Source organism: Somniosus microcephalus, chromosome 15 (genome assembly GCF_052327205.1).
Source record: "Somniosus microcephalus isolate GS21.2 chromosome 15, FLI_Smic_1.0, whole genome shotgun sequence".
Classification (NCBI taxonomy): domain Eukaryota; kingdom Metazoa; phylum Chordata; class Chondrichthyes; order Squaliformes; family Somniosidae; genus Somniosus; species Somniosus microcephalus.
This window is the reverse complement of record NC_141001.1, coordinates 120,341,747-121,158,246: the sequence shown is the minus strand read 5'-3', so window position 1 is coordinate 121,158,246 and position 816,500 is coordinate 120,341,747. Positions and strand designations below refer to the sequence as shown.

Sequence of the window (816,500 nt, the reverse complement as noted above, 5' to 3'; positions counted from 1 at the left end):
AAACTAACTCAAAAATACTGCATAGAATGAAGTGATTAAATACAGACTAGAGAGAGAGTGCTAGTTCCCTACAGCATGCACTGAATTAGGGTCTGTAGTTAATGGAACATGGTACACTTCCGTTCAAAATTACTCATTTCCATTGGGGAAGCCATCGATTGTACCTCAAATTAGATGTATTTGAAAAAGATACTGGGACTTATCATGACACCTTTTTTGTGTGTTTTGTAGACAAGAAAATTCAAAGCATTCATTAATTAATGCTGAATTTTACCACATGCAACGTGCAAAATCCTGTTGAAAACGTGTAAAGAAAGAAAGACTTGCATTTCTATAGCACCCTGCATGACCTCGGGACGTCTCAAAGCGCTTTACAGCCAGTGAAGTACTTTGAAGTGGAGTCACTGTTGCATTGTAGGAAATGTGGCAGCCAATTTGCGCACAGCAAGCTCCCATAAACAGCAATGTAATAATGACCAGATAATCTGTTTTAATGTTGCTCGAGGGATTAATATGGCCAGGACTCTAGGGAGACCTCCCCTGCTCCTCTCTTTGAAATAGTGGCATGGGATCTTTTACGCCCACCTTAGAGGGCAGACGGTTTAACATCTCATCTGAAAGACGATACCTCTGACATTGCGGCGTGCCCTCAGTACTGCCCCTCCGACAATGCAGTGCTCCCTCAGTACTGCCCCTCCGAAAGAGCAGCGCTCCCTCAGTACTGCCCCTCCGACAATGCAGTGCTCCCTCAGAACTGACCCTCCGACAGAGCAGCGCTCCCTCAGTACTGCCCCTCCGACAGTGCAGCGCTCCCTCAGTACTGCCCCTCCGACAGTGCAGCGTTCCCTCAGTACTGCCCCTCCGACAGTGCAGCGCTCCCTCAGTACTGCCCCTCCGACAGTGCAGCGCTCCCTCAGTACTGCCCCTCCGACAGTGCCGCGCTCCCTCAGTACTGCCCCTCCGACAGTGCCGCGCTCCCTCAGTACTGCCCCTCCGACAGTGCCGCGCTCCCTCAGTACTGCCCCTCCGACAGTGCCGCGCTCCCTCAGTACTGCCCCTCCGACAGTGCCGCGCTCCCTCAGTACTGCCCCTCCGACAGTGCCGCGCTCCCTCAGTACTGCCCCTCCGACAGTGCCGCGCTCCCTCAGTACTGCCCCTCCGACAGTGCCGCGCTCCCTCAGTACTGCCCCTCCGACAGTGCCGCGCTCCTCAGTACTGCCCCTCCGACAGTGCCGCGCTCCCTCAGTACTGCCCCTCCGACAGTGCCGCGCTCCCTCAGTACTGCCCCTCCGACAGTGCCGCGCTCCCTCAGTACTGCCCCTCCGACAGTGCCGCGCTCCCTCAGTACTGCCCCTCCGACAGTGCCGCGCTCCCTCAGTACTGCCCCTCCGACAGTGCCGCGCTCCCTCAGTACTGCCCCTCCGACAGTGCCGCGCTCCCTCAGTACTGCCCCTCCGACAGTGCCGCGCTCCCTCAGTACTGCCCCTCCGACAGTGCCGCGCTCCCTCAGTACTGCCCCTCCGACAGTGCCGCGCTCCCTCAGTACTGCCCCTCCGACAGTGCCGCGCTCCCTCAGTACTGCCCCTCCGACAGTGCCGCGCTCCCTCAGCACTGCCCCTCCGACAGTGCCGCGCTCCCTCAGTACTGCCCCTCCGACAGTGCCGCGCTCCCTCAGCACTGCCCCTCCGACAGTGCCGCGCTCCCTCAGCACTGCCCCTCCGACAGTGCCGCGCTCCCTCAGCACTGCCCCTCCGACAGTGCCGCGCTCCCTCAGCACTGCCCCTCCGACAGTGCCGCGCTCCCTCAGCACTGCCCCTCCGACAGTGCCGCGCTCCCTCAGCACTGCCCCTCCGACAGTGCCGCGCTCCCTCAGCACTGCCCCTCCGACAGTGCCGCGCTCCCTCAGCACTGCCCCTCCGACAGTGCCGCGCTCCCTCAGCACTGCCCCTCCGACAGTGCCGCGCTCCCTCAGCACTGCCCCTCCGACAGTGCCGCGCTCCCTCAGCACTGACCCTCCGACAGTGCCGCGCTCCCTCAGCACTGACCCTCCGACAGTGCCGCGCTCCCTCAGCACTGCCCCTCCGACAGTGCCGCGCTCCCTCAGCACTGCCCCTCCGACAGTGCCGCGCTCCCTCAGCACTGCCCCTCCGACAGTGCGGCGCTCCCTCAGCACTGACCCTCCGACAGTGCGGCGCTCCCCCAGTACTTCCCCTCCGACAGTGCCGCGCTCCCTCAGTACTGCACTGAGTTTGTTAGCCTAGATTTATGTCATCAGGTGTCTGGAGTGGGACTTGAACCCATGATCTTCTGACTCGGAGGTGAGGATGCGACACCCTGAGACATGGCTGACGCCTGCATCTAAAGCACGTGGAACCTGATGAGAGTTTTGAAAAGAAAGCAGTGTAACTTTAAGAGTTTTGCAATCATTTGTGTTGCAGTGGTACAGCTTTGCGATTTATTTTTAGTGAGACTACAGAACAATGATTTAAATCCACGCTAACCTGAGTTTGACTGTGTTCTAGATATTTGTGGAAAGCTCAGACACCCTGGATAACCAGGCGGCTTTCACAGAGTCGCAGTTGTGGCATCTACTAGACCAGCATGCCAATACCATTCGGCTGTACGTTTCATTGCCAGAACAATCGCCAGGGTCTCGAGGACTAAGGTGTCTCCACCAAAAAGCCGCAGGGGATGCAGGCAGCCAAGAAGACAGCTACGAGTGCGCGAAAGAGTCCTCGGCCCACAGGAAACCCGTGGAAGCCATTTTGGAGGAGAGCACGGAGAAACTGAAGAACCTGTCACTGCTGCAGCAGCAGTCGTCCTGCACTCCAGGAGGAAATGGCGACAGTCTCAAAAGCGCAGAAGGCAGTGACTTTGAAACCATCGAGTCGCCGTCACAAGAGGCAGACTTGTCGGTCTCCGTGGACAACAGGGAACTGGAAAACCGGATTCCCTCCTCGGATCCCGAGACCCCACTCCAGTCGGAGGAGCGGTCGGACTCCGACGTGAACAACGACAGGAGCACCAGCTCTGTGGACAGCGACATCCTCAGCTCCAGCCACAGCAGCGACACTCTGTGCAATGCTGACACGGCCCCCATCCCCCTGGCCAACGGGCTGGACTCTCACAGCATCACTTACAGCCGCCGCTCAAAGGCAAACGAGGGCAAGAAGGAAACGTGGGACACTGCGGAGGAGGACTCTGGGACAGACAGCGAATACGATGAGAACGGGAAGAGCAGAGGGTTGGCGCGGTACATGTACTTCAAAGCAGAGCAGTGCGCGTCGGAGGATGGATCAGGTGATGGGCTGAAAAGTATGTTGCGTTTTGTGAGAGGCGCATATTAAAGGAACTGTATTTCATAGAATCATAGAAGTTTACGGCACAGAAGGAGGCCATTCGGCCCATCGTGTCTGTGCCAGTTGAAAAAGACCCATCCAGCCTAATCGCACTTTCCAGCTCTTGGTCCGTAGCCCTGTAGGTTACAGCACTTCAAGTGCATATCCAAGTACTTATTACAGGAAACTTTCTGGTATCCGGCACCGACGGGACTGAGCTGTTGCCGTCCCATCAAAACTGCCGGACAAACCAGCGCTAATGCTAAACATACGGAAGCTTTTGAGCTCCGTATCTGGCAACAAACCCTGTTGCTCAACAGCTTCTAAACAGTCGGCCGTAGCTTGCAAGCGTCTCTGTGGCTAAGCAACAGCTTTAGCTAGACCTTGCAGAGCCTGACTAGTGAAAAAAAAGCGACGAAAAGAAAAAAAACTTACCGAACCGACTCCTGAATTTTGCCGGTGGCTCGAGCATTCCGGACAGTTAACCTCTGGATAAACCAAAGTTTCCTGTAAGTGTGGTGAGGGTTTCTGCCTCTCCCACCCTTTCAGGCAGTGAGTTCCAGACCCCCACCACCCTCTGGGTGAACAAAGTTCTCCTCAACTCCCCTCTAATCCTTCTACCAATTACTTTAAATCTTTGCCCCCTGGTTATTGACCTCTCAGCCAAGGGAAATAGGTCCTTCCTATCCACTCTATCTAGGCCCCTCATAATTTTATACACCTCAATTAAATCTCTCCTCTGTTCCAAAGAAAACAACCCCAGCCTATCCAATCTTTCCTCATAGCTAAAATTCTCCAGTCCTGGCAACATCCTCATAAATCTCCTCTGCACCCTCTCTAGTGCAATCACATCCTTCCTGTAATGTGACCAGAACTGCAGGCAGTATTCTCGCTGCGGCCTAACTAGTGTTTTATACAGTTCAGGCATAACTTTCCTGAGATTATGCTTGAACTGTATAAATTTCTTGTTTGTTGCTGGTAGAATTGCTAACCGTGTGCTTTCAGTCACCACCAACCTGCTAAACCATACGTAATTTAATTTCAAAATGGAGCGAAAGTACTCTTACCCAGGTAGACCCTGAGCTAACGTGGGCACCGTGCTGCTTGCCCGTTCCGACAGCTGCATCCCGTGTAGTTTTACACAGTATTTACAACACAGAATCAGGCCATTCGGCCCAACTGGTCCGTGCCGGTGTTTATACTCCACCCCTCTTCTTCATCTCACCCTATCAGCATATCCTCGATTCCTTTCTCCCTCATGTGTTTATCTAACTCCCCTTAAATGCATCTATACTATTCGCCTCAACCACTCCCTGTGGTAGCGAGTTCCACATTCTCACCACTCTCTGGGTACTCTCTAGAATTCCCGTTTGGATTTATTAGTGACTATCTTATATTGATGGCCCCTAGTTCTGGTCTTCCCCCACAAGTGGAAACATCTTCTCTACATCTACCCTATCGAACCCCTTCATAATCTTAAAGACCTCGATCAGGTCACCCCTTCCGTCTTCTCTTTTCTACAGAAAGAGCCCCAGTCTGTTCAGTCTTTCCTGATCGTTATAACCTCTCAGTTCTGGTATCATTCTAGTAAATCTTTTTTGCACCTTCTCCAGTGCCTCGATATCCTTTTTATAATACGGAGACCAGAACTGTGCATGCTCCATGTGTGGTCTAACCAAGGTTCGATACACGTTTAACATCACTTCTCTGCTTTTCAATTCTATCCCTCTAGAAATGAACCCAGTGCTTGGTTTTTTAAATGGCCTTATTAACCTGCGTCGCTACTTTTAGTGATCTGTGTATCTATACCCCCAGATCCCTCTGCTCCTCCACCCCATTTAGACACTTATTTCCCAAGAAGTATGTGGCCTCCTTACTCTTCCCACCAAAATATACCACCTCACTTTTATCTATATTGAAGTTAATTTGCCAGTTACGCGCCCATTGTGCAAGTTTATTCTAAATGTTGTCTGACTCAGTTTCTCAGTGGCCGATTCCAACCCCTGGTGGACCAAGTTGGACAAGGGACTTACTTTTCAAAATCATTTCAAATTAAGTTTGACTTTATTTGAAAGCTGTGCTCAGCAAGGCGTGATGATACTTTAAATGTTCCCTAAAAAGTATTATAGTTCCTTTTAATTTTTTATTAAAAATATATTCTGCTCACTTTAAAAAAAAAAAAAAAGTTTAATTTACATTTCTTCCTCAGATATAACATAATTCCCAGCCGAGCAAACTATGCCGTTGGTGCTGAATGATTGGTGCATGCACGAGTGGCCGAGTGTGTATCTCCTTTGAATTTGTGGCCTGTACTGGGCACAATGGGACGGCTGCGATCAGTAACTCGGGAGGGTGCAGTCACAAGCACAGATGCACGTCCCGCTGCTCCTCTGCCTCCCCCGCACTGCTGATTCTACTCCGGTTTTACCCATTAAACTGCCGTTACTTCGTTTCTTTTCTTCCACGGCGATGCAGCAAGCACCTAGCCCTTGGGAGTAGAGCTGTAATCCAAGTGCGCCGGCCTCCAGAGGCAGGGAAGACTGCTGCCCAAGGTGGGGTTTGTTCCCTGCCTCTGAGAATGAAGCACTTGCTGTCGAGCACTACACTCTGCGGCCAGGGTTGCATTTACAGCCTTTGAGCTACTGCTCGTGTGCAAATCCTGTTGGAGCAGATTTCTAAATTGACCACACCATTTGATCGGGTGAATAGAAACATAGAAAAATAGGAGCAGGAGTAGGCCATTCAGTATGACCATGGCTGATCCTCTATCTCAATACCATATTCCTGCTCTCGCCCCATACCCCTTGATGCCTGTTGGGAGCATCAGAAGCCAGAGTATAGAAATCATGCATCAATTGAGTGGCCATGATTGAAGCTGCCTTAGAGATCACATTCTGTTCAGAATGATCACGATTTCTCAAAGGTACAGAACACTCTAAACCTATCCACCAAATTAATGGCAGTTGTCGCAAGTAGCCAGCAATATAAATCTCTCATTTGCTAAACCGCAGTAAATGTGCCCTATCTTTCTGATGGTGCCCACGACTTCCTGGGACAATTCCCGGAATAGCTGGTGGACTGTAGGACATCATCCGCCTCCTTACCAGTGCGATCTAAAGGAGCCAGTGCCCTTTTACATTCTTCAGTCAAGGCCCAGCGCAGACAAGGAAATTACAAACCCTGTGAAGCCTAAGGTTCTGTTTTCTCACCTATCTGTTAATATCGCCGTCCGGCATGCCCATCGCAGCCAAGATGTTAAAAAGAATTGAAGAGGAAAAAAAAAATAAAGCTGGTCATTTTCTGCTGGTGGCGAGGAGTTGAAGAATCACGGAATCGTAGAAATTTACGGCACAGAATGAGGCCATTCGGCCTATCGTGCCTGTGCCAGCCATAAAAGAGCTCTCCAGCCTAATCCCACTTCCCAGTCCTTGGTCCGTAGCCCGGTAGGTCACGGCACTTCAAGTGCACATCCAAGTACTTAAAAGCTGCTGCCAGTCTAGAGAGAAAATTCTCCCAACAGAAAATACCCTTGAATTAACCTCAAATCTGCCTGTTGACAACAGTTAGACCCTGTGGGCAGGGTCTTAACGAGACAGGGCAGATTACACATCGTGGCAACAGATTAATACATGTTGATTAGACAATATTGCGCTCCTGCCCTCTCAACTTATGAGTAATTCCATATGAATTGTGCTAGTTTATAGTAAAATACCAGAATTACTGAATAATAGGACATTTGGATAAGCATAATTTAATCGGACAGAGTCAGCGTGGTTTTATGAAGGGGAAGTCATGTTTGACAAATTTGCTCGAATTCTTTGAGGATGTAACAAACAGGGTGGATAAAGGGGAACCAGTGGATGTGGTGTATTTGGACTTCCAAAAGGCATTTGACAAGGTGCCACACAAGATTACTGCACAAGATAAAAAATCACCGGGATTGGGGGTAATTTACTGGCATGGGTGGAAGATTGGCTATCTAACAGAAAACAGAGAGTTGGGATAAATGGTTCATTCTCGGGTTGGCAATCAGTAACTAGTGGTGTTCCGCAGGGGTCAGTGCTGGGACCCCAACTCTTTACAATCTATATTAACGATTTGGAGGAGGGGACCAAGTGCAACATATCCAAGTTTGCTGACGATACAAAGATGGGAGGGAAAGCAGTGAGTGAGGAGGACATAAAAAAAACCTGCAAAAGGACATAGACAAGGCTAAGTGAGTGGCAGAAATTTGGCAGATGGAATATAATGTTGGAAAGTGTGAGGTTATGCACTTTGGCAGAAAAAATCAAAGAGCAAGTTATTATTGAAATGGAGAGAAACTGCAAAGTGCTACAGTACAAAGGGATCTGGGGGTCCTGGTGCATGAAACACAGAAGGTTAGTGTGCCGGTACAACAGGTGATCAGGAAGGCCAATGGAATCTTGGCTTTTATTGCAAGGGGGATGGAGTATAAAAGCAGGGAAGTCTTGCTTCAGTTATACAGGGTACTGGTGAGGCCACACCTGGAATATTGCGTACAGTTTTGGTTTCCATATTTAAGAAAAGATATACTTGCTCTCGAGGCAGTTCAGAGAACGTTCACTCAGTTGATTCCGGAGATGAGGGGGTTGACTTATGAGGAAAGGTTGAGTAGGTTGGGACTCTACTCATTGGAATTCAGAAGAATGAGAGGCGATCTTATCGAAACATATAAGATTGTGAGGGGGCTTGATCGGGTGGATGCGGTGAGGATGTTTCCACTGATGGGTGAGACTAGAACTAGGGGGCATAATCTTAGAATAAGGGGCTGCCCTTTCAAAACTGAGATGAGGAGAAACTTCTTCACTCAGAGGGTAGTAAATCTATGGAATTTGCTACCTCAGAGCTGTGGAAGCTGCAACATTAAATAAATTTAAAACTGAGATAGACAGCTTCCTAGCTGATGAGGGAATTAGGGGTTACGGGGCGAGGGCAGGGAAGTGGGCGTGAGTCTAGATTCGGATCAGCCATGATCCTATTGAATGGCGGAGCAGGCCCGAGGGGCCGTGTGGCGGAGCAGGCCCGAGGGGCCGTGTGGCGGAGCAGGCCCGAGGGGCCGTGTGGCGGAGCAGGCCCGAGGGGCCGTGTGGCCTACTTCTTATGTTCTTATAATTGGACTAAGGAATGATGCCGTCACTTTGTTTCAGCATCGCAGTATAACTCTGCTACTTAAATAGCTCACACAATAGCAAAATACTGCGGATGCTGGAAATCTGAAATAACAGAAAATGCTGGGAACCCTCAGCAGGTCAGGCAGCATCTGTAGAGAGAGAAACAGAGTTAACGTTTCACGTCTGTGACCCTTCGTCAGAACTGGAAAAAGTTAGAGATGTACCAGGTTTTAAGCAGGTGCGGGGGAGGGGAGGAAAGAACGAAAGGGACGGTCTGTGATAGGGTGGAAGGCAGGACTGGTTAAATCTGTACCTGCTTAAAACCTGGTACATCTCTAACCTTTTCCAGTTCTGATGAAGGGTCCCAGACCTGAAACGTTAACTCTGTTTCTCTCTCCACGGATGCTGTCTGGCCTGCTGAGTGTTCCCAGCATGTTCTGTTAGTTAAATAGCTCTCCTGTTTAAAAGGTTGAATCCTAGTAATTTTTCCAAAGTTAATCTGCTGCCCCAGTAAACACATGATCACTACTTTTCCACCACGTAACAGCAGCAATTTGCACTCGTACAACACACGCGTAATGTGGCTGATGGTGAGCAGAGTTTTGAAGTTGGGGAGTGATGGCGCAGGGTAAAGTTTGGGTAGAGTGCCCGGGGCAAGACGGCTAAAAGGCTTTGCCGCAGGGGTGGGGGGGGGAGGATGGGCAAACAGCAGACTGGAGTTGTAGGAATGTCGGATTCAAGCGGGGACAGGGAGCTGGGGGTGATTGCAGAGACAGAGTGGGCAAGGCCATGGAGGGGGCTTTGATATCAGTGCGCTGGGGGGGCGGGGGGGGTAGAGGGTGCAGAAGATGCAGGTGATGGGCGAGTGGGACTCTGTACAGGCAGGCAGCAGAGTTATGGGTGAAAACAGACAACGCTGGAAAACGCTCAGCCGGTCAGGCAGCATCTTGTGGAGAGAGAAACCATGTGTAACGTTTCAGGGCGATGGCCTTTGAGGGCTGGGCGAGTTGGAGGTGGAACTCCGGCAGCTTCAAAGCTGTGCTTGCTCCGTAAATCCATGAACATTTAATATGGATGTGACTTAAAATAATTATAGCTGTGTAAAACAATCTGTGTGGTCCACAGAAATATATGCCACACGGGGCAACTCCAACTCCACTTTAAATTTGATGTAGTGGTTAGACAGCTTTAAGGCAGTTAAGGTAGTTTGAGATTAAAATACCAAAGTACAGTATTTTGTATATTGTTACGAGGATGTTGCCAGGACAGAACAATTTTAGCTATGCGGGAAGATTAGATCAGCTGGGATTGTTTTCTTTGGTGCAGCGGAGGCTGAGGGGAGACTTGATTGAGTTGTATAAAATTGAGGGGCCTAGATAGAGTGGACAGGAAGGACCTATTTCCCCTAGCAGAAGGGTCAATGACCAGGGGGCACACATTTAAAGTAATTGGTAGAAGGATTAGAGGGGAGTTGAGCAAAACTTTCTTCACCCAGAGGATGGTGGGGGTCTGGAACTCTGCCTGAAAGGGTGGGAGAGGCAGAAACCCTCATTGCATTGAAAAAGAACTTGGATATGCACTTGAAGTGCCGTAACCTACAGGGCTACGGACCAAGAGCAGGAAAGTGGGATTAGGCTGGAGAGCTCTTTCGGCCGGCACAGGCACGATGGGCCCAATGGCCTCCTTCTGTGCTGTAAATTTCTATGATTCTATACAGTACACCATAAGAAATAACGTTAACTCTGTTTCTCTCTCCATGGATGCTGCCTGGCCTGCTGAATATTTCCAGCATTTTCTGTTATTATAAGAAATAAGCTATCCATTTATAGTAAAAATTCAGTTGAATAATTCCATAAAGAACAATATCAAAGTATAATCGCTTCCTAAAACCCATTTCAGGTTCACTAACTAGTATTCAGTTTGTGCTGGCCTACACAGATTTTAATTCTAAACTATTAAGAATCGAGCTTTCAAAGTGATTTCATCCATCCATCCCTCCCACCGTCTGCAGTAGTTTTTTTTCTGTCACACTGCCTTTTAAGCTAAGCAACTATACTTAGTAATTCTCCAGTTTTAAAATCCATCCTGCTTGTGGGCCTCTTATATTTTCAATCTATAGTCCTATTGGCCATGCCTTCAGCTGCCTGGGTCCTAAGCTCTGGAATTCCCTCCCTAAACCTCTCCACCTCTCTCTCCTCCTTTAAGACGCTCCTTAAAACCGACCTCTTTGACCAAGCTTTTGGTCACCTGTCCTAATATCTCCTTGGGTGACTCTGTGTCAAATTCTGTTTGATAAACGCTGCCGTGAAGCGCCTTGTGGGACGTTTTACTGCGTTAAAGGTGCTATATAAAAGCAAGTTGTTGTAGTAAACACCGTATTTCCATTGTATGTCCAACTTATAAATTTCATCTTAAATCCGACACGTTTATACATCAATACGTTTATGATGATTGATGTGCCGTCAGACTGATGGACGTTTGTCAGGAAGCACAAGATTAAATTGTTGGTTGATGAATTAAATCAGTGATGGAACAATTACATATTCAGATATTGGTTAGTGACTCTGTTACTTCCACACAATGTAAGCACTGACCTATCTGTGTTAATGGCCCAGAAATTCAGGTCGGAGGCTTTCCACGGGTGCAAGCCCCCGACCTGCACTTACCTAGCGCGCCGGCCGTTGAGCTGTGGGCCCGCGTGGGATTCCGATCCTGGGCCTGCTCCAACTGCCGGCGCGCAGTGCTTGCGTATCCCAGGGGCGCAGTTAGTTTGATGCATCCCCTGGGATCACGTGGGCCATGGAGAGCCAATCGGAGCAAGGAATGCTTCATTCATAAGTTTGACAGGAAGAGCTGTCAAACCTATAAATACTATAAGCCCCAAAACATCACTGAAACTTCAAATACATTTTTTTTTATCACATTTTTAAAATAACTATAAATTACATGAAATAATTATTTTAAACAATAATTTAAATTTTTGAAAAAATTAATTACATTTTCTAACGGGGCTAAAAATAAACTTACCTTTCTTTAATGTATTTAAAAATGTTTTAATTTTAATTAATTCACCACTTACCTTGTTAAAAGCAGGCCTTGCGCCTGCTTTTTAAAAGTGTAACTGCTGGAGACTTACCCGCCCGGAGAACCCTTAAAAAAAAAAAAAAAACGTAAGTTCGATGCGCACGCGCTGCCTCTCCTGCGCACGCGTTCCACCTGTCAACCCCTTCTTTCAGGGGAACGGAAGTGCCAGTTTCCCGCGCATGCACGAAGCCGGCACTTTCATTGGGCCTACGCGTGAGTACGCCATGCGTCCTCACCCGTGGGGACCTGAATTTCTGGGCCAATACAGATATAACAAAGACGGTACATCTAGCCCACATTTCCCAATATTGCTGCTCGATGGTGCTGAAAATTTCTGTCACAAAATGACGAAGCAGAGGCAAGTAATTTGGATTGTGCAAACTCCCAGCAATTGGGGAAAAAAAACACCTCAATCAAATAAGGAGGCAGAATATCTGCAATCCCTGGCCTGATCTGACCAGCCACACTTTGCAAAAGAAAAGAAGCCTTGATTCTAACTAACATCCTGACTAGCAATTAATATCTGACCCCCCCCCCCCTCGCTGTATTTACTCAACAGTGGTTAGATGTTGTGGCTTTTAGGGCCATTGCTTCACCTTAGCAACAGAATAATACATTGTGCATTACATGATACGAGATTTCTGCCCTTATGAAACGGTGCATCTGTCTTAGCCACGAGGAAGAACTGCGAGTTTACCTAATAAGGACTGTACCGCTGCAGACAAGCAATTCTGTATGAGGACAACCGAAAAATATTTAAGAATCCTGAGTTTTTGTTTTCGAGCCCTGATCACTGAGCTCTTATGTAAACCTATATTTAATCCTGCAAAATAAAAATAAGTGGTAAATGCTGTCCAATGAGTTCAAAGATAGGACAGGAAACTCTCGAGGGAACAATGCGATAGAATTAAAAGACTGTGTATTTCCTGAAAGTTTTGTACATTCACAGAGAATCATGGAATGATACAGTACAGGAGGCCATTTGGCCCACCGTGCCGGTGCCGGCTCTTTGAAAGAGCTCTCCAATTAGTCCCACTCCCCCCTGCTCTTTCCCCACAGCCCTGCAAATTTTTCCCCTTCAAGTATTTATCCAATTCACTTTTGAAAGTTACTATTGAATCTGCTTCCTCCGCCCTTTCAGGCAGCGCGTTCCAGATCATCATAACTCGCTGCGAAAAAAATGGTTTCCTCGTGTCGCCTCTGGTTCTTTTGCCAATCACCTTAAATCTGTCTCTTCTGGTTATCGACCCTTTTGCCCACCCCTATGCTGTTTCCATTGAATTGGAAGGGTGGGATGTTTGGAGTTGGAGATATCTGGTCCAGTGGCTGGACAGTGTTTTAGACTTGTGATGATTTTCTAAAAAAGGCAGCAATAAGTTCAGTAACCGATTGTAGAAAATAATTTGTGGGTGTTTTTCTGGATAATAGGGTCTTTAGTTAATAACTGTCAACACTACATAATAGAGCGATAGAGACAGGATTATCCAGCAGCTAACCGAACATCCAATTACTCCTAAAATGTTTCAATAACACCGTTAAAGAAAAGTAATGAAAGCTTCTTTTCATCTCCTACACGAGTGCCAGATTTTAATTACATCTAGAGTTTATTACACCATAACAGCCTTGGAATTTGATGATGTTACTGGAGCAACCTAGATCTTTTAATACTTTTAAAATCCCAACAAAATCAGGTGAATGCATTGTCTTCCCCTAAGTGCACCTTATAAATACAAAGGAGTGATATGAGGGACTTTGTAAAGATGACGAGGAAAAGGATTTGCAACTCAGATCTTTCGGAACTAGAAAACAGTCCCATTTATACTTATGGAATCCTAAGAGTAAAAGAGCAAGTCCATTGTTAACCAGGACTAACTTGGAATCAGCCCTGTCTGATGTGCACCCACACAAGACAGTTTACCAAAACTAAGGGCCACAAATATAAGATAGTCACTAATAAATCCAATGGGGAATTCAGGAGAAACGTCTTTACCCAGAGAGTGGTGAGAATGTGGAACTCGCTACCACAGGGAGTGGTTGAGGCGAATAGAATAGATGCATTTAAGGGGAAGCTAGATAAACACATGAGGGAGAAAGGAATAGAAGGATATGGTGATAGAGGGAATTTTAAAAAACTTGCATTTATATAGCGCCATTCATGACCTCGGCGTCCCAAAGTGCTTCACAGCCAATGAAGTACTTATTGAAGTGTAGTCACTGTTGTAATGTAGTAAACGTGGCAGCCAATTTGCGCACAGCAAGATCCCGCAAACAGCAATGTGATAATGACCAGATAACCTGTTTTTTAGTGATGTTGATTGAGGGATAAATATTGGCCCCAGGACACTGCGGATAATTCCCCTGCTCCTCTTCGAAATAGTGCCGTGGGATTTTTACGTCCACCTGAGAGGACAGACGGGGCCTCGGTTTGACATCTCATCTGAACGACGGCACCTCCGACAGTGCAGCGCTCCCTCAGTACTGCACTGGGAGTGTCAGCCTTGATTTTGTGCTCAAGTCTCTGGAGTGGGACTTGAACCCACGAACTTCTGACTCTGAGGCGAGGGTGCTGCCCACTGAGCCACAGCTGAGTTGATGAAGTAAGGGTGAGGAGGAGGCTCATGTGGAGCATAAACACCGGCTGGGCCGAGTGGCCAGTTTCTGTGCTGTAAATACTACGTCATTCTATATGTACCTGTGTTTCCTTCCCTTTACTGCTGCTGTTTGCAATAAAAGTCTATAAATTCCAGTGATCCAATATGTGTTTCTTGTCCTTGCCAGTAACGCCCACGTCCCATTATTGAATGAAAGAAAGGAATTTAGTTTTAATGTAGCAAATAGAATATGTCTTGAAATCATAGAATCATGGAAATTTACAGCACAGAAGGAGGCCATTCGACCCATCGTGTCCGTGCCGGCCGACAAAGAGCTCTCCAGCCTAATCCCACTTTCCAGCTCTTGGTCCGTAGCCCTGTAGGTTACGGCACTTCAAGTGAATATCCAAGTACTTTTTAAATGTGATGAGGGTTTCTGCCTCTCCCACCCTTTCAGGCAGTGAGTTCCAGACCCCGCAACCACACTCTGGGTGAAAAAAGTTCTCCTCGACTTCCCTTTAATCCTTCTACCAATTACTTTAAATCTCTGTCCCCTGGTTATTGGCCTCTCTGCTAAGGGAAATCGGTCCTTCCTATCCACTCTATCTAAGCCCCTCATAATTTTATACAGTCTTGGTCTTCCATTCTTTCCGTTCTGTGGCTGACTACATAGCTAAATGACATTTTTCAATGCTTTGTTGAATGTTGGCAGTATATAATGCTGGTGATGTTTAGCTGTATGTTAGAAATAATGACCATGTTCATATTTAATGCACTTCAATGAAATGTGAATATTTTAAAAAGTGATGGGTTAAAACTCTCGAGTTTAAAAATTCCAATGTCTCACTGTCCCGTACGCTCGAATTAAATGGAATAAATTCTTGAGAAAAACTGGCCTTGTTGCATCTGGCAGATTTTCAGAACGACTATTGTCTACATCAGTGAGGTATTTTTTTAAGCTCATTTTGCAACCATTACGCCGCAGGGCGTTGTAAACGAGCCACTCAGGAGTGTGCGAGAGGCGCTTTGGTGGACTTGCTTTGCTTCACTCTTGAGCCACTTTCTTAGCATGTTAGTACCGCCAGTCTGGCACACAACTACCTCACAGCTAGCGGCAACACCAGGGGTAAAAGCACTAATGCTGCCGGTTGCAGGAAACCCGTGCATTTTGTATTAGGGCAATTTAAATGCAGCCTCCTAATAAACCAGCTGAGACCAGGAAACCAGTTATAGTGCAGAAAGTCAGTGCACTAATGGCCCAGATATTGCTGCCAAAACCACACCAAGTTTAATGGCGCTCGCCGTTATTAATCTGTCAATCGTCCGGCAACTTGTGGCGAGGAAGAGACACCCGTGAGTTGCGAGTCGCCACAAGTTGCTGGGCGATTTGTTCCACTCCGTGTTAGCCTTGCGGAAACGGCAGCGAGCCCTCAACTACCCTGTGAGTTTCATGAAGTTGCTGCATTTGCGCATTAATTATCCATTAAATGCGCCACAGAAAGTTAGTGCTGGTACTTAACAGCGTAAGTACTTTTTTAATGAGATTGATGTTCCTGCAATGCCACTCAACCTCTCCGGCCCAGAAAGTGAACAGTTGAAACTGTGGAGTCTCATTCCTGCAGCTAGTAAATTGTTCTTAGATTTTTTTTTAATGTAATTTTTTTCTTTTCCTTTTGTCTTTTTTATTCTCTCTCTCAATCCAATCTTTCTTTCTCTCTGTCTCTTTCTGTACCTGACTTGACTCTAATTCACCTTATTTCCTTCTCCGTCATTCCTCCTGATTCTTCCTCGATCCTTAAATCTCATTGGTTAAGGAGATAGACTGTTGATCCCGTTGTTCAGAGGCCCCACATTCCCCGTTGCCCTCGCCACGGCGTTATCGGCAAGTTACCGGGCGAAACATGTTTGAGCTGAAGGGCGAGGGAAACGGTCTAACTAACTGATCACGCTGTCAGAGGCCCCGCTCCAGCAAGAGCTGGGCCAATGTGTTTTTGTTATACTGGGTTTCCCCAGTCATTGCCGTTGCAAATCTGGCAATTTACTTCAGTGTTGCTGCTGACTGCACTGGGACCGAGTGTTGGGGACCAGCTACAGGAGCAGGGTTAATAGTGTCTTCATGATAGAGGACCCCTGTCGCAGTGCAGCAACTTAGTGTAGCAAATTGCTGTGTCGCTGCGATTCTGACTATTCGTAGCTAACACTTGTAATGCCTACTTAACCTTGTACTGTCATCCAATTCCTCTAATTCTGGCCTCTTGAGCATCCCTGATTTTAATCGCTCCACCATTGGCGGCCGTGCCTTCAGCTACCTGGGCCCTGAGCTCTGGAATTCCCTCCCTAAACCTCTCCGCCTCTCTCCTCCTTTTAAGACGCTCATTAAAACCGACCTCTTTGACCAATCCTTTGGCCAACTGTCCTAATATCTGCTTATGTGGCTCGGTGCCAAATTTTGTTTGATAATCGCTCCAGTGAAGCACCGTGGGACGTTTTACTATGTTAAAGGCGCCATATAAATACAAGTTGTTGTAAATGAATGTGAACGGTTTGAACAAATAAGTTGAAATTGCGTTCGTACACTGTGGTGTCAGGTCTTTATACTAATTTCATTCTTGCAGGTTTGTTGGTGTTTGTTGACAAGCGAATCACGCTGGCTGCCTTCAAGCAGCAGTTAGAGCCATATATTGGAGTTTCATCGTCCCAGTTTAAGGTCTTCCGGGTCTATGCTAACAACCAGGAGTTTGAGAGCGTTCGATTAAACGAGACTCTTTCATCATTCTCCGATGACAACAAGGTGAGGAATGCATGTTAACCATTAAATCTGTTCAGTTAAAGTGCGGTGGCTTGGGTCATTACACGTTCACTGTTTTACAGCTACTGAATTAAATAACCTTAAAGGAGTGCTGCAAGGCTCTAAATGACTTTATCCTCAAGTATTGCATAAATCACTTTTATACTTTAAATAAAAATTATTTAGAAATAAAAGCAAAATTCTGTGGATGCTGGAAATCTGAAATAAAAACAGAAAATGCTGGCAACGTTCAGCAGGGCAGGCAGCGTCTGTGGAGAGAGAAACAGAGTTAACGTTTCCGGTCGGTCGATGACTTTGTCAGGTTTTAGAAGTTTTGTTTAGGGGGTAGGGAAAGTTTAAACTCTCTGAAGGCGAAGCTACAGATCAGAGATGAGATCAGAGCCAATATCTTGCTTTTAGGGAGGACGGGCTCTGATCAGCCACAGGTTCCCAGCATCACCTGCTCCTGGTCCACGGGCGAGGGGGTTGTTGGGAGACAGAGTGCTGCTGCTCTGTGTTTCAGCTGCCACTCTGGGGAAATGGTACAATGGGGAGTGTCTGCGTGGGGAGGAGCAAGGTTCCAAAGTAAGGGTTTTAAATGCAGGTTCCTCCTCTTAATAGTTATTTTATAAATACTCGAGGATAATTGTAGGTGGAGCACTACATTATTTTGTCTAACGTTTGAACATAACTTAACATAAGAAATAGGAGCAGGATTCGGCCCCTCAAGCCTGCTCCGCCATTCAGTAAGATCATGGCTGATCTTCGACCTCAACTGCACTTTCCCGCACACTCTCCATATTCCTTGATTCCCTTAGTATCCAAAAATCTATCGATCTCAGCCTTGAATATACTCATTGACTGAGCATTCACAGCCCTCTGAGTGAAGAAATTCCTCCTCATCTCAGTCCTAAATGGCCGACCCCTTATCCTGAGACTGTGACCCCTGGTTCTAGACTCTCCAGCCAGGGGAAACAGCCTCTCGGCATCTACCCTGTCAAGCCCCTTCAAGAATTTTATATGTTTCAATGAGATCACCTCTTCTGAATTCTAGGGAAAATATTGTAAACAAATTAGTTGACATTTTCTGTGTGACATTCAGTTCAAATCCACCAGTGCTGCTTGTTTTATGTTTAGGCTTTTAATCCAATGATGTACTGTAGGTTAGTATCAAAGTCCTGTTTACAAACTTAATATGGGAACTAGGTACAGACAGGAGTGGGTCATTCAACTCCTCTAACCTGCTCCGCCATTCATTTAGATCACGGCTGCTCAGCACCTCGACTCCATTTACCCGCTTTGGGCACTACAGTGACCAGTGTTTCTAGAAGCAGTAAATAGTGTTCTCAAACTTCTCCCCTCTGTTCCCTGCACACTAAGTCCCCGATCTCAGTCTGTTCTTTGCGGGGAGGTGCCAACAGAGGCCTAAGAGTAAGTTGCCAGCTTGCCCGCTGACCTGGAGACAGTGTGCGGGATGGGGAAAACCATCAGAAAGGGAGAGAAAATTTAAATACTGCCAAGGACAGTTTTGCCTTTGGGGGGAAAAGAAATGTTGTGTGGGTTGCTGTTTAGTTCACTTTGTTACTCCGATATGCAGCACTCGTCATAAAACCAAGAACGCAGAGATTGGTTGTAAGGTAAGTAAGTTCATGCAGTGCATGACCTTATTTCTGCTGCCATCTGTTGCTCCATTTTTTTAAACTGCTAAAGATTTGATACTAAAACTGGGTAATATCGACTTTTTTATATGAAACTAGCTGGGGAGCCCGGCGTTGCCGGGGGCTGTTTTGGGGCAGGCGGTTTAAATCGAGTGCCAGGCTTTGGGGCCCTGTCTGTGTCCCTTTGTGAATCTGGTGCTGGGCAACATTTTAAATCGAGTGGCAGGCTTTAGGGCCCTGTGTGTGTCCCTGTCTGTCTACCTTTTAAAAGGTTGAAAAGTGAAAGTACTTATAAAACGTTTTTGGTAAATCTTGTTATTTTTAAAAGAGATACTAACTTGGAAAGTCGTTTTAGCTGGAAGCTGAAGTGATTTGAGCTGCAAGCTGAACAGAGCTGGTAGTCAAACAATGGCTGGCAGCTCCCCGAGATGAAAACGAATAGTCCCGCCCACACACACACCGATTGGCCAACCATCAGGGGACCGTACTGTAGGATTGGTCAATCGTGACGAAACAGGATTGGTGGAACCTTGATGTCAGTCAATCAATGCTAGCAGATAATGAGTTTAATTTTGAAGGTTTTTTGCATAAGGCGCGAATAATTTTCGTCCGACCGAAAAGTAAATACGCTTAAAACCGTCTCTGAAGCGTAAGCTTTCTTTGGAGGTAACGCGAGCGTAGGTACGCCCTGTAACTTTCGAGCGCATAGCCCGACAGATGCACAGGAAATGACAGATAGACAGAATGACAGACAGATCGACCGATTTATATATATATAGATAGATTACATCACTTATTAATACCCCGTTGTTTCTGCAAGATAACAATAATCATTAACGGAAAGCGGTCACTTTATATCGCAGGCATGGTGCTGGTATCGGAAGAGTGTGCACTGCTTGGTTTTGCCATTTGCAGAATCTGGCTGAGATCGCCTTTTATGTTGGATTATATACTCAGACTGAGAAAAGGCCATGTGGCCCGTTAGCGCTTCCTTCACTTCTTACTGGCCCCATCTCCATATCCACAGCCTTCTCAAAATACCCACCCCCCCCAATCCCGAAAGGCTTAAAGGTCAGGGACCTGTAGTCAATTCAGGAAACCCCTCTCAAAGTTTCCTTTGACCCCTCAAAGACAATCGGGGAAGTCCAGGAGGCCCCAACCTGCCGATGATTCCCAAAATCCTATCTTTCCTTCTGTCATGATTTCATAGTTTTCCAAAAGAGCAGCAAACCCCTTGAAGGAGTTGGGTCTCCACTCCCGCCTCCGGACCACTGTTCCACAGGTCAGGCACCCTCTGAGGAAAAACACAATCTGCACCCATCCAGCCTCACTCAACAGCAACTTGCATTTATACAGCGCCTTTAACGTAGTGACACGTCCCAGGGCGCTTCACAGGCGCGATTATCAAACAGAATTTGACACCGAGCCACATAAGGAGATATTAGGACAGGTGGCCAAAAGCTTGGTTAAAGAGGTAGGTTTTAAGGAGCGTCTTAAAGAAGGAGAGAGGCGGAGAGGTATAGGGAGGGAATTCCACAGCTTGGGGCCCAGGCGGCTGAAGCCACGGCCGCCAATGGTGGAGCGATGGAAATCGAGGATGCGCAAGGGGCCAGAATTGGATGAGCGCAGAGATCTCGGAGGGTTATAGAGCTGGAGGAGGTTAGAGAGATAGGGAGGGGCGAGGCCCTGAAGGGTTTTGAACACCAAGGAAGAGAATTTTAGAATCGAGGTGTTGCTGAACCGGGAGCCAATGTAGATCAGTGAGCCCAGGGAGGTGATGGCGAGTGAGACTTGGTGCGAGTTAGAATACGGGCAGCAGAGTTTTCAACTTAAACAGAAGAGTTATCTGTCCCGCCCCGCCCCTTGGCATTTTGCAATGGAATGATTATTGGGACCAAAGTATGGATTAAGTCACTGGGATGGCGATTTTCTACCTTCCAGAGGGTGTGACGAGGGAATATCCTGGGTACGTTTCTGAAGTGACAGTTCTCCATGTGCTTATGCACGTACACGTACTGTGTGAAGTTACATCCGTTCCGTTCCGCACTGAGGGCAAGAGAAGCGAGGCCCATCCTCGCTTGTTCCACTTCTTATGGGCAGCCAGATACACGAACATTAGCGGCATAATAATTATTGTTTAAAGAGCTAAAATTATATATATATATAGTTAGACTTCAGCTAGAGTACTGCGTGCAGTTCTGGTCACCGCATTACAGGAAAGATGTGATTGCACTAGAGAGGGTACAGAGGAGATTTACAAGGATGTTGCCGGGAGTAGAGAATCTTAGCTATGAGGAAAGACTGGATAGGCTGGGTCTGTTTTCCTTGGAACAGAGGAGGCTGAGGGGAGACCTTATTGAGGTGTATAAAATTATGAGGGGCATAGATAAAGTGGATAGAAAGGACCTATTTCCCTTAGCAGAGGGGTCAAAAACCAGGGGGCACAGATTTAAAGTAATTGGTGGAAGGTTTAGAGGGGATTTGAGGGGAAATGTCTTCACCCAGAGGGTGGTGGGGTCTGGAACTCACTGCCTGAAAGGGTGGTAGAGGCAGGAACCCTAACCACATTAAAAAAAAGTACTTGGATGTGCACTTGGGATGCTCTAACCTGCAGGGCTACGGACCAAGAGCTGGGAAGTGGGATTAGGCTGGATAGCTTTGTTGGCCGGCATGGACATGATGGGCTGAAACGGCCTCCTTCCATGCTGTAACTTTCTGTGATTCTATGAATCAAGTTGAAATTAATGAAATCTTTAAAAATAAATCTATAGATAACTGTTCGACTTGGAAGAGCTCTACGGAAAGGGGAATATCGTGTTAAAGTGTACCAACTGCTGGTGAATGATCCAGAGGTAAGACTGGTTACTTCTACTCTACGACGGTGAGTGAATGTGATTAAGCTTGCATTTGGTCTCAAACCTGTGAAAGCACTGGGAGTGTCGGCCTTCGGTTTTGTGCTCAAGTCTCTGGCGTGAAGCCACGACGTTCTGTCTCGGAGGAGGGAGTGCTGCCCACTGAGCCACGGCCGACACCTTAATTCAATTAAATTTAGGTGGTAATTTTCTGTCTTTCAAAAAAAGCTTCTTTTAAAACATTGCAGTAGATTTAGAAACATAGAAGATAGGAGCAGGAGTAGGCCATTCGGCCCCTCGAGCTTGCTCCGCCATTCAATGAGATCATGGCTGATCATCCAAATTCAGTACCCTGTCCCTGCCTTCTCCCCATACCCCTTGATCCCTTTAGCCTTAAGAAATATATCCAACTCCTTCTTGAATATATTTAATGAATTGGCCTCCACTGCCTTCTGTGGTAGAGAATTCCACAGGTTCACCACTCTCTGGGTGAAGAAATTCCTCCTCATCTCTGTCCTAAATGGCTTACCCCTTATCCTTAGACTGTGACCCCTGGTTCTGGACTCCCCTGCCATTGGGAACATCCTTCCTGCATCTAGTCTGTCCAGTCCTGTTAGAATTTTATAAGTTTCAATGAGATCCCCTCTCATTCTTCTAAACTCCAGTGAGTATAAGCCCAATCGACCCAATCTCTCCTCATACGTCATTCCTGCCATCTCGGGTATCAGCCTGGTGAATCTTCGCTGCACTCCCTCCATGGCAAGAACATTCTTCCTCAGATAAGGCGACCAAAACTGCACACAATACTCAAGATGTGGCCTCACCAAGGCCCTGTACAACTGCAGCAAGACATCCTTGTTCCTGTACTCAAACCCTCTCGCTACGAAGGCCAACATACCATTTGCCGCCTTAACCGCCTGCTGCACCTGCATGCTTACCTTCAGCGACTGGTGCACAAGGATACCCAGGTCCCGTTGCACTTCCCCTTCTCCCAATCTATTGCCATTCAGATGATAATCTACCTTCCTGTTTTTGATGCCAAAGTGGATAACCTCGCATTTATCCACGTTATATTGCATCTGCCATGCTTCTGCCCAATCACCCAACCTGTCCAAATCATACTGGAGTTTCTCAGCATCCTCCTCACAGCACACACGCCCACCCAGCTTTGTGTCGTCTGCAAACTTGGAGATATTACATCTAGTTCCCTCGTCTAGATCATTAATATATATATTGTGAATAGCTGGGGTCCAAGGACCGATCCCTGCGGTACCCCACTAGTCACTGCCTGCCACTCGGAAAAAGACCCGTTTATTCCAACTCTTTGCTTTCTGTCTGCCAACCAGTTCTCTATCCAAGTCAATACCTTGCCCCCAATCCCATGTGCCTTAACTTTACACGCTAATCTCTTATGCGGGACCTTATCGAAAGCCTTTTGAAAGTCCAAATACACCACATCCACTGGTTCTCCCTTATCTATTTTACCAGTTACATCCTCAAAAAATTCCAGTAGATTAGTCAAGCACGATTTACCTTTTGTAAATCCATGTTGACTTTGTCCGAACCTGTCACTGTTTTCCGAGTGCTCTGCTATTACATCTTTTATAATGGACTCTAGCATTTTCCCCACTACCGATGTCAGGCTTACCGATCTATAATTCCCCGTTTTCTCTCTACCACCTTTTTTGAATAGTGGGGTAACATTAGCTACCCTTCAATCCATGGGTACTGTTCCAGATTCTATTGAATGTTGGAAGATGACCAGCAATGCATCTACTATTTCTAGGGCCACTTCCTTAAGTACCCTAGGATGTAGATTATCAGGCCCTGGGGATTTATCGGCCTTCAATCCCGTCAATTTCCCTAACACCATTTCCCTACAAATACTGATTTCATTCAGTTCCTCCCTTTCATCAGACCCTAATTTAATTATCTCTAATCTGCCATGTAAAGTTGAATGTTAGAAAAGATAAGGATATGTGATTTCTGTGTTGTCATGGTATTTTTGGCTGTACTTTGGTCTTACAAGCACCTCATAAACCATGTCTTAAAATGTTCTGAACTGCAGTGAAATTTAATCTGCGTCTCGCAAGTTTGCGAATGCAAGCTCAACTGGTTCATTTTAAAATTCCCAGTGGGGTAATAAAAATGAAAAATTAAGCTGAAGTAAATCTCTGAGTAAATACATAAAGCACTTCCCTCGGAAGTAGTGGAGTTTTTCACAATTTTCTTTCCTCATTGCTGTTGTGGAGCCACACTTCGCCCTGTAAAATAACATTCCAGTGTTGCTGATTACTTGAGTACTGCAAAATACTGCATGCAATGGTTCATAACACAAATCGCAGCTGCCAAGCAACGCAGTGTCCTGCGAGCTTCACCTGTGTCCGCCGGCAGCGGCAAAAGTTGTTATCTTGACAGTTGGATCAAAAGCAGAAGATGTGCGGGAGTACCGAGGAGGCAAATCGCGCGTCCCCCTCTCCAGTAACGTTTCCCTTTGATTCACCGGGCATCGTCTATTTGCAGCATGGAAGTGCAACCTGTTGTAACAAGCGGATTGCGAGGGGGGGGGCAAGGCAGCCTAGTTAATGGGTTTGGTACTGGGCAAGCAAGGGGCGAGTTCAGATCCCACCAGTAAATCTGGTAATTTGTGGACTGGCACCTGCAGAATGATCATGAAAAGCCGCTGGATTGTTGTTTAAAAAGAAAAACACCAACTGGTTCGCTCGTGTCTGCTTGTAAAGGACAATGTTACCTATAATTGCCTCCTGTTCCACACAGTGGTTGACTCTTAATGCCTCTGGGCAAAGTGAGATGTGGGCGTCACTGGCAATGCCAGGTTTTATTGCCCATCCCTAATTGCTCTCGAGAAATTGGTGGTGAGCCGCCTCCTTGAACCGCTGCAGTCCATGCTTATTGTCTTTCCAAGCAGTTTGATACAACTGAGTATCTTGCTAGGCCATTTCAGAGGGCAGTTAAGAGTCACCCACCTTGCTGTTAATCTGGAGTCACATATAGGCCAGACCAGACCAGGTAAGGACGGCAGATTTCCTTCCCTAAAGGACATTAATAAACCAGATGAGTTTTACGACAATCCGGTAGTTTCATGGTCACCGTTACTGAGACTAGCTTTCTATTCCAGGTATAATTAATTAACTGAATTTAAATTCCCCAGCTGCGGTGGTGGGATTTGAACTCACGTCTCTGGATCATTAGACTAAGCCTCTGGATTACCAGCCCAGTGACAATACCACTATGCTACCGTACCCAAAACACTGTCGCCCAAATCCCACAAACAAATATATTTCAAAGGTCTGACTTCTCTGTTGCGTCAGGGCAGTTTTGCGTGTACCCGGCGGCCTAGTAAATATCTCGTGATAACTGAAGAATTTAGTCTGGAGAAACCTGGGCAGCTGAATATTTTTTTTTAGCCTTTAATGAAATTCCAACCCGGAATAGTATTTGCATAAAAGGTTGTTGTGCGTGTACTGTACGTGTGCTCTTGTATTGCAGCCCTGTAAGTTTCTGCTCGATGCTGTGTTTGCTAAAGGCATGACCGTGCGCCAATCAAAGGAGGAACTCCTGCCGCAGCTGAGAGAGCAATGTGGGCTAGATCTCGGCATCGACAGGTAGGAATTGGGATTAGCCTACGCTGCAATCATGTAAAGGAGCCGGGTGCCTATCGGGACTTGCTTCCAGAGTAGCTAACGCCCTGCCACAGGAGGTCACAGCATGGACGAGGCCATTCGGTCCACCTGGTCTTTTCCAGCAGATTGTAATTCTCCTGGTAATCTGCCAGATTTACATCTAGATCCTTAACTGTCTGAACTTTACAAGAAAATGAGCTCTGCTACTACACCAGCAAGGCTACAATTTCCAATTTGGTCTGGCAAAAACGAGAAATGTGCACAAATAACATGTAATTTCTTCTGTCGTTCCTGGGTGAGAATATAGAGGATAAGCAGGACTGGCTGGATTTAGAATGCTTTCGTAATATTTTTAAACCTTTTTTAATAATGAGTAAACGATCTGGAAGAGAAATTAAGTAGCATTAGGATATAATTGAGCTGGATTTTAAGATGTATCTAAGACTGGGAGTGTAATAAAGCAATGGCATACAGTTCTGATCCTCCACTTCACTGAGTACATAATGATAGCCGCAGTATTGTGGAGAAACCCAAGTTTGATTCAACGTTGAGATAAAACTTGAGGGTTTTACATGCAGTCCTGCCTCAACCTCGCTTACCGCCACTAAATCTCGTATCACAGTCTCTGTCTAACACCTACTAGATGGGAGCAAATGATTCATTCTTCGTTATAATGCCCCTGCCGACGCCAGTCAGTGCTACATTCACCGATCTGCAAAACTCTGTCTTTACTTCTTTCTTTCCCCTTTCCCTTTTCAGGCTGCACTTTTTGTTGAGGTTGGTGTGCAGCTCTGGTTCGCGTTTGGTAAAGACAGAGCAGAGGAACGGTCTCGTTACATCAAAAACTTCGCCCCACCTGCCCCTAACCTCCCCTTCATCCTCTGTCAATCTCTCTTGTGTTTAGCTGCTTTGTATCTTTTGTATTTGACACCATCCAGGACAAAGCAGCCCACTTGATTGGCACCCCATCCACCACCTTAAACATCCACTCCCTCCACCACCGGCGCACCGTGGCTGCAGTGTGTACCATCCACAAGATGCACTGCAGCAACTCGCCAAGGCTTCTTCGACAGCACCTCCCAAACCCGCGACCTCTTCCACCTAGAAGGACAAGGGCAGCAGGCGCGTGGGAACACCACCGCCTCCAAGTCGCACACCATCCTGACTTGGAAATTTATCAGCCATTCCTTTATCGTCACTGGGTCAAAATCCTGGAACTCCCTCCCTAACAGCACTGCAGGAGCACCCTCACCACACGGACTGCAGCGGTTCAAGAAGGTGGCGGCTCACCACCATCTTCTCGAGGGCAACTAGGGATGGGCAATAAATGCTGGCCTTGTCAGCGACGCCCACATCCCATAAATGAATAATAAAGAAAGAAATCTGTACCAGTCTGGAAACCAGGCGGTTGAAGAGCACCATCTTTGCTCACGAGCTACAGCCTCCCAATTCTGTGACCGCAGATTTTGTAAAAGCCAGGCTTTCCATTCTCAGCAGCATGTTCAAGAACCTCTGCCATTGTGATGTATTTTTCCCCTTTGCCCCACTCCATTCTGAAGGAAAATGGTCAGTTTCTGGAATTTCTTTCCCCTTCACATGTTTCACAAGATGCCTACTGTGAACGCAGGAATCGCCGAGCACTGGACGGGAGGCAGGTTTCAGTCCCACAGTTAGTCACTCCTGTTGGCCGAGCTAGAAGGTGCTTCTCGCAGAAGGCAGACCCTGTGTTTGGGAAAGGGAGAATCCCCATCGTCTGTGACCTGGACTTGCCAACCAGAAATTGCATGTGCATTTCTATAGCGCCTTCCACGACCTCAGGATGTCCCAAAACGCTTTACAGCCGACGCAGTACTTTTAAATTGTAGTCACTGTTGTAATGAAGGGAAAGGCGACAGCCAGCTCCCACAAACAGCAATGTGATAATCAGCAGATCGTCTGTTTTTTGGTGATGATGGTTGAGGGATAAATAATTGACCCAGGACACCGGGGGGAACTCCCCTGCTTTTCTTCGAAATAGTGCCGTGGGATCTTTTACATTCAACTGACAGGGGAGACGGGGCCTCGGTTTGCTGAAAGACAGTGCCTCTGACAGTGTCGCACTCCCTCAGTACTGCACCGGAAGGGTCAGCCTGGATTGCGAGCTTAAGTCCCTGGAGTGGGACTTGAACCCGCGACCTGCTGATTCAGAGGCGAGAGTGCTGCCCACTGAGCCACGGCTGACACAGTTACAAAGATTATCGCAGTTTGCGGTAATATGAATGAATTATATGACAACAAAGTGGTTCTGTTTATTTTCTTAAAAGGATCATATGCCACTAAATTAATAATGACTTTAGTGCAGGAATCATTTGATTGAATAGAGAGCACTGAGCTGATGAAACCACAGCACTTTTTAATTAGTCCGATCATTTTTCTGGCTGCCTTTCCATTGCTGCACTATTGATACATTAATGCAATGCATCTTCTCGAGGAAAGCAGGCTTGCAATGGCTGATGATCTCTCTCATGTTTGACAGGTTTCGACTGAGGAAGAAAACCTGGAAAAACCCTGGAACAATCTTTCTGGATTATCACATCTACGAGGAAGACATCAACATCTCCAGTAACTGGGAGGTTTTCCTTGAGGCACTTAGTGGTAATATTTCTCAATCCACAACAACTCGTATTTATACAGCACCTTTAACGTAGTGAAACATCCCGAGGTGTTTCACGGGAGCGATTATCAAACAAAATTTGACACCGCCGCATGAGATATTAGGACAGGTGACCAAAAGCTTGGTCAAAGAGGCAGGTTTTAAGGAGCGTCTTAAAGGAGGAGCGAGGCGGAGAGGTTTAGGAAGGGAATTCCAGAGCTTAGGGCCCTAGGCAGCTGAAGGCACGGCCGACGATGGTAAAGTGATAAAAATTGGGGGATGCGGAAGAGGCCAGAATTGGAGGAGCGCAGAGATCTTGGAGGGTTATAGGCAGTATCCCCTGTAAGGTTCACAGCCACGCACTGCTCCAGGGAACCCGCACAGCCGGGATGCCGGCATTTCAATGTAAAAACCACGCATGCACGGTATTTTGAATGGTCCGTGCAGCCCCTTAAAGGGCCACGCAGGGCCAAAAAAAATTACATGGAACATAGGCTGTAGGGTTAGAGAGAGAGGGAGGGGGGGAGCGAGGCCACGGAGTGATTTGACAAGGATGAGAATTTTAAAATCAAGGGGTGCAGGGACCGGGAGCCAATGTAGGTCAGCGAGCATAGGGGGTGATGGGTGAACGGGACTTGGTGCGAGTTAGGACACGGGCAGCCGAGTTTTGGACGAGTCACGTTTACAGAGGGTGCAAAATGGGAGGCCGGCCAGGAGAGCGTTGGGATAGTCGAGTCTAGGTATAACAGAGGCATAGATGAGGGTTTCGGCCACCGATCGGATCAGCTGAGGCAGGGGCGGAGACAGGCCATGTTATGGAGGTGGAAGTAGGTGGTTCTGGTGATGGAGAGGTTATGGAGTCGGAAGCTCAGCTCAGGTCAGGGTCGGATAGGACGCTGAAATTGCGAACAGTCTGCTTCAGCCTCAAGCCATTGGCCAGAGAGTGGGATAGAATCGGTGGCTCGGAAACCGAGCTTGTGGCGGGGACCGAAGACACCGGCTTCGGTCTTCCCAATATTTAATGGTTTCCGAAAATAATTTGAAATGGTGGTGGGACGTGGGAACAGGCTTGAGTGGTGGGATGACGGCTCAACTTTTCCACCCCCACCCCTCTCAATTCCCCACGTCAGCCCTGTGGTGTAGGAAAGTGGTGCATTGAACCCAGGCATCTTCCTGCATTTTGCAGCACACTACCGAGAGCAGCATTGCCACCAGTTTGAAGCCAGGTGACTGACCCAACCCTCTAATGCAGGTGGTACATGGCATGGGGGTGGGGGGGGGGGGCGCGGAGAGGGGGTTAGAGGGTAACACAAATCTGTTTCTTTATTTTTAAAAATTGAGTTGAAAAGGCTTGCATTTATACAGCGCCTTTCACGACCACCGGACGTCCCAAAGCGCTTTACAGCCAATGAAATAGTTTTTGAAATGTCGTCACTGTTGTAAGCTCCCACAAACAGCAGTGTGAAAATGACCAGATAATCTGTTTTAGTGATGTTGATTGAGGGATAACTCCCCTGCTCCTCTTCGAAATAGTGCCGTGGGATCTCTTACATCCACCTGAGAGGACAGACAGGGGCCTCGGTTTAACGACCCATCCGAAAGACAGCACCTCTGACAGTGCAGCACTCCCTCAGCACTGCACTGGAGTGTCAGCCTAGATTTTTGTGCTCAAGCCTTCTAACTCGGAAGCGAGGCTGCTACCAAGTGAGCCATGGCTGACACTCTGAATAATTGTGAATTGGTCACTTAGTGTCGTTTAGTGGGAAGATGCAAGCTTGCTTCCTCCATTCCCTTTCCAGGTCAATGGGAGATTGGCAAAAGGCAAGCTCAGGACTGAGGCCAGGAAGCGCTTCACACAAAGACTGATTAATACCTGGAATGGTCTTTGGGTAGCATACAGAAGGCAACAACTAGGGTCATTCAAGAATGCTGTGCCGAATGGCCGCCTCCTGTGCTGTGTCATTCTATGATTCTAAGCTGCTGCATGTAGTGATTGGTGGATTGAGAGTTTCCAATGGAAGAATGAAGTAGATGGGCTGAATGACTTCTGATCTGTCCTTTGTGGTTCTGATCAGCTCTTAATGTGAGCTGCAGCGAGCAGGAAGGCATTAACCAGAGACACTGGTGTCACTCTGCAGGGAAGCAGGAGCAACAACTTGCTGTGATATGGGACCTTTTTAATACAGAAAGGAAAAGTGCCAAGGTGCTTCACCGAGGATCAAGGGAAAAGTGAACACCGAGCCTAAGAAGGAGATGTTAGGGCAGGTGACGGAGGTGGGCTTCAAGGAGTGTCTTAAAGGAGGAGCGAGAGAGGTGGAAAGATTTAAGGTGGGCATTCCAGAGCATCGGGCCTTGACCGCTGAAGGCACAGCCGCCAATGGTATAACGAGAGTGGGGGTGGATGCACAAGAGGCCAGAGGCAGAGAATTGGACAGTTGGGGAGGAGGGTGGTGTAGGGCTGGAGGAGGTTACTGGGATGGGGAGTAGCGAAGCTGTGATGGGATTTAAACACGAGAATAAGAATTTTAAACTTCAGGCGTTGGGGGAACAGGAGTCGCTGTGGTTCAGCACGGACAAGGGCGTTGTGTGAATGGGACTTGGTGCTGGTTAGGATACTTTGGGGAGTAATTCTGTGGGCCAGTGCCTCCATTTATTTGTAACTACCTGTAGAATTATGTTCTTCTTTAATAGCCCTTCAATTTTTTGTGCGCTTAGCATCATGTCCGGATTTGAATGACCCGTTTAGTATTTAATGCCATGCCGATGTTTGCGCCGACATTGAGAATATTGCTTACTTTACTCGATTTTTGACATGATGCTAAAATGTCAGTGCAGCCTTCAGGTGAGGAAGTGATGACGGCATCTGGTGCGGTCCGATTTAACCATTTTTAAAACTCATCCTCGGGATGTGGGCGTCACTGGCAAGGCCGGCTTTTATTGCCTAGCCCTAATTGCCCCTTGAGAAGGTGTTGGTGAGCCGACTTCTTGAACCGCAGCAGTCCGTGTGGTGAAGGTGCTCCCATAGTGCTGGTAGGGAGGGAGCTCAAGCCAGGGTGATGTGTGACAATGTTCACAGCCACTGCACCAGCTAACACCTCATTATTTGAGTGAGCGAGCCTGTCCTATCAGGGGAAAAAAAAGGAGTGAATACTGTTAAGAAATGTAAAAATTAGTCAATAAAGATGCATATGGGGGCGAGAAACCAAAACTATAATAACAAGCACAGCGGTAAAATAGAAATCAATATACTAAAATTGCAATATTAAGTTTTGTATTAATTCTCGCGATGTGGGCGTTGCTGGCAAGGCTGGCATTTATTGCCCATCCCCTAGTTGCCCCTTGAGAAGGTGGTGGTGAGCCATCATCTTGAACAGTAGAGGGCAGTTAAAAGTCAACTACGTTGCTGTGGGTCTGGAGTCACATATCGGCCAGACCGGGTAAGGGCGGTAGATTTCCTTCCCTAAAGGACAGTGGTGAGCCCGATGGGTTTTACAACAATCCAGGAGTTTCATGGTCTAGCTTTTTATTCCAGATTGATTTATTTAATTAACTGAATTCAAATTCCACAGCTGCCAGGGGGAGGATTTGAACTCGTGTCTGGATCATTAGTCCAGGCTTCTGGATTGCTAGTCCAGTAATATAACCACTACGCTACCGTACCCGTGGTGGCGGCCTTCTTGAACCGCTGCAGTGCTTGTACTGATGGTGCTCCCACAGTGCTGTTAGGTTGTGAATTCCACGGTTTTGACCCAGTACCGATGAAGGAACGGTGCTGTACGAGCCAGTCAAGCTGCGTGACTTAGGGGAAACTTGGAGGTGCCGGTTGTTCCCCCATTATCTTGCTGCTCTTGTCCTTCACGGTAGCGGAGTTTTGTCGGGCTGGGAGGTGCCGTCTGAGTAAGCTTGGGGAGTAGCTGCAGTGCTGACGGTAGAACATACTGCAGCCACAATGCACCGGTGGTAAGGGTGCGGTGGATAGCGAGGCCAGTTGCAGGCGAGTGTTGTACCACTTAAATAATGTGCAGAGCTAATGAGATGTTTTAAAAGAGCAGTAACCAAGCCCGTTTTCCAGTTTTTCTGACGTTCTTTTGGTCTTTCAGAGCCCGAGAAGATGAAGTCCCTGTCACAGTTGGCAGTGCTGACTAGACAGTGGAGGCCATCCCAGGTGAAACTGGAGACCTTCCAAGAAGTCGTCCTGGAGAGCAGCAGTGTCGAGGAGCTGAAAGAGAAGGTCGGTCACTTCAAGCAACGATCCTCATTTTTTAAAAATCCATCATAATGTTTTAATATACTGAAATATTTTCCGACTGCAGAACTCCTGTGATAGTGGGCTGAATCTTACTGGAAAATATAACGGTGCGTTAATGACGCATGCCTTTATTAATGTGTAAATCATCCAGCGAGTTCAGGGAATGAAGAGATTCGCCGGGAGTTGTGAATTGCCAGGAGTTGTGAATCTCCGGAACTTGCTGGCCGATTTACGCCACTCCGCTGTTTGCTTCACACAAACAGAATCGCGCCCTCAGCTTCCCCGTTATAAGAACTTGCTGGATTTGCACACTAATTGCCCATTAAACTCGCCGCAGAAAGTTGGGGTTGGAACTTAACGGTGTAAGTACCCTTTTAAAGATGCGATAATTGTTAATGAGATGCCAATCAATCTGGCCCAGAAAGGGAACAATTTAAATTGTTCAATCTCATTCCTACAAGTAGTAAATTGTTGTTGGGGATTTTTTTTTTTTAAGTCAATTTTAAAATTTTTACATTTTTTTTCTTTTCCTTTGTCTTTCTTAATCCAATCTTTCTTTCCCTCTTTAATTTTCATTCTGTACCTGATTTGACTCCAATTCACCAGATTTCCTTCTCCGTCATTCCTCTGTTTCTTTCTCACTCCTTCAATCTTCTTGGTTGAGGAGATAGACTGTTGGTCCCAGCATTCACTGAGGTCCCAGATACCCCGTTGCCCTCGCCGCACCGTTATCAGCTCGCACTCCCGCCGAGTTATGACACATTACGTATCGTTTCATTCCTGCATTGGACAAATTGGAAAATGAATTATGCTGGGCCTTTAAGGAAAGTAATCGTGCCGATTGTTGTTGAAGGTTAGAAATTGTGGTATAGCTGTCCGAGCTTCATATTGGAGCAGATAATTATTTATTTGTAAAGCTGGGGGGTGGGGGAGGAAATCTGCACACTCGACAGCAGGTTGCATTTATACAGCGCCTTTTAACATCGGGGAAAAGTCCCAGAGTGCTCGGCAGATATTTTCACCGCTTTCATACGTGAAGCCAAAGTGCATTTAATCTCCACGTTTCTCTTGCGTTTTAGTTCAAGATGTTTTTCATAGGTGACGAGCAACGACCCCACTGAGCTGCGCGGCTGCACAGCGGTCTGGAGGCCCAGCGGAGGCTGCTCACCGACCTTTATACGGGAGAAACCGCGCAAGCGTGAATATTTGAATGGGCTGCACAGCCACTTAAAGGAACCGCGCACCCAAAAAAAATAAGCGGGAACATCAGTGATGAGATGAGACCACATATCCGCAGCATAACAAAGACCGCCTATTTCCACCTCCGTAACATCGCCCGTCTCCACCCTTGCCTCAGCTCATCCGCTGCTGAAACCCTCATCCATTCCTTTGATACCTCCAGACTTGACTATTCCAACGCACTCCTGGCTGGCCTCCCACATTCTACCCTACGTAAACTTGAGGTCATCCAAAACTCGGCTACCCGTTCGCCCAGCACCCTTGTGCTCGCTGACCTCCCGGTTAAGCAGCGCCTCGATTTAAAAATTCTCATCCTTATTTTCAAATCCCTCCATGGCCTCACCCCTCCCTATCTCTGTAATCTCCTTCAGCCCCACAACCCCCCGAGATCTCTGCGCTCTAATTCTGCCCTCTTGAGCATCCCTGATTATAATCGCTCAACCATTGGTGGCCGTGCCTTCTGTTGCCTAGGCCCTAAGCTCTGCCATTCCCTGCCTAAACCTCTCCGCCTCGCTACCTCTCTTTCCTCCTTTAAGACGCTCCTTAAAACCTATCTCTTTGACCAAGCTTTGGTCACCTGCCCTAATTTCTCATGTGGCTCGGTGTCAAATTTTTTCTTTTAATACTCCTGTGCAGCGCCTTGGGACATTTTACTACGTTAAAGGCACTGTATAAATACTTCTTGTTCTTGAAATTACAGAGACCCTATTGGGTCTCTATTGAGAATGGATGTGGTCGGAGGACAGGAGAGTAGCCAATCTAATATTCATTTTTAAAAAGGTAGACCAAGAGAATTCGGGTAATTTATGGCCAATTAGTTTAACATCTGTAGTAGAAACAATTTTAGACTCTAATTCACAATGAATTTACCATGTGTCTAGATAAAGGGAAAAGAGTTAGAAGAAGCCAGCATGGATTTCAAAAGGGACAATCGTGTTTGATAAATCTCGTAGAATTCTTTGAGGAGGTAAAAGACGTGGTAGATGGGGGGAAATGCAGTGGATGTAGTGTACATGGACTTTAGGAAAGCCTTCTGAAGATTGAGGGGTGTCGTATTAGGGGTGGATAACAAACTGGATTAAAAATTGGTTAGAAGAAAGAGTTAAGGGCAGTTTTTCCAGAGGGGTGGATAGTGGTGTCACAGGGTTCAGTTCTGGGCCAGTTCTGTTCACTGTTTATCATTGATTGGGATCTAGGTTTAGACAGAGGGGTGTCGAAATTTGCAGATGGCACCAAAATAGGAGGTACCGTTGATTAGAAAACCAAATGAAACATTGGTAGAGGTTCACAGGACAGTAAAGGCAGTATCTTCACACCATTCTCCAAGGGGAGAGTGTGAAGATACAGAAACCACAACTTTTGTAATTCAAGAAAAATACCTAGCTCTCAAAAGGGATGTGATGAACATTTGAAAAATAAAAATTTTAAATGGGATGAGGGCAGGGGAATGGGCCTAAGTGGTTGCGCTTCAGAGGTCTGGTTTAGGTGCTGATTGGTTGACCTCCTGTGCTGTGAAACTCCGAGATTCTGGATAGCTGCATGAACCCAAGGGCTGTCAATTGTGGCCACTCCTGCTCCAAACTAATCCGCATACAGATTGTATAAACCCAAATTATTAAAAGGGAAAAACAGTCTGTACTTTACCATTTTTATTGGCTGGAGGCAAGCAAAATGTACTATTTTTTTAAGTGATTATTTTAGTGTTTCAGATTGTATCTGCTGCCTTGGTTACCTCTAGACTTGACTATTCCAACGCACTCCTGGCTGGAATCCAAGGGTGTACCCTACGTAAACTTGAGGCCATCCAAAACTCGGCTGCCCGTGTCCTAACTCGCACCAAGTCCCATTCACCCATCACCCCTGTGCTCACTGCCCTACATTGGCTCCCGGTTAAGCAATGCCTCGATTTCAAAATTCTCATCCTTGTCTTCAAATCCCTCCCTTCCTATTCACAATTCACCCTTCCCTAACTCTGGAACCTCCTACAACCCTCCGAGATACCTGCGCTCCTCCAATTCTGGCCTCTTGAGCATCGCTGATTATAATCGCTCAACCTTTGGCGGCCGTGTCTTCAGCTGCCTGGGCCCTAAGCTCTGGAATTCCCTCCCTAAAGCCCTCCGCCCCTCTCTCTCCTTTAAGACTCTCCTTAAAATCTACCTCTTTGGCCAAGCTTTTGGTCATCTGCCCTAATTTCTCTGTATGTGGCTCGGTGTCAAATTTTGTTTTATAATACTCCTGTGAAGCATCTTTGGACGTTTTACTACGTTAAAGGTGCTATATAAATTTGTTGTTGTTGTTTAACATCTATTCCTTTTCAAATTCTGACAACACCCGGTGCAAGTACAGGAAACTCTCGATTTACCGGCACCTAAATAACCGGAAATCTCCGTTAACCGGCAAAATTCAGGAGTAGGTTCATACTTCATATTACTTGCCTTCCTCCATCTGTTGCTGTGCAAGGGTGTGGCTGCAGCTGTTGCTAAGCTACAGAGACGCTTGTAACTTGTGGCCATTGTTCTGAATCTGTTGCTAAGCAACAGGGTTTGTTGCTTTATACGGAGCTCTCAGCTCTCGTATCTTTTACTATAGCGCTCGGTGATCCGGAATTTTTGATGAACCGGCACCACGTCGGTCCCGTCGGTGCCAGATTAAAAAAAAGTTTCCTGTAGTTCAGCATTTAAATCGGATCCCCGATGGGAGAAGGTAATCACAGTGCGAATTGAGCGAGCTGTTTGTAGGATGAAACTTGTGCAGTAATGGTGCAGGTGCTGAAGCTCTGCACGTGAAGCGCCCTGCTGTGTTTTGGTTGATGATTTTTGTGTGTTTTTTGTTTCTCACAGTTACATGCAATAAGTGAAATTCCCGTTGAAAACATAGAATTTGCTAAGGTGAGTAGTTTTTAAAAAGAACGGCTCAAAGTAACCATTGGAATTTCCTGGTGTTCCATTCACTGTAGATTACAGTGTCCCCTTTTACATTACTTAGAATATACAGCACAGAAACAGGCCATTCGGCCCAACTGGTCCCTGCTGGTGTTTATGCTCCACACAAGCCTCCTTTTTATTTATTCATTCACAGGTTGTAGGCATCGTTGGCAAGGCCAGCATTTATTCCCCAACCCTAATTGCCCTCGAGAAGGTGGTGGTGAGCCACTGCCTTGAACACAACTGAGTGACTCGCTGGGCCATTTCAGAGGGCAGTTAAGAGTCAACCCCATTGCTGTGGGTCTGGAGTCACCTATAGGCCCAGACCGGGTAAGGATGGCAGATTTCCTTCCCTGAAGGACATCCGTGAACCAGATGGGTTTCGTGGTCACCATTACTGATGCTAGTTTTTTATTCCAGATTTATCTAATTGAATTTAAATTTCACAGCTGCTGTGGTAGGATTTGAACTCGTGTCTCTGGATTATTAGTCCAGTAACAGAACCACTATGCTACCGTACAGTACTTCATCCAACTTCATCTCCCCCTATCAGCATAGTGATGCATCATTGCATTGATTTCTAGTCTTTAGGGTTTTTTCGGTCTGCGCGGAGGTGCTCTCTGAATTGCTACTTTCAGCGTAAAAAGTGGACTCGAGTTATTAGTAAATACCTGCCACCCCACTCTATTTACCCCCCCACCCCCCTTGAGCCTTCAGCCTCAACAACCACAAAAAGGCAGTGTTGTGAATCAGGCCGGTCTGATTAAAAGGCGTCTGTTGGTATAAGGGAGCGTGAGCAAGCATCACCGATAATCCATTCATGCCTCGTGTTGTGCAGGGCAGGGGAACGTTTCCATGCGACATTTCCGTGCTGGAAATTCACCAGGATTTGGACTGGAATCCCAAAGTCTCAACTCTGAATGTCTGGCCGCTTTACATCTGCGATGATGGAGCAGTCATCTTTTACAGGTAAATGGATTCACTTAAACTCAGCAACACGGCACGGCCGTCTCATTTCATCAAGTCTGATACTGTTGCCACCCATCTGTTGCAATGCACCTTATCCGGATGATTGGAGTGTGTTGGGGATCTGGGCAGAAGTTCGCTGCTGGATGTTGCAGTTGCCCCCATCAGGTTCTGAGTCGACTGCTTGCACTGATACCAGATTAAAAGTTTTGTATGTCTGGGTTGAGTTATGTAGAAATAAATTACTGTTAATTCTTCGATGCGCTGCTTTAACACAGCTTCTTTATTGGGGTGTGTACAGAGGGATCTGGGGGTTCTTGTACATGAAACACAAAAAGTTAGCATGCAGGTACAGCAAGTAATTAGGAAGGCAAATGGAATGTTGGCCTTTATTGCAAGGGGATGGAGTATAAAAGTAGGGAAGTCCTGCTACAACTATACAGGGCGTTGGTGAGACCACACCTGGAGTACCGCATACAGTTTTGGTCTCCTTATTTAAGGAAGGAGATACAGGAAACTTTGTGCTATCCGGCACCGATGGGACCGAGCTGTTGCCATCCCATCAAAACTGCCGGACAAACCAGCGCTAATGTTAAAACATACGGAAGCTTTTGAGCTCCGTATCTAGCAACAAACCCTGTTGCTTAGCAGCTTCTAAACAGTCGGCCGTAGCTTGCAAGCATCTCTGTAGCTAAGCAACAGCTTTAGCTAGACCTTGCAGAGCCTGACTGGTGGGAAAAAAAAGCAACGAAAAGAAAAAAACTTACTGAACCGACTCCTGAAATTTGCCGGTGGCTCGAGTATTCCGGACAGTTAACCTCTGGATAAACCAAAGTTTCCTGTACTTGCATTGGAGGCAGTTCAAAGAAGGTTCACTAGGTTAATTCCGGAGATGAAGGGGTTGTCTTATGAAGTAAGATTGAGCAGGTTGGGCCTATACTCATTGGAGTTTAGAAGAATGAGAGGTGATCTTATTGAAACATATAAGATCCTGAGGAAGCTCGACAGGGTAGATGCAGAGAGGATGTTTCCCGTCGTGGGGGAATCTAGAACTAGGGGGCATAGTTTCAGAATAAGGGGGCACCCATTTAAAATGGAAATGAGGAGGAATTTCTTCTGAGGGTCGTGAATCTGTGATACTCTCTTCCCCAGAGAGCTGTGGAGGCTGGGTCGTTGAATATATTTAAGGTGGAGATAGACAGATTTTTGAACGATAAGGGAGTCGAGGGTTATGGGGAGCGGGCACGAAAGTGGAGCTGAGGCCAAGATCAGATCAGCCATGATCTTATTGAATGGTGGAGCAGGCTCGAGGGGCCAAATGGCCTACTCTTGTTCCTAGTTCTTATGTGTGTAAGATCATTATGGGACCTTATCATCGCGTGTTCCCTTAGTCAGAATAAATGAACATAACACAAGAAATAGGAGCAGCAGTAGACCATCAGGCCCCTCGATCCTGCTCCGCCGTTCAATAAGACCATGGCTGATCTTCGACCTCTTTCAGATGAGACGTTAAACCGAGGCCCCGCCTGCTCTCTCAGGTGGATGTAAAAGATCCCACAGCACTATTCCAAAGAGGAGCAGGGGAGTTCTCCCCGGTGTCCTGGGCCAATATTTATCCCTCAATCGACGTTAAAACAGATGATCTGGTCATTATCACATTGTTGTTTGTGGGAGCTTGCTGTGCGCAAATTGGCTGCTGCGTTTTATAATTACAACAGTGACCACACTTCAAAAAGTACTTCATTGGCTGTGAAGCGCTTTGGGATGTCCGGTGGTCGTGAAAGGCGCTGTAGAAATACAAGTCCTTCTTTCAACTCCACTTTCCTGCCTGATACCCATATCCCTTGATTCCTTCACTGCCCAAAAATCTAACGATCTGAGCCTTGAATATACTCCGCGACCAAGCATCCACAGTCCTTTGGGGTAAAGAATTCCAAGATTCACAACCCTCTGAATGAAGAATTTTCTCCTCATCTCGGTCCCAAATCTGAGGCTGTGACCCCCCTCCAGTGCTAGACTCTCCAGCCAGGGGAAGCCCTGAGGTTCACCGTTCTAATTTAAAATGCATTCCCGACGGCCTTTTAATTTTTTTTCTCTGCGCTCCTCCCCCGCAGGGACAAGACTGAGGCCCAGATGGAGATGACCGAGGAGCAGCGCAATGGACTGCTGAAGAAAGAAAGCAGCCGGCTGCAACGATCAGGCCACCGCGTGAACTACTCTCCTCGCAAAGAGAAAGCACTGAAGATCTATTTGGACGGCGGCCCCGGCAAAGACTCCAGCCAGGACTGAGCCCCGGCCCGGCCCAGTCCGGTCCGGTCCAGCTCGGCTCGTCCCTGGAAATGAAACCAGATTCACCACTGCTGTGTAGAAACTCCTGTGGCCGTCCCATTCGTCATTAGGTGTACCTAATGACACCAGCACTGATTGGCTTATTGCCCACCAATCGGAAGCCCAGTGCCCAGTGGGGGTCACTGTCTGACTTTGAATCATGTTGTGCACTATAGTCTATTGTACTGTAAAGTTTAAAGGGATGTGCAAAAAAAAATGGGGTTAAAAGATTGAAGATAATGCGGACTCTGCACATACTCGCTGGAAAAGCTAGCCCCTCCCCCCGCCCGCCCCCAAAGGGATTTTGAAGCTGAATAAAAGCCGTGCACAGTCCTAAGAATTTGTCATTTATTTTATTCATATATAAGTGCACATACCTCATTGATGAATTTTTAAAAAGGCGTACTATATATGGGATAGGGAGGGGAGGTATTGATTGTTAATTAATGGGAATGGCGTGCCATCAGAATTGCAGAAAAAGACACGTTCCTTGGTTATAAATCGAATGAATGAATGTTCCCAGCAACTTTTACTTGGCCTGAAATTCTACGCGTGTGGTTTTTAAGTCTGCGCCCACTCATTCTGTCAGAGGCATAGTAACTGTAACTGATTTATTTTTGTCTCCCAGGTCATGGATTTTGAGGATCCAGCCCTCGTATCATTCAGCGAATGTACAGGCATCGATATAAGCTGCAGCTTGGCATAGGTTACCGGGTCAGGATGGAGACGTTGTATACTGTTTGCCTTGGGCATAGGCATGTGCAAGGCGTGCGCGCATGCACGCACACATGCCACGTACGCACACATGCACACCACGCGTGCCACACATTCTCTCGCACACACACCACACATTCTCTCACACACACCAAACGCAGCATGCACACACATGGTACAGTGTTAGAGGGCTGCTTAAACCGTTGCATTTTTAGGTGTTTTGTTTCTTGTCTGTTCAGTTGATTTGGGCATCAATCATTTTTATGCCTTTTAAGAATTTTGGTCTTTACGAACCTTAAAGGCGTCTTGGTTCTAATTATGTATATTGTACTTTTGTGACCCTGTATCAGAAGGTTTGATCGCTTTGTGAATCTTGTTCCATGAAGCACAATGATTTTAATTTCCTGCTGTATTTAATTCACTTGACATAATAGGTAGATCATCCTCTTGAGCGTGAATTTTTTTTTTTTTTTTTCCAACCAATTCAAAGAAAAAATAAATTAAAAGGAAGCAGTTGGAACGATGAGCTTGTTTGATGGCTAGATTCACTTCACACACTTATCCGAAGAGCGTTAGGAAGTGGAAACTCCCCTTGGCTGCACAAACTCCATCGCCGTTTTCCTCCCGAGAATTTTCCAGGGGCTCTCTGAATTTTTAATGACACGGATCATCAAAAATCTTTTTTTTTTGGTGAAAGTTTTTTTCATGCCCAATGCTGTTCACAAATGAGTAACATGCCAATAAAACATTTATTCATTCTATTTTGATTCTGAAGTTTACATTTTATGGCGGCAGATTCAAGCTGCCTTTTCCTAGGAGATCTCTGCGCTCCTCCAATTCCGGCCTCTTGCGCATCCCCGATTTGAATCGCTCCACCATTGGCAGCCGTGCCTTCAGCTGCCTGGGCCCTGAACTACGGAACTCGCTCCCTAAACCTCTCCGCCTTTCTCATTTAAGATGCCCCATAAAACCTACCTCTTTGACGAAGCTTTTGGTCACCTGCCCTAATATCGTGAGCCGGTGTCGGATTCTGTTTGATAATCGCTCCTGTGAAGCGCCTTGGGACGTTTTACTACGTTAAAGGCGCTGTATAAATACAAGTTGTTGTTGTTGAGGTAGTTACGGATTGTTGCCAGTATTTGGCTGTTGTGAAAAGCCACAACAGTCTGTTTAATTGATCCTATATATTTATAAATATTGTTCTAAAATCTCCACAGAAAATATAACTGCAGCCCCAAGCATCTACTCTACTTTCACCTTTCACCCCACCAGCCTCCACATTCAACGGATCATTCTCCGCCACCTCCAGCGTGATCCCACCACCAAACGCATCTTCCCCTCACCTCCCCTTTCAGCATTCCGTAGGGACCCCTCCCTCCGCGACACCCTAGTCCACTGCTCTAGCACCCCTTCGCCCGGCACCTTCCCGTGCAAGCGCAGGAGATGCAACACATGCCCTTCTACCTCCCCCCTTCCCACTGTCCAGGGCCCCAAACACCCCTTCCAGGTGAAACAGCGATTTACTTGTACTACTTGCAATTCGCTGCTCACGATGTGGTCTCCTCTACATTGGGGAGACCAAACGCAGATTGGGTGACCGCTTTGCGGAACACCTCCGTTTAGTCCGTAAGGGGGACCCCGAGCTTCTGGCCACCTGTCACTTTAATTCTCCGCTCCATTCCCACTCGGACCTCACCGTACTCGGGCTCTTGCATTGTTCCACGGAAGCTCAGCGTAAGCTCGAGGAACAGCACCTCCTCTTTCGATTAGGCACTTTACAGCCTTCTGGACTCAACACAGAGTTCAACAATTTCAGATCATAACCTCAGCCTATCATGTCCTAACCCTATCATATATATATTTTTTATCCACACTTTTTTTGTTTGGCCTTTTTTTCTTCCCTCCCACACGGCAGCTGTCTTTCATTCTGCCAGCGCAATTCACACTTCATCTCGAGCCATCCTTTGTTTCTTAACCTGTCCCATTACCATCTCCTCTCGCCTTGAATATCCCTTAATGTGTCTCAATGTCTCTTTACCTCTCCTGCCTTCCATCCTATCACTGACCTTCCCTTTTCTTTCATCCCCTCCCCCATTTCCCAGCCCCTTCACTTGCTTAAAAATCTGTTCCATTTCCTGCTTTTTTCCAGTTCTGACGAAAGGTCATCGACCTGAAGCGTTAACTCTGTTTCTCTCTTCAGATGCTGCCTGACCTGCTGAGTATCTCCAGCATTTTCTGTTTTTATCTACTCTAGTTATTGTAAATAGGCCAATTAGATAAGGAAAAATTGATGCATTTAAATCACCTTTTATAAATCATTGGTTTGGCCTCAGCTTTACTTTAGGAAGGATGTGAAGGCCTTGGACAGGGTGCAGAGGAGATTTACTAGAATGGTACCAGGGAGGAGGAACTTCAGTTGTCTGGAGAAGCTGGGGTTGTTCTCCTTAGAGCAGAGAAGGTCAAGGGGACATTTAATAGAGGCATTCAAAATTATGAGGGGTTTTGATACACCTCTTGAGTATTGTGTGCAGTTTTGGTCGCCTTATCTGAGGGAAGGATATTCTTGCCATGGAAGGAGTTCAGCGAAGATTCACCAGACTGATACCTGGGATGGCAGGAATAACGTATGAGGAGAGATTGGGACGATTAGGCTTGTATTCGCTGGAGTTTAGAAGAATGAGAGGGGATCTCATTGAAACTTATAAAATTCTGGCAGGACTGGACAGACTAGATGCAGGGAGGATGTTCCCGATGGCGGGGGAGTCCAGAACCAGGGGTCACAGTCTAAGAATAAGGGGTAAGCCATTTAGGACAGAAATGAGGAGGAATTTCTTCACCCAGAGAGTGGTGAACCTGTGGAATTCTCTACCACAGAAGGAGTTGGATATATTTCTTACGGCTAAAGGGATCAAGGGATATGGGGAGAAGGCAGGGACAGGGTACTGAACTTGGATGATCAGCTATGATCGCATTGAATGGCGGAGCAGGCTCGACTGGCCTACTCCTATCTTCTGATAGAAGCTGTTTCCAGTGGCTGCTGGGTCGGTAACCAAAGGGCACAGATTGAAGAGAACTGCCAAAAATTCCAGGGGGGAGGTGAGATTTTTTACGCAACGAGTTGTGATCGGGAATGCGCTGCCTGAAAGGGCGGTGGAAGCAGATTCAATAATAACTTTCAAACGGGAATTGGTAAATATTTGAAAGGAAAAAATTTGCAGGGCTGTGGGGAAAGAGCAGGGGGGAGTGGGAATAATTCGAGAGCTCTTTCAAAGAGCCGGCACAGGCACGATGGGCCAAATGGCCTCCTCCTGCGCTGCATGATTCTGATTCCAGTACCATACTTTTCAACGTTTAGATTCCCAAAGCAAGAGAGAGGTTTGTTTTCAACCAAAATGGGCCGGGTACCAAGAGACGGCGTTACTGGGAGGTGGGACGGCAGTGTGTGAGGTTGATAGGCCTGATGGGCTTTACTTGCCCTTTTTGTACATCTGTGGGTGCAGACTGGAGGTTGTCTCTGGGCCCTGTCTGGTGTGTGGCTCAGAGTTCACCCAGTCAGTAGCTGAGCCCAGGGACAATCCCCATCGGAGAACTCATCTCTTCCCCTTTCTGTTCCTTACTATGATCCGTGCACCAATCAGAAAACACACAGTTAGATTTCCTTCCACGTTTATTTCCAGCTGTTAAACTTCTCATTTAAATCATTGAAACAACATGACTCTTAAAACGTATGAAAAATGACGGACAGGAAAAGACTCTGCTCCACACAACTGCGATGCCTTGTCCATCGCAATACATCGACTCCCCGTCCGACCCAAGACCACGTGATCTCCTGGGAGGGGCGAAAAAACAGTCTCGAAAACCCAGGCCAGTTTGGAAAGAAAATCTGGAAAATTTCTCTCCGACCCCCCTTCGGTGATGGAAACTAGTCCAGCCGATGACTCTGGCTCTGATAAGTCTGCGCATTACAAAGCGACTGCTTTTCCACCTCTACTCTGCAGACTGCATCTGAACTCGGAGCCTGGCCTCCAACATTCTCCAGTCCAGCTCTGTACCAGCAGACACTCCCCGAACATTCGGCAATGACTTGGAAACCGGTCGGCAGGTTATCCTGAGTTCTCACGTCTGTGACGTTTCACCTTGAACAAAAACTCTCAACATTTTCTAAAGTGCCAACTGTAACATCCTTTACTTCACGGGGAGCTGATGCCGTTCAGACCATGCCAGGCTCAGTGGGTTGGAATTCAGTGACTGAGCCAGCAGTGATTGGATGAAACATTAGATCCTAAACATGGACAGGCCGAATGGGGGGGGGGAATGTGGACCTAATTATCGGGATGCATCGGCACAATTTGCCTGGGGAAAATCTCTTACGGCTTGACATTTTTTAGATGTCCTAACTTTGGCGGCCACGCCCACATGGTTTCCCCGTGCACTGTTAATTTTTCTCACACCCCAGAACTCAGTTTGTTGACACCCAAAGACAACCCAGAACGAGGAAAAGAAACATACCAAACACTCCCCACAAAACCCAAGAGACAACCAGCTGGGTGGAAAATACCACATCACAAAGAATGGAGAGGAGCTTACAAGGGAGCTGATCTTCATTCGGCCATTCTGAACACACTGCTGGCGACTAATCAAGTAGTGCTGAGGACGAGGAGGGCGGAGGTGCCTGAATGGGAATGGAGGCTTAAATGACCAGGACAGACATGATAAAGTGAGCATTACCCATGAGTGCCACACTGCTGGTATACCCTAATCTGACGGGCGTTCCATCGCAACTGCCAAGCCATCAATCAGAAGCTGGCAGGATCCAGGCCCTGCCGGTTCAGCTTACTGTTTGGTGCCCGTGAATAACACTTTGATCAATTTGCCCTGGGAGTCGGAGAGTCTGTTCCCTTGCAAGGTCCGCCCTTCTCACCCTCAGTACCAGTTGGACAGTGTCCAGCAGTGTGTGGAGGATGTCAGAATGAAGCATAAAGATGCCCTAAAAAAAAAGTAGGTTCATCTTTACTCTTCAAATGACTTGGCGTTCGCCCGTGGGCTCTGAAGTCAGACTGGCAATATTCAACACCAGGGTGTCTGAGAAGCACGGTTTGTGAGGGTTAACCAGAACCACCACCTGCTGCAATTTCCTGGAGCATCCTGGAGATCAGGCAACCCTGAGCAACAGAATCCAGAAACAAAAGCACGAAAGACTGTCGGGCCTCTGCTCTGACTGCCTGAGGTCCTCCAGCAGATTGGTGATTGTCCAGTGATGCGAGCAAGTCGATCGACCTGGTAACCCCCCCAAGTCCTGAAGATGTTCTGGACTACCTCAGTGTGGATCATCCACTAGTTAGGGTGGACTACAGAGCAGCTGAGTGTGCCGACTGTTGTGTTCTCCCTGGGCCAAATGTGGCACCAAGAGTGTCGCCCCGTCGTTCAAGCACCAATGGGAAGCAACGCATCATCTTGACAGAGGGACCCAGGAGGGAGAGTTTGTAGACATACTGGACTACCGTCATATTGTCTGTCTGGAGACACACTGACTTACCCTGCACCGAGTCTGAAAGTGGATAACGTCCTATTATACCGATAGCAAAATACTGCAGATGTTGGAAATCCGAAGAAGGGTCAAACCCGAAACGTCAACTCAAATTTCTCTCCACGGATGTTGCCTGACTTGCTGAGTTTTTCCAGCATTTTCTGTTGTTATGTCCTATTATACCGTTCACACCCCGAGCCTGTTGAATTGCCAAGTGAACTCACTGGCCTAGAAGCCCATTCATCCTGAATGTAGCCTCACACCCATATGACGAAGCATTAGCTGGAGAGCCTGATGTCTGTAGCACCAACCCCGGGAGAAGACTGTGCTCCCAGGACCACCAGCTCTAGTTCAGATGCTGTGACAAAGGAGACCAGTGGAAACATTACTGGCGGAGTGATAGTCATCCAGAAGGCTCAACTGGAGAAAATATCCCCCAACAGTTGAGCCTTCTGGATGACAATCACTCGCTCTCAGTGTGGATGGTAGAAGACCATGATGTCACCTGCCAGTATGCCCACAAGTAGACGGTTCCTCTGATGGTCAAACTAAACCACGTTGTGAGAAACATGGAGGCACAAGCTGCTAATGTAGAGGATACTCACTACTTCTGGTCTCCTGGACCCAAGCATCCAGAGTTATCCACTTCCACATGGAAGTACTGGAAATGGCCCACCCACCCAGCTCAGTGGTGGGCTATCAAGGAATGATCACTGCTTGGGGAGGTGGAGCTGGACAAGGTCTCGAAGGTTACTTGTTGCGAGCTCCCTGCATTCCAGGTCCTAATCTGGAATCACGGGCTGTCATGGTACAAAGGACATTGTGTTCCAGATAAAGCCTTGAAAGGGTTGTTGTCTCTGAAGGGGTCTGTAGATGGGGTGGGCTAAGCTACCAAGTGAGTCACCCAGGAATGCCTGAAGATTCTGCTGGAGATGCTTGTAGTTCTGCAGCAGCTCCGCCACTTGCTCACCAAAGAAGCCCTCAGCACCAAAGGGCATCTGCAGTTCCTGAAGAAACCCCAATTTGCGTGGAAAAGCTAAGTGGCGATGCAGGATCCACTGGGCAACAGACCCTGCTCCTACATTGAGGGCACCCACACAGCCTGCAGCTGCAGTAGATGCTCTCTGAAGGTGGTCCTCACTCTCTGGCAGGGATTGCTCCCTCTACTCACCTGCATGGCATTAGCCTGCTGGTAAGTAAAGCCGGCCCCAGTGGATTTGGTGGCGGGGAATTCGGGATACGTGCCAAACCCTGCAGGAAGGTCCGCCAGACCCACATGTCCCACCATGTGGATTCTGGTGGGTGGAACAGGACTAGTTTCCTGGGCGGTTCCCTTCTCATGCTTTCACCACTGAAGTTCGCCAGCTGTCCCAGCGACCTGCAAGTTGTGAAGCAGGCTGGTGGAGGCACTGTGGACATTGTCTACCTTGACCAAAACCGGAGGGTGCTGATCAATTCGCCCAAACTGCCCTGGACACTGGTAGGACCAATCCAGCAACGGTCAATACTTGAGGCCTTTGCCAGACCCCAAGTAAAGACTCAACCCCTCTCCAAGTGAAGGGACTTCTGGAACCCACAGTTTCAGACTCGAGTTCACCCTGGTGTTGAATACATGAAAAAGCCTCAACCACTGGAGGTTGTGGTCAGACTCAGGCTCCCAACTTGGCTTCCAAAGGCGGGAGGCCTCCGGGAAGGTTCCTCGGGCAGAACCGACAGTGAAGGTTGATATGGAGACCCTGAGATCAGGGATGAGGGTGGGTATATTAGCTACGAGCTCATGAATACAAGGGTTGATCGAGTTAAACCCTCGAGACATGAGCCCCTGCCACTCGGGGGAGGTGGCACTAAGGTACACGTGCCCTCCCTGGGAGTGAGAGCCCTTGGAACCCGGATGGCCCTCAGGTGTTGTAGGGAGCGGCTGAAGATGGGTCCACAGTGGTGGGGAGCGAGACACAGATCTATCAAAAGTGACCGGAGACCTGCGACTGCCCTCACCAAAGTGGAAATCACCCGCAGCATAGGTGACCCTGAGCGGGGTCGAGTCCTCAGAGGGTGGTGCCCCTAAATGAGCTGGCGCCAACTGGAGACCAATGACCTGGGGCTGCGTTGGTGTCACCAGAGGGGACGGATGCCTTTGGTGATGGACACACCAACAGTAGCTGGCAGTGCTTGGGGGGACCAGCCTGATTCTGCCACCAGTCGGCACGGACTCCTCAGAGCCAGCTGGTGCCAGAAGAGGACTCTTCTTTATCCCGGGAGGCCTCGGTACAAATTGGTGCCGGGGCTTCACCCAATGGTGTGGACTGGGATGGCAGGGACTGGTTGGCGAGTGGCCTTAACCAGCCCGTCCCACTCTACATCGAGGCAACAACCGGAGTGTGTGTCCCCCCCCCCCCCCCGGAGACTTTCCTGTTCAGGCGGACCCCCAGCCGACATCGGTCGGAGATGACTGCACGGACTGGGCCCTATCCAGTGCCAGCGCAATTAACCCCGAGCAGTGCCGAACTGAGCCTGGAGTTGGAGCAGAGTTGGTGCTTGATGCCGATGCGGGGACCTGAGGGCTGGACGTGAAGATCCAGCCCGGGGGAGGTGGGAGGAGTGGAGTGGCGGGGGGCGGAATTTTATGATTAACAATATAAATAGATGTCAGAATAAGTCAAGGCGGAGTTTGTAGGGAAAGAAAAGCAGCAGATGGGAGAGAGTGGGTTTAGCACCGTCTCCAGTCATTGGCTGCGTGTTTAGGTGGGTCTGCGGGCTGTTGGCTATTGGCCGTCAATCAGAAATCAAATGAAAAGATGTGGAGTTGGCACTGAGAAATGGATGGGACTCAGAGGGATGGCGAGAGGAGAATTTCAGTGTCACTGCTCCCTGCGATGTGGCATCTCTACTGGCATTGATTTGATTTCAGTCAGGTTCTGCTCCCACTGGTGTGAGATCCACTTGTTCTTTGTGATTCAGTTACTCACAGCTTTAGTCTGTGGGGAGTTTGATCAAACTCGCCCATTTCCTCTCGCTCATCCTGACACCAACCGTGTACCTGGGGCAGAAGAAGAAATGACACAAAAATCAATGGATTGCAACAAGGACAATGACAGGCATTGTGTAGCTCCCCTCATAGAGTGAACCCTTTAACAATGGGGAGAGGAGGACACTGAGTGAAGACTGGAATGAAATACAATAGTTTCTGTCTCTCAAATATTGCCTACAGCTCAAAAGAATTAGAGCAATTGTAATTGGTTTTCCAATGAGGAAAATTAATTTTGAGTTTTGTAGCTGATGAACATCACTGAGGCTGCCCTACCGAGAATCATAGGGCACAGAAAGAGACGATTCGGCCTATCGTGTCTGTGCCGACTCTTTGAAAGTACTATCCAATTCGCCCCACTCTCTCGTTCTTTCCCAAAAGCCCTGCAAATTTCTCCTTTACAAGTCTTTATCCAATTCCTTATGAGATTGAACAGCTGGGTCAGCGTCGAGCTGTGTGGGCAGGTACCAAGCTCGGTCAATGCAGCTCCGGTGGCATTACTGCCCAGGAGGAACATCCAAGCCCTAAGTGTCCACTTGTGGGCCCCAGTAAATATCAGTAACCGCACTCCAGGCTTCGGCCTACCTGTGGGTAAAGTCGCAGGAGATCTGGTAGTGACAACAAGTGAAGCTCTCGACCCTGCTGTGCCCAGAAACTTAACTGGATCAGCCACATAAATACTGTGGCTACAAGAGCAGGTCAGAGGCTGGGTATTCTGTGGCGAGTGTCTCACCTCCTGACTCCGCGAAGCCTTTCCACCATCCACAAGGCACAACTCAGGAGTGTGATGGAATACTCTCCACTGGCCTGGATGAGTGCAACTCCAACAACACTCAAGAAACTCAACACCTTCCAGGACAAAGCAGCCCGCTTGACTGGCACCCCATCCACCACCTTAAACATTCACTCCCTCCACCACCGGCGCACCGTGGCTGCAGTGTGTACCATCTACAAGATGCACTGCAGCAACTCGCCAAGGCTTCTTCGGCAGCACCTCCCAAACCTACGACCTCTACCGCCTAGAAGGACAAGGGCAGCAGGCGCATGGGAACACCACCACCTCCAAGTTCCCCTCCTAAGTTACACGCCATTCTGACTTGGAAATATAGCGCCATTCCTTTGTCACTGGGTCAAAACCCTGGAACTCCCTCCCTAACAGCACTGTGGGAGTACCTTCACCACACGGACTGCAGCGGTTCAAGAAGGCAGCTCACCACCTCCTTCTCGAGGGCAATTAGAGATGGGCAATAAATATCAGCTTTGTCAGCGACGCCCACATCCCAGGAACGAATACATTTTTCTAAACAAACCTACAGCAACAACCTTCCGAGTGTCAGATGGTTCACGATATTTCCATTCTGCACCACCTTCACAAAGCAAAGTTGTTCAGATCTTCCAGCCGACCACATTCACTCCTAGACAGATCAGCCAGTTAGTCACAGTCAGTGCAGCTCCCTTTCCTCCACTTAAACTGATTGTGCCACCTCCTGCCTCAAATTAACCCAGTTTACAAACCTGTTGTGATGTCTGGTCTCATTGTGATGGGTCGTGTGAGGGTCAGACTTGCCCTGTGATGTCACGGTTTTACCTGTCCAGTTAAAGGGGCTTCAGCTTGAAATCATGTTTGGCAAAAACCCACGGGCTTTATTTAAGCTACAATGACTTGATGCGCGAGAATGCAATAACTGGTTTCCATGTGGTTACAACCCTGAGAACAGGGTGCGCGGGCGATGGGCAGTGATGGCATTGTTTGCCTTCTATCAATGATGTTAAGTAGTTGTAAACATTTTCAGCAACAGGAGGAGGCCATTCAGCCCCTCGAGCCTGTTCCACCATTTAATTAGATCATGGCTGATCTGTATCTTAGCTCCATCTCCCCGCCTTGGTTCCGTAACCCTCAATACCCTTACTCAACAAAAATATATCAAGCTCAATTTTGAAATTTTCAATTGGCCCCCAGCCTCAACAGCTTTTTGGGGGAGAGAGTTCCAGATTTCCACCACCCTTTGTGTGAAGAAGTGCTTCCTGACATCACCCCTGAACGGCCTGGCTCTAATTTTAAGGTTCTGCCCCCTTGTTCTGGACTCCCCCCCCCACCGGAGGAAATAGTTTCTCTCTACCGACCCGATCAACTCCTTTAATCATCTTAAACACCTCGATCAGATCACCCCTTAATCTTCTAAACTCGAGGGAATACAAGCCCAGTCTGTGCAACCTGTCCTCGTAATTTAACCCTTTTAGCCCCGGTATCATTCTGGTGAATCTGCGCTGCTCCCTCTCCGAGGCCAGTGTATCCTTCCTGAGGTGCGGGGCCCAGAACTGAACCCAGTCACTCCCGATGGGGTCTGACCAGAGCTTTGTATCACAGTATCATAACTTCCACCCATTTATATTCCAACCTCCTTGAGATGAAGGCTCACATTCCATGAGCCTATTAAATTCGTTTTTCTATCTGTTCACTGCTTTTTAATGATTTCTTTACAGGAGCCTCTAAATCTCACTGCTCCTCCACAGTTCCTAGCTTGTCACCATTTAGAAAATACTCTGATTTATTTCCAAAGTGAATGGCCTCACACGTACAATCATAAAAGCATAGAGTCATACAGCACAGGAGGCGGCCATTCGGCCCATCGTGCCTGTGCCAGCTCTTTGAAAGAGCTCTCCAATTATTCCCACACCCCCTGCTCGTTCCCCACAGTCCAGTGAATTTCTCCTTTTCAAGTATTTATCCAATTCCCTTTTGTAAGTTATTGAATCTGCTTCCACCGCCCTTTCAGGCAGCGCATTCCAGATCACAACTCGCGGAGTAATTTTTTTCCCCTCATATTGCTTCTAGTTCTTTTTGCCAATTACTTTAAATCTGCGTCCTCTGATTACCGACCCTCCTGCCAGTGGAAACAATTTCTTCATATTTACTGTATCAAAACCCTTCATGATTTTGAACACCTCTCTCAGAGCTCCTCTCAATCATTCTACGCTAAGGAGAACAACCCCAGTTTCTCCAGTCTATCCACATAAGTGAAGTCCCTCATCCCTGGAATCATTCTCCTAAATCTTTTCTGCACCCTCTCTAAGGCCTTCACATCCTTCCTAAAGTGCGGTGTCCAGAATTGGACACAATACTCCAGTTGAGGCCGAACCAGTGTTTTATAAAGGGTTAGCATAACTTCCTTGCTTTTATACTCTATGCCTCTATTAATAAAGCCAAGGATCCCGTAACTTTTTTTTAACCGCTTTCTCAACCTGTCCTGCCACCTTCAACAATTTGTGCACATACACCCCCAGGTCTCTCTGTTCCTGCACCCCCTTTAAAATTGCACCCTTCAGTTTATATTGCCTCCTCGTTCTTCCTACCAAAATGTATCACTTCACACTTTTCTGTGTTAACTTTCCTCTGCCATGTGTCTACCCATTTCACCAGTCTGTCTATGTCCTCCTGAAGTTTGTTACTATCCTCCTCACTGTTTACTACATTTCCGAGTTTCATATCATCTGCAGACTGTGAAATGATGCCCTGTATACCCAAGTCCAGGTCAATAATATATATCAAAAAGAGCAGTGGTCCTAATAGCAACCCCTGGGGAACACCAGTGTGTAGAATCATAGAATGGTTACAGCACAGAAGGAGGCCATTCAGCCCATCGAGCACGTGCTGGCTCTCTGCAAGAGCACTTCAGCCAGTCCCACTCCCCCACCCTTTCCCCGTAGCCCTGCAAAATTTTTCCCTTCAGGTACTTATCCAATTCCCTTTTGAAAGCCACGATTGAATCTGCCTCCACCACCCTCAGGCAGTGCATTCCAGATCCTAACCACTCGCTGCGTAAAAAAGTTTTTCCTCATGTCGCCTTTGGTTCTTTTGCCAATCACCTTAAATCTGTGTCCTCTGGTTCTCGACCCTTCCGCCAATGGGAACAGTTTCTCTCTATCTACTCGGTCCAGACCCCTCATGATTTTGAACACCTCTATCAAATCTCCTCTCAACCGTCTCTGCTCTAAGGAGAACAACCCCAGCTTCTCCAGTCTATCAACATAACTGAAGTCCCTCATCCCTGGAATCATTCTCGTAAATCTTTTCTGCACCCTCTCTAAGGCCTTCACATCCTTCCTAAAGTGCGGTGCCCAGAATTGGACACAATACTCCAGTTGTGGCAGAATCAGTGTTTTATAAAGATTCACCATAATTTCCTTGCTTTTGTACTCTATACCTCTATTTATGAAGCCCAGGATCCCGTATGCTTTTTTAACCGCTTTCTCAACCTGCCCTGCCACCTTCAACGATTTGTGCACATATACCCCCAGGTCTCTCTGTTCATGCACCCTCTTTAGGATTGTACCTTTAGTTTATATTGTCTCTCCTTGTTCTTCCTACCAAAGTGTATCACTTCGCACTTTTCTGCGTTAAATTTCATCTGCCACGTGTCCGCCTATTTCACCAGCCTGTCTATGTCCTCTTGAAGTCTATCACTATCCTCCTCACTGTTCACTATACTTCCAAGTTTTGTGTCATCTGCACATTTTGAAACTGTGCCCTGTACACCCACGCCCAAGTCATTAATATATATCAAGAAAAGCAGTGGTCCTAGTACCGACCCCTGGGGAACACCACTGTATACCTTCCTCCAGTCTGATAAACAACCGTTCACCACTACTCTCTGTTTCCTGTCACTCAGCCAATTTCGTATCCATGCTGCCACTGTCCCTTTCATTCCACGGGCTTCAACTTTGCTGGCAAGCCTATTATGTGGCACTTTATCAAACGCCTTTTGGAAGTCCATGTACACCACGTCAACCACATTACCCTCATCAACCCTCTCTGTTACCTCATCAGAAACCTCGATCAAATCCGTGCTGGCTTTCCTTAATTAATCCACACTTGTCCGAGTGACCATTAATTTTGTCCCAGGTTATCGTTTCTAAAAGCTTCCCCACTACCGAGGTTAAACTGACAGGCCTGTAGTTGCTGGGTTTATCCTCACACCCTTTTTTGAACAAGGGTGTAACATTTGCAATTCTCCAGTCTCTGGCACCATCCCCGTATCTAAAGAGGATTGCAAGATTATGGCCTTTCTAGTACCTCTATTTATTAATTTTTATCCCATCCAGTATCTCCACTACTTTCTCTTTTACTATGACTTTGGCAGCATCTTCTTCCTTGGTGAAGACAGATGCAAAGTACACATTTAGTACCTCAGCCATACCCTCTGCCTCCATGCGTAGGTCTCCTTTTTGGTCCCTAATCAGCCCCACCACTCCTCTTACTACCCGTTTACTATTTATATGCCTATAGAAGACTTTTGAATTCCCTTTTATGTTGGCTGCCAATCTATTCTTATACTCTCTCTTTGCCCCTCTTATTTTCTTTTCCACTTCCCCTCCGAACTTTCTATATTCAGCCTGATTCTCACTTGTATTCTTAACCTGACGTCTGTCATATGCCCCCTTTTTCTGCTTCATCTTGCTCTTTATCTCTTTCATTATCCAGGGAGCTCTGACTTTAGTTGCTCTACCTTTCCCCCTCGTGGGAATGTACATCGACTGTACCCCAACCATCTCCTCTTTAAAGGCAGCCCATTGTTCGATTAGAAACAGAAAAATAGGAGCAGGAGCCGGCCATTCGGCCCTTCCAGCCTGCTCCACCATTCAATATGATCATGACTGACCCTCTATCTCAATACCATATTCCCACTCTCTCCCCATACCCCTTGATGCCTTTTGTGTCTAGAAATCTATCTATCTCCTTCTTAAATATATTCAGTGACTTGGCCTCCACAGCCTTCTGTGGTAGAGAATTCCACAGGTTCACCAGCCTCTGAGTGAAGGAATTTCTCCTCATCTCAGTTTTACCTGCCAATCTTTGATTCCAATTTCCCCGGGCCAGATCCGTTCTCAACCCACTGAAATTGGCCTTCCTCCAATTAAGTATTTTTACTCTAGATTGCTCCCTGTCCTTTTCCATAGCTAATCTAAACCTTATGATACTATGATCACTGTTCCCTAAATGTTCCTCTACTGACACTTGCTCCACTTGACCCACCTCATTCCCCAGAACCAGATCCAGCAATGCCTCCTTCCTCATTGGGTTGGAAATGTACCGATCAAGAAAGTTCTCCTGAACACACTTCAGAAATTCTTCCCCCTCTCGGCCCTTTACACTATTACTATCCCAGTCTATATTAGGATAATTGAAGTCCCCCATTAGCACTACTCTATAGTTCTTGCACCTCTCTGTAATTTCCCTGCAAATGTGCTCCTCTATATCCTTCCCACTAGTTGGTGGCCTATAGAATACACCTAGTAGTGTAATGGCACCTCTATTATTTCTTAACTCTAACCAGATAGATTCTGTCCTTGACCCCTGTGGGACATCCGAAGAGGGGGCATGAAAAAACACTGGCAGGCAAAATAAAGGAAAATCCCAAGGTGTTTTATAAGTATATTAAGGGCAAGAGGATAACCAGGGAAAGAGTAGAGCCCATTAGGGACCAAAGTGGCAATCTGTGTGTAGAGCCGGAAGATGTAGGTGAGGTTTTAAATGAATATTTTGCATCTGTGTTCACTATGGAGAAGGACAATGTAGGCATATAAATCAGGCAGGGGGATTGTGATATACTTGAAAAAATTAGTATTGAGGGAGGAAGGAGTTACTAGCGGTTTTAGCGGGCTTAAAAGTGGATAAATCCCCAGGCCCAGACGAGATGTATCCCAGGCTGCTGTGTGAGGCAAGGGAGGAGATTGCAGGGGCTCTGACACAAATTTTCAGAACCTCTCTGGCCACAGAGGAGGTGCCAGAGGACTGGAGGACAGCTAACAGTACCATTATTCAAGAAGGGTAGTAGGGATAAACCAGGGAATTACAGGCCAGTGAGCCTAACATCAGTGGTAGGGAAATTATTGGAAAAAATTCTGGAGGGACAGAATTAGTCTCCACTTGGAGAAGCAAGGATTAATCAAGGATAGTCAGCATGGCTTTGTCAGGGGGAGATCATGTCTAACCAATTTGATTGAATTTTTCGAGGGGGTGACTAGGTGTGTGGATGAGGGTAGTGCAGTTGATGTAGTCTACATGGACTTCAGTAAGGCTTTTGACAAAGTCCCACATGGGAGACTGGTCAAGAAGGCAAGAGCCCATGGGATCCAGGGCAATTTGGCACAGTGGATCCAAAATTGGCTTAGTGGCAGGAGGCATAGGGTGATGGTCGAAGGTTGTTTTTGTGACTGGAAGCCTGTGTCCAGTGGTGTACCGCAGGGATCGGTGCTGGGTCCTTTGCTGTTTGTAGTGTACATTAATGATTTAGATTTGAATGTAGGAGGTATGATCAGTAAGTTCGCAGATGACATGAAAATTGGTGGAGTGGTAAATAGCGAGGAGGGAAGCCTCAGGCTACAGGATGATATAGACGGGTTGGTCAGATGGGCAGAACAGTGGCAAATGGAATTTAACCCTGAAAAGTGTGAGGTGATGCATTTTGGGAGGACTAACAAGGCAAGGGAATACACAATGAATGGTAGGACCCCAGGAAGGACAGAGGATCAGAAGGACCTTGGTGTGCATGTACATAGATCCCTGAAGGCAGCAGGACAGGTAGATAAGGTGGTTAAAAAGGCATATGGGATACTTGCCTTCATTAGCCGAGGGTTATAATATAAGAGCGGGGAGGTTATGATGGAGCTGTACAAAACACTAGTTAGGCCACAGCTGGAATAGTGTGTGCAGTTCTGGTCGCCACACTATAGGAAGGATGTGATTGCATTGGAGAGGGTGCAGAGGAGATTCACCAGGATGTTACCTGGGCTGGAGCGCTTCAGCTATGAAGAGAGACTGGACAGGCTGGGGTTGTTTTCCTTAGAGCAGAGAAGACTGAGGGGGGACCTGATTGAGGTGTACAAAATTATGAGGTGCATAGATAGGGTAGATAGAAAGGAACTTTTCCCCTTAGTAGAGGGGTCAATAACCAGGGGGCATAGTTTCAAGGTAAGGGGCAGGAGGTTTAGAGGGGATTTGAGGAAAAACTTTTTCACCCAGAGGGTGGTATTGTGGGAGACTACAGTCTCCCGCGTAAAGAAATAGGCAACACAGCGAGCTACAAGAAATAGGTCTTTACTCCAACTCTCAATACAGTACTGAATTCGTAAAGCCCGCGAGCCTGTGATGACTCACGGATTGGTCACCTGCTGGAACCTGATTGGTTTTCCTTCTCTCAGCAGCAGGCAAGTCTGAACATGCCTTATTCCTCTCAGCTTGCAACTGTCTTGCGGGGGGAGGGGAATACAGCAGTTAAAAGGGGATTATACAGGTTTATCTACATACACACAGTGTTTCCCCAATGTGGCAACACGGCCCCCCCAGAATCCTCGTTAACTGTAAAAGTCAGTCTCTGCGGAGGTTTGACCAAACGGCCGTAGCGGCTGTAGTAGCCATCTGGCGTGTGAGGAGGGCTGTCTGGGAGGTCGGCCGGTTGGTTCGTCGGCTGGTCTGGCGGCTGGTCTGCCGGTGGGCTGGCTGGACGGGCTGCCGGCGAAGGTGGGGCGGCGGCCGGGAAGTAAGGTTCTGGCGTGTCTTGGTCCTCTTGTGGGGCCGCCGCCAACACGGGAGGTCTGCCCCGACGTGGGGGAAGAGCCGGACGAAACGGGAAGCTGAGGTCCAGGTGCGCCGGTTTGAGGCAGTCTACTGAAATAAGGTCCGGCTTCCCGCCGACGTCGATAAGAAAAGCTTTGTCCCCCGTCTCCAATACTGAGAAGGGGCCAGTGTATGGTGCCTGCAGCGGGCCTCTGTGCGCGTCCCGGCGCACGAAGACGAACTCCGCATGTCGTAAGTCCCGAGGCACGTAGGACGGCTGCGGGCCGTGTTGCGAAGTGGGCACTGGACGGAATTGCTGGGCCGCGTCCTGGTGCAGGGAAAGCTGTCTGGCGGCCGACCACGGCTCCGTTGTCAGGGGGAGGAAGTCGCCTGGTACTCTGAGCGGTTGGCCGTAGACCATCTCGGCCGCAGAGGCGCGGAGGTCCTCTTTGGGCGCGGTGCGCAATCCCAGGAGGACCCAGGGTAGTTTGTCGATCCAGCTGGTGTCGGCCAGGCTGGCGCGGAGGGAGGCTTTCAAGGAACGATGAAAGTGCTCGCAGAGCCCGTTGGCCTGCGGGTGGTAGGCTGTTGTCCTGTGCAACTTGGTGCCGAGGCCGGCGGTGATGGCATTCCACAAGTGGGAGGTGAACTGGGGGCCTCTGTCCGAGGATATGTCGGTCGGCACGCCGAACCGGGCCACCCATGTCGAGACGAATGCTCGCGCGACGTCGGTCGTGGTGGTGGTGGTGGAGGCGAGGGGAACCGCCTCGGGCCATCTGGTGGTGCAGTCGACGATCGTGAGCAGGTGTGTGAAACCGTGCGACGGCGGCAAGGGGCCTACCAGATCGACGTGGACGTGGTCGAAACGCCTCTCGGGCACTGGGAAACACTCCAATGGCGCCTTAGCGCGCTGACACGCCACGCATGTGTTGGTCCAGTGTCTCACATCCTTGTGGAGTCCAGGCCAGACGAACTTGGCGGACATGAGTTTCTGAGACGCACGCATCCCTGGATGTGAGAGGCCGTGGATAATGTCGAAAACTCGCTTGCGCCAGGCGGATGGGACGACCGGCCTAGGCAAGGGGACTGAGACGTCGCACAGGAGGGTTGTGCCGGCTGCGTGGAAGTGGATGTCGGCCAGAGTGAGGCTGGTGGTTGACGTCCTGAGGGCCTGGATCTCTGCGTCGGCGGCCTGGTCTCTCGCCATGCTGGTGTAGTCGACGCCCAGGTGCACTGCGTGGAGCGAGGGTCTTGAGGGGCAGTCGGCCACCAAATTGTCCTTGCCGGCGACGTGGCGGATGTCCGTGGTGAACTCCGAGATGAAGTTGAGTTGGCGCTGTTGGCGCGCGGACCAGGGTTCGGTTACTTTGGCCATGGCGAAAGTGAGCGGCTTGTGGTCCACGAATGCGGTGAATGGCCGGCCTTCCAGGAGGAAACGGAAGTGCCGGATTGCCAGGAACAGGGCCAGGAGCTCTCTGTCGAACGTGCTGTAGGCCTGCTCGTTCTTGCGCAGCTGTTGGCTGAAAAATGCCAGTGGCTGCCACGCGCCTTCGACCCACTGTTGCTGGACAGCGCCGACGGCGTAATCCGAGGCGTCTGTGGTGAGGGCGGTCTTGGCGCCCGGGATGGGGTGGGCCAGTAGTGTGGCATTGGCCAAGGCACTTTTGGTCTGGTGGAAAGCTGTCGCCATCTCGCTGGACCAGGTGAGTTGCTCTTTGCCCGTTTTGCCCCTGGTGCTTCGTAGAGGGGGCGCATGAGTGAGGCGGCCTTGGGCACGAAACGGTGATAGAAATTGACCATCCCCAAAAATTCCTGCAGCGCCTTGACCGAGGTGGGCTGGGGAAAATCCGCCACCGCCTGCACCTTGGAAGGTAGGGGAATGGCTCCCCTTGGCGATATTCTGTGGCCGAGAAAGTCAATTTGGGCTGCTCCGAACTGGCATTTGGCCGGGTTGACGATTAGCCCGTGTTGGCTGAGGCGCTGGAAAAGAGAGCGCAAATGCACGATGTGCTCGGCCTTGCTGGTGCTGGCCACGAGGATATCGTCCAGATAGATGAACAGGAAGCTCAGGTCCCGTAGGACGGAATCCATGAGCCGTTGGAAGGCCTGTGCGGCGTTCTTGAGCCCGAACGGCATGCGCAGGAACTCGAACAGTCCGAAGGGGGTGATGACCGCCGTCTTCTGGACGTCTGCGTGGTGGACGGGGACCTGATGGTAGCCGTGAATCAGGTCGACCTTGGAAAAGACGGACTTTCCTGCTAGGTGTGCCGAGAAGTCTTAGATGTGCGGAATGGGGTATCTATCGGGCGTGGTGGCGTCGTTGAGCCGTCTGTAGTCGCCGCAGGGGCGCCAGCCACCGCCCGGCTTGGGCACAATGTGGAGGGGGGACGACCAGGGGCTGTTCGAGCAGCGGATGATGCCCAGTTTCTCCATCGTGGCGAATTCTTCCTTGGCCACCGCCATCTTGGCTGGGTCCAGGCGTCTGGCTCGGGCGAACACTGGTGGTCCCATAGTGGCGATGTGGTGCTCGACACCATGCTTGGCTGCCGCGGCTGAGAAGGTCGGTTGTGTGAGCCTCGGGAAATCTGCGAGTAGGCGGGCGTAGTCGTCATCCGCCAGGGCAGAGCAGGACCCGACGGGGGCCGGGCTGTTGCTCTGCTGGCAGGCCAGTGAAGCGAAAGTTGCTGCGTCGATCAGGCGCCTGTCGCGGACGTCGACCAGGAGTCTGTGGGCGCAAAGAAAATCGGCGCCCAGCAAGGGATGTGCCACCGAGGCCGTCACAAAATCCCACGTAAATCGCTGGCCGTTGAAACGAACCTCGGCCCGTCGCTTTCCAAAAGTAGCGATGGCTGCGCCATTTGCCACCACGAAGGGTGGGCCGCTGCAGCCTGCCTGGATGTCGAGCTGGGAGGCAGGAATTATGCTGCATTGGGCTCCGGTGTCGCAAAGGAATCTGCGCCCTGAAAGGGAGTCGGTTATGTACAGCAGTTTACCTGCGGTGCCGATGGCCATCGTGGCAGCGGGGGTGCGGTTGAGCGGGCCTAGACGGCGGCGCGGGGCTGGCGGTTGGGCCGGGTGGCCATCTTGGTTTGATCGAAAGAGCAGGGCGCTCTGCAGCGTTGGGCCTTGTGGCCGAAACGCGCGTGGTAGTAGCATAGTTCTGCAGCCTGGCGTGGCGGTGCGCGCTCGGTGGTGTCGGGGAGCCTCGCGGCTGCACAGCCGAGTTGGGCGACGGTGAAGACTTTGTCCGCGGCGGCTGCCAGTTGTACGCAGTCCGTGATCGGGGACCCCGCAAGGGCAGTCTGTACCTGCTGAGGAAAAGGGCCCGAAACAAGAAGCACTGCGGTTCAGAGCCCAGGAGCGCAAGCATCCGGCTCATCAACTGGGTCGGGGTAGAGTCGCCGAGGCCTGGTAGTGAAAGAAGCCTACGGGCCCTCTCCTCCCCGGACAGGCCGTAAGCCTGCAGCAAGCGGCCCTTAATGGTTGAGTACTTGCCGGTCTGTGGTGGGTTCCCCAGCAGGTCGAGAACTTCGGCGGCGGTGGAGCTTGCTAGTGCTGAGACTACGTGGAGGTACCTTTCTTCATCGTCTTGAACCCTGCGAAGGGTGAATTGGGCCTCTGTGTGCGCGAACCAAGCTGGTGCTTGGTGTTCCCAGAAGGTGGGGAGCTTCAAGGACGTGGCGCCGGCCGACATCGGGCTGCTGCTGGTTGCCGTCGGGTCGTTGCTGGCCTCTGTAGGGCTACGTGAGTCGGGGGCTTCGGCCGCCGACATTCGGGGTCACCAATGTGGGAGACTACAGTCTCCCGCGTAAAGAAATAGGCAACACAGCGAGCTACAAGAAATAGGTCTTTACTCCAACTCTCACAATACAGTACTGAATTCGTAAAGCCCGCGAGCCTGTGATGACTCACGGATTGGTCACCTGCTGGAACCTGATTGGTTTTCCTTCTCTTAGCAGCAGGCAAGTCTGAACATGCCTTATTCCTCTCAGCTTGCATCTGTCTTGCGGGGGGAGGGGAATACAGCAGTTAAAAGGGGATTATACAGGTTTATCTACATACACACAGTGTTTCCCCAATGTGGCAACGCCACAGTATGAATCTGGAACTCACTGCCTGAAAGGGTGGTAGAGGCAGGAAACCCTCACAACATTCAAGAAGCATTTAGATGACACTTGAAAGGCCATAGCATACAAGGCTACGGACCAAGTGCAGGAAAATGGGATTAGAATAGACAGGGCTTGATGGCCGGCGCGGACACGATGGGCTGAAGGGCCTCTTTCTGTGCTGTATAACTCTGACTCTATCCTTTCTCTCCAGCACTAACATTCTCCTAAACTAATACTGCCACCCCACCTCCTTGCTTTCCTTCCCTGTTTTTCCTGAACACCTTAAATCCAGGAATATTTAAAACCCAATCCTGCCCTTTTTACAAAGATAGGTAGCAAGTTGTGAGGAGGACACAAAGAGCTCGATTTTCTCAATGGGGAGCCTTTGGAGGCGGGACTCCCACTTTTTGGGTTGTAGTCCCGCCTCCATCGACCTGTGGCCAACCCATGCTATTTTCCCTTGATTGACCTTGTTAAGCCCGCCCAGCAGGCCAATTAAGGGACACCTGGTTACTGGTGAAGTCAGCGATTGACATTTCATCTGTCAAGAGCTTTTGACAGATGAAAAATCAGCGTTTGACAGCTCTGTGAAGCTGTCAAACACTGACAATCTGTCTTCTAACTTGAGTCCTTCTACTCAGACTCAGTTAGAGATCTCTCCAGACCAGAAAGCAGAGGCTGCAGCTTTTGACAGTTCAGCGGCCATTCTGCTTTCTGTGCCAGTGAGCTGAGGGACTCCCGAGAACTGAAGGAAGGAAGCCTGCAGGAGAAAGTAAAGGCAAGTAAAACTTTTAAAACACTTTACACTTACCTCACACACTTACCTCTGCACACATGCACCCATCACTCACCTGCACAATGGACATCTCGACCCCTCCAACCCCTGCAGACCGACGGTCCGCCTCGCTAACTTGGCGTGGTTCGGAGCCGTCGGACAGCCCACACTTCAGGGCTAAAAATAGGGATTAGGCAAAAAAACTGCCTGTTAACTACCTGTTAACAGGCAGTTAATTGGCACTAATCCCCTTCCCGCCTCGGGGAGGCGGCTCCCAGCACAGGTCGAGTACTCGCCTCCTGGGACATTGGCACGGAGACAGGATGGGTTCCTGCCCCCCGATTCTGCAATTTTCCCACCACTCCCGCCTCCTCGGGGCTTGGAAAATCAAGCCCATAGAGTCTGCAGAGGGATATCGATAGGTTAAGTGAGGAGGCAAAAATTTGGCAGATGGAGTATAATGTGGGAAAATGTGAGGTTATCCTCTTTGGAAGGAAGAATAAAAAAGCAAATTATTATTTAAATGGAGTGAGACGACAGAATGCTGAGGTACAGAGGGATCTGGGGGTCCTCGTACATGAAACACAAAAAGTTAGCATGTAGGTACAGCAAGTAATTAGGAAGGCAAATGGAGTGTTGGCCTTTATCGCAAGGGGATGGAGTATAAAAGTAGGGAAGTCCTGTTACAACTGTACAGGGTATTGGTGAGACCACACCTGGAGTACTGCGTACAGTTTTGGTCTCCTTATTTAAGGAAGGATATACTTGCATTGGAGGCAGTTCAGAGACAATTCACTAGGTTGATTCCTGAGATGAAGGGGTTGACGTATGAAGAAAGGTTGAGCAGGTTGGGCCTATACTCATTGGAGTTTAGAAGAATGAGACATATAAGATTCTGAGGGGGATTGACAGGGTAGATGCTGAGAGGATGTTTCCCCTAGTGGGGGAATCTAGAACGAGGGGGCATAATTTCAGAATAAGGGGTCGCCCATTTAAGACGGAGATGAGGAGGAATTTCTTCTCTCTGAGGGTGGTGAATCTTTGGAATTCTCTACCCCGGAGAGCTGTGGAGGCGGAGTCATTGAATATATTCAAGGCGGAGAGTGACAGACATTTGAACTACAGGGGAGTCAAGGGTATGGGGAGAGAGCGGGAAAGTGGTGTTGAGGACAAGATTTGATCAGCCATGATCTTATTGAATGGCAGAGCAGGCTCGAGGGGCCAAATGGCCGACTTCTGCTCCTATTTCTTATGTTCTTTTTTGAGCCAGGTCTCAGTTATTGCCACGACATCATATTCCCATGTGGCTATCTGCGCCTGCAACTCACCAACCTTATTTACCACGCTTCTTGTGTTTACACACATGCCCTGTAAACCTGTCTTAGACCTTCTTGTATTCTCGCTTAGTCTGACCCCACCTAAGACCACACTATTTCTTACTCTAGTGCTATCTGTCTCTCTCAATCCTCTGTGCACCTTGTTTCTCCTTTCTATTGCTACATCCTGGTGCCTATCCCCCCGCCAAATTAGTTTAAACCCTCCCCAAAAGCACTAGCAAATCCCCCCACCAAGACATTGTGAGGTGCAACCTGTCCGGCCTGTACAGGTCCCACCTCCCCCAGAACCGGTTCCCAGGAATCCGAAGCCCTCCCTCCTGCACCATCTTTCCAGCCACGCATTCATCTGTTCTATCCTCCTATTTAGTGCTCACTGACCTACATTGGCTCCTACACTGGCTCCCGGTTAAGCAACGCCTCAATTTCAAAATTCTCATCCTTGTTTTCAAATCCCTCCATGGCCTCATCCCTCCTTATCTCTGTAATCTCCTTCAGCCCCACAATCCCCCCCGAGATCTCTGCACTCCTCTAATTCTGCCCCCTTGAGGATCCCTGATTCTAATCGCTCAACCATTGGTGGCCGTGCCTTCAGTTGCCTGGGCCCTAAGCTCTGGAATTCCCTCCCTAAACCTCTCCGCCTCGCTACCTCTCTCTCCTCCTTTACGACGCTCCTTAAAACCTACCTCTTTGACCAAGCTTTTGGTCAGCTGCCCTAATTTATCCTTATGTGGCTCGGTGTCAGATTTTTTTGTCTTAAAATACTCCTGTGCAGCGCCTTGGGTTGTTTTAAGAACATAAGAAATAAGAGCAGGAGTCAGCCATTCGGCCCCTCGAGCCTGCTCCGCCATTCAATAAGATCATGGCTGATCATCGACCTCAACTCCACTTTCCTGCCTGATCGCCATATCACTTGATTCCCCTAGAGTCCAAAAATCTATCGATCTCAGTTTGAATATATTCAAAGACTCAGCGTGCACAGCCCTCTGGGACAGAGAATTCCAAAGATTCACAACCCTCTGAGTGAAGAAATTCCTCATCTCGGTCTTAAATGGCTGACCCCTTATCCTGAGACTATGCCCCCTAGTTCTAGACACTCCAGCCAGGGGAAAACCTCAGCATCTACCCTGTCAATCCCCTTCAGAATCTTGTATGTTTCAATGAGATCACCTCTCATTCTTCTAAACTCCAGAGAGTATCGGCCCATTCTACACAATCTCTCCTCATAGGACAACCCTCTCATCCCAGGAATCAATCCAGTGAACCTTCGTTGCACCGCCTCCAAGGCAAGTATATCCTTCCTTAGATAAGGAGACCAGAACTGTGCCCAGTACTCCAGGTGTGGTCTCACCAAGGCCCTGTACAATTGGAGCAAGACTTCCTTACTCTTATACTCCAACCCCCTTGTAATAAAGGCCAACATGGCATTTGCCTTCCTTATTGCTTGCTGTACCTGCATGTTAACTCTGTGTTTCTTGCACAAGGACACCCAAATCTCTCTCAACACCAACATTTAATATTTTCTCACCATTTAAAAAATATTCTGTTTTTCTATTCTTCCTACCAAAGTGAATAACCTCACATTTCCCTACATTATACTCCATCTGCCACTTCACTGCCCACTCACTTCACCTGTCTATATCCCTTTGCAGGCTCTTTGTGTTCTCCTCACAGCTTACTGTCCTACCTAGCTTTGTATCATCAGCAAACTTGGATACATTGCACTCGGTCCTTTCATCCAGGTCATTAATATAGATTGTAAATAACTGAGGCCCCAACACTGATCCTTGTGGCACCCCATTAGTTACAGCCTGCCAACCTGAAAAAGATCCGTTTATCCCTACTCTCTGTTTTCTGTCCGTTAACCAATCCTCTATCCATGCTACTATATTACCCCCAACCCCATGAGCCCTAATCTTGTGTAATAACCTTTTATGTGGCACCTTATCGAATGCCTTTTGGAAATCCAAATATACTACATCCACTGGTTCCCCTTTATCTACCCTGCTAGTTACATCCTCAAAAAACTCTAATAAATTTGTCAAACACGATTTCCCTTTCATAAAATCATGTTGACTCTGCCGAAGCATGTTATGATTTTCTAAGTGACTTGATACCACTTCCTTAACAATGGATTCCAGCAGTTTCCCTATTTTTTCTCCCACTCCTTTCATCTCTGAACTGCCTCCAATGCAAGTACAGAAAACTGTGTGTTATCCGGAGGCTAAGTGTCTGGCAAGCTCGAGCCACCGGCAAAAATCAGGAGCCGTTTTGTTAGGTTTTTTTTCTTCTCGTGGCTTTTTTTTTCCAACAGTCAGGCTCTGGAAAGTCTCTCTGAAGCTGTTGCTAAGCTTCCAAGGTATGGGCCGACTGTTTAGAAGCTGTTGCTAAGCAACAGTGTTTGTTGTCAGATACGGAGATAAAAAGCTCCGTATGCTTCAACATTAACGCTGGTGTGTCCGGCAGTTTTGAGGGAACAGCAACAGCTCGGTCCCGTCGGTGCCGGATAGCACAAAGTTTCCTGTATATCCTTCCTTAAATAAGGAGACCAGAGCTGTCTGCAGTACTCAAGGTGTGGTCTCACCAATACCTTGTACAGTTGTAGCAGGACTTTCCTGCTTTTATACTCCAACCCCCTTGAAATAAAGGCCAACATTCCATTTGCCTTTTTGATTACTTGCTGTACCTGCATGCTAACTTTTTGTGTTTCATGCACAAGGACCCCCAGGTCCCTCTGAACTGTAGCATTTTGTAATCTCTCCATTTAAATAATAATTTGCTTTTTTATTTTTCCTGCCAAAGTGTATAACCTCGCACTTTCCCACATTATACTCCATCTGCCAAATGTTTGCCCACTCACTTAGCCTGTCTATACCCCTTTGCAGGTTCTTTGAGTCCTCTGCACAACTTGCTTTCCCACCCACCATTGTATCAACCGCAAATTTGGCTACATTACACTCGGTCCCTTCATCCAAGTCATTAATGTAGATTGTAAATAGTTGGGGCCCCAGCACCAATCCCTGTGGCACCCCACTAGTTACCATTTGCCAACCGGAAAATGACCCATTTATCCCAACTTTCTGTTAGTTAGCCAATTCTCTATCCATGCTAATATATTACCCCCAACTCCGTGAGCTTTTATCTTATGCAGTAACCTTTTATGTGGCACCTTATTGAATGCCTTCCGGAAATCCAAATACACCACATCCACTGGCTCACCCTTATCCACCCTGCTCGTTACATCCTCAAAGAACTCCAGCAAGTTTGTTAAACATGATTTCCCTTTCCTAAAACCATGCTGACTCTGTTTGACTGCAGTATGTTTTCTAAATGCCCTGCTACTGCTTCCTTAATGAAGGACTCCAGCATTTTCCCAACGATAGATGTTAGGCTAACTGGTCTATAGTTTCCTGCTTTCTGTCTCCCTCCTTTCTTAAATAGGGGTTACATTAGCAGTTTTCCAATCCGCTGGGACCTCTCCAGAGTCCAGGGAATTTTGGTATATTGCAACCAATGCATCCACTATCTCTGCAGCCACTTCTTTTAAGACCTTGGGATGCAGGCCATCTGGTCCAGGGGACTTGTCGTCTTTTAGTCCCATTATTTTACCGAGTACTATTTCCTTAGTGATAGTGATTGTCTTTAGTTCCTCACTCCCTGTGGCCCCTTGATTATCCATTATTGGGATGTTGTTAGTGTCTTCTACAGTGAAGACTGATGCAAAATATTTGTTCAGAGTCTCTGCCATTTCCCCGTTCCCCATTATTAATTCCCCAGTCTCATCCTCTAAGGGACCAATGTTTACTTTAGCTACTCTCTTCCTTTTTATCTACCTGTAGAAACTCTTACTATCTGTTTTAATGTTTCTTGCCAGCTTACTCTCATAATTCCCATTAGTTTCTCTAGTACTTTTTCTCTACTTATATTAATTACATTAAGTTCCTCACCCTCATTAGACCCTTGGTTCCTCACCATTTTTGGTGTGCTTTTTGTGTCTTCTACTGTGAAGACAGATACAAAATATTTGCTTAACGTTTCTGCCATTTCCTTATTCTCCATAATAATTTCTCCTGTCTCAGCCTCTAAGGGACCAACGTTTACTTTTGCTGCTCTTTTCATTTTTACATACTTGTAGAAACTCTTAAAATCTGCTTTTATATTTCTTGCTAGTTTTCTCTCATTCTATTTTTTCCCTTTTTATCAATTTTTTGGTCAACCTTTGCTGGTTTCTGAAACTTTCCAATCCTCCGATTATTCTTTGCAACATTATAAGCTTCTTCTTTCAATCTAATGCTATCCTTAACTTCTTTAGTTAGCCACGGTTGGATCACTTTTCCCGTGGAGTTTTTGTTTCTCAATGGAATGTATTTTTGTTGAGAATTATGAAATATTTCTTTAAATGCTAGCCACTGCTTATCTACTGCCATGCCTTTTAATCTATTTTTCCAATCTACCTTAGCTAGCTCGACCCTCATACCTATGTAATTGGCTTTATTTAAGTTTAAGACGCTAGTTTCGGACTTAGGCAAGTCACTCTCAAAATTAATGTAAAATTCTATCATATTATGATCACTCTGCCCCAGAGGATTGCTAATTAATCCTATCTCTTACACAATACAAGATCTAAAATAGCCTGATCCCTGGTTGGTTCCATGACATATTGTTCTAGGAAACTGTCCCGAATGCATTCCATGAACTCTTCCTCCAGACTACCTTTGCCAATTTGATTTGTCCAGTCTATATGAAGATTAAAGTCCCCCAAGATTATTGCATTACCTTTGTTGCAAGCTCCTACTATTTCTTGATGAATATTCTGTCTAACGGTATAGCTACTGTTAAGGGGCCTATATTTCACTCCTACCAGTGTTTTCTGCCCCTTGTTATTCCTTATCTCCACCCATACTGATTCTACTTCCTGATCTTCCGAGCCGAGATCCTTTCTCGCTACTGTCCTTATGTCATCCTTTATCAGGGCTACCCCCCCTCCTTTTCCATTCTGCCTGTCTTTTCAAAATGTCAAGCACCCTGGAAGATTTAGTTCCCAACCTTGGCCACCTTGCAACCATGTCTCTGTCATGGCTATTAGATCAAACCCATTTATTTCTATTTGTGCCACTAGTTCATCTATCTTGTCATGAATGCTTTGTGCATTCAGATAAAGAGCGTTTAATTTAAATGTTTTACCATTATTCCCTGCTTTGACCTTATTCTCTGCTGCACTGCTACCATTAAACTCTCTGTCCCTTCCTGTCACACTCTGCTTATTTTTACCCAAATCACTATACTGCTCTATTGCCTTGACCTTTCTCCTTAGATTTCTAAATTTCCCCTCACCTGACCGCTCCCTCCCTTTTTTTTAAAGTTTAAAGCCCTATCTACAGCCCTAGTTATTCGAGTCGCCAGGACGCTGGTCCCAGCCCAGTTTAAGTGGAGCCCATCTCGACGGAACAGTTCTCTCTTTCCCCAGTACTGGTGTCAGTGCCCAATGAACTGAAACCCCTTCTTCCCAAACCACTCTTTGAGCCACGCATTTAACTTTCTGATCTGCTTGACTCTATGCCAATTTGCACGTGGCTCAGGTAGTAATCTAGGTAACTCTGTTTCTCTCCACGGATGCTGCCTGGCCTGCTGAGTATTTCCAGCATTTTCTGTTGTTATTTCAGATTTCCAGCATCCGCAGTATTGTGGTTGACACGGCCCTTGACCGTGTCCGTTCTATTTCCCGCACTTCTGCTCTCACCCCTGCCCCTCCCTCCCAGAACCATGATAGGGTTCCCCTTGTCCTCACCTTTCACCCCACCAGCCTCCACATTCAACGGATCATCCTCCACCATTTCCGCCACCTCCAACGTGATCCCACCACCAAACACATCTTCCCCTCACCTCCCCTTTCAGCATTCCGAAGGGACCGCTCCCTCCGCGACACCCTGGTCCACTCCTCAATCACCCCCAACAGCCCTGCTCCTTCACCTGGCACCTTCCCGTGCAAACGCAGGAGATGCAACACCTGCCCTTTTACCTCCTCCCTTCCCACTGTCCAGGACCCCAAACACCCCTTCCAGGTGAAACAGCGATTTACTTGTACTTCTTGCAATTTAATATACTGTATTCGCTGCTCACGATGTGGTCTCCTCTACATTGGGGAGACCAAACACAGATTGGGCGACCGCTTTGCGGAACACCTCCGTTCAGTCCGTAAGGGTGACCCCGAGCTTCCGGTCGCCTGTCACTTTAATTCACCGCTCCATTCCCACTCTGATCTCTCTGTCCTCGGGCTATTGCATTGTTCCAATGAAGCTCAACGTAAGCTCGAGGAACAGCACCTCATCTTTCGATTGGGCACTTTACAGCCTGCCGGACTCAACATTGAGTTCAACAATTTCAGATAATTATCCCTGCCCCCATTTTTCATGCAGTATGATTTTTGCCGTTCCCATTTGCAACATTTTATCTTTCCTGCCTCTTACAAAAGTACAGGATGTTCTTTCTATTCCTTCCTCCCCTCCTAACCCACCCACCACCACCCCCCCCGTCTCTGCAACTGCTTAATATCTGTTACATCTCCAGCTTTTTCCAGTTCTGATGAAGGGTCCCAGACCTGAAACGTTAACTCTGTTTCTCTCTCCACAGACGCTGCCTGGCCTGCTGAGTATTTCCAGCATTTTCTGTTGTTATTTCAGATTTCCAGTATCCGCAGTATTGTGCAATTTTATTACCCTTGTGGTTCTGCTTATTAATTTAGACCCTAGTTCCTCAAACTCCCTCAGCAGAACCTCATTTTTAGTTCCTACATGGACCACGACAACTGGATCCTCCCCTTCCCACTCCAAGTTCTTCTCCAGCTGCGAGGAGATATCCTTAACCCTGGCACCGGGCAGGCAACACAGCCTTCGGGACTCTCTTTCACGGCTGCAGAGAACAGTATCTATCCCCCTGGCTATACTCTCCCCTACCACTACCACATTCCTTCCTTTTCCCCCACTTGGATGGCCCCCTGTACACACAGTGCCGTGGTCAGTTTGCCCATCCTCCCTGCAGTCCTTTTCCTCATCCATACAGGTAGAAAGTACCTCGTACCTGTTGGACAAGGTCCAGGACTGAAGCTCCTCCATCACTACATCCTGGGTCCCCATACCTGCCTGACTTGCAGTCACACCCTCCTGTCCCTGACCATTGACTAACTCTAAAGTACTACTTAACCTAAAGGGTGTGACTGCCTCCTGGAACCAAGTGTCCAGGTAACGCTCCCCGTCCCTGATGCATCGCAATGTCTGCAGCTCGTACTCCAGCTCAACAACTCTGAGCTGAAGTTCCTCGAGTTGCAGACACTTACTGCAGCTGTGGTTGCTCGGGATTGCGATGCTCTCTACAAATTCCCACATGCCGCAGTTACCACACACCACCTGCCCTGCCATTTCTAACCTTGTTTTATTAAAGATTTTTTTCAATCGATATTTTAGGTTTATTTTTTGATTACTTTATTTAGTTTGTTATTAATTTAATAAGTACTAGTAAGTTAGTTTCTCAGCTCTTAATTTAATCCCCTTCCTTTACTTAGAGAGCAAAAAAAAGCTGTAATACTCACCAACCAATCACCTACCTGCTCTCCTGTGACGTCACTCTTTGACGCTGGTTTTGAATCGGAGCCTCGCCGCTGCCGCTGCTTTAATTCAGGTCCGCTCTCTACGTTAAAGGCGCTATATAAATACAAGTTGTTGTTGTTATTTCTGTACTCACTAGCACGTGGCACCGGGAGTAATCTGGAGATTACTACCTTTGAGGTCCTGCTTTTTAATCTCTTTCCTAGCTCCCTAAAATCTGCCTGCAGGACCTCATCCCTTTTTCTACCTATGTCGTTGGTACCGACATGGACCATGACCTCTGGCTGTTCTGCAGCCGCTCGGTGACATCCTCGACCCTGGCACCAGGGAGGCAACATGCCATCCTGGAGTCACATCTGCGGCCGCAGAAATGCCCGTCAGCTCCCCTAACTATCAAATCCCCTACCATTATTGCTTTCCCGATCTTCCTCCTCCTCCTGTACAGCTGAGCCACCTGTGGTGCCGTGGACTTGGCTCTGGCTGCACTCCCTTGAGGAACCATTGCCCGCACCAGTACTGGTTGGCTGCAGCACGTCGGCCGGCAGCTCCATTTCGGGTAACTCGCAGTCCAGCTGGGAGGAGGGGAGCCGGGCATGGTGGCCAGAGCGGGAGAAGCAGGCCACCACACGTGGAGCCGGCAACAGTGAGGAGGCCGCGGTGAAGAGGAGGACGGAACGGCTGAGGGACATCGTGCTCCCACTGCCACGGGAAGCCATTGTATTGACTCTGAACGCAGCGCTGTATGTATAGCTGACGCGTCCCGACGGGGAACAAGCATTCCATTGTACTTGTTACATATGGCAAATAAATCTGATCTGAATCTGATCTGAGTGAGATGCGCTCTGGGGACTCCTGCACTACCTGGCTGGTCCTCCTTGTCTGTCTGACGGACACCCATTCCCTCTCTGCCTGCACACTCTTAAGCTGCAGGGTGACCACCTCCTGAACCGTGCTATCCACGAAGCTCTCAGCCTCGCAGATGCACCTCAGTGACGCCAGCTCCTGCTCAAGCTCAGAGACCAGGAGGTGGTGGTGTTCCCATGCGGTGGATGTTGCGGGATTGGGAGGTGATGTTGAAGAAGCCTTGGCGAGTTGCAGCAGTGCATCCTGTAGTAACTCACTGTGATTAATCTGTATAAATGATGGTTAGAAGACTTCAAACTTTACTTTCATAACATCAATAAGGTAAAGAGGGCGATGGCGTATTCCTCGGCTCCAACTAGAACGCTGATTCCCTTGTTTTAATCCCCCTAACCACGCCCGATTCATTAAGACCGAGTAAAGATATTCACTGCCTACGGGACTAAAGAGAGAATTTACAACCTCTCTTTAACCTTCTCGACACGAAGAACGTTCTGCGAGCAGCGCTGCATCATTTCAATGAACGGCCGAGTGGACAGTTTCTCGAGCCATTCTCTCGGCCTCTTTGCTCATCAACGAGCTGGTGGTGAATCGACGAGGCGCTGGGGAGAGCTGGTTCCCGTTTTGGCAATTTCTTTCCCCCTGCCATTATAGAAAGATATGGGACCAATGGAAAAAGTGCAATGTGGATTCACTGAAAGAATAAACTTGCCTTTCACCACCTCAGGACGTTCCAAAGCGCTTTACAGATAATGAAGTGCTTTTGAAGTGTAGTCACTGTTATAATGTGGGAAACGCAGCAGACAATTTGCGCACAGCAAGCTCCCATAAACAGCAATATGATAATGACCAGATCATGTTTTTTAGTGATGCTGGTTGAGGGATAAATATTGGCCCAGGACACCGGGGAGAACTCCCCCTGCTCCTCTTCAAAATAGTACCAGGGGATCTTTCACATTCACCCGAGACCAGACGGGCCCTCAGTTTAACGTCTGATCCGAAAGACGGCACCTCCGACACTGCAGCGCTCCCACTGGAAGTGTCAGCCTGAATTTTGTGCTCAAGTCTCTGGAGTGGGACTGAGGGAGCGCTGCACTGTCGGAGGGGCAGTACTGAGGGAGCGCCGCACCGTCGGAGGGGCAGTACTGAGGGAGCGCCGCACCGTCGGAGGGGCAGTACTGAGGGAGCGCCGCACCGTCGGAGGGGCAGTACTGAGGGAGCGCCGCACCGTCGGAGGGGCAGTACTGAGGGAGCGCCGCACCGTCGGAGGGGCAGTACTGAGGGAGCGCCGCACCGTCGGAGGGGCAGTACTGAGGGAGCGCCGCACCGTCGGAGGGGCAGTACTGAGGGAGCGCCGCACCGTCGGAGGGGCAGTACTGAGGGAGCGCCGCACCGTCGGAGGGGCAGTACTGAGGGAGCGCCGCACCGTCGGAGGGGCAGTACTGAGGGAGCGCTGCACTGTCGGAGGGGCAGTACTGAGGGAGTGCCGCACTGTCGGAGGGGCAGTACTGAGGGAGCGCTGCACCGTCGGAGGGGCAGTACTGAGGGAGCGCTGCACTGTCGAGGGGCAGTACTGAGGGAGTGCCGCACCGTCGGAGGGGCAGTACTGAGGGAGTGCCGCACTGTCGGAGGGGCAGTACTGAGGGAGCGCTGCACTGTCGGAGGTGGTCTTTCGGATTAGATTAAACCCAGGCCCCGTCTGCTCTCCCAGATGGGCGTAAAAAGATCGCATGGCATGATTCCTGCACTCAAGTCTCTGGAGTGGGACCTGAACCCACGACCGTCAGACTGAGGCAAATTCTACCCACTTGAGCCACAGCTGACGCCAGTTCCAGACTTCCACACTTGCTGTTAGTTGAGTGCACACATCGACTCCTCCCAATCGCCCAGAGTGTCCCAGTGACTCAGGAATTAGGGAGTAAATTCCAAGCTCAGAGAGACAGACAGACGAAGAAGAAAACCAACAAGGCAGCAAAGTAGTCTCTGCGATTCTCTCCAGTTTGTGGTTTCTGACTGTCAGCTTGGCTCGGCCGGTGGCCTCTGGGAGTTGCAGGATGGAGCTCCGTTCTCGGATCGGAGCACAGCCGCACTCTGGCTCCTGTCCTGGCGAGCACTGGTGGAGGGGCCGATGCAGAGGGGGAGACATTAACCCAGAGACCACGCGTCTGTTGCAGTGCTCAAAGCCTTATTAACCAACCTTTTTATCAGGGCTGTCGCTCAATGCTTGTGTGCGAATAATGATCCAATCAGATTCACTAATTACAAAGTAGCGACGCAGGTTAATCAGGCCATTAAAACAAGAAAACCAAGCACCGGGTTCATTTCCAGAGGGATAGAATTGAAAAAACAGAGAAGTTATTCTAAACCTGTATAGAACCTTGGTTAGACCACACTTGGAGCACTGTGCACAGTTCTAGTCTCCATATTATAAAAAGGATATAGAGGCACTGGAGAAGGTGCAAACAAGATTTACAAGAATGATACCAGAACTAACTATCAGGAATGACTGAACAGGCTGGGGCTTTTTTCTCCAGAAAAGATACCTAGCACAAAGGAAGATGGTTGTGGTGGTTGAAGGTCAATCATCACAGCCCCAGGACATCACTGCAGGAGTTCCTCAGGGCAGTGTCCTAGGCCCAACCATCTTCAGCTACTTCATCAGTGACCTTCCCTCCATCATGTCAGAAATGGGGATGTTCGCTGATGACTGCACAGTGTTCAGTGCCATTCGCAACTCCCCAGATAATGAAGCAGTCCATGCCCCCATGCAACAAGACCTGGACGACTTTCAGGCTTGGGCTAAGTGGCAGGTAACATTCGCACCACAGAAGTGCCAGGCAATGACTATCTCCAACCAGCGAGAGTCTAACCACCACCCCTTGACATTCAACAGCATTACCATCACTGAATACCACCACTATCAACATCCTGGGGATCATCATTAACCAGAAACTTAACTGGACCAGCCACATAAATACCGTGGCAGCAAGAGCCGGTCAGAGGCTGGGTATTCTGCGGCGAGTGACTCACCTCCTGACTCCCCAAAGCCTTTCCACCATCTACAAGGCACAAGTCAGGAGTGTGATGGAATACTCTCCACTTGCCTGGGTGAGTGCAGCTCGAACAACACTCAGGAAGCTCAACACCATCCAGGACAAAGCAGCCCGCTTGATTGGCACTCCATCCACCACCTTAAACATTCACTCCCTCCACCACCGGCGCACCGTGGCTGCAGTGTGTACCATCTACTAGATGCACTGCAGCAACTGGCCAAGGCTTCTTCGGCAGCACCTCCCAAACCCGCGACCTCTACCACCTAGAAGGACAAGGGCAGACCACCACCTCCAAATTCCCCTCCAAGTCACACACCATCCTGACTTGGAAATATATCGCCATTCCTTCATCGTCGCTGGGTCAAAATCCTGGAACTCCCTCCCTAACAGCACTGTGGGAGCACCTTCACCACATGGACTGCAGCGGTTCAAGAAGGAGGCTCACCACCACCTTCTCAAGGGCAACTAGGGATGGGCAATAAATGCCTGCCTTGAGCGATGCCCACATCCCATGAAGGAATTTTTTTAAAAGATTGAGGGGTGACCTGATCGAGGTCTTTATGAAGGGTTTGATAGGGTAGACGTAGAGATGTTTCCACTTGTGGGGGAGACCAGAACTAGGGGCCATCAATATAAGAGAGTCACTAATAAATCCAATAGGGAATTCAGGAAAAACTTCTTTACCCAGAGAGTGGTGAGAATGTGGAACTCGCTACCACAGGGAGTGGTTGAGGCGAATAGCACAGATACATTTAAGGGGAAGCTGGATAAACACGTGAGGGAGAAAGGAACAGAAGGATATGTTGATAGGGTGAGATGAAGAGGGGTGGGAGGAGGCTCGTGTGGAGCAGAAACACCGGCACGGACCAGTGGGGCCGAATGGCCTGTTTCTGGGCTGTAAATTCTGTGTAAAACTATGAATAAAACACCAGGGTATCATCCAAAGTCACAACTGAGATGTTCCTTTTATTGATTAATGCAACTGTTACACACAAAAAAATAACATTTTCATCAGGAAAAGCAGTGATTTGTTGGCAGCTTGACGCTGTTGTCAGAAACACATCCTGCACTTGGAGACATGGAGATGACGGGATGATTTCTGCGCTCGATACATGTCAGAGTTAGATTGAACCCTTTGATTAGCGGTAAAATCTTGCTAAGTTACAGCAAAGGAAAGCTGCTGATATTCTGCGACGCTCCAAATATGACAAACCCTCCACTAGCCGTGTCCCAGTGGGAACTCCATCCGATTCATCAACACCGACCGGGCGAAGATACTCATCGTCCGCATGACTAGAGAGAGAGAAGCTACAAACAGTGAAGTGCGGACAGATTGCCAAATAGAACTACACATCATTTTCCAATCGGTTGTAAAAATAAACCAACGTATTAAGCTTCTAACTACTTCTTGCTTTTCCTATTGCACAGAAAGGCCGAGTACAGAGAGGTCACTGTGACCGAGGGCTTTTCAAAGACCTGGTTAGGACTGAAGGGGAACGCTGACTGCGTCAATCAGGCCCTGTCCCTTTCACCGGCCTCGCCTTCCTGCAGGATCTTCCACACATCGTCGTATTGTTCTGGATTCTCCTGGTTATAGAGGCCTCTCACCGAATCCATCGCTGCTCTCTCTGCAGCCCGCACCTCTTCCATATCTGGCGTCGCGTAGTCGTAACTCTCCCCGTCCCCGGGGTCCTCCCGGACTACGAGACTAAGGAACGGCAGGTCCTCAATGTCCACGTACTCAGGGGGGTCTGCAATGACCGCACCCTGATTTAGGTTGGAGTCTTTACACACGGACACCATGCCGTTACTGAGGGGGTGGGGGGAGTGAAAGAAAAAAGATTTCAACAGTTTCTCTGCGTAATATGTACAAACGTAATGGGGGAGAATTTGGCCTGGTTTGCGCCTCCTGTTAGTGCCTCTGGGGGGCGCTAAGGGGCCACCGACACCCATGAACTTCCCTGGCGGATTTGCGCCAAGACTTATCGCCTCGCACTCTTGCGCCCTGAAGATCGTTACAGCATCCGGTACGCAGCGCCCCGTTAGTGATATCGCTCCGGGACCCCGCAGCCTCGCCGGGCGTCAACAACGGCAGCTGCAGGAGGCGCTGTCACCTTGGCCAGTCGCTTGGGGAGCGCTAGTTAAAGGCAGTGGAGGTCAGGTGGGGCAAAATGTATTTATATCCCCATTCTGGTGTTTGATTTTTTTTGTAGCCCACGATTGCTCAGCCCTCCTCAGTGCGCTTGGGGCAGTGATGTGCCTATCGCAGGAGCCGTCGCCCAACAGACACGACCTGAGGATTCCTTCAACGCACCATCGACCCTTCCCTTTAAGGGAGGGAGGGAGCCTGTAAAACCGGCAGCACTGCCCCGAACATTGCCCAGTGTTCCACCGCTAATGAAAGAAATACTCGCATTTCTCCAGCGCCTTTCATGACCACCGGACGTCTCAAAGCACTTTACAGTCAATGAAGTACTTAGAGTGTAGTCGCTGTTGTAATGTGGGAAACGCGGCACCCAATTTGCGCTCCCTCAGTACTGCCCATCCGGCAGTGCAGCGCTCCCTCAGTACTACCCATCCGGCAGTGTGGCGCTCCCTCAGTACTGCCCCTCCGGCAGTGCAGCGCTCCCTCAGTACTGCCCCTCCGACAGTGCGGCGCTCCCTCAGTACTACCCATCCGGCAGTGCAGCGCTCCCTCAGTACTGCCCCTCCAACAGTGCAGCGCTCCCTCAGTACTGCCCCCGACAGTGCAGCGCTCCCTCAGTACTGCCCCTCCGACAGTGCAGCACTCCCTCAGTACTGCCCCTCCGACAGTGCAGCGCTCCCTCAGTACTGCCCATCCGGCAGTGTAGCGCTCTCTCAGTACTGCCCCTCCGACAGTGCAGCGCTCCCTTAGTACTGCCCCTCCGACAGTGCAGCGCTCCCTCAAGTACTGCACTGGGAGTGTCAGCCTAAGTTTTGTGCTCAAGTCTCCGGAGTTCGACTTCAACCCACGACCTTCTGGTTCAGAGGTGAGAGTGCGACCCACTGAGCCACAGCTGACATATTCTCTCTGTACAAAGTCTGAACCAATCCTGGTGCCGAACCACCTACCCTTCAGGTTGACACGTCAGCCCCTTGGAGCACGGACAACGGTCTAAAGCTCCTTCTGGCGCCATCTCCCAAGTGATGAGGTCCAACAGACGGTGCGCGGGATCGTGGCAAGGTTGGCCCTTGTTGGGCAATGGGTTGCACACAGGATACAAGAGATCTGAGCAAAAGCAAAGAAGACTTTGTGACAGTGAACAGAAAGTCAGTGATGATTTCAGGCAGCAGCTTATTTAACAAATAGTCAAACCTCTCAACACAACCACTAAATGGGCAAAATGTCACTTTTCACAATTTATTGGTAAAAGAAAATACATATTTACGAGATCTCCCATTTGTTGCTCACGCCAGTCGGATGGTGAGCTGTTTTGTGAGGGCAAAAGCATGATACCATACAACATACAATGTTTTATTTGGGGTTAGCCTGCCCCTTTAATGCCACCAAGTTTAACTGCTGCAAGTTAACAAAGCCTGAGGCCAATCAGAGTTTAATTGCTGCAAGTTAACACAGCCTGAGGCCAATCAGAGTTTAATTGCTGCAAGTTAACACAGCCTGAGGCCAATCAGAGTTTAATTGCTGCAAGTTAACACAGCCTGAGGCCAATCAGAGTTTAATTGCTGCAAGTTAACACAGCCTGAGGCCAATCAGAGTTTAATTGCCATTTGGAGTGGGAACTTTGCAGGTTGCTGGGAGCTTGTAAATTTCCATCTCCAGGTCCAGAAAACAAACAGCTTTAAATGGCTTTATTTCTCATCATTTTGAGAGGGACCGACCCATTAGAGAGTCTCACACCTGGTAACCAAAGACCTATTAATAATCAGAGCTGATAACTACAGACCAATCAATTGTCACAGCTGGAAACCACAGGGCCATTATCTGAGCTAAGCCTAGTTGGATATTTGCAGTTTCTGAAACTGACACTTGCTGCACCAGGCGATGATGCTCCCAGTGCCTTCACAGTGAGCGAGTCAGGCAGCAGGAGTCTGTGCGCGGGAGGGTTTAACAGAATCATCTGGTTTTGGTGTGACTCACGGGCGTGGAAGGCACAGCACAGGTCCGCGCCGCAGTCCTGCTGCTGCTCACAGACGGAGCCGGCGTCTCCTTTCTCGGCGTTCGCTTGGCATTGTCCCCAGACACACAACTGATCCGAGTAACATTCTCCATCGCGAGTGCAGTTCTAAGGAAATTCAGAACAAATTGACGGCCAACACACAATTAGGAAGCTTCTCGAACAAAGGAACCATTATCAATATTCATGACAAATCAGTAACGAGGATTCAAACTTTTCGTTGTCGGGATGTGGGTGACACTGGCAAGGCCGCATTTATTTCAAAAGGAAACTAGACGAGTACATGAGGGGAAAGGGGATAGAAAGACATGCTGAAAGACTGAGATGAGGCGGAGGGAACGGGAGGAGACTCGTGGGGAGCATAAAGACCAGCACAGACTGGTTGGACCCAATGGCCTGTGTCTGTGCTGGATATTCTGTGTAATATTGCCCCTCCCTGGTTGATCCAATGGCATTAATGAGTCAACCACGTGGTGTGGGACTGGAGTCACGTGTAGGCCGGACCTGACCGGGGTGGGAAGTTCCTCTCTGACGGACATTAGTGAACCAGTTGGGGTTACTCTGGTGCCAGCTCACCATTGGTTGAACTCGCTTTCACAACCCACACCCTCGGATCGCACGGCCAGTCCCAGAACCACAAGTGTCCCCGTCTCAGATACACCTTTCAGGTTTCTGCTCTCTCTTACACCCTGAAGAAATTCAGGCTCATTTATTCCAGTCAGTTCTGGATTTTCATTTATTGCGCACCTTACTTGGGCTGCTTACAGTATCCGTTAACACTCATCACATCAAAATTAACAAGTCCAGGATAAACAGGCTGTGTTCAGAATTGATACTTCAAAGCAGAAGTGATGGACTCTGCAACAGCTCTGGTGTCACCTACAACATGTGGATACCCTGATTTAGAGATGTAGGCAGGGGCTCCCTCCTCTAGAAAAGAGATGGGTGAGGGGTGACCTGATAGAGGTCTTTAAAATGATGAAAGGGGTTGGAGGGGGTAGACGTAGAGAAGATGTTTTCACTTGTGGGGGAATCCAAAACTAGGGGCCATAAATATAAGAGAGTCACGAATAAATCCAATAGAGAATTCAGGAGAAACTTCTTTACCCAGAGAGTGGTGAGAATGTGGAACTCGCTACCACAGGGAGCGGTTGAGGCGATTAGTATCGATACATCTAAGAGGAAGCTGGATAAACACATGAGGGAGAAAGGAATAGAAGGATATGTTGATGGGGTGAGCTGAAGAGGGGTGGGAGGAGGCTCGTGTGGAGCAGAAACACCGGCACGGACCAGTGGGGCCGAATGGCCTGTTTCTGGGCTGTACATTCGATGGAATTCATTAGTAGCAGTTCGGAGAGATGGAATTTAATAAGTTTCACGGACACACTGAAGCAATGTACTTGCGATCGAAACAAAAAAAAAGCAAAGAAAACTGGAAATCAGAAATAAAAACTATAGAGAAGTCCGGAAGCTCTCGGAAGTTCAGTCGGTATCTGAGCTGTGAACAGACGAATTCTCCAAAAATGTCAAGTCCTCTTCCCCCTCCGCAGAATCTGACCGAACAGCTCAGCGTCTTCCTGCATTTTCTGTACTTGTGATCGAAGGCGAGAGAATTTGATAAAAGAACAGACTTACTAGAGGTAAACGAAAACAAAATATTGCTGCCGTTCACTCACGTGGGATACGATGCGGTGCTCATGTTACTGGGCCAGTAATCAGGGCAACACCAGTCGAGGACAGTTCGAGAATTTGATTCCAATTTTAAAAAACCCTGGAGGTAAAAGTGACCATGAAGCTGTCGGATTGTCGTAAAAACCCAACGTGTTCACTGATGTCCTTCAGGGAAGGAAACCTGCCGTCCTTACCCGGTCTGGGCCTATAGGTGACTCCAGTCCCACACCAACATGGTTGACTTTTAACTGCCCTTCTGAAGCGGCTGAGCGAGACACTCAGTTTGTATCAAACCCACTACCAGCGGTTCAAGAGGCGGCCCACCTCGCGGGGCAACTAGGGATGGGCAATAAATTCTGGCCTTTCCAGCGACGCCCACACCCCAAGAATGAATAAAAAAGAACCATGATGATGGACAGTACTTGCCTCTTCCTGTGCTCTCCGTAGAAGACACTTGGATTCCAACATGTCTACCTGGCAGAAATGGTCCGTGCTGCAATCCTCATCAACAATACATTCCTGCAGGAACACAATTCCATTAATTGTGACATTAATTAACTGCAGCCACAGAGACACAACCTTCCTACTGTTTATAGATTAGGAATCACTGGTAATAGCAGAGCACACAGTGTTGGTAGGACAACAACAACTTGCATTTATATAGTGCCTTTAACGTAGTAAAACTTCACAGGGAGCGATTATCAAACAAAATTTGACACCGAGCCACATAAGGAGATATCAGGACAAGTGACTAAAAGATTGGTCATGAGATGTAGGTTTTATGGAGGAGGAGAGGCGCGGAGAGGTTTAGGGAGGGAATTCCAGAGCTCGGCCCAGGCAGCTGAAGGCACGGCCGCCAATGGTTGAGCGATTATAATCAGGGATGCTCAAGAGGGCAGAATTAGAGGAGCGCGGAGATCTCGGGGGGGTTGTGGGGCTGGAGGAGGTTACAGAGATAGGGAGGGGTGAGGCCGTGGAGGGATTTGAAAACAAGGATGAGAATTTTAAAATCGAGGCGTTGCTTAACCAGGAGCCAATGTAGGTCAGCGAGCACAGGGGGTGATGGGTGATCGGGACTGGGTGTGAGTTAGGACACGGGCAGCCGAGTCTTGGAAGAGCTGAAATTTATGAAGGGTGGGAGATGGGAGGTCGGCCAGGAGTGCGTTGGAATATTAAGTATACAGAGGACTCGGTTACAGTTTTAAATTAAACATTTGTGCGTATATAGATATCTATTACAGGCTTTATAGGGTGTGCACACAGAACCAGTGAAATAATTAGACCACAATCAGAGGGATGATGAATTTGCAAGATTCACAGAGAGTTTAGAGGACAGCAGTAAATGAAACTTGGTGAAATGTATGCGAGTCAGCACTCCGTCAGAACAAGGCTTTCATAGACGGAGGCAAAACATTATCCCGGAGGTCACAACATTGGCTTAAGATACAGTTTGGTCATTCAGCTTATTAACTAGGTTACTGACAAGATCTCGCCTACAAATGGAAACTGCTCCACATTAACAAATAAGCTGGTGTTTGGTACGGAACTGATCCCTCCATCGCTTCAATCTCAGGATCACATTTGGCTCGGCCTTGACCACTCTTAGAATGAACTTGCATTTCTTAAACCACCTTTCACGTCATCAACACTCCCTCCTTTTCACAGCCAATGGATTGACTTTGAAGTCACTGTGCCTCAGTAGGCAAACACAACAACCAATTTGCACACAGCAAGCTCCCACAAACAGCAATGTGATAATGACCAGATAATCTGTTTTTGTGATGTTGATTGAGTGATAACTATTGGCCCCAGGACACCGGGGAGAGCTCCCCCCTGCTCTTCTTTGAAATAGTGGCCGTGGGATTTTTACGTCCACCTGAGAGCGCCACCACTGGCGGGAGTGGGTAATTACTGTGTGACAAGTTTACAGGCAGTTTCCAATATATTAAGTACATAAGAAACAGGAGGAGTGGGCCATTCGGCCCCTCGAGCCTGCTCCGCCATTCAATAAGACCCTGCTTGCTGTGCGCCACCCAGGAGAACAATCACAAATTAAAACAAAGTGTTATTTTTATTTTTATTGAACCCTTCTGTTCATTAATTATAAAAATATTGGCGATGGGGGGGGGGGGGGGGGGGGGAAGCTGAGCATCAGGAATCATCCAATTGGATAGAGGACGAAGAGTCTGTTTGCTTTCTGATTGGCTGAGGGAAGGCGGGGCTCGAGTATGGCCTTGTCGGGCGTCCAATGGCGGAAGTGTGGGGGCGGGGCAACTGGAAAAGACAGACTTGCATTTCTATAGCGCCTTTCACGACCACTAGACGTCCCAAAGCGCTTTACAGCCAATGAAGTACTTTTTTGAAGTGTAGTCACTGTTGTAATGTGGGAAACGCGGCAGTCAATTTGCGCACAGCAAGCTCCCACAAACAGCAATGTGATGATGACCAGATCATCTGTTTTATTGATGTTGATCGAGGGATAAATATTGGCCCCAGGACACCGGGGAGAACTCCCCTGCTCTTCTTTGAACTAGTGGCCATGGAATCTTTTACATCCACCCAAGAGGGCAGACGGGGCCTCGGTTTAACGTCTCATCTGAAAGACGGCACCTCCGACAGTGCAGCACTCCCTCAGCACTGCACTGGGAGCGTCAGCCTGGATTTTTGTGCTCAAGTCTCGGGAGTGGGACTTGAACCCACATCCTTCTGACTCAGAGGAGAGAGAGAGAGAGAGAGAGAGAGAGAGAGAGAGAGAGAGAGGGAGAGAGAGGGTGACCGTACAGCAGGCCCCACCGAGACTCGGCCTCAGTCTCATAGCCTTTCTCTGCACCACTTGTAGTGCTTGGCTGCTTCCCTTACGCCTCAGTAAGCAGACTGAAGGCAGTATTCAAGGCAAGTCGCCGAGCAGACCACCATCTCGCCCCATCGCGGCAGCCTCAGACTGACGGCCCACTCGACGCATTCTTGTGGTAAAGAAAAGCACCACACATTTGGCAGCATTGCATGAAAGTCTAATCTTACATTTAAAAAAAAATTCAAACCACAAAAAAGCTGGCATTTCCCCAGCGCACAAAAATCCTGAATGTTCCACCCTCCCGTCAAACATCTGCTTAGAGACCAAAATCCTGCTGCTGTTAAATTGTTCACTAGGACAAGGAGGATGTAACTGTTTACTTATTCAAGAGTGAAGCCACATTTGATACAATTGCCGTGGAACTTGTTCTCTCCAAGTAAAGGCTGCGCTCTGTGTGTGTGTGCGTCCCGTCTGTCTCGATTCTGACACTAAGCTGCAATTAATGCAACAGTGGAACTCGCTTAAGGCATATTCTAGATCTGAACCGTACGTTTTTCATCAGATCAGAGTCTAGGAAACTCTCACACACATCACCGCCTCATTACAGGACCAGTTCTCCCCGCCCGAGATTACAGGACCAGTTCTCCCCGCCCGAGATTACAGGACCAGTTCTCCCCGCCCGAGATTACAGGACCAGTTCTCCCCGCCCGAGATTACAGGACCAGTTCTCCCCGCCCGAGATTACAGGACCAGTTCTCCCCGCCCGAGATTACAGGACCAGTTCTCCCCGCTCGAGATTACAGGACCAGTTCTCCCCGCCCGAGATTACAGGACCAGTTCTCCCCGCTCGAGATTACAGGACCAGTTCTCCCCGCCCGAGATTACAGGACCAGTTCTCCCCGCCCGAGATTACAGGACCAGTTCTCCCCGCCCGAGATTACAGGACCAGTTCTCCCCGCCCGAGATTACAGGACCAGTTCTCCCCGCCCGAGATTACAGGACCAGTTCTCCCCTCCCGAGATTACAGGACCAGTTCTCCCCTCCCGAGATTACAGGACCAGTTCTCACCGCCCGAGATTACAAGACCAGTTGTCACCGCCCGAGATTACAGGACCAGTTGTCACCGCCCGAGATTACAGGACCAGTTCTCACCGCCCGAGATTACAGGACCAGTTCTCCCCGCCTCATTACAGGACCAGTTCTCCCCGCCTCATTACAGGACCAGTTCTCCCCACCTCATTACAGGGCCAGTTCTCCCCGCCTCATTACAGGGCCAGTTCTCCCCGCCTCATTACAGGACCAGTTCTCCCCACCTCATTACAGGGCCAGTTCTCCCCGCCTCATTACAGGACCAGTTCTCCCCGCCCGAGATTACAGGACCAGTTCTCACCGCCTCATTACAGGACCAGTTCTCCCCGCCTCATTACAGGACCAGTTCTCCCCGCCCGAGATTACAGGACCAGTTCTCACCGCCCGAGATTACAGGACCAGTTCTCCCCGCCTCATTACAGGACCAATTCTCCCCGCCCGAGATTACAGGACCAGTTCTCACTGCCCGAGATTTTGGACTTTAGGTTTCTTTTTCTGTACGCTGATTTCAATATTGCGTCATCTTGCCAAGAGTCCAATCATGGCTCAACAATATTCATCGCATTAGAAACCAGTTTAGCTCCTTTGGAAATACTCACAGCAAGTCATGTGATACATTAGGCTATGTAATGCACAGTGTATTATTCTGCAGCATACCCCGAGCTGTGCCCCTTTAAAGCTACAGGTTTAATTGTTGTTAGGCACATCCTGAAGTAGAGGCTAAAAAATGTTTAGTGCATCCCAAGGTCATTTAGAGGCCTGAATTCCCCATGGGATCATCACCGGTCACTTCCTGCCAATTGCCACTCTTTGTCTCCTACCTCCTAACCAACTTACACCCAAAGTCTAAAGGCTACCTCCAAATTCCACGCACTTCCCATAGTGACTTGCTGCGCTCTCATTTTTCCCAATTATTCTTTGTGTGGAAGCTTCTGGAAGTCCATATAGACAACAAAGCCCTGGTTAGACCACACCTGGAGCACTGGGAGCAGTTCTGGGCACCACACCTTAGGAAGGATATATTGGTCTTGGAGGGAGTGCAGCGCAGGTTTACCAGAATCATACCCGGACTTCAAGGGGTTAAATTACGAGGAGAGATTACACAAACTAGGGTTTATTCCCTAGAATTTAGACGGTTAAGGGGTGATTTGATCAAAGTTTTCAGGATATTAAGGAGAACTGATAAGGTAGAGAGAAACTATTTCCGCTGGTTGGGGAGTCTAGGACTAGGGGGCAGAGTCTAAAAATTAGAGCCAGACCTTTCAGGAGTGAAATTAGGAAACACTTCGACACACAAAGGGTGATAGAACTTTGGAACTCTCTTCCGCAAACAGAACAATTGATCGAGCATCAATTGCTATTTAAAATTGAGATTGATAGCTAGGCGCATGGGAACTCCACCACCTCCAAGTTCCCCTCCAAGTCACACACCATCCTGACTTGGAAATATATCGCCGACCCTTCATCGTCACTTGGTCAAAATCCTGGAACTCCCTCCCTAACAGCACTGTGGGAGCACCTTTACCACACGGAGTGCAGCAGTTCAAGGCGGCGGCTCACCACCACCTTCTCAAGGGCAACTAGGGATGGGCAATAAATGCTGGGCTTGGCAGCGACGCCCACATCCCATGAACGAATATTAAAATTTTTTTTTTGTTAATCATAGGTATTAAGGGTTATGGGACAAAGGCGGGTAGATGGAGTTAGATCGCAGATCAGCCATGATCTCATTGAATGGCAGAACAGGCTCGAGGGGCTGAAAGGCCGCCTCCTGTTCCTATAACATCATGGACACTCCTTTGTCTGCCTTACTAGTGACGTCCACATAAAATGTAACTAGCTTAGTCAGACATAAGAACATAAGAAATAGGAGTCGTCGGCCATTCGGCCCCTCGAGCCTGCTCTGCCACTCAATGAGATCATGGCTGATCTTCTGCCTCAACTCCATTCACCGGCCCTATAGCCATATCCCTTGATGCCCTTACTAGTCAGAAATCTATCGACTTCTATTTTGAATATACCCAATGACTGAGCCTCCACTGCCCTCTGGGGTAGAGAATTCTAAAGATTCAACACCCTCTTTGTGAAGACATTTCTTCTCATCTCAGTCTTGAATGGCCTACCCTTTATCCTGAGGCTGTGGCCCCTGGTTCTAGACTCCCCAGCTGAGGGAAACATTCTCCCAGCATCCATCCTATCAAGCCCTGTAATAATTATGTATTCTTCAATGAGATTCCCTCTCATTCTTCTGAATTCAGGTCTAGTTTACTCAATCTCTTCGCATACGACAGTCCCGCCATCCCAGGAATCAATCTCGTGAACCTTCATTGCACTCCCTCTATGGCAAGTATATCCTTCCTTAGGTAAGGAGACCAAAATTGTACACAGTACTCTAGGTGTGGTCTCACCAAGACCCTATATAATTGGAGTAAGACTTCTTTACTCCTGTACTCAAATCCTCTTGCAATGAAGGCCAGCACAACATTTGCCTTCCTAATGGCTTGCTGCACCTGCACATTCACTTTCAGTGACTCATGTACAAGGACACCCAGGTCCCTTTGAGCATCTGCATTCCCCAATCTTTCACCATTTAGGAAATACTCTGCCTTTCTATTTTTTCTACAAAGTGGATAACTTCACATTTATCCACATTATATTCCATCTGCCATGTTCTCGCCCACTCACTGAGCCTGTCGAGATCCCCTTGAAGCCTCTTCACAACTGACACTGCCACCTAGCTTTGTGTCATCAGCAAATTTGGAAATGTTACATTTAGTCCCCTCATCCAAATCATTGATATAGATTGTGAATAGCTGGGGCCCAAACACCGATCCTTGCGGTACCCCACTAGTCACAGCCTGCCATCCTGAAAAAGACCCGTTTATCCCTACTCTTTGTTTTCTGTCTGTTAACCAATTCTCAATCCATGCTAGTATATTACCCCCAATTCCATGTGCCCTAATTTTATTCACCAACCTCTTGTGTGGGACCTTATCGAAGGCCTTCTGAAAATCCAAATACACCACATCTACTGGTTCCCCTTTGTCTACTCCACTAGTTACATCCTCAAAGAACTCCAATAGGTTTGTCAAACAGGATTTCCCTTTCATAAATCCATGTTGACTCTGCCCAATCTTACTATTAGTTTCTAAGTGCCCAGTTATTGCATCCTTTATAATAGATTCCAGCATTTTCCCAACCACTGATGTGAGGCTAACAGGTCTGTAGTTCCCCGTTTTCTCTTTCCCTCCTTTTTTAAATAGCAGGGTTACATTTGCTATCCTCCAATCTGCAGGAACCGTTCCAGAATCTATAGAATTTTGGAAGATGACAACCAATGCATCCACTATCCCAATGGCCACCTCTTTCAAAACCTTAGGATGTAGGTCATCCGCTCCTTGGGATTTATCGACTTTTAGTCCCATTAATTTTGCTAGTACTGTTTTTTTACTAATAAATTCTTTAAGTTCCTCATTCTCGCCACACTCTTGGTTTTCTCGTATTTCTGGGAGGTTTTTTGTGTCTTCCTCCGTGAAGACAGAAACAGATTCTCCCGTCTCTGTCTGTAAAGGACCTACATTTACGTTTGCCAGGCTTTTCCTTTTCACATACCTATAGAAGCTTTTACAATCCGTTTTTATATTTTTCGCTAGTTTGTGCTCATATTCCATTTTCCCTTTCTTTATCAATTTCTTGGTCCCCCTTTGCTGATTTCTAAAAAGATCCCAATCCTCAGGCTGACCGTTTTTTCTGGCAACTTTATAAGCTTCCTCCTTTGACTTTATACCAGCTTTAATTTATTTTGTTAGCCATGGTTGGATCACTTTTCCTTTTGGGTTTTTATGCCCTAGAGGAATATATGTTTGTTGCAAATTATGCATCATTTCCTTGAATGTTAGCCATTGTATGTCCACCTTCATACCTTTTAGTGTAGTCTCCCAATCTACCATGGCCAACTTGTCCCTCATACCCTTGTAGTTTCCTCTGTTTAGATTGAAGACCTTAGTTTTAGATTGGACTACATCACTCTCAAACTTAATGTAAAATTCAATCATATTATGGTCACTTGTCCCTAAAGGCCCCATTACAAGATTATTGATTAGCCCTTTCTCATTACAGTACCAGATCCAGAATAGCCTGTTCCCTGGTTGGTTCCTCCACATACTGATCCAGGAAACCATCTTGCATGCATTCCAGAATTCATCCTCCACACCATTAGTGGTAATTTGATTTGCCCAGTCACTATGTAGATTAAAGTCCCCCATGATTACCGTATTACCCTTGTTACATGCACTTCTAATCTCTTGATTGATACTGTGCCCTACATTACCACTACTGTTTGTTGGCCTATACACAACTCCCACCAATGTTTTCCGCCCTTTGCTGTTTCTTGGCTCCACCCAAACTGATTCCAGTTCTACATCACGATCTGCCGAGCCAAGATCTTTTATCTCTACCGTACCGCACATGACCTACCTTTAACAAATCCATGCTGGCTCTCTCTGATCAGCTCATATTTTCTCACGTGCTCAGTCACTCTGCCCTTAATGACAAATTCTAACAACCTCCCCGCAACTGGCGTTATTTTAAGACTTGCATTTCTATAGCACCTTTCACGACCACCGGACGTCCCAAAGCCATTCACAGTACTTTTTGAAGTGTAGTCACTGTTGTAATGTAGGAAATGTGGCAGACAATTTGCTCACAACAAGCTCCCACAAACAGCAATGTGATAATGACCGGATCATCTGTTTTAGTGATGTTGGTTGAGGGATAAATATTGGCCCCAGGACACCGGGAAGAACTCCCCTGCTCTTCTTCGAAATAGTGGCCGTGGGATCTTTTACATCCACCTGAGAGCGCAGACGGGGCCTCGGTTTAATGTCTCATCCGAAAGACGGCACCTCCGACAGTGCAGCGCTCCCTCAGTACTGCCCCTCCGACAGTGCAGCACTCCCTCAGTACTGCCCCTCCGACAGTGCAGCACTCCCTCAGTACTGCCCCTCCGACAGTGCAGCACTCCCTCAGTACTGCCCCTCCGACAGTGCAGCACTCCCTCAGCACTGCACTGGAGTATCAGCCTAGGTTTATGTGTTCAAGTCTCTGGAGTGGGACTTGAACCTACAACCTTCTGACTCAGAGGCGAGCGTGCTGCCCACTGAGCCACGAGCTGATAATTTATGCAGCTTAGTTTTGAAATGAGCTCCCTTCATGAGCAGGATGTTTCCCCTGGTTCTACTGTTTGACATGGTGAAACAGTCCCGTTAGAATCCTAAAAACAGGAAGTATTATCTCCGCAGATCCAGAGGGACCTGCTGGAAATGTACATCCAGCGTTTTCTGTTTTTATTCCAACCGCATCAAACAATGGGTTGACACAGTGTGCGGCGCTCGGAAGTGTTTGTTGAGGAGCGTTTGTGCAGAATTCTCCGGGAGCTGACTTTCAATTCCAGTCTAGACCGACAGGATAGGAGTCTCAATCATCTGGCTGCTGCGGTGTGGGCCCCACATCAAACATGGAATCTCAGCCTACAGGCAATGAATCACAAAACTATAAAGTAGAACAAGATGCGGACTAAAGACATGCACGGTGACAGACCACACACTGTTCCGAGAACTAGAGGGGGAACATCGGCTGAAATGTAAAAGTATTGTGATCACCACAAAATAGTCCTAAAAATTTACTCAGGTGAAAGGCACTGGAGAAACGAGAGTCCTTCTTTTTCCAAACATTATCAGTGGGCGAGTGTCCAGGCTATTGGTCTTTGTCGATTGTACGGTGTCTCCATGCAGCCAGGCATAAAGTTTAAACAGAGAGTCATCTCGCCGAGGTTGCAGATGACGGTAAGTTCGGAGGCTCAGGGAGTTGTGTAGACAAACCATTTTTGGCAGTTGGCAAAACATGCAAGTTCCAAAAGACGTTCAGTGCTCGGAAGGGTTAATCTGCGCCATTTCATTTTAGTGGCAAAACCCTTGCTTTGGTTGTTTTTTTTATTGCCGTTCGCTGCTGTTGCGACGAGTTTACTTGAACATTCTCCCGCTTTGTGACTCTGATTGTATGTCAGCAAATCAAGGAGTCGGACTTGGCCCACCATCCCCCCTTTGGTGGGAAAAACAGGAAGGCAGATTATTATCTGAATGGCAATAGATTGGGAGAAGGGGAAGTGCAAAGAGACCTGGGTGTTCTTGTGCACCAGTCGCTGAAGGTAAGCATGCAGGTGCAGCAGGCGGTTAAGAAGGCAAATGGTATGTTGGCCTTCGTAGCGAGAGGGTTCGAGTACAGGAACAAGGATGTCTTGCTGCAGTTGTACAGGGCCTTGGTGAGACCACACCTTGAGTATTGTGTGCAGTTTTGGTCGCCTTACCTGAGGAAGGACGTTCTTGCCATGGAGGGAGTGCAGCGAAGATTCACCAGGCTGATACCTGGGATGGCAGGAATGACATATGAGGAGAGATTGGGTCGATTGGGCTTTTACTCACTGGAGTTTAGAAGATTGGGATGGGATCTCATCGAAACTTATAAAATTCTGTCAGGTCTGGACAGACTAGATGCAGGAAGGATGTTTATGATGGCGGGGGAGTCCAAAACCAGGGGTCATAGTCTAAAGATAAGGGGTAAGCCATTTAGGACTGAAATGAGGAGGAATTTCTTCACCCAGAGAGTGGTGAACCTGTGGAATTCTCTGCCACAGAGGGCGGTGGAGGCCAATTCATTAAATATATTCAAGAAAGAGTTGGGTATATTTCTTAAGGCTAAAGGGATCAAGGGATATGGGGAGAAGGCAGGGACAGGGTACTGAATTTGGATGATCAGCCATGATCGCATTGAATGGCGGAGCAGGCTCGAAGGGCCGAATGGCCTACTCCTGCTCCTATCTTCTATGTTTCTCTCACAGACTCTGGATTCCAATCAAAGGGCTGGAGGACCACGAGATACGAAACAACATGTTCAAGGCGGCCATTTCCGATCTGCAGGGAACAATTTAAATGTAGTTTGGCCAAACGTAGACGGGAGCAGGAAGTTACAAAGAGATGTAGACAGACTAAGTGAGCAGGCAAAAACTACGGCAGATGGAGTTCGATGTGGAGAAGTCCCAGGCCATCCACTCTGGATCAGAGTACTGGGTTTAGTTTGATTGCGTGCTGGGTTTGAAAAAGAAAGTCTTGCATTTCTCCAGCGTCTTTCACGACCCCAGGATGTCCCAAAGCGCTTTACAGCCAATGAACTACTTTCTGAAGTGTAGGAAACACGACAATTAGCGCACAGCAAGCTCCCACAAACAGTGATGAGATAATGAGCACATAATCTGTTTTAGTGATGTTGGTTGAGGGATAAGTATTAGCCCCAGGACACCGGGGAGAACTCCCCTGCTCGTCCTCTAATAGTGGCCAAAGTTGCACCTTACTGGCCTGTCTGTGGGTTGCGTGTCTCGGGGAGGTGACGTAAATCCCTTCAGGATCCTCGGTGACTCAAACAGTTTATCTGTTTTTCCCCTTCTTGTCGTCACCAGTGCAGCCTTTTGATGTGCGCAACATTTGCTATGTTTCCACTCTGAGTCAGAAAGTCGTGGGTTCAAATTCCACTCCAAAGACTCGAGCACAAAATCAAGGTTGACACTCCCAGTGCAGTGCTGAGGGAGCGCTGCACTGTCGGAGGGGCGGTCCTGAGGGAGCGCTGCACTGTCGGAGGGGCGGTCCTGAGGGAGCGCTGCACTGTCGGAGGGGCGGTCCTGAGGGAGCGCTGCACTGTCGGAGGGGCGGTCCTGAGGGAGCGCTGCACTGTCGGAGGGGCGGTCCTGAGGGAGCGCTGCACTGTCGGAGGGGCGGTCCTGAGGGAGCGCTGCACTGTCGGAGGGGCGGTCCTGAGGGAGCGCTGCACTGTCGGAGGGGCGGTCCTGAGGGAGCGCTGCACTGTCGGAGGGGCGGTCCTGAGGGAGCGCTGCACTGTCGGAGGGGCGGTCCTGAGGGAGCGCTGCACTGTCGGAGGGGCGGTCCTGAGGGAGCGCTGCACTGTCGGAGGGGCGGTCCTGAGGGAGCGCTGCACTGTCGGAGGGGCGGTCCTGAGGGAGCGCTGCACTGTCGGAGGGGCGGTCCTGAGGGAGCGCTGCACTGTCGGAGGGGCGGTCCTGAGGGAGCGCTGCACTGTCGGAGGGGCGGTCCTGAGGGAGCGCTGCACTGTCGGAGGGGCGGTCCTGAGGGAGCGCTGCACTGTCGGAGGGGCGGTCCTGAGGGAGCGCTGCACTGTCGGAGGGGCGGTCCTGAGGGAGCGCTGCACTGTCGGAGGGGCGGTCCTGAGGGAGCGCTGCACTGTCGGAGGGGCGGTCCTGAGGGAGCGCTGCACTGTCGGAGGGGCGGTCCTGAGGGAGCGCTGCACTGTCGGAGGGGCGGTCCTGAGGGAGCGCTGCACTGTCGGAGGGGCGGTCCTGAGGGAGCGCTGCACTGTCGGAGGGGCGGTCCTGAGGGAGCGCTGCACTGTCGGAGGGGCGGTCCTGAGGGAGCGCTGCACTGTCGGAGGGGCGGTCCTGAGGGAGCGCTGCACTGTCGGAGGGGCGGTCCTGAGGGAGCGCTGCACTGTCGGAGGGGCGGTCCTGAGGGAGCGCTGCACTGTCGGAGTGGCGGTCCTGAGGGAGCGCTGCACTGTCGGAGGGGCGGTCCTGAGGGAGCGCTGCACTGTCGGAGGGGCGGTCCTGAGGGAGCGCTGCACTGTCGGAGGGGCGGTCCTGAGGGAGCGCTGCACTGTCGGAGGGGCGGTCCTGAGGGAGCGCTGCACTGTCGGAGGGGCCGTCTTTCGGATGAGACGTTAAACCGAGGCCCCGTCTGCTCTCTCAGGTGGACATAAAAGATCCCATTTCACTATTTTGAAGAAGTGCAGGAGAGTTCTCGCCAGTGTCCTGGGGCCAATATTTATCCCTCAACCAACATCACTAAAACAAATGATCTGGTCATTATCACATTGCTGTTTGTGGGAGCTTGCTGTGCGCAAATTGGCTGCCGCATTTCCTACATTACAACAGTGACTCCACTTCAAAAAGTACTTCATTGGCTGTAAAGCGCTTTGGGACGTCCTGAGGTTACGAAAGGCGCTACAGAAATGCAAGTTCTCTCTTCTCATCATAGTCGAGTGAATTTTAACAATTTCCCAAACAGACGTCAAACTGTGCGCTCCGAAGATTAACTTTGGTCCGTGCCCTCACACTGCACGTGATCCATCCTCTCACAGTGGAAACGTTCAGGAGCAGGGGAGCTTCCAGAGCTTCATTCCTCAACCAGAACATTTTCTGCCCAGCTGCGCACGGAGCTTTCCAACCTCCCCCTTGTGCTGCCCGAGTCTGGAAAATGTGATTCAGGTCACCGTGGTTTCGTTCCAAAAATAAAGCAAAAACCCAGCAGCAGCCAACTGGCGAAAGCACGTCAGTGACCACGGAATTCATCAAACCGCATCTGCATTCTTGGCTTTAGCTCGAGACCCTACGGTGTCGGAGAGTATCCACCCGCATCATAAACCTCAAAGCGTTTTGATTTAGCTTTAAAGACTTGCATTTCTCCAGCGCCTTTCAGCGACTCAGGACGTCCCAAAGCGCTTTACAGCCACTGAGGAACTTTTCGAAGTGTAGTCGCTGTTGTAATGTAGGAAACACGGCAGCCAAATTACACACAGCAAGATCCCACAAAAAGCAAGTTGATAAAAGACCAGATAATCTGTTTTAGTGATGTTGGTTGAGGGATAAATATTGGCCCCAGGACACTGGGAATAACTCCCCTGCTCTTCTTCGAAATAGTGGCCCTGGGATCTTTTACGTCCACTTGAGAGAGCAGACAGGGCCTGGGTTTAACGTCTCATCTGAAAGACGGCACTTCTGACAGTGCAGCGCTCCCTCAGTACTGCCCCTCCGCCAGTGCGGCGCTCCCTCAGTACTGCCCCTCCGCCAGTGCAGCGCTCCCTCAGTACTGCCCCTCCACCAGTGCAGCACTCCCTCAGTAGTGACCCTCCGCCAGTGCAGCACTCCCTCAGTAGTGACCCTCCGACAGTGCAGCACTCCCTCAGTACTGCCCCTCCGACAGTGCAGCACTCCCTCAGTACTGCCTCTCTGACAGTGCAGCACTCCCTCAGTACTGCACTGGGAGTGTCAGCCTAGATTTATGTGCTCAAGTCTCTGGAGTAGGACTATGAACACACGACCTTCTGACTCAGCGTGCTAACAGCTGGAAACACAGTGAATGTAAATAATGGGCTGCGCGCATCAAAAGGCTGCACTGGTGATGACAAGAGGGGAAAAAAGAGAATCTGTTTCCGAGTCATTGAGGATCGTGAAGGGATCCCTCATCTCCCACAGACAGGCCAGCCCAGCCCAGTAAGGTGCAACCTTGGCTAGGCTGTCCAGTTAGTACATGCCGAGAGGACGAAGAGGTAAATGAAATCTATTAGGGCCATCAAGCATCCATCGGCAGGGGAAAGAAAAATATTTTGAACATTTTGCAGTCAGCTGTAGAATTTATCGAAAGCCTCACCAACCACGGGGTCGGTATTAGGACTACTGCTCTGTTTTTATATATATCTAAATGACCTGGACTTGGGTATAATTTACAAGTTTGCAGATGACACGAAACTCAAACGTCGTTAAACAGTGAGGAGGACAGAGGCAGACTGGAGAAATGGGCTGACACATAGCAGATGAAAATTAACAACAACTTGTATTGTTATAGCACCTTTAACATAGTAAAACGTCCCAAGGGGCTTCACAGGAGTGTAGCGTAGTGGTAATGTCACTGGGCTATTAATCCAGAGGCTTGGACTAATGATCCGGAGGCCCAAGTTCAAATCCCACCACGGCAGCTGGGGAATTTAAATTCAGTTAATGAAATAAATCTGGAATAAAAAGCTAGTGTCAGTAATGGTGACCATGAAACTATCGGATTGTTGTAAAAACCCATCTGGTTCACTAATGTCCTTTAGGGAAGGAAATCTGCCGTCCTTACCCGGTCTGGCCTGTATGTGGCTCCAGACCCACAGCAATGTGGTTGACTCGTAACTGCCCTCGGAAATGACCCAGCAAGTCACTCAGTTGTAACAAGCTGCTACAAAACAAAATAATAGGAATAAAACCGGACGGATCACCCGGCATCGACCTCGGCACCGGCTACGGACACGGCAACGGCACACCCAGCCCAGTCAACCCTGCAAAGTTCTCCTCACCAACATCTGGGGACTTGTGCCAAAATTGGGAGAGCTGTCCCACAGACTAGTCAAGCAACAGCCCGACATCGTCATACTCACAGAATCATACCTTTCAGCCAATGTCCCAGACTCCTCCATCACCATCTCTGGGTATGTCCTGTCCCACCGGCAGGACAGACCCACCAGGGGTGGTGGCACAGTGGTATACAGTCGGGAGAGGGAGTCCTCAACATTGACTCCGGACCCCATGAAGTCTCATGGCTTCAGGTCAAGCATGGGCAAGGAAACCTCCTGCTGATTACCACCTACCGCTCTCCCTCAGCTGATGAATCAGTACTCCTCCATGTTGAACACCACTTGGAAGAAGCACTGAGAGTAGCAAGGACACAGAATGTACTCTGGGTGGGGGACTTCAATGTCCATCACCAAGAGTGGCTCGGTAGCACCACTACTGACCGAGCTGGCCGAGTCCTGAAGGACATAACTGCCAGTCTGGGCCTGCGACAGGTGGTGAGAGAACAAACCTACCTGACCTCGTCCTCACCAATCTACCTGTCGTAGATGCATCTGTCCATGACAGCATTGGCAGCAGTGACCACCGCACAGTCATTGTGGAGGCAAAGACCCATCTTCACACTGAGGACACCCTCCATCGTGCTAAATGGGATAGATTCAGAACAGATCTAGCAGTTCAAAACTGAGCATCCATGAGGCGCTGTGGGCCATCAGCAGCAGCATAATTGTATTCCAGCACAATCTGTGACCTCATGGCCTGGCATATCCCTCACTCTACCATTACCATCAAGCCAGGGGACCAACCCTGGTTCAATGAGGAGTGTAGAAGAGCATGTCAGGAGCAGCACCAGGCGTACCTAACAATGAGGTGCCAACCTGGGGAAGCTGCAACACAGGACTACATGCATGCTAAAAAGTGGAAGCAGCATGCTATAGACAGGGCTAAGCGACCCCACAATCAACGGATCAGATCAAAGCTCTGCAGTCCTGCCACATCCAGTCGTGAATGGTGGTGGACCATTAAACAACTAACGGGAAGAGGAGGCTCCATGAATATCCCCATCCTCAATGACGGTGGAGCCCAGCACATGAGTGCAAAAGACAAGGTTTGCAACCATCCTCAGCCAGAAGTGCCGAATGGATGATCCATATCGGCCTACTCCCGAGGTCCCCACCATCACAGAAGCCAGTCTTCAGACAATTCGATTCACTCCACGTGATATCACGAAACGGCTGAGTGCACTAGATACAGCAAAGGCTGTAGACCCTGACAACATCCCGGCTATCGTGCTGAAGACTTGTGCTCCAGAACTAGCCGCGCCTCTAACTAAGCTGTTCCAGTACAGCTACAACACTGGCATCTATCCGACAATGTGGAAAACTGCCCAGGTATGTCCTGTCCACAAAAAGCAGGACAAATCCAATCTGGCCAATTATCGCCCCATCGGTCTACTCTCAATCATCAGCAAAGTGATGGAATGTGTCATCGACAGTGCTATCAAGCGGCACTTACTCACCAATAACCTGCTCACTGATGCCCAGTTTGGGTTCCGCCAAGACCACTCTGCTCCTGACCTCTCCTCCTGGCCTTGGTCCAAACATGGACAAAGGAGCTGAATTCTAGAGGTGGGAATGACTGCCCTTGACATCAAGGCAGCATTTGACCGAGTGTGACATCAAGGAGCCCTAGTAAAACTGAAGTCAATGGGAATCAGGGGGAAAACTCTCCACTGGCTGGAGTCACACCTAGCACAAAGAAAGATGGTTGTGGTGGTTGAAGGTCAATCATCACAGCCCCAGGACATCGCTGCAGGAGTTCCTCAGGGCAGTGTCCTAGGCCCAACCATCTTCAGCTGCTTCATCAATGACCTTCCCTCCAACATAAGGTCAGAAATGGGGATATTCGCTAATGACTGCACAGTGTTCAGCGCCATTCACAACTCCTCAGATAATGAAGCAGTCTATGCCCGCATGCAACAAGACCTGGACGATGTTCAGGCTTGGGCTGATAAGTGGCAGGTAACATTCGTACCACACAAGTGTCAGGCAATGACTATCTCCAACAAGCGAGAGTCTAACCACCTCCCCTTGACATTCAACGGCATTACCATCGCCAAATCCCCCACCATCAACATCCTGGGGGGTCACCATTGACCAGAAACTTAACTGGTCCAGCCACATAAATATTGTGGCAACAAGAGCAGGTCAGAGGCTGGGTATTCTGCGAGTGTCTCACCTCCTGACCTACCAAAGCCTTTCCACCATCTACAAGGCACAAGTAAGGAGTGTGATGGAATACTCTCCACTTGCCTGGATGAGTGCAGCTCCAACAACACTCAAGAAGCTCGACACCATCCAGGACAAAGCAGCCCGCTTAATTGGCACCCCATCCACCACCGGCATACCGTGGCTGCAGTGTGTACCATCTACAAGATGCAATGCAGCAACTCGCCAAGGCTTCTTTGGCAGCACCTCCCAAACCCACGACCTCTTCCACCTAGAAGGACAAGGGCAGCAGGCTCATGGGAACACCACCACCTCCAAGTTTCCCTCCAAGTCACTCACCATCCTGACTTAGAACCATATTGCCGATCCTTCATCGTCGCTGGGTCAAAATCCTGGAACTCCCTCCCTAACAGCACTTTGGGAGCACCTTCACCACATGGACTGCAGCGGTTCAAGAAGGCGGCTCACCACCACCTTCTCGAGGGCAACTAGGGATGGGCAATAAATGCTGGCCTTGCCAGCGACACCCACACCCCGAAAATTAATTTTTTTAAAAATTCACGGGAGTATAAGACGACAAAAATTTGACACCGAGCCACATAAGGAGATATTAGGGCAGGTGACCAAAAGCTTGGTCAAAGAGGTAGGTTTTAAGGAGCGTCTTAAAGGAGGAAAGAGAGGCGGAAAGAGACCTGAAGACACGGCCACCAAAGGTTGAGCGATTATAATCAGGGATGCTCAAGAAGGCAGAATTAGAGGAGCGTAGATATCTCGGGGGGTTGTAGGGCTGGAGGAGATTACAGAGATAGGGAGGGGCGAGGCCACAGAGAGGTTTGAAAACAAGGATGAGAATTTTAAAATCGAGGCATTATTTAACCAGAAGCCAATGTAGGTCAGCGAGCACAGGGGTGATGGGCGAACGGGACTTGGTGCGAGTTAGGACACGGGCAGCCAAGTTTTGGATGACCTCAAGTTTTACGTAGGGTGGAATGTGGGAGGCCGGCCAGGAATGCGTTGGAATAGTCAAGTCTAGAGGTAACAAAGGCATGGATGAGGGTTTCAGCAGCGGATGAGCTGAGGCAGGGGCGGAGACGGGCGATGTTACGGAGGTGGAAGTAGGCGGTCTTTGTTATGCTGCGGATATGTGGTCGGAAGCTCATTTCAGGGTCAAATATGACACCAAGGTTGTGAACAGTGTGGTTCAGCCTCAGACAGATGTTAGGGAGAGGGATGGAGTCAGTGGCTGGGGAACGGAGTTTGTGACGGGGACCGAAAACAATGGCTTCGGTCTTCACAATATTTAATTGGAGAAAATTTCTGCTCATCCAGAACTGGATGTCGGACAAGCAGTCTGACAATTTAGAGACCGTGGAGGGGAAAAATAGCACCGGTGATGGGTAACTTCAGTTTTAGTGCCCCAAGAGGGAGGTGGAGCACTCATTAAAGGGGCAGGCCCAAGCCCACGACTCTGCGGGGCCCTACCTGAACCACCGGGGAGCGGGGAGCCGTGCCAGCAGCCCAGCACGCAAGAGGAGCACCGGGCTGCCAGATTGCCTCTTGGCACTAACGGGGCCCCACGTTCAAAGAGGCAACGGGCCGCAACAATTAAGTCGGACGATTTTTTTTCCCAGGCCCGCCACCTCCCCTTTAGTTAGCGCCCCGCGAGCCTCCTGCCGCTCTGTTCCCACCCCTGAATCGGTCGCTGTCATCGCCCAGCACTGATTCAGGGGGCGTGGGACAATTTCGCAGGCGGGGCGAAAACGGGGTGCTGCGCACGGCATCACCTCCTGCGCAGTGGAGCGGGGCACTACCGGTTACCACCACCGCTGCTAAACTCCCGCCGAATTTAGCAGGAGTCGTTAGCGGCGCCGCACCCGGGCGAAAACCCGTTTGCGCCAACGTTAGTGCCAACGAGAGGCGCAAATGCACCAAATTTCCAGCGCAGAGTACAAAAGCAAGGAAGTTCTGCTAAACCTTTATAAATTACTGGTGAGGCCCCAGCTGGAGTATTGTGTCCAATTCTGGGCACCGCACTTTGGGAAGGATGTCAAGGCCTTGGAGAGGGTGCAGAGGAGATTTATTGGAATGGTACCAGGGAGGAGGGACTTCAGTTATGTGGAGAGACTGGAGAAGCTGGGATTGTTCCCCTTAGAGCAGGTTAAGAAGAAATTTAATAGAGGCGTTCAAAATTTTGAGTGGTATTGATAGAGTAAATAAGGAGAATCTGTTTCCAGTCGCAGGAGGGTCGGTAACCAGAGGACACAGATTGAAGATAGTCGGCAAAAGAACCAGAGGGGAGAGGAGATGAAACGTTTTTACGCAGCGAGTTGTTGTGATCTGGAACACGCTGCCTGAAAGGGCGGTGGAAGCAGATTCAATAGTAACTTTCAAAAGGGAATTGGATAAATACTGGAAGGGGAAAAATTTGCAGGGCTGTGGGGAAAGAGCCGGGGGGAGTGGGACTAATTGGAGAGCTCTTTCAAAGAGCCAGCACAGGCACGATGGGCCGAATGACCTCCTCTTGTGCGGTAAGATTCTGTGCTGATGATGCTGTGCCTCAAATCACCATACCTCGTGCAAAAGGAGATTCTTCTGCGGAAGGGAAATTAGCCCTCAACAAAAAGGGTTTTACTGCCAAATCCAGCAACTTGAAACCAAGACTGTCCCGAGAGCGCTGTCCCTTCAAGTGGGCTGAAATTTGCAGCGGTCAGATTACCTTCTCGATTTCCTGCCCAGGTCGGACGGGGGGGTTTCCTGCCCTGAACTGCGCGTCGGTTGCGTTGCGGTAGTTGTCGGACAGTCTCTCCAGATCGCGCGAAGTCCTCCCTTGCTTCAACGTCATCTGCAGTCACATTTAGAAAACAATCATTTCTTTTGGTCGATCAAAGTTCAAAGGCCACATTAGAGAATGAGGTCGGGTAGCAGACTTGGCTCGTATTCCCTTCAGTTTAGAATGTGGACGGATCTTGTTGCTCCTCCGCTCTGGAGCTCTGTTCCCATGTTGAAAGGCGCTATGTAAATACCAGTTATTTTCAACAATTTGCATTTATATAGCGCCTTTAATGTCGTAAAACATCACAAGGTGCTTCACAGGGAGCGATTATCAAACAAAATTTGACACCGAGCCACACAGAGCGCTATTAGGACAGGGGGAAAAAGGCTTTTAAGGAGCGTCTTAAAGGAGGAGAGGCGGAGGGGTTTAGGGAGGGAATTCCAGAGCTCAGGGCCCAGGCAGCTGAAGGCACAGCCACCAATGGTGGAGCGATTAAAATCAGGGATACTCAAGAGGCCGGAATTAGAGGAGCATGGAGATCTTGGAGGGTTTTGGGCATAACCTGTATGAGAGTCGAAAGAGAAAATCCTCAAGAACGCCCATGCCAAATTAAAAAACAGCTCAGTTACATCTTGTACTCCCTCGAGTTTAGAAGATTGAGGGTGATCGGATCATGGTTTTAAAAATGATAAAGGGATTCGATCGGGTAGAGAGAGAAACTCTTTCCTCTGGTGGGGGGGGGAGTCCAGAACAAGGGGGGCATGACCTTAAAATTAGAGCCAGGCCGTTCAGGGGTGATGTCAGGAAGCACTTCTTCACACAAAGGGTGGTGGAAATCTGGAACTCTTCCCCCCCCCCCCCCCCACCAAAAAGCTGTTGAGGCTGGGGGGTCAATTGGAAATGTCAAGACCGAGATCGATAAGAGTTTTGTTGGGTCAGGGTATCGAGGATACGGAGCAAAGGCGGGTCGATGGAGTCGAGGTACAGATCAGCCACAATCTAATGGAATGGCGGTGCAGGCTCGAGGGGCTGAATGGCCTCCTCCTGGTCCTATGAATGGCTGGTTTTCAGTAAATCAGTGAGCAACAGTTGCACCACAAGCAGCTGTGCAGTTAACTAATATTAATGTGTGCAAAAGTCTCCCAGAGTCATAAGTCTGAAGAGCACGGATTCTTTAACTGTGGGTACTCACGGTGACCACCCACTGTATCAACTCCACCGAGTTTCCAGTCGCACAAATAAACTTATTCAAAGCAGCAACCTCGATATAGCCAAAGGGGGAAAAAAAAGGTTTTGATTTTTAAACCTAAAATTGATGAGTGGATCTCTTGCAATGCTGCTCGTGAGTAGTCTAGGATCTGGAGTACGGTCGTGGCGTTCAGCTACTAACCTGCCTCTCCCTTTCAAGGCTGTAATTCAAGCGGATTACAACAACATCCTGCCTTTCTATTGCTCTTGTGTGCAGAGTCTCCGAATGCAGCGGACAAAAGCAGTCACTGAGCAGTTGGGGGGGGGGGGGGGGGGGGGGGGGAAGGGAAAATAGGAGACGGGGACAAAGAGAAGGGCGGGCAGTGAGTGAGGGGTCATCAGTCATCCCATCATTCCCAATCCCCAAGAACCTTTCCATCTATGCTCTCACAAATCCCCAAAAGCGATCCCATGGCACTATTTCGAAGACGAGCAGGGGAGTTATCCTCGGTGTCCTGGGGCCAACATTTACCCCTCAACCAACGTCACTAGAACGGATTATCTGCTCATTATCACATTGCTGTTTGTGGGAGCTTGCTGTGCGCAAATTGGCTGCCACATTTCAACAGTGACTACACTTCAAAAGTACTTCAGTGGCTGTGAAGCGCTTTGTGGATGTCCCGAGATGGTGAAAGGCGATTGCAGAAATGCAAGTTCTTTGTTTCTTTCATTACGTGCGTCATCCGTACGTGGAATGGCTTGACTAACTGTGCATGGTGAATCGAGTTTACGCTTCACTCCGGTCCCCTGTGGTGTGAAATTTCTTCCAGGATATTTTGGCTTGCTGCCTGGAGTTTCAGGAAGTGCTCTGTTGAAAAGATGTCTCTTTGTACACATTAGCATTCCTGACTGACGTGAACTGCATTAACCTTTTTTCCACCTCCAGTTTGATTATACATTTTGCAGATTACATTTGATAAGAGTCCGCCCAGTTTTAAAACCGATGCTTGAAAATGACTATTTGTTACATAGAATGTACAGCACAGAAACAGGCCATTCGGCCCCACTGGTCCGTGCCGGTGTTTCTGCTCCACACGAGCCTCCTCTCACCCCTCTTCATCTCACCCTATCAACATATCCTTCTATTCCTTTCTCCCTCATGTGTTTATCCACTTCCCCTTAAATGCATCTATGCTAATCGCCTCAACCACTCCCTGTGGGAGCGAGTTCCACATTCTCGCCACTCTCTGGGTGAAGAAGTTTCTCCTGAATTCCCTATTGGATTTATCAGTGACGATCTTATATTGATGGCCTCTAGTTCTGGTCTCCCCCACAAGTGGAAACCTCTTCTCTACCTCTACCCTATCAAACACTTTCATAATCTTTATGACCTCTATCAGGTCACCTTTCAGTCTTCTCTTTTGTAGAGAAAAGAGCCCCAGCCTGTTCAGTCTTTCCTGATATTTATAACCTCTCAGTTCTGGTATCACAGAATCACAGAAACCCCACAGTGCAGATAGAGGCCATTTCGGCCCATCGAGCCTGCACCGACACATATTCCACCCGATCCCCGTAACCCCACGTATTTAATCCCCCTAACACTAAGGGTCAATTTATCATAGCCAATCAACCTAACCCGCACATCTTTGGACTGTGGGAGGAAACCGGAGCACCCGGAGAAAACCCACGCAAACACGGGGAGAATGTGCAAACTCCACACAGACAGTCGCCCGAGGCCGGATTCGAACCCGGGTCCCTGGCGCTGTGAGGCAACAGTGCTAACCACTATGCCACCGTGCTGCCCTTATCATTCTTGTAAATCTTTTTTGCACCTTCTCCAGTGCCTCGATATCCTTTTTATAATATGGAGACCAGAACTGTGCCCAGTGCTCCAAGTGTGGTCTAACCAAGGTTCGATACAAGTTTATCATTTCTCTGTTTTTCAATTCTATCCCTCTAGAAATGAACCCAGTGCTTTGTTTGCTTTTTTATGGCCTTATTAACCAGTGTCGATACTTTTAGTGATCTGTGTATCTGTACCCCCAGATCCCTCTGCTCCTCGACCCCATTTAGACACTTATTTCCCAAGGAGTTCATGACCTCCTTATTCTTCCCACCAAACTGCACCACCTCACACTTAATCCATATTGAAATTAATTTGCATTATAGAAAGGATCAGCCCTGTGATACGGTGAAATGAATCACCTCTGCAGGAGTCACGATAGAAACCAACCCTGATTCAAGCCTCTGTTAAAATGCTGGTCAGGACTGACAGCTAATGCTCACTGCAGACAGGGTCCAATGAAGATTGCACCATTAGTTATAATGACAACCTTCGTACCTGCCCTTTGTAAACACAGCAACTAATCCAACTTCAAATGCAGCCAGAATGTTATCACTGGATTCAGCGCCAAGTAATCACAAGCTGCATCAAAACAGAAGTGTTTAAATAAAACATTCATGCATCGTTTGATTAACTTGAATCATCTCTGCTCAATGCGAAGCCCATAAATTCAATCTAGAATTCTAGTCTTGCCTTCTGTAAATAAATGCAATTCTCAACTGAGACACTGGATATAGGAGGACTGGTACTATACACGTGAAGCTTCCTTTATTGGCCATTTCTAATGCCCAATTCATCAATATCTATAATTACTTGAGATTATGATTACCGAGATTCTCATCTTTGTACAGGAAACTTTCGATTTACCGGCACCTAAATAACCGGAAATCTCTGTTAACCGGCAAAATTCAGGAGTAAGTTCAGGTAAGTTTTACTTCATATTCTACTTGCCTTCCTATCTGTTGCTGTGCAAGGGTGTGGCTGCAGCTGTTGCTAAACTACAGAGACGCTTGGAACTTGTGGCCATTGTTCTGAACCTGTTGCTAAGCAACAGGGTTTGTTGCTTTATACGGAGCTCTCAGCTCTCCGTATCTTTTACTGTAGCTTTCGGTTATCCGAAATTTTTGATGAAGCGGCACCACGTCGGTCCCGGATAAAAAAAAGTTTCCTGTAACCTTCCTCCAGCCCCACAACCGCCCACCCAGAGATCTCTACGCTCCTCCAATTCTGGCCTCTTGAGCATCCCTGATTATAATCGCTCCACCATTGGTGGCCGTGCCTTCAGCTGCCTGGGCCCTAAGCTCTGGAATTCCCTCCCTAAACCTCTCCGCCTCTCTACCTCTCTCTCCTCCTTTAAGACGCTCCTTAAAACCTACTTCTTTGACCAAGCCTGCCCTAATATCTCCTTCAGAGGCTCAATGTCAATTCTTGTTTGATAATCACTTCTGTGAAGCGCCTGGGGATGTGAAAGGCCCTATATAAATGCAAGTTGTTGTTATCTAGTTCAGTCCTGCCCTCTTTATCTCAAACCCGTTCATGTCAGAACCCTGCTTATTTTGACAAAAGCTAGCGTAGTCCCTTCTTTGCACATTAATGATGTTTGTCAATGGCTTGCTTAATTCGACCTATCTTTTAAGTCCCTCACCAGATTAAAGTCCTTCTTTCGACAGGCCCTCATCTTAAAAGGAGGCGGAGAGGTAGAGAGAGGCGGAGAGGTTTAGGGAGGGAATTCCAGAGTTTAGGGCCCAGGCAGCTGAAGGCACGGCCGCCAATGGTGGAGCGATGGAAATCGGGGGATGCTCAAGAGGCCAGAATTGGAAGCATGCAGACATCTCGGAGGGTGGTAGGGCTGGAGGAGGTCACAGAGATAGGGAGGGGCGAGGCCATGGAGGGATTTGAACAGGAGGATGAGAAATTTAAATCCGAGGACCAGGAGCATTGAAGGGTTGGTCATCAATCGTAACAAAAGAAAACAGGCTTTTGTCCATTTTTTGACGGACAGCTGGCTGCCGCTCAAGGTAGGTTTAAAAAAAACAAATGACTGTGGCTCATCTGATCTCATCCATCCAGAATCCCAACCCTACAACTCCTTTCAGTACACCATCTACTGGTTTCTTAAGCCAGTCTATTGGACCCCATCAATAATCATGCTTGTCTAAAAGAAAAAAAACTTGGGAGGATTTAAGATAACAAAAAATACCAAAATCAGCAACACCAAAAAGACTCACTATCTAGAGTTAAGCCAGCTGGCTAAAACCTTGCACCAACTCCCCTACAATCCATACGCACAATAAGTAGACTTGTTTAGGAGAAAGGCAAAATATCAAATGCTATTGAGCAGAAAGCACACAGCAAGCACTAACATTGATTTCAACTCCTTTCTTGCAGTGTATGTTTTAACTGATCCTGTCAGTCCTGCATCAACGATTCCTAACTGCCAGAGGAATGAATTTAACAATTAAAACTTGGGGCACAACTACAGATTTATTAAATAGAGAAGATTGCATTTTTTGGGGTTCTTTATATAAAATGCACCTGCAGATTGCACGTTGCAATTTAATTCAGTTGCAATATGCATCTCAGTACTCGCAGGGCTAGTTTATTCATGTGACGGGTTGTAACGCACTGCAATTCAGAAATTGCAAAAATGGATACATAAATTCTGCAGCAACAACAACAAAAAAGTAACAATTTCATTGGTAAACGGTGCATTTCGTGCAGTTGCATCTACACGAGCCGACAGCCGCCTGAATTAAAGGAGCAAAAGGAGGTTACCTCTCGAGCAGCCCCTTGCAGCTTCTGCTGCGTGTCCTCCATCAGCTCCTCCACCTCCTGGAACATCTCCCTGAGACTCGCTTTGCCCAAGTTTGCAGCCACATCATCATCAGCATCTCTCCGGGGTCGGTCCCTGTTGAAAGCCGGGGTGCAGCGGGCAGAGCCTGCAAGGAGGAGGAGGATAATGATGCAGCTTTGCATCCATGAGCTGAGCATTGTGCCTGTCCCCTCCCCGGTGAGCTAGGCTGGGATGTGGTGCAGGGACGCGATGCGATGCTCCGACCCTCCTCCGGCTGCAGCCTCTGCACCGCCCGGGCGGCTCCAGCCCGGATCCCCGGGACTGCCGCTGCTTCCGGGTTCGGCCCCGCCCCCCCACACCCGGCTCCGCCAATCAGCGGCTACGCGCCGCGTGCCTCGCCGGCCCAGGAGGTGCGAGGAGGTAAAATGTCGCCGAAAGCAGAAATTTGCAGCCAAATTGCTGGCGGATTGCAGCAAAAGTGCAGGAAGAAACCTGCAAAAAGTCTGCTGGAAAAATGCAAATAATTCGCCAAAAAAAAAACGTGGAGAGAGTTTGTAGAAACTTGGAGGGAACATAAGGACATAAGCAATAGGAGCAGGAGTCAGCCATTCGGCCCTTCGAGCCTGCGCCTCCATTCCATGAGATTGTGGCTGATCTTCTGCCTCATCTCCATTCACCGGCCCTATCGCCATATCCTTTGATGCCCTTACTAGTCAGAAATCTATCGACTTCTATCTTGAATATACCCAATGACTGAGACTCCACAGCCCTCTGGGGTAGAGAATTTCAAAGATTCACCAGCCTCTGTGTAAAGAAATTTCTTCTCATCTCCAGTCCTGAATGGCCGACACTTTATCCTGAGGCTGTGGCCCCTGGTTCTAGACTCCCCAGCCAAGGGAAACAGTCACCCAGCATCCACCCTATCAAGCCCTGTAAGAATTTTGTATGCTTCAATGGGAGTTTGTAGAAACGGGGAGAGAGTTTGTAGAAACATTCAGCCGGTGCATTATATATCGCCAGTGTTCAAAATTCTCCTCAAATCCCTCATCTTTGAAAATTGCCTTTGGTTCCCCATCCAACATTATGAATTGGGGTCTACCACAGAAACCTTTGGGAGTTGAGTGACACCAGTTGCTCCTGTAAGTGATCTGAGCATCTTAACATTGATGGGAGTTGATCCACACTGCCCTTGTTTGACAACATAGCTCAGGGAAATAATAAAAACATCCCCTTTTTATCTGAATCGGATATCCATGTCATTCGCACCTGAGTTTCCTCAACCTCTCCAGAGTCAGACCGAGGGAACACTGGACCAGGCGAAGTTTGGTTCGAAGTGTTAGCTGCTTTATTCCACAGTACGGTGAAACGTCCGGATCAATAAGTACGAACAGGCTCCCTGAGTTCAAACACTTAATTTGACCACGCAATGCAACAAGAATGCAGAGCAAACACTGCTACCCCTACTTCAATGGATCTACTCTCCACCCGGTCCAACAGTCAACAACAACAACCTGCACTTATATAGCGCCTCATTCAAAACGTCACAAGGCGTTTCACAGGAGCAATTATGAAACAAAATTTGACAGCGAGCCACATGAGGAGATACTAGGTGACAGGTGACCAAAAGCTTGGTCGAAGAGGTCGGTTTTAAGGAGCGCCTTAGAAACAAAAGAACATAGAAGATAGGAGCAGGAGTAGGCCATTCGGCCCCTCGAGCCTGCTCCGCCATTCAATGAGATCATGGCTGATCATCCAAATTCAGGTGGTAGAGAGAAAATGGGGAATTATAGACCGGTAAGCCTGATATCAGTAGTGGGGAAAATGCTAGAGCCCATTATAAAAGATGTAATAGCTGAGCACTTGGAAAACAGTGACAGGATCGGACAAAGTCAACATGGATTTACAAAAGGTAAATCGTGCTTGACTAATCTACTGGAACTTTTTTGAGGACGTAACTGGTAAAATAGATAAGGGAGAACCAGTGGATGTGGTGTATTTGGACTTTCAGAAGGCTTTCAATAAGGTCCCACATAAGAGATTAGCGTGTAAAGTTAAGGCACATGGGATTGGGGGCAAGGTACTTGATGCGCTATCAATTCTAATAAAAGGCTGAGCAGAGTTCAGAACGACAGGCTTTTATTAACTACTGAATTGCACTTCAAACAGATCAGGACTATGCCTCTAGTGGACGACCGAATGCCAGAGAGCTGCCATGCGGCCGTCCTTATACCAGGTAGCCAAGGGCGGAGTCAGCTGAGGCATAGTCAGGCATAACAGTGAAACAAGAGTGAACGACAACAACAACAACAACAACAATAGTGAACACAGTGAACGACAGTGGTTTACCACAGTACTGACTTGGATAGAGAACTGGTTGGCAGATAGAAAGCAAAGAGTTGGAATAAACGGGTCTTTTTCCGAGTGGCAGGCAGTGACTAGTGGGGGTACCGCAGGGATCGGTCCTTGGACCCCAGTTATTCACAATATATATTAATGATCTAGACAAGGGAACTAGTGTAAGAAATAGCTGTTCGATTCAAAGATGGGTTTTAATCCTTAGAACAGAGACTGACAGCATGCAGCCGGGAACAGAGAGCAGAAATGCCAGCAAGGTCGAATATCAAGCATCAAAAGACAAATAGAAGTGATAAGGGAATCGTAAAATGCAAGGAAACAGGGAGGATAGCACCTGCTAGATAACAAGGAGCCACAAAGCCATAAAATGCCCTTGAAGAAACTTGACAAAACATTCCTCGGAAAGATAAGAGGGAGGCCTGGTCAGTCATGCAGAAAGGGACGGCGAGGGTTGCCTTCCCGCTTCACAATTGGACAATAGGATGGGGATCAAATGATTGACACCGGGTGATTACCAGCCCACCGAAATAACTATAAATATAGACGACCGAGAGAGGGAATCAGGCAGTCAGGGGCGAAGGCTTCCCCGAGGTGGCTACGGCCTAACACCTTGGTCAAGTTTAGCTTCTGAGGTGGCTGATGGCCAAACACCACCAGCAGCTTGAGAGATGACCCAACGGAAGTGACCACTGCAGCAGACTGCAGGAATCCACCCAATCCGAGACCACCCTACTGCCTCCCCGTCCGTCCGGTCGTGTCATTCCGCTTCGGGGAGTCGTAGATCGCTTTCTACTGTCACGAGTTGTATGTCTATTATACTCAGCTTAAACCATATGTAATGTCTGATTGTGCTTTAAAACTGTAGCTCTTTAATAAAAGCCTTGCAACTTCTAAAACCCTGTTGGGTAATCTGTGTGAGCCTGTAATCCTAATCTTACACTAGATGTAATATCTCCAAATTTGCAGACGACACAAAGTTGGGTGGGCATGTGTGCTGTGAGGAGGATGCCGAAAAACTACAGGATGATTTGGACAGGTTGGGTTATTGGGCAGAAGCATGGCAGATGCAATATAACGTGGGTAAATGTGAGGTTATCCACTTTGGTGTCAAAAACAGGAAGGCAGATTATTATCTGAATGGCAATAGATTGGGAGAAGGGGAAGTGCAACGAGACCTGGGTGTCCTTGTGCACCAGGTGCTGAAGGTAAGCATGCAGGTGCAGCAGGCGGTTAAGAAGGCAAATGGTATGTTGGCCTTCATAGCGAGAGGGTTTGAGTACAGGAACAAGGATGTCTTGCTGCAGTTGTACAGGGCCTTGGTGAGACCACATCTTGAGTATTGTGTGCAGTTTTGGTTGCCTTATCTGAGGAAGGATATTCTTGCCATGGAAGGAGTTCAGCGAAGATTCACCAGGCTGATACCTGGGATGGCAGGAATGACGTATGAGGAGAGATTGGGTCGATTGGGCTTGTACTCACTGGAGTTTAGATGAATGAGAGGGGATCACATTGAAACTTATAAAATTCTAACAGGACTGGACAGACTAGATGCAGGGAGGATGTTCCCGATGGTCAGGGAATCCAGAACCAGGGGTCACAGTCTAAGGATAAGGGATAGGCATTTTAGGACAGAAATGAGGAGGAATTTCTTCACCCAGAGAGTGGTGAACCTGTGGAATTCTTTACCACAGAAGGCAGTAGAGACCAATTCATTAAATATATTCAAGAAGCAGTTGGATATATTTCTTAAGGCTAAAGGGATCAAGGGGTATGGGGAGCAAGCAGGGACCGGGTACTGAACTTGGATGATCAGCCATGATCGCATTGAATGGCGGAGCAGGCTCGAGGGGCCGAATGGCCTACTCCTGCTCCAATCTTCTATGTTTCTATGTAACATTGTTGGGTTATTCCTTTCCTTTAGGGAGAGATAGCCTGGACCTTTAGACCCAGTTAAGCATCTTTAGGATTCAGCTACCTCAAACTTTAGTTGAAAGTGAACATCTGAGAAATACGCCTGATCCGGGATAGGACTAGTAAATATCCTTTCATCCCCTCTCAACTTATTGTATTTGGAACAGCACCTCATCTTTCGATTAGGCACTTTACAGCCTTCTGGACTCAATATCGAGTTCAACAATTTCAGATCATAACCTGGCCCCTATCATTTATATATTTTTTATCCACACTTATTGTTTGTGCCTTCTGCCCTTCTCTCTCACATGGCAGCTGTCTTTCATTCTACCAGCGCAATTTACACTTCACCTAGAGCCATCCTTTGTTTCTTAACCTGTCCCATCACCATCTCCTCTCGCCTTGAATATCTCTCAAAGTCTCTTAACCTCTGACGTAGGAAAACTCACTAAGCACTTGGTTGAGTATAAAACAAGGCTTCAATCAACTGTTTCACAACCATGAGATTCTAGTTACATCACTAGTTCCTGGTTACAGAAACATCCTGAGCAAGCTGGGCCCACGCCCGAGTATTTATACTCCTTGGACGGCGCCACCAGCTGGCCGCCCAGTGTTATTTCATGAGTCATTTCTTCATGAATGATAAGATTCACGACAACCTCTCCTGCCTTCTATCCTATCACAGACCTTCCCTTTTGTTCTTTCATCCCCTCCCCCATTTCCCAGCCCCTAAACTTGCTTAAAAATCTGTTCCGTTTCCTGCTTTTTTCCAGTTCTGACGAAAGGTCATCGACCTGAAACGTTAGCTCGGTTTCTCTCTTCACAGATGCTGCCTGACCCGCTGAGTATCTCCAGCATTTTCTGTTTTTATTTCAGGTTTCCAGCCTCTGCAGTATTTTCTTTTTGTATTGTTGTATTTGGTCTGGTTCTCCTTTGAAGAATTCACCTGACATGCATCATACACTCTCTTTATTTTGTTTCATCATCTTTTCTATCTTGTTTAGTTTCTGGGCGAAGCGGCTCCCAATTAGTATGGTGACCGCCTTTCATCCTCCTATAAGCAGGAGAATACTCTTTGCATTTAAAAACATATTAAAACTCCATCTTTTTTCAACTTTCTGTGGAAAAATGTTCAAAACACGCAGAAACACGACACTACATTCCATTCCCCTTTCCCCAATGCTTGATTTTAAAATTCTCATTCTTGTTTTCAAATCCTGCCATGGCCCTCGCACCACCCCCCGCCCCCGCCTCCTTATCTACGTAATCTTCTCCAGCCCCACAACCCTCCCAGATCTCAGCCCTCCCGCAATTCTGGCATCTTGCACATCCCCTGATTTCCTTCGCTCCACCATTGGCGGCCGTGCCTTCAGCCGCCTGGGCCCCGAGCTCTGGAATTTCCTCCCTAAACCTCTCCGTCTTTCTCTCCTCCTTTAAGACGCTCCTTAAAACCGACCTCTTTGACCAAGCCTTTGGTCACCTGTCCTAATATCTCCTCATGTGGCTCAGTGTCGAATTTTGTCTGATTTAGGCTCCTGTGAAACGCCTTGGGACGTTTTACTGCGTTAAAGGCGCTATAGAAATACAAGTTGTTGTTGTTGTTCTTCTTCTTGGTGTCCACCATGTCCCATCCTTCCTTAGTGCAAAATATCTGAGATGTCTTCCTTCACAAGAGAGCTGTACAAATGCAAGTTGTTGCTACTGTCTATCTCTCTTCCTGCTTGTAGAATTACTGTGCACCATTCCTCGCTGTTACCAGGCAACTCCTGCTGCAGACCTAACCTACATAGGGAGAACGAGCGGTAAGTTGTGTAACTCATGTAACCATAGGTTAGATTGAAAGAAAGAACACACATTTCTACAGCACCTTTCATGACCTCAGGATGACCTAAAGCTCTTCACAACTAATGAACTATTTTTAATAAAGTGGAGTCACTGTTGTAATGTAGGAAACGCGGCAGCCATATGTGCACAGCAAGCTCCCACAAACAGCAAAGTGATAATGACCAGATAATACGTTTCAGATGTTGATTCAGGGATAAATGTTGGCCCAGGACGAACTCCCCTGCTCATCTTCGAAATAGTGCCATGGGATCTTTTACGTCCATCTGAGAGAGCAGATGGGGACTCAGCTAATGTCTTATCTGAAAGACACACTTCCGACAGTGCAGCACTCCCTCAGTGCTGCCCCTCCGAAAGTGCGGTGCTCCCTCAGTATTGCCCCTCCGGCAGTGCAGCGCTCCCTCAGTACTGCCCCTCCGACAGTGCAGCGTTCCCTCAGTACTGCCCCTCCGGCAGTGCAGCGCTCCCTCAGTACTGCCCCTCCGACAGTGCAGTGCTCCCTCAGTACTGTCCATCTGACAGGGCGGCGCTCCCTCAGTACTGCACCTCCAACAGTGCAGCATTCCCTCAGTACTGCCCCTCCGACAGTACAGTGCTCCCTCAAAACTGCCCCTCCGACAGTGCAGCAGTCCCTCAGTACTGCTCCTCAGACAGTGCAGCGCTCCCTCAGTACTGCCCCTCCAACAGTGCAGCACTCCCACAGTACTGCCCCTCTGACAGTGTGGCACACCCTCAGTACTGCCCCTCCGACAGTGTGGCACTCCCTCAATACTGCCCCTCTGACAGTGTGGCACTCCCTCAGTACTGCCCCTCCGACAGTGTGGCATTCCCTCAGTACAGCCCCTCCGACAGTGCAGCGCTCCCTCAGTACTGCCCCTCTGACAGTGCAGCGCTCCCTCAGTACTGCCCCTCTGACAGTGCGGCGCTCCCTCAGTACTGCCCCTCCGACAGTGCAGCGCTGCCTCAGTACTGCCCCTCCGACAGTGTGGCACTCCCTCAGTACTGCCCCTCCGACAGTGTGGCATTCCATCAGTACTGCCCCTCCGACAGTGCAGCGCTCACTCAGTACTGCCCCTCCAACAGTGCAGCGGTCCCTCGGTAGTGCCCCTCCGACAGTGCAGTGCTCCCTCAGTACTGCCCCTCCGACAATGTGGCACTCCCTCAGTACTGCCCTTCTGACCGTACAGTACTGCCCCTCCGACAGTGCAGTGCTCCCTCAGTACTGCCCCTCCGACAATGTGGCACTCCCTCAGTACTGCCCTTCTGACCGTACAGTACTGCCCCTCCAACAGTGCAGCACTCCCTCAGTATGGCCCCTCCAACAGTGCAGCGCTCCCTCAGTACTGCCCCTCTGACAGTGCGGCGCTCCCTCAGTACTGCCACTCTGACAGTGCAGTGCTGCCTCAGTACTGCCCCTCCGACAGTGCAGTGCTCCCTCAGTACTGCCCCTCCAACAGTGCAGCACTCCCTCAGTACTGCCCCTCTGACAGTGTGGCACCCCCTCAGTACTGCCCCTCCGACAGTGTGGCATTCCCTCAGTACAGCCCCTCCGACAGTGCAGCGCTCCCTCAGTACTGCCCCTCTGACAGTGCAGCGCTCCCTCAGTACTGCCCCTCTGACAGTGCGGCGCTCCCTCAGTACTGCCCCTCTGACAGTGCGGCGCTCCCTCAGTACTGCCACTCCGACAGTGTGGCATTCCCTAAATACTGCCCCTCCGACAGTGCGGCGCTCCCTCAGTACTGCCCCTCCGACAGTGCAGCGCTCCCTCAGTACTGCAGCTCCGACAGTGCAGCTCAGTACTGCCCCTCCGACAGTGCAGCACTCCCTCAGTACGGCCCCTCCAACAGTGCAGCGCTCCTTCAGTACTGCCCCTTCGACTGTGCAGCACTCCCTCAGTACTGCCCCTCTGACAGTGCACCGCTCCCTCAGTACTGCCCCTCCGACAGTACAGTGCTCCCTCAGTACTGCCCCTCCGACAGTGTGGCACTCCCTCAGTACTGCCCCTCTGACAGTACAGCGCTCCCTCAGTGCTGCCCCTCTGACAGTGCAGCACTCCCTCAGTACTGCCCCTCCAACAGTGCGGCGCTCCCTCAGTACTGCCCCTCCGACAGTGTGGCACTTCCTCAGTACAGCCCCTCCGACAGTGTGGCACTCACTCAGTATGGCCCCTCCGACAGTGCAGCGCTCCCTCAGTACTGCCCCTCCGAAAGTGCGGCACTCCCTCAGTACGGACCCTCCAACAGTGCAGCGCTCCCTCAGTGCAGCCACTCCGACAGTGCAGCACTCCCTCATTACTGCCCCTCCGACAGTGCAGCGCTCCCTCAGTACTGCACCGCTGACAGTGCGGCGCTCCCTCAGTACTGCCTTTCCGACAGTGCAGTGCTGCCTCAGTACTGCCCCTCCGACAGTGCAGCGCTCCCTCAGTACTGCCCCTCTGACAGTGCGGCGCTCCCTCAGTGCTGCCTCTCCGACAATGCAGAGCTGCCTCAGTACTGCCCCTCCGACAGTGCAGTGCTCCCTCAGTACTGCCCCTCTGACAGTGCAGCGCTCCCTCAGTACTGCCCCTCCAACAGTGCAGCGGTCCCTCAGTACTGCCCCTCCGACAGTGTGGTACTCCCTCAGTACTGCCCCTCCGACAGTACAGCGCTCCCTCAGTACTGCCCCGCCGACGGTGCGGTGCTCCCTCATTACTGCCCCTCCAACAGTGCAGCACACCCTCAGTACTGCCCCTCAGACAGTGCGGCGCTCCCTCAGTACGGCCCCTCCAACAGTGCAGCGCTCCCTCAGTACTGCCCCTCCGACAGTGTGGCGCTCCCTCAGTACGGCCCCTCCAACAGTGCAGCACTCCCTCAGTACCGCCCCTCCGACAGTGCAGCGCTCCCTCAGTACCGCCCCTCCGACAGTGCGGCGCTCCCTCAGTACTGCCCCTCTGACAGTGCAGCGCTCACTCAGTACTGCCCCTCCAACAGTGCAGCGGTCCCTCAGTACGGCCCCTCCAAACAGTGCAGCGCTCCCTCAGTACTGCCCCTCTGACAGTGCGGCGCTCCCTCAGTACTGCCCCTGCAACAGTGCAGCGGTCCCTCAGTACTGCCCCTCCAACAATGCAGCACTCCCTCAGTACTGCCCCTCAGACAGCGTGGCACTCCCTCAGTATGGCCCCTCCAACAGTGCAGCGCTCCCTCAGTACTGCCCCTCCGACAGTGCGGCGCTCCCTCAGTACTGCCCCTCTGACAGTGCAGCGCTCACTCAGTACTGCCCCTCCAACAGTGCAGCGTTCCCTCAGTAGTGCCCCTCCGATAGTGCAGTGCTCCCTCAGTACTGCCCCTCCGACAATGTGGCACTCCCTCACTACTGCCCTTCTGACCGTACAGTACTGCCCCTCTGACAGTGCAGCACTCCCTCAGTATTGCCCCTCCGACAGTGCAGCGCTCCGTCAGTACTGCCCCTCCAACAGTGCAGCACTCCCTCAGTATGGCCCCTCCAACAGTGCAGCGCTCCCTCAGTACTGCCCCTCTGACAGTGCGGCGCTCCCTCAGTACTGCCTCTCCGACGGTGCAGTGCTGCCTCAGTACTGCCCCTCCGACAGTGCAGTGCTCCCTCAGTACTGCCCCTCCGACAGTGCAGCGCTCCCTTAGTACTGCCCCTCCAACAGTGCAGCACTCCCTCAGTACTGCCCCTCTGACAATGCGGCGCTCCCCCATTACTGCCCCTCCGACAGTGCAGCGCTCCCTCAGTACTGCCCCTCCGACAGTGCAACGCTCCCTCAGTATTGCCCCTCCGACAGTGCAACGCTCCCTCAGTATTGCTCCTCCGACAGGGCAGCACTCTCTCAGTACTGACCCTCTGACAGTGCAGCGCTCCCTCAGTACTGCCCCTCCAACTGTGCGGCGCTCCCTCAGTACTGCCCCTCCGACAGTGCAGCACTCACTCAGTACTGCCCCTCTGAGAGTGCAGCGCGCTTTCAGTACTGCCCCTCCAACAGTGCAGCGCTCCCTCAGTACTGCCCCTCCGACAGTGCAGCACTCCCTCAGTACTGCCACTCCAACAGTGCATCGCTCCCTCAGTACTGCCTGTCCGACAGTGCAGCGCTCCCTTGGTACTACCCCTCCGACAGTGCAGCGCACCCTCAGTACTGCCCATCCGACAGTGCAGCGATCCCTCAGTACTGCCCCTCCAACAGTGCAGCTCTCCCTCAGTACTGCCCCTCCGACAGTGCAGCGTTCCCTCAGTACTGCCCCTCCGACAGTGCAGCGCTCCCTCAGTACTGCCCCTCCGACAGTACAGCGCTCCTTCAGTACTGCCCCTCCGACAGTGCAGCGCTCCCTCAGTACTGCCCCTCCGACAGTGTGGCACTTGCTCAGTACGGCCCCTCTGACAGTGCAGCGCTCCCTCTGTACTGTCCCTCCGACAGTGCAGCACTCCCTCAGTACAGCCCCTCCGACACTGCAGCACTCCCTCAGTACTGCCCCTCCGACAGTGCAGCGCTCCCTCAGTATTGCAGCTCCGACAGTGCAGCTCAGTACTGCCCCTCCGACAGTGCAGCACTCCCTCAGTACGGCCCCTCCAACAGTGCAGCGCTCCTTCAGTACTGCCCCTTCGACTGTGCGGCACTCCCTCAGTACTGCCCCTCTGACAGAGCACCGCTCCCTCAGTACTGCCCCTCCAACAATGCAGTGGTTCCTTAGTACTGCCCCTCCGACAGTACAGTGCTCTCTCAGTACTGCCCCTCCGACAGTGTGGCACTCCCTCAGTACTGCCCCTCTGACAGTACAGCGCTCCCTCAGTGCTGCCCCTCCGACAGTGCAGCACTCCCTCAGTACTGCCCCTCCAACAGTGCGGCACTCCCTCAGTACTGCCCCTCCGACAGTGTGGCACTTCCTCAGTACAGCCCCTCCGACAGTGTGGCACTCCCTCAGTATGGCCCCTCCGACAGTGCAGCGCTCCCTCAGTACTGCCCCTCCGAAAGTGCGGCACTCCCTCGGTACGGCCCCTCCAACAGTGCAGCGCTCCCTCAGTGCAGCCACTCCGACAGTGCAGCACTCCCTCAGTACTGCCCCTCCGACAGTGCAGCGCTCCCTCAGTACTGCACCGCTGACAGTGCGGCGCTCCCTCAGTACTGCCTTTCCGACAGTGCAGTGCTGCCTCAGTACTGCCCCTCCGACAGTGCAGCGCTCCCTCAGTACTGCCCCTCTGACAGTGCGGCGCTCCCTCAGTGCTGCCTCTCCGACAGTGCAGAGCTGCCTCAGTACTGCCCCTCCAACAGTGCAGTGCTCCCTCAGTACTGCCCCTCTGACAGTGCAGCGCTCCCTCAGTACTGCCCCTCCAACAGTGCAGCGGTCCCTCAGTACTGCCCCTCCGACAGTGTGGTACTCCCTCAGTACTGCCCCTCCGACAGTACAGCGCTCCCTCAGTACTGCCCCTCTGACAGTGCAGCACTCCCTCAGTACTGCCCCGCCGACAGTGCGGTGCTCCCTCATTACTGCCCCTCCAACAGTGCAGCACACCCTCAGTACTGCCCCTCAGACAGTGTGGCACTCCCTCAGTATGGCCCCTCCAACAGTGCAGCGCTCCCTCAGTACTGCCCCTACGACAGTGTGGCGCTCCCTCAGTACGGCCCCTCCAACAGTGCAGCGCTCCCTCAGTACCGCCCCTCCGACAGTGCGGCGCTCCCTCAGTACCGCCCCTCCGACAGTGCGGCGCTCCCTCAGTACTGCCCCTCTGACAGTGCAGCGCTCACTCAGTACTGCCCCTCCAACAGTGCAGCGTTCCCTCAGTACTGCCCCTCCAACAATGCAGCACTCCCTCAGTACTACCCCTCAGACAGCGTGGCACTCCCTCAGTATGGCCCCTCCAACAGTGCAGCGCTCCCTCAGTACTGCCCCTCCGACAGTGCGGCGCTCCCTCAGTACTGCCCCTCTGACAGTGCAGCGCTCACTCAGTACTGCCCCTCCAACAGTGCAGCGTTCCCTCAGTAGTGCCCCTCCGATAGTGCAGTGCTCCCTCAGTACTGCCCCTCCGACAATGTGGCACTCCCTCACTACTGCCCTTCTGACCGTACAGTACTGCCCCTCTGACAGTGCAGCACTCCCTCAGTACTGCCCCTCCAACAGTGCAGCACTCCCTCACTACTGCCCCTCCGACAGTGCAGCACTCCCTCAGAACTGCCCCTCCTGTAATGATACCAGCAAATAGTGATGGTATTTGCCTGTTTGATTATGATGCCTTACCAGCAAGTTTGCATGTATTGATTGCTTGTGCCTGACCAGCAGAGGGCATGTGACCGAGACAAGCAAGGCAGTTCAGTTTAGTTTCAGTTTCGTTCTAGATGGATCACTAGCATCGTGTCTCCTGAAAAGCTGTATAAAGAGTTGAACAGACTTTAGATTAAAAGACATTCTCTTTCATAAATGTCTCGTCATTGAACCCACAAAGAAATCAATACACCTCCGACAGTGCGGCACTCCCTCAGTACTGCCTCTCCGACAGTGCGGCGCTCCCTCAGTACTGCCCCTCCGACAGTGCGGCGCTCCCTCAATACTGCCCCTCCGACAGTGCGGCGTTCCCTCAGTACTGCCCCTCCGACAGTGCGGCGCTCCCTCAGTACTGCCCCTCCGACAGTGCGGCGCTCCCTTAGTACTGCCCCTCCGACAGTGCGGCGCTCCCTCAGTACTGCCCCTCCGACAGTGAAGCACTCCCTCAGTACTGCCCCTCCGACAGTGCGGCGCTCCCTCAGTACTGCCCCTCCGACAGTGCAGCGCTCCCTCAGTACTGCCCCTCCGACAGTGCGGCGCTCCCTCAGTACTGCCCCTCCGACAGTGCGGCGCTCCCTCAGTACTGCCCCTCCGACAGTGCGGCGCTCCCTCAGTACTGCCCCTCCGACAGTGCGGCGCTCCCTCAGTACTGCCCCTCCGACAGTGCGGCGCTCCCTCAGTACTGCCCCTCCGACAGTGCGGCGCTCCCTCAGCACTGCCCCTCCGACAGTGCAGCACTCCCTCAGCACTGCATGGAGTGTCGGCCTAGATTATGAGCCGAAGTCTCTGGAGTGGGACTCGATTCCACAACCTTCTGACTCAGAGTGAGAGAGTGCCACCCACTGAGCCAAAGGTAGGAAAAAGAGGAAAGAAAAGAAGAAACAGTCAAACAGAGGGAAATTCTCTCACATTATTACATAGATACATAGAAGATAGGAGCAGGAGTAGGCCATTCGGCCCTTCGTGCCTGCTCCGCCATTCGATGAGATCATGGCTGATCCTTTAATTCAGTATCCCGTCCCCGCCTTCTCTCCGTAACCCTTAACCCCTTTTGCCCGTAGAAATATATCTAATTCCCTCTTAAATATATTTAATGAGCTGGCGTACACTGCCCTCTGTGGCAATGAGTTCCACAGGTTCACCACTCTCTGAGTGAAGAAATTCCCCCTCATCTCTGTCCTAAATGGTTTAGCCCTTATCCTTAAATTATGTCCTCTAGTTCTGTTCTCACCCGCCAAGGGAAACATTCCTTCTGCATCCAGTCTGTCTAGACCTGTCAGAATTTTATACACTTCTATGAGGTCCCCTCTCAATCTTCTAAACTCCAGTGTGTACATCCCTAAACTACATAGTCTCTCCTCATAGGTCATTCCCGCCATTCCTGGTATCAGCCTGGTGAATCGCCGCTGCACCCCCTCCATGGCAAGAACATCCTTCCTCAGATGAGGCGACCAAAACTGTACACAGTACTCGAGGTGTGGTCTCACCAGTGCCCTGTACAGCTGCAGCAAGGTATCCCTGTTCCTGTATTCTAACCCTTTTGCTATGAAGGCCAGCATACCGTTTGCCTTCTTGACCGCCTGTTGCACCTGCATGCTCGCCTTCAGTGACTGGTGTACAAGAACACCCAGGTCTCTCTGTACTTCCCCCTCTCCCAATCTATTGCCATTTAAATAATAATTTGCCCTCCCGTTCCTGCACCCAAGGTGGATAACTTCGCACTTGTCCACATTATAGTGCATCTGCCATTTATCCGCCCAATCGCCCAGTCTGTCCAAATCGCTCTGGAGCTTCCTGGTCTCTTCCTCTGAGCCCACCCCCCCTCCTAGTTTAGTGTCGTCTGCAAATTTGGAAATGCTGCATCCGACTCCCTGATCCAGGTCATTAATGTAAATTGTGAACAGCTGGGGGCCCAACATTCGAGCCATAATCATTGAGTTTGTTTCAGAATGAAGGACTGTGAAAAGAAAAATGCTCATTGTAAATTATTCCTTCAAAAGATGCTACCATCTTGTGGGTATTTTCATGTACTGCATACCTTTAATCTATTTTTTGTTCGTGGTGTAATCTGGAACATTCTGTCGGAAGTTGTAGTGACGTTGAAAGCTCTTCAATACCAGTTATCTAAACACAACAGTCTGTAACTATTTCTAGTGTAAACCCTGTGCTTAGTCAGAAGGTTGTGGGTTCGAGTCCCACTCCAGAGACTAAAGCACAAAATCCAGGCTGAGGGAGCGTCGCACTGTCGGAGGGGCAGTACTGAGGGAGTGCTGCACTGTCGGAGGGGCAGTACTGAGGGAGTGCTGCACTGTTGGAGGGGCAGTACTGAGGGAGCGCTGCACTGTCGGCGGGGCAGTACTGAGGGAGTGCTGCACTGTTGGAGGGGCAGTACTGAGGGAGCGCCGCACTGTCAGAGGGGCAGTACTGAGGGAGTGCTGCACTGTCGGAGGGACAGTACTGAGGAAGCGCTGCACTGTCGGAGGGGCAGTACTGAGGGAGTGCTGCACTGTCGGAGGGGCAGTACTGAGGGAGTGCTGCACTGTCGGAGGGGCAGTACTGAGGGAGCGCCGCACTGTCGGAGGGGCAGTACTGAGGGAGTGCTGCACTGTCGGAGGGGCAGTACTGAGGGAGCGCCGCACTCTTGGAGGGGCAGTACTGAGGGAGTGCTGCACTGTTGGAGGGGCAGTACTGAGGGAATGCCGCACTGTTGGAGGGGCAGTACTGAGGGAGCTCTGCACTGTCGGCGGGGCAGTACTGAGGGAGTGCTGCACTGTCAGAGGGGCAGTACTGAGGGAGCACCGCACTGTTGGAGGGGCAGTACTGAGGGAGCGCCGCACTGTCTGAGGGGCATTACTGAGGGAGCGCTGCACTGTCAGAGGGGCCGTCTTTCGGATGAGACGTTAAACCGAGGCCCCGTCTGCTCTGTCGGGTGGATGTAAAAGATCCCCATGGCACTATTTTGAAGAAGAGCAGGGGAGTTCTCCCCGGTGTCCTGGGGCCAATATTTATCCCTCAACCAATATCACTAAAAACAGATTATCTGGTCATTATCACATTGCTGTTTGTGGGAGCTTGCTGTGCGCAAATTGGCTGGTCTGTTTCCTACATTACAACAGCGACTACACTTCAAAAATACTTCATTGGTTGTAAAGCGCTTTGGGACATCCTGAGGTCATGAAAGAGGCTATAGAAATGCAACATAGAAACATAGAAACATAGAAGATAGGAGCAGGAGTAGGCCATTCGGCCCCTCGAGCCTGCTCCGCCATTCAATGCGATCATGGCTGATCATCCAAATTCAGTACCCTGTTCCTGCCTTCTCCCCATACCCCTTGATCCCTTTAGCCTTCAGAAATATATCTAACTCTTTCTTGAATATTTAATGAATTGACCTCCACTGCCTTCTGTGGTAGAGAATTCCACAGGTTCACCACTCTCTGGGTGAAGAAATTCCTCCTCATCTCAGTCCTAAATGGCTTACCCCTTATCCTTAGACTGTGACCCCTGGTTCTGGACTCCCCCGCCATCGGGAACATCCTTCCTGCATCTAGTCTGTCTAGTCCTGTTAGAATTTTATAAGTTTCAATGAGATCCCCTCTCATTCTTCTAAACTCCAGCGAGTACAAGCCCAATCGACCCAATCTCTCATACGTCATTCCTGCCATCCCAGGTATCAGTCTTTCTTTCTTTCGTTGAATTTTTAAGGAAGTTCTTAATGAAATTTTTATTTAATTTCTTTTTGGGATGTGGGTGACATTGATAAGTGAGTATTTAAGCCTAGTTGCCCTGAATTGATTGAATCAACTACAAAGGGCAGCACTGGAGTCACATAAGAGCCCCGACCGGGTCAGGATGGCAGGTTTCCTTCCCTAAGGACATCGGTGAACCCGTTGGGTTTTTACGCCAATCCAACAGCTTCACAGTCACTTTTACTGAGTCCAGCTTTTTATAACTTGTAATGTATACAACATTGAAGGGACTGCTTTGTTTTGCAGATGTACATCCTTAGTTGCGAGCGTATATAACAGACGCGTATCGATTTGTACAGTCAGTGCCAAAGTTCCAGTTACCCAGTAAAGATCACTTGAAGTTACTCTCAGTCTCTGCTGCTTTATTATTTTATGTAGTTGTGTATAGCGGTACAAACACAACAAATTGGCGACGAGAATTATGAACCTACGTCTTCCTATTCTGGCATCGCATCCAGAGGACACCGAAACTTGGAAGAAAGGAGCGAGAAGGTAGAGAAAATGGAGCACGCTTGCTAAGCTAGGCAGGGGATACGTAAGTCAAGTGAAAAGTGCACAGGACTTGCATGACGCTAGCTAACTAGTAAAGAAAGAAAAATGGGTTTGGAAAAAAAAATGGCGATGATTGGCACGATTGCAGCATTTGATAGCAGCATTGAAGACTGGGCAACTTACATTGAAAGAGTGGAGTTGTGCTGTGAGGCTAACGGAGTGGAGGTAGAAAAGAAAGCCACTGTTTTGCTGAGTGTTATGGGCGCAAAGACATACGGGCTGCTACGTAGTTTATTAACCCCTGAAAAGCCAGCAAACAAAACATTCAAACAAATAGTGGACACACTCCAAGACCATTTAAGCCCCAAACCACTGCTCATAGCCGAAAGATTTAAATTCCATAAACGGAACCAGAGCAAAAATGAAAGCATTTCTGAATATTTGGCAAAGTTGCGCAAATGATCAGAACATTGCCAATTTGGAGTGGGCTTATCAGACACATTGAGGGACAGATTTGTGTGTGGCATGCAAAGTGAAAGCACACAAAAGAAGCTCCTGTCTGAAAAAGAGAAGGCTCTGAGTATCGCAATATCAATGGAAGCAGCAGCACATGGCGCTTTAGAAATTCAACAAAAATCCCTGGAATATTCAACTAATAAAATGTCACTGAAACAAGAAAAGAAGTGCTATCGCTGTGGCAAAATGTCACATGACCACAATGACTGTTGGTTTAAAGACAAAGACTGCAGACAATGTGGCAGACGAGGGCACATTGAAAGAGTCTGCAAAGCAAAATAGAAGCCGAAAACTGATACAATACAGAGTAACAAAAAGGTACATCAAGTGACTGAAAACAAGAAACCTTTCAAAGATAGATACAAGAAGGTACACCACGTGACTGAAGACAGTTCAGATAAAGAAAAAAGTGACACAGACTCAGAGGAAGAGGATCTGGCTTGTCTAAAACTACACAGTGTGAAAGAGACAGGGGATCACAGAATAATATGGGTTACTCCAGAAGTGGCAGGAGTTAGGCTGAAAATGGAGTTGGACACAGGCTCAGCTTTAACAGTGATCTCTGTACATGATTACAAATGACTGTTTTCACACATACCGCTAAGGCCAACTAAAGTACTGTTAAAGATATACACAGGACAAAGAGTGTGCCCCAAAGGTAAAATAAAAGTGACAGTGACATACAAAGAAAAAAAAAACGCAATTGAACCTCTATGTAGTGGAAAATGGAGGACCACCATTACTGGGACGCGAATGGCTCAGGAAAATACAGTTGGATTGGCACACCATCCAAGCACTGTTTGTGTCAGCAAAGGAGGACAGCAACGCCACTCCTGAGAGACTGTCACAAATACTCTCTGACTCTCAGGAAGTGTTCAAGAAGGGAATAGGAACACTTAAGGGCATGAAAGCAAAAATTAAGATTGAGGAGAACGCAAATCCAAAGTTCCACAAGGCCAGACCAGTACCTTATGCAATTCGCCCTTCAGTAGAAGCAGAGCTGGAGAACTTGGAGCAGTTAGGGGTCCTGTCCAAGGTGGATTGGAGTGAATGGGCCACACCTATAGTTCCAGTGATGAAGAAAACCTCCAGCACAAAACCAGGAAAGCCAAGAAAAGTGCGCATCTGCGGAGACTTTAAAGTGACTGTTAACCCATTCCTCCACACAGTACAGTACCCATTGCCTCGCATTGAGGACATCTTTGCTTCCCTGTCAAGAGGGGAATGCTTCACAAAGATTGACTTGGCCCAGGCCTATCTCCAAATGGAAATTGATGATGCATCAAAGAAGTACCTGACAATAAATACGCACAAAGGCCTTTACCAGTACAATCGGCTGGTATTCAGAATAGCATCAGCTCCTGCAATCTGGCAAAGGGCAATGGACCAAGTCCTGCAGGGGATCCCAGGTACTCAGTGACATCATCATTACTGACAAGAATGACAACGACCACTTTGCCAACCTTGAACAGGTACTCATCGGGTTATGGGAGTATGGGCTCCGAGCGAACCGAGACAAGTGTGAGTTTTTCAAAAAGGAAATCTCATACTGTGGACATGTGATTGACAAGGACGGTTTACACAAGTCTCCAGACAAGATTGAAGCTGTGATTAATGCACCAACACCTGAAAATGTGTCTCAGTTGAGATCATATCTTGGACTGGTGAACTACTATCACAAGTTCTTGCCCAACCTATCCACAGTGTTACATCCACTAAATGCACTGCTACAGATAGGGTCACAATGGAAGTGGAGTGACAGCTGTGAACAAGCTTTTCAAGAGAGTAAAAGACTCATTACTTCAGAAGAGGTGCTAGCTCACTTTGACCCATCCTTACCTATTCGACTGGCATGTGATGCTTCACCCCATGGCATTGGTGCCGTGTTGTCACATAAGTTCCCAGATGGCTCAGAAAGACCAATAGTCTTTGCCTCAAGATCATTGACTACAGCTGAACGCAATTATGCACAGATTGACCGAGAGGCCCTCAGCCTTGTGTGGGGAGTCAAGAAATTCAACCACTACTTGTATGGTCAACAGTTTACACTGTTAACTGACCACCAGCCTCTCATTTCAATCTTCAACCCAAGGAAGGGCGTTCCAGTGATGACAGCACAACGGCTGCAGCGATGGTCACTCTTCCTAGGGGCTCACCTGTATGACATTGAATACAAGGGGACCAAGCAACATGGTAACGCCGATGGTTTGTCACGTTTACCACTGCCAACTTCAGAGAGAACTACAACAGTTGACTCAGCAGAGGTATTTCACACAACAATAGTTGAGCAGCTACCAGTGACAAACTCCCTCATTGAAAGAGAAACACGCAATGACCCTACACTGTAAAAAGTTTATGACATCACTGTGAAGGGATGGCCAGCGCATGGTGACTCATTGTTTCCAGCATTCTCAGCTAGGAGGGAGCAGTTATCAGTGTTTTGGGGAACACTGATGTGCGGCTCATGAGTTGTGATTCCTCCCAAGCTTCGTAACCGAGTGCTAGATGAACTGCATGAAGGCCACTTAGGTACGGTAAAGATGAAAAGCCTTGCCCATGGTTACGTGTGGTGGCCGGGAATTGACAAACAGATCGAGGACCTGACAAAGAGCTGCTCAGGATGTCAAAAGGTCCAGAACGCACCACCACAAGCCCCTCTCCATCCATGGGAATGGCCCTCATCACCATGGCAACGTGTGCACATCGACTTTGCTGGACCGTTCATGGACTCCATGTTCTTGATTGCAGTCGATGCACATTCCAAATGGCCCGAGGTCATTAAAATGAAATTAACCACATCTGAAAAGACCATTTCAGTTCTGAGGACCATGTTCGCTAGAAATGGCCTACCAGAACAAATCTGCACAGCCAATGGACGACAATTTGTCTCTGACGAATTCCAAGGTTTCATGAGGAAAAATGGAATCAAGCACTACACATCTGCCCCGTACCATCCAGCTACAAATGGCTTGGCAGAAAGATTCGTACAGACTTTCAAGAAGGCCATCAAAGCAATGTACAGCGAGAATCTACCACTGCAACACAAGATAGACAATTTCCTCTTTGCTTATCGGAACGCAGTACACGCAGCCTCTAATCCGACTCCAGCGATGATGTTTCTGAACAGGAACCTGAGATCTCACATGGACCTTCTTAAGCCGAATGTACGTCGTGGTGTAGAGAACAAACAGTTCAAACATTTGAATGCTAAGCCAACAAGAAGCTTCGGCGAGGGACAGTCAGTTCTTGCTCGTGATTTCCGGACGGAAAAGTGGCAACCAGGTACAATATCCATAAGAGAGGGACCACTGATGTATACTGTGGATGTGGGAGAGAACGTTTTGAGACATCATGTGGACCAAATTCTAGATGTTCAGGTGGAAAACACCCCTATACCTCGCCCAGACTCACCTGACATGGAAATAGACATCAGCATCAGCACCAGCCTCATCCACAGCTGAGAGCTCTACCTGTGCTGATAGCTCACCTGATGCACCTGTACCTGTACAGTCTCATTCCCCAAAGCAAAAGAGTCTGGAGAGACGTTACCCAGAGAGGCAGAGGAGGCCTCCCCAGAGACTTGACTTGTAAAAGGGCTGTTGACAAAATAAAATGTTATGTTGGAATTTGAATTTTTGTCACTTTTAAGAAAACAAAAAAAGGTTACTGTAAAGACAGGCTCTGTATGTTAATTATAGAAATTTTGCGTTAATATACTATTAAACTAAAGGGGGAGGAAGTGTAATGTATACAACATTGAAGGGACTACTTTGTTTTACTTAGTTGCGAGCGTATATAACAGACGCGTATCGATTTGTACAGTCAGTGCCGAAGTTCCAGTTAACCAGTAAAGATCACTTGAAGTTACTCTCAGTCTCTGCTGCTTTATTATTTTATGTAGTTGTGTATAGCGGTACAAACACAACATAACTGAATTCAGATTTTTAAACAACAACTTGTATTTATACAGCGCCTTTATCGTAATAATAAAACATTCCAAGGTGCTTCACGGAAGCGATTATCAAACAGAATTTGACACCGAGCCACATAAGGAGATATTAGGACAGGTGACCAAAAGCTTGGTCAAAGAGATAGGTTTTAAGGAGTGTCTTAATGGAGGAAAGAGAGGTGGAGAGGTTTAGGGAGGGAATTCCGGAGCTTAGGGCCTTGGCAGCTGAAGGCACGGCCGCCAATGGCGGAGCGATTTATAATCAGGGATTACACAGGATTACATCGGATATACGGCACAGAAACAGGCCATTTATGCTCCACTCGAGCCTCCTCCCGTCTCTCTTCATCTAAATCTATCAGCATAACCCTCTATTCCTTTCTCCCTCATATGCTTGTCTAGCCTCCCCTTAAATGCATCTATAATATTCGCCTCAACCACTCCCTGTGGTAGCGAGTTCCACATTCTCACCACTCTTTGGGTAAAGAAGTTTCTTTTGAATTCCCTATTGGATTTCTTGGTGACTATCTTAGATTGATGGCCTCTAGTTATGCTTTTCCCCACAAGTCATAGAGTCAGAGTCATAACGGCACAGAAGGAGGCCATTCGGCCCATCGAGTCCGTGCCGGCTCTCTGTAGAACAATCCAGTCAGTCCCATTCCCCCGCTCTATCCCCGTAGCCCTGCAAGTTTATTTCCCTCAAGTGCCTATCCAGTCTCCCCTGGAAAACATTGAGTGTCTCCGCTTCCACCACTTCTGTCGGCAGCTCCAGTTCCAGGTCCTCACCACTCGCTGCGTAAAAAAGTTTTTCCTCACATCCCCCCCGTAACTCTTGCCCAAAACCTAAATCTGTGTCCCCTAGTCCTTGTCCCATCAACTAGTGGGAACAGCCTTTCCCCGTCTAGCCTATCCAAACCCGTCATAATCTTGTACACCTCGATCAAATCACCCCTCAACCTCCTTTGCTCTAGTGAAAACAAATCCAGCTTCTCCAACCTGTCCTTGTAGCTAAGATCCCCCCATCCCTGGAACCATTCTGGTAAATCTCCTCTGCGCCCTCTCAAGGGCCTTCACATCCTTCCTAAAGTGTGGTGACCAGAACTGGACGCAATACTCCAGTTGTGGGCTAACCAGCGCTTTATAAAGGTTCAGCATAACTTCTCTACTTTTGTACTCAATGGCCCAGTAATTCGGGTCCCAACGTGTGAGTACGGACGGGGTACTCACGCGTGGGCCCGATGGAAGTGGCAGTTTTCAGGATGCACAGCGCATGCGCTGAAAACCGGCATTTCCTGTCCTCTGAACCAAGGGGTTAAGAGGCGGAACGCGTGCGACGTTTTAGGCAGCGCGTGCGCGCTGAAATTCCTTTTTTTGTAAAGAGTTGCCCGTGCGTAAAGGCCTCCGGTTTTTACGCTTGAAAAAACCAGACGTAAGTACTTAGTTTTACAGGTAAGTGGTCTATTAATACAATTTAGAATTTTTTTTCCACAGGTTTATTATTTTTAAAGAATTTACAGTAAGGTAAGTGTATTTTTAGACCCGATTTGTTAAAAAAAAAAAAAAAAATTTTTAATTTGATTAATTGTTTAAAATAGTTTTTTTTACAGTTATTCATAGTTCATTTATTTAGTGGGATTTTTTAAAAACTTTTATTTGTAGTTTAAGTGCTGTTTTGGGCGCCCTGAGTTTTCATGAGTTTGACAGTTCTTACTATCAAACTCATGAATGAACTTTTGCAACCTCCCATTGGTTGCCCAGTGCCCACGTGATCCCAGCCGGCTTATCAAAATAACTACGCTTTAATTCTGTTTAAAACTACTTTACATTCTTCAAAATAATGTAAAAGTATTTAAAACTTTATAAAAGTTACCTAAAGATTAATAAAAATGCAAAAAAAATATTTAAAATGCTGCTCTGTATGTAAAATTGCTTTGCAGCTTGTGTTAAAAATTGGGGGCGTGGCCTTTGTTAAGGAGACCTCAAGGGGCGTGTCTAACTTAGACTCCGCGCTCGAGGCTTCGCACTGGCTGCACTCCTGGGCGGCGTGACGTCAGACGCTGCCCGGGAGTAATCAACTGAAAACAGGAATTGCAAGCGTCCTGGGAGCAGAACGGCAGGTGCGCCGGGTAAGTGCACATCGGGGGCTTGCACGCGCGGCAAGCCCCCGAACCTAATTTCTGGGCCAATACCTCTCCCAAGATCCCATATGCTTTGCTAACCACTCTCTGAATATGTCCCACCACCTTCAGGGACCTATGCACATTAACTCTCAGGTCCCTCTGTCCCTGCACACTCTTTAAAACTGTGCCATTAAGTGTATATTGCCTCTCCCTGTTCCTTCTGTCAAAATGCAGCACCTCACACTTCTCTGTATTAAATTCCATCTGCCACTTGTCTGCCCATTCTGCTAGTCTTTCTATGTCCTGTTGCAGTTGATTGGTATCATCCTCACTGTTTGCCACACCCCCAAGTTTGGTGTCATTGGCAAATTTAGAAATTCTACTTAGTAGAAACATTGGCCTAGAAATTGAGTGGGGTTAGCGCCCAATTAGAGGCGCTAGAGGGCCTTGCGCCGGAATTATAGCCGCTTCGGAAATTGATTTGGGCCCTACCATCGGCGTTAGCCGGTAGCGCTGCGCCGGCACCGATGACGTCATCGGTGTGCGCAACGTCCCGGTTGCCGTGGTAACGCGGCCGGACGCCGAAATTCAGTTGCGGCTGCCTCGCCCGTGGCAGCCGCAACCAACGATTTTTCAAAAGTTTCTTGCTGGACTTAGCGCCGGCGCATTAAGGTGGCGCGGCGGCCGGCCGCTTTCCCGGCGGCCGCCTGCCCGCACCTCCCTCCCCGGACTCCTCCACCACCCCCCCGCGGCACAGATGTGTGTGGGCCTCGAGCCCGGCACTTCTCCGAGGTGCCGGGCTCATTTTTCGTGCGATTCCACCGGCCAGCGGTCGGCTGCAGGCAGCTCCTCCTTAACAGAAGGAGGAGGCCTGCAGTACCCCAGCCTGCCGCACCGCATCGGGTGCCGCAGCGGGGGATTAGCGCCGCAATCCTGCATTCAGCGCCCATTGCGAGGCGCTGACACCCTCCATTAGCGCCCGCAGCCGTCTGGGCGCGGCGCAGCTGAATTTTTGGCGGGCGCAGCGGCAATTAACGCTGGCGCTAAATTTCGGGCGCTACAGCCCTGGCGGAGGCAAACTCAATTTCTAGGCCATTCTCTCTGTATCCACTCAATCAAAATTTTTCATAATTTTAAAGACCTCTATTAGGTCACCCATCAGCCTTCTTTTTTCAAGAGAAAAGAGATCCAGCCTGTTTACACTTTCCTGATATGTATAAGCTCACATTTCTGGTATCATCCTTGTAAATCTTCTCTGCACCCTCTCCAGTGCCTCTGTATCCTTCTTATAATATGGCGACCAGAACTGTACGCAGTACTCCAAGTGTGGTCTAACCAAGGTTCGATACAGGTTTAGCATAACTTCCCTACTTTTCAATTCTATCCCTCTAGAAATAAACCCTAGTGTTTGGTTATGGCCTTGCTAACCTGTGTCTCAACTTTTAGTGATTTGTGTATTTGTACTCCGAGATCCCTTTGTTCCTCTACCCCACCTAGACTCGCACCCTCCAAGTAATAAGTGACGTCCCTATTCTTCCTACCAAAATGTAATACCTCACATTTATCTGTGTTGAACTTCATTTGCCAATTATATGCCCATTCTGCAAGTTTATTAATGTCCTCCTGTAACTTGTTGCAGTCCTCCTCAGTATTGACTATCCCCCCCCAATTTGATGTCATCTGCAAATTTAGAAATTGTGTTTTTGATTCCAAGGTGTAAATCATTAATATAAATTGTGAACAACAGTGGTCCCAGCAGTGATCCTTGTGGAACACCACTACTCACCTTCTGCCACTGTGAATAGCTACCCTTTACTCCCACTCTCTGCTTTCTGTCTTGAAGCCAGCCAGCAATCCATTCTGCTACTTGTTCCCTGTCTCCACATTCACTGACCTTGTTCATCAGTCTATTATGGGGTACCTTATCAAAGGCCTTTTGAAAATCTAGATAAATTACATCTACTACATTACCCTTGTCTACTCTCTCTGTTACCTCTTCAAAAAATTCAATGAGGTTGGCCAAGCAAGACTTTCCCTTTTGAAATCCATTCTAACTATTCATTACTATGTTTTTGGTTTCTAGATGTTCTTCCATTTCCTCCTTTAGTAGGGATTACATTATTTTTCCTACCATTGATGTTAAGCTGACTATAATTCCCTGGACATGTTCTATCTCCCTTCTTAAATATAGGTATTACGTTAGCTGTCCACCAGTCCTCTGGCACTGCACCTTTTTCTAACGAATTATTAAATATGTGTAGTAATGCCTCTGCTATCTCTTCCCGAGATTCTTTTAAAATGCTTGGAATGTAATCCATCCGGACCAGGGATTTTATCCACTTTGAGTTTGATTAGTTTATTTAATATATCCCCTCTTTTTATTTTAAATGCACTTATCTCGTTACTAATCTCATCATCCAATGTCACGTCCACCTGTTCTATCTCCCTGGTAAATACTGAAGCAAAATAATTATTTAATATCTCTGCCGTCTCTCTATCATTACCTGTGCTATTATCCTGTCCATCCTATAATGGCCCTATTCCCATCCCAACCTTCCGCTTTTTATTGATGTGCCTGTAAAATATTTTACTATTTTGTTTTATGTTCCTTAATAGTTTAAATTCATAGTTCCTCTTTGTCTTCATAATTGTTTATTTGACTTCTCTCCTGATCTTTTCATATTCTCCCTTATCATGCACGCCCCTACTGTCCAGGTACTTAATGTATGCCTCTTTCCTTACCCTCAGTTGTTCCCTTATGGCTTTATTCATCCACGGTGTCTCATTAGTGTTCAGTTTGTTCTTTCCTTTTAGCGGTAAATATTTTTCCTGCACTCTGTTGAACACCATTTTAAATGTTTCCCACTGCTGTTCTCCATCATTGTTTGCCAATACTGTTGCCCATAAATGCTGGCCGAGCCAGCGATGCCCAGATCCGGTGAATGAATAAAATAAACATAATTTAAGCGGAGAGAGAGCGACATTGTCAGAGCGGGTACGGGCAGTGCCGTGGTTATGTTACTGGACTAGTGTTTGAGAGGAATTTGGAGCGCCGGGCTGCCCGATCGCAGCCGGTACCCCGCTGCAAGAGGCCAGAGGGGGCAGGTGCTGGCAGGCGGCCCAAAAAATAAATGGCCGCCCGGGACCTGCTCTTTAATTTGCGCCGCCCCGGCCGCAGAAACGGCATCCTGACCCTGTCGGACACAGCGTCCGGCGGTAGGTCAGAGGGCGCGAGCCAGGTTTGTGGCCGGGGCGCGAGCGGGGCGCTGCGCACGGCAATGACGTCATCGCTGGAGGCGCAGCACTGCGGGGCACTACCGGCTACCGCTGCTGCTAGCCTCCCGCTGAATTTCACGGGAGGCGTCAGCAGTGCCGCGCCCAGGCGCTAGGGGATTTGCGCCCCGTCAACGCCCCCTCGAGAGGCGCAAAACAACCGAATTTTCCCCCAAGGTGTTGTATAAATGCAAGTTGTTGTTGCTGCCTCTCTGGTTCAGCCACTTTATCACCATCCCATAGAGCTTGTCTCAGCCGTAGTCCTGCATCAGATCATCTCTCGAACCAAAGGCTGTTAAAGTTAATGAGGGTTCTTTACAGCTTTTTGATTGCCATGGGGAGGTGAGAATGGTGACACGCACTGTAAACTCTTTAAAAACAAACACAGAAGCTGAAAAGCGAAGTGCTCCAGAATGAATTCCTCATGTACAGAGAGACATGTCAGAGTGCCTTACAGGATAGAAAGGGAGGAGGTGGAGGGAGAAGGGGAATATTTGATTCCTGCGACTGTCCTATGAGGAGAGATTGAGTAGACTAGGTGTTGCGTTTGCAAGGATAACTCAATGACAGCATGTAGAAATCAACTCGTGTCGTTTTAATGCCCGATCCCACTAACCCCTACAGGCCAAGGCAATCGAGTACCTATCACCAATGTCAGACATAATACAGTATAACGATAACAGCACTATCAAACTTCGTGTGCTAGAGTAACTCTAACACAGCACTGTAACCCAGTGTGCAGACATAACATTTCCTCCCCCCTCACAGAATTTCAAACATGAAATGTAGTGACAAAGTCCTGCAGGTGGCCAGGGCGAGAACGTGTATGAACAGGCCGAGGTGGGGATTGGTGAGGAGCAAGCCGAGGTGGGGACTGGTGAGGAGCAAGCCAAGGTGGGGACTGGTGAGGAGCAAGCCGAGGTGGGGACTGGTGAGGAGCAAGCCGAGGTGGGGACTGGTGAGGAGCAAGCCGAGGTGGGGACTGGTGAGGAGCAAGCCGAGGTGGGGACTGGTGAGGAGCAAGCCGAGGTGGGGACTGGTGAGGAGCAAGCCAAGGTGGGGACTGGTGAGCAGCAAGCCGAGGTGGGGACTGGTGAGGTTGTGGCTGAGGCACAATATCTGCTTGAGGGTTGGCTGACTGAGCCACATGTGCATCCCGCCACTCTGGGGGTAAGGCTTGGGGGTTAGATCCGTATAATCCCGCATCAGGGGGTGCTGGCACCTTCCGAAGGCGGCTGGCATGCCACCGAGAGCCGTTAGTGAGGCAGAAAGTGGCTGGTCCAAGTTGGCGGCTGATTTGGAGAGGGGAGGACCAGAATGAGGCCATCTTATTGTTGCGGTGAGGCCTGCGGACTCTGACCCAATCGGAGACTGAGATGTTGGGCGCCTTGGCCCTCTTCGACTGGTCGAAGCAGAGTTTCATCTTCTCCTGCTGTCTGGCGACTGTGGCTTGAGCCCGTGGAGCAGGGCTCTGAGCTAGCGAGGGGCGGAACCTGCCAAGGGGCAGCATGAGCTCACGGCCTAGCATGAGGGATGCGGGTGAGACCCCTGTAGTGGAATGCTGGGAGGCTCTGTAGTGCAGCAGTGTGTGGAGGAGGGCCTTGTCAAACGCACACCCCTGGGATAGGTGTGCTCTGAGGCCATTTTTCAGTGTCTGGTTAAAATGCTCCACCCCCGCATTTGACTCGGGGTGGTAGTACGCTGTGCGTATGTGACGGATGCCCTTGCTCTCAAGGTAGGAGGAGAGTTCCAAAGAGATCATTTGGGGGCCATTGTCTGTGGTGATGGCCTTTGGATGCCCCCAGCGGGAGAAGAGGGACTCAAGGATATCGATGATGACCCGAGAGGTGACGGAGCCCACGGCAGTGACCTCTGGCCATTTTGAGTGCAGGTCATAGGTCACCACTAGGAACCGTTGATGGTGGGGGACACCATGGATCTCACCGCAGACGTCCAGCTGCAGGTGCTCCCAGGGCTGAGAGGGCCAGGCAAGGGGTTGCAGGGGTAGAGGAGCTTGGTGGCCAGTCTTGCCACTTACAAGGCAGGCTGCACAGTCCTTGACCAGGGCCTCGATTTCCCTGTCGATACCCGGCCACCACACTAGGTCTCGGCATCGTTGTTTGAGCTTCACTATGCCCAAGTGGCCCTCGTGCGCCATGGATAAAACACGCGCACGAAGGGCAATTGGGACCACAGTGCAGAGCCCACGTGCAACACAGGAGTCATTCCAGCAGGAGAGCTCCTCTTTAACTCTGGAGTAGGCAGACAGTTCCTCAGGCACCTTGCGAGGCCAGCCATCTCTGATGAAGGTGCACAGCTGGGAGAGGGCCGGATCCTGTTCAGAGGCCTCTTTGAGCTCCTGGAGAGAGACTGTGGTTTGGAGAGGTGTGTGCAGCATCTGTATGATATCCTGTTCCACATGTTCAAAACCGACGAGTAGGGCTGGGGCAGAGACAGTGCGGGAGAGCAGGTCTGCAACAACATTGTCACGTCCTGGCGTGAACTGGAGACTGAAATTGTATTGGCGGAGGCGATCAGACCAGCGGTGTAGACACAGTGGTCTGTGGCCCGTGCCAGATGTCGACAGCAGGGCAGTGAGAGCCTGATGATCAGTTTGCAGGGTGAAGGCACAGCCATACGTGTACAGGTGCCACCGCTCACATGCCCAGATGCACGCTAGTGCCTCACACTCGCCTACTGAGTACTTCTGTTCAGTGGGGCTAAGGGCTCGGGAGGCAAAGGCGATTGGTTTCTCCACTCCATTCTGTATCTGCGATAACACCACCCCCACAGCTGCAGTGGACGCGTCGCAGGTGACGAGGGTGGGGCTGGCGACGTCAAAGTGAGCCAAAACTGGAGGCGACGTGAGCTGCGATTTGAGGAGACGTACAGCTTCTGTACAGGCTTGTGACCACACCCAGGGCTCATCCTTTCGCAGGAGCTGGCGCAGTGGAGCTGTGGTGGCTGAGTACTGGGGCAAAAACTTTAGGTAGTACCCAGTCATGCCAAGGAAGGAGGCAACCTGTGCTGCAGAGCTGGGTTCTGGGATGCTGTGAATGGCATCCACGTTTGACTGGAGTGGGGATATACCATCAGCCGACAACCGAAACCCCACAAACTCGATCTCTGAAACAGCAAAGACACACTTTTCGCCATTCAGTGTGAGCTTGTGTTTTGCTAGAGCCGTGAAAACTCTGTGAAGGCGTTCGTCGTGAGTGGAGGTCGAGGGCCCATGCACGACGATGTCATCCAGGTAGATGGTCACCCCAGGAATGCCCGCGAGCACAGAGGACATCACCTTTTGGAAGCAGCTGGGTGCAGAGCTAAGTCCAAATGGCATCCTGGTGTACTGAAAGACGCCAGCATGTGTCACAAAAGCAGTGAGGTCCCTGCTGCTGGGGTGGAGGGGAACCTGTAGATAGCCCTGTCGAAGGTCCAGTTTCGAGAACAGGATGGAGCCATAGAACTGCACTGTGAGTTCCTCTGACGTGGGCAGTGGATATTTGTCAGGGATTACGGCCTTATTCACTGCTCAAAGATCGACACAGACGCGTAGACCACCTGACTTTTTCTTTGCGACCACCAGGTGGTACCTATCACCGATGTCAGACATAATATAACGATAACAGCACTATCAAACTTCATGTGCTAGAGTAACTCTAATGCAGCACTGTAACCCAGTGTGCAGACATAACATTTCCTCCCTCCTCACAGAATTTCAAACATGAAATGTAGTGACAAAGTCCTGTAGGTGGCCAGGGCGAGAACGTGTACGAACAGGCCGAGGTGTGGACTGGTGAGGAGCAGGCCGAGGTGGGGACTGGTGAGGTTGTGGCTGAGGCACAATATCTGCTTGAGGGTTGGCTGGCTGAGCCACATGTGCATCCCGCCACTCTGGGGGTAAGGCTTGGGGGTTAGATCCGTGTAATCCTGCATCATGGGGTGCTGGCACCTTCTGAAGGCGGCTGGCATGCCACCGAGAGCCGTTAGTGAGGCAGAAAGTGGCTGGTCCAAGTTGGCGGCTGATTTGGAGAGGGGAGGACCAGAATGAGGCCATCTTATTGTTGCGGTGAGGCCTGCGGACTCTGACCCAATCGAAGACTGAGATGTTGGGCGCCTTGGCCCTCTTCGACTGGTCGAAGCAGAGTTTCATCTTCTCCTGCTGTCTGGCGACTGTGGCTTGAGCCCGTGGAGCAGGGCTCTGAGCTAGCGAGGGGCGGAACCTGCCAAGGGGCAGCATGAGCTCACGGCCTAGCATGAGAGATGCGGGTGAGACCCCTGTAGTGGAATGCTGGGAGGCTCTGTAGTGCAGCAGTGTGTGGAGGAGGGCCTTGTCAAACGCACACCCCTGGGATAGGTGTGCTCTGAGGCCATTTTTCAGTGTCTGGTTAAAATGCTCCACCCCCGCATTTGACTCGGGGTGGTAGTACGCTGTGCGTATGTGACGGATGCCCTTGCTCTCAAGGTAGGAGGAGAGTTCCAAAGAGATCATTTGGGGGCCATTGTCTGTGGTGATGGCCTTTGGGTGCCCCCAGCGGGAGAAGAGGGACTCAAGGATATCGATGATGACCCGAGAGGTGACGGAGCCCACGGCAGTGACCTCTGGCCATTTTGAGTGCAGGTCATAGGTCACCACTAGGAACTGTTGATGGTGGGGGACACCATGGGTCTCACCGCAGACGTCCAGCTGCAGGCGCTCCCAGGGCTGAGAGGGCCAGGCAAGGGGTTGCAGGGGTAGAGGAGCTTGGTGGCCAGCCTTGCCACTTACAAGGCAGGCTGCACAGTCCTTGACCAGGGCCTCGATTTCCCTGTCGATACCCGGCCACCACACTAGGTCTCGGCATCATTGTTTGAGCTTTACTATGCCCAAGTGGCCCTCGTGCGCCATGGACAAAACACGCGCACGAAGGGCAATTCGGACCACAGTGCAGAGCCCACGTGCAACACAGGAGTCATTCCAGCAGGAGAGCTCCTCTTTAACTCTGGAGTAGGCAGACAGTTCCTCAGGCACCTTGCGAGGCCAGCCATCTCTGATGAAGGTGCACAGCTGGGAGAGGGCTGGATCCTATTCAGAGGCCTCTTTGAGCTCCTGGAGAGAGACTGTGGTTTGGAGAGGCGTGTGCAGCATCTGTATGATATCCTGTTCCACATGTTCAAAACCGACGAGTGGGGCTGGGGCAGAGACAGTGCGGGAGAGCAGGTCTGCAACAACATTGTCACGTCCTGGCGTGAACTGGAGACTGAAATTGTATTGGCGGAGGCGATCAGACCAGCGGTGTAGACACAGTGGTCTGTGGCCCGTGCCAGATGTCGACAGCAGGGCAGTGAGAGCCTGATGATCAGTTCGCAGGGTGAAGGCATGGCCATACGTGTACAGGTGCCACCGCTCACATGCCCAGATGCACGCCAGTGCCTCACGCTCGCCTACTGAGTACTTCTGTTCAGTGGGGCTAAGGGCTCGGGAGGCAAAGGCGATTGGTTTCTCCACTCCATTCTGTATCTGCGATAACACCGCCTCCACAGCTGCAGTGGACGCGTCGCAGGTGACGAGGGTGGGGCTGGCGACGTCAAAGTGAGCCAAAACTGGAGGCGACGTGAGCTGCGATTTGAGGAGACGTACAGCTTCTGTACAGGCTTGTGACCACACCCAGGGCTCATCCTTTCGCAGGAGCTGGCGCAGTGGAGCTGTGGTGGCTGAGTACTGGGGCAAAAACTTTAGGTAGTACCCAGTCATGCCAAGGAAGGAGGCAACCTGTGCTGCAGAGCTGGGTTCTGGGATGCTGTGAATGGCATCCACGTTTGACTGGAGTGGGGATATACCATCAGCCGACAACCGAAACCCCACAAACTCGATCTCTGAAACAGCAAAGACACACTTTTCGCCATTCAGTGTGAGCTTGTGTTTTGCTAGAGCCGTGAAAACTCTGTGAAGGCGTTCGTCGTGAGTGGAGGTCGAGGGCCCATGCACGACGATGTCATCCAGGTAGATGGTCACCCCAGGAATGCCCGCGAGCACAGAGGACATCACCTTTTGGAAGCAGCTGGGTGCAGAGCTAAGTCCAAATGGCATCCTGGTGTACTGAAAGACGCCAGCATGTGTCACAAAAGCAGTGAGGTCCCTGCTGCTGGGGTGGAGGGGAACCTGTAGATAGCCCTGTCGAAGGTCCAGTTTCGAGAACCAGATGGAGCCATAGAACTGCACTGTGAGTTCCTCTGACGTGGGCAGTGGATATTTGTCAGGGATTACGGCCTTATTCACTGCTCAAAGATCGACACAGACGCGTAGACCACCTGACTTTTTCTTTGCGACCACCAGGTGGTACCTATCACCGATGTCAGACATAATATAACGATAACAGCACTATCAAACTTCATGTGCTAGAGTAACTCTAACACAGCACTGTAACCCAGTGTGCAGACATAACATTTCCTCCCCCCTCACAGAATTTCAAACATGAAATGTAGTGACAAAGTCCTGTAGGTGGCCAGGGCGAGAACGTGTACGAACAGGCCGAGGTGTGGACTGGTGAGGAGCAGGCCGAGGTGGGGACTGGTGAGGTTGTGGCTGAGGCACAATATCTGCTTGAGGGTTGGCTGGCTGAGCCACATGTGCATCCCGCCACTCTGGGGGTAAGGCTTGGGGGTTAGATCCGTGTAATCCTGCATCAGGGGGTGCTGGCACCTTCTGAAGGCGGCTGGCATGCCACCGAGAGCCGTTAGTGAGGCAGAAAGTGGCTGGTCCAAGTTGGCGGCTGATTTGGAGAGGGGAGGACCAGAATGAGGCCATCTTATTGTTGCGGTGAGGCCTGCGGACTCTGACCCAATCGAAGACTGAGATGTTGGGCGCCTTGGCCCTCTTCGACTGGTCGAAGCAGAGTTTCATCTTCTCCTGCTGTCTGGCGACTGTGGCTTGAGCCCGTGGAGCAGGGCTCTGAGCTAGCGAGGGGCGGAGCCTGCCAAGGGGCAGCATGAGCTCACGGCCTAGCATGAGGGATGCGGGTGAGACCCCTGTAGTGGAATGCTGGGAGGCTCTGTAGTGCAGCAGTGTGTGGAGGAGGGCCTTGTCAAACGCACACCCCTGGGATAGGTGTGCTCTGAGGCCATTTTTCAGTGTCTGGTTAAAATGCTCCACCCCCGCATTTGACTCGGGGTGGTAGTACGCTGTGCGTATGTGACGGATGCCCTTGCTCTCAAGGTAGGAGGAGAGTTCCAAAGAGATCATTTGGGGGCCATTGTCTGTGGTGATGGCCTTTGGATGCCCCCATCGGGAGAAGAGGGACTCAAGGATATCGATGATGACCCGAGAGGTGACGGAGCCCACGGCAGTGACCTCTGGCCATTTTGAGTGCAGGTCATAGGTCACCACTAGGAACTGTTGATGGTGGGGGACACCATGGATCTCACCGCAGACGTCCAGCTGCAGGTGCTCCCAGGGCTGAGAGGGCCAGGCAAGGGGTTGCAGGGGTAGAGGAGCTTGGTGGCCAGTCTTGCCACTTACAAGGCAGGCTGCACAGTCCTTGACCAGGGCCTCGATTTCCCTGTCGATACCCGGCCACCACACTAGGTCTCGGCATCGTTGTTTGAGCTTCACTATGCCCAAGTGGCCCTCGTGCACCATGGATAAAACACGTGCACGAAGGGCAATTGGGACCACAGTGCAGAGCCCACGTGCAACACAGGAGTCATTCCAGCAGGAGAGCTCCTCTTTAACTCTGGAGTAGGCAGACAGTTCCTCAGGCACCTTGCGAGGCCAGCCATCTCTGATGAAGGTGCACAGCTGGGAGAGGGCCGGATCCTGTTCAGAGGCCTCTTTGAGCTCCTGGAGAGAGACTGTGGTTTGGAGAGACGTGTGCAGCATCTGTATGATATCCTGTTCCACATGTTCAAAACCGACGAGTAGGGCTGGGGCAGAGACAGTGCGGGAGAGCAGGTCTGCAACAACATTGTCACGTCCTGGCGTGAACTGGAGACTGAAATTGTATTGGCGGAGGCGATCAGACCAGCGGTGTAGACACAGTGGTCTGTGGCCCGTGCCAGATGTCGACAGCAGGGCAGTGAGAGCCTGATGATCAGTTTGCAGGGTGAAGGCACAGCCATACGTGTACAGGTGCCACCGCTCACATGCCCAGATGCACGCTAGTGCCTCACACTCGCCTACTGAGTACTTCTGTTCAGTGGGGCTAAGGGCTCGGGAGGCAAAGGCGATTGGTTTCTCCACTCCATTCTGTATCTGCGATAACACCGCCCCCACAGCTGCAGCGGACGCGTCGCAGGTGACGAGGGTGGGGCTGGCAACGTCAAAGTGAGCCAACACTGGAGGCGACGTGAGCTGCGATTTGAGGAGACGTACAGCTTCTGTACAGGCTTGTGACCACACCCAGGGCTCATCCTTTCGCAGGAGCTGGCGCAGTGGAGCTGTGGTGGCTGAGTACTGGGGCAAAAACTTTAGGTAGTACCCAGTCATGCCAAGGAAGGAGGCAACTTCTGCTGCAGAGCTGGGTTCTAGGATGCTGTGAATGGCATCCACGTTTGACTGGAGTGGGGATATACCATCAGCCGACAACCGAAACCCCACAAACTCGATCTCTGAAACAGCAAAGACACACTTTTCGCCATTCAGTGTGAGCTTGTGTTTTGCTAGAGCCGTGAAAACTCTGTGAAGGCGTTCGTCGTGAGTGGAGGTCGAGGGCCCATGCGCGACGATGTCATCCAGGTAGATGGTCACCCCAGGAATGCCCGCGAGCACAGAGGACATCACCTTTTGGAAGCAGCTGGGTGCAGAGCTAAGTCCAAATGGCATCCTGGTGTACTGAAAGACGCCAGCATGTGTCACAAAAGCAGTGAGGTCCCTGCTGCTGGGGTGGAGGGGAACCTGTAGATAGCCCTGTTGAAGGTCCAGTTTCGAGAACCAGATGGAGCCATAGAACTGCACTGTGAGTTCCTCTGACGTGGGCAGTGGATATTTGTCAGGGATTACGGCCTTATTCACTGCTCAAAGATCGACACAGACGCGTAGACCACCTGACTTTTTCTTTGCGACCACCAGGTGGTACCTATCACCGATGTCAGACATAATATAACGATAACAGCACTATCAAACTTCATGTGCTAGAGTAACTCTAATGCAGCACTGTAACCCAGTGTGCAGACATAACATTTCCTCCCTCCTCACAGAATTTCAAACATGAAATGTAGTGACAAAGTCCTGTAGGTGGCCAGGGCGAGAACGTGTACGAACAGGCCGAGGTGTGGACTGGTGAGGAGCAGGCCGAGGTGGGGACTGGTGAGGTTGTGGCTGAGGCACAATGTCTGCTTGAGGGTTGGCTGGCTGAGCCACATGTGCATCCCGCCACTCTGGGGGTAAGGCTTGGGGGTTAGATCCATGTAATCCTGCATCAGGGGGTGCTGGCACCTTCTGAAGGCGGCTGGCATGCCACCGAGAGCCGTTAGTGAGGCAGAAAGTGGCTGGTCCAAGTTGGCGGCTGATTTGGAGAGGGGAGGACCAGAATGAGGCCATCTTATTGTTGCGGTGAGGCCTGCGGACTCTGACCCAATCGGAGACTGAGATGTTGGGCGCCTTGGCCCTCTTCGACTGGTCGAAGCAGAGTTTCATCTTCTCCTGCTGTCTGGCGACTGTGGCTTGAGCCCGTGGAGCAGGGCTCTGAGCTAGCGAGGGGCGGAGCCTGCCAAGGGGCAGCATGAGCTCACGGCCTAGCATGAGGGATGCGGGTGAGACCCCTGTAGTGGAATGCTGGGAGGCTCTGTAGTGCAGCAGTGTGTGGAGGAGGGCCTTGTCAAACGCACACCCCTGGGATAGGTGTGCTCTGAGGCCATTTTTCAGTGTCTGGTTAAAACGCTCCACCCCCCCATTTGACTCGGGGTGGTAGTACGCTGTGCGTATGTGACGGATGCCCTTGCTCTCAAGGTAGGAGGAGAGTTCCAAAGAGATCATTTGGGGGCCATTGTCTGTGGTGATGGCCTTTGGATGCCCCCAGCGGGAGAAGAGGGACTCAAGGATATCGATGATGACCCGAGAGGTGACGGAGCCCACGGCAGTGACCTCTGGCCATTTTGAGTGCAGGTCATAGGTCACCACTAGGAACTGTTGATGGTGGGGGACACCATGGATCTCACCGCAGACGTCCAGCTGCAGGTGCTCCCAGGGCTGAGAGGGCCAGGCAAGGGGTTGCAGGGGTAGAGGAGCTTGGTGGCCAGCCTTGCCACTTACAAGGCAGGCTGCACAGTCCTTGACCAGGGCCTCGATTTCCCTGTCGATACCCGGCCACCACACTAGGTCTCGGCATCGTTGTTTGAGCTTCACTATGCCCAAGTGGCCCTCGTGCACCATGGATAAAACACGCGCACGAAGGGCAATTGGGACCACAGTGCAGAGCCCACGTGCAACACAGGAGTCATTCCAGCAGGAGAGCTCCTCTTTAACTCTGGAGTAGGCAGACAGTTCCTCAGGCACCTTGCGAGGCCAGCCATCTCTGATGAAGGTGCACAGCTGGGAGAGGGCCGGATCCTGTTCAGAGGCCTCTTTGAGCTCCTGGAGAGAGACTGTGGTTTGGAGAGGCGTGTGCAGCATCTGTATGATATCCTGTTCCACATGTTCAAAACCGACGAGTGGGGCTGGGGCAGAGACAGTGCGGGAGAGCAGGTCTGCAACAACATTGTCACGTCCTGGCGTGAACTGGAGACTGAAATTGTATTGGCGGAGGCGATCAGACCAGCGGTGTAGACACAGTGGTCTGTGGCCCGTGCCAGATGTCGACAGCAGGGCAGTGAGAGCCTGATGATCAGTTCGCAGGGTGAAGGCATGGCCATACGTGTACAGGTGCCACCGCTCACATGCCCAGACGCACGCCAGTGCCTCACGCTCGCCTACTGAGTACTTCTGTTCAGTGGGGCTAAGGGCTCGGGAGGCAAAGGCGATTGGTTTCTCCACTCCATTCTGTATCTGCGATAACACCACCCCCACATCTGCAGCGGACGCGTCGCAGGTGACGAGGGTGGGGCTGGCGACGTCAAAGTGAGCCAACACTGGAGGCGACGTGAGCTGCGATTTGAGGAGACGTACAGCTTCTGTACAGGCTTGTGACCACACCCAGGGCTCATCCTTTCGCAGGAGCTGGCGCAGTGGAGCTGTGGTGGCTGAGTACTGGGGCAAAAACTTCAGGTAGTACCCAGTCATGCCAAGGAAGGAGGCAACCTGTGCTGCAGAGCTGGGTTCTGGGATGCTGTGAATGGCATCCACGTTTGACTGGAGTGGGGATATACCATCAGCTGACAACCGAAACCCCACAAACTCGATCTCTGAAACAGCAAAGACACACTTTTTGCCATTCAGTGTGAGCTTGTGTTTTGCTTGAGCCGTGAAAACTCTGTGAAGGTGTTCGTCGTGAGTGGAGGTCGAGGGCCCATGCACGACGATGTCATCCAGGTAGATGGTCACCCCAGGAATGCCCGCGAGCACAGAGGACATCACCTTTTGGAAGCAGCTGGGTGCAGAGCTAAGTCCAAATGGCATCCTGGTGTACTGAAAGACGCCAGCATGTGTCACAAAAGCAGTGAGGTCCCTGCTGCTGGGGTGGAGGGGAACCTGTAGATAGCCCTGTCGAAGGTCCAGTTTCGAGAACAGGATGGAGCCATAGAACTGCACTGTGAGTTCCCCTGACGTGGGCAGTGGATATTTGTCAGGGATTACGGCCTTATTCACTGCTCAAAGATCGACACAGACGCGTAGACCACCTGACTTTTTCTTTGCGACCACCAGGTTGGAGACCCATGGGGAGGCATCAACTGGTTCGATGATGCCAGCTTCCAGTAGCTGCTTTAGTTCAGCTGTGACCCCGTCACGGAGAGCAAGCGGGATGCGGCGCAGTGGCTGAATGACAGGGGTAACGGTGGAGTCAACCATGGGCTGGTGGGTGAAGGCAGTCAGGCAGCCCAGACCCTCGAAGAGTGCTGGCCATGTTTGGCACCACGGTGAGGCGACGTGCAGAATTGCAGACCCACCGGTGTCCAAGAGAGAAAAACCCAGGTCAGTGAAAAGATCCAGTCCCATCAGGTTAGTTCCTTGGCGTGCCACATGAAAACAAAAATCTGGCAAAACTTTTGTTCCATAGCGTACAGTGAGGTTGACTGAGCCCACTAGTTCAATTTTCGAATTACCATACCCGCAGAGGGCAGTGGAGGGCGCAGGGAGTGGCAGGGAGCTGAAAAAATGTTTGAATGTGTCCACGTTCAGCAGTGAGACACTGGCACCGGTATCCAACAACAGAGGAATGCACACATCATTCAGGTTAATTGTGCATGACTTGAAAGCCACTACTGGCCCAGAGCTCACGTTGTGAATTATAGTGCTTGAGGACTGAGAGTGTTCATTTGTAGCAACAGGGGCAGAGCGGCAGACATTTGCAAAGTGATTTTGTTTTCCATAATTGCGACAGGCTTGGCCGCGCGCGGGGCAATTCTGCGCTCTGGTAGCATGTGAACGAGATCCACAGTTTTCACACTGTTGCCGCGATAGCGCGCGTTGCTGCAGTCGCGCGAGCATCAGTGTCAAAGCTGTCGGGGTCGAGGGCGCTGTCACTGGGTGTGTGTGGCTGAGCCATGTGTGAGAGTTCAGAGTGGAAGGGGACTCTGGAGAAGCCGCTCACTGGATGTCTTGCTCGCTTTGCTGCACATTCAGCTGCAGACTCCACTCGAAAGGCAATGTTGACTGCCTGTGACAACAACAGATTGTCGGATTCGAGTAACAGTCTTTCACACACTCTCATGTTGTTGGTGTGCTCTATTAGTTGATCACGCACCATCTCGTCTTGTAGTGCACCGAACTTGCACGAGCTAGCTAACCCCCTCAAATTAGCCACGTACTGATGCACAGACTCGCCGGGGAGTTGGTGACGCTATCTAAAAATGAATCACCGGAGGAGGGCACTTTGTGGGGCAAAGAAGTGTGTGCTTAACAGAGCCACAGCCACATCATATGTTTGTATTGAGTCTGCTGTCCATAATGTCCCAAGAACACGCTGGCCCTCCGCTCCCAAGCAATGGGATAACAGTGTCTTTTTCCGTGCTGCACTCACTAGTCCGAGAGCGATGAGGTAGGTTTCAAAGGACTGTAACCAGCGAACCCATGGGATCGGGGGCTCACTGGGTAGTGCAAGGAAGGGAGGAGGTGGTGGAAGAGATATTTCAGCCATCCTCGTCGCCAAATGTTGCGTTTGCAAGGATAACTCAATGACAGCATGTAGAAATCAACTCGTGTCGTTTTAATGCCCGATCCAGGCCTATATTCTCTAGAGTTTAGAAGAATGAGAGGTGATCTCATTGAAACATATAAAATTCTTAAGGGGATTGACAGGGTAGATGCTGTAGAGGGTAGAGGATGTTCCCCCTGGTTGGAGAGTCTAGAACCGGGGTCACAGTCTCAGGATAAGGGGTTGGCCATTTAGGACTGAAATGAGAAGCAATTTCTTCGCTCAGAGAGTTGTGAATCTTTGGATTTCTCTACCCGAGAGGGCTGTGGATGCTGAGTCGTTGAGTATATTCAAGGCTGAGATCGATAGATTTTTGGACTCTAGGGGAATCGAGGGATATGGAGATCGGGGGGGGAAAGTGGAGTTGAGGTCGAAGATCAGCCATGATATTATTGAATGGCGGAGCAGGCTCGAGGGGCCGCAGGGCCGACTCCTGCTCGTAATTCTTATGTTTTTATACTTGGGGGAGAAAAGCACAAAGTGGAAGGAACTGGGGAGGGAGTTTCAGAGGGCAGGAGTGCAGAAAGAAAGAAGAAAGAAAGAAAGACTCGTATTTCTATGGCGCCTTTCACGACCACCGAACATCTCAAGGCGCTTTACAGCCAATGAAGTACTTTTTGAAGTGTAGTCACTGTTGTAATGTGGGAAAAGCAGCAGCCAATTTGCGCACAGCAAGCTCCCACAAACAGCAATGTGATAATGACCAGATAATCTGTTTTAGTGATGTTGATTAAGGGATAAATATTGGCCCCAGGACACCGGGGAGAACTCCCCTGCTCTTCTTCAAAATAGTGCCATGGGATCTTTAACATCCACCTGAGAGAGCAGACGGGGCCTCGGTTTTGTTGTGTATGTACCTTTAAGGGAATAACTGGTCTCAGACTGCAGTACCGGCAGTGACCACCCCTGTATAAAAGGCCCTAGCAGGCTTCTGTAGTTTCAGTTTCCAGGTTGTCTCCATTCAGTAAAGACTTGTTATAATCAACTCCTGCAGTCCGTGTCTCAATTATACACGGACATAATACTGGCGACGAGTAAGAAACTAACTTACCTGCAACTCGGCAGCACCTCAGACGACGTTATTGAAGGTCGAAGCCAGAAGAAAGAAAAAAAAAAATCCAAAGAAACTCGAGAAACGGGCGTCAATCGTGGGCAACCGCCCTCCAAATCATCGAATTGAAAAGTGCAGGAGAGACTGTTGAGAGCCAGGCTTGGTTCTCCAGTCTGTGGTTTCCCAGCTAATCGGGCTGGTGGCAGGTAGTGCACTGATCCTTCCTGTGCTGCAGCGGGCTAGAGCTCGATCGGGTGGCTCTGCAACGGGGCCGGGCAGCGAGTCGGGAAGCAGAAGCAAAGAGAGTCAGAGGGTGGAGCACTCAGGGGGCGGCCGGTGCTGCAATGCAGGTCGGCGTTCGGACTGAGCAGAGGGAGGGGAAAGTCCCAGAGGGTCCGCTCCATGACGGGAACGGTTCTCCAAGTAACGGAGAAACTATTTAAGAGATATATAAAAAAAAATAGAAATACCGCGAAAAGCTGCAGGTCGCAACGGGAACCGCGGAGAACAGCGTTGGCAGCAGCGGCAGCGGCGGGAAAGCGCGGGAGGCGCCATCTTAACTCGGCGGGGAAGAAAGAAAAGCACGGGAGGCACCATTTTGCTCCATCAGGGACGGAGGAAAAGCGCGGGAAGCGCCATTTTAGATTTTCAAGATGCCGAAGACTGCCAATATTACTGCTTTCGATAGTGATATAGAAGATTGGACCACATATGTGGAAAGAGTGGAGGTATATTGCAAGGCGAATGAAGTAGCGGATGATAAAAAGGCATCGGTACTTCTAAATCTGACGGGCGCAAGGACATACGGGCTGTTACGAAACTTGATCACTCCAGCCAAACCGATGGACAAGAATTTTAAGGAGATTGTTGATACCTTACAGGAGCACTTAAACCCAACACCGCTGCTGATAGCGGAACGATTCAAATTCTTCAGGAGGAATCAGCACAAGAATGAAAGTAACGCTGATTACCTCACTGAATTACGAAAGCTGTCAAAGCACTGCCAATTCGGGGCAGGACTGGCAGATTCTCTACGAGACAAATTCATCTGCGGTCTCCTAAGCGAAGGAACACAGAAAAGACTACTTTCTGAGAAAGATTTGACACTGGACAAGGCTTTCAGTGTGGCTGTATCATACGAAGCAGCAGCAAGAGGAGCTGCAGAGATACAGCAAAAGCCACAGGACTTCGGCACCCATGAAATGACACGGGGTTTCGAGAGATGTTATCGCTGCGGCAGATCCACCCATGACCAGAAGGACTGCTGGTTCAAGGACAAAGCATGCAGGCAATGCGGAAAGATGGGACACATTGCACGTGTATGCAGATCTGGAAAAAAATCCGCTGACAGTAAAAAGGTCAATAAGGAAAAGTACAGAAAGGTACAAATGATGACGGACAGTAGTTCCGAAGACCAGAAGAGCGATAGCGACTCCGGAAACAAGAGACTAAGCTGTCTCAAATGACATAATGGGCCAGAAATTCCAGGCCAGAAGCGTGAGTACGGTCGGCTTACTCACGCTTCTGGCCGTTGGAAATGCCGGCGTTCAGCATGAACAGCGCATGCGGGGAACACCGGCATTTCCAGACCTCGAGCGCGTGCGACTGCACAGGCAGCGCTTGCGCAGTGAACTTCGTGGATTTCATTCATGAAATCCGTGAGGTTAAGTCCTTAGAAGTTACACTTGGAAAAAAGCAAGTGTAAAGTTGTTCATTGGCTGCGGAGGAAGATATATTTTATTGTGGAGCGTTTGAAATGCAATATTTTTGTTTGGGAAAGGGAGGGAAGTTATTTTAAGAAATTTTAAGTAAGTTTAAAAGTTTAAATTTTTTTTTTAAAAGGGTTTTCAGAACGATAGGTAGAAGGAGCAATTGTGGCTGTGTGAATGGAATGTGAGAATGAGTTATGTATGTATGTCCACATATATTCCTTTACGTATATGTACGTATGTTTTATATTCCTTTACTAATGTGTATGAATGTATGTTTTTAATTATGATTTTCCAATAAGTTACTTTCTCTGAAAGTCATAATTAAATAATACATTCATACACATAAGTAAAGGAATATATACATAACACGCAAAGGAATATATACAGACATACATACTTTCAGAAGCTCCACGATAAGAAATATCTTCCTCCGCAGCCTCTGTAGCAACTGTACCCATGCTTTTTTCATGTGTAAGTTGTAATGACTGGACCTCACTGAAAGCATTAATGAAAGCGGCGAATTATACTGCGCACGCGCTGCCTGTGCAGTCGCACGTGTTCTGCCTCTGAACCCCTTCGTTCAGAGGACAGGAAATGCCGGTTTTCCCCACATGCACTGTGCATGCTGAAAACCGGCATTTCATCCGGCCAGATGCGTAAGTACCCCGACCGTACTAGTGCACTTGGAAGGGAATTATTGGGCCAACATTTTACATGTCAATAAAATAAAAAATTTAACAATTGCACGACTTGCCCCCTCGCATCTGCGACTGAGGGTCCAAGGAGGTGCATTGCACAAGAGGTCATCATCGGACGTATCCTCACACTGTTCCCTTTGGGGAACTGTATGAAGTGGTGGAAGGATTTATGGCCGTGATTAACGCTCATTCCGTGACCGTAACCATCTTTGAACCAGCCATTAGGGTGGTTAGTCCTATGGCGGGAGGGTTTTACGGGCTCCCACAACCCATCTGAGGGGGGGGGGCCACCAACACCCACGGACGCAAGTATCCCGCTGGATGTCCACCCAGAATTTAAAGTTGGAGCTCCGACTCCACTTGCCGGGACTGTCTGGAGTGGGGTTCAAAACCCTACTCCTTCTGGCCCAGTGGCGGGGATGCTTACTGCTACGCAAAAGGCCCACTCCGCACAAAAGGTGACACCCATACGTTTCCTGCACCTTTTCCCTCCCCGTGACTGGAGCCCTATGCTGCCATTTCACGTTGCTAATCGGATTGGGCCTTTGTCATAGCGGTAGGATCCCCGCCGCTGGGCCAGATCAGGGTAGGGTTTCGAACCCCGCTCCAGACAGTCCCGGCAAGTGGAGTCGGAGCTCCGGCTCTAAATTCTGGGTTGACATCCAGTGGGATATTTGCGTCCGTGGGTGTGGGTGGCCCCCCCTCCTTGTATAGCTTGTGGGAGCCCGTAAAACCCTCCCGCCATAGGACTAACCGCCCTAATGGCTGGTTCAAAGATGGTTACGGTCACGGAATGAGCGTTAATCACGGCCATAAATCCTTCCACCACTTCATACAGTTCCCCAAAGGGAACAGTGTGAAGACACGTATGACGACGACATTGCTAAATAAATAAATGGAATTAAAAAAATTCTTTTAGGGCTTTTAAAAGTCTTTAAATTGCTTTAATTCTCTTTAAAACTACTTCAGATTACTCAAAATAATGTAAACATTTAAAAAAGTTTATAAAAGTTACCAAAATCTTCAAAAAACTTCCAAAAACCTATTTAAACTGCTGCTTTGCATGTAAAAAAGCAAAGCAGCTTGACAGAAACATTGGGGGCGTGTCCAGTGAAACTGAGACCTCAAGGGGCGTGTCTCACTTACACTGCACGCTCCTGGCTTCGCGCTGGCTGCACTCCTGGGCGGCGTGACGTCATACGCTGCCCGGGATTCTTCTTTCAGTTTCTGCAAGTGCAGGCGTCCCTGGAGCTGATCGGCAGGAGCGCGGGGTAAGTGCAAATACGGGGCTTGCACGCGCTGCAAGCCCCGTTCTGGAATTTCTGGCCCAATGTAATTGTCAAAGAAGATTACCAGACCATTTAGGTTACCCTCACGATAGCGGGGTCCCCAGTCAAAATGGAGCTCGATACAGGATCAGCTCTGACCGTCATGAGTCGATGGGATTACGAGCGGCTATTTCCGCATATACCTTTGAAAGACACATCCATTATCTTGAAGACATATACGGGGCAGAAAGTATACCCCAGACGGAAAATAAGGGTGCCTGTTGTATACAACGGCAAGGAAATACCGAAGTGGTATTTATACGTTCTGCAAGATGGTGGTCCACCATTGTTGGGACGTGAATGGATCAGAAAGATACGTTTAGACTGGCACTCCATTCAGGCACTGACGGTGACCAGTAAGAAAAAAAATGATGATGATGTCATACCTGGACGATTAAAAGAAATCTTGGCTAACGCCAAAGAAGTGTTTCAACAGGAACTAGGAACCCTGAAAGGCGCCACCGCCTCAATAAAAGTGGAAGATGCGGCAATTCCCAAGTTTTTTAAGGCAAGGCCGGTGCCATACACAATTCGTCCAGCCGTCGAGGCAGAGCTGGAGAATTTGGAAAAAGCAGGCATGTTATCCAAGGTAGATTGGAGCGAGTGGGCAACACCCATTGTCCCGGTCATGAAGGAAACGTTGAATAATGATAAATCTGAAGAACAGAGAAAAATTCGCATCTGTGGGGACTTCAAGGTGACTGTAAACCCGGTTCTTCACACGGTACAGTATCCTCTTCCGAGGATAGAAGATATTTTCGCCTCACTATCCGGAGGGAAACGTTTCACCAAAATTGACTTAGCACAGGCATATCTACAGATGGAGGTTGAGGAGGCCTCTAAAAAGTATCTCACGATAAACACACACAAAGGCCTGTACCAGTACAATCGACTGGTTTTCGGAGTGGCATCAGCTCCGGCTATCTGGCAAAGAGCTATGGAGCAAGTCCTGCAAGGGATTCCGGGGACTCAATGCTACCTAGACGACATCCTTGTAACAGGAGAAAATGACAACGAGCACCTTGCCAACTTGGAGCAGGTGCTCACGAGGCTGAGAGAACGGGGCCTACGAGCAAATCACCCCAAGTGTGAATTTTTCCAGAAACAAATATCATATTGTGGACATGTCATTAACGAAGAAGGGTTGCATAAGTCACCTGAAAAAATTGAAGCGGTGGTAAAAGCCCCAGCGCCTGAAAATGTCTCACAATTAAGGTCGTTCCTGGGATTAATAAATTACTATCATAAATTTTTACCGAACTTGTCAACGGTTCTGCACCCTCTTAACGCACTGCTACAAACGGGAGTAGTTTGGAAATGGAGCGAAGACTGTAAACGTGCCTTCCATAAATGCAAAGGCTTGATCACGTCCAGGGAAGTTTTGGCTCATTACAACCCATCACTGCCAATCAGACTGGCGTGCGATGCATCCCCTTACGGCGTGGGAGCGGTATTATCACATAGATTCCCTGATGGCTCGGAGCAGCCGATAGCTTTTGCGTCACGCTCATTGAACTCAGATGAGCGTAACTATGCCCAGATCGACAGGGAGGCACTCAGCCTGGTGTGGGGGGTGAAGAAATTCAACCATTACCTACACGGACAAAAATTTACCTTGTTGACTGACCATCAACCCCTCGTCTCCATATTCAAGCCTAAAAAGGGCGTTCCCATTATGACAGCGCAAAGGCTACAGAGGTGGTCCCTTTTCCTAGGGGCACACCAATATGACATAGAATACAAAGGAACAAAACAGCATGGGAATGCTGACGGGTTATCGCGCCTACCGTTGCCAACGGTAGAAGAGGCGCCTACAGTGGACCCAGTGGAGATGTTCCACTCAACCATAGTGGAATGTCTACCGGTGACAAATTCTACCATTGAAAAGGAAACGAGAAATGACCCGACTCTCTCACGCGTCTACGATTTAACGGTGAAGGGATGGCCAGCACATGGCGAACCACTGTTGCCAGCATTCTCGCAAAGAAGAGAACAGCTGTCAGTGTGCCGAGGAACCTTGATGTGTGGATCCAGAGTGGTGATTCCACCCAGACTCAAGGATAAAGTGCTAAAGGAGCTTCACGAGGGGCATCTGGGTGGAGTGAAAATGAAGAACTTAGCCAGAGCGTTTGTGTGGTGGCCAGGTATCGATGGAGACATCGAAGAAATGACCAAGAGCTGTCTAGGATGCCAGAAGGTCCAAAACGCCCCACCACAAGCCCCTCTACATCCATGGGAGTGGCCCTCATCTCCATGGCAAAGGGTACATATCGACTTTGCTGGTCCATATGGACTCAATGTTCTTAATCGCGGTGGATGCACACTCCAAGTGGCCGGAGGTAATAAAGATGTCCTCCACCACCACGGAAAAAACCATCACAGTATTAAGAACCATATTCGCCAGGAATGGGCTGCCTGAACAGATCTGTTCTGATAATGGACCGCAATTTGTATCCGAAGAATTCAGGAAGTTCTTAAAAAACAATGGGGTTAAGCACTACACGTCCGCCCCATACCATCCCGCCACCAATGGATTAGCTGAAAGGTTTGTCCAGACCTTTAAGAAGGCCTTAAAGGCCATGGGTAATGAAGACATAAATTTGCAACATAAGGTAGATAACTTCTTGTTTGCGTACAGGAATGCAACACATGTGGTTACAAACCAAACCCCCGCCATGATGTTTTTCAATAGAAGACTAAGATGCCGGCTGGATTTGGTCAAGCCAAACGTCAGAAGGGACGTAGAGAACCGGCAATTTCAAAGCATGAATGAAAGGCCAACTAGAACCTTCCAGATAGGTCAACCAGTTTTGGCCCGGGACTACCGTACCGAGAAATGGCAGCCTGGAACTATTTGCACACGACTAGGACCGCTGATGTATACCGTGGACATTGGAGAAAGCATAATAAGGCGCCATGCATTCCAGATCATAGAGTCATCCGAAAAAGGACAACCTACACCACAATTCTATACGCCTAGTGATGAAGCAGAGATACCCATAGTATCTACCTCCGATCCGGTGATACTGGAACCAGATGAACCCGACACTGGCATTGAAGCCGAATCGACCTTGCCAAAAGAACCTACTGCACCACCGAAACCTATTACACCACCGAGGCGTTATCCGGACCGAGTCAGGAAGCCTCCAGAGAGACTGAATTTGTAATTGATTAACTTCAGCAAATGTGTAGATTATTGTTCTGGTAAAAATGTTATTTAATGATTACTTAAAATGTTATGTACTATTTATCTAAAAGGGGAGGAATTGTACCTTTAAGAGGAACTATGTTTTTGAAGCCCCTGTATACTGTAGTACCAGTAGTGACCACTCGGGTATATAAGCCTGTGTAGCGTCTTGTGTAGTTTAGTTTCACCTCCAGACTTTGTTCAGTAAACACTTGTTAAATCAACTCCTGCATTCCGTGTCTCCATTAAACACACGGATCTAACAGGGTGTACATTGATTTTGCTGGTCCCTTTATGGACTCGATGTTTTTAATTGCGGTGGATGCACATTCAAAGTGGCCAGCGGTAATAAAAATGTCCTCAACCACCACAGAAAAAACTATCACAGTCTTACGAATCATATTCGCCAGGAATGGGCTGCCTGAACAGATTTGCTCTGACAATGGACCACAGTTTGTGTCTGAAGAGTTCTGGAGGTTCTTAAAGAACAATGGTGTTAAGCATTACACATCCGCCCCATATCATCCAGCCACTAATGGATTGGCCGAGAGGTTTGTTCAAACATTCAAGAAGGCCATCAAGGCAATGTGTAATGAAGATATACCCCTACAACACAAGGTGGATAACTTCTTGTTTGCCTACCGGAATGCGACACATGCGGTTACCAACCAAACTCCAGCCATGGTGTTCTTCAATCGAAGACTACGATGCCGCTTGGATTTGGTTAAGCCAAACATCAGAAGAAATGTGGAGAACAGGCAGTTTCAGAATATGAATGAAAGGCCGACCAGGAGTTTTAAGATAGGCCAACCAGTTTTGGCCCGGGACTACCGCACAGAGAAATGGCGGCCAGGAACGATCTGTCCACGGCAAGGACCTCTAATGTATACCGTGGACGTTGGAGAGAGCATTGTAAGACGCCATGCTGACCAGATTCTAGAGTCACTGGAAAACGGCAACTCCACACCACGATCTGATACACCTGGCGATGAAGCCGAAGTACCAATTGCATCTACCGCAGAATCGGTGATATTGGAAGCAGACGAACCAAACAACGACATTGATCCCGACTCAACCTTGCCAGAAGAACCTGATATCCCAAAGAGGCGTTATCCAGACAGAATCAGGAAGCCTCCTCAAAGACTGAACTTATAATTGCTTAACTTCAACCAATGTATCTAGCAACCGTAATTGTAATTGTAATTGTAATTAGTTATTATTTAGTTGTTAAATGAATGTTATGTACTGTTTATCTAAAAGGGGAGGAATTGTTGTGTATGTACCTTTAAGGGAATAACTGGTCTCAGACTGCAGTACTGGCAGTGACCACCCCTGTATAAAAGGCCCTAGCAGGCTTCTGTAGTTTCAGTTTCCAGGTTGTCTCCATTCAGTTAAGACTTGTTATAATCAACTCCTGCAGTCCGTGTCTCAATTATACACGGACATAATAGGTTTAACGTCTCATCCGAAAGACTCTGCAAGTAGAAACCGAAAGGGTGAGCACTGACGGTGGAGTGGAGGCAGCGAGGTTAAGAACTAACGCAGTATCATAGGAACAGGAGGAGCCCATTCAGCCCCTCGAGCCTGTTCCGCCATGCAATGAGATCATGGCTGATCTGTACCTTAACTCCATCTACCTGCCTTGGTTCTGTAATCCTTAATACCCTTACCCAACAAACATCTCTCAATCTCAGTTTTGAAAGCTCCAATTGACCCCCCCAGCCTCAACAGCTTTTTGGGGGAGAGAGTTCCAGATTTCCACCACCCTTTGTGTGAAGAAGTGCTTCCTGACATCACCCCTGAACGGCCTGGCTCTAATTTTAAGGTTATGCCCCCTTGTTCTGGACTCCCCCTCCCCCACCAGAGGAAATAGTTTCTCTCTCTATACCCTATCGAATCCTTTAATCATCTCAAACACCGCAATTAGATCACCCCTTAATCTTATAAACTCAAGGGCATACAGGCCCAGTCTGTGCAACCTGTCCTTGTAATTTAACCCTATTGTTCCCGGTTTCATTGTGAAATGTCAGAGGAGTGGAAGGGAGTGTGGGGATGTTTGGGCAGAGGATATCGGTGAGGAAGGATAATATGAGGTCATGGAGTGATTTGAAAGGGAGGATGAAGAGCTGACGGTCGCTGGAGCACGGGTTGGAAGCAGGTGCAGTTTGGTGAGGATGGGGGAGCGGTTGAACAACCTATAATTTTTCAAAGCCAATTAGGAGACTTAAAAGAAATCAAGCTTCGAGATAATAAAAGCCGTTCACAACCTCAGGAGTTCCCAAGTCACTTTACAGCCAATGAAGTGTAGTCACTGTTGTAATGTAGGAAATGCAGCAGCAATTTTGCGCACAGCAAGCTCCCACAAACAGCAATGTGATAATGGCCATATAACCTGTTTTTTAGTGATGTTGGTTAAAGGATACATATTGGCCAGCACACCGAGGATAACTCTCCTGCTCTTCTTTGAATAATGGCCATGGGCTCTTTTACACTCACCTGAAAGAGCCTCGGTTTAACGTCTCATTCAAAAGACGACACCTCTGACAGTGCAGTACTGTCTCTCCGACAGTGCAGCGCTCCCTCAGTACTGCCCCTCCGACAGTGCAGCGCTCCCTCAGTACTGCCCCTCCGACAGTGCGGCGCTCCCTCAGTACTGCCCCTCCGACAGTGCCGCGCTCCCTCAGTACTGCCCCTCCGACAGTGCAGCACTCCCTCAGTACCTTCCCTCCGACAGTGCAGCACTCCCTCAGTACTGCCCCTCCGACAGTGCAGCGCTCCCTCAGTACTGCCCCTCCAACAGTGCAGTGCTCCCTCAGTGCTGCCCCTCCGACAGTGCAGCATTCCCTCAGTACTGCCCCTCTGACAGTGCAGCGCTCCCCCAGTACTGCACTAGAGTGTCAGCCTAGATTTTTGTGCTCAAGTCCCTGGAGTGGAACTCTGAACCCACAACCTTCTGACTCAGAGGCGAGAGTGCTGCCCACTGAGCCACGGCTGACATGGTTTGTGTCTTTTATCCATGGGGGTGAAAGTTTGTAGCTGTCTGTAATCTTGCCGACTATGAATTGTGCCAATGTTCCTGAGTTAACGAGGTGTTGTGAATACATAGACTGTGTGGATATTTCTTGCAGCGAGGTGTAAAACTATTGACGTCACCAAGGGCTTGTTGCACAGCTGAAGGGGTTAGGTTGTGTTGAACACCTGGTTACACCTCCCACCTGTGGAACTGATGATCCCGCCTCCTTTCAACAGGCCGAGCCCAGGCGGAATACAACAGTGCACCTGGGGGAGGGGAGGGTGCTCTTCACTACTCAATTGTCTTCAAAATGACAGCCCAATCTTAACAAAGGCACAATAATCACAGCTTGGGAAATACGATTGAGGTGTATAAAAATATGAGGGGCCTGGATAGAGCGGATAGGAAGGACCTATTTCCCTTAGCAGAAGGGTCAATAACCAGGGGGGCACAGATTTAAAGTAATCGGTAGAAGGATTAGAGGGGATTTGAGGAGAACTTTTTCACCCAGAGGGTAGTGGGGGTCTGGAACTCACTGCCTGAAAGGGTGGTCGAGGCAGAAACCCTCATCACATTTAAAAAGTACTTGGATATGCACTTGAAGTGCCGTAACCTACAGGGCTACGGACCAAGAGCTGGACAGTGGGATTAGGCTGGAGAGCTCTTTGCCGGCCGGCACAGATACGATGGGCCGAATGGCCTCCTTCTGTGCTGTAAATTTCTACGATTCTATGATCTCCATCACATGAGGTCAATCAATTATATCCTCAGTGAAGACAGATTCCTTAAACCAACCAGCAACTCTTAAAGGGGAAGAACGGTGTTCGGTGTAAAAGGAGGAATACAGGAAACTCTTTGGTATCCGGCACCGACGGGACCGGGATGTTGCCGGTTGATTAAAAATTCCGGATGACGGAGAGGGTTATCTACCGAGACTATTTTTAACAAACAAAAATTAAAAAATCAAGACATGTGCAGTATACAGTAATTGGGTACTCACCTACACCGCGGGAGAGTCAGACTCCCGTTATTGAGGTGTTCGGACTTCCGACAGCGCCAAGAAGCCGAGTAGTGGCAGTTTGGAGAACTACCCCCACGGACTAACTCGGCCACCGCGGGAGACTCGGACTCGGACTCGGCAACATTGCCGGTTATTGAGGTGTTGTTTTCGGAGTGTGAATTTTGCCGGTTAATAGAGAATTCCGGATATTTAGGTGCCGTTTAAACGAGAGTTTCCTGTACTTGCAGCTCTCTCCTTCCCCTTTACGAATGTTGACGTTCCCTTGTTACTTCCTTTGACAGTCTTTAGGCTCCGTCACAAATCCCGTTCAGTGAGCGTTAGACGCAGAATCACAGGCACTTTATCGATGCTGTTTATCGCTCAATCAGAGAGGTTTGATGATTTAAGGGGATGCGGGTGATGATGGCGAGAGGTAAAGATTCACAAGGATGGAACCAGAACGGAGAGATTACAGCTGCTGGGAAAGACTGAACAGGTTGGGGCCTTTTTTCCTTTAGAAAAGAGAAGACTTGGAGGTGATCCGATGGAGGTCTTTAAAATGATGAATGGGTTGGACCGGGCAGGTGTGGAGAGAATGGGGGTGAAATTCGGCATGTTAGCATCTCCTGTGAGCACCTGGGGGGAGGGGCGCTAACAGATCACTAATCACTGAGGACTACCTCAGCTATTCACAATCTATATTAATGACCTAGATGAAGGGACCGAGTGTAATGTATCCATGTTTGCTGATGATATAAAGTTAGGTGGGACAGTAAGCAGTGAGGTGAACACAAAGGGCTGGGTTTTGCCATTGGTGACGAGTTGGGGGGGTCAGGTGGTCGGCGGGTCCCGCCCCCGCCTCTGCTGTCAGGCGGGATAATTTAGCTATTTTGCCCGAATTGGGCAATTACAAAGAAACATAGAAACATAGAAGATAAGAGCAGGAGTCGGCCATTCGGCCCCTCGAGCCTGCTCCACCATTCAATGAGATCATGGCTGATCATCCAAATTCAGTACCCTGTCCCTGCCTTCTCCCCATACCCCTTGATCCCTTTAGCCTTAAGAAATATATCCAACTCCTTCTTGAATATATTTAATGAATTGGCCTCAACTGCCTTCTGTGGTAGAGAGTTCCACAGGTTCACCACTCTCTGGGTGAAGAAATTCCTCCTCATTTCTGTCCTAAATGGCCTACCTTTATCTTTAGACTGTGTCCCCTGGTTCTGGACTCCCCGACCACTGGCAATATCCTTCCTGCATCTAGTCTGTCCAGTCCTGTCAGAATTTTATAAGTTTCAATGAGATCACAGCTCATTCTTCTAAACTCCAGCGAGTACAAGCCCAATCGACCCAATCTCTCCTCATACGTCATTCCTGCCATCCCAGGTATCAGCCTGGTGAATCTTCGCTGAACTCCTTCCATGGCAAGAACATCCTTCCTCAGATAAGGCGACCAAAACTGCACACAATACTCGAGATGTGGTCTCACCAAGGCCCTGTACAACTGCAGCAAGACATCCTTGTTCCTGTACTCAAACCCTCTCGCTACGAAGGCCAACATACCATTTGCCTTCTTAACCGCCTGCTGCACCTGCATGCTTACCTTCAGCGATGGTGCACAAGGACACCCAGGTCTCGTTGCACTTCCCCTTCTCCCAATCTATTGCCATTTAGATAATAATCTGCCTTCCTGTTTTTGCCGCCAAAGTGGACAACCTCACATTTATCCATGTTATATTGCACCTGCCATGTTTCTGCCCAATCACCCAACATGTCCAAATCATCCTGTAGTTTCTCGACATCCTCCTCACAGCACACACGCCCTCCTAGCTTTGTGTCATCTGCAAATTTGGAGATATTACATCTAGTTCCCTTGTCTAGATCATTAATATATATTGTGAATAGCTGGGGTCCTAGGACCGATCCTTGCGGTACCCCAACTAGTCACTGCCTGCCACTCGGAAAATGACCCGTTTATTCCAACTCTTTGCTTTCTGTCCACCAACCAGTTCTCTATCCAAGTCAATACCATGCCCCCAATCCCATGTGCCTTAATTTTGCACGCTAATCTCTTATGCGGGACCTTATCGAAAGCCTTTTGAAAGTCCAAATACACCACATCCACTGGTTCTCCCTTATCTATTTTACCAGTTACATCCTCAAAAAATTCCAGTAGATTAGTCAAGCACGATTTACCTTTTGTGAATCCATGTTGACTTTGTCCAATCCTGTCACTGTTTTCCAAGTGCTCTGCTATTACATCTTTTATAATGGACTCTAGCATTTTCCCCGCTATCGATGTCAGGCTTACCGGTCTATAATTCCCCGCTTTTTCTCTACCACCTTTTTTGAATAGTGGGGTAACATTAGCTACCCTCCAATCCATGGGTACTGTTCCAGATTCAATCGAATGTTGGAAGATGATCAGCAATGCATCTACTATTTCTAGGGCCACTTCTTTAAGTACCCTAGGATGTAGATTATCAGGCCCTGGGGATTTATCGGCCTTCAATCCCATCAATTTCCCTAACACCATTTCCCTACAAATACTGATTTCTTTCAGTTCCACCCTTTCATCAGACCCTATGTTCCCCGGCATCTCTGGGAGGTTATTTGTGTCCTCCTTTGTGAAGACAGAACCAAAATATGTATTTAGTTTGTCTGCCATTTCTTTGTTCCCCATTATAAATTCCCCTGATTCTGAATGCAAGGGACCTACGCTTGACTTCACCAATCTTTTTCTCTTCACATATCTATAAAAGCTTTTACAGTCAGTTTTTATGATCCCTGCAAGCTTACTCACATATTCTATTTTCCCCTTCGTAATTAATCCCTTTGTCCTCCATTGTTGAATCCTAAATTGCTCCCAATCCTCAGGATTATTGCTTTTTCTGGCCAATTTATATGTCCTCTCCTTGGATCTTATGCTATCCCTAATTTCCCTTGTTAGCCACGGTTGAGTCACCTTTTTTGTTTTATTTTTGTGCCAAACTGGGATGAACAAATTCTGTAGTTCATCCATGCGGTCTTTGAATGTTTGCCATTGCCTATCCACCGTCAACCCTTTGAGTGACATTCCCCAATCAATCCTACCCAACTCGCGCCTCAGACGATCGTAGTTTCCTTTTTTTAAATTCAGGACCCTAGTCTCTGAGTCAACTACTTCAGTCTCCGTCTTAATGAAGAATTCGATCATATTATGATCGTTCTGACCCAAGGGGCCTCATACAACAAGATTGCTAATTAATCCTTTCTTGTTACATAATACCCAGTCTAAGATGGCCTGATCTCTGGTTGGTTCCTCGACATATTGGTCCAGGAAACCATCCCTTAAACACTCCAGGAATTCCTCCTCCACAGTATTGTTACTAATTTGGTTAGCCCAATCTATATGTAGATTAAAGTCACCCATGATGACTGCTGTGCCCTTATTGCACGCTTCTTTAATTTCCTTTTTAATGCCGTCCCCAACCTCCACCTTACTGTTTGGAGGTCTATATACCACTCCCACTAACATTTTCTTCCCCTTGGTATTTCTCAATTCTACCCATACAGATTCCTTACAATTGTGTTAATCCCTTCTTTAACCAGTAATGCTACCCCACCTCCCTTTCCTTTTTGCCTATCTTTCCTGAATATCGAATACCCCTGGATGTTGAGTTTCCAGCCTTGGCCATCCTTGAGCCATGTTTCCGTAATCCCAACCAAGTCATATTCGTTTACCTCTATTTGCGCAGCCAATTCATCCACCTTATTACGAATGCTCCTCGCATTAAGACTCAAAGCTTTCCGGCTTATTTTTTTAACACTCTTAGACCTATTAGAATTATTATTTACTGTGGCCATGTTTGATTTAAACCGTTGATTTCTCTGACTGCCACTTTTGTTTTTCTCCTTCCTTTCTTTTGCTTTTATCCTTGTTTCCCTTTCCTCTGTCCCCCTGCTCAGGTTCCCAACCCCCTGCCATCTTAGTTTAAATCCTCCCCCAGAGCACTAGCAAACACTCCCCCAGGACATCAGTTCCAGCCCTGCCCAGGTGCAAACCGTCCGGTTTGAACTGGTCCCACCTCCCCCAGAACCGGTTCCAATGTCCCAGGAACTTGAATCCCTCCCCCTGGCACCATTCCTCTAGCCACGTATTCATCTGAAATATTCTTCTATTTCTACTCTGACTAACACATGGCACTGGTAGCAATCCTGAGATGACTACCTTTGAGGTCCTATTTTTTAATTTACCTCCTAGCTCCCTATATTCAGCTTTTAGGACCTCATCCCGGTTTTTACCTATATCGTTGGTACCTATATGCACCACGACAACTGGCTGTTCACCCTCCCCTTCCAAAATGTTCTGCAGCCGCTCTGAGACATCCTTGACCCTTGCACCAGGGAGGCAACACACCATCCTGGAGTCTCGTTTGCGGCCGCAGAAATGCCTATCTATTCCCCTTACAATAGAATCCCCTATTGCTATAGCTCTACCCTTCTTTTTCCTCCCGTCCTGTGCAGCAGAGCCACCCCTGGTGCCAGGAAGTTGGCTGCTGCTGCCTTCCTCTGATAAGCCATCCCCCCCAACAGTACTCAAAGTGGTGTATCTATTTGAGAGGGGGATGTCCACAAGGGACCCCTGCACTACCTGCCTGTGCCTAGTACTCTGCCTGTTGGTCACCCATTCCCTTTCTGCCTGTCCAACCTCTACCTGCGGTGTGTCCAACTCGCTAAACGTGCTATTCACGACGTCCTCAGCATCGTGAACGCTCCAGTATGCATCCAATCGCAGCTCCAGCACCACAATGCAGTCTGTCAGTAGCTGCAGCTGGATACACTTCCTGCACACGTAGTTGTCAGGGATACAGGAAGTGTCCCTGAGTTCCCACATAGCGCAGGAGGAGCATACCACGTGGCCGGACTGTCCTGCCATGGCTTACCCTTTAATTAATTGATTCTCAGCATGTGTGCTCCCCTGGCCCAAGGAGTCTTTTGGGCCTGAAACTCGCCTCTGATGACGTCATTTCTCCAGCTGCATTTAAGAGCTCCGAGCAGCCTTGGTTCATTTTCAGCCTCTACACTTGTCCTGGCTTCGCTTCAAAGTGTTTGGAACTCATGGGATGTCTACTTCAAGGCCCAAGGCCTCACCCCGGTTTGATGAGGACTCCCTCCATGCTCTGGTGGAGGGAGCCAGAGCTCAGAAGGAGGTGCTGTTTCCTTCCTCTGGGAGGAAAAAACCTCCCCAGCAGACCAAAGCTGTGTGGCTGCAACTTGCTCAGGAGGTCAGCTCAAGATCAATGTGCAGCATAACCTGGCTGCAGTGCCGAAAGAGGTTCAATGACCTTGTCCGCACAGGAAAAGTCAGTATAGCATCGCGTTTACCCTCATTCTGCTCCCCATCTCCTCTCAGCACCAGCACTCTGCATTGCCAACCTACTCCTACACATCCCACTTTACCCTTACATCCCTTGCACCCTTAACCATTCCCTCTCTCTCTATATACACAATCACTTAACTATTCGACTGTGCTGCCCTCACACTCCCTATCACTGTTATGCTATGACAACAACAACACACAGGGAGGGCCTTTGGTATTGGGACCTCACTCCATCTTTGTGTCCTTCTAAGCATCTATGCTATGGATTATCTACACTCACTCCTTCATTCTCACTTGTGTCCCTCATTGCAGGAAAAGATAGCCCACAATAAGAGGGAAAGGGTGAAGACAGGAGGAGGGCCAGCCTCAATAGCCCATCTCACCAGCGTTGAGGAGGCGGCCCTGGAGATCGTTGGCACCGAGGAGGGTGTGGAAGTGGGGGACGGACAGGCACATCAGAGCAAGCTGGTGACAGAATAGTTTTGCATCTCTCTCATTTAGATTGCATGAGTGACTGATATGTCTTCTGATGCTCATACAGATTGACATATGATTATCTGCACAATTCTATATACATGCAACGTTTATATCACATGTCTAACTCATGCCTTTACTCCCCCACAGGACCATCAAGAGCCCCCCTCCCCACTGTCCAGGCGGAAAGGCCTGAGTCGGAAGACACCTCAGAGGAACCTGCAACCTCTGAGGGCGCAGCGTCAGCAGAATTCAGCGTACCCAGCACCAGCGCAGACACTCACACCTCGGTGGGACCTTCGGGAGATAGAGTAGTGTTGTCACCTGGTGTATCACAGCTCACAAGTGAGCATCAGCAGATGGTGGAGACAGGGACAGCAGTGGAGAGTCCTCGTCGGAGGGCGCAGGGTGCTCCCAGCTCGGCTCAGCTGCATGTGGACCCTGTGCTTCCGGGTCCATCCAGAAGGAGAGCGGTGCTGGAACTCCAGGAACAGGTGCAGGAGTCTCTGGCAGGTTTTGTCTCCAGGGTCACTGCGAGTGTGGAGAGGATGGAGGAGTCCATCGCTAACATGAGCAGAGCCTTTGTGGAGGCTGACGTAAGAAAACTCACTAAGCACTTGGTTTGAGTGTAAAGCAAGGCTTTAATCAACTGTTTCACAACCATGAGATTCTAGTTACATCACTAGTTCCTGGTTACAAAAACGTCCGGGGCAAGCTGGGCCCACGCCCGAGTATTTATACTCCTTGGACGGCGCCACCAGCTGGCCGCCCAGTGTTATTTCAGGAGTCATTTCTTCATGAATGATAAGATTCATGACATTCTTCCCGCCTGAAAGATTTGGAAGTCCGACGACTTCCTTCTAGTGGATTAGATGGACCACGAATAGCCGCAGTCTTTTAGATCTTCGCTTGTGGCTGGAAGGCACGTCTCCTCGGACCGTGTCTTGGTCCATGGGTCGCTTGGTCCGTACTGTAAGATTCGCAATTTTCAGCAAAAATCACGCAAGAAAACTGGATAAAATAAGATTGTTTATTGACCAAAGTAAGCTTGCACAGAAAAACCTTTGATGAAAGGGCATACAAAATGGCCGCCAGGCCCCGTGATCAGTTTCTGAACCATTTTATTTCTGTTACTGCAAGCCAGACAGGCTTGTGGATTGAAGACAGTAAACCCGCGAAAGCCAGTATCTGGGAACTGAAACTCAGAGAAACAGCATACATATTCAATGGATTCTAAGTACAGGATGGGGCCCATCAAGATATGGGCGGACAATGCAAAAACACTTATACCCATTTATTGTACAAAGGAAAAACCGCTTAGCAGCCATCAAGGAAAATCTCCGGACCGATCAATATGCGAACCGAGCCACGGTGACAATGCAAAAGACATTGAAAGACATTATCGGCCAGGAAGGCCAGTTTAAGTTATCACCGGCTCCGTTACAAGACAAAGCGCCCCTGCAGAGATTTCTGCCCGCCAAAATTAATACAAAGACAGGACTATGATTTGGCGGGAGATAAGACTGTCCCAAAAGAGTATAACTATGGATTGAAAGTCCATCTAAGTTACTTCGGACTTCGGGTTACTTGAGCAACTTCGCTTGACTGAACGACGGCTGCTTCTTCTTCTTGGACGACTTCAGATTTTCTCTTCAGGGACTTCTCCCATAAGGAACGAACGAAGGACGGACGGTGCCAGGATCGGCGCCTCTTCCACTTCGGCAGATGCGGCATCGATGAAAATGTTTTCGTCTTTTTAAAGACGGACGGTTTCGGTAAAAGGACACCGTGGTCGGTGTTCAGCCAAACAAGGCTCGGCCACGACGAGAAGACGACGAGGGTGACCCGGGTACTGAGGTCGGGAGATCATCGACGACCCAGGCCGACGGAGAAGAAACCCTCTGGAAAACCGACGATCCAGGCCAGAGAGAGGACATTCCGGGCCTGACACTTCCGTGTCTCAACATCCCATTGGGTTGTTGTTCTACTCCATGAACAAAAATCCACGACAGACTTAGTGGATCTCAACCTTGACGAGCGCTCATCGAGGCTGTGTCTACCCCACCGCCTCGAGGGAGAGAAAACATCAACTGCGCCAGAAGCTTCCAAATCCACGTGACGACGGAAAGCGGTGCCAAAAGGCTGCGAACCCCCTTCTTCGCGATTTCGAGAGTGGTGAGCATGATCCCAGGTTCCCCAGGTCAAAACTTAGTTTAGGTATAGGGGAGGGAGTTAAGGGTAATTCGTAATGTGTTTCCCCTTTTACGATGTGCCGTGTGTTCCCCATTTCCATAGAGTCAAGTTCATAAATTTGTGCATGATTGTAGTTACTTTAATCTGTGCCTATGACATGTATTTTGTAATGCTTCAAACTGTTTAAAAATAAAAGCATCCATTTCGTGCTATTCAACCTGGTCTATTGAGTTCTTTCTCTGCACTACTGTTCTCTGCATCTAAGTCCAAGGTCTAGAACCGTAGGGGGAGTGGGTCGAACCACTCAAGGGTAATTATTGCACGAAACCTGGCAGGAGACCAGAACGAGCAAGAGAAACCCCCTACAGTACTGGTAGATCAACAAGGCCCATGTCGCCTTGATCGACCTGAGGGAGACTGGGGAGATCATGACTCCGGATGCGGGTCCCCACAGGCGCAGAGCTGGCTTCATCTTGTTTGGTAGCCGGGGATTGACCGGTGTCCTGGCTTCGGGTGGCCATCCCGTGGGGAGCGCTCGGCTCCCTGAGTTGATCCGGTGGGGTAGCCGGCAGATCCCTTGATGTCCCAGGTAGGGCGTCATCCTCAAAGGAGCGCAGAGTGTCGGCATCATTACTATGGATCCCTCTATCAGTTGGGTCCGTAGGACCGGTTGGACAGGGAGCCAGATCTCAGAGTGAAACGGTGGACTCCCGGCCATCAGGGTACCGCACGTGCGCGTATGTGGGATTAACGTCTGTTAGTTCCACCTCATTGACGAGGGGATCGTTTTTGGAAGATCGGATGAATCTTCGGAGCAGCACGGTGCCGGGAGCTGCCAACCATGACGGTAGGGACATCCCATGTGTGGAGCGACGCTGGAACCTGAAGAATCGCTCATGAGGAGTAACATTGGTGGACGTAGAAAGAATAGACCTGATGGAATGCAACACGTCAGGGAGCATAGTTTCCCACTGGTAGGTTGTGTGGCCTAAGTGCAAGACGAACAGCGTTCCAAATGATAGCGTTGTATCTCTCAACCTGTCCATTACCGATGGGATGGTACGGTGTCGTTTTACTTGTGGCGATTCCCCGTTGGGAGAGATAACTTTTGAGTTCGCTTGACATGAAGGAGGGACCACGATCAGAGTGGATGAAATTGGCCGTACCGCAAAGGGAAAAGACTTGATCGAGGTATTTGATCACTGTGGAAGTAAGCATATTGGGACAGGGGAAAGCAAAGGGAAAGTGTGAATATTCATCCACCATAGTCAGTAAGTAGGTGTTTCGCGTTGCGGAAGGCAATGGCCCTTTAAAGTCAATGCTGAGTCCCTGCATAGGCTGTATAGCGTGTATGAGCGAGCCATCCGATGGATGGAAGAATTGCGGTTTTAATTCCGCACAAATTCTACAGGAGGAGCACGTTCTTTTCACATCTTCCGTAGAAAATGGGAGATTTTTAGATTGCACAAAGTGCAACATACGGGTAACGCCAGGATGGCATAAGTCAGTATGAAGATCCGCAAGAGTCGAAGTTGACATAGAAGAGCAGAATGCCCGCGTGAGGGTATCTGGGGCCACATTCTCTTTGCCAGGTCGATAATGTATGGTCCAGAGTTGTATTTTGTTATTCTTGATCTTAGTGCGTTTCCGGTTATCCAGCATAAAGGCCACGGAGCGCTGATCGGTTATAAGTGTGAAATGGCGACGAGCAAGAAAATGACTCCATTTACGTACCGCTTCAATGGTAGCTGTAGCCTCCTTCTCGACAGGAGGATAATGGAGCTCGCTACCCTGCAAAGTTCTGGACAGAAATGCAACGGGTCGACCACCTTGATTCAAGGTAGCCGAGATCGCCACCTCCGATGCATCGCACTCGACCACGAAAGGAAGATTTTCATCGATGGAACGAAGCATGGCTTTTTCCAGTTGTCGCTTGAGGAGGTTGAAAGCTGAAATAGCCATTGCCCCTAATGGAAATGACTTTGCGTGAAGCAGGGGCTGGATCTTGTCGGAGAAGTGGGGTATCCACTTCGCATAATAGGCGAACATGCCGAGTGCCCGATGAAGAGAGCCGAGATTCGTAGGGGGAGGGAGCTCCTGAAGCGGACAAAGTCGCTCCGGATCCGGTTTGATGATACCATTGCCCACCCAGTAGCCAAGGATGTTGACTGATGGTACTGATTTCACAGATTTGGACTCATTTAAGGTTAAGTTGCGACGATGGAGAACATCAAAAAATTTCTGGAGGTTGGCATCGTGCTCCTTCTGGTCATGACCAGCAATGGTGATATTATCTAGATATGGAAAAGTGTCCGTTAAGTTCTCCTGTTTGACTAGGCTATCCATTGCCCGTTGAAATACGGCCACCCCATTGCTGACCCCAAATGGAAGGCGACAAAACTGGTAAAGCAGACCATTGGCCTCAAAGGCCATATACTTCTCATCAGAGTCCTTTAACGGTACTTGATGATATGCGCTCTTTAAATCAAAAGTTGAAAATACCTTGTAGTTGGCATGTCATCGACGCGTAGTAGTGGGTAGGCATCCAGGTCGGTATACTGGTTAATAGTTTGCGAGTAATCGATGCAAAGACGTTTCTTGTGTTGCTTCAGAGGATTTTTAACAATGACGACTTGAGCCCACCAGGGAGATGAACATGGCTGAATGATACCATCAGCTAGAAGGCGAGAGATTTCTGTCTCGATAAAGGATCGATCATCTTGGCTGAAACATCGTGATTTAGTGACTATGGGCTTACATCGGGGGGAAAGATTGGCAAACAAGGAGGGCTCGTCGAGCGAAGCCGCTGAAAGCGCACAAAACGGTACTTTGGAAATAGTAAGCTCCGGTTTTGACCCTCCAAACTCAAAAGTGAGTCTTTTGTGTTGTTTCTGGAAATCCTGCCCCAGGAGCACATCACTGCATAGGTTTTTGAGCACCCCGAGCCGGGTGGAGAAATAAGTGCAGCCATTGAGAATAAGGTCGACAAGACAAAAGCCGGAAGAATTGGTGGTCAGTGTCATCAGAGCCATTGCAATTTCCCTGTCCGAGGGGTAAATACGCAGTTTTAACTTACTGACAGCCCGCTCACTAATGAAGCTGTCAGAGCTGCATGAGTCGATTAGTGCACTCAAAATGTGTCCATTTACCGAAACCTTCATGGCTGCATGGGACAGACTTTGGGGAAAAACAGCTGTGATGGGAGGAGGAGCAGTTTTACCCTTGACAGCTGTAACCTTAGTGGTGGTTCTTGGGGGAGGAGCAGTTTTATAGATAGCAGCTGTAACCTTAGTAGTGGCTCTTGGGGGAGGAGCAGTTTTATAGATAGTAGCTGCAAAACTAACAGGGGCTCTCGACCGGTATAACTTAGAAAAGTGGCCTTTCTTACTAACAGAGGCTCTTGACTGGCATACCTTAGAAAAATGACCTTTCTTACTGCAATGATTGCAGGTTGCGTTATGAGCAGGGCAACATTTCCTATAGTGGAATGCACCTCCACAGAAGAAACACTTCCTTCCAGATTGCCAAGATGCCACTAGGGCAGGGTCGTCATCAGTGAAGGCTTCTAGGGTAGGGTTGTCATCGGCTAGGTTAGAGTCATCATCAGTGAGGGCTTCCGCCCAAGACCTATCGAAGGAGTCATTAAAAGTGATAGCAGCAGCCCGTGCACGTGGTAAAAGATAGGTATCTGCATTCCTCTTTGCTAAGTCCAGAGAACATGCCTGGTCATAGGCAGCCTGAGGGTTATATTCTCCAACAGACGCTGGCATATGAAGGGAGACGCAATCCCATTAATAAAGGAATCACGAATTAACTCCTCCTGGTACTGCTCAGCGGTGACAGCTTTAAGATTACAATCCTTGCTGAGCCTGTGAAGCTTTTGAAGGAATTCATCAAGTGATTCCCCGGTTTGTTGTCGAGTTGTGGCCAGTAGATGCCGAGCAAAAATTTTGTTTGGGGCCTTAACATATAGCCGCTGTAATATTAGGATAGTGGAGTCATAGTCTGCACAGCCTTCGATATAGTCAAACACATGAGGAGATACATAATTGGCAAGTATCTCTAATTTATCAGGAACATTCTCACCACACACCCTGAGGAAGTTGCTGAAGGTACGATACCAGTGTTTCCATACTTTAGCAGTTGTAGGTGAATTTGGGTCCAGGTCAAGACGGGCGAGTCTGAGTAGTTTGTCCATGATGGATTGATTACTATGCCGGAGTTCCCTTCTGCAGTTGAAGTCGTAGCTGGCTGTACCCGAAATCACTCAGAGTGTGGAGTCGATATCAAGTTGATTAAATTGACGTAATAAGACTCACTACGCACTTGGTTCGAGTATAAAGCAAGGCTTTAATCAACTGTTTCACAACCATGAGATTCTAGTTACATAGCTAGTTCCTGGTTACAAAAATGTCCCTGAACAAGCTGGGCCCACGCCCGAGTATTTATACTCCTTGGATGGCGCCACCAGCTGTTATTTCATGAGTCATTTCTTCATGAATGATAAGATTCATGACAGAGGCATTGGCGCATGAACGCATCACCGCGGAAAGGATGGCAACCTCCGTGGAAAGGTTGGCTCCGGTAGAGGAGAGGCTGGCTATGGCCATGGATGAGCTAAGTCACCAGAGTGTTGAATACATGGTGAGTGTTCAGAATAGACTGACATCTCTGGAGGAGTGATGGGCACCTATTGATCAGAGAAACCAGAGCTTCATGGAAGTCCTCTGGAGTAGGACTGTCAGTGCAGATATGGGTCCTCATGGCCCCCCTGATGTGCAGCAAGGTGCTGTCAATCAACTTTTTAGCTCAGAAGTGGGGCTGACCCATGAGAGGGATGTTGGTGGCAGACAACAAGGAAGTGGGGGCTCCTCTCCAAGCGCTCACACTCCCATGCCACTGCGGAGCCCTCGGTCAGAGACCCACCAGAGTCCTCATCCAACTGAGATGGGCGTGTCAGCCCCTGCACAGCTGTAGGAGGAGCAGACTGTTGGTGAACCTTCGCAGGCTCACAACCCCAGAGGACGCCCACCAAAGGTGTCAAGGCAGGAGCAGCATGAAAGTGAGCAAGGTGCCTCAACATCTGCTGAAGCCACAGGGGAAGCACCACGTAGGAGCACGCGTAAGAGGAAGATAAAGCACAAGTAGTCACAAGGGTAGTCACTTGGGTGTTCTGTTGTGTTTAATTGTTAAATGCCATCCTTTAGTCAGTGTATTAAAATGAAGTGATGGCAAACTGTTGAAGATCTGGCCTCTGTCATTTCGGAAATGGAAGTTCCGCATTGAGGGCTCAGGGCGAATTGTATTTGTCATGATGGTGGTCAGAGTGATAGGAAGCCACAGGTTCTTGTCCATTGTTTATGGTGTGGTAAGAAGGTGCCAGGCACATGTGTTTGATTGGGCAACCTAAGCAAATCTGGCCAAGATGAGTGCATCCCTTGCATCCCGGGCAGCTATGTGCTCGCGTGCTGCTGCAGCTGGTTGATGCACATCCGCAAGGTCTTCATTCGCATTCTCCTCCTCTTCCTCCTCCTCATCTGAGGAGACTATGCGCTGAGCCACTTGTTCCTCAGGCACTGCAAGCCACGATGATGTGCGATGTTGCGCAGTGCACAGCAGACCACAACGATTCTGGAGACCCTGGCTGCTGAGTACTGCAGGGCTCCACTTGAATCGTCAAGGCATCTGAATCACATCTTCAGCAAGCTGATGGTTTGCGCAATGATGGATCTGGTCGAAATGTGGCTGGAGTTGTAGCGCTCATCAGCTTCGTTCGATGGCCTCCTGAACGGTGTCACTAGCCACGTCTTCAGGGGATAGCCCTTGTCTCCAAGTAGCCATCCCGAAAGTTGGTTTGGTGGATTGAAGAGCGGAGGCATACCAGACTGCCGCAGGATGAACAAGTTATGGCAACTGCCAGGGCACTTGACGCAAACTTGCAAAATGTCCTTCTTGTGGTTACACACCAGCTGCACGTTGAGGAAGTGGAAGCCCTTGCAGTTGACTAAAAGAGCTGGGTTGTGATGGGGTGCCTTAAGGGCCACATGTGTGCAGTCTACGATGCCCTGCACCTTTGGCAAGCCTGCCATATTAGCAAAGCCAACCACACACATGGTTATACTTGCTTGATCCATGGAGAAGTGGATGTAATTGTGCACCTTTGCAAAGAGGGCATCGGCAACCTGCGTGATGCAAGTGTGTGCGGCCGACTGGGAGATGCCACTGATGTCTGCTGATGATCCCCGGAAGGAGCCTGAAGCAAAAATGTTGAGTGCAGTGGTGACTTTGACAGTCACTGGTAAGGGGTGTCCACCCGCTCCTCGGGGTTCCAGGTCTTGCTGAAGCATTGTGCAGATGTCACCCACTACCTCTCGTGAAAGTCTCAGCTTCCTTTGGCACTGCTGTTCACTCATGTTGAGGAAGCTCATCCTCATCCTGTAAACCCTGTTTTGGGGGTATCTCCTACAAACATAGAAACATAGAAGATAGGAGCAGGAGTAGGTCATTCGGCCCTTCGAGCCTGCTCCGCCATTCAATGAGATCATGGCTGATCATCCAAATTCAGTACCCTGTCCATGCCTTCTCTCCATATCCCTTGATCCCTTTAGCCTTAAGAAATATACCCAACTCCTTCTTGAATATATTTAATGACCTGGCCTCCACCGCCCTCTGTGGCAGAGAATTCCACAGGTTCACCACTCTCTGGGTGAAGAAATTCCTCCTCATTTCTGTCCTAAATGGCTTACCCCTTATCCTTAGACTATGACCCCTGGTTCTGGACTCCCCGGCCATCAGAAACACCCTTCCTGCATCTAGTCTGTCCAAGCCTGACAGAATTTTATAGGTTTTGATGAGATCCCCTCTCAATCTTCTAAACTCCAGTGAGTATAAGCCCAATCGACACAATCTCTCCTCATATGTCATTCCTGCCATCCCAGGTATCAGCCTGGTGAATCTTCGCTGCACGCCTTCCATGGCAAGCACATCCTTCCTCAGATAAGGCGACCAAAACTGCACACAATACTCAAGGTGCGGTCTCACCAAGGCCCTGTACAACTGTAGCAAGACATCCTTGTTCCTGTACCCAAACCCTCTTGCTACGAAAGCCAACATACCATTTGCCTTCTTAACCACCTGCTGCACCTGCATGCTTACCTTCAGCGACTGGTGCACAAGAACACCCAGGTCTCTTTGCACTTCCCCTTCTCCCAATCTATTGCCATTCAAATAATAATCTGCCTTCCTGTTTTTGCCACCAAAGTGGATAACCTCACATTTATCCACATTATAGTGCATTTGCCATGTTTCTGCCCAATCACCGAACCTGTCCAAATCGTACTGGAGTTTCACGACATCCTCCTCATAGCATACCCTCCCACCCAGCTTTGTGTCGTCTGCAAATTTGGAGATATTACATATTTTGTTGAATCCTAAACTGCTCCCAATCCTCAGGATTATTGCTTTTTCTGGCCAATTTATATGTCCTCTCCTTGGATCTTATGCTATCCCTAATTTCCCTTGTTAGCCATGGTTGAGTCACCTTTTTTGTTTTATTTTTATGCCGAACCGGGATGAACAAATTCTGTAGTTCATCCATTCGGTCTTTGGCGACGTGCTTCCCTGCGCTGGCGCCTTCTGCCCTGTGCAGCTTCAGGTGGGTGAGCAGCAGGTTGGCGCTCCTGTTGTTGTTGCTTGCAGTCAGAATCAGGGGAATTTATAATGGGGAACAAAGAAATGGCAGACCAATTAAATACATACTTTGGTTCTGTCTTCACAAAGGAGGACACAAATAACCTCCCAGAGATGTCAGGGAACATAGGGTCTAATGAAAGGGAGGAACTGATAGAAATCAGTATTTGTAGGGAAATGGTGTTAGAGAAATTGACGAGATTGAAGGCCGATAAATCCCCGTGGCCTGATAATCTACATCCTAGGGTACTTAAGGAAGTGGCCCTAGAAATAGTAGATGCATTGCTGGTCATCTTCCAAAATTCTATGGACTCTGGAACAGTACCCATGGATTGGCGGGTAGCTAATGTTACCCCACTGTTCAAAAAAGGTGGTAGAGAGAAAACGGGGAATTATAGACCGGTAAGCCTGACATCGGTAGTGGGGAAAATGCTAGAGTCCATTATAAAAGATGTAATAGCAGAGCACTTGGAAAACAGTGACCGGATCGGACAAAGTCAACATGGATTCACAAAAGGTAAATCGTGCTTGACTAATCTACTGGAATTTTTTGAGGATGTAACTGGTAAAATAGGCAAGGGAGAACCAGTGGATGTGGTGTATTTGGACTTTCAAAAGGCTTTCGATAAGGTCCCGCATAAGAGATTAGCGTGTAAAGTTAAGGCACATGGGATTGGGGGCAAGGTATTGACTTGGATAGAGAACTGGTTGGCAGACCGAAAGCAAAGAGTTGGAATAAACGGCTCTTTTTCCGAGTGGCAGGCAGTGACTAGTGGGGTACCGCAGGGATCAGTCCTTGGACCCCAGCTATTCACAATATATATTAATGATCTGAACGAGGGAACTAGATGTAATATCTCCAAGCTTGCAGACGACACAAAGTTGCGTGGGCGTGTGTGCTGTGAGGAGGATGCTGAGAAACTCCAGTATGATTTGGACAGGTTGGGTGATTGGGCAGAAGCATGGCAGATGCAATATAACGTGGATAAATGCGAGGTTATCCACTTTCTTGTCAAAAACAAGAAGGCAGATTATTATCTGAATGGCAATAGATTGGGAGAAGGGGAAGTGCAACGAGACCTGGGCGTCCTTGTGCACCAGTCGCTAAAGGTAAGCATGCAGGTGCAGCAGGTGGTTAAGAAGGCAAATGATATGTTGGCCTTTGTAGCGAGAGGGTTTGAGTACAGGAACAAGGATGTCTTGCTGCAGTTGTACAGGGCCTTGGTGAGGCCACATCTTGAGTAGTGTGTCCAGTTTTGGTCACCTTAACTGAGGAAGGATGTTCTTGCCATGGAAGGAGTGCAGCGAAGATTCACCAGGCTGATACCTGAGATGGCAGGAATGACATATGAGGAGAGATTGGGTCGATTGGGCTTGTACTCGCTGGAGTTTAGAAGAATGAGAGGGGATCTCATTGAAACTTATAAAATTCTAACAGGACTAGACAGACTAGATGCAGGAAGGATGTTCCCGATGGTCGGGGAGTCCAGAACCAGGGGTCACAGTCTAAGGATAAGGGGTAAGCCATTTAGGACAGAGATGAGGAGGAATTTCTTCACCCAGGGAGTGGTGAACCTGTGGAATTCTCTACCACAGAATGCGGTAGAGGCCAATTCATTAAATATATTCAAGAAGGAGTTGGGTATATTTCTTAAGGCTAACGGGATCAAGGGGTATGGGGAGAAAGCAGGGACAGGGTACTGAATTTGGATGATCAGCCATGATCGCATTGAATGGCGGAGCAGGCTCGAGGGGCCGAATGGCCTACTCCTGCTCCTATCTTCTATGTTTTTGTTTCTATTGCTGCTGTTGTTCCGGGTTCTGCTGCTGCCGCGGCTGGTCTTTGTCCGAATCTGACGTCCAGGATGAAAGGAAATAAATGGTTCCCGTGCTTCTGGTAGATACCTCAGTTGAGGAAGCGCTCAGTCAATGTGGGGAGAGGGTTTTCCCAGGAGGGCACAGTGGAGATGGATCTCAGCTTCACCACTTCCAAGATCAGTGGACCTGCAAAATGTTCTCCAAGGCCTGAAAAAACCAAGTTCTGCCATCTGCAACTGACCCTTGTTGAGAGCTCCGTTTTTATGGTGGAGCTGCAGCTGTTAGGAAGCCAGCCACTTGTGAACCTGACAGGATTAGCTGGCGTGTTTCAGGGGAGACGTGCAGCACGCTGAAAATCTGGCAAACTTTGAAAGGCCTTTCAAAATGGGATTATAGAGGTCCTTAAGTGGTTGTTAACTGCCTTAAGAGTCTATCCCACCGCTTGGAGGCGAGACGGAAACGGAGTCTGCAAGCCCGCCTCTGGCAAAGTTGCGTGGAGGCGGGTTGGCGGCGGGATCGGAACCTGCCGCCATTTTTTCACAGTTTCCCACCTGACCTGCCTTCAAACCCGCTTCCTCAGGGCGGGTAAAATCCAGCCCCAGAATCTGCAAAGGGATAAAGATAGTGTAGGAGTCTACGCACTCCTAGCAAAAAATACTGAACTCGGAGAGGTTCAACAGAAAAGGTTTAATTGTTGAGGCTGCATGCTGAACACAAAATGGAGTCAGAGACTACACAAAGTACGACTGCCTTTCATCAGTGCACAGCTTCGACTGCTCCTCCCCCGCTCTGGGCTTAACTATGTTGCAGATCGAGTTTCTTAAAGGTATCATCCTTCTTAAAGGCATGACGCCTGATTTATAGTCTACGGACCGGAAAGCGGATTGTGTCCTTTCTGTGATCGGTACGCCACACAGCTCCCCCCAGAATCCGCTAGTAGGGAGTGTACGAACTGGCGTGGCGGCTTGATGGCATGGCCGGAACGGCTCTTGGCGGTTGGTGTTGGGAGCGGGGCGGTCGGACGCGTCGGGCTCTTAGGCGGTCTGCCCCGTGGTGGGGGTTGGCCCACTTGAATGGGTTCATCGGGCTCTAGGTGCGCCAGCTTGAGCCGGTTGACCGACACTTTGTCAGTTCTGCCGCCCACTTCGAGGAGGAAGAACTTGTTCCCCGTCTGGAGTACCTTGTAGGGTCCGTCATATGGGGGCTGTAGAGGTCCTCGGTGGGCGTCATGGCGCACGAAAACAAATTTGGCCATGTGCAGGCTAGGTGGTACGCGGGTTGCTGGTTCGCCGTGCCGGCCGATGGGTACTGGAGCGAACTGTTGTGCTCGGTTGGCGAAAGTGCGGCGTTGCTGGTCAGCCGACCAGGGGGTCGTGGCGGTGGGCAGGAACTCTCCGGGTACGCGCAGCGGCTGGCCGTACACGAGTTCCGCCGCCGAGGCTTGCAGGTCTTCCTTGACCGCGGAGCGTAAGCCGAGTAGCACCCACGGGAGGCGGTCGATCCAAGCCTCGTCCTCGAGGCTGGCGCAGAGGGACGCCTTCATGGACCTGTGGAATCGCTCGCACAGTCCGTTGGCTTGGGGGTGGTAAGCCGTGGTGCGGTGAACGGCCACCCCGAGGTTTCGGGCGATGGCGGCCCACAGATCAGAGGTGAACTGCGGGCCTCTGTCCGACATCATTTCGGAGGGGACGCCGAACCGAGCGACCCAGGTACCGATGAATGCCCTCGCGATGTCGGCGGTGGTGGTGGACGTCAGTGGAATGGCCTCGGGCCAGCAGGTGGTACGGTCCACGATTGTCAGCAGGTGCGTGTGACCTTGTGATGGCGGCAGGGGGCCGACGAGGTCGATGTGGACGTGGTCAAACCTTCTTTCTGACGCGGTGAACTCCTTGAGTGGGGCTTTGATGTGCTGGTGGATTTTGGCATGCTGGCAAGCTATGCAGGATCTGGACCAGACGCGCACATCTTTGCGCAGGCCGTGCCAGACAAATCGGTTGGCCACCAGTCTAATGGACGCGCGGGTGCCGGGGTGTGAGAGGCCGTGGACGATGTCGAACACCCGTTTTTGCCAGGACGCCGGGACTACGGGGCGGGGTTGCGCCAAGGAGGTGTCGCATTTGACTGTGACGGCGGACGGGCCGCAGGCAACGTCGGTCAGTCGCAGCCCTGGGAGGGTTGTGGGCGCGGAGAGCAGATCGGGGTCGGTGCGTTGCTCCGCTGCCAGTTGAGCATAGTCCACTGCCAGGTGGGCGCCGTGGACGGCGGGGCGGGATAGGCAGTCGGCCACTATGTTGTCTCAACCGGAGACGTGCCAGATGTCCGTGGTGAATTCGGACACAGCGGCCAGCTGGCATTGTTGCCTGGCTGACCACGGGTCCGCAGATTTCGCCATCGCGAATGTCAGGGGTTTGTGGTCGCCAAACGCGGTGAAGGGGCGGCCCTCCAGAAGAAATCTAAAATGGCGGACTGCCAGGTACAGTGCGAGGAGCTCGCGGTCAAAGGCGCTGTACTTGGCCTCCGGGGGGCGCAGTTGGTGGCTGAAAAAGCCCAGCGGTTGCCAGGCCCCGTCGACCCACTGTTCGTACTTGGCGCTGACCGCGTGGTCGGAGGCGTCCGTGGTGAGGGCCACCCTGGCATTGGGCTGTGGGTGAGCGAGCATGGTGGCGTCGGCGAGCGCCTTTTTGGTCGAGTCGAAAGCGGTCAACATGTCCGCCAACCACTCGATCGCCATTCTGTCTTTCTTACCCCGGAGGGCTTCGTATAGGGGCCGCATGAGGGAGGCCGCTCCGGGAATGAAGCAGTTGTAAAAGTTGATCATCCCCAAGAACTCCTGGAGGCCTTTGATGGTGGTAGGCCGGGGGAACTGCTGGACGGCTTGCACCTTGGCGGGCAGGGGAATGGCTCCGTCCTGCGTGATGTGGTGGCCGAGGAATTCGATCCTGCTGAGGCCGAATTGGCACTTGGCTGGGTTGATGATGAGCCCGTGCTCACTGAGCCGCTGGAACAGGGTGCGGAGGTGCTCGATGTGTTCCTGCTTGGAGGAACTAGCTACCAGGATGTCATCCAGGTAGACAAAGAGGAACTTCAGGTCCCGGAGGACCGAGTCCATGAGCCGCTGGAAGGCCTGGGCCGCGTTTTTGAGGCCGAAGGGCATTCGGAGGAACTCGAATAGCCCAAAAGGGGTGATTATGGCCGTCTTGGGAACGTCCGTGGGGTGGACTGGCACCTGATGGTAACCGCGCACCAGGTCGACTTTGGAGAAGACTGAGCGGCCGGCCAGTCTAGCCGAGAAGTCTTGAATGTGCGGTATGGGGTACCGATCCGGCATGGTGGCGTCGTTTAGGCACCGGTAGTCCCCGCAGGGGCACCATCCCCCGTCGGGTTTGGTGACAATGTGGAGTGGGGAGGCCCAGGGGCTGTTGGAGCGGCGGATGATGCCAAGCTGTTCCATTGTGGCGAACTCGGCCCGCGCGATCTGCAGCTTGGCCGGGTCCAGCCTGCGGGCGTGGGCATACACCGGTGGGCCTGTGGTGGGGATGAAGTGTTCTACCCCATGCTTAGCAACCTCCGCGGACAAGGTCGGGTTGGTGAGGGCTGGGAACTCAGCCATGAGTGCTGAGTAGTCGTCCATTGAGCGGACGCGGCACTGCCACGCCATTTCGGCGGGTTGGGGGGGGCCATGGCGCCCGGGATAGGTGACATGGTGTTCATGTCCACGAGGTGGCACCGAGGCATGTCGACCAACAGGCCGTGGGCGCACAGGAATTCCGCACCGAGGAGCGGGGAAAGCACCTTGGCGGTGATAAACTCCCAGTGGTAGCGGCAGCCTGCGAGGTCGATGGTGACGGTGCGGGTGCCGTACGTCCGGATGTCGGTGCCGTTGGCGGCAGCCAGCGCAGGGCCGCGGCCGCCTCGCTGGATCTCGAGGGCGGACGCGGGGATGATGCTGCGCTGCGCGCCCGTGTCGCATAGGAAACGGCGTCCAGAGGCGCTGTCTGTAACGTACAGCAGCGCGCCTGCTTGCCCCATGGCCATCGTGTAGGCCGGTGTGGGGGCGGTTGGAAACGTGCAGGGATGGCTGCAGCGGCGTGCCCGTGCGCTGAACCGGGTATGGAAATAGCAGTAGCCCTGGGTCGGAGGGCTTGGGGGACGTGGGGGCCTGGGGGGCCTCGTGGCCGAGCTGTGTGGCCGCGCGATAGAGGGTGGAGCGCGCGCCGACGCTGCGGAGGCCAGGTCGGGGGTGACGGCGTGGTTGGAGCTGGCGGACAGGAGCTTATCGGCTTCGTCGGCCAGGGCCTCGAGGTCCGTGAGGCTGGACACCATGATCGCCGGGCGGATGCTGGGAGGTAGTTGGTGGATAAAGAGCGTGCGGAAGAGGGAGCCGGGCGGTTTCTCATCGGTCAGAGCAAGCATGTGTGAGAGCAAGTCTGACGGCGTGGAGTCACCGAGGCCCGGGAGGTCGAGGAGGTGGCAGTTGCGCAAGAATTGGGAGGCTGCGAATTTTTTAATGAGCGCGGCCTTGAGATGTGCGTACTTGCCTTCCTCCGGACGGTTTTGTAGTGTTGTCCAGACTTTCGTGATTGTGGAGCTGCCCAGGGAGGCAAGGAGGTAGTCGTACATCGTTGCGTCGGCGGTGATGCCGCGGAGTCGGAATTGCGATTCGGCTTGAAGGAACCAGGCGGTGGCTAGGTTCCCCCAGAACTCCGGCAGCTTCACAGAAACTGCGTTTGTGTCAGCCATGGTTATGCTTCGGAGTCGTCCTGAGCATCGGGGTCACCAATGTAGGAGTCTACGTACGCCTAGCAAAAAATACTGAACTCGGAGAGGTTCAACAGAAAAGGTTTAATTGTTGAGGCTGCATGCTGAAAACAAAATGGAGTCAGAGACTACACAAAGTACGACTGCCTTTCATCAGTGCACAGCTTCGACTGCTCCTCCCCCGCTCTGGGCTTAACTATGTTGCAGATCGAGTTTCTTAAAGGTGTCATCCTTCTTAAAGGCATGACGCCTGATTTATCGTCTACGGACCGGAAAGCGGATTGTGCCCTTTCTGTGATCGGTACGCCACAATAGACTAATAGACTAAGTGAGTGGGCAGTAGGGTGGCAGATGGAGTATAATGTAGGGAAATGTGAGGTTATTCACTTTGGTAGGAAGAATAGAAAAACAGAATATTTTTTAAATGGTGAGAAACTTTCAAATGTTGGTGTTCAGAGAGATTTGGTTGTCCTCGTGCAAGAAATGCAGAAAGCTAGCATTCAGGTACAGCAATCATTAAGGAAGGCAAATGGCATGTTGGCCTTTATTGCAAGGGGGTTGGAGTACAGGTCCTTGGTGAGACCACACCTGTAGTACTGGGCACAGTTTTGGTCTCCTTATCTAAGGAAGGATAAACTTACCTTGGAGGCGGTGCGACGAAGGTTCACTAGATTGATTCCTGGGATGCGAGATTGTGTAGAATGGGCCTATACTCTCTGGAGTTTAGAAACATAGAAACATAGAAGATAGGAGCAGGAGTAGGCTATTCGGCCCCTCGAGCCTGCTCTGCCATTCAATGCGATCATGGCTGATCATCTAAATTCAGTACCCAGTCCCTGCTTTCTCCCCATACCCCTTGATCCCTTTAGCCTTGAGAAATATATCCAACTCCTTCTTGAATATATTTAATGAATTGGCCTCTACTGCCTTCTGTGGTAGAGAATTCCACAGGTTCACCACTCTCTGGGTGAAGAAATTCCTCCTCATTTCTGTCCTAAATGGCCTACCCCTTATCCTTAGACTGTGACCCCTGGTTCTGGACTCCCTGACCATCGGGAACATTCTTCCAGCATCTAGTTTGTCTAGTCCTGTTAGAATTTTATAAGTTTCGATGAGATCCCCTCTCAATCTTCTAAACTCCAGCGAGTACAAGCCAAATCGATCCAATCTCTCATCATACGTCATTCCTGCCATCCCAGGTATCAGCCTGGTGAATTTTCGCTGAACTCCTTCCATGGCAAGAGCATCCTTCCTCAGATAAGGCGACCAAAACTGCACACAATACTCAAGATGTGGTCTCACCAAGGCCTGTACAACTGCAGCAAGACATCCTTGTTCCTGTGCTCAAACCCTCTCGCTACGAAGGCCAACATACCATTTGCCTTCTTAACCGCCTGCTGCACCTGCATGCTTACCTTCAGCGACTGGTGCACAAGGACACCCAGGTCTCGTTGCATTTCCCTTCTCCCAATCTATTGCCATTCAGATAATAATCTGCCTTCCTGTTTTTGCTACCAAAGTGGATAACCTCACATTTATCAACCTTATATTGCATCTGCCATGCTTCTGCCCAATCACCCAACCTGTCCAAATCATCCTGGAGTTTCTCTGCATCCTCCTCACAGCACACACGCCCACCCAGCTTTGTGTCATCTGCAAATTTGGAGATATTACATCTAGTTCCCTTGTCTAGATCATTAATATATATTGTGAATAGCTGGGGTCCAAGGACCGATCCCTGCGGTACCCCACTAGTCACTGCCTGCCACTCGGAAAAAGACCCGTTTATTCCAACTCTTTGCTTTCTGTCTGCCAACCAGTTCTCTATCCAAGTCAGCACCTTGCCCCCAATCCCATGTGCCTTAACTTTACACGCTAATCTCTTATGCGGGACCTTATTGAAAGCCTTCTGAAAGTCCAAATACACCACATCCACTGGTTCTCCCTTATCTATTCTACCAGTTACAGCCTCAAAAAATTCCAGTAGATTAGTCAAGCACGATTTACCTTTTGTAAATCCATGTTGACTTTGTCCGATCCTGTCACTGTTTTCCAAGTGCTCTGCTATTACATCTTTTATAATGGACTCTAGCATTTTCCCCATTACCGATGTCAGGCTTACCGGTCTGTAATTCCCTGTTTTCTCTCTACCACCTTTTTTGAATAGTGGGGTAACACTAGAAGAATGAGAGGTGATTTCATTGAAACATACAAGATTCTGAAGGGGATTAACAGGGTAGATGCTGAGAGGTTGTTTCCCCCTGGCTGAAGAGCCGAGAATTAGGGGTCACAGGATGAGAGGCAGTGGGATTAGTTTGGGATTGATACAGGGCAATGGGGAGAGAGCTGGGCAGTGGGATTAGTTTGGGATTGATACAGGGCTATGGGAAGAGAGTGAGGCAGTGGGATTAGGTTGGGATTGATACAGGGCTATGGGGAGCGAATGGGGCAGTGGGATTAGGTTGGGATTGATACAGGGCTATGGGGAGAGAGCGGGGCAGTGGGATTCGTTTTAGATTGGTACAGGGCTATGGGGAGAGAGTGGGGCAGTGGGATTAGTTTGGGATTGATACAGTGCTATGGGGAGAGAGCGGGGCAGTGGGATTAGTTTTAGATTGATACAGGGCTATGGGGAGAGAGTGGGGCAGTGGGATTAGTTTGGGATTGATAGAGTCATAGTCATAGAGTCATAGAATTATACAGCACAGAAAGAGGCCCTTCGGCCCATCGTGTCCGCGCCGGCCATCAAGCCCCGTCTATTCTAATCCCATTTTCCAGCATTCGGTCCATAGCCTTGTATGGTATGGTGTTTCAAGTGCTCATCTAAATGTTTCTTGAATGTTGTGAGGGTTCCTGCCTCTACCACCCTTTCAGGCAGTGAGTTCCAGATTCCAACCACCCTGTGGGTGAAAAAGTTTTTCCTCAAATCCCCTCTAAACCTCCTGCCCCTTACCTTGAAACTATGCCCCCTGGTTATTGACCCCTCTACTAAGGGGAAAAGTTCCTTTCTATCTACCCTATCTATGCCCCTCATAATTTTGTACACCTCAATCAGGTCCCCCCTCAGCCTTCTCTGCTCTAAGGGAAACAACCCCAGCCTGTCCAGTCTCTCTTCATAGCTGAAGCGCTCCAGCCCAGGTAACATCCTGGTGAATCTCCTCTGCACCCTCTCCAATGCAATCACATCCTTCCTATAGTGTGGCGACCAGAACTGCACACACTATTCCAGCTGTGGCCTAACTAGCGTTTTGTACAGCTCCATCATAACCTCCCTGCTCTTATATTCTATGCCTCGGCTAATGAAGGCAAGTATCCCATGTGCCTTTTTAACCACCTTATCTACCTGTCCTGCTGCCTTCAGGGATCTATGTACATGCACACCAAAGTCCCTCTGATCCTCTGTCCTTCCTAGGGTCTGACCATTCATTGTGTATTCCCTTGTCTTGTTAGTCCTCCCAAAATGCATCACCTCACACTTTTCAGGGTTAAATTCCATTTGCCACTGTTCTGCCCATCTGACCAACCCATCTATATCGTCCTGTAGCCTGAGGCTTCCCTCCTCGCTATTTACCACTCCACCAATTTTTGTGTCATCTGCGAACTTACTGATCATACCTCCTACATTCATATCTAATTCATTAATGTAAACTACAAACAGCAAAGGACCCAGGGCTATGGGGAGAGAGTGGGGCAGTGGGATTAGTTTGGGATTGATACAAGGCTATGGGGAGAGAGCGGGGCAGTGAGATTCGTTTGGGATTGATACAAGGCTATGGGGAGAGAGCAGGGCAGTGGGATTAGTTTTGGATTGATACAGGCCTATGGGGAGAGAGCGGGGCAGTGGGATTAGTTTGGGATTGATACAGGCATATCGGGAGAGACTGGGGCAGTGGGATTAGTTTGGGATTGATACAGGGCTATGGGGAGAGAGCAGGGCAGTGAGATTAGTTTGGGATTGATACAAGGCTATGGGGAGAGAGTGGGGCAGTGAGATTAGTTTGGGATTGATACAGGGCAATGGGGAGCGAGCGGGGCAGTGGGATTAGTTTGGGATTGATACAGGGTTATGGGGAGAGAGCGGGGCAGTGGGATTCGTTTGGGATTGATACAGGGCTATGGGGAGAGAGTGGGGCAGTGGGATTAGTTTGTGATTGATACAGGGCTATGGGGCGAGAGCGGGGCAGTGGGATTAGTTTGTGATTAATACAGAGCTATGGGGAGAGTGCCGGCAGTGGATTAGTTTGGGATTAATACAGAGCTATGGGGAGAGAGCGGGGCAGTGGGATTAGAACTTCCTTTCCTTCCAATAAAGCACTTCATGTTTGAATCTCTGAGTTCTGAGTCCTAAATTGTGTCTAGGTAGAAAGGTACCGACACAACAAGTGGCAACGAGGAGCGGATGAATCTGCGTACGTTACGGGTGCAGTGAGTAAACAGAAAATTTAATTTGAAACGTGAGATGGCTACTATATTAGGAAACATCGGTGATTTTGATGAAAATGTGGAGCAATGGAGCGCATATACGGAACGTTTTGACTATTTTGTATTGGCGAATGCGGTGGCAAATGAAAAGGTCGTGCCTACCTTTTTGAGTGTAATCGGGCCGAAGACTTTCAATTTACTTCGCAGCCTCGTGCAGCCAGATAAGCCAGGAACTAAAACATATAAGCAACTAGTGGAAATTCTTGGAGCACATTTTTCACCAAAACCTCTGGTTATTGCTGAGAGATTTAGATTTCACAAACGGAATCAAGAGGAGGGGGAATCAGTGACGATGTTTATTGCTGCTTTAAAAAGGTTGTCGGAACACTGCCAGTTCAAGGAGGTGCTGAATGACACCATTAGAGACAGACTTGTGTGTGGTCTGCAAAATGCAGCCACACTGAAGCGCCTTCTTACTGAGGACAACCTTACTCTTGAAAAGGCCATTGAAGTTAGTGTCTCCATCGAGATGGCGGAAAAGGAGGCTCACCAGTTGAGTTCAACAGGGAGAGTTCACAAGGTGTCGTCTGAGCCTAAAGGTGCGCGGAACGGCACATGTTACCGTTGTGGGAAAACGGGCATCACGCTAATGACTGCTGGTGTACGGAGCTGGAATGCCGAAATTGTGACAAAAAGGGTCACATTGAACGTGCCTGTAGAGGTAAAAAAAGAACAGACAGAGCTGGGAAGCATGGAAGCAAAATGTCTGTATTTGGACAAGAGAGGAAAAAGAGTGTTCATTCAGTGCAGTATGATGGAACAAGCAAAACAGAGGGGAGCGACACCTCTGAGGAGGAAGAGGTGCATATACTGACGGTTGCAGGTGGTTCAAATGGCTACTGGGTGTCACCACTGGTGGAGGGACAATCAGTGCGGATGGAGGTGGACACAGGCGCGGCTGTGTCCCTTGTTTCAGACACTGTCTACAACAAAATGCTAAAGCATCTTACCCTTCAGCCAACAAACATTGTGCTAAAGACGTATACCGGCGAACCTGTGGCCATGAGAGGCGTCATTGAGGTGACAGTTAAATTGAACGGACAGACTGCAAAACTGCCACTATATGTGGTAAAGGGAAATTACCCATCGCTACTGGGACGTGCGTGGCTAGAGAAAATCACGCTGGACTGGCCTGCAGTCCGCATGATGTCAAAAGGGGAGTCAGGTCTGACTGCAGTGTTAAACAAACATGCAGAACTCTTCAATGGGGAACTTGGGAGCATGAAAAAGATCAGCGTGAGACTGGACATTAAACCTGACAGCAAGCCGAAGTTTCACAAAGCTCGACCTGTACCCTATGCAATTAGGCCAAAAGTTGAGGCTAACTTGGAGGCCTTAGTCGAGAATGGAGACCTGGAGCCTGTGAGCGTGAGCAAATGGGCCACACCCATTGTTCCTGTCCTGAAAAAGGATGGATCTGTTCGAATCTGCGGGGATTTTAAAGTGACTATTAACCCGGTGCTGTCTGTGGAACAGTACCCTCTTCCCCTCATTGATGATCTTTTTACGGGCCTGGCCAGAGGGCAAAGGTTCAGCAAAATAGACTTATGCCAGGCTTATCTACAAATGCATGTCGATGACAAATCAAAGGAGCTGCTGACAATTGTGACACACAAGGGGCTATACAGGTACTGCCGCCTTCCATTTGGAATTACGTCAGCCCCTGCTCTATTCCAAAGGGCAATGGATCAGATTTTGAGTGGACTGCCAGGAGTCCAGTGCTACCTGGACGACATCCTTGTCACTGGGACAAATGAGGAGGATCATCTTCTGAACTTGGATGCAACACTACAACGACTGAAAGAGTACAGACTCAGAGTTCGTAAAGACAAATGTGAATTCTTTCAGTCTTCAGTTGAGTACCTGGGGCATGTGATTGACGCTACTGGACTGCATAAGGCGCCGCCAAAGGTCAAGGCGATCGTGGAGGCCCCAGCACCCCAGAATGTGAGCCAGTTACGTTCATTTCTGGGGCTACTTAACTACTATGGGAAGTTTATTCCAGACTTAGCAACATTGCTGAAGCCGTTACATCAGTTGCTATGTCAAGGCAAAACATGGAAATGGACTGAACTGTGCAACAAAGCTTTCGCCCAAGCAAAGAAAGCATTGCTGAATTCGGAGGTCCTGACACACTTCGACCTAAAGCTACCCGTGCAGCTAGCATGTGATGCATCACCATATGGTGTGGGAGCAGTCATATCCCACATCATGCCTTCGGGTGAAGAGAAACCTATCGCCTTCGCATCATGCACCTTGAACAAGGCCGAGAGTAACTGTGCGCAGATCGAGCGCGAGGCCTTGGGAATCGTTTTTGGAATTCGAAAATTTCATCAGTACCTGTTTGGGAGAAGGTTCACACTCCTGACAGACCACCGTCCATTGACTTCAACCTTCGGGCCCCACACCGGAATTCCGTCTCTCGCTGCAAGCAGGATGCAAAGGTGGGCTTTACTGTTGTCAGGACACACATACGACATCAAATATCACAAATCAGACTTGCACGGCAACGCAGACGGTCTCTCGAGGCTACCCTTGCCTGTTACTCCCCCAGAGCCTCGTCAGATAGACATCTTCTACTTTAGACAAGTGGAGGGAGCACCTGTCACTGCAGTTCAGGTGCGAAGGTACACCCGCAACGATCCAGTCCTGTCTGAGGTAATGGACGATGTCATTCGAGGGAGAGCGATAGGAGATTCTCCTAGTTTGAAACCTTACGTTTCAAAAAGAAATGAGCTCTCCGTCCAAGCAGGTTGTCTTCTTTGGGTACGCCGTGTCATCATTCCGCCACCTCTGAGGGAACCTATACTGCAACAACTTCATACAGGCCACAGTGGGATGGTTCGGATGAAGGAAATGGCAAGAAGCTACTTCTGGTGGCCAGGTCTCGATGGGAATATTAAGGAGAAAGCCAAAACATGTTCCCCATGTCAAAGGGTCCGGAATGTTCCACAGCTGGCAACCCTACACCCCTGGGATTGGCCTGCAGAAGTGTGGCAGCGAGTACATGTGGACTTCGCCGGTCCTTTCGAAGGGAAGATGTTTATGGTGGTTGTGGACGCTCGTAGCAAGTGGCCGGAGGTCGCTGTGATGAGGTCTACCATGGCAGAGAAAACAATTGAGAAACTTGGTGAGATGTTCAGCCGTTATGGCTCACCGGAACAACTCGTAAGTGACAATGGTCCACAATTTGTATCACAGGAGTTTGCAACCTTCCTGCATGTGAATGGTGTGCAACACATCAGGTCTGCGCCCTATCATCCCTCTACTAATGGCCAGGCAGAAAGGTTCGTGCAAACTTTGAAGCACGCCTTGAAGGCATCGCAAGGTCAGGGCTCAATCCACCAACGTCTGAACAGCTTCCTGTTGTCCTACAGGAACGAGCCGCATGCCACAACCAAAACTTCCCCCGCTTCGCTCATGATGAAGAGGCAGTTGCGGACAAGTTTTGACTTACTCAAACCTCCAAGGGCAGAGCAGGTTGTCCATCGTCAACAACAAGCTCAAGTTGAAAAGAGAGAGAAAAGAGCCAAGGAGAGACGATTTCATCCGGGAGAGCACGTCCTAGCTCGAAACTACAACACTGGACCGAAATGGGTTCCTGCTACGGTGATCGCGCAGACGGGCCCTGTGTCTTACACGGTTGAGACTGCTGAGGACGTCGTCTGGAGAAGACACACAGATCAACTGTTGCTAGGAGCAGAGGCAGCCACAGAGGCTCCAACGGCTGGTTGGCCTGAACTGTTTCTGAATGACACCACAAACCAGCATCCTTTGCCACAGTGCTCTTCTCCAACACAGGAAGTCAAAGAGACTGTTCCACCTGTGCAAACTCCTGACTTTCAACTGACACAGGCACCTTCTCCATCCAGGCCTGTGTCAATGCCTACTGCTGTGGAAGCCAGCGATGACCGCCGGTATCCTGTCAGAGAGCGGCGGCCTCCAAGACGCTTGGATCTGTAGGCTTAGTGACTTACCCACAAGACTGGGGCAGAATAAACCCCAGGGTAAAGTCAGGGTTTGAGGCAGTCTACCTCTACCCTAGGTTAGTTGAGTGTATTGAAAGTAACTTACCTATTGAGGAATAATGTGGACCTTCCATTTAAGAGGGGAGGAAATGTTATGTATTGTGTGTTCTATTGTGTGTTCTCCTCCCACCTGTGGTGGCGCTGTCACAGGAGATAAATGGTTGGGTATTCTCTCGGTTAAGTTTAGCTCTCTTTGTTCGGAACTTGCCAGAACTTCCTTTCCTTCCAATAAAGCACTTCATGTTTGAATCTCTGAGTTCTGAGTCCTAAATTGTGTCTAGGTAGAAAGGTACCGACACAACAGGCAGTGGGATTAGTTTGGGATTGATACAGGGCTATGGGGAGAGAGTGGGGCAGTGGGATTAGTTTGGGATTGATACAGGGCTATGGGGAGAGAGCGGGGCAGTGGGATTAGTTTGGGGATTGATACAGGGCTATGGGGAGAGAGTGGGGCAGTGGGATTAGTTTGGGTTGATACAGGGCTATGGGGAGAGAGCGGGGCAGTGGGATTAGTTTGTGATTGATACAGGGCTATGGGGAGAGAGCGGGGCAGTGGGATTAGTTTGGGTTGATACAGGGCTATGGGGAGAGAGCAGGGCAGTGGGATTAGTTTGGGATTGATACAGGGCTATGGGGAGAGAGCGGGGCAGTGGGATTAGTTTGGGTTGATACAGGGCTATGGGGAGGGAGTGGGGCAGTCGGATTAGTTTGTGATTGATACAGGGCTATGGGGAGAGAGTGGGGCAGTTGGATTAGTTTGGGATTGATACAGGGCTATGGGGAGAGAGTGGGGCAGTCGGATTAGTTTGGGATTGATACAGGGCTATGGGGAGAGAGTGGGGCAGTGGGATTAGTTTGGGATTGATACAGGACTATGAGGAGAGAGCGGGGCAGTGGGATTAGTTTGTGATTGATACAGGGCTATGGGGAGAGAGTGGGGCAGTGGGATTAGTTTGGGTTGATACAGGGCTATGTGGAGAGAGCGGGGCAGTGGGATTAGTTTGTGATTGATACAGGGCTATGGGGAGAGAGCGGGGCAGTGGGATTAGTTTGGGTTGATACAGGGCTATGGGGAGAGAGCAGGGCAGTGGGATTAGTTTGGGATTGATACAGGGCTATGGGGAGAGAGCGGGGCAGTGGGATTAGTTTGGGTTGATACAGGGCTATGGGGAGGGAGTGGGGCAGTCGGATTAGTTTGTGATTGATACAGGGCTATGGGGAGAGAGTGGGGCAGTGGGATTAGTTTGGGATTGATACAGGGCTATGGGGAGAGAGTGGGGCAGTCGGATTAGTTTGGGATTGATACAGGGCTATGGGGAGAGAGTGGGGCAGTCGGATTAGTTTGGGATTGATACAGGGCTATGGGGAGAGAGTGGGGCAGTGGGATTAGTTTGGGATTGATACAGGGCTATGGGGAGAGAGCGGGGCAGTGGGATTAGTTTGTGATTGATACAGGGCTATGGGGAGAGAGCGGGGCAGTGGGATTAGTTTGGGATTGATACAGGGCTATGGGGAGAGAGTGGGGCAGTGGGATTAGTTTGGGATTGATACAGGGCTATGGGGAGAGAGCGGGACAGTGGGATTAGTTTGCGATTGATACAGGACTACGGGGAGAGAGTGGGGCAGTGGGATTAGTTTGGGATTGATACAGGACTACGGGGAGAGAGTGGGGCAGTGGGATTAGTTTGGGATTGATACAGAGCTATGGGGAGAGAGCGGGGCAGTGGGATTAGTTTGGGATTGATACAGAGCTATGGGGAGAGAGCGGGGCAGTGGGATTAGTTTGGGATTGATACAGAGCTATGGGGAGAGAGTGGGGCAGTGGGATTAGTTTGGGATTGATACAGGGCTATGGGGAGAGAGCGGGGCAGTGGGATTAGTTTGGGATTGATACAGGGCTATGGGGAGAGAGCGGGGCAGTGGGATTAGTTTGGGATTGATACAGGACTACGGGGAGAGAGCGGGGCAGTGGGATTAGTTTGGGATTGATAGAGGGCTACGGGGAGAGAGCGGGACAGTGGGATTAGTTTGGGATTGATACAGGGCTATGGGGAGAGAGCGGGGCAGTGGGATTAGTTTGGGATTGATACAGGACTACGGGGAGAGAGCAGGGCAGTGGGATTAGTTTGTGATTGATACAGGGCTATGGGGAGAGAGTAGGGCAGTGGGATTAGTTTGGGATTGATACAGAGCTACGGGGAGAGAGCGGGGCAGTGGGATTAGTTTGGGATTGATACAGGGCTATGGGGAGAGAGCGGGGCAGTGGGATTAGTTTGGGATTGATACAGGGCTATGGGGAGAGAGTGGGGCAGTGGGATTAGTTTGGGATTGATACAGAGCTACGGGGAGAGAGCGGGGCAGTGTGATTAGTTTAGGATTGATACAGGGCTATGGGGAGAGAGCGGGGCAGTGGGATTAGTTTGGGATTGATACAGGGCTATGGGGAGAGAGTGGGGCAGTGGGATTAGTTTGGGATTGATACAGGGCTATGGGGAGAGAGCGGGGCAGGGGGATTAGTTTGGGATTGCACTAGCGAAGAGCCGGCACAGACAGAAGGGGCCGAATGGCCTCCTTCAGCACTGTTAACAGCTATGGGTCTATGAGCAAATGAACAACGTTTTGCAGAACATTCCTGTGTCCACTATTCTAACACAGGCACTGACCCGATTACATTCAATATATTAATTTCTCTGTTAAAGTCGGGAAAACAGGAATGTGAAATAAATGCATTAATCCTTGCCCTGCTAACACCATCAACAACAAGATCGCGGCTCCTGTTTGTAACGGTGTACGGCTGTGTGATATGAGCTGTGTGTCAGTAGAGGGTGCAGGAGACTCGCTGTCTGCTCCTGATTCTTCCCATGACTCACTGCCTGCTGACTGTGTGGGGACCGAATGCCGACGTCAATATCAGTTGATCGGATAACCCAAGGCTCGCTGCCACAGAACGCTTGATCCAGGAATGTCGCTCAGAGCGTCATGTCAGGTATGAAACGTGTACGGCAAAGCGGGCCGTGTCATTGCTGCCCTTCAAATAAGACAGCAGCACATTCTGGAAGGGTAACCTTTCAAACCTGTTTATATTTGCAGGCGATTCATCAGGATCAAGTGGAATCCTGGTCCAAGTTCAGCATTGCTTGGCAAACTCGTTAGTGGATGATCAGATTTAACATCTCTTCACCTTTAGCTGGCCCAGAGTTTTCTCTTCAGAAGGTATTTGCTGGTGAGGTTAAAATGCCAGCAGCTTGTTGTCATTAACCCTTTCACGTTTCCGTCGAGTTTTAACTTAATTGCAGAGCAAGAGAGACACTTGCATTTCTATAGCGCCTTTCACAACCTCAGGACGTCTCAAAGCGCTTTACAGCGCTTTTTGAAGTGTAGTCACTGTTGTAATGTAGGAAACGCGGCAGCCAATTTGCGCACAGCAAGCTCCCACAAACAGCAATGTGATAATGACCAGATAATCTGTTATAGTGATGTTGATTGCGGGATAAATATTGGCCCCAGGACACCGGGGAGAACTCCCCCCTGCGCTTCTTTGAAATAGTGGCCGTGGCCACTGACCTCAGAGTCAGAAGGTTGTGGGTTCAAGTCCTACTCCAGAGACTTGAGCACATAATCCAGGCTGACACTCCCAGTGAGGGGGTGCTGCACTGTCGGAAGGGCAGTACTGAGGGAGCGCTGCACTGTCAGAGGGGCAGTACTGAGGGAGCGCTGCACTGTCGGAGGGGCAGTACTGAGGGAGCGCTGCACTGTCAGAGGGGCAGTACTGAGGGAGCGCTGCACTGTCGGAGGGGCAGTACTGAGGGAGCGCTGCACTATCAGAGGGGCAGTACTAAGGAAGCATTGTACTGTCAGAGGAGCAGTACTGAGGGAGTGCTGCACTGTCGGAGGGGCAGTACTGAGGGAGCATTGCACTGTCAGAGGGGCAGTACTGAGGGAATGCTGCACTGTCGGAGGGTCAGTACTGAGGGAGCGCTGCACTGTCAGAGGGGCAGTACTGAGGGACTGCTGCACTGTCAGAGGGGCAGAATTGAGGGAGCGCTGCACTGTCAGAGGGGCAGAATTGAGGGAGCGCTGCACTGTCGGAGGGACAGTACTGAGGGAGTGCTGCACTATCGGAGGGGCAGTACTGAGGGAGCGCTGCACTGTGAAGGGCAGTACTGAGGGAGCGCCGCACTGTCGGAGGGGCAGTACTGAGGGAGCGCCGCACTGTCAGAGGGGCAGTACTGAGGGAGTGCTGCACTGTTAGAGGGATAGTACTGAGGGAGCGCTGCACTGTCAGAGGGACAGTACTGAGGGAGCGCTGCACTGTCGGAGGTGCCGCCTTTCGGATGAGACGTTAAACTGAGGCCCCTGTCTTCCGTCTTAGGTAGTATAAAAGATCCCACGGCACTATTCGAAGAAGAGCAGGGGAGTTCTCCCCAGCGTCCTGGGGCCAATATTAATCCCTTACCCAACATCACTAAAACAGATTATCTGGTCATTATCACATTGCTGTTTGTGGGAGCTTGCTGTGCGCAAATTGGCTGCCTCATTTCCCACATTACAACAGTGACCACACTTCAAAAAGTACTTCATTGGCGGAAATGCACTTTGGTACATCCTGAGGTCGTGAAAAGGGCTACGTAATCGTTCCACCATTGGTGGTCGTGCCTTCAACTGCCTGGGCCCTGAGCTCTGGAATTCCCTCCCTAAACCTCTCCGCCTCTCTCTCCTCCTTTAAGATGCTTTTTAAAACCTGCCTCGTTGACCAAGCTTTTGGTCGCGTGTACTAATATCTCCTTCTGTGGCTCGGTGTTAAATGTTGGTTGATAGTCGCTCCTGTGAAGCACCTTGGGACTATTTACTAGGTTATAGGTGCTATATAAATGCGAGACGTTGTTGATGTTGTTGGTGAGGCTGGGCTTTGCCTGGCCTGTGAGGGGAGAATAGGGCGGTAGGTGAAGGACACGAAACCTCAGCATGCTGAGCAGCATAACAACAGCCCTGGCACAATATCAGGGGAGCTATTGCTTTAAAATCATAGAATGATACAGCACAGCAGGAGACCATTCGGCCCATCATGCCCAATGAGCTCTCCAATTAGTTCCACTCCCTTCAGATATTTACCCAATTCCCTTTTGAAAGTTACTATTGAACCTGCTTCCACCGCCCTTTCAGGCAGCGCGTAAAAACGTTTTTCCTCATGTCGCCTCTGGTTCTTTTGCCAATCACCTTAAATCTGGGCCCTCTGGTTACCGACCCTTCAGCCATTGGAAACAGTTTCTCTTTATTTTACTCTATCGAAACCCTTCCTGATTTTGAACGCCTCCATCAAATCTCTTATCCTTCTCTGCCACTTGCCCTTTAACTAGCTGGGATGGCAGGAATGACGTATGAGGAGAGATTGGGTTGATTGGGCTTGTATTCACTGGAGTTTAGAAGAATGAGAGGGAATCTCATTGAAACTTATAAAATTCTAACAGGACTAGACAGACTAGATGCAGGAAGGATGTTCCCGATGGCGGGGGAGTCCAGAACCAGGGGTCACAGTCTAAGGATAAGGGTTAAGCCATTTAGGACAGAGATGAGGAGGAATTTCTTCACCCAGAGAGTGGTGAACCTGTAGAATTCTCTACCACAGAAAGCAGTGGAGGCCAATTCATTAAATATATTCAAGAAGGAGTTGGATATATTTCTTAAGGCTAAAGGGATCAAGGGATATGGGGAGAAAGCAGGGACAGGGCACTGAATTTGGATGATCAGCCATGATCTCATTAAATGGCGGAGCAGGCTCGAGGGGCCGAATGGCCTCCTCCTGCTCCTATCTTCTATGTTTCTATGTTAAATGGCAGGTTTTATAGGGTTGAGCAGGGGTGTTGGGGTGAGTGTGCGACTAATAGCACCAAATTAAGGCTGATGTTTCCACTAAGAGTCTCTATGGTATATTCAGCACCTAGAACTGGCGCCATTAAAAAAACAAGAATTTCTGGCTTGCATACCCAACATTCCGCACAGCAATGGCCCCTTCAATTGCTGTCTCTATTTTTGGTTTTATCCGTTAACGCAACACGCAGGCCAGAGCTGTTGCCATTGGAGATGATGCTTTGACCTTCTGACAGGGTTCGTGAAACCAATCTGACGTCTGACGGACTGAAAAAAAATAGTATGAGCAGTTCTTTAGGGGATTAAAAATAAAAGTATACGGTTTGCGCATCCCGCTTCTGGCAGGCGACCGAAACAGATTACACGGCCCAGAAAATTCTTCCTGTGTTCCTGACACCCAATCTCCGCCCTCCTCCTGCAATGTTGAACTGACGGTAGTGGGATTGCACAGTGTAGAAGAGATGGGGTGAGTTTCGAGAGACTGAGGGGAGTGGCACCTACCATCGCCTTCTGCTGTGACAACAAGATGAAAAGGTTGGTCGGAGTTTCTGTTTAGCTGGGAGTGCAGCTGCGTGAGGTGGTGTTATATTCAAGGCAGCTGGTTTTCTCAATCCTCTGTGAGTGTTTGTGTTTCACTGATCGACAGATACAGGGGAAAAGGAGAAAAAAAAACAGGCTTGGGCAAGTAACATTTGCGTCAGCACAAGTGCCAGGCAATAACTATCTCCAACAAGAGGGACTCTAACCACCTGCCCTTGACATTACCATTGCTGAATCCCCCACCATCATCATCCTTGGGGTCACCATTGACCAGAAACTTAACTGGACCAGCCACATAATTGCTGTGGACACAAGAGCCGGTCAGAGGCTGGGTATTCTGCAGCGAGTGTCTCACCTCCTGACTCCCCAAAGGCTTTCCACCATCTACAAGGCACAAGTCAGGAGTGTGATGGAATACTCTCCACTTGCCTGGATGAGTGCAGCTCCAACAATACTCGAGAAGCTCGACACCGTCCAGGACAAAGCAGCCCGCTTGATTGGCATCCCATGCACCACCTTAAACATTCACTCCCTCCACCACCGGCGTACCGTGGCTGCAATGTGTACCATCTACAAGATGCACTGCAGCAACTCGCCAAGGCTTCTCCGCAGCACCTCCCAAACCCGCGACCTCTTCCACCTAGAAGGACAAAGGCAGCAGGCACATGGGAACACCACCACCTCCAAGTCACACACCATCCTGACTTGGAAATATATCGGCTGTTCCTTCATCGTCGCTGGGACAAAATCCTGGAACTCCCTCCCTAATAGCACTGTGGGAGCACCTTCACCACACGGACTGCAGCGGTTCAAGAAGGCAGCTCACCACCACCTCCTCAAGGGCAATTAGGGATGGGCAATAAATGCTGGGCCTTGCCAGCGATGTCCACATCCTGAAAATGATTATTTTTTAAAATCTGGATTAAAAGCAGAAAATGCTGGAAATGTACAGCCGACCATCAGCATTGAAACAGGAAAGAAAGGCTGACCTTTCACCAAGTTATAGACCGTGAATTTTGCCCACAATCCCGAGAATAGGTACACATCAGCCATGATGTCATTGAATGGTGGAACAGGCTCGAGGGGCTGAATGGCCTCCTCCTATTCCTGTGTAACGGATAAGCAACGAGTTGTTGTGATCTGGAACGCGCTGCCTGAAAGGGCGGTGGAAGCAGATTCAATAGTAACTTTCAAAAGGGGAATTGGATAAATACTGGAAAAGGAAAAAATTTGCAGGGCTGTGGGGAAAGAGCCAGGGGGGAGTGGGACTAATTGGAGAGCTCTTTCAAAGAGCCGGCACAGGCACGATGGGCCGAATGGCCTCCCTCTGTGCTGTATCGTTCTATGATTCTAAGAACAAACTGTTCATGTACAGATGGTGCCAGATGTTTTCATTCTACTATACTTGTCCTGGACTTATTATTTTTGTTTTTGAGATTGTGTTCTAGTTTATTGACTGAGTCCTTAGTGCATTACGTCAAGTCGGCACCCCTTTTAGCTCTGCCCATGGGATTTATTGCAAAGAAGGTAGGCATCTGAGTAACTTGGTCATAATTAAAGCTTTAGCATCTCTCAGGTTTGACCTGTTAATTTGATTACTTTCCCACCAAAAACAATTTTCAATATTTATACAAGTTTACGTTGCTAAGTTATGAATCTCTTTTTTTAATCCATCCATATTTCTCTGAAAATGATTTACACGCTGTTGAATGAACCCATCCTTTGGCAGCTGTTTTGCCTGTGGCACTAGCACTGTGCGTGAAACACAGGCCGCTCTTAATAGCTCACTCCTGCCATTATGCCCTGTGAACACTTCAGCAATCCGCACACATAAAAGGAATGACTTACTTCATCCGAATTTTTTTGTATGTAATTGAAATCTAGCGGTTCAAAAATAGTCATTCTCGGGATGTGGGCGTCGCTGGCAAGGCCGGCATTTATTGCCCATCCCTAGTTGCCCTTGAGAAGGTGGTGATGAGACGCCTTCTTGAACCGCTACAGTCCGTGTGGTGAAGGTGCTCCCACAGTGCTGTTAGGGAGGGAGTTCCAGGATTTTGACCCAGCGACGATGAAGGATCGGTGATATATTTCCAAGTCAGGATGGTGTGTCACTTGGAGGGGAACTTGGAGGTGGTGGTGTTCCCATGTGCCTGCTGCCCTTGTCCTTCTAGGCGGTAGAGGTCGCGGGTTTGGGAGGTGCTGCCGAAGAAGCCTTGGCGAGCTGCTGCAGTGCATCTTGTAGATGGTACACACTGCAGCCACGGTGCGCCGGTGGTGGAGGGAGTGAATGTTTAAGCCAATTTTTTAGTCCCTTATTTTTGATATTTGAGAATTTTGAGGCATTACGCATTGTGTCTGGAGTCTTATTTTAGACTGTTGTACAACTCAGGATGGTTGCTAGCACAGAATGGATAATTTATTATCCTTCTTGGCCACATCATCTCAACATATTTAAATATAACGAGGAGCATATTGGAGGAAAATATAGAATTAGCTCAGTGTGGTCTTTCGTGAGAGGTTATGCTAAAGTCGTTGGGAAATGATTGAGCAGTCCGTGAGAGGATGGGATAAAAGGAGGGAAAATGGAGCAACAATTAAAGTGTGAGCTACCCCTAGGGAGAACTGTTGGAAAATACATTCTGGAGCTGAGCTATTCGCACCTAGGAGGTCCCAGCATCAGTCCCTGGGCCATTTAGAGTCATAGGCCTAGAAATTCAGTGGCTTGCGCCACCCGTTAGCACCTTAAGAGGGCACTTAGTGGGGTTTACGCCACTGGCCAGGCCTCCCACTAAATTTAGCGGGACGCTAATGGTGGCGCTAGCCGTTAGCGCTGCGCCGCTACCGATGACATCATCGGTGTGCGCAGCGCCCCGCTACCGCCCCAATCGCGAAATTTAGCAGCACCCCCTGCTTTAACGCCGGTTGCAATTTGCAACCGGTTCAGGGGGGCCTACCTGCAGCGGTAGAGGCGCTGAGGTGCAGGGCGGCCATTTTTTTTGCTGGCTGCCTGCCAGCGCCTCTCCGCGCCGCCATCCCCGACCTCCTGAGCCCCCCCCCCCCCCCTCCGCGAAATGCCGGCTGTGTCCCAAGAGCCCGGCACTTCTCCTCGGTGCCAGGCTCTTTTGCCGGCACTCGCGCACTTCGAGCGCGCTGCAGCAGGCCCCTCCGCTTTAAGAAGGGGAGGAAGGCCTGCAGTACCGCAGCGCGCCGTGCCGCAGTGTGTGGCGCTGCGGCATGTTGCACTGGGATTTTCAGTTGCAGTGCCCCAAGAGGGATGCGGGGCGCCTCGAGTAACGCCGCGCTTCCGTCTGGGGCGCTGAAACTGAATTTGCGGCGGGCGGCCGCAACTCCTTCCGGGGCGGTACTTCCGGCGCCTTGGCGAGGCTGGCGCCCCAAACGAGGCTATACCGAATTTCTAGGCCATAGAGTTATACAGCACAGAAAGAGGCCCTTCGGCCCATCATGTCCGCGCCGGCCATCAAGCCCTATCTATTCTAATCCCATTTTCCAGCATTTGGTCCGTAGCCTTGTATGCTATGGCGTTTCAAGTGCTCATCTAAATGCTTCTTGAATGTTGTGAGGGTTCCTGCCTCTACCACCCTTTCAGGCAGTGAGTTCCAGATTCCAACCACCCTCTGGGTGAAAAAGCTTTTCCTCAAATCCCCTTTAAACCTCCTGCCCCTTACCTTGAAACTATGTCCCCTGGTTATTGACCCCTCTACTAAGGGGGAAAGTTCCTTTCTATCTACTCTATCTATGCCCCTCATAATTTTGTACACCTCAATCAGGTCCCCCCTCAGCCTTCTCTGCTCTAAGGAAAACAAGCCCAGCCTGTCCAGTCTCTCTTCATAGCTGAAGCGCTCCAGCCCAGGTAACATCCTGGTGAATCTCCTCTGCACCCTCTCCAATCCAGTCACATCCCTCCTATAGTGTGGCGACCAGAACTGCACACAGTACTCCAGCTGTGGCGTAACTAGAATTTTGTACAGCTCCATCATAACCTCCCTGCTCTTATATTCTATGCCTCGGCTAATGAAAGGCAAGTATCCCATATGCCTTTTTAACCACATGATCTACCTGTCCTGCTGCCTTCAGTGATCTATGTACATGCACATCAAGGTCCCTCTGATCCTTTGTCCTTCCTAGGGTCTTACCAGAGTCCATTATAAAGGATGTAATAGCAGAGCACTTGGAAAAAAGTGACCAGATCGGACAAAGTCAACATGGATTTACAAAAGGTAAATCGTGCTTGACTAATCTACTGGAATTTTTTGAGGATGTAACTGGTAAAATAGATAAGGGAGAACCAGTGGATGTGGTATATTTGGATTTTCAAAAGGCTTTCGATAAGGTCCCGCATAAGAGATTAGCGTGTAAAATTAAGGCACATGGGATTGGGGGCAAGGTATTGACTTGGATAGAGAACTGGTTGGCAGACCGAAAGCAAAGAGTTGGAATAAACGACTCTTTTTCCGAGTGGCAGGCAGTGACTAGTGGGGTATTGCAGAGATCGGTCCTTGGACCCCAGCTATTCACAATATATATTAATGATCTGGATGAGGGAACTAGATGTAATATCTCCAAGTTTGCAGACGACACAAAGCTGAGTGGGCGTGTGTGCTGTGAGGAGGATACCGAGAAACTCCAGTATGATTTGGACAGGTTGGGTGATTGGGCAGAAACATGGCAGATGCAATATAACATGGATAAATGCGAGGTTATCCACTTGGTGTCAAAAACAGGAAGGCAGATTATTATTTGAATGGCAATAGATTGGGAGAAGGGGAAGTGCAACGAGACCTGGGCGTCCTTCTGCACCAGTCGCTGAAAGTAAGCATGCAGGTGCAGCAGGCGGTTAAGAAGGCAAATGGTATGTTGGCCTTCGTAGCGAGAGGGTTTGAGTACAGGAACAAGGATGTCTTGCTGCAGTTGTACAGGGCCTTGGTGAGACCACATCTTGAGTATTGTGTGCAGTTTTGGTCGCCTTATCTGAGGAAGGATGTTCTTGCCATGGAAGGAGTTCAGCGAAGATTCACCAGGCTGCTCCTGGGATGGCAGGAATGATGTATGAGGAGAGATTGAGTCGATTGGGCTTGTACTCACTGGAGTTTAGAAGAATGAGAGGGGATCTCATCGAAACTTACAAAATTCTAACAGGACTAGACAGACTAGATGCTGGAAGGATGGTCCCATGGTCGGGGAGTCCAGAGCCAGGGGTCACAATCTAAGGATAAGGGGTAGGCCATTTAGGACAGAGATGAGGAGGAATTTCTTCACCCAGAGAGTGGTGAACCTGTGGAATTCTCTACCACAGAAGGCAGTAGAGGCCAATTCATTAAATATATTCAAGAAGGAGTTGGATATATTTCTTAAGGTTAAAGGGATCAAGGGATATGGAGAGAAGGCAGGGACTGGGTACTGAATTTGGATGATCAGCCATGATCTCATTGAATGGCGGAGCAGACTCAAGGGGCCGAATGGCCGACTCCTGCTCCTATCTTCTATGTTTCTATGTTTCTATTCATTGTGTATTCCCTTGCCTTGTTAGTCCTCCCAAAATGCATCACCTCACACTTTTCAGGGTTAAATTCCATTTGCCACTGTTCTGCCCATCTGACCAACCCGTCTATATCGTCCTGTAGCCTGAGGCTTCCCTCCTCGCTATTTACCACACCACCAATTTTCATTTCATCTACGAACTTACTAATCATACCTCCTACATTCATATCTAAATCATTAATGTACTCTACAAACAGCAAAGGACCCAGCACCGATCCCTGCGGTACACCACTGGACACAGGCTTCCAGTCACAAAAACAACCTTCGACCATCACCCTATGCCTCCTGCCACTAAGCCAATTTTGGATCCAATGTGCCAAATTGCCCTGAATCCCATGAGCTCTTACCTTCTTGACCAATCTGCCATGTGGGACTTTGTCAAAAGCCTTACTGAAGTCCATGTAGACTACATCAACTGCACTACCCTCATCCACACACCTAGTCACCCCCTCGAAAAATTCAATCAAATTGGTTAGACATGACTTCCCCCTGACAAAGCCATGCTGACTATCCTTGATTAATCCTTGCCTCTCCAAGTGGAGACTAATTCTGTCCCTCAGAATTTTTTCCAATAATTTCCCTAGCACTGATGTTAGGCTCACTGGCCTGTAATTCCCTGGTTTATCCCTACTACCCTTCTTGAATAATGGTAGTGCGTTAGCTGTTCTCCAGTCCTCTGGCACCTCCCCTGTGGCCAGAGAGGTTCTGAAAATGTGTGTTAGAGGCCCCTGCAATCTCCTCCATTGCCTCACACAGCAGCCTGGGATACATCTCGTCAGGGCCTGGGGATTTATCCACTTTTAAGCCCGCTAAAACCGCTAGTACCTCCTCCCTCTCAATACTAATTTGTTCAAGTATATCACAATCCCCCTGCCTGATTTCTATGCCTACATCATCCTTCTCCATAGTGAACACAGATGCAAAAGATTCATTTAAAACCTCACCTACATCTTCCGGCTCTACACACAGATTGCCACTTTGGTCCCTAATGGGCCCTACTCTTTCCCTGGTTATCCTCTTGCCCTTAATATACTTATAAAACACCTTGGGATTTTCCTTTATTTTGCCCGCCAGTGTTTTTTCATGCCCCCTCTTCGCTCTCCTAATTTATTTTTTAAATACCCCCCTGCACTTCCTATACTCCTCTAGGGCTTCCACTGTTTTTAGTCCTTTGTATCTGCCAAAAGCCTCCCTTTTTTTTCCTAATCCATTCTTGTATATCCCTTGACATCCAGGGTTCCCTGGGCTTGTTGGTCCTACCCTTGACCTTTACGGGAACATGTTGGCATCGTACTCTCTCTATTTCCTTTTTGAAAGACTCCCACTGCTCTGATGTGGATTTTCCTACAAGTAGCTGATCCCAGTCCACTTTGGCCAGATCCTGCCTTATCATATTAAAATCGGCCTTCCCCCAATTTAGAACCTTTATTTCCAGTCCATTTTTGTCCTTTTCCATGACTACCTTAAATCTCACCGAATTATGGTCACTGTCACCAAAATGCTCTCCTACTGACACTTATACCACTTGCCCGGCTACATTCCCTAGAATTAGGTCCAGTATCGTCCCCTCTCTTGTAGGACTTTCTACATGCTAGCTCAAAAAGCACTTTAAGAATTCCGCACCCTCTAAGCCTTTCACACTCTGATTATCCCAGTTAATATTGGGGAAGTTGAAATCCCCTACTATTATTACCCTATTACTTCTACACTTTTCTGAGATTTGCCTACATATCTGTTCCTCTATCTCCCCCTGACTGTTTGGGGGCCTATAGTACACTCCCAGCAAAGTGCTTGCCCCCTTTTTGTTTTTAAGTTCTACCCATATGGCCTCATTAGAGGGACCTGCTAAGATATCATCCCTCCTTACAGCAGTAATTGACTCCTTGATTAATATTGCGACACCCCCTCCTCTTTTACATCCTCCTCTGTCTCGCCTGAAGATTCTATACCCCGGAATATTGAGCTGCCAGTCCTGCCCCTCCCTCAACCATGTCTCTGTGATAGCAACAATGGCCCAGAAATTCAGGATGGAGGTTTTCCGCGGGCGCAAGCCTCCGACCTGCACTTACCTAGCGCACCGGCCGTTGAGCTGTGGGCCCGTGTGGGATTCCGATCCTGGGCCTCCTCCAACTGCCGGCGCGCAGTGCTTGCGTATCCCAGGGGTGTAGTTAGTTCGATGCGTTCCCTGCGATCACGTGGGCCATGGGGAGCCAATGGTAGCAGGGAATGCTTCATTCATAAAATTGACAGGAAGAGCTGTCAAAACCATAAATACTATAAGCCCCAAAACATCACTAAAACTTCAAATAATTTTTTTTTAAAACATCACATTTTTAAAATAACTATAAATTATAAAAAATAACTATTTTAAACAATAATTTAAATTTTTGAAAAAATTAATTACATTTTCTAATGGGGCTAAAAATAAACTTACCTTTCTTTAAAGTATTTAAAAATAATAAACCTGTGGAAAAAATGTTTTAATTTTAATTAATTCACCACTTACCTTGTTAAAAGCAAGCCTTGCGCCTGCTTTTTATATGTGTAACTCCTGGAGACTTACCCTCCTGGAAAAACCTGGAAAAAAAACGTAAGTTCAATGCGCACGCGCTGCCTCTCCGGCGCACGCGTTCCACCTCTGAACCCCTTCTTTCAAGGGAATGGAAGTTCCGGTTTCCCGCGCATGCGCAGTGCATGCACGAAACCGGCACTTCCATTGGGCCTACGGGTGAGTACCCCGTGTGCACTCACCTGTGGAGACCCAAATTTCTGGGCCAATAAGGGCGCTTGGTTTCCACTTGCTCCCGGCAAAGAGACTCGAGGTATTCGGCGCCTTCCTGGATGCTTCTCCTCCACTTTGTGCGGTCTTGGGCCAGGGATTCCCAGGTGTCGGTGGGGATGTTGCACTTTTTCAAGGAGGCTTTGAGGGTGCCCTTGAAGCGTTTCCTCTGCCCATCTGGGGCTCTCTTAATGTGCCGGAGCTCCGAGTAGAGCGCTTGTTTTGGGAGTCTCGTATCAGGCATGCGGACAATGTGACCCGTCCATCGGAGCTGATTGAGCGTGGTCAAAGCTTCGATGCTGGGGATGTTGGCCTGAGCGAGAACACTGATGTTGGTGCGCCTATCCTGCCAATGGATTTGCAGGATCTTGCGGAGGCAGCGTTGGTGGTACCTCTCCAGTGCTTTGAGGTACCTGCTGTACATGGTCCATGTCTCTGAGGCATACAGGAGGGCGGGTATCACTGCTGCTCTGTAGACCATGAGCTTAGTGCCGGGTTTGAGGTCCTGGTCTTCAAACACTCTCTTCCTCAGGTGACCGAAGGCTGCACTGGCACACTGAAGGCGGTGTTGGACTTCGTCATCGACATCTGCCCTTGTTGACAGTAGGCTCCCGAGGTATGGAAAGTGGTCCACGTTGTCCAAGGCCTTGTCGTGGATTTTGATAATCGGGGGGCAGTACTGTGTGGTGGGGACAGGTTGGTAGAGGACCTTTGTCTTACGGATGTTTAGTGTAAGGCCCATACTCTGGTACTCTTCGGTGAAGGTGTTGACGATGGTTTGGAGTTCGACCTCTGAGTGAGCGCAGATGTAAGCGTCGTCTGCATACTGTAATTCGACGACAGAGGATGGGACGACCTTGGATCTGGACTGGAGGCGACGGAGGTTGAACAGTTTCCCGTTTGTTCTGTAAATGATCTCCACTCCAGCGGGGAGCTTATTGAGGGTGAGATGGAGCATTGCAGCAAGGAAGATCGAGAAGAGCGTTGGTGCGATGACACAGCCTTGCTTGACCCCGGTTCACACGTGAATTGGGTCTGTGGTGGAACCGTTGGTCAGATCACGGCTTGCATGTCATCGTGAAGCAGGTGGAGGATGGTGACAAACTTTTGAGGGCAGCCGAATTTGAGGAGGGCAATCCATAATCCCTCATGATTGACAGTGTCAAAGGCCTTTGTGAGGTCAACGAAGGCCATGTACAGTGGTTGGCGCTGTTCCCTGCATTTCTCTTGTAATTGAAGCGGGGGTGAAGATCATGTTCATTGTGCCCCTTAGTGGGCAGTATTCTGCCCTCGCAGCGCGATCCTATGCAGAGGTAGACAGATAGCGAACAACTTGATATCTTCCCATAAAATCACAAGGCTTGACTTTTCTTGTAACGCTTTACTGAAAGATTCTTATTATTGTAAAACTGAAATACAACACAGAAATGGAAGCACACATTAGTACACAAGCACATAACTGATATGTATACACAAATTTAGGTAGGCCTGAGCAACACAGTACATTTGGCATGTAAATTACCAAACACGTGGAAACACAGCTTACTGTGAATATACATTTAGTAAACTGGAAGGCATTCTCTTTAAATTAGCCCTGTACATAGTGCATCAAAATACAGCTACTAGTTAACCAGCTAGACAGAGAGCGAGCACTTCACGGCTAGCTGTGTAAGTTTGCTTACAGAGAAAAGTTACAAACTAAACATTTTCTGCAACATACAGTGTACATTAGTCTATAACATTCTCAAATACTTACAGACAAATAATATCCAAGACTCAAGCATGGGAACAATACAACTTAGGAGCACCGTGGTATAGGTCCTGCTCCAGCGGGGACTCCACGAGAACTGAGTTCGCAGTCCTGTGGGGAGCGTGATGACCTCATCACGCTCGGTCGCGTTTCCCGCGCTTAGGGCGTCACGTGATGCGTGTCGTCGCGTTTGCCCGCGCTTGGGGCGTCACGTGACTGCGTAGTTGCGTCAGCGCGTCTCCCGGTACGGAGGCTGGCCGTTGAGGCCGAAGTCGGGAGCGGGAGCTGGAGGCCAGGCTGAGCTGGTGCTTGCCGCGGGAGCGGAAGATCGCGTCGCTCCCGGCGGCTGGTCGATGCAGCCGAAGACGCTAGGCCGGGCTGTGCCGGCGCTTTTCTGGAAGGCCGAGTCGGGCCGGCAGCCGCCTCACGCACGTCACGTCGTATGTGACGTGACGTCAGCACGCTAAGGCGCGTCTTAAAGGGGCAATGGCCCTAAAAGGTAAGTTAAAGGGGCAACGGCCCCAACAGGTGAGTTATACATACATAAGTAAGTTAAGTACATACAGTAAGGTTAAGTTAGAGGAACTAACATAAATTGCTACAGAGAGACAGCACAGGCAGAATCCGCATTGCGACTCTGCGAGGAGCTCTTCAGCCACTGGGAGAAGGCGATTGGGGAGAATTCTTGCGATGACTTTCCCTGTGGCAGACAGCAGGGAAACTCCTCTGTAATTACTGCAATCGCCCCTCCCTCAACCATGTCTCTTTGATAGCAACAATATCAAACTCCCATGTGTTCATCAACACCTTCAATTCATCTGCCTTACTCGCAAGACTCCTTGCATTAAAATAAATGCCATCCAGCCTTGCCATACTCCCTTGTGCCGTTACATATTTGCTCTGCCTTCCAGGCTGACTTGTTTTTTCCTCTATATTTGGCTGTGCATCACCCCCTTCTATAGCTCCACTCCGTATCCCATCCCCCTGCCAAATTAGTTTAAACCCCCCCCAACAGCACTAGCAAACCTCCCTGCAAGGATGTTGGTCCCGTTCCGGTTCAGGTGCAACCCGTCCGACTTGTACAGCTCCCACCTTCCCCAGAAACAGACCCAGTGACCCAGTCCCCAGACCCTCCCTCCTACACCAACTCTAGCCATGCATTCATCTGCTCTATCCTCCTATTCCTATATTCACTAGCACGTGATCCAGAGATTACAACCTTTGAGGTCCTGCTTTTTAATCTGCTACCTAGCTCCCTAAATTCTTGTTGCAGGACCTCCTCCCTCTTTCTACCTATGTCGTTGGTCCCAATGTGAACCACGACCTCTGACTGTTCACCCTCCCCGTTCAGAATGCCCTGCAGCCGTTTTTATAAATTCATTCTTGAATTGTGGCCAGCATTTATTGTCCATCCCTAATTGCCCTTGAGAAGGTGGTGGTGAGCCACCTTCATGAACCGCTGCAATCCGTGTGGTGAAGATACTCCCACAGTGCTGTTAGGGGGGGATTATTCCCAGCGACGATGCAGGAACGTCTGATGTATGTCTAAGGTGGGGTGGTGTGTGTGTGAGTCTTGGAGGGGAACTTGGAGGTGGTGGTGTTCCCATGCGCCTGCTGCCCTTGTCCTTCTAGGTGGAAGAGGTCGCGGGTTTGGGAGGTGCTGCTGAAGAAGCCTTGGCGAGTTGCTGCAGTGCAGCTTGTAGATGGTACACACTGCAGCCACGGTGCGCCGGTGGTGGAGGGAGTGAATGTTTAAGGTGGTGGATGGAGTGCCAATCAAGCGGGCTGCTTTGTCCTGGATGGTGTCGAGCTTCTCGAGTATTGTTGGAGCTGCACTCATCCAGGCAAGTGGAGAGTCTTCCAACACCCGTCATTATTTTCCTCTTTTTAACCTTAACTTTCGAGCTCTGACAAGTGGCTCAGTGGGCAGCACTCTTGCTTTTGTATCAGAAAGTTGTGGGTTCAAACTTCGTTCCTGAGACTTGAGCACAAAATCCAGGCTGACACTATCAGTGCAGTGCTGAGGGAGCACCGCACTGTCGGAGGGGCAGTACTGAGGGAGCGCCGCACTGTCGGAGGGGCAGTACTGAGGGAGCGCCGCACTGTCGGAGGGGCAGTACTGAGGGAGCGCCGCACTGTCGGAGGGGCAGTACTGAGGGAGCGCCGCACTGTCGGAGGGGCAGTACTGAGGGAGCGCCGCACTGTCGGAGGGGCAGTACTGAGGGAGTGCTGCACTGTCGGAGGGGCAGTACTGAGGGAGCGCTGCACTGTCGGAGGGGCAGTACTGAGGGAGTGCTGCACTGTCAGAGGGGCAGTACTGAGGGAGTGCTGCACTGTCGGAGGGGCAGTACTGAGGGAGCGCTGCACTGTCGGAGGGTCAGTACTGAGGGAGTGCTGCACTGTTGGTGGGACAATACTGAGGGAGCGCTGCACTGTTGGTGGGACAGTACTGAGGGAGTGCTGCACTGTTGGTGGGACAGTACTGAGGGAGTGCTGCACTGTTGGTGGGACAGTACTGAGGGAGCACTGCACTGTCGGAGGGTCAGTACTGAGGGAGTGCTGCACTGTTGGTGGGACAGTACTGAGGGAGCGCTGCACTGTCGGAGGGTCAGTACTGAGGGAGTGCTGCACTGTTGGAGGGTCAGTACTGAGGGAGCGCTGCACTGTCGGAGGGGCAGTACTGAGGGAGTGCTGCACTGTCGGAGGGGCAGTACTGAGGGAGCGCTGCACTGTCGGAGGGTCAGTACTGAGGGAGTGCTGCACTGTTGGTGGGACAGTACTGAGGGAGCGCTGCACTGTTGGTGGGACAGTACTGAGGGAGTGCTGCACTGTTGGTGGGACAGTACTGAGGGAGTGCTGCACTGTTGGTGGGACAGTACTGAGGGAGCACTGCACTGTCGGAGGGTCAGTACTGAGGGAGTGCTGCACTGTTGGTGGGACAGTACTGAGGGAGCGCTGCACTGTTGGTGGGACAGTACTGAGGGAGCACTGCACTGTCGGAGGGTCAGTACTGAGGGAGTGCTGCACTGTTGGTGGGACAGTACTGAGGGAGCGCTGCACTGTCGGAGGGTCAGTACTGAGGGAGTGCTGCACTGTTGGAGGGTCAGTACTGAGGGAGCGCTGCACTGTCGGAGGGGCAGTACTGAGGGAGCGCCGCACTGTCGGAGGGTCAGCACTGAGGGAGCACTGCACTGTTGGTGGGACAGTACTGAGGGAGCGCTGCACTGTCGGAGGTACCGTCTTTCGATGAGACATTAAACCAAAACTCCGTCTGCTCTCTCAGGTGGACGTAAAAGATGCTGCAGCACTATTTCAAAGAAGGGCAGGGGAGTTCTCCCTGGGACATTATTTATCCCTCAATCAAAATTACTAAAAAGCAGATTATCTGATTATTACCACAAGTTGTCTGCCACGTTTCCTTCATTACAACAGTGGCTACACTTCAAAAAGTTCTTCATTGGCTGTGAAGCGCTTTGGGACGTCCTGAGGTGGTGAAAGGTCCTGTATAAAGGCACGTCTTTCTTTTGCTCATTGCTACAGTTCCACTCCTCTGGAAGAATGGGACAGGCCAGGCCGTGTGGCCATTCCATCATTCACCAGCAGGAGGGGCTGCGGTTATGTTTATCTTGCTGCACTGCACGGTTAAAGGGACACCCCCACCCCTACCGTTCTTTAATTTGTTCGGGAGAGTGGGTTAAAAAATAACTCTTTAATATTTCAAGTTATTTTGCAGTTAAAAATATTTTTCTTACAAACTTTTGACAAAACAAAAAAATCAATATTTCAATGGCTCAACCGTAAGTCTGAAACAGGGAGATGTCCTTTGCCTGATGCTTCAATGCAAAGGCACTGGAATAGAATGGGTTAATAATTCTGATATAAATGAGGCTCAGGCAATTCTTTCCACAGTGCTTGCAACATCACTGACACAGGGACTGGAGGAAATCAGTCTCCTCTCCCCGCGCTAGTCTGTACTTGAGGGGCCTCCCTTTGCTGGGGACAGTATTGTTGCCTTTGGCATCGGTCCCTAGGTGTCTGTTCTTCATGTGAGGGTCCTGCCAGTGGGTGTCAGCAAGCTACCCTACCACAGAGTGCATTACAACCCAGCTCCTGCTGACCTCACCCAACACCCAACCGCACAATTGGAGCGGACTTCACTGGCCAGCAAGCGGGAGCAGGAACCCATGATCGATATCTTTCTTCGAACCTTCAGGCTGCACAGTGGTGGTGTGAGCTGTGGCTCAGTGGGCAGCACTCTCTCTCGCCTCTGAGTCAGAAGGTTGCGGGTTCAAGTCTCACTCCAGAGACTGGAGCACAAAAATCCAGGCTGATACTCCCAGTGCAGTGCTGAGGGAACGCCGCACATACGGAGGGGCAGTACTGAGGGAGTGCTGCACTGTCAGAGGGGCAGTACTGAGGGAGCGCTGCACTGTCGGAGGGGCAGTACTGAGGGAGCGCTGCACTGTTGGAGGGGCAGTACTGAGGGAGCGCTGCACTGTGGGAGAGGCAGTACTAAGGGAGCGCAGCACTGTCGGAGGGGCAGTACTGAGGGAGCGCCGCACCGTTGGAGAGGCAGTACTGAGGGAGCGCCGCACTGTTGGAGGGGCAGTACTGAGGGGGCGCCACACTGTCGGAGGGGCAGTACTGAGGGAGCGCTGCACTGTTGGAGGTGCTGTCTTTCAGTTGAGATGTTAAACCAAGGCCCCATCTGCTCTCTCAGGTGGACGTAAAAGAACCCAAGGCACTAGTTTGAAGAAGAGCAGGGGAGTTCTCCCCAGTATCCTGGGGTCAATATTTTTCCCTCAACCAATATCACTGAAACAGATGATCTGGTCATTATCACATCGCTGTTTGTGGGAGCTTGCTGTGTGCAAATTGGCTGCTGCGTTTCCTACATTACAACAGTGACTCCACTTCGAAAGTACTCCATTGGCTGTAAAGCGCTTTGGGATGTCGTGAAATGCAAGTTTTTCTTTCTATCTGGGCTATGCTTATATAAGTTATGCGCTTGTCCCCTTGTTCTCCCTCTGTAGGCGAGAGCTGTCGCAGCAGCTGCCCAGTCGCTAGGAGCCCTTTCTTTTTGATGTTGCTCCCAGTCCCAGTGGTGTGATGGGCTGGTAGGACCTTCTAGACAGGAGCGTTAGAATCCAGTCGCATCGTCCACCACCATCTGGAAGAACTCGGAAAGAATTGCCCGTAGCGCGGACACACAAACACAACTTTCTGTTTTATGCGTCAACAGATGTTTTGAGTTTTATTTTCATCCGCAGTTTGGCAGAGGACGTGGAACAAATGACAAGGTGTCTCAATGTTTCTTCCTGCAATCAGAAATAAAGCTGCTCTGGACGGGTGTGTGAAACAAGCACCACATTTATTTTTTATTAAAAACCCACACAAAGAGCCAGCATTACCCAAAATAAAAACAGAAAATACTGAGCAGGTCAGGTATTAGAAAGACTTGCATTTCTGTAACATCTTTCATGACCACCGGACGTCCCAAAGCGCGACACAGCCAATGAAGTACTTTTCGAAGTGTAGTCACTGTTGTAATGTAGGAAACGCGGCAGCCAATTTGCGCACAGCAAGCTCCCACAAACAGCAATGCGATAATGACCAGATCATCTGTTTTAGTGATGTTGATCGAGGGGTAAATATTGGCCCCAGGACACCGGGGAGAAATCCCCTGCTCTTCTTTGAAATAGTGGCCGTGGGATCTTTAACTTCCACCCAAGCAAGGCTTATAATTTAACATTTCATCTCCTCTGATCTGAAAGACAGTCACCACTCCCTCCTCAGCACTGCACTGGGGTGTCAGCCTAGATTTTTGTGCTCCTGTCTATGGAGTGGGACTTGAACCCACAACCTTCTGACTCTGAGGTGAGAGAGAGAGTGCTGCCCACTGAGGTGAGAGTGCTGCCCACTGAGGTGAGAGAGAAAGTGCTGCCCACTGAGGTGAGAGTGCTGCCCACTGAGGTGAGAGTGCTGCCCACTGAGGTGAGAGTGCTGCCCACTGAGGTGAGAGAGAAAGTGCTGCCCACTGAGGTGAGAGTGCTGCCCACTGAGGTGAGAGTGCTGCCCACTGAGGTGAGAGAGAAAGTGCTGCCCACTGAGGTGAGAGTGCTGCCCACTGAGGTGAGAGTGCTGCCCACTGAGGTGAGGGTGCTGCCCACTGAGGTGAGAGTGCTGTCCACTGAGGTGAGAGTGCTGTCCACTGAGGTGAGAGTGCTGCCCACTGAGGTGAGAGTGCTGCCCACTGAGGTGAGAGTGCTGCCCACTGAGGTGAGAGAAAGTGCTGCCCACTGAGGTGAGGGTGCTGCCCACTGAGGTGAGAGAAAGTGCTGCCCACTGAGGTGAGAGTGCTGCCCACTGAGGTGAAAGTGCTGCCCACTGAGGTGAGGGTGCTGCCCACTGAGGTGAGAGTGCTGCCCACTGAGGTGAGGGTGCTGCCCACTGAGGTGAGAGTGCTGTCCACTGAGGTGAAAGTGCTGCCCACTGAGGTGAGAGAAAGTGCTGCCCACTGAGGTGAGAGTGCTGCCCACTGAGGTGAGAGTGCTGCCCACTGAGGTGAGAGTGCTGCCCACTGAGGTGAGAGTGCTGTCCACTGAGGTGAGGGTGCTGCCCACTGAGGTGAGGGTGCTGCCCACTGAGGTGAGAGTGCTGTCCACTGAGGTGAGAGTGCTGCCCACTGAGGTGAGAGTGCTGTCCACTGAGGTGAGGGTGCTGCCCACTGAGGTGAGGGTGCTGCCCACTGAGGTGAGAGTGCTGCCCACTGAGGTGAGAGTGCTGCCCACTGAGGTGAGGGTGCTGCCCACTGAGGTGAGAGTGCTGCCCACTGAGGTGAGAGTGCTGCCCACTGAGGTGAGAGTGCTGCCCACTGAGGTGAGAGTGCTGCCCACTGAGGTGGGAGTGCTGCCCACTGAGGTGAGAGAGAAAGTGCTGCCCACTGAGGTGAGAGAAAGTGCTGCCCACTGAGGTGAGAGTGCTGCCCACTGAGGTGAGAGTGCTGCCCACTGAGGTGGGAGTGCTGCCCACTGAGGTGAGAGAGAAAGTGCTGCCCACTGAGGTGAGAGAGAAAGTGCTGCCCACTGAGGTGAGGGTGCTGCCCACTGAGGTGAGGGTGCTGCCCACTGAGGTGAGAGTGCTGCCCACTGAGGCACGGCTGACTTTCGGTTATCTCACACCTTTCAGCCAATGAAGACCTTGTGAAGTGTAGTCACTGTTCTACTTCCGTGGCTGGAAGGCGCTATATAAAGGCAAGCCCTTTCTTTCTCTCTCGCCTGACCTGCGGAGTATTTCCAACATTGCCTGTTCAGATTTGCGATTTCCAGCGTCCGCGCTATTTTGCTTTTGCGCTAGAGTTACCCACACTGCCGCAAACGGAATAATTACCAGCGATCTTTCTATTTTGCCCCCAAACACGACGAGTGCGGGTGTCGCAGCGCTGGGATGTTTGTTGTGGGTCAATGGAGCAGGAAAACCGCTCCTGGCTGTTCCACTTGGGACATGTAGTGACATCATTGGAAGCTCATGAATCAAATTCCTTGGAAAGGTTCTTACCAGTTCTGGAAACTTTCACTTAAGAAATACACAGGCAGGACTGTCAAGTGCCCAGGATAGAAAGTTTTTTGAACATATATATAAAACTCCCTACCCCTGCACATGACAACTTCTGACTTGCTGACAGTGACTGGCAGACGTTTGCTGGAACACTCTCTGACTGCTGATTGGACTCTGGGCTCTGTGATTAGCCCAGCCCAGAGCTGGGAAGAGAACAGCCTTTCAAACTTGTGAGTGTGTGTGTGTGAGAAACGTACAGAACTGGTTATTATTAGGACTGAACTGGGAGCAGGATTCTCTCAGGCCGGTGCTTCCCCCACACTGAGGGAGACGGATATTCGCAACGACAGTGAAATGTGCTAAAATATATATAGAATATATATATATTTTTTAAACCTGTTGTTAAACAAAACCCCACATCTGCCTTGTAAAGAATCAGCAAGTGACAGGAAGCGGCTCCCGGGCAGCTCTGATGTAAGTATCGAAACAAGCGACTTTATTTGTTTTTTTCGGTTCAAAACAAGTGTCATTCAGTCAAGTCGGGCTAATTAAACTCAGGCAGTTGCACCTCTATTCATTAGAAATGCAATGTTATTTGTTAAGCTGGGGGAGCAGCTAAGTTGACAAGGAGCGTTGAGTTTCCGCACTGTGTCAGGTTTCCCTGGTATTGTATGGAGTTACTGCGGCCCAGACTTATTACCATTTAAAGCACAGCTGCCGTTTAATAATTAACCCTCCCAGCGACCTTATCTTGCATTTTTCTCAGCAGAAATAAACAGCTCAGCACGGCTATTTCTGCTGCCTGCTATAAATACACCAAATCTGCTGGTAGTTTTACAGGGGGTGGGGTGGGGAGGGGAGCCTGTGTCAATACATCAACCCCGAGACTGTCACCGTCATTGGGAATCATGTAAAACTCTTAAAGAAAGAACTTGCATTTCTCCAACGCCTTTCACCACCTCAGGACTTACCAAAGCGCTTAACAGCCAACAAAGTACTTTTTGAAGTGTAGTCACTGTTGTCGTCTTCTTAGGCAGTCCCTCCGAACCGCGGATGACTTGCTTCCACACTAAGAATGAGTTCTCAGGTGACTGATGAGTCCCATACGGGACCTACAGTCTCTGTCACAGGTGGGGCAGACGGTGGTTGAAGGGGCAGGTGGGTGGGGTGCTTGGGTTGACGTGCGCTCCTTCCGCTGTTTGCGCTTGGCTTCCGGCGAAGAGACGCGAGGTGTTCGGTGCCTTCCCGGATGCTTCTCCTCCACTTTGTGCGGTCTTGGGCCAGGGATTCCCAGGTGTCGGTGGGGATGTTGCACTTTTTCAAGGAGGCTTTGAGGGTGTCCTTGAAGCGTTTCCTCTGCCCACCGGGGGCTCTCTTGCCGTGCCGGAGCTCCGAGTAGAGCGCTTGTTTTGGGAGTCTCGTATCGGGCATGCGGACAATGTGACCTGTCCATCAGAGCTGATCAAGCATGGTCAAAGCTTCGATGCTGGGGATGTTGGCCTGAGCGAGAACACTGACGTTGGTGCGCCTATCCTGCCAACGGATTTGCAGGATCTTGCAGAGGCAACGTTGGTGGTACCTCTCCAGTGCTTTGAGGTGCCTGCTGTACATGGTCCATGTCTCTGAAGCATACAGGAGGGTGAGTCACTGTTGTAATGTAGGAAAGGCAGCAGCTAATTTGCACAAAGCAAGCTCCCACAAACATCAATATCATAATGACCAGATAATCTGTTTTTAGTGATGTTGATTGAAGGGTAAATAATGGCCCCAGGACACCGGGGAGAATTCCCCTGCTCTTCTTTGAATAGTAGCTGTGGGATCTTTTACGTCCACCTGAGAGAACAGTTGGGGCATCGGTGTACCATCTCATCTGAAAGATGGCACCTCCGACAGTGGAGCGCTCCCTCAGTACTGCTCCTCCGACAGTGCGGCGCTCCCTCAGTACTGCTCCTCCGACAGTGCGGCGCTCCCTCAGTACTGCCCCTCCAACAGTGCGGCGCTCCCTCAGTACTGCCCCTCAGTACTGCCCCTCCGACAGTGCGGCGCTCCCTCAGTACTGCCCCTCCGACAGTGCGGCGCTCCCTCAGTACTGCCCCTCCGACAGTGCGGCGCTCCCTCAGTACTGCCCCTCCGACAGTGCGGCGCTCCCTCAGTACTGCCCCTCCGACAGTGCGGCGCTCCCTCAGTACTGCCCCTCCAACAGTGCGGCGCTCCCTCAGTACTGCCCCTCCGACAGTGCGGCGCTCCCTCAGTACTGCCCCTCCGACAGTGCGGCGCTCCCTCAGTACTGCCCCTCCGACAGTGCGGCGCTCCCTCAGTACTGCCCCTCCGACAGTGCGGCGCTCCCTCAGTACTGCCCCTCCGACAGTGCGGCGCTCCCTCAGTACTGCCCCTCCGACAGTGCGGTGCTCCCTCAGTACTGCCCCTCCGACAGTGCGGCGCTCCCTCAGTACTGTCCCTCCGACAGTGCGGCGCTCCCTCAGTACTGCCCCTCCGACAGTGCGGCGCTCCCTCAGTACTGCCCTCCGACAGTGCGGCGCTCCCTCAGTACTGCTCCTCCGACAGTGCGGCGCTCCCTCAGTACTGCCCCTCCGACAGTGCGGCGCTCCCTCAGTACTGCCCTCCGGCAGTGCGGCGCTCCCTCAGTACTGCCCTCCGACAGTGCGGCGCTCCCTCAGTACTGCCCCTCCGACAGTGCGGCGCTCCCTCAGTACTGCCCCTCCGACAGTGCGGCGCTCCCTCAGTACTGCCCCTCCGACAGTGCGGCGCTCCCTCAGTACTGCCCTCCGACAGTGCGGCGCTCCCTCAGTACTGCTCCTCCGACAGTGCGGCGCTCCCTCAGTACTGCACTGGATTGTCAGCCTGGATTTTGGGCTCAAGTCTCTGGAGTGGGACTTGAACCCATGACCTTCTGGCTCCGAGGCGAGAGTTTTCCAAAACTCTTGCTACAGCGTTAACCCTATGTTTACTGTGATGGTGAAACAGCCACAGGCACTACGTGTTACAGCAGAAGTTTAAGTAAGTCAGGCTACAGGACAGGCTCGATGTTGCTTGTGCCTTGGTTGTAGGTATGTTTGTGCCCACTATGGGCTGATCACTGTTGGGGGCAATAATGCATTTAGGAATTACTGTTGGGGAATTTTTCCTGAGTTGAAGTGTTATCGTTCTCTGCCTGATATTTTAGCAGTGGAGTTTGCCCATTTAACATAAACAGGTTAACCCCTGCCTTTAAATGGTGGAAAGAGGTGGCAGAGGAGATAACATAGAAACATAGAAGATAGGAGCAGGAGTAGGCCATTCGGCCCCTCGAGCCTGCTCCGCCATTCAATGAGATCATGGCTGATCATCCAAATTCAGTACCCTGTCCCTGCTTTCTCCCCATATCCCTTGATCCCTTTAGACTTAAGAAATATGTCTAACTCCTTCTTGAATATATTTAATGAATTGGCCTGCACTGCCTTCTGTGGTAGAGAATTCCACAGGTTCACCACTCTCTGGGTGAAGAAATTCCTCCTCATCTCTGTCCTAAATGGCTTACCCCTTATCCGTAGACTGTGACCCCTGGTTCTGGACTCCCCCGCCATCGGGAACATCCTTCCTGCATCTAGTCTGTCTAGTCCTGTTAGAATTTTATAAGTTTCAATGAGATCCCCTCTCATTCTTCTAAACTCCAGCGAATATAAGCCCAATCGACCCAATCTCTCCTCATACGTCATTCCTGCCACCCCAGTTGTTACACGAATGCGCCTTTCGCAACCTCAGGACATCCCAAAACGCTTCAGAGCCAATGAAGTACTTTTTAAATTTTGTCACTGTTAGAGGCCATCAATATAAGATAGTCACTAATAAATCCAATAGGGAATTCAGGAGAAACTTCTTTACCCAGAGAGTGGTGAGAATGTGGAACTCGCTACCACAGGGAGTGGTTGAGGCGAATAGCACAGATGGCATAGTGGTTAGCACTGTTGCCTCACAGCGCCAGAGACCCGGGTTCGAATCCGGCCTCGGGCGACTGTCTGTGTGGAGTTTGCACATTCTCCCCGTGTTTGCGTGGGTTTTCTCCGGGTGCTCCGGTTTCCTCCCACAGTCCAAAGATGTGTGGGTTAGGTTGATTGGCTATGATAAATTGACCCTTAGTGTTAGGGGGATTAAATACGTGGGGTTACAGGGATAGAGTGGGACATGTGTTGGTGTAGGGGTTACGGGGATCGGGTGGGATATGTGTCGGTGCAGGCTCGATGGGCCGAAATGGCCTCTACCTGCACTGTGGGGTTTCTGTGATTCTGTTTCTGTGATTCTGTGAGATGCATTTAAGGGGAAGCTGGATAAACACATGAGGGAGAAAGGAATAGAAGGATATGGTGATGGGGTGAGATGAAGAGGGGTGGGAGGAGCTCGTGTGGAGCATAAACACCGGCACGGACCAGTTGAGCCAAATGGTCTGTTTCTGTGCTGTACATTCCATGTAATTGATATGTATTGTAGGAAACACAGAAGTCAAATTGCACACAGCAAGCTCCCACAAACAGCAATGTGATAATTGACCAGATCATCTGTTTTAGTGATGTTGGTTGAGGGATAAATATTGGCCCCAGGACACCGGGGAGAACTCCCCTACTCTTCTTCAAAATAGTGGCCGTGGGATCTTTTATGTCCACCTGAGGGGGGCAGACGGGGCCTCGGTTTAACGTCTCATCCGAAAGACGGATTATAGTTTGTTATGATGGCGTTGCTGAGCTGTAGGTTTTCAGTGGCGGTTGGTGCGGTGTTTATAAGGGCCTAGCCCTGGACACAGACCATTACTTTACAGGGTCCCACTGGACCCTGATCATTCCGGTCAGGAGCTTCCGTTGCCAGTGTTGCTCTACGTCAGGAACACTCGATTGGAGAACATTACCCGGGAGAACAACCAACAATTTGCATTTATATAGCGCCTTTAACGCAGTAAAATGTCCCAAGGTGCCTTAAGGAGGGTAAATCAGACAAAAGTTTGACACCGAGCCAGAGAAGGAGAAATTAGGACAGGTGACCAAAAGCTTGGTCAAAGAGGTCGGTTTTAAGGAGCGTCTTAAAGGAGGAGGAGAGGCAGAGAGGTTTAAGGAGGGAATTCCAGAGCTGAGGGCCCCGGCAGCTGAAGGCACGGCCACCAATGGTGGAGCGATGGAAATCGGGGGTGCGCAAGAGGCCAGAATTGGAGGAGCGCAGAGATCTCATTGTCGGGGGTGGGGGGCGTTTTAGGGCTGGAGGAGGTTATAGAGATAGGGAGGGGTGAGGCCACGGAGGGATTTGAACGCAGACAGACTATTGCAATTTGTGTGAGCCTGAATGAAAATGACTATGTTTAAAATTGTACTGCCGTCATTTTGCAGCATTACTGGAATCTTTGCTCAGATTAAAGCGGGTGCGGGGGGGGGGAGGAGTTGAGTTCTTTGCTGCTTGCTCTCCAAGTATGGAATATATCCCAGAGAGGGAGCCAAATAACTTTCAACAATCCTGACACAGGCCAGGGAGAACTGGTCAGTTCCTCTGCAAGTGTGGGATGAACCTTCTGTTTAAGCCGTTTGTGTTTAATTTTTCACGCTTATTAAGGTGATTCCACGCAGGACTAGTGTTACAGTGTCCGAGCAGTGTCAGTGGGAATCCACTTTGCCTCACGATGGTCGTTAGGAGGTTGTGGTGTGAATGCAGCGTCCGGGACTGATTGGGTGCAGGGAATCTCACTCCACTTTGACTTGGAGTCAGGTTCAGGCTCCGACTGTGGATTTACACAACAGTGTCTTCGTGCGTGTGTGCATGCGAAGTGAAACTGCTGCACACTGACACTACAGCGAGGGTGTCAGAGCAGTCTGTTGGATCCCTGTTTCTTCACAGGACAGCCTGCGCTTGGAGAGTCTTGGAAGTTTTGTTAGTAAAGGCATGGGAGGAGGTCAGTGATGGAGCCTTTGACTCCCTGCTAGCCATGCCCGCCTCGGAGTCGGAAGTTCCCTGCTTCGAACCCCGCTCCAGACAGTCCTGGCGAGCAGAGACCGGAGCTCCAGCCCGGAATCCTAGGTGGACATCCAATGGGATCCTCGTGTCTGGTGGGTGTGGGTGACACCTCTCATCATCGTATGGGATGTGGGAGCCCATAAACCCTCCCCCCACCCCCCCCATATAAGACTAACCCCCCTCTATCGACTGGGATAAAGATGGTTATGGATATGGGAGGAGTGCTCACGTCGCGGCCTGTTAATCAGCCCAGGAATTCTCCCGCTACTTCACACTGTTCTCTGAGGGGAAGATACGACAAACAATGGCCCAGAAATTCGGGTCGGGGGCTTCCCGTGGGTGTAAGCGCCCGACCTGCACTTACCTTGCACGCCGGCAGTTGAGCTGTAGGGCCCCGTGGAATTCCGCTCCGGGGCCTGGCCCAGCTGCCGGCGCACTGTGCTTACATGTCCCAGGGGCGTAGTTAGTGCGATGCGTCCCCTGGGATCACGTGAGCCATGGGCAGCCAATCGGAGTAGGGAAAAGCCCATTCATAAGATTGACAGGAAGACCTGTCTAAACTTATGAATACTACGGGCCTCAAATAATATTTTTTTTAAATCACACTTTTTCAATAAACTACAAATTACATTAAATAACTATTTTAAACAATAATTTAAATTTTTGAAAAAATAATTTTATAAAAAACGGGGCTGAAAATAAACTTACCTTGCTTTAAAGTATTTAAAAATAATAAACCTGTGGATAAAATGTTTTAATTTTAATTAATTGACCACTTACCTTGTAAAAAGCAGGCCTTACGCCTGCTTTTTAAATGTGTAAATCCTGCAGGCTTAACCTCGCGTGAAAGGTTTTTTTTTGCAGGCTAAGTTCAAAGCGCATGCGCAGCCTCCCCTGCGCGCGCGTTCGACCTCTGAACCCCTTTGTTCAGAGGATCGGAAGTGCCGGTTTCCCACGCATGCGCAGTGCATGCAGGAAACCCGCACTTCCATTCGGCCTACGGGTGAGTACCCCGTGCGTACTGTCCCGGGGAAACCCGAATTTCTGGGCCAATATCTGACAACAGACGCAGTAAGCTGGTGATGTTGGGGAAACCCTAGCACCCCTGTCAAGGACAGCCCTGGGCTCTTGGGATCCCAGTTTGAAAACCTGGCCAGCCACACTGCCCCTTTTGTACCAATTCAAAATGGCGGTGGCTTTCAATCGTGTGACTCAGGTGTGACGTTACGTGACGACCAGTTCTTCACATTGTTACAGCTGGCCATTTCCATGTACGGACATTTGTGCCATCTGTCATTTCCCTTCTGCGCGGTTTTATTTCGGAATTCTTGCCTTCTCTATAATCTGCCTGTCACATTGATCCTTTCAAACTCTGTCACAAGTAAAGCCGTGGCAACGTGTATTTATGAGCAGCGAGCTATTTATGATCCAGCAATGACTCCCAGCGATCATTCCTGGAGCTGTCAGTTCCCAGCCCGCTTCAGCCCTGTGCGGGTTGCATCGTAGCTACGACCAATGAAAGGAAGTAAAGTTTCTGCAGGGCTGATTTCAGCTGCCTGGAAACTTTTCAAACTCCACATTTAACCCGTGAGGTCCTGGCAGCGAGGTGACTGCCGCCCTCACTCTAGAGTTAACCGGTGTTTGGAAGCTCAAGCGCGTTCTCCGTGCCGAGGCGCAGCCTGCAGTATGGCTCGGGGTTTGCCCAGCCGCCCGTTGCTTGAAAAGGCTGGACCTTAACCGAACAGGTCAGTTCTGGGACCACAAACAATCTCCTCTGCCGCTCGCAGACTCAGGTGGAGCTATGCGACCTTTGACATTAGTAGCACCTCGGCCCTTGCCATGCCTGTTGACCACATTGAGACTGACCATTTGTGCCGGAGGTCGTTAATCGTTAGCAGGACATCTCTTTAACCCCTTCAGTGCTGTAGGAAGGTTACCTGGTGCAGCAAACTCTCTTCTTCTACTGCCTGAATTAGCAACACAATAAAAATCAACTGCTTCCAGTGCATCATTTCATAAGTTGTTTTGAGGTGTGAAAGGTTTATATGATGCATAATTTTGGAACGTGTAATTTAACATTATTAACTGATGGGTGTGATAGTGTAGTGGTTGTGTTACTGGACTAATAATCCAGGAGAACGTGAGCTTGTAGATGACACAAAGCTGGGTGGGCGTGTATGCTGTGAGGAGGATGCTGAGAAACTCCAGGATGATTTGGACAGGTTGGGTGATTGGGCAGATGCATGGCAGATGCAGTATAATGTAGATAAATGCGAGGTTATCCACTTTGGTGGCAAAAACAGGAAGGCAGATTATTATCTGAACAGCAATAGATTGGGAGAAGGGGAAGTGCAACGAGGCCTGGGTGTCCTTGTGCACAGTCGCTGAAGGTAAGCATGCAGGTGCAGCAGGCGGTTAAGAAGGCAAATGGTATGTTGGCCTTTGTAGCGAGAGGGTTCGAGTACAGGAACAAGGATGTCTTGCTGCAGTTGTACAGGGCCTTGGTGAGACCACACCTTGAGTATTGTGTGCAGTTTTGGTTGCCTTATTTGAGGAAGGATGTTCTTGCCATGGAGGGAGTGCAGCGAAGATTCACCAGACTGATATCTGGGATGACAGGAATGACGTATGAAGAGAGATTGGGTCGATTGGGCTTATATTCGCTGGAGTTTAGAAGAATGAGAGGGGATCTCATTGAAACTTATAAAATTCTAACAGGACTGGACAGACTAGATGCAGGAAGGATGTTCCCGATGGCGGGGGAGTCCAGAACCAGGGGTCACAGTCTAAGGATAAGGGGTAAGCCATTTAGGACAGAGATGAGGAGGAATTTCTTCACCCAGAGAGTGGTGAACCTGTGGAATTCTCTACCACAGAAGGCAGTAGAGGCCAATTCATTAAATATATTCAAGAAGGAGTTGGATATATTTCTTAAGGCTAAAGGGATCAAGGGATATGGGGAGAAGGCAGGGACAGGGTACTGAATTTGGATGATCAGCCATGATCTCATTGAATGGCGGAGCAGGCTCGAGGGGCCGAATGGCCTACTCCTGCTCCTATCTTCTATGTTTCTATGTTTCAAATACAACCGCGGGCAGTTTGAGAATTTGAACTCAGTTTAAAAAAAATCTGGAAATAAAAAGCCGGTCTCAGTAAAAGTGACCGTGAATCTGTCGGATTGTCGTAAAAGCCCAACGGGTTCACTGGTGCAAAAGCAAAATACTGCAGATGCTGGAAATCTGAAATAAAAACAGAAAATGCTGGAAATACTCAGCAGGTCAGGCAGCATCTGTGGAGAGAGAGACAGAGTTAACGTTTCAGGTCGGTGACCCTTCGTCAGAACTGGAAAAAGCTGGAGATGGAACAGGTTTTAAGCAGGTACAGAGGGCAGGGAAAGGGGGGAGGGGAGGAAAGAACATAAGGGAAGGTCTGTGATAGGGTGGAAGGCAGGAGAGATTAAATGACAAAAGGGATGATGGTGCGAGGCAAACGGAGATGGTAATGGGACAAGATAAGAAACAAAAGATGGGTCTAGGGGAGGTGTAAATGGAAGTGGTAGAATCATCAACAGCTGCCTTCTCCTCACTCACTGCACACACTCACTCACACAAACACACACTCACTCACAACGCACACACACACGCTGTGCATACATGCATGCACACACAAGTACACTCATTCACACACACAGGCACTGTTGGGGGGGGGGAGTGGGCCTGGGGCCAGTGGGGGGGGGCAGTGGGCCGGGGGGGGGGGGCGGGGAGTGGGCCGGGGGGGGGGGGGGGGAGTGGGCCTGGTGACTTAATCCGGAACACACAGGTCGCTGAGCTCCATCGATGGACAGCAGACGGTGCTGTTGGCCCTGATTCTATTGCGTCTCCTGTACATGTATATATGTGTGTGTGCGTGTGTGCAGTGCCTGTGTGTGTGAATGAGTGTACATGTGTGTGCATGCATATATGCACAACGTGTGTGTGCAGTGTGTGTGCAGTGAGTGTGTGTGCAGTGTGAGTGAGTGTACGTGTGTGTGCATGCATATATGCACAACGTGTGTGTGCAGTGTGTGTGCAGTGAGTGTGTGTGCAGTGTGAGTGAGTGTACGTGTGTGTGCATGCATATATGCACAACGTGTGTGTGCAGTGAGTGTGTGTGCAGTGTGAGTGAGTGTGTGCAGTGAGAGTGAGTATTTGAGTGTGTGCAGTGTAGTGTATGTACCTTTTAAGAGAGAACTACTTTTACAGCTCCTGTATACTGTAGTACCGGCAGTGACCACACCTGTATATAAGCCTTGAGCATGCCTCTGTACCCCCAGTCTTGAGACTACCCTACTCCAGTAAATACCTGTTGATTGTTAAGTTACAGCATCCGTGTGGTTATTGAAAAACATCATACTCTCCGAATCACGGATCTAACAGTGGCAACGAGTGTCGATTCGAATCTACCTGCAACTCTGCATTTCCCTTCGAGGATTCGCTCCGGGAGGGCGGTGGAAGAAAGTCGAGGCCAGAAACACGGGCGTCGACCACGAGCAACCGCCCAGTCGTCCGGCAGAGAGTGAACATCACAGGGGAGGCTGTGGAGAGCCGGGCTTGGTTCCCCAGCCACGACGATCAGCAGCAGACTGACGACAGATACAGCGCAGACCCTTCCCGGACAGCGGCGGCTGGAGCCGACCGACGGCGGAGAAAAAGCCGAGCAGCGTCGACTGGGTAAGATAGAGGGTGAAGCGCACAGGGCGCAGCCGGGGGTTGAAAACCGAGCGGCGTCGAGGAAAAACAAAACGGAGAGAGAGAGAGAGGGTAAAGCAGCAGCCGGGTTCAGGACTGAGCGGCGGAAACGGGAAAGGCGCACAGAAAAAAAAAAATGCGCAGAGCACAGCCAGGGCTCAAGGGCTGAACAGTGTCCGTGGGGAGAAGAAGGAAGAGCGCGGGAAGAAAGGAAAGCGTGGGAGACGCCATTTTGTGCCAGCGGAGAAGAAGGGAAAGCGCGGGAGACGCCATTTTTGACAGTTAAATCACACCCAGGGATGCCGAAGAGTGGCAGTATCTCTACGTTCGACAATGAAGTCGAAGATTGGGCGACATATGTGGAACGTATTGAAGTGTACTGCAGGGCGAATGAAGTGCCAGATGCTAGGAAAGCACTGGTTTTGTTAAATTCCATGGGTGCAAAAACTTATGGGTTACTGCGAAACCTAATAACCCCAGAGAAGCCTGTGAACAAGAATTTCGAAAGCATAGTAGAAATCCTACAGGACCACTTAAACCCCACACTGCTGCTGATAGCAGAACGATTTAAGTTCCATAAAAGGAACCGACACAAAGACGAAAGCAATGCTGAGTACTTAACGGAACTGCGCAAGCTATCGAAACACTGCCAGTTTGGAGTGGGACTAGCAGATACGTTAAGGGACAAGTTTGTGTGTGGGCTGCAAAGTGAAGGAACCCAGAAACGGCTTCTATCAGAAAAGGATCTTACGCTGGACAAGGCTTTCAGTATGGCAGTATCACACGAAACAGCCGCAAGGGGCGCTGCAGAGATACAATGGAGACCGCAAGAATATGGCACCAATGAAATGTCCTATGGCACAGGGAAGTGTTATCGCTGCGGCAGAACAACACACGACCAGAAAGATTGTTGGTTCAAGGACCAAGTGTGCAGACAGTGTGGAAAAGCAGGACACCTAGCAAGAGTCTGTAGGTCTGGGAAGAAAACCAACAGCAAGAAATCTCCACAGGAGAAGTACAAAAAGGTACACAAGGTGATGGACAGTAGTTCAGACGAACAGAAAAGTGACACAGACTCCGGAAGCAAGGAGCTGGGTTGTCTGAAACTACATAAGGTAACCAAAATGGAGGATCACCAGACTATCTCGGTTACACTCAAGATAGACGGAGTCCAAGTGAAAATGGAATTGGACACAGGATCAGCCCTAACAGTCATAAACCAAAGGGACTACAAGCGGCTATTTTCACATATACCCTTGAAAGCTACAGAGATTGTCTTGAAGACGTACACGGGGCAAAAAGTCTACCCCAAAGGAAAAATAAGGGTGAAAGTGATATACAAAGGCCAGGAAATACCTAAAATGGACATATATGTATTGCCAGATGGAGGACCACCACTGCTAGGACGTGAATGGATCCGGAAGATACATTTAGACTGGCATTCCATACAGGCACTGAAGGTTGAGGCCAAAAAGGATGATGACGTCACACCAGGACGACTGTCAAAAATGCTAACTGACGCAAAAGAAGTGTTCCAGGAGGGACTCGGAACACTAAAAGGCATAACAGCAACGATTAAAATAGAGGAAAATGCAAGCCCAAAGTTTCTGAAGGCCAGACCAGTGCCTTATGCGATCAGACCAGCTGTTGAAGCAGAGCTGGAAGGGTTGGAACGTTCAGGAGTACTGTCCAAAGTAGACTGGAGCAAGTGGGCTACACCCATTGTTCCTGTAATGAAGAGGTCGTTCAGTAATACGCCTGGGGAACCAAAGAAGGTCCGCATCTGTGGGGATTTTAAGGTGACAGTGAACCCAGTCCTTCACACGGTACAATATCCGCTTCCACGAATTGAGGATATTTTCGCCTCGCTATCTGGAGGTAAACGCTTCACCAAAATTGATCTAGCCCAGGCGTACTTGCAAATGGAGGCAGAAGAAGCCTCGAAACAATACCTTACGATCAACACTCATAAAGGTCTCTATCAATACAACCGGCTGGTGTTCGGGGTAGCATCGGCTCCGGCTATTTGGCAAAGGGCGATGGATCAAGTCCTGCAAGGCATTCCAGGGACCCAGTGTTATTTGGACGACATCCTGGTCACGGGCGAAAATGACAGTGATCACCTCGCCAACTTGGCGAAGGTGCTCACCAGATTAAAGGAATATGGGCTACGAGCTAATCGCCACAAGTGCGAGTTTTTCCAGAAGCAGATCTCGTATTGTGGCCACGTTATTGATGAAGAGGGGTTACGTAAGTCCCCTGAAAAGATTGAGGCAGTAGTCAAGGCTCCAGCACTGGAAAATGTGTCCCAACTGAGGTCGTTCCTCGGGCTGGTAAACTACTACCATAAGTTCTTACCAAATTTGTCCATGGTATTACACCCACTGAACACCCTACTGCAAACAGGGGTGCCATGGAAGTGGAATGGTGAACGTAGACGAGCTTTCCAGAAGTGTAAAGAATTAATCACATCAAAAGAGGTGTTGGCCCATTTCAACCCAGTACTACCAATTCGTTTGGCATGTGATGCATCACCCTATGGCATTGGAGAGGTGCTGTCGCACAAATTCCCAGACGGGTTGGAGAGGCCAGTAGCCTTTGCGTCTCGGTCACTAACCTCAGCCAAGCGCAACTACGCCCAGATTGATAGGGAGGCCCTCAGCCTAGTATGGGGAGTAAAAAAATTCAACCACTATCTGCATGGGCAGAAGTTCTCCTTGCTGACTGACCACCAACCACTTGTCTCCATCTTTAATCCTATGAAGGGCGTTCCAGTGATGACTGCACAACGGTTACAAAGATGGTCCCTGTTTCTAGGGGCGAATCAATATGAAATAGAATATAAAGGCACGAAACAGCATGGAAACGCTGATGGGCTATCGCGCCTGCCACTGCCTACTGTGGAGGAAGCACCAGCAGTGGACCCTATCGAGATATTTTATTCGTCAATAATTGAACGATTGCCAGTAACAAACGCGGATATAGAGAAGGAGACCCGCAATGATCCGACGCTGTCTCGGGTATACGATTTGACGGTGAGGGGATGGCCAACACATGGCGACTCATTGTTGCCAGCATTCTCATCCAGAAGAGAACAGTTGTCAGTATGCCAGGGGACAGTGATGTGTGGATCCAGAGTGGTGATTCCACCCAAATTAAGGGAGAGAGTGCTAAATGAGCTACATGAAGGTCATCTGGGGGGAGTGAAAATGAAAAGCCTTGCTAGGGCTTATGTGTGGTGGCCGGGAATCGATCAACAAATCGAAGACCTAACCAAGAGCTGCTCAGGATGCCAGAAGGTCCAAAATGCACCACCACATGCCCCTCTACACCCATGGGAGTGGCCCTCCTCTCCATGGCAACGGGTGCATATTGATTTCGCTGGTCCATTCATGGACTCAATGTTCTTAATAGTAGTGGATGCTCATTCGAAGTGGCCTGAGGTGATAAAAATGTCCTCAACCACTACAGAGAAAACGATTGCAGTCCTACGGACCATATTTGCCAGGAACGGCTTGCCAGAGCAGATTTACTCTGATAATGGACCACAGTTTGTGTCCGAAGAGTTTCGAAAATTTATGAGAAGGAATGGGGTAAGGCATTACACATCCGCCCCGTATCATCCAGCCACAAATGGATTGGCTGAGAGGTTCGTACAAACCTTTAAGAAGGCGATAAATGCCATGTGCGACGATGAAATTTGCACTACAGCATAAGGTGGACAATTTCTTATTAGCCTACCGAAACGCGACACATGCAGTTACCAACCAGACCCCGGCCATGATGTTCTTTAACCGAAGGTTGAGATCTCATCTGGACTTGCTCAGACCAAATGTGCGAAGAAATGTTGAGGATAGACAATTCCAGCACATCAATGAGAAGCCGACAAGGAGCTTCAACGTAGGACAACCAGTCTTGGCCCATGACTACCGAACAGAGAAATGGCAACCCGGAACGATATGCACAAGGTAGGGGCCATTAATGTACACAGTGGATGTCGGGGAGAACATTGTGAGACGCCACGTCGATCAGATCTTAGCGTCACAGGAACGAGTCAACCCCATGTCTCGCGTACCTGGGGATGAACCCGACATACCGGTAGCATCTACCTCCGAACCAGTGGCAGTGGAAACCGATTAACTAACCGACGAAAAGGGGCCAGAATCGCCTCCGCACCAAGAACAAGAACCTCAGGAAAGGTGCTATCCCGAAAGGATCAGGAAGCCGCCCCAAAGACTGAATCTATAAATGGACTATTGTTGTTTAATGTACATGTTAAAGTGTTAATTGTTATTTGAATATTATGGGTACTGCTAATCTAAAAGGGGAGGAATTGTAGTGTATGTACCTTTAAGAGAGAACTACTTTTACAGCTCCTGTATACTGTAGTACCGGCAGTGACCACACCTGTATATAAGCCTTGAGCATGCCTCTGTACACCCAGTCTTGAGACTACCCTCCTCCAGTAAATACCTGTTTGTTGTTAAGTTGCAGCATCCGTGTGGTTATTGAAAAACAGCATACTCTCCGAATCACGGATCTAACATGCAGTGTGAGTGTGAGTGTGTGCAGTGTGAGTGTGTGCAGTGTGAGTGTGAGTGTGTGCAGTGAGAGTGTGTGCAGTGAGTGTGTGTGCAGTGAGTGTGTGCAGTGAGTGTGTGTGCAGTGTGAGTGTGTGCAGTGAGTGTGTGCAGTGCCAGATTACCGGATCAGAATGCCACTCCACAATCCGACAGTATTCATTTCAGGTGCTCATGCATGATTGCTTTTACAATTCGAACACTGCTGGGAAAGATTTATAATTTATGAATTGGTGTCAGTCTCCAGGTGTCATATTACACTGTGACTAATGTGAGGTAATAAAAGATAAAGTAAACTACTTAGCAGCAATTTAAAGAGCAAATGGATTTTCGTAAACTTTCGGGAAATTGACTGAAGTTTCCTTTTAAAAGCAGAAGCCAAGTGTAACTGTTTAAAATTGGAAATGTGTTTTTCACTGGAAGGGATCCCGAGAGAGAGAGCGTATCAACCATATTAACCAGACACGAGAGTCACTGAACCGAAAGATTCCCCAGGGAGGTTCCTAACCGTTGCATCGGTTAACGTAATGAGTGATTTCTTATCACACGCGCACCCCTCCCTGTGTGAAATAGGATAGAAAAAAAGAAAGACTTGCATTTTTATAGCGCCTTTCACGACCACCGGATGTCCCAAAGCGCTACAGTCAATAAAGTGCGCCCGCCAGAAGGTAACCTCATTTTACCCACCATTCCGCAGCCCCTTCATTCAAATCAACTTAAATTCGAACAGTCTGTGTCTCACAGGGTTAATCAGCAAATCTGTTGTCTGATTAATTTCAACCGTTAATGGATTTATTGGTGACCTTTAAACTTGAGAGGAGGCCAATGGGAGGGGGCCTGATTTATCACACTGAGCGGAATAGGAAGGGGTGATCCCGAGCTCTGTTTCAAGTTAAACCACAATTGAAAAGGAGAAGCTGGTAAACTGGGACGAGGCAAATTCAGGAGCGATAGTCGGGAGGCAAGTCTTCACTCACAAGGGGTCAATTTTCACTTCTAACATCTGCCGTTATGGAGTGGGGGTTGGCGGGGGAACAGCCTCGAATTGTGGTCAGCTACCTTATCGTTCCGTTAACACCGACAAAGAGACCCGAAGCACCCTCCTGTTTCTGGTGGGAGGCCCCTTTAAATATGCAAATGGGGGGTCATAGAATCATACAGCACAGGAGGAGGCCATTCGGCCCATCGTGCCTGTGCCAGTACTTTGAAAGAGCTCTCCGATTAGCCCCACTCTCCCACTGCTCTTTCCCCACAGCCCTTTTCAAGTATTTATCCAATTCCCTTTTGAAAGTTACTATTGAATCTGCTTCCACCGCCCTTTCAGGCAGCGCGTTCCAGATCAGGGACACTTCCTGTGTCCCTGACAACCATGTGTGCGGGAAGTGCATCCAACTGCAGCTACTGGCAGACTGCATTGCGGCGCTGGAGCTGCGAATGGATACATACTGGAGCATTTGCGATGCTGAGGACATCATGGATATCGCGTTTAATCAGTTGGTCACACTGCAGGTAAAAAAGGCTGCACGGGCAGGAAAGGAATGGGTGACCGCCAGGCAGAGTAGTAGGCGCAGGCAGGTAGTGCAGGGGTCCCCTGTGGCCATCCCCCTCTCAAACAGATATACCGCTTTGGATATTGTTGAGGGAGATGGCTTATCGGGGGAAGGCAGCAGCAGCCAACTTCCTGGCACCATGGGTGGTTCTGCTGCACAGGACGGGAGGAAAAAGACTGGGAGAGCTATAGTACTAGGGGATTCTATTGTAAGGGGAATAGATAGGCGTTTCTGCGGCCGCAAACGAGACTCCAGGATGGTATGTTGGCTCCCTGGTGCAAGGGTCAAGGATGTCTCGGAGCGGCTGCAGGGCATTCTGGGGGGGGAGGGTGAACAGCCAGTTGTCGTGGTGCATATAGGTACCAACGATATAGGTAAAAACCGGGATGAGGTCCTAAAAGCTGAATATAGGGAGTTAGGAGGTAAATTAAAAAATAGGACCTCCAAAGGTAGTAATCTCAGGATTGCTACAAGTGCCACGTGCTAGTCAGAGTAGAAATAGAAGGATATTTCAGATGAATACATGGCTAGAGGAATGGTGCAAGGGGGAGGGATTCAAATTCCTGGGACATTGGAACCGGTTCTGGGGGAGGTGGGACCAGTACAAACTCGACCGTTTGCACCTGGGCAGGGCCGGGACCGATGTCCTTGGGGGAGTTTTTGCTAGTGCTGTTGGGGAGGGTTTAAACTAAAATGGCAGGGGTTTGGGAACCTGTGCAGGGAGACAGAGGAAAGGAAAACAAGGATAGAAGCAAAAGACAGGAAGGAGAAAAGCAAAAGTGGCAGTCAGAGAAATCAAGGGTTTAAATCAAACATGACCACAGTAAATAAAAATTCTAAAAGGTCTAAGAGTGTTTAAAAAAGAAAAAAAAGCCTGAAGGCTTTGTGTCTTAATGCGAGGAGCATTCGTAATAAGGTGGATGAATTAGCTGCGCAAATAGATGTAAACGGATATGATATGATTGGGATTACAGAAAAATGGCTCTAGGGTGACCGAGGCTGGGAACTCAACATCCAGGGGTATTCAATATTCAGGAAAGACAGGCAAAAAGGAAAAGGAGGTGGCGTAGCATTGCTGGTTAAAGAGGAGATTAACACAATAGTAAGGAAGGATATTAGCTCTGATGATGTGGAATCTGTATGGGTAGAGCTGAGAAATACCAAGGGGCAGAAAACATTAGTGGGAGTTGTATACATAGAAACATAGAAACATAGAAGATAGGAGCAGGAGTAGGCCATTTGGCCCCTCGAGCCTGCTCTGCCATTCAATGAGATCATGGCTGATCATCCAAACTCAGTACCCTGTCCCTGCCTTCTCCCCATATCCCTTGATCCCTTTAGCCTTAAGAAATATATCTAACTCCTTCTTGAATATATTTAATGACTTGGCCTCAACTGCCTTCTGTGGTAGAGAATTCCACAGGTTCACCACTCTCTGGGTGAAGAAATTCCTCCTCATCTCAGTCCTAAATGGCTTACCCCTTATCTTTAGGCTGTGACCCCTGGTTCTGGACTCCCCCGCCATCGGGAACATCCTTCCTGCATCTAGTCTGTCTAGTCCTGTTAGAATTTTATAAGTTTCAATGAGATCTCCTCTCATTCTTCTAAACTCCAGCGAGTATAAGCCCAATCGATCCAATCTCTCCTCATACGTCATTCCTGCCATCCCAGGTATCAGTCTGGTGAATCTTCGCTGCACTCCCTCCATGGCAAGAACATCCTTCTTCAGATAAGGTGACCAAAACTGTACACAATACTCAAGGTGTTGTCTCACCAAGGCCCTGTACAACTGCAGCAAGACATCCTTGTTCCTGTACTCAAACCCTCTCGCTGTGAAGGCCAACATACCATTTGCCTCCTTAACCGCCTGCTGCACCTGCATGCTTACCTTCAGCGACTAGTGCACAAGGACACCCAGGTCTCGTTGCACTTCCCCTTCTCCCAATCTATTGCCGTTCAGATAATAATCTGCCTTCCTGTTTTTGCCACCAAAGTGGATAATCTCGCATTTATCCACATTATACTGCATCTGCCATGCATCTGTCCAATCACCCAACCTGTCCAAATCATACTGGAGTTTCTCGGCATCCTCCTCACAGCACACACGCCCACCCAGCTTTGTGTCATCTGCAAACTTGGAGATATTACATCTAGTTCCCTCGTCTAGATCATTAATATATATTGTGAATAGCTGGGGTCCGGACAGGAAGCAACGATCGATGCTAACGAGGCCGGGGCCTTATCGCCGTGGGAACGGGCTGCTGAACACCGCGCTCCACCCAAAAGTCAAGATCGACCCACGACAATGAGCAACACCCGCAGGATCCAGGGATATGGGGAGAAAGCAGGGACAGGGTACTGCATTTGGATGATCAGCCATGATCGCATTAAATGGTGGAGCAGGCTCGAGGGGCCGAATGGCCTACTCCTGCTCCTATCTTCTATATTACTATGTTAAAGACGCTATATAAACGCAAGTTGTTGTTGTAGTCTCCGCGGAGGTCGGGCAGTGGAGGGGAAACCTCTGGAGTTATTCAGGAGGTGGGTAGGGGCGGGGGACGGGGAAATCATTGGTTTCTAAGGCCGAATGAACCAGACGGGCCGAACGGCCTGTCTCCCCCGTACTTATCTTAGTAACCTACGTTATTTATTGCCTTTCAGAAAGCAGTTAATGTCCTTGTGTGGGATGTTGACAGTGTTGTACGGATTCTAACCTTCCCTCCCCCCCCACCCCCCCGGTCCCCATTTGACACAGTAACCTTTAGTCTTGTTTTTTTCAATGCTGTGCTTTGACTGGCAAATCAGCTGAACACAAACGAGGAGCTGGCGAAGCAGCTGAATTTGTGTATTAAGAAAAAGAACCTCCGCCGAGAACGACTGGCTGTGCACAGTGAGCAATCCTCCAATCCGCTGGCCCGCCAAACAAGGCTCTGCGGCGGGAGTGGAGCCTCCCAGAGTTTACCCCAAGGGGCCATCCTGGGCCGATACACCAGTTTATAATCGCCCAGTTGGTTACTTTTTACATCAGCCCTGAATTCCTTCGGGCGTTCTGCCCCTGCACCGCCATAGCTCCGCCGGAGACCCCGTTTACACGCGGCTGGCGTGGCGGTAGCTAGTGCGAGGAAATTCAGGGCCGATGGTTAACGGCGTGCAGCATTGACCCGGAGGTAAACTGAAATATCCAATTAACTTGTGTGAAACATAGACGATAGGAGCAGGAGTAGGCCATTCGGCCCCTCGAGCCTGCTCCGCCATTCAATGAGATCATGGCTGATCATCCAAACTCAGTACCCTGTCCCTGCTTTCTCCCCATATCCCTTGATCCCTTTCGCCTTAAGAAATATATCTAACGCCTTCTTGAATCTATTTAATGAATTGGCCTCAACTGCCTTGTGTGGTAGAGAATTCCACAGGTTCACCACTCTCTGGATGAAGAAATTCCTCCTCATCTCAGTCCTAAATGGCTTACCCCTTATCCTTAGACTGTGACCCCTGGTTCTGGACTCCCCCGCCATCGGGAACATCCTTCCTGCATCTAGTCTGTCTAGTCTTGTTGGAATTTTATAAGTTTCAATGAGATTCCCTCTCATTCTTCTAAACTCCAGCGAGTACAAGCCCAATCGACCCAATCTCTCCTCATACGTCATTCCTGCCATCCCAGGTATCAGTCTGGTGAATCTTCGCTGCACTCCCTCCATGGCAAGAACATCCTTCCTCAGATAAGGCGACCAAAACTGCACACAATACTCAAGATTGACCCGGAGGTAAACTGAAATATCTAATTAACTTGTGTGGCTGTGTAAGCATCTGGTTACTGGCGACCCAGGTGTGTGATTTAAAGAAAGAAAAACTCGCATTTCTATAGCGCCTTTCACGACCTCAGGACGTCCCAATGTGCTTTACAGCCAATGAAGTACTTTTCAAGTGTAGTCACTGTTGTACTGAAGGAAACGCAGCAGCCAATTTACGCACAGCAAGCTTCGAATAGCGCCCATGGAAGTTTTTACGCCGACCTGAGAGGGCAGACGGGACCTTGGTTTAACATCTCATCCAAAAGACGGCATCTCCAACAGTGCCGTGCTCCCTCAGTACTGCCCCTCCGACAGTGCGGCGTTCCCTTATTACTGACCCTCCAACAGTGCCATGCTCCCTCAGTACTGCCCCTCCGACAGTGCGGCGCTCCCTCAGTACTGCCCCTCCGACAGTGCGGCGCTCCCTCAGTACTGCCCCTCCGACAGTGCGGCGCTCCCTCAGTACTGCCCCTCCGACAGTGCGGCGCTCCCTCAGTACTGCCCCTCCGACAGTGCGGCGCTCCCTCAGTACTGCCCCTCCGACAGTGCGGCGCTCCCTCAGTACTGCCCCTCCGACAGTGCGGCGCTCCCTCAGTACTGCCCCTCCGACAGTGCGGCGCTCCCTCAGTACTGCCCCTCCGACAGTGCGGCGCTCCCTCAGTACTGCCCCTCCGACAGTGCGGCGCTCCCTCAGTACTGCCCCTCCGACAGTGCGGCGCTCCCTCAGTACTGCCCCTCCGACAGTGCGGCGCTCCCTCAGTACTGCCCCTCCGACAGTGCGGCGCTCCCTCAGTACTGCCCCTCCGACAGTGCGGCGCTCCCTCAGTACTGCCCCTCCGACAGTGCGGCGCTCCCTCAGTACTGCCCCTCCGACAGTGCGGCGCTCCCTCAGTACTGCCCCTCCGACAGTGCGGCGCTCCCTCAGTACTGCCCCTCCGACAGTGCGGCGCTCCCTCAGTACTGCCCCTCCGACAGTGCGGCGCTCCCTCAGTACTGCACTGGGAGTGTCAGCCTAGATTTTTGTGCTCAAGTGTCTGGAGTGGGACTTGAACCCACAACCTTCGGCCTCAGATGTGAGAGTGCAGCCCACTGAGCCACAACTGACACAAAATGTATTATATTTGGGTATGAGATTCTGGTGTGTGTTGTTATAATGCATTGTGTAGGATGCTCCCACCTTTAGTTGATTGTAGCTCCATTTAATGGATAAGAAAGTCTTGATGGGACAAATATATCAGACGCTGGCCCCCAGTGTCTCTGACCAACTGGACAGACAAGGATCAATGACTTGATTTTTTGTCTGATGAAATTGGCAGCAGCTGGTCAGTCCAGTTTAATTTCTTCCTTTCATTGTGATGAGAGAAAAAATACATTTTCATGTTTTTAGACAGGATTAAGCAGAAACCAGGATGTTGCCAGGACTGGAGAATTTTAGCTATGAAGAAAGATTGGAGAGGCTGGGGTTGTTTTCTTTGGAACAGAGGAGGCTGAGGGGAGATTTAATTGAGGTGTATAAAATTATGAGGGGCCCAGATAGAGTGGGATAGGAGGGACCTATTTCCCTCAGCAGAGGTGTCAATAACCAGGGGGCACAGATTGAAAGTAATTGGTAGGAGGATTAGAGGGGAGTTGAGGAGAACTTGTTTCACCCAGAGGGTGGTGGGGGTCTGGAACTCACTGCCTGAAAGGGTGGTAGAGGCAGAAACCCTCATCACATTTAAAAAGTACTTGGATACGCACTTGAAGTGCCGTAAACCACAGGGCTACGGACCAAGAGCTGGACAGTGGGATTAGGCTGGAGAGCTCTTTATGGGCAGGCACGGACACGATGGGCCGAATGGCCTCCTTCTGTGCCGTAAATTTCTATGATTCTATGATTCTAAAAACATTGAAACAACATGGTGCAATTTCGCCGAGAAATGTGTTAGCTTACATAGCGGAGCACGGAATTTCAGGCAAACATGTTTAGTATTCACTGGCTAATATCTCACGGCGTAACTTCAAAGCCGTTATCTCGTTGAATCGTACAAAAGCCGACCTCTTTTCTGCCCTTCTCCAGGTGACCAGTTTGAGTTTCACACGTCACCGTGGCAGGATTTGAACTCTCGACCTCTTGAGTTGCTCCTCCAGAGCTAAAACCGCTGGCTTGCCGTACGACATCGTTTCAGCAAACTTGGGCAATAGGAGCAGGAGGAGGCCATTCAGCCCCTCGAGCCTGCTCCGCCATTCAATGAGATCATGACCGATCTGTGACCTAACTCCATCTACCTGCCTTTGGCCCATATCCCTCAATCACATTGGTTAACAAAAATCTATCAATCTCCAATTTAAAATTAACAATTGATCGAGCATCAATTGCCGTTTGCGGAAGAGAGTTCCAAACTTCTACCACCCTTTGTGTGTAGAAGTGTTTCCTAATTTCACTCCTGAAAGGTCTGGCTCTAATTTTTAGACTCTGCCCCCTAGTCCGAGACGCCACAACCAGCGGAAATAGTTTCTCTCTATCGACCCTATCAGTTCCCCTTAATATCCTGAAAACTTCGATCAGATCACCCCTTAACCTTCTAAATTCCAGGGAATACAACCCTAGTTTGTGTAATCTCTCCTCGTAACTTAACCCTTGAAGTCCGGGTATGATTCTGGTAAACCTACGCTGCACTCGCTCCAAGGCCAATATATCCTTCCTAAGGTGCGGTGCCCAGAACTGCTCCCAGTGCTCCAGGTGTGGTCTAGCCAGGGCTTTGTACAGCTGCAGCATAACTTCTACCCCCTTGTATTCTAGTCCTCTCGATATAAAGGCCAGCATCCCATTAGCCTTTTTGATTATTTTCTGTACCTGTTCATGACATTTTAATGATCTATGTACCTGGAAGTGGAAGCAGTGTTGGAAAATACCTTTCTAATGTGTGAATTTACATTGTTCTCAGTTCAGGACACAGACTAGCCATCCCAACAAAGAACTAACAGTGACTTAGAACAGCTTCAAGTTGCTTACCTGCCTCGCACCAATGTAATGCAGTTAGTTATAGAGATTATTATGTTGCCAACACAATTTAATTAACGATTTACTTGTACAAAATCAAAAAAAGACTTGCATTTATATATCACAACCTCAGGACATTAGATATATTTCTTAAGGCTAAAGGGATCAAGGGATATGGAGAGAAGGCAGGGACAGGGTACTGAATTTGGATGATCAGCCATGATCTCATTGAATGGCGGAGCAGGCTCGAGGGGCCGAATGGCCTACTCCTGCTCCTATCTTCTATGTTTCTATCCCAAAGTGCTTTACAGCCAATGAAGTATTTTTGAAGTGTAGTCACTGTTGTAATGTAGGAAACGCAGCAGCCAATTTGCGCACAGCAAGCTCCCACAAACAGCAATGTGATAATGACCAGATAATCTGTTTTAGTGATGTTGATTGAGGGATAAATATTGGCCCCAGGGCACAGGGGAGAACTCCCCCCTGCTCTTCTTCAAAATAGTGGCCGTGGGATCTTTTACGTCCACCTGAGAGAGCAGACGGGGCCTCGGTTTAACGTCTCATACAGAAGACGGCACCTCTGACAGTGCAGCACTCCCTCAGTACTGCACTGGGAGTGTCAGCCTAGATTTATGGGCCAAAGTCTTTCGATTGGACTTGAACCACACCCTTGTGACTCAGAGGCAAGGAGTGCTGCCCACTGAGCCACGGCTGACTGTACTGTGCGGTATTTTAACGTATGTGATTCACCTGGTTTAAAGGGAGAGAGAGAGAGAGAGAGAGAGAGAGCATGAATTGGGTGGATTAAAATGATGGCAAAAAAACCCACTAAATTAAAAGTCACAATACCGGCAGCACTGCATTCTTCCATTAAGTTTATTTTCGTTTTGAGAAAGATTAACCATGTTTACAGAGGTTGCCATACAATATTAAGTCTTATTTTTAGTAATTCTGCATTTACATCTATCCATGTCTACTTTTAATCTACAAAATAGTTCATTAAAAAGCTCCATGTCTATCAACTTTTTCCATCATAATTTCTTGTCCCCACATTTATAATGGGAAACTGCCCATGTAAACAAGTCATGCTGTAATTACACCCTCCCAGCAGTGGTGGTGTTGTTGCATCTCAGTTTTGCGTCTCCCAGCTCCTCAGCCTGTACTGCACAAAAACGTCTTTGCTCCAAGCAACTCAAATCCCCAAATTGCCATAGGTTTGACTATTTAACAATAAATATTACTATTACATCAAAGTATTATATAAAAACAAGGACAGAATTTATGACTTTAAAAGGGGGGCTGAATTAAAACTGGGTGCCGTGCTCTAACTATCCCCCACACATTTCACCTGAAGACTACATTTGGTCAACTCCCCAAGTAGAATGCCATGGAAGTCTGGATCTACATCTCACAGCCTTCTGGTATAGCACCCACGTTAGGTACCCACCCACATTTGTTTCAGCCGTGGCTCAGTGGGCAGCACTCTCGCTCTCTGAGTCAGAAGGTTGTGGGTTCAAATCCCACTCCAGGGACTGGAGCACAAAAGTCTAAGCTGACACTCCAGCGCAGTGTTGAGGGAGAGCTGCACTGTCGGAGGTGCCGTCTTTCAAATGAGATGTTAAACTGAGGCCCCGTCTGCTCTCTCAGGTGGACGTAAAAAATCCCAGGGTGCTATTTAAAGAAGAGTGAGGGAGTTCTTCCCTGGTGTCCTGGGCAATATTTATTCTTCAATCAGCAGGACTAAAACAGATGATCACATTGCTATAAATCTCTTTGGGATGTCCTGAGGTTGTGAAAGGTGCTATAGAAATGCAAACTCTTTCTCCTCGTGACGCTCGCCCTGTCAGACTTGTCACAAACAGGGTTTCCTTTGACTCACTTCAGACCAGTTCCGCTCTTTGAACAGAAGATAGCGGACAAACATTCACAACAAAGAAGCCAACCTGGGCTAAATCAAGACCAGGAGGGACTTGCCAAAGAGGGAGTGCAACGAAGGTTCACCAGACTGATTCCTGGGATGGGGGGATTGTCCTATGAGGACAGATTGAGTAGACTAGGCCTATATGCCCTCGAGTTTAGAAGAATGAGAGGTGATCTCATTGAAACGTACAAAATTCTTACAGGGCTTGACAGGGTCGATGCAGGGAGGATGTTTCCCCTGGCTGGAGAGTCTAGAACTAGGGGGTCACAGTCTCAGAATAAGGGGTCAGCCATTTAGGACTGAGATGAGGAGAAATTTCTTCACTCAGAGGGTGGTGAATCTTTGGAATTCTCTACCCCAGAGGGCTGTGGAGGCTCAGTCGTTGAGTATATTCAAGACAGAGATCGATAGATTATTGAATATTAAGGGAATCAAGGGATATGGGGATAGTTCAGGAAAGTGGAGATGAGATAGAAGATCAGCCATGATCTTATTGAATGGCGGAGCAGGCTCGAGGGGCCGAATGGCCGACTCCTGCTCCTAATTCTTATGTTCTTATTTGGAGAATAGTTAATGCTTGAACATACAAAGCCAGAGTTCTTTTCGCAGCTCAGCATTACTCTAACTTTATGCTACTTTATCCTGCTTGATGAGGGAGATTGTGTTTGTCGTGTTCTGCCTTGTGCATTTTGTAATGTGCCTGTCTTGAAATTGCGACAGTGTTGTACACAGATACACAGCGTCATAGCTTGGACGTCACAGCCTATCTTCACCGAGTTTAAGTACAGTCTGTTTGCGTAGCTGTTGCTAGTCTAACATAAGCAGGTAAGAAATAGGAGCAGGAGTCGGCCATTCGGCCCCTTGAGCCTGCTCCACCATTCAAATAAGACCTCAACTCCACTTTCCCGCCCGATCCCTTGATTCCTTTAATGTCCAAAAGTCTCTCGATCTCTGTATTGAATATACTCATCGACTGAGCCTCCACAGCCCTCTGGGGTAGAGAATTCCAAAGGTGCCGCAACTTTCAAAATAATGTAAGTTTTCCGTTGTTGCAGTTAACATTTTGAGTTCCACTACAGGAGAAGGTTTTTACAGGTAAATGCGATGGGTTTTCGGTTCAATGTGAGCCGTTTCAGACCTAGGCAGGGGGTTACGAGCAGCGTGAGAACGCGGTGCAGCCGCGCAGTAATCTGCAAGGTCCCGCGTGGGCCGCTCGCCGGCTTTTACACGGTCGACACTACGCAGGCGCAGAAATTTAAAGGGACTGCGCACTGAAAGAATCGGGCCGCGCAGAACCAAGCGCCACTCACAGGGAACGTTGGCTATGAGCTAATCGAACCCATTTAAAATTTAGTGACGGAGTTAATCAGCGATGCACAATTACTTGGATTATGGATTGTGGATAAATTGATCGCAGGTCGGCAATAGTTAAACCTCCTTACTTAGAAATGATTGTGCTTCGTGCAGGAATATTCAATGCATTCCTGTGGCATTCCTTGCATCCTGTGTTTTAGTGTGGGCAGTAACTCGATCAAAAGAAATAGATTAACTCCTCCATTAAAATAACAGCTAGAGGAATGTCATTCGAATGCTCTAAGTGTTTCTCCATTAATATTTGTAACGCTGATCTCCCGGCTTTTATATTTCATTAAACACCGACAACAGCTCACATTTGTACAGCGCTTTAACCCATAGAAGGCGTTTTGACAGAAGCCTGATCAAACAAAGACAAACGTTGAGCCACAGAAGGAGATTTCAGGAGGGGCGACCCAAATCTTGGTCAAAGAAGTGGGTTTTCGAAAGGGTCTTAAAGGAGGAGAGAGAGGCGGACAGGTTCAAGGAGGGAATTCCAGAGCTTAGGGCCCAGGCAGCTGAAGGCACGGCCGCCAATGGTGGAGTGAAGGGAATGGGGGATGCGCAAGAGACCAGGAAATACTGCAACCATTTCATAAATTTACGTTTTTATCCTTCACTTCATAGAATCATAGATTCTTACAGCTCAGAAGGAGGCTATTCGGCCCATCGTGCCTGTGCCAACTCTTTGAAAAAGCTCCCCAATTAGTCCCACTCCCCCCTGCTCTTTCCCCATAGCCCATCAAATTTTTCCTTTTCAAATATTTCTCTAATTCCCTTTTGAAAATTACTATTGAATCTGCTTCCACCGCCCTTTCAGGCAGCGCATTTCAGATCACAACAACTCGCTGCGTAAAAAAAATTCTCCTCATCTCCCCTCTGGTTCTTCTGCCGATTATCTTCAATCTGTGTCCTCTGGTTACCGAACCTCCTGCCACTGGAAACAGTTTCTCTCTATCTACTCTTTCAAAACCCTTCATGATTTTAAAAGCCTCTATTAAATCTCCTCCTAACCTTCTCTGCTTTAAGGAGAACACCCCCAGCTTCTCCATTCTCTCCACGTAACCGTAGTCCCTCATTCCTGGAACCATTCTGGTGAATCTCCTCTGCAGCCTCTTCACTTGTTACGCAATAAATCGACCACCAAATCGATTCAGTGTTGGGCTTCTTCCTCCTGGATATTTGATTCTGGGATTCCCTTAGTGAGGCTCCACTGAGGTACACGTCTGCAAAATGGGACTGGTCGGCCAAGCTTCTTATCTACCACTGACATGGCGAGTCTCGCCCCTGAGGCTGTTCCTTCGAGTACACTAGCAAAAAGCTGGCAATTGACTTCAGCGAGCAATCAAATCTGGGCTTTCAGTTCAGATGCTCTGAATGGGGAGCTGAGCTGATCCTATCAATAAAAGTCTTTGTGTGACGCACAGGCCCATCACACCTCAACAGGTCACACTTGAAAGTGTCACATGTGCAGAGCATTTACCACATTGGTATCAGATTGGATCACATTGGCTCCCAAACCCGCGACCCCTACCACCTAGAAGGACAAGGGCAGCAGGCGCCTGGGAACACCAGCACCTCCAAGTCACACACCATCCTGACTTGGAAATATATCGGCCGTTCCTTCATCGTCGCTGGGTCAAAATCCTGGAACTCCCTCCCTAACAGCACTGTGGGAGCACCTTCACCACACGGACTGCAGCGGTTTAAGAAGGAGGCTCACCACCACCTTCTCAAGGGCAACTAGGGATGGTCAATAAATGCTGGCCTTGCCAGCGACGCCCACATCCAAGGTACTAATACAAAAAACTGCCTGATAGGGCGGTGGATACAGATTCAATAGTGGCCTTCAAAAGGAAATTGGATAAATACTTGAAGGAGAAAAAAATTGCAGGGATCTGGGGAAAGAGCGGGGGAGTGGGACTGACTGGATTGTTCTTCGAAAGACCCGATGAGCCGAATGGCTGCCTCCTGTGCTGTACTGTTCTATGATGCTATGATTCTATAACCAGCAGAGCCAGGGTTAAAGATATTTATGTTGAGCCTTAGAACTACATTTGACCAGGCTCATTGTTCTCCCGGAGATCGTGTAACCAAACGTTTCACTTGCAGCGAGCTCTCGCAATAGGCTGATGCTAAAGCTCCCCGACAAAAGTTACACTCCAACTTCCCGTAGAGTTGTGAGAAGTCAGAAGAGACTGTACCAAGGGGAGGGTGGTGGAGATGTCTGAAATTTATCCGGGGAACTCTCGGTGTCCGCGAAGTAAGAATTCCAGGTCAGAAATGACACTACGTCAAAAAAAAATCCACACACTTCGACAAACTCCACCCGCTTTCGGTTGAAATTGGAATTTGAATTCTCTTTGATCCAACTGCCCGATGTGATCAGGGGAGTTAACCCACCGCTGAGCTCACGAACCCGTGAGCGCGACCGTCAAGAGGAGAAACAGCTTTTTTTTGAGTCGGTGTTCGCAAGGTGGGTGCGCGCGGCCGTGGCCCTGCTGCTCCCGCTCGTTGCATCGTGAGTGAAAGGGCTGGCTGGCAACCTGCCGGGGACATGGAGAGGGACAAATGATGAGCTAATCCACCGCCAAGATTCCAGGGTGCTGACACACGAGCGAGGAACTGCGAAGTGGTATGTGTTCAGCGCCCGTGAGACCCCAGAGGCTGGGTGTCGCTGTACTGTTTAACACACCAGTTACTAAACTCAAATGCTTGTTCGATTATGGCTGGGCACTGAAGCGTTGGATCGCGCTGGAGTTGTGATCTTTGGCTTACCCTCGTGTGTTATGATTTAGTGCTGAGTTGACCTACTGCTTACTAGCAAACATAAAGCGGGATTAGTTTAAAATGATCTTGCCCTTTTCACACAAAGGCAGGTTGATTTATATTGCTGACTAAAATGTACCGTATCTTAGAGACAGTTTGTAACATAAAAAGGTTTTGCGAAAGTAAACACGTTCCTTTAAGAAACATGGATTAAGGGCAGCAACTGCTGAAAAGGAAACACTGCTCCTGCATGTGTGAGAAACCAGGACAATAATTAATGCTTTTGTCAGCTGTGGCTCAGGGGGTAGCACTCAGGTCGTGGGTTCAAGTCCCACTCCAGAGACTTGAGCACAAAAACCTAGGCTGACACTCCAGGGCAGTACTGAGGGAGCGCCGCACTGTCGGAGGGGCAGTACTGAGGGAGTGCTGCACTGTCGGAGGGTCAGTACTGAGGGAGCACTGCACTGTCGGAGGGGCAGTACTGAGGGAGCGCTGCATCGTCGGAGGGGCAGTACTGAGGGAGTGCTGCACTGTCGGAGGGGCAGTACTGAGGGAGTGCCGCATTGTCGGAGGGGCAGTACTGAGGGAGTGCTGCACTGTCGGAGGGGCAGTACTGAGGGAGCGCTGCACATTCGGAGGGGCAGTACTGAGGGAGCGCCACACTGTCGGAGGGGCAGTACTGAGGGAGCGCTGCACCGTCGGAGGGGCAGTACTGAGGGAGCGCCACACTGTCGGAGGGGCAGTACTGAGGGAGTGCTGCACTGTCGGAGGGGCAGTACTGAGGGAGTGCCACACTGTCGGAGGGGCAGTACTGAGGGAGTGCCACACTGTCGGAGAGGCAGTAATGAGGGAGCGCCGCACTGTCGGAGGGGCAGTACTGAGGGAGTGCCACACTGTCGGAGGGGCAGTACTGAGGGAGTGCCACACTGTCGGAGGGGCAGTACTGAGGGAGCGCCGCACTGTCGGAAGGGTAGTACCGAGGGAGCGCCGCACTGTCGGAGGAGCAGTACTGAGGGAGCGCCGCACTGTCAGAGGGGTAGTACTGAGGGAGAGCTGCACTGTCGGAGGGGCAGTACTGAGGGACTGAGGGAGTGCTGCACTGTCGGAGGGGCAGTACTGAGGGAGCGTTGCACTGTCGGAGAGGCAGTACTGAGGGACTGAGGGAGTGCTGCACTGTCGGAGGGGCAGTACTGAGGGCCCCTCAGATGGATATAAAAAGTCCCACGGCCACTATTTCAAAGAAGAGCAGGGGAGTTCTCCCCGATGTCCTGGGGCTAATATTTATCCTTCAACCAACATCACTAAAACAGATGATCTGGTCATTATCTCATTGCTGTTTGTGGGAGCTTGCTGTGCACAAATTGGCTGCCGCTTTTCCTACATTGCAACAGTGACGACACGTCAAAAAGTACTTCATTGGCTGTAAAGCGCTTTGGGACGTCCTGAGGTTGTGAAAAGTGCTGGAGTAAAGCGAGTCATTCGTTTAAAAAAATAAGTGCTCGTAGTTTTATTAAAGTTGTAAGTCCAGTGTCCAGGAGGCTTATTGGATCAACTAGTATTTATATAGCACCTTTAATGTAGTAAAACATCCCAAGGTGCTTCACAGGAGCGATTATCAAACAAAATTTGACACCGAGCCACATAAGGAGATATTAGGGCAGGTGATCAAAAGCTTGGTCAAAGAGGTAGGTTTTAAGGAGCGTCTTAAAGGAGGAGAGAGAGGCGGAGAGATTTAGGGAGGGAATTCCAGAGCTCAGGGCCCAGGCAGCTGAAGGCACGGCCGCCAATGGTGGAGCAATGGAAATCGGGGATGCTCAAGAGGCCAGAATTAGAGGAGGGCAGAGATCTCAGAGGGTTGTGGGGCTGGAGGAGGTTACAGAGATAGGATCATTCAACAGATCATCCTCTGCCATTTCAGCCACATCCAGCATGATCCCACCACCAAACACATCTTCCCCACACCTCACCTTTCAGTATTCTGAAGGGACCGCTCCCTCCGCGATACCCTGGTCCACTCCTCTATCAACCCCAACACCCCTTCCCCTTTGCCTGGCACCTTCCCGTGCAAGCACAGGAGATGTAACACCTGCCCTTTTACCTCCCCCCTTCCCACTGTCCAGGGCCCCAAACACCCCTTCCAGGTGAAACAGCGATTTTCTTGTACTTCTTGCAATCTAGTATACTGTATTCGCTGCTCACGATGCGGTCTCCTCTACATTGGGGAGACCAAACGCAGATTGGGTGACCGCTTTGCGGAACACCTCCGTTCAGTCTGTAAGGGTGATCCCGAGCTTCCGGTCGCCTGTCATTTTAATTCTCCGCTCCACGCCCACTCAGACCTCACCGTCTGCGGCCTCTTGCATTGTTCCACTGAAGCTCAGTGTAAGCTTGAGGAACAGCACCTCATCTTTCGATTAGGCACTTTACAGCCTTCTGGACTAAACATAGAGTTCAACAATTTCAGACCATAACCTTGGCCCCTATCCTTGTTTTTTTCTTCCAGCTGTTTTATTTATTTTATTTATTTTTCCTCTCTCTCCCACATGGCAGCTATCTCTCATTCAGCCATTGCCATTTACACTTCATCTAGCGCCATCTATTGTTTCTTAACCTGAAGGCAGCAGAACAGGTGGATAAGGTGGTTAAAAAGGCATATGGGATACTTGCCTTCATTAGCCGAGGCATAGAATATAAGAGCAGGGAGGTTATGATGGAGCTGTACAAACCGCTGGTTAGGCCACAGCTGGAATACTGTGTGCAGATCTGGTCGCCACACTATAGGAAGGATGTGATTGCATTGGAGAGGGTGCAGAGGAGATTCACCAGGATGTTACCTGGGCTGGAGCACTTCAGCTATGAAGAGACTCTGGACAGGCTGGGGTTGTTTTCCTTAGAGCAGAGAAGGCTGAGGGGGGACCTGATTGAGGTGTACAAAATTATGAGGGGCATAGATAGGGTAGATAGAAAGGAACTTTTCCCCTTAGTAGAGGGGTCAATAACCAGGGGGCATAGATTCAAGGTAAGGGGCAGGAGGTTTAGAGGGGATTTGAGGAAAAGCTTTTTCACCCAGAGGGTGGTTGGAATCTGGAACTCACTGCCCGAAAGGGTGGTAGAGGCAGGAACCCTCACAACATTCAAGAAGCATTTAGATGAGCACTTGAAACACCATAGCATAGAAGGCTATGGACCAAATGCTGGAAAATGGGATTAGAATAGACAGGGCTTGATGGCCGGTGCAGACACGATGGGCCGAAGGGCCTCTTTCTGTGCTGTATAACTCTATCACTCTATGACATTACCATCTCCGTTTGCCTTGCACCATCTCTTAATGTCTCTTAATCTCTCCGGCCTTCCATCCAATCACAGACCTTCCCTTTGGTTCTTTCCTCCCCTCCCCCCTCTCCCTGCCCCTGCACTTGCTTAAAAACCTGCTCCATCTCCAGCTTTTTCCAGTTCTGACGAAGGGTCATCGACCTGAAACATTAACTCTGTTTCTCTCTCCACAGAAGCTGCCTGACCTGCTGAGTGTTTCCAGCATTTTCTGCTTTTATTTCAGATTTCCAGCACCTGCAGTATTTTGCTTTTGTATCAGCACAGAAGGAGGCCATTCAGCCCGTCGTGCCTGTGCCGGCCGACAAAAAGCTCTCCAATTAGTCCCATTCCCCCCGACTCTTGCCCCACAGCTCTGCAAATTTCATCTTATCAAGTATTTATCCAATCCCCTTTTTGAAAGTTACTATTGAATCTGTTTCCACCACCCTTTCAGGCAGCGCGTTCCAGATCACAACAACTCGCTGCGTAAAAAAATAAGTCTCCTCATCTCCCCCGCCCCCCCCCCCCCCCCGGTTCTTTTGCCAATTCCCTTCACTCTGTGTCCTCTGGTTACCGACCCTCCTGCCACTGGAAACAGTTTCTCCTTATTTACTCTTCATCGGCTGAGAAGTGCTTTGGGACGTCTTGTGGTTGTGAAAGGCGCTATATAAATGCAAGTTCTTAGAAACATAGAAGACAGGAGCAGGAGTAGGCCATTCAGCCCCTCGAGCCTGTTCCGCCATTCAATGAGATCATGGCTGATCATCCAAATTCAGTCCCCTGTCCCTGCCTTCTCCCCATATCCCTTGATCCCTTTAGCCTTAAGAAATATATCCAACTCCTTCTTGAATATATTTAATGAATTGGCCTCCACTGCCTTCTGTGGTAGAGAATTCCACAGGTTCACCACTCTTTGGGTGAACAAATTCCTCCTCATCCTGTCCTAAATGGCTTACCCCTTATCCTTAGACTGTGACCCCTGGTTCTGGACTCCCCCGCCATCGGGAACATCCTTCCTGCATCTAGTCTGTCTAGTCCTGTTAGAATTTTATAAGTTTCAATGAGATCCCCTCTCATTCTTCTAATCTTCAGCGAATATAAGCCTACTCGACCTTCATACGTCATTCCTGCCATCCCAGGTATCAGTCTGGTGAATCTTCGCTGCACTCCCTCCATGGCAAGAACATCCTTCCTCAGATAAGGTGACCAAAACTGCACACAATACTCAAGATGTGGTCTCACCAAGGCCCTGTACAACTGCAGCAAGACATCCTTGTTCCTGTACTCGAATCCTCTCGCTATGAAGGCCAACATACCATTTGCCTTCTTAACCACCTGCTGCACCTGCATGCTTACCTTCAGCGACTGGTGCACAAGGACCCCCAGGTCTCGTTGCACTTCCCCTTCTCCCAATCTATTGCCGTTCAGATAATCTGCCTTCCTGTTTTTGCCACCAAAGTGGATAATCTCGCATTTATCCACATTATACTGCATCTGCCATGCATCTGCCCATTCTTTCTTCCTGTCAGACTTTCACAGAATCACAGAAACCCCACAGTGCAGATAGAGGCCATTTCGGCCCATCGAGCCTGCACCGACACATATCCCACCCGATCCCCATAACCCCTACACCAACACATATCCCACCCTATCCCCGTAACCCCACGTATTTAATCCCCCTAACACTAAGGGTCAATTTATCATAGCCAATCAACCTAACCCGCACATCTTTGGACTGTGGGAGGAAACCGGAGCACCCGGAGGAAACCCACGCAAACACAGGGAGAATGTGCAAACTCCACGCAGACAGTCGCCCGAGGCCAGATTCGAACCCGGGTCCCTGGCGCTGTGAGGCAACAGTGCTAACCACTAGGTCTTTGTTTAGCTGCTTGTGGTGTCTGGTGTGTTTTTGCAAATTGCAGTAATTTTACACTTCCTTATTTTGCGTTGTTGTTGACTGACAGTCAGGGCGAGTCGCCAGGGTTTCCCTGAGGGGTGTGGGGGGGAGGAGGGGGGCGGGGGTCGGGGGAAGGGGGGTGCAGGGGGCGGGGGAAGTGTGGGGTCTACACTGTCAAATGTCTGACAGCACCTCCCTTGCCCCTCCTCTCTGGTGTCTTCTAATTGTGAAAGTGTCGAGAGGAGCCAAGTGAGGCAATGCTGGAGGTTTGGCTCGAAGTGAGTGTGTCTCGGTGAACAGGTACAGGTCTGTGTCAGAATGCAGTGGGAAGTAAATAATTTCCCAGCCACCAATACATGTTGCTTAAATGATGTTTACTTTCCATTGGCTTCAATCCCATCATAGTCGATGCGCAGAAACACGCGTGTGCACGAGGAAATGATAAAACAAAAGGGCCGACTTTAACAGCTCCTCCCCCGTCCAGTGGGAATGGTGCAGAGGGTGGGGTGGGGTGGGGAGTAAGATATGATAAACGACCTGGTTATCTGGTTTCAGTGATGTTGGCTGAGGGATTGGCCCAGGACCCTCCGACAGTGCAGCACTCCCTCAGTACTGCCCCTCCGACAGTGCGGCGCTCCCTCAGTACTGCCCCTCCGACAGTGCGGCGCTCCCTCAGTACTGCCCCTCCGACAGTGCGACGCTCCCTCAGTACTGCCCCTCCGACAGTGCGGCGCTCCCTCAGTACTGCCCCTCTAACAGTGCAGCACTCCCTCAGTACTGCCCCTCCGACAGTGCGGCACTCCCTCAGTACTGCCCCTCCGACAGTGCAGCACTCCCTCAGTACTGCACTGGAGTGTCAGCCTGGATTTTTGTGCTCAAGTCTCTAGAGCGGGGACTTGAACCCACGACCTTCTGACTCGGAGGCGAGAGTGCTGCCCATGAAGCCACGGCCGACCTACAAGTGAGGGAAAACTGAAGTGAGACTGTTCCATTAAAACACTGCCCTCTTACAGAAAGTGGATGTGCCTCTAAATGAATGCTGCATCGCGGCTTTACTTTAATTGCGGATTACGTGATTACTTTATAAACCCAGGCAGAGTTCAGCGAGCTAGCGACATGCAGCAGGGTTTGTTTAAGATAATTGTAATCTTGCGCGATCTGCCAGAAGTTTCATTAAAAAATGTGCAATGTAGTTGCTGATTGATCCGGCTGGGTCTGGGTATTTAATATATTAGAACACGGCTCTCTCTGCTGCAGTTAATCCTTGCGAGCTCTGGCACAGGAGGGAGATCTGTATAACAACAAGTAAACACATTGTTTTTGTACAGTCATGTGTTCGCCCCGGGTACCTCCCCCTCGTCCTTCTTGGAGAGTTATTAAGGCCAAGCATGAAGAGCCGCCAATGCCAGGGAGCCCTTGCAACACACAATAGAGCATAGAGCTGGTCGGAGTGATGTCGAGACCGGTGGTGGAGTCGGGCGAGGGGGAGGGGGTCACAATCCCCCCACCCCGGTGCCCCCAATCATTGTGAGGTCAGCCAATGTGGCTTTGGGGAATTCCGCCTTCATTTCACATTCTCCAGTTAGGTCTGTCAGCTGTGGCTCAGTGGGCAGCACTCTCTCACTTCTGAGTCAGAAGGTTGTGGGTTCAAGTCCCCACTCCAGATACTTGAGCCCATGATCCAGGCTGACACTCCCAGTGCAGTACTGAGGGAGTGCCGCACTGTCGGAGTGGCAGTACTGAGGGAGTGCAGCACTGTCGGAGGGTCAGTACTGAGGGAGCGCTGCACTGTCGGAGGGGCAGTACTGAGGGAGCGCTGCACTGTCGGAGGGTCAGTACTGAGGGAGCGCCGCACTGTCGGAGTGGCAGTACTGAGGGAGTGCTGCACTGTCGGAGGGTCCTGGGCCAATCCCTCAGCCAACATCACTGAAACCAGATAACCAGGTCGTTTATCATATCTTACTCCCCACCCCACCCTCTGCACCATTCCCGCTGGGCGGGGGAGGGGCTGTTAAAGTCGGCCCTTTTTTATCATCTCCTCGTGCACACGCGTGTTTCTGCGCATCGACTATGATGGGATTGAAGCCAACGGAAAGTAAACATAATTTAAGCAACATGTATTGGTGGCTGGGAAAATATTTACTTCCCACTGCATTCCGACACAGACCTGTACCTGTTCACCGAGACACACTCACTTCGAGCCAAACCTCCAGCATTGCCTCACTTGGCTCCTCTCGACACTTTCACAATTAGAAGACACCAGAGAGGAGGGGCAAGGGAGGTGCTGTCAGACATTTGACAGTGTAGACCCCACACTTCCCCCGCCACCCGCACCCCCCTTCCCCCGACCCCCGCCCCCCTCCTCCCCCCCCACACCCCTCAGGGGAACCCTGGCGACTCGCCCCGACTGTCAGTCAACAACAACGCAAAATAAGGAAGTGTAAAATTACTGCAATTTGCAAAAACACACCAGACACCACAAGCAGCTAAACAAAGACCCACAAAGTCTGACAGGAAGAAAGAATGGGCAGATGCATGGCAGATGCAGTATAATGTGGATAAATGCGACAGTGCAGTGCTCCCTCAGTACTGCCCCTCCGACAGTGCGGCATTCCCTCAGTACTGCCCCTCTGACAGTGCAGCACTCCCTCAGTACTGCCCCTCCGACAGTGCAGCACTCCTTCAGTACTGCCCCTCCGACAGTGCAGCACTCCCTCAGTACTGCCCCTCTGACAGTGCAGCGCTCCCTCAGTACTGCCCCTCCGACAGTGCAGCGCTCTCTCAGTACTGCCCCTCCGACAGTGCAGCACTCCCTCAGTACTGCCCTCCGACAGTGCAGCGCTCCCTCAGTACTGCCCCTCCGACAGTGCAGCGCTCCCTCAGTACTGCCCCTCCGACAGTGCAGCACCCCCTCAGTACTGCCCTCCGACAGTGCAGCAGAGGCTCCCTCAGTACTGCCCCTCCGACAGTGCAGCGCTCCCTCAGTACTGCACTGGGAGTTTTTGCCTGGATTTTGTGCTCAAGTCTCTGGAGCAGGACTTCAACCCAGAACCTTCTGACTCAGGGGCGAGAGTGCTGCCCATTGAGCCATGGTTTAGACGTTCAGCATCGTTCCACCCTACCCAAATGAGGAGCTGAAACGTTTGCAATGAAAGTGATGGTTGGTGAGAGATACTGCCGGAGTAAACAACACAACTCCTGAATAAATATGGACTTCCTGTCTGGGTGCTGTTGAAACCGGAAGTGATGGTTATTTGGCACTGACTGAGCTGTACAACCCCTCGGGGACCTACCTTACTGTGAAAAGACTTGTTAGCAACATTAAAGCCTGTGGGATTAATGAGATGGTGACAGCGTGGATACAAAATTAGCTAAGAGACAGAAAGCAGAGAGTAGTGGTGAACAGTTGTTTTACAGACGGGAGCAAAGTATACAGTGGAGTTCCCCAGGGGTTGGTGTTGGGACCAGTGCTCTTTTTGATCTATATTAATGACCTGGACTTGGGTATACAGGGCATTATTTCAACGTCTGCAGATGGCACAAAACTGGGAAATGTCGGAGGATAGTAACAGACTTCAGGAGGACACAGACAGACTGGTGAAATGGGCAGATAAACGGCAGATGAAATTTAATACAGAGAAGCGTGAAGTGATACATTTCAGTAGGAAGAGTGAGGAGAGGCAATATAAACTAAAGGGTACAATTTTAAAAGGGGGTGCAGAAACAGAGAGACCTGGGGGTGTATGTGCACAAATCTTTGAAGGTGGCAGGACAGGCTGAAAAGGCTGTTAAAAATGCACACGGGATCCTGGGCTTCATGAATAGAGGTGTAGAGTACAAAAGCAAGGAAGTTATGATGAACCTTTATAAAACACTGGTTAGGCCCCATCTGACGTATTGTGGCCAATTCTGGGCACCGCACTTTAGGAAGAATTTCAAGGTGTCGAAGAGGGTGCAGAAACAATTTATTAGAATGGTGCCCGGGATGAGGGACTTCAGTTAAGTGGAGAAACTTGAGAAGCTGGGATTGCTCTCCTTAGAGCAGAGAAGGCTAAGGGGAGATTTAATAGAGGTGTTCAAAATCATGAGGGGTTTTAATAGGGTAACTTTCAAAAGAGAATTGGATAAATACCCGAAGGGAAAAAAATGCAGGGTTACGGGGAAAGAGCAGGGAGAATGGGATTAATTGGAGAGCGCTACTTAGGAGCCGGCACAAGCATGATGGGCCGAATGGCCTCCATTTGTGCTGTATCATTGTATGATTCTATAAAAGACAATACCTCTGAACATTGCGCCCTCTATCACTGAGAAGGACGAGAGTGGTAACACCATGAGCTCCAAGTTCACTCCATGTCACACACCACCTTGATTTGGATAGAAAGACTTGCATTTCTCCAGCGCCTTTCACCACCTCAGGACGTCTCAAAGCGCTTTACAGCCAATGAAGTACTTTTTGAAGTGTAGTCACTGTTGTAATGTAGGAAACGCGGCAGCCAATTTGCACACAGCAAGATCCCACAAACAGCAATGTGATAATGAGCAGGTAATCTGTTTTAGTGATGTTGATTGAGGGATAAATATTGGGCAGGATACCGGGGATTAATCCCCTGCATTTCTTCGAATAGCGCCATGGGATCTTTTACATCCACCTGAGAGGACAGATGGGGCCTCGGTCTAACGTCTCATCCAAAAGATGACGTCTCCAACAGTGCAGCACTCCCTCAGTACCACACTGGGAGTGTCAGCCTGGTTTATGTGCCCAAGTTCCATAGAGCAGGACTTGAACCCACAATCTTCAGAGGTGGAAATTCTACCCACTGAGCAAGACTGACACCTGTGGCCACATTTATAATGGGAACTGCTATGTAAACTTGTCACGCTGTAATTACACCCTCCCACCGGTGATGGTGCTATAATAACTCAGTTATGTGTCTTCTAGCTCCTCAATTTGTACTGCAGAGAATCACCTAGGCTGGAACCATCGCTACATCTACTTGGTGAAGCTTTTTGTAGAAGTAAAGAAAGAATGTAAGACATTAAAGTGGGAACTGAATTATGTCTGCAAGCTCTGGCCCAATTATCCCCCGCTCCCTATCCTCCTTTCACCTGAAGGAAAGAAAAAAGACTTGCATTTCACGACCTCAGGACGTCCCAAAGTGCTTTACAGCCAATGAAATGCTTTCTGAAGTGTAGTCACTGTTGTAATGTAGGAAATGCAGCAGCCAATTTGTGCACAGCAAGCTCCCACAAACAGCAATGTGATAATGACCAGATAATCTGTTGTAGTGATGTTGATTGAGGGATAAATATTGGCCCCAGGACACTGGGGAGGACTCCCCTGCTTTTCTTCGAAATAGTGGCCACGGGATCTTTAACGCCCACCTGAGAGAGTAGACGGGGCCTCGGTTTAATGTCTCATCCGAAAGACGGAGACTACACCCGGTCTCCGTCCCTCATGTGCGATGCAATGGGAGATGCACTAGTGAAGTATTAAAAAGCCTTGTGTATGGTGCACACTTCCTGTAAGTGTCACACTTGCGTCCTGCCACAGAGGCGTCACACTTTAATCGTCCTTTAATCATGGCTACTCACTATGAGCAATGCCACGGGAGATCTGTTTGCACATATAATAAAAGTAATGATCTGAATTGATAAATTAACTTGACGGCAGTGACTTTCTATAAAACTATTTTGGTAACCAATGAGGTTGGGAGTGCCTTGGGTTGGGCAAAGAATAATAATCTCTTTCAAAATGACTGTACAGGTAACTTACCTCCTGGAGATATTGGTGCCTTGACCTGCTGGAGATATTTATTGCTTCAGTTATGATTAATAAAGTATCTGCGTGTTGTAGGAATGTTTAGTTCCTATCCAAAGACTGAGGTCCACTCAGGCGCTTAAACAAAACGAAGTTTAATGGAAACAAACAGGTTTAAACAAGTAACTGCAGGGGAACATCGAGTGTAGGTCTGTTCAGTTCGGAGGCTCCGCGAGGACTGCTGGCTGGTCCCGTGGTTGACGTCATGACGTCATCACGTTCTTCCCGCCAGTGGGGGGGCACGTGATGAACGGCGTGACGTCATCGCGTTTACCCGCGCTGTTAAAGTAATCACGCTCTGTACAAGTAAACAGTATAAATAAAGATACAGACTCAGGCTGTAGCTAACATGTTGTTAAAGGGAATTATATACAAACGATCTGAGTCCTTTAGTGGCTCCGCCACAGTGTTCTTGTTTCCAAATCTTGTTTGTCAAATGTTACGACATCTCGCTCACAAACGAAAGCTTGTGTTCAAACGGCACTTGACCATGTCGGGGAACATTTCCACAAAAAGTTAAGAACCCAATACTGGGGATTCAATTAGTTAACGGATGCTTGGTCCATGGGATCTCCTGGACTGGTTTCGATCGCCCGAGGGGGTCGGAGAGGAATTGTCCGGGCAGGCTTGGCGGACCAGCTGACCTTTTCCTGCCCATCATTTTCGGAACGTATGGGTGGCCAAGAGGTGCTGTAGATAGGCGCCAATTTGGCTGAATTGGTAGTAAAAGGTCATTAGCTCTTTCAAGGAGCTGGCAGAGTCATGATGGGCCGAGAGGCCTTTTTCTGTGCTGTAGCATTCTGGTTCTGTGATTCCAAGGTAGGTTTGAGCCCCAATCTAGGACTGTGGCTCAGTGATTAGCACACTTAGCTTCTAAGTTCAAGAAGGTCGTGGGTTCACAGTCCCAACCCAGTAGACATGAGCACAAAATCTAGGCCGACACTCCCAGTGCACTGCTGAGGGAGTGCTGCACTGTCAGAGGTGCCGTCTTTCTGATGAGATGTTGCACCCAGATCCCATCAGCCCCCTCAGGTGAATGTAAAAAAATCCCATGGCACTATTTGAAGAAGTGCAGGGGAGTTCTCCCTGGTGTCCTTGCCAATATTTATCTTTCATCCAATATCACTTAATAAACAGATTATCTGGTCACTATCACATTGTTGTTTGTGGGATCTTGCTGTGTGCAGTTTGGCTGCCACGTTTCCTACATTACAGCAGTGACTGTACTTCATTGGCTGTAAAGCACTTTGGGACGTCCTGAGGTCGTGCAAGACGCTGTAGAAATGCAAGTCTGGTTTACTTTTTGAGACTTCAGTGGGGGCCAGTGCTACAGTGTCGCAGGTGCTGACTTTTGGATGAGGCGTTAAGCTGGGTTGGGTGTCACGGTGGTGTTCACAGAACAGTAGGGGGTTCACTTGTGCTAACATTCCTTCCTCAATCAACAGCGTCAACGACAGACTAACTGGTTATTCATCTCATCTGCTGTTTGTGACATATGTGAACTTAAGTTAATGGCCCAGAAATTCGGGTCGGGGGCTTCCCGCGGGTGCAAGCAGCCGACCTGCACTTACCTAGCGCGCCGGCCATTGAGCTGTGGGCCCCCGTGGGATTCTGATCCTGGGCCTTCTCCAACTGCCGGCGCGCAGTGCTTGCGTATCCCAGGGGCGCAGTTAGTTCGATGCGTCCCCTGGGATCACGTGGGCCATGGGGAGCCAATCGGAGCAGGGAATGCCCATTCATAAGATTGACAGGAAGACCCGTCAAAACTTATAAATATTACGGGCCCCAAAACATCACTAAATCTTCAAATAAATTTTTAAAAATCACATTTTTTAAATAAACTATAAATTACATGAAATAACTATTTTAAACAATAATTTAAATTTTTGAAAAAATAATTTTATTTTCTAACGGGGCTAAAAATAAACTTACCTTGCTTTAAAGTATTTAAAAATAATAAACCTGTGGAAAAAATGTTTTAATTTTAATTAATTCACCACTTACCTTGTAAAAAGCAGGCCTTACGCCTGCTTTTTATGTGTAACTCCTGGAGATTTACCCTCCCAGAGAAACCTGCAAAAAAAACGTAAGCTCGATGCGCATGCGCAGCCTCTCCTGTGCACGCGTTCGAACTCTGAACCCCTTCCTTTAGGGGATCGGAAGTGCCGGTTTCCCGCGCATGCGCAGTTCATGCAGGAAACTGGCACTTCCATTGGGCCTACGGGTGAGTACCCCATGCGTACTCACCCGTGGAGACCCGAAGTTCTGGGCCTTATAATAGTTTGTGTGAATGGCCTTTTGCTGAAGGTTGACTGTATTTTAGACATTGCTCGTCCTTGTGGCTTCTCGCTTGTTGAGGTCAGTGCCCATCGCACTCATACTAATATCAAGCGTTCTGTGATGAACGAGTGAAATTATGTAATTATAAGTTTGTATACAGATCGGGCAACTCGAAAGGCCTTGCCCCTCCCTATCTCTGTCGCCTCCTCCAGCCCTACAACCCTCCAGTATGATTTGGACAGGTTGGGTGATTGGGCAGATGCATGGCAGATGCAGTATAATGTGGATAAATGCGAGGTTATCCACTTTGGTGGCAAAAACAGGAAGACAGATTATTATCTGAACGGCAATAGATTGGGAAAAGGGGAAGTGCAACGAGACCTGGGTGTCCTTGTGCACCAGTTGCTGAAGGTAAGCATGCAGGTGCAGCAGGCGGTTAAGAAGGCAAATGGTATGTTGGCCTTCATAGCGAGAGGATTCGAGTACAGGAACAAGGATGTTTTGCTGCAGTTGTACAGGGCCTTGGTGAGACCACACCTTGAGTATTGTGTGCAGTTTTGGTCGCCTTATCTGAGGAAGGATGTTCTTGCCATGGAGGAAGTGCAGCGAAGATTCACCAGACTGATACCTGGGATGGCAGGAATGACGTATGAAGAGAGATTGGGTCGATTAGGCTTATATTCGCTAGAGTTTAGAAGAATGAGTCGGGATCTCATTGAAACTTATAAAATTCTAGCTGGACTAGACAGACTAGATGCAGGAAGGATGTTCCCGATGGCGGGGTAGTCCAGAACCAGGGGTCACAGTCTAAGGATAAGGGGTAAGCCATTTAGGACAGAGATGAGGAGGAATTTCTTCACCCAGAGAGTGGTGAACCTGTGGAATTCTCTACCACAGAGGGCGGTTGAGGCCAATTCATTAAATATATTCAAGAAGGAGTTAGATATATTTCTTAAGGCTAACGGGATCAAGGGATATGGGGAGAAGGCAGGGACAGGGTACTGAATTTGGATGATCAGCCATGATCTCATTGAATGGCGGAACAGGCTCGAGGGGCCGAATGGCCTACTCCTGCTCCTATCTGCTATGTTTCTATCTCTACGCTCCTCTAATTCTGGCCTCTTGCGCATCCCCTGATTATAATTGCTCCACCATTGGCGGCCGTGCCTTCAGCTGCCGGGGCCCCAAGCTCTGGAATTCCCTCCCTAAACCTCTCCGCCTCTCTCTCCTCCTTTTAAGATGCTCTTTAAAACCTACCTCACCTGTCCTAATATCTCCTTATGTGGTTTGGTGTCAAATTTTGTCTGATTTACACTCCTGTGAAGCGCCTTGGGACGTTTTACCACATTAAAGGCACTAATATAAATGCAAGTTTTTGGCGTTGTTGTTGTAACGTTACTGTATAAACGTTTCGTGCCTTCGTATCCTAGTCCACTCGTCACTATTTTAACGGAGGCGCAAACACATTTAAAACAAACTAGTCAATCTCCCCTGGCATTGTGCGTGGGAAGTCAAGAGTAAGTATCATCTTCAGGTGCAGCGGGGTTAGATTGTGGGGAGGTAATCTGACCAGAAGCAATTCAGTGCCCATTTTAAATCCATATATTCTTCCCTTATTTTGTATAATACTTCATTTTATATTATTGTTATTCTTTATAGTTAAATAGCAAAACTTATGACTGTTTGGAAAGCAGAGAAGTAGAGTTGGTTGAAGCAGAGGGGTTTCTCTTGAGTACAGGCAGAGCAGCTGGAAGATATAAAACTGAGTCACCACGGCGCCACCACTGGCAGGGTGGTGTGATTACAGCGTGACATGTTTACATGGATATTTGCATTATAAATGCGGACATTGGATTTCATAATGGATACGTTGACACAAAAAGTGTGAGAGAAAAAGTAACAACAGGAAGTAAGGTTTTGCAGGCAGGAAGCGTATGCAGATGTAAAAATTATTGGCCTGGAATTTGCGGTCAGAGGCGAAGTGACAGCGATCGCTGTTGACCTCGAAGGAAGCTGCCCACAAAGGTCTCGCCATCTCTGTATTTGATTGTAGTGCTATCAAAAGGGGACACAAACGGAGGCACAAATCCATTTAGATAAAACGGGTATAAAAGCAGAAAATGCTGGAAATACTCACCGGGTCAAGCAGCCTCCGTGGAGAGAGAGAAACAGAATTAATGTTTCAGCTCGAGAGCCTTTCATCATCGACCCAAAACGTTAACTCTGTTTCTCTTCCTCCACAGGCGCTGCCTGACCCGCTGAGCGTTTCCAGCATTTTCTGCTTTTCATTTCAGATTTCCAGCATCTGCAGCATTTTGCTTTTAAATTAAAACAGTTTATCGGCAACGTTAAAACACAGTGGAGCGAGGAGTTTGACACGTGCGTGTGATAGAGGTTTTTTTATTTGCTCATGGGATGTGTTCGTCACTGGCAAGGCCCAGCATTTATTGCCCATCCCAAATTGCCCTCGAGAAGGTGGTGGTGAGCTGCCTTCTTGAACCGCTGCAGTCCGTGTGGTGAAGGTGCTCCCACAGTGCTGTTAGGGAGGGAGTTCCAGGATTTTGACCCAGCGACGATGAAGGAACGGCCGATATAGTTCCAAGTCAGGATGGTGTGTGACTTGGAGGGCACCTTGGAGGTGGTGGTGTTCCCATGCACCCTGCTGCCCTTGGCCTTCTAGGTGGAAGAGGTCACGGGTTTGGGAGGTGCTGCCGAAGAAGCCTTGGCGAGTTGCTGCCGTGCATCTTGTAGATGGTACACACTGACCAGCTCTCGCAAAGGAAGGAAGGAAGGTTCGTGCGATTGTTGAAGGGCATGTATGGTCCTGTGAGCAGGGTGGGGAGGCAGCAAGCACTGTGCTGAGAGCTGGAAAATCCCTCGGGTGAAAGGGCGGATCTGAAACAAAGTGACTAACTCTCAAAGAGTTGGGATCCTGCAGGAAGGAGGGCTTGTCCGAACATTTGGGTGAGGAAGGGGAAACCTGGGAGGAAGTCCTGCTCGGTTCAGGCTTGTCAATGAGCACCTTAACCAGGAGGCCCAGAGTGAAATTCATTCCATTGATCATCTAAGCGAAGCAGTCAGTCAATGTCAAAGGAGAAATCCCAGCTGCAATTTCACTCCCTTCTCCCCCACTGAAGATTTGCTCACACTGGGGAAATTTACGGATGTGTTGGTGGGGGGGGGGGGGGGCGGGGGGAGGGGTGCCGTCCAGGTGAAAAACTCAATTGGCGAGAAAGAAGCTTCCTTCAAAAGAACTGAATCAAAACGGACGTCAAGTTGTGGCAGAAATTTGAGGGCTGACTCCGTTGCTTTGTCTGTTCTGAAATTATTTTATTATTGAAGATTCGCTGGAATTTAGGCGCATATATCTCGCTTTTCACTACAAAGCAAAAGTTTGTGGATATGTGGTTTGAAAAGGGGAATTGGATAAATACTTGTAAAGGAACAATTTGCAGGGCTATGGGGAAAGAGCGGGGGTGAGGGGGCGGGGGAAAGTGGGACGAACTGCAGAGCTCATTCACCGAGCTGTGCTGTTTGATTTTATGATTGTTAAAGAAAGAAAGAGACTTGCATTTATATAGCGCCTTTCACAACCACCGGACGTCCCAAAGCACTTTACAGCCAATGAAGTACTTTGTGAAGTCTAGTCACTGTTGTAATGTAGGAAACGCGGCAGCCAATTTGCGCACAGCAAGATCCCACAAACAGCAATGTGATAAAGACCAGATAATCTGATTTAGTAATGTTGATTAAAGGATAAATGTTGGCCAGGACACTGGGGATAACTCCCCTGCTCTTCTTTCGACATAGTGTTGTGGGATCTTTTACGTCCACCTGAGAGAGCAGAGGGGGCCTCGGTTCAAGCTCTTTTCCAAAAGACGGCACCTCCGACTGCAGCACTCCCTCAGTACTGACCCTCCGACAGTGCGGCGCTCCCTCAGTACTGCCCCTCCGACAGTGCAGCACTCCCTCAGTACTGACCCTCCGACAGTGCGGCGCTCCCTCAGTACTGCCCCTCCGACAGTGCAGCGCTCCCTCAGTACTGCCCCTCTGACAGTGCAGCACTCCCTCACTACTGACCCTCCGACAGTGCTGCACTCCCTCAGTACTGCCCCTCTGACAGTGCAGCACTCCCTCAGCACTGCACTGGGAGTGTCAGCCTAGATTTTTGTGCTCAAGTCTCTGGGGTGGGACTCAAGCCCACAACCTTCTGACTCAGAGTTGAGGGTGCTACCCACTGAGCCACGGCTGACACACTGTTGCTGGTTTTGATTTTCTTCATGTAGAATCTTATATCAGCAGGTTTATGCATTTTGCTAACATTTGTAGCATTTACAAGGGCAGTTAGTCTGACAGTGAACATGTTCCGAGAGTTGAACGTACTTGTGTAACAGTGTCTCACTCTTCAGCATCTCCTTGGCAATTGCCCCGGGGGTTTTGGCAGTCGGGCAGGAATGCACAGGAGCTATCGAACATTCCCGGGGGGTTGGGGAGTCGGGGGTGGTCGCAGGATAGTGGAAATCTGGAATTCTCCCCCCCGCCCAAAAGGCTGTGGGTGCCTGGGGTCAATTAAAATCTTCAAGACCGAGATGGATAGGTTTTTGGTTGGGCAAGAGATATGGAGCAGAGGCGGGCAAATGGGGTTGAGCTACTGTACATAGAAACATAGAAGATAGGAGCAGGAGTAGGCCATTCGGCCCCTCGAGCCTGTTCCACCATTCAATGAGATCATGGCTGATCATCCAAATTCAGTACCCTGTCCCTGCTTTCTCCCCATATCCCTTGATCCCTTTAGCCTTAAAAAATATATCTAACTCCTTCTTGAATATAGTTAATGAATTGGCCTCAACTGCCTTGTGTGGTAGAGAATTCCACAGGTTCACCACTCTCTGGGTGAAGAAATTCCTCCCCATCTCAGTCCTAAATGGCTTACCCCTTATCCTTAGACTGTGACCCCTGGTTCTGGACTCCCCGCCGTCGGGAACATCCTTCCTGCATCTAGTCTGTCTAGTCCTGTTAGAATTTTATAAGTTTCAATGAGATCCTCATGAGCTAACTGAATAGTGGAATAGGCGTGAGGGGCTGAATGGCCTCTTCCTGTTCCTATGTTGTGGACAAAGTGACTGGCACAACTGCCTTGGCAACAACAGGGACAGCACTTCAAAAGTATTTCATTGACTGAAGTGCTTTGCGACGTCCATGAAGATTTGAAATGCAGTATTATTGGGAATTCTCCGTCCCAGAGGGCTGTGGATGCTGAACCATTGAGTATATTCAAGACTGAAATCGATAGATTTTTGGACTCTAGGGGAATCGAGGGATATGGAGATCGGGGGGGGGGAAGTGGAGTTGAGGTCGATGATCAGCCAGGATCTGATTGAATGGCGGAGCAGGCTCGAGGGGCCTCTTGGCCGACTCCTGCTCCTATTTCTTGCATTCTTGTAATTGCAAGCTCTTCCTTATCTGGCAGCATTAAGCGAAAGAGTAAAACAGCAAGAACTGACTTTCCATATCATTTCACAGGAAGCGCTGATTTAGGAACAGATCGGGAATGAATCCCTGGGGACTGCTAATCAGCACGATCATTTCCCCCCCAAAAACCTGTTTATCTAAAGTGACGGATTGTGATTGCCTCTCTTTAGGAATTCATTAACCACAATCAGTTCTTTCTCACTGAAGCACTGTGTAAACTCAAAACCCAAGGTCCTCACCTGCACACATTCAACATCCGACAATTTTAATTTTCCCTCCGTTAGCCCATTCCCCTGCTACTCCTCGGCTTATTCTATGATTACGTTCAATGCACCGTATTAAATACAAGTCGCGTTAAATGCACTGAGAAATGTACCTCGGTGCGACCTGTATCTACCACAACAGGACAATAAGTGATATGAATCTCATCATTCATGTGGAAATGACTTATGAAATGATACTGGGCGGCCTGCTGGTGGCGCTGTCCAGGGAGAGTATAAATACTCGAGCACGGGCCCAGCTTGCTCAGGACATTCTTTAACAGGAACTAGTGAAGGACACAACTAGATCTCCATGTTGTAAAACAGTTGATTAAAGCTTTGTTTAACGCTTAGACCAAGTGCCTAGTAGTTTTCTTACATCAATAAGCGCTCGAATATTTTATCTCTGCGCCTTTGTTCAGAAATTAAGACGGCGAGCTGGGTGGTGTACTGGGTCAGTGCTGACCTTTCACCTCCGCTACCTCTGCTCCACAACACAGCACCAGGGGGAGGCCACTCAGCCCCTCCAGCCTGTTCCGCCATTCAATTCAACCATGGACGGATGATCTGTACCTCAGACCCGTTTATCCACCTTGGTTCCGTAACCCTGAATACCCTTACCCAACAAAAATCTATCAATCTCAGTTTTGAAATTTTCAATTAACCCCCCTGCCCCCTCCCAGCCTGAACAGCTTTTTTGGGGAGAGAGTTCCAGATTTCCACCACCCTTTGTGTGAAGAGGTGCTTCCTGACGTCACCCCTGAACGGCCTGGCTCTAATTTTAAGGTTCTGCCCCCTTGTTCTGGACTCCCCCCCCACCAGAGGAAATAGTTTCTCTCTCTCCACCCGATCGAATCCTTTAATTATCTTAAACACCTCGATTAGATCACCCCTTAATCTTCTATACTCGAGGGAATACAGGCCCAGTCTGTGCAACCTGTCCTCGTAGTTTAAGCCTTTTTAGCCCGGTATCATTCTGGTGAATCTGCGCTGCTCCCCCTCCGAGGCCAGTGTGTCCTTCCTGAAGACCCTCTCTGACTGAGAGGTGCTACCATTGAGCCAAGACTGGGAATACACTGATACCAGAATCCGAGCTAGGTGGAATAACATTCGGAGCCCCCTCCTCCATCTCCCGCACCCTATCTATTGATACATTGCTGTAAAGAAAGAAAGACTAGCCTTTCACCACCTCCAGGATGTTTAAAATTCTCATCCTTGTTTTCAAATCCCGCCATGGTCTCGCCCCTCCCTATCTCTGTAATCTCCTTCAGCCCCACAACCCCTCGGGATCTCTGCGCTCCTCTAATTCTGCCCTCTTGAGATTCCCTGATTTTAATCGCTCAACCGTTGGCGGCCGTGCCTTCAGCTGCCTGGGCCCTAAGCTCTGGAATTCCCTCCCTAAACCTCTCCGCCTCTCTCTCCTCATTTAAGACGCTCCTTAAAACCTACCTCTTCGACCAAGCTTTTGGTCACCTGCCCTAATATCTCCTTACGTGGCTCGGTGTCAAATCTTGTTGTTTTACAATCGCTCCCGTGAAGTGCCTTGTGACGTTTTACTACGTTAAAGGCGCTGTATAAATACAAGCGGCTGTTGTTGTTGTCCCGAAGCGCTTTACAGCCAATGAAGTGAATTTTTAAAGTGTATTCGCTGTTGTAATGTTGTGGTGTTTAAGTGTTTGAGAAGACCCCACCTGTCCTGCAGACATGGTATCTGCTGTGGGACAATGTTTTTGAAGCTCAGGCTCGCTATCTTGGCTGAGAACTCCCTACCGCCATAATCACAGCATGCCAGACGGTTCAAAGGCAGGCTGCAGATCGGGTGGGCGGGGGGGGGGGGAGGGAGGAACTGTTTTAAATTCCCAGCTCAGCCACAAAAGATCTGAAGTATTTCTGCGGACACCGAAAGTTTATAAACAGGGGAGCCTGCAATGAGGTCGGCCCGCGAGTGAAGGGCTGGAATGCAGGGTCAGGCAGTGCAGTCTTTATCTAATAATTACCAGATTAAGTGTCACATATTTGGTTTCCTAAGAGTTTCAAAAAACAAGAATACCGAGGTACTGTGCTGTTTCTGTATTTAATCATTGCAGATGTTTAAAAAGAAAGCACTTTCGGATCATATCATAGAATCGCACACCACAGGAGGAGGCCATTCGGCCCATCGTGCCTGTGCCGGCTCTTTGAAAGAGCTCTCCCATTAGTCTCACTCCCTCCTGCTCTTTCCCCATTGCCCTGCACAGTCTTTCCCCTCTGAGTATTTCTCCAATTCCCCTTTTGAAAGTTACTATTGAATCTGCTTCCACCGCCCTTTCAGGCAGCGCGTTCCAGATCACAACAACTCGCTGCATTAAAAAAAATGTTTCCTCCTCTCCCCTCTGGTTCATTTGCCAATTATCTTCAGTCTGTGTCCTCTGGTTACCGACCCTCCTGCCACTGGAAACAGTTGACTGCCTCTATTAAATCATAGAAATTTACAGCACAGAAGGAGGCCATTCGGCCCATTGTGTCCGTGCCGGCTGACAAAGAGCTCTCCAGCCTAATCCCACTTTCCAGCTCTTGGTCCGTAGCCCTGCAGGTTACAGCACTTCAAGTGCACATCCAAGTACTTTTTAAATGTGATGAGGGTCTCTGGCTCTCCCACCTTCTCAGGCAGTGAGTTCCAGACCCCCACCACCCTCTGGGTGAAAAAAGTTCTCCTCAACTCCCCTCTAATCCTTCTACCAATTACTTTAAATCTATGCCCCCTGGTTATTGACCTCTCTGCTATGGGAAATAGGTCTTTCCTGTCCACTCTCTCCAGGCCCCTCATAATTTTATACACCTCAATTAGGTTTCCCCTCAGCCTCCTCTGTTCCAAAGAAAACAACCCCAGCCGATCCAGTCTTTCCTCATAGCTAAAATTCTCCAGTCCTGGCAACATCCTGGTAAATCTCCTCTGTACCCTCTCTAGTGCAATCACATCTTTCCTGTAATGTGGTGACCAGAACTGTACGCAGTACTCTAGCAAAATTAATGGGACTAAAAGTCGATAAATCCCAAGGACCAGATGACCTACATCCTAGGGTTTTGAAAGAGGTGGCCATTGGGATAGTGGACACATTGGTTGTCATCTTCCAAAATTCTATAGATTCTGGAACGGTTCCTGCAGATTGAAGGATAGCAAATGTAACCCCGCTATTTAAGAAAGGAGGGAGAGAGAAAACGGGGAACTACAGATCTGTTAGCCTCGCATCAGTAGTTGGAAAAATGCTGGAATCTATTATAAAGGATGCAATAACTGGGCACTTAGAAACTAATAGTAAGATTGGGCAGAGTCAGCATGGATTTATGAAAGGGAAATCCTGTTTGACAAACCTATTGGAGTTCTTTGAGGATGTAACTAATGGAGTAGACAAAGGAGAACCAGTAGATGTGGTGTATCTGGATTTTTAGAAGGCCTTCGATAAGGTCCCACACAAGAGGTTGGTGAACAAAATTAGGGCACATGGAATTGGGGGTAATATACTAGCATGGATTGAGAATTGGTTAACAGACAGAAAACAAAGAGTAGGGATAAACGGGTCTTTTTCAGGATGGCAGGCTGTGACAAGTGGGGCACCGCAAGGATTGGTGCTTGGGCCCCAGCTATTCACAATCTATATCAATGATTTGGATGAGGGGACTAAATGTAACATTTCCAAATTTGCTGATGATACAAAGCTAGGTGGCAGTGTCAGTTGCGAAGAGGATGTGAAGAGGCTTCAAGGGGATCTCGACAGGCTCAGTGAGTGGGCGAGAACATGGCAGATGGATTATAATGTGGGTAAATGTGAAGTTATCCACTTTGGTAGAAAAAACAGAAAGACAGAGTATTTCCTAAATGGTGAAAGATTGGGGAATGCAGATGTTCAAAGGGACCTGGGTGTCCTTGTACATGAGTCACTGAAAGTGAATGTGCAGGTGCAGCAAGCCATTAGGAAGGCAAATGGTATGCTGGCCTTCATTACAAGAGGATTTGAGTACAGGAGTAAAGAAGTCTTACTCCAATTATATAGGGCCTTGGTGAGACCACACCTAGAGTACTGTGTACAATTTTGGTCTCCTTACCTAAGGAAGGATATACTTGCCATAGAGGGAGTGCAACAAAGGTTCACGAGATTGATTTCTGTGATGGTGGGACTGTCGTATGAGAAGAGATTGAGTAAACTAGGCCTGTATTCTCTTGAATTCGAAGAATGAGAGGGGATCTCATTGAAGCATACAAAATTATTACAGAGCTTGATAGGATGGATGCTGGGAGAATGTTTCCCTTGGCTGGGGAGTCTAGAACCAGGGGCCACAGCCTCAGGATAAAGGGTAGGCCATTCAGGACTGAGATGAGAAGAAATTTCTTCACTCAGAGGGTGGTGAATCTTTGGAATTCTCTACCCCAGAGGGCAGTGGAGGCTCAGTCATTGGGTATATTCAAAACAGAAGTCGATAGATTTCTGACTAGTAAAGGCATCAAGGGATATGGCAATAGCGCCGGTGAATGGAGTTGAGGCAGAAGATCAGCCATGATCTCATTGAATGGCGGAGCAGGCTCGAAGGGCTGAATGGCCCACTCCTGCTCCTATTTCTTATGCGGCCTAACTAGTGTTTTATACAGTTCAAGCATAACCTCCCTGCTCTTGCATTTATTAGCTGAGGCATAGAATATAAGTATCCCGTAAACCTTCTTAAACACCTTATCTACCTGTCCTACTACCTTCAGGGATCTGTGGACCTGTACTCCAAGGTCCCTCCGTTCCTCCAAATCTCTGTGTCCTACCGTTACTGCTCCAACCCCAGCCTCTCCAGTCTCTCCATGTAACTGAAGTCCCTCATCCCTGGCACCATTCTAGCAAATCTCCTCTGCACTCTCTCTGAGGCTTCCAAGATTCCCTCATTCCAAGTGGAATGCAATTTTCATGCGCACTGTCGGAGGGGCAGTACTGAGGGAGCGCCGCACTGTCAGAGGGGCAGTACCGAGGGAGCGCTGCACTGTCGGAGGGGCAGTACTGAGGGAGTGCCGTACTGTCAGAGGGGCAATACTGAGGGAGCGCTGCACTGTCGGAGGGGCAGTACTGAGGCAGCGCCGCACTGTCGGAGGGGCAGTACTGAGGGAGTGCCGCACTGTCGGAGGGGCAGTACTGAGGGAGTGCCGCACTGTCGGAGGGGCAGTACTGAGGGAGTGCCGCACTGTCGGAGGGACAGTACTGAGGGAGCGCCGCACTGTCGGTGGGGCAGTACTGAGGGAGCGCCGCACTGTCGGAGGGGCTGTACTGAGGGAGCGCTGCACTGTCGGAGGGGCAGTACTGAGAGAGCGCCGCACTGTCGGAGGGGCAGTACTGAGGGAGCGCCGCACTGTCGGAGGGGCAGTACTGAGGGAGCGCCGCACTGTCGGAGGGGCAGTACTGAGGGAGCGCCGCACTGTCGGAGGGGCAGTACTGAGGGAGCGCCGCACTGTCGGAGGGGCAGTACTGAGGGAGCGCCGCACTGTCGGAGGGGCAGTACTGAGGGAGCGCCGCACTGTCGGAGGGGCAGTACTGAGGGAGCGCCGCACTGTCGGATTGGCAGTACTGAGGGAGTGCCGCACTGTCGGAGGGGCAGTACTGAGGGAGCGCCGCACTGTCGGAGGGGCAGTACTGAGGGAGCGCCGCACTGTCGGAGGGGCAGTACTGAGGGAGCGCCGCACTGTGGGAGGGGCAGTACTGAGGGAGCGCTGCACTGTCGGATTGGCAGTACTGAGGGAGTGCTGTACTGTCGGAGGTGCCGTCTTTCGGATGAGACGTTTAACAAGGCTGCTGCATTTCCTACATCACAACAGTGACTCCACTTTGGAAGTATTTAATTCGCTGTAAAGCACTTTGGGACATCCTGACGTCCTGCGCTGTGCATATTTTTCTTTTGTTCAATAGGAGTCAACAATCCAGTGTGCACTGGAGTCACAGGCAGGCCAGAGCAGAAGGCTTCCTTTCCCTGAAGGAGCTCAGTGAAACCGTTGGGCATTTGCAACAATCTGAGATCTTTTCATTATAAAATTTATTGAATTCAGTTCCAGAGCCAGCCATGGCAGGATTTGAACTATTCACAGTTCTGGGTTATTAGTACCATTCCCATAACCACTCGTCTACTGTACCTGGAGTTCGCTGTACCTCCAATCAACACTATGTTATCCTAATGTTAAAGAGAAAAGGAACGAACCTGCATTTCTATTGCGCCATTCACAACCACAGGACATCCCAATGCACTTTACAGCCAATGAAATACTTTTGAAGTGTGGTCACTGATGTTGTGTGGAAAACAGGGCAGACAATTGTTTTTTAGTGATGTTGGTTGAGGGATAAATACTGGTCAGGACACCAGGGGGAACTCTCCAGCTCTTCTTCAAAATAGTGACCATTGGGTGTTTTACATCCACCTGCGAGGGCAGACGAGGCCTCAGTTTAATGCCTCATCAGAAAGACGGCACCTCTGACAGTGCAGCTCTCCCTCAGTACTGCACTAGGAGTGTCAACCTAGATTTTTGTGCTCAAGTGTCGGGAGTGGGACTTGAACCCACAAACCATTCTGACGTAGAAGCAGGGGTGCTACCCACCGAGCCACGGCTAAAGCTGCAGGTGAATAATGGATTTGACTTTCAGTGTTGATGGAGGTCTCCATGTGTGATGGATTCACCCAGTGGAACAACTGATGGGTTGAGAGAGCCCTCCACCATCACTGTAAGTGGTTTCAGCTGAATGCACGAATCCCAGTCAGGACCCAACCTCACTCCAGACAGGGAGTGGTGTTTTCTATTCGCTTATGGGATGTGGGCGTCGCTGGCAAGGCCCAGCATTTATTGCCCATATCTAATCGCCCTTGAGAAGGTGGTGGTGCGCCGCCTTCTTGAACCGCTGCAGTCCGTGTGGTGAAGGTGCTCCCACAGTGCTGTTAGGGAGGGAGTGCCAGGATTTTGACCCAGTGACGATGAAGGATTGGCCGATATATTTCCAAGTCAGGATGGTGTGTGACTTGGAGGAGAACTTGGAGGTGGTGGTGTTCCCAAGCGCCTGCTGCCCTTGTCCTTCTAGGTGGAAGAGGTCGCGGGTTTGGGAGGTGCTGCCGAAGAAGCCTTGGCGAGTTGTTGCAGTGCATCTTGTAGATGATAGATTGTGAGAGTGCCAATCACCCTGGGTTCAGCACAACATGGACTCGGACCTTACTGCCACGTTTAAAGAAGTGTTGAAGTGATCCCTTTGTCCCGGGCACTTTTTAAACGGTCCTCGGGTTTGTTGAAATGTTTATTGATAGTCCGCGAACAATCCTCGTGTTCCAATCGCTCCGCGGCCTCGCCCCCTCCCTCCCTCTGTCGCCTCCTCCAGCCCCACAACCCCCTGAGATATCTGCATTTAACCAACTCTGGCCTCCACATTACAACAGTGACTACACTTCAGAAGTACTTCATTGGTGGGAAAACGTTCTGGGACGTCCTGAGATGGTGAAAGGCGCTGCACGTCTTTCCTTCTTCCACATCCCCCGCTCCCTTCGCTCCACCATTGGCGGCCATGTCTTCAACCTCCTGGGCCCTGAGCTCTGGATCCGCTCTCTAATTCTCTCCTCCTCTCCAACTCCCTCTGCTCCTTACGACTCCTAAAACTTAAGGGGGGCAAAATTCGGTTGCTTTGCGCTTCCCATTAGCGCTCTAATGAGGCGCAAAGCAGCTAGCGCCTGGGCGCGGCTGCGCCGCTAATGCCTCCCGTGAAATTCAGCGGGTGGTTAGCGGCGGCGGTAGCCGGTAGCACCCCGTGGCACTGCGCCTCCGGTGATGACGTCATCACGTGCACAGTGCCCCGCTCGCCGCCCAGCCGCAAACATGGGTCGCGCCCCCTGACTTCCCGCCGGACGCTGTGTCCAAGAGGATCGGGGGGTGGGGGCGGACGTGTGTCCGGGGCAGCACAAATTTAAAGGGGAGGTGCTGGGCGGCCATTTTGTTTGCTGGCCGCCTGCCAACACCTGCCCCCTCTGTCGTTCCCTCTTGAGTGACGGGCTCTTTTGCCGGCACCCTGCTCCCCGGTAACCCAGCTGGGCCCCGGGTCGCGCTGCGCTGCACTAGGCCCCCTCCCCGTTAATCAGGGGAGGGAGGCCTGCAGTACCGCGGCGCTATGGCACGTCGCGCCACGATATTCCCTGGGAGCGCCCCAAGAGGGAGGGGGAGCGTTTCCAGTAGTGCCCCGCCTCCTCCTTGGGGTGCTACCATTGAAGTTCGGGCACAGGGGCGCTAAAACTAATTTTTAGCCAATTTTTGCCCATAAGTCTTTGAATGAGCTTGTGCTCACCCCATCTAATATCTCCCTTGGCTTGGTGTCGAGTTTTCTCTGATTGGGCTTCTGTGCAGTGTCTTGGGGCATTTTTCGACATTAAAGGTGCTGTAATGTTGACGATGTTGTTGCAGTGTGAAGACATTCTCATCCAAGCGCGCTGAGTGTTTCAACTACCAGGAGGGGAGCTCTGCCCCCATCTACAAGCACAGGGGCATAGACCTCTCGCCTGGGCTCAGGGGAGTCCGTTGTGGCTCAGAGTCACGACGGTTGTGGTTTCAAATCCCACTCCAGAGACTTGAACACATCATTTTATGTTTTTTCCAATATATGATTCTCCTTTGGGAAAGGGCGTGAATCCAATGCTGGTGAACCAAACAAAAACCCCCTTCAAATACCATTTGGACACTCCCTGGTGGCTCTCCTCGGCTCTCCTGTTGGACTGCCACCACTTAGAATCATAGAAAGTTACAGCACGGAAGGAGGTCATTCCGGCCCATCGTGTCCGCGCCGGCCAACAAAGAGCTCTCCAGCCTAATCCCACTTCCCAGCTCTTGGTCTGTAGCCCTGCAGGTTACAGCATCCCAAGTGCACATCCAAGTACTTTTTAAATGTGGTTAGGGTTCCTGCCTCTACCACCCTTTCAGGCAGTGAGTTTCAGACCCCCACAACCCTCTGGGTGAAGAAATTTCCCCTCTAAACCTTCCCCCAATTACTTTAAATCTCTGCCGCCTGGTTTTTGACCCCTCTGCTAAGGGAAATAGATCCTTTTTATCCACTTTATCCAGGCCCCTCATAATTTTATACACCTCTCCATCTCTGCTTGAGCAGGCTTGCTCCTGTTGGGGTTTAGCCACTCCCACTTTGGCTTTGGGCATTTGCAATGACTTTGAGTAAAGGAGATGGTGGAACCATGGCCCCCCCCCCCCCGATGCTTCACTCTGAGCAGCTGTGCAGCATGAAGCACCCTCCTCCCAGGGACAGAGGCACCTTCCCCTCCCTCGCCCCCCGCCGTCAGCACAGGGCACTGGACAAGCTGGAAGTTAAAGGTATTGGCAGACAGGCGAGTGTCAGGCAGAGGCATAGAAGGACCGAGGAATATCCAACACCTTGTGCAGACATTCTCTTAAAGGAGACCCGCTGTACCTCTATTCGCATCGTTGTAAGATTCGCAGCACTGCCCATTCTCGATGGTGAGACGTTTGATTATTTCTTTTGGAGGGGAGGAGATGCTTTGATAATGAGACAGCAGCGAGGCGTTTGCCGCTGGCTGCGAGCTGTGGTCACTGAAGGTGTTTATGAAACTGTTCTTTAAAAGCAATGATTCGCAGTATCCTGTGTTGGAAGTCGGATGTGGGTTTGCAGTTGTAAGCTCCCCCACACGGTGTGTTCCGGCTGGCAACTGTCCAGTAGATCATAAGCCACCCGTTCTGCGGAGGGAAATCCAAATGGAAGGAGCCAGGCTGGCCCAGTCTGGAACAGATCAGCACCAACTTTCCATCCTTAGTCTAAGAAAGAAAAACATGCATTTCTCCAGCGCCTTTCACCACCTCAGGACGTCCCTAAGCGCTTTACAGCCAATGAAGTACTTTTTGAAGTGTAGTCACTGTTGTAATGCAGGAAACACGGCAGCCTATTTGCGCACAGCAAGCTCCCACAAACAGCAATGTGATAATGACCAGATCATCTGTTTTAGTGATGTTGGTTGAGGGATAAATATTGGCCCCAGGACACCGGGGAGAACTCCCCTACTCTTCTTCGAAATAGTGCCGTGGGATCTTTTACATCAACCTGAGAGAGCAGACGGGGCCTCGGTTTAATGTCTCATCCGAAAGATGGCACCTCCGACAGTGCAGCACTCTCTCAGTACTGCCCCTCCGACAGTGCGGCGCTCCCTCAGTACTACCCCTCCGACAGTGCAGCGCTCCCTCAGTACTGACCCTCCGACAGTGCGGCGCTCCCTCAGTACTGCCCCTCCGTCAGTGCGGCGCTCCCTCAGTACTACCCCTCCGACAGTGCAGCGCTCCCTCAGTACTGCCCCTCCGACAGTGCAGCGCTCCTTCAGTACTGCCCCTCCGACAGTGCGGCGCTCCCTCAGTACTGCCCCTCCGACAGTGCGGCGCTCCCTCAGTACTGCCCCTCCGACAGTGCAGCGCTCCCTCAGTACTGCCCCTCCGACAGTGCAGCGCTCCCTCAGTACTGCCCCTCCGACAGTGCGGCGCTCCCTCAGTACTACCCCTCCGACAGTGCGGCGCTCCCTCAGTACTGCACTGGAGTATCAGCCTGGGGTTTTGGGGCTCAAGAGTGGGACTTGAACCCCCGACCTTCTGACTCAGAGGCAAGAATGCTCCGCACTGAGCCACGGCTGACAGCTAAGCCTTCATGTTCCAATCCAAAGTCAAACATGTTGCCATGACAACTGTGTCCAATAATTTTTCTCCCCTGTCCCCCACCTCCTCCTTTTCTAGCCAGCACTGACTTGTGACGAGTGAGGTTACCCGGGTGTCAGCGGCCATTCGGCACACCTGTCAAGTGACCATTCTTCATGTGTGGGCATGTGACGGTTGACAGGCTGCTCGACTGTGATGTGCATCACAGCGGAGCCCAGTCCAGTCTTGAACTGGTGGCATCCCCATGCGTGTTCCACCAGGAGGCACGAGGCAACGTGGAGAAGTGGGAATTCTGGCAGCTTTGCTTGTTTTCTTTCCTCCACCGCCCCCCCCTCCCCACCTACCTAGCCCAGAGCGTTTCCCAACACCGTGGAACTCTGCTGGCCCGCTTGGCTCAGTACCACGGTTTATCCGGAGGCCTAGGGGAAGGATACTATTTCTGGGCAAAACTAATCGATTTCCGGAACGGAGAGAATAGCAACATCGGAATAACTAGACGTAGAAAGACCCGCGGTCCATCTGGTTCCCATGGTCCAACGATAATGGAGTTGTTGACCAATCACAGTGATCAATCTCGATCAATGAGTCTACAACAGACCCAGACATGAGGCGAGGAAAACCCCCAGTGGTGGAGAGCTTTGGGAACCAGAGGTCCAGAGTCATTTTGAGATCTCTGCGCTCCTCCAATTCTGGCCTCTTGTGCATCCCTGTCTTTAATTGCTCCACCATCGTCGGCCGTGCCTTCAGCTGCCTGGGCCCGAAGCTCTGGAATTCCCTCCCTAAACCTCTCCGCCTCTCTCTCCTTATAAGACGCTCCTTAAAACCGACCTCTTTGACCAAGCTTTTGCTCACTTGCCCCAATATCTGCTTCTGTGGCTCGGTGTCAGATTTTGTCTGATTTATGCGCCTGTGAAGCGTCTTGGGACGTTTTACTACTTTAAAGGCGCTATATAAATACAACAAGATAGTTGTTGATGCTAGACTTGCTACACATCATGTCTCAAATTAATCATATACTCTATCCCAGAATATGGTTTTCTGAAAGAAATCCCTCATTTTGATTTGAATGAATGTTTCGGCCATTCCGTTTGCTTCCAATGTTAATGAATACGGTCGGTTTAAATTGGGGTGTGCAGCAAGGGTTGATTCAGTGTCTTTGTTTAGCGCAGTAAATCCATCAGTGCCGTGAAACATTGCCAATTAAGATTCACACGCACTGCTCGTCAGTGGAACCAGGCTCGGGCTCTGCTTATCACCTTGGGAATGATTGGCTCCTCCTCGTGTGTTTGTTTACAGAAAGTAAAGCTGGAATGCCCACAGCCCATTAAAAGGGTAACCACTATCCATATCTGTCCCTGGGACATTACAACTCTCACTTTGATCCCATCGTCCAGCCTGGTTGGTAATTTAAGTTGCCGGAGAGATTCTATAATTGATAACAACACAAACCGACTGTGCTTTACAAATTGCTGCTACTTGCTTTGATCTCTCTCTCTCAATTCAATTCAAATTGCTTTATTGGCATGACAAGGTACATCTTATGTTGCCAAAGCATCGAAAAACATTCATGGTTGTACACAAAAATACAGATCTATCCATACAGTGTATAAACAGATATATCCCTGAGTGTATAAATATACATTCATATAATTTGTATATACTCTTTTCTTATATTTAGTGGTTGTCCCTCTGTTTATGGCAAGCCGTAACATAGTGTGCTGCTAAGGTTACACAATTTCTCTCTTCCCCTAGTAGGTATGGGAGTTTTTGGTCGTCATTCAAATTTCTGAATTCCGGGCATATTTTTGTGAATTTTGGGTAGAAATTCTCCCTTATGCCCTGATATTTTCTACAAGCTGTGAGGAAGTGCATCTCTGTCTCCACCTCTCCCTGACTGCAGTGAGAGCATATCCTGTCCTCACTTGGTAGCCGGGCCTGCCTGTGTCTACCTTTTTCGATCGCCAGGCTATGTTCACTAAGTCTGTACATTGTCAAGGTTTTTCTCAGTTTGCTATCCTTTACCATGGTCAGGTAATCAGCCATGTTGTATTGTCTGTTTAGGGCCAAGTAGCAATTGAGTTTGCTTTGGGTTTTTGTTGTTTCTGTCCAATATGACAGATATTTTTCCTTTTGCTTAGCGACGATTGTGTTGGGTCGAATTCTTTGTGTTACGCTGTCACTGTCCTGGGGCTGGTTATTGTTAGCAGTGTTAGTAGTTACTTCACTGAGTCCCAGGACCAGTTGACTGAGGGTATTCTTCTTTATGGTCCTCTCTTGGCATTTCAGGTCTTCGTAATGATAGCATTGGGGGTTGCTCATTTCTAGGTGTTTCCAAAATTTGGTGGCTCTTTTTTGGATAGTGATTATTAATGGATATTGGCCTAGTTCTGCCCTGCATGCATTGTTTACGGTTTTCCTTTGAGTCCGGAGGATACTTTTACAGAATTCTGCATGTAGGATCTCAATTGGGTGTTTGTCCCATTTTGCAAATTCTTGTTGTGTTAGCGGTCCCCACGCCTCACTGCCATAGAGTGCAATTGGTTCAATTACTGATTTAAAAATTTTGAGCCAAATGCTAATTGGGATTTCTATTTGGATTGATTTTTTAATGGCATAGAAAGCCCTTCTTCCTTTCTCTTTCAGTTCATTCACAGCCAGATGAAAATTTCCCATAGAACTGATTTTTAAATCCAAGTATGTGTAGTTAGTGGTTTGTTCAATTTTGGTTGTTCCTAGTGTGAAATTTATTTTGGGTCCCTGATGTCTGGATCTTTGCTGGAACACAAGGACTTTGGTTTTTTGGGGATTTATTGTCAGGGCCCAGGTCTGGCAGAACGACTCCAGCAGATCCAGGTTCTGCTGTAGACCCTCCTTAGTTGGTGACAGCAGAACCAGGTCATCTGCATAGAGGAGGAATTTAACCTTGGATTCATATAGGGTGAGGCCGGGTGCTGTAGATTGTTCAAGTAGTTTTGCCAATTCATTTATGTAAATATTAAAGAGTGTCGGTGAGATGGGCGAGCCCTGCGTCACCCCCCGCCCCTGTGGGAAGTATTTTGTTTGTTTGTCTCCAATTTTAACTGCACATTTGTTGTTTGTATACATTGATTTAATTACATCATATGTTTTTCCCCCTACCCCGCTTTCGATAAGTTTCAGGAATAAACCGTCGTGCCAGATGGAATCGAAAGCCTTCTGGAAATCTATAAAGCATGCGTAGATTTTGCTTTTGTTTTGATGAACGTGTTTGTCAATTAGGGTCTGTAGGGTGAAGATATGATCTGATGTTCTATAGTTTGGCAGGAATCCAATTTGGCTTTTACTCAAGACATTGTGCTCCTCAAGGAAGTTTATAAGTCTTTTGTTTATGATACTACAGAATACCTTCCCCAGGTTACTGTTTACACAGATGCCTCGATAGTTATTTGGGTCGACTTTGTCCCCACTTTTGTATATGGGCGTTATGAGTCCTTTGTTCCAGATATCAGGGAAGTAACCGACACTCAGAACCAAGTTGAAGAGTTTTAGGATAGCCAGTTTCATTTTATCGTCTGTGTGTTTAATCATCTCGCTTAGTATGCCGTCTGCACCGCAAGCTTTTCCTGGTCGCAGGTCCTTGAGTTTTTCAACTAGTTCTTTTTCTGTTATTATGGAGTCTAGCGGGTTTTGGTTATCTTTTATGGCCATTTCGAGCTTTTCCAGTTTTTTGCATATTTGGTGTTGCTCTCACTCTGTCCCCCCCTCTCTCTCTCTGTCTCTCTCTCACTCTGTCCCCCTCTCTCTCTCTCACTCTGTCCCCCTCTCTCTCTCTCTCACTCTGTCCCCCTCTCTCTGTCTGTCCCTGTCTCTCTCTCTCTCTGTCTCGCTCTCTCTGTCTCTCTCTCACTCTGTCCCCCTCTCTGTCTCTCTCTCTCTCTCTCTCTCTCTCTCTCTCTCTCTCTCTGTCTCTCTCTCACTCTGTCCCCTCTCTCTCTCTCTGTCTCTCTCTCTCTATGCCTGTCTCTGTTTTGCTCTTTCTCTCTGTGTGTGTCTCTCTCTGTGTGTCTCTCTCTCTCGCTCTGTCCCTCTCGCTCTCTGTCTCTCTCTCTCTGTCTCTCTCTCTCTCTCTCTCGCTCTGTCTCTCTCTCTCGCTCTCTCTGTCTCTCTCTCTCACACACTGTCCCTCTCGCTCTCGCGCTCTCTCTCTCGCTCTGTCCCTCTCTCTGTCCCTCTCTCTGTCTCTCTCTCTCACACACTGTCCCTCTCGCTCTCGCGCTCTCTCTCTCGCTCTGTCCCTCTCTCTGTCTCTCTCTCACACTGTCCCTCGCGGTCTCTCTCTCTCTCTCTCTCGCTCTATCCCTCTCTGTCTCTCTCTCTCCCTCTCGCGCTCTCTCTCTCGCTCTCTCTGTCTCTCTCTCTCTCACACACTGTCCCTCTCGCGCTCTCTCTCTCGCTCTGTCCCTCTCTCTCTGTCTCTCTCTCACACTGTCCCTCGCGCTCGCTCTCTCTCTCTCTCTCTCGCTCTATCCCTCTCTCTCTCTCTCTCTCTCCCTCTCGCGCTCTCTCTCTCGCTCTCGCTCTGTCTCTCTCTTTCTGTTATGCCCCTTGCGACACTGGCTCCTGCTACATGGGCTTGGTGCAGCTGGCCTCCCCGAGGTTAGGCAAACTTACCGGATTAATTCAAACCAGCGACCGGGAAGACATGTCATTGTGTTTTTTTCCTGGTGATGCCAATCTATTTTTTTTAAATTTCATTCTTGCTGGCAAGGCTGGCGTTTATTGCCTGTCCCTAGTTGCCCTGAGAAGGTGGTGATACAATGGAGTGTCTCGCTGGACCACTTCAGAGGGGAGTTAAAGGCCAACCACGTTGGTGTGGGACTGGAGTCACATATAGGCCCAGACCGGGTAAGGACGGCAGGTTCCCTTCCCTAAAGGACATCAGTGAACCAGTTGGGTTTTTACGACAATCCCACAGCTTCATGGTCACTTTTACTGAGTCCGGCTTTTTATTTCCAGGTTTTGTAAACTGAATTCTAATTCTCCAATGCCCCTGTTGGGTTGTAAGCAAATAAAGTTTAGTTATGGAGCTGCAATTAACCGTAAGCAGCAACTCCGTTGCCAAATATACCCTGCATTTATATAGCGCCTTTAACGTAGAGAAACCTCCCAGGGTGCTTCACAGCAGTAATTATCAGAAAAAATTTGACACCGAGCCAAAGAAAAAAAAAGAACTTGCATTTCTCTAGCGCCTTTCACCTCCTCTGGACGCCCCCAAGCGCTTCACAGCCAATGAAGCACTTTTGAAGCATCGTCACTGTTGTGACATAGGAAACGCGGCAGATAATTTGCGCACACAGTATCAGCTGTGGCTCAGTGGGCAGCACCCTCACCTTCGAGTCAGACGGTCGTGGGTTCAAGTCCCACTCCAGAGACTTGAACACAATCTAGGCTGACACACCCAGTGCAGTGCTGAGGGAGCGCTGCGCTGTCGGAGGTGCCGTCTTTCAGATGAGACGTTAAACCGAGGCCCCGTCTGTCCCTCTCAGGTGGACGTAAAAGATCCCGTGGCACTAATTTCGAAGAAGAGCAGGGGAGTTCTCCCCGGTGTCCTGGGGCCAATATTTATCCCTCAATCAACATCACTAAAACAGATGATCTGGTCATTATCACATTGCTGTTTGTGGGAGCTTGCTGTGCGCAATTGGCTGCTGTGTTTCCTACATTACAACAGTGACCGCACCTCAAAAAGTACTTCATTGGCTGTAAAACGCTTTGGGACGTCCTGAGGTGGTGAAAGGCGCTGGAGAAATGCAAGTCTTTCATTCTTTCTTGTATCTGCGATCTGGTGGATTGGGTCTATTGAGGCCCATTCCCCCTGGTGTTGCTGAAGTAGAGTCGAGGCGTTCTCCCTGCTGTCCTGGCCAACATTACTCCCTCAGCCACCAAAAGTAGATTGACAATCCCATTGGCTGTTTGTGGCAAATTGGCTTCTGTGTTTTCTTACACAACACTTCAAGTAAAAAAAAAAAAGTAACCGGTTGGATGTGGAGCACTTTGGGATGTCCTGAGGCTGCGATGAGGTGCTGTATAAATGCAGGCCCATTCCTTCTAACTAGAACTGGAAGGCACCGTGAACCGGTTAAGTATTGACCGGTGAGCGTTGACATCGCGGTGAGTGATTGCCAACTTGTGCAAATTTACTCGTTCAGATGTTACTCGGTTCATAGATACAGACCCTGACCTAAAGGGTCAGTCCCTTCATTTACCTCTGAGCTCATGTCTCCAAGGTTCTGCCTGGCAAGGAACTGAAGTCTGTGCGATTGGGAGCAGCTAATGTCACATTTTCTGCTGCGAATTATACGTGCCTAGTTTGTGATTACTGCTTCCGATTGAGAGCTATAATTATACCTCTAATTGCACCCTCCAAGGGAGGATTCCGTAAGCATTGCACAATGTTTGTGTGGCAAGTTTTTTCCATCAAGATCTCTTAAATAAGTTCTGCTCAGTTTTCTTTCTCCCTCGCTCCTTTTTTTGTGAGAATTCCTCCCCTCCTAAAGGTGTTGACTCCCCTCGTGGACCGTGACCCTCCCGTCTTGTCCTTAATTGACTGGATCGCAATATCAGGTGTAGGAATCCCATTCTGTATCATATCCAGGTTTGCCTGAATTCACAACATAGTCATTGATTATCTTATATGCTATTAAATTGTCATCTACCTGATTCATTGACACAGGCCTAATTTATGGTACGGTGTGTTCTTGAGGTAACTGGGAAGTCCACGGGTCATTGATAGTGATGCTTCCATGTGTTGTGGCAGGGACCTTGAGATGTGGTTGAGCATTAACAGTGGGGGCGTGGAGGTCACGGAGAAAGGTTGTAGGTCAGTGCTGCAACAGGGTTATTTTTCCAGGACGTTGGGCCAGATCTTGCTGGAGTGGGACACAAGAACATAAGAAATAGGAGCAGGAGTCGGCCATTTGGCTCCTCGAGCCTGCTCCGCCATTTAATGAGATCTTGGCCTCAACTCCACTTTCCCTGCCTGCTCCCCATAACCATTCACTCCCTTCTTGTTCAAAATCTGTCTATCTCCACTTTAAATGTTTTAATGACCCCGCCTCCATGGCTCGCTGGGGCAGAGAATTCCACAGATTTACGACCCTCTGAGAGAAGAAATTCCTCCTCATCTCGCAGCGTTCCCCATTAGTTAGACTTTTTCCCGCGCCCTTCAGCTCAAATATAATTTCCGCCGTAACTCGCTGGGCGTGCGAGCTGATAACGCGAGGCGGGGGCAATGGGGCATCTGGGACCTTGGTGAATGACAGTCTATCCCCTTAACCAATGAGATTTAAGGATTGAGAAAGAAACAGAGGAATGTCGGAGAAGGAAATCGGGTGAATTGGAGTCAATTCAGGTACAGAATGAGAATTAAAGTGAGGGAGAGAAAGATTGGATTAAGAGAGAGAGAGAGAAAAAGAGACAGAAAGGAAACATCAGGAAAAAAAAATTATATTTTAAAATTTGAAATTATAAAAATCTCTTGGAACAATTGACTAGCTGTAGGAATGAAACTGAACAGTTTAAATTGTTGCCTTTCTGGGCCAGAGAGGTTGAGTGGCATCGCATCAACAATTAGTACCTCGTTAAAAGGGTGCTTGCCTGCTTAATTAGCAGACTTAATTACCTGTGGCGAGTTTAATGTGCAAATCCAGCAAGATCTGGAGATTGGCGACTCGCAGCAAATCTCCTCATCCCCTGAACTCGCTGGATGATTTGCGGATTAATAACGGCGTACGTCGTTAACACGCCGTTCGTTTTACAGAAAGATTTGTCCAGGGCAATGCTTTTATATATATTTTTTGCTTCCGGGTATATTCCGAATCAGTTTCATCGCCCCGAGTATCTCTTTCCCCCCATGTCCCTGGCAATGTTCTCTCTAAGCTGCGTGACCGTGAAGTTTACATCTACTTTTACCATGTTGTTATATTATTGCTGTGTAACAATATTGCTACGTTAATATTGAAGGTTACAATGTTACTACATTACAATATCATTTATATTACTAAAAAAGACTTGCATTTCTCCAGCGCTTTTCACCACCTCGAGACGTCCCAAAACGCTTCACAGCCAATGAAGTACTTTTTGAAGTGTGGTCACTGTTGTAATGTGGGAAACGCGGCAGACAATTTGCGCACAGCAAGCTCCCACAAACAGCAATGTGATAATGACCAGATAATCTGTTATAGTGATGTTGATTGAGGGATAAATATTGGCCCCAGGACACCGGGGAGAACTCCTGCTATTTTCCCAATTTTTTCAATTTTAAATTTCGCGCATGAGCGAAACTGTGAAGGGAGCCGCGCAGCCCCAAAACAAAAATGAGGGGGGATCTTTGGGCCCTGGTCCAAGAACGCTCTGCAACCAACCTGCCCCCAGGACACTGGCCACAATCCTGTAACGGTGAGTATTGGTGACGGCCCTGCCTCTGGATATCCCCACCCTCCCTGTGAGAGGACAGCCGGCCTCCGCTCAGCACCCCCTCAGAGCGGGCATGGCAGGGACTGAGGACAGAAGCTCTTGTGGCAGGGTGCTCTAATGGTGCTTCAATGCACTGTACCGTGAACCCCCTCCCTACTGAGGGGCACTGTCTAAAGCGCTTCAAGGGCCCGGGACCGACCTCTCTGTTGCTACGGGAACAAGCGCGGCTGTTTCTAATAGTGTGGCACGCATGTTGCTACAAGGTAAAAACATTTCTTCATTCACTCACGGGATGTGGGCGTCGCTGGCCAGGCGGGCGGGCGTTTATTGCCCATCCCAAGTTACCCCTGAGAAGGTGGTGGTGGGCCGCCTTCTTGAACCGCTGGTAGCGGGTTTGATACAAACTGAGCGTCTCGCTGGGCCGCTTCCGAGGGCAGTTAAGAGTCAGCCACGTTGGCGTGGGACTGGAGTCACATATAGGCCCAGACTGGGTAAGGACGACAGGTTTCCTTCCCTAAAGGACCTCAGTGAGCCAGTTGGGTTTTTACGACAATCCGACAGATTCATGGTCACTTTTACTGAGACCGGTTTTTTAATTTCCAGATTTATTTAAAAACTGAATTCAATTTCTCAACGTGCCATGATGGGGATTTGAACTCGCGTCCTCGGCATTATTAGCCCAGTAAAATAACCCACTGCAGCACCGTACTCGGGCCGGGGATTCCTCTCTCCCACTCTGCTTTCTCCCTCCCCACGCGATGACCTGGAATTGGTGAACCTCCCTCAACGAGGGAGAGCGTTGGTTGCGGTTGTGCGAGTCCAGCCTCGGTGCCGGGGAAGCCAGTGCCGCCTCCGGGCTTGACGTAATGCTGGCACGGTGTCGTTGCTGCTGAATTCACTTTTATCGCGCTGAGTTCAGGAAGCAGAGGGGTGCCAAAGCAGTGAGTAACACACCCATCCCCGCTCAGTTATGAAACTTGAGATGACTAACATGGTTCTGTGATCAATTACATCAGCTCATAACAATGTGCCGTGTTACAACACATGCCGTCTCTGGCCACTCGCAGGGCAGGACATGAAAAAGCTTTCTGAGCCTGGCCCCTTTATTGGTGCATTGCTTTCGGCTCACTTCACCAAGACGCGAGGGATGCTTAAGTTACGTTTGTTGTCTTGGAGAGAATATAAATTGGCAAAAAAATAAAGGTAAGCGGAGAATCTGAAGCCCGAAGGGAAAGCAGCGTTGGGCTTTAGACTTTGAGTTTTACTTTTTTTTAGTAAGTCTAAATTTAAAAGTTTGGGGAAAGCCTTTCGCAAGTGAAGTAAATGATTATGTGGCTTTGGGTATCTCTGTACTGATCTGATCTGTTGCCCCATTTTTTTAGCACCTTTGCACGACTCTGCCGGTTAACAGCTGTGATAGTCCATTCAAGGAGAGGGTTAGTTAAGCAGAAGAGGGCGGTACGAAGACTGCGGTTGCACTTTCAGTTATTGATCGTAGATCGGTCTGTCGGACAACGTGGTCCTGCCGACCAGGAGAGGGCTCTTTACGGGCGCCTTCTGGGCAGGTGTAGGACTCGGATAAGATGCAGGTTAAAATTTCGTGGTGTTCGGAGAGTGGGTGAGAGTGTCCACCCGCCTTTCCTTTTTATAATGAGATGCACTTCAGTACAGAGAGAATCTGGCCCCCTCCCCACCCTCTGGCACTTTGTAAACGAGGCTGTGCACCGTGCTTGAGTCCTAAAAGAAAGACTTGCATTTCTACAGCGCCTTTCACGACCTCAGGATGTCCCAAAGCACTTTACAGCCAATTAAATACTTTTTGAAGTGTAGTCACTGTTGTAATGTAGGAAACGCAGCAGCCAATTTGCACACAGCAAGATCCCACAAACAGCAATAATCTGTTTTACTGATGTTGGTGGGGAAAAAATATTGGCCCAGGACACTGGGGATAACTCCCCTGCTCTTCTTCGAAATAGTGCCCTGGGATCTTTTACATCCACCTGAGAGAGCAGACGGGGCCTCGGTTTAACATCTCATCCGAAAGACGGCACCTCTGACAGTGCAGCACTCTCTCAGTACTGTCTCTCCGACAGTGCAGTACTCCCTCAGTACTGCCCCTCCAACAGTGTGGCGCTCCCTCAGTACTGCCCCTCTGACAGTGCGGCGCTCCCTCAGTACTGCCCCTCCGACAGTGCGGCGCTCCCTCAGTACTGCCCCTCCAACAGTGCAGTACTCCCTCAGTACTGCCCCTCCGACAGTGCGGCGCTCCTTCAGTACTGCCCCTCCCACAGTGCGGCGCTCCCTCAGTACTGCCCCTCCCACAGTGCGGCGCTCCCTCAGTACTGCCCCTCCGACAGTGCGGCGCTCCCTCAGTACTGCCCCTCCCACAGTGAGGCGCTCCCTCAGTACTGCCCCTCCGACAGTGCAGCGCTCCCTCAGTACTGACCCTCCGACAGTGTGGTGTTCCCTCAGCACTGCACTGGAGTGTCAGCTGGGATTACGTACTATGCAACTAACGAACGAGGGCGCGATCGCGGTGCGGCTCCTGAAACACACAAACTCTGCCAACGGTTCTTGACTCGTAGAGTGAAGCGTTTCCTGTATTAAATCATGACGACGGTTCAGAAGTACTTCATTGGCTGTAAAGCCCTTTGGTACGTCCTGAGGTCATGAAGGGCGCTATAGAAAAGTAAAATCTTACTTCATATTGTGGGCGGTGGACACGAGGCCTTCTGATGTACGTTCCTGGTGAGGGAGTGTCCTCACCGTGGCTGCACGAGATTACTTATGCAACCTTTTTAGATCTTTGAATGTGTCTTTAATGAGTTCTCGGGGGCCTTTTAATTCACTGTTCAGACAAAGAAACAAGGTGAGGAAAGAGTTAAGAGGCCAAAGGACGTTTCTTTGTAATGAGTTTCCTTCAGCTGAAGTATGGTAACAAGTACTTAAATTCAGGGAGAGGCACGGTGAGCAGCGGAGGCTCTTCAAGTAGTTTCAAAGGAAAAGTACTTCAGAATATTTTGTTGATGAATTGGCGACGTTCCTATTTAGCTGAGCTGCTGGATTACATAGTACATAGAAACATAGAAGATAGGAGCAGGAGTAGGCCATTCGGCCCCCCGAGCCTGCTCCGCCATTTAATGACATCATGGCTGATCATCCAAACTCAGTACCCTGTCCCTGCTTTCTCCCCATATCCCTTGATCCCTTTAGCCTTAAGAAATATATCCAACTCCTTCTTGAATATATTTAATGAATTGGCCTCAACTGCCCTGTGTGGTAGAGAATTCCACAGGTTCACCACTCTCTGGGTGAAGAAATTCCTCCTCATTTCTGTCCTAAATGGCCTACCCTTTATCCTTAGACTGTGACCCCTGGTTCTGGACTCCCCGCCATCGGGAACATCCTTCCTGCATCTAGTCTGTCTAGTCCTGTTAGAATTTTATAAGTTTCAATGAGATCCCCTCTCAATCTTCTGAACTTCAGCGAGTATAAGCCCAATCGACCCAATCTCTCCTCATACATAATTCCTGCCACCCCAGGTATCAGCCTGGTGAATCTTCGCTGCACTCCCTCCATGGCAAGAACATCCTTCCTCAGATAAGGCGACCAAAACTGCACAAATTATTTAAGGGGACGATTGAGGTAACATTTGGCAGGGTTAAAGGTCGCCATTGGGTCGTGGTAGCTCTTGTCCATGACCAACCAAGACTCTAGACTCTTGGACAGAAGGTTGCAAGTTCTAGTCCCGGAACTGACTTGTCCTAAACGCTGCTGTTTCTTGGCGCTGGTTTCAGGAGTTGCACCGTGATCGCGCCCTTGTACGTTAGACGCAGAGCGCATATCCAGGCCGACACTCCCAGCACGGTACTGAGGGAGCGCTGCACTGTTGGAGGTGCCGTCTTTTGGAATAGATGTTAAACCGAGGCCCCGTCTGCCCTCTCAGGTGGACGTAAAAGATCCCACGGCCACTATTTCGGGAAGAAGAGCAGGGGAGTTCGCTCCAGTGTCCTGGGGCCAATATTTATCCCTCAACCAACATCACTAAAACGGATTATCTGGTCATTATCACATTGCTGTTTGTGGGATCTTGCTGTGCACAAATTGGCTGCTGCATTTCCTACATTACAACAGTGACTACACGTCAAAAAGTACTTCATTGGCTGTAAAGTGCTTTGGGACGTCCTGAGGTTGTGAAAGGTGGTATAGAAATGCAAGACTTTCTTTCTGCAGGGCCTGGGTGTGAATGTGTGGAACAGACTGACTAGTGAGGCAGACATTCGAGGGAGAATCGGATCGCTGTTTGAGGGAGTGGGGACTGAGTGGAATTATGGGACCGATCAGATTAGGGTGACTGTATGTACCTGTTTTCCAGGAACAGACCCGGGATGAGGTGCTGTGTCCCCGGCCAAACAAAGTCACCAGAAGAGCCCACGTTTCATTAAACTTGTCCCCGAAGTGAATGTGTGCGTGTCCCCCCCCACCACCGGGCAGTGAGTGTCCCCCCCCCCGCCCCCGGGCAGTGAGTGTCCCCCCCCCAACCGGGGCACTGAATGCTCCCCAGCCCCGGATCATGGCAACTGGAGAGGGAGAGGCCGCGGGGTGGGCCCGGTCTCCGGGGAGGGGGTGGGGGAGGGGTGGTGGTGCGGGCTAATCCTAGACAATGTGGAGGGGAGGGGTCAGGTGTGACCTCAGTCACTGGGGGAGGGGTCAGGTGTGACCTCAGTCACTGGGGGGAGGGGTCAGGTATGACCTCAGTCTCTGGGGGAGGGGTCAGGTGTGACCTCAGCCTCTGGGGGAGGGGTCAGGTGTGACCTCAGTCACTGGGGGAGGGGTCAGGTGTGCCCTTAGTCACTGGGGGAGGGGTCAGGTGTGCCCTTAGTCACTGGGGGCAGGGGTCAGGTGTGACCTCAGTCACTGGGGGAGGGGTCAGGTGTGACCTCAGCCTCTGGGGGAGGGGTCAGGTGTGACCTCAGTTACTGGGGGAGGGGTCAGGTGTGCCCTCAGTTACTGGGGGAGGGGTCAGGTGTGACCTCAGCCTCTGGGGGAGGGGTCAGGTGTGACCTCAGTTACTGGGGGAGGGGTCAGGTGTGCCCTCAGTTACTGGGGGCAGGGGTCAGGTGTGACCTCAGTCACTGGGGGAGGGGCCAGGTGTGACCTCAGTCACTGGGGGAGGGGTCAGGTGTGACCTCAGTTACTGGGGGAGGGGTCAGGTGTGACCTCAGTTACTGGGGGCAGGGGTCAGGTGTGACCTCAGTCACTGGGGGAGGGGTCAGGTGTGACCTCAGTCACTGGGGGAGGGGTCAGGTGTTCCGTGTCCGAATGCGTTTCAATAGTGGGACGTCATGCCCGCGGTAATGATGTACACATTTGTTTAGCATTTGTATAACTGGTAAAAAAAAATTAGGCTGCTAAAAATATTTGCCTCGCTGCGCTGCACAACCGACATTTTCCGTCCTGGCTACTGTGCTGTGCTCCCGCCCTGTGCGTCCCCGGATTCGGTTTAGAAAATCTGGTCAGCCTTGATCAGATGGACTACAGAGCCTCTTCTGGTCCGGTCCTTTCCCACGTTCCGATTGGCTGTAAACACAGGCCTTGCCTTTATGCACACTGGAGGAACAAACACAGATTGTGGTCTTATTCTCCGCAAGACTCCTGGAAGTGGAGGGTTTCTGACATTTTTGACTGCGTTTGCCTCACTGATGCGGGAGTTAAATGAAAGTCCTGGTCAACACATCTCCCTCCACCAATAAGCAAAGTGACTACACTTCAAAAAGTGCTTTGGGACGTCCTAACGACATTGTAAGGTGCCATATATAAGGTGGAAAGACTAAAGAAGCTGGGTTTGTTCTCCTTGGAGCAGAGAAGTTTGAGGGGAGATTGAGAAAGAAAGAAAGACTTGCATTTATATAGCGCCTTTCAGGGACGTCCCAAAGCGCTTCACAGCCAATTTGAAGCCTAGTCACTGTTGTAATGTAGGAAACATGGCAGCCAATTTGCGCACAGCAAGATCCCACAATGTGATGGTGACCAGATCATCTGGTTATATTTTTTTAAGTCATGTTGATTGAGGGATAAATATTGGCCCCAGGACACCGGGGAGAACTCCCCCCTGCTCTTCTTCGAGATAGTGGCTGTGGGATCTTTTACGTCTACCTGAGAGAGCAGACTGGATGTTTTTGTGCTCAAGTCCCTGGAGTGGGACTCAAACCCGCAACCTTCTGACTCGGAGGTGAGAGACAGTGCTGCCCGCTGGCACTTTCGGTTTCTTGTTCTTTTTTCTATCGGTTGAAAATAGTTCTCACGATGCAGAACGCCCTGATGTAAACTCTTGTAAAATCGCCGCACTTGGATTGATTTTCGATGGATTAATTGTGCCTTTGTTTTGGAAACATTTCAGGTTTACAATGTCTGAAAATAAACGTTAGTCCATCCTGTCGCCTACGAGCTGTGAGAGTCCGACCTACATCTCTTGTGTGAGGGTCACAACTAGACCATGGGTGAAAATGACGCTGATAAAAGCAGCCAAGCTGGACAACTGTTTGAGAACTTTGTGCAGGCCTCAACGTTCAAAGGCACGCTGCAGGCGTTCCACATCCTCTGCCGCTACCTTGATCTTGACCCTTTGGACTATCGGATGTTCTACTCCATGCTGAAGACGAAGGTCAACACATGGAAGGCCAAGGCCCTATGGACCAAGCTTGACAAGCAAGCCAACCACAAGGAGTACAAGAAAGGCAACGCGTGTCCCAACACGAGGGTGAGTAGAGTTTATTCCAACCAGCTGCCATTGACTCGCTGCAGTCAATGATGCTATCAAAATTATCAGGACACACCTGCCACAGCACTCCAGCTACAGTACGGGCAAAGGGCTTGAGTCTATGTATAAACAGAAAATGCTGGAAACACTCAGCAGGTCAGGCAGCATCTGCGGAGAGAGAAAAGCAGAGTTAACGTTTCAGGTCGGTGACCCTTCGTCAGAACTGGAAAAAGTTGGAGATGTAACAGATTTTAAGCAAATGTGCTGCAAGGAAATGGAGGAGGGGGAGGAAAGAACAAAAGAGAAGGTCTGTGATAGGCTGGAAGGCAGGAGAGTTAAATGACAGAAGGGCTGATGGTGCGAGGCAAAAAGGAGACGGTAATGGGACAAGTAAAGAAACAAAAGATGGGTCTAGAGGAGGTGTAAATGGGAATGGCAGAATCATCAACAGCTGCCAGGTGAAAAAATAGAGGCCGAGGTTATGGTGTGAAATTGTTGAACTCAATGTTGAGTCCAGAAGGCTGTAAAGTGCCTCATCGAAATTACTTAAACTGTGTCTAAGTTTAAGTCATTTCAGCTGGCTTTTCTAGTTACCGGTTTGTTTTAAAAAGAACTGGAAGTTGCTCAGTTGGTTACGCTCTGGTGCCTGGGTTCAAGCCGCACTCTCGGACCTGAAGGCAGACACTTCAGTGCCAGGACTGAAGTAATGTATCATACTGAGCCACACGTGCCAGGTAAGCTCCGGGTTTCTGCCTTGGTTTGTGGGCAGCCAACCGATGTCACCCAATGGGACAGGTGCTTGAGAATCAGGAACCTACAGGGTTATGGACAAATCAGGGGGGTGGGACTAAACACCATTACTCTTTCAAAGAGCCAGCAGAGGCACGATAGAAACATAGAAAAATAGGAGCAGGAGTCGGCCATTCGGCCCTTCGAGCCTGCTCCGCCATTCAATATGAACATGGCTGATCCTCTATCTCAATACCATATTACCGCTCTCTCCCCATACCCCTTGATGCCTTTTGCGTCCAGAAATCTATCGATCTCCTTCTTAAATATATTCAGTGACTTGGCCTCCACAGCCTTCTGTGGTAGAGAATTCCACAGGTTCACCACCCTCTGAGTGAAGAAATTTCTCCTCATCTCAGTCCTAAATGTCCTACCCCGTATCCTGAGACTGTGACCCCTCGGTCTCGACCCCCCAGCCAGGGGAAACATCCTCCCTGCATCCAGTCTGTCGAGCCCTGTCAGAATTTTATACGTTTCAATGAGATCCCCTCTCATTCTTCTAAACTCTAGTGAATACAGGCCTAGTCTACTCAATCTCTCCTCATATGACAGTCCCCCCATCCCAGGAATCAGTCTGGTGAACCTTCGCTGCACTCCCTCTAAGGCAAGTATATCCTTTCTTGGGTAAGGAGACCAAAATTGCACACAGTACTCCAGGTGTGGTCTCACCAAGGCCCTGTACAACTGTAGTAAGACATCCTTGCTCCTGTACTCAAATCCAGATGGGCCAAATGGCCTCCTCCTGTGCTGTACGCTTCTATGATTCTAGTACAGAGATGCACTTCCTCACAGCCTGTGGAAAATATCAGGGCATCAGAGAGAATTTCTATCAAAAATTCTCACAAATATGCCCTGAATTCAGAAATCTGACTGACAACCAAAAACTCCCATTCCTACTGGGGGAGGAGAGAAGCTGTGTAACACTGGCGGCACACTATGTTACAGCTTGCCATGAACAGAGGGACAACCAGTAAACTAAGACAAGAGTATATATAAACAAGGTGAAAATATATTTATAAACTCAGGGATATACCTGTTTATACACTGTATGAATGGAACCGCGTTTATGTGTTCAACCATAAATGTATTTTGATGCTTTGGCAACATAAGATGTACCTTATCATGCCAATAAAGCGATTTGTATTGTATTGTATTGTATTGAGTGCTGCTGCACTGTCAGAGGTGCCGTCTTTAGGATGAGATCCCGTTCAGGTAAGCGTTAAAGATCGAAGGGGGCGCAAAGTTTTCCTGTTTTCTGAGACTGTGTCAGAAACCCTCCTGAGATTCTGGTAGCAAACGCCCACCACCTCACCTTTACCCAGCAGATCCGTTCAATCCTCAGAGAAATCCAATAAACTGTTCAGAAACAACTTGCCCCTTCTGAACCCTTCTCCAATCAGATCCTGCCCTTCCACATGACCCCTTGGTCCATCCCTCATTGAAGTCCTGAACGTTTCCCACAGTTCAGGCAAGGCTCACAGATCTGTAATTTGCCTCTTGCCCATTTGTTTTTAAAAGCAAGGGGTGCTGCCAATGGGTTGTGACTTGATTTCAATGAATCATAGAATGGTTACAGCACAGAAGGAGGCCATTCGGCCCGTCGAGCCCGTGCCGGCTCTCTGCAGAAGCACTTCAGCTAGTCCCACTCCCCCGCTCTATCCCTGTAGCCCTGCAAATATTTTTTCCTTCAGGTACTTATCCAATTCCCTTTTGAAAGCCACGATTGAATCTGCCTCCACCACCCTTTCAGGCAGCGCATTCCAGATCCTAACCACTCGCTGCGTAAAAAAGTTTTTCCTCATGTCGCCTTTGTTCTTTTGCCAATCACCTTAAATCTGTGTCCTCTGGTTCTCGACCCTTCCGCCAATGGGAACAGTTTCTCTCTATCTACTCTGTCCAGACCCCTCATGATTTTGAACACCTCTATCAAATCTCCTCTCAACCTTCTCTGCTCTAAGGAGAACAACCCCAGCTTCTCCAGTCTATCCCCGTAACTGAAGTCCCTCATCCCTGGAACCATTCTCGTAAATCTTTTCTGCACCCTCTCTAAGGCCTTCACTTCCTTCCTAAAGTGCGGTGCCCAGAATTGGACACAATGCTCCAGTTGAGGCCAAACCAGTTTTTTATATAAAGATTCATCATAACTTCCTTGCTTTTGTACTCTATACCTCTATTTATGAAGCCCAGGGTCCCGTATGCTTTTTTAACTGCTTTCTCAACCTGCCCTGCCACCTTCAACGTTTTCTGCACATATACCCCCAGGTCTCTCTGTTCATGCTGCCCCTTTAGAATTGTACCCTTTAGTTTATATTGCCTCTCCTCGTTCTTCCTACCAAAATGTATCACTTCGCACTTTTCTGCGTTAAATTTCATCTGCCACGTGTCTGCCCATTCCACCAGCCTGTCTATGCCTTCTTGAAGTCTATCACTATTCTCCTCAGTGTTCACTACACGAATGTGCTTTGAAAGAGAGCAATGAGAGGGATTTGTAATCTTCGAGGTCAACCCTGCCGGCATTTTCCATCAAGTTGTGAAGCGTCCTGGGAAGGTGATGTGAATGAAAATTCTTCCTCACGGATTTTGCTGCTCAATGTCCCTGACAACTGAATGCCGAATATCAACCCTCAGTTTAATCGTTCTTTCACTGATCCTAGTCCAGCTATTCTCCTCCAAGTTCAAGGTCGACGATTAAATGTTTAACTTCTTGCTGCCTTCGAAATCTTTTGGTCACCTGTCCTAATGTCTCCTTCTGTGGCTCGGTGTCAAATTCTGTTTGATAATCGCTCCTGTGAAGCGCCTTGGGATGTTTTACTGTGTTAAAGGCGCTGTATAAATGCAAGTTGTTGTGGTTTAGCTGGGGGATGCGAGTGTTTAAATGTTGGGTGTTGAGGACGGGAGAGGATACCAGTGCAGAACACTTGGCTACATTTAACTTCCCCAATAGTCTGTTACAAATTAGTCACTTCCCTCACCAATACATCAGTGTAAGCTGTGGTGTAAATCTACAAACAAACAAAGAGGAAGTGTTTTTTGTGACATAACATAGACCTAGTTTAGCTGTAATACATCCAGACATTGATTCCAAACAGGGAAGTTATGCTAAACCTTTTATAAATCACTGGTCAGGCCCCAGCTGGAGTATTGTGTCCAATTCTGGGCACTGCACTTGAGGAAGGATGTCAAGGCCTTGGAGAGGGTGCAGAGGAGATTTACTGGAATGGTACCAGGGAGGAGGGACTTCAGTTATAGTGGGGAGACTGGAGAAGCTGAGGTTGTTCTCCTTAGAGCAGAGACGGTTAAAGGGAGATTTATTAGAGATGTTCAAAATGATGAGGGGTTTTGATAGAGTAAATAGAAAGAAGCTGTTTCCAGTGGCAGGAGGGTCGGTAACCAGAGGACACAGAGTGAAGATAATTGGCAAAAGGACCAGAGGGGAGATGAGGAGAATATTTTTACGCAGCGAGTTGTTGTGATCTGGAACGCGCTGCCTGAAAGGGCGGTGGAAGCAGATTCAATAGTAACTTTCAAAATGAAATTGAATAAATACTTGAAAAGGAGAAATTCACAGGGCTGTGGGGAAAGAGCCGGGGGTAGTGGGACTAATTGGAGAGCTCTTTCAAAGAGCTGGCACCGGCACGATGGGCCGAATGGCCTCCTCCTGTGCTGTAAGATTCTGTGATGGAGGGAAATATTTAGTGAGACACAGGAAATGGTACTGTGCCTGCACAGGAAGAGGAAGTGCAGCAGAATTGCTGCTTGTGTGAAGGGGATGGGCACAATCTTAGGGCTAGAGTCGGAATAAACTCCCGGGTTTATCCTAGTGGATGCAAACAAACCCAATTTCGACTTGGGCTTCTGATTCTCACGCTGATCCTTGGTACGAGCGAGAGTGAGCATGCAGGCTCCATGGCGAAGTGTGGTACGTTTGGTGGGAGCCACATTTACTTGCGGAAAGGCAGTGCAGTGACCCGGCAGAGCGAGCTGATGACGTTTAAAATCCGGCGATGTGGGTTGGCACCTTTAAATGGGCCCGGCAGTAGAGTGGCAATGACACAGGGCTAGATCCCAGTTTCATTCCTCGCATTCTCGGCTCTGTGCTATTCAGAGCTGATATCACTACAGCCAGGGCTGAATTCTGAGCGGATTTGCACTGTGGGGGGGGCCCAGAAATGACTGGCCGGACGATGATGGCAAGCGAACGCAATCACGGTCGGGCGACTTCCTCTGTCTGCTATTGGTCAACAGCTCGGCTGAAACAGATCTGAACAGACGTCGGAATCCTCTCTTCTTTTTAGGCAGTCCCTCAGAACCGAGGATGACTTGCTTCCACATTAAAAATGAGTTCTCAGGTGACTGATGAGTCCAATGCGAGCCATGAGGGTCCTGACGTTCCAGGTCCCGAACTTCATTTTAAAGGGTGGAAGATGCCTGTGTGTGAATTCTTTTAACGTGGGGTGGCCGTTGCACACCAGCTACCACACGGGCTTGACAGAGCAAGGTCTTGGTCCAATGGCAGGGGGATCCAAGACGATTGGAGACCAGGCTCTGCTACAACGGCCTAGTGCACATTCCATTTTTATCACACGGGATTCTGGTGTTTTTAATCAGTATTTTGGGGATCGCATTCCTCCCATTTTTTTTGACAGCGATGGTATAAGTTAACCTGTGTTTCTTTTTTACATGGGATTCCAAGACCCCTGCCAGATATTCTGCAATTCTGTCCATTGTCCAGTGAAACGCGCAAACCAGTGACCTTTTAACAACAATGGCCCAGAAATTCGGGTCCCAACGTGTGAGTACGGACGGAGTACTCACGCATGGACCCGATGGAAGTGCCGGAATCTTGCATGTGCGGGAAACCGGCACTTCCGATCCTCTGAACCAAGGGGTTCAGAGGTCGTACGCGTGCGCGTGGGAGTCTGCGCCTGCGCGTGGAACTTCCTTTTTTTTTCAGGTTTTAACGTGCGGGTAAGTCTGTACATTTTAGAAATGTAAAAAGCAGCCGTAAGGACTTCATTTTCAAAGGTAAGTGGTCAATTATTTAAAATTAAAACATTTTTTCCCACAGGTTTTTTACTTTTAAATACTTTAAAGCAAGGTAAGTTTATTTTTAGCCCCGTTTTTTTATAAAAAAAATTTTTTAATTTAAATTTTTGTTTAAAATAGTTATTTAATGTCATTTATAGTTTATTTACAAAGTGTGATTTTTTAAATTATTTATTTGAAGGTAAAGTACAGTTTTACAGCCTCAGCATTTATACGTTTTGACAGGTCTATCTGTCAAGACTTATGAATGGAGCATTCCCTGCTCCGATTGGCTGCCTGTTGCTCACGTGATCCCAGGGGACGCTTCGCACTAACTACGCCCCTGGGACACGCCAGCACAGCGCGCCGGCCTCTGGGACAGGCCTCGGAGAGGAATTCCACGCAGGCCAAGAGGTCAACTGCCGGCGCGCTAGGTAAGTGTAGGTCGGGGTCTTGCACCCGCGGGAAGCCCCCGACCCGAATTTCTGGGCCAATGTCTGAATGGGTCAACGTCGACTAATATCGCCACGAGTGACACAATAGGCTGGTAGTGTAGCGGTTATACCAGTGGACGAGCAAGTCAGTGGTTGAGAGTTCCAATCCCACCATGGCAAATTGAATTCAATAAATCTGGTGAACCGCCGCAAACTCCGTTCCCCAGCCACTGAATCCATCCCTCTCCCTAACATCTGTCTGAGGCTGAACCACACTGTTCGCAAACTCGGTGTCATGTTTGACCCCGAGATGAGCTTCTGACCACACATCCACACCATCATGAAGTCCGTCCATCTCCACCTCCGTAACATCGCCCGTCTTCACCCCTGCCTCGGCTCATCTGCTGCTGAAAGCCTCATCCAAGACTTTGTTGCCTCTAGACTTGACTATTCCAACGCACTCCTGGCCGGCCTCCCACGTTCTACCCTCCGTGAACTTTAGCTCATCCAAAACCCTATTGCCCGTGTCCTAACTCGCACCGAGTCCCGTTCACCCATCACCCCTGTGCTCACTGCCCCGTGTCCTAACTCGCACCGAGTCCCGTTCACCCATCACCCCTGTGCTCACTGCCCCGTGTCCTAACTCGCACCGAGTCCCGTTCACCCATCACCCCTGTGCTCACTGCCCCGTGTCCTAACTCGCACCGAGTCCCGTTCACCCATCACCCCTGTGCTCACTGCCCCGTGTCCTAACTCGCACCGAGTCCCGTTCACCCATCACCCCTGTGCTCACTGCCCCGTGTCCTAACTCGCACCCAGTCCCGTTCACCCATCACCCCTGTGCTCACTGCCCCGTGTCCTAACTCGCACCGAGTCCCGTTCACCCATCACCCCTGTGCTCGCTGACCTACATTGGCTCCCGTTAAGCAGCGCCTCGATTTCAAAATTCTCATCCTTGCTTTCAAACCACTCCATGGCCTCGTCTCTTCCTATCTATGTCACCTCCTCCAGCCCTACAACTCCGCCCCCCCCCCCCCGCCACCGCCCCCCTGCACCCAGATCTCTGCGCTCTTCCAATTCTGACATCTTGAGCATCTCCGATTTTAATCGCTAAATCATTGGCGGCCGTGCCTTCAGCTGCCTGGGCCCTAAACTCTGGAATTCCTTCCCTAAAGCTCTCCACCTCTTTCCCCTCCTTTAAGATGCTCCTTAAAACCTAACTCTTTGACCAAGCTTTTCGTCACCTGTCCTAATATCTCCTAATGTGGCTCGGTGTCAAATTCTGTCTGATAACGCTCCTGTGAAGTGCCTTGGGACGTTTTACTACATTCAAGGCGCTGTATAAATGCATATCCTGGCACGAAGAGAAAACAACCTTGACCTTGACCCACCTACAGTGGGTCGCACTCTTGCCTCTGAGTCAGACGTTCATGGGTTCAAGTCCCACTCCAGAGACTTGAGCACAAAAATCTAGGCTGACACTCCCAGTGCAGTACTGAGGGAGTGCTGCACCGTCGGAGGTGCCGTCTTTTGGATGAGACATTAAAGTGAGGCCCCACCTGCTCTCTCAGGTGGATGTAAAAGATCCCACGGCATTATTTGAAGAAGAGCAGGGGAGTTCTCCCCGGTGTCCTGGGGCCAATATTTATCCCTCAATCATCAACACTAAAACAGATGATCTGGTCATTATCACATTGATGTTTGTGGGAGCTTGCTGTGCGCAAATTGGCTGCCGCATTTCCTACATTACAACAGTGACTCCACTTCAAAAGTACTTCATTGGCTGTAAAGCGCTTCAGGACATTCTGAGGCTGTGAAAGGCGCTATAGAAATGCAAGTTTCTTCTTTCTTTCTTTTACCATTAGCTTTTCAGGGCGCCTGAAAGGGATTTAAAAATTTTTTTATTCGCTTATGGGATGTGGGTGTCGCAGGCAATGCCGGCATTTATTGACCATCCCTAGTTGTCCTTGAGAAGGTGGTGGTGAGCCGCCTTCTTGAACCGCTGCAGTCCGTGTGGTGATGGTACTCCCACAGTGCTGTTAGGTAGGGAGTTCCAGGATTTTGACCCAGTGACGATGAAGGATCAGCGATACACTTCTAAGTCAGGATGGTGTGTGACTTGGAGGGGAACTTGGAGGAGGTGGTGTTCCCATGCGCCTGCTGCCCTTGTCCTTCTAGGTGGAAGAGGTCGCGGGTTTGGGAGGTGCTGCCAAAGAAGCCTTGGTGAGTTGCTGCAGTGCATCTTGTAGATGGTACACACTGCAGCCACGGTGCGCCGGTGGTGGAGGGAGTGAATGTTTGAGGTGGTGGATGGGGTGCCAATCAAGCAGGCTGCTTTGTCCTGGATGGTGTCGAGCTTCTTGAGTGTTGTTGGAGCTGCACTCATCCAGGCAAGTGGAGAGTATTCCATCACACTCCTGACTTGTGTCTTGTAGATGGTAGAAAGGCTTTTGGGAGTCAGGAGGTGAGACACTCGCCGCAGAACACCCAGCTTCTGACCTGCTATTATTGCCACAGTATTTATTTGGCTGGTCCAGTTAAGTTTCTGGTCAATGGTGACCCCCAGGATGTTGATGGTGGGGGATTCGGCGATGGTAATGCCATTGAATGTCAAGGGGCGGTGGTTAGACTCTAGCTTGTTGGAGATAGTCATTGCCTGGCACTTCTGTGGTGTGAATGTTGCCTGCCATTTATCAGCCTAAGCCTGAACGTCATCCAGGTCTTGTTGAATGCGGGCATGGACTGCTTCATTATCTGAGGAGTTGTGAATGGCGCTGAACAGCGCTGAACACTGTGCAGTCATCAGATAACATCCCCATTTCTGACCTTATGTTGGAGGGAAGGTCATTGATGAAGCAGCTGAAGATGGTTGGGCCTAGGACACTGCCCTGAGTAACTCCTGCAGCGATGTCCTGGGGCTGTGATGATTGACCTTCAATCACCACAACCATCTTTCTTTGTGCTAGATATGACTCCAGCCAGTGGAGCATTTTCCCCCTGATTCTGATTGACTTCAGTTTTACTAGGGCTCCTTGATGCCACACTCGGTCAAATGCTGCCTTGATGTCAAGGGCAGTTACTCTCACCTCACCTCTGGAATTCAGCTTCTTTGTCCATGTTTGGACCAAGGCTGTAATGAGGTCGGGAGCCAAGTGGTCTTGGCGGAACCCAAACTGGGCATCAGTGAGCAGATTATTGGTGAGTAAGTGCCGCTTGATAGCACTGTCGATGACATCTTCCATCACTTTGCTGATGATTGAGAGTAGACTGATGGGGCGGTAATTGGCCAGGTTGGATTTATCCTGCTTTTTGTGGACAGGACATACCTGGGCAGTTTTCCACATTGTCGGATAGATTGACAGGGTAGATGCTGAGAGGCTGTTTCCCCTGGCTGGAGAGTCCAGAACTAGGGGTCACAGTCTCAGGATAAGGGGTCGGCCATTTAAGACTGAGATGAGGAGGAATTTCTTCACTCAGAGGGTTGTGAATCTTTGGAATTCTCTACTGGAAAGGACTGTGAATGCTCAGTCATTGAGTATATTCCAGGCTGAGACCGATAGATTTTTGGACTCTAGGGGAATCGAGGGATATGGGGCTCGGGCGGGAAAGTGGCATTGAGGTCGATGATCAACCATGATCTTATTGAATGACGGAGCAGGCTCGAGGGCCCGAATGACCGACTCCTGCTCCTATTTCTTACGTTCTTAAGAACTAGTTTTAAAAAGGAATTCTGGGAGCTGTCCTGGACTCTGAGCATTCCAGCTGTGCTCACCCTGTGAATCAGCAGTCGCTGCAGCCGTTGGACGGAAAACATTCCAGACACAGGTTTCATGCTGTGAAAAACCACATCCCTCTTTGTCTTGGCAAGTCTGTCTACACTATCTGCAGTAACCAGAGGACACAGATTTCAAATAATTGGTAGACGTATCAGAGGTGGAGATGAGGGAAAAAATTTTTACACAGCGAGTTGTTGTGATCTGGAACGCGCTGCCTGAAAGGGCGGCAGAAGCAGATTCAATAGTAACTTTCAAAAAGGGAATTGGATAAATACTTAAAAAGGGCTATGGGGAAAGAGCAGGGGGGAGTGGGACTAATTGGAGAGCCCTTTCAAAGAGCCGGCCCAGGCACGATGGGCTGAATGGCCTCCTTCTGTGCTGTACTATTCTATGAGTGGGAGCAGGAGTCGGCCATTCAGCCCCTCAAGCCTGCTCCGCCATTCAATAAGATCATGGCTGATCTTCGACCTCAATTCCACTTTCCCGCCCGATCCCCATATCCCTCGATTCCCCTAGAGTCCAAAAATCTATTGATCTCAGCCTTGAATATACTCAACGACTGAGCATCCACAGCCCTCTGGGGCAGAGAATTCCAAAGATTCACCACCCTCCGAGTGAAGAAATTCCTCCTCATCTCAGTCTTAAATGGCCGACCCCTTATCCTGAGACTATGACCCCTGGTTCTAGACACTCAAGCTAGGGGGAAACAACCTCTCAGCATCTACCCTGTCAATCCCCCTCAGAATCTTGTATGTTTCAATGAGATCGCCTCTCATTCTTCTAAACTCCAGAGAGTATCGGCCCATTCTACACAATCTCTCATCATAGGACAACCCTCTCATCCCCTTAAGGAGGGGAGAAACGCCTGCAGTACCGTGGCACGATGTGCCGCAGAGCGTGGCGCTGTGGCACGCAACGCCGCGATATTCACTCACAGCGCCCCAAGAGGGAGGCGGGGCGCTTCCAGTAGCACCCCACTTCTCTCTTGGGGCGCTACCGATGAATTTTGGCCATGGGGGGTGCTAATTTTTACAGGACGCTAAAAGTAGCGCCCCGGTGAAGCTCGTGCCCCAAAGGGGGCATGACTCAATTTTCACCCTTTGTGTTCTCCTCACAGCTTACTGTCCCACCTAGCTTTGTATCATCAGCAAACTTGGATACATTTCACTCGGTCCCGTCATCTAGGTCATTAATATAGATTGTAAATAACTGAGGCCCCAACACTGATCCTTGTGGCACCCCACTAGTTACAGCCTGCCAACCTGAAAAAGTCCTGTTTATCCCTACTCTCTGTTTTCTGTCTGTTAACCAATCCTCTATCCATGCTACTATATTACCCTAAACCCCATGAGCCCTAATCTTGTGTATTTAACCTTTTATGTGGCACTTTATCAAATGCCTTTTGGAAATCCAAATATACTACATCCACTGGTTCCCCTTTATCTACACTGCTCGGTACATCCTCAAAAAACTCTAATAAATTTGTCAAACTCGATTTCCCTTTCATAAAACCATGTTGACTCTGCTTAATCACGTTATGATTTTCTCAGTGCCCTGATACCACTTCCTTAACAATGGATTCCAGCATTTTTCCGACGACTGATGTCAGGCTAACTGGCCTGTAGTTCCCTGTTTTTTCTCTCCCACTCCTTTGTTGAATAGCGGTGTTACATTTGCGACCTTCCAATCCACTGGGACCCCTCCAGAATCTAGGGAATTTTGGAAGATCAACGCCAATGCATCCACCTCTTTTAGAACCCGAGGATGTAGGCTGTCAGGTCCAGGGGATTTGTCGGCTTTTAGTCCTACTGATAGTTCCCAATGATGATGTGAAAAAGATATTGGGCGAGAATTTGCTGATAATGTAACGGCGTGTGAAAGACGCTCGCCGTTATTGATGAGTGAATCGAATAGCAACTTGTGGCGAGGGAGAGACACGCCGCGAGTTGCGAATCCCCACAAGTTGCCGGGCCAATTGCGCCGCTCCACCGTTAGCCCCACGAAAACGGCAGCGCGCCCTCAACCGCCCCGCGAGTTTCAGGAAGTTGCTGCATTTCCACATCAATTACCCATTAAACTGGCCGCAGAAAGTTAGGGCTGGTAATTAATAGCGTAAGTGCCCTTTTAATGAAGTGCTAATTGTTAATGACTGCCAATCAACCTCTCTCTGGCCCAGAAAGTGAACAATTAAAGTTGTGAAATCTCATTCTTTCAGTTGTGAATTGTTGGAGATTTTAAAAAATGTCAAATTTAAAAAAAAAATCTTTTTTTTCTGTCTCTTTTTTCTCTCTTTTAATCCAATCTTTCTTTCCCCCTCTTTATTTCTCTTTCTGTACCTGATTTGACTCCAATTCACCCGATTTCCTTCTCCGTTGTTCCTCTGTTTCCTTCTCAATCCTTTAATCTCGTGGGTTAAGGCAACAGACTGTTGGAACCGTCGTTCACCGCGGTCCCAGATGCCCCGTTGCCCTCGCTATCAGCTCGCGCTCCCAGCGGGTTACAGGGCAAAAGAATTTTGAGCTGAAGGATGCGGGAAACTGTCTAACAGGATGCAAGTTGGGGCCTAATGTGTTATCAGGATCCCCCGTGCTGCTGCTGCTCCAGATTGCAGTGGCATTTTCTGCTTTAAATATAGATGCTAAATGATTTGACTGTGGGCCTAGTACGGAAAACTATGCAAATAAGGTACGTAAATCTGTCGATTAATGCGTTGCCCGGTTAAACGACATTTGGGTTTTAGAAAACAAGTTTCAGTTGGGTCAGGAATGTGGTTTGTTGGCTTTTGAAATGGGAAGTAGAGAAAAATGTCTCTAATTTTACTGCGAGACTTGTATTGGCAGCTCTAAGGAGTGAGCTTCGAGTCCAGGCATGCTTTATTTTTAAACCTGCGAGTAACATCTGCAACGGTACAAAAGAAACGGTTGGAAAATCAACGGTCGGTCTGGACCATTCTGTTGCACAGCTCCTTTTCCCAACTGTTTATCGTCGGTGTGTGTTGTGCGCGTTGTGTGTGCGCGCGTTGTGTGCGCGTTGTGTGTGTGCGCGTTGTGTGTGCACGTGTGTGTTGTGTGAGTGTGAGTGTGGTTATGTTCCCAGTCAAACAGCCCCCCCACCGCACCCCCCCCCCAACCCGTTACATTGACATCATCCGCTTAGTATGTGTCTGAATTACACTTGCGTGTTGTCACCTTGCCTGTGAGTAATTCCAGTTATTTCACTGCCTTTTTTGGCTTGCAAACTAATATGGATTTACAATGCTAGTTAGTCACCAGCTGATGATTAGATGATGGCTGACTCATGTCGACGTTCGTCTCTGCTCCAAACATCACTTGGGCATGGAGTCCCAATACCAAGGACGGCTTTATTTGGAATTTTGCACAACTAAAAATTGTCAGCCGTGGCTCAGTGGGCAGCAGCACGGTGGCATAGTGGTTAGCACTGTTGCCTCACAGCGCCAGGGACCCGGGTTCGAATCCGGCCTCGGGCGACTGTCTGTGTGGAGTTTGCACATTCTCCCCGTGTTTGCGTGGGTTTCCTCCGGGTGCTCCGGTTTCCTCCCACAGTCCAAAGATGTGCGGGTTAGGTTGATTGGCTATGATAAAAAATTGACCCTTAGTGTTAGGGGGATTAAATACGTGGGGTTACGGGGATAGGGTGGGATATGTGTTGGTGTAGGGGTTACGGGGATCGGGTGGGATAAGTGTCAGTGCAGGCTCGATGGGCCGAAATGGCCTCTATCTGCACTGTGGGGTTTCTGTGATTCTGTGATTCTCTCTCTCTCTCTCTCTCTCTCTCTCTCGCGTCTGAGTCGGCAGGTTGTGGGTTCAAGTCCCACTCCAGAGACTTGAGCACAAAAATCCAGGCTGACTCTCCAGTGCAGTGCTGAGGGAGCGCCGCACTGTCGGAGGTGCTGCCTTTCAGATGAGAAGTTAAACCGAGGCCCCGTCTGTTCTCTCTGGTGGGAGTAAATGATCCCACGGCCACTATTTCGATGAAGAGCAGGAGAGTTCTCCTCGGAGTGGTATCGCTCAACCAGCATCATTAAAAAAACAGATTGTCTGGTGATCGTCTCATTGCTGTTTGCTAAAGGAAGGGCTGTTGGTGGGAGGCACCATGTGTGGAGCTCAACTGAAGGCAGGATTTGACTCTGATATGATGCAATCCCTGGTGATTAGCTTCCGACGGTTGGTATCTGAAGAAGGGCCACTTGTGCGAGGTTGTGAAGAATGGTCAGTGCCTGTCGAATCCTTGAGTCAATACCTTCGGCGGTGCTGGTGCCTCACTGGGTTTGTAGCTGGAACCCTCCTGCCGAAGGTTTGTTGACGGCTTTGCCTTGGCTCAAACGCAACACAAGAGTGTGGGAAAAGGTCAGCGGTGCGATCCCGCTCGTAGCATGTAGGCTTTACCCTACCGTGCATTCGACCCACCCCTTCTCGGCCTCCTTCATGCCTGGAGTCACGTTCTCAGCAAGGGAGCGTGCAGGATTAGCGCCCTGTGTTTATACAGCCCTGGGAGGAGTAGGTGGAGGTGTTCTCCAGGGATGTGTGTTAATTGTTTGCAAGCCGTGCTCTGGAACCTTCAACAGCCAATTGCTCAGTTTACCCGCCCTTTGCTTCCCTATTTTAACATTTCTTTTTAATAACAACAGGATGATTTGAACCATCTTGCCCACGTTGCTTTGGTGATCGAAAATGTAATGAATCACAGAATCACACAGCACAGGAGGAGGCCATTCGGCCCATTGTGCCTGTGCCGGCTCTTTGAAAGAGCTTTTCAATTAGTCCCACTCCCCCAGCACCCCCTGCTCTTTCCCCATAGCCCTGCAAATTTTTCCCATTCAAGTCTCTATCCAATTCCCTTTTGAAACATAGAAACATAGAAGATAGGAGCAGGAGTAGGCCATTCGGCCCCTCGAGCCTGCTCCGCCATTCAATGCGATCATGGCTGATCATCCAAATTCAGTACCCTGTCCCTGCCTTCTCCCCATATCCCTTGATCCCTTTAGCCTTAAGAAATATATCTAACTCCTTCTTGAGGCTAATTCATTAAATATATTCAACTACCTTCTGTGGTAGAGAATTCCACAGGTTCATCACTCTCTGGGTGAAGAAATTCCTCCTCATCTCAGTCCTAAATGGCTTACCCCTTATCCTTAGACTCTGACCCCTGGTTCAGCCTGGTGTATCTTTGCTGCACTCCCTCCATGGCAAGAACATCCTTCCTCAGATAAGGCGACCAAAACTGCACACAATACTCAAGGTGTGGTCTCACCAAGGCCCTGTACAACTGCAGCAAGACATCCTTGCTCCTGTACTCGAATCCTCTCGCTGTGAAGGCCAACATACCATTTGCCTTCTTAACCACTTGCTGCACCTGAAAGTTATTATTGAATCTGCTTCCACCGCTCTTTCAGGCAGCGCATTCCAGATCACAACAACTCGCTGCGTAAAATAACTCTCCTCGTCTCCCCTCTGGTTCTTTTGCCAATTATCTTCAATCTGTGTCCTCTGGTTACCGACCCTCCTGCCACTGGAAACAGTTTCTCCTTATTTACTCCTGCAAAAACCTTCATGATTTCGAACACCTCCACAAAATCTCCTCTTAACCTTCTCTGCTCTAAGGAGAACAATCCCAGCTTCTCCAGTCTCTCCACATCACTGAAGTAATGGAGCGTGTGGCATTCCCTGAATTGGGCGTGGAGGCTAAATCACATCGTGTAGTGGATTAGGAAATAATGTGAGAGGCAAAGGTCACTTTAACTCAGTGTGTGATTTGTGAAACATCAAACTACCAGGTCAAGCACAGTTCATAATAAAAAAAAAACAGAAGACCATAGGCCCTAAGCTCTGGAATTCCCTCTTTAAACCTCTCCGCCTCTCTACCTCTCTCTCTACCTGCCTCTTTGACCAAGCTTTTGGTCACCTGTCCTAATGTCTCCTCGGTGGGGCTCAGTGTTAGATTTGTTTGAAAATCGCTCCTGTGAAGGACCTTAGGATGTTTTACTAAGTTAAAGGTGCTATGGAATTGCTAGCTCGTGCCCATCTTTGTCTGATTACTCCTCTGTCAAACGCCTTGGGACATTTTGCTATGTTCAAGGTGAAGGCACTTACCGCTTGGTACCGCTGATGACCTTGGAATCCATGTTCTTTACTTCATTGGTGAAAAACGATGGAAGGATTAAAATAATTCCTAATTACATCCTCGCAGCCCATAAATGAGAGAGATTTCTTTCAAAAAACAATATTTCGACACACAGTATCTGAGTAATGTGAGACACGACGTGTGGTGAGTGCAGCGAGCTCGGGAGGAACAGGTGACTTTGGACCTCTGGTTCCCAAAGCTCGCCACCCCTGGGGGTTTTCCTCACCTCATGTCTGGGTCTGTTGTAGACTCATTGATAGAGATTGATCACTGCCATTAAAGAAAAGAAAGACTTGCATTTCTATATCGCCTTTCATGACCACCGGACATCCCAAAAGCACTTTACAGCCAATGAAGTACTTTTGGAGTATAGTCACTGTTGTAATGTGGGAAACGCAGCAGTCAATTTGTGCACAGCAAGCTCCCGCAAACAGCAATGTGATAATGACCAGATAATCTGTTTTAGTGATGTTGATTGAGGGATAAGTATTGGCCAGGACCCTGGGGAGAACTCCCCTGCTCTTCTTCAAAATAGTGGCCGTGGGATCTTTTACGTCGACCTGAGAGAGCAGACGGGGCCTCGGTTTAATGTCTCATCTGAAAGACAGCACCTCCGACAGTGCAGCACTCCCTCAGTACTGCCCCTCCGACAGTGCGGTGCTCCCTCAGCACTGCCCCTCCGACAGTGCAGCGCTCCCTCAGTACTGCCCCTGCGACAGTGCAGCGCTCCCTCAGTACTGCCCCTGCGACAGTGCGGCGCTCCCTCAGTACTGCCCCTGCGACAGTGCGGCGCTCCCTCAGTACTGCCCCTGCGACAGTGCGGCGCTCCCTCAGTACTGCCCCTGCAACAGTGCGGTGCTCCCTCAGTACTGCCCCTGCGACAGTGCTGCGCTCCCTCAGTACTGCCCCTGTGACAGTGCGGCGCTCCCTCAGTACTGCCCCTCCGACAGTGCGGCGCTCCCTCAGCACTGCCCCTCCGACAGTGCGGCGCTCCCTCAGTACTGCCCCTGCGACAGTGCGGCGCTCCCTCAGTACTGCCCCTGCGACAGTGCGGCGCTCCCTCAGTACTGCCCCTGCGACAGTGCGGCGCTCCCTCAGTACTGCACTGGAATGTCAGCCTGGATTTATGTGCTCAAGTCCCTGGAGTGGGAGTTGAACCAACGACCATGCGATTCATTAGTCAACAACTCCATTATCGTTGGATCGTGCAACTACCAGGGCGGCAGAAGGCGAACTAGATGGACCCTAGTCTATTTTCATCTGGCATGTTTCTATGTTTTTTAGTTAGCCTTCTACCGCATAATGTTTCTCACAGAGAATGGGTGGTTGAGCTGCTCTCGCGCCTCTGCCAGCGTATACGTGACCACTCGTAGCTACATGGGAGAGGGTGCAGGTGACATGGCTTCCGGTTTCACGTGTTCGTGGCCTCGACTCTACCATCTTTGGCAGGATGCCTGAGCTTGGGAATTCATCCCAAATGGTATGTTGGCCTTCATAGCAAGAGGATTCGCGTACAGGAGCAAGGATGTCTTGCTGCAGTTGTACAGGGCCTTGGTGAGACCACACCTTGAGTATTGTGTGCAGTTTTGGTCGCCTTATCTGAGGAAGGATGTTCTTGCCATGGAGGGAGCGCAGCGAAGATTCACTAGACTGTTACCTGGGATGGCAGGAATGACGTATGAAGAGAGATTGGGTCAATTAGGCTTATATTCGCTAGAGTTTAGAAGAATGAGAGGGGATCTCATTGAAACTTATAAAATTCTAACAGGACTAGACAGACTAGATGCAGGAAGGATGTTCCCGATGGCGGGGGAGTCCAGAACCAGGGGTCACAGTCTAAGGATAAGGGGTAAGCCATTTAGGACTGAGATGAGGAGAAATTTCTTCACCCAGAGAGTGGTGAACCTGTGGAATTCTCTACCACAGAAGGCAGTTGAGGCCAATTCATTAAATATATTCAAGAAGGAGTTAGATATATTTCTTAAGGCTAAAGGGATCAAGGGATATGGGGAGAAAGCAGGGACCGGGTACTGAATTTGGATGATCAGCCATGATCTCATTGAATGGTGGAGCAGGCTCGAGGGGCCGAATGGCCTACTCCTGCTCCTATCTTCTATGTTTCTATCCCGAACATCTGGGATTGACGGGCAGAAGGAGAGCAGTTGGTGCATCAAGCCCGCCCCCACACCATGATGGCTGGACCATGATGGCTGAACACTTCTTCCCTGCCCATCCGCCCCTGTCCCCGGGCATGTTAATCTCCTGGGAGAGGCATGAAAAAACCCCAGGGCCAATAAGGGAAAAAATACTCTGGAAAATTCCTCTCCGCCCCCCCTCAGGCGATGGGAACCAGTCCAGAAGATCACTCGGACCGCGTGTTGTCTGTAAAGAGTAAGTAGGGAACAGGCCCTAGTGTCTATGCCTCTTTTAAGCCAGACGTGACTCGGTGGGCAGGACTCTCACCTCCGAGTCAGAAGGTTGTGGGTTCAAGTCCCACTCCAGAGACTTGAGCACAAAAATCTAGGCTGACAATCCAGTGCAGTACTGAGGGAGCGCCGCACTGTCAGAGGTGCCGTCTTTCAGATGAGACATTAAACTGAGGCCCCGTCTACTCTCTCAGGTGGATGTAAAAGATCCCATGGCCACTATTTCGAAGAAGAGCAGGTGAGTTCTCCCCGGTGTCCTGGGGCCAATATTTATCTCTCAACCAACATCACTAAAAACAGATTATCTGGTCATCATCACATTGCTGTTTGTGGGAGCTTGCTGTGCATAAATTGGCTGTCGAGTTTCCCACATTACAATAGTGACTACACTTCAAAAGTACTTCATTGGCTGTAAAGCGATTTGGGACGTCTTGTGGTCATGAAAGGCGCTATAGAAATGCAAGTCTTTCTTTCAACTCCACTTTCCCGCCCGATCCCCATATCCCTTGATTCCCCTGGAGTCCAAAAATCTCTCGACCTCAGCCTTGAATATACTCAACGACTCAGCATCCACAGCCCTCTGGGGCAGAGAATTCCAAAGATTCACAACCCTCTGAGTGAACCCGCATTTCCTACATTACAATAGTGACCACACTTCAAAAGTACTTCATTGGCTGTAAAGCACTTTGGGACGTCCGGTGGTCACGAAAGGCCCTACAGAAATGCAAGTCTTTCATTCTATTTTTCTTGCTGCCTTATGCCTGATCCTCTCTGTTTTGTCACCAGCACCAGGTCATGGTGCCGATTTGGCTTCGAGATGGTAATGACGATGAGGCAGCCTCCTTCCATTGTTGCCTGTAATGTAGTGTGACTAAGGAGGTATAATTGTGAACAGATGATCACGTCTGTACATCTAAGGAGCATTGCCAGAGTGCTAGACAAATGTGCCGCAAGGGGATGTGGGTTTTATATTCCTTTTGTTTTAGTTTTGCAAAGTCAATGTTTATCTGTCTTGGTAAAGTCAGACGGTTGTGGGTTCAAGTCCCACTCCAGAGATTTGAGTGCATTACCTAGGCTGACACTCCAGTGCAGTACTGAGGGAGCGCCGCACTGTCAGAGGGGCAGTACCGAGGGAGCGCTGCACTGTCGGAGGGGCAGTACTGAGGGAGCGTTGCACTGTCGGAGGGGCAGTACTGAGGGAGCGCTGCACTGTCGGAGGGGCAGTACTGAGGGAGCACTGCACTGTCGGAGGGGCAGTACTGAGGGAGCGCTGCACTGTCAGAGGGGCAGTACTGAGGGAGTGCCGCACTGTCGGAGGGGCAGTACTGAGGGAGCGCTGCACTGTCGGAGGGGCAGTACTGAGGGAGCGCTGCACTGTCAGAGGGGCGGTACTGAGGGAGCGCTGCACTGTCGGAGGGGCAGTACTGAGGGAGCGCCGCACTGTGGGAGGGGCAGTACTGAGGGAGCGCTGCACTGTCGGAGGGGCAGTGTTGAGGGAGCGCTGCACTGTCGGAGGGGCAGTACTGAGGGAGTGCTGCACTGTCAGAGGGGCAGTACTGAGGGAGCGCCGCACTGTCGGAGGTGCAATACTGAGGGAGCGCTGCACTGTCGGAGGGTCAGTACTGAGGGAGCGCCGCACTGTCGGAGGGGCAGTGTTGAGGGAGCGCTGCACTGTCGGAGGGGCAGTACTGAGGGAGCGCTGCACTGTCGGAGGGGCAGTACTGAGGGAACGCCGCACTGTCGGAGGGGCAGTGTTGAGGGAGCGCTGCACTGTCGGAGGGGCAGTGTTGAGGGAGCACTGCACTGTCGGAGGGGCAGTACTGAGGGAGCGCTGCACTGTCAGAGGGGCAGTGTTGAGGGAGCGCTGCACTGTCGGAGGGGCAGTGTTGAGGGAGCGCTGCACTGTCGGAGGGGCAGTACTGAGGGAGCGCTGCACTGTCGGAGGGGCGGTACTGAGGGAGCGCTGCACTGTCGGAGGGGCGGTACTGAGGGAGCGCTGCACTGTCGGAGGGGCAGTACTGAGGGAGCGCTGCACTGTCGGAGGGGCAGTGTTGAGGGAGCGCTGCACTGTCGGAGGGGCAGTACTGAGGGAGTGCTGCACTGTCAGAGGGTCAGTACTGAGGGAGCGCCGCACTGTCGGAGGTGCAGTACTGAGGGAGTGCTGCACTGTTGGAGGGGCATTACTGAGGGAGCGCTGCACTGTCGGAGGGGCAGTACTGAGGGAGTGCTGCACTGTCAGAGGGGCGGTACTGAGGGAGCGCTGCACTGTCGGAGGGGTATTACTGAGGGAGCGCTGCACTGTCGGAGGTGCAGTACTGAGGGAGCGCTGCACTGTCGGAGGTGCAGTACTGAGGGAGCGCCGCACTGTCGGAGGTGCTGGCTTTCAGATGAGACGTTAAACTGAGGCCCCGTCTGCTCTCTCAAGTGGACGATAAAGATCCCAGGCCACTATTTCGAAGAAGAGCAGGGGAGTTCTCCCCAGTGTCCTGGGGCCAATATTTATCCCTCAATCAACATCACAAAAACAGATGATCTGGTCATTATCACATTGCTGTTTGTAGGAGCTTGCTGTGCGCAAATTGGCTGCTGCGTTTCCTACATTGCAACAGTGATGTAAAAATAAAACAATGAATAGTCAGCACGGATTTCAAAAGGGAAAGTCTTGCTTGACTAACCTCATTGAATCCTTTGAAGTGTTAACATATATAACGGCATATAATTGGCAAATGAATTTAAACATTGATAAGTATGAGAATACATTTTGGTAAGAAAAATAAGGAGGTCATATATTACTTGGAAAATAAGAGACTAAATGGAGTCGAGGAACAGAGGGATCTGGGGTAACAGCTACACAAATCACTAAAAGTAGCGACGCAGGTTAATAAGGCCATAAAAAAGCAAACAAAGCACTGGGTTTATTTCTAGAAGGATAGAATTGAAAAACTGAGAAGTTATGTTAAACTTGTATTGAACCTTGGTTAGACCGCACTTGGAGCACTGTGAACAGTTCTGGTCTACATATTATAGAAAGGATATCGAGGCACTGGAGCAGGTGCAGAGAAGATTTACAAGGATGATGCCAGAAATGCTTGTATTTATATAGCGCCTTTAATGTAGTAAAATGTCCCAAGGATCAACAGGCTGGGTCTCTTTTCTCTTGAAAAGAGAAGGCTGAGGGATGACCTAATAGAGGTCTTTAAATTTATGAAAGGTTTTGATAGAGTAGATACAGAGAGAATGGGCAGGATTTTCATTGGGCCGTGGAGGCGGGATTGGAGGCGTGTGGGGGGTTAAAATCGCGAAATCGGGGGCACGAACCCAACCTGCCTCCATGCCAGTTTCAAAGGAGGCGGGTACCCACCCTGTGCTGGGAGCCGCCTCCCCGAGGCGGGAAGGGGATTAGTGCCAATTAACTGCCTGTTAACAGGCAGTTTTTAGCCTAATCCCTATTTTTATTGCTGAAGTGTGGGATTCCCGACGGCTCCAAACCACGCCAAGTTAGCGAGGCGGACCGTCGGGCTTGGAGGGTTCGAGATGTCCGGTGTTCAGGTGAGTGATGGGTGCATAAGTGCATAGGTAAGTGTGTTTGGTGTGTCTAAAGTGTTTAAAGAAGTTTTACTTACCTTTACTTGCTAATGCAGGCTTCCTTCCTTCAGGTCTCGGGAGTCCCTCATCTCACCGGCACAGAAAGCAGAATGGCCGCGAGCTGTCAAAATCTGCAGCATTCAGCTTTCTGTTCCGGAGAGATCTCTAAATCAGCCTGAGAGGAAGGAATTAACTTAGTGTACAGATTGTCAGTGTTTGACAGCTTCAAAGATCTTTCTTTCTTTCTCTTTCTTTCTCTCTTTTTCTTTCTCTCTTTCTCTCTTTCTTTTCTTTCCATTCCTCCCTCTCTGGAGATGATCTTCTGGAGGTTTGTATAAGACAGTAAATGGTATAGCTGCTTCAAACTAAGCCCTGTCAGTCAGACAAATTGTTGTGTATGTACCTTTAAGAGAAGAACTGATTCTATACTGCAGTACCGGCAGTGACCACCCCTGTCTATAAAGCCATAGCAGGCTTCTGTACGTCAGTCTTGAATTACTCTCTGTTCAGTAAATACCTGTTTTATTGTTCTCCTGCAGTCTGAGTATTATTGATCCTCGGACACTACACTGGCGACGGGCAGGTTTGAACTCACCTGCAGTACTGCATCACCTCACGGGGATCTTTTCCCTGAAGAGAAGCTTCTTGGAGGTCGAAGTCAGAACGGCGGGCGTCGACCGCGGGCAACCGCCCAGGGATCCATCGGAGAGTTGCAGGGGAGGCTGTGGAGAGCTGGGCCTGGCTCCCCAGTCAAGGTGTTCCAGCAAGTCGTGCTGGTAGCAGGTAGTGCGCTGACCCTTCCGGACTGCGGCGGGCTCGATCGAGCGGCTCTGCAAAGGGGCCGTGCAGCGTCGTCGGGAGGAAGAGAGAGAGAGAGAAGGTGGAGCGCACAGGGTGCGGTCGGTGCTCAAGAACCGGGCAGCGTGGAGAGGATAGAACGAGGGGAAGGAAAAGTGATACGCGCCGAAGCCGCGGGTCACCGCCATTGCCCTGTAGAACGCTAGGAGCAGCGTGGCAGCAAGGGGAAGAAGGAAAAGCGCAGGAGGCGCCATTTTATTCCATTGGGGAAGAAGGAAAAGCGCGGGAAGCGCCATTTTATTCCATTGGGGAAGAAGAAAAAGCGCGGGAGGCGCCATTTTAAATCACTCAAGATGCCGAAGAGTGGCAGTATCACTGCTTTTGACAACGAGGTAGAAGACTGGACCACATATGTGGAAAGAATTGAAGTGTACTGCGAGGCAAATGAGGTGGCCGATGGAAAGAAGGCGTCGGTATTAGTAAATTTGATGGGCGCGAGAACGTACGGCCTATTGCGGAATTTAATTACCCCAGCTAAACCAATGGAGAAAAGTTTTGAAGAGATTGTTAATACCTTACAGGAACACCTAAACCCTACACCGCTGCTGATAGCAGAAAGATTCAAGTTCCATAAAAGAAACCAGCACAAAGATGAGAGCAATGCTGACTATCTTATGGAACTACGCAAGTTATCGAAGCACTGCCAGTTCGGAGCAGGACTGGCAGACACCTTACGGGATAAGTTTGTCTGCGGGCTCCAGAGTGAAGGAACCCAGAAATGACTACTTTCGGAAAAGGACCTGACGCTAGAACAGGCTTTCAGTGTGGCAGTATCCTACGAAGCAGCAGCACGGGGAGCTGCGGAAATACAACAGAAACCACAAGAATACAGCGCTAACGAAATGGCGTATGGAGCAGAAAAGTGCTATCGCTGCGGCAGAACAACCCATGATCAGAAGGGCTGCTGGTTTAAGGACAGAAGTATGCAGGCAATGTGGGAAAATGGGACACATAGCAAGAGTCTGCAGGTCGGGAAAGAAAACCAACACTACAAGAACTACTAAGGAAAAGTACAAGAAAGTAAAGAAATTGACAGACAGTAGTTCGGAAGATCAGGAGAGTGATAAGGACTCCAGGAGCAGGAGACTAAGTTGTCTAAAGTTACACAAGGTGATCGCAAAGGAGGATCACCGAACCATTTGGATCACCCTCATGATAGCAGGGTCTCCAGTAAAGATGGAATTGGACACAGGATCAGCCCTAACTGTCATGAATCGACGAGACTATGAGCGGCTATTCCCACACATACCCTTGAAGGACACGTCCATTGTATTGAAGACATACACGGGGCAAAAAGTCTACCCCAGAGGAAAAATAAGGGTGCCAGTTGAATACAACGGCAAGGAAACACAGAAACTGTATCTATATATACTACCAGATGGAGGACCACCATTATTGGGATGTGAATGGATCCGAAAAATACAATTGGATTGGCATTCCACTCAGGCGCTAACTGTGACTGATAAAAAGGATGATGACGTCACACCTGGACGACTGTCAAAGATTCTAACTGATGCGAAAGAGGTGTTCCAACAAGGACTTGGGACTCTAAAAGGAGTAACGGCAACGATAAAAATCGAAGATAACGCAAACCCAAAATTTTTTAAGGCCAGACCGGTACCTTACGCAATCCGCCCAGCCGTTGAAGCAGAGCTAGAGAGTCTGGAGCGTTCGGGTGTGCTGTCCAAGGTGGACTGGAGCGAGTGGGCCACACCCATCGTTCCTGTAATGAAGAAATCATTGAGCAGCACGCCTGGGGAACCGAAGAAGGTTCGCATCTGTGGGGACTTCAAGGTAACTGTGAACCCAGTCCTGCACACAGTACAATATCCACTTCTACGGATAGAAGATACTTTCGCCTCACTATCTGGAGGGAAACGCTTTACAAAGATTGATCTGGCCCAAGCGTATCTACAAATGGAGGTGGAAGAAGTATCTGGGAAATACCTCACGATAAACACTCACAAAGGCCTTTACCAGTACAATCGACTGGTATTCGGAGTAGCATCAGCCCCGGCTATTTGGCAGAGGGCGATGGAACAAGTCCTGCAAGGGATCCCGGGGACCCAGTGTTATTTGGACGATATCCTGTTTACGGGCGAAAATGACAGTGAACACCTTGCCAACCTGGAGCAGGTGCTCACGAGATTACAGGAATATGGGCTACAAGCCAACCACCCCAAATGCGAGTTCTTCAGGAGACAAATCTCGTATTGTGGCCACATGATTGATGAGGAAGGGTTGCATAAGTCGCCGGACAAGATTGAGGCTGTAGTCAAGGCTCCAGCACTGGAAAATGTGTCGCAACTGAGGTCGTTCCTCGGGTTGGTGAACTACTACCATAAGTTCTGGCCGAAGTTATCTACAATTCTGCACCCACTGAACGCCCTGTTGCAAACTGGAGTAACATGGAAATGGAGTGATGAGTGTAAGCGTGCCTTTCAGAAATGTAAATGCCTAATCACTTCAAAAGAAGTATTGGCCCACTGCAATCCAACACTACCGATTCAGTTAGCATGTGATGCGTCTCCCTATGGCATCGGAGCGGTGCTGTCACACAAATTCCTTGACAGTTCAGAGAGGCCAATAGCCTTTGCGTCGTGCTCGTTAACCTCAGCCGAGCGCAACTACACCCAGATTGACAGGGAGGCCCTCAGCCTGGTGTGGGGGATGAAGAAGTTCAATCACTATCTGCACGGGCAGAAATTCACCCTACTGACTGATCATCAGCCCCTGGTCTCCATTTTTAACCTAAAGAAGGGCGTCCCGGTGATGACGGCGCAACGGCTGCAAAGATGGTCACTTTTTCTAGGGGCACATCAGTACGACACAGAGTACAAGGGTACGAAACAGCATGGAAATGCTGATGGGCTGTCGCGCCTACCGTTGCCTATGGTAGAGGAAGCACCTGCAGTGGACCCTGTTGAGATATTCCATGCGACCATAGTCGAATATCTACCTGTTACAAACTCAAGTATAGAGAAGGAAACCCGAAATGACCTGACACACACTCGGGTCTATGATTTGACGGTGAAGGGATGGCTAGCACATGGCGACTCACTGTTGCCAGCATTCTCGCCAAGGAGAGAACAGCTGTCAGTGTGCCGGGGGACCTTGATGTGTGGATCCCGTGTGGTAATTCCACCCAAGTTGAGAGATAGAGTGCTCAATGAGCTTCATGAGGGTCATCTGGGAGGGGTAAAAATGAAGAGCCTAGCCAGGGCGTTTGTATGGTGGCCGGGAATCGATAAAGAAATCGAGGATATGACCAAGAGATGCACAGGATGCCAGAAGGTCCAAAACGCTCCACCACAGGCCCCGCTACATCCATGGGAGTGGCCCTCATCTCCATGGCAACGGGTACACATTGATTTTGCTGGTCCATTTATGGACTCCATGGCCTAGAAATTCAGTTGCGTTCGCCAGCCGTTAACGCCATAAGAGGGGTAGATTTCCAGCGTTAGGCACTTAGCGCCCGGGCGCAGGCCGGTCTGCGCCAACGCCCAACTTCAGTTGACATTTAGCACCGGCGCAAAGTGTTTGCGCCCGCTCAGCTGCGCGCGCAGCTTATGACGTCATTTCGTCGTGCAACGCTGTTTGTGCGCCCCAAACCGGAAATTCAGTGGCGCCCGCCCAATGTGGGCGTGGCGCTGTTAAGAACTGTGAAGTGGAACGCAGCAGAGGCCCTGCGGGCCTCGGGGAGCGCTAATTAAAGGGCACTTACACTGAACTATAAAGGCCAGCCATTTTGCTGCAATGACTTTAGTGCTTTGGATTTCTGGACAGAGACCAAGGAACAGACCTTACTGATTTGGGACAACATAGGAGAGGTATTTTTGGCTTCTGGCCAGAGCTTGGAAATTTGACTCTTTGTGATTTCACTGTTTGCAAGTTTATTATGGGGGCTGCATGGGGTTCCAACCCTCAGTTCCAGCATTATGTGCGAAGGGCTCGCAGACGCTGTGTGAGAGGGGCAGCCATGCCTAGACGCAGAGGGGCCATCAGGCGTCGGCAACGTAGGCCTTACCCACTCAGGGAATACCGGCAGCAGGTGTCCTATCTCACCATGACTGCCGCGCATTGTGTTAAGAGGCTGCGCTTCAGAAGGGAGGTGGTTGCAGAGATCTGCCAGCTGCTTCACAGAGATCTGCGTCCACAGCTGATGTGCAGGACGTCTCTGTCGGTGGAAGTGAAGGTCACGGTGGCTCTGAACTTTTATGCAAGCGGCTCCTTCCAAGCCGCTGCTGGGGACATAGCGAACATCTCCCAGTTCGCCGTGCATCGCTGCATCCGGCAGGTCACCGATGCCCTTTTCGCAAGGAGACACCAATTCATCTCCTTCCCCATGACCCTAGAGAGGCAGGAGCAGCGTGCAGTCGGATTTGCCAGGATCGCCGACTTCCCCATGGTGCAGGGCGCCATTGACTGCACGCATGTGGCTATGCGGGCACCTATCGACAATGCCGAGGATTACCGCAACCGGAAGGGCTACCATTCCCTCAATGTACAGCTGGTGTGTGACCACAGGCAGCGCATCCTAGCTGTCAATGCCCGCTTTCCAGGAAGCAGCCACGATGCATTTATCCTGCGCCAGACTACTGTGGCTGACATGTTCGAGGCACAGCCTCCACCAAGGGGATGGCTTATTGGGGACAAGGGCTACCCTTTGTGCACATGGCTCATGACCCCGCTCCGCGCGCTCAGGACCCCTGCGGAGGAGGCATACAAGGAAAGCCATCAAGCCACAAGGAACATCATAGAGCAAACGATTGGCGTCCTGAAGCAACGGTTCCGCTGCCTGGATCGATCCGGTGGATCTCTACAGTATTTGCCGGATAGAGTCTCCCAGTTCGTCGTCGTTTGCTGCATGCTGCACAACCTGGCTATCCGCAGGACTCAGGCACTGCCACCTCACGTTGGGCCACCACCTCAGGAGGACGAGCAGGAGGACCATGAGGAGGAGGAGGAGGAAGAGGAGGAGTACCAGCCCAGAAGGGAGCCACAAGGTCCAAGGGCCGTCCGCCGGCGGCTTATTGAACGACACTTCTAGGCCCCCTGTCAGGGAATGGCTTGTGGCAATGAACGCACCTGAATGCAGCCGCTCCGCAAGCCCTCAGCCGGTTAACGCAACAACCACTTGAAACATGACACCTGGACAAGCTGAATAAATAAAAAGCTTTATTTAACAAACTCAGGGCCCTTCCCACATGAAACAGAAAAACAGACAAGACCCCCAAAAAACAGTGAAAAACATATCTCACTCCCACAACCTGGGGAGGAATAACAAAACTTGTCAATCCAATTGGCCTTCATCTTCGGCCTTTCCAAAATAAGCCCCCCCCCTCCAGAACACAAACACCCCCATATAAAAAAAACAGTTGCCGACACCCTCTACTTGGTGTGCCGAGAGGGCGAGTCCTTGTGCAGGCTTCTGCGACCCCTGCCCGACCTGTTGCTCCGCCTCAACCTGGGCCCTGTGGGTGTTGGAAGGCTGGGGGAAGGCTCCTGAGGGCCGCAATGCGTAACGGCAGATGCCCTTGGGGGTCGGCCTAGACGAGGTCCGGCCCTGGAGGGTCCGGCTGCTGACTGCTGCAGCTGTGGCTGGGCAGCATCAGTCTCTGCAGCAGCTCGTCGCACCTTGGCTGGGGGAGTGGCAGTGGCGGCTGCAGCAATGGGGACAAGCTGGCTGATGCCAGGCGCTCGCTGGTCGCCAGAGACATTGGCACTCGGCCGGGCTGGCACTGCAGCAAGCGCAGCAATCTGGTGGAGGCCAGACCGCTGTGCTGCAGCAGGGCGGCGGGTGCCCTGTCGATGCTTCCGTGACACAGCGAGTGTGGCAGAAGTGAGTGCCCGAACTGCCCTGTTCTGTGCCCGCATCAGATCAGCCAGTGTCTGCACGGCACCACTCATGAACTCGCGACTCGCGTCCTGTGCTGCCGCGAGTTGGTCGACACCCCTGGCCTGTGCTGCCGCGAGTTGCTCGACACCCCTGGCCTGTGAGTCCCCGAAAGCGGCCACACTATGAGCCAGGGACTCAATGGCCTGAGGCAACTGTCCCACAACCCCCATGAACTCGTTGTGGCGCCGCTCGGAGGCCGCGGACATTTCATCAAGGAGGCGCACCTCCTGGGTGAGGACCGTCTCCGGACTGGAGGGCGGACTCTCCATCTGGGGAGAAGGCCGCCGAGCTGCCCGACCCTTCCCGCGTGCCTGGACGCCACTGGGCCCAGCAACTGCCCTTCCCTGCAACACTTCCCCCCTCTGGGGAGAAGGCAGCTGTGCTGCCCGACCCTTCCCGCCTGCCTGGACGCCACTGGGCCCAGGAGCTGCACCCCCCTGCAACACTTCCCCCTGGCTCTCCTCCAGGCAAGACGTGTCCCCTCCATTGCCATCCCCTGGCGCGGATGAGGGTTCCCCCGATGTGCCGCCTTCCTCTTGGTCCTCGTCGTCCTCCTCTTCCGAGGGACTGGCACTCTCAGCTTCATGGACCTCCTCCTCACCAGCTGAAAGCAGGAAGGCACAAGAGTAGCTTTAGAGTGAGGACAGGGCGTCAACGAGGGAGGCATGAGTGGTGGCATTATGCGCATTGGTCGGACAGTGGCAAAGGATGTAGATCTGAAGCGCAAGGGGAACGAGAGAGGTCCAAACGGTCATGTCCTTACCATTGAGGCCCAGCACAGGGTCGGCATCTCCAATAGCAACGGGGCCAACCACCCGGCCACGCATGAGTCGAGCCACGCGCTCCTCCAGGTCACTGAGCTCCTGGAACTGGCCACGGCCTCCCCCGGTGACATTCCGGCTCTTCATATTCTTGGCCAGCTTGGCCTGCAAGAGAAAGGACGGCCTCTAAGTACAGTGTGTTGCCCTGTTGTCTGCACTGCCTCCCATGGTCGATTAGCATGGCCAGTGTGGTGCCCTGTTGTTGTGTGCACTGCCTCCCATGGTCGAATAGCATGGCCAGTGTGGTGCCCTGTTGTTGTGTGCACTGCCTCCCATGGTCGAATAGCATGGCCAGTGTGGTGCCCTGTTGTTGTGTGCACTGCCTCCCATGGTCGAATAGCTTGGCCAGCGTGTAAAGTGCAGAAAGTGCTATTGATGATCATGCCAGTGCCATAGCTGCGGGAGAAGGGATGGCCATTAGGCCTTTGAGGTCCCTTTGCCCATAATGTGAGGTGCACATGCAAGGATGAGGAGGACACTGGAAAGGGTACTCACCCTGACCATCCGAGCGAGGTCGTTGTACTTCTTGCGGCATTGGTCCGCACTCCTGGGGACATCGCTGGTGGATGACACCCTGTGGGCGATTTCCCTCCAGGCTCTCCTGTACTGCCTCCTGGGAGCCTTCTTGCCACTGTCCGGGCACAAGATCTCTCTTCTCTTTTCAAAAGCCTTAAGCAGCACCCTCAAAGCATGCTCTGAGAAGCGCTGCGCTCGTTCACGGGCCTTCTGCATGGCTTCAGGCGCTATTTGGGTCCACCAGCAGTGTTCAGGCCTAGCTGCAGGGCTCCACTATCCAGGGCGTGGCAGCAGACAAAGTCGACCCTTCCCCCTTTAAGAGCTGGCCGGCGTCAGGGTGTCTGCTGTCAATCAAAACATGACCGCACCTGCGCTGCGCCCGGCCTCGGCGTTATCAGTCCGCACCGTCGGCTTAGCGCCTAAAGATAGGAGTGCAGCGCCAGTTTCAGCACTCGCCCAAACTCCTTGGCCAAATCTACTGAATTTCGGCGAAGTGGCCTACACTTTCCGGCGGGCGCTAACTTTAGCGCCCGCCCGACTTTAGCGCCCCAGAAGTGGCGCAACTGAATTTCTAGGCCAATGTTCCTAATCGCTGTGGACGCCCATTCGAAATGGCCAGAGGTCATCAAAATGTCCTCCACCACCACGGAGAAAACTATTGTAGTCCTACGGACCATCTTCGCCAGGAATGGCTTGCCAGAACAGATTTACTCCGACAATGGGCTACAGTTTGTATCAGAGGATTTCCGGAGGTTTCTGAGGAATAATGGGGTGAAGCATTACACATCTGCCCCATATCATCCAGCCACAAATGAATTGGCTGAGAGGTTTGTTCAGACCTTTAAAAAGGCCATAAAGGCAATGCATAATGACGACATACCACTACAACACAAGGTGGATAATTTCTTGTTTGCTTACCGGAATGCGACACATGCAGTCACCAACCAAGCTCCAGCCATAATGTTCTTCAACCGAAGGCTAAAATGTCACCTGGATTTGCTCAAACCAAACATAAGACGAGATGTTGAGGATAAGCAATTCCAGCACATAAATGAGAAGCCAACCAGGAGCTTCAAGATAGGGCAACCAGTCTTGGCCCGCGACTACCGAACAGAAAAATGGCAGCCAGGAACGATATGCACAAAGCAGGGACCACTAATGTACACAGTGGACGTTGGAGAGAGCATCGTGAGACGCCATGCTGACCAGATTCTAGAGTCACAGGAACAAGCCAAACCGATACCACGAGCAGGTGCACCTGGTAATCAACCCGAAGTACAGATTGTGTCTACCTCAGAAGCAGTGATATTGGAAGCTGATGAACCAACCAATGACAGAGGAAAGGGAAACAAGGATAAAAGCAAAAGATAGGAAGGAGAAAAACAAAAGTGGCAGTCAGAGAAATCAACGGTTTAAATCAAACATGGCCACAGTAAATAATAATTCTAATAGGTCTAAGAGCGTTAAAAAAACAAGCCTGAAGGCTTTGTGTCTTAATGCGAGGAGCATTTGTAATAAGGTGGATGAATTGGCTGCGCAAATAGAAGTAAACAAATACGATTTGGTTGGGATTACGGAAACGTGGCTCAAGGAAGGCCAGGACTGGGAACTCAACATCCAGGGGTATTCGATATTCAGGAAAGATAGGCAAAAAGGAAAGGGAGGTGGGGTAGCATTACTGGTTAAAGAAGGGATTAACACAATTGTAATGAAGGATATTAGCTCTGATGAGGTGGAATCTGTATGGGTAGAATTGAGAAATACTAAGGGGAAAAAACGTTAGTGGGAGTGGTTTATAGACCTCCAAACAGTAAGGCAGAGGTTGGGGATGGCATTAAAAGGGAAATTAAAGAAGCGTGCAATAAGGGTACAGCAGTCATCATGGGTGACTTTAATCTACATATAGATTGGGCCAACCAAATGAGTAACAATACTGTGGAGGAGGAATTCCTGGAGTGTTTACTGGATGGTTTCCTGGACCAATATGTCGAGGAACCAACCAGAGATCAGGCCATCTTAGACTGGGTATTATGTAACGAGAAAGGATTAATTAGCAATCTTGTTGTAAGAGGCCCCTTGGGTCGGAGCGATCATAATATGATCGAATTCTTCATTAAGATGGAGAATGAAGTAGTTGACTCGGAAACTAGGGTCCTCAATTTAAATAAAGGAAACTACGATGGTCTGAGGAGCGAGTTGGGTAGGATTGATTGGGGAATGGCACTCAAAGGGTTGATGGTGGATAGGCAATGGCAAACATTCAAAGACCGAATGGATGAACTACAGAATTTGTTCATCCCAGTTTGGCATAAAAATAAAACAAAAAAGGTGACCCAACCGTGGATAACAAGGGAAATTAGGGATAGCATAAGGTCCAAGGAGAGGGCATATAAATTGGCCAGAAAAAGCAATAATCCTGAGGATTGGGAGCAGTTTAGGATTCAACAAAGGAGGACAAAGGGATTAATTAAGAAAGGGAAAATAGAATATGAGAGTAAGCTTGCAGAGAACATAAAAACTGACTGTAAAAGCTTTTATAGATATGTGAAGAGAAAAAGATTGGTGAAGTCAAGCGTAGGTCCCTTGCAGTCAGAATCGGGGGAATTTATAATGGGGAACAAAGAAATGGCAGACCAACTAAATACATATTTTGGTTCTGTCTTCACAAAGGAGGACACAAATAACCTCCCAGAGATGCCGGGGAACATAAGAACATAAGAAATAGGAGCAGGAGTAGGCCAATCGGCCCCTCGAGCCTGCTCCGCCATTCGATAAGATCATGGCTGATCTGATCCTAACCGCCAATCTACTATCACAGAACTATCTCCTGAATCTAACAGAATTAGACACACGAAATAGGAGCAGGATCAGGCTACACGGCCCCTGGGCCCGCTCCGCTACCCACAGGGCCATGACCGATCCGAACCTAGACTCATGTCCAAATTCCTGCCCGCTCCCCGTAACCCTTAATTCCCTTTACTTCTAGGAAACTGTCTATTTCTGTTTTAAATTTATGTAATGATGTAGCTTCTACAGCTTTTTGGGGCAACATATTCCATGGACCTACCACCCTCTGAGTGAAGTAGTTCCTCCTCATCTCAGTTTTGAAAGAGCAGCCCCTTATTCTAAGACTATGCCCCCTAGTTCTAGTTTCACCCATCATCGGGAACATCCTCCCCGCATCCACCCGATCCAACCCCTTCACAATCTTATATGTTTCAATAAGATCGCCTCTCATTCTTCTGAACTCCAATGAGTAGAGTCCCAATCTACTCAACCTCTCCTCATATGTCCATCCCCTCATCCCCGGGATTAACCGAGTGAACCTTCTTTGTACTGACTCGAGAGCAAGTATGTCTTTTCTTAAGTATGGACACCAAAACTGTACGCAGTATTCCAGGTGCGGTCTCACCAATACCTTGTACAACTGAAGCAATACCTCCCTATTTTTATATTCTATCCCCCTAGCAATGAAAGCCAACATTCCATTGGCCTTCTTAATCACTTGCTGCACCTGCATACTAACCTTTTGAGTTTCGTGCACCAGGACCCCCAGATCCCTTTGTACTTCAGTACTTCCCAGTTTCTTGCCATTAAGATAATAATTTGCTCTACGATTTTTCCTGCCAAAGTGCATAACCTCACACTTTCCAGTATTGTATTCCATCTGCCAAATCTCTGCCCATTTACTTAGCCTGTCTATGTCCCCTTGCAGGTTTTTTATGTCCTCCTCACTCACTACTTTCCCTCCCATCTTAGTATCATCTGCAAACTTTGATATGTTACACTCGGTCCCCTCCTCCAAATCGTTAATATAGATTGTAAAGAGTTGGGGACCCAGCACTGACCCCTGCAGAACACCACTAGTTACTGATTGCCAGTCTGAGAATGAACCATTTATCCCAACTCTCTGCCTTCTGTTAGATAGCCAATCCTCTATCCATGCCAGAATATTACCCCCAATCCCGTGATTTTTTATCTTAAGCAATAATCTTTTGTGTGGCACCTTGTCAAATGCCTTTTGGAAGTCTAAATACACTACGTCCATTGGTTCCCCTTTATCCACCCTATATGTTACTTCCTCAAAGAACTCCAGCAAATTTGTCAAACATGACTTCCCCTTCATAAAACCATGCTGACTTTGTCCTATTAAATTATGATTATCCAAATGTCCTGTTACTGTCTCCTTAATAATGGACTCCAACATTTTACCTACCACAGATGTTAGGCTAACCGGTCTATAGTTTCCAGCCTTCTGTCTACTGCCCTTTTTAAATAAGGGTGTTACATTAGCAGTTTTCCAGTCTGCCGGGACCTTTGCTGAGTCCAGGGGGTTTTGGAAAATTATTACCAATGCATCCACAATCCCTACCGCCACTTCCCTCAAGACCCTAGGATGTAAGCCATCAGGTCCAGGTGATTTATCCGCCTTGAGTCCCATTATTTTACCGAGTACCACTTCCTTAGTGATTTTGATCGTGTTTAGCTCCTCCCCCCCCTATAGCCCCCTGTTTGTCCAGTGTTGGGATATTCTTAGTGTCCTCTACTGTAAAGACTGATACAAAATACTCATTCAGTGTTTTTGCCATCTCCATATTTCCCACCATTAATTTCCCGGTCTCATCCTCTAAGGGACCAACATTTACTTTAGCCACCCTTTTTCTTTTTATATAAGGGTCTGATGAAAGGGTGGAACTGAAAGAAACCAGTATTTGTAGGGAAATGGTGTTCGGAAAATTGATGGGACTGAAGGCCGATAAATCCCCAGGGCCTGATAATCTATATCCCAGGGTACTTAAGGAAGTGGCCATAGAAATAGTAGATGCATTGCTGGTCATCTTCCAGAACTCGATAGACTCTGGAACGGTACCCATGGATTGGCGGGTAGCTAATGTTACCCCACTATTCAGAAAAGGTGGTAGAGAAAAGGCGGGGAATTATAGACCGGTAAGCTTGACATCGGTAGTGGGGAAAATGCTAGAGTCCATTATAAAAGATGTAATAGCAGAGCACTTGGAAAGCAGTGACTGGATCGGACAAAGTCAACATGGATTTACAAAAGGTAAATCGTGCTTGACTAATCTACTGGAATTTTTTGAGGATGTAACTGGTAAAATAGATAAGGGAGAACCAGTGGATGTGGTGTATTTGGACTTTCAGAAGGCTTTCGATATGGTCCCGCATAAGAGATTAGCGTGCAAAATTAAGGCACATGGGATTGGGGGCAAGGTATTGACTTGGATAGAGAACTGGTTGGCGAACAGAAAGCAAAGAGTTGGAATAAACGGGTCATTTTCCGAGTGGCAGGCAGTGACTAGTGGGGTACCGCAAGGGTCGGTCCTAGGACCCCAGCTGTTCACAATATATATTAATGATCTGGACGAGGGAATTGGATGTAATATCTCCAAATTTGCAGATGACACAAAGCTGGGTGGGAGGGTATGCTGTGAAGAGGATGTTGTGAAACTCCAGCACGATTTGGACAGTTTGGGTGATTGGGCAGAAACATGGCAAACGCACTATAATGTGGATAGATGTGAGGTTATCCACTTTGGTGGCAAAAACAGGAAGGCAGATTATTATTTGAATGGCAATAGATTGGGAGAAGGGGAAGTGCAAAGAGACCTGGGTGTTCTTGTACTCCAGTCGCTGAAGGTAAGCATGCAGGTGCAGCAGGCGGTTAAGAAGGTAAATGGTATGTTGGCCTTCGTAGCAAGAGGGTTCGAGTACAAGAACAAGGATGTCTTGCTGCAGTTGTACAGGGCCTTGGTGAGACCACATCTTGAGTATTGTGTGCAGTTTTGGCCGCCTTACCTGAGGAAGGACGTTCTTGCCATGGAAGGAGTGCAGCGAAGATTCACCAGGCTGATACCTGGGATGGCAGGAATGATGTATGAGGAGAGATTGTGTCGATTGGGCTTATACTCACTGGAGTTTAGAAGATTGAGAGGGGATCTCATCGAAACCTATAAAATTCTGTCAGGCCTGGACAGACTAGATGCAGGAAGGATGTTTCTGATGGCCGGGGAGCCCAGAACCAGGGGTCATAGTCTAAGGATAAGGGGTAAGCCATTTAGAACTGAAATGTGGAGGAATTTCTTCACCCAGAGAGTGGTGAATCTGTGGAATTCTCTGCCACAGAGGGTGGTGGAGGCCAGTTCATTAAATATATTCAAGAAAGAGTTGGATATATTTCTTAAGGCTAAAGGGATCAAGGGATATGGGGAGAAGGCAGGGACCGGGTACTGAATTTGGATGATCAGCCATGATCTCATTGAATGGTGGAGCAGGCTCGAGGGGCCGAATGGCCTACTCCTGCTCCTATCTTCTATGTTTCTATGAGCCAGAATCAACTCCGCCGCAAGAACAGGATACTCGAGAAAGGCGCTATCCAGTCAGGATCAGGAAGCCTTCTCAAAGACTGAACTTATAAATGATTATTTCAGTTGATGTATATAGTACAGAGCAAATTGTAATTGTAATTAGTTATTATTTAGTTGTTGAATGAATGTTATGTACTGTTTATCTAAAAGGGGAGGAATTGTTGTGTATGTACCTTTAAGAGAAGAACTGATTCTATACTGCAGTACTGGCAGTGACCACCCCTGTATATAAAACCATAGCAGGCTTCTGTATTTCAGTCTTGAGTTCCCCTCTGTTCAGTAAATACCTGTTTTATTGTTCTCCTGCAGTCCGAGTATTATTGATACCCAGACACTACACAAATGAACACAGGTTCTGCCCTGGTGAATGGGTAGATTTGGGACTGATCTCAGCAAGTTCTTCACACAAAGGGTGGTCAACTCATGGATAGAGCCGCGGAGGCGAAACTTCTGGACTTATTTAAGAAACAAATGGGGAGCTGCGAGGGAGAGGGGCTCATGGTTCTGGATAGAGGAGCCTCCTTCATCGCGTCTGTCTTGTGATTCTTTTATGAAAGCAAACTGGGCGAATTATTATGTTTAACTTGTCAGGCGACGCCTGGAGGATATTTAAACACAAGAGTAAACTTTTAAACTGCGTGAGAAAGATGTTTTTAATTTTTCTGAGCTGTGCTGGATATTTGTACTTCTTGAGGCGGGCGAAATCTAACACTGTCCCATTTCAGGCGCCCCGTGATGGGTCAGATGCAGAACAGTTGCTCACTATAACATGCTTGCCTGAAGGAAAACATCTCTGAGCCCGTTACAGAGTGGAGGCTCGCACTGAGCAGAAGAAAGAATGAGGGGTTGGTGGGGGGGTTGCTTGAAGGCACAGTCTAGGAGTAGAGTTTTCAACAGGATTTGGAAAGCAGCGAGTGAGTTAGAGAGACTTTGGAAGAGAATTGAATGCAGCACGGGTGTGGGTAGTTGAGTGCGCAGTTAGGTACAGACAAACACGCTCTCTCTTCCCCAGCAACGAGTGTGGCCCAACTTCAGAAAAAACACCTACTTCAGTGATGTGGAGAGACTGGAGAAGCTGGGATCGTTCTCCTTAGAGCAGAGAAGGTTAAGAGGAGATTTAATTGAGGTGTTCAAAATCATGAGGGGTTTTGATAGAGTAAATAAGGAGAAACTGTTTCCAGTGGCAGGAGGGTCGGTAACCAGAGGACACAGATTGGGGATTTGAGGAAAAACCTTTTCACCCAGAGGGTGGTTGGAATCTGGAACTCACTGCCTGAAAGGATGGTAGAGGCAGGAACCCTCACAACATTCAAGAAGCATTTAGATGAGCACTTGAAATACCATAGCATACAAGGCTACGGACCAAGTGCTGGAAAATGGGATTAGAATAGACAGGGCTTGATGGCCGGTGCGGACACGATGGGCTGAAGGGCCTCTTTCTGTGCTGTATGACTCTATGGGGGAAAATTTCAGTTGGTTGCGCCTCCAGTTAGCGCTTTAAGAGGGTGCCAAGTGGGGCGCAAAGCAACAAGTGCCCGGGCGCGGCGATATCTGCACCTCTCACGAAATTAACTAGACATTTTGCGGCAGCGCAAAACACCACCGCCACGATCTCCTGCGCCGACAGATCATGACGTCAGTCGAGTGCGCAACGCCCCGGTAGCGCCCCGGACCGGATATTGAGTGGCGCCCCCTGCCTTACCGCCTTAGAAGAGACTGTGGGGGCTGCACTCTGAGCTCTTTCCCTGGGCCTCTCCATTGTTCTTTCCAGCAGATTTGATGTACAGGTCTCTTCAGGCCGAGATTCAAGGCTGCAATGGGCAGGATGTGGATGGAGAGCAAGATCAACCCTCCCCTTTAAGAACTGGCCGGTGCCAGTGTGTCTGTGTCCCATTGCTGACTGACATCACATGAGCTTCACCAGCGCTCTGAGGTAGCGCCTCGCTCCTCGGCCTTAGCGCATTAAAACAGGTGTGTAGCGCCTGATTTAGCACTCCAATCACCTCCAGGGGCGATAAAAGCCAAGTTTGCTGTCGGAGGCGATAATTAACGCCAGGCGCTAAACTTTGCGCTCCGCCAATAATGGCGCCCCAAATGGGGCGATACCGAATTTCTCCCCCTATGACTCTTTGGGCTGGATTTTCATTAAGGAGGTAGGTAGGAGGCGGGACTACAACTTTCTGGGTTGTATTCCCACCTCCATCGAGTTGTAGCCAACCCACGCGATTTTGACTTGATTGACCTTGTTGAGCCTGCCCAGTGGGCTCAGCAGGCCAATTAAGGGCCACCCGGCAACAGGTGACATCACAGATTGACATTTCATCTGTCAAGGCCTTTTGACAGATGAAATATCAGCGTTTCACAGCTGTTTGAAGCTGTCAAACACTGACAATCTGTACTCCAGGTTAATTCCTTCCTCTCAGGATGATTTACAGATCTCTCCGGAACAGAAAGCAGAATGCTGCAGGTTTTGACAGATCGCGGCCGTTCTGCTTTCTGTGCCGATGAGATGAGGGACTCCCGAGACCTGAAGGAAGGAAGGCTGTAAAGGTAAGTAAAACTTCTTTAAACACTTTACACACACCAAACACACTTACCTCTGCACTCATGCACCCATCACTCACCTGAACACCGGACATCTCGATCCCTCTAAGCCCTTCAGCCCGACGGCCCGCCTCGCTAACTTGGCGTGGTTTGGAGCCGTCGGGAATCCCACACTTCAAGAATGAAAATAGGGATTAGGCTAAAAACTGCCTGTTAACTACCTGTTAACAGGCAGTTAATTGGCACTAATCCCCTTCCCGCCTCGGGGAGGCGGGTCCCAGTGCGGGGCAGGTATCCGCCTCCTTTGAAACTGGCATGGAGGCGGGTTGGGGGCGGGATGGGTTCGTGCCCCTCGATTTTGGGATTTTAAACCCCCCACACGCCTCCAATCCCGCCGCCACGGCCCAATGAAAATCCTGCCTTATGACTTTATTGAAGATAATTGACAAAAGAACCAGGGGAGAGATGAGGAGAATTTTTTCACACAGCGAGTTGTTGTGATCTGGAATGCGCTGCCTGAAAGGGCGGTGGAAGCAGATTCAATAATAACTTTCAAAAGGGCCGAATGACCTTCGACTGCGCTGTAAGATTCTATATTGCACCATTTTTTTCATTCCTCCATCAGTCATCCTTGTGTGGTTTTTTTTTTATTGGAGTGAGCTGGTCGGTTTTGTGCTGTGTGTCAGTCCACTTGGATCTGGGTTGAGACTGTCAAAACTTGGTTTACAAAAGGGCCTTTCCCGTCAGCAGACAGCTGAAGCTTCGATCCTGTCTGATTGGGCTGGGTTTGAACCCAGAGGTGAGAGAGCAGCAAGTCGCCCGCTGTTCCCTCCAGACACCTGGTGGTTGTTTTGTAAATGTCACCGAGCACTCACTCCATGCCACCTGATGAGCTGTATCTGTTGCTCTTTATCTTCGACGGTCCATTTTCACAGAGTCAGAGAAAGTTACGGCATAGAAGGAGGCCATTCGGCCCATCATGTCCGCGCCGGCCAACAAAGAGCTCTCCAGCCTAATCCCACTGTCCAGCTCTTGGTCCGTAGCCCTGTAGGTTACGGCACTTCAAGTGCACATCCAAGTACTTTTTAAATGTGATGAGGGTTTCTGCCTCTCCCACCCTTTCAGGCAGTGAGTTCCAGACCCCCACCACCCTCTGGGTGAAAACATTTCTCCTCAACTCCCCTCTAATCCTTCTACCAATTACTTTAAATCTATGCCCCCTAGTTGTTGACCCTTCTGCTAAGGGAAATAGGTCCTTCCTATCCACTCTATCTGGGCCCCTCATAATTTTATACAACTCAATTAAATCTCCCCTCAACCTCCTCTGTTCCAAAGAAAACAACCCCAGCCGATCCAATCTTTCCTCATAGCTAAAATGTTGATGATGTGTAAGATTCTTTTTTTTTTTTTAAAAACTCATCACTGTTGTAATGTATGTACCTTTAAGGGGAGAACTACTTTTTACAGCTCCTGTATACTGTAGTACCAGCAGTGACCACACCTGTATATAAACCCTGAGTAGTGATCTGTACAATTAGTTCTAGAGTAACCCTCATTCAGTAAACACCTGTTAAATCGTTCCCTGCAGTCGTTGCCTGATTATTGAAGGACACAACATTAAGATACACGGATCTAACAGTGGCGACGAGCAAGTTCGAACCTACCTGCAACTCTGCATCACCTCCCAGGGATTCGCTCCTGGAGAACAGTGGAAGAAGGTCGAGTCCAGAAGCACGGGCGTCGACCACGGGCAACCGCCCAGTCATCCAGTGGAGATTTGAGCATCGCAGGGGAGGCTGTCGAGAGCCAGGCTTGGCTTTCCAGTCACGGTGGTCCAGCGAAACGGGCTGGCAACAGGTACTGCGCAGACCCTTCCCGGACAGCGACGGGCTAGAGCCCGACCGAGCGGCACAGAAAAAGGCCGAGCAGCGTCGACGGGGGAGAGAGAGAGGGCAGAGCGCACAGGGTGCAGCCGGTGTTCAGGACCGAGCGGCGTCAACGGGGGAGAGAGACGAGAGAGAGCAGAGCGCAGCCGGTGGTCAAGGGCTGAGCAGCGTCAACGGGGGAGAGAGGTGCGCAGGAAAACGCGAGGCGCTGCCATTGCCACGAGGACCGCAGAGCGCGGCATTGGCAGCAGTGCAGGAGCAGCGCACGAAACCCACAGGGCGTCGCCATTTACCACGAGGACCGCCGAGAGCGGCGTTGGCAGCAGCGCGGGAGACGCCATTTTAAGCCGCAGCGGGGAAGAAAGGAAAGCGCGGGAGACGCCATTTTAAGCCGCAGCAGGGAAGAAAGGAAAGCGCGGGAGACGCCATTTTAAGCCAGTCTAACCACACCCAAAAATGCCGAAGAGTGGCAGCATCACAGCGTTCGACAATGAAGTCGAAGATTGGACGACATATGTCGAACGCATAGAAGTATACTGCAAGGCGAATGAAGTGCCAGATGACAAGAAAGTGCTGGTATTGTTGAATTCAATGGGTGCAAAAACGTATGGCTTACTACGAAACCTAGTAACCCCAGAGAAGCCAGTAGAAAAGGATTTTGAAAACATAGTGTCAATCCTACAGGACCACTTAAACCCCACACCACTGCTGATAGCAGAAAGATTTAAGTTTCACAAAAGGAACCAGCATAAAGATGAAAGTAATGCTGAGTATTTAACGGAACTGCGCAAGCTATCGAAACACTGCCAGTTTGGAACGGGACTAGCAGATACTTTAAGGGACAAGTTTGTGTGTGGGCTTCAAAGTGAAGGAACCCAGAAACGGCTTCTATCAGAAAAGGACCTTACGCTGGACAAGGCTTTCAGCATTGCAGTATCACACGAAGCAGCAGCACGGGGTGCTGCAGAGATACAACGGAGACCGCAAGAATATGGCACAAATGAAATGTCATACGGAACAGTGAAGTGCTATCGCTGCGGCAGAACAACACACCACCATAATGATTGCTGGTTCAAGGACAAAGTGTGCAGACAGTGTGGAAAAGTAGGACACATAGCAAGAGTCTGCAGGTCGGGAAAGAAAACCAGCAGCAAGAAATCTCCACAGGAGAAGTACAAGAAGGTACAAAAGGTGATGGAGAGTAGTTCAGACGAACAGAAGAGCGATACAGACTCCGGAAGCTACATAATGTGATCAGAACGGAGGATCACCAAACTATCTGGGTCACGCTCAAGATAGCAGGAGTCCAAGTGAAAATGGAATTGGACACAGGATCAGCCCTAACTGTCATAAACCGAAGGGACTACAAGTGGCTATTCTCACATATACCCTTGAGAGGTACAAAGATTGTCTTGAAGATGTACACGGGGCAAAAAGTCTACCCCAAAGGAAAAATAAGGGTGAACGTTATATATAATGGCAAGGAAACACCAAAAATGGACCTATATGTATTGCCAGATGGAGGACCACCACTACTAGGATGTGAATGGATCCAGAAGATACAGCTAGATTGGCATTCCATACAGGCACTGACTGTGGCTGAAAAAAGGATGACGACGTCACACCTGGGCGACTGTCAAAGATCCTAACTGACGCGAAAGAAGTGTTCCAGCAAGGACTCGGAACACTAAAAGGCATGACAGCGATGATTAAAATTGAAGAAAACGCAAGCCCAAAATTTTTTACGGCCAGACCGGTACCTTATGCGATCCGCCCAGCCGTCGAAGCAGAGCTGGAGAGTCTGGAACGTTCAGGTGTACTGTCCAAGGTAGACTGGAGCGAGTGGGCTACACCCATCATCCCTGTGATGAAAAAGTCATTGAGCAGCACGCCTGGGGAACCAAGGAAGGTTCGCATCTGTGGGGACTTTAAGGTAACAGTGAACCCGGTCCTTCACACCGTACAATATCCACTTCCGCGGATTGAAGATATTTTCGCCTCGCTATCTGGAGGGAAACGCTTCACTAAGATTGATCTGGCCCAGGCGTATCTGCAAATGGAGGTAGAAGAAGCATCAAAAAAATACCTCACAATCAACACCCATAAAGGTCTCTACCAATACAACCGGCTGGTATTCGGGGTAGCATCAGCTCCGGCTATTTGGCAGAGGGCAATGGAACAAGTCCTGCAAGGGATCCCAGGGACCCAGTGTTATTTGGACGACATCCTGGTCACGGGCGAAAATGACGGTGATCACCTTGCCAACCTGGAGCAGGTGCTCACTAGATTGCAGGAATATGGGCTCCGAGCTAACCGCCCCAAATGCGAGTTTTTTAGAAAACAGATCTCGTATTGTGGCCACGTTATCGATAAAGAGGGGTTACATTAGTCCCCAGAGAAGATTGAGGCAGTAGTCAAGGCTCCAGCACCGGAAAATGTGTCACAACTGAGGTCGTTCCTCGGGCTGGTAAACTACTACCATAAGTTCTTACCAAATTTGACTACAATACTACACCCACTGAACACCCTACTGCAAACTGGGGTGCCATGGAAGTGGAGTGACGAATGTAGACGAGCTTTCCAGAAGAGCAAAACACTAATCACATCAAAAGAGGTATTGGCCCATTACAACCCGGCATTACCAATTCGGTTGGCATGTGATGCGTCACCCTACGGCATTGGAGCGGTGCTGTCGCACAAATTCTCGGACGGCTCAGAGAGGCCAATAGCCTTTGCGTCACGATCACTAACCTCAGCCGAGCGTAACTACGCCCAGATTGACAGGGAGGCCCTCAGCTTAGTGTGGGGAGTGAAAAGGTTCAATCACTATCTGCACGGGCAGAAGTTCACCTTGCTGACTGACCACCAACCACTTGTCTCCATCTTTAATCCAAAGAAGGGCGTTCCGGTGATGACTGCGCAACGGCTACAAAGATGGTCCCTTTTTCTAAGGGCGCACCAATATGAAATCGAGTATAACGGCACGAAACAGCATGGAAACGCTGATGGGCTATCACGCCTGCCACTGCCTACTGCGGAGGAAGCACCAGCAGTGGATCCTGTCGAAATATTTCATTCGACTATAATTGAATGCTTGCCAGTAACTAACGCTGGTATAGAGAAGGAGACCCGAAATGACCCGACACTGTCTTGGGTATATGATTTGATGGTGAAGGGATGGCCAGCACATGACTACTCACTGTTGCCAGCATTCTCATCCAGAAGAGAACAGCTGTCAGTATGCCAGGGGACCTTGATGTGTGGATCCCGAGTGGTAATTCCCCCCAAGTTAAGGGAGAGAGTGCTCAATGAGCTTCACGAAGGTCATCTGGGAGGGGTGAAAATGAAAAGCCTTGCTAGGGCTTATGTGTGGTGGCCGGGGATCGATCAGCAAATCGAGGACCTGACAAAGAGCTGCTCAGGATGCCAGAAGATCCAAAATGCACCACCACATGCCCCTCTACACCCATGGGAGTGGCCCTCATCTCCATGGCAACGGGTGCATATTGATTTTGCTGGTCCATTCATGGACTCAATGTTTTTAATAGCCGTGGATGCGCACTCGAAATGGCCTGAGGTGATCAAAATGTCCTCCACCACCACGGAGAAAATTATTGCAGTCCTACGGACCATTTTTGCCAGGAACGGCTTGCCAGAGCAGATTTGCTCTGATAACTGACCACAGTTTGTGTCCGAAGAGTTTCGAAGATTTATGAAAAGGAATGGGGTAAGGCATTACACATCCGCCCCGTATCATCCAGCCACAAATGGATTGGCTGAGAGGTTCTTACAAACCTTTAAAAATGCAGTAAAGGCCATGTGCGATGACGACATTCCACTGCAGCATAAGGTGGACAATTTCCTGTTAGCCTACAGAAATGCGACACATGCAGTCACCAACCAGGCCCCAGCCATGATGTTCTTTAACCGAAGGTTAAGATCTCGTCTGGATTTGCTCAGACCAAACGTACGAAGAGATGTTGAGAGTAAACAATTCCAGCACATCCATGAGAAGCCAACAAGGAGCTTCAATGTAGGGCAACCAGTCTTGGCCCGCGACTACAGAACAGAAAAATGGCAGCCAGGAACGATATGCACACGGCAGGGCCCACTAATGTACACAGTGGACGTTGGGGAGAGCATCGTGAGACGCCATGCTGACCAGATCCTAGAGTCACAGGAACAAGTCAACCCCATGCCTCGCCCATACGTACCTGGTGATGAACCCGATGTACAGGTAGCATCGGAAGCTGATGAACCAACCAACGACAGGGGGCCAGAATCGCCTCCGCACCAAGAGCAAGACACTCGGGAAAGGCGCTATCCGGAAAGGATCAGGAAGCCTCCCCAAAGACTGAATTTATAAATAGACTATTTTCAGCTAATGTTGCATGTTAAAAGTGTTAATTGTAATTAGTTTGATATTTAATTGTTAAATGAGTGTTATGGTACTGTTAATCTAAAAGGGGAGGAATTGTAATGCATGTACCTTTAAGGGGAGAACTACTTTTTACAGCTCCTGTATACTGTAGTACCGGCAGTGACCACACCTGTATAAAAACCCTGAGTAGTGATCTGTATAGTTAGTTCTAGAGTAACCCTCATTCAGTAAACACCTGTTGAATCGTTCCCTGCAGTCGTCTGATTATTGAAGGACACAACATTAAGATACACGGATCTAACAACTGTGAGTAATTTTATTTCTGTAATTTCAATGAAAAGTCAAATTGGCGGCTGATCCGATCGGAATTTTCTCTGTACATGGCGAGATGGTGAAAACAGGAGGCTGGTGGGAGGTTTACTTGACGCAACCGGAGATCACATTAAGTTGCACTGTCTCTGAATCAGAATGGGCAGAAAGCCTACCTTCGGACACGAGCTGACCGAATACTGGGATCACTTAAAAAAAATCATTCTGGAGATGTGGGCATCGCTGGCGAAGCCTCCATTTAATGCCCATCCCGAGTAAAATTGAAAAGGTGGTGGTGGGCGTTTTTCTTGAACCCCTATTTTTTGTAGCGGGTTTGATGCAACTGAGGGGCTTTCTAGGCCACTTAAGAGTCGACTACATTGCTGTGGTACTGTGTATACTTAAAACATAGAAGATAGGAGCAGGAGTAGGCCATTCGGCCCCTCGAGCCTGCTCTGCCATTCAATGCGATCATGGCTGATCATCCAAATTCAGTACCCTGTCCCTGCTTTCTCCCCATATCCCTTGACCCCTTTAGCCTTAAGAAATATATCTAACTCCTTCTTGAATATATTTAATGAATTGGCCTCAACTGCCTTCTGTGGTAGAGAATTCCACAGGTTCACCACTCTCTGGGTGAAGAAATTCCTCCTCATCTCAGTCCTAAATGGCTTACCCCTTATCCTTAGACTGTGTCCCTGATTTCCCACATAGTGCAGGAGGAGCATGCCACGGGGCCGAGCTGTGCTGCCATGACTTACCCTTTAATTAATTCAAGTTAAATTAAATCAAATCAATACCAGTAATTACACTACAATTAAATGATATACTTAAGGGCCCTTGTTTACTAGCACTCCCTGCTGCACAACAGAGACCCTGGAAACTATAAACCACAAAAATTAAGTTTGGAAAAAAGCGAGAAATACTCACCAACCAATCACTTAGCTGCTTTCTGGTGACCTCACACTTCGATTACTTTTTACTGCTCTCTGCTGCCGCTGGTGAGTCTGGGCCGCTCTCGCTCCCCGCTCTTTAACTCCTCGGTCTCCGCGCTCAGTCTCCACCCAGGGCCGCTCTCACTGCTGCTGCCGTACTTACGATATCTCCTAAAAGATTCATTCCTCTTTCTGATTTAAGTCATATATTTTGCTCGCAACGGGTAAGGACGGCAGGCATCCGTATCTAAAGGACATTCGTGACCTAGTTGGGTTTTCACATCAATCCAACAGCTTCATGATCACTGTTACTGATAATTGCTTTTTATTTCCCGATTTGTAAAGCTGAATTCAAATTGTTAAATTGCCATGGTGGGATTTTTAACTCCCGTTCTACCGGATTATTAGTCCCAGGCCTCTTGGATTGCCAGCCCAGTAACATAACCACTACACCACCCGGGCTTCAGAGCATGGATAGAGTAGCACCTACAATGCCAGCTGGAGGTTGGAGCAAATGTTCGGCCTCTTTCAACATCCAACCGCCATTGTTGGCACTAAGACGAAGATACAGTTCTGTTGGGGTCAAGTTATTACAGGATTACAGCGCGGCTCCCAAAGGGCCGAAACTTTAAACGGAGTTGACAGTCTGGCTTCCAGTGAGGAATGAGAATGAGTTACATGGGGGACATCTAAAACGTTGCTGGGTGTAACCGGGAGTCGCGTTACAAAAACAAGTGGAAACTATTTGCTGTGGGCACCAGGAAATCTCCCCAGCACACCAGCAATTGCTAAATTTGTAAAAGAATGCAAAGTTTTATGAGCTTTGATGTTCCAGTATTTTGCTGTTTCATTCACTTGAGAACATTCTTGTCTAGCCCGTGAATACCTTCGCAGTTACGAGACGGATAGCACTGACGATATCTCCTGAAAGTTTCATTCCTCTTTCTGATTTAAGAAATAAAATAGCTAAATCAGGATTAATTAGAGCCAATGCTAGCCAGAACGCCTCATGTAAACCCTGACACGTTGCAATTTCCCAAGTGTGTAAGTGCTGACTTTCCTGTGGGCAGTGAGGCATCTCGATGCAAATCTTACTGATCTGAATTCCGACACCTACTCAGCTGTTTAAACATTTGATTCATCTGTTGTTCATTTTGTACCTGTGTGGCTCACAGTATTAGAGTATGTACAGCACAGGAACAGGCTATTAGCTCCATGCCGGGGTTTCTGCTCCACACCAGCCTCCTCCCACCCCGCTTCATCTCAACCCATCAACAGAAACATAGAAACATAGAAGATAGGAGCAGGAGTAGGCCATTCGGCCCCTCGAGCCTGCTCCACCACTCAATGCGATCATGGCTGATCATCCAAATTCAGTACCCTGTCCCTGCTTTCTCCCCATACCCCTTGATCCCTTTAGCCTTAAGAAATATATCCAACTCCTTCTTGAATATATTTAATGAATTGGCCTCTACTGCCTTCTGTGGTAGAGAATTCCACAGGTTCACCACTCTCTGGGTGAAGAAATTCCTCCTCATCTCAGTCCTAAATGGCTTACCCCTTATCCTTTAGACTGTGACCCCTGGTTCTGGACTCCCCGACCATCGGGAACATCCTTCCTGCATCTATTCTTCTATTCCTTTCTCCCTCATGTGTTTATCCAGCTTCCTCTTAAATGTATCTGTGCTATTCAACTCAACCACTCCCTGTGGTAGCGAGTTCCACATTCTCGCCACTCCCTGGTAAAGAAGTTTCTCCTGGATTCCCTGTTGGATTTATCAGTGACTATCTTATATTGATGGCCCCTACGGATTGAAATCGAACTTCACTCTCACCTACGAAGGGATTGGCTCATTTTTACCCTACCGACAGCATTTGGGGGTCTGTTCTCCGGGCCTGACGTTTGTCGCCCTGAAGGGCAAAGAAATGAATTGACTGGGGAGTGCAGCTCAGAGTTTTGAGGTGGATTCACCCCACACCTGTTGCCCCAATCTCGCCTGGCATCGCCACTCCAGCGATAATGTGACTGCAGCCGGTATCCAGCGTCGGACCCTGCCCAGCCGCTGGGGCTGAGCCTCTTCGGAACAGAAGGGGGCCATTCAGTCCCTCGAGCCTGTTCCACGCCATTTCATTAGATCACGGCTGATCTGTACCTCAAATCAATTTTACCCGCCTTTGCTCGGCATCCCTCAGCACCCTCACCCAACAAAAATCTTTCGCTCTTGACATGAATCTTGTCATTCATGTAGAAATGACTTATGGAAAAATACTGAGCGGCCTGCTGGTGGCGCTGTCCAGGGAAAGTATAAATACTCAGGCATGCGCCCAGCTTGCTCAGGACATTTTGTAAACAGGAACTAGTGAAGGACAACTAGACCTCCATGTTGTGAAACAAGTTGATTAAAGCCTTGCTTAATACACTGACCAAGTGCCTAGTAGTTTTCTTACGTCAGCTCTCAGTTGTGAATGCTCCAATTGACCCCCAGCCTTTCTGTGGGAGCGAGTTTGAGATTTCCACTACCCTTTGTGTGAAAACGTGCCTCCTGTCTTCACTCCTGAACGGCCCGGCTCCAATTTTAAGATTAGGAAGGCGAGAGTCTGGCTTCAGAATGGGAATGAACACCTGACCTGCACTGCACGTTTAGAGCTGGTGGAAAGCAGAAACTGCTTCACGCTGACCCTGAACTTGCCGTGCAGATGTAACCTTGAACTGCTGAAATTTCCTTAGTTTTATTGAAGCTATGATGTGCCTGCGTGTAGTGCTGTTGCTGAAGGAGTTACTCCATGGAAGGACATGCCTCAATGAATGTTCGCTTACCCCCTCCATCCCCCTCCATTCCCTTCAGTGTAGCGACGCTAAATTAAACATTAAAAAACCACCCAAAGGAAACACATACCATCCAAAGTTAGTCAGGTTACTGTTCTTTAAGCAAATGATAATGGAAAGATCTTGAATTTCTACAGCACCTTTCACAGCCTCCGGACGTCCCAAAGCGCTTCACGTTTACGAAAGTACTTCATTGGCTGTGAAGTGCTTTGGGACGTCTGGTGGTCATGAAAGGTGCTGTAGAAATGCAAGTCCTTCTGTCCTTTACAGCCAATGAGGTACTTTTTGAAGTGTAGTCGCTGTTGTAATGTAGGAAACGCGGCAGCCAAATTGCGCACAGCAAGCTCCCACAAACAGCAATGTGATAATGACCAGATAATCCGTTTCAGTGATGTGGGTTGGGGGATTAAATATTGGCCCCAGGACACCGGGGAGAACTCCCCCTGCTCCTCTTTGAAATAGTGGCCATGGGATCTTTTACATCCACCTGCAAGAGGGCAGACGGGACCTTGGTTTAACGTCTCATCCGAAAGACGGCACCTCTGACAGTGCGGCACTCCCTCAGTATTGCACTGGAGTGTCAGCCTAGATTTTGTGCTCAAGTCTCTGGAGTGGGGCTTGAGCCCACAACCTTCTGACTCACAGATGAGAGTGAAGGAGGAGCGTCTCGCTCTGCTTCACTTCAGAAAGGGAATGAATAGCTGATCTCGCCTCACTGAGCCACTGCTCATACGTAGCTTGAGATCTGAAGCATAGTTGCAATATTCAGCAACGAACCTGACTTGTTCCTTTTAAGGTCAAAGCTGAGATGCTCTGTGGGAAAGTTATCTAAATAGGTCCCCAGGTTATTGAGAGGCTGATTACCATCACTATTGGAAGTTCCTTTAGATTAACAGCTGCTTTTCTCTTGTGTCTGGAGAGAGTCCAGGTTATCTCAAGATCAGGAAAACAAAACCCAGCAGGGTAATGTCTAGATTTCATTCCCTTTTTTTGTCAACTATTTTTTTTCTTGGTGTGGAGATGCCAGTGTTGGACTGGGGTGGACAAATGTAAGAAGTCACACAACACCAGGTTATAGTCCAACAGTTTTATTTGAAATCACAAGCTTTCGGAGCGCTGCTCCTTCGTCAGGTGACTTCACCTGACGAAGGAGCAGCGCTCCGAAAGCTTGTGATTTCAAATAAAACTGTTGGACTAACCTGGTGTTGTGTGACTTCTTACATTTTTTTTCTTGAGGAAGATCGTTCCGTTGTGGTTTGTTGGTGTTTTACAGAGTACAACGTCTGAAGGATGTCCAACCAAATCTTTCATACAAGTAGAATCAGGCATCGCACTGTAGGAAGGATGTCAAGGCCTTGCAGAGGGTGTGGAAGAGATTTACTAGAATGTTACCAGGGATGAGGGACGTTAGTTATATGGAGAAGCTTGGGTTGTTCTCCTTCGAGCAGAGAAGGTTAAGAGGAGATTTGATAGAGGTGTTCACAATCATGAAAGGTTTTGATAGGATAGATAGAGAGAAACTGTTTCCAGTGGCAGGAGGGTTGGTAACCAGAGGACACAGATTTAAGGTGATTGGCAAAAGAACCAGAGGGGAGATGAGAACATTTTTTTACGCAGCGAGTTGTTGTGATCTAGAATGCGCTGCCTGAAAGGGCGGTGGAAGCAGATTCAATAGTAACTTTCAGAAGGGAATTGGATCAATGCTTGAAAAGGTGAAATTTGCAGGGCTGTGGGGAAAGAGCAGGGGGGAGTGGGACTCATTGGAGAGCTCGTTCAAAGAGCCGGCACAGGCACGATGGGCTGAATGGCCTCCTTCTGTGCTGTGTGATTCTATGCTGATTTTTTTTCCCCACTCGGCTCCAGGTAGTCCTCCAACCTAAGGCCCTGGCTGGACTGGCGCTGGGAATCTGACCAATGCTCCGTGTTGGTCAGCTTTACAATTTTGGTTGGTTAAACTCCACCCTTAACCCTGTGCATTCTGGGCAACCGTAGGTCTGCGCTGTGCTAACCTACATCTCAACTCCAATACAAAAACAGAATACTGCAGATGCTGGAAATCTGAAATAAAAACAGACAATGCTGGAAACACTCAGCGGGTCAGGCAGCGGTGAGAGAAAAACAGAGTTAACGTTTCAGGCCGATGACCCTTCGTCAGAACTGGAAAAAGTTAGAGATGTAACAGATTTTTAAACAAATGTCGTGCAGGGAAAGAGGGGGAGGGGAGGAAAGAACAAAAGGGAAGGTCTGTGATAGGGTGGAAGGCAGGAGAGATTAAGAGACAAAAGGGATGATGGTGCAAGGCAAAAGGAGATGGTAATGGACAAGTAAAGGAACAAAAGATGGGTCTAGAGGAGGTGTAAATGGGAATGGCAGAATCATCAACAGCTGCCAGGTGAAAAAATAGAGGCCGAGGTTATGGTGTGAAATTGTTGAACTCAATGTTGAGTCCAGAAGGCTGTAAAGTGCCGAATCGAAAGATGAGTTGCTGTTCCTCAAGCTTATGTTGAGCTTCATTGCAACAGTGTAAGAGGCCGAGGACAGAGAGATCAGAGTGGGAGTGGAGCGGAGAATTAAAGTGAGAGGCAAAGCTCTCTGGATTCGGCCAGTAGGGCCTCTTCCTTCAGGATTACATAGAATTGCATGGAACGTACAGCACAAAAACAGGCCATTCGGCCCCACTGCTCCGTGCCGGTGTTTCTGCTCCACACGAGCCTCCTCCCACCCCTCTTCATCTCGCCCTATCTGCATATCCTTCTATTCCTTTCTCGCTCATGTACTTATCCAGCTTCCCCTTAACTGCAGGGTGAGTGTGACCACTCCATATCAGGCAAACAGAAACTCTACCAGTGCAGATATCTCAGTAGCGGGAGCCAATGTTCCTGTTCATTTCTTTTTGGGCTGTGCGGTCCATTCACAATCAGGGGTGTTTCTCCCATTGAACAGCCGGTGAGCGGGCTGCGCGGGCGGTCCAGAGACTGCGCGGCCGCACAGGCTAAAGGGAACGTTAGTGGGAGCGTGCCTGTAGCTCAGTGGTTCCAGCCCCGCCTCGGAGTCGGAGGTTCCCGGGGTTCGAACGCTTCTCCAGACAGTCCTGGCGAGTGGAGGCCGGCACTCTGGCTCGACATCCAGCGGAACCTTTGCGTCCGGTGGGTGTGGGTGACGCCCTCTCCATCGTATGGGTTGTGGGAGCACATAACCCCTCCCCCACCCCCCCAATCGGCTGGTATAAAGGTGGTTACGCCCATGGAAGGAGTGTTCACGTGGTGGCCTGTCAGTCCGCGAATCCTTCCACAAGAAAGAAAGACATTATATAGCATCTTTCACAACCTCATAAGAACACAAGAAATAGTAGCACCCTCAAGCCTGCTCCGCCAGTCAATAAGATCGCGACAGATCTTCTACCTCAACCCCACTTTCCCGCCCTATCCCCATATCCCTCAGGATGTCCCAAAGCACTCTACAGTCAATGAAACATTTTTGAAGTGTTGCAATGTAGGAAACATGCTTGCACACAGCCAAGGCCCCACAAACAGCAATGTGACAATGACCAGATAATTGGTTTTTGAAGGATAACTATTGGCCCAGGACACCGGGGAGAACTCCCCTGCTCCTCTTTGAAATAGTGACCAAGGAATCTTTTACGTCCACCTGAGAGAGCAGACGGGGCCTCGGTTTAACATCTCATCCGAAAGACGGCACCTCCGACAGTGCAACACTCCGTCAGCACTGCCCCTCTGACAGTGCAGCACTCCCTCAGTACTGCCCCTCCGACAGTGCAGCGCTCCCTCAGCACTGCCCCTCCGACAGTGCAGCACTCCCTCAGTACTGCCCCTCCGACAGTGCAGCGCTCCCTCAGTACTGCCCCTCCGACAGTGCAGCGCTCCCTCAGTAGTGCCCCTCCGACAGTACAGCGCTCCCTCAGTACTGCCCCTCCGACAGTGCAGCGCTCCCTCAGTACTGCCCCTCCGACAGTGCAGCGCTCCCTCAGTACTGCCATTCCGACAGTACAGCACTCCCTCAGTACTGCCCCTCCGACAGTACAGCACTCCCTCAGTACTGCCCCTCCGACAGTGCGGCGTTCCCTCAGTACTGCCCCTCCGACAGTGCAGCACTCCCTCAGTACTGCACTGGGAGTGTCAGTCTAGATTTTTGTGCTCAAGTCTCTGGAGTGGGACTGAAACCCACAACCTTCTGACTCGGGCGAGGGTGCTGCCCACTGAGCCCTGGCTGACACAGAATGCGATAACGATGCCAGCCTGCGAATCCTCTCACTACCTCACGCTGTTCTCCAAGGGAGGAGTGCAAATATACAGAAACAAACAGTTTGATTTGGAGACTGGGAGCCATGGCGATGTCTTTTGCCAAATGTCGGACACCGGCTAACCGAAAGGAAAGTTTGATCCAGAATGGAGAAAGCGTTGGATTGAGAAGAACAATAAGAAAGAGTTGCTGCAAGTTCCACGTTGGAGTTGATTTACAGGATAAAGGAAGGTTCTTCCTCTGGGAGTTCCTTTCCTTTCGAACGAAGCGGTAAACAAATAATCATTTTCAGTGCAAAATATTTCCGCCTGTTGTGAGCGACGCTGATTAATTTTCATGGCACCTGTAGCTGGGGAGCAGGAACGCTCCAATACAAACAGGATGACAGATGATTCACTTCCTACAGCGGTCGTTGTAAAGTTGGCGTATTTAAGCTACGTGTGAACCCTCTGTCTTTAATACGTACTTAAAATGCCCGCAAGTGCCACCGACCCAAATACGTTTCCTGTTGTTCTTTATCAGTAAAGAGCTAAAGTTCTGTGGAACACCAGCCTCTGGATTGCGAGTCTAGTAACATAACCACTGCACTACCTTAGCTCCCCATTCTACCTAAGTTATTGTGACTGGACTGGGAATCCTGAGACCTGGGAACCTGAGTTCAGATCGTTGGCAAGGCCGGCATTTATTACCCGTCCCCCCAGTTGTCCTGAGAATCATAGAAATTTATGGCCGACAAAGAGCTATCCAGCCTAATCCCACTGTCCAGCTCTTGGTCCGTAGCCCTGTAGGTTACGGCACTTCAAGTGTATATCCAAGTACTTTTTAAATGTGATGAGGGTTTCTGCCTCTACCACCCTTTCAGGCAGCGAGTTCCAGACCCCCACCACCCTCTGGGTGAAAATATTACTCCTCAACTCCCCTCTAATCCTTCTACCAATTACTTTAAATCTATGCCCCCTGGTTATTGACCTCTCTGCTAAGGGAAATAGGTCCTTCCTATCCACTCTATCCGGGCCCCTCATAACTTTATACACCTCAATCAAGTCTCCCCTCAGCCTCCTCTGTTCCAAAGAAAACAACCTCATCCAATCTTTCCTCATAGCTAAAATGCCCCAGCCCAGGCAACATCCTCGTAAATCTCCTCTGTACCCTCTCTAGTGCAATCACATCCTTCCTGTAATGTGGTGACCAGAACTGCACGCAGTATTCAGGCTGCGACTAAACTAGTGTTTTATACAGTTCCAGCATAACCTCGCTGCTCTTATATTCTGTGCCTCTGCTAATAAAGAGAAGGTGGTGGTGGTTGACCTTCTTCTTGAACTGATTTGCTCGCTGGGCCATTTGAGAGGGTGGTTAATGACGTTCTGACCATCGTTGTAATGTTGGCGACAGTATTGGATTGGACATCATTATTTCCAACCACTCTCTGATTGTAGTGTTGTGTATGTACCTTTAAGAGAATAACTGGTCTCAGACTGCAGTACCGGCAGTGACCACCCCTGTATAAAAGGCGCTAGAGAGCCTCTGTTGGTTAGTTTCGTTTATGCCTTCCACCAGTAAAGATCATTTTGTTTTCTCTCCTGCTAGTCCGTGTCTCAATCATTCACGGACTTAACACTGGCGACGAGTAAGAAACGTACTTACCTGCAACTCGGCAGCAGCTCCGACGACATTGTTGAAGGTCGGAAAAAAATAGAGTCCATTGAAACTCGAGGAACGGGCGTCGACCGTCAATCATCGGGTTCAAGGCTTTGCAGGAGAGACTGTCCAGAGCCAGGCTGGGTTCCTCGGTCCGTGGTTTCCCAGCTAATCGGGTTGGTGGCAGGTAGTGCTCTGATCCTTCCTGGGCTGCGGAGGGCTGAAGCTCGATTGGGTGGCCTTTCAACAGGGCCGGGCAGCGAGGAGAGAGAGAGAGGGTGGAGCATACAGGGCGCGGCCAGTGTTTCGAAGCTGGGCAGCGTTCGGACCTCAGAAGAGGGAGGGAAGTGTCCCAGAGGGTCCGCTCCACGACGGGAAAATAATAAAAGAAAAAGAATACGCGCAAGAAACCGTGGAAAGCAGCGCTAATAACAGCGGGGAAGAAGGAAAAGCGCGGGAGGCGCCATTTTGTTAAATCGGGGAAGAAGGCAAAGCGCGGGAGGCGCCATTTTAGATTTGCAAGATGCCGAAGACTGGCTGTATCACTGCTTTTGATAATACATTAGAGGACTGGACCACGTATGTGGAAAGAGTCGAGGTATATTTCGAGGCAAATGAAATAGCGGAGGGGAAAAAGGCATCAATATTGTTAAACTAAATGGGCGCTAGAACGTACGGCCTATTGCGGGATCTGATTACTCCAGCCAAACCGAAGGCGAAGAGTTTTAACGAAATTGTTGCTGTTCTACAGGAGCACTTAAACCCTGCACCGCTGTTGATAGCAGAAAGATTTAAATTCCACAGGAGAACTCAGCACAAAGATGAGAGCAATGCTGAGTATCTTACGGAACTACGCAGGCTATCAAAGCACTGCCAGTTCGGAGCAGGACTGGCAGATACCCTACGGGACAAATTTGTCTGTGGACTCCTGAGTGAAGGAACACAGAAGAAGTTACTCGCAGAAAAAGAGCTGACGCTAGATAAGGCTTTCAGCGTGGCAGTATCGTATGAAGCAGCAGCCAGGGGAGCTGCAGAAATTCAACAAAAACCACAGGAATACGGCACCCACGAAATGACACGGGGATTTGCAAAATGTTATCGCTGCGGCAGAACTAACCATGACCAGAAGGACTGCTGGTCCAAAGACAAAATATGCAGACAATGCGGGAAGATTGGACACATTGCACGAGTTTGTAGGTCTGGGAAGAAGACCAGCAACAACAAAAAGGCTACTAAGGAACCATACAAGAAAGTACAAAAGATGACGGACAGTAGTTCCAAAGACTAGATGAGCGATAGTGAATCCGAGAACAGGAGATTAAGCTGTCTCAAACTTCACAATGTAATCGCAAAAGAGGATCACCGAACCATTTGGGTCACCCTCACGATAGCAGGGTCCCAAGTTAAAATGGAATTGGATACAGGATCAGCGCTAACCCCATAGTGGTTAGCACTGTTGCCTCACAGCGCCAGGGACCTGGGTTCAAATCCAGCCTCGGGCGACTGTCTGTGTGGAGTTTGCACATTCTCCCCGTGTTTGCGTGGGTTTCCTCCGGGTGCTCCGGTTTCCTCCCACAGTCCAAAGATGTGCGAGTTAGGTTGATTGGCTATGATAAATTGACCCTTAGTGTTAGGGGGATTAAATACGTGGGGTTATGGGGATCGGGTGGGATATGTGTCGGTGCAGGCTCGATGGGCCGAAATGGCCTCTATCTGCACTGTGGGGTTTCTGTGTTTCTGTGTGTAACCGTCATGAATCGACGAGACTACGAGCGGCTATTTTCACACATACCCTTGAGAGAGACATCCATCGTCTTGACGACGTATACGGGGCAAAAAGTATACCCCAGAGGAAAAATAAGGGTGCCTGTCGAATACAATGGCAAGAAAATACAGAAATTGTATCTCTACATACTGCCAAATGGTGGACCACCGTTATTGGGACGGGAATGGTCAGGAAGATAAACTTAGATTGGCATTCCATTCATGCAATGACGGTGGATGGTAAAAAAGATGAAGACGTCACTCCTGGACGATTGTCAACAATCTTAGCTAACGCCAAAGAGGTATTTCAACAAGAACTGGGCACGCTTAAAGGCGTAACCGCCTCGTTAAAAATAGAAGAGAATGCAGTTCCCAAGTTTTTCAAAGCGAGACCGGTACCATATGCAATTCGCCCAGCTGTCGAGGCAGAGCTGGAGAAGGCGGGCGTGTTGTCTAAGGTCGACTGGAGCGAGTGGGCGACACCCATCGTTCCTATCATGAAGAAAACGTTAAGCAATAAGTCTGGAGAGCCAAGGAAGATTCGCATCTGTGGGGATTTCAAGGTGACGGTGAACCCTGTCCTTCACACAGTACAATATCCTCTTCCAAGGATAGAAGACATCTTCGCCTCGCTGTCTGGAGGGAAGTGTTTTACAAAAATTGACCTAGCACAAGCATATTTGCAGATGGAGGTTGAAGAGTCCTCTAGGAAGTATCTCACGATAAACACTCACCAAGGTCTTTACCAGTATCATCGATTGGCATTCGGAGTAGCATCGGCTCCGGCGATATGGCAAAGAGCGATGGAACAAGTCCTGCAAGGGATTTCGGGGACTCAGTGTTACTTGGACGACATCCTTGTAGCAGGTGAAGATGACAGTGAACACCTTAACAACCTAGAACAGTTGCTCACTAGACTACGGGAACATGGGCTGCGAGCCAACCGCCCCAAGTGCGAATTTTTTAAGAAACAGATATCGTATTGTGGCCACGTGATTGATGAAGAGGGGTTACATAAGTCCCCTGACAAAATTGAAGTGGTTGTTAAGGCCCCAGCGCCTGAAAATGTGTCGCAACTGAGGTCATTCCTCGGGTTGGTGAATTACTATCATAAGTTTTTGCCGAATTTGTCGACAATTCTGCACCCGCTGAACGCCCTGCTACGAACGGGGGTAGCATGGAAATGGAGCGATGATTGTAAACGTGCTTTTCAGAAGAGTAAGGACTTAATCACTTCAAAGGAAGTATTGGCTCACTACAACCCAGCACTGCCAATCAGGCTGGCGTGTGATGCGTCTCCCTACGGCATTGGGGCGGTACTGTCACATAAATTCCTTGATGGTTTGGAGAGGCCGATAGCTTTTGCGTCACGCTCGTTAACTTCTGCCGAGCATAACTACGCCCAGATTGACAGAGAGGCCCTCAGCCTTATGTGGGGGGTGAAGAAGTTCAATCACTATCTGCACGGTCAAAAATTTACTCTACTAACCGATCATCAACCTCTTGTCTCCATTTTCAACCCTCAGAAGGGCGTACTGATAATGACAGCACAACGGCTGCAGAGATGGTCCCTTTTCCTAGGGGCACACCAATATGACATCGAGTACAAAGGAACTAAACAGCATGGAAATGCTGATGGATTGTCACGTCTACCGTTGCCGACGGTGGAAGAAGAAGACCTTGCAGTGGATCCAATGGAGTTATTCCACTCGACCATAGTCGAATGTCTCCCTGTGACGAATGCAAACATAGAAAAGGAAACACGGAATGACCCGACACTATCACGGGTCTATGATTTAACGGTGAAGGGATGGCCAGCACATGGCGAACCACTGCTGCCAGCATTCTCGCCAAGAAGAGAACAGCTGTCAGTGTGCAGAGGAACCTTGATGTGTGGATCCAGCGTAGTAATTCCACCTAAGTTGACGGATAGAGTGCTCAATGAGCTTCATGAGGGTCATCTGGGTGGGGTAAAAATGAAGAGCTTAGCCAGAGCGTTTATGTGGTGGCCGGGAATCGATAGAGAAACTGAAGAGATGACCAAGAGCTGTGCAGGATGCCAGAAGGTCCAAAACGCCCCACCACAAGCTCCTCTGCATCCATGGGAGTGGCCCTCATCTCCATGGCAAAGGGTGCACATTGATTTTGCTGGTCCCTTCATGGACTCGATGTTTTTAATTGCGGTGGATGCACATTCAAAGTGGCCAGAGGTAATAAAAATGTCCTCAACCACCGCGGAAAAAACTATCACAGCTTTACGAACCATATTCGCCAGGAATGGGCTGCCTGAACAGATTTGCTCTGACAATGGACCACAGTTTGTGTCTGAAGTGTTCCGGAGGTTCTTAAAGAACAATGGTGTTAAGCATTACACATCTGCCCCATATCATCCAGCCACTAATGGATTGGCCGAGAGGTTTGTCCAAACATTCAAGAAGGCTATCAAGGCAATGTGTAATGAAGATATACCCCTACAACACAAGGTGGACAACTTCTTGTTTGCCTACCGGAATGCGACACAGGCGGTTACCAACCAAACACCAGCCATGGTGTTCTTCAATCGAAGACTACGATGCCGCTTGGATTTGGTTAAGCCAAACGTCCGAAGAGATGTGGAGAACAGGCAGTTTCAGAATATGAATGAAAGGCCGACCAGGAGTTTTAAGATAGGTCAACCAGTTTTGGCCCGGGACTACCGCACTGAGAAATGGCAGCCAGGAACGATTTGTACACGACAAGGACCTCTCATGTATACCGTGGACATTGGGGAGAGCATTGTAAGATGCCATGCTGACCAGATTCTAGAGTCACTGGAAAACGTCAACTCCACACCACGATCTGATACACCTGGTAATGAAATCGACGTTCCAATTGCAGCTACCGCAGAACCGGTAATATTGGAAGCAGATGAACCAAACAACGACATTGATTCCGACTCAACATTGCCAGAAGAACCTGATACTCCAAAGAGGTGTTATCCAGACAGAATCAGGAAGCCTCCTCAAAGACTGAACTTATAATTGCTTAAACTTAACCAATGTATCTAGCAACAGTAATTGTGATTGTAATTCGTTATCATTAGTTGTTAAATGAATGTTATGTACTGTTTATCTAAAAGGGGAGGAATTGTTGTGTATGTACCTTTAAGAGAATAACTGGTCTCAGACTGCAGTACCGGCAGTGAACACCCCTGTATAAAAGGCGCTAGAGAGCCTCTGTTGGTTAGATTCATTTATGCCTTCCACCAGTAAAGATCGTTTTGTTTTCTCTCCTGCTAGTCCGTGTCTCAATCATTCACGGACTTAACATGTAGCTCCTCTGGGAAGAGGTTAAAAGCCTTGGCAACATTTTCCTGAAGGACCCAGGGGCAGTAAGTGGTGATGTGTTTGGGCCACGGTGGGAAGAGTTAGGAAAAGGATCACACAAACTACAGCTAAAAATACCACGGTAACTAGGGGCCCTTAAGTGTTTGGGTTTGAAGCCAGCAATCCTGTCGCTTTTAATCTTGGCAAGGCGAGCCATTGATTAAATAATGGCTAAAAACTGCAGTCAGTTGCTGTCAGTAGAAATGTACCATGCCCTTTCATGGTGTTCTCTCTGTAAACCCGCCGTTTGCCCGCTTTGTAAACAGGATGAGCAGAGCCACGCTTGCCTTGGTAGAACGTTAGCGCCATTTAGCTGGTAAAACGTCCCAAGGCGCTTCACAGGAGTGTAATCAGACAGTATTTGACACCGAGCCACAGGAGGAGATATTGGGACAGGTGGCCAAAAGCTTGGTCAGAGAGGTAGGTTTTAAGGAGCGTCTTAAAGGAGGACTTTACACGGTCGATTCATTCGTAACGTTCTACCAAGGCAAGCGTGACTCTGCTCATCCTGTTTACAAAGCGGGCAAACGGCGGGTTTACAGAGAGAACACCATGAAAGGGCATGGTGCGATTCTACTGACAGCAACTGACTGCAGTTTTTAGTCATTATTCAATCAATGGCTCGCCTTGCCAAGATTAAAAGCGACAGGTTTGCTGGCTTCAAACCCATCCACTTAAGGGCCCCTAGTTACCGTGGTATTTTTAGCTGTAATTTGTGTGATCCTTTCCTAACTCACACATCACCACTTACTGCCTCTGGGTCCTTCAGGGAAACGTTGCCAAGGCTTTTAACCTCTTCCTAGAAGAGCTACGATCAGACAGTGGTTGGAAATAATGATGTCGAATCCAATACTGTCGCCAACATTCCAACTGATGGGCCAGAACGTCAGTAACGGCATTAAACAGGAAATTAGAGAAGCGTGCAATAAGGGCACAGCAGTTATCATGGGTGACTTTAATCTACATATAGATTGGGCTAACCAAATTAGTAACAATACTGTGGAGGAGGAATTCCTAGAGTGTATATTGGATGGTTTCATGGTCCAATATGTCTAGGAACCAACTAGAGATCAGGCCATCTTAGACTGGGTATTATGTAATGAGAAAGGATAAATTAGCAATGTTGTTGTGCGAGGCCCCTTGGGGAGGAGCGATCATAATATGATAGAATTCTTCATTAAGCTGGAGAGTGAAGTATTTGACTCAGAGACGAGACTGAATTTAAATAAAGGAAACTATGATGGTATGAGGCGTGAGTTGGCTAGGATGGATTGGGGAACGTTACTTAAAGGATTGACAGTGGATAGGCAATGGCAAACATTTAAAGATCGCATGGATGAACTACAGAATTTGTTCATCCCTGTTTGGCATAAAAATGAAACAAAAATGAGACTCAACCGTGGCTAACGAGGGAAATTAGGGATAGCATAAGATCCAAGGAGAGGACATATAAATTGGCCAGAAAAAGCAGCAAACCTGAGGATTGGGAGTAGTTTAGGATTCAGCAAAGGAGAACAAAGGGATTAATTAAGAGGGGGAAAATCGATTATGAGAGTAAGCTTTCAGGGAACATAAAAACTGACTGTAAAAGCTTTTATAGATATGTGAAGAGAAAAAGATTGGTGAAGTCAAGTGTAGGCCCCTTGCAGTCAGAATCAGGGGAATTTATAATGGGGAACAAATGGGGAACAAAGAAATGGCAGACCAATTAAATACATACTTTGGTTCTGTCTTCACAAAGGAGGAACATAGGATCTAACGAGAGGGAGGAACTGAATGAAATCAGTATTTGTAGGGAAATGGTGTTAGGGAAATTGACGGGATTGAAGGCCAATAAATCCCCAGGGCCTGATAATCTACATCCTAGGGTACTTCAGGAAGTGGCCCTAGAAATAGTAGATGCATTGCTGGTCATCTTCCAAAATTCTATAGACTCTGGAATAGTTCCCATGGATTGGAGGGTAGCTAATGTAACCCCACTATTTAAAAAAGGTGGTAGAGAGAAAACGGGGAATTATAGACCGGTAAGCCTGGCATTGGTAGTGGAGAAAATGCTGGAGTCCATTATAAAACATGTAATAGCTGAGCACTTGGAAAACAGTGACAGGATCGGACAAAGTCAACATGGATTTACAAAAGGTAAATCATGCTTGACTAATATACTGGAATTTTTTGAGGATGTAACTGGCAGAATAGATAAGGGAGAACCAGTGGATGTGGTGTATTTGGACTTTCAGAAGGCTTTTGATAAGGTCCCGCATAAGAGATTAGCGTGCAAAGTTAAAGCACATGGGATTGGGGGTAAGGTACTGACTTTGATAGAGAACTGGTTGGCAGACAGGAAGCAAAGAGTTGGAATAAACGGGTCTTTTTCCGAGTGGCAGGCAGTGACTAGTGGGGTACCGCAGGGATCAGTGCTAGGACCCCAGTTATTCACAATATATATTAATGATCTAGACAAGGGAACTAGATGTAATATCTCCAAGTTTGCAGATGACACAAAGCTGGGTGGGCGTGTGTGCTGTGAGGAGGATGCAGAGAAACTCCGGTATGATTTGGACAGGTTGGGTGATTGGGCAGATGCATGGCAGATGCAGTATAATGTAGATAAATGCGAGGTTATCCACTTTGGTGGCAAAAACAGGAAGGCAGATTATTATCTGAACGGCAATAGATTGGGAAAAGGGGAAGTGCAACGAGACCTGGGTGTCCATGTGCACCAGTCGCTGAAGGTAAACATGCAGGTGCAGCAGGTGGTTAAGAAGGCAAATGGTATGTTGACCTTCATAGCGAGAGGATTCGAGTACAGGAGCAAGGATGTCTTGCTGCAGTTGTACAGGGCCTTGGTGAGACCACACCTTGAGTATTGTGTACAGTTTTGATCGTCTTACCTGAGGAAGGATGTTCTTGCCATGGAGGGAGTGCAGCGAAGATTCACCAGACTGATACCTGGGATGGCAGGAATGACGTATGAGGAGAGATTGGGTCGATTGGGCTTGTATTCGCTATAGTTTAGAAGAATGAGAGGGGATCGCATTGAAACTTATAAAATTCTAACAGGACTAGACAGACTAGATGCAGGAAGGATGTTCCCGATGGCGGGGGAGTCCAGAACCAGGGGTCACAGTCTAAGGATAAGGGGTAAGCCATTTAGGACAGAGATGAGGAGGAATTTCTTCACCCAGAGAGTGGTGAAGAAATTCCTCCTCATCTCTGTCCTAAATGGCTTACCCCTTATCCTTAGACTGTGACCCCTGGTTCTGGACTCCCCCGCCATCGGGAACATCCTTCCTATTCTCTATCACAGAAGGCAGTAGAGGCCAATTCATTAAATATATTCAAGAAGGAGTTAGATATATTTCTTAAGGCTAAAGGGATCAAGGGATATGGGGAGAAAGCAGGGACAGGGTACTTAATTTGGATGATCAGCCATGATCTCATTAAATGGCGGAACAGGCTCGAGGGGCCGAATGGCCTACTCCTGCTCCTATCTTCTATGTTTCTATAGAAACGCAAGTTGTTGCTATTGTAAAGGGGGTTTCTCAGTGAGGGATAAATATTGGCCCCAGGACACCGGGGTGAACTCCCCTGCTTTTCTTTGAAATAGTGCCGTGGGATCTTTTACATCCACCTGAGAGAGCAGACAGGGCCTTGGTTTAAAGTTTCATCCGAAAGACGGCACCACCGACAGTGCAGTGCTCCCTCAGTACTGCCCCTCCGACAGTGCGGAGCTCTCTCAGTACTGCCCCTCCGACAGTGCAGCGCTCCCTCAGTACTGCCCCTCCGACAGTGCAACACTCCCTCAGTACTGCCCCTCCGACAGTGCAACACTCCCTCAGTACTGCCCCTCCGACAGTGCAACACTCCCTCAGTACTGCCCCTCCGACAGTGCAACACTCCCTCAGTACTGCCCCTCCGACAGTGCGGAGCTCTCTCAGTACTGCCCCTCCGGCAGTGCGGCGCTCCCTCAGTACTGCCCCTCCGACAGTGCAGCGCTCCCTCAGTACTGCCCCTCCGACAGTGCAGCGCTCCCTCAGTACTGCCCCTCCGACAGTGCAGCGCTCCCTCAGTACTGCCCCTCCGACAGTGCAGCGCTCCCTCAGTACTGCCCCTCCGACAGTGCAGCGCTCCCTCAGTACTGCCCCTCCGACAGTGCAGCACTCCCTCAGTACTGTCCCTCCGACAGCGCAGCGCACCGTCAGTACTGCCCCTCTGACAGTGCAGCGCACCATCAGTACTGCCCCTCTGACAGTGCAGCGCTCCCTCAGTATTACCCCTCCGACAGTGCAGCGCTCCCTCAGTATTACCCCTCCGACAGTGCAGCACTTGCTCAGTATTGCCATTCTGACAGTGCAGCGCTCCCTCAGTATTACCCCTCCGACAGTGCAGCGCACCATCAGTACTGCCCCTCTGACAGTGCAGCGCTCCCTCAGTATTGCCCCTCTGACAGTGCAGCGCTCCCTCAGTATTGCCCCTCCGACAGTGCAGCACTCCCTCAGTATTGCCCCTCCGACAGTGCAGCACTTGCTCAGTATTGCCCCTCCGACAGTGCAGCACTCCCTCAGTATTGCCCCTCCGATAGTGCGGTGCTCCCTCAGTATTGCCCCTCCGACAGTGCAGCACTTGCTCAGTACTTCCCCTCCGACAGTGCAGCACTTGCTCGGTACTGCACTGAGAGTGTCAGCATTGATTATGTGCTCAAGTCTCCGGAGTGGGACTTGAACCCACAACCTTCTGACACAGGCGAGAGTGCTGCCCACTGAGCCACAGCTGACTGTAGACCAACAACAATATGTCAAGGTCATCTAAATATGATTGTTGAAGCTGAATTCTATATTACTGTAAGTTCTGGTTTTCATTACAGGCTGACAGAGTTCAACAATTAATCAGTGCAGTCTGTTTTTTTTTAACAGAAATGTGTAACTGGCCTAGATTTTGCTCTCAGCTCGCAGTCAATGTGATCCTGGCTGTGCTAAATCAGCCCATCTACTGATTCTTATACTTTCCACTGAGCGGTAACCAACAGAAGGTTTCTCCTCACCCCTCCTCCCGCCTCTCCCCCTCTACCCCGCCTCTCCCCCTCTACCCCACCTCTCCCCCTCCCCGCCTCACTCACTCCCCGCCTCTCCCTCCGCCCGCATCTCTCCCTCCGCCCGCCTCTCCCCCTCCCCCCGCCTCTCCCCTCCACCCGCCTCTCCCTCTCCCCCGCGCCTCTCCCTTTCCCCCCACGCCTCTCCCCCTCCCCCCCACCTCTCCCCCTGCCCTCGCCTCTCCCCAGCCGATAATATATATAGAGACTGAAAATATATATATATATATTGACCAGCTGATTATGAAACGAGAGAGAGAGCAGCTGACTTTCATTCCCATCTCCGTTGATTTCGATGTGAATGAAGATCAGGTGGGCGGTCGATCACCATCGCCAGATTAATGCCCGGACAACAAATCTGCCCCCCGCACTTCCCCCACCTCTCTCTTTGCCTCTTTCCAATTGTGAAGCTCTCCCTTTTATATCTAACATGACCCCTTCCAGAGAGGTTCAAGATGTTGCACGTCTGTGGGTTTCGAAAGAAAATTGAAAATGCGAAAGGCATAGAAAGGATTGTGTGTGCACGTTGGGACATGTTTATACCAGGAGATGTTTTCATAACATGGCTGAAATCCTGCCTGGTTATGTCATTTTCTGCAACATTTAATAAATCACCAAAAAAGGCAACAAGCACCATCTCTTCCCCGAGCTGGATGTTTGACAATTCAGTGTGGTTCATGATGAATCAATGGCACAGGAATTACATGGGACATTTACCAGGGCTTCACCCACCAATCCTGCAGCCCTGGACCAGCGCAGTTTGAAGTGACTTCATCCTGCTAGAGGAGGAGGAGGAGGAAGAGGAAGAGGCCATTGAAGACTGAGATGAGGAGGAATTTCTTCACTCCGAAGGTTGTGAATCTTTGGAATTCTCTACCCCAGAGGGCTGTGGATGCTGAGTCGTTGAGTATATTCAAGACTGAGATCGATAGATTTTTGGACTCGAGGGGAATCGAGGGATATGGCGATCGGGCGGGAAAGTGGAGTTGAGGTCGATGATCAGCCATGATCTTATTGAATGGCGGAGCAGGCTCGAGGGGCCGAATGGCCGACTCCTGCTCTTAATTTTTATTTTCTTGCGAAGGGGAGGAATGGGGAGAGTGTTCCACTCTCAGGTTTGCAGAGCAGTTTGAGATCGGCAAGTCAGCCCCACCCTCCCTCCCCCAAGACATCAGCAGCCCCAGCAACACTAGGGGAGCTCGAGGTTCTAGACTTGGAAGAAAGAAAGACTCCCATTTCTACAGCTCCTTTCATAGCCACCGGACGTCCCAAAGCGCTTTACAGCCAATGAAGTACTTTTGAAGTGTAGTCACTGTTGTAATGTGGGAGACATGGCAGCCAATTTGGGCACAGAAAGCTCCCACAAACAGCAATGTGATAATGACCAGATAATCTGTTTTAGTGATGTTAATTGAGGGATAAATATTGGCCCCAGGACACTGGAGAGAACTCCCCTGATCGTCTTCGAAATAGTGCTCTGGGATCTTTTATGTCCACCTGAGAGAGCAGACGGTGCCTCGGTTTAACATCTCATCCAAAAGACAGCATCTCCGACAGTACAGCACTCCCTCAGTACTGCCCCGGGAGCGTCACCTTGGATTACGTGCTCAAGTCCCTGGAGTGGGACCCACAACCTTCTGACTCGGAGGCGAGAGAGTGCGACCCACTGAGCCACGGCTGACACCGTGATGAGAAACAGTGAGACAGGTTGCAAAGTTGCTTAAATATATGGGCGTTGCTGAGAGGGCAATGTGTCAAAATAGAATCAAGAAAGTAAGCGAGTCTTTCTCTCAAAAAACTACATTTGGCGTCTCTGACTCCAGCTTTTTGTTTTATCTCCGAGACTCCAGGCTAGAAATGAACGGAAGATCACCTAACGTGTCCCTGTCACGTTTAACATAGAAACATAGAAGATAGGAGCAGGAGTAGGCCATTCGGCCCCTCGAGCCCGCTCCGCCATTCAATGAGATCATGGCTGATCATCCGAAGACCAAACGCAGATTGGGTGACCGTTTTGCGGAACACCTCCGTTTAGTCCGTAAGGGTGACCCCGAGCTTCCGTTCGCCTGTCACTTTAATTCATCGCCCCATTCCCACTCGGACCTCACTGTACTTGGGCTCTTGCATTGTTCCATGGAAGCTCACCGTAAACTCGAGGAACAGCACCTCATCTTCCGATTAGGCACTTTACAGCCTTCCGGACTTAATATCGAGTTCAACAATTTCAGATCATAACCTCGGCCCCTATTACATTTTTATATATATTTTTTATCCACACCTTTGTTTTGTGCCCTTCCCCCTTTTTCTCTCTCCCACACAGCAGCTGTCTCCCATTCTGCCAGCACATTTCACACCTAATGTAGAGCCGTCTTTTGTCTCCACTAGTCCTATCACCATCTCGTCTCGTTTTGAATACCTCTTAATGTCTCTTCACTTCTCTTTTGTTCTCTCCCAGCCTGGCCTTTCAATCTATTTCATTTCCTGTGCCTTTCCAGTCTTGACAAAGGGTTTGACCCGAAACGTTGACTCTATTTTCTCTCCATGGATGTTGCCTGGCCTGCTGAGTTTCTCCAGCATTTTCTGTTGTTAATCCAAATTCAGTACCCTGTCCCTGCTTTCTCCCCATATCCCTTGATCCCTTTAGCCTTAAGAAATATATCCAACTCCTTCTTGAATATAGTTAATGAATTGGCCCCTACTGCCTTCTGTGGTAAAGAATTCCACAGGTTCACCACTCTCTGGGTGAAGAAATTCCTCCTCATCTCTGTCCTAAATGGCTTACCCCTTATCCTTAGACTGTGACCCCTGGTTCTGGACTCCCCCGCCATTGGGAACATCCTTCCCGCATCTAGTCTGTCTAGTCCTGTTAGAATTTTATAAGTTTCAATGAGATCCCCTCTCTTTCTTCTAAACTCCAGCGAGTTTCACCTCTCTGCTATTGTAATGGGCGTGTAAACCCGTTTAACCAGATTAACCCTGTACTGGGAGAGCAGGTCTAGCGCCGTCACACGAGAGCATCGAGTGTCCATCTGCTGACACCCAGGACAGTCTGCAGAGTGCATTACGACTCCTTGTGATCACCACAAACAACAACCTGCATTTATGTAGCGCCTGTTAACGTAGCAAAACGTCCCGAGCAATGTTCCCTTGAAGCCGCGCGGCCACCCAGTGCCCTGCAGCTCCCGCGCGGCCGGCTCACCCGCTTTTAAATAGGAATAGCCGCGCACGGGGCCGCATTGTGAATGGGCCGCTCAGCCCCTTAAAGGGGCCGCGCACCCAAAAAAAAAATAACTAGAGGCAACATTGGTCTCAAGGTGCTTCGCAGGCGCGTAATCAGACACAACACTGACACAGTGCTAAAAGGGAGCCATGAGGACAGGTGAGTGAGAGGGGAGGGCAGACACCACAACCTCTGCGCCGGCATTGATGTGCGGTGGGCAAGGAAGAGGCAACTGTTGTGTCTGTGTATAATAAGACACAGACTGCAGGAGAAATGGTACAACAGGTGTTTACTCAACGTGGCTCACAGTGGAACTGACTGTACAGATTACTACTCAGTGCTATATACAGGTGTGGTTACTGCTGGTACTACAGTGTACATGAGCTGTAAAAAGTAGTTCCCCCCTTAAAGGTATATACATTACAGCAACCAGCTGCGTTCCCTCGGGGTCGGGTCGCCAACTCTGCTTGGCCGTATTCCTGAGGGTTTCATCACAGGACCTCCCGTCTCCCACTGCCCTGCACGCACCCCTCCCTCCCCCCCCCGCCTTCGGTCGCCTGACACGTCCACCCTTCATTAGCCGATTGGATGTTTCTTAACTTAACAGCCCTTTCTTCCCCCATCTGCAGTGTTATTTTAGAACTGATGAGTGAAAGCGTTCGAAGGAGATGTTAAAAAAAAAGCCCACCATTTTCCAAATGCTCCGGTGATTTTTTCTCCCCCAGGTCTTTGCTCCCAGAGTGAGCTACAGTCCCATCCACCTCTGTGACTCAACAACACCTTGTATTTGTACAACTTTAACTTAGTAAAACGCCCCAAGGTGCTTCAGAGGAGTATTTATAACACACAAAAATCTGACACCAATCCACATAAGGATAAATTAGGACAGGTGACCAAAAGCTTGGTCAAAGAGGTCGGTTTTAAGGAGCGTCTTAAAGGAGGAGAGAGAGGAGGAGAGGTTTAGGGAGGGAATTCCAGAGCTTGGGGCCCAGGCAGCTGAAGGCACGACCGCCAATGGGGGAGCGATTAAAATCAGGGATGCTCAAGAGGGCAGAATTAGAGGAGCGCAGATATCTCGGGGGGGTTGTGGGGCTGAAGGAGATTACAGAGATAGGGAGGGGCGAGGCCATGGAGGGATTTGAAAACAAGGATGAGAATTTTAAAATCGAGGCGTTGCTTAACCAGGAGCCAATGTAGGTCAGCGAGCACAGTGGTGATGGGTGAACGAGACTTGGTGCGAGTTGGGACACGGGCAGCCGAGTTTTGGATGGTTTCAAGTTTACATAGGGTAGAAAGTGGGAGGCCAGCCAGGAGTGCGTTGGAATAGTCAAGTCTAAGATGAGCGCCAACTTTCAACCCCTAGACCTGGGCCTCAATTTCTCGACGTAAATGCACGTTCACACAGTAAAGGGACCATTTCAGCTTTCGAACTGTGCATTCACCACAATCTAGGGGAGGAAGTGTTTCGTTCCATTGCTTTTAAGTCTGTGTAACATATTCAATGATATACGCTGCATATAACCAACGCGCCAAAGGTATTCGTTAATTCTCTTGTTTTGTTCAGTCTTTAAATGTTTGGCGTTCCAAACATGCACATTTTTGGCTTGCTCTTTGTGGTGTAGGAAATGCTTTCAAATCAACTTCCTGTTGTTAGTTACATCATCACCTCCCAGGAAGCGAGAACAAATAGGAGGGTTTAACCAAAATACAACCAGGGAACCGGCTGGAGGATTGTGAGGTCTTAGGAACCAGAAGCCTTTACTCGTGAGCAGAAATGATAACCTTCAGTGCAGCACTGCACTGTTGGAGTGTCACTGCTGAGGGAGCGCTGCACTGTCGGGGTGTCACCGCTGAGGGAGCGCTGCACTGTCGGGGTGTCACTGCTGAGGGAGCGCTGCACTGTCGGGGTGTCACTGCTGAGGGAGCGCTGCACTGTCGGGGTGTCACTGCTGAGGGAGCGCTGCACTGTCGGGGTGTCACCGCTGAGGGAGCGCTGCACTGTCGGGGTGTCACTGCTGAGGGAGCGCTGCACTGTCGGGGTGTCACCGCTGAGGGAGCGCTGCACTGTCGGAGGTGCCGTCTTTCGGATGAGACATTAAACCAAGGCCCCGTCTGCTCTCTCAGGCAGATGTAAAAGATCCCACGGCCACTATTTCGAAGAAGAGCAGGGGAGCTCTCCCCAGTGTCCTGGCCAATATTTATCCCTCAACCAACATCACTAAAACAGATTATCGGGCCATTATCACATTGCTGTTTGTGGGAGCTTGCTGTGCGCAAATTGGCTGTTACGTTTCCTACATTACAACAGTGACTACACTTCAAAAGTACTTCATTGGCTGTAAGACACTATATAAATGCAAGTTTGTCTGTCTTTCAGTCTGTCCATCTGTCTCTTTCTGTCTGTGTCTCTCGCTCCCTCTTTTCTCTTTTTCTCTCTCTCCTCTCTCTCTTTCACTCTCTTGATTTTCTTTCCTGGTTTTATTTCCCTTTTCCCTCGATCGATGCGCTTTTGAGGTGTTTAATTATCGAAATGAATTTTTGTTTCAGTGTTTGATCATCGGAGCGGGACCTTGCGGACTGCGAACCAGCATCGAGCTGGCCTTCCTGGGATGCAAGGTGGTGGTGGTTGAGAAGAGGGAGACTTTTGCCAGGAACAATGTCTTGCACCTGTGGCCGTACACCATTCAGGACCTGCGCGCCCTGGCTGCAAAGAAGTTTTATGGGAAATTCTGTGCAGGAGCTATAGATCACATCAGTAAGTAGCTTTCAGACAGAGAGAACGCTCGCCTGAAAACTAGGCCCCATCCTGAAGATATGGAAACCTTCCTGAGCGGTTGTAGAATCAGACAGCCCAGAAGGAGGCCATTCGGCCCATCGTTCCTGTGCCAGCTCTTTGAACGAGCTCTCCAATTAGTCCCACTGCCACCTGCTCTTTCCCCATAGCCCTGCAAATTTTTCCTTTTCAAGTACAAATTACACAGGATATACAGCACAGAAACAGGCCATTTGGCCCAACTGGTCTGTGCCTGTGTTTATGCTCCACACGAGCCTCCTCCCACCCCTCTTCATCTCATCCTATCAGCATATCCTTCTATTCCTTTCTCCCTCATGTGTTTATCCAGATCCCCCTTAAATGCATCTATACTATTCGCCTCAACCGCTCCCTGTGGTAATGAGTTCCACATTTTTACCACATATCCAATTCCCTTTTGAAAGTTACTATTGAATCTGCTTCCACCACACTTTCAGGCAGCGCATTCCAGATCACAACAACTCGCTGCGTAAAAAACATTCTCCTCCTCTCCCCTCTCTGGTTCTTTTGCCGATTATCTTCAATCTGTGTCCTCTGGTTACCGACCCTCCTGCCACTGGAAACAGTTTCTCCTTATTTACTCCATCAAAACCCTTCATGATTTTGAACGCCTCTATTAAATCTCCCCTGAACCTTCTCTGGTCTAAGGAGAACAACCCCAGCTTCTCGCACAACCGCAGTCACTCATCCCCTGGCACCATTCTGGTAAATCTCCTCTGCACCCTCTCCAAGGCCTTGACATCCTTCCTAATGTTGTTCACAGTCCCAGAGTATGAGCAGCGAGTTTGAAACTGTCTTTCAGTCTCCAAGTTTCAAGCAAGTCCTAAATCAGAAGAGGAACATTGGAGCCGTTGCTGGGACCCAGCAGAAGGGGTGAATGAATCGCAGCCTGTAGCTCACTGCCTGGTTGTTATAGAAATACAGCACAGGAGGAGGCCATTCGGCCCATCGTGCCTGTGCCGGCTCTTTGAAAGAGCTCTCCAATTAGTCCCACTCCCCCCGGCTCTTTCCCCACAGCCCTGGAAAGTCTTCCTTCTTAATTTTTTTTAACCGTTTTGTTAAGTAGAGAATTAGGAAAATCAGCTCCCTCTGTTTCAATGCTGAGTTTGGGTTCATGTGCCGTGTTGATTTTTCTGATTGGGTGGAAGTGGCACTGATTCTTGCCCCTAGGTGCTAGCTGGGCTTTACTGATTCGCTCTGTGTTTTTGTCTTGGCTGGCAGGTATTCGGCAGCTGCAGCTAATCCTGGTGAAAGTGGCACTGTTGCTCGGCGTGGAGATTCACGTTAATGTGGAGTTTTTGCAGTTACTGGAGCCGCTTGAAGATCAGGAAACCCAAAGTGAGTTTGCCATTTTACTCTCTCCCCGTGCCCCGTCCCCCCCCCCCCCACCAATCTTTCTGTGGCCTGGCCCGGCCGCCAGCTATTCACCCACAGTAGGTGTCGTCCGTTCATCGCCCGGCTTCAGCGCACGTGCCCCTTTCCAGCAGGGGGGCGGTTGTCGGACAGCACACATGGACTCTGGTGGCCATTGTGTCTCTTGTCCTCCCCATGGTCCAGGGCACACTGAGTCTAGTCACAGATCCCCTGCGGTCAAACTAATTGAGTTTGACTGACTCGACAGACGCAGGGGGTGGGAGTTTACTATCGACGGACGGGAGAATTGATGAGCTTATGCTGCCTGAAGTTTGCAGCATTCATTTGCTGCTCTCCAAACAAGTAAACTTAGAACCAATCTTACAACACAGAAGGAGACCATTCGGCCCATCGTGCCTGTGCCGGCTCTTTGAAAGAGCTCTCCAATTAGTCCCACCCCCCCCGGCTCTTTCCCCAATTACAACAGTGACTACACTTTAAAAGTACTTCATTGGCTGTAAAGCGCTTTGAGATGTCCGGTGGTTGTGAAAGGCGCTGGAGAAATGCAAGTCTTTGTTTTCTTTCCCCACTGCCCTGCAAATTTTTCCTTTTCAAGTATTTATCCAATTCCCTTTTGAAAGTTATTATTGAATCTGCTTCCACCGCCCTTTCAGGCAGCGCATTCCAGATCACAACAACTTGTGACAGAGATCGATAGATTTTTGGACACTCGGGGAATCGAGGGATATGGGGGTCGGGGGGGAAAGTGGAGATGAGGTCGAAGATCAGCCATGATCTTATTGAATGGCGGAGCAGGCTCGAGGGGCCGAATGACCGACTCCTGCTCCTATTTTTTATGTTCTTATGGTTGATCTGTACCTCAACTCCATTTACTCGCCTTTGCTCCCTGTCCCTCTACACCCTTACCCCCCAAAAAATCCATCGATCTCAGTCTTCAAAGCTCCAATTGACCCCCAGCTTCCACAGCCTTTCTGGGGGAGAGAGTTCCAGATTTCCACCACCCTTTGTGTAAAGAAGCGCTTCCTGACTTCACCCCTTGAATGGCCTGGCTCTAAATTGAAGATTGTTCTTGATCCTCCCACTATAGTTTTTCTCTCTGTACCTTATTAAACCTTTTTTTTAATCATCTTAAACACCTCGATCAGATCACCCTTCTAAACTCAGGGAATACAAGCCTCGCCTGTGCATTTTGAAGAAGTGAATCCTTCCGATTTGTACACTGAGCTGATGCAGACTCGAACCTTGTCGCCCTCTATCAGTGGGCACTGGCTGCCTTCTGTTATGAAACTGTGACGCACGCCAGGGTATCGGTTTCACCTTCTGTGCTGCCAGTGTCATCTAAAACCCTCCATTTGTTCCATGGAATCACAACAACAAGATGTACAAACGATAGGAGTGTAAATGAAGCTTATCTGTACAAGTCATGGTCATACCCCGAGCTACTCAAAGTATCTAGACCAATCCATGGGGATTTCTGGCGCTATACTTTTTCCATTTATCTATCTCGGGCGTCCCGTTTATATATTTGAATGCGCCGTGCCCCAGTCCGCAGGCTGAACAGGCATTGTTCCTGCTAACTGGCATCTGTTAATGTTGGTCAATACTAAACCAGCCGCCTAATGTAGGAAACGCGGCAGCCAATTTGCACACAGCAAGATCCCACAAACAGCAATTTGATAATGACCAGAGAATCTGTATTTTATTGTTGTTGGTTAAGGTATAACTAGGACACCAGGGAGTGCTCTCCTGCTCTTCTTCGAAATAGTGGCCGTGGGATCTTTTACGTCCACCTGAGAGAGCAGACGGGGCCTCGGTTTAACGTCTCATCACTCCCTCAGTACCGCACTGGGAGTGTCAGCCTGGATTTTTTTATAATTATTCATTCACGGAATGTGGGCGTCGCTGGCAAGGCCAGCATTTATTGCCCATCCCTAGTTGCCCCTTGAGAAGGTGGTGGTGAGCCGCCACCTTGAACCGCTGCAGTCCGTGTGGTAAAGGTGCTCCCACAGTGCTGTTAGGGAGGGAATTCCAGGATTTTGACCCAGCGACGATGAAGGAACAGCCAATATATTTCCAAGTCAGGATGGTGTGTGACTTGGAGGGGAACTTGGAGGTGGTGGTGCTCCCATGCGCCTGCTGCCCTTGTCCTTCGAGGTGGAAGAGGTCGTGGGTTTGGGAGGTGCTGCCGAAGAAGCCTTGGCGAGTCTACAGGCTTGACCCACAATGACTATTTGAGGACGTGTGTCCTGCGGCTTTGCGGATTGTGTGTGACAATTTTTTTTGTGTGTGCGTTTCGATATGTGGATAAATATAGTGCACCCCGAGTGTGCTGATAGAAGCTGGGCCTGTCTCCTGCTGGGTCCAAAGTGGTGGACGGGGTCCTGATTATAACTTTCTCGGAAGATAATAATAGAGTCGCCGCCTGGAAAGTATTTCTGGCACTGAAAGAATGTCGGGCAGCAGCCCATCCAAACGGCTTGATGTTCTGAGTGGCCTCTTCAAGTCTGCCTGAGTTTCCAACACATTCTTCAAGGCAATTCTGACACGCTGCATGCATAGATCGTCAATGCAAAACCTGCCCAGGAAACGGTTCCACAAAAAACACTTGTCATCATTTAAACAAAGCCTCGACTAGCAACACTGCGTCCCTTGATTAGATAACTTCTTAAACCACCCAGTTCCTGGGCTCTGTTTGCATTAGAGTTTGTCTTCATTGGAAATGAAAATGGATTTAACTGTGAATTGTCTGAACATTAAAAAAAAGGTCACGGCCTCTACACTTCTCCATCTGTGTCAGTCAGTCTGTGCCTGGGATGGCAAGAATGACGTATGAGGAGAGATTGGGTCGATTGGGCTTATACTCGCTGGAGTTTAGAAGAATGAGAGGGGATCTCATTGAAACTTATAAAATTCTAACAGGACTAGACAGACTAGATGCAGGAAGGATGTTCCCGATGGCCGGGGAGTCCAGAACCAGGGGTCACAGTTTAAGGATAAGGGGTAAGCCATTTAGGACAGAGATGAGGAGGAATTTCTTCACCCAGAGAGTGGTGAACCTGTGGAATTCTCTACCACAGAAGGCAGTAGAGGCCAATTCATTAAATATATTCAAGAAGGAGTTAGATATATTTCTTAAGGCTAAAGGGATCAAGGGGTATGGGGAGAAAGCAGGGACAGGGTACTGAGTTTGGATGATCAGCCATGATCTCATTAAATGGCGGAGCAAGCTCGAGGGGCCGAATGGCCTACTCCTGCTCCTATCTTCTATGTTTCTATGTCACCGTTCAAAGACGTTAGTTAGAGAGCATCCTGACAAACTGTATCACAGTATGGTATGGCAGCTGTAGCTACTATGACCGGAAAGCCCTGCAGCGGGTAGTCAAAACTGCCCAACGCATTACCGGCACCCGGCTACCGACCATCGAGCACATATACCAGAAACGCTGTTTACGGAGGTCACGGTCCATCATCAAAGACCCTACCCACCCCAGCCACAGTCTGTTCGCCCTCCTGCCATCTGGGAGACGCTACAGATGCATTCGCACCCGTACGATCAGATTTAGGAACAGCTTCTTTCCCAGGGCTGTCATCCTACTGAACTCCACAAATAAACTCTAAAGCCTGCACATCTGCCAATGCACTTTATTATGGTTATATTTATGTTAATATACTACAAGCCAAATGTATGTTGAATGTTTAAATGTCTCAATCCAAATGTACACTCTCGGGAGCCGCAAGCCTACATTTCGTTGTACTGCACTTGTGCACTAACAATGACAATAAAAGTTGATTTGATTTGATAGAGGCAACGCAGTGTGAATGTTGCCTGTTTTTTAAAAAAAAAGAATAATTCTCGGGATGTGGGCGTCGCTGGCGAGGCTGGTGTTTATTGGCCATCCCCTAGTTGCCCTGAGAAGGTGGTGGTGGGCCGCCTTCCTGAGCCACTGGTAGCGGGCTGTGAATGCTGAGTCGTTGAGTATATTCAAGACTGAGATCGATAGATTTTTGGACTCTAGGGGAATCAAGGGCTATGGAGATCGGGGGGAAAGTGGAGTTGAGGTCGAAGATCAGCTATGATCTGTTTGAATGGCGGAGCAGGCTCGAGGGGCCGAATGGCTGACTCCTGCTCTTAATTCTTATGTTTTTACTAATGAACATGCTACGCTACCTCACTTCGGTGGGATGTCTTGCTTGACGTGAACAGACCAATTCCTCTGCATTCTGACATTTCAAGCCTTCTCGTTCCTGGGGCTTTTTCTGCCTCAGTGCAAACCTTCTGTTGCAAAAATTCGACTTTCCTTTTAGGTGTATGACTTTCTGCCTTACTCCTGACTGTTGACAGTAGGAAAAAGGTCAACAGCCTCCCAACGCAGTTGGCGTGAGCTGTTTTACAATTCTGGAGACAAGCCACCGAATTTCTTATTGTTTACAGTCTATGAGGAAACAGCATCAGTGTGTGTGTGTGTCTGTGTGTCTCTGTGTGTGTGTGTGTGTCTCTGTGTGTGTGTGTGTCTGTCTGTGTGTGTCTCTGTGTGTTTGTGTGTCTCTGTGTGTGTCTCTGTGTGTGTGTGTGTGTCTCTGTGTGTGTCTGTCTGTGTGTCTGTGTGTGTGTCTCTGTGTGTGTGTATTGCCAATAATTAGATAATGCAAGGGTGTTCTAATTACAGCCCATGGACTATATATGGCCTACAATCCCTGCCAACTGGCCCACGAAGTCTCGGCAACTCAGCCTCATTATCACATTGCTGTTTGTGGGAGCTTGCTGTATACAAATTGTCTGCTGCGTTTCCCACATTACAACAGCGACTACACTTCAAAAAGTATTTAATTGGCTGTGAAGTGCTTTGGGATGTCCCGGTGGTTCTGAAAGGCGCTGTAGAAATGTGAATCTTTTCTATTTGTGCTTCTGCTTTTCAATCGCTGGTTTGTGCCGTTCGAATCACGCGGAGCTTTGGGGAAGGGCTGTTGGCCCATTGGTGGATAAATCCTAATTCGGAACATCCAGATCTGTTGCTATCAGTAAACCTGCCGTCCTTACCCGGCCTGGGCCTGTGCGTGACTCCGGTCTCACTCCAACGTGGTTGACTCTGAACTGCCCTCGGACGTGGCCCAGCGAGACGCTCGGTTGTATCAAGCCACTTTCTCAGGGCAACCAGGGGTGGGGAATAAATGCCGGCCTTGCCAGCGACGCCCACAGCCCGAGAATGAATGGGGGAAAAAACTGGCACCATTCTGCGTTGTCTCTAACTAACATCTTTAAAGGTGACTGACACAGATGGAGAAGATCTTTTCCTATTTCAATGTTCAGACAATTCAGTTAACTAGCCTTCCCCCTTTAATTAGTGGTCGTTTCTAATGAAGTCAAATTCCAACAGGAATTAGAATCAGGGGAAGCAGATTAATATATTGGGAATTAATGGGAACAAGAATTTATAATCAATCTTTTGCTGAGAAGGTTGACATTAATCTCAGGTTACCGTTTGCAGAAGTACAGTGCAGTCATAACAATGATTCCTCATTATAGTCTCTACATTGAAACAGAGAGAGAGGACTGTGAGACCCCACGAGCAGATTGGTTATTTATCAACAGTTGGTTGAAAAACCCGAAGACCTTTCCTCTTCACCCAAAGCAAGAGCGAAGAGGTGGAGCCAATCCTTAATGGTTGGCTGTTAACCTTTGGCCCATGTCAGATACAAGCCTCCACCTGACTATTTACTTTGGCTTACTCAGATCTTTTAGCAACGAGCACCAGTTTGGTCAGTTTGTTGATCAACTAGTTTCAGTCCAGTCAACAAGTAGGAGAAATCGTTATCTTGAGAATTTGATGAAAGGTCCTGCGATTTCCTAATATGGAGTCGGAACACCTCACTGGAGTACATTGTAAAATCAAAACCTGATCGACGAGATGCGTCTTTGTAAAGATGGTTGCGGCCATTTCATAGAAACACAGAAGATAGGAGCAGGAGTCGGCCATTCGTCCCCTCAAGCCTGCCCCGCCATTTAATGAGATCATAGCTGATCATCCAAATTCAGTCCCCTGTCCCTGCCTTCTCCCCATATCCCTTGATCCATTTAGCCTTAAGAAATATATCTAACTCCTTCTTGAATATATTTAATGAATTGGCCTCAACTGCCTTCTGTGGTAGAGAATTCCACAGGCTCACCACTCTCTGGGTGAAGAAATTCCTCCTCATCTCTGTCCTAAATGGCTTACCCCTTATCCTTAGACTGTGACCCCTGGTTCTGGACTCCCCCGCCATCGGGAACATCCTTCCTGCATCTAGTCTGTCTAGTCCTGTTAGAATTTTATAGGTTTCGATGAGATCCCCTCTCATTCTTCTAAACTCCAGTGAGTATAAGCCTAATCAACCCAATCTCTCCTCATACGTCATTCCTGCTATCCCAGGTATCAGTCTGGTGAATCTTCGCTGCACTCTCTCCATGGCAAGAACATCCTTCCTCAGATAAGGCGACCAAAACTGCACACAATACTCAAGGTGTGGTCTCACCAAGGCCCTGTACAACTGCAGCAAGACATCCTTGTTCCTGTACTCGAATCCTCTCGCTATGAAGGCCAACATACCATTTGCCTTCTTAACCGCCTGCTGCACCTGCATGCTTACCTTCAGCGACTGGTGCACAAGGACACCCAGGTCTCGTTGCACTTCCCCTTTTCCCAATCTACCGCTGTTCAGATAATAATCTGTCTTCCTGTTTTTGCCACCGAAGTGGATAACCTCGCATTTATCCACATTATGCTGCATTTGCCATGCATCTGCCCAAACACCCAACCTGTCCAAATCATACTGGAGTTTCTCTGCATCCTCCTCACAGCACACATGCCCACCCAGCTTTGTGTCGTCTGCAAACTTGGAGATATTACATCTAGTTCCCTCGTCTAGATCATTAATATATATTGTGAATAGCTGGGGTCCTAGCCCCGATCCCTGCGGTACCCCACTAGTCACTGCCTGCCACTTGGAAAAAGACCCGTTTATTCCAACTCTTTGCTTCCTGTCTGCCAACCAGTTCTCTATCCAAGTCAGTACCTTACCCCCAATCCCATGTGCTTTAACTTTACACGCTAATCTCTTATGTGGGACCTTATCGAAAGCCTTCTGAAAATCCAAGTTTCACTTTGCAAACTCCAAACCACCCAAGTGTCAGCTTGGCTCAGTGGGTGGCACGTCTGCCTCTGAGTCAGAAGGTGATAGGTTCGAGTCCCACTCTAGGAATTGAGCGCATAGTACTGCAGTGACAAGAGGTGCCATCTTTCAGATGTGATGTTAAACTAAAAATCCCACGGCACTATTTTAGGGGGAGTTCTGCCGACAGGTTTTTGTTAGGCAAGGGTATCAAGGGTTACGGAACCAAGGTGGGTAAATGGAGTTAAGATACAGATCGGCCACGATCTGGTTGAATGACGGAACAGGCTGGATGTGCTGAATGGCCTCCTCCTGTTCCTAGGGTGTCCTGGCCAATATTTACATTTCAACCAAAACCTAAAACAGATTATCTGCTCATTTATCTCATTGGCCCAGAAATTTGGGTCGGGGGCTTCCCACGGGTGCAAGCCCCCGCCCTGCACTTACCTAGCGCGCCGGCCGTTGAGCTGTGGGCCCGCGTGGGATTCCGATCCTGGGCCTCCTCCAACTGCCGGCGCGCAGTGCTTGCGTATCCCAGGGGCGCAGTTAGTTTGAAGCGTCCCCTGGGATCATGTGGGCCATGGGGAGCCAATCAGAGCAGGGAAACTCTATTCATAGATTTGACAGGAAGACCTGTCAAATCTATGAATAGAGATCGGCCCCAAAACCTAACTAAAACTTCAAATTAATTTTTTTTAAACATCACATTTTTAAAATAACTATAAATTACATAAAATAACTATTTTAAACAATAATTTAAATTTTTGAAAAAATTAATTACAGTTTTTAACGGGGCTAAAAATATACTTACCTTTCTTTAAAATATTTAAAAATAATAAACCTGTGGAAAAAATGTTTTAATTTTGCTTAATTAACCTCTTGTTAAAAGCAGGCCTTGCGACTGCTTTTTAAACGCGCAGCTGCTGGAGACTCACCCTCCCGGAGAAAGCTGCAAAAAAAAACGGAAGTTCCAGGCGCACGCGCTGCCTCTCCGGCGTACGCGTTTGACCTGTGATCTCCTTCCTTCAAGGGAATGGAAGTTCCGATTTCATGCGCAGTGCATGCACGAAACCGGCACTTTTGTTGGCCCTACGCGCGAGTACTCACCCGTGGGGACCCGAATTTCTGTCTCATTGTTGTTTGTGGGAGCTTGCTGTGCGCAAATTGGCTGGTGTCTTTGTTTACAAACCAGAAGAAATTAATTGGCTTTAAAGCACTTTGGGGCATCCCGAAAGTTGCCATATAAATGCAATTCCTTCCTTTTTTTCTTTCTTTTACTGCTTAGTCAACTAGTTGTCAGGTGGCATGGACAAGAGGGGCCAGATGGCCTCCTCCTGTGCTGAAAATTTCTATGATTCTGTGATTACCTAATTGCTTAAAACGACTGCCGACCATTTTGTCATATAATCCCGCGAATTCATCGTTAAAATATCAATTTGTCGACACGGCCCCGACTTTAACTCCAGCTGGATCCCCCGCTCGGGCCCTGAGTTAAAATTCCAGTCAGGTCTCAATTATGTCATCGGGGCCGCAACATGCATTTGTAAAGAAGGACCCCTGTTGGCTCCGGGCGCCTGTCCTCGCCGCCTGCTCAGGACAGCAGGTTAAAATTACAGATGTTGCGATTATGGTGGCTTTCAGACAGGTGAGAGCCCAGGGCGATTTTAACCGCACGCCCGCCAGGTTTCTGCTGAGCTTCTTAAAAATTCATTTATGGGATATGGGCGTCGTTGACAAGGCCAGAATTTATTACCCATCCCTAGTTGCCCCTCGAGAAGGTGGTGGTGAGCCGTCTTCTTGAACCGCTGCAGTCCGTGTGGTGAAGGTGCTCCCACAGTGCTGTTAGGGAGGGAGTTCCAGGATTTTGACCCAGCGACGATGAAGGATCGGTCGATATATTTCCAAGTCAGGATGGTGTGTGACTTGGAGGGGAACTTGGAGGTGGTGGTGTTCCCATGTGCCTGCTGCACTTGTTCTTCTAGGTGGAAGAGATCGTGGGTTTGGGAGGTGCTGCTAAAGAAGCCTTGGCGAGTTGCTGCAGTGCATCTTGTAGATGGTACACACTGCAGCCACGGTACGCCGGTGGTGGAGGGAGTGAATGTTTAAGGTGGTGGATGGGGTGCCAATCAAGCGGGCTGCTTTGTCCTGGATGGTGTCGAGCTTCTTGAGTGTTGTTGGAGCAGCACTCATCCAGGCAAGTGGAGAGTATTCCATCACACTCCTTACTTGTGTCTTGTAGATGGTGGAAAGGCTTTGGGGAGTCAGGAGGTGAGACACTCGCCGCAGAATACCCAGCCTCTGACCTGCCCTTGTTGCCACAGTATTTATATGGCATTTCCAGTTAAGTTTCTGATCAATGGTGACCCCCAGGATGTTGATGGTGGGGGATTCGGCGATGGCAATGCCGTTGAATGTCAAGGGGAGGTGGTTGGACTCTTGGTTGTTGGAGATAGTCATTGTCTGGCACTTCTGTGGCACAAATGTTACCTGCCACTTATCAGCCCAAGCCTGAACGTCATCCAGGTCTTGTTGCATGCGGAGGGTTAACATCACCCCCAATGACTATGTATAAACAGGGTAACTAACTGTGGGTCTTATTAGTTATGGAACAGGCTGAAGTGTTTGGTAGTTCACCAATGGAATCCTGCACATGTTACTCACTTAATTATCCCCACCCCGTGATTTAGGCGCAGGATGGCGAGCTGAGGTGCAGCCCACAGATCATCCCGTGTCGGATTTTACTTTCGATGTTATTGTTGGTGCAGACGGGCGAAGGAACAGTTTACAAGGTGGGAAACTTTCAGCAAAAATTCTTCACTATCACCCTCCCCCTCTCCCTCTATCCCTCTCTCTCCTCCCCCTCCCTCTCTCCCCCCCCTCTCTCCCCCCCTTCTCTCCCCTCTCCCCCTCTCCCCCTCCCCCTCTCTTCCCCCCCCTCTCTTCCCCCCCCTCTCTTCCCCCCCCCTCTCTTCCCCCCCTCTCTTCCCCCCCCTCTCTTTCCCCCCCCTCTCTTTCCCCCCCCTCTCTTTCCCCCCCCCTCTCTTCCCCCCCCCTCTCTTCCCCCCCTCTCTTCCCCCCCCTTCCCCCCCTCTCTTCCCCCCCCTCTCTTCCCCCCCCTCTTCCCCCCCCTCTCTTCCCCCCCCCTCTCTTCCCCCCCTCTCTTCCCCCCCCTCTCTTCCCCCCCTCTCTTCCCCCCCCTCTCTTCTCCCCCCTCTCTCTCCCCCCTCTCTCACTCTCTCCCTCACTCTGTCTCTTTATCTCTCTCCCTTTCCCTCTCTCTCTGTCTGTCTCTCTCTCTCTTGCTCTCCCTGTGGTGTAAATGCACTGCGGGCACTGCGGACAGGGCAGAGCGCACTGCGGACAGGACAGAGCGCACTGTGGACAGGGCGCACTGCGGGCAGAGCGCACTGTGGCCAGGGCAGAGCGCACTGTGGACAGAGCGCACTGCGGACAGGGCGCACTGCGGGCAGAGCGCACTGCGGGCAGAGCGCACTGTGGCCAGGGCAGAGTGCACTGTGGACAGAGCGCACTGCGGACAGGGCACAGCGCACTGCGGACAGGGCAGAGCGCACTGCGGACAGGGCAGAGCGCACTGCGGGCAGAGCGCACTGCGGACAGGGCAGAGCGCACTGCGGACAGAGTGCACTGCGGACAGAGCGGCCTGGGTTTGAATCCAGTGGCGATTTCACGAATTGAAAGATTCCTGGGCACAGGCATACAATGCAACACTGCTGATTTTTAAAAAATGTGTTCCTGGGATGTGGGCGTCGCTGGCAAGGCCAGCATTTATTGCCCATCCCTAGTTGCCCTTGAGAAGGTGGTGGTGAGCCACCTTCTTGAACCGCTGCAGTCCGTGTGGTGAAGGTGCTCCCACAGTGCTGTTAGGGAGGGAGCTCCAGGATTTTGACTCGGCGACAATGAGGATCGGCGATATATTTCCAAGTCGGGACGGTGTGTGACTTGGAGGGGAACTTGGAGCTGATGGTGTTCCCATACGCCTGCTGCCCCTTGTCCTTCCAGGCGGTAGAGGTCGGAGGTTTGGGAGGTGCTGTCAAAGAAATAATTTTGCACTAAGTAGTCCTGCTCACACTCTTGCTCAGTTGCTGTCTCTCTCTCTCTGTCCCCCTCTCCTCTCTCTCTGTTTCTACCTGTCTCTCAGTCTCTTAGTGCCACCGTCTCTCTCTCTCTCTCTCTCTTTCTCACTCACAGTTTTTCTGTATGTGTCTCTGGCACACTCACTCTCTCACGCACACGCGCACACTCACACACAATTGTGCCGTTGGAATTAGATTGCTAATCTGAAGTTGGGTTTAAGATGGAGATGAGTAACCCTTTACTCTACATTTGACACGTGCTGTATCTGACCAGGAGACACTGGGTGACGAGGACAGAAAATGTTCTGTTCCCTGGTGTTAACACCCCTCACCTCGACAAGTACAGAATTATTAAACCTGAAGCAAATCACCCTGCACTCCCAAATTTGCTTTTGATAATCTGATATAGAAGACTGTGTGAACACTCCTGAATGTCGGCTAATATAATATTAGACATGTTTAAAAGTGCAATGCAGAAAAGGGTGGAATACGAACATACGAATTAGGAGCAGGAGTAGGCCACTCGGGCCCTCGAGCCTGCTCCGCCATTCAATAAGGTCATGGCTGATCTGATGACTCCACATTCCCGCCTACCCCGATAACCTTTCACCCCCTTGCTTACCAAGAATCTATCTACCTCTGCCTTAAAAATATTCAAAGACTGCTTCCACCGCCCTCTGAGGAAGAGAGTTCCAAAGGCTCACGACCCTCTGTGAGAAAACATTTCTCCTCATCTCTGTCTTAAATGGGCGACCCCTTATTTTTAAACAGTGACCCTCTAGTTCTAGATTCTCCCACAAGAGGAAACATCCTCTCCACATCCACCCTGTCCAGATCCCTCAGGATCTTATGTTTCAATCAAGTCACCTCTTACTCTTCTAAACTCCAGCGGATACAAGCCTAGCCTGTCCAACCTTTCCTCATAAGACAACCCGCCCATTCCAGGTATTAGTCTAGTAAACCTTCTCTGAACTTCCAGCGCATTTACATCCTTCCTTAAACAAGGAGACCAATACTGTGTATACGTGTAGCAGTAATTGGGACAGGGTGTGTTTCTGTGGGCACTGTTAAAACAGCTGTGATAATACATTCATTTTTCAGGCTTTAGAAGGAAAGAGTTCCGTGGGAAATTGGCCATCGCCATTACTGCCAACTTCATCAACCGAAACACAACGGCCGAAGCTAAAGTCGAGGAAATCAGTGGCGTCGCTTTCATCTTCAATCAGAAATTCTTCCAGGACTTGAAGGAGGAAACAGGTGGGTGTTAACCTATCTCGCAGGCCACTCCAAACTAACCAGAGGACCAGGGGACTGTAGTTAGGGTGGAGCAAAGGTGTCCGTTCTCTGGCCGTACCGCGTTTCCTGATAGGCGCATCAGTTCGGTCGCTTTTTACTCTGCTCCTTCAGTTCCGATTCCCAGCTTCCTTCCTGCCTGTACACTGCTTATTGCCAGCATCTTCCCTTCCTTTTACACTGCAAAAATCCGCCCCTCATCCCTGCAGCTGAATGATGGGATCTATGGAAAACTGGATCCGTGATTCTGCAGTCAGGAGTTGAATAACATAAAACAACATTGAGTCTACAGCACAGAAACAGGCCATTCGGCCCAACTGGAGTTTATACTCCACACGGGCCTCCTCCCACTCTAATATCCTCTTACTGCCCAGCCCCCTCCATACCCCTCTCTTCCTTGTTGGAAGTGCAGTGTGGGCCTTTCAGTATCTGAAAGGGAAGAATCAGGTCTGAGGCACCAACCTGTACCTTTCACTTTCAGACACCGATCGACCTACTGCGCAATAGAAACATAATAGGAGCAGTAGGCCATTCAGCCCCTCAAGCCTGCTCCACCATTTAATGAGATCATGGCCGATCATCCAAATTCAGTACCCTGTCCCTGCTTTCTCCCCATATCCCTTGATCCCTTTAGCCTTAAGAAATATATCCAACTCCTTCTTGAATATATTTAATAAGTTGGCCTCAACTGCCTTCTGTGGTAGAGAATTCCACAGGTTCACCACTCTCTGGGTGAAGAAATTCCTCCTCATCTCAGTCCTAAATGGCTTACCCCTTATCCTTAGACTGTAACCCCTGGTTCTGGACTCCCCCGCCATTCCTACCATCCCAATCTCAATATTATTGTTGTCAATTAGGAACCTAGGAATTGTTGAACAATAAAAGGCCGAGGTCCATCTAGTTCGCCTTCTCCCATCCTGGGAGTCCCATAGTCCAACGATAATGGGAGTTGTTGACCAATCACAGCGATCAATCTCGATCAATGAGTCTACAACAGACCCAGACATGAGGTGAGGAAAACCCCCAGGGGTGGAGAGCTTTGGGAACCAGAGGTCCAAAGTTACCTGTTCCTCCCGAGCTCGCTACACTCACCACACGTCATGTCTCACGTTACTCAGATACTGCGTTCCGAAATATTGCTTTCTGAAAGAAATCTGATTGGTAGTGGAAATGTGGACCACTCTCTCCCCCAGAAAAGCTGTTGCAGCTGGAGGAGGGCGGGGGAGGGGGGCGGGGGTCAATTGAAAATGTCAAAACTGTGATTGGCAGATTTTTGTTGGGTCAGGGTATTAAGGGTTACGGAACCAGGGCAGGTAGATGGAGTTAAGATTGGCCCTGATCTGATTGAATGGCAGAGCAGGCTCAAGGGGCTGAATGGCCTCCCTCCTGTTCCGATGAGAACAGTTTCAGTGATTTAGTTAATGAAAGGTTCCATACGGTTCTAACGTTGAACTCTGTGCATTTCTATTTCAGGAATTGACCTGGAGAATATTGTTTACTATAAAGATAACACACACTACTTTGTAATGACAGCAAAGAAGCAGAGCCTTCTGGACAAGGGAGTGATTGTCAACGTAGGTATAACTCTTGCTCGGGGAAGTTGTGTTATGTGTGAAGAAAGCAATGGTTGCCTGTTTCTGGCCGTTAATGGAGGTCACGCTCCAGAACTGGGAAAGGTTCCCCTTTTTCCTCGTGACTGATCGCACAATAGCTCCAAGCTCCCATCACCACCCAGTCCTGGTGCTCACTGAAGCCTCAGGCGAAGTCTTGCTGAGCCCAGTGTACCAATCAATCAGCGGTATTCAGAACCCCCGCGTCACAGTCACAGTAAAACTACAGGCTGGAAACAGACTCACACTGACCCGGTGAGTGCTCCTTCTCACTCTCACTGGCTTAGAGTCTGCTCCTCTCACTCTCGCTGGCTTAGAGTCTGCTCCTCTCACTCTCACTGGCTTAGAGTCTGCTCCTCTCACTCTCACTGGCTTAGAGTCTGCTCCTCTCACTCTCACTGGCTTAGAGTCTGCTCCTCTCACTCTCACTGGCTTAGAGTCTGCTCCTCTCACTCTCGCTGGCTTAGAGTCTGCTCCTTCTCATTCTCACTGGCTTAGAGTCTGCTCCTCTCACTCTCGCTGGCTTAGAGTCTGCTCCTCTCACTCTCGCTGGCTTAGAGTCTGCTCCTCTCACTCTCGCTGGCTTAGAGTCTGCTCCTCTCACTCTCACTGGCTTAGAGTCTGCTCCTCTCACTCTCACTGGCTTAGAGTCTGCTCCTTCTCACTCTCGCTGGCTTAGAGTCTGCTCCTCTCACTCTCACTGGCTTAGAGTCTGCTCCTTCTCACTCTCACTGGCTTAGAGTCTGCTCCTCTCACTCTCGCTGGCTTAGAGTCTGCTCCTTCTCACTCTCACTGGCTTAGAGTCTGCTCCTCTCACTCTCACTGGCTTAGAGTCTGCTCCTCTCACTCTCACTGGCTTAGAGTCTGCTCCTCTCACTCTCGCTGGCTTAGAGTCTGCTGCTCTCACTCTCGCTGGCTTAGAGTCTGCTCCTCTCACTCTCACTGGCTTAGAGTCTGCTCCTCTCACTCTCGCTGGCTTAGAGTCTGCTCCTTCTCACTCTCACTGGCTTAGAGTCTGCTCCTCTCACTCTCGCTGGCTTAGAGTCTGCTCCTCTCACTCTCACTGGCTTAGAGTCTGCTCCTCTCACTCTCGCTGGCTTAGAGTCTGCTGCTCTCACTCTCGCTGGCTTAGAGTCTGCTCCTCTCACTCTCACTGGCTTAGAGTCTGCTCCTCTCACTCTCGCTGGCTTAGAGTCTGCTCCTTCTCACTCTCACTGGCTTAGAGTCTGCTCCTCTCACTCTCGCTGGCTTAGAGTCTGCTCCTCTCACTCTCGCTGGCTTAGAGTCTGCTCCTCTCACTCTCACTGGCTTAGAGTCTGCTCCTCTCACTCTCGCTGGCTTAGAGTCTGCTCCTCTCACTCTCGCTGGCTTAGAGTCTGCTCCTCTCACTCTCGCTGGCTTAGAGTCTGCTCCTCTCACTCTCGCTGGCTTAGAGTCTGCTCCTCTCACTCTCACTGGCTTAGAGTCTGCTCCTCTCACTCTCACTGGCTTAGAGTCTGCTCCTCTCACTCTCACTGGCTTAGAGTCTGCTCCTCTCACTCTCACTGGCTTAGAGTCTGCTCCTCTCACTCTCGCACACAGTTCTCATTGCATTGTTCCTGCTTCCCATTGTTCTCCCCTTGCTCTTGGGCACACGTGTGCTCTCTCTCTCTCTTGCTTGATCTTTCTCAAACTCTCTCTCTCTAGCTCTCTCACTTGCTCTCCTTTCTCACACTCTTTCTCGCTCTCTTCTTTCTCATGCTCTCTTACTCGCCTTTCTCACTCTCCTTTCTCACTCTCACTCCCTCACTCTCCTTTCTCACTCTCTCACTCTCCTTTCTCGCCCTCTCCCGCTCTCCTTTCCCACACTCTCTTTCTCTTTCGCTCACTCCTTTCTCACATTCTCTCTCGCTCTCTCCTTTCCCTCTCGCTCTTTCTCTCTCTCTCGCTCTTTCTCCTTTCGCTCTCTCTCTCCTTGCTCACACTCTGTTTCGCTCTCTCTCTCCCTCTCTCCTTTATCTCTCTCTCTCTCTCGCTCTTTCTCCTTTCGCTCTCTCTCTCTCTCTCCTTGCTCACACTCTGTCTCGCGCTCTCTCTCTCTCTCTCCCTCTCTCCTTGCTCACACTCTCTCTCTCTCCTTGCTCACACTCTCTCTCTCTCCCTCTCTCCTTGCTCTCACTCTGTCTCGCTCTCTCTCTCCCTCTCTCCTTTATCTCTCTCTCTCTCTCACTCGTTCTCCTTTCTCTCTCTCTCCCTCTCTCCTTGCTCACACTCTGTCTTGCTCTCTCTCTCCCTCGCTCCTTTCTCTCTCTCTCCCTCTCTCCTTGCTCTCACTCTGTCTCGCTCTCTCTCTCCCTCTCTCCTTTATCTCTCTCTCGCTCTTTCTCCTTTCTCTCTCTCTCTCCCTCTCTCCTTGCTCTCTCTCTCGCTCGTTCTCCTTTCTCTCTCTCTCCCTCTCTCCTTGCTCACACTCTGTCTCGCTCTCTCCTAACTCCTATCTCTGCCGCTGACGCTCACTGTCGATCTGTGGTCACTGAAGTGCCCTGTCATGTTATGTTTGTTCTTGTTGTGGAACACTTCCCCTTCTATCAGGATTAGTGTACCACCTCACCCTGCCCCCACCTTTACAACACGACATCAGCACAAAACTAAGTTTTGAAAAATGTTGGGATTTGAAGAATGTTGTATCATCGAATCAAACAGCACAGAAGCCTGTGCCGGCTCTTTGAAAGAGCTCTCCAATTAGTCCCACTGCCCCCTGCTCTTTCCCCACAGTCCTGCAACTGTTCCCACTTCCAGTATTTATCCAATTCCCTTTTGAAAGTTACTATTGAATATGCTTCCACCGTCCTTTCAGGCAGCGCGTTCCAGATCACAACAACTCGCTGCGTAAAATAATGTTTCCTCCTGTCCCCCTCTGGGTCTTTTGCCAATAAATGAATCACAGATTGACAACATCGTCTCACACCATCCAATCGTCTAATATTGTGTAACTCATAGTTCCCTATGATTCTGGTTTTTTTTATGAAAAGGACTTGCATTTCTCCAGCGCCTTTCATGTCCTCAGGACATCCCAAACCACTTTACATACAGCCAGTGAAGTCATACATAGAATTACATCGAAGTTCCAAACAGGCCATTCGGCCCATCCAGTCCGTGTCAGCCCGTACCCGCCACATAAGCAAACAGTTCTAATCGCAATTACCTGCCCTGTTCCCATTATCCCTCCGACCCCCTTTCCTTCATCTGCCTCCGCAATCTAATCCTCAATGTTGACAACCACTAACCCTGGGAGTGAACCCCACAGCCTCGCAACTCCCCGTGTGTGAGAGTTTCTCCCGCCCTCTCTTCCAAATCTCTTCACATTTAATCTCTAAATCTCATACTCTTTATGTACAACCAACACCACTGAAACAGATTATCTGGTCATTATCATATTGCTGTCTGTGGGAGCTTGCTGTGCGCAAATTGGGTGCCGCGTTTCCTACATTACAACAGTGAATACACTTCAAAAAGTACTTCATTGGCTGTAAAGTGCTTTGGGACGTCCTGAGGTGGTGAAAGGCGCTGGAGAAATGCAAGACTGTCTTTGTTTCTTTCTCACTGCCAACAGTTTGTTTTTGGAAACTCAACGATTGTAAATCAGTAAGGGGAAGATAGGAACAGGAGGAGGCCATTCAGCCCCTCGAGCCTCTTCCGCATTCAATCAGATCATGTCTGATCTGTACCTTAACTCCATCTACCCGCCTTGGTTCTGTAACCCTTTATACCCTTACCCAACAAAAAATCTGTCTATCTCAGTTTTGACATTTTTCGATTGGCTTCAACAGATTTTTACCACCCTTTGTGTGAAGAAGTGCTTCCTGACATCACCCCTGAACGGCCTGGCTCTAATTTTAAGGAGGGGGTGTGGGGGAAGGGGGAGGCTTCTCCCATCTCACTGACTCTCTCTTTGCGTGCGTTCTTCCTGCAGGATTATATCGATACGGAGATGCTTCTGTGTGGTGAGAACGTGAATCAGGACGCCCTCCTGTCCTACGCGAGGGAAGCGGCCGACTTCGCCACGAATTACCAGCTGCCCGCCTTGGACTTTGCAATGAACCACAACGATCAGCCCGACGTGGCCATGTTCGACTTCACCTGCATGTACGCCTCTGAGAACGCTGCGTTGGTCCGGGAGAGGTGCGGCCATCGACTGCTCGTGGCCCTCGTCGGAGACAGTCTGTTAGAGGCGAGTACTTTTTAAGCTCTGCTTTTCCCTTATTTGGTAGGGTGGTTTTTTTTTCTCTCTATGGACTTGCACTCCCGGTATGGAGCGCTCTTCACGTCGGGAATTCTCCTGCAGAGGGCAGAGGGCAGCGCGCTGGGAGTTCAGAGCATTGCAAGAGAGGGACAGGAGGAGGCCCTTCAGCCCCTCGAGCCTGTTCTGCAGTTCAGTTATTTTTATTCGTTCCTGGGATGTGGGCGTCGCTGGCAAGGCCGGCATTTATTGTCCATCCCTAATTGCCCTCGAGAAGGTGGTGGTGAGCCACCTACAGCGGAGTGGCTTGCTAGGCCATTTCAGAGTCAACCACATTGCTGTGGGTCTGGAGTCACATATAGGCCAGACCGGGTAAGGACGGCAGATTTCCTTCCCTAAAGGACATTAGTGAACCAGATGGGATTTTACGACAATCCGGTATTTTCCTGGTCACTATTACTGAGACTAGCTTTTTATTACAGATTTATTTAATTAACTGAATTTAAATTCCCCAGCTGCCGTGGTGGGATTTGAACTCACGTCTCCAGACCACGAGTCCACTGTGCTACTGTCTCCCTAGATCATGCCTGACCTGTGTCCGAACTCCATTTTCTAGCCTTGGCTCCCTATCCCTCGATACCCTGACCCAACAAAAATCCACCGGTCTCAGTCTTGAAAGCTCCAGTTGACCACAGCTTTTTGGGGGAGAGAGTTCCAGATTTCCACCACCCTTTGTGTGAAGAAGTGCTTCCTGACATCATCCCTGAACGGCCTGGCTCTAATTTTAAGATTGTGCCCCCTTGTTAAAGATATAGGGCTAAAAATTCAGTTAGGGGCGCCCAGCTCGCCTGGGCGCCGGAATTACCGCTGCGCGCGGAACCACTTGCGCCAGCGGGAAATTCAGTTTCAGCGCCCCAAGTTGAAGCCGGCCGCTAAACAAGGGTTTCGGCGCCCCGCTTGGGGCGCTGAAACTGAATATCGGCGTGTAAAGTGCCGCAGCGCCACCCGCTGCGGCGCGGCACGCTGCGGTACTGCAGGCCTTCCTCCCACTGTTAAGGGGGAGGTGCCTGCAACAGCGCGATCCCCGCTCGCGAGTGCCGGCAAATGAGCCCGGCACCAAGGAGAAGTGCCGGGCTCTCTGGAAACAGCCGGCAATGCCGCGGGGGGGGGGGGGGTGTAGGAGGCCGGGGAAGGAGGTGCGGGCAGGCGGCCGCCGAAAAAGCGGCCGGCCGCACCTCCACCTTAAATCGCCCCAGTACCAGCACAGGTAGGCCCCGTGTACCGGTCGCTGTTTGTGGCCGGCGCGGGCGAGGCGGCAGCAACCAAATATGGCCAGCGGGGCGATAGCGGGGCGCTGCGCACACCGATGACGTCATCGGTGGCGGCGCAGCGCTAATGGCTAACGCCGCCATTAGCGCCCCGCTAAATATCGCGGTAGGTTTGCACAGTGGCGCAAAAGCCCTCTTTGGGCGCAAACTGGTGGCGCAGGCCACTGAATTTCTAGGCCATAAAGAGGTATTAAAATCTCCCCTTAACCTTCTCTGTGCTAAGGAGAACAACCCCAGCTTCTCTCGTCTCTCCACATTAACTGAAGTCCCTCATCCCTGGTATCATTCTGGTCAATCTCTGCACCTCTTGTTCTGGGCTCCCCCACCAGAGGGAATAGTTTCTCTAAGTATCTACCCTGTGGAATCCATTTCATCATCTTAAACACGTCAATTAGATCATGCCATTGGGAAATGGACCTGTCACACGCTGGTGCCAATCTCAGTGCTCAACTGAAGTGCTGGCTAAGGCCTGTCTTGGAACTATAGAGGGAGCTCACTCTGCATTTGGGTGGTTGCCTTGTGAGGTGTTCAAACTGCAGGCCATGTGGGACCTCTCAAACCCTGTCAATCCAGCCCTTGCAGACCAGTTAACTCAGTCCCATTTGTGTTTGTAGTTCTTGTTTTCTGGTTGGCCCTTCTCCAAATGTTTTATGCTGTTACTATACCGCTGTATAAGCCTTAGTTCAGAACACCAAGATCTCAACAGCTTAAATACATTGCACAGGATGACATCGGATATACGGCACAGAAACAGGCCATTCGGCCCAACCAGTCCATGCCAGCGTTTATGCTCCACTCGAGCCTCCCCCCCGTCTTTCCTCATCTAAATCTATCAGCATAACCCTCTATTCCCTTCTCCCTCATATGCTTATCCAGCCTCCCCTTAAATGCATCGATACTATTCGCTTCAACCACTCCCTGTGGTAGCGAGTTCCGCATTCTCACCACTCTCTGGGTAAAGAAGTTTCTTCTGAATTCCCAATTGGATTTCTTGGTGACTATCTTATATTGATGGCCTCTAGTTTTGCTCTTCCCCACAAGTGGAAACACTCTCTCTGTATCCACTCTATCAAAACCTTTCATAATTTTAAAGACCTCTATTAGGTCACCCCTCAGCCTACTTTTTTTTCAAGAGAAAAGAGACCCAGCCTGTTCATCCTTTCCTGATATGTAGACCCTCGCATTTCTGGTATCCTCCTTGTACATGTTGAGTGCAGTAATGTAATGCTTGTAGTGCTGGACCAGCAAAGGTGTTTCACTGAATTTAGCAAGTATCTAGTGTAATTCGAGGGCTGGCACCAGGAACATTGCCGATTAAACCACTAATTTATCATTAAAAACCCAACTGGTTCACTAGTGTCTGTCGGGGAAGGGAACCTCCTGCCCTACCTGGTCAGGCCCACACCTGATTCCCGTCCCACGCTATACGGTTTGCTCTTAATGCCCTCTGAGGTGGCCAAGCAAACTCCTCCGCTGCGGAAACAATCATCTGTTGAGAATGGGGGGTCGGGGGGCCAATAAAGGCAGCCTTGCCAGTGACACCCACCTCCCAAGAATGAATTTTAGAAATGTAATGGGCACATGTATTTAAAATTAACACCTGGTCCTGAGGCTCCATGGTGGACACTCAGGAGGCCCATTGAGACCAAAAGCCTGGTCATTCCTGTCTTAATCAAAAAAGAAAGAAAGACTTGCATTTATATAGTGCCTCTCACGACCTCAGGATGTCCCCAAGCACTTTACAGCCAATTAAACACACCTGAAGTGTAGTTATTGCTGTATTGTAGGAAATTTGCAGCCAATTTGTGCACAGCAAGCTCCCACAGACATAATGACCAGATTATCTGATTTACTGATATTGGTTGAAGGATAAATATTGGTCCAGGACACCAGGGAGAACTCCCCTGCTCTTTCAAATATTGCCGTGGGATCTTTTACATCCACCTGAGAGGGCGGATGGGTGTCTGGGTTTAACATCTCATCCGAAAAATGACCCCTCTGACAGCGCAGTGCTCCCTCAGTGCTGCCCCTCCGACAGTGCAGCATTCCCTCAGTACTGCCCCTCTGAGAGTGCAATGCTCCCTTAGTACTGCCCCTCAAACAGTGCGGCGCTCCCTCAGTACTGCCCCTCCTATAGTGCAGCACTCCCTCAGTACTGCCCCTCTGACAGTGCAGCACTCCCTCAGTACTGCCCCTCCGACAGTGCAGCACTCCCTCAGTACTGCCCCTCCGACAGTGCCGCACTCCCTCATTATTGACCCTCTGACAGTGCGATGCTCCCTCATTATTGACCCTTTGACAGTGCAGCGCTCCCTCATTATTGACCCTTTGACAGTGCAGCACTCCCTCAGTACTGCCCCTCCGACAGTGCGGTGCTCCCTCAGTACTGCCCCTCCGACAGTGCGGCACTCCCTCAGTACTGCCCCACCAACAGTGTGGCGCTCCCTCAATACTGCCCCTCCGACAGTGTGGCGTTCCCTCAGTACTGCCCCTCCGACAGTGCGGCGCTCCCTCAGTACTGCCCCTCCGACAGTGCGGCGCTCCCTCAGTACTGCCCCTCCGACAGTGCAGCGCTCCCTCAGTACTGCCCCTCCGACAGTGCTGCGCTCCCTCAGTACTGCCCCTCCGACAGTGTGGTGCTCCCTCAGTACTGCCTCTCCGACAGTGCGGCGCTCCCTCAGTACTGCCCCTCCGACAGTGCGGCGCTCCCTCAGTACTGCACTGGAGAGTGAGCCTGGATTTTTGTGCTCAAGTCTCTGGAGTGGGACTTGAACCCACGACCTTCTGACTCAGAGGTGAGGGTGCTGCCCACTGAGCCACGGCTGACACTCAGTTAATCAATGAGAGCCTCACGGTGAGAGTGCCCGATCAGACTTATTGCAGTGCCGATGTTGACTCGTCCGTCAGAAGTTGGTTGACACTAATCGGCGAGCAGGAGAAGGTCCACTCTCCACCACTTGTATCTCTCATTGCCCTGAGAAGGCCGGGCGAAAAGGAACGCTGTAACCACTCGTAACCAAGCGCTCCGTGCCTGACCGCTGCTGGCTATCTGTCCCTTTTTTGCTTTGTGTGCTAACTTCTCTTCCTGTGTTCTTTTGAACAAATTGCAGCCATTTTGGCCGATGGGAACTGGCTGTGCCCGGGGATTCCTGGCCGCTTTAGACACGGCGTGGATGGTGAAGAGATGGGCACAGGACATCCCGTCTCTGGAGATCTTGGCAGAGAGGTAAGAGAAGGGGTTATTAAAATAGTGAAAGATTGGGGAATGCAGATGCTCAAAGGAATCTGGGTGTCCTTGTACATGAGTCACTGAAAGTGAATGTGCAGGTGCAGCAAGCCATTAGGAAGGCAAATGTTGTGCTGGCCTTCATTACAAGAGGATTTGAGTACAGGAGTAAAGAAGTCTTACTCCAATTATATAGGACCTTGGTGAGACCACACCTGGAGTACTGTGTACAATTTTGGTCTCCTTACCTAAGGAAGGATATACTTGCCATAGAGGGAGTGCAACGAAAGTTCACGAGATTGATTCCTGGGATGGCGGGACTGTCGTATGAGAAGAGATTGAGTAAGCTAGGCCTGTATTCTCTTGAATTCAGAAGAATGAGAGGGGATCTCATTGAAGCATACAAAATTATTACAGGGCTTGATAGGATGGATGCTGGGAGAATGTTTCCCTTGGCTGGGGAGTCTAGAACCAGGGGCCACAGCCTCAGGATAAAGGGTAGGCCATTCAGGACTGAGATGAGAAGAAATTTCTTCACACAGAGGGTGGTGAATCTTTGGAATTCTCTACGCCAGAGGGCTGTGGCGGCTCAGTCATTGGGTATATTCAAAATAGAAATCGATAGATTTCTGACTAGTAAGGGCATCAAGGGATATGGCGATAGGGCCGGTGAATGGAGTTGAGGCAGAAGATCAGCCATGAGCTCATTGAATGGCGGAGCAGGCTCGAAGGGCCGAATGGCCGACTCCTGCTCCTATTTCTTATGTTCTTAGGTTCTTAAATGTGTAGGTGTGTGAGTGTCTGTGAAGTAGTTTGTCAGATTCCGGAGGAAGTTTCAACCTTTTTCTGCACGGCAAAGATTGAACAGACTGGGGCTCTTTTCTCTAGAAAAGAGAAAACGGAGGGGGTGACCTGATCGAGGTCTTTAAGATTATGAAAGGGTTCTAAAGGGTAGAGGTAGAGAAGATGTTTCCACTTGTGGGGAAGACCAGAACTAGGGGCCATAAATGTAAGATAGTCACTAATGAATCTAATAGGGAATTAAAAAAAATATATTAATTCCTGGGATGTGGGCGTCGCTGGCAAGGCCAGCATTTATTGCCCATCCCCTAGTTGCCCCTTGAGAAGGTGGTGGTGAGCCTCCTTCTTGAACCGCTGCAGTCCGTGTGGTGAAGGTGCTCCCACAGTGCTGTTAGGGAGGGAGTTCCAGGATTTTGACCCAGTGACGATGAAGGATCGGCCGATATATTTCCAAGTCAGGATGGTGTGTGACTTGGAGGGGAACTTGGAGGTGGTGGTGTTCCCATGCGCCTGCTGCCCTTGTCCTTCTAGGTGGAAGAGGTCGCGGGTTTGGGAGGTGCTGCCGAAGGAGCCTTGGCAAGTTGCTGCAGTGCATCTTGTAGATGGTACACACTGCAGCCATGGTGCGCCGGTGGTGGATGGAGTGAATGTTTAATGTGATAGAGGGGGTGCCAATCAAGCAAACTGCTTTGTCCTGGATGATGTCGAGCTTCTTGAGTGTTGTTGGAGCTGCACTCATCCAGGCAAGTGGAGAGTATTCCATCGCACTCCTGACTTGTGCCTTGTAGATGGTGGAAAGGCTTTGGAGAGTCAGGAGGTGAGACACTCACCACAGAATACCTAGCCTCTGACCTGCTCTTGATGCCACAGTATTTATATATTCAGGAGAGACTTTACCCAGAGAGTGGTGCGAATGTGGAACTCGCTACCACAGGGAGTGGTTGAGGTGGATAGCACAGATGCATTTAAGGGGAGGCTAGATGTGATCGGAGAAAGGAATAGGAGGATATGTTGATAGGGTGAGATGAAGAGGGGTGGGAGGAGGCTGGTGTGGAGCAGAAACACCAACACGGACAAGTGGGGCCGAATGGCCTGTTTCTGTGCTGTGAATTCCATGGAATTCTAAGTTTATTTTGGGGTGTGACTCCACTGAACGACCTTTACAGAATAAGTGGTTTCTAGGCGGCAACAGAATGTTTAGAATAACAATCCCTGCACGGGGCTTCAGTGTTATTGCAAGGATTGTCAACTGGAAAAATATTACAAACCAACACCGAACATAGACTGGAATTTCTTTTGCTAATCTGTGCTGTCGTAGTGATAGAATTGGACCGATGCTTAACGCACAGTCTCAGGGCATTTTTAACATGTTTTTATTTATTCATTCTCGGGATGTGGGCATCGTTGGCAAGTCCAGCATTTATTGCCCATCCCTAGTTGCCCTCGAGAAGGTGGTGGTGAGCCGCCTTCTTGAACCGCTGCAGTCCGTGTGGTGAAGGTGCTCCCACAGTGCTGTTAGGGAGGGAGTTCCAGGATTTTGACCCAGTGACGATGAAGGCATGGCCGATATATTTCCAAGTCAGGATGGTGTGTGACTTGGAGGTGGTGGTGTTCCCATGCGTCTGCTGCCCTTGTCCTTCCAGGTGGAAGAGGTCGCGGGTTTGGGAGGTGCTGTCGCAGAAGCCTTGGCGAGTTGCTGCAGTGCATCTTGTAGATGGTCCACACTGCAGCCACGGTACGCCGGTGGGGGAGGGAGTGAATGTTTAAGGTGGTGGATGGGGTGCCAGTCAAGCAGACTGCTTTGTCCTGGATGGTGTCGAGCTTCTTGAGTGTTGAATGTTGAGAGCTGCATGAAATAAGTGCCAGGGATTGGGCTGCTGAATATCTGCAGAGAGCCGGGCTCTTCCACGACGGCTATTTTAAGGTTTCTTGTTGTTGTTCTGTTTGTTCTTGGGGAGTGGCTGAAGGCACTAGTATTATGGGATGGATTGCTGGGCCACTTCAGAGGGAAACCCTATAGGGTGGGTCTACGGAAAGATGGCAGGCTTCTTCCCCTAGTTAGCATTCGTGAACCAGTTGAGTTTTTTTTAAGGGAAAGCTTAAGAGAGGGAGGGAGAAAGGAATAGAAGGATATGCTGATGGGGTGAGATGAAGAGGGGTGGGAGGAGCCTCATGTGGAGCATAAACACCAGCACAGAGCAGTTGGACCGAATAGCTTGAAAATGCAGTTAATTAATTAAATCTGGAATAAAAAGCTAGTATCAGTAATGGTGCCCATGAAACTATCGGATTGTCATTAAAAACCCATCTGGTTCACTAATGCCCTTCAGGGAAGGAAATCTGCCGTCTTATCCGGTCTGGCCTATATGTGACTCCAGACCTGCAGCAATGGGGTTGACTCTTAACTGCCCTCTGAAATGGCCCAGCGAGTCACTCAGTTGTACCAAATCCGCTACAAAGAACAGTGGTTCAAGAAGGCGGCCCACCACCACCTTCTCGAGGGGCAATTAGGGGACGGGCAATAAACGCTGGTCTTCTCGGCGACGCCCACATCCCGTGAATTAATATAAAAAAAAGAATGGCCTGTTTCTGTGCCGTGAATTCAATATTGGCCCAGAAATTCGGATCGGGGGCTTCCCGTGGGTGCAAGCCCCCGATCTGCACTTACCTAGCGCGCCGGCCGTTGAGCTGTGGGCCCGCGTGGGATTCCGATCTTGGGCCTGCTCCAACTGCCGGCGCGCAGTGCTTGCGTATCCCAGGGGCGCAGTTAGTTCGATGCGTCCCCTGGGATCACGTGGGCCATGGAGAGCCATTCGGAGCAGGGAATCTCCATTCATAGGTCTGACAGGAAGAGCTGTCAAAACTTAGAAATACTACGGGCCCCATAACATCACTAAATCTTCAAATAAATTTTTTTTTAAATCACATTTTTTAAATAAACTATAAATTACATGAAATAACTATTTTAAACAATAATTTAAATTTTAAAAAAAATTTTTAATTTTCTAACGGGGCTAAAAATAAACTTACCTTGCTTTAAAGTATTTAAAAAATAATAAACCTGTGGAAAAAATGTTTTAATTTTAATTAATTCACTACTTACCTTGTTAAAAGCAGGCCTTACGCCTGCTTTTTACATGTCTAACTCCTGGAGACTTACCCTCCCAGGAAAACCTGCAAAAAAAACGTAAGTTCAATGCGCACGCGCAGCCTCCCCCGCACACGCGTTCGAACTCTGAACCTCTTCGTTCAGGGGATCGGAAGTGCCGGTTTCCCGCGCATGCGCAGTGCATGCAGGAAACCGGCACTTCCATTGGGCTTACGGGTGAGTACCCCGTGCGTACTCACCCGTGGAGACCCGAAGTTCTGGGCCAATATGATTCGTGAAGGGCCAATTGCTTTGATTTTTTTTTGTCCCTGATGCCAGCCACAAATTCAGGCTTGCCATGTTGAGGTTTGAACTTATGACCTCATAACCACTACATTACCATAACCAGTTGCATCACAGCCTAGAACCAGCTGTTGGCATTACTAGTGCAGCACGGTGGCATAGTGGTTAGCACTGTTGCCTCACAGCGCCAGGGACCCGGGTTCAAATTCGGCCTCGGGTGACTGTCTGTGTGGAGTTTGCACATTCTCCCCGTGTTTGCGTGGGTTTCCTCCGGTGCTCCGGTTTCCTCCCACAGTCCAAAGATGTGCGGGTTAGGATGATTGGCTATGATAAAAAAAAAAATTGTCCCTTAGTGTTAGGGGGGGATTAAATACGTGGGGTTACGGGGATAGGGCTTGGGTGGGATGGCTGTTGGTGTAGGGACCGGGTGCTAGGGTTTGGATGATCAGCCATGATCTCGTTGAATGGCGGAGCAGGCTCGAAGGGCCAAATGGCCTACTCCTGCTCCTAGTTTCTATGTTTCTATGTTTCTAGTGGATTAATGCGAAATCCACTCATATACCAGCCTTCAGCCCACTGTTCCAGCATTAACCTATTCTAAATAAACTGTTCAACAAAGGCGTTAAAACAGGGTGAGGCATATCGAGCAAATAATAAGATAAAGGGATTTGATCGGGTAGATAGAAATAATCTATTTCCTCTGGTGGGGGGAGCCCAGAACAATTCTAGCCAGGCGGTTCAGGGGTGTTGTCAGGAAGCACTTCTTCACACAAAGGGTAGTGGAAATCTGGAACTCTCTCCCCTGTCGAGGCTGGGGGTCAATTGGAGCTTTCAAGAGTTGCGATGGATAGACTTTTGTTGGGTAAGGGTATCAAGGGATACGGAGCAAAGGCAGGTAAGTGGAGTTAAGATACAGATCAGCCACGATCTCATTGAATGGCGGAACTGGCTCGAGTGGGCTGAATGGCCTCCCCCTGTTTCTCTGAATATGATTGTGTTTGTTTGCTATCGACGCTGACAGTAACCCATCGGCTCCATAAACCGCTCAGGGCGGCCCTAATTTGGAGCGTGATGCCTGAGCTGAGAATGCAAGGAATGAAGCTGTGACCGAGAGCCCTTTGGGTGGGGATGGGGCCGTCAAGCCAGGGCACTCAGAGTCCAATACTGTTCCTGACCCTCAACAGGCAGAACACACCGACCCCCACTGTTGTGAAGACTGAATTGTGTTCCTGGGACAGTTTCCAGGCAGTGAGTTTGTGATCTGTTGAGTCCAGTGTTTTTACGGATTTATTTGGATTGCAGATATGGCAAGAATGCTTTTTAGCAAAAGCTGTAATAGATTTGGCCGCGAAACCTTCATTACCTTCACCCATCTGCCATCTAAATAATCCAGGAGGATTTTCAAAACATGAAGCCTTGAATGAGAGGTTGAACCTACACAATGTTTCAACTGCTATCTCTCCCGTACTGATCTTCAGTCTTATACCAAAGTATTGCTGCACTGTGTGCGGGCAAGACCTAACGTTGCAGACTCGAGGGAGAAGGAGGGAGGGAGGGTGGGAGTGTGGGAGGTGGGGGGGGAGGTGGGGCGGAGAGAGAACACACTTGAATATTTTAGCACCTTTCATGACCTCAGGATGTCCCGGAGCTCTTTATACATCTGGAAAAAAAACTACTTAATTGGCTGTAGTCACTTATAATGTGACGTTTGCCAGCTCTGCTATCGACTGGGGAGGGCCATTATCCACTCCAATATAGAGGATAATGAAGGTTCTGCAACATCGGAGGAACAATCCTGCCTTTTAAATATTGCCGCGGGAGCTTCTACATGCAGGCGGATGGGGTTTAATGCCTCATCCAAAAGATGGCACCTGTGACAGTGCAGCACTCCCCCAGTGCTGCTCTCGAACGGTTCCCTGGCCTATGATCTCAGGTCCTGCAGTGGGGCTAGAACCCACATCTCCAATGAGAGAGTGCTGCCAACTATGCAGGAACATTCAAAATTAAGTTCAATGTCTTTGAATAAAATAGGTTTTAGGGTGGGAGAGAAGAGTACATTTTTTTTTTAATTCATTCGTTCCTGGGATGTGGGCGTTGCTGGCAAGGCCGTCATTTATTGCCCATCCCTAGTTGCCCCTTGAGAAGGTGGTGGTGAGCCGCCTTCTTGAACCGCTGCAGTCCGTGTGGTGAAGGTGCTCCCACAGTGCTGTTAGGGAGGGAGTTCCAGGATTTTGACCCAGCGACGATGAAGGAACGGCCAATATATTTCCTGGAGGTGGTGGTGTTCCCATGCGGCTGCTGCCCTTGTCCTTCTAGGTGGTAGAGGTCGCGGGTTTGGGAGGTATTTAACATAATAGGCCAGATCTTGCTTGAAAACAAATGGTATATTAACGACGCACGCCGTTATTAATGCACAAATCATCCAGCGAGTTCAGGGGATGAAGAGATTCGCCGTGAGTTGTGAATCTCCGGAACTTGCTGGTCGAATTACGTCGCTCTGCTGTTTGCTTCACACAAATGGCATCTCGCCCTCAACCTCCCTGTTATTTTAAGAACTTGCTGGATTTGTACATTAATTGCTCATTAAACTCACCGCAGAAAGTTAGGGCTGGAACTTAACAACGTAAGTATCCTTTTAACAAGGTGATAATTGTTAATGCGATGCCAATCAACCTCTCTGGCCCAGAAAGAGAACAATTTAAACTGTTCAATGTCATTCCTACATGTAGTAAATTGTTGTTAGAGATTTTAAAATTTTAAAATTTCAAATTACTTTGCCTTTCTGTCTCTTAATCCAATCTTTCTTTCCTTCTCTTTAATTCTCTTTCTGTACCTGATTTGACTCTAATTCACCCGATTTCCTTCTCCATCGTTCCTCTGTTTCTTTCTCAATCCTTTAATCTCATTGGTTGAGGAGATAGACTGTTGGTCCCATCATTCACTGAGGTCCCAGATACCTCGTTGCCTTCGCTGCGCCGTTATCAGCTCGCACTCCCGGCGAGTTACAGGGTAAATTACATTCAAACTGAAGGGTGAGGGATGCCCCACTTCAGCAAGATCCAGCCCAACATTTTATAAAGCCTTGTAGGGCATAGTGATGTTTTCAGTTTATTTCCCGTACTCCGTGATATCCCACCATGTTTGGTACCAACCCTAAACGGGACCCTATTCAGCTGTCGGTCAGTGAGATCATCACATAATCCAGGCTGATGCTCCCAGTGCAGTGCTGAGGGAGCGCTGCACTGTCGGAGGTGCTGTCTTTTGGATGAGACGTTAAACCGAGGCCCCGTCTGCACTCTCAGGTGGATGTCTCACGCAGCCAATATTTCGAAGAAGAGCAGGGGACTTCTCCCCGGTGTCCTGGCCAATATTTATCCCTGAACCAACATCACTAAAACTCATTGGCCTAGAAATTCAGTATCGCCATGTTTGGGGCGCTACAGTCGAGCGTGCACTAAATTTAGCGCCCGGCGCAACTTAGCGCCACCTTCACCGAAATTGAGTTGCATTGCCCCAAGAGGTTGCTGCTGTGCTAAAGCAGGCGGTGCACGACTATCCTAAGGCGCTAAGCTGGCGAGCCGAGGCGCTACCACCGAGGGCGGGTGCAGCGCAGGTGCGGCGAGTTAGCGATTGCAGGCAGACACGCTGGCGCCGGTCACCTCTTAAAGGGGGAGGGTCGATTTGGCTTGCAGCCACGCCCTGCACATTGGAGCCCTGATTCTAGGCCTGGACAGACCTGCTGCGACATTGTTACGCCTACGACCATGGAGAAGGCGAGGGAGTGAGCGCAGCGCTTCAGTGAGGGGGCCCTGAAGGTTCTGGTTGGCGCAGTGGAGCGCAGGCGACCTATCCTCTTTCCTGACAGTGGCAGGAGGCCGCTGCCCAGCGAATATAGAAAAGCTTGGAGGGAGGTGGCACACAGAGTGACCTCCAGCAGCATGGTCCCTAGGACACCAACGCAATGCAGGAAGAAGTTCAACGGCCTCACTCGGGTTGTCAGGGTGAGTACCCTTTCCAGTATCCTCCTCATCCCTGCATGTGCACCTCACTTTATGGCCAAAGGGTCCTGAAAGCCCCAATACCCAGCCCTCATCCAACACCTATGGGACTCTCATGAAAATCACATGCACATTCACCACTTTACACACTGTCAGGGCTATTTGACCATGGGAGGCAGTGCAGCCAAGATCAGGGCTTGACACTGTCAGGGCTATTCCACCATGGGAGGCAGTGCAGGCAAGATCAGGGCTTGACACTGTCAGGGCTATTCCACCATGGGAGGCAGTGCAGGCAAGATCAGGGCTTGACACTGTCAGGGCTATTCCAACATGGGAGGCAGTGCAGGCAAGATGAGGGCTTGACACTGTACTCAGAGCCCGTCCTTTCTCTTGCAGGGCAAGCTGGCCCACAATAGGAGGCAGTAGCAACGGACTGGGGAGGCCGTCCTGAACTTAAAGACCTCAGCGATCTGGAGCAGCGAGTGGAGCGGATTATGGCAGGCCGGCTGATTGGCCCCGTCGCCACTGGAGATGCCGACCCCGTTCTGGACAGCAATGGTAAGGTCATCACCTTTTGACCTCTCTCTTTCCACTTGTGCCTCACACCAGCATCCTTTGCCACTATCGAACCAATGCAGTGCATAGCAGCACTCATGCCTCCCTCGCTGCCGCCCTGTCCTCACATTAAAGCAACTCTTGTACCTGCCTGCTTTCAGATGCTGATTCGCCAGGTGAGGAGGCGGGCCCTCAAGCTGGCACTGTGAGTGAATCGGAAGGCGAGGAGGAGGAAGAGGAAGCCGGAACATCAGTGTCACCCTCAGCCGAGGCAGCCCATGGCCATGATGGGGACACGTCTTCCCTGGAGGGGAGCAGGGGGGAAGGGTCTGAGGAGGGTGAAGCTCCGGGGCACAGCGGGATGCAGCAACGCTGGGGGGGTGGGGTGGGTGTAGGGAAGCTCGGCGGCCTTTTCCCCGGAGGGTGAGTGTGGCCTCCAGTCCTGCTACAGTGACCGCAGAGGAGGTGCGACTCCTTGGTGAAATGGGCGCCCAGGCGGAGCGCAGGCACACTGAGCTCATGGCTGCAGTGGCAAGGATGCCTGGCTCCATAGAGTCACTGGCAAGGAGTGTACAGGAATTCGGGGCAGCACAGGCAAGGAGTCTACAGGACTTCGGGGCAGCACAGGCTAGGAGTCTGCAGGACTTTGCGGCAGCACAGGCAAGGAGTCTGCAGGACTTCGGTGCAGCACAGGCGGCTTCCAGCCAAGTGCTTAGTCGTGCCATGCAGTCACTGGCTGGTCTGATGCAGACACAGATCAGGGCCACACGAGCACTAACTGCTGCCACCCTCGCTGGATCGGCCAGGATTCGCCGGGGCCCTCGCCGCGCCGCAGCAGGCCAGCAGTCTGTGCTTCAGCAGGTTGCTGCGCATGCTTCAGTGCTGGCCCGTGCGAGTGCCAGTGTGTCGTCCGACCAGGGAGTGCCTGTGCTCTGTCTGGTTGGCAGCATTCCTGCTGCCAACACTGTCACTCCTCCACTGCAGCTGCCACCACCCGTAGGACAGACTGCTGCCGCCCAAGCAGAGTTGGAGCAGTCAGCAGCCGGGCCCTCCAGGCCCAGAGCTGGTCCAGGCCATCCCCCAAGGGCATCTGCCGACTCACTATCTGACCCTCAGCAGCCTTCCCCCAGCCTTGCTGCAGCCACTGGGGTCCCATTGCGGAGGAGTTGCAGGGTGGGAAGGGGCCAATCTCGCAAGCGAGGCAGATCACCCTCGCAGGCCAAAAAGTAGGAGGTGTGGCAAAATGTTGTGGTTTTTTTTGTGAAGGCCAAGGATCGTGGTCATTTTTGTGTAACTCTTTTGTTCATTGTCTCCAGGTTGTGAGAGCCAGTTATGTGTCTGACTGTTTTTTGGGGGGTTTCTCTGTATTTGTTTGTCATGCGGGAAGAGCACAGAGTTTGTTAAATAAATAATTCTCTTTATTCAGATTGTGCATGTTTGCACTTTGAACTATTTTTATTGCCTTGACCGGCTCAGGGTTTGCGGAGCGGCTCCATTCATGTTCTTTCAATGGCACAAGCCATTCCCTGAGCGGGGGCCTAGAACCGACTTGCAATAAGCTGCTGATGGACGGCCCTTGCACTTTGTGCCTCCCTCCCATCTTGGTGCTCCTCCTCCTCCTCCTCCTCTGGTGGTCCTCCAATGTCTGCTGGCAGTGGCTGAGTCCTGAGGATAGCCAGGTTGTGCAGCATGCAGCACACTACAACGAAATGGGAGACTCGCTCAGGCGAGTACTGTAGGGCTCCCCTGGAATGGTCCAGACAGCGGAACCGTTGCTTTCGTACGCCGATTGTGTGCTCAATGATGTTCCTGGTCGCTTGATGGCTGTCATTGTATCGCTCTTCAGCAGGGGTGGTGGGCGCACGGAGCGGGGTCATCAGCCAGGTGTACAAAGGATAGCCCTTGTCCCCGAGAAGCCAGCCTCCTGGGTGAGCCAGGGCTTCGAAAGTGTCTGCCACAGAAGTCTGGCGCAGGATGAAGGCGTCGTGGCTGCTGCCTGGAAAGCGGGCATTGACAGCTAGTATGAGCTGCCTGTGGTCACACACCAACTGCACGTTCAACGAATGGTACCCCTTCCAGTTACGGTACTCCTCGGCATTCTCTAGAGGCGCCCGCAAAGCCGCATGCGTGCAGTCAGTGGCGCCCTGGACCATGGGGAAGCCCACTATTCTTGCAAATCCCATTGCACGCTCTTGCTGCTTGTCCAGGGTCATGGGGAAGGAAATGTACTGACGTCTCCTTTTGAAGAGGGCATTCGTGACCTGGCGGATGCAGCAACGCACCGCGACCTGGGAGACATTGGCAATGTCCCCAGTAGCGGATTGGAAGGAGCCGGTGGCATAGAAGTTGAGAGCCACTGTCACCTTCACTGCCACCGACAGAGACGTCCTGCCCCTCGGCTGAGGCTGCAGATCTCTCTGAAGCAGGTGGCAGATCTCAGTGACCACCTCCCTTCTGAATCGAAGCCTCCGAATGCACTGCTCCTCAGACATGTTGAGGTAGGAGAAGTGCTGGCGGTATACCCTGGGAGGGTAAGGCCTCCTGTGCCGACGCCTGTTGGCCCTCCTCCGTCTGGCCATGATTGGCACTCTCTCTCGGCGTCTCTGAGCCCTCTCAATGCAATGGAGAAACCCAACGTTTCCACCCATTGCAGCCCCCATTATATGTGGCCACTCAAGGCTATGGCACTGAAAAATCAATCCAACTGCAAAGCTCTGGGCTGAAGCCAGAAGTACCTGTGCGAGCGCTGAATCAATGCAGAAAGCTCTCTCCCTTTGTCTCTCTGCAAATCTCTCTCTCACACAGAAGGAGTGGTCCAAAATGGCTACCACTAAGAATGCAGGAAGAGTCCCCTTTAAGTAGCGCCCCCCTAGGCCCACAGCGACTGGGAACCATTCCACTCAACCAGTCGCTGCGAGCGCCAGGCGGAACGAAGGGGGGCGCCCCTGAAGTTCCGGTTCAGGGCGCACCATGGGCGTTGCACCATGAAATGACGTCAGGATCTGCGCGCGCAGCTGAGCGGGCATTGCGGTTTTGCGCCGCCGCTAATTCTTCACTCAAGTTCCCGAGAGGCGCAGATCGCGCCGCGCCCGGGCGCTAGCCGCTTCGCGCCCCACTTATCGCCCTCTTAAGGCGCTAGCGGCTGGTGCTACCAACTGAATTTCTAGGCCATTATCTGGTCATTGTTGTTTGTGGGATCTTGCTGTCCACAAATTGGAGACTGCGTTTCCTATATTACAGCAGTGACTAATAGACTGTAAAGCGCTTTGGGACATCCTGAGGTGGTGAAAGGTGCTATGGAAATGCAAGTTCTTTCTATCTCTGGGAAGTGTAGAAATATTAAATGTGATGGAATTTCCCCCCCCCCCTCTATTTCCAGAGAAAGTATTTATCGACTGCTACCTCAAACCACAACAGAAAACATCAACAAGAACTTTGACCAGTACACGATAGATCCAGGGACACGATACCCCAACCTCAACTCAAACTGTGTCCAGCCTCACCAGGTAAGATCATTGTGACAGAGCGACAGATACAGTGCACAAATATATCGTAGAATCATAGAATGATGCAGCACAGAAGGAGGCCATTCGGCCCATCGTGCCTGTGCCGGCTCTTTGAAAGAGCTCTCCAATTAGTCCCACTCCCCCCGGCTCTTTCCCCACAGCCCTGCTATTTTATCCTTTTCAAGTATTTATCCAATTCCCCCTTTTGAAAGTTACTATTGAATCTGCTTCCACCGTCCTTTCAGGCAGCGCGTTCCAGATCACAACAACTCGCTGCGTAAAGAAAGTTCTCCTCATCTCCCCCCTGGTTCTTTCGCCAATCAGCTTCAATCTGTGTCCTCTGGTTACCGACCCTCCTGCCAGTGGAAACAATTTCTCCTTATTTACTCCATCAAAACCCCTCATGATTTTGAGCACCTCTATCAGATCTCCTCTTAACCTTCTCTGCTCTAAAGAGAGCAATCCCAGTTTCTCCGGCCTGTCCACATAACTGAAGTCCCTCATCCCAGGCACCATTCCTGTAAATCTCCTCTGCACCCTCTCCCCAGCCAAGGAGTGAATGGAGTATTCCCCAAGTTGATGGTGGTCATGATAACAGTCATGAAAGTGGTAAATGTGAACAGGGATGAATTAATTCCCCTCCCTCCCTCCCCCCCTCCCCCTCGCCCTTCAACACACACTGCAGTTTTTGTTCTGATAGCCCTGTCAGGCAGTAAACTTTCTTGTTCCCGATCACAGACCTTCCCGTTTGCTCTTTCCACCCCTCCTCCCTTTCGCTCTTAGAAGAAGAAATAAAAACAGACATTGCTGGAAACACTCAGCCGGTCAGGCAGCATCTGTGGAGAGAGAAACCGAGTTAACGTTTCAGGTCTGGGACCCTTCATCAGAACTGGAAACTGTTAGAGGTGTAACAGGTTTTAAGCAAGTGCAGGGGCGAGGGAAGAACAAAAGGGAAGGTCTATGATAGGGTGGAAGGCAGGAGAGATTAAATGACAAAAGGGATGATGGTGCGAGGCAAAAGGAGATGGTAATGGGACAAGTAAAGGAACAAAAGATGGGTCTAGAGGAGGTGTAAATGGGTATAGCAGAATCATCAACAGCTGCCGTCCGAAATAACAGGGGCAGAGGTTATGATCTGAAATTGTTGAACTCAATGTTGAGTCCAGAAGGCTGTAAAGTGCCCAATCGAAAGATGAGGTGCTGTTCCTCGAGCTTACGCTGAGCTTCATTGGAACAATGCAAGAGGCCGAGGACGGAGAGGTCTGAGTGGGAATGGAGCGGAGAATTAAAATGTCAGGCGACCAGAAGCTCAGGGTCACCCTTACGGACTGAACGGAGGTGTTCCGCAAAGCGCTCACCCAATCTGCGTTTGGTCTTCCCAATGTAGAGGAGACCGCATCGTGAGCAGCGAATACAGTGTACTGAGCATTTTCCTTTTGAGCTCGCTAACCGGCTTGCTTATGTAATCAGCTTTGGTCTAAAGAGAATAAATTGAGAATTTCCTTTAATTTCTTTCAGGTTCGTCAACTGTACATCACAGCTGACCTGAAGAACTGTCCACTGGAAAGAGTAAACTCCATTCGAAAGTCTATCAAAGTTTCACACCGTGGTGAGTCATGTTTTATATTCGAGGTTAGATCTGGTGCTATTCTGTGACTTCCTCCAGCCTCCAGGGATCTCTGCGCTCCTCCAACACTGGCTCCTTGATCATCCCCCACTCTGTTCACCCCACCACTGGCGGCCGTGCCTTCAGCTGCCTGGGCCCTAAGCTCTGGAATTTCCTCCCTAACCCTCTCCGCCCCTCCTCCTTTAAGACGCTCAACAACAACAACAACTTGTATTTATATAGCGCCTTTAACATAGTAAAACGTCCCAAGGCGCCGCACAGGAGTAGTGTAAGACAAAAAATTTGACACCGAGTCACATAAAGAGAAATTAGGGCAGGTGACCAAAAACTTGGTCAAAGAGGTAGGTTTTAAGGAGCGTCTTAAAGGAGGAAAGAGAGGTAGCGAGGTGAAGAGGTTTAGGGAGGGAATTCCAGAGCTTAGGGCCCAGGCAATAGTAGGCACGGCCGCCAATGGTTGAGCGATTATAATCAGGGATGCTCAAGAGGGCAGAATTTAAGGAGCGCAGATATCTCGGGCGGCGGGGGTGGGGGGGAGCGGTTGTGGGGCTGCAGGAGATTACAGAGATAGGGAGGGGCCAGGCCATGGAGGGATTTGAAAACATGGATGAGAGTTTTGAAATCGAGGCGTTGCTTCACCGGGAACCAATGTAGGTCAGCGAGCACAGGGGTGATGGGCGAACGGGACTTGGTGCAAGATTTGGATCGATCACCTCAAGTTTACGTAGGATAGAATGTGAAAGGCCAGCCAGGCGTGTGTTGGAATAGTCAAGTCTAGAGGTAACAAAGGGATGGATGAGGGTTTCAGCAGCGGATGAGCTGAGGCAGGGGCGGAGACGGGCGGTGTTACAGAGGTGGAAATAGGCGGTCTTAGTTATGCTGTGGATATGTGGTCGGAAACTCATTTCAGGGTCAAATATGACACTAAGGTTGCGAACAGTGTGGTTCAGCCTCAGACAGATGTTAGGGAGAGGGATGGAGTCAGTGGCTCGGGAACGGAGTTTGTGGCGGGGACTGAAAACAATGGCTTCGGTCTTCCCAATATTTAATTGGAGGAAATTTCAGCTCATCCAGAACTGGATGTCGGACAAGCAGTCTGACAATTTAGACACCGTGGAGGGGTCGAGAGAAGTGGTGGTGAGTTGGAGCTGGGAGTCATCAGCGTACATGTGGCAACTGATGTTGTGTTTTTGGATGATGTCGCCAAGGGGCAACATGTAGATGAGAAATAGGAGGGGGCCAAGGATAGATCGTTGGGGGCACCAGAGGTAACGATGTGGGAGTGGGAAGAGAAGCCGTTGCAGGTGATTCTCTGGCTACGATTAGATAGATAAGAATGGAACCAGGCGAGTGCAGTCCCACCCAGCTGGACGACGGTGGAGAGGCGTTGGAGGAGGATGGAGTGGTCAACCATGTCAAAGGCTGCAGACAGGTCAAGAAGGACGAGGAGGGATAGTTTACCTTTGTCACAGTCACAAAGGATGCCATTTGTGACTTTGATGAGAGCCGTTTCGGTACTGTGGCAGAGGCGGAAACCTGATTGGAGGGATTCAAACATGGAGTTGCGGGAAAGATGGGCACGGATTTTGGAGGCGACAACACGTTCAAGGACTTTGGAGAGGAAAGGGAGGTTGGAGATGGGGCAATAGTTTGCAAGGACGGAGGGGGTCAAGGGTTGGTTTTTCGAGGAGTGGGGTGATGACGGCAGATTTGAGGGAGAGGGTGACAGTACCTGAGGAGAGAGAACCGTTAACAATGTCAGCTAACATGGGAGCCAGAATAGGAAGTTGGGTGGTCAGCAGTTTGGTGGGAATAGGGTCGAGGGAGCATGGACAAGATGAGCACGGAGAAGGACGCGTGGATCAGTAAAAGTGACCATGAAGCTGTCCGATTGTCACTAACATCCCTTTAGGGAAGGCAGTTGAGGCCAATTCATGAAATATATTCAAGAAGGAGTTGGATATATTTCTTAAGGCTAAAGGGATCAAGCGATATGGGGAGAAGGCAGGGACAGGGTACTGAGTTTGGATGATCAGCCATGATCTCATTGAATGGCGGAGCAGGCTCAAGGGGCCGAATGGCCTACTCCTGCTCCTATCTTCTATGTTTCTATGTGAAACCTGCCGTCTTTACCCTGACTGGGCCTATATGTCACTCCACTACAAGAAGGGTATTGAAGCACTGGAGAAAGTGCAGAAAATATTTACAAGAATGTTAACCAGAATTGAGAGGGTGCGGCGATCAGGAAAGATTGAGCAGGCTGGGGCTCTTTACTCTGGGGAAAGAGGAAAATTACGAAGTGGCTCCATAGGGTGGATGTGGGGAAACTGTTTGCACTTGTGGGCGAGTCCAGAACTAGGGAGCATAAACATAAGATAGTCACTGACAGATCAAATAAAGACTTTAGGAGACATTTCTTCACACGGAGAGTGTGGAACTCGCTGCCACAGGCAGTGGGTAAAGCAGAGTGCGTTGATGTCTTTCGGGGGAGGCTTGATGTCTAGGTGAGGGAGAAGGGGATCGAGGGATACAGGGACTGGGTGGGAGGAGGTAAATGAGAGTCGGAGGAGGCTGCATAGGGTGGGTGTGCAGCATAAGCACTGGCCTGGACCAGAATGGCCATGGTTCTGTGTTGTAGAGTCGATGTAATTTAGGTTTGGAATGCTGGGCGTGACATTTATCAAACCGCTTACCCATTGTGTTGTGTTTGTTTGTCAATTACAGAGTCTGAGATTCGTCCAAATAGGCTTCTGACCTGGTGCCAGAAACAAACGGAGAGCTACAAGAGTGTGACCATCACCGACCTGACCACCTCTTGGAGCAGTGGGCTGGCTCTCTGTGCTATCATACATCACTTCTGCCCACAACTCATGTACGATTTACCTCTTTGCATAATCTGTATCAGTGAATCATAGAATCGTAGAAATTTACCGCACAGAAGGAGGCCGTTTGGCCCATCGTGTCCATGCCAGCCGACAAAGAGCTACCCAGCCTAATCCCACTGTCCAGCTCTTGGTCCGTAGCCCTGTAGGTTACGGCACTTCAAGCGCATATCCAAGTACTTTTTAAATGTGATGAGGGTTTCTGCCTCTACCACCCTTTCAGGCAGTGAGTTCCAGACCCCCGCCACCCTCTGGGTGAAAAAAGTTCCCCTCAACTCCCCTCTAATCTTTCTACCAATTACTTTAAATCTATGCCCCCTGGTTATTGACCTCTCTGCTGAGGGAAATAGGTCCTTCCTATCCACTCTATCTGGGCCCCTCATAATTTTATACATCTCAATTAAATCTCCTCTCAGCCTCCTCTGTTCCAAAGAAGGGGAGACCTTATTGAGGTGTATAAAATTATGAGGGACATAGATAAAGTGGATGGGAAGGACCTATTTCCCTTAGCAGAGGGGTCAAAAACCAGGGGGCACAGATTTAAAGTAACTGGAAGATTTAGAGAGGATTTGAGGGGAAATTTCTTCACCCAGAGGGTTGTGGGGGTCTGGAACTCACTGCCTGAAAGGGTGGTAGAGGCAGGAACCCTAACCACATTTAAAAAGTACTTGGATGTGCATTTGGGATGCTGTAACCTGCAGGGCTACGGACCTAGAGTTGGGAAGTGGGATTAGGCGGATAGCTCTTTGTTGGCCAGCGCGGACACGATGGGCCGGAATGGCCTCCTTCCGTGCTGTAACTTTCTGTGATTCCATAAAACAACCCCAGCCTATCCAATCTTTAGAGTGGGTTGATGCTAGGGAATCGAACCTTTGGGACCCAGCCTGAGCCCTGTTTACATTGCTTGGCTCCTATATGTCTGGAAATCCAGTAGAGAGGGCCATTGCATGTCAGGATACAGGGCATGAGGAGCAGCCCCTCCCAATGGTGTCTGTTTTACTGGGTGGATACAGAAGTTTCCCCACTCTCCGAATCATAGAGCGATACAGCACAGGAGAAGGCCATTTGGCCCATCGTGCCTGTGCCGGCTCTTTGAAAGAGCTCTCCAATTAGTCCCACTCCCCCCTGCTCTTTCCCCACAGCCCTGCAAATTTCTCCTTTTCAAGTATTTATCCAATTCCCTTTTGAAAGTTACTTCTCTGCCACACAGGGCAGTTGAGGCCAATTCATTAAATATATTCAAGAAGGAGTTAGATATATTTCTTGAGGCTAAAGGGATCAAGGGATATGGGGAGAAGGCAGGGACAGGGTACTGAGTTTGGATGATCAGCCATGATCTCATTGAATGGCGGAGCGGGCTCGAGGGGCCGAATGGCCTACTCCTGCTCCTATCTTCTATGTTTCTATGTTACTGTAGGAATGTCTAGTTCCTATCCAAAGACTGAGGTCCACTCAGGCGATCAAACAAAACGAAGTTTAATGGAAACAAACAGGTTTAAACAAGTAACTGCAGGAAAACATCGAGTGTAGGTCTGTTCAGTTCGGAGGCTCCACGAGGACTGCTAGGGTGGTCCCGTGGTTGACGTCATGACGTCATCACATTCTTCCCGCCAGTGGGGGATCACGTGATGAACGGCGTGACGTCATCGCGTTTACCCGCGCTGTTAAAGTAATCACGCTCTGTACAAGTAAACAGTATAAATAAAGATACAGACTCAGGCTGTAGCTAACATGTTGTTAAAGGGAATTATATACAAACGATCTGAGTCCTTTAGTGGCTCCGCCACATGCGCCCCCCCAGAATTGTCTTTAACAGCAAAAGTGAGACGGCGAGGAGGCCTGACAAGCCTGTCCGAGCGACTTCTGTAACCCTGAAGTGGAAGCTGATGGACGGTGGTCAAGCTGGCGGGCGGTTGTGGTGGATCTGGCACAGCGACTGTGGGCGGTCGGCCACGTTTTGGCGGTTGAGCGATTTCGACTGGGCGGTCCAGGTCTAAGTGTGCCGGTTTCAACCGGTCAACCGAAACGTGGTCCGGTTTACCTCTGATATCGACCGAATAGGTTTTGTCTCCCGGCTCTATGACGCGGAAGGGACCAGTGTAAGGAGGCTTGAGCGGATCCCGGTGAGCGTCGTGGCGGATAAGCACGTACTCGACGCTTTTCAGCTCAGTTGGGACATGGGAGCTCTGTAAGCCGTGATGCGACGTAGGCACTGGGGCGAAACATCTGGCCGCTTCCTGGTGGCTGACGAGTTGCTGGGATGCGGACCATGGCTCTGTTGGCGATGGGAGAAAATCCCCTGGTACTCATAGTGGCTGGCCATATACGAGTTCCGCCGAGGACGATTGCAAACCTTCTTTGGGCGCCGTACGAAGACCCAAAAGGACCCAGGGGAGTCTGTCCACCCATCCCGCGCCTTGAAGACTGGCCCGCAGAGCAGCTTTGAGTGACCTGTGGAATCGCTCGCACAGGCCGTTCGCCTGTGGATGATAGGCGGTGGTGCGATGTAGTTTGGTGCCGAGCCCCTGAGCCACAGCGTTCCAGAGCTCAGAGGAAAACTGCGGTCCACGATCGGAAGAGATGTCCGCCGGTACCCCGAAACGAACAACCCAAGAGGAGATGAAAGCTCTGGCTACGTCTGCTGAATTGGTGGAAACTAAAGGAACTGCCTCTGGCCATCTAGTGGTGTGGTCTACCATTGTGAGGATGTGTGAAACCTTGAGAAGGTGGAAGCGGCCCCACGAGGTCTACATTCACATGGTCGAATCGACGCTCCGGAATAGCGAAAGCGGCCAACGGAGCTTTTACATGACGCTGTACCTTGGCCTTTTGGCAGACCACGCAGGTGTTGGCCCAGTTGCGGACATCCATGTGCATACCCCTCCAGGCGAATTTTGACAACATCAGCCTTTGCGAGGCCTTCATGCCAGGGGGTGACAACCCGTGTATGGCGTCGAACACTTTACGGCGCCAGGCGACTGGTACGATAGGACGGGGAGCTCCCATGGAGACGTCGCAAAGTAGCGTGGTGCCTGCGGCATGGAATTTGATGTCGGCCGCTTGTAAGCTAGAGGGGCTGGTCCTGTATGCTTGGACCTCTGGGTCCGAGGCTTGATCCGCAGCCATTAGGGCATAGTCGATTCCGAGTTGGACTGCGTGAACAGTCCTGCGGTAGAGGCAATCCGCCACCAGATTGTCTTTGCCAGACAAATGTTGAATGTCCGTGGTGAATTCTGAAATGAACGTCAGGTGACGTTGTTGCCGAGCTGACCGCGGTTCGGCGGTCTTGGCCATAGCGTACGTTAGTGGCTTGTGGTCTACAAAAGCCGTGAACGGACATCCCTCTAGTAAGAACCGGAAATGGCGGATGGCTAGAAAAAGGGCCAGCAACTCCCGGTCGAAAGTGCTGTACTTTCTTTCGTTTCACCGTAGTTGACGGCTGAAAAACGCAAGCGGTTGCCACGTCCAATTCACCCACTGTTCCTGCACTGCGCCGATTGCGTAGTCCGACGTGTCAGTGGTAAGGGCAATGGTGGCACCTGGAAGCGGGTGCGCCAGCATGGTTGCGTTGGCCAAGGCGCCTTTGGTGTCGACGAACGCCCGGTGCATCTCGGCCGTCCAGTTATAGAGTCATAGAGTCATAGAGTAATACAGCACGGATAGAGGCCCTTCGGCCCATCGTGTCCGCGCCGGCCATCAAGCCCTGTCTAATCTAATCCCATATTCCAGCATTTGGCCCGTAGCCTTGTATGCTATGGCATTTCAAGTGCACATCCAAATGCTTCTTAAATGTTGTGAGGGTTTCTGCCTCCACAACCCTTTCAGGCAGTGAGTTCCAGACTCCAACCACCCTCTGGGTGAAAAAGTTCTTTCTCAAATCCCCTCTAAACCTCCCGCCCTTTACCTTGAATCTATGCCCCCTAGTTATTGACCCCTCTACTAAGGGAAAAAGCTCCTCAGCATCCATCCTATCTATGCCCCTCATAATTTTGTACACCTCAATCATGTCCCCCCTCAGCCTCCTCTGCTCCAAGGAAAACAAACCCAATCTGCCCAGTCTCTCTTCATAGCTGAAGCGCTCCAGCCCTGGTAACATCCTGGTGAACCTCCTCTGCACCCTCTCCAACGCGATCACATCCTTCCTGTAGTGTGGCGACCAGAACTGCACACAGTATTCCAGCTGTGGCCTAACCAGTGTTTTATACAGCTCCATCATAACCTCCTTGCTCTTATATTCAATGCCTCGGCTAATGAAGGCAAGTATCCCATATGCCTTTTTTACCACCTTATCCACCTGTTCCGCCGCCTTCAGGGATCTGTGTACTTGCACACCCAGATCCCTCTGACCCTCCGTCTTGCCTAGGGTCTTTCCATTCATTGGGCCAGAAATTCACGGCCAAAGGCGTGAGTGCGCTCGGGGTACTCACGCATCTGGCCGTTGGAAATGCCGGCATTCAGCATGAACAGCGCATGCAGGGAACGCCGGCATTTCCAGACCTCGAGCGCGTGCGACTGCACAGGCAGCGCTTGCGCAGTGAACTTCGTAGATTTCATTCATGAAATCCGTGAGGGTAAGTCCTCAGAAGTTACACTTGAAAAAAGCAAGTGTAAAGTGGTTCATTGGCTGCGGAGGAAGAAACATTTTATCGTGGAGCTTCTGAAATGCAATATTTTTGTTTGGGAAAGGGAGGGAAGTTATTTTAAGAAATTTTAAGTAAGTTTTAAAGTTAAAATTTTTTTTTTTTTTAAAAGGGTTTTCAGAACGGTAGCTAGAAGGAGCAATTGTGGCTGTGTGAATGGAATGTGAGAATGAGTTATGTATGTATGTCCACATATATTCCTTTACGTATATGTATGTATGTTTTATATTCCTTTAATAATGTGTATGAATGTATGTTTTTAATTATTATTTTCAAATAAGTTACTTTCTCTGAAAGTCATAACTAAATAATACATTCATACACATAAGTAAAGGAATATATACATAACACGCAAAGGAATATATACAGACATACATACTTTCAGAAGCTCCACGATAAGAAATATCTTCCTCCGCAGCCTCTGGAGCAACTGTACCCATGCTTTTTTCATGTGTAAGTTGTAAGGACTTGACCTCACTGAAAGCAGCAATGAAAGCGGCGAATTATACTGCGCACGCGCTGCCTGTGCAGTCGCACGCGTTCTGCCTCTGAACCCCTTCGTTCAGAGGACAGGAAATGCCAGTTTTCCCCAAAAGCACTGTGCATGCTGAAAACCGGCATTTCATCCGGCCAGATGCGTAAGTACCCCGACCGTACTCGCGCAGTTGGAAGGGAATTACTGGGCCAACATTTTACATGTCAATAAAATGAAAAATTTAACAATTGCACGACTTGCCCCCTCGCATCTGCGACTGAGGGTCCAAGGAGGTGCATTGCGCAAGAGGTCATCGTCGTACGTATCCTCACACTGTTCCCTTTGGGGAACTGTATGAAGTGGTGGAAGGATTTATGGCCGTGATTAACACTCATTCCGTGACCGTAACCATCTTTGAACCAGCCATTAGGGTGGTTAGTCCTATGGCAGGAGGGTTTTACGGGCTCCCACAACCCATCTGAGGGGGGGGGGCCACCAACACCCACGGACGCAAGTATCCTGCTGGATGTCCACCCAGAATTTAAAGTTGGAACTCCGACTCCACTTGCCGGGACTGTCTGGAGTGGGGTTCAAAACCCTACTTCTTCTGGCCCAGCGGCGGGGATGCTTACTGCTACGCAAAAGGCCCACTCCGCACAAAAGGTGACACCCATACGTTTCCTGCGCCTTTTCCCTCCCCGTGACTGGAGCCCTATGCTGCCATTTCACGTTGCTAATCGGATTGGGCCTTTGTCATAGCGGTAGGATCCCCGCCGCTGGGCCAGATCAGGGTAGGGTTTCGAACCCCGCTCCAGACAGTCCCGGCAAGTGGAGTCGGAGCTCCGGCTCTAAATTCTGGGTTGACATCCAGTGGGATATTTGCGTCCGTGGGTGTGGGTGGCCCCCCCTCCTTGTATAGCTTGTGGGAGCCCGTAAAACCCTCCCGCCATAGGACTAACCGCCCTAATGGCTGGTTCAAAGATGGTTACGGTCACGGAATGAGCGTTAATCACGGCCATAAATCCTTCCACCACTTCATACAGTTCCCCAAAGGGAACAGTGTGAAGACACGTATGACGACGACATTGCTAAATAAATAAATGGAATTTAAAAAATTCTTTTAGGGCTTTTAAAAGTCTTTAAATTGCTTTAATTCTCTTTAAAACTACTTCAGATTACTCAAAATAATGTAAACATTTTAAAAAGTTTACAAAAGTTACCAAAATCTTCAAAAAACTTCCAAAAACCTATTTAAACTGCTGCTTTGCATGTAAAAATCCTTAGCAGCTTGACAGAAACATTGGGGGCGTGTCCAGTGAAACTGAGACCTCAAGGGGCGTGTCTCACTTACACTGCACGCTCCTGGCTTCGCGCTGGCTGCACTCCTGGGCGGCGTGACGTCATAAGCTGCCCGGGATTCTTCTTTTTCATTCACCAAGTCCAGGCGTCCCTGGAGCTGATCGTCAGTAGCGCGGGGTAAGTGTAAATACGGGGCTTGCACGCGCTGCAAGCCCCGTTCTGGAATTTCTGGGCCATTGTGTATTCCTTTGCCTTGTTAGTCCCCCCAAAGTGCATCACCTCGCACTTTTCCGGGTTAAATTCCATTTGCCACTGTTCCGCCCATCTGACCAACCCATCTATATCGTCCTGCAGACTGAGGCTACCCTCCTCGCTATTTACCACCCTACCAATTTTTGTATCATCCGCGAACTTACTGATCATACCCTTTACATTCATATCCAAGTCATTAATGTAGACCACAAACAGCAAGGGACCCAGCACCGATCCCTGTGGTATCCCACTGGCCACAGGCTTCCAGTCACAAAAACAACCTTCGACCATCACCCTCTGCCTTCTGCCACTAAGCCAGTTTTGTATCCAATGTGCCAAGGCACCCTGGATTCCATGGGCTCTTACCTTCTTGACCAGTCTCCTGTGCGGGACTTTATCGAAGGCCTTACTGAAATCCATGTATACCACATCCACTGCGTTACCCTCATCCACACACCTAGTCACCCCCTCAAAAAATTCAATCAAATTAGTCAGACATGATCTTCCCTTGACAAAGCCATGTTGACTATCCCTGATTAATCCTTGCCTCTCCAAGTGGAGACAAATTTTGTCCCTCAGGATTTTTTCCAATAATTTTCCTACCACTGATGTTAGGCTCACTGGCCTGTAGTTCCCCGGTTTTTCCCTACTACCCTTCTTGAATAATGGTACTACATTAGCGGTTCTCCAGTCCTCTGGCACATCCCCTGTGGCCAGAGAGGTCCTGAATATATGTGTTAGAGCCCCCGCAATCTCCTCCTTTGCCTCACACAGCAGCCTGGGATACATTTCATCCGGGCCTGGGGATTTATCCATTTTTAGGCCAGCTAAAACCGGCAATACCTCCTCCCTCTCGATGTTAATATGTTCGAGCATATCACAGTCCCCCCGCCCTATTTCTATGTCTACATCGTCCTTCTCCATAGTGAAAACAGATGCAAAAAATTCATTTAGAACCCCTCCTACATCTTCCGGCTCCACACACAGATTGCCACTTTTGTCCCTAATGGGCCCTATTTTTTCCCTAGTTATCCTCTTACCCTTAATATACTTATAAAACATCTTCGGATATTCCTTTATTTTGCTCGCCAGTGTTATTTCATGGCCCCTCCTTGATCTCCTAATTTCTTTTTTAAGTATCCCCCTGCACTTTTTGTACTCCTCTAGGGCTTCCTCCGTCTTTAGCCTTTTGTATCTACCAAAAGCCCTCCTTTTTTTCCTAATCCATTCTCGTATATCCCCTGACATCCAAGGTTCCCTGTGGTTTTTGGAACCACCCTTGACCTTTACGGGAACATGTTGCCATTGTATGATCTCAATCTCCCTTCTGAAAGCCTCCCATTGCTCCGATGCGGATTTTCCTACAAGTAGCTGATCCCAGTCCATTTTGGCCAGATCCTGCCTTATCCTATTAAAATCGGCCTTCCCCCAATTTAGAACCTTTATTTCCGGCCCATCCCTGTCCTTTTCCATGACCACCTTAAATCTTACCATATTATGGTCACTATCACCAAAGTGCTCACCTACTAGCACTTTTTCCACTTGGCCGGCCACATTCCCTAGAATTAGGTCCAGTACCGCCCCCTCTCTTGTAGGACTTTCTACATGCTGGCTCAAAAAGCTCTCCTGGATGCACTTTAAGAATTCTACACCCTCTGAGCCTTTCACACTCTGACTATCCCAGTTAATATTGGGGAAGTTGAAATCCCCCATTATTATTACCCTATTATTTGCACATTTCTCTGAGATTTGCCTACATATCTGTTCCTCTATCTCCCCCTGACTGTTTGGAGGCCTATAGTACACTCCCAGCAAAGTGCTTGCCCCCTTTTTGTTTTTAAGCTCCACCCATATGGCCTCATTAGAGGACCCTGCTAATATATCATCCCTCCTTACTGCAGTAATTGACTCCTTAATTAATATTGCGACACCCCCTCCCCTTTTACACCCCCCTCTGTCTCGCCTGAAGATTCTATACCCCGGAATATTGAGCTGCCAGTCCTGACCCTCCCTCAACCATGTCTCCGTGATAGCAACAATATCGTACTCCCATGTGTTTATCAACACCTTCAGTTCATCCACCTTATTTGCAAGACTCCTTGCATTAAAATAGATGCCATCCAGCCTTGCCCTTATATATTTGCCCTGTCTACCAAGCTGACTTGTTTTTTTCTCTATAATTGGCAGCACATCCCCCCCTATTTCAGCTCCCCTCTGTATCCCATCCCCCTGCCAAGTTAGTTTAAACCCCCCCCAACAGTGCTAGCAAACCTCCCCGCAAGGATATTTGTCCCGCTCTGGTTCAGGTGCAACCCGTCCGACTTGTACAAGTCCCACCTTTCCCAGAAGCAGGCCCAGTGATCCAGGAAAGTAAAACCCTCCCCCCTACACCAACTCTTTAGCCACACATTCATCTGCTCTATCCTCCCATTCCTATACTTACTAGCACGTGGCACTGGGAGTAATCCAGAGATTACAACCTTTGAGGTCCTGCTCTTTAATCTGTTACCTAGCTCCCTAAATTCTTGATGCAGGACCTCATCCCTCTTTTTACCTATGTCGTTGGTACCAATGTGGACCACGACCACTGGCTGTTCACCCTCCCCCTCCAGAATGCCCTGCAGCCGCTCAGTGACATCCTTGACCCTGGCACCAGGGAGGCAACAAACCATCCTGGATTCACGTCTACGGCCACAGAAACGCCTATCTGTTCCCCTTACTATAGAATCCCCTACCACTATTGCTCTCCCACTCTTTTTCCCCCCTTCCTGGGCAGCAGGAGCACCCCCAGTGCCAGGAAGTTGGCTGCTGCTGCCTTCCCCTGGTGAGTCATCCCCCTCAACAGTATCCAAAGCGGTATACTTGTTTGAAAGGGGGATGTCCGCAGGGGTTCCCTGCACTACCTGCCTGCCTTTGTTGCTCCGCCTGATGGTCACCCCCTGTGCTGCCCTACCCTGAGGCGTGAACAACTCGCTAAACGTGCTATCCACGAGCCTCTCAGCATCGCACATGCTCCAAAATTCATCCACCCGCAGCTCGAGCGCCGCAATGCGGTCTGCAAGTAGCTGCAGCTGGATGCATTTCCCGCACACATGGTCGTCAGGGACACTGGCAGCGTCCCTGATTTCCCACATGGAGCAAGAGGAGCAGAACACGGGTCTGAGCTCTCCTGCCATGACTTACTCCTTTAATTAATTTAAAAATTTATTCAATACCCCAGTTACAGGTATACTCTAGGGCGCTTTATTTACCAACTGTCCCCACTACACCAGAGACCCTAGAAATTTAACACCACAGAAGTCAAGCTTGTATTGAAAAGAGAGAAATACTCACCAACCAATCACTTACCTGCTCCCTGGTGACGTCACACACTGATTACTTTTGACCTCTCTCCTCTGCTGTTGATTTGGTAGGCCTCTGCCTTCGCGCCGGTTTTTAAGCTGGGCTCCTCCTCCGCTGCTGCTCTCCCCCGAGTTGATCGGATCCTTACCGGACTTGGCCTTGAGGGCCTCGTACAAGGGCTACATAAGCAGAGCCGCCTTAGGGACGAACCGGTGATAAAAATTGACCATCCCGAGGAACTCTTGTAGGGCCTTGACGGTCTGCGGGCGCGGGAAAGATGTAACCGCCTCTACCTTTGTCTGTAAGGGAATTACGCCGTCTGATGTGATGCGGTGGCCCAAGAAATCAATCTGCTGCAGGTCGAACTGGCACTTGGCCGGGTTGATAATCAAACCGTGTTGACTGAGGCATGTGAAGAGTGTGCGCAAATGCAGAAGTGCTCCTCTTTGCTAGGGCTGGCGATGAGGATGTCGTCGAGGTAGACGAAAAGGAATTTCAGGTCCCGAAGCGTGGAGTCCATCAAGCACTGGAAAGCCTGTGCAGCGTTCTTCAAGCCAAACGGCATCCGCAGAAATTCAAACAGGCCGAATGGGGTGATGACTGCGGTTTTCGGGACGTCTTGCGGGTGCACGGGGTCCTGGTGGTAACCACGGACGAGGTCGACTGTTGGAAAAAAAAGTATTTCCCGCCAAATGGGCCGAGAAATCTTGAATATGCGGGATCGGGTACCGATCAGGAGTGGTGGCGTCATTCAGGCGTCGGTAGTCGCCGCATGGCCGCCATCCGCCGCCGGGTTTCGGAACAATGTGGAGAGGCGAAGACCAGGGACTATTCGACCGGCGAATAATCCCCAGCCGTTCCATCGTGTCGAACTCCGCTTTCGCAGCCGCGAGCTTGCCGGGTTTGAGTCGTCGGGCCCGTGCATAAACCGGGGGGCCGGTAGTGGTGATGTGATGTTCTACACCATGTTTAGTGGCTGAGGAGGAGAAGATGGGCCTGGTCAGATCCGGGAACTCTCCGAGGAGGCGAGTGAAGTCATCTGGGGGTGGGAACGCACAGGAAATAGTGCGCGGCACGGCGTTACCACGGTGGCACGGGATGGAGTGGAACGTGGCCGCATTGATCAACCGGCGGTGCCTGACATCGACCAGGAGGCCGTTGGCGCACAAAAAATCCACCCCAAGGATGGCCTGCGTGACTTTGGCCGTGATGAATTCCCAGTGGAAGCGCTGGCCGCCGAAACACACCTGGACCCGCCGCCTACCGAAGGTCCGAATGGCCGCGCCATTAGCCGCCGTGAGGGTGGGGCCGTGGCCCCCAGCTGGTATATCGAGATTTGACGCAGGTAGGATGCTACACTGCGCCCCGGTGTCGCAAAGGAAACGTCGACCAGATAGGGAGTCGGTGATGAAGAGAAGCTTCCCCGAATTTCCGATGGCCATCGCGGCCGCGGGGCGCTCATTGGACCCAGTCCTCTTTCGCCAGGGTGGCTGTAGATGTTTTTTTTTTGAGCGAAAAACTGCAGGGAGGGTGGCAGCATCTTGCTTTCGCGCCAAAACGGGCATGGTAGAAGCACAACCCCGCTGATTGAGGAGCTGGAGCCGCGTCTGTGGGGGATGGGCGCCTCGTGGCAGCGCAGTGCTGCTGTGTCACCGTGAAAATCTTGTCCGCTTCGGCAGCAAGCTCCGCGCAGTCTGTGACTTCGGACCTGGCTAGGGCAGCCTGAACTTGCTCCAGGAGAAGGCTGAGGAATAGCTCCCTGAAGAGGAAGCATTCCGGTTCGGAACCGAGGAGCGTGAGCATCTGGCTCATGAGCTCGGACAGCTTGGAGTCCCCGAGGCCGGGCATAGCGAGCAGCCGGCAGGTGCGCTCCAACTTCGTTAGCCCGAAAACCTGCAGCAACCGCGCCTTTAACGTGTCATACTTGCGATCAGTAGGCGGACTACCGAGTAGGCTGATGATCCGCGAGGCTGTGGTGCTGTCGAGGTCGGAGACCACATAATAATAACGAGTCTGATCCGCAACGATGTCCCTGATGGCGAACTAGGCTTCAGCCTGCATGAACCACGCGGCTGGTTGTTGCTCCCAGAACTGCGTAGCTTCAAGGTAACGGCGTTCGCTTCCATGTTGAGTATCTTCTGCGAAAACCGTTCGCAAAAGTCGGGGTCACCAATGTAGGAATGTCTAGTTCCTATCCAAAGACTGAGGTCCACTCAGGCGATCAAACAAAATGAAGTTTAATGGAAACAAACAGGTTTAAACAAGTAACTGCAGAAGAACATCGAGTGTAGGTCTGTTTAGTTCGGAGGCTCCACGAGGACTGCTAGGGTGGTCCCGTGGTTGATGTCATGACGTCATCATGTTCTTCCTGCCAGTGGGGGATCACGTGATGAACGGCGTGACGTCATCGCGTTTACCCGCGCTGTTAAAGTAATCACGCTCTGTACAAGTAAACAGTATAAATAAAGATACAGACTCAGGCTGTAGCTAACATGTTGTTAAAGGGAATTATATACAAACGATCTGAGTCCTTTAGTGGCTCCGCCACATTACTATTGAATCTGCTTCCACCGCCCTTTCAGGCAGTGTGTTCCAGATCACAACACGTTGTGTAAAAAAAAATAATAATTCCTCATGTCACCTCTGGTTCTTTTGCCTGTCACTTGATTGCATATTAATAATTAAGATAAAATTGTGACAGGTAAAATGATTGAGTTTGTGCTTCTAATATCAACTGACTGACTTTGAAACAATCGGACATCAAAAACATCACCATTGAAATTAAGCTCGGGAAGGTTTGAAAGACGCACAGAATTTTCAACAGACCCACAGCAAGATGCCTCACCAACAACAACAACTTGTACTTATATAGCGCCTTTAACGCAGTAAAACGTCCCACGGCGCTGCACAGGAGTGTTGTAAGACAACAATTTCACACCGAGCCACAAAAGGATAAATTAGGGCAGGGTCAAAGAGGTAGGTTTTAAGGAGCGTAAGAACATAAGAACATAAGAAATAGGAGTAGGAGTAGGCCAATCGGCCCCTCGAGCCTGCTCCGCCATTCAATAAGATCATGGCTGATCTGATCCTAACTGCCAATCTACTATCACAGAACCATCTCCTGAATCTAACAGAATTAGACACACGAAATAGGAGCAGGATCAGGCTACACGGCCCCTGGGCCCGCTCCGCTACCCACAGGGCCATGTCCGATCCGAACCTAGACTCATGTCCAAATTCCTGCCCGCTCCCCGTAACCCTTAATTCCCTTTACTTCTAGGAAACTGTCTATTTCTGTTTTAAATTTATGTAATGATGTAGCTTCTACAGCTTTTTGGGGCAGCATATTCCATGGACCTACCACCCTCTGAGTGAAGTAGTTCCTCCTCATCTCAGTTTTGAAAGAGCAGCCCCTTATTCTAAGACTATGCCCCCTAGTTCTAGTTTCACCCATCATCGGGAACATCCTCCCCGCATCCACCCGATCCAACCCCTTCACAATCTTGTATGTTTCAATAAGATCGCCTCTCATTCTTCTGAACTCCAATGAGTAGAGTCCCAACCTACTCAACCTCTCCTCATATGTCCATCCCCTCATCCCCGGGATTAACCGAGTGAACCTTCTTTGTACTGACTCGAGAGCAAGTATGTCTTTTCTTAAGTATGGACGCCAAAACTGTATGCAGTATTCCAGGTGCGGTCTCGCCAATACCTTGTACAACTGAAGCAGTACCTCCCTATTTTTATATTCTATCCCCCTAGCAATGAAAGCCAACATTCCATTGGCCTTCTTAATCACTTGCTGCACCTGCATACTAACCTTTTGAGTTTCGTGCACCAGGACCCCCAGATCCCTTTGTACTTCAGTACTTTCCAGTTTCTTGCCATTAAGATAATAATTTGCTCTATGATTTTTCCTGCCAAAGTGCATAACCTCACACTTTCCAGTATTGTATTCCATCTGCCAAATCTCTGCCCATTTACTTAGCCTGTCTATGTCCCCTTGCAGGTTTTTTATGTCCTCCTCACTCACTACTTTCCCTCCCATCTTAGTATCATCTGCAAACTTTGATATGTTACACTTGGTCCCCTCCTCCAAATTGTTAATATAGATTGTAAAGAGTTGGGGACCCAGCACTGACCCCTGCGGAACACCACTAGTTACTGATTGCCAGTCTGAGAATGAACCATTTATCCCAACTCTCTGCCTTCTGTTAGATAGCCAATCCTCTATCCATGCCAGAATATTACCCCCAATCCCGTGATTTTTTATCTTAAGCAATAATCTTTTGTGTGGCACCTTGTCAAATGCCTTTTGGAAGTCTAAATACACTACAATACAAAGGTGGAACGATTATAATCAGGGATGCTCAAGAGGGCAGAATTAGAGGAGCGCAGATATCCGGTGGCGGGGGGGGTGGTGGGGCGGTTGTGGGGCTGGAGGAGGTTACAGAGATAGGGAGGGGCGAGGCCATGGAGGGATCTGAAAACAAGGATGAGAATTTTGAAATCGAGGCGCTGCTTAACCAGGAGCCAATATAGGTCAGCGAGCACAGGGGGTGATGGGTGAATGGGACTTGGTGCGAGTTAGGACACGGGCAGCCGAGTTTTGGATGACCTCAGGTTTACGTACCTCAGTAGATCTATGCTGCAAGTGGTGTAAAAGCAAAGTGGTGTGCTCGAGTCAGGTAGATCTCCAGGTGCCGATCAGCCATGACCTCGCGGGGCTCAATGGCCCACTCCAGTTCCCATGTTCACACTGCCAGTTCAGCAGAAATCACCGCTCACCAGCGCTACAGTTGTCAATGTGACCTGAGGTAGATCGTGGAAGAAGCAGGTTTTAGAGTTTTTAAAGGTTATGGAATCTTGTGCACAGTTCTGGTCGCCACAGCACAGAAAGGATATTGCAGCTATTGAAAGGATACAGAAGAGAGAAACCAGAATGATTGAGGGGATGGAGGGATTGGATTATGAGGAGCGATTGTGTAAATTGGGCCTGTTCTCACTGGAAAGGAGAAGGTTGTGAGATGACGTGTTTGCTGCTTTTAGGATTCTGGAGATAATGTCGACCATGACGAGCTGTCTCACCTCATCCAGAGGTGACACGGAACCAGAGGACACGGCCTGCGCTTTAAATCAGAGAAACATACAGCACAGACAGAGGCCATTCGGCCCATCATAGAATGGTTACAGCACAGTAGGAGGCCATTCAGCCCGTCATAGAATGGTTACAGCACAGTAGGAGGCCATTCGGCCAGTCGAGCCCATGCCAGCTCTCTGCTAGTCCCACTCCCCCGCCCTTCCTCTGTTGCCCTGTAAAAAAAAAAAAAAAAAAATTCCTCTCAGGTACTTATCCAAATAACTTTTGAAAGCCACGATTGAATCTGCCTCCACCACCCTTTCAGGCAGTGAATTCCAGATCCTAACCACTCGCTGCGTAAAAAGGTTTTTCCTCATGTCGCCTTTGGTTCTTCTGCCAATCACCTTAAATCTGTGTCCTCTGGTTCTCGACCCTTCCGCCAATGGGAACAGTTTCTCTCTATCTACTCTGTCCAGACCCCTCATGATTTTGAACACCTCTATCAAATCTCCTCTCAACCTTCTCTGCTCTAAGGAGAACAACCCCAGCTTCTCCAGTCTCTCCACGTAACTGAAGTCCCTCATCCCTGGAACCATTCTCGTAAATCTTTTCTGCACCCTCTCTAAGGCCTTCACATCCTTCCTAAAGTGCGGTGCCCAGAATTGGACACAATGCTCCAGTTGAGGCCGATCCAGTGTTTAATAAAGGTTCTTCATAACTTCCTTACTGAAGGGGGAAAATTCTAAATTAATCTGCGGAAACAGTATTTCAGTGAGCGAGTGGTCAATCCATGGTACGGGCTCCCTAGGGAGAGGGTGGAAGCAGTTAGTGTTGATTAAAATGCAAATGAGAGAGAATTCTTTTTCCCAACTAAAAATGCTCCGGATAAGATCACCTTGTCAGAACAGGATTGGATTGAGAGAGAGAGAGAGAGAGAGCTGCCAAGTCTTGTGTATTTTTAGTGAGCATTATTTTTGTGGGAGAAAACATCCACCCCCTTTCCCCCTCTAGCCTCCGATCGCCAATCTTAGTTCACCCTTCAGTGAGGCTTTTTGTAAAGTTGTGCGCCGCTGTTTTAAATCATCGATCCGTGCCGTTCCAGAAACTTGTCATTGAAGTTCAATACATGGGAACAGGAGGAGGCCATTCAGCCCCTCGAGCCTGTTCCGCCATTCAATTTTATCATGGCTGATCTGTATCCTAACTCCACCTACCCGCCTTGGTTCTGTAACCCTTAATACCCTTACCCAACAAAAATCTATCAATCTCAGTTCTGAAATTTTCAATTGACCCCCAGCCTCAACAGCTTTTTGGGGGAGAGAGTTCCAGATTTCCACCACCCTTTGTGTGAAGAAGTGCTTCCTGACATCACCCCTGAACGGCCTGGCTCTAATTTTAAGGTTCTGCCCCCCCTTGTTCTGGACTCCCCCCACCAGAGGAAATAGTTTCTCTCTCTCTACCCGATCAAATCCTTTAATAATTTTCAACACTTCAATCAGATCACCCCCCAATCTTCTAAACTCGAGGGAATACAAGCCCAGTCTGTGTAACCTGTCCTTGTAATTTAAGCCTTTTAGTCCAGGTATCATTCTGGTGAATCTGGGCTGTTCCCCCTCCAAGGACAGTATATTCTTCCTGAGGTGCAGGGCCCAGCTGGCGGGACCTCAGGATGGGAACTCTGGCCGCACGATTGTCTATCCATTCAAATTCCCAATGTGGGCTCCTGTGGGCGAGGATCCGCTCCGGGAGAGCGAGTTTGTAAAAATGATCCCCATGGTGCTTCAGAACTTGGAATGTAATGGCAGCAAGTGGTTCGAATGAGCGCCTCAATAATTGGTGTGAAAAATACGTTTTGAGTTATTTGGGGAAAGTCTTGTTGAAACAGAGTGCTTAACCTTTCACCTATGTTCACCATAATCAGTGTAATGAGCAGGTACAAATGCGCCAAGCTCAAAGCAAAGGTCGATGTACTAAGTATGGTATCATAGCATTAAGCAATTTGACTGTGTTACTGAAGTGTTTCCCAGTGAGGTAGAAAGTTTTCTCGATAAACTTCAACTCATCCAAAACTCTGCTGCTCGTATTCTAACTCGCACCACGTCCTGTTCACCTCCCCCTGTGCTCGCTGACTTACATTGGCTCCCTCGATTTAAAAAATTCTCATCCTCGTGTTCAAATCCCTCCGTGCCCTCACCCCTCCCTATCTCTGCAACCTCCTCCAGCCCCTACCACCCTCCGAGATCTCTGCGCTCCTCCAATTCTGACCTCTAGCGCATCCCCCAATTTCAATCGCTCCACCACTGGCGGCCGTGTCTTCAGCTGCCTGGGCCCTAAGCTCTGGAATTACATAGAAACATAGAAGATAGGAGCAGGAGTAGGCCATTCGGCCCCTCGAGCCTGTTCCCATTTAATGAGAACATGGCTGTTCATCCAAATCCAGTACCCTGTCCCTGCTTTCTCCCCATATCCCTTGATCCCTTTAGCCTTAAGAAATATATCTTAGTCCTTCTTGAATATATTTAATGAATTGGCCTCAACTGCCTTGTGTGGTAGAGAATTCCACAGGTTCACCACTCTCTGGGTGAAGAAATTCCTCCTCATCTCAGTCCTAAATGGCTTACCCCTTATCCTTAGACTGTGACCCCTGGTTCTGGACTCCCCCGCCATCGGGAACATTCTTCCTGCATCTAGTCTGTCTAGTCCTGTTGGAATTTTATAAGTTTCAATGAGATCCCCTCTCATTCTTCTAAACTCTAGTGAATATAAGCCTAATCGACCCAATCTCTCCTCAGACGTCATTCCTGCCATCCCAGGTATCAGTCTGGTGAATCTTCGCTGCACTCTCTCCATGGCAAGAACAGCCTTCCTCAGATAAGGTGACCAAAACTACACACAATACCCAAGGTGTGGTCTCACCAAGGCCCTGTACAACTGCAGCAAGACATCCTTGTTCCTGTACTCGAATCCTCTCGCTATGAAGGCTAACATACCATTTGCCTTCTTAACCGCCTGCTGCACCTGCATGCTTACCTTCAGCAACTGGTGCAAAAGGACACCCAGGTCTCGTTGCACTTCCCCTTTTCCCAATCTATTGCCGTTCAGATCTGTCTTCCTGTTCTTGCCACCGAAGTGGATAACCTCGCATTTATCCACATTATACTGCATCTGCCATGCATCTGCCCAATCACCCAAACTGTTTCTCGGCATCCTCCTCACAGCACACATGCCCACCCAGCTTTGTGTCATCTGCAAACTTGGAGATATTACATCTAGTTCCCTCGTCTAGATCATTTATATATATTGTGAATAGCTGGGGTCCTAGCACCGATCCCTGCGGTACCCCACTAGTCACTGCCTGCCACTCGGAAAAAGACCCGTTTATTCCAACTCTTTGCTTCCTGTCTGCCAACCAGTTCTCTATCCAAGACAGTACCTTACCCCCAATCCCGTGTGCTTTAACTTTGCATGCTAATCACTTATGCGGGACCTTATCGAAAGCCTTCTGAAAGTCCAAATACACCACATCCACTGGTTCTCCCTTATCTATTCTACCAGTTACATGCTCAAAAAATTCCAGTAGATTAGTCAAGCATGATTTACCTTTTGTAAATCCATGTTGACTTTGTCCGATCCTGTCACTGTTTTCCAAGTGCTCTGCTATTACATCTTTTATAATCGACTCTAGCATTTTCCCCATTACCGATGGCAGGCTTACCAGTCTATAGTTCCCCGTTTTCTCTCTACCACCTTTTTTAAATAGTGGGGTTACATTAGCTACCCTCCAATCCATGGGAACTGTTCCAGAGTCTATAGAATTTTGGAAGCTGACCAGCAATGCATCTACTATTTCTAGGGCCACTTCCTTGATTACCCTAGGATGTAGATTATCAGGCCCTGGGGATTTATCGGCCTTCAATGCCGTCAATTTCCCTAACACCGTTTCCCTACAAATACTGATTTCATTCAGTTCCTCCCTCTCATTAGATCCTATGTTCCCCGACATCTCTGGGAGGCTATTTGTGTCCTCCTTCTTGAAAACAGAACCAAAGTATGTATTTAATTAGTCCGCCATTTCTTTGTTCCCCATTATAAATTCCCCTGATTCTGACTGCAAGGGACCTATGCTTGACTTCACCAATCTTTTTCTCTTCACATATCTATAGAAGCTTTTACAGTCAGTTTTTATGTTCCCTGTAAGCTTACTCTTATATTCTATTTTCCCCCTCTTAATTAATCCCTTTGTCCTCCTTTGCTGAATCCTAAACTGCTCCCAATCCTCAGGTTTGCTGCTTTTTCTGGGCAATTTAAATGTCCTCTCCTTGGATCTTGTGCTGTCCCTAATTTCCCTTGTTAGCCACGGTTGAGTCACCTTTTTTGTTGTATTTTTATGCCAAATAGGAATGAACAAATTCTGTAGTTCATCCATGCGATCTTTAAATGTTTGCCATTGCCTATCCACCATCAACCCTTTAAGTAACGTTCCCCAATCCATCCTTGCCAACTCACGCCTCATACCATCGTAGTTTCCTTTATTTAAATTCAGGACCCTAGTCTCTGAGTCAACTACTTCACTCTCCATCTTAATGAAGAATTCTATCATATTATGATCGCTCCTCCCCAAGGGGCCTCGCACAACAAGATTGCTAATTAATCCTTTCACATTACATAATACCCAGTCTAAGGTGGCCTGATCTCTAGTTGGTCCAGGAAACCATCCCGTATACACTCTAGGAATTCCTCCTCCACGATATTGTTACTAATTTGGTTAGCCCAATCTATATGTAGATTAAAGTCACCCATGATAACTGCTGTGCCCTTATTGCACGCGTCACTAATTTCCCGTTTAATGCCGTTAATGACATTCTGACCCGTCAGTTGGAATGTTGGCGACAGTATTGGATTCGACATCATTATTTTCAACCACTCTCTGATCGTAGCTCTTCTAGGAAGAGGTTAAAAGCCTTGGCAACATTTTCCTGAAGGACCCAGAGGCAGTAAGTGGTGATGTGTGAGTTAGGAAAGGATCACACAAATTACAGCTAAAAATACCACGGTAACTAGGGGCCCTTAAGTGGATGGGTTTGAAGCCAGCAATCCTGTTGCTTTTAATCTTGGCAAGGCGAGCCATTGATTGAATAATGACTAAAAACTGCAGTCAGTTGCTGTCCGTAGAATCGCACCATGCCCTTTCATGGTGTTCTCTCTGTAAACCCGCCGTTTGCCCGCTTTGTAAACAGGATGAGCAGAGTCACGCTTGCCTTGGTAGAACGTTACGAATGAATCGACTGTGTAAAGTCCTCTTTTAAGACGCTCCTTAAAACCTACCTGTCTGACCAAGCTTTTGGCCACCTGTCCCAATATCTCCTCCTGTGGCTCGGTGTCAAATACTGTCTGATTACACTCCTGTGAAGCGCCTTGGGACGTTTTACCAGCTAAATGGTGCTAACGTTCTACCAAGGCAAGCGTGACATAATACCCAATGTAAGATGGCCTGATCTCTAGTTGGTTCCTCAACATATTGGTCCAGGAAACCATCCTGTATACACTCCAGGAATTCCTACTCCACAGTATTGTTACTAATTTGGTTAGACCAATCTATATGTAGATTAAAGTCACCCATGATAACTGCTGTGCCCTTATTGCACGCGTCTCTAATTTCCCGTTTAATGCCATCCCCAACCTCCCCATTACTGTTTGGGGGTCTGTATACAACTCCCACTAACGTTTTCTGCCCCTTGGTATTTCTCAGCTCTACCCATACAGTTTCCACATCATCGGAGCTAATATCCTTCCTTACTATTGTGTTAATCTCCTCTTTAACCAGCAATGCTAGCCCACCTCCTTTTCCTTTTTTCCTGTCCTTCCTGAATACTGAATACCCCTGGATGCTGAATTCCCAGACTTGGTCATCCTGGAGCCATGTCTCCGTAATCCCAATTATATCATATCCGTTGACATCTATTTGCACAGCTAATTCATCCATCTTCTTACGAATGCTCCTCGCATTAAGACAAAGCCTTCAGGCTTGATTTTTTAAAACTCTTAGTCCTTTTAGAATTATTATTTACTGTGGCCCTGTTTGATTTACACCCTTGATTTCTCTGCCTTCCACTTTTGCTTTTCTCCTTCCTGTCTTTTGTTTCTATCCTTGCTTCCCTTTCCTCTGTCTCCCTGCACAGGTTCCCAACCCCCTGCCATTTTAGTGCAGGGATTCCCTCCCTAAACCTCTCCGCCTCTCTTTCCCCCTTTAAGACGGTCCTTAAAACCTACCTTGCCTGTGCTAATACCTCCTTCTGTGGCTCGATGTCAAATTCCTTGTCCAATTACCCTCCTGTGAAGCGCCTTGGGACGTTTTACTATGTTAAAGGTGCTGTATAAGCAGGTTTTACTGAGGTAGCATGTTCTGCTGACCTTGGTCACAGCTTGGAATCTCGCACTGTTGGTGCAAAAAATGTTGACTTGAGTTGGTGAAAGTTTGACATTGCGGAAGCCAGAGTGTTGGTGCGCAGGACGTGTTTGTGAGAGATAGCCCCAACCCTCCAACCCCCAACCTCCAAACTCCAACCCCCAACCCCCACCCCCCCAAACCTCCAACCCCCAACCCCCCAACCCCCAACCCACAACCCCTAACCCCCAACCCCCAACCCCAACCCCAACCCAACCCCCCAACTCCAACCCTCAGCTCCGTTGATGTGACCCTTCTCCTTTGCTCCCTAGTGACTTTGACGCACTGAATGAAGAAGACGCTGCCAAAAACAACCAGCTGGCCTTTGACATAGCGGAACGCGAATTTGGAATCTCTCCGGTCACCACAGGGAAGGAGATGGCTTCAGCCAGCGAGCCCGACAAGCTCAGCATGGTCATGTATCTCTCCAAGTTCTACGAACTCTTCCGAGGCAACCCACACTCAGCTGCCCGTGAGTGATCCATCTCTTGTAATATGTATTGGTGACGAGCTGTACTCGTTTAACAACCCCATAGCGACTATACTGTCAGCCGCGACACAGTGGGCGGCACTCTTGTCTCTGAGTCAGAAGGTCGTGGGTTCAAGATCCACTCCAGAGACTTGAGCACAAAATCTAGGCTGACGCTGCTGAGGGAGTGCCGCACTGTCGCATGTGCCGTCTTTTGGATGAGACGTTAACCTGAGGCTCCATCTGCTCTCTCGGGTGTTTGTAAAAGATCCCATGGCCACTGCCATGAATCAGTCATTCATGAAAGAAAGACTTATGAAATAATACTGAGCAGCCTGCGGGTGGCGCTGTCCAGGGAGAGTATAAATACTCAGGCACGGGCCCAGCTTGCGCAGGACATTCTTAACAGGAACTAGTGAAGGACACAACTAGACCTCCATGTTGTAAAACAGTTGATTATAGCTTTGTTTAACGCTTAGACCAAGTGCCTAGTAGTTTTCTTACGTCAGCAACTATTGGAAGAGGAGCAGGGGAGTCCTCCCCGGTGTCCTGGCCAATATTTATCCCTCAACCAGCATCACTAAAAATACAGATGATCTGGTCATTCTGTTTGTGGGAGCTTGCTGTGCGCAAATTGGCTGCCGTGTTTCCTACATTACAACAATTGAACCTGTAAATGAATAGTGCACACAAAATACATGAGCGACTAAACAACTGACTTCCCTCCCAACTGTACTGTATCTGCGACCTTCGCACTCTAGGTTAACTTGTTTTTGTTGACTGGATCCAGTTGTATTCAACAAGGCGCCCGCACTATCTCCCTTGTGTTGTCTGCTTGTGAGAATGTAACAACAGCAACTTGCATTTATATAGCACCTTTAACGTAGTAAAACGTCCCAAGGCGCTTCACAGGGAGCGATTATCAAACAAAATCTGACACCGGCCCACATAAGGAGATATTAGAGCAGGTGACCAAAAGCTTGGTCAAAGAGGTAGGTTTTAAGGAGCGTCTTAAAGGAGGAGAGAGAGGCGGAGAGGTTTAGGGAGGGAATTCCAGAGCTTAGGGCCCAGGCAGCTGAAGGCACGGCCGCCAATGGTGGAGCGATTAAAATCAGGGATGGGCGAGAGGCCAGAATCGGAGGAGCGCAGTGAATTTGCCGTGTCGTAGGACTGGAGAAGGTCACAGAGATAGGGAGGGGTGAGGCCTTGGAGAGATTTGAAAACTTGGATAAGAATTTTAAAATCAAGACGTTGTTGGACCGGGGCCAATGAGTACAGGGGTGAAGGGTGAATGAGACTTGGGTAGAGAAGTTGCCCCACTCTCCAAATCATAGAATCAAAGAACGATACAACACAGAAGGAGGCCATTCGGCCCATCGTGCCTGTGCCAGCTCTTTGAAAGAGCTCTCCAATTAGTCCCACTCCCCCCTGCTCTTTCCCCATAGCCCTGCAAATGTTTTCCCTTCAAATATTTATTCAATTCCCTTTTGAAAATTACTATTGAATCTGCTTCCACCGCCCTTTCAGGCAGCGCGTTCCAGATCACAACAACTCGCTGCATAAAAAAATGTCCTCATCTCCCCTCTCTGGTTCTTTTGCCAATCACTTTAAATCTGTGACCTCTGGTTACTGACCCTCCTGCCATTGGAAACAGTCCCTCCTTATTTACTCTATCGAAACCCCTCATGATTTTAAGCGCCTCAATTAAATCTCCAGCTTCTCCAGTTTCCCTGCATAGCTCAAGTATTAGACTGGCCAAGTATTGAAGATTCTTCTGCAGGTGGAAATCATTTATAATGATACCATTGACTTCAGTCGGACAAACTATGTTTGTCTTTATGCAGCAGCTGTCTTCAGACACGATAAGGAAGGCGGCAGCGACATATCTCAACCGCCGTCCAGGCAATCAAATTCGCTCTTCAATGTTATCAACTTGTTGCCAAGGAAACGGACACCAAAGGTAAGAGATGATAACAGGCCCTGCCTTAGACATGTAGAGTTTGTGGAATTTGACACACGATGTAAGTTCACCTGAAATTTGATCGGGTAGACTTAGAGAAGATGTTTCCACTTGTGGGCGAGTCCAGAACTAGGGGCCATCAATATAAGAGAGTCACTAATAAATCCAATAGGGAATTCAGGAGAAACTTCTTTACCCAGAGAGTGGTGAGAATGTGGAACTCGCTACCACAGGGAGTGGCTGAGGCGACTAGCACAGATGCATTTAAGGGGAGGCTAGATATGCACATGAGGGAGAAGGGAATAGAGGGTTATGTTGGTCAGGTGAGATGAAGAGGGGTGGGAGGAGGCTCGTGTGGAGCAGAAACACCAGCACGAATGGCCTGTTTCTGTGCTGTAAATACACTATAATTCTATGTAATAGGTACTGGGACTATTTGCACAGGAGCAGAGAAGACTTAGAACAACTTTGGGGAGGGAGCGGGGCAGTGGGATTAGTTTGGGATTGATACAGGGCTATGGGGAGAGAGTGGGGCAGTGGGATTAGTTTGGGATTGATACAGGGCTATGGGGAGAGAGTGGGGCAGTGGGATTAGTTTGGGATTGATACAGGGCAATGGGGAGAGAGCAGGGCAGTGGGATTAGTTTGGGATTGATACAGGGCTATGGGGAGAGAGCGGGGCAGTGGGATTAGTTTGGGATTGATACAGGGCTATGGGGAGAGTGGGGCAGTGGGATTCATTTGGGATTGATACAGGGCAATGGGGAGAGAGCGGGGCAGTGGGATTAGTTTGGGATTGATACAGGGCTATGGGGAGAGAGTGGGGCAGTGGGATTAGTTTGCGGATTGATACAGGGCTATGGGGAGAGAGCGGGGCAGTGGGATTAGTTTGGGATTGATACAGGGCTATGGGGATTGAGCGGGGCAGTGGGATTAGTTTGGGATTGATACAGGGCTATGGGGAGAGAGCGGGGCAGTGGGATTAGTTTGGGATTGATACAGGGCTATGGGGAGAGCGGGGCAGTGGGATTCGTTTGGGATTGATACAGGGCAATGGGGAGAGAGCGGGGCAGTGGGATTAGTTTGGGATTGATACAGGGCTATGGGGATTGAGCGGGGCAGTGGGATTAGTTTGGGATTGATACAGGGTGATGGGGAGAGAGTGGGGCAGTGGGATTAGTTTGCGGATTGATACAGGGCTATGGGGAGAGAGCGGGGCAGTGGGATTAGTTTGGGATTGATACAGGGCTATGGGGATTGAGCGGGGCAGTGGGATTAGTTTGGGATTGATACAGGGCTATGGGGAGAGAGCGGGGCAGTGGGGTTCGTTTGGGATTGATACAGGGTGATGAGGAGAGAGTGGGGCAGTGGGATTAGTTTGCGGATTGATACAGGGCTATGGGGAGAGAGCGGGGCAGTGGGATTCGTTTGGGGATTGATACAGGGCTATGGGGATTGAGCGGGGCAGTGGGATTAGTTTGGGATCATGCTAACAGAGCTGCCACAGCAATGATGGGCTGAATGGCTCCTTCTGTAACTGTAAACATCTAAGGCCGTATAGATACGGAATCTAATGTGTTGGGGTGTCTCTTTTGAATAGATGTTGAGTTACAGAGTAGTTGTGAGGGTATCGAATCGCTCGCCTTCTCACACAACATACGTGTCCTAACACTGTTCTTCCTTCACAGCCTGAGAAGAAAAGTGAAGATAAAGATGCCACGAACAAGAGGAGGAAGAAGACCATCATGCAGCCACAGGAGGTTAGTGAGAAGGCAGACAATCGGGACATTGTATTGTACAGGCAGCCGCAAGGAAAAAACTGCCTTTGTATCATTATCATCTTCTCGTGTCTTCTCGCTGTTCCCTTTGGTGTAAAGTAGCTGAAGGATTCGCACGCTGATTGCTTTGTGTCATGGAATGACTAATCGTTCTCGTCCTGGGCAATTCCTGTCTGTCATGGGAGCCGGTGATGTAGGGCACCGATCCTTTCTGTCGGGATAACCCTCCAGTTATTGAGTGTCGTCCAAAAGACATTGTCACCTCCGCCTGGCAAAACATGCAACAGAAGTGTGAGTAAGACAACAATTTGCATTTATACAGCATCTTTAACATAGTAAAAGGTCCCAAGGTTCTTCACAGGAGCGATTATCAAACAAAATATGACACCGAGCCACGTAAGGAGACATTAGGACAGGTATCCAAAAGCCGGGTGAAAGAGGTCGGTTTTAATTAGGTTCTTAAAGGAGGGGAGAGAGAGGTGGAGAGGTTTAGGGAGGGAATTCCATAGCTTAGGGCCCAGGCAACTGAAGGCACGGCCACCAATGGTGAGACAGAGAGAGTGAGGGATGTGCAAAATGCCAGAATTGGAGGAGTGCAGAGATCCCGGTGGGCTGGAGGAGGTTACAGAGATAGGAAGGGGGTGAGGGCCATGGAGGGATTTGAACCCGAGGATGAGAATTTTAAAATCGAGGAGTTGCTGGACCGGGAGCCAATGTAGGTCAGCGAGCATTGGTCGATGGGTGAACGGGACTCGGTGTGGGTTTGAGTATGGGCAGCAGAACCTTGGATGGGAGATGGTCGGCCATGGATGAGGGTTTCAGCAGCAGATGGGCTGGGGCAGGGGTGGCGTCGGGCGATGTTACAGAAGTAGAAGTAGGTGGTCTTGGTGATGGTCGGAAGCTAAATTCAGGGTCAAACTGCTGGTTGTTCATCAAAGGGTTTTACGGGGGGCTGCTATGAATTTTCTCCTTTCTCTCTCCTCCTTTAAGACACTCCTTAAAACCGACCTCTTTGACCAAGCTTTTGGTCACCTGCCCTAAATTATCCTTATGTGGCTCGGTGTCAAATCTTGTTTGATAATCACTCTCGTGAACCACCTTGGGACGTTTTACTATGTTAAAGGCGCTATATAAATGCAAGTTATATAGAAGGCATTGGAGAGGGTACAGAAGAGATTTACTAGAATGGTTCCAGGGATGAGGGAATCCAGTTACATGGATAGACTAGAAAAGCTGGGGTTGTTCTCCTTGGAGCAGAGAAGGCTAAGAGGAGATTTGATCGAGGTGTTTAAAATCAGGAAGGGTTTGGATAGAGTAAATAAAGAGAAACTGTTTCCAGTGACTGAAGGGTTGAGAACCAGAGGGCCCAGATTTAAGGTGATTGGCAAAAGAACCAGAGGTGACAGGAGGAAAACTTTTTACACAGCGAGTGGTTAGGATTTGGAATGCACTGCCTGATAGGGCGCTGGATACAGATTCAATAGTAGCCTTCAAAAGAGAATTGGATAAATACTTGAAGGAGAAAAAATTGCAGGGATATGGGGAGAGAGCGGGGGAGTGGGACTAACTGGATTGCTCTTCGAAAGAGCCGGCGTAGACTCGATGGGCCAAATGGCCTCCTCCTGTGCCGTAGTGTTCTATGATTCTACAGGTTGTTGTCTCGGTTTCAGCTATCTAATTTTGCTTGCTGGTTTTGTATTCATCCGACATTTCCATATTGTCATGACATTCCTGCCTTGCTGGTGTCTCTGTGCCGGGTGTCTCTGTGCCGGGTGTCCCTGTGCCAGGTGTCCCTGTGCCGGGTGTCCCTGTGCCCGGTGTCCCTGTGCCCGGTGTCCCTGTGCCCGTTTTCTGTGGGGCTCCAGATTTTGTGCCTGTTGCTCTGATTGTGTTTAACGCAGTTCTGGTTTCTCCAAACAGGCTGTGAATCCCAGAAGTGACGGGAATGAGGCGAAAGACGCTGTGAATCAAAACAAGGTTAAGTCCATGGCAACGCAGTTACTGGCAAAGTTTGAAGAGAATGCTCCAAGCACCTCGCTACGGAGGCAGGTGAGAAATGGAGGTGGTGTGCCCTCGGTTTTGTGCACTGTACAGGGGTGAGTGGGATCCCATTGGTCGATCGCTGGGTCCTGTACAGGGGTGAGTGGGATCCCATTGGTCGATTGCTGGGTCCTGTACAGGGGTGAGTGGGATCCCATTGGTCGATCGCTGGGTCCTGTACAGGGGTGAGTGGGATCCCATTGGCCGATCACTGGGTCCTGTAGAGGGGTGAGTGGGATCCCATTGGTCGATCACTGGGGCCTGTACAGGGGTGAGTGGGATCCCATTGGTCGATCACTGGGTCCTGTACAGGGGTGAGTGGGATCCCATTGGTCGATCACTGGGTCCTGTACAGGGGTGAGTGGGATCCCATTGGTCGATCACTGGGTCCTGTACAGGGGTGAGTGGGATCCCATTGGTCGATCACTGGGTCCTGTGAAGGGGATCCCATTTTATTTCATATGCATTAGAATTAAAAATGCACAAACTGCTCAGTTTTTAATGTATGTGCAACAAATGGATAACCTGCATAAGATCATTCCTACCTTTCAACAGTGACCACACTTCAAAAGTACTTCATTGGCTGTGAAGCGTTTTGGGACGTCCTGGGGTGGTGAAAGGCGCTGGAGAAATGGGAGTCTTTCTTTCTTTACTGTTGTTCATTTTAATAAATATTAACTCCTTGCCACAGGCATGTGAATTTTAAATCACTATAATGTACAAAGGGATCATAATACTGTTATTATCAAGGCAATTTATGTTCTTTAATGTTAGTGGTATTAGCTATATTTTGGAGCTTGATTGAGTTCAATATCGCAAAACAATTTTAAGAGGATCACAGAATCAAGGGAGAAAACGCCACATTTTCAAAGAAAGAAAGACTTGTGTTTCTCCAGTGCCTTTCACAATATTAGGACGTCTCAAAGCGCTTTACAGCCAATGAAGTGGAGTCACATGAATGACGTATGAGGAGAGATTGGGTTGATTGGGCTTATACTCACTGGAGTTTAGAAGAATGAGAGGGGATCTCATTGAAACTTATAAAATTCTAACAGGACTAGACAGACTAGATGCAGGAAGGATGTTCCCGATGGTCGGGGAGTCCAGAACCAGGGGTCACAGTCTAAAGATAAGGGGTAAGCCATTTAGGACAGAAATGAGGAGGAATTTCTTCACCCAGAGAGTGATGAACCTGTGGAATTCTCTACCACAGAAGGCAGTGGAGGCCAATTCATTACATATATTCAAGAAGGAGTTGGATATATTTCTTAAGGCTAAAGGGATCAAGGGATATGGGGAGAAGGCAGAGACAGGGTACTGAATTTAGATGATCAGCCATGATCTCATTGAATGGCGGAGCAGGCTCGAGGGGCCGAATGGCCTACTCCTGCTCCTATCTTCTATGTTTCTATGTCACTGTTGTAATGTGAGAAACGCGGCAGCCAATTTGCGCACAGCAAGCTCCCACAAACAGCAATGTGATAATGGCCAGATAGTCTGTTTTAATGATGTTGATTAAGGGATAAATATTGGTCCAGGACACTGGGGAGAACTCCCTCGAATTGTGCCATGGGATCCTTTATAGCCACATGAGACGGGGCTTCGGTTTAACATCTCATCCGAAAGACGGATCCTCCGACGGTGCGGCACTCCCTCAGCACTGCACTGGGAGTGTCAGCCTGGATTTTTTGTGCTCTGGTCTCTGGAGTGGGACTCGAACCCACGACCTTCTGACTCAGAGGCGAGAGACAGAGTGCCACCCACTGAGCCACGGCTGACGAGCAAACAAATGGTGTTGTAAAAGGGGCACTTAAGGTTTTGGATAAGCTATTTTTTATAATCGTTCTTCGAGATATGGGCGTCACTGGTAAGGCGTCATGGTATTTATTGACCATCCCTAAAGAGGGCTGAGGAGAGCGTTGAAGAAATTGATTCTGGATACGATAAAGACGTGGATGAGGGGGTTCTGTGACCGATGGGTTGACGCAGGGGAGGCGGAGCTAATGCTTAACCTCTAACCTTTGTTATTCATTGGTTTGTTGTTTGAATTCCGGGGGCCTGGAGGATTGGAAAGAGTTTGATTAATGCTTTGCCTCATCGGTGGGTAACCCTTAATCAAAGCTCCAAGTATCTGAAGGCTTGCAGTAGATGGGAATTAATGGTAACATAACAACAACAACTTGCATTTATATATATATATTTTTTATTCATTGATGGGATGTGGGCGTCGCTGGCTAGGCCTGCATTTAGTGCCCATCCCTAATTGCCCTTGAGAAGGTGGTGGTGAGCCGCCTTCTTGAACCGCTGCAGTCCATATGGTGTAGATACACCCACAATGCTGTTAGGAAGGGAGTTCCAGGATTTTGGCCCAGCGACAGTGAAGGAACGGCGATACAGGTCCAAGTCAGGATGGTGTGTGGCTTGGAGGGGAACTTGTAAGTGGTGATGTTCCCATGCGTCTGCTGCCCTTGTCCTTCTAAGTGGTAGAGGTCGCGGGTTTGGAAGGTGCTGTTGAAGGAGCTTTGGCGAGTTGCTGCAGTGCATCTTGTAGATGGTACACACTGCAGCCACAGTGCGCCAGTGGTGGAGGGAGTGAATGTTTAAGGTGGTGGATGGAGTGCCAATCAAGCGGGCTGCTTTATCCTGAATGGTGTCGAGCTTCTTGAGTGTTGTTGGAGCTGCACTCATCCAGGCAAGTGGAGAGTATTCCATCACACTCCTGACTTGTGCCTTGTAGATGGTGGAAAGGCTTTGGGGAGTCAGGAGGTGAGACACTCGCCGCAGAATTCCCAGCCTCTGGCCTGCTCTTGTAGCCACAGTATTTATATGGCTGGTCCAGTTCAGTTTCTGATCAATGGTAACCCCCAGGATGTTGATAGTGGGGGATTCAGCGATGGTAATGCCATTGAATGTCAAGGGGAGATGGTTAGAGTCTCGCTTGTTGGAGATGGTCATTGCCTGGCACTTGTGCGGTGCAAATGTTACTTGCCACTTGTCAGCCCAAGTCTGAATGTTGTCCAGGTCTTGCTGCATATGGACACGGACTGCGTCAGTATCTGACGAGTCTCGAATGGTGCTGAACAGTGTGCAATCATCAGCGAACATCCCCACTTCTGACCTTATGATGGAGGGAAGGTCATTGATGAAACAGCTGAAGATGGTTGGGCCTAGGACACTGCCCTGAGGAACTCCTGCAGCGATGTCATGTGATTGAGATGAATGACCTCCAACAACCACATATAGCACCTTTAACGTAGTAAAACGTTTCCAAAGCGCTTCACGGGAGCGATTATCAAACAAAAATTTGACACCGAGCCACATAAGGAGATATTAGGGCAGGTGACCAAAAGCTTGGTCAAAGAGGTCGGTTTTAAGGAGCGTCTTAAAGGAGGAGAGAGAGGTGGAGAGGTTTAGGGACGGAATTCCAGAGCTTAGGACACGGGGCAGCCAAGCTTTGGACGAGCTCAAGTTTACGAAGGGTGGAATGTGGGAGGCCGTCCAGGAGAGCGTTGGAATAGTCAAAAGCAAAATACTGCGGATGCTGGAAATCTGAAATAAAAGCAGAAAATGCTGGAAATACTCAGCAGGTCAGGCAGCACCTGTGGAGAGAGAAACTGAGTCAATGTTTCAGGTCGATGACCCTTCGTCAGAACTGTTCTGATGAAAGGTCATCGACCTGAAACGTTAACTCTGTTTCTCTCTCCACAGGTGCTGTCCGACCTGCTGAGTATTTCCAGCATTTTCTGTTTTTATTGGAATAGTCAAGTCTGGAGGTAACAAAGGCATGGCTGAGGGTTTCAGCAGTGGATGAGCTGAGGCAGGGGCGGAGACGGGCGATGTGACGGAGGTGGAAGTAGGCGGTAGATGCAAATTTACACATTGGGTGACCCCTGAGACTCCATGGAACACATCTCTTGGACCAATGGAGACACCAAGCTGGGACATGCTGACGTCCCAGACCCTAGTGTGCTTTCAGCTGTGAGTCACTCTGTCTGCTTTTTTTTTTCTTCAATGCTAATATCTTTTTAAATTTGCTCGTAATTATGCAAGTCACTGAGTCTCTCTTGTTTCCTCTCCTTTCTCGATGTTTCTTCATTTCTCCTGTCTGTCACGTAACATGCAGATATCGGTGCCTTCCCATGTAATGAAACCGCCACTGTTCCTGTCTCCTGAGAGATACATGAATCCTCGCTTTCTTAAGCCTGATGACCAAATTGGGGCTGTTCTCTGTTCACGGACAAGGCAGGTACGAAGAATTGGCGCAACCAGTTTGTGATGTGTTATTAATCGTGGATCACCATCGATACTTCAACTCAACCATTGACAGCTCAGTGCAAGATTTAAACTTCACCTCACTGGGTATAGCTTTTAATCATGGCTATATGGCCATAGGAAACGCAGCAGCCAATTTGCGCACAGCAAGCTCCAACAAACAGCAATGTGATAATGACCAGATCATCTGTTTCAGTGATGTTGATTGAGGGATAAATATTGACCCCAGGACACCGGGGAGAACTCCCCCTGCTCTTCAAAATAGTGCCGTGGGATCCTTTACGTCCACCTGAGAGGACGGACGGTTTAATGTCTCATTCAAAAGATGGCACCTCCGACAGTGCAGCGCTCCCTCAGTACTGCCCCTCCGACAGTGCGGCGCTCCCTCAGTACTGCCCCTCCAACAGTGCAGCGTTCCCTCAGTACTGCCCTTCCAACAGTGCGGCGCTCCCTCAGTACTGCCCCTCCGACAGTGCAGCGCTCCCTCAGTACTGCCCCTCCGACAGTGCGGCGCTCCCTCAGTACTGCCCCTCCGACAGTGCAGTGCTCCCTCAGTACTGCCCCTCCGACAGTGTGGCGCTCCCTCAGTACTGCCCCTCCGACAGTGCAGCGCTCCCTCAGTACTGCCCCTCCGACAGTGCAGCACTCCCACAGTACTGCCCCTCCGACAGTGCGGCGCTCCCTCAGTACTGCCGCTCCAACAGTGTAGCACTCCCTCAGTACTGCCCCTCTGACAGTGTAGCGCTCCCTCAGTACTGCCCCTCTGACAGTGCAGCGCTCCCTCAGTACTGCCCCTCTGACAGTGCGGCACTCCCTCAGTACTGCCCCTCCGACAGTGCGGCACTCCCTCAGAATTGTCCCTCTGACATTGCGGCACTCCCTCAGTACTGCCCCTCCGACAGTGCGGCACTCCCTCAGTACTGCCCCTCCGACAGTGCGGTGCTCCCTCAGAATTGTCCCTCTGACATTGCGGCACTCCCTCAACACTGCACTGGAGTGTCAGCCTAGATTTTTATGCTCAAGTCCCTGGAGTGGGACTTGAACTCACGACCTTCTGGCTCAGAGGCGAGGGTGCCGCCCACTGAGCCATGGCTAATGTGATGACACGGGGAATGGACTCCTCTACCTCTATAATGGCCCAGTAATTCGGGTCCCAACACGTGAGTACGGACGGAGTACCCACGCGTGGACCTGATAGAAGTGCCGGTTTCTTGCATGCGCGGGAAACCGTCATTTCCATCGGGTCCACGCGTGGGTACTCCGTCCGTACTCACGCGTTGGGACCCAAGTTACTGGGCCATACTTGTGTTTGCCCCCAGACACGCCCGTAATTGGAGCGTAGAGGAAGGACCCGGTGTAAAAGATCGAGCAGTCTCGGCCGTGAGTGTGTTGCGCTCGACTCTCCTCGTTCGTTTACGCCCGTCTATCGATCCCCGTGCCCGGCTGATTCGCGGCTGATTACAGTGGCTCAGCCCGTGACCGGTAGACAGGGACAAGGAAGTCATGAGCAGGCGATGAGGTGCTGCCCTGTCCTTTCCTCTTTCCTCTCCTCTCTCTATGACGCTCAAATTTCCTGCAGTTACACTAGTTCACAACAGGTGTAAAATTAAACCCAGTCTATAGATGCGGCAGGAATCGTCCCTTTTTTTAATGTTTAATTGCAATTTTTTAAGCAGTTTTTATCATTTCTCCTCACTGATCTATATTTCTGTTTCCTTGATGCCATCATTGTAATTCACATTAAAATCGGAAAAGCTTCCCCAATTGCGGAAAGTCTTGAATGTGCTGTGCATGAATGGTGCTTAGATGGTTCGAATCTTTCATTTTTATGCTTAAAGCAAGAATATATGGCGAGTTCTGCACTTTTCTCGGCCCCGATTGTTTATGCCGATGTTCACGTTCTGGCGTCTACAAATCTCGGCGTAGCGGCAGAATGGGCGTAATTTGGGCCGTAATTACCACAGGAAATTCCGCCCCCTTATGGCTGCAGACAATGTCCCGATTAGAAATTCCCATGCTGACATTTAGAACAGGTGTTTCCTATGTAAACCAGTCACGCTGTAATTTGGAAGTTGCGACACAGGTTAGCAAGGCCGTAAAAAAAAAAAGCAAACCAAGCACTAGGGTTTATTTCTAGAGGGATAGAATTGAAAAGTAGGGAAGTTATGCTAAACCTGTATCGAACCTTGGTTAGGCCACGCTTGGAGTACTGCGTACAGTTCTGGTCGCCATATTATAAAAAGGATATAGAGGCACTGGAGAGGGTGCAGAGAAGATTTACAAGGATGATATCAGGAATGCGAGGGTATACATATCAGGAAAGTGTAAACAGGCTGGGTCTCTTCTGAAAACAGAAGGCTGAGGGGTGACCTAATAGAGGTCTTTAAAATTATGAAAGGTTTTGATAGAGTGGATACAGAGAGAATGTTTCCACTTGTGGGGAAGAGCAAAACTAGAGGCCATCAATATAAGATAGTCACCAAGAAATCCAATTGGGAATTCAGGAGAAACTTCTTTACCCAGAGGGTGGTGAGAATGTGGAACTCGCTCCCACAGGGAGTGGTTGAGGCGAATAGTATAGAGGCATTTAAGGGGAGGCTGGACAAGCGTGTGAGGGAGAAGGGAATAGAGGGTTATGCTGATAGATTTAGATGAGGAAAGACGGGAGGAGGCTCGAGTGGAGCATAAACACCGGCATGGACTGGTTGGGCTGAATGGCCTCTTTCTGTGCCGTATATCCAATGTAATCCTGTGTAATTACAGTTTCCTGCCCGTGGAAGGACTGCAGCGCCACCATTGGTAGGAGGCTGTAATTACACGTGTCACCACCTTAGCAAGGCAGTTTGCATTGTAAATGTGGACATGAGAATTTATAATGGAAATGTTAAAAATAAGGACAGAATTTTTTACTTTAAAATGGCAACTGAATCATGTCTACCTGCCCTGGTCCAACTATCTCCTGCCCTCTGACTCCGCTTCACCTGAAGACTGCGCTTTGGTCCTGATTCCTATGGGCAACGTCACGGGAGATCGGTGACTGCACGTTCCTGTCTACTTACTTTCCTCCAGTGGCGTTTAGCGAGGGGTTTCGTTATTTCTCACGGGTTAATTCTGTTCTTTTTTTTGTAGTCCGATCTAGCGGCCAGTGCTGAGCAAGTAATCAAGGAAGCGAAATACACTAAACAAGCCGAGTGTCAGGCAGGGGCTGGCAAAGGTCTGGGTGTGTCTCACTCGGCCTTTGCCCTCTCTGGGGTTCTCCAACGCCTTCAGCGTCTGGACGAACGGCTCGATCAGGTGACGAGTTGCTCTCCTCCCTCCTCCTCCTCCCTCCTCCCCTCCCCATCTCTCCCCTCCCCCACCTCTCCCCCTCCCCCCTCCCCCTCCTCCTCCCTCCTCCTCCCTCCTCCCCTCCCCCACCTCTCCCCCTCCCCTCCACCTCTCCCCCTCCTCCTCCCTCCTCCCCTCCCCCCTCCTCCCCCCTCCCCTCCACCTCTCCCCCTCCCCCTCCTCCTCCCTCCTCCTCCCCCCTCCTCCCCCCTCCCTCCTCCTCCTCCCTCCTCCCCTCCCCCACCTCTCCCCCTCCCCCCTCCCCTCCACCTCTCCCCCTCCTCCCCCCTCCTCCCTCCTCCCCTCCCCCCTCCTCCCCCCTCCTCCTCCCCCCTCCCCTCCACCTCTCCCCCTCCTCCCTCCTCCTCCTCCCCTCCCCATCTCTCCCCTCCCCCACCTCTCCTCCTCCCCCCTCCCCCCCTCCCCTCCCCCTCCTCCTCCATCCTCCTCCCCCCTCCACCCTCCCTCCTCCTCCTCCCTCCTCCCCTCCCCCACCTCTCCCCCTCCCCCCTCCCCTCCACCTCTCCTCCTCCTCCCCTCCTCCCTCCTCCCCCTCCCTCCTCCCTCCTCCCCCTCCCTCCTCCCCCCACCTCTCCCCCTCCCCCTCCTCCCCCTCTTCTCTCCTCCTCCCCTCCACTCTCTCTCCTCCCCCCTTCTCTCCTCTTCTCTCCCCTTCTCTCCTCCTCCCCACTCCCCCTCCTCCCCTCTCCTCCCTCCTCCTCCTCCTCCCCATCTCTCCTCCCCATCTCTCCTCCTCCCCCTCCTCTCCTCCTCCCCCTCCTCTCCTCCTCCTGCCTCTTCTCTCCTCTCCTCTCCTCTCCCTTGCCCTGACCTGTTCTGCATCCTTCGCTTCTTACTAATCAATGTTTGCTGTGTGATTAACTGACTGAGTGCTGAAAAAAATCACTTTAGCTTCCAACCCTATGCATTTCATAGAATCATTAAAACAACAGCACAGGAGGAGGCCATTCGGCCCATCGTGCCTGTGCCGGCTCTTTGAAAGAGTTCTCCGATTAGTCCCACTCCCCCCTGCTCTTGGCCCACAGCTCTGCAAAAGTTTCCAGTTCAAGTATTTATCCAATTCCCTTTTGAAAGTTACTATTGAATCTGCTTCCACCGCCCTTTCAGGCAGCGCGTTCCAGATTACAACAACTCGCTGTGTAAAAATCTCCTCATCTCCCCTCTGGTTCTTTTGCCAATTACCTTCAATCTGTGTCCTCTGGTTACCGACCCTCCTGCCACTGGAAACAGTTTCTCCTTATTTACTCTATCAAAACCCTTCATGATTTTGAACATCTCTATTAATTCTCCCCCTAACCGTCTTTGCTCTTAAGGAGAACAACCCCAGCTTCTCCAGTCCCTCCACACAACTGAAGTGTTAGACTGGGCAAGTATTGAAGAATGTGCGCTTTGCCCTGTAACTGCAGGAGCGAGCGGATGGAATGCACAGGGTCAGAGGGCCTGTAACTGTTTTTTTTTGGTCTTGTTGCATTTTTGATTCTGCCACAGCTGCTCTTAAAGGGTTAACGCGAGCCTTCAGTTGACTAATCCTGCCGCTGTGCTTAGCCATAGCGAAGTGGAACCTGCGGGCCTGTGTTGAATCTGATACTCGTGTTTAATGGGGGTGGGTTTGCTATCCAAGCTCGTTGGGTGTTGTCCAGTTGTGTTAGAATTTGAACAAGCTGTACTATTGCAGCAACATCACTGTGTAGTTACATTGCAATAAAAACAAGCAGACATCATTCTTTTAAATTACTATTCATTCCTGGAATATGGCCATTGGTGGCAAAGTTTTGGGTCATGCGTTCAAATCCCACCACGGCAGCTGGGGAATTTAAAATCAGTTAAATAAATCTGGAATAAAAAAACTAGTACAGGTAGACTATCCTTTATCCGAAAACCTCGGGACCAGCCGTGTTTCAGTTTTTGGAAAATTTCGGATTTCAGAAGGTATTTTATAAGACTGGGAAATTTGTCGGGGGTGGGGGTCGGCGGGGGGGTCGGGGGTGGGGGTGGGGGTCGGCGGGGGGGTCGGCGTGGGGGTCGGCGGGGGTCGGCGGGGGGCGGGGGTCGGCGTCGGCGGGGGGGTCGGCGGGGGTCGGGGTCATGCGCACGACTTACGCTGAACGAAAAAACTTTCGGTTTTCAGAGGATTTCGGTTTTCGGAAGTGCGGATAAAGGATACACTATCCCTTATCCAAAAGGGTGGGGGTCGGGGGGGGGGGGGGAGAAAAGAATATCGGACAGGCCGCTGCAGCTATCGGACGGGCCGCTGTATTGTCGGGTTCACTCTCCCGGTACCTCCTTCACACTGCCCGGCTCGGCCTGCAATCTCCTACCCAGGAGGGAACTCAGTGACCCTCTGCCCTGCTCAGCGTAAGTCGTGCGCCACTCTGGTCATGTCGTGCACACGACTTACGCTGAACGAAAAAACTTTCGGTTTTTAGAGGGTTTCGGTTTTCGGAAGTTCGGATAAAGGATAGTCTACCTGTATCAGTAATGGTGACCCTGAAACTACTGGATTGTCATAAAAACCCATCTGGTTCACTAATGTCCTTTAGGGAAGGAAATCTGCCGCCCTTACCCGGTCTGGCCGATATGTGACTCCAGACCCACAGCAATGTGGTTGACTCATAACTGCCCTCTGAAATGGCCCAGCAAGTCACTCAGCTGTACCAAACCACTACAACCTTCTCGAGGGCAATTAGGGATGGGCAATAAATGTTGGCCTTGCCAGCGACACCCACATCCTGTGTTCAAACATTTAAAAAAATTGCCCATCCCTAATTGCCCTTGAGAAGGTGGTGGTGAGCCGCCTCTTGAACCGTTGCAGTCCGTGTGGTGAAGGTGCTCCCACAGTGCTGTTAGGGAGGGAGTTCCAGGATTTTGACCCAGCGACGATGAAGGATCGGCGATATATTTCCAAGTCAGGATGGTGTGTGACTTGGAGGGGAACTTGGAGGTGGTGGTGTTCCCATGCGCCTGCTGCCCTTGTCCCTCTAGGTGGAAGAGGTCGCGGGTTTGGGAGGTGCTGCTGAATCAATAGATGGGGAGGTGTAAGTGTGGGGTGATGATTCTATCGACTGCTGCTAATTCCAAGCAATGCTGTTTTTCCTGCATGTTCCCATCTTGATTTTGAGAGGGGTAAATTTTCATCTTGGCAGGACTCTGGCGGAGTGGAGTGGATCAATTACCCAATTTCCATTCTGTTGAAATCAATGGGATGAAAAAAGGGCGGATTACTGGAGTGACTGGGTTCAGTTCTGGGCCCCGCACCTCGGGAAGGATACACTGGCCTCGGAGAGGGAGCAGCGCAGATTCACCAGACTGATACCGGGGTTTAAAGGGTTAAATTACGAGGACAGCTTGCACAGACTGGGCCTGTATTCCCTCGAGTTTAGAAGATTAAGGGGTGATCTAATTAAGGTGTTTAAGATGATTAAAGGATTCGATCGGGCTGAGAGAGAGAAGCTATTTCCTCTGGTGGGGGGAGTCCAGAACAAGGGGGGCATATCCTTAAAATCAGAGCCAGGCCGTTCAGGGGTGATGTCAGGAAGCACTTCTTCACACAAAGGGTAGTGGAAATCTGGAACTCTCTCCCCCAAAAAGCTGTTGAGGCTGGGGGTCAATTGAAAATTTCAAAACTGAGATTGATAGATTTTTGTTGGGTAAGGGTATTGTGGGTTACGGAACCGGGGCGGGTAGATGGAGTTAAGATCCAGAGCAGCCATGAACAGGTTTGAGGGGCTGAATGGCCTCCTCCTGTTCCTATGGGTTCTACAGTGATTGGACGATCCACTCTGCCAGGTTACCGCCCAGGCGCCGAAGGTGAAGGTTTACCCCACGGCCTTCTTCATCGAGCGGGTCTTGCGTTGGCGGCGGCAGCACTGGATCCCCCGGGTTCACCCTCGCCGCTGTCTGCCCCAGACCCGCTCCGTCGCCATCTCTTCTATCTTGTTTCTCTCCTCCTTGTCTTTAACGTTTCTCACCTTCTGCACCGTAGAGGAAGGCGCTGTCTCTCACGCAAGGTGACGTCCCCTTTAGCAGGAAGAGCATAAAGGAGAGAGGAGCTCATCTCACCGCACTGTTTGGGGGCAGGACTCTTAGACAACAGGTGTGTGCTCTCTTGGCTAGTATTTGGCCGTGACTCTGAACGATCACGCCGACTGGAGCCGTCCTTTAACAGCCATGAGGTGGCAAAGCGTCGGCATTGCAAAGTGAAAAACTAAAGTCCACATTCAAGGGTGGCACCAGGGTAATTAAAGGTCACCGAGCCAAGGCGGGTGGATGGAGTTAAGATATGGATCAGCCATGATCTCCTTGAATGGCGGGACAGGCTTGAGGGGCTGAATGGCCTCCTGTTCCTGTCCTCCTGCCAGTGAAACTGTTATGTATTGGGTGTTCTCCTCCCACCTGCGGTGGCGCTGTCACAGCAGATAAATGGTTGGGGTTGTTCTCTTGGTTAAGTTTAGTTCTCTTTGTTCGGTACTCTCCAGAACCTTCTTTTTGAATAAAGCACTTCATGTTTGAATCTCTGAGTTCTGAGTCCTAAGTTGTGTCCAGGTAGAAAGGTACCGACACAACAGAAACCAACTGGAGGAAAGGAACAATTGTTTCTGGGTGTAATACTTAACAGTGGGCTGCATTCTACACAGCTGTTAATGTTCAGTTTCCATCGTGCAAAACTCCTGTGTTGCCTTGGCCACATCTCTGCTCGGCGGGGAGGTCAGGCCGACGCTCTCCCCAGTCCCAGCATCATGGCAACTTACAGGGGGTTTAATGAGTGGGCCGGAGTGACTCACCAACCGACTGTCCCCGCAGTCTACTGGGGAATCACCGGGTCTCCAACTGGTGCTTAGCTCATGATGTCAGGGCTGAGGTCAGCAACACCTCCCCCCACGCTGGGGATTCCCCCCTCCCCCCACTGGTGATTCCCCCCCTCCCCCCACACTGGGGATTCCCCCCTCCCCCCCACACTGGGGGTTCCCCCCTCCCCCCACACTGGGGTTTCCCCCCCTCCCCCCCCACACTGGGGTTTTCCCCCCCTCCCCCCCCCACACTGGGGTTTCCCCCCCTCCCCCCCCACACTGGGGTTTCCCCCCCTCCCCCCCCCACACTGGGGATTCCCCCCCTCCTCCCCCACACTGGGGATTCCCCCCTCCCCCCCACACTGGGGGTTCCCCCCTCCCCCCACACTGGGGTTTCCCCCCCTCCCCCCCCACACTGGGGTTTCCCCCCCTCCCCCCCCCCACACTGGGGTCTCCCCCCCCCACACTGGGGTTTCCCCCCCTCCCCCCCCCCCCACACACTGGGGTTTCCCCCCCCTCCCCCCCACACTGGGGTTTCCCCCCCTCCCCCCCCCCACACTGGGGATTCCCCCCCTCCCCCCCACACTGGGGGATCCCCCCCCTCCCCCCCCCACACTGGGGATTCCCCCCCTTCCCCCCACACTGGGGATTCCCCCCCTTCCCCCCACACTTGGGGATTCCCCCCCACACTGGGGATTCCCCCCCTTCCCCCCACACTTGGGATTCCCCCCCTTCCCCCCCACACTGGGGATCCCCCCTCCCCCACACTGGGGATTCCCCCCCTCCCCCACACTGGGGATTTCCCCCCCTCCCCCACACTGGGGATTCCCCCCTTCTGCCATTTTTGATTATATCCCATAAAACACAGAACGCTGTCAGAACAGCCCCTGTTTTCGGTTTATAATGTTTTCAGTTGTAAATGTGCACTGCTAAAGCATTCCGCCTTTCATTCCATCCTCCTAGAATCTTGTCTGTTGTCGCCCCTTCCCCTGACGGTGCTGACTCCTTGTTGGGTTTGGTTTCCATGGGGCTCAGCTGCCCCCCAATGCTGAGTGTTGGCGGGCAGCCAGCCTGCACAGAGGTCCACTGCTCTCTGGGAGAAGGAGCCTCCTGACATCTAACCTCGATCTGGCCTTGTGTAACTTGAAGTCGTGACCTCTTGTTCTCCTTTAGTGGACCAATAGATTGGATTCCTCTGAAGGGTTAAATTCCGCTCTCACTGGAAGTGTGACTGCTGCACTGCGGTGACTTGTATAGAGGTTAGATGGTGGTCGCTGCTCTTCATCAGTCTCCCTACATTTATCAAATAGTTCGATACGGTAAATTCAGTGTTCCCGGTGGGAGCTGCACGGGGAGAGAGCCTTGGTCAGAGAATCAGTGCTACAGCATTGAAATCCCGACTCCAACCCACGCTCGATTCAAGCACCGTTCCCAGTGTAGGCGCGCTAAATAACCCTTCCTTGCTTTTTGTGTCATTCTGTTAACACGAGACTTAGTCATCTTTGCTCTTGTTGTTTTGTGTTTCTCTTGGGCTATTTCCTCTGCATTTCAATCATGTGTTTCAACGCTGGCCCTAACAGTCGCCTCTGTCCGACACAAGCTCATCTCATTCTCTCTCCACCCATGACTCTGCTTCCTCTTCATTGTCTGCCGTGGCTCACCCACTCGATCCTCCGACACAGGTACTGCCTAGCTAAGGCCGTGTGGTGCCAAAATCCTCAGCGACGTTGTGTGCAACTTTTAAACTCTTCCCTCTTGTGTCTAAAAACAAGAAAGACCGGTGGGTCTACGCACGGAAAGTGCAGCATTGTAAAATCGGTTGTTAATGTTAACTAGTGTCCATCAACTCTTCCTAACCTTGTGCTAGAGACAATGTGATAGGAAATTATAGAATCTCACAGCACGGCAGGAGGCCATTCGGCCCATCGTGCCTATGCCGGCTCTTTGAAAGAGCCCTCCAATTAGTCCCACTCCCCCCTGCTCTTTCCCCAGAGTCCAGCAACTGTTCCCACTTCAAGTATTTATCCAATTCCCTTTTGAAAGTTATTATTGAATCTGCTTCCACCGCCCTTTCAGGCAGCGCGTTCCAGATCACAACAACTCGCTGCTTATCTGTTACACAGGAACAGGAGGAGGCCATTCAGCCCCTCGAGCCTGTTCCGCCATTCAATTAGATCATGGCTGATCTGTACCTATTCATGGTGAGAGAAAGACTTTAAAAAAAAGTTTCATCTGGTGGAACAGTATTTAGAATCATAGAATGATACAGCACGGCAGGAGGCCATTCGGCCCATCGTGCCTGTGCCGGCTCTTTGAAAGAGCTCTCCAATTAGCCCCACTCCCCCCGGCTCTTTCCCCACAGCCCTGCAACTGTTCCCACTTCCAGTATTTATCCAATTCCCTTTTGAAAGTTATTATTGAATCTGCTTCCACCGCCCTTTCAGGCAGCGCGTTCCAGATCACAACAACTCACTGCGTAAAATAAATTTCTCCTCACCTCCTCTCTGGTTCTGTTAAGTATGTTTTAGGGGGTGCACGTTTAAGGTTAAGCGAGTTTTAACACTTCCGTCGAGATAGCAAACCGAGGAATATCGTGCGGAGACGTTAAGTGTTCTGTCCACTAATACGGTCGACGATGAATCCTGATTTTGCTTTGAGAGTTGTTAATTCGGATCTTGTGCTTTATACTTTCTCTCTAACTACCGTGGCCTTTTTTCTCTTCTCCCTCTCCTTCTCTCTCTCTCTCTCTCTCTCGCTCCTGCTTCCATTCCGCCCGCGTGACCTCTGCCCTCTGAGATCAGATACGCGACGTGACGGCGGCAGCCATTAATTTGGAAAGGATGTTTTTAAGCAGAAAGGACCAATCTGGTGGTCAGGTCAAGGTTGGAACGGAGGTGAGTCTGCCGCCATGTGTCGGACATCCTGATCACGCAGTAAACTCAAAGAAAAGTCCAAGAATAACTTAATAAGTTGGCATAAGTAAGTCCGGAATGAGAACATCAGAACATAAGAAATAGGAGCAGGAGTCGGCCATTCGGCCCCTCGAGCCTGCTCCGCCATTCAATAAGATCATGGCTGATCATCGACCTCAACTCCACTTTCCCGCCCGATCCCCATATCCCTTGATTCTCCGAGAGCCCAAAAATCTATCGATCTCAGCCTTGAATATACTCAACGACTGAGCATCCACAGCCCTCTGGGGCAGAGAATTCCAAAGATTCACAACCGTCTGAGTGAAGAAATTCCTCCTCATCTCAGTCCTAAATGGCGACCCCTTATCCTGAGACTATGCCCCCTAGTTCTAGATACTCCAGCCAGGGGAAACAACCTCTCAGTATCTACCCTGTCAACCCCCTCAGAATCTTGTATGTTTCAATGAGATCACCTCTCATTCTTCTAAACTCCAGACAGTATTGGAGCGAGAAATACATTCAGCTGGGTATAAAAACAGAAAATGCTGGAAACACTCAGCAGGCCAGGCAGCATCTGTGGAGAGAGAAACAGAGTTAACGTTTCAGGTTGATGACCTTTCGTCAGAACACAGGAACAGGAGGAGACCATTCAGCCGTTCGAGCCGGTTCCATTGATCTGTAACTCGACTCCATTTACCCGCCTTTGCTCCATATTCTTTGATACCCTGACCCAACAAAAATCTCTCAGTCCCAGTTTTGGAATTTTCAATTGATCTCCAGCCTCAACAGCTTTTTGGGGGAGAGAGTTCCAGATTTTCACCACCCTTGGTGTGAAGAAGTGCTTCCTGACATCACCCCTGAACGGCCTGGCTCGAATTTTAAGGTGATGCCCCCTTGTTCTGGACTCCCCCCACCAGAGGAAATAGTTTCTCTCTACCTGATCAAATCTCATTTTTTGACTGGACCAGAAGGATTTTGGTATTTGCCACACCCCCCTCGTTACCAGTTTCATTTCAATTATAAATACATTGAAGCAGGTGATTGAAGACGCAGGGCCTGTCCCCGCTCCGTGAAATCTCAACCTCGGGATCGTACTCCGAGAAAGCCGGAGTCGCGACAAGGCAAGCGGAACCCCAAAGGGAGGGAGAAATATTTATTTTTGAAGACCCAACTTAAATAAAGGTCATTGAGGATTTATATTACAATATTCTGAACGATCCCTTTTACAACTCATTTCCGCTACTTCCACCAGGGTTTTAAATGCTTTTCTTTGAACTGTGAGGCATGTGGATTTGCTGAGCGGCTGGATCTTGGGCTGGGCAAAGATCATGAGTGCCCTCTCCCTGTTGGATTAAAACACGATGGGTTGATGGGTCACTTCAACTGACTTCTTATAGAATTACACAGAATTTACAGCACAGAAACAGGCCATTCGGCCCCTCTGCTCCGTGCCGGTGTTTACGCTCCACACGAGCCTCCTCCCACCCCTCTTCATCTCACCCTATCAACATAACCTTCTATTCCTTTCTCCCTCATGTGTTTATCCAGCTCCCCCTTAAAAGTATCCCTGCTATTCGCCTCAACCACTCCCTGTGGTAGCGAGTTCCACATTCTCACCACTCTCTGGGTAAAAAAGTTTCTCCTGAATTCCCTATTGGATTTATTAGTGACGATCTTATATTGATGGCCCCTAGTTCTGGTCTCCCCCCACAAGTGGAAACATCTTCTCTACCTCTACCCTATCAATCAAACCCTTTCATAATTTTAAAGACCTCTATCAGGTCACCCCTCAGCCTTCTCTTTTCTAGAGAAAAGAGTCCCAGCCTCTTTAATCCTTCCCAATTAGGAATAACCTCTCAGTTCTGGTGTCATCTTTGTAAATCTTTTTTGAACCTTCTCCAGTGCCTCTGTATCCTCTTTGGCCTTTCAAACACGGTATTGCTAAACAACCTTTCTTTTAAATGATTAAAACGTGCAGTCTTCTGAAAGAAAGGTTGTTAAGACTCTGTGTGGCTCAGTGGGTAGCACTCTTGCCTCATAGTCAGAAGGTTGTAGGTTCAAGCCCCACTCCAGAGACTTGAGTCCATGATGCAGGCTGGCACTCTACTCTCGAGTGGGACTGAAGGAGGTATTAAACCTGTTTAGCTGCACGTTAAAGATCCAACTACTTGAAGAGCGAGGAGATCCCCCAGGAACATAGGAACAAGAGTAGGCCATTCAGCCCCTCGAGCCTGTTCCCCCGGTGCCTTGGCCAACAATCTCCCTCAAGCAACACCATCAAAGACCACGGTGAGCTGGCCGTTTCACCTCATGGTTTGTTTGTGGGATCTGCTCGTGTACAAAATGGCTGCTGCATTGTCCGACATGACAGTAGTCATTGGAATTGGGGATCTCATTGGGGATCTCATTGAAACTTATAAAATTCTAACAGGACTAGACAGACTAGATGCAGGAAGGATGTTCTCGATGGCGGGGGAGTCCAGAACCAGGGGTCACAGTCCAAGGATAAGGGGTAAGCCATTTAGGACTGAGATGAGGAGGAATTTCTTCACCCAGAGAATGGTGAACCTGAGGAGGAATTTCTTCACCCAGAGAATGGTGAACCTGTGGAATTCTCTACCACAGAAGGCAGTAGAGGCCAATTCATTAAATATATTCAAGAAGGAGTTGGATATATTTCTTAAGGCTAAAGGGATCAAGGGATATGGGGAGAAGGCAGGGACAGGGTACTGAATTTGGATGATCAGCCGTGATCGCATTGAATGGCGGAGCAGGCTCGAGGGGCCGAATGGCCTACTCCTGCTCCTATCTTCTATGTTTCTATGGAATTCAATGTACCTGAAACACTTGGGGTGATTTCTGACGCTTGTGATAATGTGCGAGACGTTCTGTTGTAATGGGAAGAATGGTTACTCGACACCACCTTGATTAAGGGAAACGTTCTGTGGATTTGTGCTGTGTGGTTTTGTTGGCGCATTTTATTTCTCTTTCTATTTAATCTGGATGCTTTTAAAATTCTGTTGGAGTAGATTCCATCCTTCTGTTTACCCATTGTGGTGTGTATTTCTAAATGGATATGGAGGTGAAGCGGTTTTTGGTGCTACACAAGTCCCACCATGGTAAATTGTGAATCTGAATTCAATAAATCTGATCATTCGTGCACCAGGAAAAAATATAACTGGCCCATCGGGGAAAGGAACCTGCCTGGTCCTGCCTACACTTTCTGGTTGTCCCAGGGTCTTCTGAAGTGATCTGTGGTCAACAATACAATCCGTCACTAGGCAGTGGTTGAAGGAGAAGGGCCACCGCCTGCTCCGACTACGGCTAATAAATCACGGCCTTGTCCGCGTCACCCACATCCCCAGTGACAAATATTCCAACATCTAACCCCTCCAATGATTAGCTCCAAGATTATTGGGTTGATATTTACACAGTTCCAGGTTTGTCATGTCAAGCATCATAGAATTCTGCTATATTTTCAGTTGAACTATTACTCAAGTTATCGTAGAATTATACAGAAAGAGGCCATTCGGCCCATCGTGCCTGTGCCGGCTCTTTGAAAGAGCTCTCCGATTAGTCCCACTCCCCCCAGCTCTTTCCCCACAGCCCTGCGAATTTTTCCTTTTCAAGTTTTTATCCAATTCCCTTTTGAAAGTTACTATTAAATCTGCTTCCACCGCCTTTTCAGGCAGTGCGTTCCAGATCACAACAACTCGCTGCGGAAAAAAAATTCTCCTCATTCTCTCCTCTGGTTCTTTTGCCAATTATCTTCACTCTGTGTCCTCTGGTTACCGACCCTCCTGCCACTGGAAACAGTTTCTCCTTATTTACTCTATCAAAACCCTTCATGATTTTGAACACCTCTATTAAGTCTCCCCTTAACTTTCTCGGCTTTAAGGAGAACGACCCCAGCTTCTCCAGTCTCTCCACATAAAAGTCCCTCATCCTTCCAAGAAGCTTTCAAATGTAATGATAACGCAGGAAAGATGAAATGAGAGAGTTTTGCGAATTGAGTCAAGTAGTGGGGGCTGAATATATCCGCGCCTGAGTGCTGTATGTTCTCTCTTCTCTTAGATTTCTACACATGGTGACTCTCGCCCTCCACTCTGTCGTTCAAGTGAAACCACAGCTTCTCAATCTCCAAACTCTAGCCGGCACTGGCACAGCCAGGTAGACCCAGCCTCGGGCCAAATGCCTCTCGTGGTGTGACGCAGCATGTTTGTGTCTCGGGTGCTGAATGACTCATGACGAGCTTTAAAATAAAAATGCCCGTCGCGAGTACAAGCGACTTAACAGCAGCGGGAAAGTAGCATGTCAGTGATTGGTGCTCGTTCGGCCCAAAATAATGAGGTTTGTAACCATGAGGTCAAGCAAGCCAAACTAGTTAACTGTTCCATGAGACAACAACAACAGCTTGCATTTGTATAGCGCCTTTAACGTAGTAAAACAGCCCAAGGCGCTTCACAGGAGGATTATCTGACAAAAATTTGACACCGAGCCACATAAGGAGATATTAGGACAGGTGACCAAATCCTTGGTCAGAGAGCTAGGTTTTAAGGAGGATCTTAAAGGAGGCGAGAGAGGCGGAGAGGTTTAGGGAGGGAATTCCAGAGCTTAGGGCCTCGGCAGCTGAAGGCACGGCCTATTTACAAGGTTGTGTTGCCCAAGCTGCCTCTTGTGGGTCGTGCTTGATGGTGACGAGCAAAATTTTGCGTCTGAAATTTTACGTTGCTTCTTTATTTTGTGATGTGTTTGTGGCTGGTTGAAAGTTTTCTATTTCTCTATATTTGCGAGAGGGAGAGGAGGCTAGGCAAAGGGGGAGAGAGGGAACGAGGGAGAGATGGGGAGAAGGGGAGAGAGGGAGAGAAACGATTAAAAACAAGAACAGCCAAGAAGGGGTTAACCTAAAGGAGGGAGATCCTGGAAGATTCTCGTTGGGTTCATTTAACCTCCAGTTTTGGGTTTTTAATTCCTGCAGGAAAGCATCAGCACTTCCCTCTCCCTCTCCGAGTCGCACACTATCCTGACGTGGAGGCCTTCTGTGTTCCTTCATCATCACCAGGCCAATAGATGGAAAGACTTGCATTTCTATAGCGCCTTTCACAACCTCAGGACATCCCAAAGCGCTTTACAGCCAATGAATTACTTTGGAAGTGGAGTCACTGTTGTAATGTAGGAAACACGGCAGCCAATTTGTGCACAGCAAGATCCCACAAACAGCAATGACCGGATCATCTGTTTTAGTGATGTTGGTTGAATATCCTGGAACTCCCTCCCTAACAGCACTGTGGGAGTACCTTCACCACCACCTTCTCAAGGGCAATTAGGGATGGGCAATAAATGCCGGCCTTGCCAGTGATGCCCACATCCCAGGAACGAATATTTTAAAAAGTTACCGTGGCTGCAGTGTGTACCATCTACAAGATGCACTGCAGCAACTCGCCAAGGCTTCTTCGGCAGCACCTCCCAAACCCGCAACCTCTTCCACCTAGAAGGACAAGGGCAGCAGGCCCATGGGAACACCACCACCTCCAAGTTCCCCTCCAAGTCACACACCATCCTGACTTGGAAATATATCGGCCGTTCCTTCATCGTCGCTGGGTCAAAATCCTGGCACTCCCTCCCTAACAGCACTGTGGGAGTACCTTCACCACACGGACTGCAGCGGTTCAAGAAGGCGGCTCACCACCACCTTCTCGAGGGGCAACTAGGGATGGCCAATAAATACTGGCCTTGCCAGCGACGCCCACATCCCAGGGGCGAATATTAAAAAAAGTTCACTTCTCGCCAGTCTTCCAGAACTGCCATCATTCGGTGTCACCGCCAATGTTCCCTCAAAGCTGTGCACTGGTGCGAGCGTGCAGCAATCCTGAAGGTACCCGCAGGCCGCTCACAAGCTCTCAAATACCGCGTGCGCACAGTGAAAAAACTGGCTGCGCACAATAACAACATTTTAGAGGGAACATGGGTTCCCACCTGCTGGCTTCTGAGCCGCAGGGTCTGCTTTTCGAGAGAACTATCGGGAAACTTTTTGAAATGGAGACACTAAAAGGCCGTTCCTTGTTTGAAGTACAATTCATTCCTTTCCTAATGACCAGGTTTGTTGAGGCACTCGATGAAATTTCAGCAGCAGCGAACAAAACATCAGAGGCCGAGAAATCAGTCCCGGGCGCTGGCGCAGAACGGGCGGCATCTGGTCGGTCGCCCGTTATACGCAGCGTCTGATAGTCAGTGACTGCGACGGGACTGAACATCAGGCGCTGCGTGTAGCGGGCAGCCGATGCGATACCGCTCGTTCTGCGCCACCGCCCGGGACGGATTTCTCAGCCCAGAATGCGGTGATCCCAGCCCCTCCCGTACACCATCCGCCTCCCCACCGCCGCTCCTCTCTCCACCCCTCTCAAAGTTCCCGATTGTGAAGTAGGTGAGGTTGGTGCAGTTTCATTCCTAACCAAATATAGAAGACTGAAAGTTGCTGAATTCCTTACTCTGCCCACGTCTTGAGTCACCTCTTAACTCTTCAAACATCACTCCGCATCGGAACCACCTCGATACCCTGCCGATGTTAAAAGTGCCAAGACTTGACCACATAACCCAGGCTGACGCTTCAGTGTGTTACTGAGGGAGCGCTGCACTGTCGGAGGGGCAGTACTGAGGGAGCACCACACTGTCGGAGGGGTAGTACTGAGGGAGCGCCGCACTGTTGGAGGGGCAGTACTGAGGGAAAGCCACACTGTCGGAGGGGCAGCACTGAGGGAGTGCTGCACTGTCGGAGGTGCAGTACTGAGGGAGTGCTGCACTGTCGGAGGGGCAGCACTGAGGGAGTGCTGCACTGTCGGAGCGTCAGTACTGAGGGAGTGCTGCACTGTCAGAGGGGCAGTACTGAGGGAGAGCTGCACTGTTGGAGGGGCAGTACTGAGGAAGCGCTGCACTGCTAGAGGGGCAGTACTGAGGGAGTGCTGCACTGTCGGAGGGGCAGTACTGAGGGAGTGCTGCACTGTCGGAGGGGCAGTACTGAGGGAGTGCTGCTCTGTCGGAGGGGCAGTACTGAGGGAGTGCTGCTCTGTCGGAGGGGCAGTACTGAGGGAGCACTTCACTGTCTGAGGTGCAATTTCTTGGGCCCCAGCTACCTGTTCAGAAAAACAAATGCATGTTTAAAAAATCTCACGGCACTCTTCAATGAAGATCGGTTAAGTTCTCCCGGTGTCCGGACCAACATTGCTCCTTCAACCAACACCACCAGAAACAGGCTAGCTGGTCATTCATCACATTGCTACTTGTGGGACCTTGCAGTGATGGTGACTTCACTAAGTGATTGACTGGTTACTAAGTGCTTTGGGACGTTGCTGAGGGACTTGAGACAGTGTGTAAGTGCAAGTCTTTCCAGTTCTTTCTGCATGGATACCCCTTTAAAAGAACGTGGTTCCCGTGGTGCCTTGACGTTTGTCCAACTGTGCTAACTCGAGCTTCTGGTAAATGAGTTTTACTAAAGCCAGAGGGACCGAGCCTTTGATATGACATTCCCGCCTCGGAGTCAGAAGATCCCAGGCTCGAACCACGCTCCCGACAGTCCCGACAAGTGGAGACCGGCGCTCCGGCTTGGAATTCCGGGTTGACATCCAGCGGGACACTCGCCTCCGGTGGGTGTGGGTGGCCCCCGTTCATCGTAGGAGTTGTATGAGCCTATAAACCCCGCCCCCCCCATTGACTGGGAGAAAGAAGGTCACGGCCCAGGGAGGGAGTGTTCATGTCACGGCCTGTCAGACTGATAATCAGCCCGCGGATCCTCCGCGACTTCACCCTGTGCTCCAAGGGAAAGAGCGCGAAGATACGACAAGCAGCTATGTCACAACAGGGCGCAGGCTGATGACCGCCTGTTGTGTGACCTACATAACCAGAGAATAACAAGTGGCGGTAACGTGTGTGTGCCTGAAAACAGTAACGCATGGATGAGGTGGGTTATTCTGGTTAATTTTTTTTTTTATTCATTGATGGGATGTGGCCGTTGCTGGCTAGGCCTGCATTTACTGCCCATCCCTAATTGCCCTTGAGAAGATGGTGGTGAGCCGCCTACTTGAACCGCTGCAGATTGTTTTTCGTAGCGGTTGTTTACAACTGAGTGGCTTGCTAGGCCATTTCAGAGGGCATTAAGAGTCAACCACATTGCTGTGGGTCTGGAGTCACATGTAGGCCAGACCGGGTAAGGACGGCAGATTTCCTTCCCTAAAGGACATTAGTGAACCAGATGGGTTTTTTTGCAACAATCGACAATGGTATCATGGTCGCCATTACTAAGACTAACATTTAATTCCAGAATTAAATTGAATTGAATTTAAATTCCACCAGCTGCTGTGGTGGGATTTGAACCCATATCCTCAGAGCATTTGATGGTTGGAAGCCGGTTTCAAAACAATTAATCAGCTTCTAAACTGGAATAATTGGTTTGGTGGGTTAGAAATGGGTGGAATTTATTTCTCTTTTCTCCTTCCCACCTAAACCTGAGCCAATAGCTTCTAAAGCGACGAAATAAGATGCAAGCGGAAAAAAGGTACACACTAAACAAACTGAAGCTCCTTACATAGAAACATAGAAACATAGAAGATAGGAGCAGGAGTAGGCCATTCGGCCCCTCGAGCCTGTTCCACCATTCAATGAGATCATGGCTGATCATCCAAACTCAGTACCCCGTCCCTGCCTTCTCCCCATATCCCTTGATCCCTTTAGGCTTAAGAAATATATCCAACTCCTTCTTGAATATATTCAATGAATTGGCCTCTACTGCCTTACAGGACTAGACAGACTAGATGCAGGAAGGATGTTCCCGACGGCGGGGAGTCCAGAACCAGGGGTCACAGTCTAAGGATAAGGGGTAAGCCATTTAGGACTGAGATGAGGAGGATGGCAGGAATGACGTATGAGGAGAGATTGGGTCGACTGGGCTTGTACTCGCTGGAGTTTAGAAGAATGAGAGGGAATCTCATCGAAACTTATAATATATCATTAATATATATTGTGAATAGCTGGGTCCCAGGACCAATCCCTGTGGTACCCCACTAGTCACTGCCTGCCACTCGGAAAAAGACCCGTTTATTCCAACTCTTTGCTTTCTATCTGCCAACCAGTTCTCTATCCAAGTCAATACCTTGCCCCCAATCCCATGTACCTTAACTTTACACGCTAATCTCTTATGCGGGACCTTATCGAAAGCCTTTTGAAAATCCAAATACACTACATCCACTGGTTCTCCCTTATCTATTTTACCAGTTACATCCTCAAAAAATTCCAGTAGATTAGTCAAGCACGATTTACCTTTTGTAAATCCATGTTGACTTTGTCCGATCCGGTCCCTTTTTTCCAAGTGCTCTGCTATTACATCTTTTATAATGGACTCCAGCATTTTCCCCACTACCGATGTCAGGTTTACTGGTCTGTAATTCCCCGTTTTCTCTCTACCACCTTTTTTGAATAGTGGGGTTACATTAGCTACCCTCCAATCCATTGGTACTGTTCCAGAGTCTATCGAATTTTGGAAGATGACCAGCAATGCATCTACTATTTCTAGGGCCACTTCCTTAAGTACCCTAGGATGTAGATTATCAGGCCCTGGGGATTTATCGGCCCTCAATCCCATCAATTTCCCTAACACCATTTCCCTACAAATACTGATTTCTATCATTTCCTCCCTTTCATTAGACCCTATGTTCCCCGACATCTCTGGGAGGTTATTTGTGTCCTCCTTTGTGAAGACAGAACCAAAGTATGTATTTAATTGGGCTGCCATTTCTTTGTTCCCCATTAAAAATTCCCCTGATTCTGACTGCAAGGGACCTACGCTTGACTTCACCAATCTTTTTCTCTTCACATATCTATAAAAACTTTTACAGTCAGTTTTTATGTTCCCTGAAAGCTTACTCTCATACTCTATTTTCCCCCTCTTAATTAATCCCTTTGTCCTCCTTTGTTAGATCCTAAACAGCTCCCAATCCTCAGGTTTACTGCTTTTTCTGGCCAATTTATATGTCCTCTCCTTGGATCTTATGCTATCCCTAATTTCCCTTGTGAGCCATGGTTGCGTCACCTTTTTTGTTTTATTTTTATGCCAAACTGGGATGAACAAATTCTGTAGTTCTTCCATGCGATCTTTGAATGTTTGCCATTGCCCATCCACCGTCAACCCTTTGAGTGACATTCCCCAATCAATCCTACCCAACTCGCACCTCATACCATCGTAGTCTCCTTTATTTAAATTCAAATACAGAAAATGCTCAGCAGGTCAGGCAGCATCTGTGGCGAGAGAGAAACAGAGTTAAAGTTTCAGGTCCGTGACCCTTCGTCAGGACTTTTTCCTAATGCTTGATGCCCAGTGTTCCCCAGTCAGGCACTTGGAAAGTGTTCTGTGCAGTGAGGAGCTAGAGATGCACAGATCAGTAAAAGTTCTAGGTTTGGTCACTGGTCTGCTACTGAGTTAACTAATCTCAACATGTGTATCCTCTCTACTCGAAGGAATATAAGCCCAGTCTGTGCAACCTGTCCTCGTAATTTAACCCTTTTAGCCTCGGTATCATTCTGATGAATCTGGGCTGCTCCCCCTCCAAGGCCAGCATATCCTTCCCGAGGTGCGGGGCCCAGAACTGAACCCAGTCACTCCCGATTGGGTCTAACCAGAGCTTTATACAACTCCCACCTCTTTGTATTCCAGCAGTGTCGTAACATTATACAGAACCCTCACACAGTGGAAATTCATACACTTGTGTGTGTCTTTTAGCTGTGTAAACAGTGACATGTTATTACAAACATTAACTGATATTATAGAAACATAGAAACATAGAAGATAGGAGCAGGAGTAGGCCATTCGGCCCTTCGAGCCTGCTCCGCCATTCAATGAGATCATGGCTGATCATCCAAATTCAGTACCCTGTCCCTGCCTTCTCCCCATATCCCTTGATCCCTTTAGCCTCAAGAAATATATCCAACTCTTTCTTGAATATATTTAATGAACTGGCCTCCACCGCCCTCTGTGGCAGAGAATTCCACAGGCTCACCACTCTCTGGGTGAAGAAGTTCCTCCTCATTTCAGTCCTAAATGGCTTACCCCTTATCCTTAGACTGTGACCCCTGGTTCTGGACTCCCCGCCATCGGGAACATCCTTCCTGCATCTAGTCTGTCCAGACCTGACAGAATTTTATAGGTTTCGATGTGATCCCCTCTCAATCTTCTAAACTCCAGTGAGTATAAGCCCAATCGACACAATCTCTCCTCATACGTCATTCCTGCCATCCCAGGTATCAGCCTGGTGAATCTTCGCTGCACTCCCTCCATGGCAAGAACGTCCTTCCTCAGGTAAGGTGACCAAAACTGCACACAATACTCAAGGTGCGGTCTCACCAAGGCCCTGTACAACTGTAGCAAGACATCCTTGTTCCTGTACTCGAACCCTCTTGCTACGAAGGCCAACATACCATTTGCCTTCTTAACCGCCTGCTGCAACTGCATGCTTACCTTCAGCGACTGGTGCACAATAACACCCAGGTCTCTTTGCACTTCCCCTTCTCCCAATCTATTGCCATTCAAATAATAATCTGCCTTCCTGTTTTTGCCACCAAAGTAGATAACCTCACATTTATCCACATTATAGTGCATTTGCCATGTTTCTGCCCTATCAGCCAACCTGTCCAAATCGTGCTGGAGTTTCACGACATCCTCCTCACAGCATACCCTCCCCCCCAGCTTTGTGTCGTCTGCAAATTTGGAGATATTAATCCAATTCCCTCGTCCAGATCATTAATATATATTGTGAACAGCTGGGGTCCTAGGACCGATCCTGCGGTACCCCACTAGTCACTGCCTGCCACTCGGAAAATGACCCGTTTATTCCAACTCTTTGCTTTCTGTCTGCCAACCAGTTCTCTATCCAAGTCAATACCTTGCCCCCAATCCCATGTGCCTTAACTTTACATGCTAATCTCTTATGTGGGACCTTATCGAAAGCCTTCTGAAAGTCCAAATACACCACATCCACTGGTTCTCCCTTATCTATTTTACGTTACATCCTCAAAAAATTCCAGTAGATTAGTCAAGCATGATTTACCTTTTGTAAATCCATGTTGACTTTGTCCGATCCTGTCGCTGCTTTCCAAGTGCTCTGCTATTACATCTTTTATAATGGACTCTAGCATTTTCCCCACTACCGATGTCAGGCTTACCGGTCTATAATTCCCCGCTTTTTCTCTGCCACCTTTTTTGAATAGTGGGGTAACATTAGCTACCCTCCAATCCATGGGAACTGTTCCAGAGTCTATCGAGTTCTGGAAGATGACCAGCAATGCATCTACTATTGACTTATAGTCACACCAAAAGCTGAGTGAATATGAATATCAGATTTTTGCCAATGTCTTGACTTGAGCACAATAATCCAGGCCGACATTCCCAGTGCAGTACTGAGGGAGTGCTGCACTGTCGGAGGGGCAGTACTGAGGGAGGGCTGCACTGTCGGAGGGGCAGTACTGAGGGAGCGCTGCACTGTCGGAGGGTCAGTACTGAGGGAGTGCTGCACTGTCGGAGGGGCAGTACTGAGGGAGCGCCGCACTGTCGGAGGGGCAGTACTGAGGGAGCGCTGCACTGTCGGAGGGGCAGTACTGAGGGAGCGCTGCACTGTCGGAGGGGCAGTACTGAGGGAGCGCCCCACTGTCAGAGGGGCAGTACTGAGGGAGCGCTGCACTGTCGGAGGGGCAGTACTGAGGGAGCGCTGCACTGTCGGAGGGGCAGTACTGAGGGAGCGCTGCACTGTCGGAGGGGCAGTACTGAGGGAGCGCCCCACTGTCGGAGGGGCAGTACTGAGGGAGCGCCGCACTGTCGGAGGGGCCGTCTTTCGGATGAGATGTTAAACCAAATCCCCGTCTGCTCTCTCAGGTGGATGTAAAAGATCCCATCGCACTATTTTGAAGAAGAGCAGGGGAGTTATCCCCGGTGTCCTGGGGCCAATATTTATCCCTCAACCAACATCACTAAAACAGATGATCTGGTCATTATCACATTGCTGTTTGTGGGAGCTTGCTGTGCGCAAATTGGCTGCCGCGTTTCCTACATTACAACAGTGACTACACTTCAAAAGTACTTCATTGGCTGTAAAGTACTTTGGGACGACCTGAGGTGGTGAAAGGCGCTATAGAAATGCAAAGATTTTTTTATTAACGTCTGGATATTTGCAGAGCCCCAGTTTTGCTACTTAACCAGGAAGTCTCTAGTTTCTCAATCTGTACAAACTCTGCTCCTGTCTTGATCCAGGTTATGGTACATTATTGCACCAATGTAGATTTTCACTGAGGTTGCCTTGGCAGAATGAGCAGCATAGAAACCTTCAGTATATTAACGTGCTTTTTCTTCTATCTATATCACATCACTAATAAAACAATCTTGGGCCCATTTCCAGTTCCTCTCTGACACCTTCCTCTCGCTTTGCACGCATGCTTTCCAACAACTCTTGGGATCCTTGTGTGTAATTTGTGTTGTCGGTTGTTTTGCGAATTTTAAGCCCGTGACACGTGCTGCCCCAGAGACACGTCTCGGCCAGCTCCCCAACCCAGGGCTTAGCGAGCGGATCCCAGCCAGGACAGTGACAGGACGCTTCCATTGGTCTGGAACACGGGGAAGGGGATGGGCAATGAATCAAGGTTCCTGCTCCTGCCGCTACCCAGTAATCCTCAGTGGAAGTTTGTGGATACTGAGTGAGACAGAATTGGGCTTCCATGTGAAGTGCGCAACCCACCCCAGTTAGAGCGCCTGCAGATATTCACTGAATCCGGACACGCGAAAATGACGGGCAGGAAAAGACCAGCTGGTCCATCAAGACCGGCCGCACACTCGTGATGGCCAGCGCGTCGTGACTGGGCACTTCCTACCCCGCCAACCCCTTCCCCACCCCCACAGCCAGGCAATCTCCTGGGAGAGGCAATAAACCCGGAAAATCCCAGGGGCACTAAGGGGAAAAATACACTGGAGAATTCCTCTCCGACCCCCCCTCAGGCAATCGTAGCCGGTCCAGGAGATCGCACGGACCATGTGTACATTATCTGTTTATCCCTTTAGCTTTTATAAGATGCAATCTCTGCCCCTTGTGAAGAATGAATGATAGCCTCTTGTGAGAGATGCGGCAGGGCTATTGCCACCAGTTGGGACCCTGAGCCCCAGGAAAGAGTCAAAGTAGGAATAATAGAAAAGCAGAGTAATTTTTAAATGGCGAGAGATTGGGAAATGTTGGTGTTCAGAGGGACCTGGGTGTCCTTGTACACAAATCACTGAAAGTTAACAAGCAGGTACAGCAAGCAATTAGGAAAAAATGGTATGTTGGCCTTTGTTACAAGAGGATTTGAGTATAAGAGTAAAGACGTCTTACTGCAATTATATAGAGCCCTGGTGAGACCACACCTGGAGTATTGTGGACAGTTTTGGTCTCCTTACCTAAGGAAGGATATACTTGCCATAGAGGAAGTGCAACAAAGGTTCACCAGATTGGATCCTGGGATGGGGGGATTGTCCTATGAGGACAGATTGAGTAAACTAGGCCTATATTCTCTAGAGTTTCCCCTGGCTGGGGAGTCTAGAACCAGGGGTCACAGTCTCAGGATAAGGGGTCGGCCATTTAGGACTGAGATGAGGAGAAATTTCTTCACAGAGGGTGGTGAATCTTTGGAATTCTCTACCCCAGAGGGCTGTGGAGGCTCAGTCGTTGAGTTTTGGACATTAAGGGATATGGGGATAGTGCAGGAAAGTGGAGATAAGGTAGAAGATCAGCCATGATCGTATTGAATGGCGGAGCAGCTCGAGGAGCCAAATGGCCGACTCCTGCTCCTATTTCTTATGTTCTTAAGGTCTTCAGGAGAGGAGTGGTTGAAAGCTGAAACACAAAAAAGAAAACATGTTTCCCTCGCATGTCCAAGTGTAGGCTTTGCTTATTGCTAAGTTGTAGATGTCCCGTTCTTCTCTCTCCATGTCTTGCTGTGTGTTGTGAAAGTCATTCATATCTCAACCTGATGTAAAGTGAGGTCGTGGTTAACATCTTCTCTTCTCTTCACCCGATCTTCGGATAAGCTACACTCTCTCATTTCCTTTTCCCTGATCTCTTTCTCTTTTTCTCTCTCTCTCTCTCTCTCTCTCTCCCTCTTTCTGTCTCTCTGACGGTTAGATGACAGTGGGGAAAGTCTCAACTGTAATTGGTGCAATGGCTGAAATTCTGGTCACGCTTTACCAGACCGATCACAGGCCCAAAGCAGTGGTTACCTCGCCTGACCTGGTAAGTTTTAAACTAGGTGTCGTCAGACACGACCAACTACCCGTTTGGCAATCGTAGTGTGTTTGTGTAATTGTAGTTGGATTTCAGACCTCAAAGTATAACTTTGTTTCTTCTTGGCAGTTCAGGATGGGACTGTGCAATGTTGATACTGAAGATTGCTAATTTCCCTGTGAAAGATAGAATCCTAGAATGGTTACAGCACAGAAGGAGGCCATTCGGCCCGTCGAGCCCGTGCCGGCTCTCTGCGAGATCACTTCAGCCAGTCCCACTCCCCCGCCCTTTCCCCGTAGCCCTGCAAAATGTTTTTCCTTCAGGTACTTATCGAATTCCCTTTTGAAAGCCACGATTGAATCTGCCTCCACCGCCCTCTCAGGCAGTGCATTCCAGATCCTAACCACTCGCTGTGTAAAAAGGTTTTTCCTCATGTCGCCTTTGGTTCTTCTGCCAATCACCTTAAATCTGTGTCCTCTGGTTCTCGACCCTTCCGCCAATGGGAACAGTTTCTCTCTATCTACTCTGTCCAGACCCCTCATGATTTTGAACACCTCTATCAAATCTCCTCTCAACCTTCTCTGCTCTAAGGAGAACAACCCCAGCTTCTCCAGTCTATCCACGTAACTGTAGTCCCTCATCCCTGGAACCATTCTTGTGCTTTTAAAGCAAGCCTAATGCTTTGTGTGATTATATCTAATAGTACAAATTACTCTCTGATATTAATCTAATGGCAAAATTACTGTCATATATTCATAGAATCATAGAAATTTACAGCACAGAAGAAGGCCATTCAGCCCATCGTGTCCGGGCTGGCCGGAAAAGAGCCACCCAGCTTAATCCCACTGTCCAGCTCTTGGTCTGTAGCCCTGTAGGTTACGGCACTTCAAGTGCACATCCAAGTACTTTTTAAATGCGAAATTATTGTAGCAATGTTTACCAAATTCATCTCAATAGATATTAGATTCCTTAAACAAAAATTCCATTAAAATAATGGAGAGGGGAACTTGTAATGAGTGAATAAAACATTTGTACAGTAACGATATCAACAATAGTTTCTATCCACATATTATTTAACAGTGTCAGCCGTGGCTCAGTGGGCAGCACCCTCGCCTCGGAGTCAGAAGGTCGTGGGTTCAAGTCCCACTCCAGAGACTTGAGCACAAAAGCTAGGCTGACGTTCCCAGTGCAGTGCTGAGGGAGCGCTGCACTGTCGGAGGGGCAGTACTGAGGGACTGCTGCACTGTCGGAGGGGCAGTACTGAGGGAGCGCTGCACTGTCGGAGGGGCAGCACTGAGAGAGCTGCACTGTCGGAGGGCAGTACTGAGGGAGCGCTGCACTGTCGGAGGGCCGTACTGAGGGAGCGCTGCACTGTCGGAGGGGCAGTACTGAGGGAGCGCCGCACTGTCGGAGGGGCAGTACTGAGGGAGCGCCGCACTGTCGATGGGGCAGTACTGAGGGAGCACTGCACTGTCAGAGGAGCAGTGCTGAGGGAGCGCCGCACTGTCGATGGGGCAGTACTGAGGGAGCACTGCACTGTCGGAGGGGCAGTACTGAGGGAGTGCTGCACTGTCGGAGGTGCCATATTTTGGTTGAGATGTTAAACCGAGGCCCCGTCTGGCCATCCAACGTCCTGTAGCCAATAAAAATGCCAGGATCGGAGGTAGAAGAGGATTCGGGGATATTTGTGCAGAGGGAGGGAAACTAAATAACTGTTCAGGTGGAGCGGGAAAGATCCCACGGCACTATCCAAAGAACAGCAGGGACTTCTCCTGGTGTCCTGGCCAACATTCCTCTCTCAATCACAATACAGATTAGCTGCTCGTCCATCTTCTTGCTTTTTCCGGGATCTTGCTGTGCAAAGATTAGCTGTGGAGTTTGCTATTGGTTAGTTGGTGAAGACCAGCTGTGCTCAAGTATTCCCGGTGAAAACTCACGGTAAAGGTACCGGCATTCGGCAAGGTATGGGTTGGCGCCCGTTCACCGTCGAGGATTGGTGGCCTTGGTAAGATGGTCATGGAACCCTGGCCGTGCAATGGAGCTGATATCTTTGGGGTGAGGAGGACGAGAGAGGAGGAACTTGGTCGGGGGGACCTGGTGGTGCGGAGCTGGGGGTGGGGGAAACATGGATAGATAAAATGCTACAAACGGCACATCGCTGAAGCATGGTTTGTAATACTCTTGGTTTTTATTTTGTCTCGTAGGGGTCACTGCGGAAGGAGTTCCCCCAGAACCTCGGGGGCAGCGATATCTGCTACTTCTGTAAGAAGCGAGTTTACGTCATGGAACGACTGAGTGCGGACGGGAAGTTCTTCCACCGAGAATGCTTCAAGTGCGATTTCTGCGCAACCACCCTGCGGCTCGGAGCCTACGCTTTCAGTGTGGAGGAAGGTAACCACAAACCGACGGGCGCTCGAAGGCTTAACAGAGTTAAATTACGAGGACAGACTGCACAGACTGGGCCTGTATTCCCTCGAGTTTAGAAGATTAAGGAGTGATCTAACTGAGGTGTTTAAGATGATTACAGGAGTTGATGGGGTTGATAGAGGGAGAAACTATTTCCTCTGGTGGGGGGGGAGCCCAGAACAAGGGGGCATCACCTTAAAATTAGAGCCAGCCCGTTCAGGGGTGATGACAGGAAACTGGTAGTGGAAATCTGGAACACTCTCCCCCAAAAAGCTGTTGAGGCTGGGGGGGCCAATTGAAATTTTCAAAGCTGAGATTGATTTTTGTTGGGTGAGGGTATCGAGGGTTACAGAACCGGGGCAGGTAGATGGAGTTGAGATACAGATCAGCCGTGATCTCATTGAATGGCGAAGCAGGCTCGAGGGGCTGAATGGCCACCTCCTGCTCCTCCGGTTCCACTATGTTAAAGACGCTATATAAATACAAGTTGTTGTTGTTGTCGTCATTTGCCGATACCTCAGGGATACGTCCGAGCAGAGCTGGATACCCTGGTTGCCCCTGGTGAGAGTTGAGGTCTGAAGTGGTAGGCCAGTTCACGTTGGAAAACTAAATGAATAAGTAGAAACGTTTCCTTCAGTGCTTTAATTTCCACTGGTGCCCTGTCCTGTCACAGAATCACACAGCACAGGAGGAGGCCATTCGGCCCACCGTGCCTGTGCCGGCTCTTTGAACGAGCTCTCCAATTAGTCCCACTCTCCCCCCTGCTCTTTCCCCACAGCCCTGCAAATGTTTCCTTTTCAAGTATTTATCCAATTTCCTTTTGAAAGTTACTATTGATTCTCCTTCCACCGCCCTTTCAGGCAGCGCGTTCCAGATCACAACAACTCGCTGCGTAAAAAAATGTCCCCTTATCTCCCCTCTGGTTCTTTTGCCAATTATCTTAAATGTCGTGTCTATAACTGAACTACTGTATTTCATTAGAAGTTTATGTCCCAGGCGCAGCAGATCGAATGTGTTCTCAAGCTAGAAACCTACTCGGGCACAGTGCGACCGCTTAGATTAAATGTTCCCTTCACGTGGTGTTAGCTGACACTCGGTGGCAACCTGGGAAACAACAAAGAGCCAGTTAGTCCAATGAGACTAACCAGCAAGTGCTGAGATGTTAAATAGATGTGGTAAGGGACTCCCATTCCAATATACACTTAATGGCACAGTTTTAAAGAGTGTGCAGGGACAGAGGGACCTGGGAGTTGATGTGCACAGGTCCCTGAAGGTGGCGGGACATATTGAGAGAGTGGTGAACAAAGCGTATGGGGTCTTGGGCTTCATAAATAGAGGTATTGAGTACAAAAGTAGAGAAGTTATGCTGAACCTTTATAAAGCGTTGGTTAGGCCACAACTGGAGTATTGCGTCCAGTTCTGGTCACCACACTTTAGGAAGGATGTGAAGGCCCTTGAGAGGGTGCAGAGGAGATTTACCAGAATGGTTCCGGGGATGGGGGATCTTAGCTACAAGGACAGGTTGGAGAAGCTGGATTTGTTTTCATTAGAGCAAAGGAGGTTGAGGGGGGATTTGATAGAGGTGTACAAGATTATGACGGGTTTGGATAGGCTAGACGGGGAAAGGCTGTTCCCACTAGTTGATGGTACAAGGACTAGGGGACACAGATTTAAGGTTTTGGGCAAGAGATACAGGGGGGATGTGAGGGAAAACTTTTTATGCAGCGAGTGGTGAGGTCCTGGAACTCGCTGCCGACGGAAGTGGTGGAAGCGGAGACACTCAATGTTTTCAAGGGGAGACTGGATAGGCACTTGAGGGAAATAAACTTGCAGGGCTACGGGGATCGAGCGGGGGAATGGGACTGACTGGATTGCTCTACAGAGAGCCGGCACGGACTCGATGGGCCGAATGGCCTCCTTCTGTGCCGTTATGACTCATTCCTTACAAGAGTAGGGATCAGGTCCTGCATCCCTGGCACCATCCTAGTAAAACTCCTCTGCGCCCTCTCTAAGGCCTTGACATCCTTTCTACAAGTGTGCTGCCCAGATTTGGACACAGTGCACCAACCAGGGCCTAACCAGTGTTTTATCAAGTTTTAGCGTAACATCTTTTTGGCAATTGGACATATTTGAAGGGTTTTGGGGAAAAAATTGAGGCATGTTAATTAATTGGAGAGCTCTTTCAAACAGCCAGCCCTGGCACGATGGGCCAAATGGCCTCCTGTGCTGTAAGAGTCTATGGGGGAAAATTGGGTGAGTAGCGCCACCTGTTAGCGCCTAAAGAGGCAGTCAGTGGCTGTAGCGCCACTGGCTGCGTCTCCGGCGATATTCAGCAGGGGCGCTAATGGTGGCGTCAGCCTTTTGCGCTGCGCCGCCACCAATGATGTCATCGGCGTGCGCAGCGCCCCGTTCGCAACTGCGCCGTTCGCTACCTGCGCCCGGTTCACGGGGCCTTACTGCGCTGGCAGCGGCGCAAGTTAAGGTGGAGGTGCGGGGCGGCCGCCTGCCAGCACCTCCGTCCCCAGCCTCCTGACCCCCCCCCCCCCCCCCCCCCCGTGGCATTGCCGGCTGTTTCCCGAGAGCCCGGCACTTCTCCTTGGTGCCGGGCTCGTTTGCCGGCACTCGCGAGCGGGGATTGCGCTGTTGCAGGCCCCTCCCCCTTAACAATGGGAGGAAGGCCTGCAGTACCGCAGCGTGCCATGCCGCAGCGTGTGGCGCTGCGGCACGTTGCGCTGCGATATTCAGTTTCAGCACCCTAAGAGGGACGCGGAGCGCCTCGAGCCTCGCCCCGTCTCCCTCTAGGGGCAATGGAACTGAATATCTGACGATCGCTGAAGCCTCGAACGCTGCGCTAAATCCTGCGCTCAGGCGACTTTTGCGCCACTTTGGCGCCCCAACCCAATTTCTAGGCCTATGATTGCTTGTTTTGTACTCTGTGCCTCTGCTTATAAAGCCAAGGATCCCGTGTGCTCTTCTTTTAAACAGCCTTCTCAACTTGTCCTGCCACCTTCAAAGATTTGTGAACATACACCCCCAGGTCTCTCTGTTCCTGCACCCCCTTTAAAATTGTACCCTTTAGTTTATTTTGCCTCTCCTCATTCTTCCTACCAAAATGCATCACTTCGCACTTCTCTGTGTTAAATTTCATCTGCCGCGTGTCTGCCCATTTCACCAGTCTGTCTGTGTCCGCCTGAAGTCTGTCACTATCCTGCTCACTGTTTACTACATTTCCCAGTTTCGTATCATCTGCAAATCTGGAAATTATGCCCCGTATACCCAAGTCCATGTCATTAATATATATCAAAAGGAGCAGTGTCCCGACACCGACCCCTGGGGAACGCCACTGTATACTTCGCTCCAGTCTGAAAAACAACTGGTTACCACTACGCCTTTGTGGGGAATCTTGACTTTCTCCCTCTGTACAACTTCTCCAACACATCTTGATGGCCCCAACAAAATGAATGACACGTCCATCTTTATAGCAGGAATTTCAGCACCGAAAGAGGCCATTCAGCCCATTGTGCCTCTGCTGGTTCCACACCAGAACCACCTCCTCTAACCCCATTGCCTTTAAAGGGGTTCGCAAGGGTAGATGCAGAGAAACTATTTCCTCTGGTGGTGGGAGTCCAGAACAAGGGGGCACAACCTTAAAATTAGAGCCAGGCCGTTCAGGGGTGATGTCAGGAAGCACTTCTTCACACAAAGCGGGGTAGAAATTTTGAACTCTCTTTCCCTCCCCACCCCACCCCACCCCCGCCCCAACCAAAGGCTGTGGATGTTGAGGGTCACTTGGAGCTTTCAAGACTGAGATTGGTAGCTTTTTATAAGGTAAAGGGATTGAGGGATTTGGAGCAAAGGTGAGTAACTGAATTAAATGGCGGAACAGGCTTGAGGGGCTGAATGGGCACAAGATTCACATGAGAAAAGAAGAATTTCTCCTTCCAAACAGAAATAAGTATTTCCCTTCAGTCAAATGAATTGGGTTTGGGCTCAAAGATATGATTTTTGAGCCTTCCCTTTTCTAGCACCGTTGGGATGATTCCTGCCTGCAGTGTGTACCATCTACAAGATGCACTGCAGCAACTCGCCAAGGCTTCTTCGGCAGCACCTCCCAAACCCGCGACCTCTTCCACCTAGAAGGACAAGGGCAGCAGGCGCATGGGAACACCGCCACCTCCAAGTTACACACCATCCTGACTTGGAAATATATCGGCCGTTCCTTCATCGTCCCTGGGTCAAAATCCTGGAACTCCCTCCCTGACAGCACTGCGGGAGCACCTTCACCACACGGACTGCAGCGGTTCAAGAAGGCGGCTCACCACCACCTTCTCAAGAGAGCAGTTAGGGGTGGGCAATAAATGCTGGGCTTGCCAGTGACACCCAGATCCCATGAACGAATAAAAAAATCTGTGCTGGAATGTGCTGCACTTTAGATTGTTGTGTCAATGTGACTTAATCTGATCTCTTGTTCACTCAGGAAAGTTTTACTGCAAACCTCACTTTACTTATTGTAAATTGAATAACAAGGTGAGGAAGAGGCGGAATCACCCAACAATATCGACGCACAGAAAGGTAGGAACAACCTGCTCACCAGCTCTGTGTCATAAACATCTCAGAAACGGAGAATATTATTCAGATTCAGATTCAGATCAGATTAGATTTATTTGCCATATGTAACAAGTACAATGGAATGCTTGTTCCCCGTGGGGACACGTCAGCTATACACACAGCGCCACGTTCAGAGTCAATACAATGGCTTCCCGTGGCAGTGGGAGCACGATGTCCCTCAGCCGCTCCGTCCTCCTCTTCACCGCGGCCTCCTCCTCACTGTTGCCGGCTCCACGTGTGGTGGCCTGCTTCTCCCGCTCTGGCCACCATGCCCGGCTCCCCTCCTCCCATCCGGACTGCGAGTTACCCGAAATGGAGCTGCCGGCCGACGTGCTGCAGCGTGTCGTGAGTCTGCTGCTGCTGCTCGTTGCGCTGCGCTCCTCCGCCCGACTCGCCGAACACATCGTCGGGATGTGAATGCTCCAATGCGGCCTCCTCTTCACCATCGCCGGCTCCACGCTCCACGGCCCGGGGCCTACTTCTCTCTCTCCCGGGTCGGCCTATGGCCGCCATGCTCGGCTCCCCTCCTCCCAGTCGGAATTCCTTCCCGCCGAGGAGCTGTCGGCCGATGTGCTCCAGCGGGTCGGCTTGGCTGCTGCTGCTGCTCACCGCGCTGCGCTGCCTCTGCCCGACTCGCCGAGCACCTCGCTCCGGTTGCGGGAGTGAGCGGCGAGAGCTGGCCGCCCGAAACAGGGAGAGCGATCTCAGCACCGGACCGTCACGGCCGCCATCTTGACCTCAGGATGTTGCTGAGTGAAGTGTCTAACACTTGGGCCCAGAGTTCTCTGCTTTCAAAGCCCAAATAAACGTAACATAACATCAAACCAGTTACCTGGATAGACTAGAGAAGCTGGGGTTGTTCTCCTTGGAACAGAGAAGGCTGAGAGGAGATTTGATAGAGGTATTCAAAATCATGAGGGGTCTAGACAGAGTAGATAGAGAGAAACTGTTCCCATTGGCGGAAGGGTCAAGAACCAGAAGACACAGATTTAAGGTGATTGGCAGAAGATCCAAAGGCGACATGAAAAACTTTTCTTACGCAGCGAGCGGTTAGGATCTGGAATTCACTGCCTGAAAGGGTGGTGGAGGCAGATTCAATCGCGACTTTCAAAAGGGAATTGGATAAGTACCTGAAGGAAAAACATTTGCAGGGCTACGGGGAAAGGGCGGGGGAGTGGGACTAGCTGAAGTGCTCCTGCAGAGAGCCGGCACAGGCTCAACGGGCCGAATGGCCTCCTTCTGTGCTGTGACTATTCTATGATTCTATGCTGTGTGGGAAACCCCAGCAAATATTGACCTATCTCGGGGTCTCCCGCTACAAGTATTTGTCACACTCGCAGGGACTCCTCAACAAGTGTGACAATACATGCAGAGGAGTCCCTTGTCATGCCTGACAAACCTGATTGAATTTTTTGCAGAGTGGACGAAAGTAGTCATGTCTATGGATACTATTTATATGGACTTCCAGAAGGCATTTGATAAAGTCCCATATAAGAGACTGTTATCTAAGGTAGAAGCCCATGGAATTGAGGGCAAATTATTGACCTGGTTAGGAGATTGGTTGAGCGGCAGGAGACAGGCAGTAGGGATAATGGGTAGGTACTCAAACTGGCAGGAGGTGACTAGTGGTGTCCCACAGGGATCTGTGTTGGGGCCTCAACTATTCACAATATTTATTAATGACTTGGATGATGGGATAGAAAGTCACATGTCCAAGTTTGCCGATGACATAAAGATAGGCGGCATTGTACACAGTGTAGATGAAAGCATAACATCACGAAGATATATAGACAGATTAATGAATGGGCAAAACTGGCAAATGAATTTCAATGTAGGCAAATGTGAGGCCATCCACTTTGGACCTAAAAAGGATCGAACAGGGGACTTTCTAAATGGTGAAACACTAAAAACAGTGGAGGCCCAAAGAGACTTAGGGGTCCAGGTACATCGATCATTAAAATGTCATGAACAGGTACAGAAAATAATCAAAAAGGCTAATGGAATGCTGGCCTTTATATCTAGAGGACTAGAATACAAGGGGGTAGAAGTTATGCTGCAGCTGTACAAAGCCCTGGTTAGACCACACCTGGAGCACTGGGAGCAGTTCTGGGCACCACACCTTAGGAAGGCTATATTGCCCCTGGAGGGAGTGCAGCATAGGTTTACCAGAATGATACCCGGACTCCAGGGTTAAGTTACAAGGAGAGATTACACAAATTAGGGTTGTATTCCCTGGAATTTAGACGATGAAGCGGTGATCTGATCAAAGTTTTCATGATATCAAGGGGAACAGATAGGGTAGATAGAGAGAAACTATTTCCGCTGGTTGGGGATTCTAGGACTAGGGGGCAGAGTCTAAAAATTAGAGCCAGACCTTTCAGGAGTGAAATTAGGAAACACTTCTACACACAAAGGGTGGTAGAAGTTTGGAACTCTCTTCCGCAAACGGCAATTGATGCTAGATCAATTGTTAATTTTAAATCTGAGATTGATAGTTTTTTGTTAACCAAAGGTATTAAGGGATATGGGCCAAAGGCGGGTAGATGGAGTTAGGTCGCAGATCAGCCATGATCTGATTGAATGGCGGAACAGGCTTGAGGGGCTGAATGGCCTCCTCCTGTTCCTATGTTCACACTCCTAGCGACTCCTCTACAGATACCGGGACACAAGTGTGCGGCGATGTTATAAATTCACGAGATACCTTAAGCACAAATTGCAGCTGTTATTTCTCTTACTTTTTTCAGGGCGAGGCCGTGCCTTTGAGTAAATCGGACGGCGAAGCTTTGACGAGCGCAGAAAGCGTTTGCACCGTGAGCGCTCCGGGCGCTGACCCCCCAGGTACCCTGCCTTCGTTGTCTCGGAGAATCCTAAGCTGGCCTCTGCGGGCCACCAGAGTGCTGCTTGACGTCCCCAAGCATCTGTCTAACTGGGTGCATGGCGTTGTGCATGCCACTAGCTGCCACCTGCGGGACAATGCATACAACTATGCCTACCTGTACGAGTTGCTGAGTCTCAGCGTGCCACTGCTCTGGGTGCAATTCGAGGTCCTCTTACACATGTGCCAGGAAGCCAACTCGCCACCAGATTACCTGATCGAGTGGGTGCTCAACACCCTCGGGTTTAAAATGAATTGAAGTGTCGTTTACTCAACGATAGCAAAATACTGCGGATGCTGGAAATCCAAAATAACGACAGAAAACGCTGGAAAAACTCAGCAGGCCAGGCAACATCCGTGGAGAGAGAAACAGAGTCAACCTTTCAGGTCAAAGACCCTTCGTCAGAACTGGAAAAAAGCAGGAAATGAAACAGATTAAAAGGCCAGTTTGGGGGTTGGGAAATGGGGGAGGGGATGAAAGAACAAAAGGGAAGGTCTGAGAGGTGAAGAGACATTGAGAGATATTCAAGACGAGACGAGATGGTAATAGGGCAGGTAAAGAGACAAGGGATGGCTCTCGGTGAAGTGTGAAATGCGCCGGCAGAATGGGAGACAGCTGCCATGTGGGAGAGAAGAAAAGGAAAATGTTTGTACTTTTTTTCTCTCTCCCACATGGCAGCTGTCTCTCACTCTGCCAGCGCATTTCACACTTCATCTAGAGCCATCTTTTGTCTCTTTACCTCTCCTATTACCATCTCGTCTCACCTTGAATATCTCTTAATGTCTCTTCACCTCTCAGACCCTCCCTTTTGTTCTTTCATCCCCTCCCCCATTTCACAGCCCCCAAACTTGCTTTTTCATCTGTTTCATTTCCTGCTTTTTTCTCAGTTCTGACGAAGGGTCTTCAACCTGAAACGTTGACTCTATTTCTCTCTCCACGGATGTTGCCTGGCCTGTTGAGTTTTTCCAGCGTTTGTCTGTTGTTATGCCGTTTACTGGAGTCTAGCGCCTCCTGACATTAGCAGCAGAGTGTGCGCAGGCAGGCGGGACTTTATGGTAAGGTGACCAAAAAGAAGCAGTCGTGCCGAAAGCTATTTATTTAAAATGAAGAGCGACAAATCACTGTACTTACAGCGTTGGGCAATCGAATAGTGTATCGGCTACACGAGGGTTTATGCAATATAGATTTACAGCCCCAGCGATAATGTTTGTGATAATTGTGTTACCAAAAAATCCTGTAGATTTTACAAGATTCAAATTTATATTAAACTGTTTACATTTTTATATACGGGGAGTGGAAGTGCCTCTAACGAACATTACTGGTTTACTTTACTTAGTTGGGCAATTAGTGTCAAACTGAAACTGTACGAGCTCCACTGCAATTAGACTGAGAATTGACAGCGGGCGAGCAGCCAAAGCGCCCAGTGTAGGGACACTTGCCACTTTAGTGATGTCTGCTGTTGGAGACAGCTGTCCAGGGTTTGTCATCCAGCATTTACGTTGCAAGGATTTCCGCCCCGCACTGATGCTGAACTGGTGTAAAGTTAATCCAGAGTCAGGGAGCCTGGCCGGCATCCAGAGTGGATTAGAGGGAGACTCCCTCCTCCGGAGTGACTCTCTCTCCCCTTCACTCCGGACTGTGGCAGGCTCCTGCTGGCTCTGGCCTTTAGCATTGTTTCCGCTACAACTGCAGCTTCAGTGCGAAGTGAAACCACTTTTTGTCGAGTGTAAATGCAACCAAAGACCTTGCGTTGTGTTGGTGAGCAGCCTGAGGCTGTTGTGAATGATTTTAAACGTGTATCTGCAGCTTTATTTTGAAGTGAGTGTTATTCCCCTTGTGCTTGATACCACGGGTCGGGTGCCTTTTATTGATGGAACCCTTGCGGTCCGTGCAATTGTTTTAAACGTGTTGTTACAAGTTGTTTTTTTCCAGAGCCTGCCTGTAGGACACTTGATCAGTATTTGCTTTGAGCCGGAGTGTTGTGTGAGACGTCCCTCAGCCTACAAACAAACCAAAAAAAACGTCGGGAACTTGATCCGTTGGAAAGTTTGAGGTTGAGATGCCGCAGATCCCTCGTTGCTATAGGGTAGGCAAAGAGAAATTGGGATCCTGTGACGGGAATCAGAATAGGATCGACTTGTATCTGGATTTATTTGGTAACAGAGGACGATCAGAAATAGAGCCTTGCACTGACTGGATCTGCTGTTGATGTGTTTTAAGAAATATATAATCGTAAGACAGAGTTATCTTCTACTATCAGTGCCCTCCTGTTTGCCATGACACCATTTGGGATTGTATTTAGTTTTGTAATCTGTCTCTTTCTCTGTCTGCCTTTTACCTCATTGCTTGCAATCTGTCGCATCTCCCTCTATGCTGCAACCCACTGGCTGAAGACTGGCCTCTCATCGTTGGCCATTGGCCATGCTTGTGGTCATCTTGACTTGTCCTGAACCCACGTGCCTGAATATGAATAACCTGCACCACTTGGGCACTGCACCAGCCCGAGGAACCCTTCTCTCTGTTTCCCTAACCTCTCGCCGTTCACTCATCGCGGCCTTAACCACACACAAAAAAGAAATGATGAATAGCTGAAGCTTGGATGTCGAGAAAAGAACAGCTTTCCGAACTTTCAATAAACGGCCAAATTACAGCGAGCTGGTGATGCAAGGGCCAATTACAGCTCCCTGTCACCACCCTGTTAATAAGTCTTTTCAATAGACTTTAGTTATTTTAAATTTAATTTAAAAAATCAAAGGGAAGCCAACCATCCCTATTCAGATGATTTATGAAGTGTGCAAAGCATTAACAAGGTGCAAGGCTTAGCTTGACTATTTTATACCAGTAACTCTGCTTATCCGCAGTATTTTAAATTCACTAAAAATTGAAACCTTAAATCGGTTTATATAACAAAAAAGTAGGGTAAAAAAAAATAATATATATATATATATATATATATATAAACCTGAGTTTTACGTTCTGAATTTGAAGAACATTTGTAAAAAAAATATATATTTTTCCAAGTTTTGCATTCTGAATTTGAATAAAATTTGTTAAATTTTTTTTTTTAATTGTATATTTTTCCCCCCCTCCCAAGGCATGTCCCGTTGCCTCTGGGCAACCCTTTAAATTTAAACCCCTTGCGGAATTAGAACCACATCTGTACTTGAAAAGAAATCCTGTTTTTTTTAGTGGGTTTAATGATCAGGAACGCTGAACAGCTGAGGCATGGTGTGCACTAACAGACTAAAAGAGCTTGCCTCGTCCCGCCAACCCCTTCTAACAAAAAGAAATATCAACCCGTCATTGCATGTCCTGCAAATCACATCTTGATTTATAATTAAACCTGTTCCCACCTCCAAGCCAACGCACACTATATTTTCTCCTGTGTCTTCTGTTACAGACTCCACATACCTTTAAAGGATGAGAATCAAAGGATATTTTAATCCCAATCCATCTGAAAAAAAAAGGTTTAACAGAAGGGCTCCTATTTCATAACAGAATACAATTAAGGAAAATGTTTGTGAATCCATTTTCTTTTTTTTAAATGTGTGTTTTTTTTCCCGAAGTCTTGCAATCAGTCCTGTATTTTGCACACGATGGAATATGTCAAGAGTTATTTATGAAACCCAAAGGCTGTAAGCAAATGATAAATTAAAATAGATGCTTTGTAAAGTACTCCCTGTTTCCTTCTCTTTCTTTCCTGAGGAATTTGTTCTCCTGTGAGTTTCCCAAAGCCGCGAGTGAGTTTTCGACGACAAACCTGTCAGCGGCCAACTGCCGCCTTTCTGAAGAATTTGGTGCAACGGGCTTGGTATAACGAGGCAAGAGTCGCTGAATGGCGTGATTGGTGCCCGAGGTTCAGTTGTGACTTAATAACAGTTTAGTTGACAAACATTAAGTGTAGCTTGTTAACAGTGCAGGGAAACTGGTTAAGATGATGCATTGGGAATGTGGTGAAGACAAGGTCCTAGAAAGAAAGAAAGAACATTGCATTTCTATAGCGCCTTTCGCCACCTCAGGACGTCCCAAAGCGCTTTACAGCCAATGGGGTACTTTTTTTGAAGTGTGGTCACTCTGGTAATGTAGAAAACACGGCAGCCAATGTGAGCACAGCAAGCTCCCAGAACATAAGAATTGGGAGCAGGAGACGGACCTACAGCCCCTCGAGCCTGCTCCGCCATTCAATAAGATCATGGCTGATCTTCGACTTCAACTCCACTTTCCTGCACTCTCTCCATATCCCTCGATTCCCCTACAGTCCAAAAACCTATCGATCTCAGCCTTGAATATACTCAATGACTCCGCAGCCGCAGCCCTCTGGGGCAGAGAATTACAAAGATTCACCACCCTCTGAGTGAAGAAATTCCTCCTCATCTCAGTCTTAAATGGCTGACCCCTTATCCTGAGACTGTGACCCCCTAGTTCTACACACTCCAGCCAGGGGAAACAACCTCTCAGAAACTTTTATGTTTCAATGAGATCACCTCCCAGCAATGTGATAGCGACCAGATAATCTGTTAGTGATGTTGGTTGAGGGATACAGACTAGCGAGGACACCGGAGAGAACTCCCCCTGCTCTTCTTCAAAATAACGGCTGTGGGATCTTTCACGACCACCTGAGAGAGCAGACGGGGCCTCGGTTTAACGCGTCATCCTAAGGACAGCACCTCCGACAGTGCAGCACTCTCTCAGTACGGCCCCTCCGACAGTGCAGCACTCCCTCAGTACTGCCCTCCGACAGTGCAGCGCTCCCTCAGTACTGCCCCTCCGACAGTGCAGCGCTCCCTCAGTACTGCCCCTCTGACAGTGCAGTGCTCCCTCAGTACTGCCCTCCGACAGTGCAGCACTCCCTCAGTACGGCCCCACCAACAGTGCAGCACTCCCTCAGTACTGCCCTCCGACAGTGCAGCGCTCCCTCAGTACTGCCCCTCCGACAGTGCAGCGCTCCCTCAGTACTGCCCCTCCGACAGTGCGGCGCTCCCTCAGTACTGCCCCTCCGACAGTGCATCTCTCCCTCAGTACTGCCCCTCCGACAGTGCATCTCTCCCTCAGTACTGCCCCTCCGACAGTGCAGCACTCCCTCAGTACGGCCCCTCCGACAGTGCAGCACTCCCTCAGTACGGCCCCTCTGACAGTGCAGCACTCTCTCAGTACGGCCCCTCCGACAGTGCAGCACTCCCTCAGTACGGCCCCTCCGACAGTGCAGCACTCCCTCAGTACGGCCCCTCCGACAGTGCAGCACTCCCTCAGTACGGCCCCTCCGACAGTGCAGCACTCCCTCAGTACGGCCCCTCCGACAGTGCAGCACTCTCTCAGTACTGCCCCTCTGACAGTGCAGTGCTCCCTCAGTACTGCCCCTCCGACAGTGCAGTGCTCCCTCAGTACTGACCCTCCGACAGTGCTGTGCTCCCTCAGTACTGACCCTCCGACAGTGCAACACTCCCTCAAGCACTGCCCCTCCAACAGTGCAGCGTTCCCACAGTACTGCCCCTCCGACAGTGCAGCACTCCCTCAGTGCTGATCCTCCGACAGTGCAGCACTCCCTCAGTACTGCCCCTCCGACAGTGCAGCGCTCCCTCAGTACTGCCCCTCCGACAGTGCAGTACTGCCCCTCCGACAGTGTGGCGCTCCCTCAGTTCTGACCCTCCGACAGTGCAGCGCTCCCTCAGTGCTGCCCCTCCGACAGTGCAATGCTCCCTCAGTACTGCCCCTCCGACAGAGCGCCGCCTCCTCAGTACTGACCCTCCGACAGTGCAGCGCTCCCTCTGTACTGCCCCTCCAACAGTACAGCGCTCCCTTAGTACTGCCCCTCTGACAGTGCAGCGCTCCCTCAGTACTGCCCCTCCAACAGTGCAGCGCTCCCTCAGTACTGCCCCTCCGACATTGCGGCGCTCCCTCAGTACTGCCCCTCCGACAGTGTAGCGATCCCTCAGTACTGCCCCTCCAACAGTGCGGCGCTCCCTCAGTACTGCCCCTCCGACAGTGTGGTGCTCTCTCAGTACTGCCCCTCCGACAGTGCGGCGCTCCCTCAGTACTGCACTGGCAGTGTCGGCCCAGATTTTGTGCTCACGTCTCTGGAGTGGATCTGAACGAGTTTTATTCTCATACATCAACCACGAACGGTTTTAAGAGTTTGCGTTATTTGGATGGCGATCTGTGGCTCAGTGGTAGCCCATCTCCCCAAAGCGGCCACTTGCCGCAGGGGGAATAGCGGAACAATACCTTAAAGGGACAGGCCATGTTAGCAGCTTCAGATCACAAACCTGCTCCGAACCCCAGACTTCACAGCAGGGCCCCTGCAATGGCCCCGCTAAAGTTTCCGTTGTGCGCGGGCAGTTTTTTCAATACGCGGTACCTTTCACTTCTTTGCGCGGCCACTGCCTGATATTTGAGAGCTCGTGAGCCGCCTGTGCGCTACCTTCGACATAGCTGAGCGCCCACGCACGTGCGCAGCTTAGAGGGAACATTGAACCCCCCCGGTAATATTATAAAACGCTTAGTTACTGTGCGAACGCCCTCCACGATTGCTTAGTGCACTGGTGTATTTATTGAGTCACGACTGAAGCTAGGCTCCCCTCGCTCTGCGTCACGCTTGTGACGGTATCGGAACTGGTTCATGCTCACTCGCGTCTTCTAACAACAGCGACCGTACGGCACTGTTGTTGTTACCCTGCGTCCCCTTTCCTCCTGATCCAGGTGACCTCGGTGTGGTGAGCTCGATCTGCGTTAGACATCTGCGAGCAGGCCGGGGTAATGACTTTACTGATTCGGGTCTGTTGAGTTCTTGCTTCTGTTTTTGGGGCTTTGCTTCCAACACTTTCTGCCTCGTGTTGACAGCCACGAGGCACTTTCTACATGTAGCTCAAGTCTTCAGCTGACTCTTGTACCGGCTGTGTGACAGAGACCATGTGCAGGATGAACACTCATAGAATGATGTACCACAGAGGGAGGCCATTCGGCCCATCGTGCCTGTGCCGGCTCTTTGAAAGAGCTCTCCAATTAGTCCCACTCCCCCCTGCTCTTTCCCCACAGCCCTGCAAATTGTTTCCCTTCAAGTATTTATCCAGTTCCCTTTTGAAAGTTATTATTGAATCTGCTTCCACCGCCCTTTCAGGCAGCGCGTTCCAGATCACAACTCGCTGCGTTAAAAAATGTTTCCTCATCTCCCCTCTCTGGTTCTTTTGCCAACCTCCTTCAATCTGTGTCCTCTGGTTACCGGCCCTCCTGCCACTGGAAACAGTTTCTCCTTATTTATTTTATCAAAACCCTTCATGATTTTCAACACCTCCATTAAATCTCCCCTTATCCTTTTCTGCTCTAAGGAGAACAACCCCAGCTTCTCCGGTCTCTCCGCATCACTGAAGTCCCTCCTCTCTGGTACCATTCCAGTAAATCTCCACTGCACCGTCTCCAAGGGCTCGACATCCTTCTGAAAGTGAGGTGCCCAGAATTGGCCACAATTAGTCTAATGATCCTTTAATTATGCTGTTGACCACAGGAGATCATCACATGAAGTGGTTCAAAAAGGCGGCGGCTCACCACCACCTTCTCGGGGCAACTGGGGACGGGCAATAAGTGACGGCCTCGCCAGCGACGCCCACATCCCAAAAACAACAAAAAAACAAAGGTTGCCCACCTACCCTCTCCTGACCCTTTCAAATGGCAGAACCACCACATGATTGTACCAGTGCATACGGGCTAAACCAATAGATTTATTTATGAAGTTGAATAATATATTGGAAGCAGCAAGATACCAAGAGTCCACAAGGGGTTAAAATTCAATTTTCACAAGTATTGTTCTGGCAATGTTTAATTAGTGACGGGACTTTTGCGAGTCAGTTTTTTGTAGACCTTCACGACGTGCTGCTGTGTGGATGACGCAAGTTGCCAGTAGACCCATGGAGCTCCGATCTCCAGTGAAACATAGAAACATAGAAGATAGGAGCAGGAGTAGGCCATTCGGCCCCTCGAGCCTGCTCTGCCATTTAATAAGATCATGGCTGATCATCCAAATTCAGTACCCTGTCCCTGCTTTCTCCCCATATCCCTTGATCCCTTTAGTCTTAAGAAATATATCTAACTCCTTCTTGAATATATTTAATGAATTGGCCTCAACTGCCTTCTGTGGTAGAGAATTCCACAGGTTCACCACTCTCTGGGTGAAGAAATTCCTCCTCATTTCAGTCCTAAATGGCTTACCCCTTATCCTTAGACTGTGACCCCTGGTTCTGTACACCCTCGCCATCGGGAACATCCTTCCTGCATCTAGTCTGTCTAGTCCTGTTAGAATTTTATAAGTTTCAATGAGATCCCCTCTCATTCTTCTAAACTCGAGCGAATATAAGCCTAATCGACCTAATAGAAGGCAAATGGTATGTTGGCCTTCGTAGCGAGAGGGTTTGAGTACAGGAACAAGGATGTTTTGCTGCAGTTGTACAGGGCCTTGGTGAGACCACACCTTGAGTATTGTGTGCAGTTTTGGTCGCCTTATCTGAGGAAGGATGTTCTTGCCATGGAGGGAGTGCAGCGAAGATTCACCAGACTGATACCTGGGATGGCAGGAATATCCCAATCGACCCAATCTCTCCTAATACGTCATTCCTGCCATCCCAGGTATCAGTCTGGTTAATCTTCACTGCACTCCCTCCATGGCAAGAACATCCTTCCTCAGATAAGATGACCAGAACTGCACACAATACTCAAGGTGTGGTCTCACCAAGGCCCTGTACAACTGCAGCAAGACATCCTTGCTCCTGTACTTGAATCCTCTCGCTACGAAGGCCAACATACCATTTGCCTTCTTAACCGCCTGCTGCACCTGCATGCTTACCTTCAGCGACTGGTGCACAAGGACACCCAGGTCTCGTTGCACTTCCCCTTCTCCCAATCTACTACCGTTCAGATAATAATCTGCCTTCCTGTTTTTGCCACCAAAGTGGATAACCTCGCATTTATCCACATTATACTGCATCTGCCCAATCACCCACCCAACTGAAATCTAAAGCTCTGGGAGCATTCCTGAGATTGAAGTCCAAAAGCTTGTGAAGTCACACCTTGAATCCTCCTTGATTATCAGTGCAATGATGGCAGTTAGAACCATAGAATCACACAGCACAGAAGGAAGGCCATTCAGCCCATCGTGCCTGTGCCGGCTCTTTGAATGAGCTTTCCCATTAATCCCACCTCCCCCTGCTCTCTTCCCATAAATGTTTCCTTTTCAAGTATTGATCCAATTCTCCTTTTGAAAGTTACAATTGAATCTGCTCCCACCGCCCCTTCAGGCAGTGCGTTCCAGATCACAACAACTCGCTGCATGAGGAAGTGTTTCCTCCTCTCACCCTCTGGTTCTTTGGCCAATCTCCTTAAATCAGTGTCCTCACGTTACCGATCCTCTGGTACAGTTCCTCCCTATTATTTCATATCGATGCTAATCAGCTCCCCTTGTCCGAGATCTTTCATAACTTTAACCATCTGGAATTATGCGTGTGTCTCTGACTAGTTTCTATAGCAACCGACCTTGCCGAGCCCGACAGAAGCCCTGTGTCCTGGCCTCCATTTTAGGTCAGGGAGGACGACATCCATTTTAACTCGGAGATACTTTACTACTTATGGGGGACAACAAGTCCCTATTTTGTCACAGAAGAAAAATGACTTTTCACCAGGAATGTGTATTATAACCATCCACAAAGAGTAATACAATCTGCAAAATGACTTTACAGTAAAACTTTGCATGATACAGTGCTACACTCATGCATGCTGGTGAGCTGCAGGAGTGTTGTGGTACTGGACTAGCAACCCAGACAACGAGAGTTCCAATCCCAACCATAAAAGAAAGACTTGCATTTCTATAGCGCCTTTCACGACCACTGGACATCTCAAAGCGCTTCACAGCCAATGAAGTACTTTTTTGAAGTGTAGTCACTGTTGTAATGTAGGAAACACAGCAGCCAATTTGCAAACAGCAAACTCCCACAAACAGCAATGTGATAATGACCAGATAATCTGTTTTTGTTATGTTGGTTGAGGGATAAATATTGGCCAGGACACCAGGGAGAACTCCCCTGCTCTTCTTCAAAATAGTGCCATGAGATCTTTTACATCCACCTGAGAGAGCAGACGGGGCCTCAGTTTAACATTTCATCCAAAAGACGGCACCCTCAGTACGGCACTGGAGTGTCAGTCGAGCTTTATCTGCTCAAATCCCTGGAGTGGGACTTGAACCCACAACCATTCTGACTCGGAGGCGAGTGTGCTACCCACTGACCCTCCAAGTTGGACACAACCATGGCAAGTTGTGCAATTGAATTCTGGTCTCCATATTATAAAAAGGATATTGGCGCACTGGAGAAGATACAATAAAGATTTACAAGCATGGTACCAGAACTGAGGAGGTTATAGCTATCAGGAAAGACTGAACAGGCGGGGGCTCTTTTCTCTAGAAAAGAGAAGACTGAGGGGGTGACCTGATAGAGGCCTTTAAAATTATGAAAGGGTTTGATCGGGTAGAGATAGAGAAGATGTTTCCACTTGTGGGGGAGACCAGAACTAGGGGCCATCAATATAAGATCGTCACTAATAAATCCAATAGGGAATTCAGGAGAAACTTCTTTACCCAGAGAGTGGTGAGAATGTGGAACTCGCTACCACAGGGAGTGGTTGAGGCGAATAGCAGACATGCATTTAAGGGGAGGCTGGATAAACACATGAGGGAGAAAGGAATAGAGGGATATGGTGATGGGGTGAGATGAAGAGGGGTGGGAGGAGGCTGGTGTGGAGCAGGAACACCAGCACAGACCAGTGGGGCCGAATGGCCTGTGAATTCTAGGTAATTCTGTGTAAAATCTGGTCATTTAGGGAAGGGAACCTGCCACCCCACCCGGCCTGGCCGACAGGTGACTCCAGTCCACACTATGATCGCAGCCGAGCGGGACACCCAGTTGAACATTTGGGATGGCCAATAAATGCGGCTGAGCCAGCGACGCCCACATCCCCGGAACAAATTATATTTTAAGAAAGCTTCATTTCAACAGTGTTAAATATGTAAGAGGAGGTGAATGCGGGGGCTCAGAGCCCCATCAACACCTGTGCATATTGACTGCAGTAAATGTGCCTCTGGGTCAATTCACCTTTTGAACTCCCACAAATAACTGCTAAAGTGAGGAGCTGAAACTGAATTTAGATTGATGCCGTTAAACTCAAGTGTCCTACCGTGACTTGTTCATTAGTGAACACATTCCCAAGGAGAGAGAGGCAGGAAATCACAAGGCACTTCACTCTTTAAGGGTAAATTTAGAATAACAGGTGTAGCATTAGTGCAAAGTGAACACACGAACAAAGACGTACAGGTAAAGACCCTCTGGTCCGTCGAGCCTGTCTCACACAAACTGCGATACCTTGTGTATCACAATATATAGACTCCCCACCCCATCCGAGACCGGGTGATCTCCTGGGAGAGGCCATTTTGGCGATGGAAACTAACCCAGGAGCTCACACTGGCCCTGAATTCCCTGCAGTACCCACCATCTGTACGAGGTGATCTCCGCCCCAGCCAGAAACATCCAGCTCTCGCTCGAAGGAATTCAGCGAGTCCGCGTCCACCACACGAGACAACAGCCTGTTCCAGAGGCCCACTATTCTCTGGGAAAAGAACCACCTCCTGACCTCTAACCTAGATCTGAAAAGAAAAAAAGACTTGCATTTATATAGCGTCATTCACGACCACCGGACGTTTCAAACTGCTTTACAGCCAGTGAAGTACTTTTTGAAGTGTAGTCACTGTTGTAATGTAGGAAACGCGGCAGCCAATTTGCGCACAGCAAGCTCCCACAAACATCAATGTGATAATGACCAGATCATCTGTTTTAGTGATGTTGATTGAGGGATAAATATTGGCCCCAGGACACCGGGGAGAACTCCCCTGCTCTTCTTCAAAATAGTGCCGTGGGATCTTTTACGTCCACCTGAGAGAGCAGATGGGGCCTTGGTTTAACATCTCATCTGAAAGACGGCACCTCCGACAGTGCAGCGTTCCCTCAGTACTGCACTGGGAGTGGCAGCCTAGAATTTTATGCTCAAGTCTCTGGAGTGGGATTTGAATCCACGACCTTCCGACTCAGAGGCAAGAGAGTGCGACCCACTGAGCCACAGCTGACATCTGGCCTTATACAACTTAATATTGTGACCCTGGTCCTCCCCAACCTATTTAATTGGAACAAACCGTCAGCTGGAACACAATCTGGGACAGTACTGAGGGAGCGCCGCACTGTCGGAGGGGCAGTACTGAGGGAGTGCCGCACTGTCGGAGGGGCAGTACTGAGGGAGCGCCGCACTGTCGGAGGGGCAGTGCTGAGGGAGTGCCGCACTGTCGGAGGGGCAGTACTGAGGGAGTGCCGCACTGTCGGAGGGGCAGTGCTGAGGGAGCGCCGCACTGTCGGGGGGGCAGTACTGAGGGAGTGCCGCACTGTCGGAGGGGCAGTGCTGAGGGAGCGCCGCACTGTCAGAGGGGCAGTACTGAGGGAGCGCCGCACTGTCAGAGGGGCAGTACTGAGGGAGCACTGCACTGTCGGAGGGGCAGTACTGAGGGAGCGCCGCACTGTCGGAGGGGCAATACTGAGGGAGTGCTGCACTGTTGGAGGGGCAGTACTGAGGGAGTGCCGCACTGTTGAAGGGGCAGTACTGAGGGAGCGCTGCACTGTCGGAGGGGCAGTACTGAGGGAATGCTGCACTGTCGGAGGGGCAGTACTGAGGGAGCGCTGCACTGTCGGAGGGGCAGTACTGAGGGAGCGCTGCACTGTCGGAGGGGCAGTACTGAGGGAGCGCCGCACTGTCGGAGGGACAGTACTGAGGGAGTGCCGCACTGTCAGAGGGGCAGTACTGAGGGAATGCTGCACTGTCGGAGGTGCCGTCTTTCGAATGAGACGTTAAGCCGAGGCCCCGTCTGCTCTCTCAGGCGAATGTAAAAGATCCCATGGCACTATTTCGAAGAAGAGCGGGGGAGTTCTCCCCAGTGTCCTGGGACCAATATTTATCCCTCAACGAACATCACTAATGCAGATTATCAGGCCATTATCACATTGCTGTTTGTGGGATCTTGCTGTGCAGCACTTCCTAAAGCACAACAGTGACTCCACTTCATTGGCTGTAAAGTGCTTTGGAACGTCCTGAGGCAAGTTGTTGCTTTCTTTCGATATTGCCCCGATTATACATCTCACACAGGCAATAGACAAGATTATCCTTTATCTCCATATGTTTACCTCCCCTTTCACTCTCTTCTTTCTCGAACGCTTGTTGACGTACGGTTCCATGAACATTAATCACCTGCCGCTGTCACAACTGACCGGTTATTCTTCATGTTTGAGCCCAGATGGTTGAGTGTCGGCATTCCGGGCGAGCCTGGCCCTGTGGAGGTCTTTCTCTGGGGTGTCTGGATAGCGATCAGGAACAGGTGCCCTCTCTGACCTGTCCCTTACCTCTGCCCAGGGGAAGGGGGAGTTCTTTACAAGGCTTTGCAGACAGAGAAATTATTTACAGTTTCATAGAATTAGAGATGATCTGAAAAAAAATCTGCCGTTCCGCTTATTTTATATCCTTGTGAAATTAACTTGGAAATGTGTCCGTGCGAGAGGATTTGCTGCCAAAACAACTTCCAGTTTAATGGCACTCGCCGTTATTAGTGTGTAAATCGTCCGGCAACTTGTGGCAAGGGAAAGACACCCCGTGAGTTGCGAATCCCCACAAGTTGCCGGATGATTTGCGCCGCTCCACCGTTAGCCCCACGAGACCGGCAGCGTGCCCTCATCCTCCCCGAGAGTTTCAGGAAGTGGCTGCATTTCCACATCAATTACCCATTAACCTGGCTGCAGAAAGTTAGGGCTGGTACTTAACGGCGTAAGGACGCTTTTAATGAGGAGATTGATGTTCCGGCAATTCCACTCAACCTCTCCGGCCCAGAAAGGGAACAATTGAAACTGTGCAGTCTCATTCCTTAAGCTAGTAAATTGTTCTTAGAGATTTTTAAAATTAAATTTTTTTTTCTGATGTTTCCGTTCTGTCTCTTTTCTCCCTCTCTCTTAAATCCAATCTTTCTTTCCCTTTCTTTATTTCTCATTCTGGTCCTGACTTGACTCTAACGCACCCGATACCCTTCTCCGTCGTTCCTCTGTTTCTTTCTCAACCCTTAAATCTCGTTGGTTGAGGAGACAGACTGTTGGTCCCGTCGTTCACCACGGCCCCAGATGCCCCGTTGCCCTCGCCGCGCCGTTATCAGCTCGCGCTCCCGGCGAGTTAGGGCGCAAATAGAATTTCAAGCTGAAGGGCGAGGGACACAGTCTAACTAACGGGGCACGGCCCACTCCTGCAAGATCGGGGCCAATGTTTTCTTAAGAAAGCAAAAAAACACATGCTTAACAGCTCAGGAGGAGAAAGCTCCAAAAATAACCAAACTGTGGCTAAACATGGTCCTCCCCCACCCCACTCCTGCTTCAGGGTTTATCATTTTCCTTCTGACGTTAGTTTAACCTCCTGGGGCAACATTTCTCGAGCTGCGTAAGACAAGTGTAATTATCACTGAGGAGGCTTGTTTTGGTGTCGAATTGTATCAGAATGTTTACAGAACAACTTGTACAAGGCCTGGAGATAACATCTCCCAGAGTCATGAGTTTATTTAACGGGGGAGGCAGGAAGGGGGGTGGGAGTTGGGGGGGAAGAAAATGTTTCTGCTTTTTGACTTGACTTGGCTGAATCACAAAGAATGTCAGTGGCGATGTCATCTACACTTCATGCCTTCTGTCTTTGAGTGACAGTTACCTCGCATTCTTCAAATTCCAAACATTCAGGAAAACTTGTCAGCTTAAATAAAAAGAAAATCCCCCTTACATTTCTTTCAGTATAGTAATGGTTACATTCATTCCATTTTTATTTATTTATTTATTTACATATATACATTTAAATCCAGGCTAACGCTCCCAGTGCGTTACTGAGGGAGCGCTGCACTGTCGGAGGGGCAGTACTGAGGGAGCACCGCACTGTCGGAGGGGCAGTACTGAGGGTGTGCTGCACTGTCGGAGGGGCAGTACTGAGGGTGTGCTGCACTGTCGGAGGGGCAGTACTGAGGCAGCGCTGCACTGTTCGAGGGGCAGTACTGAGGGAGCGCCGCACTGTCGGAGGGACAGTACTGAGGGAGCGCTGCACTGTCGGAGGGACAGTACTGAGGGAGCGCTGCACTGCCGGAGGGGCAGTACTGAGGTAGCGCCGCAGTGTCAGAGGGGCAGTACTGAGGGAGCGCTGCACTGTCGTAGGGGCAGTACTGAGGGAGTCCTGCACTGTCGGAAGGACAGTACTGAGGGAGCACTGCACTGTCGGAGGGGCAGTACTGAGGGTGTGCTGCACTGTCGGAGGGGCAGTACTGAGGGTGTGCTGCACTGTCGGAGGGGCAGTACTGAGGGAGCGCTGCACTGTTGGAGGGTCAGTACTGAGGGAGCGCTGCACTGTCGGAGGGGCAGTACTAAGGGAGCACTGCACTGTCGGTGGGTCAGTACTGAGGGAGCGCCGCACTGTCGGAGTTGCCATCTTTTGGATGAGATGTTAAACTGAGGCCCCGTCTGCTCTCTCAGGTCGATGTAAAAGATCCCACGACACTATTTCGAAGAAGAGCAGGGAGAGTTATCCCCGGTGTCCTAGGGCCAATATTTACCCCTCAATCAACATCATTAAAAAACAGATGATCTGGTCGTTATCACATTGCTGTTTGTGGGAGCTTACTGTGCGCAGATTGGCTGCCGTGTTTCCTACATTGCAACAGTGGCTACACTTCAAAAAAGTACTTCATTGGCTGTAAAGCGTTTGGGACGTCTTGAAGTCATGAAAGGCGCGGGAGAAACGCAAGACTTTCTTTTCTTTTGTAAAGTTTCGACTGCTTAGTAAAGTAATTGCCACAACCTGTCACCTTTAACACACATGCCACTGGTCTTTAGTTCACTCTGCCACGGCTTCTAACTCTTCCCATAACTCCTCGCGGGCTTGTCAGTTTTGGAACAAGGACACACATTCCAAGGAGACTGGCCCAGCCACGTTATCTCCCACAGATAACATCCGCAGGCTTCCAGCCAGTCTACCAGCCGAGGATGGCGTAGACGTTCAGGTTAAGACAGATTTCCTGCCATGGCTACTTGTGTTGATCCACATCAAGTCGTGTCGTGCTTACGTTACTGGACTAGCAATCCAAGGAAAAGTAAAAGAAAGTCTTGCATTTCGACAGCGCCTCTCACGATCACCGAATGACATGAATCTTGCCATTCATGTAAAAGTGACTTATGGAATAATACTGGGCGGCCTGCTGGTGGCGCTGTCCAGAGAGAGTATAAAGACTCGGGCATGGGCCCAGCTTGCTCAGGACATTTTGTAAACAGGAACTAGTGAAGGACACAACTAGATCTCCATGTTGTGAAACAAGTTGATTAAAGCCTTGTTTAATACTCAGACCAAGTGCCTAGTAGTTTTCTTACGTCACCGAACACCCCAAAGCACTTTACAGCCAATTAAATACAGTAGTCACTGTTGAAATGTAGGAAACGTGGCAGCCAATTTGTACACAGCAAGCTCCCACAAACAGCAATGTGATAATGACCAGACAATCTGTTTTTAGTGATGTTTTTAGAGAAGTCTCCTGCTCGTCTTCGAAATATTGCCATGGGATCTTTTACATCCACCCGAGAGAGCAGAAGGGGCCTCGGTTTAACGTCTCATCTGAAAGATGGCACCTCCGACAGTGCAGCACTCCCTCAGTACTGCCCCTCCGACAGTGCAGCACTCCCTTAGTACTGCCCCTCCGACAGTGCAGCGCTCCCTCAGTACTGCCCCTCCGACAGTGCAGCGCTCCCTCAGTACTGCCCCTCTGACAGTGCAGCGCTCCCTCAGTACTGCCCCTCCGACAGTGCAGCTGTCCCTCAGTACTGCCCCTCCAACAGTGCAGGGCTCCCTCAGTACTGCCCCTCCGACAGTGCGGCGCTCCCTCAGTACTGCCCCTCCGACAGTGCAGCTGTCCCTCAGTACTGCCCCTCCGACAGTGCAGCGCTCCCTCAGTACTGCCCCTCTGACAGTGCAGCGCTCCCTCAGCACTGCACTTCCTAAACTAATAAGCCAGTGAATTTGAGTTCTATTCCTAGTTTGAGAATTTGAATACATTTTTTAATAAAATATCTGGAAATAAAAAGCTGGTCTCAGTAAAAGTGACCATGAAGCTGTTGGATTGTCGTAAAAACCCATCTGGTTCACTGATGTCCTTTAGGGAAGGAAATCTGCTGCCCTTACCCGGTCTGGCCTATATATGACTCCAGACCACAGCAATGCGGTTGACTCTTAGCTGCACTTTGACATGGCCTTTCAAGCCCCTCCGTTGTATCAAATCAGGGCAACTAAGGGACTGGGAAATAAATTCCGGCCTTGCCAACGAGGCCCACATCCCGAGAGTGAATCAAAAAAATATTAACCGATTGGAATCTTTACTTGCGGCACCAACGATGTTGCCTCTGGGAGATGTGATATCGCGTGTCACTATACGCAGACTTTCCTTGTGCCTCTGCTAGTTTCACATATCACAGACTGATACAGCACTGAAGGAGGCCATTCGGCCCATCCTGCCTGTGCCGGCTCTTTGAAAGAGCTCTCCCACTAGTCCCACTCCCCCCGGCTCTTTCCCCAGAGCCCTGTGTAATTTTTTCCTTTTCAAGTATTTATCCAATTCCCTTTTGAAAGTTACTATTGAATCTGCTTCCACCGCCCTTTCAGGCAGCGCGTTCCAGATCACAACAACTCGCTGTAAAAACATTCTCCTCATCTCCCCTCTGGTTCTTTTGCCGATTATCTTCACTCTGTGTCCTCTGGTTACCGACCCTCCTGCCACTGGAAACAGTTTCTCCCTATTTACTCCGATCAAAAACCTTCATGATTTTGAACACCTCGATTAAATCTCCCCTTTCACCTTCTCTGCTCTGAGGAGAACATGTGGGTCAATGATCACAGTGGCAGAGTAATTTCCCTACTTATACTTATTTAAATAAGCAATGATATCTCTGACTAGATCGCCTGCGGAGCTTGTGCTTGGCCTGATGCCCCGAGACTATGGGGGTAATTTTATCCCAACCCGCCCATCAGGAATCTGACGGGATCGGGAGGAACGCCGGATTTTACTCCAGGAGACCCGGTGTAACCATTGCGTTGTCCTGAAGCTCGATCCCTCGGTCCATCCATTAATCCTGCAGCAACTAAGATCTCAAGCCCAAAATGCCAATCCTCCTTTAAATTTAACTGCTGTCCCTCCAGTGCCGGGGCTCCAAGTGAGACCGCTCTGCGAAATCAAACTTATCTGCTTTGAGTTATCATCTCTCTGTTTCGTGTCAGCCGTGGCTCAGTGGGCAGCACCCTCGCCTCTGAGTCAGAAGGTCGTGGGTTCAAATCCCACTCCAAGAGACTGGAGCACAAAAATCCAGGCTGAGACTCCAGTGCAGTACTGAGGGAGTGCTGCACTGTCGGAGGTGCCGTCTTTTGGATGAGACGTTAAACCGAGGCTCCGTCTGCTCTCTCAGGTGGACGTAAAAGATCCCATGGCACTATTTCGAAGAAGAGCAGGGGAGTTCTCCCCGGTGTCCTGGCCAATATTATCCCTCAACCAACATCACTAAAACAGGCCACAGCCAATCGGAAAGCCAACAGACTCTCCTCTACCCCATTGGATGTCTCTTGACTGTCAGACGAGCGACCTTCGTTCCCATCTCCGATATTTTTAGAACTGTTAAATGAAAGTGTTCAAAGAAAATGAACAACACTTTCTTTTCACGTCCCCCCCTGTGATTTTTCTCCCGGGTTTTTTGCTGGCAGCAGTGTGTCAGTTCCTGGATACTCCAGGCCAATCCTGGAGGGGTTGACAACTCGACATGGCAAATAGCCGCAGCACTGCTGTGCGAGGGAAGAACACACCCAGCCAATCCCTGCTCCTGAGATCTATCCAGAGGTCCTTCTGGGTAAGAGCCTTTGTGTGTGCGGTCACCAGCATCCAATCTCAAGGCTCGCACATGAATAATGACCACATGGCCATGGTAATTCAGGTTGACTGACACCGGTGGAACCACAACAACAACAACTTGCATTTACACAGCACCTTTAAAGTAGTAAAACATCCCAAGGCGCTTCACGGGAGCGAATATCAAATAAAATTTGACAGCGAGCCACATAAAGACACATTAGAACAGACAACCAAAAGCTTGGTCGAAGAGGTAGGTTTTAAGGAGCGTCTTAAAGGAGAGAGAGGCGGAGAGGTTTAGGGAGGGAATTCCAGAGCTTAGGGCCTTGGCCACCAATGCTTTTTGTTTTATTCATTCCTGGGATGTGGGCGTCGCCGGCATGGCCAGCATTTATTGCCCATCCCTAATTGTCCCCTTGAGACGGTGGTGGTCAATCTTCTCTTTAAGTCGTGCAACCGCACAGCCGTGCAGCGCTCTGGAGTTCCTGCGCAGCCGGCTCACCAGCTTGTAAATGCAAAAACCAAGTGACGTAAGAAAACTACTAGGCACTCGGTCTAAGCGTTAAACAAAGTTTTAATCAAATGTTTCACAACATGGAGGTCTAGTTGTGTCCTTCACTAGTTCCCATTAAGAATGTCCTGCGCAAGCTGGGCCCGTGCCCGAGTATTTATACTCTCCCTGGACAGCACCACCAGCAGGCCGCTCAGTATTATTTCATAAGTCTTTCTTTCATGGATGACTGATTCAAGTCACCAAGCATGCCTGGATTTTTGAATGGGCCGTGCGACTCCTTTAACGGGCTGTGCGGCCCATTCAAAAATCCACGTAGAGTTCAAGGGAACATTGGTGGTGGTGAGCCGCCTTCTTGAACCGCTGCAGTCCGTGTGATGAAGGTGCTCCCGCAGTGCTGTTACGGAGGGAGTTCCAGGATTTTGACCCAGCGACGATGAAGGAGCGGCGATATACTTCCAAGTCAGGATGGTGTGTGACTTGGAGGGGAACTTGGAGGGTGGTGGTGTTCCCATGTGCCTGCTGCCCTCGTCCTTCTAGGTGGTAGAGGTTGCGGGTTTGAGATAGATTCCCAAACAAACGCAGTATGGCGATTAATTACTTTTTCAGTTAAGAGTAAGATTGAAGGTTACAAGAATAAGCACAGCCATAAGTGATCAAATATTGTATGGAACACAATGTTCTTACTCTGCTGGGATCACGGGCAGGCCCTCTGTGCCGTGCTGCAGGTCAGGCTTGAATAATGTGCAACACATGGTTGATGCAGCCCAGCTTGGCCACAGTTCCCTTCAGGGTCAGGGAAATGTTTCAGAGTTTTATCTCGTTGGAAGCTGTTCAGCTCCCACTGACGTTGAATGCACTGGAGTGAAAGAAAGTCTTGAATTTCTACAGCGCCTTTCACAACCTCAGGTCGTCCCAAAGCACAACAACAACAGCAACTTGTATTTATATAGCGCCTTTAACATAGTAAAACATCCCAAGGTGCTGCACAGGAGTATTTTAAGACAAAAAATTTGACACTGAGCCACATAAGGATAAATTAGGGCAGGTGACCAAAAGCTTGGTCAAAGAGGTAGGTTTTAAGGAGCGTCTTAAAGGAGGAGAGGGAGGGAGAGAGGTGGAGAGGTTTAGGGAGGGAATTCCAGAGCTTAGGGCCCAGGCAGCTGAAGGCACGGCCACCAATGGTGGAGCGATTAAAATCAGGGATGTTCAAGAGGCCAGAATTAGAGGAGCGCAGATATCTCAGGGGGGTTGTGGGGCTGAAGGAGATTACAGAGATAGGGAGGAGCGAGGCCATGGAGGGATTTGAAAACAAGGATGAGAATTTTGAAATCGAGGCGCTGCTTAACTGGGAGCCAGTGTAGGTCAGCGAGCACAGGGGTGATGGGTGAACAGGACTTGGTGCGAGTTAGGACACCGGGCAGCCGAGTTTTGGATGACCTCAGGTTTATGTAGGGTGGAATGTGAAAGGCCAGCCAGGAGTGCGTTGGAATAGTCAAGTCTAGAGGTAACAAAGGCATGGATGAGGGTTTCAGCAGCGGATGAGCTGAGGCACGGGCGGAGACGGGCGATGTTACGGAGGTGGAAGTAGGCGGTCTTAGTTATGCTGCGGATATGTGGTCGGAAGCTCATTTCAGGGTCAAATATGACACCAAGGTTGTGAACAGTGTGGTTCAGCCTCAGACAGATGTTAGGGAGAGGGATGGAGTCAGTGGCTGGCGAACGGAGTTTGTGACGGGGACTGAAAACAGTGGCTTCAGTCTTCACAATATTTAATTCCCAATATTACAGCCAATGAAGTACTTTTTGAAGTGTAGTCACTGTTGTAATGTAGGAAACGCGGCAGCCAATTTGCGCACAGCAAGCTCCCACAAACAGCAATGTGATAATAACCAGATCATCTGTTTTAATGATGTTGATTGAGGGATTAATATTGGCCCCAGGGCACCGGGGAGAACTCCACTGCTCTTCTTCGAAATAGTGGCCGTGGGATCTTTTACGTCCACCTGAGAGAGCAGACGGGGCCTCGGTTTAACGTCTCATCTGAAAGACGCTGCAGTCTTGTCACTCCAGTAAGATAAATCGGTACGATGCTCTGACAATAACTTCCTTGACTATTGACTTATTGGCCGCCTTGCAATGATTCTATAAACAGTACAGTTAGTGACGGTCTTATTCTCTCCTGTCTCAGTTGGCCATTGACAGTGAGACATTCTAGTATACTGATTGTTTTAGTATCCTAGTTGGTCGGTACTGGAAGGAGTCTACCATTAGAGGAGCTCTTGTATTGTTAATAGGGGACTCACCTGGGAATGAAACACCCTCGCTGACTGATCGTCATGCTCTGATTTACAGTAACTTTATAAAGAAAACAGAGCTTGAGATTTTTCTCTCTCACTTTGGATCATCAATGGGTGACCACTGGATCACCGGCACCTCAGGCCCCCGAGGACACTGCGATGGATCAAATCTGCAGTGAAACAGAATGTATGTAAAGAAGGACGAGAAAAGACCATTCGGCCCATCCAATCCCACCCTGCCCATGGATGGTCCAACCTTCTGCCCGATCCTCTCTCACTCCATAGGAGTCACTCCTAACGTCCATGGACATTGAGGGAGCTGTTCGTTGGCCAAAGGAACCGTTATTTGGTTTATGGTAGCACTTTAAGATGTGCAAGGGTCACCAAACCTAAAATAATCTTCAGTTGGAAAGCAACAAATTGCCACATTTTCGCTTTCAATAAAAACACGGATCTCTCAGACAGTTCAGATCTAGATGCGATGGCAGGATGGGCCCACGTCTGGGAGATGGCATTTAATGTCATTAAATGTAGTGTTATTCACGTGGGTAGCAGCCAACGCCAGGCACAAATGTATCATGTGGGGCTCTGCATTAAACTCAGTTGAGCGGGTAAGAGTCCTGGGTGCTACAGGCAATGAGTCTCTAAAAAAAACTGCCTTGGATAGAGAACTGGTTGGCAGACAGGAAGCAAAGTGTTGGAATAAACGGGTCTTTTTCCGAGTGGCAGGCAGTGACTAGTGGGGTGCCGCAGGTATCAATCCTTGGACCCCAGCTATTCACAACATATATTAATGATCTAGACGAGGGAACTAGATGTAATATCTCCAAGTTTGCAGACGACACAAAGCTGGGTGGGCGTGTGTGCTGTGAGGAGGATGCAGAGAAACTCCAGTATGATTTGGACAGGTTGGGTGATTGGGCAGATGTATGGCAGATGCAGTATAATGTGGATAAATGCGAGGTTATCCACTTTGGTGGCAAAAACAGGAAGACAGATTATTATCTGAACGGCAATAGATTGGGAAAAGGAGAAGTGCAACGAGACCTGGGTGTCCTTGTGCACCAGTCGCTGAAGGTAAGCATGCAGGTGCAGCAGGCGGTTAAGAAGGCAAATGGTATGTTGGCCTTCATAGCAAGAGGAGTCGAGTATAGGAGCAAGGATGTCTTGCTGCAGTTGTACAGGGCCTTGGTGAGACACACCTTGAGTATTGTGTGCAGTTTTGGTCACCTTATCTGAGGAAGGATGTTCTTGCCATGGAGGGAGTTCAGCGAAGATTCACCAGACTGATACCTGGGATGGCAGGAATGACGTATGAGGAGAGATTGGGTCGATTAGGCTTATATTCACTGGAGTTTAGAAGAATGAGAGGGGATCTCATTGAAACTTATAAAATTCTAACAGGACTTGACAGACTAGATGCAGGAAGGATGTTCCCGATGGCGGGGGAGTCCAGAACCAGGGGTCACAGTCTAATGATAAGGGGTAAGCCATTTAGGACAGAGAAGAGGAGGAATTTCTTCACCCAGAGAGTGGTGAACCTGTGGAATTCTCTACCGCAAAAGGCAGTTGAGGCCAATTCATTAAATATATTCAAGAAGGAGTTAGATATATTTCTTCAGGCTAAAGGGATCAAGGGATATGGGGAGAAAGCAGGGACAGGGTACTGAATTTGGATGCGCAGGACATTCTTAACAGGAACTAGTGAAGGACACAACTAAAATTCTATGTTGTAAAACAGTTGATTAAATTGACATAAGAAAACTACTAGGCACTTGGTCTAAGCATTAAACAATGCTTTAATCAACTGTTTTACAACATGGAAGTCTGGTTGTGTTACAACAATAGTCACTAATAAATCCAATCTGGAATTCAGGAGAAACTTCTTTACCCAGAGAGTGGTGAGAATGTGGAACTCGCTGCCACAGGGAGTGGTTGAGGCGAATAGTATAGATACATTTAAGAGGCAGCCGGATAAACACACGAGGGAGCAAGGAATAGAAGGACCTGCTGATGGGGTGAGATGAAAAGGGGTGGGAGGAGGCTCGTGTGGAGCAGAAACACCAGCACGGACCAGTGGAGCCCAACGGCCTGTTTCTGTGGTATACTTCCGATATAATTTAATGAATCGCAGTGAATGCCATGTTGGAAAATGTAGCAACATTTTGTGCAGAGCTAAGTTGCCACAAGCAGCAAGGAGATTAATGAGTAAGTGTTGCTTGAGAGAGGAATGTTGACCGAGGCACCAGGAGAACTTCCAGCTCTCTTTGATTAGTGGCCTGGGATCCTTGATATCCACCCGAACCACTGGAACCAGCAGAAGGTGCCTCAGTTTAATTTCCGAAAGACGGCACCTCCGACAGTGCGGCACTCCCTCAGTACTGCCACTACGACAGTGCGGCACATCCTCAGTACTGCCCCTCCGACAGTGCAGCGCTCCCTCAGTACTGCCCCTCCAACAGTGCGGCACATCCTCAGTACTGCCCCTCCGACAGTGCAGCACTCCCTCAGTACTGCCCCTCCGACAGTGCAGCACTCCCTCAGTGCAGCGCTCCCTCAGTACTGTCCCTCCGACCGTGGAGCACTCCCTCAGTACTGCCCCTCCGACAGTGCGGCGCTCCCTCAGTACTGTCCCTCTGACAGTGCAGCGCTCCCTTAGTACTGCCCCTCCGACAGTGCGGCGCTCCCTCAGTACTGCCCCTCCGACAGTGTGGTGCTCCTTCAGTACTGCCCCTCCGACAGTGCGGTGCTCCCTCAGCACTGCCCCTTCGACAGTGCAGTGCTCCCTCAGTACTGCCCCTCCGACAGTGCGGCGCTCCCTCAATACCGCCCCTCCGACAGTGCAGCACTCCCTCTGCACTGCACTGGGAGTGTCAGCCTGGAGTATGTCCACAGGTTCACACGCGTGTCACCAGCTTTGATCTACTTTACCCAAGGGTGCATTACTTTGAGCGTCTGTCCAGCCTTTTTGCTCAGTTATTAGCTCTACATGCAGACATTGTAGCATAAAATCACTAGATAGCTATCTGGGGTCGGAAACCTGTCTGGTGCTCCCTGTTTGAAGGATGCTGAGGCCATTTGTAGTTGTTCCAATGGGGTACATACTAAACTGATGGGGGGAAAAGACCAGCTGGTCCATCAAACCTGGCTCACACTGATGATGCCTGAAGCACCCTGACTAGACACATCCTCACTCCTTCCCGCAGCCTGGTAATCTCTTGGGAGAGACATAGATTGATTCCTGGGATGAGAGGGTTGTCCTATGATTAGAGATTGAGTAGATTGGGCCGATACTCTCTGGAGTTCAGAAGAATGAGAGGTGATCTCATTGAAACATACAAGATTCTGAGGGGGATTGACAGGGTAGATGCTGAGAAGCTGTTTCCCCCTGGCTGGAGTGTCTAGCACTAGAGGGCATAGTCTCAGGATAAGTGGTCGGCCATTTAGGACTGAGATGAGGAGGAATTTCTTCACTCAGAGGGTGGTGAATCTTTGGAATTCTCTGCCCCAGAGGGCTGTGGATGCTCAGTCGTTGAGTATATTCAAGGCTGAGATCGATAGATTTTTGGACTCTAGGGGAATCAAGGGATATGGAGATCGGGTGGGAAAGTGGCATTGAGGTGGAAGATCAGCCCTGATCTTACTGAATGGCGGAGCAGGCTCGAGGGCCGTGTGGCCCACTCCTGCTCCTAATTCTTAAGTTCTTATAAAAACAAGAAGAAAACCCAGAACCGATAAGGGAAAAAATATCCTGGAAAATTCCTCTCCGACCCCCTCAGGCGATGAAACCAGTCCAGGAGATCGCACGGACCATGCTTACGTTAACTGGTAAATCGCTTACATTTTATAAGGTGTAATCTCTGTGTTTAGCCAACTCAGTAAGCCTGGGTCCTTCCAGCTCTGTGAGGCTCGGTGAGGTTTAAATTGATCTTGAGCGGTAGCACCAAATATGCGACGTTGATTCGTCAGCACCTTTCACACCCCGCCCAATTTTCTTGCCCACTGTGGGCGGAGTGTAAATTGGGCGGTCAGCCAAGACCACATAAAACCCCCAGTGTCGCTCCGCACGGTGCACTTACCCACTGGGACGGCAGGGGACCCATGGGACCCCGAAATGTGAAATCCAAATTGTGATCATCACTTGCCCTGTTGTAGTTACTAGGCCAGAGCGGCGCCTCGCCAGATGTGATGTTACATTGAGATATATCGAGTCTACAGTAGAGAAACAGGCCATTCGGCCCAACTGGTCCGTGCCGGTGTTTATGCTCCACACGAGCCTCCTCCCACCCCTCTTCATCTCACCCTACCAGCATGTCCTTCTATTCCCTTCTCCCTCATGTGTTTATCTAGCTTCCCCTTAAATGAATCTATACTATTCGCTTCAACCACTCCCTGCGGTAGCGAGTTCCACATTCTCACCACTCTCTGGGTAACGAGGTTTCTCCTGAATTCCCTATTGGATTTATTAGTGACTATCTTATATTGATGACCTCCAATTTTGGACTTCCCCACATGTTACATTAGGAACAGGAGGAGGCCATTCAGCTCATTGAACCAGTTCCGTCAATCAATGAGATCATGGCTGATCTGCACCTGAACCCCATTTACCAGCCTTTGTTCCATCTCCCTTGATACCTTTACCCAACAGAAATCTATGTTTGAGATCCAGGTCTGGCATTTGCTCGCACCTCCAGCCTGCGCTAAACGCAATTGCCCAACACACAGAAACTGCTCGCCATGATATGACTCTCTAGATCCCTGCATTAACCCAGGTGGAGCCTCACTGATCAGCGGCAAGACTGTGAGCATTCTCTTTTAGCTTGCCTTGCACATTCCTTCTCTGCGATGTCACTGCCAGATGTTGAACTGTGCAACCTCCAACACATCTGTCTCCTTCCACTAACGGGCAGGCCTTGTGTCAGTGAAAGGTGAGACCTGGCTCACCCCCAACAGTGACCTAATCCCCGTCTCATAGCTTATTCACTCTCTCCTCTCTGTTGGAAGTGGAGAACAAAAGAAAATATAAAGAAAGACTAGAAAAGGTGGGTCCCTTTTTTCGTCAGGGCAGAGGCAGATTACTGGGTGAGAAGTGTTTGAAATGATGACAAGATGGGACAGGGTAGAGAGAGCAGATGGTTTCCAGTGGTCGAGGGGTCAAGAACGAGGGGCCAGGAACACAAGATCAAACGTTAAGAGATTTGGAAGAGAGGACGGGAGAAACCTCTTCACACAGGGAGTTGCGAGGCTGTGGGATTCACTCCCAGGGTTAGTGGTGGAGGCAGAAACTATTGTCAACATTGAGGATCAGATTGAAGAGGAGGATGGAGGAAAGGGGGTTGGAGGGAGATGGGAACAGGGCGGGTAAATGTGAATCAAACTATCTGCTCGTGTGGCGGGTAAAAGCCGACACGGCCTGAATGGGCTGAATGGCCTGTTTCCGTGTTGTAACCTCAATGTATTTCTAGGGGAAGGACTCTGTCCTGTTCCACTTCATGAATGCCAAGCTCTTTATCTGAGTGGAGAAGTGTTGATTTATACTGTTGACTCCCGCTGTCCCCAGGCAGGTCAGATGACTTCAGTCAAGAAACTCAATCAGCTAGTACCTGGGGAATTGGCCTCTTTTCCAATCCTGAATGCCTGAAAGGAACTAGCTTTCGTTGATCCCTGAACCCAGTACCAGCTGTGTTCTGGGTTGGTCTCGTGGTTTGAGAATGAATGGCAGTTCCTGAACCGTCTCCAGGACAAGAAGGTTGCCCATCCCTCCTGTACCAGAGCAGAGCTTCAGTGGCTGGGCTTGTGAATGACCTCAGCTCCCTGGCCTTAGTGAAAAGCCAGTTACAAAAAAAATCAAGATCTCCAACTAATCATAGAACATTACAGCACAGATGGAGGCCATTCGGCCCATCGTGCCTGTGCTGGCTCACTGCCTCTCCTCCCCTCCCTCCCCTCCTCTCCTCTCCTCTCCTCCCCCTCCTCTCCCCTCCTCTCCTCTCCTCTCCCCTCCTCTCCCCTCCTCTCCCCCCTCCCCTCCCCTCCCCTCCCCTCCTCTCCTCTCCTCCTCTCCTCTCCCCTACTCTCTCCTCCCCTCCCTCCCCTCCTCCCCTCCCTCCCCATCTCCCCTCTCCTCTCCTCTCCCCTCCTTTCCCCTCCTCTCCTCCCCTCTCCCCTCCTCTCCCCTCATCTCCACTCCTCTCCCCTCCCCTCCCCTCCCCTCCTCTCCCCTCCTTTCCCCTCCTCTCCTCTCCCCTCCTCTCCTCTCCCCTCCTCTCCTCTCCCCTCCCCTCTCCCCTCCTCTCCCCTCCTTTCCCCTCCTCTCCTCTCCCCTCCTCTCCTCTCCCCTCCTCTCCTCTCCCCTCCACTCCCCTCTCCCCTCCTCTCCCCTCCTCTCTCCTCCTCTCCCCTCCCCTCCTCTCCTTTCCCCTCCCCTTTCCCCTCCTCTCCCCTCCCCTCCCCTCCCTTCCTCTCCTCTCTCCTCCTCTCCTCTCCCCTCCTCTCCCCTCCTCTCCTCTCCCCTCCTCTCCCCTCCCCTCCCCTCCTCTCCTCTCCTCTCCCCTCCTCCTCTCCCCTCCTCTCCTCTCCCCTCCTCTCCCCTCCCCTCCCCTCCTCTCCTCTCCTCTCCCCTCCTCCCCTCCCCTCCTCTCCTCTCCTCTCCCCTCCTCCTCTCCCCTCCTCTCCTCTCTCCTCCTCTCCCTCTCCCCTCCTCTCCTCTCCCCTCCTCTCCTCTCCCCTCCTCTCCCCTCCCCTCCTCTCCCCTCCCCTCCCCTCCCCTCCCCTCCCCTCCTCTTCCTTCTCCTCCCTCCCTCCCTTATCTTGTCCTGTATCCATCTCTGCTTACTAAGCAGAGATGTTTACTGTGTGGCTAACTGACTGAGTTTAGAAATAAATCAATCTGGCTCCCAACCCTAAGCTTCTGATGGAATGATGCAGCACAGGAGGAGGCCATTCTGCCCACCGTGCCTGTGCCAGCTCTTTGAAAGAGCTCTCCAATTAGTCCCACTACCCCCCTGCTCTTTCCCCATTGCCCTGTGAATTTCTCCCCTTCAAGTATTTATCCAATCCCCTTTTGAAAGTTACTATTGAATCTGCTTCCACCGCCCTTTCAGGTAGCGCATTCCAGATCACAACAACTCGCTGTGTAAAAAAAAATCTCATCTCCCCTCTCTGGTTCTGTGTCCTCTGGTTACCGACCCTCCTGCCAGTGGAAACAGTTTCTCCTTATTTACTCTTTCAAAACCCTTCATGATTTTGAGCACCTCTATTTAATCTCCTCTTAACCTTCTCTGCTCTAAGGAGAACAACTCCAGCTTCTCCAGTCTCTCCACATCACTGAAGTCCCTCATCCCTGGAACCATTCCAGTAAATCTCCTCTGCACCCTCTCCAAGACCTTGACATCCTTAAGGAGGGGAAAAATCAGACAGGGTTTCCCACTCCTGCACACAATCCAGAAATGCATCCTGGAATCTCCCCTTATCCCAGTCTCTCCATGTAATTGAAATCCCTCATCCCCGGTACCATTCCGGTAAATCTCCTCTGTCGGAAATGTTTTATTTTAAAACTTTACTTGAGCAACGTAGGAGAAGGAGGATTTCCGATTGAAGGTAGAGAGCAGCTTTTCATTACCGAGAGTAGTCCTTTGATTAAAGGACTTAGCAAAGGGTTAATGGTCCAAGGTGGCTTCGTCCTCTGTGAGACCTGCTCCTCCTCAACTGAGTTTTTAAGGCTGAACAGGCTGGGGCTCTTTTCTCCAGAAAAGGGAAGACTGAGGGGTGACCTGATCGAGGTCTTTAAAATTATGAAGGGTTTGATAGGGTAGACGTAGAGAAGATGTTTCCACTTGTGGGGGAGACCAGAACTAGGGGCCATCAATATACGATAGTCACTAATAAATCCAATAGGGAATTCAGGAGAAACTTCTTTACCCAGAGAGTGGGGAGAATGTGGAACTCGCTACCACAGGGAGTGGTTGAGGCGAATAGTATAGATACATTTAAGGGGAAGCTGGATAAACACATGAGGGAGAAAGGACTAGAGGGATATGCAAATAGGGTGAAATGAAGAGGGGGGAGAGGCGGAGGCTCGTGTGGAGCATAAACACCGGCACTGACCAGTTGGGCCGAATGGCCTGTTTCTGTGCTGTACATTCTCTGTGATTCTATGTAAGAGCACTAAGATGTGGAGCAGATCAAGACAGTACCACTGCTGAGACTAGCAGACAAACACTTGCATGACTTTCCTCTGCCCACCATTTTGTCGGAGACAGAAGGAGGTTCTATCAGCCCATTGAGCGTTCGCTGGCTCTAGCCTTTGTGTGGGTTGTAAGCTACGGAAACTGTAAATTAAGCACGAAACGCGATGGCCTAGGAATAGGATCACAACCTCATAGGACAAGAAAGAGGCCATTCAGCCCCTCAAGCCTGTTCTGCCATTCAATTAAATTCTGGTTGATCTGTATCTTAACTCCATCTGCCCGCCTTGGTTCAGTAACCCACAATACCCTTGCCTAACAAAAATCTATCAATCTCAGTTTTGAAATTTTCAATTGACCCCCAGCCTCAACAGCTTTTTGGGGGAGAGAGTTCCAGATTTCCACCACCCTTTGTGTGAAGAAATGCTTCCTGACATCACCCCTGAACGGCCTGGCTCTAATTTTAAGGTTATGCCCCCTTGTTCTGGACTCCCCCCAACAGAGGAAATAGTTTCTCTTTATCAACTCATGTATTATCTTAAACACCTCGATTAGATCACCCCTTAATCTTCTAAACTCGAGGGAATACAAGCCCAGTCTGTGCAACCTGTCCTCGTAATTTAACCCTTTTAGCCCTGGTATTATTCTGGTGCAATCCCCATGGCAAAGTATTCCATGCCCAGCGACCCTGTATATAAAAAATTACTCAATCTCTCCCATCACTCTTTTTTTGCCACACATAATGGCCCAGAAATTCGGGTCGGGGGCTTCCCGTGGGTGCAAGTCCCCGACCTGCACTTACCTTGCGCGCCGGCCGTTGAGCTGTGGGCCCCCGTGGGATTCCGATCCTGGGCCTGCTCCAGCTGCCGGCGCGCAGGGATTAATAAAGAAAGGGAAAATAGAATATGAGAGTAAGCTTGCAAGGAACATAAAAACTGACTGTAAAAGCTTTTATAGATATGCGAAGAGAAAAAGATTGGTGAAGTCAAGCGGAGGTCCCTTGCAGTCAGAATCAGGGGAATTTATAATGGGGAACAAAGAAATGGCAGACCAATTAAATACATATTTTGGTTCTGTCTTCACAAAGGAGGACACAAATAACCCCCCAGAGATGTCGGGGAACATAGGGTCTGATGAAAGGGAGGAACTGAAAGAAATCAGGATTTGTAGGGAAATGGTGTTAGGGAAATTGATGGGATTGAAAGCCGATAGATCCCCAGGGCCTGATAATCTACATCCTAGGGTACTTAAGGAAGTGGCCCTAGAAATAGTAGATGCATTGCTGGTCATCTTCCAACATTCGATGGAATCTGGAACAGTACCCATGGATTGGAGGGTAGCTAATGTTACCCCACTATTCAAAAAAGGTGGTAGAGAGAAAACGGGGAATTACAGACCCCCTGACATCGGTAGTGGGGAAAATGCTAGAGTCCATTATAAAGGATGTAATAGCAGAGCACTTGGAAAACAGTGACAGGATCAGACAAAGTCAACATGGATTTACAAAAGGTAAATCGTGCTTGACTAATCTACTGGAATTTTTTGAGGATTTAACTGGTATAATAGATAAGGGAGAACCAGTGGATGTGGTGTATTTGGACTTTCAAAAGGCTTTCGATAAGGTGCCACATAAGAGATTAGCGTGTAAAGTTAAGGCACATCGGATTGCGGGCAAGGTATTGACTTCGATAGAGAACTGGTTGGCAGACAGAAAGCAAAGAGTTGGAATAAACGGGTCTTTTTCCGAGTGGCAGGCAGTGACTAGTGGGGTACCGCAGGGATCGGTCCTTGGACCCCAGCTATTCACAATATATATTAATGATCTAGACAAGGGAACTAGATGTAATATCTCCAAATTTGCAGACAACACAAAGCTGGGTGGGCGTGTGTGCTGTGAGGAGGATGCCGAGAAACTCCAGGATGATTTGGACAGGTTGGGTGATTAGGCAAAAGCATGGCAGATGCAATATAATGTGGATAAATGTGAGGTTATCCACTTTGGTGGCAAAAACAGGAAGGCAGATTATTATCTGAATGGCAATAGATTGGGAGAAGGGGAAGTGCAACGAGACCTGGGTGTCCTTGTGCACCAGTCGCTGAAGGTAAGCATGCAGATGCAGCAGGCGGTTAAGAAGGCAAATGGTATGTTGGCCTTCATAGCGAGAGGGTTTGAGTACAGGAACAAGGATGTCTTGCTGCAGTTATACAGGGCCTTGGTGAGACCACATCTTGAGTATTGTGTGCAGTTTTGGTCGCCTTTTCTGAGGAAGGATGTTCTTGCCATGGAAGGAGTTCAGCGAAGATTCACCAGGCTGATACCTGGGATGGCAGGAATGATGTATGAGGTGAGATTGGGTCGATTGGGCTTGTACTCGCTAGAGTTCAGAAGAATGAGCGGGGATCTCATTGAAACGTATAAAATTCTGACAGGACTAGACAGACTAGATGCAGGAAGGATGTTCCCGATGGTCGGGGAGTCCAGAACCAGGGGTCACAGTCTAAGGATAAGGGGTAGGCCATTTAGGACAGAAATGAGGAGGAATTTCTTCACCCAGAGAGTGGTGAACCTGTGGAATTCTCTACCACAGAAGGCAGTAGAGGCCAATACATTAAATATATTCAAGAAGGAGTTGGATATATTTCTTAAGGCTAAAGGGATCAAGGGGTATGGGGAGAAAGCAGGGACCGGGTACTGAATTTGGATGATCAGCCATGATCGCATTGAATGGCGGAGCAGGCTTAAGGGGCCGAATGGCCGACTCCTGCTCCTATCTTCTATGTTTCTATGTTTCTATGTGCTTGCGTATCCCAGGGGCGCAGTTAGTTCGATGCGGCCCCTGGGATCACGTGGGCCATGGGGAACCAATCGGTGCAGGGAATGCTTCATTCATAAGATTGACAGGAAGAGCTGTCAAAACTTATAAATACTACGGCCCCAAAACATCACTAAATCTTCAAATAATTTTTTTTTAAACATCACATTTTTAAAATAAACTATAAATTACATGAAATAACCATTTTAAACAATAATTTAAATTTTTGAAAAAAATAATTTTATTTTCTAACGGGGCTAAAAATAAACTTACCTTGCTTTAAAGTTTTTAACAATAATAAACCTGTGGAAAAAATGTTTTAATTTTAATTAATTCACCACTTACCTTGTAAAAAGCAGGCCTTATGCCTGCTTTTTATATGTGTAAATTCTGCAGACTTACCCTCCCGGGAGAACCTGTAAAAAAAAACTAAGTTCAATGCGCAAGCGCAGCCTCTCCCGGGCACGCATTCAAACTCTTAACCTCTTCGTTCAGGGGAACGGAAGTGTCGGTTTCCCACGCATGCGCAGTGCATGCAGGAAATCGACACTTCCATTGGGCTTACGGGTGAGTACCCCGTGCGTACTCACCCGTGGAGACCCGAATTTCTGCGCCATTGACTTTAAGTTGCTTTTTTTGCTGATTGTCTCTTCACATAGAAGATAGGAGATACGAGCAGGAGTAGGCCATTCGGCCCTTCGAGCCTGCCGACAGCAAGGCCGAGATAGGCAACTCAGCAGAGCCAGGCTGTCCTTTAGCCTGATGGCAACACACTGTGTGAGACTGAGCCGTACTGAACAGGGAGGGCCTGGGTCCTACACAGACCCCCAGTCTGTTCTTAGCTAGCTGATCTCAGTCAGTGTAGGTGCTACTATTGGTCATACATAGCGTGCTTGGGGCTCAGGAGATGGGAAACCAGTAGGGAAGGTCCTCGCTTTGGACTGTTGCCCCCGGGATCCCTCCCTGAAGTGCGGACATGAGATGAGGACAGACTGGGCTCGGATGTGGTCCCTTCTCATGGTCAAAGAGCCCTCCATCATTCAATGTCCTGGCTTACTGTTGGAGAATGGGCACTGGGGTGACCTAACAGATGGCGTAGTGCTTATGTTCCTGGGCAAATAATCCGGAGAAAGTACTGACATGAATCTTGTCATTCATGTGAAAATGACTTATGAAATGATACTGGGCGGCCTGCGGGTGGCGCTGTCCAGGGAGAGTATAAATACTCGGGCATGGGCCCAGCTTGCTCAGGGACATTCGTTAACAGGAACTAGTGAAGGACACAACTAGATCTCCATGTTGAAAAACAGTTGATTAAAGCCTTGTTTAATACTTAGGCCAAGTAGTTTTCTTACATCACGTACGTTCAAATCTCACCGTGGTGGTTTGAGAATTTAATTTAGTTAAAAAAAAATCTGGAAGTAAAAAGCTGGTCTCAGTTAAAGTGACCATGAATCTGTCGGATTGTCGCAAAAACCCAACAGGTTCACTGATGCCCTTTAGGGAAGGAAACCTGCCGTCCTTACCCGGTCTGGGCCTATACGTGACTCCAATCCCACACCAACGTGGTTGACTTTGAACTGCCCTCTGAAATGTCCCAACAAGCCACTCAGTTTGTATCAAACCCACTATCAGTGGTTCAAGAATGCGGCCCACCACCACCTTCTCAGGGCAACTAGGGGATGGGCAATAAACGCCGGCCTTGCCAGCGACGCCCACATCCCGAGAATGAATCATTATAAAAGGCGGTACCGACAGCAACGAAGGAGCAACACTGGAAGTGAAATTTCCGCTTCTTAAACATAACACTGCATGGGACAGAGTCCGAGCGTGTAGCCGGAGAAAGCAAGGTGAAAAGAAATGTGGAAAGAGGCAGGTGAAGGACACCCGGGCTAGATGACTCTCCACTTATGGACATACGTTATCTGCAGCCACAGGCCAACGGTTTCAATGGCCTCGATTTACAAATACAAAGACTTGCATTTCTATAGCGCCTTTCACCACCTCAGGACGTCCCAAAGCGCTTTACAGCCAATGAAATACTTTTTGAAGTGTGGTCACTGTTGTAATGTAGGAAACAAGGCAGACAATTTGCACACAGCAAGATCCCACAAACAGCAATGTGATAATGACCAGAAAATCTGTTTTAGTGATGTTGACTGAGGGATTAATATTGGCCCCAGGACACTGGGGAGAACTCCCCTGCTCTTCTTCGAAATAGTGCCGTGGGATCTTTTACGTCTGCCTGAGAGAGCAGACGGAGCCTCGGTTTAACGTCTCATCGAAAGACGGCCCCTCCGACAGTGCGGCGCTCCCTCAGTACTGCCCCTCCGACAGTGCGGCGCTCCCTCAGTACTGCCCGTCCGACAGTGCAGCGCCCCCTCAGTACTGCCCCTCCGACAGTGCGGCACTCCCTCAGAACTGCCCCTCCGACAGTGCGGCGCTCCCTCAGAACTGCCCCGCCGACAGTGCAGCACACCCTCAGTACTGCCCCTCCGACAGTGCGGCGCTCTCTCAGTACTGCCCCTCCGACAGTGCAGCGCCCCCTCAGTACTGCCCCTCCGACAGTGCGGCACTCCCTCAGAACTGCCCTTCCGACAGTGCAGCACACCCTCAGTACTGCCCCTCCGACAGTGCGGCGCTCCCTCAGTACTGCCCCTCCGACAGTGCTGCACTCCCTCAGTACTGCCCCTCCGACAGTGCGGCACTCCCTCGGAACTGCCCCTCCGACAGTGCAGCGCTCCCTCAGTACTGCTCCTCCGACAGTGCGGCACTCCCTCAGTACTGCCCATCTGACAGTGCGGCGCTCCATCAGTACTGCCCCTCCAATAGTGCAGCACTCCCTCAGTACTGCCCCTCCGACAGTGCGGCGCTCCATCAGTACTGCCCCTCCGACAGTGCAGCACTCCCTCAGTACTGCCCCTCCGACAGTGCGGCACTCCCTCGGAACTGCCCCTCCGACAGTGCAGCACTCCCTCAGTTCTGCCCCTCAGACAGTGCAGCGCTCCCTCAGTACTGCTCCTCCGACAGTGCGGCAATCGCTCAGTACTGCCCCTCTGACAGTGCGACGCTCCCTCAGTACTGCCACTCCAATAGTGCAGCACTCCCTCAGTACTGCCCCTCCGACAGTGCAGCACTCCCTCAGTACTGCCCCTCAGACAGTGCAGCGCTCCCTCAGTGCTGCCCCTCCGACAGTGCGGCACTCCCTCAGTACTGCACCTCCGACAGTGCAGCGCTCCCTCAGTACTGTTCCTCCGACAGTGCGGCGTTCCCTCAGTACTGCCACTCCGACAGTGCGGCGCTCCCTCAGTGCTGCCCCTCCGACAGTGCAGCACTCCCTCAGTACTGCCCCTCCTACAGTGCAGCGCTCCCTCAGTACTGCTCCTCCGACAGTGCAGCACTCCCTCAGCACTGCCCCTCCAACAGTGCAACGCCCCCTCAGTACTGCCCCTCCGACAGTGCAGCACTCCCTCAGCACTGCCCCTCCGACAGTGCGGCGCTCCCTCAGTACTGCCCCTCTGACAGTGCTGCACTCCCTCAGCACTGCCCCACCGACAGTGCGGCGCTCCCTCAGTACTGCCCCTCCGACAGTGCAGCACTCCCTCAGTACTGCCCCTCCGACAGTGCGGCGCTCCCTCAGTACTGCCCCTCCGACAGTGCTGCACTCCCTCAGTACTGCCCTTCCGACAGTGCGGCACTCCCTCGGAACTGCCCCTCCGACAGTGCAGCGCTCCCTCAGTACTGCTCCTCCGACAGTGCGGCACTCCCTCAGTACTGCCCCTCCGACAGTGCGGCGCTCCCTCAGCACTGCACCGGGAGTGTCAGCCCTGGATTATCTGCTGATCTCTCCGGAGTGGGACTTGAAGCCTTGACTTTCAGAGTCAGAGGTGAGAGCGCTATCCACTGAGCCACGGCTGACACGGGGTGGGATTGGCCTGTGCAGTTGGCCCCGGGGTGGGCGACACGTTCATACGTCGAAGCCCGGAGAGATTTTAACTCCCCGGACAGCATTTCCGCACTCAGAGCTGGACTCCCGGCCGAACCCGGGAGGAACCACAGCCTGGCTGTCGAGCAGCAGCGGGAATTCAGGCGGAAGGAGGCCCGAGCAGGGGACTCGCAGGAACGGTCCCCCGCAGCCCGGTAAGTGGTGGTGGGGGAGGGGGGAAGGGGGGAGTCCAGAGGTGATCGGGGCGGTGGGGGCGGGGGTGAAGGAAGCCCGGGTCTAGGGGAGGCCCAGGAATTCCTTGCAGGTCCAGTGGAGAACACCTGGCCCACCAGGAAACATTTAAAAATTGTTAAAGGTTACCTTGCTGGGGCTCATCTGGCTCTCTGGATTGAGTAGATTGGGCCGATACTCTCTGGAGTTTAGAAGAATGAGAGGTGATCTCATTGAAACATATAAGATTCTGAGGGGGATTGACAGGGTAGATGCTGAGAGGTTGTTTCCCCCTGGCTGGAGTGTCTGGAACTAGGGGGCACAGTCTCAGGATAAGGGGTCGGCCATTTAGGACTGAGATGAGGAGAAATTTCTTTGGAATTCTCTGCCCCAAAGGGCTGTGGATGCTCAGACTTTGAGTATATTCAAGGCTGAGATCGATGGATCTCATTGAAGGGCGGAGCAGGCTCGAGGGGCCGAATGGCCGACTCCTGCTCCTAATTCTTATGTTCTTATGTCCCCCCTCCCAGCAGGTTTGACCTGTTGGGGAAAGAGTCACTGCTCCCTGAGCTCAGGCCTGTGGCTAAAATGGCAGCCTGGGCCAGAGTGATGTCAATCATGGCCATTAATGTTTTAGTGTGTGTGTTCACGCTCTTAACGCTTGTTGGAAAATCCCGCTCCCACCCACTTCCTAAAAATCAGGGCAACAATACCGAGTATAAAGACTGATAATTGTGAATCGTTGGAATTCTCTGCCCCAGAGGGCTGTGGGTGCTCATAGAAACATAGTAGATAGGAGCAGGAGTAGGCCATTCGGCCCCTCGAGCCTGCTCCGCCATTCAGTGAGATCATGGCTGATCATCCAAATTCAGTACCTTGTCCCTGCTTTCTCCCCATACCCCTTGATCCCTTTAGCCTTAAGAAATATATCTAACTCCTTCTTGAATATTTTTAATGAATTGGCCCCAACTGCCTTCTGTGGTAGAGAATTCCATAGGTTCACCACTCTCTGGGTGAAGAAATTCCTCCTCATCTCAGTCCTAAATGGCTTACCCCTTAACCTTAGACTGTGACCCCTGGTTCTGGACTCCCCGGCCATCGGGAACATCCTTCCTGCATCCAGTCTATCAAGTCCTGTTAGTATTTTATAAGTTTCAATGAGATCCCCTCTCATTCTTCTAAACTCCAGCTAGTATAAGCCCAATCAACCCAACCTCTCCTCATACGTCATTCCTGCCATCCCAGGTATCAGCCTGGTGAATCTTCGCTGAGCTCCCTCCATGGCAAGAACATCCTTCCTCAGATAAGGCGACAAAAACTGCACACAATACTCCAGGTGTGGTCACACCAAGGCCCTGTACAACTGCATCAAGATATCCTTGTTCCTGTACTCGAACCCTCTCGCTACGAAGGCCAACATACCATTTGCCTTAACCGCCTGCTGCACCTGCATGCTTACCTTCAGCGACTGGTGCACAAGGACACCCAGGTCTCGTTGCACTTCCCCTTCTCCCAATCTATTGCCATTCAGATAATAATCTGCCTTCCTGTTTTTGACACCAAAGTGGATAACCTCGCATTTATCCACATTATATTATATAAGAACAAGTAGGAGCAGGAGTAAGTCATACGGCCCCTCTGGCTTGCTCCGCCATTCAATAGGATCATGGCTGATCCGAACCTAGACTCACGTCCACTTCCCTGCCCTCTCCCCGTAACCCCTAATTACCTTGTCTGCTATCTGTCTAGGAAACTGTCTATCTCTGTTTTAAACTTATTTAATGTTGCAGCTTCCACAGCTCTCTGGGGTAGCAAATTCCATAGATTTACTACCCTCTGAGTGAAGAAGTTTCTCCTCATCTCAGTTTTGAAAGGGCAGCCCCTTATTCTAAGATTATGCCCACTAGTTCTAGTCTCACCCATCAATGGAAACATCCTCACCGCATCCACCCGATCAAGACCCCTCACAATCTTATATGTTTCGATAAGATCGCCTCTCATTCTTCTGAACTCCAATGAGTAGAGGCCCAACCTACTCAACCTTTCCTCATACGTCAACCCCCTCATCTCTGGAATCAACCAAGTGAACCTTCTCTGAACCGCCTCGAGAGCAAGTATATCTTTTCTTAAATATGGAAACCAAAACTGCACGCAGTATTCCAGGTGTGGCCTCACCAATACCCTGTATAACTGCAGCAAGACTTCCCTGTTTTTATACTCCATCCCCCTTGCAATAAAAGCCAAGATTCCATTGGCCTTCCTGATCACCTGCTGCACCTGCATACTAACTTTTTGTGTTTCATGCACCAGGACCCCCAGATCCCTTTGTACTGTAGCACTTTGCAGTTTCTCTCCATTTAGATAATAACTTGCTCTTTGATTTTTTCTGCCAAAGTGCATAACATCACACTTTCCAATATTATATTTCATCTGCCAAATCTCTGCCCACTCACTTAGCCTGTCTATGTCCTTTTGCAGGTTTTTAATGTCCTCCTCACTCACTGCTTTCCCTCCCATCTTTGTATCGTCGGCAAACTTGGATACATTGCACTCGGTCCCTTCCTCCAAATCGTTAATATAGATTGTAAAGAGTTGGGGTCCCAGCACTGACCCCTGCGGAACACCAGTAGTTACTGATTGCCATCCTGAGAATGAATCATTTATCCCAACTCTTTGTTTTCTGTTAGATAGCTAATCTTCCACCCATGCCGGTATATTACCCCCAATCCCGTGATTTTTTATCTTGATCAGTAATCTTTTGTGTGGAACCTTGTCAAAAGCCTTATATTGCATCTGTCATGCTTCTGCCCAATCACCCAACCTGTCCAAATCATACTGGAGTTTCTCGGCATCCTCCTTACAGCACACACTCGCACCCAGCTTTGTGTCGTCTGCAAACTTGGAGATATTACATCCAATTCCCTCGTCTAGATCATTAATATATATTGTGAATAGCTGGGGTCCCAGGACCGATCCCTGCGGTACCCCACTAGTCACTGCCTGCCACTCGGAAAAAGACCCGTTTATTCCAACTCTTTGCTTTCTGTCTGCCAACCAGTTCTCTATCGAAGTCAATACCTTGCCCGCAATCCGATGTGCCTTAACTTTACACGCTAATCTCTTATGTGGCACCTTATCGAAAGCTTTTTGAAAGTCCAAATACACCACATCCACTGGTTCTCCCTTATCTATTTTACAAGTTACATCCTCAAAAAATTCCAGTAGATTAGTCAAGCACGATTTACCTTTTGTAAATCCATGTTGACTTTGTCCGATCCTGTCACTGTTTTCCAAGTGCTCTGCTATTACATCCTTTATAATGGGCTCTAGCATTTTCCCCACTACCGATGTCAGGCTTACCGGTCTGTAATTCCCCGTTTTCTCTCTACCACCTTTTTTGAATAGTGGGGTAACATTAGCTACCCTCCAATCCATGGGTACTGTTCCAGAGTCTATCGAATGTTGGAAGATGACCAGCAATGCATCTATTATTTCTAGGGCCACTTCCTTAAGTACCCTAGGATGTAGACCATCAGGCCCTGGGGATTTATCGGCCTTCAATCCCGTCAATTTCCCTAACACCATTTCCCTACAAATAATGATTTCTTTCAGTTCCTCCCTCTCATTAGACCCTATCTTCCCCGACATCTCTGGGAGGTTATTTGTGTCCTCCTTTGTGAAGGCAGAACCAAAGTATGTATTTAATTGGTCTGCCATTTCTTTATTCCCCATTATAAATTCCCCTGATTCTGACTGCAAGTAACCTACGCTTGACTTCACCAATCTTTTTCTCTTCACATATCTATAAAAGCTTTTACAGTCAGTTTTTATGTTCCCTGCTACCTTACATAGAAACATAGAAGATAGGAGCAGGAGTAGGCCATTCGGCCCTTCGAGCCTGCTCCGCCATTCAATGAGATCATGGCTGATCATCCAAATTCAGTACCCTGTCCCTGCCTTCTCCCCATATCCCTTGATCCCTTTAGCCTCAAGAAAAATATCCAACTCTTTCTTGAATATATTTAATGAACTGGCCTCCACCGCCCTCTGTGGCAGAGAATTCCACAGGTTCACCACTCTCTGGGTGAAGAAATTCCTCCTCATTTCAGTCCTAAATGGCTTACCCCTTATCCTTAGACTATGACCCCTGGTTCTGGACTCCCCGGCCATCAGAAACATCCTTTCTGCATCAAGTCTGTCCAGACCTGACAGAATTTTATAGGTTTCGATGAGATCCCCTCTCAATCTTCTAAACTCCAGTGAGTATAAGCCCAATCGACACAATCTCTCCTCGTACTTCATTCCTGCCATCCCAGGTATCAGCCTGGTGAATCTTCGCTGCACTCCCTCCATGGCAAGAACGTCCTTCCTCAGGTAAGGTGACCAAAACTGCACACAATACTCAAGGTGCGGTCTCACCAAGGCCCTGTACAACTGCAGCAAGACATCCTTGTTCTTGTACTCGAACCCTCTCGCTACAAAGGCCAACATACCATTTGCCTTCTTAACCGCCTGCTGCACCTGCATGTTTACCTTCAGTGACTGGTGCACAATAACACCCAGGTCTCTTTGCACTTCCCCTTCTCCCAATCTATTGCCATTCAAATAATAATCTGCCTTCCTGTTTTTGCCACCAAAGTGGATAACCTCACATTTATCCACATTATAGTGCATTTGCCATGTTTCTGCCCAATCACCCAGCCTGTCCAAATCGTATTGGAGTTTCACGACATCCTCCTCACAGCTTACCCTCCCACCCAGCTTTGTGTCATCTGCAAATTTGGAGATATTACATCCAATTCCCTTGTCCAGATCATTAATATATGTTGTGAACAGCTGGGGTCCTAGGACCGATCCTTGCAGTATCCCACTAGTCACTGCCTGCCACTCGGAAAATGACCCGTTTATTCCAACTCTTTGCTTTCTGTCCGCCAACCAGTTCTCTATCCAAGTCAATACCTTGCCCCCAATCCCATGTGCCTTAATCTTATGTGGGACCTTATCGAAAGCCTTCTGAAAGTCCAAATACACCACATCCACTGGTTCTCCCTTATCTATTTTACCAGTTACATCCTCAAAAAATTCCAGTAGATTAGTCAAGCATGATTTACCTTTTGTAAATCCATGTTGACTTTGTCCGATCCTGTCACTGCTTTCCAAGTGTTCTGCTATTACATCTTTTATAATAGACTCTAGCATTTTCCCCACTATCGATGTCAGGCTTATCGGTCTATAATTCCCCGCTTTTTCTCTACCACCTTTTTTGAATAGTGGGGTAACATTAGCTACCCTCCAATCCATGCGTACTGTTCCAGAGTCTATCGAGTTCTGGAAGATGACCAGCAATGCATCTACTATCTCTAGGTCCACTTCCTTAAGTACCCTGGGATGTAGACCATCAGGCCCTGGTGATTTATCGACCTTCAGTCCCAACAATTTTCCTAGCACCATTTCCCTACAAATACTGATTTCTTTCAGTTTCTCCCTCTCATTAGACCCTATGTTCCCCGGCATCTCTGGGAGGTTATTTGTGTCCTCCTTTGTGAAGACAGAACCAAAGTATGTATTTAGTTGGTCTGCCATTTCCTTGTTTCCCATTATAAATTCCCCTGATTCTGACTGTAAGGGACCTACGCTTGACTTCGCCAATCTTTTTCTCTTCACATATCTATAAAAGCTTTTACAGTCAGTTTTTATGTTCCCTGATAGCTTACTCTCATATTCTATTTTCCCTTTCTTAATTAATTCCTTTGTCCTCCTTTGTTGACTCCTAAACTGCTCCCAATCCTCAGGATTATTGCTTTTTCTAGCCAATTTATATGTCCTCTCCTTGGATCTTATGCTATCCCTAATTTCCCTTGTTAGCCACGGTTGAGTCACCTTTTTTGTTTTATTTTTATGCCAAACTGGGATGAACAAATTCTGTAGCTCATCCATGCGGTCTTTGAATGTTTGCCATTGCCTATCCACCATCAACCCTTTGAGTGCCATTTCCGAATCAATCCTACCCAACTCGCTCCTCAGACCATCGTAGTTTCCTTTATTTAAATTGAGGACCCTTGTCTCTGAGTCAACTACTTCATTCTCCATCTTAATGAAGAATTCGATCATATTATGATCGCTCCGACCCAAAGGGCCTCGTACAACAAGATTGCTAATTAATCCTTTCTCATTACATAATACCCAGTCTAAGATGGCCTGATCTCTGGTTGGTTCCTCGACATATTGGTCCAGGAAACCATCCCGTAAACACTCCAGGAATTCCTCCTCCACAGTATTGTTACTAATTTGGTTGGCCCAATCTATATGTAGATTAAAGTCACCCATGATGCCCTTATTGCACGCTTCTTTAATTTCCCTTTTAATGCCATCCCCAACCTCCGCCTTACTGTTTGGAGGTCTATATACCACTCCCACTAATGTTTTTTTCCCCTTAGTATTTCTCAATTCTACCCATACAGATTCCACATCATCAGAGCTAATATCCTTCATTGCAATTGTATTAATCCCTTCTTTAACCAGTAATGCTACCCCACCTCCCTTTCCTTTTTGCCTATCTTTCCTGAATATCGAATACCCATGGATGTTGAGTTCCCAGTCTTGGCCACCCTGGAGCCATGTTTCCGTAATCCCAACCAAATCATATTCAGTCGTTGAGCATATTCAAGGCTGAGATTGATGGATTTTTGGACTCTAAGGGAATCAAAGGATATGGCGATCGGGCAGGAAAGCGGAGTTGAGGTAGAAGATCAGCCATGATCTTATTGAATGGCGGAGCAGGCTCGAGGGGCCGAATGGCCGACTCCTACTCCTATTTCTTATATTCTTATAATCTGGAGGCACTTGTTAGTCAGCATTCAGGAATGTGATACCTAGGCCTAACCTTCATCGCTACATCTCCAAGGTTGACTGACCACCATATTCCGTGTCATTTCTCCCACAGTTTATCCACTCCAGTCTGGATTAGTCACTAGTAAAAGGACTAAATGTGCGTCTGGAGACTTGGATCTGCTTGAGACGTGCCCCACCCTGGACAGACACTCACCTCTAAGATCTCCTGATGTCGACGTGATTGGACGCAACCTCCTGGCAATCCGCGTCATGGTGACCAGTGATGGGAGCAGGTATTTCTGACCTTAACCTTACATCGCACTGAAGGCAATCGGCAGCAGTTTTCCTGGTTGACCTGCCCACCTCCCCCACACCCCAGAAGCCAGTTATACTGCATGTTTCGCACTGAGGTGAAGGAGTTTCGGCTGCACCGACTTTAACCCCTCAACTCCAAGCCCAATTTATAAAAGTATGTATTAATGCTCAGTTACATAACTGAGTTATCGAATTGTAGTATAATACAGCTCAGGAGGAGGCCATTTGGCCCATCGTGCCTGTGCTGTCTCTTTGAAAGAGCTCCCCAATTAGTCCCACTCTTCACTGCCCTTTCCTCATAGCATTGCAATTATGTGCCGTGGAATACTCGCGTTCCTGCAGATTAAGGAACTAGGAACAGGAGGAGGCCATTCAGCCCCTCGAACTTGTTCTGCCCTTCAATTAGATCGCGACTGATCTGTATCTTAACTCCATCTGCCCGCCTTGGTTCCGTAACCCTTAATACCCTGGCCTAACAAAAATCTATCGATCTCAGTTTTGAAATTTTCAATTGACCCTCAGCTTCTGCAGCTTTCTGGGGGAGAGAGTTCCAGATTTCCACCACCCTTTGTGTGAAGAAGTGCTTCCTGACATCACCCCTGAACGGCCTGGCTCTAATTGTAAGGTTCTGCCCCCTTGTTCTGGACTCTCCCCCCACCCACCAGAGGAAATAGTTTCTCTCTCTACCCTATCGATTCCTTCAATCATCTTAAACACCTCAATTAGCACACCCCTTAATCTACAGTTAGTGCTCTCTCAGCTATTGCATTGGAGTTATACCAATTGGTGTAAGTTGGCCTCCTTGAGTGGGTCTTGAACCATATTTCTCTGGTACACTCTGCAGTCACAGCAGGACCTGTCTCTGAATATTATTCTGCATCTTTTTTTGGCCAAATATACCCGGCATTCCTCAGAATGATACAAAGAAAGAAAGAATTTGCATTTACACAATGCCTCCAACATCTCTTGAATATCCCAAAGCTCTTCACAGCCAATGAATGGCTTTTAACGTAAAGTCGCTGCAGTTTTGTCGGCAAAGGCGACAGCCAATTTGTGCACAGCAAGCTCCCACAAATAGCGATGAAATAAATGACTAAGATATTAAGGGGAACTGATAGGGTAGATAGAGAGAAACTATTTCCACTGGTTGGGGAGTCTAGGACTGGGGGCAGAGTCTAAAAATTAGAGCCACACAAAGGGTGGTAGAGGTTTGGAACTCTCTTCCGCAAACGGCAATTGGTGCTAGATCAATTGTTAATTTTAAATCTGAGATTGATAGATTTTTGTTAACCAAAGGTATTAAGGGATACAGGCCAAAGGCGGGTGGATGGAGTTAGGTCGCAGATCAGCCATAATCTCATTGAATGGCGGAACAGGCTCGAGGGGCTGAATGGCCTCCTCCTGTGCCTATGTTCCTATGCACCAGTCATTCTATTTTTTGGTCCTGTTGTTTGAGGGATAAATATTGGCCCCAGGACACCGGGGAGAATTCTCCTGCTCTTCTTCGAAATAGTTCCGTGGGGTCTTTTACGTCCACCTGACCCAGTCAGACAGGAGGGAGTCTCAGTCGAACGTCTCAACACGTCCTCAGGACGTCCCAAAGCGCTTCACTGCCAATGAATTACTCTTTGACGTGTAGTCACTGTCGTTATGTAGAGAAAGGCAGCAGCCAATTTGCGCACAGCAAGCTCCCAAAAACAGCACCTTATCACATAGGAGAACATATGGTGAAATGGGCAGACACACGGCAGATGACATTTAATGCAGAGAAGTGTGAAATGATACATTTTGGTAGGAAGAATGAGGAGCGGCAATATAAACTAAATGGTACAATTTTAAAGGGGGTGCAGGAACAGAGAGACCTGGGGGTGTAGTACACAAATCTTTGAAGGTGGCAGGACAGGTTGAAAAGGCTGCTTTAAAAAAAAAAGAGCATACGGGATCTTTGGCTTCATAAATAGAGGTATAGGGCTCGAATTTCATCGGGTCGTGGAGGCGGGATCAGAGGTGTGTGGGGGGTTAAAATTGCAAAAACTGGCAGGCGGGCCCAACCCCGCCTCCATCCCGCCTCCAAGCAATTTTCATTAAATCGTGTCTACTGGTCCCGTCTCCGTCCCGCCTCCAAGAGGCGGGATAGGCCGTTAAGGCCCTTAACAAGCACTAAATTGCCTCTATAATGCCATTTTGATAGGCCTTTGTGATTTTAACCCTTTTCCAACGTGAAGCACGCCTGCTCTGAAACACGACGGTGAAACCTGGTGGGAGCACAATTGGATTGCTGACTATTAGCTGCAGCTCCAGCATTAAATGTGAGATTTGATCAGTCATCATTTGCAGGTGGCAGGATTTTGTTGTCTCAGGTCTGGGGCAACTTTTAGAAGGCATAGCCACAGCTGTGGAAGTTTGGAGCCTGACACCCATCTCCAGTGTGACCTCCTGGGAAACCCCTCTCGCCACCTTCACTGAGTGCTTCCTCAACTGAGGCATATACCAAGTAATCCCTCAATGTGGAAGTTCCATTTGCGAAATGACACACACCACAACTGCAGCAGTAGCCATCAGATTTTTTATTTACAGTAATCATCTGATGGCTTTTTAACATAAAACCACCCAAGTGACTACCCTTGTGACTATTTGTGCAGTATCTTTCTCTTACATGTGCTCCTACGTGGTGCTTCCCCTGTGGCTTCAGCAGATGTGGAGGCCCCTTGCTCACTTTCCTGCTGCTCCTGTCTTGACACCTTTGGCGGGCGTCCTCTGGGGTTGCGAACCTGTGAGGGCTCGTCAACAGTCTGCTGCTCCTGCGGCTGTGCAGGGGTTGAGACGCTGATCTCAGTTGGGCGTGGACTCTGGTGGGGCTCTGAGCGAGGGCTCTGCAGTGGCATGGAAGTGTGAGCGCTTGGAGAGGAGCCCCCACTTCCTTGATGTCTGCCACCAACTTCCCTCTCATGGGTCAGGTCCCCCTCAGCGCTTGCAAGTGGCTTGAGAGCACCTTGCTGCACATCAGGGGGCCATGGGGACCCGTATCTGCACTGGCAGTCCTACTCAGAAGGACTTCCATGAAGGTCTGGTTTCTCTGTTCAATAGGTGACCATCGCTCCTCCAGAGATGTCATTCTATTCAGAACACTCACCATGTTTTCTGCACTCTGGCGACTTATCACCTCCATGGAGGTTGCCATCCTTTCCATGGTGATGCGTTCATGCGCCAATGACTCCACAAAGGCTCTGCTCATGTTCGCAATGGACTCCTCCATTCGCTCCACACTCGCAGCGACCCTGGAGACAAAACCTGCCAGAGACTCCTGCATCTGTTCCTGGAGTTCCAGCCCCGCTGATCTTATGGATGGACCCAGAGGCAGAGGGTCGACATGCAGCTGAGCCGAGCTGGGAGAGTCCTGCGCCCTCCGACTAGGACTCTCCACTGCTGTCCCTGTCTCCACCATCTGCTGATGCTCACTTGTGAGCTGTGATACACCAGGTGATAACTCTACTCTATGTCCCGAAGGTCCCACCGAGGTGTGAGTGTCAAAGATGGTGCTGGGTGCGCTGAATTCTGCTGACGCTGCGCCCTTAGAGGTTGCAGCTTCCTCTGAGGAGTCTGGATGCTCAGGCTCTTCCTCCTGGCTAGTGGGGATGGGTGCTTGTGATGGTCCTGTGGGGGAGTAAAGGAAAGAGTCAGAGATGTGATGCCAAGGTTACATGCACATTGCATATAGCAGATGATCATAAGTCCATTTGTTAGAGCTTCAGAATCATTATCAGCGACTCATGCAATGTCAATGAGAGAGATGGAAACCTATTCTGTCACCAGCTTGCTGTGATGCGCCCGTCTGTCCGTCCCCCACTGGCGCCTCATCCTCCACTCCCACGATCTCCAGGACCGCCTCCTCCCAGGGGGTGAGCTGGGCTACTGAGGGTGGCCCTCCTCCTGTCCTCGCTCTTTCCCTTTTATTGTGAGCTCTCTTTTCCTGCAGTGAGGGAGACAAGTGGAGGTTGAGTGAGAATGAAGGAGTGAGTGTAGAGATTCCATAGCATAGAAGCTTAGAAGGAGACAAAGATGGAGTGAGGTGGAAAGACCAAGGGCCCTCCCTTTGTGTTGTCGGTTGTCTTCATAGCATCACAGTGAGGGCTGCATAGTCGAATAGTTATGTGAATGTGACCATAGAGAGAGAGGGAATGGGTAAGGGTGCATGAATGTCAGTGTCAAGTGGGATGTGGAGGAAGAGATTGCTAAAGCTGAGTGCTGGTGAGGAGAGGCAATGGGGATCAGATTGAGTGTGATGGGAAATTCCTACTCACTTTTCCAGTGCGCAGAAGGTCATGAAACCTCTTCCTGCACTGAAGCCAGGTTCTGCGGGTTACTGATAATGAGTTGACCTCCTCTGCCACCTGGGTCCACACAGCCTTGGTTTGCTGGGGAGGCTTCTTCCTCCCTGAAGAAGGGAAGAGCACCTCTTTATTTGCTCTTGCTCCCTCCACTAAAGCATGCAGGGCAACATCATCAAAGCGGGGTACAGACCTAGGTCTCTGGCTGGCCATTCTTCCTGCAGGTGCCTCTAGCTGCAAAGGCCAAAAGGTTGGCAGTCTGCAGAAGAAGCAAGGCTTGTTGCAGACCTTAAATGTAGCAGTAATGATGACGTCATCGGAGGCGACTTTCAGACTGGAAAAACTCATTGGCCATGGGTTCCCACACATTGGAACTCAATTGGCCAATTAAGTTAAAATGGCATCATTTTCCCACATCAATTTAGAATCGGGTGGCTAACATGAAATGCGGATTACATGACCCCAGTCCGCCCCTGAATCAAAATACAGCCCATAGAGTACAAAAGCAAGGAAGTTATGCTAAAGCTTATAAATCACTGGTTAGGCCTCAGCCGGAGCATTGTGTCCAATTCTGGGCCACACACTTTAGGAAGGATATCAAAACCTTGGAGAGGGTGCAGAGGAGATTGACCAGAATGGTCCCAGGGATGAGGGACTTCAGTTATGTGGAGAGACTGGAGAAGCTGGGGTTGTTCTCCTTAGAGCAGAGAAAGTCAAGGGGAGATTTAATAGAGGTGTTCAAAATTTCTGAAGGGTTTTGATGGGAGTAAATAAGGAGAAACTGTTTCCAGTGGCAGGAGGGTCGGTAACCAGAGGACACAGAGTGAAGGGAATTGGCAAAAGAACCAGAGGGGAGATGAGGAAACATGTTTTACGCAGCGAGTTGTTGTGATCTGGAACGCGCTGCCTGAAAGGGCGGTGGAAGCAGATTCAATAATAACTTTCAAAAGGGAATTGGAGAAATACTTGAAGGGAAGAAATTTGCAGGGCTGTGGGGAAAGAGCCGGGGGGAGTGGGACTAATTGGAGAGCTCTTTCAAAGAGCCGGCACAGGCACGATGGGCCGAATGGCCTCCTTCTGTGCTGTGCGATTCTGTGATTCGATTATTCCTTCAATTGTGCTTTGTCTAATGCCAATAACATCCTTGGGGCAAAGTACTTTCACACTAAATCCAACATTGTTGCAAGTGTTTAAATACACAGAGGACTCAGCCTCGCAGCCTCATGAATCCGAGTCTGAACTTGTGTTAGCGGAGTTGAACAGGGAATTACTCTTTTCACTGGCTCACTCTGATGTTCCGTAGGTCTGGTTCCAATAGTCTGAACATTCGTTCTACATCAGATCCTCTAACACAGGCGCTGACCTCATTCCTGACTATAGTGAAGGTAAAAAATGAGTCATTCAGTCTGGGAGCTGGTGAACACACTCCTTAGAAATTCATCTCTCCGGTTCTTTGTGCCTACACAGACCTTGGGAGAATGGGTTGAAATTATATTCGTGGCTGGACTTTTCAGTAGAAAGATTATTAGAACCAGAAGCTGATGAATGTAGCCCTAGACACCGTACCAGACACTAGAAAAAATACCTTCGGCACTTTGTAGGATGGTATAGAACTCGTGCTTTTTTCATATCTTTTGCTCTTATTTACTGCCCTAATGGACCCACCGTGGCATTGCTCATGACCATAGGAACATGAGGAGCCCCTCGAGCCTGTTCCGCCACTCAATTAGATCATGGATAAGTCAGTCGTTGCGTTGTTTTCTAAGGAATGGAGCATTCGATTGCATAACACGTACAACAACAGCATGCATTTATATAGCGCATTTAACACCCCAAGGTGCTTCACAGGAGTGTTATCAGACAGAATGTGACACTGAGTCACATGATGAGATATTAGGACAGGTGTAATGTATTATCACAGGGTTTGTCAACATTCCGTAGACCTCGGGCCCGATCGCCATTAGAACAATTGCTTTCTTCCGTTCACGCATTACTTTATTTTGAGCTTGAACATTCTCATCGGCACCTTCGGTCTCAATAATGTTATTGGCCCTAAAAAAAATCTCCATCCGCTCAATGTAAGAACTGAATGGTTCGCGAGCTCGGTCATACAGGCCAAGGCTTCCGATGAATCCCGTAGGCGCGGCCATGATTGTCCCGATCCCGTCGAACAGTGACTCAGCCGCTATCTGTGTACCTGTGAGAATCAGCGCCGCTGTTGCTGTGTATGTACACACGCGAAGGCGAAGCACAGGGGATTGTGCATCAGCATTAACAGTAAAACATCACAAAAATTCAGTTTAGGTGTTACAAATTCACCTTAAACTTGTCCACTTGAAGCTTGAACATTGTGTCCTTCCATGATCCCTAAAAATGTCTTTGGGATCCCATCCTCGTTGCCAAAGATGTAATATATGTGGGTAGAACAAATGAAGGACAGAGACAGGATGAGCTGCGAGTCCATGTGCTTGTTTACTTGGCCCAAGCGAACTGAGCATGCTCAGACTAAACCATGTGATAATACAACAACAACAGGTGTCCAAAAGCTTGGTCAAAGAGGCAGGTTTTAAGGCGGAGAGAGAGGTCACGAGGCAGCAAGACTGAGGGAGGGAATTCCAGAGCGTAGGGCCCAGGCGGTTGAAGGCACGGCCACCAATGGTGGAGAGATTAAAATCAGGGTTGAGCAAGAGGCCAGAATTGGAGGAGCGCAGAGATCTCGGGGGGTTGTAGGGCTGGAGGAGGTTACAGAGATAGGGAGGGGCGAGGCCACGGAGGGATTTGAAAACAAGGATGAAAATTTTAAAATCGAGGTGTTGCCGGACTGGGAGCCAATGTAGGTCATCGAGAACAATGTACTGCATATGTTTTTACTGAACAGAAGGTGAGAAAACACAACATATTACCAGAATCAAGAGCCAGTGAAAAGAGTAATTCTCTGTTCAACTCCGCTAACACAAGTTTAGACTCGGATTTATGAGGCTGCGAGGCTGAGTCCTCTGTGTACTTAAACCCTTGCAACAATGTTGGATTTAGTGTGAAAGTACTTTGCCCCAAGGATGTTATTGGCATTAGACAAAGCACAATCGAAGGAATAATCGAATCACAGAATCGCACAGCACAGAAGGAGGCCATTCGGCCCATCGTGCCTGTGCCGGCTCTTTGAAAGAGCTCTCCAATTAATCCACTTAAAAGGACATTGGCCAGTGATGATAAAGGAATGGCGATACATTTCCAAGTCAGGATGGTGTGTGTGACTTGGAGGGGAACTTGGAGGTGGTGGTGTTCCCAGGCGCCTGCTGCCCTTGTCCTTCCAGGTGGTAGAGGTCGTGGGCTTGGGAGGTGAAACGCTCCCGTGAAGCGTCTTGGGAGGTTTTTCTCCCTTAAAGGCGCTATATAAATGCAAGTTGTTGTTGAAGTTGAAGCTGGGTCACTGATTCCAGTTTCAGGTGTAGGATTGTACAGTATTTCACTAGTTTCAGTTTAATACTGAGGAGCTAGGCCTTATATCTCCATGTTTCAGTGTTACTTGTACCGTGACCTGTGCTTTCATTAACTGGACGCCGGCCTAATTCCTTTCTTTTCTTTTTGTTTCCACCCGAGCAGCTCTGAAGACGAGACAGAACCTCGCGCCGACCCCTCCGACAGTGAAGCAATGGTCGCCTCTAGCCCGGGAGCCTCCCTGTCAGGACCGCTGGCCAACGGACTGCGTCTGAGAGCCCGCGCGCCACAGAGTAAAGAGGAATCGCAACCCGGCCAATCCAACTCAAAGTCCAAGGCCCAGGAAGGTAAAGTTGCCTGGTCAAGCTCAAAGTCTGGCGTCTCCCCCCACCGCCCGCCCCCCTGCTCCCAAATACCTTTAATGATAGCTGTTGGCTGGAATGTGTAAAGTGGGCCTTTGAACGCAGAACTTTATCTCCATCTAATTGCTGTTCTTGTGTCAACAGGGTTTGATGGATGAAGTGAGGTTGACAGTTTCACTCGGCGAGAGCTGTACAATCGCTGCTTGACGTCATCCCCGGCAATCCTGTAACCTCCACTACCCCGAGAGCCAAATTCCCCCCATTCTCATTCACCCAATCCGGTAACCTTCACTACCCTTAGAACCAAATCCCCCCCCAACCCCACCGCCGCCCCCCCCATTCTCATTCACCCAATCGCTTACAAACTGCAATTAAAAATCCTCTTAAGTTTCTCTGTATAATCCCAACTGCAGGGATATTCCATCTCCCTCAACCCACCTCCCCACCCCAGACTCCCCCCCCCACCCACCCCCCGCCCCACCCAAAAACAAAGCACTGGGAGGTTTACCAAGATCAGCAAAGTTCTGAAGGAGATTATATTCCACTATTCACTGCTCCTCTCTTCACTCACACCAAAGTATCATTGGTAAAAGAACCAGAGGGGAGATAAGGAGATTTTTTTTTACGCAGCGAGTTGTTGCGATCTGGAACACACTGCCTGAAAGGGCGGTGGAAGCAGATTCAATAGCAACTTTCAAAAGGGAATTGGATAAATACTTGAAAATGAGAAATTTGCAGGGCTCTGGGGAAAGAGCAGGGGGGAGTGGGACTAATTGGAGAGCTCTTTCAAAGAGCCGACACAGGCACGATGGGCCGAATGGCCTCCTTCTGTGCTGTGTGATTCTACGATTCTATTGTTCCCCCTATTCTGCTTTGTCCACTGCCAATTAATCGGCAGAGCTAAGAGTGGAACAGCTTTAGAATTAAACGGTTGACAGTTGCATGAAGGGTTAACTCCTGTCTTGCGGCACAGGCTGAATTATTGTTCACAGAATCACAGAATCACAGAAGCCCCACAGTGCAGATAGAGGCCATTTCGGCCCATCGAGCCTGCACTGACACATATCCCACCCGATCCCCGTAACCCCTACACCAACACATATCCCACCCTATCCCCGTAACCCCACGTATTTAATCCCCCTAACACTAATGTCAATTTATCATAGCCAATCAATCAACTGTTGTCTAAACAGTTCCCAGCGCGATACAATCTGAGTGTGGGTCCATCTGCACCATAAGCTCAGCATTGGTGCAGGATGATTCCCACTCCACATGGCCACTGAGGTTTGAATGTAAGTTTGGAGTTCTGAGTGTCCTGAGCGAGGAGGACACAGACCCTCAGGACTGAGGTTCCATCCAGTGTGCTGTCAATCGTGGCTCACTGGGCCGCACCCTCTCACCTCGGAGCCAGCAGGTTGTGGGTTCCAGCAATACTCCCGTAAATCTGTGCGGACTTGCGTGGCCATGCAACGCTCCAGGGGCCCCGCGCAGCCGGTGAGTCGCCTGTTAAATTGAACACACCGCACAGGCGCAGAGTTTTTAAATGGGCTGCACAGGGGCCGCACAAGCCCAACAAACAATTGCAGGGAACATTGGATTCTAATCCTACTCCAGGACTTAAGCTACACTCCAGTGCAGTACTGAGAGAGCACTGCACTGTCGGAGGGACAGTACCAAGGGAGCGCCGCACTGTCGGAGGGACAGTACTGAGGGAGCACTGCACTGTCGGAGGGGCAGTACTGAGGGAGCGCCGCACTGTCGGAGGGTCAGTACTGAGAGAGCACTGCACTGTCGGAGGGACAGTACCAAGGGAGCGCCGCACTGTCGGAGGGACAGTACTGAGGGAGCACTGCACTGTCGGAGGGGCAGTACTGAGGGAGCGCCGCACTGTCGGAGGGGCAGTACTGAGAGAGCACCGCACTGTCGGAGGGACAGTACCAAGGGAGAGCGGCACTGTCGGAGGGACAGTACTGAGGGAGCACTGCACTGTCAGAGGGGCAGTACTGAGGGAGCGCCGCACTGTCAGAGGGGCAGTACTGAGGGAGCACTGCACTGTCGGAGGGGCAGTACTGAGGGAGCACTGCACTGTCGGAGGGATAGTACTGAGGGAGCGCCGCACTGTCGGAGGGGCAGTACTGAGGGAGCACCGCACTGTCGGAGGGGTAGTACTGAGGGAGCACTGCACTGTCGGAGGGATTGTACTGAGGGAGCACCGCACTGTCAGAGGGGCAGTACCGAGGGAGCGCCGCTCTGTCGGCGGGGCAGTACTGAGGGAGCGCCGCACTGTCAGAGAGGCAGTACCGAGGGAGCGCTGCACTGTCGGAGGGGCAGTACTGAGGGAGCGCCGTACTGTCGGAGGGACAGTACTGAGGGAGAGCCCCACTGTCGGAGGGGCAGTACTGAGGGAGCGCCGCACTGTCGGAGGGGCAGTACTGAGGGAGCGCCCCAAAGTCGGAGGGGCAGTACTGAGGGAGCACCGCACTGTCGGAGGGGCAGTACTGAGGGTGCGCCGCACTGTCGGAGGGACAGTGCTGAGGGAGCACTGCACTGTCATAGGGGCAGTACTGAGGGAGCGCCGCACTGTCAGAGGGGCAGTACTGAGGGAGCGCCGCACTGCCAGAGGGGCAGTACGGAGGGAGTGCCCCACTGTCGGAGGGGCAGTATGGATGGAGTGCCCCACTTTCGGAGGGGCAGTACTGAGGGTGCGCCGCACTGTCGGAGGGGCAGAACCCAGGGAGCGCTGCACTGTCGGAGGGACAGTACTGAGGGAGTGCCGCACTGTCAGAGGGGCAGTACTGGGGGTGCGCTGCACTGTCGGAGTCACAGTACTGAGGGAGAGCTGCACTGTCGGAGGGGCAGTAATGAGGGAGTGCTGCACTGTCGGAGGGGCAGTACTGAGGGAGCACTGCACTGTCGGAGGGACAGTACTGATGGAGCGCTGCACTGTCGGAATGTCAATGCTGTGTGAGCGCTCCACTGTCGGAGGGTCAGTACTGAGGGAGTGCTGCAGTGTCGGAGGTGCCATCTTTCGGATGAGACGTTAAACCGAGGCCCAGGCCGCTATTTCGAAGAAGAGCAGGGGGAGTTCTCCACGGTGACCTGGGGGCCAATATTTAACCCTCAGCCAAAATCACGAAAACAGATTATCTGGTCATTATCAAGCTGCTGTTTGTGGGATCTTGCTGTGTGCAAATAGGCTGCTGCTTTTCCTGCATTACAACAATGTATCACTTTACACTTTTCTGCATTAAATTTCATCTGCCAAGTGTCTGCCCATCTCACCATACGTCCTCCTCTGTGATAAGGTACTGTTTTTGGGAGCTTGCTGTGCATTAATTGGCTGCCGCATTTCCCTACATTACGACAGTGACTCCACTTTGAAAAGTACTTCATTGGCTGTGAAGCGCTTTGGGACGTCCTGAGATCGTGAAAGGCGCGTTAGAAATGCAAAACTTTCTTTCTCTAATGTTCAAACATAGAAACAGAAGATAGGAGCAGGAGTCGGCCATTCGGCCCCTCGAGCCTGCTCCGCCATTCAATGAGATCATGGCTGATCATCCAAATTCAGTACCCTGTCTCTGCTTTCTCCCCATATCCCTTGATCCCTTTAGCCTCAAGAAATATATCCAACTCCTTCTTGAATATGTTTAATGAATTGGCCTCAACTGCCTTCTGTGGCAGAGAATTCCACAGGTTCACCACTCTCTGGGTGAAGAAATTCCTCCTCATTTCTGTCCTAAATGGCTTACCCCTTATCCTTAGACTATGACCCCTGGTTCTGGACTCCCCGGCCATCAGAAACATTCTTCCTGCATCTAGTCTGTCCAGACCTGACAGAATTTTATAGGTTTCGATGAGATCCCCTCTCAATCTTCTAAACTCCAGTGAGTATAAGCCCAATCGACACAATCTCTCCTTGTACGTCATTCCTGCCATCCCAGGTATCAGCCTGGTGAATCTTCGCTGCACTCCCTCCATGGCAAGAACGTCCTTCCTCAGGTAAGGTGACCAAAACTGCACACAGTACTCAAGGTGTGGTCTCACCAAGGCCCTGTACAACTGTAGCAAGACATCCTTGTTCCTGTACTCGAACCCTCTTGCTACGAAGGCCAACATACCATTTACCTTCTTAACCACCTGCTGCACCTGCATGCTTACCTTCAACGACTGGTGCACAATAACACCCAGGTCTCTTTGCACTTCCCCTTCTCTCAATCTATTGCCATTCAAATAATAATCTGCCTTCCTGTTTTTGCCACCAAAGTGGATAACCTCACATTTATCCACATTATAGTGCATTTGCCATATTTCTGCCCAATCACCCAACCTGTCAAAATCGTACTGAAGTTTCACGACATCCTCCTCACAGCTTACCCTCCCACCCAGCTTTGTGTCATCTGCAAATTTGGAGATATTACATCCAATTCCCTCGTCCAGATCATTAATATATATTGTGAACAGCTGGGGTCCTAGGACCGATCCTTGCGGTACCCCACTAGTCACTGCCTGCCACTCGGAAAACGACCCGTTTATTCCAACTCTTTGCTTTCTGTCCGCCAACCAATTCTCTATCCAAGTCAATACCTTGCCCCCAATCCCATGTGCCTTAATTTTACATGCTAATCTCTTATGTGGGACCTTATCGAAAGCCTTCTGAAAGTCCAAATACACCACATCCACTGGTTCTCCCTTATCTATTTTACCAGTTACATCCTCAAAAAATTCCAGTAGATTAGTCAAGCATGATTTACCTTTTGTAAATCCATGTTGACTTTGTCTGATCCTGTCACTGCTTTCCAAGTGCTCTTCTATTACATCTTTTATAATAGACTCTAGCATTTTCCCCACTACCGATGTCAGGCTTACCGGTCTATAATTCCCCGCTTTTTCTCTACCACCTTTTTTGAGTAGTGGGGTAACATTAGCTACCCTCCAATCCATGGGTACCGTTCCAGAGTCTATCAAGTTCTGGAAGATGACCAGTAATGCATCTACTATCTCTAGGGCCACTTCCTTAAGTACCCTGGGATGTAGACCATCAGGCCCTGGGGATTTATCGGCCTTCAATCCCATCAATTTTCCTAACGCCATTTCCCTACAAATACTGATTTCTTTCAGTTCCTCCCTTTCATCAGACCCTATGTTCCCCAGCATCTCTGGGAGGTTATTTGTGTCCTCCTTTGTGAAGACAGAACCAAAGTATGTATTTAGTTGGTCTGCCATTTCCTTGTTTCCCATTATAAATTCCCCTGATTCTGACTGTAAGGGACCTACGCTTGACTTCGCCAATCTTTTTCTCTTCACATATCTATAAAAGCTTTTACAGTCAGTTTTTATGTTCCCTGATAGCTTACTCTCATATTCTATTTTCCCTTTCTTAATTAATTCCTTTGTCCTCCTTTGTTGACTCCTAAACTGCTCCCAATCCTCAGGATTATTGCTTTTTCTAGCCAATTTATATGTCCTCTCCTTGGATCTTATGCTATCCCTAATTTCCCTTGTTAGCCACGGTTGAGTCACCTTTTTTGTTTTATTTTTATGCCAAACTGGGATGAACAAATTCTGTAGCTCATCCATGCGGTCTTTGAATGTTTGCCATTGCCTATCCACCATCAACCCTTTGAGTGCCATTTCCGAATCAATCCTACCCAACTCACTCCTCAGACCATCGTAGTTTCCTTTATTTAAATTGAGGACCCTTGTCTCTGAGTCAACTACTTCATTCTCCATCTTAATGAAGAATTCGATCAGATTATGATCGCTCCGACCCAAGGGGCCTCGTACAACAAGATTGCTAATTAATCCTTTCTCGTTACATAATACCCAGTCTAAGATGGCCTGATCTCTGGTTGGTTCCTCGACATATTGGTCCAGGAAACCATCCCTTAAACATTCCAGGAATTCCTCCTCCACAGTATTGTTACTAATTTGGTTAGCCCAATCTATGTGTAGATTAAAGTCATCCATGATGACTGCTGTGCCCTTATTGCACGCTTCTTTAATTTCCCTTTTAATGCCATCCCCAACCTCCACCTTACTGTTGGGAGGTCTATATACCACTCCCACTAATGTTTTTTTCCCCTTAGTATTTCTCAATTCTACCCATACAGATTCCACATCATCAGAGCTAATATCCTTCATTACAATTGTGTTAATCCCTTCTTTAACCAGTAATGCTACCCCACCTCCCTTTCCTTTTTGCCTATCTTTCCTGAATATCGAATACCCCTGGATGTTGAGTTCCCAGTCTTGGCCATCCTTGAGCCACGTTTCCGTAATCCCAACCAAATCATATTCGTTTACCTCTATTTGCGCAGCCAATTCATCCACCTTATTACAAATGCTCCTCGCATTAAGATTTCAGAAGATGTTTCAGTGAGCATTTAGTGAACGGTATCACCATCTAGTGGCAGAATCAAGCAACTGGGTCCATTCACTCCCAGCATTTGTTCGGTCAAGAATGCTGGGTGCTGTTAAAAGCTGCACTTATACCCCTCCTTCTGTGTCAAGGCAAAGCAGCTTCAAATGGGCACTGAAACAAACAGGAAGTATAACTCAGAAGCCTCTGCTTGGCTCAGTTTCTTGCCTCAGAGTCAGAGGATTGTGGGTTCAAGCCCCGTGCCAACAACAACAACAACTTGCATTTCTACAGCGCCTTTCACGATCTCAGGATGTCCCAAAGCACTTTACAGCCAATGAAATACTCTTGAAGTGTGGTCACTGTTGTAATGTAGGAAATGCGGCAGCCAATTTACACACAGCAAGATCCCACAAACTGCAGCCTGATAATGACCAGATAATCTGTTTTTAGTGATGTTGGCTGAGGGTTAAATGTTGGAAAGGACTTAATTGGGTCATTCAACTCACTGCTGTTTGTGGGATCTTGCCATGCGTTAAATCACTCTCACTTCTGCTCACGTGTCAACTGTCATTGCTTGTCCGTGGAGCACTGTTTCTGAGGGATGTGGTAAGTCACGGGGTGGTGGGGGGGTGAATTTCCACAGGGAGTGTTCCCAATCGTCCCTCCTAACTTGGGCAGAAGAGCCCCCACCCCACCCGCAGAAATTGACCCCCCGCACCGCACTGTGTTAAGATTGGTGAAGTCAAGCGTAGGTCCCTTACAGTCAGAATCAGGGGAATTTATAATGGGAAACAAGGAAATGGCAAACCAACTAAATACATACTTTGGTTCTGTCTTCACAAAGGAGGACACAAATAACCTCCCAGAGATGCCGGGGAACATAGAGTCTAATGAGAGGGAGGAACTGAATGAAATCAGTATCTGTAGGGAAATGGCGTTAGGAAAATTGATGGGACTGAAGGCCGATAAATCCCCAGGGCCTGATGGTCTACATCCCAGGGTACTTAAGGAAGTGGCCCTAGAGATAGTAGATGCATTGCTGGTCATCTTCCAGAACTCGATAGACTCTGGAACAGTACCCATGGATTGGAGGGTAGCTAATGTTACCCCACTATTCAAAAAAGGTGGTAGAGAAAAAGTGGGGAATTATAGACCGGTAAGCCTGACATCAGTAGTGGGGAAAATGCTAGAGTCTATTATAAAAGATGTAATAGCAGAGCACTTGGAAAGCAGTGACAGGATCGGACAAAGTCAACATGGATTTACAAAAGGTAAATCATGCTTGACTAATCTACTGGAATTTTTTGAGGATGTAACTGGTAAAATAGATAAGGGAGAACCAGTGGATGTGGTGTATTTGGACTTTCAGAAGGCTTTCGATAAGGTCCCACATAAGAGATTAGCGTGCAAAATTAAGGCACATGGGATTGGGGGCAAGGTATTGACTTGGATAGAGAACTGGTTGGTGGACAGAAAGCAAAGAGTTGGAATAAACAGGTCGTTTTCCGAGTGGCAGGCAGTGACTAGTGGGGTACCACAAGGATCGGTCCTAGGACCCCAGCTGTTCACAATATATATTAATGATCTGGACACGTGAATTGGATGTAATATCTCCAAATTTGCAGACGGCACAAAGCTGGGTGGGAGGGTAAGCTATGAGGAGGGTGTCGTTAAACTCCAGTACGATTTGGACAGGTTGGGTGATTGGGCAGAAACATGGCAAATGCAGTATAATGTGGATAAATGTGAGGTTATCCACTTTGGTGGCAAAAACAGGAAGGCAGATTATTATTTGAATGGCAATAGATTGGGAGAAGGAGAAGTGCAAAGTGACCTGGGTGTTATTGTGCACCAGTCGCTGAAGGTAAGCATGCAGGTGCAGCAGGCGGTTAAGAAGGCAAATGGTATGTTGGCCTTCGTAGCAAGAGGGTTCGAGTACAAGAACAAGGATGTCTTGCTGCAGTTGTACAGGGCCTTGGTGAGACCACACCTTGAGTATTGTTGTGCAGTTTTGGTCACCTTACCTGAGGAAGGACGTTCTTGCCATGGAGGGAGTGCAGCGAAGATTCACCAGGCTGATACCTGGGATGGCAGGAATGACGTACGAGGAGAGATTGTGTCGATTGGGCTTATACTCACTGGAGTTTAGAAGATTGAGAGGGGATCTCATCGAAACCTATAAAATTCTGTCAGGTCTGGACAGACTAGATGCAGAAAGGATGTTTCTGATGGCCAGGGAGTCCAGAACCAGGGGTCATAGTCAAAGGATAAGGGGTAAGCCATTTAGGACAGAAATGAGGAGGAATTTCTTCACCCAGAGAGTGGTGAACCTGTGGAATTCTCTGCCACAGAGGGCGGTGGAGGCCAGTTCACTAAATATATTCAAGAAAGAGTTGGATATATTTCTTGAGGCTAAAGGGATCAAGGGGTATGGGGAGAAGGCAGGGACAGGGTACTGAATTTGGATGATCAGCCATGATCTCATTGAATGGCGGAGCAGGCTTGAAGGGCCGAATGGCCTACTCCTGCTCCTATCTTCTATGTTTCTATGTTTCTATGTTAGGAGGAGGCCATTCAGCCCCTCCAGCCTGTTCTGCCATTCCTTTAGTTCACGACTGATCTGTACCTCAACTCCATTTACCCACCTTTGCTCCGTATCCCTCGATACCCTTAGCCAACAAAAATCTATCCATCTCACTCTTGAAAAATTTCAATTGACCCCCAACATTCACAGCCTTTTGGGGGAGAGAGTTCCAGATTTCCACTACCCTTTGTGCTTTCTGATTTCACCCCTGAACGGCCTGGCTCTAATTTTAAGATTATGTCACCTTGTTCTAGACTCCCTCACCAGAGGAAATAGTTTCTCTGTATCTAAAAGAAAAGAAAGAAAGACTTGCATTTCTATCGCGCCTTTCATGACCTCAGGATGTCCCAAAGCATTTTGCAGCCAATGAAGTATTTTTGATTTGTAGTCACTGCTGTAATGTAGGAAACCGGTACTGCTGTTCCCCACACTGCTATCTATCATCTATAATATATTAAAATGATTACATCTGTGCGCTCTTCCTGTCATTCTATTTACATTAGGAATCTGGCAGCGCCTCCACTGGCGGGAGGCTGTAATTACAGCGTGACAAGTTTATACATTATAAATGTTGACATACAAATTTACAATGCAATATAAAAATAAGGAAAGGCCATACGACTTCAAATTTGGGGGCTGATGATATCTGTGCCCCCTGGTCCAATTATCCCTCACCCACTAAACCCACTCCACCCAAAGACACCACTTGGTCCTGACTGAATAGTGTAGAGGAACAAAGGGACCTTGGAGTGCAGGTCCACAGATCCCTGAAGGTAGCAGGCCAGGTAGATAAGGCGGTTAAGAAGGCATATGGAATGCTTGCCTTTATTAGCCATGGCATAGAATACAAGAGCAGGAGGTTATGCTTCAACTGTATAAAACACTAGTTAGGCCTCAGCTAGAGTACTGCGTGCAGTTCTGGTCACCACATTACAGGAAAGATGTGATTGCACTAGAGAGGGTACAGAGGAGATTTACAAGGATGTTGCCGGGAGTAGAGAATCTTAGCTATGAGGAAAGACTGGATAGGCTGGGCCTGTTTTCCTTGGAACAGAGGAGGCTGAGGGGAGACCTTATTGAGGTGTATAAAATTATGAGGGGCCTAGATAAAGTGGATAGAAAGGACCTATTTTCCTTAGCAGAGGGGTCAAAAAGCAGGGGGCACAGATTTAAAGTAACTGGTGGAAGGTTTAGAGAGGATTTGAGGGGAAATTTCTTCACCCAAAGGGTGGTGGGGGTCTGGAACTCACTGCCTGAAAGGGTGGTAGAGGCAGAAACCCTCATCGCATTTAAAAAGTACTTGGATGTGCACTTGGGATGCTGTAACCTGCAGGGCTACGGACCAAGAGCTGGGAAGTGGGATTAGGCTGGATAGCTCTTTGTTGGCCGGCGCGGACACGATGGGCCGGAATGACCTCCTTCCGTGCTGTAACTTTCTATGAGTCGATGACTCCACTATAAGTGATGCTGTGGAAGTTTGACTCTGCATAGAAGTTATTTTAATCATTTTTCATTGACTCTTCCACAATAAAGGTCTCTTTAACTCAGTTTTTGTGTTTTCTCTTTTATGTCTCCGACCCTCAGCTCTAAGACGAGCTCACAGCTTCAACACTCCAGCAAGCAACAGGCAGGAGAAATGGAGGAAGAAAATCCAGACTAGTAAGAATGGAAACATTATTAAATTGCTCATCATTTTCACTCTTTATGCTGCCCTCTTGTACATCCCCGATTTTAATCGCTCCGCCATTGGTGGCCGTGCCTTCAGCTGCCTGGGTCCTAAGCTCTGGAATTCCCTCCCTAAACCTCTCCGCCTCTCTCTCCTCCTTTAAGACACTCCTTAAAACCGACCTCTTTGACTGAGCTTTTGGTCACCTGTCCTAATATCTCCTTATGTGGCTCGGTGTCAAATTATGTTTGATAATCGCTCCTGTGAAGCGTCTTGGGATGTTTTACTATGTTAAAGGTGCTATATAAATGCAAGTTGTTGTTTAGTGATTTATAATTATATGACGCACTTCTACATTAAGTTATATTTTATTTCTGTTGTTGCTGTTGTCAGTATTTTGACAAGTGCAGTTTAAGTTGACTAGTTTGTATCAAGGATCCAAACTTGCCAACTTCACTCTGACTAAGATAATATTTGTTTACGAAGAAAATTGGTCCCTTAACACATCTCTCAGAAGCATCTCAACACACTTCACATGCAACCACTTACTATTAACGAGCAGTGAATCTTGTTATCTGGCCAATTGTGAGAATCATTTTTTGCACACAGCAAGATCCCACAGGCATCAATGATTTTATTTTGGTCATGATCTCTTCTTGCGGTGCTGCTGTGTGATCTTTAACATCCGCCAGAACGAGCAGGGCTCAGGTTTGATGTTTGATCAGCACTGCACCGGGAGTCTCAGCCTGGATTTTTGTTCTCAAAGTCTCTGGAGTGGGACTTGAACCCCCGACCTTCTGACTCCGAGGTGAGAGAGAGAGGGCTGCCCACTGAGCCACAGCTTTTTTTTTTATTCGTTCATGAGACGTGGGCGTCGCCAGTAAGGCCAGCATTTATTGCCCATACCCAGTTGCCCTCGAGAAGGCGGTGGTGAGCTGCAGCCCGTGTGGTGAAGGTACTCCCATGGTGCTATCAGATAAAGGAAGAATAGATTCCATTCGAGTGTGTCAGTGATACAGGCACCTCTGATTGGATTGTCTGCATGTTAAAGCCATCTATCAGTAGCCCGACCTATGATTATACTTAATTTCAGCAGGCAAAGTTGTTTGGACGATACAAAGAAATATTTTTGAAATTTTTGAGTTTCCATTTCACAATGAAGTACTTTGAAGTGTGGTCACTGTTGCAATGTAGGAAACACGGCAGTCAATTTCTGCACATCAAGCTCCCACAAATAACTACGTGATAATAACCAGATAATCTGTTTTCAGTGATGCTGATTGAGGGAAAAATATTGGCCCAGGGCACTGGGGAGAACTCCCCCTGCTCTTCTCCGAATTAGTGCCATGCGATCTTTTACATCCACCTTAGAGCAGACGGAGCCTCGGTTTAACGTCTCATCCAAAAGACGGCAGCTCCGACAGTGCAGCACTCCCTCAGTATTGCCCCTCCGACAGTGCAGCACTCCCTCAGGATTGCCCCACTGACAGTGCAGCGCTCCCTCAGTACTGCCCCTCCGACAGTGCGGTGCTCCCTCAGTACTGCCCCTCCAATGGTGCAGCGTTCCCTCAGTGCTGCCCCTCCGTCAGTGCGGCACTCTCTCAGTACTGCCCCTCCGACAGTGCAGCACTCCCTCAGTAATGCTCCTCCGACAGTGCAGCGCTCCCTCAGTACTGCCCCTCCGACAGTGCAGCACTCCCTCAGTAATGCCCCTCCGACAGTGCAGTGCTCCCTCAGTACTGCCCCTCCGACAGTGCGGCACTCCCTCAGTGCTGCCCCTCCGTCAGTGCGGCACTCTCTCAGTACTGCCCCTCCGACAGTGCAGCACTCCCTCAGTAATGCACCTCCGACAGTGCGGCGCTCCCTCAGTACTGCCCCTCCGACAGTGCAGCACTCCCTCAGTAATGCTCCTCCGACAGTGCAGCGCTCCCTCAGTACTGCCCCTCCGACAGTGCAGCACTCCCTCAGTATTGCCCCTCTGCCAGTGCAGCACTCCCTCGGTATTGCCCCTCTGACAGTGCAGAGCTCCCACAGTATTGCCCCTCTGACAGTGCAGCACTCTCTCAGTACTGCCCCTCCGAGAGTGCAGCGCTCCCTCAGTACTGCCCCTCCGACAGTGCAGAGCGCCCTCAGTACTGCCCCTCCGATGGTGCAGCACTCCCTCAGTACTGCCCCTCCGACAGCGCGGCGCTCCCTCAGTACTGCCCAGCTGACAGTGCAGTGCTCCCTCAGTAGTGACCCTCCGACAGTGCAGCACTCACTCAGTACTGCCCCTCCAACAGTGCAGCGCTCCCTCAGTACTGCCCCTCTGACAGTGCAGCGCTCCCTCAGCACTGCCCCTCCGACAGTGCAGCACTCCCTCAGTATTGCCCCTCTGCCAGTGCAGCACTCCCTCAGTATTGCCCCTCTGACAGTGCAGCGCTCCCTCAGTACTGCCCCTCCGAAAGTGCGGCACTCCCTCAGTATTGCCCCTCTGACAGTGCAGCACTCTCTCAGTACTGCCCCTCCGACAGTGCAGCGCTCCCTCAGTACTGCCCCTCTGACAGTGCAGAGCGCCCTCAATACTGCCTCTCCGATGGTGCAGCACTCCCTCAGTACTGCCCCTCCGACAGTGCAGCGCTCCCTCAGTAATGCCCCTCCGACAGTGCAGTGCTCCTTCAGTACTGCCCCTCCGACAGTGCAGCACTCCCATAGTATTGCCCTTCTGCCAGTGCAGCACTCCCTCAGTATTGCCCCTCTGACACTGCAGAGCTCCCTCAGTACTGCCCCTCCGACAGTGCAGCACTCCCTCAGTACTACCCCTCCAACAGTGCGGTGCTCCCTCAGTACTGCCCCTCCGACAGTGCAGTGCTCCCTCAGTACTGCCCCTCCGACAGTGCGGCGCTCCCTCAGTACTGCCCCTCTGACAGTGCAGCGCTCCCTCAGCACTGCCCCTCAGACAGTGCAGCGCTCCCTCATTACTGCCGCTCCAACAGTGCAGCACACCCTCAGTACTGCCCCTCCGACAGTGCAGCACTCCCTCAGCACTGCCCCTCGGACAGCGCAGCGCTCCCTCAGTCATACCCCTCCAACAGTGCAGAACTCCCCCAGTACTGCCACTCCGATGGTGCAGCACTGCCTCAGTACTGCCCCTCCAACAGTGCGGCGCTCCCTCAGTACTGCCCCTCCGACAGTGCGGCGCTCCCTCAGTACTTCCCGTCCAATGGTGCAGCGCTCCCTCAGTACTGCCCCTCCGTCAGTGCGGCACTCTCTCAGTACTGCCCCTCTGACAGTGCAGCTCTCCCTCAGTAATGCTCCTCCGACGGTGCAGCGCTTCCTCAGTAATGCTCCTCCGACAGTGCGGCGCTCCCTCAGTACTGCTCCTCCGACAGTGCAGCGCTCCCTTAGTACTGCCCCTCCGACAGTGCAGCACTCCCTCAGTAATGCCCCTCCGACAGTGCAGTGCCCCCTCAGTACTGCCCCTCCGATGGTGCAGCACTCCCTCAGTACTGCCCCTCCGACAGTGCAGCACTCCCTCAGTGATGTCCCTCCGACAGTGCGGCACTCCCTCAGTACTGCCCCTCCGATGGTGCAGCGCTCCCTCAGTACTGCCCCTCCGACAGTGCAGCACTCCCTCAGTATTGCCCCTCTGCCAGTGCAGCACGCCCTCGGTATTGCCCCTCTGACGGTGCAGAGCTCCCTCAGTATTGCCCCTCTGACAGTGCAGCACTCTCTCATTACTGCCCCTCCGACAGTGCAGCACTCCCTCAGTACTGCCCCTCCGACAGTGCAGAGCGCCCTCAGTACTGCCCCTCCGATGGTGCAGCACTCCCTCAGTACTGCCCCTCCGACAGCGTGGCGCTCCCTCAGTACTGCCCAGCTGACAGTGCAGTGCTCCCTCAGTAGTGACCCTCCGACAGTGCAGCACTCACTCAGTACTGCCCCTCCAACAGTGCAGCACTCCCTCAGTACTGCCCCTCTGACAGTGCAGCGCTCCCTCAGCACTGCCCCTCCGACAGTGCAGCACTCCCTCAGTATTGCCCCTCTGCCAGTGCAGCACTCCCTCAGTATTGCCCCTCTGACAGTGCAGCGCTCCCTCAGTACTGCCCCTCCGAAAGTGGGGCACTCCCTCAGTATTGCCCCTCTGACAGTGCAGCACTCTCTCAGTACTGCCCCTCCGACAGTGCAGCGCTCCCTCAGTACTGCCCTTCTGACAGTGCAGAGCGCCCTCAATACTGCCCCTCCGATGGTGCAGCACTCCCTCAGTACTGCCCCTCCGACAGTGCAGTGCTCCTTCAGTACTGCCCCTCCGACAGTGCAGCACTCCCATAGTATTGCCCTTCTGCCAGTGCAGCACTCCCTCAGTATTGCCCCTCTGACACTGCAGAGCTCCCTCAGTACTGCCCCTCCGACAGTGCAGCACTCCCTCAGTATTGCCCCTCTGACAGTGCAGCACTCTCTCAGTACTGCCCCTCAGACAGTGCAGCGCTCCCTCAGTACTGCCGCTCCAACAGTGCAGCACACCCTCAGTACTGCCCCTCCGACAGTGCAGCACTCCCTCAGCACTGCCCCTCGGACAGTGCAGCGCTCCCTCAGTACTGCCCCTCCAACCGTGCGGCGCTCCCTCAGTACTGCCCCTCCGACAGTGCGGCGCTCCCTCAGTACTTCCCCTCCAATGGTGCAGCGCTCCCTCAGTACTGCCCCTCCGTCAGTGCGGCACTCTCTCAGTACTGCCCCTCCGACAGTGCAGCTCTCCCTCAGTAATGCTCCTCCGACGGTGCAGCGCTTCCTCAGTAATGCTCCTCCGACAGTGCAGCTCTCCCTCAGTAATGCTCCTCCGACGGTGCAGCGCTTCCTCAGTAATGCTCCTCCGACAGTGCGGCGCTCCCTCAGTACTGCTCCTCCGACAGTGCAGCGCTCCCTTAGTACTGCCCCTCCGACAGTGCAGCACTCCCTCAGTAATGCCCCTCCGACAGTGCAGTGCTCCCTCAGTACTGCCCCTCCGATGGTGCAGCACTCCCTCAGTACTGCCCCTCCGACAGTGCAGCACTCCCTCAGTGATGTCCCTCCGACAGTGCGGCACTCCCTCAGTACTGCCCCTCCGATGGTGCAGCGCTCCCTCAGTACTGCCCCTCCGACAGTGCAGCACTCCCTCAGTATTGCCCCTCTGCCAGTGCAGCACGCCCTCGGTATTGCCCCTCTGACGGTGCAGAGCTCCCTCAGTATTGCCCCTCTGACAGTGCAGCACTCTCTCAGTACTGCCCCTCCGACAGTGCAGCGCTCCCTCAGTACTGCCCCTCCGACAGTGCAGAGCGCCCTCAGTACTGCCCCTCCGATGGTGCAGCATTCCCTCAGTACTGCCCCTCCGACAGTGTGGCGCTCCCTCAGTACTGCCCAGCTGACAGTGCAGTGCTCCCTCAGTAGTGACCCTCCGACAGTGCAGCACTCACTCAGTACTGCCCCTCCAACAGTGCAGCACTCCCTCAGTACTGCCCCTCTGACAGTGCAGCGCTCCCTCAGCACTGCCCCTCCGACAGTGCAGCACTCCCTCAGTATTGCCCCTCTGCCAGTGCAGCACTCCCTCAGTATTGCCCCTCTGACAGTGCAGCGCTCCCTCAGTACTGCCCCTCCGAAAGTGGGGCACTCCCTCAGTATTGCCCCTCTGACAGTGCAGCACTCTCTCAGTACTGCCCCTCCGACAGTGCAGCGCTCCTTCAGTACTGCCCCTCCGACAGTGCAGTGCTCCTTCAGTACTGCCCCTCCGACAGTGCAGCACTCCCATAGTATTGCCCTTCTGCCAGTGCAGCACTCCCTCAGTATTGCCCCTCTGACACTGCAGAGCTCCCTCAGTACTGCCCCTCCGACAGTGCAGCACTCCCTCAGTATTGCCCCTCTGCCAGTGCAGCACTCCCTCGGTATTGCCCCTCTGACAGTGCAGAGCTCCCACAGTATTGCCCCTCTGACAGTGCAGCACTCTCTCAGTACTGCCCCTCCGAGAGTGCAGCGCTCCCTCAGTACTGCCCCTCCGACAGTGCAGAGCGCCCTCAGTACTGCCCCTCCGATGGTGCAGCACTCCCTCAGTACTGCCCCTCCGACAGCGCGGCGCTCCCTCAGTACTGCCCAGCTGACAGTGCAGTGCTCCCTCAGTAGTGACCCTCCGACAGTGCAGCACTCACTCAGTACTGCCCCTCCAACAGTGCAGCGCTCCCTCAGTACTGCCCCTCTGACAGTGCAGCGCTCCCTCAGCACTGCCCCTCCGACAGTGCAGCACTCCCTCAGTATTGCCCCTCTGCCAGTGCAGCACTCCCTCAGTATTGCCCCTCTGACAGTGCAGCGCTCCCTCAGTACTGCCCCTCCGAAAGTGCGGCACTCCCTCAGTATTGCCCCTCTGACAGTGCAGCACTCTCTCAGTACTGCCCCTCCGACAGTGCAGCGCTCCCTCAGTACTGCCCCTCTGACAGTGCAGAGCGCCCTCAATACTGCCTCTCCGATGGTGCAGCACTCCCTCAGTACTGCCCCTCCGACAGTGCAGCGCTCCCTCAGTAATGCCCCTCCGACAGTGCAGTGCTCCTTCAGTACTGCCCCTCCGACAGTGCAGCACTCCCATAGTATTGCCCTTCTGCCAGTGCAGCACTCCCTCAGTATTGCCCCTCTGACACTGCAGAGCTCCCTCAGTACTGCCCCTCCGACAGTGCAGCACTCCCTCAGTACTACCCCTCCAACAGTGCGGTGCTCCCTCAGTACTGCCCCTCCGACAGTGCAGTGCTCCCTCAGTACTGCCCCTCCGACAGTGCGGCGCTCCCTCAGTACTGCCCCTCTGACAGTGCAGCGCTCCCTCAGCACTGCCCCTCAGACAGTGCAGCGCTCCCTCATTACTGCCGCTCCAACAGTGCAGCACACCCTCAGTACTGCCCCTCCGACAGTGCAGCACTCCCTCAGCACTGCCCCTCGGACAGCGCAGCGCTCCCTCAGTCATACCCCTCCAACAGTGCAGAACTCCCCCAGTACTGCCACTCCGATGGTGCAGCACTGCCTCAGTACTGCCCCTCCAACAGTGCGGCGCTCCCTCAGTACTGCCCCTCCGACAGTGCGGCGCTCCCTCAGTACTTCCCGTCCAATGGTGCAGCGCTCCCTCAGTACTGCCCCTCCGTCAGTGCGGCACTCTCTCAGTACTGCCCCTCCGACAGTGCAGCTCTCCCTCAGTAATGCTCCTCCGACGGTGCAGCGCTTCCTCAGTAATGCTCCTCCGACAGTGCGGCGCTCCCTCAGTACTGCTCCTCCGACAGTGCAGCGCTCCCTTAGTACTGCCCCTCCGACAGTGCAGCACTCCCTCAGTAATGCCCCTCCGACAGTGCAGTGCCCCCTCAGTACTGCCCCTCCGATGGTGCAGCACTCCCTCAGTACTGCCCCTCCGACAGTGCAGCACTCCCTCAGTGATGTCCCTCCGACAGTGCGGCACTCCCTCAGTACTGCCCCTCCGGTGGTGCAGCGCTCCCTCAGTACTGCCCCTCCGACAGTGCAGCACTCCCTCAGTATTGCCCCTCTGCCAGTGCAGCACGCCCTCGGTATTGCCCCTCTGACGGTGCAGCGCTCCCTCAGTATTGCCCCTCTGACAGTGCAGCACTCTCTCAGTACTGCCCCTCCGACAGTGCAGCACTCCCTCAGTACTGCCCCTCCGACAGTGCAGAGCGCCCTCAGTACTGCCCCTCCGATGGTGCAGCACTCCCTCAGTACTGCCCCTCCGACAGCGTGGCGCTCCCTCAGTACTGCCCAGCTGACAGTGCAGTGCTCCCTCAGTAGTGACCCTCCGACAGTGCAGCACTCACTCAGTACTGCCCCTCCAACAGTGCAGCACTCCCTCAGTACTGCCCCTCTGACAGTGCAGCGCTCCCTCAGCACTGCCCCTCCGACAGTGCAGCACTCCCTCAGTATTGCCCCTCTGCCAGTGCAGCACTCCCTCAGTATTGCCCCTCTGACAGTGCAGCGCTCCCTCAGTACTGCCCCTCCGAAAGTGGGGCACTCCCTCAGTATTGCCCCTCTGACAGTGCAGCACTCTCTCAGTACTGCCCCTCCGACAGTGCAGCGCTCCCTCAGTACTGCCCTTCTGACAGTGCAGAGCGCCCTCAATACTGCCCCTCCGATGGTGCAGCACTCCCTCAGTACTGCCCCTCCGACAGTGCAGCGCTCCCTCAGTACTGCCCCTCCGACAGTGCAGTGCTCCTTCAGTACTGCCCCTCCGACAGTGCAGCACTCCCATAGTATTGCCCTTCTGCCAGTGCAGCACTCCCTCAGTACTGCCCCTCTGACACTGCAGAGCTCCCTCAGTACTGCCCCTCCGACAGTGCAGCACTCCCTCAGTATTGCCCCTCTGACAGTGCAGCACTCTCTCAGTACTGCCCCTCAGACAGTGCAGCGCTCCCTCAGTACTGCCGCTCCAACAGTGCAGCACACCCTCAGTACTGCCCCTCCGACAGTGCAGCACTCCCTCAGCACTGCCCCTCGGACAGTGCAGCGCTCCCTCAGTACTGCCCCTCCAACCGTGCGGCGCTCCCTCAGTACTGCCCCTCCGACAGTGCGGCGCTCCCTCAGTACTTCCCCTCCAATGGTGCAGCGCTCCCTCAGTACTGCCCCTCCGTCAGTGCGGCACTCTCTCAGTACTGCCCCTCCGACAGTGCAGCTCTCCCTCAGTAATGCTCCTCCGACGGTGCAGCGCTTCCTCAGTAATGCTCCTCCGACAGTGCAGCTCTCCCTCAGTAATGCTCCTCCGACGGTGCAGCGCTTCCTCAGTAATGCTCCTCCGACAGTGCGGCGCTCCCTCAGTACTGCTCCTCCGACAGTGCAGCGCTCCCTTAGTACTGCCCCTCCGACAGTGCAGCACTCCCTCAGTAATGCCCCTCCGACAGTGCAGTGCTCCCTCAGTACTGCCCCTCCGATGGTGCAGCACTCCCTCAGTACTGCCCCTCCGACAGTGCAGCACTCCCTCAGTGATGTCCCTCCGACAGTGCGGCACTCCCTCAGTACTGCCCCTCCGATGGTGCAGCGCTCCCTCAGTACTGCCCCTCCGACAGTGCAGCACTCCCTCAGTATTGCCCCTCTGCCAGTGCAGCACGCCCTCGGTATTGCCCCTCTGACGGTGCAGAGCTCCCTCAGTATTGCCCCTCTGACAGTGCAGCACTCTCTCAGTACTGCCCCTCCGACAGTGCAGCGCTCCCTCAGTACTGCCCCTCCGACAGTGCAGAGCGCCCTCAGTACTGCCCCTCCGATGGTGCAGCACTCCCTCAGTACTGCCCCTCCGACAGTGTGGCGCTCCCTCAGTACTGCCCAGCTGACAGTGCAGTGCTCCCTCAGTAGTGACCCTCCGACAGTGCAGCACTCACTCAGTACTGCCCCTCCAACAGTGCAGCACTCCCTCAGTACTGCCCCTCTGACAGTGCAGCGCTCCCTCAGCACTGCCCCTCCGACAGTGCAGCACTCCCTCAGTATTGCCCCTCTGCCAGTGCAGCACTCCCTCAGTATTGCCCCTCTGACAGTGCAGCGCTCCCTCAGTACTGCCCCTCCGAAAGTGGGGCACTCCCTCAGTATTGCCCCTCTGACAGTGCAGCACTCTCTCAGTACTGCCCCTCCGACAGTGCAGCGCTCCCTCAGTACTGCCCTTCTGACAGTGCAGAGCGCCCTCAATACTGCCCCTCCGATGGTGCAGCACTCCCTCAGGACTGCCCCTCCGACAGTGCAGCGCTCCCTCAGTACTGCCCCTCCGACAGTGCAGTGCTCCTTCAGTACTGCCCCTCCGACAGTGCAGCACTCCCATAGTATTGCCCTTCTGCCAGTGCAGCACTCCCTCAGTATTGCCCCTCTGACACTGCAGAGCTCCCTCAGTACTGCCCCTCCGACAGTGCAGCACTCCCTCAGTATTGCCCCTCTGACAGTGCAGCACTCTCTCAGTACTGCCCCTCAGACAGTGCAGCGCTCCCTCAGTACTGCCGCTCCAACAGTGCAGCACACCCTCAGTACTGCCCCTCCGACAGTGCAGCACTCCCTCAGCACTGCCCCTCGGACAGTGCAGCGCTCCCTCAGTACTGCCCCTCCAACCGTGCGGCGCTCCCTCAGTACTGCCCCTCCGACAGTGCGGCGCTCCCTCAGTACTTCCCCTCCAATGGTGCAGCGCTCCCTCAGTACTGCCCCTCCGTCAGTGCGGCACTCTCTCAGTACTGCCCCTCCGACAGTGCAGCTCTCCCTCAGTAATGCTCCTCCGACAGTGCGGCGCTCCCTCAGTACTGCCCCTCCGACAGTGCAGCACTCCCTCAGTAATGCTCCTCCGACAGTGCAGCGCTCCCTCAGTATTGCCCCTCCGACAGTGCAGCACTCCCTCAGTAATGCCCCTCCGACAGTGCAGTGCTCCCTCAGTACTGCCCCTCCGATGGTGCAGCACTCCCTCAGTACTGCCCCTCCGACAGTGCAGCACTCCCTCAGTAATGCCCCTCCGACAGTGCGGCACTCCCTCAGTACTGCCCCTCCGATGGTGCAGCGCTCCCTCAGTACTGCCCCTCCGACAGTGCAGCGCTCCCTCAGTACTGCCCCTCCGACAGTGCTGCGCTCCCTCAGTACTGCCCCTCCGACAGTCTGTTACGAGTTAATGTTGGTTTCAAAGCCCCTTATTGCCTTTAAAGTGTCTGTGCGCTGTAATTTAGTTGGTGACTGGAATTCACATGAACTTTTGTCACTGTATTCTTTTGGGCAATGGTTTGGTATAAACAAGAACAAGATGACAGGATGCAACATTTCAAAGATGTGAATTGTGAGGAAAGTTTCAGTTCCATTTTTAGAAAGAAATAAAGACTTGCATTTCTATAGCCCCTTTCACGACCAAGAGATGTCCCAAAATGCTTTACAGTGAACGAGGTATTTTTCAAAGTGTAGTCACTGTTGTAATTTAGCTGAATTTGCAAATGGGTCAGGTGGTAAATTGGCTGCTAAGTATCAAAATGAAGCGGTATGGACTCGGTAGGTCCCCGGCTCAGATCCCTTTCCACCCTTTAACAAACCGCCAGCTTTTTCCCTACGTTGGCTGGTCTCGGTGAAAGTTGAGATCCAGGACCCTGCAACCCTTGTCCAGGGAGGGTGCAGGGGAAAATATAACAATCGGACTTCCTGCTCCTGATTGCTACATAGATACTCCTGCTGCAGTGCGTGCGCGTGCATGGATATTGGGGTAAGGATAATCGCGATGCACCCCAAGGTCAAACAGCCCATCACCGCTCGCTGCCTGGACCCGCACACGAAAGGAATGGCCACTTGGATCTGGTGCCGGAAGGTGGCAACTTTCCATTCAACTGTGGCCCAACATGATTCATTGATTTCAGGATTAGAGAGGAGGGAACATAAGAAATAGGAGCAGGAGTCGGCCATTCGGCCCCTCGAGCCTGCTCCGCCATTCAATAAGATCATGGCTGATCATCAACCTCAACTCCACTTTCCTGCCCGATCTCCATACCCCTTGATTCCCCTAGAGTCCAAAGATCTGTCGATCTCAGCCTTGAATATACTCAACGAATCAATATCCACAGCCCCCTGGGGTAGAGAATTCCAAAGATTCACCACCCCGAGTGAAGAAATTCCTCCTCATTGCAGTCCTAAATGGCCGGCCCCTTATCCGGAGATTGTGACTCTCCAGCAAGGGGAAGCAGCCTCTCAGCATCTCCCCTGTCAAGCCCTCTAAGAATTTTATACGTTTCAATGAGATCACCTCTCATTCTTCTAAACTCCAGAGAGTATCGGCCCATTCTACACAATCTCTCCTCATAGGACAGCCCTCTCTCATCCCAGGAACCAATCTAGTGAACCTTTGTTGTGCTCCTCTCTAGCAAGTATATCCTTCCTTAGATAATGAGACGAAACCTGTGCACAGTACTCCAGGTGTGGTCTCACCAAAGCCCTAAATAATTGCGGCAAGACTTCCTTACTCTCATACTCCAACCCCCTTGCAATAAAAAGCTGTGAGGAGACAAGTACCAAAAAAGGAGAGAGCAAGTGTAATCATTTTCTCCACTGTTGTGCCTTAAGCTGCCTTGAGAGGGCAGTGGCACCTTTTGTGGCAGTGCTGCAGTAATGTTTGATTATTGCTTATCCAATTGATTAACTGATTACGGCTCCATCATTCTCTGTTTACAAATATATACATATAATACTCTAATTTTATCATGTAATATTACAGTCACTAGCTCGTAAAATAATAATGACTGGTTTTGTTTATCACAGAAATCACAGAAATCACAGAAACCTCACAGTACAGATAGAGGCCATTTCAGCCCATCGAGCCTGCACCGACACATATCCCACCCGATCCCCGTAACCCCACGTATTTAATCCCCCTAACACTAAGGGTCAATTTTTATCATGGCCAATCAACCTAACCCGCACATCTTTGGACTGTGGGAGGAAACCGGAGCACCCGGAGAAAACCCACGCAAACACGGGGAGAATGTGCAAACTCCACACAGACAGTCGCCCGAGGCCGGATTCGAAGCCGGGTCCCTGGCGCTGTGAGGCAACAGTGCTAACCACTATGCCACTTAAGCACTTCGAAGCCATGGATTGTACTTAGAATCATAAATTTACCGCACAGAAGGAGGCCATTCGGCCCATCGTGTCCGTGCCGGCCAACAAAGAGCTCTCCAGCCTAATCCCACTGTCCAGCTCTTGGTCCGTAGCCCTGTAGGTTACGGCACTTCAAGTGCACATCCAAGTACTGTTTAAATGTGATGAGGGATTCTGCCTCTACCACCCTTTCAGGCAGTGAGTTCCAGACCCCCACCACCCTCTGGGTGAAAAACACTCTCCTCCACTCCACCTCTAATCCTTCTACCAATTGCTTTAAATCTGTGGCCCCTGGTTATTGACCCGCGAGGCACTTCAGGCCATTGCTGAGAGATGTGATTAAGTTAGCGGGCCGCCAACATTCCAGATTGCCCTGGAGTCTCTAGGAATTAGAGATTAATCCTCAGATCACCGCTGGGCGCAGCACCCGGGGAGAAAAATCATTGGGGCAATAAAATAATTGTGTGTTTTTAAAAAAAAAATTTTTTGTACACTCCTTTATTCTAAAGAAAATTGGAGATGGGTTAAAAAGGCAGTTTGACTGACAGTCAAGAATTAGCCAATCAGGTAGCGATGTAGTTTGCTTGTCTTCTGGTTGGCTGGGAAGGCGGGGCTCTGCGAGGATGGCTGTGTCGGGCGACCAATGGCGGGAGTGCAGGGGCGGGGCAGCTGGAGGTCACGTGCTGACACCTCCAGCAATAGGTCCAAACCGGAGTTAGTGACTCCCCCAGATAAGGTGCTTTACAAATGTTTGTTTTATTCTTCGGTCGTCTTTCCAAAACAAAACAAACAAAAAAAAACCCAAAATGATAACTTCAAGCTTGACTGCTGTGAGTGAAAACCTTGACTGCTGTCTTTCCCCATTGAAGAGCTCCCTCTGCTACTGCGGAAGAAAGTCGAACCAGCGGCGAGAGAATCTGGCCTGAATGGAGCGAACCCCACTGAGGATAAAGACCATGTGGCTCAGGTATGGGCAGCCAGTCGTCACCGGCTGCCGCTTGTTTTGTGAGGTTGGTTCGTGATGGTTTAGGAAGCTGGTCATAAGAAAAAAGAACTTGTATTTCTACAGCACCTTTCACGACCTCAGGATGTCCCATAGAAGATCGGAGCAGGAGTAGGCCATTCGGCCCCTCGAGCCTGCTCCGCCATTCAATGCGATCATGGCTGATCATCCAAATTCAGTACCCTGTCCCTGCCTTCTCCCCATATCCCTTGATCCCTTTAGCCTTAAGAAATATATCTAACTCCTTCTTGAATATATTTAATGAATTGGCCTCTACTGCCTTCTGTGGTAGAGAATTCCACAGGTTCACCACTCTCTGGGTGAAGAAATTCCTCCTCATCTCAGTCCTAAATGGCTTACCCCTTATCCTTAGACTGTGACCCCTGGTTCTGGACTCCCCGACCATCGGGAACATCCTTCCTGCATCTAGTCTGTCTAGTCCTGTCCCAAAACGCTTTACAGCCAATGAAGTACTTTTTGGAGTGTAGTCACAGTTGTAATGTAGGAAACGCAGCAACCAATTTGCACACAGCAAGCTCCCACAAACAGCAATGAGATAAATGACCAGATAACCTGTTGGTTGAGCGATAAATATTGGCCAGGACACCGGGGAGAAATCCCCTGGCTCTTCTTCAAAATTGTGGCTGTGGGATCTTTTATATCCACCTGAGAGAGCAGTGTCAGCCTGGATTTTTGTGCTCAACTCTCTTGGAGTTGGACTTGAACCCACGACCTTCTGACCCAGAGGCGAGAGAGAGCGTGCTGCCCACTGAGCCACGGCAGACCCAGGAAAGTATCACTGCGGACAGTGTGGCCACTCCCAGGACTTGAAGCGGGGTTGTCATCAATTCCTTCCTGTGTGAGTCAATGGATTGAGGAGAGAGAGGGGAGGAGATTGCGAAATAAAAAGAAGACCACTATTGAAGGGCTCGGAGATGCAAGTATTAATATTTAAGGGCACAATGACATTCTGCTGATCTGTGGAGCTGAGATATTGCATACAGGGAGCTCTTATCAGTCTCCAGCACTGCTCCTGGACATGGGCACAAACAGATTGAGGCATTGTTAGCGGACAAAGCCAGCGTAATCTCTTAATTAGCACAGAATGTTCCTTTGTCTCATGGTCCTTGGAAACGAGGCATTGACTGGCACACTGTCGGCCGATTATGGAGGATCAGCAGATTTATACGCTCAGAGCTCGGCCGCAGAATAGGAATTTCATCAACAATTTGCTGACACTTTTCTCAATCGGCATGGGGAACCTACTGAAGGAATGGCGGGCAGTTCCGAAATTGGGACCGTTCTTCTTCCAAGATCTTTTTCTCCCCTTATGTCCTTAATTATTATTTCTTTTGATCAGCTGGGCGTCTGGGAATCTGTCACCATGGGGTGGGCAGGGGGGGGGGAGGGGCGGGGCGGGGGGGTGGCAACAGCAACAACTTGCATTTATATAGCGTCTTTAACATGGCAAAACGCCCCAAGGCGCTTCACAGGAGCGTATTCAGACAAACATTGACACCGAGCCACGTAAGGAGATATTAGGGCGGCTGACAGAGGCAGGTTTTAAGGAGCGTTTTAAAGGAGGGGAGAGAGGCGGAGAGGTTTAGGGAGGGAATTCCAGAGCTCAGGGCCCCGGCAGCTGAAGGCACGGCCGCCAATGGTTGAGCGATTAAAGTCAGGGATGCTCAAGAGGGCAGAATTAGAGGAGAGCAGATATCTCGGGGGATTGTGGGGCTGAAGGAGATTACAGAGATAGGGAGGGGCGAGGCCATGGAGGGATTTGAAAACAAGGATGAGAATTTTGAAATCGAGGCGTTGCTTAACCAGGAGCCAATGTAGGTCAGCGAGCACAGGGGGTGATGGGTGAACGGGACTGGGTGTGAGTTAGGACACGGGGCAGTGAGCACAGGGGGTGATGGGTGAACGGGACTGGGTGTGAGTTAGGACACGGGGCAGTGAGCACAGGGGGTGATGGGTGAACGGGACTGGGTGAGAGTTAGGACACGGGGCAGTGAGCACAGGGGGTGATGGGTGAACGGGACTGGGTGTGAGTTAGGACACGGGGCAGTGAGCACAGGGGGTGATGGGTGAACGGGACTGGGTGTGAGTTAGGACACGGGGCAGTGAGCACAGGGGGTGATGGGTGAACGGGACTGGGTGCGAGTTAGGACACGGGGCAGTGAGCACAGGGGGTGATGGGTGAACGGGACTGGGTGTGAGTTAGGACACGGGGCAGTGAGCACAGGGGGTGATGGGTGAACGGGACTGGGTGCGAGTTAGGACACGGACAGCCGAGTTTTGCATGACGTCAAGTTTATGTAGGGTGGAATGTGGGAGGCCAGCCAGGAGTGCGTTGGAACAGTCAAGCCTAGATGTAACAAAGGCCTGGATGAGGGTTTCAGCAGTGGATGAGCTGAGGCAGGGACAGAGACGGGCGATGTTACAGGTGGATTAGATTAAAATTGAAATCTCTTTCCTTCCCAAGAATCCGCTCTAGAGCTGGATTCACTGAGTTGACTCATAGAATCATCGAATCATAGAAAGTTACAGCACGGAAGGAGGCCATTTCGGCCCGTCGTGTCCGCGCCGGCCAACAAAGAGCTCTCCAGCCTAATCCCACTTCCCAGCTCTTGGTCCGTAGCCCTGCAGGTTACAGCATCCCAAGTGTGGTTAGGGTTCCTGCCTCTACCACCCTTTCAGGCAGTGAGTTCCAGACCCCCGACAACCCTCTGGGTGAAGAAATTTCCCCTCAGGTCCCCTCTAAACCTTCCACCAATTACTTTAAATCTGTGCCCCCTGGTTTTTGACCCCTCTGCTAAGGAAATAGGTCCTTTCTATCCACTTTACCTATGCCCCTCATAACTTTATACACCTCAATAAGGTCTCCCCTCAGCCTCCTCTGTTCCAAGTGATGTGCCTCAATAATCCCGAGACTCGATATTAGCAAAACAAAACAAGGCTTTTATTAACTTAGAAGATAACACGCAGTGGAGAGAGGTATCTTCCCTGGAGGTCTGCAGTACTGGCTGTGAGGCCAGACTGAGCTGGCTTACAAAGAGGCCAGGTATGGGCGGAGCCCTACACACAACACATTCCATACATTCCAATACACAATACAATGGTGAGGAGAAACCTGAAACCAACCACAGTCACAGGCAATACAATGGTAAGGGGGAACCTGAAACCAACCACAGTCACAGGCAGTGATGAATGGAATATTTCATCACATTCACCCCTTCTATAGATTTAGTCTGTTCGGGGGTTTGGTAGTCCTCTGCGACCGACGTGGCTGTTGTGGTGTCGCGGGTGTCGGCTGGGTGTCCCCGGTGGCCTCCTGGGTCTCTGCCGGGGGTGCCGCCAGGGCTGTTGAAGGGGTAGTTGGTGGGGGTGCCGTTGGTCGATGTTCTTCCGGGGGTGATGAAAGAGTAGTGGGTGGGTAAGAGTTGCTGTGGTCGTTGTTGCTGCTATTGCCGTGGTTGTTGTCGTTGCCGGCTGGGGCGACGTCTTTTATTGACACGGTGTCCTCCCTTCCGTCGGCGTGCCGGACATACGCGTATTGGGGGTTGGCATGGAGTAGGTGCACTGGCTCCACGAGAGGGTCCGTCTTATGGCCCCTCACATGCCTTCGCACGAATACCGGACCCGGGGTGGAGAGCCATGACGGCATGGATACGCCTGAGGTGGATTTCCGGGGGAAGCTAAACATTCGTTCATGAGGCGTGGCATTAGTGGCAGTACACAATAGCGACCGTATCGAATGGAGCACATCTGAGAGGACTTCCTGCCAGCGGGAGATAGGGAGGCCCTTGGTCCTTAGAGCTAGAGTGACTGCTTTCCATACTGTCCCGTTCTCTCGCTCCACTTGACCGTTACCCCGGGGGTTGTAGCTGGTGGTACGGCTCGTGGCAATACCCCTGGACAGCATGTACTGGCGTAGCTCTTCACTCATGAAGGACGCCCCCCTATCCGTGTGGATGTAGCTCGGCATACCGAACAGGCAGAACAGGCTGTTGAGGCATTTAATGACCGTGGCGCTGGTCATGTCTGGGCAGGGGAAGGCGAATGGGAACCGGGAGTATTCGTCCACAATGTTCAGGAAGTAAACATTGCGGTCGACGGACGGGAGGGGGCCCTTGAAATCTAAGCTGAGCCGCTCAAAGGGCCGTGTAGCTTTGATTAAGTGGGCTCTATCTGGGCGGTAGAACCGAGGCTTGCACTCAGCGCAAGTGCGGCAGTTCCTGGTCAGAGACCGAACTTCCTCAATCGAGTAGGGTAAGTTGCGGGACTTTATGAAGTGGAACAGCCGCGTGACCCCTGGGTGGCAGAGGTCGTTGTGGAGGGTCTGTAGCCGATCCCCGGTGGCACTGGCACACATCCCTCGTGAGAGGGCATCTGGGGATTCGTTAAGGGCCCCTGGCCGGTAAATGATGTCATACTCGAAGGTGGAGAGCTCGATCCGCCACCTAAGAATCTTATCATTTTTGATCTTCCCCCTCTGTTTATTATTGAACATAAACGCTACCGACCGCTGGTCGGTAAGTAGGGTGAAGCGTTTGCCGGCTAGGTAGTGGCGCCAGTGGCGCACTGCCTCCACGATGGCTTGGGCCTCCTTTTCCACGGAGGAGTGTCTGATCTCGGGCCCTTGGAGGGTCCTCGAGAAGAAAGCTACGGGCCGCCCCGCCTGGTTGAGGGTGGCCGCCAAGGCAAAGTCAGACGCATCACTTTCCACTTGAAATGGAGTGTTCTCGTCCACTGCCTGTAGCGTGGCCCGCTCAATATCCTGCTTAATGCTTTTGAAGGTGGCGTGGGCCTCAGCAGAGAGCGGAAAAGAGGATGCTTTCAAGAGGGGGCGGGCTTTGTCGGAGTAGTTGGGGACCCATTGGGAATAATAAGAAAATAACCCCAGGCACCTTTTCAGGGCTTTGGGAGTGTTGGGCAGGGGCAGCTCCCGTAGGGGGCGCAATCGGTCGGGGTCTGGTCCGATTTCCCCATTCTCCACCACGCTGCCTAGTATGCAGAGGCGCGTGGTGTTGAAAACGCACTTGTCCTCGTTCTAGGTGAGGTTGAGTTTTTGTGCGGTTTTCAGGAACCTCTCGAGGTTCAAGTCGTGATCCTGCTGGTTGTGACCGCAGATGGTGACGTTGTCGAGGTAGGGGAAGGTTGCCTGCAAGTGGTGGTCATCGACCATGCGATCCATCTCCCTCTGGAAGACCGAGACCCCATTCGTCACCCCAAAGGGGACTCTGAGGAATTGGTAGAGGCGTCCGTTCGCCTCGAAGGCGGTGTACGGGCGGTCCTCTGGTCTGATAGGGAACTGGTGGTACGCTGACTTGAGGTCGATGGTGGAGAACACCCGGTATTGGGCGATTTGGTTCACCATTTCTGATATGCGGGGTAGCGGGTAGGCGTCTAGTTGGGTGTACCCGTTGATCGTTTGGCTATAGTCGATCACCATCCGTTTCTTCTCGCTACCCCTTACCACCACCACTTGGGCGCGCCATGGGCTATTGCTGCATTCAATAATGCGCTCTTTCAGGAGCCTGTCTACCTCGGTTGCGATAAACCGCCTGTCCTCCCAGCTGTACCTCCTGCTTTTGGTCGCTATTGGCCGGCAGTTAGGGGTAAGGTTCGCGAATAGCGAAGGCGGCTTTACCTTCAGGGTAGCCAGGCCGCACACTGTGAGGGGCGGCTGGGACCCACCGTACTTGAGCGTGATGCTTTGGTGGTTGCACTGGAAATCCAGGCCCAAGATCACGCTCGCGCATAGATTCTTCATGATTAATACTTTAAAATTATCGTATACAGTCCCGTTAACGGACAATTGTACCATGCAGTAACCCAGAATGGTCGATGTCTGGGTTTTATCAGCCATAGAGATGGTACCCCGAGTAGGGACCACCTTTAGGGAGAGTTGTCGTGCCAGTTCTGGGTGGATAAAACTCTCCGTGCTTCCACTGTCAATTAAACATTTAACCCCGCACCCGTTTACCTCGATGTCCACCATTGATTTGGATAGCGGGTGGGGCCTGGTCTGGTCCACTGTGACCGATGCCACTGTAGGGCCCTGATCGAGACAAGATGGCGTCCGCGCTGTCTGCTCACAAGATGGCGGACCCCACGAGGTCGGGCAAGATGGCGTCCAAGATGGCCGCTCCCACGGCGCACACGCGGCGGTGGCGGGTTTTGGTTTTCCAGCGGGGTTCCCTCTGCACACCTTCCCAAAGTGCCCCTTCTTACCGCACTTAAAGCAGGTGGTGCCTTTCGCCGGGCACAGGTTTCTGGTGTGCTTTGGCTGCCCGCAGAAGTAGCAGTTGGGTCCCCGACGCGTCGCGGCTGTCGTAGGGCTTCTGGGGGGAGAGCGGGGCCCCGACGGTGTCGGGCTGCCGGGCAGGGAAGATGCCTTCCAAGATGGCGGCGCCCTTGGTGCACACGTGGCGGCGTGGACGGCGCGGGCTGAAGAGTAGGCGTCCGGGTTTCTCTGGGCCACATCCAGGGATCGCGCGGTGTCCGCAGCCTGTTTCAGGTCCAATCCCGTTTTTTCCAGCAGTCTTTGCCGGATGTAAGTGGAGCTGAGGCCTGTGATAAAGGCATCGCGAACAAGCTCGTCGGTGTACACTGCGGCTTTTACATCTCGGCACTTGCCGTCTTTGCCAAGCATTTTCAGGGTGCCTAGGAACTCCTCCACCGATTCCCCAGGTCGCTGTGCGCGAGTGGCGAGCAGATGCCTAGCATACACCTCATTCGTAGGCTGCTGGTAATGCGCCTTTAAGATGTCGCAGGCGGCCAGGTACGTGTCGGCGTCTTGGATGAGGGGGTAAACCCGGTGGCTTACCCAATTCCGCAGAATTCCGAGTTTCATACTCGCAGCGTCCGTAGCATCTTTGACGGCTGCGGAATTGTCCAGGAAGAATTCCATACACATAAACCAGTGTCCGAAGCGTGCTGATGCGTCCGGAGCATGCTGATCCAAATCCAAACGTTCGGGTTTCAGGAGTTGATCCATTGTGTTGAAAAATAAGTTAATAAAATTGATGTGCCTCAATAATCCCGAGACTCGATGTTAGCGAAACAAAACAAGGCTTTTATTAACTTAGAAGATAACACGCAGTGGAGAGAGGTATCTTCCCTGGAGGTCTGCAGTACTGGCTGTGAGGCCAGACTGAGCTGGCTTACATAGAGGCCAGGTATGGGCGGAGCCCTACACACAACACATTCCATACATTCCAATACACAATACAATGGTGAGGAGAAACCTGAAACCAACCACAGTCACAGGCAGTGATGAATGGAATATTTCATCACACCAAGGAAAACAGACCCAGCCTATCCAGTCTTTCCTCATAGCTAAGATTCTCTACTCCCGGCAACATCCTTGTAAATCTCCTCTGTACCCTCTCCAATGCAATCACATCTTTCCTGTAATGTGGTGACCAGAACTGTACACAGTACTCTAGCTGAGGCCTAACTAGTGTTTTATACAGTTCAAGCATAACCCCCCTGCTCTTATATTCTATGCCTCTCCGGAAGCTCTCACTGAAATCAACAGATCTCCCGGGGCATTGCTCACTGGGTCTGGGGCGTGGCTTTTGATGACTTGGCCTGTCCCTTTAAGGCCAGGTATCAACTGGTCCCTGTGCGTAAGTGCGCTAAACAGGCAAATCCAAATAATTTTTAATGCCTCGATTTTAAAATTCTTACCCTTGTTTTCAAATCCCTCCCTGACTTTGTAATCTCTTCCAGCTCCACAACCCCCTGAGATCTCTGCGCTCCTCTAATTCTGCCCTCTTGAGTATCTCCGATTTTAATCGCTCAACCATTGGTGGCCGTGCCTTCTGTTGTCTGGGCCCTAAGCTCTGGAATTCCCTCCCTAAACCTCTCTTTCCACCTTTAAGACGTTCCTTAAAACCTACCTCTTTGACCAAGCTTTTGGTCACCTGTCCTAATATCTCCTTATGGGGCTCGGTGTCAAATTTTGTCCGATAATCGCTCCCTGTGAAGTGCCTGGGGAGGTTTTACTACGTTAAAGATGCTGTGTAAATACAAGTTGTTGTCGGGGCAACTGACAGGATTGGTGGTTTTACTCCGCGCCCGATTTTACTCTGCATTGAAGTCAATGAAGAATAATATTGGGGCGGGAGGGGAATGGGGGTTTGTAAAACCAGCATTCCACCCGATCCCATGTATACCCGCTAGGTTAATAATACAGGTAGACTATCCTTTATCCGAACTTCCGAAAACCGAAAACCTCTAAAAACCGAAAGTTTTTTCGTTCAGCGTAAGTCGTGCGCACGACATGACCAGAGTGGCGCACGACTTACGCTGAGCAGGGTAGAGGGTCACTGAGTTCCCTCCTGGGTAGGAGATTGCAGGCCGAGCCGGGCAGTGTGAAGGAGGTACCGGGAGAGTGAACCCAACAATACAGCGGCCGGTCCGATATTCTTTTCTCCCCCCGACCCAACCCGACCTGAACCGAACCGCGGCCCGTCCGATATTCTTTTCTCCCGACCCGACCCCCGCCCCGACCCCCGGACCACCCCCCCCCGACCCCCGGACCCCCCCGCCGACCCCCCCCCGACCCCCGGACCCTCCCCCCCGACCCCCCGGACCCTCCCCCCCGACCCCCCGGACCCCTCCCCCCGGACCCTCCCCCTGACCCCCCGGACCCCCCCCCCGACCCCCGGACCCCCCCCGACCTGAACCGCGGCCAGCTTAGTAGGAGTCAGCCGATATCTGGCTTTCCAGAGAAGTAGGAAGGGGAATGAGACACGGAACAGTCGCAAGAGGTAGCCTGAAGTTTAAAAATTTATATTAAACACAAATTTCTCAGTCTTATAATACCTTCTGAAATCCGAAAAATTCCGAAAACCGGAACTCAGCTGGTCCCAAGGCTTTCGGATAAGGGATAGTGTACCTGTACCCCCCCAACACACCAGGATCACCAGTCTAGCATTATTCTACCACAATGAAAGATTTGTAAAGCGGAATTACAGATGGGAAATTGCAAGAAAACCCAAACAACTGAGTTACGGGAGATCTTTCCTTTCGGAGTTGCCGTACCTTTATCCTACTTGGGCACAAAATCCAGGCCGACATTCCCAGTGTAGTACTGAGGGAGTGCTGCACTGTCGGAGGTGCCGTCTTTCAGATGAGACATTAAACCGAGGCCCTGTCTGCTCTCTCAGGTGGGCGTAAAAGATCCCAGGGCACTATTTGGAAGAAGAGCAGGGGAGTTATCTTGGCCAATATTTATCCCTCAAACATCACTAAAAAAATAGATGATCTGGTCATTATCACATTGCTGGTTGTGGGAGCTTGCTGTGCGCCAATTGGCTGCACTTTTCCTACATTACAACAGTGACCACGCTTCAAAAAAGTACTTCATTGGCTGTAAAGCGTTTTGGGATGTGCTGAGGTCGTGCAAGTCGCTGTATAATTCTTTCTTTATGTGCATTGGCCAGGTGAAGGGGTAAGGATATCGATCCCCTGGGTCCAGGTGAAGGGGTAAGGATATCGATCCCCTGGGCCCGGGTGAAGGGGTAAGGATATCGATCCCCTGGGTCCAGGTGAAGGGGTAAGGAAATCGATCCCCTGGGTCCAGGTGAAGGGGTAAGGATATCGATCCCCTGGGCCCGGGTGAAGGGGTAAGGATATCGATCCCCTGGGTCCAGATGAAGGGGTAAGGATATCGATCCCCTGGGTCCGGGTGAAGGGGTAAGGATATCGATCCCCTGGGTCCGGGTGAAGGGGTAAGGATATCGATCCCCTGGGCCCAGGTGAAGGGGTAAGGATATCGATCCCCTGGGTCCAGATGAAGGGGTAAGGATATCGATCCCCTGGACCCAGGTGAAGGGGTAAGGATATCGATCCCCTGGGTCCGGGTGAAGGGGTAAGGATATCGATCCCCTGGGTCCGGGTGAAGGGGTAAGGATATCGATCCCCTGGGCCCAGGTGAAGGGGTAAGGATATCGATCCCCTGGGTCCAGGTGAAGGGGTAAGGATATCGATCCCCTGGGTCCAGGTGAAGGGGTAATGATATCGATCCCTTGGGTCCGGGTGAAGGGGTAAGGATATCGATCCCCTGGGGCCAGGTGAAGGGGTAATGATATCGATCCCCTGGGCCCAGGTGAAGGGGTAAGAATATCGATCCCCTGAGTCCAGGTGAAGGGGTAAGGATATCGATCCCCTGGGCCCAGGTGAAGGGGTAAGGATATCGATCCCCTGGGTCCGGGTGAAGGGGTAAGGATATCGATCCCCTGGGTCCGGGTGAAGGGGTAAGGATATCGATCCCCTGGGCCCAGGTGAAGGGGTAAGGATATCGATCCCCTGGGCCCGGGTGAAGGGGTAAGGATATCGATCCCCTGAGTCCAGGTGAAGGGGTAAGGATATCGATCCCCTGGGCCCGGGTGAAGGGGTAAGGATATCGATCCCCTGAGTCCGGATGAAGGGGTAAGGATATCGATCCCCTGGGCCCGGGTGAAGGGGTAAGGATATCGATCCCCTGGGTCCGGGTGAAGGGGTAAGGATATCGATCCCCTGGGTCCAGGTGAAGGGGTAAGGATATCGATCCCCTGGGCCCAGGTGAAGGGGTAAGGATATCGATCCCCTGAGTCCAGGTGAAGGGGTAAGGATATCGATCCCCTGGGTCCGGGTGAAGGGGTAAGGATATCGATCCCCTGGGTCCAGGTGAAGGGGTAAGGATATCGATCCCCTGGGCCCGGGTGAAGGGGTAAGGATATCGATCCCCTGGGCCCAGGTGAAGGGGTAAGGATATCGATCCCCTGGGTCCAGGTGAAGGGGTAAGGATATCGATCCCCTGGGCCCGGGTGAAGGGGTAAGGATATCGATCCCCTGGGCCCAGGTGAAGGGGTAAGGATATCGATCCCCTGGGTCCGGGTGAAGGGGTAAGGATATCGATCCCCTGGGCCCGGGTGAAGGGGTAAGGATATCGATCCCCTGGGCCCGGGTGAAGGGGTAATGATATCGATCCCCTGGGCCCAGGTGAAGGGGTAAGGATATCGATCCCCTGGGCCCAGGTGAAGGGGTAAGGATATCGATCCCCTGGGCCCAGGTGAAGGGGTAAGGATATCAATCCCCTGGGTCCGGGTGAAGGGGTAAGGATATCAATCCCCTGGGTCCGGGTGAAGGGGTAAGGATATCGATCCCCTGGGTCCGGGTGAAGGGGTAAGGATATCGATCCCCTGGGTCCGGGTGAAGGGGTAAGGATATCGATCCCCTGGGTCCGGGTGAAGGGGTAAGGATATCGATCCCCTGGGCCCGGGTGAAGGGGTAAGGATATCAATCCCCTGGGTCCGGGTGAAGGGGTAAGGATATCGATCCCCTGGGCCCGGGTGAAGGGGTAATGATATCGATCCCCTGGGTCCGGGTGAAGGGGTAAGGATATCGATCCCCTGGGCCCAGGTGAAGGGGTAAGGATATCGATCCCCTGGGCCCAGGTGAAGGGGTAAGGATATCGATCCCCTGAGTCCAGGTGAAGGGGTAAGGATATCGATCCCCTGGGCCCGGGTGAAGGGGTAAGGATATCGATCCCCTGAGTCCAGGTGAAGGGGTAAGGATATCGATCCCCTGGGTCCGGGTGAAGGGGTAAGGATATCGATCCCCTGGGCCCAGGTGAAGGGGTAAGGATATCGATCCCCTGGGCCCAGGTGAAGGGGTAAGGATATCGATCCCCTGAGTCCAGGTGAAGGGGTAAGGATATCGATCCCCTGGGTCTGGGTGAAGGGGTAAGGATATCGATCCCCTGGGCCCAGGTGAAGGGGTAAGGATATCGATCCCCTGAGTCCAGGTGAAGGGGTAAGGATATCGATCCCCTGGGCCCAGGTGAAGGGGTAAGGATATCGATCCCCTGAGTCCAGGTGAAGGGGTAAGGATATCGATCCCCTGGGTCCGGGTGAAGGGGTAAGGATATCGATCCCCTGGGTCCGGGTGAAGGGGTAAGGATATCGATCCCCTGGGTCTGGGTGAAGGGGTAAGGATATCGATCCCCTGGGCCCAGGTGAAGGGGTAAGGATATCGATCCCCTGGGCCCGGGTGAAGGGGTAAGGATATCGATCCCCTGAGTCCAGGTGAAGGGGTAAGGATATCGATCCCCTGGGCCCGGGTGAAGGGGTAAGGATATCGATCCCCTGGGTCCAGGTGAAGGGGTAAGGATATCGATCCCCTGGGCCCAGGTGAAGGGGTAAGGATATCGATCCCCTGGGTCCGGGTGAAGGGGTAAGGATATCGATCCCCTGGGTCCAGGTGAAGGGGTAAGGATATCGATCCCCTGGGTCCGGGTGAAGGGGTAAGGATATCGATCCCCTGGGTCCGGGTGAAGGGGTAAGGATATCGATCCCCTGGGCCCAGGTGAAGGGGTAAGGATATCGATCCCCTGGGCCCGGGTGAAGGGGTAAGGATATCGATCCCCTGAGTCCAGGTGAAGGGGTAAGGATATCGATCCCCTGGGCCCGGGTGAAGGGGTAAGGATATCGATCCCCTGGGTCTGGGTGAAGGGGTAAGGATATCGATCCCCTGGGCCCAGGTGAAGGGGTAAGGATATCGATCCCCTGGGCCCGGGTGAAGGGGTAAGGATATCGATCCCCTGAGTCCAGGTGAAGGGGTAAGGATATCGATCCCCTGGGCCCGGGTGAAGGGGTAAGGATATCGATCCCCTGGGTCCAGGTGAAGGGGTAAGGATATCGATCCCCTGGGCCCAGGTGAAGGGGTAAGGATATCGATCCCCTGGGCCCAGGTGAAGGGGTAAGGATATCGATCCCTTGGGTCCGGGTGAAGGGGTAAGGATATCGATCCCCTGGGCCCAGGTGAAGGGGTAAGGATATCGATCCCCTGGGCCCAGGTGAAGGGGTAAGGATATCGATCCCCTGGGCCCAGGTGAAGGGGTAAGGATATCGATCCCCTGGGCCCAGGTGAAGGGGTAAGGATATCGATCCCCTGAGTCCAGGTGAAGGGGTAAGGATATCGATCCCCTGGGTCTGGGTGAAGGGGTAAGGATATCGATCCCCTGGGCCCGGGTGAAGGGGTAAGGATATCGATCCCCTGGGTCGGGGTGAAGGGGTAAGGATATCAATCCCCTGGGTCGGGGTGAAGGGGTAAGGATATCGATCCCCTGGGCCCGGGTGAAGGGGTAAGGATATCGATCCCCTGGGCCCAGGTGAAGGGGTAAGGATATCGATCCCCTGGGCCCAGGTGAAGGGGTAAGGATATCGATCCCCTGGGCCCAGGTGAAGGGGTAAGGATATCGATCCCCTGGGCCCAGGTGAAGGGGTAAGGATATCGATCCCCTGGGCCCGGGTGAAGGGGTAAGGATATCGATCCCCTGGGTCGGGGTGAAGGGGTAAGGATATCAATCCCCTGGGTCCGGGTGAAGGGGTAAGGATATCAATCCCCTGGGTCCGGGTGAAGGGGTAAGGATATCGATCCCCTGGGCCCGGGTGAAGGGGTAAGGATATCGATCCCCTGGGCCCGGGTGAAGGGGTAAGGATATCAATCCCCTGGGTCCGGGTGAAGGGGTAAGGATATCAATCCCCTGGGTCCGGGTGAAGGGGTAAGGATATCGATCCCCTGGGTCCGGGTGAAGGGGTAAGGATATCAATCCCCTGGGTCCGGATGAAGGGGTAAGGATATCGATCCCCTGGGTCCGGGTGAAGGGGTAAGGATATCGATCCCCTGGACCCAGGTGAAGGGGTAAGGATATCGATCCCCTGGGTCCGGGTGAAGAGGTAAGGATATCGATCCCCTGGGTCGGGGTGAAGGGGTAAGGATATCGATCCCCTGGGTCCAGGTGAAGGGGTAAGGATATCGATCCCCTGGGTCCGGGTGAAGGGGTAAGGATATCGATCCCCTGGGTCCAGGTGAAGGGGTAAGGATATCGATCCCCTGGGTCCAGGTGAAGGGGTAAGGATATCGATCCCCTGGGTCCAGATGAAGGGGTAAGGATATCGATCCCCTGGGTCCGGGTGAAGGGGTAAGGATATCGATCCCCTGGGCCCAGGTGAAGGGGTAATGATATCGATCCCCTGGGCCCGGGTGAAGGGGTAAGGATATCGATCCCCTGGGCCCAGGTGAAGGGGTAAGGATATCGATCCCTTGGGTCCGGGTGAAGGGGTAAGGATATCGATCCCCTGGGTCCGGGTGAAGGGGTAAGGATATCGATCCCCTGGGTCCGGGTGAAGGGGTAAGGATATCGATCCCCTGGGTCCGGGTGAAGGGGTAAGGATATCGATCCCTTGGGTCCGGGTGAAGGGGTAAGGATATCGATCCCTTGGGTCCGGGTGAAGGGGTAAGGATATTGATCCCCTGGGTCCGGGTGAAGGGGTAAGGATATCGATCCCCTGGGCCCAGGTGAAGGGGTAAGGATATCGATCCCCTGGGCCCGGGTGAAGGGGTAAGGATATCGATCCCTTGGGTCCGGGTGAAGGGGTAAGGATATCGATCCCCTGGGCCCGGGTGAAGGGGTAAGGATATCAATCCCCTGGGTCCGGGTGAAGGGGTAAGGATATCAATCCCCTGGGTCCGGGTGAAGGGGTAAGGATATCGATCCCCTGGGTCCGGGTGAAGGGGTAAGGATATCGATCCCCTGGGCCCAGGTGAAGGGGTAAGGATATCGATCCCTTGGGTCCGGGTGAAGGGGTAAGGATATCGATCCCCTGGGTCCAGGTGAAGGGGTAAGGATATCGATCCCCTGGACCCAGGTGAAGGGGTAAGGATATCAATCCCCTGGGTCCAGGTGAAGGGGTAAGGATATCGATCCCCTGGGTCCGGGTGAAGGGGTAAGGATATCGATCCCCTGGGCCCAGGTGAAGGGGTAAGGATATCGATCCCCTGGGTCAGGGTGAAGGGGTAAGGATATCGATCCCCTGGGTCCAGGTGAAGGGGTAAGGATATCGATCCCCTGGGCCCAGGTGAAGGGGTAAGGATATCGATCCCCTGGGTCCAGGTGAAGGGGTAAGGATATCAATCCCCTGGGTCCGGGTGAAGGGGTAAGGATATCGATCCCCTGGGTCCAGGTGAAGGGGTAAGGATATCGATCCCCTGGGCCCGGGTGAAGGGGTAAGGATATCGATCCCCTGAGTCCAGGTGAAGGGGTAAGGATATCAATCCCCTGGGTCCGGGTGAAGGGGTAAGGATATCGATCCCCTGGGTCCAGGTGAAGGGGTAAGGATATCAATCCCCTGGGTCCGGGTGAAGGGGTAAGGATATCAATCCCCTGGGCCCGGGTGAAGGGGTAAGGATATCGATCCCCTGGACCCAGGTGAAGGGGTAAGGATATCGATCCCCTGGGTCCGGGTGAAGGGGTAAGGATATCAATCCCCTGGGTCCGGGTGAAGGGGTAAGGATATCGATCCCCTGAGTCCAGGTGAAGGGGTAAGGATATCGATCCCCTGAGTCCAGGTGAAGGGGTAAGGATATCGATCCCTTGGGCCCGGGTGAAGGGGTAAGGATATCGATCCCCTGGGTCCGGGTGAAGGGGTAAGGATATCGATCCCCTGGGTCCGGGTGAAGGGGTAAGGATATCAATCCCCTGGGTCCGGGTGAAGGGGTAAGGATATCGATCCCCTGGGTCCGGGTGAAGGGGTAATGATATCGATCCCCTGGGTCCAGGTGAAGGGGTAAGGATATCGATCCCCTGGGTCCGGGTGAAGGGGTAAGGATATCGATCCCCTGCGTCGGGGTGAAGGGGTAAGGATATCAGTCCCCTGGGTCCGGGTGAAGGGGTAAGGATATCGATCCCCTGCGTCGGGGTGAAGGGGTAAGGATATCGATCCCCTGCGTCGGGGTGAAGGGGTAAGGATATCGATCCCCTGAGTCCAGGTGAAGGGGTAAGGATATCGATCCCCTGGACCCAGGTGAAGGGGTAAGAATATCGATCCCCTGGGTCCAGGTGAAGGGGTAAGGATATCGATCCCCTGGGCCCAGGTGAAGGGGTAAGGATATCGATCCCCTGGGCCCAGGTGAAGGGGTAAGGATATCGATCCCCTGGGTCCGGGTGAAGGGGTAAGGATATCGATCCCCTGGGCCCGGGTTAAGGGGTAAGGATATCGATCCCCTGAGTCCAGTGAATACTTCCTTTTTATGAAATACTCTATGACCTTTGCCCCTGAACCTGCACCATATTATAGCACAGTATGAACAATTAATGCGCTTCTCTGAGCTTCCTCTCTTGGCTCATTCCATGTGTGTGCATGGGAGTGTGCGCGTGCTTGAATGCGCACCTGTCAGTATATATGGGCATGTGCGTGCACGTATGTGAGGACATGTGTGTTTGCATGCGAGTGTGTGCGCGTGTGTGTATGTATGTGCACGTGTGTGCGTGCGTAGGCGTGTGTGTGTGTGTGCACGTGTGTGCGTGCGTGGGCATGTGTGTGTGTGTGTGTGTGTGTGTGTGTGTGTATGTGTATGTATGTGCACGTGTGTGCGTGCGTGGGCATGTGTGTGTGTGTGTGTGTATGTATGTGCACGTGTGTGCGTGCGTGGGCATGTGTGTGCGTGACACTTACCAGCGACTAGTCACGTGAGCCTAGACAGCGGTTTCCAACAGGCTACATGACCGGGGTGGGGGGGGGGGTGGTCGGAAGGGAGGGGAGGGGAGGCCAGTGCTCTTCTCACTGGATGACCACACACATATCTACATTTCAGCACCAGTCAATGGACAGCAATCAGGAGCAGGCACCCTGGTCAATGTTTTCCACTCAGGGGTGCACTGTGCAAAATGAGTACCCCATTCTGCCAGCCTGGCTAACTCCGCACAGACACTCGTGATCTATAAAAATTTACCAGCTGCACCTTCGAGGGAGACTGGCTCTTTGTTCAGTACTCAAAGATGTTTTTACAGAGTGGGGGAAGAGCCGGGGGAGCGGGACTAATTGGAGAGCTCTTTCAAAGAGCTGGCACAGGCACGGTGGGCCGAATGGCCTCCTTCTGTTCTGTACGATTCTATGATTAGTTGAGTTTTACGCGCACCTATTATAAAACTGGAGATTCAGGCGTGCGCATTGGGAGAGGGTTCGAGAATCATATTGTAGAGGATAATGGAATTATTCAGTATGTGTTTCCTGAATCTGCAATAATTCCAAATAAGAATTTGTCGATTGGATTTACACTTTCTGGAAATCACCACTCCTGCATTCAAATGAGCACAGTTTGGAGGCAGGGCTCCAGCATTTAAATTCCCTCTGCCATGCTCCCTTTGAATATAGCTTCCCGCAGGCTGAGCTGAATCATCGATCATTAACCCTTCCGCTTTATACAGTCCCCATCACATGTAGCCAGTGCATTCGTGCAAACACGCTTTGCCTGCCCTACACGATGGCCGGTATAACGGGTAGAAAGAAACACTTGCATTTCTATAGCGCCGTTCACAACCACCAGACATACCAAAGCGCTTCACAGCCAATGAAGTACTTTTTGAACTGTGGTCACTGCTGTAATGTAGGAAACACGGCAGCCAATTTGCGCACGGCAATCTCCCACAAACAGCAATGTGATAATGACCAGATAATCTGTTTTAGTGATGTTGATTGAGGGATAAATATTGGCCCCAGGACACCGGGGAGAACTCCCCTGCTCTTCTTCGAAATAGTGCCAGGGGATCTTTTACATCCACCTGAGAGAGCAGACGGGGCCTCGGTTTAACGCCTCATCCAAAGGACGGCACCTCCGACAGTGCAGCACTCCCTCAGTACTGCCCCTCTGACAGTGCAATGCTCCCTCAGTACTGCCCCTCCGACAGTGCAGCACTCCCTCAGTACTGCCCCTCCGACAGTGCAGCGCTCCCTCAGTACTGCCCCTCCGACAGTGCAGCACTCCCTCAGTACTGCCCCTCCGACATTGCAGCGCTCCCTCAGTACTGCCCCTCCGACAGTGCAGCACTCCCTCAGTACTGCCCCTCCGACAGTGCAGCACTCCCTCAGTACTGCCCCTCCGACAGTGCAGCACTCCCTCAGTACTGCCCCTCCGACAGTGCAGCACTCCCTCAGTACTGACCCTCCGACTGTGCAGCAAGCCCTCAGTACAGGAAACTCTCGTTTAAACGTCACCTAAATATCCGGAATTCTCTATTAACCGGCAAAATTCATACTCCGAAAACAACACCTCAATAACCAGAAATGTTGCCGAGTCCGAGTCTGAGTCTCCCGCGGTGGCCGAGTTAGTCAGTGGGGGTAGTTCTCCAAACTGCCACTACTCGGCTTCTTGGCACTGTCGGAAGTCCGAACACCTCAATAACAGGAGTCTGACTCTTTGTTTGTTAAAAATAGCCTCGGTAGATAAACCTCTCCGTCATCCGGAATTTTTAATCAACCGGCAACATCCCGGTCCTATTGGTGCCGGATACCAGAGAGTTTCCTGTGCTACCCCTCCGACAGTGCAGCACTCCCTCAGTACTGCCCCTCCGCCAGTGCAGCGCTCCCTCAGTACTGCCCCTCCGACAGTGCGGCGCTCCATCAGTACTGTCCCCCCGACAGTGCGGCACTGCCTCAGTACTGCCCCTCCGACAGTGCGGCGCTCCCTCAGTACTGCCCCTCCGACAGTGCAGCGCTCCCTCAGTACTGCCCCTCCGACAGTGCAGCACTCCCTCAGTAGTGCCCCTCCGACAGTGCGGCACTCCCTCAGTACTGCCCCTCCGACAGTGCAGCGCTCCCTCAGTATTGCCACTCCGACAGTGCAGCGCTCCCTCAATACTGACCCTCCGAGTGTGCAGCGCTCCCTCAGTACTGACCCTCCGATACTGCAGCGCTCCCTCAGTACTGCCCCTCCGACAGTGCAGCGCTCCCTCAGTACTGACCCTCCGATAGTGCAGCGCTCCCTCAGTACTGCCCCTCCGATAGTGCAGCGCTCCCTCAGTATTGCCCCTCCGACAGTGCAGCGCTCCCTCAATACTGACCCTCCGACTGTGCAGCACTCCTTCAGTACTGCCCCTCCGACAGTGCAGCGCTCCCTCAGTATTGCCCATCCGACAGTGCAGCGCTCCCTCAATACTGACCCTCCGACTGTGCAGCACTCCCTCAGTACTGCCCCTCCGACAGTGCAGCACTCCCTCAGTACTGACCCTCCGACAGTGCAGCGCTCACTCAGTACTGACCCTCCGACAGTGCAGCACTCCCTCAGTACTGCCCCTCCGACAGTGCAGCACTCCCTCAGTACTGCCCCTCCGACAGTGCGGCGCTCCCTCAGTACTGCCCCTCTGACAGTGCAGCGCTCCCTCAGTATTGCCCCTCCGACAGTGCAGCGCTCCCTCAATACTGACCCTCCGACTGTGCAGCACTCCCTCAGTACTGCCCCTCCGACAGTGCAGCACTCCCTCAGTACTGACCCTCCGACAGTGCAGCGCTCACTCAGTACTGACCCGCCGACAGTGCAGCACTCCCTCAGTACTGCCCCTCCGACAGTGCAGCACTCCCTCAGTACTGCCCCTCCGACAGTGCGGCGCTCCCTCAGTACTGCCCCTCCGACAGTGCGGCGCTCCCTCAGTACTGCCCCTCCGGCAGTGCGGCACTCCCTCAGTACTGCCCCTCTGACAGTACAGCACTCCCTCAGTACTGCCCCTCCGACAGTGCAGCAGTCCCTCAGTACTGCCCCTCCGACAGTGTAGCACTCCCTCAGCACTGCGAGTGTCAGCCTAGATTTTTGTACTCAAGACCCTGGAGTGGGACTTGAACCCACATCCATCGTGACTCAGAGGCGAGAGTGCTACCGACTGAGCCACGGCTGGCACTTCAGGGCTATTGCACTAATCAATGCAATGTTCCTTCGGTGTAGACCCACTCTGACCATTGGCTTTCTTTAAGCTGCAGTCAGGTTATCAACTGGCTTAAGTACACAGAAGGTAACATTAAAATTTAACAGTAGATTGAAATTTACTTATGTTTGTTCGGTCTGACGCTGAACCAGACTGTTCACAACCTTGGTGTCATATTTGACCCCGAAATGAGCGGCTGACCACATGTCCGCAGCATAACTATTTCCACCTCCATAACATCGCCCGTCTCCGTCCTTGCCTCAGCTCATCCGCTGCTGAAACCCTCATCCATACGTTTGTTACCTCCAGACTTGACTATTCCAACACACTCCTGGCTGGCCTCCCACATTCCACCCTCCGTAAACTTGAGGTCATCCAAAACTCGGCTACCCGTGTCCTAACTCGCACCAAGTCCCGTTCGCCCATCTCCCCTGTGCTCGCTGACCTACATTGGCTCCCGGTTAAGCAATGCCTCGATTTCAAAATTCTCATCCTTGTTTTCAAATCCCTCCATGGTCTCACCCCTTCCCTATCTCTGTAATCTCCTCCAATCTTACAACCTTCCGAGATATCTGCGTTCCTCCAACTCTGACCTCTTGGTCAATCCCGATTTTAATCGCTCCACCATTGACGGCCGTGCCTTCAGCTGCCTGGGTCCTAAGCTCTGGAATTCCCTCCCTAAACCTCTCCGCCTCTCTCTCCTCCTTTAAGACGCTCTTTAAAACCGACCTCTTTGACCGAGCTTTTGATCATTTGCCCTGATATCTCCTTTTGTCTGATAATCGCTCCTGTGAAGCGCTTTGGCACGTTTTACTAGGTTAAAGGCGCTATATAAATGCAAGTTGTTGTTGTTGTATTTACCTTAACAAGGTGCAAACTGGTGAGTAAGCACAGCTGTTTCTGCCCAAAATAGTTGGAGCACTTCAGATGCTGTAACTGGCAACTTCGAAATTGATATTGATGCAAATAGATAACGTTTTACCCATTTTGTCTGATATAAGTGACTGCCTGTTTTAAAAGTGGACGATTTAAGTGGTGGAGCGTGTATATAAAAAGTTTTGAGTCTGCTGGACTTCTTTCATACTTCCAAGTCTCACACTTCGTTACAGAGTCAAAAAAAATCTTTAAAAAAACCACCCAGTCATTTCTTGCCGAGTCCATCTGATCTGGAGCCTGAAATTTACACACAGCTGCAATTGCCCCCTGACTGACCGCGGGTGTTTACTTATTTGGATCTGCCTGTTTAAACCACTTCTCCACAGGGAGGGTTTGAGCACTGGCCTTGTAGGGACGGGCTAGGCTAGCAACTAATACATCACGATCGCGCTCCGCACCCCATGAGGTATATGAGGGGAGATCGGCGCGTATAACTTAACAGTACTGTCATGTTCAACACAGCTCTGAGCTTAATGCGCTTTCCACTCATCGGTATTAACTACAGGACACTGAATCTCAAGGCTTAGCTACACACCAGTCATTGCTGCCGTTTTAGCCAGGATTTCCAAAATTCTATAGACTTTGGAACAGTTCCCATGGATTGGAGGGTAGCTAATGTAACCTCACTATTTAAAAAAGGTGATAGCGAAAAAACGGGGAATTATAGACCGGTAAGCCTGACATCGGTACTGGGGAAAATGCTAGAGTCCATTATAAAAGATGTAATAGCAGAGCACTTGGAAAACAGTGACAGGATCGGACAAAGTCAACATGGATTTACAAAAGGTAAATCGTGCTTGACTAATCTACTGGAATTTTTTGAGGATGTAACTGGCAGAATAGATAAGGGAGAACCAGTGGATGTGGTGTATTTGGACTTTCAGATGGCTTTCGATAAGGTCCCGCATAAGAGACTAGCGTGCAAAGTTAAAGCACATGGGATTGGGGGTAAGGTACTGACTTTGATAGAGAACTGGTTGGCAGACAGGGAGCAAAGAGTTGGAATAAATGGGTCTTTTTCCGAGTGGAAGGCAGTGACTAGTCGGGTACCGCAGGGATCGGTGCTAGGACCCCAGTTATTCACAATATATATTAATGATCTAGACGAGGGAACTAGATGTAATATCTCCAAGTTTGCAGACGATACAAAGCTGGGTGGGCGTGTGTGCTGCGAGGAAGATGCCGAGAAACTCCAGTATGATTTGGACAGGTTGGGCGATTGGGCAGATGCATGGCAGATGCAGTATAATGTGGATAAATGCGAGGTTATCCACTTTGGTGGCAAAAACAGGAAGGCAGATTATTACCTGAACGGCAATAGATTGGGAAAAGGGGAAGTGCAATGAGACCTGGATGTCCTTGTGCACCAGTTGCTGAAGGTAAGCATGCAGGTGCAGTAGGCGGTTAAGAAGGCAAATGGTATGCTGGCCATCATAGCGAGAGGATTCGAGTACAGGAGCAAGGATGTCTTGCTGCAATTGTACAGGGCCTTGGTGAGACCACACCTTGAGTATTGTGTGCAGTTTTGGTCGCCTTATTTGAGGAAGGATGTTCTTGCCATGGAAGGAGTGCAGCAAAGATTCACCAGACTGATACCTGGGATGGCAGGAATGACGTATGAAGAGAGATTGGGTCGATTAGGCTTATACTCGCTGGAGTTTAGAAGAATGAGAGGGGATCTCATTGAAATTTATAAAATTCTAACAGGACTAGACAGACTAGATGCAGGAAGAATGTTTCCGATGGTGGGGGAGTCCAGAACCAGGGGTCACAGTCTAAGGATAAGGGGTAAGCCATTTAGGACAGAGATGAGGAGGAATTTCTTCACCCAGAGAGTGGTGAACCTGTGGAATTCTCTACCACAGAAGGCAGTGGAGGCCAATTCATTAAATATATTCAAGGAGTTAGATATATTTCTTAAGGCTAAAGGGATCAAGGGATATGGGGAGAAAGCAGGGACAGGGTACTGAATTTGGATGATCGGCCATGATCTCATTGAATGGCGGAGCAGGCTCGAGGGGCTGAATGGCCTACTCCTGCTCCTATCTTCTATGTTTCTATGATTTAGACTGCTAGAAATATGCAAGAATGATAAAATTCTGCAATTGCAGAGTGACTGGTTATAAGTCAGGGCTTTTGTTTTCCATAGATGGCACTATTGTGTCAGTGTGTTCATTCTCAACCATCACTGATTATCTTTGGAGTGTTGGCCTATTGCAGAGAGTGATGGGATGCAACCTCACGTCTGTGGGTTCTTCACCTCATCCATGCTGCTGTGGGGACACCTGGTCAGGCATTGCCTGACAGGTGAGAAGGAAGCATCAATAATCTGTGCTCTTGTGCACCTCCTAGAAACTGGCCATCAAGAGGCATTGACAGGACCCTGGGCGGAGTTTTTTAGCCTGTTCCCTCCTGCAAGGAATCTGCGTGAAGAAACAAGGGGGAGAATGGGGTTAACTAGAGGGGAAATGGGGTTAACTAGAGGGGAAATGGGGTTAACTAGAGGGGAAATGGGGTTAACTAGAGGGGAAATGGGGTTAACTAGAGGGGAAATGGGGTTAACTAGAGGGGAAATGGGGTTAACTAGAGGGGGTGGGGTTAACTAGAGGGGAAATGGGGTTAACTAGAGGGGAAATGGGGTTAACTGGAGGGGAAATGGGGTTAACTAGAGGGGGAATGGGGTTAACTAGAGGGGGTGGGATTAACTAGAGGTGGATGGGGTTAACTAGAGGGGGTGGGGTTAACTAGAGGGGGAATGGGGTTAACTAGAGTGGGGGTGGGGTTAACTAGAGGGGGAATGGGGTTAACTAGAGGGGGATGGGGTTAACTAGAGGGGGATGGGGTTAACTAGAGGGGGGATGGGGTTAACTAGAGTGGGAAAAAACTAGCTTTGTGATGTACTGACTTTAACTATGTTTATTTCTTGCAGGTTCCTTCTGTTCATAGCCCGTCTCACCTGAGAAGGGGGTATTCGCTACCCAACTGGTCACCATGGCAACAAAGAGCTATCAAGGATCCAGACCTCGCTGTCGCTGGTCCTTGCCCTCATCTAACAAGCAAGACAGAAGCCCCGTTGACAAACAGGGAGCTCCAGCAGCCCCAGGCGTCCCATTCCGCCATGGAGACCCACAAATTGTCCACTTGGTGCAGCGGTGGCTTAGAGGAAGGGGGCGAGGGAGTCATGTCCGATTCACACTTCAAAGCCAGCCTGATTGCAAATGACGAGGACGCACTCGTCCCAGAAACTTCTCCCTCATCAGAACGTCAAGGGACTGAGCATGCTTCTCATTCAAAGCTTGCTTCAACAGGCGCTGTGGGAATGAGGGAGTCAATTCTACAAAAGCTAGCATCCATGGACGGACAATCGCGCGGTTTGGTGAAGCGATTGGTCGACGCTCCTGCACGGCCAGCGCAGTCGCTGGATCGGAACTCTTCAATCACAGGTAACGCAACCATGGAGAAGCAGCAGAAGGCTGAGGAGGCCAAAAGAAATGAGGACAATGTCGGAGCGGTGGATCCTACAAAGTGTGACAGAAAGAAATCAAGTGAGCCCAAGACTAAATCGTCAGGCTCTTCCGTTTTAAATCAACCAATTGATCCAACAAACTCAGACATGCACAGTCCACCTGAGTCCCCCAAAATGGAAGATGCTTCCTCCAATGGTAACACTCCTGGTAATGACTCTCCCAAATCGCCTCTGAGTTTTTTAGTGAATGCGTTTAGAAAGTCTTTCTTTGATAGCAAAAGCTCGGTGCTTTCCAACTGTGTGGAACGGACCCAAGAAAAGAAACCGAAGATGAGACAAGCCAGGCCCTTTTCAAATAGTTCCTTCCATGGCTTGTCTCTCAATGTGTTCAACAGTTCCACACAAGACCCCTTGTCATCAGAGGACACTGGGCAGCCGAGTTCCGTTATGCCACAGCCTCCTGTTGCAAATCAGCACAGGGACTTGTCTTCAGTACCTCTCTACAGACCAGCCCTCGGAGCGTTTCACAACTCCTCACGGTCCAACAGTTCAACTGAAGATTCCAGCAAGGTCACCGGGAATGAAAACCAACAACTCAGCACGGCGGGAAAGGAGAAGGACCAACTATCAAGCTCTGGGGAGAATATCTCATTAAAGGAAGGCGCTTCTGGTCAGATAAAGTCCGAGCTCAACTTCCACACCTGGAGGAACAATGCATTATTTTCTTCGCTGAAGTTGGGGAGCTCAAAAACTGAAAACAACGAGAAGCCAGCCTTAGCTAAGGATGACACCACGGTGACTGCATCGAAGAATGATATCTGGAGACTCGTGGCCAGTTTCAAGAAGAAGAGCTTTAGGGACAGAGAGATGAAGGAACCCCTATCTAGTGCATGCACTTCTACAACTTCTTCCACACTCCAGAACGCTGAGGGACTCAACATACTCCCAGGTACCCGCGCATTGCTTTCTCTCTCTTGTCAGAAGAACAACTTTGGACCTAAGAAAGATCGATCAGAGTATTTTCTAAATAGTGAGAAGTTAGAAACTGTGGAGGAGCCGAAAGATTTAGGAACCAAGTATAGAAATAACAAGAACCTAGTGGACATGTGCAAAAATATAATTTAAAATGCTAATGTAACGTTTGACAAATTTACTAGAGTTTTTTTGAGGATGTAATGAGTAGGGTGGATAAAGGGGAACCAGTAGATGTAATGCATTTGGATTTCTAGAAGGCATTCGATAAGGTGCCACATAAAAGGTTACTGAACAAGCTAAGAGCTCATGGTGTTGGGGGTAATATATTAGCATGGATAGAGGATTGGCTAACTAACAGAAAACAGAGAGTCGGGATAAATGGGTCATTTTCAGGTTGGCAAACTGTAACTAATGGGGTGCCACAGGGATCGGTGCTGGGGCCTCAACTATTTACAATCTATATCAATGACTTGGATGAAGAGACCGAGTGTAATGTAGCCAAATTTGCTGACGATACAAAGATAGGTGGGAAAGCAAGTTGTGAGGAGGACACAAAGGCTGGAATTTTGCCGGTCCTCAGAGTGCAGGATTGGAGATGGGACCGCTGTCAAAATCGCAAAGATTGACAGCGGGTAGGAAATCCGCTGTCAACCCGCCTCCAATCAGTCTTCCCAAGTGTCGGGTCCCCGATTTGCACATGGACCCGACACCTAGCGGTGGGAAGAGGATTATAGCCACTTACCTGCCTGTTAACAGGTACTTGATACTTGTTAACAGGCTCTTTTTCAATTTTACTGCTTCTGCCTTGGGTTTCCTGACGTCCAGACACCACGCCAGGTAAGTGTGGCGTGTTGTGAGTCTGCTGTAATGTTTCTGCATTGATGACAGCTGCAGAAGCGGTGTGAAGGATCCACTGGTGCACTGGTGAGTTTCAGAGGTAAGAAAATGTTGGGAAAATCATTTTTAATGCATTTACACTTTCCTGTAGGTAACGAGTTTTGAATTGGCTGTCTAGTCCCTCCACATTGGGAGAACCTCTCTCACCAGTGACAGATCGCTTCTGTAACCTCACCTGCAGTTGCCACCTGTTCTAGCCTATGGAGGGAGTCATTGGAGAGCCTGGGTGCAAGAGCTCACCTTTGTACAGTGATTGTCAGTGTTTACAGCTCCTCGATGAGCTGTCAAAGAAAAATTGTGCGTGGTCCCTTTAAGAAAACCGGCAGATGACACGTCATTAAATGACTTCATCTGACCGACTTCCTGTTAACTGGCCGGCAAGCCAGCAGGACGGGGTCAATCGATGTAAAATCACATCCGTGGGCCGGATGCAGTTGGGGGCGGGACTGGAACCCGGAAACCAGCTGACCCGCTCACAACCCGCATCCATTAACAAAATCATGGCCACAGCTTCTGCAAAGGGGTATCGATAGGTTAAGTGAGTGGGCAAAAATTTGGCAGATGGAGTATAATGTGGGAAAATGTGAGGTTATCCTCTTTGGTAGGAAGAATAAAACAGCAAAATATGTTTTAAATGGAGAGAGACTACAGAACGCTGTGGTACAGAGGGATCGGGGGGTCCTCGTACATGAATCACAAAAAGTTAACATGCAGGTACAAGTAATTAGGAAGGCAAATGGAATATTGGCCTTTATTGCAAAGGGATGGAGTATAAAAGTAGTGAAGTCTTGCTACAACTGTACAGGGCGTTGGTGAGACCACACTTAGTGTACTGTGTACAGTTTTGATCTCCTTAGTTAATAGAAATAGACAGTTTCCTAGAAGTAAAGGGAATTAAGGGTTATGGGGAGCGGGCAGGAATTTGGACATGAGTCTAGGTTCGGATCGGTCATGGCCCCGTGGGTAGCGGAGCGGGCCCAGGGGCCGTATAGCCTGATCCTGCTCCTATTTCGTGTGTCTAATTCTGTTAGATTCAGGAGATGGTTCTGTGATAGTGGATTGGCGGTTAGGATCAGATCAGCCATGATCTTATTGAATGGCGGAGCAGGCTTGAGGGGCCGATTGGCCTACTCCTGCTCCTATGTCTTATGTTCTAGGAAGGATGTACTTGCATTGGAGGCAGTTCAGAGAAGGTTCACTAGGTTGATTCCTGAGTTGAATTATGAGGAAAGGTTGAGCAGGTTGGGCCTACACTCATTGGAGTTTAGAAGAATGAGAGGTGATCTTATTGAAACGTATAAAATTCTGAGGGGGCTCGACAGGGTGGAAGCTGAGAGGATGTTTCCCGTGGTTGGGGAATCTAGAACGAGGGGGCATAGTCTCAGAATAAGGGGTCGCCCATTTAAGACAGAGATGAGGAGGAATTTCTTCTCTCAGAGGGTCGTGAATCTGTGGAATTCTCTACCCCAGAGAGCCGTGGAGGCGGAGTCAGTGAATATATTCAAGGTGGAGATTGACAGACATTTGAACTACGGGGGAGTCGAGGGTTATGGGGAGAGAGCGGGAAAGTGGAGTTGAGGCCCAGATCAGATCAGCCATGATCTTATTGAATGGCGGAGCAGGCTCGAGGGGCCGAATGGCCGTCTCCTGCTCCTACTTCTTGTGTTCTTATGTTAGACTTTATCTCGAGGGGGCTGGAATACAAATGGGTGGAAGTTATGCTTTAGCTGTACAAAGCTCTGGTCAGACCCCATCGGGAGTCACTGGGTTCAGTTCCGGGCCCCGCACCTCAGGCAGGATAGACTGGCCTCGGAGGGGGAGCAGCGCAGATTCACCAGAATGATACCGGGGCTAAAAGGGTTAAATTACGAGGAAAGGTTACACAGACTAGGCTCATATTCCCTCGAGTATAGAAGATTAAGGGGTGATCTAATTGAGGTGTTTAAGATGATTATCTACGAATCATACGGAGCCTGTGCCGGCTCTTTGAAAGAGCTCTCCAATTAGTCCCACTCCCCCCGGCTCTTTCCCCACAGTCCTGTGAATTTCTCCTTTTCAAGTATTTATCCAATTCCCTTTTGAAAGTTACTATTGAATCTGCTTCCACCGCCCTGTCAGGCAGTGCATTCCAGATCACAACAACACACTGCGTAAAAAAAAAAATCTCCTCCTCTCCCCCTCTGGGTCTTTTGCCAATTACCTTCACTCTGTGTCCTCTGGTTACCGACCCTCCTGCCACTGGAAACAGTTGCCTGGAGTGGGACCCAAACCCATAACCTTCTGGCTTAGATACAAGGTTCACCCGTGATAGAACATTCATTTTCTCTATTTTGTAACTTAGGTTACTTAGCTCAGTTGGTGTGCAATAGAAATAAGCCGAGCTAACCCCTACTTCTTCAAAGTAAAACAAATTTACGGTCAAAGTGATTTTCCAGTGCACACTCAAAGATGGAGCTGAACGTACATCTGGCCAGGACTGATCTGAAACTGAGTTCGGGAAGCTATGTATCCCAACACATGTCATCAAAGTGTTGTCACATGTCTGTTACATTTATCTTATTACAAAGTATCTACAGCCCAGAAACAGGCCATTCGGCCCAACTGGTCCGTGCCGGTGTTTCCGCTCCACACCAGCCTCCTCCCACCCCTCTTCATCTCACGCCATCAACATATCCTTCTATTCCTTTCTCCCTCATGTGTTTATCCACTTCCCCTTAAATGCATCTATGCTAATCGCCTCAACCACTCCCTGTGGTAGCGAGTTCCACATTCTCACCACTCTCTGGGTAAAGAAGTTTCTCCTGAATTCCCTATTGGATTTATTAGTGACGATCTTATATTGATGGCCTCTAGTTCTGGTCTCCCCCACAAGTGGAAACCTCTTCTCTACGTCTACCCTATCAAACCCTTTCATAATTTTAAAGACCTCGATCAGGTCACCCCTCAGTTTTCCCTTTTCTAGAGAAAAGAGCCCCGGCCTGTTCAGTCTTTCTTGATAGTTCTGGGTATCACCTTTAAGATCTTTGGCCACAATTTCGCCAACCGAGGCGGGTCCGGGGCAGCCAGGGTCGGTCTCGAGGTCCCAGCCCGCTGCCTACTGCAGCCCGCACTCTCCAAGTGATTTTACATTAATAGGGCTTGTTAAGCCCTGCCCTGCGAGGTTTACTGGCCAATTACCCGTAACCCGTGGGGGAGCACGTAAGAATGAAATGTAGTCTTAAAATAACAGTTAATTGGATGTTAACAGCCCATTTATTGATGTGAATTGCCTCCCCTGCTGTTTGGTGTCGGATCTGCTCAGCACCGACAGACCCGACACCGGGGAGACTCGCGTGGAGCCGGGTTGATGTCGAGGTTCCCTATCCGCTGTCAATCTTTGCTATTTTGACAGCGGACCCGCCTCCAAACCCGCCCCCTGAGTGCCGACAAAATTCAGCCCTTTATTTTCCACTTTCTCTCAATGTGGATCCTCAATATGCTGGTCGCAGGACAATTATGAATATTTATGTTGTTAATTTGGGTGGTATGGTAGCGAGTTATTAATATTTCATCAGACTGCATTTGTATTCTGTTATCCTTTTGAAATTTTTATTTTTAAATTTAACTAGACATTATGACGCCAATTGTTTTACGTCTAGCAGATGTTCCCAGTGTAAATATGTTCTCCAGATGCTAGGAACTGCCGAAGGGTATTTTGTATGAAACTACATGGTCTCGCTGTACAGATTAGACACTGTAACTAACAAGGTCATTCAGACCTCACACCATTTTCTTGAAAATATTAATTTATGTGATTTATGTATTTGCACGTAAAAGTGCATGGAGCAAAGTTTCTCATTGTATTAGCAAGCCTGAACCACAGCAGGATAAAATCTTGACTTTGTGCGATGGTGTTTTACATCTCTCCCTGTTTTTAAAAAAAATTTCTCTCGACTTCAGTAGAAGTAACATTCGGGAGAAACGTAAAATGGGCTGCCGACTGGCTCGTGCCCGCTGTCTTCTTCTTCTTCGGCAGTCCCTCAGAACCGAGGATGACTTGCTTCCACATTAAAAATGAGTTCTCAGGTGACTGACGAGTCCAGTGCGGGACCGACAGTCTCTGTCACAGGTGGGGCAGGCGGTGGTTGAAGGGGCGGGTGGGTGGGGTGCTTGGGTTGACGTGCGCTCCTTGCGTTGCCATGAGGGTCCTGACGTTCCAGGTCCTGAACTTCATTTTAAAGTGTGGAAGATGCCTGTGCGTGAATTCTTTTAACGTGGGGTGGCCGTTGCACACCAGCTACCACACGGGCTTGACAGAGCAAGGTCTTGGCCCAATGGCAAGGGGATCCAAGACGATTGGAGACCAGGCTCTGCTACAGCGGCCTAGCACACACACAAATTATAAACACACATTCAAGATGCAATGTACTTGAGAATAACTATGAACAAAAACATGAAAGAAAAAGCTGTTGAGTGCACAATAGCAGAAACAGGGTATAAATACACTTATAAACACATGGTCCAAATCAACACGGCAAGCTATGAAAGTTGTGTCAACCTCCAGAGTGTTTAACAGCCTTGAAATATATTCATATGTACTTTGTATTTTCTACATAATTTGCTACATGGATTAGAACTGCCAATCAAACATCTATGGAGTTAATTAATTCAGATGTAGCCCATGGTCAGGGACAGGACGGTGTGACTACGAGTGAGGCAGGTACGGGGATCCAGGAGGTAGTGTTGGAGGAGCCGCAGCCCTTGCTTTTGTCCAACAAGTTCGAGGTTCTTACTCCCTGTGGGGACAGGAGCAGGGACTGCAGGAAGGATGAGCAACCTGGCCACAGCACCGTGGAACGGGGGGGCATTCAAGAGGGGGGAGTAAATAGAAATGTTGTAGTGGTAGGGGATAGTATTATTAGGGGGATAGATAGAGTTCTCTGCAGCCGAGAGCAAGAGTCCCGTAGGCTGTGTTGCCTACCCGGTGCCATGGTTAAGGACATCTCCTCTGGGCTGGAAAGAAACTTGCAGTGGGAGGGGGTGGATCCAGTTGTCGTGGTCCATGTTGGTACAAACGATGTAGATAGGACTAGGAATCCGGTTCTGTTAAAGGAGTATGAGCAGCTAGGGGTCAAATTAAAAAACAGAACCTCAAGGGTAATAATCTCTGGATTATTACGTGAGCCATGAGCGAATTTGGCTAGGGCAAATAAAATTAGAGAGTTAAATGCGTGGCTCAAAGACTGGTGTGGGAGAAATGGGTTTTGCTTCCTGGGACACTGGCACCAGTACTGGGGCAGGAGGGAGCTGTTCCATTGGGACGGGCTTCACTTGGCCAGTGCTGGGACTAGAGTCCTGGCGGATCATATAACTAGGGCTGTAGAGAGGGCTTTAAACTAACTAGTGGGGGGGAGGTTCCTAGAGAGCAAATAATAAAAATGACAACAGAGAAGGTCATAGACTTAGGTAGCAGTGGGGAAATTAAAAACCAGAGCGTGTCAGGAAGGGGCAGAAGGTATGGAGTAAAAGGTAAAGTCATAAAAAGGACAAAAGCAGGAACTAAGTGTCACAAAACATATTTGAAAGTTCTCTATCTGAATGCACGTAGCATTCGTAACAAAATAGACGAGTTAATGGCACAAATAACTACATATGGGTATGATCTTGTGGCCATTACAGAAACATGGCTGCAGGGTGACAATGCCTGGGAATTAAACATACCAGGTTATTTAATGATCAGGAAGGACAGGCAGGAAGGAAGGGGAGGTGGGGTGGCTATGTTAATAAAGGAAGGAATCACTGTAATACAGAGAAAGGATATTGGGTCAAAAGATCAGGATAATGAAACAGTTTGGGTGGAGGTAAGGAATAATAAGGGGAAAAAAACACTAGTGGGCGTAGTCTATAGGCCTCCGAACAATGGCAACTCGGTTGGACGGAGTATCAATCAGGAAATAGTTGAGGCTTGTAATAAGGGAACATCTATAATTATGGGGGATTTTAACTATCATATTAATTGGACAAATCAAATTGGGCAGGGCTGCCTTGAGGATGAGTTCATTGAGTGTATTAGGGATGTGTTTCTTGAGCAGTATGTAACTGAACCGACCAAGGGGCAAGCAACCTTAGATCTGGTCCTGTGTAATGAGACAGGATTAATTAAAAATGTCCTAGTAAAGGATCCCCTTGGAATGAGTGACCATAACATGGTTGAATTCCATATTCAATTAGAGGGTGAGAAGGTTGGATCTCAAACAAGCGTGCTAAGCTTGAATAAAGGAGACTATGAAGGTATGAGAGCGGAATTGAGTAGAGTGGATTGGGAAAATAGGTTAAAGGATAAGACGATACATGATCAGTGGTGTACATTTAAGGAGTTATTTTACAACTTCCAAAAAATATATATTCCACTGAGAAGAAAAGGGTGTAAAAGAAAAGACAGCCATCCGTGGCTAAGTAAAGAAATTAAGGATAGTATTCGACTAAAAACAAGGGCATATAAGTTAGCCAAATCTAGTGGGAGGATAGAGGATTGGGAAAACTTTAAAAGACAGCAAAAAATAACAAAAAGATTGATTAAGAATGGGAAGATAGATTATGAAAGTAAATTAGCAAAAAATATAAAAACAGATAGTAAGAGTTTTTATAGTTATATAAAAAGAAAAAGGGTGGCTAAAGTAAATGTTGGTCCCTTAGAGGATGAGTCCGGGAAATTAATGGTGGGAAATATGGAGATGGCAAAAACACAATGAATATTTTGTATCAGTCTTTACAGTAGAGGACACTAAGAATATCCCAACACTGGACAAACAGGGGCCTATTGGGGGGGGAGGAGCTAAACACGATCAAAATCACTAAGGAAGTGGTACTCGATAAAATAATGGGACTCAAGGCGGATAAATCACCTGGACCTGATGGCTTACATCCTAGGGTCTTGAGGGAAGTGGCGGTAGGGATTGTGGATGCATTGGTAATAATTTTCCAAAACTCCCTGGACTCAGCAAAGGTCCCGGCAGACTGGAAAACTGCTAATGTAACACCCTTATTTAAAAAGGGCAGTAGACAGAAGGCTGGAAACTATAGACTGGTTAGCCTAACATCTGTGGTAGGTAAAATTTTGGAGTCCATTATTAAGGAGACAGTAACAGGACATTTGGATAATCATAATTTAATAGGACAAAGTCAGCATGGTTTTATGAAGGGGAAGTCATGTTTGACAAATTTGCTGGAGTTCTTTGAGGAAGTAACATATAGGGTGGATAAAGAGGAATTAGTGGACGTAGTGTATTTAGACTTCCAAAAGGCATTTGACAAGGTGCCACACAAAAGATTATTGCTTAAGATAAAAAATCACGGGATTGGGTGTAATATTCTGGCATGGATAGAGGATTGGCTATCTAACAGAAGGCAGAGAGTTGGGATAAATGGTTCATTCTCAGACTGGCAATCAGTAACTAGTGGTGTTCCGCAGGGGTCAGTGCTGGGTCCCCAACTCTTTACAATCTATATTAATGATTTGGAGGAGGGGACCGAGTGTAACATATCAAAGTTTGCAGATGATACTAAGATGGGAGGGAAAGTAGTGAGTGAGGAGGACATAAAAAACCTGCAAGGGGACATAGACAGGCTAAGTAAGTGGGCAGAGATTTGGCAGATGGAATACAATACTGGAAAGTGTGAGGTTATGCACTTTGGCAGGAAAAATCGTAGAGCAAGTTATTATCTTAATGGCAAGAAACTGGAAAGTACTGAAATACAAAGGGATCTGGGGGTCCTGGTGCACGAAACTCAAAAGGTTAGTATGCAGGTGCAGCAAGTGATTAAGAAGGCCAATGGAATGTTGGCTTTCATTGCTAGGGGAATAGAATATAAAAATAGGGAGGTATTGCTTCAGTTGTACAAGGTATTGGTGAGACCGCACCTGGAATACTGCATACAGTTTTGGTGTCCATACTTAAGAAAAGACATACTTGCTCTCGAGTCAGTACAAAGAAGGTTCACTCGGTTAATCCCGGGGATGAGGGGATGGACATATGAGGAGAGGTTGAGTAGATTGGGACTCTACTCATTGGAGTTCAGAAGAATGAGAGGCGATCTTATTGAAACATATAAGATTGTGAAGGGGTTGGATCTGGTGGATGCGGGGAGGATGTTCCCGATGATGGGTGAAACTAGAACTAGGGGGCATAGTCTTAGAATAAGGGGCTGCTCTTTCAAAACTGAGATGAGGAGGAACTACTTCACTCAGAGGGTGGTAGGTCCATGGAATATGCTGCCCCATAAAGCTGTAGAAGCTACATCATTACATAAATTTAAAACAGAAATAGACAGTTTCCTAGAAGTAAAGGGAATTAAGGGTTACGGGGAGCGAGCAGGAATTTGGACATGAGTTCGGATCGGTCATGGCCCTGTGGGTAGCGGAGCGGGCCCAGGGGCCGTGTAGCCTGATCCTGCTCCTATTTCGTGTGTCTAATTCTGTTAGATTCAGGAGATGGTTCTGTGATAGTAGATTGTCGGTTAGGATCAGATCAGCCATGATCTTATTGAATGGCGGAGCAGGCTCGAGGGGCCGATTGGCCTACTCCTGCTCCTATTTCTTATGTTCTTATGTTCTTAAACAAAGCACATTGAAGTTACAGGAGGTGAAGAACCTGATTGAGGAGTTACTTGGTGAATCAAAACAGGGCAGGATGGGGAGGAGAGTTGGGGGGCAGTCTGAATAGGCTAACTCGAATGGACTGCGATCGCTGTATTGTGAAATGCCACCTGATGTGACACCAGTCTATGCTCAATGACTGAGCCTCCACAGCCCTCTGGGGTAGAGAATTCCAAAGATTCACCACCCTCTGTGTGAAGAAATTTCTCCTCATCTCAGTCCTAAAAGGCCAACCCCTTATCCTGAGACTGTGACCCCTGGTTCTAGACTCCCCAGCCAGGGAAAACATCCTCCCAGCCTGAATCAACTATCCGAGTCAAAAGAAGTTAGAATGAAAGAACTTTTTGTTTTTACAAAGTCTATAAAGGGAATCAGAGAAATTTACGCCACAGAAGGAGGCCGTTCGGCCCATCGACAAAGAGCTCTCCAGCCTAATCCCACTGTCCAACTCTTGGTCCGTAGCCCTGCAGGTTACGACACTTCAAGTGTATATCCAAGTACTTTTTAAATGTGATGAGGGTTCCTGCCTCTACCACCCTTTCGGGCAGTGAGTTCCAGACCCCCACCACCCTCTGGGTGAAAACATTTCTCCTCAATTCCCCTCTAATCCTTCTACCGATTACTTTCAATCTATGCCCCCTGGTTATTGACCCTTCTGCTAAGGGAAATAGGTCCTTCCTATACACTATCTGGGCCCCTCATAATTTTATGCACCTCAATTAAATCTCCCCTCAGCCTCCCCTGTTCCAAAGAAAACAACCCCAGCCTATCCAATCTTTCCTCATAGCTGGGTCTTGGAAAGACCCATGTGCCCGCTGTACAATATCACACAGAGCCAAGATCTAGCCTAGCCTGTGAAGAGGTTACACACACAGACACAAATACAAGAAGAAACTGTTTCCACTGGCGTGCGGGTCGGTTACCGAAGGACACAGATTTAAGAAACTTGAAAAATAAAAATGTGCAGGGCTCTGGGGAAAGAGCAGCGGGGGGGGGGGGGAGTGGGACTAATTGGAGAGCTCTACCAAAGAGCCGACATAGGCACGATGGGCCGAACAGCCTCCTCCTGTGCTGTAAGATTCTATAATTGATATATATATTGCGTGCAACTTTACCATTATAAATTCAATTCTTATTTATATTGAAAATAACCACTGTATGTAAATGTGTCACTTCGTAATTACACTCTCCCCCACAGTGGAGGTGCTGCAGTGCCACCGCTGGTGGGAGTGTGCAATTACAGCGTGACTAGTTTACATAGGAAGTTTCAAACACAAATGTGGAGCTAGGAATTTATAATGGATGTATAAAAATAAGGACAGAAGGTCCAACTTTAAAATAGGGACCGGACAACACCTGCACGTCCTGATCTCTTATCCCCTGTTCCCTAACCACCTGAAGACTACACAAGGTGTTGACACCCCATGTGCAACACCGTGAGAGAGCAACCGATATTCTGCATTAGTAGATCCCTTCCTGTAGTCGCCCGCAGTAATTCGGGTGACAGACTGTTTTATAAGTACAGGAATGTAATGTGCGATGTATTATTCTGCTGCTAAGGTGACTTTAAGGCCAGATAGCCTAACTGCTTTTAAGTAACCACTAGAGTTCACATACAGATCACCCGAAAGGATGCAGACAGTCTGCCTCCAGTATTTTATGTTCCTGCAGAATTCCTTATTTATTCCTTTTTGTAGTGTGGCACAGAAATTGGAATGTGAAACGAGAAGTGTGATAAATGTCTACTAGACACACTAATTTTATAAAAATGAGCATAAACTTTTTTTTATCACACATCCAACACACTCCACACCTGATTTCACACTTTGTTTCACAGATATAAAATAATCCTTCGGAAATAAACGTTTGTCATTGCCTGAAACTTACATTCCGATCAGCAAAGTCCCCAGACAAAGCAACAATTGCACTCTTACTGACCTGAACCTGACAATTAGACTTTGGCTGGGAATTTCCTGGGTACCACTCCCACTCCACTGCTATAACTTTACACGTAAACAGTGTTTCAGACACACTTCCCGCGAAGTTACGGAGATGAAGTAGGAATGAAATCCAAGGAAATGCCCGGTCTTTGTGACCTTGAGGAGCAAAGCTCCTCCTCAATAGTAAAGTAATAAAGTGTGCGTTGCATGGTATAATGCTTCGGTGCTTACAGCATAGTACACCATCCGATGTACCATGATACACTATCCGGCACTGTCAGCTGTGGCTCAGTGGGCAGCACTCGCATCTCTGAGTCAGAAGGTCGGAGGTCCAAGTCCCACTCCAGAGACTTGAGCATGTAATCTAGGCTGACACTCCAGTGCAGTGCTGAGGGAGTGCCGCACTGTTGGAGGTGCTGCCTTTTGGATGAAACATTAACCTGAGCCTCTCTCAAGTGAACGTAAAAGACCCCATGGCACTATTTCGAAGAAGAGCAGGGGAGCTCTCCCCGGTGTCCTAGCCAACATTTATCCCTCAACCTACACCTAAAAACCAACGATCTGGTCATCGTCACATCACTGTTTGTGGGAGCTTGCTGTGCGCAAATGGACTGTCTTGTTTCCTACATTGCAACAATGACTACACTTCAAAAGTATTTAATTGGCTGTAAAGTGCTTTGGGATGTCCTGAAGTTGTGAAAGGCGCTGTAGAAATGCAAGACTTTTTTTCTTTATACCAAAAGTAACATCATGTAAAAACCACTGGTTTACAAAGTGCTTGTGAGCTGCTCAGACAAAGCACTGCTCTAGTCAAATATGGAGAAATAATTGTCAATCACAGTCTTGACTGTCAGACATATCCCGCATTCCTGCAGAGGGCAAGGTTTGGGAATCATAGAGTCACAGAGTTATACAGCACAGAAAGAGGCCCTTCGGCCCATCGTGTCCGCGCCGACCATCAGGCCCTGTCTATTCTAATCCCATTTTCCAGCATTTGGTCCGTAGCCTTGTATGTTATGGCATTTCAAGTGTTCATCCAAATGCTTCTTGAATGTTGTGAGGGTTCCTGCCTCTACCACCCTTTCAGGCAGTGAGTTCCAGATTCCAACCACCCTCTGGGTGAAAAAGTTTTTCCTCAAATCCCTTCTAAACCTCCTGCCCCTTACCTTGAAACTATGCCCCCTGGTTATTGACCCCTCTACTAAGGGGAAAAGTTCCTTTCTATCCACCCTATCTATGCCCCTCATAATTTTGTACACCTCAATCAGGTCCCCCCTCAGCCTTCTCTGCTCTAAGGAAAACAACCCCAGCCTGTCCAGTCTCTCTTCAAAGCTGAAGCACTCCAGCCCAGGTAACATCCTGGTGAATCTCCTCTGCACCCTCTCCAATGCAATCACATCCTTCCTATAGTGTGGCGACAAGAACTGCACGCAGTATTCCAGCTGTGGCCTAACTAGCATTTTGTACAGCTCCATCATAACCTCCCTGCTCTTATATTCTATGTCTCGGCTAATGATGGCAAGTATCCCATATGCCTTCTTAACCACCTTATCTACCTGTCCTGCTGCCTTCAGGGATCTATGTACATGCACACCAAGGTCCCTCTGATCCTCTGTCCTTCCTAGGGTCCTACCATTCATTGTGTATTCCCTTGCCTTGTTAGTCCTCTCAAAATGCACCACCTCACACTTTTCAGGGTTAAATTCCATTTGCCACTGTTCCACCATCTGACCAACCCATCTACATCGTCCTGTAGCCTGAGGCTTCCCTCCTCGCTATTTACCACTCCACCAATTTTTGTGTCATCTGCGAACTTACTGATCATACCTCCTACATTTATATCTAAATCATTAATGTACACTACAAACAGCAAGGGACCCAGCACCGATCCCTGCGGTACACCACTGGACACAGGCTTCCAGTCACAAAAACAACCTTCGACCATCAACCTCTGCCTCCTGCCACTAAGCCAATTTTGGATCCAATGTGCCAAATTGCCCTGGATCCCATGGCCTCTTACCTTCTTGACCAGTCTCCCATGCGGGACTTTGTCAAAAGCCTTACTGAAGTCCATGTCGACTACATCAATCCATGTAGACTACATCACTGCAAGGAAGGAGGGAATATTGGCTATTGAGTTCCTTCCTGCGCAAATACCTTCCAGATGTCCATGTCTCTTGGCATGCCTCACCAAGCACCAAAATCTAACCTCCTCCAGCCCTACAACCCCCCAAGATCTCTGCGCTCCTCCAATTCTGGCTTCTTGCACATCCCCGATTTCCATCGCTCCACCATTGGCGGCCGTGCCTTCAGCTGTCGAGGCCCTAAGCTCTGGAATTCCCTCCCTAAACCTCTCCGCCTCTCTCTCCTCCTTTAAGATGCTCCTTAAAACCTACCTCTTTAACCCATGCTTTTGGTCACCTGTCCTAATATCTCCTTATGTGGCCTGTTAATGCTCCTGTGCAGCGCCTTGGGAGATTTTACTATGTTAAAGGCGCTATATAAATAGAAGATGTTGTTGTTGAAGGAAGAGCTGCAAGGGCCCGGGGGGGTGGGGGGGGGGCAGGGCCACGAATGAAACGTTGAGTGCGACACAGTCGGGCTGTTGGCGGATGCGGATCTGAGCAGGGCCGCTCTCAGACGCTGTTTCCTTTGTTTTAGGCTCCAAGGATCTGCAAGTCGTCACCCAGGTCACCAAAGGTGAATCCGAGTCATCCAGTGACGAACCATCTGAGGAGAATTTCTCATTAAGGCGAAGGGTAAGCGCAATGTCATCTAATTATTACCTCCCTCCCCCTCTGATAGTTCGATAACCCTGGAATGTAAAGGTTTAAGCAATGAGAAGTAAACTTTAACTAAATGGAAGAAAGAATGCAGCCAATAATTTCCCCCACGCCCCATTTTCCATCGAGTTACATTGGGCTCGATTTTAACTCAGCTGTGAGGCGGGCTTTGAGGCGTGTGGGGGTTTAAAATCACAAAAGCTGGGGGTCGGGACCCCCCCTCCCCACCTGGTTCCTGACCCCGAGCCATTTTAACCCAGGCGTGTCTGATGGTCCTGAATCAGTCCCGCCTCCAACAGGCGGGACTGGTCTTTAAGGCCCTTAATCAGCAATAATTGGCCTTTATAATCCCATTTTAACAGGCCCTTGCATTTTTAACCCTTTTCCCACGTAAAACACGCCTGGTGGGGATCACGCTTGTGAAACCTGGCGCGAGCACTATTGGCTTGCTGACTATCAGCTGCAGGTCAACCATTAAAGAGGAGATTTGATCAGTCTTCATTTGCAGGTGGCAGGACTTTGTTGTTTCAGGCCTGGGGCAACTTTTGCCAGGCCTAACCACACCTGAGGAAGGTTGGAGCCTCACACACATCTCCAGTGTGACCTCCTGGGAAACCCCGCTCGCCACCTTCACTCAGCGCTTCCTCAACGGAGGCATATACCAGAAGCATGGGAGCCATTTAGTTCCTTCCCTTCTGGGCATTAGATGAGCTCGAACACCAGCCGCGGCACCAGCAGAACCAGGAGCAACAGCAGCAGCAACCGGAGTGCCAGGCTGCTGCCCACCCACCTGAAGCTGCACAGGCCAGAAGGGGCCAGCGCTTGGAAGTGGCTTGAGAGCACCTTGCTGCACATCAGGGGGCCATGGGGACCCATATCTGCACTGGCAGTCCTACTCAGAAGGACTTCCATGAAGGTCTGGTTTCTCTGTTCAATAGATGCCCATCGCTCCTCAAGAGATGTCATTCTATTATGAACACTCACCATGTTTTCCATACCCTGGCGACTTATCTCCTCCATGGAGGTTGCCATCCTTTCCATGGTGATGCGTTCATGCGCCAATGACTCCACAAAGACTCTGCTCATGTTCGCTATGGACTCCTCCATTCGCTCCACACTCACATCGACCCTGGAGACAAAACCTGCCAGACTCCTGCATCTGTTCCTGGAGTTCCAGCCCCGCTGATCTTATGGATGGACCCAGAGGCAGAGGGTTGACATGCAGCTGAGCCGAGCTGGCAGAGTCCTGCGCCCTCCGACTAGCACTCTCCACTGCTGTCCCTGTCTCCACAATCTGCTGATGCTCACTTGTGAGCTGTGATACACCAGGTGACAACACTACTCTATGCCCCGAAGGTCCCACCGAGGTGTGAGTGTCTGCGCTGGTGCTGGGTGCGCTGAATTCTGCTGACGCTGCGCCCTCACAGGTTGCAGATTCCTCTGAGGAGTCTGGAAGCTCAGGCTCTTCCTCCTGGACAGTGGGGACGGGGGCTCTCAATGGTCCTGTGGTGGAGTAAAGGAAAGAGTTAGAGTTGTGCACGCCTCAGGGTAGGGCAGCACAGGGGGTGACCATCAGGCGGAGCAACAAAGGCAGGCAGGTAGTGCAGGGAACCCCTGCGGACATCCCCCTTTCAAACAAGTATACCGCTTTGGATACTGTTGAGGGGGATGACTCACCAGGGGAAGGCAGCAGCGGCCAACTTCCTGGCACTGGGGGTGCTCCTGCTGCCCAGGAAGGGGGGAAAAAGAGTGGGAGAGCAATAGTGGTAGGGGATTCTATAGTAAGGGGAACAGATAGGCGTTTCTGTGGCCGTAGACGTGAATCCAGGATGGTTTGTTGCCTCCCTGGTGCCAGGGTCAAGGATGTCACTGAGCGGCTGCAGGGCATTCTGGAGGGGGAGGGAGAACAGCCAGTGGTCGTGGTCCACATTGGTACCAACGACATAGGTAAAAAGAGGGATGAGGTCCTGCAGCAAGAATTTAGGGAGCTAGGTGAAGGATTAAGGAGCAGGACCTCAAAGGTTGTAATCTCTGGATTACTCCCGGTGCCACGTGCTAGTAAGTATAGGAATAGGAAGATAGAACAGATGAATGCGTGGCTAAAGGGATGGTGCAGGGGGGAGGGCTTTAGTTTCCTGGATCACTGGGTCTGCTTCTGGGAAAGGTGGGACTTGTACAAGTCGGACGGTTTACACCTGAACCAGGGGGGAACCAATATCCTTGCGGGGAGGTTTGCTAGCACTGCTGGGGAGGGTTTAAACTAACTTGGCAGGGGGTTGGGGTACAGAGTGGAGCTATAGTAGGGGGTGATTTACGGCCAAATACAGAGGGAAAAACAAGTCAGCTGGGAAGGCAGAGCAAATATGTGAAGGCAAAAGAGAATATGGCAGGGCTGGAAGGCATTTATTTTAATGCAAGGAGTCTTGCAAATAAGGTGGATGAACTGAAGTTGTTGTTGAACACATGGGAGTACGATATTGTTGCTATCACGGAGACATGGTTGAGGGAGGGTCAGGACTGGCAGCTCAATATTCCGGGGTATAGAATCTTCAGGCGAGACAGAGGGGGGTGTAAAAGGGGAGGGGGTGTTGCAATATTAATTAAGGAGTCAATTACTGCTGTAAGGAGGGATGATATATTAGCGGGTTCCTCTAATGAGGCCATATGGGTAGAACTTAAAAACAAAAAGGGGGCAAGCACTTTGCTGGGAGTGTACTATAGGCCCCCAAACAGTCAGGGGGAGATAGAGGAACAGATATGTAGGCAAATCTCAGAGAAGTGCGAAAATAATAGGGTAATAATAGTGGGGGATTTCAACTTCCCCAATATAAATTGGGACAGTCAGAGTGTGAAAGGCTTAGAGGGTGCAGAATTCTTAAAGTGCATCCAGGAGAGCTTTTTGAGCCAACATGTAGAAAGTCCTACAAGAGAGGGGGTGGTACTGGACCTAATTCTGGGGAATGTAGCCGGGCAAGTGGTGGAAGTGTCAGTAGGAGAGCATTTTGGCGACAGTGACCATAATTCGGTGAGATTTAAGGTGGTCATGGAAAAAGACAAAGACGGCCCGGAAATAAGGGTTCTAAATTGGGGGAAGGCCGATTTTAATATGATAAGGCAGGATCTGGCCAAAGTGGACTGGGAGCAGCTGCTTGTAGGAAAATCCACATCAAAACAGTGGGAGACTTTCAGAAGGGAAATAGAGAGAGTACAACGCCAACATGTTCCTGTAAAGGTGAAGGGTGGGACCAACAAGCAAAGGGAACCTTGGATGACAAGGGATATACAAAAATGCATTAGAAATAAAAGGGGGGCTTTTGGCAGTTACAAAAGACTAAAGACAGAAGAAGCCCTAGAGGAGTATAAAAAGTGCAGGGGCATACTTAAAAAAGAAATTAGGAGGGCGAGGAGGGGCCATGAAATAACACTGGCGAGCAAAATAAAGGAAAATCCTAAGATGTTTTATAAGTATATTAAGGGCAAGAGGATAACCAGGGAAAGTGTAGGGCCCATTAGGGACCAAAGTGGCAATCTGTGTGTAGAGCCAGAGGATGTAGGCGGGGTTTTAAATGAATTTTTTGCATCTGTGTTCACTATGGAGAAAGACGATGCAGACATAGAAATCGGGCAAGGGGACTGTGACATACTTGAACATATTAGCATCGAGAGGGAGGAGGTGCTAGCGGTTTTAGCGGGCCAAAAAGTGGATAAATCCCCAGGCCCGGACGAGATGTATCCCAGGCTGCTGTGGGAGGCAAGGGAGGAGATTGCAGGGGCTCTGACACTAATTTTCAGAACCTCTCTGGCCACAGGGGATGTACCAGAGGACTGGAGAACAGCTAACGTAGTACCATTATTCAAGAAGGGTAGCAGGGATAAACCAGGGAATTACAGGCCAGTGAGTCTAACATCTGTGGTGGGGAAATTATTGGAAAAAATTCTGAGGGACAAAATTAATCTCCACTTGGAGAGGCAAGGATTAATCGGGGATAGTCAGCATGGCTTTGTCAAGGGTAAATCATGTCTAACAAATCTGATCGAATTTTTCGAGGGGGTGACTAGGGGGGTGGATGAGGGAAATGCTGTGGATGTGGTTTACATGGACTTCAGTAAAGCTTTTGACAAAGTTCCGCATAGGAGACTGGTCAAGAAGGTAAGAGCCCATGGGATCCAGGGTGCCTTGGCGCGTTGGATCCTAAACTGGCTGAGTGGCAGGAGGCAGAGGGTGATGGTCGAAGGCTGCTTTTGTGACTGGAAGCCTGTGTCCAGTGGGGTACCTCAGGGATCGGTGCTGGGTCCCTTATTGTTTGTGATCTACATAAATGATTTGGATGAGAATGTAAAAGGTATGATCAGTAAGTTCGCAGATGACACGAAAATTGGTGGGGTGGTAAATTGCGAGGAGGAAAGCCTCCGGCTACAGGACGATATAAACGGGTTGGTCAGATGGGCGGAAAAGTGGCAAATGGAATTTAACCCTGAAAAGTGCGAGGTGATGCATTTTGGACGGACAAATAAGGCAAGGGAATACACAATGAGTGGTAGGACCCTAGGAAGTACAGAGGGTCAGAGGGACCTTGGTGTACATGTACATAGATCCCTGAAGGCAGCGGAGCAGGTAGATAAGGTGGTTAAAAAGGCATATGGGATACTTGCCTTCATTAGCCGAGGCATAGAATATAAGAGCAGGGAGGTTATGATGGAGCTGTACAAAACGCTGGTGAGGCCACAGCTGGAGTACTGTGTGCAGTTCTGGTCGCCTCACTATAGGAAGGATGTGATTGCTTTGGAGAGGGTGCAGAGAAGATTCACCAGGATGTTACCTGGGATGGAACGCCTCAGCTATGAAGAGAGGCTGGACAGGCTGGAGTTGTTTTCCTTGGAGCAGAGAAGGCTGAGGGGGGACCTGATTGAGGTGTACAAAATAATGAGGGGCATAGATAGGGTAGATAAAGAGGAACTTTTCCCCTTAGTGGGGGGGTCAATAACAAGGGGGCATAGATTCAGGGTAAGGGGCAGGAGATTTAGAGGGGATTTGAGGAGGAACTTTTTCACCCAGAGGGTGGTTGGAATGTGGAACTCAATGCCTGAAAGGGTGGTGGAGGCAGGAACCCTCACAACATTCAAGAAGCATTTGGATGAGCACTTGAAATGCCATTGCATACAAGGCTATGGACCAAATGCTGGAAAATGGGATTAGACTGGACAGGGATGGATGGGCGGCGCAGACACGATGGGCCGAAGGGCCTCTTTCTGTGCTGTAAAACTCTATGACTCTAAAACTCTATGACTCTATGTGAGGTCAAGGTTACATGTACATTGCATATTGCAGATGATCATAGGTCCATCTGTTATAGCTTCACAATCATTATCAGCGACTCATGCAATGTCAATGAGAGAGATGGAAAACTATTCTGTCACCAGCTTGCTGTGATGCACCCATCTGTCCGTCCCCCACTTGCGCCTCATCCTCCAGTCCTACGATCTCCAGGATGGCCTCCTCCCAGGGGGTGAGGTGGGCTACTGATGGTGGTCCTCCTCCTGTCCTCGCTCGTACTCTTTTATTGTGAGCTCTCTTTTCCTGCAATGAGGGAGACAAGTGGAGGTTGAGTGAGAATGAAGGAGTGAGTGCAGAGATTCCATAGCATAGATACTTAGAAGGAGACAAAGATGGAGTGAGGTTGCAAGACCAAGGGCCCTCTCTGTGTGTTGTCAGTTGTGTTCAAAGCATCAGAGTGATAGGGAGTGTGAGGGCTGCATGGTGGAATAGTTATGTGATTGTGAGCATAGAGAGAGAGGGAATGGGTAAGGGTGCATGGATGTGAGTGTCAAGTGGGATGTGGAGGAAGAGATTGCTAAAGCTGAGTGCTAGTGAGGAAAGGCAATGGGGATCAGATTGAGGGTGATGGGAACTTCATACTTACTTTTCCAGTGCGATGAAGGTCATGGAATCTTTTCCGGCACTGCATCCAGGTGCGCCGTGTGACCCCCAAGGAGTTGACCTCCCCAGCCACCTGTATCCACACAGCCTTGGTCTGACTGGGAGGCCTCTTCCTCCCTGATGAAGGGAACAAGACCTCCCTGTGGGCCCTAGCCCCATCCACCAATGCCTGTAGTGATGCCTCGTCAAACTTAGGAGCTGCTCTTGCCCTCCCGCTGGCCATTGTTCCTGCAGGTTCCTGTGCCATCAAATGGAGAAAGCTTGGCAGTCTGCAGAAGAAGCAAGGCTTGCTGTGGACCTTAAATGCAGCAGCAATGATTGTATTGATTTCTTTGTGGGTTCAATGATGAGACATTTATGAAAGAGAATGTCTTTTAATCTAAAGTCTGTTCAACTCTTTATAACAACATTTACAGGAGACACCATTATGCTAGTGATGCATCTAGAACAAAACTGAAACTAAACCAAACTGCTTGTCTCTGTCACATGACCTCTGCTGGTCAGGCATAAGTAATCAATGCATGCAACTATGCTGGTAAGGCATGATAATCAAACAGGCAAATAACATCACTATTTGCTGATATCATTACAATGATGACATCATCGGAGGGGACTTTCAGTCATGAAAAACCCATTTGCAAAGGCTTCCCACACGTTGGAAATCAATTGGCCAATTGAGTTAAAATTGCATCAATCTCCCACATCCATTTAGATTCGTGTGGGAATCACGAAATTCGGGGAACACGCCAATAGCCCACAGCTGAGTTAAAATCGAGGCCATTGAGTCTGCAGCACAGAAACAGGCCATTTGGCCCATCTGGTCCGTGACGGTGTTTCTGCTCCACACGAGCCTCCTCCCACCCCTCTTCATCTCACTCCATCACCATATCCTTCTATTCCTTTCTCCCTCATGTGTTTATCCAGCTTCCCCTTAAATGTATCTATACTATTCGCCTCAACCACTCCCTGTGGTAGTGAGTTCCACATTCTCACCATTCTCTGGGTAAAGACGTTTCTCCTGAATTCCCTATTGGATTGATTAGTGACTCTCTTATATTGATGGCCCCTAGTTCTGGTCTCCCCACAAGTGGAAACAATTTTACGCTACACGTCTATTCTATCAAACTTTCATAATCTTAAAGACCTCTATCATGTCACCCCTCGGTCTTCTCTTTTCTACAGAAAGAGCCCCAGCCTGTTCAATCTTTCCTGATCGTTAGAACCTCTCAGTTCTGGTATCATTCGAGTGAATCTTTTTTGCACCTTCGCCAGTGCCTCGATATCCTTTTTATAATATGGAGACCGGAGCTGTGCACAGTGCTCCAAGTGCGGTCTAACCAAGGTATATGGAGACCGGAGCTGTGCACAGTGCTCCAAGTGTGGTCTAACCAAGGTATATGGAGACCGGAGCTGTGCACAGTGCTCCAAGTGTGGTGTAACCAAGGTATATGGAGACCAGAACTGTGCACAGTGTTCCAAGTGTGGTCTAACCAAGGTATATGGAGACCAGGACTGTGCACAGTGCTCCAAGTGTGATCTAACCAAGGTATATGAAGACCAGAACTGTACACAGTGCTCCAAGTGTGGTCTAACCAAGGTATATGGAGACCAGAACTGTGCACAGTGCTCCAAGTGTGGTCTAACCAAGGTATATGGAGACCAGAACTGTTCATAGTGCTCCAAGTGTGGTCTAACCAAGGTATATGGAGACCAGAACTGTTCATAGTGCTCCAAGTGTGGTGTAACCAAGGTATATGGAGACCAGAACTGTTCACAGTGCTCCAAGTGTGGTCTAACCAAGGTATATGGAGACCAGAACTGTTCACAGTGCTCCAAGTGTGGTCTAACCAAGGTATATGAAGACCGGAGCTGTGCACAGTGCTCCAAGTGTGGTCTAACCAAGGTTCGATACAGGTTTAACATAACTTCTCTGCTTTTCAATTCTATCTCTCTACGTTAGAGTTTTTTGGTTCCCTACCTTTTCTTCCGTGTTTGCTAATATGAGGCACCATTTGTCACCCATCAGGGCTGAAGGGCAGATATCCTCTCGATGGGATTCTGCCCATTTAAGGTGCCTATATTTCACTCCTCGATGTGGAATCGCACCTCTCAGGTTGACATAAAAGATCCCACGACCACTATTTGGAAGAAGAGCAGGGGGGAGTTCTCCCCGGTGTCCTGGGGCCAATAATTATCCCTCGACCAGCATCACTAAAACAGATGATCTGGTCGTTGTCACAGTGCTGTTTGTGGGAGCTTGCTGCATTTCCTATATTACAACAGTGACTGCATTTCAAAAAGTGGCTGCAAAGCGCTTCGGGACGTCCTGAGGTCGTGAAAGGCGCTGTAGAAATGCAAGTTCTTTCTTTCGTCCTTTGAAGTGAGCGATCGGCCTCCGATGTTTTGACAGGTTTTGTTCCTACTCTTTCAGGAAGGTCAAAGCTTCAGAAGAAGGAGGAAGATGCAGAACATCGCGCTGCAGCAAGTGAAGCATGAGGAAGTGAGGCGGCTCCACAGGGCACAGGTAGAGTCCAAAAAAGAGCCGGCATCACCTTCAGGCAAAGTCAATTAACAGCGGCGAGTAGCTGAGGAGTGCCCGCATGATGCAAAGCTAGGTGGGACAGTAAGCTGTGAGGAGAACACAAAGAGCCTGCAAAGGGATATAGACAGGTGAAGTGAGTGGGCAGTGAAGTGGCAGATGGGGTATAATGTGGGGAAATGTGAGGTTATTCACTTTGGTAGGAAGAATAGAAAAACAGAATATTTTTTAAATGCTGAGAAACTTTCAAATGTTGGTGTTCAGAGAGATTTAGGTGTTCTTGTACAGGAAACACAGAGAGTTAACATGCAGGTACAGCAAGCAATAAGGAAGGCAAATGCCATGTTGGCCTTTATTGCAAGGGGGTTGGAGTATAAGAGTAAGGAAGTCTTACTACAATTGTACAGGGCCTTGGTGAGACCACACCTGGAGTACTGGGCACAGTTTTGGTCTCCTTATCTAAGGAAGGATATACTTGCCTTAGAGGCGGTGCAACGAAGGTTCACTAGATTGATTCCTGGGATGAGAGGGTTGTCCTATGATGAGCGATTGTGTAGATTGGGCCGATACTCTCGAGTTTAGAAAATTGAGAGGTGATCTAATTGAAACATACTAGATTCTGAGGAAGATTGACAGGGTAGATGCTGAGAGGTTGTTTCCCCTGGCTGGAGAGTCTAGATCTAGGGGGGCACAGTCTCAGGATAAGGGGTCGGCCATTTAAGACTGAGATGAGGAGGAATTTCTTCACTCAGAGGGTGGTGAATCTTTGGAATTCTCTGCCCCAGAGGGCTGTGGAGGCTCAGTCATTGAGTATATTCAAGGCTGAGATCGATAGATTTTTGGACTCTAGGGGAATCGAGGGAAATGGGGATCGGGCGGGAAAGTGGAGTTGAGGTCGGTGATCAGCCATGATCTTATTGAATGGCGGAGCAGGCTCGAGGGGCCGTGTGGCCGACTCCTGCTCCTAATTCTTATGTTCTTATTCTGGCAGATTATTCAGCGTCAGCTGCAGGAGGTCGAAGAAAAACAGCGAGTGCTGGAGGAGCGTGGTGTGCTGCTGGAGAAAGCGCTACGGGGCGAGTCAGGTATTTACCTCGGCTTGGATTCTTTTTTATATTCATTCTCGGGAAGTGGGCATCGCTGGCAAGGCCAGCGTTTATTGCCCATCCCTTCGTTGCCCCTCGAGCAGGTGGGTGGTGGGCCTTCTCCTTGAACTGCTGGCAGTTCAATACAACTGAGGGGGGAGCTTTCCCAGCCCTGGGGAGGCGGGACTACCGGGAAAATGTCAGAAACTGGGAGCGGGTACCGAACCCGCCCCCAACCCGCCTCCGTGCCATCGTCCCGGGAGGCGTGTCTCCGACTCGCGCAGCGACCCATCTCCTCAAGGCGGGAAGGGGGATTACAGCCAATTAACTGCCTGTTAACAGGCAATTAACAGGCAGTTAAGAGGCTTATCCCCATTTTACCCCTGCAAGTGCTTCCCAACGGCTGCAAACCTCACCAGGATCAGCGAGGCGAGCAGTGGGTCTGCGGGGGTGAGAGGGATCGAAAAGTGCGCTGTGAAGGTGAGTGATGGGTGCAAGTGTGGAGAGGTAAGTATGGGAGGTGAGTGTAAAGTGTTGGAAAAAGTTTACTTACCTTTACATCTTCCTGCAGGCTTCAACCTTTGGGGATCCGGAGGTGCCTCATCTCAACGGCAGAGATGACAGAATGGCTGCTGCATTCTCAGATGTAGCAGCCATCTAATTTCTGCTGAGGAAAGAGGTTTGGTGAGTCTTTGTGCAAGGGCTCACATTAGAACAGAGATGGTCCGTGTTTGACAGCTTCTCCAAGCTGTCAAACGCTGATAATTCATCTGTCAAGAAACATCATACGCTGACGTCCTCTGTCACTGACTTTTCCTTAATTGGCCGGCTAAGCCCGCAGGGTGGGCTTAACAAGGTCAATCAAGGGAAAATAGCGTGGGTTGGCCGGACGTTGTTGGGGGCGGGACTAAAACCCAAAACCCAGCAGTCCCGCCCCCAACGCGCCCCCATTGACAAAATCCAGCCCTGAGTGTCTTGCAGAGGGCAGTTCAGAGTCAACCATGTTGCTGTGGGTCTGGAGTCACATATAGGCCCAGACCGGGTAAGGACGGCAGGTTTCCTTCCCTCAAGGGACATCAGTGAACCAGCTGAGTTTTTACCGACAATCCGACAGCTTCACGGTCATTTTTACCGAGACCAGCTTTTTATTTCCAAATTTCTTAATCTGCCCTGGTGAGATTGGAACTCGCCTTCTCAGGATTATTAGTCCAGTAACAGAACCGTGACAACACAAAAGCAAAATACTGCGGATGCTGGAAATCCGAAACATAAACAGAAAATGCTGGAAACACTCAGCAGGTCAGGCAACCTCTGTGGAGAGAGAAACAGAGTTAACGTTTCAGGTGGGTGACCCTTTCGTCAGGACTGCTATAACCATAACACTATTGTACCTGGATATGCAGCCCAGAGCCTTTTGTTTCTGGCTTGTTTCCATCAGGCTTTAATCTGCTTTAATTATTTCCTGCCTGCAGTTGGATGAAAAGCCTAAAGAGGGTGAATAAATAGTCCCCTGATTTCTTGCAACCAACTAGAGCATTCTATGTGTGAACTCCCAAGTGTGGTGGATCTTTGGGATACTCCAGGTTTAGAATCATCGAAACCTACAGCACAGAGGGAGGCCATTCGGCCCGTCGTGCCTGTGCCGGCTCATTGAAAGAGCTCTCCAATTAGTCCCACTCCCCCCTGCTCTTTCCCCAGAGCCCTGTAAATGAATCCTCTTCAAGTACTTGTCCAATTGCCTTTTGTAAGTTCCTCTGGAATCCGACTCCACCGCCCTTTCAGGGAGTGCGTTCCAGATCACAACAACCCTCTGCGTGAAATAATTTCTCCTAATTTCCCCGCTAGTTATTTTGCCAGTTATTTTAAATCTATGACCTCTGGTTACCGACCCACTTGTCAGAGGAAACCGTTTCTTCCTACTTGCTCTATCAAAACCCCTCATGGTTTTGAACACCTCTATTAGGTCTCCCCTTAGCCTTCTCTGCTCCAAGAAGAACAATCCCAATTTCTCCAATCTTTCCAGCACGGTGGCATAGTGGTTAGCACTGTTGCCTCACAGCGCCAGGGACCCGGGTTCAAATCCGGCCTCGGGTGACTGTCTGTGTGGAGTTTGCACATTCTCCCCGTGTTTGCGTGGGTTTCCTCCGGGTGCTCCGGTTTCCTCCCACAGTACAAAGATGTGCGGGTTAGGTTGATTGGCTATGATAAAAAAATTGGCCCTTAGTGTTAGGGGGGATTAAATATGTGGGGTTACGGGGATAGGGCTTGTGTGGGATGGCTGTCGGTGTAGGGACCGGGTGCTAGGGTTTGGATGATCAGCCATGATCTCGTTGAATGGCGGAGCAGGCTCGAAGGGCCGAATGGCCTACTCCTGCTCCTAGTTTCTATGTTTCTATGTTTCTAACTAAAGTCCCTCATCCCTGGTATCATCCTGTTTGTCACTGGATAGTTGCTGTTCATTGCCCCTTGCCTCAGCTCATCCGCTGTTGAAACCCCCACCTGTGCCTTTGATACCTCTGGACCTGACTTGACTATTCCAACGCACTCCTGGCCGGCCTCACATCTTCCACCCCCCGTGAACTTGAGGTCATCCAAAACTCTACTGCTCGCATCCTAAGTCCCGTTCACGCATCACCCCTGTGCTCGTCGACCTACAATGGCTCCTGGTTGAGCAACGCCTTGATTTTAAAATTTGCCTCCTTGTTTTCAAATCCCTCCGTGGCCTCGCCCCTCACCCCTCTGTGACCTCCTCCGGCCCTATACCCTGTGTTTCAGCCTGTGTGAAGAGTTGGGGAATGGCAGCGCTTTCACATTCCTCTCCAAGAGACTCTGATTGAATTCTTTTTCCTCCCACCCCCCCCAACACTCTTGGGCACAATTACACCAACGGAGCAACTTCACTTGGCCTCGCTGGCGATAAGTGCGGATCAGATGATTGAGGCCAGAGTGTTATAGCACCATCTCCCACCCACACCCATGAAGCAATGTCAATGGTTCCCACTCCACGCCCGCCGTGGAGTTAAGTCCCGGTCCGATTCCGCAGTGAGGCTCGCTTCTCCAGGGAATCTCTCTCCACTCCACCACAGCCTCACCTGGCCGCAGAATCCAGACTCAGCCTGTGACATGAATCAGTCATTCATGAAAGAAAGACTTATGAAATAATACTGAGCGGCCTGCGGGTGACGCTGTCCAGGGAGAGTATAAATACTCGGGCACGGGCCCAGCTTGCGCAGGACATTCTTAACAGGAACTAGTGAAGGACACAACTAGACCTCCATGTTGTAAAACAGTTGATTAAAGCTTTGTTTAACGCTTAGACCAAGTGCCTAGTAGTTTTCTTACGTCAGCCTATATTTACTCTATGACTGTAACACTGGTGCGAAGTAAAGCTGCTTAACACCACGTCCACAATCGTAGTGTAAATGCATCCACACACACTGGTCTCTAACTGAGTCAATTAACTTGTGTTACACAGGGCTGGATTTTGTCAATGGGAAGCTTTTGGAGGCGGGACTGCTGCCTGTCGGGTTTCAGTCCCGCCTCCATCAGCTTCTGGCCAAACAGCGGGATTTTCCTCTGATTGACATTGTTAAGCCCGCCCAGCGGGCTCAGCAGGCCAATTAGGGGGGAAGTCACTGACAGAGCACGTCAACGTATGATGTGTCATCTGTCAAGACTTCTTGAAAGAAGAAATGTCAGCGTTTGACAGCTCTGTGAAGCTGTCAAACACTGACATTCTGTGTAGTTTGATGAGTCCGTGTGTTCAGGACTCATCAAACCTTTCTACTTTGCAGAAATCACCTGGCTGTTGGTTCGGAGGATCCAACAGCCAGTCTGTGAAATCTACAATGAAGATGTCGGGACTCCGGATCCAGAGCGGCTGAAGGCCGTAGGCAGAAACAAAGGTCAGTGAACATTTTATAACAATTAACACTCACCTTACATACTTACCACTCCACACTTGCACCCATCACTCACCTCTACATCACACCTTCAGACACCTCCGACCCCCACAGACCTCCTGCTCGACTCCTCCACCCCGGCGGGGATCTCCGAGATCGGGAAGCCTGCACTTCGGAGATAAAAATGGGGATAATCCTATTTTCTGCCTGTTAACAGGCAGTTAATAGGATTTAATCCCTTTCCTGCCTCGAGGAGGCGGGACCCGGGGCAGGACGGCTTCCCGCCTCCTGGCAAAAGGGCAGAGTATTTACAGCACAGAAACAGGCCATTCGGCCCAACTGGTCTGTGCCGGTGTTTATGCTCCACACGAGCCTCCTCCCACACCCTCTTCATCTTCATATCCTTCTATTCCTTTCTCCCTCATGTGTTTATCTAGCTTCCCCTTAAATGCATCTGTGCTCTTCGCCTCAACCACTCCCTGTGGTAGCGAGTTCCACATTCTCACCATTCTCTGGGTAAAGAAGTTTCTCCTGAATTCCCTATTGGATTTATTAGTGACTATCGCATATTTGTGGTCCCTAGATCTGGTCTCCCCCCACAAGTGGAAACATTTTTATGTCTACCCTGTCAAACCCTTTCATAATTTTAAAGACTTCTATCAGGTCACCCCTCAGTCTTCTCTTTTCTAGAGAAAAGAGCCCCAGCCTGTTCAATTGTTCCTGATAGTTATAACCTCTCAGTTCTGGTATCATTCTAATGAATCTTTTCTGCACCTTCTCCAGTGCCTCGACATCCTTTTTTTAATATGGAGACCAGAAATGTGCACAGTGCTCCAAGTGTGGTCTGACCAAGGTTCGATACAGGTTTAACATCATTTCTCTGTTTTTAATTTCTTTCCCTCTCGAAATGAAACCAGTGCTTGGTTTGTTTTTTAAAATGGCCTTATTAACCTGCCTCGCTACTTTTAGTGATTTGTGTATCTGTACCCCCAGATCCCTCTGCTCCTCCACCCCATTTAGACTCTTATTTTCCAAGGAGTGTGTGGCCTCCTTATTCTTCCTACCAAAATGCACCACCTCACACTTATCTGTATTGAAGTTAATTTGCCAATTACACGCCCATTCTACAAGTTTATCAATGTCTCCTTGTATTTTGCCACAGTCCTCCTCTGTATTAACTACACCCCACAATTTGGTACGATAGCAAAATACTGCAGATGCTGGAAATCCGAAATAACAACAGAAAATGCTGGAAAAACTCAGCAGGCCAGGCAACATCCGTGGAGAGAAAATAGAGTCAACGTTTTGGGTCAAACTCTTTGTCAAGACTGGAAAGGCACAGGAAATGAAATAGATTAAGAGGCCAGGCTGGGAGAGAACAAAAGAGAAGTGAAGAGACATGAAGAGGTATTCAAAACGAGACGAGATGGTGATAGGACATTGGAGACAAAAGACGGCTCTACATTAGGTGTGAAATGTTCTGGCAGAATGGGAGACAGCTGCCATGTGGGAGAGAGAAAAAAAAAGAAAGAAAGGGGGGGGGGGAGAAAGGCCAAAACAAAGGTGTGGATAAAAAATATAAGTGTAGCCTGGCGAAATGGAGCAGCACAGGACACAGAACTCAGAACTTTCTTTTTTCTGGGGTTTTTTATTCTGAATTGATAACTTGGATTCTAGGCTTAGGATGTAGTTGTAAATACATAAAACCACATTTAATTGTATAAAATACGGAAAAGACGGAAATACGGCAAATACAAGAAAACACAGTCGATAAAATACGGCAGTGGCTTGCTGTAGAACAGAACACAAGGCAAACCACAGGTGCAGTTAGTTAGTTAGCTAACACTCATTATACAAAACAAAACCAATAGTACAATACATTCTTATGTCCCGTTATCACTTGTTACATCTTACAAGAAAACACAGAATATTAAACTCATTCGCAACGTAGCCCCCAAGGACTCAACAACAATTTTAGCAAGTGTTAACACCAGCACATGGTGGGACAATCTGCAAGCATCCCCGTGGTATCGAGTGATTTGGGAAACAATATCACTTTAAAACTATGTCTGGGTTGCACTTAATACTGTTTTAGTTGTACTTTACACAGAATAAGTTCATTTAAAAAGTCATATTCACCCCAGCTCTCTCAGAGCAATCTCTCACGCTTGATGTAGAAAATGGAAGCTGTGAAGAAAGGGGAGGTTCCTTTGGCATCACATGGTCCTACCCATAACCCTTTTCTCCTTGTTCAAATTACTAAAGGGGAAAATGAACCGTGCCATCTAGTGGACTTAAATATTCACTGCATTTTCCCCACTTGGCTACATAAGTAAAAATGTAATGGGGGCCGAGGTTATGATCTGAAATTGTTGAACTCGATATTGAGTCCGGAAGGCTGTAAAGTGCCTAATCGGAAGATGAGGTGCTGTTCCTCGAGTTTACGCTGAGCTTTTCTAGAGAAAAGCGATCCAGCCTCTTCAATCTTTCCTGATATTTATAACCTCTCAGTTCTGGTATCATTCTAGTAAATCTTTTCTGCACCTTCTCCAGTGCCTCGACATCCTTTTTTTAATACGGAGACCAGAACTGTGCACAGTGCTCCAAGTGTGGTCTAACCAAGGATCGATGCAGGTTTAACATCACTTCTCTGTTTTTAATTTCTTTCCCTCTCGAAATGAAACCAAACAGGGCTGCCCTGGTAGAACCATCGTTTCAGCCTGTTCTTGCCCCACGGAACTTATCTCTTCCTATCTCGACTCTATCTTTTCTCCCCTTGTCCAGTCTCTTCCCACCTACATCCGCGACTCTTCTGATGCCCTCCGCCACTTTAACAGTTTCCAGTTTCCTGGTCCCAACCGCTTCCTTTTCACCATGGACGTACAATCCCTCTACACCTCCATCCCCCACCAGGATGGCCTGAGGGCGCTCCGCTTCTTCCTTGAACAGAGGCCCAACCAGTCCCCATCCACCACCACCCTCCTCCGCCTCGCTGAACTTGATCTCACATTGAACAACTTCTCCTTTGACTCCACTCATTTCCTCCAAATCAAAGGTGTTGCCATGGGTACCCGCATGGGTCCTAGCTATGCCTGCCTTTTCGTGGGATATGTGGAACACTCTTTGTTCCAGTCCTACTCGGGTCCCCTCCCTCACCTCTTTTTCCGATACATTGATGACTGTATCGGTGCCGTTTCCTGCTCTCGCCCTGAACTAGACAATTTCATTCACATTGCCTCCAATTTCCACCCTTCCCTCACCTTCACATGCTCCATCTCTGACTCTTCCCTTCCATTCCTCGACTTCTCCGTCTCCATCTCTGGGGATAGGTTATTGACCAACATTCAGTACAAGCCCACTGACTCCCACAGTTACCTGGACTACACTTCCTCCCACCCCGCCTCCTGTAAGGACCCTATTCCATTCTCCCAGTTTCTCCGTCTCCGCCGCATCTGCTCCGACGATGCCACCTTCCACACCAGTGCTTCCGACATGTCTTCCTTTTTCCTCAACCAAGGATTCCCCTCTACCGTGGTTGACACGGCCCTCGACCGTGTCCGTTCTATCTCCCGCACTTCTGCCCTCACCCCTGCCCCTCCCTCCCGGAACCACGATAGGGTTCCCCTTGTCCTCACTTTTCACCCCACCAGCCTCCACATTCAACGGATCATCCTCTGCCATTTCCGCACACTCCAAAGTGATCCCACCACCAAATGCATCGTCCCCTCCCCTCCCCTTTCAGCATTCCGTAGGGACCGCTCCCTTCGAGACACCCTAGTCCACTCCTCTATCACCCACAGCACCCCTTCCCCTAGCACTTTCCCGTGCAAGCTCAGGAGATGTAACACCTGCCCTTATAACTTCGCCCTTCCCACTGTCCAGGGCCCCAAACACCCCTTCCAGGTGAAACAGCGATTTACTTGTACTTCTTGCAATCTAGTATACTGTATTCGCTGCTCACGATGCGGTCTCCTCTACATTAGGGAGACCAAACGCAGATTGGGTGACCGCTTTGCGGAACACCTCCGTTTAGTCCGTAAGGTTGACCCCGAGCTTCCGGTTGCCTGTCATTTTAATTCACTGTTCCATTCCCACTCAGACCTCACTGTACTCGGGCTCTTTCATTGTTCCACGGAAGCTCACCGTAAACTCGAGGAACAGCACCTCATCTTCCGATTAGGCACTTTACAGCCTTCCGGACTCAATATCGAGTTCAACAAATTCAGATCATAACCTCGGCCCCCATTACATTTTTACTTATATTTTTTATCCACACCTTTATTTTGGCCTTTCCCCCCCTCTTCTTTTTTTTTCTCTCTCCCACATGGCAGCTGTCTCCCAATCTGCCAGCGCATTTCACACCTAATCTAGAGCCGTCTTTTGTCTCCACTAGTCCTATCACCATCTCGTCTCATTTTGAATACCTCTTAATGTCTCTTCACTTCTCTTTTGTTCTCTCCCAGCCTGGCCTCTTAATCTATTTCATTTCCTGTGCCTTTCCAGTCTTGACAAAGGGTTCACCCGAAACGTTGACTCTATTTTCTCTCCACAGATGTTGCCTGGCCTACTGAGTTTTTCCAGCATTTTCTGTTGTTATTCCCCACAATTTGGTGTCGCCTGCAAATTTTGAAATTGTACTTCCAATTCCCGAGTCTAAATCGTTTATATAAATGGTGAACAGCAGCGGTCCCAGCACCGATCCCCGCGGAACACCACCTCCCACCATTTGTCAATCTGGGTTACTACCCTTAACCCCTACTCTCTGTTTCCTGTTTTGTAGTCAGCTTGCTCTCCATTCTGCTACTTGTCCCCTGAATGCACGTGTTCTGACCTTAGTCGTGAGTCTACTGTGTGGTAACATATCACAGGTTTTTTTGGAGATTACCATGGCTACCGAAAGCCAAGGGCTAACTGTTACAAGTACAGTTACAATAGCGACACAGTATAATGACTTTCTTTCATCAAGTAGTAGGCGCAGGCAGGTAGTGCAGGGGTCCCCTGTGGCCATCCCCCTCTCAAACAGATATACGACCTGGATATTGTTAAGGGGGATGGCTTATCGGGGGAAGGCAGCAGCAGCCAACTTCCTGGCACCATGGGTGGTCCTGCTGCACAGGACGGAAGGAAAAAAAGCAGGAGTACTATAGTGATAGGGGATTCTATTGTAAGGGGAATAGATAGGCATTTCTGCAGCTGCAAACGAGACTCCAGGATGGTGTGTTGCCTCCCTGGTGCAAGGGTCAAGGATGTTTCGGAGCGGCTACAGAACATTTTGGAAGGGGAGGGTGAACAGCCAGTTGTCGTGGTGCATAGAGGTACCAACGATATAGGTAAAAAATGGGATGAGGTCCTAAAAGCTGAATATAGGGAGTTAGGAGGTAAATTTAAAAATAGGACCTCAAAGATAGTAATCTCAGGATTGTTACCAGTGCCACATGCTAGTCAGAGTAGAAATAGAAGGATATTTCAGATGAATACGTGGCTAGAGGAATGGTGCAAGGGGGAGGGATTCAAATTCCTGGGACATTGGAACCAGTTCTGGGGGAGGTGGGACCAGTACAAACTGGACGGTTTGCACCTGGGCGAGACCGGAACCGATGTCCTAGGGGGAGTGTTTGCTAGTGCTGTTGGGGAGGGTTTAAACTAAAATGGCAGGGGGTTGGGAACCTGTGCAGGGAGACAGAGGAAAGGGAAGCAAGGATAGAAACAAAAGACAGGAAGGAGAAAAGCAAAAGTGGAAGGCAGAGAAATCAAGGGTGTAAGTCAAACAGGGCCACAGTAAATAATAATTCTAAAAGGACTAAGAGTGTTAAAAAATCAAGCCTGAAGGCTTTGTGTCTTAATGCGAGGAGCATTCGTAATAAGGTGGATGAATTAGCTGTGCAAATAGATGTAAATGGATATGATATAATTGGGATTACGGAGACATGGCTCCAGGATGACCAAGTCTGGGAATTCAACATCCAGGGGTATTCAATATTCAGGAAGGACAGGATTAAAGGAAAAGGAGGTGGGGTAGCATTGCTGGTTAAAGAGGAGATTAACACAATAGTAAGGAAGGATATTAGCTCTGATGATGCGGAATCTGTATGGGCAGAGCTGAGAAATACCAAGGGGGAGAAAACGTTAGTGGGAGTTGTATACAGACCCCCAAACTGTAATGCTGAGGTTGGGGATGGCATTAAACGGGAAATTAGAGACGCGTGCAATAAGGGCACAGCAGTTATCATGGGTGACTTTAATCTACATATAGATTGGGCTAACCAAATTAGTAACAATACTGTGGAGGAGGAATTCCTAGAGTGTATACGGGATGGTTTCCTGGACCAATATGTCGAGGAACCAACTAGAGATCAGGCCATCTTAGACTGGGTATTATGTAATGAGAAAGGATTAATTAGCAATCTTGTTATGCGAGGCCCCTTGGGAAGGAGCGATCATAATGTGATAGAATTCTTCATTAAAATGGAGAGTGAAGTAATTGACTCAGAGACTAGGGTCCTGAATTTAAATAAAGGAAACTACAATGGTATGAGGCACGAGTTGGCTAGGATGGATTGGGGAACGTTACTTAAAGGGTTGATGGTGGATAGGCAATGGCAAGCATTTAAAGATCGCATGGATGAACTACAGAATTTGTTCATCCCTGTTTGGCATAAAAATAAAACAAAAAGGTGACTCAACCGTGGCTAACAAGAGAAATTAGGGATAGCATAAGATCCAAGGAAAGGACATATAATTTGGCCAGAAAAAGCAGCAAACCTGAGGATTGGGAGCAGTTTAGGATTCAGCAAAGGAAGACAAAAGGATTAATTAAGAGGGGGGGAAATAGATTATGAGAGTAAGCTTGCAGCGAACATAAAAACTGACTGTAAAAGCTTCTATAGATATGTAAAGAGAAAAAGATTGGTGAAGTCAAGCATAGGTCTCTTGCACTCAGAATCAGGGGAATTTATAATGGGAAACAAAGAAATGGCAGACCAATTGAATACATACTTTGGTTCTGTCTTCACAAAGGAGGACACAAATAACCTCCCAGAGATGTCAGGGGACATAGGGTCTAATGAGAGGGATGAATTGATTGAAATCAGTATTTGTAGGGAAATGGTGTTAGGGAAATTGACGGGATTGAAGGCCGATAAATCCCTAGGGCCTGATAATCTACATCCTAGGGTACTTAAGGAAGTGGCCCTAGAAATAGTAGATGCATTGCTGGTCATCTTCCAAAATTCTATAGACTCTGGCACAGTTCCCATGGATTGGAGGGTAGCTAATGTAACCTCACTATTTAAAAAAGGTGGTAGAGAGAAAACAGGGAATTATAGACCAGTAAGTCTGACATCGGTAGTGGGGAAAATGCTAGAGTCCATTATAAAAGATGTAATAGCAGAGCACTTGGAAAACAGTGACAGGATTGGACAAAGTCAACATGGATTTACAAAAGGTAAATCATGCTTGACTAATCTACTGGAATTTTTTGAGGATGTAACTGATAGAATAGATAAGGGAGAACCAGTGGATGTGGTGTATTTGGACTTTCAGAAGGCTTTCGATAAGGTCCCGCATAAGAGATTAGCATGCAAAGTCAAAGCACACGGGATTGGGGGTAAGGTACTGTCTTGGATAGAGAACTGGTTGGCGGACAGGAAGCAAAGAGTTGGAATAAACGGGTCTTTTTCCGAGTGGCAGGCAGTGACTAGTGGAGCACCGCAGGGACCGCTGCTAGGACCCCAGCTATTCACAATATATATAAATGATCTAGACGAAGTAACTAGATGTAATATCTCCAAGTTTGCAGACGACACAAAGCTGGGTGGGTGTGTGTGCTGTGAGGAGGATGCAGAGAAACTCCAGTATGATTTGGACAGGTTGGGTGATTGGGCAGATGCATGGCAAATGCAGTATAATGTGGATAAATGCAAGGTTATACACTTTGGTGGCAAAAACAGGAAGACAGATTATTATCTGAACGGCAATAGATTGGGAAAATGGGAAGTGCTACGAGACCTGGGTGTCCTTGTGCACCAGTCGCTGAAGGTAAGAATGCAGGTGCAGCAGGCGGTTAAAAAGGCAAATGGTATGTTGGCCTTCATAGCGAGAGGATTCAAGTACAAGAGCAAGGATGTCTTGCTGCAGTTGTACAGGGCCTTGGTGAGACCACACCTTGAGTATTGTGTGCAGTTTTGGTCACCTTATCTGAGGAAGCATGTTCTTGCCATGGAGAGAGTGCAGTGAAAATTCACCAGACTGATACCTGGGATGGCAGGAATGACGTATGAAGAGAGATTGGATCGATTGGGCTTATATTCGCTAGAGTTTAGAAGAATGAGAGGGGATCTCATTGAAACTTATAAAATTCTAACAGGACTAGACAGACTAGATGCAGGAAGGATATTCCCGATGGTGGGGGAGTCCAGAACCAGGGGTCACATGGATAAGGGGTAAGCCATTTAGGACTGAGATGAGGAGGAATTTCTTCACCCAGAGAGTGGTGAACCTGTGGAATTCTCTACCACAGAAGGCAGTTGAGGTCAATTCATTAAATATATTCAAGAAGGAGTTAGATATATTTCTTAAAGCTAAAGGGATCAAGGGGAAGGGGGAGAAAGCAGGGACAGGGTACTGAATTTGGATGATCAGTCATGATCTCATTAAATGGCGGAACAGGCTCGAGGGGCCGAATGGCCGACTCCTGCTCCTATCTTCTATGTTTCTATGTAAGGCCATTTAATAGGGAAAATGCTAGAATCTATTATTAAGGACGTGGTTAAAGGGCACTTAGAAAATAATAATAGGATTGGGCAGAGTCAACACGGATTTATGAAAGGGAAATCGTGTTTGACAAATCTGTTAGAGTTTTTTGAGTTTGTAACTAGTAGAATAGATAAGGGGGAACCAGTGGATGTGGTGTATTTGGATTTTCAGAAGCCATTCGATAAGGTGCCACACAAGAGGTTATTAAACAAAATTAGGGCTCTTGGGATTGGGGGTAATATATTAGCATGGATTGAGGATTGGTTTACAGACAGAAAACAGAGTAGGAATAAACGGGTCCTTTTCGGGTTGGCAGGCTGTAACTAGTGGGGTACCACAAGGATCAGTGCTTGGGCCTCAGCTATTCACAATCTACATCAATGATTTGGATGAGGGGACCAAATATAATATATCCAAGTTTGCTGATGATACAAAGCTGGGTGGGACAGTATTTTTTTAATGGTGAGAAACTTTCAAATGTTGGTGTTCAGAGAGATTTGGGTGTCCTCATGCAAGAAACACAGAAAGCTAGCATGCAGGTACAGCAAGCAATAAGGAATGCAAATGGCATGTTGGCCTTTATTGCAAGGGGGTTGGAGTATAAGAGTGAGGAAGTCTTGCTCTAATAAATTTGTCAAACACCATTTCCCTTTCATAAAACCATGTTGACTCTACCTAATCTCTGCCTCTGTCATCTCTGTGTTACATGCCCTGCACTAATGACCCTCCCATTCTCCATCCTCCAGAAACTTGAGCTCATCCAAAACTCTGTTGCCCCGTGTCCTAACTCGCACCCAGTCCCGTTCACCCATCACCCCCTGTGCTCACTGCCCCGTGTCCTAACTCACACCCAGTCCCGTTCACCCATCACCCCCTGTGCTCACTGCCCCGTGTCCTAACTCACACCCAGTCCTGTTCACCCATCACCCCCTGTGCTCACTGCCCCGTGTCCTAACTCACACCCAGTCCCGTTCACCCATCACCCCCTGTGCTCACAGCCCGTGTCCTAACTCGCACTCAGTCCCGTTCACCCATCACCCCCTGTGCTCACTGCCCCGTGTCCTAACTCACACCCAGTCCCATTCACCCATCACCCCCTGGGCTCACTGCCCCATGTCCTAACTCACACCCAGTCCCGTTCACTCATCACCCGCTGTGCTCACTGCCCCGTGTCCTAACTCACACCCAGTCCCGTTCACCCATCACCCCTGTGCTCACTGCCCCGTGTCCTAACTCGCACCCAGTCCCGATCACCCATCACCCCCTGTGCTCACTGCCCCGTGTCCTAACTCACACCCAGTCCCGTTCACCCATCACCCCCTGTGCTCACTGCCCCGTGCCCTAACTCACACCCAGTCCCGTTCACCCATCACCCACTTTGCTCACTGCCCCGTGTCCTAACTCACACCCAGTCCCGTTCACCCATCACCCCCTGTGCTCACTGCCCCGTGTCCTAACTTGCACCCAGCCCCGATCACCCATCACCCCCTGTGCTCACTGCCCCGTGTCCTAACTCACACCCAGTCCCGTTCACCCATCACCCCCTGTGCTCACTGCCCCGTGTCCTAACTCGCACCAAGCCCCGTTCACCCATCACCCCCTGTGCTCACTGCCCCGTGTCCTAACTCACACCCAGTCCCGTTCACCCATCACCCCGTGCTCACTGCCCCATGTCCTAACTCACACCCAGTCCCGTTCACCCATCACCCCCTGTGCTCACTGCCCCGTGTCCTAACTCGCACCAAGTCCCGTTCACCCATCACCCCCTGTGCTCACTGCCCCGTGTCCTAACTCGCACCGAGTCCCGTTCACCCATCACCCCCTGTGCTCACTGCCCCATGTCCTAACTCGCACCGAGTCCCGTTCACCCATCACCCCCTGTGAATGCTGACCTACATTGGCTCCCGGTCCCTGCACGCCTCGATTTTAAAATTCTCATCCTCGTTTTCAAATCCCCCCATGGCCTCCTCGCCCCTCCCTATCTCTGTAACCTCCTTCAGGCCCACAACCCTCCGAGATCTCTGCGCTCCTCCAACTCTGGCCTCTTGCGCATCCCCGATTTTAATCGCTCCACCATTGGTGGCCGTGCCTTCAGCTGCCCGGACCCTAAGCTCTGGAATTCCCTCCCTAAACCTCTACGCCTCTCTCTCCTCTTTTAAGACGCTCCTTAAAACCTACCTCTTTGACCAAGCTTTTGATCACCCGTCCTAATATCTCCTTATGTGGCAAATTTTGTCTGATAATCGCTCCGGTGCCGCGCCTTGGGCCAATTTACTACGTTAAAGGTGCCATATAAATACAAGTTGTTGTTGATAATTAAAAAGAGAGGGACAGACTAGTAATGAACAATCCTTTCGTTGTTAGAAATCGCCCAGTAGCAGCAGGGAAACAACTGGATTGAGCGAGTTGGTAGAAGGCAGCATTCTCTCGGAGTTGTCAACTCTGGCTGGATATATTCCTGGCGATCTCGTCACGTGACCTCCCATCTCCAACCGCCCGGCCTGGTCAAACAGCCATTTTTCCCCCCCCATTCCCAACAAACAAACGAAAGTGTTCAAAGAAATTGAAGAAAAAAAACCCACACAATTTTTTCAATGCCCCGGCTGATTCTTTCTCCTGAGTTTTGCTCCTGGAGATTAATCTTTGAATTCATGGAGACTACAAGATAATCCTGGAGGGCCGGTGAAAATACCGCTGGATTGTGACCTTCATTCAGTGACACTATCGACATTTCCTTTACTGGCACAGATACCGTACAATCTACAGATGTGCAATTGTGGAGGTTTGTTGGCCTCAAAAGACAAAAGAGTCTCTCGTGTACGGCTAGACGACTAAACCCTGAAAAGGGTGGTAGAGGCAGAAACCTTCATCGCATTTAAAAAGTACTTGGATATGCACTTGAAGTGCCGTAACCTACAGGGCTACGGACCGAGAGCTGGACAACAGGATTAGGCTGGGGAGCTCTTTGTCGGCCGGCACAGACACGATGGGCCAAATGGCCTCCTTCTGTACTGTAAATTTCTATGATTCGATAACTCGTGATATTTAAGAACATAAAAACATAAGAAATAGGAGCAGGAGTGGGCCATACGGCCCCTCGAGCCTCCTCCGCCATTCAACATGATCATGGCTGATCTTCTAGCTCAACTCCACTTTCCTGCACGATCCCCATATCCCCTGATTCCCCTAATGTTGAGTTTTTTAATGAAGGTCAGTGTTCGTTTTATGTAACACTGCACAGCGCCTGCTTTGACTGAGATTTGATTATTTTGTGAAATGTTCTTAAATGACTCATTTCACTCATTAATCTGAAACACTCAGCTACTTTTTAAATTTTAATTCATGCTTTTCCATTCTGTTGCAAAGTGGTTTTTAAAAGCCTGAACTGGCAGTGTTAATTCCCACAGGGAACGTTAATAGTCAGTAAATTGCACCAAATGCATGACTTCAATCATTAAGATTCCCTAGTGACAAAGAACTGCTAGGTGCTCTCAACAACAACAACTTACATTTATATAGCGCCTTTAACGTAGTAAAACGTCCCACGGGTCATCACAGGGGCATAAATCCGACAAAAATCTGACACCGAGACACACAAGGAGATATTAGGGCAGGTGACCAGAAGCTGGGTCAAAGAGGTCGGTTTTAAGGAGAGTCTTAAAGGAGGAGAGAGAGGCGGAGAGGTTTAGGGAGGGAATTCCAGCGCTTAGACCCAGGCAGCTGAAGGCACGGCCGCCAATGGTGGAGCGATGAAAATCGGGGATGCGCAAGAGGCCAGAGTTGGAGGGGCGCAGAGATCGCGGAGGGTTGTAGGGCTGGAGGAGGTTAGATTTTGGTGCTTGGTGAGGGATTTGAACAGGAGGATGAGAATTTTGAAATCAAGGCATTGCCGGACCGGGAGCCAACATAGTTACATAGAAACATAGAAGATAGGAGCAGGAGTAGGCCATTCGGCCCCTCGAGCCTGCTCCGCCATTCAATGAGATCATGGCTGATCATCCAAATTCAGTATCCTGTCCCTGCTTTCTCCCATATCCCTTGATCCCTTTAGCCTTAAGAAATATATCTAACTCCTTCTTGAATATATTTAATGAATTGGCCTCAACTGCCTTGTGTGGTAGAGAATTCCACAGGTTCACCACTCTCTGGGTGAAGAAATGCCTCCTCATCTCAGTCCTAAATGGCTTACCCCTTATCCTTAGACTGTGACCCCTGGTTCTGGACTCCCCCGCCATCGGGAACATCCTTCCTGCATCTAGTCTGTCTAGTCCTGTTAGAATTTTATAAGTTTCAATGAGATCCCCTCTCATTCTTCTAAACTCGAGCGAATATAAGCCTAATCAACCCAATCTCTCCTCATACGTCATTCCTGTCATCCCAGGTATCAGACTGGTGAATCTTCGCTGCACTCTCTCCATGACAAGAACATCCTTCCTCAGATAAGGTGACCAAAACTGCACACAATACTCAAGGTGTGGTCTCACCAAGGCCCTGTACAACTGCAGCAAGACATCTTTGCTCCTGTACTCGAACCCTCTCGCTATGAAGGCCAACATACCATTTGCCTTCTTAGCCGCCTGCTGCACCTACATGCTTACCTTCAGTGACTGGTGCACAAGGACACCCAGGTCTCGTTGCACTTCCCCTTTTCACAATCTGTTGCCGTTCAGATAATAATCTGTCTTCCTGTTTTTGCCACCGAAGTGGATAACCTCGCATTTATCCACGTTATACTGCATCTGCCATGCATCTGCCCAATCACCCAACCTGTCCAAATCATACTGGAGTTTATCTGCATCCTCCTCACAGCACACACGCCCACCCAGCTTTGCGTCGTCTGCAAACTTGGAGATATTACATCTAATTTCCTCGTCTAGATCACTTATATATATTGTGCATAGCTGGGGTCCTAGCACCGATCACTGCGGTACCCCACTAGTCACTGCCTGCCACTCGGAAAAAGACCCGTTTATTCCAACTCTTTGCTTCCTGTCTGCCAACTAGTTCTCTATCCAAGACAGTACCTTACCCCCAATCCCGTGTGCTTTAACTTTGCACGCTAATCTCTTATGCGGGATCTTATCGAAAGCCTTCTGAAAGTCCAAATACACCACATCCACTGGTTCTCCCTTATCTATTCTACCAGTTACATCCTCAAAAAATTCCAGTAGATTATTCAAGCATGATTTACCTTTTGTAAATCCATGTTGACTTTGTCCGATCCTGTCACTGTTTTCCAAGTGCTCTGCGATTACATCTTTTATAATGGACTCTAGCATTTTCCCCACTACCGATGTCAGACTTACTGGTCTATAATTCCCCGTTTTCTCTCTACCACCTTTTTAAATAGTGAGGTTACATTTGCTATCCTCCAATCCGTGGGAACTGTTCCAGAGTCTATAGAATTTGGGAAGATGACCAGCAATGCATCTATCACTTCTAGGGCCACTTCCTTAAGTACCCTAGGATGTAGATGATCAGGCCCTGGGGATTTATCGGCCTGCAATCCCGTCAATTTCCCTAACACCATTTCCCTACAAATACTGATTTCATTCAATTCCTCCCTCTCATTAGACCCTATGTTACCCAAAATCTCTGGGAGGTTATTTGTGTCCTCCTTTGTGAAGACAGAACCAAAGTATGTATTCAATTGGTCTGCCATTTCTTTGTTCCCCATTATAAATTCCCCTGATTCTGACTGCAAGGGACCTACGCTTGACATCACCAATCTTTTTCTCTTCACATATCTATTGAAGCTTTTACAGTCAGTTTTTATGTTCCCTGCAAGCTTTGTCTCATAATCTATTTTCCCCCTCTTAATTAATCCCTTTGTCTTCCTTTGCTGAATCCTAAACTGTTCCCAATCCTCAGGTTTGCTGCTTTTTCTGGCCAAATTATATGTCCTTTCCTTGGATCTTATGCTAGCCCTAATTTCTCTTGTTAGCCATGGTTCAGTCACCTTTTTTGTTTTATTTTTATGCCAATCAGGGATGAACAAATTCTGTAGTTCATCCATGCGATCTTTAAATGTTTGCCATTGCCTATCCACCGTCAACCCTTTAAGTAACATTCCCCAATCCATCCTAGCCAACTCGTGCCTCATTCCATCGTACATAAGAACATAAGAACATAAGAAATAGGAGCAGGAGTAGGCCAATCGGCCCCTCGAGCCTGCTCCACCATTCAATAAGATCATGGCTGATCTGATCCTAACCTCAAATCTTCTATCACTCTCCATCCACCCGAACCCATGTGATCTCCCAGGAGAGGTGAAAAACCAGATAAAAGACCCAATGGCCAATTTGGGAGAAAAAAATCTGGGAAATTCCTCTCCGACCCATCTAGGCGATCGAAATTCTTCCAGGAGATCACTCTGTCCCTATATTTACTACAGTACTTACCTTCTGTAAAGGCGATCTCCACCCCAGCCAGGAACAGGAATAAAACCATCTCCTGAAATCTAACACAGAATTAGAACACAGTAGGCGCAGAACCAGGCTACACGGCCCCTGGGCCCACTCCACTACCCACAGGGCCATGACCATTCCGAACCTAGACTCATGTCCAATTTCCTGCCCGCTCCCCGTAACCCTTAATTCCCTTTACTTCTAGGAAACTATCTATTTCTGTTTTAAATTTATTTAATGATGTAGCTTCCACAGCTTTCTGGGGCAGCAAATTCCATAAACCTACCACCCTCTGAATGAAGAAGTTTCTCCTCATCTCAGTTTTGAAAGAGCAGCCCCTTATTTTAAAATTATGCCCCCTAGTTCTAGTTTCACCCATCATTGGGAACATCCTCACCGCATCCACCCGATCAAGCCCCTTCACAATCTTATATGTTTCAATAAGATCGCCGCTCATTCTTCTGAACTCCAATGAGTAGAGTCCCAATCTATTCAACCTCTCCTCATATGACCATCCCCTCATCCCCGGGATTAACCGAGTGAACCTTCTTTGTACTGACTCGAGAGCAAGTATGTCTTTTCTTAAGTATGGACACCAAAACTGTATGCAGTATTCCAGGTGCGGTCTCACCAATACCTTGTACAACTGCAGCAATACCTCCCTGTTTTTATATTCCATCCCCCTAGCAATAAAAGCCAACATTCCATTGGCCTTCTTGATCACTTGCTGCACCTGCATACTAACTTTTTGAGTTTCGTGCACCAGGACCCCCAGATCCCTTTGTACTACAGTACTTTCCAGTTTCTTGCCATTAAGATAATAACTTGCTCTATGATTTTTCCTGCCAAAGTGCATAACCTCACACTTTCCAGTATTGTATTCCATCTGCCAAATCTCTGCCCACTTACTTAGCCTGTCTATGTCCCTTTGCAGGTTTTTTATGTCCTCCTCACTCACTACTTTCCGTCCCATCTTTGTATCATCTGCAAACTTTGATATGTTACACTCGGTCCCCTCCTCCAAATCGTTAATATAGATTGTAAAGAGTTGGGGACCCAGCACTGACCCCTGCGGAACACCACTAGTTACTGGTTGCCAATCTGAGAACGAACCATTTATCCCAACTCTCTGCTTTCTGTTAGAGAGCCAATCCTCCACCCACGCCAGAATATTACCCCCAATCCAGTGATTTTTTATCTTGAGCAATAATCTTTTGTGTGGCACCTTGTCAAATGCCTTTTGGAAGTCTAAATACACTACGTCCACTGGTTCCCCTTTATCCACCCTGTATGTTACTTCCTCAAAAAACTCAAGCAAATTTGTCAAACATGACTTCCCCTTCATGAAACCATGCTGAGTTTGTCCTATTAAATTATGTTTATCCAAATGTCCCGTTACTGTCTCCTTAATAATGGCCTCTAACATTTTACCAACCACAGATGTTAGGCTAACAGGTCTATAGTTTCCAGCCTTCTGCCTACTACCCTTTTTAAATAAGGGTGTTACATTAGCAGTTTTCCAATCTGCCGGGACCTTTGCTGAGTCCAGGGAGTTTTGGAAAATTATTACCAATGCATCCACAATCCCTAACGCCACTTCCCTCAAGACCCTAGGATGCAAGCCATCAGGTCCAGGGGATTTATCCGCCTTGAGTCCCATTATTTTACCAAGTACCACTTCCTTAGTGATTTTAATCGTATTTAGTTCCTCCCCCCCTAGAGCCCCCTGTTTGTCCAGTGTTGGGATATTCTTAGTGTCCTCTACTGTAAAGACTGATACAAAATAATTGTTCAGTGTTTTTGCCATCTCCATGTTTCCCACCATTAATTTCCCAGTCTCATCCTCTAAGGGACCAACATTTACTTTAGCCACCCTTTTTCTTTTTATATAACTATAGAAACTTTTGCTGTCTGTTTTTATATTTTTTGCTAATTTACTTTCATAATCTAGTAGTTTCCTTTATTTAAATTCAGGACCCTAGTCTCTGAGTCAACTACTTCACTTTCCATTTTAATGAAGAATTCGATCATATTATGATCGCTCCTCCCCAAGGGGCCTCACACAACAAGATTGCTAATTAATCCTTTCTCATTACATAATACCCAGTCTAAGATGGTCTCATTCTGAGCGAGCACAGGGGGTGATGGGTGAACGGGACTCAGTGCGAGTTGGGACACGGGGCAGTGAGCACAGGGGGTGATGGGTGAACGGGACTGGGTGTGAGTTAGGACACGGGGCAATGAGCACAGGGGGTGATGGGTGAACGGGACTGGGTGTGAGTTAGGACACGGGGCAATGAGCACAGGGGGTGATGGGTGAACGGGACTGGGTGTGAGTTAGGACACGGGGCAATGAGCACAGTGGGTGATGGGTGAACGGGACTGGGTGCGAGTTGGGACACGGGACAGCCAAGTTTTGGATGAGCTCAAGTTTATGGAGGCTGGAAGATGGGAGACAAGCCAGGAGAGTGTTGGAATAGTTGAATCTGGAGGTGACAAAGGCCGGGATCAGCACACTAATCCCAACTTGTAACCTGATTGTGATATTTCACATTACAGGAAACTTCGTTATATCCGGCACCGACGGGACCGAGCTGTTGCCGATCTATCAAAACTGCCGGACACACCAGCGTTAATGTTGAAGCATACGGAGGTTTTCATCTCCGTATCTGACAACAAACACTGTTGCTTAGCAACAGCTTCAAACAGTCGGCCCGTACCTTAGAAGCGTCTCTGTAGCTTAGCAACAGCTTCAGAGAGACTTTCCAGAGCCCGACTGTTGGAAACAAAGCCACGAGAAGAAAAAAAACCTAACAAAACGGCTCCTGATTTCTGCCGGTAGATCGAGGTTTCTGGACATACAACCTCCAGATAAACCAAAGTCTCCTGTACCTCATTCTGAGCCAAGAAATAGAATAAAGTGGGAGCGGGAAGGAAGAGGCAATACGAACAATGTCGGACTGGTCCACCCAGCCTGTCTGACACAATTGTGACATCTTGTGTATCACAATATACACACTCTCCAACCCACCCAAACCATGTGATCTCCTGGGAGAGGTGAAAAAACAGATTTAAAAACCCCAGGCCAATTTGAGGGGAGTAAAAATTGGGTAAATTCCTCTCCGACCCAGCTACTAGGTGATCGAAACTAGTCCAGGAGATCACACTGGCCCTGAATTCCCTGCAGCACCCACCTTCTGTACGAGGTGATCTCCGCCCCAGCCAGAAACATCCAGCTCTCGCTTGAAGGAATTCAGCGAGTCCGCGTCCACCACACGAGATGGCAGCCTGTTCCAGAGGTCCACTATTCTCTGGGAAAGAACCACCTCCTGACCTCTAACCCAGATCTAGCCTTTTAAACTAAAGTTTGTGACCCCTGGTCCTCCCTAACCTGTCTAATTGGAACAAATTCTCAACTGGAACACAATCTATTCCCTTCATTATCTTATAAACCTCAATCAGATCCCCCCTAAGTCTACGCTTCTCTGAGGTGTAGAGTCCCGACTCTCTTAGCCTATCTTGCTCACTAAGATGCTTTCGACTGGCAATTAGTCTCATGGCTCCTCCTCTGCACCCTTATGTAATATGTAATCTTTACACTGTTATTTTCTCCCCCTCTCTCTCTCAGACCCACATAAACACACACACACAACCTTTCTGTTTAGGTGGAAAAGAAACCTCACATTTTCCTCGGTAAATTTTTTGCATTTTTTTTCTTGTTGCTTTTCAAAATTATTTGAAGAAAAGCTGCTGGGCGGAAAATGATAGGAGGCGAAGAAAACCATCAGTACCGCTGAAAGAATGGTCTGGTGTATCCTCGGGCATGAACACATGCTCAGGGCTGAACAACCCAAATTCAGCTCACACCATCCTCCCAAAAAATCAAGACTGAGCCCAAGCTTATGGGAGAGACGCAATCCTTCAAGCAAAATGAAGGCATTAAAAGACACAAAAAACAAGTCAATGGATAAATGTAATCATACTATGGTGAAATATGCAATTTTGTGGAAACCTTCATTTTGTTTAAACACTTATTTCGGACATTAGAAATTTCAGATACTGAGAAAATAAAATGGTGCCCGAAAAGACTTTCAGAAAGCATTTATGGGGAGCCAGTGAGCTGATTGCACAATCTCAGGGTAATACACTCTAAACGTAAAATGGCAGCTATTGTGTGTCACACGGAGTGACACCTTTAACATTTAAGCAGCGCCTTGATTTCAAAATCCTCATCCTTGTTTTCAAATCCCTCCATGGCCTCGCCCCTTCCTATCTCTGTAACCTCCTCCAGCGCCACAATCGCCCTCCCCCTCCCCCTGTGCTCCTCTAATTCTGCCCTCTTGAGGATCCCTGATTATAATCGCTCAACCTTTGGTGGCCGTGCCTTCTGTTGCCTGGGCCCTAAGCTCTGGAATTCCCTGCCTAAACCTCTCCGCCTCTCTACCTCTCTTAAGTCGCTCCTTAAAACTTACCTCTTTGACCAAGCTTTTGGTCACCTGCCCTAATTTATCTTTATGAGGACCGGTGTCAAATATTTTGTCTTACAGTACTGCTGTGCAGCGCCTTGGGACGTTTTACTATGTTAAAGGCGCTATATAAATACAAGTTGTTGTTGCTGTTGAAAAAACACCTATCACAGCACCACCTACAGAAGTACTGCAGGAGCTATATAACGAGTTTTTTCGATAAAACTCCTGCCAAACTTAATAGATAATGAATAAATGGTTTAATCGATGGATTTTGCCGGCAGCCCGTGATTTGCAGGAGGGAATAGATCTTCCGCTAACCGGACTTTTTATCCAAATGTACAGAGCTCAGCTCAAAAGAGGAGCCTCAGCTGCTGCAGAAGTGGTTCAAGCTGGCGATGGAGAAGAACGCACTGGTCCGTTTTGAAGCGGAACTGATGATATTGTGAGTAACGATTCCATGGAGAGCGTCAGCGTCAGGGCTGCGGGTCCGGCAACAGTAACTCCAGTGCACTTCGCACACGAGGGTTTTATTTCCAATGACAGTGACTAATAAGTGCATTAGATTTTATATAACTGTGCTACAGCGTTATATTAAATTACAAGAGGACATGCAAATAATAAAACCTGGTTCCCAGACCCAAGGTGACCCCTCTCTAGGCTGCCTGCCTGGCGGGGGGCTTCCAGTGGCTCAGTGGGCAGCACTCTCGCCTTCGTGGGTTCAAGTCCCCACTCCAGGGACTTGAGCACACAAATCCAAGCTGACACTCTCAGTGCAGTGCTGAGGGAGCGCCACACTGTCGGAGGGGCGGTACTGAGGGAACGCCACACTGTCGGAGGGACAGTACTGAGGGAGCGCTGCAACGTCGGAGGGGCAGTACTGAGGGAGTGCCGCACTGTCGGAGGGGCAGTACTGAGGGAGCGCCGCACTGTCAGAGGGGCAGTGCTGAGGGAGCACTGCACTGTCGGAGGGGCAGTACTGAGGGAGTGCTGTACTGTCGGAGGGACAGTACTGAGGGAGCACTGCAATGTCGGAGGTGCCGTCTTTCGGATAAGACTTTAAACTGAGGTCCCGTCTGCTCTCTCAGGTGGACATAAAAGATCCCACAGCCACTATTTCGAAGAAGAGCAGGGGAGTTCTCCCCGGTGTCCTGGGGCCAATATTTATCCCTCAACCAACATCACTAAAAGAACAGGTTATCTGGTCATTATCACAATGGGAACCCAATGTGATAATGACCATTGCTGTTCTCATTGCTGTTTGTGGGAGCTTGCTGTGCACAAATTGGCTGCCGCGTTTTCCTACATTACAACAGTGACTACACTTCAAAAAAGTACTTCATTGGCAGTAAAGCGCTTTGGAAGGTCCGGTGGTCGTGAAAGGTGCTGGAGAAAGGCAAGTCTATCTTTCTCTTCTTTCTTTCCGCCTTCCCATCAGATGGCTTTCAGACGAATAGAAGAAATACGTCCCATTCTTGTACAATTCGCCGACCTTGAGCTACACCTGCCCGCAATATAAAAGCGCAGATCCCACATGAGGGGCTGGATTTTCATTGAGGAGTCGGGACTACAACTTTTGGGGTTGTAGTCCCGCCTCCATCGAGTTGTGGCCAACCCACGCGATTTTCACTTGATTGACCGTGTTGAGCCCGCCCAGCAGGCTCAGCAGGCCAATTAAGGGCCACCCGGCAACAGGTGACGTCACAGATTGATATTTTTCTGTCAAGACCTTTTGACAGATGAAATATCAGCGTTCGACAGCTGTTTGAAGCTGTCAAACACTGACAATCTGTACTCTAAGTTAATTCCTTCCTATCAGGATGATTTAGAGATCTCTCTGGAACAGAAAGCTGAATGCTGCAATTTTTGACAGCTCGCGGCCATTCTGCTTTCTGTGCCGGTGAGATGAGGGACTCCCGAGACCTGAAGGAAGGAAGGCTGTAAAGGTGAGTAAATGTAAGTAAAACTTCTTTAAACACTTTATACACACCAAACACACTTACCTTTGCACTCATGCACCCATCACTCACCTGAACACCGGACATCTCGACCCCTCCAAGCCCTTCAGCCCGACGGCCCGCCTCGCTAACTTGGTGTGGCTTGGAGCTGTCGTGAATCCCACATTTCAAGAATGAAAATAGGGATTAGGCTAAAAACTGCCTATTAACTACCTGTTAACAGGCAGTTAATTGGCACTAATCCCCTTCCCGCCTCGGGGAGGCGGGTCCCAGTGTGGGTCGGGTACCCGCCTCCTTTGAAACTGGCATGGAGGCAGGTTGGGAGCGGGATGGGTTCGTGCCTCCCGATTTCGGGATTTTAACCCCCCACACGCCTCCAATCCCGCCTCCGCGGCCCAATGAAAATCCTGCCCGAGGTGTTTACCCAGCTTATAATTTATTCAGCCTTTGCCTCTGTGCTGCCAGCTTTCTTTATAGCACAGTCAGTACGTAGCTTACCTCTCAGAGTGGTTTCTGCTGTCCCAGAATAGAGACAAGATAGAATGATACAAACCTACACCAAAAGGGTGCCGGAATAGTTTGACAGACTAAATCATCTTAAAGCATCCTAATCGCGAGCAATTAGACTTTGATTACGGACTAATAAGGAAAGGAAAGGGCTTGCATTTCAATAGCGCCTTACACATCCACAGGATGTCCCAAAGTGCTTCACAGCTTGAAGTACTTCTGAAGTGTAGTCACTGTGGGAAACGTGGCAGCCAAATTTGTGCACAGCAAGCTCCCACAAACAGCAATGAGATAAATGACCGGGTCATCTGTTTCTCGTGATGTTGGTTGATGTAGTGGTGTTCATAAACCTTTAAACGGGCTCCATCTCAATTCACCTAAAACTAATTAAAGGGTGATCATGTTGATGTAGCGTGCAGAAGTTCAGGAGTGAGACATCACCCCTCCGTTTACGATAGAGATATCAACCTTCCATTTACGATATAGGTATTGCCTCTCTGTTACGATGCCACTCCTCCATTCACAGTGCTGCAGGATTTAAACACAGTTGTGTGGGCAGTGGGAACTGTTGGGGGCCCATTAATCTGCTGCAGTATAGGGGACCAAAAAGAAAGAAAGACTTGCATTTCTGTAGCGCCTTTCATGACCTCAGGACGTCCCAAATGGCTTTACAGCCAATGAAGTATTTTTGAAGTGCAGTCACTGTTGTAATGTAGGAAACGCGGCAGATAATTTACGCACAGCAAGCTCCCACAAACAGCAATGTGATAATGACCAGATAATCTGTTTTTTAATGATGTTGGTTGAGGGATAAACATTGGCCCCAGGACACCGGGGAGAACTCCCCGGCTCTTCTTGGAATAGTGCCGTGGGATTTTTGCATCCACCTGTGAGAGCAGACGGGGCCTCGGTTTAACGTCTCATCTGAAAGACAGCACCTCCGACAGTGCGGCGCTCACTCAGTACTGCCCCTCCGACAGTGCAGTGCTACCTCAGTACTGCCCCTCCGACTGTGCGGCGCTTCCTCAGTACTGCCCCTCCGACAGTGTGGCGCTCCCTCAGTACTGCCCCTCCGACAGTGCGGCGCTCCCTCAGTACTACCCCTCCGACAGTGCAGCGCTCCCTCAGTACTGCCCCTCCGACTGTGCGGCGCTTCCTCAGTACTGCCCCTCCGACAGTGCGGCGCTTCCTCAGTACTGCCCCTCCGACAGTGCGGCGCACCCTCAGTACTGCCCCCCCAACAGTGCGGCGCTCCCTCAGTACTGCTCCTTCGAGAGTGCAGCACTCCCTCAGTACTGCCCCTTCGACAGTGCGGCACTCCCTCAGTACTGCCCCTTCGAGAGTGCAGCACTCCCTCAGTACTGCCCCTCCGACAGTGCGGCGCTCCCTCAGTACTGCCCCTCCGACAGTGCGGCACTCCCTCAGTACTGCCCCTCCGACAGTGCGGTGCTCCCTCAATACTGGCACTGAGAGCGTCAGCCTGGATTTTTGTGCTCGAGTCTCTGGGGCGGGACTCGAACCCACGACAAATTACAATCGTCCCTCCCCAGAATCTGAGCCTTGGGCTGATAGCTCCGGAAACATCTCCTCAGAAACAGCCTGCGACATTTCCATTTCCTTTATTTTAATTTTAAATGGGCCCAGATCTGATCCCCGAGAAGGGTTTGCACTCTCTGGAATACCACCCCTCAAACCCCAATCACCTCGCCACCTCTAACGGACGGCAAATCAGACTCGCTGCCTGACAGCTACCCCAACCTGACTCTCCTGCACTGGCTGTGTGCCTGGGTATTCCAAATCCCCCCAGCCCCAGGTACAGCAACAGCTAAACTTGCCCCCGTAACGTTCTCAGTTAGCACAACAAACACCTCTTATGTTCGGAAAAGATCGCAGCAGGGTTTGAGTTCCACTGATCTGCACGCCATGTGGGAAGGTTTACTGATGTGTGTGGAATTCCCAGATTGGCAGCATTCCCCATTTCTCTCTTTTGTGTCTGAGCAGTGCCCGGGAGTTGGAGCTTGAGGATCAGCAGAGCAGGTTACAGCAGATGCTTCGCGATCAGATGGCAGTCGATGGTGAGCGGTATAGCTTGTGACAGGCCGTAATTAAATTACTGGGATCTTGGCGCTGGTAGGATAATTGTAATTACCCAGCGACAAGCTGCCGCGCTTTCCCTGCCAGCATTTAATTAAAACACGGGCTGTTAGCAATCTGCGTAATCTCCGTGGATTATTGGTCATCAGACGAGTCAATTCAGGTGTGATCAGAAACGCAACTGTGACAAAGCAGCCCCGCTTGATTGGCACCCCATCCACCACCTTAAACATTCACTCCCTCCACCACCGGCGCACCGTGGCTGCAGTGTGTACCATCTGTAAGATGCACTGCAGCAACTTGCCAAGGCTTCTTCGGCAGCACCTCCCAAACACGCGGCCTCTATCACCTAGGAGGACGAGGGCAGCAGGCGCATGGGAACACCACCACCTCCCGATTCCACCTCCAAGTCACACACACCGTCCTGATTTGGAAATATATCGGCCGATACTTCATCGCCGCTGGGTCAAAATCCTGGAGCCCCAGCAGGGAGCCAGTTTGCAGAGGAACAGAAGGAGGCCAGTCAGCCCCTCGAACCTGTTCCACCATTCAATCCGATCATGACTGATCTGTATCGCAACTCCATCTACCCACCTTTGCTCTGTATCCCTTAATAGACTTGCTCAACAAAAATCTCTCAATCTCAGTTTTGACATTTTCAATTGACCCCCAACATCAACAGCTTTTTGGGGGGGAGAGTTCCAGATTTCCACCCTCCTTTGTGTGAAGAAGTGCTTCCTGACATCACCCCTGAACGGCCTGGCTCTAATTTTAAGGTTATGCCCCCTTGTTCTGGACTCCCCCCACCAGAGGAAATAGTTTCTCTCTATCCACCCGATCAACTCCTTTAATCATCTTAAACACCTCGATTAGATCACCCCTTAATCTTCTAAACTCGAGGGAATACAAGCCCAGTCTGTGAAACCTGTCCTCATAATTTAACCCTTTTAGCCCGGGTATCATTCTGGTGAATCTGCGCTGCTCCCTCTCCGAGGCCAGTGTATCTTTCCTGAGGTGCGGGGCCCAGAACTGAACGATGTGCTCCAGAAGCTCAACACCAGCCTGTACAAAGCAGCCCGCTTGATTGGCACCCCATCCATCACCTTAAACATTCACTCCCTCCACCACCGGCGCACCGTGGCTGCAGTGTGTACCATCTGCAAGATGCACTGCACCAACTGGCCAAGGCTTCTTCGGCAGCACCTCCCAAACCCGCGACCTCTTCCACCTAGAAGGACGAGGGCAGCAGGCGCATGGGAACACCACCATCTCCAAGTTCCCCTCCAAGTCACACACCATCCAGACTTGGAAATATATCGGCCATTCCTTCATCGTCGCTGGGTCAAAATCCTGGAACTCCCTCCCTAACAGCACTGTGGGAGCACCTTCACCACACGGACTGTAGCGGTTCAAGAAGGAGGCTCACCACCACCTTCTCAAGGGGCAACTAGGGATGGGCAATAAATGCTGGCCTCGCCAGCGACGCCCAGATCCCATGAATGAATTTTTTTTAAATGGGGTCTGACCAGAGCTTTATACAACTGCTACACCACTTCCTGCCCTTTGTATTCCAGCCGCCTGAGATAAAGGCCAACATCCCTTTAGACTCATAGGGGGAAAAATTCAGTTGGTTGCGCCACCCGTTAGTGCCTTAAGAGGGCGCTAAGTGGGGCACAAACCAACTAGCGCCCAGGCGCGGCACTGCCCACGCCTCCCGCCAAATTCAGCGGGAGGTTAGTGGTGGCACTAACCGTTAGCGCTGCGCTGCTGCCGATGACGTCATCAGTGTGCGCAGCTCCCCGCTCACGCCCCGACCACGATCTTAGGGAGCGCCCCCTGATTTACCGCCGGACGCTATGTCCGACCGGTTCCGGGGGGCCTACCTGCGGCCGGGGAGGCGCAAATTAAAGGCGAGGTGTGGGGCGGCCATTTTTGTTGTTGGCCGCCTGCCTGCGCTCCCGTCCCCGGCCTCCTGAACCCACCCCCCCACCGCCGCGGAGTGCCGGCTGCGCTCCAAGAGCCCGTCACTTCTCTTCGGTGCCGGGCTCTTTTGCCGGCACTCCCGATCCCCGGGGGCCCAGCTGGGCCCCAGATCGCGCTGCACAAGGCCCCTCCCCTTTAAGAAGGGGAGGAAGGCCTGCAATACCGCAGCACGACGTGCCGCAGCGTGTGGCACTGCGGCACGTAGCGCCACGATATTCACTCGCAGCGCCCCAAGAGGGAGGCGGGGCACCTCCAGTAGCGCCACGCTTCCCTTTGGGGCGCAACCGACCAAAGTGCAGATCCAAGTACTTTTTAAATGTGATGAGGGTTTCTGCCTCTACCACCCTTTCAGGCAGTGAGTTCCAGATCCCCACAACCCTCTGGGTGAAGAAATTTCTCCTCAACTCCCCTCTAATCCTTCTACCAATTACTTTAAATCTATGCCCCCTGGTTATTGACCTCTCTGCTAAGGGAAATAGGTCCTTCCTACCCACTCTATCGGGGCCCCTCATAATTTTATACACCTCAATTAAATCTCCCCTCAGCCTCCTCTGTTCCAAAGAAAACAACCCCAGCCGATCCAATCTTTCCTCATCGCTAAAATTCTCCAGTCCTGGCAACATCCTCGTAAATCTCCTCTCTAGTGCAATCACATTAGCTTTTTAATTTTTTTTTCGTACCCGCCCTGTACCCTGGATTGTAAAAGTTAATTCCTGGTTGGAGGATGTTGATGCTTGTTCACCTTCTCGATGTTATCATTCCCAAAAACAGACACCCAGAAGACGGAGCAGGAAATTGCCGAGGAGAAGCAGGTCCTAAATGACATGTTGGATGTGATCCACCAGAGAGACAAGCTGGTCGTGTTACTGGAGGAGCAGAGACTCCAGGAGAAGGAAGAAGATCGAGATGTAGAAAGCTGGGTGGTGGCCAAGGGCTACAAGTTCAACTGGTCCTGAGTGACTCCGCTTCGAGAACCAATAATACTCTCAGTGGTTTATAAATGGACAATAGGCTCGAAAATCCTTCCCTGGCAGTAGCGCTGTGGAGGACGCACTGAGGGGGTCATTTTAACCTAATCCGCCCAGCGGGAAACTGATTGGATGGGATCTGCCGCCCATTTCACTCTCTTCTGAAGTGGAAATAACAGGGAAATATATGAATCACCGGCTAGCCCTCAGCTGAAGTACTGCGTCCAATTCCGGGCACCGCACTTTAGGAAGGATGTCAAGGCCTGGGAGGGGGAGCAGAGGAGATTGACTAGAATGGTACCAGGGAGGAGGGAGTTCAGTTACGTGGAGAGACTGGAGAAGCTGGGGTTCTTCTCCTTCGAGCAGAGACGGTTAAGGGGAGATTAAGTAGAGGCGTTCAGAGCTTTTTGATAGAGTAGATGGGGAGGAACTGTTTCCACTGGCAGGAGGGTCGGTAACCAGAGGACACAGATTGAAGATAATCGGCAAAAGAACCAGAGGGGGAAAAAAGGAGGAGAATTTTTTTTAATGCAGCGAGTTGTTGTGATCTGGAACGCGCTGCCTAAAAGGGCGGTGGAAGCAGATTCAATAGTAACTTTCAAAAAGGGAATTGGATAAATACTTGAAAAGGAAAAATTTGCAGAGCTGTGGGGAAAGAGCAGGGGGAGTGGGACTAATTGGAGAGCTCTTTCAAAGAGCCGGCACAGGCACGATGGGCCGAATGGCCTCCCTCTGTGCTGTGTGATTCTAGGATGTCAGTGGAGCTGGGTTAAAATGGCCCCCTTTGTATAGTGTCTGCCTGACTGAATTACTCACCATTTCAGAGCGATCCTATTGCGAACCTCTTCATTCATTCATTAGCGAGGCTGCTTGGGGTAATGCTCTCACGTACAAAAGGATTTGTGTGATATTTGCATAGTGGGTGACGTAAGAAAACTACTAGGCACTTGGTCTAAGCGTTAAACAAAGCTTTAATCAACTGTTTTACAACATGGAAGTCTGGTTGTGTCCTTCACTAGTTCCTGTTAAGGAATGTTCCGAGCAAGCTGGGCCCATGCCTGAGTATTTATACTCTCCCTGGACAGCGCCACCAGCAGGCCGCCCAGTATCATTTCATAAGTCATTTCCACATGAATGGCAAGATTCATGTCAGTGGGGTTATTATTTCTGCACAATTTCCGTTATTGCAGCCCAAGGGTTCAGCGATCGATGCTCAGTGGCGAGCTCGCTGTTAAGCTACTGTCCAATCGCAACCTGCTGACCCTGAGTTGTATTTGACAAAGTGACCCGTGTGTTTTGTTCGAGGCTGTGAGGCACGAGAGAGGAACTGCTGTTCAAAGGATTTCAGGTTACCTCAGACACAAAAGGCACTGAATGTCGATTTTACTCGACACGATCGGAGTCTCTGTGTCCCAGAGCGTAATGTCCTGTTCTATTTCAGCGTAAATGTGTATTAATCGAGGCAACAAACAAAAAATATTTCAGCTATTATTAAAAGGGGAAAATGTATTCTTATTAAAGAGGAGGTGCATCCTACTGAACTGCCTGCCAATCTTATTACATATTGCAAAGTATTTACATCACAGAAACAGGCCATTCGGCCCAACTGGTCCATGCCGGTGTTTCTGCTCCACACGAGTCTCCTCCCACCCCTCTTCATCTCACCCCATCAACATATCCTTCTATTCCCTTCTCCCTCGTGTGCTTATCCAGCCTCCTCTTAAATGCATCTCTGCTGTTCACCTCAACCACTCCCTGTGGTACCGAGTTCCACATTCTCACCACTCTCTGGGTAAAGAAGTTTCTCCTGAATTCCCCATTGGATTTATTAGTGACGATTTACGCTGACTGAATCTGTCAAATTGTGTTCTTATTGCTGGGTTATTCGGATTTTTTACTGCTGTTTCGGAGCATCAGATTGTGCAATTCTGTCCTTTTTTATTGAGGCTCCCCTCAATCGGTGGCCCTGATTGTGAGGCAGTTCAATATTACGTGCTTCCCATTCAACAGGGAGGGCAGAGAAACGACATGGAGCCTTATTCTCAAACGCAGCCAACAGACTGCCAAAAGGCACGGGTGCAACAGATTTGTTTTACGTTTAATGTCAAACTTTAAAATGAGCTTTACCATATAACAAAACCTGTACAGTGAAGTGTGACGTTCATTAAAGCTTCTGTGGAACATTGTGTACAACCTGCATTCATCAGCTCACTTAAACACTGCTTTGTATCACCTGTAATTAAATAACTGCAGGCAACAGGAAAGACAGAAAACAAATGAACCACATCTAATGTTGAGCGAGTTCTAGTGCGTCAAACCCAAATGTAAACACCCATCTCTCTTCGCCATTTCTCAGCTGGTATTAGAATGTTTATTAAAGTTGTCAGCCGTGGCTCAATGGGCAGCTCTCTCAACTCCGAGTGAGAAGGTCGTGGGTTCAAGACCCGACCCAGAGATTGGAGCCCATAATCTAGGCTGACACTCCCAGTGCAGTACTGAGGGACTGCTGCACTATCGGAGGGGCAGTACTGAGGGAGTGCTGCACTGTCGGAGGGGCAGTACTGAGGGAGTGCTGCACTGTCGGAGGGTCAGTACTGAGGGAGTGCTGCACTGTCGGAGGGGCAGTACTGAGGGAGTGCTGCACTGTCGGAGGGTCAGTACTGAGGGAGTGCTGCACTGTCGGAGGGGCAGTACTGAGGGAGTGCTGCACTATCGGAGGGGCAGTACTGAGGGAGCGCTGCACTGTTGGAGGGGCAGTACTGAGGGAGCGCCGCACTGTCGGAGGGTCAGTACTGAGGGAGCGCCGCACTGTCGGAGGGTCAGTATTGAGGGAGTGCTGCACTGTCGGAGGGTCAGTACTGAGAGAGCGCTGCACTGTCGGAGGGTCAGTACTGAGGGAGTGCTGCACTGTCGGAGGGGCAGTACTGAGGGAGTGCTGCACTATCGGAGGGGCAGTACTGAGGGAGCGCTGCACTGTCGGAGGGTCAGTACTGAGGGAGCGCTGCACTGTCGGAGGGTCAGTATTGAGGGAGTGCTGCACTGTCGGAGGGTCAGTGCTGAGAGAGCGCTGCACTGTCGGAGGGTCAGTACTGAGGGAGCGCCGCACTGTCGGAGGGGCAGTACTGAGGGAGCGCCGCACTGTCGGAGGGGCAGTACTGAGGGAGCGCCGCACTGTTGGAGGGGCAGTACTGAGGGAGCGCTGCACTGTCGGAGGGGCGGTACTGAGGGAGTGCTGCACTATCGGAGGGGCAGTACTGAGGGAGTGCTGCACTGTCGGAGGGGCAGTACTGAGGGAGTGCTGCACTGTCAGAGGGGCAGTACTGAGGGAGCGCCGCACTGTCGGAGGGGCAGTACTGAGGGAGTGCTGCACTATCGGAGGGTCAGTACTGAGGGAGTGCTGCACTGTCGGAGGGGCAGTACTGAGGGAGTGCTGCACTATCGGAGGGGCAGTACTGAGGGAGTGCTGCACTGTCGGAGGGTCAGTACTGAGGGAGTGCTGCACTGTCGGAGGGGCAGTACTGAGGGAGTGCTGCACTATCGGAGGGGCAGTACTGAGGGAGCGCTGCACTGTTGGAGGGGCAGTACTGAGGGAGCGCCGCACTGTCGGAGGGTCAGTACTGAGGGAGCGCTGCACTGTCGGAGGGTCAGTATTGAGGGAGTGCTGCACTGTCGGAGGGTCAGTACTGAGAGAGCACTGCACTGTCGGAGGGTCAGTACTGAGGGATGCTGCACTGTCGGAGGGGCAGTACTGAGGGAGTACTGAGAGAGTGCTGCACTATCGGAGGGGCAGTACTGAGGGAGCGCTGCACTGTCGGAGGGGCAGTACTGAGGGAGCGCCGCACTGTCGGAGGGGCAGTACTGAGGGAGCGCTGCACTGTCGGAGGGGCAGTACTGAGGGAGCGCCGCACTGTCGGAGGGGCAGTACTGAGGGAGCGCTGCACTGTCGGAGGGGCAGTACTGAGGGAGTGCTGCACTGTCGGAGGGGCAGTACTGAGGGAGTGCTGCACTGTCGGACGGGCAGCACTGAGGGAGCGCTGCACTGTCGGAGGGGCAGTACTGCGGGAGCGCCGCACTGTCGGAGGGGCAGTACTGAGGGAGCGCTACACTGTCGGAGGGGCAGTACTGAGGGAGTGCTGCACTGTCGGACGGGCAGCACTGAGGGAGTGCTGCACACTCGGAGGGTCAGTACTGAGGGAGCGCTGCACTGTCGGAGGGGCAGTACTAAGGGAGCGCCGCACTGTCGGAGGGGCAGTACTGAGGGAGCACCGCACTGTCAGAGGGGCAGTACTGAGGGAGTGCCGCACTGTCGGAGGGGCAGTACTCAGGGAGCACCGCACTGTCGGAGGGTGCAGTACTGAGGGAGCGCCGCACTGTCGGAGGGGCAGTACTGAGGGAGTGCTGCATTGTCGGAGGGGCAGTACTGAGGGAGCGCCGCACTGTCGGAGGGGCGGTACTGAGGGAGCACTGCACTGTCGGAGGGTGCAGTACTGAGGGAGCGCCGCACTGTCAGCGGGTGCAGTACTGAGGGAGCGCCGCATTGTCAGAGGGTTCAGTACTAAGGGAGCGCTGCACTGTAGGAGGGGCAGTACTGAGGGAGCACTGCACTGTCGGAGGGGCAGTACTGAGGGAGCGCTGCACTGTCAGAGGGGCAGTACTGAGGGAGTCCTGCACTGTCGGAGGGGCAGTACTGAGGGAGCGCCGCACTGTCGGAGGGTGCAGTACTGAGGGAGCGCCGTACTGTTGGAGGGGCAGTACTGAGGGAGCGCTGCACTGTCAGAGGGGCAGTACTGAGGGAGCGCTGCACTGTCGGAGGGGCAGTACTGAGGGAGCGCTGCACTGTCAGAGGGGCAGTACTGAGGGAGCGCTGCACTGTCAGAGGGGCAGTACTGAGGGAGCGCTGCACTGTCGGAGGGTCAGTACTGAGGGAGTGCTACACTGTCAGAGGGTCAGTAATGAGGAAGCGCTGCTCTGTCGGAGGGGCAGTACTGAGGGAGTGCTGCTCTGTCAGAGGGGCAGTACTGAGGGAGTGCCGCACTGTTGGAGGGGAATTACTGAGGGAGTGCTGCACTGTCGGAGGGTCAGTACTGAGGGAGCGCCGCACTGTTGGAGGGGCAGTACTGAGGGAGCGCTGCACTGTCAGAGGGGCAGTACTGAGGGAGCGCTGCACTGTCAGAGGGGCAGTACTGAGGGAGCGCTGCACTGTCGGAGGTGCAGTACTGAGGGAGTGCTGCACTGTCGGAGGGTCAGTACTGAGGGAGTGCTACACTGTCAGAGGGTCAGTAATGAGGAAGTGCTGCTCTGTCGGAGGGGCAGTACTGAGGGAGTGCTGCCCTGTCAGAGGAGCAGTACTGTGGGAGTGCCGCACTGTTGATGGGGAATTACTGAGGGAGTGCTGCACTGTCGGAGGTGCAGTACTGAGGGAGCGCTGCACTGTCGGAGGGTCAGTACTGAGGGAGTGCTGCACTGTCAGAGGGTCAGTAATGAGGAAGTGCTGCTCTGTCGGAGGGGCAGTACTGAGGGAGTGCTGCCCTGTCAGAGGAGCAGTACTGTGGGAGTGCCGCACTGTTGATGGGGAATTACTGAGGGAGTGCTGCACTGTCGGAGGGTCACTACTGAGGGAGTGCTGCACTGTCGGAGGGTCAGTACTGAGGGAGTGCTGCACTCTCGGAGGGTCAGTACTGATGGAGCACTGCACTGTCGGAGAGGCAGTACTGAGGGAGTGCTGCACTGTCAGAGGTGCTGTCTTTCGGATGAGACATTAAACCGAGGCCCTCTCTGCTCTCCCAGATGGATGTAAAAGATCCCATGGCCACTATTTGAAAGAAGAGCAGGGTGTTCTCCCCGGTGCCCTGGCAAATATTTATCCCTCAACCAATACCACAAAAAACAGATGATTTCTTCATTATCACATTACTGTTTGTGGGAGCTTGCTGTGTGCAAATGGGTTGCTGCGTTTCCTACATTACAGCAGTGACTACACTCCTAAAACCATGCCAGAGTTGGAAAAGACACTCAGTACTGACCTCTGGGGAGGTGTGATCAGCAGAGATGGGGTAGGGAAAGCCAACTCCAACGGTACCCTCCTCCTGTTGAAATGCTTAGAACATGGTCTTGTCATAACCAACACCTTGTTCTGTCAGAGAGACAAGTACAAGGCTTCATGGCAGCACCCTCGCTCCAAGCACTGGCATCTGCTGGACCACGTCATCGTCTGAGTGAGGGACCGCAAGGACGTCCGCATCACCCGCGCCATGACAGGAGCGGACGACTGCTGGACAGACCACCGCCTAATCCGCTCTGTCATCCCCATCAATGTAGCCCCAAAACAGCGGCGGCAACAGAAACAATGCCGCAGGAAAATTAACGCTGGAGCACTCAAAGACCCCGCTAAGAAAGCCCTATTCAGCCTGCACCTCACAAACAACCTGACGACTCCCAGTGATTCAGAGACACAGAGTGTCCACAGCGTCTGGTCTGCACTCAAGGCCTCCATAATCAGCACCTGTGAAGAGATGCTCGGTCACTCGACCAGGAAACACCAAGACTGGTTCGACGAGAATGACCAGGAGATCCAGGAGCTAATAAGCCGCAAGCGCAAGGCATTCCTGATCTGGAAACAGCAACAGAACTCGAGAACAAGAAAGCAGCTCTACAGACGCCTGAAGGCCGAGGTCCCACAAAAAACTCACGACCTAAAGAACAGGTGGTGGGTGGAGAAAGCGCAGGAGATCCAGCAGCTAGCCGACAACCACGACGTGCGTGGATTCTTTAGCGCAGTCAAGACCATCTACGGCCCAAGCACCCAAGGCCCTACCCCACTGTGGGCCAAGAACAGAGAGGTACTCATCAAGGACAGAGAGGCAGTCAGTGCCCGCTGGAAGGAGCACTTCAAACATCTCCTTAACCGCGACTCTGTCTTCGACACGAGTGTCCTCAACTCCATCCCGCAGCATGCTACCCGCCACCATCTCAGCACAACCCCAGAGGTTGAAAAGGCCATCCGACAACTGAAGAACAACAAGGCCTCAGGAGCAGATGGAATTCCTGCCGAGGCACTAAAGCATAGCAGAGAAGCACTACTGGTGCGAATTCATTAACTCATTTCTCTTATCTGGAAGGAGGACTGCATGCCAGGGGATCTCAGAGATGCCGTAATTGTGACCATCTTCAAGAAAGGTGACAAGTCCGATTGCGGTAATTACAGAGGAGTTTCCCTGCTATCTGCCACAGGGAAAGTCATCGCAAGAATCCTCCTCAATCGCCTTCTCCCAGTGGCCGAAGAGCTCCTCCCAGAGTCGCAATGCGGATTCCGCCCACTAAGGGGCATGATCTTCACCGCATGTCAATTACAAGAGAAATGCAGGGAACAGCACCAACCGCTGCACATGGCCTTCTTTGATCTCACAAAGGCCTTCGACACTGTCAATCATGAGGGATTATGGAGTGTCCTCCTCAAATTCGGCTGCCCTCAAAAGTTTGTCACCATCCTTCGCCTGCTTCACGACTACATGCAAGCCGTGATCCTGACCAACGGTTCCACCACAGACCCAATTCATGTACGAACCGGGGTCAAGCAAGGCTGTGTCATCGCACCAACGCTCTTCTCGATCTTCCTTGCTGCAATGCTCCATCTCACCCTCAGTAAGCTCCCCGCTGGAGTGGAGCTAATTTACAGAACAAACGGGAAACTGTTCAACCTCTGTCGCCTCCAGTCCAGACCCAAGGTCGTCCCATCCTCTGTCATCGAATTACAGTATGCAGACGATGCTTGCGTCTGCGCTCACTCGGAGGTCGAAATCCAAACCATCATCAACACCTTCACCGAAGCATACGAGAGCGTGGGCCTTACACTAAACATCCGTAAGACAAAGGTCCTCTACCAACCTGCCCCCGCCACACAGTACTGCCCCCCGATTATCAAAATCCACGACAAGGCCTTGGACAACGTGGACCACTTTCCATACCTCGGGAGCCTACTGTCAACAAGGGCAGATATCGATGACGAAGTCCAACACCGCCTTCAGTGTGCCAGTGCAGCCTTCGGTCACCTGAGGAAGAGAGTGTTTGAAGACCAGGACCTCAAACCCGGCACTAAGCTCATGGTCCACAGGGCAGCAGTGATACCCGCCCTCCTGTATGCCTCAGAGACATGGATCATGTACAGCAGGCACCTCAAAGCACTGGAGAGGTACCACCAACGCTGCCTCCGCAAGATCCTGCAAATCCATTGGCAGGATAGGCACACCAACGTCAGTGTTCTTGCTCAGGCCAATATCCCCAGCATCGAAGCTTTGACCACGCTCGATTAGCTCCCATGGACGGGTCACATTGTCCACATGCCCGATACGAGACTCCCAAAACAAGCGCTCTACTCGGAGCTCCGGCACGGCAAGAGAGCCCCAGGTGGGCAGAGGAAACACTTCAAGGACACCCTCAAAGCCTCCTTGGAAAAGTGTAACATCCCCACCGACACCTGGGAATCCCTGGCCCAAGACCGCACAAAGTGGAGGAGAAGCAGCCGGGAAGACGCCGAACACCTCGAGTCTCTTCGCTGGGAGCAAGCGGAAGCCAAGCGCAAGCAGCGCAAGGAGCGCACGTCAACCCAAGCACCCCACCCACCCGCCCCTTCAACCACCATCTGCCCCACCTGTGACAGAGACTGTAGGTCCCGCATTGGACTCATCAGTCACCTGCGAACTCATTTTTAGTGCGGAAACAAGTCATCCTCGGTTCCGAGGGACTGCCTAAGAAGAAAAGTACTTCATTGGCTGTGAAGTGCTTTAGGACATCCTGAGGTCACGAACGACGCTATAGCAAAACACGCCAGTTCGTTCGTTTGTTTGTTTGTTCGTTCTATCTATCTATCTATCTTTCTTGCTTTTTTCCTTTCTTTCTATCTTTTCCGCATTCTAATCGGCTGCAGCTAAATGCCTGAAATGTTTCTCCCCCAGTGACAAGCTCCAGCCTCGGCCAGGTGACTGAGTGCTGCTGATGCCGTGCAGGTGATGTGCTGCCCACTCTGAATGTTTAAGGTGGTGGATGGGGTGCCGATCAAGCGGGCTGCTTTGTCCTGGATGGTGTCGAGCTTCTCGAGTGTTGTTGGAGCTGCACTCATCCAGGCCAGTGGGGAGTATTCCATCACACTCCTGCACGTTACCATCTCCAATGACCCCTTGGGGATCGCACAACCCAATTAAACCTAAGCCCAAACATTAATGGTAAAATAACCAAGAGGTTTCTCTATCGACTGTTCCGCTCTGGTTTTAGTTACTGTCCATACACTGTCTGAGACATACAGTCGTCCCATGGTGCTCAGGTTTAATGGCCCCGCTCCACTTCCCACTCTCACTTGAGGTCAGGGATCAAAGCACGCCACATGCTGAAAGAAACAAAGATGGTGACTAGATGTGCCGTCAAAGGAATTCAGCCTATCCGCCTGCATGGGACAGTTGCCATAGTTGACCCTCTTCATCTCCAGAGACTTGAGCACGCAATCTGGGTCATAGAGTCATAGCCATCGTGTCTGCACTGGCCATCAAGCCCTGTCTATTCTAATCCCATTTTCCAGCACTTGGTCCGTAGCCTTGCATGCTATGGCGTTTCAAGTGCTCATCTAAATGCTTCTTGAATGTTGTGAGGGTTCCTGCCTCTACCACCCTTTCAGGCAGTGAGTTCCAGATTCCAAACACCCTCTGGGTGAAAAAGTTCTTCCTCAAATCCCTTCTAAACCTCCTGCCCCTTACCTTGAAATGATGCCCCCTGGTTATTGACCCCTCTACTAAGGGGAAAAGTTCCTTTTTATCTACCCTATCTATGCCCCTCATAATTTTGTACACCTCAATCAGGTCCCCCCTCAGCCTTCTCTGCTCTAAGGAAAACAACCCCAGCAAGTCCAGTCTCTCTTCATAGCTAAAGCGCTCCAGCCCAGGTAACATCCTGGTGAATCTCCTCTGCACCCTCTCCAATGCAATCACATCCTTCCTATAGTGTGGCGACCAGAACTGCACACAGTATTCCAGCTGTGGCCTAACTAGCGTTTTGTACAGCTCCATCATAACCTCCCTGCTCTTATATTCTATGCCTCGGCTAATGAAGGTAAGTATCCCTTATGCCTTTTTAACCACCTTATCTACCTGTCCTGCTGCCTTCAGGGATCTATGTACATGCACACCAAGGTTCCTCTGATCCTCTGTCCTTCCTAGGGTTCTACCATTCATTGTGTATTCCCTTGCCTTGTTAGTCTTTCCAAAATGCATCACCTCACACTTTTCAGGGTTAAATTCCATTTGCCACTGTTCTGCCCATCTAACCAACCCATCTATATCGTCCTGTAGCCTGAGGCTTCCCTCCTCGCTATTTACCACTCCACCAATTTTCGTGTCATCTGCAAACTTACTGATCATACCTCCTACATTCATATCTAAATCATTAATGTACACTACAAACAGCAAGGGATCCAGCACCGATCCCTGCGGTACACCACTGGACACAGGCTTCCAGTCACAAAAACAACCTTCGACCATCACCCTCTGCCTCCTGCCACTAAGCCAATTTTGGATCCATTGTGCCAAATTGCCCTGGATCCCATGGGCTCTTACCTTCTTGACCAGTCTCCCATGTGGGACTTCATCACACCCAGGGCTATTACTGAGGAAATGCTGCACTGTCTGAGGTGCCGTCTTTGGTATGAGACACTCCTGACTTGTGCCTTGTAGATGGTAGAAAGGCTTTGGGGAGTCAGAAGGTGAGACACTCACTGCAGAATTCCCAGCCTCTGACCTGCTCTTGTGTCCACAGCAATTATGTGGCTGGTTCAGTTAAGTTTCTGGTCAATGGTGACCCCCCAGGATGTTGATGGTGGGGGATTCGGCGATGGTAATACCATTGAATGTCAAGAGGAGGTAGTTAGACTCTTGCTTGTTGGAGATAGTCATTGCCTGGCACTTGTGTGGCACGAATGTTACCTGCCACACTCAGCCCAAGCCTGAATGATGTCCGGGCATGGACTGCTTCATTATCTGGGGAGTTGAGAATGGAACTGAACATCCCCACTTCTGACCTTATGATGGAGGGAAGGTCATTGATGAAGTAGCTAGAAATGGTTGGGCCTAGGACACTGCCCTGAGGAACTCCTGCAGTGATGTCCTGGGGCTGAGATGATTGACCTCCAACAACTACAAGCATCTTCCTTTTTGCTTTGTGCTAGGCATGACTCCAGCCAGTGGAGAGTTTTCCCCCTGATTCCCATTGACTTCAGTTTTACTAGGGCTCCTTGATGTCACACTCGGTCAAATGCTGCCTTGATATCAAGGGCAGTCTCTCTCACCTCACCTCTGGAATTCAGCTCCTTTGTCCATGTTTGGACCAAGGCTGTACTGAGGCCTGGAGCCGAGTGGTCCTGGCGGAACCCAAACTGAGCATCGGTGAACAGGTTATTGGTGAGTAAGTGCCACTTGATAGCACTGTCAACAACACCTTCCATCACTTTGCTGATGATTGAGAGTAGACTGATGTGACGGTAATTGGCCGGATTGGATTTGTCCTGCTTTTTGTGGACAGGACATACCTGGGCAGTTTTCCACATTGTCGGATAGATGCCAGTGTTGTAGCCGTACTGGAACAGCTTGGCTAGAGGCGCGGCTAGTTCTGGAGCAAAAGTCTTCAGCACGATAGCCGGGATGTTGTTGGGGCCCATAGCCTTTGCTGTATCCAGTGCGCTCAGCCGTTTCTTGATATCACGTGGAGTGAATCGAATTGGCTGAAGACTGGCTTCTGTGATGGTGGGGAAATCAGGAGGAGGCCGATATGGATCATTCACTAGGCACTTCTGGCTGAAGATGGTTGCAAATGCTTCAGCCTTGTCTTTTGCACTCATGTGATGGGCTCTGCCGTCATTGAGTTAGTTGTTTAATTGTCCACCACCATTCACGACTGGATGTGGCAGGATTGCAGAGCTTTGATCTGATCCGTTGATTGTGGGATTGCTTAGCCCTGTCTATAGCATGCTGCTTCCGCTGTTTAGCATGCATGTAGTCCTGTGTTGCAGCTTCCCCAGATTGGCACCTCATTTTTACGCCTGGTGCTGCTCCTGGCATGCTCTTCTACACTCCTCATTGAACCTCCTACCTCCTACTTGATTTTCTATTCCCTCCGAGATCCCACTCCAGATCCCAGTCCCACCTGAGATCCCGCTCCAGATCCCAGTCCCTCCCTGGAGCCCACTCCAGATCCCAGTCCCTCCCTGGAGCCCGCTCCAGGTCCCAGTCCCTCCTGAGATCCTGCTCCAGATCCCAGTCCCACCTGAGATCCCGCTCCAGATCCCAGTCCCACCTGAGATCCCGCTCCAGATCCCAGTCCCTCCCGAGATCCCGCTCCAGATCCCAGTCCCTCCCGAGATCCCGCTCCAGATCCCAGTCCCACCTGAGATCCCGCTCCACATCCCAGTCCCTCCCGAGATCCCGCTCCAGATCCCAGTCCCTCCCGAGATCCCGCTCCAGATCCCAGTCCCTCCGGAGATCCCGCTCCAGATCCCAGTCCCTCCCGAGATCCCGCTCCAGATCCCAGTCCCTCCCTGGAGCCCGCTCCAGATCCCAGTCCCTCCCGAGATCCCGCTCCACATCCCAGTCCCTCCCGAGATCCCGCTCCACATCCCAGTCCCTCCTGAGATCCCGCTCCAGATCCCAGTCCCTCCCGAGATCCCGCTCCACATCCCAGTCCCTCCTGAGATCCCGCTCCAGATCCCAGTCCCTCCCGAGATCCCGCTCCACATCCCAGTCCCTCCCGAGATCCCGCTCCAGATCCCAGTCCCTCCCTGGAGCCCACTCCAGATCCCAGTCCCTCCCGAGATCCCGCTCCAGATCTATCTCTCCTCCCTTGACCAAGTTTGCTGAGATATGTTTCTACATAAAGAAAAAAGAAAGATTTGCATTACTATAGCGCCATTCACCACCTCAGGATGTCCCAAAGCGCTTCACAGCCAATGAAATACTTTCTGAAGTGCAGTCAATGTTGTAATGTAGGTAACGCGGCAGCCAATTAGCGCACAGCAAGATCCCACACACAGCAATGAGATGAAATGTTTTGAATGATGGTGATTGGGGGATAAATATTGGCTCCCAGGCCAACGAAAGTTATCATTCAGTAACAATGCTGCAATTTCCTAAAACCACTTTCTTGCCAAACTCTCAGTTCTCACCAATGACAACACCCCTCGCTTTGATTTCAACCCATGACCTAGTTTGATGCCTATCACTTTTAACAAAAATGCAAAAACTAGATGCAGCTCCGTTGTTATGATGCAGGGGAGGGGTTTTGGAATTCAGTCCGACAACCAATCTGGTCTAAGAACGTTTGTGGAAAACTGGGGGGGGGGGTAAATGGACCAAACTGTGATTGTGGAAATGGAGAAAATGTGATGATTTATTAGTTTGTGTGGGGTTTTATTTTAGGACTAGTCGAGGCTGCAGTGCTGGGGTCTGGGCTGGTGCTGGAGCAGAGACTGGGTGGGAGTGGTGAAGTGTTCCAGCCCCAGGGCGGTGTGTCAGACTGTCTCTGCCTCATAACGCTGGAATTCGGGACTCGCTGGGAATTCCGTTTCCGTCCACAGCTTTGGGAGTTCAAGGTGTGTGAGTGTCTACACTTCAATCTGCAAACCTTTGCCCCTCTCTGATCCGGAGCAGGACATGGCCAGTTCCCCCCAGAAATCCCCATCGACTCCCAAATCCCCCGTCCCGAAATCTCCCTCCTCCAGAAAAGAGGACTCCTTCCTGGGCAAACTCGGCGGAACTTTAGCCAGAAGGAAAAAAGCCAAAGAAGGTAAATTCATTTTTGAATTTCTTGTGGGGTTGTTTTTTTTTTTAAAAAACGACCTGAGAACGATAATTTTTGCTTTGAAAAAAAACGTTGTCAAAAGTTTTTTTTGTGCAAAAGTTCAAACTAACAAAATGTTCGACTTTGAATCGCTTTGTGACGAGTGTTGAAGGCTTCTAGAGGGCGCAATGTAAAGTTTTAATCTCTTGGAAGGACTTTCTTGTTAAAACCCCCAAGAGGGGTTTGTTTTTGCGGGTTGGGTTGGGTTGAGGGAGGGCTGGGTGCAGCCAGGCGTCTGCGGAATGTTTTCCGGTTCAACGTCATTGGGTCGGTGATTAAAGTTGTCCCGCGGTTCAAACCCAAACTATTCTCTCGCTGCAACTGATCAAAGCACCGAGTCAGTCTGCAGACCCAGCCGGCGCTGTTTATCAGCAGCGACCTTCACCGGGTGCAGGTAGGCAGGAAGTCAGAACCCAGCAGATTCCTGTCTGCAGGGCGACCTCCAGATTTCAGCCCCTGTCTCGAAAAGAAAGAACTTGCATTTCTATAGCACCTCCAGGACGTCCAGTCATAGAGGCCAATACATTAAATATATTCAAGAAAGAGTTGGATATATTTCTTAAGGCTAAAGGGATCAAGGGGTATGCGGAGAAAGCAGGGACAGGGTACTGAATTTGGATGATCAGCCATGATCTCATTAAATGGCGGAGCAGGCTCGAGGGGCCGAATGGCCTACTCCTGCTCCTATCTTCTATGTTTCTATGTTTCCCAAAGCGCTTCACAGACTTTTGAAGTGTTGTAATGTAGGGAAACGCGGCAGCCAATTTGCGCACAGCAAGCTCCCACAAACAGCAATGTGATCATGACCAGATAATCTGATTTTGTGATGTAGATTTGAGTGATAAATATTGGCTAGGACACCAGGGATAAACTCCCCTGCTCTTCGCAATAGTGCCATGGAATCTTTTACGTCCACCTGAGGGGCCTTGGTTTAACATCTCATCCGAAAGACGGCACCTCCGATTGTGCAGCACCACCTCATTACTGCCCCTCTGAAAGTGCAATGCTCCCTCAGTGCTGCCCCTCCGACAGTGCAGCACTCACTCAGTGCTGCCCCTCCGACAGTGCGGCACTCCCTCAGTACTGCCCCCCCCGACAGTGCAGCGTTCCCTCAGCACTGCCCCCCCCGACAGTGCGGCGCTCCCTCAGTGCTGCCCCTCCGACAGTGCGGCGCTCCCTCAGTGCTGCCCCTCCGACAGTGCGGCGCGCCCTCAGTACTGCCCCTCCGACAGTGCAGCGCGCCCTCAGTGCTGCCCCTCCGACAGTGCGGCGCGCCCTCAGTGCTGCCCCTCCGACAGTGCGGCGCGCCCTCAGTGCTGCCCCTCCGACAGGGCGGCGCGCCCTCAGTGCTGCCCCTCCGACAGTGCGGCGCGCCCTCAGTACTGCCCCTCCGACAGTGCGGCGCGCCCTCAGTACCGCACTGGAGTGTCAGCCTAGATTTTTGTGCTCAAGTCTGTGGAGTGGGACTTGAACCCACGACCTTCTGTCTCCGAGGCGAGAGAGAGTGCTGCCCACTGAGCCACAGCTGACAGGGCCCGCGCAGGGGAAAAAGCTCAGAGGGAACATCGACGGACACCCAAAGCCATTTGGCATTGGCCCAGAAATGCAATCTTGAGGCTGCGTCGAGAGTTTGCTTCTCATGGATGCCGTCGTTGTTGTGTAACTGCAGCTGAAGTTATGCTAAACATTTATAAATCACTGGTTAGGCCTCAGCTGGAATATTGTGGACAATTCTGGGCAGCACACTTTAGGAAGGATGTTAAGGTCTTGGAGAGGGTGCAGAGGAGATTTACTAGAATGGTGCCAGGGAAGAGCACTTCAGTTACGCGGAGAAGCTGGGGTTGTTCTCCTTTGAGCAGAGAAAGTTAAGAGGCGATTTAATAGAGGTGTTCAAAATCATGAAGGTTTTTGAAAAAGTAAATAAGGAGAAGCGATTTCCAGTGGCAGGAGGGTCGGTGACCAGAGGACACAGATTGAAGATAATCGGCAAAAGAACCAGAGGAGAGAGGTTTTTTTTCCGCGGCGAGTTGTTGTGATCTGGAACGCGCTGCCTGAAAGGGCGGTGGAAGCAGATTCAATAATAACTTTCAAAAGGGAATTAATTAAATACTTGAAAAAGAAGCATTTGCAGGGCTGTGGGGAAAGTGCAGGGGGGAGTGGGACTAATTGGAGAGCTCTTTCAAAGAGCCGGTACAGGCACGATGGGCCGAATGGCCTCCTTCTGTGGTGTGAAATTCTGTGATTCATAATCACAGGTACTTGTTTTTGAGGGAGATGGGTCCCCATTACAGATTTAAATCACAGTCTTCGTGGACACTCGTGTTTGACCTTGGTTTACTGGCCGAGTTTTGCCAGTGTGACATAATTTTAGCCGAGAACACACTTGTCGCTGCTGTGTGCAGTAATATTTTCACCCATCCAGGTTTGGACCTGCCAGTGGCCTGTTTGGTAAAACAATAACGTGTAGGCCAAGCGCCGAAAGTCCGCTTCCTAAAATAGATGCACATTTTGCTTATTTGTTTTATTACATAGGTCTCAGCCGTGGCTCAGTGGGTGGCACCCTCACCTCCTGAGTCGGAAGGTCGTGAGTTCAAATCCCACTCCAGAGAATTCAGCATTGCACTGTCAGAGGGGCAGTACTGAGGGAGCGCCGCACTGTCGGAGGGGCAGTACTGAGGGAGTGCCGCACTGTTGGAGGGGCAGTACTGAGGGAGTGCCGCACTGTTGGAGGGGCAGTACTGAGGGAGTGCCGCACTGTCGGAGGGGCAGTACTGAGGGAGCGCTGCACTGTTGGAGGGGCAGTACTGAGGGAGCGCTGTACTGTCGGAGGTTCCGTCTTTTGGATGAGACGTTAAACCAAGGCCCCGTCTGCTCTCTCAGGTGGATGTAAAAGATCCCATAGCCACTATTTTGAAAAAGAGCAGGGGAGTTCTCCCTGGTGTCCTGGCCAATATATTTCCCTCAACCAACATCACTAAAACAGATTATCTGGTCATTATCACATTGCTGTTTGTGGGAGCTTGCTGTGCGCAAATTGTCTGCCGCATTTCCTACATTATAACAGTGACCAAAGTTCAAAAAGTACTTCATTGGCTGTAAAGCGCGTTGGGATGTCCTGAGGTCGTGAAAGGCGCTGGAGAAATGCAAGTTCTTTCTTTCTTTAACAATCCTATTGTGTGTAATAAAATCAGGCCTCCTTCTGTGCTGTAAGATTGCATGATTCTAGGTCAATTGTAGCACCCTTTTAAAGAATCCGGTCTGCGATCAGCTACCTCCGCATGGAGTGTGGATTGAACTGAGTCTGTGGGGCTCACTGCGATATTGGAGGATGTCATGACGTTAAACTTAAAACATGTGAGAAATGGATAATTGTGCACTTTAATGGAAGAGGTGTGCCTCTAGATATGAGGAAGCGAGAGAGTTTACCAGGCGCTGGGTGGAGACCATAGATCATGAGTTAGTCATCATGGGTAAGACGTACATGTCCTATTTTTTTCTATTCCTGGGGAAATTACACACTAAGCTGAGGAAATGTTCATCTGTGCTCATTTTTATATAACCAATGTCTTGACAGCTCCTCCCGCTGCTTATCCCTCACAAAGGGGAGCGTTACTAACTTGGAATATAAATTTGTTAATAAACGATGTAAATATATAGAGGAGCATACACGGGAATTGCTGTAAGTAAAAACGACCAGGGTCCATCTCGTTCGCCTTCTGCCATCCTGATAGGACAACTCCATTATCGTGGGACTATCTCTGCAATCTCCTCCAGCCCCACAACCCCCCGAGATATCTGCGCTCCTCTAATTCTGCCCTCTTGAGCATCCCTGATTGTAACCGCTCAACTATTGGTGGCCATGCCTTCCATTGCCTAGGCCCTAAGCTCTGGAATTCCCTGCCTAAACCTCTCCCTCTCGCTACCTCTCTTTCCTCCTTTAAGACGCTCCTTAAAACCTACCTCTTTGACCAAGCTTTTGGTCAGCTGCCCTAATTTATCCTTATGTGGCTCGGTGTCAAATTTTTTGTCTTAAAATACTCCTGTGAAGCGCCTTGGGACGTTTTACTACGTTAAAGGCGCTATATAAATACAAGTTGTAGTTGTTGTTAAAGGGGCAGGCCATCTTAAACATAGCCCCCACCCCTAGCAGCAGAATACGTCATTGCGCTTTACATCAATAACAGCCACCCCCACCTCGTCCTTATAAAACAACGTACTGGCTGACTTAATACGTGCAATGCTATGAGCCTTCAGCTAAAGCTCATTAATTATTTTTGACTATATGCCAAATATTTCTACATCCGCTGCTGATGCCGACTTAACACGGAACAGTTCAATGCCGGACTTCCACTGAAGCCGATAATAATCTGGGAAACACCAATTCCCGCGACACTCGAATCCGCGCAGAAATATTTGAAAATAATAATTTTGGGACATGAGTAATGTGAGACATGACGTGTGGTGAGTGCAGCGAGCTCGGGAGGAACAGGTGACTTTGGACCTCTGGTTCCCAAAGCGCTCCACCCCTGGGGGTTTTCCTCGCCTTGTGTCTGGGTCTGTTGTAGACTCATTGATCGAGATTGATCGCTGTGATTGGTCAACAACAACTTGTCTTTATATAACGTAGTAAAACGTCCCAAGGCGCTGCACAGGAATATTTTAAGACAAAAAATTTGACACTGAGCCACATAAGGATAAATTAGGGCAGGTGACCAAAAGCTTGGTCAAAAAGGTAGGTTTAAGGAGCATCTTAAAGGAGGAAAGTGAGGTGGAGAGGTTTAGGGAGGGAATCCCAGAGCTTAGGGCCCAGGCAGCTGAAGGCACGGCCACCAATGGTTGAGCGATTATAATCAGGGATGCTCAAGAGGGCAGAATTAGAGGAGCGCAGAGATCTCGGGGGTTGTGGGGCTGGAGGAGATTACAGAGATAGGGAGGGGCGAGGCCATTAAGGGCGTAAAGTCTAAATTGCTATAACTTTAGACGTCACTTAGAGGTTGATTGCTGTTAGTGATGAGTCGTTAAACCGAGGCCCCGTCTGCCCCCTCGGGTGGATGTAAAAGATCCCACGGCCACTATTTCGAAGAAGAGCAGGGGAGTTCCCCCCCGGTGTCCTGGGGCCAATATTTATCCCTCAATCAACATCACTAAAACAGATTATCTGGTCATTATCTCATTGCTGTTTGTGGGAGCTTGCTGTGCGCAAATTGGCTGCTGCGTTTCCCACATTACAACAGTGATTCAATAGCACTTCATTGGCTGTAAAGCGCTTTGGGACGTCCTGAGGTGAAAGGCGCTGGAGAAATGCAAGTCTTCCTTTCACAAGTTTATTTTTCGCAAAGTAGGAAGCGCTAATCTGCCGAGGATGGTGAAGTGAGAGAGCGTTTTATTTCTGGAACAGTTGATTTTGGCTGTCTTGCTCCAAAATGCAAAAGAACACCAGAAAATATCAACAACAACAACTTGTATTTATATCACACCTTTGGCGTAGCGGTAGGATCCCCGCCGCTGGGCCAGAAAGCGTAGGGTTTCGAACCCCGCTCCAGACAGTCCCGGCAAGTGGAGTCGGAGCTCCGGCTCTAAATTCTGGGTTGACATCCAGCGGGGTACTTGTGGGTGTCCCCCCCCCCCCCCCTCGTATGGGTTGTGGGAGCCCGTAAAACCCTCCCGCCATAGGATTAACCACCCTAATGGCTGGTACAAAGATGATTACGGTCACGGAAGGAGCGTTAATCGCGGCCAGAAATCCTTCCACCACTTCGTACAGTTCCCCAAAGGGAACAGTGTGAAGACACGTACGACGACGACCTTTAACGTAGTAAAACATCCCAAGGTGCTTCACGGGAGCGATTATCAAACACAATCTGACACCGAGCCACATAATTATTAGGACAGACGACCAAAAGCTTGGTGAAAGAGGTTGGTGCTAAGCAGCGTCTTAAATGGAAAGGCAGCTGAAGGCACGGCCACCAATGGTGGGGTGAAAGGTGTGTGGATAGACAAGAGGCCAGAATTGGAGGGATGCAGAGATCTCGGAGGGTTGTCGGGCTGGAGGAGGTTACAGAGATAATCAATATTGGCGCACAGCAAGCCCCCACAAACAGCAATGCGATAAATGACCAGATCATCTGTTTTAGTGATGTTGGTTGAGGGATAAATATTGGCCAGGACACCAGGGAGAACTCCCCCCTGCTCTTCTTCGAAATAGTAGCCCTGGGATCTTCTATGTCCACCCGAGTGCAGACGGGGGGGGGGCCTCGGTCTAACATCTCAACCGAAAGACGGTACCTCCGACAGTGCAGCGCTCCCTCAGCACTGCTCTGGGAGTGTCAGCCTGGATTTTTGTGTATAAGTCTCTGGAGTGGGACTTGAACCCACGACCTTCCGACTCCAAGGCGAGAGTGCTGCCCACTGAGCCACGGCTGGCACCTACATCCATTTTCCCCACTTCTCTGACTTATGACAAGGAGCCATTTGGCATTGCGCATGTTATTGGGGCTTTTATTGAACGTTCCTCAGCTGCAGAACTTTTTTTTTTTTACACAGCGTGTTGTGATCTGGAACGCGCTTCCTGAAAGGGCGGTGGAAGCAGATTCAATAGTAACTTTCAAAAGCGAATTGGATAAATACTTGAAATTTTTTTTTTTTACAGGGCTGTGGGGAAAGAGCAAGGGGGGAGTGGGACTAATTGGAGAGCTCTTTCAAAGAGCTGGCACAGGCACGATGGGCCGAATGACCACCTTTTGTACTGTATCATTGTATGATTAAATTATGACTAGGACAAGGTGATTGAGTAAAGACTGTTAAAGGCATGTTCAGGACTGATATCAGGAAGCACATCTAACAAAGAGTGAGCAATAACTGGAATGGTATCGAAGTCTGAGTTGGAGGCAAAAGCTATGGAATCATTCAGAAGATAGATAGTGGGTGATGAACTCTCTAGCATGAATGGTCTCCCTTGCCTGTTGTGACCTTCATAAGTTTTGGGCTATGAGAGGAATGGGAGCGAGGGGACACTGCATTGTTTAATCACTCCCTATCTCTAATCTCCTCCAGCTCTACAACCCTCCGAGATCTCTGCGCTCCTCCAATTCAAGCTGCCTGCGCATCCCCGATTTTATTCGCTCCACCATTGGCGGCCGTGCCTTCAGCTGCCTGGGCCCTGAGCTCCGGAATTCCCACCCTAAACCGCTCTGCCTCTCTCTCTCCTCCTTTTTCGATGCTCCTTAAAACCTACGTCTTTGACCAAGCTTTTGGTCACCTGCCCTAATATCTCCTTGTTTGGCTCGGTGTCAAATTTGTTTGATAATCGCTCTTGTGAGGCGCCTTGGGACATTTTATTGTGTTAAAGGTGCTATATAAATGCAAGTTGTTGTTGCTTAAAAAGGTCCAGTGCTTGCAAGGATCGTGGAGTGCCTATCAGAATGTGGCAGAAACCACAACGGAGGAGTCGCGAACCCTGGTGGTGTTGGTGTGACTGAGCGCTGGGCATCACAGGCCAAGCCTTGGGGCAATTATCCCTCAGCCACCGTGACTGAAACTGTGAAATGCTAAACCTTCATAAATCACTGGTTAGGCCTCAGCTGGAATATTGTGACCAACTTTTTATTTGTTCATTCATGGCAAGCTGGCATTTATTGCCCATCCCTAGTTGCCCCCTTGAGAAGGTGGTGGTGAGCCGCCGCCTTGAACCGCTGCAGTCCGTGTGGTGAAGGTGCTCCCGCAGTGCTGTTAGGGAGGGAGTTCCAGGATTTTGACCCAGCGACGATGAAGGAACGGCCGATATATTTCCAAGTCAGGATGGTGTGTGACTTGGAGGGGAACTTGGAGGTGGTGGTGTTCCCATGCGCCTGCTGCCCTTGTCCTTCTAGGTGGAAGAGGTCGTGGGTTTGGGAGGTGCTGTCAAAGAAGCCTTGGCGAGTTGCTGCAGTGCATCTTGTAGATGGTACACACTGCAGCCACGGTGTGCCGGTGGTGGAGGGAGAGGCTGTTTAAGGTGGTGGATGGGGTGCCAATCAAGCGGGCTGCTTTGTCCTGGATGGTGTCGAGCTTCTTGAGTGTTGTTGGAGCTGCACTGATCCAGGCAAGTGGAGAGTATTCCATCACACTCCTTACTTGTGCCTAGTAGATGGTGGAAAGGCTTTGGGGAGTCAGGAGGTGAGACACTCGCTGCAGAATACCCAGCCTCTGACCTGCTCTTGTAGCCACAGTATTTATGTGGCTGGTCCAGTTAAGTTTCTGGTCAATGGTGACCCCCAGGATGTTGATGGTGGGGGAATTCAACGATGATAATGCCGTTGAATGTCAAGAGGAGGTAGTTAGACTCTCTCGTGTTGGAGATTGCCATTGCCTGTGATGCAAATATTAGCTGCTACTTATCAGCCCAAGCCCGGATGTTATCCAATTCTGGGCACCGCGCTTTAGGAAGGATGTCAAGGCCTTGGAGAGGGTGCGGAGGAGATTTACTAGAATGATACCAGGGATGAGGGACATCAATTAATGTTGCGAGACTGGAGAAGTAGGGGTTGTTCTCTGAGCAGAGAAGATTATGAGGAGGCCTAATAAAAGTATTCAAAATTATGAGGGATTTTGATAGAGTAGATAGGAAGAAACTGTTTCCACTGGTCGGAGTGTTGATAACCAGAGGACACAGATTTAAGGTATTTGTCAAAAGAGCCAGGGGGGGAGATGAGATTTTTTTTAAGCAGCGAGTTGTTGTGATCTGGAATGCGCTGCCTGAAAGGGCGGTGGAAGCAGATTCAATAGTAACTTTCAAAAGGGAATTGGATAAATAGAAAATAAAGAAAGACTTGGACCTCAAGACGTCCCAAAGCGCTTTACAGCCAATGGAGTACTTTTGAAGTGTAGCCACTGTTGTAATGTGGTGGGAAACGCAGCAGCCAATTTGCACACAGTAAGATCCCACAAACAGCAATGTGATAATTGACCAGATAATCTGTTTTAGTGATGTTGGTTGAGGGATAAATATTGGCCAGGACACTGGGGAGAACTCCCCTGCTCTTCTTCAAAATAGTGCCGTGGGATCTTTTACCACCACCCGAGAGGGCAGAAGAGGCCTCGGTTTAATGTCTCATCCGAAAGACGGCACCTCCAACAGTGCAGTACTCTCTCAGTACTGCCCCTCTGACAGTGCAGCGCTCCCTCAGCACTGCCCCTCCGAGAGTGCGGCGCTCCCTCAGCACTGCCCCTCCGACAGTGCGGCGCTCCCTCAGCACTGCCCCTCCGACAGTGCGGTGCTCCCTCAGTACTGCCCCTCCGACAGTGCGGTGCTCCCTCAGCACTGCACTGGGAGTCTCAGCCTGGGATTATTGTGCTCAAGTCTCTGGAGTGGGATTTGAACCCACAACCTGTAGTGTATGTAACCGTCCACCTTTAAGAGAACTATTTTAGGGGTTGCACTACTTTATGTTGGCTTCTGTATACTGTAATACCGGTAGTGACCACACCGGTATATAAGTGCTGGGTAAGGATTTATTGGGCAGATTCGCCCTGACCTTCGAATAGTAAAGTCCTGTTTAAGTTACTCTTGTAGTCTGTGTATTACTTCGCTATACAACCCACAGACTTTACAGTGGCGACGAGTTCGATCTTACCCTGCGTGCAGCAATACTTCCGAAGCAGTTAACGAAGCGTCGAGAAGAGGCCACCGCCCTCGTCGTTCTGCTGAGAGAAAACTCGAGTCTGCACAGCAAGAAAGAAGGAAGACTTCAGACACGAAGCCTTCCATCAGCAACAGGCACGGATTGTCCCTTCTGCCACGGTGGTGCTTGAGCCGAGCAGCACGAGAAGCAAGTCGGCCACGGTGACTGAGTATAGGGAAAATAAATAAAATCAACGAAGGAGAAGGGCAGTGAACTCGACCACGGTCGAGGGGGAAGGAGCCGGACAGAAGTCGGGCCCAGAGGCGCTGAGACGGGGCAGCGTGGAGCACGGAAGCCGCGGTACAAGCGGGCTGGGGAGCGTTGTGAGACGGCTAGACCGCGACGGCGAAGAAGGCCGGACAACTACCACGACCACGAGGCGCTGCGACCGGGATCGTAAGGCGCGGGAAGATATAAAAATAAATAAGCCACGGAGAACTCTGCCGCAGCCGGGGTGGAAAGCACCGGACTGCGAGAAGCTGGGAGGCGCGATTGGGGTGAAAAAGGCCGGACAGTGATCGAGGCCACGAGGCGCTGCGACCGGGGTCGTAAGGCGCGGGAAGATAAAAATAAATAAATCGCGGAGAACGCAGCCGGGGAGGGAAACACGGACTGAGAGGGGGCTGGGAGGCGCGATTGGGAGCCCGAGAGAGAGCGAGCGAGAGCCGCGCAAGCGGGAGAGACAGAGCCCGAGAGAGAGCGAGCGAGAGAGACAGAGCCCGAGAAAGAGCGAGCGAGCGGGAGAGACAGAGCCCGAGAGAGAGACCGAGCGAGGTTCCGGCCAGCGGCTTACAGCAGCTGCCGTGAAGGACCAGGAGCTGGATCTGTCCGACGCCAACTGGTTGTCCCCAGCGCCGGTTGCCCCTGCCGAAAAGAAGAAGGGGGGGGGTGGAACAAGGAACGCGATCGGCTTTTCTAGCGCGCGCTTCAGAATAAACTGAAGCCGGCGCACAGACCGCAAACCCCGTAAACCAGCGGTCGGCGCCCGAGGGCAAAGCTTACCCTCCCACCAGAAGAAGACAAGCGCGGGAAACCGCCATTTTGCCAGTAGGCGGGGAAGAAGACAAGCGCGGGAAACCGCCATTTTTGAAAAAAAAAAGAGAAAAAGTTAATAAGTTAAAGAGAAACTCTGTTGTTCGCAGAAAGATAGTGAGAGATAGTGAAGATGCCTAAGCACGGTAACATCGACAACTTCGATGCCGAGGTGGAAGACTGGGCCACGTACGTAGAACGTATCGAGATATATTGTGAGGCCAATAAAATAGAAGATGATGATAAAGCTATAACCTTGCTAAACGCGATGGGGGCGAAGACATACGGCCTATTGAAGCATCTTCTATCACCAGCTAAACCGGCGGATCAGACTTTCGCTAATATTGTTGCTGTCCTGAAGGATCATTTGAACCCCACACCGTTGATGTTGGCGGAACGATTCAAATTTTATGTGAGAACGCAACGGAAAGAGGAAAGCAACGCGGAATACTTGGTCGAACTGCGTAGATTAGCGAAATACTGCCAGTTTGGAGGAAATCTGACAGAAGCATTGCGAGACAAGTTCGTGTGCGGGTTGTCGAAGGAAGGAACGCAAAAGCAACTGCTCGAAGAGAACGACCTCACACTTGATAGGGCTGTCCTTATTGCAGCATCGCACGAAGCCGCCGCGAAAGGAACTGCGGAAATGCAGCTAAAGGCAGCGGTACTCAGTGTGGATCAAATTACTTCGGGTACAACGAAATGTTATCGTTGTGGGAAGACAACACACGACCAGAACCAATGCTGGTTTAAAAACCAGGGATGTAGAAAATGTGGCAAACTGGGTCACATCGCTAAAGTATACGGTCAGGGAAGAAGACCAACAACCAAAAAAAGCCATCACAGGAAAAGTACAACAAAGTACACAAGGTGGTTGAGAAGAGTTCAGATGAACATAATTCAGATTCAGACCCAAACGGCCAGGAACTGGGTAGTCTGAGAATTCACAATGTGAGTAAGGAAGCTGACCTACAAACTATCTGGGTCATGCTAAAAATAGCCGGAGTCCAAGTGAAAATGGAATTGGACACTGGATCAGCCCTATCAGTCATAAATCGAAGGGATTACAACCGGCTATTCTCACATATACCCTTGAGAGATACCAAGTTCGTATTGCAGACATACACGGGGCATAAAGTATACCCCATGGGAAAGATAAGAGTCAAGGTGAGAGACAGGGGCAAAGAACACCCAGGAATGGACTTATATGTACTACCTGAGGGAGGACCACCACTTCTAGGACGGGAGTGGATCAAGAAAATAGACATGGAATGGCACTACCTAAAAGCAATAACGAGTGAGGACTCGGGGCAGACAATCAGCTCAGACTCTGAAACGGATAACGATAAGACCAGCCCAAGTATGAAAGACAAGTCTAAAATGGACTTGCTGACTAAGGTTGGTAGAACGAATGCGTACATAAAGGCTTATGCTCCAGAGGAGAACAAAGTTTCAGAACAGAATTCCTCTGAACAACAACAACATAGCTTGACAGAGAATTCTGAGTCTGTTCAAGTTACAGACATATATATTACTGAGGAACATCGAGCTCGAACGCAAACTTATTTCAGATTACGACAGCAATTAGAACAATTGAGTTGCCGTCTCGAGCAAGAGATGAAAGCAATGAAAAAGTTCTATGATACCGAATGGGAGAATCTGGGAAGACAACAGAAGCAGCTGAGGGAGAAAAGGGAGCAGGAGCACACAAACCGTCTGCACGAGGAGGCCAAACGAATCAAAGCTGATTCGGCTGCTGAAGGTGCGTGCTCTAATCTGGTGGAACAAGATGTGCCGCAACTGAAGGCGCTTGTTAGCAGGTTGCAGGCAGAAAAGGCGGAATTGGTCGACATGACTTCCGAGCTCCTACTGAAGTTGGGTGCAGCATCACCGGACGATTCAATTGTGGAAATTCGAATGGTGGGGGCTGCGGATGATGGCGAAGTAGAAACAGCAAAGGAGCCCCAGGACAAGGTTATAAACAGCCCTGCAGCTAATGGGAAATGGAGGATGGCAGAAGAGTTAACAGTCAGCCAACTCCTCCAGGGCAAGGTTATAAACAGCCCTGCAGCTAATGGGAAAGGGATGATGGCAGAAGAGTCAACAGTCAGCCAACTCCTTCATATGCTGAGGGATAAGACTCTACAATGGAAAAAACATAAACACGAGCCTCAATCGTCAAAGGGAAGGGGTTCGGAGCTCTCAAAAGTTATTGGAAGAGCTGAGGTGGCAACACAGACTGAGAAGACTGCAGCAGAACAGCCTTTGGATGCCGAAAGTACGCTGACGCACATCAAGGTAGAACAACAGAATGCTGAAACAGCTACTTCAGTAGAGGGATTGAATAGGCCGATCAATCAATCTCCGAATGAAGTTGAAGTATTGAAATCACAAATGAGGTCATTAGTAAAAGACTTGCAGGAAGCCCAGAAAAAGCGGGATGAATCTGAACGCATGATGAAGTCTCTTCAGGACAAATGTCGGGATGTGGAACAAAAGCCGGCTAACGTCCAGCTGGGTAAGGAGGAAATAGAAGACCCTCTCGCTGGCCTACCTCAGGACGACACCGAATATTACCAGGACCTGTTGAGTGACACTGAATATTACGAGGACCTGGTCTGCCCAGCTTGTGCTGAAAACTCCCAAAGTGCAGAAATCAGGATGAATCACTTAAAGTCTAAGGAACATAGGGAGATGGTGGCGTTACAGCTGGCAGCTGACAAGGGAGCCCAGAGAGTCTCCAAGAAGCAGAAAAGGAAAAGACGAAACAGAAGATGATAACCATCTGAACCATTATCACCTCTACCAGATCACACACGTGGTCCCTCAGAACGGAGCCAAATCAGTTGGGAAGTAGGGGAACTTCCCAAGGCAATCCAATTGTTTTTTTTTTAAAAGTCAGCAATGCTGGTTCAGAAGTTAGAGTTCAAGCTGCTAAGTTAGGGAAGGACTATTGGACGAGTCACTTCCGCAACGTGAACCGACTACACCACCGGGAACTGCTACACCACGGAGGCGTTGTCCGGACTGAGTCAAGAAGCGCAGGAGACGCCTCCACCAAGACTGAATCTGTGAACTGTTTTCCGCAGAGACTGAATCTGTGAACTGTTTTCCGCAGAGACTATATCTGTAAACTGTTTTACATGAAGTTGAATACATGTATGTTTAATGGGGAATAAGTATGTTGTAAGCTAAAAAGGGAGGATTGTAGTGTATGTAACCGTCTACCTTTAAGAGAACTATTTTAGGGGTTGCACTACTTTATGTTGGCTTCTGTATACTGTAATACCGGTAGTGACCACACCGGTATATAAGTGCTGGGTAAGGATTTATTGGGCAGATTCGTCCTGTTAAAGTTACTCTTGTAGTCTGTGTATTACTTCGCTATACAACCCACAGACTTTACACAACCTTCTGACCCAGAAGCAAGAGTGCTGCCGACTGAGCCACGGCTGACATCTGAACCCGAGAGGGAGAGCGGTGAGAATGTGGGACTCGCTGTCCCGCGAAGTGGTTGAAGAAGAGAGCGTAGAAACCTTTTAAGAGTTGGCTTGATGCACACAGGAGGGGGGAGAGAATATCGAGAGAGGGGGGGGCAGAGTGGGAAGAGGCTCATGCGGAGTATAAGCGCCGACATAGACCAGTGGGTCTGCATGGCCGGTTTCTGTGCTGTAGATTCACTGTCATTCTATCCAGTGGACTGTTCTGCACCATTATTGACATCAAACATCTGAATATTTGGTGCGCCTCCGCCTTGAACTGATCGAGCCAGCCTCGGCACAGATTAGATGGATTGTCAGAAAGGTTCGTTTCTAAGCCAGATTCACATTTCCTGTACTTTTATATTTCTAGTAAAGCTGTTCAAACAGTGCAGCGCATTAAGGCAGATGTGTCGTGGGAGGAGTGGCTCGGTATTGTAAAAAAATAAAACGATAAACAGGAAGTCCCAATCTCTTGCGCCAATTTGGCAGAGGCTCAGTGTGTAGATAAGATACAAGGAACAGCTAATGCAATCCACTGTTGCTATTTATAACCACTTCGAATACAGTCGTGGCTTTGAGGCATTTTTCTGTGAGGTGGCGTGCAATCCAAGGATGGACACTCCTCAGGTGAGGGGTGTGATTCCCAGGACCTCAATTCCCAAAGAAAGACTCGCATTTCTATAGCGCCTTTCACCACCTCCGGACCACCCAAAGCGCTTTTACAGCCAATGGAGTATTTTTGAAGTGGAGTCACTGTTGTAATGTAGGAAACGCGGCAGCCAATTTGCGCACAGCAAGCTCCCACAAACAGCAATGTGATAATGACCAGATAATCTGTTTTATTTAGTGAGGCTGATTGACAAATAAATCTTGGCGAGGACACCAGGGAGAACTCATCCCTGCTCTTCTTTGAAATGGTGTCATTGGATCTTTTATGTCCCACAGAGAGAGCAGACGGGGCCTCGGCTTGGCACCTCCTGACTCCCCAAAGCCTTTCCACCATCTACAAGGCACAAGTCAGGAGTGTGATGGAATACTCTCCACTTGCCTGGATGAGTGCAGCTACAATAACACGAGAAGCTCGACACCATCCAGGACAAAGCAGCCCGCTTGATTGGCACCCCATCCACCACCTTAAACATTCACTCCCTCCACCACCGGCGTACCGTGGCTGCAGTGTGTACCATCTACAAGATGCACTGCAGCAACTCGCCAAGGCTTCTTCGGCAGCACCTCCCAAACCCGCAAACTCTTCCACCTAGAAGGACAAGGGCAGCAGGTGCATGGGAACACCACCACCTCCAAGTTACACACCATCCTGACTTGGAAATATATCACCGTTCCTTCATCATCACTGGGTCAAAATCCTGGAACTCCCTCGCTAACAGCACTGTGGAAGCACCTTCACCACATGAGACTGCAGCGGTTCAAGAAGGCGGCTCACCACTGCCTTCTCCAGGGCAACTAGGGATGGGTAATAAATGCTGGCCTTGCCAGCAATGCCCACATCCCATGAATGAATTTTTTTTTAAAACAGTGCAGCGCTCCCTCAGTACTGCCCCTCCGACAGTGCAGCGTTCCCTCTGTACTGCCCCTCCGACAATGCAGCGCTCCCTCAGTACTGACCCTCCGACAGTGTGGCACTCCCTCGGTACTGCCCCTCCGACAGTGCTGCACTCCCTCAGTCAGTGCATCACTCCCTCAGCACTGCCCCTCCGACAGTGCTGCACTCCCTCCGTACTGCACTGGGAGTGTCAGCTTAGATTTTTGTGCTCGAGTCTCTTAAAGGATGTCTGTCCTCGTTGCAGGACAGGTGTATCGCTTCAAGGCAACAGGAAGCACCTGCTGGTTATGTCAAGTACGTTCTAGGGGCACTCTATTGGGGGCAGGCAGTGTTCCTGGTCCCAAATGATCAAACATTTGATGATCTCATGGACCCCTCGTGGATCTGTGGACTCCAGTGGAATGCAACATACTACGTTTGAATTAAAGCAGATTATTTATGGGTGAGCGTGTGTCGTCCAATAGTGTTTCCAGTACATTGTGACTATCGTTATATCTCTGTCTGCCTTTTTATTTCTGTACCTAGTTATTTGTTTATTTTGTTTATTTATAACTTTATCTACTGTACCTCTTTCTATCGTTCCCCTCTTCCTCCCTCTGTTTGTGTGTCACTTGCAGTGTATGTACCTTTAAGGGGAGAACTACTTTTTACAGCTCCTGTATACTGTAATACCGGCAGTGACCACACCTGTATATAAACCGAGTAGGGATCTGTACTTTAGTTTTAGAGTAACCTGCATCCAGTAAACACCTGTTGATTGTTCCTCTGTAGTCTCTGTCGATTTATTGAAGGACACCATACATCAAAATTCACGGATTTAACATCACTCCCCATTATTCTCTCTTAACTTCTGCCCGTCTCTCTCTCTCTCTGAGTCTTTGTCTGTGTCTCTTTCTTTCTCCTCTCTCTCTCTCTCTCTGTCTCTCTCTATCTTCCCCTCTCTATTTACCCCTCTCTCTCTCTGTATATCTCTCTCTCTGTGTCTCTATCTATGTCTTTCTCTGCTTCCTTGTTTCTCTCTCCATCTGCCTATCTCTGTCTCTGTATATGTCTCGCGTGCTCTCTCTCTGTAAAGTCTGTGGGTTGTGCAGTAAATAAATACACAGACTTTTGAAGTACAAACAAACAGGTCTTTACTATTCAGAGGTCAGGGCGAATCTGCCCCAGTTATCCTGTCACAACACTTATATACTGGTGTGGTCACTGTCGGTATTACAGTATACAGAAGCCAAACAAGTAGTGCCACACTTAAAGTAGTTCCCTTAAAGGTGAACGGTTACATACAATAATTTCCTTAAGGGTAGACGGGTACATACACTACAATCCTCCCTTTTTAGCTTTCAACATACTGAGTCCATAGTGGACATACATTATCACATATATATATATATATATATATATATACAGATTTATTTAAGACAGTTCATAGATTCAGTCTTTCGGGAGGTTTCCGGATTCTGTCCAGGTAACGCCGCAGTGGTGTCGTCATTCCAAGCGGGCTAGTAGGTGTTTCTGGTAAAGTTGAATCGGCTCGAAGCACAGTGTCGGGTTCCTCTGACTCCAGAACTACCAGATCGGACGTAGGTGTTCTGGGTAACTCAGTCTCAACCTTATCCGGGTAAGGCGGTGAAGTCGGGGGCCCATTTGTGGCGGACCCTATGATCTGGTCAACATGGCGCCTTATTATATTGTCTCCAATGTCCACAGTGTACATCAACGGGCCTAGCCTTTTTCCAATCGTTCCAGGCTGCCACTTCTCAGTACGATAGTCCCGGGCCAAAACTCGTTGACCGGTCTGGAAGGATCTAGTGGCCCTTTCGTTCATGCCCTGGAATTGCCGGTTCTCTACGTCCCTTCTGACGTTTGGTTTGAGTAAATCCAGCCGACATCGTAGGCGTCTATTACAAAACATCATCGCGGGAGTTTGATTCGTGACCGCATGGGTTGCATTTCGGTATGCCAACAAAAAACTATCCACCTTATGCTGTAAACTTATGTCTTCATTACTCATGGCCTTTACGGCCTTCTTGAAGGTCTGGACAAACCTTTCAGCCAATCCATTGGAGGCGGGATGGTATGGGGCTGACGTGTAATGTTTAACCCCATTGCTCTTTAAGAATTTCTTAAATTCCTCAGATACAAATTGCGGTCCATTGTCAGAACAGATCTGTTCTGGCAGGCCATTCCGAGCAAACATAGTCCTTAACACCGTGATGGTTTTTTCCGTCGTGGTGGTGGTCATCTTAATTACTTCTGGCCACTTGGAGTGGGCATCTACCGCTATTAGGAACATCGAGTCCATAAATGGACCAGCAAAGTCGATGTGTACTCTTTGCCAGGGAGATGAGGGCCACTCCCATGGGTGCAGAGGAGCCTGTGGTGGCGCATTCTGAACCCTCTGACATCCTAGGCAGTTCTTCGTGATCTCCTCTATGTCTCTATCAATGCCTGGCCACCACGCAAACGCTCTTGCTAGATTTTTCATCTTTACTCCCCCCAGATGTCCTTCGTGCAGCTCCTTTAGCACCTTCTTTTGGAGTTTGGGTGGAATCACCACTCTAGATCCACACATCAGGGTCCCTCGACACACTGACAGTTGTTCTTTCCTCTGTGCAAATGCTTGCAGTGTTGGTTCGCTCTGTGCTGGCCATCCCTCCACCGTTACATCATAGACTCGTGAAAGAGTCGGGTCATTCCTTGTCTCATTCTCAATCATTGAGTTTGTTATCGGTAGACACTCCACTATGGATGAGTGGAACAACTCTACTGGGTCCACTATACTCGCTTCTTCTACCATCGGCAATGGCAAGTGTGACAACCCATCAGCATTTCCATGCTGTTTAGACCTTTTGTACTCAATTTCGTATTGGTGTGCCCCAAGTAACACGGACCACCTTTGTAACCTTTGTGCTGTCATGGTGGAAACGGCCTTATTTGGGTTGAATATGAGACCACCAGCCGTTGGTGTCGTCAGCAATGTGAACTTTTTACATTGTAGGTAATGGTTGAATTTCTTCACGCCCCACACAAGACTGAGGGCCTCCCTATCTATTTGTGCGTAATTTCGCTCCGCGGGTGTCAATGATCGGGACGCGAAAGCCACTGGCCTTTCCAAGCCATTTGGTAGCCTATGCGAGAGTACTGCCCCAATTCCGTACGGGGAAGCATCGCAAGCTAGACGAAGGGGTAATGCTGGGTTGAAATGAGCCAACACTTCTTCGGAGGTAATCAACTCCTTGCTTCTGCGAAAAGCCTTTTTGCATTCCTCACTCCACTTCCATGGTGTTTCTTTCCGCAACAGGTCATTCAGCGGATGCAGTACCATGGATAAATTTGGCAGAAACTTGTGATAGTAATTAATCAACCCCAAGAATGATCTTAACTGTGATACGTTTCCTGGGGCGGGGGCCTTCACAACCGCTTCTATCTTTTCAGGTGACTTATGCTGTCCCTCTCGGTCAATGACATGACCGCAGTATGAGATCCGTTTTTGGAAGAACTCACACTTCTTGCGATTAACCCGAAGGCCATACTCCTTCAACCTGGTGAGTACCAGTTTCAAATTCGTGAGGTGTTCTTCCTCATCTTTTCCCGTGATTAAAATGTCATCTAAGTAGCACTGCGTGCTTGGAATTCCTTGTAACACCTGTTCCATGGCCCTCTGCCAAATTGCTGGCGCCGAAGCTACCCCAAAGACCAGTCTATTGTAGCGATACAAGCCTCTGTGAGTGTTGATGGTGAGGTACTGGCGTGACTCTTCCTCGACCTCCATCTGTAGATATGCTTGAGCCAGATCTATTTTCGTGAAATGTTTCCCTCCAGCCAACGAAGCAAAGATATCTTCAATCCGCGGAAGCGGGTATTGTACCGTGTGAAGCACCGGATTCACAGTAATCTTGAAATCTCCGCAGATACGGACCTTCCCCGGTCCCCCAGGCTTATTACTCGGTGAGGACTTCATGACGGGAACAATGGGCGTGGCCCACTCACTCCAGTCCACTTTTGACAGAACCCCTGATCGTTCAAGTTCTTCCAGTTCTGCCTCCACCGCTGGTCGTATTGCGTAAGGAACTGATCTGGCCTTAAAAAAAACTTTGGGCTTGCATTTTCTGCAATCTTAACCTTTGCTTTAATACCTCGCAGCGTTCCCAGTCCTTGCTGGAATACCTCCTTAGCTTCGTCCAATATTCTGGACAACCGTTCAGGTTTGACACCCTCTTTTTCGGAATCCACCGTCATGGTGCTAAGGGACTGCCAGTCCAATTTTATTTTTCGGATCCACTCCCGTCCCAGGAGTGGTGGTCCTCCCTCAGGCAATACATACAGGTCCAACCGGTGATGATCTTTATCCTTGTATCTCACCTTGACTTCTATCATTCCGATGGGGAATACTTTGTGCCCCGTGTATGTCTGTAGTACTAGTTCCGTATCCCGTAGTGGAATATGCTTGAAAAATTTCTTATAGTCATGCTTATTCATGACCGTCAACGCCGATCCGGTGTCCACTTCCATTTTTACTTGGACCTTTGCAATCTGTAGCGTTATCCAGATAGTTTGTCGGTCAGCTTCATTGCTCACGTTGTGGATTCTCAGACTGTCCAGTCCTTTGCATTTGGAGTGTGAGTCTGACTTCTGTTCCTTCAGACTCTTCCTAGTCGCCTCTTGTACCTTTCTGTACCATTTTTGTGAGGACTCGTTATTGTTGTACGTCGTTCCTGACCGGCACACTTTAGCTATGTGCCCGATCTTGCCACATTTCCGGCATTCTTGGTTTTTACCCCAGCAACGCTTCTGGTCGTGTGTTGTCTTCCCACAACGATAGCGTTTCGTAGTCCTCGAGGTGATGTGGTCCACCCCTAGTGCCACCGCCTTCCGCTGCATTACCGCCGTTCCTTTTGCTGCGGCTTCGTATGATGCGGCTATAAGGACAGCCCTGTCAAGTGTGAGGTTGTTCTCTTCCAGTAGTCGCTTTTGCGTCCCTTCTTTGGACAATCCACATACGAACTTGTCTCGCAGTGCCTCTGTCAGATTCCCTCCGAACTGGCAGTGTTTCGCTAGCCTCCGCAGTTCGACCAAGTATTCCGCGTTGCTTTCGTCTTTCTTCTGCGTTCTCGCATAGAATCTGAATCGTTCAGCCAGCTTCAACGGTGTGGGGTTCAAGTGATCCTTCAGCACCGCTACTATATCCTCGAAAGTCTGACCCGCCGGTTTAGCTGGAGAGAGAAGATGTTTCAACAACCCGAATGTTTTCGCACCCATCATGTTAAGTAAGGTTACAGCTTTTTCCTCCTTAGCTATTTTGTTAGCCTTACAATGTATCTCAATACGTTCAACGTACGTGGGCCAGTCTTCTATTTCGGAGTTAAAATCGTTGCTGTCCCCACGCTTAGGCATCTTCCTTTCTTTGGGTACAACACAAATATTTCTTTAAATTCTTATGTATTTTTTTTTCTAAGATGGCGGCTTTTCCCGCGAATTTGGCGGTTTCCCGCTCTTCCTTTCTCTCCCCGCCCACTTCAATGGCGGTTTCCCGCTTCTGTCGGCTCCTCCGCCTAATGGCGGCTTCCCGCGTTTCTTCCTGGTGGAAGGGGTACGCTTTCCCCGCAGCGGACAGGTTCAGCCGCTGGGCTGGCTCTCGCACAGCTCCCCTTACTCGGCTCTGTCTTTTCCTCCCGCCCGCACGGCTCTACCGGCGCTGGGTACACCCCGTTAACGGAGGACAGTTCAGCCGCTGGACTGGCTCTCGTGCAGTCTCTCTCTCCCCGTGCTCGGCTCTGTCTCTCCCTCTCCCGCACGTTCGGTTCTACCGGCTCTGGGTACTCCGTAGGTGGAGAACAGTTCAGCCGCTGGACTGGCTCTCGCGCAGTCTCTCTCCCCGTTCTCGGCTCCTGTTCGCTCTCCCACTCCTGCACGTTCAGTTTTGCCGGCTCTGAGTACCCCGTTGGTGGAGAACAGCTCAGCCGCTGGACTGGCTCCTCGCAGTCTCTCACTCCGCACCCGGCTCTCACCCGCACGGTTCCCGTTCGCCTCCCCAGCCTTCTCGCAGACCGGTGTTTCCCTCCCCGGCTGCGGCTGGGTTTCTCCTCCCGCGCCTACTCGCAGGTTCAGCGCTTCGTGGCTGCGGTCGCTGCCCGGATTTTTCCCGCCGATCGCGGTCCGGCTGTCACCCGACGCCGTTGGACCCGGCTTTTGGCCGGTACAGCTCCCCCTCGACCGAGGTCGAGTGCTCTGCCCTTCTCCTCCGGATACTTCTACCCCTTCCCCTACTCACAGTCTCTTCGGCCGCCTTGTTTCTTGCTGGTCGGCTCACTCCACACCGTGGTAGCAGGGTAATCAGTGCCTGTTGCTGATGAAGCTTTTGTTGCTAGTCTTCCAGCTTCTGTACAGTACCACACTTTCTGTTGTTGTAGCCTCGTGTTTTCTTTTGGTAGCACGACGAGGGCGGTTGCCTCTCTTCGACGCTCTTTGTTACTTTGCTATTCTTGCCGCAGGGTACGATCGGACTCGTCGCCACTGTAAAGTCTGTGGGTTGTGCAGTAAATAAATACACAGACTTTTGAAGTACAAACAAACAGGTCTTTACTATTCAGAGGTCAGGGCGAATCTGCCCCAGTTATCCTGTCACAACACTTATATACTGGTGTGGTCACTGTCGGTATTACAGTATACAGAAGCCAAACAAGTAGTGCCACACTTAAAGTAGTTCCCTTAAAGGTGAACGGTTACATACAATAATTTCCTTAAGGGTAGACGGGTACATACACTACACTCTCTATCTCACTCTGCCCGTTCTCTCCCTCCCTCCCTCCCTCCCTCTCTCTTCCTCTCCTCTCTTTCTTTGCCTCTCTCTGGAGCCATGAAGCAGCTTTCAAGGGATATCAGTCATGGTAACTTCCTTCTGTTGCAATAAGCAGCCAAGCTGTGAGATTATTGCAATTCCTCCATTGTGCTCCAGTACCTGGAAATCCTGCAAAGTAAATAAAATAAGAATGGGCCGGAACCAATGTCCTTGTGGGGAGGTTTGCTTGTGCTGTTGGGGAGGGTTTAAACTAATTTGGCAGGGGGATGGGCACCAGGATGTAACATTAGAAAGGGGAAATAAAGTGCTCAAAGGATTGGGAAAGGCAGCGAGCACTAGAGTAAGAAATAGTAAGTTATTAGGTGGGGTCAAAGCGAGAGAGAATACAGGATGGTCTAAGATGGGTTTACAGTGTATGTACGTGAACACACGAAGCGTGGTAAACAAGGAAAGCTAGCTGCAGGCACAAATAGACACATGGGGATATGATGTCGTGACGATAACGGAGACCTGGCTCAAAAAAGGGCAGGATTAGGTTTTAAATATTCCTGGTTATAAGGTGTTCAGGAAAGATAGGGAAGGAAAGATAGAAGGTGGGGTGGCAGTATTGGTTAAGGAGAATGTTACAGTGCTGGAGAGAGAGGATGTCCTGGAGGGAACAAGGACAGAATCTATTTGGCTAGAGTTAAGAAATAATAGAGGTGCCATTACACTACTAGGTGTATTCTATAGACCGCTGACTAGTGGGAAAGATATAGAGGAGCAAATTTGCAGAGAAATTACAGAGAGGAGCAAGAACTATAGAGCAGTGATAATGGGGGACTTCAACTATCCTAATATAGACTGGGATAGTAATAGTGTAAAGGGCAGAGAGGGGGAAGAATTTCTGAAGTGCGTTCAGGAGAACTTTCTTGATCAGTATGTTTCCGGCCCAATGAGGAAGGAGGAAGCATTGCTGGATCTGGATCTGGGGAATGAGGTGGGTCAAGTGGAGCAAGTGTCAGTAGGTGAACATTTAGGGAACAGTGATCACAGTATCATAAGGTTTAGATTAGCTATGGAAAGGGACAGGGAGCAATCTAGAGTAAAGATACTTAACTGGGGGAAGGCCAATTTCAGTGGGATGAGAATGGATTTGGCCCGGGGAAACTGGAATCAAAGATTGGCAGGCAAAACTGTAATAGAACAATGGGCTGCCCTTAATACTTCAGGTACAGTTGAAGTACATTCCCACTAGGGGGAAAGGCAGGGCAATTAAAGTCAGGGCTCCCTGGATGATGAAAGAGGTAGAGAATATGATGAAGCAGAAAAAGAGTGTGTATGACAGATGTCAGGTTGCAAATACATCCGAGAATCAGGCTAAATATAGAAAGGTCAGAGGGGAAGTGAAAAATAAAATAAATGGGGCAAAGAGAGAGTACGAGAATAGACTGGCAGCCGACATAAAAGGGAATCCGAAAGTCTGCTATAGGCATATAAATAGTAAACGGGTCATAAGAGGAGAGGTGGGGCCGATTAGGGACCAAAAAGGAGACCTACGCATGGAGGCAGAGGGTATGGCTGAGGTATTAAATATGTACAGGTTGAACCCCGGTAATCCGGCACCCGACGGTCCGGCACGAATTGAAACTGGCAGTCTTTAGTTTGTGGAGCAGCCGCTCGGCGGCACCACCGTTATTTTAGGTGTTATTTACCTAACCTTCAGTGGTTCGGAATTTTCAATGGTCCGGCACCGGCCTGGTCCCGAGGGTGCCAGATTACCGGGGTCCAACCTGTAATAAAAACAGAAAATGCTGGAAATACTCAGCAGGTCAGGCAGCATCTGTGGCAAGAGAAACAGAGTTAACGTTTCAGGTCAATGACAACGAGTTCTGACGAAGGGTCATTGACCTGAAACGTTAACTCTGTTTCTCTCTCCACAAATGCTGCCTGACCTGCTGAGTATTTCCAGCATTTTCTGTTTTTATTTCAAATTTCCAGCATCTGCAGTATTTTGCTTTTGTATTAAATAAGTACTTTGCATTTGTCTTTACCAAGGAAGAAGGTGCTGCCAAAGTCATAGTGAAAGAGGAGATAGTGGAGATACTTGATGGGATAAAATTTGATAAAGAGGAGGTATTAGAAAGGCTGACTGTACTTAAAGTAGGTAAATCACGAGGAGCGGATGGGATGCATCCTAGGATATTGAGGGTGGAAATTGTGGAGGTACTGGCCACAATATTCCAATCCTCCTTAGATACGGGGTGGTGCCAGAGGACTGGAAAATTGCAAATGTTACACCATTGTTCAAAAAAGGGTGTAAAGATAAACCCAGCAACTACAGGCCAGTCAGTTTAACCTCGGTAGTGGGGAAGCTTTTAGAAACAGTAATCGGGGACAAAATTAACAGTTACTTGGACAAGTGTGGATTTATTCAGGAAAGCCAGCACAGATTTGTGAAAGGCAAATCGTGTTTAACCAACTTGATCAAGTTCTTTGATGAGGTAACAGAGAGGGTTGATGAGGGTAATGCGGTTGATGTGGTGTACATGGACTTCCAAAAGGCGTTTGATAAAGTGCCACATAATAGGCTTGCCAGCAAAGTTGAAGCCCGTGGAATAAAAGAGACAGTGGCAGCATGGATACGGAATTGGCTAAGTGACAGGAAACAGAGAGTAGTGGTGATCGGTTGTTTTTTACCCTGGAGGAAGGTATACTGTGGAGTTTCCCAGGGGTCGTTTCTAGGACCACTGCTTTTTTTAAATATATATTAATGACTTGGACGTGGGTGTACAGGGCACAATTTCAAAATTTGGAAGTATAGTGAACAGGGAGGAGAGTGATAGACTTCAGGAAGATATAAACAGGCTGGTGAAATGGGCGGACACGTGGCAGATGCAATTTAACGCAGAAAAGTGTGAAATTATACTTTTTAAAAATTCGGTCATAGGATGTGGGCGTCGCTGGCAAAGCCAGCATTTATTGCCCATCCCTAATTGCGCTCAAGACGGTGGTGGTGAGCCGCCTTCTTGAACCGCTGCAGTCCGTGTGGTGAAGGTGCTCCCACAGTGCTGTTAGGGAAGGAGTTCCAAGGTTTTGACCCAGTGACGATGAAGGATCGGCAATATACTTCCAAGTCAGGATGGTGTGTGACTTGGAGGGGAACTTGGAGGTGGTGGTGTTCCCATGCGCCTGCTGCCCTTGTCCTTCTAGGTGGTAGAGGTTGCGAGTTTGGGAGGTGCTGCCGAAGAAGCCTTGGTGAGTTGCTGCAGTGCATCCTGTAGATGGTACACACTGCAGCCACGGTACACCAGTGGTGCAGGGAATGAATATTTAAGGTGGTGGACAGGGTGCCAATCAAGTGGGCTGCTTTGTCCTGGATGGTGTTGAGCTTCTTGAGTGTTGTTGGAGCTGCACTCATCCAGGCAAGTGGAGAGTATTCCATCACACTCCTGACTTGTGCCTTGCAGATGGTGGAAAGGCATTGGGGAGTCAGGAGGTGAGACACTCACCGCAGAATACCTAGCCTCTGACCTGCTCTTGTTGCCACAGTTTTTATGTGGCTGGTGCAGTTAAGTTTCTGGTCAATGGTGACCCCCAGGATGTTGATAGTGGGGGATTCGGCGATGGTAATGCCATTGAATGTCAAGGGGAGGTGGTTAGACTCTTGCTTGTTGGAGATAGTCATTGCCTGGCATTGTGTGGCGCGAATGTTACCTGCCACTTATCAGCCCAAGCCTGAATGTCGTCCAGGTCTTGTTGCATGCGGGCATGGACTGCTTCATTATCTGAGGAGTTGCAAATGGCACTGAACACTGTGCAGTCATCAGCGAACATCCCCATTTCTGACCTTATGATGGAGGGAAGGTCATTGATGAAGCAGCTGAAGATGGTTGGGCTTAGGACACTGCCCTGAGGAACTCCTGCAGCGATGTCCTGGGGCTGTGATGATTGACCTCCAATCACCACAACCATCTTTCTTTGTGCTAGGTATGTCTCCAGCCAGTGGAGAGTTTTCCCCCCGATTCCCATTGACTTCAGTTTTACTAGGGCTCCTTGATGCCACACTCGATCAAGTGCTGCCTTGATGTCAAGGGCAGTCACTCTCTCCTCACCTCTGGAATTCAGCTCTTTTGTCCATGTTTGGACCAAGGCTGTAACGGGTCCTGGCGGAACCCAAACTGGGCATCAGTGAGCAGGTTATTGGTGAGTAAGTGCTGCTTGATAGCACTGTCGACGACACCTTCCATCACTTTGCTGATGATTGAGAGGAGACTGATGGGGCGGTAATTGGCTGGATTTTGGTAGAAAGAATGGGGAGAGGACATATAAACTAAATGGTACAATCCTAAAGTGGGTACACGAACAGAGACACCTGGGGGTATGTGTGCACAAATCATTGAAGGTGGCAGCGCAGGTTTAGAAAGCAGTTAAAAAGGCTTACGGGATCCTGGGCTTCACAAATAGAGGCAGAGAGTACAAAAGCGTGGAAATTATGAATAACCTTTATAAAATACTGGTTCGGCCACAACTGGAGTATTGTGTCCAATTCTGGGCACCGCACTTTAGGAAGGATGTGAAGGCCTTAGAGCAGGTGTAGAAAATATTTACGAGAATGGTTCCAGGGATGAGGGACTTCAGTGACGTGGGTAGACTGGAGAAGCTGGGGTTGTTTTCCTTAGAGCAGAGAAGGTTGAGAGGAGATTTGATAGAGGTGTTCAAAATCATGAAGGGTCTGAACAGAGTAGATAGAGAGAAACTGTTCCCCTTGGCGGAAGGGTTGAGAACCAGAGGACACAGATTTAATGTGATTGGCAAAGGAACCAAAGGCGACGTAAGAGAACTTTTTTTACGCAGCGAGTGATTAGGATCTGGAATGCACTGCCAGAGAGGGCGGTGGAGGCAGACTCAATCTTATCTTTCAAATGGGAATTGGATAAATACCTGAAGGAAATAAATTGCAGGGCTACGGGGAAACGGCGGGGGAGTGGGACTAGCTGAAGTGCTCTTGCAGCGAGCCGGCACGGGCTCGATGGGCCGAATGGCCTTCTTCCGTGCTGTAACCATTCTAGGATCAAAAGGAAAGGGACCTTGCAAAAGGAACTTCCTGTCTCCCACAGGAAGTGCTTGCCCGAGGAGCTTCCTTTATGTTCCTAACTAATGATTCTATTTCTCTTCCTCCTTGGGAAACAGGTTCAGTTACTGTTTGTTTGGCAAGGGCTGTCTGGGGATTCCTGACACACAGGAAGAACTAACTCGGAGAGAAGTTTCACGTCTCACCACCTCCTCAATGGAGAGACACAGCTGTGTCCCAGTAAAAAAAAACTTCCTCTACCGCCGTGACCTCTGATGTCAAGCAGTTGCAAGCCCCACACGGCATAAGCTACAAGCCACAGCTGGCTTCTGCTGCATTGGACCTTAGACCAGTGTCGGACTTTGAGCTGGGGGAGGAGAGGGCTTCGAACATAAGTATGGCTCTAGATTTATATCTTTCTTTTAAAAGAAAGAACAAACTTGCATTTCTCCAGCGCCTTTCAGGACGTCCCAAAGCGCTTTACAACCAATGAAGTACTTTTGAAGTGTAGTCACTGTTGTAATAGAAACATAGAAGATAGGAGTGGGCCATTCGGCCCCTCGATCCTGCTCTGCCATTCAATGTGATCATGGCTGATCATCCAAATTCAGTACCCTGTCCCTGCTTTCTCCCCATACCCCTTGATCCCTTTAGCCTTAAGAAATATATCCAACTCCTTCTTGAATATATTTAATAAATTGGCCTCTACTGCCTTCTGTGGTAGAGAATTCCACAGGTTCACCACTCTCTGGGTGAAGAAATTCCTCCTAATTTCTGTCCTAAATAGCCTACCCTTTATCCTTAGACTGTGACCCCTGGTTCTGGACTCCCCGACCATCGGGAACATCCTTCCTGCATCTAGTCTGTCCAGTCCTGTCAGAATTTTATAAGTTTCAATGAGATCCCCTCTCATTCTTCTAAACTCCAGCGAGTACAAGCCCAATCGACCCAACCTCTCCTCATACGTCATTCCTGCCATCCCAGGTATCAGCCTGGTGAATCTTCGCTGAACTCCTTCCATGGCAAGGACATCCTTCCTCAGATAAGGCGACCAAAACTGCACACAATACTCAAGGTGTGGTCTCACCAAGGCCCTGTACAACTGCAGCAAGACATCCTTGTTCCTGTACTCAAAGCCTCTCGCTACAAAGCCTCTCCCAGATTCTCACCAACTTCTACCGGTGCACCATCGAGAGTATCCTGTCCGGCTGCATCACTACCTGGTATGGCAACTGCACCGCCACAGACCGCAAGGCTCTACAGATGGTGGTGAAAGCTGCACAACATACTATAGGAATTAAACTACCTGCTGTGCAGGATATCTACCCCGAGAGGTGCCGGGGAAGGCCCTGAGAATCATCAAAGACGCGAGCCACCCCAGCCACAACCTCTTCGCCTTGCTCTCGTCTGGTAAGAGATACCGAAGCTTACGGTCTCGTACCAGCAGGTTTCGAAATAGCTTCTACCCCCAGGCCATAAGACTCATGATCGAATAATTTATTATTATTTATTATTGTTTTTATTTATTATTACTGTATTTCTATTATTTTTATCATTGCTATGCCATATTTATTCCAATGTTGGGAGGACTCGTAAAAATCAACATTTCATTGTGCAGTACACACGTTTGCTGCATATATGACAAATAAAATTGAATTGAATCGAAGGCCAACATACCATTTGCCTTCTTAACAGCCTGCTGCACCTGCATGCTTACCTTCAGCGACTGGTGCACAAGGACACCCAGGTCTCGTTGCACTTCCCCTTCACCCAATCTATTGCCATTCAGATAATCTGCCTTCCTGTTTTTGCCACCAAAGTGGATAACCTCACATTTATCCACATTATATTGCATCTGCCATGCTTCTGCCCAATCACCCAACCTGTCCAAATCATCCTGGAGTTTCTCGGCATCCTCCTCACAGCACACGCACCCACGTAGCTTTGTGTCGTCTGCAAATTTGGAGATATTACATCTAGTTCCCTTGTCTAGATCATTAATATATATTGTGAATAGCTGGGGTCCAAGGACCGATCCCTGTGGTACCCCACTAGTCACTGCCTGCCACTCGGAAAAGGACACATTTATTCCAACTCTTTGCTTTCTGTCTGCCAACCAGTTCTCTATCCAAGTCAATACCTTGCCCCAATCCCATGTGCCTTAACTTTACACGCTAACCTCTTATGCGGGACCTTATCGAAAGCCTTCTGAAAGTCCAAATATACCACATGCACTGGTTCTCCCTTATCTATTCTACCAGTTACATCCTCAAAAAATTCCAGTAGATTAGTCAAGCACGATTTACCTTTTGTAAATCCATGTTGATTTTGTCCGATCCTGTCACTGTTTTCCAAGTGCTCAGCTATTACATCCTTTATAATGGACTCTAGCATTTTCCCCACTACCGATGTCAGGCTTACCGGTCTGTAATTCCCCGTTTTCTCCCTACCACCTTTTTTGAATAGTGGGGTAACATTAGCTACCCTCCAATCCATGGGTACTGTTCCAGATTCCATCGAATGTTGGAAGATGATCAGCAATGCATCTACTATTTCTAGGGCCACTTCCTTAAGTACCCTAGGATGTAAATTATCAGGCCCTGGGGATTTATCGGCCTTCAGTCCCATCAATTTCCTCAACACCATTTCCCTACAAATACTGATTTCTTTCAGTTCCTCCCTTTCATTAGACCCTATGTTCCCCGACATCTCTGGGAGGTTATTTGTGTCCTCCTTTGTGAAGACAGAACCAAAGTATGTATTTAATTGGTCTGCCATTTCTTTGTTCCCCATTATAAATTCCCCTGATTCTGACTGCAAGGGATCTACGTTTGACTTCACCAATGTAGGAAACGCAGCAGTCAGTTTGCACACAGCAAGCTCCCACAAACAGCAATGTAATAATGACCAAATCCATCTTTTTTAATCATGTTGGTTGAAGGATAAATATTGTCCAAGACACCAGGGAGAACTCCCATCCTCCTCTTCAAAATAGTGCCATGGATGATACAGGGCTATGGGGAGAGAGCGGGGCAGTGGGATTAGTTTGGGATTGATACAGGGCTATGGGGAGAGAGCGGGGCAGTGGGATTAGTTTGGGATTGATACAGGGCTATGAGGAGAGAGCGGGACAGTGGGAATGGTTTGGGATTGATACAGGGCTATGGGGAGAGAGCGGGGCAGTGGGATTAGTTTGGGATTGATACAGGGTTATGGGGAGAGAGCGGGGCAGTGGGATTAGTTTGGGATTGATACAGGGTTATGGGGAGAGTGGGGCAGTGGGATTAGTTTGGGATTGATACAGGGCTATGGGGAGAGAGCGGGGCAGTGGGATTAGTTTGGGATTGATACAGGGCTATGGGGAGAGAGTGGGGGCAGGGGGATTAGTTTGGGATTGATACAGGGCTATGGGGAGAGAGCGGGACAGTGGGATTAGTTTGGGATTGATACAGGGCTATGGGGAGAGAGCGGGGCAGTGGGATTAGTTTGGGATTGATACAGGGTTATGGGGAGAGTGGGGCAGTGGGATTAGTTTGGGATTGATACAGGGCTATGGGGAGAGAGCGGGGCAGTGGGATTAGTTTGGGATTGATACAGGGCTATGGGGAGAGAGTGGGGGCAGGGGGATTAGTTTGGGATTGATACAGGGCTATGGGGAGAGAGCGGGACAGTGGGATTAGTTTGGGATTGATACAGGGCTATGGGGAGAGAGCGGGGCAGTGGGATTAGTTTGGGATTGATACAGGGCTATGAGGAGAGTGCAGGGCAGCGGGATTAGTTTGGGATTGATACAGGGCTATGAGGAGAGAGCGGGACAGTGGGAATGGTTTGGGATTGATAGGGCTATGGGGAGAGAGCGGGGCAGTGGGATTAGTTTGGGATTGATACAGGGTTATGGGGAGAGTGGGGCAGTGGGATTAGTTTGGGATTGATACAGGGCTATGGGGAGAGAGCGGGGGCAGGGGGATTAGTTTGGGATTGATACAGGGCTATGGGGAGAGAGCGGGGCAGTGGGATTAGTTTGGGATTAATACAGGGCTATGGGGAGAGCGGGGCAGTGGGATTAGTTTGGGATTGATACAGGGCTATGGGGAGAGAGCGGGGCAGTGGGATTAGTTTGGGATTGATACAGGGCTATGGGGAGAGAGCGGGGCAGTGGGATTAGTTTGGGATTGATACAGGGCTATGGGGAGAGAGCAGAGCAGTGGGATTAGTTTGGGATTGATACAGGGCTATGGGGAGAGAGCGGGGCAGTGGGATTAGTTTGGGTTGATACAGGGCTATGGGGAGAGAGCGGGGCAGTGGGATTAGTTTGGGATTGATACAGGACTATGGGGAGAGAGCGGGGCAGTGGGATTAGTTTGGGTTTGATACAGGGCTATGGGGAGAGAGCGGGGCAGTGGGATTAGTTTGGGTTTGATACAGGGCTATGGGGAGAGAGCGGGGCAGTGGGATTAGTTTGGGATTGATACAGGGCTATGGGGAGAGAGCGGGGCAGTGGGATTAGTTTGGGATTGATACAGGGCTATGGGGAGAGAGCAGAGCAGTGGGATTAGTTTGGGATTGATACAGGGCTATGGGGAGAGAGCGGGGCAGTGGGATTAGTTTGGGTTGATACAGGGCTATGGGGAGAGCAGGGCAGTGGGATTAGTTTGGGATTGATACAGGGCTATGGGGAGAGAGCGGGGCAGTGGGATTAGTTTGGGTTGATACAGGGCTATGGGGAGAGCAGGGCAGTGGGATTAGTTTGGGATTGATACAGGGCTATGGGGAGAGAGCGGGGCAGTGGGATTAGTTTGGGATTGCTTTGACAAAGAGCCGGCACAGACATGATGGGCTGAATGGCCTCATTCAGTGCTGTAAACTTCTGAGGTTCGAAGTTTTTATTAGTTCTGAAGAATATTGCTGGCCTTGTCAGCAACACCCCCGTTCCGAGAGAGAATCAGCGTTGTTGCTCTGGAATATTCTTTTCCAACTTGTACCACGCCAGAAGGTGATACGCCACGTAGCATCAAAACCTACCCTCTCCGTCCGAGTGAAATGACTTCACTGCTTCTGAATACTCGTGGTTTCAGACATTTCCATGAATTACGGTTAGCATTATACGAGAACAAGAGTCCCTTTCATGAATTACTCATGAACCTCCCCACCCCCAACCCTAAAATCTAAAGTGAGTTATTTTCTTCGAGTACGGAGAGCACGATTCACTCCTCTCTGCTCCCTTTTCCTTTCTCTGGTAATTTTGCTAACGGACTAGTTCCAAGGCCTTGCACTGACCGCAGAACGGGACCCCCCGCAGACCAGTGAAGACCGCTTTGCGGAACACCTCCGTTCAGTCCGTAAGGGGGACCCCGAGCTTCCGGCCGCCTGTCACTTTAATTCACTGCCCCATTCCCACTCAGACCTCACCGTCCTCGGGCTCTTGCATTGTTCCACGGAAGCTCAACGAAAACTCGAGGAACAGCACCTCATCTTCCGATTAGGCACTTTACAGCCTTCCGGACTCAACATCGAGTTCTGAACAATTTCAGATCATAACCTCGGCCCCTATTACATTTTTACTTATATCTTTTTCCACACCTTTGTTTTGGCTTTTCCCTTCCCCCCCCCCTTTCCTTTTTTTTTCTCTCCCACATGGCAGCTGTCTCCCATTCTGCCAGAACATTTCACACCCAATCTAGAGCCGTCTTTTGTCTCCACTAGTCCTATCTCCATCTCGTCTCGTTTTGAATACCTCTTAATGTCTCTTCACTTCTTTTGTTCTATCGCAGCCCTGCCTTTCCATCTATTTCCAGTTTTGAAAAAGGGTTTCGACCCGAAACGTCAACTCTATTTTCTCTCCACGGATGTTGCCTGGCCTGCTGAGTTTTTCCAGCATTTTCTGTTGTTACTCCTGGAATCCCATCCATGTTGACTTATTACATAGAATTATATGAAGTCTACGACACAGAAACGGACCATTCGGCACGAGCCTCCGCCCACCCCTCTTCATCTCACTGTATCAGAAGCTGGGAGGTTGTTTCCCCCTGGCTGGAGAGTCTAGAACTCGGGGGCACAGTCTCAGGATAAGGGGTCGGCCATTTAAGACTGAGATGAGGTGGAATTTCTTCACTCAGAGGGTGGTGAATCTTTGGAATTCTCTGCCCCAGAGGGCTGTGAATGCTGAGTCGTTGAGTCTATTCAAGGCTGAGATCGATAGATTTTTGGATTCTAGGGGAATCGAGGGAAATGGGGATCAGGCAGGAAAGTGGAGATCATGTCGATGATCAGCCATGATCTTATTGAATGGCGGAGCAGGCTCGAGGGGCCGAATGGCCAACTCCTGCTCCTATTTCTTATGTTCTATTAGCATATCCTTCTATTCCTTTCTCCCGCATGTAATTATCTAACTTCCCCTTAAATACACCGTGCCTGTGCTGGCTCATTCCCGAGAGCCCTGCAAATTTTTCCTTTTCCAGTATTTATCCAATTCCCTTTTGACAGTTACCATTGAATCTGCTTCCACCGCCCTTTCAGGCAGCGCGTTCCAGATCACAACAGCTCGCTGCGTTAAAAAAAAATGTTTTCCTCATCTCAAATTATCTTCAATCTGTGTCCTCTGGTTACCGACCCTCCTGTGACTGGAAACAGTTTCTCCCTATCTACTCTTTCAAAACCCTTCATGATTTTGAACACCTCTATTAAGCCTCTCGTTGACCTTCTCTGCTCCAAGTAGAACAACCCCAGCTTTCTCCAGTCTCTCCACATAACTGAAGCCCCCTCATCCCCGGTACCATTCTAGTAAATCTCCTCCGCACCCTCTCCAAGGAATGCTGGCCATCACCAGAAACATAGAAGATAGGAGCGGGAGTAGGCCATTCGGCCCCTCGAGCCTGCTCCGCCATTCAATGCGATCATGGCTGATCATCCAAATTCAGTACCCTGTCCCTGCTATAGAAACATAGATATGCTATAAACCAGAGAGGATCAGCGCAGTGTGATCTAAGTTAGAAGGTAGTGGTGGTACATAGACTTCAATAGCTTATCGCATTCCTCTTTCAAAGATCTGTCACAAGTGCTTTGGGCTGAATGTCCTCCTCCTGTGCTGTATTCTTCTATGATTCTTCCACACATCAGCTAAATGGTGAGAGACCCGGAGCTGTGGAGGAGCAAAAGGGATTTAGTTGTTCATGTACAGAAGTGGGGTGCCGCAACGATCAGTACTTGTGCCCCAGCTATTTACAATCTATATTAATGACTTGGATGAAGGGACCGAGTGCAGTTTATCCAGGTTTGCTGACGATGCAAAGCTAGGTGGGACAGTAAGCTGTGAGGAGGACACACAGAGCCTGCAATGGGATATAAGACAGGTTAATTGAGTGGGCAATAAGGTGGCAGATGGAGTATAGTGTGGAGAAATGTGAGGTTATTCACTTTGGTAGGAAGAATAGAAAAACAATATTTTTTAAATGGTGAGAAACTATTAAATGTTGGTGTTCAGAGAGATTTAGGTGTTCTTGTACAGGAAACAGAGTTAGCACGCAGGTACAGCAAGCAATAAGGAAGGTAAATGGTATGTTGCCCTTTATTGTTAGAAGTTTAGAGTATAAGAGTAAGGAAGTCTTGCTACAATTGTACAGGGCCTTGGTGAGACCACACCTCCTGGGGTGAGAGGGTTGTCCTATGAAGAGAGATTGTGTAGAATGGGCCGATACTCTCTGGAGTTTAGAAGAATGAGAGGTGATCTCATTGAAACATACAAGATTCTGGGGGGGATTGACAGGGCAGATGCTGAGGTTTTCCCCTGGCTGGAGAGTCTAGAACTAGGGGGCATAGTCTCAGGATAAGGGGTCGGCCATTTAAGACTGAGATGAGGAGGAATTTCTTCACAGAGGGTTCTGAATCTTTGGAATTCTCTGCCCCAGAGGGCTGTGGATGCTGAGTCGTTGAGTATATTCAAGGCTGAGATCGATAGATTTTTGGACTCATGGGGAATTGAGTGATATGGAGATCGGGCGGGAAAGTGGAGTTGAGGTCGAAGATCAGCCATGATCGTATTGAATGGCGGAGCAGGCTCGAGGGGCCGTGTGGCCGACTCCCGCTCCTATTTCTTATGTTCTTAGCTCATTGTTCTAATCACTAAAAGTTAGTGGACAGGTACAAAAAGTAATTAGAAAGGCTGTGGAATGTTGGCCTTTATCTCGAGGGGACTGGAATACAAAGAGGCGGCAGTTCAGCAGCTCCCAAACCCACGACCTCTACCACCTGGAAGGACAAGGGCAGCAGGCGTATGGGAACACCACCACCTCCAAGTTCCCCTCCAAGTCACACACACCATCCCGACTTGGAAATATATCGGCCGATCCTTCATCGTCGCTGGGTCAAAATCCTGGCACTCCCTCCCTAACAGCACTGTGGGAGTGACTTCACCACACGGACTGCAGCGGTTCAAGAAGGCGGCCCACCACCACCTTCTCAAGGGTAACTAGGGATGGGCAATAAATGCCGGCCTTGCCAGCGACGCCCACACCCCGTGAATGAATTTTTAAAAAAAGCGATGCTTCAGTTGTACAGAGCCTTGGCCAGACCCCACCTGGAGTAATTGCGTTCAGTTCAGGGCACCACACGGACTCAATGGGCCGAATGGCCTCCTTCTGTGCCGTTATGACTCTATGACCTCAGAAAAGATACATTGCCCTTGGCGGGGGTGCAGCGCAGATTGACCAGAATGATACCGGGTGTTAAATTACAAGGCTAGTTTGCATAACCTTGGCTTGTATTCCTGCTGAGTTTAGCAGGGTGAGGGGGTAACGTAATCCAGGTGTTTAGAATGATAAAGGGATTCGATAGAGTAGAGAGAGAGAGACTACTTCCTCTGGGGTGGGGAGGGGGAGAGAATCAAGAACAAGGGGATCTAATCTTAAAATTAGAGCCAGGCCAATCGGGAGTGAAGTCAGGAAGCACACAATGGATAGTGCAAATCTTTCCTTATTCCGCAATTGGAAAACACTTGGCTGTTTAGTTAGACAGAGTTACATAGAAACATAGAAGATAGGAGCAGGAGTAGGCCATTCGGCCCTTCGAGCCTGCTCCACCATTCAATGAGATCATGGCTGATCATTCAAATTCAGTACCCTGTCCCTGCCTTCTCCCCATATCCCTTGATCCCTTTAGCCTTAAGAAATATATCCAACTCCTTCTTGAATATATTTAATGAACTGGCCTCCACCGCCCTCTGTGGCAGAGAATTCCACAGGTTCACCACTCTCTGGGTGAAGAAATTCCTCCTCATTTCAGTCCTAAATGTCCTACCCCTTATCCTTAGACTATAACCCCTGGTTCTGGACTCCCCGACCATCGGGAACATCCTTCCAGCATCTAGTCTGTCCAGGCCTGACAGAATTTTATAGGTTTCGATGAGATCCCCTCTCAATCTTCTAAACTCCAGTGAGTATAAGCCCAATCGACACAATCTCTCCTCATATGTCATTCCTGCCATCCCAGGTATCAGCCTGGTGGAAACCACAACCGGAAACAGGCCAGTCGGCCCAACCTGTCCATGTTGGTGTTTCCCCAGCACACGAGCCGTAATCCTCATCCCATGTGCGCGTCCTCTTCCCAAATCCCTTTATCCCTCTTTCCTTCAATCACCTCCTTCAACCACTTCTCCAACCTCTTCTCAAATATTGACCTGGTCACTGCTTCAATCACCAACTCATTCCACAATCTCTCAAACCTGTGTGTCAATAAAAGTTTCTCCTATCTACGTCTCAGCCGTGGCTCAGTGGGCAGCACTCTCTCGCACTCTGAGTCAGAAGGTCGTGGGTTCAAGCCCCACTCCAGAGACTTGAGCACAAAAATCTAGGCCGACACTCCCAGTGCAGTACTGAGGGAGTGCTGCACTGTCAGAGGTGCCGTCTTGCGGATGAGACGTTAAACCGAGGCCCCGTCTTCTCCCTCAGGTGGACGTAAAAGATCCCACGGCCACTATTTCAAAGAAGAGCAGGGGAATTCTCCCTGGTGTCCTGGGGCCAATATTTATCCCTCAATCAACATCACTAAAAATACAGATTATCCGGTCATTATCACATTGCTGTTTGTGGGAGCTTGCTGTGCGTGAATTGGCTGCTGCGTTTCCTACATTACAACAGTGACTACACTTCAAAGAAGAAAAAAAAAATTACTCCATTGGCTGTGAAGCGCTTTGGAACATCTTGAGGTCGTGACAGGTGCTGTAGAAATGCAAGTCTTTCTTTTACCCTCATTTTGGAACCATCTGGCTCGATCTACCTGTCCCGTCAGTCTGACACGGTCTGGATCTACCCTCCGTCCACAGCGTCAGGTATCCAGCGAATCAGCGCTTTCACCAACCTTGTACTCTTGCAGGAGGAGGCCATTCAGCCCCTCGAGCCTGTTCCGCCATTCAGTGAGATCGTGGCTGATCTGTACCTCGGCTCCATCCCCCCGCCCTGGCTCCATCATAATCCCTTGATACCCTTGGCTCGCAAAAATCTATCGCTCTCCGATTTAAACTTACTCATTGAGCTGGCATCTACTGCTTGTTGTGGGGGAGAGTTCCACACTTCTACCACTCATTGTGTGAAGAAGTGTTTCTAACTTCTCTCCTGAATGGCCTGGCTCTGATTTTAAGGTTACGTCCCCTTGTTCTAGAAACCGCCCCCCCCCCCCCATCAGCAGGAAAAGTTACTCTCCATCCACTGTTTCAATTCCTTGCAAAATACTAAAAGACTCAATCAAATTACCACTTGACCTTCTGCACCAAGTTCGGAATCCGCTGCCCGCTGGAATCTGTCCCGTTGCCCAGGCAACTCTTGCAAACCCGACGCGGCATGTTCGGACTGTTCCATTATTAATATTGCGGGGGAGGCAGAGAGAGAACATTCTTTACTGCATTCTGGTATTTTTTAAATTAAAACTATGTCATTGCTGCTGTCATTTATTAGACCTCAGACACACTCCCTTGTGAGAACATTTTTCCTTTGCCTGTTGGAGTCTTTGTCATACTGTGCAGAACATGGAAAGAGCAAGATCCTGCATTTCTATAGCGCCTTTCACGACCTCGGGACGTCCCAAAGCGCTTTACAACCAATGAAGTACTTTTGAAGTGCAGTCACTGTTGTAATGTAGGAAAGGCAGCGGCCAATTTGCGCACAGCAAGCTCTCAAACAGCAATGCAACAATGGACCAGATAATCTTTTTTAGTGATGTTGGTTGAGGGATAAATATTGGCCCCAGGACACCAGGGAGAACTCCCCTGCTCTTCCTTCGAATAGAGGCCATAGGGTCGTTTACGTCCACCTGAGAGAGCAGACGGGGCCTCGGTTTAACGTCTCATCTGAAAGACGGCACCTCCGAGAGTGCAGCGCTCCGTCAGTACAGCACTGGGAGTGTCGGCCTAGATTGTTGTGCTCAGTCTCTGAAGCAGGATTTGAACCCATGACCTTCTGACTCAGGCGAAGGTGTTGCCCACTGAGCCACGGTTGACCTCTTGTTGGAGTCTTCAGGGCTTCTCTTCCCGCTCCCACATTGTTACCTCTGGTGTTCCCCAAGGATCTATCCTCGGCCCCCTCCTATTTCTCATCTACATGCTGCCCCTTGGCGACATCATCCGAAAACACAGCGTCAGTTTCCACACGTACGCCGACCACACCCAGCTCTACCTCACCACCACTTCTCTCGACCCCTCCACGGTCTCTAAATTGTCGGACTGCTTGTCCGACATCCAGCACTGGATGAGCAGAAATTTTCTCCAGTTAAATACTAGGAAGACCGAAGCCATTGTCTTCGGTCCTCGCCACAAACTCCATTCCCTAGCCACTGACTCCATCCCTCTCCCTAACATAATTCTGAGGCTGAACCACACTGTTCGCAACCTTAGTGTCATATTTGACCCTGAAATGAGCTTTCGACCACATATCCGCAGCATAACTAAGACCGCCTACTTCCACCTCTGTAACATCGCCCGTCTCCGCCCCTGCCTCAGCTCATCTGCTGCTGAAACCCTCATCCATGCCTTTTGTTACCTCCAGACTTGACTATTCCAACGCACTCCTGGCTGGTCTCCCACATTCTACCCTACGTAAACTTGAGGTCATCCAAAACTCTACTGCCCGTGTCCTAACTCGCACCAAGTCCCGTTCATCCATCACCCCTGTGCTCGCTGACCTACATTGGCTCCCGGTTAAGCAGCGCCTTGATTTCAAAATTCTCATCCTTGTTTTCAGATCCCTCCGTGGCCTCGCTTCTTCCTACCTCTAATCTCCTTCAGCCCCACAACCCCCTGAGATATCTGCGCCGCTCAAATTCTACCCTCTTGAGCATCCCTGATTATAATCGCTCCACCATTGGCGGCCGTGCCTTCAGCTGCCTGGGCCCTAAGCTCTGGAATTCCCTCCCTAAACCTCTCCGCCTCTCTACCTCTCTCTCCTCCTTTAAGACGCTCCTTAAAACCTACCTCTTTGACCAAGCTTTTGGTCACCTGCCCTAATTTATCCTTATGTGGCTCGGTGTCAAATTTTTGTCTTTTAATCCTCCTGTGCAGCGCCTTGGGACGTGTAACTATGTCAAAGGCGCTGTATACGCAGGCCGCTCATCAGCTGCTGCTGCTGGAAGAGTTATGGTGCAAACGTAGAGGGCCCGCGCAGAGGAAAAAATCCGAGGGAACATTGACGGGCACCCAAAGCCACTTGGCATTGGCCCAGAAATGCAATCTTGAGGCTGCGTCGAGAGTTTGCTTCTCGTGGATGCCGTCGTTGTTGTGTAACTGCAGCTGAAGTTATGCTAAACCTTTATAAATCACCTGGTTAGGCCTCAGTTGGAGTATTGTGTCCAATTCTGGGCAGCGCACTTGAGGAAGGATGCCCAGGCCTTGGAGAGGGTGCAGAGGAGATTAACCAGAATGGTCCCAGGGAGGAGGGACTTCAGTTACGTGGGGAGACTGGAGAAGCTGGGGTTGTTCTCCTTCGAGCAGAGAAGGTTAAGGGGAGATTTAATAGAGGTATTCAAAATTATGAGGGGTTTTGATGGAGTAAATAAGGAGAAACTGTTTCCAGTGGCAGGAGGGTCGGTAACCAGAGGACACAGATTGAAGATAATTGGCAAAAGAACCAGGGGGGAGATGAGGAGAATATTTTTACGCAGCGAGTTGTTGTGATCTGGAATGCGCTGCCTGAAAGGGCGGTGGAAGCAGATTCAATAGTAACTTTCAAAAGGGAATTGGATAAATACTTGAAGCGAAAAAATTTACAGGTACTACGGGGAAAGAGCAGGGGGCAGTGGGACTAATTGGAGAGCTCTTACAAAAAGCCAGCACAGGCACGCTGGGCCGAATGGCCTCCTTTCTGTGTTGTGTGATTCTATATAAATACAAGTTGTTGTTGTTGTTGTCTTCATGATACTGTTGATCAGGCGCAAGTCGAGAGCAAAAGCTTTTCATACTCGAGGTCAGGATCTAAAGTGAGGTTTTGATTATGATTATGAGCAGTCAGTTAGTGGTCTCATTGAAACTTATAAAACTCTAACAGGATTAGACAGACTAGATGCAGGAAGGATGTTCCCGATGGCGGGGGAGTCCAGAACCAGGGGTCACAGTCTAAGGATAAGGGGTAAGCCATTTAGGACAGAGATGAGGAGGAATTTCTTCACCTAGAGAGTGGTGAACCTGTGGAATTCTCTACCACAGAAGGCAGTTGAGGCCAATTCATTAAATATATTCAAGAAGGAGTTGGATATATTTCTTAAGGCTAAAGAGATCAAGGGATATGGAGAGAAGGCAGGGACAGGGTACTGAATTTGGATGATCAGCCATGATCTCATTAAATGGCAGAATAGGCTCGAGGGGCCGAATGGCCTACTCCTGCTCCTATCTTCTGTGTTTCTATGCCGGACTCCCCAAAGATTAAAAGTTCAAGCCCTCCCTCCCCCAACCTGCAGCAGTTTTCAGACCTTCATCATCTCACTAAGTGGGTGGAAGAGTCTGTTTCGGGGGTGGGACAAGGATCGGGAAGTGTCGGAGACTGTATCAGGGGAACGCAAGGACAGGAGGAGCCCATTCAGCCCCTCGAGCCTGTTCCGCCATTCAGTGAGATCATGGCTGGTCTGCGACCTCAACTCCATTTACCCGCCTTAATACCCAAACCTAACAAAAAAAAATCTATCAATCTCAGTTTCGACATTTTCAATTGACTCCCAGCTTCGGAGGATTGTTGGGCTGGAGGAGGTTACAGAGGAGGCGCGGCTCGGGCCGGATTTGAACACTAGGATGAGAATTTTAAAAGCCAAGTGTTGCCGGACCGGGAGCCAATGTAGGCCAGCGGGCATGGGGGGGTGATGGGTCAACGGAACTTGTTCATGTCAATGTTTTTGCTTCTGCCTGTGAGAACCTCGAGCACGAGCTCCCGCCTTCTCTTCTTTCTTCTCATTTATCAGAAAGTGCTTGTGCCCTTGACATTGTTTAGCTTCGAACCTCGGAGAACGAACTCATCCTTTCTCCTTTTATGGTCGAAAGTTGTGGAAATTGAGCCCAGATTTAAACAGCCAGACGTTGACTTGTGTTGGTGTTCGGTCCAAATATGGCCTTGGTTACATCAGCCCCTGCCCTTGGCTTGCAGTTTGTATTTAATAGAAAGTTCAGGCCAGAATCAACAATTACACCGAGATTACAGTGCCCCAGTGGAAGTCTAAAGCAATCAAACCAGTGAGGTAAATTGAGATCGACACGAGTTGGGGCCTGTTCTCCCGAGGGAAGGGCCTGGTTTTAATGTTGTTTCTCAACAGTAGCGTTTTATTAAAATGCGTTTCGGTTTACGGGATTGTAGACATTTGGCGCTGCTCCAGTTTCAGGAATACTGTGTAGTGAGAACCTTCTGAAGCATTACATACATAACTCTCATGTTCCTGTGACTTTACTGTAAAACCTGATGTATAAACCACCTCCTATTTTTAGTTTGCCAGTTTATTAACTTGCCCTTAGGAAGCTGCCAGGATTTGTGGTTACCACGAGACACTTTGAGGATTTAGGAGTTTCTTCCCTAGAAGGTTAAGGTTTTAAGGGATTATCGATGAGGTAAAGTGTGTTAGATTGTTTCCACTAGTCAGTGAGACGGTAAGGAGAGGGTGATCACAGACTGGGCTTCCTTGTTACAAAGTGGTTTTGAAGCAGAGTTCATGCATTCTTTTAAAAGGGAGTTAGATAGATGGTTCAAAAAAATATTAAAGGGTATGGGTAGTGAGGGGGAGAGTGGGATTAGGCTGGGTGGGATATTAAAGGGTACGGGGAGTGAGGGGGAGAGTGGGATTAGACTGGGTGGGATATTATAGGGTGTGGGAAGTGAGGGGGAGAGTGGGATTAGACTGGGTGGGATATTAAAGGGTGCGGGGAGTGAGGGGGAGAGTGGGATTAGACTGGGTGGGATATTAAAGGGTGCGGGGAGTGAGCAGGAGAGTGGGATTAGACTGGGTGGGATATTAAAGGGTGTGGGGAATGAGGGGGAGAGTGGGATTAGACTGGGTGAGATATTAAAGGGTACGGGGAGTGAGGGGGCGAGTGTAAAATAAAGAATCATAGACTCTCACAGCACAGAAGGAGGCCATTCGGCCCATTGTGCCTGTGCCGGCTCTTTTTAAAGAGCTTTTCAATTAGCCTCGCTCTCCTGCTCTTTTCCCCATTCCCTTCAATATCCCACCCAGTCTAAACCCATTTCCGTGCTCACTCTCCACATCCTTTAATAGCCCAACTAAGTTTGAATTTTTGAAACAAACCTAGTTTTTCCTGGTGCGCGCGAGGTTGCCATGAATCTGATAACATGTGGGCTGGCACCAGAAACAATTACCATGAAAACGTGTCATTAAAACCCAACTGGTTCACCGATGCTCTTCAGGTGAAGCAAGCTGCCGCCTCGATCTGCTCTGAGCCTACACGTGACTCCAGTCCCACCCTGTGTGGTTAAAGCCTTCTCAAATGGCCGAGCAATGGTCAAAGAGAAGGCCCCTCTCCATCCTTTCGGTGTAGCTCGGGGTACGAACACACGAAACTGATGGGCAGGAAAAGGCCAGCTGGTCAAGCCTGTCCCACACCACGATGGCCAGAGCACCGTGACTCAAACACTTCCTCACTCCCTCCCCGCAGGCGGAAAACCCAGAGAAAAATCCTGGGGCCAATAAGGGGAAAAAAATACTCTGGAAAATTGCTCTCCAACCCCCTCGCTCAATCGAAACCAGTCCAGGTGATCGCACGGGCCCAGTGTTGTCTATAAAGACACTGGCCTTCTGTGTGATGCGATCTTGGCCCCAGTCAGGAACCGGCCCCACTCCCGCTTGAAGGCTGAGAGTCCGCGCCCACCGCACCAGGCAACACAATCCAGAGGCTCGCTGCTCTCTGGGAAAGAAAGAACCCATCGACGTGGGCAATAAACCCCGGCCTTGCCAACATCAGGACGTCCTGTGAACAAATTAAAAATAACAAGTACTTTGGCACTGCCAAGTAAGGCGGGCGGGGTGAGGAATGCGCTTGCTTCTGGTTCCGAACAAGGAGCTCGCGCTGTTGAACTTGCTGTCGCGAGGGGAACATTCATGCACAGATCACCCCAGGCTGCGCTGGCTGTCTCCCACAGTGTAGGCCAAGGCCTGACAGCAGGACATCCCTCGGCCCAGTTGGTTGAGTCGGACCAATCGGTGCAGAAAAGTAAACTAAAATGTGGCAAAAAATAAAAGTTTCCATCTGCAGTGGAGAATGGTGAGGGGAACCCAACTGGTTCACTCGTGCCCTTTCAGGGAAGGAAACCTGCTGTCCTTGCCCGGTCTGGGCCTATATGTGACTCCAGTCCCACACCAACTCTCAACTGCCCTCTGGAGTGACCGAGCAAGACACTCGGTTCTAGAGCAAGGCAATAAATGCTAACTTGACCAGTGGCACCCACATCCCGAGAATTAATTTGGAGAACACGGTGGCATAGTGGTTAGCACTGTTGCCTCACAGCACCAGGGACCCGGGTTCAAATCCAGCCTCGGGCAACTGTCTGTGTGGAGTTTGCACATTCTCCCTGTGTCTGCGTGGGTTTCGTCCGGGTGCTCCGGTTTCCTCCCACAGTCCAAAGATGTGCGGGTTAGGTTGATTTGGCTTTGATAAATTGACCCTTAGTGTTAGGGGATTAAATACATGGGATAGGGTGGGATATGTGTCGGTGCAGGCTCGATGGGCCGAAATGGCCTCTATCTGCACTGTGAGGATTCTGTGAACAAAAGGAAGTTCATTTTCTCTGTTCAATAGGAAAGGGAATGAGGGAGAGCACCTGTTTAATGTGGAATCATAGAGCGGTTCCAGCACAGAAGGAGGCCATTCGGCCCGTCGAGCCCGTGCCGGCTCTCTGGAAGAGCACTTCAGCTAGTCCCACTCCCCCTGCTCTTTCCCCGTAGCCCTGCAAATTATTTTCCTTCAGGTACTTATCCAGTTCCCTTTTGAAAGCCACGATTGAATCTGCCTCCACCACCCTTTCAGGCAGTGCATTCCAGATCCTAACCACTCGCTGCGTAAAAAAGTTTTTCCTCATGTCGCCTTTGGACCTTCTACCAATCATCTTAAATCTGAGTCCTCTGGTTCTCGACCCTTCCGCCAATGGGAACAGTTTCTCTCTCTACTCTGTCCAGACCCCTCATGATTTTGAACACCTCTATCAAATCTCCTCTCAACCTTCTCTGCTCCAAGGAGAACAACCCCAGCTTCTCCAGTCTATCCCCGTAACTGAAGTCCCTCATCCCTGGAATCCTATTTGGTTCAGTGACTGAGGTTGATATAACGGCTATGACTGCACTGTGCCCAATAGCTATGAAATGTTATTTGTTCTTGGCATGTGGGCAATGCTGGCAAGACCCATCCCTAGTTGCCACGCAGAGTTTTTCGGACACTTAAAGGAATCGAGGGATATGGGGATTGGGCGGGCAAGTGGAGTTGAGGTAGAAGATCAGCCATGATCTTCTTGAATGGTGGAGCAGGCTCATTGGGCCAAATGGCCGACACCTGCTCTTGTTTCTTATGTGATGGTGGGCTACCTTCTCAAACGGCTTTTGAAAGAAAGACTTGCATTTCTATAGTGCGTTTCACCACCTCGGGACGCCCCAAAGCGCTTCACAGCTAATGAAGTACTTTTTGAAGTGTAGCCACTGTTGTAATGTAGGAAACACAGCAGCCAATTTGCACACAGCAAGCTCCCACAAACAGCAATGAGATAATGACCAGATAATCTGTTTTTAGTGAAGGATAAATATTGGCCCGGACACCGGGGAGAACTCCCTGCTCTTCTTCAAAATAGTGCCATGGGATCTTTTACGTCCACCTGAGAGAGCAGACGGGGCCTCGGTTTAACATTTCATCTGAAAGGCAGCACCGCCGACAGTGCAGCATGGGAGTGTCAGCCTAGATTTTGTACTCTGGTCTTGGGAGTGGGTCTTGAACCCGAGACCCACTGACTCCGATGCGCATCTGTCACTGTTGCAGCTATACTCCTTCAATCGTGGCCTTGTATTTGCCGTTGCTTATCTCCCTCCTGAATCAGTGATGCTCCCAGACTCTTACCCCCCCCCCCCCCCCCCCCACAATTATCATGAATCTCTTTGATATCAGGGTACTGTGGCTTTCTTGTTCACTGCACTAGGTGGCACTTTAGTCCATGCATTAAAATATTTTGTCGGAGTCCTTTGATAACCTGGGGTTGCCCGTATTTGCCAAAGTGTGAGGATGCCTCCTCACGTTCTATATTCCTGGGCTTTGTGTAAAGAGCGTTACTTTACTTTTCTCTGGTCTTGCAATGACCCACTTTCCTTATTTTACGTGTGTGTGTGTTACATTTATAGGAGAATTCTCATTGGGATTGTCGGGAACGTTTTATTCTCTGCGCTTCAGGTTGTGTTAAGTGGGGCTTTTTTGTCTTTCGAAGCTTTGAAACGTTTGTCTGTTCCCACCATGTTTGCGATCACTTTCTAAAATGCTGCTTCGCCCACAGCAAGCTTCGCTCGCTCTCGGACTCCCAGTCCGTCCCGTCGCACGGCATACCTCCGCCCTGCATTGCTCTTCAGTACCGCTCCCAAAAGGGGGCGCTGAGCAAAACGATTAGATTTTCCTCTCAATGTTTGCTGCTTTTGAAAGTTGAATTTGTGTTCCTCGCATCCCTCCACTCGGGCTGCCAGCTCTGGTTGGATGCGTTCCTGGAGGTTTTGTCATGTGACCCGCCCCCCCCCCCCCCCCCCCCAACACACCCGCTATTGGTCACCTGACATGTCCATCCTCATGGTGCCCCGCCTTCCCCACAACCAATTGGAGGGCGAGCAAACTCTCTGTTACCCAATTGGATGAAGCTCTGCTGTCACGAAACAGCCATTGTTTCCCCCCTCATCAATATTTTTTTTTAAAGTGTTCAAAGAAAATCATAGAAACATTAAAAAAATAGAAGATAGGAGCAGGAGTAGGCCATTCGGCCCCTCGAGCCTGCTCCGCCATTTAATGAGATCATGGCTGATCATCCAAATTCAGTACCCGGTCCCTGCTTTCTCCCCATACCCCTTGATCCCTTTAGCCTTAAGAAATATATCCAACTCCTTCTTGAATATATTTAATGTATTGGCCTCTACTGCCTTCTGTGGTAGAGAATTCCACAGGTTCACCACTCTCTGGGTGAAGAAATTCCTCCTCATTTCTGTCCTAAATGGCCTACCCCTTATTCTTAGACTGTGACCCCTGGTTCTGGACTCCCCGATCATCGGGAACATCCTTCCTGCATCTAGTCTGTCCAGTCCTGTCAGAAATGTAAAAGTTTCAATGAGATCCCCTCGCATTCATCTAAACTCCAGCGAGTACAAGTGCAATCGACCCAATCTCTCCTCATACATCATTCCTGCCATCCCAGATATCAGCCTGGTGAATCTTCGCTGAACTCCTTCCATGGCAAGAACATCCTTCCTCAGATAAGGCGACCAAAACTGCACACAATACTCAAGGTCTGGTCTCACCAAGGCCCTGTACAACTGCAGCAAGACATCCTTGTTCCTGTACTCAAACCCTCTCGCTACGAAGGCCAACATGCCATTTGCCGCATTAACCGCCTGCTGCACCTGCATGCTTCCCTTCAGCGACTGGTGCACAAGGACACCCAGGTCTTGTTGCACTTCCCCTTCTCCCAATCTATTGCCATTCAGATAATCTGCCTTCCTGTTTTTGTCACCAAAGTGGATAACCTCGCATTTATCCACATTATATTGCATCTGCCATGCTTCTGCCCAATCACCCAACCTGCCCAAATCATACTGGAGTTTCTCGGCATCCTCCTCACAGCACACACGCCCACCTAGCTTTGTGTCTTCCGTAAATTTGGAGATATTACATTTAGTTCCCTTGTCTAGATCATTAATATATATTGTGAATAGCTGGGGCCCAAGGACTGATCCCTGCGGTACCCCACTAGTCACTGCCTGCCACTCGGAAAAAGATCCGTTTATTCCAACTCTTTGCTTTCTGTCTGCCAACCAGTTCTCTATCCAAGTCAATACCTTGCCCCCAATCCCATGTGCCTTAACTTTACACGCTACTCTCTTATGCGGGACCTTATCGAAAGCCTTCTGAAAGTCCAAATACACCACATCCACTGGTTCCCCCTTATCTATTTTACCAGTTACATCCTCAAAAAATTCCAGTAGATTAGTCAAGCACGATTTACCTTTTGTAAATCCATGTTGACTTTGTCCGATCCCGTCACTGTTTTTCAAGTGCTCTGCTATTACATCTTTTATAATGGACTCTAGCATTTTCCCCACTACCGTTGTCAGGCTTACCGGTCTGTAATTCCCCGTTTTCTCTCTGCCACCTTTTTTGAACAGTGGGGTAACATTAGCTACCCTCCAATCCATGGGTACTGTTCCAGATTCCATCGAATGCTGGAAGATGATCAGCAAAGCATCAACTATTTCAAGGGCCACTTCCTTAAGTACTCTAGGATTTAGATTATCAGGCCCTGGGGATTTATCGGCCTTCAATCCCATCAATTTCCCTAACACCGTTTCCTTACAAATACTGATTTCTTTCAGTTCCTCCCTTTCATCAGACCCTATGTTCCCTGACATCTCTGGGAGGTTATTTGTGTCCTCCTTTGTGAAGACAGAACCAAAATATGTATTTCATTGGTCTGCCATTTCTTTGTTCCCCATTATAAATTCCCCTGATTCTGACTGCAAGGGACCTACGCTTGACATCACCAATCTTTTTCTCTTCACATATCTAAAAAAGCTTTTACAGTCAGTTTTTATGTTCTCTGCAAGCTTACTCTCATATTCTATTTCCCCTTTCTTAATTAATCCCTTTGTCCTCCTTTGTTGAATCCTAAACTGCTCCCAATCTGCTTTTTCTGGCCAATTTATATGTCCTCTCCTTGGATCTTATGCTATCCCTAATTTCCCTTGTTCGCCATGGTTGAGTCACCTTTTTTGTTTTATTTTTATGCCAAACTGGGATGAACAAATTCTGTAGTTCATCCATGCGGTCTCTGAATGTTTGCCATTGCCTATTCACCGTCAACCCTTTGAGTGACATTCCCCAATCAATCCTACCCAACTCACGCCTCAGACCATCGTAGTTTCCTTTATTTAAATTTAGGACCCTAGTCTCTGAGTCGACGACTTCATTCTCCATCTTAATGAAGAATTCTATCATATTATGATCGCTCCGACCCAAGGGGCCTCGTACAACAAGATTGCTAATTAATCCTTTCTCATTACGTAATACCCAGTCTAAGATGGCCTGATCTCTGGTTGGTTCCTCGACATATTGGTCCAGGAAACCATCCCTTAAACACTCCAGGAATTCCTCCTCCACAGTATTGTTACTAATTTGGTTAGCCCAATCTATATGTAGATTAAAATCACCCATGATGACTGCTGTGCCCTTATTGCACGCTTCTCTAATTTCCATTTTAATGCCATCCCCAGCCTCTGCATTACTGTTTGGAGGTCTATATACCACTCCCACTAATGTTTTCTGCCCCTTGGTATTTCTCAGTTCTACCCATACAGATTCCACATCATCAGAGCTAATATCCTTCCTTACAATTGTGTTAATCCCTTCTTTAACCAGCAATGCTACCCCACCTCCCTTTCCTTTTTGCCTATCTTTCCTGAATATCGAATACCCCTGGATGTTGTGTTCCCAGCCTTGGCCATCCTGGAGCCATGTTTCCGTAATCCCAATCAAATCATATTCGTTTACCTCCTATTTGCACGGCTAATTCATCCACCTTATTACGAATGCTCCTCGCATTAAGACACAAAGCCTTCAAGCTTGTTTTTTTAACGCTCTTACACCTATTAGAATTATTATTTACTGTGGCCATGTTTGATTTAAACCGTTGATTTCTCTGACTGCCACATTTGTTTTTCTCCTTCCTATCTTTTGCTTTTATCCTTGTTTCCCTTTCCTCTGTCCCCTTGCTCAGGTTCCCAACCCCCTGCCATCTTAGTTTAAACCCTCCCCCAGAGCACTAGCAAACTTCCCCCTAGGACATCGGTCCCGGCTCTGCCCAGGTGCAAACTGTCCAGTTTGAACTGGTCCCACCTCCCCCAGAACCGGTTCCAATGTCCCAGGAATTTGAATCCCTCCCCCTTGCACCATTCCTCTAGCCACGTATTCATCTGAAATATCCTTCTGTTTCTACTCTGACTAGCACGTGGCACTGGTAGCAATCCTGAGATAACATAAGAACATAAGAAGTAGGAGCAGGAGTAGGCCATACGGCCCCTCGGGCCTGCTCCGCCATTCAATAGGATCATGGCTGATCCGAACCTAGACTCGCGTCCACTTCCCTGCCCTCTCCCCGTAACCCCTAATTCCCTTATCTGCTAAGAAACTGTCTATCTCCGTTTTAAATTTATTTAATGTTGCAGCTTCCACAGCTCTCTGGGGTAGCAAATTCCATAGATTTACCACCCTCTGAGTGAAGAAGTTTCTCCTCATCTCAGTTTTGAAAGGGCGGCCCTTTATTCTAAGATTATGCCCCCTAGTTCTAGTCTCACCCATCAGTGGAAACATCCTCACCGAATCCACCCGATCAAGCCCCCTCACAATCTTATATGTTTCGATAAGATCGCCTCTCATTCTTCTGAACTCCAATGAGTAGAGGCCCAACCTACTTAACCATTCCTCATACGTCAACCCCCTCATTTCCGGAATCAACCGAGTGAACCTTCTCTGAACTGCCTCGAGAGCAAGTATATCTTTTCTTAAATATGGAAACCAAAACTGCACGCAGTATTCCAGGTGTGGCCTCACCAATACCCTGTATAACTGCAGCAAGACTTCCCTGTTTTTATACTCCATCCCCCTTGCAATAAAAGCCAAGATTCCATTGGCCTTCCTGCATACTAACTTTTTGTGTTTCATGCACCAGGACCCCCAGATCCCTTTGTACTGTAGCACTTTGCAGTTTCTCTCCATTTAGATAATAATTTGCTCTTTGATTTTTTCCTGCCAAAGTGCATAACCTCACACTTTCCAGTATTTTATTCCATCTGCCAAGTCTCTGCCCACTCAGTTAGCCTGTCTATGTCCTTTTGCAGGTTTTTTATGTCCTCCTCACTCACTGCTTTCCCTCCCATCTTTGTATCGTCGGCAAGCTTGGATATGTTACACTCGGTCCCTTCCTCCAAATCGTTTATATAGATTGTAAAGAGTTGGGGTCCCAGCACTGACCCCTGCGGAACACCACTAGTTACTGATTGCCAGCCTGAGAGCGAACCATTTATCCCAGCTCTGTTTTCTGTTAGATAGCCAATCTTCCACCCATGCCAGTATATTACCTCCAATCCCGTGATTTTTTATCTTGATCAGTAATCTTTTGTGTGGCACCTTGTCAAATGCCTTTTGGAAGTCCAAATACACCACATCCACTGGTTCCCCCTTATCCACCCTGTCTGTTACGTCCTCAAAAAATTCGAGCAAATTTGTCAAATATGACTTCCCCTTCACAAAACCATGCTGACTCTGTCCTATTAAATTATGTTTATCCAAATGCCCTGTTACTGTTTCCTTAATAATGGACTCCAACATTTTACCAACCACAGATGTTAGGCTAACTGGCCTATAGTTTCCAGCCTTTTGTCTACTTCCCTTCTTAAATAAGGGCGTTACATTAGCAGTTTTCCAATCTGCCGGGACCTTTCCTGAGTCCAGGGAGTTTTGGAAAATAATCACCAATGCATCTACAATCCCTACCGCTACTTCTCTCAAGACCCTAGGATGTAAGCCATCAGGTCTGGGGGATTTATCCGCCTTAAGTCCCATTATTTTACCGAGTACCACCTCCTTAGTAATTACTACCTTTTGAGGTCCTATTTTTTAATTTACCTCCTAACTCCCTATATTCCGCTTTTAGGACCTCATCCCGCTTTTTACCTATATCGTTGGTACCTATATGCAGCACGACAACTGGCTGTTCACCCTCCCCTTCCAAGATGTTCTGCAGCCGCTCTGAGACATCCTTGACCCTTGCACCAGGGAGGCAACACACCATCCTGGAGTCTCGTTTGCGTCCGCAGAAACGCCTGTCTATTACCCTTACAATAGAATCCCCTATTACTATAGCTCTACCCCTCTTTTTCCTCCCGTCCTGTGCAGCAGAACCACCCATGGTGCCAGGAAGTTGGCTGCTGGTGCCTTCCTCTGGTAAGCCATCCCCCTCAACAGTACTCAGTGGTGTATCTGTTTGAGAGGGGGATGGCCACAGGGGACCCTTTCACTACCTGCCTGTGCCTAGTACTCTGTCTGTTGGTCACCCATTCCCTTCCTGCCTGTCCAACCTTTGCCTGCGGTGTGACCAACTGATCAAATGTGCTATTCACGACGTCCTCAGCCACGCAAGTGGTCCAGTATGAATCCAATCGTAGCTCCAGCGCCGTAATGCGGTCTGCCAGTAGCTGCAGCTAGACACACTTCCTGCACACATAGTTGTCAGGGACACAGGAAGTGTCCCTGAGTTCCCACATAGCACAGGAGGAGCATACCACGGCACCGGGCTGTCCTGCCATGACTTACCCTTTTAATTAATTGCAATTAAATTTAATTAAATCAATCCCACCAATTACACTACAGTTAAATAGCATATTTAAGGGCCCTGGTTTATAAACAGTCCCCGCTACACCACAGAGACTTTAGAAACTATAAACCACAGAGTTAATGTTTAAAAAGAGAGAAATGCTCACCAACCAATCACTTACCTGCTTTCTGGTGACGTCACACTTCGATTACTTTTTACTTCTCTCCTTCCCTCTGTGTTCCGAGTTCGGAGACTGGTAAACCTACCTGGTCTCTGGGGCCTTTTATAGCCCCACTGCTGCCGCTGAAATTCCCGCTGATGCACTGAGGCCTACCTGGTCTCTTGGAGCCTTTTATAGCCCCGCTGCTGCCGCTGAAATTCCCGCCGACGCATCTTTTAAAAATATTTTTAAAAACACAATTTTTTTTTATCAATGCCCCAAGGAATTTCCTCCTGGGTTTTTGATAGGGGCAGTGTGTCCTGACCCCTACGTGATCCCACAGTTGAAAGTGAGTTGGCCAAAGTCAACAGAGCTTAGGGGGTCGCCATCTCTCCACGATTGGCCTGGAGTCTCCAGGAATGAAAAATTAATCTCCAGGACACTGCCAGGAGCAAAAGCCCAGGAGAAAAATCCTCGAGGCACTATCTTTTTCATTTATTAGTCGTAAAAATATTGAAGATGAGGAAGAAGGCTGTTTGACCGGGCGGGCCAATGGACCGACACTGAAGGTCACGTGATGAAACCTCCATGAATACATCCAGAATTGATGACCCTTGACCGAGCTCTTTGTAAGAAAGAACTTTGCATTCATCTAACACCTCATCATTCTGAGGGGGGCTGACAGGGTAGATGCTGAGAGGTTGTTTCCCCTGGCTGGAGAGTCTAGAACCAGGGGACATAGTCTCAGGATAAGGGGTCGGCCATTTAGAACTGAGATGAGGAGGAATTTCTTCACTCAGGGTGGGTGAATCTTTGGATTCTCTGTAATATATGTGGGTAGAACAATTGAAGGACAGAGACACGATGAGTTGCTAGTCCATGTGCTTGTTTACTAGGCCAGAACGAACTGAGCATGCTCAGACTAAACCATGTGATAATACATTACACTGCTTTCCCCTTAAAAAAAAATGTACATATTCCCCTCTCAAATACAAGAAAACTATGGTCCCACCTTTCCCAGCATTACAAGTACCTCATAACAAAAATTCCTAGCCTTTTTTCTTTTAAATCAACTAATGCTACAAATGAACTACAAATCCAGTTTAATAACAGGTTTGCGGATCCTTCCTGATCTCCTTACAAAAGGTTTTGGTGTTGAACCAATTTTTGGGCTGTTTTGTTCTGGTTCCGAACTCAAAGATAATCCTGTTTCTCTCTCTCAGACTTGGTTGAACCTGGTACTTCAGTTACTGAAGTCTGAATGGAGTCAAACTCATGTAAGTGTTCATGATCAAGTGGTTCAAGATCACGTCTCGGTTCATCTCTAGCAGAATGAGAGGCGATCTTATTGAAACATATAAGATTGTGAAGGGGTTGGATCGGGTGGATGCGGGGAGGATGTTCCCGCTGATGGGTGAAACTAGAACTAGGGGGCATAGGCTTAGAATAAGGGGCTGCTCTTTCAAAACTGAGATGAGGAGGAACTACTTCACTCAGAGGGTGGTAGGTCCATGGAATATGCTGCCCCAAAAAGCTGTAGAAGCTACATCATTACATAAATTTAAAACAGAAATAGACAGTTTCCTAGAAGTAAAGGGAATTAAGGGTTACGGGGAGCGGGCAGGAATTTGGACATGAGTCTAGGTTCGGATCGGTCATGGCCCTGTGGGTAGCGGAGCGGGCCCAGGGGCCGTGTAGCCTGATCCTGCTCCTATTTCGTGTGTCTAATTCTGTTAGATTCAGGAGATGGTTCTGTGATAGTAGATTGGCGGTTAGGATCAGATCAGCCATGATATTGAATGGCGGAGCAGGCTCGAGGGGCCGATTGGCCTACTCCTGCTCCTATTTCTTATGTTCTTATGTAGATCATTTGATCTACATGAACACTTTGGATGTTGTCACCAATTTCAACCAAATATCTCTTGGTTCCACCAACCTCCACTATGGTTCCTACATCCCACTTGTGTGAACTCTACTTTACTGGGGGACTGAGAGCACGAACACACTTGTTTTGTTGGAAACTGCGTTCTTTCTGATTGCTGTCATGATAACGTTTCTGACTCAACCATTTCTGTTCAACTCTTGAGGCCAAATTCGGTTGAACAAGACTCGATTGTGTTCTCAATCTCCTCTTCATCAAGACTTCTGCTGGGGTGTATCCAGTTGTAGTGTGCGGAGTAGTTCTGTGCTTCAGCAAGAAATTTGCCAAACGTTGCTTCATGCTGAGTCCTGAACAACCCTGCCACACTTGCTTTTTGAGAGCCTCTTTCACTATTCTGACTGACCTTTCGGCTGCTCTGTTTGACGCTGGATGCTATGGTGAAAGGAGAGTGTGTTTGACACTGTTCCATTTAATGAACTCTTGGAATAGAGCAGGACCGAACTGAGGGCCATTGTCAGAAACAAGCTCTTCAGGTAAGCCATGACATGCGAAGATAGACCTCAACTCATCTATGGTACGACCAGTTGTAGTATTTGAACCCATGTGTTTCACTTCAATCCACTTTGAGTGACTATCTACAAGTACCAGGAAATAATCATTTGCTTTCTCACAGAAGTCTACATGTACTCTCTGAAAAGGTCTACTTGGCCATGACCAGGGTTGTAGTGGGGTTTTGGGTGGTTTGTTTCTGCAATTTTGGCAAACGCTGCATTTGTAGACAAATGATTCAAGATCACTGTCCATTCCAAGGCACAAGTAAGGAGTGTGATGGAATACTCTTCACTTGCCTGGATGAGTGCAGCTCCAACAACTCTAAAGAAGCTCGACACCATCCAGGACAAAGCAGCCCACTTGATTGGCACCCCATCCAGCACCTTAAACATTCACTCCCTCCACCACCGGCGTACCGTGGCTGCAGTATGTACCATCTACAAGATGCACTGCAGCAACTCGCCAAGACTTCTTCGGCAGCACCTCCCAAACCCGCGACCTCTTCCACCTAGAAGGACAAGGGCAGCAGGCGCATGGGAACACCACCACCTCCAAGTTCGTCTCCAAGTCACACACCATCCTGACTTGGAAATATATCGGCCGATCCCTCATTGTCGCTGGATCAAAATCCTGTAACTCCCTCCCTAATAGCACTGTGGGAGTACCTTCACCACACGGACTGCAGCGGTTCAAGAAGGCGGCTCACCACCACCTTCTCGAGGGCAATTAGGGATGGGCAACAATTGCTGGCCTTGCCAGCGATGCCCACATCCCATGAAAGAATTAAAAAAAAATCCAGGCCAATAAACAAAGCCTCTTGCATTGATTTCATACTGACGATCTCTGGATGTTCAGTATGAAGTTCGGCTAGAATTCTATCTCAACGAAGTAGGTCCCACCACTCTTGTTTCCCCACTTGATACAACTGTGGTAAACCACGTTCACTATCGTATCACTGTTAGTAGTTAGCACTGTTCACCACTGTTCGTTATAACTGTATCACTGACCACTATTGTATCACGGTACGAGGTCGCCTCTTGCCACACTGCTATACCTGGGATGACCACCGCCGACTCCGCCTTGGCTCCACCCACCAGGCCAGGTATAAAGGTGAGCGACTGACTGGTATTCCTCCTGCTTGGATCGGATCACCCACGAGAGTGGGCTCTGTTATTTAGTCAATAAAAACCTTTAGTCACCTTCGTAACTCTTCGCCTTTTATTGGAGGAATTGATAGGTATATCAATTTTATTGACTAAATTTAATGATGTCCGACAACGAGTCACAACCGGCGGAGGAGCCACCAGCGCAGCTCCCAGGAGCACAGCCACACCAGCCAGCTTGGCTGCGAGCCCTCAGACCGCCGTACCTGGACCTGAACCCACGAGCAGCAAACTCAGCCGCAGACTTTAAACACTGGCTGGTCTGCTTCGAATCATACCTGAGAGAATCCAGCGTCCCTCAGGCATCCAAACTAAGTGTCCTGCAGGCGCAACTGAGCCCGAGAGTATACACTCTCATCGAGGACATGACTACCTACGAGACCGCCATCAACCTGCTGAAACAGAAGTACCGGACCCCGGTAAACTACATGTACGCTAGGCACCTCCTAAGATCACGGCCGCAACAGCCAGGAGAATCAGTAGCCGAATTCTCACAGGCGCTATATGCACTCGCCAGGAACTGTGACTTTAAATCGGTGTCGGCAGCCGAAAATACTGAAGATAATATCCGCGACGCATTCCTGAAAGGCCTACGGTCCGAGTACTCACGGCAAAGACTGCTGGAAGCTAAAGACCTCAGCATGGAAAAAGCTGAAGCCCTCGCTATCTCCCTGGAAGTGGCCCACCAAGATCAGGAAGCATTCACCAGGTACTGCTCGCGACCCTGGGACTCGGGCCCGACCCCTACCACAGCACCCTTCCCAGCGCCGCCCCCGGGACCTACCTCTGCGTCGGCGTCCCGGACCCGACCGGCCCCGCCACCCCCGGCACCGGCCCCGACATCGGGCATCCGCGATCGGGCCGCCGGCTGTTTTTTTTGTGGCCAGGAGAAGCACCCGAGGTCGCGCTGCCCAGCCAAGAACTCCACATGCAGAACCTGCCTGAAGAAAGGCCACTTCTCCAAGGCCTGCAGGAGCGGATCCTCAGAGGCCAGCAGTGCCGCATGCGAACTATGGGGGCGGCCATCTTCGTTTAGGGCAACTGAGGCCAGCATCCCCACACATGAGTCATGGGGGTGGCCATCTTTGTTTAGGGCAACTGAGGCCAGCATCCCCACACATGAGTCATGGGGGCGGCCATCTTTGATTAAGGCAACCGACCCCAATAGTGCCTCATGTGAGCTACGGGGGCAGCCATCTTCTCCGTCATTTTGCCCTACCTCGTGGGAGACGCCATTTTACTCACCACGCCCGACCGCCTCGCCCGCAGATGACAACGACTCGCTCAGCTACACACTAGCTTCCGTCACCCTGGACCAAGCCCGCCCGCACCATCTGTCCAAGTCAATGATGGACATCAAAGTGAACGGCCACGCCACGACCTGCCTGTTCGACAGCGGAAGCACGGAGAGCTTCATCCACCCAGACACGGTGAGCCACTACTCCCTCTCTGTCCTACCAACGCGCAGCCGAATCTCGATGGCATCGAGGTCCCACGCCACGGACATCAGCGGCTACTGTGTCGTGACCCTGTCGGTTAAGGGCACGGAGTATAAAAACTTTAAACTCCTCGTCCTCCCCCATCTCTGCGCTGCCGTCCTACTAGGGCTGGACTTCCAATCCCACCTCCAAAGCGTAACCCTAGCATACGGTGGACCCCTCCCCCCACTCACAGTCAACAACCAGCAAACGTTAAACCGCCCACCGCGTAACACCTGCAGCCTCTCCACCCTCAAGGTCCCGCCACCCTCTCTGTTTGCTAACCTTACCCCTGACTGCAAACCCGTCGCTACCAAGAGCAGGCGGTATAGCGCCGGGGACAGAGCCTTCATTAGCTCTGAGGTGCGGCGCCTCCTGAAAGAGGGCATTATCGAGGGGAGCAGCAGCCCCTGGCGTGCCCAGGTCGTAGTCGTAAAGACCGGCGATAAAAACCGCCTGGTCATCGACTACAGCCAGACCATAAACAGATATACCCAGCTGGACGCATACCCCCTCCCCCGCATATCTGACATGGTCAATCAGATTGCACAGTATAAAGTATTCTCGACCATCGACCTGAAGTCGGCCTACCACCAACTCCCTATCCACCCTGAGGACCGCCAGTATACCGCCTTCGAGGCGAATGGGCGCCTATACCACTTCCTTAGGGTCCCCTTCGGTGTCACTAATGGGGTCTCGGTCTTCCAAAGGGAGATGGACCAGATGGTTGACCAGAACGAACTGCAGGCTACATTCCCCTACCTAGATAACGTCACTATCTGCGGCCGCGACCGGCAGGAACATGACGCGAATCTGGAGAAATTCCTCCGTACGGCCCAACGGCTGAACCTCACCTACAATAAGGAGAAATGCGTGTTTAACACCACACGCCTTGCCATCCTCGGCTGCGTAGTGGAGAACGGAATCATCGGCCCCGACCCAGAAAGAATGCGCCCCCTCATGGAGCTACCCCTCCCCCACTGCCCTAAAGCACTTAGGAGAACCCTGGGGCTTTTCGCCTACTATGCCCAATGGGTACCCAATTACGCGGACAAAGCCAGACCCCTCCTGAAAGCCACTTCCTTCCCCCTCACGGAGGAGGCGTGCGCGGCCTTCTCCCTCATTAAGGGAGACATAGCCAAGGCCACGATGCACGCAGTGGACGAGTCCATCCCCTTCCAGGTGGAGAGCGACGCATCCGACTTCGCCTTAGCCGCCACCCTAAACCAGGAGGGGAGGCCAGTGGCCTTCTTCTCAAGGACCCTACAGGGCCCCGAGATCCGACATTCGTCGGTCGAGAAAGAGGCCCAGGCGATCGTGGAGGCAGTACGGCGCTGGAGGCACTACCTGGCAGGCAAACGATTTACCCTCCTCACCGACCAGCGTTCGGTGGCTTTCATGTTTAATAACAAGCTGAAGGGCAAAATCAAGAATGACAAGATTTTGAGATGGAGAATCGAGCTCTCCACCTACGATTATGAGATCTTGTACCGGCCAGGCAAGCTGAACGAATCCCCTGATGCCCTTTCACGAATGACATGCGCCAGCGCGCATATCGATAGGCTTCAGACCCTCCACGACCAGCTCTGCCACCCCGGAGTCACCAGACTCTACCATTTCATTAAGGCCCGCAACCTGACCTACTCCATCGAGGAGGTCAGGACCATGACCAGGAACTGCCAGACCTGTGCGGAGTGCAAACCGCACTTCTATAGGCCGGACCGAGCAAGCCTGATCAAGGCCACCCGCCCCTTCGAGCGCCTGAGCATCGACTTTAAGGGGCCCCTCCCGTCCTCTGACCGTAATGTGTACTTCCTCAACATCGTTGATGAGTACTCCCGTTTCCCCTTTGCCTTCCCCTGCCCCGACATGACCAGTAGCACGGTCATCAAGTGCCTGAATGCCCTCTTCGCCTTGTTCGGGTTCCCGAACTATATACACAGCGACCGGGGCTCCTCCTTCATGAGCGAGGAACTCCGGCAATTCCTCCTAGAGAGAGGTATTGCAGCAAGCAGGACCACCAGCTACAACCCCAGAGGTAACGGTCAGGTGGAAAGAGAGAACGCGACGGTATGGAAGGCCGTCCTCTTAGCCTTAAAGTCTAAGGGCCTCCCAACCTCCCGCTGGCAAGAAGTCCTCCCGACAGCGCTGCACTCCATCCGGTCATTACTTTGCACGGCCACTAACACCACCCCCCATGAACGAATGTTCGTTTTCCCCAGGAAGTCGACTACGGGAACCACTCTACCAACCTGGCTGACCGCCCCGGGGCCGGTCTGGCTGCGGAAACACGTGAGGGCCCATAAAACGGACCCCCTGGTCGAGAGGGTGAACCTCCTGCACGCCAACCCCCAGTACGCCTACGTGGCGTACCCAGACGGGCGGGAGGACACTGTCTCCCTACGAGACCTCGCACCCTCAGCCGATCCGGAAACACCGCCACCACCCCCCCCAACCCCAGCCCAGGTAGACGGCATGCCGGAACCCCACGAGCCCTCGCCGACCACGCAAACACCAGCATCAACACCGGATAAGGCACCAGCACCGGATAAGGCAACACCACCGCTGCGGCGATCGGAGAGGCTTACGAAGCCTCCGGACAGACTGACCTACCAGAATTGGTAGTACACTTCACCCCGCCGGACTTAATTCTAAACAAGGGGTGAATGTGGTAAACCACGTTCACTATCGTATCACTGTTAGTAGTTAGCACTGTTCACCACTGTTCGTTATAACTGTATCACTGACCACTATTGTATCACGGTACGAGGTCGCCTCTTGCCACACTGCTATACCTGGGATGACCACCGCCGACTCCGCCTTGGCTCCACCCACCAGGCCAGGTATAAAGGTGAGCGACTGACTGGTATTCCTCCTGCTTGGATCGGATCACCCACGAGAGTGGGCTCTGTTATTTAGTCAATAAAAACCTTTAGTCACCTTCGTAACTCTTCGCCTTTTATTGGAGGAATTGATAGGTATATCAACAACCTTGCTCACAAGACAATTCAGTACGACGGTTATGGAATGGTTTCAACTCTGTGTCCAGACACTGATCAGTCCATCCATTCAAGGTGTTTTCATTCACTCTTTTCAGTACTGAGTCCTTTTGAGTCTCATCTGCAATCTCAGTTGCATTCACGGGAAACTCTTTGTCAACTGCACCTAGCGTGAAAATCTCACCTTCACTCCCAACACGAGTCTTCATGTGGCAACCTGGACAAGGCTTCTGCGATTGCGTTTTGCTTTTGAAGTGTGATATTCAATCGTGTAGTCCTATTGTGACAACAACACTGCCCAAAGTTGCATTCTTGATGCAGCCATTGCAGGGATGGCAGATTTGGGCCCCAATATTGCTAGGAGCGGTTTGTGCCAATCAGGAACTGTTGGAATTTCTTGATTCCAAACACCATGGCGAGTGCTTCCTTTTCAATTTGCGCGTAGTTTCTTTTGCTCTTTGTGAGGGTTCATGATGCGAACGCGATTGGATTCTCTTGGCCGTCATCCAGTACGTGGCTTATGGCAGCTCCCACACCGTAACTGGAAGCATCACACGCTAACTTAAGCTCACACTCTGTGTCGTAGTGCACAAGTAGAGCATCACTAGAGAGACTTCTCTTACAAGCGTCGTAAGCTTCCTGTTGCGCTTTCGTCCACTTCCACTGGACATCCTTCTTGAGGAGCTCATGCAATGGAGCTAACATGGTCACTAACTCGGGTAAGAAACGTGCATAGTACTGGACCATTCCAAGGAAAGAACTTAACTCAGACACGTTCTGTGGCTTTGGAGCATTGATGACCGCATCAACCTTTTCCTTCACTGGTTGCAAGCCATTTGCATCAACTTTCAGACCAAGGTACACAACCTCGTGCTGCACAAAAGCACATTTTCAATTTGACATTGTGGGAATTCAACCTCTGAAGCACTAAATCGAACTTCTAGATTTTCTTCCTCACTGCTTGTTGCGATCAGCACATCATCTTGAGTGCATAAGCAATTTGGGACTCCTTGCAAAATGTTATCCATCGTAGCCTGGAAGATTTTGGGGGAGGACTTTACACCATACGGCAGCTCGGTGTATGAGTACAGTCCCTGTGTGTGTTGATGGTGAGATACCGTTGACTCTCTTTGTCAACATTCAGCTGAGCATAAGCCTGTGACAGGTCAGGCTTGGAGAAAACCTTTGACCCAGAGAGTGCTGTGTACAAATCTTGTGATGTAGGTAACGGGTACTGCCCATCATCAACTGCTTGGCTGATAGTAACTTTGTAGTCACCGCACGAGTGTACAGTTTGTCTGCTTTGGGCACTACCACAATCGGGGTAGCCCATTCACTTCTGTCAGTTTTTACTGGCACTCCGTTCTCTGTTTCTCAAGCTCTTCCTCTACCTGACTTTTCAACGCATAGGGGACCGGCCTTGCCTTACAATAGACAGGCTTCACATTGGACTTGATGCGGATATACGCATCATACCCAGTGATGCCCTCATAACTGTCTGTGAACATGCTTTTATACTTGTTCAGCATTGTGTCGAGTCGCTTCTTTGAAGCATCTACACTGAAGATGTTTTTCCAGTCTAGTTTTATCTTTTTCAGCCAGTCTTTGCCCTTGAGGGGTTGGCCTGTTGTTGTAGCTCACTACAGTAATAGGCAGCTTTACTGACTGGCCATTGTGTTGAACTGTACATTCCATTTATCCACATTTCTGTGGAGTAGGTTTTTAACTCTACAGTACTCTTTGGAAGTGGTATTTGATTGAACTTACTCTCATAAGTGTTCTTACTCATGATAGAGCAGTCCGCCTCTGTGTCGATACACGTATCAATATACAGGAAACTCTCGTTTAAACGGCACCTAAATATCCGGAATTCTCCATTAACCGGCAAAATTCATACTCCGAAAACAACACCTCAATAACCGGCAATGTTGCCGAGTCCGAGTCTCCCGCGGTGGCCGAGTTAGTCAGTGGGGGTAGTTCTCCAAACTGCCACTACTCGGCTTCTTGGCGCTGTCGGAAGTCCGAACACCTCAATAACAGGAGTCTGACTCTCCCGCGCTGCTGACTACCCAATTACTGTATACTGCACATTTCTTGATTTATTTATTTTTGTTTGTTAAAAATAGCCTCGGCAGATAACCCTCTCCGTCATCCGGAATTTTTGATCAATCGGCAACACGCTGGTCCCGTCAGTGCCGGATACCAAAGAGTTTCCTGTATTGGTCATTGGTCAAAAGTTTTGTACGGAAGACTGCTAGCGTTGCCGCTAGTGACATAGATACTGTAGATGCCGAGTTCTTCAACATCAGGTGTGTTCACTTCATTATTATGAACTTCTCCCTTTTGTTGTCGCTGCTTTGCATTGCCACTCGAATGGTTCTTACTTCCTGCTTTCGATCTAGCTCTGCAAGCTGTTGGAATATGGTCTTGCTTCTGGCAGTGAAAACACTTTGTATTTCTGTATTGGCAGGACTGTGGTGAGTGATTTCCATTGCAGCGATAACAATTCACTGAACTGCTCTCACCGATATGCTTTTGACTCGGTCTCACAGCTTTAGGTTTGGCGGTGGCTTTGTGACTGTAGACATCAGCTGCACTGGTCACTTGAGTTGGACGGAGCTCCCTAGTATTCTTAGACGCCATCTCCATAGATAGGGCAATTCTGCATACTATGTCAAACGTTAGGTTCGGAGTGTTCAGTAACTTGGACTGTGTGCGCTCACCCACCAGTCCACACACAAACTTATCTCACAACACATGATCCAACAATGAGCCGAAGTTACAATGCAAAGACAGGTTCTTAAGAGCTACAAATGTACTCACTGATGGTTTCACTTTGTTTTTGGTTTCTGGTTCCAAACTTATAGCTCTCTGCTATTTCTAACGGCTTTGGGTCGAAATGGTCTTCGAGATTCTCAACAATGTCTTCAAACGACACATCCTTTGCTTTCCCTGGGGCGAGTAGGTCTGTCAACATTCCGTAGACATCTGGCCCGATCTCCGTTAGAACAATTGCTTTTCTCCGTTCACGAATTACTTTTATTTTGAGCTTGAACATTCTCATCGGCACCTTTGGTCTCAATAATGTTATTGGCCCTAAAAAAAAAAAAAAACTCCATCCACTCAATGTAAGAACTGAATGGTTCACGAGCTCGGTCATACAGGCCGAGGCTTCCGATGAATCCTGTAGGCGCGGCCATGATTGTCCCGATCCCATCGAACAGTGACTCAGCCACTACCCGTGTACCTGTGAGAATCAACGTCCCTCTTGCTGTGTATACACACACACAGACGAATGTGCATCAGCATTAAAGAAAGAAAGACTTGCATTTATACAGCGCCTTTCACGACCTCCGGACGTCCCAAAGAGCTTTACAGCCAATTAAGTACTTTCGAAGTGTAGTCACTGTTGTAATGTGGGAAATGCGGCAGCCAATTTGCGCACAGCAAGCTCCCACAAACAGCAATGTGATAATGACCAGAACATCTGTTTTTGTTATGTTGGTTAAGGGATAAATATTGGCCCCAGGACACCGGGGATAACTCCCCTGCTCTTCTTCGAAATAGTACCATGGGATCTTTTACGTCCACCTGAGAGAGCAGACGGGGCCTCGGTTTAATACTCATCCGAGCGACGGTACCTCCAGCAGTGCAGCACCCCCTCAGCACTGCACTGGGAGTGTCAGCCTAGTTTTATCTGCTCAAGTCTCTGGAATGGGGACTTGAACCCACAACCTTCTGACTCCGAGGCGAAAGCGCGACCCACTGAGCCACAGCTGACACACTAACGGTAAAACATCGCAAAAAATTCAGTTTAGGTGTCACAGATTCACCTTAAACTTTTCCACTCGAGGGTTGAATGCTGTCCTTCCATGATCCCCAAATGGCTTTGGGATCCCATTCTGATTGCCAAAAATGTAATATATGTGGGTAGAAGAAATGAAAGACTGAGACAGGATAAGCTGTGAGTCCATGTGCTTGTTTATTAGGCCCGAGCGAACTGAACATGCTCAGACTAAACCATGTGACTAATCATGTGATATTACATTGCATTCTCTACCCCAGAGGGCTGTGGAGGCTCAGTCGTTGAGTATATTCAAGGCTGAGATCGCTAGATTGTTGGGCACCGAGAGCCGAGGGATATGGAGATAGGGCGGGAAAGTGGAGTTGAGGTTGAAGATCAGCCATGATCTCATTGAATGGCGGAGCAGGCTCGAGGGGCCGTGTGGCCGACTCCTGCTCCTAATTCTTATGTTCTTATGTTGTTCTTATGTTCTCCTCACGCCTCCCAGAATCGTCCCAAAGCACTTCATAAATAGTGAACTCATTTCAAAGTCCACTCGTTTTGCTGAACATTTTGCAGCACAGTGAGATCCTTATCAGCATAGAGTTGAATGTCCAGGTAACGTGTTTATTTGGTGCTGTTTGTTGAGGGAGGAATGTTGGCCAGGGCACCAGGAGAAGCTCCTGCTATTCTTCAACGAGTGCCATAAAATCTTTAATTATCTCAACTATAAGAATGGACAGACCAGGCCTTGGTTTAACATCTCAGCTAAAGAAAAGGGACCTCTTAACAATGCTGCACTCCCTCAATATTGCACTGCTGTGTCAGCCTAGCTTATGTGCTCATGTCTTGGAGCTAGGACTTGTAATTTGATTTTGCAATGTGAGGGAAGGGTGTGAGTGTGGCCTGGGTTGAATTGTCTCCTGTCTACTCGCTTTTTCCATCACCTTCTGGCATAGCTCCGCCCAGTGACCTCCCACAACAATATTCGAAGAAGAGCAGGGGAGTTCTAGAAACATAGGCCTAGAAATTCGGTTGGTAGCGCCAGCGATTAGCGCCTAAAGAGCCCGAGAATTGGGGCTTTACCCAACTTTCGGGCGGGCGCAGTGAATATAGCGCCACCTCCCATATTGAGTATCCTTTTAGCGCCGGCGCTAACGCTTTGCGCGCGCCCACGGGCGCAGGCAGATCATGACGTCATTTCAGTGTGCAACGCCTTTTTGGTGCCCCGGACCGGATATTCGGTGGCGCCCGCAACCTTTCCGCCTGGCGCTATTAGTGACAGTTGGATGGAGTGTTCCCAGGCCCTTCTCGGACTCGGGGGGGGGGGGGGGCGCTATTTAAAGGGGACAGCACTAGTATAAAAGCTGCAGCCATTTGGGCTGGCCATTCTGATCATTGCTGGAGAGAGTTGCTGACCTTCTGTTGGACAGTACTTTTCTCATTGAGCCTTCGGAGGCACTGGCACTGGCAGCTTGACGGCCCAGCTCCCGAGCTGGTGATGCAGCATCTGAAAGCAGGGAGGTGGAAGAGTGGCTTTAGCAAAAGGACAGCTTGGTAGCAAGGGATGCCAGATTGCGGCAAGGCTATGACATGGGTCCACAGTGCGAAAGCATGCTGGCGGGGGGAACAAGTGGAAGGAGACAGTTGTAAAAGGTGAGAACTTTACCATCGCTGTCGACAATGGGGTCGGCAGCTGCAGTGGTTACAGGACCACTCAGACGTCCTCCAAGAATCTGGTGGACTCTCTCCTCGAGATCCGTGAGAGTGACCACTTGTGGAGGTCCTCCACCGGTGCGAAACTGGTCTTTGCCAATCCTCGCCAGCTTGGACTGCAGGGGAAAGAAGGGGAAGTTATGTTACCTGATGCCCTGAGTGATCATCTCATGTCCCCCCATGGTGCAAGAGCCCTTGCATGACGCCTTGAGTCAAATGTGCATGTGTGTGCCCAGAAAGGGCCATGGGTGCTTGCTGGCTGATGGCCAATGGGGCACAGGCCACCCTGTAGCCATAAAGTCAGGTGCAAATGAAGGGATGCAGAAGTTTGCAGAACCAACACCCACCCTCATGACCCGAGTGAGGTCGTTGAATTTCTTTCTGCATTGGACAGGGCTCCTGGTCACCATGCTGCTGGAGTTGACCCTCTGGCATACATCCCTCCAAGCTCGTCGGTAGTCCTTATGATTCGGCCTCCTGCCATTGTCTGGGTAGAGAACATCTCGCCGGCGCTCCACTGCGGCCACCAATTGCTCCAGAGCCTCATTGGTGAAGTGCTCTGCTCTCTGTCTCACCGTCTCCATCTGGTCCAAGTTTTTAGCGCCAGAGAAGGGCCTGCGCCGATTCTGAGGCCTGCAAGGCGCAGAGTGTGGAAGCTGAAGCTGACTGACCCACCCCTTTAAGAGCCGGCCGGCGCCTGGAAGTCTCGTGGTCATCGGTAATGGAGAGCACCTGCGCTGCGCCCGTCCGCTCCGAAATTTGGTTGCGCCGGAAGTTTAGCGCCTTAGGAGTCCCGTGTAACGCCTGAATTCGCGCCTCAATCACCTTTAGGGGCGATGCAACCCAATATCGCGCCAGGTGGCGATAAGTTGCGTCTGGCTATAAACTTTGCGCTGCGCCAATTCTAACGCCCCAAGCGGGGCTATACCCAATTTCTAGGCCATAGAAACATAGAAGATAGGAGTAGGCCATTCGGCCCCTCTAGCCTGCTCTGCCATTCAATGCGATCATGGCTGATCATCCAAGTTCAGTACCCTGTCCCTGCTTTCTCCCCATTTCACTTGATCCCTTTAACCTTAAGAAATATATCTAACTCCTTCTTGAATATATTTAATGAATTGGCCTCTACTGCCTTCTGTGGTAGAGAATTCCACAGGTTCACCACTCTCTGGGTGAAGAAATTCCTCCTCATTTCTGTCCTAAAAGGCTTACCCCTTATCCTTAAACTGTGACCCCTGGTTCTGGATTTCCCTGACCATCGGGAACATCCTCCCTGCATCTAGTCTGTCCAGTCCTGCCAGAATTTTATAAGTTTCAACCAACATCACTAAAACAGATGGTCTGGTCATTGTCACATTGCTGTTTGTGGGAGCTTGCTGTGCGCAAATTGGCTGCCGCGTTTCCTACATTACAACAGTGACTACACTTCAAAAAGTACTTCATTGGCTGTAAAGCGCTTTGGGACGTCCTGAGGTGGTGAAATACGCTGTATAAACCTAATAGAGATCTTTTAGATTATGAAAGGGTTTTGATCGGGTAGACGTAGAGAAGATGTTTCCACTTGTGGGAGACACCAAAACCTTTTTTAAAAACTAGGGATCATAAGTATATGATAAATCCAATAGAGAATTCAGGAGAAACTTCTTTACCCAGAGAGTGGTGAGAATGTGGAACTCGCTACCACAGGGAGTGGTTGAGGCGAATAGCAGAGATACATTTAAGGGTGTTATGTCCGTGTATCTTAATGTTGTGTCCTTCAATAATCAGACAACAGGCTGCAGGGAACGATTCAACAGGTGTTTACTGAATGAGGGTTACTCTAGAACTTACTGTACAGATCACTACTCAGGGTTTATATACAGGTGTGGTCACTGCCGGTACTACAGTATACAGGAGCTGTAAAAAGTAGTTCTCTCCTTAAAGGTACATACATTACAAAGGGGAAGCTAGATAAGCACATGAGGGAGAAGGGAATAGAAGGATAGGCTGATGGGGTGAGATGAAGAGGGGTGGGAGGAGGCTCGTGTGGAGCATAAACACCGGCACGGACCAGTTGGGCCGAATGGCCTGTTTCTGTGATGTAAACTCGATGTAATATGTAATAAGCTTGTTAGCCAGTTCAGTGGGATACACCTCCCCTTTAATAAGAATATATTTTCCCTTTTAATAATAGCTAAAACATTTTTTTTGTTTCCTACATTAATGCTGAAATAGAACAGGACATTACGCTTTGCGACATACAGATTACACAGACAGGTTGGGTCAAGTGTCCTGTTCGTGTGCTGTACATTCTTTAATAATCACTTGCTTAGGGCAAAAATTGGCCTCTTGGTCATGCCGCAAAGTGCATCACCGAATTCCCCCACCATCAACATCCTGGGGGGTCACCATTGACCAGAAACTTAACTGGACCAGCCACATAAATACTGTGGCAACAAGAGCAGGTCAGAGGCTGGGTATTCTGCAGCGAGTGTCTCACCTCCTGACTCCTCAAAGAAAATTGACTTAAGGGCATAAGAACATCATAAATAGGAGCAGGAGTTGGCCATTTGGTCCCTTGGGCCTGCTCCACCATTCAGTAAGATCATGGCTGATCTTCAACCTCAACTCCACTTTCCCGCCCGATCCCTATATCCCTTGATTCCCCTAGAGTCCAAAAATCTATCGATCTCAGCCTTGAATATATTCAACGACTGAGCATCCACAGCCCTCTGAGTGAAGAAATTTCTCCTCATCTCAGTCCTAAATGGTCAACCCCTTATCCTGAGACTGTGACCCCGGTTCTAGACTCCAGCCAGGTGGAAACATCCTCCTCCGCATCTACCCTGTCTAACCCTCTAAAAATGTTGTATGTTTTAATGAGATCACCTCTCATTCTTCTAAACTCCAGAGAATGTAGACCCATTCTACTCTTGATGGTCCCAACTCAAACAACAGTGGGATGAGGTGTTTCAGTCCAAATTAAAGTTGCAAATCAGACCAGGAAGAATTGAAGCTGGCTGTACTGAAATAAAATGATTTGAATAAACGTTAAGTGTTTCAGAGGAGTGGGGTTGGGGGGGAAATTGGTCAAAACCATGTAGACCTTGAGCCATTCAATTCTGGAGGAAGGGGGCCACTCCTTTGACCGCTGACCCCACCCGACCCTTCCGTCCATTGCAGGACACGTGCCTGTCTCTGATCGCTCTGTGAATAGCCGAGGATCCAGATTGTACTAAAGCTTTTTCATCTGCTACCTGCAGGTACAAACGGTAATCAGATCTCAATACCCACTGGAGCTCTTGGATTAGCGGGTGAATTCTTGTTTCGTGGGCATTGAGTGCTGAAAACCAGAAGCCAGGTAACCTTGGCAACATAATTGAATTTATTTGAAGGGAGGGTGGAGGATGTTTTGGAGAGGCAGTTGAATAATCCGTGTGATTATTGTTTCCGCACAAACGCTTGACGCTCTCTTCGCTCTCGGTACAAAAACACGACGCGTGTTCTTCACCGCCGCCCATACTACAACAACTTACATTTGGAGAGCACCATCATAGTAGTAAAACGTCCCAAGGCGCTTCACTGGAGCGAGGAGCAAACAAAATTTGACACCGAGCCACGTAAGGAGATATCGGGACAGGTTGGCCAAAAGCTGGGTTTAGGGAGGGAATTCCAGAGCTTGGGGCCTAGACAGCTGAAGGCACGGCCGCCAATGGTGGGGCGATCAAAATCAGGGGTGGGCAAGGAGCGACCTTAAGCTCCGTTTTAAATCCTGATTTATCTGCATTTTAGTGGGAATTTAAAACACTTGGACTGGTTTTAGGGAGCATAGGAATGGGAGGAGGCCATTCAACCCCTTGAGCCTGTTCCGCCATTCAATTAGATCATGGCTGATCTGATGGGGGCGAGATGAAGAGGGGGGAGGGAGGAGGCTCGTGTGGAGCATAAACACCGGCACAGACCTGTGGGGCCAAATGTCCTGTTTCTGTGCTGGACCCTCTATGTAACCTCGGAGCGTACTCGGAATCCGTTCTTGTAGAAGGTTTTTTAAATTCACCCTTGGGCAAGATGTGAATTACAGGATTCTCACCTCGACAGCGACGCTTTTTCAGTGGCTGACAGTTGTGGTCGGTGTTTAACCTTCCGATCCTTTTTTTTTTGGTAATAAATTTTTCAGTGCCGCTGTGCTATGGCCGCATGATTGGCAGGCAGAATTCTCGACCGACAGTAACCTTACAAAAGCGTCAGCCAGTCACATACACCAATCTTTGAAGGTGGCAAGATAAATTAATAAGGTTTTTTTTTAAAAAAAGCAGACGGAATCCTTGTCTTTGTAAACCGGGATTTTTATAAGCGAAGTTATGGAAAACCTTTATAAAACACTGGTTAACTCTCAGCTGGAGTATTGTGTCCAATTCTGGGAGCCGCACTTTAGGAAGGATATCAAGGCCTTGGAGAGGATGCGGAGGCGATTTACTAGAATGGTACCAGGGAGGAGGGACTTCAGTTATACAGAGAGACTGGAGAAGCTGAGATTGTTCTCCTTGGAGCAGAGAAGATTAAGGGGAGATTTAATAGAGGTGTTCAAAATCATGAATGGTTTTGATAGACTAAATAAGGAGAAAGTGTTTCCACTGGCAGGAGGGTCGATAACCAGAGGACACAGATTTAAGGTAATTGGCAAAAGAACCAGAGGGGGAGATGAGGATTTTTTTATGCAGTGAGTTGTGATCTGGAACGCGCTGCCTGAAAGGGCGGTGGAAGCAGATTCAATAGTAACTTTCAAAAGGGAATTGGATAAATACTGGAAGGGGAAACATTTTCAGGGCTATGGGGGAAGAGCAGGAGGGAGTGGGACTCATTGGAGAGCTCTTTCAAAGAGCCGGCACAGGCACGATGGGCCAAATGGCCTCCTGCTGTGCTGTGTGATTTCAGAGGCCTTGACTTCAGCTTTGACAAGTTATTTGTTCAGCAACTGTTAAAGGAAATTGCAGCCAAAACGCTGTAATCAGTGTGTAGGGTGGCTCTTTTAATATAAATATATATATATAACATTTGTCAGATCTTTCGATCAAAGTTTTATCGTAAAATGAGGCCTGAGATTGGAACCGAATGACTTCAGTTGCGATGCTGCACAATAACAAACTCTGAATGATAGCATCTTAAATTTTTGTCTTTAAATTTCAGCATCTGTGACCAATAAAATAAAATAAAAAGATTTACATCTTCAGGCCCTGGTCCTCTGAGTTTGCTAAATATAGTTTATTGGATTTGATCGCTGGGGGACAGGCTGATTGGATGACGACTTTCCTTCTGTAACGTCTCCATGAACTAAATTGTGTAATGACTAATGTCAGGTCAGTAACCACGTTACCAGTGATGGGATTAAAATCTCTCCCCATCTTCAACTAGTGCAATCGCTCTGCACTGTTCTCCTCATGACCAGATCAACATTACCTGCTGTCCTGTGCCACAGACATTTTTTGGGGAGGTGATCGACGTTGTTTCCCCAGACCCAACCATGAACCCCCTTTTCCCAGACCCTCCTAGTGTGAGTGTGATCAGGGACGACCTGCTCTCCATTTCTCACTTGTTCCGTCTGGGGAAACCGTGGCTCAGTGGGCCGCACACTCTCTCTCTCTTACCTGAGTCAGAAGGCCGTGGGTTCATAGCCCCGCTCCGGAGAGTCGAGCCCATAATCCAGACTGACACTCCCGGTGCGGTACTGAGGGAGCGCTGCACTGTCGGAGGTGCCGTCTTTCGGATGAGATGTTAAGTCTGCTCTCTCAAGTGGATTTAAAAGATCCCATGGCCACTATTTCGAAGAAGAGCAGAGGGAGGGGGGTTCTTCCCTGTGTCCCGGCCGATATTTATCCCTCAATCAACATCACTTAAAAATAACAGATTATCTGGTCATTATCACATTGCTGTTTGTGGGAGCTTGCTGTGCACAAATTGGCTGCTGTGTTTCCCACATTACAACAGTGACTACACTTCAAAAGTACTTCATTGGCTGTAAAGCGCTTTGGGACATCCTGAGGTGGTGAAAGGTGCTACAGAAATGCAAGTCTTTTTTTTCTGATCACCATGCCCCCCCCCCTTCGTACAGCGAAGGTCAGGAGCTGGTCGCGCAGGCAATCGTGTCTGTGACGCTTCGGGCTTTGAAATGATCAGGCAGACGGGGCCTTGGGTTTAACGCTGCATCCGACAGCGCGGCGCTCCCTCGGCACTGGGAGCAAGCGTCGGCCTAGCCTTTTGTGCTCAGGTCTCCGGAGTGGGACTCGAACCCCCGGCTTTCTGACTCCGCGGCGAGAGAGAGAGAGAGAGAGAGAGAGTGCTGCCTGTTTCGGGCAACCGCCCTGGTCAGTTAAAAGTCACCAGAGCCGATGCGCAATTCAGGGGTAGTTTGGGTGTTGGACAGTTTGTGCTGTAAAAGTCAGATGTTCGAATGACAATTTTACGCTGGAAAAATAAGCGTCTGTGCGTCGAATTTCTCCGACAATTTCCTCCCTCGGCATAATTCAGGAATCATATCGGGTCACTTTGTAAAAGCTATCCCACCTCCCGTGGCGTTGCTCGAAGATGATACCAAAATTCCCTGGACTCTGGAGAGGTCCCAGCGGATTGGAAAACTGCAAATGTAACACCCCTATTTAAGAAGACGGAAAGCAGGAAACTATAGACCAGTTAGCCTAACATCTGTCGTTGGGGAAAATGCTGGAGTCCTTCATTAAGGAAGCAGTAGCAGGGCATTTAGAAAAACATACTGCAGTCAGACAGTCAGCATGGTTTTATGAAAGGGAAATCATATTTAACAAACTTGCTGGAGTTCTTTGAGGATGTAACGAGCAGAGTGGACAAAGGTGAACCAGTGGATGTGGTGAATTTGGATTTCCAGCAGGCATTCGATAAGGTGCCACATAAAAGGTTACCGCACAAGATAAGAGCTCACGGAGGTGGGGGTAATATATTAGCATGGATAGAGAATTGGCTAACTAACAGAAAGCAGAGAGTCGGGATAAATGGGTCATTTTCCGGTTGGCAAATGGTAACTAGTGGGGTGCCACAGGGATCGGTGCGGGGGTCTCAACTATTTACAATCTACATTAATGACTTGGATGAAGGGACCGAGTGTAATGTAGCCAAGTTTGCGGATGATACAAAGATGGGTGGGAAAGCAAGTTGTGCAGAGGACTCAAAGAATCTCCAAAGGGATCTTGACAGGCTAAGACAGAAGGTCATAAATCTGTGGAATTCTCTGCCCCAGGAGGTTGGGTCATTAAATACATTTAAGGTGGAGATGGACAGATTTTTGCAAGATAAGGGAGTGAGGGGTTATGGAGAGCGGACAGGGTAGTGGCTTTGAGCCCAAGATCAGCCATGATCTTATTGAATGGCGGAGCAGGCCCGAGGGGCCGAATGGCCTATTCCTGCTCCTATTTCTTATGTTCTTATAATCTTGAGCGGCATTGTGATGTTTAGCCGCTAAAGTGGCCTGTCCCTTTAAGGCCACTTCTCGCATCCCCCTGCGATCTGAATGTGCCCTGCGGCTAACTGTAGCTGCGTTGCTGTTTGGAGAGGGAAATAGGCGGATTGCCAGGTGCTTGTAAATCTCTGGCTGCAGCTCAGGAAAATAACAGCGTCAACTGAGCTCTTTTTAAAAAAAAAAATGTTTCATTGCTTCAAAAATTTGCAATCAAATCGGACGAGGACAAACTGGATGTCCTGACCTCCAAAGTGAACCACCGAGTATACTCGGTCATCCAAGACGCGACCTCGTACGCGGACGCTATCAAGCTCCTCAAGGACCAGTACACGCGCCCAGTGAACGAAGTGTACACCAGGCACCTTCTGGGGAGTCGTAAACAACAACCTGGGGAATCGACCGTGGAATACCTTCAGGCACTGTCTGTGCTTGGCCGGGCCTGTGGTTGTAAGGATGTAAAGGCCGCCGTGTACACAGAGGAACTTATCCGGGACGCTTTTGTAGCGGGCCACAGATCCAATTACACCCGACAGCGACTGTTGGAGCAGAGTGACCTCGACCTCAACAAGGCCTCTGAACTCGCACTATCATTGGATGCAGCCTACCGGGGCATGGATGCCTACTCCTCTGCACCGTGGACGCCGCGGGGAATGACAGCCTGGGACACGGTAGGACCGCCTCATAGCGCCGTGCCACCCCAGCAACGGCCCAACTACCGCAGCAGTGTCCCAAGGCCAGACAGCAGTGCCCCAAGGCCAGAAATGCTACTTCTGTGGCCAGGCAAAACACCCCAGAGCGCGCTGCCCGGCAAAAAACGCGATCTGCTCGGGCTGCGGGAAGAAGGGACACTACGCTAACGTCTGCAGGGCCAAAGCCACCCCGAACCCCAGCAGCGCCGCGTGTGGGCCATGCGGGCCGCCATCTTGGGCCTCCCCAGCCATGTGCGAACTACCGGTACAGCAGCCATTTTGGACGCCTCCAGCCACATGGGGATCATGGACGCCGCCATCTTGGACGACAGCCGGAACGCAGCAGGCCCCCAACACCGCCTCATCTGATACCCGCAGCGACACACCGACCCCTACGCTGGCATCCGTTACACTGGACCAAGCGAGACCGCACCAGCTGGCCAGTTCCACAATGGACATTAAGGTAAATGGCCACGATACAATCTGCCTTTTTGACTCTGGGAGCACGGAGAGCTTCATCCACCCCGACACGGTGCGGCGTTGCTCTCTCCCAGTCCTGCCTGCGCACCAGCGGATTTCTATGGCCTCCGAGTCCCAGTCGGCGGACATCGGCGGCTACTGCGTAGTGACACTCGTAGTAGACGGGACCGTGTACGATCATTTTAAACTTCTGGTCCTGCCCGACCTCTGCCCTGCCGTCCTGCTGGGGTTAGATTTTCAGTGCCACCTTAAAAGTGTTACGATGGCGTACGGTGGACCCCTACCCCCACTCAGTCCGCAGCCAGCAGCTCCCAAATTGCCCGCCGCGCACCAGGTGCAACCTCTCCACACTCAGAGTCACCCCCCCCCCCCCCCCCACTGTTTGCTAACCTCACCCCCGACTGTAAGCCCATCGCCACAAAGAGCAGGCGACACAGTGCCGGGGACAGGGTTTTCATTAAAACCGAAGTGGAGCGGCTCCTGAAGGAAGGGATTATTGAGGGCAGCACCAGCCCCTGGCGAGCCCAGGTTGTGGTTGTTAAGACCGGCGAGAAGCAGCGCCTGGTCATCGACTACAGCCAGACAATAAATCGCTACACCCTGCTGGACGCCTACCCGCTCCCCCGCATAGCTGATATGGTCAACCAGATCGCGCAGTACCGCGTCTGCTCGACCATTGACCTGAAATCAGCGTACCACCAGCTCCCTATCCGCCCTGAGGACCGCCAGTATACTGCCTTTGAGGCAAACGGCCGCCTCTACCACTTCCTTAGGGTTCCCTTTGGCGTCACCAACGGGGTCTCCGTCTTCCAAAGGGAGATGGACCGGATGGTAGATCAAAATGCGTTGCAGGCCACTTTCCCATATCTGGACAATGTGACCATCTGCGGCCGTGACTTGCAGGACCATGACGCAAACCTCGAAAAATTCCTCTGCACCGCCCAATTCCTGAACCTGACGTATAACAAGGAGAAGTGCATATTCCGCACAAACCGCCTCACCATCCTTGGCTGTGTTGTGGAACACGGAGTCATCGGCCCCGACCCCGACCGGATGCGTCCCCTTATGGAACTCCCACTGCCTCAAGGCCCTGAAGAGGTGCCTAGGGTTTTTCTCCTATTATGCCCAGTGGGTCCCCTACTATGCGGACAAGGCCCATCCGCTGATCAAGTCCACCTCTTTTCCCTTGACGGCAGAGGCCCGCTTAGCCTTCCACCGTATCAAGGAAGACGTTGCCAAAGCCACCATGCACGCAGTGGATGAATCCATCCCCTTCCAGGTGGAAAGCGACGCGTCCGACTTTGCCCTGGCCGCTACCCTCAATCAGGCGGGGAGACCCGTGGCCTTCTTTTCACGAACCCTCCAAGGCCCGGAGACCAGACACTCCGCTGTTGAGAAGGAGGCCCAGGCGATTGTGGAGGCTGTGCGTCATTGGAGGCACTACCTGGCCGGAAAACGATTTACCCTGCTCACTGACCAACGTTCAGTTGCTTTCATGTTTAACAACAAGCAGAGGGGCAAAATCAAAAATGACAAGATCTTGAGGTGGAGAATCGAACTTTCCACCTACAATTACGAGATCTTGTACCGGCCCGGGAAGCTCAATGAACCCCCGGATGCGCTATCGCGTGGCACCTGCGCCAGCGCGCAGACCGATAGACTGCGGGCCCTCCACAATGACCTCTGCCACCCGGGGGTCACCAGGTTCTTCCACTTCATCAAGGCCCGCAACCTGCCTTACTCTATTGAGGAGGTCAGGACCATGACCAGGAACTGCCAAGTCTGCGCTGAGTGCAAACCGCACTTTTATAGACCAGACAGGGCCCACCTGATAAAAGCCACTCGCCCCTTCGAGCGCCTGAGCGTTGATTTTAAAGGGCCTCTCCCCTCCTCCGACCGCAATGTGTACTTCCTCAATATTATTGATGAGTACTCCCGTTCGCCATCCCCTGCCCGGACATGACCAGTGCCACGGTCATTAAATGTCTGAACGACCTCTTCACCCTGTTCGGTTTCCCCAGCTATATCCATAGCGACCGGGGCTCATCGTTTATGAGCGACGAACTCCGTCAGTACCTGCTAACTAGGGGTATTGCCACAAGCAGGACCACCAGTTACAACCCCCGGGGGAACGGACAGGTGGAAAGAGAAAATGTGACAGTTTGGAAGGCCGCCCTGCTAGCCTTAAAGTCTAGGGGCCTTCCAACCTCCCGCTGGCAGGATGTGCTCCCCGATGTGCTCCACTCTATTCGGTCACTGCTTTGCACTGCCACTAACGCCACCCCTCATGAGAAAATGTTTGTCTTCCCAAGGAAGTCCACATCGGGGACATCGCTACCGCCATGGCTGACGTCCCCAGGGCCGGTCCTACTGAGAAGGCACGTGAGGACCCATAAAACGGACCCCCTGGTCGAGAGGGTCGACCTCCTCCACGCCAACCCCCAGTATGCTTACATTGCATACCCGGACGGGCGAGAGGGCACAGTCTCCATAAGAGACCTTGCACCCTCGGGGGCCGCAGTAACCCACTACTCACTACCACCCCCCCCCCCCCCCCCCCACGATCCGATATCCAGCCCCAGCAGACGGCAGGCCTGGGCCCCGCGACCCGCTCGACATCTACGAGGACGACACGCCTGTGCCACAGCCCACGCAGGACTCGACGCCGGAAGCTCCACTACCCCTGCCGTCGCCACGCCAATCACTGCGGCAGACAAGACCTCCGGAGAGACTCCAATACACTAACTTATAATACACTTCACCCCGCCGGACTCAATTTTAAACAAGGAGTGAATGTGGTAAACCACTGTTTGTATTCCACTGTGTACATGCCTGGACATGCCTCGGCTGACTCCTCCCACAAGTCCTAGTATAAAGGTGACTGCTCCCCAGCCCTTTTGTATTTCTGGACCGGTCGACCACTCGAGGCAGACCTTCATTCTTTTGTTAATAAAAGCCTTTAGTTACTCTCTTAACTCTCAGTCTTTTATGAGTAATTGATAGCGCATCAGGGTGTAACATAGGCTCTCAAATCTTTATTATCAATAGATTGTGCTGGTAAAAGTTAATCATCCTGCCATCCTGTGACATAAACTGGATCAGAATCTCTTCACGGTACAGCGCCGTTGATTAAAGTATTATTAACAACACAGAGTATTGTTTAACGTGATACCTTTCTGCTGCCGGCAGTGATTCCCGCCCTGTCTCACCTTACTGGCTCCTCACCACGTTTCCACAAACTTGCATTTATATAGCGCCTTTAACATAATAAAACATCCCAGAAATAGTGGGGAACCAAGGGGGAAAAATTTGGTTGATTAGCGCCCCCCGTTGGCGCCCTCTTAGGGCGCTAACAGGGCGCAAAGCAACGGAGCACCCGAGCGCGGCGATGTTTGCGCCGCTCACAAAATTGACCAGATCGTGACGTCAGTTGAGCGTGCAACACCCCAGTAACGCCCCAGACCAGATCTTGAGTTGCGCCCCCTGCCTTAGCACCTGCCGCTAGCAACGACAGGTAGAGGGGAAGGATTTCAAGTCGGGAAGGGGCTGGGGGAGCGCTATTTAAAGGTGGGCGCTTCCTGCCTTTTCTTGTCGGCAAAATGTTTGGTTTTAACGCTGTCCTAAGGAGTTTTGGTCCTCAGCACCACTTTTGAGGTTCCTCAGTGCCGAACTCTTTCCCTGGGCCTGTCCATTAGTGCTTCCAACACAATTGCATTCGAGGTCTCTCCAGGCTGAGATTCAAGGCTGCAATGAGCAGGGAGTGGCTGGCCAGCAAGATGGCCCCTCCCCTTTAAGAACTGGACGGCGCCAGTCTGTCTGGCTTTCATGGTAACGGACATTGCTTGAGCTTCGGTAGCGTTCTGAAGTAGCTCCTTGCTCCCCGACGTTAGCGCTTTGAGAGGTGTGTAGTGTGGTGTATGTAACCTGTTCCACCTTAAGAGAACTACCTTAAGAGATGTACTACTTTCTCTTGGCTGCTGTATACTGTAATACCGGTGGTGACCACACCGGTATGTAAGTGTTGTGCAAGGAGTTGCTGGGCAGTTCAGCCCTGACCTTCGAATAGTAAAGACCTGTTAAAAGTTATTCTTGTTGTCTGTGTCCAGTGATTGATCCTAAACCTAACTGGGACATACAGACTCAACAGTGGCGACGAGTCCGATCTTACCCTGCGGCAAATTTACATCCAAGGCAGCTTCGTCCTCAAAACGGGCGTCGAGAAGAGGCATCCGCCCTCATCATCCTGCTGAGCACCATCGCACGGGAGGCATCGAGAACCCGGGTTAAAAAGAAAAAGAATTCTGACCACGAAGCCCTCCATCAGCGACAGGCAGTGATCATACCTTCTACCACGGTGGTGGGTAAGCCGATCAGCGACACGAGCAGAAAGTCAGCCGCGTTGACTGTGTGGAGTAGGGGAGGGAAAACGGAGGAATAAGGGTGGAGAGCTCGACCACGGCCGGTAGAAAGGGCCGGGCTGCAATCGAGGCCGAGAGGCGCAGCGACTGGGGCAGCTTAAGGCTCGAGAGCCGCGGAGAACTCAAACGCAGCTGGTGTACAGGACCGGGCTGCGAGGCAAAACAGCGTCGGGGAGTGAGAACCGCTGGGGAGGCGAGAACGGCAGCAGCAAGGCAATCACCATTGCAGCCAGCGGGGGAAGAAGGCAAACGCGGGAATCCGCCATTGTAGTCGGCGGGGGAAGAAGATGAGCGCGGGAAAGACCGCCAAGCGCGGGAAGCCGCCATTTTAGTAGGCGGGGGAAGAAGACCAGCGCGGGAAGCAGCCATTTAAAAAAAAAAAAAAAAAAAAAAAAAATTTAAACTTGCAAGGATGCCTAAACATGGGTGTAGAACGCATGGAAGTTTATTGTAAAGCAAATAAGGTACCAGATGATGAGAAAGCATTAACCTTATTAAGCTCAATGGGGGCGAAGACATACGGGCTATTGAAGCACCTTCTATCACCAATTAAACCGGCGGATCAGACCTTCACGAATATTGTTACTGTCCTGAAAAATCATTTAAACCCCACGCCGCTGATGATAGCGGAACGATTTAAATTTTACAGAAGAACGCAGTTGAAAGACGAAAGCAACGCTGAATTTTTAATTGAACTATGTAAGCTATCGAAGTACTGTCAGTTTGGGACAGGGCTAGCAGATGCGCTGAGAGATAAATTTGTGTGTGGATTGTTAAAAGAAGGAACACAAAAGCGACTGCTTGAAGAGAATGATCTTACGCTTGATAAAGCTGTCACTATTGCAGCATCGCAAGAAGCCGCAGCAAGAGGCACTGCGGAAATGCAGCTACGGTCACCGGAACACACTACCAATCAAATGGTCTTGAGTACAGTAAAATGTTATCGTTGTGGAAAGACAACACACGATCAGAACCAGTGCTGGTTCAAAAATCAGGAATGCAGAAAATGTGGCAGGCTTGGTCACATAGCTAAAGTATGCCGGTCAGGAAAGAAGACCAGCAACAAAAAGTCACCGCAGGAAAAGTACAGAAAGGTACACAAGGTGACAGAGAACAGTTTGAACGAACAGAAGTCAGATTCAGACTCCAGCAGTAATGAACTGGGTAGTCTAAGAGTACACAATGTTGGTAAGGAAGCAGACCTCCAAACAATTTGGGTCACACTTCAGATAGCAGGAGTCCAAGTGAAGATGGAATTGGACACTGGATCGGCATTGACGGTCATGAATAAGAAAGATTACAAAAGGTTATTCCCACATATTCCCCTACAGGATACGGAGATTGTATTGAAAACATACACGGGGCAAAGAGTATACCCCATCGGGAAGATAGAGGTAAAGGTGGTCCACAAGGGCAAAGAAAGCCGAGGAATGGACTTATATGTGCTACCTGAGGGAGGTCCACCACTACTGGGACGGGAGTGGATTAGGAAAATAAATATGGACTGGCATTCCTTAAAAGCACTAACGGTAGATTCCGGTACAAAAGATGTCAAACCTAAACGATTGTCCAGAATATTGGACGATGCTAAAGAGGTGTTCCAACAAGGACTGGGAACACTGAGAGGAATTACGGCAAACATCAAGATTGAAGAACATGCAAACCTGAAATTTTTCAAAGCCAGACCGGTACCTTATGCAATACGACCTGCTGTGGAAGCTGAGCTGGAAGGGCTAGAACGTTCAGGAGTACTGTCTAAGGTGGACTGGAGTGAGTGGGCCACGCCCATTGTCCCAGTCATGAAGCGTTCATCGAGCAACAAGCCGGGGAAACCGGGGAAGGTTCGCATCTGTGGTGATTTCAAGATCACTGTTAATCCGGTGCTTCACACGGTGCAGTATCCGCTTGCACGGGTTGAGGATATCTTCGCTTCATTGTCTGGCGGGAAACACTTCACCAAGATAGACCTGGCGCAGGCGTACTTACAGATGGAAGTTGAGGAAGAGTCACGCCAGTATCTCACGATCAACACGCATAGAGGCTTGTACCGGTATAATAGACTGGTTTTTGGAGTGGCATCGGCTCCAGCAATTTGGCAGAGGGCCATGGAGCAGGTATTACAGGGAATTCCAGGTACACAATGTTACCTGGATGATATTCTGATTACAGGAGATGATGACGAGGAACACCTTGCAAACTTGGAACTGGTGCTCACCAGATTGAAAGAATATGGTCTTCGAGTTAATCGCCAGAAATGTGAATTCTTTCAGAAGCGGATCTCGTACTGTGGTCATGTCATTGACCAGGAGGGGCTTCATAAGTCTCCTGACAAGATCGAAGCTGTTGTGAAGGCTCCCGCTCCGGATAATGTATCCCAATTGAGGTCGTTTCTAGGGTTAATTAACTATTACCATAAGTTTCTGCCAAATTTATCCACGGTGCTGCACCCGCTGAACGCTCTTTTGCAGAAGGGAGTACCATGGAAGTGGAGCGAGGACTGTAAGAAGGCCTTTTGCGAAAGCAAGGCATTGATCACCTCAGAGGAAGTGTTGGCTCACTTCAACCCAACGCTGCCTATTCGTTTGGCTTGTGATGCTTCTCCATATGGTATTGGGGCAGTACTCTCACACAAGTTGCCAAATGGCCAGGAGAGGCCAGTCGCGTTCGCATCCAGATCATTGACCGCCGCTGAGCGCAACTATGCTCAGATAGATAGGGAGGCTCTCAGCCTTGTGTGGGGAGTAAAGAAGTTTAATCATTACCTGCAGGGCCAAAAGTTTACGCTTCTGACAGACCACCAGCCGTTGGTATCCATTTTTAACCCTAAGAAGGGTGTTTTGGTGATGACAGCACAGAGACTCCAGAGATGGTCCCTTTTCCTAGGGGCACATCAATATCAGATAGAATTCAAAGGTACAAAGCAGCATGGTAATGCTGATGGGCTGTCGCGCCTGCCACTACCTACAGAGGAGGAGGCACCGACGGTTGACCCTGTTGAGTTATTTCACTCGACCATCATCGAATGTTTACCAGTCACCAATGCAAGTATTGAAAGAGAAACCAGGAACGACCTGACACTGTCCAGGGTCTACGAAGTGACAGTGAAAGGATGGCCAGCACATGGTGATCCACTGTTACCGGCATTCTCAGCAAGACGAGAACAGCTGTCCGTCTGTCAAGGAACATTGATGTATGGAACAAGGGTGATTATTCCTCCTAAGTTAAGAGAGAGAGTTCCTAAGGAACTGCATGAAGATCATCTGGGGGGAGTCAAGATGAAAAGCCTTGCTAGGGCTTATGTGTGGTGGCCGGGTATCGACCAACAGATAGAGGAGCTGACGAAAAGCTGCTCAGGGTGCCAAAAAGTGCAAAATGCACCTCCGATTGCACCGCTGCATCCATGGGAATGGCCTTCAACCCCATGGCAACGTGTACATATTGACTTTGCTGGTCCTTTCATGGACTCCATGTTTTTAATTGCGGTGGACGCACATTCTAAATGGCCAGAAGTGATTAAGATGACTACCACTACCTCGGAAAAGACGATCGCGGTGTTAAGAACGATATTTGCGAGAAATGGATTGCCAGAACAAATATTTTCAGACAACGGACCGCAGTTCGTGTCAGAAGAATTCCAGGGATTCATGAAGAAGAAGAATGGGGTGAAACATTATACCTCTGCCCCATATCATCCGGCTACAAACGGGTTGGCCGAGAGATTTGTACAAACGTTTAAAAAAGCAATAAAGGCCATGAGCGAAGATCAAATTCCACTACAACACAAGGTGGACAAATTCCTACTCATGCAGTGACAAACCAAAGTCCTGCCATGATGTTCTATAACAGGAGGTTGCGGTCCAGGTTGGACTTGTTAAAACCAAATGTGCGGAGGGAAGTTGAAAATGAACAGTTCCAGCATATAAATAACAAGACCACTCGGAGTTTCGAAATAGGACAACCAGTGTTAGCCCGGGACTATTAAAAACGAGAAATGGCAATCTGGAACAATTCGGGCCAGACAAGGAACCCTGATGTACATGGTAGATATTGGTGGAAATGTAATACGGCGTCATGCTGACCAACTGGTAGAATCGAGAACAAGGGTCGAACCCATGGTTACGGCAGAGACAACCGTGAAAGAAGTTAGTGAACCTGAAGCATCTACCTCAGAAGTGAATGTACCTGATGATGATGTCCAATCCAGAAGAGACCAACTAGATGAGTCACCCCAGCAACGAGAATCAGAGACCCCTGAAAGGCGTTATCCAACTCGAATCAGGAGGCCTCCTCAGAGACTGAATCTTTGAACTGTTTTGCATGAAGTTGTGTATATATATATATGTTATTATGTTATGTTAAATGGGGATATAACTGTTAAGCTAAAAAGGGAGGATTGTGGTGTATGTAACCTGTTCCACCTTAAGAGAACTACCTTAAGAGATGTACTACTTTCTCTTGGCTGCTGTATACTGTAATACCGGTGGTGACCACGCCGGTATATAAGTGTTGTGCAAGGATTTGCTGGGCAGTTCAGCCCTGACCTTCGAATAGTAAAGACCTGTTAAAAGTTATTCTTGTTGTCTGTGTCCAGTGATTGACCCTAAACCTAACTGGGACATACAGACTCAACATGTAGCGCCTGATTTAGCGCTCAAATCACCTCCAGGGGCGATCGAGGCGAATTTTGCAGTCGGAGGCGATAATTAGCGCCGAGCGCTAAACTTTGTGCCCGGCCGATATTAGCGCCCCAAAGGAAAGGAAAACTACTTGAGAAACTAATGGGACTAAAAGCCGACAAATCCCTTGGACCTGGTGGCCTACATCCTAGGGTTCTAAAAGAGGTGGCTGCAGAGATAGTGGATGCATTGGTTGTGATCTTCCAAAATTCCCTAGATTCAGGAATGGTCCCAGCGGATTGGAAGGTAGGAAATGTAACCCCACTATTCAAGAAAGGAGGGAGAGAAAAAAACAGGAAACTACAGGCCAGTTAGCCTGACATCAGTCATCGGGGATAATGCTGGAATCCATTGTTAAGGAAGTGGTAACATGATCAGGCAAAGTCAACATGGTTTTATGAAAGGGAAATCGTGCTTGACAAATATATTAGACTTCTTTGAGGATGTACCGAGCAGTGTAGATAAAGGGGATCCAGTGGATGCAGTATATTTGGATTTCCAAAAGGCATTCGATAAGGTGCTACAAAAATGTCTGTGTTATGCAAGATAAGGGCTTATGGGGTTGGGGGTAGTATATTAACATGGATAGAGGATTGGTTAACAGACAGAAAAGTGAGTAGGGATAAACGGGTCATTTTCAGGTTGGCAGGCTGTAACTAGTGGGGTGCCACAAGGATCAGTGCTTGGGCCTTGGCTATTCACAATCTATATTAATGACCTAGATGAGGGGACTGAGTGCAATGTAGCCAAGTTAGCAGATGATACAAAGCTAGGTGGGACAGAGTCTGCAATGGGATATAGACAGGTGAAGTGAGTGGGCAGTAAGGTGGCAGATGGAGTATAGTGTGGGAAAATGTGAGGTTATTCACTTTGGTAGGAAGAATAGAAAAACAGAATGTTTTTTAAAATGTGAGAAACTATTCAATATTGCTGTTCAGAGGAATTTGGGAGTCCTTGTGCACAAAACACAAAGTTAGCATGCAGGTACAGCAAGCAATTAGGAAGGCAAATGGTATGTTTCCCTTTATTGTTAGAGGGTTTGAGTATAAGAGTAAGGAAGTCTTGCTACAATTGTACAGGGCCTTGGTGAGACCACACCTGGAGTACTGTGCACAGTTTTGTTCTCCGTATCTGAGGAAGGATATACTTGCCTTAGAGTCAGTACAACAAAGGTTCACTAGATTGATTTCTGGATGAGAGGGTTGTCCTATGAGGAGAAATCAAGTCGATTGGGCCGATACTCTCTGGAGTTTAGAAGAATGAGAGGTGATCTCATTGAAACATACAAGATTTTGAAGAGGATTGACAGGGTAGACGCTGAGAGATTGTTTCCCCTGGCTGGAGTGTCTAGAACCAGGGGTCACAGTCTCAGGATAAGGGGTCGGCCATTTAAGACCGAGATGAGGAGGAATTTCTTCACTCAGACGGTTGTGAATCTTTGGAATTCTCTGCCCCAGAGGGCTGTGGAGGCTGAGTCATTGAGTATATTCAAGGCTGAGATCGATAGAATTCTGGATTCTATGGGAATTGGGCGGGAAAGTGGAGTTGAGGTCGATGATCAGCCATGATCTTATTGAATGGCGGTGCAGGCTCGAGGGGCCGTATGGCCAACTCCTGCTCCTAATTCTTATGTTCTTATGCTATTTTGTAAGGCGCTTCACAGGAGCGATTATCAGACAAATACTGAAAACGAGCCACATAAGGATATATTAGGACAAGCGACCAAAAGCTTGGTCAAAGAGGAAGGTTTTAAGGAGCGTCTTAAAGGAGGAGCGAGGGGCAGAGAGGTTTAGGGAGGGAATTCCAGAGCTTAGGGCCCAGGCAGCTGAAGGCATGGCCGCCAACGGTGGAGTGATGGAAATCAGGATGGTCAAGAAGCTAGAATTGGAGGAGCGCAGAGATCTCTTGGGGGTGGTTGTGGGGCTGGAGGATGTTACAGAGATAGGGAGGGGCGAGGCCATGGAGGGATTTGGCCACAAGGATGAGAATTTTAAAAATGAGGCGTGGCCAGACTGGGGGCTAATGTCGGTCAACGAGCACAGGCTCAATCAGCTCCGATGGACGGGTCACATTGTCCGCATGCCCGATACGAAACTCCCAAAACAAGCGCTCTACTCGGAGCTCCGGCACGGCAAAGAGCCCCAGCTGGGCAGAGGAAATGCTTCAAGGACACCCTCAAAGCCTCCTTGAAAAAGTGTAACATCCCCACCGACACCTGGGAATCCCTGGCCCAAGACCGCACAAAGTGGAGGCGAAGCATCCGGGAAGACGCCGAACACCTCGAGTCTCTTCGCCGGGAGCAAGCGGAAGCCAAGCGCAAGGAGCGCACGTCAACCCAAGCACCCCACCCACCCACCCCTTCAACCACCGTCTGCCCCAGCTGTGACAGAGACTGTAGGTCCCGCATTGGACTTATCAGTCACCTGAGAACTCATTTTTAATGTGGAAGCAAGTCATCCTCGGTTCCGAGGGACTGCCTAAGAAGAAGAAGATGGGCGAACGGGACTTGGTGAGCGTTGGGACACTGGGCATAAACAAGTTCTGTAGACCTCCATTCCTGGCTGTTTAATCAACTGTGAAGGATTCATTTGATCTTTTGCCACAGTTGTCCAGTTTAAACAGTCACTGAACAGAGGCTCTTTATCGAGATCAGCAGTGCCGTGATGTTCACAGATGTTTGGCAGTGAAGTACATTTTGTAGTGAATAGCAAGTTGAGGAGTTCAGGCTCCTTCTCACTAGCTCAGTTGGTTCAGGCTGAGCCATAGAGGCCCTGGGTGTCAATTCCTGGGGTCGGGGCGTGGTGGCGAGGGCAGGGCGGGGATGGGGGGTTGTTGGAGATGTTACATTGTGTCTTGGTGCCTCCCGGGAGGGGAAATGGGCAAGAGCAGTCACTCAGTCGCTATACAGGTGCTGTTCTATTGCAGCACCGTTTCAGGAAGCGTGTGCAATAGTGGCCTCCCGATATTCTCCCCCATTTACAGTATCACCTGACGCCACACACCGGCCAGAACCAGTGCAGCCAGGCCAAATTCATGCCTCCCCTCCCCTCCTCCCCTTTCTCTCCACTCCCCTCCCCTCCTTCCTCTTTTCCCCCCCCCTCCCCCTTTTACACAGGATTACATTGGATATATGGCACAGTAACAGGCCATTCGGCCCAACCAGTCCATGCCGGCGTTTATGCTCCACTCGAGCCTCCTCCCGTCTTTCCTTATCTAAATCCATCAGCATAACCCTCTATTCCTTTCTTAGAACATAAGAACATAAGAAGTAGGAGCAGGAGTAGGCCATACGGCCCCTCGGGCCTGCTCCGCCATCCAATAGGATCATGGCTGATCCGAACCTAGACTCACGTCCACTTCCCTGCCCTCTCCCCGTAACCCCTAATTCCCTTATCAGCTAGGAAACTGTCTATCTCCGTTTTAAATTTATTTAGTGTCGCAGCTTCCACAGCTCTCTGGGGTAGCAAATTCCATAGATTTACTACCCTCTGAGTGAAGAAGTTTCTCCTCATCTCAGTTTTGAAAGGGCAGCCCCTTATTCTAAGATTATGCCCCCTAGTTCTAGTCTCACCCATCAGTGGAAACATCCACCCGATCAAGCCCCCTCACAATCTTATATGTTTCGATAAGATCACCTCTCATTCTTCTGAATTCCAATGAGTAGAGGCTCAACCTTTCCTCATAAGTCAACCCCCTCATCTCCGGAATCAACCAAGTGAACCTTCTCTGAACTGCCTCGAGAGCAAGTATATCTTTTCTTAAATATGGAAACCAAAACTGTACGCAATATTCCAGGTGTGGCCTCACCAGTACCCTGTATAACACCAGCAAGACTTCCCTGCTTTTATACTCCAGCCCTCTTGCAATAAAAGCCAAGATTCCATTGGCCTTCCTGATCACCTGCTGTACCTGCATACTAACCTTCTATGTTTCATGCACCAGGACCCCCAGATCCCTTTGTACTGTAGCACTTTGCAGTTTCTTTCCATTTAGATAATAACTTGCTCTTTGATTTTTTTCTGCCAAAGTGCATACCCTCACACTTTCCAACATTATATTCCATCTGCCAAATTTCTGCCCACTCACTTAGCCTGTCTATGTCCTTTTGCAGGTTTTTTTATGTCCTCCTCACTCACTGCTTTCCCTCCCATCTTTGTATCATTGGCAAGCTTGGATACATTGCACTCGGTCCATTCCTCCAAATCGTTAATATAGATTGTAAAGAGTTGGGGTCCCAGCACTGACCCCTGCAGAACACCACTAGTCACTGATTGCCAACCCGAGAATGAACCATTTATCCCAACTCTGTTTTCTGTTAGATAGCCAATCCTCCACCCATGCCAGTATATTACCCCCAATCCCGTGATTTTTTTATCTTGTGCAGTAATCTTTTGTGTGGCACCTTGTCAAATGCCTTTTGGAAGTCCAAATACACCACATCCACTGGTTCCCCTTTATCCACCCTATTTGTTACATCCTCAAAGAATTCGAGCAAATTTGTCAAACATGACTTCCCCTTCATAAAACCATGTTGACTCTGTCCGATTAAATTATGCTTATCCAAATGCCCTGTTACTGCTTCCTTAATGATGGACTCCAACATTTTACCAACCACAGATGTTAGGCTAACTGGTCTATAGTTTCCAGCCTTTAGTCTACTTCCCTTTTTAAATAAGGGCGTTACATTAGCGGTTTTCCAATCTGCTGGGACCTTTCCTGAATCCAGGGAGTTTTGGAAAATTACCACTAATGCATCCACAATCCCTACCGCTACTTCTCTCAAGACCCTAGGATGTAAGCCATCAGGTCCGGGGGATTTATCCGCTTTTAGTCCCATTATCTTACCGAGTACCACCTTGTTAGTGATTTTAATCGTGTTTAACTCCTCCCCCCCCCCCCCCCCCCCATAGCCCACTGTTTGTCCAGTGTTGGGATATTTTTAGTGTCCTCTACTGTAAAGACTGATACAAAATATTTGTTCAACGTTTTTGCCATCTCCATGTTCCCCACCACTAATTTCCCGGTCTCGTCCTCTAAGGGACCAACATTCACTTTAGCCACCCTTTCACGCTTATCTAGCCTCCCCTTAAATACATCTATACTATTCGCTTCAACCACTCCCTGTGGTAGCGAGTTCCACATTCTCACCACTCTTTGGGTAAAGAAGTTTCTTCTGAATTCCCTATTGGATTTCTTGGTGACTATCTTCTATTGATGGCCTCTAGTTTTGCTCTTCCCCACAAGTGGAAACACTCTCTCTGTATCCACCCTATCAAAACCTTTCATAATTTTAAAGACCTCTATTAGGTCACCCCTCAGCCTTCTTTTTTAAAGAGAAAAGAGACCCAGCCTGTTCATCCTTTCCTGATATGTATACCCTCGCATTTCTGGTATCATCCTTGTAAATCTTCTCTGCACCCTCTCCAGTGCCTCTATATCCTTTTTATAATATGGCGACCAGAACTGTACACAGTACTCCAAGTGCGGTCTAACCAAGGTTCAATGCAGGTTTAGCATAACTTCACCAATTTTCAATTCTATCCCTCTAGAAATAAAACCTAGTGCTTGGTTTGCTTTTTTATAGCCTTGCTAACCTGTGTTGCAACTTTTAGTGATTTATGTATTTGTACTCCGAGATCCCTTTGTTCCTCTACCCCACCCAGACTCGCACCCTCCAAGTGATAAGTGACCTCCCTATTCTTCCTACCAAAATGTAATCTTCTCCTTCTTAGGCAGTCCCTCAGAACCGAGGATGACTTGCTTCCACATTAAAAATGAGTTCTCAGGTGACTGATTAGTCCAATGTGGGACCTACGGTCTCTGTCACAGGTGGGGCAAACGGTGGTTGAAGGGGCGGGTGGGTGGGGTGCTTGGGTTGACGTGCGCTCCTTGCGTTGCCTGCGCTTGGCTTCCGCTTGCTCCTGGCGAAGAGACTCAAAGTGTTCGGCGCCTTCCGAGATGCTTCTCCTCCACTTTGTGCGGTCTTGGGCCAGGGATTCCCAGGTGTTGGTGGGGATGTTGCACTATTTCAAGGAGGCTTTGAGGGTGTCCTTGAAACATTTCCTCTGCCCACCTGGGGCTCTCTTGCCGTGCCGGAGCTCCGAGTAGAGCGCTTGTTTTGGGAGTCTCATATCGGGCATGCGGACAATGTGACCCATCCATCGGAGCTGATTGAGCGTGGTCAGAGATTCGATGCTGGGGATGTTGGCCTGAGCAAGAACACTGACGTTGGTGCGCCTATCCTGCCACTGGATTTGCAGGATCTTGCGGAGGCAGCGTTGGTGGTACCTCTCCAGTGCTTTGAGGCGCCTGCTGAACAAGGTCCATGTCTCTGAAGCATACAGCAGGGCAGGTATCACTGCTGCTCTGTAGACCATGAGCTTAGTGCCGAGTTTGAGGTCCTGGTCTTTAAACACTCTCTTCCTCAGGTGACCGAAGGCTGCACCGGCACACTGAAGGCAGTGTTGGACTTCGTCGTCGACGTCTGCCCTTGTTGACAGTAGGCTTCCGAGATATGGAAAGTGGTCCACGTTGTCCAAGGCCTTGTCGTGGATTTTGATAATCTGGGGGCAGTACTGTGTGGTGGGGGCAGGTTGGTAGAGGACCTTTGTCTTATGGATGTTTAGTGTAAGGCCCATGCTCTCCTACGCTTCGGTGAAGGTGTTGACAATGGTTTGGAGTTCGACCTCCGAGTGAGCGCAGTTGCAAACGGCGTCTGCATACTGTAATTCGACAACAGAGGATGGGATGACCTTGGGTCTGGACTTGAGGCGACGGAGGTTGAACAGTTTCCCGTTTGTTCTGTAAATTAGCTCCACTCCAGTGGGGAGCTTACTGAGGGTGAGATGGAGCATTGCAGCAAGGAAGATCGAGAAGAGCGTTGGTGCGATGACACAGCCTTGCTTGACCCCGGTTCGTACGTGAATTGTGTCTGTGGTGGAACCGTTGGTCAGGATCACGGCTTGCATGTTGTTAAGCAAGCGGAGGATGGTGACAAACTTTTGAGGGCAGCTGAATTTGAGGAGTACACTCCATAATCCCTCATGGTTGACAGTGTCGACGGCCTTTGTGAGATCAAAGAAGGCCATGTACAGTGGTCGGTGCTGTTCCCTGCATTTCTCTTGTAATTGATGTGCAGTGAAGATCATGTCCATTGTGCCCCTTAGCGGGCGGAATCCGCATTGCGACTCTGGGAGGAGCTCTTCAGCCACTGGGAGAAGGCAATTGAGGAGGATTCTTGCAATGACTTTTCCTGTGGCAGATAGCAGGGAAACTCCGCTGTAATTACCGCAATCGGACTCCGACCGCAATGTGACCTCCCTATTCTTCCTACCAAAATGTAATACCTCACATTTATTTGTGTTGAACTTCATTTGCCAATTATATGCCCATTCTGCAAGTTTATTAATGGCCCCCCCCCCTCTTTCATCTCGCCAGAAATGTCTTTTCCAAACTTGGAGAAAATGCAACTTACAACTCCTTTACCCTAATAGCAGTCTAACCTTCGACCCTCCCTTTGCAGCACCGCAGCACTGAGCGCTTAATGTTAACTTAGATTTTTACTTTGTTTTTGAGATGAGGGTCACATTGGCATAGCCACAATTATTGCCCAAGTTGCCCTGAGAAGGTGAAGCTTTCACTGCAGAGGACGTTCAGGGTCAACCATCCAGAGTGGAATTAGTCACGTACAAGCAGGTCAAGGCCTTTGCGAGGGTGCCGAGGACAGTTACCAGAATGGTACCAGGGATGAGGGACTTCAGTTGTGTGGAAAGACTAGAGAAGCTGGGATTCTTCCCCTTAGAGTAGAGAAGGTTAAGGGGAGATTTGATAGAGGTGTTCAAAATCATGAAGGGTTTTGATAAAGTAGATAGGGAGAAACTGTTTCCAGTGGCAGGAGGGTCACAGATTTAAGATAATTGGCCAAAGAACCAGAGGGGAGATGAGGAAACATTTTATTTACGCAGCGAGTTGTTGTGATCTGGAATGCGCTGCCTGAAAGGGCGGTGGAAGCAGATTCAATAATAACTTTCAAAAGGGGAATTGGATAAATACTTGAAAGGGAAAACATTACAGGGCTGTGGGAAAAGAGCAGGGGAGAGTGGGACTAATTGGAGAGCTCTTTCAAAGAGCCGGCACAGGCACGATGGGCCGAATGGCCTCCTTGCTTGAGTCCATGTTTCTAAAGCTGATTTACTCAGAGTAAAAAATGATTCGAAGCATCTGTCAAACTGCCCAAGGCTCCAAGATTGTAAGCCACCTGGTGTAACACTATGGTTGAGTGACAGTGTTGCACTGTCGGAGGGGCCATGCTTTGGATGAGACGTTAAACTGAGGACCTGCCTGCTCTCTCGGGTGGACGTAAAAAGATTCCACGGCACGATTGGCAATGGAGCAGGGGAGTTCTCCCCTGTGTCTTGGCCAATATTTATCCCTCAACCCAACATCTAAACCAGATGATCACATTGCTGTTTGTGAGATCTTGCTGTCTGCAAATTGGCTGCAGAGTTTCCTACATTACAGCAGTGACCACACTTCAAAAAGTAAAGTGCTTTGGAACATCCTGAAAAAGTGAAAGGCGCTGTAGAAATGCAAGTTCTTTTCTTGAGAGGCTATTGTGGTTGCTTGTAAATTTCTGTCTCTAGGTCAGAAGAATGCAGCATGCAATGACTGCCCCCTTTTTAATAATGGTTCAGTATCTGTAGCAATCTATGAATGTGACGACTGTGCTCCAGTTGCAAGACTTTGATTGATCTTGGCCACGGAGAGACAAGACATAGAAACATAGAAACATAGAAGATAGGAGCAGGAGTAGGCCATTCGGCCCCTCGAGCCTGTTCCGCCATTTAATGAGATCATGGCTGATCATCCAAATTCAGTACCCTGTCCCTGCCTTCTCCCCATATCCCTTGATCTCTTTAGCCTTAAGAAATATATCTAACTCCTTCTTGAATATATTTAATGAATTGGCCTCAACTGCCTTCTGTGGTAGAGAATTCCACAGGTTCACCACTCTCTGGGTGAAGAAATTCCTCCTCATCTCTGTCCTAAATGGCTTACCCCTTATCCTTAGACTGTGACCCCTGGTTCTGGACTCCCCGACCATCGGGAACATCCTTCCTGCATCTAGTCTGTCTAGTCCTATTAGAATTTTATACGTTTCAATGAGATCCCCTCATTCTTCTAAACTCTAGCGAATATAAGCCTAATCGACCCAATCTCTCCTCATACATCATTCCTGCCATCCCAGGTATCAGTCTGGTGAATCTTCGCTGCACTCTCTCCATGGCAAGAACATCCTTCCTCAGATAAGGTGACCAAAACTGCACACAATACTCAAGGTGTGGTCTCACCAAGGCCCTGTACAACTGCAGCAAGACATCCTTGCTCCTGTACTCCAATCCTCTCGCTATGAAGGCCAACATACCATTTCCCTTCTTAACTTCCTGCTGCACCTGCATGCTTACCTTCAGCGACTGGTGCACAAGGACACCCAGGTCTCGTTGCACATCCCCTTTTCCCAATCTATTGCTGTTCAGATAATAATCTGTCTTCCTGTTTTTGCCACCGAAGTGGATAACCTCGCATTTATCCACATTATACTGCATTTGCCATGCATCTGCCCAATCACCCAACCTGTCCATATCATACTGAAGTTTCTCTGCATCCTCCTCACAGCACACACACCCACCCAGCTTTGTGTCGTCTGCAAACTTGGAGATATTACATTTAGTTCCTTCACCTAGATCATATATATATGGTCCTAGCACCGATCCCTGCAGTACCCCACTAGTCACTGCCTGCCACTCGGAAAAAGACCCGTTTATTTCAACTCTTTGCTTCCTGTCTGCCAACCAGTTCTCTATCCAAGACAGTACCTTACCCCCAATCCCGTGTGCCTTAGCTTTGCACGCTAATCTCTTATGCGGGACCTTATCGAAAGCCTTCTGAAAGTCCAAATACACCACATCCACTAGTTCTCCCTTATCTATTCTACCAGTTACATCCTCAAAAAATTCCAGTAGATTAGTCGAGCACGATTTACCTTTTGTAAATCCATGTTGACTTTGTCTGATCCTGTCACTGTTTTCCAAGTGCTCTGTTATTACATCTTTTATAATGGACTCTAGCATTTCCCCCACCACCGATGTCAGACTTACCGGTCTATAATTCCCCGTTTTCTCTCTACCACCTTTTTTAAATAGTGGGGTTACATTAGCTATCCTCCAATCCATTGGAACTGTTCCAGAATCTATAGAATTTTGGAAGATGACCAGCAATGCATGTACTATTCTAGGGCCACTTCCTTAAGTACCCTAGGATGTAGATTATCAGGCCCTGGGGATTTATCGGCCTTCAATCCCGTCAATTTCCCTAACACCGTTTCCCTACAAATACTGATTTCATAAGAACATAAGAACTTAAGAAGTAGGAGCAGGAGTAGGCCATACGGCCCCTCGGGCCTGCTCCGCCATTCAATAGGATCATGGCTGATCCGAATCTAGACTCACGTCCACTTCCCTGCCCTCTCCCCGTAACCCCTAATTCCCTTATCTGCTAGGAAACTGTCTATCTCCATTTTAAATTTATTTCCTCCCTCTCATTAGACCCTATGTTCCCCGACATCTCTGGGAGGTTATTTGTGTCCTCCTTTGTGAAGACAGAGCCAAAATATGTATTTAATTGGACTGCCATTTCTTTGTTCCCCATTATAAATTCCCCTGATTCTGACTGCAAGGGACCTACGCTTGACTTCACCAATCTTTTTCTCTTCACATATCTATAGAAGCTTCTACAGTCAGTTTTTATATTCCCTGCAAGCTTACTCTCATATTCTATGTTCCCCCTCTTAATTAATCCCTTTGTCCTCCTTCGCTGAATCCTAAACTGCTCCTAATCCTCAGGTTTGCTGCTTTTTCTGGCCAATTTATATGTCCTCTCCTTGGATCTTATGCTATCCCTAATTTCCCTCGTTAGCCACAGTTGAGTCACCTTTTTTGTTTTATTTTTATGCCAAACAGGGATGAACAAATTCTGTAGATCATCCAGGCGATCTTTAAATGTTTGCCATTGCCTATCCAGCGTCAACCCTTTAAGTAACATTCCCCAATCCATCCTAGCCAACTTGTGCCTCATACCATCGTAGTTTCCTTTATTTAAATTCAGGACCCTAGTCTCTGAGTTAAATACTTCACTCTCCATTTTAATGAAGAATTCTATCATATTATGATCGCTCCTCCCCAAGGGGCCTCACACAACAAGATTGCTAATTAATCCTTTCTCATTACATAATACCCAGTCTAAGATGGCCTGATCTCTAGTTGGTTCCTCGACATATTGGTCCAGGAAACCATCCCGTATACACACTAGGATTTCCTCCTCCACAGTATTGTTACTAATTTGGTTAGCCCAATCTATATGTAGATTTAAGTCACCCATGATAACTGCTGTGCCCTTATTGTACGCATCTCTAATTTCCCGTTTAATGCCATCCCCAACCTCCGCATTACTGTTTGGGGGCCTGTATACAACTCCCACTAACATTTTCTGCCCCTTGGTATTTCTCCGCTCTGCCCATACAGATGCCACATCATCAGAGCTAATGTCCTTCCTTACTATTGTGTTAATCTCCTCTTTAACCAGCAATGCTACCCCACCTCCTTTTCCTTTTTTCCTGTCCTTCCTGAATATTGAATACCCCAGGATGTTGAATTCCCAGCCTTGGTCACCCTGGAGCCATGTCTCCATAATCCCAATTATATCATATCTGTTTACATCTATTTGCGTTGCTAATTCATCCTCCTTATTACGAATGCTCCTCGCATTAAGACACAAAGCCTTCAGGCTTGATTTTTTAGCACTCTTAGTCCTTTTAGAATTATTATTTACTGTGGCCCTGTTTGATTTACACCCTTGATTTCTCTGCCTTCCACTTTTGCTTTTCTCCTTCCTGTCTTTTGTTTCTATCCTTGCTTCCCTTTCCTCTGTCTCCCTGCACAGGTTCCCAACCCCCTGCTGTTTTAGTTTAAACGCTCCCCAACTGCCCAACCGTGTAGGCAAGTGGGGCTGGAGGATGGGAGGCGGAAGAACTGCATACAGGCATGGAGATGGGATTCCGTCCCCATTTCAAACTTATACATTGTATTCTTTTTTTTACATTATCTTTTATAAATTCCTGTGTCCACATTTATAATGGGACTTGCCTATGTAAACTTGTCACGCTGTAATTATACCCTCCCACCAGTGGTGATGCTACAGCATTATTTGGAGAAGAGTGTAAAAACAGCGTGGCAAAGGAGATCTGTACAGATGCTAGAGTTTTAAATATATTATGTAGTTTTAGTAGTTTCGTTACAATTTGTATTTATACAGCTCTTTTAACGTAGTAAAACGTCCCAGGGTGCTTCACGGGAGCGATTATCAAACAAAATTTGACACCGAGCCACATAAGGAGACATTAGGACAGGTGAAAGAGGTCACTGACGTAATAAAACTCACTACACACTTGGTTTGAGTATAAAGCAAGGCTTTAATCAACTTGTTTCAGAACATGGAGGTCTAGTTGTACTTCACTAGTTCCTTGTCTTACAAAATGCCCCTGGGCAAGCTGGGCCCACGCCCGAGTATTTATACTCCTTGGACGACGCCACCAGCTGGCCGTCCAGCATTATTTCACGAGTAGTTTCTTGATGAATGATGAGATTTATAACAGTATGTTTTAAGGAGCGTCTTAAAGGAGTAGAGAGCGATGGAGAGAGGCGGAGAGGTTTAGGGAGGGTATTCCAGAGCTTAGGGCCCAGGCAGCTGAAGGCACGGCTACCAATGGTGGGGCAAAATGCTAGAAATGGTTTCAATGAACCTTGCATACATAATACCCAGTCTAGGACAATTGGAAGCACTAGTTGATCTGAATTGCCCATTGATGCTGATTTAACTGTATAATGTGGTGGTTTCAACAATTTACTTTTAGAGCTGAGTTTTAAGTGCAATTTATTCAAACTTGAAAAATCAGTGGATAAAGTTACTCAGCCACATTCAGACCGCGTCCCTCAGTTGTACATCAACCCCCTATTCTTCGGCAGCACCTCCCAAACTCACGACTTCCACCGCCTAGAGGGACAAGGGCAGCAGGCGCATGGGAACACCACCACTGGGCTGCAGAGCACTTTGTTGTAAAGGTAAAGTTCCCTCCAAGTCACACATACCATCCTGACTTGGAAATATATCGGCTGTTCCTTCATTGTCGCTGGGTCAAATTCCTGGAACTCCCTCCCTAACAGCACTGTGGGAGTACCTTCACCACACGGACTGCAGCGGTTCAAGAAGGCGGCTCAGCACCACCTTCTCAAGGTGTGACTAGGGATGGGCAATAAATGCAGGGCCTTGATGGACAAGAAAAAGGGGCATTCTGTAATGTCTTGACAGATGTTGCTGCCGTGACTGCCATTCAGGTTAATAATTTTAAATCGGATTTATTCCGACAAGGTGATGTGCAGTGTGCTTGGTGAACCCAAAAAAAAAGTAGTTTGTGGTTATCTGGCTGAGAATGTTGCCGTTGCCCTTCCCCATCCCTCTGGTCACCTGATATTAGCACTTAAGCGTTGGTCATTCAGATACGTCTTCTCGAGAGTCCGAGGCTCAACGGTTTGCTGCTGTAACGTTACGGTTGAAGTGCTTTTGGCAGGCCAGGTGGTTTATCTGTCACCGCGGTGCGAAGAAATCTGAAGGATGAAACGGCTAATTCACCAGGGTTTGCGGTCAGCTCATTTGATTCGCAATAGTTAGTAACCGGGGTCAGAGGGAGAGTGATCGGCGTCTCCGGGAGCATTTGATGTTGTTGACTGTCCAGGAAGTCTGTTGTGCTGTGTAACTTTAGCAGAGGGGAAGGAGCAGCAGGTTTTGCAGCATTAACACATGTCGATTACCAGCCGGCCCCTTTTTTTAATAAATAAATTTTAAATCTCCTGCGTCTGACGGTGAGCTTGCAAGCAAAGCTTACCGAAGGCAAATTGAGGCAAAGGCAGTGACTCATTGTGAAGGTTATTAATATTTCAGACTGTAATGAATTTGCAGGGAGAATGAAGGTGAATGGGCCTGAATGCAATGGGCTGCGGAGCACTTTGTTGTAAAGGTAAGGTGTTATTTGCCCTCGAGTATTTTGAAGCATTGACTGGTTCATTTAATCATAATTCCCATTTGCTGTGGCAATCACTGTCTGCATGTGTCTACGCTGTGGGTCATAGTCTCACAATAGATGGCAGCTCCTTCAAATCCTTGGGAGAATGTGGGTCTTTGTTTCTTTTTTAAACAACAAAAAAAAATAAAATTGAAAGCTTTGTCCTAGTAAATGCAGCCTTGTTACGCTCTGAGTTTTCTGTCCCTTTTGTAATCTTGACAATCCGTCAAGGCAGCCCAGGGTAGCACAGCTAAATATAATTGAATTTTCTGTGTGAAGTTGCAACAATAAGTTTTATTTGACTATTCGGAAGAGAAAAGAAGGGGGGGAAAAAAGATAATCATTGAACCTGGTCCTTTTGTAAATGGTTAATTTGTCTTTGTAAATTGCATTCTACGGAGTAGCTGTGAGGACTGCATTTGTACTGAATAAAACAACTCTGGGACAAAGACTGCTGTATTTGCTGCTGTAGTCTTCGGTATTGCACGGGCTTTGACGCTGTTAAGAATATTGGCATAAAAACCCAGGGTGAGCAAGAATGAAGGGGTCACAAGAAATGTGCCCGCCCGATTCATGCATCCATGTCGTGCTGTCATTAGCGGCGGATAATTGTAGCTTTGTGACCAGATTCCATTTACAGGAATTTTCTTTCTCTTGCAATATGAATTTTAAAAAAGGGGTGAAATTCCCCGAGAGGGCCATTTGGGTCGCCAAGTCAAAAAATGCTTGAAAAGTTAGCGCCGGGGTGCGGGAGTGCCGCGCGGCGCTCAGCCCGCGTCCGGTGCTCAGACATTTTTTTTTTAATCGCCGATTTTTTTCTTTTTCATGCCGGTCGGCCATCCACCGCGCCTTTAAGTTGCGCCCCGCGAGCGGCCGGCCGGCCTCAATGTCCGCGACCCCAGCAGCAGTCGGTAATGTCGCCCGGCGCTGCAGCTGCGGGGCGCGAGGGGGAATTTTTCTCCCGAGGCGTTACCGGGGCGCTGTACCCGGAGATGATGTCGTGATCTCCGGGCGCGGAAGGTCGGGGCGATGCTCGGTAGCACCGCCGCTAACCTCCCGCGGGAGGCACAAAAAGCCATTTGCGCCCCGTTAGTGCCTCCCGCTGGAGACGCTAATGATGGGAATTTCACCTCCAAAATCATTTAACTTGACTGTCAATCTCAAACTGGTAACATTTCCGTCGGAGTTGGGTGGGGGGGGTGGTGGGAAAGAGAGAGAGTGAGGACAAGGGTTTTGGTTTTCTGTGACTTCCCCCACCCACCACCCGCCCCGGCTGGTTTAGCAGCTGGTCTCGGAGGGGGACTGAACCCAAGAGGTCAGGAAGGTCCCAGCTACGAACTCTGGGCTGTGGCGCAGCAGCTCATCTCAGCTGGGAATGAGCTGGCGAGTGCTAGGGCTGGTCACAGCGCCACTGGGCCCTGGGGGAATGGGCCGGGGGTGGGAGGGCCTGGGGGAGACGGAGGCTGGGCCCCGGGGAGTTGCGGGGGGTGGGGAGAGCTGGGCCTGGGGGATCAGGTGGGAGGGTGTGGGGACTGGGGTTCCGAATCCCAATCGCAATCCAGTGCGCTCGTGTGGATATTGGGTGAACACCGTTGCGATGCTCCCTGCAGTCAAATAAAGATAGAAAGAGTGCATTTCTAAAGCGCCTTTCACGACCACTGGACGTCTCAGAGCACTTTACAGCCAATGAAGTACTTTTTGAAGTGTAGTCACTGTTGTAATGTGGGAAACGCGGCAGCCAATTTGCGCACAGCAAGCTCGCACAAACAGCAAAGTGATAATGACCAGATAATCTGTTTTAGTGATGTTGATGGAGGGATAAATATTGGCCCCAGGACACCGGGGAGAACTCCCCTGCTCCTCTTCGAAATAGTGCCATGGGATATTTTACGAGAGAGCGGACGGGGCCTCGGTTTAACATCTCATCCGAAAGACGGCACCTCTGACAGTGCAGCACTCCCTCAACACCGCACTGGGAGTGTCGGCCTAGCTTTTGTGCTCAAGTCCCTGGAGTGGGGATGTGAACCCACGACCTTCTGACTCGGAGGCGAGAGAGAGAGAGTGCTGCCCACTGAGCCACAGCTGACTGGCTGCGACATTGCATTGTTTGGGTCTAACCCTCGGAGACTGCAGTTTAAGCTCCCATTCTTTGTTGGGACCTTTCCATGGTTCCTCCAAGGGGGCAGCTATGCATATTTTGGCTGTGAGGTAGGGAAGAAAATCTGACTGTGTTCACATATGGTGTAGGCTTGCCTTCAAATAGGTTAACCAGGGTATGGAAATACAAGTGGACCCACAACAACTTGGCTGACTCTTAACTGCCCCTCGGAAGTGGCCCAGTATCAAACCACCACCAAGATAGTAGGCCCACCACCACCACCTCGGCAACTAGGGATGGGCAATAAATGCCGGCCTTGCCAGCGACACCCACATCCCCAGAATGAATTCTTTAAAAAGGGGGGAGGCTCTGACGACGGCACTATTTTAAGGTCTGCACAGACTGGACCTCCCAGTTGAGGAGATGTGGGAGGATGAGAACAGGGTGGGGAGAAGTCAATAACCAGGGGGCGTAGATTTAAAGTAATTGGTAGAAGGATTAGAGGGGAGTTGAGGAGAACTTTGTTCACCCAGAGGGTGGTGGGGGTCTGGAACTCACTGCCTGAAAGGGTGGGAGAGGCAGAAACGCTCATCACATTTAAAAAGTACTTGGATATGTACTTGAAGTGCCGTAACCTACAGGGCTACGGACCAAGAGCTGGACAGTGGGATTAGGCTGGAGAGCTCTTTTTCAACTGGCGCAGACACGATGGGCCGAATGGCCTCCTTCTGTGCCGTAAATTTCTATGATTCTAACCCCCCCCCCCACCACCTTTTTTAAGCCATGTGTAAAACAGTTTTCCCCGTCCCAGCACGATGGGCCAAATGGCCTCCTTCTGTGCTGCATCAGTCTGTGATTCATCTGCCTTTGCCGTCAGGAGTGACGAAAAACAACCTACTTAAGCAATGCATCTGTACGTGAACCAGATTGAATTATTGTGGAGACACTGACAGTCATGTTGACTTTAATGGAGAAATAGTTCGCCAATGCATATTGTTTGTTGAATTTGTGCTAATGCAGTGATTTCAGCGTTGGAAAGTGCATGCAGCTCGCACTGTGTTAGTGGCAAGGTATTTGATTTACCAATGCTTGGCTTGGAGTCAGCGGCTAATGGAATGATTGTAATGTTCCTTTTATTAAAGAGCTTCCTGTAGCGTCTAATAGAATATTCCGCCTGTGATGGCAAGCAGGCCTTGTCCAATGTTTGTGTTTACAAGTAACATTACAGTGCGGGTGATGAATGAGATCCTGTATATTTGGGCAGCGTTACAAGCTACTCGCCACTGGAGCTTTCTCAATGCAAAGAGAGCAAAATAGCGCCAGAGGTTGACAACTGACCGCTCCGACAACGCCTCCATTTTTAAATTCTCCTCCTCGTTTTCAAATCCCTCCACGGCCTCGCTCCCCTCCCTACCTCTGTAACCTTCCTCCAGCCCCACAACCCTCCAAGATCTCCGCACTCCTCCAATTCTGCCCTCTTGAGCATCCCCTGATTTCCTTTGCCCCCACCATTGGCGGCCGTGCCTTCAGCTGCCTGGGCCCTGAGCTCTGGCATTCCCTCCCTAAACCTCTCCGCCTCTCTCTCCTCCTTTTAAGACGCTCCTTAAAACCGACCTCTTTGACCAAGCTTTTGGTCACCTGCCCTAATATCTCCTGAGGTGGCTTGGTGCCGAGTTCTGTGATAATCGCTCCTGTGAAGCGCCTCGAGACGTGGACTAGTTTCAGTCGCCAGTCGGAGAGGAATTATCCAGATTTTTCTTTTCCCTAATTAGTTGGATTAACAATCTCTGGTTGAACCTGTTCTGGAGGTTTCACCGCAGGACCTCCTGCCCCCCAACTGCACCGCCCCCGCACCCTCTCAATTATTATAGTATTATTTAAATGGAGAGTGATTATAGAATGCTGAGCTACAAAGGGATCTGGGGGTCCTCGTACATGAAACACAAAAAGTTAGCATGCGGGTGCAGCAAGTAATTAGGAAGGCAAATGGAATGTTGGCCTTAATTTCAAGGGGGATGGAGTATAAAAGTAGGGAAGTCTTGTTACAACTGTACAGGGTGTTGGTGAGACCACACCTGGAGTACTGCGTACAGTTTTGGTCCCCTTATTTAAGGAGGGATATACTTGCACTGGAGGCAGTTCAGAGAAGGTTCACTAGGTTGATTCCTGAGATGAGGAAGCTGTAGACTGCAGGAAGATATCAACAAATTGGTCAGGTGGGCAGAACAGCGGCAAATGGAATTCAATCCAGAGAAGTGTGAGGTACTGCATTTGGGGAGGGCTAACAAGGAAAGGAAATGCACATTAAATGGTAGGACACTTGAGTAGTGTAGAGGAACAAAGGGACCTTGGAGTGCATGTCCACAGATCCCTGAAGGTAGCAGGCCAAGTAGATAAGGTGGTTAAGAAGGCATACGGAATGCTTGCCTTTATTAGCCGTGGCACAGAATACAAGAGCAGGAGGTTATGCTTCAACTGTATAAAACACTAGTTAGGCCTCAGCTAGAGTACTGCGTGCAGTTCTGGTCACCACATTACAGGAAAGATGTGATTGCACTAGAGAGGGTACAGAGGAGATTTACAAGGATGTTGCCGGGAGTAGAGAATCTTAGCTATGAGGAAAGACTGGATAGGCTGGGTCTGTTTTCCTTGGAACAGAGGAGGCTGAGGGGAGACCTTATTGAGGTGTATAAAATTATGAGGGGCCTGGATAGAGTGGATAGAAAGGACCTATTTCCCTTAGCAGAGGGGTCAAAAACCAGGGGGCACAGATTTAAAGTAATTGGGGGAAGGTTTAGAGGGGATTTGAGGGGAAATGTCTTCACCCAGAGGGTTGTGGGGGTCTGGAACTCACTGCCTGAAAGGGTGGTAGAGGCAGAAACCCTAACCACATTTAAAAAGTACTTGGATGTGCACTTGGGATGCTGTAACCTGCAGGGCTACGGAACAAGAGCTGGGAAGTGGGATTAAGCTAGATAGCTCTTTGTCGGCCGGCGCGGACACGATGGGCCGAAATGGCCTCCTTCTGTGCTGTAACTGTCTATGATTCGATGAAGAGGGTTTTCTTATGAGGAAAGGTTGAGCAGGTTGGGCCTATACTCATTGGAGTTTGGAAGAATGAGAGGGGATCTTATTGAAACATATAAGATTCTGAGGGGGATTGACAGGGTAGATGCTGAGAGGATGTTTCCCCTCGTGGGGGAATCTAGAACGAGGGGGCATAGTCTCAGAATAAGGGGTCACCCATTTAAGACAGAGATGAGGAGGAATTTCTTCTCTGAGGGTTGTGAATCTTTGGAATTCTCTGCCCCAGAGAGCTATGGAGGCTGGGTCATTGAATATATTTAAGGCGGAGATAGACAGATTTTTGAAAGGTGGGAGTCGAGGGTTATGGGGAGCGGGCAGGGAAGTGGAGTTGAGGCCAAAATCGGATCAGCCATGATCTCATTAAATGGCGGAGTAGGCTCGAGGGGCCGAATGGCCTACTCCTGCTCCTGTTTCTTATGTTAATGGCCCAGTGGTTTTTGCTCATAGCTGCGCACTGGGGATTAATTTTAATTCCTGGAGACTCCAGGGTAATCCTGGAGGGTTTGTTGTTTTTAGCCTCCCATGGCTACTGGTGGGTAGGGAAGCGTCAATGCTTCAGGCATCACGAGCGTGTGGGGCAGGCTGGAGGGACCAGTTGGTTATTTCCTGCCCTGACCACCCTTGAAGGTAAGGGTGCAAAAGGGTCCGGCTGTTTTTAAATAGTCGGCGTTTAACCCTGTGCTTGTGTCTCTCTCACAGTGTCGGAGCTGCAAGAAGAAGGGAAAAATGCCATCAACTTGCCTCTCAGTCCTATACCCATCGAACTGGACCGCGAGGACACAATGCTGGGTAAGGGACTCCGTTTTAATTAGGGTAAAATGCCACAAATTAAATGAACCCGTGCTGTTTGGAGCACCACTGTAGTAACTGCATCATTACTCTATTTCCAGAGGAAAATGAGGTTCGCACCATGCTTGATCCGAACTCGAAAAATGACCCCAAGCTACAAGAACTGATCAGGGTAAGAACAGAAAATAAAGACTTGCATTTCTCCAGCGTCTTTCACCACCTCGGGACGTCCCAAAGGGCTTTACATCCAATGGCGTACTTTGTGAAGCGTAGTCACCGTTGTAATGTGGGAAACGCGGCAGCCAATTTGCGCACAGCAAGCTCCCACAAACAGCAATGTGATAATGACCAGATAATCTGTTTGTGATGTTGGTTGAGGGATAAATATTGGCCCCAGGACACCAGGGAGAACTCCCCTGCTCTTCTTCGAAATAGCGGCCGTGGGATCTTTTATGTCCACCTGAGAGAACAGACGGGGCCTCAGTGTAACGTCTCATCCGAAAGACGGCACCTCTGACAGTGCAGCGCTCCCTCAGTACTGCACTGGGAGTGTCAGCCCAGATTATGGGCTCAAGTCTCTGGAGTGGTGCCAACTGAGCCAAGGCGGACACTTGTTAACAGTAGTATTGAACAGTAGAAATTGGACATTCCTTCGTCAACCTGTTCATCTAATGGGGGCCAATGTCTTAGCTGCCTACGATGAGACAACAACTTGTATTTATACAGCGCCTTTAACGTAATGAAACGTCCCAAGGCGCTTCACAGGAGCGATTATCAAACAGAATTTGACACCGAGTCAAAGGAGGACAGATGACCAAAAGCTTGGTCAAAGAGGTAGGTATTAAGGAGTATCTTAAAGAACATAAGAAATAGGAGCAGGAATAGGCCACTTGGCCTCTCGAGCCTACTCCGCCATTCAATGAGATCATGGCTGATCTTGGGCTCAAAGCCACTTCCCCGCCCGCTCCCCATAACCCTTCACTCCCTTATCTTGCAAAAATCTGTCTATCTCCACCTTAAATGTATTTAATGACCCAGCCTCCACAGCTCTCTGGGGCAGAGAATTCCACAGATTTACGACCCTCTGAGAGAAGAAATTCCTCCTCATCTCTGTTCTAAAAGGGCGACTCCTTTATTTTGAGACTGTGCCCCCGAGTTCTAGATTTCCCCACGAGGAGGAAATAGAGGAGAGAGAGGCGGAGAGGTTTAGGGAGGGAATTCCAGAGCTTGGGGCCCAGGCAGCTGAAGGCACGGCCGCCGATGGTGAAGCGATGGAAACCGGGGGATGCACAAGAGTCATCGCAAGTGTCACAGAACATGTGAAGCATTTGCTAATTGCTCCAGCAGTGGTTTTGAGGCTCCAATGTTCACAAATGTGATTTATTTAGGAAACTGTATCCTTTTTTTAAATGAACAAATCTAAACTGTAGCAGTGAAAAGTCAAACCTTTGTCGAGCATTAGGGTAGGAGCTTGCAGGCTTGTCTTTGTGAGGGAGGGGAGAGGGTCTTGGGTGTGTGTTGTGGAATCTCACAGGCCACCCGTGGACCAAGGGCCATCTCTAGCGGAGATGTGGGTCTAAGTTGTAACTTCTATGTGGGATGGGTTAAATTTTTCCACTGTCCTACTTTTGGGGATTGTACAACAGCATACGTGGAAAGGGGTCATATGACTGAGCCTAGGTTTCATTTCAGAGAATCTTACAGCACAAAAGGAGGCCATTCGGCCCATAACCCTGCAGATTTTTCCTTTTTCAAGTATTTATCCAATTTTGAAAGTTACTATTGAATCTGTATCCACCGCCCTTTCAGGCAGCGCATTCCAGATCACAACAACTCGCTGCGTAAAAAAATGTTTCCTCCTCTCCCCTCTGGTTCTTCTGCCAAACATCTTCAGTCTGCCTCCTCTGGTTACCGACCCTTCTGCCAGTGGAAACAGTTTCTCCTTATTTACTCCATCAAAACCCCTCATGATTTTAAACACCTTTTCAGTTACTGAATGTTCTATCTGCCCAGGTTCTAATAGACTGGATCAATGATGAGCTGGTAGAGGAGAGGATCATCGTGAAGGACTTGGCTGAAGATCTCTATGATGGACAAGTGCTGCAGAAGCTCTTTGGTAAGTCTCCTTTAAGTTTTAACTCCATGTTTGGAGCCCTCCAATCAGGTTTCCGCCTCTGCCACAGTACCGAAACGGACCTCATCAAAGTCACAAATGGCATCCTTTGTGACTGTGACAAAGGTAAACTATCCCTCCTCGTCCTTCTTGACTTGTCTGCAGCCTTTGACACGGTTGACCACCCCATCCTCCTCCAACACCTCTCCACCGTCGTCCAGCTGGGTGGGACTGCACTCGCCCGGTTCCATTCTTATCTATCTAATCGTAACCAGAGAATCACCTGCAACGGCTTCTCTTCCCGCTCCCGCACCGTTATCTCTGGTGTCCCCCAAGGATCTATCCTTGGCCCCCCTCCTATTTCTCATCTACATGTTGCCCCTTGGTGACATCATCCGAAAACACAGCGTCAGTTTCCACATGTACGCTGACAACACCCAGCTCTACCTCACCACCACTTCTCTCGACCCCTCCACGGTCTCTAAATTGTCAGATTGCTTGTCCGACATCCAGTAGAAATTTCCTCCAATTAACTACTGGGAAGACCGAAGCCATTGTTTTCAGTCCCCGTCACAAACTCCGTTCCCTGGCCACTGACTCCATCCCTCTCCCTAACATCTGTCTGAGGCTGAACCAGACTGTTCACAACCTTGGTGGCATATTTGACCCTGAAATGAGCTTCTGACCACATATCCACGGCATAACTAAGACCGCCTATTTCCACCTCCGTAACATCGCCTGTCTCCGCCCCTGCCTCAGCTCATCCGCTGCTGAAACCCTCGTCCATGCATTTGTTACCTCTAGACTCGACTATTCTAACACACTCCTGGCTGGCCTCCCACCTTCTACCCTACGTAAACCTGAGGTCATTCAAAACTCAGCTGCCCGTGTCCTAACTCGCACCAAGTCCCGTTCGCCCATCTCCCCTGTGCTCGCTGACCTACATTGGCTCCCGGTTAAGCAATGCCTCAATTTCAAAATTCTCATCCTTGTTTTCAAATCCCTCCATGGCCTCGCCCCTCTCTATCTCTGTAATCTCCTTCAGCTCCACAACCCCCCCGAGATATCTGCGCTCCTCTAATTCTGGCCTCTTGAGCATCCCCGATATTCATCGCTCCACCATTGGTGGCCGTGCCTTCAGCTGCCGGGGCCCTGAGCTCTGGAATTCCCTCCCTAAACCCCTCCGCCTCTCTCTCCTCCTTTTAAGACTCTCCTTAAAATCTACCTCTTTGACCGAGCTTTTGGTCACCTACCCTAATTTCCCCTTATGTGGCTCAGTGTCAAATTTTTTGTCTTAAAATACTCCTCTGAAGCGCCTTGGGAAGTTTTACTGCATTAAAGGCGCTATAGAACATGAGAACATAAGAAATAGGAGCAGGAGTCGGCCATTCGGCCCCTTGAGCCGGCTCCGCTATTCAATAAGATCATGGCTGATCTGATCTTGGCCTCAACTCCGCTTTCCTGCCCGCTCCCCATAACCCTTGATTCCTTTGTTTTTCAAAAGTCTGTCTATCTCCACCTTAAATATATTCAATGACTCCGCCTCCACAGCTCTCTGGGGAGAGAATTCCAAAGATTTACGACCCTCAGAGAAGAAATTCCTCCTCATCTCCGTTTTAAATGGCCGACCCCTTATTCTGAAACTATGCCCCCTCGTTCTAGATTCCCCCACGAGGGGAAACATCCTCTCTGCATCTACCCTGTCAAGCCCCTTCAGAATCTTATGCGTTTCAATAAGACCCCCTCTCATTCTTCTAAACTCCAATGAGTATAGGCCCAACCTTTCCTCATAAGACAACCCCTTCATCTCAGGAATCAGCCTCGTGAACCTTCTCTGAACTGCCTCCAATGCAAGTATATCCTTCCTTAAATAAGGAGACCAAAACTGTACGTAGTATAAGTATAGATGCAAGAAGTTGTTGTTAAGAGATGGAAATCTCAAGCTGATGGAAGATGGGGCTGCAGATGTGCTGACCATTTTTGACCTGAATTAAACTCTGGGCTGCAGAGAGACTGCACCTCAGTCATATATCAGACGCAACCATATTTCATTACCCACTTTCTTTGTTCTTGCTGTACGTTCCCTCAGATTCTTTTCCCTCTCGGGTACAGGTTCCTCTGCCACCAACAAGCTAGGTGCCCCCCCCCCCCCCCAGTTTCAGGACCTCTGAGTGCCAGCATTTCAGTGGGTGCCGTGTGGCTGCGTCTGATGTGTAACTGAGGAGCACTCTCCCTGCGGGTCGTCCTCGGTTGAATCTGATCCGTGTCACAACTTACTGAATGCGGCAGCGTCTAACTGAGGACAAAACTGGTCAAGCTTACCTGCAGAAGGGGGAGCAACAGCAGCCTGGGGATGGCACTCGCATTTAACGCAACCTGACTCATTTTGGGGCGCTGAGCAGAGTGACGGATTGACATCTGCGGCTCTTTTCAAAATACAGCCTCAATACATCTGTTCTTGTGACGCGCTAAACCCTACTCTTAATCTTTTAGTTAATTCTCGGGATGTCGGCGTTGCTGACGAGGCTGGCATTTATTACCCCGAGAAGGTGGTGGTGGTGCTGGGCCGCCTTCTTGAACCACTGGTAGCGGTTTTGAGATAACTGAGTGTCTTGTTCAGCCACTTCGGAAGGCGGTTAAGAGTCAACCACGCTGGTGTGGGACTGGAGTCACACATAGGCCCAGACCGGGTAAGGACAGCAGGTTTCCTTCCTTTAAAGGGACATCAGTGAACCCGTTGGGTTTTTACGACAATCTGACAGCTTCATGGTCACTGTTACTGAGACCAGCTTTTTATTTCCAGATTTAAAAAAAAACTGAATTCAAATTCTCAATCTGCCATGGTGGGATTTGTACTCATGTTCTCTGGATTACTAGTCCAGTAATATGACCACTACACTACGGTACCAGTCCACCCAAAGTCATTTAATTTCTGACTCTGCTAGAGTCCATTATAAAAGATGTAACAGCAGAGCACTTGGAAAAGAGTGACAGGACTGGACAAAGTCAACATGGATTTACAAAATGTAAATCGTGCTTGACTAATCTACTGGAATTTTTTGAGGATGTGACTGGTAGAATAGATAAGGGAGAACCAGTGGATGTGGTGTATTTGGACTTTCAGAAGGCTTTCGATAAGGTCCCACATAAGAGATTAGCGTGTAAAGTTAAAGCATATGGGATTGGGGGCAAGGTATTGACTTGGATAGAGAACTGGCTGGCAGACAGGAAGCAAAGACTTGGAATAAACGGGTCTTTTTCCGAGTGGCAGGCAGTGACTAGTGGGGTACCGCAGGGATCGGTGCTAGGACCTCAGCTATTCATTCACAATATATATTAATGATCTAGACGAGGGAACTAGATGTAATATCTCCAAGTTTGCAGACGACACATAGCTGGGTGGGCGTGTGTGCTGTGAGGAGGATGCCGAGAAACTCCAGTATGATTTGGACAGGTTGGGTGATTGGGCAGATGCATGGCAGATGCAGTATAATGTGGATAAATGCGAGGTTTTCCGCTTTAGTGGCAAAAACAGGAAGGCAGATTATTATCTGGACGGCAATAGATTGGGAGAAGGGGAAGTGCAACGAGACCTGGGTGTCCTTGTACACCAGTCGCTGAAGGTAAGCATGCAGGTGCGGCAGGCGGTTAAGAAGGGAAATGGTATGTTGGCCTTCGTAGCGAGAGGATTCGAGTACAGGAGCAAGGATGTCTTGCTGCAGTTGTACAGGGCCTTGGTGAGACCACACCTTGAGTATTGTGTGCAGTTTTGGTCACCTTATCTGAGGAAGGATGTTCTTGCCATGGAGGGAGTGCAGCGAAGATTCACCAGACTGATACCTGGGATGGCAGGAATGACGTATGAAGAGAGGTTGGGCCGATTGGGCTTATACTCGCTGGAGTTTAGAAGAATGAGACGGGATCTCATTGAAACTTATAAAATTCTAACCAGACTAGACAGACCAGAGAGTGGTGAACCTGTGGAATTCTCTACCACACAAGGCAGTGGAGGCCAATTCATTAAATATATTCAAGAAGGAGTTGGATATATTTCTTAAGGCTAAAGGGATCAAGGGATATGGGGCGAAGGCAGGGACAGGGTACTGAATTTGGATGATTAGCCATGATCTCATTGAATGGCGGAGCAGGCTCGAGGGGCCGAATGGCCTACTCCTCTTATCTTCTGTGTTTCTCACCGCCTCTGAGAAGCCGTGGAGCTCGCAGGGAAATGTGGGCAATGAAGAGGCCTGAGAATTAAAGGGGCCACGCACACTGAAGCAATACAAAATAAAATGCAGTGAATCAATGCATTTTTCAACCCTTTCTGCCTTTTAAAAAATATTCAATATTTAAAAGAAGTTCCAAATGTGATTTCACTTCCTAACCTCAACAATGGGAAAACTGCCCCAGCGCTAACACAAGTGGCTCAGCAAGCCAGGGAAGGAACACCCAGGGTCTCGCACGCAGCACTCCAGCTTTGTGCAGGGGGTCAACACTGCAAGACTGGCCCTCTACCCACAGGGCCAGGAGGCCCTCCGGAAAGAAGGATGTGGGACGACATCACCGAGGCCGTCACTGCCAGCAGTGTCGCCCCCCTCCCCACCACCTGGCTCCAGTGGCCAAAGAAGCTTCATGACCTCAGACCACTGGTCAAGGTCAGTGAATGCATCTTCAAAAGCCGTCTCCTACCAACTTCACCACTAGCCTCACACACTGCTCAATGCACGACCCCCAATCACTCACCTACCAACAATCTGCACCAATGACGAGGCACATCTCCCATTCCTAGCCTCACCTCACCCATTGGAGGGGACGCTGCAGGCCATTCTTGGCAGGGGCATGGCTGAGCCGTTGGCCAGCGGCGGGGCTGAAAGGATACAAGATACCGGTATCCTCGTACGTTATCCCTCTTCTGGCATGCACCTCTAGGCTTCCTGCCCTCCTGTCAGCACAGCTCCACCCTTGTGCCTTCTTCATTTCACGCACCCAAAAAATGCAGCCTGCCCAGCCAGAGGGTCAACAAGAAACATAGAAACATAGAAGATAGGAGCAGGAGTCGGCCATTTGGCCCCTCGAGCCTGCTCCGCCATTCAATGAGATCATGGCTGATCATCCAAATTCAGTACCCTGCTCCTGCTTTCTCCCCATATCCCTTGATCCCTTTAGCCTCCTGAAATATATCTAACTCCTTCTTGAATATATTTAATGAATTGGCCTCAACTGCCTTCTGTGGTAGAGAATTCCACAGGTTCACCACTCTCTGGGTGAAGAAATTCCTCCTCATCTCTGTCCTAAATGGCTTACCCCTTATCCTTAGACTGTGACCCCTGGTTCTGGACTCCCCTGCCATCGGGAACATCCTTTCTGCATCTAGTCTGTCTAGTCCTATTAGAATTTTATACGTTTCAATGAGATCCCCTCTCATTCTTCTAAACTCTAGCGAATATAAGCCCAGTCGACCCAATCTCTCCTCGTACGTCATTCCTGTCATCCCAGGTATCAGCCTGGTGAATCTTCGCTGCACTCTCTCCATGGCAAGAACATCCTTCCTCAGATAAGGAACTCCACCCTTGTGCCTCCTTCATTTCTCGCACCCAAGAAGAGGCAGCCTGCCCAGCCAGTGGGACCGCAGGCAGATGATTCCATCCCAGATATCCTGGCCACAAATGGGCTATCTGGGATGCATCCTTCCATCTAATTCCTCCTCTTCTGCGTCTTCCTCTTCCTCTGCAAACTGCTGCTGTAAATGTGAAATGACCACATAAAATGCTGGAAATACTCAGTTGGTCAGGCAGCATGTCGACCTGAGATGTGAAGTCTGTTTTTCTCTCCACGAATGTTGCGTGACCTACTGAGTATTCGCAGCATGTTCTGTCTTCTCAAAGGCCTTCATTTACCATCCGAGCCCTTGCAAGCATCCAGCAGCGCTCCCTACACACTTTTTAAAAAAAACAACTTTTCACATCTATTGCAGCAAGCCACCACTTCAATAAAATTTTAAAAAAACAGTCCAAACCCTTAAATTCAAATTTACCTGAATGATGTGTGTGTCCCTTTAACAGCTGCAGCTATCGCCCCGGTCAGCGTCTGTCAGCTCGCTTGGGTCAGCGCTAGGGTTGAAGTTCGCGTTGGTGACGTTAAGCTGGCGTTGCACGCTGATTGACGTCACCACGCCGCCATTTTTTTTCCCAGGGGGAGAGCAATATGGCGGCCGCTGCGGGACCCACCACCAGCTGCCGAAGAAGCGGTGGCCGCCATTTTATCGCCATTTCATGGCGCTACGGAGTGCCGGTCAGGAGATGAATTTCTAGCCCTATGTCTCTGTTGCAGAGAACTCCGTTTTATGCTCCTGTGTGCTCTTGGTATGCTGCACTTAACAAGCAGAGGGAAATGGACCCTTTTTTTTTAGCCCCACTCCATCCTTGCTCACCTCGTTTGGTGGGTGCTTTAAAAAAAATATTTCTGCATGGGCATCTCCTCCTGCCGGCGTACGTTGATTTGAAAACGCAATGGCCGATGTCGGTTATTTACCTATTGTCAGCGATGTGCATTCCTTAAAGTACTTTGACCAGATCCGTGAGCAATCTGCGAAGGACACTCGGCCCTATCACTTGCCTCTAAAGGGTGACCTTTCAGATCTTCTGCTTCTTTAAATGCTATTGATTTTCTTCAGAGGACTTTTTGGACAGTTCATACAAAATCCTCTTTAAATGTACATTATACATAAAAAAAATTAGCTTTGTCGCACTTCAGAGTGTCAGAATCACACAGAGGGAGGCCATTCGGCCCATTGTGCCTGTGCCAGCTCTTTGAAAGAGCTCTCCAATTAGTCCCACTCCCCCCTGCTCTTTCCCCAAAACCTCCTGATGCAAATTTCTCCCCTTCAAGTATTTCTCCAATTCCCCTTTTGAAAGTTCCTATTGAATCTGCTTCCACCGTCCTTTCAGGCAGCGCGTTCCAGATCACAACAACTCGCTACATTTAAAAAAAAAAAAAAGTCTACTCGTCTCCCCTCCGGTTCTTTTGCCGATTATCTTAAAAGTATTGAATGCGAGAAAGACGGGCAATTATTGATGACTCGGGCTTGGCATGCGTTTTCCAATCTGCAAAGTTCCCTCACCAAACAACAGTTAAACTCTAATTGATCTGAAGCAGTTTCGATTAACAGGAATTGGGTTTCAAGGGACAGGTGCGGCTAAACCCTGCTGTATCTTAGTCGCAGAAGGATACAGTTGTTTGTCACCTGGTGTGACGTTCCTAAGAGAGGTCGGAGGAGGTTAGAGGCAGCAGGACTGATACCCTTAGCTTTGGATAGAAACATAAGAATTAGGAGCAGGAGTCGGCCATTTGGCCCCCTCGAGCCTGCTCCGCCATTCAATAAGATCATGGCTGATCACCGACCTCAACTCCGCTTTCCCATCCAATCCCCATATCCCTTGATTCCCTTAGAGTTCAAAAATCTATCGCTCTCTGTCTTGAATATACTCAACGACTGAGCCTCCACAGCCCTCTGGGGTAGAGAATTCCAAAGATTCACCGCCCTCTGAGTGAAGAAATTTCTCCTCATCTCAGTCCTAAATGGCCGACCCCTTATTCTGAGACTGTGACCCCTGGTTCTAGACTCCCCAGCCAGGGGAAAACATCCTCCCTGCATCTACCCTGTCAAATCCTGTAAGAATTTTGTATCTTTCAATGAGATCACCTCTCATTCTTCTAAACTCTAGGGAATATAGGCCTAGTCTACGAAGATTCACGACCCCTTCACTTATGGTATCAGAAGTGGAGATGGAGGGTAGAACGGCAAACAATTATCAGTGCAGAAAAATACACGCATCAGATGACCTCAGGTCCGTAGAATGATACCGCACAGAAGGAGGCCATTTGAAAGAGCTCTCCAATTAGTCCCACTCCCCCACCCCACCCCCCCCCCCTGCTCTTTCCCCATAGCCCTGGAAAGTTTTCATGTATATATCCAATTCCCTTTCGGTCACCTCACAGACCCAGTGAGGCCTGGGCAAGAGGATCTGTGCGGAGTACAGTTTGCAATAAACTTGAATTTCGATATTAGAGAGCCAGCAAACTCTGGGAATGGGAGTCCTCGGCTATCAACACCCCAGTGCCAATTAATGCAAAAACCAGACTGGTGATTTTTTTTTTAGATTGTGGGGTCCCAGAGGTTCTCTGACAGGTGTGTATTTCTTTATCTGAAATCTAAATGCTGCCAACCCTTGTCCCAGGAGCGAGGAAACTTGGCACACAACTGAATGGAAAAACAATTAGAAACTGCCTTAGATCACACTTTGCTTCCTGTCCATCATTTTATGGAGAGGAAATATTGGCGCAGTCTTTGGTGCCATGTTTTTTACAGGGTTTTAAGGACATAAGAACATAAGAAATAGGAGCAGGAGCCGGCCATTCGGCCCCTCAAGCCTGCTCCGCCATTCAATGCGATCATGACTGATCTTCGACCTCAACTATCCGCATATCCCTTGATTCCCCGAGAGTGCAAAAATCTATCGATCTCTGCCTTGAATATACTCAACGATTCAGCGTCCACAGCCCTCTGGGGTAGAGAATTCCAAAGATTCACAACAACAACAGCAACTTGTATTTATATAGCGCCTTTAACGTAGTAAAACGTCCCAAGGCGCGTCACAGCCATGATCGCATTGAATGGCGGAGCAGGCTCGAGGGGCGAATGGCCGACTCCTGCTCCTATCTTCTATGTATCTATGTACAGGGGTATGAAAAGACAAAAAATTTGGCACCGAGTCAAATAAAGAGAAATTAGGGCAGATGACCAAAAGCTTGGTCAAAGAGGTAGGTTTTAAGGAGCGTCTTAAAGGAAGAGAGGGAGGTGGAGAGGCGGAGAGGTTTAGGGAGGGAATTCCAGAGCTTAGGGCCTAGGCAACTGAAGGCACGGCCACCAAAGGTTGAGCAATTATAATCAGGGATGCTCAAGACGGCAGAATTAGAGGAGCGCAGATATCTCCGGGGGGTTGTGGGGCTGGAGGAGATTACAGAGATAGAGAAGGGCGAGACCATGGAGGGATTTGAAAATGAGAATTTTGAAATCGAGGCATTGCTTAACCGGGAGCCAATGTAGGTCAGCGAGCACAGGGGTGATGGGTGAACGGGACTTGGTGCGAGTTAGGACACGGGCAGCAGAGTTTTGGATGACCTCGAGTTTATGTAGGGTAGAATGTGGGAGGCCAGCCAGGAGTGCGTTAGAATAGACGTCCAGAGGTAACAAAGGCATGGGTGAGGGTTTCAGCAGCGGATGAGCTGAGGCAAGGGCGGAGACGGGCGGTGTTAGAGGTGGAAGTAGGCGGTCTTCGTTATGCTGCGGATATGTGGTCGGAAGCTCATTTCAGGGTCAAATCTGACACCAAGGTTGCGAACAGTGTGGTTCAGCCTCAGACAGATGTTAGGGAGAGGGATGGAGTCAGTGGCTCGGGAACGGAGTTTGTGGCGGGGACCGAAAACAATGGCTTCGGTCTTCCCAATATTTAATTGGAGAAAATTTCTGCTCATCCAGAACTGGATGTCGGACAAGTAGTCTGACAATTTAGACACCGTGGAGGGGTCGAGAGAAGTGGTGGTGAGGTAGAGCTGGGTGTCGTCAGCGTACATGTGGAAACTGACGCTGTGTTTTCAGATGTCGCCAAGGGGCAACATGTAGATGAGAAATAGGAGGGGCCAAGGATAGATCCTTGGGGGACACCAGAAGTAACGGAGCGGGAAGAGAAGCTGTTGCAGGTGATTCTCTGGCTACGGTTAGATAGATAAGAATGGAACCAGGCGACTGCAGTCCCACCCAGCTGGACGACAGTGGAGAGGCGTTGGAGGAGGATGGAGTGGTCAACCGTGTTAAAGGCCGCAGACAAGTCAAGAAGGACGAGGAGGGATAGGTTACCTTTGCCACAGTCACAAAGGATGTCATTTGTGACTTTGATGAGAGTCGTTTTGGAACTGAGGCAGGGGCGGAAACCTGATTGGAGGGATTCAAACATGGAATTGTGGGAAAGTTGGGCATGGATTTGGGAGGCGACAACACGTTGAAGGACTTTGAAGAGGAAAGGGAGGCTGGAGATGGGACGGTAGTTTGCAAGAGGGGTCAAGGGTTGTTTTTTTGAGGAGAGGGGTGATGACGGCAGATTTGAAGGAGAGGGGGACAGTACCTGAGGAGAGAGAACCGTTAACAATGTCAGCTAACATGGGAGCCAGAAAAAGAAGTTGAGCGGTCAGCAGTTTGGTGGGAATAGGGTCAAGGGAGCAGGAAGTGGCACCCTCTGAAGAAATTCCTCCTCATCTCAGTCTTAAATGGCCGACCCCTTATCCTGAGACTGACCCCTAGCTCTAGACTCTCCAGTCAGGAGAAACAACCTCTCACCATCTACCCTGTCAATCCCCCTCAGAATCTTGTATGTTTCAATGAGATCCTTCTAAACACCAGAGAGTAGAGGCCCAATCTACTCAATCTCTCCTCATAGGACAACCCTCTCATACATAAGTAAGCACATGCACCTGGAAGGGGAAGAAATTGGTATGGTCCGCTCTATTGGTAACTGTCCCACTTTTCAGAATCCAGCCAGTGTAGCTGAGGTTAAGGTTCATTGAGATTGTTGTATTTTTCTGTGTCTATCGCCAGAGATAACGGGCTCATTAATACAAGGCTTCAGCAGATGGAGATTCTGACCATTTTCTAAGCTAGTGCACGTACTATAGCAGCTGTGGAGTACCATACTTGGGTCTTTCTGTATAAATCCCACACTCCAAACTAAAGCGGACACAGGGTGAAGCTGAAGTGAATGATTGACTGAAATGACAGACTTGCATTTCTATAGCGCCTTTCACGACCTCAGGACGTCCCAAAGCGCTTTACAGCCAATGAAGTACTTTTTGAAGTGTAGTCACTGTTGTAATGTAGGAAACGCGGCAGACAATTTGCGCACAGCAAGCTCCCACAAACAGCAATGAGATAAATGAGCCGATAATCTGTTTTAGTGACACACACACAACAGAAAATTTCTATCGCGCCTTTCTTGATCCGTGGGACCTCCCAAAGTGCTTCACAGCCAATTAAATACTATCATTGCAGCACTTCAAGTGGACGTAAAAGATCCCACGGCACTATTTCGAAGACGAGCAGGGGCGTTCTCCCCGGTGTCCTGGCCAATATTTACCCCTCAAACTTGTCCCTTTATCGAGCGCGGAATATACAACAGACACTCTCAGTAGAGCGCCGCACAACGGACTTCTATCTACGCTGTGCACGTATTTGAAGTGTTCTGTCTTCCATCTTAACTCCAACGTTTCTTCGCATCACACGTTGTCACCGGGGTCAGCATTTTAATGATTGATTTTTCACGTGGTGATCTAATTTTATGATCCCTAGAGCAGACATAACTAAAAGCATTTGTTATCTCTAGAATCGACTATTCCAATGCTCACATCTTCCAACCTCCATAAACTTGAACTCGTTCAAACCTCTGCTGCCCCGTGTCCTAACTCTCACCCAGTCCCGTTCACCCATCACCCCCTGTGCTCACTGCCCCGTGTCCTAACTCACACCCAGTCCCGTTCACCCATCACCCCCTGTGCTCACTGCCCCGTGTCCTAACTCACACCCAGTCCCGTTCACCCATCACCCCCTGTGCTCACTGCCCCGTGTCCTAACTCACACCCAGTCCTGTTCACCCATCACCCCCTGTGCTCACTGCCCCGTGTCCTAACTCACACCCAGTCCCGTTCACCCATCACCCCCCCGTGCTCACTGCCCCATGTCCTAACTCACACCCAGTCCCGTTCACCCATCACCCCCTGTGCTCACTGCCCCGTGTCCTAACTCACACCCAGTCCCGTTCACCCATCACCCCCTGTGCTCACTGCCCCGTGTCCTAACTCACACCCAGTCCCGTTCACCCATCACCCCCCCGTGCTCACTGCCCCATGTCCTAACTCACACCCTGTCCCGTTCACCCATCACCCCCTGTGCTCGCTGACCTACATTGGCTCCCGGTCCCAATTTTAAAATTCCCATCCTTGTTTTCAAATCCCTCCTCGCCCCTCCCTCTCTCTGTGACCTCCTTCAGCCCTACAACCCCCCCCCGAGATCTCTGCCCTCCTCCAACTCTGGCCTCTTGCACCTCACAATTGGCGGCCGCGCCTTCAGCCATCTAGGCCCTAAGCTCTGGCCCCCTCCTCCTTTTAAGACGCTCCTTAAAACCTACCTTTTTGACCAAGCTTTTGGTCACCTGCCCTAATGTCTCCTTACCTGGTGCTCGGTTTGATTTTTTTTGTCTGAGAATCGCTCCCGTGAAGCACCTTGGGACGTTTTACTACGTTAAAGGCGCTGTATCAGAGCAAGTTGTTGGTGAGAGTAACGAGTTAACACTGCTTCTATTTGCTCTCCTGTGCAGAGAAACTTGAGGGCGAGAAACTTAATGTGGCTGAAGTGACGCAGTCGGAGATTGCACAGAAACAGAAACTGCAGACCGTCCTTGAGAAAATCAATGAAACCCTTAAACTCCCACCCAGGAGCATCAAGTGGACGATTGACAGTAAGTCTAGTTTGAACAGAGCAGAGTGCGCATTAGCAGAATTAGAGGGAGTAAGGAATAGAAGGATATCCTGACTGGGTGCGATGAAGTAAGCTGGGAGGAGGCTCGTGTGAAACATAAAGGCCGGCATGGACCAGTTGGGCCGAACGGCCTTGATTCTGTGTTGTGAATAATATGTGATGATCTTTCGGATGTGACGTTAAACCGAGGCCCCGTCTGCTTCATCTCGAGCCATTGTTTGTCTCTTTACCTGTCCTATTACTATCTCGTCTCACCTTGAATATCTCTTAATGTCTCTTCTTTCATCCCCTCCCCCATTTCCCAACCCCCAAACTGCCTTTTGTTTCATTTCCTGCCTTTTCTCTCAGTCCTGACGAAGGGTTTCGACCCGAAACGTTGACTCTATTTCTCTCTCCACGGATGTTGCCTGGCCTGCTGAGTTTTTCCAGCGTTTTCTGTTGTTACCCCGTCTGCTCTCTCAGGTGGATGTAAAAGATCCCACAGCCGCTATTTGAAGAAGAGCTAGGGGAGTTCTCCCGGTGTCCTGGGGCCAATATTTATCCCTCAACCAGCATCGCGAAAACAGATGATCTGGTCATTATCACATTGCTGTTTGTGGGAGCTTGCTGTGCGCAAATTGTCTGCCGTGTTTCCTACATTACAACAGTGACTGCACTTCAAAAGTACTTCATTGGCTGTAAAGCGCTTTGGGAACAGCACCATATAGATGCAAGTCCTTTCTTTCCTTTACCTTAATATGCTAAACCAAACTCTCTTATCCTATTGAGCCACACAGTTGCATAAAAAGGGACAAAACACCAGATGCAATCAGTAAAAGGATAGGACGTGCATTGATGTGCTCGTGGGAGCTTGCTGTGCACAAAGGCAAGTGACTCACCTCCTGACTCCCCAAAGCCTTTCCACCATCTACAAGGCACAAGTCAGGAGTGTGATGGAATACTCACCACTTGCCTGGATGAGTGCAGTTCCAACAACACTCAAGAAGCTCGACACCATCCAGGACAAAGCAGCCCGCTTGATTGGCACCCCATCCACCACCTTAAACATTCACTCCCTCCACCACCGGCGCACCGTGGCTGCAGTGTGTACCATCTACAAGATGCACTGCAGCAACTCGCCAAGGCTTCTTCGGCAGCACCTCCCAAGCCCGCGACTTCTTCCACCTAGAAGGACAAGGGCAGCAGGCGCATGGGAACACCACCATCTCCAAGTTCCCCTCCAAGGCACACACCATCCTGACTTGGAAATATATCGGCCGATCCTTCATCGTCGCTGGGTCAAAATCCTGGAACTCCCTCCCTAACAGCACTGTGGGAGCACCTTCACCACACGGACTGCAACGGTTCAAGAAGGTGGCTCACCACCACCTTCTCGAGGGGCAACTAGGGATGGGCAATAAATGCTGGCCTTGTCAGCGATGCCCACATTCCATGAACAAATAAAAAAAATTTAAAAAAATTGGCTTCCACAATTCCCTCCATTATAACAGCGACTACACTTCAGAAGTGCTTCCTTGGCCATGAAGCGCTTTGGGACGTCCTGAGGACATTCAAGTATAAATCCCTTTCATGCAATGCAAGCTCTGGCCTCGTTTTGTTACCACTTTGGGTGGTGTTCTGCCATCATTGGGATTTATTTTAAACATGCAGGTTCCGCACAGGAGATTATTCGCAAAAATGAGAGCGCACAGAATTGGAGGTAACCTCGTGACTTGGGTCGGTAATTGGTTGCGAGTTAAGAGACGGAGATTAGGGTTAAAGGGGACGTTCTCTGATTACTTGCTACCGGTGTAGATGAGTCATAGAGTCATAACGGCACAGAAGGAGGCCATTCGGCCCATCGAGTCCGTGCCAGCTCTCTCTAGAGCAATCCAGTCAGTCCCATTCCCCCGCTCTATCCCCGTAGCCCTGCAAGTTTATTCCCCTGGCCTGCCTATCCAATCTCACCTTCAAAACATTGAGTGTCTCCACTTCCACCACTTCCGTTGGCAGCGAGTTCCAGGTCATCACCACTCGCTGCATAAAAAAGCTTTTCCTCACATACCCCCTGTATCTCTTGCCCAAAACCTTAAATCTGTGTCCCCTAGTCCTTGTACCATCAACTAGTGGGAACAGCCTTTCCCCGTCTAGCCTATCCAAACCCGTCATAATCTTGTACACCTCTATCAAATCACCCCTCAACCTCCTTTGCTCTAATGAAAACAAATCCAGCTTCTCCAACCTGTCCTTGTAGCTAAGATTCCCCATCCCCGGAACCATTCTGGTAAATCTCCTCTGCACCCTCTCAAGGACCTTCACATCTTTCCTAAAGTGTGGTGACCAGAACTGGACAGAATACTCCAGTTGTGGCCTAACCAGCACTTTATAAAGGTTCAGCATAACTTCTCTACTTTTGTACTCAATACCTCTATTTATGAAGCCCAAGATCCCATATGCTTTGCTAACCACTCTCTCAATATGTTCTGTCACCTTCAGGGACCTGTGCACATTAACTTCCAGGTCCCTCTGTCCCTGAACACTCTTTACAACTATGCCATGAAGTGTATATTGCCTCTCCCTGCTCCTTCTGCCAAAATGCATCACTTCACACTTCTCTGCATTAAATTCCATCTGCCCATTCTGCTAGCCTTTCCATGACCTGTTGCAGTCGATTGGTATCATCCTCACCGCTTGCCACACCCCCAACAAAGACTGAAAACAAAGACTGCAGGGAGGATGAGCAAACTGGCCATGGCACAAGGGGCCATTCAAGTGGGGGGGAGTGAAAAGGAATGTTGTAGTGGTAGAGGACAGTATAGTCAGGGGGATAGATACTGTTCTCTGCAGCCATGACCGGGAGGTCCGAAGGCCGTGTTGCCTGGGTTAAGGACATCTCCTAGCGGCTGGAGAAGAATTTGCAGGAGGAGGATCCAGTTGTTGTGGTCCACGTAGGAACCAACGACATTGGTAGAACTTGGAATGAGGTTCTGCTGAGGGAGTTTGAGGAGCTTGGGGTACAAATTAAATTTAAAAAGCAGAACCTCAAAGGTAATAATCTCTGGATTACTACCTGAGCCACGCGCAAATTGGCGTAAGGCCAAACAGATTAGTGGGTTAAATGCATGTGGTGTGGGAGGCAGGGGTTTCAGTTCATGGGGTACTGGGGAAAGAGGGAACTGTTCCGTTGGGATGGACTCCACTTAAACCGGGCTGGGATCAGTGTCCTAGCGAATCGAATAACTAGGGCGGTAGACGGGACTTTAAACTAATAAGGGGGGAGGGAGTGTTCAGGTAACAGTAAATTTATAAGCCTGAAGAGAAATGTCAAGACTGTGGAGCAGAGTAGTGATTTCAGGGGGACCTTTAACATGAAACACGTGGGGCTAGAAATTCATTATAGCCCAGGAATGGGCAGTATCTTTAGAAAAGTTTGAGAATTAGCACCAGGCGCTTTAGACTGCACTCAAAATTCATTCTAACTGCTCAAAGAAATGATTGGGGCGCTAAATTAAGTCTTAAAGGCCTAGCTCAGTGGCGTTACACTCAGAGTAGACCAATATCAGGTGCAGTCTAATCTCAACTCATCATTGCCACAGGCTTTTCCCAGTACTTAAAGGGGAGGCTCATTGATACTGCAGCACCTCATTCTTGGCATTGCTGGCTGTGCAGCTGCCTCAGCGAGGAGAAGCACAACAAGGGGAAGGAGCCGGAGGACCGAAGCAGGTGGGCTCGTGGCAGATCCACCTCAGTTGGGTGGTCAGGGTGATTGAATGCTTCAACAAATGCACCATCTGTACCACAAGCTACACACTCTGCCCAAAGCACCACACCCCCAGCGCTTGCCCACCAACAATCTCTACCCACCAACACTCACACCCACATCTCACACCTTGCACACAATGACAGCATTTAAAACATTGGCAGGCACAAGAGTCATTAGTTATTAGAATGAATGTGATATGTGACGTAAGAAAACTATGAGGCACTTGGTCAGAGTATTAAACAAGGCTTTAATCGACTGTTTCACAACATGGAAGTCTAGTTGTCCTTCACTAGTTCCTGTTTACAAAATGTCCCTGAACAAGCTGGGCCCGTGCTCGAGTATTTATACTCTCCCTGGACAGCGCCACCAGCAGGCCACCCAGTATATTTCATAAGTCCTTTCTACATGAATGGCACGATTTATGTCAATATGTTTATGCATAAATGTATTAATGGAGTTTGCAATATTTTGTGGTCGGTCTCATTTCACCTTTGCGCCCAGGAGGACACTGTGATATGGCATGACACAGGGATGGGATGATGGGCATGTGGTGAGCAAAAGGGATCTGGGGTTTAAGTCTTCCTGCTGAGAGGCTGGAGGTCTGTTTGGAGGAGGTGGCAGAGTTCTGTGACCACCACCTTGGTGATGCGGAGCTCTCTAATACACTGCTCCTCGCTTAATTGAAGATGGGAGAAGTGCTGTTGGAATACCCTCCCGAGGGTAAGGCCTCCTGGTGAGAGCCCTGATGTCCCCCCTCATTCCTCTGTGCACACGTCCCTGTATTTCTCTCTGTCTACGCTCCCTCCGTCGTAGATCCTGGAGGGCGAGGTGGCGCCAGTACAGCCCCCATTAATGTTGCCAAGTGTAGCAGTTTGAATCTTTGAACGGTTCTGGAGGCGCTAACCTACGGAATTTTTCCCCCAGAAAGTTAACCTGCAGGTACAGCAAGCAATTAGGAAGGCAGATCCACCTCAGTCGGGTGGTCAGGGTGATTGAATGCTTCAACAAATGCTGCATACTATCATCTGTACCGCAAGCTTCACACACTGCCCAAAGCACCACACCCCCAGCACTCACCCACCAACAATCTCTACCTACCCACATCTCACACCTTGCACACAATGTTAGCCTTTATTGCAAGGGGGTTGGAGTATAAGAGTAAGGAAGTCTTGCTGCAATTACATAGGGTTTTGGTGAGACCACACCTGGAGTACTGGGCACAGATTTGGTCTCCTTACCTAAAGATGGATATACTTGCCTTGGAGGCGGTGCAACAAAGGTTCACTAGATTGATTCCTGGGATGAGAGGGCTGTCCTATGAGGAGAGATCGAGTAGATTGGACTTACTCTCTGGGGTTTAGAAGAATGAGAGGCGATCTCATTGAAACATACAAGATTCTGAAGGGGATTGACAGGGTAGATGCTGAGAGGTTGTTTCCCCCTGGCTGGAGAGTCTAGAACCAGGGGTCACAGTCTCCGGATAAGGGGTCGGCCATTTAGGACTGCAATAAGGAGGAATTTCTTCACTCAGAGGGTGGTGAATCTTTGGAATTCTCTGCCCCAGAGGGCTGTGGATGCTGAGTCGTTGAGTATATTCAAGGCTGAGGTCGATAGACTTTTGGACTCTAGGGGAATCAAGGGATATGGAGATCGGGCGGGAAAGTGGAGTTGAGGTCGAAGATCAGCCATGATCTTATTGAATGGTGGAGCAGGCTCGAGGGGCCGTGTAGCCGACTCCTGCTCCTAATTCTTATTTTCTTAGTTCTTAATGGGATGTGACTAGTGGTGTTCCCCAGGGATCTGTACTGGGGCCACAGCTTTTCACCCAGTATATTAATGACTTGGATGAAGGAATAGAGAGTTGTATATCCAAGCTTTCAGAGGACACTAAGTGAGGAGGGACATGAAGTTGTGTAGATGGGAGGAGGAAGTTGCAAAGAGACATAGACAGACTGAGTGAGCGGGAAAAACTGTGGCAGGCGGAGTTCACTGTGGGGAAGTGTGAGCTCATCCGCTTTGGATCTGAGGAGGACAAATGGGAATATTTTGTTACTGGTGAGAGACTGGGAGCTGTGGAGGAGCAAAGGTTTCACTAATTACTAAAAGGTCGCGCACTGGATGGATCTGAAATGCTGGATAAATACTTTGAGGAAAAAAAATTACAGGAATCTGGGGAGTGGGACTAATAGGAGAGCTCTTTCAAAGAGCCGGCGCAGGCACGGTGGGCCGAATGGCCTCCCCCTGTGCGGCATCATTCCCTGACACTATGACATGTTGACAGACCAATAGCAGGAGAGTTGGGGCAGGGCGGTGGGAGTTCATGTGATGAAAGCTCCTAGAATCCAACCAGATAGAGTTGGCAACCTTAACGCGCACACGCAGACACGATACAAATCTCTTCAAAACAGCCGACTTGTGTCGTGTGTGTGTGCATGGCAGTTGATTTCTGGAAATCTGAAACAAAAAAAGCACAAAATGCTGGGGTCAGTCAGCGCTGGAAGTTAACGCCCAGGGTTGAGGCCCAGTTGCCAGAAACAGTAAAAGACTCGACGCAGATTTTCAGTTTTTAGCTGTCGATCTGCGGATCTGCTTTCTACTTCCAGCATTTTCAGTTTTTATTTTTCTCCTGTGAATGCTGCTCTTCACCCCCATTCACCTCCGTGTGTTTGTGTGCGGCCTAGTTAACGCCATCTTTCTGTACTCCTTCCTCTCTCAATCAAACTATCTGACTGCCTCTGTCGCAAACAATGGAATAGATTGTGCTTATCTACAGTGCAGGAAGGATGAATGGAGGTGTTCAGAAGACCAAGTCAGTAACGGCGTCGAGAAGGATTGACCACACGTTGCCCACCCATCTCTGCACAACCAGGGGAGCAAGATTTCTTCAGTCGCCCTCCACTCCTTGGCTTGTGAATCACGATCTACACCTGAGGGAAATGAGCATACTGGAAAAGCTGACCCGGGATGAATTGTCAATCATGGTTAAGCCCTACTGGTCAACAGCTGCCAACTTTAGTCTTCTACAGAACTTCCTCCCGCTCGCTGAGGGAATGCCGTTTGGCAGATTGCGGAGAAGGTTCATTCCCGACGCTCCTGGATTTATTGTCGCCAGAGTCTCTCCCCTTCAATGTTGGCGACATGAAATTAAGTTCGGCGCCTTCCAACATCTGGAGTCGGGCTCAAGCCCCGCCCCTCCCGTGTTAATGCCAGGAACAACAGCTGTCAAAGCTTTACCTCTGACAACCCCGAGACATTGTGCAGAAAGCCAGAAGCAAAGCTTTCCACAACCGTTCTCCTGCCTGTGGCCGTCGTCGCTCAGACAAATTCGTCTCCTTGTGCACAGATCTTTGATTGAGCAGCAAGCCGATCACTGACTCGGGCATGTTTCCACGCACCAAGGCAATGGCATAACCTTAAAATTAGAGCCAGGCCGTTCAGGGGTGATGTCAGGAAGCACTTCTTCACACAAAGGGTTAGTGGAAATCTGGAACTCTCCCCTCCAAAAAGCTGTTGAGGCTGGGGGGGGGTCAATTGAAAATTTCAAGACTGAGATTGATGAGAGTTTTGTTGGGTAAGAGTATTAAGGGTCACGGAACCAAGGTGGGTAAATGGAGTTCAGATACAGATCAGCTATGATCTAATGGCGGTGCAGGTTCGAGGGGCTGAATGGCCTCCTCCTGTTCCTATGTGCCCTTCCTCGTTCCGTACGGTCTTGCCATGTCTCTCCTGGCAACTGCCCGGCAGATTTGTTAAGTTGTCCTCGTTCCAGTCATCTTCAACTGTACAATCTAGTGCCGAGACGATCAAGTCAATAACTTGAAAAATTTGCAGAGCCGGTGGGGGGGTGGGCGGTGGGGGAGAGTGGGACTAATTGGTGAGCTCTTTCAAAGAGCCGGCACAGGCACGATGGGCTCCTTCTGTGCTGTCACAGCGGAAGGTGCATTTAGGCAGAAGTAAATGTTGGAACCAGTCTAGGTTGTAGGGAAAGTTCATTTAATCAAGTGGACAGCAGTTCTTGCAATGATTCTTTTAATGCAACTAAAGAAAGATTTGCATTTCTATAGCGCCTTTCACCACCTCAGGACGTCCCAAAGTGCTTTACACCCAATGAAGTACTTTTTGAAGTGTAGTCACTGTTGTAATGTGGGAAACATGGCAGCCAATTAGCGCACAGCAAGCTCCCACAAACAGCAATGTGATAATGACCTGATAATCTGTTTATAGTGATGTTGATTGAGGGATTAATATTGGCCCCAGGACACCGGGGAGAACCCCCCTGCTCTTCTTCGAAATACTAGCCGTGGGATCTTTTACATCCACCTGAGAGAGCAGACGGAGCCTCGGTTTAACGTCTCATCCGAAAGACGGCACCTCCGGCAGTGCAGCACTCCCTCAGCACCGCACTGTGAGTGTCAGCCTGGATTTTTGTGCTCAAATCTTTGGAGTGCGACTTGAACCCACAACCTTCTGACTCCAAGGTGAGAGCGCTACCAAATGATGACCTCAATAACAACAACAACTTGCATTTATACAGGGCCTTTAATGTAGTAAAACATCCCAAGACACTTCACAGGAGCGATTATCAAACAAAATTTGACACCGAGCCACATAAGGAGATATTAGGGCAGGTGATCAAAAGCTCAGTCTAAGAGGCCGCTTTTAAGGAACATCTTAAAGGAGGAGAGAGAGGCAGAGAGGTTTTGGGAGGGAATTCCAGAGCTCAGGGCCCAGGCAGCTGAAGGCACGGCCACCAATGAGGGAGCGATTAAAATCAGGGATGCTCAGGACACCACAATTGGAGGAGCACAGAGATCTCAGAGTGTTGTGGGGCTGGAGGAGGTTACAGAGATAGGGAGGGGGAGCGAAGCCATGGAGGGATTTGAACCCGAGGATGAGAATTTTGAAATCGAGGCGTTGCCAGACATGGGGCCAATGTAGGTCAGCGAGCTCAGGGGTGATGGGTGAACGAGACTCGGTGCAAGTTTGGACACAGGCAGGAAGCCAAGTCTTGTGGGCTAATGTGCTTTGTGAAATTCCTCTTGGTTCCAAGAAGGAACAAACTATTTAATATAAATGTGTCTGCCTTTTTCAAACTACTGGACGAAGGAATTTCACGAGGACCTGTCGGTGTAATTTGTTACTTACATCGCACAGTCTAAAAGCAACACGTCGAGTAATTCACTTCTCCTGTTCAAATTGGGTGCGATGATTTACTTGTCTGGTCCTCAGTTCGAGTATCTTTTTCATTTTGTGTGTGTTTTTTAAAAAATTTCACGCCTGAAATCGATCAAGTGTGACGCCGTGCGGTTTTCTGACGCCAGATTTCCCATCCGATTCCCGAGCGTGCGGATCGAGCGCGAGAGGGCTGTTCTTATTGTTTGACATATCCCAGCACTGGCCAGCTGTGTGCAGCTTCTATTACTGAGTCGCGGTGTGAGTCGGCGCTGTTGACATGCGTCTATTTTTGCGGTTTTTAGATGTCCACATGAAGAGTCTGGTGGCCATCCTGCACCTGTTGGTCGCTGTTTCCCAATACTTCAGGGCGCCAATTCGACTCCCGGATCACGTCTCTGTCCAGGTGGTGGTTGTCCAGGTAAATGACTGCAAGAAAACTAATCTCTTTAGAATTTCCCCCTCCACCCACCCCCACCACACCTTTACTCTTACTGCAAGAAGCTGTCAGACTTGGCTCAGTGGTAACTCTCTCGCCTCTGCGTCAGAAGGTTGTGGGTTCAAATCCCACTCCAGAATGATACAGCACAGGAGGAGGCCATTCGGCCCATCGTGCCTGTGCCGTTTCTTTGAAAGAGCTCTCCAATTAGCCCCACTCTCCCTCCCCTGCTTTTTCCCCTGAAGATTTTTCCCCTTCAAGTATTTATCCTGTTCCTTTGTCAAAGTTGCTATTGAATCTGCTCCCACCGCCCTTTCAGGCAGCGCGTTCCAGATCACAACTCGCTGAGTTAAAAAAAAAAAAAAAAAAAATTCTCCTCATCTCCCCTCTGGTTCTTTTGTCGATTATCTTCAATCTGTGTCCTCTGGTTACCGACCCTCCTGCCAGTGGAAACAGTTTCTCCTTATTTACTCCAGCAAAAACCTTCAATGAAGAGGTGGGGAGTTCTCCCAGTGCCCTAGCCTATATTTATCTCATGGGATCTTTTACATCTAGCTGAGCGGTTTAACATCTCATCCGAAAGACAGCACCTCCAACAGTGCAGCACTCCCTCAGTGCTGCCCCTCCGACAGTGCAGCGCTCCCTTAGTATTGCCCCGCCGACAGTGCAGCACTCCCTCAGTACTGCCCCTCCGACAGTGCAGCGCTCCCTCAGCACGGCTCCTCTGACAGTGCGGTGCTCTCTCAGTACTGCCTCGCCAACAGTGCAGCGCTCCCTCAGTACTGCCACTCTGGCGCTCCCTCAGTACCGCCCCTCCGACAGTGCAGCGCTCCCTCAGTACTGTTCCTCCGACAGTGCAGCACTCCCTCAGCACTGCTCCTCTGACAGTGCGGTGCTCTCTCAGTACTGACCCTCCGACAGTGCGGCCCTCCCTCAGTACTGCCCCTCCGACAGTGCGGCCCTCCCTCAGTACTGCCCCTCCGACAGTGCGATGCTCCCTCAGTACTGACCCTCCGACAGTGCGGCGCTCCCTCAGTACTGACCCTCCGACAGTGCGGCGCTCCCTCAGTACTGCCCCTCCGACAGTGCGGCACTCCCTCAGTACTGCCCCTCCGACAGTGCGGCACTCCCTCAGTACTGCCCCTCCGACAGTGCGGCCCTCCCTCAGTACTGACCCTCCGACAGTGCGGCGCTCCCTCAGTACTGACCCTCCGACAGTGCAGCGCTCCCTCAGTACTGCCCCTCCGACAGTGCGGCCCTCCCTCAGTACTGACCCTCCGACAGTGCGGCGCTCCCTCAGTACTGCCCCTCCGACAGTGCGGCCCTCCCTCAGTACTGCCCCTCCGACAGTGCGGCACTCCCTCAGTACTGCCCCTCCGACAGTGGGACGCTCCCTCAGTACTGCCCCTCCGACAGTGCGGCGCTCCCTCAGTACTGACCCTCCGACAGTGCGGCGCTCCCTCAGTACTGACCCTCCGACAGTGCGGCGCTCCCTCAGTACTGCCCCTCCGACAGTGGGACGCTCCCTCAGTACTGCCCCTCCGACAGTGCGGCGCTCCCTCAGTACTGCCACTCCGACAGTGCGGCGCTCCCTCAGCACTGGCTCTCCGACAGTGCGGCGCTCCCTCAGTACTGCCACTCCGACAGTGCGGCGCTCCCTCAGCACTGGCTCTCCGACAGTGCGGCGCTCCCTCAGTACTGCCACTCCGACAGTGCGGCGCTCCCTCAGTACTGCCTCTCCGACAGTGCGGCGCTCCCTCAGTACTGCCACTCCGACAGTGCGGCGCTCCCTCAGTACTGCCCCTCCGACAGTGCGGCGCTCCCTCAGTACTGACCCTCCGACAGTGCAGCGCTCCCTCAGTACTGCCACTCCGACAGTGCGGCGCTCCCTCAGTACTGACCCTCCGACAGTGCGGCCCTCCCTCAGTACTGCCCCTCCGACAGTGCAGCACTCCCTCAGCACTGCACTGGAGTGTCAGCCTAGATTTTTGTGCTCAAGTCTCTGGAGTGGGACTTGAACGCACGACCTTCTGGCTCAGAGTCGAGGGTGCTACCCACTGAGCCACGGCTGACACTCTTGGTATCAGATGCTCGTATGTCTGGATTTCTTGTTTGCTATGGAGGGGATTTAATAAATATTGGGGGAATAAATTTAACGAGGGGAAGAACTAAAATTGGAAGCCATACAGGAAATTGATCTGCAATGGCAGGAGTGGCAGCAGACGGGTGAAAGTCTGCGAGGAAGATGTAGCAGTCTGAACATTTGGGGGCCTAAAGAGGCCAATTACAGTTTTTTTTAAAATCCCAACAGCATGTCAATAACAACAATAAAACAACTTGCATTTATATAGCGCCTTTAATGTAATAAAACGTCCCAAGACGCTTCACAGGAGCGATTATCAAACAGAATTTGACACCGAGCCACATAAGGAGATATTAGGACAGGTGATCAAAAGCTTGGTCAAAGAGGTCGGTTTTAAGGAGCGTCTTAAAGGAGGAGAGAGAGGTAGCGAGGCGGAGAGGTTTAGGGAGGGAATTCCAGAGCTCTGGGCCTCGGCAGCTGAAGGCACGGCCGCCAATGGTGGAGCGATTAAGATCGGGACTGTGGAATAGGCCAGAATTGGAGGGAACATAGAAACATAGAAGATAGGAGCAGGAGTAGGCCATTCGGCCCCTCGAGCCTGTTCCGCCATTCAATGAGATCATGGCTGATCATCCAAATTCAGTACCCTGTCCCTGCCTTCTCCCCATACCCCTTGATCCCTTTAGCCTTAAGAAATATATCCAACTCCTCCTTGAATATATTTAATGAATTGGCCTCAACTGCCTTCTGTGGTAGAGAATTCCACAGGTTCACCACTCTCTGGGTGAAGAAATTCCTCCTCATCTCTGTCCGAGCGCAGAGATCTCGGAGGATTGTAGGGCTTCGGAGGTTACAGAGATAAAGGTAGAGGGCGCGAGGCGATGGAGGGTTTTGAACAAGAAGATGAGGATTTTAAAATCGAGGCATTGTTGGACCGGGAGCCAGTGCAGGTCCATGAGCACAGGCAGTGAATCACAGAAAGTTACAGCATGGAAGGAGGCCATTTCGGCCCATCGTGTCCATGCCGGCCGACAAAGAGCTATCCAGCCTAATCCCACTTTCCAGCTCTTGGTCCGTAGCCCTGCAGGTTACAGCATCCCAAGTGCACATCCAAGTACTTTTTAAATGTGGTTCGGGTTCCTGCCTCTACCACCCTTTCAGGCAGTGAGTTCCAGACCCCCACAACCCTCTGGGTGAAGAAATTTCCCCTCAAATCCCCTCTAAACCTTCCACCAGTTACTTTAAATCTGTGCCCCCTGGTTTTTGACCCCTCTGCTAAGGGAAATAGGTCCTTTGTATCCACTTTATCTATGCCCCTCATAATTTTATACACCTCAATAAGGTCTCCCCTCAGCCTCCTCTGTTCCAAGGAAAACAGACCCAGCCTATCCAGTCTTTCCTCAGAGCTAAGATTCTCTACTCCCAGCAACATCCTTGTAAATCTCCTCTGTACCCTCTCTAGTGCAATCACATCTTTCCTGTAATGTGGTGACCAGAACTGCACACAGTACTCTAGCTGAGGCCTAACTAGTGTTTTATACAGTTCAAGCATAACCCCCCCCCCCCACTCTTGCCTTTATTAGCCGTGGATAAGAATACAAGCATTCTGTATACCTTCTTAACCACCTTATCTACCTGGCCTGCTACCTTCAGGGATCTGTGGACATGCACTCCAAGTCCCTTTGTTCCTCTACACTACTCAGTGTCCTACCATTTAATGTGTATTCCCTTTCCTTGTTAGCCCTCCCCAAATGCATTACCTCACACTTCTCCAGATTGAATTCTATTTGCCACTGTTCTGCCCACCTGACCAATTTATTGATATCTTCCTGCAGTCTACAGCTTCCTTCTTCAGTATCAACCACACACTAGTATCATCTGCAAACTTCTTAATCATACCCCCTATATTCAAGTCTAGATCATTAATATATACCACAAAAAGCAAGGGAGCTAGTACTGAGCCCTGCGGAACCCCAATGGAAACAGCCTTCCAATCACAAAAACACCGATCAACCATTACCCTCTGCTTCCTTTCTCCGAGCCAGTTTTGAATCCAGCTTGACACTTTGCCCTGGATCCCATGGGCTTTTAACTTCGTGACCAGTCTGCCATGTGGAACCTTATCAAAAGCCTTGCTAAAGTCCTTATACACTACATCAAACGCACTACCCTCATCTAACCTCCTTGTTACCTCCTCAAAAAATTCAATCAAGTTTGTCAGACACGACCTTCCCTTAACAAATCCATGCTGACTGTGGTGTATGTAACCGTTCCACCTTTAAGAGAACTATTTTAAGAGATGCACTACTTTATCTTGGCTGCTGTATACTGTAATACCGGTGGTGACCACACCGGTATATAAGTGCTGTGTAATGATTTATTGGGCAGTTCAGCCTGACCTTCGACTAGTAAAGACCTGTTGAATTTATTCTTGTGGTCTGTGTGCAGTGATTCTTATTAACAATAACTAGAACACACAGACTTAACAGTGGCGACGATGACTATCTTACCCTGCGGCAGAGATATATCCAAGGCAGTTTAACGGGCGTCGAGAAGAGGCATCCGCCCTCATCATCCTGCTGAGAAAAGACTCGGGTCTGAAGAGCAAGGAAGAATCCTGACACGAAGCCTTCCATCAGCAACAGGCAGTGATCATCCCTTCTATCACGGTGGTGGGTAAGCCGATCAGCGACGAGCAGCAAGTCGGCCACGTTGGCTGTGAAGTAGGGGAGGGAAAAACGGAGGATATAAGGGCGGAGAACTCGACCACGGCCGGGGAAAAGAGCCGGACAGAAGTCGGGGCCAGAGGCGCTGAGACTGGGGCAGCGTAAGGCACGGGAGCCGCGGTGAATGCAAACGCAGCCGGTGTAAAAGACCGGGCTGCAAGCGGGCTGGGAGACGCAACAGCGTCGAGAGAGAGCTCGACCGCGACCGGGGAAAAAGGCCGGGCAGCTACCGAGGCCGCGAGGCGCGGGAGAAAATAAAAATAATTTTTTTTTAAAACCGCGGAGAACTCAGCCGCAGCCGGGGGAAAGGACCAGATTGCAAGAGGGGCTGGGAGGCACGATTTGAGAACTACTGGGGAGGGCGAACGCAGCAATACGGCAATCACCATTACAGCCAGCGGGGGAGAAAGGCAAACGCGGGAAGCCGCCATTTTCGTTGGCGGGGGAAGAAGACAAGCGCGGGAAACCGCCATTTTGAAAAAAAAAAGTAAAGAAAAATTTCTTTTTGTTTCTCAAGAAGATTGCGAGGATGCCTAAGCGTGGTAACATCAACGATTTCGATGCCGATGTTGAAGATTGGGCCACGTATGTAGAACGCATAGAGATTTATTGTAAGGCAAATAAAATATCAGATGAAGATAAAGCACTAACCTTACTAAACTCAATGGGTGCGAAGACATACGGGCTATTGAAGCATCTTCTATCACCAGCTAAACCGGCGGATCAGGCTTTCGCTAATATTGTTGCTGTCCTGAGAAATCATTTGAACCCCACACCGCTGATGTTAGCGGAACGATTTAAATTTTATGCGAGAACGCAACTGAAAGAGGAAAGCAACGCGGAGTATTTAATTGAACTGTGTAAGCTAGCGAAATACTGTCAGTTTGGGGAAAGACTGACGGAGGCACTGAGAGACAAATTCGTGTGTGGATTGTCGAAAGAAGGAACACAAAAGCGGCTGCTTGAAGAGAATGATCTTACACTTGATAAGGCTGTCACTATTGCAGCATCGCACAAAGCCGCAGCGAGAGGCACTGCGGAAATGCAGCTGAAGGCAGCGGTACTCAGCGTAGATCAAATGGCTTTGGGTACAGCGAAATGTTATCGTTGTGGAAAGACCACACATGATCAGAACTAATGCTGGTTTAAAAATCAGGAATATAGAAAATGTGGCAAGCTTGGTCACATAGCTAAAGTATGCCGGTCAGGAAAGAAGACCAGCAACAAAAAGTCACCGCAGGAAAAGTGCAGAAAGGTACATAAGGTGGCTGAGAAGAGTTCGGATGAACAGAATTTGGATTCAGACTCCAACAGCAAGGAACTGGGTAGTCTGAGAATTCACAATGTGAGTAAGGAAGCTGACCTACAAACTATCTGGGTCACACTTCAGATAGCAGGAGTCCAAGTGAAGATGGAATTGGACACCGGATCGGCGTCGACGGTCATGAATAAGCAAGATTACAAAAGGTTATTCACACGTATTCCCCTACGGGATACGGAGATAGTATTGCAGACATACACGGGGCAAAGAGTATACCCCATCGGAAAGATAAAAGTCAAGGTGGTACACAAGGGCAAAGAACACCAAGGAATGGACTTATATGTACTACCTGAGGGAGGTCCACCACTTCTGGGACGGGAGTGGATCAGGAAAATAAATATGGACTGGCACTCCCTAAAAGCAATAACGGTAGATTCCGGAAAAAAAGATGTCAAACCTGCACGATTGTCCAGAATATTGGATGAGGCTAAAGAGGTGTTCCAACAGGGACTGGGAACACTGAGAGGAATTACGGCAAAAATCAAGATTGCAGAACATGCAAACCCAAAATTTTTCAAAGCCAGACCGGTACCTTATGCGATACGACCTGCTGTGGAAGCTGAGCTGGAAGGGCTAGAACGTTCAGGAGTACTGTCTAAGGTAGACTGGAGTGAGTGGGCCACGCCCATTGTTCCCGTCATGAAGCGTTCATCGAGTAACAAGCCAGGGGAACCGGGGAAGGTCCGCATCTGTGGAGACTTCAAGATCACGGTTAATCCGGTGCTTCACACGGTGCAATATCCGCTTCCGCGGATTGAGGATATCTTTGCTTCATTGTCTGGCGGGAAACACTTCACCAAGATAGACCTGGCGCAAGCGTACTTACAGATGGAAGTTGAGGAAGAGTCGCGCCAGTATCTCACAATCAACACGCACAGAGGCTTGTATCGATATAATAGACTGGTTTTTGGAGTGGCTTCGGCTCCAGCAATTTGGCAGAGGGCCATGGAGCAGGTATTACAGGGAATTCCAAGCACTCAATGTTACTTGGACGATATCCTGATTACAGGAGATGACGATGAGGAGCACCTTGCAAATTTGAAACTGGTGCTCACCAGATTGAAGGAATATGCACTTCGAGTTAATCGCCAGAAATGTGAGTTCTTTCAGAAACGGATCTCGTACTGTGGTCATGTCATTGACCAGGAGGGGCTGCACAAGTCACCTGACAAGATCGAAGCTGTTGTGAAGGCTCCCACTCCGGAAAATGTATCCCAGTTGAGGTCGTTCCTAGGGTTGATTAACTATTACCATAAGTTTCTGCCAAATCTATCCACGGTGCTGCACCCGCTGAACGCTCTTTTGCAGAAAGAAGTACCATGGAAGTGGAGCGAGGACTGTAAGAAGGCCTTTCGCAAAAGCAAGGCATTGATCACCTCAGAGGAAGTGTTGGCTCACTTCAACCCAACGCTACCTATTCGTTTAGCTTGTGATGCTTCTCCTTATGGTATTGGAGCAGTACTCTCACACAAGTTGCCAAATGGCTTGGAAAGGCCAGTCGCATTTGCATCCAGATCATTGACCTCCGCTGAGCGCAACTATGCTCAGATAGATAGGGAGGCTCTCAGCCTTGTGTGGGGAGTAAAGAAGTTTAATCATTACCTGCAGGGCCAGAAGTTTACACTGCTGACAGACCACCAGCTGTTGGTATCCATTTTTAACCCTAAGAAGGGTGTTTCGGTGATGACAGCACAGAGGCTCCAGAGATGGTCCCTTTTCCTAGGGGCACATCAATATCAGATAGAATTCAAAGGTACAAAGCAGCATGGTAATGCTGATGGGCTGTCGCGCCTGCCACTACCTACTGAGGAGGAGGCACCGACGGTTGACCCGGTGGAGTTATTTCACTCGACCATCATCGAATGTTTACCTGTCACCAATGCAAATATTGAAAGGGAGACTAGGAATGACCCGACACTGTCCCGGGTCTACGAATTGACAGTAAAGGGATGGCCAGCCCATGGTGATCCACTGTTACCGGCATTCTCAGCAAGACGAGAACAGCTGTCCATCTGTCAGGGAACATTGATGTATGGAACAAGGGTGATTATCCCTCCTAAGTTAAGAGAGAGAGTTCTAAAAGAACTACATGAAGGTCATCTGGGGGGAGTCAAGATGAAAAGCCTTGCTAGGGTTTATGTGTGGTGGCCGGGTATCGACCAACAGATAGAGGATCTGACGAAAAGCTGCTCAGGGTGCCAAAAAGTCCAAAATGCACCTCCAATTGCACCGCTGCATCCATGGGAATGGCCTTCAACCCCATGGCAACGTGTACATATTGACTTTGCTGGTCCATTCATGGACTCCATGTTTTTAATTGCGGTGGACGCCCATTCTAAATGGCCAGAAGTGATTAAGATGACTGCCACTACCTCGGAGAAGACGATCGCGGTGCTAAGAACGATATTTGCAAGAAATGGATTGCCAGAGCAAATATGTTCAGACAACGGACCACAGTTCGTGTTGGAGGAATTCCAGAAATTCCTGAAGAAGAATGGGGTGAAACATTATACCTCTGCCCCATATCATCCAGCTACGAATGGGCTGGCCGAGAGGTTTGTACAGACGTTCAAAAAGGCAATAAAGGCCATGAGCGAAGATCAGATTCCACTGCAACACAAGGTGGACAATTTCCTACTGGCATATCGAAACGCCACCCATGCAACAACAAACCAAAGTCCTGCCATGATGTTCTACAACAGGAGGTTGCGGTCCAGGTTGGACTTGTTAAAACCAAATGTGCGGAGGGAAGTCGAAAACAAACAGTTCCAGCATATCAATAACAAGCCCACTCGGAGTTTTGAAATAGGACAACCGGTGTTAGCCAGGGACTATAAAAACGAGAAATGGCAATCTGGAACAATTCGGGCCAGACAAGGACCCCTGATGTACACGGTAGATGTTGGTGAAAACGTAATGCGACGTCATGCTGACCAACTGGTGGGATCGAGAACAAGGGTCGAGCCCATGGCTACGACAGAGACAACTGTGGAGGAAGTTAGTGAACCTGAAGCATCTACCTCAGAAGTGAATATACCTGATGATGATGTCCTATCCATAGGGGATCCACTAGATGAGTCACCCCAGCAACAAGAACCAGAGACCCCGGAAAGGCGTTATCCGTCTCGGATCAGGAGGCCTCCTCAGAGACTGAATCTGTGAACTGTTTTTACATGAAGTTGTGTATATATGTTATTATGTTATGTTAAATGGGGAATATATACTGTTAAGCTAAAAAGGGAGGATTGTAGTGTATGTAACCGTTCCACCTTTTAAGAGAACTATTTTAAGAGATGCACTACATTATCTTGGCTGCTGTATACTGTAATACCGGTGGTGACCACACCAGTATATAAGTGCTGTGTAATGATTTATTGGGCAGTTCAGCCTGACCTTCAACTAGTAAAGACCTGTTGAATTTATTCTTGTGGTCTGTGTGCAGTGATTCTTATTAACAATAACTAGAACACACAGACTTAACACTGACTATCCCTGATTAATCCGTGTCTTTCTAAATGAAGATTTATCCTGTCCTTCAGCATTCTTTCCAATAATTTTCCCACCACCGAGGTTAGGCTGACTGGCCTGTAATTACTCAGTCTATCCTTTTCTCCCTTTTTAAACAAGGGTACCACATTAGCAGTCCTCCAGTTCTCCGGCCCCACACCTGAAGTCAGAGAGGATTGAAAAATGATGGTCAGGGCCTCTGCTGTTTCCTCTTTTGCTTCGCTTAACAGCCTGGGATACATTTCATCCGGGCCTGGGGATTTATCCACTTTGAAAGCTGCTAAACCTCTTAATACTTCCTCTCTCACTGTTTATTTCATCTAATATTTCACACATCTCCCCCCGATAGCAATGTCTGCTTCGCCCCTCTCCTTTGTGAAAACAGACACAAACTATTCATTAAGAACCCTACTGACGTCTCCCGCCTCCACACACAGATTACCCTCATGATCTCTAATAGGCCCTACCCTTTCTTTAGTTATCCTCTTACTCTTAATATATTTATAAAACATCTTTGGGTTTTCCTTGATTTTACATGCCAAGAATTTTTCATGCTCTCTCTTTGACGGCTGAACGGGACTTGGTGCGAGTTGGGAAGCGGGACAGCTGATGAGCTTAAGTTTACCGAGGCTGGAATGGTTGAGGCTGGAGGAGGGAGAGCTTTGGAATGGTCGAGGCTGGAGGAGGGAGAGGAATGGTCGAGGCTGGAGGAGGGAGAGGAATGGTCGAGGCTGGAGGAGGGAGAGGAATGGCCGAGGCTGGAGGAGGGAGAGCTTTGGAATGGCCGAGGCTGGAGGAGGGAGAGGAATGGTCGAGGCTGGAGGAGGGAGAGGAATGGTCGAGGCTGGAGGAGGGAGCGCTTTGGAATGGCCAAGGCTGGAGGAGGGAGAGGAATGGTCGAGGCTGGAGGAGGGAGAGGAATGGTCGAGGCTGGAGGAGGGAGAGGAATGGTCGAGGCTGGAGGAGGGAGAGGAATGGTCGAGGCTGGAGGAGGGAGAGGAATGGTCGAGGCTGGAGGAGGGAGAGGAATGGTCGAGGCTGGAGGAGGGAGAGGAATGGCCGAGGCTGGAGGAGGGAGAGCTTTGGAATGGCCGAGGCTGGAGGAGGGAGAGGAATGGTCGAGGCTGGAGGAGGGAGAGGAATGGTCGAGGCTGGAGGAGGGAGAGGAATGGTCGAGGCTGGAGGAGGGAGAGGAATGGTCGAAGCTGGAGGAGGGAGAGCTTTGGAATGGTCGAGGCTGGAGGAGGGAGAGGAATGGTCGAGGCTGGAGGAGGGAGAGGAATGGCCGAGGCTGGAGGAGGGAGAGGAATGGTCGAGGCTGGAGGAGGGAGAGGAATGGCCGAGGCTGGAGGAGCAAGGACAGCATGGACGAGGGTTAACTCGGCTCTTTACAGGATGACCAAGGTTCAATTTAACTTCCATTGCTATCTATCTGGAAACAATAGTAAAAGAGCTGATTGCTTCAAGTAAATTCATTTCTTTTTGATTTATTTCTTTCCCACAGAAGAGAGAGGGAATTCTGCAGTCTCGGCATATCCAAGAGGAAATCACTGGCAACACTGAGTATGTAAACACAATTGTCCTTCGGCCGGGCTGTAATCGAATACAGATGTAGGGTTTCGAAAGTTGATTGTTAATCCATGTTTTTTGTTAACTGCGTGAGGAGCCCTACAGCTCTGCGACAGCCAAGGAAAATAGAGCTGTCCATACTCGAATTCTCACAGTGCATCAAAACGTCTCCGAAAGGAAAACTGCTGAGAATGAAAACCCTTCAAAACATCCAGCAATTCCCAGAAAAGTTGTCCCGGGAGCACTCTGCCAGGGTATTTTTAGGTTGCCTTGCAGTTTGCTTTCTCCCCTCCCCCCGCACCCCCCCCCCCCCCACCCCCTGCCTGTCGCACCGGACGATTATGAAAACGTAGCACACTTTCCTCGCAAAAAAACGTTGATTTATTTCAGTGGCATTGAATGTGGAGCTTACTCTCGGTTTGTGCTTTGACCAGCATAAATCCCCAACCCTGGGGAAATTAGGTGGTGGTGAGTCGCCTTCTTGAACCGCTGCAGTCCGTGTGGTGAAGGTGCTCCCACAGTGCTGTTAGGGAGGGAGTTCCGGGATCTTGACCCAGCGACGATGAAGGAACGGCCGTATATTACCAAGATGCATGTCACTGTTAGTCAGGTATTACCGCATCGTAACTCCTGTTCATCTAGACTTAGAGAAGCTGGGATTGTTCTCCTTCAAGCAGAGAAGGTTAAGGGGAGATTTAATAGAGGTGTTCAAAATTATGAAGGGTTTTGATAGAGTAGATAGAGAGAAACTGTTTCCAGGGTCGGTAACCAGAGGACACAGAGTAAAGGTAATTGGTAAAAGAACCAGAGGGGGAGGTGAGGAGAAATGGTTTTTCCACAGCGAGTTGTTGTGATCTGGAACGCGCTGCCTGAAAGGGCGGTGGAAGCAGATTCAATAGTAACTTTCAAAAGGGAGTTGGATAAATACTGGAAGGGGAAACATTCGCAGGGCTGTGGGGAAAGAGCAGGGGGGAGTGAGACTAATTGGAGAGCTCTTTCAAAGAGCCGGCACAGGCATGATGGGCCGAATGGCCTCCTCCTGTGCTGTATGGTTCCATTCTATGATTCATTCAGCTGTGAAGTCCGCAAAGATAAGTCAGAATGGCCCCAGGCACAGTGGTTCCTGCCCGATATACGTGATCGAAATATTTGGTGCTAACAGTCTTGCCCCTCCTCAGGCTGGCAGAACGGGCATGGCAAGAGTGCAGCGTTCCCTCAGGACTGCCCCTCCGACAGTGCGGCACTCCCTCAGTGCGCCGCTCCCTCAGTACTGCCACTCCGACAGTGCAGCGCTCCCTCAGGATCCCTCCGACAGTGCGGCTCTCCCTCAGTACTGCTCCTCCAACAGTGCAGCGCTCCCTCAGTACTGTCCCTCCGACAGTGCAGTGTTCCCTCAGGACTGCCCCTCCGACAGTGCGGCACTCCCTCGGTACTGACCCTCCGACGGTGCGGCGTTCCCTCAGGACTGCCCCTCCGACAGTGCAGCACTCCTTCAGTACTGCCCCTCCGACAGTGCAGCACTCCTTCAGTACTGCCCCTCCGACAGCGCGGCACTCCCTCAGTACTGACCCCTCCGACGGTGCAGCGCTCCCTCAGTACTGACCCTCCGACGGTGCGGTGCTCCCTCAGTACTGTTCCTCCAACAGTGCGGCGCTCCCTCAGTACTGACCCCTCCGACGGTGCGGCGCTCCCTCAGTACTGACCCCTCCGACGGTGCGGCGCTCCCTCAGTACTGACCCTCCGACAGTGCGGCGCTCCCTCAGTACTGTCCCTCCGACAGTGCGGCGCTCCCTTGGCACTGCATTAGGAGCGTCAGCCTAGATTTTTGTGCCCATCCCTAGTTGGCCCTTGAGAAGGTGGTGGTGAGCCACCTTCTTGAATCGCTGCAGTCCGTGTGGTGAAGGTGCTCCCATAGTGCTGTTGGGGAGGGAGTTCCAGGATTTTGACCCAGTGACAATGAAGGAATGGCGATATATGACAAGTCGGGTAGTGTGTGTGTGACTAGGAGGTGGTGGTGTCTGTGACTCTGTGTAATATTAATTTTGAACTGAACCGAATTGCCACTCATTAAGTATGTGGAATAATAATTCTGTGCCTTATTGCTAATACCTGTTTTATGTTTAATCACAGGGCTTTGTCAGGGCGACATGGTAAGAGTTCCATAAATTGCTGAAAGGTCTTGGGCTTTGCATGCTGGATGGTTGCACTTTTGTCTCTTTCTTGGGTGCGTTCCTGGTCTCTTATCCTGATTTGGCAGTCTTTGAGTCACTTTGGTACGATGCCGGGGATTAACAATGCAGCCCCCTGCCTCCCCGCCGCCCCGCCCCCCAACCCACTCACTCCGCCTCTAGTGGGGAAAAAAAAATCGTAGGTCAGGAAATCCCGGCTCACAACTTCACTCCATGTCAATGCCGTGTGTGAGCAATGCCGGGGGAGGTGCACTAGTCCTGTTCATAAATTTGAAGGAAAACCGATATTGGATTTTAGAAGGTTGAAGGGTGATCTGATCAAGGTGCTTAAAACATTAAAATAATTCGACAGGGTAGATCGAGAGAAACTATTCCCTCTGGTGGGGGGGGGCGGGGGGAGATATTTTTTATTCGTTCCTGCGATGTGGACGTCGCTGGAAAGGCCCAGCATTTATTGCCCATCCCTAATTGCCCCTTGAGAAGGTGGTGGTGAGCCGCCGCCTTGAACCGCTGCAGTCCATGCGGTGAAGGTGCTCCCACAGTGCGGTTAGGGAGGGAGTTCCAGGATTTTGACCCAGTGAAGGGGGCATAGCCTTAAAATTAGAGCCAGGCCGTTCAGGGGTGATGTCAGGAAGCACTTCTTCACACAAAGGGTGGTGGAAATCTGGAACTCTCTTTCCCCTGCCCCCCTCCTTGAAGGCTGTTGAGGTCAATTAGAATTTTCAAGATTGAGATTGATGGGGTTTTGTTGGGTAAGGGTATTAAGGGTATGGGCTGAAGGTGGGTAGATGGAGTTAAGGTGCAGATCTGCCCTGATCTAATAGAATGACGGAACAGACTTGAGGGGCTGAATGGCCTCCTCCTGTTCCTGTGTATTTCGGCTGAACTTGCAGGGCTGTGGGGAAAGAGCAGGGTGAGTGGGACTAATTGGAGAGCTCTTTCAAAGAGCCGGCACAGGCACGATGGGCCGAATGGCCTCCCTCTATGCTGTGCGACTCTAATAAAAGAAGGAAAAACAAAACAGCAGCAATTAAATGGGGTAGATGCGTATTTTATTGTTTAATAGTTCCTTCCTCAGTGCTGCTGAATGAGCCAGGTATTTCAGCATTGCATCACCGATGTGACGTGTTGGTGCAATTTCAGGATGGATGAGGTCATCCAAACCTCTGCTGCCGCGTGTCCTAACTCACACCCAGTCCCGTTCACCCATCACCCCCTGTGCTCACTGCCCCGTGTCCTAACTCACACCCAGTCCCGTTCACCCATCACCCCCTGTGCTCACTGCCCCGTGTCCTAACTCACACCCAGTCCCGTTCACCCATCACCCCCTGTGCTCACTGCCCCGTGTCCTAACTCACACCCAGTCCCGTTCACCCATCACCCCCTGTGCTCACTGCCCCGTGTCCTAACTCACACCCAGTCCCGTTCACCCATCACCCCCTGTGCTCACTACCCCGTGTCCTAACTCACACCCAGTCCCGTTCACCCATCACCCCCTGTGCTCACTGCCCCGTGTCCTAACTCACACCCAGTCCCGTTCACCCATCACCCCCTGTGCTCACTGCCCCGTGTCCTAACTCACACCCAGTCCCGTTCACCCATCACCCCCTGTGCTCACTGCCCCGTGTCCTAACTCACACCCAGTCCCGTTCACCCATCACCCCGTGCTCACTGCCCCGTGTCCTAACTCGCACCCAGTCCCGTTCACCCATCACCCCCTGTGCTCACTGCCCCGTGTCCTAACTCGCACCCAGTCCTGTTCACCCATCACCCCCTGTGCTCACTGCCCCATGTCCTAACGGACACCCAGTCCCGTTCACCCATCACCCTCTGTGCTCACTGCCCCGTGTCCTAACTCACACCCAGTCCCGTTCACCCATCACCCCCTGTGCTCACTGCCCCGTGTCCTAACTCACACCCAGTCCCGTTCACCCATCACCCCCTGTGCTCACTGCCCCGTGTCCGAACTCACACCCAGTCCCGTTCACCCATCACCCCCTGTGCTCACTGCCCCGTGTCCTAACTCGCACCCAGTCCCGTTCACCCATCACTCCCTGTGCTCACTGCCCCGTGTCCTAACTCGCACCCAGTCCCGTTCACCCATCACCCCCTGTGCTCACTGCCCCGTGTCCTAACTCACACCCAGTCCCGTTCACCCATCACCCCCTGTGCTCGCTGCCCCGTGTCCTAACTCGCACCCAGTCCTGTTCACCCATCACCCCCTGTGCTCACTGCCCCATGTCCTAACTCACACCCAGTCCTGTTCACCCATCACCCCCTGTGCTCACTGCCCCGTGTCCTAACTCACACCCAGTCCCGGTCACCCATCACCCCCTGTGCTCACTGACCTACATTGGCTCCCGGTCCGGCAACGCCTCGATTTTTAAAATTCTCATCCTTGTTTTCAAATTCCTCCATGGCCTCGCCCCTCCCTGTCTCTGTACTCTCTTCCAACCCTCCGAGACCTCTGCGCTCCTCCAATTCTGGCCTCTTGAGCATCCCCAAATTTAATCGCTCCACCATTGGCAGCCGTGCCTTCAGCTGCCTCGGCCCTAAGCTCTGGAATTCCCTCTCCACCTCTCTCCCTCTCTTTCCTCCTTTTAAGATGCTCCTTAACACCTCCCTCTGTGACCAAGTGTTTGGCCGCCTGTCCTAATATCTCCTACTGTGGCTTGGTGTCAAAATTATTTTGATAATCGCTCCTGTGAAGCGCCTTGGGATGTTTCACTACATTAAAGGCGCTGTATAAATACAAGTTGATGTTGCTTTTTGTATGTTTCAGTTACAAAAGGGAGCTTTGTTCGTTCCGTGACTTTATAATCCAGCGTGCACTCCCCGTGTGTAACTCTGTTCAATCTCTTTCAGAACGGGACGCCTTTGACACTCTCTTTGATCACGCTCCAGACAAACTCAACGTTGTCAAAAAGGTTTGATATCATTTTGCCCGTTGTTCTGTGAGGTACTGGAGTACTGTGCACAGTTTTGGTCTCCTTATCTAAGGAAGGATATACTTGCCTTGGAGGCGGTGCAACGAAGGTTCACTAGATTGATTCCTGGGATGAGAGGGCTGTCCTATGAGGAGAGATTGAGTAGAATGGGCCGATACTCTCTGGAGTTTAGAAGAATGAGAGGTGATCTCATTGAAACATAAGATTCTGAGGGGGATTGACAGGGTAGATGCTGAGAGGTTGTCTCCCCTGGCTGGAGTGTCTAGAACTAGGGGGCATAGTCTCAGGATAAGGGGTCGGCCATTTAGGACTGAGATGCGGAGGAATTTCTTCACTCAGAGGGTGATGAATCTTTGGAATTCTCTGCCCCAGAGGGCTGTGGATGCTGAGTCATTGAGTATATTCAAGACGGAGGTCGATGGATTTTTGGACACTGGGGGAATCTGCTCCTATTTCTTATGTTTTTATGTGAACCGTTAGGACTTTAGAGCCTGGTTTATATCACAAAACGGGCTGACTCAGAGTATTAACCAAAAAATATGTGCTATTAACTAATTTCGTGAATATACGCAGTGACTGCAGGTCTGTTTTTTCATAGAATCGCACAGCACAGAAGGAGGCCATTCGGCCCATCGGGCCTGTGCCGGCTCACTGAAAGAGTTTCCACTTAGTCCCACTCCCCCCTGCTCTTTCCCCAGAGCCCTGTAATTTTTCCTTTTCAAGTATTTATCCAATTCCCTTTTTGAAAGTTACTATTGAATCTGCTTCCACCGCCTTTTCAGGCAGCGCGTTCCAGATCACAACAACTCGCTGTGTGAAAAATTTCTCATCTCCCCTCTGGTTCTTTTGCCGATTTTATCTTTTGAATAGTTATTTTGCCCTCGTCTGATCAATCACCCCCACCCCCCACCTCCCACCTCATTTTTGCTGGGGTCCCGTCCCCTCCGAGCCAGGAGCCCTCTGGTGTATCAGATCCGTGGTCTTTCTCTTTGTGTGAGTTTAGACCGGGGGGAGAGGGGGATGTGCAAATGTGGCAATCAGGCCCTTGAATCCTGAGGAACTCCGTGCTATTTAGGCGTGTATTTCTCACTCGCCGCTTTGACCCATTTGAATTTTGATACGGGCGGCCTAAACAGTGAGTTTTGATAGGCTGTTAAATCAAAACCGAGCTAGCTCCTACACCCACATGATGCGCACACTCGCATGCAGACACGCTCACACAAGCACGCAGACAAGCACGCGCAGACGCACATGCAGACATGCACGCGCACACATACGGACGTGCAGACACGCACGCACATAGAGGCACTTAGACACGCACACACACACGCAGAAACGCACACACACACGCATGCAGACACGCGCACACACACACACGCACACACGCACACACAGACGCACGCACGCAGACACACACACATCTTTCGAGCAGAGATTGTTAATGAGTGGATCTTCCTTCTCCCTAGCCTGAGACACTGCGATGTACTGTGGTTCCCTCACCACTGTAGCATTAAGATCAGGAGTGGTCACTGAGCCTTTGATCCCCAGCACTGGGTATAGTAAGGGTTACGATGGTGTAGTGGGTTACGTTACTGGACTAGTAATCCAGAGAACATGAAATCAAATCTCACCACGGCAGATTGAGAATTTGAGTTCAGTATTTTTTTTAATTTAAATTCTGGAAATAAAAAGCTGGTCTCAGTAAAAGTGACCTTGAATCTGTCGGATTGTCATATAAACCCAACCGGTTCACTGATGTCCTTTGGGGAAGGAAATCTGCCGTCCTGACCCGGTCTGGTCTATATGTGACTCCAGACCCACACCGACCTGGTTGACTCTTAACTGAAGTGTCCTAGCGAGCCCCTCAGTTGTCTCAAATCACTGCCAGCGGTTCAAGAAGGCGGCTCACCCCCATCTACTCGGGGCAAATAGGGATGGGCACTAAATGCCGGCCTTGCCAGCGACGTCCACATCCCCAGAATTAACATTTTAAAAGTTCCTGAACTGGGCTATGAAAATAAAGACTTGCATTTATATAGCGACTTTCACGACCTTGGGTCGTCCCAAAGTGCCTTTACAGCCAATGACGTACTTTTGAAGTGCTGTTGTAATGTAGGGAAACGTGACAGCCAATTTATGCACAGCAAGCTCCCACAAACAGCAATATGATCATCTGTATTAGTGATGTTGGTTGAGGGATAAACATTGGCCCCCGGACACTGGGCTATGATGCCTGGACACTGGGCTCCTCTGTCTCTGCCAGTCCCGTGCATCTCCAGTACTGAGCGGCAGTAGAGGCTGGGGCTCATGTTGCTCGTCTTCCACCTCCCCCGCCTCTGCCTAGTAAACCATGCCTTACTGACAGAAGTCTCCACAGTGTCAGCCGTGGCTCAGTGGGCAGCACCCTCGCCTCTGAGTCAGAAGGTTGTGGGTTCACGTCCCCACTCCAGAGCCTTGAGCACAAAAATCTAGGCTGACACTCCCAGTGCAGTGCTGAGGGAGCGCTGCACTGTCGGAGGTGCCGTCTTTCGGATGAGACATTTAACCGAGGCCCCATCTGCTCTCTCAGGTGGATGTAAAAGATCCCAGGGCCATTATTTCAAAGAAGAGCAGGGAGTTCTCCCCGGTGTCACAGTAACCATCAGTAAAAACAGATTATCTGGTCATTATCACATTGCTGTTTGTGGGAGCTTGCTGTGCGCAAATTGTCTGCTGCGTTTCCTACATTACAACAGTGACTATGCTTCAAAAAGTACTTCATTGGCTGTGAAGCGCTTTGGGACGTCCGGTGGTCGTGAAAGGCACTGGAGAAATGCAAGACTTTTTTTCTTTGAAACGGAGTAGGTGGGGCAACCTCTTTTGAAACTCTGTGTTTTCTATCCACAGACCCTGATCACCTTTGTGAATAAACACCTGAACAAGTTAAATCTGGAAGTTACAGAACTAGAGACTCAGGTAAGTGGATCGTTGAGCTCACAGTATAGATTGGGATGGAGCAGGAAGACAGACAGAAGAGATATTGGATGGCGGCACAGGCTCGAGGGGCTGAATGGCCTGCTCCCGTTCCTAGGTTGGTAGAGGCGATGTCTTGTGGCAAAGTCCAGCACCCCTGATGGGACATAAACAGCGCAGTGAAACGCTTCCACGGGATCTGCCTGTGCAGGACACTGCCGGTGCGGAAGTTACATCCACAGGTGGGGTTCTGCTGCATCGTGAATCGCTCTGTTTCCAAAGTCCCTCGGAGCCCTGCGCCCGATCAAGAGTACCACCTTCAGCTAGCACTAGCGTCCCCATCAGACGGGCGGCCCCACTTTAGCTCTAGACAGTGAGCTAGGTAAAGCCGCACACTGAAGGTCTGAGTGGGTAGCACTCTCTCGCCTCTGAGTCAGAAGGTCGTGGGTTCAAGTCCCACTCCGGAGACTCGAGCACAAAATGCAGCCTGACGCTCCCGGTGCCAGTACTGAGGGAGTGCAGCACTGTCAAAGGCGCCGTCTTTCTGATGAGACGTTGAACCGACTCGAGATGAACCAGCTGAACCGTAGTCCTTTATCGTCTAGCAATTCCCATGTTCCACAAAATGTTAATTAATGGTCATTTAATTCATTTCGGGGAAGTGGGTGTCGCTGGCAAGGCCGGCATTTATTGCCCGTCCCTAGTTGCCCCTTGAGAAGGTGGTGGTGGTGGGTGGGCCCATCTCCTTGCAGCGTTGCGGTCCGTGTGGCGATGGTGCTCCCACGTTGGTGTTTAACCAGTCAGTGACACCGTGGCCTGTACGAGTGGTAATTTCTGGACTAAACTCTCCCTTACAGTTTGCTGATGGTGTCTACCTGGTGCTACTCATGGGGCTCGTGGAGGACTATTTCATACCTTTGCACAACTTCTTTCTCACCCCAGACAGCTTTGAACACAAGGTAAATCTTTGAAAGAAAGAAAGACTTGCATTTATATAGCGCCTTTCACTCACAACCACCGAACATCTCAAAACGCTTCACAACCAATGAGGTACTTTTGAAGTGTAGTCACTGTTGTAATGTAGGAAACGCGGCAGCCAATTTGTGCACAGCAAGCTCCCACAAACAGCAATGTGATAATGACCAGATCATCTGTTTTTGTGATGTTAGTTGAGGGATAAATATTGGCCCCAGGACACCGGGTAGAACTCCCCTGCTCTTCTTCGAAATAGTGCCCGTGGGATCTTTTACGTCCACCTGAGAGAGCAGACGGGGCCTCGGTTTGACGTCTCATCCGAAAGACGGCACCTCCGACAATGCGGCGCTCCCTCAGTACTGCCCCTCCGACAGTGCGGCGCTCCCTCAGTACTGCCCCTCCGACAGTGCGGCGCTCCCTCAGTACTGCCCCTCCGACAGTGCGGCGCTCCCTCAGTACTGCCCCTCCGACAGTGCGGCGCTCCCTCAGTACTGCCCCTCCGACAGTGCGGCGCTCCCTCAGTACTGCCCCTCCGACAGTGCGGCGCTCCCTCAGTACTGCCCCTCCGACAGTGCGGCGCTCCCTCAGTACTGCCCCTCCGACAGTGCGGCGCTCCCTCAGCACTGCCCCTCTGACAGTGCGGCGCTCCCTCAGCACTGCACTGGGAGTGTCAGCCTAGATCTTTGTGCTCAAGTCTCTGGAGTGGGCCTTGAACCCACAACTTTCTGACTCAGAGGCGAGAGAGAGAGTGCTGCCCACTGAGCCACGGCTGACACTCTTGAAATGTGGGTGCTTTTCGCCGTCAATAATAAGGCGGTAGTGCTGGCCGCACCTCGAGGAGACGCAGCATTTTTGTTTTCGGTGGTAGGCCCAGTGCAAGAGGATGTGGAACGAATGCAAGCCCTTGAGTCACTTCCTGTTTGCCCTCTGGCTCCGAAAACCCTCCCAGTCGAACCAAGACCCAGCTGCTTCACCTGCACCTGCTGCCTTGTTCCTCCATCCAGGCACTGGGAATGGGTATAAGGCCGCAAGGAATAGGAGCAGGAGTCGGCCATTTGGCCTCTCGAGCCTGCTCCGCCATCCGATAAGATCATGGCTGATCATCAACCTCTAAATTGCTCGAGTCTATAATTAAGGATAGGGTGACTGAACACCTCGCAAATTTTCAGTTGATCAGAGAGAGCCAGCATGGATTTGTGAAAGGCAGGTGATGCCTGACAAACCTGATTGCATTTTTTGAGGCGGTGACTAAAGTAGTGGACAGGGGAATGTCTATGGATGTTATTTTATGGACTTCCAGGAGGCATTTGATAAAATCCCTCGTAAGAGACTGTTATCTAAGGTAGAAGCCCACGGAATTGAGGGCAAATTATTGACCTGGTTAGGAGATTGGCCGAGCGGCAGGAGACAGAGAGTAGGGATAATGGGCAGGTACTCAAACTGGCAGGATGTGACTAGTGGTGTCCCGCAGAGACCTGTGTTGGGGCCTCAACTATTCACAATATTTATTAATGACTTAGATGATGGGATAGAAAGTCATAGATCCAAATTTGCCGATGACACAAAGATAGACAACATTGTAGGCAGTGTGGATGAAAGCATAAAATTACAAAGAGATATCGACAGATTAAGTGAATGGGCAAAACTGTGGCAAATGGATTTCAATGTAGGCAAATGTGAGGTCATCCACGTTGGACCTAAAGAGGATCGAACAGGGTACTTTCTAAATGGTGAAAGGCTAAAAACAGTGGAGGCCCAAAGAGACTCGGGGGGTCCAGGTACATAGATCATTAAACTGTCATGAACAGGTACAGAAAATAATCAGAAAGGCTAATGGGATGCTGGCCTTTATATCGAGAGGACTAGAATACAAGGGGGTAGAAGTTATGCTGCAGCTATACAAAACCCTGGTTAGACCACACCTGGAGCACTGGGAGCAGTTCTGGGCACCACACCTTAGGAAGGATAGACTGGCCTTGGAGCGAGTGCAGTGTAGGTTTACCAGAATGACACCCGGACTTGAAGGGTTAAGTTACGAGGAGAGATTACACAAATTATGGGTTGTATTCCCTGGAATTTAGAAGGTTAAGGGGTGATCTGATCGAAGTTTTCAGGATATTAAGGGGAACAGATAGGGTAGATAGAGAGAAACTATTTCCGCTGGTTGGGGAGTCTCGGACTAGGGGGCATAGTCTAAAAATTAGAGCCAGACCTTTCAGGAGTGAAATTAGGAAACACTTCTACACACAAAGGGTGGTAGAAGTTTGGAACTCTTTTCCGCAAAGGGCAATTGTTAATTTTAATTCTGAGATTGATAGATTTTTGTAACCAAAGGTATTAAGGGATATGGGACAAAGGCGGGTATATGGAGTTAGGTCACAGATCAGCCATGATCTCATTGAATGGTGGAACAGGCTCGAGGGGCTGAATGGCCTCCTCCTGTTCCTATGTTGCTCAACTCCACTCTCCCGTCCGATCCCATATCCCTTGATTCCATCAGAGTCCAAAATTCTATCGATCTCAGCCTTCAAAATACTCAACGACTGAGCATCCACAGCCCTCTGGGGCAGAGAATTCCAAAAATTCACAATCCCCAGTGAATAAATTTCTCCTCATCTCAGTCCTAAATGGCCGACCCCTTATCTTGAGACTGTGCCCCCTAGTTCTAGACTCTCCAGCCAGGGGAAACAGCCTCTCAGCATCTACCCTGTCAACCTTCTAAGAATTTTATATGTTTAATATATATTCTAATATTAATTACCTGCACCCCCCCTTTGTCCACATACATGTATGTCTAGCAGTACAGTCTGAATTTAAAACAATTCTGAGGAATTAATTCCTGATGGATACGGCAATACTGTCAGTTGGCACATTCTCCCCGTGTTTGCGTGGGTTTCCTCCGGGTGCTCCGGTTTCCTCCCACAGTCCAAAGATGTGCGGGTTAGGTTGATTGGCCATGATAAAAATTGACCCTTAGTGTTAGGGGGGATTAAATACGTGGGGTTACGGGGATAGGGCTTGGGTGGGATGGCTGTCGGTGTAGGGACCGGGTGCTAGGGTTTGGATGATCAGCCATGATCTCGTTGAATGGCAGAGCAGGCTCGAAGGGCCGAATGGCCTACTCCTGCTCCTATCTTCTATGCTTCTATGTTTCTAAAAGACGTCAATGTGGTGCACACTTCCTGTGTCACATTCACTTCCTGTCCTGCCTACTTCCGTCACACTTGTAGGACACGCTTTTTCTGTCACTGTTGGACTTTCCCGTTTGTTGCACTTGCCTCCGATCGAAACCTCCCCGAGGGCGGGGTGTTGCACGTTTACTCCCGGGAATCGCTGAGCTCCATCCACAGCGCCACCTTTCTGGGAAGAGCTTTTAAAATCAGGGCACCTGCCCAACTTCCTGCTGACACCTCTTCACTACGAGCTCCCGTCTCCGCCCCTCCCCCCCCCCCCCCACACCCGTAGTGTCAAATCTGCAGGATAAGCATGCAACACCCCACCTCGGAGGGTTCGATCGGAGGCAAGTGCAACAAACGGGAAAGTCCAACAGTGACAGAAAAAGCGAGACCTACAAGTGTGACATAAGTAGGCGTGACAGGAAGTGAATGTGACACAGGAAGTGTGCACGACACGGACGTCTTTTAATTTATGACATACTGACAGCCGAGTGCTCTGACTCCGCAGGAGATGCAGGTAAAATATACAACCTGTCACGCTCTACGTCACAATCCCAAGCATCACAGATGCATGACAAGAAAGCCACTCGTGGTGGGCTCTTTGGACCTGGAGCCCAACATTTACAGCCAGCCGCAACTTCCACCTAAGTGACGGTGGGAGTTCACAAGCTGCTACTTAGACCATACCCTTGCGTGTCTACTGGACTCGAAGCCTCGGCCTAGTAAACCCGCGTTCTTGCAAGAATTCCTGCCCGTGATACACTAGCGGCCGGGATCCCTCGGAGGGAGGCAGCAGTGAGGTCTTGTCTTTCTCGGCAAATACCCACTGGGTTCACCGAGCCAAGCTCCGACTCCAGAGGAGATGTGCATAAAACATATGATCTGTCACACTCTACGTCTCACTCCACGGTGTCACAGATGCAAAAACAATCAATGGCCATGAGAGCCAGTCATAGAATCATAGAAATTTACAGCACAGAAGGAGGCCATTCGGCCCATCATGTCCGTGCCGGCCGACAAAGAGCTCTCCAGCCTAATCCCACTGTCCAGCTCTTGGTCCGTAGCCCTGTAGGTTACGGCACTTCAAGTGCATATCCAAGTACTTTTTAAATGTGATGAGGGTTTCTGTCTCTACCACCCTTTCAGGCAGTGAGTTCCAGACCCCCACCACCCTCTGGGTGAAAAAAGTTCTCAACTCCCCTCTAATCCTTCTACCAATTACTTTAAATCTATGCCCCCTGGTTATTGACCTCTATGCTAAGGGAAATAGGTCATAGGATATACGACTCAGAAACAGGCCATTCGGCCCAACCAGTCCATACCGACGTTTATGCTCCACTCGAGCCTCCTCCCGTTGGTACCATGTTGGTACCAACGACATAGATAGGACAAGGAAGGAGGTTCTGCTGAGGGAGTTTGAGCAGCTAGGGGCCAAATTAAAAAGCAGAACCACAAGGGTAATAATCTCTGGATTATTACCTGAGCCATGAGCGAATTTGGCTAGGACAAATAAAATTAGAGAGTTAAATGCGTGGCTCAAAGACTGGTGTGGGAGAAATGGGTTTTGCTTCCTGGGACACTGGCACCAGTACTGGGGCAGGGGGGAGCTGTTCCGTTGGGACGGGCTTCACTTGGCCAGTGCTGGGACTAGAGTCCTGGCGGATCATATTACTAGGGCTGTAGAGAGGGCTTTAAACTAACTAGTCGAGGGGAGGTTCCTAGAGAGCAAATAATAAAAATGACAACAGAGAAGGTCATAGACTTAGGTAGCAGTGGGGAAATTAAAAACCAGAGCGTGTCAGGAAGGGGCAGAAGGCATGGAGTAAAAGGTAAAGTAATAAAAAGGGCAAAAGCAGGAACTAAGTGTCACAAAACATCTTTGAAAGTTCTCTATCTGAATGCACGTAGCATTCGTTACAAAATAGACGAGTTAATGGCACAAATAACTACATATGGGTATGATCTTGTGACCATTACAGAAACATGGCTGCAGGGTGACAATGCCTGGGAATTAAACATACCAGGTTATTTAACGATCAGGAAGGACAGGCAGGAAGGAAGGGGAGGTGGGGTGGCTATGTTAATAAAGGAAGGAATCACTGTAATACAGAGAAATGATATTGGGTCAAAAGATCAGGATAATGAAACAGTTTGGGTGGAGGTAAGGAATAATAAGGGGAAAAAAACACTAGTGGGCGTAGTCTATAGGCCTCCGAACAGTGGCAACTCTGTTGGACGGAGTATCAATCAGGAAATAGTTGAGGCTTGTAATAAGGGAACATCTATAATTATGGGGGATTTTAACTATCATATTAATTGGACAAATCAAATTGGGCAGGGCAGCCTTGAGGATGAGTTCATTGAGTGTGTTAGGGATGGGTTTCTTGAGCAGTATGTAACTGAACCGACCAGGGGGCAAGCAACCTTAGATCTGGTCCTGTGTAACGAGATGGGATTAATTAAAAATGTCCTAGTAAAGGATCCCCTTGGAATGAGTGACCATAACATGGTTGAATTCCATATTCAATTAGAGGGTGAGAAGGTTGGATCTCAAACAAGCGTGCTAAGCTTGAATAAAGGAGACTATGAAGGTATGAGAGCGGAATTGAGCAGAGTGGATTGGGAAAATAGATTAAAGGGTAAGACGATACATGATCAGTGGTGTACATTTAAGGAGTTATTTTACAACTTCCAAAAAAAATATATTCCACTGAGAAGAAAAGGGTGTAAAAGAAAAGACAGCCATCCGTGGCTAAGTAAAGAAATTAAGGATAGTATTCGACTAAAAACAAGGGCATATAAGGTAGCCAAATCTAGTGGGAGGATAGAGGATTGGGAAAACTTTAAAAGACAGCAAAAAATAACAAAAAGATTGATTAAGAAAGGGAAGATAGATTATGAAAGTAAATTAGCAAAAAATATAAAAACAGATAGTAAGAGTTTTTATAGTTATATAAAAAGAAAAAGGGTGGCTAAAGTAAATGTTGGTCCCTTAGAGGATGAGACCGGGAAATTAATGGTGGGAAATATGGAGATGGCAAAAACACTGAACAAATATTTTGTATCAGTCTTTACAGCAGAAGACACTAAGAATATCCCAACACTGGACAAACAGGGGGCTAAAGGGGGGGAGGAGCTAAACACGATCAAAATCACTAAGGAAATGGTACTCGGTAAAATAATGGGACTCAAGGCGGATAAATCACCTGGACCTGATGGCTTACATCCTAGGGTCTTGAGGGAAGTGGTGGTAGGGATTGTGGATGCATTGGTAATAATTTTCCAAAACTCCCTGGACTCGGCAAAGGTCCCGGCAGACTGGAAAACTGCTAATGTAACACCCTTATTTAAAAAGGGCAGTAGACAGAAGGCTGGAAACTATAGACCGGTTAGCCTAACATCTGTGGTAGGTAAAATTTTGGAGTCCATTATTAAGGAGACAGTAACAGGACATTTGGATAATCATAATTTAATAGGACAAAGTCAGCATGGTTTTATGAAGGGGAAGTCATGTTTGACAAATTTGCTGGAGTTCTTTGAGGAAGTAACGTATAGGGTGGATAAAGGGGAACCAGTGGACGTAGTGTATTTAGACTTCCAAAAGGCATTTGACAAGGCTTAAGATAAAAAATCACGGGATTGGGGGTAATATTCTGGCATGGATAGAGGATTGGCTATCTAACAGAAGGCAGAGAGTTGGGATAAATGGTTCATTCTCAGACTGGCAATCAGTAACTAGTGGTGTTCCGCAGGGGTCAGTGCTGGGTCCCCAACTCTTTACAATCTATATTAATGATTTGGAGGAGGGGACCGAGTGTAACATATCAAAGTTTGCAGATGATACTAAGATGGGAGGGAAAGTAGTGAGTGAGGAGGACATAAAAAACCTGCAAGGGGACATCGACAGGCTAAGTAAGTGGGCAGAGATTTGGCAGATGGAATACAATACTGGAAAGTGTGAGGTTATGCACTTTGGCAGGAAAAATCGTAGAGCAAGTTATTATCTTAATGGCAAGAAACTGGAAAGTACTGAAGTACAAAGGGATCTGGGGGTCCTGGTGCACGAAACTCAAAAGGTTAGTATGCAGGTGCAGCAAGTGATTAAGAAGGCCAATGGAATGTTGGCTTTCATTGCTAGGGGGATAGAATATAAAAATAGGGAGGTATTGCTTCAGTTGTACAAGGTATTGGTGAGACCGCACCTGGAATACTGCGTACAGTTTTGGTGTCCATACTTAAGAAAAGACATACTTGCTCTCGAGTCAGTACAAAGAAGGTTCACTCGGTTAATCCCGGGGATGAGGGGATGGACATATGAGGAGAGGTTGAGTAGATTGGGACTCTACTCATTGGAGTTCAGAAGAATGAGAGGCGATCTTATTGAAACATATAAGATTGTGAAGGGGTTGGATCAGGTGGATGTGGGGAAGATGTTCCCGATGATGGGTGAAACTAGAACTAGGGGGCATAGTCTTAGAATAAGGGGCTGCTCTTTCAAAACTGAGATGAGGAGGAACTACTTCACTCAGAGGGTGGTAGGTCCATGGAATATGCTGCCCCAAAAAGCTGTAGAAGCTACATCATTACATAAATTTAAAACAGAAATAGACAGTTTCCTAGAAGTAAAGGGAATTAAGGGTTACGGGGAGCGGGCAGGAATTTGGACATGAGTCTAGGTTCGGATCGGTCATGGCCCTGTGGGTAGCGGAGCGGGCCCAGGGGTCGTGTAGCCTGATCCTGCTCCTATTTCGTGTGTCTAATTCTGTTGGATTCAGGAGATGGTTCTGTGATAGTGGATTGGCGGTTAGGATCAGATCAGCCATGATCTTATTGAATGGCGGAGCAGGCTCGAGGGGCCGATTGGCCTACTCCTGCTCCTATTTCTTATGTTCCTCATCTAAATCTATCAGCATAACCCTCTATTCCCTTCTCCTTCATATGCTTGTCTAGCCTCCCCTTAAATGCATCGATACTATTCGCTTCGACCACTCCCTGTGGGAGCGAGTTCCACATTATCACCACTCTCTGGGTAAAGAAGTTTCTCCTGAATTCCCGATTGGATTTCTTGGTGACTATCTTATATTGATGGCCTCTAGTTTTGCTCTTCCCCACAAGTGGAAACATTCTCTCTGTATCCACTCTATCAAAACCTTTCATAATTTTAAAGACCTCTATTAGGTCACCCCTCAGCCTTCTGTTTTCAGGAGAAGAGAGTCCCGGGCTGTTTACACTTTCCTGATATGTATACCCTCGCATTTCTGGTATCATCCTTGTAAATCTTCTCCACACCCTCTCCAGTGCCTCTATATCCTTTTTATAATATGGCGACCAGAACTGTACGCTGTACTCCAAGTGTGGTCTAACCAAGGTTCGATACAGGTTTAGCATAACTTCCCTACTTTTCAATTCTATCCCTCTAGAAATAAACCCTAGTGCTTGGTTTGCTTTTTTTTAGGTCCTTCCTATCCACTGTATCTAAGCCCTCCATAATTTTATACACCTCAATTAAATCTCCCCTCAACCTCCTCTGCTCTAAAGAAAACAACCCCAGCCTATCCAATCTTTCCTCATAGCTAAAATGCCCCAGCCCAGGCAACATCCTCATAAATCTCCTCTGTACCCTCTCTAGTGCAATCACATCCTTCCTGTAATGTGGTGACCAGAACTGCACGCAGTATTCTAGCTGTGGCCTAACTAGTGTTTTATACAGTTCAAGCATAACCTCCCTGCTCTTATATTCTGTGCCTTTTGGGTCCATTTGACCTGGAGCCCGACATTAACTCCAGCTGAATGCCAGCGATGGGTGTCGACGCTGGAGATGTCTAACGCTTCGTAAGTATGTGCCGATCGGATGATCGGGCTTCACTGGAGCGCATGTAACACCCGTTGTAAAGTGAAATTGTTTCACTTTTAAGATCTAGTTAATCCTGAACAGACAACATCCACCGTTCTCAACAACGCGCCCTGAAACAGGGCCTTAAGAGCCGAGGTCAGCTGCGTTGCCGGGATCGAAACTCAAACCTACTGTTTACCAAAGCTTCTTGCTTTAATTACAGTTTCCTAAAACTCTCTTCAACAGGTCCATAACGTGTCCTTTGCGTTTGAACTGATGCAGGATGGAGGTTTGGAGAAACCGAAGCCTCGATCAGAAGGTACGTACGTAGTCCATCACTTACGACGTGTTGAAGACTTAGAATCAACGTGCAACGTATGAGCAACGTAAACCTGATCTGCACTGTGCTGGACCTTGTTTAGAATTATAATGTTCTAACTACGCACAGATTTAAGATAACTGGCAGAAGAACCAGGGATGACATGAGGGGGAAAAGGTTACGCAGCGAGTTGTTGTGATCTGGAACGCGCTGCCTGAAAGGGCGGTGGGAGCAGATTCAATAGTAACTTTCAAAAAGGGATTTGGACAAATACTTGAAGGGCAAAAATTTGCAGGACTGTGGGGAAAGAGCAGGGGAGAGAGTGGGACTAATTGGAGAGCTCTTTCAAAGAGCCGGCACAGGCAGGATGGGCTGAATGGCCTCCTTCTGTACTGTAACATTCTATGATTCTACTTAACCGTCCAAGCAATTCAAATGGCCATTCGTCCTCTCGTTTCTGGGACCTCGCTTGAACACGGGGTAAAGGGGGTTAGATTATGAGGACAGGTTGCAGAGACTGTCGGGTGATGATGGTGTCCTATCGGATCCAGAACCAAGACGAAGCTTAGAAGGCAATCTTGGGGAAGGCTCGACTGGCAATCGCAGAGTTAGCCTGCCTGGGAGAAGGTGATGGCAAAGGAGAACATTATAAACTCTCTCCTCTTTCAGCCGGAAGGTACAGTTTACCAAATTAACAGCAGTGACTCCACTTCGAAAGGTGGCGAGCTCTTGGACACTTCCTGTGACCATGGTGAAACGCAACATAAATCACTTCTAGCCCCATTTCTGTTTCTTTCTTTGCTCTCTCTCTCTCTCTCTCTCCACATTGTCCAGCACATGGTGCTACCCCTGCCCAGTGACACTGCACCACCCAGCACACAACATCACATTAAACACCGTTCCCACCCATGGGACAAGGAAGAGCACCTTCTCCAAGGCCTCTGACAATGTAGCTCCGCACCCAACCATTGCGAGATCTGTACCAGTAACAGGGTTAGAATCACACAATGATGCAGTTCAGAAGGGGGCCATTCGGCCCATCATGGCAGTGCTCGCCTCCGGTGAACCTCTTTCTCTGTCGACTGTCCTGGCCCTTCCTGATTGTTCCTCAAAAGTTGTCTTGCCTGAGGTTTGCACCTCCTTTTCCAGTCCATTGGAAGTTGTAAGGGGTGTAGTGGATTATGTTACTAGACTAATAATCCAGAGAATGTGATTTTTAAATCCCACCACAAGAATTTGAATTCGTTTTTTTTTTTAATTTCGGAAATCTGGAAATAAAAAGCTAGTCTCAGTAACAGTGAGCTGTCGGATTGTCGTAAAAACCCATCTGGTTCACTAATGTCCTTTAGCGAAGGAAATCTGCCGCCTTTACCCGGTCTGGCCGATATGTGACTCCAGACCCACACCAATGTGGCTGACTCTTAACTGCCCTGTGAAGTGGCCGAGCGAGACACTCAGTTACATCAAACCCGCTCCCAGCGGGTCAAGAAACAGGCCCACCACCACCTCAAGACCACAGGGGGGATTGCCAATAATAGCCAACCTTGCCCACATCCTGAAATTAATTTTAAAAAGTGCAGAGGTCGGTAGGTGGTGAATGCAGCCTTGAGCTCAATGCCGGTCACTCCACAATGACTTGTGTCAGAGAAGTCTTCTGAATTTCACCAAAAGGACAGTTGAGTAACTGGCACATGATTCTTGCACAAAAACCTACAGCAAAAGAACAAAATTAAATCTAGATGGAAGTGCTGTCGCATTGACGTGGCTGGCAACTCCATGCTCGGTCAGAGCTCAGATTGATTCTTTGTCAACAAAGCAAAGTCTGATCAACCTGTCCTTGACAACACCTGGGATACAATAGCTGGCACTAGCCAAGGTCACGGAACCTCTGAAGAGGTGTGCTAACTTCCTCTGCTGACACAAACATGTAGACTAGCGAGATGGGCGCTAAGGGAGAACGGCGTGAGTGTGTGAAATGTCCGGGAAGGAACTGCAGTCCGGGCAGGAATATAGAAGAAGCAATTGTCTTTTCGTTCAGTTATTTCGGATGAGACATTAAACCGAGGCCCTCTCGGGTGGCCGACTCCTGCTCCATAGAAACACAGAAACATTGAGATCATGGCTGATCATCCAAACTCAGTACCCTGTCCCTGCCTTCTCCCCATATCCCTTGATCCCTTTAGCCTTAAGAAATATATCTAACTCCTTCTTGAATATATTTAATGAATTGGCCTCAACTGCCTTCTGTGGTAGAGAATTCCACAGGTTCACCACTCTCTGGGTGAAGCAATTCCTCCTCATTTCTGTCCTAAAAGGCCTACCCCTTATCCTTAGACTGTGACTCCTGGTTTTGGACTCCCTGACCATTGGGAACATCCTTCCTGCATCTAGTCTGTCTAGTCCTGTTAGAATTTTATAAGTTTCAATGAGATCCCCTCTCATTCTTCTAAATTCCAGCGAGTATAAGCCCAATCGACCCAATCTCTCCTCATACGTCATTCCTGCCATCCCAGGTATCAGCCTGGTAAATCTTTGCTGCACACACTCCATGGCAAGAGCATCCTTCCTCAAATAGAGTGACCAAAACTGCACACAATACTCAAGGTGTAGTCTCACCAAGGCCCTGTACAATTGCAGCAAGACATCCTTGTTCCTGTACTCGAACCCTCTCACTACGAAGGCCAACATACCATTTGCCTTCTTAACCGCCTGCTGCACCTGCATGCTTACCTTCAGCAACTGGTGCACAAGGACACCCAGGTCTCGTTGCACTTCCCCTTCTCCCAATCTATTGCCGTTCAGATAATTTTCTGCCTTTCTGTTTTTGCCACCAAAGTGGATAACCTCGCATTTATCCACATTATACTGCATCTGCCATGCATCTGCCCAATCACCCAACCTGTCCAAATCATACTGGAGTTTCTCGGCATCCTCCTCACAGCAGACACGCCCACCCAGCTTTGTGTCATCTGCAAACTTTGAGATATTACATCTAGTTCCCTCGTCTAGATCATTAATATATATTGTGAATAGCTGGGGTCCTAGGACCGATCCCTGCGGTACCCCCACTAGTCACTGCCTGCCACTCAGACCTGTTTATTCCGACTTTTTTTTTAATGTCTCCTATTTCTTATGTTCTTGTGTTCTTAAAAGATCACATGGCCACTACTTTGAAGATAAGCAGAAGCATTCTCTGTCAGCTGTGGCTCAGTGGGCAGCACCCTCGCCTCTGAGTCAGAAGATTGTGGGTTCAAGTCCCACTCCAGAGACTTGAGCACAAAAATCTAGGCCGATACTCCAGTGCAGTACAGAGGGAGTGCCGCACTGTCAGAGGTCCTGCCTTTCAGATGAGACGTTAAACCGAGGCCCCACCTGCTCTCGGGTGGGCGTATAAGATCCCACGGCACTATTTGGAAGAAGAGCTGGGGAGTTCTCCCCGGTGTCCTGGGGCCAATATTTATCCCTCAACCCAACATAACAAAAACAGATTATCTGGTCATTTTCACATTGCTGTTTATGGGAGCTTGCTGTGTGCAAATTGGCTGCCGCCTTTCCCACATTACAACAGTGACTACAGTTCAAAAGTATGTCATTGGCTGTAAAGCACTTTGGGACGTCCTGAGGTGGTGAAAGGCGCTACAGAAATGCAAGTCTGTCTTTCTATCTACTCTAGCAAAACCCCTCAGTATTTTGAACACCTCAATTAAATCTCCCCTTAAACTTCTCATGAATATTTTCTACACCAAAATCATTTTTACATTTGATCAACATCGAGGGACTCAAATAGTGCCATGGGATCTTTTACGCCCACCTGGGAGAACAGACGTAAAAGTTTAACGTCTCATCCAAAAGACGGCACCTCCGACAGTGCCGCACTGCCTCAGCACTGCACTGGGAGTGTCAGTCTGGATTATGTGCTCAAGTCCCTGGAGTGGGACTGTGAACCCACGACCTTCTGACTCGGAGGCGAGAGAGAGTGCTGCCCACTGAGCCACGGCTGACACTGATGAACTGTGTCCACTGGCTGGAGGGTCGGTAACCAGAGGACACAGGTTTAAGGTGGTTGGCAAAAGAACCAGAGGAGAGATGAGGAGACTTTTTTTTACGTAACAGGAGTGATCTGGAACATGCTGCCTGAAAGGGCGGTGGAAGCAGATTCAATAGTAACTTTGAAAAGGGAACTAGATAAATACGTGGAGGGGAAAAAATGGCAGGACTATGGGTGAAACGGGCATGGGATTAATTGGAGAGCTCTTTCAAAGAGCTGGCACAGGTACGATGGGCCGAATGGCCTCCTTGTGTGCTGTAAGTTTCTGTGCCATAAACTCATGTCAAAAGCGAATGCATTGCCTCTTGCAGATATCGTGAACTGCGACCTTAAGTCCACCCTACGCGTGCTCTACAACCTGTTCACCAAGTATAGGAACGTAGAGTAACCCGAAGGTACGCCGCTCTCTCCGGGAACCTGACTAAAATGCAACTGTGACGACACCAAGTACATTTACAGGAGACCTGCGCCTGGCAACGAGCCGGACTGCCAATCACCGCCTTGTTGTAACATTCGAGCAGCAGTTATTTCAAGATTTTTTTTTTTGTTGGTTACAAGATTATTGTAAGTCCTTTTTTATATATATATATATATAATATAAAAAGAAAAGCACTTGAATCACAGAGACCAGAAGCAAAGTGGACTTGGCAAGCGCCAATACTTTTGAAGCTTAAACTGTTGTGTTCTGATGAGTGGAATTGGGTTAATGCGGTGCCTCTGTCCTGAAAGTAGCGATGGAGACTTCCAAAGATGCCTGTGTTACAAACACCAAAGAACTGTTGGAGAATTGAAGAGTTGCCCAGAGCCGGAACCCTCAAATTGCCATTATTCAGTGAAATTAAAGTTGCGTTTTTATGCTTGAAATAAACGTCCTGCCCTAATGTGTATAAACGGGTGGGGTGGAGTTTCGGGACAGCCTCTTTCTTGCCTGTGGAAGCAGTACCTGGAATAGTCCCCACCGTCTGCTCTTGGTCGTCAAGAACTGATCGGATTGCTTCCCCAGTGTAATGTTACTAAAGCTTTAAATGTGTGAGAATTTACAAATGAACACACGGCTAGTTTGAACATTGGTCGGTGCTTAAACTTTATTTAACCTGTAATTGTCTTGCGTTACCAGGTTGTGGCAGTATCGCGCGTTTATGCAACTGGGTGGGTTTCGTCATGGATTTGAATTCCACGGATACCAAACTGGGAAACTGAATTCAGTAAAATCTGGTCATCCAGTTACCAGGAAGCCAAGTGACCGCGAAGTCTGTCGGATTGTCATTTTAACAAAAACAACTGCTTCACTGATCCCCTTCAGGGAAGGAAACCTGCCGCCCTGACCCTGTCTGGGCCTACACAGGACTCCAGCCACACCTTATGGGTTGACCCACTGAAGTGACCTCCCAACCCACTTAGTTGTTTGGGCAACCAGAGATGGGCAATAAATGCAGCCTTTCCCACATCTCAAGAACAAATATATATATTGACGTAAGAAAACTACTAGGCACTTGGTCTAAGGGTTAAACAAAGCATTAATCAACTGTTTTACAACATGGAGGTCTAGTTGTGTCCTTCACTAGTTCCTGTTAAGAATGTCCTGTGCAAGCTGGGCCCGTGCCCGAGTATTTATACTCTCCCAGGACAGCGCCACCCGCAGGCCACTCAGTATTGTTTCATAAGTCTTTCTTTCATGAATGACTGATTCATGTCATTTTTTTTAATGTTGTTTATGATTCAGGCAGAGATTATTGTGATTGTAGCTTCAGCTTTTGTTGATGAAGATTTAATTCCCTCCGCGTCTGCCCCCACCTACCGACCCCCCCACCGCCGGACCTCTCTTAACGCTTAGAGCAGCCGACCTTTCAAGTGGTGCATTTTCTGCGTAAATATTTGAGAATATGAGCCCCCCCCCCCTCCCCCCAGAAATATTCTTTCAGACAACAGTGACTTTCAAATACTGACACACTCTCGGGGACCCCTTCAAATATTGACACACTCTCGGGGACCCCTTCAAATACTGACACACTCTCGGGGACCCCTTCAAATATTGACACACTCTCGGGGACCCCTTCAAATACTGACACACTCTCGGGGACCCCTTCAAATATTGACACACTCTCAGGGACCCCTTCAAATATTGACACACTCTCGGGGACCCCTTCAAATATTGACACACTCTCGGGGACCCCTTCAAATATTGACACACTCTCGGGACCCCTTCAAATATTGACACACTCTCGGGGACCCCCTTCAAATATTGACACACTCGCGGGGCCCCTTCAAATATTGACACACTCTCGGGGACCCCTTCAAATATTGACACACTCGCGGGGCCCCTTCAAATATTGACACACTCTCGGGGACTCCTTCAAATATTGACACACTCTCGGGGACCCCTTCAAATATTGACACACTCTCGGGGACCCCTTCAAATATTGACACACTCTCGGGACCCCTTCAAATATTGACACACTCGCAGGGCCCCTTCAAATATTGACACACACTCGGGGACCCCTTCAAATATTGACACACTCTCGGGGACCCCTTCAAATATTGACACACTCTCGGGGAGCGTCTTCATATATTGACATACACTCGCGACCCCTTCAAATATTGACACACTCTCGTGACCCCTTTAAATATTGACACACACTCGGGGACCCCTTCAAATATTGACACACGCTCGGGGACCCCTTCAAATATTGACACGCTCTCGGGGACACCTTCAAATATTGACACGCTCTCGGGGACCCCTTCAAATATTGACACACTCTCGCGACCCCTTCAAATATTGACACACTCTCGGGACCCCTTCAAATATTGACACATTCTCGGGACCCCTTCAAATATTGACACACTCTCGGGGACCCCTTCAAATATTGACACACACTCGGGGACCCCTTCAAATATTGACACACTCTCGGGACCCCTTCAAATATTGACACACTCTCGGGGACCCCTTCAAATATTGACACGCTCTCGGGGACCCCTTCAAATATTGACACGCTCTCGGGGGACCCTTCAAATATTGACACGCTCCCGGGGACCCCTTCAAATATTGACACACTCTCGGGGACCCCTTCAAATATTGACACACTCTCGGGGACCCCTTCAAATATTGACACGCTCTCGGGGGACCCTTCAAATATTGACACACTCTCGGGACCCCTTCAAATATTGACACACTCTCGCGACCCCTTCAAATATTGACACGCTCTCGGGACCCCTTCAACTATTGACACGCTCTCGCGACCCCTTCAAATATTGACACACTCTCGGGACCCCTTCAAATATTGACACACTCTCGGGACCCCTTCAAATATTGACACACTCTCGGGGACCGCCTTCAAATATTGACACACTCTCGGGACCCCTTCAAATATTGACACACTGGGGAATCTTGAGGGTGCAAGTGACGCTTCTGATTCTGAAGAAAACCTTTTTTTTCCATTCATATAGAACTGCAGTAGTTACGTGGAAGTAAGTCACCAGGTGCGGAAATATGATCAGACAAAAACCAAATCTAATGGTTCCAGCGACCTCCTCCCAAGTCCTCCTCCTGGGTAGGACAGTGTTTTGGAAAGTAATACAAATATTGACAATGAGGTGAAGCATCCCTATTTTCTTGAAACTTTATGAAATTTGAATTATTTTTGTAATTAGCGGGCATGGAATAATCTAGAAATGTCATGTGAGCCACCTCATTTGTTCTATTCCATATAGGACACGGATTTAAGGTGAACCAGAGGGGGAGACGGGGTGAATTATTTTTTTATGCAGCGAGTTGTTGTGATCTGGAATGCGCTGCCTGAAAGGGCGGTGGAAGCAGATTCAATAGTAACTTTCAAAAGGGAATTGGATAAATACTTACACAGAATTACATAGAATGTACAGCACAGAAACAGACCATTCGACCCAACTGGTCCGTGCCGGTGTTTATGCTCCACACGAGCCTCCTCCCACCCCTCTTCATCTCACCCCATCAGCATATCCTTCTATTCCTTTCTCCCTCGTGTTTATCCAGCTTCCCCTTAAATGCATCTGTGCTCTTCGCCTCGACCGCTCCCCGTGGTAGCGAGTTCCACATTCCTTGAAAGGGACAACATTTGCAGGGTTACAGGGAAAGAGCAGGACTAATTGGAGAACTCTGCCAAAGAGGCACGGTGGGCCGAATGGCCTCTTTCTGTGCTGTATGATTCCCTAAATCTACATTCAAATAGTTTTTACTGAGGTTTTCCCAAGATTGCGTTACCCATCCGCCCAAAAGGAAACTAACTGCAGCCCGGCTAAAATTGCAGAAGTGCGGACTGAACAGGTCGATTAATCGGGGCTCACCCTTTGCTTTGTTGATTATTTAATTTTTTTACTGCTGGTCCCCAGGCAGGCTGGAACCACCGACAATCCAGTCAGGCCCTTCCAGCGCCTCAAGATTTGACATTTAGTGGCGATCCTTGCGCTTTGCAGTGAGGTGAAGTTGAAATTGCCGTGTAATTGGCCATAAAAGTTCGAGAAAATGCAATCTGCAAGGTGATGTGTGTGGGCCAGCTAGCCAATATAATGCCGTGTGCTGCTTGGGGCTGTGGCGAGATAGGAGAGGGTTAATGGGGGGGAACTGAAGCCCATTACTTCTGTTGAAAAACGATGGGAATTTTAAAGAGGGCTCGATCTGTTTTTATTTGCAGGACAGCGCGCTGCTGTTGCTTGTTTGTCTTGTAGATTTATGAGGATGACAGATCCAGGGCGCAAGTGGCTGATTTCAATCCTGCCCCAGTTATTACCACCAGGCAATATAACAAATGGCAACCGCTCCATGCTGCACATCAAACCCAATTAAGACAGCATCTTAATGATTCCCAGCAACTCAATTGTACATGCCCAGAAAGACCCGGGAAAATCTCTAAGGCTCATCCGCCCCATTTTATTGCTGCAGCCCCTCTCAGCCAAGCTTGGCACAGGGTGGGGGTCTCTGCAATATATGTAGCTGAATGTTGCTCAAGACATTTTTCAAACCTGTTTTAATAATGCACAAGCCTCGCATTGGATAATTGTGGTGTATTGGGGCTTTAATACAAGACATTATTCAGCACTTAGGAGAAAGCAGGGCCACTGACAATAATGCAGAATAATGAATAGCTTGGAGGGAGTTGTAACATAATTGAGAGTTTGAGATGACATTGTAAACCAGGAGAACGAGACATGGGAAGTTTATAGGAGGCATTTGCTCTGGAGATTGTTTGTGCTGTGGGCACCTGCCGGAGAAATTGAGTGGCGGAGGAGGAATGGAATTAGTGGAGATACAGGATGATCTCTCTCTCCCTCCCTCTCTGTCTCTCTCTCTCTCTCTGTCTCTCTCTGCCTCCCTCTCTCTCTGCCTCCCTCTCTCCCTGCCTCCCTCTCTCTCTGCCTCCCTCTCTCTCTCTCTCTCTCTCTCTCTCCCCCTCCGCCCTCTCTCCCCCTCCTCCCTCTCTCCCCCTCCTCCCTCCCCCCCCCTCCCCTCGCTCTCCCTCTCTGTCTGTCTGTCTCTTTCTCCCCCTCTCTCTCAGATCTCTGTGCTTTGCTTTGATGACAACCTCCTGGATTTTTTTTTCTAAAACCACAATGCTGATGTCGATATTGTCCATTGGCATGTTGGGACAGGGCTTTGCTCTGTGTTGTGTAAAACCTAGTAACTGCGATGGGACCGGAGGGTAAGTGCGGTCCCCTGCTGCCCCCCGCTGCTCCCCTGCCCTGCCCACTGCCACTTAAGTCTGTGTTTGTTTGGACTTGCGAGGAGGAGAGGGGGTTAAGGTTGCTGCCTTCAAGTGCGAGCTCTCACTTACAGCCTTAAATACCCCCCTAACAATTATGTATAATATGGGTTTCCTTTTTAATAGTTGGAGAATGTTGTAAAATCTGGTCTCATGCAAAATGTACCCAAGGTCAGTGACATGAGCAAGCCCACATTACAAGCCGTGATACAGAAGCAAATGCAGATTCGTACAGCAGCACCTGCGCAGCAGTCGGCTGGGTTGCTAGGCTATTTCCTGCTGTTAGATATCAGCCTCGGATTTTTAATATTATCATAATCTTGTTAACCTGTTTTTTTTTAACAATGGACACAACCCGAATTAAATTAAATTTAGATCAAAGGAGTTTTTATGCATTAAATCTTATTACAAAATGAGCTGTTGCTTTATTGTGGCGTTTTGACTGTGTGTGTCACTGCTCCTTTCATCACTGAGTTGAATAGGGGCTGCAGATTAAGCAGTCTTTCATGTTGCGGTGTTAATATATGAAGCACTCGCTGTGTATTCCGAGACAGGCAGAAGAACCTTGTTCTTGCATCGTGACAATGCAAAAAACGAGAAAGGAATTTTTAAAAGAACGTAAATTGCGCACTTATTGTCTTAAACCGTCAGGATCCTGACAACGAGCGTTGAATTAAAACACCAGGGATGGGGGATCTTAGCTACAAGGACAGGTTGGAGAAGCTGGATTTGTTTTCATTACAGCAAAGGAGGTTGAGGGGTGATTTGATCGAGGTGTACAAGATTATGACGGGTTTGGATAGGCTAGACGGGGAAAGGCTGTTCCCACTAGTTGATGGGACAAGGACTAGGGGACACAGATTTAAGGTTTTGGGCAAGAGATACAGGGGGGACGTGAGGAAAAACTTTTTTACACAGCGAGTGGTGAGGACCTGGAACTCGCTGCCGACGGAAGTGGTGGAAGCGGAGACACTCAGGCCTAGAAATTGAGTTTGCGCTGCGCCAGGGCTTTAGCGCCGGAAGTTAGCGCCGGCGCTAAGTCCCTTTGCGCGCGCCAAAAATTCAGTAGCGCCGCACCCAAACGGCTACCGGCGCTACTGAAGGGTTTTAGCGCCTGAAAACTGGCGCAACGCGCCGCATTGCGGCGCTATTCCGGCGCTGCGGCGCGGCAGGCTCGGGAAGTGCAGGCCTCCTCCTTCCGTTAAGGAGGAGCTGCCTGCACCCGGCCGCGGCCCGCGCAAATCTCCTCAAAAATGAGCCCGGCACCTCGGACAAGTGCCGGGCTTGCATCTGTTCCGGGGGGGGGGTGGAGAAGTCCGGGGAGGGAGCTGCGGGCAGGCGGCCGGCGGGAAAGCGGCCGGCCGCCGCGCCTCCTTAAAGCGCCGGCGCAGACTCCGGCAGCACTCGTTTGCCGGAGTCTTAGTTGCGGCTGCCACTGGCGAGGCGGCCGCAACTGAATTTCGGCTTGGGGCCGGGTTACCACGGCAACCGGGACGCTGCGCACACCGATGACGTCATCGGTGCCGGCGCAGCGCTACCGGTCTACCGCCGCGGAAGGGCCCCAGGCAATTTAGGAACCGGCGCCAATTGCAGCGCAAGGCCCTCTAGCGCCGCAAAATCGGCGCTAAGGGCACTGAATTTCTAGGCCTCAATGTTTTCAAGGGGAGACTGGATAGGCACTTGAGGGAAATAAACTTGCAGGGCTACGGGGATAGAGCGGGGGAATGGGACTGACTGGATTGCTCTACAGAGAGCCGGCACGGACTCGATGGGCCAAATGGCCTCCTTCTGTGCCGTTCTGACTCTATGACGGTGCAGTGGATCAACACACCTTCGCCTTCGGACAGTCACCGCTAAGTTTAGTGCAGAGATATGCAAAAGTGTTGAGCCTTTCCAGGGGTTGGGGGGTTTGGTGGGGCTGGGGAGGGAGGGAGGGTTTGGTGGGGGTGCGGAAGGAGGGTGGGGGTGCGGAGGGAGGGAGGTAGGTGAGGGGGGTGTGGAGGGAAGGGGGTTTGGCGGGGGTGCGGAGGGAGAGAGGGGGGTGGGGTGGGGTGTGCGGAGGGGGGTATGGGGGGGAAAGGAGCTGAAGGCAAAGCTGTTTGCAGTTGCAACTGCTTCCAAATCCCCTGCATTCACTGATAAATCCCCATTGCTACTTCCTTACGCACTGTAGGGTTTTGTTTGCACTGGTGCTCAAGGTCAAATAGATTGCCATTGTGTCACTGTTGCACTTTCTCTTCAATTTGTCTGTTATGTGCTTCCTGCCTGGGTCCCAAGCTCTGCAATTCCCTCCCTAAACCCCTCCACCTCTCTCTCCTCCTTGAAGACGCTCCTTAAAACCTGCCTCTTTGACCAAGCTTTTGGTCACCTGTCCTGATATCTCATGCAACTCTGTGGCAATTTGTTTTTCTGTGATAATCGCTCCTGTGAAGCGCCTTGGGGATGTTTTACGACGTTAAAAGGTGCTATATAAATACCAGTTGTTGTTGTTGAAATACTTTAAAAAACAGCTTTGATAAGATGACCTGCATTACAAAGCTATGCTTCAAAAGTACTTGATTGGCTGTAAAGTGCTTTGGGACATGTTGAGGTCTTGAAAGGCGCTATAGAAATGCAGGTTCTTTCCTTATTTCTGTAACAAGCCTATAATGGAAAATCCATTGTTCTCGCCCCCCCCCACCGCCCACCACCGCCCCCCACCCCTGAGTGAGCAAGATTCCCCAGGTTCATTAATGGAGCAAAATCGGACGGGTTCCTTGAAAGGCATGGGTTCCAAATCATCCGATACTTGTTGGCCCCAGGCACTGCAGGGTACCTGGGCTCAGGTCAATGACTACCCCCGCCCATTGACCTGTCGGGGACAACCCTAAACAGGCACAATATATCCCTAGCATTACGCACGATACCAACCCATCCAGAATGTTTTGTTTTACTCCGCGATCTCTGGGCTCCTCCAATTCCGGCCTCTTGCGCATCCCCGATTTTAATCACTCCACCATTGGCGGCCGTGCCTTCAGCTGCCTGGGCCCTAAGCTCTGGAATTCCCTCCCTAAACCTCTCCACCTCTCTCTCCTCCTTTAAGACGCTCCTTAAAACCGACCTCTTCGACTGAGCTTTTGGTCACCGGTCCTAATTTCTCCTTATGTGGCTCGGTGTCAAATTGTGTCTGACAATCGCTCCTGTGAAGCACCCTGGGACGTTTTACTATGTTAAAGATGCTGTCTAAATGTAAGATGCTGTTGATGTCTGACCTGGTGAAGGAAGTCGCCCTGTTTGTTACAGATAGTGTTGTGTTTCCCCTCTTTAATGAAGAGTCACCATATGGTCGATACCAGTACAGCCTGTGGCAGTCACTGCTGTATCGCCAGCTGCATGAGCCCTGGCACAAACTGCAAACTAGCATAGCTGCGTCTCTGTGTCGCAGCTTGGAGCTGCCCAGAGGGCTGAGTGTTCTGGTGAAGAAACGCGAGCGTTGTTTCAAAAATAAGTAGACAATTAACAGTCCATTTGTAGAACGATTTGTATTTTTTGAGCTGCTTGCACAGCCTCAGTCAAGATGTTAAGTTGGAATGTTGTTTAAAACAAAACAAAACACAAAATACGGCAGATGCACAAACTTGGCTTGTACTCCCTTGAGCTCGGAAGGTTGGCCCCATTTAGAGCACTGCGTTCAGTTCTGGGCACTGCACCTCAGGAAGGCCCTGGAGAGGGTGCTGAGCAGATTGACCAGAATCAAACAGGGCTGAAAGGGTTAAATTACAAGGGCAGGTTGCACAGACGAGGGTAGTATTCCCTCGAGCTTAGAAGGTTGAAGGGTGATCTAATCTAGGTTTTAAAATGATTATGGGATTAATGATTAGGGTAGAGATCGAGAGAAACTATTTCCTCTGGTGGGGGGGGGGGGGGGGGGCGTTGGCGGAGTCCAGAACAAGGGGGCAGAACCTTAAAATCAGAGCCAGGCCGTTCAGGGGTGATGTCAGGAAGCACTTCTTCACACAAAGGGTGGTGGAAATCTGGAACTCTTTTCCCCCCCCCCCCCCCCCCCAAAAAAAGCTGTTGAGGCTGGGGGGTCAATTGAAGATTTGTCAAGGCTGAGATCGCTAGATTTTTGTTTGGTAAGGGAAGCAAGAGATATGGAGCAAAGGGGGGTAAATGGATCAGCCAGGATCGAAGTACATGGCGGAGCAGTTTCGAGAACCCGTTCTGATGAAGGTCTGTGCCAGGGTTCCCTTTCTTTACTGATGCTGCCCGACTTGCTGAGTGTTTCCAGCTCCTTTCAAATTGATGGCTCCCTTGCCCCTCTCTCTCTCTCTCTCTCTCTCTCTCTCTCCCCCATCTCCCTCTCACTCCTTCCCCCCTCCCCTCCTCCCTTACCTTCCCTTCCCCTCCTCCCTTACCTTCCCTTCCCCTCCTCCCACCTTACCTCCCCTCCCCCTCCTTACCTCCCCTTCCCCCTCCTTACCTCCCCTCCCCCCTCCTTTCCCCCTCCTTTCCCCCTCCTTACCTCCTCTCCTCTTACCTCCCCCCTTACCTCCCCTCCCCCCTTACCTCCCCTCCCCCCTTACCTCCCCTCCCCCTTACCTCCCCCCCCTTACCTCCCCTCCCTCCTTACCTCCCCTCCCCCCTCCTTACCTCCCCTCCCTCCTCCTTACCCCCCTCCTTACCTCCCCTCCCCCCTCCTTACCTCCCCTCCCCCCATTCTTACCTCCCCTCCCCCCTCCTTATCTACCCTTCACCCTCTTTACCTGCTTTTCCCACCATCTAATTTATCCCCTTCCCCTTCATTTTCTCCCCCTTTCCCCTACCACCCCCCATGGTTTGCACCAATGGCGATCGCTCTCCATTATCTCGCACAAGTTGCGTTTATTCCAGCGTGAACCTTGACGGTTAGTGTTTGCAGGGCATCCAACCATTGCAGACCAACCCAATCCTATCCCGCCATCCAGACACACCTGTTTAGCAGGGGGTGGGGGGGATGGTGAGGGTTAAGGGGCAAGGTTTGCTGAATATTAGGAATCCTGGCCTATTCCCATCCCTAACCCTGCGGAGCTGTGGCCAGTACTCTCTGCGCCCCAAGACGGCCCTGGCTGGGATCGGGTAGCTTAGCGCGAGCCGGAGATGGGACCTGGGATCTCCACAGCTTGCAATGGCTTAGAGTGTGGCCTAGGAATTCAGTGGGCTGCGCCACCAGTTAGCGCCCAAAGAGGGCACTTAGTGGGTTTAGCGCCGCTGCCCACGCCTCCCGTGAAATTTAGCGGGACGCTAATGGCGGCGTTAGCCTGTAGCGCTGCGACGCCACCGATGATGTCATCAGTGTGCGCAGCGCCCCGCTACCCGCCCCGATCGGGATATTTGGTCGCGGCTCCCGCTCTAACGCCGGGTTTGCGACCGGTTCAGGGGGGCCTACCTGCGGCGGTAGTGGCGCTAATTAAAGGGGAGGTGCGGGGCGGCCATTTTTTTTGCTGGCCGCCTGCCAGCACCTCTCCGCGCTGCCGTCCCCAGCCTCCTGAGCCCCACCCCGGGCAGTGCCAGCTGTGTTCCAAGAGCCCGGCACTTCTCCTCGGTGCCGGGCTCTTTTGTCGGCACTCGCGATCTCCGATCGCGCTGGTGCAGGCCCCTCCCCTTTAAGAAGGGGAGGAAGGCCTGCAGTACCGCAGCGCACACGCTGCGGCACGTTGCGCTGCGATATTCAGTTGCAGCGCCCCAAGAGGGACGCGGGGTGCCTCGAGCAGCGCCCCGCTTCCGTTTGGGGCGCTCAAAGTGAATATCGGGCTGGCGCAAGCGGCTCCGTCCGGAGCGGTAATTCCGGCGCCCAGGCGAGGCGCCACCGAATTTCTAGGCCACAGACTCTACTTCTCAACCATTGCAGCTTAAGGTTCTAACACCACTTGGAAATATAGAATGATACAGCCTTCTGGACTTTCCTCGCTGGGGCTACATTTTTCGAAAGTGTCTAAAATACAAAACGTTTCCAATTCACTGGGGTTGTTCTCCTTAGAGCAGAGAAGGGGTTAAGCGGCAGATTTAATAGAGGTGTTTTAAAACCATGAGGGGGTTTTGATAGAATAGATAGGCAGAAACTGTTTCCACTGACAGGCAGGTCGGTAACCAGAGGACACAGATTTAGATAATCGGCAAACGAACTAGAGAGGGGGAGATGAGGAGAAATTATTTTTTTATGCAGCGAGTCATTATGATCTGGAACGCGTTGCCTGAAAGGGCGGTGGAAGCAGATTCAACAGTAACTTTCAAAAAGGGAATTGGAGAAATACTTGAAAAGGAAAAATTTGCAGGGCTGTGGGGAAAGAGCCGGGGGGAGTGGGACTAATTGGGGAGCTCTTTCAAAGAGCCGGCACAGGCCCGATGGGCCGAATGGCCTCCTCCTGTGCTGTCTGATTCTGTGATTCACTCTCGAAATTCCATTATGTACATACCCTGGACCAACATTCCGGCTATTATGATTACGGTATACCAGCATTATGCAGCTGCCCAGTGTGAGTGAGTCTTAACTTCTATCATTAAAAATCTAGATGCAAATCAAATGTAAAATATTAGCGCTGATTGAGTGCAAACAGCTTGTACAATTCTTCATTTTTTTTTTGGGCTAAGCTGTATCCAAACAGCACAGATCTATTGGGTGTCAGCCGTGGCTCATAGGCAGCACTCCCACCTCTGAATCAGAAGGTTGTGGATTCACAAACCCGTTCCAGAGACTTGAGCCCATAATCTAGGCTGACACTCCCAGTGCAGTGCTGAGAGAGCTCTACACTGTCGGAGGTGCCGTCTTTCGGATGAGACGTTAAACCGAGGCCCCATCTGCACTCCCAGGTGGATGTAAAAGATCCCACGGCCAATATTTCGAAGAAGAGCAGGGGGGAGTTCTCCCCGGTGTCCTGGGGCCAATATTTATCCCTCAACCAACATCATTAAAAACAGATTATCTGGTCATTATCACATTGCTGTTTGTGGGAGCTTGCTGTGTGCAAATTGGCTGCTGCATTTCCCACATTACAACAGTGACTACACTTCAAAAAGTAATTCATTGGCTGTAAAGTGCTTTGGGACAACCTGCAGTCATGAACGGCGCTATATAAATGCAAGTGGTTCGTTGAGATGTTTAAAATGTTTAAGTGGTTCGATAGGGTAGAGAGTGTGAAACTATTTCCTCTGGTGGGGGGAGTCCAGAACAAGGGGGCAGAACCTTAAAATTAGAGCCAGGCCGTTCAGGGGTGATGTCAGGAAGCACTTCTTCACACAAAGGGTGGTGGAAATCTGGAACTCTCTCCCCCAAAAAGGCTGTGGATGCTGCGGGGGTCAATTGAGTTAGATTAGGTCAAGACTGAGACCGACAGATTTTTGTTGGGCCAGGGTATCGAGGGATATGGAGCAAAGGGTAAATGGAGTTGAGGTACAGATCAGCCATGATCTGCATGAATGGTGGAGCAGGCTCGAGGGGCTGAATGGCCTCCTCCTGCTCCTAATGTTCCTAAATGCGGACAATGTGTGCAGCATGAAATCAAGATGGTCTAAGCTTTTCTGCCACTGTTATTTGCCCCGCTGTACGCATGTTGTAAACGTGAGAATGTTGCCCTCGATACTGCTCAGACTCCGTTCAGATGGGCAATAGATTGCGAATCTTTCAGTTCTGTCATTTTGCATTATATTAGCGAGTGAGATGATGGGTGAATTGAATGGCCGGGGAAAGGAGAGACACCAAAGGGTCAAACCCGAAACGTCAACTCAAATTTCTCTCCACGGATGTTGCCTGACTTGCTGAGTTTTTCCAGCATTTTCTGTTGTTATTTCGGATTTCCAACATCTGCAGTATTTTGCTATCACACCAAAGGGAATGATGGAAATGGTCCTGGTGGAGCTCAAACGTCTGAAAGAAATCTGGAGTCTGTGGGAATCCTGACATCAATGAGAACCACTCGGCAAGGCTAACGGAAATGTGAGAGTGAGTCCCGGGTTTATTCCCAATTCTGTTTCAGGGTGCAGCCTCTGGATGACTTACTTCCTCCAAACTCCAGAGCTTCTGTTTGTTTGGAAACTCTGAATCGGATTTGTTTTGGATGAAATAGTGTTTTTTTTTTTTAATTCTCAGCTGGATTATAAAGATCCTGTCGAGTATCATTTGTCGAGAGTCATAATTTGTAGAGAACTTTCCAAAGAAAACACTTATTAAACCTGTTGTTGTATTTTTACCCACATCCAGCTTTTATAAACTTGCCACTGCTTGCTGTAGCTGTGTCATTTAATATTTCTTCTTTAAATAAAGATATTTATATTAAACCAATCCACTGTAGATACTTTTTGTGTGTGAATTGCCAGATTAACTTGAGCGAGGAATTTCACCCTCCTTGATATGAGGGTGAAACTCTATTTGGTACTAACACAGGAACGATGAGTTGAATGGCCTGCTCCTTAATGATGGGCTGAATGGGCCATTCCATCTCAGGGGGGGTGGGGGGGGGATATTGGTGCTTGTATTAAACTAACATCGCTTACAAAAAAAACATTAACTGGTCATTATCACACTGCTGTTTGTGGGACCTTGCTGTGCACAAATTGGCCGCCATGTTTCCTTGGCTCTGGTAGCCACAGCTGACTCGCCTCTTGAGCCAGAAGGTCGCGGGTTCAAGTGCCACACCAGAGACTTGAGCACAAAAATCTAGGCGATGAATCTCTTATCAATTTGTCAACAACAGACCAAGAAATGACACAAGGAAGCCTCGGTGGTGGAGAGCTTTTGGAACTGTAAGGTGTTCAGGTCCCTTGTGCCTTGCAAGGATTCTTGGACTCTGGATTTACAGGAACAAAACATACACGACACAAAGGTTTAGGCTCAACCCAAAACTGTTAGTTTATTAAAACCAGCAAACCACAGACAAAAACCCCTTCGAGATTTGGCTGAAATTTACAATCACCCGTGTGGCTGGTCGTTACCGATGTTGATCGTAGGCCTGGATCTGGAGATGACCGGTCTCCTGTCCTTCTTCACCTGACTGCAGCAGTGTCCACGGGTCAATGTTGTTCCTCCTTATAGTTCTTCAGTCACCTGATCCCATAGCTGGGCCTCCCCCAACCAGTTTCCGTTGTCGGTTTGCTGAACTGCCCGACATTCACACCTTGTCAACCTGTAATTCAATCACCGGAGGTATACAGAGCTGTGAGATTGAAGATAACTCCTTATCTCCTTTCACGCTCTCTGTAACGCATATACCATGTGATTTCTATTGCTGCTGGTGGGTGGTTAGCTGAGGGTCTGCTCAGGACTAGTGTGTCTTCTACCCATGTCAGGAAGTCGATCGTGACCCCATTGTTTCAGTTAAACTCAGAGCATTGTCCAGATGCTAATTTTTCCCATCGAAACCAATCATGATTCAAGGCCTCACAGTTCAATGTCAATGTCCTTATCAGAGTTAATCATGAGTCAAAGCTTTCATTGTCCAGTCTCCAAGAACTGATCATGATTCAAACTTTAGATGACTGGCACCTTTTCTGTGCCCCGAAGTTTAACCATTTCATGCCCTTCAGTGCTGGGGCCAAACTGTTCCATGAAACTTACAGAACCATAGTCAACACTAACTGCTTCCACCGTCTCCCGAGGGAGCCCGTTCCATAGATTGACCACTCG

At 49.6% G+C, this 816,500-nt stretch overlaps 4 protein-coding genes across 6 annotated transcripts in view; 3 read left to right on the top strand and 1 right to left on the bottom strand.

The window, feature by feature from the left end:
* usp47 (ubiquitin specific peptidase 47) overlaps positions 1-40,900 on the top strand; it is a 199,777-nt gene extending 158,877 nt beyond the window's left edge. Inside the window, exons 21-29 of the mRNA XM_086007543.1 lie at positions 2,523-3,315; positions 16,761-16,936; positions 21,363-21,443; positions 24,954-25,069; positions 27,603-27,721; positions 31,820-31,950; positions 36,048-36,095; positions 36,970-37,100; positions 39,212-40,900. Coding sequence (XP_085863669.1) covers positions 2,523-3,315; positions 16,761-16,936; positions 21,363-21,443; positions 24,954-25,069; positions 27,603-27,721; positions 31,820-31,950; positions 36,048-36,095; positions 36,970-37,100; positions 39,212-39,386 — 1,770 coding nt within the window. The 3' untranslated portion in view covers positions 39,387-40,900. The remainder of the gene's footprint in view (positions 1-2,522; positions 3,316-16,760; positions 16,937-21,362; positions 21,444-24,953; positions 25,070-27,602; positions 27,722-31,819; positions 31,951-36,047; positions 36,096-36,969; positions 37,101-39,211) is intronic.
* A 35,027-nt stretch (positions 40,901-75,927) lies between these two features.
* LOC147107191 (dickkopf-related protein 3-like) lies at positions 75,928-107,055 on the bottom strand. Of its 2 annotated transcripts, XM_086008368.1 has the most exons (6): positions 106,688-107,052; positions 100,825-100,950; positions 81,236-81,328; positions 79,102-79,246; positions 78,075-78,231; positions 75,928-76,791 (listed from the first exon to the last, which is right to left on the bottom strand). In XM_086008368.1, exons 1-6 carry the CDS (start codon positions 106,901-106,903, stop codon positions 76,494-76,496), a joined length of 1,035 nt encoding a protein of 344 aa, XP_085864494.1. In that variant the 5' UTR covers positions 106,904-107,052; the 3' UTR covers positions 75,928-76,493. The 2 variants fall into 2 exon arrangements, with proteins under 2 accessions (XP_085864494.1, XP_085864495.1); XM_086008369.1 differs by lacking the exon at positions 100,825-100,950 and having other exon boundaries at positions 106,688-107,055.
* A 106,456-nt stretch (positions 107,056-213,511) lies between these two features.
* On the top strand, positions 213,512-627,481 carry LOC147107190 (F-actin-monooxygenase mical2-like). Its single transcript, XM_086008370.1, has 35 exons — positions 213,512-213,749; positions 287,518-287,877; positions 359,296-359,503; positions 360,782-360,898; positions 370,768-370,869; positions 373,276-373,431; positions 374,941-375,041; positions 379,030-379,287; positions 383,735-383,850; positions 395,975-396,101; positions 397,620-397,710; positions 400,450-400,597; positions 422,413-422,612; positions 424,454-424,569; positions 426,258-426,329; positions 428,268-428,396; positions 432,511-432,633; positions 435,789-435,953; positions 439,990-440,100; positions 443,596-443,688; positions 458,889-458,996; positions 461,192-461,378; positions 465,871-465,965; positions 468,746-468,839; positions 512,802-512,982; positions 520,936-521,117; positions 531,662-531,736; positions 545,186-545,283; positions 568,938-570,423; positions 584,583-584,680; positions 593,074-593,166; positions 594,173-594,266; positions 618,141-618,240; positions 622,262-622,335; positions 625,109-627,481. Exons 2-35 carry the CDS (start codon positions 287,614-287,616, stop codon positions 625,291-625,293), a joined length of 5,847 nt encoding a protein of 1,948 aa, XP_085864496.1. The 5' UTR covers positions 213,512-213,749; positions 287,518-287,613; the 3' UTR covers positions 625,294-627,481.
* A 10,958-nt stretch (positions 627,482-638,439) lies between these two features.
* On the top strand, positions 638,440-801,750 carry parvaa (parvin, alpha a). 2 transcript variants are annotated; one of them, XM_086008366.1, is made up of 13 exons: positions 638,444-639,120; positions 743,347-743,436; positions 743,538-743,608; positions 745,450-745,552; positions 757,972-758,112; positions 767,352-767,467; positions 778,627-778,685; positions 780,822-780,841; positions 783,746-783,807; positions 786,715-786,783; positions 787,638-787,739; positions 797,011-797,083; positions 801,443-801,750. In XM_086008366.1, the coding sequence occupies exons 1-13, from the start codon at positions 638,988-638,990 to the stop codon at positions 801,517-801,519; spliced, it is 1,116 nt and encodes a 371-aa protein (XP_085864492.1). In that variant the 5' UTR covers positions 638,444-638,987; the 3' UTR covers positions 801,520-801,750. The 2 variants fall into 2 exon arrangements, with proteins under 2 accessions (XP_085864493.1, XP_085864492.1); XM_086008367.1 differs by lacking the exon at positions 787,638-787,739 and having other exon boundaries at positions 638,440-639,120.
* Positions 801,751-816,500: the final 14,750 nt, after the last annotated feature.

Coding starts and splice junctions, on each gene's coding strand:
- LOC147107190 (XM_086008370.1), top strand. CDS start 287,614: ATGGGTGAAAATGACGCTGATAAAAGCAGCCAAGCTGGACAACTGTTT. Junction 531,737..545,185: donor GAGGAAGAAAATCCAGACTA/GTAAGAATGGAA, acceptor TCCCCATTGAAG/AGCTCCCTCTGCTACTGCGG. Junction 618,241..622,261: donor GAAGCGGAACTGATGATATT/GTGAGTAACGAT, acceptor GTGTCTGAGCAG/TGCCCGGGAGTTGGAGCTTG.
- LOC147107191 (XM_086008368.1), bottom strand. CDS start 106,903: ATGCTCAGCTCATGGATGCAAAGCTGCATCATTATCCTCCTCCTCCTT. Junction 81,329..100,824: donor CTGGGCAGGAAATCGAGAAG/GTAATCTGACCG, acceptor GTGTTCCTGCAG/GAATGTATTGTTGATGAGGA. Junction 79,247..81,235: donor TACGGAGAGCACAGGAAGAG/GCAAGTACTGTC, acceptor GAATTTCCTTAG/AACTGCACTCGCGATGGAGA.
- parvaa (XM_086008366.1), top strand. CDS start 638,988: ATGGCCAGTTCCCCCCAGAAATCCCCATCGACTCCCAAATCCCCCGTC. Junction 743,609..745,449: donor AGCTACAAGAACTGATCAGG/GTAAGAACAGAA, acceptor CTATCTGCCCAG/GTTCTAATAGACTGGATCAA. Junction 786,784..787,637: donor TTACAGAACTAGAGACTCAG/GTAAGTGGATCG, acceptor TCTCCCTTACAG/TTTGCTGATGGTGTCTACCT.